We start from the raw sequence: 893,302 nt of genomic DNA on the forward strand, positions 1-893,302 counted from the left end.
CCGACGAACCGAATTTTTGACTGTGCTACGTCTACTGAAAAGTATATCCCGCTTTGACAAATAGATTACGAGAGCCAAAATCTGTACTTACTGAGACTACACCGAACTCCAATCTACGATGCATGGTTAATCGCGAACACCTGCAGTACACAATACGTTTCCGCACTCGCCCGTCACTTTAATCGGCACCCCCGACGAAAATTCGTACTTGGTATACACTTTTGACAAATAAAACACACGATTAATTGCAGAGCATTCGCGCTTTGCAATTCCAAACCAAAATGGCGTACAGAAACTATGTGCAGACCGTGAGATGGCGCACGTAGTATCGAAAGTGTCGAGTGAACATAGATCTATTTTATTTATCTAGTGAAATATCGATATCGATTCACATCACGCGCGCCATCTGCCAACTAGATAGCTGCTATTACACTGTGTCGTCTTGGATATTGAGCGCGAACGTTCTGCGATAGTCTTATTTTCCGTGTTTTATACGCTAAAAGTGCTTAACGAGTACGAATTTTTATCGAGAGTGTCGACTAATGTAACGGACGATTGTCAGAACGTATTATTGCTGCCGTGAACGCTCGCGATTAATGAACGACGGTGCTTCGTCGATCATCTGGTGGTAGGATTGTAGATTCAAACATACATTTTCATTAAAGACTGAGTTTAGTGTAACGGATCATCAACGGATACGCTGTGTGATGATCCTTATATTCACTCAAGAGCACCGAGCGCGATGTATTTTTTAGTAGAAGTAGCATGTCAAAAATTCAGCTTATCGGAATTAAATCAGGTAAAATGTTGTTTTGTACATAGTGATCTCTGAAATAACCGTCATAACAGTCGTTTACCTCGTTCATCCATTGTGTATCAAACCGCTGAAGCTTTGGTAATATTGTTTACATGTTTAAATGTTTTAGAAGACAAAATACGTTTTATTTCACGTTTGCGTTTGTGGACGGCAGAAAATTTGTAATATCCGTGATTAGAATCTGTGGTTTTCGCGTAAGTAAAGTGTGTGTGTGTGTGTGTGTGTGACTAATTTTAAGTGAAAATTTCTGGAATTCGTCGATTTTCTCTCTTGGATGGAGTTGATAAAGAGCAAAGCGAAATCCACAGCGGATGAAGCAAACTGCAATACCTTAGCTGGTGAGTATAATTTGTAGATTATTTAAATATGTATATAACTATAATAAAAATGTTACAATTAATACTTATAAAATATTCATTAAACCATCTAAAGATATTTGTTAAAAGATTTATTGAACATTTATTAAAATTTTGAAATAATTATTCATACAGTTTATTATACATAGTTATGTTTTAATTAAAATGGAAATAATGAAATAATGCATATAATGCATATAAAATGTGTGTGATATAATACATACTAATTAAAATATATATTAAATTCTCCAGGTATAGCTGAAGGCGTACTTGGCTAAGGTACAACGATCGGTGAGTGAATTTATTCATTATATTTGTGTAATTACACAAAACATATTATAAGCTGTTTATAAATCTTGTCCACAATTTGTGCTTTTGCAAATAAAAATAATAGAACTAAATATACTTTTTTTTTATGTTTACAGGAAAGAATATAAAATTTTGTACAAATTATGTATGCACTTTATTATTCTTAAAAGTGTAAAACTGCAAAATTTGTTAAATTTAAATTATACATGCAACAAAGTTTCTTGAATAAATAAATTATAAGAAGTTGAATTTGAAAACTAAGATTTTGAAGAAAAGTTTGAAAATATAATAGCCAATATGTTTCCAATGTATATGAATATATTTTTCACTTAATCTAACTCATAAATTTAATTGATCAAATTCTTTTTGCGAAAGAACTAATTGTTGAAACAGTTTTGGATGCAATTTTTAATACAATGAAAATGAGATGTGTAGTAATATGTACAATTGCTTAGCAATTAATATAATCAACTCACTTTTATATTGCGCGTTTTACCGAATGGTTCTTTTCTTTTTCCGGGCATCGTAAAATTTCAGTGTTTTAAATATAATACACTTTGCAAAAAGAGACTTTCCTACAGTAACTTAAAAGGTATGAATACTGTATCTTTTCTCATTGCAATTCTCATTGCTTTTATAATTAACAGAACAATCTTTAGTTACTATTAAATTGAGACAAAACCAAATTATATATATTTTTTCTTTTAACTAATAGCATATTTAAAACAGTTGTTATATGTATATATACATTTGTTATTTAAAAACTTTTATGTCGATTACAAATTTAAATTGACCATTCAAATTAAAACTTCTATTAAATAATATAGTGATAATTATAGAGTAACGAATACTTATCTTTTATTAATAATTTTTTATTTAAATATGTTTATATAATTGTGATACATCTACAATTTATAATTATAAACGAACGAGCGTAAAATTGCAATTTGTCTGATGTAAGTCCGATTTCATGAGCGCACAAGAAAAGTTTACATCTAGAACCGGAGATGGAGATGCATTCCATTTTATTTGCGTTGAAGCATCTTCGAAAAACTTACTTTCGCTATAAAGCACAAGAGTGTTTGAAAGTACAAGAAGTTTGAGAGCAACTGTTGTCCGGTTTCAAGAAATTCTTGGATACTATTTTATCGTCGTCTACATAAAATAACTTTTTCTTTATTTATTGAATATTAGCAAACAACGCTGAGATTGGCCTTGCCCTTTATATTTCATCACAATATAATATTGCATATCTTTTGCCATAACGTGATTTAACTTCATTTAAATATTACGACATAAAAATCAGATTTTGTGCAAAATGGAAGAATCAGATCCTGCTAAAATAGGAAATAATAATTTATCCACAGGGGGCACAAATCAATTCTCGCAAGAATAGCTGCATTTAGCAGGAAAAATTGAATAGCATCCGCGTAACAATCGAACCTGATTCAGTGGAAATCCAGAGGTATATATCAATCACATGCAATTGCCACTCAACTGCTGTCTCTGCTGAATACGCCCAATGTGACATATCAGTCGTGTTGCCCCATTGATTTAATCTGAAAATGGGTCGAATAATTTGCTCGTTCATGTAAACGTGAAATTTTACGAGCAGATGTGCGACGCACTGCACTATTGTGTACTAGATTTAATAATTGAGTTCACTTAATCAACAAAAAATAGGAACGAATAAAATTCGAAGTTTTCAAAGAGATAAATAGGACTAAATAGACTTTTCTTTACTGTTCTTGACGGATATATACTAGTTCATGTGAGAGAAGAGAAATACTTCAGATGTTAAAGCTAGATACTTCGGCCTGTGTATACTCCAATGTAAATACCTAATATCGTGGCTTGTTCGCTTCCGCTAACGATTCCCCTCTCGTTCCTTCTCGCGAAACCGAAGCACCTCCTCGAACGGCATCCTTCAGTGTCTCGGTATCTATAGGAAAGGGCTCGTTAGTACCGTCCGCCGTAGAAAGTCTTTGTATCGCACGTACGTAACCCACAAGTCGATACTCCGTGTGGTGCAGGAATTTCGGAATTTCGCAAGCCGGCGCAGTCTGCATATTTCATTGTGACTGTGAATGCACAATGCACCGATAAAATATGGACCTGCTGAACATCCACCGCACGAGGGAAGAATGAAAAGCGCTATCTTGCAAAGAGAGAGAGAGAGAGTGAGACAGAAGAAAGAGTAGGAATACGAAATATTCACTTAACCCGTAAAATTACAGGTCGTCTAATTTTATTGGAATTTAATTATTCATCCGTATTGTTCATCCGGTTTAAACTCAATTTGCACATCTCATCCAAATAAAGTAACTCATGTTTTATGAATAGAGCGCATAATCGACGCAAAAGTGTTGTTCCCGATCAATCGTTCTGCATGATCAAATGCATAAATTCCGGCAAGGGCCCGCCTTGTAGAATGCAGCGGCGTGTGCAGACGCTGAAAGATTCGCCAGTACTAATTAAGATTAATGAGTTGTCCGAGAAATCGAGACCAAGTTCTCGTGCGGTAATTAGCAGTCTACTTCACCTTTCTATATAAGACAGCGCGGCCGAGCCATAGCCGAGTGTCGTGGAAGTTTCTCTCCCTCTCATCCTCATCCCCGTCGTATCATCCTAAGGCGAAGCACTTATTACGGAAAGAGTCTTCTTCCCCTCTTCACTTTTCCTCGCTTCTCGACTCGCTTCTTCGCTTTCGTCTTCCTAACTCTGATGCTTTTATTTGCTAGACTTTGTTCGTCGACCAGTTGCGCTATGGTATGCGCTGTCTGCCGAATACATTGTCACTGTTGCACATTTTAGACAGACCGTTAAAAAGAATATCGTACACTTTGTTATTAAAGTCGATAATCTTAATACAGTTATAAATTATTGAATAACAATTTTTTGAAGAACAATAAATTATTTTAAGATTTTAATTTTGTACAAGTATTTAAATATTATTTTTATTACAGCAAAATTTTCCAAATTAGAAATTTATTTAAATATTATATTGTGATTTGTGATATCAAACTAAGGCATAACAAAACATAAAAGTAAAAGCTTTTTTACAGAAATTATTCTTTTGTAGAATTTTAGAATTTTTTATGGAAAGTTTGCATACTTCACCTAAGTATGCCAGGCGCTATATCGTTCATTTTTCCCTCTTTGTCTGCCTATAGCTCTGCCTGCAAATAGTAATTTTTTTTAACTACGGCGGAGGAAAGTATAAATTAGACGATCGATAAAATACGTCGTCCCGGTAGTCGAAAGTTTTAACCGCATGAGTCGCATGTCGCATGCATCCACGCAGGTAATTAGTTTACTATCCGTACTGCGTGTGAAGAGTTTCTAAACATAAATAGTTGAGATTTAATTTAACAACTAATTCGTAGAAACGCGAGACTGGTATAATTCATATTACTGCATAGTGCCAATTGTATGTGAGGCGCATCCGCATATACAACACACGTCACAATGCAACAATTAATCTCTCTCCGAAATGTGGCGTTTTCGCTATGACGGTCAACTGCAACGTTTGATAACAGCATTTAGAAACAATCGGGACAGCATAAGGGTCGTTAATGGAACACGACGTATGAGATCCGTTATCAGATAGGCGTACATTAGCGACAGCGAAACGATTAAACTACCCGTAGTTGACATTAACCGTCTATCACGAATCTTTGCTCATACAGAAAATTGTGTAGTTGCATTATTTTCTGCTGTGTCATCTATAATTATTATTATAGTATTAATTATATAAACAATTGACAACTAAATCAATCTGTTTTAGTTTTCTCTGTTTATGATAACTTGTAAACATGATTTGTTACAGTTACTTAATTAGTTAATTAGTTATTTATTAATTACTTATTAATTAATTAATTAGTTATTTTAACAAATTTATGTTTATAAACAGATTAAAATTTTATTTGTTACTGCGTACTTTATGCAAAATTTTTAAAATATTTTGTAATTGTGTCAGAAATTTGGTTAATTAATATTTATGTAAATAAATAATTGGCTTTGCATGGTTTATCGACTAATCACAAGTCAAGGCTCATTATCGAATACATCAATAAGGACATTAATTAGGCTATTATTGTGGGTATTGGTCAGCAGAACTTATGAAGATGCATCGATTTATCGGTATTTTTCTTTAGGCCCGGATGATATGTGAGCGCATGCAAATAGCGCAGCAATTATCATCTACAGCATATTAATATCTCAAATTACGCGGTTTCATGAGCAATTTCTAAAAATATTCAGCGTTTCTGCTATGTCTGTGATCGTTTATAACAAACACATCGGAAGAATCACGTGCTGTTGAATTCTATATTGTCGTATAATTAACATAATGAAAATTAATTACATCCGAAACAATTTTCAAATGACAATAATATAATTTGAATGAGGTATTTGTTAAACGTAAATTCGTACCGCGAAAGAAAGAATTTTTTCGGATTATACGCATTGTGTATTTATGTATATTAAAAGCGCGTGTTTTGACGGCACTTCGAGTAAAATCGTAAAAAGCAACAAACCACGCAAAACGCCGAACTCTGATAACAATTGCTTCACACGTAGCACCTGTCCAGGACACGTTCAAAAAATAAAATACAACAATCTGAACTGTGCTCGCTAAAATTGGTTTGACGAAAAATATGAACGTGAATAACACATCTTAAAATAATTTTTGATACCTTTTTAAAGAAAAAATTCCAATTCTCTGCAAAATATTATCTTGGTTAAACGTTAGATTGTGTAAATAGAATTGTAAACGATTCAAATTGCGCATTTTTATCACGTGCCGATAATAAAAGCGGTCCATAAAAGCACTTTATGAAACTATTCTGAACATGTAGCTTCCAATCGTTGATTATTTTGTTGCACAATAAGTTTAATAAATGGAAATTGCACTCCCGGATAGAAACGCTAGAATACGAAGTTGAAAGCACTTTGCTTCCTGTAACCTGAGAAAGTAGTTTGATTCAACGTCTAAGTTCTCTCGGTACTACAATGCCGTATATTAATTTTACGGTGGCAATTCTCGATTTTCACTTAGCCCAATTCTCCATCGACTAAGATTACTCATGCCATCAGAAGATCGAACGGATTTCCGACTGGATTCGATGCAACGGAGGCATATCTCTCCGCGAAGCGGAGGAATGAAGAAAGATAAATCGAGAAGAATGGCTTAAGATGCGCGGACAATAATCGGCCGGATCTAATGAGAAATCTTTCGTGAAAGTTAAATTGACTTATTGAAGGAATCGCGACGCGAATATACTGAAATAGCAATGTGCTTTAATAGTAAGAATTTGATTCCACGCGGAGTACTATTATTGACGAATTAATTTAATCTTTGCTCTAATTAGGCGCTAATTTTTTTATATTTTACTATAGATAGCGGGTTTTTAATACTGTATTCTCTTTGGAAAGCATACTTATGGAAAATAATTGCACTGCGGTTCGATTTTATTTCCACAAGTTACATTTCCGAAAATGATTTTTCACATTATTTCCTCGAGCTAAAATTACTCGCGCAATCGAGATTGCGCGCAATTACAACTGCATTTGGCTTCAGGCGAGCGCGGAACGAAATCGCTGATGAAGATGGTAAAATAAAAACGCAATATATGAACGTTTATGTACGATATTATCTTGAATACGTCACTATCACGTCCCTATCAAACCAGATATTGTGCAGAACGCAAAATACTTCATCTTGTGCAGCATATAAAACTAACGTTATTTATGTTAAATAAATTTGCATATTTTAGCTTTGCAATTAACAGAACGCAATTTATTATTTGATTTTCGTTGAAATATCTTTTGAAGCACACTCATGGAAATACACACCAGCATGGTTCTCGGTGTGCGCATCCTCTCCATGACTGATTTTGAGCCTGTGGGGCCGCGTATACATTTCTTGCAACTGCTATAGACCAATGGCTAAAGTTAGTGAGATATAGGCTAGTAATGTCAGACGACGTATTCTCTACAGACTTATTACAGATAAAGATCTTACTTTTTTGAAGTTTAATGTATTTTGAATATTGTGTGACCGTTTATTAAATTTATTTCACTTAAAAAACTTTATTTTGATTAAAAAAAAAAATTTAATTAAATTTATTTGAATTAAAAAAACATAAAATATTAGTGACACGTGACAATGTAATATGCATTGAATTAGTGAGTTGTCCAATCATCTTCGTTATCAATAATACATAGTTTTGTAATGTTGTTTTATATTTATTGAAACAAATTTAAATCAATGAATACGGTTTGTTGTCACATTCATTTTAGTCCAATTTAGCTCCGTTTGATATTTCCATACATTTTTATAAATAAGAAATTTTCTTTCTAAAAAGCATTTTTTTTTTTTTTTTTATTGGACAAATTCTGATATGCAAGTGATCTTATTGGAAAAAATTCAAAGAAAAATATTTAAAGCACAAAGATATTATTACTTTAATCAATATGAATCTGATATTTCATATTATATAAATCAATCCGATGACGATATTGAGCTATTACAATAGCCATGGAAATATATTTCATATTCCTGTTTTATACCTTATTATTCCTATGACACAGCAGAAAATGATCAAACATAAAAACGATTTTGCTACATACAGAACAACAATGACTGAGAAATAATAATTTTCGATCGCATATAAATTGTAAATGAGCTCGAATAGCTTGTCAGCGAATTATAGATTACTTTCTGCTATTTGCATGCGAATCGCATTACCGTTAAACTCGTATTAATTGTGGTAACCGATATAAAGCAGCCTATGCTCCACAGGGTATTACGATTACGTCACATGCAATTTAATTTGAACGACACCGTACTCACTATCAATTTATAATAGAATTAAAGAGATAATTAAATTTTAATTGTAATTGGGATGCGTACCATTCACTCGAGATATTGAAAAATATTAACAGAAAATAAGGAGATAGAAAACTGATCGCAGTAAAATTAATATTATTTTATCCGCGATAGAAAAATTTATGCATCAGAAATTTGGAATTTAAATAAAGAATTAAAAAAGTGAATTTCAGCATATAAATATTTATAATATTTAATAGAACTCAGTACGGAAATTTAGTAAAAGTCAATAATTAATTTTATTTTAAGGAAATTTGATAATTTAAATATTCCTACAAATCGAGTACGCATACATGGTTTGCATACATGATATTTTATATTGGAATTATTGATATCAGTCTCTTACAAATATTTAATGATAAATCAGAAATCTGATATAAATTAACTCGCTTGTTGTATTTCTTTTATTACGTTTAATTTCGGAATTATTGATACCGAATGGTATCGTGATTGTTCTTCTCTTTCGATAAATGTCGTTTTAGTGTCAGCGCGCAATATCGCACCTAGACATATGGGAGAGCATACAATCCGAAGGAATCTGATGGTAACCGGTACGTAAACGAATCACACGAAAGATCATGCTCGAACGTGATCCTAGAAAATGTCGAGCGCGCCGTGATATTGAAGCGTGATTCGCGCGCGCGAGAGTTCCACCGCAAATGTGTTTTTTCACATTTATGCGATATGTACACGTGCGTGTGTGTAGATGTACGCATACGGTGGCATGTTCTCGTATAGGTATAATGTAGTTGGAGAATGGGGCAACCCACGAAGAACGCGATGATGGGCGATAAAGCACAAACCCCTCGGGCATCAGGATTGCTTATCATAGTCGTCATCGATCGCTCGTCTCTGTTCACGACGAGATAAACCCCGAGGTCGCGGTGGATAGAGCATTTCGTTGGATAAAGCATGAAAATGTCGCCACTGCGAATAGACAAAGTGTATCATCGATATTCCGCGACGAATCGATATTTTATCGAGTTACAACAGCTGACGCTTGATTTAGAATATTTAAACTTTAATTGAGCAGGTATTTGGGTTTGTCATTCCAAATAATAAATAAATGTTTTGAATAAAATACTTAGCTTTATTTTTGTATATGCATATATTTTATAAGAATATAAAAAATAAATAACAGGTTTTATTCAGGTTTCGTTCAGAATCGACAATAAAATTAAATAAATTCTATTCTAGGAAACATATTGATTTTATATTAAATCTCTTTTTCGTAAAATAGTACAAAGCGAGGATTCTTCTAAATGAGTTATAATATATACTATGTATTTCTTTGTTCACTCAAACATAGTATGTATACAAATGCCATTATAACGCTTTCCACACTAAAGCGTATTCGAAACAAACTGCATCTCGCCAACTGAAATAACTACATTTTCTTTCCTGCATTTGTTTATGTCTATTTTCGCAGATGGTGGTATACCGTTTTTTATTTGTCTACATTTCTGTACTTTCCGTTAAAATCTTTTATGTATAGAGACAGTATTTTTAACTTTGCGCAAAAATAAGTGCTTTAATGGATCATATGAATGAAAGCGAGACAAATACAGAAACTAAGCAGCGAAGTGTAGTTGGAAACAGAAACATTAGTATTAACATAGAAGCAAAAGTATATCCGACATTGCGATGTTTCATACAGATGTAATATTTCGGTTTAACATACACATATACACATAATGCCTCTTTCTCTCTCACAAAGTTTGTTCTTCGAAACTTTATGAGTAAACATCAAGTGCGCGCTTTCTATAAATAATGTGTAAATTGTTGCATTTTATACAAATAGCTCATTACAGAAGCGATATTATATTTTTATGCTTCGCCTGTCGCTAAGCGGTTTCAAACAAAGTTATCAAGCTTTTGGTGCGTTTCAATTCTATTTTAATCCATTTCGTTTATTTATGTATTTCGTATCGCGGCAACGAATATTTAATTCAGCATCAGCAAGGCAAGATAAAATCATCAATACGTAACGATAGATTATAATTATTCTAGCAGAAATGATAAATATTTCATACATATTTGATACATCGTATATGGAATCAATTTTCAGTAAAATTACCAAATCTTTTCATCAAAATTTACATAAAATAATCACATTGACGAAACATATCCGCTATCGCGGAACATATCCGAAAATGTCTGATAAAAACAGTGAAGGGCCAAATGCGTTAAGTGGCTTTCAGAGTATCGAAACGCTTAGCCAAATCATTCCCATATTTTTCCAATCGTTTCCATTCGTTTTTGTTGCGATTTCGATATTCCAGATGCGATTTTATGCTCGCGCAACGATGGTATAAATGCAAAAAAGTTCGCTCCCTGTTTGTAGAATTTTATTCCATCGAACTGTTTTTAACGAGGGATTTCTTTTGTGACTAACGTAACACGCTTTCTATGCCGAATTGACGCCCTTTAAATTATTGCAAGGCATTTTTACGTCTTACGCTGTGCTCAGCTAAGTTGCAATTAACCTTTCTGCTTCTGAATTATAAAAGCCACCCTACCGGGTCCCCCTGAATAAAAATGCTGAATAATTTTCCGTCCGCTGCAGTGCCTGACTAAGCATAATTTTCATAGCACAACGTATGTACATGCACAGTGAAATGCTGTTGCTCGGTCATTTCTTACGCGAGTTTTCCACCATCTTCGTTGAGATTACCATTCCTACGACAACACGTACGCTTTTTCACAGTTCCAAATTCGCCCTTCACGACCAACGTAGTATAATTTCCGGCGGCATAAGTGCAAGTCAGCGGATTACAAGTTTTAGCACTCAAAAGGCCGAACGTTTACTTTGTATCTATTCTCTAAAAACAGTCATGTGATTATTTCAAAATACATCGCGGACTCAATGAAATGTGTTACGCAGATAAAACAAATTATAATACGTCCCGGGAAAAGTTTACGCATTATATTTCTACAATAATATTTCGGTGAAATGCAATCCGTAATTATTTAAGAGAAACCTTTTATCTTCCGTTGTTTTATCCTTCTACTGGCGATTTTATTCTAAAAAATAAATTTGCTTTTGATCGATTTGATCTCGTTAAACTAATCTTCCGAAGAACTCTTCGAACCTGTGCGTCTATTACCTTTATCTTGAGATTAATTAAAAAGAGATAATAGAATACTAATATTGCATAAGTTTCCTTCGACGATGCACATCAATCTGCTCGTCATATTTTGCATCATAATCAATTAAGCCGATGTGCACATAATCGATAAAGGATTAATAATAATTTTTTAATAGCTTTCTAAGAATATTTCTTCTAATATTAATATTTATTATCTTCTTTCTCGAAAATATTTTCCGAAACATCCATACTTATTTATTTATTCTAGATTTATGTAAACTATTTATAATACCATTAACACCACATTTTCCAGATGTCTATTAAACATTTATTTTGAAAATGAGGATTGCAGAGTGGCATGAATGTACGTATTGATCGAATTTATGACCTACTTGCTTTAACAATTTATCTGAATTTTGGTTCCAGCAATTTTTTTTTTAAATAAACAGTTCATATTCGCTGCAGTTCTTATCGATTTATTCGAGCGGTACGATATTCCGAGGTATGGGACCGCTGTTATTTTCTTCTCTTTTTTTTGCTCTTTTTTTTCTTTGCCAAACATTTACTACATTGGCTGCGCGAAGATTGGCTCTTCATCGGCGGCCTATGTGCTATGTGCTCTATAGAAGATATAGCGAAATTGAAAGTGGTAAAGTGACAAGTTTTCTCGGGCTAGTAACGAGAATGAAATGGCGAGGTCAGGACTTTCTAGTCCGGAAAAATTTTTCCCAACTTTTTTCTTTTCGCATATTCGACAAAGCTTAATTTAGAATTATTATTCAAGCAATAAATATCAAGTAGCAAACTGCATATTTATAAATCTTATCGTGACAAGTAACAGACCTCAATGAAGAATCGTGAATCTTATTTATATTTTTATTACACGCAATCTAACTTCTGCCAAAGTAAAGTAATTATATTTCATTCTGGATAACCAAACAGTCGACATTATAATTACAGCTATAAGTTGTAGATTCGGGGTGAAACGGCGAAATCGGTGCTAAGAGGTAACAGGTACAAAAAGTAAAGTAGGAAAGCCGTAGAAGAATTATTATTAATACTCTCTGTCCGATACACCTGGTCGTTTCCCATCGCCGCAACGCATTTGCGATATAATCGATCGATCCGCGAGCGATTAATTATATCGCCATTAATAATACGCAGCGCGCGCTGCCTCCAACAACTGCGTCGCGATATTGTAGTGGTGCTAAGGTTTATAAAATTAAGACTTTCTTAAAAGATTTTTGTTGTCCAAAAAAATTTTTGAATACATCTAAATATATACTTAAATTGTATGTATTGATTAATGAAAAATCATAGTAAAATCATGCCAGATGCAAGCAATTGTCAATTATATACAGATGATTTTTTAAATAAAAAATATATGCGAAAGTCCATTTGATTAATATTTTTTTAATATTTTGATATCTACAGTTATTCATATTTTATAGCAGATAAAAGAGATAATACAAAAATTTTTAAATATAAAATTTTTTTAAATAAAAATTGTCATGTAATTATATTTATATGAATTACAGCCGAATAATAGATAGTTTCTTTCACATCAATTTATATATAACATTTGATTAATCTTTAGAACCGATTAAAAAATTCGATTACGAACTTTTGCCCGCAAAATTCCTTTTAAGCACCACTGCGGCGCGTCGATATTTCAAATTAATTGAAAGCGCTTCCAGGTTAGCACCTATGAAGCTATCTGGACTATCGTGTCGACACAGCCCGCCAATTTATCCGTCTCTTCAGAAGAGCACGACTTCGTTCGTGCTTAAGTCGAGGGATACGCTGATGAATATCGGGTTCGAATAGTTATTAATCAAACGGGCGACGTCGCGATAACAACCGATATCGATGTAGGTATCGATTCAATCTACCGGCGATAAAGTGTCAATTAGATTGCTACGTCAAATATTTCTCGTCGATGATCAGTACTTTGTCTTACAATCGGCTACATTGCCTGTAGCTTTAATAGCTGCAAATTAATTTATTGGGATAAATTTATCTTGTTTTTTTTTCCCTTTAAATCTTCATAATTTTTATATAGAAAAATAGAATTTTAATTCGACATTTAAGACCAAATTATTGTTTACGTTACAACATTACCGTGAGTTAAAAGTAAATCATTACTATACGCAACTGTTTTAATCGTTTTATCTTTTTACATGGATTATTTGCATTTCTGCGAAAGTAATTAGTTGAATTTGTTTTAGCGATCGCGTATAATAAATTAAGTTTATTCTACGCGTACGCTGAATTTAAATAAAATAAATGCAAAATTAGCGTTCTCCCAAAATTTATGTCCTAATTGTATATGGTAAGACTGTTCCCCATTTAAGCTCCTCGCATTATCAAACTAATATTGCCGCCGGTGCCGACGTCACAGTTATCAACTCTCATAGTTGTATTTACTGAGAGTCCCTATATCAGATGCCTGTAAGGCACGACTGAATTATGTACACGGCAATGCGTTAATATCCTTCACATAGTGCATAGAAAATCCAGCCTACACATATCAAATTTTATGCTAATAAGGGATGCACATTATTAATCTGTTTATAATACGTTAGCGCGCATATTATGCATATTTAGAGAATTATATGTACCACAATGACTTAATTATTGCACAAATTAATTCAGACCGCGCGTTGTGCCGTTGACTTCTCGTTTAAACCTCTATCTATCTCCTGTTAAGATGAAATCTAATATCTCATATATCGTCCCTCGACCGGACCGGGAATATAATATCAATTGCTCCAAATTCGTTCGCTCGAATTTTACGCTTAAATTTTACGTTACGGTAGGTTGCACAATTAATATACTCGTATTAAGTTATCATCGAATTATTACGTACATTGCGGGAATGCGACGCGTGCGTTATTATATTAATTAGCCTAGGACGTATAATGCATCGTGTAGAGGTGTTCCCGATTTTCTATTTACGGTCTATTTCCTGCTCGCTAAAAATTTAATATCATATACATCGGCCGTCTACTAACTCGCGATACAATATCACACTTGGCACTCGTCCAAACCGGACGAATAAAGAGCAATGCATTAAAAGTTGAATTAAATTTATGAATTCGAATATTAATTTCTGACTGATTGTGAGAACATTTCGATGCGGAATTCGTAGGAGGAATGACCTTCGAGACCCTGCAAACCTCATTAAACAGCCATCCCCTTTCTGCGCGCAAACCAATAAATGTTCTGGATTCCTAGTCGTTTTTCGGTCGTTAAACGAGCGGCTGGGATAGATAAATTGGTATGTTTGTAGAAGCACGATGTTTATCTTTCCTAGAAGATAAAAACATATCTTTATTTACGCGCGATGCATAATTCTTCATGCGGAAAAATATCATTTTTAATATATACACCAATATTATGCATTTTTTTTCAGTATAAATAATCAAAGCTATAAACTGTAGAAAAATGAGAAATATGAGCAGGCAACTGTAAACGTAAAAATATATCACGAATAACTATATGACAGCCAATCATTGTATTTTTTTTCCCACGATATTGTTGGGTATGAGAGCTAAGCGAATTTTTCGCGTCACATTCGAGTGGTTGGTTGGTCGCTGACCAGGTACAGCAGATAAATTGGTAGATTCGCGAATCACGGTTCGCGCAGAATGGAGAGATTCTCGTGGGACATTCGCAGGAGGGCTGGCTGGTAGAAACCGACAATACGCGCAGCGGACCGGGTACGAACGAAAAGAAAGGTGGATATACCTCCGTAAATTCCAGCATTTTTACCGTCCACCTATACATGCGTCTCCGTCGCCCGATTCATCCGACACCCTTTCTCCCGCGACCGGGCGTATATGTTCTCCACTTTTGGATTCGACCCGCTTCGATGCCCTCGAAGGCACTGCCGGTAAAATGTATGTACACGTTGTGCCTACAATACGGCGGAGATAAAATTGGAACGAATCCATCGTCGAATCAATATGTCACGAAATATAAAAATGCGAGGGACATTAAATTTTTATTCCATAACATGGTTATATAACACAGAGCGCTGTTTTAAATCATTTCTTTCTTCTTGGCGCTCTCTGTTCCGTCGAAAAATTTTATATTAAATTACGATTCTTTGAAATAATAATTAATATATAAAATATTTTAACATGAAAAATATTTTATAATTGTAGGAGAAACAGTTTTTTTTCTTTTAATTGGAACAGCGAGCTGATTGCTGAGGTTAAAAAACGATATTAAAAATTTGGAGACTTGATATTACGCGTTTAAAAGATTGATTTTACAACTCTTACATTATTTCATACGTTATTATTTGACCGTGTATATTATTTCACTGCTTTAAATGTTTTGAAAATTACGGAAACATTGAAAAAAAGATGACATGCTTTATATTTGCAAAGCATTTTTAATACTTTACAAAAACGTACTCGAAATATTAAAACAAATTGCACGTCGCACAAATTTATGGTAGTGCGCAATAACAAATGTTACGTGTGCGCGTTACACGCACCGCGAAAAGTATTAAATTGAAACTGAAAATTGCATCGCTCGGTATAAAGTCCTTCCTCCATTGATTCACTGCGTGAATCTATTGAATAAAACGATCTGATTTTTTGATGGAACGCAATGAAAGCAATACGGGCGTTTTGGCGCGGTTTTAATTGTTTATATTTCGAATACACACCCTCTAGTATGCAAACAAGCGTGTGCACCATCAGTGGCACCGTTCAAATTTACACGTAATTGTTACTGTTAATTGAACGTTTCGCTCGTTTCTGGTTCATTAAACTTGAAACGAGTTGATTGACATAAAAAGCTTTGATGCGACATAATTGAACACTGAGTATCGATCTTCAATCATTTTGAAATCTTCGTCACACCTCTTATTCTAGTTGGCAAATCGCAGTCGCTAAATCTCAAAAGTTTCCGAACAATTTCTCGGCGTAAGTCAATACGAAGTATGATTCGAGATTCCAGAAACGTATCCTGCTCTTCGCGCGATTTAAACTTACCACCGCTTTTGTGAACTGCATGATAACTTCTTTAATGAGAGAACTAGTACTTCAACACCTCGAACTAAGTTCGCAAGAATATATAAGGTGTTCGGTAATTAGAGGTGACAACAATTGATTATGCGCGCGACGAACTTGGTCTATAATTAATTTACAGCGAGAATTAACAAGCAGAATTAAGCAGTAAATTAAAAAAGTTATTATTGCAGAAATTCTCGTTCTTTCTAAATTATCTCTCGGGGAAACATCTTGTACATTGCAGTTTAACTCACTTGGTCAATTGGTAAGAGTCAATTGCTAAGAGGGAGTTTAAAATTTCCGTAGAATAGATACGCTCTCGAAGTATATACTTCGTATTGACTTGTGATGAGAAATTATCGGGAACTTCTAGAGATGAGAAATTGCATCATATTCGGTACTCGAGACCAAACATTCTTCACGTTATAAGTTTAACTTTTTCAATTTCAGAAATTATTCTTTAAAAGTAGTATTATCTTTTCTTGTTCTTTCACTTTTTGATAGATATTTGGAAATGTGTGCTTTGAAATATTGTAATTCAATCCGGACGAATGCCACGCGTTCAGAGACGATCGACGGCTCTTATCAAAATTCAGCGCGACGAATGCCTGCGAGGATCCCGGAAATTCTTGCGAGAGTTCCGGCACTCGACGCGATTTAAGTTCACCGCGAATCGTGTAACTGACGAAGGAATTAATGATCTTTTTCCCTTTGAAAGCGGGCGAGAATATATCATCGCAATTCGTCGTCGTGGGCGAGCAGGAAAATTCATCTATGAAAAGTTTCCGCGCTCCGTCTCATCGAACGGCCGAAAAAAAGTAGGGTGGGCCAAGAAGAACGACGACGACGACGTATACGTCGGGTTTAATCTCGCGTGCTCGTTCGGGTGCCCGTGACGATAAATTTATCATCCTCGGGTAGAGCGAGACACCGCGCGGGCAACCTGTATAAATGCAAATCACGAGCGCGGAATGTTTTACCGTTTCTATCCTTTCGGCTCCCTGATTCGGAGCGAGTTTAATTGCTGCCTGTAAATGTAGGATTGTCTCTCTTGCCCCCCTTCTCTTCCCCTCTAGAGCAGTCTTTTAATTATTGTAATAAGATTCGCCTTGATCGAACTTCCACTTCGCGCTTCGCTGCATGATGCTATAAATCCATTTCAACGAAGCGCGCACATTCAGAAACTTGTGTAGTTAATGTGGAGTAAGTAATTTAATAATTAATATCTTTGAAATAGCATCAAGGTACTTGCACACAGTTATAGAAAACGTTTTAAATTTATCAGACTTTGTCAGTTTTTTTTTCTTAAATTTTTATCTGAAAACGCACGTGTCGTGGCAGAAGTGCGTATCGCGCCAAGAAAAATTCACGCAAATTTCCCAAGTTATTTATGCAAATGCCATTTCGCGATTCCAGTTGCCAAACTTATCTTCGCTCTAAACTACTTAAGCGTTGATCCTATTACCCCAATAAGCGAAGACTGCCAGTAAGGCGGAATGGCTAAAGTACTTCTGAGGCTAATCAGTTACTGCTTCGATAAAATGGTAATAGGGTAAACCGTAGCGAGGCATAAGTAAATCGTCCAATTATTGACCACTTAAAAAATATCCGGTCTTTACTTTAAAATGAATCATAGATATTTCATTAAAACCGCAAGCGTATTTATGATCTTTTCCGCATACCGTCCACGATGGAAATGAATAACTTTATATTAATGGTTCCTATTTCTGTCACGAAAAATGTCAATTAAAAGGACAGTTTATAAATCACTTAAATTAGACTTCACATTTTATATTGATGACGTACAGTCGTTTCGAAAACTTTATCTCGGAGAAAATAATTCGCCTTTATTCTGCAGGAATAATATATATATAAGCGCGCAAACGTCACATATAAATCCCATAAATACAAGCGGCCAATAACTATGCGGGAAGCAATGCGATTTGCCGTGCTTCTTATCGAGATAAGCCCCGCGACGGCAGCTGGAGATTGATTTTATCCGGCAGCCACTTTCCAGTCCGTGGCTTTCGTCCCCGCTATTCTCACATCGTATTTGCGCCGCGTCGCGTTCGCGCGATACATTGTCATTTGATAAGAAATGGGAAATCTCAACGATTGAATTATGGCGTGGTTCAGTTTCCATTTAGCTCCCGTTGCTAAATAAACATTAAAATGAATTGTACGGTAAACAATGGGGCTATGCGACCTAACAAGTTTGCCTTCGATTGTTGAGCATTCCGAGCATCTCGTCCAAAGCGTCAATACTTAAGCGGTACGGCAACTGGCTCAAAGTGCAGCGCGGTTAGCCGATGTCAACGTCGAAATGCTAACAGTTTCTATTTGCACGGACAACACAACAGATCAGTCCGTCCATCATTTAGATGCACGCTATGCGACGTTTTTACCTGATCCTCGATCTAGATTATTCCGCTTTTAATGGTTCAATCATTAATAGTGGAATTGTTTGGCGATTTATCTTTTCTAAATAAAGCATTATAAATGGATTTGTAGTTGAAAAAACTTTAAATTCTGTTGAATTAAAATCCATCTAAGATTGAGTGAAGATTAAGATTTTATTCGTTTGGATTTCAAAAATTTAATTTATTAAATAACATTTATTTTTTATTACAAACATCAACAATTAATTTTAGACACACATTATTTTATTATTATTAATTACTGAGTTATTATTATTAATTACTTGAGTCGAATAAGTATCTAATTAAAATGCCACTATTTCTTCTGTGCTCCGGTCAACAAAACGATCTATTCTTCAATTATATGATTACTCAAATATAGTAAATAGAATGAATAGAGGGATGGAAATAAAGCGAGGTAGCGCTCTTAGTGCGAGTAAATGAATGCGCGAACACGCTGGATGCCGGAAGGAGCTCGAGTCGATTTTTGTTAGAGCAGCTCGACGATCTTCCTCTTCCAGCGATTTGACTTTCAAATTTCCTCCACCGCGGAAAAATGTACTCTCCACCGCGCCGTTGCCGCTCAAGCATCTTCGAAGGACTAGTACTCTACCGTTCACTACCCGTCATCGCAACCCTCTCTCACGTTAGGCAAGCGGGCATAAAAATGATCGCTACGACGGAAACCACGTCGGATGCACGAGATTGATTTGCAACACTCGGTTCAGAGCGGAAAATCGCTATCATCTCGTGCCTTTCGGGTAACCGCGGGATAGAATCACATTTTTGGATAGGGTCGTACTTCATCTTACTACCGCAACCACAAATCTTATCTGTACAATATAATATGGGCGATAAAGTGTGAATTTTAATCAGATCTATGAACTTAAATTAAAGAATATGAAACCTTAACTGGAAGCTAACAGAATGCGAACTCGAAAAACTTGAAAAAATATAAAATTTAAAATCTGCATCTAATTTAAAAAACGATTTTTTCTCACATTTATTATTAGATTGTAATATAAAATTATTAGTAACATAAAACTTATATTTATGCTGACTTTTTGATGACAAGCGTCAAGCTTTTATGGCAAATGCAGAATTATGGATAGCACGATGAAGAGTCGACGAAATAGATCTCGACCGAGAAAAGGGGAAGAGATGTAGATAACTTGCGAAGAAGTGTATGAAAGTCTTTCTCATTACTTCTGAACAGTATTCATATCTTAAGTGAATGCGTATTGCGAAAGCGGAAGTCGCGTACGGACGGGGATGGCACGAGTAAATATTGATTGAAATGGCTGAAATGGCAACAATATATATGCATGCGGAGTGCATCCGTACATACCGCGGGACGCAAAATTATAATTTGGCCAAAGAGAAAAAGATTTCTGCAATTCAATAAAGCAATCTCATCTTTCTATTATACCATGGAAAAGGCGCAAGAAGGTTGTTTCTCGACTCTTCGCAAGATTAACTGCGGTTACGGAAGGTTTTGCGGTTCAACACCTGCGGTCACGCAATGACGTGTACTTAGGACCGAAATGGCGTAAAATGCACCGAATTGTATGCATCGCCCTCGGTGGAGGAGCGATTCGGCCGGGCGAAACTAATAGACGATAAAGTGCTGCGATCAACAGTTACAAGAGGGAACTCAAATGGAATGCATGCAATCGATCGGCCGGGTTGCAGTTTCGGTCGACGTAAGCCGCACCAGTTCATATTTAGAATTTCAAATACCGGTGAATTTCGTTTCTAAAGGTGCAAATTTACCTCCCTCCTTCGCCCCGGATACAAACGCGACTCTTGAATAGCGACTTGTGAGTAATAAACCACAAAATCAGGATTATCTCATTTCGCCGATTTTAGAAGTTACAAAAGAAAGATACTTGTTCCGTTTTCAATTCATAATATAATGGCTACATAATTACATGATATATCAAATAACAATTAAATTATATATCAATAATAATTAATTATATATTAAATAACAATTAAATTTATAGACTTCTGCCGCGCATTTTCTGTACCTTTTTCACCCATTTATTTTCTTCAATCTTCTCGAACCAATACAAACTATCGAGAAGAAATATTCCAAGTTAAAAATACAGGAGCGAAACGGCTAAACTTCCATCTGCTCTTAGTGGTTTCCGATGTAGGAAGGAGGCGGGTCACTTCGACTTCGCGCGCTTTTACGCGACACTCTTGTCTTTTCCATTGTGAGTGGTAAACTAGACCAACAGCGGGGACTATGCCGCTCCGTCAACGCCACCGAGGAATGCACAAACTCTAACATTACTGGCGATGCGCACATTCGCCGTGTCTATCGTCGCTGACCGAGAAGAATGAGAAACGCGCGATATTCGCCTCTTCATCGTCGTTCCCGCCGCCAAAGTTTTTCCATTATTCGTAAAAGCGTATATCTACGAAATGTAACGCTCACGGCTCACACTGGATGGCCATCGGACTAACCATGTTACGCAATGGACCGATTACGAAAGCGATATTATGGAGAAATGGACGGCCACTGTCTGATGGCGGTGGCTACATGTGGGAAAAGTTTCAATCGGGATTACGAAATATCGCGCGAATTAATGTCGCGCGCTGAACCATCCCGACACGTTGCAGCGATATTTCAATTGCTCGGCTGATATCTACTTCGTCGAACGGGATTTTCCATCGACTCGTTTTGCTCGTTGCACTGTTAATATTACAAAGTTCATTGCACGCGTGAGGTGTGCTGATAATATTAGCTTTTCCTCTTAATTATAATTATACATACAAAGTGTTTCATTTTTTTTATAATTATAAACGATAATTATTTTCGACGAATCTAAAGATGATTTTCTCTTCGTACCGAAGACTTCAAGTACGGAAATGAACTTCTAGTTTATAGAAAACTTCTTCGGAAAAGAAAAAGATCAAACAGGGAAGGAAGAGATGAAATTTTGTTACTTTTGTACACTTGTAAAGTCTAAATTACTATGACTTTTTGCTTACCATTCCATAGAATTCAAAGACTGTTCAGAGACACTTTACGTCTCTATTTTGTAACAACTATCACTCTTGACAACTTGGCATTTCAATTGAGAAGACATAATTCACGCTTACGAATAACAATACAGACAAAGTATATTACGAGGACGTGTAGTGGATAAAAATGATCAGATGTGTGAACAATATACTCTGTATTTTTTCTCTTTTTTTCTCACCGAAGAACGACGGAGTAAACGATTTCCCGACACGTACGCAGCAATATTCGCTGGCTTGGCCCTTTTTTCCCACATTTTGATATGTGTCAGCTCATCCTGCAGACGATGGACCGGACAGAAAAAAAAAGCAACGCTACGGACGATAAAAGGGAGAAGAAGCTGCAGAGAACGGCGATTGGCAACAACGTCGGGCTTCAATAAGTGTCCGCGTTCGCTACAATAGCTGCTACAACAAAACGCAACTATAACATATCACGTTATTAACACCCGACTGCCGTGATTAAATACGGGATTTCACGCCTTTACGCCGCAGCAGAAAATTAAATTCTCCAGTAATTAATTCTCGTTTACCGGGAAGGATATAACGTTCATTCAAATTTTGTCACCACCGTTGAAAGAAAAAAATTATATTATTTCTTTCACCAGTTTATGAATAATTATGATCAAAATACTTTTGCACAATCGTGTTGAATGTCATAATTATTTACATCAATTAGAAAAGAAAATAAATTGTAAATATTTTGTTGTATTCGAATTCCGAATAAGCAAAAGTAACCATATCCTATTAAATTAAGCATCTCCGGTTATATCCAGCTTCATTATCCGAACAAACTCGGATACCAAACTAATATTCGTGCGGTTATATGAATCGACTAAATTACGGGCTAAGGTAGAACATTGATGTGTAATACGAGATCCTCTCTAATCACTTTTAATTTATTTCTAACCAAATATTTATATCATTTATTTGAAGTCTCTTATTTTCTAAATAATTAATACACATATTGCACAAAAAGAAAGAAAAATATTCTTAAAATTATCTCCCAAAAGAAATCGCTTCTATTCTGAGACTTTCTGACTTTCTTAATTTTTCTAATTTTCCATTATCATCTAAATATTGATATCTATCTGGTGTGAATGATGAAGTAGCTAGATAAAGCATCGACACTTCGATCTCACCGAAGTATCATAAACACGGTTCCATCTACATACTCCAACTTCATATATATTGCTTGCCCACTTTGTCCCGTGCGGGAAGTCTCCCAGAAGGCAGGACGATCTAGTCGATCTAGGGCAAAGATCATCGTGGCCGGTAAAAGGGTATGAAAGGGCAGAAGCGGTGGGATTCGAGGTGCTCGGTTTTCCCCCGTAACTGTCGTTGCAGTTGCGACGTAATCGAATCGAAACTATAATAACTTTGTCCCGAGCGCGGTACCTGGCGGTAAACTCGATTTATCTCCGAGAGGAGCCGACGACAGTCAGGGTCGGCCGGTGCGAGTGACGAAGAAGGACCGAGGAGGTGCAGCAGTCTGTGCCGGAACGATCGATAGCCACGGTGGACCGATTCCCCAGTATTTCCCTATCCTTTCAGTTACGGCCTCGCGGAGGCGCGGGAACACGTCATCGTTGTCAGATTTTATGGCTTATAAAATGATGGTCGGCAACAAAAAGCCTTGGTTCCCTGAGAGGAAGGTGGAGAACAGATTTGCTTTTGATTCTTGTCATTTGCCATTTTACGCCTTGCGAAGCGTTTACGTCGTTTCATCCGGCGTCAAATGTGATAGGAAATTGGAAGACATTGATCGATATATTGTTACTTTTCTTTTACACAAGAAATGGTGTAAAAGATCAATCGAAAATTTCAGGAAAGTATGATCGAATATATGTACTCTGAGAAGAATTTGAAAAGATTCATTTTCAGTCATTTTTATCTAAAAGATTCGCGCCAACCTTTTTTGCATTAAAACAACTGCTGTTCTAAATTTAACTATTAATATTTATGATCGAGAAAAAGAGTAAGCGATTTTACATTATGCATTGTAACGGTATATACCTGTTGGGTCGATAAATTTGTTTCTTATTTATATCGCCTCGTTGTTCCTCGAAGAAAATATTTCTTGCAAACAAGATTTAAAACCATTTATTATGATAAACATTTCAATACAACATCCTATGTACTAGCGACACAGGAACGATATATATATTGTATATATATTGATGTGCTGAAAATACATGACCTTGGCCAAGGGTCGTGGAATAGGTAGGAAGTTAAATTATGTATAAAAGATGTATCGATAGCGACCTTCTCTTCGAAAATTTTCAAATCAAATTCCATTCTTAGTGAAAATTTAATGGAAGGAAAGAACGATGAATTAAGTTTGAAGAAGCGAACTCTGTTTTAACAGACGCTTCATCATGTACTCTCTGCTTTAATTAGGAATTTTATTAATTAATATAAAAAATTCAATGTGGAAAATTAAGAAATTGAAAGTGTATGGAGTTTTTACTCTCATACTTTTTAAACATCTCAACTACAAATAAATGACAAAATGTAAGGATTTTACCGTAAACTTGTAGAGAACGAATTTTTCACGATAAGTTAAGGAGAAAGCGGCCGTGTGGGTCAGCCGGGATAATACTTTGACATCGCCGCGTAATATATGTGAATGCTAACCGCCGTATCCGACAAGGGGAGGAGGGGGGTCAGAAGAAGGCAACGAATGGCCGAAGAGATATGATCACCGGATAAAAAGTTCGGCTGGGGACGATGGGTTTCCGTCTCGTTGCCATAAAAAAGCTGCGGTATTCAATAAAAGCGGAATAATTAACGCCGTCGTTGCACGTGTGCTCGGTGATAAATCTTCAAGTTATATTGGCGTCTGGAAACTATGCGGATACCTAACAGAGTTTAACTTTAACGATTAACGCGCCAACGTGACTATTCGCTTTCGACCGAATGAGATCGGAATCGAGTCGTCAAGCTCGAACGGGGATATAATTATTACTTGTAACGAACAGAGAAAGAGCGTAAACGGCTTGCGTAAAATATCAACTCTCCGAGGCGACGGGCGCGGAAATAATAGGATACGCGTTGAAAGAGCCCATGTAAAAACACGGAAAATAATTATATTTTGCAATCGAGATTCGTGAAGCTGTTTATTACGCGATGCAAATTATTTGGTAGGTACAATAGAAAGAAAGGCGTGTCATATTTGTATTTCATTATAATCTTAATTTAATTTTCATCGTATGGTTGAATAAAATATAATTAAAATCTGTTGTTTGTTAAAGTAATCTAATTGCATCAAAATATTGTAACGTTTAATTACAGCGGATATAATTATGTGCATGTGTGCATTTGGTTCTACAAATATTATTCGCTAGGTTTCGTGCGTAGATAGAGTGTACAGGAATTACTCGGTTCACCTACGAGGGGAGCCTAAGCGTAGCTGATGCTGCAGAGAGCGGAAAGTATACAAACTCCAAACTATCGCGTTGCATGTCATTACTCCATCCAGTTAGCTATGTGCAGCGTATGATTAACGGGGTGATAATCCTGTTTAGAAATTCTTTGAGAGTCTGCAGAGTGTAATTACGGATTTTAATGAGCTTTCCGTAAATAAGACTATGATTCTCTTTGAACATTTAAGACGATCTCTGTCATTCTCATTCTTCCCACGTCCATTTTCCATAAGCAAAACTATCTCCCATTATAAAAAAGCTATCTCCCATTCTTTCCTCCGTAACAAATGTATCGAGATGCGAGCGCGCATCATCCTTTATCCCGTCTAATGCTGCTGGGAAATTTGTATTCCCAAAAGCAGCGAGATCGCGAAAGATAATGGCTGAAGCCTATTAGGACGCCGTATCAAGGCCTTATTGAGTACAGCAATCTTATTCAAGACATTAAATATATTCGAACAGATAGATAGGCACAACGTTCCGCGGTAATGGAAATGAAACTTCGTAATGTATAAATTCATATAAATGTATAATTTCTCCGTTATATCCCGGCTAATATACATTGCTGTGAGCGTACGGAAATATTGCGGAATAATTATTACCGCGCCGCGGGTGTCTGACGCACTTGACGTGACTTTTGCAAACGCAGTAAAGTTCGAGTTTGATAATAGGTACACTAGGCTGGTTTCCGTTGCTTGCGCGCGTCGACTCTCCTCCGGCATCGTCAAACTTAACAAGCACTCGTCTATAAGCTCGCACATGCCGCGCGCGTGTACCTGAAAGGTGGTTTGCGTGTACGTGCGTGCATGCGAGCGTTACGGGCAAACAGCGCTGCGCGACTACGACGCTATTAATTAGGTTATGGAAAAACGCGGTTGGTTCCAACAAACGAATATATATATTAAAAATAAGTAATTATATTTCAAATCAACTCTGAAATAAAAATTAGCAAATAAAATTAAATAACAAAATTAGATTATATTTTGCCGTATTATAATGATTAGAGTCGCAATTTTTTATTACTATATATTTTAATTAATAATTAAAAAATAAATATAATTTTAGTAATCGAAAAGTTTAAAAATTTAAATAAATATGTACAAGGATAAACAAAATTATGAATCCAATCAAGTGCGGTGCGCAAATGAGAATTTTTCTGTTAAATGAATAGTAATGTTAATTGTATCCGTAAACGACAATTGAGCATGTAATGTATGCGGAAGCTCGGGACATATGGCATTAATAATTATTATCTGCGCAACAAACTAAATAGTCTATGATATTATTTTGTTAAACAAGTAACACTAGCATTAAAATACCATTATTTGCGGTAGTAATCCCTCGAGTATGATAAGGCTTAATGGCCGATTATCTCACCATTAGCGTACACGCGGCTACAAATTGTATGCACACACAGCATGCGGCACTAATTGCTCCGAATTAAGGTGCGTTCGTGACGGGGAAGGAAGCAGTCTGATGTTCGCCAGAGTAACGAGACGTACGCGATCACCTTCACCGGTCCTTTCTGTCTCCCTCTAGAGTCACAGCGCGTAGTAATCGATATCAGAAAATTAGTTGGCCAAAACACAAAGAAAAAAATTAAATCTGAACCTTAGCAGTAATTTAAGTGAAATAGATAATTATTTTTCTTTTTTCAAGGAATGAAAAATAGTCATCACGAGATAACGGCCTCGTTATTATTTCTCCCGAAAATGACAAAAATTATTTTTTTTTTAAATTAACAATTTCGTAAATTAGTATTTCTAAAGATTTAATAATGGCATTTTATGAACAAAATCTAGTGCAGCGATATGTAGTTGCTGTATAATTAATACAAATTAATTGGCTTTACGTTTTAAGTTAAAGGACGAAACCTGCCCTTCCTTTACGAAATGAGACGTGTACACGATATGACTACGTTCATAGCCGTTTCATAGACGCTCGTACTCTAGTTTTATATACGTCATAAACGTAACATCTCGTCTCGCGGAATCTCCTTGAATAAGGAAAATGGGCGTTCGCAATAAGGAACTACACTTTTAACCAAGAAGATTATTTATCTTAACGATTCCTTCATTACGTACCCAGCATCAGTGCGTCATATAGACGTACATATGTATTTATATGTATGCTCCCCAAAATTAACGGGTGAATGACTAGATATTGAATTGTATGTTCCGTCCCTAAATTCACTTTGGCAAATCGCTGCAAACTGTAGTAAATGGTTCCATCGTAACTTACAAAGGTAAAGAGGAAGTTGTTACGAAATGCAAATGCATGTCCAAGTGCACCGGACATTTGTTTACTTGCAGAGTCCCTCTGATGAGTTTCGTTTCGACCATTTCTATCTGATACATCTGGTTTCAAGAACAAGTGACGTAATAGTGAAAAATTGTTCTCTTCCAGCATATTTATTCAAAACTATTTTGTTTTCTTTATTCGCTACTGTGAATACTTATTCGTATATATTCACAAAACATTACACACTCAATGTATTATCTGTACAAAGAAAAAGTAAAAAACCGCTAGAAAAAAGTTATTAATTTAACTCTGGATGAAATGGTTTCTATCTTCATTTTTTAAAAAGAAACATTTTTTTTTATTTTTACACTAACTTAGTATTTAATGTTTATCAAATGTGCTTTAATTTTATTTTCAAAAGTTAAAATGTCTGCAATTTCCGCTTCCGCTGTTCCATCTCTTCAGTTCAAAAACGACTTCATTACCGCAACCGTCACTGTTGCCCATTTCCTCTAACTTCCTCTTTCATCTTTGAACGTTTGCGCATACATCACACCGGAAAGTTCAAAAATAACATTTGAACAAAACCATAATAGTGTCCTTTAAATTACATTCAGCAGGTGACAAAGAGCTGAAAATTATGTCTTCTCACTTACTGAACAAAAAACACGAGTGAAGCGCGTTGTAGCATTAAATTATATATGCAATAAAAAGAAACATTTAAATTTTACGGTGGTTCAAGATTATAAAAATCCTGAAAATCATAAAATTAAAAAATCTTAACGTACAATTTACTACATTTCTCACAAGTAATAGCTTTTTTTACAACGCCATTAAATTAAATCTCTGAACAAATCAACATACACGAAACGTGCATTATCGTCACTGTACGTCACTTGAAATGCAACGCGCAATGTTGTCACAGTTAATCACGTCTTAGCGCGGTAACAAATAATTCCGGTCCTTCGATTGCTGCCTGCAGGCAGAGTCGGTATATCCAACGGTTCGTATGTATGCTCGTGTGAAACGGAATCCTTGAATAAGCGCGCGAGTGATATTAGGGATAGGGACGACGCTTAAGCGACGGTCGTAAGCGTGTATCTATCTTCGTCCGACCGTTCCTACTTCTACCCCTCGCGGGAATAAATCCACGTCCGTCTAGCTGTGAACTAGCAGAAACAAACGCGTGATAAATGCATTTGGGGGAGAGAACAGGACCCGCGTGAAAAGCGCGCAACATTTTGGATATGTATGAGAGCGTTGGCTGCGCCGGTTGATAGAGCTGCTGAGTAATTTTACTAAACTATGTTAATTAGAAACTAGATGACGCGATGTTATTTCCAACTCTTTCGCTAGCATTGCTATAATAAATTTTCGTTAATGAGACAAACGTGAAAAAAATGTAATAAAATTATTTTAAATTAAATATTTTGAATTTATTTTATGCAAAGACATACACACATACACGCGAGAATACAAACACACACGCACATCTGCCGCGTTAGTAAAAATTAATCACGATATTGATGAAAACCTTAATTACGACAGAACTTGAAGTATTTAATTAAATCATTTACACTGTTCGCCGCGTCCGTATACTCGAGACATCGTCGCCCGTTTTCAACACCGGTAATACGATAAAAGGGTTAAAAAGAAGCGCGCATCTAATTTGCATAGTCTGACTTTATTTTTATTTTTTTTTGCTTTTTTACATTTGCTGCTTCCTACAATCTAGTTCCCGTAATGCGGGTGAAACGAGAGAAAGGAGACGAGAAAAGCTTCGCTTGGGCGTTCAAGACACGTCTTTGTCCTTGTTTTTACGCAAAAATACATTTGTTAAGTGGTACTTATTACTCACGCGAATTGCGAAATCGTAAATATAGAAATCTCTATAAAATTCTCCAAGAAAAACTTCAACGTGATTTACAAATTTACAATAAACAATTCACAAAATTAAATTAAAGCATACTTAAGTACTACCAATTAACTCATATTTATATAAGTGGTTACTAAAATATCCTTAAAAGAAACATAGGTAAATGTTAAAGAAATCTGTAAAATGATTAAAAATATGGAGTAAAGTGTACGGAACAGCGAGAATCGATAGTAATTTCACATGGGAGTTTTAGCAATTACTCGTATAAAATTGTGCATTCCTGCGCAACGGAAAAGTCTCTCGGATAATCTTTCGTCATTGAAATATAGAAATAGCCCAATTCTGATTTTTGCCCGTCTCCCGCCCCGCCGCCAGCTATTACGGCGTTCGTCATCCAAGGATATAGACTTGATCGGACCGTGTCGCACCCTCCGCGCGATTCTCCAACGGATATTGCAAGGATCGTGAGCATGCGGTGCGGGACTGGCTGAAATTCTCCTCCGCGGAAATGCGCGAACGGCCCAGCGTTATGATCGGGTCAGTCATCAGATTCAGGCGAAGGTAAGGGTGTTGCTCATGCTTCCGGATCGCGTTTGCGGCTGCACCGTGTCCGTGTGACGAATTGTGATCTGCGCAACTGCCATGTTACCGGTCAGAAATTGGGCCAGGGTCTCAACGCCGGTGCGGGCTCGACGATCGAATGGATAGCCCATCGGTCGCGCGTCCGGATACTTGCGGTCCCGCAGGCCGCAGTAGCTCGCCGCGTCCTTGCATCCAAGCGATTCATCCTGCTCCACCTATACGCGTCACCGCGTGATGGCAAAGCAATTCCTTTAGCGTGTTGTCTTTTTTCCCCTCTTTTTGGTTTTTTTTTTTTTTTTTTTTTTCTGCTCCGGAAGTGAAGTAGCGCGAACGCCTTCCCGTGTACCGGAACGTCGCCGTTCCGTTAAAAAAAAAAGGAGAAAAGGAAGGGGAAAAAAGAGAGAAAGAGGAAGGGCAGAGGGTTTCCATCACCTGACACACCGTAAGCTCTTAAGCGCCGCGAGAGCCCGATAAGTATAAAAAGTACTCACCGCGTCACCGGTGTAATCGGATATCATGATGAAGAGGTCCATCGGGAATCCTTCCTCCTTCCCCTTAGGTACCAGCATGTGCTGCGGCCAGCCGCACCCGCAGAAGTTGAACTGGTCGAGACTATCGCCGCCGATTGGTCTGTTCTCTTCGAGATTGCGGAACGTTCTCTCGAACGGTATAGTTACTGAGGACTCCGTTGATCTACGTTCGATAGTGTTCTGTCCCGGTTTCACTAAAGATAAGCAAGCGAAATGTATTTCGTGAAATACGGTGCAAATAGTATTAAGGCGCTTAATCGAGTGGACGTACTTTTAAAATAGCAAAATATACTTATAAATTACATATATTGAGAATTCTGTGTGAAACAAAATTAATAACAGAAATCACATTTTTACTTTTTGACCGGTAAAAAAATAATCCTAAAATCTACAATGTTATAATTGTTATTAATAATATAAGAAAAAAAAATTTTATTTAATATGTTAGCACTACGTTGAGTTAGAAATTAGAAATAATAGTAACAAAATTAGTTATAATGTTACTCACACAATACAGTGAACTTGTCCATTTCAATCATGAGCTCCTTCTGGTCTCTAAATACATAAGGCAATCCGCGTTCGTCCTGTCTAGGCGCCATGAATATACGAACGGTTCCTCGGCGTGCCGCGTTATTGCGATTGTTGGCGACGATTCTGTATGTAAACTCAGCGTGATTCAGATGAGTGAATCTGGCGAGAACGGGGCCACGCGGCGTGAAATCCAAGCCACGAGACAGATCGACGTCGCTCTTGGTCCAGAAAGTCGAGATCAGATTCGGCGATTGATTCGGTGTCTGCACTCTTGCGTCCGTGATTTCCACATTGGGGAAGTTTAACTAAAGTCCCGCGAGCGAGCAAAAGAAAGCAATTAAATTGTGTGTAAAGAGTCTTACTGAAGAAAAGCACTGTTTCCTTTCACAGCCTTTCAATCCGAGATTCCACAATGAATTTAGAATCGGCCTTTTCTCGGGTATTTAAACAAAAGCTTAATTAAGAGACGCGTTATACTGTAAATGAAGGTAATTTAGCACGTAAAGATTTAAGAATGTAAAGAGGTAGTAAAACTCTCTGACTCTCAATTAATTTCAACTGGGTTTTAATCCAAAATATTTAAGCCGTATTTCAATTATAAAGCTATTTAGAGTTTAAATTTAAAAGATTACATTAGCAATATCGATTAAATTAAGTTAATAAAATCTTTATTAAAACAATCAAAGTTTTTAAAAAGACAAAAATAGACACGGTGGAATGAAAAAATACCTTGCATATTATTCACATAGAAAATTAAGGCACCATTTAGTGTGTTAGTATTTAATGAAACCGCGTGCAAAAAGATTGATAAATTCCGACGCGTCCGACGATCTCGTCGGATTAAATGGTTTAACCGTTGGCGTTTTTATCGTCGGGTGGCTTCGCGTAATTCGGGGCCGCATGGCACATGTACTTAGCGGCATTATATACTGCTAGGGTGAACCGTTGATATATCGCGGAAGCGAGACAGCTGTGCACACCCACCTGCTGTAGGGTGTACTCGGGAAGTGTATTCTTGTGCTCCAGGAACACATCGTCGACGAAAGCGTGGTATCTGTAGAAGATGGGATCTCTCATAGCGGTGGCCGGTTCACCCATGATGCTGAAAGTTTCCTACAAGGGTGTGAAAAGAAAAAAATGTCTCATTTATCATTTTAATGTAGCGTGATTGTTTACGTCAGTTTTTTTTACGCGTGAAAAATATAAATGTGCTGAGAAGTTGCGTAGTTTTCTCCACCGGAAATATTACAGATGCAGAAAAATAAGAAAAGTAATGATTGTTTTATTGTTGAAACGTCAACAGTTTTTTTAAGAACATCTATTGGGCATTAAGAAACAAAAATTATTAAAATAAAAAATTAGTAAAAATTAATTTTAATAACTCTTAATAATTTTTTATCAGTTATCATAAATTTATATTTTATCTAATATTTTTCAATTATAGTAGCATTATGACGAAGCACATATCGCATTACCAAATAACGATGATCGGGATCGTGGCAGTAAGAAATGGCAACGTGACCAAGATTGTGAAGATCCCCATAGACATTCTGGTTAGGTGATAGGATGCTAGCCTCCATAATGTTACCAAGCACATCTACGCCACCAAACTCGGTCAAAGGCACCCTTTCACCGCGGGGGTTGATATAAGCGCCGGTATGAATGGCCTCGTAAATGCGATCGCGCCATCTCTCCAGGTCCTGAAGGTCAAAGTTCAGTTGATCGACGGGACGGTTGATATCCTTGAGAACGGCGCCGGCGGGACGGGCGGGCCAAGTGCGACTCGCCACCAACGAGTCCAGCTTGGGGAAGTAACCCTCCGGGATCGGCTCGCGCCAATTGTGGAAGCGCTTCACTCGACCCAATCGGTTGCACAGACGTTCGATATTGTATCTGCGAAAAGAGAGATCATGCGGAACGCGAATAATAACACAGGGGCCTCGGAAATTCCCATCGGTCGTGCCTTAGGTAATATCCATGTGTTCAGTTATCCGATATAAATCGATGATATAAAAACTTTTATAATAATGGTGGAGAAAATCGCTCTGGAGAGTAAAAAAGTTTTACCGGTATTCGAAATTACACCTTAGAAGATAATAGTTTTCAATTAAAAAATGTTTTTATTTTTTATAATCAATTTCGAAAATTAGTACTCTGTAATTTGCACATGTTTACTTGTTTTAGCAAGTACAACAAGCATCTAAATATGCATTTATTTCTCGCGCATATCACATAATAACTTTGCACCATTGTTCTACACATAAATGCATTTCGGAATTCGTTAGTAAATGTCGAACATTGTTGGAATGCTATGTAGAATTAGGAATTTCCGCGCGATAATAACGATCGGGATCAGAATTTGATCCGATCGTCCGTAACAGCCACGTGATCTCCAAGAACAGTAGAACAAGGTATCTTGTCGACTTAGCAGCGTTTACTGGCGCGTACCTACCTGGCTTGGATCTGATGATGCATATAGTAGAATAGCTCGCCACGCCGATCCTTGTTAACAATCCTGATGTCGGTCTCAAATGGATAGACCAAATGCCAGTGCCAGTGATGAAGATTGAGCCCGATATCTTCCCGCCAGTAAGCCACGCGATGCTCTTCGTCGAGATCCGATGCTGTGTAATCCCGCGGAATTTCAATAGGCAGCTGCGGATTACGTGGGAAATGAAGCGACAAAGTAATGAAATTTTTCGCATTGCATATTAATGTAAAATAGTTCTCGTCAGCGGCTAAAATGACTGTTTTCCAAATTTGCCGCGTTACAACAATTTACACTATAATTCTCCGGCTTAGAGACTTCAGCGTGAAAGCTGAACATTGTTGGAATACTGGGCAAATTCAATAACACGATCTAAAGTATGGAAATTTCTGAAAATTGCGGTCGTACATCTAAACACGTTTTATCAGCTATATATTACGGTGTAAATTATACGTGAGCTATTCAAATTTTCCGGATGATTTATATTCATCTATAATCTTTCCACCGTCTTGTCTCACGACATTTCTCTCGAATATATGTGCATAAAAAGGATAACATAAGAAAATACTTTTCGCCACGTTTACTGAATTTACGTTCAATCATTTGGTTTATACTCAAAGAATAAGCGAGTTGGTTAATTAAGCCGCATAATCGAGTAACGGGCTTGTTGGTAATTAATACGTCGGCGAGCAAGTACCCTGGAGCCTTCCGGTGCAACGTTGGCTTCCTCCCTTGCTCGGGCAAATACGCCGCTGTCGATATACTTGTCCGGGAAAATTTCCGACAGCGGTGGTATTGGTAGATCCTTGGTATCGGGACGGTGCAGAATCGCCACCGAGAGCGCGTAAACGAACAGCTCAGGATTAACGCGGTCGCGACAGTAAACCGACACCGAAAGGAAGTCATCATAGGTTCGCATACCTGTAATACGGGCAAACACTTAGTTAATCGAGTTTGCAAACGAGACTTCAATATATGTCAATATGTTGTATAATAATCTAATTAATATTAAAAAGTACCGAGAAAATCTTAATCAGAATTATATTCTTATAAAATAAAATTTAATGCCCAAAGGTATATACATTTACATTAATATAGCTTGCAAACAAAAATAATTTGATTCAATTGATTGATTAATTAAAAATAACCGGATAAAACATAATACTATGAATAAAATTGAAACAAACCCAAGAAGATGTCGATGAGTCGCGCGGCTATTTTTCGATGCTTAGGGATAAAAAGAGAGAAGGGTTCTCGACGTCCAAGCTGGAGAGGAATGCTCAAGTCTGGTAGACTGATCTGTTTCACCGGAACTTTCAACTCGGTAGCCCCGGCGAAACGATTGAATACTTCTGGAGCCATTTGTTGTCGATTTTCAGGCTTTACAAAAAAAATTGAAATTTAAGTCCACCAACACAATACACAATACACAAAAGAATCAGGACTACGGAGAAATACTCAGATCTCTTTCTTCATTTAAATAGACTTTTGCATACGTTTGCATATTTTTGCATAGAAATATTGAAATTTAATATTGCACTTTTTTGCGAAATTTCTTTAATTTAAAATAAAGAGAAAGCAATTTAAAAAATTCTTTTATCTTGTAAAAATTTATTGTATTGTAAATTTTAATTTAGAATGACAATTTAAAGCACAACTTGCACGACTTGAAGGATTTCAAGTTAATAGACAAATATATATAGTAATATAAACTGCAGAGTAATTCTTAAAATTACGAGATTCAATATTGATACGTGACAAAAATATCAAGCAAGATTTACTCACCAAATAGTTAGCTGGTACTTGGAAAGCGACTTTGTTTTCTCCCTTGGGCACGTATACCGGCTCCGCGGGTCGATCGAACAGGTAGAGGATATCCGATTTCTTGCTTTCCGACATGTTGACCGTCAACAAGTGCGCGCACTAAATCGACAATTGCTCTAATGGCGATTAGATGACGTATGTACGCTGGAAAGCGGTATGGAAGAAAGTGAGGCTCGCGACGTTGTCGGACAACGTACTGCAAATCTTTCGGATAGTCGATCATCTGAACGCCGGCATTTATAAGAGAATCGTGAAGGAAACAGTGGTCTACTGGATGATAAACGATCATGCCTTCGAGCGACCGCAAGATCCGTACAGGAAGTACAGGATAATCCGCGTGCGAGCAGGAAGTACATGCGACGAAAACACTGCGCGTAAATCAGACCCTGTGCACAGGTTTTCCTGTTTTTAAAGGAATTCGACGGCGATTAAATTTAATCGCGTGAATCCGAAAATATATAGGTCGACGTTATTTTTTTGACAGCTTAATCACATCAAATTTTTTCGACGTTATCAACTTATTGTTGTTTTGCACAAAATATAAAATATTTATTTAAATTGAGAGTTTGATAATATATTACTGGACATCCCGAGTCAATAACACGCAACGTCACGTTTGTAATTGAATCACGACACAAATTATGACACGCTAATTATTTACGTATAAGCATTAAACATTATTATTTATATATGACATAATACAATTAATAATCTGTGATCTACGATTATAATATTTATTGAAATTTGATGTATTTAATTCAATTAAATACATAATAAAAACCTTTAATGTTATTTAAACTCTTAAATGTTTCTATATTTAATAGAAACGACGTATTTTTAAAATTAATATTTATAACGTTAAAAATTAAAAGTTAAAAAAAATTGTTTTTGCAATTTTGCCGTTATGCGAATCGGTGAGGATAAGAGAATCGACCGGAAAGGAAAAAGAGAGGTTTGTCTTGATCTTGAATTTAATTAAATTGTAACCCAGATGTGTGCAAGTGCCCTTTATTGACTGTGCTTTTACATTTTGTTCATCTCACTTCGAGAGCCTCTATCCTCTCAACACGCCGATATGTACTCATGAAGAGAAATGATGATGATATTCCGCGTACTTACAGCCGCAAGTACTAGAAACTAAAACTAATTGTTGTACGGAAATTTTATTATACACGAGATATGTTTGCAACAAGTTCGATACTTCGGGATACCGAAAATTATTTTCAAAATTTGCAGGGTGTCAAAGCTAGCGTCACTATTGAAAGCCGCAAAGATCATAAAATGAAAATTTTGAGAGGACAATTGTTTGTTTCGAAGCTTTAATAATTTTTGAATTATAAATGAGTAACAGTAATTCTGAAACACCTTGTATTTTGCATATAGAAGAACTTTTATAACATCAATGATGAAAAAATGATCAAGAGAAATCGAAGCGGTATTCTGAATATATATATTTTTTTCTCTTATGCAAGATACTGTGATAGTCATGTTATTAATAAAATACAGTTATTTATATGATTATAATAATGATAAAATCCTTTTTATTTTTGCTCGCTACGAATATATATATATATATATTTTATTATATCTATCCGACAACGCATACACAATATATTTGATTGGATGACATTCGAAGAGAAGGAGAGAAGGCGAAGGAAAATAATAAACAAATGCAACATATATACTATCAACACTCGTTCTTCTGACATTATTTCCAGAGCGTCGTGTTGCACAACAATTTATTAAATCTACAACCACAGCGCAAATCATAAACCTAACGTCGCTTCTATCGATTATCTTACGGTTTCCCTCGAAGAGTGTCAAGGGAATAAGAAAATTCACTGTCTCCCGATGAGGGAGACCTGCGACTACCTCACGAGCCTGCGCTAATGATAAAATCGATATGATAATTATCGGGATAATGTAGACAAAATGGATCCGTACGATTACTACATCCAGTTGGAATAGAAGGAAGGGGAGCAGGGAGAAAGAAAATAGAATAGATTTTATTCCGTGTTTTAGAGCTTTTCAATTCTCTCAGAGAACGTAATATAAGAAGAATTTGCATCGAGGATAATTAAACAATGAAAAATAAAAATTAGCGAAAATAAAATAAAAAGAATTAAATATAAATGATAATAAAACCAACTATTTTAAAACGTGGCATTCACTGCAAAGATAATTTCTTTGGTTTTCACCGACCTGGAATCAATTTTTCTTTATTAAATGTTATCTCTTTTTACAAAATGGTTGATATTAAATACTGTGATTTAATTTTCAAATAAATCCCATTAAAGAGAAATTTATTTAAACTTAAATAAAATGTAAAAAAGGTTTTGCTATATATAAAATTTTTAAATTCTACTTGCATTAATTCGAAATACATATTTCGATATTTTTGTTGCGCAAGAATTGATTCTAAATTTCTCAAAGGATTTATCCATGAAGAGATTGTCACGGTTTTACAATACATCCTGTGTAATAATAGACGTAAAGATAGACTGGGGGAGGGGGGGAAGAGAGAGAGAGAGAAAGGGAAGAGATCTTAGTGCGAATGACACTCGCGGGAGCTGCGACACAGCCCCGGAGAACATTCATCGTTCCGCGACGGCGGCATCGCGCCTTCTTCTTTTACTTCGCTTCCGTCGCCTGCCTCTCCGTCGTCTTCTCACGACTTTATCCGCACTGCTGACGGCGGCATTGGTAATCGCACCCCTGCGACTTCGATCTCGGAATAGCTGCGAGGTGTGCGGTGGCATTCGACTCGATTGCGCGCATCGCGGATCGTGACAGTCCACAAGGAGCCGCGAATCGCTGATCCACTTGCCGTGGCAGGTCGAATTCGTTGATCGGCCGCGCCGATTGTCGCCGCCAGTGATGTCGGCCGACAGTTTCCACCTGCCGATCCCCACGTATTTGTCCAGGCTCTCGTTACCGGGACGTTCCACGCAGATCAGCGAACCTGCGACGATTTTAATTACTTACCGCTTTTGCTTTCGCTCGACGGCGTGTAAATATAATAATTGTACGCCATTCTGCTCAACGGTTCGTATATTATAAGGCTGCTTTTACTTCTTCGGATGAATAGAGCGTTCTTAACACAGTTCTTGAATTTTTTTAGTCTCTTTTTAGCAAAAATTTGCACCATTTAATTATTAATAATTCTGACAAATAGTCCATTAGATTTGCAAATAGATATTACACACATAACATTCAACTGTACATGCAGTTATAGGAAAGTGCATCAAACTGTATATCAAGTTTCATATACAATATACTATATGGAGTTGTCGTGAAATCTAGATTTACATGTATTATAAGTGATATTCACGTGGCATTCTAAGTATTAATATTATAAAATTTTAACAAACTTTTAATTTATAATTTTTTAATTATATATTCTGTCGATTTTAATTAAACATTTAATAGCTTCTTTATTAATAATTGATAATTTCTTGAAAAACGTGATGCAATATCAGATAAGTGACAAATATCTCATTATAATTTGTTTTCCGCCTATAATTATAAGAAGCGGAGCGAACTAGATAAAAATACACGAAGTAGGAAAAACAAGGCGATTAATTTAGCAGCGACACAAAGATAGTAAGTAAGTTGTTGTCAAAATAACTTGCTTTCGTCCGCAGATTTCCGTGTTCGTGGCTTATCTACGCAAGATACGTCGCCAGTAGGAAACAACCGTTATCTGCACCACCGCATCCACTCCATCCGGTCGATTCCTTCGCGATAGCAGCCGTCATAGAACATCGTCGCGGCAGCCACGCTCTAATTTACATGACGTTACGTAGCGCAGCCGTGGCGCACGTTAATTGAGACTAGATCGAGTCGCTTCATTTCCACGTTGGCGGCGCGATTCATCATTATACGAATTTAGTATTCAGATTTTGAGGAGTTTAGGTGCATTCCCTGGAAAGCTCTGCCTTATTATGCAATTTTACAGAAAAATACCCGTTTTTTTAATGAAAACACGCGCATGTTCTTTAATAGAGGAAACAATTCTAATTGCAAGAGATTTATTGCTATTTTATGTCATCAAATTAGATGAAATATTCAGCATGGAAACGTTCGTATATGCTGTTCCGCAAAATGTAATTATATCATATGCTCGAGCAAAGGTTTCAAGTTGCATTTCAGTCGGAAGCTTTGAAGGTTATATATTTTTCACAAGGAATTAAGTGCCTTTTTACGGTAATGTACATATTTATCAATTTGCAAATATGAACGTACACTCGCTCGAGTTTCGTGTCTCACGCGATGTAAATGAGAATATCAAAAAGTTGAAATTAATATTGCGAATTTGAAACTCGCGAGGAACGTGGGCTAAGAAATCTTACTTTTATCATGATGTCGGACAGCTCAGGCTTGTAAGAGAGAGCGGACTTACGCGGAGCGATAATTTTTCGCTTGAAGTGTAATCCCAAGTTTTACATCTCACGGATGCGCACCGTTTTTTTGTAAGAAGACAGAAGTCTATTGTCCCTTTGAAGCGTTATGGTCGCAAAAACTTGAACACGCGCGACAAGGACTTAGCTGCGAAAAGAATGACTGGTATGCGGAATATCCGCCATTGTTTTTCCTTCTCCTTGATGCAATATATAGGTACTTTGTTTTTATAAGTTTTATAAGCTCCTCAGTTTTACTTAGCATCTGACATTCATTCTTAACGTGAAGGAGCGGCTCAAAGTTTTTGATTTCTTGCAGCGTTTTAAGGAGAGAAAAAACGAAACGTATGATTTATGTAATATTAAGAATTATGAAGATTTCACGAGTTACAGTTTCTAGCAATGCTTTGTTCTTTAATTAAATTTATATAGATTTTATTCAAGAATTTATAATTTCTGGTTTAATTTAAAAAATGGAAAATTAATATTAAAAATTTCAAATATTTATGACAAATTCTCATCTAATTTTCATTCAAAATAAAATTAATATAAATTCTATTACAAAATCTCAAATCGAGAGAGAAAACGCATGAATTCTAAAATATTCTATATATTTTTTTTTCATATTCTTAATATCTTAATATCAGATTTGCTCTCGATAATAAAAATGGCATTCTTTTAAATGAAACTTCTTTATCCAATTAAGATTAAGATCAGACATCGCAACGCGAGCGCACTTATACAAACCTTCTGAGAGCAAATCCGAAATCCTGCTGCAACCCCGCGAGACGCGCACAATGGTGAAAGCAACGCAGCTGCCGCTGAAACGTGCACAATATCGTTTTTATATTACAGATTGTAAAGCCTCAATCAAAACGGGTTCTCCAACGTGTTTTCTTGTTAGCCATCACAGTGCGCGCATGATATGATAGCCCAAAGGGTTCTATCGGCTGCTCTGTAACTTGCTTTACCCGTTCGACAACATCATAGGGGAATTTCGATACTGCGACACGTTGTTTGCTACGTGTTTTGTAACAGGTTGGAGGATGTGTCAAATTAGATCCTCGGCATATTGGCGATTCCATTTTCGATAAAATAGTTCGAAATGAAAGAAACTTATTTCTTGCGAAGTTGGAAGCAAAAAACCCCTTTTAACGAAATTGAATTCTGATGCTCGATTGCGAAGGTAATGAACTTTGAAAATTAAGGCCGCCAACTAATAAGTTACGCGCGAACGCTCCGCGCCATCAATAATGCACAAAATGCGATTGAAAATTATTAATTATGTCATTCGGATGCACAATATGATGAGTAAAAGAATAAATGCATTATATGTTAAAGTATTAAAAATGTCATATCTCGCAACGAATATTGCAATATTATTTCGTTGTTACGTTTTTAATTGAATGCACAGTCAGAAGAATAAGGAATAATCTCTATTATAATGTAAAACAAATATTTACTTTATCTGCAAGCAAATCCGACACTGTTTCTATTTTTACACTGCACCGCATCAAGAGAACGGGAAAGACATTGTTTTCTATTACGCGAATTGGAAACACGTGCGGCAAATCGCATTTCGCGCGAACCAAGACTAAACGCGGGGGCTTGACCTACCTACCTTTTATCGATGATCCTATCCTTGATCCTTACGTCCGTAGTGTTGCCATCGCCCGGAAAAAGTGCAAGAAGCGTCACACCTGCGGCAAATGAAAGGAAATCGCCTAGGATCGGGGAACAGACGTCAAGAATTTCGCGTCGCGGTAAATACAATCGGGGATAAGTCGTGTGTGGTTCTAAAGTCTCTAGAAGAGAGAAATGCTTGGAAAATGTCGAACAGCACGTTCTATCGGAAATTGTGAGGCGCGAGGAAGAGACTAGAGAAGAAAATAATTTATTTTCTTTCTTTTACTTCGATTTTTTTCTATTGAAATTTAATCTCGAATTTATCTCGTGAAATCTTAGTAACTATTAGAGGAAAAATTCTTAGTTTTTTTTATTTAGTGCAAAAGTAAAATGAAACGTCATAATTTCAACGAATTATTTTATGCGAGTCAAGCGCGTCTGAAGATTAATTCTCACTGTTTTCGAAATGCCGCACTTGAATTGAAAAGCAACTTATCCACCGCCTTATCTCTCGTTCGAGATAAATCGACACTCACTCTTAGCGTGCGGCTGCGAACGAATTCCGGCGTGACATGTCTGGAAACTGCGGCACGTCCTGACCTGGTCCAGGCGGGGACAGTGCTTTCCGCCGTTCTTCTCTGAGATCTCGATCAGCCGGCTGCGCCTTTGAGTGCCACTTCCGCATCCGTTATCGCACGGACTCCATGGACTCCATTCGCTCACTGCACAGTCTACCACTATAAGAAAAGAATGAGACTGGCGTTAAGATCTGACCGTCTGGTCGTTTCTTGCAGAGAAAAGATAAAATGGTCCCGAAGCTGCCACTGGTAGAATGCGATCGACAAATCGATAGTAAGACACTCGGAAAACGTGTCGTTTAAGTTCTCTTCTGATTTCTTTTAATTTTTGTGAATATCTAACTCGAATTTTTTACAACATGCACAAAATGCTATGTGATTGTAATTAATTCTCCCTTTAAATGCAAGAAATTGTAGCTTATATTTAAAGGACATGTGTGTTCCAAAAGGAGTGGAACAGTCAAACGCGTTATTTTGCCGACCTTTTACGCAGCGTACAAAAGGCAGTCCGCAAGAATGGCGATTTACGAACGTCCCTTCGCAACGTTTTGCCGTGCATTGTTCACATCATCGTTATATCGGCAGGAAAACGAAGGGACATTTGAGGTGGGCAAAAATGCGATAAATGTGTCGGCAATCACCGATGCTCTTCGCCATTGAAGAGAACACATGAAATACGGGAGATGAAAATTCATTTAAAGTGTCGTTGTTTCACATTGCACGAAGCACATTGAGAATAAATGTCGTGACATTTAAAAAATGGGACGATCAATGTGTTTATAGTTTGATGTTTAATGGAACATTCCAAATAAAATCGAAACTGTTATTACCGAATTTTTAACGTGAATCTGAAACGAGAACTGAGCAATTAACCAAATAATATTTCGCTTTTTATAACACATAGCAAACTAAATGACGTAATTCAGCTTACGTTTTTAATATGCTCTCCTTTTGTAATAAAACGTTATTGCGCGTAGCTTAAAAAGATAATTAGAGAAAAATATTCAAATTAACATTTTGCTCTTTCATTTCTTCAAAGTAAAGAAAGTAAAAAAATGAAAGCTTTTGAAAGTTGCAATGCGGAATGCATTATAAATGGAGTAAGAATGTGTATTATAATGAAGTACATGATATTGTTACAAACATTAATTTGATGTTAAATATGTTAAAACAGTATTTAAAACTGAATAAAATATTTCGGAGATAATTTTATATTTGCATTTGTGTATCGCAAATTACGTATAATTAGATAGTGAATGGCAATTATGTATTTACCGCTTCTCAATTATGTTATTAACGCAATTACAATATTTATATTTTTCACCTGCGTAAATTGCTGTATTGATATAATTATTAGTATATTTAATTTTAGCATTTTGCATTTTCAATATCTCTCGGTAATAATTTAAAGAGACATATTATACGATCAGTCGCGCGAGAACAGACGGTCGTAAATATGAGAGGAATATTTTATACAGAGTGCTTTAGCAAAGCCGCGCGGTAATATGCGAGCTGCATTTTGCATACCGTCGGTTGAGTGGTACAATAATTTATTTATTGCTTTCTTTTTTATAATTATCCAACGTACTAATTGCGGCCTATCATCGGTCTGGCCCGCCGACCTCGATCTCTGCTGGGACATGGTCACCGATCGATCGCATGCTCGTCAAACTAAATTATTTCGCGTGCCCGTCGGTCGTCGGTTCGCTGAATGCGAATGGCGAGTGACATACGTGTTGTTCGAGGTTCACCCAGCCGAGCATCGGTGTAATAGGGGAGATAATGCACGGTCACTGGCCCACAACAGTCCATGTAAGATGTCACATGTTACCCATGTACAGAGTCGAACTTCCGCAATACGCCACTCGCCCAAGCTGATACCAAATACGCTTTACATACGCGCAGTCTTCCCTTCTTCGAATTATTTCGAAAGATACAAATAATTCTCAAATATCTCGTTCAGAACATGATAAAATACTTGATATGACAGTTTTTTACGTTTCTCTTCAATGATTCAAGCTTTTAAAGAACAATCCGCGGCACAACTTCTTGTTTTAGAAGTAAAAATGTAGAAACTATTATTAGAAATTCACGTTACGTAAATAGAAATACATAAATGTTCCTTTTGTAATTTTTATATTCTATTTACGTCGTTGCAATCTAATTCGTCGATGATGCTACAAAGCATGTACATTCGCGTCTCATCTCAAGCCTACGATGGGGATAAAAATGAGATTATCCTGCTTCTAGACGAACGGCTTTGAGCCATTCGGAAAACGATTTCAACTGCAAGTACTGTACGTTACATCTTCAAGTCGGAAGGAACGACACTTCTTCTGGCAAGCGTGATAATCGCGTTCCGACATAGCTTTAGCTATACAGAATATCGAATTCCTTGCAGCTTCGCGAATGACAGAAATCAGAACATTGAAGATGAACATTCCTGATGGAAAATGCAGTAAGATGCAAGAAAATCGTTTTATTTTCTACAAATGCTCTCTTTCCTTTTTCAATCGCTCCGTGATTGCTCTACTAGAAATAACAAGCACAATAAACGTAGATTTTGTCATTGTTATTATTGTTGTTGTTGTTTAGCGAACGATTTAATCGTATGCCAGTCGATTACCTGGCAATTAAATTGGTAAAACATGGCCGTGTTAAATGAACGAGAATGTGCATTGAGTAACATTAATCCTTTTGCTGCTAACAGGCGCGTCGTTCAACGACCCATAAAATTCCAAACAATTTAAAATAACTGTGCACCAAAGTGGAAATAGCTCGACTATTTGTTATGTAAATATTGATGATGAAACCATAAACAGTACTCATTGTGAGTGACACGACTAATTATAATTATATTATCAATGACGGAAAAATATTTAATAAAATTTCTCTTTTCTCCAAGAAAAGAAATCGGAAAATGAAAACATGTTATTACATTCTTAAAATAAAAACAAATTACTTTTTGGTAATTTAGTTTTTAATTTAGTTTTAATTTAGTTTTTAATATTTAGCGCAATAAATTAGTAAACCGTATATTGTTGCAAAGTTTGAATCGTACAAGCGATCACTCGCATGTGATATTGCAAAAACAAAAATTCGAATAAATCATTAATTTATTGGCAATCCTAAATCTTTCTCGATTTATCTTATATTTATAGAATATGAAAAGATATGGTCTATAAATCGCAATGTACATCTACAAAGATATTCTTCATTTTTATGCTTTGTCGGAGCTGACCTTATGCTTTGTCGGTCAGCGTTATCAGCTTTACTTAGGGTATATAGCAGCGATATTTCTTCCGACTTCTGTGTAGGATGGTTCCCAATGGGCCATTTCTTCTAAATATTTCTTCTAAATACGATTTACACGCACATATCAATATTTACGTGCATTCTTTTTTATTTGCCTGAAGTCATTTTTGATATCCGATTCCATTCAAGTTCGAATAAATTTCTGACAAATATTTTAGTCAATTTTACTAATGATTTCTGCGAGGATTTGGTTTTTTAAAATAAAATTTTAGATTTCGAGGTTTCGAAGCTCGGTATATTACGTTGATAGATTTACGCAATCTGCATAATAAGGAGCATCAAACACACACAATACAATTGTCTGAGGCATTTATCATTTCTAGCGCTTTGGCCATGCGTGTCAGTTTCCATTACATGCAATACATCAATATACCAGGTCGATAGTCAACTAAATTTTCGTTAAATGTTGTTGATATTGCTAAAATGCAATATCAATATCAGCAGTATTTTGAGAGTCATCACGCAATTGCTTTCGCAGAAAATGGAAAATAGATATTTTAAAGACTTCATAGAGAAAAATAAATCTTATTGCGTGTTTTTTATATGAATATTTGAAATATTTATACCAAGTACATAGCAGACGAGAGAACAAAATAACTAATTCTCTATCAACAAAAGTTTTTATTGACGAAATGAATAAAATTATCCATTAACAAAACTCTAGCGCGTCCAATAACGTAGTTGCTAATATTAATTAGAAACTTCAGAGTTGACGGTAAATTACTTGGCGATTCAAAGTGACCGCAATTCGCTCGCGCTAAGATGTTAAAGCAAGTACATACGTAGGTACGTCCTTAAGATGCAATATAATCCTACTAAATCTGAGACATCTAAGCGCGTGCTTAACGCAAATTGCGCCATAAGAGAAACCATGTGCACTCGATTAATTAACATTCTATGCTATTTTCCTGTAAAAACTGTTTATTTCCTCGACGTTTTTAAATTTGATTAATTGATAGATCAAGATCTTTTATTTCACACTTTAATTTTACTGAATTTCATCGTAAAGAGTTATTGATATTTTATAAAAGACAGTCGGCAATAATTTATTATCATGAGATAATATTTTTCTTATCTGTGATCAATCTTATAGACAATTTATCTTCAATTTGTACACCTGTGTACGACACTTATACAATTTATTTTACTTTTTGCAAGAAATGTGTCAGCTTTTATTCCACAAATAAATAAGAAGTCAATAGAGACTCAACGACTAAAAAAAAAGAGTTTAGACCGCGATTAAATCTTCATAAAAAAATTAATTATTTATAAGTATTTTGATTTTCGAAAAAAGTAATTATCTGCAAGATCAAGTAGTACAATTTTTCAAAATAGATCATCTAATTGTTGATTTTTTTTATATCGCCCATTGCTACCCATAAGTTTTGCGTGCAAAATCGCCGAATACGTACCACCGCAAGTCTCCTTGAAGTCGTCGCAGCAGTCGGCGAGCTTGAGACAAGCGTGGTCGCAGTAGCACGGCTTATCGCGCGGGCTTTCGATAATCGCGTTCGGCGACTCTTTCTGTATGACGCAGCCGGAATCCCTGCCTTGACAGCAAAGCTTCGCGGAGCTGCAGCTTCCGGCGGCGGTCCCATCAACGGTCAGGGAAATTAGCGTGGCGATGACGGTCAGCCTGGCCAGCGTCGCGTCCTTCCTCCACATTCTCCTCCGAATTCCGCGATCCTGACGACCTTGCTCCGACCGCCACCAGCCACTACGACCTTGGTTGGTCCCACCAGTCGTGGAAACGCACACACGTGCCGTTAGAACTCCCGCTCGCCACTTTACAGCAACTCTTCACGCCTGCGATCAGTCGTCGACATATCGATCTATGCACTTCGTTTAATATCGTTTTTAGTTTCTGGAGGAGAATGTCTTTTCAATTTTAATGAAGTTCATGTTCGAGACTAGTTCGTATATTGTACCATTAGATTCTCGTTGCCGACGTTCACCAATCACTGACCAAAATCACGTCTCTGCAAGAAGATACTCGAATAATTAACTTTTTTTTACATCACGGACTTTTCAACAAAGTTGCAAAATAACTATTGTCTCTTAATTCATGAAGAATCATCAATATTTTTACATACAAGAATTTATAATTAATCAAAATGCTTTATAATAATTTTATTTTGAACTGTCACATTATATTTACTTTTAAATATCAGGAAAATAAAAATACAGGGAATGCTTACGAGCACCTTACGACACGCATCGGTCGGATATTCGCGACTTCAACTGCCAAGAGAAGCGAGCGGCAGGAAACAAACCCTATTCGCGCTCGACCCTTCGATGGAGGGTGTCGCGATCCAACTGAGCGTTTCAACCCCGCGAGCGCGAGAAGAGCGTAACGAGGCGCGCGCGCTACGTTGCGCCTTCGCCGACTCGTCGTCCTTGCTTTTCGTACTCGGCGCACCTCCCACGGGAACTGCAGCAGCCGGCATCTGTCCGAGCGCATGCCCGAACGAATCTCACGAGACACCACGATTTAGTGCTTGCAGCTTTTAATGGAATTTAAAGCGTAACAATTCGTACCGGATGTAACGGTAACATATATGGAGCATTAGATATCGCCTTAGACTAGTTTTTATTCTTACTCTCAGACATAACGTGGAGGAAGACCACATTATTCGCCGCAATGCACTAAATTACAACATTCTGTCTTAGAACCGTGTCCATCGGTTACAAGTGCTTTGGCAATTTTTTTTTTTTTTTTCGGCGATATACAAGAGAATTAATTTTCCACGCCTGTGCTTGTTAGCATCGTGATATATGTTAAATAAACATTGAAAAGTTTTTATGCATTTATACGAAACTGGAACGACTTTTCTCATCGTAAACCCGTGTGCCTAAGGTCGGATAATGGGAAGCAAGAAACAACAGGGAATGAGGAGATTATGCTCTTGGCAATGGCGCGCAATTATAGAACACGCGGCAAACTTTCGCAATATCTGTACCCAACTTACATTGCTTAATACAGACTGCATTCTAGGCGTGAGTAGCTTTTTAACCTTAGTCCGCTCGCGTATATATTTCTTTCCTCTTTTGCGTATATATATTAGCTATTATAGATACCGTCCAATCTTCATTACAAATGCATCTTGCTACGAAATCTGCTTTGTACGGATTTAACCAACGACTTGTTATTAATAATAAACAGTAATAAGATTCTTCATTGTGTGCTCCTTTGTACACGATGAGAGTAGGATCTCGAGAAATGAATATTCTAGCATTTTCATTCTGTTTTTAATATAAAATCATAATAGAGAGAGAGAGAAAGAGAGAGAGAGAGAGAGAGAGAGAGAGAGAGAGAGAGAGAAAGAGAGAGAGAACCAGTTAATAAATAAAAAATATATAATTTACTATATATAAAATGCAATTGTACGTATTAATTTTTCTGTAGATATAAATTAATTCATATGTATAATTTTTCATCAATTTTAAATTGCAAACTAGTGAACGCAGAACATCTCATAAGCTTTATGAATTTACAATTAAATAAAAATCCAATTTTTTTTCGAATATGAAAGATTAACCTTCTCTTTCGCATAACAACGTTGATCTGTAATAAAGACATGTGCACGCGCGCATAGTTCCCACACTCGCCGCTACGCTGCGCAAGCGTGAATAACCTTACTCGTATTTAACATTTCATCGGCGGCTTATAAGACTGGGCTTGAGAAGGCTGAAAGCATACTTACCTGGCGCAGAGGTTACCGTGATCATGAAGGCGGTTCCTCCAGGGCGAGGCTCTTCCATTGCACTACGGTTGAGCTGACCCTTGCGAATATCCCTAATGTGGATATCTCGGGCGTACAATTTTTGATAGTCGGGACTGCGTTCGCGCTATCCCGGAGAATAGAACTCAAACAGAAAAAACACTGCATAAAATTTGCACCTTCTAACTCTTAATAGAACAAGGAAAAAAAAACTTTTTTCTTCTCTCGAGAAAAGACATTAACGTAACTTGGAATTTAGCTTTGCAAGTTTTGACCTATTTTCGAGATACATATTTAATTGAACAATCAGTCGAGTTGTAACTTGATGATGAATTCTTTTGACTGTGTCTCCTGCTTTTTAGAAAAAACTTATAATATTCCATACTTTTCAAACTTGAAACCGTAGTGACTACGACGTGTAGTCTCTTTTCAGCTTTAACTCACAATATTTTATTAACACATACCGTGCCGCATGAGTCACTGATGACCCCCGCTGAACTTTCCGATCACGCTGTTTGAAATACAATATTTCATACTTCTTATTAATGATACTTTTTGTTTTATAAAGCATTTTTATAATTCTAATTTTATATATAACAAATAATAGATACGAAAAAATGATTTAAAAAAATAAGTAACAGTAATTAAGTAATCAATTAGCGCATTTTTCTTTCTATAATGTAATGCTACTTTCAATAAAATGCTAGGCACATTTAACGAAATTACTGATGAAAAAAAATGGAATAAATATTTCAAATGCTTTTTTTTTTTTATTTGGAGTGTATTGAATCTTTAGATGCAAACTCCATTTTGTAACATCCTGCAACCGAATGAATAATAGTGAACGTGAAAGAGTTTATCAATTTTTCACATTCATTGACAACAATAGTGTATATACGTGATCGGACTTTACTGGAATCACACGCTGAACGGATACGTCGATAACGGTCGAATATTATCGCACTCGCATACAGGGTATTCTTCCGAAATCGATTTCGACTCTGAATAGCGGAAATGCAGTTTATCGTGACAATATGTAAATGTATAACAAGGAGCTCCAAGAGTTTTCGGAGTTTTCAGACGTGGAGTTTTTGCGTTAGCGCTCAACAAGTAACGAAGGGCAAAAAGTTTTTTGCGAAACGAATAAAAGTCCCAGGTGAACGTCGACCGATCCGAATTGAATCCCCGATACTCGGAGCAGCCGAGAACGTTGATTAATCGCACGTGCAAACAACATGTAACGCTGCTCGATATCCGCAGTCCCTTTTCCCGGAGATGGAGCGCGCTCCTGGAAGACGACAATTAATTTCCCCAATTCTGTCGACCGTTCTACGATGTTCGCGCCAGCTGCGCCGACATTAATAAGAGAAGACATACGTATCGTTGTAGATAGTGGAAAGTCGATATACTTTGCGGCTTCCTTTTATTTGTGACCTCAAATGAGAACACTAAAAAGACAATGCGTTTCAACGCAGACGCATAATTATTTTTTTATCTCGTAGAGATCTAAGAAAAAATTTTTTAGATTAAACAATTATTTGAAAATGCTTATGTGCTCTTCTGTTCTCTAATCATGTAGTTATTTCAAGACTATTTTTCTTTAATAGTTTAATGATTTTTTAATAATCTAATTTTTTATTATTCTGTTATTGCATTATACAGAAATTTTATTAATTTATAGAAATTGAATATAATGATATATATATTCAGACAAACTATATCAAATAAATTTTTAATGTAAAATTTATATTCTATTTATCGTTTTAAAATTTTTATTATTGAATATGAAAAGAGAAAGAGTTATAAAATATGATATAATAATTATATATATATAGCATTTAGATTTGATTCATATTTATTATTATTATATTTTATAGCTTTTTATATTTAATAAAACTTAAAATAATAAATGGAATATAAATTTTATTGCTAGTGCACTAATTTTTTAATAGCATGGTTATTAAATTTTGTGAGATATTTTTAAACCAAATTTTGCAAGAGCCATAATTTTATTTAAAAAACGCAATTTTATGCTAGATTGAGTCAGTTTTATGGTTAGTGATAAAAAAATCCATTTAGGTCGTGGGTAAATTGACAGGTCGAGAGTGCGATTGCACTTCAAAAGTCACACGCAAAACTCGATTCATGTAAAGAGAATAGACCATGATAGCGCTAATATAACGAGAAAATCTAATTTGCTCGCTGTCGAAGTTATCGGTTGGCGAAACACAGTTTTTAGATATTAGCATTATTGTGCAAACGGAGAAAACTTTGAAATAGAGTTACCCGCATTTCACAATTATCGACGCAATAATCGGGTTTTTTTTGCTTCTACTTTGTGCTTTTGATGCTGATATTGTACGCTAACTTAATTTTTCAAAATAAATTAGAAATCTGTATATTACATAACATGCTGAAATAATTTCTTCAGCAAGACGCTATTGCTGATAAACTTGAAAATGTAGTATAAACGATAAGACTTATCGCATCTGAATTGCTTAAGATTATTATAGTCAGTAAATATTACAAAATTAGCCGCGCGCTGGAAAATTTTCGTATTTATTTAATAATTGTGGAAATAATTAAAGAAGACTGGTGATGACATTGAGAGGCTGTACATGAATTGTTTCAGATTTTTAACAAAACATATAATTATAATAAACATTATCAGTTAGAATTAAAACAATCACAATATATTATTTGATAAAAACGATAAAAGAAATTAATAGAAAACAAATTTTAATTTTTTACTTTAACTCTGTTGTATTATTTAATTTATTTTTTATATTAGGAAATATGCATATAACAAATATGATTTTTTATAAGAAATTTTGATAAATAATTTCTTCCTAGACACAAATTTCTTCTTAGATCAAGTCATGATTTGCATACCATGATTTGCATACAATGATTTGCATATTATTGTGCTATTTCGGTCAGAGGTTATTGATGACAGCTATTGTTTGAATTATTTGTGAATAATTGATTATAATCAATCCACTAAATTAATCTTACAAGAAAATTCTTTCATGCAGGTCTTTTGCGCGTGCGTGAGTACGTCATCGACTAATGTAACCTCGACAGGCTTGTGCTGTGCAGAATGTTTTTTGGAACCTATATTATTTGTTTCTAATATTACACTAATAATGTACAAAATACATTTAATTTTATATGAACTATTAATTAGTAAAATTGCACACAAACAGAATTTATTAATTTTGTGGAATAAATTTATTGCAGCCAACGATCGTCTGTAGACGATAAACTAAAAAATTCTAATGACCCTGTCTTTTATCGAATAGATATAGAAACTTTTATTTATAGTTTAACATTTTCTATTTGCTTTTTATAACGGGCTTAACAGTATTCTTCATTTTATAACAAATAGATACGTGACTGTGTGAGGTATAGCGTCTGCTAGCGCTGTGTCACTACGCAGACGTGAGATGTGGTCTCTGCTCTTGTCTCACAACATTACTCGATCTGTCATACACGTATTTCGTTGTTAATTTAATTTAGCAACAACGATATTCCAAGTGCCGAGCATTCGTTTTGTTTACACTTCGACGTTTCAAAATGGGCTGTTGCGGATCTTGCTTCAAAGAATCGTCATCGTATGAGGATCTCACTCCCGATCGGGTAAGTATTCTCGCAAAGGTTATAAACACGCACTTTAATATTAATCTTTTGCATCTGTATGATTAAATGTCTTTAAATTGCTATAACATGCTTGGTGAAACAATATTTTCTTACTTTTTTGTATTTTTTGAAAGACAAACTTCTATCACTTGTTGGTTGAGTTCTAGTTTTTAATTGTTTTTCTATTTTTTTAATAGCATAATAAATAAATAACCATGAAATACTATCTGATATTTTATGTAAACTACCCTGGTTATTCTTTTAGGAGACTATGCGTAGAAAACAGGCGGAAGCAGCTGAGAAAAGAATAGCTGAGCAACAACAACACGGTATAAAAAATATAGAGTCGGTTAAAAGACAGCAGCAGCGGGCATTGGAACTTGAAAGACGAGAGCAAGAAGCTGCTACTAGCAATAGAAATCCTTCGTTAAGGGTAAAAATATAAGCAATTGCAATTTTGCTATTACGTTAAATTATTTGTGTGATCAGACATTGAACTAAAACTTTACTAAGTTGAATATCTTTATTTCAGTGGCAAGTAAGCTAAATCAAGAACAGATGCATGTTACTAATTGAGAAGATTGAATCGCACGTTCATTTACAAGATATTGAAGGTTCTATAATATCTGATAGTTCCAACGACACTAATATGGCAAGTGCAATCTTTGTACCATTTAAACAGAATTAAGTTAAGTTGTGATTAAGCTTTGAGTATTTTAATTTAATTAGAATATTTCATCAGCTGAATCCAAACCATTAATGTTAAAGTTTGCTCTTAGCTGATGTATGTTTCATCGTATTTTATACATCTACTTACACGATAAATGTGCTCTAAAATGCTGCTCTAAAATATTGATACTGCTACAAGCGTTACAAGTTTTATGTCAACATATAAAGCTTGATTGCTTTTTGCTTCAATCTATTAAATAAATCTCTATTTTCTTATTCGTGATATTATATATATAAATATGTTTAAGTAAAATATTTACATATCTTTATATATGTGTATTTGCAGTTACACGCAATTATAAATATAAATTGTAAATGAATAGGACAGTAAAACAGAATGATTGAAGAATATCTTTAACAGGATATTCTTACATGCATAATTAACTCTTCTTTTAATGAATATGCATTATTATGATTGCAAAGATTTTAAATTACTTAATATCTATGCCTATACTGGAAAAAAATGTGTATCGAGAAACAAGACTAACGATTTGTCACTTGTAATAACATAACCACTTATATAAAAAAGTTTATATATATATAAAATATAAATTTGATATCTATAATATTCAATATTTGTGATATAAAAGAAGCAATTTCAATTAAACTCTTATAATATATATATTTATCTATAATATATATAATATATATTTAAGATAATACAAAATATACACTTATTATTATTAGTATTATATTATTATTACATTATTTGTTATAATATATATTTTGTTATTGAATAATAATGCGTGTAAATGTACAAATGTAATATATCAGAAATTATAAATATATGAGAAAACGAAATGGCATTTCAATCTATTTTTCAGCGATTTTAACATGTGTGATTTTTGTATTAAATTCTGTAAATATTAGAAAAATCTTAATATACATAAATATTAGGACTTAACATACATATATATAATTCATCTTTTACAACTTCGTTTAAAATTATATACTGAAGTATAATTATTCATTAACACAATCGTACAAAACGCTGAACGTCGTATGGAATGCTTATTGAAGTTTTGATACACATCGTGACACGAAATGGCGTTAAAAATTTTTCTATACAGCTTTTAAAATGATATATATAATTGCAGTTGTTTGTAAAAATAATTTTTTTATTCATTTCTTATACGAAAAATTTTGACAGTTTTCTAATCTTGATTATCCCGAGAAATAAATTTTAAAAAGTCCCACGATTTGTATCAATGCGTGTTAGTTAGACGTACAACAGCAGTATCTGGTTTTCTTTAAATCTCATATTTTTCCTATCCGATGAACCGACCAAGAGCGAAACAGTTTTTTCGCCGATTTACTTTTAAACTCCCTTCCGTGTGCGATTTGTACTTCCAGCGAAGCGCCGTTATTTAGCGCCAACCATGTGTGAACTTCATCACTAGCTGCGGAGACCCCTATACATATTTAAAAAGTAGATCTCATATAATATGTTAACAAACAACAAAAGCATTATGAATTACAGGATATATATAACACACTATAAAATTTTATTATAATAAAAATAAAATTCAGATCTTATTTTACTAGATTTAGATATAAATTATATGTTTACGATCATATTTTAATATATGCATACATTTTATGTTAAGAAAAAAAAATAATTAAAATATTATACCTAGTAGTTCGTGTAGGGTTACACGCCGACTGGCCAACAACTCCTTGCTGGCGCTCCTGATTTCAAATATCAGTAACGCTTGTCTCGGTACACCGTCACCGTCTATATGGAAATCTATACTGAACTGAGGATTAGGCATAGCCGGCAGGAGACGCGATTTGGCAATGGTTTTTCCACCATTAGGTGACATAACCTTTTCCGGACTGGTGCATCTAAAAATCTTTAATTTAATTACCTGTGAACTCATTATGATCAATATTTAAGATACTTACGTTTGAAGCTTTACTCGGCAGTACAATTGAGCGATGTGCGCTACATGAAGACCTTGCGCCTGAAGAACTTTCCCTTCCACTCCAGAGTACTTTTCTCTAGTGCCGTTGACGATTTTTAAATCTACAGCATCAAACATTAATTTTATTTTATTTATTTCAGATTTTAGCATTACATTTTAAAAAACTAATTTTTTTTTTCTAGAAAAAGAGAGACTTACTACTTGCATGAAGTAGAAACTAATATTTTTATTTTATGAAACGGAATAAGAACGGCAAAAATCCGTAATGAAAATATTCACATAATGATGCGATGTTAATTTTCGACGCTACTAACCATTCGGCCTCAATCTTAACCGTGGACTGGGCTGTCTTATCCTGCCTAACATGTCTGGTTGCGATACCGCGTGAGCCAAACCGGATTCCGACAAGAGTTCCGTCGCGTCAGCTTCCCCGCCGCCTCTGGGCTCCAGACTCAAGGTGATGCCCTTGCTGTCGTTCTTGTCTTCTATAGTTACTTCCGAACGAAATCTACGAAGTTTTAAACCCCTCTTCACCTACAATTACATAACGTGCCTTTTAAACTGATGTTTCGATCACGATAAGACTCGACGCGCTTACCTTCTGCTTCATCATGCGGAAGCTGTTGTACTGTGGTAACTTTTTGCCGAAGCTCTGTTCAGGACTCGGAGTCAAGCTGTGATGGGAGGACCGCCTCTCCGCGATTACTTTCGCCGTATCGGACTCATCGACGGAAGTATCCACAGCCGATTCCGCGATAACTTTCGGAATCCAGAAGGTCGATGAACCATTCATATCAGAATCCTTGCTGGTGATGCTAGCTTTATCTGTACCAAATGATAAAAAAATATGTCGATATAGCGTCGGATAAAAACATTAAATATGTAGCAGATACTTCATAACGCGATATTACCTGATTGATTCGATGTAGTCGGCTTTAAGAGAGTGACAGTGCGCGGTGGAGGCGGTGGCGGTATGACTGGATCCAGATGCAGGCGTATTTTAGATTTCTCCATGGAAGGCCTTCGCACGATGCTCGACAAGGAGTCAGGCTCGGTGTTTAGACGAGAAGAATTGTCGCTGATATTGCTGGTTGCATACGTACTTTGCGTCTAGAAAAATCGTGATTTTTAGAATAAAACAGCAGCATATTATTATTTTAATGTAATTTTACTAACAAAATATTATGCATGTTAAAGATATTGTGTGAATGTTACCTCGCATTCTTCCGACAAAACCTTAATTTTCAGCTCCACAGATCCCGTTTTGGTTCCCCTGAGCGGGAACCAATGGGACTGATCGCTGTTCGATAGCTTTCTGATATCGTCGAGAGTCAGTGATACTTTCCCGAGGTAGTCCTTCATGCCGAAAGTATCGTGATCCCATAATACCTGTAAAAATTCATAAAAACTAATTAATTTCTTTATTCTTTCAATCTAGCAATTAAATCTCGACAGAAAAATATGTATGAAATTACAATATCTAAAGCTTCTCCGGTCTTTGGCAAGCCCATGATGGAACTCTCGTCCCAGCAAGGATTCAGCGTCTTCTTCTTTATACTGCTCTTATACTTCGTTTCGTTATTCAATTTCAGTTCGCAGAAAGGATCACTAAAGCCATTTAGGTCCTTTGCGACGAGATCTTTCGCGCGCAACAACGTTACCTCCATCAAACCGCTTCCGGTGGACAATAGACTGGATATGTCAGAGGAAGCGGGATCGATGTCCTTGTGTGTTAATAGCAGTTTCTGAAAATATTTTTAAAACTTGCGTTACATTTGTAATTCTATTATAATTTGTACAAATTTTCTATATTTGTAGAAATCTTTTTCTTTCAGATAAATGTAGGATAACTAACAGCTTGTTGCATCCATGGTAAACTGTTCCGTTTGATTCTCGGCTCGTCGTCCAACGTAGTTGGAACTAAACTGCTTCTGCGACTGCTAACCACTTGTTGTATACTTTTAACAGGATAAAATAGAACGGAGACCGTCATGTTGGAGGCGACGTTCGAGCCACTGAGTGTAAGATCCTTTCTGACCATCCACGTCGTGTCCTTCGATAAAACATATTATTTTTTCATAATATTTCATAGAATGTGTGCGGCGTTATATAAAATTTTAAGAATGCAAAATGTATAAGAATGAGATAAGTCTATATAATTTTTGTGAAATCTATTTTAAATAAATTAAAAATTATAAACTTATCTTGTTCTTATATTAAATCGTTTTATAGAGGATTAAATTACTTGAGATAGAGATAGCATGGCTAGTCCAAGCATATCTGTGTCCACCGATTTTGCAATATTCCACGAATAAATAACGAAGCTCAGCGAAACTTGAGTATAATCCTGCACCAGAAATTGCGCTCTACAGTCCCAGACCGGGGACGTAGTCGAGCGGACGTAATGCGTCGTTTTGACCTGAAAACCCATAGAGAATACATCAATAGTTAATATACATAGGTATAATAATCAACATTCTAAAAATAATCGACGATATTGCAAGTCGTTTTTACCTTTTTCCGATTGTTGAACAGCATGCAATAGGGATTGCACTGTGTAGTATCGCCGTTGAGATTGTCAGCGGAGTGAATATAAACCACTAATACCCCTGAAAGTTACGATATGTTAAACCATGAATAAATTCTCGTTTGTCGTCATCACAAAAACAAATGTATCTAAAGACTCTACGAATTCTCACGAAAAAGCAAACGATGAAGTACAAGACTTGTGTTATAAAAAATTCGGTAAATTTACACAAATAAGATATAAAAATTACATGAATAATAACAGAAATATAATAAATAAATTTTGTAACTTTTATAAAAACATGTAGTTTTACAAAATTTCTTCAGTATATTTCCGTTATTAATCATATAACTTTTACTTCTTATTTGTGTAACTATCTGACCAAGCGTCTCGATATAATAAAACTATGAAGCGTAAATCTAATCAAACAACGCATTCATTGCAAAACAAAGACTAGAGAAACAGTCATGCTCACAACGCGCATTCATCACTCGATACTTCAATCAAGTTTACCTGCTCTGTGCGCTCTGTGACTAGAGTCTCGCGACACTGAAAATATTTTATACGATAATACCGATCGCACGAGAAAGATATACTTTACAGAGACACGTTCATTGTGACTTAATCTCATCTGGTTTTTCTCTTTCATATTTTTAGTTACGTATTTCTTCATGTCTTTTTATATTACCTGCAAGATGCAAATTATCGGCTGTGAATTCTGGCTGCGGTAAATCGGGATCCAAGTGTGGGAGAGCGGTGTATTCTAATCGCGCGTTGATATTCGGGATGTTAGCGCTACTGCGGGATGGCTTTTTCTGTTGTAACACAGTTTCAACGCTGTGAAACCGAGAGGAACAGATTAATAAGAATGTGAAGTCCGATACGAAACTTAATAATCGCACTAATGACATTAAATTGAAGAAATTAGCGGTTGAAGTGCACCGCTGGGCAATTAAGTGCTTAAAAGCGTAGCTTGTAGTTAAACGCCACTTACATTTGCGAGTTCTCCCAATCGTAAACTCCTAATGCCAACTCGAACTGCGCCAAAGTGATGGTACTAACGAGCCGTTTCGCTTTCAACTTAATAGTGATTCTCTCGTTGTCCAATGACCCGACCAAGAATGAAACGTCCTCGGACCACGCGGAGCTCAGATTCGAAGTGATTCGTCTCTGATCGCTTACCGTTACCACGAGCCATCTCACCTCATCGGCGACACTCGCTAACAATAGAGAAAGGCTTGTTAGCAACTTTCCAACAAATTCATAATAATTCACAACAATAACTTACGCGTCAATTATAACAATTGCGTGTTTAATAATAATGTAGCAAATAAGATGCACCATTTAACTGATTATACTAAACAAAATTTTAAATTCGTTAACTATTTCTTTCTAAGTTTTAATTCTAGCGTACAGTAAAATCGATCAAATATCTAACAAATTTTATAAAAGAGCATGTGACAAATTTTTATAACTTATATGTTACTAGAAGAACATAAATCATCTACTTTTTATATAAAATAATTTTTGAAACATTTGCGATTAATTTCGTGATTCTTTATAGCCAGAAAGGAAAAATTTAACACTTTAACGAGCTAAAAATATAACATGACTAATGCGCATATTGATTGGCCGAAAATGACCCTTTATTATCTATCATAAAGTAAACGATATCCATTTAACGAACGCTTACAAGGACAACCGTTCTGGCACAACACGACGGTGAGCACTCCTTGCGGCATGGAATTGGTCACGGAATCCAGTCCAGGACCCGGTCGCTCTCGCGCCCTCAAGTCCATCTCCAGGTGACCCGGATCGACCAGCCAGCTGGCCAGAGCATCCGTGACCACCGCGTGAATCCAGGTCTTGATCAGTGGCATCTCCATCATCTGCACCGCTCGCAGGATCCTCACGCTAAACCAGACGTCCGGCTTCTCCAGGAAACTTACGCTGAGCCCGGTCGCGTGCGGAAATGGCGCCGACGAGTTTAACGTTAGATTGACGATAATCGTGCCCGATAACGACAGCTTCTCCACCGCCAAGTCGATGTCCATCCCCATGCTATCGAGACATTTTCAAAAGATATTCACAAAATTGTCTCCACGTAAAAAATGCTTTCAGAAATTGAGAGAACTAATCAGAATTTTAATATAAAAATACAGAAATTTCTGAGATGGGCAGAAAATTTTAGATGGAATTATCTACATTTAATTTGGATCAAATAAATTACAGTTGCAAAGGTAAAATAATATTTGCGTGAGGTGACGATGATATCCGCAAATCTCGAAATGTCTTCGAACGATTTTTGTTAACATAGTAAACGGCTTTCTTTCTCACCCTTTGCCAAACAACCGAGTGGTGATGAGCATGCGGAATTGCTCGCAGTCCAGCCGCACATCCGCTTCGACGGACAGTACAGTCCGGCCGGAATGGTGTGCATGGGGAAGGTCATCGTCGCTGCAGCAATCGAGTGTTCTCACGCGGGTGATGCATGGTGTCTGTTCGCCGAGAGTGAGTTCGCGTAATTCTAATGGACCTGAAAAAAAAAACAAGGACCTTTCATGAGGAAGCCGCTAAACGAAGTAATGCGGAATCCTTCGAGCGATCGACGATTTATTTTTTCAGCGGACGTCAGAAATCCACCATTTCTCTCGTCGCTCGGATATTACCAAAGAATGTCCTTACCCAGTATACCAGGTTTGGCTTCATTAAGGAGAGGCTCCAGTCGTTCCTTCGCCAAGGAAAATATACTGGCGGCGCTGAACCTCCACCTAAAAAAATAACGTTTAATATACACAAGAGTCATCAACAATCTGCATTCTTTTGCACATTTTATCAATTTAATTAAGTTTTCGTTTCAGTTTATTTGCAAAAAGCTTTTTTAATCTCAGCTAAATTACATAGATTTTAACGGTCGCGTTAAATCTCTGCGAATAGATATCTCGCGGAGCGATGCGATGAGACATGATTCATTAAACATTCAGTTTAATTAAGCGAATGGTTAGATTTAATACGATAAAACGCTGTTTGAGATAAAACGCGTGAAAGATGCGTACTGACATTTTGTTGTCACGAGTGAGCTATTTTCAGAGTTTATCGCAAATGACATCTCAGTTTCGCCATCGATAACAAGTCGATTTGAGTAATACTCGGTGACCCCCACGTGGTTTCGTGAATAGATTAAAAGGTAAAACCACAGATAGACGAATTAATACGTGTCTATCATTTTTTAGGACATATTGATAACATCTTGTTGTCCCCAATTGTCCCCGTTTTTTATCGTGAATTTCATCGTTAAAAAGTTTGCTTGTACAATACGTTAAATACAATTATCATTCGCATTCGCATCGTCAAATTTAATTCTCCAAATTTTCTATCAATTTAGTTATTATTGATAGACTACATTTTGAATCTTATTGTTAGAATTTTGCAGAAAATTATTTTTTATACTTTTATATTATATCGTCCACAGGTGAAGACGCTAAATAGAATTTTATTGTTATCAGTCACGTCTGTGTTGCGCCGCACGTATACGGAAATAGAATCTATCTGCAAGTTATTATCCAGACTTTCTGGATTTTACGGAATTCTATGGAGTGTGCGCTCTATTCTATAGAAACTCTTCCGAAGTCATTGTACGTCTCTGCGTTCGCACATGATCAAATAAACGCCGATGCGATCGCGCCGTCTGTTTCCTTTATGCGCACGTAGCGTATATAGCGTGTCGCTGAATTCACCGTTTTTTCCCACATGTAAATGTTCTCGCCAGTCGGCGAGAAGCCGCAGCCGGCTGTTCAGGAATGCTCGAACAGGTCTATCAACTATCCAAATAAGTAACACTTTTTTTACGCTTACTCCTGTCGCACTAGCAATTTTTAGCCAATGACAAGACGTTAAAAGGATCACGTGTGACGTGCGTCACTTGTATTATCGTATGCTGTGCCAAAAATTGATTTTAAAACTCTTAGAGAGATTCCCCGCTATCATTATTTCCCCAACAAATAGAGAAAGAAATCTTTAATACGTTATGGTTATAAGTAAGGGACTTATCTTTATGATTATTAATTCTTCTCTATATCTGCAAATGCCGCATTAAAATTCAACGAGCTCATACGCGGCGACTTTTGCAAGCCGATGGCGTTTTACAGCTTATTTAATCGCGCCAATTTCAACATCGACGGTTCGTTCCGTACGACATATGTCAGCAGCTACGACGGGCAAGGATTTTATCGGCGGCACGAACGGCAGAAACGTGAAAGGCTACATCTATACACCACGTGTGGCAGGAATGTGGTGTGTTTACAAATGCGTATATAGTACTCGTTCTCGAACGAGGAGTTCATTCACCCATCCGTTGCGAGGACAATCACGGTGTATACTCATCGACATTATAATAGCATTATTACAAGCGAATTGCGGCCACACGAAAGAGCGGCTCGTGAATCCACGGGAAATATAACAATTACGGTCTCATCGCTATACTAAAACTCTCCAGGAATATTTCTCTTTTTATCATTTCTCTCGATTCGATCGACGATAACGTGATACGAGCAATTCTATCTAAATAACCTTCTTTTTAATTTTGTATTAAGAAATATAGAGACGTTAATCAAATTTATTTATTACAATTGATTTCTTCCACTTTTGCAGGCGACTTGTTGTTAAAATGTCAAGAAATTTTTCAACTTCTTATTTGTTTTAATTTAATCACAGAGTGACGTATATTAGCGCATTAGCATATATTTCTTTCTCAAGATCAAATTCTTCGATAATAGTTAAAAACTTACCACTTATTAAGGAGTAAACTGAGCCACTCGGCGGTCTCATCTTTGTACAGGGCTCGTCTTCTGCGTAACCTGGCCAATTCGTGTTGCAATTCCGTTTGAAGGAGCCGGGACACTCTCGCCTTAATGACCGTCGCTGCCAGTGCCAAGACCAGAACCAGCCACGCCAACGACAGTCCCGCCGCTCCTATTATCCAGGTGATCGCGAGTGCCGCTCCGAGATACAGAGCGGTGCGGATTGCCTCTGCATCTCTCTGCAAGGAGATATTTCATTCGGTATATTCATACGCATGCATTTGCATGTATCAAATAAATATGAAGGCGCACACCGACCGTATCCGTTTCATCTTCCTGCCGCGCGCATCGTTTAATCCGCCGATAATCGAGCCGCATAATGCACTCAGAGTGTTGTATTAACATCGATGTTAATGACAAGACTAGATCAATGCTAATTATCCATCATCCATTGTGAGGTAATTAATTCCCGACATATTGTGCGTGAGATAAAAGCGCTGATTGATATAATATTTAATTAGGATACGCTAAAATCGATCCCTCCTTTTACCCACTAGTATTACTATTAATATTTAATTATTCAAAGTTGTTTTAATTGTGCTCGATGCTTAATTAAAATTACATTATTTTTTTAAACTATTTTAACTCTGATATTCTCTTCGTATAGATGCATATTTAACAATACGTTCTTAATTACTTGAATCAAATCAAATTTAAATATACAAAAATAGCAGAGCAAGTGCAAAAAAATGTTAAGATATTTAAGAAATCGTTATAAAGTTTATTGTTATATTTTACAAAAAAAATATGGATAACGTAGGACCAAATAGAATTTTTTTTTTTAGTTTATTCAATTTATATTACTTTCTATATTTATTTATGTTTTGTTAATTAATCCGTGGGAACAATTTATATGCAAAATTTTGAAATATAATCCTTTTACGTTCCATTTTCTCGATATTCATTTCACGTGAAGCAAGCAGACGGCGTACTGGATCCATTATACGCAATCTTGCCGTATTCAATACAACGTAAAGGGACATTAGCGATACAAAACAACTCCGCAATGACAGTCCGCCCATTTATCGCAGCGTATCATTAACAGCAATTACCTCGAGACGTTAAGACCGTGCGTACGTACGTAGGTATCACAATTTCAGAATATTCTCGGAAAATATTTTCGTCCCAGGACCCGTGAAGTGAAAGCGACGTCACGCGACACGTTCAAGACGTCGTATCTTTGTCTGGCTAGGATGTAGGACATGACTCCTGCGTGCTTACACGCGACGTCGCGTGCAACGCCGAAGAAGTTTCTCTGACGTCATCGAAGAGCGTCATTAACCTCGCGGTTGAATAATAAACCGTATGCGTAAAAAAAAAAACGAGTGGTTTTACGAGTTTATATTTTATAGATTTTGTCTAAAGATAAAGAAAGCATAAGTCGAATAAAAACGACTTCTTATAAATGCGAAGATATTTCAAAAGTGGATATTTCAGTTAAGAAGGATTTTATCAAGTTGTTCTTTAAATATGCTTCGATAATTTTTGAATATGAGACATGTCGAATTTTTCCTACATTATATTAAAATTCTTGAATTGAATTTTAAAGGGACACAATTTTTCTCACGGATTTTATTTTACATTTCTCGAAGTAACGCGTGCATCGCTCTTAAAATTAAATGGAGCGACATTAATGCGATGAAGTCTCAACGCTGCCTCTCGATCTCATCTCGAGGACGAAAAGTACATGTTCTCGTTCGCCCTTGCGCAATAGTAATTCAACCTGTTCCGTCAAGAACGTAACGTTTCATTAATTGGAAAGTTGTCCAAGTTAAGAGAGGCGTACCAACGTGTCATAAAATACGGTGGTCCTCGAACGAGTCTCGACGAAGCCGTTCGTCGAAAGTTGTATTTTCTCATTTGTGAAATTACAGCGAGACAAACATCGTTATAGATGAGATTATTTATTAGTCCGTCGTAAATTATGCAGACTTCGTACGCAGAAGCGCCGGTCTTAGTTTTAGAGAGGATTCCATAGCGAGAGTAATTCGGTGAAAAGGAATATAAAATGCAATACGTATGTATCGATTTCTTTTAAATAGAATGCTTTTAAATATCTTATCTAGTAAAAACATACTTTCTATAAATTATTTTATCATTAATTAAATTATAATGAGATAAACGCCGCGATATAGTAAGATCGTATATTCGTATAAGATTGTAATCAAACTTGTCTGAATCTCTATGAAGGAAAAAAAGAGCTTCTTCAAATGCGACCGGCTTCTTACGAATACAGCACGTGTTCGAAATTTATCTCGAAGAATTCCGCTTTTTAAGGGGAGCGCTAATTACTCTCGGTAGCGTAGCTAGAAAAGAGTACGTGATAAAGATCGCTCGAGAAATCCCACGAGTTCCGTGCCGGAAAGTATTACTTCAGTGACTTCCCACGCAGATGATAATTTCAGTTCTGTATCCATAAATTTAAATCTTGAATAATAAGATAATGCTCTTATATACGAGGTGTTTCAGAAGTTTTGATTTTAATTACGCATTGTCGAATTTAGGATCGATACCAAAACACAAAAGTGTTCTCTAAGCTGCGAAATTTTAGATTGCAATAACATTTCATTATTCATTTAATTTTCAATCAATTTTTCTTTCAAAACTAATGTAATTTTTTGAGAGAAAGCTGCATTTTGAATTTATCAAAATATACGTCACTAAAATTAAAATCAATTCCGGTTTATATATTCTGGATGATATTCATCGTGTGACAAGAAGTTATGTGAACAGCTTTAAACATAGTCTAACTATAGCTTCTTCCTCTCAAAATTCAATTTCTTCGACACGAAATATCAAAGAGCAGCAAAGCAGAACTACAAAGTTCACGAATGACTGTAACGCTGAGATACATTTCATATTATTGCAGTTACAATTCCTATTATTTGTTTAATTAATTGAACTATTCTTTTATCAAAAATACGCAATTTTTTGTCTCTTTTCATTGTCTAATTATATTTGTTCAATTACTCAATATTTTCTTGCAATATTTTTATCATTATAAGGTGAAACTTTATTAACAGATGTTGCAATAAAAATAAAACTACAAGTAAAAGAATTAAAATCAAGAAACAGTTTAATTCTCGAGTAAAATGCAACAAGCTGAATAAATGCTTTTACATTTTGTATCACAGCGTCGTTCACGTAGCCGTTCACGTAGCCGTTCATGTAGTCGTTCACGTAGCCATTCGAAGCTTAAATGGGTCGACTTCAAGGCTTAAAACCACAGGAGCGAACGTAAAAAATCGTTGAGTTCTATGACAATACCCATAACGCGGCCAACGACGTCAGCGAACGTTCAGCGATGCGTACGACGTATGCATCGCGAACACGTCGCCGGGACGTTCTTCTCTTCTTCACGGGGCATTGTGCCCGGTCGCTTTTACGGAATTGACGATTCAACTCGCGTGGGTTCCTTTGAAAAAAATGCCCGCCGCGCACGGAGACACCGGCCATTGAAATTACATACGTACCTGCGCTCGAGGGGCATTCCACGCGAGAAATAGTATCTGAGCCTTGTTCCATACGTATTCAAGCCGTAGGCTCGCACGATTCTACGACACGATTGTAACGTTTGTAGTGCGAGAAACACGCGCTCTAATTTTTTTTTTCGCGACGCGCGCGAGCTGCACGGATTTCAACATTTTAAATGATCTCTGCGCTTTGCGCAACGATCGAAAGTTTATCGATCTAATTCAGTCTTTTCGCAATTTTCAGTTCGACAATTCTGTTTAATTGTGCCTCGACGGCACATAATATACACATAGTAAAGTTTCTTCAAGTGCCATTTACATATGCAACGAGTTGATAATAAGTCTCGATTTCAGGTATGCGTGTGCGAGAAGGAGCGAGGAACATTCATCGTGGCCTATTTCCTGGTCGGCGACTCGGCACGAGAGAACGGCGCACGCGGCGCCGGCTGTTGCGCTATCAAGAATTTATTATTCGACTCGACCGAGCACAAAAAGCCGTGTTGCATCAAATGATAAGCGGCCATACCTGTGATTTTTGTGCGATGGCGAGGGCGAACTCTTCGTCGGGCGCGGGATCGTCGGGTGTCATGTTGGCGCCCCCCGCCGCACCGCCGCCAACGGTATTGTTAAGGGGTCTGAACGGACCCCCCGTTGAAGACGGCCAATTACCAACAGGATTCCCGCCTCCGATGGATTCGCGCTTTCCTAAGGCAGAGGAAGATACACGTTAGAGATGCGCACAAGGTAAGGTCAACCGTAGAAAACAGAATTTAAGCTCGTTGCGGGATGCAGTTGAGGTTGCACGTAAAGTGCGAATTAAACGGCCGCGTTCGGCGCGAAGTACGTGGAGAAAACGTGGATCTTAATCTCCAGCGATGTCTGAATTCCTACTAATGATCACTAATTATGTAAAGGATGTTGCTTAATTAAATGGGGAATTTCGAGCACAGGTAAAGTATATTTATCTCATTTGTGAATTTTACTTTAAAACATAATCTATCATTAGTAAGGCTTATCTTAAATTATAGACTGAGTTTACTTGTGCCTAAAACCCCTCATTAAATGTACAACTTATAATTAGACAATTGTACGTATTCAATGCAGAACGAACGTTTGGTTGCAGAGTGTGCTAAATAAACGTTCATAAAAATAATTTATCAAAATTACGAAATTTAAAGGACTATTTTTGATCATATTTAAAGCTTTGTGTTTTTTTTATATTTTGCTATTAACCACAGCGAAGTACAGTTCTATGTTTTTTTTTTGTTACGTCTTTTTTTAGATTACGGTATCTATTTTTTTTTTAGATAATAATAGAGTTAATTGAAGTTTTAATTAATATAGCATTCAAGTATAGCGTGTGTGACCTATGATCTATAATAAACGTGTAACTCTCCGGGTTGCAGTGCATATCAATCAGCGTGCCGGTAAAGGAGCGAGGACAAGTGTCACGTGTAAGAATTATTGTAGCGGAGAAATGCATGCACTCTAATGCATTCACGCGGCGTTTCCCGCGGAAATCTTCCAGCCATTTATTAAAGCTAACTGTCTAACTTAATGGACGTTTTTCCTCGGTCTTATGAATTTTATTCCTATTGGTTTATTCTACAGAGATACTTCACACGTAACGTTACAAATGTATCTTCGCAACGTTAACTACCTCGCCGTACTCTTTATTTAATCATTTCTCAAAGAAAGCTTTAGATTTCTCTTGGCTTTTCTTGGAAGAATTTCTCGTGGCTTTTGATATTTCAAAACAATTGATCATATTTCAGTTATTGTGAAATTGATTGTGATTATTTGTGAAATGTCAAGTTTCTTTTATGGTTATAATACGCATTGGCTGATTCTATGGCGAATCAAGCTTGAAGATACGAAGGATAATTCAGGATGTGACCTTGACATTATGGAGGCGCATGGAATTAACGTTGCAACCTTTCACATCGTCGACGTCGCCGTACAGTTGTGCCAAGAGTAATTACTTCCGCAGATTGAATTTGGCGAATCACGCTTCGTATTTCGAATGCGATATAGCACGCGGAGTATTCGTTAGCGTGTCAGTAAGAGCGTATGATAAGAGAACACGTGGAGTAAAAACTCTACTGACGAAAAAAAGAAACAGGAAAATCGATAATCTAACGCGCGAGTCCCCGCGATTGCCGATAAAATTTGCATTTAGAAACTCGTGCAGAAATTCATCACATACGTTTTTCTTCGGACATTAATCGCGACGTGATGCTCGCGGGAAATCGAAATCAAGTGTTAACTATGCGCGATCTCGAAGGGTTACACGAAAAGCAGCCTCGATGCTCTCGATGATCGCCGTACCGTATAAAACTGGTCACGGAGCATCAACATCGCGTGAGCGTAGCGTTGCTTCACGCTAAAAGCTATATAGACATTTCCGAGGTTATCGATCAAATAAGTTATTAGATCATGCGCTTATATTGCCTCTATATTTTATCGGTGCGTTCCACATTGCTCGCGGAAAAACGCAACAAATTTGAAATCTCGCGACCGTGGATATCGATATTATCATGCCACATGGAAGCTAATATTAGATGACATTTACATCATGTCGTCCGTGAAAGAAGTGACATCGAAAGTTATATCAAGAAAATTAATTTCTTATATTAAGAAGTTCCGGTGTTATTTTTATCAAGTATTATGTGACGTGATTAAATTAATTATAGCACACAAGATATTCCAAAATTGTCGAAGAAGGTATCGTTATAAGTTACTAGTGATAAAAGTAGAGAGTCATGTATATGTAGAACACGATCCCTTCCTGTTTACTATGGGATGAGAGAGCGTGGTTAATAATAAAGCGTGGTTATGTGAATCCGTGCATGTGTGGATCTGTCCTTCTACGCATTTAAAATTATATTCATGCATCAGAGATAAAATTTGAAGTCAATTCTTTCGGTGAAATTTCCCAGGAAAGTCATTTTGCATTCAGCGTGACGTCGATCTCAATTATTCTAGTTTGTGTTTATTGCTTTTTATTTATCTCATAATGCAATTTAATCTCATAAATTTTTCAAATATCTTTCACTTTCCTTGTTCAATGCTGAACTAATTATTAATTAATAAACTAGTAATTGATGCCACGTGCAGCCAGCGAGCGCGCTCATCTGCGATGTTGCGTACCTTTTTTCAAGGAAGCTCCTCGCTTCGTGTGGCGGCCCATGAAGCTGGAAAGTAACTGCATACTTTTTTCAACACTTTCCTCCTTAAACCGGTCGTGGCGATACCGATAAAGCTATCGATCGCGGGTCCCGGAAATATGCACCGCAAAATAATCGCTATCGCTACTATGGGATTCCCTTTTTAGTCGCATTACTATGTCTAAAATATCGCAAACTGTTATAGATATCTGCATTTAATGACTTTCTCGTTGCATGCTGACGAGCAATTCGTTCCATTCCAGTTTATATGCAAATGCCAGAGAGAAAAAACCTTTGCGTTTTGCTATTAATCGCTGCATTAAATTGGCATCTTCTTTGAGTGCAACTCGAGAAATCTGCACGCATCGTTTTACACTCTCGGCAAGAGTGAGCACGCTTTATGAGGAATGACTGCAATATCTTGCCCTATAAACCGACTTTTTTTATTAACTAATGAAATATACGAAGATATTTTCACGAGGCATAAAATGTTAGAAGATTAATAAAATTAATTTTTTTTTCTTTAAATGCAATGTTACATCATTGAAATATCAAGAACAAGTGAAATGTTCGCAAATATTTCTCGGGACAGAAATTTATATTGAACTGTGTATAAACTACAGAAATATTTCGCAAACACGAAATCTGGAAGCACTTAACGCGGTATTGCCAAAACCAGCGGTGGAACGGTTCATACATTGTTTATATTGCACACATGCCGGACTACGTAACTTTCGCTTCTACGAATGGAAATATCGAACACGCTCGATGCACCGGCTTCATAATTCATCGTTGATTCGTTCGTGAATTAATAATATCCAACCGATGAAGCCTAAAGCGACATTAGCCGACCCGTTGTGGACCATAATTGCAAATAAATTGCATCTTTCTCTGCACGTCGATAATTATAAACAGATTAAGCGAGCGCGGTACTCAACTCTTATCTTATTGATCGTGCACCGTAATTAATATCCCGCTGTTAGATTGAGTAGTTTTTGTTGCGCCGTTTAACATCCTCGGGACAATTTGTCGATTCCTTCAAGTCCCGCATATGTACATACATTTCGCGACGATTCGCGACGACCGCGAGTGCTCGGCGTGCGCGGAAGCACTGAGGAAACTTCGGTCTTTCCTCCTGGAAATTGCCGTCGAACCGCGCCAGTTTCCCTCTCGAAGGGATTGCGAAAGTCTCGCGCCTGCGCCACCCTTCTGATCGTCGCCAGAAAGCACCCCTGAAATCACGCCCCCTCCGCGCAATTTACTTGGCGAATGTCGTGAAAGCTGCAGATAAAAGCTTCTACGTTTATCGCGTGCTTGCTAAAGTAATCGTTTCATTGCGATTGCATCTCTTTTGTATCGAGCGCGAATCGATTAATGCTCAAATTGAATGTTATGTTATACGATTTAACATTATATGTATATACAGACATATTACTCCATATAATATATTGCTTACAGTGATAAATTAATTATTAATGTAACTATATATAAAATATAAAAATGTCTAGATTAAACAGAGTTCAAGTTTATGTGGTGTGTCGCACCTTTATTGCAACGATAATAATAAAAGTGACGACAAGAGACTTTGAAACTTTATTTTATATTCACACACATACGTACAAAGTAAACGAAATGATATCTTTGTGTGGAACGATAAAAAATTAAAAGAGCAATTGCTCGATTGATCTGAAGCTCGATCGATAGAATACGCTCCTCGATTAATTGGAGAACGATGCCACTAGCGCATCGCGCCCGATTGCAGTGGTGCATATCTCTCTCATGTGGCTAATAGCAACGGCAAGTAATTTGAGTAATGAGCCAACGATTACAGCGGCATTAAAGATCGCGCAGTTAACATCCGCGTGTAACCGTTACTGTACCGTTAACTTAACATATAAAACCGTCGCTTCGCAGCTGTAAGCGTGCCGCGCACTCTTGATCCACTGGCCGTTAATAAATATCTTTTCGAAGACGCGGTGAAAAAGAATGGCCGATCGGCTTTACGAGCGGCAGATGATCCTCCGTAACGTCTAAATAAATTAATCCGTCGCTGATCGTCGCGTAAATCTTTCTCGGGGAAAGAATAATCGATTATTTTTACGACCGCTGGATTATTTTTAACAGCATCTAAGTGAATTACTATCTTGATTAATGGTCTCTGAACTATAAAGACGCGCGATCGGCGACCGCTGGTGAGTGCAGTGACTCCGAATGCATTGACCAGGAGTGCATCGAGTGAAATCATATGCATCGAAAGGATGCGCGACCACGCGAACTCAACGCAACATGGCCTTCTGTCGCCAAGGAATTATTATTCTGTTAAATCGATACGACTCGGCGCTCACGGTTGATGATTATTTACGACGATTCGCGCGCATCGCTGCACGATAATTCCGTCGCTGTGCAGCGCGATGCGGCGGCGGAGCAAGGATGCACCGTTGCTTAACGGCACCGTGAGTGCCGCCGCGGCTCGAAAATTTCAATCCCCGAGTTCATTTCGTCAACGCGACGCGGATTTTCGGTCGATTGATCTCCCTTTGCGAATATCTCGCAACGCGCGGTAGAAGCGAGAGCTGATGCGAGAGACGAGCCGACGTTGACAAGAACGAAGTCACTGGATGGAACATTGTTGAATTTCGTTTTAATTTCACAGAGAGAAATGCCAGAAATGAGTTCGTTTACATTCAGTTTGCGTCTTCATTTCGAAGGCATTTCTTGCAAAAAGAATTTATCATGCTCTCTTGGCCGGGTTTTACTTCGGCGAGGCAAATGGCAATGAACGTGAAACAGAACGGAGGACGGTAGCTCCTCGTCGTCGTCGTCGTCGTCATCGTCATCGTCTCGCTTCCTTTTCCCTCAGTTTTATTTGCTCCTCGAGACAACATCTGTCTTACGCGCCATGCCTCAGCGTGCGCCGCCACGTTACATTGCCACAAGCCCGTACATAACGCTGCCCGACGAGTCGGACTTTATGGTGCAAGGTGCATCGCCGGAGAAAGAGAAAGAAAGAGGGAGAAAGAAGAAACGTGAAAGAAAGAGAAAGAGATTCAGAGAATCACCCGGAGAAAAACGAACTAGAGAGAGAGACGACCGGGAAATACCGGGTGTCCGAGGACGCCGTGTCTTGCCATTCGACTATCTAGAGATACACAGAGAGATCCTAGAATTCACAGAAACTAAAAACTGGAATGGGGCCATGTAAACATGTGTATTTGGACCAGAAAAATCTGGATATTGCGGTTGAGAGATAAAATGATCCTTGAATACATTGGAGTTGAAAATATATGATTTTCTACCACTACAGTCGTTAAAATTTAAATTTCATGGCTTTGCAGATGCTTTCGACTTTGGATTTCATAAGACTTCAAAAATAACGAAAGAAGAAAATCCAAGGCTGATAGACAAATAAAAAATATAAGATTTTCTGATGTTATTGATTTTGAAAATGTAAATAATAATAACATAAGAAATGTTATTTAAAGTTCAGAATTTTACATGTCAAAAATGAAAGAAACTAAAAGGATTCGCAGATCGTCAGATTTAAGAATCCAAAAACACAAGCTTGAAGAATGACGGAAAAAAGTGCACTTCGATAATTAAAACGACATCACTTCTCGTAACATTTTACATTCTTTATATCGGCGATCTAAAAAAATCTAAGAGATAATACGCGAGAGAGACTCGTAGAAGGTATCGTAATTAATTCTCGTTCTGTCATTAATGGCTTCCCCGTAATTATCGCGCGTAGGCAAATCCTAAATCAACTACCTGCGGATAGAAAGGTCTATCCGAAGGCGGTACATTCCGGAGGTTTAGAAAAGTTGCCGGAAACCTGTTCTCGTTTTGCCGAAAGAGCCGGGAGAGGGTTCCGACAGTTTCCCGCCTCGGTTTACGTATTTACATATTTACATAGACGTATGCGTCTGGTCCGGGCTCGGTATTCTCATATGCTCAACGCTCAAAGCAGCAGGATTATCTGACTCTAAAAATACGTTGCGCAATATACGTAGTTTGTGTAATTATTAATATTTTTTAACATAATATTCGTGTACACACGGAACATGAACTTTTCAGCAATAAACTTGGACGAATTAACATTTGTTGCAGATAGAAATAACGTTACATATGTATTGTGACGATTTTAATCATTTTCACTATGCTTGGAAAAATAATAGTAAATAGTTCTCGCGTTGCATAAAGTCTCAAATTTTAATATAAATATAAAAATCAAAGTCGAAATAATTTACGTAACAGACGTTTGAGAATTATCAGTGCGTTTGAAAAGTATCAAGCTGATTGTATAATCATTGTTTATCTGTTCGTCATAGAGTTAATATATCCGCGTTGCTTTGAAAATCTTCGTGTGGGGAAGTTCAAGATCAGCGTTAAACAGGCGTGTGAGGTATCAGAGCGAGAAGCGAAGCACGATTCACACGGCGTGACGCGGCCGCGACCTCTTAAAACAAAAAGAAAAAAAAAAGAAAAAGATATCGCGAGGAAGACGAGATCTCTAATCCTTTCTGTCTTGCGGTGAAGCGACTCTGCGTTATAACACTTCAAAAATCAGACTGTGCAAAAATCGACGGTGTAACAATCAAAATTTAGATATTTCTGCTGTTGTTTGTAACGCTAATTAGCTCTACGGTGATTAATGGAACCCGTAAATTTTAAAATACATTTTTTATTTCTAGAATATCATTCTTTTAATCAGGAATTTGCACAACAATGGGGATTCTAATGTTTTGCAAAACGTTGGTACTTCAGTTTGGTATCTTTCAAACATTGAAAAGTTATAGAATAATTGTATCTAACTATAGAATATGGCGCGCATTCAAGGCAAATGCTATCCTAACCGTCAGATGAGCACGTGGAGTCTTTAAAATACGAAGATATTTTCCTGTCAGTTTTCGATTTATTTATATGTAGACATTACTGTGTTTATTGTTCAGTGCGCGATGTGCGAAATCTCACATCTCTGAATAATGCTGAATGGAACCTTGTTTTATTCTTCACCACGTTGTTTTGTTGAATTATGAATGATTGTTCGTTATCACTATTGATAAATAATTAATTTTCTTCCAGATTTATCAGATTTCCATCAACTTTCTTTTCTATAATCGAATACAATCTTGTAATTTCATACACTTCATAAACGCAACGCATATATGAAATATTAAACTACAAGAACTCGTTTCACTTGACAAATAAACGCAAAAATTTCAAAAATGAACGTGGATCCAAGAAATTTCAACAATAGATGCGTTCAACGAGGTGGAATGAACAGAGATTCCACCGCAACAGAAAGGGTCTTAGTTCCAGCGCGATAACTCCTTCGCGATGTGCCGACGAACGCGAACGGAAGCGGGTCTCGGACCCTCTCGTAGCACCTGGGTATATGGCGCATACCTGGTCGCAGTGGCGTCGCTTCGCGGCGGCGGTGTTACTCCCGGGGTCGCGTCACGCATCGTCCGGGTCGCCTGCCGCCGCCGCCGCCGCCGCCGGCGGGCGCGCTCTTCTCGCTCGTGGAGGGCACGCGACGCGCTCTCGTGCTGCTGCACTCGCGCGAAGAGATGATGGAGAGAAGAAACGTCTCCGGCGAGGTAGCGGCCGTCCTCGGCCGCGAGCGCGGCAACACTGACCTGCCACCACCGCGAGGGAGAGGAGAGAGGACCGCGACCGGATAACAGAACCTCTCTCCTCCGGGTTCCTCCGGCTATGTCGCTCCCTACTCTTCACGCGCCTCTGCTCTTCCTCTTCGCCGTTTTCACCTCTCTCCTCGCTCCACCGGGAGCCCTCGAAGAGTAAGAGCGACGAGGAGCGGCCCCTACGGCACACGTGTCCGTTCAGAAAGGACGGAAGTCTGTGGAGAGAACTAAAAAAAGAGTTTTTGCTTTTTGTAATTACTCGTCGATCACGTTAATCCTTCCGAGAGGATAATCATTCGTCAACTTCAATCCCTAATTAAACACACGGGTTTCTTTACATTTAATTTTTATGCACGAGGAGAGCTGAAAAGCGGACTTTCCCGTCTTGCAGGAAAATCGGAAATCCGTGGAGAGGATTAGAAAGATCACGTTCTGGCGATTTCGCTGAGGGAAACATGATAGCGACCGAAGGAGGGTACTTATCTTTTACTTTTAATTTATACAAGTTTCGCTCCTCGAATTTTTCTATTTGTGTTCATGAAGAGAAGCGGAAAGTAGATTTCTTCGATTGGCGGAAGAGAGGAGAGAAGTCGAGTAGCATCGACAGAAGGAGGGCACGTTCTTTTTACTTTTAATTGTAGCACGTTCTCTCCTTCATTTTGAGTCTGTAAAGAGCAACGGGAGAGAAGTTCTTTTCGAGTCGCCTTTGATCAATTGCGGGGAAGACAAGGTATCGACAGAAAGGGGCATGATTTTTCTTACTTTTAATTGCACCCTTTGTGTTTCCGCCTCATTTTAAGCCCATAAACAGAAATCGAAGAGAGTAACTTCTTCGCGGGTCGAGATCGCCAATTAGGGAAAGACGAAGCGTTGACGGAGAGAGAGCGCCGCATCCTTTTTTTCAAATTATAATCGAAATCTTCAAGGTTTCTCTTTATTTCCGACCCATAAATAAAATCGAAAGAGAAAAAAGCGTCGATGGAAAAGAAATGTACTTTTAATTCGCAATTACGTTCTGCGATTCTCTTCATTATGTGTACGTTCTGCGATTCTCTTGAAGAAATAAATCGTTCTATGTATCGTTGATTCTAAACGCTTACTAAATTCTTATCGATTAATAAACTTTCAATTCGTTTCTAATGCACTTGTGGTGCTGACGGAAATATATATTTAACGAACGTGATCGACGAGATAACAGATAACCGACAAGGAAGTATCCGATGAGACACCTCGCTTGTCGTCAGTGAAGCCTGAGAAGGGAGGAATGCCTGCGTGCGGATCATTGACTCCTGGTAAAGCCCTAATCCCCTTTTCCTCTTTTTCCACAACGACGTGTTACGATACACGCACAGGGACGCATCTACGTGAAACCCGGAATGAGATTTAGCTTGAGGCAATGGGACTTTATTCAATCCTTTAAATATTATTATATAACTATTGTAAATATCAATAATGTTAAATTATATTAAGTTTAATAATATTTTTGAATATTTGATGCTATAAATTATCTTCAAAAAAAGTAATTCCGTCCTCAATGAATTAAATTTTAAATCTCCAGTTGTGTCAAAACACTTTGTGTAAAATATATGATATATTCTCCAAAATTATTTTATACTCAATGTATATATTTGAGAAAATGTGTGCATATCGTGGACAAATATTCTTCAGTCTTCTAAAACTAGACCAGATTGTTTCTGAACACGCCATAGCACATTTCAGTAATGCAACTATGATGAGATCTTCCTCATGAATTCTTCACTGGAGCGTCCGCGTAATTTCGGGCTAGTTCATTAAAATCTAAAGCGTAATTCGTAATTAGCAGCGACAATACATCGTCAGCTTGACGTGCGCTGATACACTTTTACGTCGCTGACGTTGTTATATAACAAATTTAACAGTATGTACAGTAACATCTGCAATATTGTACGTTTTATCGTATGTGCACGCTACAAGCGTGCACGACAAGTTTTGACCACGAGTTTTCACGCGATTAGTTGACGCGTTAGTGTTCGTGCAAATGGACGAGCGATCGATCAATAATGCTGCGCGTTCTAAGTTCTAAAGACACAGCGAGCGCTACGGCGTCATGTAAACGCTTTGCCGATCGAATATCACTATGTGTTACAGAAGTAACAACCGAGAAGAGAACCGCTTGCAATTTATATGAAAATACTGTTTCTTATTCGAATGCATTTCGCTAGGTGCACTAAGCGCATTCCATTAAGCCGGCAGATAACTGTCTGCATGTATTTCCCGGCGCACCAAGAGCCGGCGGAAAATGCTACGCGGCGGCTCATATTTTTCAATTAACCAACACACAATCGCGTCGATGTTCCCGCTATATTTTTGTGCCTTTAACATTTACGATATTTATACATTGCTCTCACAGATGAGATCAATTCACAAATCTTCTTTTACTGTTCGATATACTCTCGATATTTATATTTAAAATTTCTAAAAAACATTTTTTGATTGTGGTCAAATTAATTAATGAATCCGCTCGTTGCGCAATTTACGCTTTTATATATCTGACCCATTTATTTTGCCACATTTATATTTCTACAAAATTGAGAATAATTATTTTTAGTTAGCCCGACTGCTACACTACTCGCAATCAGCATTCCAAGAATGGATCCGCAGCATCAAAGGGTCTTAAATTGTTAATACACATTCCCTCCGCGAAATTTCTATTTTCACCGGAATCACAATCGCACAAGTGTCGATTGATCTTATCACTCCGCGTCATTTCACATCTCACACAAATGTCAAATTTTATTTCACTTAAGAGAAAAACGTTACGCGATCGCATCTTCACACAATTTTTTTTCTTTTCTGTTTCTTCGCTAGGTAGCAGATTGAAATAACGAGATCGATCTCCCCCGATCGCGTGCGATTCTTACCTGGTGCGTGCTGCAACGCCGGGGGCTCACATCGTCCCGTCTAACGGCTGGAAGCGCCGACGCTCTATATCGGAGATGACGCTTTATCGTGGTGGTTCTCTTCTGGTCGCGCGGGACATAGCGCTACCGTGCACCGGGAACAACGCATTGTTACGTCCGTCAGCTGCTGCTCCGCTCCGAACCGGCACGCTCACCGGGGGGGCAGGAGGGGTTACGAAGCCGGCTCTAGCGTGGAGAAGGGCACGGGGCAAACGACAGGGGCAACCGTCGACGAGAGAGACAAAACCTGGAAAAACGAGAGGCGGAGAGAGAAAGAAAATTAGGGGATAGTTTGTTGGTGACGCACATACAAAACCGGACCCCGCCGTGTCCCTCATTTGAATTCTTACAAATGAACGAGGTAATTAACTGCTAACACGCAAATGCGGTTTATTTTTTGCGCTATTAAAAAAGAAAAATTAAAGAAATAGGCGGAAGTAAAAATAAATAACAAATTAGCTGAGAATAAAAAGAAGAAGGCACATAAAAAAAGAAGATGCTTGTACGAAGGTGGATCATTGTTCTCGTTGTAAATTAGTATTATTTCTCACCTTGCGTAATGAGAAAGGTAATTAATTATTAGAAGAAGTAATTAATTATTACTAGATGTAAATAACCCAGAAGACAAAAGATGGAAAGCAGACAAAGAGAAGAAAATAAATAGAAAAAGAATCGGGGTGAAAGATAGACAAAAGAAGGAAGAGAGACGAAAGAGTGAAGGAAAATACTTGAATAAAGTAGAACCATCGCTCGCTGAATAAGATTACTTTGAATAAAATAATTAATTATCAGATTGTTTGTTTTTTATTAAACATTGAAAAGGTAAAAGAAAGGACATTTAGATAAAAGAAGAAACAAAAATATAAAACAGAGAAAATAGAGGGAAGAAAATGAAAATTATGTTAATTAATAGACTATATATATCACGATTGACTCTTAAATGGATCTATTAATCTTGTGATAATACACGCCGTTCCGCCTGAGACTTTCGTCGATAGAAAGTGTGTGTTTACACATTCATTATGCGTGTACGATCTTTTCTCATGATTTTTGCACGCGCATTTTCCTGTCGCGGATGAAGCGCTTATTGTATCGGTTGCTTAATTACAGTTTAAATTGCACAGTACAAGTGCAAATTCCGCGAAAGCTGCGGAACTATCGCGCGATGTTACACTGCTGGAGTCTGTTGCACAGGATATCTCAATTTTAATTCGTATAAACTGATTAATAATTAGAAATTTTGATGAAATTCAAGTTATTTCTTAGCAAACATATCAAGATAAATTACTATTTATTATAATCTTTTACTCTTCACAATTATATATCTTTCTAATAGCATTTCTATAATTGTTTAGATTTTATAAAATAAAACACAAATGCCTTTCACGCTCTTCAAAATTAGATATCTTTATAATATTTTTTTTTAGATTCTATAAAATATAAAACAAATGCGTAAAAATAAACACAGTGTAAAATTGTGTAGTATCTATTTGCATTTCGATAACTCGTGAAATGTCGGTGCTATGATTTTGAAATTGAAATTCTCGTGTCTGATTTATTTAAGCAATCTGCCGTCGATGGGTGATATATAATAGAAACGGGATATTCTGTGGCAACAACGGTAATCTCTTCATATGTCATTACCCAGAAATGATTTGCTGACTGTGCTCCGTTGAATCAAATCTCCTAGCGAGTTAATTACGAAGACGAGTACGTCGATGATGGTGCAATATGGCTTGAATGAGAAATGTTGAATTATTTTTAGGAAGCAGTTATTTGATCCATGTTTTTTTTCAGACTTAGACGCGAAGAGTTCGTTATTGAAAAAGTTAACAAGTAAAATTTAAGCTCTGCCTTGCAGACGCCGCTATTGAAAACGATTTAATTTAATTCTAAAGATGTGCTATTACTAACACAATCAATAACAACTAGATTACATTCAAGTTAATTATTATATAACAATAACTTGAAATAAAACTGTTTGCTGCTGTTCAAATTATTGAACCACTCAATTTATCGAACCGCTCCAATATAAAAAGAAAAGCACTAGCGCTTTTGTATCTGTAAACCGTATCACTTAGACTTATTTTTAAATTGGCAGTAGATATAGTTTGCTAATATTGTTACCAAAAGAGTCACTTATTAACAGAGTTCACTATGTGATTACTTGTGCGAGAAAAGGTAGCGCTGTGCAACACGCGCAGGCCGCAAGCATTGATCCATTTGTTTATGGAGGTCGTCTGCTAGTTCGACATTTCTTGACGTGTCTTTACACATCATGCTGTGAGAAAAGCGTGCATTTATGTAACTTCTGCGGATAAACGAATCCGCGATGCCGGGGACCGAAGTTAGTATTATATTCTGCACAACGAATATACGCACTATCAGAACAATGAGAGAGAGAGTAATGTAATTTGTTTGACATTTCTAACGTCAAACTCCGTGAGTCTGTAGCCGAGACTGGGCTTCGATTATTTAACATTATTTATTATTTATTAACAATTTATTTTAGAATTACTATATCATTTGTCAACATTAAATTTATGTGTACACTGATATATGTAGTAGATCTTAACATTTGCCTTGTGAAATTTCTCGCATCTCAGTACATTCCTATTTATTGTATCAGTAATCACAAATTTACAGAATTGTGTAACATCAAAATTTTTTTAAATAGAAGATCTGTTCTCATGCAATGAATGATGTTTGCTCAGGACAGTACGACGGAGCTGGGAGAGATAGAGAATGTCAGAGTGGTGGTGCGAGTTCGACCGTTGAACAGCAAGGAGCTGGATGGCCACTGCAAGAACATAATAGAGGTGGATACTCTGAACAGCGAGATCATCATAGAGAATCCAAATGCGGCACAAGGAGAGCCACCCAAACTCTTCTCCTTCGACGCAGTGTTTGACACAGACTCGACTCAGGTGGATATCTACAATGAGACTGCCAGGCCTATAGTGGACAAGGTGTTGCAGGGCTACAATGGAACAATCTTCGCCTATGGACAAACCGGCACCGGCAAGACTTACACCATGTCCGGTGCCAAAACCTCTCCACAAGCCAGAGGAGTCATTCCGAATACGTTTGCACACATTTTCGGGCACATAGCTAAAGCTGACGAAAACCAAAAGTAAGGATTTATTAGAAATAAAATATATTTTGTTATACATAACGATTTTTTTATGAAGCAATATGCTGTCAATTATGTGAAATGAATATTTTGAAGCGACATTAGAATTAACATAACATAATTAAGATATTTATATTATCTGAATGAATAGAATTACACATTGAATATTTAGTAATTGAGTAAATAATTATTGCTGTTATAGATTTCTCGTGCGCGCCACGTACTTGGAAATCTACAATGAGGAAGTTCGGGATCTGCTTGGCAAGGATCAGAATACTCGGCTTGAGGTAAAGGAAAGACCAGACATCGGAGTGTTCGTGAAAGATCTGAGCGGATATGTGGTGAACAATGCCGACGATTTGGATCGCATAATGTCGCTCGGCAATAAAAATCGTGAGTGACAACGAATATTATAAATAATAAATCAATGCACGATATCTGTATATGTAAAAAGTAATCTTCTAAACAAACGCAGGTGTTGTCGGAGCTACTGCCATGAATGTGTCCAGCTCTAGATCCCATGCGATATTTACAATTACAGTCGAATCTAGTCAGATTGGTGAAGATGGAGAGCAACATGTAAAAATGGGAAAGCTTCATTTGGTGGATTTGGCTGTACGTACAATACGACAGAATTATTATTTTTTAAACGCAAGTGAATTTCCTTAACCGTATATCCTTACGCTTGTCTCAACATCTAGGGATCGGAAAGACAAAGTAAGACAAAGGCAACGGGTCAGCGACTCCGTGAAGCAACTAAAATCAACTTGTCATTGTCGACATTGGGAAACGTAATATCCGCGCTGGTTGACGGACAAAGTTCTCACGTGCCTTACAGGAATTCCAAACTGACTAGGCTGCTCCAAGACTCGTTAGGTGGAAATTCGAAAACATTAATGGTAGGCAACATATTTTACACATTACTTATTCCACACGTAATTGATACATTATTGTTAATTTAGTAATTAATGTTATGTAATTATGCAAATCTAGTTTCCAAATAATCAACAAGTTAATATTACAATATATTTGCAGTGTGCAAACATCAGTCCAGCAGATATGAACTATGACGAGACCATAAGCACTTTGCGTTATGCAAATCGTGCGAAAAACATCAGGAATCGCGCGAGGATTAACGAGGACCCGAAGGATGCTCTACTTCGTCAATTCCAAGTCGAGATCGAGCAATTGCGCAAGCAATTGGAGGAGAATGGCGCAGAACTTTCGGAATCTGAGGAAGAGTCCGAAGATTCAGAGGAATCCAAAGAAACGAAGCGAGACAAGAAGGTTCGGCGTAGAAGGAGCCAAATATTGTCGATGGAAGAATTGGAAGACAGAGACGCAGACTCAACAGAAAAAGTTGATAAAGCCGAAAGAGACGATAAGAGTCCCGTGGACAAAGATGTCATCGAACTAAAGAGAACTCAGTAAGTTTTCGTCTAAATAAAATAGTATAACAAATAATAAAATCTACAAAATTATTTAAGTAAACGACGAATGATAATGTAATGTTTAAATGTGTATATTTTTAGTATATTAAATGATTTAATTTCAGGAGCGAGAAGGAAGCGCTACGGGAAAAAATGCAAAATTTGCAGAATAAGATATTAGTAGGTGGTGAAAATCTGTTGGAGAAAGCGGAAGCTCAGGAGCAATTGTTAGCGGCCGCGGCGGTCGAACTCGACCAGCGGAAGAGCAGAGAAGAACAATTGAAGAAGGCTATTAAGGCAAAGGAGGCGGAACGTATCGACATCGAGGAGAAATACTCGTCTCTGCAGGAGGAAGCGGCTGGAAAAACGAAAAAATTAGCGCGGGTGTACACAATGTTGATGTCCGTCAAGGCGGAGTTGTCGGATTTGCAGCAGGAGCACCAAAGAGAAATGGAGGGTCTTCTGGAAGGTGTGCGGGGAATCGGCAGAGAATTGCAGCTGCAGAATCTGATCGTGAATCATTACATTCCTGTTCAGTACCAGGTGTGTGTTGCATTAGCCGTTTATAATATTAAAAATGAAAATATATCCTTTGCATATATTTTTTTTTCTTTGCCAAATGTTAGACAATGATCAAGAGATACGTTCATTGGAACGAGGACATCGGCGAGTGGCAGCTGAAATGTGTGGCATATACGGGAAACAACATGCGCAAAGCGCAGACGATATCGCCGGCAGGAAGTAACAAAGATGTAAGGCTACAATATTTCATACTATTAATTCTATAGAAAAGATTTTTCTTGATATCACGGAAGATATCTTCCTTCCAGCCAAACATTTCACAAAATGTTAATTACATAAAATTTTCTTCCGTTCGCAGACGATGCCACCAGACATGTCGAACATATATCTCTCTTACAACAACGGAATAGACAATACATTCGTGCAACCGAAGAAAGTGCGAAGTCGTTCCGGCGTCCCCAGGCCAACCACAGCACATCGACGTACACCGCATTGAAGACAGAAGGGACTCTGTCGTCGAATTACAGAGGTTTATTTTGTTTCTCATACTTTTGTAGATCTATTTTTTGAGATTTGCGTATCCACGTTCGCTTACGTAATCGTGCAGTGTATCTCAATACTCGTATCGGTGACTCATATAATTGGATACATCCTTTTTAACCTTTTTCTCGCGATACCTTTCTGTCACGATACTCCATATTATTTTTAAGATCTTGAATTTTTTTATATAGATATGACACTTGAGAGACAAGTATAAAAATATACGAATCTAGTTGATTGAAAATATAGTTTGACACTAATCAACATAAAAGTATAATTGATACACACATATTGATTGAGATATTTGTTAATTACGAAATCTAGGCACAGTAGATGAATGTAAAACTATTTATTTAAACACATTCCTTTCGAGTTCATTTTAGAACACGCCACAAAAAAGACAAGTATTTCATCTAAAAATATTCATTTTTTTATTTTATATTTTTTAATTATTAGAAATACATTTTTATGTTAGTGTGAGAGAGAGATCACTGTTAATGTGAAAAACAATACAAATCCGTCAGAAAAAAAATGGAAACAATGCTGTACCTGCAGAAAGAAAAGAATTCGAGAGTTTGAGAAAATTAACGTATCATGGAATCACAATATACTTATATTTATTTGTGGATTCGATTTAAACTTCGAATTTTCTTGTAAGAAAAGTACCTAATATTTAGAAATTCCTATATCTTCGGTGACTTTATTCGCTTACACATAATCTCTTTGGATAAACTTCGCATAAAAAATTATGAAGTGATAAAGAGGTAAACTAAAATTAATACAACGCATATTTATAATTAATGTCGAGTATTAGTGTCAAATAATTTCGATGGCGTTATGAGTTTATTTGATAATGTAGTCATTTTTATGTACTCTAGTGATATTAGATTTGTGACAAGAAATTTTAGACAACACAAATGTCTGCAAGCTATTGTGAAAATGTCTGAAAAGGCGCTCTATTCTTTCAGACATGCTTTAGACTTTTGCGTTGTTTGAGAACATTTTATATCCTCTCGTGAAACTTTTAGAATACCCGACGAAACATGTGCATTTATTATTTACTGTGATACCGAAATTCTTTCGCATACGTTTTTGATTAAGTTTTTATCAACGCTTTGTTTTGCGTTATAAGTAGTCAATCCATGGCAACGCTGAGTATTTATTGTTGTCGCGGCGTGCATGTCCTGTTTTTGTATTTATAATTTAGAAATAAAGAAAAACAAGAAAAGAAAAATTATGAATAAGCAAGTTATCCCTAGGAATTCGGTAATTTACATTTTTATTGCACTAATATTTAAGTCTTTCATTTTTCTGATACTCCGTGATCCACTTTCTGATGAAGTACCGATGATATTTGCGCGTCAGAATAACGCTGAATGGGTCGTTGACGTTACTTTCTCGCAAATCAAGATGATGCGCGGCGTCCGGGATCAGTATAGCAGTCGCCGACGAGGATAAGTTACGCAATACGCCTCCACTTGTCCACGGATCCAGCAATCCGTTGCTGAAAAAAATAAGAAAATAAGACAAAGAAAACAGAATATAAAAATTAAGAATAAGATCGATAAAATGCGATAAACTATTTTTTTTGTATACCTGAAAATAATGTTGGTTACGGTGGAAAGATTTTTACAGCCGTATCGCTGACAAACTAGATAAGGTTGCGGTGAAACGGAATATTTCTTAAAACAGGTATTATTATAATCTTTCAAATCCCATTCTGCCGGCTCGAACATATCGTTGACACCATCGGTGCACATCGGCATCACCATTTCTGTGCAGGCCTGATAATCCCATCCTTTATCGGCGTCCAGGCCTGGCTCCGCATCCTTCGTCGAAATGCATTTCGTTTGACCGGTGTAATTCGTGTAAACACTAACTGCTTGATGGAGCGCTGATAATAGCGGTTTTCCGGTCAACGAAGAATTTGTCAGGTATCGACAAAAAACCTGAGTAAAAATTCCAAATCAGCAGTTTTAAAATACTTAATTTAGACTTTGAATTATTTCCTATAAATATAGCATAAATAAAAAAATTTTTTTCATAAAGAAAAACGGATATAAATTTGTCAGGGAATTTACACTCGAAAGAAAATTTACAATTGTAGAATTCAGAATACTCACGTTAATCGGATTGCCTGGCAACGGCGCTAAGAAATTAGTCTCGTATGGATAATTAACCATAGCCAAGTTTATATAAACATTCTGCAAAAAATCTTTCAGCGTTTTGATGTCCTTCGTAGTATTTAGCGGTTCACATAGTTTCCAATTATCCGACAGCCACTTTTTACCTTCGTCTAAAATAAGAAATCGGGAAAGATAAAGAAAATTTATCATTACATTAGAATTATCAGAAAAGCTATCTTCTTACCTTTTGAAGTCACGTTACTTATTGTGCTCCATGCTTGTCGGATAAGGTGTGCGCACGTTGGATTCGAGGCACGATAATCCGACGTTGCTATCCGAGCAAACACTTCGCATGCCACATTATCAGTAAATTGTAGAAGTGGCGCGGAGGCTGCAATCGCACTACAACGAATTGATAATATTATTTAAAGTTTTGCGCGATAAATTATTGATTAAACGAGTCTGCTGTATTGTGCTACTATATTTACGTTCTTAACAAATTTTATTCTACATATTTTATTTTAGATAATTTTATTACGTAAATTTCTCACATTTTTGAGTGCAGGTTTTATTAACGTTTAATTCTAAAAATAATAACTGAGCTATGATTAATTCATTTCACATTGATGAAACCGATCTTCAGATACTATCATGATTTTTCACATCTGATTTAAATTATTGTCACATCCAGAACTAAATATAGTGCAAAAATAATTATATTTTACACATTTCCTACATGTATTTTTAGCTATATAAATCAGATATCGCTAGCTAGCGATAAAACGTACCCCTGAACGATGTGAGGGTATTTCATACGCATCCAAGCGCTGAGCATACCACCGTACGAGCCGCCGAAAACTATAACTGGGCTGCGATTATATCCCGGCTTCGACTTCAGATGTTCAATAAGATCCACATAGTCGGCCAGAGCTTGTTGAGATGTCAGATATCCAAGATGTTGCGGGTCCGCGAAGGACTTGTTCCCATAAGGTAACGATTCGCCGTAGTAACGGTGCTCAGCAAAAACTACCATTGCACCAAATTTTGGTGCAGTTTCCCACAGAAAACCCTGCCAAATATTTTGAATTGGCAAAGAGTACATTAATCATAATGCAATAATAATCAATTCATACATTAATATAAAATTAAAAATCAAATTAAAAAAGAACTTTTTTAAAAGAGTTCGATTCCTTAAATTTCTCTTTACTTTTTGATGTTCTTTTGTAGTAATTTAAATGCATGATAAACGAGTCTGAAACGTAATCAACATTTCTTTGTTAATTAAATTTGCAGTGGTTCCTTACACAAATCGCGATCGGATATTATTAGTGCATATAAATAAATTGTTCCTCTCTTACGGTATTTTCCGCAAAAACTTCGATGTCGCCTTCATTTCCAGTGTAGAAGAATATAGGAGCATTTTCTGCTTTTCCCCAAGTATCGTTTATGAGGTATCTCAGTTTAAAGGTGTCCTGTACAGCGAAACTAAAGTGATCCACCTTAAAAATTAACAATAATTAATAATTATTAGTCTTATTAATATAAATAACAATTGTTTAATGATTAATAACAGCCGTATCACAATCTACAGTTAATATATAATGATGAAATATACAAAATAACTCACTCGCACATCCAACGTTTTATTCTCGTATTTGTATCTGGCGCTGTTTGGCAGTGCGCTGTGCTTGACCCTCAGTCGCCGGCTCTCGCTGAATGTGTTTCGAAACCTCGAAGACTGAACTGTCGGCTGGCACAGCGTGGCCACGAGCAGCAGCAGTATCTTCAACGGTAGATTCATAGTGCAGCCTCAAGGAACTCCGCGTTCTCGCGGAAAAACGTTCACTTCCTGAGTCGTTACAATACTGATCACTCCGGCACACCAACACTCTGTTCCACTCCTCACCATTTTACATATATATAGGGTGTCGCAGAACAAATGAACAAAACTTTAACTCCGCATTGCTCACGTGCCTGTTTACTTCTATTGCTTCCTTTTACGTAATTTTACGTAATTACGCGATGGAAATCTTTGCATATGTACTTCAGATGCTATTTACAAACATTACTAAAAAAATAATATATTTGATAATGAGATATTTACAGGAAAAGGAAAAATGCAGAGCTTTATCCACTCTTAAAAATTACCAAAACGCTTCTCCAGTGCAGTATTCAGCAAAATTGCGGCCACTGGATACTGCACTGTGTGAGACGAAATGGGAACGCAGCCATAGTTTGATAGCTTGATAGCGAAGGTTATTTTGACGGTTATTTAAAATTAAAAAAATTTATCTAAATATTTAGATTTCCTAATTATTAAATTACTATAATAAGTGCGCGCGCGCAGCGCGCGCTTGTATTGTTCTAGTTAGATTTAAAAAAGCTGAAAGCTTGCTATTTGTAGCTTGTTTGAATCAGTTATCGATATGAACTGAGATCATTTTTAACACACTTATTTATCACAGCATTTTTCAATACAGCAGACGTTCATTAGCCGATTGCGATTTTATTTATTTTATCTTTTATAAGATATCTACTTTAAAAATACATCTGAAAACATGATAGAGATTTTATATATATGTATGTGTGTATCTAATTATTATTGTGTAGAACATATAATAATGATAACATGTTTTTTGACAGCGACATAAATTCTTTATTACAAAAAATAAATTAATTCATTCTACATACAAAAATACATAACTAATTAATTAATATTAATAATACTTCTCTATATCCAGTGGACACACTGGAAAATAATATTCCTATTTAAATCGCACGGTGTATCGATGTCGAACAATCTTACCAAGATCTTCACACTTACAGAGAGATATACAGGTATTTATTTGATTTATATAATACTCCGCGACTCTTATAAGCCGATACGATATACAATTGGCCATATTTTCAGATTGCACACATTTGTATAATAAAATAAGCAAATTATATAATAAAAATTGAGAGAGACGTTTGATGGAATTATGGCGTCTTGTTCAATCGATTAGATATATTTCGTTAAATTTTCTGTAAAAAAGAAGAGAGACGATACCGAATGCCTCTGATACTCTCAAGAAGCTATCGCGTTACTTAAATATACATTTTAAATCATTTAAGATTAAGAATATAACGTAGATCTTTGTTACTCAGTCCTGCTGTCTAACGCGTCAAAAAAATCTTTTAATATAATTTGAGTTTTGTCTAGTTAGAATACTTATATATAAAGCAAATTTCTCTATTGTAGAAGTCACACTTTGTACAATCTTGATAGAGATTATCTGTATTCCTCCTCGCGCGACATGCGTATAAAATGTGAACAGATCTAACACTCAAAAGTAAACCTTTAAAGCAATGTATTAAATGAGAATATTATTTTAATTCGCTATGGGAGGCAAAAGTTAATGTTTACCTTAAAGACTATATATATATTTTGATTTTCTCTTTTTATCGCTTACTCACGTAAGGGAGAAAAAGAGGGAAAAATCCAATAGAGATCCAGTCTTGCGTGTATTATGTCATAATAAATGCTCGGCGGAAACACATGACTAAAGCTTTTCCTTTTGTTCGTGATCTTACATGTATATGATTTCATCTTAAATTACAGACGAGTTACAAAATTACAATATTAGTTAATGTAAATACGGTTTCTTCCTATTTTTACAGCATTGCATTCTCTCGTCGTATCGATTAATACCTAATATGTATAAACGTTACTATCGAGTTGGAGTACTCAGACGATTAATCAGATAATTGTACTTCAGATTTCTCATTTCTATCATATGAATTTTTACTTATATTGGTCCCTAACATAAAACTCCGTTAATGAAGTGTTGTACAATAATGTGCTTTTTAAATTAAAAGAAGAAGGTATCTAGCCTCTGTAACTACACTTTAGCTCTTAACCGGGGGAGAAAGCTATTATTGCATATTACTTAAAGAATACTTACTACGTATTTCAGCATTTATCTTTGTACTTCATAAGTCGCATTTGTTCCTCTTTCTCGGAATACAGAGTTTCAAGCGCCTTGACTTTCGCGGCGTACTGCTCGTTAAAAACTCCACAGTTTTGTTGTACTTCGTCCATGGCCTTTTTGTATCCCTCCTCGATACGTTTGCATTCACTTAACAAATGCTTTTCCTTCGCCTTCGCATAGCTCTACAATACAAACGTACGATATATTTTTCATAAAAAAAGTAATCAGCAGATTTCCGCGTATACTAACCTTATAATTAATCGCGGTTTCTTTCGCCTTTTCATATTTGCGTTTCAACTGATCCATATTGCTCTTTATGTGTTTCTCCTTATCCTTCAACGCCTTGATCTCGCTGCTCAGTTTCTCCCCGTTGGATTTCAACTTCTGTATCTCCACGTCTTTCTCCGTCTCCTTAGCTTGACACTCTTTAAGCTCAGCGACCCATATCGTCATCATCTGAGCCATCCAGTTTCTGTCCTCGTCAATTTCGTTTTCCTTCTTCTTCAAGTCCGCCTCCAGTTTCTCGATCTGCAACCTTCGCGTTTGTAGCTCTTGGTTGCAGATTTCCAGTTTTTTCCCTACGATCTGACTGATCTGACTGACTCTCATTTTCTCCGCCATTATTCCAGCCCGCAGCGTCGTCACCTCTTGATCTCTCTCGTTGCATTTCGTTTGCCACTCTAATATAACAGTTTTGTACTTTTCCTCTAACTCCTTCCTCTTCTCGAGATTCTGCTCTTCGATCCCTTTAAGCTCTTTCGCTACCTTCGGCTCCATCTCTTCCCGCACTTCCTTCGTTATGATCTCCTTCATCTTCTGAAAGTCCGTGCTGTCATTTGTACTGCGAGGAGACAGATTCAATTCCGCGGAAACTTTATTCTGGCTCTTGACATACTGCTCGAACTGCTTGGCTTGATTTCGCAACTTCACCACCAGCTGGTCTCTCTCGTCCTTGATCTTCTCAAAATCTTTCACCAGTCTGTTCAGTTTCTCGTCTTTGTTTCGTAAATCCTGCTCGAGCTGTTGTATCCTCTGTTCCAGCATTATTGATTCATTCGCATGTTCTCCCTTCGAATTGTTTAGCCTGGATAATTGTGTAACTAAATCTTTATAACGCGAGAGTTCTTTCTCCAATTCGCTCTTTGAATTCAACGTAACTTCGCCACTCTTCCGTCTTCCCGATAATCTTCCCTCGAAACCGCTAATCTTCTTCCTCGTGTCGAACAGCTCTGTTTCCAATTCGGAGATCTTCTCCTTACAAGTGTCCCGCTCGCTAAGCAGATTGTCGCACCGACTCTTCAGCGTCTCGTTCTCCGCTTGAAACCGAATCATCTTCAGCTTTACATCGTCCGAGTCATCGAGCTTTGTGATGCGCTTTAAATTCGATAGCTCTGAATCTAATTTGGAAATTTTCGCAAGAAGATCTTTCCTTTCACTGGCGACTTTTTCGTATTTCTTTTTCCACGACTCCTTCGATATATCTTTCTGCGCGATTGTCAATTTGGCATTGTCTAATTCGGTTTGGTAATCGGATAACTTTTCCTGCTCTTGTAACGCGATTTGAAGTTTCTCTTCCAAACGTTTGCAATCTTCTTCCAGCTGTAATAGAAGCATATTACTCGATACATTATACGAAGAAAAAGTCTGAAAATATATAAATAAAATCTAATTAAATTTAAAATGTAACATAGTTTCTATTAAACTTCTGATACAGCTTTATGTTTAAAGATTTAGAATTAATAAAGATTATACCTGACTAATTTTTTCTAGGTGTTTGGAACAATGGTCGGGTAAAAGAAAACTTATTTCTTGATTCGGGTGTGCATTTCTTAGCTCATGCAACGCTTCTTCTTTTGCTAGAAACATAGTATTGATTAAATTAAAACAAAATTCCTTCACAATGTTTTATCATGTTTCCCATAAATAATATTTTGCCTCTTGCTTTGTATCATTCAATACTTACCCTTTTCTATTTCAGAATGTATCTTTCTCATGTGATCCTCCTTTTTTCTTCTTTCATACGTCAAATCTTTCTCTAATTCAATTATTTTGCTTTTGAACTCTTCGCTTTCCTTGGTCAGCTTATTACGCAGTTTAACTTGTGTTTGCAATTCATTCTCCAATTTTTCCATATCCTTTTGATGAGATTCCATCGCGGCATATTTGTTTTTCAGCATTTTAATTTCATTTTTATGTTCGTCTATTAATTGCTCCTTCGTTCCACAGACATTTATGTATAATTCTTTTACATGATCTAATTCTTTTTGCGTTTGCTCTAATTGTACGCTAAAAATAAAAATTCTACTTGTGTACATATAGTATTACGTAGATTTATTAATAATATTTTTCTTAAAATTATTTAAAGTGATTTAAAAAAAAACGCAGATACTTACGATAATTGTACTATTTCCATTTGTGCTTCTTGCTTTACTCTTTCTACAGCTTTAGCATGTATCTCTAAGTACTCCTTATTGTACTCATCGATAGCTTCTTTCTCTTGTTGCTCCATAGTCTCCTGATGCATCTTTTTAAGCTTCTCTTGATTAACAGCTAAAGTTTCCTCTAATTGTTGTTCTATATTACTTTTCTCATCGCGTAACAGTTTGTATTGTTTTCTTACGTCATTCAAATGATTCGACAGTTCCTGTATTTTAGCATCCGCTTTCATGGCTTCGTCAGTTAATACAGAATTCAATTCTTGTTCTAACTCGTTGATTCGCTTAGCGTATCGCGCCGCCTCTTGCTGACACGTTTCAGCTACTGTCCGAGCTTTGCTCAACTCTTTTTCTGTCTGCGATAAAGTATTCTCCAAACGGTTTATTTCTTTTCTCTTCACAGCTTGACCAGCCAAACATCTGAACAGTCACAAAAGTAACATTGCATTATATGATCAAATGATCAAAAAACTTCAATGAAAAATCTGGAAACAAGAGAAATGCATTTAAATAGGTATTACCTGTTCAATTCTATTCTCAATTTGTTCGTGATGTCGTCAACAGGTTTCGATTTCGATTTATTAAGCTCTCCTAATTTCATCTGTCTAATTGAGTCAGATTCTTCCTCCAGAGTTGTAGCTAATAATGAATCGTACTGCGCTATGTCGCTCTTGGCTAGCTGCAGTTTGTTCTAAAAATATAATTACGCAATAAAGATTGTGTTACTTTGAATTTTTCAAAATTTATATAAAATTTTAATTACCTGCAGTTCTTGTTCATTTTTATGCAGCTCCTCCTTTTCCTGAGACAATATTTTCACTTGCGCCTGCAATTGCACTACCTGCTGAGCGGTATTTGTGGTCATGAGATTTCGGCATTGGGCTTGACTCTTTTCCAACGCTTGTGCCAATTGATTCATCGTGTGGCCTTTCTCCACCATGAGACTCTCTTGCGCTCTTCGTGCTTCGACCAATTTATCTTCGAGAGCGACATATGATGTTTCCTGTTAAAAATTAAACAATATAACAACTTAAATTTGTAAGTTATATTAACATTACATGAATGTATAAAACAATATAAAATAATCAAGTTTATTATAAAATCAAAAATTTACTTTTAGACATATGCATATATTAACAATTCTTTTTTTATGTATTTATATCAATAAAATATTAAAAACGTGATTCTGCGAACACAAAAATAACTAATAGAAACTTGCCCAAATATTGTTGCTGGTGTCCATATTGAGCAGCTATGGCAAACATGATTACAAACAGAGTTATTGAAAATTTGATGGGTAACAAGAAATTTTTTAGCGTACCTTGTCATTTAATTTGTCCGTAAGAAGATCTATCTGCGTCTGCATATTATGCATCTCCACTGCATGTTTTTCTTGCGCTTGCTTTAAAAATTTCTCGTGTATCTTATCATTCGTCTGCAATGCCTGTGCTCTTTCCAGTATGGCGATTTTCTGTTGCAGATCCATGACAGAGCCTCTGGCGACGTTTAGTTCTTCCGTTATCTGTAAAAACAATATTGTTGGTAATACGAGTCTTAACATTAATTATAGTGAAATTCAAATATATATTATTTTACATTTTGATTTGTCTTCTCTAGAACCGCATTTTTCTCTTTCAAAGACTCCATTTGCATTTGTAGATCAGCTATCTCAGTTTTAGCGTCAACTAAAAGAATTAAAGACTCAAAATAAATGGATGAAGTAATCATTTTGACTTTATATTGTTAAACATCCATAATACTTCATTAAAATTATTTTAATTATTTGATAAAATTAATATTCTTAAATAATGGTATTTTCTTGAAAGGCTTATATGATTTATTTCTTTAAGTTTTACCAAGTGCATTTTGTGCTTGAGTCCTTGAAATGTTAATTCTGTCAACTTCTGCCTGAAGCAGCATCAATTTTCTGTTCATTTTATCCTTTTCATCTTCTTTCTCCAACTGCAGCTGTTGCAGCTCCTCCGTCAAGCGATTGATCTCTCGCATTCTAACCGAATATAATACTTCCAGTTGCTCTTTACTGTTATATTCCGCCGTTTTGTAACCTGTATCGTCGTCTATTGGCCTGCCATTCGGACTAGTCTTATAGCAATGATTCATGTGCTCCGAGGTAACGTTGTCGCCTCCACCGAACTCGTGAATCTGCTTATTTTGTACATTATTCTCGTACGCATCGGTAAAACCGTTATTAGAGTATTTCTTAGTAATGTGAGTATTGTAATGATTGGATGGCGTTTCATAATTATAGGGATAATTTTCGCCAAATGTGTATTCTTCGGCCGACTTTGGCGGATGCATCTTGCGATGATATCCAGCAGGCGGTTTTGTTAATTCATACGGCGTCTCCAGCACAGTGCTGTTGCTGTCACTGAGTCTATTATTACCGTACGGCGTCCCCGTTTGCCTGTATAGATCAAAGTCGATTTGCATCCCACTGACCTCGGTGTCAGGCTTGCAATTCGTTTTCACATCGTGATCGTAATTGTTCAGATTTTCCACACGATCACAGACATCGAATTCCTTCTGCAGTTGCACTACCTGACCTTTGCCAGGCATAACCGATTCCAAATCATAATTAACCACTGTATCAGTGCAGTCAATGTCTCTGGTATTGTCATCGTGATAGTGACTACTATCAACCGAACTGACATCATCATTGTTTTCCAAATCATTAAATGCATTTGTTAGGAGGTCTTTAAGCTGAAAGTAAAACAAGAAACATATTATTGTATGAATACATTATCAAACTTTATTTACATCTTCATACAGTCTTCTTTTTTACAGCTAAACTGTATACAGAAGATTTTATCTTACTTTAATTCTATGCAGTGCACTTATATCAATTTCTTTACAATAAAATTTTATACAATAAAGCTTTCATTCATTCCTTCCCATCTATAGAGCACAGTAATAAAATTGTTTCATAAGAAAATTCTACAGAGTGGGTTTTACATTCTTCTTTTAGGACAACAGCACATTCAAAAATGCTGTCTACAATAGAATTCTATAAGTATAGTGGACTCTGCATATATTGTTTTCCACTTTCCTCACAGATCATAATTATATATCATAAAACTCTTTTGACTTCAAATGTAGTAGAGTTTACGATTTCCTCTACACATGTCACGGAATGAAATCCGGAGCACATTGCGGAAATCTACGGGAAAACAAATAGCGTTACCTCCTCGTCGCGTCGCTTCTTATCCTCCTGCTCCTCGTCCTCTTCAAGCCTCTGTGTCGCCGTGTTCAGCTGTATGCTGTCCGAGCCCTGAAACAGGCTCAGGCCTGGGCCCGCCTCCATGCCCTGGTGCCGGCCTAGCACTGGCTCACGACGAACAGCACGCGCGATTGACGGACGCGTCTATTGTGCGCAGCATATTTTTGTTTATAACGCCATAACCTAGACGCAACAAGTGGGTCACGGTGTACACACGATATATCTACGCCGCGGCGGCGGCGGCGGGCCGCTATCGCGTCGCGACGACGAGTATGCAGAACGTGCGTCGCGACGCGCACATCCCTCGGAGGGCACGCGAAAATTGATGCACGGCTGCTGCGAATACTGCGGCGCGGACGTACGCGATTATTTACATACGCCAGTGTATATACCGCGTACATACGCGAAAGTTCGTGCGCTTGTAAACAATCTTCGAAAAATCGAGCAACAGTACTGTAGAAAGCCTGTATGCGGAAATGGGCTCCCGCGACCGTCACTCGCCTTCCATTGGTCAGCTACGATGATTATCACCAGCTATCACTAGAATACGGCTCGGCGCCCATTTTAGCACCTATGCTTGGCGCGCTCAGAGCTAAACATAATCGTCCGTTTATACATATGTAATATAATTATGTTGATATGCGAGCGATGAGCTGTGTTTAACTGATGATAGAAATATAATTTACAATTAATATGAGAAAATTTATGATTCATGATTAAATTAAACGAGTTTTGAACATGGCTTTTATATAATTTATTATTCGTGTTGTTTAATTAATTAATTATACCCATCAGATATTGTTAAAAGTTGACTTTAAATAGATTTTTGCGACTATACAAATATGTTTCGGCAAGAGATAGAAATCTTAAAAGAATCTGGCTAATGTCATTAGTTTAATAGAAAATGGCGTGTTTACTGTTGTGTACATACATACGCTGATTTGTACTACTAAGGCACTAGATATGTAGGTATTCTTATCCGCCATTTTGGTTCCTACTAGATGGAGAATTATAGCGTATATAGTATAGCTTAGTATAATATGGCGTACATGTGTAACATGTCAATTATTTGGTAAGAGACTAATAATTATTTTGATATTTTCGTAGAATTGAGGCAATCGAAACTTTAATTATGTCATTTATATTATACTCGTTATTGTGTGCATTGTGAAACCTTGATATTAATTTTTTACAGGTCTATTTTAAAGATTGTCAGAATTGTCAATGGGCAAATTGAAATGTCCAAATGCCTTGCTGCGTTGCAATTAATTGCAGCAACAGGTCCGAACAAGGATATAAACTGTTCAGATTCCCAGAGGGTTCCCGGGGAGCAACGTGGGTGGAAAATGTGCGGCGTGGAGATAAGTGGGCACCAACGGAGACTTCGCGCTTGTGTGAGGTACATTACTGTTAAAATGTTTGTCGCTGTAAAACTAAGATGAAATATGTAACACTCCTCACATTTTTTCTAGAAACATTTTGAAGATTCACAATTTGAAGCCCGTCGAGCAGATGGTTGGAAGAAATTGAAGCCGAATGCCATCCCAACGTTATTCGATATACCAAATCCGCCATCCATCATCAATCCACTTCCGCGGAAATCACTGTGCAAGGTAATTTTATCGAACAAACTGACAGTAATCAGAGAGTAAGGTTTTGCTTTTTCCAGAATTGTAACAATAATATTGCTCCTGTCCCTTCCAAAGCAACAGTAAACGAATTTGTACCGGCAGTTGAACATAATTATTCAATTCGACCTCAGGAAACACGGAATGAAGCAAGTAATTCTCGATCTATCGACGAAACATTGGCTGTTCATTCGAAAACAGCGGAACCTATAATATTTCAACAACCGGTACATTTGCATAATTTCATTCATATGCAATACAGTATTGCGAAGAACGGAATGCATGTATGAAGATATTAATAATTTGTGTTCTAATATCTTAGAATTTGGTTAATGCTGAAAACACAATCCATAATATGATAGGACAAGAGCTCAATCCCGAGCCAGTACAAGTAGATGTATCGATAATCCCAGAAAGCGAGGTAATTCAAGAATTATTCATCGATTATGTTTGTTGTTACATGGTCGTTAAAAAATATAATAAATGACAAGGCCCAATTTGTCATGAATCTTAATAACTCTTGAGGGTACTATTTCAAAAAGCATATCAAAGTTTTGTTTCGAATAAACTTTTTATTACCATTGGAATTGATTATTAAGTTACATTGGTTTTTTAATTCTTTTTTTTCCATCACTCTGCGTAACTCTAAAGATTTCCATGCTTCGAAACATTTTTTTTTTATTTTTATTAATCGGCAGGCAGACGAGCTAGCACGGCTGAGGTGTGAGAATCAAGAGTTGCAGACAGAACGAACAAATTTAAAAAAGTTATTGGCAGAGAACCAGAAATTACGTGACCAAATAAACGCCATGGACAGAACAAGACGATCGTTCTTAAATGACGATCAAATAAAAATGTTAGAATAAGGTCGTGTGTCCAAATGGTTTCATGATAGTATTGTAAGAGGTCTCAAATTTAGATTTGCCCTCTCTGTCCATGGCTACCAATATCTTCGCGGTACTGGTTATCCATTGCCCTCGTATGCCACAATTATGCGACGAATACAAGACTTCAAACTCGATTTCGGGATTTTTGAGGACATTTTACAACTACTTAAATTTAAAGTTGAAACTATGGACCCAACAGATAGATTTTGTGTCTTATCGTACGATGAAATGAAAATTAGCAAACAACAAGATTACAATAAAAATCTTGGTAAATTTCTTGGTCGTGCAACTTTGGGTAAAAATCTTGATGATCTCGGCGAAAAAGTATTTGCAGTTGTTGTTCGAGGAGTGAAAAACCGGTGGAAACAAATTGTTGCGTGTCATGTAACTCATACAACATCGATCGATCCCCAACTTTTAAAAGATTTCATGCTCGACTGCATCACATCTGTAGAATCATGTGGTCTTTATGTTGTAGCACTTTCGTCAGATTTAGACAGTAGGAACAGGGGGTTATGGACGTCTTTGAACATCCAGGCTTCGAGACATGGGACTATAAACAATTTTTTTGTTTTCAATAATCATCCAATATACGCTATGCCAGACGCTTGTCATGCGCTAAAAAATTTGAAAGCTGCTATGTTGAGGCAACTCATTTATTTACCTGAAGCGTATGTCGAGTTAGAGAAACTTCCAACACATATAGTCGATGGGTCTTATATTAAAAAATTGTGGGAATATGAAATATCAAAAGGGTTAGAAAAGCGCCTGCTACATCATCTTCGAGCAGAAGATATTGAGCCTACGACTTTCGAAAAAATGAACGTTGGCGCAGCTATTCGATTTTTCTCCCTTAAAACTTTAAGCGCATTGAAAACTGCAGTTCAAAATGGAATATTACCTCTGGAAGCTCTAACAACTGCTCAGTTTATTCTCACAATACACCAGTGGTTTTCTCTCATGTCCTCCAAAGTTAGGAAAACTTCGATCACTTTGCGAAACTGTGACCGGAAATATATTTTCCTGCACACGATTATTGATTTGTTCCAAAATGCTGTATTCAAACAGGGCTGGAAGCCATTGAATTACGGGTTCGTTATTGCAACTTTGACGTTTTGCGATGTTTCTGAATTCTTGATGAAAAATGGATTCGATTTTACCTTAGGGCACCGATTTACTCAAGATGTAACTGAGAACATTTTTTCGCAAATTCGGCGTAAAGAAGGATCTATGCCTAGTGCACTGAAAACCTTGCAAGCGATTAGACTTATCTCTATATCGCAATATGTATCTGAGGTAAAATGCAATAGTTATATGAGTGAATCTGATGAATTTTTGTTAGACTTTTGTGAAAAGAAAAGGAAGACTGCTCGTGAAAGGTCCTCTGCTTGCATTAATAAATCTGTGGATACTTCAGTCGTAAATATTACGTCCTCACTTGTCGATTTCCAAGTGCAGACTTTCTCTCTCAGCGATTTCAGTCAAATTGTGTCCCAGTACGATGCCACTATTATATTTCATATAGCCGGTAGCACCACAAACGCAAAGCATGTTTGTTCCAACTGTCTTGAATTTCTGTCATCAAAAAATTTGCCCGACATCGAGTTTATCAATAAAGCAAAGTCTTACACTAATGGAATGAATCAAGGTGGCCTGAGAGAACCTTGTTTACAAACATTGTCTTTGATCTTTCATTGCGAACATTTTTTCACAGTATACAAAAATTACATTTTAAGAAATTGTAACTTTGCTTTGATTAAACGTTTGGTGGAAAATATTGATATTGTCTTTCCGACGTGTTGCAATATGAAAGAAAAAATTGTTAAACATTTTTTTACTGTCCGTTCTTTCTGTGTAAAAAACTTTTCAGAAAACAGCAAAAAACGACAAATTATTTTTGGAACTGCATCTGCCAAACAAAGGAAAAATTGAATTAGCTTTTACATGATATTCGGCTGTGACAAAAGTGTCGTCCACGCAAAGTAAACTGATATCGATAACAGCGCAATGTACATCATGTTAATGTGCAATTATTGAGGTGCTTATGTAGTACACATATGTTGTTCCAAAGAAAACAGATAAACTTAGTTTAAGATAATATATATGTATACATATCAACATGTTATGTTTTATATTGTTCAATAAACATAAGAGTATATTGAAAATCATTTTTAATTCATTATTTCTGAGCCATTACAAAATTGATTTTTAGGTATATATAAATTCTGATTGCCTGAAAATTATATAGAAGATTACACATTTTGTTTTGATTTCAGTGATCAGTGAGTTGAAAATTCATGATCTTATATATACAATTTTAAATTTATAATTTCAATCTTACAAACACATTCACATGATTTCATTTTGATAACTTCAATTCGTTTGCATTATTAAAATAATACATTATTTGACATTGTATTTATGCAAATATTCAGCAACTTGTGGGTAAAACGAATACAATTTGAAAATAGCATGCCACCTTTCTAGCTTCTCTTTCATGGCCTGGTTTTCAGTAAATAGAGCTAATGTTTCGTCGATGGATCGAGAATTGCTTGCTTCATCCCGTGTTTCCTGAGGTCGAATTGAATAATTATGTTCAACTGCCGGTACAAATTCGTTTACTGTTGCTTTGGAAGGGACAGGAGCAATATTATTGTTACGATTCTGGAAAAAGCAAAACCTTACTCTCTGATTACTGTCAGTTTGTTCGATAAAATTACCTTGCACAGTGATTTCCGCGGAAGTGGATTGATGATGGACGGCGGATTTGGTACATCGAATAACGTTGGGATGGCATTCGGCTTCAATTTCTTCCAACCATCTGCTCGACGGGCTTCAAATTGTGAATCTTCAAAATGTTTCTGGAAAAAATGTGAGGAGTGTTACATATTTCATCTTAGTTTTACAGCGACAAACATTTTAACAGTAAATGTACCTCACACAAGCGCGAAGTCTCCGTTGGTGCCCACTTATCTCCACGCCGCACATTTTCCACCCACGTTACTCCCCGGGAACCCTCTGGGAATCTGAACAGTTTATATCCTTGTTCGGACCTGTTGCTGCAATTAATTGCAACGCAGCAAGGCATTTTGACATTTCAATTTGCATTGACAATTCTGACAATCTTTAAAATAGACCTGCAAAAAATTAATATCAATGTTTCACAATGCACACAATAACGAGTATAATATAAATGACATAATTAAAGTTTCGATTGCCTCAATTCTACGAAAATATCAAAATAATTATTAGTCTCTTACCAAATAATTGACATGTTACACATGTACGCCATATTATACTAAGCTATACTATATACGCTATAATTTTCCATCTAGTAGGAACCAAAATGGCGGATAAGAATACCTACATATCTAGTGCCTTAGTACTACTTGCTCAATTTTAGCAATTTTTAGCAGCCAGAAAACGCCTAATCGCGTTCTGCGACTTCTCCACGGCCAAAGGACGCCTAATCGCGTTTTTTATTTTTTCAACAAATAAAGAACACTTATATAATCACATCCTCCGATTTTCTTAGATCAGAATACTTATCCTTTCATTTACAATAAAATATAAAACCATTGATATATTCGGGGATTGTGCATTATTTATACATTTGTACCATTTGAGAAAATTGGAAGACACAATAGTTCTATAGATAGCACTAGAGACCCTCTAATAAGAGACTGGCCAACTTGACAGTTGCAACCATGTTTCAGCAAAATTCTGCGAGAGAGACAGGAATATATACACTAGAGACTCTCTAGTATATATATTCCTGTCTCTCTCGCAGAATTTTGCTGAAACATGGTTGCAACTGTCAAGTTGGCCAGTCTCTTATTAGAGGGTCTCTAGATAGCACAAACATTAAGCGCTATCTAGCGGTAATGTATTGTAATATTTAAAAGTTGTAAGATTGATTGCTGCCACTAGATAGCAGAAGTTTCTAGTTCTTAACAATGTAATTGTAACCTATGATTGTAGGAAATAAAATATTCTTAGCTGATAAATTGAATACTATTTTGTTGTATGGATTAATTGTTACTCCCCATGTTTGTTAATATTAATTTGGAGTTGTTAACTACTACTAAATGCTAAATGCTACGAATGGTATTGTGTTTTGACATTCTCTGCCTTAAAATACATATACAATAACAAACTGTGATACTAATCACTATCATTATATTTAGGAAAAAAAGGCTATTTGTTAAAGCTGATGTAACGTCCGGTCAGGAATCTTGTGGACATAGAGTGAATAATTTTTGACATGAAAGCAATAATACAGCGAGTCTCAAAGGCTTCAGTTTCAGGTAAAATTATTTGTAGGTCAAATGTTTTCTATGAAGAATACACTTCAAATATGTTCACAATATTAGATTCTTAAGCTTATAAATTTATACCTTTTATATGATAAAAAGAAAATTATGATATATTGGGAAGAAAATAAATATTGTAAAATTAATGTGACATAAAACAGTACGAATTAATTGTGTATTATTTGACAATAATAAGGCTTAAGTGTAATTTTTCAGTTGATGGAGAAATTGTTAATAGCATTGGGAATGGACTGTGTGTGTTAATTGGTATAAAAAGAGATGATGGAGTGGCTGATGTGGAATACATGTAATAAAATAATATTATCAATGCATATAACTAATAATAAGTACTGTTTTTTCAAATGTTTTTAATTTTTGTGTCGTAGAGTAAGAAAGATATTAAATACCAAAATTTTTGATGGTGACAAGGGTAAAAGATGGGGTGCCAGTGTAGTAGACAAAAAGTATGAAATACTGTGTATTAGTCAGTTTACATTGTATCATGTTTTAAAGGGAAATAAGTTAGATTTTCATAGAGCTATGCCTGCCCAAGAATCAGAACCCTTTTATATGAATTTTCTTGCCGAGCTTCGTAAAAAGTATATTCCAGAATTGATTAAAGGTAATGCATTTGCAATTTAACACAGATGTGTATGTAATCTTGCATTTTCTTTAAATATATAACAATGGATTTTTTTAACTGTTAAAAAATTTTAAAGTTTATATTTTACAAACTTACACAGATGGTAAGTTTGGTGCAATGATGGAGGTTTGCATACAGAACAGTGGACCAGTAACACTGGAAATAGAATCCCCAATTAAGTCCATTTCTAATGATGATATTGGGGATGTAGAGAACAAGAAAGTATCCGATTAAGTCAAGAATTTATGTATTATAACAAATAAATGGGTCAATAAACTCATGTCAAGTATAATACATAATATATAACTGTTTATTTAACCCAATGTAATTCTAAATTAGTTTTCTCCAAATTCTGAGTTTAACATTGACATTAATAGATTGTATGTACATATGTATTTCTATGAAAAACTTTATATATCAGTTGCATATTAACAAAAAATTTCTAAATTTTAAAATAATTTAATCTAAATTTTATTTTTAAATATTTTTTATTTTACCATGTTTATTTATGTTATAAATAATTTTATTTTGTAATGTTATTTTTATTTTATTTGTTATAAATGCTTTGAATTATGAAAAGAATTATAGAAACTAAAATGTTTTATATAAAATTTTTTACAATTTTTGTAATTTTGTTTCAGATGCTGACTGACTACTTAGCATTCAACTGCATTTAACAATCAACAATGGCAACTGTTGAAGAAAAGAAGATAAGTACACAAAGTAAGGATGGCACACCAGAAAAACAAAAGAATCAAAAAGGTACAAACACTCTTCAGTGTATATAAGTTAATAATATAAGTATATTATTAAAAACATTAACATATGTTGCCTTACAAAAAATTTATTTTAGATGAGAAGGTTGTAGAATCTGATGCGGAGAATACGAAAAACATAGCCAAAATAGATAAATCAGAAATAGATAAATCATCCATTTCTAAAAATAATATATCCATTATTCAACAGGTATTATAACTTTTTTTATAAAATAAGTATTGCTATTATATGTTTAGTATTTTCTTATGATCTCGTAATTTTAGTCATGCGAAACTCAAACAGATCCAGAGGACACGGAAACCATGGAACAGCTGAAAAATCAACTAGGTATATTAATGAACCAATTGGCTACCTTATCTGCGGAAAAATCGAAGATGGAAGCAAATTTCCAAATTGACAAGAAGCAACTAAGAAGTGAGCGGGATGAAGTAAGATGAGAAATATTTGTCCTATTATTAAAACTATTCAACTACAACTGCTCAGAGTATTAATGTTTACAGTGTGAAAAAGTAATTAAAGATTTAAAAGACAGATTGAAGAAGGCTCAAAATGTCAATTATTCTGAAATCGAGCAAGTAAAGTGCAAATTAATCATGGAACGACACGAGAGAGAGAAAGAACATGGCGATTTCGTGAAAAAGTTAAAGTACGTTACTGATTTTCACAATTATTTAAAATTCACAAGATATTTATATTATATAATTTGCGAATGTAGAAATATTGTCATATAATATTCTCATAATAATGTTTATAGAGAACTGCAGAAACTATTGTATGACGAACAACGTAGTAAGGAACAATTGGAAGGGCAATTGAAGACACATCTCGCAAATAAAACACAATGCAAAATTCTCGAAGCTGAGTTGGAAATCACCAAGACCAAACTTAAACAGGCCGAAGAAGCAGCGAAGGAAACTCCACCGCTTCTTCTTTCCCTACAATCTGAGATGGCTGTAATGAAAAAGCAACACTTAAATGCGATTCGAGAAGTAAGGAAAACCTATCGAGAATTATTTGACACGTTGGTTAATAAAGAGTCAACTGATAAACAAAGTTAAATAATACATTTTGCGTAGGAGCAAAAAAGAGTCGTCGCCGCAGAACAACAAGCAAGGGGATCGGTGATGATACACGAAGCGAGAGTGGCCGGCTTGGAGGCTAGATTAGCCGAACTCTCCGAGATTGTTGGAGGCTACGACAGACTGAGGCAACAGGACCAATTAGCTATTCAGAAACTGAAGGATCAGTTGGCTGCTCTACAGGACACTGAGTATAATGAAGCTACGATGTCGAATAATCAGCCGGACGAAATTATTTCCAAGATAAAGACTCTATATACTTGCTTGCTGGATTTCGACAATAAAAAGAAGGATTCAGCTTACGTAAAAAGTAAATAACGTTTTCATATATTGATAAAAAATAGGATAAAGATTTGAATAAATAATTTCATTGTACATTTTCGTTTTAGCATTGCTCAATAGTTTGGATTTGGAAGATGAACATCTCGATTACAAGGAGAAGTACGACACGCTTCTACAAGACTTCGAAGATTACAAGCATCAAATGAAGTGCAAATATAACACATCTAACGTGCACATGCTCCGTGGTATTCAACAACAAAGACAAAATCTGACTCTGTCACATGATAAGGATCATGACAAGACTCAATTAAATCTCCTCAAAGTTCACAACAGCAATTTGGAAGAAAGAATACGTATGATTAGCAATGAAATGTTAAGTAAAGAGCGAGCTTTGCAAGAGCAATTAGAACATCAACAGAAGGTATTTTGATCACAAATAATTTCAAGGTAAAAAATTAAAAAGATAATTAATCAAGTTTATGTTCAGTTATTTCAGGAAGAACGATTGAAACTGGAGCACACGTTGCACCAAAAAGACAACGAATATCGTCATAGGATATCCACGTTAGAGCAACAACTATTGCGACAAAGAGAAAGATCCATGGCTCTCGTAGAAGAAAAAGATAAAGAAATATTAACTCTAAAAACATCATTCCGTGCACTATTGCCTAATAAAGAAACCGCGACGGAAAATAAGACACATTTGAACAGATTTGAAAATACAGTTGAGCCGGTTACTGATTTAGTGACAGGATTATTAACGAACGACAGTCCTCCGATATTGCATTATACTCAGGAACTGGCCAGGAAAGAGGTACAAATGTCATCGTCCAGGAAAAAGATTCTCGAATTGGAAGCGACGTTGAGAGAGCAACAGAGAGAAATGCTCCACATAAAAGAACAACAACAGGAAGAAGCTAAAGCGTTGAAGGCACATATCACTAGGTAAACATATCATCAAAATATATCATAAATTTAAAATAGGAATAATAATTAAAAAAAAATAGATTAAATATCATTTGAATAAAATATTTTATATAAAATTTATAAAAAAAATTTATATCACAGGCTGGAAGCGTGCAAATCGAGGGAAGGTGCTAATCTGGAATATCTGAAGAATGTATTTATAAATTACTTAACGACGAATGATGCATCCAGCAAGCGGCATATGTTAAATGCTATTTCAACAGTATTGCGTTTTACACCAGACGAGCTTAGTAAAATTAAACATTAATAACGGATATTTTTACTATCTGTATATTTCTTACATAGAAAAATAAATACACGAGCAAATCAAAGTGATTTAATATTACAATTAAGTTCCTTTCTGCGTCTTCAATTCTTCTATGAGTCGTTTGCGTTCCTCTGCTCTCCTCAAATTAGCTAACACCGAACTTTCAAATTCTGCATCCGACATTCTTCCTTGCTGCGTCTATAACGCAGGGAACATTATACAATGAGATTAATATACATATACAGTAAATTAAGATTCAAACTTCTTAAAAATACAAATAATACGTACAAATATATCAGGTGCGGAAGAAAAACTGACAGACGCGCATGGTTTGCTGGTCAAATTTATACTCGCAGGAAACACGGGTCTTCCAATATTACAACTTGCAGTACTAGCAGTACTGGTTGAAGATTTTTGTGTATCCCATAGAGCGCGAAGTATTAATGGATTCTCGGCTAAACCGATTTCTACTAAAAGCGCTGTTTCCTGAAATTTATTTCCTATTGAAAAATTTTATCATAAAATTATATAGCATTCTTGTTCCATTATCAAACATTTTGTTAACTTACCGCTGCACTTTTATTTCCAAATTCGACCATGGCTCTGCCTTTCTTTGCAGATGACACAACAAGAGCTGCTACATCTCCATACTGCAAAAATAAATAAAATAATAAATATATTTGATATATAATTATATATATATAGCTTTGGAATTAAAGGATTAACAATCTTACTTTTGAAAACATTTTATGCAGATTATCATAGTTGTATCCGCCATTTGTGGAATCATTTTCTTGTGTCTTCCATCTAATTTTAATTCGAAACTCTCCTACTTTATTTTCTGATTTTTTTGATGAACCATGAAGCTGTTCCCAAATTTGTTTTTGTACAAAGGCTACTTCCTCCTCCACTTGTTTGGACCCCTCTTTTTGTAATCTTTCTATCTCAGCCTAAATATATATAATTATGTACATATATCTATATTAAGCATAATAAAGAATATTGTAATAAAGTTAAAGAAATTGATTACATACTTTCAATCGGTCTTCATCAGATTTACTATTATATGTGGGATCTAACGTTCTCTTATAAGCTTCCTCACGTGCTTCTAAATCTTCCTTCAGTTTTCTCCTCTTGGCATCATACACTTTAATGCGTTCCTTGGCCTGTTTTCTGGCAGCGATAACTTTGTCGTATGCAGCCTTGTTTCATGACAATACATTTTAATAAATTAGACTAGCTATAAGACTTTCTGGAAGTCTAAGAAAAGATACGTTTAATAACAAAAATACTAAAGAAGTTTCAAGTATTATTAATATACTTACTCTTGCATTTTCATCTGTTAGTATTTCCAATACTTTTGACAGTTCTTGAAATAATTCAGCTGCTCTTGGATTGTTAGGATTCTTGTCAGGATGACATGTTAAAGCCTTTTTGCGATATGCTTTTTTGATCTGGAAATGCGACATAATATAAAGTATTTTATATTACAAATTATGCATAAACATTTGTAAAACTTTAACAAAAATGCAACAAACATTACCTCTGATACAGAAGCTGTAGGTTCTGCACCGATCAATGCATACAGATCCATTTCCATAATTTTATCCATCGTGTGATTTTATTATTTCCACTCAATTATTTTTAAAATAAATGTTTAATCAACAAGTGATATTATAGGTTATACACGTTCCTACACTGTACACATATATAATGCTAATGAGTGTTTATTTGCGTGATTATTGCATTCAGAAAATACTGTAATTGTGCAATAGTTGAGCAATGTACGCTGAACAATGATATCAAAATGATTAGAAAACAAGTTATTTAATTAGTTCTGGATTTTTTTAACTGACACTTATGATAACTCATGATACATCCGAACCGGAAATATAAGGCATTAATGATGTTACTGTAACTAAAATTGCAGCTTGATTCAAAATTTCGTAGCATTTTTTCTACGATGTTATTATTATTTTATAATTTAGCAAGAATTTTATTAAAATATTTGTTATTAATAACGGCACTGTGCAATGATTTACGAAAAAAGATGAAATATATTCGAAGGTTGTTCAGAAGACACCGCGCTCAATGAATAACAACTACTGTTTTATGAATGTAGCCAATGCCTAGTTAATGTCTTATCAGTTGTCCCTTAGTTATCAAAGCGTATGCATACATCAGTGCGTCATGCATAGTCATGCGTTGAATAACTACAAAAGAATATCGAACACAAAATGATGGCCAAAAATCTATTCCAAAAAATTCCGCGCTTTCAACGCGCTATATTGCAGGTATTATATGTAGCATGAACAAATAATTATTCATTTATTTATTGTGATAAAAAACTTTTCATTAAAGTTATAATTAACGTATATATCTCTAATACATATTCTATGTTGTGCTCGTTTCGCATATTTTAATTGTGTGATTATTTTCTTTTTTGTTCTCGAAAGCAGCATTTCTCAAACTAGAAAGTGAGAATAAAAATTTTTGTGCTACGTCATCTAATTTTGTGTTAATATGTGTGTCTATTGCATATCTACCTACTCTTTATGAGTCAAGTCTGCAGTTTTTGTATATTATGGAAAAAAGATATACAATTATCAAAAAATAAATAATTATTTAGGATATTACAATAAATATCTCCACACCACACACACACACACACACACACATTCGCTCTTCTTTACTCTTATTTTAGGCAAAACAATACAGCACTTTGATAGGTGAACCACAATTCCTAGGAGTCAACAGTAATTTCACCAATAAAATTCAATTTATCAATGACAAAAGTTATGATCCTATTCCAATATACAGGATTATGGAGCCTTTGCAGAAGATTGAAGTACCCAAAGAAGGAAAGGTTCGATCAAACATATACTATGCATTATTTAAATTTATAGACATTTGTATAGAATTATATTTCAAACATGCATTTAATTTTTAAATATGACTTCAACTTTTCATATTTAACTTGACTTATTTATAGAAAAAGAAAAAATTTTGAGGAATAGAATCATATTTAATGCTTAGTAAATAATGATTAAATCCTGTTAAATAAAATAATGCTGAAATAAAATTAAATGTTATGTTTGCATTACAGCTGGACGATACACATCTGTTGAAAATGTACCGTGATATGGTGACCATAAATTTGATGGACAAGATTTTATACGAGTCTCAAAGGCAAGGTCGTATTTCGTTCTACATGACGAACACCGGTGAAGAAGCTGTGCAGATCGGTTCTGCTGTCGCTTTAACCTTAGAAGACATGATTTATGCGCAATATCGCGAAGCTGGTACGAAACCACTGCATCCATCTGTTATTATACACATTTAAAGTATTATATGTTTAAAGTATCATGTGGTTATAACAGGTGTGTTGCTGCACCGAGGATATCCGTTATTGAAGTTCATGAATCAGTGTTATGGCAACTGTGAAGATGATGGTAAAGGTAGACAGATGCCTGTACACTATGGCTGCAAAGAATTGAATTTCGTAACTATATCCTCTCCATTAACAACTCAACTGCCACAAGGTATTCATAGTATGTCATATGTGTTACAATATCCATAGATTAAAGAATTGTGATTAAAATTACAATTAGAGGAAATATGTCATTTTACAAATTAATATATTGTATATTTAAATATATAATTAAAAAATAGTGACGTTGTTTCACTTCCACAGCTGTAGGGGCTGCCTACGCCTTTAAATTGGATAAAAAGAATGCATGTGTGGTTTGTTACTTCGGAGAGGGTGCGGCGAGTGAAGGAGATGCCCATGCAGCATTCAATTTTGCAGCTACTTTATCGTGTCCCATCATTTTCATCTGGTAAATTTTTTTAATGACTTTGATGCTTATTGAAAATGTACGCATAATAACAAGATTGTTTTAACCAGTCGAAATAACGGATACGCCATCTCCACATCAGTTTTTGAGCAGTTTAAAGGGGATGGCATTGCAGCCAAGGGTCCTGCTTACGGAATCAACACAATCAGAGTGGATGGTAACGATGTACTCGCAATGTACTATGCCACAAAAAGTGCTAGAGACTTCTGTATAAAACAACAAAAACCTGTTTTAATAGAAGCCATGACTTACAGGTAAATATTCATTTTTTAAAAATAGTTTTATACAAAATTTGTCTTTGCTATACTTCTAAAAAAAATAACATTTTTTAATATAATTAACAATTTACACATTGTAAAAAAATCTAGACTCGGACATCATAGCACTTCAGATGATTCTACAGCTTATCGATCAACTGACGAGATCACTCAATGGAACAATCATACACCACTTATCAAGTTTCGTGTATATCTAGAATCACTTGGATTATGGTGTCAAAAAAGGGAGCAAGAGTTAATAAATTCTACTAGAAAAGAAATTCTTGGTGTCTTTGGAGAGGCAGAAAAGAAGTCTAAGCCACACTGGAAGGAGTTGTTTACAGATGTATACAAAGAAACTCCTGATCACATCAGGTATGTCAGTTTATAAATATACTGATTAAAATTCTTCCCACTTTCAACAATTGCACCATTTCTATATTGCAGAAAACAAATGAATCTCATGGAAAAGCATCTAGAAGAATTCAAAGAACATTATCCATTAAGTTCCTTCACACATACAAAATGAGGGGAAAGAAATTACCTATTGCACAAATGATATACATAAATTTTGTACTCCTATTTTAATAATAAAATCTTAAACGACTAACACTGTATAAGCATAATTCTTTGAAACTTCTTACTTCTATTGTTTTATATTATCTGCAATTTCTTTATACTTCTCCATTCGATATTCTTTTTTTGCCGCATTCAGCAGTAAATTGTGAAGTAAATTCCGTTCGTGTGGGTTATACTGCTCTACACTTGGATATATATTGCCTGAAAAAATGTTAATTACATAAATGACATGTTCACATAGCTTATTGAAGAATATTTTTGTATATCTCACCTTTGAGTTCTAAAATTGCCCTCTCATAGTGGCCTATAGGGTATACATTTGGTGCTTTGTGAAGTTTTGTAAAGGAGGAAGTATAATTTTGATATCTTGGTACCAGAACTTTAAACAATTTATGTATCAGTTGCTTTTCGATTATCCAGTAGTTAGCCAAGTCCATTGTCTCCTTGTGCGTAGGTCCATTGTGTATTGCTTCAAATATCAACTGCAAAATAATGCTATTATAAGAATTCTACTAGCATGTAAGACAAAAGTGTTATATTACTAAGTACAGATTATGACATCCAAGTAAGAATTATTTAGATCTTTTCACAATTTGTTAAGGAAAGAATCTAGTTTATCTGTCATAATAGAGTATTAAAAATATATAAATAATAACAAGCGGTATACCTGATCGACGTAACCTCTAGCCTCGTCGGCTCGTGGATAATTTAATTCGAGTCGTTCGTATTTAATTAACGCTGTCAGAGTTTTCCGAAGCTTCAGAAGACGTCCCTCTGAACCGTCTGGATTTCGAAGCCGCCGACGGGGTTTAACACTGTATCTTAATTTAGATACCAATTTCTCTACATTTGCTTGATTCATTTTAGTCAGATGTTGCTGTTCACTCTAACCAAAAATCCACTCGTGACAAATAACACCACAATACTCATTATGGAGGATTCATACTGCGTTTAATGTACAGAATTTATCCAATAGAAAAATGTGCTTTTTAGGAACTTTATCTATTATAATATTTCTTCCTAAAAAATAAATTTTCTTATTGGATATCGGATTTCGTATGACTAATGCAGTATGAATCTTGTGTGCGCGGGGATTTCAATTAAATAAAAATCATACAATGTTTTAGATTACTTATATAAGAATTTATTATTACAGATCAATAATTGATCAAAACATTTTTTTAGTAAGTATTTATAAAAATATTAAAAATTACTATTTTAAAATAATGATTAATATTAATATATTCTATATTATAATAATTAAGTACATTATACAGAGCTGTTGTATTTATTACTCATCAATTTTACAGAAAAATGCACAAAAAGTCAAATAACAGAAGAATTAGAGACACTACTTCGCTATGTCTTTATTTATTCTTTTTACAATATAACAGGAAATATATTAAAGATGATAACACACGTGGTGAACGATAATTACCACATCTTCAGCAACAAATTGTGTAGTAATTATTATAAATAATTGCATACCCAATTTCTCTCAATTGTTTATTCACAACAGACGGATGTTGCTTTTTGATGAACGAAAACGTTATCGCAGCTTCTTTACGCACTGATAAAATAATAAAATGCCGCACGACACCACAGCACGTTAATTCTTAGTAAAATTTACCAAGAGGAACGATAATCATATGTAAGTGTAAAGATAAAAGAAAATAGACTAGACCGATGCATGCAGCTATTCTTCATATTGAGCGATTTAAGTTTTAGTTACTTCAAATTTTGCTTTATGCACTTTTACTTTGCAAGAATTATTCCAGTTAGGCGAATAACACATTCGATTTGTGAGCTCCCGTCTAGTAGAAATTGTTAGTTATATTCACAATTTGTGTAAAATTCCATAATTCATAATACACAATTGAACAGGAGACCCAATTAACTTTTTTGTTATTTGGACATTTTTGTGTGTGCTTTGTATACATGTGTGTGTATGTAATGGTGATTTATTACGTAATGGTCTATCGCTGAACAGGTGGTGCCATTGGAAGACCCGAAGAGTTCACACCAGACAAAGCTGTGTTAGGGCCTAAGAGAACTTGCTTTTGTTGTGTACGTTGTAGGTCTTCCATTTGTGCACGTTCCATCTCGAAAATAATTGGTGCGAAGAGAATGGTGGATGAACTAAATATCAGCCATGTAGCTGAACACGAATACGAGTATAAACCTATAAAAAGATATATTTACACAAACATACAATTTATTCTTGTCTTATATTATTTCAAATTCTGTCATATTTTAAGAATTATATGTATTTTCAGATAAAAGCAATGTTACCTTTGGCACATGTGCACAGGCAGGTTCCAACATTGTATCCAAAATTGCGTACTGGTTCAGGAAACATTTCAGTGAGTCCTAATAATCTTTCTGTTAAGCTTTCATCCTAAATGCAAACATTTTATTAATAGAAATCTCCTAAATCTCAATTTATTATTAAGAAAACCATCAAAAATTCCTTATTTATAAGATAATCATACATCTATAAATGTTTGAATTCATCCATGAACTCTAATTATTAGTTGAAAGAACGTATCTCATGTACTTCATAACATAAGCAATAGTTTGTTCATACGTCTGTCTATACTGATAAAACTATAATTTATTCTTTCTTTTAGTTATTATTAAAGGATGCTTGATCCTTGATATTTCAACAAAGTAAAATTACATGTAATAACAAGAACACTCTTTTAAAGCATCCATTTTTCAATACATGCAAAAGATTGTGTTTATATGTACAGGGCAGTGATGTATGATTATCCTATAAGGAAATATTATTTCTCTTTAGTATGAACACTATTGTCCGTACTTCCTCATCATCGTCCTCGTCATCGTGGAGGAGCGATTTCACCTCGGGGGAGCGCCCGTCGCTGCTGCCCATGCCGCTGTCGACCTGATGATCCAATTCCTCAACTGAAGCCATATACACAAAGATATATGTAAACGCGTTTCGTTTGTCGAGTATATTTCAAGAATAACGTGGCCGAAGATCCCGCTAACGGCGACGAGCAAGCACGTTCAGCACGAAGCGCCGTGTACTCTCTTTATCTCCCACGCTACGACGATAGAGCGTGCTCCGGCCAACAGCGCGCCGGTACAACGCGACTCAAGTTTCGGACACGCGCGCGATTCGAAATTGAATGAAAATGAATGGAATGCAAACGAATGAATTCGTACTTTTGCTGCGAAATGAGATCTTCCGTACTGCTGCCCATGCTGCCATTCCCCCTGCGTGCATCGATCTCGATCGTGGCAGATTTTTCTTCACGTTGTAGGACGCGAAGGAGGAAACTATGCGAACTATGTGAAATTCGCGATATGTATCAAAGTTCGCGTAGTTGCGTAACGCTCGCGATAAGCAGGGATGCTCAAATCGTTGCAAATATTTAAAAGATCGCATAAAATACTTATTTATTGACACATTCGAAAATGCAATATATTGTTTGGAATTTTTATTCAGCTTTTATTCGATCTAAAAATAATTCCCGATGTTAAAGATTGAACAATCGTAATCGTAGCAAAAGAACAGTAAGAGAATCAAAATAGTTACTTTTTGATTTTCTCCAGTAATTCAATCAGAAAAAGTGGAGTTTCGAAATGTTGCAATTCGAGAACATCTACGTAGAGCAATGCGAAGTAGTCGCAATAGCGACCATGTGTTTTCCTACGCGGATCAATTGCATAAATCTAAAAACTAGAAAATCTCTATGTCTAAAATGTGGATGTTTCTTTTCTTTCCTTTGATTTACAAATAGAATCACCAGAATGACTCCGGTCGCTTCAAGCACGACAGCATCAATCTCTTTCGCCGGCATAGGATTTGTATTTTCATTTGCATCCACATTCCGAGAATTTGGAATGCCTATTGCGAGGCGTATGGCAAGCATGGCCGCGCCTGCAGCGGAATAAACGTCGTCCCGAGCGCTGCTATTCGCGATCGTCCATACGGCGGGTAATGTTCATCTCGCGGTATCCGATCATCGTTTCGTCGTAATGCGGAATCCGGCGCCGGAACACGCTCAAGCGCGGTGCGACAGTTGAAGCGAGGCGAGGCCGGTTATCGCGCGCCGCATGGCGCGATAAGATCGTGCGACAAGATTGTAGTTTGGTCGGATGGACGCGGCGCGCCGCGTCTACTGCGACACTTAGCGGTACTGGTGTTTTCGTATTTTGGTATTCGTTGTCGTCGCCGTCATCGTGCAACGACCGCTCGACGCGATGGCGAACACCGGAGTGTTACCGTTCGTGCGAGGCGTAGACTTCAGCAGCAACGACTTCGGCGTAAGTATTTGTCCTCGGTGATTTAACAAAGTTAACCTTAGAGTCAGGAGAGGCTTTGAAGTATTCAGTTACATATATTTTTGTATTTTTTGTTTAGAATTTTGTGTATATTTATTTGTGACTTTGTCAATGTATTTATATAATAATAGGTGTTTTTAATGTATAAATAGAATTAATATATATCTCTGCTCCAGTACAAAAACACTTAATAGCTGAATGATAATCCACTTTTAATCTGTCATGTAATGTCTCAGTGTTTAATCATGATGAGATTTAGAATTAGTCATACAAATCAACTTCTTATGATAAAGATTATTTTAATATTTTCAGGATGGCAAATTTCCTGAATCCATGCGTCTTATGACTGGAATACAATGGCTGAAATTAGACAAAACAAATTTGACAGAGATTCCAGAGGAGATGGGCAAATTGTTAAAATTGGTAAATAAAATTTAATATAAAATAATATTTAAAATATCTAATAATATTTATATCATTGTTCATATATTTAGTTCAAAAGAATTATAGTGTTATTTAAATGTGATTTAATTATCTGTCATCAGGAACATCTGTCACTTGTCAAAAACAAGTTGGAACGTTTGTATGGAGAATTGACAGAATTGGGATGCCTTAGAACGTTAAACATAAGGCATAATAATATCAAGTCTAGTGGTATACCGGCAGAATTGTTTCATTTAGAGGAACTGACAACGTTAGATTTAAGTCACAACAATTTGAAGGAGGTACCTGAAGGCCTGGAGAGAGCACGTTCCTTGCTCAATCTTAACTTAAGCCATAATCAGTATGTATAAACAACTAACAGCAAATTGTAATTTGCAATTGATTGTAGATATTAAGAAAAATCTAATATGTTTGTTGTTTTAGTATCGAGACTATACCAAATACATTGTTTATCCATTTGACGGATTTATTGTTCTTGGATCTTAGTCATAACAAGTTAGAAACTGTGCCACCACAAACTCGACGATTGGCCAACTTACAGACTTTAAATCTGAATCATAATCCTTTAGGTCATTTTCAATTAAGGTAGGCAAAAATGTTGATTGCATCGGTATCTTCATCAAAACAAACTTTTCCCAATAAGAATTCTTTATTTTCTATTATTTCAGACAACTGCCATCACTGATGAATTTAACGACGCTACAAATGCGGGATACACAACGAACATTGAACAATATACCCTCTAGTTTAGAAACCCTAACCAATTTACAAGAACTCGATTTGTCGCAGAATAATCTACCCCGAGTGCCTGACGCGCTTTATTCCTTATCGAATCTTCGTCGTTTAAATCTCAGTGACAATCAGATAACGGAATTGTCAACGGCGATCGGTGATTATATTGTTGCAATCATCTTGTGTATATAATTTTTTGAGTAGAATAATAAAGGGACACATTTTCCAGAACTGTGGACGAAATTGGAGATTCTAAATGTGTCACGAAACAAATTAAGTGCAATACCGGCTTCTCTGTGCAAGATTTCTACATTAAGAAGATTATATTTAAATGATAATGAATTAGATTTTGAGGGCATACCTTCTGGAATTGGAAAATTATCGTTGCTGCAGGTATTCTCTGCCGCTAATAATCACTTAGAAATGATACCAGAAGGGCTATGCAGGTGACAATCTTTTTATTATTTTTTCTTCATCGAAAATATACAGATTTTTCTTTAATGTAATATTGTAAAATCAAACGTTTTTTCAGATGTGGCTCGTTAAAACAATTGATATTAACATCAAATCGATTGATTACCGTTCCGGACGCTATTCATCTCCTTACCGATCTAGATCAGTTGGATTTGCGGGACAATCCAAATTTAGTGATGCCACCAAAACCGATGGAAGCACAAAGGGGATCGGGCATCGAATTTTACAATATTGATTTTTCGTTGCAACATCAGTTGCGTCTCGCCGGAGCTAACGTACCAGTTCCAGTTCAAACTGCTAGTACGTATTACACTTATCAGATACGAATCAATCAGTGACATAAAATGAAAAGATCTAAAATATTTTATTTAAACAAATACGTTTTTTATTACAGACAGCAAAGATCCAATCGCGCGTAAAATGAGATTAAGAAGAAGGAGAGATGAAGCTGATCAGCTAAATCAGGCTAAAATACTTAAGGTTTGCCTCATTGTCTCATTAATTATATGGCTATGTTTATGCAGAGAAACATATTAATTATGATTGTTTTCAGGGCATGAAGGACATAGCGAAAGAGAAGAACAAAGATAAGGAATGCGAGGAATCGAAAGCAGAATCCTTAAAGTGAGTGGAGCTTTACGCATGTATTATACTATAGTTTTTTTGCGTGAATTTTTTTTACGCTCATATGACTAATTGATAAACAATTTTGTTAGACCCAAACGATGGGACGAAGCTTTAGAGAAGCCACCGCTAGATTATTCCGAATTTTTCGACGAGGATGCTGGTCAAATACCCGGGCTATCCGTCTGGGAGATAGAAAACTTCCTGCCGAACGAGATCGAGGAAGTGGCGCACGGCAAGTTTTACGAGGGCGATTGTTACATCATCCTAAAAACCGGGATAGATGAAGGTGGATCGTTGACCTGGGCAATCTATTTCTGGATTGGAGAAAAGGCGACAGTACGTGTATTTTTAAACTAGCGCAATAAAAAAAAAAAAAAAAAAAAAAAACAGACTAAGTGCTAGAGAATCATTCCAGATTCGCACACGAATCGTACACAATTAATTTAATTATAATGCTTCAACAGCTGGATAAAAGAGCGTGCGCGGCGATTCACGCTGTAAATTTGAGGAACTACTTAGGCGCACAATGTCGGACAATCAGAGAGGAGCAGAGCGATGAATCGGACGAATTCCTGATGCTATTCGATTCGGGTATCACCTACATCGAGGGCGGTCGTACGTCGTCCGGTTTTTACACGGTGGAAGACACGGTGAGTGTCTAATTCTTTATCGTGATTGAACTTTCGAAGAGTTTAAATTGTGTTAACGTCACGTTTCTTTCTTCTTTTTTTTCAGCCAGCGATCACTCGTTTATACAGAGTACACGCGGCGGGAGCTTCTATACACTTGGAACCGGTTCCAGTCTGCGTCGAATCTCTCGATTCTGGTTACGTATTTGTTCTCGACACGGGGAGTAAGATATTTATGTGGTATGGAAAGAAAGCGAAGAGCACGTTAAAGTCGAAGGCGAGACTGATGGCGGAGAAAATTAATAAGAATGAACGGAAAAATAAGGCCGAAATTATAATGGAAGTCATGAACACCGAATCGGAAGATTTCCTGTCGCATTTAGGCGTGAAGGAGCATGAACAGAAAAATCTACAAATTGTTGTAAGCTCCATTTTTTTTTATGATTTAACAATAAACAAGAATTATTTTACAGTTGTAAGCATAGATTTGAAATTTTACATATTTATTTTGCTTCTAATATATGCAATTATGTTTTTAATCTTATTATTATAATAACAATCGTTTGTTTCTCTTTTCAGGAACATGTGGATCCCAACTTTATGCCTTTCGTACCTAGATTGTATCAAGTCCAACTTGGCATGGGTTATCTGGAACTACCGCAGATCGAGGTTCCTCATGGAAAATTAACGAACACCTTGTTAAACAATCGCAATGTGTATATATTAGATTGTTATTTAGATGTATATGTTTGGTAAGTGTGCTTGATGTTTGTAAAAGAATATGCTTAAGCTACTCTAATGTCTAATATATACACGAACCATGCACATAATTATAGGTTTGGTAAAAAGTCGACAAGATTAGTACGCGCCGCTGCTGTGAAGCTGTCTCAAGAATTATTCAACATGATAGAAAGACCAGACTACGCGATGGTAACGAGATTACAAGAGGGCACCGAATCACAGGTACAAATATATTTATTGGTTTTTAATCTCCTAACTCAATTTATAATTCCTCTTTAACGAAATTTTTGCTTTATGCATTATGTAGATCTTCAAATCTAAATTTACTGGGTGGGACGAAGTTATTGCTGTGGACTTCACAAGAACCGCTGAGTCAGTCGCTAAAACTGGAGCAGATCTCACTAAATGGGCTAAGCAACAGGAAACAAAAGTATGTTTAAATACATTTTATAAGAATTTTCATTTAATAAATTTTTACTTACTAATTTTTTTCTACCACTTTTTCAGGCGGATTTGGCTGCTTTGTTTATGCCGCGGCAGCCATTGATGTCGGCTGCGGAAGCGCATCAACTAATGACAGAGTGGAATGATGATTTGGAGGGAATGGAAGCGTTGGTGTTGGAGGGGAAAAAATTCGTACGCTTACCGGAAGAGGAATTAGGACATTTTTACAGCGCGGATTGTTACGTTTTCTTATGTCGATATTGGATGGTATGTAGATATATCACTATTGATGCAAAGTTGTAAAATTTGTCGATAAACTGTCACGCATTGTTGTTTAAATCAGCCATTGGATATAACGGAGAATGAAGACGGCGAGGAGCAAGATGAAGACGATTATCAGTGTACAGTGTACTTTTGGCAAGGCAGAGATGCAGGAAACATGGGATGGCTGACTTTCACATTTAGGTGAAAATTCTAGATATATTTATCTGCGATTATCTCTGCAAGATGAATGATATTTATAGTATTATCTCTTTCAGCTTGCAAAAGAAATTTAAATCGCTGTTCGGCGAAAATCTGGAGGTTGTGAGGACACATCAGCAACAAGAAAATCTAAAGTTCATGAGTTACTTCAAACGGAAATTCATCATTCATCAAGGCAAACGTAAGCAGCCGAAAACTGCGGGCAATAACAAAGTGGAGTTTTATCATTTGCGAAGTAACGGCAGTGCCTTATGTTCTCGGCTCATTCAAATATCGGCAGATTCGACGTTATTGAATTCTGCTTTCTGGTGAGATGCATATGATACTAAATATACATAACTGTCTCCCGTTTATATTATGCATTTCATCTTTTTCCTTTTTTTTACAGTTACCTCTTAAATGTGCCATTCAATAATTCTGACGAAGGAACTGGTATCGTGTATGCGTGGATTGGATCGAAATCTGATCCCGAAGATGCTCGTTTAATTGGAGAAATAGCAGAGAAAATGTTCAATAATGTGAGTTAAATAATGAAATAACTTTTTCTAAAAACTAGGATATTTTGTTTCCTTTTAAGTAAAACAATTCTTGTGTATCGTTAATGAACGTGAATAATTTAATACAGCCGTGGATAAGCCTGCAAGTGCTAAATGAAGGCGAGGAACCAGATAACTTCTTTTGGGTGGCACTTGGAGGGAAGAAACCATATGACACTGATGCGGAGTTTATGAATTACACAAGACTATTTAGATGTTCCAATGAGAAAGGATACTTTACAATCAGCGAAAAGTGCACTGATTTTTGTCAGGTAAATTCTTAATATAAGAAAATATTCTAATATTAACAATTTTTCAATAATGTGACAAAATTAAATTTTTATAGAACGACAGATGGATAACATTTGTGTTATTTTTTGCAGGATGATTTGGCAGATGATGATATAATGATCCTTGATAATGGAGAACAAGTGTTTCTTTGGTTAGGTACTCGTTGTTCAGAAGTTGAAATCAAATTAGCTTACAAGTCAGCTCAGGTGAGTTTTATAAATTCAGTTCTCGTAGAAATATCGTCGAAAAATATCCCGTTACAAAATAAATTAATTCTGAATGATTAGAGGACGATGCAGAATATTGAATGGATTAATATTTCATTCTTTTTGTAGGTATACATTCAACACTTGCGCGTGAAGCAACCTGAAAACCCTCGTAAATTATTTTTAACTGCCAAAGGTAAGGAATCCAAAAGGTTCACGAAATGCTTTCACGGTTGGAGTTTACACAAAAAGTCGCCACAGTAAAATCGAGTCAGTTTTCACTACGCTTACTGTTCGGAATAGTTTTATATGCAGGCAGAAATAGACACAAGCGCAACATTCTTATATTTACAGGTTTATAATTATCGCGATCTTGTTAATACACTTTGCGTACCGACTAAATAGAAGTCAAATCATCGCAATAATCTGTGTATCTTCGATGCAAGCGATTTAGATCAGAAAACGCGATAATTTTTCATTAAATAACAACGGATCTAACTCGTAAAGTCTACATTTTTGCGTTTGCTTTTTTGCTTTTGACTCATTAAATAATTATTCACTGGCTTTTTTCCTAAGTACATGTTATTACGCATTAATCTGCTTGATGTATATAATTTAATCAAAAAAATGTTTTTTTATTAATACGGGCACTTTTTCAAGTTAGTCTCATTTCTTAATTTATTCGGATACAAGTATAAAAAAATTGTCTCTTTGTACTTGCATTCTGGAATTCAATATTCTCTGTGATGCGATTCTCTTGTATTTTATTTTACACCACAAAAAGAGACTCGTCTGCTTTAATCGTTACAATCCGCGTTCTATGTATTGAACAAGATTTATTTATTTATTTATACACATATGTATTTCCATATTTATGAACTTTCATACTGATTAGACTGTGTATCTACTTTTATTTCTTGCAATTTTGTATTTCAGACAATGTAATTGTAAAAATTTTTAAAAATTATTCAAATTGTGATACAAGTTTTTATCGTTGAATTATAATATCAAAGAAAAGTTTTTTCTTCTTTGAAAAATGTCAATTCTTTTAAGAAGCATAGATTGATTGTCTTTATAGGATAATTCTGAGCAGATTGTTGAAAATCTATCAACAAATTACAAAACTTGTGACTATTAAAGACTGAAAAAGATACATGTAATTATAATCGCATATACGTCTGATTTTATAACACCGCCCGATTGTACAGATGCCATAATGAGAGCGTTTTGTATTACTTACACTGTATTTAACATAAATCAATTTATTTATGGATATAATATATAGATTTATAAATACATAGATTTTGTAAAAGCTCTATCTAATTATCAACAATTATATAAATAAATATTTCTATGATAATTTACATAATCTCAGGTATTTAAGAGCATATCGTAAGTAAGACCTAAATTGTGTAAGTGAAGAGATTCTTCTCTTCCCTTGTTATTTGACGTCGTGCAATTGCTGCTTTAGCATCGCCACGACATCAAGCTTGATTCTGAAAATAAGCCATACAATAATAATAAAATTCCAATATATGTTAGAAGAATACATAACAATTTTTCACATAGCTGTCAGTGATTTTGCATCGATAGATTTCTACAGTTATCATACATCTACCTATATACATCTATCATAAATTAATTAATTACAAGTGAAAGTACCATTAGCGTTAAAAGCACAACTAGTAGCTGAATACTTTCAACAATCACAACTGAATGCAATACTGATTGCTCTACTAGTCGTCATCGTCGTCATCGTCGTCGGAAGGAACGAAAAGATCGTTCTCTTCCAGGAAATTGGCTATATTCTTGCTGATTGTGGCACCGACCAGAAGGCCGAACACGATGCTGCTGACAACGCCCAGGAAGCTGAATGGAGTTCTCTTTGGCTCGGGCAGAATTGCTCCGGATGGTGTGGTTATCGATGACCGAAGAAATGGCTTGGATATCACTTTTGTCGCATTATCTCTGAGGACAATTTTCGCGCCGCGAAATAAAGACGTTGCCCGATGCAACAGCATTCTCTTCCCACCGAGGTTTATTTTCGGTGACAGCTAATCGCGCACTCCTTTTTCGGTTTTCGCGAGCCGGTAAAATTTAGCACATCCCTGACTGAGGTCACTAAACACTATAGTTATACTCGGTGTTAGCTTGAAAAAGCCCTAAAAGTTCTGCAGTAATTTTTTATAGTTTTTCCACGTCCGTCTGTTGGCAATCTAATATCAGTCCATAGGGATTTATTAGTTTTTTAATATTCATATTGGTAATACTGCACCACGTTGGATGGCCGAATTCTCAGCGAGGTGATTCAAAACCTAAAAAATGTTTCTTTTGCAAGACAACAGATGACGAGTGTAAATTAGATTAGAATCATGTTCTATGTGATAGGATTAGGGCTGGGTGATGCGAAGGATGTCACCGTTAAAGGGCTCGAAATTATCAAGAAATGCGACCGTGTGTATTTGGAGTCCTACACCTCTATCTTGACAGTACAACAACAAACTTTGGTTTGTAATATGTTCTATTAAACGACAAATTATAAAAATGAAATAACAGTGAAATGTATATGAAATTTTAACAGTAAAGAATCAATTGCGTATCTTTAATCTAAAATATATCAAATATAATGTTTATCACTTGTCATATTTATGTATACTAGGAAGAGTTCTATGGACGTCCCCTTATCGCAGCTGATCGTGAGCTAGTGGAGAATGATGTAGATGAGATATTGCCAAAGAGAGTAGATGAAGATGTTGCTTTCCTAGTTGTTGGGGATCCCTTTGGTGCTACCACGCATACAGATTTAATTCTGCGTGCTAAGGAAAAAAATATACAGGTGATAAGAGACAGAAATATTCGTTAAAATCTAAAATTAGTTTTAGGAAGTATTATTATTTTATTATTTGCACGTGTAATTAATAAAGATTAAGAATAATATATGAAAAATATATAATATATTAAGAATTATAAAAATCTATCTAAGAACTATCTAAGAATTATCTAAGAACATTATATTTTTCATCAGGTAAAGGTTATACACAATACATCAATCTTGACTGCAGTTGGTTGCTGTGGTTTACAATTGTATTCGTATGGAGAAATTGTTTCAATTCCATATTGGACTGAAACCTGGCAGCCAAATAGTTTTTACGAGAAGATAGCTTCTAACAGACAAAGAGGCCTGCACACACTGTGTCTTTTAGACATCAAAGTTAAGGAACCTACTTTAGAAAGTATTTTAAAGAAGAAAAAAGAATATATGCCTCCGAGATACATGAGTGTCAATGAGGCAGCCAGTCAACTGATACGAATACTCGATAATAAGCTCCAAGATGGTCAAGAAGATTTAGGTTTGTAGCAGTAAACAGTTCTATTAGAGAAATATAATATTTCCAGTCAGTAGCATGAAAATAATAATTAATATTTAGTAAATATAATTAATCTTTGGCTAATGTATATTTATTCTCGAATAATAATAATATTCTGATTTTAATCTTTGGCAGCGTTCACACATCAAAGCTTGGCAGTGGGTTTAGCGCGAGTGGGCTGTGAGGACCAACATATTGTTGCTTGCTCCCTGCAAGATATGACGCAAATCGATTTAGGAGCGCCGCTGCACTGCCTAGTCATACCGGCTAAAAAACTACATCCCCTCGAAGTCGAATTTCTAATGCAATATGCTCTTGACGAAAGTCAATTTAAAGAAATGACAAAATAAATGTTATTTTTTTTAATCCAATGAATAGAATAAATTATTTTTCACTCAACTTAAAGTTATTATAAAATATGTTAATTGTATCATACTTATTAGAGAGATAAGAAGCATATTTGAACTGCAAAGTCTACCAGTTGCAAGTATATTTAGAAAAGACATTACATAATCAATTAAAAGTTGCATTTTATTTTTTTAATAGTATTTTAATTCAAAATATTGATTTTTTATTCTATTTCTAGAAATTTATATTTATCATTTAGATGTACTTTCTCAGAGATATAGTTAATTATAAATCTATTTTTAATATAATTTTTTGTTTCATATTTTTGCAACTTTTATACCGAAATCTAGTTTCTGTCTTAAGAATATTGCATGATAAACCTTACAAAAAGCACTTGTCGTAATTATTGAATGTTCAATATTCTCGTTTATATATCCGGGGGAGTAAAATGGCGATTCACTACATCGTTTCACGGGACCGTCACGAAAGATAGAGAAATACGCTACTGTGTATTGACTGCTTATTTATATACAAACTACATTATTATTCCACTCTCTCCGACTCGGTTCCATATTTTATATATGTACATTCTGCGGCGCAGTCACGTGGCTATACGTCAGAGCCAAGTAATCAATGGACAAACATCGACCACCGCCGGTCGTGACGAGGCTGGTATCGGTGATTCAGTTGTGCCATGGGGGTGCACTCGCTCGGTGGTGACCCTTCTGCCCTTTTGCTTCCTCCAGTAGATCCACCGGTTTCCAGGACTTAAAAGATAGCGACATTCGTGCTTCAATTTATGGTATCAGTTATCATACTTTGACTGGAATCGTATGAACACCCTTATCTTGTATGATAATATTGCACTTCGACACGCACGCATATGTATATGCACATTGTATCTCACATTGTAATTGTTTTTGCAGAAATATATGCTTTAATTAATTATGATAATCTCATTTACATTATATTCACCAATCAATTTACTTGATAATATATCAGCACGACCGCAAATAAAAATGCCTTTTGCTGCACATAATATAACTAAATAAAAAGATTTTAATTTAGAATCAAATAAAAAATGCAATCTTGAATAGAAAAATGTTAACAAACACGTTCAGAAATATTTTATTAAAAATTTGCTGCTAAAAAACTAGAGTATTTTTTTTTTTATATTATATACAAAATGCGGCTTATAATTTAATGAAAAGCACGAATGCGCAAAAATAATTTTAAAAGAGTTCAAAAACGATTGCATTTTCTGTAATCACGCAAGCTGTTAAATAATCTTAATTTTTTTTATTTAAAACATTTAGAGCGCAAATGCAAGTTGCCTGGAAGGATCGCGCTAGAGCTGTCTTCAAATAAAAATGTATTCCTCAATGCATCGATGCTTGATACGTCACAATCAGTCGTAACGGAAGGACTGCCGCAAATAGCTGAATTATGTATAGACAAAGAATATTGAAAGTAGCATTACGTAGTATAGCAACACAATGTTGAGCCCGACTCCGTCGATCGATCGTCCCAGACTACATCCTGGCACAGGATACCTCATCGCCCCGCGAGTGCCACGCGGACTCGCAGCCGTGGTCGAAGGGCTCACGAGGGAGGTTCTACGTCATCGTCCTGAGGACATATACGTCTTTGCGGCCCACCACTTCGAGAAGCTGCTAAAGCTACGAGAGCAGTATCACACCGAAGAATACAGCGGCCGCGAGTACAACCATGAATTTAGTACCCGCGAGTTCAATCTGTGGCCCACCAAAGAAACCAAAGAAATCAGAAAGTCTCCGAATAGCAGCTGGTCCTTGGAGAAGGAGGTCGAGATCATCGAGAACCGCAAGAAGGTATCCAATAATGCGGCTGAGAGCCGGGAGAACGTTTCAACTGATAGAGAAAATCGGAAAGCGTCGAAGCAAACATGTTCGAAAGATCCTTCGACCACGAAGAGAATCTCGAAAAAGTTGAAAGAGAACGAGACGACGTCGGAGGCTCGCGCGACAAGAATCATCTCGCATATGTCCGCTCTTCACGGTCCCGGCAAGAATATTCAGACCAAGGATATCAAGCAGGAACTCAGGAAGAACAAAATAAGCGGTGACAAGGCGAAGGCGACCAATGGGGCGGAGAAAGGTGTTCGCGGCGAAAGACGATCCAAGACGAGGGTTTCCAAGTCGGATAAAAGTGCTGAAGAGGAGGCCGACCGCGCCACTACGTCAACAACGACGACGAGTTCAAGTAGAACCTCCGCTCGGAGACCCTTGAAGAAGGTGCGGCGAATCGAGACTGAATCTGAGACCGAGACGGAGCGTGAAGTCGCGGCTAAGTTGGAAAATAAGTATGATAATTTATAAAATAAGTATGCATTGTAATTAATTAATTTTTTATTGCACAATCAATTTTTAAATTAAATAAGAAATAAAAACTTGAAGATTGCAAATTCTCTTTTTAATTAGCAGATCGAGCGTCAAGAGTAACAGTGCGAGCTGCGAGACGATTGCTCGAACCGGAAGCGGGGAGAGGAGATCGGAAGCACGGCTCTCCGCACATTCCTTCGAGAGGAAAGTATCGTCGAGAGCGCTCAGCATGGACCGCATCCGCGCGTACGTGTTGCGTAAGTTCGCGAGTACGGCGAGTCTCGAGGTTCTCCGATCGCCAACGTACGTGGAACAGGTGCAAGAGGTGATCGATCGCGCGGCGCCGATCATCAAGGAGAAGCTGGAGGAGATCAGGAGGCCGCGGGGAAAGCGCTCGAGATCGGTCGATCTTGCCTGGAACGACGAATCGTTTCGCCAGGACGTTCGAGACGGAAGGAAACGCAGCGTTAACGAGGAAGAAGCAGGCGCGAGAAAGAAAAGCGGAAATGAATCGGAAAGTGACGCGAAGAAAGAAGAGAACGAAAGGTCTGTTGGAAAAGACGAGGTAATTCTGAACGCGGAAGGAGAGAAGAAAAAAGCGAGGAAGAGCAGCGGATCGGGCAAAAGATCGAGAAGGCGCAAAAATAACAGCCACGGCGACTTCGAGGTCGTCGATCAAGTCGACAGCAGCTCGAAGCACAGCGATAAATCAGAACAAGAGTCCGATGCGACACGCGATACCTTGGAAGCGAGATTAACCGCCACGCAGAATATCTTAGAAGACATTTCGAAATCGACGTGCGAATTGGGCGGCGCTCGCAAGATTGATTCCGCCGCGAGCGAACCGGCGGAGTCGGAAGTTTCCGATCATGTGAACATCTCCTTGCCGGTCGTAAGACCGCCGTCCTCCAGAAATTCTAAAAGTGCCACCAAAAACGGTTCCGATAATCTGACGCTACCGCCGATCTCGCCGGAAGCTCCAAAGTCGACGAAAAAGAAAGACGATCTGTCTTTGCCGGTTCTGCCGGCAGCTAACGGCAATCATTCCGCTAGGAAGTCGCAGGAGCAGGACGTTTCCAAGGATGCCGAGGAAGCCTCAACGACGCGCGATATTACGAGTGATATAGAAGACACAGCAATCCTTCCTGAAGACGTAATTGTAGATGCACAGAAGGATTCCAGCAATGATCGCCAGGACTTAATATCAGATGTAAAAATTATTGACGAAGAAAAACGTGGAAAAGATGTGGAGGAATTTCCTCGAAAAGATGAGATTTTCACTGAGAAACGCGGAAGTCTCGAGGAATTTGAAGAATTGGAGCAATTTGAAAAAGAGAAGGCGGAGGAAGTCTTTAAGGACAGCTTGAATGTTACACCAGAAGTACTAGATGTGCCATCGAGACCGGATTCGTTGGAACCTGATGACCAAGGTGAGAAACTTCAAGATGACGATCTTGCGCAAGATAACGCGTTTGACGGCTTGAAAAACAAACTGATCGAGATTGAGATGGCAGAACGGAGTATCGAGCAGGCGTTGGCTGGTCAACAGATCACGACGTATGACGGTGGCAAAGTGACGAGTCAAGCAGAAAAGTCGATGACTGACGGCACGATAAATGAAGCGGGAGAGACAGCTAATGAGGTGGAAGAGGTTGCAAGTGAAATAGAAAAATCGACGGATGAGGGAAAAATATTAATGAATAAAGACAACGAGGGAGAGAAGGACGATGACAAGAAAAGAAAAAAATCAGTAAATGAAATAGAAAAAATAGAGAATATAATAAAAATATCAATAGATAAACCGGATAACTCATCGAATAAAACAGAAAGATCGACAGATGAAATGGAAGAAAAAGTGAAAGATAAAGTGACGGAATCGACGAGTAAAACAGAAAATTTAAGCACAACAGAAAAATCAACAAATAAAATAGAACAAATGAAGAATAAAGTAGAGACATCGATTAATAAAATAGAAAATTTAACAAAAATAGCAGAAGAATCAGTGAGTGAAATAAAAAAATCGACAAACAAAACAAGTGAAAAAGAAATATCAAAGAATGGAATAAAAGAATCAAAGCACCAAGCGGAAATATTAGAATCCAAAGAACTAATCGAAGATGAAAAATCGACGAATAGATCTGAAAAATCGACAAACAAGAAATTGTCAAATGTCGTAGAAGAATTAGCAGTTAAAGTTCAAGATACGCAATCTATAAATTCGAGATCATTGCGCAAAGATAAAATTACTGAAACAGTCGTTTGCGAAACGGACGATGATAACAACACGGCGTCAAAGAGCGAAGCTAAAAATGCGCCAAATGAGCTTTCTAAAGCTTCAACGGCCGGAAACGCAGCGATTGAGGGCGAAATTTCAATGACAAATCTTCGGGGCGAGAGTGGCAAGACAAAAGAGCGAAGGAAACGCGAAACAGGCAAATTACCAGCGACGTCGCCGCTTTCTCTAGACATTCCGTACTCTTACGTTCTCAGCGAGGGCTCTCCGTGCGAGATTCCCGATTCCGTGACGACAGTAATTATCCCGGACAGGCCGTGTTCGTCTCCCGTGATTGCAGACAATAGTCAGCTCGCGTCAACGAAAGAATCGTTTATTCGCTCCAATATTACGGATAAGATTTCCCAGGACGAAGCACGGAAAAAGGATCGGGGTGCAGCATACGGCATGGAAGCTTTCGGCGAGCATATTCATCCGGAAGTCGCTGTTCTACCTGTCGACATCGATTTCGTGCGTGGCAAAAGAGGAGTAAGAGCGAGTCAGGACTTACTGATCGCACATCAGGATTTGGATAGAATCAAGGAGGAAGGTGAAGAAGAGGAAGAGAGAGAGGACAAAGGAAAAGAGACAGAGATCCATCGAGAAAAGGAAGATGACAAACAAACTGTCGTGCAGGATAAGGAAAAACTCGCTGGAACGCTGGAAAATATTGCGGAACACGAGAACGAAGAAACCGAGAAAGTGACTGCAGGATTCAAGGATACTGAGGAGATTCCGTCTTCCGATGTTCCCGAGCAGGAATCTCCTTTTGATACCATGGAATTGATACTTGATATTAATTCAGGGGACGAAGGAAAAGTGGACGTTGCCGTAGAGTGCAAGAGCACGCTGGAGAACTCATCAGAAGAGAGCGGGAGTACGCAGGACACTCGCACGACTACGTCGAGCGACGTGAAGGAGAGCACTGCGAGCAACCGATCGGGAGTCGAGAGTCCGAGTACGGGGGCACCGATAGTACCGGAATTGAATCTGGATTCTCTTCTGGACAACACAGTGTCGTCTTTCAAGATAACGGCGAACGATACGGTGACGAGAGAGGACAACGGCAGCGCTAAAGAGAGCGACACCACGATGTCCTTGATCGAGCCGTTGACTTCGGACGAAATGAATCAGTTGATACTGGCCGATGCCGAAGAAGATCTCGTCGCAGAAGAGCTCACGGAGAGTTTATTACGCGAACTGCAGGCGGAAGAACAAGCTGCGCAATCGCTGGAAGCTGATCAATCGTATCGAGAGGAGCACGCGGAATACGAATGGTTGGAGAAAGATCCGTTGCTCGAAACTAATTTAAAGGCTGACGTGAAATCTCAGGACAGCATTGGTTTAAAAGGCTCGCCGGAAGACGCACAAGTTGCTCAAGTTTCGGAGGAAAAAGAGAAGGAATTAGACAGCGAAGAGGAAATTGCGAAAGAATTGATAAGTTCGCTGGATAAAGATATGCAAATTCGCACTTCAAAAGAGGAATCTAAAGATAATGGAGACGATGTTAAGAGCAATTTAAATGTGAACGATAAATCGAATCAATCTGTACACTCAATAACGATTGATGAACCGGAAAAAAAAGAACATGAAGTTTCTTCGGAAAGAATTGAAACATTAGATAATAAAGAGGGTGTCAAGACTGAAATAGTCAGCGAATTATCAAGTTCCATAGCGGATGATAGAGATAAAGATATTGCAATAACGAACAAAGAAGCCGAAGAATCTAAATTGGAAATAAAAGAACAAATAGAAACTGAAAAAGCTGCGCCTTTAGCTCAATTTGAGCAGGAATTGTTAGAACAAAATAGTAGACCGGAAACAGCTGATAAAAAATTAGTCAAAAATGAGTCTGCGAATGCTATCGATAATCAAGAAAAACTTGAAGACAAACAAGCAAATATTGAAGTTTTAGAAAATGAAAGCAGCAAAAGTGTGAGTAAAATTGAAGAATTAAATATAAAGCATGAAGAAAATAACCAAGAAAAGTTGCAAGATCAGAAAGAAGAATTGAATAATCGAGAAGAACGTGAGCAAAAAAAATCGGAAATTCAAGAAGAATGCGAGCAGAACAAATTAAACATTCAGGAAAAAAATAGTCAAGAAAATTCAGAGTCACAAGAAAAAATTGTAGATGTGCAAGCAGAGCCTTTAGAAACAGCAGAATCGAGAAAAGACTCGATAAACGAATCGACGAAAGACAACGATAAACACGAAGAGACTAAGTTAATTAAACATGATGAATTTGTCACTAACGATCAGGTGGAAAAACAAGTGGAAAATGAGAAAGAAGAAAAAATTGAAAATCTTCCAGCGAAAATAGAGAACGTTCCAATTACAAGCACAAAATCGATACAATCGTCAAAGGATCATTCTCGTGGCTATTGGACTATGGAAACGAAATCATCGACTGTGGAAACAGTGGTCGAAGTCAATGATTCGAACACAAGCACAGATGAGAAAACGGAAGCAGTTGCTGATGCACCAAAAATTATTGAAGGCGAATCGCTTGCTCAGAAGAAAGACGACGTCTACTCGGCAGTTTTAAAAATCCAAGCTTGTGAGTAACGCAGTATTTTAACAAAATTATGTCATGGCTTGATAATTTAATTATGCCGCGTTAGCAATTAAATAACTGAGTCTATCTTATTTTTTATTTTTTATGGTAAATAAATTTTAAAACACTAGAAAACAATAAGAAAGTTAAACTGATTGTTATACGCCATTACAAATGATACCACTGCGTTATTAATTCATTAAATCACGACACAATTTAACAGCTAATAAAAATAACAAAGATTATTTAACAAAGGTACCCGAGGATTTTTAGCGCGTCGCCGCATGCGAAAGGACTTGAACTCAAAACCTGTTTCGAACGAAATTTCTTCAGCGCAGAAAACAGCTACGGCAAGTATAATAATTATAATAACATTAATTAATATCAATTAGTTTTGCTTTCTGAAAAATAATCCAGATCAAAAATCAAAATTGTTGAGAATAGTTTTTTAATTTAAAAAGCTATTAATTCATAATTAGATTATTGTTATAATTGCATATAAAAAGAAATTTGTATTAAAAATAATTACAATTATAAGATAAATAAAATCTATAATAAACTGAAACTGTAATAAATGCATTATCATTTTACATTGTTGAATTAAACTGAATTGCATCGCAAATTTGCATCTGCATTGATTTTCCGCCGTTTTGTGAAACCGAACAGCTGAACGCAATATTCTAATACCACGCCCTCCGGAAGCGCATTACGTAAAAGAGGAAACGACAGGTCACTGCTAAACGTCAGCGCTTTCATGATTGCAACAAGCGGTTTTGCATTTGGCAGTAACAGGCTTGGCAGATGGACTCAAGCTTTGTCCCCTTAAAATAATTGCTTCTCAAATCGAAACTGACGTCGACTGCTTCACGAGCATTATTTCTGTTACATCTGCTTAATTTTGCATACAGACTATTTTGCATTCAGAAATAAACTTCGAAAGTTAATTTTAAATAGTTAAAAAAAATTTTTTTTTTTATATTTCCACTTTCTAATTTTAAAAGACGTCATGATGTAATCAAATTTTACGGATTATTAATTTTTAGGACAATCATTTATTGCCGCAAAATCCTTCAAATGTGCGAGAAGTCAGGACTGGAAGGCAACGTCTTCGGCGAGAGGAAGCTTTGCGGAACACCACTCTCTCGTTGGAGAACGCTTTCGCAACCGGTCGACTTCAGCATACCGGCGAATTTCATGATTCTGTACCGCTGCCATTGTTCGATATGACGAACAGTGAAACAAATTCAACCCCGTCGGACGACTCTTTGAGTAAAGAGGTTGAAGAAGATCCAAAACAATCTGATGTTGCAAAATCTAACACCAACAATAGCGGTTCCACGTAAGTAATTTTCATAAAAAATAGTATGAAATTAGTAGCTTAATAATAAAAAAATTTCTAATAATATAGTAATTACTATTAAGATGCCGGTTAAAGCTGCTGTAACAAATGTCGGAGATTTAAAACTGCATTAAATATAATTCCAACAATTTATATATAAAAATGTATCAATATCAAAAATGTATCAATGTATGTAATTTATATAAAAATGTATCAATAGACAATATATATACTATATATTTTATATTTGCGTAATATAATACTTTTCATTATTTCGCATAGTCACGGCGAACATGAAGGGATTTTTCAGAAGCGCAACGCTTTCACCGATTCTTTTCCGATCGTGATGCATCTGCTGGCAGATGCATCCCGCAATTTCGGAGTCAACCACTCTCGTCCCGACTTTAATGCAAATACTGCAAAAGCGAAGTCTGTGAAATCAGCGCTGGACAGCGTCCTGATGCTGGGTTATCCGAGAGACGATGACAATCGGTATCTGAACTTCATAACCAGCGTCGAGGATCTCGGCTGCAATATGGACTCTCTGCCTTTCGACGACGCGATGAAGAGCTCGAAGAACGTCGACAACGTTCATCTTCCGATGACTTCCGGCGAGGGAAGTCTTAAGGAGCCCCTCGCCCTTCCGGGCACACCGCAGGGCGTCGTGATCGAGGAGGTGACCAGTTTGGAGTCTGAGATTCCATCGGAATCGACGAAACCGTCGACCGCGCCGAGAACCTCGTTAGATACAAATAGCTCGATGCCACTGGAGAAACGCACTCTCGAGGACGAGAAGAACGATTTAGATATGTCGTCAAGGACGGCGGATGCAATCGGAGACCGGAAACACGCGGACGAAGAGCAAAACTCCGACTGCAACCTTGAGAACGCCGGAGGGGGCAATTTACATGAGAATAAAAAATCTAACGAAATCTCTCGCGACAATCACGAACGTACAAATGGCAAGCAGAATGAAAAAACGTGAATAGCTGATAGATTAGAGTGAATCAAAGCAGGAGTGAGAGAGATCTGTGTGATCGATTGATGATTAGTTCCTCTAATTAGAATTGTAACTCGTGCGTGCGTTGTAAGATAATTATCACTATGATTTGATTACATTATTTTCGGCTCTGAGAAACGAAAAATAACACTGTTTGATATTATTCTTAGTACGATAAAACTTTGAGTGCCTTATTTTCGACACGTAGAAACAAATAGATGATATACAAGTAGACTATCTCTCAGGAATAGCTTTAAAATACACACAACACACATCGTCCAGTTTCCAATATATACATACAGGAAACGTAACGAATTCTAGATTTGCAATTTTGCTACACAGTACAAAAAACAAACAATCTCTTCCTGCTTTTACTACTACTACATGATCCGGGGAATCATATCTTTGTATATGCAAAGAAAGCAGCAATAAAAATTACATATGTATGATAAATCAATCTGCTCCGTTTTGAAATATCTGAAAAATAATTTAAATTAATATCTCACTGTGAAGTAATTACAAGATAATCGCAAGTTACAAGTTAAGCACATTTAATGTGATAAGATATTCTCGGTGCTTACGCTGCACAATTAGGATTTATGAATTAATTGCAAATTAATTGAAACATACGAGCTGAGATAAAAATAATCTCATTTTACTCACTAATATCATTTGCACCGCTATCAATATTTTGGGAAGAAGTTGTAAGAATTAAAATGTAATACGGGTACAAGATATAATCATTATAAAGCTTTATCTTCCAAACTAGGTAACTAGGTAACTGCTATAATATTCGTATTAATCAAGAAGCTCTGAATTGGACCGACAATGTTTTGCATTTCGATCACGCGAAATGCAAGCAGCTATACGGACCTTGGTACATATTTTTAGTGACCGGCGCGCGATAGAGAGAGGACGAGTGAAGCGAGAGAAACGGATGGCGATCAGTATCGTGGCTGTTGCGATCGTCCATCCAGTGAGCGGGGATCCAAGGTAAGGGCACGACGTCGCGGTGACGTCACATCGGGCGTCGCGACGACGCCGTCGCCGTCGCGGCAGCCACTCGCCGCGATTCGCACGCAGGCATCATCGCGACCTGTCGCGCGGCATCATCCGCTCTCTCTCTTTGTATAGTGTATATCGGCGAGTAGAGCCGCTTCCGCGTGAACAATATCATCGCTTCGAGAAGCAGTCACGGCTCGTTGATAGTCACGAGCGATCGCTGCCACAGCTTTGTCACGTATATCCCGATATCTCTGAGGTAAGCAAGGTCAGCAAGTGCAGTTGCAAGCTATGCGGTGCGGATAAAAAGCTTTTGTTTCTAAGCATTCCGCGAAACGTGTCGGAAGAAGAACTGATAGCGTAGAACCTTATATTACTCTTATTCATTTTTTCTTTATATTTCGATTTAGACTTTTTATATCGCACTGAAGCATTTTGTAAACTTTTTTTTTAATTAATTAATCATTATTGCATATCTATATCTTCCCTATAATTTTATAAAATTATAGAGATTCCGCAACTTTTGATTTAATTATTAATCAAAATAATGTTCGCGATAATAAGAAAACGATGCGAAAGAGTTCATTCCTCTTCAATTTCAAAAATTATAATTATCATAAATGATTTAATAATAGAAATATTAATAACATTATTTTTTAATCAGAAATATAAAAAAAAAATGTTAATGTATAATGAGACAGTAATTGAGAAAAACGGGCGCTGACGTACGCGAATACGTACGAGATTTATGAACGAGATCGTTATCGATGTCCGGCCGGCCGATCGGACGACGTATATCACTTGAGCGAGTATATTTTCGTGATGATGATCATGATGGGAGCAGAGTTATGCGCGAATATGCGTCCGGGATCAAACGATGGACGCAAACAAATTGGAATGTTCTTGGCCGCACGCGCGCACGGACTTTCGTCGCACTCTCGCGACCATCAATCATCAATCAACGTATATTGGCCTCAGGACGACGAATTTACTATGACGCGCGTGTCGACCGCACTCACGAGACCGAAATTAATGCTGAGCTCGAGCGATATATTACGAACACTTTGCGAGGTCCCCATTACAGCCCTTCCAGCTCAATGCGAACGAATCAAGTTGTTAGCGAAAGAATAAATGTCCAAACGATTCGAGCAAAGTATTACACAAAGCTTCGCGAATGAAATCGCGTAATAATATTAGAAAAAAAGAGAGTGTATTATTAGAAAATAAAAATAAAATGGAAAGAGTGACAGGAAAAATGCTTCGGTAGGTGACGCGTGACTTAGTGGAGTTTCTTTCAGTTTCATAAGTTCTGCTGCATTTTTTCCTTAAATAGATAATAGAAATAAAATAAAAAAATATAAATTATGTTGGAAAAACAAAGATATTCTGTTCAATGTACAACTTAGTAAAAAATTCTAATCACGCTCTTTCCAATTCTCTGAGGCAAAAAGAAATCCATTGTGCTCGCGTTTTACCTTCATTCAAGCACGAAGGCTATGCCAGAGGACGGTCGGTGCTCACTCTCTGCCAAGTTTGTACGAAATTAACCATCCTCGGACGTGCGAAATAAGACGTAAAACGATCGACGTCTCGGAAAGCGAGCTCTCTCGCAGAAATTATCATTGCAAAACGCATGCGCGATAGATCTATCCTTCATTCGAGACGGATAAGCGCGTTCGCCGAGCCACGCGCGCCTCTTTGTCGCGTATCCGTTACGCGTCAGTTTCCCATTCCGCTTCTGGTTAGAAGGACGCGCGATAAGGAGATCAGAAGTGAAGCAAAGTGTTTTGAATCGAACCGGAAGAGCATTTAATATCGTTTTTATTTCCTCGAAATTCCGTCGTGATATCAAGCCTTTGTTGTCTGGAATTGATCCTGAAATATTAGGAAGATCATTGAACTTATTTCGTCCGGGTCGTTATTTATAAATTATCGTAAACTATCTAATTCGTCGAAGACTGCACCGCAGTCTATTTCCATGGTTTATTTTGCAAATAATTCTCTATGCTTGCAATTTTCCGAGTTGGTCCCTAAAATATCCGCAGGAATAAGCGAAGTGGTATCATTTTTGAAAAATCTTCGCAGAGAAAGAGGCTGTTCTTACTTTCCCTCTAACGTCGATATTTATAGATGACTGAAAGTATCCTGCGGCTTGTCCTATTTCCGCCGATGGGATAGCCATAAATAATCGAGAAATCCCGTCCACAAGATCATTTTGTTTCCGCCTTGAAATAAACCTTCAAAAATAATCTAGAAAATCTTCATCTCTCGTGGTTCAACTTCTAGTTAGAAACCGACCACGAAGAAATTGCCAGGAGAATTCTCAAGTCGACCTGTTTTCATTCTCGAGACCGGTCTCTATAAACAAACGGAAAAACTTCAAATTGTTACCACTCTTGGAAACGATCTTTGTAAATAAACCGAAGGTCTATTTTCTTTCCCTCCAAAAACGGATTTTTGTAAGCAATCGCGGAGAGCGCTGAGTTTCTTCGAGATCAATCTTCAAGTTTGTCTGAAGAGCTCGATCGAATATCTTAATCGGGACACGGAGCTTCGCGTCTCAGAACATCATTCATGTCGCAGAATCCGAAGGAGGAAAGCAACGCGATGAAGGCCAACACGGCGGCGACGAAGATCCAGGCAAACTTCCGCGGGTATCGCGTGCGCAAGCAGCTGAAGGAGTCCACGCAGCGTCGTCGTCAGCCGCAGCAACAGGACCAGCAGGATCATCAGCAGCAGAATCATCATCAGCAGGACCAGTCGCAGACAAAGGAGTCTCTTTTGAAAAGACAGAACACTCAAGAGGCGCTTGAGGAGAAATCGGCGACAAAGATTCAGGCGGGCATTCGTGGTTTCTTGGTGCGGAAGAGGCAGCAAGCTGTTCAGGCCGCGGCGACGAGGATTCAGGCTGGCTTCCGTGGTTTCAGGACACGAAAGCTGCTGAAGCAGAACGGCCAGTAGACTGTGTTGGTTGGTCTCTTCCTGGCGTCGCGGGAGAGGCGACGCGGGGCATCGGTGTGTGCAAGAGGTGCTTCCCGTTTATATCTCGTGATTCTGCTGACGTAAATTTAGGGCTGCTGCGGCTGTGATTATGTGTTTGTTACAGAGTTGAGTGGGAGATGTGTTAGCCACTTTGATAATTCAGTATTTTCAATTCTGTTTTTGCTTGGATTTAATTGTTGTTTGTCCATTAAATACATAAATTTTTATTATGTGTGGAAACGCTTAATCTTATCTTTTAATTCATATTAATCTAATTATCAAATGAATATTGTGAGATTAATAATTTCGAACTAATTAATTAGAAATTATATTATTAGATGCGTTTTAACAGATTTTAAATGCACAATGCCTTTCCTTTATTGACTGAATATAAAATATAAGAATACCAAAATAGTTAAAAAGGTTCATCAAATTTAATCAAAAAGATAAATTTTTTACCGTAATTTATTTAAAATTCCGTTTATTAATAGTTCTTGTATTTTAAAACAATTGTGTGAAATAACAGAATATTTATGTATCACATTGAACATTATCTAATATCTTGTATATTCAGGCATTGTGTAATCGAAAATAACAAGAATTTTTCATAGAACAAAAGCATTATTTTCCAGGCTCTGTCTCTGTAACGTAATAGCTCGCAATGATCGCGACGATTGCGTGCTAATATTAATCCGCACTCATTAACTGCAGAAGGAAAATGTAAACAGCTGTAACATGTGTGTCTGCGACATTTTGTCGCTCTGATGAGGCTTTTACAAACGGTTTAAATATAACGTCAAGCTCCCTGAGCCCTTGACCCTTAAATGCTTAGCGTTGAATTCTTTGGCACGTGCGCCGACCTTCTCTATGCACTTATTCTCATACTATGTGTCATTCGTTTTTCAGCATTTTGCGGGTTCGTTCGTGGCTCGGAGAAAATCTGAAGATTTAGACGCGGGAGAGAACAACGAATCAGTCAATTACGTTGATCCACGATGTCTGATACATGTATATTTTCGAGACACTCCGTTAATCGATGATAATTAAAATGTTGTTTTATAACAATCTTTGTACTTTATCATTGTTCTTATTTAATGCAATCTTTTCTATGATAGCTTTCATATGATTGTAACGATAACAAATAATATTACGAAGACAGAAGCAATGATTGAAGGCGATACGATTTTAAAACGTTGGATATATATATATGCGATATAGGAGTTAATTAAATAATTATATAATCTTTTCTAAAATATCCTCTTGTTATTTCATAATTTTTTTATGTAACTGATGCGTCCATTATGATAATTCAAGTAACACAAATTGATGTTGAAGATATTTCCGTATTGTAATTTCGTGTCTATGCGAAATCTTGTTGATAAATGATATTTGTATTATGAACGTAGCATATAATTGTATATAATATATATTTTTTGTTGTTATATACTTGCGTTTAAATTTTATGAATAATAAATCTTTAATCTTTATACCAATTATTTTGGCATGTATTCAATTGATGTCAATTTGGAAAACTGAAGGAAGTCCATTCGAGATGCTGAAATTTATGTTGACAGTCGATATGACTCTTCTTATTTAGCGCATTGTCCATCTTTCAATATATTGTAAACAAGATCATCATATGTATGTTTATTTTCCTAATGAATCCGATGCGTTATCCGATGAGTAAGACAGTTTGCCAATATTTATGGATGGCAGCACATTATGGGAAAGACATATTGCCTTCGAGATGTACAAGATGCTCTAAAACTTTAGAGTAAATTGATATCTTTCAATTTTCCATCAGTTTTTCATTCTCAATTCTTCTTCTAAAAAAATTTCCTATTTAAAAAAACCTATTTAATGAAAAGAAGAGAAGAAATCGAATAAAAATCTGCAGAGAAATTCAGAAACGAGAAAAATTTGATTATAAACATAAAAGTTATTTTCATTTACCATCGTAAACAAATCATTTCATCTCATTTATCATCGTAAAGAAACAATTTCATTTCATTCGTCATTGTAAACGAAAAGGCTATTTTAATTTAAGAGCACCAATAAACAAGTTAATTCGAGTGAGGGAAGGTAAGTCAATATCAATAATGCGCATATGAGTGCAGCCAATTTTATTACACCGACAGCCGCATAAGCGGCTCGAGATAAAAAGATATTGAAAGCGAAACACGGTTGAACAACGAATATGTGAAATCGAAGTAATATTAAATTTGCAAATATTATGAGTACTGTGATCCGTTTCCTATATAATAAATTTTTACTAATATAGCGTCAAAAATTTTTAAGCTATTGATTTAAAAATGAACCACCACTTCAATTGCTGTGCATAATTTTGAATAAGCAATCACTACGCTAATAAGGAAGAAGACGCCGGTAAAATGATAGTACATTGTAGATATATCGAAAAGGATCACAACAATTTGATTGAAACGTTTGTGTCAACGTTTGATAAACAAGAGAGAAATATAGAAAAATGCTTACAAAAACCAAGCATTAGTCTTGAAACCCACTTATCCACACATTAATTTTGTTAGAAATTTATAGAGCCAGTACTGCATTATATTATCAATTTTATTCCATTGTCCGTTACATATAGTGATGTTCGCCAAACATTTACAATCGATCTCTGCACGAAAACTGAGAACTATGTAAAGTACTCATATTTAAAGAGAGTTGACTACAGACGAAACCCATAAATAATCACGTAACACAAACGTTTATGGTTATGTGATAATAAAAGTAATTTTTAAGAAATATTTGTATATTTTCCGTTTTATCAAATAAGATTCCGTTACTAAAAGACAACATATTGATACTATTTCAGTTAACTATATATAACATATATAGATACTATTTTTTAGTTAAACGAGCGCGCTTTATCAAAATATGACACTTTGATAGTTTAAATATATCGACGTTAAAAATAAATATTAAGATAAGTGTAAAGTGCGACAGTAGAATACATAAATAACTGATAAATATGAAAACTCATAAAAGTCAAAACTGAAATTTATGATATTGTTAGTGATTCTTTTACGAGGGCCTTTATATACCTTTTCTCTTTTCTACTCTCGATATTTTCCTCCATCCCGTACGCACTCGGTTTTTCGACGGAAACCTCACGATGGATTCGCGTGGGAATATTGAGGACCCAGTCATCGCCTCGCGTTTTCGCGCGAGGCGCGATTCACAGCCAAGAATCATGAACGATGATTCATCGAGTATCTCACGAGATCTAGCTAGCCGGCGACGCACCCTCTCTGCTCACGCGCCCTCGTCCAGGCGTGTTTCATCGAGGCGTGCGTGTATAAGGGACAAGATAACATAGTAATTAAAAAATCACAGAAAGTGCCAGTAAACATTCGGAGCGCTGTCGTCCCGCGGGGAGATGGGGGGGAGGGGAGAGGCAGGCTCCGACGAGTTATCTATCACAATCGTTAGATACCTAATGAGATTACATCGTAAAATGCAATAAATAATTCGGAAAGTTGCTAATATATATCCACGTTTCTCTTTCTCTCCCTCTTTCTCTCGTTTCACACTCGCTCCTCGCATACGTTGTATCATCCATTCGTCGTCCTTTTTGTCCATCCGGGGGGTGGGTCAGGTTTTCTCTGCTTACTTGGCGACTCTGTCGATGGGAAATCTGTTGAGAATCTCGAGATGACCCCGTGATTCCAGGGTCTGATGGGGCAGACAGGGATTGTCGAAGCATGTGAGAGAGTCTAGACTGCAGCCGGCGCATCGATTGCAACTGCAAATCAGTCCATCGCCGCAAACACCCCAATTCTCGCTCGGCCCACCGCAAATCTGACCGGGACCCTATATTAAACGACGCCGGTAAGACGACGAAAGCACGCAACACTCTCCCGCAATTTGTTTGTCGAATTCTCAGATAAAAATTAATATTAACGAAACGCTTGTCAAGATAAAGACTGTTCATAAAATGTGTATTAATCTTCTAAAATCTAAAATCGTTAAATGTGATCGAATTTCTGTTCTGCGTGTCAACAAATCATGTCGAAATTTTCTTCAACTTTGAGATCGATCTTTAACTCTAAAATCGCTTCAGCATTTTTTAAAACTAGTTTCTTTACAACAGGGTGATATTAGTATTCAATTGTTATAGTATTCAATTGGTACTCACCCGTCGGCATTCGCGAATACCGCAGAGAGTCGATATAGTGGAGCCGAATTCGCACTTATCACATTCATCGCCGCAGCCCATACACATCGGTCTCACTTCATGTTGCTGTCGGATCATGGGATGAGCGTAGCACTTGCCGATTCTGGAACAACACATTAGGCATATATTAATCATTATGATACATAGCATAAGATTTTACTCGTTAGAGTGCTCTGTCAATTTTAATGCTTACAAGAAGATTGAAGCCAGAAGAGCAATCGTATGAATAAGTTGGAAGGTAAACATGGTGATTTGTTGACCTGAAACAGAAATGCGATACTATGCCCTACATTTTTCTCTTTTACCACAAAATAAATTAATCCTATAAAATTAAATACAAGCACAATTTTTATCTAACAGTAAGAAGAAATTATTTATTCTTCAATCGTTACCTTCCTAAATATCAATTTTTTTTTTATGATCTTTCCTTTCACTAAATTTGTATTAAAAGTAGGAAGAGATTATTAAAATGCATGAATATTATGTACGATTTCTGCTATTTATGACAATGTTTCGCGCGGCTGTTATTAAAAGTTGTATAAACTGTCAGATGTGTTTATCAAAGTTGAGTATTTTGCTTTTATTTTTAATGCTTACACAATTTAAGCAGACAGAGCGGAATGTTTTCACTGATTAGCTTAATTAATAATGCCGTTATAATTCGAAACCAAACATTAACGTCATTCCAAGTTTACATAATAAAAAATTAATAATAATAATAAATAAATTTGTCCATAAAAAATAATGTTTTTTAAAGCAATAATTAATAATCTCTTTTCTTTAATTCAATTATCGCAACACTATAAATGCGGATTGTACTTTCCATTTACCGAGTTCAATCACCTCACTTCAATATCTTGACATTACGCAAAGCAGTCCGACACTTCGATCCGGAAATAGCGAGGCAGATACTACTACATGCTGTATAGTTGACTTTTTATCATCAATACGCCATATGTTTTTATGAAAAATTGACGATGTGATATAAAGTAAAGGGCGAGAACAACCTTGAAATGTATTTCAAAATGTAATATAGAAAAAATCACAAAATATAATTATATTTATTTAAAAAAAATATAATTACGTTTAAAACCAAGATTAAAAGATTTTTTTATCCACCAAAAAATTGAATTGTATATTAAGATATGCACTTAAGGCTTAATAAAGCAAATGCGCAGATTTGTCCAAACACAAACACACGAAATTCTCATAGTGCGCACTTCAGTGTCTGATTTAGGCATCTTGAAATGTAACGGATCAAGTGTAGCATGAAGGATCAATCGCGCGACGTTGTTAGTTTTTATCATAAAGTTCAATCTTCTATGATTTTTTGTTATACGTTTTTTTTGCATTCACCCGTTTATGCTACGAAAAACGCTACTAAATCAGTTTACGATAAAGATGATAATAATGAAAATAATAATAATGCTGCAGTCCGATGCAGTGGGCGCGATGCGAGAGCCGCGGAAAGGCTCTCGTGTCGGCTCGTCTCGCGAATTAAACAGACAAAACTGATGTCCCACATCATCAAGAGGGTCCCCACTCTGCATATAGCAAAACGATTCAACCGCAGCCTCTGCGGGGGCAAAGACTACCGGCGCGAACCGATTTATTGATAATACCGAAGCGAAAGAACAGTCAGCATCCAACCGGATGCGGTTCGAACTCTCGCCTCAAGAACGGCAAGTGTATTTTTGCTGCCCTGTATATAGGAATCTCCTAATGCTATTGTCAAGATTGACAAAAACTTAAAATAAGTGTGAACATCGAGAAGAGTCCAAAAGTTCAAGATTAATTAAAAATAATCACAAGATAACAGGCACAGTCACAGGAACTGTGAGACTTCTGTAACCTTACGTCGCAATATTAGAAGTGAGATAATGAATTTTATAGATGATATTTGTTAGCGCGAATGAATAATATGCTAATAATATATAAATATAAGTTTCTTTTTTTATTTCTACGTTTATATTAATTGATCCGCTCTTCTTCAAAACAATGGCAATTACATTTAGCGTGAACTTTGATAATGCAGAATTCATATCGGACAAATGGAATAGAGAAAAACGTAATAATTTATAGATACTAATTGCAGTTTAATTGTTGGTCAGGACTGCCAAATGCGATTAAATGATGTTTTTCTCTCAGTGTCTCTAGCGCTAAACAGAGATGGCTTTCTAAATTCATTGACTGAGTTCATTGACTAGAAACGCATTGTTTTCCGAAATAAAAATAACAAGTGATCTCTTCTGGGCTCTTGTCTGATGGCTATTAATAAACACAAACATTTCGCGCGACTACATGATCCACTTTCCATGAACAAGGCTTCCCTTCTTCCCTCCTACAATTATCCACAAACATCCGTTCATAAATAAGGAAACTACTGGCTGACTCAGCAGTGATACTCCGCGAATCTCGCGACCTCCTTTCCTTTTTTTTCCCTTTTGAGCACGATTGATTTCATATATGTAACAATAAACAATTAATTTTATTTTGTACTGTAATTTTTGTTCACTTCTACTTCTTTCGCATCATTAATCGCCCATTATTTTGTACAACTGTTCCGCTCTTATCTATGTGTGCCGTTATTTTTGGATTTGCTCCAGAATAATAAGCTTGCATTGCAAAGAAACTTTGGTCTCAAAGGATGTAGTAAATATGATGTAACGAGACTGATTCGACCTTTTAAACCCGTTGTTATCTTCTCATTAGATTCTCAAAGATGCGTGATCTTGAACGCGTTATAATTATTTTCCACGAGATCTGTCTGCTTAATTGTTTTTCTTGTGTCAGCGCGTCTAACTGTTCTAATATCATGTATAGGCGACGTGTTAGCGAATGCGCATCGGCGTGTTTTTGCACAAATCGCATTATAATAAGATAATGGAACTGCAGATACGGCTGGCGCCTTGTGTAATATTTTGTCTTGCACAGATCCGTCGCAACTGCACGCGGCCTGGTGTCCGATGATCTTTTGTTCTCCACGCGAAAGAGAGAAAAAAAACGATAGACGATTATCTGTAGAGACGATACATTTTCATTGTGGATCGTTTGCGTCGAACCGCGAGTCTTTCTAAACTTGCTGCAAGAGACGGCGTAAAATTAGCTTCCCAGACGGCGACCGGTCCGCGTCGAATCTCCCGCTCGATGAGAGGAAGCACACGCACCACGAGAATTGGGGTCAATGACACGTCAAACATGCATCTCCGCAGATCAGACCTAGTTTCGGATTTTTTTTTTTAATAGTGTACTTGCGAGCTGATTCTAAATACTATTAATACTGTTAAAGAGATAAACGCTGTAAACACGCGCCTGCAAGAGAAATTTTAAAGTTGCCAGCGTTGAATGACTGTCACGTTATTTATATATAAGTACAATCTTCGTGTTAAATAAATAAGAATCGGATGACCATGTTTATCTAATCGCTTAACGCGGTGAACATAAATATATCTTTAGACAATATTATTGTCGACGTAAATGTTAAGTTTATTTTCGTGGCACAGTTGCATCGAAATAGCCTCACGTGATCGTGAAAATCGTCAATACTCGCGTGGTCACCACGCATTCACTGGTACCAGGAACAAGCAGAATCATTGGTTATAATTGTGCTTCCTGCGTTGGTAGTGAATGACGCCAGACAATGAAATCCGGTGCGAGGAATTCTCATTGAATATTCGCGGAGATTCACTCTTTGAATTTAGCCTATTGCGTGAGTTAAGTTTTCCTACGCAGATAAATTTCATGTCATTATTTTACGTATTTGTCAGACGAAAATTTGCGTTCTTTTCAAATTAAAAGATATTTTTTATAATAGATAAAATATTTTTAAAAAGTACCGAAATACCAGGTAACTTTATACGCCAAGATGAAAATAAATGATATAAGTAAATCGAGTGATAAAGTTTCTCCAAAGAGTAACTTAATACTTATGCATTGATGCATTGCTTTGGTGCAAAATTGTTTCTAGTGGCCGTTTTCAGGAATTGATGATCTTTACGGAAAGAATATCCAGATCGGAAGGTGTTCGTTTACAATTTCAACGCGCCGCTTTTGAAACATTACGTCGACAGTTTATAATTCATAGTAGACCGAAAACGTGAATGGTCTCATAGAGGCGTGTGTTTTCCACTCAACCGGATCATGTGGGTGTTCACACGCATTTTACGTGGGCACGCAGAGAAATTCCGTGGGGGAGTTTTCGCGGATCGGATCGCAAACGCGTTCGATGAAACGGAAAACGCGACATCGCGCCTCTGCCTGCTAAGAATAGCCGAGATTTGCGTTGCTCGACACGGTGCCAAATTCTCCCTCTCTAACTTCTTCATCTCCTTCACCCTTCCGTCGTCTTCCTTCCTCTCTCTTTATCCCTCGCCCTCTTCGTCCATACTATTTCTCTTCTTCGCTCTCACTGTGTTCCCTCGTCTCTTTATCTTTGCGTATCTTCCTCCGCACGATCTCTTGGACCCTATCCCTCCCCTCTTTGTCTATTTCTTGTCTTCTATAGCGATCATCGTGCTTCTTCTCTCTTCTGCCCACCCTTTCATTCCATCTCTTCTCTTTCTTCTTTCTCTCTTCCTCGATCTTATTTTCTGTCATATGCACGTATGCACGCATACACCTCGCCCCATCGCGTTGCTCCACTGGTACAAAGACCGACAGAGGACGGTCAGTATCGTACCAGTTGGCATTCGTGTGCGGTCAAACAAACAGCAGCAGCGAGTTTATTCCATAGTGAGACCTCCAAGAAACGCATCCCTCAAAAGTGAATCGCATAATACTGAAGAGCTAAAGGACTTCAAAAAAGTGCAAAAGAGAATTCCGTTTGTTCTTCACGGTTTTCTTGCGGAGGGTTAAATACGTTCTCTTCGTCAACGAAAGTGAGTAGTCTTGATAGTTAGATCTATAGTTAGACTTTAAAAATGAGTCTTTGCTACTATCGATTTTTATTTAAACAATTCGTTCCTTGATTACAACTGCAAATATTGTCGAAATATCAATATTTACTGTTAACCTCGCATGTAACATTATCCATTAAAAGTTTTAATTGATGTTAATATTGTTGCCATTCCATAAAATCACGTTTATTAAATGCATTAAGTATTAAACAAATGTCGCGTTAAAAAAACATTATAATTACATCATTTTGATTTCAGCAAATTGAATCATTCTCCGTGAAAATATTACAAAACTTTATCTTATTTTAGTCTTGCATAGAAAATTATAAAATTAAAAAAAAGAGATGATTAGAGTCATTCGATAATTATTATCAAAGGAATATTTAATGAAAAATAATCAAGAATAGACATGTGTTTCAGAAAAAGTAGAATATTATCGGAAAAGTGAATCGCGGGACCGATTGCATCGAATTGCATATTTAGAGCTTCTCATTGCATGTTTTGAGCTAAATGTGGCATCTGATTTTGCGTCTTATTTACTTCGCACACAAATCGTCTTCCATGTAGACGTGAAATAATAATCGGATAGACACATTCGACGCAAAATGTGCTTTAACAAACACTGAAATATATGATCCATATTTTCACTCTTATTTAATACATCTTTGAAATATAGAACGAATAAAATGTAAATTCTTTTATTATTCGTTTTTGAATCTTTTGAAAATAAGAATTAATCGTATAAAATTTGTATAAATAAAAAAATTGTATTTATTTTTAGTGTTGCAAAAATTGATTGTAACTTGCGATAAGCTTTTACTCATGCACCGGAAGTGTCGTCACGTGTTGACGATATTAATATGTTCGCGCGTACTTCTGTTTTCAAATTTTCGATGAATTAAACGTTGAGCAAACATGTTTATCGTTAATATCAGAGAAACGCTTCGTTTCGTTTGCATCAAAACATTGTTAACCGTAAAATGTAATTCACGAAATTTCCGCCAAATGTGCCACGTTGTTTCTGCAATTTTCATTGCTCAACGTGTCTCATCGGCGAATCATCTGATGGCATTCCTCTTGACATACAATGTTGCGAATGTTATGCAGATTTTTGCGAAAAAACATTTAATATATAAATAACATTTAAAGAATTAATTCTTCTAAAAATTTATAACAATAACTAATAATCCTAACATAATGCATAAAAATTACAATTTATAATAAGTTAAAAACATATTTACAGAACTATTTATTAATTTAATTTACTAATAAAATTTAACTATATATATATATATAAACATTAAAAATATCTTTGCAGTTATAAAAAGTTTAAGGATTTGACAGAAACTTCGTAATTTAGTCAGACAGATTTTTTTCGAAAGAAAGAAGACAGATTTCTGTGTATCGAGAGATAGATTAAAAAAAAAATAAATTACTTGATTATTGTCGATGCTCGCAGACGCCAAACAATATACGGTTTTTCGGCTTGAGAAGCAAACGCTACACATACCAGACTGTGAATAAACATACAGAAGGAGAGAAACGGAATGATCGTTATAAATTGCAAGTTCAAAACGGAAGCGTCGTTTTTCTCTCAAAAGAGAGGGAGAAAGACACAGTCTTTGTGAAGAATTTTTCGTGATCAGAAATAGTCCGAAGCGTTCAATATAGACAAGCGAAAGACTGCGGGAGACGAAGATACAGAAGACTTAATATTTACGTAGATAACTTGCCAAGAACGTGTCGCGCGATGATGCGAATGATTTTTGGCGGCAAGTTAATTATTTGTGTTCAATGTAGTTCTTCTGACATTTAGATATTATTATTAAGCAATTAGAAATCTACAAGATTTATTAATTTTTGCTATTAATCACTTATATTTGTCGTTGTATTTTCTTTGTCGGTCGTTCCTTAAGAATTCACGTCACATTGAAAATTCTTGGAATGTCCGATATATTTTTGTAGTATATAAAATAGAGGCGATAAAACATCCCTTATGCGTAAGCCTCCCATTTTAAAATGTGACACTGACGACAAAGAGAAAATATTTTGCAGTCATTAAAGTGATATAAGATTTTGCGCTCTTCGTTTTACGAACTTTATCGAGATTCTTTGCAATAAAATATTTTCCTCAATAATTTTTGCAGTCCAATCTTTTATATTTCGTTGTTCTTGCAATTTTGTTGATTTTGCGATATTTAATTAATCCAAACGCATCACAGCTTTTGGATTTAATTTCTTCTAATCTAATATATAATTATCAAATCAAATAAGATAGCTATGTAAGCCCAGAGCAAGGTGTTGGGTGCTCAAAAATTAATTAAACCATTTATAATATCAGACGTTTCGGCACATTTTTATTATGGCCATCCTCGGTGAAAATTAAAATCCCAATAACATTTCCTTTTTTTAGTAATATATAATTCTTAACGATCTTTTTACTGCAATGTTGTAAACTAAATATTTTATCGTTTTTTTGGAATCAAACACGAATTTTACAAATGTATCTTATTTAATTTCAGGGTGATCAGCATGGGCATGATAGCGCGCGTAAGACGTCGCGTTCGCGCGAATTCACTGACAGTTGATAAGGAAAAAACAGCACAAAGTGTCTGCCTTCTAAGTGCGATTCTTCTGCTGCCCTATTGTCCGCGAGGTCCATTGCCACTTTTACCATCGCCTGCGCCGGTTTTGTACTCGGCCCTTGTCTTGCCGGTAGTTCTAAGTGCGAATTATAGGTACCCGGTTCCGACTCTCAAGACCCTCGCCGAAGCAGTCAAAGGTATAAAACATTCCGATCTTTAAATCTTTTAGAACAATGTTGCATTTAGATTTTATATTTTAGCCTTAGTATTATTATTAATATTTGTCAAAAGACTTACACTTTAATTGTTTCAAAACTAAAGACGATTTCTCGACAGTGACTTTATTAATACAACGGTTTATTCTTAAGTTTTGATAATGAAAACTTTAGACTGAATAAAAAGACGAAGGAACTAACAATGCAATAGTAATAGTCCGCGATATCTTTTCTAATTCGTCGTGAACCTGTGCCTTGTAAGAAATTACTGTAGGTCGTCGTGCAATGTCGTTGGTACTCACTTGAGCTATGAAATTTTCTCGTTACTCGCGGATGTCCCGTCTCTAATCAATGGACAGTCCTTTTCGTACGAACGTCAAGACACTTAATGCTCGACTGGAGACCGGCCGCAGTTAGTTTTATAGGTACCAGAGACCCTCCTGTCTTGATATCCCCAACGGGGGGGTAGAATCCTTCGGTTGTCATGTAAAATCCCACGAAGTCGCCACTGTCCTCCTCCTCAGAAACCGTCTCCTTGTCCCGTCCTGCTGCCATGTCGTCGGTCACTCCTCCTGACTGACGTTTATTAATATGCAAATCCTCTCTCGTCGGCTCTCTCTCAAACTCGTTACTAAAAATGAAGTCGATCATTCATCGAAGCCACGTCGATTACGTTATACTCAATTAACGGTGGCTGAAGGAGGTTCTCTCTCTCTCTCTCTTTCTCTCATGTTTGCACTCATCAGCATCAGCTGACAAACTCGCGATTATCAACGTAAAGCACGCCCTGTCAGGTTATTTAGCAACTTGTCATCCTCCGATGAGACCCCCAACGGGGGGGTTGGCCGTTCGTCGATCGAGTCCACCTCCGGAAAATCACTCACGACGATGCGCTCGTATCGTATCGCTCGGTCGTACTTTGTTCTCTTTCTTCTACAAAGTGAACGACGAGCATGACGATGAGAAAGAACGAGTAGGAGGGAAGGAGAAGGAGAAGAATCTCTTCGCGGCGAACGTATATCAATATGTTCTTGTACGTAATAATAACGAGATGTCGCGTATCAGCGCGTTTCTTTTTGCTCGCCTCCGCATGCTCGCAAGCGTCAACGATAATCTTCTCTGATAATTACGAGGACGGCAGCGGCTATAAGCGTTTTTGTCCGACCGACGGAGAGTCGACGGAGAAGGTACAGGATGCAACTTCGAGCATTGCTCTCGCCTCTTCGTCACGTGCTCGATTTGTATCCTTCACATATGATTATTGGGTGAACGGTGAATTTATACTTTGCTTCATGGTTGTCAGCTGGTTGATATAAATAGCCACACATTTTTGTATAAAAGGCAAATAAGGCCAATAAGAAAATTGAAGTTATTAGTCTGCGTTACTTCATCCTGTCGGCGTGCTGGTTTGTACGAGATATCATGTCAGGTCAATTTATAATTTGGAAATTTTATTAGCGTACTTAATACACACACGACATGAAAAATTGCCTTTCAACTCGTGCTCCTTAAGTTAATCGAGTGATATGCATCGGGAAATTTTCTTCAAAGTGTTGTAACTTAAAAGTACAAAATGAGTTAATCGCAGTACAAAATGAGTACAAAATGAGTTAATCGCTTCATAAACATATTCCAAATTTGGCAATTGATGCTTTCAAATTTAATTAATTTTAACGTTCGACAATATAAGAAACTTTCTAAAATATAAGAAACTTGAATAAAAAATCAATCTTTCGTTCGTAAATTTTATTTTTTGACTCAATATTTTATTATACAAAAAATTTAAAAAGTTTTCCAGATCTTTAAATTAGTGTTCTTTAACTTGTAAAATATATCAAAAGCATAAAATAAAATAATATTTTTCATTATACTAATTGTCGCGATGTCACTGTTGAAGGCGTAGCCAAGAAAGCCTGGCATCCCCTGAATCGCTTCCTGAAACGGCTTTATGCGCCGGTAGATCGCGCGGAGAATCTCTTCCTGAAGATGCGCAATCTCTCCGTTATGGCGAATCAAATAGTGTTCTTGATGCTGGCTGACAAGGTGTTGCTGCCGCAGCAGAGGCTGACCTGCCTGTACACGCTCATGTTCTACAACGTAATAGCCTACTGCGTGAGCTACATCAAGGAGCTGATTCAGAAGGAGGACTGGTCGCCGTACGTCACTCTGACCGAGCGATCCAAGATCAAGCATCTCGCGATGTCGGCGACCAAGATCGTGCTTGAGTGGACTAAGGCAGTGACTTTCGTCGTCACGTTGACCTTCATGCTTCTCGTGTTCGGATTGGAGCAGGGTCTCGATCATTACAAGTGAGTAATTTAATTATTTGAAATCCTCTTGACACACGTATAGCAGGTAAAAATGTTACGATCATCTCTTGTCAAAGTTCATTTGTCTATTTGCTTTCCTTTTAATTCTTTATCTTATAAAAATTGATCCTGATTTGCCATAAAAATTCCAATTTTTTTCGGTCTCTTTTATTTTTTAATACTTCGACGTCTTGCAGACCTTCATTGATCTACACAGTAATAACGTGGGTCTATTACTCGGCGACGGAGAAGGTCTTCGTGGAGATGTTTCCAACGATCCTAGGCTTCCTGCAGCTGGAAGCGTTGGAGAACATCGAGAACTTGTACGCGCCGGTGATACTTCGCTGCTTCACGATCGCTATGTCGGCGTTTTTCAGCGTTTTGCTCCTACCGTCGGCCCCCTGGAGGTTCCTGATGGTCGCCACATATCTCAATGTGTATCTTCGATGGAAGGAGCTTATGCAGAATTCAGGCGCGGTGTTGCGCCGAGAGCGCCAAGTGTTGAACCGTTATCGGAAGGCGACCCTCGAGGAGATCGAGAGGTTCGACGACGTGTGCGCGGTGTGCCTGTGCGGCATGACGAAGGCCAGGGTGACGCCGTGCCATCATCTCTTCCACGCGGACTGTCTGCGACAATGTCTGAAGACCAGCGACAATTGTCCCATGTGCAAGCGCGAGCTTAAATTCGATTGAAGGCGACGATAAGAAATCTTTTCTCCGTCGCTTCCAGGCATTCGTGAGAAACGCGTTATTAAAAATGAACAAGAAAGAATAAATGTCTCATACATTCGAAGATGACACTTCTGTCCATAAGATTTAAGACATCCATTATGTATCTGAGTATGATAATATTTACGACGTCGTTTGTGCTTAAGAAATTTACAACGTCTTTTCGTGTCTTAAAAGATTTAAAAGAAAAAAAATGAGAAATCTATTTTAGACACCGTATTGTCCGGGATGAGATTGATAAGAGGGAGAAGCTTGCGAGAATATTCGATAATATATTCGTAATGCTTGGAATGCATGTTCCTTTAGATTAACATTACTGTGATATAGGTCAGCAGCATCGTAGCTTAAGATTATGCCGGAGATACATTTTATTATCACGGTCAACTCGCGATTGAGCTGATATGTAATTCGTAACTTTAACGTAACTGGCAAATGGAAATACGCTTATGTACTTTGTACTATCTTTCATTAGTGTGTAGTGTTCGTGTAGCCGGTCGGAGAAAATTGCATTGTTTATATATATTTGTAAAGTATTCTTTTTCTGTGTTGTGGAATGTATTGTACAACCTCTGTCTCCAACTTCTCTATTTTTACAAATTTAACAAGCTTGTCATTTCTTATTTTACAAAATTATTTTGCGGAATTGTTGATAGAATTAACAGAATTTATAATGGTATAAAGTTTTGTATATTGTAATTTTTTCTTTTGTTTAAAGTCATGGTAAACTTAAAAGACCATGCACGTGGTTATGATGATGCAATTAATAGTATTGATTAAATAGTATTGAAAAATTTCTTTTTGTAGAGTAAGTTTCTAATTTCATACTTCATTTTTCTGTATTTATGCAAAATTCTTTTTTTTTTTTTTTTTTTTTTTTTGAAAAAAAAAACGAAAAATATAATTCGAATGAAAAATATTATAATATATTATCTTCCTGTACTAAAACGTTTATTTGCTATCGTTATCTCTATTCTATTAAGTTTATATATAATATTATATATATAATTATATTAGAATATTATTATATAAATATTATATATATTATGTTATTATATATATATATATATATATTACATATATTCTTACATTAATTATATATATAATATTATTAAATATATAAATTCATCTTTTCATGAAAATCTAAAAATACACGCTTTTTTTTATTTAAATGAAAGTTTTATGATACATACTGAAATTCGTTCTTCACTACAACATTAAACTTTCATTCCTCTCCCTCAAATTTTCGAGTAGTGTCTATATATTCACCATCAGGACTATCGTAATTTTCTATTGCTGGTGTTTTTAATGGACCTTTAGCTGTATGTGGTAAAAGTCCTAAATCCATCTAAAAATATAAATTTATGATTTTAAATCATATTTTATAACAGATTCTTTATGCAACTTTTTTAAATCATCCATTTTTATCTTTTCATCAACCAAAAAATTCAAATTCAAAAAATAAAATATTCTTAGTATAATTTTTTGAATAAATCAAGTAATTACTTGTATAGCTTCTTGATATAGTTCTTCCGATTCCACTCTAAGTTCGTCAAGTGCCTTTTGTTGTGAATAAAATATAGAATCTATTATCTGAATGTTAGTTAAATGTTGTTGAGTTTTGTATTTAGTCCACTCCTTTTGCAAGAAAACTCTAGATTCCACTTCTTTTTCTGATAGTGGTGGAAGCTTTCGCAATCTTTGTCTAAAATCAGTTTTCATACTATGAGTATGTTGTGCTACTGAATATTATAAATATAACAATATAAAAAATAACTAATAAATATAACAATATAAAAATTAACATATTAATTATTTAAAATAATAATATTCCAATATATGTAAAAACTTACTCTTTTTCATCTATTAATTTAAGTGGCACTTCTATTTCGTCAATTGGTTTTAGTTGTTTAGCGATTTTTTCTAACCTACGAATCTGCTTTTCTATCTTCTTCTTTTTTCTTTCTAATCGTGCCCTGACAACCGCGGGATCTATTTTTTTCTTTCTCTTCAATGGTTCTCCTCTGTAAAGTAAATTAACATTATAGTATTAGCAAAGATATAATCGAGTTGGTATTACACTTATTTACAATAAAACTTACAAAAGCGTATTGCTGACTTTGAAGTATAATGGACTGGTACATGCTGATATATTTCGAACGCTGGATACAGCATGTACGGATAATCTGAAAATAATGAGAAATAAATTTAATAAATCTTTATTTCTCTATCCAAGGTACGACACAGACATTATAGATAGGTTATCTTTCGCATGCAATTTAAAAATAGTTGATTGACAATTATTTAAATACTATTATATAAATAATAAAATAAAGGTCATAATTACCGTGAAAATGTAGGTAATAAATTAATAATATTCATCTTCATTAAATAACCGAGGTAACGTTTGAACAACGTTATCAAAAGGTTATGTTTCTTGAAGACAAATCACTAGATGATAAACAGCAGCACTACCATCACAATTTCACTGGATACTAAAATTTCTATGTATCATATGGCACGTGACGTTCAGTTTTCACGTGCAGCGTCACGTTTCGGCGTTGCCTAGCAACCGTTTGACATTACATTGACGCGGATATCATGCACGTTGTCAGTCAAGAATGATTTTAAAAGAAACAGTCTCATAATGACGGACGAAGTGCGACCAGAAGTGATAAAGAAAACGCAAGATTTGCTTGGAAAATATTTTAAAAAACCGCCGTTAACAGAGAAATTGCTTCGAAAACCGCCGTTTCGTTTTCTTCATGATATTATAACAGCTGTAATGTATCTGTCATATATTCAAAGCTTTTTAGTGTAATCATTTTTTTTTAAATTTATTTCCTAACGTATATTAAGTATTTTTAATTTATAGAAATATTTTCAAAATATATAAATTTATATAAGATAAATTCGGTTAGTTTAAGATATCTTGTATGTAATATTGATTTCAGGTCATTAAGGAAACGGGCTTCTTAGAAGGATTATTCACCGAGGAAGAGTTAAATTCAGATAATATAAAAGATAAGGAAACAAAGCTTGCCTTTTTGACAAAACTTATTGATGTTGTCAGTGAGTATTTCATTTTATTGTATCACCATATTAAATATGCATATGACTATATTTTCTTTTTAGAATTAATTTCGGGTGCTAATTTAACGGTCAGGGCAAGTAAAATTATTTCCGGTCAAGAGCCGACGAAGACAAATGAATTGCTGCAAGCTATTGGGAAAGCTCTTGATAAAAAAGTAATAAATTTGACTTTAAATAAAGAGTGTCCATTAAAACAAATTAATAGCATATCTATTATTTGTAATCTAGGTCAGTAGTGCAGAGGCAATTGAACATTATAAGAGTTTGGATAAGAAAGCGAAGACAGGAGCAAAGTCCAAATCCACAACTAAAGAGGAAGCTGTGAAAAAGTCTGTACCAAGACAAGCTTCACAAACAAGGAAGTCATCAGAGAGAGATAAGATCTCTGCAGAGCGAAAGAAAAGATCGTCCAGCACAGGAAAAGTAGCGGGCGATACAAAACGTGCTGATGATAAGGCCAACAAAAAGAAGACAAAAGAAGAGAATGATAAAAAAGAAGAAAATACAAAGAATTTTGAAGCTATAGATATTCCACCGGCCGAGGTAAAAATACAAAATCATATTAAACATTTTCTAAATGCTCTTATAAAATTTTTGGAATAAATTGTGCTAACTTATAAATTGTGTTAAGCATTAGAGTAAACATTTTTTCTTTAAATTATTTTGTAACTCATATTTTATTTATTAAAGAAAGATAAGAAAGAAATTCTTAATTCTAAATTTATATGAACTCTTCATACACTTTTCAAATATGCTTAAATATTTATTCATTCATTCAATACATCTTATTTATCATTTAACAGCCAATTGAGAACAAAGTGCCTGGTTCAGCGCGAAAAAGACCTTCGTCTGTTAAGACAAAGCAAAATATCGCAGCATCAGCGCCTGTTATTGAATCGACAAAAGAGGAACAGGTTCAAAAGAGAACTTCTTCTAGTAGAGTAAGACACTCCGCGCAAGTGAATAGCTTGCGTGAGCAGCCAAACTTGTCTCCCGAAATTACATCTTTTAACAATGAAGAGCAAAATAAGTCAATAACGACCAATTCCAACAAGGAAACCAAGGAAAATGAGATATCAGATGAAGTGCGGCAGCGAAGTGCTGAGAAAAGCGATCAACCAATATCAGAGTTTACAGAATCTCAAGTCGATAATACCGAAACGACGTAATATTCGATTTTATAAATGTCTTGTTGAAAATATCTAAATATGATAATAATGTTTAATTTGCTACTTATTCTAGTGTTTTGCAACAATCGGACGCAAGACCTAAAACCTCTTTAAGACCGCCTAGCGCCAGACCTATCAGTGCAAGACCGGCAGCTCCCAGGATGAGAGCAAAGGCAGAGCTGATTGTCAATGAGGAAATACAGTGAGACAATTCAATTCATTATCAAGAATTATTCCGTTCAAATTAATTGCGAAATATAATTGCAGGACCCCAGTGGGAAACATCAGCGTCATTGTAGAAGACGCCGACTTGAAAGATGACGATGATGCCGAAGATATGGTAGTTATGGAAACCAAAGGAAGCAGCGGTGATTTTTTAGAAAATGGGGATTACAAGATAGATAATCAGCTAATGCAGGAGCATGGGCATCTCGTAGCGCAAATTTTAGAGACTCAAAGGGAATTGGTGAACACCGACAATGTCGATGTGTTGCCGAAGAAAGTAGACATCGTAAGAACAATTGAAATATATTTTTATATCAATGAGTATAAATTTTCACAAAATATAAATCAATATATTTAAATATAGGCATGGGAATCGGGTTCGAAACGCGACAGAGAAACAACGGCTAAGGAAATCGATAAATTACGGGGAACTATACAGTTGCTAACACGTACGACAAATCCTTTGGGGAAACTGTTAGATTATGTACAGGTAGTGATGGTTTACCACACATATATAATTATACACTTTAACCACACATATATAATTATACACTTTCTACGTCTCTTACGGAATTATGTTTGATATCAGGAAGACGTAGAAATGATGCAAAAAGAACTATTAGATTGGAGGAATCAGTATCGCAAATTGAGCGAACAATTAGAAAGAGAACAAAGGTATATACGCATATACTGTTGCAATAATTAAACTTAATACTACTTATCTCAAAAATTAATGTGTAAATATTATGTTTCAGAGAAACGGAAGAAATGATAGAACCTATGAAAGAAATGCTGAAAGAAGTTGAAAATAACATAAAGACCCAATTAGATAAAATATTACAAGTAAAAGCGCAAGTATTTAAAAATAACCAAAAAATTCGGCTGTTACTCAATGGTAATTTATAATCATAATTACTACTGTATATTAAATTGTAAATAATTTTATAGATTATTGAAAACGATAATTATGATAGTTTAAACAAAAATTTATAAAAAAGATCAAATAATTTTATTTATGTGTTATGTAATCATAGTTTTTGACTATATAATATTTGTATTTTTTTGTAAATACGTATACATATCACACAAATATATATAACTTTTGAAAATTAAAAATGTTTAATGTTTTTTTTTAACTTTGATGATTATAAGATGTGAATAGAATCTAAAATTATAATTAATAAATATTTATGCAATTTATATTAAAAATTATATTTATCTCATTATATTATATAATTATATATATCTCATTTCTATCATTTGAAATAATTAATATGCTTATTATAATATTTAAACTTACCGAATTTTCTTTAGTATTAGAATTATAATTATTTGTAGCTCTAGTCCTTTTCACATTTTAATCAACTTCATATTTATTCTGTAATTCCGCGACTTTTTCCTCAGGTATCTTTTCAAACGTTTTACAGTATGAGAACATAAACTTCAAATCTAGATTTAAATTTATAAAATTAATATTTTTTTAAAGTAAATAGTTAAAAAAAGATAATATACATTGCTTTACAAACCTTCCTTTTCCGAATTGTTGAGAAACATAACAAGTGTTCTAAATCTCTTAATATCACTGAGATCTTTTAGATACGAAAATATAGGTTCTTCTCGTTTTATGAACTCTGTCTTAAGTATTGTTAAAATATCACTGAAAATATTACTTTCCATTGAATCTTGAAATATTGTTGATAAGCTGCCTGAATACTTCGGTAAGCAACCTATTTGCTGTAAAAACAATTTTGTTTAATCTTTTGAATATACTTCATATTTAACGTGCAAAAGAAGACTGTTACTTACTTTTATATATTCGTATCGAAGATCAGATGAAGTATATTTTCTCCAATTTATTATAAATTGGCATGCGGTTTTTGGGACGGGAGGTAGTTCTATACTTTTGGTAAAGTTTTTTTCCAGTTTAGGTTTCGTAACAATTTCTTTATGTTTTGTAATAGTATCAGAATGTTTAACTGACAATTCTACAAATTGATGATGTCTACTGCAAGATGCTTCAATTTCTTCTTTAAAAGGTTTAGTTAAATCAGCCTCTTGCACAGGAATTCTCTTAAATGGCTCCTGATTAAAAACAAAATATAGTTATATTGTTATGCATATCCCATGTGTCATGAAAAATATAAGTGTTTACCTTTGAACGTAAATGAGGAGGCTTTGCAATAGGTTCTACAATTGCAACATTATCCTTTTCCGGTAGCCAATCTGGAATGCATGTATCTTGTTTTGATTTTGTTAGATTTATAGTTGTTGCAACTACTTCATTCAAGTCATTCTTCTTATTTTCATTTTTCTTAGTATCAGTTACTTTTTTATTAGATTCTACATTGCCTAACATCTTTTCACCAATTTTTTTTTCTATTGGAATATATTTAACTGCGTCTTCTCCAGATATAATAATTGGCTGAAAAAGAATAAAATGTATAAATATCAATTTAATTTCTTAATAATAAAAAATACTTACTTTTGAATTCTCAAGATGCTTATTAACTTGATTAAGCAAGGCTTTTGCTTCCTTGTTAGAAGGCTCCAATGTTAAAATTTTTTCTATGTCTTGCTTTGCCTCTCTGTATTGTTTTAATGCCATCCTGGCTGTTGCTCGCCTATGATAAGCTTTTACATAATTTTCATCCATCTGTATTGCAGATGAGCAATCTGCTTCTGCTGAATACAAGCTATAACATAATACACCAGTTAAATAATAGAATACATAGAATAATAAATAATAGAAATTAATGCAATCTGATTTATTATATTCTTAAGATATAAAATTTACTTGTCTTGCTTCAAGTAACAGAGTGCACGATTGGCATAAAAGATAGCATCATAAGGAAAAATTTTTATTGCCTCGCTATATGAAGTAATAGCTTTGTCCCATTTTTTTTGTTGCACAAAATCATTGCCTTGTTGCTTATGCTTTACAGCTCTATTATAATCCTTTTCTAATTCCTCCTTAGATAAAGGTTCTTCTACTGAGTCATCAGATTCTTCTTGCTTATCTAATTCTTTGCATACTTTATCCTTAATTATAATGCACAACATTAGTTTATTGCAAATATTTTTTTTAATCTTACATGACAAATTGCATAGTATATAAGTAACTACTTACGGCCTCAAACTTATCCCATGATGTGTAATCATGTGACTTTATTCGCTTTGAATTTTCAGTCTTGTTTCCTTTTGTCACATTTTGTTTCTTAGTCCTGCTTCTGATAGAAGGCAGAGCTTGCTGGAATATACATTTTATATCATTTAACAAGTTAAATAAGTAGTAAAAAATAATAAAGTTGAAGTTAAAGTTTAATTCAGCTTAGATTACATTGATTGAAATTTACAGAAACATATTCGTTATAAAATTTATTTTTGGCACATGTATTAACAAATATATTCATCTTTTTAGTTACGAAAATACCTGTTCATTGCGTTCATTTAGTAGTTCTTTTTCTTTCCGTTTCATTTGCTCTTCCCAAATTTTCAAATCCAGAAACTCACTCTGCAAATCCTCTGAATTATCTTTCACTTGCTTTTGCACTAATATTGACTTATCGAGTTCCATGTTACAAAAAAATTCACTGAATTGTTTGATACTTTCATGTGTCTTGTTTTGTCTCGTTGACTCACATTCATCTGTGTTCGCCGACTTTATGTCAGGTTAGGCCATGTGATGAACTGCGCAATGACAAAAAAATGTAATGTTTAATAAAAGTACTTTATGTTACCTTCAGATAGTAATAGTGTTTTATTTACCCACAGTGCTTGTTCATACTAAAAGTTTATAAGTATATTGTAAGATGTCGTCGCAATACACTTTTTGGCATTGTTTTAATTAAATAATTACATAGTTGCAAAAACAGTTGCATTTCTGCAGGCGTATTAAACATGATTCAATAATGTTCAAAAAAATTCGAGGATAAAATTACAAAAATATCTGTAACACTGAAAAAATATCATTTTATAACACAGTTTTCAGTAAAAATACAAAAGTGGTTAAAAATCTGTAAAGCCATAATCAATTATTTAAATTATAAATAAAATACTTGTTATGTTCAATTGCTAAACTTAATCTATAATAATATTTTAATTCTGATTATACAAAATTTTTGCAGAATACTCAGTCACTAAGATTACTTTTCATTATCATAACAACCTAAAAGAAAAGTCTGAAACATATCATAAAAACAACTAAATTAATTTAATTTTTCAGATATCACTTAAAATTTTTAAAAATGCTTTTTAAAAGTTCTAGAAATTTTTAAACTGTAGTCTTGAACTCCAATATTTCAATTCAAATTATATGAGTTAATAAAACTATTAATTTTTTTGCATCTGTCGCGAAAAAAATTAGATGAACGTAATGCATTTCCCTTCTAAAACGATGATTACCAGAGGGAGATTTCGCACCTTCATGGGCACAACTAGGCGCGGTGGTATGCGCGATTTACGTGTATGAGCTTGACATTCGGCCCTTTTTAGATTTTGGGTAACTGCCATCAAATCGCGATCGTACCCAGCTGCAATGTTTAATATCCCGCCGACTATGCAACTATTCCGCGCGTCTCAATTCACTCGCAACGACCAGTTCACCGCCGACGAGCGCCAAGTACGCACTTGTGATAATGCCTCTTCACGGTTTTTTTCGTATCGTTATCCCTGCTCGTTTTCTTGCGACTACAAAGAATTTTTAACATGAGGTCGTCTTGCAATCTCCGGTCTCGTCAGGTGAAAATTTTTCCGGTGCAACCTAACCTAACCTACTTTGATTCCGGAATCTGAGAAAAGTTTCTGAAGAACTTTGAAACTTTAGAAGAATTTTGAACAATTCGTCCTTCAGAAGCGATAAATCATGAGCTGCGAGAAGAATTTTTAACGATGAATGGAGAAACGAGAAAATATGTACATTCGAGACATTGATAAGTATTTATGCATAATGAAAGGAAAATATTTTGCCTATATTTAATTTCATCAGAACTGTGATAATAAGCGATGAAACATATATATGCTGTGCTATAAAGAAAATAAAATCCAAGAGACTGTTAATAATTTCCATTGCTATTCCAGTTTTGATAAGTGGAGTGAATATTTATTCCTGGTAAATTATTCTATTTCTCGTAGAAGAAGATTGAAGAAAACTGAATCGAGAATCGATCACGGCCGCAAATGAAGATGTTAAATTAACTTTCGTCGTATATACCCAAATTGGCCGCTGCTCCAGACAGCTAGTTTTGTAAATTACATAACCGGAAAGGACGTCAACTCTTGTGCCGATCAATTTCTTTAATTTAACGTGACAACGCGCGAAGGCGAATGCTGTGAGTGTATATTCGTTAGTGTGTGCGATAACAAATTTTTGTGCGAGGAAAGTGATAAGCGTACGAGTTATGATTGATGAAATGTGCTTCATGGTGAGTCAAGGCTGTCATATCATTAATATTTTAATGTCTTTTGTAAATATTAAGAAAAATTGCCTTGCGTAAAAAAAACACTATAATTAGAGACTTCTTAACATAAATTATAGATACTTTAACCAAAATTTGAATGGTACAAGATAAGGTTGAATGCGCGAGCACAAAATATACGCTCACGTGGAAAGGCATTATTAAAACAAAAATAGTTTTTGATCATTCACGCATCGCTTCCGTGAAGTTGTAAATATTTATGAGGATGTTTACTTCGTGCATTTATTATCTGCGTGACATGGTCAATACTTAAGTAGGAATGTCAGATTTTACAATCGCATGTTACGTACAAATGATACTGTTGACTCAAATGTTACGTAGAAATGATACAGTTGACTAACCAAAGTGCACAGAAGTGAAATTTTTTATGAAATGATAATGTAAGTCATTTATATGTGAATAATCTATAAAAAAAAAATAATTTTTTACTTTACTAAATATCATTACTTGCATTGAAAAGTGTTGGTCAATATGTATTTACAATTTGTGTAATTTAATTATTAAATTTAAACGTTTGGAAATAATAAGAAAATTATAATTGAAGAAATTTATAACTGTTAAGATATAACCATGTTTGTTAAAGAAATGCTACGTAGATATGTGCCCAATATTGGCCAATATTCAAAATTCTTTGCTTTAATTTTCTCTAGCTGCATGCTTAAGATTAAATAATTAATTATTTTATTAACAGCTCAATTAAATATAGTTTTGTGAAGCAGTATAATTAAAAGAATAATTTTTTCGTAATTTTTAGGTACATATAAAATTGACAGTAACTATTTAATTCACAATATAACATTAAATATATTTCTATTGTTTCTTAATTAAATTCTTAATTTCTTAATTAAATTTAAAAAATTATTTATTAGAAGTTTTTCACTTCTAATAATATTTGTGACATTTGCATTTTAACCACAGTTGTTTGAGAAATAAATTTTTTAATAGGAAAACTAATTACCTATTCTCGAAAAATTCTTTTCTGAGACAGCATTTTGAAATTACCTGTAACGTGATTGTGTAGCCATAATTTTATCCTTTTAACAAAGCACTATATTAAACACGATAAGTTCGATTTTTAATTAAAAATCGGGTGGATAGCGCAAAGGATATTTTCCCGAGAAAAATTTTTGAATTTCGTATTTCGCCAATAGCGACAGTTTCGGTCGAGGGTATTTTCGGTAAGGTCGCGTGGAAATATAGTGCATCAGACGATCTGTCAGACATGCCGACGACGTTGTTACATATGCGTATTATTAACGGCGTCATCGTGCTCGCAATCCACCGGCACCTGGTTACGGCGCGAATGACTAAGAATGAAGCTATTACATCTTCGAGAGAAGTATCCACTCATAGGACTGGATACATTCAAGACGTAAATGAGACTAATCTCACTCGCATTTGTAGCCAAGAAATCCCACGTGCGCCAATAAACACAATGATTTCGGGAAATGTGAAAAAGAATATGTATATATCTACGTTAATGGTGAAAAATCATGTGTCGTAAAACATCACGTTATCTTTTAGCATGTTCTAATAAGTTTGTGACGTACAAAAAACAAAGAAAAAAAACCTTGATTATCTTAGTATCAAATTATTTTTTTATGATTAATTTACAAGTTTAGCAAAAATTTAGTATTACGATACTCGCAATGGTTTGCGATACATAAATATAAATAATTTGTAGGTAATGTAACTTATATGATTGCTAATCAATGTTTTTAAAGTTATATGAATAATATCAAACAACACAAATATATTATATATAAATATACAAATTACAATAATACAAATTATGAAAATACTATGAGAATTTTAAACTATCAGAATAAATTTCAAAGTACATTTAACATTTTATGTAATTTTATAAATAAATCTAAGAATCTCTAAGGAGAAAATACATACAGATCATCGCATGACGTTTTTATCGCCAAGAAAATCTTAAAAATAATTTTTTCTCATTAAAACTTCAGCTCAAGAAGTGAACAACGGTAGCAAAACTTGTAAGAATAATGATCTCTTAAATATTTTAGATATTTTAGAAGTCAAATAATAACAATAAATAATATAACAACGATAACAAATGTAATAACAAGAAATAAATAACAACGGAAGTGCCAAACACGTGAAAGTAATTGCCTCTATATCACTCTGGTCGCACTTTGAGATGCATCCTCGAGGTGTCGATCGACAAAGTGCATCTCAAAGTGTAACCACAAAGGTCGCGCGCCCGGAAATCTCGTGCAAATTGTATGTTTACCCAGACACTTCGCGGTTACTTCGACGCCCAAAGTTATATTTACCGTTGCCGCCGCATTACTGGCGCGATTCCCGAGAGGAACATTACTACTAGACATTATTTACGGTCAGTCTAAAAAAAAAAAAAAGAAAAATAAAAAAAATAAACGCGGCCACGCCAATATTTGCCGTTTGTGCCGATGACGTTCCGCTTATGACGCAAACGACCGTTTTTGGCGTCATATCAGTGCAATCTGAAACTCTGTCCTAGCTCATAGCTATGACGAAATATGTATGGTATATAAAGCACATGATACGGATTCCAAATTTCAGCCGTAATAAAATTAATATAGCTTCAGCGAGAAACGTTTTGTGTCATAAATAAAAAAAAGTAGACTTAAATAAAGCTACATTGAGACACACACACACACAATGTGATTACTGTATGTTTTTTTAACATATTTAAACCATAATTAAAACTTGATTTTTCTTCATGACTGTGTGAAATTTATATTCGTCATAACGATTCATTTGCTGATTAGATGTTTGAATAATTTAAATACTTTAATATTTAAATAATTTAATTTACTAATATATAATGCAAATTTCGTAATAAAATAAATTTATCTATTGTTTTAGCTTATTTTTATTAAGCAAAGTCTTTTTTATGATAAATGTTGATTCTAGGTCTGAATCATTTCATTTTTAATCGTTATTTCATGAATTATTTCTGGCAAATGATGATGACGCGAGTCATCATAACGATCGCGAGAAAATCTTCGACGATTCGTTGTTTCTCCCGAATTAATTTTTCCCAACAAATCGCTCTACTCGAACGATCCGGTTTGGGGTCACAATTGCTTTTAAGAACGTGTGGTTCGTTTGGACAAGATTGAGATTGAAAGTGATATACGGCGCGCGCCGTCGCAGAAAAGTTACGAAACTGCATTTTACAATGGGACAAATTAATTGTCTACTGGCACAAATAGCGCTAAAACTGTGGTGACGAAATATCTCGTTGCATTGCTAGACACAAAAGCGTTGAAATAGTTACGTCTGCTGGCAAAAATTAAATGTTTATTTGAAAGTTCTATGTAATACTTTAGCATATAAATGATACTGTAATGTAATATTTCACATTTAATAATAATCACACAAAATAATAATATTTAATATGCTCAGAATGTGAAAAAAAAGTAATTGCCTCCAAAACCATAATTTTAAATAATTGTCCATCAATTTTCAAGCCCATTAATCAGCTGTTTGATTATGTCTGAAGATCGAGTTAACATTTGTTTGTAATTGTTGTTACATGATTCGAAAATGATAAATATAAGAACATATAAAAGTGTAGAATACATTGGAATGTTATTTGTGTTAATAGCTTACAGAAAAACGACATTTCACCACAGCTATTTCGAGATGGCTCGTGCTTGGAATAGGACACAAGTTCATTTCTATGCAATAGCCGGTTCACCTTAAATTAGAGATTATATAGCTAAAAAAACATGTATGTATTATTATTAAAACAATTTAAAACAAGATTTCTTTTAAGTATCTTCTTCTATTATTTGGTTCTATATAAAATAGTTTAGAGAACGAATTATTATTAACTGAAAGAATTAATATATTTGTCAATTCAGTGATAAAATAGATAGAGTTTTATATTGTAATAAAAATTCCTTCCGCTTATAACGCCCCTCCTAAATATTTCAAAAGCTGAATATTTTACAGTTTGTAATTGCGATATAATTTTGTTTGACAGGCGAAAACTTCTGGAAGTATGAGTAGTAACGTCCTCGCAAGCACGTTGTTCTCGAGAAGAAACTGGCACGGTGCTCCTAAATGGATAAAAGATGACAGTCTCTTATCAATACGAAGTCGCCAGTTCCACCAGCGGTGGATTCACCAGGCTTCTGTTTATGTGGCGTGGTTCCCTGTACAAGCTGATTTACAGGGAACTGCTGCTCTATCTCATTCTTTTCGGTATCTTATCCGTTCTTTATCGCCACACTTTCACCGATGATCAAAAAAAGTAATTATTTTAATATATCACATTCATTTAATTCACCAGAAATATTAGACACAGAGAATAAATTTATTTTAATGTGAATTATTTTATTCGCATTCTTATATTCATCTTTTGACGCTGACTTAATTGATCTCTTCATCGTCGGCTTTTTGAAAATTATTGTAATCTGTAACACATTACAGAGAATTCGAGCAAGTTGTAATTTACTGCGACAATTTAATCAAACTGATCCCGTTGAGTTTCGTCCTCGGATTTTACGTGTCCTACGTGGCGCAGAGATGGTGGAAGCAATATAAGGCAATACCATGGCCGGACAAGTGAGTTTTGTAATAATTAAATAATACACTCTAATTTCTTGATTAAATGTCCAAATCTTCAACAGCAAAAACAATATATTTCTTTTTTCTTATGAAGCTTGCAGAATAAGCAGCATCGAGCTGCTTTAGCATTAATTGCTGAAAATGCATTGTAATTTCTTTTTCTATAAATTTAATTATAAATTCTCTATTCTCTTTTTCTGCAGAGTGATGCATCTCGTGGCGCTCTATATCACCGGGAGTGACGAGTACAGTCGAATGCTGCGCAGAGCTCTGATGCGATATCTGAATCTTTCCCTGATACTTGTTCTACGTTCCATCAGCTCGGCGGTGAAGAGACGATTTCCAACTCTTGATCACGTCGTTGATTCCGGTAAATCCTTACGGAATGGCTGTTGTTGTTGTGATGGTAATTAAAAATTAACGAGTCTGTTAAAAATTAACAGGCTTCATGACCACATTGGAGCTCGAATTGTACCAGTCGGTGCCGAGTAGCGAATTTAATACCTATTGGATACCTTGCACCTGGTTCATTAATCTTCTCAAGGAGGCACGCAAGTCCCACAGGTTGCCCGACGCGCAAGGCTTGAAGCTAATTATGGAGGTGCGAGTAAACGTGTTAGGAAGAACACTCTACGTGTTCTTCCTATCTTCAATTATTTAACATTTTCAAAAAGTTGATGGATGTTTTCTTTATTGTTGCAATTAAATGAAGAAGAACTGTTTTTCTTTCTATGCCATTATTTTATATAAATGTCAACAAAAATATATGTTCTAAAATGCTGTTAAAATGAAGGCAAAAGAAGAATTGAAATCATTGTAAAGTTGATTATTTTATCGAATCTTTTTTTAACATTGATATCAAAAATAAAAAACAATTATTTAATTATCTTATCACTTGTCTTTACATCTTTTTGAATACAACATTATTTCGGATATATGTATAATTTCTATTTTCTGTGCTAGTTTTTCATGCTTGTTTTATGGAAGAAATACGTAAACGATTACAGTGTGATGGCACATAAATACAATGTAATCAATTGTTCGGTAGCGCGTATGCTCGCACAATTATCGATGGACATAGAATTTACATAGGTTTTACGAGTAACTATTGTTACAGTCACGAGCCATTATAAAGTCGACTGGAAATAGTCGTAAACCGTGTTGCAGTCTATCAAGTGCGATTTAATTTTTTGCGATTAGACAAACGTGTGTCAGGCGCGTGTGCTCGCAGGAATATTGCGATCGGAATTGCTAGGAATAATATTTTTCTTTTCTGTATAAAATATGTATGATAAATTTTTCTAAGAAATTTTAGAAAAAAAAAGTTTTTAAATATTTAAAACAGCGGAATCTTTCTACTTTAACTGCACCAATATCACATACTTCCAATCGATATTAATTATATTTTTTCAAGAAATATGATAATTGCTAAAAAAAATTACCCGATATAATATCCGTTTTATATGCAATAACAAAGATTAGTCTTAATTGTTCTCTATTTTTTTATATCAATCTTAAGAAAAAAACCTGTTGTGCAGGAATTCAATGAATTTCGGACTAAATGCGGCCTGCTATGGAGTTATGACTGGGTGTCGATTCCTTTGGTGTACACTCAAGTGGTGACTCTTGCCACGTACAGCTTCTTCGCGGTCACTCTGATCGGCCGACAATACATCGATGGCGACAATAGGCAAATTTTCCAATTAAAAATAGACAAATATGTGCCCCTTTTCACAATTCTGCAATTCTTCTTCTTTATGGGGCTGTTAAAAGTAGCTGAGCAATTGATAAATCCTTTTGGCGACGACGACGAGGACTTCGAGTTGAACTGGTTGATCGATCGTCACACTAAGGTAGAAATCAACTAAGACTTGCCTCGAAAAATTTTGGAAAATTGTAAAACACCGTGTTTATGTATGTCTATGCGTAAATGACAGGTATCGTATCTTGGAGTAGACACGCTAATGAATCGCTGCCCACCGCTCGTCAAAGATATCTTTTACGACTCCGAAAATATAAGTTTACCGTATACGGAAGCGGCTGCATCGTATAAGAAGAAGACCTATCGTGGCAGTGTGGCAAACATGACGTTAGTATTTTATATATGCAATTTGTAGCAAGAAATAAAGTGTTTCATAGCCGAAACAAATTAAATCAGAAATTTGTAAAATCCGCTTTCAAATGTGAAATTATTTTCAAAGTTTGTGAATTATGAGCTTTGGTGAGAACTTTGTTGAAACATATTTTAAATATAAATAAATTCTTATATTAATTTTTTGTCGACTTTTCAGGGTGCCTGAAGAGAAACAGATGATGTTTTTGCCCGGCATTTTGGAGGAGGAGGAAGAAAGTAATAATATTCCGACGCCTCGCACTTCCACTGCCAGTTTAGCGAACCCGATCGACAGTCCGGCGAACGAAAGACGGTAGGGTAATTACAGAGTGTATGTTTTTCTAAAAGTTCTCGTTTAATTAATCGTTCTTGTTCCAGTTGCAGGATAAACAACCTCGTTTTTTACAACGATAATGCGATATGGGAACTCTATTAAGTTAGACTCGTTTGTTTCAGCCAGATCAGCGGGTCCCATGCAACACCTGCGAAGATGGCTCGCAATTGTTCCGAAACGATTGTACAGCTGGATAACCAAGAGCAACCGATCGAAATGGAGCAGCGGCACGTCATAGTCGAGGCCGTCAAGAAGTTCTCCTCCCTCGCGAAGGGCTCCGCATCCCGTATTGATTTTCGAAAGCCCTTTCTTCCAGGTTTGAAATCATCCAAGCCAGTGCTGCAGCCTTGGCCGAGCGCGACGAATATTTCGCATCCTTTTCTATCAATGGCGATTTCCACGTCGATAGAGGCTGGATCTTCCTTGAAAAGAGATTCGTTCAAGAGCCTATGTCGTCAATCTTCCGCGGAGGAATCCGACGGACGGCCCAGTGTCTCGTCGCAGGATGAGAGATATCAGGACGGCGTCGTGAACTCGGCGTTCGCCGAAGAGAGGCTGCACGACGTTCCGGACATCTGCGATTGCGACGGCACGGAGGAAGAACACGATGCTTTGGAATCCGATCTTTCGCATCAATATCAGTGCAGGCAAGCCTGCCAAGAGCTACCGATCTTGGAGATGATCGATATGTCTGTAATCGGCGGCGAATCAAGTCGTTCGAGAATCAATAGTTGTCCCAAGTACCTGATGGCCAGGAGCGATCGATCGCCTGATAATTCTAGGAAGAGAAAGGGTATCCAATGGCGATCGCGAATATCTGGCGAAAAATTGAAATTCCGTAGAAGAACTACTGACAGTATACCTACGGTGGACACAATTCTAACCCCGACCAGGAGCTCGCCGAATCTAAGCAACTTGGAGGAACAGATGAAGACTGCGCTAAGTGTCAAGACAGATCCCTCTTGCAAGCAAGAGGATGAGATTTCTAAGCTGTGAATTACGTAGTGTATCGGTTGGATTGATATTTTTAGTTATTTCGATGCTGAGAGAAATCTTTTAACTTGTGTGGCAATCTCGAATATGCCGAAATTTTCTTAACGAAATTCTTTCGCTTCTTCAGGAGAAATTTTTCAGTGCGAAAGTTAGATTGCATGTTACGCTCCTCTCATAAACGTTTTTCTTCCATGCGTTATGATAAAATTTAATAAAGTTGTGATCCCCTTTTATATGACTGTAAGACGATCTTAGCTTGTTAAAAATTGATAAAGATGAGTGTTAAAAAGATTGATAAAGATTGTTAAAGATTGAGTACTATAAAGACTATAGAAAATTGCGTTTTTGCTGAAAAATTCTTGGTTACTGCGTACTTACTGTGTTTCTGCACAGAGTTGTCTGAAATAATAATTATATATCGATAATAATATTCTTTAAGATGATCAGTGATACAAAAAATATTGTGCTTATATTTCACTACATAATTACAATTGTGAGCAAGTATTAATACGCATTCAAGAATAGCGTTATTTACACATATTTATGTACATATTGTAAATATTGCAGAATATATTCTAATGTATCATAGAAAAAATAAATATAATTTCAATAATTCAGTTGAAAATTCTTTTGTTCTCTTGTCTTTTCAAGACTTTCCTCACATTTTATATTTCTATTTCTCAATTCCTTCTAATTTAAACTTGGCTATTTTCATTATGCAACCATATTTTTTTAAAATAAATATTTTTTATTATATACTTATCGTAAATTTAATTAATTTATTGATAATTGTAAAACTTATTTGATCAAAAATTTATAACTGCGAATTGCTTATTAATGTGTTACCATATCCTGATAAGAGTTGACACGATGTTGAGAAATATACAACACAGATGGTGTTGTACATTTTTCACGCTGCTTCCTGCTTTCTATAATTCTTCTATGGTTGTTTCCAGCAGTGTAGCCAGATTTGGCCCGGTTTTTTGCGCATGCGCGACGCGGCGAACGCAGTGAAGTGTTTCAGTCTAGTAAATAGGTATACCATATAGTACTCGTTCATTTTAAAAATTATTATTTTCTGAAAAATCAATAAAAAAATTAAATATATTTACATATATTTATATGTATATGTATATGTATATGAAAATATAAATATATGTAAATATACTTTATTTTTTTATTGATTTTTCAGAAAATAATAATTTTTTTAAATAAATGGGTACCATATGGTATACTCTTTTACTAGACTAAAACCATAGACATAGGAATAAGGAGACAGAGCATAAAATCTTACTTTAGGCGAGGGGAGTGAAGCCAGTTCCGCGGTGCGGGGAATAGCAGTCACGTGATATTTTGGTGCCACATTGGCATTGGCTTAGTTTACACCGATTGTTTAGTACGCGTACCAAATACTAAATCTGCTTCTGCGATAGGTATAAATTGTTTAGTGTAAAATCTACACCAATCAAAGAAGCTGATTTAGTACTTGGTCGCGTACTAAACAATCGGTGTAAACTAATAGCGTTTTCGATTATACAGGATTTGAACGACCCAGGGTTGGTTAATGACGTCATTGCAACCTCTCCACCAATGAAAGACTTGCATTTATAGTAAAATAGTGATTGATCAACCCTGGGTCGTTCAAATCCTGTATAATCGAAAACGCTATAAGCCATTAGTTGTAGCATAAATGCGGCACCAAAGTACCATGCACGGTGTAAGAATATAAGGTGATTTGACGGCAACAAATTTTTGTGATTTTCCTGTTATTGTTCCACATTGAACCGCTAGGTGGCTACGTGTTGAGGGACTTTAAATATGAATATATATATATATATATATATATATATATACAAATATAAAAATTTTATTAAAATTTTATTGTCCTGCGGAACTTAATTATAAATATTCATTTTCTTAAAGAAACTTAATTTTCTATAAAGACTGGAATACATTATTAATTATTTTTTCTGCAAATTTAACTAAGAATAATTTGTTATAAAAAAATAAAAAAATATTTTGTCAGTAATATATATTTTTATACACGATGTTAAAAGTTTTATTTTAAAAAATTTGTATTATTTAGGACTATAATTATATATAGATGTGCTTTAGAGATTCATCATCTATCCTTTTCTATCCACATTTATCCACATCTTCTATCCTTTTTTACTTGGGATCTTGTACCAACGTGACATCTTGTGTGACATGGCTTAACATGGCCGGTATTCATAGTCCGTTCTTATATTCAAGATCGTCTTAAGCACGAACTTATATTCGCTCTCTTCGTCAGACACAATCTATGTGTGACGAAGAGAGCGAATATAAGTCCGTGCTTAAGACAATCTTAAATATAAGAACGGATTATGGAAGGCGGTATTCATAGTCCGTTCTTATATTTAAAATCGTCTTAAGCACGGACTTATATTCGCTTTCTTCGTCACACATAGATTGTGTCTGACGAAGAGAGCGAATATAAGTTCGTGCTTAAGACGATCTTGAATATAAGAACGGACTATGAATACCGCCCTATGAATACCGGCCTATGACATCTTGATCACAGATTTTTTGATAAAATACAATGGTCGTGAAATCACCTTATATTCTTACACCGTGGTACCATGTGACCGTAGTCCCCGCTCTCCGAAAGCGGCTTCACCCCCCGCGGCTTACACTCCGTCTCCTTATTCCTATGTCTATGACTAAAACACTTCACTGCGTTCGCCGCGTCGCGCATGCGCGAAAAACCAAGTCAAATCTAACTACACTGGTCGTATATATTTCCATATTTCAATGTTCCACGTTGTAGTGGTTATTTCACGCCATTCCTCGTTAGTGATCGCAGGCAGTATAACCTATCACACTATTTTCACTGAACTTCGTTTTGTTTATATATATATATATATATATATATATATTTATTATTTCTGTTTTATAATGTCGACAAGAAACCCACAGTCTGTAATGTTCACTATAATATAACTAATTTCACCAAAATATAACTACAGCATCGTTACTGCGAAATTTGTAACGGTCATCTATTACGGTGTACATTTTCATTCATAATTATTGCATTAACTGGGTTTTCGCTGAAATTTCTGAGTGACAAAATAGTATAAAATGCATATACTGTGTGCGATCTGTACCGAGGATTTCCGATCGTTAGATGATGTTTCTAATACACCATGTGGTCACACTTTCCATTATGGCTGCTTATTAACATGGCTTGAAAGGTAATTTTCTTAATTGTAAAAAAAATTAATATTCTAAAATTACTTGAAAGTCCATCCATTATTTATACATGTGCAGGATCTAATCTTATTAAACATTGTTTTTATAGGTCAGAGACTTGTCCACAATGCCGCGAAAGCACAACAGAACATACGATACACAGAATATATTTAAATTTTTCTGATGACAGTAATCTTACAGATGTCTCATCTTTAGAGGATAAACTTAATGATATACTTTTCGAAGTAAAGTTGAAGGAGAATGTAATCAATAATCTTACAGAGAATAAAAAGCAATTAGAAAAACAGACGAGTGATTTAAGACAAGCATTAAAAAATGCTGAAATGGAATTAATCACCAAGCAAGCTGCAATTTATACTTTTCAAAGACAGATGGGGTTTTATAAACAGCAATGTGCACACCTAAGTACATATAAGAAAGGTTATAAAGAACTAAGGGAAAAAGTTAAAAATTTACAGAAGTATGCTTTTTTCTAAATTTATTTTGTTATAGATTTGAGAAATATGTATGTAATATTTATGGTCATATTTAATCATGCAGTTATTTATTATTAATTTTATACATCTTATAGTTTGCAAGTTATATTGGAGGGTTCTGAAAGCGAAATGGATGAAATATTATACAGAACAACTGATCGTACAGAGCTTTTAACATATATCAAAGTATTAAAAAGGTAAGTATTTATACACATATGCATTTGATATATATGGAATAATCATGATATAATTAGTACAACTATTTTAATTATTACATTTGCCAGAGAAATAACAACTCATTTTACCAAGAGAAAGCTGCTTCAATTAACGATTAAGTCCTTAAAGCACAAATTAATAGAATCTTACAAGAAGAGTGAAGTTTCAGAAGAAGAACATATTAAACGAAAGTAGGCAATGATTGAAATGTTTAAACTTAAATCATTATTTTTTTTAATCATCCTACATTATATTATTTTGATATTTTTAGGAAATTAGAAGGAAAATTAAATAGCTGTATAACTGAGAAGATATCGCTACAAAATCAATTTGTTGCGAATATGCAACGTGATTGTAATAACGTATCTGTAGAGAATGAAAACTATTTGAGAAGTAACTTTGAAAAATATGAGAAGGCGATAAGACAAGAGAAGAAAATCAATGCAAAATGTTTGAGACTTGAGCATGTTATAAAAAGGATAAGTTCAAATCATCTTCATCATCTTAAAAAGGATGATAGTTACATTATTATTGAACCAGTAAGTTAACTATATTGAATTAAACTAGTGGAATAAAATATTTTGTCTTAAATGTATCATTGTAATGTCTGAAATTAATATTCGTTATTATAGGAAAAGAATGATAAAAAGTCTATGAGACAAGAGGAGGAAATCAATGCCATTAATGAGAACAACTATTTGAGGCTTCAGAATCTTCTAAAATGGATAAATTCAAATCTTATAGAGGATGACAGTTGTATTAATACTGAGCTAGTAAGTAAACTATTGAATTAAACTAGTGGAATAAAAAATTTTGTCTTAAACATATCATTGTAACGTCTGAAATCAATATTTGTTATTATAGGATAAGAGTGATAAAAAGTCGATGAAACAAGAAGAGGAAATCAATGCCATTAAAGAAAATAATTGTTTGATGCTTAAAAGTCTTCTAAAATGGATAAATTCAAATCTTATAGAGGTTAATAGTTGTATTAATACTGAACCAGTAAGTATAAACTATTGAATTAAACTAGTGGAATAAAATATTTTGTCTCAAACATATCATTGTAACGTCTGAAATCAATATTTGTTATTATAGGATAATAATAATAAAAAGTCGATGAGACAAAAGGAGGAAATCAATGCCATTAAAAAAGATAACTATTTGATGCTTCAAAGAATTCTAAAATGGATAAAATTAAATCTTATGAAGTTTGATAGTTCTATTAATATTGAATTAGTGAGTAAATTATTGAACAAAAAGTCGATAAGACAAGAGGAGGAAATCAATGCCATTAAAGAGAATAACTATTTGAGGCTTCAGAATATTCTAAAATATATAACTGTAAGTCTTGGAATCGTTGACAGTTGTATTCATATTGAAGTAAGTAAACTATTGAATTAAACTAGTGGAATGAAATATTTTGTCTTAAACATATCACTGTAACGTCTAAAATCAATATTTGTTGTCATAGGATAACAACGATAAAAAGTGGATAACACAAGAGAAAATCAATGTCAGTAATGAGAACAAGCGTTTGAGGCTTGAGAACATTCTAAAAAGGATAAGTTCAAATAATATTGAACCAGTAAGTAAACTATTGAATTAACCTAGTTGTATAAAATATTTTGTCTTGTATATATCATTTTAACGTCTGAAATCAATATTTGTTGTCACAGGATAATAACGAGAATATTCCACATATAAACATGCAACTTTTTGAGAATTCTTTCTCATTCAGAGATTGCTATGATAGAATATTGAAAAGGACTTGTACCAATTTGAATACATCTCCAATACTTACGAAGAAGTTGAATTTAAATTAACTGAATCAAATAAGTTGCTCTACACTATATTATATGATATTGTTGGCAATTTTTTGATATTTGTTTTAGAAAATGGCGTGATCTTTGAGGCGCCATTTAAGGCTTGGTATGTTTCCTAATTCAAAGCTTGATTATTCTACTAGTTTGAGTTCGTACACCAAGAAAATTAAGATGGAAAATTAAGATGAGGAAATCGATTTAAAATTGTTTACAAACGTTTCTGCCTGACATCAGGCCTTCTTCAGTGTACAATATTACAAAGTAAAATTTGCTTACAATAATTACATAGAATAAAAGATGTGGAAGACGTATTAACAATCCTTTTCAACCAAATTGTTGTTTAGTAATAAAATAGTTAGGATTGTATTAATTTCATGATGATAAAGAACTCGTCCACGCAGAAGGAACGAGGTGGAAGAGTAAAGAACTGGTAGTCTTAGATCACTAAGATCTCAACGTCTAACATATTAAAACTACCAGTTCTTCACTCTTCCACCTCGTTCCTTCTGCGTGAACGAGTTCTTTATCATCATGAAATTAATACAATTCTAACTATTTTATTACTGAACAACAATTTGGTTGAAAAGGATTGTTAATACGTCTTGTACATCTTTTATTCTATGTAATTATTGCGAGCGAATTTTACTTTGTAATATTGTACACCGAAGAAGGCCTGATGTCAAGGTAGAAACGTTTATAAACAATTTTAAACGAATATATAATAATCTTTGCACGAAGAACTTGCATTGTGGCTCTTTACGCTCCTATTGATTTTATTTGATTTTGTCAATCACAGAGTCTTATACAGGGTGTCTGATAATTGCTGAATCACCTCTTGGGTGTAGGTAGAGCGGGTTAAATCGAATAGAAAAGTCTTCCATCGTTTTGCGATTTTCGCAATAATTAATGAGAAATTAATTAAAGAAGATCGGCCAAGTTTAGCTGTGTAAAGCTTAGGCAATTTTTGTATTATCAATAAATTGATTTTTTGTAAGATATGTCAGCTAATCAGCCGGATTTGAGGATGGGCGGACAGGGCGACCGCCCAGAGGCCCCCAAATTGGGGACTCTCACAAACAAAACTTGATTAAAAAGAAAATTTGATTAAAAAATCTATATATTTATATTTGATATATGTTTTGGAAATGTATCAAATATTTCTTAAATATATGCCATTGGTTTCCGGGTGATGACCGCGATATGCATTTTGGATGCCAGAGTTTCACAAACATTGTAGTTTGCATCATTAAATATATCTTAAATATTTGTTGTAATAATATTGAAATATATATTTTCAACTTTTTTAAATTCACGAATTTTTAAATGAGTTTTCAATGATTTTGATCTTTTACGAATTAAGGGTCCCCACTGATTCAGCCGCCCCGGAGCCCCCACTTCTTTAAATCCGGCTCTGCAGCTAATCATATTTTAATTTTTATGATGTAAAATTAATAATTTTTATATGAAATAAACTTTTTTAATAAGTATTTTCTGTGCATAATTTTAAAATGTATTATATATATATTTTTAATTTAGTGTGTGTGCTATTCAACAGACTCATTGAATATATCCAATAATTACATCTATTTGATTTTTTCTGTGGTTTCTATAACTTGATGATTAAATATATATTTTTTAGTTCTGTCTATATTTGCTTGTTACATAACAGTCATTTGATATGTGGGTTTTATCAATTATGTATATACTAAATAGTTAAACAAACAAATAATGAATACAATGAAAAAAAAGTAAATACATCAATAATTCTTTAAATACTTATTGTATTACCATATCCTGGTAAGAGTTGACAGTATATGATGAGAAATATACTGCACAGATGATGCTGCTATCCAAGATCTATAGAGAGAAGGTTACCTCAGTAAAACCGGTTGAGGGCGAGGGACGATGAAGTAAGGGGGGGAGCTAGAAACAGCTTGATGGCGAGAGCGATGAAGGAAGGGGGGAGCTAGAAACAGCTTGATGGCGAGGGGCGATGAAGGATGGGGAGAGCATGATGATCTCATCGACAAACAGTAGCTGTCTGAGATAGCTTCTGTTTGCCGATGAGATCATCATTGCCCCTCTTGCCGCTCGCCCCTCTCTGCATTTGCCCCTCTTGCCGATCGTCCCTCTGTGCATTTGCTCCTTTTGCCGCTCGTTCCTCTTTGCGCATCAGGTAACCTTCTCTCTATAGATCTTGGCTGCTACTTACATTTTTTATGGCGTCTGTGCGTTGACTGCTTTCCGCAACATGACCTACTACACCAGTTTTAAATTTGTGTTGTATATTTTAATTATTTCTGTTGTATAATTGCGACAAGAAACTCACAATCATATGATATTCATCAAAACATAACTAGAACATCGTGATTGCAAAATCTGCAACGGTCATCTATTACGCTGTACGTTTTCATTCATAATTACTGCATTATCTGGGTTTTCGTTGAAATTTCTGATTGATAAAATACTGTAAAATGAATATAATGTGTGTGATATGTAGGGAGAATTTCCGACCGTTCAATGATGTTTTTAATACACCATGTGGTCACACTTTCCATCATGACTGTTTATTGAAATGGCTTGAAAGGTAATTTTCTTAATTATCAAAGAAATTAATATTTTATTCTTGAAAGTTTATGCATTATTTATACACATGCAGAGTTTAATCTTATCAAACATTGTTTTTATAGGTCACAGAATTGTCCACAATGTCGTGAAAGAACAACAAAACATGAGATACACAGAATATATTTTAATTTTCCTAACAATGACAGCCTTGTGGAAGATGCCGCATATTTACAGAATAAACTTGATAACGTAACTTTTCACTCAACGTTAAAGGACAGTGCCATCAATAATCTTGTAGAGAGTAAACAAGAATTAGAAAAACAGACAAGTGATTTAAAACAAGAAGTAAAAAATGTTGAAAGGAAATTAAAGAGCAAGAAAGCTGCAATTCGTGCTCTTCAAAAACAGATCAAATTTTTTAAACAGCAATGTGCAGAGCTAGATGAATGTAGGAAAGATAATGATCAACTAAAGGAAAAAGTTGAGAATTTACAGAAGTATGCTTTTTTCTAAATTTATTTTGTTATAGATTTGAGAAATATGTATGTAATTTTTATGTTCATATTTAATCATGCAGTTATTTATTATTAATTTTTTACATCTTGAAGTTTGCAAGTTATATTGGAGGGTTCTGAAAGCGAAGTGGATGAAATAATAACCAGAACAACTGATTATACGAAGCTTGCAACATATATCAAAGTATTAAAAAGGTAAGTATTTATACACATATGCATTTGATATATATAGAATAATCATGATATAACTAGTACTATTTTAATTACTACATTTGTCAGAGAGAAAACAACTAATTGTATCAAGAGACAGCTGCTTCAATTAATTAATTTGATTAAGTCCGTAAAGCACAAATTAATGGAATCCTACAAGAAAAGTAAAGTTTTAGAAGAAGAACATATGAAACGAAAGTATGCAATGATTGAAATGTTTAAAATTAAATCATTATTTTTTTGAATCATCCTACATTATATCATTTTGATATTTTTAGGGAATTGGAAACACAATTAAATAGTTGTATAACTGAGAAGATATCGCTACAAAATCAACTTCTTGATAAACAAGCAAGTATGCATTGTGTCTGTAATAATGTATGTGTAGAGAATCAAAATTATTTGAGAAATAACTTTGAAAAGTATGAAAAGACTTTTGGCAAAAAGGATATAGTCGAAGCTATGAAGCTTCAGGACAGTCTAAATTCGAAAAAAGATAATAATTGCATTATTATTGAACCAGTAAGTAAACTATTAAAAAGCATTAAACTAGTTGAATAAAATATTTTGTCTTAAACATATCATTGTAATGTCTAAAATCAATATTTGTTGTCATAGGATAACAACGATAAAAAGTGGATAACACAAGAGAAAATCAATGTTAGTAAGGAGAACAAGCGTTTGAGACTTGAAAACATTCTAAAAAGGATAAGTTCAAATAATATTGAACTAGTAAGTAAACTATTGAATTAAACTAGTTGTATAAAATATTTTGTTTTATATATATCATTGTTACGTCTCAAATCAATATTTGTTGTTATAGGGTAGTAATGAAAATACTCCACAAAATATGAAATCGAAGGATTTTTTTTCATTGAGTGATTGTGGTAATGAAGCATTGAAAAGGACTTGTACCAATTTGAAAATATCTCCAATACTTGCGAAAAAGTCGAAATTTAGTCAACCAAATCAAGTAAGTTGTTTTACACTCTATATTATATGATATTGTTGGCACCTACAATTTTTTGATGTTTGTTTTAGAAAACTGTTTCAGAAAATTGCAATGGTATGACTTGATGGCTTTGGGGGACATTCAAGGGCTGATATATTTCCTATTCCAAAGCTTGGTCATTCTACTAGTTCAAGTTTGAGCTCGTACGTACAAAAAATTAAGATGGACAGGAAGATGAGAAAATTTAAACTTACAGGTGATAATCAGAAGCTTGGTGATATACTTCTGCTGGCTTGGCAAAACAGACAATAAAAATTATAATGTGTGTAAAGCTTAGGCAATTTTCGTATTATCAATAAATTGATTATTTGAAAAATATATGTCAGGTAACTTTATTTTAATTTTTATAATATAAAATTTAATAATTTTTATATGAAATTAGTTTTTTTAATAAATATTTTATATACATAATTATTAAAATGTATTATTTTTAATTCAGTGTGTGTGTGCTATTCAATAGGCACATTGAATATATCCAACAATTACATCTATTTGATTTTTTTCTGTAGTTTCTATAATAACTTGATGATTGAATATATATTTTTTAGTTCTGTCTATATTTGCTTATTACATAACAGTCATTTAATATGTGGGTCTTATCAATTATGTATATACAAAATCAGAGCTCGGCGTTAGTTGCACATTTCGGCTCGATTCTTGAGACGACGCTTCCCGCTCTCCCACTACCGCGCGGCCGCTGGTGGCCGAGCCGCCGATAGCCTTGACTCAGGAGCGTCTGTGTAACAAATAGGCTGATGATGAGCGGGCACCTTTCAGAAAATAAAATTTTCTTTGTTATAGAAATAATATTTATTTTCACTAATTATAATTAAATATCTTTATTACATTTATTATAATAATTTACCTAGACAATAATATATAATATTTAAAAAATAAAAATAATTAAAATAAATCAAATTAATAAAAAATTTAATTTTTTAATAAAAATTGTATGGTTTTTTAATTAGAAATCAATAGCTTTTTACATTATCCCTGAGATACTATTGTGAATGCGTTTTTTAAAAAGTGATTTCCTCAATAGGCCTATTTTACTAAAAAATAACAAAGATAATTTAATATCTATATAAATACGGCTTGGTAAAAAATTTTATATAGGGCTTAGATAATATTTTATATTTAAAATAACAAAAGAAAAACAAATAAAAAAATTAAATAAATTTAAAAACATAGAAATAGTTAATTTATAAAACATTTGTTGGATTTTTTTGGTCATTTGCATGATTTTATTAAGGACATCCACAGAAATAGAAGAACTAGTTTGCATCAAAGAGAATAATTATGCATTGCTCACAAAAAACGTCTTTCCGTTTTTATTAATTTTATTTTACAAAAAGAGTATTTGCATAAATATGTACCGAAGGCGTTTATTATCAATATTTGAATTACTTTTATGGTAAATTAAATTTGGTAATATAAATTTTAAAATATGAGGACAAAAAGAAATGTAATTGAATTAAAGTACTAAAATTAATTTACCATAAAAGTAATCAAGGTATTGAGAGATCTTTCCCTCCAGGCGGTTTTTCAAAATTCGTAAATTTTTGAAAAAATTTGGCGTGTTGGGGGTCACGGGGGCCACTATTTTTTGAAAAACCGTCGGAAGGGATTGAAAGATCTCTCGATACTCTGCCAATAAGGTCTTATGGTCCGATCTTCTATCTCGTATAGTTTCCGAGTTCTAAGCCCCGATAACAAAAAAAGAGCTATAACTCCGTAAATATTCGTTGTGCGCTATACGTTTATAGGACCAAAGTTGCTTGTCTCAACGAGACGCATCGACGTAGGTACTCAGTTTCAAACGAAAAATGGTGGCGATCCATAACATGCCAAATGTTTTCAAAAATTTACGAATTTCGAAAAACCGCCTGGATGGATTGAAAGATCTCTCTGTCAATAAGGTTCTATGGTCCGATCTTCTATCTCGTATAGTTTCCGAGTTCTAGGCCCCGATAACCAAATAATCGGCGACGAAAAAGAGCTATAACTCCGTAAATATTCGTTGTCCGCTATATGTTTATAAGACAACTATTTGTACGGGGTAAATTTTCAACCAAAGTGTGTTTCTCTGTAAACAAAGAAACGACAATTAAAGTTTACAATTACCGCTTCTCTATTCACACTACTTAATTTACTCTTAACTTTAATTATCCGTAAATTGCACGTGTGCTTTATTCCGTAATGACTATCTGTCTCTCTCCAACTGTGTGTCCGTGTCTATTTACAATCATCCTCGTGATCGTACATGTCGCTCTATCCAACGGTAATCAATCAGAAGACGCGCGGAGCATGAGAAGCGCGGCCAATTTGCATTAAAGAAAGTATACTTTCTTTACATGTTTATAGAACCAAAGTTGCTTTTCTCAACGAAACGCATCGACGTAGGTATTTGGTTTCAAACTTTTTCAAAAATTTACAAATTTAGAAAAACCGCCTGAAAGAATTGAAAGATCTCTCGATACCCTGCCAATAAGGTCCTATGGTCCGATCTTCTATCTCGTATAGTTTTCGAGTTCTAAGCCCCGATAACCAAATAATCGGCGACGAAAAAGAGCTATAACTCCGTAAATATTCGTTGTCCGCTATATGTTTATAGGACCAAAGTTGCTTTTCTCAACGAAACGCATCGATGTATGTACTCGATTTCAAACAAAAAATAGTGGCGACCCATAATTTCCAACAACCCAAATTTTTTCAAAAATTTACGAATTTCGAAAAACCACCTGGAGGGATTGAAAGATCTCTCGATACCCTGATTACTTTTATGATAAATTAATTTTAGTACTTTAATTCAATTACATTTCTTTTTGCTCTCATATTTTAAAATTTATATTACCAAATTTAATTTACCATAAAAGTAATTCGAATAATGATAATAAACGCCTTCGGTACATTTATGCAAATACTCTTTTTGTAAAATAAAATTAATAAAAACGGAAAGACGTTCTTTTGTGAGCAATGTATAATTATTCTTTTTGGTGCAAACTAGTTCTTCTATTTCTGTGGATGTTCTTAATAAAATCATGCAAATGACCAAAAAAATCCAACAAATGTTTTATAAATTAACTATTTCTATGTTTTTAAATTTATTTAATTTTTTTATTTGTTTTTCTTTTGTTATTTTAAATATAAAATATTATCTAAGCCCTATATAAAATTTTTTACCAAGCCGTATTTATATAGATATTAAATTATCTTTGTTATTTTTTAGTAAAATAGGCCTATTGAGGAAATCACTTTTTAAAAAACGCATTCACAATAGTATCTCAGGGATAATGTAAAAAGCTATTGATTTCTAATTAAAAAACCATACAATTTTTATTAAAAAATTAAATTTTTTATTAATTTGATTTATTTTAATTATTTTTATTTTTTAAATATTATATATTATTGTCTAGGTAAATTATTATAATAAATGTAATAAAGATATTTAATTATAATTAGTGAAAATAAATATTATTTCTATAACAAAGAAAATTTTATTTTCTGAAAGGTGCCCGCTCATCATCAGCCTATTTGTTACACAGACGCTCCTGAGTCAAGGCTATCGGCGGCTCGGCCGCCAGCGGCCGCGCGGTAGTGGGAGAGCGGGAAGCGTCGTCTCAAGAATCGAGTCGAAATGTGCAACTATATATATATATAACGCCTAGCTCTATACTAAATAATTAAACTAACAAATAATGAATACAATAAAAAAAAAAAAATATATCAATAATTTTTTAAATACTTATTGTATTACCATATCCTGATAAGAGTTGACAGTACATGATGATGAGAAATATACTGCACAGATGATGCTGCTATCTACATTTTTTATGGCGTCTGTACGTTGACTGCTTTCCGCAACATAACCTGCTACACCAGTTTTAAATTTGTGTTGTTGTATATTTTAATTATTTCTGTTTTATAATTGCGACAAGAAACTCACAATCATATGATATTCACCAAAACATAACTAGAACATCGTGATTGCGAAATCTGCAACGGTAGTCTATTACGCTGTACATTTTCATTCATAATTACTGCATTATCTGGGTTTTCGCTGAAATTTCTGATTGATAAAATACTGTAAAATGAATATAGTGTGTGTGATATGTAGTGATTTACTGGTACCGTCCGATGATATTTTTAATACACCATGTGGTCACATTTTCCACTTTACATGCTTATTACAATGGCTTGAAAGGTAATTTTCTTAATTATTAAAGAAATTAATATTCTATTTTTGAAAGTTCATGCATTATTTATACACATGCAGAGTTTAATCTTATCAAACATTGTTTTTATAGGTCACAGACTTGTCCACAATGTCGTGAAAGAACAACAAAACATAAGATACATAGAATATATTTTAATTTTCCCAACAATGACAGTTTTGTGGAAGATGCCACATCTTTACAGAATAAACTTGATAACGTAACTTTTCAATTAAAGTTGAAGGACAATGTAATCAATAATCTTACAGAGAATAAACAAGAATTAGAAAAACAGACAAGTGGTTTAAGACAAGAAGTAAAAAATGTTGAAAGGGAATTAAAGAGCAAGGATGCTGCAATTCGTGCTCTTCAAACACAGATCAAATTTTTTAAACAGCAATGTGCAGAGCTAGATGAATGTAGGAAAGATTATGAACAACTAAAGGAAAAAGTTGAGAATTTACAGAAGTATGCTTTTTTCTAAATATATTTTGTTATAGATTTGAGAAATATGTATGTAATTTTTATGTTCATATTTAATCATGCAGTTATTTATTATTAATTTTATACATCTTATAGTTTGCAAGTTATATTGGAGGGATCTGAAAGCGAAGTGGATGAAATAATAGCCAGAACACCTGATCATACCAAGCTTGTAACATATATTGGAGTATTAAAAAGGTATATATTCATATACATTACATGTATTTGATATACATGGAATAATCATGATATAATTAGTACAATTATTTTAATTACTACATTTACCAGAGAGACAACAGTTAATTTTAACAAGAGGAGGAAGCTTGAATTAAGGATTAGGTCCTTAGAGCAAAAATTAATGGAATCTAATAGGAAGTGCAAAGTTTTAGAAGAAGAACATATGAAACAAAAGTATGCAATGATTGAGATGTTTAAAACTAAATCATTGTTTATTAAATTATTCTATATTATATCATTTTGATATTTTTAGGGAATTGGAAACACAATTAAATATCTGCATAACTGAGAAGATATCGCTACAAAATCAACTTCTTGATAAACAAGCAAATATGCATTGTGTTTGTAATAATATATGTGTAGAGAATCAAAATTATTTGAGAAGTAACTTTGAAAAGTATGGAAAGACTTTTGGCAAAGAGGATATAGTTAAAGCTATAAAGCTTCAGGACAGTCTAAATTCGAAAAAAGATAATAATTGCATTATTATTGAACCAGTAAGTAAACTATTAAAAAGCATTAAACTAGTTAAAATAAAATATTTTGTCTTAAACATATTATTGTGTGTGTGTGTAACGTCTGAAATCAATATTTGTTGTTATAGGATAATAATGATAAAAAATCAAGACAAGAGGACGAGAGTAACGAGTGTTTGAGGCTAGGGGATAGTCTAAAAAGAATAAGTTCAGATCTTAAAAAAGATGATAATTGTATTATTATGAAACCCGTAAGTGAATTATTGATTTAAACTAGTTGAATAAAATATTTTGTCTTAAACATATATCATTGTCACGTCTGAAATTAATATTTGTTGTTATAGGGTAGTAATGAAAATACTCCACAAAATATGAAATCAAAGGGTTTTTTTTCATTGAGTGATTGTGGTAATGGAGCATTGAAAAGGACTTATACCAATTTAAAAATACCTCCAATACTTGCGAAAAAGTCGAAATTTAGTCAACCAAATCAAGTAAGTTGTTTTACACTCTACATTATATGATATTGTTGGTGCCTACAATTTTGATGTTTGTTTTAGAAAACTGTTTTAGAAAATTGCAATGGTATGACTTTTGATGGCTTTGGGGGACATTCAAGGGCTGATATATTTCCTATTCCAAAGCTTGGTCATTCTACTAGTTCGAGTTTGAGCTCGTACGCACAGAAAATTAAGATGGACAGGAAGATGAGAAAATCGAAACTTGATACAGGTGATAATCAGAAGCTTAGTGATATACTTCTGCCGGCTTGTCAAAACAGACAATAAAAATTATAATGTGTATAAAGCTTAAGCAATTTTTATATTATGAATAAATTGATTATTTGAAAAATATATGTCGGGTAACTGTATTTTAATTTTTATGATGTAAAATTTAATAATTTTTATATGAAATTTACTTTTTTAATAAATATTTTATATACATTGGTAATAAAATGTATTATTTTTAATTCAGTGTGTGTGCTATTCAATAGCCACTTTGAATATATCCAACAATTACATCATTTTGATTTTTTCTATTGTTTCCATTATAACTTAATGATTGAATATATATTCTTTGATCTATCTTTGCTTATTACATAACAATCATTTAATATGACAGGCTTATCAATTATGTATACATGTATGCTGACAGATGGTGCACGTAGTGTTGAAAGTTTTGATCTGCTTTATCTTAGATCGATATCATTGCTACGCGTGCCATCTTCCGGCCCATTATGATAATTATTAGTATGCAATTTTGGCTTAAAATGCAATGTGTTAACGGTCCGTAAGTAATTGCGTATTTTCCGTGTTTTCTACGTTAAAAGTGTATAACGAGTACGAATTTTTGTCAAGAATGTCGATCAAAGTGACGGGCGATTGTCGGAATGTATTGTTGTTGCCACGGGTGTTCGTGATTTATGAGTGACGATGCTATGTCGATCGTTTGGCGGGAGGATTGTAGATTTAAACAGGTTACGTTTCCAGAAAGTACAAATTTTGGTGCCATGGTCACGCGTAAATGATCCTTATATTTGGTCAAGAGCAACGACCGTTATATTTATTTTGCGATTTGTCACGAATGCAGTATGCTAGCGAGCGAGTACAGAAATTCTGATGTAGATATGATTTGATACGCCGTGTTACTTTTCATTAGACGTAGTTTGCCGAAAATTTAACTTGTCGAAGTTGAATCGGGTAAAACCATAGACATAGGAATAAGGAGACAGAGCATAAAATCTTACTTTAAGCGAGGGGAGTGAAGCCAGTTCCGCGGTGCGGGGAATAGCAGTCACGTGATATTTTGGTGCCACATTGGCATTAGTTGTAGCATAAATGTGGCACCAAATAACCATGTGACCGTAGTCCCCGCTCCCCAAAAGCGGCTTCACCCCCCGCGGCTTACACTCCGTCTCCTTATTCCTATGTCTATGGGTAAAACACGATTGATCATTGTGTGCAGGTCTAAATTTGACAATGGCTGTGTGATTGTCGTTTGTCGCTCGTTATCGAGCGTTGCTCACTCCGAGTACGTATAATGGCTACAACACCATGAATGTATTGCAACAAGAAGTGTTTAATTTATATCATGTCACGGTAAGACAAATTTGTGACTTTCGTGTATAGTACGGATTGACTTTTGTTTGGTAGTCTGTATAATTAACAATAAGTACAGTTTCTCCAAATTCATCAATTATCCAATGGAGCTGATTCGAAGGAGAAGCTGAAGCAGGAGCAGATCCAAGAGCAGCTGATCCAAGTAGAATCTGCAGCAAGTGAAATAAATCGCAATATCCAATCTAGTGAGTACAATTATTTATTCATTATTTAAACATGTATACAATTGTATACGTACACAATATGAAATTTATATTTATTTAATTTGTATAACAAATCTATTAAATATTTATTAAACTTTTTAAATATATATTTACTTTGCAAGTTAATAAAACATGATAAATGTTATAATATGAGAAATAATCAAGTTTGGAATTTTGATTTTATTGCACATAATTGTTTTAATCAAACTAGAAATAAATATATGCAATAATTAAAATTGTATCAAATGCATACAATAATTTATATTAACTATGAGACATATATTTATGTTTTTAGGTACAGGGTTAGCAATGTAATTAGCTAGGATACAATAATTGGTAAGTGAATTCATTCATTATACTTGCATAACAACATAACACACTGATATCATTTACTACTTTCTTATTTGCCAATATTTACTACATGTACAATTACTAAAGATTACTTTTTGGTAATTTTTTATAAAAATTATAAGCCATATAATATTTAATTACTTAAATAATACTTAGTTGTTGCTCAATTTATAATTTATTGTTTAAATTGTGACAGAGAATTTAAATTACTTTTCTTTTGATGAAGTCAGCATAAATTATAAATTATTTTATTTGCTTTTATAAATTGTTTATTATTGGCAAAATAGAAATATATATTATTAGATTTAATATATTGTATTAGAGTTGTTTTGGTCAATTTTTATGACTTGGTGCATGTTGATTTTATTGTAAAGAGTGCAAATGTTTGCTAGAATCATTTTTATCCCTTTAACTTTCGCATTCGACGCTAACAGGTATCAGCGCTTTTCAGGTAAGATTGTATCCTATTTCTCAGAGTACCCGCAGTATTACGTCAAGTACAAGGTACTACCCGTCTTGCCTTTCACATACGGCGAAAGACCGTCGCTATATTTTCTCAAGCTTTCACTCTCAGAGCGATTTACAGTCGCTCGAGTTGCATCGCTTACAAGCGCTAACTGTTGCATGTTGAATCAAGTTACGTCAGAATGGGGTTAAAAAGCTTCTTTGAAAAAAGGGATAGAAATAGTTAGTGATGAGTAAAGTTAATAAAGTTAATAAAATATGATAAAAGTTAAAATATAAAGAATGATCAAGTTTGGAATTTTGATCAAACATGATAATATATTTTAATCATGGCTAATTTAACAGTAATGCAGCAGCATATTCATGTAATAATATATGTGTATGATGTAAACATTAATGAAATTTAATTTAATCCTAAAACTATGATAACAATTTTTAAAATAAAGTGCAGATGTAAAGTTAAAAAGTTAATTAAATTTAATAAATATGTGCAGAAATTTTTATTTTGGATTCTTTATGTAATTAAGAATTTTTATTATAGAAAGATATTGAAAAATATTGCCTAGAAAAATCAGAATCGAATATTTTATTAACTTTATTAAATTTTGAATTGGAATGTATGTGCAAATTCTGGCATTCTAGAGAGGATATGTACGAATTCTTGTAGAACAATGCTACCCGTTCCATCAATGTCCATTTCACGTAGTATCTGAAAGGGAAAACATATTTATTGAATAATCTATTGATCTATTGATCTATCGATAATCGTAAATTATTACATTATAATCGATGTCTGTTGCAATCCTGCAAAAAATAGGTTAGTTAAAAGGAATTTATAAGAATTCTATTACTGAAACTGAAAAAGATATAAAATTGTATTACAAAATTTATATTACATTTATGAATATTATTGCAAATTGAAAAGGTCTAATTCTAATATTTAAGGATAAAAATAATTTTGTTTTCTTCACTCAAAGAAAAAGAATAATAATTCAACGATTTTAAAAAAGCAGTTCCCAGTCTCGAAGACTGCAAGTACAATTTCACGGAATTAATTTCTCCTCATAGAAGACAGTTCCTTTCAATTCGCCTATTTTCTGCTGCGGAACCAACAACGACCGGAAATTTGCTGCAACAGAAAGCGGCCTCGGCTTTTGGCAAAAGGATTAATCGCTTCCCGATTTCATCCTTTGTAGCCGCGTCGAGGACGCACTGTAGGAATGTATACGGACCGTTCGCGCTATGTCCTCCGCGTGTTTCCGATCGATTCGAAACTGTCCGTTCTCGTCAGAGCCTGTCAATCTCTGTACTGTCTCGATCAGATCATCGAGACAGACTTGATTATTGCCGTCCAAATCTAAAAACAAAGGCAATCAACGCAACTACTGTTTATGAACAGCTAAAATAAGTATGCATATGAATGTGTGATGCTGATCAACAAATTTGGTATGCCATGAAAGATAGAATCAAGATGAAATTGGCAAATGGAAACAAACAATATATTGCAATTTGTGTAATGGAAAACACAATATTTTTTGGCACTTTTGGAATAAACACGGAATATTTTAAAATTACATTATTTCCGAAATTTTCGGAACGAAAAACCAAACATTACAATTCCATCAATATACAATTAGTGTTACATCATATGATTTATTTCTTCTTAAATTGCACGTGTCACGCTATGCTATATCAAAATAGGCGACGTTTATTGCAACGTTGAAAAGATAAATTTAAATTTTAAATAACAGAAACTATTTGGAACATATCTCTTGGACTCGATTAAAAATCGCGCAACTCTCTCTGTTGACACTTAGTTCTACATAACATTCCAATTTATCTGAATCGCAATCGTATCGGCAGATTGCTGTGAGTCTATTTTCACAGCAATTGACACGGCCCCGGTTAACGAAATCAACTGCCAGCCAGATTGCCATTGTGCGAGTGTTTGATTTGCTTCAATAAATTATGTCAAGTCAAATTAATTCAAAAATTAAGAAGCACGACAAATTTTTTAAATACTTCTCATCAATAATAATATTTCAGCATTATATTTTACATTATATTTTTCTATATTATGTTTTCGCGTGTTGATCGTAATTCATTGTCAGTGTAAAAATATGAGTCTTCGAATACTGCAGTCTAACTACAGTAAAACTGTCTTTGAATTTGCATAATTTGACTTGCGTTTTGGTGGAGGTGTTTACTGCATTTTGACAAAATATGTATATTTCCAAAAACTGTGTGACAGTAGGACATTATTTTTCAGCAAGCAACAGAAGAGTTTTGTAGTAGTATTTTTGGTAACTGAGGTATTGTTCGCGGGTATATGTGCAATGAGTGTGTAGGATGGCGGACGGTAAATATTTACTAGGACAAAAGTTAGAGTCCCGCGTGCACAAAAGCCTGTGGATGTAGATCCAATTGCGTCTACGAGCTTACCGAAAATTTCAAAAGCCCATGCAGCGCGAACGCCCTGAGGACAATTCACGGAGAACGCCGAGCAGAGATCGAGGATGTCCTCGAAGCTCAAATGTCCGTCTCGCTTTGACGAAAACACCCGGTATATAGAGTCGCGAAATGGATTGCACTGAAAATATCACGCGCTTTATATTTTGCGATCCCTTACCTTTTTTTTAAAAAGAAACGAATTGCGTAAATAAATAGAAACGATGAAATCATCCTTCTTTGTCATCGTCCATTTAAAAACCTTTGATTTTCTTTCTCTCTTTTCTGTGAGAGAAATATAGTAAAGAAACATTTTGCAATATTTAGAATATTCCAGAATTATTCACTTGAATTTTTTACAAGTCGATTTTAAATCAGTCTACAATTAAAATAATTTAAATTAAATTTCAATTAATAATGTTGATTAAGACTGACAACTTTGAAATAGCATGTACAATGTCTAAAGAAGACAATTTGTTTCATTCATTGTATCGCTCTTAATCATCGTTTCTTGTAAAGAAATTTTTAGCTTGTAGGAAAAAATGCTAGCAGCTTACCATCACTGCTTAAGAAGGATTTATTGCTGCGCGATGTGAACAATATTTAGAGCTAATGGAAATTCATTGTTATGTACTGTGATAATTCAGTACCGACACGATCTTTTATTAGAACTTTAAACGTTTTTCAAAATAATTTTAATACATTTGTTATTTGTACGGTGTTACTTAAATATTTAAAAAAATACTGAAATATATTTTATGTCAAAGTATTAAATAATATCAAATTTAAAACTTACACGAATTTGCGGAAGAATTGTGTCAATTTGCTGTAGAGAAAAACGATAATGAAGATCTTTTTGAAGAATGCTTGGTTCCAAATTGTTGAGCAATCTATAAATCCTGCAGATTGTAAATTAAATTAGAATAAACTTTATTATTGGCACATAAATCACAATATAGATATATATTTTTTATGAAAGATAGGTAATACAAAAATTACTAAAAAGTTCTGAAAACGGTTGTAGCTTTTTGAAAAAAAAAAAAACATTTGACGTAAAAGTTAATGAAATTCTCGATATTTGATATATGTAATTTTCGATGTATTTTTTCAATTGCTTGCTGACGTATTTTTCATTGATTTATTCGAGATTAAATTCTTGCACTCACTGACGAATTTCACTCTTGTTCAAATACGTCAGCTCGACGTATTCGTCGAGAGCCTCTTCCGAAATAGCGTTGGAATCCGAATTTCCCATGGTTACACTTTTGACTTATTTCATCTACATGCGATACAGCACCGCTGACCTAAGTGACAGTTATCGCATTAGCGATAACGCACGTTATCTTTTCAATATGCGACTATAAAAAAAGTCGATATCGGTATTATCAATTTTACACGGGTTTACTTAACTGTTTAACAACGATAGCGTTTATCTACATTGTAACATAAACTTAACAAATGTTATCACAATCACAAAATATCGATAGAACTTTACAACAGATTGATAAACGTTATTTATTCTGGAACTAAATTTAAAATAACAATTTAGTTATATTTTATATTTCTTAGATTTAATCTTAGCTAAATACGTTTTCGTTAGAAAATATTCGCGTAGGTGGATCTTTCAATCAAATTTTGCCACAACAAGATTATTTTCAAATTCGTCAGGGAATATTTTCCAGCGACGATGAGACAACCTCTATAAGAAAACACGCTCGCCATTTGTTGAACGTAGCCGCGCGTTGCACGTTAAGTGTATTAATCATTCCCGCTCGTTGGCCACTGAAATAATAATCCGCGGACGATCAATTTCGCGACGGCGTTTTAATTAGTTGTTTAACCAGCCGCCTGCATGGCTCCGAGTTTATTACCTCGTCTTGAGACAAATGCATATTCACGACGCGCGTAAATAAGGACGCAGACGGAGATTTATATCTATATATTCAAGGTACGCGTCCGTGCTCATCCGAGGAAGAGACCGCTTAGAATTAAGCGGCACGATGCCGCGCGCAAACGCTTAAACCGATTACACGTGGAACGCGCGGAATTTCGCGTGCGAGCTTTAATTAGATCGTCAGCGCGGCGGGTGAGCGCGATCGTTGATTGGAAAACGCACGGGGATCGCGCGATTTGCGCGCTCGTCGAGCGAGCGAAGCATTCGCGGTGGAGTGTGTATAAATGCGGCGCGAAGCCGATTTTCTCCGCGAGCCGTGAAATCGCGCCCACTATTAGAGCTCGATTAACATCGCGGATGATATCGAAGATGCGTGACTTAACTGAATTGCATATTATAGATGTCTAACTCCTGACGCAACTATCTTGAATAATCCAAGAATTATGTGCCTGTAGAATACTCACATACACTTATATAAATCCTATATATATATATCTTACATAAATCAAAATATTGAGATTGTGAGATTTTCAATCTCAGCTATTTATGCAATAATGGAAATAAATATTACTGGATAAGCATTATCGATAATAAGGAATATTCCGAAGTTACTTGTGCTCGTTTGCAATAGTTCTGCATAGAAAATTTTTAAGTATTGAGGAATGTCGGCCGCATTATCATACTAACACCATCGTAAAACAGCATTATTAATTGTCAAACACCAAATCAAATGACGATTAACTGTGGCCACATGCGTGACAATGTCATTCGCGGCATGATTTTCGGCGTACAGTGATACACTGATTGCACAGTATCGCGCCAAGTGCGGACCGAATATCGGGAGGACAATCGTTTCTCTTGCGCTATAAAACAATTAGCCGGCTCATCTGCTACGCGAATCATCGCGTTAATATGATCCACACGGAGTCAACGATTTCTCCCTCGCATCAAGCACAATACGTAATCCAGTGTATCGGTCACACGGATTTCGCCGCGAAAGTTGGTCGCTCGATCAGTGCATTCACGCCAGGACGCCGACGTCGGAATCACGTGCGTATCGCGTCGCCCATACGTAATCGGGCATTGCGTCGCGTCATATCACATTCACCCTCTAAGTATACTCGCTCTATCATTCATCTTGTCATTTTTATTAGACATCCCCTGCTATACGCTTGACAAGCAGGTTTTCCGCCGCGATAGTCTCAGAAACAGAAAAGTGTAGAGTGAAGAAAATGCATTTGCAGAAAAACTTCTCATATTTGCAATGTCTCCATTTGACTTTTTGATACTTGTATTTTACTTTTTGTAAAAAATTATTATTTTTTATTATAAGTATAGCAAGATAGAGAAAGAAATGTGAGAAAAAAATTAACAATTATGTAAAATTCAACAGCACGCACATTTTTAATTGGATTTTTAATTTTTATCTAAATGTTTCCATTTGCAAAATTAAAGAAAATATTGCGAAACAAGCATTTTAATCCACACAAGTGCGAAAAATACTAATGCAACAGATTTTCGACTAAATTTACTTAATTTTCCGCAGAATCGATCGTTAAGTAGAAAATATACATGTGCATTACGACAACCTAATACATATATTAAAATAGCCATCGAATACGTACAACAACCTAATACATACATTAAAACAACAAATCCCTGTCTATTCGGGTAACATCCGCTTCCACGACCTCGTGTGTTCCAATCAACCGCGTGCGTCCGGAGCAACATTATCAATCTAAACGTGAAACGCGCGTAAATAAAGTCCGACCGCGGTCGAAAATGTCAGCGGGACAGCCGGCGGAAGTGCATCGTGTTGCAAAACTTTGTTTTACAAACTCGAGTCCGTTTTGTGTCGACGGGCCTCTCGCGCGAGAGCGTCGGAGGCTGGGGGAACAACGGCGAAGAGGCGCGCCGGCAGTGGCATTATTGCGCAATTAACGAGGGGCAAAACGCGCTGTAACGAGGGGGTGAGCCCCGCGAAAACCGGCCAATAATTATTACACGACTTCGCGAAGCGGTTATTGTCCCAATTCGACTGACATGGGGACGGGCAGTATGAGAGAGAGAGAGAGAGAGAGTGAGAGAGAGAGAGAGAGAAGAGGGATTGGACGGTGGGTCGGGGGAAGGGGAGGGCAGTCGCTTTGCGGATAATAGCTGCGCTCGAGAGGTCATGTGAGCCTGACGTTCCAGCATGTCAACAGCAACTATGCATCATCGGATGTCTGCCGCACGTAAACGCCTGTCTCCTCTCGCCCCCCGCGCGCCGTTTGCCCCCTCTGTGGGCCGTTTCTGCTCCAACTCGGTGGCCCTTCCGGTGACCGCCGATCTGCCCCCTCCCACTATCGTGATCCGTGATCAGATATACGGGCTCATTCATTATAATAAGCAGCGACGGTCAAATGAACCCTTGTTAACCGTGAAATATCGATTCCTCCCCCGTCCAGGTGCAAGGATTCCGATGAACCGTGCGATCGGCGCTGTTCATCATCGTACTGATGATGTCTAATTCACGAGAGACCTCGATTTTTCTCTGGTCTTGCGAAATGAGGCGTCAGTAATCCGCAGGATCATTTAACGTCTCCGTTTTTTTTTTACGCCGCGGCAATTTTACGTCCACTCCACTAGACCGTGTAAATCCCGGGCGCAGTCTATGCGTCACGCGGAAATAGACACCCGGGTCGGGTGGCGAGCCGTAGATTGCCTCCCGGGTTGCTCTTGACACTACATCGTCGTCGTAATAACAATTCATTTTCGGCAGCGGCATGATTTCCCCGGGAACGTGACCGCACTGCACACGTTGCTCAAGGGCGAGTGGTAATGGTGGCGTTAGAACGGACAGGGCGGTGGGGACGTGGGACTAACGTGCGGTTACTCGTGTGCCGTGCTACGAAATTACTTTAAATTATGGAAAATGGCCGTGGGAGAGAGAAAGAGGGAGATTGGGAAGTGTGGCACGTTTGCTGGTCGGCAGCACCCTCGGCGAAAGGAGGAATAGGGGAAAAAAAAGTTAATGCTCTTTCCTTCTTATACTCGCTTTTCCATTTTGCCTTTTTCCCTCTTTTCCGCGAGGTTCTTCGTCTGTTCCATCGTATACGTTCTTTACCATTTCTTCTTTCTTGCCTGAGATTTCTCACTCTTGCGCTTTCTTGTTCTTTTCATTTTCATCATCCTTACATCTTTGACCTCGCTGTCTTTTTCTTCCTCTTTTCACTTCGGAGCTTTGTTTCTTGTTTTTCTGCTTCTGCGAGCTTTATCTCTTACCTACGTTTGTACTTTTATTTTACTCTTCTTTTCATTCTTGTTTATTGCCTCACTCTGTATTTTTATACTCGTTTTACCTTCTCTTTTGTTTTAATTCTTGCTTATTACCACTGGAATAATTATGCTAGAGTATTTATCATAATACAGCTTTAATGAAAAATATTACAGCAAAGTGATCATATCTTTATATATGCAATTTATGAAATTTAATATTAAAAATTGTCTGTCTATTCTTCATTTATAATAACTAGATTAACAGTCGTTGTAACTTTATTTATAACGACTAGTTTAACAATTTATTAAACATACTTAATTTTTTTAATAAAAAGCACTACTTGTGTTTGATTTATTTTCGTAATTTTATGTATTTTCATAATCTGAGTGTAGCTTCATAATTCCTTCTTTTCTGCATCACTTTAATTTTTGTAGCACGCTTTAATTTGTCTGGAAACTACTTGCTAAATTGAATGAATTTCTCTCAACCTCTCTCTCTCTCTCCCTCTCTTCCCTCTTGGTTCCGACTCGCGTAGTTACCTCTCTATATATGGTATACGTGTGTGCACCCCCGCGCGAAGTGCAACCCCCGAACCGGCTGCATATCTCCACGCCAGGAATTGGAGTGGATGGCGAACGTGGGTACAATAGTTCGCATTGTATTGGATCCAGCCGAGTGATAGGCCCCTCTCACTCTCCTATTCCTCCTCCTCCTTCTGCTCTTCTCTCTCCCCTTCCTTCTCTTTCTCTCTCTCTCTCTCTCTCTCTCTCTCTCTCTCTCTCTGTCTCTCTGTCTCTCTGCCTGCCTCACACCTCATCTTTCTCAACCCCTACGTATTCGCCCTCCTATCGTATCTCATTTTCTGAAGGCCCGGCGCGAGCGCGTATTGTGTCGTGTGCTATGCCCAAATCTCTCTATCTATCGCCATTGCGGCCAACTGCGTCGCCTCTGCCGTTTTGTGCCCTTTCAGTCGTGCTTCGGTTTAAGTGCAGCATGCATCGCGGACCAATGCTCGAATGCATTTCTTAAGGGAGACCGACTCCTATCACGTTCTTTCATCGCCCTTGACAATCGATGGTTGTTACAAATATCGTAGAATTTTCTCTCGTAAAATGTCAAACTCGATTTTTGTCGTAGGAGAAAAGAGAGAAAGATTATATAAAACAATTTGTATTTTTTTAATTAATTGTTTATAAACTTGAACAATTTTTTTTATTATAGATTCGAAGAATTATCTGTTATTACGAAAATTCTTTTCATAAAGTTGAGATCTGTCTTGAATTTATTCTTATCTCAATGTTGATAATAATATTCAGTAGCGCAATGATATATAACTCGAGACGCGTTTGAAAGTATGAGATGGCTAAATACCGATGATGCACCTGCCAGGAATATTCATTTGTACTGATTAACGTCGCGAACAACATGTCAAGCGTGTGCGGCGCGAATCCGGGCCATTGTGAATATCTGAATATCCGCGAGGCACGCGAATTCCCATATCTGATTGCGCGCGGATAGACTCGGATCTCATTTCCTGAGTACATCCAAGTATTTCATATATGTGCATGGGTGCACCCGAGGGCGAATGCTTCTCCCGTGTAAATGCGTTGCTATTTAATATTTTGTTATATTGCGATAAGTAAAATTAGCTTCATAATGACACGATTTCTGTCTAAATTCGATAGTTTTATAGATAATAAACGATAAACAAAGTGATAATTGCTGCAGTAAGAGAGATGACTATTAAATCTATAAATCTATAAATAAAGTAATATTTATACAAGATGTAAATTTGTAGAAAAATTATGATTATTATTTTGAGAAGTATTTCCAATAAACAAATTAATCAAATACTTTATTTTCCAAAATTTGCAAATGCAATATAGTAGAACCGCGCTGTTTAAATGAAATAATAATTCATCTAAGAGTAATCGCCAGCGGCGCTTTCAAAAATTTTTCTTGTAATCGATAATTTGTTGCTGTTCTCGACTACTGGTGAAGCACTTCTCGTCTAAATATACGGATTTCACTAATCGGACTCGCGCGCATATATTACAGTGATCTCAATAACGGCACGCGCGTAGATAATTTGCTGCATTAGTATCGTACACTGTGTACAGGTCGATTTCATATAATTAGGCACATGATCGGACGCGGCAAACTGGTGATTATGGATTATTCGTTCGGCGCGCAATGACACGCAAACATGAGTATCCCAAATTATGGAGTGTGGAGAGACAAGCTAAATTATAACATTTTACAATGCATTTTTTATTTTACTATAGAGATAATTATGCATGAAAAAAATTGCAATTTGTAGGCTATATATATGGTGATTACAATTACTTTTCGTTTTTTATTATGTAAAATTATTTTTATGTTTTTAATTATAATTATTCTTAAATTATTAACTATTCAGCAGTAACGTACGTATAGAATAAAAAAAATGTTTATTTAATCTTCGAATTGTCCTAGAATTGTTTCTGAATCTATCGATTGGATCGAAATAGAGAGAGACCGCTGCCGACTCCACGATATAGCGGCGAATGAAATTTCGCAAAGAGAGAAAGTTCCCGAAAAATAGAATTACCGCGAAACCGTGTTCTCGTCGGGAAGAGGATAGGGAATTAAACGGCCTTCGAACGCGGCCCAAATAATTGATGCACGTCAATTAGATTTGTCAGGCCAATCGTCGTAATTAAATCAACAGGAACGCGAGGCATGAACATGTACACATAACTGTCGACGGTTACATATGTGCATGCATGCACACACCTGCCTTTGCGCATGGCTACCTATATATCCGGACCATATTCGAGAGAGTCCGCGGTGTGAAATTTAAATTTCTCCAATACCGGACACCGATAATCCCGTTGATTCGTCGAAATCGCCGGCAATTCATGCCGCACTTTTCCGGTAACAGTTAACTATTCAGTTAAATGACGCAGCCATTACGATCAATTATCGTTCACTGCTCGCATTTAGAATAGGTAACGAGCGAGTATCGGATAATCTTTTTTCGTAATCAACTTGTTTCTGTTAAGAAAGTTCCGTGAAGAATTTTGCGTACAGAGTTGCACGGGGAACTAAATTTTCACAAAATATACATTAATCTAATGTATTTCTACTATCCGAAAAGTTATGAGAAGGCTGAAATAACGTTTTCAATCAAATAATAAAAAATTAAGATTGGCGATTTAGTGCCGAAAAGTTTTAAGACGATATTGTGATCAGCTTCTATATCATTTATTTAGACAATCTATGATGTTATAAATATTTTCCAAATTATAGAACAGAGATTAAATATGAAACACACGAGATTGATGAGGAATTTGAAAGTATTGTGACAAAGAAAGAAGTTAGATATTGATGAAGTAGGAGAGCGTGCGTTTCTCGCCGCTCGTTGATGTGTGTAACGCAACAGGTTTCTTCGCTTATTTTCGTAGCACCGCAGGTCGACGCAAGAGTGATATCGCGTAATAACTCGAAACACCCACGTTGTGTGCTGTCCCAATATATTTGAGGGAGAAACTGGGCCACTGTTCGCTCGCATGTAATCGGTCACACGTTAGTTGGCAACAGTTTATTTACAAATTGCTCGGCCAAATTGTTGACAACAAGTTAGAGTAAATTTGTGTAGCTATGACAAGAAAATTCGTGCCACTTACTTTTCTTCGTAATAAAACGTTTGCTAACGTTTGCTAACGTAGTAAAAAATGGCATTTATTAAGCAATTGCCAATCGGCAATATTTTCGCGTATATTTTAATTCGATTGCTTGAATTGCATTAAAGGAGTTTTTTTTATGTGGACACAGTCTATTGGTATATTAATTTATATTATTATAGTTTAGAGATCATAGTTCGAAGTTCGCGACGTAGAATCTTGCCAGTGGGATTCTTGGGTATGGCGTTCACAAAGTGTATTCCACCTCGCAGCCATTTTTGCGGCGACAGTTTCTCTGCAAGATAAATTGAATTGTTGGATTAAAATGTATAGGTCGCCCGTCTTGCGTCTGCTATTAAAATGCAATGTCAAGACGCGGCGCGCGAAATATTTTCACGCTCTCGCTGTGCGATATGTTTAAATTATAGAGACGATGAGGATAACTAACAATTTTGTTACTGACGCAACACGGCATTTAATGTTGTTCCAGCGTCGCTAATAACTAATAATACCGTTAATAATGCAACGCGATGTTTAATGTTGCCACTATTTCATGCGCTCGCTGTTGGAACCATCGTGTTAAACCCGCATTTAGATGTACAATGCGCATTTAGATTTAAATACAATAATGTATTACTAATTTTTAACGCATTATTGCGTTAAATAAAATTTACTAAATTCATTATTTACAATTAAACAGAAGCTTAAATAATAATATACATTGCTTTTGAAAAAAAGTTTCCGCTGTGTAAAAAATTTAAATTTGCAGCGCTTATTTAACCACGATTAACGAATATCTTGATGAGCCTATCAGATAATTCGAAAGAGATCACTTACGTTTGACAAATTCGTGGAGATCTTCGGCGGTGATCGTAGCTCCGGGTTGCCTTGTTACGAAAGCTGCAGGAATCTCCCCGCTGCGTTCGTCAGGTTTGCCGGTGACCGCGGCGTCCTTCACCGCGGGATGCGACAGTAATACCGTTTCTATCTCCGATGGCGAGACTTGGTAGCCTTTGTACTTGATCAGTTCCTTCAGACGATCGACCACGTGTAGCCAGCCCTTGTCGTCGTAGTAGCCGACGTCTCCAGTGTGCAGCCATCCGTCCTGGTCGATGGTCTGCCTGGTAGCTTCAGGATTGTCCCAGTAATACATCATCACTTGCTCCCCCTTAAAGCATATCTCGCCGACTTTACCCGCTTCCAGCGTCTCCTGCGTGTTGACGTCGACTACTTTACTGAGAAAACCGGGTAGAGGCAGTCCTGAGCTTGGATTCTCGTACAATGTCGCACTGTTTTCGTCTTCTTCGCGTGCGCTTATGTTGCTCACTACTGATAGCTCTGTCATGCCGTAGCCATTGCGAATAAACTTTATGCCGATGCGAGCTTTTACTTCAACTACGACCTATGTAGAGCAGAAAGAGAGGTTGTCTCAAAGTTGCATTGGCTTTAAAACTGGTTGCTAATTAATTTAATTCGAATTAGTTTAATTAATTAATCAGAGTTAATGTTGATGATTTGTAGAATAGTAATCTGAAAATGCCATTTAAGGTGTCTTTCATTTAATTACTAAACGATATTATTACGAATGTAGAATAAATTTTATTCAACTTAAGCATTAGCGATTGTATTTTTTTGAAGGCTTTTTTTTTCATTCTCAGCAGTTCTTTAATCTTGACGCGACTGTTTCTCAAATATGCGAGAGATAAAGGCAACGACGGCACTCAAGTGACGCTTAAGTACAGAGGCGTGCTCAGTTTTCGAAACTTTAAATGGTCCCTTTATCCCCGTCCAACCGATAAGAGATCAGTTTCGCATTTTCCGAAAGACGCGATTGCGAACTCGCGAGTGCGGCCTTTTATTTCGTCTTCCTTTCCCTCTTAGTGACTCCGCTAACCGGTTAAACAAAAACGAACGCGGTAAAGTTACTCCTGGGTCCGTGTCTAGTGAAAACGCGACGACTCTCTGAGATTTCCTCCCGCGGTTCTTCGCTCGGTCCTCTCACCGTCGCCGCGACATCGAGGACTCACTTCGGCACTTAGCCTCCCTCTCCCCCGATGGCTTTTCTTGCCGCGATAACTTGGCCGAGGAATCGGCAGGCAGAGAGACGACAAACTTCACAACGACAGAGGAAAACTTACGTCCTTCGAAAGCGGCGCCGCTCCGCAGACGATTTCTCTCACGCTCCGCAAGTCGTATTTCTCTACCAGCGGATGCTTTGCCAGGAACGTCAAAATTGGCGGCACAATCGGTAGATGAGTGATCTTATGCTGCTGGATTAAGGTTAGGAAGAGCTTCGGCTCGAAGGCAGGCATAGTAACGATCAGGCAGTTCGTGTAGATGCATATCAACAATGTGCTGAATGCGTAACCGTGATAAAACGGCAGCAGTATCATATATCTGTCACGTGGCTTTATATCCATGTACTCGGGCTGTCTGTAATTTTAAATTAAACTCGTTATTTTTGTATTACAAAGAAATCTTAATTTAATCAAGTAATAGAACGGCACTTTTTTCGAAGAATGCTGCATTGCGATTAAGTATTTTTATCATAAAAATGCCTTATATTAGCGCATTAAAGTCTATAGATCTATATATATATTAATAGATGTTTGTATAACTCACATTATTTTAGTAACGATTGCCATTAGATTTTTATGAGACAACGTTACTCCTTTCGGCAACCCTGTAGTTCCACTTGAACAAAGAATAGCCACTGGATGTTGACTACTGTCACCAATATCCGTTGCTTTGTATTTTAAGAAGTCTGTAGCTTGTTCGTTATTTAAGATATCTGTTAACGTGCGAACATTTGCCGTGTACGGCTGATCGTCCAGTTCTATTAATTCCACCTTCCACGATAAAGTCGATACGACTTTGGCCAAGAGATTTTCCGTGCGCCGAGATACAAAAATAATCTGCGGCTTTGAAACTTTTAATATATGCTGGAATTCATCTAAATAATAAATATTATGCAATGAGTGTTTAAATTCGGATTAGAATGAATATTTAAATTTGATAAATATTCTATAGATAGTAATTCATATATAATATATTTAAAATGAGAGTGAAAGTTATATAATATTTCATTATTGAATGTAATGCACATCTCTCTCTCTTTTCTCGGATCTCTCAGATTATTAATTATTTTATTTTTATATTTTACGCATGTATAAAATTTGTGATTGATTTTATTATTAGCAAAATGATTGTAAGAATACCACGATAATAATGCACATGTTGAATAATAATATGTTTACTTACATTCTGTGTACATAGGGTTGTACGGCGCAAGTACAGTACCGAGATATAAGCTCGCGCAAGCCGGTATTAACCAATCCACTCGATTTTCAGTTGCAATGGAAATTCTATCACCAATTTTTATCCCGCGTTTTTGCAAAAATTTTGCGAGTTTTATGCTCTTCTCGAGTAATTCTTTGCTTGTCATTTGTTTGCCATTGGACCCGTCTATCTGTAAGAATATAATAGCATTTTCATCATATCGTAACGTTGACGTAATTGTAAGATAAAAAGTTTTTTCCGTAATAAAATTTAGTTTTATACGTTGTGAGAGTCACGCACTCGCCTTTTAAACATATATTAATATGTGAATATCAAGATTATATTTAAAGTTTATATAAAAAATTTAATAATATCTGAATATGCATTTTACATTTAAATTGAAGAAACTGCAATGTAGTTTTCAATTAAATATAACCGAATGATGGAGAAACTATATTACTTTTATAGTTATAAAGTGTATGATAGCTCTTTTATCATAAATTATTATTTAAAATAATACAATATTATTTAAGTTTTCTTTTCTATCATTTAAAAAGCTTGAAAGTAAATTAATATAAAAATACAATGTGGACAGATGAGCTCATAACTAGTCGTTACGAGCGATGCGACAGCGAAAATTCAGAGATAGAATTCACGAAATTTCGCTTTTCGCCTAACGATTAATGCTGATGGAAAAATCTTTTGTTGCTTGACACGTTCTATCATTTCATAGTAAAATTTTGCAGGCGATCGACTCGTAATTGGTAATATCACAGGCACGTATATTGCGATAATGCTACATACTAGCAAGACATGATCGCCGTTCTCGCTCAGCTTGTTTAGCACAGCTTGTCCCATAGATATGGTTGGTGTTGGTCGTTCCAGTCGACGCTCATATATTTTTCCCATTTTTATAACAATGAAACTTGAGTTACAGTCAGAGAAATAATATTTTTATCTGAAACAGAATGTGAGCGTATTTTTTAATTATATTAATTATTACAAATTTAAATTTATTTGGACCTTTTACTAGAAGATAAGAATATTATAGTTTTGTAGTACCACATAAAAATGCTAAAAATACTTTATAAGTTCTAAGTTTTATTTTTTTATTGCAATACATGGAAATCTTTTTTTAGAAATTTCTAAAAAACAAGACAGAAATATATTGCATATATTGCAGATTTATAATTTTTACATTATCGTACAATAACAATATAAAAACGGTAATATAAAAATAATAAATTTAAAAAAATTTTAATTGATTATTTACTTAAAATTATTGTTAAGTAAAAAATGAATTGTAAATTAATAAAAGAATTTGTTTTTAAAATTAAGATCATGAATTATGAGACATCCTACAAGATCTAAAATTTGTTAAAGAGTAAAATTTTCTTAAAAAATAATTTAATTATACACATTTATTTCTCAATTTTATTCTCTCTCTCTCTCTCTCTCTCTCTCTTTCGCAGTTTTTATATATTTATATATATCGTCCGATATTATCGACCGTGTGCTAAATCATAGCATCTTAATCAACAATACCACCATAAGTCGCCGCGAGATCGCAGCGTAGTCGTGCGGATATATTTTGTGGTGTAAAACGTATTTGATTTCGCGGCTCCTGTTTTATTGTAAAAAATTCGCAAATTTACGACAATAGGTATCTCATGTTACATTGTTTGCATGTTCCTTTATCTATTATATCGTTTTATCGTAAAATTGTACTTTTCGCACATGCCGATGCGATAATATTAGCTCGGATTACTGTCTTCTAGAAGAATTCTGTCTTGTAACGTCATAATAACGAATCATTTTTTATCTGCTTCCAGAATCCAGATATCGTAGAAAAATGGAAAGCTTCGCAAAGATGAGAGGATTGAAAGACAAGGAAGGAGATAATCAGGAAGGTGATTGTGATGAAGAAAACTGCGGTGAGTTATAAACATGATATGTTTTGTTCGATATTATACTCATTGCTGTTTATTGCATGGCGTTATGGCTATGGCGCTGTGGTGCGACTTTGCTTGGCGCGAGGCGAGCTATTGTAGCATGCGTTATTTTGAATTTTTTGATCTTATTATGGACGTATTATGGAAGTATTATGGACAAAGTTATTGAAATTTGCAATAACCAAAATATAACAACAATAGTAATAAAAACAAGAAGTTTAACTAAAAGAATTGCAATAATCACAATAATACAATTAAATAGGTTATCTGAAAAAATGTATATATAGGAAAACATTAATTTCTATAAACTTTTTTTAAATATCAATAGTTCTTAAGCAAGTATTTTTTGAAATTACATTTTTTTATAATTTTATACACGTACTTTTCCATATACTTTTTAAAAGATAAAAAGTTTAAAAATATCAAATTTATTCTTAACAAAATATTATATATTTTTTTAGAATTAATTCATTAATTTATAATTTTTCAAAATTATACTTAAAGAAAATATATTATTAAAACAAGATACAATATATTTTTCGTAAAAAATTGAAACAAACTTGATATGTATATATACATTCAAGCAGAGTAGATATAAATGTGTGACTGAAAAACTGACATTCCAAAAAAATTGACAATTATTTTATTTTTATTAGAATGTATAGCACACAGTGTTTCTCTGGCATTCTCAGCTGAATGTTCTTATTGTTAGACATACAGGGTGATGTCAGGCAGAGAGAGAGATGAGAATGCATTCTCTTGAAGCTTAGATGAAGGAAGGGGATAGAGACGCGTGCCACAAGTTCCATGCTGTGGCCATAATCGTGAGGAAAAAGTGTTAGGGAAATTCTGTTAAATATCATCGTTTAAGTTCCTCCGCTTGACTGTCTCCTGCTTAAAATATTTGAAAATATCTTTTTATTTTTATCATATCTGTGGCGTTGTTATATAAATATATGACATGCACAAATATGTGGCGATAGCAAATTTGAATGGAATTTGGAATATTATTATACTTATTATGAATGTTTTTATTATTCCAATTCTTCGGTTGTTGCTTAAAGCGTACATGATGGTTCGATTGAATTAAATTGAATATCGTTTGCGCGCATGAGTTTTATATAATTTGCAAATTTTGCAAGAGAAAAATTGGTAAACCATGAAATTAAACTTTTAATTAGTTATAATATTAAAAGTTTAATTATAAACTGATTGTTACACTATAATATGAGCAATACGTAGAGCAAGAATAAATTAAATTCATAATATAAAAGATTTATTTTGCATGCGAATTCTCAAATAAAGTGTACAAATTATGTACTTATATCATACTTGTTCTACTGAACGGTTCATATATGTGTAAAATGTTCTAAAGGCACTTTAAGTTTTATAGTTAGGTAGCACTTTTTAATCTTAAAAACTTTTGAAGAGCTAAGAAATTCAAGTTCTTCAGCAAAATCTGTACTTTAAAATATATTTAAAAAAATATGAAGTTTAGTACCTAATTTTTATCAAAAGTTTATTTTGATAAAAAAATATGCGATTTTTTATCGTATACTTATTAAAAAATATATATATAATAAATAAACAAACGAAGCAATGGCACGCGCATCGCGGTATGGTTAGATCGCAAGCAAACCGACTTCCGGCGTTCCCCGCGACGTATGCACTCCATCCGCGGGAATGTATGCGACGGTGTGCATCCGGTATCTAGCTGCTCGTCTTCGGGTATTTGCGTGGCGAGTTTGAGGAGAGGATGGGGATGATAGCGGACCGAAGCGCGTTCTCGGGAATCGCTGAAGTGCTGGGGAATCGCTCTTCGGGGTTGGTCTTGTCGTCGACGACATGGACAAGGTTCCGGGGGCGGTTAGGGAAGCTTGGGACGCTATAAGCAGAAGGGATGGTCGAGGGCGCGTGCCACTCTGATTGTAGTAGCCATACTGGGACACTGGAGCTACATACCGACAATTCTTGGTCTCATACGACATGCCTAGACACCCCGGGAATACTTACGACCTCGAAGTTGAAGGCGGCTTACGCGATACCTTCCGAAAATCTCTGCACGGATTACTTTCGTCCTTTCCTCTGTTTCTATGCTTTGAAATTACGTGGGAAAAAAATTTGTGGTGCACTTTATTTAGTTTTATTTATATGTTTTTTGTTGTATCGCTTGGGGGAGCTCGTTTTACTGTAATTTTTTTTATCTTTATATAAGTTGGTTTTAATGTGCCGCGTGTCACACTTTGATTTTACTCTCTTTAAATTTGAACTTTTTACAAATGAGACATAAAATTAACTTTAAATAGAGTATTTATTAATAAATTAAAAGAAAAACAGAAAGTGTTTTTTTTTTAATTTGTAAATTCTTGTTATCATTCAATCACCAAGATATTTAATGTTATATATATGATAATAAAAAGTCGCAACAAATATTTTTCTTACAACTTTGCCTGAAAAAAACTTCAAATTCTTGAAAGATTCTTAAAATAAGATCGGGGATTTAAAAATATTATTTTAATTTATATTCTTGGGAATCAATTCCGTTTTATTATGTTTTCAATCACATCATAGCATAATCCATTTTAAAACCACATTTAAAGTTACGCTGTCGGATATGTTTCGGAAATTTCATGTAGAAAATCGATTGAAAAATTGGGAAGTCGTGTGTTCCGGTAAATTTCTATCGAAAACGTGTGAATGCTCGTTGACGTAAATCCCTCTCGAAGATGACATACCGGTAAGAACAACCATTCTGATCCTCTCGCGAATATCCCCGTGAAATTTTATCGGTATTTCGGCGATTAATCGCAATGAGCGCAAACGGAGCAAAAGAGAGAGAGAGAGAGAGAGAGAGAGAGAGAGAGAGAGGAGGGGGATCGTCTGAGCGACTGCCGATATTATTTCGGAATTCCGAGACACACCCGACTTCCGCCAGAAGCGGCGCTCCGTCGTTCTCCGGAATCGAGCGATTTCGCAGGCTGCTTGCCGCGTAAGGCCGCGACTTAACGGAATTAACGACAGGCTACGCGCTTGGAGGACGCTTTGAGGGCGGCCGCGAGCGAGCGGCGGGAGGGCGGGGGAGGGGCGGCCCGGGGGTGGATTTTGATAACATGTGACTTTATCTGGAATTCCCCGGCGCGCAGGTAGTCTGTTTACTTAAGATAATGGCGAGGCGGAGTGCTTGGGCGTGGATGGAAGCCTGGCGGAGTGGAGGCAAAGGGATATTTCACCAGGCAATGTTGAGTCTCCGCGAGCGAGAGAGCGAACGAACGAGCGGGCGGGTGGGTAAGAGTAGAGAGGAACGGGGAAGGAAGGATGAAAGGGGATGAAGTTGAAGGTTGGCGCGGGGAGGATGGACGGAGCGGCACACGCTCGAGGTGGCGAAGAGGCGCAAGGGTGCTAGAGCGGAGGACAGGAGGGGCAGGGGACGGGAGGGTTGAATGGCGGGCGAGATTCTCTCTCGGCGAGGCTACAAGAACTTCATTTTCCGAGCCATTACGCCCCGTACCACTGCGACCGTCCTAGAAACCCCCTTTACCCCCTTAAATTAATTTATATCGAAATTTTAAATGACACTCATCGGCCCGAGCAATAAATAACGTCGCCGCGACCGCCTGCGGGATTGTGACCCCCCCCCCCGTCCCTCTCCTCCCACCATTTGCCTTCTCTTCGTCGCTTTTTCAACAAACCGTCCGTAGATCCTTCTGTCTACGAAATTCGCCAGCAAAATAGCGTGAAGATGTATCGTGAAAAATTCTGGTCGCGATGCGCTTGTAACGTGTTGTCGACCATCCGCGAATATAATTTACATGACTAAAGTGGACTTAGGTCGCATCAAGTCAAAGTACTATACCGGTTTTTATTTTTTTCTAATTAATAAATTATTTATAATTATTTATAATTTTTTTAAAAGATAATATTTTTTAGCAAAAAGTCAAGATGTAATGTAATACGTGTTTAAAAAATCGTGAAATATCGTTTATTAAATCAAGAGTAGGATCTAACCTACATTTCAAAAATTATTTTCTGTTTAGTTTTATTATCATATAACTGATATTTCTTATCACAGTTTGTTAGAAGAGTTAGATATTGTAAACGTATATGTATCATTAATATAAAATTTATATTTATAATATAAAACATATATTGCAATAATATATAATTTATGTATTTATCGAATTCCGCGAATTTTATAAAATAGATAATTTTTTAAATAATATTTATTTAAATTTAAAATAATGCTTGGAAAATGATATTCTTCAAAGCGTTAATTACAGGTAGAAGTTACAGCTAGCTTTATTTATCACAAATTAAAGGCAGCGCATTTTATGATTTTACGCGAGTTGTTTGATCGTCGATGAAATGCGAAACGCTTTCCGCATCGAAATCGCTCGAGTGCGAAATATCGTCGTAACCGCGAGTGAAGTACAGGTAAAGTGCTCGCTCGGGCGTGTGGAAAATCGGCGATAACTCGGCAGTACTTTGCGCTGACACAGTGACGTATTATAATGGGCCCCTCTTATAATAATCGCCGTAACCGTGACGTTTTGCAGAATTGGTTCTTTCGCACCGGTTCCGCGTGCATAGTTACGCTCGCTTTAGCAGCTTGGTTTCCAACTCGTCTGGTTTCGTCAACGCGGAAATTCGTCGTTGTGAAAACCGCAACTAGAATCATTATTTCTAATGCGAGGATCATGCACGACGATTTTTTGTTAGAAAACTATTCAAACTGTTTTGAATGAGAAATGTTAAGTTTAAAAAAGGAATAGTAATGTGAGCTTTTATCTATCATTTTGTAGCATTTTGTAGCATTTTGTAGAATATTATTTAGAAGAAGAAACGGCGGTTGCATCGGAAATAGTTCTTTTTTATATGTGACTTTTAATTCACTAATAATAATGGCAGTAGAACGCTATATAATAAAATATCAAAGAGTGCGGCCGAGTTCCGCCTCTTTCCATTGAAATTTTCGTACTTTGAATGTTCTAATAAGTGATACATAGAATTGAAGCTTAGGAATATAAAAATCTGAAGTCTCAGTATTATCCTTTTAACCGTTTGGAAGAAAAACGGTTCAAAAGATTGCAATCTTAATAGATGGCCAATGGCTATGGCCAGGATTTTAAAAATAGCTATTTCTAAATCTAAAATATTTTATTTTAATTATAAACGTTAAATAAAAGCAAAAATTGTAGAAAAATCCCGAGAAAAATGGTATAATTGGTCAGATGTAAATATATAATTAGTTATGAAAAGATCTAATAACATATGTAATTTTATATGATCATATAAAATATTACATGTTATCAAATCTTTTCATAACTAATTATATATATATTTACATCTGGTCTATTATATCATTTTTTTCGGGATAATACAAGTTGTTGTTTGAATAAACTTGAACTTGAGTCGAGTGCGATAAGTCGAGTAGATAACGTACAAAAATCATGCTCTAGTTAGTCATCTATTTAAATTACAACCAAACAATTTTGGATCCAAACAATTGAGAGGATAATACCAAGATTTTAGATTTTATTCTATTTATCCTATGCTTCAATTCTACGTATCATTTATTGAAATATTTAAGGTTAAGAAATGGAGGCGAAATGTCTATGGACGCTTGACCGCACTTTTTTTAATCGATATTATTAAATAATAATAGTAAATAATATTAGTATAGCTTTTGGTATTTTACACAACTACACTACACATGTGATCGTTGATTTTGCAACGCCATTTACATTCATGAGCTAAGAGCTACTGTACTAGATTTTGCATAATATCGTTAAACTTTTGTTACCAAGCCATTTTTTTTTCGGTGGATATTAATAATAATCTCGCGGTGAAAAATATCATCTCGCCGGCAATGTAATATCATCGATTTGCATTGTCACGTTCCAACTCGATCGATTTCGCGCAGAGATTCGCAAATGTTTGAAGAGGTCCACGCGATTTTCTGTCAGCGACGTTAACAATCCGCTTTACTTTGGCACGATTGCGTTTACCTGCCCGATGTTTGCGCATAATTATCTTTCACCAACGGTGAAGAGCGATGGGATCGCTTTGGATGCTCGGATGATTGAGAAAACGCTAATGATGCAAAATATTGACGGCGCTTGATGTCCAAGATGTATAGAATACAGTGTTTAATTTAGTTGTTGTAGACATTGTAGTTATGGATACAAAAAAATAATTTAGACAACTACTTCAAAAAATGTTAATTAGTTTTTGGCTTTATAATGTATGTTTACGTCTTCGACTTCTGCATTGATTTCTAATGCAGTCGACTAATGAGACAATTATGATTTAAATTTTATTAAACAATTAAGACATTAATAAGAAATTGAGAAAAATATTAACATTTATTATGAAATCGAGAACTAATTAATATTTTATAGGTAATGTCTAGATATCTTTTTTGTGTAGTAATGTACGATGTACAATCGGCAGTTAAAATCGGCAGTGTATTTTGTACATCTTAGATATCATCTCGGCTTTATTTTTATACAACGGCTTATAATTAATTTGTAGATAGAAGATTAATAATAATTAGTTTTGCGGAATTGAAAGTCAATGAGTATGTTTCATATATGTATAATAATTATAATAATTCAGAACAAAACTATCTCTCATTAATATTATTTTCAAGAATATATTTTAATTAACGTGAAACGTGTAGTTCATAACACATCAAAATTGCAGGGAACTTTATTACGCATTTTGTTATATCTAATTCTACAAACTCTCAAAAAATTTTATTATAAAAAAAATCGAGCGCGAGTCAGCAGTGAATAGCAGTCATGTTCATAAAGTTTGATTATGGTGCATTTTCGATCTGTCTTTTTTTCATTACTCATAGAACGCGAACGCAACGGGATATTCGAAAATTACGACTGAAAGCGAGGAGTGTTTTTCGAGCACGAAATCATTGCACTTATGCGAAGTGCATTCTGGCGAAATGGGAGATTCTTGTCGGATGAAATTTTGTAATCGCATTATGCGAGAGCTCGTCATTCTCGCTCCGAGGCGTACGTCGACAATGTGACGTTTTCAAAGTCGATAATTACATCGCGCTTTTATTCCGATGAATAATGTTCGTCGCGAAATAATCAGAAAAAATTTTAACGCATTCGACTTACTAAAGTCCGACGGATATTTCCATTCACTTTATGAAACACACTTGAGCTGTTAAAGATATTAATATTTATAATTCATATCTTTCGATAACAAATTCTTATGAATTAATTAATCAAGTCGTTTTTATTGTGCGCAAAAAACTTATTTATCATTATGAACATCAATGAAGTATGAAAAGAAATTATTTATCAACATTCTATTGATTTTTGCAAGTTTGGCGGAAATGGATTTATTTCTTGCGAATAAAATTAATTTTATAGTTTGAATTTAGAATAATAATAAAAAGGAAAAACTAGCGAAAAAGACAATTTTTTAATTAATATACGATTCGTAGAATCGACAAAATTTGGGTACATGTTTTAGTAGAAACTTCTTGCATATATAATAAAAAAAGTTACATTATTATTATCTTAAAAATATTAGAGAGAAAATGCATTATCATTATAACATCGATATTTAGGATACACATAATATGCTTTATAGCAAAAACCACATATTTTAGATTTAGCACCATTGCAAAATTATTTTGCGTGGAAATAATTACTATCATAGAAAATAGTAATTATTCTCTTACCAGTCGTTGAGTGTTTGTAATATTCGTCACGAACGGATATGAACGGATCTTCTGAGAGACACTAGCTGAGATAATTTATTCGTGTCGATTTTATCACGTATTATGTAGTTTTTTATTATGAATTTTCATACATACACGATATAATGAGTCTAATTAATAACTAAATTGTCGCTAAGATGCTAATAATACAACATTGAAATCTCGTACCGTTTATTCGTATCAACTCACAACGTTGTCAGACTAACAGTGTCTTTGCATTACACGAAGCACTTCGAGACTGAATGTATCGTGCGTTCGAAAAAAGTATCTCCTACTGCTCGTCGAGGTCAATTGCACTTTATATAATGCGTCCGGTCGCGCGCGTATAAGCCTCTACCCCCCACTCCAATCAGAAGTTGTTCCATCACACTCTGACAATCAATATAAATTACTTTTTTTGAGCTAGTAATTTGCTTCGTTATCGTGCACAGTAATATAACTTGCATTCTGCGATACTCGAATCAAATGTACATTTCTCTGGGGACTTGATAACAGCAGGAACGTAGATAATACAAAGACATAGGATTGATAAAGTGTTTCTGTCTAGAAAGTCATGTTTATTAGTAGCGTGCTTCTTGTAGTTACAAATATTCTAGAACAAAATTTAATTTATAAGCAGGCTATGTTCAACTGAAGTTTTTAACTGTGCTATAAATTTTTATAATGTATTTAAACATCTAAAATTTAAAGTAGCAATATATTTTTTGCATAATTAAACACTATGTTTCCGCAACAATGTAATATTCACAAAGTTTCTCTTAAGACGCTGGAATATAAAAATCTTTCGATTTTAGTATTATATGAAATAGAACTTATTTGTGCTGCAAACATGTACATACATCTTAGCACATTAATGATCAGTCAAGGTCAATCAATTCTAATATAGAGATAAAATATCAATGATGCTATTTTATATTTAACATACCGCATTTATCGTAATATGTAATACAAGTGATCATAATTACAATAGCTACAAATTATTTATTAAAAACTTACTATGACATTATAGTGTAAATTTTTAAAAAATAATTTATGTTTATCAATATGACATATGACATGTTTATATTGACATTTGTTCATGATATATGACATAGCATAAAATTCGATATTGAATCGAATATCGAATTGATCGATTAAAATGCAGCTAGTTATATGTCAGACATACCGGACCACGCATGGTTCACCTCTCAATATTCGTGCATTATAACTGTAGATATTCGAAAAACGGCAACGCCGTCTCAGAGCGGGAAAATGTAATTAACAGTACATAGTTTGACGTATCCGTTTTTTGAATCTACAGTTTATCTACAGTTATAATGCACGAATATTAAGAGGTGAAGCACGCATGTCCGATATGCCTGACATGTCGACGAGACGCGTGTAACTTCATGTGAGAAGGCATTCCTGTCCCCGTGTACATTCTTTATCGTAGATTTTATCACGTGAAAATCACGTAAAAATCACGTGAAAATCACGTGAAAAGGTGTGTATAGTAATAAATGATATTGAATAGTTACATTCTATAAATATATTAAATATAAAAATATAGAATGAATGCAATAAATTAAAGAAAAGATATTAGTCAGGAAAAAACATCTATGGATGGCCAACTGGTGGCTAAATGTTGGTTGTTTCATTAATTTTTTTTTACAAATTTATATCTTGTGCTAGATTTCGATGGCAATTTATGTTAAAATTGCATTCGCGCTTTGCGACCTTCTTAATTAATTTTTTTACATTTCACATGCAGCATATTTCTAGTTACTCGAAAATGAATATTAAATGCATTGAAAATGAATATCAAACGACTCTCCGTTACCAATTAAAAAATAATGAATAAATAATTTAATAAAATGAAGCAATTATAAATGTTAATTATATAAGAATACATATAATCAAAGATTAATTTATTATTAGTAAAAATTTCATAACAAATATTTATAAATAATTTTTATGATACAAAACTTTTATAATAGGGAATATAATGTGAAATAATCTGTTATAATATAAACTTAAACTTAAAATGCTGGATTTTTTAATGCAAATAATATAATTATATTGATCGAAAAATTTGCAACATTAAAATATATAGGTATACTTAGAAAATGACTATTACATTATTATTGATGATTTATAAATGTATGAATAATATTATATATGAATTTTTTTATGGAGATATTTTTATCTTTGGTCGCTATCAACGGAGGGTCGACAAGAACGAAAGAAATATAGCTTTTTCTTACCTGAAAGTATAACGGAGAGTTTTCTCAAAGAACGTTTTCACAAACACTTTTCGAACTCGATACTGATGTGCGATAACAACAGCCGACGGCAGCGAATGCAAATTTCTAAATGTAAATTCAAAGCTATTAATGTTTGTAAATAAACAGTATATAGCGAATGATGTTCCGTCGAATTAAAACAGAAGAATCGCGCCGGCCGATTTTATTGTCTGAAACCTCAACTTCCTAAGCGTCGGGTTAACAACTAACCCTATAGTATAACTGGGAGTCGAGAGAACGCACTCGAACGGCGCTGTAAAGCTAAAAGCATTGTTCCGCCATGCTGGCTGCTCTTTAGGAAAGATACACTCAGCTGCGAGAAAAGGGGCGAGGGTCTCGAAACCGGTACACGTCTCAGCAATGAATTGCGTTTTTCTCAGTGAATTCTTTACCTATGTAGGTATGAATTACGCGTGGATAACGAGCACTTTCACTATTTTGCGATTGGATTTTCGTCGTAAGAGAATTTTTCACTTTGCATCGCGTGAGAATTTTTAAATGCGCTTATTAAACAGTAAGAATATTCATTATTTGATTATCTTAATTATCATGATTCTCTTTCATGATTATCATGATTTCTGTTTGTAGCAAACAAATAATTTAAGCAATGATTTGTTTGATAAATATTTATATCTATATCTAAATTTTTGAAATATTGGAAAGTAAAGCCATTGTCATAAAATAATGATAAAATAATCACGTTGAGTACAAGTTTTTATAACATTAAATTATTACATTAATTTATTATTATTATAATTATAATAAAAATTGAAATATGAATAAAATATAAGTAAAAATAAGAAGTAATGTATTATGAACAAAATTATTTTTGAACAAAAATTCGGACCATAAAAAATTAACGAATATATTTTAAATCCATAATGATATATCAAAATTTTTTTGCTTTTTCATAGACCGATCAATATAGAGTAAAACGTCATATATGATCTTTACTTTCGTATATTTTTAAAAGAGCATAGACAGTATTTTGGAAGTTTTAATTTAAAATTGTAACAAACACACACACACACACACATGCACAATGATGCCATTGTGTACGCGGAAGTGCACGGAACAAGCTACAAACAGAACATGCTGCGACTTTACCTCGGTTTTGGGTCGACTCGATTGGCTTCGCGGTAGCGTATCGGTCTCATAACGGGTCGTCGGCGTCGATGACAAAGTTTTCGGGCGTTAGCATTCGTTACCCGGCTGGCAGCGGTGGCGGTGGATGCCTCGGCTCGTGTGTAAACTCGGTGCCTGGAGGGCTTGCTTTGTTACAGGCCGCAGACCTCTGATACCGTGGCATACTTCATCGCCGAGTATTTCGAATACTCTTGGCATGAAGTAGTTACACGCCGGGCCCGGGGAAGACCACATTCTCCGGTTCCGGGCTTAACTCCGCGGTCTTAAACCCTGCTGCTGAACGCTTCGGCGGACTCGCTCAGGCATCCTTCTCGAAATGGCCGAGTCCGTGCACGATCCTCGCTGCTCCTGTCGCGTTAAATTCTTCGCGCGCAACAAAAAAGCCGGAGCAGCCGGCAGAAATAAAAGGTGTGCACGCGCACGACATCCCTCTCGGATTCCTCGACATTCCTTGGCGTGGACTTCCGGCGAACGTCGAATTATTTAGGCCGAAAGCTGCAGGCTCGCTCGCGTGACGTCACAAGTTAGTTTTGACCTATATTTTATGTATGACACTTGACGATGCCAAATGAGCATAAAGTGACCTGTCGGTCTTCGTTTATTATTTATTTGTTACACATTTTTTATTCATTCATTTTTTATTATTTTTCTTCTTTGTAGGCGTGTTAAAAAATGTAGTACATTACAAAACTAATATAATATTATAAATTTCTTTATTTAGGGAAGACTTTTGTAATAATTTTTCAACTTTATTAGGGCTTAGTTCTTATGAAGTAAAAGCTGTTCAATTATTATAGCAATTGCAGAGCGCTTACGAGTTTATCCGCACGGAGATGTAAATTATGTGAATGCAAGATGATTGTGATTCATATGAAGATCGCGCAACAGAGTGTAAGGGGAAATAGAGTCGAGGTTACAAACTTCCGCTTCCTGCTTATCTCTCTCAGGCTTGCCCAGATAAACCTTATAACTATTTTATCTCAGTTGTTTACATAAACATATCTGTTGTCGACACAACATGACGATAAATTCGGACACCTATCGCATTATTTTCAATGTTTTATCTATTCTAATTTCTTTGATGATAAATAATTCTCCATGCGTCGAAGTTTTTAATTTATAAGTGATTAAAAATTCAGGAAACAATTTTTTGTAAGTTCATTTTCAAGCGTACAGATAGCTAACAAAATCTTATCCTTCATTTAACTTCAAGCAGACTTAAGTTTAACTGAATTTTAATTTGAAAATTTAATTTGAGAAAATATAAAGACATTTAAAGTTAAAAATTATGAAAACTAAAGACGGACGTTTGATAAAATTTTTGTTAGGATAACGTTGATTCCACACTGGTGAAAAGAATCGTGGAGAAAAAAAAGTGTGAAAAATCTTATCGTCCTTTCGCTTTTTCAAACATTAATGTCGGAAGTCTATAATATATATGGAAATTTAACCGCGAGTAAGTTATCTGTTGTCAGTGAATCAGGCATTAATCGATTTTTCGTGTTTCGATGTTGAAGGACTGTCAGGTTTTCCAACTCTTACGGAATTTATCGAAACGGACACGATCGCGAAGGGCAAGGCGATATATCACTGCCGCGTCTCCTCGTTCCAGAGCGCGCAGTTACTCTCACCTCGCATCTTTCTGCATTCGACAACTGTCAATCGGCGCGTCGCGACGTGGATTTGTAGTACTTTGACGGATTTTTCGCGCGGACGGGTCCGTCAGCCCGTAACGCGACACTTCGCTGATTGCAAACAGGATCGCGGCCATCGTCAGACAAAAGGCGAATCCGCGTGCCGATGATTACGCTTTCGTGGCTGTTATCTATGCGAGTTACGTTGATACATGTTTTACAGACATGATATAATCTTCGGAAACTTTTGTTGAGAAAAATTTGACTCTAAATCTGTCAAAAGATGTTGCTTCTAAAATCATTTTTGATAGCTTCGCGACAGTTCGCAGGAAAGTTTGAATAATATCTTCTCACACGTATAGGATTAACACATCTCTTCTGTTTTTCACAAGCTTTCTCTTGTATTATTCATGAATTTTTATATTTGAAAACGTAAGCAAAAGGAAAGAGTGTGCAGCACACTGTAGCATCTTGCATATATTAGAACAAATAACTTCTTTTCATATAAAATATCTCATTTGTTTTCGACAAGCTTTTTCTTGAATTATTCATGTAATATTTGTAAACTCAAGAAATATAGAAATATCGTCGACAATTTATGTCAAAATCGATTTTTTGCTTTGTGCTCTGTCGAGGCTCTATCTCCTCGCTGCCACAAGCACTTACATGGTTTTGATCTTTCTTCAAAATTTTCTTGGGCTAGTGGTCGAAAAATGAGTCGTCCTTATTCTGTCACTTTATCCCTGGACGTTGCGTTAAACTTGCCAAAGTTCGATAAGCTGCCGATGAGACAACGTTCTTCATGGTCGAGCGGACTGCCACCACGAATTAAGCTAGAGCGTGGCCAAAGTTCGCTTGCTCGGCTGACTCGATCGCGTACAAACTTGCCCCCACGTTCTCTGTAATGCCAAACACTCTGTGAGTTAAGGAAACCGCCGGATACCCCTGCATTCTGGATACAGATATGGATCCGTTTAATTCCCATAATATACAGTTGAACCGGAAAATTATATAATAACAACAATAATTAGTGTCATAGATATAACATTTTGACAATTTATTATGTTTTTTTAATCCTTTCATTATAAAATTATTCCTAAAGTAATATCGATCATATGCAACTTTTATTTTTAAGTGTCGCTATGTTTTTAGTTCTCGATTTATTGTGGATCTGTTAATCCTCGAAAGAAACGTGATCACAGAATTGCATTGTTAATTTTAAATTGTACGCACTGATACTGAGTTAATAATCTGTGTCGCGGTGAAACCAGTTTCATTTACGGCAACGTGCGTTCGATCAGGAGGTGATGTAAGATTTCCGGCGTGATTTACCCAACGGAATGCCGGCGGGGTGATGTATGCGAAGGGCTCGGAGGATAGGCGCGCGGTATTACCGTGCGATCCGCTTGCGTAAATATCGCGCCGGGATAGGTATACCCACGTTACGGAGGCGTTGTGACCGTGTTTGTTTGCATACGCTCGCACACATGCATACATATATGAACAAACGCGTGCATACACTGGTGCCCGTACATACGCGGCGCGTATGCATATATTTCGAACGAGGCTGTAATTCTTTCGGTCGCGGCGGCACGAACGAGGGGGTCGCGTAGTTGTACTGTAAATCTCGAAGTTCGTTGCCGACGCTAATTCGAAGTTTGGCGCAGTTGCTGCTGAGCTCTACGGCCGTCGCACGCACACACATACAATCGCATACGTATATACGTATTCGCATACAACTGACGCAAACACGTCCTGTAGCCGTTCGCATAAACCCTCCGGCACACACTCGAGCGCAAGCGGGGTGCATAGCTGCTGCAGTCCGCGCGATCGTCATTGCGGGAGCGGTTGAGCTGGTCGCGAAGGGTTTGTAGGCGGCGAGAGGGGCGGGAATCGGGGGATTGGTGCGGAAAGTCGTGTCTTTGAACGGAGTTCGGGCGAAATCGGTATATACGCGTTTCCCTTCGGCTGCGAATAATTGCCGTGGATGATGGTATCGAGGGTAGAGTAGCGCCGTTGTTATAAAGAGAAGGTATGGGGTCCGGCTGCTGCAAACATCGTACCGAAATTCCCGGATTTTGCGAACGATGTCGGCAAAGCCGCAAGCCGGCTCTTTACGGCTCGACCGAGCGCTCTAATCTGACCAAGAACTCATCATCTATTGTTGTTGTTATATTTAGATGATTTTACGAACAGTTTGTGCAATATCGCAAACTACGCCACTCTTGTATAACTCGATTCCGCGATAAAATGATAAAATTTTATAACCGAAATGTCAAATAACGGTGACATTGCACAACGTTTTAGGATAACGACGCGAAAAATAATGATAAAAGAGAATAAAAATATTGATTATACACTTTTCGTGTGCAACTTTCGTTATCTGTTTGCTTAATTTGTTTATTTCTCGATTTCACGATGAAGTGGTAAAATTTTAACGAAATTATAACGAAAGAGCCAGATTATGCTAATAAATTGAATATTTTTTTGGAATAATTTTTAGGAATAATCATTGGAAATGTGCCAGTAATGCTATCCGTGATAAAATAATGTAAACTCAAGTGGCTGATGATTACTGCCTATTTGTTATGAGAATACAAATTGCCGCGTCACATAATCATGTAATAAATGAAATGCAAATTTCGCTTAAGATTAGATAACAAAGAATCAAGGTTGATAACAGTCGCTGCACTATTATGTGATAGTGAAATAATTAACATTATACAAATAATGTAATTTCATAATTAAATTAGTATGATACAAATTTTTACGACATTTAATGAAACAGTGATAAATAATAAAATCAACATTGATAATTCGCTTTATAATACAAATGATGTAATGAGCAACGCAAGAAGTAGATTAGATTAATAAAATTGACGTTAATAATTCCAAACTGGAAACAGACTGCGGTAATCTGCGAATATTGAGTTCTTAATTGTCGCGGTTCACAATTTCGCACGTTTGTTTGCGGTGGAATATGAATGAAACGCGGGAAACGAGAGAATCAAAACGTCGAGAACGAGTAAAGGTGAAGGAGCGAGGTCGCGGGACAGCGGGTCGGCAGAACGGATTACGTGGATGGAACAATGCCGCAAATGCCGGAGGAAAAACGACGAAAAAGCACTGGGACGATGAAATGGCAGCGCGCACTTCGCGAATTTACTCGCGGCTTCTACTTTCCGCTTTGTTTTATCGGTGCAGACGAGCGATAATGGACGTAGCGCGAGTCTATTATTTTACTCTCTCTGACGACACGTGTCCGCAGTTGTAATTTTTATCGCGATGATCTATTCGTAATATTTACAATCTTTATAATAATGCTTTGTGATAGCTAAATTGTTGAAGCAATAGAGATGACATTGAAGACTGATAAGATATATAAAATATATAAGCTTTTTAATCTAATTGATGATATTGCATAAGTTAGTTTGTTCTTCTAATAAAATTGCAAGACTAAATTAGATAACGCTTTTTGTGATTTTTTATTTTCTATATAGAATAACGAAATGCATATATATATATATATATATATATATATTTTAACAGAGTATACCAATTTTATAATATCCAAATTTTATATTTATTTATTATTAGAAACAAAAAATACATTAGTAATAGAACTTTAATAAATTAGGAATTAAATATTGTAATGTTTAAAAATAACAGTTGCATTTGATCAAAGTTTTGTTCTACAATTTTTTGTTTCGATTAAAATATCGTAGGAGAAATAAATAGAATGAAAGGAAACAGAAGTACTTGCCAATTTAATGGATAAAAAATTAAGTAATTCACAAAATATAGTCGCATTTTTTAAATATTTTAAATTGCTTGTTTAACGGTGACGATAAATTAGGATAAAAGTAAATTTATTTATTAATTTACTTATGATTTTAATTCTATTATCTTTTTGATATTTCTGATATTTTTGATATTTTCGTTGATAATAATTATTTATCGTATAAGTATTCTTCTTTCTACAATCCTCTGCTTAAATCGCGCGTTAAGAACTGTTATTCATTTTGACGTACTCGCCACGATTTCGATCTGTCCGATTGATTAAATGGATCTTTATCAACCGTCGAAATCGACCTTGGACCGCCGGCAACTATACATTCTGCGTGTCCAAGCCAGTTGGGGTGCATGCAGAGGTTAGGAGGATAGAGAAAGGGGGGCAAAAGGCACCGCTAGAGAAAGGGAGAGAATTTTCTTGCGAGACACTGTGTAGATGGCCCGGGCGAGGTCGGAGGACGGAAAGGAGGGATAATTGAATACAACTTGATCGAGCCGCGCGTTTCCACCCCATTAAATCGGGCTTAAGCTCGTAAGGGTGGGAGGCTCGTTGCCGGGTTGGGAGAGAACGGAGGCGGCGGGAGAGAGAGAGAGCGAGAGAGAGAGAAAGAGAGAGAGAGAGCAGGGTTGCCACGAGGATGTGAGAAGAACGGAGATCTCGAAGGAAGGTGGACGAGGGAGCGAGAGGGCGAGTGTGCCAGCACTCTCTTCGGCCGCCGCCGCCGCCGCTGCCGACGGGAAGGCGAGAGAATGTTTACTGCTGCCCCAGCTGGGGGCCAATCAGTATAGCCGTTCTACGTTCACCGCCCTTCCATCTGTTCGCTTCTACAGAGGGGGCACGATATAGCAGTCCGTACAATGGAAACGTCGACTGCAATAGCTAGGCCCGACGTCGTTATACAGTCGGATTATTCCTTGCGCTGTCGTCTTCTCTCCTACTACTCCCCCTCCTGCCGTTATAGCGATAATCAAATTAACTCACTTCGAATATTAAAGACGCCATCCTTCGCGACTTGTCACCCCCGCATTGAGTCGTTTGCCAGCAATTCGTCGCAGCCGTGCGTTCGCTCTCTTCCTTCCTTTCTCCTCCTTGCTTTTTCTTTTATCTTTCTCCTCTTTGTTGTTTCTCTCTCTTCCTTCTTCCGTCTCTTCCTCTCTCTCTCTCTCTCTCTGGCTCTTTTTCTTTCTCCGTTTCAAATTCTTTTTCTCTCATCTTTCTCTCTGCTTGACTCCAGTCGGTTACTCGGTTATATTCCATTCTTTGGAAGTACGGACGCCTGCGAAGTGATTGGTTGCTACTCTCTTACTGTTCCCACCGCTGTCTTTTACGCGCGGCTTGTCAACGCTGCATAAATCGCTCGCGGAGTCTCGCCGGTCGCTTGCGAGGTCCATCGATTACCGTCCCTCTATCGCGACGCCTGATTACCGCCGGATCTCCGTTCGGTCACGACGCCTTTGTCCGACGTTATTACGGCGCGCGTTCGTTGCATTAAGAATTAACCGCTCGTAAGGCGGAAATCGGGGAAAGTTTTTAAAAAAGTAATTGACGTAAGATTAAAATATTGAAAGAATGTGGAACATTATATTTCTCGTCAGTAAAGCAATCTTTGATTTTATTTATATTCTTTTAGTGGTAAAATATTAATTTCATTACCGCCAATTATATCAAAAATCGTAGTTTACTTTAAATTAATAATAAATAAATTAATACCATTTGACAATGTTTTACATAAAAATATTATGTTATATTTTGAATATAACATAATCAGATATATTTTTTCATCTTTGACTGTGTTCCGCAAATAGATCATTTTTCCAATTGATAGACTAGTAATCAACTATTGTTACTTTTTAATAATACATAAAATATGGTTTTTACATGAAGTAGGCAACATGCAAAAAGCTCTTTTTATTTTCGGAGTTTGAGCATACTGTTCTACAAATTATTTTATACTTATAATCTGATTCTCTGAATTATCGGTTTTTGATAGTAAATATTTTAAGAAGAGAGTTGAACGATTTTGTGGAGATTTAGATATATGTAAAAAGGCAACTTTAGTGCGAATTGCATTTAGTTTCAAGATATACGTCACGTTGTGAAAATGTCCATTTTACTCGACGAATTTTATGTATATGTCGATTAAAGCCGGTCGTGTTATTTTCTGATACGCGATTGCAACTGTCACCGGTTGAGATCAGTCGCTGGATTTCGGATCGACGAACGTCACTGCGACACTCGTATCTGTGTCGTGCAGCCTATTTTGTTGCAAGAGATTACACTCTCTGTGTTGGAGACAACCTGATAGGTACGAATCATAATGTCACGCGTTTTTCGTTTTACATGGATATGTCAAATCGGAAATAAAGTTTTAAAAACGCTTATACTTTTTACATTACTTAGGTTTAATAATAGATTTTATTTAATAAAGAATCTTAATTTAAAAGAATTTTTGGCGAATGTTCAACATTAAAAATATTCGTATTCAAAGAATATTTCTTAGAATTTTATTATTAAATTATTATCAAGAAAATTAATTTTTTTTACCAATATTACAAGATAATAATAGAATTATATCCAGTAATGTAACGAAAATAATATATATTATTATACCCTATATAATAACAAAAACATGTTACGCTTTTAACATAAAATAGAATAGATGAGGTCATGCACAACAAAAGAAAGAGAAAAAAAGGAGACTTTTATGCAAAAGTGCCTTTAGTCTATTTGGTAATCATCGAAATACGTTAGCAATACGGTCGCGATTGCGAAAATGTATTTAAGTATGCATTACGAGTCACACGGACAATCCCGCTGGATTACGTTCAATACTCTACGGTAGAAATGTGCGCCGCGACGTCCATTACGCCGTTATATTTCACGGCGAACACTTACACGCTACAAGTCTGGTCGGCCGATATCGATGACGACGTGCATCGAAGTTAAAACCATGTGCTTTAATTATGCAGAGCCCGCTTAATGCAGGTAAAATTGTCAGAGATGGTTTTAAATGTACTACATGCGCCGCGAGATTTGCGAGATATACGATATAATTAGCGGATTGCGCGAGATGGACTACATTTTCTCGTAAACCGTGAAGAATGGCTTTATACCGTCATTCATCGATATATCTTTTCATACAGTGCCAAGAATTTAATGAAGATTTTGAAATTATTCCGTGTAGTAACCACACACACCGCCGATACTTTAATAAAAAGTAATAAAAAAAGTAAGAAAATTCTTCAGAAATTAAAAAAATTGATTAAATTGATAATCAAGTTTGCAATAAATTTACAGTCTTTAATCGGTTTCGAAATATTTTATTTGCTAATCGTCGCGAATATTTTTATCAAATAATTTTTTTCGGAAATTGGTTTTTTTTTTATCGAAAAAAGATGTTACATACATACTGATTGCAACTTTGGTGTGAAATCGATCGATATAACGAATTGCTGAACGGCACGGTGGGTTACACATGCGGCTGACAAGTTCACCAAATCGGCGAGCACGTAACATTCGGTACATTTATAATTAACGTAGCGATTAGATGTCGCATTTGCGCGTTACAGTTCGGCAATCTCGATACGATCGTTATTACGGCATTATCGCTGCTCGTTCGATTTGCAATTCGAACGTTTTTCCGGGAACTACAGCGCGCGCTGTAAGAGAATCTGAGATTTTATGAGGATTTTGTTTTCTGAGAGATAGCGATCCGTATTCACCAATCAAGTCTTTTCAATCTTCGCAATCGCCTCAACCGATCCCCTCGGCTCTTCTTCTTTTCTCCCCTGATTCTGATACTCGTTGGGAACTGAACGTTCCTTCATTTACCTTCGAGCGTAACTCGTCAAAGAGCATTTGTTCCGGAGCGTCGGCTCCTCTAATGATTCTTAATATCGCACCCTCGTTTAAGGCGGATTACACGGCTCTGCTGCTTCGCTTTATCTGAGGAATATCGGATTATTGGTATAATGATGGATCGCGAAATATGCCGGCTTAGAAGCAGTTGCTGTGTTAAACTAGTTTCCAATTTCCTTGTTGAAAGAAGTGCGACGTCTTGAAAACAGAAAAATAGTTTCAAATATACTCCTATTTCTGTCTATTGTTTAACTTTCACTCAATTGATAAATAGAATAATTCATGGATTTAAGGTGTTATTGAGCCGTGAAAAGATTGTCCTTGACTGTCTTTCCACCCTAAAAATAATTCTTTTACAGTCTTTTTATTTCGAATAAAAGGGGATCTTCGAGAAAGTCTCCAAATTGTATCGCGATCGTAACAATTTCCGAAAACTCCCGGGTTTGTAGGTTTCTGAAGAGCTCGTAACGGAGGTGGAGAAGATTAGGCAACGGCACATTCGGGAGGGAGAGCAGCGGTCGATGAATTCGGCAGTCGGGATCGCTAATAAAAGCAGTGGTCGACCGTTAACTCGTCCACGAAAATCACGGGTTTCGCTGTCGATAGTTGTCGGTCTTGAAGAGCCAGAAAGAAAGAGAGAAAGAGAGAGAGAGAGAGAGAGAGAGAGGGCACTCGAGAGCGCCGATCCGCGTACATATACAGCCTCCTCGGAGGGATCGGATTAGTGCAGGGAGTCTAAGGGCTTTGGCGGGATCGGTCGGACTCGTGTTTAAGCGAGTGCTGGAGCGGCAGTAGGGGAGAGGGTTGCGTTGCCGAGCTAGGTCGACTCTTTGGCTGAGATTAGCTTAGTTACAGATAACTAAGTCGAGATTCGCGGAGGTTGGGCTATATCGGATAGAAGAACGGGGGAAATGGACGCGCCGGGGAGAGTGGAAGAGACAGAAAGAGAGAAGGACGAGGGACGGGAAGGGAAATCCCGGAAAGCCGGGAAAGGAAACGAGGAGGCTGCCTCGTCGCGCGCGCCAACACACTCGCGTACTCGGTAAGAAGTTTGATTATCTTTCCGGTCGCTGCAGAAGGCAAAGTGGCGGCAGCCGGATGCTACTATCCCGGGGGCGAATGGAAGGATATTGTGATCTCTCGCAGACGCAGTTCTCTCGCTAAGCAACCTCCCGCGATATTACATGCGACTGCGGAGCGCCGGTATCGCGCCGTCAACGTCGCGTCGTCGACATCGTCGCGAGAACGGGATGAAGCGGGAGGACGGGGAGGAATGTGGACCAACCGGGCGTTTGAACCGGGAGATTCCTGTGCCCGCGCTCGTAGTTAATTGCCTCGCCAATGTAGGATTAGTAGGATGCAGAGACTTACCAGTCCTGCCTGCGGCCGCTTAACCCTCGACTGGCGACGTGAAACTCGTGTTGCGTGCGCCGCCGTCGTTTTTCTCACTTTTTCTTCGCTATTCGATGCGACCTGTACGCTATCTCTTAAGAGATTAACTGGGAATCATTTGTATCTGCTTGTATTTCTTACCGACATAAACTCTTAAATCTATCTTTTTTTTTATTTTACTTGTGCAAATTGAACAGTATTTTTCTTCCGATTTTTCTTCTAATATTTACGGTTGTTCGATCGATTATTTTTTGATATTACTTAAATCACCTTTTCATGAATTTCTTGATTTTATTTATTAATTTAGTTTTTCCTTTATTCTGTTTTTGCTCTCTTTTTGCTTTTCTTAAATTAGATAAAGTCTGTTCTCTTTCTTTTCTTCGTCCTCCGTGCTGACCTTTTCTTCAACGTGACAGTTGAATCTCTTTCCCTTCATCTCCTCTTTGCCCCACGTTCGTAGAGTACGTTGATCCTGTCGAGATGGCAGCGTCATTCCGGCGACCTCCTGAGATCAAGCATCCCGGATTCCGGCAGGACCGTCGATGCTGATAAATGGGATCGTTGGACGCCCAAAGTCGTCCTTGACTGCTAAACCACCTGGAAGCGGTGGCTTTGGCCTCTCCGCCGAAGTGCGGTCCTCAATGACGACATTGCGCGACCGCGTATCTATATTATGTCACGTATCCGTATCTGTAGACTCTTCACTCGGAATTCTTCGTTTCTCGATAAAGCGACGTGTGTACTCCGTTGCGCTTGACATTGAGATTCGCGCAAGTGATTTATGAAGTTTTATACGTGGCTTCTATGAGCGCGCGATGCATTCTCTCTTTTCGCATGTTTGCGAAGTCATCATCACCGATATGCATTAATCTTTCCTGAGATTATAAATAATCGACATTCGCGTGATGCTTGAACAAGCTACTGCCATAATACAACGTTGGTTGAGAGTGCAAAGTATATTCGAATAAATCAACTTATGAAAATAATCAACGAACCAAAGTTATACGTTTAACACATTGTGGCTTCAACAATACGAATAAAATTGCCAGGATCGTTTCCTTCGCGTCACTTTTGCGAAAGACTGATAGAGTATCGGGCTGCCCATAAACGATCGTCCGTCTTAGGGAGCCGCGTTGCGGTAACATCGGGGTTCAAAGCGGACGATCCGTCTCGAGAGTGTCGAGCTGTTTCCTCGCAGCAACGGGTGCCTACGTATATATACTTTGGGATGCGTTCCAATTTCTCTCGAGTGCCCTCACGTTGCGCGAGCGTGCGCTGCGCTACTCAACGTCCGGAGACTCTCGGCGGCTGATTGGCTCTGGAGAGATGCACTCGAGGATCGGCGTCGAAGCCTCCCCGACGCCGCGGTCCGTCGATCGACCAAAGAACAATTAATCGCCACAATCGGATCGGATCGCGTGTACGACTCGACTGTTCAATCGGGAATTTCATTCGTTCGCGCCATACTCGCCACGAGAGAAAAATTTTTAATACGTCTGATTCGTATATTTAGCATTATTTGGCGAACAATTTGAAGAAACACACTTTTTCACTTTGATAAACGGCACTAACTGACCAAGTAGAATTTTATAAAACAATTTGTTGCGAATATCGAATTTGCTTTTATAATATGCTTTGTAAGACGAGAGAGATAATTATAATAAAAAAAATTAGCTTTTTGCGCGTGATAAATTTCATCAATTTAAAAAGAAAATACGACATAGAAAAGGATGTGTGACATTGAATTATGTAGGCGACATATTTTTGCATTAACGATTTTCAGCAAGAAATGCGAATGTCAGCATCGAGAATATTCATTAGTATTATCTTAAATATCTTAAGTACATATCGCGCGAGCTTATTATTTGCATCCTGACGTATAATTCAATGAGAGATGACAAAAAGACTGCACGTGGCAACGGACGTTCGGAAGATCGACGATGTATCGTCCTGGGCAGTTGAGTAAATTAGTGCACGATTGCGATACGGATTGCGCTTCTGCAACCCAGGCGAATTCGGCGCGGCGATTAATAATCCTACGATCTGATTTGCGCGATTAATTATTTAGTCTCCCGGTGGGCAAAAACGTTTTCACATTCAAAGATATTCTAGCGTTGCAGCTGCATAATTGTTGCACGCATCGTGATTGTAGAGTTAAATTCTTTTGTTATTATTAGCTAAGAAAAAATCAGCTGATTGTGAGAAAGAATTCTACATTAAAACGTTCTCACTTAATGCGAGAATTGGAAGTCACAGACTATATAAGTAGCAAAATTTATTTGTATTTCCGCATTGCATTTTTCCTCACTCTTTTATATGAGCAATTTAGTTATTACTTTATTATGATGTCGGAAAATATTATTGCGGGAAGAATTAATTAAAGCAGATTGAGCGTTTATCGATAATTGAGCAGCAACGGATTTAATGATCTCGATATCCGTTTATGTGAAATAACTAAGCGTTAAATGACTTAATTATGCTATAAACATGATTGCTGTGCTTTTTACATTCTCGGATGTAAATTTTTGAATTATTTCGTTCTTTGAATATAATTTTTGCTAGAATTATATAATAACACTTTAATATATTATCTCTCTACAATATAAATATTTTATATTATATGTTAAAAATATATTGTTGCGAAATTACCGAATGAAAATTTGTATAAGGAGAAAAGCATTAATTACGCTTAATTACATCGATTCGAGGCGCGTCTAATTAGCGAACGAGCTTCGGTCGACCAGAGAGAATCATAAAAAGGTCGGATTGGCTATTCTCGACAATCTCGACGCGAGAGGGGGTTAGGAGGGTCGTGTTGTGTTGTGTTCCGTGCGCGGAGTCGCATGCGGGTGGGTGGTCGACTAGGCTCTGCGCTGACGTTGAAAGATGGTGGTGCTCCTTCTCTCTGTCCGCTGCTTCCAGCATGATATAGCACCATCCGAACGCGCTGATAGATCCAATTTACGGGCCACCTTTAGCGCACTGCCGCTGAGCCGTGCACGAAACTCACACTTCATCGGCACACGAGGAAGACAATTTTTAACTTCGCGAGGCTTCCGCTCGAGTGATGCCGTGGCGAATCGAGTTCTCTCGCTGAAGACCTTCAGGAATGCGAAACGGTGGTGAAAGTGAAAAACGAAGGGTCAACAACCGTGTTGAATCTCACTTCGGCAGTGTAATCGGTTTTTTTTCACTAAAATTTTCGGAAATACGTTAATAACGCCAAAACTACATAATCTTTTATTATTTTAATTAGAAGATTACAGAGAAATGTTTGTTATCAATTTTTAATCATTTTTCATAATCATAATTTATTAATTAGAGTTATATCTTTGGAAGTCGTTTATGATGTTAAATATTCTTTCATATAATTACATCACTAAGAAATTCTCAAAGTTACATATCAATGTATTTTCTTTTTTCTGATTACATTGTTTTCGATAAATTATCTTGCATAAACTGCGACACGTTTCGACGATCGTAAAAATTGAAAGTGAAGTCAGAGATTACGCGAGGTGGTATTTTCGAAGATGACAGTCTTGAGTTTTCTTTTTGGAGAGCCTCTCAAACGTGACTTTCTTGAATCACTTTGTCGATTCAACGAAACTGTAACTCAAGGGTTGTGCGTAAGAACTTGAGAGAAATAAGCAAACTTGGAGATATACTTGTCACTTTAGAACGAAAAAGATTTCATCCTCAACAGGATTCCGCATTTTAGTTCTTGGATATATTTTCTTGCTGGAAGTTGTTACGCGAAGTTTACGTGCACTTAGAGTACATCAGATTTAGAAAATCGAATTTTGACATTACTTTAAACTTATTCTTTTAAATATCTACAAATAATATTGATCAAAAAAACATTTTTATCACTAATTATATGTTATTATTAATTTACTCGATTTTATTATTTTATATGTTACAAGTACTACTATTATTATTTAGTCAGCTTTATCATTTAAGAGGAGAAATGTTAGGAGCTTTAGCAGTTGGAATAGTTCGGGATAAGTCTCTCGAGGCAAGTTAGATCTATAACTATTATGCATTCTTCGTAAGAAATCTTAAACTTTTGAACTTTAACAGCGCCTCTTCCATTAAGTCTTCCGAACGTAAGAAATTCCCGAGTGAAGTAAGTAAATGCCGCGATATTTGTGGATTTCATACATTCCGAGACAAATACATTTATCCTGACAAGTCAGCACTTTCGTTCGGACTTATTTGTTAGATCCAATTAGCGCCTGGAAAGAGCGTGAAATCGCACCCTAGGCACCGTTTCAAAAGGTTATTATTTCACGCTTTCGTTCATCTCTTCCATTCACTTCTGGATCGGATATCTCTGTTAGGCCGGTGCTCTGAGAGGACGATAAATCACTTTCTATTGGAAGATATTAAAGAAAAAAGGCTGTAATAGGACTGTGATAAACGTGAAGTGAACGATTATTTTAACGACGCAAATTTTACACATCGATATTACGCGATTGACATCTTTATTGGATTTTCTCAAGCAAGTTAGTTTCTTTGATTTAACCAACATTATTTGAGGGATAAAAGTCCCTCGCTTTATCAGAATATCGTATCAACCGTAATCTCTTCCCAGATCTTTTATGATATCGTTCGTTCCGGTCGTCATCCTCTTCGCGTGCGATTTTAGTGGTCATCCGACCCGAGTTCGACTTTTTATACTTCATTCGCTGTACACAAGAAACGCGCGACACATCTGTCGCTCGTCGAAATTGTCAAGTCCACGTCAGGAACGAAGAAGGTCACTGAAGAAATCGGTATAGAGAAAAATCACAGAATTCAAGCCCTTTTTTTAATTTAACGTCTGCGAAGCAATATCTCCAAGAATTAATAAAATAAAAAGTGAAAGAGTTTTCAGTTTGTGCCATTATTTATATTATTTGTGTTGCTACAAGAACAGAAAAGTATTAATTAATATAAATTAAACATAAAAACTGCATATAAAAAAGGTTTACATATATACTTGTTAAAATATCTTTCGCCAATTGTTATTGTCTACAGAGAAGCGATAAAACTTTCACTCGCGATAAAACGTTTCAGAAAGTTTATGTCGGGAATGAGAGCAGTCACTAAAAATGTCGAGAAAAATCGCGGAATCAGTCTCTTATCGCGAATAAGTTTAATCGATTACCTCGTCAAGGTGGTCGCGGCTGCAGATCGTGTGAGGCCAGCTGTGTGACCGCCACGATTAATGGTGAACTTAATTATTGAATCCCCGTTTGCGATGCCGAGGCGCGGCGGCGCGGTGGAGCGTACCGTTCCGATTAAATATATACGCCCACATACCGGGTGTTTTGATCATATTTTGTCGATATTCTGTTATTGTTTATCGGATCACGATCTTTGCGAACTTCCGACAAATTTGTGGCTAACTATACGCTTGAAGGCGCGATCAAAGATTATCAAAGATCAAAGTTTCCAAATGGATCAGCGAGTTATCTATAAATTTTAGCCTTAGGGATGTTCCTCGACCTCGCGTTATGAAATCTACATCTCGTAACCGATCGCTTTTATGGTTCGGAGACTGAATCGCTGACCAATCGATACGCTATCTTATCGAAACTCGAATACTCTAGTTACCAAGTTGAATTGGACGCCGATGCGCTCAATCACTCATTGATCAAATATCATCTGTCAGACGTAACGCGACTTTTCAATCTTCTGACGGAAAGTGCTTGAAAAAATTCTTTGAAAACTCTTTAAAAATCAATAGTTGTCGAGAAAAAAATTTATTAATTCAAACACAAGGGTATTAAAATGTTCCATGATCTAAAACTCTGTATACAAGTATTTCGTAATTGACTTGTGATAACTTTTTGCACAATTCACGATTTTGCGTTAATTTGCCGTAACGCTAATACGCTTTCGGATGTTTTCGAACCACCCAATGCACGCACTTACACCAGATGCGCATTAGCGTTGTGCATAAATACCAGGAGTGGAATGCATATTATATACGTACACAGTTGAGGGGGGGGGGGGGAGGAGTTCTGTGTACAAACGGGGGGACAAACGCGCGCGGGATGTACTTGACGTATTGCTCGAGTGATCGGATATCGATTAGGCCGGACCCCACGGTCAGTCCACAACACTCTCCGCGAGTCGTAACTTGCACTCGAATGCTATTCCACTAATTACCAAGGCGACAGGACCCACTGCGGTTGGCACTTCTGACGGCGCGGATCCTGACGGTTTCGCGCATATGACCGGGCAGCTTGAAGATTATCGGACACGAGTGCGTGTGTTATGGTTAATGGCCTAGGCTAGCTTAATCGCCACGCGTCCTCTCATTAGGTCTCTATAATGAGATTAACATATTACGTAATATCACACATTTAAGCGAATAAGAACAATAAATTGAAAGAAACAAAATTATTAAATACCTAGGTAATTATAAAATAAAAAAAAATTAAAACTGTGGTAAAAGTTGTTTTTTGAGGAGAGAAAATTGATAGTATTTTACGTATTAATTTCTAGCATAGAAAATGTGTTATAATTTGCTTGATTAAATTAATTGTCGAGTTTAATTAGATAGTGAAATTGTCTATTTCAACATGTTAATAGGTATTATTGATTATTATTATTATTATTATTATTATTACAAAATTACATAGAAATGAATATATTTCTCGATAAATATTTGAAGCATAACAATTTTTAGTATTTTTAACTTAAAATAAAGCGATTTTTTAATTAAAAACTCACTCACGTTAGATAAAATAGTAAAAGTTTTTATTTTTTATAACTGTCCAATTTTATTTTGAGTTTACAAGCATTATTTTGTTTACCTTGCTTGTAGCGCATGTATTACTTACGATGAAAATCGAAAAACAAGATAAAGCGACACATTATAAATTCCATTTTGTTAGGTAAAAATAGATCAGAATGTCTGGTAAGGGTAAAAAATGCATGTCGGTTTACCGATTTACTATAGTCGGCGCATCACTAGTACATACAGCTGCAACATTGTTTTCATTAACGACGCAGAGATGCTCGCAGAGAAGCAGGACCAGTTCGCTAATTAAGGCGTAGTGTTTAAATTCTAGGTCCTCCGGGGCAACTTCTTAACTATGCAAACTATTCACCGCATGATTAAGACGTCTCTCGATAATCCGACCAGGGTTCGGCAACTCCTCGAAGTTTATTCGCTGCGGAATAACGCGTATACGCAGGCAGCTACAGAATAGAATAGACAGGAATCAATCTAGGCGATCTGGGAATCTAGGGATTTAACAGTTCGCAGATTTCCAAATGCAAATATCTCAGAATTCTAGAACTTCGAAATAGTAAAATCTTGGAAATCAAAGATTTACAAACTTAATCTTAAAACTTTATAATATCAAGAAGAAAATATATCAGAGTTCGTGGACTTGCCAGTCTTCTCCAAGAAGATGATTAAGCTAATCTATACACGTTGCTTTTACACAGGCGAAACAAGAAGTTGATATTATAACGTCAATAATATGGCAACGTTGATAGCGTTAGAGCAGATGTTTATCAAATATATTGTCTCAGCAAGTCTGGTATTAATCAGAAACAATTGTGTCGTCAGTATCGACGCCTTTCGCAATGCATTAATATGCATTGCAAAAGATGTCGATACTGACGACACAATTGTTTCCGTCGAATATCTAATTATGGAAATGTGCACAAACGCACGCGTATTCAAGAGCTAACATTCGTCAAAACATGCTTGCTTGCATATCTGAACGAGAATATGCATTTGCAAATATAACTTTTTTGACGAAAAAAATATAATAAAGAAAAGAATACGTAAGAAATCTTAATTTTTAGTATTAAACTAAATTCTTAAATTATTTTTTTATCATTTCTTTATTAAAACATTTTTTTTCGGTGAAGTATTTTGACAAAGATATCATAATCCTACTATTGTCGTACATAACAGATTTACGCTATATAACGAAAAATAATCTCCATAGCGGGAAAGTTGGATGAGATTCATCGTTGAGTTATAAGAGGCATTACATCGAAACATCGCTAAATGGGATCACGTGGCTCGTGATTACTTCCGAACACGTTCGGATTACTCGGACCCTTACGGTAAGATTTCCGAAGGCACTCTCCCGTGCCGGCAGGGTGCTTAAGATTGTGATCCCTATAGGCAGAAGGTAGCCCCTTGCTGAGGGTCGCAAGTCGTGCGGGAGATTAGAGGAGGTTGCGTTAGCTTTCCTTGGCACGTGGAGGCGCCCTTAGTCGCGAAATCGATGCTTATCGGATGTCTGCTACGCCGCCGTAATTGAATAGAGCTTCTGTGTTCCGGATAGTAGACCGTAACCGAGCAAATAGTTTGCTTGACGATTGTACCACGTGGGAATATTGGCCGTGGCTTTATCTTGTAACGCACTGTATCAAACGGTACAAATTTAGTGTAGCATCAAGTCATATTTAAAAAAAAGGACTATCACTAAAAGATTGCATCACGAAAAAACAATATTGAAATATTATTAAAATGAATGGTAATATTAAATCTATCAGCAAGAACATGTCAATGTCTTTTGTAGTATTGCGAATTAAGTAATAGTTATATTGTTTCTATTATTTTTTTTATGTTTGAGAAGAAAGGTAACAAAGAGGAAACACGTTACAGAGATACATTATTTTCGTGAAATCTGATTTATTTTTATTGTATCCTTGTCAGTAAAATAAGTTTTATCGTATAATTATCGTCAAGTTGTGTATTATTTTTTATTATCTTTTCTGCATGAAACGAAATCGAGAGTGGTCAGTGCTTGTTCGCAATCTCCGTCAAGTTCGGTGAAACACTCAGAAAGCCCGATGGCGAGGTTGTCTCTTTTTTAGGCAACATTTGCTCAGGCGATATAGAAAGCTAAACACACGAAAGATAGAGGCGTTATGCGCGAGAAAACCGAAGAAGATGCGTCTCGTTCTACACGACCGGAACGGGAGCGGCTGTGTTTGCCGAGTTAAGTGACACTAATTGAAAGTTCAATGCCGGCATATTGATTGCAAGCGCGCGGGGTGACACACAATATCGCGCAAACATGCGCCGGTAATTCAATCTCTGCCCACCGTCGAGTCTAATTCATCCGTCGGTCGGCTATCGAGTGTACACCGCCGTGCGCTCGCACCGCGCAGCGTTCACGCCGCGCCGGCCGCAATTGTCCGTCGAAAGCGAACTGATTTTGCGTGCCATTCCATCGCGCCGAGCTGCCAAACGGTCTGAACGAGAACTTCCGTCTGCGAAAGACGGTTACTATAGCGCGAGTATTTCGGCGATAAAATAAAATTTTTCCCCATCAATTTTATGACTGCAGTCTAGCAATTTTTCTTATTCACAACAAAAACGTATTGTACTCCACTTGAAAAAAATCATGGCGCATTCCGTGGACCGCGCGTTTTGTATTCGGAAAGCTACTTAAAACGAAGTCGATCGGAACTCTCGTCGGGCGGTCGGGAATAAACTCGAGAAAATCGTGTAGCTATATTCGCGGGTGCATAGAACGGTGCTTGTCGTGCGGGAGGCGATGTATTCTGGGGAAATGCAATCCACGTCGGTGCGCGCTACGGAGCGAGGGCACCGGAAGTATTCTCCTCGGCTGTTCCGCGAGTTTTCCTACGGCAAGTTTATCGCGCCGCCCAGAGAATGTGGATTTGCGTCGGCTGCCATCTCGTATGGTTACCATGTGCTTGTTACCGCTTAGCACTGTCGGCTTACAGATACTTTTTTTCCCTTGAATAAAATATATATAGTAGTTAGCGGCATTGGTAGTTTGGAATACAAAGATAATAAGTATTTCGATATAATAATGTTGTCTATAAAAAAGCGCTATAGTTTTTATTGGCTTGTATCTCTACAAAATTTTCAAAGATATATAAAAATATATATGACACATATATTTCATCAAAATATATATTGTGAAAAGTTTAAAATCTGTTGAATGTTCATCTAGCTAGCTTAAATGTTAACTACGTCCGATTGTTTTAATGATTTTTTAGAGGAGAAGCAAAGAAATCTACTCTTGTTTTTTTTTTTTACTGAACACTGTGCAAATCAGCAGTCTCGTTCAGAAGTACACCAAAAACCATATATTACTTTTTGTTGCGATAGCGTTATTGCAACAATCGCGAGAGGAGCCACAAAGCGAATCGCTATCGGTCTTACGTTCCATCGAGTGGGCCGAAATTAAAACCACCGAGCGTAATCAAATTCCTGCGATGTACAAACGCTATATGTATGCGTACACTCGACGTCTGATGCGGATTCTGCGATTTTTTCGCGCTGTTTTAAATCGCGAGCGAAATCTCCTCAATTCCTGCGCAGGGAATGTGAGGAATACGGAGGTGCAGGGAAAAACGCAGATGTGGATACAGACGGACAAAGATAGACATACGATGGCAATGGTAGGGCGAGGCGAAGCAAAGCGAGGTGGGTACGGAGTAGAAAGGAAGGCCAATATAAGCAGTTAGCTCGCAGCTGTTTGCGCAAACGCTTCGTCCTTTGACAACGGGGCTACAAATAGCGCCCGCGGATCGCGGAGATATATTTCCCTGCGTACCTCTCTCTTTCTTTTCCTCTTCCCTTTCTCTGTTGCTCATATATCTATCTATCTATCTATCCATCCCTTCGCTTCTTCTCTTCCTCTTCATGAGGTACATATACGATCTGTTGGTATCGGAATCAGCGCGGTGTCAGTGGTCCTTTTTAATTTCCTGAGTAGAAACAGATAAAGGACTCTGCAATCCTCCATTATCTATCTCGCAGTCTCGTCTCTTTATTTCTTCTTTGATGCGTGTCTTGTCTATGCGATTTTTCTACTTGCGCTTACTTTTACTCTTTCCCCCTTTTTACATTTTAAAAAATTTTTGTTTTTGCCATTTTTTTGTGTATGAAGTGATCAAACATGCTGATAGATACTCGCGCAATTTATTAAACGATGTAACATAGGTAATTGCCAGCTTCAAAAAGGTAGCTTTTGTTTTTTTACAAAGGAAACAATATGAATTAAGTTAATAATATACGTTATTAATTAACATTGATAAAACTTCTTAAGCGTCTTCTTTCAATTATCAAATGTTTAATTAGATTTAAAACTTTCAGTATTTAACTCATAAGTTTTAAGGATAAAGTCAATTCTTATTTCTAAGTTATTTTTTCCGTCATTTAAATGCACTAAACATTTAAAGAATTTGAATTCTTTGTTTGAATGAAGAGCAAAAGTAAAATAATTTTAATATATTTTGTAGTTTTTTATATATTATCACCAATATATAATACACAAAATTTACATCTCTCTTGTTTGCATATTTAATCTATTGATTATCATAACTTTCAATTATCATTTTAATTATTGGATCATTATTTTTTCAGTTTTTATAATTAAAAGAAAAATATAAGTATTAAAACATGTACTTTTTCCGTCGAGACTTCGCGATAGAAGCCTCGGCGGAAATTTGGTACCGGACGGGTTCGAAATTTCGAGCATCGATCCGCGAGATGAAGAGCGCATTGGCAGCCAGTGGGAGGTTAGCGGCAGGATGGGTTCGCAGCTTTCAATAAAGCTTTTGGAAGGTCTTCTCGCGTGCAATGAGGAATACAGAAATTTCCCCGGAGGTAGCATTTCCCGGGCAATGGCGAGTCTGCGTGCAATGTGTTCGATCGATGAATTTCGAAGCATATTCGGATAAAACGCAAAATTCGCACTTGCACGTTAGAGAGAAGAGCAGGCGAAGTCAATGTCTTAGTCGGAAACACTAGGTCACGGCAAAGGGAGTTTCGAAAGGAACGCGAGAGACATACGGCGATTGATACCCATAAAGTTGCGAAGGGAGATCAAACGAGGGCAACTTCGATACTGCCGATCAATCTCGAGTCGTTTCTTTCATGGTGCAAACGAGAACTAGATATTTCTTTCCCCTTCGAAGATCTCTGTTTTGACCTTCCTTCAGATCACGAAGTCGAGATAACTCTTATCTTGTTTTTAAGGGAGTCTGAAGTAGAGTAAAAATTAGAAAATGTCAAAAGAACCAGATGAAAGGAAACTATATAAAAAAATTTACAGTTGATCAAATATAAATGATTAATCTCAATATTAACTTAATCATTACAATAATAATGTAATCAACATTTTGCAAGATATTTACTACTAATTCTGATATCTTCTAATAATCTATCGTATCTGTATCAAAATATTTTAATTATTTTAAATTACTTTATGTTATAAAAGTATGTAGAGAGAATGTTAACGAATCACATAATTCCTCATTCAGGTACATTTTATTATGCCGAGCAAAAGTCAAATTCGAGAAAATTACTAGTAACATCTGCGAGCTAATATGCTATCCTCTGGCCAAAGCCTCTCCGCTTGTTCTCGCCGATTATCTTTTCCAATCGACGCGGTAATGAGACCGATTTTCGCGGTTATGACCGTGCGATCGTCGAAAATAGGAGACGTGGGGCCGATCGCCATTACGTCCAGATGTAGGCAAGTAAGGTGGAGGACATAAAACTATCTGAAGTCCATTTCTCGGGAACTTAGTTAACCACCTCTCTTGGAAGTTTCAACGGCCTCGCGCGCGCCCACGGAAGTAATCTTCCGGCCGTTTCTACTATTCCGCCCAATAAAGTTCGCACCCCAGTTTTGAATTTAGTTGGATAGTTTCGTCGGACGCGGATCAAAAAGCGTGCAAGCACGCTTTGGCTCGCGGGACTCGGACGAAACAATACAGTCTCGCACGGAGAGAAATACGAGAGGAACTCCCGAGAGAAATCTTTCTCCCTTACATCGACGGCTAAATGCGCGAAAGTTGGCAAAAACTCGCTCGATACCGTTGATTTTCTCCGGGATTATCTTTTCAAGGTGCTGCATGTATTCTTCGAGCGAATCACCGTCGCATTTCTTAGTTACGAATTTTTGATTTGAGGGTGTCTTAATTTTGGTAGCATTACTTAACCATGGCGTTGAGTTACAAAACAAATAAATTCACGAAATTACAGTAAATGCAGTTTGCCACTTGCAGTTTCTGCATGGAAGCTTCTTTAGAATTTGTCCGATTATTATTATCGCAGTTTCGTGAGTGCAAAAGCGAGAATTCTATCGTTCAAAAGTCCACACATGTGTTTGGCTTGGCGAAGGATAAGGTACTTCCTTGCAAATGTCACAGAATGCATACACACGAAAATGTGTTTCTTTTACGTTACAGTCATAGGTCCCGCGATGCTACTCCTCGTGTCCGTATGCTTGTTCACCGTAAAAAAGACGGTGTATGCATCTCGTTTTCCTCGACACTAACCTTTTGCGAGCCACCCGGAGATCTTTTTCCTCTCGCAGAGCGGCAGCATAGGTTGAACATTTTGAGCTTTATTTTTTGAGCAGCACAATTATTTTAGCCTTTCATCTCAGACTTGGCGAATTTTATGAAAATTGGTAATACAAATATTTATTCAATATCTTAATTTGCCTGGCATTTAATTAATATTTTATGTTAATTTACACACTTTAAACTTTTATTACAATATTTTCGGATGAATTACTTTTATATCAGATATTGGATTTGCTCAGCGATAAACTTTTATATTTACATTTTATTTCATATTATAGTAGAGTACCATTTTTTGAAACTTACATGCTTGAGCTATTCTTACATAGCTCCCCCTCATATAGCGTTTATGGAATGACGTTTCCTTTTTTATGGCTCTGCGCATTACGGGAATATAATATCCGTTGGTTATAAATTATGTTAAATCAAAATATTCTTCACGCCACAGAATAGCGAGTGTTGAATCCCATTTACATTACGTTCTCATATTCCCCATTAATCATAGTACGGCCAACCATGATGGATCGTTTTCTCCGTAAGCATGTACTCATGCACTCTTGTACGGTACTATACCGTACTGCCATACGTGAGCAAATATAGTAACACCGTGTAGAAAATTCTATGTGCGTACAATGAATTCCATTTCCACTATTTAACATCTAAACAAAGGGAAAACAATAATTTTTAGAATATTACATTATTCTTAACATTGTCCGAGATCTTAATCTTTTCTTTCAAATTTTCTACTTTCTATTTTTCTTCAACAGTTTGCAATTTTTCAATATTGGACATAAAAAAAGTTTCACATAATCACGTTAAGTAATATCTCCTCTATGTGAGCTTTTGTACGAACAAAAAATGAAATCAATGAGAATTAATCGCCAATTTGACGTTTAAAACCTCTGCGATCTAAAATGTTCGTTTCATTCGCGCTGGAAGTACGATAATCCGCTCGTGATTCATCGCTATGGATTCGGCGGTTTAAGCAAAATGCAGTATGATCACAAACCCACACAAAGAAATGAGATATACAGAGTGTGCTAAAAATAGCGCATTTAACTTTATTGTTAGCCTAAACTTTAAATTGATATATTAGCAAACCATATAAAATTAAGTGAAAAATATAGTTATTTAATTGTTATTTACATTTATTTCTAAAAATTATTAATATAAGATAAAATATATTAGATAAAATTCTTTAATTTTCTTCTGCTTTTAATTTAAAGATTATGTGTTATTGATGTAGCAGGAATTTTTTCTCATTTGTCACTGGATATACGTAATTTCGAAAAAAATGCATGATTTCTGAGACACTCGGTATATAACTGGGGCTTTTTTTCGAACTTACGTGCATGCGTGCGTGTGCAACACGTACGATCGCTGGGAAAAAAGCTGGAGCGGTTCGCGTCTTGCCTCGTGCAAGGCGAATATCGCGACGGAGCTTTTATCGTATAAAGTGCAGAGAGAACTGAATTAACGTGCTCTAGACAGCCGCCGCGCCGTAGAAAGTTCGGTGAAGAGAGTGAACCCCGGAGTAATCTCGTGTAAGGAAAATCTCCACGGCGAGATGAAAAATGCATGACGCTCTTCTGCGTAAACGACGCAACGATAGGCATTAATTCTCGAGCACGGTCCTCCTGTTTTACAAACGCGACTCGAATACTTAGTGTGTGACGTCCATTTTGAGCAACGCGCACGAAAATTCGTCTTTTACGCTCGGAGTCCTGCGTAGATTCATATTATCGTGAATGAAGAGCGAAATGCGAAAGATTAATCTGAATTTAAAATAAAAGTGTCTATAAAAGCGATTGATATATATATATATATATAAGAAAACGATAGATTTTTTTGGGGCAATAAAATAGATATTCCTTAACACACTATATATTTATAATTTGATTATATAATTTTTAAAAACAATTGATTTAATTTATCAGACTTCCAATGACATAAAATATTAATGAACACAAAATTATTTAGTTTAATAAAATCCTTTGACTGTTTAATTTAGGACACCGTGAAAATCTTACAATTTTGAATTAATGTGCCAATAAAATATATTCTGGCTTTCGATTCCATTAATAAAGCCGGACTGTACTTCCCGGTGCGATCTCCATTTCGCTGTTCGTGAGGTGGTGACGTACTTAATCTAAAAATGTCGCAAAATCTAACAAGCTCTCGCCCGCGCTTTTTGCCGCAAAGTATTCCCGCTTGCTACAACCTTCTTTTAATCCTTGCGCCACTGAAATAGTCTTTTTCTCTTTTTAATTAAACTTCCAGCAAAAACATGTTTCTTGAGATGATAGCTATTTACGTTTTAATCAGACTTTTGCTTGCAGGAATCTTCCATGTACTTTCCATGCATTAGTACTCTAAATTAACTGATAGTATGAAAAATATGTAATGTATGTTTTTCAGATATCCGTCTTTAAATTTATCGTGTCAATTATTAATATTCTGTCCTTTTTTATCTGTTTAGTTCAGATTATGTTTGCAACAAATATCTTTGTAGCTAAAAATTTTTAATATCTTCATAACCATGTCTCAGATTAAAGTTCTGATAAGATAAAGTTTACACGAAAAAAGAAACAACTAAGTACTAAGTTTTTGCCATCAATTTGTACTCTATCTGAGGTGGAATTATATGAACCTCAAAAGTGGCGCATCAAAAGTTTCATATAAATTTTGTAACGAAAAGAAATATTTGAAGAATATGTTTTCATATATTTTTGATGTTGATCGTTTTTGATACTGACTGAGAATTTATTCATGCAGCAGCGAAGAAATCGAATGCTTACCGTGATTCCTGCTCGAGGTGAGACGTTAAAACAGTCGTGCGACACGTCGACGCCCTTTTCTCTATCCCGTAGGGCATCGCGCCATCCGCGCGTAATCCCGCAGGGCGGAATACCGGGGTTGAATGTAAACAGAACAACTATGCAAACACAGTCGCTCCTGCCGGACATGACGCTTTGCGGTGAAAGAAGCGGCTTCTCTCTTTGGGCATATTACCTCGGCCGGCAAATATCGTCCGCGTTTTCGCACACATTTTGCTCTATCTCTTTCTTCTACTCCTTCCCTCTTTTTTGTTTCTGCCGAGCGTCCGCGTACTCGCGCCGTCCGACCAACCCGCGGAAGTTGAATCCTGTGACAAGAGTTCCTGTGTCGAGCGTCAGACCGCAACTTGCCCCGCAGGACTTGTAGACGATGTTCTGATGGTAATATTAAACTTCCCCCGGTCTCTCGATACCCCTGGGCGGCCTGGTTTACAGACTCCTGTGCACTATTGTGCGGCTTCGATAAGCACGCGTTTTACAAAGGAATCTACTCTTTACTCGATAAATAGCATTGGTGTATGCAAGATTGATAGCAAGTATGTAGCGGTTTCGACGAAAGCGAGACCATTTTCGAAAAACTTAATACGGCATTAATCAAATTTGTTAACAACAACACAAATTTATCGATATTTGCCGATACAACGTCGATACTACTCAAAGTTATCAATACACGAAAAAAGATTCCGAAAATATACTCACAAATAGAAAAGTTAATAATTATGAAGATTAATATGTATATTTTTATTTATACTTTTAAATTTATTTTGTTAAAAGTATCAGTGTGAGTTTCAGTTTTATGACATTCTTGGCATTTCCATTGCTTAATATTAGATTCGCTGAAATCGTTTTAGGCTGATAGAGGCTTACTTCAAACACAAAAACACTTTCGCCGTACATATTCTTGAATTCAAATTCATGTGCGATGAATATGCAGAACTCAATGTAATTGCAAATGCGCAGAATACGTACCGCCAAGCTCGGTTACTCCGTTTCATATTTCGAGGAGATCCCGGATGCCGAAGCATCCCTCTTTGATTTCAACCGTTTTCATCTTGTTGCTAGGATACTGCTCACAGTTTACAGAAGGTTGTAAAGATTTTCGAACAGGTATTACGCGTTAATTGGCCACTTTTGCCACGGGCCCGCATTTCATACCACAATATTATCTCAATGTTTCCCCCTGAAACATTTTTCTCAGTTAGCCATTAAGAAGAAGCACTTCAACAAAATGTTCAAATTGAATAAAAATGAAATTAATAAGTTAAATGTAAATATAATGTATAATTTTTATATTATATATAAATATAACTTTTTTTAATAGAACAAATACAAGAAAATAAAAAATTATTCTTAAAAAAGAATAAAATAATAAATCAAAATTATCAATATTCAATGTACGCGAATTAAAAAAGACGACAAATTTCATACCGAATTATAATACTTGTTATAATATTTTATAATCAAATCAGAACATTGTCAGACATGACATGTTTATTAATTAACTTGAAATACAATTATTAACAAAGTGTTAAATTATAAACAACGGTTCGGTTTGCCATAATTTATTAAAGTTATTTCGTACTTTTAGATGATCGTATCTTTTTCCTCCGAAAATAGTCGCAGTCGCAGATATTCTTTAGTTCGATCTCGATGGTATCCGTTTCTCATCGCGGAAAGCCGCTCGTTTCCTTTGTCTCCGCGTCGTCATTGTCGTCCAATAGCGCCCGTCTTTACCCCAATCGCGACAAAGGGGTTCGAGTATCGGCACTCTGATGGAGCGGCGCGCTAAGAAATCTGATTGTAGAGCTACGACGAGAGGGCTACCCAACACGCCTCCATTTTTCCCGCGGCGTCGTCGTCGGCCGTGCACCGCAAACCCCATTCGTCGCCTTTTATTATTTCCTCGCGTCGCTCTCATCACCACCGTCGCTTGCTCTTACCTCTCAAAGAAATATCACGACTATTTCAATTCCCGCTGATATTGCCGACCGATAGACGAGGTAGCGCCCGGGGTGATCCTTTATTTTATACCAAGCTATGTATCCTACGGCTACGTCGCCTACATTGATTCCCGGACGTGTCTCGAAATCTCCTGTAACTCGCACACGTTTTGCTGTATAGGAATCGATAGTGCAGTTAGTGTTCGTAAAAATGATCACTTATATCTCAGAAAAAAATATCTCACGGATAATATATAAATAATATAATAAACATTACTCGAGCCGCGTATATGTTACTTAATTTTTATTCAAATTTGATATATGTTCGGTTTGAACTTTAATTCTTGATTTGAGGCATCTGATATTTAATGCAAAAACTGTATGAAATACGAAAAAAATGCAATATTTAATTAAAATCTAGATGAGAAAAAATTGTTTCAGATTTTATTCGGAGGATATTACTCTGTGTATAATAATGATCGATATGAAATACTAAAAGTAAGAAAAGATATAATAGAATTATATATTTTTAGTTTGACCACAATTAGTGTTCGGAAATAATTGGTAGATATGTTTGTATATGGAACTATCATTTATCAACTAGTTACCAGCAACTGGCTGCACCTATTTATACGCACACGTATATGAAGATGACTATAATAATCTCTGTTACTGTTCTACTGTCGCGCGTTTGCGATATATTATTCTGCACGACCGTTTCACCGAACTCGAATTTGCGAACTATTTCTGCGATCTAACGTCCGCGTTTCCAGCAACTTGCATAATTCGACCAATACTATTTGCAACATTTGCATAGGCCAGTTATGAAACGAACCGCATCGCGCGCGTGTCGAAACAAGGATTGTTTCAATAATTTAACTTTACCTGGATGTTTTTAGGGCAATAGAGATTTATACGATAACTTTTGAAAAATTTCCATCTTGCTACACTCGCTAGATTGATTTTTTATTTTATTATCAATGTAGCTTCATTCAGATGAAAAATAGCGAAAAAAATATTGCACTAAAAGTAATTTTTGCAAGATCGCTCTTTTTCACATCCTTCTTACACCTGAGTGTATAAAAATTTTCGAAGTAAAATCGTTTCACACACGGGAAGAGTGTGTCAGGGAGGCTTTCGGTCTTCGTAGGGGGGCACACGCTTACCTTATATAACATGGGAAATTGGCAGGAGGTATTTCCTAATATCGAACCCGCGTCCCTTGGAAAAGAATGTCGGTGTGACATCACAGAAAAAGGGAGAAAGAATAGAAAGAGAGAGAGAGAGAGAGAGAGAGAAGTGCTTTTACTCCCGAAAATCTCGCTGAAACAAAAGACTGTGGGATATCGAAAGGGAAGCTCTTTTATTTTCTCTCCGTACTTTTTTGATTAGGAAACTGTCGTATTGCCGGCGTTTATGAGATGCGCATTTTTTACGAGATGAAGATCGCAACTTTAATCGTTTTTGCACGGTTACTAAAATCAAACGCGACAAAATGCGAATTAAAACAAAGAACGACGCGTGTCTATTTCGAGCGAGAACGATTTTGTTTAATTATGTTGTCAAACTATTTTTCTAAATAAATAATATGAAAAGATTTAAAGAATAAAAATATTCCACTGAATTAAGAGAACTTAATGTACAGTGAAGGAGCGTCAAATTGCTGCAAATTGGTGTAACTCGAAGAGTCAACTTTACAAGGCACTTTCCTACGTTTGGCTTGTAATTGTCTTAATTTATTTCATTTTCTAATTTAACTTTAATGAACGTGTTAGAATTATAACATCTGAAGTAGCATACACGTTAATAAAAATTTGTTTAAACTGCGAGAACACAATTTTTTCAAAAATATTTTTCAATGGTGAATAAAACTGTAAAAGAGTTGTCCATTAAAGCGGAATGGCATCTTTCGGTAAAATAGCCAAAGTATGTTATGCGATATTTGTTAAACCATTGCGAGACGTTTGCTTGTATGTGATAAATCTTTTATACGTATATTTCTCTGGGGGAAATTCAAACAGTTCGCCTTTCGACACGCATCTCTAGCTGAAGCAATACAGTATCCATCGAAATAGCGGGATGCAATAATAAAATATTAATATAAAGATACCGGAGTGTTTGGTGGAAGCAGTGAATCTCGGGCGAGATTAAAAAGAGAGAAAAACCGTGAAGCGAGACATCCGTGAAGCGGCAACGGATGACAGAAATTCCCCTCCTTCGAATATGTGTCTGCTGACTATTTAATAAACTTCGAGATGGATTGCGTAAGCATGATAAAGGACGTGCACACATATGGTACTTAAATTGATATAAAAATTGTTTTTGTGACTGAAATCAGTGACCCAATAAGAAAATGCCAAATAGGCAGATTTTAGGAAGTCTTGATACGCATATTTCTGCCAATAAGTTATTTTTTTGTGTTGAACATTTTTCAAAGGATTAACATGATTAGTTGAAAACAGTTTTCATTTAAACATCGCAAGCGCGTGTATATTCATTCGATACGAATTAAATATCACTTTGCAATGCGTTCTACTTTACGTTGTCTTATTGCGCGGCGTTTTCGCAATAATCGATTTAATTAAATTCGCAGTCTACAATAGTTATCGTCGGAAGTTCGCCGATCGATCCCGTTTACCTGCGAAACTTTAAACGCACACGCGTTATGGCGCAAATATAATTCTGCGCAACGAGCTGCTCTATCCGCGATAGACGCGGTGCATTAGGCACACCCCGTACATGCGCCCCCGATAATGCATACGGAGATAAACGTAACGGAGAATTTAAGACAAATATTTGTTTGCCGCGTAACACGGAAACTTGTCGCACTGAAACTCAATGCCGACGGCGACAATCGGTGCCGAGGTAAAATTAACGTTTCAACAAGAGATGGAAAATTATATTCCCTGAAAGAGAAATTAATTAATAATTAGATAGTATTATCTCTGCGCACAGGAAAGACTTCTCGTTTTATAGTATACAGGAAAGAGTTATATTAAATTAAGAATAAATGATATTACTTTGCTGGCGAGAAGTTAAAAAAGCTATCCTTAACATTCTTCATCTTTTAATTCCCTTGTCAAATTCACACAAAATATAGTTATGACAGATTAAATCGCAGAAATTCTGAGCTAAAATATTACTAATTATTTTTATACGGCACGCTATGGTGAACGCTTGAGAGAAATAAATAAACGGGAAAGCGAAGATTTAAGAACATTTGTTTATCCTATAACGTTTTACCATGTCACAGCGATACCCAACGTTGGGCCAGATTGGCGCAACGGGGGTCGAGGGGAGGCAGGGTATGAGTTGCAAACTTTTAACGAGCTTTCTTCCTTCCTCCTCCCGGTCCTCTTAAAGTTCCGCGAGAACGGCGCAACTCCCGCGCTGCCCGCGTTTCTGTTTCACCGTGTTTCCCGTCGACGAATGCCGAACTTCCTCCTATCGTCCCGCGCGATGACACAGGTCTGCATTTATCCGCGACCGTCCATCCATCACGGAGCGCGAAGCTTCTCGGCGAAGAGGCGCGTGATTTATCTGCTCGGTGAATGCGCCGGTCAAAATCGCTCGAATGAGAAAAGCCGGTACGCCCGCGACGGACGTTCGCGTTCCGTTTCGTTGTCCAGGATTAAGCGCGGTTATGGCACTCTTTTCTCTTTCACCACTGACACTTTTAATGCGGTAACTGTTAAACCAAGTAAATTTATTGATTGAAACAGACATGTCGGAGTAAAATAAACGAGAGTAATATATGATATTTGTGAAATAAGAAAGTGTTTCGAAGATTTATACGCGTGTTTTAATACATGAATAATTGAATAATGCTTAACGCAAGATTTTATCTTATCTGTATTAATTATTATTATTATTATATTTCGATCAAAATAGAACATATTTTTCTATTTTGATACGAATTATAGTCGTGCCATAAATTTTTCTTTTCTTATCATTGGGAGGAGGTACATTATAGCTTAGAAAGCACTTTCGTATTTATTGTGATATGTTATGGAGCCCATGCAGCGTATACCATATTATAGTGGATGGCGAGTGTAACGAAAAATAATATACGTTTTCGTTCTCCTTCTCTTTCCTTCTTTCTCCTTTTCTCTCGAAGCACGCTTCCGGCGCGTGGCCGAGATTCCCCCGCGATATCGCGAGGAGCGGCAATTATTTCGTTGGAAGAATTTTCCTGAAACGTTTCCGGAATTTTCGCGTAAAGTTAATGGAATTCGAAGGGGAAAGTTACAAACACGGCGGCCTCGAACACCTGCCGTAGTAAGATATTTCGTATGCGTGCGCGCATGTACAGTTGTTAGTGGTTGCCTCTTCCCGAAATAATAATTTCACGAAACTTAGTGTTTCTTCTGCCACGTGCGACTGAATAATGTTATCAAATGCACCAAGCTGTATGCTGCGTAAAATTCAAGTCGTAAAGGCCGCGAAATGGAGGCTATCTTGTATTTCTCTATTTTTCTCAAGTATGTGTATGTGGCAGAAAAAGTATACTTGGAAAAACAATTATTATATTATTTTATTAAGTAATTATATATTATTTGTCTCGTTCTCTATAATTTATTTATTTTATGAGAGAAAAAAGTCCACAAGTTAAAAAAAATTGAAAACAATCGTGATATTTGCATAATAATTATCATATAAAGTGTTTCAAATTTTACAGAAGTTTATAATGTAGATCTGTTTTTAAAATTTTGAAAGAATAAAGTTACACGAAACACAATCGAGAGTAAGAGGCTAAAAATAAAGATAAAAACAGTTGATAGTACAGATTCTTGTGATCATGCTTTTCTCTTTTCAATTCGCCGTGATTCGCTACGATTCACGAATCTGGAATTTGGTTGAATTCCCATGCTAGCAACACGTGATATTCTCCGGAGTTCTCCCGCATACCGTCGCGTCAAAAACTCGCATGCGTGCGATGCATAAGGACGAGCGACGGGACGCGCTGCGATTTCTCGGCAAGTGCAAGATGCGCGGGCCGATCGGCCGATCATGCGCGAGCTTTTCGAACTTCCGACCGGCCGCAGATCGGTGGCCCGTGTGAGAGAGCAGTCAGTGCAGTCAGCGCAGTCAATGCAGCCGGTGATTTCCGCGGATCTTCTCTCCGAGCTGAAGGCGTCGATTCCGTTAGCGAGAAAGTGCCGCCGCGAGAGGTGCGTTTCGAAAAGGCACTTTGCCGCTCCAGGAGTGGCTAGACACATCGGTGGTGGGGATATTATAGTGAGAGAGGAGCTGAGAGGGTGAGAAGGAGTGAGACAGCGGGGGATGAGATAAGCAGACAGAGCGAGAGAAAGAGGGAGATAGAGAGAGACAGAGAGAGGGGGTCAGGTAGATAGAGAGGGTTGCGGGAGGGGACGGTCCGGAGGGATGGAGACCGTGAGAGCGTGAGAGGGTAGCGATTGTGCTACAGTCGCACCGCGACACCCCCACGAGCGAAACCGCGCGCGGCAGCCCGCACTCTCGTGTACAGAGCCGTGTACGTGTATTACGAAAAAAAGTCCGTGAACAGTGCTATGCTTTTCAGGCCGCGATCGGGAAGGTGTCCTTCGTCTTCATCTTCGTCTTCCTCGCCGTTGCCGGTATCGTCGTTTTTCTTCAAGTGGGAGCATCAACTTGCAAAAGCCGCTCGGAGCATTGTGGCGCAGCGTTTTTAATAGGGTGAGTCTTTTGCTTGCATATTTGTTTAATTTCACAAATAATAATGAAAATTTCGAGAAGAGTGACGTTTTTAATGTCAATGTTTTGATGCCGAAATGGTGATAATTTGTATGTGACAAATTATTGAAAAAAAAAAACATTAAATTGTTTAACAAAATATAAATGAGTAATAAAAATCTTCAAGTTAAATTTTAAGATTTTTTTATCATGGTTACTGAGATGTTGGCAGCTTTAAAAAGCTATGATAAGACAATCAAATATTTGTTAAAAATAGACGAACGTGAAAAATAAATATTTTATCAAATATTTTTTAAGAAAAGTGGATTCATGAATCCGAAAGCTAGCTCACGTCTTCTGAAATATTTTATTCAGTCTTCGGTCAAATATACATTTCATATCAAAGTTCAGATGTCATAAAATTTTTCGGAAAGATTAAATAGTCAGGAAAATTATTAAAAATATACCGATGTGCGATCTTGGTTTTTTATAACGCGTTTATAAGTTTTTTATTATAATATAATTCTTTTTTTTATATATAATAAATTCTAGAAAATTATCTAGAAAATTGAATTAAGCATGAATGGAAGCTGTGCCTTGCTGAAAATAGATTACTTTATTCCGTGTACGAATGCCAATCTTGCGCGTATGACATTTCGCCGCTCTTTTATAATGATGAGAAAATGAGAGAAAACGCGCAAACATCTGGTCGTGAAAGAGATAGGAGTACATTACATTATACAGTGCATTTGTCATGAAAATAGATTTTATCTTTCATTAACTTTTATTTTCCCCGTGATTTATTTGATTCGAACGAATTTATTTAATATATCCAATGTTCTGATATTTTTAAATATTATTGTTATCTATCGATATATAGGAACTCTAAAGATAAATTCCAATCAACGGAATTAAATTTTTTTCAAAGCGCTAGTTCAATATACATGGGTATATTGGATTTATACAAAATTTAATTTAATTCATTGGAGTCTGAATTCAAGGGTAGGAATAAAACTTTGAAATAACAGACTATATATATTTCTTATTCTTTCTTCTTTTAACATCAGAGATTGCAGCGATCTTGATTTTTTAAACAACAATCGAGCGTGGAAGACTAAAACTTCTAAATGTATTAGTTTTTGTCAATAATTTGCTTATTAAATTTTTTAAATGAAAAATAATTTAGAAGATTAACTGGATGGAATTATTCACGATACAATATAGATAATGGATTTCGCATTTTTTCTCGGAAGGAAATTAATTTCACGGCGGCTTTACCGTCCGGAATTACAAGTGATATAGCGTTTGTTATTCTTAAGTCAAGCACTATATCGATGTAGGAATGTGTTCCCATTTTTCGCCGACGGTCGATTGAAAGATTATCTTTCGAAACACCGTTCGTTGAAACACACGTCAAGGTCAGTGCAAAGGGAAGGACGCGATCCTTTGCGCGATTCAACGGCGACCTGTTGATGATCTTTCTCTGGCTCGGTGCGTTTCAAGAAACACCCTCGGGGATTATGTGCACGTTTAACCCTTTCTCTTCAAGTATTATGTATAAGATATGCTACGGGGCTACATTTTATTTCGACTACAGTCACTGAAGGCTTATATGAAAGAATTGCGGTTTTCAATACCGGTATATAGAGTAATATTTTTGTTAGAATACAAACAGCTTTTAATTAGAAAGTAAATTTAGATTACCGAATTGTAGAAGAATAATGAAACCAATTCTTTGATTAATTTCCAATAAACAGTGAAAAGAAAAGCAAATTTCTTTGAGTTTAAATTATAAAAATATCTAATGTTTAAACTTTAAAAGTTTAAAGTCAAAATGAGAGAAATTCCATGACATTTTGCATTTAATTATTGCAATGATGAGGTTTTTATAGTCTAATAATTATAAATGAATAGATAAAATAATTTTTTAGTTTAAATAACTTAATATATATATATATATATATATATATATATATATATATATATATATAGCTAATTTAATAAATTATAGTTATATTTAATATTAAAGAACCAGATATTGGCATATATATCTATTATTATTTATGATATTTCTCTTTTATTTCCTTGTCCATTCAGACATATCTTTTGTCTTGGTGTAATGTAATCTCTTTGAATACTATCTGGATGGATTTGATAGAAACCTGTTGAAGATACGGCATCTTGGCCGATATACCTTGAAATCACCTGTCCGATTGCAGTATTGATCATAATGTTTGTTGAAGTTGCAAGAGCTTCTTTGACAGAATCGTACTGAACTGTTGTGAAAGTTTCATTAACTCCGACCAACGCTATTGCAAAAATAATATTCGCGCAGCGAGAAGTAATAATTCGCTCGATCGCGTCTCACTTTTATTATTTATTGCAAAAAACCTGTTCGGAAGTTTTTCATTTTAGATATAGATATTAAGGTACTTTGATTTGCTAACTCTCACGCTCCAACGATATTTATCGATGCGCGCTTGTAAATATTGATAATAGATGTCGACGTAATAAAATCCGTTCGATTTAAAAATACATGCCGTAAAACTATCTGCCGATCTTTGTTGCTTTCGCTCTTATACTCTTTTATTTTTGACGTACTTAAAGCAAGCATAGACAGGATAATCATTATAACATTGCATGGATGCAAGTGCATCGATGAACAGGTTTCCTTCGATCGTTTTTCCGATTTTTCCTATATAAGAGTATATAACGCTTTACAACGCTCGTTCCGAGCATCTGTGTACCAACGTCTCTCGTGAACTCGCCTTTGGAGTGCTGCCAATGACTTTTGGCTGACTCGTAGAACCTGTTGATGACTCTGCAATTCGCGCATTTTGCACGTTTAACCGGATTTATCTTTTATCGATTACACTCAGTAGTTTTTCAATATCATAGTTTTTCAATATTATTGTAAAGTGAATGTGTAAATTCTCTTAAGTTTGATATTTTTAATTTCTTATATTGAGTAGAAGCACTGTGAGACATAATTGCAAAATTACATACATTTTAACTCGTAAATTACGAAAACGATTATAGCATAAATTAAAGGAAATTGAAAATGCAAACATTTTTATCAATGCAATGCGATGCAACTTTTTTATCGATTCATCAGTGCTTTGATTGCACGAGGGAGGCACATTTACATTTCATCCAATTCGTAGTCGTTCTTTTTTCTTTAATTTCTTTATTTCCCCGAGAGATTTCAACCGTGCTCGTGTTTCTTATTCAGCACATGTCCGCAGTATTTTCAGATCTAATAGGACGGGGGAGCTCGCGAGACGTCCCTGGTTCTATCTTCTCGCCGTTTGCCGCTTTTCCAATTTTTCGTGCGCGCGATCCGCGCAGCGTGCCAATTTCGCGCGGCCGTAACTTCTCCGTACCGTTTGACCGTTGCGGAACATCGGTTTCTCGATTTTAACGCGTCGCTGTCCGATCGTTACAAATAGTAACGTGGCGACGCAATCCCTGTCGGGAAAATATTTTTCGAGCGAGTGCGGAAATGCACTGTTCGCGAAATCTCCACGGGCCAATTACCGCAGTTGCGTTCAATTTCTCAGGAGACAGCGTAATTACGGATGAATTAGATACCATTTTCAGGCACAGGTGTAAACGTTCGAGGTATTATTTCCTGTCATAATAATATAGCGTTTTATTACTCGATGATTTTGTACTTATCTGTCGCGATAAAGTTGAAGCGATATAGAGAAACACATGAACTTTATTTAACTATTATTTATAAATAAAAGGATAAACATGTAGAATTATATAGAAAATGACAGAAAGGTAAACAGGTGGATACGATTTTTCTAAAATTTATAGAATACAATTAAAACTTTAGCTTTAAAAGTTAAAATATTTATTGTAAAGGCGCTTTATATATATGAAATAAAATTATGATTGCTCTTGTTTCGTTTCGTGCGTGCTACGGATAATCTTCTGCATAGTACACGCAGGTTTTTGGGCGTGTTTAATGAAATTCGGTCTACTGCAGCATCCTAATGAGATACCCACGTACGGCGCACTTAATCCGCATGAGAGAAACATTTACATTCTAAAGTGCAAATTCATTGTTCCACGCGCGCGGTTAGTACATTCGCGACCGTTTCGCAGTCCGCCGTGAGACGGATTCCCTTAAATTTCAACTATTCTTCTTGAGACTCGCCACTACCGCCGCTGGTGTCCAACAATAATCAAGCCAACGTCCTCGTATTTTTTTTCTCTCTTTTTTTTTACGCGACGCCGACTGCTAGTTTCCGACTGAGGCGCAAAGTCGGCGACGAGCTTCTTAATTATTTCTCTTACGTTTCGCGCGCGTCTCGGAGATCCACCGAGCGAGAGACGTTTTTCCTACCGTCCTTTTCATCTGTCTCTTCGCAGCCTGCACCTATTCTGAATTTAATCCCACGCGTTACGTCCTTACCGCGTGACCGCTCGAGATAAATGCAAACCGTGGTGTAGGTTGCATTTATCTCGAGTCGTGCTGCTCTCAATTTTCTTATATCACTTTTTCAGTACAACTATTTTCCGTGAAATACTAAAAGAAGCTCGTTAACCAAATCTATCAAGTTTATCATTAGTGTTTTCGTATTGCAAAATAGATTCTCAACATTTAATTATCGTTATTTCTGCGTTATAACGATGTAATTTTGTAGCGTGATATTGCCTTGTTTTTTGTAATAACTTTTAACAGTAAAACACACTCACACACACACACACACACACACATCGAAGTTAAATTAATTATGAGATACCGTACAACGTTTAAAAATATTATTACCACGGATTGAGCTTGAGCAGGGTAACTCCACTTTACCAATTAACCCAGAATTCAATTCTATCAGTCTTTCGCGACATGAGAATGTCGTTACGTTACTCGCTTCGTAAACGGGAGAGCGTTCCCCACGCAAGTCCCCCGGGTCAGGAAGTGGTCTAGGTGGCGGTAAACGAAGCGCTGATATCCTTCTCCCTCCTTTTTCCCTGCCACCTATTTCTCGTCGCTGTTCACGGGATGCGTTCTTCCGGCATAGCTGATGGGCCCCGTCCGTCCGTGACGACCATTAACCATCCCGACGCAATTTTCGTCGGAGCGATGGAAAAACTTCTCGCTCGTCCGACTATGTATGTGCACGTTGTACGCGCATACACTGTCGCGCGTATATATGTGTTACACACCCGGTAGCCGTTCTCTCCGCGCTAATGCTCTCTGTATTTTCCGTATTTTCCACGGCCGACTTGGCCGATGGCCCGCGATCCTCGGGGGCTCGTGTCCGAGCGACGCAGCAGCTGAGCCCTCCTCGTAATCGAGATGCAAGCTGGTCCGCGTTGATCCGACGAATTGATTCCTTTTCAATCGCGACGGGCCAATGTAATTGAAATTTCACAGCGTATTGTGGTTCAATACTTTCGACAGTGTTTAAATATCTAGGCGAAAAAAAAAAGAAATAAATAAATGGAATTTTTCGATAATACGTATAAAAGCGATGTAAAAAGGACTAATATTTTTATCATCGTTTTTTTCTTTCTTTTATAAATAACGGTTTTTAGAATCGCCAAAAAATGTGTTTTATATTTTTCATCATGTTTCAATAAATTTTTATATATTTTCGTTACGTTTCTAGTACGACTTTAAGTACAATGTCTTATCTGTTTCGGCAAGTTTAGGATTAACTACTCATGTAGTTAATGTAGGTAGCGACGACTGAGTTAATTAAAAGTTCCGCGCAATCGGTCCGTAAGGACGCGACACAGATCAGCGGTTCTCGCGACGAAAGGAAGGGCGAGATCTCTCGGCGGAAGGAAGGAAAGGGTTTCGGCGGGTAGCACGTATCCCTCCGCCGTCCTTTCGAGGTGGGTGGCTACCGCCGTTGGATGATTGCCAATGAATGCTTAAACGGAAAGAACCTGTTGATAATGGCATGATATAATGCTTGGTTCGGCTCGTTCGTATCTCCGACTTTTCCTCCTTTTACCATTCCTCCACTTACTTCCGACACGATATTCCGTGATTTTTATCCGCTTCCGTACGAGTGTACGATTTAATGTTGTCGGCATATTGCGCGATTTACGATTATGTTGGAAAAAGTATCGTATCGTCAACGATGTTATATACTTTTCTTTCATGGCATCGTTAACGGTGAATCCTACGCGATCAGTAATTGCCAACCATTGGATGAAGTATTGCATATTTCAAATATAAAGAAAGAATATAATTATTAGCGCATCATGTATCAGATACTTTGATTTTCAATACACAAATAAGCATAAAAAGATAAAAGATATTTTACATTGTAGTATGTTAAGTCTTTACAGGTCTCTCGATACGTGATCACAAAGAATTAATATTTGAATTTTAAATATCAGTTCGTTTTAATCGAATGATTAATCGCTAAGAATGATTCAAATGGCAAAGAATCTTGTTCTAATTAACATGCAATACGGAATAACTTGATATGCTTGAATTTTATAGCTTCTCGAAATGGGACGATCGAGGCGAGCATACGTTTCCGCAACGTATCCGCAACGTCGGCCATTAAACGGCCATTTGCCGTGCAAATAATAACCGACGCTTCCGACGCTTCGTCTCTTTTTTCCGCGGCCGTCGAATTTCAGATTGCGCTTTAATATCGGCCCTCCGCTTAATCCGCGATGACGCTTTTTCTGGGATTTCCGAACGCTTTATTACAAAAAAGGTCTCGCCCCGTCCGATGGACGGCAGATGTCACGAGCGCTGCTTTTTTCATCCCCGTGTCCTCTCGTGTGTCGTAACGTATTCGTCCGAGCCGCAGTTTCGCTCGGCGAACGGATTTCTGGCGAGGACGGCGAAAATAAGGCACGAGTTTGCGGCGCGCTGATGGAACGAGAAGGAAAAACGGAATTCCGGACTATCGAGTGCATCGAGCACATGCACGCCGATGTGAACAGAAAGTCGAAAAAACCTACGGGATATTGCGACAGATAGAGGAGAATCTACATAGGTTGTTCTCGCTTTACGCCATTCCCTTTTCGTGTGCTACGGTTATTGTACAAGGGTGATTTCTTAGGCACGTAAAGTCAGAAATATTGTTTGCCGATGTATTATTTTATTTACTAACAAATCGCGTTAAATTTTACAAAATAGAAAATTAAAATGACGATTCGATGAATAAAAAAATAATCGGTGTTCATTGATCGGCGTTCGCAGCACTCGCAGCGAACTGTTAACTCGCAAATTAATCGAGGATATTTTCGGAAGTTCGGGTATTTTCAAATTCGTCTATTAATTTGGTATCGAGTAGTTCCTTAGACGTTTCGAGTGATGGTAAATTGAATGCCAGGCGCGCGGTCCATTCTTGCGAAAATTTCGAATTAAAGTCGACGACGTCGGCGCCATACGCTTCGCCTCTTAGTCAATGCGCTTAATGGATAAACTTTGAAATAAACACTCGCCGATACAGCTGCCTATAGACGTATTATACCGGCGTATTATGCTGTCGAGTTTTCGTCCTTTCGAACTCGAAGTTGCTATATTCTCGGTTGCGCGAGCGAGATCGCCGCGATTATTGTCGCCCGCATTGAAATAATCGGCCGTAATTTTCGTATCGGTTATTAAAGATCGTTATTATATCACGCAATATTTTAACAATAACGTGAGCGGAAATATGATGCCATTTGCGCGACATGATTGATTTGGCAAAAATAATTTTGAGCGATCGCGGCTGTAATTAATTAATGCAGTGTTACAGTTTTCATGGATAATGCTATTAAAAGATATTTTTGATTTGACAGTACTCATGTTTAAATCCCAGAAAATTGATGTTACTATTACCAGACGGTTTAAAATTGAAATGTAGATGGACGGTCCTTTAATAACAATGAAACTCACATTATCGCGCAGATGAGATTAAAAATATAAATACGCGAATGATTTCGGCGTGTTTTGTAAAACGAAAACATCACTAAAAGTTTTACTACTTGTTTTGCGTGTCTTCTGTCGTTTTCTACAAATTGTCGTGCGACAACAAGTCGTTAAACTTTGCGTTTATCAGCGACAGTTTGGAAACTGCTGTTTTACGTTATTTTGACGGTATCTATTAATTTGCTAAAAATAAAAAAAAAAACAAGTAAAAAACGAATGTATTTAATGCAAATAGAGTTTATTATTTTTGCAAAATTGCGACAAATTATTTGATTTTCTATTATTTAATCATACTTTGTTACATACAATAATTGCGAACATGCGAAAGAAGAACCATCTTGTTTATTTGCAACAACACAAATAATCAGATTTCCGCATTTTTGTTTTAATATTGTTTCAACTTACCGCGCTGCTAATCGTATTAAAAACATCGCGCAAGCTACATAATCTTTATTGATCGCTAAAACTAGGTTTACGTTCTTCAGTCGATCGTAAGCGTCGTGCTTGAAATTCATTTCTCCGATGATGCCGCAAGTCGCCCGACATATTGTAGCAGGTTCTCGAGCGTTAGGTTTTGCTCTTCTTCGGCGATCTTCCGAGGTTACGACACACCGAATCGCTGAACTTTACATCCGCCTGACACTTCTTGCTCCGATTTCATTCTATTCCGCCAACCCAAGTGTTTCCCATCTCTCTCTCTCTTTCTCTCCCTTTCTCTCTCACTCCCTCCTCTATTCCCAGTGTCTCTGATACCCGAAGGATACCACACGCGGGCGTGCCGAGCATTTCAATAAAAGACACCCTCCCGCACCAGACGGCGTGGTTGGTGGCCACGGAGGTGGCGAATGGGCGTAAAGCGATATTCACCCTCACCCTCATTGACTCCCTTTCGTGTGACTGTCCGACAGTGTATGTTCCTCGCGGGCATTATTTCCGTTTTAACGGCGCAGCGACGTGCGGTCGCGAAAAAAAAGAGAGATAAAGCGACTGGAAACTACGAGTGTTGCGGTAATTTACGGGTCGGGCAACGGATGCGGAAATTCATAAACGGTCGCAAATGTGAATGACGGTGTAATCAACTGCGGCATTCTTCTTTGGGATTAGCTGTTTCCCTTTTTTCATTTATTTTTTTAAATGCTGTATGGTTTTACACACCGACCGTAGTTTCATCCGATATCGCGCGGTGGTCTGAAAAATGCATGGTGGTTTTGTTATAAATATGTGATTTTTTGAAAAATATGAATATTCAAATCCCTATATTGCTCCAACAATATAAAATTCTGTAAACATAAACCTTTAAAAATATAAAATGTCAACAATATAAATGATAGTACTTGAAAAATAGCGTATTTACATGAAAACAAAATGCTCGTATCTACTTATACTGTATAAACATCAAAGTTAAAATGTTAAAGTATATTGCATTATTTCAACAATATTATTAAAAAGTACTTACAAGAATTAGAATCAATGTATATATATATGGCTTTATAAATATATATATGGCTTTAAAAAATAAAATATTGCAAACTCTTCTCTCTCGTTTTTTTCATTATTAAATAGTAAAAATTTCTGGTTTTCAGAAATATATCAATAACTTGACTACAGCGAAATTTTAATAAAAGAAATTTGATCTGAGTAATAATGGGAGGGAGGGAGAATGAGAGGAAAAGGAAGATCTCTGTTTAAAGATTTCTATCTCAATATTAAATTTCTGCAATATTGTAATTTACGCGATAGTGATCGGTGGGAAATGAAGTAATACTTTTCTTGGGCACAGGGCATGCTGTTCCCGTTCAACATTCTTTATATTTCATTGCGAGTTTCATTTTATTTGTATAGAACAATTTTATTTATAGCGAATTTTATCATGTATAGAATAATCGAGTTTTGTGATAAGTGAAAATAACGTGAAATCGTAGCTATTCATAATATGTCTTATAATAAGTATGAAATAAATTGCTATCCATAATATGTCTCATAATATGTAAGACAATTTCATCGTTCTCCCTCGGAAACGAGTATTTCATCGCTTTCAAGTAAAGAATAATTAGCGCTGTTCCGCCTCTCCTTACCGAGCAACTTGTCAAACAGCTTATTGGAGTCCTTTTTCGCTAGGAGCACCTTTGGGCGCTCGTTGGGAAGGATAGTCGGCGTAGATTTATTATACCGCCGAGAGAGAGTTTCTACCGGCGCGCGAATTCCCCTCGCTGCCTTTTAAGGTGCTAACAATAGTCGCCCACACTGCCTTTTCGCCCACGCTCTCTTTTTTTTTTCATGCGCCGCTCGATTTCCATTTTCGCGAAAAATTAACCGTTCGCTCGTGAACGCAGTATCGGGGAAATTGGGTCCGAAAGAAGGCCCGGCGCAAAAAGGACGGAAGCACGGCAGGATATCGCTGACGAATGACGGAATTAAATCAATCAGTTTTTCGATTGAATTCGATAGTTCGAAACGCACGGGAATGCGAAACGCATCCGCGTCGCAACGATGTGGAAACGATGGTGAGCGTGCCGTTTTGTCCGATTATTTCGACATTATTTCGATTGTAATGGACTGGAAAGAAGAAAAGGAATAAACTCGCGCGAGAGAACGAGGAAGAGAGAGGGAGAAACGAGGATATCCGGGTTTCTCTCAGATTCGCGATAATCGAGTTGGATGTACTAGCAACGCAGTGTGGCGATTGCTGGTACATTAAAATCCTCGGAACGGCATATCGCTGAGTGGCGAGCTCGCGGATGCATTTGCAATCGCGGATACGTTACAATTGCGAATATTTCATCGCGATACGATTCTATTAGAGTAGAGCGAGCGTTAAAGATTGTTCTTCTAAAATGCCTCTTTGTCGCAAGAAAGCTTTCACGATCAAATTACCGTGAGATAATACCGATACAATGGTAATGTCAATCACATCTTTATAAAACAGCAATTGCACAGCCGAAGTGCATCTTGCATTACAATAAGCGATAGTGTTATTGTTATTTCATGAAAATGATTTCTGTTATATTGATAATATTCTGTTTTATGATATTGTCTGATACATCTTTCTCTGTAAAGTTACAACGTTGTAAAGTTCTGAAATGTGATACGGGAAGATAGAAAGGACAAATGCTGCACTTTCTATATTTTAACGTCATCGATTTTAAAACGTTATTTGGTGCAATTTGGCACTGCACAATTGCTATATTTAACTTTGATTGCAATTTATGTCATTAGGTACGTTTAAACAAATTTGTTTAAAAATAAAATCAACTTAAGTTGATCTAATTTTTCAAAAAAAAAAAAGAAAAGAAAAAGATTTAAAAAAAAATTCTTTTATCCAATTACTCTTCCAAATATCAGAACCGAACAGATCCCCGGTTATCATTCGTCGTTCTAAAATTCTATTTCCTTCGACGAAAAAATTCCGAACGTCTCGCAGAGAAAGAGAGAGAATCGGACGTAATAGGAAACAGGGATTCCCCGCGCGTCTCGCAGATGGAAACTCGCCATTTTCGAATAAGTAGATGGAATTCGCCCGGGACGGGAGTGCGCGAGAAAAACGAAAAAAATGTCGGAATTTAGGAAGAACCGATCCGGGAAAATTTTCGGTCTAGATTCGAGAGAGTAAACGCGGCCGAAAGCGCCGACGAGTGGAAATCTTGGTGTGCGCTCTTTCTCTCTTTCTCTTTCTCTTTCGGCATTATAAATCTCTCGCCGAAAGTGCGCGGTCGAGAATGCGATGAATAGCCAGATGCTCTTTTCGGGCCATTTCTCGATTTTTCGCCTATCCCACTCACTCTCTCACCCTCGAATTTCTCTCGTTTTTCTTTCTCTCAGGCTTTTTTCGCGCGCGCTCTTGCATTTCGCAGCTCGTCGTTGATTCAGCCGCGGTTTCTCGCTGCCAAGTCAGGCGACAAATCCCCCTCGTCGAACCGAATCGCTTTTTCGCAATCTGTTCTCTAATTAAGACCGTTAAGATGTCGGAACTTGCTTGCGGAACTCCCTTTACGGGTTTACCTTCGTTCTTCGTGTTTTCGAACCGGAGCTGTTGCCTCGGAGATGCGCTTTCGTGGACGACGACAAACATCGTCTAATCATTTCTTGTCGCTATTAAGAGCCATTAATAAGTACTCCTTTATTCTCCGAAGATGCGATATATTGAAAATATTTTTACTGCCTTTGAGCCAGATCTTGCGATCTAGGTTACTCCTTTCAAGCAAAGTGTACACTTGAAAGTCGTGTCATCAAGAGTCATTCGCGATGAATAAAATTCTTGAATATATGCGTGCAGCATTAAGTAAGCAGGTTACTTTTTAGCTTAATTTAACTAATTACAAATATTACTTGCTCTCGGTGGAAAATTAATAATTGGTAAAATACATAAAATATTACATTACGAACTTGTTTAATATTTAATAAATTATAAAGTTTTAGAGAGAATATATTGTTATTATCATATTGTAGTTGTGTCTAACTATTCTATGTAAAGCAAATATACTAGTAAACATACATTTTATTTTCTCCACAGTTCTCTCTCTATCGCTGTAACATAAAAAAAGCAAGCAAGATAATTAAATGTAGGGCATTTTAACAGATTTATTTTATTATATGTTCAAATGAAATTCTTTTACAAATTCCATTATATGTTTAAATGAAATTCTTTTACTTTGAATTAAGCTTCCGAGAGAGATACAGTATTAACAACTTCTTTAATTTCTTTTTAACAATGTGAATATTCGCGTGCACCAAACCACGAAATATATACATATAACGCATGAGAAGACTAAAAAAGAGCACTATAATATAACATCATAAGCCTCTTACCTTGTTTTTTCGCGCTCGTTTCATTGTCCAATCGTTGTTGCATTCGAGGGTCACTTCACGGACGGTCACGTGTGCACCGAGACGCGCAGTCGTCGCCAGATACAAAACGCAAATTACGAAATAATAATTCAACAATACGGAACAATAGCGGGTGAGTAGAGAGGCGCACGCGGCGCGTATCGCCGTAGAAAAACGCGGCGGACTCTCTCTCTCTTTTTTCCTCTCTCGCTTTTCCACTCTCTTTGTCTCACTCTAACGCTGAAGCGTTATAAATTGCTCCATATGCACTGCATTAGAGTATAACGCGGCGGCTCAACCGCGCACCGGACGTACCGCGTATTTATTGCGATAGGTTTTCGGGGGCAAAACGCTGCCCGCCGAATTTATCGTCGCGCGCACAAAAACCACTTCCGCCTACTCCCACCCCCCTTCCTCCCTCCGTCATCACCCGTGCCCCCGTTTTTTTCAACCCATCCTGTTTTTTTTCACACACGGCAAACGTACACCCGCGCACGTGGATTTTCTCTCTTTCTCTTTCGCACTTTCTCTTTAAACTGCATGCCAGCTCTCGCTGATTTTCCTGATGCACGAAAAGCCTTAAACCTTATCTATTTTTTAAACACAAACGCGCTATTTCTGTCAGAACAATTACATAAAAGTTGGTATATGTGATATAGAAATATTTTTATTTTCTTACAGTTAAACAAATTTTATAAAAACTTCTGACGTTATCGTGGAAACCAGTTACTAAAAAGAAAGGTGATTAGTGTTTCGCTTACATATTCCAAATTTTGAAAATGCAGCTTTCAGCTTGATGATTTTTAAAAAACATTTAAAAAAAATAGTATTTATATCCTGTTATCTTGTTTCTTAATTACTGCATGTTATTCCTTTTTTTAGGATTATTTCCAAAAAATACGCAGAAATAAATATCGCTTTATTCGTGTGGACGTTGTTGTCGTCGTTATTGTTAATTCCGTTGTTCTCACGATGGGCTCGTTAGCAAATATTCCGTTGAATGTTCCATTCGTTTTTCACGAACAATTATAACAACAATCGTTCATGCCGCGAATTTTGAGAGATGCGTGCGCTATCGAACGTACCACCCGCGCGAAATGCGACGTCAATTATGATTCTTTCATAGCACTTGACTCGGCTTTGAAATAATCGGATTGTTTTATTGTTAAATATTTAATACCATTAAACTCTCTTAATTAAACGTTATGTTATAAGCTTATTAAATGACGTACAAAATCGTCAGATTCCATTAAATAAATAAATTAATAACATTAAAAAAATTAAATAAGATGATAGAAAATTGATGTAAATGATATTACTTGACGCACTTTAAAGTAATGTTGCTGTAACATAAATGTAAATTTTTTACTATCTAAATTGAACTAAATTGGTAGTTTTATGTTGATAATTTGATATTTCTTTGAAAGTATTAAAACAAAATTAAGATATTTTCAACGCATCGATTATATTCTTTTGGAAAATTTGTACAGTATATGCATATGTATTCTAGTTGCATTTAAGCTACAGTAAGCAATGCGGTGGATGCACAAATACGGTTGCACTAAAGAGATATCTGAAGGTGAATATTACAGTTACCTACATCCATGCAGCAATTACTTTGAATGGAAATGTGAAATTTATGGAATCGGAACGGATGGTGCTTCGTTGGCTGATCAAGTAGTCAGCTATGGCTGCTGGGTCTGAATCGCTCTTATACACAGCACCGCTCTTTTACCAAATGCGCAAATAAATTTTAGAAATCCATCGCGATTGTTCAATTTTGCCTCAAATATTAAACGATACACCGTGCTTCAATATACCGGTAGACAACAACTTCATTAAGATTGTTATAATTAATAACGTCGTGATAAAATCAATATTATTTGTGATTTAATATAATATATTCGATGTTTGCAAGAAATAATTTAATAATTAGAACATTTTTTATACCTCTTGACGCGTTAAATGCAGCGCATAAGCTATATCGTTTTTTTTATACAGTAGCGTGGAAAATGATTGGGCGGGCGATAATATGGCAATTAAAAATATATACTTTTTCTTCGAATTTTAATCTCGTTATCCCACTGCGCTTTTTTCGTGATGATTATGTCTGACGAGCACGGCTGGACATGCCTTACGAGGGCGCATTCTTTTTCCATGGAAAGATGGAACGAGTTTTCTCCTCGGTGCTTTTAACGGGTAAAATGCTTTCAGGATGCTCGATTTTATATATCTTTCTCCGCCGCTTTTCCCCGGACACAAACCGAGCCCGTTGAAGCAGAGACTCGCGAGACTACTTCCATTCTCCGAAGAAACGCCTTGTTTCGATACGAACGAAAACGCCATTATATTACGGAATTATTTCTGTAGAAAAATTCTGCCATATTTTCCTTTGCTTATATGACGAATGAATAATTTGTTATAAATTCGAAGTGTAAACAGCAAACCGTTTGTTGTTGAAAGAAATATTTGTTTTTTTTTTTTTTTTTTTTTTTCTGTGAAAAAGCGATGGAGAGATTACTTCGCGGATATAGTACATGCAAAAAAATGTATCTGCTCGTACTTACAAAAATTCACATTTGCTACATACTACGCAAATATTGACTCTTGAAATTTGAATGCTAATACACTAAGTCCAACAGTTTCATCGAACTTCCTTGAGCGGACTAACTCTAAAAGCCTCGTTCTCAAATCACGTTAGCGTGCTGCACGGAGAACTTTGTCCACATTCTCTCTTCAGTCTGAAGTTAATTAGCTCGATCAATCTCTCAACGCTAGGCCGAGTCATTTACACGCACCGCGAGATGAGGCTCTAAATGTGCCTCTCTGCCTACGGGCTCTCTTTTTGTCGGCCTGATTTCGTCGGCGGCGCGGGGAATCGATACCACGATGATATTCGAGAGACCGTACTAGAAATTCGAATTCCCGGTCGACGATGGTACCGATTATCGACGGCGACGAGCGACCGCGCTGCGTTCTGGCGGCTTCCCCCTCCTCTCCGTTGTATGTGTATGTCGAGTGATTAATGTGCGTGCCGATAGGCGCGAGCGAGCGAGCGGGCTCGCGGCCGACGCACGAGGCCGACCGATAATTTATTAAGATCCGAAAGGCGAAACAGCCCGGTACCATCTGCCGGGTCGTGGTGTCCCCATTCGCTGCAGTATGTGTCCGATCATACATGGAGTTTATTCCCTGAAACGGATAAGAACAGTCGAAACGGTTAGAAGTGAAGATCATTTTTTATGTGCGATTTGTAAAATCTTTAATTATTTCTAAAACTGATTTTTTCGTCATCAATAACTCAAGTATATTTTTTTCGGAACTTATAATTACATTAAATTTTACTCATAAATCTTCTGTATGATTATTTCATTTTTTATTTGCACTTAGTATCACGTTCTTCTCACGGTTGCAAAACTTGGCACTTAAATAATGCTTTTAAGGGAGCTCTCTCGAGCTCTACTCTTTCGAAATACTCCAGTAGCGAGTTCTAATTCAGCGATAGTGAGTGCGACGTTACATTAAAGATACGGCAAGAATCATCGGAGCGCAAGCCCCGATTTGTCATTCGTGTCGCGTTCGAGTGGCGTTCGAGACACTTCCCGACTTAATCGCCGGGTCGACCGTTCGAGTACACTCGACGGCAGGAGCGGACGTCTCCCCCGGTGCTCTACGACTGGAAACAATGGATTTCGTTTCGAGCACTGTTCTTTTTTCCGGAAAGGGTAAGCGGAGAGGAGGGGAAATATAGGATGCATTTTCTCCCCGCATCTGCCGGTCGGCGAGCAGGACATTCTTACTTACGAGCGGAACGAAATCAAACCGCGCTGCGAAATATAAAAGGGAGGGCGAAAAATAGCCGTATGTAGAGATTTCTTGGTGCGAGGATATTCGAGCTTGAGAGAAAAGTGTGTAAGAATTTCTGTTGAAAATTTAGTTGCATTTGACAATTAAAGTTTTATTAAATAATGAAATCTTTCAGAATTATATTAAACAAAGCATTGTAACGTATAAATGCGTTGTAATATCTGCATAATATTCTTTCCATACAACAGTATTGCCGTAAGCAAGGCAGAACGGAGAAACAACTCGTGATGCAAGTTTCTTAGATCGTACTTATAGAATAACATTTTTCTTCGGATTTTATTGATGGTCGATTCGTCTGCTGGCCTGGCACGATTTAACATCGCAGAAAAATTTCCTCGCCGCGGTTGATGACGCGGATAATTCGGCAAGAGATTTCGCCGTTTGAAGTTGAAGGTTCTTTCTCGGATCGAATGCCGTACGGAACCCGCCGGCTCGCGTATTTTCTTTCTATGTTCGTTCGTTTACGAGCCAGACACTCCCATTGCGCACAACGAAACGATCTTACTCCGAGAGCATGTTCCTTCCAGTCGGAAGCGAACAAGCCGGTAATACGACACAACGCGAGTCTGTAAATTTTTTCCTTTTTTTAACTCGAAAAACGTCGCTTTACCTTGATCCGTCGCAACAGTAGACTGTTCCTTCGAGATAATCGAATTCTGAGCCAGCGTCTGTACAGTGGAAAATAATGATATTATGTTGAATGCTATCTTAAGATTAGAATACAATTTTTGTCTCAGATTATGTTTGGTTAATGGCATTTACGCGAATTTGAAAAATGTAAAAGTACAATTTTTCTATTGAATTAACTATATAAATTTATGGTTGCGACGCTAGTGCGAGATGTGTAATATAATCATATTTTTATCGATACGCCGTTATACGTTTTAATAATCGTTAAAGCTTGCGTTTAAAATTGCTCACACGATGAAGTATTAAACTATAAACCATATATTTATATCCATTTATTCCCACGTAGTTGAATAATTTATTTGGCAGACCACTCGCGCGCGTAATTACTGCTTATTTGATAAATAAAGGGTAAATATTACATAGTCGATGTATAAAAGATTGCTTGATTACGAAACATTATTTAACGAGTTAGTATTTTGTTTTGCCGTTATCGTGTTATTAACATAATGGAATACTTACGGAGATTAATGTAATTTGAAGTAATAATTACGCTGATCATAAGTAGATCGCTATCAACGCGTATATACGGAGTTACAGTCGGACCATCGATAACTTGTCAAAATGTCATATTGCGAAACACCTGTCGCAAGCCTGTCAAAGCAAAATTGAAGCTAGCGCTTCCAACCACCATCACAGCATCAATATTATTAATATAATTCGAGCCGCATGATTTTTATCGATCATCACATTTTTGCCGTGTAACATGTGGGATACTTTAAACTATCATAATTTTAACCACAGATTCTTTAAGAAATTTATAATTAATTTTTACTTATAAATTTTTTATTTAAATTTTTATTTTAAATTAATTATAAATTGTGAGGAAATTTTCTTCAACCGGAAAAGTCCAATTATAAGTGTCCTCCTTATCGTTGCCGACGGCAACGAAGAACGTGGTAACGAAGGTTTCCCCGAAGGTTATACGATCTATTCAGCAGCTGGCCGAATCTCTGCCAGCCTCAGCCGGGCAAGCTGATCCCCTCCATCAGAAGTTTCCAGTATGTTTATAATCCACTAATCGCCCGCTTTTCCTGGCACAATTTAAAACTTTTCCCCGATGCCGTTATCCGTTTTCCAACCTTCTTCAACTATCGCCCTCAGTATCTCTCCTCAGGTCCCGCTCCTTAAAGCCTAACTTCATTTTGCGGCTCATGGATCGCCGAATTTCACGGACTTGGTTCTCTCGGTTTCGAAAGCACCTCGTTTGCACACAGGTCATCATTAAGCGATTTGCATTCTCCCCTTATAATTGATGAAGTTATTTTAACGTCTTGACACGCTCGTGGGACAAAATGGAATAGCTATTTTTGCGGCGTGCACGCTGGGTGAAAATATCTCGCCAGATTATAACGCGGAATTCACGATAATCGCGACGTTAAATTGGAAATCGTTGCGTATTGCAGTATTGTAAAGTATACTTTTTTGTTATCTGATATTTGTGAAATTGAGACTATAATTTGCGATTTTATTCTAATTCTTTGGTTGTGAAATTCAACACGGTCCATTTTTAAAGCCACTGCCTTTATTTTCTCTTTTTCCTTTCAAATATCGATAAGAACTTAATTCTGGTTTTCTGAATGGTTAATAGTCCATTAACCACTGCTGTAAATAATGTAACTAGCACTTATGCAATCGCTAAATAGTTCCTGCAAAGTGCAATTTCTCGTACATGTTTGCTAGAAGCTGGCTTAGAAGGGAAGGATTATCTTGCGATTATCATCTCATCTCGTCGAGAGCCGAAGCCGCGTTGGTATCGAGATGACCGTGCGATATTAGATCAGCTATCGGGTCAATGTAAACGTGAAGGCAAGGGATGTTTGAGAGGATGTTTATCCGCCCGAAATTGCAGTTTATGAGCCTACAATAACGAGCCGACGAGAGAAGTCGATCTAGAAAACCTCTAGATCGACTTCTCTCGCAAATGCGAAACGCGAAACTATACGGAAGCAAATATAATCGCGTCTTTCTCGCGAAAAAATGAGATATCTTATTTCCGGCATGGGACTTGAACATTGCTAGCGACTTTATCTGCGGCTTGCTGATATGTTATTCGCACGCGAGTTAGCGTAATCGGCGGCGTCTGGCGCAGACCGTCATAAAGTATTCCCAGCTTTTGGGCAAATTTAAATGGCAATCTTGAACTTTGGCCATTCTTCGGAGTAACTTTAAATCTTATTCTGCAAACGCCACTTTATGAGTAGAAACGATCAATGCGCTTTTTTAAACGTTAATAAACTCCTGTGAAGAACATAAATGTTACATGAAATCTCGCAATAAAACCCGAACATATATTTGTTTAATGTTGCGAAGATTAACGCCTTTGGGAGAAAGTGTGCGTGAATTTAACTTTGCTATTAGTCGAAAAGAATTTTGCGGTGAGCCATTACTGATTTTAATAAATATAGAAAAAATTTGTTTGATCTACAAAAATATGAAAAGAACGGTTCCGTGGTATCGAAGCTTTCTTCATGCTTTATTTAGGGTGCTAAATGACGCGCAGCCAAAATCAACGATATTATGGGCGCGAAAATGAAAGCACGCTGAGGGGAGGACGCGGTGCGCGCACGAACCCCAGTCGGTGGGGTTAAGGAAGGTGGGGTGATTGTGTTTCCTCGCCTTTCGCGATATACTAATTCGATAAAAGGCGCGCTCGAGGCTCCGGCGAAAATCAGTTTAGTCGCGTAGGCGCAAGTTGAAAATTGTGTTGCTCGCGAGGGTGCAAATGAGAAGCTTGAAGGAGACGGCTAGCAAAAAAGAGAGTCAGTTCAAAAAAACAAAATGCGGAGTAAAATAAGATTTCTTGTATACAGTAATCTTTGGGACTTGGCAAAACTAATTTATTTCTTAGATATAAAGAGAAATGTTATAAAGACGTTAAATAATTTTTATGAGTTTTATAATTTGAAATCTTTTTCAACGTATCAATTTTTTCGTTATCTTGAAGCTGATCGACAAACAAAAACAGTGTGAAAAATAGATTCTGTTGCAATAATGTAATAAAAATATTGTAACAAGAAGATTATATAATTCAGAGCGATGGTATAATAATAAACAGTTTGTGTTGAATAGTATTTTAAATAGATTAAAATAATTAAAATTAATCGCTGCAAAGAAAAATTAATTTATTTAAAAAAAATTATCAAATGTACAATGTAGATTGAATAATATTTACTTCAAATGTAATAAATATTATCAACTACTATAAGTAAAGTACAATATTCTCTTGAAAGGAAATTAAATTAAAAAGGGCGCTAAGCGTGTTGAAATAATTGCACGAAAATTCTTTACAAGATGAACAACGAAGAATAAAGATAAAGAACAATGACGAGGGCAAATTTCAGGCGAACCCTTCGAACATTCTTAGAATAGGGTAGCATGTGGTTGCTGTTTCAAACGGAGCTCTGCAGAATGAATCATTTCATTTCACGGCGGGACGAACACGTCGGTCACAGCGAGGAGGATTCTTTCAGAGCTTGGTACACGAATCGCGTATCCTGCGTTCCGTTCGAGAGGCAGGCGGCGAACGATCCCGCCCGTTTCCCGCGTCAGACGTGAAATTGTTCCGCGATTCTCGGCCGCCGGAAAAATCGTCGATGCGTAGAACACGACCGTGAAGCGAATCCCGTATACGCGCCGCTTTTCCGTCGTCGAGATAACTCGCCGTTTGGATCTGCGCCCTTCCTGAGCGTTATCCGTGAATGAATAACGATCGGATCGTGGTGCACTTTGAGCGACGCGCGATTGTTTCGTACGAGTAACCTACAATCAACAAGAATTGAGCGCCAACGATGCTTTCTTTGTTGGAAATAGTATCATACTACCGCGAATGATGTTTATTGTCACGTGTAAATGGGCTTTAAATAATCAGGAGAATACCATTACGCTCGCGGTGTCTCCGTTTAGCGTTGAACACACCGGGCTATAATGCTAACCATTTATTTGCGTCAAATATGTACAACACACTGCGCCCGTGAAATTTATACGAAGTAATCGCGCCGACGTCGAGAGCACGGCAATGTAGATTTAAATATTTAACATGGTATAAATATTTAAATCGTAAAAAAACTGTTAAATTACTAGACGAACAGCTAAAACAAGAAAATTTTTTAATGATAATAATACCGAAACAAGCATTATAAGCAAAATTATTACCACCGTCTGTTATGTATCTTTTATCACTGCATCCAGAGAATTGAGTCGACACGTGTCAGCCATTGGATTTTAATTACGACACGACGGTAGAACAATTTGTGGCAATTCAGTGGTTCTGACGACAAGGAAACCGCGTAAAAAACGATCGGGCGAATTTCGTCGACGCTCGACGTCTGTCGGTGGGTATAATTGAATTTCGGGCTAATTTGTTCGATCGCGAACACGACCTTTTGCATGCGCCCGCGTTTATTATTACGTTTGTTTCGCGTATCACGCACACGCGGGCGGCTTTGATTCAATCCGGCTGTTTCTAGTCCATCATTCTCCGACGCAATTCGTTTCGCTCCCGCTCGTGTCGATCATTTCGTCCACGCGGCCTTCCATTGTTCAGCAGTTTTCATTGAAAAAAAATATATATGTATATGTCTACCGAGGCGTTAAAATGAAAATAAGGCACGCGCAATTATTCTCCATATTCGACGAAAGAAAACCTGAAAAATTATGGTATTATTTATTCGTAAATGCACACATTAATTGTTGAAAGATATTTACTTTGATTCTTCTGTGAGTGTGCGAGTGAGAAAGAGGAAGGGTGAGAAAGAGGAAAAGCTCGCGTGAATTTCGCACATAGATTTGCAAACTGCCTCTCAAATTAAAGTTTGTCGAAATTCTCTCGGCCAGTCTCCATCTCCGATCTTTCCGGCCGATTCGGCAGCGCTTTAAAGCGTCGGTTCAGGGCGGATTAATTTTAGCCGGAAGTAACGAATTGAGAAGAGTAAAGAGAGAAAACGAGAAAGAGCAAGAGAGAGAAAGAAAGAGGAGAGTCGACGGTGCACTCGCGGCTCCGCTTTCGCGAAACGGCATTCGATGCTTTATTGGTTAACTTTATTCATTGAAATGTTACTTCCTGGCCCGCGGCCGGAACGGAACGCTGCGGAGCAATCAATGCGCCCTACCGTTGCATAGTTTGCGGATTTCGATTTCTCATACCAATGCATCCTCTTTCTCTGTTTCCCATTTTAAAACGCCACAACGAAACTGTTTCTGATCTGTTTAAAAAAATTAGAACGGCACGCTGCGGCGTGATCTTATGAGCCATTCCGAAAGCGGGTCCTTTGTGTGCTCCGCGACCTGTGCAAATTGAATTTTTGCAGACGCGATACGCCGTTCTGCGCGCAGAATCTAGCCAACGTAGGGATGCAAAAACGATTAACAGCGGCGCTTACAGCGCGGCAACAAATCTCGAATACATCTGGACCGCTTTTATTAACAACTAGCGTTTTTGATCGCGCTCTCGTAAACAGAACGCGTACAAACAGTGAGCTTACGACGATATTACAGATTTTTTTCAAAGCGTGCTCTTCTAATGTTACGGCGCTTTTGCATGGCGCAGCGATATATGTATATATTTTTTTAAGTTTAATTTTTACAAAGGTAATTATTTTATTTTTTTGTTTACGTGACTATTGTTACAGTATTGCGCGCATTGCAGTATAGAGATAATCCTAAAATGCCGGAGATGAATCCGAGTCGCGGAGAGTCAAGTGGCTTTTATCACGCGCTTTGAGTTATTGCGCTCCACAAACCCGAAGGAATACTTTCTTGATAACCATAACGCGATCCCCGCTGTGCCGTTCCTCGTATATCACGAACACCCCATCGTGTCCGCTGCACTTCGCGCGACGGAGCGTGCGTTTTCCTCCATCCTCGAGGCGATGATCAGGAAGCGAGCTACGTGCTCGACATCTTCAACGCTTCCCAGAGATTCCGGAGGATTTCACGCGCCTCGGATGGAAGTTTCAACCCTTTTCGCCCCCCTGCCCCGGCCCTTCTCACCTCGTACAGAGTCAATTCCTGTGGCGCGTGGAATTTATTTTGGCAAGCTTCTTTGCGCGCGTACTCGCGCAACGTGAGGCGATCAAAGACGAACGGCTGATACGTTTCAATGGCGTGATCGCACTTTGCGCACAATGTTTATTTCCGGTTGAACAAATTGAACAAAGTATAAATCAATTTTCTAATAGAAAATGTAGAATTTTTTTTGAAATAATAATGATGCAGATAGAATGTTTAAACCCGAATTTTATAGAACAATTTGTCTTAATTACCGTTTGCTTAATTAATTTGTCCTTTTTAGTTTTCGGATGGAACATCCTGTATTGCTATTTGCACTTTCCGGTGTATCTCTGTGGCCGGCAGATTACTAGAAATTAATCTACAATTTGTGGGATTGGCTGTCCCATTTATCTGCGTGTGGAATTTTCATTCTGCGCATCCGGCTGTATGTGTCCGTCGGGTATAACGAGTGTGCTCTATTCTCCCCCGTAAATTATAATACGCCACCGTCACTGATTGACTTCGGCTTTATGATTAATGTCCGCGTATTTGCAGTTAATTCAACGTGCACTATAGTCATATGCATTGTTGAGCGAAAATTCGAACGGCAATAAAGCCTGATTTACACGCGCTAGTAGCAGAGTCAAAATTTGGATTAAAAACCGCATATCTATTCATCTGTCTGCACACTCCGGTCATTTTAAGCATAAAGAAATAAATCGCGCGTTTACTACTCGTTTTACCGAATCGAAACAGTTTAATTCGATTTCTTGGTCTAATATTTACAGATTTACTTTATTAGTATTTTAACCGGAGTAAAATTTTTTGTGCTTAATCAATTTATCTTCTAATTTGATGTAAATGTAAACGTTATAATCTATCTATTTTTTTTTTTTAATAAAAATTATACTTGGCAATGTCTCTCTATGCGCAATGCTATTTGCATGTCAATTTCTTTCACTTGTTGCTACTTATTTTTTGAAACAAATATTGGTGCACTTTGAAATATTGGAAATTATTTCTAGCATGTGTAAATTGCGCTTGAGCTCCACCAATCCTGGCAGTGCAATATATCCGAAATATGGCGGTGAATGCAAACCAATACACTTCAGCGGCGTAAGTTATTGCTACGATAACCGATCAGCGTTGAGGCGATGAAAATTCGTTGGCTATTTTTGCCCAACCAAGTCATTCAATGAATTTTATGTCAAAACGTAATTACTCGTATTAATAGCAGTCGTTTCTATTTTCATTTTGTGTTCCACATAATTCTGCGATTTGCATTTTGCATTAGGATGCGCCGCATTGGATTAATTTAGAATTAAGTGACATTCAGTGAATAAATAATTTAAAGAAAAGTGAGAATATTTGCAGTGAGGACATTATAGGATTTCTTTTTTTATCGCTTGCGAGAAATAAGAAATGTAGGGTAAATGTATTATTTTCATGAATTTTAGAAATGTTTACAAAGCAGTTATAGATAGGAAATATATATATTTTTGCATTCATAACGATATTCCTTCATTGACGTCGTTCAAGCGTGCTAATTAGGGGATTTCTCTTTTGAGAATTGACGTAGAAAGAAGTATGAGAAAAATGCTGATCGCATTGCACGGCGCACGCGGAACGAATCGATTGGATTTATCTCGTTATTCGAGACTCGCATCGGGCATTACCTCTAGGAATCGAGCCGCGGGGATAAAATAATGAGACTATTGATCCAATCGTGTCGAATTTTACTACTACGTATCGGGAAAGTGATAGAGAATCGCTGTTTCCCGACTTCCCGATTTCATCTGCAAATATTGTTTTATTACAGGAATAGTTCTTCGCTTTGTTACGTTTCGATATGGTATTTCCATTTCAATTTGTATTCGCACGAGAAACAAGCATTAATTCTAATTTCCATATATGTGGTGCGTGGAGATACGTGCGCGGAAATACTATAATGCTATCAAGAAAAGGATATTTATCAGATACATTTGATTCATGACTGTTAAAAAAAAAATATTCAAGATATTTAATAGATAGAATTTTATACAAATATCGGCAGAGGAATTATAAAATTTGTAAGTAGCGTTATATACGGAATAGCCGAATTTTATAAATAATTCAGGCTAATGATTTTAAATTCAGGCAGGAGTTGTGTTACGAATGCACAAATGAATCGACGGAGCGATACACTTAGATTAAATTTCCACTCGAGGAAATCACTCGCGCTCCCTCCCTTTGCTATGCCTACGATTTCGCGTCACGTAGCGCCGTCGCATTAATCCCGCGAATCGAGCATTGCCTACATGGCAGAGTCCGCATTACCCAGGCAACCCTATCGCGTCACGCGCACCCTTATACCCGCAGCATTACTTACAACGGTATCGATGCCTACTACACCCGCCTGCCCCGCTGACGTCTCTGTGCCGCCGGGCGGAAAGGGAGGGAAATGGTCGGCAGATGGATCCAGCGGATTCGCTCGAGCTGATCACAGCCGAATCGGAGATGAAGAGCAGAGAGGAGGAGAGAAATCGTCGTGTTGTGTAGCGTTACGGTGGATTTCGGTTGCGCGCGGGAGGTAGGAAGTTGCGGACCGGAGGACAGAGAGAGCGAGAGAGTGAATGCGCAGACAGCCTCCAGGGGGGTAGCAGCGGGGTCCGCGGGGTAACAGGTCGGATGTCCGGCAGTCCGTCACCAGCTATCCCCCGGTATCTCCGGCGTGGCCCGCCGCGACCGGCCCGCGGCCATATCGCTCGGCTACATAACAAGTCCTGAATATGCATATATTCGATGCTATAGAACACTAGGGCCAGGCTTGCACCTAAGAGCTTGCGCGCCCGCAATTTCTCGTATTTATTGCGTCAGGCCCTACGATGATGATACATTAATTTTGATAGTTGCTCCGGAAAGCTTTTCGCGGCGAGTGAGTGCGGTTCTGGCGCGCAGGAGCGCCGATTAATATTCACGGTGTTTGAAAATTAATCGAAAATCAATTGCAAAAACGGAGGATGCCGATAAATTCTTATTATCGTTATTTACGCGTAAGAAATCCAAGGGTATCACATTATACACGTAATGCAATCGTCAATGGATGGATGAAAATTATATAATTTTTTTTTTTTTTTTTAGATATATCGCGAGTTTTAAAATTTTTTCTGTTATTCATACGAGATGTACACAACACAGAGACCATTTGTAATCCCTTGGGTGATGTATCCTGAGGCAGCTGTTTCCTTGCTTGCCTCTCTGAAATCGTCCATGAATACCTTCACCCTCGACCCCGACACGCCCGCGCACATGTAAACGCGTTTAACGCGCGCGCAACATCCAAATGGAAATTCTTCAAGCTGTAATCCTCGACGGTTTCGAAGTTAAAACAAATCTGCGAAAGTTAAAGAGAAATTCAAGTTACTTTTTTTTCGTGAAAAAAGAATGGATCATTTATCGTACATTTCATCTACATATCTACTCTTTCCACTTTTTTTGAATTAAAAATTTGTCTCACAAATCGGAATGAAATGAATTTTATCTTAATTATGGTCATGATTATGTCACGTAAATTATTTTTGCGTTTGACAATTAAGGTGATTGAAATCCCAGCCATCAAAAAGAGGATTGTCCCGTGCAGCCACATAGATTTATATGCATATCCCCCTCGCGCATACATACACATACTGTTAGATATCAACCCCTGTACAAACACGTGGTCACGCGCGTGCAAACTCGCCCCTTCGTCCCTTTTCCCCTTTCCTCACTCTCTCTCTCTCTCTCTGTCACGCCTCTGTCTCTCTCCATCCATTTGGCCATCGTCGAAGCACCATTGACGCCAGTTCACTGCCTGCCAGCGCACGGATTTATGGCAATGTATATGCCGGTCGCTCGTATATTCGTGGATTTTGACGTATCGCGTACATTAGGGAAATTCTAATTACCTGGCTCACTCTCCCCCGCCCCGCTCGCGTCCCCTTACACACGCACACTATCTCCGAGAACGCGCAGAGCTTCCTACGGTAAAGGAAATACGGTGGCCTGGTGCCGACCAATGGGGCTGTCCTTCGCGCTCTATTGACGTTCCGTCTCTCTGCCTTCCGACCTATCTATCTTCCGTCGACCCTGCCTTCCGGTATCTCCTTTCGCAGCGCGCGCTGTCTAGCGCTCTAGTGCAATCGGCTCTAGCGCCAGGGTTACCGTGCCGGCTCTGTGCCGGCTCTGTGCCGGCTCTTTGATGAAACGAACAGATCAACCCTCTCTCATTCTCTGTATTCTCCCGTGCGTGTTCTTCGCCTTGCTTTCGCAGACAGCATCTCGTCCTGTCTTAGCTCGCTTTCAATGCACCGTAAAATCGGGATTAGATTGCTATATAGCAACGGCAACTCCGTTTCGAAATACAGAAATATTTTAGCATCGACCAGTCGAGAAAATTAATCGGAATCTAGCGAGTTATAATCGATACATGTTAAGCTAGAAATGTTAAATCTGCAAATATATTAATTTTATCTGAAATTCGGTAACGTAAGATATTTGATCTTATCATTTGTAATTATCTATCTTGAAATAGTGATTAACTTAAGTGTACAATTATAGAGTGACTTTCATCATTTTCTTACCACTTTTAATCACTTGTCGTAATTACTGCGATCGACCCCTATTTAGAACGCGCTCGACACTCGCAGACGATTGTCAATTCAAAGACTATCGCACTAGCAGCTAAATGTGATATTTCGTACAGTTCATGGCGCCTCATAATACCGTCGGCGGTGTTTGAGTTTCGTTAATCCAGTGACTATCAAAATAGCGGTGTGATTGACCCGCGTAATGCGGCTAATTTTGCGTGTCGAGTTCGGCCGTCCGACAGTCGAATGAAAATTCGAATGCCGCCGCACCAATAGGATTTAATGGGGCCGCGGCCGATCTCGTTGGCGGATGGCATCAAAATGCGGGCGGAAGTGAATAGCTACGATCTAATGTATCCCGCGCAATCGTTTGTGCCGATCGAATGCCGACGATACAATCAGTTCCCGTCGGAATGCCGGTAATACGTATAGACATCGCCTGCCTATTCTAATAGCGCGCTAATCAAATTCCTTTTCGCCGACATAAACTCGAGACAGTCTGCAAAAACGAATGAAAAATAGTGATCTTATTAATGTATTTATATCGAAATTTTTTAAAATTATTATAAAATATGGTTATAACATATTTTAAAAATGAAAATTCCACATGAAACTTTTTCACACAAAGAAGAATAAAAATCTGATAAAGTTTCTTTGTAACATAATTATTTTTACATATTTTATATGCATATATTAAAGAAGAACTCTGATAGTCGGAAGTGTCAGTATTGCAATCGATTCTCTTCTCTTATCAGTGAAAAAAAGATATACTGCAGTTATATTTCAATTAAATACTTTTCGCTCGTTGCGCGAACGCATTATCCTGAGTGTAACGCAGTAAGCTTGCCTTTGAGCGAATTGCATACATTCGTAGAGCTGCCAAAATCGACGAGAGTGTATGGAGAGTGTGAGTTCCCGAATCTCTCTGTTGCGCTGCGGAACGAATGGGTGGTCGATCGTTTCGCCACGCGAGCATATTTTATCACGTAAAATCGTCGCTGCGGTTTCTCTAAAAGTGCTATTAGCGAGCCGCAAAGTGCCATCCTAACGGGCCCTAGTAAGTTTGTCGAACGACTATAATTTACGGCACATTTGTCCGCCTCGGAACCATGACGCGTTGCGACAGAAGTGCATGATTTTGGAGAAGGAACAGACTCGTTCTAAAGGAAGTGCTTTACATTCGAGTTAGCGTGTGTCTATTTAACAATAATAACAATAATTTAATAATAAGCTTCTAGAAAATATGGTAACATTTAAATATCTTTTTACTAAAATCTTGTAATTTTTTACATCACTTTTTAAGACTATATTATTTCCTTTTGCTTTTAGCGAAATGTAATGAAAATTAAATATATTAATCTAATAATAAGTATACACAAGTCCATAATATTGTAATGTTACATTAATAATGGAGATCTTTTCGGTCGCTTCCTTGGCTCCATTCGCCACTTCGTGCCATGCAAATGTGATATCACGGCTCTGTTAGCGGCTTTGAATACGAGCCCGTCGTTGTACGCGATGATGATTACGTGTAATACAACGAGTATCAAATTGGGAGAACGTCACGCTGTGCTTCGAAACGCGAAGGCAATTGTTCGCAATTGCACCGACGGTACCTTAATTTTGCGTTAAATGCACTGATTGCGTTAACAAGTACTTGGTGAAAGTATTGATTGAAGTCGATGTTATAAATATATTTGTTATTATATTTTTTTTTGCGCAATAATTACTCTTGAAGATGTGCATTGACAGGTGATTATTTTTTGATTAATTTTTTTGCAATAGTATTTCTGAATTTTATATACTAAAATCTCGTATAAATACTTCTCGCATTATGTTCTTTCAATCGTTTACATGAATTTTTTCAGTTTCGGTTTATAACTCACGATCGCTATTAATTCTGTGTGTGTCCGGACGAAACGCTGGAAAGTTTCTTCCACATCTTACAATTAGTCCTTTTATTTCGGTTCGTTCTGTGTACTTTCACCACGGATTCCCCGCGTATGCATTTTATCGCGCGGAATCGCGCCGGCCGCAGTTTCCGCAGGAGTGCCATTAGTGGGCCGCGGAGGATCGTCGGTGTTCGCCTGCGGGGCTTTGCCATTGCGATTCTGAAAACTTGAACGATAGCAATAACAGTTTGCTGAAGCTACTGAACTCGCCGAATGGTCCCTTGTGGATGCGAGCAAATCGGCCAGCGAGATTGGCGAAATAAATCGCCGGCGAGTTTATTTTCACTGTTTCAAACAACCGTGGTCCCTTAAGTAATCGACCCGCTGGAAATTAAACGATAGGTGTCTTCGAAATAACCTGTTGAATGAATAAAACGGGCAGACACAAAAATATCTTTAATCTCATGAACGAAATTAATTCACTGAATTCTGCGTTACAATGTTGCGTTGTAGTGTAATTTGAAATATGATATACAAAATCTTTTATCATACAAGAACTAAGAAGGCACACTTAAAAGTTATCGAAAACAGCACTTTTGTCACAGTATTTGAAGTGGTTAATAATATACATAGTTTGCAGCAGCATGTTAAGCAGCTTTCAGTTACCATATTACGGAGTACAGTTTATAATCCGTGGAAGCACTATGGCGCATCTCGTCGATCAAAATGGTAAATCAACGAATCACGACGAGATCTTACTCTCATGATGATAACGCATTCAGGCATATGCGTATCTCGCTAATATCTCGCTTCGCTGGCACATTCTGCATTACGCATGATGTATCATACTAAACTGAATAACTCATTACGAATAATGAGGAGTGAAAATTATTTTTAAATCGAAGCGGCAAGAAAATTTTAAGAATGAGCTTTATGAATTATTAATAAGATATATAAATTATAAGAACAATTACTGTTTATTGGTGTGAAAATTTGGAGACAATTGATTTTAATAATATCAGTAACTAATAAATCTTATCGAATCTATTCTCGATAATAGATCTACATGCACTCTAGATAAGAGAAGCAATTTTCTATGAAATAAATTGCTGAACATTTTATATTGCTGCACAATAATAGCGCATTAATGTACGTGAAAATACCTCGTGCGAGAAAGAACTCGTGCTCTTTGCTTTATCACTTTCCAAATGTCACTATTCGTCCCGTCATATGAACTCATTTATACATCGGAGTCTTTTTTTTGCACGAAACTGTGCTTTAAAATGCACTGCTCGCGCGTGATCGATTTATTCAGCCATCAATTAATATGGGATTGTTCAAGAAAAATCGGACACGTAACGTATCGTTGATATTGAGAATCAGTCGCCTCGTTCGTGAGTTTAGCTCCAACGAGAAGATTATTAACTCGGTTCTTCGCGAAATGGTCACGTATCGACGTGGAAAAACCTTAAATAAACGCGTCGCGTCTTATACTTAGTGCCTTAATAAGATAAATTAATCAACGGATCTTGTAAATGCTCTCTGCGCTGATAATCGTTCATCAAATAAATGGTAATTCAAGAATACGAGAATTAAACATTTAAACATCCGTCTCAGTATAGCAAGTATAAATAACGAAATATCTTTAATAGTAATTAAAGCATTAAATTGTACTGATATATGTCTGGAACATTTCCGCGAAGCGTTCGTCTTCTTCTTCTAAACAAGATCTGTCTGCTCCTTGTTACAATTTCTCTTTTCTCATTTACTCTCGGAGCGTATTCTGCTCAACAGGGCGTGAGCACGTTAATCAGTGGTACGTTATTCGTCCCCGCTTGGGCATCGTCGTTACAACGGAGCGGAGTCGAAAACCGCACGGAGTCGCAACGAACTATCGATCGCGGCATTGGCAAGACGATCACGTAGCCAGCGAATTTATTCGTCTACAACGAAGCGCGCGCGAATTCAGTGGTCATAACATTATCATATCGTTATTTTCTAATATCTCTGATAAAAGTAGAATATATTATTATGAAACATATTATTATTTCTGGTTACAAGTGAATGCTTACTTAAACTTTATTTAAAAATTCACGAAACTGATGAATTACGAAAAATCGAGAATATCATATCTCGCTTGCTTATACTCTTATTGTATAAACAACATAAGTAACTATTTATTATAGTAATATTTTCTTTTCTTACTTTCAGTCTTTCACAAATTGTAATCTATCTCGTAATTTTATAAGTTTTACGTAATTTTATATTATTTTTATTCCTTTCGGAAGTACCGCACCATATGATCGTATAAAATCAATATTATCTCCAGCTATTACTTTCTTATTTTATTACACGTTTATATTCTCTGCAATCACAAGAGGAGAATGGAAAAGACAGTTTTCTTTCACCGTCTCTTCTGTTGTCGTTCTTGAGTCTCGTGAAGAGTTAATCGCCCGAGTAAAGATTCGTACGCCAAGTGCCGTCGTTTAACGCGAATGATCTTGCGAAAACGACGAGATGGTTCTCACGATTATATACGTCGTAGACAGACTGTGCGGAGATATTTCCGGCGTATTACTGTCTGCTGGTTTCCCCGCGGTGGAACCGCTCGGGTGATACCGATGACGCTGAATGTCCCGCGTCTATAAAGTGCGTTCGACATTCACTTCGAATTCCGCGGATACGCCGCGGGCAGTTAAGCATCGCTTTCAATTTTGTAACGCGACAGTAACGCGGGGATAAAAGATTGTACTACATATTGCGAGGGACGCGATTTGATATTTTTCAGCTAATCTCCACGATTGATGTATGACAGTGATTTCATTCGCAAGCCAATATTATTCTCGTTTTTTGCTCATCTTGCGTTCTCATCGGCAAGTGAATAAAATTCAAAGATGAATCAGAAAAGTTAAATATTACAAATTACAATAATTAATTAATGACAGCTGACATTTTTTGGTCAGAATTAGATATTGAAATATGATTTTCCGAAATTAAAATATTATACACTCGACATTCATTGACTCTTTGATCGATTTTATAAGTCAATTATTGCATTTTGATATCTCCATACTGATCTCTTTAATCGAATGGACTTAAGACATTGGTGCAACGGAATTGTAATTTATTAAAGTTCACGGATTAATGCGACGACCAAGTTGCAAGCGAGAATATCGAGAATAACTTTGCTTGTAATCGGATTAATTAAACGCGCGATGGTGGTTCATCGAAATGCGAAGTAGTCAGCGGACATAAACGAAAGCCGATCTGGTTTCTCTCGTTGCTTCGCAGCGAAATTTGCTCGCAAGGTACTGTGCCGTGCATAAAAGCCCTTACTTTCCCAGCGATCAATTATACAAAGCGCTTAGCGAATTAAGCTTGGCGAATTTTTGGCGAATAAGATGCACAAGAAATGGTTACATTAATTAACATTAATCGCACGGTTGAACGCGAAACGGAAAATTATCTCGTTAATATCTTACCTTGTTAATATTCCTCTTTGCGTGGTCTCTCTTGATTTAATCGTACATTCTCTTCTTCTCGTAGAACTGATATTAACACAAGTGAAGAAACCGCTAAACAGGTTTAATTAAGCCGGCATTCATTTAGTTCTTGACGCAACATAATGAAGAAAGTAAAACATAGTTAAGAATATAATGAAAAAAGAATTCATTGTCTTTTTCAGACAAGAAAAACATTATTTTTTTATTCTTATGTTTATTTCAAGAATTCAGCATTATAATATTATGATTTTCAATATCGATGACATATGTTTGAAATTAATGACTGAAATATTTTTACTGATCAGATTTAAATTTAGATTCTCCTTGGATTGTTATTGCTGTCGATATTATTAATTATTGAAGCTTCGCACAGTTTTATATTTAACTTAAGGAAATGTGCTATATGTATATAATTATCGGTTTTAGTTATACAAATTCTCCATATAATTTTTCAAATTTAGAAATACGTACATTGCAATTCAATTGTTTATTATAATTTGATTTTTGTTTTAAAATTGAAAATTGTTAATAATTTGTACACTACTTCTGTTATTTTAAAATAGCTTTCCAATCTAATATCGATTCAAGTAAGAACGATGGGTACAATTTTAACATTCTCCGTGTATTAATATTTTGAATGTTAAATGCACGGAAAATAAACTTTAATCTCAAATTTTTAGAACAAATTTTAGAAATTTTAGAAGTTTTGGAAGAACTGAGGAACAAGTTTTAAAGGATATTAAGGAATTTGAGAAATTCTTTGATTTAAATAATTGAGCATTTATTAATAATTCAGGTAATAGTCGGAAGAGGGAACGACCTCGTGTTTTGAAAAATTTAAGTTTTTATGTTAATCTACGGAATACTTGAAAGTAACTGCAACTCTAGTAACTTTTATCGAAATTATAATTATTTTTCCAAATATTTTGCAAAATAAAAAAAATTCTAAGCGCGCCCTTTTCAACGCAGCTTCAATTAGTCATTGCATTCACCTCTATTTTTTTCATTATTCAATTATTCGATGGTTTTAAATTCTGTAAAAATATGTATTTGTAACAGTATCAATGTTGAAAGAGATTAATCCAAAGCTTTTGAAAGCTATCATCGAAATGATGACAGTTATCGAGATTCGTCGAAAACAAAAATATCGATATTTAGATTAAATGTATACTCCATTCAATCGATGTCATGTGATATTAAATTTTCATTGGAAAACGATTTTGGCGCCAATCAAGGCTAAACGTTTAACTAACAATCGGTAAGCGCATTTTATTTTTCTTAGATCGCGAAAACGAATACTCATACTTTTCATTTTTATTTTTTATCCTTTATTTTCCCATCTTGGTTACGTGGATTTAGAGATATATCCAAGATTCAACAATTCCAAATGAGATGAACATTTCAGACGGAAAGGTGGAAAGGAGGAGAGAGAGAGATAGAAAGAGAGAGAAAGAGATCGGCGGTGCGCCTAAGCTTTCTCATTGCCGAGAGGAGTTAGCTTTTCTCAGATCCCTTCAGTGATACTTGCTTGAAGGACCAGTTGCTCAGTAGATTGGTTCCTTGGTTTAAGAGGTGTATCAGGACAATGGAGAAAGAGAGAAATAGAGGAAAGGAGAACCGATATGTCGTTCCTTTTATCCCTGTAAGCCAAATGTAAATGAACTATCTAAAGAATGACTTTCAGCGAGCGTTATATCTCAACAATCTGCTTAGTGTTATTTTGTCTCTCTACTCAACTGTTAAGAAATTCGCCATTGATATACCAATAGTTCAGTAATTTAATTGAGACAAGTAAGAATTATTTTGGACGAGTGTTGCCAACAAACACACTATTTTGAAGATTTCACAATGTGTGAAATTAGTGAATTTTCACCGGCAGTAAATATTCCCAGCATTTATTCACTCCAGTTTTCTTAGATCGTGATACGACGCGAAAATGAGATGAGATAGGCATAATATCGTCGCATGTGAAAAAAATAAGATTTTCACGATGCGGCGTTAGCATAAAAAATAGGGGATGCAGGTGGATCAAAGCGTCACGTAATAATCTTGCGAATAACGGCGTGAAAGATCACAGTCTTTTAAATAAAGTTTCCAATAGTTTGTAAAACAGAATGCCAGTTATGATATTTTATTTTATGGTATCTTATCGATGTCTTAACAATCGTTGACACGCTACTTTTATTATTTACGAGTTCCATGTTGTTTGTTGGTCCGTTATTTTCGTTAGCGATGTTCGTTTCAGAGATGCGAAAAGAAGGAGAGAATCGGCGTGAGCGCGGGCAACGTTTAATACGAAAATTTTTCTCTCGGAAATTTAGCCGGATTATGGGAATTATACATCCTCGAGGTAGAGCGCGACTTAATCCGTATGAAACACGATGGCAGACCGGGATTAAACGTCCCAAGTATTCTGGCGCCGCTGTCACACGCGCCGGCATGAAATTCTGAGATTTTTTCCGGAAAACGCGCGTCTCTCTTCCGAATTACTTTTCCCTTGGTTCTAAAAATTGTTGCTCTCTTGGCTCTAAAAATTGTACGCAGTTCCTCGAGCATGCGTGTGTCACTTGATTTAACTTTGCTTTCTTTCTGTTTATTTCATGTTGCTGTATGTGTTATGTGCAAATATACATATACATAAATTATTTAAGAGAAACAATAACTTGAGATTAAAGTCAATAAAACGTACGTCGAATAAAATTGGCGTGTTAGAATGTTATTGAAATAACTTTCTATTATAAAAATACGAGAACTAAAATAGAATGTCTGAATATTTTCCTTTAACAATTAAATTAAAATAAAATTCACAATTATCGAAAACAATCGCAGATAAATACGATTAAAGTTTGAACGCTTATGAATGTCGTGTTTGATAAACTTGCACATTTGGAGAATATATCGTTCGCCGTAAAAATGGTGCACCAGGCGTGCGCCTGTTTTTCACGGATATTCCGACTTGCAGTTTATAGTGGTCACGTAGTTCAAAGTATTCGAGCAATGTTTGCGGCAGCGTTCTACGTTCTCGAATGTATTTTCACGGATGGTAAAAGTGGCGGGAGTAAATATACAGCGGGGCTTTTTATTACCACCTTGAGAAAGCAATGCACGTTGGTATATCTGTGTTCTGTTAGCGGTGTTGTTTTATGAAATATTGTAACCGAATGCCGGTAATGAATTCCATTTCTCAGAGTTTTATACGCGATACTTAAAACTTAAAACAAAATATCGTCTTTTGAAGAAGTGAATTTCATGCATTGCGAAGAAATAGAAAAGTTATACTTTCTTTGCCGTTCACGGACAAAAGGCTGAAATATTAATTCAATGAATACACATATATGTAAAAAACGAGAAAAAAGTGAATATTAGAAGAAAAAATATTTGAATTTAATTGTAATTGTGTATGTGTGTTATCATGATTATATATTTATTTAAATAATAAACAAGTAATTGTGTTCATTAGCTACGATATAGCAATTTATGCCATTTCTCCGCTGTTAGATTAATTCTGTCTTATTATTAAATTGCTTTGCATTAGCGTTCGCACGTTGTACGTTCCAAATCGACGCGTCATGAGGGTAGCTCACGCAGCGTGCGAGAGGGTGTTCCATGCTCGTTGTTTTTTCAGCACGTCTGTCAGTTCGAAACGTGCGAATATTCTCTCTCTCTCTCTCTTTCTCTCTCTCTCTATCTGTTTGATTATTCGCATATTTTATACTGATTAAAAGCACATAATGAGTACGAATTTTTGCCGGGAGTATCAATTAAAAAGATGGGCGATTACCGGCAGAATGTATTATCGCTGATCGTTTCTGAGTGGCGTTTTGTTGATCATCTAGTGAAACTTTGCATTGAAATATATTATAAAATCTCAAATATGTTCAAAAGAATCAAAGCACGGTGTATTTTTTGTTGCATTTTTTGTTGCAAGTTTAGCTCGTTGAAATTCGAGGAAATAGATTGTTGCTTGTGCGCGTGTTCGTACGACCTTTGTTATCTTTGTCACTCTTATTAGATAGCTTATTTTGATCGCTCGTCTTGTTCGTTCAAAGTACAGTATTGAGCGAACCGCGGAACGGGTAGGATCACAATAATCGTGTCGAATGATTATTGTGTATGTGTTTACGACGCAAAATACGTTTTACTTCGTGTTTACGTTTCGTATATCGTGGCGTGTCAATCTGATTGTTCGTGTTTCTGCTCGTAATTTTTACATTTTTTTCGAAAGTGAAAATACGGGTTCTTGCATTTTATGAACGTAATTAACAATAAGTGCAGGTTTTCGGTATTTATCACTTCTGCAATAGAGCCGATGCAAAATAATCTTCGTAAAGCGGAATCCGCACCGGGAAACAAACTGCAATATTCTAGCGGGTGAGCGCAATTATTTATTTGCTATTTAAATATATACGTAATTATAATATTACGCATGTAATAGCAATTTGATTTATTAAACATTTATTAAAAGATATTTTAAAATGTTTATTAAAATATTTATTAAATGTTTGTAAAAAATATTAAAATATCTATCTATTCACGCAATTTATTGCGTATAATTATGTACACTTCATCAACATGAAAATAATTATATTCCACATAATAATTGTATATAAATTGTATATAAATGTATAACAATTTATAATAATTAAAATTAATGTTTCAGGTGCAGCTGAAGGCGTACTTAGCTAGGGTACAACGACCGGTAAGTACATAAAATATTGATATAATTTATTCGTCTTTTATCCGCCGATAATTAATCCGTTCACGAACGATGATGAGTGATAGTTACGATAAAGATACGTTTTTTGATATCGGTGCATTTTTTGTTTATTTGCAAGCTAAGTGTTTTAAAATATCTCCTTGTCTCCCAAAGTAAAAGTTTAATGAAACAGAACGATATCTTTTTATTTTAATTTACACGTAATTTAAATGTCTGTCATGCGGATAAATATCGCGTAGCACATCACATTTTTCTTTACGGTTGAAAGGGAATTTGCCACAAGTCTGTAAAAAGATTGCCGAAGATTTTATCGGCGCGCTCGCTCATTCGAGGAAGAAAACGTTCATCTTTCTTTTCCTCAGAATTCTCGCGATTTCTGCTCGATCGTTCGCAGGCACTAACTTATCAGAAGTAGCCAATCTAGCGAATAACTGGCTTTCGAATCAAGTATTGCTACCGACACGGTCTCGGCAAACCTTGTTCCTGTCGACAAGAAACGAAATCCATTACACGTAACGTCGATAGACTTGAAGTGATGTATAACTACTTCATTTGCAATGCGATCCTCACCGAATTTTTCAACATTTTGGCTTTATTTTAATTTCAACATTCTGACTTTATCTTTTCTTTATGTAATAAAAGTCGTATAGAAATTATAGCATAGCATAATTTTTTAATTATTTGTAACATCATTTTTTAAAACGTTCATAACAGTACATAAATTTATAATTACTATATATTAAAAAAACTAATAACTATGTACATAGTGAATATTATTTTTTCAATTTTACAAAAACAATTAAGATTTAACTAATTGGGCGAAATAAACTTTTGTTTCGTACTTGCTAAATTTGCTGTTTGATGTTATGAAATCGTACCATTAAGACGGCTTTAACTAGTCATTTTGGCGAAACCAGTTCTATTCAAGCATGTAACGTATTCGTAGATGCGAGTGCTTCACCAAAACGGATTGTACGGCGAAACGGGTCGCCTAAGCTCGGCGATTGCGAGGAAGGGTCAGCTTCTACCCGAAGCTTTTCCACGAAGATACTTGGTTGAAAGACCAGTTACTCGGTAGATTGGCCGCTCGTGCTAAGTAAGTGCACTACGATGATGGTGGGAAGAACGAGAGAGAAAGATAAAGCATTTTCTTTTCAAAAATACGGAAGAGAGAAGTGCCCGACGAGTTTTCTAAGAAATACTGAGAGAACGCTCCGGTTCTCTACATGGAAAACGAACGGAGAAATACTCGTCGGTTCAATCGTTCGTGAAAACGAGGAAAATTAGCGGCGAAATGAATATTTTATGAATCACCGTTGCATATATTAACTCATTATTATATACACACTGCCCAAAAATTTTTTACTCTTTAATTTTTATGATAAATTTTTGGATATCAAGTTAATTTTTCTTACAATCAGTTGAAACGTATAATATCGATTAAAAATAAAGTGTACTTATAAAAAATGGAACACGACGCAAGCGATTTAGTAAAAAAAAAAAAAAAAATACGAGTATCACAACTTATATTCTACTCAGCATGAATTATGTGAAAAGTTTCGCGTTTTGCACTGAAATAATTCGGCGGACGCGCCAAATTTTTTCGACTTTTCTTCTGGCTCAATTCGTTCAGCGACATTCGTGACGCGGCAAGAGTTCTCCGTTTTTACGGCGTTCTCGAGTGCCCACTCCGGTTTAATTGAGTTCGTTATATTCATTTCCGGAGGAACGCTTGATGCACTCTGCTCGCGTACCTCGCGTGTGTTCGCGACTGCTCTTTCGTCGTCGGTGTTGCTACGTTTGAATGTAACATCCTCGGTTACTCGGAGATTTATAGTGGGACCGAGCAGGATAAAATTCGCGGTAATACCACATGTGATGGACGAAAAAGTTCCACAGGAATAATCGACTCGGTCTGGACTTAATAACATTCCGTATGATGACAGAATTTTACTTTTATATTCTGAGATATGTGTTTATATTCTGATATTTAAAAGAATTTTAGAAATATAATAGATTTTTTCATATTACATCTTAGTCATCTTAATGGTATTTATCGTCTTTATTTCAATTCTTTCTAAGCTTTTTCGAGTCGTTTCGAGATTCTTCGAGTCTTTTTCAATGCGCAACACATTTGCGCAAGTATATATTAGTAATATCTATGAAATCGCAAAATGAGCTTTCCTTCAAGAAACCATGCATCAGTGCTTGAGAACTTGGAATTGCCATGTTCAGTAGGTTTTCGGGTTGCGGGTGTCTAATATGCTTGCCCCCCCGGGTTCGTTCTGTCTCCGTCGTCTTCGTGCATGATATATGCGCGGATGAGCGGCAACCCGTGCGCCGCCAACCGACGTAACTATTAGAGGTCGGAGTTCAAAAGCACGCGCGTGGGCGCTGCTCCCCGGACTAGTTGTAGGTTGCCGATAGTACGTTGCGCATTGTTAGTAGTAAATGCTCGCCGTCTCTATGAGACCAGACAGCGAGAGCCAATCATTCCGGCATTATTGCCGCGCGATGGGAAGCGGGGAAGGGGAGAAAGAGAAGGCGGAGGGGTGATAGGTACGCGAATCCATTTAATAGAGAATCTATATACATTACGGATTTACCAAACAATAATTCGGTAAGCTTTGCTCGCTGGTCCTGAATCATCCTGCGCCACCTCGCAATCTGCCGAAGTCGCACTTCGCATCGCTGCCTGTTGCCAATTCCGGGGCGAATCGACGCGAACGCGAGCCGATTCAGGATTTTCATATTCCTCCCCCCGCTGTTATAGATCGGATTTGTGCGACTTCACCGGCGAGTGCATTAAAGGATACCTGCAGCCTCGCGTGGCCGTAAAATTTCGGATACCGTTTAGCGTTTTACTCGTTTTCCGGTGCTTTGTGTAAAAGTCGAGTTCCGCTTACTGACGTGAGAAACACTGGAATATATTTTACGAGATAACGCAATAGGATTGCGTTTCCATTTTATTGCGGAGGTTTAATTAAGCGGAATGTAATTATTTTTAATCCTTTTTGCATCTTTGGCATACCACGTATATTTCCACCCTGTACTTCTATTACATATTTCAATTTAAAACAAAATTTAACAAAGTTGTGATAAAACACGTTGGCTCTTAATTCGAAGCTCAAAGTTTTAAAGCTTTCATATAGTGAATAAAAGTCTTAATCTGCACGAGTAATGTTAATCCTGAAATTTACATCATTGCATTCACTCGACAAATATTCCACCATAAAAAAAGAAATGAGAGTAAAGTGTTTTCACCGTTTGTTGCGCAAACAAGGTCGAGGTATAAAGTACAGTGTTAACGAAGTCGGAGGAAAGAGCGCTTCTACTTTATTATAAGAAGGATTGATGATATTTAGAATAAAGAGATTAATATTAATCTTACTAGATCGTACTAAAACCTTCCGCAAGAGGAGATTGTGTGTTACACATTTTTCTTAATAAACTTTATTAATTATCTGTAAAGTTTTAAAGTGTGACACGGCTTTTCAAAATATTAAGTATCTTAGCAGAAAGTTAAATGGCGTGTTTAAAACGCAGTTTGCCGATCCTCAATCGGGCCGCCGATTGTTCTAAATTTATATCTTGCAACGCAAATTCAATAATCTTAATTAAGGTTGTATCTGTTTTGTACCGAAAAACTTGCGAAAATCTTATTTCAACAATTCAGTCAAAAGAAGTTCTAAACGCCGCAGAACGACTTCGAATTCGCGTCATTCCATTTTTCATATAACAGCATGTCGATAACCGCGACGAATTTATTATTGGGATATTCGATGTCGGCGGATGTGACGTCACGCCGAACATCTGAGAAAGAGATTATTCAACGTTTCGTTCGCAACATCGGAAATGCACGTCTCTTTTCGGTTCCTCACAATTTTTTATAAAATTTTCACGATTTTTTGTACAGATTTTTATAGCAATGTTAACTTAAATAATATTCGTTGAATGATTGTATTTTTAAAGTATTTTATTGCGATTTGATACTTTATAACTTTATCATAGATTATCTTCTTCACTATCTTCACTTTAAATTTATAAAATGTTTTAAAATGAACAAATTGTAAAAAATATTTTATTTTTTATTTTTAGAAAACGAAATGTGAAGTTATCATTATAAATTCGAGCGTAGCTACCTTGTTTCCTTTTTTAAGGTTAACAATTTCAACAGCTGACTTTCATTTGCAGCGCGAAATTGTGAAAATAATTTTAGCGAGTATGTACTCGAGACCATAAATAAATGAAGTTGAAAATTGGCAGCGTATGATCGACAAATCCAAATGTTAGTTTCATATTTGTTTTACAGATTGTTCGCGTTTTTGGTTTTTTGCGTTTGTTCTCAAATCGGCAATTCGATTGATGACTTGAGCCACTGTGCGGATGCAGCGTTTACAGTTTATTCGTCATAAAAGCGCGACGTGAATGTGCGCCGTTCTCACGCCAGTCATATAAAATACCAATTCCGCCGTAAAATCGTACGTTTATCGTTTTATCGTCGCGCGGGGACGTGACGATGGTTTCGAATTTCACCGACGATCAGCAGTTCGCAGATTCTCTGACCCTTTGGAAATCTTTCGTAAAATTTAAAAGTATTGGAAGTTTTCCATTCTGAAAATATGAAAATTGTGTAATTTAATACTGTTACTTTAATTACGTTATTAAATTATTTCTTCGTGTACGACTTTAATAGCCACTATGAATAAAAAACAACTCTGAGAAGTTCAATAATCATTAATTATTTCTTTAGTTTAATGCATTATCTTTAATTAATATTTTATATTAAGCATTCTTGCTAAGAATATAAGGTCATTGTAACATTACGCCTCAATTAGCGAGACTACGAATACTTGAATCAACCAACGTTCTCGACGATATTACGCGTGGATGAAAATGTCTGACAGCGACGACAAATGTTGCGACGCGGTTTGCTCGTGGTACCGATTTCATGAAGTTGTAACTCGAACGTGCGAGCCAACAGCGGTTGCCGAAGTGCGAGTAACGCGATAGAGGGAGGGAAAGAGCGGATCGTTATCTCCGGCGCGTAGAGACACACGGCTGAGACGCCTCTCACGGAAGTTTATAACGCGATACTCTGGCATAACGCGACCATAACGGACCGCCGGTGGCTTCCGGGTGATTTCGTCGTTTTCCTCGCAGACATGGCACCGGCCTGGTCCGGTCGGTGCCTGCGAGGGATGTTTATGGCGATGGTATATGCTCACCGGTATGTGCGATGCACCAAACTCCTGTACGATCTCCGGTTTCTCTCTCTCTCTCACTCTCTCTCTCTCTCTTTGGCTCTCTTCTCTCTCTCTCTCTCTCTCTCTCTCGCCTTTTCTCGCCCCGTTTCCACCCCCGTTTAGTATCACCGTCAGAGACGCGCGGAGAGACACAATTTCCACGAACATGCACGTAAAATCCTGGCCGTCGTCGTCGTATGCCGCGCTCGACGACCCGTTACTTCGTATTTCGTACATTTGATTCGCCGTCGAGACCGTGTGCGCTCGACCGCACCGGACAGAACGTTCAAAACGGCGCGACATTTGCGTTTTTCAGTAGCGACAATGAGATATTGTAAATTTGACAATTATATGCTTCTGATACTATCAGACCGTTTAAGCTTTCTGATTATTCAAATATTTTGAAACACGGTGGAAATTGATAATTATGTTATGATTAATTGGATGGCTTTTTAATGAAATGGACCGAACGCCAGTTTTTAATTTATTTTCTTTTAATATTTATTTAATTTATTACGTGAGATAAATAAGTAATTATTCGATTCTCATTATTTGAGATATAAAAGTAAATGAAATTTTCACCATTAGAAGTTATTGAATTATAAATTATTTTTATATTGTAAAAATTACCATATATATATATATTTTTTTATATGCAAGCTTATCAAAGAACGGTTTTATTATTTTTTTTTTTTTTTACAAAAGTCGACTAATTATATCGTAAATAATTTATGACTACATGTGACACTCGTGTGACGGAAATATTCAGATTCTTCGAAAATTCGGAGATGAAATTTTAATATTTTTATCGTGGATAATTAATGATTGACTCGAGTAAGATTCGATAATGAAACTCGAATGCAGGTAATATTTGCATCAGCTAATTTTCTTAATATGTCAAATCTAATTTATGTTTAATTTGTAGTAATAAAATATTTACATTCTTGGAATTCGATAAGAGTATAATTACGCCAAACGTAATTTTCGAAATATCCTTGTTCGTAAATTATTAATATAGATGGCAAATGTAATATAGACGAGAATAAATAAATTCGGTAGAAAGTATAACTTTTAATTACTGTTATCTTGATTTTGAAAATCGTGTGTTATCAATATATAGCCAATGGCTAAAATGGCTAAAATAAACTTGTATATCGTCGGGAATATTGATGCGATATTTGAGTGGATCGCGCGCGTTAAAAAACAAGTAGCGCAAACGGGTATTTTTCCGACGTAGTGTCTGCACACGGTAATTTCGCACATTCCCTTGGGGGCATGCTGTCTCGGTGTTTATGGTCAGACCACGAAGTCCTCTACACCCCGGATAGGGCTTCGGCTTTGTGCCCTTTTCCATCCTACAACAGGAATCCCGACCGCAGAACCGGCAGCGCAAATATATAAAGTTCAAGACTTCGAAATGTGGAAACGGGTCAGTGCGGTTGGTTGCTGTAGTTTCATAAATTTGATCTTGATCGCCGTCCACGGGAAAGCTCTCAGATACATTCGCGGTAATACTGCCTGTTTATCGTGCATGTTGCAAAACTGTTGGAATGTTTGTCGCAGCGGCGACCTTGTTAAAAAGAAAACTTGTTGATGTTCGAAAATGTAGCGATCATACAAAATATTCTAAATTTATTAGCTTAATATTTTGAAAGCGTTTAAATTTTTACTCTGTGGATTTACAAATTTGTGGTTCCATACGGATCTGTAAATCTTTCAATTTTAATGCATTTAAAACTTGTAAAATTTGAATACAATTAGTATTACATAAAAAAAAAAACAAATATATGTTGTGTTGCTTATTAAAATATAGCAATTATCTTTTTCCGCGAGAAAAAGTCACGTGAAATACTTGATATAATTATTGGATAGTCTTAATTACAAGCTGCAAGACATGGAAATAAATGTGACTTGCCGGTTAAATTTAATTTCGATTACTGGTTACGAAACAGCAGTCAAGTGCATTTGCTATAACGCAGTTTATCGTGCATACCTATTTATCGTACGCATTGTAGTGCGGAGTAACGTTGCGCTTTTATCCGGTATAATACACACGCGTTATCGTGCGTTTCGCGGGTAACGCCATTCGAAATCTGGCGAATGCACACTCGCGCGTAGCCGCGCATAGTCCCACAGCCGTATCACACGACGCATTTGTATTACGAAATTACTCGTCGTGGAAAACCCATGCACAAATGTTTGTGGTATTGGGCACGTAGAAATGTTAATCGCGCGAATCGGTCGAAGAGGAACGGCAAGGTCTCGCATGAGCGTTTCGATATTCGATGATATGCCCCTGCACGAATAATATCAAAAGACAAACGCTAAATGATACATCAGCTCTTACTTTCAAATAGCACAATGAAAATAATTGCACTGTACATTATAAGTAATTAAATTGTGGTTAAAGTTTTTTATATCATATTTTTAGTCTTTTTATCTTTAAATCTTGGTTTATGGTAGCGCAATACATTTTTGCAGATCAAATATGGCAAAACAAGCATTTTTATATTGGTCAGTATAAATTCGATCCTTCACGAAACAATGTCGGGTATTTTTTTACTGAAAATATTTCCAGAATTATGAAATATATTTCCAGATACAATTTTCGGAAAATAATAAAATACAATTTCTACGAGATATCTGACATGTTTATCCACCTTTTGCCACTGAACAATTTATTCGCGTATATAATTTCCATAATCGCGTAATTCGAGAGCCGAACTTTAGATTTATGACACTGCGTGGTTATATTAATTTTTCATACACACACATGTTTCATTGAAATTTCTAAAATTTTAACACGTCAAAAGATAGCATGTGTGCTATAAATTGCAAAGTATAGCAACAAATTTTTATCAAATGTATAGAGAGAGAGAGATAATAAATCTAATTATTTTATTTATTTCATTTATATTATATAAAGTAACGTGAAAGAGAAGACAGATTTAATAACAGTACTCACAAAGTTGGAAACATTTTGGAAACTGAAAGAAATATGAAAACTTTTTCAATATCTCCAAGCGCAAGCGCTTTTATTCGAGAAACAGCAACATATCGCACTCTCACGTTTCAATCGCAGGTGAATCTCACCTCCGGAAAAATCGCGCCGAAGCTGATATCAGTCGAAACGATTCGTTTCGCGACAGACGAAATATTGTATCACGCGAAGCGTTCATATTTTCTCGCTCCACTTTTGCATGGAGTTGCGCGCGCGCACGGCTTTTCTCTGAAGAGAAGAAAGACGCCGTGTCGCTTTTTATGCAGATCTTCGCCGGCGCACTCTCTCGTTTCCGCTTTGGGATGGAGCGTAAAACGCGCGTGAGCCCGTGAATTCGCGCGGAACGTTGCGGAAAACGCGAGCAGCCGTGTTTTATCTCGCGACTGCAAACTTCATCTTCGCCTTGGGTGGGTTGGGCGGGGGAGGGGGAGGGGGAGGGGAGGCGAGAAGGGTCGGAGGATGCGCGAGTAAACGGCCGAGACTATCGAGGATTCCTGGAGGCGTTCGGGGTTGCAGCAGCAGCAGCAACCCTCCTCGGATATACACCGGATATTCTCCCGGACAATGGTCGTTCAGGAAACCATTGATCGAGCCCGCTGCTCGCATAGTTTGCGAATAATCGGCGCGCTCGGCGCCGATAATTATTTCGGCGCGTCGCCGCTGCCGTCGCCAAGTCGACGAAAAGTTCGTCGAAGTTTCCGGGGGGGGGGGGGGGGGGGGGCTAATAAAAAGGCGAGAAATCGATGTGGCGAAAGCAGCACGCTGAATCGGCAAGCGATCGAAGTTGCTCTCCGCGGAAGTTGCTTTTGCCATTGTACAATTAAGAAGATTAGTAAGAAAGAACGGTTCTAACCGACTGTGAGACGATTGAAGCAACATATCAGTCTAACGATCTTAACGAACGAGCGATTCATTCTCGTTAAGAATTACACACGATATGAAATATCTGATTTTTGAAATAAGAAGAGAATTGATTATTTTGTTTGTAGAAATTATCTAAGCATCGTAAACATAAAAATTATTCTTTCTAAATATTACTATCAATGTAATTTCAAAACTCTAGACTTTTTGTTTCAAAATTCTTAAAATTTCTCATTCGTCACCGACCGCGTGCAATTACTTTTATCATAAATTTTTTCATTAGAGACGGTAAACTTGAGTCCAAAGTTGAAATTGTTATTCTCTACTGTCGGATCGAACAATCACGCGTAGCTTAAAGCCGCACCGAATTTCCGCTTGTACTGTTCTGCAAGAGCCGGTCATTGCGCTCGACATTAGCCGAATTGGTTAACGTTACCGTACGGCCGCACGGTGGTCGGTGTACAGAATTGCGTGTCGATGGCGGCGGTTCAACGCGGTGACTCCATCCAGTCGCCCGCGTTCGTGTATCCAGCGGCACGAAAATTTCGACACGGTATACTCGAACGCGAGCGCGAATGCAAACGCGCGAGACGATCGCGAAATGAGTGAAGGCCAATTTTCAGTGCGGTAGCATTGTGTTGCGACTGGCGACAAATAACCGAACAAATATTATTTTGCTTTTAAGGAACAATTGATTTGTTAGCGATATTAATAGAATTGAACAAAATCGATTGTTGCTACACATATATGCAAAATTGCAACATTATGATTATTTCTAAATTGAATTTAATAGTATTACCTTTTTAATGCATATATAATGCTAATTACGTTTGAATATCTTTTATTTAATCAACAGAAAGATTTATCACCGGAGGGAAAAAATTATTTAAAAAATTATGACACTCTTTAGACGAAAATTCGCGTTTTGCAATTCAAAAGCCGCCCGGTGAAGACATCGATTAATAATTAAACCAAATGCCACTTCCAGCCAAACATGTCCGCATAATGATTATTTGAATACGTTATGTATGTGTATATATGTATCTTCGCGCGTGCGAGAGCAAATCGAGCGCGTTACAGTTACAGTCCTATCGTAATTGCATAAATTGCTTCCCGCGCGAGCGCAAATACGGCTATTACGAGCATAAGGCTACGTCTACGGCCATCTGATTACGGTGAATTCATTTGGGCACCCTTTTTTCGGGGCGCATGCACAGTTTCCGGGATTCCAGCCGCGGGGCGATAAATGGCCCATTCCCCGCGTTAACTGTCCCACTCTCGGCTCCGCCGTTTTGTTTGCCGGTGAATAAATAGCGCGGTATATATCATTTCGCCGGGGCAAGATCCGCGACGGTCAGGAAGTAATGGAGTTTAAAATATGACGTATTTTTCTGTTACACGCGCTCACCTACCTTCCTGAGGAAGACAAGTAGCTCTTCAACAGTAGACCGCCGTTTCATGAGCGTTCATGGAGTACATTTGTACGGTGGATGTAACAATTTATTATACTTATGCAGACACATATAAAAGTATTAAGATACATAACGTTTAAAGCGCAGCAATTCTTTTAACTTTTTACAAAGACACTTCGCTTAAATAATAAATACGACTTTAGAAATTCCATCCACAATTTTGTAAAGTAATGGGAAAAATTCGTAATATAGTTTTATTGTATGTTGAAAGTGTAGAAAAACACAATGACAATTTGCACGGTTACGTACGGTTCTCGATATGTCGTTGATCCTGCGGGGTTCGATTATCCGCAGGTATTTGGCCGCATACACTTCAAGCTGGCGTGTGGAAATGATCCTGAGACAACCTACGCCTCTTTAGCACCCGATAGCAACCATAAAGATACCTCTTGTAGATACTAGCGGAGAACCGCGTATCGAGCTTCTCGGTCGCCTACGTTCTCGTATGTTAGAGGCGAAAATTTACAGAACCATAAAAATATACAGCCTAGTAGCAGTGCGCTTTAACACCAAATGGGAAACTATGGCAGACTTTGTGCAGCGGACAAATCGCGGTCTTTTGAAATAATAGTTTCGATTTTTCGCGCGATCGATCGCGGCCGGGAAAAGCCTTTGAAGTTATCTTAAAATCCTTAATTCCTCGATGAAAAAGCGCTAATGCGATGAGCTAATCCTTATTCTAATTACGAGCTGCGTAATTCGTGGCAGTGCCTCGATATCGAAAATTAACGATTGACCAGGCTGGTGTCAGCTGCAGGAAATGAGGAAAATTGTTATAACTGCGCGTGAGGCAATTTACAGATGCCGTTTGGTATTTAATCAACTACGCATGCCGTACAAACTGCAATTCGTTTTAGTTAGTCGAATTTAGCATGCGCTCTGGAGGAGTTTATTCCGTCGGGATGCTCCACTGGCGTAAATGTTTCCTAAATGCGGTTATGTATAAACTGGCGTCATTCAATAAATATTTACCTAAAGTTATGGGAAAATATTTCGTACGCGTTTGCTGAAATGCGTGTATCGATCTGCTTGTAGGAATGCACGACGGATTTATCTCATATTAGAGTGTAATAGTTTTTTTTTTTTATTTCAAATAACAACGCAGTTGCTTTCATCACTGTGTTGATATCGCAGTCAGATAAATTCTCATAATTTATGTAATATCTTTTTTATTATTCTATTAATTTAACATTAACAAATTATATATTTATATCGAGCTATAAAAATATTAATTTTTGCAAGATATGGATCTGAACGTAAATTTCGAACATTTATTTAAATTCGAGGTTTCCAGAGTTACTTTTTAAGGAGATCTCGAGGTATATATTGCTCGTGCAGCAATTGGTAGATCGACGACAAAATGGTCGTCGCTGTTTGCCATGCAATTGCACGCATGTCGCGTCTCAGCTGCGAATGTTTGCGATCGAAGTGCGGATAAACAGCGGGTGGAGACACACGACTCGAGAGAGCGAGAGCGAGACACAGAGGGAAGTAAAACCGTACGAAAGATATCGCGAGCGACGCGCTATCGCGACCGTAATTCTCGACGGCGAGCGAGGAACGATCTGTGGTGTTTCGCACTTTCAGCTGTGAGTCATAAAATCCCGTGCCACCCGGTGTATATATTGCAGCTGTGAACTTCGTATATACCGTATGAACGCAGCTTCTGGAATTCTAAACGCATTTGTAAATCGGTGTCGTAAAGCACATCCGCGGATTGCGTGGCCGCAAACGTCGGTCGTTACTTCGAGATGCAATAAAGATGCTGATTTTTTATTGCGGGATAGGATAGCACTACTGCGTAGCGGGATAACGCTATAGAATAATAAATATTTTATATTAATATCAATTAATGTTGGCAAAGAAATGATTAGCATCAAATGTTAACCGCGAAAATGTTTCCGGTCGAAATAATTCCGTTTTTCGTCTTATCATGAACATGGAAATAAATTTCAAAACAATTAAAATAAATGTTAACATTCACGTTTAGATGGGAACTTCAAGATTACTTTTATATTTTCAATAATTGCGAAAATCTACTTAGAAAAAGTTCTTATATATCGTTTTTTTTATTGTAATTATATTTATAATATTATCTTGTAATATGTTTTATAAGTAAATTTTGATTTCGAGTTTGATTGAAAAATGATATATAATAGCTGTGTTTGATTAAAATTAAACGGATTTTAATTTTTTATCTTATCAGGCAACTCATAGATTTTCTTCTATACTTATATCTAATTTCTCGCTGCTGTATGATACGACAGGCGGATATCACCAGAGCGGATGAAGGAAGGCTCTCGCTCTTTCGATATACGCGACGTTTCACCGGGATCGTCCGAGCGGGAGGAAGTCCTCTATCTCTGATCGAGAGCTGTATGGTCCGAGCGCGACAAAATCTCGCCCCTCGTAAACCCGCTCCTTCCCGTATATCGTGTTTCCGAGCGTCGAATCGAGTCGCCGTTTTCTCTCGTTTTTCGAGCATCGGCCCGTGCCATCCGTCCTCGTAACGTCAGCGTTCGTTTCCCGTTCTCTCAGCAAAATAGAGGGTATGAGGTCGATCTATGGGCAGCGGGAGAGAGGATAGACGCAACCGATCGTATCCTCGGGCTTCCTCGAGGAAGCGGATTGTCTTCTTCTGCCGGAATTTCGACTATTTCGTCTGATTCGAAGGCTTAGCGGGTGTTTGTCCGCCGCCAGCGTGAAACAGTGGCGTCACAGCGACTATTACTTCTCGTTTTTTCTCAAACTCGTTCTTTGGATCTGAACTGCGAACGTTTCTTACGAAAGTGTCTTCTGTTCGCTATTTTACGTCCTTTTTCTCGAGTCGGTAAACGTTTTCTCGGAAAGTAAAAATAAATTAAATCTGAAAAGAAAACAATCTTGAATCGACGATTATGTAATCAAATTTTAAGATGCAGGATTTTTCTTGATCTGTAATTTTCCAGAAGAGATATTTTACTAGCCGAAGGATTACACTAGCTAAGGATTATAGCGATATGTAAGACAAGGATTGCGAAGGTTTAAAGATATTCAAGCGGAGCGCAGTGCATCCGCGTGCACCGCTTTTATTCGCTGTTGTTGCGGTAAGCATGTTGCGCGTTATCTTTTCCGCCGAGTTTACACATAAATTGGAGCCGGCGTCTCGATAAACTTCTTCCAGCGAGGATTCGCTCGCTTCGATGCAACCTACATGTTGCGCCCGCGGAACAGATTCGTTATAATCGAAGCCGGAGCAACGCTAAAGGGAGATAAAGAGAGATATTTATCGTGCTTTGGAATTAAGTTTTCTTGCAAACAAACGGCGATACAAAGATATAGAAATGCTGAGTGTTCCAGAATTGTTACACTTTTCCATTATGGAAGTAATTTTCTGCACAAAGTGAAAAGAATGATAATTGTTTGAATGTGATGAAGCTAACTTTTTGTTATTATAAGGGAATTCAATTGCCTCGCGGATTTGGACGATAAAAGTTCTTTTACCATATTAAATGATCGTAATAAAGACGAACGGTGAGCAGAAACACGAGATGTAAGAAAACTGATTAACTTCCGCAGTACTTTTTGCAGCGTAATAGCGACTCTTTGAATGACGCCACTTAGCGGCAACGCCTCCGGACGGGGACACGTCTCGAACTTGATGTTTCACGTCGCGGTGATCCAGTTTAAGCTTTGTCCCGTTTCTGCCGGGTTGCGCGTCAATCGCCCTCGTAAATCCGGCACTAACACGCGTCGGAGTCGCTCAGCGAAACATCTTCCTTTATGCGCGGCAATAACGGTGGTCGCGATCGATATTGCACCACCAGCAATAGCAGCAGCAACAACAGCCGAAGGAATCTCCGCTCTTGAGCGAAAATACGTCGTCGCTTTAGGCTTTGCAGCCAAAGTTAATGCAGATAACGTCGATCCGCTTCTGCTGCTTCGCCAGTTACGTTATCAAACGTAAACTATCAAACGTAAGCTTGATTTGCGACATATTGCAATCTCACGTCGAGATTACCGTTGTAATTATAAATTTCATCCTTGACAATATATCGGATACGGTTAGGGGAGATCTACGCGTTCTTGAGAGGAAAGCGGAATCACTATTTATCTCGCATCTTGCTAATTTTGCGAATTTAGAGAATTTATAATAAACCAATTTTGTTTGCAGTTAAACAATTTAAGCAGTACAAACGCGAATTTATATTAAAGAATACATAGCTGGAAAGCATAAAAATATGAATTTGTATATACTCAAAATTAAAATTAAATTAAAATTTGAAAATTGACTAAATAGAAACAAAATTAAATTTGTATGTATTCACATTTTTTTTGTTTCGAAAAATATTGAGTTTCTTTTATCTTTACATGAAAATGGCTCGCGAAATTTCTATCGGATGTCAATTATGGTGGCTGCGACGATCCAGCTTGACTGTTCATATTTCTTCTTTTCAACCTTCCGCTTCCAAAGTTGATAAATGTCCGTTAAATTGCATAAACTGATAACTATTAAACCGTCGGGCGTTGTAATCGCGCGCGCGAGAGTGCACTTTGTGCGCCGGAACTCAGTTATTTATCATTTCGAAGGCTCGAGGAGGAAGGAGTTTCGCGCCGAACGAGCTCGTAAAGCCGACGCCGTGTTTGCTGACGATATTCCGATGAAAGTTTCCGCGAGCGCGCGACAGAAACTCGACTCGAACTCCTCCCGAACTCGTTCGGCGGCGGCCCCGGCGAGCGAATCGGAGAATAGCAGCGTAGGCCGGAAGCCGATGTCTTTAAACCAAACTTCACAGAATGACGCACACACACACGTATCCCTCCCGTCGCGAAACTATACCGTCATCTACGGAGGTTGGCGAAGGTCAAACTAAAAGTTCTTATCGCGGATATAAATGGGCAAATATTAATCTTTCGAGCAAACGCGAATATTAATTTCACATATATTTATTTTCCGCGTAAGTATTAATACTCTCGCGGTGGCTGTTTACGCTTTCACCAGCGGCCAACAGTCTGAAGTGTATTTTTGATGTAAGAAGAATGTTATTCTGATAGATAAATTACGTTAACTGCGAACGAGAAACCGCTATAGTTATAGAAATATATTATAGACGCTATTCCTTTTTATCACGTTAGACGCAGAATCATAAAATCACGGGGATATAGGTTAATGATGAGGTGGTTTGTGCGAGAATGAATTTTTATTATTATCTCGTTCGTTAGGAATTTACTGTTAATTTACCTGCTCTTTTACGTTATGAGCTGCTCTTACGTACCGGAGATAAAGTACAGCTTGAAAACAACTACAACGGATATTAACCTTACGAGCATTTAATTCGCCGGGATTTAAATTAACAACCATCTACTATTTTCAACTACGTTTTTTTATACATGATTATGAACACAATTAAATTTGAGTAATTAATCTAAAGAATTAATTTTGCGCTAAATTTAATCCAAATTTCCGCATTAATTATCTTTTTTTTTAATTTTACAATTATTGCATAATAGAAAAATATAAAGCATTTGAATTATTATTGTGGATTATGGCGTAAAGAAGTTTTATTTGAAAAATTAATAGTGATCATTTGTGATTTTTCACTTTATTTCACATTGCTTGAGCCAGCAAATTTCGCAGAAAAATTGTTTTATCATCGATCGTCATGTCGACGTGAATTGTGTAATGCTGCCTCAAAACTCAATCATTGTCACTGGCGTAACTACTTAGCAGGGGAATAGTTAAATTGCCGGCTCGAAAAGGCTGAATCAGTCGTTGTCGAGAAAGCAATAGGACGGAAGTTGCTGGTCGTGAATCAGTAGTCGACGCGAAAAGCACGATGCGTGCACACGTCGGTTTTCATCCTGACAAATCACAGTAAGCGAGCAAAGATACGCGAGCGAACGAACGAGCGAGAGGTGCGATGCTTTCTTCGGCTTCTGCAAGCTCCCGTCGTAATTTAAAGGGGGATCAAAAGTACTCTCAGTCTCTTCGCCGGCAAACACTCTGTCGACTCCGAATTGGTTCTTGCGCTCTTAGCGGGTAGCGAGTGCATAATCGAAGCCGAGTAGCGAAGACAACGTTCCACGTTGTCGCGAAACATAATACTGTTCATAGAGACGTACGGAGCACGGAGAGAATAACGGTGGGATTCAATGCTCAGCTTTGTGCGTGAAAGAGATTGATGTTCGTCAAACTTTCGCGACGGTCTGGAAGACTCGTCGCGCGTTCGCAGACACGACTTCCTCGTTAACCATTTTCCGTTCGCGTGGATTCAGAAAGATGGGCTTAGAAACACGTTTTCCATCATCTTGTGTTTATTTGACGTGTGAACGGTGCGCGCAAATAGCGGAAATGTTCGTGAGACTTATTCATGGAGCAGTTACGAGCTGTGCAAAATTCGTTAACTTTGCGAAAACGGGATGTAACGTGGTACGCGAGTGTATCGATCGATTTTGAGAGATTTTCAGTTTCAAAATATTATTAATTCGTATATTGCAATCGGCAGTTAAAGCGTACGAGAATGTCTAAAAATAAAATTACGCGATAATCGAGCGGATTAAACGTCCGGACGTGAAGGATTATGTGGATTCTCATTGTAATCTTTTCGCAAAGTTTGCGAGTGTCTCCTGAAGAAATGACGCACGCAAATCTATGAGCAAGCAACGTCTTCAACTTTCCGACATTACCGTTGATATCGTTTTTCATTTTAATTTAAGTGACGCAAAAAATACGCCTTGCAGCTCGGTAATTTGCACGACGGAGACGAAAAGAATGCGCGATGGAACAGTTGTTACGGAGGGTCGCATTACGAAAGGAGAAGACTGTCGAGGAGATATCGAGCCTGCTCTCGGCCGGGGGAGAGGCAGAGAGAAAGAGAGGGAGGGATAGAGAGAGAAATAGAGGAGGGTTGGGAAAATGCTGATCCGCATTCCCGAAACGCCCGGTATTCCGGCGGTATTGCGCGAAATTGCTGCACTCTGTCCGCGTCATTCCCCGGCTGCAGCAACACGGTTATTCTCTTTCCTCTCCTGCTGCTGCCGCTGCTGGAGCTTGCCGACCATCCGACACGCGCGTGCGAGGACGCGCGTGCAAGCGATATATATCGCGGACACGGGGCGAGCGAGCGCTTCGCGGATGGTCACGCTTACGCTCGCGCACACATTTTCCTTCCCTGCCACCCCTCCCCTCGCTGCCGCATGTGCCCCATACGCTGCTGTCGACTTTTCGAGGTGGAAAGGTCGACTGACCGTGGCTTGAGATATATCGGTCACCCTGTACGACGTGGGCGTATTCCTGGGAAGAAAACGCCGTAATGATTTCTAGGAAATAGAAATGTTGAAGAATTTAATAAAAGCGATGAAAGCTGCACTGAACGTTGGTAATGGTATTTATAATTAATAAGTAGCAGAGATGACAAACGTGTAACGAGATGATTAATTTCTTTGTGTATCTTTTACACTCGATTTTTGTAAGTTTGATTGATTTGATTTCTATGTGATTTATTACTGCACATTTAACAATGTCTTTTTTTTTTTTTTTTGTGAAAATTATCAACCAATTACTTTACCTGACATTTTGCCTTAATTGCAAGCGTACAAATTTGAAAATTATAACTTGATAAATCACAAGGCTGACACTTTACACAGATTAGAGATAATTTTGTTTTTGCTTTTCATCGAGAATGTCAAAATAAAATAGACGAGAGATACAAGCTTGAAATACAATCTGTCCTCTATTTAAAATCCAGACAAAAAACTATATTTCTCTCTATGGAAATTTTTTCTTTTAATAAAAGTTAGATTTTCCTATTAAAAAGATAGGACATGTCTTTTGAAAAATATCGACGAAATAACGTATACGCTATTTTTATTTAAAAGCCTCGCATATAATGCGTCGGTTGTTTACGGGTTTAAAACGCTGTTGCGATAAAAGCTCAGACAGTCTCGGGCCAGATATGGAAAGATATTCTCAAGTGCACAGCGGTAATGCGAGCGCGAACGCGAAGTGGAAAGGAGAAATGCGAAGATTAAATATGAGGCAACCGCGCGGGCCGCGCGAGTCCCTGCACACATATAGCGGAACGCCACTTTGCTTTCCGCGCTTTTGCGTCCTTTTATTCCGCAAAGGGCTTTACATCTCCTCCGCGTGAAGTGCAAATTCTTCCGACACGGAGATCGCGCTGCTACGTTAATCTCGCGCTGACCCTAAACAGCAAGAAATTTCACACGATGTTAAGGAAAATGTTAAATCTTGTTCAAATAAGGATAAACGGAAGAACGAGTTTAACAGGGATTACCATTTAATGTTTAATTAAAAATTCCAATATTAAAAGAGAATTATTTTAATTTTCTTTTACTGTTTAAAAATATTATAAATAATATTTCCAATAAGAAACGTTTTATATAGACATTAAGCCGAAGTCTATATACGTTCAATTTATAAAGGATCAAGCATAATGCAGTCGCACCGACAAAACAGCGCGAAGTTAACTTCTCTGCTTTATCTTTTAATTGCCTAGCGAGACAGGCAAGTCGCTGTAACGATCAGGTTAATCGCATTAAAAGCGAAAGTAACGTACAGAAGTTTAAACTCGTTTTTCAGTGCAATCTGCAATTCATAACGGTCGCAAAGCTTCCCTTTGTTATGGAAATAGGATCGTTTTACAAGCTAAAGCCAATGCACCGACAACGAAACTTCCCCGACAGTCACAAAGCGAATATCCGAAGAGAGAGAAGCCGTATTATATGTCGCAAGTATGTGAGCGGAGGAATGATTTTTCCAGCGATAAACAATTTTTAACTGCCGTAAAAAAATTTTCGCAGAAGCTGCTTTGCAGTTAACGCCAGAGTGTTTTATTTTCTTCTCTCGAATTTATATTTTATATTATCTTATATGCTGTACTACGAATATCATTGTAATAATTAGGTTTGGTTTTTAATTTTTATGAAATTATTAAATATCGCAAAAAAAAGAGATAAAAGAGAATGAAATGAGACTGTTTTAATATATACAAAGCTTAACCATATTCCTAGCTGCATTTGAATGTGATTATTTGAAGAATAATCAAATTTTATTAAAATTTGATTTTTAAAATTAACTTTTAGATGAATAATATTATTTTACGCAACATTTTTTTTTAAAATAGCTTGAACATTTTTTAGATTGAAATATTACGAAATATATTTCAAAAATAGAATTTTTTTACTGCTCAAGACATCGTATTTTCAGTATAATACATATATAAAGAAAACAGTGACATTTAAATTTGATGATAAATGATGAAGGTACGAGAGGCTGTGGTTAGAACCTATTTTTGTATGTTTTCAATTATTCATATGTCGCTTCTTAGCGACGCGAAAATATTGATGAAACGCGGTGTCGTCGAATAAAATATAAATATTATTTTCAGCCACCTCTTCAACCTCGCGTCCTGATTGAATTCGAACATCTCGCAGTCGGGCTGAAGTATGGCAGGCAAAAATTACTTGAAGATTTTATTCCTGACATGATGTTGAATTAGAAATGTCATACGAACACGGGACTGATTCGTTTTAAAACTATGAATTTGATATAAATGTTTTTAGTATGCATCAAGCTCTCTGAATATCGCACTATATAATATCTGAATGCGGTAATATAAAAGGCATCATGTATTGAAGTAAATGCTTCGGTAGATTTTTTCTTCGTTCTTTTCTGGTTTTTATTGATGTGTTTATTTTCAAATGCATAAATTCTTATAAACGTTATCAAAAGGACAGCTTGGAATGTCTAATGAAACAAATATGCAAAAGGAGAAGAGTAAAAAAAAAAATAGAAAAAGGGAATCTATAATATTTGCTCGCGAAATATACGCGTATATAGTAACGCGAAATAGTACGCAGAAACATTCCGAAAAACTGATATTCCAAAATCATCGTAAGCAAACAGATATCCACATATCAAAGGCGTATGAAATATGATACACTACATCGCACGGATCGGATTGTGCGTGCACAGTGAAAGCGACCGTTTCTAACGGCCGTTGCAGAATCAAACTAGATAAAATGTTAATAATAATCCAGTAACTTTTTGAAGCGTGCTTTTGTATATTTTTTCGCTACATATAAGTAAACTAGAACGGAGTGAACTACATCTCAAGCAGCCGTATTTTGCAGCGGATTACAGTCAGACCCTGTGTTGACCTACTTGGTTTAAGGCATTTTTGACTCGGAGCCATTTCGGGAATAAGATTTTCAAATTATAGCATAAAATTGCGCCGGACGTCCTATATAACCGAGAGTTTCGTCTCTCTCACTCTTCCTTGGCTGATAGGATCAGTCGAAATTCCGGATCGAAGTAACGGAAATTTGATTCCTCCAGCCGGTAATATCGCGAGCGTCTGTTTATCCGACATTCGCACACACGTACGCGATAGCGACGCACGCGATAGAGGCACACGCGTAAATGCACTCCGAACTCGTGGAATTCAACGAACTATTAAAAGTTTGCTACGAATAGCGTTACTCATCGATACGCGCAATTACTATTTTTCTCTTTCCCGTTTTCTCGATTGCGCGCACGAATTTTGAAGCGCTTGTTCTAGAGGAGCCCATCATAGCTCGCCCGTGCCGTTCGCTTGTTTTATACACCGATTGTTCTTGCTTAATAATCAGCCGATAGCTTGCGTTTACAGCTTACTGATTAAACGATTCAGCCAACGATGAAATTTCGCATCGATTATAGTTACTCACCTGTGGCAACAGTTTATTTTCAACCAACTGATTAAAAGCGGAAAAAATTACTCGTCATCTGTTGAGAGGTAATTTCATTACAAATTAACTTTATTCCTGATTGAATTACTTATCTTCTGCTCCAACGCTGTATGTTTATTCACAAGTTTTATATTGTATAAAATAATTTTAAAATATCGACAAAAGTTTGTAGCAATTTAATACCGCGATATATTAAATAGGGGCTACATATGAATTTTATTTTGCGGAAAATTAGTAATAAAATTTTAAAATGGGTTTTTTTTTTAAGATTTATCAAGTTTTCCTGAAGTTTGACAAATCTTTCATTATGCTTTATCCTGCCCGGTTGAAGTTTAATCGTGGATCGCATTCTGCATCGTCCAATAACCGACGCCACCAACTAATCATGCGCCGCCTCATTCTGTCTGTCGAAATAACCGACAGAAGGATTCCTATTTGCGCATAACACACCGCGCGCCGCTCGGTCAAGCGGTGGGTCGAACTTGCGGATATCGGTTCTCGTCTTCTCCGTGACAGTGGTATTACAGGTGCCAGTTTATTCGGCTCAAATAAACGCATATTAACCCACGCACCATCTCTGTACGTGTGCACTGCTGCTACGTTGCATACACTGATTATTATTGGGCCGCGTCCAGCCTTCCATTGGAAGGCTCTTGCTATCTCGATTCTGCTGTCATGCGACGGACGTTGCCGACTGTCACTCTGAAGTATGACAACGGCCTGACAGTGATGGCTTAGATCTCTGAACTCAATGATCGAATTAAAGTTTGGTCCGCAACTACCCGCAACTTCCTTTCGACCTCTTGACTCATTATTAGAATTGATTCATTATTAGGAAAGCAGTGACTTGAATTTCTTTATCCGTCGTGTAGATTTTTCGTAAAAGAAATCTTGAGAAAAAAAAACTATATTTCAAATATTTGGATTATTAATTTCGTATTCGTTACATTGTTATTAGTTGTTTTACGAGTTTAAAGGGCGCGTTTATCATTTTCATTAAAACAATAACAGATTTCCTGTTGCGCAAATGCATAATTAGACATAAAGTCCCCTCCTCGTAAAGTGCTGAAGGGGCGAAGTTCGCGGCAGTAATGCAAAATCGCCGAAAGTTGCTGACGAGTAACTGGAAGCACGTTCGAGCGTTTCCACGGAACGCCGATGAACTGTTCCTAGCAGTTTATGTGTTTTTGTTATTCGCTCGTTGGATTAAAGAGTGGCGCTCGCGTCCTAGAAAACTTTACGCCGACGATGATCCGAGTTCGCCTTGACTTTCCCGCGAGAGGAGTCTTAGATACCTTTTTCCTTGGAAAAAGTCTCGAAAAGCTTAAACCCGGACTCTCTTCCGCGGAAGTTCGTTTCATACGTCTAATTTTAGGTTATAAAACCGAGGCTTTCAATACTTGCCGAGCTCAAGCCGGCGACTCCAATCGCGAATACAAAGCGATTCGATAATCGGTAATGGAATCAAATTTGCTACTAATAGCTGGTAAATTGAATAATTCTTAAGGGAAATATCGCGTTGGGATGATACGCTTATTACCTTTGGGATTAAATGTCTATTGTGAAGCACGTTCTAATGAACGTTCTTTTTACGTTCTTTTTACGAGATAAATGTAATTTTGCTAGATATGATATTGATCTCACCGATCAATTTTTTCTGAACGATCTATTCTTCTGTGAAGTCTGCGAATCAACACGTAGATGTAAAAAAAAAGGAAATTGAATCTATTTGTTTTATTCATGCTGCAACGCGAGATCAGTATCGAATAACCGACGTCGGCATCACTTGCGAGATACTCGCAAGGAAACGGAGCGTGAAATATTCACGACTCTTTTTAACGCGGTCCATCGCGAGGAATCACGTCGGTAAAATTGCTCGTCGTTGCTCCACTTCCGTCGGAGTTACGTCGTGCTTCGATTAAGATCGTTACGTGCTCCTTCGGTAGCGGTCGGCTCTGGGAGGGTAGGGATTTTTATACGACGTAGAGGCAAGTGTCGGATAATATACGGGAATATGAATGTCGTGCCATGAGCATTTTTCTGGCGTAACGTTATATGCACCGCGGTGAACGACGGTATCCGCCGTTCGCCGTGTACGCTCACGTAGGGATTGTATTTCTTCCCCGGGGTGCTGCGCGCAGCCTCTACCCACGGTGGTTTGAGGTCGGGAAACTACAGACGCCACTTCTCAGGAAGCGGACACTTCCGGCCGACCCGCCGCGAAATCGACCGAGAACATCGTGGATTATAATACGACGCGCACTGTCATAAATAACGGGGTTCATAAATAATAACTTTCCTACAATTTCAAGCACGTCGTATTTTTCGACTATGCAACAGCCGCGTATTCGGCAACCTATTCGCTTTTCGATTGTCACATGATCGGAATTAATTAGATGAATTGTTGAAATTTCTTTTACTTTTTAACTTGAATTGTTCAAGCTTAAAAGTGAGAAAAGATACAATTAATTCTTTAGTCTGCAGAGTTAATTTTTTCTTTTGAACTGATCTTCGAAAAGAGTTTGCTTTTTATTTTGATGAATTTTGATACGAAAGATGTAGAAATCAAGTTATACAAATTTCTGTTCATCAAATTTTTAGATTATTGTGTAAAAAAATATTTATTATCATAGTTTCGCATTCGTTATATCAAGATAGTGCAGCGAGTACAAGTAGTCTTCTGCACATTTTTCGTTCGCAATGAGAATTTCTCAGACAGACGAAGAGGAGGAATCCTCGAATGCAGTTACGGTGTGTCTGGTTTACATATTCGAGGACACTCGCTGCGAGATATCGCGGCGGACCTGTCGCGGGAAATCAAATTTATCGCGCTTTGTTTGTTCCCTTTTCGCGGGCTGTACGACTGCGGCGGCTGCTTTTAAGACGCCGCTTGCGGTATTGCTGCACTTTTCCGGCACACTCGGGCGCTACCGTGAATCAGATTTGTTTAGCAATACGTAGTTGAAGGAGGAAATTTCCTGTCGCTTTTACTATGGAATTCCGTCAAGCTGCGCTCGCGGAATACGTTCGGTCGATAGAAACCGAAGACAGTGCCACAAAACGATGTTACGTGGCGATTCTACGGTGCGATAATTTATATGAATGTCGAAGGAACGTCCAAGTATAACAGCGAAATAAAACATAGAATAAAATTGAATTGGAATTAGATGGAATAAAAGAGAATAGAATTCTCTGCAGCTCTTCGACGTACATGTACTAGTTGTCGATCGCGCGTCTGTTTCTTTCTTTTTTTCTTTCGTCCGTTTTCGGAAACGAAACGTATCGTGCTTTTTTCACATGAATGCATTGGGGGGTGTTGTTGGATTTAATTACACAGCTCGTGCGCGTATTTCGAGGTGTTTACGTCAGAAACGACATTCGCACGAAAAAAGTGTTTAGAAGTTTTTGCAGTAGAGATTGTGCCTGTGTTTTTTACAAAACACTTTTTCTGAAGTCTAAATAAAAACGTATACTGGTGTTTCGGTATTGGAACGTTAGTATGTGTTTTTAAAGTTAAAGTTAATTAAAATTAAAATTGCAAATAATTCAATTCTTATAACAATTAAAAAAATTTAATATTTACAACCGTAATAAAAAATATTATTTTTAAATTAATTTTGAACAATTTAGCCGAATCAAAAGGTAAAGCTGAATTTGAATTTTAGATTCAGTTAATAAATGTTAATATTAAATTATTATTGACATATTTAAAATTGAAAATTACTTAGCGAGTAAAAGATACATTAAAAAAATTTTTTAAGATGAAATCAATTTTAAATCAGCTAAAGATGCGATAGTTTAAAGAACACAATATCTATGCCATTCTATAGAGTTCGATGATAAATTGAGCGCGATGTCACGCATTATTAATTACTGTATTATCGTTGCAATAACGCACTGGGTGTCCCATAAAATCGAGGTGGTCTTTAGCGAAGCTTGGAAATGGCCGTTTTAGCACGATGCATTCTGCATTCATCTCGAACAGGCCAATTACCGAGCGCATCAGCATTCCGTTTATTCTTCAGGAATAAATATTAGCGTAAATGAGCGTTGTAAATACGAGCATCAAGTTTTTGTACTTAGTCCGATAATTGATTAATGACTACTTAATTGGTTTCATAAAGCTTATTTGCGAGCGGCGAATTAGAAAATTGAAGATATCAATATTCAATAGTAGACATACAAAACGATTGCGATCTTTGCGATCTTGCGATTTTTATATCTGTCATTCATCCCTTTAAGTAAGAAAGAAACTATCTTTTTTTTCACTATAGCGGGTAGGAATGTGAAATTGAATTAACGTGTTTTGACGACGGAGCGAATACCGGTGTGTCATGCAAGTTAGATGCAACATTACGAATATCCGACGCGTAATTTGCGCATTAACGATTGGTATGCAACAAGCGACGTCGCGATAGTGCAACGCGAATAATTAATTGTCGCCGAACTGGACGCTTTGCAGTTACGGCGGCTAATTTAACTAATACAAAATTTCGAACATTACTGAATCTAATTCCGGTGTAACTGACGGTGAGTTACAAAGTATATACGCTACATTTAATTAACAAGTTTCGCTATGCGACTCAAGTTTACGAATTAAAATAAAAAATTTTAATTCTGATTACATAATTGTTTCATTAAACACGTTGGAAAACAATTGTAATGTAATATTAATTTGCTTAAAGTTATTTTATAATAAAAATAATACATTTATTTAAAAAGTAATTATTTACAAAAATATTTACTTTTTCTTTTATTTTACATTATATATTTATTTAATGAAATAATTAATTATAATGCTTTAGTTGTTTCTTAACAGCTATATGATTATAAACGCAAAAGCAAAGTTAAAATAATAAAAAATATGCGACTTACATATTAAAACTAACATTTAATTTTTCTTGCAAAATTTTATTATTAGGACTGGTAATAAAACACCCAAAACGGCGACACCGTGAGATATCTTCGCGTAGATCCATAAAATATTTCACGACGGTTCGTGACAATGTCCTCTCTATCTCAAGGATCATATCGTGAAGGCTCCTTAATTTGCCTGCGAGAACGAACACATTCGCGACCGTGTTATCGTCACGCGTCTCGAAACAGCGTACTTTTACACTCCAGGTCTTGCAACGGATAGTCGAGGAAATGAAACCGTCTCTCGTCCACCGTGAAAATGATAAAAAACGGGGTCGGAGTTAGCTGTGGAGTCTTCTTCTTTCTCGTCTTCGACCACGACCGACCGTATCTTCTGGGTTTCGCGACTACGTACGCTGAATCTACCCGTGTGTGCCCGCTTTTGCCTGAATGTACGCCTGCGCCTGTGTGCGCATGAATGGGCTTTTTTGTTTTCCTGGAGGATTATCTGATATCAAAGAGGACGTGCACCTCGGGGACGTAGCCTACATACGATGCGCCGGTCGTCGAACAAATAATAATAAACTCCGGAAGAGGCTTTGCCGGAGGATACACGGACATCGTCCGGCCGTCGACGGCATCGGTTCTTCCGTTTTCTCGTGCCGCTCTCTCGCTCTCCCCTTCTTTCTCGTTCTCTTTCCATTTATTCGCCACATTCCGCCTACGACTGATCCCGTCCCGTGATAGGATGGACTCGCGCACGACACTGTGTGATACCTCTGATATCTCGTTGCGCAGATTAATTGAAGAGTCGTGCTAACGATGTAATTATTGCAAATCGGATTTCAATTCTATTAAAGTCACCTTGTGTCAATGTTTTCAGAGTATATGTAATTTTATATCACTTCAAAAACTTGAGGATTTTAAAAATTCTCAAAGCTTGGTTTTTTCCAATTTTACAATGTTAAAAATATCAGTGTATTAGAAATTTTATTATTATTTTATAAGCATTAGACTCTTGTATATTATGGCACAAATTTTTTTCAAATTTGAAATATGTTACATCGTTCTTACGAATCGCGGATTAACTTTTTTTTAAATTTTACGGTATAAATTATGGACACAAATGCGACTAGACACCGGTCGTAAATTGTCTCGATCCCAAAATCCGATCATATTTCAATGATCATCGTTCAGACCGATTTGCCTTGCGCGTAATGTAAAGCTCAGGTCCGCTTATCGGATCAGTGGGCGCGTCGATTGTCGAGCTTTCCAAGCTCGCGCTTCGGGCGCTCGTCTTCCGGGATCCGCGTATCCACGGCAGGGTAAACTACGCCATTTCGCGGACCCTGTAACCGCAGCTAGCCGAGGGAATTGGCCCAAAAGTCTGTATCTCGTCGAAAGTTCGACAGCTAGTTCGAGGAAGTCAATCCGCTGCTCTAACGAGGCCATCGTAGTCATCGAACCGCTCATGGCTTTCTCTTCAGTCTGCAGTCCAGATTAGAGAAAGGGCTGCGGTGAGAGAGTCCGAATCGCTCGTGGATAGAGCTGCACATAGATGTGCTTGTATAAGTCTTACTTCTCATGTGCCACATTGGTACACACATTGTAATAGGTTTATAACATCATTATTTGGCAAATTAAAAAATATTATTATTCTCTAAAAAATATTATTACTTCTAATAAAATAATAAAGACTTTGCAAAGTATTATTTTAGAAGCGCGTGAGAGTGAGAATAATACATATTCTTGAACGGAAAATATGAATTCAATTAGGATTCGCGATAATGTAAAATAACTCAAGAAATTTTCGCCTTTCTCAGATTAGAGCGGACACCGCGATGATGGAGTTTGAGCTTTCAGTAGCTAAAATTACAAGCCTCTCTCCGCACATATACATATATGCTCGAGTAATCTGTCATCCACGCAGATCCTCATTTTCATCCTATCATCCTACCGCACGAGTTGTTCTATCTTTCGCATGGATCATCATATTATAGTCCTTCGAATATAATGTTTGGTAGTGCAGGTCAGCTGAATTGAGGATCAGTGTGAAAATCGTAGTGGCAAGAGAAAATAGGTGGTAGAAGATTCCGTATAGTTCTTGCGTAATGGCGATTTAATTAGGATCTATGTAAAGACGCGAGCTTTTAGGGAGGTATTTTTTGCTTTTACGTGAGCTTTTCTCTTGCAGCCTAGATTAGAGGAAGAGCCGCGGTCAGAGAATCTCAGCCCTCTCAGCGAATGGAGAGAATCTCAAATATAAAATCACACAGCTCTTACTTCTCGTTTACTTTGTCATCCAGTCACACACGCTTTATTCTACGATTGGAAATTGATTACAAGTATATATAAGTTTTAATATTCCATTTTTAGGTTTTCAAATATATGGGAATTATACAGTAACCTAAATTTTTCTAATGTAATAATATTTTAATGCTACTTTTGAATCCTTCAAATTTGCAGTTCGAATTATTTGAGCTTCTCATCCATAAAACTTTAAATAAATTAAGCATTGAAAACAGTAGTGTGTGAACAGTAGTGTTTTTCTATTTCCACATTGATGCGATTTTGTTTTTCAATCTTTCGTACGTGAATGTTTCGTACGCGCGCGTCTCCGTAAAAAATAATGCCGTAGAATCTCGCGGAGTGTCTATACAATTTCGAACGGCGGCGCGTGTACGGCATAACGTTAATGGCTTTGGAGTGTCGCGGTTCCGAGACACGTTGCAACATACGCACCCACACACACACACACACATATACACACACATTCTGTAACGCAAGCACCAGTGAGACATCGTTATGGCACTCGGCTACAGACGTGTGCAATCCTCGAGGGTAAGAGCGTATTCAGCAGAGTGCGGGCGAAATCGAAGCGAGATCCTCCAAAAGGACCGAAATAGTCGTCGAGGTACAAACGATGTAATTACATTCGAGAAGACCTGAAATTTGCCTGCTTCTAATGAACGATTGCAAGAAGCTTCTTTTCCGGAATTATTAGATATGTAAATATTTCTGTTTCTGTTTCTGTTTCTCGGAAAGAGCTGTTGTTTTCGTATGTACAGTAGCTTTATAGCATTATTTGGTATTAATTGAAGCAAAATGCATGAATATCTAATATATTCATTATCAATTAAAATAAGGTATGTGAATTTTATGGAATAATCAAACAGTTTTAATTAAAACTTATCGGTTTATATAAATTAATACCGCGCGTATTACCGATGTCTGCCACGCGCATTTATTCTGGATGAACGAAATTTGGATCCGTATCCGTTGCGAACAAAACAGAAAGAAAAAAAACACAAACGATTCAAATATTTTTATTTCGGCCTGACTGCGTAGATTTTCATGCAGTATTATGTTTCAACAGCGTTCCCTTGCGTTCGCTTCTGAAAAGGAAGGAGTCGGAACGCATCGCGGCACAGCCCGATGGAGCGGATTTCGATAGCATATTTTTTGTAATGCCGCCTGGTAGCAAATGGCAACGCATCTGTCATCAACAACACACAGGGTAGTATCATTCGGTTTCCGTACGCTCCTCTACAATAGATACATTTGTTTCCGCTTTCTATCGGAAACTAAATATAACAGATACAGATTCCGTTCTTTCTCTAGAACGCAGATAAAAGCGTTGATGTAATTCCGCAGCAAAATCAGGCTATTGAATTAAAGAACGTTGTAAAGTAGAAAAAATCGTTTTATTTTTAGAGAAGAGAATATCGATGTGAGAGATCCAATTTCATAGATTTTAGAATAAAATTGTAAAAAGCGGTTGAAAAAACAAATTTTTAATTAAAAATTTTTTTATGTGAAATTAAAATATAATACATAAATCACCATCACTTTTGCCATTATTTTAAAGCTTTGCTTTATTTGTTTCAGTCGCCATTTGTGTTACTAAAAATTCATTGTCATCAATGTTTTATAGAGCTATAAAAGAAATTATATATTTTTGAACAATTCTTTTTTATTGACGACGTTTCTTAAGATAAGAAATTAATTTAAAAAAAATTTATTCCACATTGTCTAATTACTTTCACTTCTTCTTTTTACTTAATCTAGACGTCTCATTTTCGATTTAAAAAGGTAACTCCATTGTCTGTTTGACAATAAAGCATTTTGTAAGCATCCTTATTAAACTATAAGAAGCAGCATTTCTGGCACGCGCGATGAGATAACAGGTAATTTCGTTGAAGGAACAATCAATGCAATGGCAGAATACCGGCCGAGATCCTCATGCCGTTATTAAACCGCGCGATGTGATAAAATGCCGTCTTGTCGTGGCGGAAGTTCTCCCGTCAAGTCACACCATGAGCTCGCTAGGATATTTCGATGGGAATGCGACTTCCTGTCACAGCTCCTGCTTGTCATCAGTGAATTTTTCGCGCGAGGGCTCTTGGCGAATCAGCCGTCGCGCATCTTCGCGACAGGATGTTCGTTAGTAGGATTTCTTTCCTCGACCATCTGGCTACTCGATTCTAGGATATTCTTCTCGGCGCGTCTTTTTTTTTTTTTGCGGTTTTTCTCATCGAGCACAATTCATCGGTCTCGTTTGAGAAGGAAATTGACTACTATTCAATGTAAATTAAGATTAAAAATTTGTCACGTTAGGAGATTATTAAAGAAATATTGCAAAAATGTTTAACGAAAAGTATTTAATTGTTTCTAAACTGCGAAGAAATTTTGCAAGATATGCTACTTAAAATGCTTCAAGATCATTAATAAGAGAGATTATACGAATCTTAACGTAAGACATTTAACTGCGAAGAGTCGAATACGCCGCCGGTGTGAGCAAAGTTTTACCACCAATATATCTTTTCAAGACAGCGGGTACAGTGTCACGGTAGTCTCACATGATTCTCCTATCGCAGCTGACTATTCGAATGTCTCGGATATTGTCTCATTATCGGGCTTGATTAATGGTCTCTTACGCCGCGCGCACGTCCCCGTGGCGATTATAAGACGGTTTTAAGGAGACGGTTTTAACTTTCGGAGAGTTCGAATACGGACGAAGATTTAATCTGTCGAACTGAGCTTGTCAAAGGACTACTGGCAGGGCCAGAAAATGAGATTGGATCGATAAACTCAGAGGAGGAATGATAACACGAACTGCCGTCTCTCGTTAAGCGATCCTCGCCGGCGATAATGAAGTAGACACGGTCGACGACGAGCGAAGAGTTCATAAAGAAGGACCTATCCATCGGCAACGCCCTTTAATAATGATACCTTAATTAATCACTTTAATTTTCCTAATTATTAGTAACGACGGCGAACGACGCGACTGTCATTTAAATTTTAACGCATTCGGACTGATATTCCATTGATTACGCGATTGAGAAATCACAATAAAAAGTATAGAAACAATGGTCATTATCGCATTTTATAATTATTTCAAAAGTATCATAATAACTTTCTAAGGATTTATTTTTACGAGATTTTTCTGCGTGAAATCTGTGAAAATAGCTCACAAATTTGATAATAATATGCGATTAATATTTCAGCAAGCACTTGCTATTGATTGAACTCAGACAATTATTCTATTCCACAGTCCTGCGGAATCAGGACTCTATGCGAGATTTCTCTTTTGCAGCAAGCGAGCGCATTAATGCAGATTAGATGCGTGAGCTCTTCCGAAATTCCACTGCGCTCTCTACGCGATTCGAATGAAAAATCATGAATGAAAAATCCATCCGAGAGACACTCGCAATCTTTCCGTCATCAGGATCTTTCTTCGACGCGTACGAATCCAAGATCCGGTTTCAAATTCTGTCGAACGTTGTCTCTGGAGCTGCGATCGGTCGAAGGATTTATTTGAGAGGATTGGCGCTTTCTGCCGCCTCATCAGCAAACCCCGCGCCCGGAATCGCACGATCCCCTCTTGTCCAAAGATTTTCCCATCTCCGGTGCATATGCAGCCGCCGCCGTGGCAAAGTTACGATGTCGTTCTTATTTGCAAGAGCGCGGCGCAGCCCGCGGACTCCGAATGCAAATGCGGTCGCGGCTCATCCTAGGCTCGGCGCGGCGTGTCGCATCCCGGAAGTTAGATAAGCGAAAGACGACGTCGATGCGCCAGGACACCAGCTGGGACACTCCCGGACTAGACGCGATGCACTTTGCCGCCAGCCGGCCGGCTCCCACCAGCCGGCTGGCTGACCGACTTGGACGTGACGGGAAATTAGGACGGCAAAACGAGTCGTGAAGTCGGCGACAGTGCGATTAAGGTTGTTTAATCGCACGCTATTAAGATCAACTAGAAAGTGTAAAACGCTCACTTTTACGTGATTGCTGTAGAACATCAAGGTAGTTGACTAAAAAAAAGATTATTGTAAACCAAAAATTTTTGAAATTACGTATGACAAAAATGTAGAAACTTTTATCCTAGAAATTCCACCTTGAACATTCCACCTTTGAAATTCCGTTCTGGAAATTTTGCCCTGGAATTTCCAACCTGGCTATTCCGTTCTTGGAAACACAAATTAACGAATTAACTGGATTTACACATGAGAAATATCAACATCTAATTTTGAAGATAAAATATCAATAGGAAGAAATAAGAAAAGGAATCTGAAGGATTTAATATTCTTCTATTTTCGTCCATTTAGTGTGCGAAATCCTATTAGTATAACGGCATTTCTTTGCAATTAAGAGAACGAAAGCTTTACTTTAATGATGTTAGATCGAAAATCAATAACGAAACTCCTATAATAACATCAAGTCGAAAGTTCAACGAGATTAATTTAATACAATATTCGCATGAAATCATTATAAACAGTCTATATGTTCTAATTAAACATTGGAGTAGAAATGTTTTTATGTTAACATTAACAAACGGTGGAAAATTTTTAATATTATTCAGATTTAGGCGTTTAAAAATTGTGGAAGAAAAATTACATTATCCAAGTGACTTGAGGTATTCAATTTAATTAAAACTCCTTATACAAAAAAGAGAAAAAGTTAAATGCGATGTCCGAAAGAAATGTGTAATTGTAAAGCAGCGGCGCTTTCTAGAATCTTTGCGGTGCAGTCTTTTAATCCATAGAGAACTAGAGTTTTTTTTAGGTAGCGCGTCACGATAGACATCCGTGATTAGTGGAATCGCAAGCGGCACAGATAGGACACGCTGACATGTTTTCAGTAAATTTTTTGGAAGGACTGCGTGTACAATATTTACATATGTATACGCGATGGGTGTATATGTCGAGCCAGAAAAGCGGGACGAGACGCAAATCTTCAAGGCACGGCTCTAAAAAGAACCCGCGGCGATGCTTAACGAGCTTCCTGCCGTGTCGGGATGTCGATTCTATGGCGGTATTCAGACGCGAATCTTGGCGTGGAGCGCAGAGCCGGGGACCGACATTGACAATCGGCAGCTGCCATAGCCATTGTCTCACCACGCGTTTCCGTCGCGTTTTTTGGAACACTCCAATAAAAGTCCGCTCGCTTTTTCTCTCGCCGAGTTCCATCCCCGATTCGCCTCGGGGTGCGCGGGAATAGCTTGCGATTATTAGATCGGGATCAGAATCTTTTAAAAGGCTGAATAGCAGCAATTAGTAAACGTAACAGAAATTTGCATTTGAGAGATATACAATCTTGCAAATGAATAAAGTTGTACGATTAATATTGTTTTACAATTATATTTCTCTAATGTTTAATTTTTATTACCAGTTTTCTATAATAATTTTCCTCGTATTAATTGTTCTAGTATAAATATTTTTGTAACGCAACTAGTTTATTGTAACAATAACATATATGCCTTTTTTTCTTATCATTACGCGATGCTGCATTTAAATATTGCGGTTTTAACTGCGCAACACTTTACGTTGTGCGAACTTAGCTCCGGTAATATATAGGGATGCAAAAAGCACCTCTCTAAAGCCATTAAGGCCGGCTATTCTTCGCGCAAATAATGGTGAGCGTTTCGATTTGCGTTATTATGAAGTTGTATCCTTGAGGATACGAGTTATCGGCGGAGTACCTTTATTGCGATTGCCAGCCTGGTTCCACCGCGCCGAGGGGGAATCAATAACCGGATACAATGTCTGAGAAATAATAAAAACGTATAACGCATTCTGGACGGATACTCCGAGTCAGCCGTGCCCGCGGCCATTGCAGTATTAATTCCCATGCACCTCGCGTTTTCCACTATCGTACACTCTCTCGCAACCCACACGCGCGTACGCACGATTATCCTTCGTGTTCTACATTCTCAGTACGAAGCAATTTTACGCCTATAATACGAGTATCAAAACATACCAGGTATTACATGTACATTCTTCCGTGAACAAATGCAATAATATTAATAGCGCCAGTACATCAGTGAATAATCAGTCATTGTTGAACTCATGTTCGCGTGTTACGCATGTATGATAAGGTATTTGGATTTATAGGTCTCTCGAAACAGCAATAAAATACAGGAATAATAATGTAACGTATTGCGCCGGTAATATCAACTAGGAATAGAATTTAATACGCGCTGAATACAGAGGGTCAAATTTCGAGCAGTTTGAATTTGCTTAGCGTTTAGATAGCGTATTCTCAATGCACATTGTACCATAAAATTAACGCCGGACCTACCGTAACACAAGAAACGCACGCATGCGAGTAATAGCTTTAAAGAGTTCGCGGTCTCTCTCTCTCTCTCTTTGCGGACCCAGGAATCTCCCCCTTTTTTCCCTTGGAACACGCCGCTTTATCGCGGCGATCTAAAATTACCGGAAATTATGCAGAGTACGAGCCGTCTGTACAACGACGCCACATTGTTTGTGCGTAAAGACCGCGTGAGTGGAAATATTATTTTTAATCGCTGTACATGACGCACGCGTCAAACAATACCAGGGAAATAGAGGTACCTCGCATCAACGCAACGATCGCAACGAATGATATGTTTTATCCGAATAAAATGTAAACACGAATTACGGCGCGATTGATTGATTTAATGGTGCTCTTTAATAGTAATTAATCGGTAATTTATCGCTTTCCCCGCTTTCTAGTTAATTTGCGTAAATTATTCCATGCGACAGTATATTGTAAATACGCAACACGCAACATGTAAACTGTAGACCTAAAGAAATATTTAATGTTATTCGATATTCGCGCTTTGTAATCGGTAATGATCGATTCGTGAAACGAAGATAATTTCCGCATGCAAAATGTTAAAGCGCATCTATCGCGTAGTATTTACCGCGGTGGAAAGAGATAGCGTGTAATTTCGGTTCAAAGACCAAATGAAATATTTGTTAACCAAAATATTTCAGCGATTTATAAAATATATTGGTTTTGGAAGACACCGATGGATCAAAGGCATGTTTTCAGTATTCATCGCAATCCACATTGTTACATTTTCAAAATTGTTCACATTATTTAGCGAAAATATACGTATAGATTCTTATCGGTTACATTCACTTTCATTTCGAATGAATGCGAAATAGGCAAAATATTCTGGTATTTGCAGTTATAAAATACTTTGTTATTGCAAGAGTAAGCAATAACGGAGATGTAGCTAACAGTGCGAGCTTGATATCATTTTATATCGCATAATCAGGACATGGCGCGCGCGAATACCGTATCATCGGCATTCGACGTGGACACATGAATACGCGCTTGATTACCCATTTGCATTTTTGATTGTATGACTGTAAATCAATTTAAAGCGGTGCTTCCGTTCTCTCGCGTCGACAGCGCTTTCATCATAATTTAGCATGTCCCATCGCACGCATTTCGTTACGATTATCCGAATACGTTATCCCCCGTTAAATATCAATATTTAAGGCGTACGAGCATGTTCGCGCACTGGTGTTAACATCTCAAAAATGTTTTGGTGCATTATTTATTGGCTGTAAAACAGTAAAAAAGATTAATTATTATGATTATGACAAGTTTAATTATAGTGCGCGATGTTGCAATTCAAATATAATGAGTATTTTAATAAGTAAACATATTTTCTGTTAAATATACATATATTCTATGCATATAAATTGCATATTAAATATTGTGTGAATATATTTTCTATTACGTATATAAATAATGAATTTTTGAATGCATTCTTGTATGGAGTCCATAAATTTTATAGAATTTGTAATGATGTGCGATAGCAGATTTTCATAGATATTATCTTGTCAATTATTTTCTTGTAACTTTTCGATTGTAGTATATAAATTGTTATATGTTAGTTATAAATTGTCTGGTAGAATAATATAATAACATTGCGGGAAGAAAAGCAATCTCGATGCACTATTAGCTGCTTTTATTTGCAGCACAATGCATTCTTACGTATCATAGAAGTTTAGTCTTTCGTGTCTGAGACATTTCAGAATATTACATTAGCGACGGTTAAAAGAAAATCTCGTATGAAATAACATAAGGAAAATAAACGAAGAAAATGCCGTAATATGTGTCAAACTGTCTTGTTATTGGAACAGAAAAATAGTTTAAGTAGTGCTTCACGATACTTAATTACGTGGAATATTAAATATAAAATTTTGAAAGAGTATATTTTTTTCGAAAAGCGTAATATTTTCTCGACATTAGAAAAATGGGAAAATATGACGCAAAATTTATGAATTATTGCTCGTATTCAATGCGCCTACGCAAGCGCGTTCTTAAATCATTGAAAACTACTTTTGCTCAGAATTTATTTGAACCGTAAATGGACTAGATCGGGACGAAAAGAGATAAAAATTAGCCGCTGGACGATATCAGTTCTCTATCGGCCCCTCCCTACAGTAGATTTTGCTGCTTAGCAGATGGAAAAGCGAACAAAGAGAGAATGGACTCGCGCATACAGCGGCGTGATGGTGAAAGTGTGGACTATCGGACTATGGAATTGGATGAAGAGACGAATCGAAGAGAGGAAACCGAGGAAATAAAAGAGAGTAACGGTCGAGAAAAGCGCAAATGTCAGGAAACGAAAAAGCGCTCGATCGAGAAATGAAAAATTGAAGATGCGCCGACGGGGAAGAAAATGGCAGCGAGAATTCGAACAGGCGAGCATGACATATCAAAGAAGCCCGGAGAGAGCTATGTCGAAACTGAAATGCGGAACACATAAAGTGCTGGGAAAAATGTTAAAGGTTACAGAGAAGAGAGACAAAAAGTGAGCAAATGAATAACAGAGGTGGAAACTTGTTTAACGTTACACGCGACTGACTGACTTTCAGACACTGAATGCAATTTTTATATCGAATAAAACTGCACTAGCCGACCATATTTAGCGCTAAATGCAAAATGCGAATGCAGAATAAAGGATAAGTAACGCGACGAGTAGAAATACGATGAAAAAACAGCAAGCAAAATTCACGGATAAAAGCGGGGCGGAATGTAACATGGCGAAAGAATGGAAATCCACTCGCTTGACTGCGTATCTTTAGCAAAAAAGGGGTAAAAACACGGAGTAATAAAGCGAACGGCCAGCGGGACAAAGCCGTTTATCTCAAACTCGTGCGAAAATTAATCGTACAAAATTAAAAATCGTAAAAATTATTAGAAATGTTTTTTAGTTACGCTTAAACTATAGACATAAAGGAAGCAGAAGGAAAGCAAAAGGAGAGAGCATTGTACTAGCAGCGAAAGAATTGGTATAAAAACAAGGCAGGAGACAACAAGGAAGGATAAGAAAAGGCGCAAGTGGAAGAAACGAGCCAATAGAAAGAAGAAAAGGGAAGATCGAGCGAAACGGTCGTTTTTATCTCGTAAGGAGTACGCAGAATGCCACTTGTCGTACATCTTAATATGACACTAAACATAAAATCATATCAAAAGTCGTATGAGGAAAACTGGTCGGAGATAATTGAATGGTTTTACGGGGCCGCACTATGGCGCACGACTACCCCGAGATGGGGATCGTTTCCGACGGAAATTTCTACGGTTACTGTAACATGCGCCGTGGTAACGGCAGAAATTTATTTGCAACGCGACACTTAATTATAACGAGTAATGCGAACTTAACAGAAGAGAGGGGCATTGACATTAATGATAATATACATTTTAATACACTATCTTGAAAGTGGAATAACTGATGTTACTTCGCATCTCAGAAATGGAATGTGACCATTACTTTGTTGAAAGATTAGAATAGATATATATATATATATATATATATAGAGAGAGAGAGAGAGAGAGAGAGAGAGAGAGAGAGAGAGAGAGAGAGTATTTCAAAGATCATCAATTTTTAATTTCTAAATAGTTTATTTTTGTATTATTCTTAATTTTCACAATTTCAATTTTTCTCTATCTTTGCACGATTAAAAGTTTAATTTAATGCATCTAATCTATAAGTATAACTGACTTGAAATTAATTTGTAAAAAAATTTTTTGAATATAATTTAACTTACATTTTTAGCGACTAAGTACGGTTACATTAACATTGTATACATCGTAAGTAGAGTCGATTACATATTCTCTTTCTATATGCAGCCTATATTGCAACTAAGATCACGAAAAGGGAATAGGTAACGATATTTAACGGTGTCAATCCGACTAACCTAAGTAGTTCATGACTAATTATATCCCGTTAATAATCTCTTAGTTTCGAAAGTGCGATGTATCAATATTATATTAATCAACAGATTTACCGCGCGTTGAATGCTAAATATATAATTAACTCTTAATCTTCCCGCTTTATTTACATCAAATTTGCAATGAAATTCTATATTTAAAGTGTATCTTGCATTGATTGGAATATTGGACCAAGTGCCGATGAATACGTCATTATCGCGATGCAAAATACTGTATTTGCGTATATCCGCTAATACGATCGACTCAAGCCGCTCGAAATCAATTATATCCGATTAGAAACTTTTCAGCTTTGTATAACCTCTCGCGAGAGCTATCGATAGCAACAACGCGAGCGAAAGGGGAGGGGGGGGGGGAGGTTTAATTAACACGGAGATCAGGTCGGGCAGTCGAATTGGAAATTACTGGCGCGGAGTCGCGGGTAAGGTTAATCCCCGGAAAGCCCCGGCTCACCCCGCGAGCGAGAAACAGGGTGAAGTAGAAAGGGAGAGATAAAATGAGGCGACTCTCCACGGTACGAGACACTTCGAGTTTATAGGTACAGCTTCGAATGCCGAGGCGACGGTCACCTAATTCGTACCTAAGCACCAAAGGTTGCTGCGGCGGCTTTAAATATGTAACGGATGCCACTGGCGCATTGTGTACTCTTTCGCAAATACGAATGCACTGTGTACGTGATGATACTTCCGAGGAACTCTTCGGGCGCGTACGACGGCGTGAATGTTCGCGAGTCGAAGATTTATGACCCCAATGGTCTACGTGCAACAACATCAAACTGATTGATATAAACCGACATTTCATTTTATTTTTATCTGTTAGCTAGAGTGGCGTTTAAAGCGGAAAAACACATTCGCGAGATTTTCAAGCAGGGATTTAAATAAACACAGCCAATAGTAAAACGCGGAAATTGTTAAGCGAAGTATTATAGTGTTAGTGTTCTTAGATTGACACAAGAAATATTTTAAATATTTTATTAATAATATTTTGTTTTAGCGTGCATAGTATAATATTTTATAAAGAATATTTTATTAACTTTTTCATTGGACACGAGGAATATTATTTATTAATATTTTGTACAACGTGAGATAGAGCAACATTCGTTTTTCGAAGCGATTATTCTTACGATCGACAGTCGCGCTCGACGAGAGTAAAATTTTTGGCTAGACCGCAAAGCTTTACCGTGGTTTGAAATGCAAAGCTTTCAATGGTGAGATCCGGTGTGACATTCTGCGCACACGCATGTCGCACGCGCGTCGCGCGTTCGAAAATATTGGGCGTGCGGTAAAAGTGCAGCTCGACCTAAATACCAGGAAGAACCGAAATTTCCGGATTAAATTTTTCGCTAGCGGATTGAGGTTTCGCGTTTGCGAGGGACGCGTTCGCAATTATTAAAGAACGGCGTACTTAGTTTTTGCCGCTGCGCGTATTACCGACGAGAGAGATTTTAGGTCGCGTGAAAGAATAACGTTCCGAGTTCTCTGAAAATGCACATTTCCTCATTATATTCCACTTTACCACTTGATTTAGAATATCATAAAGTATTTTAATATAAGAGAAATCTGATATTTCAAGGTTTGGATAGGAACAGGAAGTTGTGGATAAAGTCGTTATATGTAAAATTCTGCATATGTAGGAAAATTGTAAAATTGTAAAACAAATAAAATCTAAAATGCCGATTTTACTTTAATTATGTATTTTAACAGTTGAAAATAATAGAATAAATGCAATTTAAAATGTCGATTTTAGTACAATTATTTGCAAAATTGAAAGTAATAGAGTGAAATCTAAAATGTCGATTTTAGTATAATTACTTACAAAAATTGAAGTTGGTTTTTAATAGCATAAACTATGTTTTACATTGTTACAAATTTGTACTATTACTAAAACTACGTTTTACATTGTTATAAATTTGTAACTATTACTAATTGAGATTAGTTTTGATAGCGTATAGCGATTAATAGTGATTAAATTGTCGATTAAATTATATATGAATGATTAAAAGTGAATTAAATTATCGAATATCATCGATAAAATTTATCGAATATCATCGATAACGATAATCTCATAGAAATACTAAAAATCAAATTATTTCTTTCGCAGGTCAGCATGAGCAGGAAAGAGTTTTAGCGACAAGCGCGACGCGAAGCTAAGAACGCATGCCTAAATTAGCCTGGGAAGCGGATAATTTGCTGGTAAGCGGCTAACGGGTCACTTCCAGGGGATAATAGGTAAGTTCAGAGCATAAGCGCTTCGAGTATCTGCATTACGGAAGAGAGAACTCAGAAGCAGGATTTAAATATCATTTGAAACGTTAGGAGAATATATATATAACCATTGTGTTCTAACGAGAAGTCTCTTCCACGTCAGTTGCTTGAAATTTCTCACAATACGCACTTGTTCGACTAATTAGTTATCGATCGTCAAATCGTGTTCTCGCTCGTGAATGAGAGGCTGCTCCGCCAACTCGAAAAACGAGACGTTTATCAAGTCCGCGCGCGCTGCGGAATGCAATTTCAAGAGTTTAATAAAGCAGGCGAGAGCGCACTCGGGACACACACTAGCAATTTGTGAGTTCGCATAATCGATGTATCGCCGCTGGTCATATTGGAGAGATCTTGCTAGCGTGTGCGTTATCGCAAAGCACGCTCGCTTGCTCGGTGCAGGCGTATTAATGGTATATTCATGCATTATGGAGTAATCTAATGTAGTCTAGAACTACTATTACAATGTCTATCTGTTCTAAATTGAGATATGTCGCAAAATTATGCGTAGAACGGTACAAATTGGGATCTTTAACATCTGTGTACAAGTGACAGTTGCGCGGAATAAATGTCACGATGATACATATATGCAAATGACACATACGCGCGCAACTCGGCATATTAAATAAATTGAGTAATTGCGCGAGAAAGCACACTTTTCGGGATATCGATAATAATTCCATTCGTTTCAATCACTTCAATATTTTGTGAATTTTATAACGGCACACACGTTTACACGAACGCTGTACAAACACCTCACCGCAATTCGACAGACACGTCAGGGTAAATTTTGCCTGTAGCAGTTATACATTCGCAGCAAGCTATACGTACACACATACACATCTCTCGCGCGAGAAGGGATGAAAGCGATGCTCGCAGAGTTGGCGATAAAGAGTGCCGAAGGGTTGGAAAAGGGAGCGCGAGGGCCAACTTCGCAGACAGTTTAAACCCCACGCCGGTCGGAAATCCGCCCATTCCACTCGGCGCGCGAATCCGAGTGGTATACTACTTGACCGTTCAAGTGGGGTCTGAATAGTGAATATCTTCGATATTCGCGGGGAAAGTTCGGCCGCGTGCTTCAACGAGCTCACGTGTTACGATGGCAGACGAACGCCGTGGTACGAAGAGGTCTGTAATAGGGATGGATATATTATGAACTATAATTGTGAAGCACAAAGAGTAAATGAACCGTATTATGAATATTCGCGATGAATTAATTTGTGGAATAGAGAGTTATAACCTTTTAGTCTTAAAAATATATATGTATATATATATAAAGAAAATTATTTATTAATTATATACGTAAATGAAAGCTTACAATTTTCATGAAGCGAACGTGTATAAATGTTGAAATTTTTTTTGAAATTGCAAATATTTTTATCAAAATTAGAGAAAAAGAGATATTCCACGAAAATCAAATAATTATTCATGAATAATGCATAACATTTTATCGTCAGAGAGGTAATATTAATAATTACTCGAGAGATGAGATTTCACTACAGATTTGTTATTAATATTTATGCATTTTTTATTGTTGCAAATAATGCTGTAAGTGTACTTTTGTGCTAGATTTCTAGATGTAATAAGGCATTTTTTTTAAATATCTATGACTCGATTATTATAAAGTTAAATTGGTTAGACGTACTCGCGGTCATAATTGAGTGGATAATGTGAAGACCGAACTACGCCGCACATATTTAATATGCGCGCAAAATTAATGGTTACCCCGGTCGAATGAAATTTTGCTCGAGTACCGACGAGATCGAGATTTCCAATAATACTACGAGAGTACGCCGGCCAAATAGAAATTTTAGTGGCTTTCGATTCAGTGAGTCCGTGCTCTTCGATCTCTCCGCCGTGGAAAATGCGATTTATCAATTTCCATTGATGTACAGAGTGCTTCGGGACTATAATCTACGGATTCTTCAACAAAGCCAGAGTTGAGTTTTCCTTAATGAAAATCTGATTGAGCAGAGAAACCATTTCTTTTTTATAACTTCAGAATCTTAATGCAGAATGTTTGCATCATGTTTTATACACGGACAAAAGATATACCTTATATTTTTTTGTATTTATGACGTTCTGTTTGTTTTCACTTCTGGATATTTCAATAATTCCTAGGACGCTCTAATGCAAAAATCATTGTCGCGCGCAATCGCGCGTTTGTGATTTTGAAATTCGCAAAAATTATGATGTCCACCACGGGTTTATCGCGGATGGACGACAGCGCGTTGATCGACGAATTGCCAGCAAATTGAATTCGGTCAATACGTTTTTGGCCGATATTATTGCGGCGGTCCAATCGACTGCTTTTATTGTCTGCACTAACTGCAGCGGATTTTCGACTGACGAAGGGAGCAAAGGGAATAAAACGAAATAATTACCGGTATCACGCATATTTACAACGCGCAAGGGCCGATGCGTTTTAACCGAAATGCGATTTCGCACCGCGCATTTTCATCAATTTCGCGCGTATTCGAGCTGCTCGACGGTGTGTAATGTGATGCATGATTGGATATCTATTTATCATATAGAAAAATATATTATTCCCTTTAAAAAACCTTGAAAAAACAATCACGGAGTTAAATAATCATAAAATCTTTATTTTCTATAATGATATATTGTCAATTTTCTAATTTACAAATAAATAAAAGATTTTATATGAAAAATTACTATGTACGGCAATAGTCGAACCATGCAGAAATTATAACAATTCCATATATAACAATTTTTACTATGTTTTTCACATAATGGCCATAGTATTTAAACTTATAACTTCTCTTATGATTCGTGACCACTTGCCGAATCATAGTAATTTTTTATATAAAATTTTCTCCATGAAATGAGATGCAAAAGGATTATGCAAAACCATAAAGTCAGAGTAATTAATCGAATATTAGAATAATAGAGTTAATATATTAAAAATTATCGTATTAAAAATAAAGACAATATTAATTAATAATCGTACAATGACATTGAACACCGTTAGATTACTTTAAATTTCTTGCAGCAGTGATCGTTTTAATATTCACCAACGTTTTAATATTAGCCGTATATTTCCAACCGTGATCGCGGGATTACTGTCAAAATTAAATTCCGGCGGCAATACAATATCAATAGCATTCTGACTTTTCAATTGGCAACCGCAGTATTATTACCGGAATGAAATTTCGGTGATAATGTGATATCGGTAATATTCTCACACTTTTCCGTCATGCGCGACCGCAGGATTATTATTCAAAATTAAATTTTGCCGGCCGCTGCGCAGTCGTCGCGATACGTGCGGCCGTCGATCGTAATCGTAGATTTCGTTAATATTACTGATCCGATTGATCGCGCAAACGGACATGGCTGCAATGTACGCGCTTTGGTTCGGTTCCATAAATCCTATCTCCCAACGGGGGACTTATCGATTCATCGGCTAAGTAAAGAGAGCGTAAACGCGGCGGAGCGCGTAATACGCGAGCTCCGGTAATCTGTCTATTCTTACATTATTTCCTCATTATTGAAATTACGTTACGCAAATTGAAAGCATCGAAACAGTTTTGTTCGAAATGTTCTTTAATTCATGCTTTGGCTCTTTTATATATTTAACAGATTTCGTTTATTCATGATACATTCTTTAAAATACTAAGTGCACTATCTTAAGAATAAAAACGCGAAAATAATTCTTAATATCTAATTTCAATTTTTAATTTAATACATCAATGTTAAATATAAGAATTACTAAATTGCACCGATAACATCGTTTACGTTAATTTGGCAATGTGAAATAAGCGAAATGCAGTTTTATTCGAGTTTCCGTGTGCCCGTAGGGAAATTTAATACAATTGGTTAAAATCAATTTTGCAAAATATAATAATAATAATAATAATGAACAATTTTGAATTTAATAATGCGTACCGTTTTCATACTGTATGTTAAACGAGTCACACACATTACGACGGAGTTTCCATAAGTTGCATCGATATCGAACGAGAAACTCCACCGTCCTAATTGAAGTACCATCAACATGTGCGGCAACTAACGAGCCACGTGGTCGCGCTCTCCGGTCGTTCCTATCATGTGGTCCTTTTCGAACGCGACGATAACGACAAATACAAAACCTAACAACGCGCTATCGATAGCGCCGCCGTCTCTCCGACATTGTGCTCGGACACCGCAACCTTTTGACTTCGATGGACCCACACTCTCAAGCATGACCCAAGATAACCCTTTCATCTGAATACGTCTGAATACGGTCCACAGACTTTTGTGTGAAGCCAGTCGGCTGACATTGTCAAATGAACAAAGGAACTATCGCGTATGCAAAATCAGAAATTCACCTAAATATGCAAAATTTAATACTTTCTTTTCAACTAAACTGTTGATTAAAAAATAGGAAGCAAGTCACTTTGTTATGGTTTGAAGCTAACAAGTTTTATAGCATTTGCCTCGCTGCGTAATAATTTTACATTTATGAAAATACATTATAGAATCACTCTTTCCTGATCGAATTATAATTAAACTTATAACGCGGAATAATTGTCGATAATAACTTGTTGTCGATATTCGTGTGGGATTTTTATTTTTTATATTTCACACTGGATCAACTGTAAAGTGGTTAGATTACGACCCGGTTTCGAATTTTCATCTGATTAATATCGTTGCGATAACTGCAGTAATGCAGTGATTATATCGCGACCGTAATTTCGATATTTGCACGGAGCATCCGCGACTTCCAAAAGCGTGCATGTACACGTGTGTGCGTGGCAAATATTATTCCAATAATTACATATCGAAACGATGCTTAATATCGCGTCAGAATTCGCGGCGGTAATAGCTGAAAACATAACAAAATTTGCACATATTTATGAGATTTTATATTGACGCAAAAGAGATACATCAAAATTCTATTATTTAGAGAGGGATTATTTCAATTTAACAAGTATTATTTATAATGATTGTAATAATAATTAATCGAAAATACATTTAATCGAGAATAATTCGAGCTTTGAGTGGCAAAACGCGAGACTCGTGTCGCGTGAAATTCGCAGCCTCGAGAATTCAGCCTCGTGTTCATGGTCAATCATCGAAACTCATCATCGGCGATCGTTATCGCGCCGTGAGTCGGCTCATCATTGACCGTTAAGTTACGATGGGAAAGTCCATTCGGTCAGAGTCGATTTTCATTATCGGCCGCGGGATCAGAGGGCGGTGCTTTGACGGACGCGCCTCAATGGGCTGACCGAGGATCGGGGACGATTCCGGGCGTCGTCGTATTTATGGGGACGCGCAGCGTGTGTAATAGCTCCGAGGGATATAGGGTAGAACGTAACTCAGCATCAGGAGAGCCGACCGGGCGCCACCACCCCGCGGCCCCCATATTCCCGTAATCCGGGGCAACACGCTCGTCCCCGCGCACACCATCACCACCGCCACCCATCGTCCTATAGATATCCCGAGCGGGACCTACAACCGCGAGCGTTTCACTTGCCAGTTACTTTGAGGTCGGGATACCACCCTCTGATGCGGTTCCCCCTCGTGCCCCGGCGTATCCTTTCCCGGGCTTCCCCTGTCCACTCGGATGCGATAGCATCTTAATCGTGCTAATTCGCGCCCACCCATCACCGGCCGACACCGGGTATACCGTGTTACCGGCCACGCTGGGATTTTGAGGCTTTAGCCTCCTGGCAGGACCCAAATTTAATATTAAAGCCTCCGGACGTCGGTCGGTGCACTCGCCGCAATCGATCGTAAAACTGTCTCTTAGCGTTTTATTTTTGTAGCAGTATTTTTAACGTTCTATTTGGGAAACCCTATATATGGGGTTTCATTATTGCGTTTGGAAATTGAACGACGAAAGAGTATTTTTTCCGTTTGATTCTGAAGAGATCTTTCGATGTTCTCTTTGAATAACGTACATATTTTTAGCGCTGTTCCAAAGACACTTTATCATCTCTTGAAAACTTTATTTTTGTCTGAAGGGAAAGAAAACCAAGAAGTATACTTTTGATACATAAATTGAAACGGTTTGTCTAGAACAAACAACAATCGAATTATTCATTTGGGGTTATTCATTTCAAAAACTGCAAATACTTATGAACATGTTTCGGATGTACTTTGGAATTGTGACTGAAATACATACGTTAATTATAAAATTTATCGTTTAAAAAGCAGGAATAATTCACTGGAATTGTTAGACTTTGGCAGGATCGAAGTTCGGCTTATATTCGACAAGATAAATCCATGAAATAAACAATCGACGACAAAACAGCACTATTTCCGGTATTATTACAAATCCTGCAGAAGCACTAGAATCGAAATCGGCTACAAAGTGACAAAGCAGAATAAACTGCGGAGCTTAACGTATAATGGTCTCTCGCATTTTAATCGAAAAGCTGTGTAAAGAATTTTGATACATTGGTTGACAAATTCGACATGTAATGCGCACAGTTATAATATGCAGCTGTTTGTATTTGTACAAGATTAAAACTGAGGTTTAATGTTTGAAAAGATCACGTAAGTTGTAAGGAAGTCTCGCGGGAAACGTTTGCGCGAAGTGTAATAAGAAAAAGTTGACCTTTGCATTAAACTTATTCAAGATAAGATGAAAAAAAAGAAGTAAAGCTCAGATCATATATTTGTAAGTCGTAAAAAAAGTTTATTTTATGAATATTGTGTGTAATATGCAAAAATATACCAAAACATGGAAACAAAATAAATTATGTTTCAAAATTTTGATTGTTAAAAAGATTTGTGCTTTATTAATCATACAAAATTATTTTTTTTTTGTAAAGAGTAAGGTAATTTTTAATAATATAATTGTTTCGTTACAAAAATTTTTTACTTGAAATAATTAAATGTATTTTTTATTTTGTTTCTATACGGCGGAGCAGTGTACACGATGAGGTTTTTTTTTTTCGAAAAATTCACATCTTGTTTGCCACATCCGTTTTCCGTTACTACGCGTAATGTAAACGGAAAAGTTTTCCATGATTCTACATTACCTTCTCATTGAAGAAAAGTTAGAAATCGGCATAAGAATGGAAACTTTGCTCTCTACAAAGTTCAAAGTCGGCATTGAATATCGGCTTCCGAGACTCCTTCTCATCGTCTGCGGAATCGAAGAGAGCGTACTATATTTAAAGTGAATTACAACTGCTTCGCGTTTAAGGACTTCACGAAATTTTCTTAATCAACACACACTTTTTATAGACTAAGAAAATGACTCGGTAAAAAAGTTTGAAGAAACTCTTTTGATGGAATATTGTGAGTTTTGTGTATTGATTTTAAGAAGATATTCTCAAAATAGTTATTTGTGCAAATAATATATCTTTTATAGATAAAAGCGTTATACATGAAGTGAAACTGAAATACACATTCAAAACATGGAAATAATAGGATGAAATCCAACACAGATTGTTTATACATAATATAACTTTGTTTCTATCTCTAATGCATATACATTTCACCGTTGGCACTGGTTATTTAATATTTTATAGACTTTTCTAAAAATTGAGATAAATTTTATTTTAAACATTCTACATTTTTTTTATACAACTACAGTCGCCAGATTTAATCACCTATTAACCGTCCGAGAATATTTAATGAGATCCTGCAGTAGGAGTGTCTAATAGTACCATTTGAAAATATCTCGATCCGCTTCGGGGCGGGTCGACGGGAATATGAACTTCGGTAATTATCGTCGACGTAATGTCTTTACCGAAGTGCCGAACCTAAAAGCATCGTGAAGCATCCGTCCGGAAAGTATGAAGTAAGGGAGGCTGTAACTAAATCGCCTTACGGCTCTCTACGAATGATGTTCAGGCGTAACGTAAGTACCGACGACAGCTCGGTAAATCCGATACGGCGAACATTATCCTCCGGGAGTCGTCTTACTTCGCGTTAACCTCGATCCACGAAAGGATCACACGAGTGCTTCGTGAAACACGTTAGTAATACAGAGCGTGCTCTCTCTATCTCTCGGAGAAAACGTAAACGTTTACAATTTGACTCCAGGCGAGAAAAATCTATTGCGAAAAATTCGACGCCATGATCTTCTCCCGAGTTCTGTCCTAGTGAACCAGTTCCGTCCTAGCAAACGGCAATTCTGACTCAATTTGTAAAATTTGACGCATAGCGTTCGTACTTTTTTTTATATTATGTGAAATACATTTTATTTTACACTTTATACGTAACTCATAGATATTAAATAATATATTAAACGATGTTTCACTTTTACCGCATGAAATTTTAATGACAAGTCTTTTGATGAATATGCAGTCAATTTCTCTTTAGCGAAAATTCGATAGAAGCTCATCACTTATCCGAACTTTCTAAATTTTAATTTTAAATGTCTTGAGGCAACTAAATCTTAAATGAAATCTCCCTCGTAGCAAAATTTACTTAAATATGCTTGAGAAAAACAAAATTATTTATTTAGATTTCTAAAACGTTTAACTTCCGATAGTATTAAATGCCTCCATAAGATATCTCTTGAAGCTCAGATTTGAATCTGATTAAAATATATTATGTTGATGGAACACATGTTTTACGCAGAATTAATATAATATAAACAATATTTTGATGTGTGACATTTATCGTATATTGCACGAACGACACTGCCACATTTTCGAAATTTCTTCATTTTCCGTGTGTCATTTAATAAATCCACTGTGCTGTATATGAAATGTGCGGAAAAATATTTACTGACGTTTGCACGTGCTATACAACTCGCATCGAATCTGCACAACGTCTTAGAAATTCATTGCTAGAATATGGAGTTGTCGATGGAACATCGAATATGCAGACGCGATGAAATTATTATAAAAGTTAGTCGAGAGAGGCCGGGAAGAGAATTTCTGCCACTTCAGCGCGACTGTCGCTGAAACTTCCCGTGAAATAGATGTTTGGATAACTTTAAGGAGGAGGCCGACTCGGCGCCACGAAATAACGTGTGCGAAGTTTCTCCCCGTCTGCTTGAAAAGCGCACGTCGTTTAATCGTGTCTTTTTATCTTGCCATTTAATGTGGACGATATTTCCGTATTCGATGAACATACCATTACTTTCATATTGCTCGTTTAGAATTTCACGTCAAAGCGCAATTATGTTAACGTGATCGCGCATTAATTTCGATATCCTGATTTCAGTTTGTGTGTTGCACAGTTTTTAATATTTATTATTTTGAATAGAAAAACTGTGAAAATAAATTATATATTTGTTCACTAAAATTGTAAGTGGACAAATGGAGCTGAAATAAACTTTTGTTACAACGAATTTGATCAAACTTTTAAATTGGACTTTTCTATACCGCAATCTCATTATGTCGATTAATTGCTTCAGATCCGATTTGGAATCAAACGAATTTGGTTCCACCTAGATTTGCCACGGGAAAGTTCTCTTGCATAAAGAAAAGCTCATCGATAATCTTCACTCTTTAAAATTCCTCCAAAGGAGCGAGCGCTCGCATCAACGCCACGTTAAAGGAAATTTTCCGCGGATAACATCGTAAGGAATTCTTTATCGGTCGAAGTTTGACGCAAGAATTTATGACTTTGCCGCAAGCTGTAAGAAAAAAACGCCTAGCGATCGGTTGTCGGTCTTCTTCGACGCGACGATGTCGTCAACACTTCGTCGAGACAAATAGCACTCATTGTTTCTAAAATATTTTAATTCCTTTTATGTTATGTAATATTTTACATCGTGTTTGATGTAGGAATAGATTTCTTTTAATTAACTGACGGCTTCTCGTCTTGACCAAAATCGAATCAACTTATCTATCGTGGCAAAAAATTTCTGGAGGAACCAGCTGGATGTGATTATCGGGAATTCACAAAGCTAACGAGTGCAGATGCGAAAATAGAGGCACAGATGGGGCGGCGGACGACACGGGAACCACCTTCGTTCCGATAAATCATCCCCGGGAAAAACTTGCGGGGTCACTCTAGCTCTAGCGGGAAAACGTGGTCCACTTGCTATGCGAGCAACGCGCAGCGCGCGCGCACCGTGATATTCCTTGCATAATTATTACCGCGCCGGCTCACAGGGAGGGACTTCTTATCTGTTCCTGACTGGAATACAGGATGGCGAGCGGGTGTCACGTTCGGAGGATTTTTGCGTCACGTGCCGGCCTCTCTGTGCACCCCGCGCCCGGGGGAGACGGATCTCCTCTCTCTCTCTCTCTCTCTCTCTCCTCTCCGAGAGGAGGAGAGGAATCAATTCGCGGGGGCAGCCGAGCGGTATGATACGCCGAGACGAGGCCACGGCGTGCGTATGGCAGGGCGAGAGAAGGGTTGGGATATTTCTCCCTCTATTTCGATAGACACCCTATTTTGCCGGGTACGTATTCGTTTCGCGAGTCAGAAGATCATGTGTGGAGTTGATGATGAAATTTTGAAACCTATCCACGATTCGAAATATGATTTCGAAGATCTAGAGATTCATGCTGGATGCATGCAGGAATTCGAGATTGCGTCAGATGACTTCAAAGATTTACATGCGAGACGTCCCAAATTTTTCGCTTTTAATTCTAATAATGGGACATTCAAAGCGCCAATTTGTTTCGTAAGTAACTGACGCGGAACTGATTTGATGAAAATGCAGATTGAGAATTCAATAAAATCGCGGAGACATGTGAAAAATTTGATGAGGATTTAGGTCAGACGCAATGCGCTAGAAGAATCATAACACAATTATTCCACGTACGCTAATTCAGTACGCAGTAAAATGAAATGAAAAATGGCGTAATTGTATCTCGAACGAAATGAAAATTTTTTACATTTGTCTTATTATATTTATAGATCTTTTTTTAACTGTACTCTTTTATATTTTGTCATTTTTCTTTTCTCTTTATTTTACCTTTAGAAGACTTATTTTAACTTCAGCATAGCTGTAAAAGAAAGAAATTTTTAATTTCCATTTATCTCTACATTTTTGCTTTCTATTACGCTGTCTATCATAACTGTACGAAATAAGTTTTTCAACGATAAATTTAATTTTCATCTTTTAAAGATCTTGAGGCGGAATCGCAGAATGGGAGCAGAATCCGACAGTATACGGCTTCTGCGTATCGCCGAATTTCCATAATGAGCTTTTTAAAAATCGCGTATTCACCCACTTCCTTGTCTTCGAATATGGTATCGCTTTCTACTTCAGGAAGGCGAGGATACCCCCCCCCCTCCACCTCCTCGAGAGAGAACGAGCTCTCTCATTGAGGTGGATAAGCGGCTTCGAAAATCCGAGAATTACGATTTCCCGAATTCGTTCGCGACACTCGAAACGTTCCCCTGCCGGAAACGCAAAGATAAACGCTTCCGCCACGATCTTCCGGCCAAACTTCCCGAGACCGTTCCAAATGTGACACGAAATAATGATAAATTTATAGATAAAATGTTTAGATGTTTTCAGAGCGTTAATCTTCTTTAGATATCGAATAAATATGTTCATTTTTGACTCAATTTCTACTATTAATTTAGATATTTTTAATTAAAATTTTTGGCGCATATATTATTAGTTATATTAGAACTTTTTATAAATTGCTATCACAGATCTTTTAATACATAAATTAGAAATCTGTAATTCTAATATAAAGTATGGACCACGGAATTGGGCCAAGCTCTAGTACTTATCCAGTGCTCAACCCAGTTCCGTGAACCACCCTGTATATAAATACTTAAAAATTGCTATATACTAACAATCACTTTATTAAATTTTCTCAGAGAATTTACATATCTCTCGCTACTTTTTGCTAATACATTAGTTTATATAAAAAATTACAGTTCCAATATTTTTCGACAAAATTTTGATATATTCTGTATCCTAAAACTACTGCAAAAAGATCTTATTGTGAGATCATAACTTGTATCCAAGATATTTTATTAATGATTCTACGAAAGTCGCGCCTTTGGAAGGATTAAAGATTGCAGAAAGCCACGACAAGGATGATGCTATCTAAGAGTGACACGCAGTCGCTGTTGTTGCTGCCAGTCGCAGCGGCTTCCTCCGAGACGGGAATATCGAGTTTACCTCCCGTGTCACGGCACGTGGCCTTCCGCCGAGACGAACATCGCGAAGTTTGCCCGTCATTTTATGCGGTACACAAGAGCCCACGGAAAATAATTAACGGCGCTAGCTGGAGAATCGCGTGCGCCGCGTGCTCGGAGTAAGAATATCCGCCGCGCTTCCTGTACGGAGGTGGTTTGGAACGGTTCGGGACACGCTTCAAGAACATTAGCGGGAGAGGAACATTTACAGTCTGACGTTAGCGGTTTATCGGCGCGGAATTTATCTGGCGACTTTTGCAATTTTGTATTCTGAGAAGGCACGCTATCTCTTCAAAGATTTAAACGTCCGAAATGTAAAGTATTGCATATCAAAAAGTATTTAAGTAGTAAGTTGTAAAAACATTGAGAAAGCGAGAAAGATGTTTTTATTCCAAACGAACAGTTTCCTCTGATATTTAAAATATTCTAACTTTGTTGAGACAATTTTCAAAAAGTTGAAAAGATTCGATGCAGTTCTGAAATGCGATTCATGGCAATCCTATCTGTCCCCATAAAATTGCGTTTCGGAACGTTGACAATGCACGATATCGAGATACAGTCGATGATCGAACTGTGAAAAATTCGGCGGAAAAATTAACGCGCCGCCGTCTTTTTTAAAGCGCGACGTTTCGGACATGCGGGTCATAAATTTTGGCGGATCGACGCGTTGCATTTTCGCGCCTTGTTTATTTTTTTTCGACGCTGCTGAAATTTACAACTCGCAGTAAAACTTGCGCGATAATGTGTGAGTGCGATGCACTTTTATTTCGCATTGGCTCTTTTATGCTTAAAGCACTCATTTGAGAATAAGATTTTTATGAGACGCATATTTTTTTCGCAGTACGAACGTCCTTTGCGTATTAAGCATAGTTCAATATACAATTTGTCTCTGATTGTCGTTTTGTTTCTGAAAGCATGTTCTCAAAATTTGATGATACAATTAAGTGAAATCGCAAAAAATAATTGACAAATTTTTGCATCGGATGTTACGTTCATTTATTTTCAAGTGTTTTAAGGCACGGGTCATTTATTTCGAAAATTGATTTTTACGTCATTTCTGGAATAAGCGATCCATATACTGATGAAGATATGCAGAGACGTTCACTTATGTTCGATGAATAAAATGATGTTCGCGAGAGTGCATTTGTGCGCATAATGCCGCGATTAAAGTAGGTGTCGTCCGGAAAAGGGCTGAATGGTATCCTAACGTAAATAGTGCATCCTCCCTCGTTTGCCTTCAGCTTTCATCCGCCCCCTATTTTAATTTCTGTTTACGTACACACGATGCAAATATTGGCGTTTAAAGTAGCTTTAAAAGGGTCGCACGGATCGTACGTTGCGGTGCGTAAAATCTTCTCTAGTTGCTCACAATGAGGGATTAACGATGTAGTAATTTTGTTATAGCTTTCAAGACTTTGTCACGATATTTGCAACGCAAAAGAGGCGGCTAATACTTTATCATAAAGCTGTATATCAAAACATATTGTCATTCAAGTTTTGTAAGTTAATTTTTTTCTAACTTTAATTAATTAATAAGTGATCAATTGCTAATACAGACAAAAGAAATCTGAATAAATTTTTTTTCTGTTGTTTTTCGGCAACTTGTAATGCTAAAAATAATTTCATAAAGCGACAAAAAATTTGTTCACGACAATTAATGCGAAGGACGGTATACCACAGCCAAATGGCTTGGTTCTTGTGGTTTTGCTATGATATAAAATTGTTCAGAGATAGTTTCTGCGATCGTGAACGGTTTTTCTTCATGAAATCCGTTTAGAATCTATGATTCGTGCGCTGTTTTGCGGACGCTAACGGTGGTCTATATACGGACGGTCGGGCTTTGATTTACAGAACGATGTGTCTCAGAGTGGCCGCAAGCTTTTTAGAAATGGGGCGAAAATGCTCTGCGCGTGCGAGGAAAGTAGCGAGGCAACGCGTTCTGTATGCACGATGTGGTGCCGGAACACGGTTCCTCTATCAGGACGCCGTCGTCGTCGTCGCCGCCATCGTTCTGGCGAGCTGCTGGCCGTTCGCTCGTCGGAATGGACCTTTGCCGACCGAGGGATATTTCATATAACGCGACGTACGGCCTTTTAAGGCCACTTTAATCGCCGATATTCGCGGTGCGCGCCGGCGTGCGGCGAACGAGAATTAAAATAGGGCGGAAAGGATAGGGTGGAAGAAGGAGAGAGAGGAAAACGAGGGAGAGGGACGAAAGCGAGAGAGAGAGAGAAACAATGTCGCTCTCGTTGCGAGCATAAATTTGCTTCGATCCACCCTGCGAGCTTCGGTACGTAGTAATTGCAGCGAGAAATTAACCCTCCGTTATATGTCGGGTGCTCGACGTTACGGCGTCGTTACGGAATACTAAATAACTAGAAACTTTTTTTTTTTTTGTTCATAAATGTTGAAGTGACGAATGTTACATTCGATTCCCGCGAATTTCTTTTAATTAAAATCATTACAAAAACCCATCTTTTATTTGGAATTTCCAAACAGTTTGAGCATCATATTTATTGATTCTCTTAAGAGATTCTGTGCTCTTTATAAAAAGTTTCGGCGAATATCTTTGATATAAAGTCACACGATAAAACGATCTAAAGACATATGTACAGTGGAAAATAAAAGAAGGGAACGATCGGAAGCGGAATCGCGGGAGACGGCAGAAGGGAATCTTGGCGGTGAGCAGGCGGTTGATTAGATTTTCTGGGGATGGGGAAAGCGTGCGAGGCAGGCAGAGGTGCAGAGGTTGGGCAAATGCAGCGCGTGTTCATGTCGAGGACATACGAGGAATCGTATTATCGACTACCCCGACTTGCCACCCCTCCTCGCTTCCTCCTCTGGCCGGAGGCGCGAGGGATGAGGCAAACCAAGGAATTATGGAGGAATTGCATACGTGCGCTGCGTCCCCAATGTTGTATTATATAAACCGCGAATACAGTCGGACTTACCCTTCCAGTTTGTATAATAGTGGAACGTGGGGAGGGACGCAAGGAGGGGCGAGCGAACGGATGGTAGCGCGCGAGTAGACGCACGTTCGCCCATCTATCGTGGAATGCTCAAAGGAATCGCAGCGTTCACTCCCAGTGTACAGCCGAGGCTGCCGGGGAGGAGTAAACACTTGCTACTCTGTTGCCAAAGTGTTTCCGAGTGGCTGGAGACGAAAATGTGTCTCTTTACGCGAAGAAACTCGCTGGAGGCGCGCACTACGTCCGATTTCAATCGCGAGACGATCGATCGATTGGATGCATTCCTCGAATTTTTTGCGACGGTGAATTATGCAGCGCAAATATCAGTACTGTCATGGTAACAACGATGCCTTCATGAAAGAAATATACGAATCGTATGATTCATCAATATGAATCAAGATAAAAGATCTCGAGTTCTGTCATGATAAAACTATACATCAATTTGCAACATGGACCGTGATAAAAATTTATTAGGTCCTGCTAAGAGCTTCAATTTGAACATGTAATATGTCATGTGACGCATTTCGCGATATTACTTTACATCATTGTTGAGTCTTTTTATTTTATTATTTGTAAATTGAGATAAGAAACATTCGAGAAAAGATTAGCCATTTTAAAGAATATTAGCCGCTTTTGGATCGTATGATTCCGTTTTAGTAAGATATAATTTATGTGACTTTGATTGAAATCGCTGAACTGGAAAGGTTAATGGCTCAGGAGAGTTTCGCACGTAGTGAGAGGTATAATTTTATAGCGTTGTAAATCGAACATTGAAACAGAGAAGCAATTTTAGACGAAGTTTCTTGGAATGAATGTCAACCGATACAATTCAACAAAAAATCACAATAAAAAAAACATATTGATCCAAAAATTTTTTATTTTTAACGTTTAAAGTGCGGTTAAGGTTTTAACGGGGTCAATTCGTTTCGGAAATATTCTACACAAATGTCGGTAGTACAACTTACATTGTGCGAAAGTATTTTTTTTCGGTGAAGCGAACATTTTGGCTGCGGAAATTCCGAGCGTGGAGAGTACCGAAGGTACGCTGAAAAGATCGTTTTGTGCCGTATACGACACACGTATAGCGTGCAATAAGAGTTTAACCGGTGTAGGTAATGCGGAAACCAGTATTGGCGTGCCTGCGATCGAAAGAAACCGCACCACGCGGGAAATCGCGTGCAGCTTATTTCTCCGCAAAGGAGCGCCGTAACAAGCGGAATCGACGGGCCGTGCGCGATCGAGCCGCGGTTAAACGAATCGCAAAGCTAAGCCTGAAGGAGAAACATTTCTGATTAGATTTCTGGGAGGAAGTAGGCACGTGTCCTTGTCACTTGAGCAGCGTACGCGTCTCACAATCCGTTCTCATAAGTACTATTCAAGTGCTGAAATAACAAGGAATATTGTAAAGAAATTCTTATGCAGGAAATTAAAAAATTCTTGAGATCACGTTAGAATAGATTTTTCTATAACAAAATTGTTGCGAGGCCGCAGTTTCTGAAAAATAAATTGCTATATTTCAATTAAAATCTTTTTGAATTTATTAACACTATTGTTATTAATTATCAACACTAAATTGAATATTTCTAGCTTTGCAATATTTTAGTATTATTTATAAAATAGACATAGGTATCATCAGTTGACATTATTTGAATTTTTTTTAACTTGATGATTTTTCTGCATTTAACAGAACAATAAGACAACGTGTGATTTTTAGAACCACATACAAACCGAGGTCGCAACTCACAGTATGCGGGGATTGAAATGGAATCGGGGTTAGGTACATGTACGAGAGAGTAACCAGTCGTCGTATCGCTTGGTTGAATATCTGCGATCCACCTGTCACGAGCAGGTACAAACATCGAACAGTAGGAGGAGACAGTCGTGGGAAACACACCTACACGGTGTACGCGCGTTTTGTTGGGTCAAAATATCGTTCTTTCCTCGATTCTATAAAATTTATCAAACTACCGGCGGCTGAGAGTAACCGATACACGCTGTGTCTCATGGTCGTTCGCAGCTCGCGCAGATTGCTCTCGGGTGAAACGAGAGAGGCATGCTATGCGACATAGTAATCTCTGATAAGGCAATAATCGATTGATTAAGTGAATTAGATATAACGTTCTTGAGCTCTGTATTGTGGCTACTGTTCGTTTTTATGACTTCTGGTGCAATTAAAACGTGGTGTAGTTTAATTATTTGATGATTATGATTATTTATAAAATAATATAATTATTATTACAAATTTATATGATTGAATATTACAATAAAATACAATTTAAATTATTAAATTTCTTAAATTTAGTCACAAAGAATATTTAAAATAATAGATTATTAGATTATATTTATATTATTTAATTAACAAAATTTTCAATATTATAAAAAAATTAATGAAAATTCAGAGACTTCTACAGTTTAAATTAAATGAACAAAATATGTACCTAATATGGCAATGAATTTTTACTGAAGAGAAAGAGCAACTACCATGGAGAGCTTGAATAAAAAGCACTGAAATGAGGTAACGAGTATTGAAATATTTAAGAAGTATTGCGCTTGTTGTTGCGCCTCTCTCGCGGAAAAATCAGCCGGTTAATAATTGTCAGTTGGACGTTTCATTTCGTGCGATATTTCGTTACAAGTGGCGGGACGAGGTTTTCATTTTGTGAATACAGGCGGACGTACTATTTCTCGTAAAAGCTCGCGAGATGCAAAAGACATTCGGGGGATGCGTTTTAGTTGTGTATACGGAAATAGAAGAGAGGCGCAGTGTCGAGACGAGAGTAAATAAAGCGGCCCCGTAACGTGCGCATTGAATGGAAAGATTTATTCGGCCGGCCGGGCGACTGTCACCCTGAGCTATGCAGTTCAACGGGGTTCACGCTGACTTGTTTACATTCTACCATTTTTGCGCTAATAAAAATTTTACGAAATTAATGAAAATGTTTCGCGTTCATCGACGGCCATAATGCGCAATTACGCGGATCACTCCAAAGAGATATGTTGAACGTTGCAAGATAAATGTTAAAAAAAATAGCTTGTAATGCGTACATTTTATTTACCGTTAATTTTTCACACCTTAAATTTTTGCGCAAAAGGAGAAACTTTACACATCTCTCCTACTCCATATATAGCATTCATATTCTGATTGTTAAGCATTTCCGCCTCTCGACTTGAGATTCTCCTTACCTCCAGACTTTTTCGTTCTTGCGTTCTTCAATTCTGGACGCAATTTTCCATCCGATAGATCGCCGCTTATTTTCTTAGATTGCCCCGTTGGACTACACCAGTTCGCGTCTCCGTGCTCGTCGACCGCGACGACGAACGAATTACACCGCGCTCTAAGAAATTCCAGAAATTCCCGCACCAGGGATAGCATTACATTAGTTTACATTCGTGGCATGTAAAGAGCGCAATTACATTTGTAAACGCGTTGTAATCCGCGCGAATGTAAATGTAAAATGTTACTCAAGGATTTTGACAATAAATATAATCGCGACAAAAGAAATAATGCTGCGGATCAGTCGATGTCTGATCAACCGAAAGGAAAAGAATAAAAAACCGCTGATTTGCCTAAACGACGAGCTTATTGAAATTTCTTGTAAAAGTCCGTTTTCACGCGACATTAACTCTCGGCGCACTTACACACTTTCTACATACCGTACCGAACTTTGCGCAAGTATCGTATCAATTAATTATGTGGGCAAGCTGTATAAGAATTCGCTCGCAATACTATTATTATAATTAGCTTCTATACAATTAGTTTTTAATTTTATGATTGACGTCTTGCGTTAATTGACTGTCACAATAACGGCATGATAATAAGAATACTGTGTGAAAAAAAACGGAGGTTAAATTTTTAGGACGTTTTTGCGTTTTTCACCTTGCAATTGTTTTACATATACATTATAGCTAACTGGACGGAATCGATTCATTTTGTTGCCTGAAAAATTTTTTAACAAAAAACTTTTCGTCTTCGTTGGCTGCGTTCCAGTTTCCCTCGTGCCGTCGCATGTCCATTATTTTCATACGATTATTTCGTACACGCCCGAAACTGGCGGCCGCGCGTTATTTCCCAACGGTGGACACCGGGCGCCGAGCTGACAGTGAGGGATTTCGGCGCATAGAAACGCGTGCGAAATCAAATTCGGTGGTTTTACCTTCCAAATTGGAGCCGTTTAATCGACGCCAAAGTGTCCGCGACAGAGCCCCTCCATTGTTATTTCAAATTGAATATATGCCGTTTTATGTCGCGGCGCACCTCGGTCTGTCGACGGAAACGTGCATCAGCCATATCGAGTTGCATTTTGAGCGGTTCGCGTGGATTTGACTTCTTGCCTCGGCGCGAAGATTAATGGATAGTCATTAAACGCGCTTTTTTTGCGAACCTGAATTTTTGCCGCAATAGTGCAGTGTGAAGAGGAACAAAATTATTTTAGTGCGATTGTATATTCCGAAATTGTTTGTCGTCAATTCAGCGGACCAGTTTATAATATTGCACAAATGGTGAAAACCGCATTCACGAAAATAATGGATTGCTTCAAATTGTAGAAAACATCGTCAATTGAATTAAATGTCTAAATTGAGAATACAAAACACGTTTGTTCAGTAAGAAACTCACTTGATGAATGAATCTAAACGGACTTCTCCGTTCGCTCGCGTTCCTTCCACACCATCTTATTGAATTAGCTTCCATTCTGCCGAGTTGCTATCATCTCCGACTCTCCCTCGGGCGAGATATATACATGTAGCTCGAGAGAAATTAACCAGGGCTTTCGCGAAAGAGTTTCGATTTCGCTTCATAATGCACTTCGGGCCATACGATAGAAATTCCACTGGCCCTCCTTCCGTCGAGATTCTCCGCGTACTTCAAATTTTCCACAAACGAGTTGCTAAGCGCGGCTTAGCCGGCCTTCTATGCGAGCGGCGGACTCGCATTACGAAGTTGGCTCCGCTTTTGCCGCCGCGAAATGGTCCTCCTCGATCGCGTTACCTCTGTGCACCTCTTCTATATCCCGCTCCCGTCATATTCATTAATGGCGGCCAAATGACGCGGAATTGCGGCTAAAAGTGTGCGTACTTTGCCACGTAACAGCATTCGCCATCCCCGTCGGCATGGTACTTGAAGAGTGCGCGGTACCTTTATGCCGCACGTATGTGCACGCCTGTGTAGGAGCCGCTGAACGCGAGGGAGCTTTTAAAAATATAATTGGCACGTCATGTGGGAGGCGAAAACACGAGTCTCGTTGCGACGCGAGAGTGCACGACTATTTTAATAATTACACTGTTTTTATTACCTCGCTAATGGCAGCGAAATCACGCCATATATTAATCCGCGCAGATATTGAAAAACCAAATCGTCCGAATAAAATTGATTCGATAATAACGGTTAACGTGAAATACGCTGTGGCAGTAAAATGTGTGGAGACATTGTTTGGTTGAATTATTTTCTACAAATATTTAAAAATATTTTATTGACTCTCTGAAAAAGAGAGAAATAATGTATATCAGTCCATGATACATTTAATCGCTTATTCGCAACGAGATTAAAGTTGAAAGTACGAAATAATTTTCAAACGAGAACGATATTGCGAAGGAGATTCGAATGAACCCTATGAATTCTTTCACGGTGACATTAAGACTGCTAAAAATTCAAAGCGTATGCAACGTTCTATATTTACGAGGCTAGTTCAGACACTCGGTTTCGCAGATACGAGCGTGAGTAACAGACTAAGAATTTGCTGTGGACTGAACGCCGAGAGCGCAGGTGCTCGTGTGCACGCCTAACAATCGAATTAATGTTTAAAGATTTATCACGCATACCCGGAGAGAGAGGCGCGGAAAGCAATTAGGACGGCGTGTGCCGGTCGCCAATTTGTACGGTTTACGTCGTTACGAACGAATAAATCCCGGTGCCCGGGCTGTCGTTACTGCGAAGATTAGATTAACTGTCTCTTCATTTCGAGCAGAGACAGTTATTACCGCCGCAGGGCGTCTCGCGTCGAGAGTAATCGTCCGATCGTGCGCGTTTCTTGTCTATAAACGTTCCGCAGGGTGAGAGACTTCCGCCCACCTCGCCATCCGCGAGTGCACATCAAGGCTTACGGGCTTTATAGCTTACGATTAAAAGCGATGTCGTTTTGGAAACACGTCTATGCACCGTATCTCAAATAGACACGGACCGACATTAGATGCGAATGCGGCTCTATTAAGCGTTCTCTCTGTATATTGTCGATAGATGCTTACTTTGATATTGAATACTCCGAATGGTCCGACTTTCCAGATGTCATTTGAGTAACTGCGAAGATTATTAAATGGCTACATAATATTGCAATTAATTGACGTAATAGTGAAAATTAACATGTTATTTTAATACTCTTCTAAAAATTGTACTGCAAAATTACCTCGAAACTCGAGCATCGATGTATTATCCGTGACTTCGGATAACAAAAGATCGTCTAAGTACCCAGATGTGGTACACATACGAAGATATACGATAAGACACGGGTTCATATTGGCAGCGCTATACTGTGTACCCTTTGCGCACGGCGTTCGTGTCTCCATTAAACGCCGTTCCTCAATCCTTTATTTGCAGTAGACCATCAACTCGCGATTGTGCCGAAGGAATTAGATTCCAGACATGGCCGCGATCGATTGCGGAAATATAAATTGTCCTAGAACCACGTTACTTTGTTTTAACTGCAAATATCTTTAGATGAACTCGAATCTTCTCTTAGTGAGGATTTTTCGCAACTCTTTCATTTCCAGCGTTAAATACCTCGGCAACAGAATCTCAAGTTAAAATCCGATTAAAATCAAATCACTTGAAATTAAGTTAAGCGCAAGACTTTATTGTATATTTCCATTTCTGCAGCCGATTTTACAAATTAAAACTTTTTCATTTCTCGTCAAAATTAATTTAATTTCGCAGTGAAATTATTCACGTGGCGATGTATTAAGGCAATCACCTTCTTTTTCACTTTGATCTATGATGTGTATTATCAGCGATTCCGAATCGCATGATAACAGATTAATGATCCGTCATAACAATGGGAGATAATGATGATGGATTTGTTCAGTAATCGATAGAAAGCACATCACTTCTAGGTCAGTCTTACAAATGGCAAACGGTAGGTAAAATGAACGTAGTATGAACGTATCTCCTTCCGCCAGCAATGTTTCATCTTAAAAATTAAAAAGCTGCAATTCTATCCGCTGCGCAAGATTCGCTCTAGCGATTTCCTCGCACGCAAATCGAACCGGGCGTGATTAACCAATGGAACATATCTATCCGGAATGAAAATTGAGAGAGAGAGAGAGAGATTGCTTCTCCCTCGTTTTCTCTCTCTTGCTCTTTCGATGTACTCGTCAGCACGAAACGTGGCGTCGCGTCGGCCGTACGCGCGCGACTTCTTATCGCCGGCGCGTTCAATGCATAAAGCATAAAGTTCGTATCTCATGCATACATTCATAGAGCCGTCGGTACGGCGGCGATGGCGGGAGCGAGACGAAAGTCATAACTTATGGTGCGTCCCACACCTCTCGTTCCTCCTCTGCCTGCGCACGTGTCTCGCCCGGTAACCACCGCCGCTCCATTCTCGAGAGTATCGAAACACTCGCGAAATCACCGGAGGATGACTGAGGCACGTATGACGGCTGGCACTCCCTTTTGCGGAGGTTCACGGTGCGCTCAAAATTCCATTTTCCCACGGAAAAATCCATTTTTCCACCGGCCTTCTCTCTCTCTTTCTCTCTCCCGCTCCCACCCTCATCGTTCTCGACCGATTCATTGAAAAATAGTCCACTTACCGCGGCCTCTTTTTGCAATAAATCAATCGCGCCTTTCCGACTGTGCCCTATAACCATTCTCTTCCGCCGTTCGCCTCCTTCCATCTTCCATTTTTCTTCGATGCAGTTTCTCGGGACTCGTCTCGACGCACCGGCCGCGCGTTGAATTGTCTTCCGAAATGACTGCTGACAAATAGCGAATCGATCCGAAACCACCGCCGCCGCCGCCGCCGCCGCCGCCGCCGCCGCCGCCGCCGCCGCCGCCATCGCATCGGCCGTTACACCATAAAGCTACCGCAACGAAGCGCCGTTTTGATGCTTTATGGGCATCGCCGGCCGTCGGCAGGATGACGTTTGTCGGAATGGATGTGCACGGCGGCTTGGATCGGTCGCAGGAGAACAATGTTCGTTTAGGGGATGAACCGAAATGGTGGGCGCGTAACGCTTACTCGTTCGCATCGCGTTTTCATGCAAACTGAACGCGGACAGCGGATTTCACTCGTGTACGGGATGCACAATAGAATTTTAGCGTGCTACTAAAAGTTGGGTCTTTCCTTGTCAATCTTGAAATGCCATGACTATGTTTCGGTATACAAAATCTTTTTTTCCGAATTAATTGAAAAATTCCAAAAAGTTTTATATAATTTTTAAACTTGAGAAAGTTGACAGCTCTGCAGAAAAATGTTCACCGATGCAAAACGATCTATCTATTGTATCATAAATTATGTTGTTCTATAAATCTATCTATTTATTTCATAAAAATGCTTTTCCTCTTCTTTTTTTCGAATATACAAATATTTTTATTTTTATTATTGTTATTTAGAACATGACTTGGATTTTTATGTTCACAATTCTAATATATAATATCTTTGATATTGATTTATAAAAAGATTTTGATGAATTATTCCAATCGATATCAAGCGACAAAAATACAAACGCTTGTTCCGGCTTTTAATTAATATAGTCATTATTTGGATGAAAGATATGTTTGGCCATTGATACTGTTTTTACTTGCATGGCTCTGATTGCACATTGTAGGACTTGCGGTTCGCAGACGATAGTAGATCGCAGATTGATTTGCGTTGAGAGCAGGTGCGGCCTGCACGGGATCGATGGCCGCGCGTCGACACTTTCTTTCATCGCGTGACATGCGAGGGAATAAAAATTCCTCATCCGCGGTTTTATCGACATCATGGAATGAGTCGGCGGATGTTTCATCGATGAGGAAAAAGCATGCTGCGACATGGCGTTGAAAGAATAGTGCGTTGTCTAGTGCGAGTGTGCAAGAAAGCAGAGGGTGCGAAAGTGAAAAGATTCATTAAATTTTTATTCTTTTATTAAAATTAATATTCAGAAACTTTAGATTAAATGGTTTAATTGATTGTAAGCAATGCATTTGTATGAAATATTTAGTTTTATTTGATGTCTTTATTGTTTTAATTCTTTAATTTCTGTTTAACGCAATTTTTGAATACGCAAATTATTAAAAGAAATCTTTGTCGAAAAATTTAGAACACAATATCAAGGTTCTTCAACATGACGTTCACTTTAAGACAGTGTTTGAAAAGTTTAAATAAGCAATAATCTGATAGCTCAACATGAAAAATACAGCTTCGTCACTTCGAATGCAAGGAGGATTAAAGTGTATCTTTGCAAACAACTCGTGATTTTCTGAAAACCGTGACTTTCCGTTTGCATCTTTAGAGAATCTTATTGCTAATAAAATAGATACATTCCTCTCTTCTTCTCGCAGCATTTCTATCTCTGTTACCCGAACTTACCGCGTTCAGCTAACTTATATTATTTACTTCGCATACTCTCGTACATTTCATCACGTTTCTTTATATATCGCATTTCTGTTTTTATTTCAGAGACTCTCTCCTTTAATAATAAACTTTTCTCTTTCTCTCTTTTCGAGTCGGAGCTGCGCGAGAAACCGCGCCGTAGACACTCGCGTGCTCTCCGCTAATGCTTAATCGGCCTTTACGCTTCATTGTTCATGCGCACCTGTTCATTAGAATCGAATCGCGCGCGGATTTCAGCGGTGTCGAAATAACAAGAGGCGTCTCTCTCTCTCTCTCTCTCTCTCTCTCTCTCGGCGTGACTCCTTTAATTGGTGATAGGATAACGGGGTGGTCATTAATTACAGTTGGCGAGCCCCCGGCGTTGCGGTTAGTTTGCTTCGAAGCTACTTTCGATCTCTCTTCCCCTCTGCTTCCGCTGTGTGCCACCCTCGCTCGGATGCTCCCTTTTTTACTCCCGTCAACCCTTTTACTTCTGCGACGTCGAGGGTATCGAGAGAGTTAAGACGGACGATAATTAAAATTGACGCGTTCTCCTTATTCTTTCTCGCTCTCTTCTGATGGGAAAAAAGTGAGATGGAAAGCAGAAAGAAAGAACGCGGTGCGGATTATAGTGGAAAATAAATTTCTCCCGCGGTGAAAACTGCGAATCGCTGAGTCAGTTTCTCACGATCGGCAAACTAGCATACTCACCACCGTACAATCATGACCACTTTGTGCGCAAAGTCGATTGAGTGAAATTGGTTCTTTCCGTTGCAGTAAGATGCAGTTGAAAGGAATTCCGCGGTAATGATTGTTGCGCTTGATAAATGTAATAATTATTTGCGTTTACGAACACATAAATATAAATTTGCGGGCAATTATACTTACATTTATTTAACTTATTTATATAAATATGAGAAATATTTGATGCGTAGCTGAATATTGGATTGTTATTGTTAATTTTACTATTATGTTTATATTATTTATTGAAAAATATTTGTCTGTTCACAGATCACCGACTGGTGTCCCAAAGACTGATCAGAAAACTGGTCGACTCTCATGGCAGCGCGGAAACTCGCAGCCCTCTTCGCCGCGGTCCTGCAACTTTGCTTATGTAAGTGAATTTCCCTTTCTCTTCATGTTTGTGCGTTAGAATCCTCATAATCCAGGATTAGATTGTTTGAGATGGTGAGACCATCTTGGCGTGATCAAACATCGAATGTAGAACCTTACTCAAAGCTTCCTAATTTTCTAAAATAAATAATAATCTTTTTCCACGCCGTTTTTAACATACCGTTTTTACTTTTTACCGTATCTCTAATTTATCGAATAAGAGCATATTTGTACTATTCAGATTCCAAAAAGTTAGATCAAATATCTGGGAAAGCAAGGGAAGCTATTTCGGCGCCTCATTTCAGGCGAAAAATTTCTGATCGCTTTTCTGGCGTTTATCCTTCCCGCCTCTGTCCGCGCGATGTCATCCGGGCGTCACGGTATTTCCGGGTGCGGAAGATCCTCGACGGTCCTCATAATTCGATGAAAGAGCCGAGAAAGGCGAAAGAAGCGAAATGGACCGCCATGACGCTGAGAAAGCCGCGTCACACCGTCGTGATCATCGGAGAAGGACGAGATGAAGGGCCGGGAAAAAGGGTGAATTGAAGGAGTGCTCGTTCGCGATCGCGGGCGTTGCCTTCAACCGCATGACTTTCATGAGGAAACCGTGGAAATTCTCCCGATGTCGTACAACAACTTTCCTCTGCGATATTGTTTGTTCTGACGACAGTAAGTGTACTGAACCGTTACGCGCTTGAAAAGGAAATAACGCTCGAATATTTGCGGTATACGATGTAAATATGGAGTGGAGGTAATGATCAGTATTGGTTAGACATAAAAATGTCGTACATGCTATTTTATATAATGTTTTCTTGAAACAGTTGTCGACGTTTCTGTTATTTACAAATTTCATAAATGAAAATGAAATATGTCGAAAAGAGATACGGAATATTATGATTTCTCCCTATAATTGAAAAATATTTTCCGAAATTCTGTTGATGAATTTTATCTTTAAACAAACACGTTATATGAAACACGTAATGAGTATAAATTTGTCATCTATATTTTTCTCTCTCTCTTTCTCGCTCTCGCTCTCGCTTTCTCGAATTAAAAAAAAACTAAGTAAAAACTATAATGCTGGATTGAATTTTTTGCTCGCTTCGAGATGCAGTCTCCGTCCTCAAACTAAAGTCTCGCATGTTATGATAAATCCTGTGTAATTCATCTTGAGGCCCTTTTATGTGTCAGGCCCTAGGCCCCGGCGAGTAATCCGCCACTCCGTCCGTGAGCTTTGCCCGACTCGGCGAAGTTCCGTTGTAAGCCGGGGCCGTAAGACGCAACGGATGCCGCGTCGCTCGCTCGGCGAGAGAGCGCCGGCGGTTCTCGCTCGCTCTGAATCTCCTGCCCCGTTATATCCGCGCTGCGGTGCCGTGGCGCCGCAACGACCCTACGAGGACGATACATCGTCGGGGGTAGCCCCGGCGCGAGGGAGTTTGTAGAATCCACTTAAATCCACCGTGATTTACTCGGGCACGCCGCGTCCATCCCCTCGTCCCTCCCTCCCTCTCTTACGGCGGGATGCAGCCCGCAGCCGCAATAAGTAACGAGGCCTCGGGCTTTTCGGGCCGATGGAAAGCGTTAAGAAAGATTCGTCAGCTGACGGTTAGCTCTTAAGCATATGGCATGTCACACTTACTTACTTGTTGTTTTCCTTTATTTTTCCGCGGAACAGAATTAAATTATTTTGTATTATTTATACTAAATTCCTTTTTTCATCGATACTCTTTGTTTCTTAAATTATAACATTTCTTTTTATTGTTGTATAAGACGTTGTTGCAAATTCTTAAAACGAAATAATCGCAGATAGAGATTGCCGGATTTCTTTGAGAGAGCTTTTCTAAGTTGATTATGTAATACTGTATATACGGGCAAGGACTCCGTGAGTATTAAAGCGCCGACTCTTTTGTTCGTCGAGAATTAAAAAGGAGGAGCCGCTTGAAGGGATTAGACGAGGGCGTAATTAATTTCGGCGGTACTTCTTATTTTTAACCGGCGGTCTTATTATTGCTCCGCCGCTTTCTTTATTTCACTTCCGATACTTTGTTCCGTCCTCCGAGGGCTGAGGGCAAAATCGTACGAAATAGTATTACGTTATTTCTTTGAATCGGGGGAATTTACGGGATTTTTGCGGAGTGCATTTCAGCTCTGTCTATAAGCTTCGAGTTGCAGCGAGCGATTTTTTTTTATTTTTTCCATTTTTTTTTTTTTTTGACATAACGCGAGAAAATAACGCGGGCAACATTTTTCTGCGCGAATATCGACGGCGCGTTTGCGCGCGGCATGATGTCATTACGTTTGCAATTTTTCCCGATTTACTTTGTTACCTATATTTTTTGCTTACGGAAACTCTAATTAACGGGACATCGTACTGAAAGCGCGAATGTGCTGCAAAAATGCAATAAACGCGACAGCGTTGCGCAATGGTGAACGCGATTACACGTTAACGTAATAATTACAAATGCGTGCGTTAATGCACTTGCCTAATGGCGCGATCTGCGTAATTGTGGTGTTTCAATCTTTTTCCGCATGCATATCTAAAAATATTACTTTACGCTTCACTCTTACCACTAATTTCACAATACGGTTTTGATGTATGCAATCCGTTTTAATGAAAAAGTACCAAAAGTTTCTACATTTATATTAAATACATTAAAATTCAAGTTGGAACGAGAAGCTTAATGTTATTTCACGATTTGGTAATAAGAAATTAATTAGATTCTTCGATGTTTTCAACCATTTCTAAATTAGCAGTATTGGTTGTTGTTCTTTTGATGCATAGTTGTCACATTATTTTATAATATTTTTCCTAGGTTTTCGATATATGTCAGGAACGGTATTTGCAATTTAATTGAAAAGTTCCGGTTTATTTTGTCATAAATTCACCAAACAAAGAAATCAGATAAATCCAATTTTTCATCTGTCAAACATTACATAAATATATCACCAATACCTTGTCATTTAAATCGTAGAATTTTCACATGTAGTAATACATCGAATGTTTATGTTTTCTCTATTCACTCGCATAAAGATAAATATTTATATTTATAGGACGGATACTTTTTTCAATAAAAAATACGATTAAGACTTCTCATTCGCGAAATCGCAGCTGTTCGTATCCTCGTCAACGATCGACTCCCGCCGCGCATTTTCCGGCAAGATTTACGAGCTCCTTGAGTTTGCAAAAATCCTTTATATCGGCTTTCGGCTTCGGCAGAATTCTTCTCGGGTCGCGCGAGGACGAGGGAACGCTTCGATTCGCTCCATCTTCATCGGCGGTCGGCGACGCTGATGACACGCGGGAGAGAGTGCCAGCTTCCATTTTCAATATCGCGCCGACAGTCGACTTCAGATCTTCGTCCTGGCGTGGCGGATCCTGCGAGTCTCGGGCGTCCGTCACCGCCCGCGACGTTATCGGCGATTCGCCGGTTGCCGCATCGATTTCTATGCGGATGTACCTATTGAAATGCAATAAGCTAGATCAAAATCAAATATCTACCTAGTCACGGAACGTAAACTAGAAAAAATATATTGTCTCGTCGCTCAATTTATTCTTATATAATTAGATCAATCTTTCATAACGAATAAATTAAATGAAAAATTGAGAATAAGTTAAAATATATTAAACTTTTAGTTAAATTTTGCATCATATAAAAAATGATTGAAATTATATAATATATTTCTAATTTATTTATACCTTATATTTATGAAAATTACGTCAAAATAATTATAAAAATTGTAAACAAGAATTGCAGATTATATATATATATATATCTCCAGCATCTATTTATTCAAAAAACATTTTAATGTCTAATTCTTTAATAAATTTGCAATTATTTTTTTTTCTTTATGAAAAATTTAATAAAAATTTAATGGAAGATTAGATAGATTCGTTTGTACGAATTTTGACAGATTTATTGATGATACATTCTCATATATTGGAGTTCTATATGTTGTCTGTAATTGAATATTGCGAGACACGTAATTCTCATAAAACAACAGCAGCGCGATAAGTTACGCGCATAAACGAGCGTTTTCATTACGGAAGTTTAATCCATTCGTTACCGAGCTTGCGATTTTCAAGCATTCAAAGAAGCATAATTTATGAGAGATAAAGGTATGCATTTTCATATTCACATATTTGCTGTTAAATGCGATTAATTTTCATTTTGATGTTAAATATTTATTTTTATCAAAAATAACACATTTCGATTATAAAACTGTGTGCTACGGGAAATATCAAATAGAGTAAAACCAACAAGAATTTTTCAGTATTTAAGTTTCGCTGAGATATGAAATGTATTTCCTACGGTGTCGCGACGACGTCGAACGCCATCGTCGAAGTTCGCAAGACGCATGTAATCCATGTAATCCGTCAAGCACGGACGTAACTGGTGCCGTACGATATGGGCAAAGTTTGTCTTGGATCGCTCGACATCGGCTAGTACCGGAATAATTGAAAATGTCATGACAATTGCACTGAACACCGTTGTAACTTTGTCGACTAATGCAAACAGGTATATTCAAATTCTATCGGAGAATTAATAATTTGCCGGTGTATCGATTAGCGGCATTGCGCGATACCGACATATCGTGTTGTCAAACTTAACAAGGGCAATATTGTATCGTCTACATTATTAATACCATCGTCAAACTTAAGAGACATTTGCGATTCAATTTTTAATCAGTCTTGTTTACTTCACTGTTTCATGCTTTATTTTATTTTTATTGCGAATATTTAACATTAAATAGATAATCTGAAAAAGATAGGATTTAAATTTTAAAAGTTTAAAAATTTAAATTATTAAAAATTTTAATGATAAATACTCTCGATACTTGATAACATTTTGAAAATTTTGTTAACCGAAAACTCGTTATTTTTAATTTTTTACAATTTGTCAATCATGTTTCTTGATTAAAGAAATATATTTTTTGAAGTCATATTTCTTTTTCAAAGAAAGAATATTTATTCAATGTTTATATATATATTATTAAAATGATATATTATTAAAATAAAGCTTGGAGTTGAAGGAAATTCTGGAATGCTTCTTTACGGAAGATGCATCGGCGTTTATGTCACGGGGCTGCATTATCCGCATTCACACGCTTGCCGGAAGATTTTAATGGATGAAACTGTTCGAAACGCGCCGAGTATGTTACAGGTATTTCGCCCTCTCGCCAACTCTACACGTATATTTTTCTCCGTAATTATCCGCACATCCACGGGAGCGACACGCAGTGATTAAATTAAACGCGCGTGAGCATCACACCAGTGCGAAAATCGTTGATACGATTTTACAAAAAAAAAATAAATAGAAAAATCTAGAATAAATAGAAAAAAAATTCTAAAATCAACGCGAGATGAATTTTGCGTGTCGCGATTTGTTTTTTCTTTTTTTAAAATAAATGTAGATGTATACATATATATATATATATATATATATTTGAAGAATGAGACATTAGAAAAACGTGAACAATAACGGCGAAGTAGTATATACGTATATATATCCAACAAACATAAAATTGATTCTAAATAACGCGTCACATGTTTTAGAAATTCGCCCGAAGTGTCGATAGTTAGGACGCACGTCTCGGAACATAAAAAACAAAATGAGGAAGTTAGTCACTCGAAAGGAGACTTTATATCGTTTTTACGATTTTAAGCGAAACGCAGCCGTCGAACGACACATCGGCACGGACGGCAGTATAGTAAGTATAGGCGGTGGAAAAGTTTTCCGCCTTCTGCTGCTGGCACGACGCGACGACGAAACTTGCGTCTTCGCGACGCCCGAAGGCGGTACACGGGGAATTCATTTGGCATTCAGAACGGAAGAAATGACGGAGATAGCCGCTGAAGATTGCGGATGCGTGGCCAAATAAACGAGTGTCCGAATACATTTAAGCAAATGCGTTTCTCCGCCGTAATGCGAGAAGTTTACCTTTCTCTGTCACTTCGACGACGTTGCTCGAATTGTCGCCGAGTCTCTTTTGCAAAGAGAAGAATGACGAAGTTAACCGAGTGTCTACTTTGAAATCTTTTCAGCGGGATATTGCGAAACTGCGCGGAAAATTGCCCGTAATGCCACGTAACGGATATTGCGTGCAAATTATTATATACCGCACGTGTATGAGAGAGGCGGAATGGAAAATGTGAAATTTGTGTGAAATTAACGCCGGAGGGATATGAAGAAGCTAATGGATATCTCTAATGGCGAAGCGTAGAGTGAAATAAAATTTATTGAGCTCGGCAAAAAAATTCGGCAATCGTTGATTGACTCAATAGACGCGGATATGCGGATGCGGAATAAAATTGCAACGAATATTATGAGGAAGTGAAACACAGACGAATTTTTGTAAAATAAATTAAATGTAGCTAACATATTTTATATTCCGTTTATTGAATTTACAGTAAATTAAAAAAAAATTGCATTTATAATTTAACGAAAGGTGAAAGAAGCAAATATTAATTATCGGCAAATTGCAACAAGTAACAATTTTTATTAAAAATTTTTTTGAGGAAGAAGTTTAAAATAGTTAAAAATTTATCGATAGATTTGTGATGAAAAATAAAATCGCTGATTCCGATTCAATCAGCACAGTATCGCTGCCTGCAAAGTTGTAAAGACAGTACCGAATTAAAAGATTTTCAAACACGGTTGTCGCGTTTAATATTCGTAAATGCAACGCAACCGGCGTCGCGAGCATTTTCACGATGATGTATTGGAAAAATAACGGCGATTCGACGAGAAAGTGGATGTAAACGGAGGAAAGGAATGGAAGTACAAAGGCGCGTTGGAGGGAAAGCCAACCGGGAGAGTCGCAGCCGCGCCTGCGACAGATTATGCTAACGAGACAATCCCCACGGTACACCGGAGGCGTGCACAACCCGACTGACGGTTTCCTTTATTTTTCTCGTTCGTTCGACGGAGATTCCGCGTCGCTGTCTGCTCTTCCAGTTCGAAAAAGAGGCAACGGACGTATTCTGTCGCAAGGAGGATTGTCGAACGTCCTCGGCGACGGAAAGCTACGGAGAAAAGTGCTGGTGCGGGCGAAACCTGTCTCGGAAGTGAAAATGGACGAAACATCGTGGGAATACTTGCAAGAAATTCGAAACCAACCCGACGAGCCGATAATGACCGATTAGGTTGGGAGTAGATTTTTTTTTTTATATGTAACGAGCAGTGGAGCAATCGCTGGAAATATTCTAGTTACGAAGATTATTTGAATATCGTCGCACTTTGCCAGCGTACTATTTCTCGCACACAACGACAATTGCGGCGCGCCTCGAACTCCAATCGGGCATTCGATCGGCGCCCTCGTTCACCACAACCGAGAGAAGCACCCTCCTGGGGGATGGGCAGCCGTTTTATTTTTTTTTTCCACCACCGCATCCACTCGGCGGCGTATTTTCGTCGAGCGTTCGGTAATCGCGACTCGCCCTTAATCGTGCAATTACGCACGCTCCCTTTTCCACGCGGTGGCGCGAGCGGCGTATAGTGACGCGCAGCGTGAGGGTAACTTGCAGCATTACCGGGAGCAGTTCGCGTCTCTCTAACTTCTATCTACCGGCGGATTCCCCGTTTAAGCCAAAATCAATAGGCGCGTGCTCCGATCTGATAAGTATCCCGAAGAGAGGGTTCCACCTCTCTCTTTCATGCAACGGAGAATCCTCTTGCTTCGGCACACATACACTCGCGTCGTGTACGGTTAAATATATTCGTGCGAACGCATACAAGTATGTGTAAAGCCCTACCGTCGCTCTCTTGTCACTCACGAAGTTGATTTGTTCAACTGATTTGAAACTGACTTTTATTATTGAGTCTTTGCATTTTTAACCGATTCTTTTTTTGCTAGGCGAACTTTTTATTTTTATCGTTGCTTCTGGTTTGGAAAAAAATCTACGTGCCGGTCCGGATATAAAACTCGAAATATTCAGGTACATGTGTGCGGAGAATGCGACTCGAGGGTGGTTTATAACCCCCATTTTAAATTACTTCGTACTGCGTGATAGTATTTTCAGGTTTACACACGGTCACGTGCGATCCCGTTCCATTTAAACAAGGGCTTTGCTGTGTTTTGCTCAACTCTTTCCTCCTGCAAGCATTCCCGGTTGTGCTTTTACATTGCCACCATTGCGTCGCACGGCCGTAAATTCTTCGTTACCGGAACTTTTTAACGAAACTCTTTCGAGTAATCCCTTTGGCGTTCTGTGTTTGCCGAAAAGATTCCGTCGTCGTCGTCGCCGGCGCGACACGTGACGTAACTTCCCTCGCGCACTTTGTCTTATGCAATCCCCTCCGGTAAAACACGCGCCGTGCAAGAATCCGTGGAATTTTTCGAGTTAGCTCCACGAGCTGCCGCGATCTGAAAATCCGGAACATTTGAACAAAAACAAAAAGGCTGGACGTTTAATCCTCACGGAAATACGGAGTAATTCCGCTGTCTTCCGCCTCCGCCTCGAACAGTCGCCCTCCCCGTCGCTGTTCTCGATTGTCCTTTCGGTCCGACTATTTGACCCGTTCTCTTTTTAATTAAAACAGAACTTTTGTTCAATTACATTATACACGAAGTATCCTGGATTCACCGCGAGTCACTCTTTAACCGTAGGTACTCGAATCGAATTAAGAAGAATGGGAATTGTTTCAACACTGAACCATCAATAATATGAGTATGTACACAGTGAAACTTTATTCTTTAATTAAATCAAGTAGATTCGATTTTGTGACAATTTTAATTGCCGCGACGTCGAACATCGAAAACGGAGAAATTTTAATCAGTCTCTAATCCAAATTTTTCAAAAGAATAATTTTATTCGAATCAGAAGTAAAATTTTAATTATTGAAAATTAACTTTGCACAGCAAAGAACTATTCTTCGTCAATACTTGGCTGTTACGCGTGCCTAGCCGCGCGCAAGTTGCGTATCGTAATAATTTCGCTGTCACGGCGCAAATGTTTCTTTGATGACATTGGCTCATTGTCGCAACCCGCGCTAATTGTCGCTTTTGCCCGGAGCGGGCCTGCCTATTAGCATACGCATCCGAGCGTGTCGGGTTTCTTGCTGCTCCTAGCCGCCCTCGTTCGCCCGAATGTCACGTGAAACGAGAGAGCGCTACCAAGAGCGCTTCTCTCTCATCCCTGATAATTCATTTCCTTAGCAAACCGCGAATGTGGTTTCGTTAACTATCCAAAGTCGCGCCTTTAATTAAGCAGCAAAGCTAGTTTGGCATTTTCGTAAAATAATCTTTTTCGCGCAACGCCATAGTCACGTTCTTTGCATTGTGAAATTTTAATATTGGATGGATCTGGGTATTTCCAAGTCGACGATTTCCGGGCGTATTCCCCCCCCCCCTTCCCCGCAAGCGACCTTTAGATACGTATGTAACATTGCGATAGGAAAACTCTCATACCGCGCGGCTCTCGAGAACTGATGATCATTTCGGTCCGGGAACATCCCGCTATCGCGCGCGAACGAGAAACCGTCGGCCGGGGAGCGCATTTTAGATTCGCGATTTCAACGCGATATAGGATTTCTCTCGGGTCATGGAGACCCGGAGAAAGGCCAGCGAAATCCAAACTCTTTGAATCGGCGGACGGCTCCGCGGCTGCCATTGTGTGGGTGGCTTACCGCCGTTTCCCCGGGATAAAGTGGGTATCACTGGATACTGCTCATCTCGAGTCTATCGTCGGAGCAGTCTAACGGCTCTCGGGGATCCCACCTCCTGTCCTTTAAATTAGACGGCGGACGACGCCCGGTGACTTTTATAATCGCCTTTAATACCGCTCGCAAAAGGTCGCCTTCAGATTCTGCATAGCTGTTTGAAAAATTAGCGCCTGTCGCGAGTGCCTTACTGCGCGGCAAAAATGTCTGACGGTTTTATTGGCTTTCACTTCTGCACACGAAAAAATATCGACGCAGGAAACAAATTAACAAACTCTGTTTATTTTTACTTAGCGCAAGTTGATGATTGCGTATAAAGACACAAATAATTGAATAAGTTACACGATTTGATAATTTAGATGTTGATTATTTGTATTTTGTTATGTAAAATTAAACAGAAAGATCAAGATGAACTTTTAATGTATTTATAGAGAGTTGAGTATCTACTAGTATAATATCGAATCTCGTAACTATATATTTTCATTCGAAGGCACCCCGCGGCATGATTCTACTTCATGTTAGCGTAAAGAGAACGATGTAAAACGAGAAGAAAAAACGAAGTTGGTTCCGGCGTAGCGCAGCCGCGAGCATCACGACGATCTTAATTTCCTGAGCGGATGGTGCGTGATAATTTCGATGAAAAATTCCATCCTGCGCACGGCGTAATTAACGAGGAGATGGCAGACCGCGCGCGAGCGAGCGCGTTCGCAGCGCTGGTCCTATCCGCTCGCGAAAGGACCTAATTAATTAGATATCCCTGCGACAAATTGCTAGAATTACACCTCACTGATTACAATTATACCCAGAATGAAATTCCGACGCAATAAAAGCGCGGCACACTATTCTCGCATTATATCCTTTCTCTCTGCCTTGCATTCACGCGTGCGCTCGTCCGACCAAATGCACGCACACTTTTTCTACTCGCAAGATTTTATGAAAAATTAAATGCAGAATTAGAATTCTTTCATTAGGAAGAAAGAGCAAAAGAAATAGGAAGAATAGGACCAAATGAAAATAGAATAGATAAATGTAGCTTCATGAGGATGCTCTGGTCCTTTTAGAGTCTACTTTTTTATGAAAATTTCTATTGCTGCATATTTTGCTATTAAAATATCAGAACATTATCATTAAAGAAGGAGAAGAGTAATTTAATTAACAGGTTGTAAAAAAAAGTGAAGAAAAACGATAATAGCCTGCAAACAGAGTGACACATAACTGAAAAGCGATAATATGGCAATTCTAAGGCGATAGAAAGCTCGTATTAAAGTATACTTTACTCGACGCGCGACGCAACTGTTATATTTTTCCACCGGTTTATTAATTTTAATGAGTTCACGATGTTTCCTCCATCGAGACTTTCGCAGTTTTTCCCATTGGAGCAAAAATTAAATTTAAGTAGTTAATAAAAGGCCGGGAAGGGTCGGGCGGGAAAGAGAGCGTAACGATATCGTGGAGCGTCGAGGGAAAAGATTGAAGAGACGAGGATCGGGCGGTGAGGGTGGATCGGGCGGTGAGGGTGGATCGGACGGCGAGGGTAGTCGTAAAACCGACCCATGAAAATCGGGACCCCGGCGTCCCCGGATTACGACTGCGAGATTCAAGAATTTTTCCATTTATCGCCCTTCTTGCATGAACGCATACAAGAATTCGATACGAGAATATGGGCGGCTCTCAGCTCTTCCAGGCCGGCGAAAAAGGCGCGAGAGGGGTAAGGCGGAGGGTAGCCGCGCGGGGGATGTTACCAGCTCTCGACCTCCGCCTTGAATATCTAATCGACGGCGTGCTGCTCGCTCATGCATGCGCTTCGACGGCGGCGAAATCGGGGCGGTACATTCCGCGAGACACTACTCGTCAGAGATGCCGAACGCATTCGCTCCTCCTTTCTTCTCTCTCTTTTTTTTTTTTTTTTCCTCTGAACATTCGCGGCGCATCGCATTTTTCGAAGCGCGATGCGCGCGATGCGATCGTCGTAATATCCGGGGGAATTGAAAAGGGCAGAGCGCGGGATGTTACGCAAAATGCATTGTTTTGTTTATTGTGTCGTTTATTGTGTTCAAACGATTGAAACCCGCAAATTGATGACAAGCACGGTAAACCTTTTTACAAATATTTTTTTATTGTTTTATTGTTACAGTTTCTAACACTTTCCGCTTTTTATTTTATCGTACTTGTCTTTCTATTAATTTTTTTATACTTTAGGCGAAGGTTCTGCTTTTATCATATGATGTATGAAAAATAATTTTTTCGTATCTATGATTCTTATCTTATTTCGACACTTTGTGTCACGGCGAAATAATTAAACGTGTTTGTATCACTTTAATGTTTCAGGCCAAAACAAAAGCCCGGAAGTTTTGCCCGAGTTCTTAGCTCCTTTGGAAAATCACACGGTGATCCAAGGTCGCGACGTCTTCTTCACCTGCGTCGTTAATCATTTATCGACGTACAAGGTATACAATTTCCTCTTTCAAGCAATTCTTGTTTATGTATTGTTATAAAACGTGTTAAAAAAGTTTCGCTCGGCACGTTGAACATTAAGAAGATTGCCCGTTATAAAACTTACATTGAGTATCAAGAGATGCGACAACGTCTCTCTCCGAGACTTTCGCAAGTATATAATAAATATATAATAAATGACACAGTTTCCGAAAACTGCCACCGTGTATTTTTGCAGAAGCAAGATGTAAAAATCATAACTGTTAACGCGACACAATCTAAATTTATATTTCCTTGAAATGCACGCTCAGCTTTACGTAATTGATATTTCCTTCCTTCAGTCTGACTATATTTATCTGCGATCACTGCAAATATTGATGCAAATTTTGAACTTTTTACTAAACTAATTTTAGGTCTCATCAAATTTACACTGCTTTATTAAAGTTAAATAATTCTATTTTTGGCAGGCTTTTTAATTATTTATCGTGAAAATTTCATCAATGTGTCTAATTTAAATATTAATTTAATTTTATATTAGTAATATAAAATAAAATATTTAATGTACTAAATATATGTTCTTTCTGATCAGACTTTCAAACTGCAATTTATGTTCTTATTAGCGAAGTATTTGATTAGCAAACTTTCTGTTTATCTTTGTCTTGAGAAATAACATCGATTCTCTCCTCCGGTGTTCCAGGTAGCCTGGATAAAGTCGGATTCCCGAGCAATTTTGGCGATACATACGCACATGGTAGCGCACAATAATCGATTATCCGTCACGCACAACGGACACAACACGTGGAAACTACACGTGTCGAATGTCCAGAAGAACGATTCCGGTACTTACATGTGTCAAGTCAATACCGACCCAATGCGCAGTCAGGTAAGCAGCAATGAACTTGATGATCAATTCACAAATTTTGAAATATTGCGAAACCTCGATCTTTCGTCAAATGGCGCACTACGTAGTACATCAAATGTTGTATATCTTTTTATATAAAAATTTTATATTTTGTAATGACGCGACTTTTTTTGTATCTTTATATTTATATATATTTCTTCTTTTTTTCCATTTTTTTTAATGATATGGGTACCCGCATTTTTTGAAATACCACAAACGCAGCTTCAAACAGTATTATCTGGTACACTGAAACGCGTTGCGACGCGCATCCGCAATAACAACGTATCTCTGTTAAATTAATTTCCATTTACCTTCCACCCGACGCTTTATTTTTCGTCGGCGTTTCCGCGTTGGAATCGCGCGCACGGCGGCCGTTATACAAACGGCTCTATCGATTTCCATCGACAGAGCTCCGTGTTGCGCGACGTAATTCGATTAAAAAGATCGAGGTTTCGCGCAATTTCGTCGGATCTGTCCGCGGACGCGGCGGAATTTTTAAAATTCCATACACAAACCCGGCCATAACTTTTTAACGCGCGCTTTTTCTTTAGCCCGACCATTATTTCGCGGTGTAATATCGGCTGTAATATCGGCCTACTGTTGTAGCTGCAGAGCTGACGTATAAAAAGCGGGGAGTATTTTATTTTATTTGAAGTAGAAAATCGCATCGTTAAAATTAAACTGCACTTTATTCTTACAGGCTCTTAAATTTTATTTTACCATCGAGTTTTAGAAAATAATTTTAACAAATTGTTTTTGTTAAATAAACTTAGCTATCGTATCACTACATTCTGAAAACTAAAGTTTTAAGTTTCCATCCACTGTTACTCACCTTGTAAGTTTTATCAACATACCGCTCAGCTTTGAGACCAGTTCAATGATAAACATACAATATTTGCGCAAAAGGGAGAGGGTAGATTCGCCGCTGGTGAAGTCGTAAGGAAACAAAGTCCTCGCGACGCGACGTCATGCCGTGCAACTTTAATTATGCAGATTTTCGGCAAGGCGAGCCGCGCGTTCGGGAAAGCGCGCAGAAAATTATTGCCGGCGGCGGTGCGGCAGGTGCGCACGTCGTACTGCTTCGGCCGACTGTTTTCCCGACGAGGATCTCGGCTTCGTGCGGACCCCGGCCGCACGAAATATCCTGTCGCGCCTTAAATCCCGAGCCGAGTATTGCACCGTCTCGCAGCCGACCAACACGAAATTATTTATCGTCTGTACTTATATCGCGGTTTTATCCGCTCGAATAATGCGCATTCTCTTTAACTGTCTGGCCGGTTACTACATTCTTTTGCAAAGTAACAGCGATGCAAGAAGATACAGTAAGAGGATGTAATAAAAAAATTATTATTGATTAAAATATTATAATTAATTTAAACTACAATTTACAAGTGTTTCAATATCGTTAACAAAATTTTTGGGAAAGTGAAATTAATTAGTAAAAAGTAATTGTGGGAAAATTAATTAATTAGATACTTTACACTCTTGGCAACAATATATATTAAATCTACACATTCCACGAAATAAATCACTAAATTCTTTGCATAATATTTAGTTTGTTTTAAGAGAAAATTTTGATCTCACAGATATCTCTCTCCCTCTTATTTTTCTGACCGTCTTCTATCTTTTCTATCTTCTTTTCTTTTCTCGCGCATGTGTTATCACACCCACATCTGTCGTTCGTTTCGCTTGCACCACGACCAGCATTCCGGGTCCTTTATCTCGCGGGAGGGCCGTATATTGCATCGGAAGGTTTCCCGCTCTGCCGGTCGCATTGAATTCCACGGGACATGTGCACCGCACCACGACCAGTAAATTCCATCTGCACACACGTTAACCTGTGACACACCGGCGAACGTCATCCTTGCTTCACGTGTGGAGCTCTACTTACGTGCCCCAAGGCCATAAACGACGGCCTTTTTACGCCATGAAACACTTTAACACGGTTTATGTCGACTGACGTTTCGTGCCAACGCGATCCAATATTTTCGACCTGACAATGACGAAGTTAATGCTGAACGTAAAGATGTCAGCTGCAATATAAACATTATTCGGTCCTGCGGCCATCGGCTTATTTCGTTACTCCTTAAGAATAATAATTCTTGATATTTATTCTTATGAATTATTTCAACTCTGTTTGGATTTTGTAAGATTAAATTACTTTGCTTTTATAAGAATCTTAGGTCAAGTTTTGCATAAGCTTTAAAGTTGCTTTTGTGTAAAGTTTTCTATAAAGTCGTTGTATAGATTTTATTATTTATGTATTTAAAGCTCAAACCCTGCAAAAATATTGTAGATTTGTAATATTCAACATTTTTCTGATTTATTAATTTTTATATTAATATAACTTTGTACATAATTAAATTTAATAAAAATATACTTTTATTCTCTTTTGTATCTTTGCAATAAAAAAGTTTTTTTTGTAATTACTGTAGTATATTTAACAAGCATATTTTTGTTTTTACACTGTTATTTTATGACTGAAAATATAATCTAAAATGATTTAAAATAATACATTTTTATTTTAATTAAACACAGCTGAAGTTTAGCTTTTATCAATTATCAGGAAATTGTATTTTTTTTTATCTGCGCCTACATTTATTCATAATAAAATATTCAAATTTTACGTTTCGCGCAGTTTCATACTATATTATTATTATCATTAACATTGTTAACTGCAGAATTTAAATATTTTACTACAATATTAAAATATCGCGTCAAATATAATACGAATTTATTCTGATAAATGTACAGTAAAACATAAGCAAACATGACTATTAAATAAAACAAATAATGAAGGCTCGAATGATAAAGAAATTTGGAGCAAATTCAAGCTGGTGTTTATCTCGTTTTATCTTATATTTTCTTGTGCATGTTGGTTTCATTGAATTGAATAGGATACGTGCACCGTTCCAGTGTTCAGTAAATTCTATACTCCCACACATTATACCCGTGCAAGGATACCCTCATCGTGTACGTGCTCAGGACCGTAAAACAATGTACTTTTTCTATAGTGAGTAGTTCAAGCCTTGTCTTTGTCAGACCACCTTAACGCAGTTGTTCTACGGGCTGTTTACTTTTCTAAAAAAAAAATTTTTTTTTAATTTTTTTATGTTTGTTCTTAGTAATCGAAATCGAATTAATTAGTTTGTATTCTTTTGCTATCAACAATTTTAATAATGAAACGATTCAGATATTGTTACAAAAGAAACGCAATAATCGAAAATTTTTCGTAATATTTTATCATATCAAATTGTAGCTTGATAATAATTAGAGTAATTCTAAAAAGTATAGAAAAATGAAGGATTGATCTTATTTTATTTAAATTAGAGAATAAATTATATAGTATCTTGTTAGAAATTTAAGACAACATTTGCTTTAAGCTAAGTATCAATTTTTTACAGCGCTTATTGAATCTGTTTTTTCTTTTGCGAAAGTTAAATCCGTGATAAAATCTGAACCTCGAAAGTACGAAGTTTCACGAGAATCTTATGTTTCCTTGTTCCAGATGGGATACATGGAAGTAGTGATACCGCCCGACATAATGGATGACGAGTCCGCAGATGGTATGGTCACCCACGAGGGAGGCAATATAAGGCTGCGATGCGTCGCTACCGGTTCGCCGAAGCCTACTGTCACTTGGAAACGAGAAGACGGCCGCAATATCATTCTCAGAGAAGATGGACAGAAACAATGTAAGTATATTTTTAAACCTCGTAGCAATTTCTTACCTCTAATTCTAAGTAACACAATCTGATCGCTGGAACTAGATTCCGAGATTCGGTGACGATTTTTCTTTCTTAATTGGAAAAGTATTAGCAATAAATAATTTAATTAAGAAAAAGAATTATACATTTTTTTTTTCTTTTTTATCGTACAAACATTTTAATAATATTAATAATGTAGAATATCAATAGATCTCTCTGCCTATATAATTGAGCTATATTTGAAGCATTCGATGCTTAATTTCATTAGCGTAAATGATAATTGATGTCCATCGCTACGGGAGGTATTCAACGGACATACATTAGTGAATACATTACTGGATTTGGACATAATCGAACTCAAAATGTAACGTGCAAACCGCTGTGCAAACCATGCTCTGATGAACTTACATTCACTTACCGTTGATATTTTAGAATATGCTTTGAATCGCATTACTCACAGAGCTTAGCATTCTCGTAAAATCGAGTTATCCGGGATTCCTTTGAAACCACATGTTTCGTGAATGCATTTGGCAAGATGACTATACGTTTGGTCGGAATAATAACAAAGTCAAACAGTGCAAATTATGCCCCTTTGGAGCAGGTGGGCGTGCAATATAAACTGAATGTATTTATAAACAGCGCAAATCCAAAGAGCGCAATTCATTGTAAATTTCACAGTAAGTTTAGATTTAATTTTTCCTTTGTTCCAAAATATTTTGCGAATTCTGAGACATTTTGTAAACATTTTTGTAATATGTCGCGTTGTATAAAAATATAATTAAGCTTAGCTTAATTATATTTTTATATCGTTAGATTTATGTTGTATTATGCTATCAAAAATAGCGGTGAGTTAAATTAATTCTCAGAAATTCTTTTGTGCTTCTTTTCTATTTCAAGTATCGTATAGCCAATTATGTCTTTTAATCATTTCGTCAGTAATTTCATATTCTCGATTTCAACGATACTAATTGGTTTCAACGGAATATTGATGATACACGCGTGTGCAACCGAAATACAAAAACAGGGTGTTGTAGGCTTGTGTTCGAATTTTCATTTACGATTTAATCAAACGGAATTTGATATAACATTTATTAGTCGTAACAACGACTTTAATTAATTATGTGTTGGATAATACACACAAAGCACGAATAAACTCCGATTACGCGTTAATTAAGTTCTTCATTGTACTAATCAACGCATAGGATTATTATTACACCAACGTATTTAGCTTCCATCAGAACCACACTAGAGTAGTTGTTTGTTGAATTTTTGCTGTTTGGTCGAGTATTTGTTCTATACAAAAATAAATAAAAATTATTATATTTATACATATTTGTTTATTCGAAAAATTAAAGAAGATGGAAAGAATATAAACAAGTATAACTTAATGTAAACATGCTTTTATCGGAGATTTTAAACATTAGGTTGTCCGAGATTTAATTAGAAAATCATAAACTTTATCCTTAAGCCTACATATACTCGTAAAATATATAAAATTCTGCAAAAATGGCACTCTTCAACTTATTTGTCATTTTTATATAAAGTTATCAAAGTTCGAAGTTAGCGTAGGGTTTAGGATTTAGGGGGTTAAGTTCAGGATTCGCACGTTCAAAGTGTTGACAGTAGTTCTATATCAGTTTGATATAATATGGGATATACGTTGAAATTCTAACTGCGGAACGGACATGTTGCAGAAACAGGGTCATAGGTAACGCGCGTGCAGCAGGCCGACACGGTTTCTAGTTCCTTGCTGCCGGTCATCTTAGCGTTATTATTGAATTATATCCTTGATTTCTGTGATTTATTGCCATCGTCCAATGTAGGATATCATATTTAACACGTCAGACGTTACAGAGATTGTATAACAGTAACCTAACCTAACATAAATATTGTTACTCTAATAATTTGCCTGCTAATTTTAATGTCATTTAATGTCAATACAATACATATAATTCTATTGTAAGAAATAACATTATTTGAGATGAAAAATGGTCAAATTAATATTATTGGACATTTAACATTTATTGGATTATCTTTTTTTTTATTTAGAAGACTAGAACAATACAGGCGCGCGCTACGCGCGCGCACTTATTATAGTAATTCAATAATTATGAAATCTAAATATTTTAATAAATTTTTTTTATTTTAAATAACCGTCAAAATAACCTTCGCTCTCAAACTATCAAACTGTCAGAATAATCGAGATAACTAATCAGCATTGCGGAAAAGCGTCAACAATACTTTCGATACATTCGAGTATCGATCTTTCATGCCTTTTTTAAGCGTGGAATAGTTATTATTATACATATATGTGTTCAATAACTGTTTGTCTATTTTATGAAATATCTAGTTATATCATTTTTCGATATTGCGTAAGCATTTATTTTCTAATTTTTATATTTGTAGAAATATTTCGAACGTTCGGACAGATGTTTGATATTTTTTTATAATTATCACCTATTAATTGCTTATTTTTTTAAAAGCATTTTTTAAATTAATATAATTTATTATCTTTTGTTTAATATTTTACAATAATATTACATAAAAATGTACATTGAACTGTACATAAATATTGAAATGTGCACAGTATAAAATCTGCTAATATTTGATTTTATTATTAATAAAAATGAGCAAAGGAAGCTTTTTGTCAATTGTAACAATTATAGAGTAATGCAGTCACTTAAAATGAGCATCATTGATAACATCTATCCTTTTCACGCCGTTAGGCAGGATTTTGTTTGAGGGGGGAATTCATGGATACGCATAAAGCTCTTGAGAAGGAGGCTTGACTCGCTTCAACGACTATTCCGTCGATTCTCTAATTAAGACGGTCGTGCCGACGCGGCTGGAAAAGTGTCGGGGCGATAAAGTGTCGGAGCGCATCAGCGCGGAATAATCGATCGTCTCCCGCGCTTGCCGGGCCCGCCGGTAATTAATTACAAACGCGAATGGTAATTTACGCCCTGCGGCAAATATATAAGCCTGTTGCCCTCACAATGCTCACGGCGAGGGAGGGGGGGGGGAAGAGTGTACGTCTAAAACCATAAATTACGACGCACTGCTTCAAGCTAAATCGCAAAATAAATAAATCGATAAATATATATCGTAACTATGCACCACCCTTGCCCCCCCCCCCCCCCCCGTTGTTATCGTCGAAATGTCGGGACGCGTATCCACGTAGTTCTCGCCGCCGCGGGGCGATACGTCACGGAAACTTTACGTTGATGGAAATATCTCGCGAAGATTTATTTGGCGCGTGCTGGATTAAGAGAAATTCCAGAAGAATTGTTCTAGTCCATAAACTTGAAGTAAACTCGTCCTCGCGATTAATCCCTCCCCGAAGGATTAAACTTTACAAAGGTTAACGACCCTCGCGCGATGTCGGGGACGGCCCCGCTTGTCGCCCTTCGCGAGTTAAAGTGCACTTATTGACCGCTCTTACAAGCAATCCGCCCACGTCACCCCCGGTAATCCCGGATCCGCTACGCGGAGTACATTCCGTGTACAAGTAGCGATCCTGCCGGAAGGATCTCCGAATCCCCGACGACCTGTCCTCTTAGCGTCATTCTCGCCGGAGAGATCAGCTGGGGGAGCTTTCGTGTGAAAAAAAAAGGAGGAAGAAAAAAAAAGTGGACGGAAAACTGGCGAGGCGGGTGAAGAGGAAGGGGACGTGAAAGAAGAAATTCTCCGATCGTAATCGTCGCTTCGTGCCGTTTCCGCCCTCTGACTACTACAATCCTCCCCTTCGACTTCCCGTCCGCCCGCCCGTGTCAGTCCGATCTCCGAAGCGTCGTAAAAATAGACACCTGGAGGACACCCGAGGTGACACTCGTTAAACGCGGAAAGGACTTCGAGATCGGCAGGATGGCGATCCGCCGGCGCGATCGAGAAGAACGACGAGTAACGAAAGATAGCGAACGAATAGCGCGCGAGCGAAGGATCGTAAAGTCACCTATTTTCCTCTTCCCGCTTGCCCCTCCACGCATATCACGAGAGATGAAATGCATAGGAGAAGAACGATTGCCACCCGTTGGCAATCGAGATCTTCTCGCCTCGCGGATCTGTCATTCGTAACGACGTGACTTCTCCACGGCGATTAAACGGCGAGCACACGTTTCGATTGCAAAATTGAATATGCTGTGTAAAGTTTTACGCATTCCCGGTAACGATGCTCAAAATTCGGTTTTCAAAATAACGAATAACTTCGGATGAGTGCATTTCGCGGAAATAAACAGTAGTTCTTCGAAAGAGGCATTTTTTGTATTGGTTTTATTTATTTAAATGGAGAACGGAAAGGACTCTTGAATCTGCTAAACACGAAAATAGATACTTCAGTCGCTGATTTAGTTTTACAGCACTCGATAAAAAATAATCTTATGACTCTTGTCATTTTTATAGATTGGCACTGCAGTTTTATACAAAAAAATAAAAAAGCGAAGGCTTTATTTGGCAAATTGGGTTGAATTATTGGATAATTATGTATAATCTATATCAACGCAAGAATATGTGTGTTGCGACACACATGTGAGATACATAATGATATTTGATATGATATTTATAATTTAAATTTTTATTCCAGAACGCGCGCATTCAATAATCTAGATAGAATGTGTTTGCTTTTTTCATTTTTTGTTCTTTCGTTTTTTTTATTCAATCCCAAATGTCGGAACTCTCCGTCATAAAAGTATGTCGCCATAAATAATGCTTGAAACGTGAAATAATTTCTGCGGTGACTCAATATTAGTTTTCATCCTTTTCCCTGTGGTTCTTAACAGGACTGATGATTCCAGCAGTGTGCCATAAAAATTTCAACGTAATATCTCAAACGATTCTCCCACTAGAGCTTTTATGTTAAAAATGTATTTTTCTGTGAAAACCACGCTAGATGGTGGGTGACTAAGCGCATCAAATGTACATTTAATGCGAATTTCAATAAATTTTATCAAGATTTATGCACTTCTATTAAATCTACTGAAATTATTGATGTGATATCTTTATAGATTACAGCCTCATAAAAAATGATTAAAAATTAAAAATATACTATAAAATAATAAATACGCAATAAGAACGAATCAAAATTTAAACATGAAAGTAAAAAAAATATATAGACGCAAATTCTGAAGTTATTTTGTCAAAATGCTATTTTGCATAGAAAAAAGTATACTGGATGAGGTACTTAATTTAGATATTTATCTTTCTGATTGCAGCTCTGAAAACCTTCGTCGGCGAGACACTGGAATTGACGGGGGTGATGCGGCAAGAGATGGGCACGTATCTCTGCATAGCCAGCAACAACGTGCCGCCGACGGTTAGCAAGCGTTACTCCGTCAATGTTCACTGTAGGTATCGTACCGCTCTGCGGCCGTTAATTAGCCGTCGCTCCGTCATCGTTCCACTGCATACATTAGCAGGGCAGAGCGTTGGAATATCCTTGCTATTCTGTGCTTTTGAAATTGCAGAATAGTGATTGCAAGCGTCGTTATTGACGAATTCCGAAGAGAAAGCTTTATTAAATTTCAAGCAAAACATGCGAAATATTACATCTGTGAAGTAAACTTTGCGGACAAATAATTATAGTTAATTATACTTATTAGAAAATTTTTAGTTTTAATTTTGAAAGTCACCGCGCTGAAGGATCCTTTAGATTCGTCCCTGTGCGTTACTGCATAATTACTCGCCTGTAGCCATCCTTCGCAAGTTCACGTGACAATGTGACAGACTGGATGGATAAAGATGAGCGCGTTAATTAATTATTTAATTAAACAGAGTATATAACGATTACAGTGCTTTTGAGATAATATATGCTTAAATCTATTTTATATTGCCCTAATTATATGTTTCCCCGATGTTTAAACAAAGTTTCCACGAACTGCAAACTGCTAAATAAAATGTTTCAACGTAGTTTGTTGAATAGGAATTTATGTATAGACTACTTTTAAATGCACTCTGTATATTTGGACATGATATAATTTTATTTCTTCACAGATAAATTTTTATTTTATTGTGTGAATAATCTGTGTAATAATAATTAACACTGTTATGAATTTTAAAGACACTATCATTTTTATGTCGGTTATATTAAACGCTCTGTTAACTTAATATAATGTACAGTAATTATTATAGGGTGAGAACCATGTCGATTATTAATGCTTCTTCAATATCGGCGGTAAAACTATCATCCGGCTACTATAGAGTGCTGCGGTTAAGGATACTCCGACAGGCTTTAAATAGGAAATGAGGTTGAGATGAACTTCGAAACATTTTTCGATATCTACATTACTGCAGAAAATTTTCATTCAAAAACTTTCCGCAAAAAACCGCAGCCGTGCCCAGCATTGTTAATTTTGAACGACACCAACAAAAATTGCTATATATAGCATGCTAATACTACATAGTATTTTCATGAATATTTTAGTTGCTCTGATTATCATTACTGTAATTCGAGAAACAATTTTATTTTTAATCTTTTTATGCTGTTATATTATCGCCAACTTTTATATGCTCCGCGCAAATATCAAATAGTGGCGCGACGATAAAAATATTTATTTCAGTGTTAAACAATTTAAATTTTCATTACCGAAAAACAGCGTGTTGCGCTGGGCTCGTTGCGAAAAATATGTCAATCACATTCTCGTGGCAGAGACAATGGAACTACCGGGAATACGTGCATACATTTGCAACGTTGCGCCGCACGTATCGGGAGGCTAAAAAATCACCGTGCAATTTGGCTAACGGCATTCGCAAATGAAAACTTTATCAAGCCCGAAGTCAGCTTGCGCAGGGCGTTTTTCTCGCGCGCAAAACTTCCGGCCGCGCGCTGCTGCTGTAAAATTAACCGACGGGCTTGACGATTTATCCACGTCGTCGCGGGGCGTGTAAATATTTGAGTGCAAAGGGTTTCGCATTAATTTGCTGCTTACGAAATGTAATATTAACCCACCAGCGGTAGCGTTCGAGCGCAAAATGTGGCGCAATTGGTTAATTCTTGAATGAGCAGTACATGAGTCTTCTTTAGGAGACTTCAAATGCATTTTTACTCGACTTTGTAGTACATTTACTCTATATAACTTTATTCCGTCCGTACATAAAAAAAAATCTCTTTTATAATATTACATATTTGTTTTTCTTAATAGCCAAAGAGATAAATTAACAGTAAAATAAGAAAAATTTTATATTAAAAGATACGAAAATTAATTTAAAAAATTTAAGAACGTGGAAAATAAACGATATGTATGTTATATTCATTTATTCTTTATTTTCAGCTTTATATGTTTTTTTACTGTAATATCATCCAAAAGTTAAAACCGATGACTTGTTATTCTAAATTGCTCGATACTATATTTGGCATTGTAAACTGCTGAATCGTTAATTGCGATAATTTAATGTTTGATTGTTGCAGTTCAACCTCTTATTAAGGTGACGAGTCAATTGGTGGCTGCGCCGATTAATAGAGACGTCGTCCTACAATGTTACGTCGAAGCGTCACCGCACGCCATGAATACATGGTACAGAGAGTCAGGTGAAAAATAACAGATTATTCCATATCTTTACAGTTTTTTTATACAAGATATTCTTTGGCACCAATCTAATTTTGAAGACGTATATTTTTTATTGATTTTAAATAATTTAACAGAAACTTCAAAGTAAAAGAATACCTATTTTTAGATTTGTATCGATTTATCCACGTCGCAACTGGCTGCAAAAAGCGCTTTTAACGATTAAAATCCATTAAAGAATTTGTCGTTGAAATTCAATCCGACACTAATCAAACGCCCTTTAATTTGTATTGCACCATGTTACATCAACAGATTTGCACTCTTGATTAACCATAGAATTGTTGCAATCAATTTCTATAGCGTTAACTCCAACATGCCATAATAATATTGATTGCAAGTCAGAGTTGCGTGAGATTAAAAATCTGTATTCTTTTATGCGATTGTACTATAGTTTTATCAAGTCGCGAAAAGTTTTTTCGCAATACGCTTCCGCGTTAATCAAATATGTAAATTTATGAATTACTCTTAAACGCGTAGTTGCTCTACACGTAGAGTTTCACTGCTGCTCTGAAAAAAAAAACTAAATCTCTTGTGAAATGCAGTGCATTCAAAAATTTCTGATTAACGATAATAGTCTTTCGCGAATGATGATTTCAAAGCTTAATTTTATTCCGCGCAATAAACAATATAAACATAAATATTAAAAATGCATATGAAAATAATTGATACAATTGTGTAAATGCATGTGAAAGTAATTAATACAATTGAATATCATTTTGTACTGTTCTGATTGTAAAGCCGTAAAAAGATTATTTGTGAATTACATATTTGTATTGCAATTGTTACAAATGTGGGTATAATTATGTTTCGATTTGTTTATTTTATTTTACGAATATATTTATAATTATTTACTGAGAAATGGTATTAAAAATTTACATCGCCAAATGTTTATCTGCATTAATGTTAAATTAAAAATTTCGCACTTTTAAGTGTCAATAAATCAGCCGTGTACACCATCGTGTAGAAAATCGTGTCAGTTAAATTTTCGAGTTAAATAAAGTGTCTGTTATCAGACACGTTTTAAATGGACAGTTTTTTATTAAATCGTAATCAATCTATATCACACGATTGTAATTATCGCCTTCGATCGCTTTTATTGCATAAAACGAACTCTGCAACAAACATGTCTGTTACAAGTGAAAGAGGCACGCAATTAAAAATAGTGCAATATTTCCATTCGCTTTCTATTTAGGCGAGAAACTGCTGCCCAGTGACAAATACGCGATGTCGGAGTATGCACTGAATGATTACTCCCGGCAAATGAATCTCACTGTCAATTCCCTGGAAAAACGAGACTTCGGCGGATACGTGTGCTCGTCCGTCAACGCGCTCGGCAAGGCCGAAGGTGTAGTGAGATTGCAAGGTACTGAGAATTCCGATATTATGGCAAACTGTATTTCTTCAGCTCCTTCTCTTCAAATATTCCGTTTTTAATTCAAGCAATACACTCTGTGATGAATCCGACAATAAGATTTTATCTTTTGCAATGTATTACAGTACAGAAATTAAAGTTAAAATACAAGATTTCGATGCATCGCAGTAAAAAAAATGTCAAGTTTAAAATGCCAGGCCTATCAAATTTTATAGTATAAGATTTCAGTGTTTAACCCTTAATCCCGACGGTTCTTTTCGGCACCTTTAATCCCGACTCATGAGTCGCTTTGCGTCTTTGCGTTATTTGGATCAGTAAAAACGCTTTAAAAAATCTGAAAAAATTCATGGAGCTTCTTTCAACCTTCAATTTGAAGTCCCAATTATAATATTTCGATAAAAATTATTTTTTTATATAGTTTGTTATTAAGAAATGGAGGTACCTTACAGCACTTTGAAATTTCGCTTGGGTCGAAAACGACCCATAAGTCGGGATTAAGGGTTAATAATGAATAAAATGTACACACTTCAACATTCTAGCCCATTTCTAAAATTTTAGATCTAGCAAATATTTATGATATAAGATTTTAAGGCATAAAAATTAATTGATGAAGTTTATTTATCAAACTTCGGACAAGTTCTGGATATTAGCACTGCTTTAAAGTAATTATTTTGTCGTTATCATTCAGTGAATATTTTGCTTTTTTGTACTTAGAACTGCACTTATTCGCAAAGACAACTCCGACGACGCTCACGAAGAACACACGAAAGAAACCTCCGACATCGAAGAACAGGAAAAAGAACAGTAACAACAACGGCAAGCGATATGGGATTGATGATGCCGATTCTGGCAGCGATGACGATCTTGGTACGACGCAGATCATGGCTGGTAGTACCCTCCAGGAGGGCCACAGAACGGACATACCATTTGTCGTGCCTTCCATACCGCCGCCCTGGGTCGTCTTGAACACTGCGAACTTTAGGCACCCTTCGGTGTCTGCGATTCTGCTTCTGCTTCTTTTGCCGACTACCCTGTAAGATGACAAAGAGCTTTATGAAAAAACGGTGGCTACGAGAGAAACGAGCATTATGAAGATCCACGAGGCATAGTCCGGAATCTCAAAGATTGATAGATTTAAAAAACTTCGATCTTGCACGATACAGGTACAAAAATTTATTTTACACGAATCAACATTCAAGATAAAAAACTGTAATTATTATTTAAAAGCGTTTTTCTTTCTTCTACAAACATTTTTATCGGTCAAGACTTGTCCATGATTTTTGAGTTACAAATAAAGTAGAACTCTTTATATACTATTATACATTTATATCAGATATTATATTATCTGTGTCTATAAATATATTTATATTAGATTGTCTAATTTTTAAACGGTTTGATGACAATATCTTTTTTCCTGGATCAAAGTCAGTTTTAAGGCATTTAATGCTATATTGCTGCGCATTGTAAGAAACGATTATCTCTACCGTTAATCTCGGACAAAATTTGCCTTCAAAGCTTGTCAGAATATATTTAAAAGGAGTAATCGTTATAAAGGAATCCTGAATATTACAGACTCTTCTATTTTAATCATTATTTGATGTACTTTACGTTTTTTTGCGATGTCAAAATGCTTTCTCGGATTACGAGCTCCGTTCTAAGTATTGATCGTGAAATCCAATACCTTTGAAGAGTAGAAAACCAATCTCTTTAAGATAGAATAGCCTGATTCCTATGGAATCTGACATCGACTGACCGATAATTACCTTCATTACCTCCTATTATTTGCATAAATTTCTTGCTTATTTTTATTTTTTAATGACAATTTTGAAGTAAACACTAAATGTATCGTTGTATCATCTCGGTAATCTAATATCTTTGTAAAACTTACAAAAACTTTTATCATGGATTGCTAAACATTAAAATTGTTTCTGATATCGCAAAAATGCAAAATTAAAATATATAAAAAAATAATAAATAAAAATAGAATATATAAAGCATTATTTTTAATAAAAGCAGGCAATTTCAATCATCAATCAATATTGTATTTGATTTTTTGTTTATAGCCCAGAAAATTAACATTTTATGATATCTTCATTCACCATTTGCGTGTTTGAAGCTATTATAAATTCAGGATAGAGATTAATGAATGAACTTAGAAAAGCAAACAATAGGGTCAGTTAGGGACCCCTTGTGGATCTTCATTATTCGCCTAAAAGTAACGCAAAGGGACGCGCCATGCGTACGCGACAATCCTATCTAGGCAGGTCAGTCCCTCTGGCGATGATTGTAAATATGAATGAAGGATGAGTAAATTCGCGGACAGGATGTATAAAAGAGAAAACGGCACTGTTCCCAAGACAGTTAGTTAGACATGCACGGTTTAAATGACAACGCTCCTAAAGTCAGTTTACAAGTAAATTAACTTACTTTTCAATTATACAATATTTGTGTGTATATCATATTAAATAAATACATAAAAATATAATTTTTTTTAAATTTGACATACTTAAAGAATCTTGTTATATTACATTTTAAATTTTATTTTACATTGTTCTTACATTTTAAGCACTCATAAATTGGTATAGTTGAATCTTATCTTTTTCTCTAAGAATGTTTTTGCAGCACTGTTTGAAGATTCGAGGCTCGTGATGGGAACAGAGTCGAGAGAATGAGGCGGAGTGTGCAAATTCACTCAGAAAAAAAAGGAAATAGGTCTTCCCCTTATTCGATATAACAAGGACGTACTTTTAGATGCGATCAGATGCAATCACTGCGGCGCGACCAAAAAGACGATGGCGAAATCTTCGACGTAGTCTCTGTAAATATACGCGACACAGTGTCAATGCGATATTTGATCGATACGCGAGTGAAAGAAATGCCTTCTTTCTCTCTCGTTTAAATCGGCGATTAATCGGACTGTAGATAAAATACAGGTCAAACAAGTTCGTGCATCGCGTACTTCGATCGACATGGCGAACACAGATAAAAAAATGATGTAACATCAAAGTACAAGATGAGTTCTCTGTGCCGACATCCATATGTTATAGAATTTTATATAGATAATCGTGATTATTAAATTTCACTGTTCAACAGACACTGTAAAAAGCTAAATTACACGAGAGAGAGAAGTAAACAAATCAATAGACGGATAAAGAAATAATGTATCTTGTTTAATCGTTCATTACGTTATTATTTATTTACATCGTTTATTCCAAACATTATTTACGATGATCAAATTAATTGCTTTCATTACTCAATTATTTTATATTGTTATTAATTATTTTATGAGAGTACTCCATTGAAATCATTAAAACACGAGGCTCACGCAATGCACGAACTTTCTGATTTGACGTTAAGAGTTCTTGCAAATCAATGTTCGTATTTTTACCGCTTAGAATTGAAATATATGGATTGTAATTGTTCAATATTCCAGGATATGAGTTGTTCCTTTTACTCTGTCGCTAAAAAAAAATATAACAGATACGAGCGCTTACTATTGAATTGATCGTAAATTTCCAAATATCTTCTGAACATTAATAATGCAACCATGAGCATTAAAAGAACCTGAGCGTCAATACTTGATTTCCAAATATCAAACAAGCTTTGTTTTACATTTTTTTAATTAACATTTTTATATTTATAGACGAAAATTCTGTTTATAGACATGTAATAGACGGCAAAACTCTTTCCATGAGCTTTTCCAATTGAGCGGTCCGAAATGCGATAACGCATTAATTTACCTATGTGCCTATTTTTTAATTATGGGCACCGCCAAAACTTCTCTGCCAAAATTTCCTTGCCAAAACTTCCTTGCCAAAATTTTCCTGCCAAAAATTTCCTGCAAAAAACTCATAAATACAAGATATGGAGGATCGATAAAGTACAAAGTTTTGTCAAATAAGAAGATGGGACTCATTCAAGGCACTCATTCGCTCAGGCTCTTGATCTCCGTTTCGCTAGTGACCGTTTTGCAGCCCCGTTTCGTCTTCCACGATACCTTTTTTTTTATCTCTCTGTCAGTATCTGTCGCGATCAGGACACCGGCAGGCTAAATGTGCGCTCGACTATCGCAAATTGGCGCGGCTTAATGCGGTCGGTGCACTTTTACAATTAGATGAGCCGACATATACTGCAGTCCGTACGCAAAGCGGAGGGCACGACAATAAATACGGTATAGTGAAGTCCTGTCAGATCGAAGATTCATTCGGCTTAAAAGCTCGCTAGAAAACGCCAGCAATTTAATTCCTTTCCCATTATTTCTTTTAGATAATAATCCCGCCGCGAAATTTTTCACAAAACCCGCTGTATATTTAATTGTGCTTAATGAAGCGGTTTTACTATTGTCACTTAATTGATATTTATGCAATTTATGATAGCTTAAATAAATGAATACAATAGAAATGTCAACATATATTGTATTGCTAGATGTACAAAATATATCTTTTTGTCGTTCTTTTATGTTATTTGATATTTTAAGGAATCAAACTTATACTGTAAATAATATATTATGACATTTAAATACATACTTAGTGATAATGGTGGCACTTTGCAAAAATCCGGCGAGTTTTTAAGCACATCGCAGATTGCTTGGCACACTCCATAATACATTTCATAATGTACAGAGTATATAAAAAATCGTGCATTTTGCTTCACAGTTATAAAATACTTTGCAAGGAAAAATTTAATTTAAGTGAATTATATTTAAAATTGTTTAATTAGACAGAATATATATTTTGTTATTTCCAGTTTTAAATTTTTATTTAAAAAATCTGATTTTTGTGTAGAAAATAGATTAAAATACGCGAGAATTTTTTAATTCGCTTTTTAATATATCGAGAGAAAATGTAATTGTTTTTTTATATATTCTGTATATGCAATATATACATAATGTATATTTCATTTACATAATATACCAAGTCCCATTAGACAAAATCCATTGGATCCATTGGATCGTGAGATACGCTATCAGAATGCAACACAAAATCGGCGTTAAATATAAAAAGATACATATACATGGCAACGAGACATATGAATCATATAGGACCACGTTTAATGTATGTACATACGCTCGTATTACACGTTAACGGATACATATGTAAATGTAAATAACACGAAAGCTGTGTGTGGACGTTCGGATTTTCGAAGTAAGCGATTAGGATTCGTTCGGTTCGATGTATCCTCGAACGAAGCTAGATTTTGTAATAATGTGAAATAGAAGACGGATTTGCGGTGTAACATAATGAATATGGAAAATAAGTCGTGCCTATACGCACGAATACGTATCTACGTACAGTTATATATACATATATTACATATAAGTAAGTGTGAATCTTGCTCGTTCGTTAGAATTCAGACAACGAAAGTCCGAGCGGATGCTTTTGTCGAAATGTTGTTCGAAGAACATCAACAACTTTTGTTTCATCGCAGGGAAGAGATCGGCAACCATTGAGTTTTGTCACTTGTATAAATTTCCAGAAAATCAAATGCCTCCAAATTTTCAGGTATATAAAATCCTAGATTTTTATTTTATATTAATAAAATGTCTTCCATTTAAAAAAAATATTATTTTTACGTTTTTAAATCTTACGGATATAAAATATGTGAAACAATATATATATGAATCTATTTTGTAATTTTTATATACATTCTTTTATATTTCTAATGTATATAATAAAATTTTATATTTACTTTCCCATTTTTTAACTTTTATAAATTTTCTCGATATTTATCATGATTTATTCACTTAAAATTTTATATTATAAATTGTTTTCTGGAATAATTTTCTTGTTATAGATTTTTTTATTAAATTCGTACATATTTTTTATGAAAATTAAAAATTTAATATAGTCAGTAAGTGACAAAAGGTTGCTAATCCCTGTACCATATATCACGGCAATCTGATTGTTAATCTGTCATGAGTGCAGGGGCGAATGAGGGAGTCGCGAAGGCCTAAGGCTACAAATGTGCAAAATCTGAAATAAAAACACCAAGTATCTCTATATTAATCTATTAAAAATATCTTTACAAAAAAAATGTTTGGCACTTGCGGATATTTTCACTTCAATTCTACTTTGGATCCGACATTAGTAGATTGAATTTAATATTTTAATTCCCTTTGCGATTTAAGTATTAAAATTTTATTCGGTAAAATGCAATTTAATTCATTCATATGACGATATCAAATTTTAGAAGTTAAAACTTGACTGTTTCACAAACTTTTGTTTAGACATCTCTTAGCGAAATTGATCACAGTTATATCTTTAACATAAAGGGAGTCCAAAAATTTTTGAGACAGCCGAAGGCCGATCTGTTTAGCTTATGTAATCCACCTGATTTTCAGCGAACGAAATACGACATGATTGTTTGCGATTGTTAATGATATATCAGTCAGACGAAAATCTGTGAACATGTTAAAAATTAACTTAAGAAAGCTTATTTTCGGGAAATTGACAGCCTCAAGGTGGATGTCAATGGTTACTTCAATGTCCCAACAATTTAATAATCCAACTCTCCGATTGTGGTCGCACAATATGGAATTACAGTAACAATTCCGACAGCTTTGAACACGCCCGAAGTTTGAATTACAAGTTTGAGAGTGCTCGAACTTCGGTCTGAGTTGTGTAATTGAATATGTCACACAGAAGTAATGGGATACCTAAGAGAAATTGCACAATTGTTTATAACAAAAATAAAATTTATATATTACAGCTTAATATGACGACAGTGTCATAAAAAATCATATAGTATCACAAAATATAAAAGCCACACGTATGAATCTATCGAATGTGAAAAATGTTGTTTTAAATTAAATTTGAGAGTATTTTAATTGCATATTAAATAATTGTGTTTAAATAAATTTCCTAAACTTTGCATTGCATATAGAGATAATTTTTAAGGCCTGTATTCATAGTCCAATCTTCTAAATAACTCAATGCTTAAGCCTTTTGATGTATTTGAGCATTGACTCATTTATAAAATTGGACTATGAATCCGTACCTTAGAGAGATTTTTCGGTTCGTCTCTCGCTTGATTTTTCCTCTTTTATATTGGATTTTATTTTAAATGTACATTGCTGTAACTTATTATTGGATATTGATCTCTAAGTTATTACAATTTTGGCTGTCACTATGAAAATCGAAATATCAAGTAATTTTTTACGAAGAATCTTTTTTGAAACCTAAGACAGAAGAAGCTACAGTCAAGCACCCTTAACATGCTTCCAATATAATAAAGAAAAGTTTAATGCGATCAGTTCCGAGCAGTGAAGTTACGCACAGCAATAATAGTAAATAACTTGTGTCTGCATCGTTAGCCGACGAGCACGATGCCCTTTATCTTTTGTAAATTAAAACTGTGAATACCTTGCCTTCGACGGAATAAAAAAAAAACAATGAGAGTAATAACTAGTATACCAGTTCGAAAACAAAATATATCGCGACTACCCATAGAACGAGTTACGATAGGGAATGAGCATGATTGTACGATACTATTAACTTCAGACAATAAAATGTTATTATCGATGTTACCCTATTATCTGTATTTGACATGTTTCTGCGCCTTCTACAGCATGAGCTTAACATCAACTGTTGAATTAATTCCATTAATGCACGAGATTTTTCGAATAATAAGGTAAATGACAATTAAGCGAGTGTCATGTACAGAAGTTTATTGTGTACATTTAAATTTTTTTCTTTTTCAGATAAAAAAATTACATTGCATTTTCATTTTGCCTCGCTCACATTAGCCACACGTCCACGCTTAGTGGCTTTCGTTCGTTTCAAGCTCTCGTTCTTCTCTTTCTCAAGAATCTCCTTTAATTTCTCAACATGACTCTGATAGTTGACTGCACCTGCTGTGGCATCCAGCTGCATTCGCTCGATGTCTGGTACAGTCTTATGCGCGCCACTTAACATTTGCTTGAATATCCCGACCTGATTCGTCGTGAGCACAGACACTGCGGTGCCGGGTTTTCCTGCCCGCCCGGTTCTACCAGCTCTATGTATATACCCTTCGATGTGCTTCGGGACGTCGTAAGAAACCACCAATTGTACATCCGGAATGTCTATGCCTCTAGCTAGTGCATCAGAGCTTATTAATCTGAAAAGGATTAAGATTAATTAAACTGTTAAAAATAGACTATTTTCTTTTTTTACTTTTTTAGAATACAGTTTCTGATAGAATTAAAATTAAGAGACTTATATTTTTGGAGAACAAAAGATTTCCTTATAATATTGGAATCATTTTACTTTGACAAGTGCAAAACTTACACGTGCGTCTCTCCGCTTGCAAATTTGCCAAGAACACTTTCGCGCTGCTTCGATGCAAGCTGGGCGGATAATTCTCCGACTGCGACATTCCGTTCCGACAAGATTGACTGCATCAAAAGCGCCAGTCTATGTGCGGTATTTCCGGAATTCGTGAAAACGAGAGTCTTGGAAACGGTATCGTGTCTCGTCAACAGCTGATACAGGGCAATTGGTTTGTATTCTGCGGCGCATTCCACTGCAAGTTCTATTAGTTCTCCTGGACTCGTGTAACGCCCGACAAAGTCGCCCGCGATCTCATCCAGATTCACGTCGGTGTCTTTGTCAGTCACTACGACGCTCGTGAATAATATTGGCTGGAAAAGACCCAACCGACTCAACTTCTCAGGATCTTGCGACAAAGTCGCACTAAATAATAATTTCTGAGCTGGTACGATCTTGCTGTTTAAAAATCAATAAAAAAAGATTAATGTAACTTGCATATATAAAGTAAAAATCTGCATGATAACAATCTCCAAAACAAATTATAAAAATTAATTATACATTAATAAACATTCAGATAAAAAATACCAACTTTGAACGCATATTTTCAAGTGTCAAAATAGGAGCTCGAGAATGAGGCTCAGGTAAATACTGTAGCCATTCCGTTGCACGATCAGCCTCGTCAATAACGAGAAACCTCAGAGAATCCAAGGAAAATCCAGGTGTCTTTAATATGTGATCTACTAAGCGCCCAGGAGTGGCGATTACAATATCCACTGTGGACAAGTACTTTCCTCCTGCGGCTACAAAAATAATTTTGCAAAATTTTTATATATTTGCGGTTTAAATTATTAGCAATAAAAAATTAAGTATATACTTTTCTTAATTATACTACTCTGCTCTTGTTCGAACAAGAATGCACCCGAGAGTAAACCGACTTTTAAATTTGTGTGAGATGTATAGGTGACCATTACTTTGTGAACCTGTGCAGCCAGTTCTTGCACTGGTAGAACAACAAGGCAGCGAATTTTCGATACCAATCGCGTTTGCAATTCCTGCACAATTGGCAACACATAGGCCAGGGTTTTGCCTATAATAAAATTATTTGTTATGAAATAATAGCAAAAAGATGTATCACGATCAATCATTATTATCAATTTTTGTTGCAGACACTTACCACTGCCTGTGGGAGCAGATACACAAGTATCTCTCACCCACCATCCCAATTTTCTATCCATGTTGCACTTGTGCAACCATTTTATTACACTAGATTGGACTGGAAATAATTTAGCAAAGCCATTAGCTTTTAAGATTTCTATCAGTTTAGCGTCCAAAATTGAATCAAACTCATCCAAACTCGGTCCGCTGCTCAAATCAACAGATACGATTTCAGGATGCACCAACCAATCTGGTAATACTCTTTTGACCTCATGTTTCCTTTTTTGAGGTTTTGCGCCTAATATTGTAAAATTGTTTTGCTGAGATATTCTCTCCTGTGTAATATTTTCATTGTCATCATTCTTCTTTTTATTTGTTAAATCTTCTAATTCTTCAGTTTCTTCTACTGTTGTAGAATGATCTTGGGTTTCAATATATTTTCTCTTCTTTTTCTTTTTTGTCGATACTTTACCCATTTCTGTAGTCTGTTCATTGATTTCTTCATTGGTTTCATCTTTGTCTTTAATGTGTGAATCACTAATTTCCTTTGCATCCTGTAGATGTTTCTTTTTCTTTTTCTTAGGCTCTTTTAAATTGTTTTTACCCACCTCTAATGTAGATTTATTTTTTTCTGCAGCCCTTTGTTTTTTACACTCTTCAATCCTTTTCAGCAATTCAGAAAGATGATTTGTTTCATTTTCAACCTCCTCCTTGCTATCACCTTCAAATCTGTATAAAATATACATACGTTATATTAAATAAAAATAATAAAACATTTTTCCACCTATTGATATCATTCAGATACTATTGTATAAGAAGCATTGCATTACCTGTTCATAACAAACAAACTCATCTTTCTTTCAAATATAGTTTACATATAACAATGTAATAATATCAATAAAAAAATATCAGCATAATTATATAAAAAATTAGCCAGAGCATCTAAATTGTACACAAACCATATTAACAATTTTAATGATGGTAATTAATGAAAACTATTACTGTATTTAATATCCTTGAAATAAAAGTACTTTAGCTTAGTATTAATTGTATGCAAAGAATATTATGCAAAGAAATAATCACAAATAAATAGATATTTCAAGCCGGTATTAAAATGCACGTGAACGCACGTGCAATTGCTAGGTTAAACGCCACATTGAATTCTGGTCTGAACAGCTGATAAAGAGTGTATGCCATCTAGTGGCAATAGTTAATCTTACTGAAGCTGTCAAAGCGTTCGTCAAAATATATTCTCCTGATAACTCCCAAGATTTTTCGAGGGTATTGCCGGTAGAGAACCCTGAAGTAACAGTTGAAGAGTGAGGTGAGTCGTGGTTGAGTGCGATTGTGCGGTTGACGAGTACGTGTCGGCTGCAGTTTCGCGATAAGTAGTGCGAATTCTCGGGGATACGCACGTGTGTGCATCGCGAGGGATCTCGCCGCGTTCGCGTACAGTTCGTTGCGCACGATTAAAGTAAACCGAGAAAGCGGTGAGTTCTCTTGGCATCGTTTGGTTAGGAAATGCCGGATAATGCGACACCGGTGTTTACGAGTCGTAGATCTCCGTGGAGATATGAAGCTCGAGTTTGTTGCGCATTGCATTTTCCTATATAGTTCCACCCATGATATAAAGAGTCTTTACACTGTGTAATTGCTTTAGAATATATGTCATATATGGAATACACTCAAAGATCTTCGTATTTCGCGTTTATGTATTGTTATGTCTGTGTATATGCACTGTGCACACATATCATAATAATTGATAACTATTTGATTTTCATTATTTTTACTTTATTGCCCAATCAATGATATTTACATTTCCACTGAATGCTTTCAGATTGAAACATGGTAGTGCTTAGCAGTTTCCTGCCACCACAGGAAGGGATACGTCATGAAGAACCAAACACCACAGTTTATATCAACGACAGAGAAGTTGGAAAAGGAACATTCTACATTACAGAAAGGTGATAAATCCTTCTTATTGCATTTTTAATACACACGCATAATCTATATATTTTAGTTATATATTTTAATTTTATTGATAGTGTGCTTTCATGGGTGAACAACGACACACAACAAGGGTTTTCACTTGAATATCCTCATATTTCACTGCACGCCATTTCACGAGATGAACAAGTGCATCCAAGACAATGTTTATACGTTATGGTTGATGCCAAAGTAGATCTCCCAGGTATATCATTTCTCTACACTAAAATTTTTATATTACAATAAATCATAAATTATGATAAAATCAAAGAATATTCATTAATAGATAAAATAATGCACTGTTTTGTAATTTTTTGCCATATTTAATATTTTCCTCATTTTTGTTAAATTTTGTAACTTGAAGGTTTATGTGGTGTTTAATCAGAAATATATGTATTTATATATTTTATTTGTACAGATATGCCATTATCGTTATCATCTGAAAATGCCTCAGAAAACGAAGACGACGATACAGATACTCCAATTACGGAAATGCAATTTGCACCGGATAATACAAATAATTTAGAATCAATGTTTCAAGCAATGAACGCGTGCCAAGCACTCCATCCTGATCCACAGGATAGCTTCTCAGATGGTGAATAATTAAACAAAATAAAAAGTTTATTATTTGTGTCTCAATAATTAAAAATTTTTTATTATTAAAGAGGACATCTATGAGGATGCCGAGGAGGACTACGAGGGCGAATATGATGAGGAAGTAGGCGCTGGCGACGCTCCTTGTATCATGCCAACAGGTAATTTGTATTTAGATTTCATTTTTTGAAGATTAGATTGCATACTTAAATTATATTTAATATTATATATAATTGTATGTAATTGAAGCAGAAAATTTGTGTTGAATAAATATTTAAAAAATATGTAGGCTACAATGTTGATATGTTAAACAATAAGTTTCCGAAAATTTTTTTGATATTAGAGCAAATGGGGACCACTCATCCAGGAGCAGAGACGGAAGAAGCCATGGACGTCGAGGCAGGTCAATTCGAAGATGCGGAGGAAGATCCATAAGAAGCGACTAGGCATATATGTGCATTTAGTGTTAATTTAAACGTTTATCAATTTCATATATGTATTTCGGTAGATATACGTGACGTCGTTATTGCAAACTTACTACGGAGCTGTATCAAACGTTAAAGCACCTAAACGTTTATTTATATTCATTTTGTACATGGCGATAATTTCTTAGATAAAAATAAATAATTGTACATCAATGCTGAATTTTTTATTTGTTTTCTTCCAATAGAAAGTTTAATACAACTTGCACACTTTGTTTATATAACATTCGCCATCTGTAAGGAGAAAAAGAGAATAATTTCTTTTTCAAGTAAGATGTGGAATTGTGTCAAAAATATTGCGAAGAAGTATATAAATCGTATGTTAGGTTCTATCACAACATAGCTTTCGTTGAAAGACGTAAAATAATTGTTGATCTTTGTAAAAATTTCTAATAACAATATTCATGTCACACAAAAATTATCATTTAATAATGATAATTTTATCATTATTCTCTAATAATGATAATATATAGATAAGATTATGATATATCAACGTACACTTTGTTGTATTAAAAGTGCATTTTGCGTGGTACAGTAAACCATACAGTTAACGCGTAATCGAAAATCGGCAGTGCGTTGTAACAATCTGTATTAATCGAATTTGTTTTCCATATTCAAATGTTTCAGACCCAGGAGGAAAATTTTGTATATTCGCAATATCGTAGTTAACAAGGGCTTACTGTACCAGTCTTGCGGTCTGGATTGTTCATTTTAAATGCACTAGCACTCGTCATTTGTACATATATAATACACTCGTACTATCGAAATTCTGATGCATTCATCATGATAATTAGTTCTTGAAGAAATTCTGTGATGTATTATAGTAAAAAGCGATAATTAATTATAGTTAAACGTTAAGAAGTCCAGTTTCACTTCACCAGATATGCATGCATCATCAATTTCTCAATCAAGTACGACCATTCAACTTGAAAAGTTATTAATCAAATTTATCGAATTTTCTTCGGTCCAAAAATGAGATCAGCATCTGGTGCTCCTTTCGGATGATTATACTTTTGCCGCCGTTCTCTGTTCAGATTTACCGTGACTGGTCTCGTGCTCTGATTTATAGTTTCTTGATAATCTTCTTCCTCCTGTCTCTCGGTAATATTTAAGGTCAGTCTCTTAACGCGTTCTTTTTCCTCTTTTTGCTCTTGCTCGCGATTTCTAAGATTCATGGCTAGTTCAGAAGACACGGGCACCGCCAGGTTCTTGTATTGCTGTTTATTACCCTTTCTCAACATTAATACAAAGTCCACTGTACTGTTGTCGCTCGGTCTCTCCTGCAATTGCTCGTATGTTTTTTTGGTGCTCTTCACGTGCAGCGGTACAGAGATGTCCACTTGTTGTGGCTTCACGGAATCCCGCATACGATCCTGTATGTTGTCAGACACCATTTTGTCCAATGCTGATAAAAAGTCGTCATCTTCTGGACAGCTTACGCGTCGCGGTCCAGCTGGCAAAGCCGCGTTCAGCTCCTCTGTCACGTCCATGATCACGCCTTCGTTACCACCTTCCGCCGATAGGCTCTGAGACCGATCGCCTTGAGTGTTCTCTTGCGTGCCCATGGCGTCGTCCCGTTCCGCATCGGCCGTCCATTCCTCCTCCGATTGCGCCTCTGAACAATCCTCGGACTCTTCGAAATGCAACTCGGCTATGCCCTTCGCGTCTCCGCTACCGTTCCCGGTCACCGCCGCTTCCTCGTCGGCCTCCAAAATAACGCTCATATCATTTTCGCCTTCTGCAGCAGTATCGTTAACGGAAGGATCGTTTAAGGTCGGATAAAGAGTGTTCCGCAATTCTTCTACGGCGCACTGCGCCTCCTTGTAGCTCTGGAACAATTGCATTTTTGGTCGTAGCATCGTTAACGTGTCGCGATACATATAATCTATTCCGACTGGGAATGGACTCTCGGTTGTCCATACCGGATCCGTATACTTGAACCAGAAATAATTCTGAAAGAATACAAGAAAGTAATCGAGCTTCTTCTTGCTGGAGCCGCCGCTGAAGTACTGGCCACAAGTTTCCAATAGCGTGCACACTAGTCGAATACGGAAAAGATGATCAGACGGATCGAGTATACTCGGAGATGAGTGGTCCACGCTGACGCCAAAGGTAATCAGAAGATACAAGGTGCGAAAGATGTCGCCGCTCTCCACCATTCGATAGTTGTACAGTTCACCCAAGTATTTCACCATGGCGATACGTCGTTGGTTGTACTTGGGCAGATTAATCTCCATGCACAATCTTATGTCCTCGAGCACACCGTCGACCACTTGGGGACCAATGGTCTCGTAATGAGCCACTAGGCCGGCCAGCAAGCTACCTACGCAGCGAATGTTAGGATACTTAACGTTATAAGCGGCAGTGAGGCATTTTATGGCGTAGGATGACAAGCTTTCGTCCTCCCAATCAAGTTTACGCATCCATTTGAGCACTTTGTCTGTATTTGTTTTCGAAAGATCCTGATACAGTAATTTCCTTATAAATTCGTGCACAGGCGGTCTGTCCTTCTTTGCGACGCCGCCGGTCGATTCGGGCGGATTCACGAAATAGTAAGCGTTCTCGATGATTGTGACATAGCGTGAATCGAGTGCCGTGACCGCTTTTTTACGCATCATCTGCTCCAAATAGACCTTGGTTCTCTGATGAGAATCCGGCGAACAGAATAGATATCGGCCGCAAATTTCCAGCAAATTACAAGCCATTTCAATGTGATGGTGCGTAAAATCATGCAGTAATACCTTCAAGCAATAGAGCGCTTCTATCTTGGAGTAGAGCTTGAATTTGACAAGTTCGCCAATGTAGCGAACTACCTTGATCTTCGACTCAATGTTAATCTGATCCTTCTTCCGCACGTGATATTTAAAATCCTGCTTCAACATTTGACACAGGTCATTGCCGATTTCAGGCATTACTTGATAGAGGATAGCTGCCAAACGAGAATAAAAAGGTAGCAAATCCTGCCGGATTCTGGAAACGCCGAAAAGTGCCTTCACCAGCTTCTTTTTGTTGTGTTTCGTATTGAGATTTATCAGAAAATTTACTGCGGCATTATCAATCATCTCGCGATTCACGCAGTTTGGCAAGTGCGTCAAGAAGGCGTCTAGCAATATTTTGTTGCTGGTGTTAGACACCTGCGGCTCCTCCACTTCCGGTTCCGATGGTTCTTCTGTCTTTTCAGGATCTTCCAATTCGTCTAAGACTATTTCCTCGTCGAGAGCGTCTTCCGTTATCGGTGCATCCGTCTTTGGTGTTTCCTTCGGAGTTTCCTTCAAGTATGAGCCTGGAAGAAAGACAGTTAGATCTGGTAGTAGCTCATAGAAGCGTCTCGTCTCTTCGTCTCCCCACATATCCTCCAACAGAGCACTGTCCTCTCCTTCGTTAATCATTTTCAACGTTTCTTCCGTCTCTGTCTTTACTTCGGTATCCACGGGAAGTTCAGGCATTGGCTCATCCAATGTGTCAGAGAAGCTTTGCACACTAGTTAGCAAATGCTTGTAAGATGATTGGAGTGCTTCCAATTTTTCCTTTCTCTCTGAACTCAATTCGCCTCTAGTCTGCAATATCTTGCGATTCTGCTTCTCAAAGGCTTGTAATTCTTTATGCTCCTTCAGCAAGTGCTTGCATAGAGAGTTATAGTATTCTCGCAGCAGTAATTTGACATTTTGTTGCTTGTCCGGTGACAATAGTTTACTTTTAGGAATTGAAATATTTAGTTTCTCAGATAATTCACGTACTTTTTTAGGCACAAGACCTGCATAATCCTCGCCACAATGCCGACAAAAACTCAGTATTATGCTAGCATTATTGTGCTCCTCTTTGTCCATATTAATCAATACAGTTAATATTGATCCCAATAATGGCAAACCTTGTTTGTGTGTAAATATTCCAGCATTAACAAGTTCCGCATAGAATCGAAGATCCACTCTTAATTTGCTAGGATTAGCAATCTTGTCACCAATCTTTAATGACAATGTTCTTTGCCAGTTTTCGAAGAAATGAGTGGAAAATTCGGCATATGTTTGATGAAGGAAACTACATACTCTAATGGCAGGCGCAATATCGGTCATCTTTATTTTGGCATCTACCAGAGCTGTAGCAACTTCGCTTACATATTTTGTCAGGTTTAAATTTGCCATATCCTTTAGAACAGTGTCGAGTTGAGTTACGCCAAAGGTTCTCAATTTCTTCACAAACGTAGTGTTTCTCTTGAGGCTCGAATCCAGCTTACTGAATGATGCATCTGGAGGTCTTGTAGGATTTAAATTAGCTGCACGAATCTCCTCCTTTGTTGCCAATCTTTGTTCTGTTTCCCGCACATACTCTGTCAAGTATTGCCTATCTTCTTCAGAGACGGCATTCGGGTCTTCAGCAACTGCTTCTTTCTCGCTTGTTGCTGGTTCATTTGTAATCTCTGACATTGTGAAAGATTCTGCAATTGAAAGAAGCCGGTGTCTTTTTTGTTTTGCTTTTTAAGTATCCCAAATTAATAGTAAATCTAATTAAATTCATGAAATAATTTACATATTGCGGCATTATAGCGGTCACATGCTACATTCACGATAGTCCTATGTCATAAATAAGTAAAAGTGTACGTGAGATTTTTACTTCTATAATTGAATAAAACTACAATAAAAAAAATAAAATTGTAGTATTGATAAAATAAAATACCTAATTGGAGTAATCAATTAATATATTATGCTTGTTCCAATGTTGTTTACTACTGTGTCCTTCAATTCGATAAGGTTATATTATGGCAGACGACAATTCATTCCTGCTGCTCCTGCTCCATTGGCTTTGACTCCATTGAATTCATAGCCACCATAGACTATCGAACATTCTATAGAAAATAACGTTGATTTTTAATGCTATTTGTAAAAAACATTGTCAAGTTATTGACCAATAAAATTATAAATATTCTAGTAAAGTTACTTATTTTTATAATTTTCACTATATTGCGTGTGCACAATCGACCTAAAGGTCATTAGTTTTTTTTAGTCGTAACCGTAAGGCTTAAGCAAATCGACCAATCACAGTGAGCAGCAATGCGTGTCACTAACTTTTTTATGTGTAATGGTCTTAATTAATTTATAACTATTAATAAGTTGGCATTCTGATAAAGATATACCACAAGATGTCGCTAAGAAATCCAAAACTAATTGCATCGAAAAAGCCGCCATTTAGGTTTGAACGCGAGGTACAATATCGTAAGTGCATTTTGGAGTACATTTTCTTCATGTGATAATAAGATGTTGACAGAATAATATTTCAACGATATTCCTGCATGTTTTTGCTTGTACAAGAGAGAGTATTCCTTGACTAGGTAAGTGTTTACTATAGGTCTGTTCTTTTTAGCTGAACTGGCTGCACTAGTTCAGCTAAAAAGAACAGACCTTGTATCTTTAACTTTAACCTACTTCATACAAATAAAGTTATTTATATTCAAAGATCTAACTATATGTAAACTATTTTCAGCAGCCATGTATCTTTAAAATGAAATAATCATGATCAACATCTTTTGGACGCAATCGGTTCTCATCATTCTATCTGTCACTTGGTATCATTTTATTGAATTTTTTATTTATTGTTTATATTGAGGTCATAGCAGTTTTAATTACACTAAATGAATTTGATACAATTATTGAAAGTTAGAGTTAATCATGATTGACAATTAATATAAACGAATTATTCAAATGTATATTACATTTTATATGAAAAATTATGATTTTTTTTTAATTTGTCAACGAATGAGAATGGAATGCATTGATACAAATGCATACATATACAATACAAATCCTGATATACATGATATCTTCTCTTTTAAATTATTTTCTTTTTTCATTGCTTTAATTGAATAATATTTTATGATTTGTAAAATCCCAACAAATACAGAACATTGCAGCAGCATTGCCGCATTGTTACTGCAATATTCTCGCCTAGATAACACAAAACATCCTGGAGACATCCTAAATATCTTCCTGAGACAATTTTCAGGATATCAGGATATCCCTAAGATGTCCCCAGGATGTTTTGTGCTATGTGGGGTGTTTACTGGGATAATGTGTATTAAATATTTATTTTATGATTAATATATTTCTTATATTGCAATTTGCTAATTATTCTCGAGGTTACTGAAATCATTTATTAGTTACAAAATTTTCTATGAAATTTATTTCAGACTTTTGAATATTTTGACAATAATTTGGGGTTATATTTATGTGTTGATAAATTAGTGTTCGGCACATCCGATATAAAATAATGTTACAATTAACACTGCAAGATGTCGTTAGGCACTGCAAAATTTCCGCGTAAATGTCGCCATTTTGATTTGTATTCTATCGCGAGCATAGTGCCTAGATGCATTTCAAAGCGCGTCGTTTTTTTTACATTTTTCTTAATTAATCGCGATCATGGTAATTAACGTGTCATGCGGAATGAGAAGCTCTTAGCGATGGTCTTGTATGTTTTTTTTTTGTGAAAGAAAGGAGGAATACTGTATCAAGAGTATTCGTTGATTAGGTGAATGTTCGAAGTATCTTTAACCGTTGTATACGAATAAAATTTATATTTAAAATATTAACTGTATGTAAATAACTTTCAGCAATTACGCAGCAATTATTCAGAAAGAAAATTTACAATAGCATCTTGCAACTTGGACACAACTCATGGATGCAGCTCGGTTCGTACTGCTATTTATATCTCGGTAATATTTTACTGAATTTTTCATTAATTATTAATATCGAGGTTATAGTAGTTTTAATTACTAGATGAATTGTTTTATATATTTATTGACAAAAGCTAGATTATAATTGATAAATACTATAAATAATATACGCGAATGTATATTATATTTGATATATTAAAATTTCTGTTTTTTTTTTTATAATTTTTCATGAAATGAGAAGGAATACATTAATACAAATGCATATGCATGTAATATAAACCTGATATACACGATATCTTTTTTTTTAAATTATTTTTTTTTTTCATTATTTTTATGAAATAATATTTTATGATTTGTCGGATTAGCATCATGTATATTAAATACTTATTTCACATGATTAATATATATTTTTTGTATTACAATTGCTAATTATCTCTGGGGTTACTGAAATATTTTATTAGTTACAAAAGTTTATATGAGACTTCTCTGAATATTTTGACAATAATTTAGGGTAACATTTGTACGTGTCGATAAATTGGTATTCGACATATCCGATATAAAATAACGTTACAATTATCACTGCAAGATGTCGTTAGGCACTGTAAAATTTCCGCGTAAAAGCCGCCATTTTGATTTGTATTCTATCGCGAGCATAGTGCCTGGATGCATTTCAAAGCGCGTCGTTTTTTTTACATTTTTCTTAATTAATCGCGATCACAGTAATTGACGTGTCATGCGGAATGAGAAACTCTTAGCGATCGTCTTGTACGTTTCCTTTTTGTGAAAGAAAGGAGGAATACTGTGTCAAGAGTATTCGTTGATTAGGTGAATATTCGATGTATCTTTAACTCACGTATACGAATAAAATTTATATTTAAAATATTAACTGTATGTAAATAACTTTCAGCAATTACGCAGCAATCCAGCAATTATTCAGAAGGAAAAATTACAATAGCATTTTGCAACTTGGACATAACTCATGGATGCAACTTGGTTCGCACCGCCATTTGTATTTCGGTAATATTTTACTGAATTTTTTATTAATTAATATTGAGGTTATAGCAGTTTTAATTGCTAGATGAATTGTTTTATACAATCACTGACGAAAGCTAGATTATAATTGGTAAATGCTGTAAATAATATACATGAATGTATATTATATTTGATATATTAAAATTTCTGTTTTTTTTTTTTATAATTTTTCATGAAATGAGAAAGAATACATTAATACAAATGCAGTATACAATATACATTAATAGAAATACGTATGCAGTATAAACGCCTGATATACACGATATTTTCTCTTTTAAATTATTTTCTTTTTTCATCGTTTTTATCAAATAACATTTTATGATTTGTCGGATTAGCATTATGCATATTAAATACTTATTTTACATGATTAATACATACTTTTTGTATTACAATTTGCTAATTATCTCCGGGGTTACTGAAATTTTTTATTGGTTACAAAATTTTATTTGAAGTTTATTTGACACTTCTCTGAATATTTTGACAATAATTTAGGGTTACATTTGTACATGTCGATAAATTGGTATTCGACACATCCGATATAAAATAACGTTACAATTATCACTACAAGATGTCGTTTGGTACTGCAAAATTGGCGCGCAAAAGCCGCCATTTGCATTTTACCGCAAGCACGGTGCAAATATGTATTTCCAATTGCGTCGTTTTTTTATATCTTTCTTAATTAATCACAATCGCAATAATTAACGTTCTATGCGGAATGAGAAGATCTTTCAGCAATATTCTTGTACGTTTCCGCTTTTCGTAACAGAGGAGAAATATTATATCAATAACTGTATTCTTTGACTGGATAAATGTTTGCTGTATTCTTAATTCATTTTATACATATAAAATTATTTATATTCACACACACAAAAAGCTAACTACATGTGAATTATTTTTAGGAACTACGCATCTTCAAGAAGAACAACGATAATTAACATCTTCTGGATGTAATTCGGTTCACAACTTGGTGAGTAATATTTTACTGAATTTTTTGCTTATATTGAGGTTATAGCAGTTTTAATAGCTTCAAGTTAATTTGTTTTATATAATTATTGACAAAAGTCGATTAATCTATAGTCGATTATAATTGGCAAATGCTATAAATGCTTATTTATAGCAAATGCTATAAATAAGATATGATAAATGTTCAATATATCTTTAATCTATTTATACGCATAAAATTATTTATACTTAAAAAACTTACTATATGTACATCATTTTCAGTAGTTACGTGTCTTCCGGAGGAAAAATTACAATGGGACATCTTGCAACTCGGATTCAACTCGATACAACTTACGTATGCAGTTTGGTTTTGCACCTGCCGCCCTGCAGCTCGGTGAGTAATATTCTATTGGATTTTTTTAATTGCTTATGAAATTGTAGCAGTTTTAATTACTGCGAATTAATTTGTTTTATGCAATTATTAATACAAAAATTGAGATCGATTATGGCAATTGCCATAAATGAGATACGCATATATATATATATATATATATATATATATATTATATTTCATGTAAAACTTCGTATACCTTTTTCTGTGAGTTTTCGGGAGAAGGAGGTGTGATATATGAATACGAACACGTATGTGCTTTAAGCGTTTGATATACATGGTGTCTCTGAACGAACGCATTTTTTGTAACATGTGCCTTTTATAAAAATAATTAAAATTCTTTAAAAACCGGCGTATAACGAATATATTCAAATATTATATAAATAAAAAATATGTTTAACGGTATATATATATATATTTTTTTTTTAAATAAACACATTGTACAGAAATTTGAAAGTGTTAAAAAATTTAAACTTTTGTGGACTATTAAATATTTTAGAATTTAAATATTTGATTTAAATATTTGAAATTTGGGCTTTAAATTTGAAATAGACTAGAGACTATATAAAATTTGTATATTCACACAGTTTAATTTATATATTCAAAGATTTTAAAATTTAATAATGCGATGTTTCTAGAATTTAAAGATATAAGAATTTTTAGAATGCTGATAAAATTTTAAAATATAAGAGAGATGGTGTAAAATATAATAAAGAATAAAATGACAAGTAAAGAATAAAAATACAGAAAAACGTAATAATTCAGTAACTTCGAAAATACAAAAATATATATTTGCAAAAGCATGAATATATAATAAATTTATAAATAAAAATGCGATGAATTGGAGACACCCAGTACAATGACGCTTCTACAAAGAATCCATAAAAGGTTAGGCTGGCGCGTTTTTCGTGCGGTGCCGAAGTAGAGACACTTTAAACTGCGACACACTTGTGTGTTTCTGCGAGCATAATAACGCACCGCTATTAACCGCAAGCTTGTATTAAGCACTCGAAAAAAAGCTTTCATGCACTTAACGACAAATAATGCGACGAGTGCTGCCGGCATTCTCGAATGCTGTGACTTTTCACTGAAAAGTTACCACTGATAGTAGATATGCATTTATGTGGTGTTGCGATTAAAATACTCGTGTCTTGTTTAACTTAATTCTTACTATAAACTAAGTTTCTTACGAAATTTATGCAAATTATAAAGAAATGTATACAGTTTTTCATATAAAAAAAGTAAGAGTATAAAAGAATATAAATTAAACTTTACTTTGGAAAATTAGACTTTTCTAAGTAGTTTTCTAAAGTAAGTTTTCCACTTTTGTATATTTTAAATATTAGATGTTGGTAAATACTGCCAACGTTCTCAATTTTAAAGAAATTAAACAGATATAATATTTATTAAGAAGAAAAAAAGTTGTAATACTATTACTGCTTTAAAATATCAACTTATCAACAAACACTGCATATATTTTAACAAACTTAGATTAAAAATATTATATCCGGCTCGCGCAAAACGTATTCGAAAACTTTTTAAAAGTTTGATAAGCCATTAATATTCATATTACAATTTATTCTCCATTTCCATCATTGCAAATTTTCAACGTCGTTGTTTACCGAGAAGGCAAACTCGATAATATGACGCTCACGCGCGCGGATCGAGCGTACCTGATAGCGCACGCGAGAAACGAAGAATTAAATAAAATTTATCCCTCCTGCCCGTCTCTGACGGCTCGGAGATCGGCGCGCGAGGTATGATGCCGCGCGGGAAATGTCGCGTGAAATGCGATTTCAGGCCGCGACGGCGGGTTCTCATTCGATGATTCTCGTTATCCTCGTTACAAGCCCGGGAGAGGTGGCGGAGGGAAAGGAGTGGCTGAGCAAATTGCGCGCGAGACCGTGAGAATAAATTGTCTCCAGTAGTATCCGACGATTCTCTTCTTCGCGCGCGACGGGGACAACGGATGCAGGGATAGATGGAAATTGACGACCTGTTTCGCGTCCGCAGACGGGCGTCGAATCTTCCTTTTTTCTTCCTCCGTCGCCAACGTTGTCTTAACGCGCCTTCTCGCGAATATTTAGTTACGCGCGGCGAACCTCGCTTGTTACCATTTCATCTCGCATTGCCGGGTACGTGCGACGATTCCCAGAATCCGTCTCTGTCTCTTCGTTTCCGCACCGATCGTCGAATCCCTCGAGAACATTGCCTCATCGTCGTGTATCCACTTGCCGCCTTCGTCCGCGCGGCATCGTAATTAATTTAAGGGACATTAATCGTTCCTTCTTGCGCGCCGCAGTTGGCGCGGGTGTTAAATGCTCGCCGTGACTTGCGGTTGCGCGTTATTGCGAGGTACTTTTGTCAGTACGGCATAGAGCGTTTATGTTATATATCTCGCTATAGAAATATCTTACGCAAATAAGTGTCTGAAAATAAAATTATCTTCTGTACGTAATCAATTATAAAACACTTATATTTGATTAATTTGACAACTTTATATACATTATCATAGGCATAAAGAGAACTTAATTTTTATTTTTTGTAAGAATGCATTTTATCTGTTTTACTCACTTCAAGAGAGTGGAGAGAGTCATAGAGAGTCTGGAAATCCAGAATCCTGGAATTCTGTAAGAGAAATAAAAAAAAGCTGACATTGATACTTTTCGGACATAAATTTAGTCGGTCGGTTCTTGTCTCGGTGATTATAGACGGCCGAGTTTTTGATGGACTATAATTGTCAGGTCGACTATAGTCGTCGTTACTCATGGCGAACGAGTTAAAAGGCGGCGTCGTGAATAGTCGGCGTTGATTATTCGACGACGAACGCAAAGTTTTCGAGTAGACCAGTCTGTTCTCGCAACTTCTCGCTCGCACTTCTGGAACTTCAAGGGATCGCTCGGCACTCTCTTCCTTGTTCTTAAAAGACTTCCTCCCTAGCTAATGGTCTACCACTCGGTCTACTTCCGCAACTAGGATGTATATTGTAGTTTTTTTCTTTACAGTAGAATGGAATTTGCGTGCAAACTCGAATGCAACCAAGCTTCGCAAAATATAAAAATCTAAAAAATTAATATTTCGAACGCAGGAAAAAATGCAGAATAAGTAAGGATGCTCTAATTAATATTATTATAAATGCAAAATAAGATCTCAGCAAATTTTATTCTTATTCAAGACTTTTTTACTTTTTTTATTTATACAACCAAGTTTCGCAAACTAATTTATTTGATTATATCCTTATTTGAATTATATACACCGCTGCTTAAAAATTTAAAGTTTATTTTTAGATAAAAAGTTGATAAAATTATTTTATTAAAAATATCGAGTATTTATTTACGAATTATTTAAATAAAATTAAAAATTAAAATAATAGCAAAATTATTTATACGAGTGAATAGAATATAAATTGTTTTTATTATTAATTTTATTTGAACAATGTCAATACTTTTATATCGATATTTTTGTAACATAATTGTATTTGTAGAAAAAGGATTCATTTATTTAGCAGGTAAAGTATTCAGAATTTTTAAGCAGTAATACATATATACCTCATTATTTCGAGCCGGTAATGTATCTGTATCTGATGTTTGTCTTTCTGCGATAAATCTTCTCACGAGATTGCGTGACACACTTCTTTTCGTAGCCAAAGCAAATCTCGTGAGCAATGCAAGAAAAATAGGTTGCGTGCGTATAGAAGCGCGACGCGTGCGAAACGGGCCACGCTGGTGGCGAAGTCGGTGCATGCCTCTTTTCTCTTTGAAGAGAAACGGATCGCGGAACGGTAGGCGGTAGCGACCGCGTAAGCGCGAAGATGAAGAAGCAATTATTCTAATGGAGGCTTTGGGAGGATTGTAGCCGAGACAAGTGAGGTAATCCATGAATAATACCTGCACCCCTTCTCGGATGCATTCCTCCTCGCCGGGGCCTCACCTTCATCCGTCGCCCTCTCATCGCCCCGACGACGCCGGCCTGTTGTCCTCCTCCCACCTGCTGATATTATGCTAAACTCCGGTAATCCTTAAATGCCACCTCAGTCTCTGCCACCGCGGATAGAGTCTGAATGTCTCGCATAACCCCGCTGAACAACCCGCCTGCTCCGCTCTTCTTGCCTCCCCTTCGCTTCTTCGCATCGTTCCCGGGCTCACGGACTCACCTGTACGGAATTGTCCTTGTTCGGTCCCTCGATGATAATTCGAAGTACACACGGAGATTCTCAGGGAGCTAAACGGATTCGCGGAAATAATGATAGAAGGATGATCTCTTTGGAATATAGATGGCTTGTTTAGTAATGGACGAATATAAAAATTATCGACTTGAACGAGTTGAATATGCGAAATTTTTTGGAGTTCTCAGGACGCTGTCGTTTGTGATAACATATCATCGTATTGTAAAATATACTTGATATCCTGTGGCGAAAAATTTAAGTCCGATCGCCCGATGTTTTGTACGCGAAACGATTGTCAACCGGTTGCGGAATTTTTGTGAGAGTCTCGAGAAAGGACACAAAAACATGAGTAAGAAAAGGGTGGGGAGTGGGTCGTTCCGCGTTCAAGAGGGTGTATTCTTAATGGTTCAGTCCTCGTTTTTCTGGTTTGCTCTCGCTTCTCCGTCCTTCGACTCTCTTTTTCTTTCACCATCGGCTCACAATTCACAGAGAGAACACGCACACTACTTCGTACTGCCATTCTTTCAAAAACCACGACCGGTAACTGCGGCGCACTTTTCGCGTCTAGGATAAAATCGCGAGTAATCACGGGAAGTGAGGATCGTATCCGCAGGAGAGGATTTGAAGGCCAAGTGACGAGAGAGGGAAGAGAGAAGGAAGGGTTGGCGAGGTGGGAAGAGGTTACTACGCGGGTTGCATCGTATCAGGGCTTGTGCAACGCTGCACCAAGCGACTGATGATGCACTTAGGAATATTAGTAAAGCCTATAGAACGACGGTGTGTCCTCGCGAGGCATATGATGTTAGCTCTTCGGGAAGTCCATTCATATTTAGCAGAGTTCAACGCTATTTGTCCGCATTGCCAAAACTGATTTTATATTACTTTCACATGTTCAAGCTATACCAATATGTTTCTTCTTTGCTATTGAAATATTTTCGAAGATTAATAAAAGATTAACATATTACATTTAAAATGAATAAATTGTTTAGCTTTTTTTTTCGAATTAATAATGTTATGGTATAGAATTTGTAATTATTTTAAGTAAACAATATCTTGTTTGTGTATGCTTTTGCATTTTACATATAACTTTATACATATTTTTACGGAAAAGATTGATAATGCTTGACTATCTTAAAACGTCTGTGGAATTTTGATTTTGGAAGTAATTTTATGGCATCACGTAATCGGCGAGAAATAATGATGTCACTTTAACATATGTTATCATGTAAACAATTGCACTAACGACAATCGTATGCCGACAATTACACGAATAATTGTACTGTGAAGCGGTAATCGTGTATTATTACATAACACAAATAGTTGGAATAATTGTGTGACGCACGGAATTAATTCAACATTCATCAATTGCGGATAAAACGACAATTTAATAGGGAAGTTAGACTGCAGCGGACATTTACATCTTACTCGATATAGCTGGCCGCTAGACAGAAGTAGTCAAGTTCGCGGTTAATTCCGTAGCGAGTGCTAATCATATTTGAAATCTGACCGGGGCTATAAAGTTTCGACGCCTCGACCCTCATCGGCCATTATTTTGCACGCGAGATTCCGAGTCTCATTAGAATAATTGCAATGTTGATGAATAACGTAAATCTGGGATCGGCGAATCCCGATGAAGCTTTGTCATCATTATGATGATATGTAGTGATGGGAATTATATTTACGAATAATTCGCAATATTCGCTCACGGAATAATATTCATCATCGTACATTTGATAAGTATATTTATGCGGAGAATAGCGCTTAATACACACACAATATGATTGCAATATTTTATATTGCCTAAATTAATTGTTTAAGTGATATATTGTTAACAGTAATTTCGAGCGAGTGGTTTCTTCTCATTTAATATTGCAGAATACATAAGTAATTCAGGCGGATAGATTCGATCTAAAGAGACGAACAAAATTTATATTTTATCCATATATATATATTGGATGCTTGAAATGATGAAGTTCTGATCAAATTTCACATCCAACCAAAGCGATCAAATTCTTGATTTTCAGCCAGGTACTCTCTTTTGAAAGTTACGACTGAGTATCTCTTCGTCCGAACTGTTTCGTTAGCGAGACCTCCTGAGGGAATTTGAAAGTTTCCCTCCTCAAGGATTGAACCGGCCTTGCCGGGACCATCGAGGATGTTTCACCGCAAAAGTCGGAACGTGCGCGCCAAGTTTCCGATCTTTTTTTTTTTCCTCTCCTCGCGAGCCCTTGTTCGCGCTCCGGTATACTGGAGCGCGCATTTATTTTGCAACGCGAATAGACGGTCGAGAATTTGTGAAATGAAGGAAGCAGTGGGACCTCGGCCGAGTCCACTACCTGTTGCTGCTGTGTGGACAATAAGTAGCGGAAGTTACTGGTCGGATTTAATCCGCCGGCTGCCGCCGATTTTCATGCCGGATCGTTCTCATTTTTTCCTTTCATAGTGTTTCGCGTTTTCTGAATATTATGATATTATAATTCGTGCAATGGATGTATCGACGAAAATAATCTATCTGTTATGCGAAAGAATTAAAATCTAGCAGCACATTAAAAATACGTATAATGATACATAATTTATTTTACAAATACAAGTTAAATCGACGATTTGTGTTAGTCTATTATGGTTGCAATTTTGCAAATAATTTTTATCTGTTTAATCGTTGCGAGTACCGATAATTAGATTCATGTCAGAAAATTCGATTTCCTTCAGCAAATAGCGCGATACGTGTAGTTTGATAGCACGGAATTTTCGACACGATAAATTCAATTTGAACGCCTTTCAAAATTCATTACAACGAGATTTGGTAGTAAAACGTACGGACGATAATCTGCTCGTAAATTGACAACAAAGTGCAACAAAATCAAGAAAAGTCACGAACATTTATAATTCTCCAAATTAGCTACCGGAAAAGTACCCGTAGAAAGTTTCACCAAATACACTTTTGCATTTAAGACGATACGGCGCGCATCGAATAGCAATATACGAGCCGGAGTTCCGGTCGGTCGACCACTTCGCCTTCGATCTTGAGTAACGAGTTGCTCGATTGGAGTTCGTACTTCTTTCTCGTTTCCGTCAAGATAGTCTTAAAGTTCTCTCCGCGGCGGAAAGTAGCGGTCAACGGGGACTCGTACCTTCGGCATACACTCGACGATACCAATAAGCGGCTATTATTTGTGTTAATCTTTGGCGCGGACGTTCCAAAACTTTCAACTTAAGACTCGTAGAGAAAAACGGAATTCCTCGCTTTTAGCGAGTCTCTAGGGAAAAGGTCACAGCTGAAACTTTTCTCTTGTAATAATACGTTTTCGTAAAAATTTTATATCGCCCTCTCTTTCTCTCTCTTTCTTTCTCTCTGCGTACTCCTTCTTTAACCTCCGTTGGTTTATCAAATGCGTTCTGTGTCGTTTTCTACAAATCTCAGTTTGTAGACTATTTAAGAAATTGAGGTTAATTATATTTTGTTCTTATTCGAAATATTATGCAAAATATTATAGAAGCATTTTATGAAAAAGTGCTTTTTATAAATAGGGTGTATAATTATTTCAATTTTGATAGGCTAATTTGTTTAAAAATTAATGTTACTTAAGGATTATTAATTGTTTGTGACTTTCTTTGAGCAATAGAGTTTATTTCTAAAGAAACAGTTGCTTCTTGATTACATAAGCACGGACGGGTGTATTTCGTGCGATCGCGCGCGATTAATATTCTTCGCGAGACTCCGTCCGGCGAAAACTTGCATCCACGATGCTCTTCTCGGGATTCCGCGAGCGTACGCCGTGAGATTAATATTGACGGGTTCGAGGGCGGTACCGATACGCGCGGTGGAACAAATTTAATTTTCGTGTCTCGAAGATAAGCAGTAGTGAGAAGACGCGAACGAGTAAGCCAGCCAGCCAGCCAGCCAGCCAGCCTTGCCGGACCATCGGAAGCTTTCTTCTTCGCATTGGTTACGGGTCGATGCGTATCTTCGGGGGAATATAATTAAAACTTTACTGCGGTATCCGCAACAATGCCCGGGATATAAATCAACGAGCCCGAACGAGTAAATTAGCGGAAAGAAGCGTGCTCTGGTCGTTCGTACAATCGAAAATATCGGCGAATCGATATCGGTTTGAGCGCAATGATAATCTCTATGAGCGCGAATAAATGTTATGTCTCAATTCTGCAGGTATGTAAGTTGATTGTACATTCGAAATTATTTAGTACATAGAAATTATTTGCACAGATGTTAATTGAAGTCAACTGTCTTTTGATGGGATGCACTTTCATATGTATAATAGTAATAAATTATGAAATAACAACTTTCTGCGAATATGAAATAGTTGGTAAAGTTGCGCTCTCATAACGACACAGCAATCCGCATTTCAGCATGACAGAAGTTGTTTATAATGAGTCGCGTAAAGAAGCACGCAGTCAGCGAGCCGGGCGCGCGCGACGTATGTACGTACATACGTTTCCGTATAGAGCGGCCAATAAAGTATATAACCGCGTGATATCAGAGAGATTGCTCGAACATAGCCGCGAAACAGAGAGAGAGTCGAGTGCAAATTGGACGCCGGAAATGCGCGCATCGTTTGTCATGCAAATACCTTCCGCAGCGCTCGCGGAAAAGCGGAATGGTGATTCGAGGGAAAAAAGAGAGAGATACGGGTCGCGGGCTTTTCTAATTTATCCGAAATGCTGGCGCCGCTCTAGCTCCGGCTGGTTGACTGGTTGGCTCCAGGCAAGGGCAAGAGTAAGAGCAATATCCATTAGCGAGCTGTATATGCGCCGCGTGCGCGACTATCTTGGAGCGCGACCGGGAGAGCAGAGAGGGAAAGAGGGACGAAGCACCGTATACATCTGTTTGTCTATGTGATAGGAAGCGGATAAAGGTCGGCGAAGGAGGACAAGGCGGGTTTGAAGGGGAAACAGTGCGCGAAGGTGGAGATTGTTTATCGCGTTTCAAGCGATAAGAGCCCGAAGGCGTCGATAAACCGTAGACCCACGCAAAACCTGTTCGGATAATAAAAAAAAAATACAAAAAAATCTCACGCGGTGACAGTGACGAGGTCAATTTATTTTTAGATGTACAGATTTTTTCCAGAAAGAAATTCACAGTGAATTAAAGTGAAGTCTCAGACTTTCGGCAAATTAAAAGGCAAGATAATTCGGCAATTTTTAGTAGACGTTTCTCTGGTAATAATTTAATTTAAATTTGAAACGTTAAAAGTATTCTAAAATTAAATAGTTGATATTAATATAATTTTGCGTTACTCGTCGGGCAGAATTTCTATGAAATTTCAATTATTGTAGACAAAATAATACATGCATATGAGTTACATGTATAATTTTATATATAGAATGCCAGACGTACGCAGGTAGTAATAATACAAGTTTGGGCTATATCTTACAACAGCACTTGAGGGTATAACACAGTTTGTCTCTAATAGCGTTCTACCTCTACTATTTACCAAAGTTCCAGAATGTAATATTGCATCTGCTATATTGCCATACAGAGGCAATATATCATACGTTCATGCCTAATGTTCTAATGTGTCAATATAGAATTAAATGATTGTCCGCGAGTAGAAAGTGTGCATTTCGCATATTATATCATGGATTAATCTTTCTTGCGATTTAAAAGGAAACGCGAATTACAATTTTTCTTGGAAGGCAAATAGTTGTAAATAAAAATACAATGTAGGTGAAAAATAATTGCTATCAATTTTATGTCGCAATGCTACGATAGGCATCGTCGAGGATCCAGCGAAGTACGTTGATTAACGAGTATCGTTCCGTCGTTATCCTCTCGGCGCCAACCTTATAAGCGTTAAAGGGCTGAAGAATCTATGGATCGGCGCCCTCCTTGTTAAATGGACGCCTATACAAACTGAATCAACGTCAGCGCTTCTCGCGATCATTTATCATGCTGTTTCTCAAGAACACTCGCTTACTCTCCTCCGGTCCATTTCCTTCCCAGGAATTGCCTAGTACCTGCGTCATGCAGGTTACGACTTGACGCGATATCAGATATTAGCAAGAAATATTAGCGATAAGTGACAAATTAGAAATATTCGAACATGACAAATTTTATATTTGAATCTGGAGTGAAATTTTTCGAAAAAATTTTTTGGCTAAGCTAATAGTTCATGCCTGTCTAACTGTTAGTTTTCCTTTTATCTTGCAATTTGTTGTACTTTTTTCTCAGCTTGCAGTTTTGATTTTACATGCGTGTTAGTAATTAAAATGTTGAATTTGGGTTTGCCACGTATAACCCTTATCTCAGGCTTGAATGTGCAAGTTTGGATTTGGTCTACAGAGCATTGCTTGCACAGCAAGTATTGCTCGGCTGAAGTGTAGTTTCCTCTTTCGCGCTTGGTCTATTCTTCGCGAGTCCATCGTCGCTGCTCTTGTGGCTCTACAGACTTTTTTACGTTATCGATAAAACCGCGAGTCTTTTCTTGTTTAGTCCTTTCCATTTTCGCAAGTTATGGAACAGCGATCGGCGGAAGTTGAATAGATAGAAAGATTCGAATCTTTTCTCACTTTCTCAATAGATTCTGCGCTCTTTTAAGTCTTTTTGTCACAATCCTATTTTTATATATATTATATTAAGCAACTGGATTTGTGACTAAAAATAGACAAATATTTAACTCATGAATAATCTGTGAGTTGTGTTTATGATTTTTAAAACTAGCCGAATATGGACAAAAATAATAATTCTTAGCTAGATAATGACAAGTAGAAGAAACAGTGATATAAGGAGACATTTATAAGTAGAAGGAATTAAATTCTAACCGGCTAACTATGATTAAACAGGTAGCAATCTTGTAAACGATATTTTTTTCACTCTTCCATTCGTGCCGATTTCAAAACTTTTCCCACTTTTCCCAGTAAAATTATATTCCAGAAGCATATACGTCATAATTCACGTCGACAAAGGCGTAAAAGCGTCCTTAGATCTCCGGAGCCCGTTTTCTGATACGGCCAATGGGCTTTCCCGCGCTGTCTGCACTTCGATGGCTTTCGGGACTTTTTAGCCGCACCGCCCGAGAACTCTCCGTGCTTTTCTCATGTCGATTCAGCCTTCCTCCACTCCCGGCCCTCGGTGGAAAGGGTTGTGAAAACTCGTGGTCAGAATCAGGGGTTGGGATCTCCGAGAGAGAGAGAGAGAGAGAGAGAGGGGGGGGGGAGTGCGAGAGGGAGAGAGTGGCGGCGGGAATGCGAATGAATAGCGGAGGTAGGGCGCGACATGAAAGGGGCGGCGGAGCTGAAGCCCCGGGTCCAGGACACGGAGACAGTAACGCTACTAATATGCAAATCTTATCATCGGATTTATTCGTCAGCCCCCGGGCATCTCGCGACGAGTCGCAACTAAAACGGCTCCCACTTCTCCCTCCTCCCCTCCCAACCCTTCACGACCCCCGTGTGCCGAGCCGTCGTTCTTCCGCACGTCGTACATCCTTAATCCAAGTTAATGGTATGAATTAAGTGGATTATATTTCCTTTACCTGTGGAGCGTCGCGAGAACGCTCGGTGTAATTCGATTTTCGAGCGAGGAGTTAAAGGTGTTTTGGCAGAGACTTGTCGTGCCGGCATCGCCGATACAGAGTGCCATTTTCAAAATTTACTTCATGCACAGTTCTCCTTCGTTTAACGTGGAACGGATTTTGAAATTTTTATTTCGCGCAGCAGCGTATACACTGCTGCCTGAATTTTCGCATACCGCTGCGCCCGTTGATTATATTACAGTTCCGAAGTCAGTTTAATTGCAAACTCTTCGGCGGAATCTTGGTGAAAGGGGAAACGTACGGTTGTATTATGTATGATCGTTCGATAGTTTGAAACTGGTTGACAGTTTACGTCGAAGTGCGTCCTTAACGGACCTCAGCCTCTGGCCGAAGGTGCATTACCCTGTTCAAGGACATTATTGATACTTCATTATCCGATATTGGAAATTAATAGCAAGCGGGGAAGAGCAAGTGTTCAACGCCTTCCCTTTAAGTGCTCGTACGTTAATAGCAACGATATAACGAGGTGCCAATTAAAGCCGAGCTGCTGTTACGCCCGGAACGTTCGATGACTCGTTAATTGTCAGAAACTATTACACTGAATTATTGCACATTTAAATGTAAACAGCTCGCTTGTTATAATATTTTCTCACTCTCGTATTTTATTACATACTTAATTTCGTGGAAACAAAAATCGCAACGATTTGATCAATGAATTAAGTTACTCGTACAATTATTTTAACATATTTCTGTAAGGACGATTAGCAAAGAAATAATTTCCGTGAAAAAATAAAGCATCAATAACGTTCTTAAATTGCGAGGTAGTAAAGCAGATTGGTGCATGTCGCGTTCGCGTTATCTCTCGCGTGGGTTGTAAAATAAACTTTTGATCCACTCGACGTGTAGCGGCAGTAACGGCAATAATATATCTGAAAGCGTCGGGCGTCGAGCCGGAAGTAGAAGTGATTTCATCTCGATATCTCTGGAAGGTGGAGACATTGATAGCTGCGGCGGGAAAGAAAGAGAGAGGAAAGGAAAAAAAAAGCGAAAAACGGGATAAGATTGAATCGCTCCGCGGGGACGAGAGGGCGCGGGCGGGGTGTGCGAAAACGAGCGGGAAGGTGCGAGAGTACCGAGGAGGAATGAAAGATCGGGTAAGTGCTTCTGGCCTCTCGCCCTTCTCCTCTGGAGGGCACCTCGCGGCGGATGAATTGCACTTCATGCCGATGAGTAGCCGTTACATTCCGCTTTCGGAGCTGCGAATAGGCTCCGATGCGAATGAACTCGGTCTTAAAGATTGGCGGAGTTTGCTGAGACCGGCGCGCGCGAACTAACGAATTAAGACGTAACACGCATAAAGTGGTACGAAGAGTTTGTGCAAATAAGCACGACGATAAGTACAAATAAGTATGAGTAGTGTGAGAAGTCATATTGCACCGCGTTATTGCGAATTGAGAGAATCGATATGAATCGATTTATTAAGAGAGTTTGTCGATAACGATATCTATACAGAATGCTACTTTATTATTTGTTTTTCTATAAGAAGGTATTTAACTTTTCCGGTTAAATAAATATATTTTTTTAACGCAGTTGTACTATTAATTATTTCTATAATAATTATTTGTTACTGTTAATTATCTATGCTACTAACTATTAACGCACACGTAATTACTTATTACATCAGTAATTAGATATCATTGCAAAATTAAATGTCAATTAAATGTGATATAGATATCACATCGGTGTGCATTATACTTGCGAACTAGTTCTTCATTAACGTGCCGTAGTGTCGAGTTTTATTGAAGTTTCGTGATGAATTTTGTCAGCCTTTTCTAAACTCTTGTTAATGAATGCGAAATTGGCGCTGTATTAATTGTTAAACGGTTCGTTAGAATTAATTAGAAATAATCGCGGTCTATTTCCGCGTGACAAAATTTATCGCGCTGAAAAAGCATGCATGCATCTCAGGTGGTCGCAGTACTACGTTTCAGGCTTCAGGAGATGCCCTGAGATCGTTTACCTGGTGGTGGGCACTTAAGCTTCGATGGACTTTGCTTGGCAGGTCACCGTGCACTCTCGCTCGGATAAAACCGCAGCTGGGTTCGCACGGAATTACGATTATTTATGACCCTGTGACCTAAACCGGAAGTCCTCGGTCCATAGCAAAATTGCTTGAAGTCAATCTTCCCGTAAGCTCGCGCGATTTATAGCCCTAACGCTTATAGCCGCAGAAAAATCTCTATGCAATTCGCAAAAAAAGATTGTGCTGCTGGAAAATTTTAAAGCAAATGCAGTTAGAAACTGCATATATTACTGTAGTTTTAAATTATTAATATAATTGTATATTTAAATTTCCAAATTTGATTGTTGAATTCGTATTGAAGGAATTTAGTTTTATATTTCGAACGCAGCTAGTCGTTCTTTTATTCAGAAATCTTTTATATACTATTCATTTGGAATATATGTTCGTGCACGTAAGGAGTATAAACGGTGAAACTAGTTCGTGGGCGTCCAAAGACGCGGCCAGCGCCTTCGGAAAATGCTGTTCTTCAACATCACTTTTCTGGCCGCGGTTTTATTCCATCGCTTCACGGCACGTGATATGCGCTTCTCGCTTACCGCAAGGTTGCCCGAGTCGGCGGCCCGTCTCCCTCGGAATATATAGTTAACTCGGAAAAGTAACATTTTTCAAAGTTGATGCAACTTGTACGGACGTGAGCGGTCGCGGCGGTTACTTCTATCAATTGCGCACGTACATGATATACGTGTCAGCAGATGTGTGCGACACTCGACGTTCTTACCGATTTCATGCGAACCGTGGACTGCCGTTTCACATTCAGACATTAGACCCGGAGTGGAAAAATTTTTATTTAGAGAAATATTTTTTGCGAATAATTATTCGGTCGAATTTTGAAACTATTTTTGTTTCATTAAAACATCGTTTCGGGGGGGCTGCAGACTATTATATTTTAACACATTTTGATTAAACTGCAGATAAATTTTATTACACGAAAGTCTAGTCACAAGCAAAGTCACACGAGGGGAAAAGTTTTTAATTATCGTATAACCATGCGAGTTTACGATTCATGCCGAGGCAGTTCTTAAGAGCAACAGTAGCGTCGCGTGGACATCGATACATAAAGCTGGCAAATCTGGTTCAGGCGCGTAAAAACCCAGACGCTCTACGGCCGCGGCGAAAGTAGTTCGCTAACATCAATTTTCCACTTTATGGAGTTTCGTTACTTACCGCGCGCGGTCGGCTACGCGCGTGCTTTACCTGTTGCCAGCCTTTAAGTGAATTGCAGCTACTGCCAGGCGCTGTAGAGACTGCCACGCAATCGAATTCCGCATCGACGTGCGTGGACCGAACAATTACTCCGGGATTCTACCAATGCGCGGGCGGTGCATTATCGAGTTACAGGCCGATAGCTGCGCATAGGCGTAAATTAGTAACTTTCAGCGGGGAAACTTGTGCTGCAGTATCATAGACACCCACACGAATAATCCGCGTCATTGAAATGGGCGTACGTACGGCGAATTAATAATCAAATGAAGTAACTTCTCCCGTGTGAGTTCCATTGCTCGTATTCGGTTGATTTACACGCCGAGAATTATGCGCAAAATTTGTAAAATTGATTTCCGCCAGCGGATTGCGCCCGGAAAATGATTACGCCTACATTATTCTATTTGACGATAATTCATAATGCGAATGTGAGCGCACACGGACCGCTTTTATCGACGACAAAGTACACACGTACGATTCGCGCGTAAAGGAAAGAACATGTATTCATCTAACGTACGCACGTATACATAGGTGCACGTGCGCGCGCGCGCGCGCGTGTGTGTGTGTTCGTCGCACGCACACAATCGAGTGAGCGGCGCGAATGCAGGGCCACTCCGGAATTAGACCATGTAAGGAATGGTTGATGGGCGCGTCTCGGTGGTCGGCGAACTAGCCGGTTTTATGGGACGATGGTTTTACGAGCGCATCTGGCCCATCCACCACCCTCTAACATTTCCCGGTTCGTGCAAGGCCGGGCATGGAAAAGGTACACGAATAGCCTCCGGTATCCTCTCGCCCGTCGTATCCCCTGGAACCGTACACCAACTGAGTTCACAGACGACGAGCCCCAGGGATCGCACTCCGAAGCTCGGGGCTTTTCTTCGGGGGCGAGCACTCACCGCGCGTTTCTGATCAGTCTAGGAGAGCTTCCGGTGGCGGCGGTGGGTCGTCCGTCGGTGGTTTTACACCGTCGTGAAGCTCTTCAGAAAGAGACTCCCACTCGTGCGGCTTGTTTGCGCCGCGCTCGCCGAAGGCTTTGCTTACGCATCATCGAGGTAGCACGGCACGTTGATTGCCACGACGAGTAGCTACCTAAAGTTCGATGGTTACACTGACGGTTAGCATAAACGGAGAAGCATAAACACCGAAGATGGGAAGAAATGGTTGCGCAAATATAGTTCTGTCCTAAAGAGACTCGCGACGTTCGTTACTTTATTCGGTGAACTCGTCGACAAACTAAAGAGAAAAATTTCTTCTTTTGCTTCTCGCAGTTTTCGCGATAGGCAATGTTTATAATTAAACAGATCGTAATTAAAAACATTGAGGTATTGACTCTTGTAATATGAAGTTTTACAAAATATTTCATTGAAGGAGACTTTTCAAGAATAATCTATCTTTACATGACAAGATAAAGTTTTAATAGATTTTCTCGCGCAAATTTTATTGGGCTGTGTACAATTTATTATTATTAACATTCCAAACTATTCCAAACTATTTCCATATTTTTATGCTCTTAGATATTAAAGGCATCAAGTGTTACAACTGTAAAACTTTTAGGAGAATTACTTGTGCAAAAGTTCTTTTTTCAATATTTTTTTGCTTATTGGTTAAAATAGAAGTCGGTTAAACAGGTAGAAAATCGCATGGATTGCAATACCACTGCTGAAGTAATAATAAAATAATAAAAATTGCTAAAGCTTACGTTTCTCGATTCTAAAGACACGTCTTCAGTAGAGAAGGTTTTCGACTATGCCAATGGACAAAGACTATAACGTTGGATATCCGGTCACCCCATCGCGGTCTCCGTCGACATGAAGACGCGACCCTTACACGCGACGGTAACCGCCTGAGACGAGTGCAACGGGAGTTCCAGTCCTGACATAAAAGGGATCGGGAAGAAGAAGTTTCCCTTCGGAGTATTTATGGCGGATTCGGGCGTAGAGCACGATCCGAGATGACAGAACGTTACGTTACGCCCTTTTGAGAACAGTCGGATCGACGAGGCCGTAAGCAACTTCTGCACGAGAGATCAGACGTCGAGAACGAGCTACGTGGGCTGGAGGATATACGCGCACGTGTGTATGTTCATCCGTGTGTCTACGTGTGTTGGTATCGATTGACAAGGCAAGGCAGTTGGAGAAACCGAGAGGACATAAAGGAGATTGGACGAGGGGCGCGCGACACGCACGTAAACCGTATCTGTCCTATTGATACCAATATCCGACTACTTCTTCGTTATGCAGCCTTCGGTATCGGTAATCCCGCGGTGGTTCTTTGCGCGCGTGCATCCTTTTGGCTGGAGAATCGCGTGTACCCGGGAATTGCTGTTCCGCTGAAACTCTCGTCTGATGGAATTCTGATAGCGCCGAACGACCGGCGTTACTCGCTATTGGCGTTTATTTCTTTCGCAGTGCATGTCTGAAGATTGCGCGCGCGAGACATAGGAAAGGAATTGCGATTGCTGTTACGGAAATTCAATGTACGTAGGTAACTTAAGAAAGCTGCAATGAGCGTCTCGCGAGACAAAGTTTACGATTTGCCTTTTCTGAATTACGAATTTTTTACAAAATATCCATCTCACACCGCGGAGTATTAAGAAGTGGGCGCGATTTTATTAAAAAGAGCGAAGCAATAGAAACTTTAGTCCGCAAAGAATTGTTAACAAACTATTTTTTGCTTTATGAGAATTTAATCGTGGTCCCCGGAAGTACAAATTCTGTTTGAAACGTAATCCATGCATTCTTTATTCCAGCTGTAGCCTGGTGCAACCCCGTTAAAACTTAAAATTACTCGTCCGCTACATAGTTAGAACCTTTACAAGATTGTCTGCATAATTCATGAATAATGTTGCCCCGATAAGTCCAAGGAATTACAACTTTCGCTAATTCCGATATTATGCGAGAAATTTTCATTCCTTTGATGAGATCCGTGTATCTTATTTTTTCTTCGAACCATTCCATTTAACCATTGCTTAATAATATTTCAATACCACAACAATTTACACGATTTGACAAGCTCGAGCTAAATTCTTTTCTAAAAAAAAGTTTTAGCCTAAATTGTTAATGTGCACAATCAAGCCACATTGGAAATCGATCAGCGTGACAATATGGAATTACGATGACATCGATATCGAGCTCTGCACGTTACAACGCTGTGCACGCTAATGAAAGCTAATCAATGGTCCAATGGTTCACGAATTGCCACCAAAGACGTGTCGATGTATCTTTGACGCTTTTGTAATCAGCAGATCGAAGCTTGCGCGCGCGAACCAATCGCGCTTTATGTCGTTGAAAAGACGAAATCAGCTACATCGTGTGTTCGAAACATACTGTTAGGTTCATAGAAATCGACCCGTTAATTGTCCGTCTCTCAAAATACTTGCTTTGACTTGAACGATCTGTCGAAATTCGATACGCCGCGCCGATCGCTATCCGTTTGCATAAATCATTGCGTTTGAATCGATTCGTCGCGCTTGTATATTCTTGGCGACACCGGAAGATATACGTCAGAGCGCGAAATCTTCTTTATTTAACGCTCACGAGTACCCGATTTATTGCGTCTTGCTTCAGGTAGCGTCTGTGCTTAATTATTCAATGAGATACAAGTTATTAAAAGACACTCTGCTTCCATAGCATTTTAATTACTTCTATTTAAAAACTAAAAATGGCTAATGAATGAAACTTACTCTCTTATATAAGATTTTTGCAAGCGCAGCTGCAATCAAATTTGTTGATATTAGATTAACCAATTTTATTTTTCAATAAGACGGATAATGAAAGGTGCACCTATACATGAATATTAGTACAGTCTCCGTAACTTAATTTAACAAAAATATTCCTAAACGAATATTAATATCGATCTAAATCCTGAAAACTAAATTTGCACAAGATTTGAATTTAAAAACTGTGATTTAGAATTTAGAAATCTTAATTACGTTATTCAAAGTAACACGTTTAATTTTTTACTTACTCAGAATCGGGTATCTTAAAAGCTAAATTTGATCAATTCCATGTTTCATCAATTTTAATATCAGAAAATATAATTAGTATAAATGTTTATCAAATTTTTCCATTTTTTATTTCATAAAGTCGACGAGTTTAACTTCTGAGAGGTTCAATTAACGTGCAAAATTCCTTCACACTGTAAAAGACAAGAATTTTCATCAAAATCATAGTTGATATATCTTTCATATGATCGCGGCGGCGCGGTTTGTTACGAGGCCGTCGTTCGCGGAACGTCGATCGCGGAATGACACATCGATTCCGACCGCAAAAAGACCTGCCGGACGGCTATCGGTCACCTTTTTCCCCCGCGTTTCCCTCGCGATCAGACCAGGTGTTTTCCGTCACGTTCGGCAGCGCGCACAATCGCGCGGAATTCGCGCGCACGGTGACGGCGTCGGCGACCGTAGCGGTCGACGTTCTCGCTGGCCGTTGGCCGCATGACGGATATGATATTGCCGGAAATAGGTACGCGATTTCCCGTGCGATCCGTGCGCGCGTAATGCCGAATACAAATGGGATATGGATATACCCGTAGCACTGGTACGCGGCGGCCGAGTGGTGAATTATACACAGACGCGGGGTTTAGCTGTGCTGTGGGAAAGCGTCGAGGACTGGCCGTCGCGATGCCAGTGGCGTAGGCAGATTCCGCATTGGCATTGGTTGTTTGTCATTCATGCGACTAAGCTTTGTCTATAACTATATGAATGGGACTGAGAGGATTAACTGTCCTTGACACGAGGATCCTGCAAAGGAAAATCTTCATTAGCATAATGGAAATGTTATGCCAATCTGAAGTGTCTTCTGTGAAGTGGTAAATATATAGACGCGCGCTGTATTGTATAATGTTAATATTAATAAATGTTTACGTTACAGTTAATTATTGTAAAATAGCAAAAGAGGATTTAATATTAATTATCGGTCTCAATACAAGCGTTACACTGTGTAATTTTGATAGATGCAATTTTCAACGCGATAAATATGGATTCATCAATTTTACATTTTACTTGTTAGTTTAAAAAAGATTCACGTTTTTTTTGTCGCCGCTGTTACGTGAATTGGAAACGAAGTAAATTTCGGTCTGATCGATGGTTGAGCTACGCTACTGGCAGCGCTATAGATATTGCGTGCATAACGTATACGAATAATCGGAAATATGTACTCCGTAAATCGTTGCACTTTTGGTTCTGTAAGAAGCATGATTTACACTCTTCGATGTTGTCAAAGAAAGGCCGTGCAGAATCGTATGAGAGAATCGAGCAACGTTTATACGCTATGACATTTCTGGGCAAGAAATTATTCTCTCTCGATAAATTTATCGCACAAATAAGTGCTAGAAGTAATTATTTTTGTTATTAAAAGATACATAACTAGTCATATGTTTTAAACGTGATGTTTAACATGAAATTGAAATAAACCATCTATGATATTAAACATCGACAGTAATTGTAAAAGACTGCATTCAAGATATGGATTAAATAATAACTGCATATCAAACGAGAATTTAATTTTATGTTAATTTGTGTTGAAATGAAAATTTATGCGCGACGCAATTGTCATCGTTATGGCTTTGTGAAGGATTAAGTAATCAACGCTGGCAAAGCGAGAGTGATCATCGATTACGTGGCCGATAAAAATTGCTTTCAGTTTATTCGATATAAATGCACGATTTGTATATCCGTTGCCGTATCGCTATTTCGATTCGGCATTGAAAAATTTGTCGAACGACGTTTCAGAGGTATTGCAATAAAACGGAAATTCTCCTCGCTCCATTATATATCATAGATTTATGGACAAATATTTTTATAATTGAGGCCCGCCAAAATGTATATCTATATTGATACGGTACATAAATTCGATAACGCGTACAATTTAAATTTCAAATGCAATACCAAATTCGACAAAGTTACCGGCGGTACTTTGCGAAATATATCTCCGTTTAAACAAATGGATTTATTTCACGTTCTTTAACTTTTAATATATAATATAATAATGATAAAACAAATGACTTTTATACCGTAATTTCCACGCAGATACGTCAAATACTTCAGATATTCTTAGTAGCAGCTACAGTTCGCATGGTAAAGTTTGTTTCGCGGTCTCGATAATTTGCTTTTAACTTAAAGTAAGATTGACACCAGCCTTCTGATCTATATAAAAGCCCTTCAATTAAAATTGACGTCAGAAAGAGAAGAATCATAATTGCCATTTCGAAATTCGTCGATCAAAGTGGCGTACGCCGGCGTGATTGATCAAACGATTGCGTGTCAAATAAGCGACGCTTAACATCTGCGTCTTTCGATGATCGATTTGTTTCGCAAAGCCGCTAACCGGTCCATTACTGTTCCTCTAACCGGCGTACCGATCATATCCGCGTGTGTACAAAGGGGACATTTTGCTGAAACGGAGAACATGTCAAAGACATGTCGCGCGCTGTCACTCTCACTCCGTGTGCGACCGTGTAAACGTCTGACTTGGCTATATACGTACGTACATACACGACAATCGTTGCGTGTCCCACTCTCTGTATCCACCTGTAGTTTCCCGTCGTAGGATACGCGATTGGTCTACAAAGGCCTTTACAAGAGGGAGACGGACGGGTCCCAAGACTGTCGAAATCGCGCGCTATGTCATGGTTAATAGCCCTCTGTGGTCTCAATGTCAAATGGCTTGATGTAAAGGGCGGTCGTATAACGCCCATCGTCCTGTTGATTTAATGAATGCGAGACGCATTGCGCTAATTTCAAGCGGTAACAGGTGATGATTTAAGCTCATAAACGAAATTTAGCTCGCTATTTAAATTCTGTCTGCGCAATGGAAAAGAATCCTGACGTTAGCATATGCAATTATCTACGTCGTGAAACATTACTAAATGGAAGATAGTAACGATAATATTTTTTGTCCGTGTAGCATTTCATTTATCATTAAAAATGGACATTAACATTCCGCTTTGACTAAGAGAAGATGCCGGATAGTACGATTGTAATGAATAGGATTCAAGACCGAGTAAATTTATCTAAAAGCCCGACACGATGAATAATTATGTGCTTCAAAATGTCCCATTTTCCAGCATTATGCAAAACCAATATTCCGCGGCTACAAGTCTGATTATATTGAATTTGCAATTAAGCGAAAACAACAAACTACTTGATGTAACAAATTATTCAGAAATTGTTCACAATTTTTTAATCAATACAAATTTAAGTGACTGTAAAATGAAACTTTGCAAATAGCAGGAAAATTGTTAATAAGAAAATCAAAGATGATTCCTTTTTTTAAGCGTCGACGATAACGCGTGAGAAAGGCGCGGCGAACTAATAAGATTGTATATAATTGATCGAATCCGGCTGGAAGAAAGAACTTTTATTATCCTCGAACGCGCGCGTCGCCGTGACTCCGTCCTCCGTGATTTCGTTCCTTGCTCGACTTTCTTGCGAATCTTCATTACGCACGCACTGAACTATGAACAGCTTCTGAAAGTTAAAGCCACTTATCGACGACGACGGCGGCATATCTCCGGCGGGTTTAATCTACCCTGGAATCTGAGTTCGCCCTGGAAAACTGTTCGCGGAACAGAGAGAAAGAGACCCGGCTACTGCCGGCGGCCGATTACCATCCGGGAATGTTTATTAAATCCTACGATTCTTTCCGTCAGTTCCTTTCATTCTTCCGGTTAAAACTTCGACTCGGTTGTCGATCGAATCGACGCGCACTCCTCGCGCTCTCCCTTATTGACTCCGCGCATATATATCATCGATCTCTTTCATTAGCTTCCGCAATTCGCCCCGACACCATCGCGAGCAAACTCGAGTTATCAAAGTTACGTTTTTGTTGAAAACACCGTGGAATCTACATCATTCTGCACTTTGCAGAAATACCCTTGTTCGTTGGAAATCTTCCCGTGAAACCCGTTTATATTTAGTTGCGTTAGTAAGATAATTGTCTCATGCTATTTTCGTCGCTATTAAGTTATTTTACTATTGTATTTTCGTGTTTATCAACAATTTCGCTAAAATGAGAAGATAATTTTACAAATACGCAATCGTTATAAAAATCTTATTTTGTATAATAGGTACAAAGTATGTCGTTGACATCTACAATTGTAGAAAATACATTTCCAATATTTTCGAATGAGAGAGAATGAAACTCTCGCTATTAATTTCTGCTTCTTTGCGCGCACACGTGGTGCTTTCGAGGCAGTTTTACCGTTTATTCTGATGGTCCCGGTGCGGCCATTCATTGGCGTCCGCGCTCACGCTAAACCAGCACTCACTTCGGCCGACTGCACAATCTATGAAAGCGAGCGGCGGAATTTCATTAGCATCGAACGCCACCGGTCGAACTGTCCAAGTCGGCTGCTTGTCCAAGTCTTCGGCTATCTCTCTCGTACTTCTTCGCTGCGGCGCGCCTGCCTATTCGTTCGGAAATAATTCACATTTGCTTGAAATACAGCCACGCGTTTATTGCGGCGAACGTATAAATGTTCAAAATTATTATTTAAAGAAATATGCGCGTTAATTCCTAAAAAGTTACGATCTTTAACAATATTTAGAAAGTACATAAGACTCTAAATCTGTACAATACTTAAAACTAATTTTTTTTTAATTGAAATTATTTTTATATTTTTTTCAACAAATGACATGTTTTGCAAATGATTATATATGTTGTTTATAAAAGAATCAACGCATTTCAAACTGCGTATGCTATATTAATGAGGAGTTAAAGAAATGATAATAATATCAAAGTACAAAAGTCATTTATTTAAATTAAATCTATGTCTTAAATGTTACAGACTGATATTTTGTTAAGTCAAATTGTTTTATCGAGATGCGTTGATTTCTTTGATAAACAATGTATATGTCTAAAATATCTAAAGCTAGACCATCTGTTATGTGCCTGTAGCGATTCGACTACGAGCAACGCACAGGTGGAACAGTAGTAATGCGACATCGAATTATTCGCAGGATATCGCTCTCCCTCTCTATGCATCCTGCATGTAATCCCCTGTAATCGTGTATATAGTTAATGGGACGTTTGAGATATAGGCATCGCCCGCAACAGATCGTTCTTGAACATCTCACAGTTAAATTTATAAGTTATACACGTTTTAATTTTAATAGATTTTTGCGGTTGAACGAGATTTCGGATTAATTACCGCAATGCTATGGAAAATCACGTTTATAATCTCTTCACAAAGAGATGAGGTTAAAATCTTTAGAAAAATAGCTTTTTATTTGACGAGAAAAACTCGCGTTATTAATTGCTGATATGACCGAACAGGTTTGGCGAGGTTGTGATAACTCGATTAACAAGTCTGAAAAGTATTTTTATATACCAGTCGATTGTAATTGTCATTTACACGTCTATAAAAGTGAGAAATTTAATTGTTACCTTTTTTTGTAACACTTACAAATATACTTAAATCAGATATCTTTCAAATATCTTCGAAAAACGATAACAAGAACATCGTTTAAATAATGTTATTCGTTAATAATAATTCTGCATATTTTTCAATAATTTATCGATGATTGGAGAAATGAGCGAGAGATTGAGCGACTCAAATGGTTTAATGAGTAAACAGGTTAACCGTTTACGTTATACGCAACGATAATGTGCCATACTCGCTGATTAATGCCAATAAGCTTAGTGCAAATGATTTGTTAATTGTTTGCGGAATATAATCAAATCCTATATATCGTATGATGTACGATTCTCTGTTAACGAGATTCTCTGTGCCATGAGGTTTGCCTGAAGGTTTGTGCAAAGAAGCATACTCGATAAGAATTTTTTATTAATAATTGTTTTATTAATAATAATTCAGTTATAACAGTTTTTATTTAGCGAATTACGCGTCTCATACAATTGCGAACTCGGTAAGAATATATATTATATGAGAAAATCTTATAGAGAAAATTGTTCGTGGGTAAATTGCTGTTTTGTTTTGTTTGTTTTTCCTCTTCCTTTTCTCATTGCTCGGTTCCCGCGTTATTGACATTGAAATTTCGACCAATAATAAAGTTTGAAGTATTGTAACTAAGCTGAAATGCGTGACGCGTGATGTTTTGCTTTTGTGACTGAGAAATTCCAATCCCCGCGGGTGGGGGAAATTCCGTAGTAGAATAGTAATAAGTAGGAAAAGTAAATAGAGTAAAAGTAAAAAGAATAAACTTCGGAGTCAGTATGTGTGGTCGGACGGTCGCGGAACGCGGTAGTTTTAAAGGTAAACTATATTTAATATTTCTTTGCAGAAATTATATTTTGTATCTCCTTTCTTTCACAATTACACAGTATTTACATGCGGTAGCGTTTTATTAATTGTAAGGCGAATATGCCACACGTTATGTACGAACTTTCTTGCGCTTGTTGCATAACTTCATAACCAATCAATCTATTATTGGATTAATTTGGAAAGGAAAGAAATATTTATTTGTTATTATGAATGATAAAAGTAACCTATACTTTTGCTTTGACCGCTGTTGCAATGTAAATGGTATTTTTGTTTTACAGATAAGCTTTTACGCTATTTCGCTGCTGGTAACTAGTCGTATTCATTCCACCGTGATTCGTATAATTTTGTTTCGTTAGGAATTCCGTTCAAAGTGCTGCGCGATTTTTCCGTATTCGCGTACGTACGCGAGCAATGCGTGCGTAATCGTATCGCGAACGCGTGTGAGTGCCACGAAGGACGATCGAAGGAGGAGACTCAGAGGGCATCAGGTGACGTCGAAGCAACATTGTGGTAAGTAATTTATAGCAAAAAAAATATGGATTTCTTTAGCGATGATAGAGAGGCGAGCTTAATATGCTAAATGCGGCGCTGTCTTTTGTAAATTATTAAAATTATTTATTACGATAAAAAATCTCTATTTAAAAAATATAAAAATCTAAAATATGAATTTAAATATAATGCAATGTATAAATAAAATAGTTTCAAATAGATTTCCGCAATATGCAATATTTTTAATTGATGTACGCTATTTTGATTAACAGTTGACTTTTTGAAAACAGCTAATTCAAGCTGGCGAAAATTGTTGTTTTAATATTACAAAAGATAGATATTAAATACGTATAATAATTGATATTTGAAGTTTATTCTGAAGTTTTATCTCCTTTTTAAACCATAAATATTTAAACATTTTCAACGCGGATAAGCGGACATTTCGCTAATACGTAACGCGCCAGGAGGTTTACGATGCACGAAGGAGTCTGCATCCGCAGCGAGATATAATGGTCGGGACGAAACTCGATCGCGCTTGGTTAGATTTTCTGGACAGTTGGCGAATCTATTGCATTAAGCTCTTTACAGTTGGTCAGCGGATAGCGGGAAGATCTAATTTGCCGTACCAAGCGAAGAGAGAGAGTGGCACGCACATACACAAAAACACGTATACACAAACACACAAACAGGATATTGAAAGAGCTAGAAAAGAGACACGGCGAGTTGAGAAGAGAAATACTGAGGGAGAGAGAACCTTAACAGTCAGGGCCGCTTTAAGATCTTCAGCCTTAGATACTCTTTTTAAAAAGGTTTTACTTCATATCTTACGTTAAATATATTAATATTTTCTTATATATATATATATATATATATATATATATATATACAATTCATTAATTTAGATTTTTCTTAAAAATAAATAACTTGTTTTGCAGTAATTTAAAAATATATTTTTAACATTTGGAATCGAGATTAATTAATTATTATATAACATCACGTTAATTAAACTTTGATTTTTTTTCTCGCAATTGTTTCTCGCATTGTTCCTTTTTTGGGAATAATTTTTCGTAGACGTAAAACGCGTCGCAAGTCGGTACGTAAATATCTACTGTGCAATGGATAAAACGGCCCTGTCGAGAGGGGGTTGTTCGTGGTGGCAGGGGTGGACGTTACCGGTCCGGTGTCCTACCCGGCGCCCATTCCCAAAGTCCATTACGGATTCCGTGGAATTATGCCGATTAGCCCGGGATCCCGGAATTTACACCGGACTAACGCTCAATACTAGTCGCCGTGGCGAAATCTCATCTCGTGGAAATAATTAAAACCCGCGCACACCCACCCGTCGCGCGAGCTTGTCTTTGTCCCCCCGCATCATCCCTCTCCCACCGCTCGCTCGTTCTCTTCCTGCTACCTGTCGCGCACCAGTCTCGACGCCAACGTCGCCGTCGTTGTCCTCGGCAAACACCGTTTTGCCATGAATGAGAGAGAGGAGGATTACAAGCAACGAGAGGCTCACTGCGGATATCGCGAATGCTCGAATGTTAATCGTAAGTCGCGTGAGTCTGAATCGACGACGAAAAATCGAGAACGCGGCGGAAAAAAGGGATTTCCGACAAAATTCTATGATGCACAATGCCGTCTTCTGATTATCCCTCTGTGAATGCACGCACTGTTTTAAAATCATTAAAAGACACGAGCTCGTTAGGAACTTGGCGTTTCTTCGCGCTCGACGGATTTGTTTGAATTATGATCATTAGTGATGCATATGAGATCTGCGCTGAAAATTGTGCCAGGACGATTTAAGCTTTGTAATAATGATGAATTGAATAAATGATTACTGCTATTTAATTGAAGTTATTTTGATTGTCGATGCTCTTATTTTATATAGAATGCCAATAAACGATATCGCTAAGTTTTATTTCTGAAGCAAAGGTTAAGAAAGGTGTAGGATCGCGTCCAATTAAAGCGGCGAATTTACGGAACAATTAAAAGACGTAATAAAAACAAACATAATGCCGACAAAAAACGTACTCGCGGCTAGGATTTTTTGCGAATAGAATACCGACTCGTTAATTAAAAGACAACCGGCGATGCGAGACTCGCTTATCGGTTTGCGAGTTTTAATACGCTCGCACGCACGAGCGGGCGAGCTTTTAATCGCCGACTTGTCGTAGCGATCTTCGATTCCATTTGGGGATAAAACCGATTGCAAAGTAATCGGATAAACGATCGCGGGCGTGCGGCGGCGGTTGGCCAACGTGTCGCACGATCGGATATTGATCAAATATTTAATATCGTTCAGGGATCTCTCACTCCTGTTCTCTTCTCTCTCTCTCTTTCTCTCTCTCTTTCTATCTATCTATCTATCTATCTATCTATCTCTCTCTATGCGCGCGAGTAACGCATTCTGAGCACAATGAACAGCGCTCATTAGCAGCAGGCTTGTTATTCAAAGTTCGACGTGTTCGATCTCTGAAGTTTGCGTGATGTAATGGCGCCATCGAGGAAAATCCGCGGACTCGTGAAATATTTTCTCCCTGCTCCACTTTGGAAACAGACGAACTTCCGGCTCAGATTTTTTATGTCGTTTTACAAGTCTCACTTGCAGAGAAGCATTCCTGAAGTTCGCGAGTCGTCGTCTCGACTAACGGTTGAAAACGATCTCCCCTTCTCTTCTCGATATTGCGCTTTCGTTAATGAAATATTAACGTTTTGTCAGAATATTAATATAAATATTCACGAATATAATTCGTTGCTGCGTATTAAAAAATTGTAGGTTAAAATAAGATGTGATTTTGTAGAAACAAACGAGCTAATTGATGCAAGATATAATGAAATCTTCTTTATAAAAGCTAAATATCACTTTACAATATATGATTCTGAGATAAGGCAAAGTGCGAAATTTAATATACATGTTAGATATAATAATGGTAATATCGAGCTTTCTAACTGCAGCAGTTAAAGCTAGCCAAAGCACTTTATGATTTTGATTTCACGCTTGCAAGACGCGCTGTGATACGCGCGTATTACACTTCTGTCAGTGATGCATCTTTAGCAATACGTTTACGATGAGTGTGCCACTCCGTCGCCAGGACAGGCGACATTTAATCAATTTTATCATCGAGCGGCCGATTTCAGGCAGGATGCCGCATCAAAGGCCCGTGCAAATCCGATCAAACAGCGGTCCGCTCGTCCGCATTATATTAATTGGGCTCCGTGCATAACACACAGCAATAACATTAGCGCAATAATATAATAACGCTATCGGCACTCGGCCACTGGGCTGACCACCGTCCAGCGACCGCCGACATTATTTCACGACGTGAGGCAGCGCAAACATATTTGCATAATATGTATTCCGCGCTATGTATGCCTCCACCTCCTCCGCGCCAACCTAAAATTTGAAACGCGGCCGTAATCAGCGGGCTGCCGCCTTTCGTATCGACGATCGCTGCAACGCATGGAACGCGTTTGCCATGGCAAACCGATTGATTAAAAATTATTTTGAGAATGCGGAATTTCTGTCATATCGTAAGTTTTTACGAAATTCTTAGCGTTATCGCAAATCTATTTTAGTGTTATATTTACTCGATTAATCGCAACTTTTTAAATTAAAATTTGAATTAAACGTCGACAATTCAAAGCACAATCGGGTGTAAAAACGATGAGGCGCGACACATTATTACCCTTTACTCTACGAGGTCTTAAGGTACGTCACGACGCCGGTCTGGTTACCGTGCTTCACGCTTTATGAGTTTACACGCGCGGTAAGATTCGCGATAGGGCGCGAAGCTTGCTTCGCTCCTCTTTACCTTACCCGGGCTCGTCTTCAGGTACGTGCACCGTGCCCATAATACCTGCAACAACCTTGCACCGATAAATACCGACCTCTATGCTTAGTATACGGAACAGATCATGGACCGTAAGTACCGTAAGTACGGTAATAAATATTAAGAATGAAATATGATTTTACACTTGTGAGATAACAACGATTCTTCGTTCCAAGTCTTATTTTATTTATTATAAAAACATTATCCGCAGTTAGCTTTTTTTTACATTATATTATTTAATTAAACTTCGCATAGCACACTTAAAATTGTTGTCTAAATGGCCACAAATTGTAGGCCGTTCAAATAATTTCGGTTAATGTTATGAAACGCGCACGCTCGACTACGTTGAAATTTTTATCCGAGTACAATTGAGTATGTCATCGTACACTGCACATCCTCTTACGGCGAGCCGTTAGATAAAATATAAAAAGTTTCATCAACGTTACCGCGCCAGACACGAGAGAAAGGGGAAACACGAAATATGAAGCCAGGATTATTCCGCTTTAAGCATCGACGTCGTGTGCAATTATATACACGCGCGGTTATGCCAGCTTGGCTGGGTGTCGTGCATATCCGATGCTTGAGTTTATAACGATGAATGACATAAACTCGTTTTATGAAGAAAATAGTGATCGCAAATATCGAAAAAACGGAAAAATTTGCAATTTAATTGTTTAGCACTACAGCTTGATTTTTAGTTTTATATTATTCTTATTTAATAAAAGTTATATACAGTTTTATACAGTTTTGTGTTCCTAAGAGAGTTTAGAATATTCAAATAATATTATGCTCTCTAGGCTACTAATTAGCTATATATATATATTAGCTAATTAGCTATAATTTATATATCTATAGGTTTCTGTAGGATCCTATTGTAAAATGTTGGATCCTGTACAAAATTTTATTTGTTCACTTACAGACATGGTATCGTAGAAGACAAAATATTTATATTTTTTATAACCAATATGCCAATGAATATAGCTTCGGTTTTATATTAGCAAAACTTATATGTAATATTTTAATTTCTTTGCGATCTTTAGTATTGATTTAAAAATTCTGTTCTAATGTAAATGTATTTCTGTTTTACAGATAAATTTTGGTGTCGTGCTGCGAATCGTCATAATTTCGTAATATAATAAAGTGCGCGTCGGGAATTCGGGAGTGTCGTTATGCCGGGAGTGCCGTGATAGTTTCGCGCGAGTACGAAACGCCGTAATCTAGCGAATCATATGAACGAACGCATTTCCGCCGAATGATAAATATTGAGACACGATCGAACACGATCTCTCTTTGAGGGATTTTTTTCTTTTCAACTTTGGGCTCGGCTCGGGGGAGAAAAGGTTCGATTTTTATCATGAAATTCCGACTACAAAAAGGCATCTTCACTGTCAGACGTGCTAACATATGTCATGCCGGAAAGCATGGGGTTGCTTAATTGCAACTATGAAACATATGATCGACGGCCTACAAGTTAACCCAGCGACTTGGTCGACAGTTCCGTCGGTTTGGCACCGAAATGCTGATGAAATGCCCGGTATCTAGTCGGTTGATTCCATGACTAATCGCACCTTATCTTCTTCGAGCTTACGTTTTGCCCTCTGTTTTGAGAAAATCGTGCCTCAATTGGTAAATACGGTCGTCTGAAACGCGGACGGGATTCGCGCGTAACGTCGCAGTTTGGACAATTCGGTTCGATTCGCCTGCGACGCCGGGAATGTCGTTTAAAGTATCGCGCGATTTTCGTATTCGGGTACGCACGCGAGCAAGGCGTGCGCCGCGAACGCGTGTGAGTGAGTGTGAGTGCCTCGAAAAATCGCTAAAAAGAGGAGGAGGGGGCCTAGGAGGCATCGGGCAACAGCAGAGCAACGATACGGTAAGTAATTTATTGCACAAAATGCGAACTTTTTTTTAGCGATCGTATAGAAGCGAACTTAATATAGCGAAGCCGTCTTTTGTAAGCTAAGCTTTTTTAACATCATTAAGAAAATACAGGGGGGGCTTTTTATATGTAGGTTTCAAAATAATGTAATATAATGTATAATATACAAGGAGTCGCAGATTAATTCGTAAACGTATCAACCATTAATAATAAATTTCTAAGATTTTTTGGGATATAATATATATGTACATAATCAATATATACGACGAGTCTGAGCGCGTGAATTTTTGACGATTTAATTGCTCAATTTTTAATATTTTAAACATTTCTTATTTAAAAATTACTGCAGCCTCGATATTTTGGCATAAAGATTTTCAAATAATCTTAAAAGCTGTTATATTAATAGGCGATATGATTGGTTTGGCACACTCTGTGTGTAAAATTTAATGAATACATACATTGAGAAGTCTGGATTATTTTTTGATATTTTATATTTTACACATTTTTATACATTTATAATATTTTTAGTTTAAATATTTCTGGTATGGCAATTAAATTTGTGAACAAATAAAAGAACGATTCCAGTTCTAATTCTAAAATGAATTCTTGTTTTGCCGCATAGAGAAATGTAGCAAAATATAGTTTAAACAGAAATAGATGACATATCGACGAAAATTAAAATTCCAATCCGATAAATGGATAAACTTGATGCTCTTTGCTTCTCTGTGGATACTCGGATCTATATTTTTGTTCGAAACGTAAGGAAGCTATTTTTGTCGTTAGAAAGATTATACTATCAGAACAGAATGGTATAACAATTTCATATCTAATGTGATTTTTGTACTACGGTTTCGGTATTATTAATCACGCACAAAGAAACTTTACGTTCTAAAATTGTTGTTCATAAAGCGATCGTGTACCTTTAAAGGGTCGGTCTTGCTCTCCGAGCTTGTACGTCAGCTTGAATTCCGGAAAATTACTTCGTGTCCGGGTCATCTTTGATGCGATCGTCTCTATGGATATCCATTTACAATGATATCGATAGACAGGGCCTCTGCTCGGCCCTGGAACACATAGGACATTGAATTATATCTGGCGATCATATTGGAAGTTCTCCTCACAACATGTTTACTTGACGAGGAATTTATTGATTTGGATATCTTTATTTTTATATCGTTCATACATTTTAAGAAATATCATATTTTCAATGTTTATTTTAAAAAAGATATTTTCCTTATCTTCTACTTTTATCGGGGGGAATTATTGCTCTTATGCGTTTTAACAGAATTTATCTTCAGCTAAATTAAATTATTGATTTACATAAGAAAAGAAATTAAAGATCAAATATTTAAATATTTGTTTTGTATAATTATGTTTCTACTCATTAGCATCAAGCTCGAAAATGATTGGCAAGACTTTACGTTGACGTTCGCAGGAATATTATTGAAATAATACCGGTTTACACGCATAATTGGTGGCGTCAAAGTTTTCCTTTATTCCGTCGATGCGCATACAAGTGAATAGAAGAGATAAGAGTTGATTACATCCTTAGGGCAAACTTCTTCAATATACCGACAAAGTATTTCAAGACCGTCTGATACATCCGCGATGATGATAATATATCTTGCGAGAAATCATTTGCAAAATTATGATTAAATACTTTTAATAGAAAGATTATTAAAACATCACAAACGTTATTAAAAATTTACTTTAACTACAAATATTAAAATGGAAAATACATTTGTGTAAATATTTATATGAATAATTTTTTATAGCGAAAACAATAAAATAAATGGCCATTCAATTTATTAATTACAAACAGAAGGAATAAGTTCAATGCCTACATTAATTAATGTTGAAATAATAATTAAAGTCTTCTTTTATTTATAATCAATGATTTCCGATCTCACTTATTTGTTTATAAATACGTAACTAAAGAAAAAACAAGAAATTTACATAATTTCTAAAATCAGTATTCAATATAAATATGCACTTACGTTTTATGACAATTCTTATTTCCCTGAAAATATAAAATTGTTATCATATAAAATACGATTAAAAAATCTAAACATAAGAATCCTTAGACTATTAGAAAAAATTATGTCATTACATTCAATATTTATACTATATATATTTTTGAAGATACTACACTCAAAAAAATATTTCGCTGATGTAGTTAGATTTCTAGATATCGCAACAAGAATGTATCGCTATTTTTCGTATCTGTGAAAACATTGTTTGTCACATATAGAATTTATAGCAGTAATGTTCTAGCAATAGCTTCTGAAAAATTTAGGTACCATTGCTAAATGTTATTCATTGCATGATCTAACACGTGATTGATCTTATATAGATAAGCGCTTTAGAGAAACTTTCTTTTTAAAGTTCACAAACAATACAGATATATATTCTGTTTCTGTCATCTAAACTGATTAAGTAATTACATATGCAATATCACAACAGTTGCTAATCATTTATCTGTTTTAGTTAATTTTTTACACCTAGAAAATTTTAGCTATTATTGCAAGATCATTTTTTTGAGTGTAAGAGACTTTTCAAAATTAAACTTTAACCGCAATCATAAAACTCTGTTCCAGTAGTCCGAAACGATACACGCGTGGCATCGCTTTGGTATCGGAATCCGTGTATCCGTTCGAATCCTTGTTTGTCCGTCGCGAAGTTTATCGGTTTCTCAGCAATTTCTCAAAGTTACCGCCGTGTTCCGGGCGCGGCAGCGTGTGCAGCATCATCTCTGCCCTCCGTTGGCTTCCTCCACTCCGCCGCCCTTCGATCCCGTCGCAACCCCCGTCCGTTCCGCGACCCTGTGCGGAATTCCTTTGGAAACTTTCCGATATTCATATCTGCCCGCTACTACATCAAAAATTCCAAGCTCGCCCCGCTCTCGCCCGCGAGAGTTCTCTCTCAGTTATAAAGGATTTGCAGCCACTTACAATATCAGACCGCCCGTCATCCTTTCCCCGCTACTTCGTCCTCTCTCGGCATCCACCCTCTCTAATCTGCTTCCCCTTCCCCCTCCGGTTCTACTCTCTACCTTTTACCCTCTCTTCCGTTCCTTTTAATACCTCTCCCGCTGCCCGTTCACCGTCATCGATGTTCGAAAGGCCCTCCTTTCGTCCTTTCTTCGGCATTCGCCTCGCGATTCGTACTCGCCATCCCCGCCACGAGACTCGTTCTTCCAGGCGTTTTCTCGCCGATCTGGATTAACGAGGCAACTCTTTTTCTGCCGACTACTCGAAGGAGCCCGAACTACGGCCCATCCGGTCCGTTCGTGACTCGCCTCAGAACGAGACCGGCATGTACGTAAAACGGTAGATCCTGCGGCTCACTCTCGCCGTCTGTCTGGACATGTACGTTCGATTCGTCGGTGAATCGAATAAAGGGAGGTCTTGGAAGGTGGAGAATAGTTTAGGTTGTAGGATCGGACTCACTTTTGATTATGTATGTCGGCCGATAGCTCACGTAGATCGAGTAAGGTCATATCAGGTTGTTCTTGAACATTTCTTTTCTTCAACCACGCACATTTTGACGAGTCGAAGTAGAGAAGATGCGTTATTTCAGTGACATTCCAAAAATGTCAGTAAGGGATCGGCAGTGAATAAATATTTTCTAACAAAATAGTAATCGGACATTTTCTTGACAGGAATTTGCAGGATGGCTTAATTTGACGAGCTATTTAATATTGAAGCTTAAAGGATTTTACGGACTTAAGCTTCGAAAGCGTAGACAGGTATATAACGGAACTTTGTTGTTCAATTAATTTGAAGTGGACCTCGCTTAAACGATAACTTAGCTCGAGACCTGATTATCGAGATATTTGAAATTGCAAACTAAAAGGTCCCGACAAATTGGAGGCCGCCGTGTAAATTTCCGCGCAAAGTCCGTGTATTTCGCACACGCGCACGTATCCCGCTGTGTAATGAATGCCGCGTAGATTTACCGTCCCCGCGCAGCGTGTCCTTAATTAATGACCGACCGCGCCGAGCTCGTCGTTTCGTAGCGGATTAATTCGCCTCGAAGTGTCTACTAATTATCAATGGGTTCGCGTTGCGCGCTCGTCACGGCATCGAAATTCCAGCTGGAGGTGTCGCGTCGCAAATCCGCGTGCTAAGCGCGCGTATGTACACGCGAACGATCAGGCGTGTTCGCAGAGGCGCGAAACAGGATAGACAGGAAGGAGGAGTGAAGCGCGATCCGCGAACTCGTTGAGCATGAACGGCCGATCGTTCGCGGCACGGAAACCCGTTGCGGTGTAAACGTCACGTTCCAGGAGGCGTCTACAATAGCTCATTAAATTGAATAATCATTGAGGACCCGCAGGTACGCTGCACCTGCAATTTACTTGGTCATTGCGCGCTAAGCCCGAAAGCTCGCTCGAAAGCTCGCTCGGACGTAACGAGCGAACGATCTGTTGCCCGTCTCGCATTACGCTTACGCCCTTCATTTTGAACTACATTAACCTTTAGCCTAGAGTCAAAAATAAAATATCTGCGTCTTCCATCAAGTATTTGTATCTTTAATTTATAGTTATTAATTTTTAAAATTAATTTGTGATTTTATTGATTGATTTGCAGTAGGTACAAATTTTTAATATAATATAAGGATAATATATTGATCTATATTTTTGATACAATAAAAAATTGAAAATTATATTTTATTATTTTAGCTGAAGTATTTTAATATTGTAATATGAGAAAAAGAAAAAGGGAGATGTCTGTATATACATGTTTGTATAAAAATTAAGTAATTAGTTTAATCAAGTCAAAGAGAATTTATGCAGATAAAATATTACTCGTTATGATTATTATAGTCTATATTGAACGTAAAAGAACGCATTAAAATGTTGATGAAATAGCTACGTGTGATTTTATATATGAGTGTTAGATATAGTATAATTTTATATTAGTTAAATTAAAAGTAAATAGGATTGCAGGATAATAAACAAGAAATATATATGACGAAGATTATAATCGATCATCACGTTTTAAACAGAGTGACATTGGAGAAAGGTGTTTAAAGTAAATTACTATTACTTTGCAACAAATAAACAGAATGAAATCAAATGTTATTTTGTAGAGAAAACTCGTCAATTTTATTCCATATAGTATAAAAGAAATATATAATAATTAATTAATTAAACTAAATATGATAAAAATGCTAAGAAAAATTTATCTAGGCGTTCAGTGATAAATATTTTCAAAATGTTGCCCATTGGAAAATATTGATAAGCTGAAACAGAATATTTGAAATATATTCAGGGTATTTTCTCAGTCATGTTAAAAATGTGCCGATTTTGATGTAGATAACAAATTTCGAAAATATTTATTACTGAGCGCCTAGAAAGATTTGTAGCATTTTTTATAATGTTTATTTTAATTATTTAATTATTTAATTATTATATACTTTTTTTATATTATACATAATAAAAGTGATGGATTTCCTCTACAAAATAATGTTTAATTCATTTTGTTCTGTCCATTCGTTAAAAAGTTATAGCAATTTACCTTAGACACCTTTCCAATGGTTACCCTGTATATTGTGTATTGTTTATCACGTAAGAGTTTTCTTTTGTTTGTACGGAGAAGGCATGAAATTTTGCGATACGCTAGTGCGTAATCGCTTGTATTAAAATATGCAACACGGAGTCACGTTCCAATTAATTCTCATAATAGACATTAATTAGTACCCGCAATTACGAGAGTCATATTCGAAATTGTAATCCCGATCGAAATTGAATACGCAGGACGTGCGCGAGTATGCGCATGCAAGTGATATTAGCATCTCTGTGTTATAAATTGTTTGTACAATTAAAAGTTCGACTACACGGACGTATACTACAATTGAAAGGCAGTCATCCTCGTAATCAATAACGTGTATCAATAATCGTATGCAACATTGTAATTTAATTACTATATTATGAATAAGAAAACGAGAATTTTTTTTGTCTTGCTTTAATGATATTATATATAAACACAAAATATATTAGACATTTAAGATGAGCTTGCAAATACATTTGCAATTTTATGTAAATTAATACTTTTTTCAAAGATAAATTCTTTGCTAAATTATTCCATGTCAAATGTTTATTTACTTAAATGACAGTTTGAATCCAAATTTATATTTGTGACGATTAGTTTTCTTGCTCTTATTATTGCAGATTGCATTTTTTATTATGACTCGAGCGACTGCTCTTAGTTGTCTACCTACCTTGATTATACATGAGAAATTTATGTGCTATCTATAACTAATAAGGACATCATAATACTATCACTTAGATTATGAGCTTTGATAGACATAAAATGTAATCATGTTTCACGTTATTTTTTGTAAAAATCGTTAATATTACCTTTCTCTTAGAAGAGAGTTTTATCTTGCACGAAGGCTTATCTGTTATTTATCTTCCCCTGACGATAATTCAACGGCAATGTCGCGAATGCATTGAAACGCTATTTTGGCAATTCTAGCAGCTCATTAAATCGAATAATTATCAACCATAATCACATTGTGTGGCATATACACTTTATATGGGTACCGCATCAATGTATGCCTATATGCGTCCGTGCGCTGCGGAATTTTGATCGACTGGTAAATGGATCCCTTGACGATTGCGGATTATTTATTCCCTACACGATTAACGTCATGTAATCAACGATAACGTAATGAACGTATTGCCTAGTGCTTGTAATGACATAGTAATGCCGTAGCTTGCCTCTCGCGCGGGAGATATCGATTACTTCTATCAATCTTCCGGATAATAGCTTTACGCGAGATATTAATTCTTTCGATGAGATGTCGATCCGCCGCAAAATTAGTCTAATAAATTATGAATTATTATTGCAAAATTAATAAAACGCCATTTTGAGATATTTGAAATTTTAGAAAATGGTCGAATTACAATGAAGAGTCTCTTTACCGCTTATTTTACATCGGTGTAATAATAAATTCATGGATTTTTTTTCTTTCTGGCAATTCAGAGATGGAATGTAAAATGAAGATGGCAATTACGACATACATTAATCGTCTCTTTATTCGACTATATATAATATATATATACCTCCATTGGGGCGACAATATGTCGATAAGTCGTGGCTTGGCTTGGTACAAGTTGCGTTTCATACTTGGTATTATGGGGGCACAGTAATTAATTACATCGACGCACAGGTATGCATATTAACCGTATGTATATCATGTATATATATATAACATATGCACGCGCGTGTGAGATTATTGTACAGTGTGCAATGCGCCGCCGTTGCTAAACGGTTTTTCGGTTTGAGGTGGACGAGAGTCGGGAGGGAGATGATGAGGGAGATGGTCGAAGATGATAATATTCACAATAGGGATATGATTAGGGGGATAGGTCGCCATTCTGTATATCTATGTATACATAGTGCAAAATATATTAAGGTCAGGCCACTCGAGGACAGTGTTGCGTCGTCCCTCTTAAAGGCTAGCCGTCCTTTTCGAATCGCCGATCAGTTCTCTCGTCCTGAAAGAGTCGGCGCGATCGAGCTCCGAAAGGTCGATCGATACGTACGATTTCGCTATCGCCTCAACTTCAATCGCACTAAAAGCACTTTTTACATTGTTTTAGACACGACGAAGTAAGTACTGTCTCGGAGTGATATGTGCGTAGGGACACTTAAAAGTGCCGATACTTTTAAGCGTTCACGCGACGTTCGTCGACGAATTGGAGCGATAAAAGGTCCACGAGAACGGTCAAAGCGCACGGAGATTCGCCGATATGTAAGTAAAAGATTACGAAACTATGCTCGAATTGTTAAATGATATGTTAATTCGCGACGCAACATGCGGGCGTCGTTCTTTTCGTCTCAACCCTTTAACTGTGTGAATACTTTCAAATGTATCTCGAATGGAATTGTTTTTCTCGCATTTTATTAGACATTTTATCGATTTTTTTTATCATTATTTTACGTATGAAGGTGCACAGACTAAAGCTCGCCTAATTTTGTCTGATAATGAATTTAATTTATTACGATAAAGTGTTAAATAAATTAATATTATTTTTGTTAAATTTTCGATTTTCAAACTTCTCAAAATATAAGATTATATATGCAGTTGAAGGGTTAAAATTCTGCTTATACAGCACTAATTTTACTGTTCTCCGTTCGTGCATTGTTCGAACCGCTTAATGCTTAAGTTAGCATTATAAATCGTTACGAACCAAAATGGACGCGTTTTGGAGTTGTTTTTTTTCCTCAATTGTCAATATATTATACAATATAGCGCTATTAATATGATATTTATAATTTTTCAACTATCTCAAATTTTTTCGTCATGAGAAGGACGAAAATGGGGTGGAGGATAGTCGATTCAATCTTCAAAAAGCGATGGCAACTATAACAATGAGCAAAACGATAGTCAACAATGATCGAGCAACAGAACTCGTTGATAATGTTGAGCCATAGAGTCTCGCATTATCCGCCGTAACGCGCGAAAGGCCGATTTAATTGCGATTTGATTTTTTATTTTCTTTCTTACTTCCAACTTACGCTTTAGATATATTTATATATATTCATATATATATTTATATATATTATATAACCCTTGTAAACACACCTACGATCAACAATTTGATAAACCCTATTTCGTAATTTACACAATCTACACATAGACGTTTTCCCGCTTTCCATTAATAATAATTAGACATCGCGATGTTTCTCTCTCACGTTATCCACGCACATCACGCACACGCACGCACCCACGCAACAGGCATGTACATTCACTTACAGTTATTATAACGAGGCCCAATTGCGAATAAATAACGAAACAATCGTGCGAGCCTTTATGACAACCGACACTTTAGCCCATTTTCACGTGACATTAAATATGAAATTGTTGCGATCACGATAGTATGCTAATAATACCCGATGTCACGACATCGCGACATTCCTTAACTCGCGCCAGCAATCGATACTATGATACTCCTACAAAAATTAGTTTCAGATTTTGACGCTTAGATAGCGTAGAACTCTATAAGTTTCGACTCGTGGCAAGGGGAGTTTAATAAAAAGTTATGTAGATAAATTATGCAAATAAGCTAGAAATATACAGAAAGTGGATTAATTAAATTAAAAATTGATGATATTTATATAGGTGCAAAATTAGACATAATATTTTATACGGATGACCTGACCTAGCTGTCATACTATTCATTACGATATTAATATGGATATTAATATTTTGTTTCAATATTATATTTTTTATTTATTGCATAGGATATATTAATTATTGGGAGATTTCAATAAGAAAAAGAAAGCTAGCTAGAAAAAAAATAAGGCTATTAATTTTTATCACAGTGACACTGTCAGATTCAATTTCGCGTAATTAGGTTTAGCATGACGATCGATGATACAACGATAAATACGTGATGCCACGTAAAGGAGGAACCTAAAGTCAGTTATCATTCATTATTATACGATATTATCTCTGCAAAAACGCTTATGTTTGCTGACAGTCTCCGCGCGTCATTCTTTTCATATAAGTATAAAATATTTAACCTCCATACGTGCGTTAACCGTTCATTCACAACGCGACTGTCGGATGATGTAATTGACAACGTCGTCGTAACGAGCGGTAGCAAAAGTGTTGCCATTATAAAGCGCCGCATCCTTTGTCTACCGGGAATATTCATTGTCCCATTAAATGGACGACTTTTATGTAAAAGGACCTGAGTGCCTTTATGTCAAAACTGAGAAATAAGATTCTAAAGTTCTCTCTAGAGAATGTAATAGCATTTTATGCCATAAGAGTAATTTACAGTGAAGTTATAGGAGTCTTAATCTACTTAACAAACCATGCTATGCGTGTGTGAAGACTCAAGATTTAACTATTAATGAGTTAATGAATATTAACTAAAACTTTTATGTATATACATTTATATACAGAAAGATGGATAGAGCCTTTTTTTGTTCACTTTGTCATTTTTATATAAACATTTTCGCAAGGTGTCTCAGAATTTCGCAAAGATGTGTCCAACTTAGAAGTGTTAAAATTGTCATTTGGTGCCATTTATAGAAAAGCCGCCTAAATGGAATAATAATACGGATTTAAGATCGGATTTGGAAGCTTGAAAAAAGTGGCATGGACCCTCAGAATTGATAATGAATTGTCTTAAATAAAGCGATGAATTTTTTATATCAAGGAAGGAACAACAAGGGCAAATATTTGGCACGTTTTTTTTTTTTTTTTTTTTTTTTTTAGTCAGGACGTAATTATCCGTCTCTTTCGTTTCTGCTTGCGCGTTTCTCATTGTGGCCGGGCCAAAGTTATGTATCAAAAATCATTTGCCGAGCGATCGCGTTTTCGGTGGACCACGAGTTTACCCGAAATTTTGCGTGGACATGTAAATTATAAATGTTACTCGCAAATTAATACGTATATAATATTAATATTAATATTAATGCAAAATGTTTGAAAAAATTTTATTCAAAAGTAAAAAGAGAAATATAGTGACCGCAATATTTTCTAATAAAATTTTATGCGTCAGTTCTATGAAATTTTTTTTATACGAATATTTGCAATTTTTTTACATTAATACTTGCAATATTTTTAGATGAGATCAATTTTAACAATATTTGTTTTTAATATCGGTGCAAAGGGATGGCAATTTTATTTATTACTGTTTCGCGCTACCAGTTTTCCACGTGCGAAGGATTCTTGTGATTAATGGAATATATGTATACTGTTTGAAATTTGAAATCTGTCGAACAGAAAATTCAGTAATTAATTATTTACAAAACACCATTTTATATAGAAAAATTTATTTATTATTTTTTGCACGAAGCACATATCGGAATTTTTTTTTGTCATGAATATCTTATTGTGATATAAGAATGGAAAGAACGATCGGGCCTTCTCTTTCTTGATAGGATATTCTGAACTGATACGCATTCAAATGGGACGCGTTATATTCTTAGGATAGGATGTAGCAAGAGTAAAACGAGACATTCATGCTACGTATCGAAGAAATTAGAAATATGACATATCTGTCTGAGTAATGTCGGAATTTCAGGAAAAGAGACGTTTCTGTCGCACGGATCGATTGACAGATATTTAATAACGAAATTGTCGATAAAAATATTTCGGTATGATTGCTTGCGCAGTGAATATGTTAATGAGAAAATTTTCAATTATCGTTCTGTCGTATGCATTAGTAATTTTTTTCTCGAAAAAGCGAATCTCGAATGGAAATAATATAAATATTATATAACATATAAAAGTAGAAGCAATATTTTTTTTTAATAATCTGTGAATATTTCGTCAACTAATTTTGTGTATTGAAAATTTATGAAGAGTTTTTCACTTTTTTTTGCCGAATATCCGTTTAGATATTCCAGGGTTGTAATTTGAAATTGAATTTCCCATGATACGCGGAGACATACGCGTTGCGAAATCGCATGCGTCACGCACGCGAGCGGAAGGCCCGACACTTCGCTTCTCGATCGTGTAAAATCGGCTTTGGATTAGATATCGATGCTGCAGCCGTACGTTTCACTTGATCGCGGCTAATGCGAATTCGCTCGACGGGAATTCACGCGTTAATTAAACACGCGCGATTTCTCGTGCGGCAGTCGCTCTCGGGAGCGTTTCCTCTGGCGTCGATAGTGACTCGACGTGAGCGACGTTCGCGTAATTGATTCCGCGTGTAACCGCCTCGCCTACGATCTGACATTTCGGGTGGGAACTAAAAAAGAACGGCGATTTAATAATTACGTCATTGGTTGGTGGCGAGAGACGCGGCTGCTAACGAGATATCTCGTTAAGCTGCAGACGAACAATCACGGTAGCCCGTAGCCCGCGATGACGACGCGAGTAAAATTTCACGATCTTCGATCTGCCGTTAACGTTTCGTCGATATTCGTTCGTTAATTTACACAGGTGTAAAGCGGAAGAGCAGCCAACATTGGTTCGATGCCGCACGAAATATGGACAGCTTTTATATGAAAGAAATTGTTTTTGGATTAAAATTGAAAGATAAGATTCCAAAGCGCGCTTTAGAGAAAGGAATATGATAGTATTTTATATCGTAAAATAATTTGTATGTGATATTATAGTAAATAATATAACAAATCAACGATTTGAATTAATCAATTACATTATCATTATATTTATTAATAAATTAATAATATTTCTGAATAGATACCTTTATATTTTTAAGGAAAAGAGCGAATTTATTTTCTGTGCTGTCTAGATTGTTGCAAAAGATGAAATGTAGCACACATAAATATTTCCAAGACATGAAGAGATACCTAAACATCTTTGATCAAAAATATTTTCTGCAAATGTAAAAGTTGCTAACTTGTTTTGGAAGTGTCGCTATTTTTACACGACACGCGTTATATGACTTCATTTAATATGACGCTTGTTATTTCAATGCTTTTTTTGGCTTGCAGATTTTTGTTATTTTTGGGTGGACGTTATTATTAGCATTTGTTCTCGAGTTTTTAAATGGAATTTTATGAAACGCATTTTTCGTCATCAAGATGCAAACCAGAAATTGTTTAATGATTGCATAAAGTTGACGTTGATAGACTCTGAATTTTGCATGTATAATTTTAATTCACTATTTTACATCGTAAATGTAATAAATAATAAAAACATTTTATTTGGAGAAAAAGAAGTAAAGACGGTAGAAAGATTGTTATGTTTGATTAAAATAAAATTTTTGCCTTTTTTTTTTTAATTCTACAGAAAATTAAATCTATTGCATTTAATTCAACTACATAATAATTTTTATAGGTTACCACTGATTTATACAAGTATATAAAGTATATCAAGTAAAATATATTTAATTTTTATCTAAATATATTTTTATAATAATAATTTTTGTTCGCGATTTCGTTCATCAATTTGGTGAATTTTGTTCAATATTTTAAACGTATCAGTATCCTTCGGCAACGTGGCGCGTAGTAGCTTCGGTATAAAATATTGTAGCTATTGTTTCGTCAGTATCGACGATATATATCGATACTGAAGTTAGATCAGCGGCAATCAACGTTGTGGATCGCCGAGAACGCGACTCGACGGGACTATTCCGTCGCTATCTCGCGCAATTTCCTTAGGTTAGAGAATCGAGCTCGTGGTGAACGTAGTTTGAGTTTAAGGGTAGGTAGGCTACGTCTATCTTACGTCAAAACGAGCAAGTGGTGCAGCGCGATCAGGACGATACCGATCGTCGCGGGCGGCACGTTCTCCCTCGAGGTGGTCGACGCCGAATTGTCGTCCGCGTCGAAGGCCGGTTCCAGGGTCGATTCCGTTTCCCTCAGGGAGCCCCGAGGCACATGGTTTAACCTGCTGTTGATCGAGTCGCTCTCGTCGTCGTCCGATCGCTGATCATTGGGCTTCTTGGAGTGCTTAGGCAGCTCCATATCTGTAACACGATAAGAGTGGAAAATAGTGTTAGTATTTTTTTGAAAAGCGTTTATTTTTAAAAAGTTAATCATTGGTATTGGAACATAATATTAAACTTTATTTTCTATTTTCACGTTTTTGAAACTCTGAATAAGTCGCTGTGTTTTAAGGAAGTTACATAAATGTGAAATTTAAACGGGAGGTTTTTTTTTACAACAAGTTGTTGAATCAATGTAGAAAAGGTCACAGTCGATACTCGTGTTACATCGTGCCGTAAGAGCGCTAAGCTTGCAGTTCCTTTGCTGTCGAATTCAAGGCACGATCATCGGAACATTATTTCAACCGTGGTCAGCCAGTGAGTCGGTGATACGTGTGAGCAGATATCATTTTTTTTCCGCATGTGCAGAACCTCGATGGAAGGTATCGCGCGGTGCTTTTACGCCTGACGTCACTCGATACACGCGAGGCGAATAAAAGCGAAGTGAGAATACTTTTTTGAGATTTGTAGATGTAGTTTGTACATGCGTGCAATGGAAGGCAAATCGATTTCTTTTCTCTTGCCAAAAAAAAAATTTTTTTTAAGATAAAATTTACTTAGTATTTACGACACGTACTTTTCGTGAATAGATACAACCTTGTCTTTGACAACCATCTCCCGCGTATTTTTCAACGATATTAAATATCCGCGGCACGTTCCATTGAAATTCAACGAGCGAATGATGAGCAAGTCGATACGTGATAGCGAGTAACGTGATGTTGCGGGGGGCAACGATATGAGGCGCCGTTATCTCTCGCATGTTAGGATCAATCGGTACGGCTCGTCCGTTACGAAGTAACAAACGCTAATTTCCCGTTTAGTTTGATGCATCACAGTTCAAATACACGTGCTCTCCTCTCGCAAAGTGATTACATTCACTCTATTTGCAGTGTGTGTGAAGCTGGCGTATCATTTCGCGGAAACTCACAAATAATTAAGAGTTCTGACTTTATTTTCAATAGTTCTAGAGTTCCTGATAGTTTAAACAAATAGTTCTGGCCATTAAACCAACGAAAATGCCTCAGGACAAACTGAGACGCCAACTTCACGCAGCGTCTCACTTTGTCCTACGACATTTTCCTTATCAATAATTGTTGGAAATTAAAAGATTTATAGTTCTACAAGAGTTCTAAGAAGAGTTCTGCCTTCTAAAAGCAAAAAAATATCAATAAAGATAAAATAAAAACAAGCAAATCCTTATATCTATAGATATACAGATGAGACGCCGGCCTATTTTCAAGAGTTCTGTTTATTTCAACTTAGCTCTCGTATAGTTCTGGGCATGCACAATGCCTTTCCAAAGAGTTCTGATGGTTACAACAATTAGAACTTTTTATTAAAAATTATTTTGCCCGAAAAACGTATTTTTTTAGGTATAAAGGTGAGACGCTGGTTGATTTTCAAGAGTTCTGTTTATTTCAACTTAGCTCTCGTATAGTTCTGGGCATGCACAATGTCTTTCCAATGAGTTCTGATAGTTACAACAATTAGAACTTTTTATTAAAAATTATTTTGCCCGAAAAATGTATTTTTTTAGGTATAAAGGTGAGACGCTGGTCGATTTTCAAGAGTTCTGTTTATTTCAACTTAGCTCTCGTATAGTTCTGGGCATGCACAATGTCTTTCCAAAGAGTTCTGATAGTTACAACAATTAGAACTTTTTATTAAAAATTATTTTGCCCGAAAAATGTATTTTTTTAGGTATAAAGGTGAGACGCTGGTCGATTTTCAAGAGTTCTGTTTATTTCAACTTAGCTCTCGTATAGTTCTGGGCATGCACAATGTCTTTCCAAAAAGTTCTGATGGTTACAACAATTAGACCTTTTTTTAAAAAATTATTTTGCCTGAAAAACGTATTTTTTCAAGTATAAAGGTGAGACGCTGGTCGTATGTCGATAATTCTATCGATTTCAAGTGACATTTTGTGTCAGTTTGTAATCACTTTTTATTTCTACGAAGAGTTCTATGCGTAAAAGTTATTAGAATGTTGATTAAACAAATTAGATCTCTCGAGACACTGGACGTATATATATTGAGCTATCGAGGTGAGACTGATCATTATTCTACGTCATGGATTTTAAAATTTTTATTTTATTGTGTGAAAGTGTATTGTTTTAAATGTACTTATCTTGTTCTTAGCATAATCCAGAATCACGGCGTGGACATTTAAAACAATATACTTACACAGTAAAATAAAAATTTTTTAATTCATGACGTTGTAGAAAAACAATCAACGTTTCACCTCGATAGCTCGGTATTTATACGTCCAGCGCTTCAAAAGATCTAATTTATTTAATTAACATTCTAATAACGCATAGAATTCTTCATAGAAATGAAAAGTGATTACAGTCTGACGCAAAATGTCATTTAAAATCGATAGAACTATGGAAATACGACCAGCGTCTCACCTTTATACCCGAAAAAATACGTTTTTTGGGCAAAATAATTTTTTAAAAAAAGTTCTAATTGTTGTAACCATCAGAACTCCTTGGAAAGGCATTGTGTATGTCCAGAATTATACGAAAACTGATTTGGAATAAACAGAACTCTTGAAAATAGGCCGGCGTCTCATCTGTATATCTATAGATATAAGGATTCGCTTGTTCTTATTTTATCTTTATTGATATTTTATTGCTTTTAAAAGGCAGAACTCTTCTTAGAACTCTTGTAGAACTATAAATCTTTTAATTTCCAACAATTATTGACAAGGAAAATGTCGTAGGACAAAGTGAGACGCTGCGTGAAGTTGGCGTCTCAGTTTGTCCTGAGGCATTTTCGTTGGTTTAATGGCCAGAACTATTTGTTTAAACTATCAGGAACTCTAGAACTATTGAAAATAAAGTCAGAACTCTTAATTATTTGTGAGTTTCCGCGAAATGATATGCCAGCTTCACACGTACCTATTTGCATCATGCATTATTGAGAGAGCTTCATAATTATTGTGCTTCTATTAATTTCTTCTAGATACATATAATATATCTCTTTCAGTTAAATTTAATTCATTAAAAAATATATACATTTTAAAGTTAACTGAAAATACTTTGATATGTTTAATTACGATAGAATTATGGCGATTTAATTAAATGCTACCCGTTCTGAAACAGAATTAGGTATATTAGCGCAATCGGACTCGCATAACGTTAGAGTGTAACGTTTCTAACTCCTATGCTAATCGTACAGTTTTGAAACTACTAAATACTAAAATCACAGGGCTAATTGACAAGATTGTGTTTCAATGATATTGAGTTGGGTACCTCTCTCTAGCTAGCCATTGCTACTTATTCATTAGAGAACACTCGAATCCCGCAGCGCGAGACGCAATTTTCATCCTAATTTTCCTTTCGCTTGGTGAACTGCACTCAGTGGTATCGCTAATGAATTTAATCCAGATATGACTGTAAATTATCCATGCAAAAACGTTATCTTTGATTCGCATAAAAAATTCACATTTATTACTCGCGAATTTGAATCCTTGGAAATCCCTTTATTTGCGACATGAAACATTTCCGTAATTATTTCCCTCTGAGAATTTTTATTCAGCAAAAATTGGTCAAATAATTTCCTCAAAAAGTAACATTTTTCGCGGCAAGTCTGCGACGCCCCGCGTACAGCTGCTACGAACGAAGAGACAGGTTGCGGTAGACCGGTGGTTAGAAGAACTATAAGAAGAAGTAGAAGTGTGGAGAGAGGAGAGGGTGCGCGCGTGCGGCAGCCCGTCGAAATAGCAGTTTAGCACTGATAACACTTGGCAGACTTTTATCGATCATGTCTGGCAACAGATGGCTCACCCAATTCCGGACGGCGCGTTTTGTCTGGCCGGCTGATAAACGATAACTAATACGAGACACGGTAGTACGCGAGGCCGGGATGACGGAGAGCAAGAAGAGAGATAACGGCGGGATGGCGGCCACGTTAGATATTGTTTCACGGTCTTTTAACTAGCGACGTGACGCCCCGACGATCTTCGCTATTGTTCCGCAGCGCTTTTTTGGCGACGCGCTCGCTACTCATGCTGCCTGATTCACAAGAAATCATTATCGGAAACACAAATAATACTTGGATCATTTTCAACATTTTTCTAAATTACTAGCAATAATATTTCCTTGAGAATTTGAAGTCTTTTTTCTGACAAGTCAAAATTGCGACAGAATGCGATTAAGAATTACAAATTTTTAATATTTCAAAATTCGTGTTATTTATATAATTTTATTATAAAATAAACGTAGCGTTAATTAATTAAACGATTTATTTGAAATCTACGAAACGCTGTATCTACGCGAAGAAAGTTTAAAATATCAGAAATTCTTTTGTACAACCTCGCGATGGGAATCAAACCCGTAGACTTATAATTTAAAGCGATGCAATCTTCACCCCGGGGTTACGCCACGGATATCGAGTCACCATTTATCAAAGTAAATCCATAATCTCGACTGCGCGCAATCTGTGACAAGAACATCCCCGGAAGAGCGGTGGAAAAGAGGACACGAAAACCCGGCACTGCGCGGTCAGAGATGGGCGAGGGCTGGATGGAAAGCTCGGATATTGTTTCGCGGACTTTCAGTTCTCAACATGACGCGCCAACATGCCGCCACTGTCCTTCCGCATTCCGTGCAGCCTTTCGGTCCTCGCCCTCGCCTTGCCGCGCTCTTAAACCTACCGCGAACCACCTCGATGTATAGAGAGTACCGCGCTCTTTTCACCCTGCTCATCGCGCTCCGTTTACACCGGCGGTTTAACGGTTTAACGGTTAATCCGTCGAGCTTATCTGATCGCGTGACTTCAACGAGAAGTTCGAGCAGACCGGGATAGTATCGCGCACCCTCGCCCGCTCTTTACACGACAGTGCGATAAAATTGCCGTCATTAGGGTTGCGCGCGCGCTTACGAGCGGAGATAGTTAACTCGCAAATATCGGCCGCGACTTTGTCCCACTTGTTACGTCATTTTATTCATGCTACGGTTGGAGGATAAAGATAGATAAGCCTCGAAGGCGAGAGTTTTCTTACTGAAAAATTGCATAAGCAATTTTGCATAGATTATCATCGTTTCGTCGCGATACTAATAATGCAGTTCAGTTTTATGTTTCCTCCTTTCAGTATCCCTCCCCTACGCTTTCCGTGATGTACGTTGATGTATTTAGCGCGCGTGCAGGGTTCCAAATGCGGATTGCATTGCCGTGTGTGAATATGTAATTTTACTCGCGCCTCTCATCGATAATTCGTTAGGAATTCCGCTCTGATCACGCGGCGCGCGGAATTTTCGTTACGGCAATGCGCCGGATGCATGCAAAGCTCACGACATATAACTCGATAACTGGATCTTTTATTGATAAGATAACTTTGAGACAGGATGTTTTTAGACAGGATATTGCATGAAAGATGTGTTCTGCGAGCATAACGATATTTGTTCATTCTGCTATTTCTTGACTAAGAGTATATATCATCATGTATGTCGCATTATTCTCGGAGAACAGTAAACTGTAAAAATTACATGGTACGCGGCGCAGTTCGCAGCTTTCGTGAATTTTTTATTGAATAAGATTATATGCATTAACAGTAAAATATGTATGCAAATAATATATGAATTATTAGTATTACGTATCTCGCGTCCCTTGTGAATAATCCAAATTATTATCAAAAGAGAGATAATTCTCTCTCTGTGAATAAGTATTGCTATACCGCTTTTTACTAAAATATTTTATTATAATTATTCAAAATTTATAATTAGTACTGTTTCGTTATTTATTTAAAAGAGGGAAATCGATTCAACAATGAATCATATACGGTTAAGTTCATCGTATTAATTGTCGTCGATCTATAATTATGAAACATATATTAATATTGACAATCAAATCAAACAGACGTATGTCGTTAAATAATGTTGCAGAAACGTCACTTCATTTAACATTGCAACAAAATTGAACTGTCACTATTCTGAAAAAACAAAATTGCCGTTTTACAAGAACTCATCTAACGAATGGTTTTAGAGATCGAAATACATCGTTTAATTTAGGTCAAATAATTTTGGATATGCATTCTCGTTTTTTCTTTCAAAAACGTATTTCCCTTCAGTTTCCTGCAATTTAATGATTGCATTTTCTGTAATTCAGCCGCAATCACAGATTAAAAATTGGGGAAATCTAATGCATATGAATTGAATTGATTACGCTTGATTGCTATGTTTTCCGTGTGAAGCGCGGCGCAATTCGCAGCTTTGTTGAATTTTTTTCTCGTGCTACAAAGCGGAAAATTATGTGATGGAATCTGGTAAATAAACCGTGAAAAAATAAGGACGCGCTCGGGGAAAGCAAGCGGGAAGTTATGGTCGCATTTACGGCTGATGACACACCGGCGAGAGGACCGCACCGAGAGCTGCGTCGTCCGCGAAAAATGTGTCTTTTTTCATTCGTTTTTTGGCAGTAAAGGAGGCTGCATACGCGTCGTAAACGGATCGTAACGTTCAATCAGTGTGAGAAATTATGAGACACCACTTATGATGACTTATTGCACTCACAGCATCATTCGCCGTTGTAATATATCGCATGAGATTTTACCGCGTTGTCTAGGCTTTAGATATTTTAATTATATGTGTATATTTTTATTTATTATTAGATATCTGTAATACAGATACAGCATAAATTGAAAATCTTAAGAAGGTTAACAACAATCTTGGCAAAATTTTGATACATTTAGAAAAAAATTGCAATTTTATTTGCTTCTAACAAGATGCACATTTTTAATGATTATTAGTTCATAATTATTGTGCTTTTTAACTCATGATATATTTGATTTGTGTTGCAAATCTATAGAGAGTACATAAAGTTACTAAAGAACGGCGGTTTGAACGCGAGGAGAGCGTTGAAAACCGACAGCTCTCAGGCAGAAAGCGGGAGGATCGTATTCATGTTTTAACCGATATCGTAAAGACATTTTAAAGATTACTGACTAAAGGAAGGGGAGGGGGGGTTGGTGGGGTATTTCATAGACGTACATCGATGGTCGGTAGCGGTATTTCGCGGACACACAATGGAAGCGAATTCCATAAATATTATACAGAGAGTACAATATTATCTGCGTCGTGAAATAACTTACGGTTACGACGGAGACGTGGCTAAGAAACTGCGGAAATTCCTATCTGTCTTCCGTTCCGGTCTCTCCGATATCTTAAATAGTAAAACTCGAGGGAAAACTTAATTTCGCAAATACCGATATCCTTGTAGTGACGGTCGTGCGGTTTCTTCGAGATAAATTCCTGAGATTACCAAAACGAGGAGTTAACATTAAAAAAGATTGCACAAGCGTACGTAAAATATCTCGACCCAGATTCACTTTACATTGCTTTTCTTTCATTCTTTGGTACATTATTTGTACAGTGAAGAAAGAAATAATAAAAGAAACATTTCACTTTATAAGTCACAAAATACCTCATATTTTTATAAACGATTGATTTATGCTATTATTGTTCTCGATCGATCAATGCCTTTTTGTGGCGAACGCAAACAATGCAAAAATAAACAGACGTCTAATTTTATATGTAAACCTAACACCATTTTCGCGGCGACATGTTACGGGACGACGAGAAAAATATCGTTGTATTGCGTAATGCACAAGGCAATTGTTGCCGTCAATTGCTTCTGCAAGATTGCGACGTATTAAATCGCGCGTGTAATGGAAACTGCGTTGCAGTGATACACCATACTTTCTCCGCTGAGACAGCGACGCAGCTGCAACCGCGCTAAAATACATGTCTGTGATATTCTGGGCTGTTTCACAGCTATCGGAGAAAAGCACTTTCACTTTTCTAAGTCATATGTAAAAATAGACGTTTAAAAATAGATTTATATTGCAGATGAAAAATTCAATTTATATTTGACATAATATAACATTATTAAATTTAATTAAAAATTTACTCTTCTTAATTTTGTTTTACCTTTATTTTGGAATTAATGTTTTTATAAATGCTCAAATTTTATTAGATTTTGGATATTTTATTCAAAAATATATCCTTTCTTTTTGCTGATGTTTAAGTTATTTTTATTTTATTAGAAATTATTATTTTATTAGAAATTTTTTATTTTTAAAAAATACATAACGAACGCATTAATCTTCGATGAGAGTTAAATTGTCATATCGTTTTGTATCTGGCAAAGTTCCTCGAGACTGTCCAGAAGCCTTATCTCACATATAGAAACTTTACGATCTGTTTGCGCCCTTGTGAACGCGTTAACTGCGAAAACTCACCGTAAAGCCGAATGTTTCCTTCAGCATCGCCGATAGAGTTCTTCGAGATGCACTTGTAACCACCCAGATCGAGCTTCTGTAGATTCATGATTACCAATCGCATTTGCACGCTGTACACCGATGTCTTCACCTCGGACATCGTGTGCTTGCTGTTGCTAATTATCATTTCATCTGTAAAAATTCGTTTGGGAGATTAAGTCGTGATTAGAAATGAGATATTTATGTAGAAAGCAAAGTTAAAACTTTATACTCAAAATATTTTTCTCAATGAGAGACAATTTCCGCTGTAAGTGAACGAGAAATATTGTCCGATTATATAGTATTAAATTGTGATCGGAAATCAGACATATAGAAAGCAGAGAGATAAGTATGTTTCATGCTCTAAATATTTTCATTAATCAAGATCATCTCCGATACAGGCGATGAGAATTTTCCAACTACATAGAATCTTAATGTTCACTTGAAATCTAAATCGACTGATAAGATCTACGTTCCGAGTAAATTGAACGACAAGAACTACACTGATTGCACTGTTCTATTACCCGTCTCCCGAGTCCAGTAATTAATTGCCTTAGGTGACGCTTCCACGAGACAGATCAGCGTGACGTTAGTTCCGATCGGAGCCCCGACCAGCTGGTTCGGTACCTGGACCATTGGGTGAACTGTAATCCATAACAACTCGATCAGTCGCGACACACCCGATCAGGCTGACAGCAACAACGTCGGCAATAGAATCCATTCGCGCACGCGGTTTCCCCGAGAACTAATTTCTCTAATTGAACGTCATCGCTTGTTACGCCACAAAGGATATTTTTCCGACTCGTTTCAATGCGGAGACTTTGGAATAGGGAAACAACGGTGTATTGCACCACTTGCACAATTCAATCGCCTTACTTCGCTTGGTACACTGTGGTCCCTTTGTGCGAGTGCGTCATTAGCGAGCTGCGTGAGCACCTCACGCTAATGAAACACGCTGACAGATTGTCATTTGGCAAGCGAATAGAACTGGGGGGCACGCTTTGCCTCTTTCTCTCTCTGTTTCTCTCTTCCTCCCTCCCTCCCCCCTCTCTCTCTCTCTCTCTCTCTCTCTTTCCGTCTCCTGGCAACGTCGCGCTGCCTTTCGTTTCGAGTATCGTAAGCAGCTTTTCATGAGCTGCTTACGTTTTAACAGGCGACCGCGCCGAGCACTTCTTCTTTCGACCGAAGCTTGGCCAACGTTGTGTCGTCACAAGGCGCTTACAGTGCGTTTTACAGCGGCTACTTAACCCCACCGACGCGAAATTTTGCTCCCGAGGAAAATCTGTAGCCCATTGAACTCTGCCGTGTCTTTTCTGCACAAGAGAAAATTTCTGCATAGTTTGATCGGAATAATCTAATAAAGTTGACCTAATTGCTCATTATAGTGGAATCAAACGAGATAAAAAAAAAATATTTTTTTAACGATGCTCGAGTAATGAATAGTTTAGAAATTTTATCAGCTTTGCGTGATAGTTTTAGATATATAAATTGCTACGATGTAATTTATGTAAAAAAATTGATTAAACGTGCATTTTATAAAGAAAGTCCGCCTTTCGCCAAATTAGCACAATTTGAGGCAATTAGTCTCAAAAGGAAAGGATAAAGGGTATTACCTCAATTTTCTTTTACATAATGATTCGAATAATATAAAAATCGTATTCATTTGCATACAGATATAGATGTAGATGGACTATTTGTATTCACGGTGTGGTCTAAAATTTGTCATCACAATCTCTAACGATCCTGTATCGCCGCCGTTAAAAGATAACGTTTTCTAAGATAGCGCTTTCGTAATACCAGTAATAAAGATTACGTCGGCGATATCAACGGGTGAAATGCTGGGTGACGATATTACGTACGTGGTAACAGAAAATTAAGATGATGGCGCGAGATAAACTGGCCGTTTCCTCGGCGAGTCTTCGGTCGACTCTTTATCTCGCGCGCCGCTTGGGAAATATATGCGCTCGCGTCGCACTTGTGCACACACCGAAGATCCCAGCAGCGCCGGGACGAGACACTTTTATATGAGAAAAGGGAATACACAAAGTGTTCAGCGGTGGGGTAACCATAAGTCAGATATATCGACAATCCGGAATAAAAATCTGGTAATTTTGATTGTGTTGCGAATTTCGCTAGAGAGAGGAAGGAAAGTTGTTTCCGCGTATTGATCGAGAAACATGCTCTCGTCAGATGGCAATCGCGAATGTGACCGTGATATTAATAATCGCGAGGCGGGGGAATAATTGACAATTATAACGCGCGTCGGTTGTATAACGTAAAACGTGGATGAGCGAGAAAGTGCCAGGCGAATTATCACAAATGCAACAACAAACGGGACACTTCGCCACGCGTTAATTCGACTCACGTGGACTCACGGTAATTCCGGGGCAACAATTATGCGCCGAATTGAATCACGTTTTCGCCCCTAAGCGTACAATCGCGCGAGAATTGATTTATGAATCCCTTTCGGCTGCGACCGGGGAGAGAGAAAGAGAAAAAGGGAGGTAGATTTAATTGCTTCGATTTGCCCGGACGTGTCCCGCAAATCTGTCGCGTGATTTTCCGGCGGATTTACGTGTGAACTTTCGATTCGTCCAAAAACTCTCGTGGCACTGATTTTGCGCGCGCGACATATAGTGATGAATATTCGCGGTGGGAATTCTTCGTGTAACGTTTAGCCCGTATAGGCGACGATAGGCAACGCGTTTGTTTGGATAACAAACAACGAGATCGGCCGACATTACTCTTAATTGTGAACGAGCCCGTGGTCCAAATTTGCCGAAACGCAAATACGCCGCGACATTTCGGCGCCGAGCATTTCGCCACCAAGCAATTGCGCGGCATGCAAATCGTCGTTGTGCATTTTGCACGTGGCCAGTTTATCGATAAACAGACCGCTCATCCAGCGGCCATAAAAATATATGGAGTTGTTTAAATTTGTCCATGAACATGCATCGATAGAATACAATTTCCTTTGAGTGTTCTACTCGTAATTTGAAATTGCTATATAGAATTTTCTAAAATTAGCGTTATTATTTATTTTTATTGATTCTTTCTTCAATGAAATATTAAGTTCTGATTTTAGTATCGAAAATTATATTTCTGTTAAAATAAAATTTGTTTACTTGAAATGTATCTTTAGTCCGTCTATTCATTTTGTGAAAAACATTTGTTGATATGATAAATTTATAAATCAGCGGACTGTTTGCAGAATGTTCTTAGCGAAGAATATTTTTTCAAAATATGGGGCATCTTTATCGTGTTTACGTTTACAGTAACGTGTGCAAGTTCACGATGCGCTATCGCCGATAAATATAGCGACGCCAAAATAAGCTTCCCGAACATCAATCAAATAAGCTCCCGGATGCGATATCCGTGCCGCAGAATGCATAGCCGATCGATTTGAAGCGAAAGACTGAAATAGAGAATTAACCACGCAGCACACAATCGCGCTTGCAAATAAGTATGGTACAAGCCAATTTCTTTCGGCGCCTTTGCTAATTTAGCGAAAGCAAGCCTCAAAGCGCATAATGCGGTCTGTGGCGCGAAATTACATTCGTCGCGTTCATACTCCGATCTAATGCGGTGTAACAATTTAATGCGGTGTAATAATTTAATGCACTATGCAGTACACGCGATTCTCGATATCACATCAAATGCCCTCTAGATAGATAATTTGCATATCGATTTGTATTAATGAGGGATGACGCTTTGAAAAATTGTGACAAATGTTTGGTGATGTTAAACTTGTAAAGGAAAATTTGTGTATTTATCAGGAGAGATAAGATAAAAATTAGATATTTAATAATAAAAGGATTGTTCTACAATATTTTAACAAATAGGAAAAATTACAAGAATTTATTTTTAGCATACAAAAAAACCACCGCTACTTACTTAAGCAAATAGTTAATTACAGAACGGTAGATAAGTAATCGCAGTAAGTAAAACAAAATTACTACAAATTTTATTTATCGCGATTCTTGCAAACAACGTCGCGTTTGTTAGAACGGAAGTGCACGTGTAATTCCTGAGATAGTAATCGCGAATAATATTAGGTTTACTTGAAAGAAGCCAACGGTGGCATAAAGTCAACTTACAAACGTTAGAATGGCCTGTTATTGTATTTCCGGGTCGACCAAGCCGCAGCTCTCAGTCTCTATGCGGCTTCGCGGCGAAATCTACAGCCCAAGTGAGTCAAGATTTCCCCTCCTTTAAGCGCAAAGGACCCAGGCGCCCGGTATTCCTGAAGTGATAAGATAACGTCCGATCCTTTTCTATGACGCTCGCGACACATACTACTACGGCGTAATGGTTCTTTGTTAAGAACCGTTGTTAAGACTCCGCGTCGAGACATTTCGTGGCGTTTTGGTATTTTCCGCATTGTCGTGGTGGTGCGGCTTGTCGCGTCGCTTCTCGCCGGTTCTTCTCGTCTTTTCGTGTACAACCGTATTTATCTAACGCGTAATTACGCGTCCGAGTTCCGTGGAAAAGTTGCAAACAGGGGAGGAAGTCGCGAGAGATGTAACGGAGAAGTTAAAACGTTGGGACTAAGTTAAAACCGAAACGGACGGCGGGGTGTTTAAAGTTTCCGAGTAAAGTTCAGCTTGTCACATCTTGCGATGATTAGATCAGGGCTTGGTCTCCCTTTTCCGAGTCCTTAACTAGGAGGGAACTTTCATACTGTCGTCGTGATGCCAATGACGAGCGGACGTGAGTCGCGAGTACAATTTTACTCGTAGCAATCCGGAAGCGTTAACCACTTAATACGATTATTATCAATGCTAATATATTCCGACATTAAAGGCGACTGTAATGATAAGATTTATATTTTACGAGTAAAAGTAATTTATATATAATTCTGTAAAATGTCAAAGACATTTAAATTGCTTTATGGTTTTGCAATAAGTAGCACAAAATTTTATTAAATGTACTCTGCTTTCGGACAGATAAAATGGCAATATAAAAAAAATATCAATCTTATAAGTAGCGTGTATATCGATGACAATTCAAGTAGCAATTGCGTAATCGCATACGCACGGTATTAATCGACGATTCCGAATGTTTTTCCGGATATTTTTTAAAGAAACTTGGACAGTCGTGTCACGTGACTGTTTGAAGCAATCGGCCATCTACCACGAACAGTTTTGTATACCCGAATGAATCGAAATCCACGCGTCTCGTTATCCATAATGCCCGGTTCACACCACGAATTTCGCGGCAATAGCTCGCGGACGCGGGCGCTATAGCGTACTACTTCAATGAAACTCGATTATCCCACGCGATCTTATCGGCCCGAAGGCAGGTGTGAAATTGTGCAGTCGCGAATAAGAGAGAAAGAGAGAGAGAGAGAGAGAGAGAGAGAGAGAGGGAGAGAGAGAGGGAGAGAGCGTACGTACGTACACAGATACGTCCAATTTCCGGCGAGGAATTACCTCTCCTCACCGGGATCTAAGACACGGTCGGGTCGGTCGTAACCGCGGCTTAACTCGCTATCGTCGCACCACACTTCTTCCCCAATAAAGCTACGACTACCTTCCTGTGCTCGTTTTACTCTTAGTATTACACTCTTTTAACTTACTTTCGGATTTGAAGGAACAATAAATATACAGTTCCTCAACGTATGCGAATTCATTTGGAAATCGAACTTCTCGCATTCTCCTATTTTTGGATCCTTCCTATTCGATTATTGACTGCTACAATTGTGTTACGTTAAAGCAATTACGTCAGTGCAATTGCATCAATTGTTCTAACTTAATATCTAATTGTATAAGTATCTCTTACTGTCGTATAATTCATTCGTTTTATTGCGGTAAAATATTCCTTTGTTGCATATGTTAGACTTTGGATATTTCTTTTTTTGTAAGAGCTGCGTATTTAGTTATTTTTATTTTTTTCTTTGAAATATTTAAAGTTGCTTCTTTGCTCTTTAAAAAAATTGTAGTCCTTATAACATGCGATATACATAATCAAACTGATCCTATAACGGAGACTGTGCGAGGAGTTAAATTTACAATATTCTCAGCAACACAGCGACGGGCTCGTGTGTTTAGCTTCATCTATTTTTACTTTCGTGCAATCTAAGCAGGACCTTATTGTTGCGTACCGCTAAACTTCTCGGAAGGGAGTATGGATAACCGTGGGTGTGTTGTAACGTCGCGTCCCGAGTGTAATTTTATTATCTCGCCTTACCGACGCTCTATCATCCTGCGAAGTCTTTCCTTTACCTTGTCGCCATCACGCGTTATTTAAGCAGTATTTTACTTTTTTTCCCGCCTCTTCGTACCCTCTAGCCGCGGTTCTTGTCATCTCTTGGTCTCAGCTTCCTTTTACGGAGAGGAGAGAGTCCCTCGGTCTTTTCTGCCTTCGCTACGGTGAAATTATGCAAGAGAAGGCGACGATGGCTATCTTCTCGTACAACCGACGCTTTTCTTCGCCGTTGCCGCGACGCCTTGTATTCCCTTCGAGACGCCTCTCGCTTTTCGTCGAGAAGTGTGTCTCGCGCGGATAAGGCTACTACGGGTAGTTCGCGGAGTTTACACCTCGTGGATTGCTTGAGAAAACGTCTTTGGAGCTCGAGAAATCGTGGGGCGGTACGTTAAAAAAGAAACGAATCTCGATGTATTCTCTCGCGTATACGCTCGTTCTATTTTCAACTTACGAGCGTTTTTCACTGATTGCTCACGCTGATTAATTAATAGTGTCAACAAGAGCTTTCAGTGATGATGCAAATTTGCAAGTTTTAGAATTTCAATTATTATCGCGGATAAAAGAAATAGAAAGTCTGAAGAGAGACGAGTTTTTGTCCTCGCAATTTTATATTATTTATTTTGTTAAATATTTGCTCATTATTAACATAAAATGTAATATATTAATAAAATAAATTAAAATATAATAAAAGAAATAATGTATCTTATTTTATTAATTTTTATATCGAATAGGAGTAGCATTGACAAATATGAACTTGTTAAAATGTTTTATAAAAATGTCATATAACATCATATGATGGTTTTTGCTTATATTTAAAGTATTCGTATGTACTTTTATTAGTTAATAAAACATTCTGTAAGAGATGACTTAATTGCAAAACGATGAACGTAAATATTGTTGTTAATTGAAAGTCAGTTAATTGAAAGAGAGCTCGTTTTATTGACGGTACTTTCGTCAAACATACATATGACTTGTTGAATAAATGTAGATTCATAAATATTAATCCGTAAATCTCACACACGAGAATTTTGTAGTTTATTTTGTAATTTGCTACAAAGCGTTCGCGACTTTACAAATTCTGATATATTCTTTTTGCCGAGTTTTCACGAGAAATTGCGCGTCGCTTTTTCCTCTTATTTCCCTTTTAAAAGTGTCGTAGTGTTTGAAAGTTTTAACAAGTCTTATTTGTAAATCGTTGTTACTCATCTTTTATTGAGACATTTTAATTGTATTACGTTACATTATTAAGCGAGTATGCAATTTTGATACTTTAACGAACAAAATTGACTTTAAATTGATAACTTTGAAAAGACTTATCAGGTTCATTTAATGCTTGTAGAAAGAATATTTTCGTAATATATAGATAAAATAATATATTATATGATATAAAATTATTAATAAAAAGAATTGGTTACAATTGCGAAAAAATTCTTTTGTGGCGTACAGCGGACGCATTAGATTATACGGATACGGTAGATGTACTTACAGTGCACGTGCAGCATCATTCGTTTGCTGACTGACGGAGGCACTCCGTTGCTGGCGATGCACAGGTAGGCACCCATCTCGCCCCTCGTTACTTTCGACAAAGTCAGCGTTTCGCCCTCTGCAGTGAGTGCTGCAATATGCAAGGAACGCTCTCAGAAGTTAGCTCGTTATATGTAATTAAAGTGTATAACATTAATATTCGATCGGCTTAACAGCTTAGACTTATACAGATGCATAATCGTCCATTGCGGATTTGTTGTTATTAAATAAATCTATTTCCGATTTGTTTTAGGTATTATAGTTGCATATTTCGTTACTTAAAGAGTATTTACATATAATGTGCAATTAATTTTGAAAATAGGAATGTACTTATATAAAGTAGTACATATACATATTTTAACACATTATTTACTGCAGTTTATTGAAACAGCATATCTGTTTCTCTCAGACATCATAACGTTTAGCGGAAAGTTTGAAAACCATTGATTTAAATAAAGCGCTGACGATGTCAGCGATGACCGCCAATTAAATTCTGACCCTAGTCGAACGCGAACTATTCCGGCGGGAGCAATTTTAATTGCGTCAACAATTCCGCGTTCGGTAAGAAAACCGTTCGATATTGCAGCGCGTTGCTTGTATCGCTCCCAAGGGAGAAGAGAGACCGGCTGGCGCGAAATAAAGCTTAGAATCCTTACATTTTATCTTGCCGCCGGAATGGCCGGTCCGCGAAATGATTTCGGCGCCGTCTTCTCGTTTCCACACGATGTCGGGCTTGGGAAAACCGCGCGCTTTGCACACCAGCTTCGCGGAACCTCCCTCGGGAACCATCATGTCGTTCGAGGTCTCCTCCGCGATGAAGTCTGGCGGTATTACTACCTCCAAAAACGCGCTCTGCAAATGCGAGGACGATAAATTATGATACATCCGTGTGAGTGCGTGTATGTGTACGGCGGGGAGAGAATGTGGAGTGTTACGAAATATACAACGAAACCAGCGACCGAATTAAAGCGGAAAAGTCGGAGTCCGGAGGTCGCAATTATAAATTAATGAACTCGAAGTAATTTTCGCGTTACAGGAATTCTCCATTTGCTCGATAAAATTGGATGATAATTATAAATTATTAATATGTATATTTTTGTAATTGCGAAAAGACTCGCGAAATTTTTTCTCGCGCAAAACAAATTATCTTCGCAATTGCTAATTTGTTGTGCTTACCTGACTCTTCATGGGATCCGTGTTGACCTGGCACATATAAATCCCGCGATCCTCTCGGCGTGCTCCGCGAATATTCAATGTCCACGTGTTGTAGTCGCTGTGGGTCACCGATAGACGGGCATTGTTCGTGATAACGTGCTCATGAATCGCCAGGATCGCCTTCGTGTCCGCTTTGATCCACGCCACCTGGCCTCACAAACCCATTTCTTAGAAAGAGCGGAATTTTTTCGCGCGATTTGGAACCGTCTCCTCGCCTTCGCGTGACCTGCCTAATCTCATTGCTAAGCTTAACTAGCCATCTTTCTTTGTCGTCGCAAACTTAATCGGTATTTACCTCATCAGTGTTTTGCGAAAGTGCTTTATTGAGCCAGTTGTTTCTCTACCCTTTTTGTTGTTTTATACTTTAATCAAATCTTTCAGTATCAAATTTAACAGATACGATTTTTAGTATTATTTTTTTTTTAGTAAATTAATGTAATTAAAGCAAAACTGTGTTTCTAAATGTGGAATATGTGAGCACGAACGGCATTTGATATGCTTTAATACGCTACAAATGGATATTGAAAGAGTTGATTACTAGACAAAGTTTGAGAATTATCCTGCACGCTAATGTAGAGGAAGGAAGGATCGAACTTTCTGCTAACCTAAATTACTTTCCTATCGCTTTTCCCGGCGTACCTCGATTACTCTTGAAATATTCGGAAGTACAATCTTAAGCTTCCTATCGCAATACAGTCACAGCTGCGAAACTCGATTACGATAACGCCTGCGAGACTTTGCGCGGAAAGAGAGATATAAACATGAAACGCTTTCTATTCGCGAACAAATGAAATATTCGTATACATCGTCTCGAAGGTAGGCATCAAAAGCTAGTATATATTTCATGAAAGAATCCTCTGTTTATGGCAAAGTCTGCTTCGGCTCTTCCGCCGCATCCCTCGACAGGGAAACTGTACCGTTGCGCGCCGCGACGGTCTGCCGCTGTGTGTAAATATGAAGAATTCCGCGGGCAAGAACACGATAACCCATAGAACGTAACTTTTCAGAAAAATAAAGAAAGGTAGTCGCGGTGAGATAACGGTTTAGTACCAAAGTTCAGGCGCTCCACTCTCGCAGGATGTAACATTATGTTTACATCAAACTCTCGAGCGAGCTTCATATTAGATATAAAAATAGTACGACGATGGAAATAAACGTCAACCAAAGAAACATATCTCGCTCGTACGCTCCTCATATTGGTATAATTTATCACAAGTTCTTTACGCTCTCATGAATGTTCTGCAAGTTATATTACTTCTCGAGTAACTATCGTGACTATTCCGAATGTGGGTTACCGCGTTTTCGCTCGCGATCCTTCGTATCATCAACGCTAAATTGAACTCCCACTGGTTATTGCAATTCGCTCGAGAGCACTGATATACGCCATTAATTAAACCCATTTTTTCCGCGGATTAAAATCAATGAGAGCAAAACGGAAGTCTGGGAGGCAGAGAAAAGAGAGAGAAAACGCAATTGTGACCGGTTAACGCGTATTAGTTGTGATTCTTCTTTATGTCTCGGTCGAGGCTATCCTGAAAGAGGAAACTGCAGTATGGAGTATCGCGAATATTCATCCTTCTCTCCTTCGTGCTCCGTTCTATTCGCCTGCCGCTGCACAGATATTATTGGCATGAAATTGAACCCGTACCATGTCGAATATCTGACCTCTGAAAGGCTATCTATCAACCGACAAAGCAGTTCCGCGGTTCTTATCGATAACCCGCGAGCGAAGTGTATAGAGGACGAACGCGGCGGGTGAAGGGAGGTTGCGGGAGGTGGTCGGGATGCGAGAGGGCGAGAGTGTTTGGTAGTGACGGCCTTGTGAGTGCCTCCACTTATAATATATTATGCCGGAGTATAAGCGTGACCCCATTCTCCCTTTCGGTATGTCTCGCCACTCCCCCTTCTCCCTTCTCCCGGGTGTGGCAAACCATCGCTTTGAAAAAGGCGGAATGGAAAAGTCGCCGCGGTTGACAAGATGCTTGCAACTTTCAAACATTTATGTCGTATTGCCATCAATTGCATTGTCGGTGATTAATTATTATGGAGTGGGAAACGGAGGAAGAAACTTCCAAAAATATGCATGAAGCAATTTATAGTTTAAGATGGTTCCTTGAAGTTAGAAAGAAATAGTTTAAAATGCTTGCTCGAAGAAAGAAAGACAAAAGTTAGTAGTTTTGGAAGAAAGTAGGAAACATGAGAAAAATGGGAAATTTATGATATTTATAAAATCGATAAAATTCACGTTATTCGATGATTAGCTGAATAAAATCGCGCTTCGGGAGTGCAAAATTGAAGAGAGAAATATTTACTCTACTCTAAGTAAAATCGATCAGGAAACGATTCCCTCATGTGGAGTCCGCTTCACAAATTTCCGTGACAGACTCCTCGCGAATACGCGATATCAAAATCGCTCTCGGAAGCGAGAGAACGTATCCATAGCAACGCGAGCAGGATAACGTCGCGCGAGCACCGGTGACGACAACTCGAAGCCGCGCACAATACGTCGCTCCTTTTAACTCGCGCATCCCGAAAGTCGAAACTCAAAAGCTGAGCGACCTCCGCGATCCTACCGCTGCGACCTCAAAAAGCGAAATCCTGTACCACCGAGACGAGAACCGTCATTTCCCCTCTTCGTCTCTTCCCTTTCCGGAACACGGAGCGTCGCGTGCATGTCCTCCCGATCAGCGAGTGGATGGCGAATTTGCAGCACAATGAAGGAGGCGGAGGATTTAGAGGGAGCTTGGGAAACGGGGAGAGAGGCGAGCGAGGAGACTTAAAGAGCGCCACGCCGTGCCCTCGTATGGAAACGAGCCTCTATCTTAACGCAAAGAACGCCTTCTTTGCCCTAATGCAGTTTTCTCTCCGGGTACTTTCGACTTATCGTCCCCTTCTCCCCCTTCTCCCTCTTCTTCACGGTCTTTTAAGGAGTTGGGGAGGAGAATCCGCGGAGGAAGCTGCGGAACAGACGGATAGATAGACGTAAAGAGATTCGTGGATGAGAGAGCGAGGGCGAGGGGGGGGGGGGTAACCTCCCTAGTCCGATATAATATCGCGTTACGTACACCTATTCCACCCTCCCCTTCCCTTTGCTGCCGCCTTTGGCTTCGCGTTCCCTCCATTCTCGGTCCTCTTTCATATGCAAAACCATCGTCGGCGCTCCATTGTGGCGCATTGTGGGATCGGGAGCCTCGGTCCAGTCTACCACACCTCGTTTATTTCCCGCCATCTCCTCCGCGCCTCTTCAGAACACCCCTCTCGACCTCCTCGGTTCACCCTTTCCTCATCCTTCCTCATCCTCGCGTTTTATTCCGCGCTTCCCAACGCCGTCGCCCACTTACATAGTGCGACTCGCTCCTAAGTTTTTATTTTCTCGATTTTCGTCCGCTAAGGTACGGCTGTTCCTCGTTTTTTTAGCGGCGTGTGGAATAAATGGATAAACTCGCTAATTAAAAGTTCCGCGGCCTTCTCCGTCTCTCTCTTTCTCTCTCTCTCCCTCACGCCCCTTCACGACGCGCTGTTGGACAACTCCGTCGGTGCGACCCTCCTTTGCCTCGCTTATTCCCCTTCATCGTCACGGCTTTACGGTCGGAATTCCAAGTGCTAGTGTACTAGTTTGTAGTCTTTGTGTTCGGTCTCTCCTTCTTTTTGCTCTCCTTTCTTCCCCGTTCTCGCCCTGTGACGACTTTAACCCTTTCAAGACGATCTTTTTCATCATTACATTTGTCGAGAGCCGTATCTTTCATTTTTGATAAAAAGAATTAAGAGAGATTTTCTCTGTCTAATTTGAGATAATTTTGCAATAAAGGATTCTGTTTTTCTCTCTTTTCTCTCTTCTCGGTGTACTCGTGGTGCCTGTTAAAAATGTGGCATTTCCAGTATTTTTCTAAAGTGAGACGTAACGCTCACCTAAAAGTTAAATCTTTTGAAAATAATTTATGGTATCTTGAAAGAGTTAATTCAGAAGTATAAACGTGACGAGCGCTGCGACCGTAGTAACGCTTATTCATTCAATTTATTTTATCATTACACAATATTCAGTAATCAAAATAAAGAAAAAGATAAAAGAGCATATTTTTGAAATCAAATCAAATATTTATAAAGAGAGGATAAAATTGTTCATAAATCCGTAGCCAAATAAAGCGACAGTAATTTTAAAACATATATTCCGTAATACGTGTTTACAAATCCATATGACGTGCAATTGTTTATCATGCATTGTTTATATTTTATTTGGAAGGTACACATGTCGTGTGAAATTCGAGCGCAGCGCCCGAGAACGCGATAACGGTAGGTTAAATGTTAGAATTTATATCAAAGCGCGACGCAACGTTTGGCGTCGCGGCACGGCACGGCACGGCACGGCACGGCACGCTCGACGGTACAGCGAAACGCACTCATCCGAGTAGCCGCGTGCGCGGAATTCGAACGATTAACCGATCCGCGTGACACGCACGTTTCGGACAGGATTACTCGTTCTAGCGTAAGCTCCCCCGGGATGTACCGGGTGATACGAACAAAACGGCGCGTGCTCATTTCTTTTGTCGTGTAAGAGCGCAAGTTTTAAGATTAGTCGCTTCGCAAGTGACGCAATCGATGCAAATGAGATGTAATTGCATTTAACGTTTACACTTTTTTATCATATTTCGATAGAAATAAATATATATATATATATACTTATTAATCTCATATCAAAGGACACATATCCTACTTATATGCCTTTTATAGCGTTACAGTTAGAACGAATTATAGAAAATAAACGTTCAATAGCGTATATGTATGATATTTACACATAATCTGAGTACAATTGAAATTTTTACGAAGAGAGGAAGATTTCTAATAGCATCGCTAAAATTGATCTCAGCTACCAAAACCTCAATCTGAACGCGAATCTATCGCCTTTAAAGTCTAAATCTCTAACATTACGTTATCTCTCTTATCTGTCTAGATCAATGCTTATTGTTAAAAACATGCTCATGCAACCTCGTGTACTCTCCGTTATCATATATTCATGCATCATTGGCATGCCTCTCGCATATAGACAGGAATTCAGTGACACGCTAAGAACAATACGTATCTCGCCCTTCGGACTCGGCAATTACTCAGGGCGCATAACACGTCCGAACATCTGTGCATCTCAATCCTTCTCCAATGCAGCTTGCACCATATTTCATCTCTCACGAACATTCAAATTTCAAGTGCGTTTATGCATTGTAAACAGACACATGTGCAAATAGAAATTGTGCATTCGTGGACAAGCCGATGTGGACCTGAATGTTTTCGTATCGGGGGCGGGCGGGGGGGGGGCAGGGTAGGGCAGAGCGCGGAACGTTTTTCGTGACGTTTCGATTTCGGAAAATTCGTGCAATGACAAACGACCGTCACTTGAAAAGAAGTCGTTATCGAGAGAATCATGATACATTTCGAAATAGCAAGATATTCAGAATGGGAATTATTATGTCCGTAATACTTTTGTTGGGATAATTTTTTTTCGTGTTTCTTCGATATTCACAAATTAGCGCTTTTGATGCAGATTTCACATAATAAATACTGTCTGTAATATTTTATTATTAATAACATAATCTTGATAAATATGCAGAACACTTTTACATAACGTGGTAATAAGTCAAATTAATGAACTTTAACAAAAATTAATATATTTAGCGTTTGAAATATTTTTTACAATAATTATGTTTTATGTTATAAATAAAAATGAGAGATTAAAAGTAATCTCGTGAGAATAGGTATAAGATTATACTTGTGTTTGTTTTGCACGAATGTGCTTAAAGCTATGGAAATAATTATGCCCGCGCTTGTAATTATTGCTTTCATAATCTGTCATTGGTTTTCATGCCCATCATTCCTGTTTTGAAATATCCTTTGAAACTCCTCAGTTCTAGATTTTCAAGTATACTGTCATCCACCGAGGCAACAGAGTCCATTTATTTCTATGCGAAGATTGTGGATTAAAATAAAAAATGCTTATAAGATAAATCATATTTTCAAAAAATTGCATTGAAATTATAATATGATAAAATTGTGCAGATATATTTATGTATTGATCAATTATCATTAGAAATAACAATGGATGCTGTTGCCTGATACAATCGTTGAACTACAATCCTTGGTTTTCCAGCGGGTGCGATTAAGCATCAAAGCTTAAATCTAACAAGCGAAAAAGCCGGATACTAGGCCTGAACATCCTCGCAGTAGGCTCGAACTCGCATTGGCCGATTCGCGAGATCCGCTTTGAGCACAGGGCATTCAAGTTGTAAGCAGTGTCTCGGTACTCGTTGCGGGCTTAATGTCGATTTGAACGTTGTCTTCCTGCCAGTTCCCATTCGAGCCAATGAGGAGTGAAATTCAATTTGGCGGAGAAACTTGGTAGCCATTTTTAGAAGTTGCTTGAGCTTTTTTGTATCGCGGAACAATTATTCGAGAAAGTACACGATTCTAGATTAATTCTGCTACACGCGCGATCTTAAAATGCGAATAAAGCTATCAGCTTGATAATTAAAATAATATTTCTAATATAGAAATTACTACTAATTACTTTGTATGATCGTATGGTTGCGTTTAATGATTGAAATCGACCTACGATTAATCAGTTGATATAGCATCGGTACGGCACGTGAATGAATTCGTTGTTAATCGATCGCGATGACAAATTGTGCACAAATCTGTTTTGCAAATTTTACCATGGTTCACGATGTACGGCAAAAACAACACGGGCAAATGTGCTTTTTGCGATAACTATACGATCAACCCACAAAATTTCACGAAACGCCATATTTTTTTATGTCTTTTTTTTACTTCACGAAAGATTGAAATGATTGATATGCTGCCACGCTGAAAAATATTAAAATTGCTTTACATAATCCTCAGAGACACAAATGCTTGGATATTAATATTATCAAGAACTTGGCGGTTATTGAAAAAGTCTTATAATTTTATTAGAGACAATATAATATTTTGTCTTGACAATCTTTTCTTAACATTTGCAGATAATGTTTTTTAATATCTCATTTTTAACCTAAACTATTCTTTGAAATCCTCTTGTTTATATTGCGTATACTAATTCGTAAAATTGAAGTTACGAGTCTGCGCTCGAACAAAAGTTTCTTTTACAGAACTTGTTCATATGTTTAATAATTTAAAAAGGAAAATAAAATAAAGGGGAAAAAATGAAACCGATAATCCTTATTAGAAGAGAGCGTAAACTCCCGGGCGGAGAATTGTCCGACCGTGCTATAAGAAAGAAGTTGAAACGCGGGCGAGCGCATTGCCGGAAGTAATCGCATCTTCCAACAAGTTATAAACTCTGACAGTGCCAAGTTTAATTAAAACCTACGAGGGTCGCGCGCACGGCGCCCGGCGCCGAAATTTCTTTCCTCGGCGAAAATTCTCCGCGATCTGGAAGGAAGGGAACAACCTCGGCTATCGGGAAGTTATCGGTTCAACAAGTGGAGCCGTAAAGCGCTTAATACGCCACATCGGCGATATGTACTCGCGCGAAATCAATTTCGCTACATATAACGGCGCCGTACCGGCCTTGATCAATCTTCCTTCTATTGTCGGGAATCGCTATTACCGGAAAGTGTAAAGCAGAACTTACGCAATTACACGCGACTCTCAGTTCTCTACGGGGTGTACCGAAAGAAATATGTCAATCGTATCTTTCAAAGAATTAGTTCTGCTAATTGTCAATTAAATAAAATCATAAGAAACCGTTGAATTAACATAAAAAATTTATGTAAGATATGAAACATATCAATACAAAAGATGTGCATATTTACAGCAGAATTACTATTTGATACGCGCGTGAGAAAGGAAATTTTTTTATCACTAACTTTGAAATAAAGTTACGTCACGATAATCTTTTTTAAATATTTTGCTGATACTTGATCACATTATTATTTGTATTAATTCCAACAAAATTTTGCGAAAATAAAATTGAGATCTTCCATTGCTATCGAGAGAGTTATTTCAATATATCCGCGTTGGAATATTTCGCGAATTTGTTCATTTCAAGTACAAGTATTGAATATTTTAATACGCACTTTAATATGCATAAATGAGCGTCAACACAGAATATTTAATTATCATCAGCTGCTCACGGCGAGAAACTGAAGGAATTAACATGTCCATAGTATCGGACAGTAGTCTTCTAGAACGCGCACGGAACTCCATGGAAATAGAGACCGGCAATGTGCTGGAAAGCTATTGTCGGAAAAAAACAATAGCTGGGATGGATCGGCTTTTTTGTCTATTCAACCTCTCGTGATTCGAATTCTTTTCAGAGAAAGGACGAGGACCAATCGGTCGATTGGAATAAATTCCATCCACGCTACGCGACGCGTTAATATTGATAACATCGATCCCGATAAATGTCCGATCTGTTTTGCGTTTCAAATTGCTATCACATATTAGGATGAACTATATGACACTAACTTATTCGTATACGAAATACAAAACGCGAACGCGCGTATCACGATAATTACGTTTCGTAGATGCGGCGAAATCAGGATACATAATCCCGACGATGCGATGCGAACGAAACGGGAGGAAAAGCCGTCGTTACAGCGCGTTTTAAGTTTAATGACTAGACATAGATAGCTACCGATTATAATGATAGATAACGATACGCTGCATTTTTTCGACGCGCGAAGGCATCATTAACCACTTCGCGAGTAACTTTACACGAAAGTCTCTTTCTCTCTATCTCTCTTTCTCTTTGGCGCGTGTTGCTCGGTATTTCTCGGCGAAGTGAACGAAGCGAACGAGGTAAGAGAACGTGAAGAGACTATGAAACTTCGGCTGCCGCGTCGTAGTCGGGTACTCTATAGCAGCTGATAGATGAAAATGGATGTCATATACAGAGATGGTTAGTGATGGTGGCTGCTCTGCGGCTGTGGTAGTATATATATATATAGATATATATATATAGATATATTTCTTTTTTCATAGCTGGCGGTAGTGCAGTTAAATGCAGTGCTGTGAAGTGCAGGCACGCGCGCATATAGGTGGTGCAGTAGTAGTAGTAGTGACAGTAGTAGTAGAGTTAGTAGTAGTAGGTAGTAGATAAGGTAGTAGTCCATTACAGGCGGACACAGGTTAATGGTAAAATAGTTACCCGGGCCTTGGCGCTGCCAGAGTGATCTCCGCTCGCGGAGGAGGAAGGACTCACCCGGTATCCACCGAGGTTGCTCACTACGCAGGTGAAGGTAGCGTCTCGACCCTGAGGGATCGTTACGTTCTCCAGCGGATAAGCGAAGTCTGGCTCTAGCCCCGTCACTGAAACAAACAACACGCAATTGCGCGTCAATCGGATGCGTTCTCTCCTCTGCTCGTCGTTCGTCGACAGTTTCGTAATACGGAGTAAATAATTCGTGGTAGAGACATTAATTTTGAACGAAGAAAGGGAGCGAAATAATTAGTTTCTCGATTGAGAGCTAAGTAGCCATTAAATATGTAATTAAATCAGAGACTGTCGGCGAGAGAGAAATTAGAGAAATTGCACAGTTGTAATCATCAATATCACTTAAGTGTGATGGCAAAATCCCGTCGTCAATTTTCGACGGAGCACCGTCGGAAAGTCGCAGTAGTTTCGCAAAAATATCCCGCGGCTTTTGCCACGCACCGGACACGCGAGATATTTTATGTCGTGTTATATATTCATGGAAAAAAACGAGCCTTTGTGGAAAGTTTTGGCGTTATGGAGCGTTCGTATAGCTATCTCGTAGCAGAAACTATCGTGCACCAAGCACGAATGCCTAAGTATCGCGGGGATTTTTTGCTATTTTCAGGTCATTTAAAAATAACAAACGAATCGGCGATAGAACTTTTGAGACAATTTTTATATATTTCCGGGCTATTTGTATATTTTCAAAAAATTGCGTATTATTTTGATCTGCATTTAATTGCCTGCTAGTGTAACAATATATGACACTTGTAATAATGTAATAACAATAATTTGTTTAAGTCGCAAGATTTAAGATTGAGGCCGCATCCTTCTATGCACGATCTCGTCAAATCACTGTTCATATATTCAGCGGCGACATTAAATTAATTTGTGGAATGGAAATAGTTCGTTAATGGGACCCCACTGTGCGGTGCATGTATTTCGGCGGTCGTAACGATCCGAATCGATAACATTTAGTCGGTTTACGATGTAAAAGTAATCAACGCAGAATTAACACCTGTCGCATGTGAAATAGTTTCCTGGCGAACTTTATCTCGGGACCTATATTTCGTTCAGTGAACGATACGGCGAAATTGTCGGAAATGTTGTTTGTTTCGTATAAAATATTACATTATTTTTGTTTCTAAATATTTGCCCATTTAAAAGTCCTATATTTTTTCGAAAGATTTACGTTGGATAATTCAGTACAAAACATGAAAGTGCTTTTTTTTTTACATTATTTACAGTAAAAGAGTATCTCGCGTTTTGTTTTGTGTCATTTTATTATTTCACATTGAATCAGTTATACACAATCACAATATTTGATTCAATATACGACTTTTATATTTCTTTCTAGAAAAAAGATTGTTTAACATAAACATGTATAAAAAAAGCATATAAAGACAATAAAAAGATATTGTCATTCTTTTCTTTTTTACAATTTTAATGTACATAGAAACTGTACACATTTTATTCGATCTCATAAAAAAGAATATAACGATCATATTACATGTAGTAAGATCCGTAGAATATCCGGATGGCAACAATACGAAAGCAATACAGGAAATTGGTAAGCTACGTGATGGAAATTCTATCGACTATATTTTTTCTCGCCGCGGTCGGAGGACAATCGCTGCTATAGCAGGATTTAATATTGGAAATTGGATCTCTGTTACTTTTAGCACTTACCTTTGAACGAATTTGCACATTTTTGCCGTAATATTCCGTGTGCAATTCAATAACTACAGTTCTAGCAAATGGGACCTTTTTTGTGAATCGATACTGCAATATTAATATCAAGAGATGCGATCTGTATCTTTATTTAATAAGTAATTTTTTCTAAATAAAATTACTTACATTATTTATATCAATTCTATTAATAATCTATTCAATATTTTATAATGTTTTTTGGAAAAGAAATTTGTCGATATTATAATAATGAAAATGTTGTTGCGTGCACATATATATAAAACGCGATCTAATATTTTTATGTGTCTACTTGTATACTTTGGTAGACAATTTGTTCTTTTTGTATGGAGCTCCTCTTTGTTCGGTTTGCAAAAGAAAACCGGAATATTACACACTGTAATGTATCATATGGCTATTATGTAATTGCAATTGCGACGCGGAAGATGCGCTCTGGGATAAAGAGAGATTCAATATGACGCTCGTCTACTGAACGATACAAAGAAACTAACTTATGAGGAAAGTTCGCTCATCTCTCCCGCGCGCGAGAAGAACCTCCGTGTATTGAATTTAAATTCACGGCTGGCAGTAGCTAGTATCGTCTAATGTAGCTTGGTTATGTGAATTTTATGAGGCCAAATGGAAGGTGGGAAAAACGCACCTTATGAAACTTGCTGATCGATTTATCTGACATTCTTCTGGTGACAGACGCGACTAAAAATGGTTCGACGATCTTTGCACTTTGCAAATCCCTTAATATGTTTGCAGAGTGCTGCATCTTATATAATAAAATTATCTAATAAAATTATCCTAATTATACTTTTATCAGGAGATTATTTTTTTTTGTATACAGAATAGCGAGAAAATTATAATTAATAGCGATTATTCAAACGATTATTGTCAGCATATATCGCATGTTATTTTAAGAAAATTGGCTGAAAACATTTTTTCGATATTGCCTTAGTACGTAATTACAAATTTTGAATTAATGTTTAAAACATGATTAATCCATTTCACGTTGAATGTGAAAGGATGGTTCGTTATTGGAATGCCGAGAGATGTTTATTTTCACGAGTATTGAAAACAGTGAAAGCTGCGTGTGGACAAAATGAGACACTTTATACCGCATGTTACATTTACAGCTCCATTTTTGTGACGTTAATATAATTGGTTACGCAGATACGCGCGCTGTAATTCGTTCCAGTGGCAACCACGTAGGGTGCTATGCTTTAAGGAAAATGGCTTTTTCTCTCGGATGAATTTTACGTTCGCGGTATGACGAAGATGTAGGACACATCGCGATGTGCCGCGTGAAGTCGGAAACTTTGTTGGCTGAATTTTATGAGGATATTTGAAAACTGACGTATATACATAAACACTGAGTAACTCGGCACGTCTAAAACACATATCGCGAAATTTCTGTTCATGTTAAACGCGTCAGTCGAATAAATTGAAACAAACGGAATTATCGCGTCACTGTGACGGTAGGAATATTGTAACGTCATTCCTCAATATATATATATATATATATATATAATTTTAATTGGAGGTATTTGTTATGTGGAAATATTCCATTTTTATATTTTTGTTTACAGCAATGTTTGTCATATTTAACAGTAAATTATACGTGACAACATTTCTATTTCGTGAATTACATTAATATTCCAGATTTTACATTCACACAGACGATTACATACGCGCAATAGGAAATTAAACAATCTTTCAATTAATCTCTCAATTGCGTTCGGCTAATGTGTATACGTCATTACGCATTTCATAAGTTTTACGTTTAAACTGTAACAATTTCCGAATTTTTGGAACTGAAATTAATTTGAGCAGTTGGAACATACTTTGAACTCGAAAGTCCGAATCGACATTCGATCTCGAGACTCGAAGAGTCTCTAAACTGCTTGACCATCAGAAATTTCCGAACACTAATTTCAAGCAACATTAATCTAGCGTTCGAAATAAAATCTAGCGATTCCGTTGCAAATTGTAGCACTTATGGGCATAAAGCAATTAAATTAGTGAGAGGGATGTTGCGCCGAAATGCTTGCACTTTATGCGGAGGAACGGCCTCGCATAAATTGTCCTCGCCTACAAAGGACAGTGCAAAGTAATGCCACTTAATCCCTCTACCTCGCTTTACAATAAAACCATCGCGCTATCCTACGAAGCGCAATGTAAAGTCCGGGCGTGTAATGTTCGTTTATCTTCCATCACACGTAAAACGACGACTCGTGCAACCAAATGCAAATTTTTGTTTACGCTCTGTCAGCGCTTTTATTGCGCAATTAGGGCGTTTCTATCAAGTTTTTTTTTTGCACGTCAAACTGAAAGCTGAACGAAAAAATCTATAAATACACGGCGGAGCGACATATGTTACACGTGATTCCGTATAACATGTCTGAATTTTCTGTAAGAATAGTAAGATACTTTTTTTCACTTAAGATTATGGTCCGCTATTGAGGAACTCTCGTCACATCCATCTCGCGATGCATCGCCGGCTTGTATCGATGGTGAGAATGCATCGCACGGAGTTACGGGCTTCCAACTATTCGCGCTGTACTCCCGCGAAAGATGCGAAGCATGGAAAATGCGAGACCGGAAAAATGCAAAGAGTGCGAAGTGCTCGCGCAGCGTATTCCCACTCAATTAAGAAGTTTGCCGACAGAAATTTTTCCCGTAAACTCGCGAAGAGAGCACGCGTTCTCATTTTGCACGCGTTTGCGAGCTTATCCGTTGCGAGTGTCGACGACGACATATCGAAGCGTCGCGATAAAAGTGCTGCTATCGGCGCTTACGGCTGAAGGGTTACATAGGGTTGAATTCGACGGAGGAAAAGGAGGGAGGCGTACGAAAAGTTCAGAGTTCGTATCTAGCTGATCCAAGTTTGTGCATATAAGCTATTTTATTCGACGATCCGTTTCTCGTTACGCGTTACATACCGGTGATAAGGATATTGTGATCGTTCCGGATTCACGCAACTATAAATACGATCCTGACGTACAGGAGCCTTCTGCATGCCACTTTCGCACGCCCGACGAAAATAGATGACGTTTGCGTACGGGGCGCACACATGTGCTAAAATTGCACGACGTAACAGATATGAGAATGCGCAGGATGTATCAGAAATTTTACATTTTCTCTCACAGTTGCGGATTTTCTACGAGCAGATCTTGCCTTTTTCCAAAATTCAATTTAAAACATAATTCAAGGTGCTTCAATTCAGTACTGTCAGTTAAATAATTAATGAGCACAGGTCATAATGACGAACATTAATAATTGTGAATCAAACTTTCGCCGAAGACAAAATTATTCATTAAGAAATCTGTAATTAAAGGGAGGCACGTGACTTTAGACACTTTCTATATAGAATCTCGGTCGTGGCCGTGATAATCCATTGAGTTAAGTCAAGGCGCGTACAATGCAAGTAAAAGTTTCGCGTCCTATAACGAATATATCTCGCAAGATGTGGCACGAACGATAGAAGACACGCTGCGATCCAGAAGTTTAATAGCATGATGTTAATAGTAAATCGATCGTATAAGGTGCGTTCCAGATAATTTAAATTTAAACCAAGTCCCTGATTACAGAATTTTTCAGAAGAAAAAACCAAGGCCAATTTGAAAATTTAACGAGAAAACTGAATCACGTATGTTTGGTTGTACGCGGTTAGTGAATTCAGGTGTAAACGCACGGAGAGAATAGTGCAATCCAAATTTAAATTGGTCTGTAATACAGGATTGGTTTGCTTATTAGTAGAGATTTTTAATTAAATTGTTTAATTGAGTTGAATGTTGTAATAATAGAAAAATGGAAGCACGTGTATTCTCTGATTCACGCATTTACGTCGCTCCGAAGGGAAGCTTCTTATATATGTAGAGAAAAATTAGAAACCGAGTCGGGAGCGGGTCTCATCTACTCTAACGCACTGGTTGTGCGGCATTCAATGCATGTACGTCGGGAATTTTCAACTACAGCTGCTAAACTAGCCATAAATTTGATTTTGCGGTTCAACATGAATATACCAAAACACGCTTTCATATGTTAGAAAATTTTTGCAAAATGAAAATTACCATAAAATCTTGTTATATATTTCACAGTGCGACAGTGAGAGTATAACAATTTTTAATGAAAATTTATTATAAATTAAAATGGTAACAGCATTGCTTTATTATTTATATTGATGTTAAAATATGACACGCTTTTTTACTAATGTACGATAAATTAGATGTTTTTTTTAATACATGAATTGGTTCGCTTATTGTATTCTCGTTGCCGTCACTACTCACGCATCACGAGACGGCGAGAATTACTATTACCGTTTTCTTACGATCAGGTTAGGAAGGCAGTTTCTTAAGGAACGGCGTTTTACGATGGGAAAAAGAATTGTATGGCGAATTGACTGAGTTTATAGCCCCCGTAACAGCGTCGAATATCGCGACACGTAGCGTCGCGTCGTAACACGAAATGAATTATGTTTGACATGCTCGATTAAAAGGCCTCGCTGTACTCTAATAACTTTTTTATGCGTGCCGCTTTGCGCATGTTGATTCTTAGGCATAAAATAAAATTAATTATTTAGCCTGTATCATTTTACTAAAGAGAGAAAGAGAGAGAGAGAGAGAGAGAGAGAGAGAGAGTGTAGTCCGTCGTTTTCACAAATTAAAAATTAAAGGAGGAAATCTGTCGTTAAAATGTGGCTTACTCATTTTGTATGCAAACTACATGCGCGCTCTTCCGACTTTTATCTCTCGCCGAGATTTTGCCTTCCCGTCGCTCACCGCATTCGCGGCAAATTTCCCAAAGGAAGCTCTCTCCGCACCGAATTTGGAAGCCGAATTTCGAGTCAGTACCTCGGTAAGCTTTTCTTTCATCCGAGACACTGCAACTTCTTTTTCGCGCAAGCCTTGCGTATACACGTCCGCCCAGCGGGCTGCGAGCAAGAAAGAGTTGCGTATCGAATTTGAATTTGCAACGTAAGGGGCGAGGGGCGAGGGCACGAGAGAGGCAGAGGGGGTAAATATCTAAAATATCGCGGCGTGATGTGGCGACGGGCGCGAGCGAGTCGAAGAGGGGCCGCAGTCACCGCCGCGCTGCCGCCGCCGCCACATTGCCCGCTGAATTTTACGAGGGTATTTACATGAGCGCAATATTTTATGGGGCACTTAATGCCAGGTCACGTTCTGTCCCTCACTGCCGGGGCGGTCGCCTATGAATCAAAGTGCGCTTTAAAGATTTCTTTCTCATCCCGCGACGCGGCGGATAAGGAACTCGCTTCAGCTCGTACCTCGTACGGAATATCTTACGCGGCATCTACCTATCTTATCTCGGAGGGCTTTCTCGTGCTCTTTGTCTCTCCTCCTCTCTCCTTCCTTTTTCCTTCCTCTCTTCTCGCTTCTCGCTGCCGAGCAATCTTCACTCGTGCCGGCAGAATACTCCTGTATCGGCAAGCGGATGGGATCGCGAAGCATAAACGAGACGGAATTTTTTACGCGACTCTTATGCCGATATCATCAACCATTCGAAAACACTCGCCTCTAAAGTGATAGCACGCAGGATGCAGCTTCGGGAACGATCGCAGCGCATTTTTTCGCGCTGATGATCTCGGCACTCAAATTTTTATACCATCTAAAATTTTAAAGCAGAATTCTCTTTTCTATTGGAAAGAAGGAGACTTGGTCGGAGTAAGGACTAATGCGATTTTTTTTCAATGTTTGCGTGTGTCCATCACGGCCGCTTGCGAAAACGCAAGCGTCCACGTCTCCCCTCCTCACGTCTGCTTTAATTCGCCGCGGAGACCCGAAGGCGAATGCAATTACTCCGGTAATCAATTTAGATAACTCGCAGCGAAGCCGGCACGTAATTGTTAACGCGATTATCCGTGGCGCGACTGGAAAGTCGTGGAATAATGGACGAACGGAGGATGCCTGGGCGTCGTAAAGGTCTCTTTTCGGGGTTAGTGTCGTCTCCCTCGCGAATGCGCACTCGATTACCCTTCGAGACGCGTGTTCGCCATTCCGAGCTGGCATTGTGCCAATTCAGAACCGATTTCGCGTAACTTCACCATTGACAAGATTTCTGTTCTACCTGAAGACGCGTACTCGTCGCGGCTCGCAGCAATCTAATCCTGAATTAATTTGTAGTACTCTCTAGCTTCGCAAGAAACAGTATAATAAAATACTAGCCACAATAGAACTAAATAAGAAATAAAATATTATAAATCAACGTATAACAAGATTTAAGGCCACTGCTCGGTGTTTGTATATATTAATAACAAAGGTTTCAGCCAACAGTTGTGACCTCTTTTAGTGCTTGTTCTCATGTTGATTTGTAAAATCTATATATAGGTCTGAATTAAATTATATTGTGATAAAATTTTATTGCTTGTATTTATGAATATTTATTTATAAGAATACTTCAATTTTTAAATCTCATGACTTATAAAGACCATTATTCCATTGTTTCAAGAGACAAATTTATTCCAAATTCAGTCCCGCGGCAAGTCGAGAAGAGGAAGACAAATTTAAGCACCTCTCGGTAAGTTACAACTGTTCAACGTTGCTGTTGCTGCCGAGAATGCGCCCCCGCGTTTATTGCCTGCGTTGTTTTCGCCTGCAGACTTCTTGCTATCGGGGGTTTTAAGCGCGGTGTATTTTCGCAATTAAGAGCCGAGTGGCGCGGGCGGGGCAGAGCGGAGGCGCAGTCGGTTTTGCCGCGTTCTCTTTAGTCTCTTTTGGTCGAATTTAACGCCGGCTCTGGATCAAAATGTCTCGTCCAAGCGTCGGTGTTTAGCGGGAAATCGTGCAACATTGCGAGTCGGTTTTTAATTCGTAATCCGTGAAACATTTTAATAGCAGGACACGTTTTGCCAATTAACCGCACTAGAAATTAACATGATTGTCAGTTATTTCGCCGCCTACTTCCATTTTTTAATTCGAATCTAATTAACGGGCATTATTCTGATTCCAAATCATTCTCGCTGCACAGTCAATATTTACTATAAATATATAAAAATCGAAGTATTACAGATTCTCATAATAAAATCTAAGTGTGTAGCTTGAATTATCGACTTTGCAAATTACATTTCTGCAATTATCTCTCAGTTAATTTGATATCTGTCTTAATTTAACAATTATTATCGATAATATATTATCGCGATATTTAATATTCAACCCGAATTGTGAGAAATAATTGCAGTATAAATTTTGACGCTAATAACGACTATTAATCGATAAATATATCTGGCGAACCTGTGATTGATCGCTCGCAACTGCGCGAGGTATGCTTTCGTCCGTCGAAAGGAAATAAGTCGGAGCAAATGGGCCGTTAGCCGAGTTGCATTCAGCATCGTGGCCTTAGCCGAGAATTAACCCTCCGCTTTTATTGCTATGTACTCTCGTTTAGCTTCTTGCGATCGGGCCTTGCAGCCCGAGGTGTGTGTTCGCATTTAACCTTTTCGTGTCGGCGCTGAATAAAGCTTTTTGCTTTCTCGGACGATTTCTCGTGCGCTCGCGCTGCACATTCGTTTCCATTCTACGGGATGTTGCGTGACTTACTGATGGAACATGGCTTCTGTGAGGTCTCTTTAAAGCAAAAATATCTTACAAATATATTTCTGTTTCTTTTCTTTAATTTTTGCAGAGATAAAAATATATAATTCAAGATAGCAAGATTCTATCATAAGATACAACTAGTGCTAATACACACGAGAAATTATTTAGAAAATTACTCTTTTACATGCGTTTTTAAAATTGAAGAAGTTCTTATTTTAATAATTTCTATTTCTAACGAACAATTGTAAGAAATCGTGAAACAATGTCGGTTGATTAAAAAGTCAGGGACGTTTAAACATAACAATTTCGAGTCAGCGCCATACGAATGTCCGCGTTTGTAATTTAACACTACTCCGCTAAGGAGAGTGAACTCGAGGAGAGTTCGTTTTCTTAAACTAAAACGAAGAAGATAGAGTAACTAGGTCGCGAGCTCCATTCTGCGATCGTGCCCGACCTGTTTCTCGGAATGCGCCATTGCGTTATTGCTTCGTTTCTCTTGACGACCGCGGTCGTTAAATTAAAGCCTTCTCGCATTATCGCGAGATGGGTGTATGTTGACAAGTGTACAGCTTCTTCTGTAAATACTCGTGGAAATTACACGGCAAGAGTAACGGGATCACGGCGGGATCTACCCTTATTCTTTAATGGAGTTTTAATCAAAGCAGAAGTTTTCCGCCGCTGAAAACGCGAGGGCTTTGCTAGTTTAACGCGATGAAATATTACTGCTGTATTTATAAGTCTGTAAACACAAGTAATTCCCGATTTATAAACTAGAATCATTACACAGGTCGTTAAATTTTTCAGTGGTTTACAAATTGTAAATCGTCTTTGTGTAACATCCGCAGCATTTCATCAACATTCTTGACATATCATTCCGACAAAAAGTTAAAACTTTCAACTCATTACGCTTCCACAATCGTCTCCGAATGAATGCGTTTCTTGTGGGAATTAATTTATGACTCTCGGAGAGCAATCGCTTTTATTTCATAGTAGCTGGAAGAGCAAGAAAATCCAATAGTACAATATTTGTTGAAATTGTTAATTTAGCGGGCGATAGAACGGGGCAGGGTTTGATTAATTTCCGAGTGTCATTTGCAGTAGCAGTCTTTTTCAATATTTTGATTCTACGGTGATATTTGATACAGGTAAATAAATGTAAAATAGGACAGATGCAATTTGTGGGTCGTTAAAATAGTCCACGATCAAAAAAGGAATTAGATTTCAAAACGGATTAGCGCGAAACTCATTTTAAAATAATACAGTTTGGTCAAGCGCTTATCTATTACCGTGACGTGACACGATTTTTCGATTTTTTTTCTGGTTTACAACTTAAAACGCGGAAATATAAAAGATACGAATGCGAGTATTTTTATATCGATATGTTTTTTCAGAATTATTTCCCTCGCACGCGCACGGCGGCGTCATCGATGCGTGCGAATTAAATATGCGTGGACGATATCGAGACTCGCGGATTAGCCAGCACGGACAAAAACGGAAAATACATTTTTTAAACATAATCCCGCCGAAGGCTTCCGTGGGCCGGTCGCTTCGTCGTGCGCGCGGGAATAATAATGGACGTCGCGATACGGCGAATTTCGGAAATCCATCGATGGAATGGGATTAAAATTTAATCCGGTCGCGCGAATCCCGTGTCGTCCAATTATACAAGCTTACGTACGCGAAATGCTTTTTAACGTGGTGATGTGTAATGCGCTGTCCCAAAGCAAAAGCGAAACACGGAAGGAATATCTGGGATGGGAGGCGGATGGAAACAGAAAGAGAGAGAGAGAGAGAGAAAGAAAGCGTGGAAGAGATAGAAAAACGGAGGTTGGAAGCCTTGAAACACAGCCTCGCTGGATTGCGCGCTTTTACAGCGCGGAAAACACGTTGGAACGGTTGCGTTGCTGTACATTGCGAACAGATTGGTTGGTCGGATCTGTCACGCGGTATCGCGACTCTGACAAGAAAGACGAAACAACCAATCAACTGTTCCTGGACCCTTTGTCCGCTCGAGCGGTGCGACGCGGCGCGACGCAAGCCAACGTGGAATCGTCCGAATTGAAAATATCTCGTCACCGCGTTTGCCGCCGCCGCCGCCGCCGCCGCCGCCGCCGCCGCCGCCGCCACCACCGCCGCTTCTAAATCCGTCTGTCCGCGATCGTCGCTAAAAGCGCGGATAAAACTTTTCAACCTGGATAGCGTGCGCGTGACGCGAATGAAAAATCTGATAAAGAGAGGACGAGAATCGCGCACGAGGAGCAGGGAGCGCGGAACGGCGTGCGAGCGTGTGTTAACCGTTAACCGGTTACATGCGAAAGAGGGTAAAACCGTTATATTGTTACATGTGGGTCGTCATGATCGTCGCTTTTTGTCGCTTGTCATACAAAGTCCTTTATTCCGTGGAATATCTCCGATCAAGCACGCTTTTAACTTTCTGCGCGGACTTTCTGCGGGCTTCATGATTGACATTTTCTTCGTTTGTCGTATGCAGAGGTACGGTTTCAGTGTCACGCGGTATTATTTATTAATATTGTTTAAGTTATGATTTATTCATTGAATCGACTAGTGTATCAAATTATTTACCTACTAGCTTTAATTTCTGATTAATTCGCATTAATTCTCACAATGCATGAAATGGAATAGAGTTTTGAAACTCTACATTATACCAAAATTTTTACCATACATCAATTATCGTCACACTAAAAACAAATTTATGTTAATCTTTCAGAGTTTATGATTTATTCATAATTAGTGCTTTTAGAGTATAAAATTGATGATCAGCGTGGCAGAGTCTCGATTATCTTAAGCACAGCAATAATCATCGTCAAAAGCGAAATCAGGAGAAATAGAAGTAGAAACATTCGCGAGCGTCGACTGACCACCGTATAAACGTGAAGTATGTCGAGCGAGGATGAAAGGAAGATGGGGCGGTTCGTTCGAAGAAGGGGTTGCCGGAGGGTCAAGAGGGGGTCCCCGGGTGTAAGGAGTCGTGAGCGAGTAACGTGTTATTCGACGTCTCCCACGGGGATCCCGGACCATCGCCACCAACACTATCGCTCTGATGGGCTCCGATCCTTCTTCAAACGTTTCTCCACTTCTCTCTACCGTCGCGCTGCTCACGCTACTTCGCGCTACCACTCTCCCGTGAGTGCCACTACCGCCACGATCTCGTAGAAGCAGACTTTACCGTTACGAATCGAAAAAAGTCATGAATCAAGGATCATACGTTGTTATTTACATTGATAGCCGAGAGCTTAATGATGTAGCTGTGAGAAAATTTTATTTTATTTTACAATTAGAAACCTTTAAAATAATAGAGATAACAAAATAGAAAAGCAATGAATTTCAATAAAGATCCGAGTTGAGATTAAATTTTTAAATTTTGATATCATTAATCTTTTAAGATGTAAGATTGGAATGTTCGTTATAATTTATGGCAGAAAAGTGAATTTTTGTTTTGGAAATAAATGGAAATATCTGATAATGTTTGTTTCTATATTTCAATGTTTGGTCGATGAAACATTCTTTTACAAACTATTATTATCGGCAATTCAATCGTAAATGAAGTCATCAAATGTACAACAAATCCATGCAGAAAGGCTTAAGCGGCGATCACGGATGAACGATTAATATTAATTCGCGAGATGATTGTGTTTGTTTGTTTATTCGAATTTGAACAAGTTGGTGAATTTACACAGATTCACACGATTCATTACACCGACAAGTCATATCTCATTTAAATCAAGAGGACGGATCAATATAATCGCGTCTCGATGCAGAAACATTGCTGCCGAACCGAATTAAATTAATCAAAAACGTTGACATGTGTATATATGTTTCCCGTATCAATTTGTCTACATCAAAGCACTCGTTATGAATCAAAATCACGCGGCAGTTTTTAATCGGAAGTACATTGTATTATTTTTTGTTTTTTATAAATGTCGATCATTGTTAAAAAATTTTTAGCAAACAATTTATTTTAATATTAAAGTTGTTTAAAAGTTTTACACATACACGCCATTTTTATATAATTTCTTACTGGCAAATAGATGCAGAAAACTTTATGCTGTATATATTAAAACTGGATACACCAACTCGCAATAGCGTACGGCTGATACGTGGTATTAACGATTCGACGGCTGCTATGTTTTCTCAACAAATGCATGTGAGAGTGTTTTCCCACGGTGGTGAGAGTAGCGAATATCAATATTCGCGAAACGAGGTGTCCAAGCTTCCGGCCGGCTTCGCTTTTCTTCGTATCTCGAAACGATTAAAAATATTTTCCATAACCATTCGCGCAAGCTAATATTTATACAATTTATTTTATATCTTCGTAGATCAGCGAATTGATTATTCTTCATTGTTCATTTTGCTTTGTATCGGACTGTTCTTTTTCTTTCTCAATTTCGAGCGAGTTCGCATCGACGTAAAAGCGACCGCTCGAGGAATATTTGCTAAAATAAGCACTGCAAGCCTGTATCAATATGCGGAAGTTAATTGCCGTCGCACCGATAGCATTGACCGGTGATATTTCGTTACAGGTTTAATGTGCCACGGTGTTTTATCGCGGCTGTTTTATGCACCGTTCCGGTGGTTTGCGCCGAGAAAATTATGTTTATTGGGTTTCGATGGGTATAATGGTATTTGCCTGAGAGAGCTAATAGACGAGTAATGAAAAAAGATCGGCACCGTGCTGGAACGAATATCAACTAATGAATATCAGTTATTGACGATTCAACATAATTTCATTACAAATTTAAATAGTTATGGGGGATCTGATATATATTAACGATTTGGAATCCCGTTAGCAATAACCACAACTCATGTGAAATTTGCATTGTTTATCTCTCTATGCTCTTTAATATTTGAAGATAAATTATGATTAATTTCCATATATTTAACTTTCTCCAACAGCGTTTAAGATTCAAATTTTGCTTTTAAACGGATAAATAATGAAGTCTGAGCGAGGACCTGTGATTTATCAACTAGAGAATTCTCGACTTAATCAATCCGACGTTCTTCGAGCAATTCTCTTCTGTTTTTCTTCGAGCAATGTGAAGCAATGCACTAAGGTGTTCTCGGGGGACGAGGGAATTCCTTGCGCAGCTAAAATTAGCGGTTGAGCGCGACGGATGGTCATTGAAATTACGTGAACGTCCATTTCCTTTTCGAGGACGTCTGGCCGGACGGACGTGGCCCGCCGAGGAATCAGTCTCGACAGCGGAAATTCAACGGAAAGCAAACTCCCTCGCTTTCCGTAGAAACGGGGATAGTATTCCTGTGTCTCGTGTCGCGATTTTCGATTGTTCTGCATGTATTGAAAGAGATTTCGCACTGTTAAATATATTTTATATTAAAATCAAATTCAATTGGAAATTCATTTATCACATTTTATACATACTTGACATATATTTTGTGCTAAACAATTGAATACATTAGCTTTGTCGAATTAGCTGACAAATTATTTATTTTGTTTTAGTATTTTCAATGATAAATACGCGATACAAGCAAGACATACGTTTATTATTAATTTCGGAAAAGAGAGAATTTATGTACGCGGCAGAATTCGCGTGAAAATCTTCTCCGTACGTCTTACATTCATTCTACGCCGGATACCCGCCGCGTCTGGCGCTCGAGCTAGCTACACGTGTTTCTTCCCTAACACGTCGGCACGCGAGATGAAATTATACGATGTACCACCAAACCCGGTACACGTTGAGAGATATAACACCGCAAACATAAGTTATGTATAGCCAGTTAAGAGGAGCAGAACGCCGGCTGTTTTCGCGGCGATTCCCATAACTGCATCACTTTTTTGAAATTTTTTTCTTTTTGCTAGTTTCTCCAGCTTTAAATAAGCGCCTTGATTTCTAAATCTCCAGCTTTGCGAAACTTTACAAAATTCTCACCTACGAATATTACGGTAATTTAAAATTGCAAGGGTGCGTTTTTATTATACTTTTATTTGGATATTAAATATTAGAATTAGTATATGTACATGCAACATATATGATTTAATTGTACAAAAGTACATTACGCGAGATTACATTTTTGTTATCTTTTACGAGCTGCACACTAAAATGCATATCAAATCATATTACATAAATTGATTTCAATATCTAATATTGAAAATTGATACGATTGACAGAAAATAGATTAGCTATAATATTCCAGCATTCGTCTAAGTTCATTATAAATCTGGAAATAACTATTGTTTACTTCCTGTATAAATCTGAATATCTATAATTTCAATTGTAATTGGCAATACTTGTATTAAGAATAGAATTTAAATATTTTCTTTTAATGCTTTTTTTAAATTTTTAAGTCATAATAAAATATAAGAAAATAAAATTTTTACTATATAACTTTACAATTTTAATAGGATAGTAAAATGGATCAAAAAATAAAGGTTTTATGTGCAGCTACGTTCTGTTTCTATATTATATGTGATTAAAAAGATAAAAACATAGAATTTATATGACTATAGTTAAAAATAGACCAACGATAGTAATATTAATAAGAGAAAGGCAGAGCAGGAGAAACGAATATTTCACGTTAACATCTCTGTTTTATTTTATCTACTCTTATATTGTAAAATCTAAAAAATTAAATGTTACTTTATCGTAGAATTTTCAAATAATCCGAAAGTAAGTAACGCATCGCAGCGATGTTTTCCCGTTTCGACAGGTTCGCCGAACTGGTTTCACCGGACGTACGTTCGATTAACAGGCTAAGCTTGCGTCGGGCAGGCAATCATGGATATGCTCGCGCGGATCCCACGGGAATGTCTACGTAGAGCAGCCGAGTCGTAGCGGATCGGGATTAGATGGCAGTCGGGAAAGCGATCGCGCAAAGCTGTACCCCCGGTTCGCTCATGTATTTAAAACTGCACACACACACACACACACACACACACACATATACATATATGTGACGCACATACGGTGGATGACCAGACGGAAGAAAGGTCTGACACTTGATTGGGTGTGAGCAAACAGAGGCTCTCGAATCCCACCGTCTTTGCCCCGACTGTGTCCAGACGTGTCGTCCCTACGTGTCGCAGTATCTGGCCGAACCCCGTAGCTCGCGTCCCTCTGCCCTTCCGTCGCCCCTTTTCTTCCTTCCCTCTCTTCTCTTCCGTCTTATGTCTTTCGGTTCCGTTACCATCGGGATTCCTCCCGCCATTCGAAATTTTTCCTGCACACTTCCGTGAGTAGCGGCGATCCTGCTCGTTTCCTCTCTTGCCAATTTCTCTTTTTCCACGCCCTACATTGCTACGTGTCTCTCGCAATCCCCCGATTTTTCCTCTTTGTTATCGAACTTATCGCTCGGCCGTTCTTGTTTTTATTTTACGCTCCCGCTTTATATTCTCTCGCGACGCTCGATTTTCTCTCGTTCGCTCGTTTTCGAGTTTGGTTGTGTACTTTCCTTTGCCTTATCCCGGTCCTTCTCGATCTCCTTTCGTTTATTTTTTCCGATCTTTCGACATCCTCAGTCGCATCTTTCACGACTCTACTCTCTTTCCTCTCGCTACTCCTTTCTTTCTCTCCTTCTCTTTCCATCCTTTCCTCTCTCAATCCTTTCTTTTTATTTTTGTCTCATTTGCCTCTTTCCGCATCTTTCGAATCCGCTTTTCCGCGCGCACTCTTTACGTCTCTCGCTCTTTTTCACGCATCATTCCCGCTCTCCTCGGGCTCTTCCTCCATTTCGTTTTATCCTTTTTTTTCCCCGGCCACCACCTTCTCTAATTCCTCTCGCTGCTTCGCCGTCCTCGATTTACTTTGATCGCTCATAAAGAAAAATAACCGTAAAGACGTAATCGGCGCAGGCGAAGCATTAAAGAGATTTCTCTGCGTGTAGCTTTTAGAAGAAAAAGGAGGAGAGGGAAAGGATTTTAGAAGGGACGGAAGATGGCGATGAGGACTGTAATACTCGATCGTGCGTGCAGACTGCAACGTGCAAATTTTATCGGACCCATTTCCAATGTGGAATTTACCAGAAGTACAAACACGCTTAAAACACGTAATTCATAATATTTTTATTCAATTAATGCTGTTTTGCGATTGAAGCAATAGTGTCTATAAATATCGTAAAGCATATTTAAATTTTATTTATTACATTAAGAGACCGTATTTCTAGATGGAGTAAATATTTTCTTATTTTATTTTATCAATATTATTTGATGTGTATATTTATAAAAGAATCGTAATTGAATATCAATTATACCATTTCTGAAACCTTTAGTAATAACAATCTTAAAGAATATTAATAATGAATCTAGGAAGAAAGTATATTCGATGAAAACGAGCTCTAATTATCTTTAACTAATTTTAATCTAAATTTTACCTTATGTGAAACTGATGGAAAGCTACAGCTAATATTTATAGGAACGACCTGGATTTATGTACAAATTTGTAACATCATTATATTTCTCGATAACATATATTCTTTCGGTGTCACAGTTATTACCATATATCTTCCCGTCTGCCAGCTTGCTGTTCTTCTTTCCTCCTTCTTTCGCCTGTAATCCTTTCGCCTGTCCTCCTATCGCGACTCTTTTGTATTATTTTCTCTGTCGTTGTTTTTTATACCCATCGTGATCTTTTCGCTGCGTCGAAGATGCTGATGAGGTCTCGACTCTCGTTCCGACTTTCGATACCTTTTCCCTTGTCAGCTTCGATACACAGCGGAATCAACTGCTTCTTACCGCCGTAATACGTTTGCAAACGAATCGAGAAGCAGTCCACTGTATCTGCTCGAGGAGCTTGCAAAACATTTCTTACCGCGAGCTTTTTTCCCAAGAGCACGTTATAAACGCAGTGTACAATTTAGAGTTTAAATAATCCGTGAAATTTCAGCACGAAATATCAATTGCGCCTCTTATCGTCTCCGCTTTTGCTTATTACAGCTTATTTATTTCTATTTAATAATCTTTTACTAAATTAAATGTTATATATAGTTATTTGGTCTATATTTTTTTTGTTCCAAGCCGCGCGCGCGCGAGATTCGTCTCGGAATAATAAATTCTGATCCTCTCTCATTCTCCCACTCGATCTCTTCGGTGTCACTCAGCCGGAGGCGTCGACGAGCTCTCAAAATTCGAGATGACGTCCCCCGCCTCTCGATATATCGAGTTAGGGTGGGAGTAAAGTCGGGTGCGCGCTTCTTACCGGGCAGCGATATATTCTCAGGCGAAGCGTGGCATGTGACATGAAATTTCTGCCTTCCGGGGCTGCGTGTCGCTATCACATACGCGTGTCTGTCTTTGAGTCTCCTCTTTCTCACTCTCGATGGTGGATCGATGCATTCTTGCCGTTCGGCGACGGAAGCGGGCCATCTCGATGTACCAAGGTCCCTCTTTTGAATCGATTCGAGCCGCACGCTCGCGTTGTCAGACCCGCTCTGAATGCAAAGGTGCGAATTTTGCGCAATGGTCTCATGACTACGTAATACAGAGAAAAAGACGAGGCTATCCGACGAGATGAGTGCCGACCTTCAAAGCGCTTTAAAGGCGGATACCGACGTAATTCTATCGCAATTAGCCTACCAGATAAAATTTCCCCGCGTCGCTTGCATGCATTCGCTTTTTCCATCCTTTTGAGGATAATGATTCAACGAGGCATAAGTCTTGATTCTCAGACAAAAGCTCGTTCATCAACGATCTCACTAAAAAGTTAAGCTTAGCAAGAAACAAGCTATACCGCGCTGCTTTGAAAGTATCTCATTAATTATATATTATTCTTTAAATCATTCTCATTAAATTTGTGCCAGCGGTTGTTTGCATTTTTGAAGGAAATGACGAAATCAGCGTCCCTAGTTTTCTTCTAATAAATAAAGAAAAATAAGCGTTAAATATATGGTGATAAATTAAAAACGGTGTTAAATTATCCCTCCATCGATCGGCCAAGGAAAACTTTCGCGATCCAATTTTTTCGCGCGATCGTACCGATATCGGTGCGGGACAAGTTGGCAAGGATACATCCCCCGCGGGAAACGTCGCATTGATCCGCGACGGGAATCGTCCAATATATGAACTTGAATTACGAGAAACCGGAAGCCGCTGCGGGATATCTCTTAAATCCCACCGTCCCTTACACGATTGCAGCGTGTTGCGCGAAGCGGTTTCTCCCGCGGGACAAAACGCCACTACTTTCTCGCTAATTTGACGCGAAACATCGAGTCGTCGTATCGAGGAACCGGCGGCCCGGTTCTTTTTCTCTCTTCCTCCCTCTTTGCGAGCAGATGCGCGAGTCGGAGACCGTTGTGGGGATTCCCGGCGAAATGTCTCTCACGAAGACAGCTTGAGAGGTTTAGAAAGACGAAAAGAGGATAGAGCGTGCGAGAAGCGATCAGGGGTTAAACGATCGTCCCTCGTTCCTGGGTTTTAGGGATAGCCGATAAGTCCGTTCCGTCGCTGAAAATATCCGTTTGATGGGCAAAACACGATTGTCCTTCCTTCGAGAGTATCACGCAGCAGAGAAAAGTAATAACAGCGGTTTAATTTTCACGAGATTAAATTTTGTCTCCTATAGTGAGAGTGTGTAATCCTTTAATTTTAATTTCATTTAAGTATTGAATGTCATATTTATGAAAATATTTATAGAATAATATAGAAATAAGATGCATTGCAACAAAATTTATACCGAAAATAAATTAATACGCATTAAAATAGAGTTTCTCTTATATTTATGAGATGCGAAAAGAGCCTTATTTCTTGCGTTATCTCATCGAAGATGTCTCGAGAAATTCAAAGTATAGAATGCAAGATAAATGTAAGGGGAGCGACACGGTGTGGGAGGATAAGTACATATCTTTTGCATTACGTAACAAGCGGATAAATCATAAATCCATTATTCATCGATCTGGGAATTCAAATCAGTCCCACGGAGTAGCGGATGACGAATATGTTACTAGAAATTGTTCACATCGATATTCCACAGGAAATGTATCGATGCGAGCGGAGATGCATTTACTTTTAAAAACCTGCCATGCGTATATTTTTTTAATTTTAAAAAGTTGCAAGAGGATCGGTTGAAATCTCTTTTTTTGTAGATTGTAATTATTTACCCATTTGACAAACAATTATTAACGAATCTAAAATATGAAAAATTTAGTAATTGGAAGTGAGAGTTCTGCATGTACTAAGACTTATCTTTTATATAACTTAAAATAAACTATACTTTGAACAAAAATTAGAAGCAAACAAAAATTGATTCTGAATTAACTGAAAAATCCATCAATGAAATGAAATAAAAGTACAAATAATTTAAAAACATCCTATTAATTTTAAAATTAGTTTATTAGCAAATAGAAATTTCCTTTTAAATAAAATAAATCAATGACAAATAAAGTAATCCGTTTTTTTAATTTAATGTTTAATGAACATTTAAAATTGTATATTTATGATAACCGATATCCGTTTTGGACGTACTGGACAATTAATATAATAGATGAAAAGTTTAAGTATTCAACAACTGTCTGATTTGCAGCTAGACGCTGTCAAATGTACAATTTATGTGATACTTACGTGATACAGAAATAAATCTTCATCTTTTTCTGCGGTGCACAGATTATTTTATCGGATTTTATTCTTAAGAAAGATTAAGATAATAAGCACTAAATTCTGAACTATATAATTTAAAAAACATTAAATTTTTTAAAATTGACCGCTTATATTTTCGACAGTTATAATAATTTATAGTTTCTTAATTAAGCTTAAATAAATCTAAAACAGATTCTTAATAATTTTGAATGTACAGTATAATATGTTGATTTCTCACCTGAATGGTCTACAATAATTTTAGCATCTAAAATCTTTAGTTTTATAAATTATTATATTAAATGCCAGTTTTTCACCAAAGAAAAAATATAAAGAACTTGTAGTTATTGCAAATACATAAATTTGCACGACATTATCCGAATATCATTGATGTTATTGAAACTGATGTTATACACAAAAGTTAATACTTGTCACTGTTGAAAAAGAAACAGGCTATGTGCCTACGTTTTGCAAAATGAGCTGAAAGGTAGAAGCGTCGCGAAGAACGCGGTCGTTCCAGAAAACGAGACAGTGGCAGAATTCAGTTAAGGCGAAATGCGACGCTTCATTTTTCATGGTACGAACGATGACGTGACCAAGTGAGCGCTATTGCAAAGGTTAAAGCAAACCGCATGCGTGCACGGCTCTCGCGAGGGAACGGAAGCCTGGAATGTGCCGGAATGAGTATTGTCTTTGCGAGAACTGCGTTCTCTTGCTGGCACGGAGAAATACCTGTGCAGTAATAACAATGGCACATGCAATGTATTTTTTGAAGTGTTCTTTCCCTGCTATGAAAGTACGGAAAGTGGATACGAAAGTAAGCAAATTTTTCATGGAAGAAAATGCAAATTTTTAGCTGAAATTGTGTTTTTGTTATTAGAGGCCTAAACATCATAGAAATAATTAATATTGAAAACAGACAAGATTGTGCAAAAATGCTATATAAAAGTAGACGTTATGTTATGTATTAATGTCATGAATTTAACAATCAAGATAATGTTAAATAATTTTTTGAATATTATTCTAACATTATAACTTTGATTTATTTTTCACAAATAATTTTGTGGGCTCAAAATCTCTTTATTTTTCTATATTAATCCGATTAATTTAAGATCGAACGAAGATTAGAAAAGCATACGTGAAGTCTATTAGCAGGAAACTAGAAGCGCCGAAGATATGATACGCTCCCTCCCCCCTTCCCGACTATTTGAGGGAAACCCTCGAGAGTTGCTCGAATAAAGAGCCGGCCGCACGGCTAGGCTCTTCGCGAGCGAGCAGACCGAAGCGTGGCTTCGTTTCGGTGGATAAACCTGGAGATAAGAGTGTCCCAACCGGATACAGCGTGCACCCCAACCTCGTCTCGTTGGGCGAGACCCTTGGGAGATTCTCGCACCCCCACATGACGAGACGGAGAAGGAAGGAAGGAAGGAAGGAAGGGCGGGAGGGAGGGAGGGAGGAACGGAGAAAGGAAGGTAGGAAAGAGACCTGGTATAAAGTAACGCGAAACAGCGGCGCATTATTCACGGCATGAATTATTGATGAGCGCGGCGTAAAATATGAACGGCGGCGAGCCGTTATCAACGCCGGCGCAGAAACTCGTCCGCTCTTTTGATAGCGCGGGTCGCGTCGAATGCGCGCGCTCGCACGCGCGAGCCTCGCGCCCGGACAAATGGCCCGACACAGACGACACCGCGCATATTGCGTTACATACGTTACATCCCTCTGCCACAGAACCGTCCTTCAGTCGTTCCAGGCGAGCTCGCCTGTGTTTCGAGACCATCGTCGTCGGCCGTATTTCTCTTTTTCTCTTTGTCGCCGTCCTCGAAAAACGACACTGTATCTATATCGGGTTGAATTCAGAAAAAGTAAAATTACATACGTCGAGATATATTTCGACTATTACTGCATAAATCGCTATATTATTTTTGATGGAGCTTTCAAAGATATTTTACGACGTCGAGAAATAGTTCTCGACGTTATGTTTGACGCTTACCGATTTATTTCAATGTGTATATGCGTGTGGATTTTACTGTATAATAGCTGAATCGGACTTGGGCGTTATCAAGTGAGCAAACACAGTCGAGCTATTTTTTTGCAAAATTTGTGCAGGTTTGCAGTTTTATTTCCGATCGCTAAAAACACGTCTACGAACGGAAGCGGTTAAAATTTCACTGTTTGCGGTGGGCTGTTTTCCTTGTTATGGGACTGGACTCCCGTTTTGAGAATTCTGCATGACGGTTCCACAACGCGATCTCATTGATTCTGTTCGGCTTTTACCGAGCGCGGACTCATATTGATTCGAAACGAGATGCCGTGGGATCGCGTGCCTGTCGCGGGAAATATCTTTTTTTTTGTTTCGGCTTTAGCGCATTTCCGCGGGGTATTTTTTCATGTAACGCAATATTTGTGTATCCGGCGTTTTACGCTGCTTTGCTTCGGTTGGCTTCGGCGATCCTGATCGTGCCGAGAAAAATAAAGTCGATTCGTCGTGCTGGCGATGACGAGTTTATTTTCGAAAATAAAAGTCACCGCATACATGTATAATAGTTTATTTTAATTACAAAGTATCATTTGCATGTAATATTTGTCGTTGCAATGTTCTAGAAATTGTCTCTTGTAATTCTAAATATTTAACATTGCATTGCATTGCATTTTTATTCCGGCTTTGGCAAATTCTCGTGTAACGGTAAACATTATCAGCTTCTTAAAGTCGGTTGATGAACATGTTCTCTTTTGTTGGTGCTATTTTCACATAATGGGTAGCTGAAGTTCTCCGCTACGTTGAAAGTTTCTCGAACGTCTTAAGTTTTGGCACGCTAGCGGGTCTATACTTGCGCATATAAACTTTTATGATGAGCGAATGAAGATTCATAATTGCTTTACATTAGAGACTCTTGAATGACCATTGAAATCTCAATGTTCGCACAAAACAATATGAATGTAGGTTAAATCAATAACTGACAAATAATAAAACTGTACTTCACAGCTAAAATTATTCACAGAATTCTGCCGGTGTTTTGGTCTTTAAATAATTCTCTCAAAGAGAGTACCATAATTATGCAGCAGGGCTTTTTCCAACCGCAGCGCAGCAAGTAAATAAAAAGGTCGGTGATCGGTCAATTTTAATAAGAGCGATATTAAAGAGCTCGGACGCGGAGAGCGAGCGTTGCAAGGAAGTGCTTCGTTCGTAACGCGATAAAATTCTCATCAAAGGCGTGATGGTCTTTCGTTATTATTTTCCTGCTCGGCGAGGCTGCGTTTCACTTTCTCGGAAGGGGGCACTCATTTTCCTTCCGATGAGAGATCCCTTATCCGCCTAAATACAGCGTGGCAGAATCGTTTAAGCCTCCGCACGGACCATCGTTTGCGTTCTTGTTTAAGCCGAGATAAAAGGAAACGAATAACGCGGCTCGTAGAACTGCATTTAACGGCGCGTGTAAGAGAATCTGCTTCGTGTTATTTTAGATTTTACAGAGGAAACTCGGTTAGTACGGAAAATAACAGTCATTCCTTTACACTATTTAAGTGCCAATATTTTCTTTCGCGAAATCTAGCGGATAATAATTGCTAAAACGTTGACAAGCTATTTAAATTTCGAATATAAATAATTTTACGATAGTATATTAAAATTCTGTATTGAACTTATGTCAAAACTATAATTAAGCTCATTGCACACATGCAGAAATGGAACATTATTAATATCTTGAAAATAATCACTGCTTTTCGAGCACGACTTTTATTTGTAAAATCTAAAAAAAGACTTTTATAAAACTCAATAAAAGTGCGCGTTTTTTAAAACACTGTAAGGTTGGTATTATTCCAGACAAATCAGAATGATTGATCCGCCGGAGGCTGAAACGATCAACAGAATACACTTCCGAGCGTCGGGATTTGCCTAATCGCGCGGCGTCGATTCTCGGGGGTACGATATAATTTCATAATCAGAAAACGATCGAGGTGGAAACGGTTTCTCCGATCGCACGTGAACGCAATGCCAAGTATATTCTCCAGGCTCCGAGATTATGTGTTAAGTAGATATATGAGCCGCGCGCAGGATACCGCAGGGGTCGTCGGTCGATGCATGCGGGAATATTGCAAAACAGGCAAAAAGAATCAGCGAATCTGACGCTCGCACCCTCCCCTCTCCATCTGACGCCTGTCTCACCACCACCCTTCCCTCCCCCCAAACTCCCAAGGGTTGCATTATGACGGGATGCATAATGCAAGATGGGTACGTCGACGAGCTGTCTGTGCGTCATACATAGCAATGGCAGACGGACGCGATTCTGAAAAGGATTTTCCGAACAGGATATCCTCGCCACGGACCGCGTATATTTTCCATGACCGAGGTCGAGCGAACAGGTTGCCGCTTTTGTCGTCGATTTTCCGTGCGCCGAGCGATATCAGCCGGCTCCCCGGATCGATGTGGACGAATGGAACGTTTCGCGGAGCTTGAATCGTAGATCGTGGAAACTGGCTGGAAAATCAGAGCGCAAGATGTATATTCTAGGACGAAAGAGATATATAAAGATGGGTGGTATTGCGAGTAGCAGATATTTCCCAGAAAAAGTTTTTTCATTATAAAAACGCAAGAACTTTTACGTAATTCTACCTTTCTATATTTTCACACTAAATTCGTTCGATTTTGTTTGATTAATCTTTACTTTAATTAATTTATATTACTTTAATCAATTTGTATTCTCGAACACAGTTCACGACCCGCGTAAACATTGACAAGTCAATTAATATTTTATCGAAACAAATGTGACGAATTCAAAATATAGAAGCTATATATTCAACAACATAACACGTGCGAAAGCTTCTAAAATTTCAGGCATCGTAAAAGGAAAGCGGAAACGGAACGCACGACGGTGCGCGTGAAGCATAAACTCTCATCAACGCGGCTCTTTCACCACGCTCATCTAACTATCCCGAAAACTAAGCCAATAACCGCGTTTTTCGTAATTCTCAGATTTCGCCCAACTAATGCGAGCAACTCGTCGAGAGGAATGCACCAGCCGCGTTTCCGCGGAGAGGTGCAATCTCGTAGTCCGTCTCTCCGCAGTTTGTGCATGGATGTTTATGTGGGCGAACGCGAATGTACCACCAATCCACTCAAGCATACATACGCGTATACACACACATATATATATATATATATATACATACACATATATATATATATATATATATATATATACACACACATACACACATACATACACATGTAATACCGCTTCGTTGTTTACACGCATTCCGTTCTCCATTGATCCTCTTTGCGCGGGGTTCGGTCCTGGTTCCCGTCGCTTCCGGGATTGTTTATAAGACTTCCGGCGGCTGCCACGCTTTTCAAAGCTCCTCAGGACTTCTGTCCACCCTCCCTTTCTCTCATCCTTCGCTATCTCTTCTTGCTTAGGCCCCGTTTTCTCTCTCTCTCTCTCTCCTTTCTATCGTCGTTTCTCTTTCTCTCTTGGCTCTAGAACTTGCTTCTTTCTCTCTCGCTCTTTCGCTCTTTCTTCGTCCGCCATCTCTTTCTTGTCGATCCTCTTTCTCGGCAACCCGATGCCAGACAACAAGGGAGATTGTATGTATTACCTCGCCTGTCTGTCGCACGCCCGGCTCCGCCGTTTCCCGATCTACTTTCGAATCTCGCCACGAGCGACGCGACGCGACCCGGTAGCGCGCCCTCGCAATGCAATACGATCAAATCGAAGCTCCCCCGACCTCCTGTCACGGTCTCGCGATCCTGGTATGCACGTGTGTACGGCGCGTTCGTAGTGCTCCAACACGCCTGCACCACGGAGAGAAATTCGTTGCAAGACCCGACACACCGCGATCTTTTTCCACAATTTGATTAGAATGAGTAAATACGGAGAAAAGTCAATGAATGTTACATGGATTTACGTGAGTGTACATTCGTAACATAATCGTTAATCCTAATTATGTTTGTTACATTTTATAGTACACGTTGAATCGAAAAAAGCTGTCCAAATGAACCATTTAAATTCTATATTATTATACTTTAATCTTTTTTGTTATAAAAATTTAATATATTAAGTAAAATAAATTGTGCAAATCGCGTAACAAGTGTTCAGATTTTTAAACTAACTTATAAAAAATCATGAACAATTATTTTTAATTGCAATAATAAATTACAGCAGTAGAAATATTTCCTCGAATTTTAATCGTGCGGACTTGTCGTGCAAAAATGTCTGAAAAGACCGGAATTTTGTAGCGGGCCTAAACGCTCGATTTTAACTTATTGCCGCATTCAGGACACGGGCGAGGAGCTTGTGGCGCTTGGCGTTGACAGAAGTTAATGGAATACCGCTGCCAGGCACGGGGGTAAACTTCTGCGAGGTCAACCGTTCGTGTGAACTTGTGCAACATCCTCGTAGTGTATGCACTACGTTGTCACAGTAGAGGTAAACTTGTAGCGGATAGCGGGATATAGTCAAATACGGGGCGCAATCAAACACTCCTTCGAGTTATGTGATAAAGCTAGTTATGTATGTCGTGCTCTTTACCTAAAAGATTTACTAATTTTCGAGTCAAATTTCTTTCTTCAATAAAACTATTACAGAACATTCAATTACGAATACTTTAAAAATCAATTTGTAAATTAGTAGGTCTGTTCAATCAAAATCAATGAATTTTAAGTGAAGTTTGTTTATTTGTAATTTAGTTAGCAAGTTAAATGTATTTTACACTTGACACAGCGGACGGAAAAAGAGATAGGTATCGAATATTCCAAAAAAATTTTACCAACAAAATTTTTACTAAATTAATAGTTATTAGCGGTTATACTCTTTGCGCTCGATCAAAATTCGTAAAAAAATTGATACAACCCCGCGAATTCTGCCGGACACGACACGAGAACGATTCGCTAGGAATATAAACGTCATTCCGGGGATGAGGGGGTCGCGTGCCAGGGCTTCGTCTTTCTCCTCGGGCCGCGAGACCCAGGGCGTCGATAAGCCGACGATAAGGTGCTACCTCATATCTCGACACGCATACATCTTGCCCGCTCGTGCTTTGCTTTCCGCAAAATCTTGACTCGCCACGATCCGTCCTACTGCAACCATAGAGTTGACCCATATCACACATTTTTTTAAGTAGAATTAAATTTAAAATTTACTTGAAAGAATAGGATACAGCAGACAAGATGACAAACCTTGTGATTTTTTTTTCTATGACGAATCTGTATTTATCAGTCAAATATGACAGGTTAATTTTTTAAATCTTGTTTTTTCCACTCTGGTTATAAGTATTTTTTTAATGCGCATTGCAATCTACATATTAGCATGTAAATTCCGAAAATAAATACAGTTATTTTTAAAAATAGATTATTTTTACATATAAAAACTGTGGCAGATATATAATTAGTGCAATATGAGTGGAATTGAATAATTTATTCGCTTCGCAATTAAAAGCTGTTTAATAATGCGAAGTGGCTTTGAAGTAGCATAACGGTTTTCAGGTAGACGCCTCTTCCTAGAGCCTCACACAAGCAGAGTAATTAAAGGAAGTGGTACTTTTCCGTTCTTTGAAATACACAACCGTAGTTTTTCAAAGGCCGCCGTCGTTTGGAAAGGATTAAATGCGTTAAACCTTACCTTCTTTTGCCACTGTATTTCTTCTTTAACGGCAATAAAACTAGAAAATCCAATCGTTCTAAAAGCACGTACAGAAAATTTGAGGATCGGCAAATAAATACAGCGCAATTATAATATAATGTCGAGAATGTGTCCGATCTTTAACACTTTATTACTACTTAAAAAGATGTAGCTAGATATTTCTCTTAAAATATCAACATTTACAATTTATTATACCAAATGCACTATTTCAACAATAATTTGGTATAAAAAATGTATTTAAACTTGAAAAGAAATGTTGATAGAAAACAAAAACAAAAGTTTATTTCAAGAATTAAATCTAAAACTATCGGTCAAACAAATTGTTCGAATTACTTGAATCAAAATTTGCGAATGTTAGATGGTCAATTTATTTGACCAAGAAATGCAAGCGTTTGGAAGGAAAATACCGGAAGGAGTATAATATTTCTTGCGATCGACAACGAATGTAGCCGCAAAGTGAGAGAAGTTGAACTTTGAGAATGAGGAAACGAGAGAAGGACGCGCGCGGGAGAAATCAGTTTAACGAACTAACACCTAACGAACATATCCTTTTCTCGTACGCGCGCGCTCTCTCTCTCTTTTTCTATTCCTTTCTTTTCCGTCGTTTTTTTTCTTCGAGATCGAAGGCGATGTGCGCGGCAACCGTTCTATATCGGGGCGAGACTCAATTGGGTTCTGGACCGCGGTTATCCGTTTATCGCTATATAACCACCAGAGGGTCGGCGAGGCAGATACATCTCCGCGAAAGGAGGTGAGCGATTAATCACGTTTTACTCGGCTCCGAGTCGGACCGACCAATTTGGCCGGAAAGGTCGTTGTTTGCCCGATAAGGGACGCCCGGAAGGGGAAGGGGGGGGGGTTGGAAAAGCGAAACCGACGGTGCCCCGTAGAACAATCGACGAATCTCGTCTGTAATCCACAGTATAGACAAACAATCTTATCCGGTCACTGACGGATAAAACCTCCGTCACGATCTTCCCTCTCTCGTCTTCACTTTCTCGGCTGGAAGTCGTCCTCCCGATTCACCGAGTCAAATCTGCACTGGAGTTTACTCCGCCGAACCAGTGTTGGCCCCGTACACGTTGGTAGGTGCATTTTTCATGATGCATCTAGAAACGCTCGACTTGTAGCGTCTTACCGCAGCGTATAAGATACCCTTGGCTTCTTTATAGCGTAAACGTGAGATAATATTTCTTGCGGTCGACAACGATAACGTCTTACAACATTGCGCGGCCAATTTGATAGTAATTTTTGACAATGCCTTTCAGTTTTTCAATGTCCATTCAGAGACGAAAAGACGGTAGTCGCGCGTGAAGCAAGCTTGAAAAATATATGAATCCAGTTATCTGCCGAGAATGCGAATTTATTTATATAAAGACTGTTGAAATAAAATTTTCTTTAAAAAAACGATTAAATTACGATTAAATTTTTAAAGTTTGAAGTAAAGAATAATGATATTGAGAAATGATTAAGTTAAACGAAATTCTAGTTTATTTCTGATTGACCGAAATCTTATACACATCGCTCACGTAGTTAAAGAAATGAAATCGAACGACTCGCCAAGATTCTCTATCTATCTCTTTTCCTTTCTCTCCTCGTACATTCCTCTTCCTGTCTCTCTTTATCTATATCTGTGTGAAGAGACCGGAGAGGCCCGCAAGCGGTAAATTAATTCGAACGACAAGCACAGTCGGCGCTTCCACTCGCGCCGAATAAACATCAGGGCCAGAAGTTGACCAGACCGGAGCTACCCATGCCGCAGCACTGGAGGACGCGGCATATCTGGGATCTACGTGCCCATTTCCCGTGGCCCGTATAACGTATTTGGCACCGATCCTCCGTTGCATCTGCATCGGACGTCGGCGGCGTTGCACAGGACGGATTATAGGACGTATATCCCGTCGATCGCAAATTGCGCGACTCTATCTCTGAATCGACGTTATCTCCACCAATCTTTTCGATTTTTTTCATTTGAACACTGCTGCATAATGCTTGATATCGTTAATGCTTAACAATCATTATACCGATAATGATAACCACGATTAACGAGAGAAACGCGTCGTGTAAATTTGCCCAAGTAATCCAGCGTGGCTCGGAAGGGATTGCAAAACACCTAATGTATGCTTATATTCTCGCTTGAACTACTTACTCTAATTTTTTACAATTTTACCTATACATTTCTTTGTATTGCTTTCTTGTTTGTAAATTTAATGAGCATGTTTATTTGGATATTATTCTTATATCACGAAGCTATATTTTTAATAGTTAAATTATTAACCTATTACTAATCTACCTTATAACTCGAGACTCAGTTGCGCTAGGGTTAAGTGACGTGGCCAGATTGCAACGGTAGATTACCGGAGGCTAACTACGTTCGCGGACTGTAATCTAAACAAGCTATCATTAATTTTAGTACGTGTAGTGGATGCTCCCAGTGCCAATAAACATCAGAGACAGCGACCAGGCCCGCGGCGTTCCTGACGCACTTTGGGTGCCGGCAACATTCGAGATATACCGCGCGCGCGTTTGTATAATATATATTTAGTATCACGGTATCCGCACCAGATGTTGCCATCGCGCGATCCCGACTTTGCAACGAGCGTTCGTTATATCGTGACTGACTCATGTTAATTTAGAATAAACTTGGACTTGAATATTTTATGTCGCGCTTTCCTAAAATGATTTACAGGTCGCTTTTAGCTATTTCACGCGATACATGAAAGATCAATTAGTTATGGTTTCGGTATAGTTTACAGTGAAATTTTGGAATTTACTTGATAATTTAATTGATGTCATCAAATGTCAATGTGTTACAGAATTATTTTTATCTGAAAATATTTTATTGAAAATATGATTATTTTTGTAGAAGAGCACATTCTATGAATTTTTCATTCTATGAATTATTTTATCATTGTAGTATAATAATGATAAAAAAAGCTTAATTTAACATTCAAACACATGACGTATATTTGTTTGAAGAATAATTGGGATCTGTGCAATTGTTTGAGATTAGCGCATGTGAATTATATCACTTAACTTCTCAACGACTCAATAGTCGATGGTTGGGTAATCGATGGTTATGTATAGTACACAGTATCTATTGGTGGAATTATGTCAAGATCGAGTACGGATGCGGTTAAATCGAATTTATAGCACCGAGCCGATTGTTGCAGCAGTTAATCGGTACATCAATCACGGAAAAAGGAAAGAGCAATTACGTGGCGGCGCACAAGCTATTAAGCTTTTATCACGATCTTTTAAGAGTTGGTAGTATCCAGGATACCTATACAGGAGCAAACAATTAAGTAGAGATTACTTAACTACAATATAGCCGTATAAATTTCCAATTAAAAAAATTAACTTTTATCAATTATTAATAATTTAAAAAATTAAACATCTAAATTAATTTAATGAAATTTAATAGCTTACATAATTACAAATATAAAACTTTTTTGTATATTTGTATTAAAATATGTGTGCTATTAAATTGCATTAAATTAATTCAAATATATAACTTTTAATTATCAATAATATGTATAATAATAATTCATAAAAATTAATTTTTTTATCTTAAATTTTGCTTTTTAATGCATAGAGAATAATTATAATCAATAAAGGAAGAAAGGCACGTATGAAATAATACAAAAACAGAGGATTTCGTGGCTAACGCTAGTTGTTAATTGCTTATATTACAATATTCCTTTTATTAAATGTTAACAATCTTTTTATATTGTTTGGCTCACTTGATTGTTTCCATATTTTATAGCATGACTTCAAATAGAAATTATATTCTACAACTATATTTTAATTACTGAGGATGATCAAATATTGATCGAAACGTTTAATTAAGTTAACCAACATGAAGATTGTTAACATATATATTTAATAAGAAGAATTGTAATATTGTAATATAAGCAATTAGCAACTAGCGTTAGGCACGAAATACTCTGTTTTTGTATTATTATTATTTATAATAATTTTCATAATTCTTTTATTTAAAAGTTCTGTAAATTCGAAAAAGAGACAAACCACCAATGAAATTTGATAAATGTTTGACAATTCAGATGTCACGTACTAAGATAGAATAACCCGATGCAATAAATTGTAGCAATGCGGGGTGAAATATTTGTAAAAACGCGATCGCTTTCTCTCTATTTACTGCTATCGGATAAACATTCGGGCAAGAATCTGACAGGTCGACGGTGGATGGCGTCGCGCTTCCGGAACGAAGTGGCATACTCGAGCTACACTTTATTTATTTTCCGGATCGCGTATAGCACACCCTTGGCACCGTGCCCCCCGTTGCATCTGCGTTATTGCTCGTTGTCGGGCACAACAGATTTCCGTATTGGACACCTTTCACAATGTATCGATTCTCGCGTCAATCGCAATAAGCGTGGCCGATGTAATGGACCAGGAATGATATATGTGACAGTAGCTTGCTACTCAAATCGAGCACGCATCTCGGCTTACTCAGTTGTATCGAATGCTCGGTAATAAATGCGCTTCGCAAACTGAACGATATATTTCTCGACAAAAAGCATTTTTACTTGTTTTGCTATGATAAATAATGTACAATATGGATTAACGTCCCGGCAATTCTCTTTTTCAAACATTTAAGACACTGTTTGAAAATTTTATTCGGCATTTTATCTCAAAACTTGAAATCTAGAATTTTCCGTATAATGCACATAAAATACCTTCCGCACATTGAACATCATTCACATCCGCGTTGCGAGCTTTATATGCATAATACGTAGCTCAAAATACGGCGTGTCTCGTGCATTTCTCGGAAATTCTAGATTTCACTCGCGTCAGTTTTCTCGAAAATTTTTCCGTACCACTCCGAGAGAGAGAAAGAGAGAGAAAAGTTTTCCTCGGGGGAAAGTTGAAGTCACTCACCGATTGGCACGTTGACAGCGAAGAGAACGACAAGGGCGCGATGGCAGAGCATTGTGCGCTGCGGTGAGAAAGAGAGGAGCCGAGGGAATCGTCCGTCGTCGATGGCGGCCAGGCTGCTCCCTTTATCTACTTAACCCCGTCATCTTCTGCACGGACCTCCGTTTCCGGTGTTCTGACGCATAGCATGCCTAAAACAATCGCGATGGTTCGATCATTTACTCGATCGGGCAGCATCATCGGGCCGTCGTTGCTGCTCGCCGGAAAACGGCCGCCGCTTTATCGTCCGTTTCCAGCGAGCGAACTTTCGGGCTCGTCGGCGTGTTGCAGCTTTGCACCCCGAGATCGACTAGCAGCGTCGCGTTCGCGTTCTCCGGTCGAGCGTATCGTTTCGCTTGGTGACGTTCATCGATCGTATCACGAGCAACTTTGCCAAGAGCGAAGCGCCGTTAATTTCACTACCCTCTGAATAAGAAACTACTTTGACATTTTCGACGCTTCGTTTACGGTCACTGCGCAATTATTGTTGCAATTGTTTTCTTTTTCAGAAATAATTGAGAAAATTTATACTATTTAATTATAATATAATAAAATATATCTTTTAGAAATAGTACGTTGCTGCGCGCATGCAAAAGTGACTGAAAAGAAAATTATTATTTAATCTTTAATTTATGATTTATTTTAGGCAATTTGCAAATCGACATATAATTACCTTGAATTTTTCCATTACGTTTGAAAGTCTTAAATAATATATTCTAATTTATCGAATAATATATTCTAATTATCGATACGAATAATATATTCTAATTATCATGTTTTAATAGAATGTTTAGGCTAATGAGAAAAAACATTATTTTCTCATCAATATTTTCTTATCAATTATTTTTTATCTTCAAGGAAGCACTAATGAAGAAAGTGTAAATCTCTTCGCAAGTGTAACTCTCTTCGAAAATGCAATAATAGGTACACATTTAAATGAAGTTTAGATAATATCCCACGGCATTTTGCGAAACTATATTATTACAGTACTATATATGAATTTACATTTACAAAGTAATAAACGTCGCAATAAATTTAATTACATCGCTGTTACAATTTTGACGAGCGCGCTGTCAGTTAAAATAAGTTATTTCCGCGGATTTATAAATTATCACGAGCGCCAGCAGAATTTACGGGAACGAAAGCGGGTGGAATGCAAATAGCACGTTTGTCACGTTTATGTAAGTACGTGTCACGTATATATTCGGCGATAAATTGCTCCTAGATGCATTTCCGCTTTAGAAGATTTCTGTCGCCGTGGGTGAAATTAATCACGCGTGTCCGCCGTCCATTATTTTATGACTCACGCGCGCCGCGGACGATATACTGACGTTACAACTTGTAAAGTGGCTGATTTTATAAATCCCGCGATACGTGCCGTAAGTTCCGCGTAATACGCATACGATACGACCCGCGATTCACAATTCACTTCCGTTTATTATGCGCACGGGCGTTACGCGACGATAAACCGCCAGTAATGCTATTCAGTTTCGCCCGAAATTCCAGTCTTCAATCGCCATGAAATAATTAGAGCAGTGCTCAGACTATTGTTGTCGATTGTCTCATAATCATACATTAATAATTTGGTAATTAAAATCGCAATTAAATTCAAATGCCATAAGCAACGTCTCGATGCACTCAATTTATGCACATATATGAAAATTTAATGACCGGAATATAACTTTCCGGTTTGACAACTTATAATGGCATTTCATGTTATATTATACACGAGATACATCAAACACGACTATATAAAAGTGTAATTATTATATCTTCTAATTTTAATAGCGTCTTTATTCTTCTCACCGAGAAATATTGATAATTATGCTGCTCCGCGTGCGAATACCTCGTCATATCTCTCTTCACGTTTCTCAACTACTTCTGTCGATCATCGCCCGTTTAACGCGGCGCATTAATCGAACTAAAACATCCGAGTGCCGCTCCATCGTCGTTCGTTTGTTTCCGTTTCATCAGCGCGTGAAGAATAATACGTTAATAATGAACGAGCGTGCAACTCGATTATCGATGCTTGCAAGTTTAAAGCAAACACAATCCGGAGAGAGGCGCGGCTTTATTGACGATATGTCGACGAGACGAGACAAGACGAGGCGAGACGAGAGACGACGAGATGAAATGCGAAACACGAAGTTCGCAATGTCACAGTTCGTTATCGACAAGGTGAAGCTAATCCATACCAGCGTCGACAATAGCAACCGCAACGCGAACGAGTCACTTGGCTCTCTTGCACGTAAGCCAACGCGCAAAAAGTGGCCAATGGGGTTAACGTTAATTTGCATTCGCATATCTAACATACACGCGTTATCTCTCAACGGTCCTGGCCTGCAACCTGCTTCGCCTCGTTCGCTACCAGAAGAACAGAATAATAATCCGTTGCCGCTTTCGCGGTGCTTTCGATGAAGAAGCGATATCGGTTTGATTTTATGAGCTCTCGTTCAGCGATAATGAGCCTGGGGTAAATTTCTCTAAAAGAAACAAAGTGAGAACTGAAAAAGCTATACGTCTATAATGAGATATTCCGTAGCAAGTGTAATTCCATTAATTTCGCTGATTTCATTCTCTTGCAATTATAAATGTAAGATATTTAAAAAAAAAGAAACAAATGAGAGGGTTATATCGTGCCGATAAACGGCGCGTACGCAAGGATGTTACGTGCATAGATTGCAGGATAAGTAACGAGCAGTTTGTGATAAAGCTGGCGTGCAAGATAATGCGGCCGAGATAATTATTTTTCAGCTACGACTGTTGGTAAATCTTATTTCCTTTTCGTGATTAATTGGCGGGCCTCGGCGGGAGTGTGATAATGGATGCGAGATAGATACCGGCCCGGGAGAGGATGAAAAACAGTTCCTTGAATAAATGTCGGACGCACCATCTTGATGCGCGTGAATGACGAGCGTACTGATATATGCAGATCGCGCTCCCGCGAGAAACTCTAATTATAAATTTTACTAGGTGTTACGTAATTTCCTTATCTGTGTAACATTTTAAGAAATGAAATTCATAACTATTTGATAATTTTATTTCAGCGCTGGTTTCTGAGACAATTTTCTACAAATCTCACAGCTTTGGTGAAAAAAGTTTTTATTTCTCCAGTAAATTCTTACTTTAATCTTTAATTTAAGAAAGATTTTCTAAATAGTACGTTTTTTTTAAATAATGTGTTTCTTGGTTTTTAAAAAATTAAAAATATTAAAAATATTAAAAATTAAAAATATTTTGTTTCAATTATTCTGTTTACAAAAGATTATTGTTAAACAAATTACGAAACAAATGATTAAATTTCAGAGTATCGACCACGAATTTGATATAAAAACAAAGCAATTTTTTTAGCTCACACATAAATTCGTGAAAATTTTAATATTTCCCAGCATTATTTTTAAATCCTTACTTTTATTCCCCGCACATTAATATCATCGTTACGCATATCCTGCTCGTTATTTCTTTAGCATCGCAAACTTGCGACAGAATACATTAATCGAACCGCAGTCGGCAAGGGCAATAGGAAATTCAGAGAAAATATGAACGAGGAAACGATTAAATTCGAAATTTCTCTTGGACGGCCCCCGAGCGCTCTGGTGCTTCGCAAAGTTCGTCTTCGTTCGCGAGAGAAGCGTCGATAAAGGCTAGGCTACATACGTGGGTACGGAATATGTAAGACACGCGCGAACTGCCCTGGTGTGTAGTACGGTGTGTAGGTCGGCACTCCACGAATTCGTGAATATTCAGCGGCTCCGTCGACCTTCCCCCGAGCCGGTTTACAACCCTTGGCCTCACTTTTACGAGTTCGTCAAGATGAAACGACTTTGCTCCGAATCGCCGAGTCGTTCTCTTTGCATCGCCGTCGGTTGATACGCTCAAAACGGTTCCTTTCGACTGCGTAAAGTGTCTGGCACCGCGACGATAATCGTTCGTTGATAAGCGCTTTATAATAATTTCGTAATAAACGATAAAGAATTGCCTCAAAGATGAATAGACTGTGAACACCGTTTCTTACTGTTATTTCAATTCGACGAAAGCTATCTATATTATTAATACAATATTTCGCATAACTTTGTTTTTCTTTAGCAGCTACGGTTGAAAGCAGATATTCTAATGTGGGTTAGCGGACGAAATGCTTTGTAAACTATACATAGCACCGTCACGAATGTGTATCGATCTGCATTCAAGGATAGATACGATCTATTGTGCCCACGTGAGCTCGCGCATAAACCTTCCGTGTCTACTTCGATTAGTATCGATGTCATTCGTTCGTTGTATTGCCGGGCCTTTATACGTTTTATCTATTTCACTGACATTTGTATTCACTCCGAATATTATCCAAATATTAATTACGACGAAAAAAATTATTAAAAGTATACTATTTTATTTAAAATTCTTTTCCTGTATTTGTATCAGTGATAGTTGAACTTACCGGGATTATTATATTCATCTTAATTTCTGTTTATCGGCCTTTTCACAAGATTGACAGGGACGTTTATATTAAACAGAAAGTTGGCCACAGCCCAAAATGATACCGCGCTCTGAGCATCCACCGCGTCCCTGGTCGATGTTATTTCGTGGTTATAAGTTAGACAGCGCATCCCCGGGGTTATCAAATATTCGCTGAAGATACTTGCAACTACCGAACTTGTATCGCGCCGTCCGCATCAAATATTTCCCTGTATCCCATTTGTGTTATTTCTCACGTCCGTCGCGGTGATACGGCCATCGTACAAATTTAACATAACTTCGTTCTAACAGAACCTGTAATATCTAGTAAGTCGCACCTTGACCTCGGCTATATTTATGCAAGGCGACATCGCGGCTTGCTCTTTGTAATACTATTTATAGTAGACTTGGTTCTCAAAATTTCCGCCGAATGCGATTTGCGCATCTATTTTAACGGTTGACATAAATTGATATCGATTTAGCTAATGCTCTCTAAGTTGCGATTCGAACGGATCCCAATTTTAAGTGGCCTTAAACTCACGATATATGTATTCGCCGTAAAAACAATCTTTTCCTAATATCTGTTCTTAAAGTCTAAAATAAACTTGATAGATGACTTCTTTCAAAAGCTGGGAGCAATTTCGCCCCGAAAGGCTTAATCACGGAATTAATGAACACCGGCAACTTGCTCGCTACCCCGTGTCGCCTTATCGCAGATCATTATCGTTAGGTATAAAACGTCCCGCAGTGTCGAGACGACGAGCGGAGTCGATAATTCTAAAAAATGACAGGGGATCTCGTGCTCTTAGCGACTGCCATCTATCCTCATTAGTATCAAAAATATCAGTCCACTCGCGCGCCGTCTTCTTTTATCCTCGCCGCAAGTCCGCCGGCGTTTATTTCGTCCTCTATACTAGATTACTTGTCAATCGGCTCGATTAACGGGTTCCTTCAGAAAGATTTTTTTCTCCTAGCGAAGTCTGCGATAGACAAAATGGATTATAGGCCTTCCCTCCTTGCTCTTCCTGTTGGGAGGATACGCGGGAGGATGATAATATTTCGCCCGCTTCATCGTAAAGAACATAAAGAAGAAGCGCAAATCGAAGCCTAAGAAGTGTCGGGAGGGGAAGGGGATGGAGGAAGAAGTCCGAAGGGATCTCGACCGAGGAGACCTGTCGATAACGTGACGTGACGAGTGACAGACTTTTTTTCCTGAGCTACTCCATTAACATCTCATTATGAACACTTCGGCGACCCCGCCCCGCCCGGGACGAAATATTTTAAGTCGAGTTCGAACTTCCATTAAAATATCTACCGAGCTCGGCGAGCCTTCGCGCCGATCGTGCGGAGGGGCCGGAAGCGTTTACCACGACGCGCCGCTCGAAAAGTGTTATAGAACCCATGTTCGGTGAAGACAGCTTTTTACCTCGCACCCCTTCGCTCGCTCTCTTTTTTCTCGTGGCGGAATCGTGTGTCGGAGATCCAAAGAGGAAAATCGGATAAACCGCGTGAACGTGACTTCTTCTTCCCGAGTTTATCGCATCCGGAAAATCCAAAACGAATCGACTCTTTATAAAATTCGCAAAAGTGCGGAACGTAAGAACCACGGTGCTTCAGTGGTTACTAACGCGCAATGTGGCACTCACGAATTAATTATCTTTCAATTTGATTCACGCTGTTCATTATCACAAGAGGATATATCTAGATTGATTCCGCATTTTGCTGTACATTATATTGTTAAAGTTTGTTTGTATGTGTGCATAATATTGTTATTTTAATATGCGATTATCGATTATATAGTTCATTGTATTATATTGCAGCACCTGTGCTAACACAAATCGCGGTTGATACCGCGACGCGATATGTCGCATCTGGTTATCGATACCGAATACTAATCATACGTCGGACACGTGCGCGGGTCTGCGGATCGGAATTCCTTTTCGCTATTATCATAACTAGCACGGCAGTCGAAAGGTCGTGGCTCCTAGCCAAACTGCGGGTACTATTAAATTAGGAGACGCCACAAAGCATGTCCCTTGAATGCTAATGGAGTTAGCTAACTCGGTCCCTCGAATGTTACTTAATCGCTTCCTACAATTTCTACCTCGTTCACGCATATTTACGGTAAGCGAGATGTACGATCGCGTTGCGCCGAATGTAAAATAGGAATCTTCATCAAATAGCAAAACGCTATAAAAAAACGCTTATGATGTTTAACTATTTGCGAAAGCACAATTTTATTTTAATTGCATTTTAAATTTTCTAATTAAAATTTAAATTAAAACTCAAAAATAATAAATAAAATTTGAAGTAAAATTAGAAAAGCGAAAATGTGCTAAATGTACATTGCCAGCGTGTGCGTGATATAATGCGATTTTATTTTTAAATACAGATTTATATATATATTTTTTAACAAAATTGAAGTTTATTTAAAACTAAACTTTTTGATATTACATTTTGCAGACAAAGAGAAGAATGCACTTCCGGCAGAACGTCCATATGGAAGAATGCTGCATCTATCTCGATGAAATCTTCTCAACGATCCGGTGAGTTTTAATTTTTTTCCATATGAACGGATTGGTTATGCGTGAGATAAAGATAGATGCCTTTTTAGGCTGCGTCATAGCGATACGCGTATGTGCGCATAATTCTCCGCTTCTTAATTTTACCGCCAACATAGTTTCTAAACTGAAGTATAATCTTGCTGCGAATGATTGATAATTCTTTGCAATCGAAAAGATTATGATTAACCTGGAACGTTTTGGAGGCGTCATATAATCGCTAACATAATTCGCTCTTTGTGCAAAAGTGCTCTAATATATCGCACTTCGCGACGCAGCTCTGCGCGAGGGAGGAAGTACAATAACGTACACTCCGCGGAAAAGTCCGCAAATGAATTCAGCGGAATTTCGCCGTCGGAAATTTTATGGCCGAAATTAGCATATTTATTTTGCGCAGAACCGGTTGGAGAATCGCGGGGCATTGCGAACTCTAGGCGAGGGTCTCCTGTAATATTTTTTAATTGCCTTTACGAGGATTGCATTTCGTGTTTTGTTTCGTCCTTTGTTAACCATCCTGAGAATGACGGTGGCTTTCGCTACAGAAAAATGTAATCACGGCCACACCATATACGATTTTACTATAATTCTATAAAAATGTAAAATAGAGATTTACTTACGAATAATATGTATTTATGTACAAGATTCTCTTGTTTGTTTCAAAAACTTTTGAACGCGAAGCAAAACACATCAATTATAAAATATCGAATTTTACCTTTCTCATTTTTACGTGACATTTCAAATTTGCAGATTTCGCGACATATAAAACGGAATATATTACTTGGAATGTAAACGATGTAATATCGTACAAAGCGGGAATAATAATGTTGGTTTGTTAATAATTCAAGCAGGGAAAAATAAAAGATCCTCTTGAAGCACTTGGTATACGGTTTCGGACGCGTATCAGTGCTGTCTTACGCACGAACGAGTCATCGTGCACCGGTCGCTCGTTGTGCGAGACGGCGAGGAGCTGTTTCCGGGAGAAAGAAAACGGTATCTTGAATGCCGGACTATCAATAATAAAACTGAGTTTACTGCTACGGAGAAATGGCGCCACCCCTCCCCCTGCACCGTCGAATATTGAGAAAGTAGCGGGAAACACCTGCGCAAATTGAATGCGTTTAGACCCCCCCCCCCTCCCTCCCCTCCGCCTAGGCCAAGTAATATAACTCAGCTCTTACACTGTACGTCGCCGTGCGAACCTGCAGCGCAGCGCTGCAACCGGATGCACTGTAACCTGTGTGCGTCCGTCGCTTTCCCCTGTCTCTCGTTTTTCCTCGTTTATGCCTGGAAACCGCGGGGATATTAAAATATTACGTCTTTACCTGCGATCCTTATAAATTTTACGTCTCTTTTAGCTAGGTATGAATTTTTAATCTTCTCTCTTTCTTCGCTAAGGCAGTACGTAGCTCCGAACATTCACTGTTTTAGGATTAATATATTGAAGACTTTGCATCGACTATAACGTCCAAATATATATAATTCTGAATATTGTATGAATTATTATAGTATGAATTATTGAAGAATAGCAGTAGCTCCGATGGTTAATTATTTATTATGCGATGATCTTCTTTGGCAGAAGAATTTAGGAAAACAAAAAAATCTAATCGTTTTTTGTTGAAGGTCAATTTTTTCTTTTCCGCTCGTCGACGACGATTCTCGTGGACGTTTCCTCGCGCGAGGGCTGGTCGACGACCTGCGCAAAGGAGATTTCTCGGATCCATTCGTGCCGGTCGAAGAAGGAGGCATGCTCGCGCGCGCGCGACTCCACTCGATCTTCGTGCCTGACGTGCAAATACCGGGGTTAATGCGACGCGCTCCATTAAAGTCGAGTCCCTACACCCCGGAACATTGCTAATTACACGTGGTGCGCATAGTCCACGCCCGGCAGTTAGCCTGCTCTCCCCTCCACGTTTTCTCTCCCCTCGTCGCCCTTCTCTCTTCGCCCACGCGCGAGTCTTGTCCTTATTACGAAACTGTACACGCGACACAACGCGTCCCCTGTGTTGCAGGTCGGATTCTAATATTAATAAATTTGCAGCTCGCTAATGCGTGCCGCCACATTCGCCGCGCGACGACGACGACGCCGCGTGGCTTCATTAAGCGACATGGCCCCGCGGTCTTAATCCTCCCGAGACGGCCTTCTTTCACGGGGAAATATTTAAAGAAAGCAGTGGCGCGTATTAAATATCGCTCAAAAGATTTAGCTACTGTAAGTTTTGAATATTAAAGCAATAAATTTCAGAGAAAATTCAGAAAATCGATACTTCGGCAACGATGCAAGAACCGCTTTTAAGAACTCCCTTCAGGCGTATTTCTCAACCACATCCCTTTACTCAAGGCTTGCCCTTTCGTTCCTTTATCAGCGGCACTGACCACAAGCATCTTACGAGCGATTTTCCTGTGTTGGACCGAGCGAACCAAAGGATCACTTTCCGTCCAGGAACGGTCTCGAAGCCCGTCTACTAGACCCAAGATTCCGCGAGGTGGGCGGATAATTGCAAATTCCATTTAGACGACATGTAAATGCCGCGTATCGGCCGTGAGAGCGTATTAACAATCGGGCTGATTGCACGGGCGCGCTGCATGTAAGTGGATCGCCGTTAAGAAACTCGGCAATATCCTGCGAAAAAGTCGGAATTAAATTGGCTACTTTAAAACTAGATACGAACACTATATAATCGCTTTTCTTAAAATTTTGCGAGATAATAGATATTGTTTTTCTAGAAACTATAATACGTAATATTAATATCATTTTTTGCAATGCAACAATTAAATTAATTTCCAAATTTGCTCTAACAATATTCATAAGAAGATAATCATTTGTTAGAATATTACTTTTTCATATTTTTCCAACAATTTTTGTATTACAAACCTCTGCAACGATTGACAAATTATTTGATTGGCAAATCGCGCTTCGAATCTCAAGAAAGATTTTATTTTACGATAAGCATACAATTATGCAAAAATCTAACTTTTTTTGATAACGCGGCAAATTCTTGCACCGTGACGAAAGCGTAAACGAACCGTCCGCAGGTCTGCCCATTATTTTTGCATATCCAAATCCATCAGCGTCGTGGCGGAAACTTGGCAGACGCACTGAAAGCAAGACGAATCGAGTCTAACGATCGAACGAAAGTCCTCGTCAACGATCGCGACCTTTCGACGTCCTCCTTTCGTGCGGTGTGCGCGCAAACTTAGTTTACCCCGAATGGTTATTTATCCCCCTCCCTCGCCCCTCTACGCCTTTCCCGTCCCACTACCAGTGTAAGGAAGACGAAGGGAACAACCGGGCATACAAGGAGAACGGTCTTAGGGTTTTGCGGGAGCGAAAGGCAAGCGGGACGGCGAGGAGAGAGAAAGAGCTTTGTTCCCGTGACGTCATGATGGAACGTGTCCCGTAACTTTTGCTCAGGAAATTGGAGAAGTATTGTGATGCAGGACGTAGCCTGTCGGGGCCGGGAAAACCGAGAGGAACCTTCAAACTCCTCTTCGAGCCGGCTCTTCGTATCCCGGCGGAAAATCGTACCGAGATATCCCGCAGAACGGACGGGCATACGTCGCGGTCGGTGCTTTGTAGTCGTGAATACACAGCCTTCTTGCATGCCCTTTCTTCCTTAATATAATGGTATAAGCGAAGTATGTATAACCGAGCTCTCTCGACCCTGAAGCATTATTTTCTACTTCAACTTATGTCGAGTTTGACGAAATATATTGTCCGTTCCTTCCGAAAGATTAAATCGGGAGACAACATTGAAATTCGTATTTTTAATTAAAATCAATTTGAAAAATCAGTACAAATTCACAAAAGTAAAAGTTTAATTGAATTGAATGTATTTCGGGGAATTTTAACACATGTGTTTAACGGATTTAACACATTTCATATCGACGAAATAATTTAATACCCGCACGACGTGCTTCGGTGATATCCGTGCATTAACCATCACGTTATCGAATTATTCTAATGAACAACGTTTATAATTTATCAGAAAATTGATCGAATTAGGTGACAGCCGGCGCTGGCAACCGTACTTCGCAGCCGATTATCGTACCGCGCGCGTGTCATCATCGTATTCCGACGGCGCGCCGCATTTGCACCGATTGGCAATCCATTGAAAGTCAAACTAACCCGTCCACGACATTTGGATTCTAAGGAGAAGGCGTTGCACTTGGTAATTCGAAACTTCTGACTCTCTCCTGCGATCTCCACTCCATCTCACGTTCCCCCTTCCTTTCTGCATCTCTTTTCCTTGGACGACGAGGTTCATCTAAGTTAAGCCCTGCTGATTTGCATTCTTCAGCCAAGGACATTCGAAGTTCGATAAGGCAATAAGTGTGAAAAAGTGATTTCGGAGCTCGTCGCTTAAGGATCCGGGAACTTATCTGATAGGAAGTACATCCACGAAACATGAGCGAAATAAATCGTATTCCGTCGCGCCGTGAGTCTAGTCGGGATAAATCGGGATAATTAAACGCGGTAACACAAGATAATGAAGATCCGTAATTGATTAGATGAAAATTTTACATATCTATATCATTTATAAATGTTACAAATTTTGTTATGCGAAATAGTAATCTTTTAGAATATTGACAAGCCTTATTAACCATTTAATATGAATACTGCTGTTTATTTATTCATTCAATTAATTTATTCATTTATTTATTCGTTTATTCGTTCATTCATTCATTTATACATTCGTTTATTCAATTTATAATTTTCTACAATTTATAAAATTTTAGTTTGTAGTTCTTAAACGATAAGTATAATAAAATTCAAAATTTAGATTTAATATTTATTATAATTAACTATAATTAACCAACTGAACATAAGAGGCAACGAAACTTTTCCATTTCTCCAGTAACAATTCAGGAAAAAAATTTAAGAAAATTAAAGTAGCTTTTTGTAATGAAACAGCAGCAAATTCGTACATTACCTCGGACTGCAGCGTGCGCGAGAGTCAGAATTACAAGAGACGATATTAAGGGATAGTGAAGTAACTAGGTGAGCGTGCATCCGAGATACTCAACGTTCAACTCGCCCTTCCGTTCACTTATATATACCTTTCCTTCCTTAAAGTATGAGTGCTGTACAAGCTTTATTACGAATAAAAAGTTTATAGAGTTTATCTTAAAAAGAATATGTAAGCAGTAGTATTTCGAGAAAAAAAAAAAAAAAAAAAAAAAGATTTAAGAGAGATTGAAACTGTAAAAACTTTTTTAACACGTCATCACAGAAGTATAATCTGAAAGAAAAAAAATCACTCATATATACGTCATTGCTGTGTTTAACCAAGAATAATAATCACATTTCCGTCTTACTTTACTGTTGGAAGAACGTGCGACATCGGCATCTTATCTTTTACTGTGTCATAAATGGGCGTGATCTTTCATCCTCAAAGAGGGAGACCAACTGTCTCTACCGCGACAGTTCACACTGAGATCGTCCAGTTCGCCCATCCGCGAGACGAAACGAGGTGTCGCGCGAGCACTCGATTTCCGCCCCGCGAAAACCGTTTAGTGCGCTGACCCACTCTACTGGTAAATCGGAAAACTGTCACGTTCGAAAATTGACATTTTTCTAGCTAGCGAAATAGTGTCGAGCAGTCGCCCGAAGGGGACTACACGCTCGTAGTAGGACAGTTGTATTTGGGGGTGTTACAGACAGGAGAAGATGGAATTTCGACACTGTCTCGAGACAATGTACACTTCCCTTACTATCCTTTACTGCGTGCAGCCTCCGCGTTACCATCCCGGTGCTTTCGACACCGCATGCGGCGGTGAACGCGATACGTGTACTGCGTAACGACGATTGCTTGAGGGGAAGGGATGCTTAAAGGCAGCCATGGGAAGCACGTTTGCGAGGTTTACCGTAGACTTCGCGAGAGCTCATCCCTCGGGAACAACTGGTTGACGATGTCGATGGATGCGCGTTAGCGACGCATTAACTGTACATTACAAATTCTCCTACGTCTATGTGACAATTGAATGCATTCCGCACGGCGTATATATGCAGATTGTGAGATACTTCGACGCGAGCGAGGGGGGGAGAGATCAGCGTATCGCGCTCCGTCGGAGAAGAGTGAAAGTATAAAGGGGTAAATAATAAAATCCTCAACGTAAATTTGCGCAGTATAAGACAGAGACGGAAAATTACGTCCAGAACAAATTTGAGTTGCGGAAGAAATGTAGGCATGAGTGCAGTGAACAAGAAAACACGAATAAAATGCATATCGATATATCATGGTGAAAACTAACAAACGATAATAAATTGCTGGAAACTGTAAAATGAAAAACATCGGTTTGCTTTCAGGCCGCAGCAATAAAACATTTCAGATAATCCGCGTGCGAGAGAGTAAAATATATAGAAAAATATTGGAGATAAATAGAATACAAGAACATTGCAATTCCATCATATTGCGTGGAGAGGCGGAGAGAGGGAAAAAGAAAGAGAGAAAGGGAGAGTGGGAAAGAGTGTTCTACAACATTACCGCTGATATAATTTCTAGACTTATCAACTAGCAGATTACTTTTCCGGATGTTAAATGCTAATCTTTATTCATCACTGCGAAAAGTTACTCTTGTTGGCAACTAAATTTGAGATTTACCGCCCGTGAAAAAAGTTTCCACATTGTTTTGTTTCAATTTTACAATACAGCTTTTTTCCGTAGACCGCTAGCCGCTTAAGGAAACTTCCGTCGTCTTTGTCGTCGCCCTCCTCCGTTCTCCTCTCTCTCTCTCTCTCTCTCTCTCTCTCTCTCTCTCTCTCTCTTTCCTTTCGTCTTTTTCTCTTCCCCCCTCGGTTAGGACGTCGTCTCTGCATCTGACGTCCTCAGTACCGAGAGTTTTTGCGGTGCGAGGTAAGGAGAGGAATAAGAGATTTTGGGAGGATAAAATCTGAGGTAGAGCCAAAAGTTTCGGGGTCGCTTCTCTCGTCACTCGCGGACTTCGATTTGTTCAAGATTTCGTCGGACTTACTTCTTTCAGATCTTCAACGATATGAACGTGTCCGACACGAACTTTGAGAGATCGACAATCTTCCTGACTCATGTATATGTGTGATTATTTATCAGTTACCTTAGATAATAGGATTTATATGTTATTTGGAGCCACAAACACATATCTTGAAATTTGCGAATAATGTCGATTGTATAATCCTAAAATTATACTTTTATTAAAATTTTATTAAAATTATTTTTGTATGCAACCATTCAAAAAGTATTATAACGAACAAGATAAGTTGAAGAATAAAATATAGATCACGCGATGTAATTATGTGGACGGTTTTATCATCCTGAATAAAACAAAATGAAAATTCTATCTTTGAAGAAAATCCATTAAGATATTAGGTAAATATTAAATTTTACTTGACATTTCCATCAGTATTAAATGCGTTTTTTTTATATTTACTTGAACTTTAAATTCAGAAGAATTTGATTTATAGATTTCATCTTCAGAATTCAGAAACACTGAGCGCGTCTAACGATAAATAATAATACAAAATCCTCACGTAGGTTTTAATATTTTGCAAGCTACTGTAGCTACTCGTAACTCTATGACTTAGCGTGTCGCGCTAACTACTTGTTGCGGTCCGTGTTGTTGCGACGCGGTTAACTAATTCTTGCTGATATTTTTCGCGACAACGCGACGACGAAGTCTTGGCCGAGAAACTTTACGAATAGGATGAGCCCCGCGACAATTGCGGACTCGAAGGAACGAAAGACAAGGGAAACTTTGTAAAAGTTTCTAGCTCACTCTTCGTCGCCGATATATACTTCTTCAACTTGATGGAATTCGATTTCAGCGGGATGACTGACTCTCGCTGCGAAATGTTTCCGAAATCACATTACTATTGATGGTTAAGCCACAAAAATCTGATTATGCCAGTCTGACAGGCTTTAAAAATTTGGTCGAAATTTATAATGTTACGGTGATTCCAGAAGCACTTACTGAGATAGCTTTTAGATATTTTATTTTATTTGTAATTGATCGATATTTAAACATTGCCAATTTATAGTTTTATTTTTCATTTATATTTAATTTTTTACCTCGCAAAATTTATTTGATTTAAAATTGTTTCATATTTTATTTCTACTAATATTGAAAAAGTTATTATTGTCAACGGTCATACCACGTTTTAATGTACCAGTTCTCGTCCGATCACTGAAGTGAAGAAACGTTGGGCACAGTCAGTACCAGGATGGGAGACCGCCTGGGAACACTATGTGCTGTTGACATTCTTTTTTTGCTGATTTAAATAATTGTACGGTGTTGCAGGACATTAGTTGCTCTGTATTTTTAAATTCTTGAATTTTAATAAAATTATTTAACTACGTTCTATCTTACATTTTTAGATATTTAAGATAATATGTCAGAAACCGAGAACGATCGATCTTCTTATAAAGATAAATGCATTTTACAAGTTCTATTTTTATGATCGTGAGCCAAGGCGCGATTGAGAATGGGTCAAAGATGTTCGACGATGAAACGAGACCGCGTGACACGCTCAAAATGCATTCACTTTCCTTTCACGAGGTCGAACGGAACAAGCACTATTCGAAACGCCAATACTAGGTGCGCAACTAAGTTTCCGGGTTTCACACATGAATGGCGCTAACGATACATGTAGTCGATATACATGTCTAAAGTTGTGTTTTTTTATTAACTTGGACATCTGTCAACAATAACCAGTCATAATACCAACACATATTGCAACGCAAAAATATTTTTTCTAACAATAAAGATGTCGAGTTTTGTGCCAAATAAACAGCATTTGCGGGAAGCTTTGCTTTTCTGCTTCAACTTGAAAGAAAATGCAGCTGAAGCACGCCGTTTGCTTGAGAAAGCCTACGGCGAACATGCACAATCGAAAACTACTTGTGAAGATTGGTTTAAACGCTTTAGAAATGGCGATTTCGACACTGAGGACAAGGAGCGCTCCGGAAGACCAAAAACATTTGAGGACGCCGATCTGCAAGCGTTATTGGATGAAAATGATACGCAAACACAAGACAACAACAACTGATAAATTTGAACCATGCATTGCTCGAAAAACGGCCAGAATGGGACACGAGACACGAACGAGTGATATTGCAGCACGACAACGTTCCGTGCCATCGCACTTCCATCGTCCAGGACACCATCAAAACGCTGAAATGGGATCTGCTACCGCACCCGCTGTATTCACCAGACCTGGCCCCTTCCAATTATCACTTGTTCCGGTCGATGGCACATGGCTTAGCTGGGCTACACTTGGCCAATTTCGAAGAAGTGCAAAACTGATTGGATAAATGGTTTCGATGCAAAGACGCGTCGTTTTATCGTCGCGGTATTCATGTATTGCCAGAGAGATGGCAAAAATGTGTAGCTAGCGAGGGACGATACTTTGAATAAACCGTTTTTTGTATTTCTCTTGAAATTTTCCATTTTGCATTGATAAAAAAAAACCCGGAAACTTAATTGCGCACCTAGTACATCAAAGACGGTAGTGATATTGGAAACAAGAGCAAAGTACTTTTCTCGCCTGTTCCGTCTATACGGGGTGTATAATATATCTTGTCAATATAAAATCTTGCGAGAAGATTTATTTTCAATTTATTATCACTTTTATGAAAATTTAGTTTAGGGATCGATAAGTAATAATTGTACGAGATTAATCTCAAGTATAATAATTCTTATTAATTTTTACCGCCAATAAATAATAAAAATAACAATAACAGCAGCAGTAAAAAAAATCGATAACTGCAATAATTTATAATATATTTATTATAATTCTTATTTCTTTTTAGAGAGTTTTTAAGCATAACATTTTTATTTGCAAACTTGTGCTTTGATGTACCGATTAAAAATTATATGGGAATACAAGACACCCTATATATTACGCGTATCCCGTCGGGACGGTTCTACGAGTTTTCACCGACTTCTGGTGCCCATCCCTCGTCCTTTGCTCGTTCCATCCCTGATGTAGCTTTTTTTCTTTTTTCTTTGCACAACGAGCCAACCCTCTTCGGCTACTTCCGCTGGTGTAACTGCTTGAAGTTAAAACGGCCAACTCCCTCGCAAGATCTGTCTGCATCTTGGCAGCGACAACAATGAGAACAGGAAGGATTCTGTTTTGGTACAATGTATTTCTTTTGTTCAAAGCTTTGAAACACAGAATTACGTGACCTCTCAATTATGTGAATAAATAAAGGAATAAATTACGAAGAATGTAAATTTATTATATAAACAGAAAAAAATTGAGCCATTATTTTAGTGTTTCTATAAAAATTAATTTATAAAATAAATGCTTATTCTTTGATAAAATCTAAAACTAGAAAACTCTTATTTTAGAAGAAAAATTCGAAGCTATACATAAAAAATTGAAACTGTTGAAAATTTAGAATTATTTAAAAGCATTCTAATTTGGCCATTTCCTATATTTAGATTTATGGCGCACTTTTAAAGACAAATGTAAAATTTTAATTATGTGAAACACTAGAATGTTTTATCGTCGAGAGAGATACTTAAGGCAATTCAAATATATCTTCTATTCAAATGTATCTCTTTATCTCTCATATATTCGCAACTTTAGCTCAAGAATAAAAAAATCTATTACTTTAAATATATATCAAAAAATAAAATTACACACAAAAGAGCCTCATCTCGGAAGCAATGAGCTAAATTTCCATTAGTCTCTCTTTCACATCTCAGGTATTTTTAAAACTGCTTCCCAATCCCCCCCTCCCCTCTCTCTCTCTCTGTAAATCGGCGTATTTCAGTAACAGCGAAATTGTTTAGCGGAGCGTTTTAATCGAGAATCACCGAAGAAAGTTTTGGTGCCATAAAAATTTATCCCGAAGACGGTCGGCGCGGCAAGAGGATAGGGTTTGGATGGGAAGGGTAATTGGCTGATGTAATTCTTACATAAGTTTGACTATCGCCCCGCGCAAATTCCTGTTCGCGTGCCGTGGAATGAAAATTATAATCCGCGAGCTTGGCTGCGTCGGATTTACATTCTCCCTTAACCGCGGCAGTAAGAAGATTCTTGCTTAAAATTCCGAGCGCGCTTACCGGGCATCGTTTGTCCGTAGTTTGTGAACGATATTATTTTCAACAAATATTAACATCCCCCAGAACGGTATACGGTCTTCGAATATAGCGCAGTCGGTGGAAAAGAGCCGCGCTTCTTCTTCTCGCTCGATCGCGTAATCTTCGAATCATATTCGTGATGCCGCGATATTCGGTTCTGGAAAATTGAACGGCAATCGACTACCGGATATTTAACCCTTTATTGCGTCATGTTGCCGCGAGGCAACAAATCAAATAACTAACAAATCAAGTTTTATCGTCGGAAAGGCAAATATAAAACGTGTAATAAACAAAACGTAATAGAAGAGAAGTAAATAAATACAGATTTGTCAGCAGTAAAAATCATATACCATATATATATATGTAACAGTTTTATTTGTAATCTAAAGACAAATATTATACTGTGTATCGAAAAATTTAATCCTGTAAAAAATTTTCAATTATTATATTTTTCAAAAAGTCTGTATTCATGTGAAATACACCAGATTAAATTGTAATATCTTACAAATTCAATTTATAATCACAAATACAATTATTAATTATAAATGTAATTATGGCTTACTAACATTCTTTAACTTGAAATAACAACCAGTGACTTCGGTCTTTACCGAGGATTATTCCGTACACGTTCCCTTTCGTGGCGGGATAGCCGAGACGGTGGATACGTAGTGAAATCGAAGACGCCGCTAACGAGATCTGCGCGTAGTCGATGAAGAAAGCAAGCGAGAGATCGGATCGGGTTGGAAGGGTCGAGGGAAGTCGCTAAATGAGAGTAAGCGCGAGGAAGAGTCGCGGGACGAACGAGCGCGAGAATGGGGTGGTTTAAAGGCGGACCACGTAGCTCCGAGCGGGTAGGTCTCGTGCGAGTGCACGGAGGGTGGTGGAACAAGGGTTAGAGAGGCGGGGGGGAGTTGCAACGGTCAGCAGAATCAGAATGCTTAGAACCCCATATAACGGCCACTCCAGCAAGTTGAAATCATCCGTACGTACAGCACCGTTCAATAATGGTGGTCGAAAGGGCGCGGTATGCGCTGTAAAATGGAACTTAACGGTGGCGTTACGATAGCAGTAACGTAAATTGCAGATAAATGTAGCAACGCCGTCCAGATTGAAATGCTTTTTGTGATTTCCGTGTCATTTTTATCTTATTTTATCAAAGGAAAAGAGCACATCATTCTCTTATATTGTCTGTCACCGTGTATTTATAACTATCGTTACTGAAAGTAACGAAATTTTTTATTTTAATTGATATTTTTTAACGTGATTACATTAAAAATATTAGGGTATAAATTCGTAGAATAAGAACAATAACATAATTGCTAAATGCACTACATAAAAATTATAATGCAGTAAAATTATGATAAGTTAACTAGTGCAACTCATCGTGTTTAATATATTTAAATTCAACATGAATGGCTCTTGATATAAAAATTATGCGAACAAATCTTTTTGAACGGTACTGTATTTCGCGGAGTATGCTGGTGAACGATTACACCGTTACATACACGCACGTAACGTTCCAGTGAAGTTTGCGGAACTGTCTGTAGGAGTTTGCACGGACTTCTCTTCCGCGGGTAGTTGCACTTCAAGATCTGAACGTCGTCGTTGTCAGTTCGCATTGGGCGACCATTTCGACGCCCGATCGAATACGCTGGCTGAAGTCATATCGATAATTAGACCGTGTCGCGCGTAAAGAACCACTCCTTACTGCAATCGCCGCTCCTCTATCTGCCCTTCCCTCTTTTCTTTATTTCTTTAAGAGCTTATCTCGGCACAGAGGTGATAAATACCAACTAACACTACTAATAAATATCTAATGTAATTAGAATTAGAATTACATGAGGTATTTCAACAATTTTTGTATAACATCAGATAACCAAAAAAAGTTTGTACGGTTTTTTATATTAAAATTAATATAATTAAGTAATTTTATATAGTTTAGTTAAATTTAATACAAAAACCGCGAAAACTTTTTTAGTTATCTGATGTTTATACCTGTATTTTTATTGATTTCAAGAAAAACATTTATGCAATATTTTTAAGATTTTTAATGAAACTTTTTAATGAAAAATACTCGAAATTAGTCGTTGATTCTCTTTTTGAGAAAGTTTCCAACTCGCAAAAGTCACAATAATTCCGCGCATCACGATGAATCTGGACGCGCCGACAAGAAAACGAATTAAAGGCCATTCTTCTCTCCTTTATGCACATCTCTAACAGCGTGTAAGTCGATTTGCGGTTACCGCAAGAAAATTCCGCCGCCTCCTCTTTCGCCGGTTTATTTTACCGAAATAGAATAACCTCTACAGAGAAAGAGAGAGAGAGGCAGCGAACAGGAGAGAAAGGAGCACAGTATGCTCGGTATGCCGCCGTTGCAAGAAACACTCGCAAGTATTAAACTGCATAGCTGCCGGCTGCATGTTCGTAAGTGGTCGCATTACAGAGACAGCGGGCACCGACGAATGTTACGAACCTAAGTCGGATAGTTTTGGCGGCGCCAACTTCTATGGATTCTGCCGCCAAAACCCGCGAAGGTCGAAGTCGGAATTGCATTCCACCTTCACTTTTCGCAGAAAAATCGACTGCAACAAGATTCTGAACTTGCTTGCGGCGAAATCAAATTTCAATTACTGTGTCTTTTTCTTTCCGTTCTAGATTTTCTCGAATTCGAATATTTATACCACAAACTTCTGATTAAAAAACTTATTAATTCTGAATTCATTAACGAATCTCTTGTTGAAATTAGGGTCCAAGTATACAAGATTCTCGCCTATCTCATTTACATGATAGAATCACGGTATCCACTTAGCGAGTATTTGCGTTATTCAACGTCGCTTTTATGAGAGTGGCAAATCGAAATATCCGGTTTCTCGAGCGGCAAGTGAGCGGTTCCGGAAATCCGCCGCAAATTTCATCGGCGTTTACGTCCACCACGGTCATTCCGTTTCCGGGAGGAAACTTCGCGAATCCGGATAATCCTATTAGCGAGGACACCGAGTACTTGCCCAGGTTAAACGAGCGGGGCGAACGGGACGGGTCGTTTCTGCGACCGCTGATGGAAACCTACGAGCATTCGTATAACCTGTGCGGGCGAGCACGGCCTGACCCTCTTGAACGCGGCTAGCATCTCTTAGAAGCCGCAGTGCTTTCCCGCAGCGAGGACTTGCGGAATTGCGAGTTGCAAATCGAAAGACTGGTTAACAATACTACCTCGTCATTGCGTGTTTCTCTCTTTCTCTCATCGGAAAAATTACCCCTGTAAAGATATGATAATTTTTCTCAGTAATAATAGAAATAGTAGAAGGGTTAAATTGTGCATTATAAAAATTATCAATTCTAAATTCAAATGCAATTATTTATGCATTATAAAATTAAACGTAATTTATATTTGGCGCATTATGTTCTTTTTTTCTGATTTATAAAACGCGGTGATCGTCCGTTTTGTCAAACGGCCGCGTAGTATCGAGGATTCCAGTATCACCGCTGGAATCCGCTACCAGTGATCTCTCCGAATATGCATCCTGCCTTTATCTCTTCGACCATACCGTATATTCCGTCGCGGTCCACACTTCCGTGCACTCGGCCATACTCGCTATCGTAGGCCGCATCACGCTCCGCAGTTTTAGCACGCGTGTCCAACGCGGGATGCGGTATACACTACGCAAACATTACACACGCGTACGCGCCCGCGGTAAACACACACCCCGTAAAACCGGGTCAGACACGGGGTAGGGGGTGACGGGGAGAATACGCAATTTTCACGCTTTAACGTTTCTCGGCGCAATTGCTTTTCGGGAATGACGAGTGCCGGACGCGACCCAACGATCGACAGGGAGGAATATCACGTAAAAAAGAAGGAGGGCGGAGAGGGGGTGAATGTTGGAACGCGGTCGTAACGTAGCTGATGGAAACGAGTTAAAATCCGCGAATAACGGGTAGCCTTTTGCGATTTGCTACGCTCGTTCGTTATGGTGATCGTTCGCCGGCTTAAATCTCGCAGCTTAATTGGATCGCATTCTGCGGAAGAAATCAAATAACTATATTTTTGTTCAATTGCGAATAAACGATATAAATGTGTCTGACAACATGCATAAATATAAAAATTGAGAAAGAAAAGTATAAAAAAAAGTTAATCTTAACCAGTAGATTAAATTTTATCGATGAATTTTGTGCGACTTTATAACACAATATATCGTACGAACTATATAAATTCGCTGGTGTAATCGAGTAAACTACCGACTATCAAAATAGAATACAAAAACGTGAAATTTCTGTATCGAAACAGTCAAGTATAGGTTGATCGTCAAAGCAAAATTAATTATTTCAATGAAATAATTAATATTGCGCAATATCTCTTTGAATGAATATTTCTATATGTATATTATGATTCATATTCAAATAATTGTACAATTCTGCTCGATGCAGCTGCAAGCCAGAACATACCGCAATTTTGTTGTTAATACCCCAGCCAGGCTTAGCGTTTTGCAGGCGCGATTCTCGTGGAAACGGCGCGCGGGAGATCTTAAATCCTTCGGCGACACATTCGAGGGCGGCGAGTGGCAAAAATGCAACGCGACACTGCACACCGGTATGATAGCACAGGGAAGCGGGTAGAAAAACATGCGGTAGAAAAAACGAAGAAGAATCGCGTGCGTCAAAAGCGCATAAGTCGCGACTGAACGTTCGCACAAAGTCCGCATGCCGCACATCCGGGGATATGAGATTCTAAACCGCGGCAGGCACGGGCGGCACGGCGCGCGCGGTGGTCCCCTACTTTTTCAAATTAATGTCCGTCCAGTTAAACGCGGAAGAATGTAATATACGGCGCTCTCTCGCCGAGGCCGGATGCACACTCTGCTCCCTACTCTGTGCCGCCGCTGTAACGCGCGCGCGTGTGTGTTTTATCTCCGTGATCCGTGTGGCTGTGCCACCGCACACCGAGCGGTAGCGGCCAGTGCGTTGAGTGCAATAATTGTACCGGCAAGCCACTTTGATGTTGATGCATTAACCCTCCATGTGCCTCCGCCACTCGCCGCAGTTCCCCGTCCCGCAACCGACGTCCCCCAATCTCGTCCCTGTTCACTCTCTCACCCTTTCTCCTTCTCTTGCTCTCTTTTTCCGTCTGTCCGTCCGGTCTGTCCGTCCACGGCAGCGCAATGACGCGTTTATGCGTGCGTGCGTACCGGAAATCTACGAGGCAACCACGAGTGCGGTGTGCACGGCCGCATGGGCGCCGCGACACGCTGCAAGTTTCGCGTTCATCTCTTTTTGAATTTAAAAAAAAAAAAAAACGGGAAAGATCCGTCAAAGGAGCAGTTTATGAACTAAATTTATTGCAAAATATATATAAATTATTCTTTTTTGGATCCTCGGTAAGAGATAAATTTTTAAAAAATTTCTCTCTTTTTACTTCTTCAAGAATATTACTTAATCTTTTTTTCCTTTAATTTTATTTTGCTTTGTTAATTATTATATACAGTTTTACAATATAAAAATGTAATTATTGAAAAGGTTTTTTTTCTTTCAATTTTAATGGATGATTTTTTCAAAAAAGTTCTGGCGGCGCCCATGATGCGGTGCTCTAAAAAAGATTCTGGCGGCGTTCATGCACGACCGCGTACGCAGATGGACGCAATAAAATGTCCCTCTATTTTTTTTGTACTGTAATATTGCCGTTGTTTCTATTTTCGTCGCTTACTATCGGACTCATTGCTGAATTCGAGTTCGCGAAGTAATCATTGTTGGAAGCAATTTACAATTTTGGTGATATTGAGCGAAACAATTGCACTAAAGTCTTTAAACTGCGTGATATGCTTTTTATCTTCTAGAAAAACTTTTTTTCAACTTTTTAACTGTGTAGCAAGTGATAGATAATATCTGATCACAATTATTTGTTGCAAATTTTTGTAAAATTATTAGAAAAGATACTTGAATTTTATTAATAATTTGTACAAAAACGGAAACACGCTTTTTCGAGCTTTTATATTTCGTTTGACAAACGATTATACTCTTGTAATATGGAAGAGGATTTTAAAGCGGTCTCGTAGTAGAGAGGTAAAGAGGACTTGTCGTCGCGGTGCGCTTCATATTTTATTAATCAGTCGCGTTTGTTGCCCGGCGATGATGCAGCAGGGCGCATTTCGTGCGAGCTCTTACAATGCAGGGTTAATATTAGGAAGACGTAATCCCGCTCCGCGCGCACACAAGGGAGGAGAGAGGGAGAGAGAGAGAGCCGAGCGTTTGATCGCTTCCGTGGATCTCGCGACGTTATGAACTACTAATGTGTTTACACGGGGGATTGCACGCGTGCTCAATTTCGCGAGCGCGCCGCTGATTTATCGCATAAGAACGCACGCGTCGCCGGGTAACCCCGTAGCCCAGTTGCTGCAGTGCTCACTTAGTATGCGCGTGTGTGCATTAAGGATTACATCGAGTATCGTCTCCCTTTCCGTTCCCTTCCGCTTCCATTATGCAGCGCATTAAGTGCACGACGCGATCGCGACTCGCGATACTATTTCCAAATTATTCGCACAGCTCCGTGTAAGAAAAGAGGATCACAATCTCCCCCAAGCCGATCTCGCGAAATTCACTTTGTTCTCAAATTATGGACACACAAAAGCTGATCCTTCTTTCTTTCTTTTTTTTTGTTAAGGCGTCTTTTTCAACTTTTAATGAAGTTTGCTACTGTTGCAGTTCCGGGCATTTACAATTTTGCGAAAGTTTCTGAGCGTCAGCGTTTTATTTTCGAGAACACGACAAAGCGCAGCTTTTAACATCCCAAAATGTTTGCTTTTCTGAAGACTCGCATTTATTATCATAAATTGAAACTGTTTCATTTTGAAGGAATATTTTAACTCTTAATAATATTATTTTAAAATTAGACTTGATAATTTGAAAAAATAAGTTGTCAATTTAAGCAACTTTTATGTGTTCTCTTTACGTGCTTTACATTCACGATTTAATTTTTGATTACACAGAAACAGAAATTTTCATTGTTGCATTTATTAGATAAGAATGAAAAATATTCAATTTTATGTACGTAAAGGTCACTGTAATAAAAGTGAAAAGGCTTTCTTGCCTCTTTTTGTATTTCACTTGTTTATCAGAACCTTGTTAAATATTATTTGAATATATCTTGAAAAAATATAAAAAATTTCTCATGCGAGAACTCCTTTTATTTATCGTAAGAAAGCAAATTCGCACTACAATTTATGCATAAGTTAAACGACGCGTAGACCGCGTACGTGAGAGCATCTGCAGTTACCACTGTGAGCAATCGATCAATCAATCAATCAATCGATCGGTTGCTCTAAACAGCGGTTCCGCTCTGACAGCGAGCTCCGACCGTTATTAAATGCGGAACCGTTCAGTTTGATACATGCTCAGGGTGAACAGGAAGGCCAGTCCTAACGACCGGGCCGACCTGACCCGCTGGAATTCTCTGCATACTTCTGACTGTGTTACCGATACGGGATAAACTTCCAAAGACCTCCTATCTCTCAGCGTTCCCAAAATTGATACCGCAAGTTTCCTTTTGACGAAATATAATTTTGAATTTTTATGATTTCGAAATCTAATTTATGTTACGGTAATTTTTTCATATGTTTGTTACTTTTTGGCCCAAAGATGTTTGACGATTATAAATTAATTGAAAGTTATTGCAGTTATATCGCAATGTACATATATATAAAACTGTGACATGTGAACTGTTGCTGTCATTGATTTTTTCTTGAATTTTTAAGAATTTTTTGTAAAATTGTCGAGAAGATTTATCGAGAAGATTATTTTATTTTTTATTCCAATCCATTATATTTATAGCTAGGTGAAAAACATACGACAAAAATTTATATAACCTATCTAAATGTATAACTACATCGTCTGACATTGACATGTAGATGTCTGTTCGTATCGCTTCTCGTAGATATTTCAGAATCATCGAATCTAATGGATTTGACATTAATATTCCACGAACGAGAAACAATACGCGCGGCTAAAATGGATAGCTAGATTCTGTTTCTCGGAGAGGAAATCCGACGAGGAAGAAATTTATCGCGCGTCAGACTTCGGTTTGTATCGGCTCGAATAAAAGTCGGACGGCGATCGTGAGGACGTTTAAAAATGATTTAATGCGGGGTGGCTCGCTATTCGCGAGGCGGTGGGATGCGGGGGTAGTTCCGCTGGAGGCAACTTGTTGCACGCCGGTGACACACGATGCCCTTATATCTAGCTGCGTGTCTGAAGACTTATCGCTGTGTTTGTCGCATCTAATCCGTTTTCGGCGATTTTCCTTCCTTCCTTGCAATGATTTATCATCCGTTCATCCTGCGCTACTTACAATTTGGTAAACCCGATAATTCTCAGGAAACTTCTAAACGACTATAATTCAAATAATGCCTTCGATGAGCACAAAAGGTAGTTTGTACCCACAATTGATCAAATTTTGTTGTCTGACATTAATATTGAATTCAATTTATATGCCGTTATCTCATTCTATAACTTTTGTTAATATTATATGATAAAGCAAGGTAAAAAATATTGGCAATTTTTCGCGTCAGATTTTATGCATATATATTCAATCTACTGTTTAAGCAAATTTAATGTCACTTGCATAATTCGATTTTTTTTTGTTCTGAACAAATAAAAGAAGCTGGTTTTTCTTCTAAAGCAAAGATTTTTAAAGCAGTAATTATATAAATTATATTAGCGCAAATATTATTGATATAAATATTGTCAGTCAGCAAAATCTCCGATGTTCTGTCAACTCATCAATACGATTATATAATAAGCAATATTTTTAATGTATATAATATTGCCAAGGAAAATAGTGCGAGAGTACCTCGTACCATTTTCTTTGAATGTTTTGATTCAACCGCGTGTCTTTTTCTCTAACGTAGAATTTGTCGCGTAAACAGGGTAGACGGTAGATTCCCGCTAAGCCACGAATGTTTCCTTAGGAGGACTTAAGGATTTGGGAGATTTTTGAGTGCGGTTTCAGGCCGGAGCGAAGGTTGTTTTTCTTCAGGATTTCACCGTTACGTCTCGTGACCCCGTGGTCTCGGGATAAAGCCGGGAAGCCCGTAGACCGCTTTAAAATCGTAACGCGAAGAATCACCTCACACTCTTGAATTTGTTTTGCTTTTATAAATGGAAGCGCTTTACTTAAATACGAGCTAGCATCGCATTAACGTCATTCACACTCAAATTCTTTAGTAAAAGGGACGTTACAATCGAATTATCATGTCCCGCACTTCGTGCGAGATAGGTAGTCCGCTACTAAATTGATCTGATAGAATTAGGATCGCCCAACTATTTCGATGAAATTGCTCGCAGTTAGGACTTTGTCTGATGTTCACAAACATTGACGTTGGACGTGACAGAAGGTCCTTCTCCGTTGATTACAGGAGCGCTCACGTGACTTCGAGAACGATGTTGATCTTGAGTCGCTCTTTGACGAAATGCAGCCAACGGAAGCAAAAATACACTACGTGCTGATTCGCGTATGTTCGTCTCAGATAATTACACACAATTTCTATTCGCGTAATTCTAATTTCTTGCGTAATTTTAATTACACTCGAAATTATCTTTTGCAGATATCACGATCTTGATATAAATAGTTGTAATCGGAGTGTTAAAACTATAAATATAAATTAATCAAATTACGGCTAAATTTTTAATCCGATTTCCAGAATGAAATTAATATCTGAAGAAAACTGATAACATTAAATTTTGTCTTTTTATTATATTCTTTTCAAAGCTCTGTACATAAAACTTTTTTTTTAGTTCTTTATCCAATATTTCTAAACGAACCGATTAAAAAATTCCAGTATTTTGTGAAAATTTGCTCATCGTCTACTTGCGCGATATGTCTGACGTTAACGAGCCCGATCAAAAACTCCACGGGCGTGTGAACAGCCGAGTGCCCCTCTTCTTCCTCTTTCCCGAGCGACCACCGTTCGCGGATCGAACAAGAGCGCGAGATTGGATCGGAGAAATGAGGGAAACGGGTCGTTTACGTCTAACTAACGTGAAATTTCCAGAGCACTCCCGGCGAGCCTCTCTCGACGAATCGACGTTCGATGTTCTTTGATCGTGCGCCATTAACCGGCCGGTTCGTTCAATGCTTCATGAGTGGAATCGCGCCGGTAACTAATGCGGCCTAAAAAGAACCCGAATGCGGATCGAAACGGTATAAATGCAGTTCCATCGTGACAAGTAAATTACCAGAATTTAGCGGTATCCTTCGCGATTGTGTGAAAGGTTTTTGAAAAAGGCGAGAATTCATCAGAATGATTCTCTGCATCTAAAGCGCGATTTTGCAATTAATCCTTTCTTTCCTCCTGTTCTTTGCGATTTAATGAAATCTAAAAGAATTGCAAAAATTTAATATTTATAGCGAAGATCTTGAGCATTAAATTTGATTTTATCAATATAAGTTAAGAAAGGATCGATTCATTGATTGATTTCTGCTGGAAATAGAAAAGGCAAAGAATTAAAGCTTATAGTTTGCGAAACTAGCCAACTAAATCTTTTGCGGTTTGCAGTTTAGTAGAATGAATGTGAAAATTAGCCGATATGGAACACTGTAGGAAACCACGTGGACTTTATGCTCACCTGAATATTCATAGTATCCCAAAGGATTAAACTACTTATTATGGGGAATTACGCGATAGGAGCAAATTGTAGCGCTTCTCCGCCGAATGCATTCAAATGTTTGATTGTTAATTTCCGCGAAGTAGATAAATTGGATGATAGGAGAATTACACGATGAGAGAGACGCGAAAATTTCATAGATGCACACGAATGTTTTCTATATTTACCGACCAAAATTTGCACATACATTCGCGGGTTTGAAGCTTTTAAAATGATTGCCCTATTTCCCACTTCACATGTATTTCGTTCGTGAAACATGCCGCCAATTACTTCAACGAGAGCACTAGGTTCAAGCTTATACCGATAATTCAAAAGCACGAATTTCAAGCTGCGCATCACAAAAATCAATTGCAGGGACAGCAAAGTACTTATAACAATTTCATAGTAGTGAAAGTTAATTTACTTACATTTTTGCAATGTTTTTGAAAATTTTTAAATTAGCTGAAATTGAAAGACTTAATACTCTTTTATTTACGAGAGTGATTGATTTTTTTTTTTTTTTTTTTTTTTTTGCGATAACCATTTCAATATTTTTTTTCAACTCAGATATAAAATGGTGAGAAATCTAAATATATTATACTACTAGTATATCTGTCTTTAACATAAAGAGTCCGGATTCATTCCGGGGCTGCAAGATGTCACCGTCGTTTTCTGCATCCCATTGCCGAGAATTGCCGGGACGATAGGCGACAACGTCAAAATACGCGGCCAAGATAGCAACGTCGCCGAGTCGCACGCGGACCTAAATCCTAGCTAATAGTTTCGTCCTGACGGCGGAACCCGCGTAATTTAGCTTCACGGCTTCGCCCCGCGATTGTCCTCACCCCGTCGGCAGCCCCACGTTCACGCTTTTGCGCGCCCGTCTTCCCAGCAGAATTCCCACCCTCGGCATCCGCTGCCCGGGCCCCCTCCTTACGTCCCTATCGTTCCCGGTAACTCGTATCCCTGTCTTACGAGAGGCAAAGTAGCGCGCAAGACTCCCGGCGGCAATGTTCACTATATTAACACCTCCATCCAACCTTAATGAATCCCTCAGTCTTGCCGAGATCGAGGACGGGGAGAAAATCGCCCAAGCCCATCCTATGTACGTATATACTCTCGCACCTCACCGCACCCTCTTTCCGAGTCGTAAATATCTCTCCCAGCTTCTCTTCCTTACTTCGGCATAAAGTCCGTCTTCATCCTTGATTACGACGTCGCGGTAATGGCTGCCTAAATTAGTCTTTCGCCACGGTACATGACGCCGAAAATCGCAGCTTTAATACGAGAAAAACACGCCTTCTACGCCTTCTTACAACAAATTAATAATTGTACATAAAACATATATTAAAAGAAAAAAATTTTGATAAAAATAAAAAAGCTTTTTTTGTTTAGGATAAATACAAATATGTCTTGTTATAAAAATTATTACAAATCAAACATAAATACTCTTTTTTTAATTCCACTGTCGTAATACGGAATTTATCTAAATAAATTATCAATCAGTCGTTCTAAACTATTTGTCTTTAAACATACAATTTGCGCCTTTTTAGTAGCGTATTTACATAACAAATGCTCTCAGTTTTCGTCTTATAATTGCGCTTCTCTCACATTGCGATTCTCGGGGATAAAGATTCGCGTACAAAAGGTTTTCAAGATTAACGCATGTCCTTGTAAGAGCGGGATTCCCGTGTGCATTGCCGAGAAGGAAAGCTCGGCACTTGGGCGTAATGTATGTCGCACGTCGACTCGCGACCTTTCGGCGGGAGGCGAGCTGTGGAGGGTTAAACATACGGGCAGACAGGTTGACGGAGGTGGGATAGCGAGAGAAGGCGAGGGAAAGAAGGGGAGACGGTTGATACGTACGAAATCCTGCATAGTAGTGCAGAGAGAGAAGCCCATCTCATACGCGTTCAGGGGACAAATTATTTCCCCATTTTATGGCCCGCTAAAATATAAATCAAGTTCTAAATTAAATTCCTCACCCCGCACGCCTACGTGGCGAACTATAACGAGCATTTTATAACGTGCGCGTGTGTGCGTGCATCAGGTTGACGGCGGAGGGGCAGAGAGGTGGAAGCGCGCTGTTCGCGAAAGGGCGTGGAACGGCGGGACGAAGAAGGGGAACAGACAGAGGGGAAGTATATATATCCCGTTGGGATGTACGTGCATCTTCATGTGCGAGGCTGTCGAGCAATGCGCCATCGATGCGGCCTTTTTCACCTCCTCCCTCGAGCGTCTCCGTCGCTTTTTGCGAATTCCGTCTGAGAATGTGAGACGAGACGCCGCCGACGTTGCCGCCGCCGTCGCTGCCGCGCCCCACCGAGGGTTCGATTTGGAAAAATTACAGCGCGAGATAGAACGGGCTCGGAGGCTCTACTTCGCCTCTGATCGAATCTCCATCGTGTCGAAGACACGTGTGAATCCACGTGTTTGCGTCGCGCGTTCCTGGCTTTCAGCCGGGACGAAGATTGACGCGCTCCGGCTTCACGATAGAACGCGAATGATAACGCTACAACTACCGGAACAGCGTTTTAAAATTTCTAACTCTTGTTCAAAAAATTATTTATAATTAAAGGTCTTCGTTTTTTATTTATGCATTTAAACGCGAAATTGGAGAAAATTTTATAATTTTATAATTTTATAATTAGCTTTAATTACTTTTTGTTCTTATAATTTAAAAATTATTCATCCATTTAAATTAAATATTATTTCATATCATACGTCATATGTATCCATTTTTAATTTGATTAATATTTGCAGTTCAAAGTAAATGAACATTTTTCGTGAAATAGCTATGAATAGCCGTACGATTGCAATTACACGATAATGGATACAAGTTTTCTGACGTGTAAATTTATTTTGTCACAGACGAAGAAGTCCAAGTGCCTACAGGCAGAATGTATAATATAATATTAAACATAATCTGCACGGTTGGAGAGAACGACGTGATAAGATCCCCCTTAAATTCGCATTATATTGCTGCGCGGCGCGCAAAATCTGGCGATAATATAACCGCTTATGCATAGTTTCTCGGCTCGGGCCGAAGTTCATCCAACTTTAACTTAATCTTAACTAACGTCGCTTGGGCGACGGAGAGCACCGACTGCCGCCGTTGGGACCGATCAGACGAGGAGGATTCCGGAATTCGGGCTGCAACGGGGAAGACAAGGACGTGAAAAAACGGGACTTTCGCGGTAGTTGAGATCCAATACCCGCATAGTTTCGGACTAACTTTAATTCACCGTATATTCTTATTCCACGTTGCGGATCTCGCGTAGCGCCTGAAAACCGATTGGTTCGGAAGATCCCGTGTTTCGGTTTTATTACTATCCGCGCTATTATTATTGCCTCTGATTGAAATCCAAGTTTTTATTTTTCAAACACCGAATGTTATTCTAATGCATTTTTTAATTATATATAAGCATATATAGTGCTCTACAAAAAATATATATAAATAAATGATGTCAAAAATATACATAGTTTAAATTTCACGCAAAGTATTTTCTTATTTCGCAATATAGTTGTACATTTTCAGAAATATTTCCGATATACGATGAAAAGTTGGGAAAATCGCGGGCGAGATATCTGGTATCGAATGTTTGGGAAGTGCTGCAAGAAAAATATGCGAATCAGGTACGCGATGTTATCCATTAAATTTCTAGCCCCAAAGGGTTATTCACTGATGCATACCAAACAGCAAAAACAATATCGATGAATCACTAACAACAACGTTAAGCATGCAATGCAATTCCAATCGATGTAAAAGTGAAACAAAAAAATCTGGAACAACATAACTCGGACATGTCAAAAGGTCGCTTTTCTGATTTTTTGTAAGTTGGAATTAATTTGAAATTCACGGCAGAGAGAGAAATCTAGAATCGGACGCCAACGGATGTATCTTTATTTCCAATCTTGATTTTGCCAAACTTTCATCCATCTGAATCAACGATTCCGCTGTGTAACTATTGCTCGCTACAATTTATAATGTTGCAAATTCGACGCCAGCCAGCGCACAATTTATCCTTACGCTTGCCTAAGACAACGAATTAACTGACGTCTCCGTAAGGAACTGGCCGTGGCGCGATTAGAAGACAAAACCAGTGTAATAGCTCGCCACGGTGCCGCGAGACAACGAGAAATGAATAGAACGGTGCGACGGAGAAAAGGGTAGCGTTTATGCGCGAGGATGGCGGGTACCGAAGAAGGATGAAGAAAGAAAAGGGAAGAGGTGGACAAGAAAGACGGAGCGGAGAAACCGGAAGAGGGAGAGACGACTCGAGAAATTCTCTGAAGCTGGCAAAGTGCCGTCGCAGTGAATTCAGGGGCAGTCTTTAACTGTGTAGCGAAAGCGACGTCGCCCTCTCTCGGGAGCTAACCCTCGCACCCCTCCTCGTTTCCGCCGTTCTCGGGGGTGCGCGACCTCTCCCAGATAATTAAACGAAATTCATTTACATAGCTCGAGTAATACGGAGCCGCGCGGCGGTACGAGGACGCCGTGAAAAGAGGAGAAAGAGAGGTCCGACGAGGAGACGAGGAGAACAGTTTTATCCCCGAAGAGTGGGACTGGGGCGAGGGGAGGGGATTGCACGAAAGCGGAATGAAAGAGGGAGGTAAGAACGAGTTAAAAAGAGGATGGAGATAAAGCGACCAGCGGGAGGGAAGGGTAAGCTGAAGCGTCGGGCGTATAGCGGGACGTCGTCCTACACTATCCTTACCCTTTCTTCCTCTTTTGTCTCTCCTCACTTTCTCCTCTGTCCTCGAGAGAACTCCTCTACCAGTACTCATCCACTTCTGATTTTCGCGGGAGACGTTCATGTCGCGAAAACTGCCACTGTATATCAAACGGTCTTGTTACCATCAACCGCTTCAACCGACGACACCCTGTATTCATTCCTGGAAGGAATCGCGCGAAAACCGCTGTGAAAATTTTATTCAAGTGGAAGAGAGAGAGAGAGAAAGGGGAGGAGGGGAGGCTCCATGGGAAAACGAGCGGTGAAAATTAACGCACAGCCTGCTCGATCCAGGTAACGCCGATGAGATCCGGATTTTCGAGTCCCGCGCGGCGATATCGCGCGATAACTTTCGATACTCAGTTTAATTAGTTAAGTCTCGCGATCGGCCGACAATTAATCGAGTTTCAGTTACCTTCGTTCGTAGTCGGCGTATTAATTAATGAGGCACTTATTGAATTTTCACAATTTTTTTCGCGCGCTATTTTAATCGCGATAATGTGCTATTTATGAAAAAGAGAGCATCGTGTGGAATGCCTTGAATTTGAATTGTTTATCGTATCGGTTCTGTTTATAAAAAATCAGCAGGATTTCTCGCAGGCTTAAATACAGACTGGGTATTTTTTATCGGTTTTTTGTGGAACGTTGTTTGTTTTGGGAAAATAGGGAAAACTATTTGAAGCTATCAAAACATAACAGCTGTTATTCGGCGAAAATTCATCGGTCAATAACTGGTTGCATACGTTCGTTTACAAAGTTTATTATTTTAAGATACATTCGTTTGCACTAGTCATCGAATATCGCTGAAGTCGTTTGTGTTTGTACTATCACTCTCTTGCGATACCTCGAATTTCACTTCTGTTGTGTGTTAAACAACGCGGCGTAAAAAAGAACAAAGCGTTCGGGAAACGACATGAAAGCGTTACTCCTCAATTTCACTGGTATGAAAGATCGCTCGCAGAGCTGAGGCAGGATTAATCTAGAAATGGATGAGATTCGTGTTGGAAAAATGAGAAAGAATAATTTTTTTGTTTGTTCCAATTAATTACTTTGTTTAATCAAAGTTCAAAAATGCGACGGAAGAGAAGAATCTTTTATATATTTCCTTTAAACCAAAAATCAAAATACTTGTAATAGTTATTACGAATATCAAAAGATACAATGTAAGGCTTTTAACTGGTAAGCCGATTTAAAATAATAAAATAGCTTTCTTATTTTTCGATTGTGCGAGATAATTGTATTTTTAAATAATTTATGTACCTATAGTTTATGGCTTAAACATTATTTAACGAGGTGGTGCAGCAGTTTAGTTAAACTCATCGACACGGAAGACGAATAACATGCATTTTGTAAAGAGCAAAGACTACGATCATTATTGAAAATAATTGCTTAGAATGGCATAGCACCAAAGTGCAGGAACATTGTTCACCGTGACATGTTCGACGGTGCAAGTGACAGAAATTGCGAAATGAATCTCGGCGTGCTTAATGAGTACTACTGATAAAGAAACCGAGCGGATTATGTGGCGTATAAATTGAAGGAAAAGATTGAAAGAGGATGAAAATAAGTAGAAGGCGCGTAGCGTGTTGTGTATCCATGTAATTGTGTGCTATCTCTCTAGAGTCTGGTAAACTTTGATCCCCTTGCTCGGCCAATACTGTTCTCCCTGTGCGCCATCCATTCTCGGTTGTCTCGTCTAACGCCTAACACATCAGTATCGTCTGTTCTTTGATCGGTACAGCTATGTGTCCTCGAGAAATTCGAACCGCAGCGATTTTGTGATTTAACGGAACCAAAAATCCGAAAAGTAGAGAAACGGAAAATACAAAAATGTTATTCTAGATTTAAATCAAAGAATTTAAGGAACCAGACATTTTTTGATTAAGCTCTGACAAATTTTTAAATTCTGTAAATCGAAAAATTTATTTAAAAAATTTATATTTTAAAAAATAAGGACATTTCAGCATATAAATTTTTTGATTGGTAAAACCTTCAATTTTATAAATTTTAACTTTAATCGGTTTATATACAAACAAAAGATTTAGTAGTTTAGGAATAAAAAATACAGTAATCTAATTAATACAAAGCTTAATTTCATTAATTTAAATATGATTATATTTAATTAAAACTGTTACAAAGTTAATATTGATGATGAATAAGAAATGTATAAAAGTAGAGATAATTTAAAATATTCAGACTTTTTGATATTTTATTTTAATTCAATTGTCTAACGTATATACATTGTATGTGTAACTGATTAAATAGTTATAAAATATTATTTTACCGTGAAAATGACAAATTGACAAATTAGCTATGATTATTTAAATTTTGTAAGTTATGTGACACATATATACATATATATATATATATATCACGCGTTTTTGCTAACTAATTGAGAGACAAATGTTCGATTAAATTTACATTTCTTGAAGAGAATGTTGGCTAAGAGTTTTAATTACCATAATTGGAAACATAGAAATTTTTTAACAAGCAAAAAAGATAGCGCCGAATTTATTATTGCAAGAGACGTCTCGGTGGTTTTCGACGATGAATAACATATCGTTCGCTAAGCACATCCCAGACACTCCGCAGAAAAGCCGTGTCCAATTATTTCTCTCTTTCTTTCTCTCGAATCCCGACGTTTTGGTCGGTACGCCGCAAGGCTCGATTTCGCTGGAAAAAGAATGAAAAAGAAATATCCCTTTCCATCTATAAAAATCCAGCCGAATTGCCGGCGTGCCCGGCGCGAATATATACGCGTCGTCTTGTCGCTACAAATGAAATTCATGAAACCGACATACGGGCCGGGCCCCAGCCGGCCACTCTGCCGGTCTCGCAATGCAAACATTCCGGCGTGCCAATAAAAGGGTGAACAGTGGAAAAGAGCGGCGCGCGGGGACGGACGCGACCCTCGGGCGTAAAGAGGAAAAATTCGAACACCTCAGAGTGGAGCGGCATCAGCGGAAAAGAGAAAAAGAGAATGGATGAGAGAGAAGAGAGAGAGAGAGAGAGAGAGAGAGAGAGAGAGAGAAAGAAAGAGAGAGGCTTTATGAGCGGCGGGCATCTGCATGGCCTCTCCCTATTGTTATCTCGGACAATAAAAGCCGACCGAATCCCGATTGCGCGTCGTCGTTGTTGTTATTGTTGCCACGCGCGCGTTTAATTTTCATACCTTGAGATCGCGCCGTCGACGTAGTCTCAAGATAATTGAATGTACCACCGTTTGACGACAATGCGATCTTATGTCACGTCTGCGGCATAAGCGGAAGTTACGTTCACTTAGAAGTTGTTCCTCTCTCGCTTGACAGAGAAAGAGAATTTAGTAATAACTGGAGCTGTTGTGCTGGGGCGTTAGGATGTCCTTGTCTCAACCAACTTGGCGAGAAGAGATGCGGGACAAGAAGGATGCTACGATAAAGCTTAATGTGGTGAACTTGAAACGGCGCTTTGACTCGAAGGCAGTCCGTTTCCTGTTGACATGGGCAAATGTTGAAACGTGTGGTATATCGGCAATCCACTGACTCGATCAAGTTTCTAGTTTATCGTTGTTTGCGCATGCCTTTGGTTACTTGGGCGATTTAACTAGAGAGGCGATATAGTGAATCGAAGTTGCACGCGGCGCACAAAATTCGTCGTTTACTTTTGAGTTCTGAGAGCAATTTATTGTTTCATTGCAATAGAATATCACGTAAACCTTTCATATTTCATATAATATTTTGCGAGATTTTATACATAAATTAATATTAATCAAGATTTAAAAAAGTATAATTATTCACATATTTATAAGTATAAGTTATAAAATGAAATAATATACCTGCACGTATTTTTATCGCCGAGGAAGCTTTGTTCGATTGAAATCTTGTATAAGCGCGCAAACGTTTTGGAATCCTAAATCCAATACCATCTGCCAGTTACGGTATCTATTGCAATACTGCTCAAATTTGCGTCCGTTGCCAAAGAAGCGACCAGTGATAACTGATGTGCGCGCGTCCTGCTCGGATTGTTGTGGACAGTGAGTGATGGGTTTCGATCCTATCCACTCCTGCGCGTTTGCACGAAAAGCTGAAGTGGTCAAATGAAACACCCTTGTCCCTTTGGCTACATCGCAGCGTTCCACGATCACGTACGCCATGTTGCGTTGGATATTTTAACACAGTAGATCTCTTGCATTTTTTGCAAAGCTATTTGGAAACCATTCGCCGCAAATACATATATGCTTCATGAATAATGCACGGTTTCTAGGTAGATAAATTGTAAAAATAAAATGGAAAATCGATAGAAAATTAACATGATCAAAAGTTTACTCTCTTTTGCAGGATTGATTTAATTATTAGTTACAACGTAATGATGTTTTCGTAAAATTTTTATAAAAATTGGATAAAGAAAATTAAATTAATTATTTTATCAATTAAGAATGAAATCAATCTTGCAAAAGAGAATAAAATCTTGATCGTGTTAGTTTTCTATCGATCTCCCGTCTGAATGATAATAAATATATAACATGAAAAATGTAGCTATCTCATTTTATACTATTAGAATATTTGCACGCCGTTGATAGTACAAGAGGTTCTCCCAAAATGATATATCGTTGCTCCGCGCGATACAGACCGGTCCGATATCTCTTCCGCAGACATCGATTGCTGTGAACAAATAGCAGGAGCAACGAACAAATTAGCATCGACCGCCGAAGAAATGTCGAATCGATCGGCGGGCAACCGATACTCGCGCGCGCGATCTGGCAGTTTGAGTTGTAGTGGACAGTGAGTGATTGGTAGCGATTCTCTTCCGATCTGCCGGCAGCCGCGTGGAAAATGGGAAATGCGGACGAAAGCGCCCGCTCGTTCGTCCCGCGGGCTGCATCCAACATTGCGAGCTACTGCTGTGGCGGCGTTTCGACAGACGTCCCGGCAACGTGTGCAACCCAAAGGGAGGAGCGGCCGCGGCGGGAAAAACGTCTCGGAGGACGAAGGCGAAGTCCCGAGGAATTAGGGAAGAGAAACGGAACGTATGTACGATGGGTAAGGGTGCAGCCATTTGCCGGGACGGAAGAAACTCGGCAGCAACCGGGAGAAAAGGTGAAGCGGTAACGCTGGGATACGGACGGACCACCTCGACGAAAAAGAAACAAAGGAAAGGAAAGGCGCGCAGGGCGCGGACGTGATGAGTTTAAGGAAAGTTACGAGGAAAGGGCAGACTCGCGCGGGAAGGCAATAAGGGAATACCGCCGAAAGAAACAACAACGAAGAGGCGGCCGAGAAAGTAATAGGAAGATAGAAATACCGAGTGCGGGGAGAGCTTTAGCCGGCATATTTCGCGCGGTTACGAGATTTCATAAAGCGAATTGGCTTTCACGAATTGTTTCATCCCAGAGATGAATATTAGTGAACACCGCGAGTCGGTCGTCGATTCCTGCGGTTGAAATTTATTATGCGGCATGTTGATGATTGCGCGATAGTATCCCGAGTTAGATTTCACTGACATTACTTTCGGAAAGCAGTTCTCAACTGCTCTACATTGTTATTAACACAAATATCTAAATATTCAAAAACTATATATTTTTTTAATTTAATTATTCCCGTGAAAAGATGGTATAACTGGTCAGATATAAATATATATAATTAGTTATGAAAAGATCTAATAACATATGTAATTTTATATGATCATAAAATATTACATGTTATCAGATCTTTTCATAACTAATTATATATTTACATATAACCACATTATACCATTTTTTTCTCGGGTTGTATATTTTGCAGAATGGAAATATTCAGTAATGTCATGCTGGTTTTTACAGATTTGATGCAATTTGAATATTTATGTAATTTTTTTCTCTCTTTTGTTAAAAGATTAAATGGTGTTTGCATCTTTATTCAAGAAAGAATGAATTCTTACAAATATGTCAATGGATTAGAAATTTGTTCATACAATATGATAATAAAATTTTCTTTTCCAATTAATTAATTTGTTTTAATAAATAATAAGTGGATAAAAAGAAATTATTTTCTTATCTTTTTATAAACTTGCTTTTTTTGAAAAACCAGTGAGTTAAATTTGTCTATATGTGTATACGTTTTGCGCATTTATACATAGTACTCTCCATTCAATCACTCCACTTTTCCAAAGCGAACCGACAAATTGGCAAACAAGTTGCTTGAGTCGTAACGGACAGTGAGTGATTGTTAACGATACGGTTTGGACCACCCTTTGTTTACGCTATTCGCGGAAACGGTCGTCTGAGTCCAATGAAACACCCTTACTCATTTATCGTGCGTGCCTGGGGATTTTACGAGGGTTAAAACATCCTCACCCTTGCAAATCGGTTCGGTTCTCGTTAGCGTATTGACAAAATTGCCGTGTTCTACGCGTCATCGTGATTGACATTTTATTGGAGACATTAATCAGTGACATTTTATAGTTGTATGACAAAATTACGCTAGTTTTCCTTCCTCCGGAGATGCGCCTAAAACTTCTGCAAACGGAATAAATTTTGAAATTTCACAGCTGCGTTAGTTAATGCAGATTTATTTAAAAGGAAGCACAAAGATTAGATTTGCGCAAATCAAGTTATGTATAAATGAATCTTGCTCTTAAATATTAACGAAAATAAATCGCTTTTGTGTAATCCGGTTTTACGTGACGTAATAAACATGCCATCTGATTACCAGTTGCTTTTAATAATCTCTAAAGCGGGCATAAATTATACATTCACATAAAAAGAAAGAAAGACGTAACAACTGCTTTATCAGCGTACATAGTGAAACTTCCGGTGTAAAGCGACTTTCTTTTCCTTCGCCCCCGCGGAAGGATTAAGCTAGTGGCTAGACTCGTGAGAAAGTGCATCTCGTCACGGAACTTTTAAGTAAGCGTGGAAAATACGCGAAACTATCGTGCTACATTTCCTTCGTTTCTCCGACTTACCACTTTCGTTGCAATTCATTAGTAGAATTTACAGCCACGGATTAACTTTCGATCGATGCGCTCGCCCTACTTTCCGTCAACTTTTGTTAATTATAGATAACTAAGGACTAATTATTAATTACTATCCATAATGCAATATTAATTTAATTTATATGCAAATAAGGAAAAATTCTTGATTAAACGCCATTTGATATCTCAATGAAATGTTTTTGTTACTATTGGCGCGAGCCACGTTTAGACTGTAACTGCACGATAAACTATGTATTTTGCAAAAATTTCATTCCGTTTCACGACGATTGTTAGTGAGCGGACAAACAGCGGCCAGCGGTGATATGCGAAAGTTGCGAATGAAAAAGTTGCGGTCTGTTCAAACTTTTTCCGGGCTCTCGGTATTTCGGTAAAACGTAATCTATGTATTCGCGCGGGAAGTGCAAACAGTTGATTCTTCGCGATTCGCAGTTTAATCGGACGCGAACGGCACACTTTTCAACCGAGTTTGTGTACGGTTGATCACGATTTTTTTTTTCCACCGAGTATGAACGCACAATACCACGCGGCGTGGAAAGAGGCTGCAACATGGCTACGGTGTTGCGCGGCATAAAGAAAAGAATGCGTTGCAAGCGACCGCGTATTTCAAAGTGAATGTCCGCCGCTGCAAATGCCGCAATGTCAAATACTTTTTATTTCAGCGGAACGGCTAGTTGCCTCACTAAACCGTTCCTTTGTTAGAATTACAAATTTATGCACCCGGCAATGTGTTCAATCTTCTTTATGTGACCCCGATTGCACTTTTGTAGGAATGCACGTGTATTAAATATTAGTTTACTTTTTATATCTTGTATAATGATACGTGTGAATTAAAACCGATGGATTTTGCAGATTATTACAATAATAGAATGTGCCGAGAAGTTTAAATTTGGTGAAAAATATAACTGGATAATTATAATATATGTTGCATTGTTATCTATCTTAAGCTTAAAAAGTTATTGCGCAATTTATTTATACTTTCAAAATTACTCAATCTCAATAGTTATTCGACTACAGTGGCTTACGGAGGTAGCAATTGAGGACACTCTTAGACATGTCCATATTGCGTGTTTATATATCGATTCGCGTTCCGACGAGATTCATAAAATTATATGGCGAGACATAAAGGGAGTTTCGTGGTGGACAAATAGACACTCACGGCGGAAATCAAACTTTCATCGCGGAAATGTCGGGAATTTCGGAAGTGATATCAGGGGAATTCGCAGAATCGTTAGAGGATCGAGTGAGCCACTCGAGCGTGAGTCCTGGCTGGGATATTAGACGATTGTTACTAGAAGAGCGAGCAATAAAAGCCATATGAGGGAACCTAATTTGGGTCAGCGAAGGAGAATATCCGAAAATAAAGGACTTCAATCGATATTCTCGTGCGCAAATTGTCAGCCAGTTTCATCGTGATACAGCTTGATTTTAAATGGCTGCAAGATTATTCTCATCATTCATAAATATTAGATAACAGTCTAAATAGAATGGCAAACGCTGCAGTGCGAGTTCTCTTCAACTTTTATTTACTATTTATTATTCAGGAAAGTTAAAAGTTTTTAAATTGATTTTTAATGTATTATGAAATCCATATATATATATATATATATATGCTTCAAAATCTCTTATATAACTTATACACTTCATTTTGTTATAGTGAGAAGACATATCATAAATTAATTTTGTACACTGGTTTTATTCAGAATATCTCGTAAAGAAAATTGTTTCGGACAGATTATTCAATTTTTTATCATTTTTGCAATCATTTTTAAACATTGTTCTAGATTTTTATTTTTTGAAATTTACATCGCAAAATGCACCGCTCACATTGCTATTATCTTCACTGTGTACAGTACGACCGAGATATGATTCCGCTGTAATAATATCTGCTATGATTTAGCGGTAATGCTTGAGGCCAACCGACATGCCACCGTAAAGTGTACAGACTGTTACAGGGATCCCTTTGATCCATGAATGTAAGGATAGCAAAAGATGTGCATTGCCGACTGTTCCTCTTCGTATACTGTTTATTTAAGATAACAAGATTGAAACAAGACGTGAAACATTTTTCCGACATTGCAAATTTTTTATTTGACATCCGTATTTTTCAAAAGCAGTACTCGATTTTTCTTGTTTCAAAAGATTTATACAAAATTAATTCTCGTGATATTTTGTAACATAATACTGTCGGACAAACAGAATAAGTAGAAAGCTGCATCTTTTGTATTTAAATATTTACTGCACGTAAAAATACTCTAGTAATCCTAAAAATATCAGATAATTCTCATTTATTCTCCATTTTTATATCTTTCGTAAATATTAATCAAAATTTGATCAAAATTTCAAGAATCTCCACAAAAAAATACACACTTGAAACATTCTCGCGTTTCCCGTCGAAAAAAGCACCGCACGCGTCCGTTCAGTTTCGCGGCCAGTTCGTTCCCGATTGATTCGTTCGATTAACGTTTCGAATATCGCGCAGTAACCGCGGATGACCATTCGGCGGGGCTCAGTGACTCGATGCTGCTTCGCCCCCCGTTTGCCGCCTGCGAACCGCATCTCCTCGTATACCTCACACACATCGGGCACGCCTGGTCGAGGGTGCGCCGTAACGCGGTGACATGTGGACGGCCCGAAAAAATTACGTAAATTAGTGTCAATTGCGGCCGGCTGGTGGGGAAAGGGGGAGGGGGGAGGGGGAGAGGGCTGGTGGACGGCAAAGGGCGGACCGTGGGAGGGCGGGGAGCGCGAGGGAGAACACGATGAGAGGAAACGCGTGGAAAGCTCCGGGGAATGACACGGCGGGTCCGCGTGAGGGGTGATGAGAGCGGGGAACGGGGAACGTGGGGACGCCGCCGAGCACGATGAAAGGGGTGCACAGGGTGGGCCGTTGGGACTGTATGTGATTGATGAGGCAGTGATAGCGACGGGTCTGCACTCGACACCTCGCTACTGCCACGAAACAATGCATATTCATCGGCCGTATAAATAATGCCTGTTTAATACATAAATATACATTAACGCGCGGGCGCGATACGGCGAGGTGAGGGAGCGCGGCAGAGTAAGCTGCGACTCGCTGCGCTGGATAGATGACCGCATACTGCAGCGGCAAACGAAGGTAATTCCCGACGACTGACTCCTCTCGTCGAGACAATGCATTTTTATTTGTTTATCGTCACCATTGTTTTACACCAGATATTATTTTTGGTTTATCTCCGATATATTTCTTTTATGACATTTACTATATAATTTTTTTGCATACAAAGTCTTCCATATTTAAAAAAAATTTTTTTTTCTTTATTTATTTTCTCTCTTTTGGAGTATTTCCATTACTTCGCATTTATTTTATCAGACAACATAACGTTGCATATCTTTTGATGATGTAAAAGAGTGAATATGTTAGTGTGGGGAAAAAAAAGGGAAAATTAGAAGGAAGAAGATAAAAGTTTGACTGTGTATATAACAATTGGCGTAACATTCTACTATTTAAATTAGTAGAATTGTTACACGATATGGATTATAATATTATTAATGATTATTAAACTGTAATTGCCATTTTAACACAAAAGCATACATCCTTTAATTAATTTATGATACTAATGGATGACGAATAAAATATGAATCAAATTTCAACATGTAATATGTTAAAAGATTTTTTTGCGTTGTATTGAAATTTATTAAACCATCCGAACACAGAATACTACACATCTATTACCTATATTGTATTAATGGAGCACTAAATTACAGGAGAACGTTTTAACAGTATTTTTCTACTTTTTAATTTTTAAATAAATAACACTTTTAAATAAATACGAATAAATGCGAACAATATATACAAGTTATAGTGTCGACCCGAACTGTTATTTTTAACGAACGATATATCCATTTGCATTTCTCGAATGTATATATATATATATTTTCGCAAAAATATTTAATGTCTATGCGCACAATGAACATTTTCATGTAAATGCGGGCGATACAATGCAATAAAGTGTCATGCGTAATATCGAAATGCGATATATCCTATGTGCAAATCGAATTGGACAACTGTTGGCAAAATAAAAACGATTTCCCCTCGTGCGCGAGAGAATCGCGCGCGGCGCGATCGCCGCGATACGTCGACCGTAAAACCGGGCGTGCAATTTTCCAAAAATTTTGTTACGATGCGCGCGCGCGGGCGTGCGAATTCATACAATATTTATTCGAAGCAATTTTCCGCGCCAAGTCGACGGCGACGCGACGCAACGACGTTTTTGTTCCACGGCGACGAGAAGCGTCTCATAGTAAATTTAAATCTGTCGAATCGCGAATTTAAATCCGGTCGCGTGTGATCGGGCGGATTTTCAATTTTTTTCCCCGTTGCCATTTATCACGGTGGATTAAGCGCCCATTTATCATCATGCCGGGTCTGATGAACGACTTCGCGATTGTGTATGTACACAATATTATGCGGCGTATCATCGGCGGTATGGTAATGACCTTCTTATGAGATTTGCTGTGTCGTATTTTAGATAAATTTCCGACGATAATAGCTTGATATGTCTTGCGTTAATCGCAAATGTGCTCGTTTATTGCTGCTTAGTAAACGTTTCGATTAGTACACAACAAGGAATAAAGTATGTAATCAATCAACTTCATTCTCTATAGATATCATTTTTATGAATATTACATTGAATGTTATATATTACGCACGAATTTTATTTTAATATTTTAATTTTTTGTACGTAGATTTCTAAAGCTTTAGTTTTTATAAAAAGTGAATAATATTCAGATTATAGGGAAGATCCTTATCACTTATCATACTGATTCACACGTCACATTTACAATATCTCGAATCTGTCATCAACCGTTGTGCCACGCCAATCTATGTGTAAACACACAATTCATAACGCCATCGCGATACGCGATATTTTCTGATATTCCTATAGTTTGCATATGCAGTTGGTGTTATACATACACATGCGATATCAGTTGTGCACATCATATTGTTTCTATTGAATTTTCATTGAGAGTAATTTGATAGCGGCATTGAGATTTTAGCAATCAAAAATAATAATTATTGCAGCAACTAAGCGTTATAATGCTGAAAGTCCAAAATGTAATGATAATTTCCAACATAATTTTGTGCTTTCAATAGAAATGTAAATTATTATAATTTGTCATAAAATATCTGCTGTAAAACTTGTATAATGAGACTACAAAGGATTTCATCCTGCGTTAAGCATACTTCCTCCATTCGGCGAGCTAACCAGTTGCTTAGATCAGGGCCGGAGAATATTTTCGCCGTAATGTCCAGAGTTAATTTGGGAAGCCGTCACGGGGAAAAGCTCCTCGGCTTCATCGTCGGGAGCGGCTGCCGCGAAATTAGGTATCGGAGAGAAAGAAAAGATGAAGCCGAGACGACAAAGGGAAGTCAAGACAGATACAAGTTCTTGTTACGAATTCACGTAGCTTGCCTCAATTAAATTTCGAGGGCGTTGGAATAACAATTGCCCATGACACCAACAAGATCCGTATCTGTGACCCCTTCGCGTTTCTCGATGTTAGATTTCCTTGAGTTTCCAATTGAACCACTGACTCGACGGAGGGAACAAATCTGATCTTCGTTTTTTAACAAGGCTGCGAACTTTATAAGTAAATGCGATATAATGAAATTTTAAACATATTTTTGGTATAATGGAATATTGATTGCTCACAAAACTTGCAAAATTATTATATGAAATAAGAAAGATTGCTAAAAGTTTCTCTTAAAATTAATCGCGTGAATTAATTCTTTTTTCACATTTCAAGTCTTTTTGTATTGTAATTTGTTCGAGCTTTATGTCATTGCAAATGAAATACCGATATCCCAAAATTGTCCGTAATGAATTCACTTTCAAAGCATACAAACGTAACGGCCGTAATTAACGCAATACGCGATTTTTAAAGCTCGTCGACGCCACAGGAAACAAAGATCGAACGTTTGCGCCCCGACGCAATATACGATAACGTCAACGCACCATCGCAACTTTCGAGCTCGGCCACACGAGTAAATTACATCCGAATGACAACAATACCCCCGTTGATATCATGCTGGGGTATCGCCCGAATCCGATCGCGTCGCGGTACAGCGAACGCGCGCGCGATTCAATTTCGCGGGATCGTGCGATACGCGTCGCGCAAATAAATCGGTGTCCCGGCTTCGAAAAAGGCGCCGCTATCTTAAGCAAACGTTCACACGTGAAAGTCCATTCGATAACGGATATAAAAGTGTGACAAAGTATAGGATTAAATTTTATAGAATTTATATATTTCTTTTTTGATGCAATTTCCGAACCATTCTTGGTCAAATTTATTTACAACAATTTCTGACCGCTATTTTTTTAGATAAATAGAAACAAGTGGTTTTATAAAATATATATTTATACGTGCCATTCCGCATATTTTTATAGTTTTAAACGCTTTGATATCTCGCATAAACTGGGACATATAAATTTTTTAGAAAATTGAGTAAAAAGCACATTTTTTTTAAATTGAGATAAAAGCACGATTATGTCGCTAAAATCTGTAAAATTTTGAAGTATTTTTTTAAATAATTTATTGTTATTCCACTACACATGACTATGCATATGAAGTCTTTAATTACATAATCGTGAATTTAATAAAAAAACTCTGAAGAAGAGGCGGCCACTTTCGATGAATCATTAATATCTTTGTGAAAGAACGATGAGTTTGGTAAATAACTCGTAAATAAAATTGCAAGCTGCTTTTTGCTACAGCTCAATATCTTACGCCTACCCAATCAGCGATATTGCAGCCGTCTGCTGGGAGCCAATATATTCGATGAGATAGACGGACGCGCGTGCGACTTTCAAAAACAGCGGATTCCAATATACATATATCAACCCTCGGGTCTCTCTCTCTTTCTCTCTTTCTCTCTCTTTCTTACTCATCTGTGAATTTCAATACGGACAAGTGTGCTAGATGCCTCCAAAAACCTATCTTGCAGTTACAGTTATATTGGCGGCAACGACGACGGTAGGCTGACATCTGACACAGATAGCGCGGAATCCCGCAAAGATTCAAGGGATAGAATAATCAACCGTATGCGATATTATATCATGATGGATTAACCATACGGCGTCAGAGGCCGGAAAAAGAATTGAAAGAAATCTGAAGAGACAAGTTGCGGGAAGTTGCGAGAATGAGCAACATTTGGCATCAATAGGCAAACTGATATCTTTTTCATTTACTGGCTCTTTAACAGTTACATAGACATGCATCAGAGCTACGTAAGCGCGATGTCTTTTTCTGCACGCCAACAACGCATTGTGTTCTACTTTATAAAAGGTTACCCGAAGTTATTTCAGTTTCTCAAACTTTGAAATAAAATGATTCACAACGAGAGACTAATTCAGACTTTAACAGATGGGTATATAATACGTTGAACAACAAATTTGTCTTATTTTTTTATACTTATTATTTATTCATATTTTGAATTCAATTATACCGATATAAATAAATTATATCGGAAACAGAAGAATGAAATTATGGGTTGTTTTAACTAATTATTTATTAATGAATAATAATCTTCAATGGTCCTCTAATGAAGAGTAAAGTTTCGAATTTACTTGCATGTATAAAAGCTGAATTTACATAATATTTATTTTTAATTTAATCAGTTAATAATATTATTTAATTTTATATCAGTTATTATTTTTACAATATTTTAATTAAAGCAAAGTGTTCTAGATTAATGCAATAATCCGTTGATGAAACATTAATATCGCTAATTCTATAACTAGAACACAATACGTGCTCATATATAAGACACTCCCATCGTGACAAGTACAAAAGAAAAGTGCTGAAGACACGAACGACATTTCGAAAATTGAGACCAAAGTTCGTAATCCACAACTTTTGAATAATCGGACATTGTCACGGACATCACTACGTCGAGATAGCTTAAACATTTGAGAATCTAAAATTATCAAAATTATATAAAAAATTTTAATTAAATGGTTTATAAAATTAATTTAAATTACCTTAAAATTATGCAGTATATTTTTTTATAATACATTGAAATATATATATATATAAATCACGAAACAGATTTAAATATAATTAAATATCAAAATTAAATTATTGTACGTTCTTTTTTTCTACAAAGTGGTACTGTATTAGTCCAAAAAAATATTAAGCTTTAATATCATTGTGGCTGGAAGTGAGTTAAACTTTCATTCAGTTGAAAATGTGGCAGCGAACACGGCTTGCAAAGAAGACTCGGGGTTTGAAATTTGCGACGTTCACTCGAGTTGTGCTGCGCGCGTGCATCGACCGCACTCTCACCATAATCAATCCGTCCAAGACGGGAGAAAGAGAGAGAGAGAGAGAGAGAGAGAGAGAGAGAGAGAGAGAGAGAGAGAGAGAGAGAGAGAGAGAGAGAGAGAGAGCGAGAGCGCGCGTGTTAACGATCCACTGATCAATTAGGCTTCGCGTGCGACGCGTGCGATGCCCGCACTGAAGGCCGTAGAGAAGAGGAGTGCATCTCCACCCTCCGTTCGCGTGGCAGCGGCGTGTAACACGTGTAACACGTCGGACAGGGACGAAGAAGAAGCGTGCTCGGGGCGCTGGCGTGCAGAATTACGAGAAGATCGCGTGCTAAACGATTTTGCTCTTCGCCCTCTCCGCGCCATCCTTCAACCCCTCGCTCCCACTCCCCTCTCGCGCTTCTTTTGGCGCGGCGATGGAACGACGCATAAGGCGCCACAGATCGCAGGTATTGCATTATGCACCGGACTTCCTATTTTCAGCGAGGTTGAATCGAGTATTTTCGGTAGTTACCCTACAAACCTTGTGAAAAGCTACGTGTTTAGCGAGAATTCTACCACTATTTTTATTTGACAAATGCAACTTTAAAGAATTGTAAAATTGTTACATGTAGAATATCAGATTTGTAAAGAAAAATTGAATTTTTTTTATGAGATACATTTATATCTTATTGTAAGCATCTGGCATTTAAACGATTTGAATAATTTATACGAAGTCTTTCTTATGACATAAATTTCATTGAATAATGAAACGCGTTAGTTTACTTATTATTTAACAAAAATCTCAGAACTTGAAGTATGTATTCATTCTCACTATAAATATTAAAAGGCTCCGAAAATGATGTTTAAAGAAGCAGAAGCGCTACGGAATATTAAAAAAATAAAATGAAACGACATTGTGATTAAACACCGAGTTCACGAGATTTATAACGCAGCGTACAAAAATTATACTCCGGTGAGATACGATCCACCTGGACGCCGACCTCGTTGTAACGTAATCGTCGCAAATTTACAGCAGGTGAACGATATCCTCTTTGTTGCTGAAGAGCGAGCTGCTGCGGTTGTCAAGCTAATAAATTCCGGGTATCCATGTACGCGCGACGCACACGATGGAAACAACAATATGAACCGAGAAGAGAGCATAAATCACTTTAACACCCTTCGCCTTCAATGGCTGATGCGTTCAATTTTTACATGCAACACGATGCGACATGGCGCGCGCGATATACCGATAATTGCGGTTTTTGTCACAACGCCTCGACAACGCCCGGCACGAAATAATCGAAATTTTTCAGCAGCTCGTTACCGTGGGCTAAACAATGCTGCGTTTATTAAACTGTTCGCGCGATATAAAACACCGGCGTCGTCCATTGTGCAGGAAGGGGGGAGAGTTGAAACGTTAATTGCGCCGGAAAGTTGACCGTGTCATCGCTAGGAATGCATTCTTCATCGGTTTATTTTTTATTATTTGGAGTTTAAGTACTTAACGGCGAAGTTTATTATTATTATCGCTCGAATACTATAAACTGAACACAGATTGCAATAATGATTATTATCCCTTTTATTAATCCATCAAATATTTTTGAAGTTTTTTCTTTCGAAAATTTAACTCTAGTTATTTATTTGTAATTTATTTTGCATGTATAATGCCGAGGTATTTGAACTCGTAATTCAGATCAGTAGAAAAAAAAGATACAAAAAAGCAGATTTCAATGCCAAGATTAAAAAGTCGCGATTTGTATTGTCGAATGCTCTTGGCTTGAGGAGACAAAAAACTGTTTCGGAATGATTCGGCTTTTCGACGGAGGCCGATTGGCGTTTCGGAAAATCGTATAAATTGCGATGAGGGGAAAAATGCCGAATCGATTGTCAAGATTCTTAATGGACGGGAAAGAAGCAAATAAGAGGAAGGCGAGCGAGACGCTCGTCGATAGTTCACCGATAGTCCACTCTCGCGATCCCCCTTTCACTCCCTCGCCCCGCATCACTCCGCCTCCTCTCGTTGCGCTGCATTCTGGTGGCGCACGAGCGTATAATGCACGGAAGTCCTCGGAAGCCCAAAAAGGAAATAAACAAGTCCCTAACTGAAATCGGGAATGTGAAGTGGATGGTAGTTTAAAACGATTCGCTCTCGGCTGCTCCTTTCCCTCTCTCCCTCCCCACACGTTCTTTCTTTTTCCCGGCCGATAGTCGCATTCCGCTTCCTCTCCGGTTAAAGCGGCGTCCTTAAATGTAAGCGCACATATATCACTCACGGATACCCGCACACGTGCGCGCACGTATATCGATACCTTCCTATTCGGTACTTACACGGGACTCACACGAGTAGAAAGTTAAGATACTCGAAGGCGAGGCGAACCCAAGTAATACCGGGGCTCACAAATCTGTCATTTCAGGCGAACGAGGGTGTACAGAGTGCGTCATAAATAGACGAACCCGGAAGTCCCCACAGACATCTATGTGGGTAAGTCAAATATCGTTCACCGCCGCTATATTTGTACGATACACTCAGCATTTTTACATTTGCGCCATTTCGTTATTCTCACTCGAATGAGAAGCTGAGAAAAAACAGCGCGATTAAATTTACATTTTATGTGAATAAATCAATTGTATCCCGTTAATGAAACAGCAACGTCGAGCTTGTAAGCCAGAACGCAAATTAAAATTGCTGTCATGCACGCATTGGTAAAAATAAATATTGCGATAAATGCTAATAAATTCGTAGAAATGAAGCAACATGAAAATTGATTGAAACAAATCTGTAAAATGAACGAAGCGATTGAATGAGAAATCCGATATTTTGTATTTGAATACGTTTCACGAATTCTAATATAGCCTGTGAAGTGTTCAATTTCAACGGTTACTGATTGAAATTATCGCCTTCAATTTGATGATTTATAAAATCTAAAATCTAGGTTTTTTATTTAGAAAAATATTTATGCTTTAAAATATTTCGTTAAAATTATATAGATATTCGAGGAAAGTAATTGATAATAGAAAAACCAGTTTATGAAAAGATTACAGAAAATGAATTCTTAATGTTGACTCTGTATATATTTTGAAATTTAAAATGTTTGACATTTTGCAAATGTATTTTTGTGTGTAAGAATTCACAAATTTATTTTGTTAATTATTTCATATTTTACAACTTAAAATTGTCAAGCGCATAACATTTCACGAAGCAATCGAGACGCTAAATACATCTCAGAGATTTCTACATCGATATCAAAGTATCGCTGTTTCCAATCGTTTCGATCTTCGCACCGTCTCTCGATTATATCGCACGCTCTCACCATTGGAAGAAACGAACAGATAGAAGAGAAAATAGCTGGCGCGGTTAATTAAGCGGACTCTAGCAGAGACTAGTAGACCTTCCCTCCGACTGAAAACCTATTAGCTCAGCTACGAGCGATCGATCCACGTCCCGGTTAAACTAATCTATATTTACGGTTCAAAGATTGAACCTGCAACACAATACAACCCAAACGGAGTACACCGACCCTAAACCCGAAATAACAACTACATTTTTATCTATCGAGTATTTTGAACGAGAGAAAAATCATTTATCCAGAAAAATATCATATAAGTCGTAAACTAAATTTTCACGACTTTAAATATGAAAAATTAAACCATAAAGATTGATTGATTTCAATTTACAAAATAGCGATGTCGAAGAGATAGTTGTCTCGTGAAATCAATTTTAAGAGTATATAAAGACACATTTATATCGAAAATAAAATACAATATTAATTTTATATTCTCTAATTCTCCAGTAAATCAAAATAATAGGTAGATAACTCGATCATTTTATGAAAAATTCTATAAATAAAATGTAATTGAATACAGGTATGAAATTAAGAATAGCGCGGTGTGTGTATAAATTAATACGCTTATAAATTATGTACGCGCGTAAATACCTATCACGCCTATTAATCGCTTGACAAGCGCAGTTCCCCTTTAGTCCCGTGTAACACACTCTCTCGTGTAATATCATTTCCGCATAAATCTTATAAAGCGCGCGGCTGACGCGAGCGACGGCGGCGTGACTGGCTGGCGAGTCGCGCTTAAACCGCGAAGATGAGAGGAGCGAGATAAGAGGAAAAAAGCTTGCAGGAAAATGGATGCGTCATGTACTGTAACTTACTTTGCCACGCGAGTTAATCTAACTACGAAGTTTCCCATATAAGGGCGCGCGCGCGCGCGCGTGCGCGTGTGCTCACGCGCGGGCACTTTCTCTTAAGTAGTTTAAGTTAATCAATGCTAATTTCGTTCCGCTTTAGCGCGGTAGGAGAGATTTACACAATCAGACGTATCTCGAACTCTTTAACCGCGTTTCTCCGCGGCCCGCCGTTATGTCGGGCTTGACGCTGATTAGTGTCCCTCATAATCTGAATTAAGTGGCGAAAACCGCACGAGTTATTGTTCGCATCGCGTGGAGTGAAGTTTTAAATTTTCAGGTGATAATTTTGCACGTTGTTGCGGGACGATGATAAACTTCGCAGAAAAATGTCATTTTTGGGATAATTTTTGGTAATATCTGAGACGGTTTAGGAATTGTTGACTCAATTAAATACGTCTTTTAGAAATATATTTTGAAACAAAATTATGATTTTTTTCAGACGTGATAGACGATTAACATTATTCTAGAGCATATTTTTCCATAGTTAACAAGAGATAATGTAGTAGCTAAATTAATTAGAAAGAATAAGAACTTTTTGCAAAATTTCCGTTGAGAGACGTATGCAAATTGCATATCAAAAACTGAGAGATTGTAACAAAAGCAAGAAATTATATCCGTCCAGGTGCTGTATTGCTAACTCGTTCAGAAGAAGGCGAGCGGGAAAAACAAGCGTGTTATCGTTAAAAATTCAATGGCGCTTTACTGATATCTCGGTCGATGTCGGGCAGCGGAATCAATCAAAAAGAAGCCGTACTTCTCCGCGCGAAAAACAACGAGTTAATATTTAAATGATATATGGCTTGGCAAGCCAATAATTATTGGAAAATGTGAATCTCGTGGTAGGATGTCTATACTTAAATGGTCACTTTTCTCTTCTTATTTTATGTATTGTTTCGTGTGAAAATATGAGAACAAAATCCGCCTGAAAAATATATTGCATTTCTTTAAAAATTATTGAACTATTACGCAAAATATATTTATAAAATATTTTATTATCTATTTGATATGTGTCTATCTTTTTATTATTGTGCAAATTTATTATATGAAGGATAATTACAGTTTAGTTAGATGATATAATATAGCATTTAAAGCAGATTGCTTTAATATGTTGGCAGAAAGATTTTCTTATTATTATGCATCGACAATTTTTAATTGCCAACTATCAATTTCGAACAAATTATTTTAATTTATAGTTGCTTTTATTTTTATTAGAAATTTTAAACGATGTTTTTCTTGCTAGAATTTTTTGATAGACGTATGTAAATTGCATATCAAAAACTGAGATTGTAACAAAAGCAAAAAATTATATCCGTCCAGGTGCTATATCGCTAACTCGTTTAGAAGAAGGCAAGCGGGAAAAACATGCGTTGACATTTTTCTTATCGCTCTTAAAATATTAAATATCTGAAAATATATCGTAAAATATAACACGAACTAAATATTTAGCAAAAGTCAGATTATTGACGCAGAGAGCTAGAGTTAAAAGACGTGCACAATTAACGTCATATCATAGAATTTATTGCTTTCTGATGATCTTATCTGGGATTTCTATGAGAGCGTGTCGCGGAAGAGCAGAAAGGAAAACAGGAATAAACGATATCACATACACCGTCGCTATTTCCGTCGCTTTCAAGAGAAGAAACGCGAAGCAGCGCAGACAAGTATATTCGCGAAACAGTCACATTTTACGATCTCTCGCTGCGGGCCACGAATATCGCGGGCATAAAGGCGTTGCTAGAAGAAAAAGAAGGCAGGCTCGCGGTAGTTTCCGTTTTAAAAAACGCGGCGGATAATTGTTCACGGATCTCTTTGAGATATGCTTTGCTGTGCTGTGTCGCAAACTTTGTAAAGAATTAATTCCGTGGTTAGATGCTGCACAATTCTAGATGGATGTATCAGATATATGTCCGCCTACAAGAATTGTGTATGAGAAAATTAGATCGCAGGAAATTTACGCCGCTGTGACATCTCTTATTTATTTATTCACTTACAGAAAACTTTTTTCACACAAATTTATTGTACAAATGTATGACTCAATATGTTCCTCCTTGACATAGTATGTTCCAGAATCGTTATTTATTTATGGATTATTTTGCAGATTAATTATACTTTATTTTGTAGTTAAACATAACTTCATTCTATTTTATCGAATCGACAGAGGACAAATTAAAATTGATAAAATTTTTATCTTAGATAAAACTTTTCTTGACTTAGAATTTTGATGTAGATATTTTTAACAATGCATATAATGTTTGAAATAAAAAAAATGTCACATCTATGCGTATAATTGTTAAATAAAAATTATACCAATTTTGTGAGTGATGAGAAAAGCAGTAATAATAATTGAAAAATTGTCTGTCGATAAAATGCAATATTTAAGATAAAGAAACTAATGACATTGTCACACATCTTGTCGAGGAAAATGATCCATAAACCATTCAGAATTTTCCTGATTAACGAGCAACAAAGACATTCTGCGTAAATGTAAACGAGATCTATGATTATAAACGGTGACGGACTTACCTTATCAATATGTAGTCTATCCCCGATAATCCGTACACCTAAAATCTCCCGTGGCAGCTAAACATCACGAACCGCCCTTAACGGCCGTAGGAAACACGTTCACCACCTTTCAGCACCATTCACGATGACCTCAGTGTACACCACCCCGCGGAAATCACGTGTCCCACCGTAGAGCGGTCGCGCAAACGCCAAACTGCAAACTTCTCGGGATACACTTTAGAATCTCGCGACCGATCTCGAAAACTCGACTGTCTTTTCGTCCTCTTTTATCATAGTCATGTGATCATCTATCTCTATCTCCGCGTAAGACTCCGAGTTTAGGAACTGCCTGAGTTTAGGAAGGGTTTTCTTTATCGAAGAATTTGTATCGAAAATCTCGATCTGAATCCCTCTGGTGGTCAGGGAAAATCGATCAAAGCGCTTTCTACTGAACGCGGCTTCCTGACAGCGGTCACGTGGCGAAGGTCTCGTTCGAGTACCGAGCGGAGCCGGCGGGACGCGTTGCACCGTCTCGGTGATCCGTCGGGGACTGCGTTCACCACGACTCCCCACCAGGCGCCTCGGGGGTTGGACGCCCCCGCGTTGGTTCGGCACCCCGACGCGCGACGTCGCTCCGCCTCCACGTGGAACACCGAATCCCCACCTAGTAAACGTGTCAGGGGCTTGATCCCCGGTGGACGCCGACGGCATCGTCTTAAGTCGTCCACGATGCCAAAGAGAGCTGGCCGTCATCATCGACGAGCTGGTGAACAAGCTGGACCTGGGGATGCTAACGATACCATGGAAGTATGATCTGATACTCTTTAGTATATTTAACGTTTAGATACTTTCGAATATGCGATGTATTAATTAACGCAACTTAGAACTCTTTAAAATTGATGTATATTAATGAATGTGCCGTTAATGGAAATTGCTCTCCTCATTAATCAAAATGTATTATAAGGTTTCTTTTATTATACCAACAGAAATATTTCAAAGCCATTTCTATAAACGTTAATCAAGAATAACTTTAATGGGTTTTTTGTCCCACGTTCTAGAAATATGAGTAGAAAAAGGCAGGAAAGATCAGACTTGTTTAATAAGTTGATTTTTTACAGCAGAAGTTTAATTAAATATTTTATTTTATTTCGTTTTATAACTCTTCAATATTTAAAGCATAAAATAATTTAATATAACGCAACGCAAATTTTTGTGTGTGATTGCGAAAAACCTATTACGAGTTAAACATTAAATTGGAAATAATTGATTGATAAATATAAAATTTATAATGGATAATCTTTGATAAAATGGGTAAACTGATAATGCTATTTATTAAAAAACTGCAATAATCTCAAGAGAATGATATTATTTGCAAATTGTGCGTCATTTGCACTAATGCGTGTATGCGGCGATTATACTGTCCGAGGCAAAGAATTTCACCGCGCCTTCATGTTTATTCAGCATTTTTAATGGCGCCTCTCTCTTGTTATTCTCCACTCGCACCTTCCTTTTGTCTCCTCGGTGCTATTGCAGTGTCTCGCATAAATTTAATAATTAAAGACGCAGGACATCGGAAAAGCATTTAATATTGAAATAAAGTACCGCCACTCTTCGCGCGATCAAATTGTATTCGCATAACAAGATAATGCAATACGAAATTGAATTTATGCGATATTCATAGTATGAACGATTTTATTGCGGACGCAGCGGACGAATAAAAATTTCACACCCGACGAATATTTACAGCCGCACCCAATTAATTTCCACATGATACGCGACGCGTGAAACCTCTGTGTTCGCAAATGAATATACTTTCGCGGGACACGAAAATCTTTTATGCACGCGCATATTTCCATAAAAATAAATTGTTGCGCTCTTCAATGTTTTACGAGTATTTTTGCGTGCCGGTGAAATTCGTTTGCAGCGATAAAAAAGACTCCTCGAAAATGTTTAAACGCGGAACACACTTTCACTCGCCGCTCTTATATTGATTCTAAAATGTTATATACGTTTTTCCCGTGAATAAACTAATTTTATAAAATTGTTTTTATCTTTCAAAACACTTATTTTATATGAAAAGATAACGCGATAAAGAGCGAAGCAACATATATTCAAGTGATAGCTTTGAATAAATTTTTATCAACTCATAAAATTTTTTGTGTCGCTAAATACGTTTTCACGGTTCCAAAGGGAATGTCTTAAAATTAATGAAAGAGGTTGGAATGACTTCAGTTTAGTTTTCCCTTTGGAGTTTGGCGATGTAAATATTTGCATTCAACTTTATACTCTAGCCTGATCGTAACTTGTAAATATATATTATGATTATTGCGCCGAATTATTTTATAGATATACTTTTTTATTTAAAAAAAATATAAAATAATGCAATGAAATAAAAGTCACACGTGTGGCAAAAGACTACAGCAGATCAATAGCTACACTGTTTCCAGTGGACTATTCTGTATATTTAGTTATTGTTATTTGTCCTAAACGCGCAAGATAGATGTCATTAGCAGCATCAGCAATAACTATCCAAGGGTGGCGTGCAATTCTGCAAATTGATACATATATACTGCGTACAAAGCAACCATAAGTGTACAAAAAGAGATCGCAGATGCGTATACGCTTTTCGCGTATATACATACTATCGGGCATCATTAACGAAAATTCCCGGCCTGTCGCCTCGCCTCTAATTTACGCTGAAACGCGATCGTAATCGACTTTGTCGATTGAGCAAATTCCAATGTGCATCCCTTGATATCAGGAAATTTCATATTTCCTCCATTTAATCGCGTAATTCACTTTACATCACGCGGCATTAATTCGCCGATCCAGTCTGCGGCGAAAGTCGACGTACATTTGCCCCAGATTTTGAAACTAAAAAAATGTGACTTTTTATAAATGATAAGATTATAATTAATTTGTGAAGAAAAATGTTGTATAAAAATGTAAAAATAACGCACACTTTAGAATATATTTTTAAAATAAATATGTAGATTGTATTATACTTTCCAAATTATTATTTATTATATGTCAAAATTTTCATAATCATATTTAAGAAAATTAAAATAGGATAATAATACAATATCGTTCAAGAATCTTCTTGAGTAAAGAAATTTCCATTACGATATAACAATCTTTTGTTTATATTTTAATAATTTGGCTAGACATACACAAGCGCGCCATTTATTCTTTTAATTACAAAATAGCAGTGATAATCGCTCGATAGCACGAAATAACACGCAACGCGTATCGAGATAATCAATCGGCGTCGCAGAAACGATGAATGCGAGTTTACATGCCTTTTAAAGATGGGATTAAATATTTAGAAAAATATTTAATATTTAACTAATAAGTGTGAAATATTTGATATTTACTGTCATAAAAAATACTTTGATATCGCTGAGGTTGAAATATGAGGCGGGAGCTTTGTTCTCGCCTTCAAACAACCGAAGAAACCGCGCACGTCACGCTACAGCAATATTTTGACAGCGAAACGTGAAACAACAAAGGGTTGAATCACACATCGTCGCGAAATTAATAAGAGATGTTCCAACTGTACTGAGACCGCGAAATATTTTCGCGCCACGTTTCGTGAAGATCCGGAATATGAGTGTTTTCCGACGAAACTCTTGACGCGCGCGTCCTTCTCCTTTCGGGTCCGAGAAAAAAGGAAGCGACAGCGCGCTCACGCTGCTGTCCCTCTCACTCGACCATCCCCGGGTCGAAGGTGACGACATCGGTGTGTCGAGTGTTTTTATTCCATTACCCCAGCAGCGCGGCGCTATCCTCTTAACCACTTACTTAACCCACGATCTTCGGCCTTGTCTACTCCTCGTTCGGGTTTGATGGCCTTCGAAAACTCAAATATTATCCGTCGTTCGATCCCCGCCCCTGTTGAGCACGGGGACATTCCGGTGAGTCTTAGGATCTCGAGGATCTTCGCGATCCGCTGTTCCTCTCTCCAAAACTTTTCTCTCGCAAACGTCTTAAACCTAATTCCCGTCGACGCTGACGGCGTCAATAATGTTTCTATCGGCCACCGTGATTCTCATTCGATTACTTGTCGCGAGTGTCGATACACCGTCCTTATTACACGTCACACCGTCAAATCGTGCCAACTTCTTTTAAGCCCCCTTTTATCGCGGCGTTCGCAATCGCGAAGCGTCTTACCATCTTGGGAGTCTCAGATAGTAGAGGCACGATTGAAAAAATTGACTTAAGGAAAGTTTTATCGTTTAAAGTTTGTAACGCTTAACACATCTCGACACCGGAATTTTTTCCGCAGATGAAACTAAAGTTTCAGCAAATCGGTTCTTGTACGCTAATTTTTTGATCAGACTAAAATCTATTTATATATAAATTTCACTTTAACAAAATCAAAGATAGAAATTTTTATTTTTATAAGTAATTTATATAAGCCTAGAAATTGTTCAAATATAATCCGTTTATTTAATTTTATTTTATTTCGATAGAATTAAATGTGAAGAGAATTAATTATAAAGATGTTTCAAGCTGGATATTGTAACTTTTATGAGAAAAGATGACGTTCGAATAGGTCAAAGAAACGTTAAATGAAAGAAAATGCAGAAATGAAAGGAAACTTCTGTCATATTTCGTACATTAACAAGTTAGAAACGAACGAAGCTAAAATGATAATTAATGGTTTTCTGTCAATAAGAATAAAATATTCATTCGACTGTGAGTTTATCGAGACTCGATAAAACTCCATGAACGACATGGCTAATAACTGAATAGATAATTATATACACGTACAGATAATTGTATAGGTATCGCGCTGGTTATATTTCGCAACTTAATTCTATATCTTTGCATTCAAGGAAACCGTTCTCCGTTTTTTTCCTTTCCTGAAAAATAATCCATTTTTATTCGTGGCGAAAGTTTTCTCAAACGAAATGCGTACTTTTCCTTCTTTCTTTTGATCGCAATTTGCAATTTTCATCCCCGTACATTCTGCGTCACCAACGTAATGTTGCAACCAACGCCGAAAACTTTGCGACCGCGTATCGCCGAAGTTTTTATCGCGGCAGAGCGCGCTGCGCATCTGCTCGAATCTACGTCCGCAACATGTAAGCCCGAAAATCTACTATTCTACTTGGTTAACGAAAGTGATAACGTTTGCAATGAGATGCAAATAGCCGCAAGATGCGCTTGAAGTGCAAATACCAACCAGGCGAGTTCTTTCGCCGCGTCCTGCACGAGCATAATGTGTTCTTTTTACTCCCTTAAAACGGATCATTCGTATTTCTCTCTGTCAGCCGGTTGTATTTCGGCGCGCATCGTTTCGAAAGGACAGACACAAGTAGTCGAATTTTAAAAGTTTAATACGGCGAAACGTTGCCTCGAACAGAATAATTAAGAGCGTCCTGTTTCAGCGCGTGGCACGGCCGTTTTTCCGCTTTCGCGAACTTTTGCCGTTGCAAATCTCGTTGCATTAAAAGTATTAAGCAAGCTCTTTTAGTAGATTTTAAACTTTCAATGAATAACTTTAATCTTCTCAACTTTGCTAATACTGACAGTGTAACTATCGTGATTTTCGAAAAGACGCACCAAAATTTTCTCATAGTTCAGTCATTTTGACGTCATTACTAAAATCTTTTTGTACATAAATATTTCTGGATTTTATTAGGAATGTCTTCAAAATACACGGAATTCAAATTTAGTTAAATTTAGTGCTTCTCGCTTAAAAGCCGTCCCTTATCCATCGGATATCAATCTGCATTTCTGCCACGTTGGCTGCACTCCGATGCAACCTCCGTATATGAATAAATTTTCGTCACACATCAAACCGTGTTCCGTTTTATTAATATTTACAAGCGAATCTTGTTAGCGTTTCCCATTTGACGAAAACCATCGAATCGACAAAAGTTAAATCGTTGCTTTCGCTTAACGCGTTCGACGTATCCGATTCGCAATAAATGCCTCGGCCTGCTAAGTTGCAAATGCGCGCATAGCAAGTGAGCTAGTTATAGACGTTAGTTAACTGTGATGTACCATTCGCGTTTCTGATGGTTACAATTATGAGCAAGCTCGTCGCCACTTTAAGCAACGGCGACGAAGTTACGGGATCGCAACTGTTCGCTCCGCTCCAAAATTATTGGAATAACAGTTTAAGCATCATACATCGAGTCGAGTGCGTTCACGTTCGCGTACAGTCTCGTTCACTAATTTCATATGTGACTAATTTGATAATGCGATTAACTCGCATTTACTCAACTCGTTATCTTTTTTATTCCAACTGATGTTCATCAGAATGATTCGTTGGAGTGTGCTTTTAAAGAAAAAATATAGAACAGTGCCTGTACGAATACAGCTCTTATTGCACAGTTTTTGCTGAGTTTAAAATTAATTTATCAGCTGTTTGCACTATTTAATTTCTTGTATGAATAATTATGCCGAGAATAATAAGCAGTATTTAAGCAATTAATAATAAATTTGCTTTGGACAATGATCGCATCTAATAAATTTTTAACATATTTATGATTCGCATATTTTGTTTTATAAAATTATCATCTTGAATGTTAGTTAATGTATCCAAGAGTTTGATGAAAGAGGTTTTTTTAATCTTTCGACTGAAACATACTAATCAATCAATCGGCAGACTCTTAAACGTGAAAATACGAAACAAGGTTTGTCGTACGCGACGATTTTCCACGTTCGGATCGCAGCAATTTTGCCCCGAACGACGCCGGGCGTCGCGCTACTTCGACGCAAACGAACCTTTCAAAATCACTTTCCGATATTCCACCGCTCTTCTTCCGCGACGGAACGCATGCGTAACGATGCCGATCGTCGTCGGGATACACGAGGGGGAGACGAGCCCGCGGCCGTAAATAAAAGAACGATCGGCCGAGATATAGAAGACAGTCAGCCAGCCAGCGATGGCACACTGATATTCGCCCGCGAAATATCGAATGCTTCGAGCGTGTAGAGAGAAATCGTACTGAGATCCAGGGAAAATATTCCACAGGACTTCTCTCCGAGAAGAATAATTTTAATGTTCCAAGATCTGAAACTGCAATCGAAATCTAATACAAAAGATTTGAAATTTTTATTTAGTTTGATTCGGAAATCAAATATCTCATGCTTGAAAAAATATTACGCGTTTGTAAAACGCGAAGAGACACGTTTGTCAAGATTCTCACGGTGATAATAATCCCAAAGTATATATTGAAACATCTTCGAGGCGCGTATCCCTGCTCGATTCATCGGAAAATTTCGAGTGGATATCGATTTGAGTACCATCGCTAAAATTTCGAGCGGATATCGATTGGGTGGCCCTGCCGTAGCCCTCCAACCGTAGTGCGCAGTATACTTTTGATGCATACGCCCGCGGTCGTGTTTATGTTAATGTAATTTTGTGTGGCGGCGACGGTGCTGAAATAACGACTAAGCCCCGGCAGATAAATCGTTTCTGCATACGCATGTGATATGCATGTTTCCCGCCGTTGCGTAACAGAGCAGCGGAACAATTTCGCCCGCACGGCAATTGAATCGCGCCGCTCAGTTTCGAGACGATCCAGAAGATGTGCAGAAAAACCATGCACGATGTTTTGTGTATCGCATTTTCTCCCAATTGCTATTATAATAGAGATTAAACTTTAAAATAAATATTAATTTCCTTGAGTATTAAAAAAATTTTGGAAGGTAATAATTATTAAGAAAAATTAATGGCAAAATATGATTAAAGACATAATGATAATTGCTTGATGCATAAACTAAGAAAAAATAGTTTCAACAAATGATCAAAAATTTTAATTTAATTTTTTATCAGTTGTTTGATTTTTAAGCTTGCCGATAATTTATCAATAATTTGCAAAGTAGCAATAATCTTACCAATATCACACAATCGGGAAAGTTTGTTGAATCGCCACATTTGTGGTATAATCGATATTGTTTAAGCGGACGATATAAATACATCCGCAAAGGAGGAGGAATCAACAATTGGGCTCGCGGCGCGCACGAGTATTCCTCCGGCATTAGTATCATTAGTCTGTATTGCGGTTGCCGGCTTGTTAAGCTTAGCCAGCGAAAAGCAATCGATGAACGGTTCGCCCGAGCGGCCGTTTGCTTACTGCTGCTTACACGCAGGAAGATGCAAAGTGGAATACTTTGACGATCGGAGCATTCGCGAAACAAATATCAGCGGAAAAGATGCGTGCTTGCGGAATAAAAAAAAATGGTAAATACTTAGTATATCGATTTGCGATGGAATGCAGCTGACCGAAAAATTTGCGTTATTCGGTGATCTAATTATCGAACAACCAATAATAATAGCTACCGCAGCGTGGAAGTTACGCAATTTAATATAAAACAATAGAAGGAACGCGATACCGGAAAATGCGCTTTCTCAGGAACCGATGAAAAACAACGATTTTAGAGATGGCTAAAACAGCGGCTAAGCCCGCGGACAAAACATACGCGGGTTTTGTCCTCCGTGGCGTAAACCAATTTTACCGTAAGCACACACGTCCCAGAATTGAATCGCGCCGGTTTCTAAAGCTCGTGGGACGGAATATGTTTTGTTGCTGATTTCCTTGCTTACCACTTTGCGCAGTCCGAAACAGGGCTCGTGCGGATTTTACGTCATAGGAAAAAAGACAAGCGCGTATAATAGGATTGCTTTAAAATCGTAGAAGTGGTAGTGCAAAAAAAATCTGAAAATCTGCAGTGCGCCGAGAATCCGAAAATTCCGGCATTAACACTCACGCTCACTTTAAGTGAAGCATTTAAGGGGAGTGTAACAAAATATATTTGTTTAACGCTATCGAAAAGAAGTCTCTCGACTTGTTTTTGAGCGCGGCTACATATATCTCGCAGCCTCAGGCAAAACACAGTTCATCCATAACAATTCGTAATAACGTTCGGATAAACCACCGAGAATATCCGCAGAGCGCCGGCAGAACCGCGGCGTTAAAGGCAACCTGCTGGTGTTTTTTTTCCTGTTGCGCGGTTTGAAAACAGGGTCGTGCTGATTGGCAGTGGTCACCCGGTTTTCCCAGGTCACCCTGGAAAGTTGAACCGGCTAATGGAAATTTGTTCGTTCCGGCGAACACACGTCGCGTCGCATGACATATCGTCTCCTCGTTCCTTCTCTCTCCCTCTCTCGCACCGGTTCATCCCGTTCGCCTTCCTCGAAGTCCCCGGAAGTGCGCCTTGCGCGTTTTCACCCCTTTGGACCTCCGAGCGACCTTTTCGGACCTCTCCGGCGCGTTTTCCTTTCATCAACGCGTACATCTGCGTTTCATATCGCGGAAATTCGGTCATTCATCTGCTTGAAGCGCGCCAAAAAGAATCGCAGCAAGGAAAGCAAAACGCAAGTTATTATTTAGCACTAACAAGATTAAGAATGGAGAAAAATCTACTTTATTCTAAATGGATTCTATCTTCGTAAATTTTTTATTTAATTGCCTAATTACTTTTGTATTTAATATTTAAGTTCAGAAGACTAATATTGGTAAATTGGAAATCAAATTTTAGCGAGGAAAAATTAACTTAATAAAAAATAAACTTATTAAAAGGAATTCGTAATCGAGAGAAAACAGGCAACGTTTGATACATTCTGTACAGCAGTTAATCTACAAAATCCTTTTAGCGCTTTTTCCAACTCCAAGAAACCGTAATATATCCCGTTTAAGTTACCGTGCTCGCAGTAACGTTTCTGCATTTCAATAAGGCCGCCGAATTATCCTTAGCTTCACACCGCGTGACATTTTATTTTCTCCCTCTCTCTCTCTCTCTCTCTCTCTTTCTCTCATCTATTTATCGTACTCTTCCCTCTTTCGCCCGTCTCATTCTTGCGTCGATTCACGAGCCATTCTTTTTTTCATCAGCTCGCGTACGCTTAAGTCTCACATCAACAGCATTCAACCTCATGTATATATGCATTTCGATTACGGAAGATATTCGCCGGGAGAACGCGAGAAAGGGCAGGAAAGCGGGCTGGAAGAAATATAGTATACCTGTCAGTAAAAGGACCTCATCAGAAAGTCCTCGTTAGACATGTGCCTACGGCAATTTGCTTGCTGGATGATTAGGTGAAGAGGAAATACCATTCATTGTTTCCTCCCTGCCATCTTTTTCCGATTAATGGAGATGGACAGTGAGTGGCTTGAGCAGATTATCGCTGTTCGATCGTACGCTGCGTAAAAAAATAATAAAACCAAGCGAGATTGATAGATCACGTCGGGCAAACCGACAAGTTAAACAAATTCGCAACCATTAAACGAATTTTGAAGAATTGTTATTAACTTTTACTTTACTCAATTGTCATCTATTTCTGACTGCAGAATGTAAATGCAATCACGAGAATAAAAAAATTACGCTACAATCCGGAGAGTTTGAGAACAGTTAAAAAATTAAAAAAATTTTTATACTTTATAGTTTCAAAATGAAGCAAATAATGGAATAAAAATCATTATAAATCTCGATAAATATTAATTTATATATATTTTGAACATTGTTAAACGATTATTTGGTCACTTTCAGCCGATTTTCAGTCACAAACGATTCTTAACGATGCTTGAAAATCACGAAGCTATTATGAACATTTCACTTTATCTCTATTAAAATCTCCAACTTCGTTTGACGAGAATTGTTTATTGTGCGGTATCTGATCGCGTTGTGAAGTGCTCAAATTTAACGAAGGATTCAGTGGTGCGTTCGATGTCGCTTCGAAGCGCAACACCATCTCGTTGACAGATTTGATACGCACTCGATACCCGGTGAAATATCGTCAAACGAGCGTATATACCTGGCGTCTACATCATCGACAGTCAATTTGGGATGACAGAGAGCAGACCGTTAAACGGGCCATCGTGCAAATGCACTTCGGCAGATCGTTCGCGCTGCGAGGTGTGCAACTCCACTTTTATTTACGCTTCTTCAAGAAAATTCGGAAATCAAGTGAAAAATATCAAGCATTATTATTTCAAATGCTGTGAGATAATTTATTGTTAATATAAAACAAAAATTTTTTTAGTACGTACGTCATCGAATATTTATACATAAAATATCTAATTATAACAAAATCACTTTAAATATTAATTCTTTCAAAAATATTTATTACGAACGAATGCCGTATACGTAGTTATATCTTATTTCTTTCTCTCTCACAAAATTCCATTTAATGACAATATATGATACGCTAAAAGATTCGAAAATGTTAAAGGTACTTTACTAGCGTTCTGCTAAAAAATTCTGACATGCCGAAAAACTGATTATCCGGACGCAAACAACGCATAGAAAAGCATGGCGATTAAACTTTATCGAGTCTTGCATGAGCAATTTTCGGGTCGGCGTATACAGGTGCGTCCACGATAAAGGGGTGTCGAGCGGCGACGATGAATGTCATGCATACGTTACGCCTGTCCCCCGGAGCATATTGCGACCGAAACGTTCCATTAATTGCGTTCGAGTGCGCTTCCAATCTCGCTTGCGAGGATTATTAAACGAAATTATCTTACATCGGCCGTCGACACCTTGGCGATTCTATTTATGTCGCCTCTTACAGACGCGGACTGTAAGTGCAATCAGGCAAGATAAGGAGAGACGGATAACAAATTTATAAATGAGATGAAAAAAGAGATATTTTTTAACATGAATCTTATTATGTCACTTTATCTCGCAGACATATTATTGAAATGCTATTTCAGCAGATATCGACTTTATGTGCTCAATGTTTCTCGAGATCTTTTTTCAGAGCTTTTTCAGCACATGTCAGGATCAATAAAATAAAACTAAATATTTTTGTATATTAGACGCATGGTATCATCACATATTAAAATTATTAAAAACAGAAAATGCAAACCATCTGAAAAAATAATAGCAAAAACTATATGTAATTAAAAAAGACGTGCAATTAAAACAGAAAAACAAATCAAACAGAATTTTTCTGTAATAATTATCTCTTTATATTAATGTATTATTTTTCAAGCAAATACTTACATTGAGTAAAATGCGAAGAAGTAGATATACATATAGGTATATTCAATATATATCGAATAAATATTGTGCAATTATTTTTGTGATCGTACTAATGAGCGAAAAATAATTTAACAAAATACGCTTTTATGTCTATTCTCGTAAAATTCTGTTCACTTTCGGGAGTCACGTATATGTGCGAAGCGGCCGTGTAACCGGCCCCGTTAAAGACACAATTATCGTCGCAACGACCTTTTTTCGCCCTCATTCCACCTGGCACGACTGAACCCAATCTCCATTGCAATGCTGCACCCCGACACGCATTCCCGTGAAACACGTCAAAACAATATAAAGCATGCGCATCGCATTTTCCGCTTGTGATAGCTGCGAACAACGATATTTCCAGGCCGCCGAGTGTGTTTGTCTCATACTGATGACACGCATCGGCGACAGAGCAGACTAATATCTCAGCGCGTATGTCCGTCAGTTTTGTAAAACAGAAAATCATAAAATTCCAGACATAATCGAAGAGATTGATCTAGATATGAATAATAAAATGAATTAAAATATCTTTGACGCCTCGCGTAATTTGCATAAAGTTTGCCGAGCAATCGAGAGATTTTTTTTTACGAAGCAGCGCTTATCATAGAAATGTAAACGGTGAAATGCACGATATAAACGCGTTGAAACAATATAAAGCACGCATGTCGCGTTTCCGCTATTGTCGGCGCCGCGACACCGGTATTTCGGCGAGGATGCGACGATCGTGGTGCGGGTCGATGCCCGGGTGTGTGCGTCCCGCGCTCGTGCATGTACGTGTGAACCAATATTGGCTGCCGAGTGAGGGATGCGGCGCACGCTGCGCGTTCAAACTCTCGACGACTTGGCCGAGAGTCTGCGGGAGAAGAGCAACGGAGACGCGGCGGCAGCCGTCTCATCTCGCAGAGCGCTCCGCGGCGATCTACTTGTGCTGTTTCCAACGTCTCACGTTGTCCGATAATAGGCTCCGTTCCGACTTTCAGAGAAATGTCTCTCACCGTCTTTCGCTCGCATCGCTAACCGATGTTAACGTAACGAAATCGAGATTAATTCCGTCAGAGCTGCAACGATTTGTCTCAATTAAAATAAAATTGCATTTAAACTAATATTATTTTTCTAGTTATCAAAATTATGATTAAATGTTGCGGAAAAGTGAGAAATATCTTTACATAATTCCTGTATGGTTAATTTTATACGTACACAAAATTGGTTTTCAATAATTACAGTAATACCTTATAAATATCTTATAATATCTTATAAATAATATCTTGTAAATCTGTAATATCTTATAAATAACTATATACAAATTAATTGTTTTACATTAATCTTGTTAAACATTATCGCAGCATGATGTTAGCGATATTTGTAAAATATAGCTGAGCATAATCCATAGCGCTCATAAACAGAGTCATTTGCATATTTCTCTTGAGAATGTAAAAGATATCGACAGGCGGTTTTTTTTAAATGCTAACGGAGTAGTATGGTCTGTCTACATGCTCGGGCGCAAGGGAATGTCTGAAAAATGTGCAACGTGAAGAAGCTAATTAGAGTTTCCTTGTGAAAGACGGCGGCTTAATAAAAGTGCAAACTTTAGTCACGACGTCGGACGTCGGTCGTTATAATAAATGTTAGGCGCGCGGCGATTCGCCCGAGAAATGTCAGCATGGTAAGCCATTGTCTCACCCCGAACAAAGCACGGCGACCTTTCGCCTTAGACAGCCTCAGACGGCTTCTGTGACTTTTATCGTTATTACGAAACGCTGCAGAAAACCTAACTTTGACATCATGAAAATAAGGCACAGCCGTTTGCGCGAGTCATTGGAGCGTCTTAAAAAATATGTTTCTGTGTTTGTCCTCACGAATGTATGCCGAAGAAGATAGAAAGGTCATTCTTTCAGGCATGCAATTTTTCTTAATGTTCTTTCTAATATTTCTTCCATTCCTTGTCTCTTTTATATGATATCTTATTCATTTTAATTCGCGGTTTAATCAATGTAGCACAGATTTTTGTGATTTCACTCCGTTATGCAATTCTCACGAATATTAACTTACAGCAGGTTTTGCGACGTCCATTTCCAATTTAAATTGCAATTTTGCACGATCGTATGTCCGCGGTTTTTTTGTTAAAAATCGATGTTGATACGAGAACGGCGCGCAACTCAGGCACTGCATCGTAGAAGTTTCACAGCGCGATGAAGATTCCCCCACAGGGGTCCTTCTAGCCGCCTTGGGTATAGTATCATTTATCTGACTGCCAGCTCCGCAAATTTATAGCGCGTAGCGCTACAAACAAGCATGTTATCTCGATACAAGCGCTTACAACGTATCATTAATCCTTTACGGAAAAGTTATCGTCAACGCGAAGCGGATCTGATCGAGCTCCTGCCTCGCCTCAATATCTCTGACGCTCAGTTTTATTACGAAATATATTCGCGCGTTGAAATTTATCGGAACCAAACTTCGCTGCGGTACAATTGAGTTAATAATGTTAACGAACAACAATATCCGAAACTGCCAAGAGAGAAATGTGTTAGTGAATATTTCACATTATCGCCACAGAATGTTAAACTTATATCGCACGACTGCTAAAACTTTGATCCGAGCTACTAAATAAATAATTAATGTGCCGCTTGACAAATGCTCTTCGCGCACGGTGGCATAAACAACTGCGACTCGGGATCATTCCACATTCAACGCGACGTTCCGTGGAGCTCGCGCGCGGATGAAACAACGTACGAGAAAAATCGGGCGCACGCTCGCCTACATATATTCAGCGCGAGAGCGTCTCTTAACGTCTAACTGCGCGTTCAATTTCGTCGTTTGCACATCCTTCAAAAAGTTGAGCCCATAAAAAGCGCAGGTCGGAAGGTGGGGAATAGCGCCGAAGACATTCCAGAAAGATCCTCGATCCCCTAAGGACGTTTCGCTCACATCGAACGTCCTCTCCCTTTCTCGCTCTCTCTCTTTTCCGTTTCGTCATTCGCGCTCCGAAAGAGGAGACGTTAGATCCTTTGCCATGCACGTTCTAACACTCTAGTATCCCTCCCCTTCCCTTGCACGATAGTCGTCGATTCCGACTTTGATATAACACCTACGCCTTTGTACGTAACTCGGGGATCAGCTTCTTCGTGCGAGCGAGGTGATTTAGGCGCTATCTTGGGAGAAAGTCCGTCGGCCGGGGTGGAGGTGGAAGCGAAGGGATCGGCGCGATTCGCGAATATCAAATTGAAAAGTCGAATTTCAGGAGAGGGAGGGGGGGAGGGGAGAGGGCGAGAAACGACCGGCAACGACGACAAAGTCGGCGGAGGGCGCGGCAGGACGACGACGACGACGACGACGAAGAAGGGTCGAACTTCGGCAATCTCAGTAACTTAAGCCGGAGGCCTCCGCAGTTTCTTGAAACTCGCCGAGGGTAGTAACAAGCGGGGCGCCTCTCCGGTTGGGTGAACTACCGAGGGTGATTGCTTCCGGGTTCGCGGATAAGTCGGACTCCGGCTATTTGCCTACGAGTCCCTTTATTCCCTTGGGAACACCGGCGATCATTACCCGGTGGACCACTTTGTCTCGGACACCGTTACATTTCTCTCGGAGGATTGTTGAAACAAGCTTTGAGCGCGCGAAAGTGGACGAGATCACATTATAGCCATTTCGAGCAACTTTTATGAATCATTTGTTCTGAATTAAATTAGGGACAATTTAATTAAAGCAAATTGTCGCGCGCGCGCGCGCGCGTGTAATAAAATTATTGGTATAATAATCTCTTGATGAAAGATTATTGGAGAAATACATATCATAATGTACGTGCGCAGAGTATAAAGAATAAAATTGGGACGGAGTTTCGAACTGAGACGACGGCATAGCCACGAAAAATTCGATCCCCCGGTCGGAACGGCCTGAAACCGAGTCCGCAAAGATACGATCGGTGCCGGCGTGCCAGCGCGCGGCGGCGGCGCGTGGAACGATATTAAAATCGATGCCGGCAACAGATGTGCGAGGATAGCTTTACGGCGTCGGAGCCAATAACGAAAATCATTAAATTAACTTTAACCACCGGCCGCGCCGAGTATTAACGGCGTGCTAATTTTATTATGTAGCGTTTACATAAAAGTCGCGTGGGTAACCGATCACGCTTCGTTGTCCGGATCGCTCCTGTCTCGGACAAATCATTCGGTCTTTTTCATTTTATTTTCCCGTTTTATATCCATTGTTTATTATTCTAATTTTAAACTTCCAGTCTATCTAAAGCATAATTTATTCGCTCACTTGGTTTTATTTTGCGATAAACTCGATCGATTCTTTGTAATTCTCTATTTTAAAAATTACGCCAACAGAATTTCTCAATTTATATTTGACAGACGTAATGAAATTTCAATTCTGCAGACAATGATAATGCGCAGTTTTATATCATTCTCTGACTGAACATTTTTTGCTAATTCATATTCCTTCATTCTTATTTATGTCTTCAGAGAAAGCTTTGGCGAAAATTACATTTGAGAAGACAGCTTTAAATTGTGATGAAAAATCGGAATTATTAAATTACTATATTATATTCACGTATCAATCTATAGTTTGATTACGGAGAGTAGAGATTGGGGGAACCATCAGCCGCCGTCGGTTTCGCAGTTAAATAAAATTGTGATTTAATTAACGGCGAACATTGAACTTGCTTCGACGGACAGGGCTTGTCGCGGGACTAATAATAAAATGCATCTTCTCCGCAGCGCGAGCCGCGCCGTCGCGCGAATTCTTCCTTATCCTCCCCTATCGGCGTCCCGGTATGTTGCAAGTTGGATTAAAACTTCGGAAGTTTCTAGGATGGCGCGACGTGACGCCACCGGGAATCAGTACATACACTCGACACGGGAAGGAGCGAGAGGAGAGGACGATGGCTCTCACGGTGCCGCGCCTTGAGAGCCACGGCAGAGAGCTCAGTTAAGCGTGAAATGAGCATTTCCGAAATAATTAAAAATGATGCGGTAAGCGCTCTGCGCGCTTCAGCGTTATCGCGCGCGGGATTCATGAAAAATCACTTACGAAGAATTACCGTAACGATCTTCGTTTTCCTCCTCGCGCGTGCACCGTTTTCTAATGATGACAAATTTTGTTGAATTTAGAAACTGCGCTTTATCTTCAGTGAGTTTGCTTACCGTTACTTACTTAATATCTTCAAAAGGCTCTTTAGAAGTTACCTTCATTACTATAAACGAGAGCTATAACTCTAAGCGGGGCTTGTAACGGTTGTTATTTCGCTGGAATTTTCAATCAGATCAGTTTTGTTGCCGCCCAGGAGACCATCGCGCGCTGAACTAACAAACTGATGTTTGTTAGTCGCTGTCGATATCGAAATCTAATTAATAAAGTAGGTCAATGTTTTATAATCTGACGCGCTTATCCGGTCACAAGATTTGCACAATTTCGCTGATGGAAGGGAAATGTGAAATGGAATAGATTCTTAAGTAATATCGATAAAATTATGAATAAAATTACGTATTAATGAGAAAATTACACTAAAGAATTGATATTTCTTTGAATGTCGGCGGATTCTGCATACTTTTTCACACAGTCTATAATTATTAATTGCGAGAAAACACGGTTCCCGCTACAAGCTGCACGAATATTTTATTTCTCCACGTATAGCTATTATCGATGACGCTAAATATTCCGCGATTCCCAAGGAATACAGGGACACGGCGGCCGGGAGCTTTATCGGGCATGTCCCGGATCTAGATTCAGATGATACAACGTAGCAGAATCAACGCGCAGGAATAGGGATTCCGGCGCGAGACCCCTGCAAGACCGAACACAGGGCACTAGCGGCGGGATGGCAGGGACGCGGAAAACACGGAAGCGTAAACACTGACTTAAATCACCGTGCACGCCTCGAGGGAGGATCGACGCGCGGTGTGTGTGTCGAAGGATACCCGGTCTCTCCTCTCCCTCCCCCCCGCCCGTCCCGGCGAACGTGGCGGAATGATGAGGTGTCGTGCCCGGATAGAGAGAGAGGGCTTTCCGAACCGCTATCCCATCTGATTCCGTAATCCATTCCGGATACCTACGGCGTCCTCCTTACTTCCTACGGCATCCTGCAGCAGCTCCGGCCACCCACGCCACCTCGTTCTTCCTCTCGTCGCCTTCTTCGTCCTCCCATTGGCATCCCGTCGCGAGGAGACGAGAGAGCGACGAGCGGGGCGACGACAGCGCGGGACATCAGTCTCTTGTGTCTTCTCCACGTCCGGGCCCTGCAGATTCCCCGAAGAAATTCCTCGGCTCGATTCGCCCGCGCGCTCACGCGTCCAATACAAATACTGTCCCCGTTCGACGCGCGCCCATTCTCCTTTCCTCCGGGGAGCGTCGCGCGTCGGTAACGTGGAATCTGCGAAATTCAAATATTCCATCGAGAGAAAAGGAGAGAGAAAGAGGGAGGGAGAGAGGGAGAAAGAGGAAGAGAGCAAGTGAAAGGTCGTGGAAGGGAGAAAGAGTCATTTATTCCGCGCTTTTGGATGAATCTGCCTCAAGCATCTAAAATAGGTAGTTGCAAACGGTTACAATACTACAAGGGAGATTCAGCAATGCGTAAATTCAAAAGATTTCAAACGCGGCGGGAATGTAAAGTAGTTTGTTCCGAACACACAGAACTATCCTTTTTTTTTTTTTTTTTTTCTTTTCCGGTTGTGAATTAGGTTTAGAACATAAAATAACTGTAATCCCTCGAGTAACGTTTTATGCCGCAATCCGACTACGAGGTCAAAAGATGCATATCGCGGATATTAAAAGGCGGATTATTCCGGAATGTGCAGGAGACAGTAATAAAAGAGCATCTAAAGAATTTTCCGTTCTATAGGATGGAATTATGAAGCCATCCGAAGGCGTTCTAACGTCGTGTATGGCAGTTTGTGCTCGATATATAATTTCCTCATGCTACTTTCTCGTACAAATATGCAGAGCGCATACTTCGAAGAAGTATACGCATAAAATAACCGAGAATACACAAGGAGTGTGTAAGATGCATCCTTGATGGAGGGAATTTCTGTCAAATAAAAATTAATTTTGCATTAATAAAAGCAAGAACTGTGGAATGTATCGTCTCATATATTTGGATTTGAGAGAGCGACGGGAAGGAGAGTATTTGTGATGTATATCAGCGACGCTAATGTCTCTTCCGCGGAATCGTATCGGCGACGCATGAAAATAGAGGAGATCGAGACGAATGTGTTTCGTGGCGCGCACCGTTTATCGATCATTGTCGTCTCCCGCCTGGTTGAATTTGCGAAGCGCATTTCGCGCCGCGAGCTACTTTAATGTCCGCAGCCGGGCTCGCTTCGCGCACTGGCTATTAAGGTAATGTTATTTAAACGCGATAAATTGGTCTGCACGCAATTATAAAGAATAATACCGACTGCGGGAAGTAATATACGATACGAAAGGAATGCCGAGCATTTTATAATCCTGCCTCACTAAATTTATCCGCTTAGCTTCCCCGATATTGCTCTGACCGATAGGAGAACAAGTATAGTATAAATATAATAGCCGTATAAAGTGAAGAGATAAAAGAGATAAGAAAAGCTATTATAATAATTATTCGATATATGTATTTCTCTTTAAACTTTGCGATTTGCGTAAGTCAAGCATGAGTCGTGTATAAAATTCTCTGTGATTTCCAGCTTTTCGCGATTGAAATAAAAGTAAAATGAAATAAAAACGCATCAATCGCGATATAACGGTTAAAAAAAAAATATTAATTGATTCGAACTATAGACACCGGTGCGATAAAACGAAAATTCCACGCTCTCGATGATGCCGGGGCGTTCCCTCGTCGCGAAATAAATCGCTGCAATTTGCAGGACGTCAGTATGGTGACGCAAAATTGCTTTTCTCACCTCCCTGCTCGACGGCGCGGTAAAAGTTAAGTATCTCATCGGCTTAGTCACCCGGATATATACGCTCGCGCGTCGTCCGTGCATCTTGCGGAACTTTCACGAAGATCAAAGCGCGCGGTAGACGAGGAGAGGTGGCGAACGCCGGCGCTGCATCGCGCGCGGAGGTTACTTCGAGCGAACTTCCGGATGTGGAGATACCCCGTCCTTTCCCGCTCGGCTGGCTGGCAAACTTTCGGGAATCGCGCGAAGCGCGGGGAGACTTCCCGGTCGACTTCGGTCGCGTGTTTTAATGATACACCACCATCACCGAAAGAATTTCAATGATAGTTTAAAGGTTCGTTTCCGAAATACTTTGCTTACGATACAGCTAAAGTTGATTTCTGAAAATAACTTTTTCTCTTAGCAATAAATTATACCGCGCGTTTACGATATATTTCTGCTTAAGTAAAAAGCATGAAACTTTTACGCTTTTTGAAAGCATTTTTAACTCAATTTTTCAACGAGTGTTTCGAACGTTTACGTTTTTATTCTTTAACAATAAGAATTTTTTTTTTTTATTCTGTAAAAGATTAGAGATGACAATGGATGTCATTTAGCGTATTGTACAATTATTATTTTAAGAAAACTCTAACCAATTGTTTATCAATTTGCTTTCATAAAAGTTTTATAAGTTCACAGATTTCGGATCCGACACTTTACGATCTTTGTCTTTTGCACTTCGAAACCATTGAACATTTCGCAGTCAAAGATAAAAGATTACAAAACAAAGGGTTAAAAAAAATAAAATAAAAAAAACACTTCAAAGAGCATAACGCACGATGGAATTGTCCAACTTCCCAGCGTAAACAAAAATATCGCGACAAACGTTGGCCCGCAACGCTTCGGGACACGAGACGCATTCCAGATAGCCATGCACGCGAAAAGCGCAAACGTGCGAAACACTCTGCAAAGAACAATAGCAGGGCGAAAGGGGAGTAGCGGGGGGGACAGCAAAAAACCGGGGTAACATTTGCCGAGTACCGAAGCGCGTTTATTCGACGTGGTCGAAGATTACAACCGTGCGGCCGCTGCATGCAGCTGCGACTGCATCGTGGATGTCGCGTGGCTAACGGCGCATCGCGATACAAAGTGGTTCGCTGGAACAGTAATTTGTGTGACCGAAATGCGTGCCGGTACGCTGGACGGACAGAGAGAAATATGCCGCGAAGAGGGAAGAAAGTTCAGGAAAGTAACAACCGAACGTTGCGAAGGAGAGAACCGAGGGTGTGACTGAGAAAAATTAGCTGTAAAAAAACTGCGAGCAGGGGGGCTTGAAACAAGAAAGTAAAAGGAATGAGAAGGAAGAAAGAGAAGGTTTGCGAATAGCCGATGGAAGAATTTTGCAGAAATGAAAAAGGAGCGGGAAAATACACGGTGGTTCATGCATAATCATGCGACGATTTTCAAAACAGTTTCAGAAACGTTGTTATCTAAATCATAGATTCATGCACTCGAGTTACAATACCGGAATAAAATTCTACCTGAAATTTTTATATCTGAAATATTGCCTGAGTAATATTTTACCAATAATAATACGCGCTTCAAAAATCTGCAGGCAACTTTTACAAAATCAAGATTACAAGCTTTTTTATTCCTCGTATAATAAAATACGCAAGAGAGACTTTGTAAGCTTTAGACCCTCTTGCCATAAACGTAAAAATATCACTTTTTCCGCAATCGACATTTATCGCGAAGCCTAGTCTCGTAAAAGTTACTGCGATCAGCTCGCGGAAGCCACCCTATATAACAGGAAAGCCAAAGGCATCAAAGCAGCGGAGAAAAAAGACGAGGATGACTGCATCAGTGAGAAAGAGGGACGGAAGATTGAAAAGCGTTAGTGGGCGAAACGAGCGCGGGAGAGGAAAGGGTACGGCCAGGGGGGTTTGTGTCTGTGCGGGAGGGGGGGAGGAGGAGGAGGAGGGGTTAGCGGCACCCCGGCTCGCATTCCAAGCAGACTCGGTGAACCGGGTTCATTATTTTCTCGTTATAAGTTTCTACAACTCCGGCTTGTTGTCGTAATGCTGTTAACGCGGACGCGCCGCGAATTGTTAAAGAGGCGAACGATCGGCGCATATACCCTGGCGGCTTCCTTGAACCGCGCGTCACGCGCCACCCCCTTCGTCACCGCCGCCGATCCCCGTTACACCCCCGACGACGAGCCGTCGTCGTACGCTTCTTTTCGTCGGCTTCGTTTATTAACTCCGGTATGCGTACCTCTCCGAGGTCCTTTGGCATCCTTTGGAGTTGTTATCTAAAAGGATAAGTATTCTCAATGTTTGCGTGTGATCTGCATTCCAGCTCGAGGATCCCGCTCGAGGTATCGCTACTGTGAATCTTTATTATGTCTATTATAGCGACATTTCTCTTTACATGCGGAACAAAAATTCTGCAGAATATTTTGTTACAACAACAAAGGGAAGCCTGAAATTTTATTTTATTTTTTTTTTATATTTATCAAATTACACTACACACGTGTAATATCAAAGTTCACTTTATTTCTCAATATTTATTTAAAATTATTCTTTTAAATTATTTTTACCTATCAACCTTTGCAATAACGCATATAATGTTTTCTACATTCGATATGTTTCGGTTCAAGTGAAATTTGATGTGTAAAAGTTAAATATGCGCGATATAACGCGCCGTTCAATTAATTTCCACGCGAACGGGTTGATATTGGAAACGTATCGGCTCTCGTATTTTGCCCGCTTCTGTTACTTGCGCCCGTCTTTGTTATAAAATGCGAAATGAGACAAGGGGAAACGAATCGCCGTTGAACAGGCGATTTTCAAAGCGCTGATTGTGCGACCGCTAACTTTGTATTCTGCGCTTTCTCTGTTTTATCGAAGCAAAAAATGACGATTGTGGGTAATATCGCGCTTCTCGTGCAAAAGAATATTTATTTTAAAAATCATCTTCGGAACTTACGCTCCGGCCATTCTCATACGGTTACCTTTTATCAATACTAGATTATTTTCACTTATTTCGTAACGATTTCATACATCTCATTTATATTTCTCACCAATGAGAATATAAATATTGCCTAAAGAAGTGAAAGTCGGCGCGCAAAATGCGGTAATTATTGTCGTATTAAATATTCCACTTGCGTAAGAGTGAAATTGCGGTAATGAATTACTGCGGTAATAATTACATATTGTTATGCTAATATGCATATTGCTGTAATTAATTCGCATATATTATGCAAATAAAAATCTGAAAAGATACTTGGCAGAGAGAGAGAATTCAATATTATTTATCTGCGTCAATATACAATACAATAGAATATAATTACGTATTCATATTGTTTGCCACATATGAAAAATTATGAAGATTCGGCATAAAAGATAATTGTTTATTACAAAAAAAGTACATTTTAACAATTCTATCCATTTATGGAATCTAAATGAAATGCATTTAGCATTATTATTACAACATTTCCGGCTTTTATCGGCATAAATTATTTAGTGCACAAATAATCGAGCGCTTGCGCTTGTCACCGTCAATGAAATTTCCAGAAACATTTTAGCGCAAATGCGCCGCAATTAAACTGCCGTTGTTCAAGTAAGCGTAGAGGTAAAAGCCTTTCTAAATACTTTCCACGGAATGTACCGCCGTTTAGACGCAACTTTAAAAGCATTCTATAAGCTCGACTATACGTCGAAGAAAAGGGCAATCGTCCGTATTATCCCGCCGGATAATTTCCGTTTGCTATTCCTGTTGCGCTTACCTTGACTGTCGAACGCCCATGCCATTTACTACGCATTTCCTCCTTCGCAGGTTTATTAATAATCATTATCTCGAAAAAAGATGTGATTGATGTCACGGGAGAGCGCGGCTAAAAGGCGCTTTAAATACTAATTTGCTTAAAATGGAACATCCGCCACCTGCAGCTAAGTTGACGTCCTTCAACTTTCCTTGCGCAAGATTTGTCACACAAACATTTAAAAATACACGCAGTTCTTTTTGTATTCTTTGGAGTTAGGCGAGCTGTGAAAAACATTCCAATCGAGTAATTTGCACATAATCGTGAAATATTGGCATGAGTCATGAAAAGAAGTTTGAGAACGGATTGTTTTTTTAATGATAAAAATTTTACTATTATACTTTCCGCGGAAATATGAAAGATGAAAGATAGGTAACAAGATTCTTATTAAGATTTCGACATCAATCAAATGAAGCACCGCACTATACGCGCTCTGATGAAAACCGCGGGAACCAAAGTTCTCACGAATCGATAAACGAACTTCATCCGGCTCGTATTTCCAGAATTAACGGTGCGCCTTACTTTTAAAGCGCTTCATTAGCCGCCCTGACAATGCTCGCTTCTCTATTTCTCTTTGATTTCACTTAATTAATTTAACGTAAAACGTAACTTAATCTTTAAGAAAATGTATAAAATAACAGAATGCTCATTAATTGAAACGCATTGTTTATTATAGAAATTATGCAATTATACATTATTTTAGCGAAAATTATTGAAAAAACGTATCACTCGAGCAACATAAACTTGAACAAAGTAAAAAAAAAATACGAATGACAAAAGAATTGTGCAAGAGATACTCTTAAAACATGCTTTTGCGCAAAATTTCGCGTAGAGCACTTTGCATAAGGTATTAAGAAAGATTCTAAAATAGCGTAGCATTCTTGAGCGACATGTATACACAACCTACTTCCCTTAAGTAGCCGCGCGCGTCACCTCTTTCCCTCCTGCGCAATCTTGATTCACCCATCCGTTAGTCTTTTCAAGTTTTTCTGCCTCCCTCCTTACGTTTATTAATAAACGACCGGGCGCACCTCTCTTCGTGCTATCCTTCTCTTGGGAGAGCCGAGCGCGACTCGTCGAGAGAGGGCGATACTCACCTCATCGTTTCTTTACGGCACCCTGCGGGATTATCGAGGAGTCATCCGGGCTTGATACACCGTACCTTTCTTCTTCTTATCGGACGCGGAAGGACGTTATACGATCCAGGGGACGAACGGTATCCTTCTATGCTCGGCTTCTACTTTTCTCCGGCAAATTATACTGCCGCATAAAGTTGCCACACTTTCGACTCGATCTACGATATTTCCGAGAATCGTGTGCGTGGCTTTCAATTTAGAACAAAAGATCGTGTTTTGGATATATGAAAAATTATGAGTCTTGTTAAGTACAATTTACCGGTAAATCCGTTCTGTTTTACTCTAATTTATTTGATCCACTTTATATAAGTTTTAGTGTTTTTTGTGTGATTTTAACCCTCCTTTATTATTATATTCTATCAAATTGAAAAGAGGCCGAAATTTTTGGTTCTCATAACTTTTTTCTGTTGTTTTTTTTCCTGAAAAATCATACATTTACTTACATTACTGTAAAATTATATACAATCAATTTTTTAAATATAAATGCGATTCATTTTAAATTACAATTTATTCAAATGAAAACTATGTTTGTCATTTCAAACGATATTCAAACGGTTAAATTAATCATTCTTAAATGTTGATAGTATCATCTAAATGTGACGATTCAAAGTGAATTATAATAATTGACTTTTAAGCTCCACACGATCAGCCATCAGACTCATACATTACACATTACTTTGTTTAACACAATGATGCAGATCTTATGGGATTATAAAGTCGGTGAGTCGCTCGTAAAGTCGAATGTAGATAATACCGATGATAAAAACATGGTGATGTGCGTCCATCACAATTAAAGGACATCCACCGCTATTAAGCCGTATGGCTGTATTCAAACGTATTAATACGCGCTAGATATAGCACTCGATTCTGTAATCGTGTGGAGAAAGATACGCTCGCGGAAGCGATAATATCAGTTTTTTGCTGGATTCGCGATTAATCCGCGATCACTTCGGAATTAAAAGGAAATTTTCACGTTTCATTGTTAATAATCATCCCATAAATAAAAATGAATGAACGGCTTTATATTAAACGTATTTTATTGCATAATAGATGCTGGAACGACGTACCACCGGGGCTGAGAGACGAACGTTTTCGCCATAATTAATACATTTGCAGCGAAATCGATTTGATAATCCGTGGTCCCTGGGCGATCGCGCGTATCCGCGAGAGAACGTAACCAGTCGTCAGACGTCAAAAGCAAAGCGCAATTATCAACAGAGAGCCTTTCCCCCCCGGCGGCATCCGCCGCGATATTGCGGCGAGCTGGATATACCTCTTCTACTGGGTGTGTCTGACCAACCGTGCTTCTTTTCACTTGCCAGTACAAGCGCAATCTTTTTCACACGATTACGGTCTCTGCGATTGTTATCTGATTTTAAATATGTAAAATCGGTAACAAAGGGAATATAAACGGGCAAATAAAATTGCAATATTTTTGACGCTTGTGAAATAATATGTAATATAACTTTTAAATTTTTATTATTCGAATGAGAGTAAAAAGGTGTAATAAATAATTTGTGTAAATATTATAATAATACAAGGGATAATTTATATGGTATATAATGTATGTGTACAATGTGTCGGCTTCTTTATTTAAATTATATTCGTCGCTTAGAAGCTATTGAAGCCACAATGTTTTTCTTAGAAATTCATGCAATATGTAACTTCAACTGGGTTGGCTAAAGACACCCTGTACGCAGATATGCTTCCTGTAATATGGCGCATATAATATACACGGTGTACACGCGGGCCACATCCGTATACGTACACGACCGGCGATGCACAACGGTGTCTACGGTTTAAACTTGTCAGCGGCAGATATTGCCGCACCGCAACGGAGAGAGCCGGTCGCCATTCATCCGATAAATAAACTTCGTGCTCGCTTTACATCGTTGAACGTTCTGCATTAGCCTACGTACTTACGTCTCCTCATTTCGTCCGTCTAGACCGCCGCCAAAGAATTTCGTCCGGAATTGCCGTAGATAGAACAAGGTGAATGGTTGACTGGCAGTTACAAATTGAACTACTCTCCGAAACGCATGTCTAATGCCTGTTTGACCCCAAATAGTGAAGTGGCTATTTTATTATTTATTTATTTAAATATCTACGATGCACAAATTAGCAATCAGTCAAATTTTGTACTTGTAGTTAGAAAACAATATATAATTAGAAAACAAATTATAATTCTGTATCAATTTGGGATATATTTGCGATGTAGGATGCATATAACGTCCTTAGGAAATTGAAATTGTACAGAAAGAACAATACAAAGATTCGACATTCAATTTGAATATTTTAGATTCGAAATGAATTTAAGTTTCTTATATTAATTTGCAACTTTGTGTTTGTTTTTTAAAATTAATTTAGCCACGCTCGTTCTAACTGATAATTTTAGTAAACATATAGTAAACATATAATAGCGCGCGAAAGGATAAGATTATCAGAGAATTTCTTCGATTCACAACGCAGCAAGTAGTTAATGTCAGCGTTAAGTTGGCGCCGCGCGATGCTCTACCACATGCATAACTGTAAGATACAGAAACACGTCCAAACTTCGATGAAAAGCCGAAATATCCCAGCAGAGCAAGCGAAGACCGAGAGAAGGCTTCGCAGCAGGGTCAAAGGCGTAGCAATGCGCGCAACGTAGAAGGGAGTCCCGCGGGCGCCGCGCCGCTGTCCCGCGGGAAGAATAAGCGCGTTAACTTTCGATGTGGAGCAATTTAAGTTTGTAACAAGCGTGGCGTGCGACCGCGGGATCGCGAGGTAGAAAGACCGGCGAGGGAGACCGGGATAAGGGATAAGAGACAGAGAAGGACACGCGAAATGGGAACGCGGGAGAGGGGCGGAGGAGGCCGGAGAGGAGAACGAGATTGACCGTACCGCGTGGCGCAACTTGCCTCATGAATTAATTCCGCGACGGAATCGCTTGTATACTACATTAACTTTTAATTTGCTAAACGCCTCTTTGCCCCCCGTCGTCCCTGCGCGGTATTTATACATCGATTCCCTCCCGTCCTCCCCCTTCCTTCCCCCGCTACCTCTTTCCTTAACTCGCGTTACATTAATGGACCGCCGCGGGAACGCGGTTGTCCCTGACGGCGGGCTTATTGCCTCTTTCGTCTTTGCCCGCGAGTGCTCCACTTCCACTTCTTACACCGTACTTTATCGTTTTTTTTCCGGGCTCGAGACCACCCTCGGGCATACTTTTGGATCGTCCGTTCTGGGCTTTCTCGGAAATTTAACAAGATCCAGAAGCGAACCTGGCATTTAGATACCTTGTCTCTCGAGGAAAAGAAAGCTTTTGATAAGATTGATATGATTGAGACGGCTAAATGTAATCTCCATGAATTCGACGCAAAGTGTTCGTACTTCGGTCCGCTTTTTCGCGATAACGCAGTTACGTGCATTATGAAAAGCTGTCGTCTCATTGAAATATCCAAGCTGGAAGTTTTAATACGTTCTGTACAAGGCATCCAACTTGGAAGTCTCAGTCTTTTACGCTTGTAATCTTCATTCCTGAACAAATTTTATTTACAATTTTGCAAACAAGACTTCTCTTTGAATTATAAGTATCTGCCGTTTTTCGTCCTTTACTGCATCCGGTAATCTCAACGTCTCGCGAGTTTACCGTCGGAATAACATAAACAAAGTGCGAACGTGGTTTATTTGCCGAGCTAATAAGTCTCGAAAGGGAATCGGCGCCCTTGAAGCCGTTGCGCAAATATCGCAGCGAGAGAGGCGCGATGTTCTTAAGGCGCATAAAAAATTTCTAGCCCCGGCACACTCGCCGCTTCGCATTCCGGGGAGAATAGTCGATATCGCGAGGGAAGAGAAGGGTCGGCGATACCCGGAGGTAACGCGAGGAAGAGACTCGTCTCCGTAATAAAATCACTTGTTGGATTTCCGGCAATCCTACAGTCGAGCTTCTGATTTATGTTTTTGAACCGCCTCGCGCGCTTCGAAACGATATAAGACGAGCGGGAAGAGCGGGAAATATATCGCCGCCCTTTTTCAGAGCTATACGCGCTACGTCACTAAAACTTCTATCTACTTTTATAACTTTCAGATGCACGCACAATATTTTTATATAAATAATAAATTAAAATTTTGCGAAACGCGCATTTGTTATCTCTATTTTTTTTACAATACTTTTGTACAATAAAATTTATTTTAATAACGGAAAGTAGAGGGAAAATTTTTTCAACTCACTCCACACATTACTGCTTATATAATCTGTTCTTTTCAAGTTACATAAATAGATTGCGTCTCTTGCTAATGTAAATATTTGTAGATAATTAAAGCATATAAAAAATATATATATTTTGTAATGACGGAATGGATTTTCTATTTCAAAAATACGAGCTTTGAAAGTGTTAAGCAACTCGTAGTGCACGAAATTTCATTTCGAACTCTGCGCGGTGAATAGTGAAACGCGCCGGCCAAATCCGACGAAAGCGCATTATTTTTTCCCCTGATCTCACGTACGTCCAGCTATATTTCCGCCATAATTACGCGCATCCACGACCCGTTCCGTTCGTTCGCACACTTCGCGCGTGCACTTCCGCCGTCGGCAATCTCCGCCGTCCTCGCGCGCGCGCGCTTACAAGTATAATTAACCCGAGCCAGCCCGTAACTCATCCTCCATAATCCGTTTTTTTAAATAACACGTAATATCTTTGCTGAGCCTCCCTTTCGGTATTATCGAACCCGTGCTACGGTTTATCCCACGCCTTTGCAAGACGAGGGTTGCGTGACGGGGTTAGCGAAGAGAAGAAAAATCGAGGGGGCAGGGATTAAAACAATTACCGGCCGCAGAATGAGAAAAAGCGAAAGTTATAAAACGCCGACCGCCCCTGCAGACTTTCCATCTCTTTTCTCCCTTCATCCAGTTCGACTATTCGCAGTATGTATGTGAAGTTGCTTTACCTACCTCGTACGAATTGCTGCCTCCGTCGACGCGGGGATGAGTTTTCAGCGGGGGTGTCCGCCCAACCCCCGCCGGGGGTCGCTTAGCGCGCAATATAACCAACCGCAATAGCATAACTATGATATATACGCACAATTTGGAGTAATTCCGTTAAAACAGAATAATGTCGGCCCGAGAAGGTTGGCGCCGCTGATGTTAGCTGGGAAGGAAGGTAGAGCTTCGTTTGCTCGACGCTCACACTCTCACGATACAGCGCAAACGTTACAACTAATGCCACGGCTACATAGATCAATGAACCTCTAAATCAAAAAAATGTATGATAATTCTGAAAAATTTAACATAAAATTTCGCGCACTGCATAACTTTTAAAATTTTTATTTAACAAAATTACATTTAACGTGTTGAATAGTATATTAATTTTTGATAACAAATTACATTTTGATAACTTTATTAAAATTGAGATGAAATATAAATTGTATGATTTTATCGTATAGATCAGATTATATTTATAAGAGCAGACTTTGTTATAAAAATTAAATAAGTATTTTGAGTATTTATTGATAATATTTGAACAGAATAATGTTTATAATTAACGGAAATTAATACAAAAAATTAAATTCTCGGGATAAAAGATTGTTACTACGACCGATGCAAACTCTACGGCTCGTGCAGCTTGCACAATACTTCACGAACTGTCATTTCTGAAGTGTACGGTAAACACACGGAGGAATAGAGGCAGTTGAAGCGCAGCTCTTGTTACCAGAGAACATATGAGAAGCATTTAACGCCTGCATCCGAATATGCAGCGGCCACGAATTAACCCTCGGATGCGCAAATTCAATTTTCACCTATCTGTGAATTACGTCTTGATATAGTAACATTTTCCAAACCAAAACTAAGTATATTATTTGTAAGGAGGCCCCCGAAGTTGCTGAATAAAATACCAACAATTAAGTTGTCGGTTTGTATCGAAAATTATATTATTAAGTTCTTACATTTCACGACTCTTCAATTCTTATCCTCGGCGAGACGTCAAAATGAATAGCTCAAGGCAAAGTTTCAACGCAATTACACTCCTTCAACCCTCGTCCGCCGCAACGGGCTGATTAGTGGCTGCGTTTATACTCATTACGCGCTGAGACATTACTCAAACGTCCATCTTTATAATCTCTTTCGTTTGCAAGGAAAGAGTTTCCGCCCCGTCGACACTTTAATCTCTCACGCAACTCTTTCGCTCGCCCTAAATGCATTTGTATCGCCGACATTCGCCACTAGCAATGTTCCGAACGGCTGCAAACAAATTAATAGCGCCGAATCGACACGTCGCGCATGTTGCCGTTGATTGATGAGGGGTTCAACCGCGTTAAATAACAAATAGCCGGCGTTCGTTTGCCGACGCGACGCATTCGGCGCTAGTCGCGAGCCGCGGGTTTCGAGTATGGATTCGTACTGCACTTCGTACGGCTAATGAGTTTGGAATCTGGGCTATTCGGCCGCGATTATCGATCACGTGTCAAACTGTCATTTGTAGATCGGCGCAGAATTGGTGGATGTCGATATGAGCTTTCGGGACTCTTAAAACAATTTTACAAAATTGTTACTTAAAAGTATTAGTGCAAAAATTTTTCATGCATTACAAAAATAATAACATTAATAGGTTAAACGAAAAAATTTGTTAATAGTTATTAAACGAAAAAATTTTGTTAATAGTTTAAACTAAAAATTTTGATTTAAATGTCAGCTTTTCTTCAAAAATTTTCAGCCTCTTAAAATCAATTTTCTATTGAGAAATAAAGTACAAAGCAAGTGTAAGAGTATCTTTTATATTTTTTAAAAATAAATAAAGCACTATCGAGATAAATGTTTTTTCTGACTTTTATGGTTGGTATTTGCGGCTTTTTGAGATCAAATCTTCGACTTTGCCGCTGAGGAAAACGGATCAAGGAGAACGGATTTCCTGTTCGCCGCGGTCGTCCCATAGCGCGGCATGCGCGTTTTGCTTCGAAAACACCCTGTTCCGTGCTCTCCACCATAAACCCACTACCGCGGCGGCGATGCCTGTAGCCGAGCGCCGTAATAATACGTAATATCTTTACTGTTTTAGGCAGCCGCTCGCGTTATTCGGATGCCGCGCGTGCCTCGGAAGTTTAATTTCGAATCGTATTATATCCGGTGCGCGCGCTACAGGCATGAGCTACGGAACAAGAGAGAACCAAAGCGAAAGAGAGAGGGAGTGAGAAAGATGGCGAGGGGGATGATGGAAGGCAGGGGGGAGGGCGGAAGGGAGAGAAAGAGAGAGGATGAGGGAAGAGAAGTGGAGATCTAAGGGGGTATAAAAGAGAAGGAGGCCCTAGGATAGAGAAGCAAAGGCAGCAAGGATGCCGAGGAGAAGAGGAAGAAGCGAGGAGGTCGGAGGATTTGCAGTCGGGCAGGCAGTCAGGCGAACAGCCAGCCAGTCGGCCAACCCCCTCGGCGGAACGCCGAGGGGCGAACGGTGTGCAGGAAGACGGATAGATCCCAGGATCGAAGGAGGTAGAAGGAAAACAGAGAGGAGAAAGAGGGAAAGAGAGGGAGAAAGGAAGAAGAGCCAGGCAGACTGTGTGGACCACGTCTGTGGAAACCGTTCATCGCGTGGGCTGGAGGGGGATGAGAGATCGAAGGGGCGAAGGAGAGGGGGCTGGCACGGTCGAAGAGGATGGTGAACGCCGCGATGAGGCCGCAACTCCGGCGGTACCACCGGCGGTGCACACCGAGGGAAGAGGGGGTAGCACGAGCGTGAAGGGATGCACCGCGAAAGATAGGTGGGGAGAAAGACACGGGGAAGAAGATGGTTGCGGGGGGGGGGGGAGAAGGAGAGTCGGAAGTCGCTCGAGAAACTTGGAGAATCGCCGAGGTGTTCTCGGTTTTCACTTAGAAGGGGGGGGGGAGGGGGCTGAATTTGGCCGCAGCATGCACAAGTGGGGACGGGGACGGGGATTGCTGATGGCTGGTTGAGAACTGCCGGATTCCCGAGCGGTATCGTCGTGAAACAACAACAATCTGACGATCCTGCGATCGAACGGGACGAGACCTTGCGAGTGACTCCGCGAGTTATCATGAAGATGCGAGAAAGATGCGTCTTAATCGATGCAATTTTTCTGTGGACTGTAAAGTATTTTTTTTTTTAACTTTCTTTTTTTTATTATATACGGGACAGATATTATATTTGGGTCAACAAAATGGGATGTTGATCACAACTTTCGATCGGCAGCGGATCGAAATGAAGAGTATAAAAGCATCTCTCTTTGAAGCGAATAGAATCGTTCATAATGTAAGTCTCCTTCTGATACATTATTGATTCCATCTTATCAAGAAGGGAGAAAAGGGAATTTCTTATTCTTGCTTTAGAATGTAGAAGGGAACATGATATAAATTGATGCGGCGTAACAATAAGAACAATCGAAAACTCGGATACCAGAATAATACCGAAGTTCGCGGCGCGCACAATGGAAACTTAGACGAAGAAGCCTGCACGTCGAATCCCGCGACAACATTCTATTAATTACCATACGTTGATGCTCGGACGTCTCGCGCACGTCTAGAAAACAATACGAGATACGCGACGTTTGTGGTAGGCGCTGCTAATGATGGCGCAAGAAACGCCGGCGGGTTTAATGCATGCACTCCCGCAGGAATGTTTAACGTAAGAACGACAAGCAGCGCGATTAATGACAATAGTTGAGAAGAGGATGCCGTTGTTGGAGAAGTTTCCTGTACTTGTAACCGCTGAAAACGATATTCCGCTGTTGCATGCTTTGACTACGCACGCTGAGATGATATCTCTGACGTTATTAACAGTTTGTCTTTGATAAGAATAAATTTCTGATTCTTGATAGGAAGAGCTTATTGCAGGTTTCTTTTTTTGAATATTTTATTATAATGTTAGTTCAAAGTATAAAAGTGCACTAATTACGGACATCTTTTTTCTTTTAAAAATAATTGTATTATTTTATATTAACAACATACGTATTTGCAAAAATAAAAATCCACAGAATTATTATATCGTCTATATGGAATTACATGAAATAATATTTTACATAGTTTTTTTTATTGTTGATGAAAATATATGAAACAGCAAGGCATACAAGCCGACCAAAAAATTTATTTTGCCGTTAATTTACGGGCGGCTCTATAATTGTTATCTCTGATAATTGATACTATTCGCGCGGGCGTAAGCTATTTTTGCTTCATCAAAATTTCGGATAATCAATAAAAAACAAAAACCATGATTTTGTTATATATTATTTCAGAATAATCTAAAACAAAATTTATAAGATTTGTGTTTTATTTATGAGAAGATGTCACGCACAATAAAAATTCCTGTAAATGTATATCAATAAATAATTATTATAGAGATCTTTATAAATATATATTAAAATTAAATAAAATTTATTAGTGAAGCTTAGGTGAAAGAACTTCCTGTGCAATCACGGAAAGTCTGAGAAAGTTCCGCAAAATTACAACAAAGAAACAAGGCAGAGGCTGACGGCTAACAGCAACGACTCGCGTCTCCAATAGGAATGATAAATAGGGGTTCGAGATTCGTGTTTTATCGCAAGGCAGGCTAATGCAAATGAAAGGATGCATCGTGAATAACAGAGTCGGAATACGTGAAACAAGAAAGTAAGCCGCAGGAGCGGGCCTTCTTGATTCACTTTACGCCGCGCACAATGAACTTAATACGAGCCTCGGGAAAAAGATTCTTTGCCTAATGATATTTCGGTACATTTGAAGAGAAAAGTATTTCTATTTCATTAAACAGCGTAAAATTTATTTAAAAATTTTTACTTTTACTTAAATTACCACTTAGAATTTTCACGAGAAAACTAATCTTCATTATTGAAAGATAATTGCAGCGAATATTTTTCTTTTATTCATCTCGCAGGAGAATTTCTGTACATCGTACTGTAACATTTACGCGCGAGTTACGTCTTAATTAACGCTCAGTTTCCAAAGTGTACGATTCCGGTAGACGACGTTAGCGCGGCCAATCAGCTTTCAAAGGAACTCAGTAACGAAATCGTAACCGACTCCTTCTCGCAACTCATCCGATCCCTTGAATTCCAGCGATAAAAGTAAAATACCGCCGGTGAAATGGCGGGGTGGCGGCGGCGGCACGCTAATAGACAATTTGGAAAATATTCTCGAGGATGACACGCGACAAGACGACATTTGAATAATCCCACGAGAAGGAACGGAGAACGACAAAGGCCGGGAAAACGGGGGAGGCAGAGGGAGATTGAGGGCGAGACGGGGTAGAACGGGCAGGGGAGAAACGCAATATGCCTCGACTGAAAATTGGGCGGCCGGGTTCACATCCCTGGATATGTCTAGCAGATAGTTTGTCCTTGACTGCTTAATTAATTTTACTCTCGCGCTCAGAAACGGACGGGGAATCGTGCTCCACGTACGTCTTGTTTGAAGATCCGGCCCATAAATTTGTAGCCCGAGTGCTTCGTGTCGCTGACAACGTAAATTCCGGCCCTCGTGCAAAATTGTGAAATTTGACTTTCGCCGAGACTTCGTGACGTATATTCGTTTGTGCGAGACGCGACTTTGCGCAGTCGTTTTTTTTTCCGTTGGAATTAAAACACTCGGGGTTTGAATGTGTCATATTGTTGATATGACTGAATGAATGAGTTAATACATCGAATTGATTTCACAGAAAATAACAAACGTGAATTAATTTCGAACAGACGGGTATTTTTGTTTTATTCCCTTGATCTGAATAGTATTAAAAATAAGTTACGGTTGTTAAAAAATAAGTGACGGTTTGTAATTACAATCTTCGAAGTTAATATCAAAGTAATATCTGTCATATAGAAATCATATTATGGAAAGGATTGAAACGATTTAAGGTTTTAACTATTTTAACGAGCATGTCTTAATTTTCGGTGTCTAATAGACGTCCATTTTAAACGTTTCTTAAACGTTACTGTTTAATTAGACACTTTATATTGAGAAACTTTATATATGAAAAGAAACAGACAAAAATAATAGAAGGAAGAAGAAATAGTTTTGACGTTCGCATAAAAATTGTACTAAAATTAATACGAATAGGAAAAATGTTTTATCAATATTTATGAAATTATTAAGATAGTGTTTCATTCTTGTGGTGATTTATTTTGTAACGTCTGAACGATGTTAATTAATACCTTAAAAATGGACAACGCGTAATTTGATATTGTCTGGGAATAGCTGCCAATCCGAGATTCAATTAATAGACTTATCAGTTAACTAATTATAAATTTTAAAATTCATATACAATTCATATAGAATTTTAAAATTATTTCTATCTTAGAAATGTGTTTATTTTTTAATAACAGATGGAAGAGTGATAATAAATTGTAACGTGGAGTAAAAATCTCAGATATAATATTGAATCTTTTATGACCATAAGTAGTAAAGCCAAAGATATAATCAGACAATTATAGGTAAATAGTTAAAATTGTACTTTATCTACTTCTCATATTTATTGCATATAAATATGACATAAATTTGTGAATATTACATCCTTGTATTCTTATATTATTATAATATTTGTATAAGAAATACAAGAAAATTACGTTATTTAAAAGTACAATAATTATAATCTTTTTATTTTTGCTACTTGCAAACTCAAGCATTATTGATTAATTAAAATTAAAAAATAATATATTAGTTAAAATAAGCTATAGAGAAAATAAAGAATTGAAATTAATCGAGCACGTTAAATCAGTAGCTATTTTAACTAATATATTATTGTATAATAAAAGAGAGCCAATTTATATAATTGTTTTTGAATTAATTAAAAAGGCCATATTTTTTAATACATATTGATTTTCGGATGAGTAAGTGTGAAACAGTACTGTGTACACTCATTTGCGGGCAGTAGTAATCTTGATTATCATGAATAATGCGCGACGATTACACAAAACCGCCAACGAAATTGGCTCGTAAATTAGACGCGATTGTCAGTTAATCACTGACATAATCACGTCGTAGCGCCATACACAACAACGTTCTTCGCGCGCGCATTACTCACGTGTTTACTGGCGCATTGCATTCCACCGATACCATCCGTCGTTACTTCACTATCCACTTGACAAAAGTCCCGCGGAGGATATACGTAGGATCCCTTAAAGCTCCCCCCCCCCCGTCTTCCCCCGTTGAACGGCCCGTATTGCAAGCGCGGAGGTAGATGGGTGGAAATTATTTACACGCTTCCCCGTTGCACAATGGCTCACCCAATACCAGGTCAGAGTGCATTAACGGTTCGTTCGTTTAAAGCGACCGAACCGAACCAATATCGCGGAGAGCGCAACGCTTGCATGCTCGGCTCCTATAGAGACCCGACGCTGTAAATCTTCCGATTTGCGCGCAAGAAAATTAAGAAGCTATTAATCCGATGGAAACCTGGCGCGCACCATCCGATCGATATGTAAGGTATGTCGGTGTAACAGAAATCCGCGCTCGTCCTCTCAATTACAAATCCTCCGGCGAGGGATATTTGTGACTTCCTTGTAGCATGAATCGTGGAAGTGTTATCGCCGCAATTATTCGACTCCAAGAACTGCCGATGGATTTTGTCCTGCAGCGGGCGATATTAAAATACTTGCGCTTTAAAAGTTAAGTGGAAACAATTTCCAAAAATGAAATTCTGAATGAGATTTGCAAGATTTATCTTTTTAATCCTTTGCGAAATAACGCTCCACCGGCGTGTGAACATAACAATTTAACAGAGAAACTTTTTTCAAACCAATTTTTTTTTTATAGCTCGGCAGAGTATAGTTATATGAGTCATATCAATATACGCAGTTGTTACCAAATAGTAACGAACAAAACACGGGTGAATATAAATAAACCGATAAAAGCGTTTTGCGTAAAAGGCAATAATGTGCGCTGCAATTATTTTTAAACGACAAAAAAAAAATTGTGCATTAAAATCGTGCCCGGGAACGATAAATTACCGAAATTTCCACAGTCGGCCGTTCCGGGGGAAGTTTCCAGCGAGAGAAACGATGTTCCGGCATCAATCGCTAAGCAGCAATAAATACGCTCCTTCCAATTTCCGTAAGGAATTCGCTTCCCGACTTTCGCGATGCCGGGGCTCACGACAGTACCGCCGCGCGGATTCATGGATTTCGGATATAGCGGGGAGCGCGAATGGCCGTTAGCGCGAACTATAAGAAGTCGGAGCGAGAGTACGAAGCCGGTGAGCGCAGGAAGGCTCAAAGCGCCGGAACTCCCGGGTAAGTGTAGTTTCCGGTACCATTACCGGGACGTAACCCGCTCCGTTACCCCCGTCTCTCTCTTTCTCCCCACGTTTCTTCTTTTTCTTCGCTTTCTTATACTTCTCGCGAATTCGTAACTGGTGCGTCAGTTATTCGCGCAAATCTTGGTTGTCAGGTCTTGCGCCAACATCAACTCCCTAGCTTTGTTGCAGAATTTTCGCATACGATATTTTAAATAACGCAATGCAAAAACATTCGAAATGTTAAACTATCCATTCTTTATGCTAACAATTTTACCATTCCGTTCCTATAAATATTATTAAGTTTTTCTCGAATAGTCCAATATTAATTCGTTCAAAATATCGCCATACTGTGTCTTATCAAAGTGTATCTCATTATACAATCATTGTATAATATTGTATAACGGCTAACGAAAAGCAGAAGAGAAAAAGGAGCATGATTTGTGGACGAATAGACTGGCCAGGGAGGAACAAATTGGCCCGAACGAAATTAGATCAACTCCGTGCTTTTATTAGAGACCCGAAATAAAAATGAGGTACGTGCGGGGAAAAGGAAGTCGCAAGATGCGTACACGTCAGTCTTGGATCACGAGAGGCGCGGCAACAAACAGTTGCCGAACTATTTCGGACCGTGCCGGACTACGGATTTTGTTTCCGCAACCCTCGCTCGCGTTTGGCCGAGCCGCATTTCATTTATCTAATCAACGACCTGAGAGGCTGTTCCCTATCTCTATTCGGAGGAGAGATGGAAGGAGGAAGAGGAAGAGAAAGAAAAGGAGAGAGAAAGTACGTATTGTACAGCCCAGCTGCTACAATTTCGTTTCGCTTACATTCGCATTCAGGGCGTGTTCGATCGACATCGGCAACTGCACCACGGCCGCCAACACGCTGCCGGAAACGAGATGATCTTATTACTTGAATATTCTTCGCGATACACCCAGCGAATTTTCTACCCTTTTTATCGTTAGCGCGCTGCCGACAAAGGGAGATCGAAGTGAAGACAGGCTCGAACGCCTCTTCGAGCGGAGTTCGAGAGGAAAAGCTTACCGTGGAATTCGAGAAGAATGTGGCTCGCCTTTTCTTCTTAACTTTTACTCTTATGCTCGCGAGAAGTGTAAATTAATCGGCAAACGCAAGCTGATTAATAACAGTCGGATTATCGCGTTTCGTTAGCTGCAAATTTCTATGCATATTTTTGTAACATTTGTTATCGCGAGAAATTTCATCGACACTTTATTCGTTTTTATTGCAGCTATTTGATATGATTTTTAGAATTTTTTCGAAACTCTGTCTTCAAGAATCTTCTTAAGACTGCTAGAATTATATATAAAGTAATCTCTGACAATCTTATTTATGTAAGCTGCAATTAAATAATTTTAAACACTCTGCACATCGTCAGATCCGCGTTCACGCTAGCGCGGGATTCGAAATGCAGTATCGAGCATTACGGAATAAGACTTGCTAATGCTGGGCTGAAAGCTCGCGACGGATTTGAGGGAAACGGAGCCAAAAGGGAGACACGGTAGCACAGATGTCTACCGCATACGTCCCGCGGCGCAGAATGCTGCGACCGCCGAGACGCAAAACACAGCTCGGTCCGCACTCTTGCTCAAAAGAGCGACCGGTCCTAAGTGGTTATGAGCCAAGCAGTTCCCATGCCGGCTTTTGATTTTCCTATGACGAAAGACGGAGACTGAGTAGTGAGCTTCAAAGTCTTGCATCGGAACCTATTAAGAGTAATGCATTTCGCTGTTCCTTTTAAACCGAATTGCCGGGGAAATGCATGCGCATGTGCAATCGTCTTCAACATTTTTAGATTCAAAAGGTTGTGAATATTTAATTTGGATTGGTTTATTTCTCAGTTTCTTTCAATTTTAATTTCTCCCAATAATTGATTCCTAAATTAATTATTAAATTATAAATTTTTTTCTAAATTTGGTCTTTACTTTTTTTTAATCTGTAATATGATATTTTGTACAGATCTTTTCGTAAAACCGAATACAAAAATTGGAATAAAATAAAATGGAATATTTTATAAAAATCGTCAAAGAGTGCAAAATTATTTTCATAAAATATAGCCGGAAAAATACGCGAAATAAGCACATAAAAACGAGGCGCGCGTTTACAGGCCAGCAAAATGTATTCCCTTTAAAGCTCCTGGAATAATTGATATCCGTAAATCGCGCGAAGCTCTTTTCGAGGATATAACTAATGTCCAGGCTGAGCGTTATAACACGAACGACTGGGCACGAACTCAATTTGGAAACGTCCGTGCCCGAGCTTAATTGCTTAGGCGATCACTGAATAACACATGCGTTCTGTCGTTTGGGCAACACAATCATGAGGATTAGAGGAATTCGATACAACTCATAGTGATAACGTAGAAATTTCCGGCATTCGTCTCTAAAACTCGTCGATATAATAACATTCTGGAAAATTAACGTTTTGTTTACGCTGTGGCATCTGCGAGCGTAGCAAATGTCCACGGTATAAGCGTATCGCGAAGTATTAAACGTGATCTGTATATGAAGCTTTGCGAAACAATGTGTCTAGCGTGCCCGGTATATCAAAGGCTCTACGACCACAAGGAATGCAAGCGTGTGTAAATTTCAGGATCTGTAAATTTAAGCGTAAGTGAAGTTCGAAACTCCTATGAATCAAAGAAGCTGCAGTTTTAAGTGCTGCGTATTCATTTCTGTGCTGCGTATCCATTTCTGTGCTGCGTATCCATTTCTGTGAATCAAGCAGTTGTAAATTTGGGAATACGAAACTTGGCGGGTCTACATATGTAAGGATCTTGAATACGAAAATTATGTATATCCACAAATCTATGAATCCATCGATCTATGAATTTCAGAATCTGCGTTCATTCAAGCGTTTGAATTCGTAAATTTAGAGATTCGAGTGTTTAAGAATCCAGGATTTTCAAAAGAAAATTTATTTCGAGCCCTTAACGTTTCGAAGTTAATGGAGAGTCGTCTACAAGTTGAGCTATCGATTGGGCATGTAAAAATATCGTGATCGCTTGCTTTCTTTCTAATATATATATTTGTATAATTTTTATTTGTAGAAATTAGGACAAAATAAATTAAATGTATTCCATTTATTTATTCTTCTCTATCGTTAATTATTCTTTCGTTCTTATTTCTTCTGTCCTAATTGTTACAAACGAGGATGAATAAATCTTAAAATCTAAATGTCTGACTTTCAGATTGAAAAGTCTAAAAATTCAGAGCATTGCCCTGAATCGAATTCATCTCAACAAGATAGATATTTCAACTGAACTTGCTGAAGCATTTGTATGAGAATCGGTATAAAGTCCTAACGAGTATAACGTGTTCGCGTTGCACGCAGTTTTCGACGATTCGTACATTATTCTCGCAGCGTCCGCGAGAAACCGATATCCCTAAGCGCGATCATGTTCCACTTTAGTACCGTCGCGTCTCCGGGGGAATTTTCCGCGTTAAGTCTTAACGTTCGCCCGCAAACGAGTCGAGCGTCGGCGCGGCACGTCCGCGTGCCATTTACTCTTGTCGCGGCAATAACTCGCCGCCACTGAAATACTTGCGGGAATTTAAAAAAACACGGTACACGCCGGAGTACACGAGCGCCCGTTAACTTCCGCAGAAATTATTAAACGGCGTCTGCGTTACAAACGGAGAGAATTGTGCGCCGAACGTGCTTTCGGCCGGCGGCGTAACGATCGTGAACGCGTTAAGCTCGTTCGCGCGATCGTTTCGTGCTCTCTTGTCTCGTGTTTCTCTTTCCTTCTATTTGTCCACCCCCTCCCCCCCCCCTTCCTCGATTCGAATGACCATCCTTGCTGAAGGATATTGCGTCCTTTTGCAAGAGCGTACTCGCTCATTCGACTCCTCCTGTTTCTACTCTTTCTGTCGGGCTCCTCGATACGCTCCGGCGTAAAATGTCCACGTTCTTCTCTCGTGACATGCAAAAAATGATAGGAATGTGAAAGCAATTTTATTATAAATATTCCTACTAATAGTTTCGAAAAGAATCTGTCATTAAAATATCTTCTCTTTTCGACGGCCGTGGCGGCACACACTGTCGCGTGTGTGCATTATATGTAAAATAATTTTACGGTACTGAAATAAGCCAAACGTAATTCGGAGAGACTAATCTATAAGTATAATTATCTATCAAATTAATATTCCAGTGCTTGTAAATTAAAAATTAACTAATTATATGAATGTACACAATTTCCGGAATAAAATGATACTCGTGTTACCTCGCTTGCCAATAACGAATATCTGTGAATCACTATTAAAATGACATTGCGGTATATCAAGCTGCCCTTTCGTCATCGTGTTACATTTGTCGATTTATCTGTATACATATCTATCCAGGAAACTCGCCCACTATTTACGCTGATCCGTTCCCCAATGCTGGTCGCACCGACCCATTCTCGAACGCCATGAGTGATCCCCTCCCGCGTCGCTTTATCCGCCCTCTCTTTTTGTTTCTATCCAGAGCTTTCTTTCTCCTTCTCTCTCCTGCTTTCTTCCTGTCTCGCTGCTCACCGACAATTCTCTGCTTCGACAAACGTTCGCGTCAGAGAGGCCCAAAGCCGCTATCGCTTCTGCGTCGAGAACTTCGCCAAAGGCGCAAAAATGGGGGTGCTTGCCGCTAATGCGGCGAGTCTCGAAGGGATGAAAAAAGCAAGCGTGCCTGCGAACGATAACGTCGCCTCGTTCTGCGAGCCTCCTCGCTCGATTGTGACGCGGAGGTGGACCACATTTGTGACAGTCAATTCGGAGGAATCGTAGCTTTTTCCTATCCCAAAGTATCGATGATACAAGATCGCTGACCACGTCGTCGGCGTAACCTTATTAGCTCTTTATAGCGTATATAATATTTTACGAGGAACATTTCTCACTTTCCGATCTTCGGGATTTTTTATATAAATATATCTCCTTCTCAAGCTCTGAATTATAAATGTATTTTGTTTTGGTTACTTGGCCACTTAAATATCTGTCCATTTATGAAATCAACAATGTTATTGTACACATTGATTTAATATCAAGAATTCAAGTGCAACAATTTTACATTATATTATATGACATTACAATTAGCAGTAATATTTCCGGCATTTCTGTGGCGATATAAGAAATTTCGCATAACATGCGCATACTTCAGATTTTAATTAAAAAGCCGGAGGAACCTTTCCTGTTTTACAGAATCGTATAATCTGTATAACATACACGCGAGACGCAACGATAACTCCGGTATGAGTATGCGGTACTCGCGCGAAACGTCAAATCTCGGTGGAATGTTCGCTTAAAGCAGAAACGCGTAACACGGCGTATATACTCATTAGCTCTTTTAATGGCATCCCGTCGTATTTCACAGAGCGCCGCGTACCGCGTATACCGAAAGTTCCAAGTCGCTTTCGCAGAAGTTACAAGTCATGTGGGAAAAAAACTCCACAACGCTAAAATGTTCTGCCGTGTTTTCCGCCGCGCGGCACGCCATAAAGCATACCGTTATACTGTCCGGAACTTTTAATTCGCCATCGCCGAATAGAATCGTGGCGCATAACGATCTGTAGATTTACCGCGCGAATGCATTTGGCCGAACTCGTTTTCCGCAGTTTAATACGCGAAATCGAAAGTTTGTTTCCACAATTTATTAATTTTATATAATAAACGTGTGTAGCGTATAAAATTATCTCAGAATTTCTAAAATGCAGTACAAAAAGTTAATTAAAGCGCCTGTACGTTTTGTTTTTATCATCCTTGGGATTATACCTCATTTCTGCTATTTTATAAATATGGCATTTATGATTAAAGAACATCATCATATAATTACCCGGTCAGTCATCAATAATATTTTTTCTTCTAAAATGGACGAAACCATAGCACCGCTAACACCGTGAACCATAATTACCGCTAATGGTTGAATTGATAAATTATCCATCATTGCGCGCGTCCTGCTCGTGAACGTCAATAATTAAAGCAACATGATTGCAATAATTAGAAATTATTATGATATATGAGAATCTTTAAATTTATGGACACGTAATGTTTCTGTTAAACATTCGACAAGAAATATAAATAATTTAATAGACAAGGCAGTCTGCTGCGCGTGCGTGTACGCGCAAGAGTGTATTGCCATAACGAACGGCTTCTTCATCTGCGAACAACCGCTGTTTCCGACCGCCACCGCGGATGTACACTAACGTGAAATAATAGCAACAATTAACGTCCGCATAAACGCTACGTGCCTGATGATCGACCGACGTCGCATAATGACACCCTCGGCTCACAACGGTAATATCAGGCGCGCTCGGCTCGGGGCGTGGTGACAAATGATCCACCAGGAGCGGCTCATTTACCACCCGTCTCTTGCAGGGAGCGACGTTATTTTTATTTACGCGACTATACGGTCGCGACGAGGAGTTCTATCCTCCTTAGCTTCGTCGCGCTCGCTCGCTCGCGCGCGCGCGCGCGCGCCGTGTGTTGTACACGAAGAGTTGTACGCGAGCTTTTCCATTCTTTAAATCCTTCGGGAGTCGCGGCGAATGCCGTGACGCTCCCCGGAGACTCTTCAGTGCCAGCTACGCGGGATAGCTTTAATACCGGCCGCGAAAAGAGAGTCCTCCCTTTTACCCGACGACTTACGTGTCCCTCCCCGCCCGGCGACCGTCGCTTCTTTCAACCCTTCTTTCTTGCGCCACCGTGCTCACGAGTCCCATCGGCACTCGTTAAAGCGCCCGGGCACAATGGGATCGCGAGTAGATAAGGTGGATCGACGACTCCCGCTCGTCCCAAAGAAGATGGTCATGTAACGAGGCATGTTTGTTAATGCGCCGCTTGAGATCATCCTCCGCTGTAATCTAATTTCTTGTTTAACTTCGTTAAGCCACGACTACTGCAGTTAAACTTGATAACACGGCGATGCTGTGAAGTCTGCTCGACTCGAACGAGCCTTCATGCTTTTTGTTAATACACAGATTAGAAAGGAACTTTAGCTCTATTTTTATTGCTTGCCCTTAAAATAGAGAGAGAGAAAAAAAAAGATAGTCATGCTTAATAGCTTAACAGAGATTCCGAAGTTTTGATGCATACGGCCGTATCAACTGACTTAAATGCAAATCCGTGTGGCTTTAAAATGGAAACGAGAGAAGTCCATCGCGCGCCAGGTGGTCCGGAGTTTTTTCTGCAATTTCCAAGAATAACGGATTATATCGTTTCACTTTTGCTGCGCTGAAATGAGGTTGATGGTCTTTTACTTATTCAGATCTACGATACGATACTAAGGCCGCCGCGAGAGTATTTATTTCGCTATTATTCCGAAGCGGAAATTAACGCTATTTTTCTCAATACCTTTTCATAAATAATCGCGCTCGAAATTAATACAATGTGCAATAATCCTAATGTTGAAGCGCGATAATCCGTATGTTTCTGTACCATAAAAGATAACAATTGTTTACGTCGGGGGCGTGAATAGTACTCGAAACCCGTGCATCAAGGGATTAAATCCCTCTTGATATATCTTCCCTCGAAGTGGCAATTTTCGAGAGAGAGTGCCGCCGGCAACGATCGCGAGAGCGGAACAGCGCGAAAGCCAATGCGGGGGCTTCATTTCGGAGAGGTACCTACGGCACAAAAATAGCCGAGCGGTGCACCGCTGACCCTCATTCTCGTCGGCGATCGGAATCAAAGCTACAAAAGCTGCAGTGATATATTCGCTGGTCGACCGCAAAGCCGATTCCGGCAAATCATACGTATACCGCATATACACGACCGCGCCACGTGTGCGCCAACTGCGTTCGTGTTGTATGCGCGCGGTTCGCGTTCCAAAGCCGCACACATCCACACACGCGAATATATCTATATGTATATATATAAACACACGCAAGGGGAAGTCCTATCAGAGAACGATGACATCGTCCATGGCATTACCTTAGTTCCAATTTGCATCACTGCTTTCAGTCGACGATTATCGATACGTTGTTCGCTTATGTCAACCGATTGTTTGCTCATCTACTACAGAGACAAACAGAAAGAGAGAAAGAGGGGGTGGGAGGAGGGGGGGGGAGGGGGAAGAGGAAGAGAGAGAGAGATTCACATCCCACGTTTGATAGTCGGGGTCGTGATTGGGAATTTGTTATGTATCATGCGATCCCCGATGCGAGCGCGCGCAGCAAGATTATTGTCTCTCTCATCTCGCGCGATATATTATAGTATATACCTATAACGGGACATAAACTACGTTCAGTCTCGTGGAAATTTAATTTTGCGAGAATTTCCTAATCGCATGCAACACACGTTATGTCGCTTAATATCGATCGCGTCGGCAACAGACTAAAATAAGATTGAAATTTTCACGTGAAGAGACAGTAAGGTGTAAACGCTATATTTTCGTGCAACTATCTTTTGGTTGATAAAATCTTTCTTTTTCGTGTCATATGTGTTGAGAATTTTTATTTCTTTAAAATAGAACAAACTTTTTTTAATTTTTTAAAATTATTTTAAATAACAATTTAAAGTTTCAATAGAGAAAACAAGTATTAGATTAGCACAATAGTGTCTGTAAGTGAGCATTAAGTAAATGCAATTGGTTTTTACAAAACATATGGTTGTGTAAAATAATTCTCCGCAAAATGATTATATTATCGCAGTAAAGCAATTAATATATTATTATTAGGTTAACAAGATTATAAAGATGTATAACGCGATAGGATGCTGCAGCTTATTCACATAGAGATAATATATTATGGCATTATACGTGCATTATATTCAGATTTTCTTTTTTTTTCAATTTTACTAGTGTTATAGTATTCATTTCTTTCAATTTATATCTTTTTAAACAATGGTTTAAGATAAAAAATAGTATTCATTTTGCAAAATATGTAAAACTATTGCATTTTTTATGATTCTTATTGCTTACATGTTTTTTACTAACAAAATTATTTTACAAATATTTTTACCAAAGTTACTAATGAGATTAGAATTATTTAAAATATCATAATCGAACAAGCTTTGCGACAAACTCTGGATGACATCTACCATGTTCCAATTCAAGTATGGCGCAGTAGATCAGCAGTCGAGCAGCAAACTCCCTTGGTAAGAGAAAAAGAGCTAAAATAAATACTAAATGTATAAAAGTATTCAAGTAGTTTTTGCAGTATAAAATTATAGATGACATCATTTATTCATATAACATCATTTTTTATTACTTTCTAATTTCATCTCACAAGATAAAGTCTTACCCATGTTTCTTCATATAAGTAAGTTACTATCAGTCGAAAATATTTTGATAGTAGGTAAATTTGTATAAATAATATTGTTATACGCGCGCGCGCGCGCGCAAATACCTGTTCTACGAGATTCTGTCGTCGATAAACGGGATGCTCCAATTTCCATGTGCTGGAAAAAGCACGTACATTTTTACACGCTATAATTTTCAACATATTATAAAGTAAGCATTTTGGACTATGAAAATAAAAAAGAGTATTAAATATAATGTTTTCATACTTGCATAAAGTTTGATATTTAAGTGCTCAGAATTAAAAAAAATTAAGCATATATCATAATATAAATTATATTCTGATATATTTTATGTTTCTACTTAATATATTATAATATATACAAATTAATAAATAGATGAGTTATAATTAAAAAGAAATATTCACGAAATAAAATATTCAAAATATTGATCCAGTTCAAATGGCTCGTCAGATAAACTTCAGTGGTGCAAATGCGCGCTTTAATGAATCATCGATATACAAATTTATGCCGAATGTATGTTATCAAATTTATGAATAACTATCGAAATAATTTATAATTCTCATCTCTCGTTACTTCGATTTCTATTTTATTAAATAAATTTCTCGAAATGTTCACTTCACATTGCAATACTTGAGCAAATAGATCGCTTCGTATTGTTACATTTAGTAATAATTACATTATTACTAAATTGAATAAAAGAATTAATCGGTGATTGGAGCTGTCGGTGTATTGATTTAAAGATTTCACATAGCAATGTTGAATAAAACTATTGACAATGTAGCTATACTTATATTTATGCATAAGCTACTGTGATCTTCGTAATTTACTCGTTATGCATCAACTAAAGGCTAATTAACCCGAAGTTCCAAACTGAAGTCAGCGAACTCCAGAGAGATCGGTCGATTTGATACTTTGACATACAGTTAATTAATCATGCGCTAATTAACTTCGAAGTGATTAACTGCCTGAGATTTTTTTTTCACGCAGATTTTACCGTAGAGAATTGAGTTTATCGTACACGTTATACTCTTCCTTTTATAAATCACTTTCTGTATACCCGCTCGTGAAGATGAACGTGAAGAGTCATGCATGAATATATTAAAAACGTTCCTATTGTAGATGCGATTGTCAGTGATGATAAAAATTTTGTTCACGAAAATAAAACCTCGACGATGATAGAGCCTCGGTGAATTTTTTTCGTACAGCTAAACATAAATTTCTGACTCGACGGTATCATAATTCTACAACGTTAAACTAACCGGCGTAATCCCAAAGGAAGGAAGGATGGCATCACATTTTTAGCAAAATCCCAGTGATAAAAGTATTCTACAAAATTAATTAAACAGTTATTTTACTCTCAATTGTAGATGAAATATGATTGGACAAATTAACAAAGTATTAATTTAAAATGCACAAATTATAATCAAAAACATTTGAGATCTCTGTGACTATTAAATTTATGTTTATGTCATATAGCTTTTATGCTTCTGAAAAACGATCAACACGGATGAAATATTTGCTACGGTGACCGGTTAAAGCATAAAAAGCGCATAAATTACACTAACGATTTGAGCGCGCGTGAATGTAAAGTATTTAAGGGCTTAATGAAAGCACCAAGCGAGGAATTAAACTTTCCACATTGTCATTCGGCGAATGCAATTTCCGTTTTCGGAAGTTGCATCGACGTGCATGAGAGCGATGTAAATGGCCCTGGACGCGCGGATCGATACGCGCAAATATTGGTAAATTACATGCCGCTTAAACAGCCTGATTTGTTGTCCCATAATTTAAGGTCATTACCGGACACATAATTATGAAGCACGATGGACTTAGAGCGATTAAATTAAGGTTAATGTAATTAAGCTCGTTTACCATCGCACCGACCTAATCTCTTGATCACCGAACTTTCAAAGACAAATTAGATTATTTCTAATGAGCAGTTCTGGATAAAATCGATAAAATTGTCTTTTGTGCGAGACGAATTTTTGCATACAAATTATTTTTTAGAATTTTTTTATTTATATTTATTTTGCATATTTAAAAATGTACATTACAATAATTAGAAATATCAGAACACTTAATAAAAATTGAAAATATAGAACACCAGTAAAGTTCCAGAATTAATAATTCAAAAATTTGAACTACTCTGGTCTGTGAAAAAATATTGTCTGGAACTTCTCGCGACTCTAACTATTTCGGACACGATGAAATACTTTGATGCAACGCTTGAAACGTACAAGATACAAGATTTATCAAACAGCAAACTTGAGCAATTAAATCTCTCACTCTCAAGTACGCCATAAGAAATTATTTTGCGTTTGAACGACCATAAAGAGCAGATTCCAATTAGCATGCTCGCAGTTTCCAAGCAACGTTTGCTGTGGCAGCGATTGTACATTTTTATTTCTGAATCTAACAGCAAAAACGTCATGGACTTTTATTTTTGTAGCTTTAGTGATGAAAAAAAACTGTAATATGGACAAATCAATATCGCGCGAAATGATATTGATTAATTTTGTACTAATAATCGTAGAATAATTCAGAGAGAAGCAACTTGTCATTTATTATTTATGTTTGTAATTTCGCATTTAATAATTTATTTGCGAAGAGAATAGATTGACACGAAAATATTTTGCATATCAAATGAATGTTTGCGAAAACATTTTGAAGAAACTCCCACGGAAGACTGAACTTGAATTATTTACCAGATCTTCCTTCGCAGCGCGAAACTTCTTCGCGACGCGCTGCAATATTCACCGATGCGACTGCTTCGTTCGACGACCAATAAAAGCTTTACGTGCCGTTATCGCTTTAACGTGAACAATATTTGAGAGCCCTGAGTGACATTTTATCAATATACCCGTTGTATTAAATCCCCGCCGATCGATAAGAACACTTACTTGCCAGTACTTTTTCCGCGACTCGCATTCGCATTCCATTGAGTCGCATTTAATCGTTACGTCGCGTGCAATTAGCTATGCCACTCTTATTACCTTTTTTTAATGGACGACACATGTGCAGATGTCATTTAGATACAACGCCAACTACTTCAGTATAAATGACGCTTATTGATTGCATCATAAACAAACTTTCTCGCGAATTTGATAAAATATTTGCGAAAAAAAATGTTTACACAGGTTTTTGGCGATTTCTGTAAAGCTCAAGCGTGTAAACGTAACATAAAATCCAATACGAATGTATGTTGGCAACACAGTTAGCTATCTACATCGCTCTAGCTGCTTTTTAATACGCGGGCGCATGTTATTCGTGTGTACGGATTTTGTATTGCACATGAGTCGACGCGTGAGACCTTTAGTCGCGTCAGATTACGGCTGGCAAAACAGAATATCCAATAATAAAAACACATATAACGTATGTTGGTTAAATAATTCGGTTTAACGAGCAACCTGAACTCTTTAATTATATCAAATGTTTTATGTCTTTTTATGCACAGAAATTTATTTAATGCGAAACGCGTGCGTACAAAAAGAAATCGCTTATTATAAGAGTGTAGAAATCTTTTCTCTGCGGATTATTTAACCAATTTACAAAGAATTTTATAAACGCAAAGCAGATTCCACCGCACCGGATTCTTTTGCAACCGTTTTATATTTAATTTTAAATCCATTCCGTAATTAATTCTCAAAGTAATCAAAGTACTTGATATTTTGCTTAAAACATCTTGAGATTAAATAAATATTATTATTTTCTTTCATTGATCTTTACGCAAAAGCTATTATTACCTCGGCGTTTATGTTAAAACAAAATCGACTGCATATTGATCAAAGAATCTGTACATAAAAGGATGCGCGGGATTTTTAAGCCAAGGCATACATGTATATGCATATGTTTGCCGCGGTCAAAGAGACAGAAAAAAATAGCGGGAATTTACCAGTCAAACCTAATAACGAGGAATTCCGAGCAATAATAAAAGTTAGAACATGGTAACGCGAGAGAGCAAGAGAATAATATAAATAAAATGTGCGATATATATAGAGCGTCTATCTCGCGCTCGGAATCGTAGATACCGTTCGCTTCGATAAAACGGCGCTCTTTGACCCGTCCGTTAAAAAACGATACGTCGTCGTTGGTGAGAGAAGCGCGAGAGACTCTTGGCCGGGAAAACTCTCGCATTTACGTCTCGCCGTCGCTCAAAGAAAGCCTTCACTACGGACTCCGCGTTCCCCCGTGAATAACGTTCGTTATTCGTCCTGGAAGTGAGTTTATTACATTGTGAGCGGGTACGACGGGTTTTTACCGCTAGCTACCAGCAGGATATAAAACGTCGTTGGCATACAAAGTGCAAAAACGTAACCAGGTGGGGAATCCTTTCTCGCGTACTTTTGACATACGCTCTTTTCCTTCGGTTTTCTTACCTTCATTTGTCTAACACCTCCGTGCAGCGCTGATTGAAGTTATTATTCTAAAGAAATAGAGACAATAACTCTCTTTGCCGTATTCCTTGACAAATCGATTTCTGTTTGTTGAAAATTAATCGGTTATTGGCATTAGCAAAAACTATTGCAGTCTTTGTCATTTATTTTTTAATTATAAAACGTCAATTTCAATTCTCGATAAAATATAGTTTCATTCAGACTTAATTAAGCTTCTTATTTGCTTGATTCTATGTGAAAGCCTGATTCTATATAATCTTTTACGTTTCAAATGATATTATATTTTAATGAGTATTTATACTTAATTATGTTATTGCTAAAAATAAATTACGGAAACAATTTTAATAATAAAAAACACGTTTTAATATCAGTTTCTTCTGTTTTAAAATATTCTATATGTACACAATTTTACTCACTCTCTATGCACACAATTTTGCTGTTAATTAACACGCTGCAATCTCGTGATTGAAAAAAAATAAAGTGCTCAGTAAAGCAAAAAATTTTTTTATAATACTACTCATTATACCAGATCGATTCTCGATACTGAATTTTACGAAGAAAATAAATGAACAAATATCTTGGAAAGTGCAATAAAACTTCTTTACAATCGTTACATGGATGAAGTGCATAAATCAAGAATGAGTTATCAGTTTTGTTGCAGCGGGTCATGTCAAGTTTTATCACATTTTGCAAAACATTTGATAAGCTCCGTTCTATCGACATCTCATGTTCTACATTCTACTCTCTGATATGTTTAACATAAACTTGAGCTTAATAAGTTGTTTTCATTATTTCCAATTAACATTGAACTTATTGTCTTAAAGTTCCTTTCTGCGACACAAAGCGAAACATTACAATTCCGGTGAGCATATCGTTATCTAAAATTTTAGATTTTTTAAATTTCGATAAGAGAAATAATGCGTTATTTAAGAAACAAATATTTTTTTTAAATAACAATATAAATTTTTACATAGCAAGATCGGTTTTTCAATGATGTCTAAAATAGCGGAATCTGTTTGTGATGCGACAGACAATACATTTACTAAATGATACACCATAATAATATTTGGTTTCACGTTACAAATTGCGTTGGACGCTGCGTTATACGCGCAGGATACATAGTGTGTATTATATTACATATACAGAATTCGCGCTCACGACGAGAGCGCAATCGCGTGACTAGGCGCAGACAGGGGCGAGGAAGCATTATTGAGCACATGCCCATAAATGTTTCTGAGCGGGCTCGTATTTTACTTCATTCCGAGTGATAAGAGCCTTCCACCGCGTGATCCGAACAACTCATTTCTGACAACCCATTCATCGTTTTCCGTGGCACGTAACTTACAATCCACGATTGCGTACTACTTTCAGATACAGCTGGCGAATAGATAAAGCGCGAGAGGGTGTGCGCATTTCACCGTGATTTTACATAGGCACCACCGAGTATCAGCCGTCTATTTAATTGTAAGTTTGCGAGCTGCCTCTCTTTTTATTATACATATAGATATTACATAAGGAGTTTTGCATTTACGAGTTCTTTTATTGCTCTGCACAGTCGTAAAAAAAATGTAAGGTAAATTGACATGATCGTATCATGATTATTCGATGTCATCTAATACTCAGATGTTTATACGCATAGATGTTTATAGCGCCACAGGGATATAAGGTATCCTAGAACTATCGTTCTCCCTTCTCGATTACAGAAAGGAGGGAGAGAAAGAGAAAAAGAGAAAGGCTTTAAAATAAACTTAGAAGAATAATAATTCTTTTGACGAGCTGTGTTTTGAAACATTGGGATATTAATAAATTGTGAATTGTATGTACAGTTATAAATTAAAGAATAGGAAAAGTACAGAACTATAAATTGAAAGATATTCCACGCTATAAGTTTGTCGGCGCACTAAACTGGAATTTTTCTTAACAATATATCGAGCATCTTTACTTATTTAAGGTGGCACTTTCCGCACTTTCAAGAAGACACAGAAATGAGATTTTATTTCCTTCACCGTTTCCTGAGCGTGCTTTTGCTGCTCGCCGCTTTGACGTGCGCCGCACAAGGCAGCAACCTCCGAGCGAGACGTTCTGTCTTGGATAATATCGGAAACACATTGAACAACATCGGGCAGACAATCAAGGATGCCGTGAAGAACAGAATCGATTCCATTTTCCAACCATCCACCACTACCGAGGAACCCGAAACATCCACGCCGATCTTAGAATCAGATTTGAACGTAACGTTGGAGCATCGAACAATCATAAATCCGCCTCTTAGATGCCCACCTAATCACGTATTAGTCAATAAACGATGTCGACTGGACACTCGCCGACGATGAAACGTTGCCCGAAAAGTTTGAAGGAGCGCGCGAAAAATTTTTCGCGTTTTCCTCAATCAAAACTTAATATTAATAATATCTCTTTAAAGTAATATTTTGCAAAGTTGGGAATTAAGTAGAGATAACAAAAATGGGGCTTGCATTACAAACGTGGTATTCCGATTAACATGCTAATCGTAATTCGATAACGTTGCCTAGGAAACATTTATCTATTCCAGATGAAGCTTCCGCTATGAGATGATCGTTCAGAGAAATTTAATTATGCAAAGTTAGCGCTAATCAATGTGGCTTGACAATCGTTGTTCGTGTACCATTAAGGCTTTTAGCGTATTCATGAAACAGATGTACAATTACTTCGTACTATATCGCTTTGCCGTGACACATCAAAATCGAATAATGGCATAATTGTACATTTTATAACATTAATATTCATTAATACACAAATATATTAATCATTAAATGATTATCCGTTGTTCTTTGTACAGCATTTTGTTAAACTTGCGGTACACGTAACTACTTCACAGCTCACTCCGGTGTATCGCGATACGTCAATGTCAGGCCGGAATAATAACATAATTGTACACTGCATAAACGCGGCAATATAATATCGACTGACATTGAAATAAATTAATAATTAATTTTTTTAATTATTATAAATGAAAAGAGAGAGATGATCTACGAATGTATTACAACATTCGCAGGATTTAATTTGCTCCGAGCATGTCTGAAGCCATCTCGTAATTAAAAATCTCACTCAGATTGTTTATGTGCTCTCCCGCTTGCGTCTGTGTAAATAGCGTATAAATCGAGCGAAATCTCGCCGCTGCTGTTTAGTGTTTTCTTTTATACGATCCTCGGACGATATCTCGCGCTCGAGTCTCGCACTAAGTACCCCGTTCGATTTCTAAATTACACCTGTCACGAATACAAAACGAGTTACGGGGTACGCGATAGATCGAGCGGCGTACTAATGACGCGGCGATACATATCGAATTCTTTTTTAATGCCTGTATCGCGTGTAAGCTGTAAAAACGCGATCGAGGAGGCAGATAAGCGTATACATTTGTAGAATTAATATATCGTTTACTTGGCCGCTGCGCGCGAAGCGCCGGCTCGCTATTATTCCCCTTATCCATCGCATATTTCCTCAATTATCAATTACCGATTATTACGTTCGTAACACGGCTCTCCGCGCGCACGACAAGCTGCGTGGTGGATTTTTTTTATACACATATATTAAACAATTTGCATGCCGTTTCGCATGTTCACGTACTCGTGATCATGAATAAATATCGACCGATGCAATCTTCTTACGGTTCAGCGTCAATCGAAATGGATAACGTATTTTCCGTAATAAAATATAAATACCTCTCTTTCAAAATAAATTTTTTTTGACTGCAATAAAATATAGTTGCGTGTCCGAATTGAATTATCTACATTTTTGCGAAATGCCAAATATTTGTTTTAATTCACGGGTCGTCGATCTTTTCGAAACCAATCCGACATGCGTAATCCATGATAAAACCATCACCGGCAAGTGCGGCGTATTGTTTCCCCAACATTCTCGATCGCTTTTTTCCCGCGAGAATATCATTTTACCACATTTATTTCACCTCTTCTTCGCCGTAAAACGTGCTTTTGTGAAGGACTCTTCCGGTATGACTGATTCAATTCGTACTCTATTCCGACGCTTCTTATAACAAAGCGCGCTCTCGTACTCCGGCGCGATTCGATTCCGCTGCCGAGCGAAATACCGATGTTGAGGACTCCCGTATAGAGACAAGCTGTCGCTGAATAGAACGAGACCTGAATTTGCGTGATCACTAATTGTGACTGCAATGCCTCTTTGTGACCGGCGCGCGCCCCTACACCCCTACTTGCTCACGTATCCGTAGAGAGCCGGCCAGATTTCCTGCTCATTGTCAGAAGTAGACGGCCCTCTCGGCACTTGTTGCTCGCACATCGACATTTGTCTGGCGCACTATTATACCGCGCTGCATTTCGCTTCCGACGCTCCCGCACGCTCTTTGTCAAGCTAGGCTCGCCTCCGCGCGCGAGCATCGAGTCCATAAATGTGCACTCGCGTGTTTTGTCTTTTCAAACGGAGTCCGTAACTACTGGAAGAGAAAATCATAAAGGGTACGTGTCGCGCTGCGATAAACTTATATGCGGCGTATCAAATCGAGCGATCCTTTCAGTTGTTATTCAAGTGTCATCGAAGCTCAATAGAATAAAACCAAGAAATCGTTTTCTTTTATTAAACAATTCAAAATAATGTGATTTAAAATACATTTTAAACTGCAATCCATGTGGAGCAATGTATGTGGATAGATAATTTGATAATATTAAATTACGCATATGAAATATTAAATTACGCGTGGTATTATAGTGGAAATTGTTAGGTGTTCTCGCGGTTTTATCTATAATCAGTCGAGAAAAACCGTATCTATTCTACGTCCCAAGAACGTGACCGAGATCTGCCGTTATAATTCGCCATCGTGACATTACGACGTGCATTATTCTCGTTGGTATGGTAATTCTTTCTTTCCCTCGACATCGCTTTACGAGCATCGTCTTTATTGGATTTTTGCGGCCGACAACGTTTCTGTATTCGATTCCTGAAAAGAATGTTTCATCGCGCTGCACAGTCGCGAAGAAGTAACTTCGAGCGACTGTTTCTATTCTTTTATTGTAGCTACTATTTGTTATTGGCGCATGTTCGGGCGGATTACGGTTGAGAATTCTTGTTGAGATGTTCTTTGTGATAATGTAAAATTCCGGAAAGGAAATATAATGTTTAATAACAATATAAAAATAAGATAAAATTCAATCTGTGCTTTCTTGACGACTTTAAAATTGAAAAAGTATAAACGTATAGAAAATGTATTTTTTTTTATATATATATATAAAAGAACGTCGAATCTTTATTGATAAATTATATCGTAGAATTTTATAAAACTTGCATTCAATTTTAATGACGCATTCTTCAGGCAATAGAATTGATTAGAAAATATTAATTTGTTGCAATTTTTGATGTTACTTAATAAATATCCAAAATCTTATATTAAATTCTGGAAAGGGTTGTTTATATCTGGTATGTAATTGTTCTGGAATTCTCTGTGAATACTTGGGAGTAATGCTGTCTACAGGCAGACATCAAGGTGTTTCAGATCTTACCCGGATGCCTGAGTAATTTTCCAGACATTACCCGTGACTTCGATTAACTGCTGACTATCTAGATATCCAAGTGTAAAACAAAAACGATCAATATTATTCCGCGACTAGATATAGAAAAGGAGAAATTTTTATCTCTATAAATGATTTATTCTTTTATTTCCGAGTTGACAAATTAGATATCATTGTTTGTTTTTGTCCGTTTTAAGTTTAGTTAGTTTATAAATGTGTAAATGTCGTTTATAAGAACTATAAAATAAAAAAACTGAAAATATCAGAAACATTACAATCTGCAAACTGATCTTTTTATAAAACTTTATTAAACTGAAAAATAAATACGTTTTATAACATTCGACAAAAATGTCAATTTATTAAAGTTTAAAAAACTTCTGATATTGATCTACATAATTCCGTATGTAACGACACAAAATATGAGAAATATTTTTACGTTGAAATATATTTTTATTCGTCTTTTTTTCTGTTTTGTTCACTTGTGATAATCACATTCGTAGTTCACGTTGAATGATTACTAATAAGTACAATATCGGAAACTGATAGTAACTAGATTGTTACAGTCAAAGCTAATAATAACGCACGAATTACTATTCATAAACCGCATCGCTTGTCCCAATTACGGCAATTACGTTCAAACGATCGTTTAAAGAGTTGCAGGCTCTTTGAGATATTTTCCTCTTTTGCGAGAAAGCAGGATGCATGAATTGCCTAATTTAACTTCCGAAATTTGCAACGTAAGCACCAATTTAAACCCACATTTTCGAGTTGAGTAATCATACAGTAATATTTTAGAAGAACGGTGGTTTAAAATATATGATACGAAAATGTTGTTGTGAACGTTAATAACGCTTCTAAAACTGCCCAAACTTTTGACAGAACATAATGTCACATGACACACCTAGTTGCTCCTATACATTTTCCCAAAGATGAACCATTATCTCGCGTAAGTAGAATACTCCGGTGTTAGTCAGACAACGCCGGAGCAGTGGCGATGATAAATACACGAGAATCTTAATGAACAAGCGAGCTTCCGTATTTTGCGAGGCAAAACGCTTATTTCTGACATTCCTTTAGTCAACTAAAACATTTCTTCATTTGCATAATTTACAAGGGACACGCTCGGATATGTAAAATTCTTCTTACGGACAGCCATATATTCGCGCGCATTAAAATATTTTAATAACATTCGCTGTTCCAATATTTGTTTCCGCTTTGTAATAGCTCGATAAATTCTCCTCCCTTCCCATCTTTCCTGCACAGCTCCCCTTTTTATACCGCCTCTCGTCGTTAGACTATCGAACATCGACCAAAAACACCGCCCTGAATTTGTCCAGTGGCCATAAGCTTCCGGACGCCGGCGGCGTCTCCCTTGGCGTGTTCCCGAAAGGGGCAAACTAGTTTGCTCACGCCAGGGCGACACGATCCCTGTCAGCCAAACACTCCCGCCCCCGTTGTCTGGGGAAAGCGCTTTTTACATTTTTGCATATCCATGAGGGCCGTCCGGCTCGCGCGCGCGGCGAGCTAAGTCCGCAATATCGATAACCCATAATCGTCGATGGCTCACCGCCACCGTTGTGAAACGTGCCTGCACACGCTCGAGCATAAGTCTCGCGGTGAATCCAATATCCGCGAGCGTGCAATCAGATACAGCTGCGAGAGTACATGCAGACATTTCGGACGCGTTGCAACGGCCAGTCACACGAAAGCTCTCTCTTTCATTCTTTTTCTCTCTCCCTCTCCCTCTTTCTCTCTCTCCCTTTCTATCCTTCTTTCTCTCTCGCGTATACGATGATGTGGCCAAAGAGGACGACGGCGACGACGGCAACGACGACGACGACGACGACGACGACGACCTGCTGGAAAGCGGCGTTTGCGGGGCAATGCCGCTTTGAAAATCGATAAGCGCCTCCGCGTAGAGTCGACCAGTCAGGGGCTTTTCGGTGTATCCGCGCGCCGGAGATCCTGGCGGGGGGCGCCCGGTGACCTCGAAACGCCAACGCCAGAGGATCCCCGAGCGTAATTTCGCCCCGATGTGTCTATCGATATACCCCCGGAGCCGGAAGTCGCCGCCGTAAAGTTCCGCGAATCGATGTCGATGACAGGATTAGCGCGAGGCGATGCCGCCTACATTCCCGCCCGGAAAAGGAGCGAACTTCTTTGGTCGAGAAAAAACGCGAAGAAAGTCGCGGAAATGGTACCGAGATTCTACGAGATTTCTCGCGCGACGATATTCCCGGCGCGTGGGATTAAATATAAGAATTTCACCCCCGGCAAACGTGTACGCGCGGCATTTAGAAAATGAAAGTCATCTTTTGCGGATTGCAAATTCAGTTACAGGAATGCATATAATTTTATCGTTAACCGGTGTATCAACGCACTGATTACATACCAAATGCATGTTAATTATTAGTAATGTCTGTTCGTCTAGCGCAATGTGATAATATTACATCAACATGAAATTGATCACTCTATATGTATATTATTAGAATAATTAATCGCGTGTACACGCATACAAAAGCATTTCTTATTCACCCTATGTGTTTTTATATATATATACATATAATCTATTGTAACGTAGTAACGTAGAAAAGCACGGTAATGACCTGTATATTCTTCTATTAATAAATCAACGTCGATAAATCTCATTTCCTCAGTGCGATAATTATGTCGAATATCCGCTCGGAGTTGTACATTCGCGTCTGTGGTCGTTTAAGAAATACCGAGACGCGACGGGATCAGTTCGCCGATATCCCCGATGGATTCTATAAATTCCTGGCATACTTCTCCGGAAAGCGGGAGCAACCCAGGGATCGACCGACCGAACGCCCGATATAATAGCGCGCTCTGGTTACGCGCGGCAAGTCCCGAGAAGAAAAGAAACGCGAGTCTGATGGCGAGAGAGCAGGGTTAGAGACGCGAAAGGGTGAGAGGGCGCGGAGGGAGGGGGAGAGAAGAGAGGGATGTATGCTCCAAGATTTTCCGACCCTCGATCCCTCCTTCCCTTTGTGCGATCGAGCGCCCGTCGCTTGCATACAAAGAGAAGGGAAATTGCGGAGAGCTGCTTCGAGGTCGCGTTCTACGACATCGCGCCCTTATCCGGCTTACGATTCCGGATGCTTTTCGCAGGAAGCGGTCTCGCCCTGTCGAAGGAGTGAAACCCGCCCCTTTTCAGGCAAATAGGTCAATTCGAGCCGTAATTCTCGAGCCGGCTCGCGCGGGATTCCGTGAAGATGGGGAGAGAGAGAGAGAGAGAGAGAGAGAGAGAGAAGCGGCGAGAGCGTCTCTCGAGATATCTCTTCCTCTCACGGGTCTTCCGCCTGAGCATTTCTCTTATTTCTGGCTCGCGTAAACGGTCCGAGTGCGCAGACGTCTCGGCGAGGACGATGATGATTACGAATGAGCGAGTGAGCGAGCGAGCGGGCGAACGAAGTGAGCGTCCCATCGTGTCCGGACGCGTCGATGCGGCGACCGAACGGAGCGCGAACGTAGCGAGCGAGCAAAACGGGACGCGCAGGAGGAACGAATACGAAATAGATCGCGTGCGTGAGAGAGGGCGAGACGAAGAGAAGAGAAGGAAGAAGGGAGAAAGAGGAGGAGAAAAGGAGAGACGAACAGAGGACGGACGGAGTGAACGAAGCGCGCACGCGGAGGGCAGAGAGAAAGGACACACCTGGCGCGTGCGCCGCGGCATCGTCGTCGGAGAGAGAACGCCGGAGGTGGCCGACGCGAGGGAAAGAGAAAGAGACCGCGGGCGGCGAAGGGGTAGGGGGCGAGGACGCGCGAGGAGGAACGTATACAGTCGCCTCGTAGGGCAGTCGTTCCTCCTTCGTCGTTCCTTCGCCGCCCGTGCGCTTTTAACGAAATTATTCCCGTGATCGGGGAGAAAAAAGAAGCGGCGAAGCGGGAGAGGAAGAGGAAGAAAACGAGGAAGCGCGGCGGGAGAAAACAGGAGGAACAGGGAGTATCCGCAGGAAGCTCTTCGGGCGCCCAGAACGCCGAACCCTGCCGCGACGCGCACGGCGGCATCGTCCTCCGGCGGCATCGTCCTCGCAGAGGAGCCCGACTTGCGTGGCGCGCGTCGTCGTCGTCGTGGCCGCGGTCGACGGCACGACCGGTGGAAGAAGTGCTGCGTCGGCGGGGAAGAAGGAGGAGGAGGAAGAAAGGAGAGACGTCGTGCTGTTCGTCGTCCACGGTCAGTATCCTCTAGTGGCGAGGGAAGAGGCGCGAGGAAGAATCGGGAGGATCGAATTTCGCCGGCTCGCGCGCCGCGCGAGATCGACTCGTCGGCTCGACGCGAACGGGAGCGTCGGGACGACGTCGACGACGACGACGACGACGACGACGACGACGGGCGAGAACGGTGCGACGAGAAATATTCGCTCCGCGATCGTCGCTTATTGATTTCCGCGGGAGAGACGCCGCGCGCGTTCCCCGTTTCGCCGTTTCTCGTCACGCGAATTTTCGGCCGCACCGTTCGCTCGTCGCCGCGTCGCGGCGTTTCGCGTCGCGGCCCCCGCGATCGATTCCGCGCGCGCTCCTGCCCCCGTCGCACCTGCGTGTACCTACTCTCTCTTTCTCTCTCAATCCTTCTTTCTCACTCTCTTTTCCCCTCTCGATCATCCACGATCCGTAGCTCGCTTCCGTGTCGAATGTGTTGAAAATCTAGCGGGCAGGATCGGATTAGTTACCCTTGGGAGGACAAAACGTCAGAATGTGTCTTCGTCTAGGAGGAGATGTGAGAAGCGGGACAACTCAGGTATGAAATAGTAAGCAATTAAAAAAATTACGAAGATAGAAGTAGAAGTAAAGTGTGAGAGAGCATCGAGATGTGAGAGTAGCACGGGGCTGCAAGGGTGCAATGTATGAAACGAAAGGCGATCGAATTGCGAAAGAGAGTCGCGATGTGCGAGGGGAAAGCGATAATCGAGATAAGAGGGGATTGAGAGAGGATGAAGAGACGACGGTGGTGAGAAGCAATCGAGGTGAAAGAGATGGCGACAGGCTGAAAAAGCGGACTGTGGGGGATCGCGCGTGTCTGAACGAAACACGCACGTCGGTCATTAGAATCGCGTTGTCTGGGATTCGGAACGCGCGGGCGGAATGTTTGTTGCTCGGGATAAGCCCGCCGGCGGTGGGTACATCGTTCGATTAATCGATTAGCGGCGATAACAATTTGAGTTTCGCCACTCTCTCGGCTTGGAAACGCGAAGCAACAAGAGGCAACGGGAGAATGCTCGCGTTCTAATAATACGGCAAGCTGATCTAGATTCCTCTATGTATTTCTCTCTATTATTTTGCACGGTATCGACGAATCCTTCGAGTTATCGAAGCGATCCTATTTTTAAACTATATTAAAATCACATTAAGTAAGAATTGTCAAAACTTAATGCGCTGTAAACTGCTCAATTATTTCGAGGGATGAAGAAACGGTTGGAAAGAATTTTTGTGCACGAATACAACCATTAAGTTAGATGAAATTGAATAATATCTTAATCTAAGAGAAATAATTTCTTCATATTTTCTAGCTGATTGGATGTCTTGTAGAATGCAAGGTTTGCACGAAATCATTTATATAGCATCAAGTGTTATTTGTCTGATTTATCTTTTACTGTCACTACTGAAAATGGAATATGACATTTTATACAACTGTATATTTAGAATTGTAAACTTTTTATCAATAATATCAACAAACACAGACGGTACAATTGATACGGTACAATTGATAAACATTTTTTTTTGTTGCCAAATAATAAATTATTTTAATATGTGTAAGAAGAATGGATTTGGAAAACGTTAAATTTTTCTCTATTGATTTTTCAAGCGACTTTTATTTAAAAAAGTTTGATTCATTACTAATTAAAAATGGTATCAGACAATAATACCGAGACAATGCAAATTGGAGAGACTTAGTTTTATCGATGCAAAGGAGACCTTAATCAAATTAGTTTAATTGTCTTCTTGTATTTATACCGCTATTATTTATTTAATTTAATCATTAGTAGGTCAATTTATTACCAATTTTGGTTTCAGATAATTTAATTGGTGCGACCTGAATATTTAAACGACAAACTTTTATTTTTCTCATCGCACTCGCACACCTCTCGTATACCTTTCTACTTCTGGCGAGAAGCGTGAGAATTCGACACAGAACTTTCGGCGTTTCGGGAGAAAGTCCGTTTGTATCAGTCGATAGGCGACTAAAGCAGGATGAAGTGGCTACGTGCGAAGCACGATCGATGGCCACGAAGGCTCGAGATATTTCAGCGGCGAGTTCCGGCGCGCGATAAAAGTATCTATTCCGAAGACACATCGGCGAACTCATGGCGCGAGGAGGGGAGAGAGAGAGGGGGAGGGGGAAAGAGAGAGCCGCGATGACGACGAAGAGTGGTCCAGCCTTTGAAATTCACAAGCACACGGAGAGCACGTACGCTCTCTGTCTCTCTCCTTCTCTCTCCGCCAAGACTCCACGCTTCTCTTTCTCGCGTGGACGGACGTGTGGAGATCCGATCGATCGATCGAAGCGCGAGCCGTGCACTCGAGTTCTCCCTGACCTAAGAATACACCGCGGCCCGTGAGTGCCGCGGAGGAAAACCCGGGGGTGGCGGAGTGGACTCCAGAATGGACCAGAGTGGGGATCGAGTGAGGAGAGAACCCCGCCCCCGTTTAAGCGACGCCGGACAACGATGACTGCGGATTTTGTCTCCTCTTTCTTGCTCGCACCCGGCCGAAGTTACGCTCGGTGCTTTCTTGTTGCTCGCGGCCGACGGGAAAAATACCGCCGCGGGCGAGAAAGAGCGATTCCCGACAATTTTTCTTCGGCAGCTACGCGAGAACTTTCTCACGAAAGAGAGCCGGCCGCGAGAGTTATCGCGCCGCGCGAGAAGTGCCCGGTTGCGATAACCCTCTCGTGCGGAACGAGCGTCGGATGCAAATTCGACGTCGATGTTCGGCGTCGGCGGAGCCGTCGCGTCGCGTGACGCCGGACGATTAGATTAGAGAACCCGACGACGGCGGTTCGCGAATTTTTTTTTTTTTTTTCTCTTTCTTTTTTCTCTCTCCTCTTCGTTTTTTTTTTTTTTCGGAGGGCGGCGCGGTTGACGGATCAATTACGTTATCGCGAATCGCCAAGTTTCCCTCGCTCGGAATCCGCCGGGCTCGTCGGAGGTGGTCTCCCATCGGGGTGGTTTGGATCGCTGAAGTTGCCTGAGAGGGCGAAAGTCGCGACCTACGCGGGCCTCCTCCACGGGGCACGTGAGAGAGGGTCGCGCGACACGCGAGCACACTCGAGCCCAGCCCGAGAATCAACTGGTTCTCCTTCTTTCTGTGCCGCAGAAACGAGCCGAATGATGTTCAATTGACAAAGACCGCTCAGCGCTAGGAATGGCCCCCTTCAATTCCGTCTTCCTGGGTGTCTGGGGAGTGTTCGTTGCCATTTTGATACAGGGTATGTTTAACACTATGGTACTCCAGCGTTTCCAGTCTTTCTTGCTACTCGAGAAGGGACTTTTTTCATTCCCATATCAATTGAAGGTGTCCTTTTGCTCTTTATTTTCCCTCGTAGTGTGACCTCAGTGGAAAATCTTGATATCCCGTTCGATTCTGCACCTATAAACATTACTTTGAACATCTAACATTTTTCCTGCCTCGTAAACTTTATTTATATAAAACGAAACATTTTCTCTACGTACAAGACTCTACGTACAGAAATTTTGACATTGCTATTTAATTAATAAATTATAGTCTAAATACAAAATTCTACTCTTTTTGTATTCGTTACTAAATTTTTGTAGAAAATATATTTCAGCATGTAAAGTTTCTCGCTGCAGAAATATCCGTCATCTTTCAATTATGCAGCACAGTATTATTAAAAGTGATTAGAAAGTTCAACATATTATCTAATGTGATTCAACTTGCACAATGAGTCTTTGTCCCTCTCCGGCGAGTAACAGATTTATCTAGTTCTCATAAAGTTATACACTGAATCGGAATTCTCGTGTAGATTATATTACTCGTTGACAATCAAACATTTGCAGAATCGACACCCGTTAGCTGGGAGGAATGGTGGACTTACGATGGTATTTCCGGTAAGACGTTCGAATCTATTGATTTTTTTTTTTTTTTTTATCAACTTATATCGAAAATATATTTTCTTATCGCTGTTCGCGATATGTCTCTCGTAAAAAGAAACCAATCGCATTCAAAGGTCCTGCCTTCTGGGGTCTCATCAATCCGGAATGGTGGCTCTGTAACAAAGGTCGCAGACAATCACCGGTCAATCTCGAGCCCACTCGACTGCTTTTCGACCCGAATTTACAGCCACTTCATCTGGATAAGCACAGAATCAACGGTGTATTGGCGAACACCGGACACAGTGTGGTGTTCGCCGTGGAGAATGACACCCGCCATCCGGTCAATATTTCCGGCGGTCCGCTCAGCTATCGCTACCAGTTTCACGAAATTCATCTGCACTTCGGCATGGACGATCGCATCGGCAGCGAGCACACTGTCGATGGACACGCCTTTCCTGCTGAGGTACAATTGAGATAATAATGAAAATTTTTCACAAACAAATTTCTTCGCTTATCGCACGTTTTTATTTTAATCTTCAGACTTTTTGATATTCAAGCCTTAATTATATTCTCCTTGAAATAAGGTTTCGTTGAGAAGAATAATATTTAATTTTATAAGTGGTGTAAAAATCTTGTTTATATCCGACGAAGAAAAGAATTCTTGTCTTTAGTGGCTTCAGACATGTGCTCAAAGCCTTTTGTTCCCCGCAGCTCCAGATCTTCGGCTTCAACTCGCAGCTTTACAACAACTTCTCGGATGCCCTGCACAGAGCGCAGGGGATCGTGGCAGTGTCGCTTCTTTTGCAGGTACATGTCTAATCTCTCCCGTCGACGCGCTTATCGCGCGACGAATAAAGATCGGAGTGAGCGATACGTCATAGATCCGTTTGGTCCTTTTCTAGGTCGGCGATCTCTCGAACCCAGAGCTGAGAACGTTTACGCAGCAGCTGGATAAAATCAAATACGGAGGTAAGGAATTCAATTACGTAACGAACTACATCTATTCCGGGATACAATGGTTAGAAATCGTGAGGAAACCGCGATCGATTCAGCGAAAACGGCGATCTCATTTTAGCTGACAAATTTTAGCCGCGCGAGTTTAAAATTTCGCAAAGTATTTTAATATCAGTCAAGATTAGCATAATGATCGAGCGGATTAACGCGGGATTGCATCACTTTCATAACAGCGACAGATGAATGTTCTCCACCATACTATTTTTCTCTCACAACGCGCGGTATTATAATTTCGTGCAATTAATAATTAACGAGGTGCATTAAAAATTTCTTCTCGAATAAAAAGCATCGAAGGACATTCGTTTCTTTTGGTTTTGTTTCTTCAAACAAATTTACGTCTCGGGATAAAAATTACGTTCGAATGAAAAAGCCGAAAGATTGATGCACCTTCGAAAGTTTGATGGCGGCATGCATTATAAGTTTCTAAAAACTTGGCATGGTATTGTCGCCAACTTTTTACTAAGAAGATAAATCGATAATTACCATCATTCTTTAAGGGAACACGAGTGTTCCCTGACGTATGCAAATATGATCGAGCGGTATGCTGATAACTTCAGCGATACCTAACAATGTACGTATCAACGGTGTACCGTGGCGTCTGTAGTAATCGGGGCAACACACGCGTGTATGCATACGTGCACGTAAACGAAGTTGACGTTATCGACCGTATGAATTGCACAGGGCAGGCCATGGAAATTAAACGTTTCGGAGTGCGCGAACTTCTGCCGGACACGAAGCATTACATGACATACGACGGCTCTACCACGATGCCGGCGTGTCACGAGACTACCACATGGATCATCCTCAACAAGCCCATATACATCACCAAGCAGCAGGTAAGTATTGCCACCGCTTTTAAAATGCATGCACACGCCCCCCCCCCCCTTTCCCGCTCTCGACATTCGCGCGCGAGACGCGAAATACAGCGACCCCACTCAATTATGCAATTCCGATCATTAAAAGGGAGAGTCTCTTCGAAATACCGAGAAGAACACTCTTCGGCCATGCTTCACGAGTAACTTCGCGTAATTAAAGTGTTCCGAAATAAGAAACCAATAAAGTATTCATCACTTCGTACTTTGAAGCATGTTGTTATTTAGAAAATCTGTACTTTTCCTGAATTTTATAGCAACCATTAATTATCATTGGTATTTAAAACGTATTTTATATTTATTTACTGCTTATCTATTCTTATCGACATAAAATTTAGAAAGGTATAGAGAATAAAGAAAGGATAGCTAAGATAAAAAAAAATTCTATAATAAAATAGTATAAACCTTTAAAATCTAAATTTTTTTGAACTTACGATAATCTTTTTCTCTATCGTACAAAAATACGCATGTAAACGTATTATAAATATGTTGGCGGATTAAGAAAAGGTTTTGCGTGGGCAGCTGCGTGATCTCTCGAATTAATAAAGTAGACAGTTTTATTAATAGACCAAATTCCATTAAGAAATTCTATAATAGCCGTTGCGTACATAGTAAATGTGTTTTTAATGTGTAAGTTAAGCAACATCGTGCAATAACATTTGTGATAATCGATCGTGTATTTAAATTACCTAGCTGTCACATCAGAATTGCAAATGTTGTTATTACTGATATCGATCATATTCGGCCATGTGATAAAATCACTCGTACATTATGTAATAATAGGGATGGTGAATCTGATTGGGAATGAATTTTATTTCAACTTTTAAGCAAAATATTTATGTGACAATGAAGCTAATCCACGATTATAAATAATTTTTTTAATGTACGTTTAATTATATTTTAATCTACTTTTATTGAAGTTATATAAATTATCCAGTGAAATGTCTAATTATTTTATTCTTATTACATCTCGAAGCTTTTCCTATGAAATAACGACACACCGAAAATATATATATATTAAATTTTCTTTCCGCTACTTATTACATTAAATACGTCTCATAATTCTTATTTTCGTAATTATTGCAGCTGCACGCCCTGAGATTATTAATGCAAGGGGACGAAAAGCAGCCAAACGCGCCGCTTGCAAATAACTTTAGACCACCGCAACCGCTTCATCATCGTCCCGTTCGGACGAACATTGATTTTAATGTTCAGGTACGCCATAATAGCGTAGAATGCATCCCCCTCTGTTGCAAAAATAATTGTGCTAATCTTCATACCACGTGTTTAGGGTCCGAAGAATTGTCCGACGATGAACAGGGACATATATTACAAAGGTATTATGCAAAATTTTCGGATACACAATGGCGGCCAGCTACTTAAGAACCGTTTATAATATCTACAATAGAAAGTAATTTTATTTCGTAAATTGGATTGTTTGAATGTTAAACTTATATCTGAAATATGTCGCGTATCTGTATGTTCGAATATTAAACTTATACCTGAGATTTACGAAATATCTGTAAGATAATTTTAAATCAACTTTTTTCTTACATTATGAATAATGAATGAATATTTGTCACATTTTATAATCTCGCACCAAAAATCGCGGACAACTATTTAAATCTTAAAAACATTTTATCACTCACGCTATTTTAGCACTTATAAAATTATCTGCAAAATTAACATATTTATATTAAGTGCTTTCCTTTAATTTAAAAGTCTGCCGCTAGCTGACAGAATATTGATTATTACAAACAATGATCTAAAACAACTTAAATAGTTGTCTGCTATTATTTTAATGTAGTAAAATATTAAAAACTTTTATTACTAATTAATTAACGACAAAATTATGCTTATCTCCGATGATATGTACGAGTATATGAACAATAAATTTATATATATAACATATGATAAATCAATTTTATAAAACGAAAAATCTTTTTATTTCTAAAATCACAAAATAGTCTTAAATGGCTGACCGCCACGTTCCAATTATCGCAAAAATAATATTAGTCATAAAATCATAGAAAACGTACGTACAAAGTCTCATTTACTTTGAAATTATGAAAATCATTAGTGAATCATCATTTTAATCTTCTTGCCTAGGAGCTATCGGAGCTTGTAGAAAATTATAGATCTCTCTAACTGTATTAAACTCTTCCGTTATCTATCTTTTCATGTTCCAGCCAATAGCTGGAAATAATACCCAGTACTGCCATGAGGTCGACGTTTGCAGTAACTACGCTTTTCCCCGGAACGAGCTGGAACTTCTTTCGCTGTAAGGAAAAAATTGACATATCAATTACGGGCGGGTGACGCCGGGTCACAAAAAAAAAAAAAAATTAATTGCGACAGGTAGAACGCGCAGAGAAAGCGACCGACGACGCCCACGTCGGCGTCGAGGTCAAAATTAAGAAAAAAAAATGCTTCGTTGTACTTATTAGACGTGAATTGCCAAGTATGTTTCCAGTTAAACCAGAAGAAAAAAAAACCAGATATACCTATAGATCACAAGTTAGACGAGATAAGCTAATCGTAAGATCTATTATTATACATATATCGGTAAACTATCGAAAAAAAGCTATGACTATCGTGGCCTGCGCGAGGGGTTGAGAGATGCAATTATATGTATAAAAATTCATGCGCGACGGAGCGCGCTATCGAGCGAAAGTTTATACTATATTCTTGTAATAAAAGCTTGAAAATGCAGAACACGAGACGCTTTCCGGCAACTTTGCTCGATTCTTGCCTCCACCTGTTAATTAGTTTTCATCCCACGAAGAAATTGACTGCTTTCCTACTCTTATCGCGGAATCCGCTGTCCTAACAATAGCCACCCCGCCGATATCCCGGCATTGTCTTGTAATAAAGCTTGGATACACGGAGTAAGCCGCACTTTGGCGAGTCTCGTCGAATTCCTTTATCAAGTTCACCAATTAGGATCCGTTCTCCCATCCTACTGTCATCGATTCCCCTCTCCTCCCTCGTGGATTTTGTTACTTAAACAACAGTCGGCGCTCCGGTGTTGTTACGGCGTAAGCCGCCAACAAAGTAGCGATGCCGCTGATAGGTCAGACCGCGATATTGAAGTTCGCAGACCCGGACTGGTAGGTATGAGAAGTGTGTGTCTGGAGTCGATAACGTAGAATTCACCGAGCGAAACCCGGTTAATCCCAGCCTCGACGATCAAAGCTCGACGTAGTCTTTTAACGTCTCGGCCGTTCGGAGAGAGAAAATCGATTTTCCTTCGACGATGTAGCTGCGCGCCTGCACCGGTCAGCCCATCATCAGCTTCCAGTGAATGCCGTTCCGCCGCGCCTCCATCGTCCCTTCTGTGTCCTTGCCGTGACCGCTGATGCACGCTGAATAATCCTCTCACCGAAATCCTTGCCTCGCGAGAGAGAGAGAGAGAGAGAGGGAGAGAGAGAGCGCACAAAGCACACCGCGAAGAAAGGATTCGCCGAAGATTGCTGAAGGAGCAGGAGGGGCGGACAGGGGGAAGATATTACTATCATTGAACCGCTGCCCAGAATTCGACGGTGCTGCCTGTAGACGACTACGCGACCAGGAAACCAGAAACGAAGCGCGGCGGGGGTGCGCTGAGCGCGCGAGAGGAAGCGAGAGAGCGGGCGAGGGCGAAAGAGGGAGACGCGAAGTGGGAGGAAGGTTCGCGGAAGAGAAAAGGGCAAGCGCGAGGAAGAGAGGGACGAAGGGCGGAAGGCGCGGAGGAGAGGGCGCCGCGCGCGTGAGAGAGGGACGAATACGCGGATACAGATCCGTCGTGTCGGTGGCCGCTGCGGCAAATCTGCGGCTCTCCGCGGCCGATCGTCGTAGACGCTGTGATAGTGAACGCCGGATACGACATTAGGCGCACCCGGCCTGGATTTGGGTGCTAGCGCGCCGTTCGCGATCGCGTGTCCCTCCCGAGCGGTCCCCGAGCTGGCTGAGCGAGGGATGAGGTGCTCCGGTAATGGAGCGATCTCCGCGCGACCGCCGCGTCGCGTCTCGTACGGTCCAGCAGCGGTCGATCCCGACCGTAACGATTCGCGCGGATGCCCGTCGTCACCGTGATTCCGCCGGCACGGAAAATTGATTGATAGGCGAGGAGAGAAGAGCGCTGGAGGAGGACGTTGATGTCAGTCGACGACCTCGTGGATCGAGTGGGGGGTGTTCTCTCGTGAGAGAGCGGACGCATATCGAGTATCGGCGGTGGGTACGCGTGAGGAAGACACTGACGAGTGCGCGTAACGACGTCGAGAGACGCGTCGCAGGAAGAGAGGAAGGTAGCGCGGAAGCGTTCCTCCTCCGCGACAGTTTCGACGCTTTGAGGACACACTCGTATACGCGAAGGTCATTCGTTTCGATCGATTTCTCTCGCGTGCGAAATCGTGCGGCCGTCGGTGAAGTGTCTGTAAAAAAATCTCTAGGTCGGGGAAAAGGAAAAAGAGACAACCGCGTGGGAAGAAACTACCGCGCGCGACACGTAACGTTCGATAGAATTTCGGGAGAGTCGAGACACAGTGTACGCTCGTCTTTAAGGTCGGAGGGAGGCTGTAAGCGGTCCCGTGATTGGTTAAGCGCGTCCGCGGGAATCTTTTTTACCCTGTTACGTGCGCTAATTCGAGTTGACGACGCGACGCGAGATACGAGATAAACTGATGTTGGGGCCAGCAGTCGATGGCTGCCGTGCCGATGCCTGTATTCGTTAGGTCGGAAGATCGACCGATATCGGGGGGCGAAAGGGGCCGAGATAGAGTGCCGAGGAGTGACTCCGTTTGAACGACCAAGTTCGACGTTTTGCGATCGACGCCGCTAATTCGCGCGACGGCGCGCTGTGTTCAGCGATTACGGAGACTAGCTCGGAACTGAAACTGCCGCTATTACTCGCCGCCAATTCGACGGCTAAACTTTCGCCCAACTTAATTACGGCGCTGCAGCCGTGTCGTGTTCGCGTCTGCGAGAGCCAGGCGAAAGGCGACACCAAGCTACTCTCCTCGCCGCAACTCGACGCTCGTGTTCCATGAGAGCGCTAATCGCGGTCCCACGAACGCCGCCACTGTGTTCACCGTCGAGCTCGCGATTAATTTATGATAAGTGCAGTAAGCCGCCTGGTGTGGATTACGCGGACCGTGGCCCGGGGAGGGGGGGGAGAAGAGGGGTCCGGTGTGGCATCGTTAGCGGACTCAGCGATTAATATGGCGAGACAGGCATATTCCGTCGTTGATTAATATGCCGACCGCGAGGAGCGTCAAGGCGGAATTTAAAATTCATATCGCTCGCATAATCGATAGCTTGTCACACGCGCTCCCTTTCTGATTTCGATTCCGCCGCCGCTGCCGAGGCTACTTATGCGAGCTGCATATCAAACACCACTGTGCAATCTCTAGGATCGAACGGAGGATTCGTCCTGATATTTCATACGCGGGTGAGTATTCCGCCAATGTCGGCGCGATAACGCTGAGAGCGTAATGTATGTAAGATTCGTAATTTTTTTGCAGATTATGTCGCCCTGAGATTTACAAAGGAGAGTAGAGCCTAGCTAGCTTATAAGATTCGCGCGCTAATGGCGTTCGCTTCGTCAGAATGAAATCGGAGAAACCGCTGGCTGTGCTGCGGGCGCAACGACGTCCGGAGGACGGGACTGCGAAATGAAAACTCCCGAGGGAGACAATGGAAGCATCCGCGCGAGCATGACGGTCTCATTCAGTGTCACGGACGGCACGCTCAGGCGGCCACAAACGAGACGCTCGGGTAAGAAACAACTCGTCCAGAATTTCGTTTCCTGTCGCTTCGCTCGCGACGCCGCGCGCGACGTACGCACCACGTTGTTCGCTTTAAAACTTACTTTCTAATTTTACGGTTACATATTTTGTTGCGACATTTATATTTCCGCGTGTAAAATTCGTCTATCGCAGATTCGCTGGAAGTAAAAAGATCAAAATGATAAACGATCGTTTTGCATTAGCCTCTTCCGGCTCGCGAAATGACTCCGCTCTAATCTGCCGCGAGCTATCTGTTATTCCAGCAATGTAATATTTCTCCCTTTATGCGCGACACCCTTTGTACGCCGACGTCCTATTCTTCCGCTTATATTAAATTCCTATTTTCCGGTAGTGATAGCAGTTCGCACTCGCTTTATTCTTCCGTTCGGACTCGCCCCGAAACGGACGGGCGACGATAAATCCATCGCGACGCGAATCGTCTCGCTGAGACGCCGCGGCGAGACCACAAAGTATCGAGTACACAAACAATCGATTACGAGGCGAGATGTTGACGCGAGGCCTTTGTTGTCGTGCTCCGCAGCCCGCCACTGAAACGGAGAAGAGGTATCGTCGTCGTCGTCGTCGTCGTCGTCATCGTCGTCGTCGCTCTGTTGCGGTGGAGCCAGCTTCCCGCTCTCGCCTCGAGGCGAAGAGAGGATCCGGACGGAGGATCGGACATCGGGTAGACACACCGATAAAAGGACGGTGTTATGTTAGTGACAAGGCCTCACCCTCTAGGAGGGCGCATACTACTCGCCCTCTTCCTCCTCACCGGCTGTTTCGCCTTGCTGTCACGGGCGGCCGCCTTCCCGGACTGGACCGACTGCCCGGCGGTGTGTCGATGCAAGTGGACCTCCGGCAAGAAGTCCGCTCTGTGCCCGGACGCCGGCCTGACATCGCTGCCGGCGTCCCTCGATCCGGACATGCAGGTTCTCGATTTGTCCGGCAACAAGATACCCGAGCTGCAAGCCGAGATATTCAAGCGGGCCGGCCTGGTGAATTTGCAGCGGGTCTTTCTACGTAACGCCGGCATTTACAGCATCCACGCGGACTCTTTCAAGGACATGAGGATACTCATTGAGATCGATCTGTCGGACAATCATGTGACGAGCCTGGAACCGGACACATTTCTCGGCAACGAACGCCTGCGCATCCTGATACTCAGCGGCAATCCGCTCGGCACTCTGCGCAACACGCAGTTTCCGGCTCTGCAGCATCTGCGGAATTTGGAGCTGCAACGGTGTTCGTTGACCGAGATACATGGCCAGGCCTTCTCCCGGCTGACCGGCTTGGAGTTTCTCAAGCTGGACGGCAATCATCTGGAGTATCTGGAGGCTTCGGTAATATCCAATCTCTCACGGCTGAAAACCTTGACGCTGGAAGGCAATCAGTGGAGATGCGACTGTCGACTGCGAGGTTTCCGCACCTGGCTGATCCCCGAGGCGCCCAGCAAGCTGTATTCTGTGCCACAAATCTGCTCGGGTCCGCAAAGATTGGAGGGTCGCAGATGGGAGGACGTGAAACCCGTCGAATTCGCCTGCGAGCCGGAAGTATTCGTTTTGGCGAGCAGCATACAGGAGGAGACGAACGGTAATCTCAGCCTGGCGTGTCTGGCAACCGGCGATCCCGAGCCGGAAGTCTGGTGGCAATTGAACGGCGGACCGGTCAACGTCACCAAATCGACCGATCAGAGTTACACGGGGACCCTCGTCGTCTACACGACGTCCGAGATCGGCAGCGTCACTTCCGATAAATCCGCGTCGTCCAAAATCGTTCCGGATCGCTGGAGCAATATGACGGTCTACAACGCCAGCGACAGCGACGCCGGCGAGTACGTTTGTTTCGCGCGGAACATCGCCGGCGTCGCCCGGGACGCGGTGAACGTGGCGATTCCGCGAGTCTACACGGCTCCGACTCTCTCGCAGAGCGACAACTGGCTGCTCTGGGTGAGTCTGGCGGGAGGCGGCGCCGCTGCCGCGTGCGCCTCCATCTCGGCGGTGATGCTGGCGCTCTGTCTGTGCGGCGGCAGCCGGCGGCACAGCAAGCGCGAGAAGATCAAGCTGCAGGGCAGCAGCAGCTTCGGCGATCAGGAGAAGAAGCTGCTGGATCTGTCCGTGACAACGACGACGCCCGGCAACAGCAACGACCGCGGTAGCGGCCACGGCAGCCTCGGCGAGGCGTGCAGCACCGGCGATCTGGAGCTGGCCGAGCGCGGCTCCATCTGCGACCCGATGGCCGCGGCCGCGGTCACCGTCGAGCGGCTGCGGCCCGCCGAGAGCGCGGTGAACGCCATCCGCACGGTGCCGTGCGCCTCCACGCCCGCCGGCGTGTTCCCGCCGCCGCCGCCGGAATTCACCACCGGCGTGCTGCCGGCTGGCATCTTCGGCAACATCTTCATCTCCGTGTCGCTGCCGCAGGACGCGTCGTCGGAGCGCTGCTATCCGGATCTCCTCGACATCCCCGTCCACGCGGTAAGCGGCGCCGCGACCGGCGTCGTCACGACCGGCAGCAAGGCGATTCTGCCGGCGACGTCGACCGTCAACGTCTCCAGCTTCGCCACCCTGCCGCGCCGTGCGCTACGCACCTCCGAGATCGCCATCGGCTCGCCTTACGACAATATGGGGCCGCGCATCACCGCCAACGGCAGTTCCGCGTTCTCGCTGACGGACATGGATCTGCGACTGTCGCCGCCGCCGCCGCCGCGAATCATCCAGCCGCCGCACGAGTTCGTTTCCCTCTAAAGCTGCGGCTTTCTCCGTGTCATCGATCCATATTGTCGCGCGCACTAATTTCGTTAATCAATAATTTACCGTTAATAGCGCTTCTCCGTTATACATATATATTGCATAGTGGTCCGTTATTACCCGATATTATTGGATGACGACAATTAACGCGCGATAATATTGACCGTGACAGGAATCGCTTGTGGACTGACTTCGCGAGTACGCCGCGATTCGAACGAGTGATCCGTATACGCTCCTCGGTGGAGTTTACCAAAACGCATCGAGTTATCTTTCGTATCACGAGTCGTAAATTTTGGCAATGACACGGGTCACGCTGGTATCGAAGAACTTTCGTCCCAGTATTATGCGCTCTCACCGAGCAATCAAGAACTTTGTTGTAGCATCAGAATATTGATCGCGCAACTCTCTGGACTGCCGCTTATCGAATCAAAATTTTTAACTGATATTTGTTTACGAAGATATATCGTATAATCTACACGGCAATTAAAAAAAAAAAAAAAAAAAATGTCATTAATCAAACCGCCTCGATTATTGTCGCCTGCTTGCGCAGCAGATACGATGTGATAATCTCTACCGATTTGTCACGAGAACTACGCAAAACTCAGCTGATAACTTAAGGAACAATCAACGATTAAATCCAGACAATTTGAATCGAGTCTGAAAATCATCACAAAGGCGTCGAATATTTTTTAAGCATCTTTTGAACTTTTGTATTGTGTTTAGGAAAGTACTATGAGTGTAGCAACTATCTAGACGATTTTTTTCGAACGTTTTATCGAAAAATTATTATTAAGAGAAGGAGCATGTAAAAAAAAAAAAAAAAAAAATCTGCAGGGAGTGATTAGCATGTGTCGACGTATATTTTTGGCGGATAGACAGAATCGTACGAACCGTCGATGGACAGAGCCGGACATCTCGTGGGGCGACAACGCGCGTGTAGTCGTGATTAAACAATTCCCTCGGGTGCAGTCGAAATCAACATCATTCTTCCCTTTGTCACGTAGCGGCGAATCCGGCGAATTAGCATGCGGGGAAAAGGGGAAGCGATTGCAATAGAGGAAATCGATATCTTCCGCCGCGTCGGCCGATGTATCACCGAGATTAGTATACGGAGCATTTGATCGAGTGCTAGAATGTGTATCGGCGGCCACTGAATACTGTCCGACCTATCGAATATCTGTCTGTCTATGCTTGTCTACCTGCCTTGCCCGCTTGTCCGGCCGGACTACCCGCGGCCACTTGCGCCCACAGTGACTATGTGATTTTGGACGAGTGTGCTTGAGATATCTTAGAGTCTAAGTCTCTTCTAGTCCGCTAAAATGATTCGAAACGAAGAGCGAATTCGGCGCGACACGTTTGTACATAGTTCACGGCTATTTCTTCAAACGATGGACCTTCGACCGGCGTGGGCAAACGCCGAGCGCCTCCCATTATCTTCCTCCCATTCATTCTCCAAAGTGTATCACTAGTTTGTTACGTACTCTCTACGTGTGTACATATTTGTTATTACATTATACATTCGTGTATATACACGCGCGATCTGGACGCTGCGGATTACGCGCACGCCGACGCGTTATACATGGATATATTCATTATGAACACTTTGTCAATTAATAAAATCATTGAATTTTACATACATCGAGTCACTGGTTGTGTACTGTCTTTATTCATCGTTGTGCACATCGTGCGAAAATGATGCGTGGCACCGTATTATATTTGCAAAATTCGATTTTAACATTTATTGGCGTATCAATCGCGTTTTAGAGATTAAAAAAAAAAAAGACATAACACGGAGGCATTGAAACATTGAAATCATCGTGGTATTGTTTTTCTGTACCCAATTTATATGCTAAAAAAGTAACCAACCAATAAATAATACCAAATTTTAATTAATAGTTTTTTTATACAATCTATTTGTATCTATAGATTGGAACGAGTACTCACAAAATCATAAAAATTAGATACCAACGCATCAATTAAATTGTATACATATATTTAAAAAAATTCAGTTAACTCAGCATAAACAAAATTTATATTTCCATTCTGTACGAAAATGAACAACGAATTGAGTCGGTTTTATTCTGAATAAAAATCCAGGTAGAGCCACTCTAGAATCGGGATTATTTTCATCAAAAAGCCGATATTCGTGATGAAACGGGGCGGGGATTGCGTGTAAAAATTATAAACAGCAGTATTCAAGTGCAGACTATGTATTGTGTTGCATAACTAGCGTACAAAGTGCAAGGATAAGGTGGATCGCCAAATGCAAATGAGGAAACGATCAAAAGTATCACACATTATGTTCCTGGTGACAATTTTGACAGTAAGTTTATTCTCTCCTGTCGAGTCAACATCCGTCGAATTTTGCGAAGACCGAAATGGACGAGTTACAGGAAATTCGTGGCATCGTGCTCATTTTCACGGCCTAATCTTGGAGTGTACCCTCCTTGACCTTGAGTATTTCGAGAACCTGGAAGAAGATCAATCACACTGCAGATGGATCGCACGTGGAGCATCTTAAATTATTCGCATTTAAGGATTAATGTAGTCATGACGCTCGCACGACTCGTTTCTTTATAGGAAAAATGAATATGACGTTGTGTATGACAGTCGATATCTATTGAACATCCGCGACGAGTATTCTGAGAGAATATTTAATTTAGCGAAAATAATATGATCGATCCTTCGGTAACATTCGAAGACGTCGATATTCATTATAGAGAATATATTCATCTTTTTTTTTTGTTTTTATACGGTGCAATATTACATTATTGATATAAAATTAAAATATTCTCAACATTCGATTTTTAATAAAATTTATATAATAAAGAGTTGGTCACTTTTATTAATTTTAAAAATTTTCCTTAATAAATTACACAGTTAATTTAACATAGTATTCGTAATGGAAAAAGATTCTTTTTATCCATACCTCGTAAACCAGAGTAGTATGATCGAAGATCGTCGATTTTTTGTGCGACAGGAAGATCCTTGTATCCGTGTACATGATAGGGCATCAACCAGGAGCCATCTTTTTGCATTTTGTCAGCATATTTAAATGGTTTGTTCGCATACTCTGCACAAAGCAGCAGTTAACAAATGAATACCCATTTACTTGACAAAAATGTATGATATCCATATACATTTTATTGCATGCACTCATTTGTTTAAATGTGACAAACGTGATTCTGAGGGGATAACAGAACATCGTTTAAATTGACTCATTAAAAACTGCAAACGCACGCCATGAAATGCTGCATTGTTTCATATAAATTTATACATTTGCATTCGTATTTTTCCGTGGATTTTATTCAATTCCGTAAAACTTTAATTAGTAACAACGTCAGATATTGATCCGGCGATGTATTTGATGTGGTGTATTAAACGTTTGCAATAAAATAATATCCACGTAACAACGTATATATGTATTAAAATATTTTATAACTACTCGCGAATATCGCATCATGTAGCTTTCTTTTTAAAAAATTTAAAAAATTTACTGTTAGTTGTCATTATTTGTGAAATTTTTCTTTATGTGTAACTTTTTAAATTAAAACTGCAAAAAATAACTTGTCAAATAAATTTTTAGTGTACTTTAAAATATTGAAAGACTATTTGTTTTATGAAGTTGTTTGCACCTTCGTAATCGCGGTCTAAAAAATTGTCAGGATCCACATAGTAGTATTCGAAATCGGCATCAGATGACAAATCGTGAAATCGATATCCATTGTCCAAGCTCGACGGATCAGATCGTCCTGCGCGAGGTACAGTTATCACTCCAAAAGCACGTCTTGATCTAGAGAAACTTGCTAATTCCGAATTTCTGCCGAGTCTGGGATATGCCACCATTCCAGCGGATCGCCTATCATTAGCTTTTATCTTTTGACCGTCTGGAACAACGTAATGGCCAATTAGAATACCCCATATTTGAAAATATTTCTGATTTCTCTTAAAAATTAAATTATCGCATTCCTTTTCGAATTCCATATATAGTCACTGATATGCTTGTCTGATGCATACATTTATTACAAGTTCTGATTGGATAAGTTCAGAATCTACTCGGAAATATAATTCCCCGACTTCATGCGTCATCACAATAGAGAAAAGTAGGATGAAGTAATAGAAGAGAAATAACAGAGTATAAAGTTTTAGACTAATTGTTTGTCACATAGCAAATGTTTAATATAAATAATATAAAGTGTTTAATCTTTAGTGTAGATATAAGATATAAATAATGCAGATAAATATAAATTTCTCAGCACTAATGCTAAGAAATTGTTCTATGTTTACCTTTTATAAAATATTTTATTTTTATATTTTATAAAAGGCAATTTTACAACAAAAATATGAAAAGATGAAAGTTATCGGTTTTTTTAAAAGCAGGGAACATTAGGCAAATTCATAATAAATTATAAAAAACCTGAAAAATGAAAATAAATAATGCAAATGGCTTTTATACAATAAATATTTATAAAGTAAAATATAGTGTGCAGCTATACATATACATGCTTTGTGAAACATTAAAATATTATAATAATAATAATTTATTGTTTCATCAAAAAATGTAGAATTGAATGTGAAATATATTAAAAATTTGAGAAATACTAAAAGCGTGAATAATTTAAATATATATATAAAACAAGTAAATATTTAAATTTTGTTAAAGTTTATTTGAATAAAAAAGATTGTAATCATTTAATTATATTTTCCAATTTTTTTTCTAAAAATACAACAATTCTTTTATGTTAATTTGAAGAAATCTCACGTATGGGCAATATAGAAGCATTATAAGAAATTAAACAACAGCTTTTACAAGAAATTTGAATAACATTTGAAATCGGTAAATTGTTTTCGGTTGCAGGAATGTTTGTATATTTCATCTGAAATATTAAAAAAATTAAATTTAGGCGTACGATAGAAAGACATGTGATATAAGCAGTGTCACACAAAAGTTATGCAAATATGCGACACCCATGCGAGTTCCTTGCCTCTGGCGGATTCGTAGTTCTGGCCAGCAGAGCATCTGGCAACTGAAAAATAAATGGAACATCGTCGACGTTTCTCCATCAGAGGTCGGACGTCATAATCCCTAATGATTTAATTTACACAGCACCTAACGATTTCCTGTGGGAATCTAATATAATTTTTTTCACCGTGTCGCTGTGACTATTTTTGCACATTAATTCCCCATCCTACTTCATATTTACTTCGCGTCGGGCATTGCCGCATCCAGCAGTTCAGTTGCAAAGTTGCAATTTGCTCGCAGTGAAAATGAATTAACTAACACATTGTTTGCGAGGCGATAAAAAAGGCAATCTTTAATATTAGATTGCATGCTTCCTACTATCACTGATTTCATTTATAATTTCTAGTAATGTCTTTATGATAATTTGATAGTGAATCAACGTTTTAAAAATTCTACGTATATTTGAAATCAAAGCTCAAATAAAAATATTCTAATAATAATCCAGATTTAACATTTATATAAGTTAATATAAATCCAGGTTTAATATTTAGATTAAATTAAAAAAAGAATAAAAGTTAATAGTCAATTTATAAACCGATTTTAATTTGAAAAGTTTTCAAAAGTTTCATTTTTATTTATGCATATCTTACAGAAATAATTAACCAACATTTTTACATCAAATGCGGTACCAAAATGCATATTATTTTTAAATCAAGTTTGGAAAAACGGTGTGAGAGGTGCAGGCACTCATGAGTCTTGATTAAAATTTGCGAATTAAGACCAACTGGCTTAATTAAAACGGAAATATTTTAAATTAATTGTAAGTTTGCGATGTGGACTTACGATTGAATGAGATAGAAGATACCAGAAGGATCACGAGGATGAAAAATCGGTTGTCCTGCATTTCGTACAATGCCAGTAATCGAAATTCTAAATAGCGATGCTGTGAAGCTTAGAATCACACCGACACTGAATGCCTCCTGTTACTCGACGTCCGATTTTATACCTTGCGCCTCCACACGGGGTTGCGCCACTCCACCCGATCATAGCCTCCCCGCAGTTCAACCTTCTTGTCGCAGGGTCTCCAGCTCATTTCTCGCCCCTCCTCCTTGCGAGACCAATGTATTTTCCGCAATTTGTATAACATACCTTTAGTTTTGTTCAAAGTTAATATTGTCGTTAATGTCGATTTAAATAATTTAAAAATCTTCAAGATAAAAAAATAATAAATACACTATAAATTAATTATTAAAAAATAAAAATAAAAAATTAAATAATATAAAAAATAAAAAATAAATTATTAATTATTAAAAAACTATATATTAATTATTAGAGAAATAAAACTTTATATTCTTTTATAATATAAATATTTGTATCTTATTCTAATTCCACTTATTAATAATTAGATATTCTGTCAATTTTAAAATGGAGATAATCTTCTTTTTTAGAATAGTTATTAATAACTTTTCACAAATTTTGTAGAAAAATTAACGCACAGATGCGTATATTACAGTATTTATCTTATTACGTGACAATCATCTCAATTGGTTTTACAGTCAATATATCATTAAAATTCCATCATAGAGACATTTTCCTGCGAAAGAACAGGCATCTTTACACACAACAAAGTTAATAAAGTTTCTTTCTCCCCTTTTCTCGATACTCTCGACAGGTTTTAATCTTTCAAAAATTTCCCCTCCGTGTATACACCTCATCCATATACGTGGCAATCTGCATTTAGTAGGAGACATAGTATGAAAACATGTACACATTAATCTTCATAATGTAATTGATTGTCATATAATACGACCCTTACCCGATATAACTTGTTTATTTAATGCGCGTGGCAAGTCCTATTTATCACGAAAAGGATACAGATCCCTGGAATCATTTTTGCACGCGACATCAATTACCGGGGTATTACAGTAATTCGGTGCCTACGTAGGTATAAAAGGAAGCCGCATTACGATGATGCTGGTTAATATATAGATTTATATACGCGTGATGTGATTATCGCGCGACAGATTATGACGCATTACTGCGTCATAATTGTGCGTGACATTTTCCCGGCACATTTTCCCGGATGCTAAGTGCGAGTCTTAATCTCCCTAACGTGAACGTGCCCCAGACACTTTTTTGCGCCGTTCCTGTAACATCCAGTTGTCCGACACGATGAGCATCTTCCACGCGTCGAACTTCCAGAATTACGAATGGAAGGAATTGTAACAAATATATGGCAAATTTATCTTTCTCAATTTTAAAGAGAGAGATTGGGAATCTTTAACTTTCTAATATAAATCTGTTACAAATAGATACTGAAAAATTCACCCAGACAGCAAGAAACACAATCACAGATTCGTATGTGCGGTCTCACGCGCTGCTGTTGGTTCCCGACAGGTCTTTCTCTATAATAAATAAATCCTATTCGAGGAAATAAATAAAAGAACGATGGACACGGCTGAAATTGTGGATGGTGAACCGGGTAAGTAAAAATTAAGTGAACCGGTGACTTATTGACTCTTCCGACGAGACAGTGTACACACAATCTTTTGCGTCGTGATTAATTTATCGGATACTGCCACGGACAGTGTACGGCTTGTGAACATTTCATTTGTATGCGTACACTGGCTAATTTAAATATAAAGGAGCCTCGATGAAGACCGTATTTAACATTTACCGCCAGTTTGCTATTTAATTAATTGTATACGTGTATTGCAGCTATGGATACAAAGTATAGACGCAAATACGAAGCACATGTTTACACGCAAATTTATTTCGAGCAGAGAAAATGTTTGACATTTAGCTTTTCAAACATTTCTGTCGGTGCATATAGGATAAGATATCGCCAGCTACGGTAATTTTTTATATCAATAAAAATCATATAATTAAGCGTCGAAAAGACGACAAGAAAGCAAGCTTGCTCTATCGCGCCTGTAGATTTTTAATTTTTAGCATTGCGAGGAAGAAACTTTTTTTCGGATTGGATAGCGAAATATTATTTTCATTTGAACGTTAATTGCTTCAATATATATATAGAAAGGGTTTTATTTATAATATTATATTTTACATGATGAGTTATCAATAGTTTCACATGAATGAATGTACGGCTAATTAAAACAAATTAAATTCATTTATAAAATATATTTTTTTATTGAAATATATATTTATAAAATTTATTTCGCACCGACAAGCAGTGATGGCTCTTGAAGTTTCTTCTGAAAATTGAGACTGTACCGTTTCCGATAACCATTCCAGAATCATTTAGCTCCAATAATTGATTTGCGAGATCATTGATTAATTACAAAAATAAAACTAATAATAATAAAAACAAAAATAAAAAGCAGTTGTCAAATCCAAAAGACGCATAAATATATACCCTCTGCGGTTATATATTTTTTCGATGACGTATGTACATTGAAAGTAATAAATTTCAATCCTGAATAAAGTACAAAACCTTGTCCGTCGTTATTGAATTTATAAATATATGTGATTAACATTTAAATATACAAAAAAAATATTAAAACAGAAAAATATATATTTTTCCACTTATTTATTTCATAGAAAATGAGTAAAACTTAGAAATGAAAAATATCTTTGGATAAAAAGAATGTTTTTATAATTTTATTCTTATAATCTTGTATAAGAAATTCATAATTTTTTTTACAAAAATTACATTTTTATATCTACTATATCTATTATATTTTCCGTTATTATACTCATATCTTAAAAAAAAACGATTGATTTATGTCGATTTTTAAAAAATTAATGAAGAACGTTAAAGATCTAATCGCGATTTTACATTCCTAATGAGAGAGAGAAATGACTAATGAAATATAAATTTACATTTTATGAAATGTTGCTTGTTAGTTAACTTTTTATTTATTTATATTTATTCAAGATATGCCTAACACTGTATTCATACATAGTAGTATTGACTTTTTTCAACCTCGTAATCTCTTCTTTCATATTATTCAACTTTTTCCAAATTTTCTCTGATTCTTGAGAATTGGTGCTATCTTCTATATAGGATTCGAAATCCAGGATCTCCGCTGAGTTTCGTCCTCTGGAAATAATCCCGATGACGTTCTCTTTGACGTTCTCTTCAACGTTGTTCGTTACATTTTCTAGATTACCTATCTCTAAGCCAGATTTGAAAATAGAGGTATACAAATTTTCATATCCTCTTGCGAAGAATGCCGCGGTAACTGGTCCTTTGTGTTCCATCGTCCTGAGCACCTGTCGGCTGACAATGTCCCAGACATGAACCGCTGCATCGGTAGATCCGGACACCAGGGTGCGACAATCCACGGATACCGATAAAGCGGTCACATTTGACTTGTGAGCTCTGAGCACATTCTTCTGCTCCTCATCGCTTACTTTTATATGCTGCTCGATTCCGCGCGGTGGTTCGTGCAGATTGTGATAAAATATATCACCAGTCGTGCAGCCCACGAAGAGCTGGCTCTCACAGACATTCACAGCGACTGCTGTAAGCGGTACGTCGCAAACCAGCGTGACCAGAAGAGCTCCGCTGCCGAGCTCGTAGATGTTTGCTGTGCGATCCAGCGAGACTGTGTATAATCTCGCGCGAGCATCGCCATGACCAAAGCACAGATCTCTGATAGGCAGACTGTGGTTCGAGAAAGAATGCAGGGGAGAACAAGACTTGTTATTTAGCACGCTGTAAAGTGACCATACGAACAGCAGTCCGTCCTCACCGGCGCTTGCGAATAACGAACCGTCCTTCGTGGTGCTCAAACAAGTAACGGTTTGATAGTGCCTATTCAGAGTGTTAAGCAATTTACCGTTGCAAATCTGCCAGACGAACAGTTTCTCACCCACTGCAGTGATTATATAAGAACCATTTGGTGTGCAAGTAAGAGCGTTGACTTTGCCTGGTGTGGTCAGTCGAACGTTGGCCAAGGGTGATGGGTTATTCAACGGCCAAACGTGCAGACGATGTTTTGTGACATTGGCGCCTAACACATAGCTGTCGCCGACAAGTTGAAGAGTGCGGGGACCGAGCGCTGACGTATTTCTGAAAGTGGACAGCACAGAACCATTTCGAGGATCCCACACTGCAGCAACCCAGCTTTCCCCGGTGGAGTCACTCGTTAGAATTACTTCTTTTGCATCGGTTATTCGCGACATTTTTAAAATCTTGAAACATAAAAAATCGGTTCATTGTATGACAGGTTATACAATGTTACATATACAATAGATTATATATTAAATATCATACCACTATAGAGTGCTACGTCAGTTCCGAGGTTATAATTTTCTTATCAATGTGCAGTTTTCAATTTCGCTTTTCCTTCCTTAACAAATATTGATTTCTATTAGAAGCAATACAAATCTTACATTTTTGTTCACACTAGTAAACACGTGGGAAACATAAATAGGTTAGGTTAGGTTAGGTGTATTCTTCGAATATGTGTACAGTAGAATGTTTACCTGCATACTGTCACGCCATCAATCGCAAGCGTTTGGTAATTACAGTTTTTATGCTTCATGATTTTTTCTGTGGGGGAAAAAAAAAGAAAATATAATTATTATTGCACAAGACTGATAAACACTACTAACAAAGAGCGTAAATATGAGATAAAACTGCTGATATCGATAATACTGGAATCTATAAAAATAGATAGGCCTAGCAATTTAGAATTTACATTTTTTTTTACTACAATGTATTGAAATTTTATATTTTAAACAAAAAAATTGTGCAAAATATTGAAATATACATTTTAACATTCTAGATTATTTCTTTGAATAATAATAATGGATAATAAAATGGATAATAATGGATAATAATAAAATACATATATTCAATTGAAATGCGTATACAAACACGCAAATACGAAGAATTTCCTCTTTTGTTTGAACTGCGTTTCGTATTCCCTACCAGTACTGAAATGCTGTAGCAGAGAGAAGACTGAGAGTGGACATGCCCGCATTTTACGTGTTTCTCTGTGGGCTAGCGCCTCTATGTGCACAAAACGTGCACATTGAACTACGTAGCCAATGTCCACGAATTCGTAAATTTTACAAGTATGCATTACCGACACTTGTAGATATAGCACATATCGGAACCAAAAAGTCGTGGACGTAGCACGGAAGAGACCTAAAAGATCGTGGACATTACCTACGGAATTCGTGGACATTGGCTACGTAGTTCAATGTGCACGTTTTGTGTACATAGAGGCGCTAGCCCACAGAAACACGTAAAATGCGGGCATGTCCACTCTCAGTCTTCTCTCTGGTGTATGTAACGCGAACTATAGATTTCAGTGTTGACAGTGAATATTGGAATGCAGCCTTGGTAGTTTGAACATCTGAATTCGGAGTTTCGTATTTACTCCGTACGAGGTCTCTAAAAGTTCCGGACCTAGCCCGTCTTTCCGTCGACCCTAACAAGATTCTGATGAATAGATGTGAATAAAGTGACGTAACAATAACAGCGCTTTGACGTGAAATTTGGTCGTGTTATTATTTACAAATAACATTCGACAACTAGTGGGGTCACGGTTTACAGTTTGAAAGTTATGTTGCACTGTGATTTCACACAAATTATTTTCACTTAGCATCAGAATCATCAAGCACCAAATCATCTTTCCTTAAAGTGTCCTTGCTCATGGGATTTATCGACGATGAATTGCACGAAGTATCTCAGCTCTGTCACAATGTCGTTGAAGGAAGTCGCCTCATTTCTTGCGTACGGAGCATGGTCCGCGTCGAAATAACGTAAGGAAATTTTGTGTTGTATTTTCATTGCACTTTACTTCAAAATTGCTTTCCATCATTGTTTTTATTTGGTTTGTTCATCTTGCAGAAAAACATCGTTCAAACATCTTGTTGTGTGTATCCAGTTTAGAGAAGATTATCCTGCTTCGCCATTATTTATCGAGTTGAAGAGTAAAACTTTGTCTACAAAGTTACTTGATGGATTAACAGAGGTCTGTGAAAAAGAGTGCAAGGGTTTTTTAAACAAAGCACAGGTATCTACATTTAAATTTCTAACTGATTATTATATTTAAGATTTGTATTCTAAGACAACAAATCCTTACCTTTGCAGATTTTGCCAATTTTGAAACTTATTAGAAATTTTATTGAAGAGAATCCTCTGATCTGCTGCTATGAAGAAATAACAACATTGAAGAAACTTCTGGGAGACAAGGATGAATTAAAATTGAAACAGAAGAACTCTTCTATTAATTTAACGTTGCACCAGGGCTTGTATTATTTCAAGACCAAGCTTGAAGTGCCAGATAATTATCCTATCAGTTGTATGAAGTATGTTTTTTTCTGTAAAATTAACGTAAGAAATTAGAATCTAATTTTATTAATTTACATTGTTTATTGCAGTTTAAGTGATGTTGATACAAACTTTCCATCATTGTTTAAACGCTATCTAGTTGGACAAGGAAAAGAATTAGCAAGACAATGTGTCGAGCCACCATTAAGAAAGCAAGCACAACAAAAGCCATTTACACCATCACTGTCATTAAACACAGTTGCTTCCTTTCTAATAAAGTAATTTTTATCCTTACACAAGTATACACTTAGCTGCTATATTGTTTTTAATTTTATGATGTTTTGATTTTTGCAGATCCATAAAAGCTTTTCCACAAGAACCTTGCCAATATTGCAAAATGATATGTCTGCCAGCAAATCCAGAAGAGGTTGTAAACGACGAAAATGCGGATTTCCACGCCGAAAGGCTTTACTGTGGTCATCTTTTCCATTTAAAATGTTTCGTGACATACATGAAGACTCCCCCGTTCCATGGTAAACAAAGATTTTTATTTAAATATTAAATTACACTACATAGAAAGATTTAGAAGAAGAACTTTATTTATCCTTTTTGTTTAAGGGGGTAAGAAATGTCCAAGTTGCGGTCAACGCGTCTACCATGACAAATGGGGATTAACTGATAAACTTGCAGAAACTCGTTGGGCTCATCAACAGGCACGAGCGAGAGAATTAGCGGAGGTTGAAGATTTCTTCAACTAAAATCCCATATCAAGCAAGCTTTTGCAGTAAGTTTCTTATGATAAAACTTACTGAAAGTACGACGACGGTGGAAAGTTTGCTGTATAAAATATGGCAACTGACATTTTGAGTGAAAGTAAAATGCAAAACAAGAATGAAAGGAAAGGATTCTACTTTTAGAATGAAAATATTTTCCGTGAAGAATGTATCATACGTATGTTAAGGAAGAAGGCAAACAATAAAATTGTCAAGAAAAATATCTTTTTAAGATATACTTAGGAAAATACTTTTGTATCTATTTTCAAACATAAAAATGTCAGTTATCAATTTTATTTTTAAATTGAGAACCCAATGAATCGAGAAATCGATTATAGCAAAGACTAGAAATGGGCATTGATTAGTAGATTTAAATAGTTGATAAAAAGAATTTTATAACTGCTTAAGATTACATTACTTCTCTCTATATCTTTAAATTATTTTATTTAAAAGTAGTATTTACGTATGTAATCTTGATTTGATTACTCCTTCCTATTTTGTATAACAGCGATAACTCAGGATAATTTGTCAGTTATAATATTTTATAGCATTGTATTTCCATAGTTCTTAGAGAGTCGATATTTTGAAAATATTTTCTTATCAGATTTGATATACATTTCTTAAAAAAACTATTAGCTTTAAGTGATGCAATCAAAGATACGAAATAATTTAATAAAAATATGCGACTGGAGAATGGCTTGAAAAAGAGACGACTATAAAAGTGTTATTATAATGAATAACATATAACTTATTTAAAAGTACATGACTAAATCACAATTAAGATAAAAGAAAAGTTTATTTCTTAGATAAATAACGATCAAAAATAAATTGTGCATTTTTTAAATAACTCTACCTCGCTATATTGTTGCAATATAAAAAAAATTCTTTTCAACTTTATATATTTTAATTATTAATGAACAAAAGGTTCATCGATGATATACACAATAATGCACAAATGTCACAAGAAATCTAGGGCCAAGTGTAATAATAAGCAGAAGTAGATAAATTTGAAAAAGAGACTATCAATCTTTAAAGCATTTTTTAAAGGCGTCTGCTTTTTACATAAATATGTATATATTTTTATGCATATAAGTTTTCTAAGGTGAATAGTCATCCCATGGCGATATCAATATCCTATCACGTACGTTGACGCAAAAGTAAGAGCTAACACTGAATGATTTATATAATTATGGTAACAACCTGCAAAAATGTTCTCGGAATATGATGGTCGGTATGGGTGCAGTCTCGTATGCACGAATAGTAGTGACCGTATTCGTGACGTATTGATCCTCGGTACCGGCTATAGTGATGCTCTCTCCGTCTCCCTTTCTCTCTTTCCCTGGGGCTGCTGGCCTCTTGTGCGGGCACATTTTCGTTTGTTCTGCCACGTTTACTTTGCCGCCCTTCACCCGATGGCTGGTGTTCCTTACGCGTGTGTCCATCATGGACGTAACACCTCTAGTCGCATATGGTGTTAGGCCGAGTGAGAAAGAGAAAAGGAGATATATGTGCGGTATGCGATGACCGATGAGCCATTATATGACACTGTTTCTCTGCGATTTTAATCAGCCACGATTGTTTAACGACTGAAAATAAAAAAATACGTATTAGTTTTGTACACGTGTCTTAATGCAAAATAATTTAAGGGTTGAAAAGCGACTCCTTGGGATTAACTCGATTTATTTAATCAAATATTGACGAAATCACAATAAGATTTATGAAAGAAAGAATTCAAATAAAAAGCTTAAAAATATTTACGATATTCTGTCGTAGAAAAAACATCCATTTTTTTAAGAATTAAAAGATTTGCCAAGTGCCATGTCAAGAGATATAATTCATCAGTATTTTGCCATGTTGAATCCTGAATTATTTCCTTGAACATACAAACAAACAAACAATGAAATCCTCCATCTCGTGACTCTCTATTAATAATAATAACACTGTTCATGAAGTTCAGCTCTCGCTAAACGAAATCATTACTCTGAATTTTTGCACGAAGGGCTTTATGAATAGCAATTATTTTTTTTATTATTCAGAAAAGAAGCGGTAAATAGTAGTCGATTATTTCCCTCGATATTTGCAAGGCGTATAATAAATGGAACTCGCGTAAATGTATCAGTTCCGAGGGGCGATCGACTCAATTTTTCTCTCGCCGCATGTTCGCATTTAGTTCTGGGAGACAGCCGGGCAGACTAATTCCTAGTTATCGATTCCACGCATACGTGCAAGCGTACGTTCGTGTCGCACTCATGTAGGGCGGACTCTCACGGACTGTTCCTTACACCTGACCGAAAACGCATTACGAGAAATCTGGTTTATTTTTCGTGGTGGTCTCGTGATGCCACCGGCACGGCATTCGTTTGGCAAACCGATGGCAAGAGCGAGGTACATCGGCGTTGTCTGCGCTGGGTGAATTCCGGGTCGATTTCTGGGTCGATGGACAGAGATGCAAATTTGCACGTATCTCACGTGCAATTTCATTATTGCAGCGGTATTATTAATCCACAATTGCGCTCGCATTAAGGTCGATTCCGGCCGTGTACGTGTTTGACTGTTCGTCGACCACGGGTTTTGCGAGCAATCGCGAGGGGTTTCTTCGGTGTATACACCTGGAGTCGTTCACACCGATTTATCTCGCGCTAAAAATAGCCCGGCGTTTCTTTTCCACGCAGCCAACGATATATTAATATAACGTATAATACACTAATATCAACATTCTGAAGATTTACAATAATTTACAATAAATTTACGTCAAACGTCTTTTCACCGTTATTACGAATATGTTGAGATCGTGAAGAGAGAATATTTGGCCGAACAAATGCGGAATATCTCTTATTTCGGTTACAATGAAATTTGCAGCGTTATTTTTTTTTAGAAAATATTAATGGCTTAATAACAATACGATCGATTTGAATGAATATTTGAAACGAAAGCAATATCTACGAGTGTGAGAAGACTAATCGAACAGCTTTACCGCTTGTATAACCAAAATCGAGGATGAGCGGGCGACATAGAAATTTCACGGATCGTCCTTGCGCGACGAGGATAATGTGCCTCCCGGTTCCTGGTATGCGAAGCAAGTCGGCGTGTTATAACACACGATACGACTATAATTGCACGTGGGGCAGCTTCGTCGTAACGCTTCGTGGATCGATAGTCGGGAAATGGCCGGAAGCCAAGTCCGACGACGACGTCGTTTCGAGTTTTGCCGTTGTCACGATGCGCGGGGGGGCTAAACTCCTTCGGTCGCGGGTGTCCCACTTCTGTATCAGTAACCCCAGACGCATAGTCTCCTCCCCCCTTCCACCCCGCGGCCGTCCCTTGTCCTGTGGTCCCGATCTGTTTTCCAGGTTGTCGAAACGCGGACCAGTTCGGCACCGATGTCGGAAGGCACACACATCTCGCTACTGCAACGGAAATTAAATCGTTCACGTGTGTTCCGTAACATGCGTTCTCGTACCTTTCTTTCAGATTTTTGTTTCATCAGAGATGTTGCGCCCGTCGGCATCCGAGCGAATCACTTTGATTGATTCTTGAAAAATAAATAAATTGATTTTTCCGACAGTGCACTTTGAAGGGGAACTTGTTAATTGATATATCGGAATCGTCGAGACGTACGAATTGTTGATTTCTAAACAGAAAAATCGTTATTTTTACAAAATTAATGTTTATTGTAACACGCACGACGTGTATACGTTTACCGTAAAAGCTGAAAATTTATGCAATTTTATTATCACTTCTGACAATGCGGGTACATATAAGCCGCGACAGAACATGACTTTTTCCCGATTAAAGCGTATGTGCTGTCGGATGACTTTGCGAACAATAATTATCAGCCCAAGTAGTTTATATCGCAAATTAAAAGCTTGTGTCGGCTTATCACAAATACATGCGGACATCTTGAGCGTAAAAAATGGCAGAGAAGACAAGGTCGTGCACTACAACGTTTCTTGCATCACCAATCGAGAAGTCAATGGCCGTAAAAGAGATGAGGAAAAAAATGACGCGCGTGCCACTCCAAAGGTATTCCACAGAGAACATCCCTTATTTTTGGAAGATCGGGCGACATGAGGATTCACGCATTCCTTTCAGCGCGAACAACGGTCTTCATCGTGTCCGAAGGACGTGTCATCTCAGAATAGCGGCAGCGGGTTCCGTAAATGATGCGTGAAGGCAGCTGTCCTTCTTCGAACTCTGCGTCCTCAAGCATGACAATCTATTTTTATTCACTTTTGCGACGAATTCAGAAGGACATGGAATATTAAAATTAAAATCGAAAGAAAGGGACGGAAAACGATAAAATAAAAACATCGATAACTCGTATAATTCGCTGCAATCCAACTCAAAACATTTGCCGCTCATTCCACAGCCCCCCTGCGAAACGTCCGAATTCGCCGGTTGGAAAACGGAAAGCGCCTCCGCTTCTTCACGAAAACGGGAATTCTTATCTGAGTTCCTCATGCGCGAAGTGCATGATCATCATCAATCATGAATAGCGGAGCCGTGCGCAAGAGGGAAACGAAGGGGCATAAAAGAGGGAGAAGGAAGGCCCGCGTATAGGTCGCGGGGTCCCGCAACAACAAGTTGCAGCCACCTGGCGAGGGTGATGCCGGCCACCCAGTGGCCCCTCCAGGTGCTGTCTCTGCGAAACCCCCTGCTTCGCACTGCGTGTGCCTGCTGGCCGATGATGACGCCGACGCCGCCGCAATGTGGAGCGGGAACTAAACAGCGTGAAGACAGTACGTACGTGCGATGAGCCGTTGTCTCAAAGAGCAAGATGTGCCACATCGCATTTGTACGGGGACAAACGCGCGAATACGACGATACATCCTGAAATCGATACGCACATCTGCCGCAGAGAGCGAGAGAGAGAGTCTATTGACTCAGGGGACAGGGCCAGCACGGTCCCATGTGAATTCTGGAAACCAGAAATTAGCCGGAAAATCCATTCGGCCACGATTTCGACCGCAATCGTCAATATTTATTGTGTGCGATATACTCACATGTTTTCCTTCAATCTTGAACGTTAGACAAATTTCGACATCTCATCATTTTTAACTCAAAGTATTTTAATTAATCTAAAATTGAAATTGGAAAATTTTAGCATTACATCGTGTGGCGTTTCGATGAAAATATAAACAGTATGTAATATTAGTGAACTTGTTTTTTAATTTGTACATGAACATTTAAAGAAGCTATTATTTAGTTTATAATTGAGTGAATTGTTTTTCATATGAGAAGTCTAATGTTTAAGAAAAATATTGCATATATGCTTGCTGGCAATGTTTCACAAAGTCTTTCAATTTTCAGTTAAAAAGAACAGCCTTGTCAGTTTGGAAAGCACTTAGCAAGCATCGATTTTTGTACGCGTAACAAGAGCCTTGCCAAAAATGTGCGAAACAATAAAAGAAAATTGTCGGTAATTGTAGGTCGATTCGACGGACCGCAAAGCACATTGATATGTCGAATAAGATGTGATTATCAGATGCAGATAATAATTTTATCATCGAATTATTCGTGTCACGAAGTAATATGCACATAAAAATATCGTGCAGCGGATCTTTAAGTAAAAATAGCATGATGTAAAATTGTTCTTTTATTAATTTCAGCGTATCGCGTGGTTTGTTGAAAATATATTGCAGATTTTTAGATATCGAATTACCTGCAAAAATGACATAAACAGAGACGTTCTACATTCATCGTAGCGGCACGTGGACTCGCGTCACCGTTGAAATGCAGCTGTATTGCATTTTCCACTCGGCGCTCTGTTGCCTCGCGCGCTTACACGGGGTTGCTATAGTTTCAGAAAATCCTATCGGTGCACCTATATGCATATTCACGCGATGTGATAAAAATGAAAAGAAGAACTTTCCCGCAAACTCTGAACTCGATATTGGCGCGGCATATATTACTCCTTATTACCCGCATATGCGCGCATTATTTATTTAGAAAAAAAGAAAAAAAACTGCACACTGCTATCGTTAAATGTATCCGTGAGCAAACATGTACAAACTAGTTGATCCAAAAATCTAGATTAAATAATGAATAATTTTAGAAAAAGTAATACATCAATTTTTAAGCAGCTTTTCAATTTGGCAAGCAATTTGTATAATATCGAAGATTGTACATTTCTTTTGAGCAATATGCTCGGCATGTAGAACGAGGCAATGCATATTTCAAGAAACTAAAAGCAACCGATAAATCAAAGGGAATTTCTTCCGCAGGACCTCGCCTCTTCCGCACGTTTTTCCAGTACTTTAACGTATTTGTGTATGTGTGTGTCTCGTCCGAGTTCGACTACTGTAATATTTCTATAACACTTTATAACATGGCCAAATTTGCACGTAGCGCATAAACGTAGATTTATATTTGCAATATATATAATACTTTTACAGCGATTGATCCTCACGGTTCTTATGCATGGAATGTTGCGCTTTTAATTCTGAACTGAAGATTTATATTTTCTAAAAGAGATCGATATATAAAAGTTTAACATATTTAAGATAAACAGACAAATATTGTATGTAAAAAAATTGTGTCTTATATCGCAAATTACGATTGTGAATTACATGTAAATTAGACACATTCTTCTCAAACTGTTCTATGCATTTCTGCATTCCTAAATTTGTTGAGGATGCAATGTATAAAATTTCTTCTGGACATATATAACCAGAAAAATATTGTAAATCATTGTTAAACTTCAAAGAAGGAAACGGCGAGGAAGGAAGAAGCGCATGAACTTTGAGATTTCTCAGCCGAGCTTTCGCAAAATTGCAAAGTCGAAGAGCGCCGGGAGGCGCAAAATAGGACACCCGGTATATCCGCACCGGGGGTAAGGCGTGCGGCACAGGTCGCAGGGTGCCGTGTTTCAGACGCCGCGTTGCGGCCATCGATTTCGCGCCCAGGCCGATGGCATCGACGGGGCGCTCCTCCGCGGGACCATCGCGACGTCGTCGTCGCGAGCGTCGCGGCGGCGCTGCTACCACCTCCACCGTCGCCGCCGTCGCTTGGAGAGCGAGAGAGCGAGGAGAACCATTCTACCTTAGCCGGCCGCTCGCTCGCAGCTCCGCCGACTAACGGCGTCGTCGCCGTTCCGCTCAACGCACGCCGACGCCGACGCCGCCTGCGCGCGAGGCCGCGCCGACACGGGCGGACGGGCAGACACACACTTACGGCAGTCGAGGGCAGTCGTGAGGCTGCCTGTCGTGCGTGGTGCTGCTTAGTAGCTGGCCGTGTGCTAGAGAGCTTTGCCACTGCTGCTCGTGCTGCTGGCCCGCTGGCAGCCGGCGCGAAGGCGCGTTACCCCCTAAGTCAGTGGAGCGAGAGAGCCGCGGCAGTGCGTGAGCGAGAGTTCACGGTGACGGATCGGTCTGCTCTTCTGCGACAGCAGAAACGGAGCACGCCGTGAAGGGAGAAAGAGAGAGAGAGAGAGAGAGAGAGTGGAGACCTTCTTGCATGGAGACTCTAGCTGAAGGGGTTGAATTATCTATCGTGCAACCGTCGTGAAAGGGTTGCAAACGCAACTCCAGCGAGACACTAACTGAATTGTAGAATGCGAGAAAAGGAGTGAAGTCCTTTGAAAAAAAACAAAAAAAAAAACGATTAATCCGTTAAAGTACTGAGTGTCTGTCCGCCAACTTGCGCTGATACTACTATCGCGTACGTAGAGCGGAGTGCGGTATTGCTCGATGCGCTGGTGCACCACCAGCTGCAGCTGCCACCGCCGCTACTACCGCCTCTACGGTGCTACCACTACCGCCGGTGCTGCCTAACGTCGCTGTTGCCGCCGCCGCCGCCGCCGCCGCCGCCGCCACCACCGCCGCCGCCGCCGCTGTCGCCGCCGCCGCCGCCGCCGCCGCCGCCGCCACCGCCGCCGCTGCTGCCGCTAGCAAAGCCTTGCAGAGGTGTCCACCTCGTGGTAGCCGACACTTCCTACCGGACGGTGGTAGTGTCCAGGCGCGCCGGACGACGCACGAGCTGCAGTCAGTCAGTCGTTCGTTTTTCGGACAGAAAGGGTGGAGGAAGAACGTGTCGATGGCGCTTGGTGGTCGTTCCCCGTCGTGCAAGCAGGGGCCATCGTCAAGTTCCGGGTAGAGAGAAAGCGAGGGGACAAAGACGCTCGGAAGCGAAAGGGTGCGGAAAGGGACAGAGGCACGGTCGAACCCTTCTTTCCTTCCGCGCTCGACGCGTGTCATCGTTAATACACAGCGCGCGCTTTCGTTTAGAGGGCTTCTTCCCTCCGTCGCGGCGGATATAATACGCGGATTCCTCGAGGCCTTCACCCTCGGTGGCGCGTCACGCGTCACGGTGCTTACGCGAGACTCCGGAGCGTGTGTCACGTGAAAGGAGCAACGCGCGTCAGGGTCGTCGTCCTGATAGCACAAATCCGGAGGGAAGAAAAGAAAAACGGAGCGGCGGAAACGGACTATCTTGCCGCATCCAAGTCGTTCGCACTTACGCGGAAATCATTCCTCGGCGCAGTGACGGTGATTAGCCGCGAACACGATCGGGAGACCGGAGAGACCGGAGAGCAGCGGCGCTGAGGAAAGCCGAAGGGAGTCAGTGGTTGATCGTTCGTTCGGTTGGTTGGTGCTGCGTGCGCCCGCAGTGACTAGTGGTGGCTCGGCTCGGGCGGTCCAGGTCGCGGTAATGCCTCGCAGCAGCGATCGTGTCGCCAGGTCGCACGGTGTCGCAGGCAGGGTGAGAGACTGGGCCGCCGCAGGTAGTACTGGCGCGGGTGTAGCCGCGGGCACCGCGGACAGGATACGTTGACGAGCGCAGCCGACCCCGGTGGCACGTTGCTGGCCGCCGTCGTCGTCGCTGCACCCGCAGGCCATGTATCGAGACGAGCCGGCGATCGACCGTGCCGGCGGCGGCGGCAACCGCAGTGCCGGCGAACCGCGCCGGGCGAGATCGCCGCGTCGACGTCGCGCATCGGCGGCCGCCGACCTGCCCGAGGACGCCGACGGCGAGGAGGAGCCCTACGGGGAAGTGGAAGAGGCCTACGTCGTCCTCGACGTGCAACCCCGACGACCGTCCGACGACTCCGCGACGAGGGTGTGCTGCAACGACGACTCCTGCTGCTGTCGCGCCGCCCAGAAGAGGCCGGGCAGGAGACGGCGCGGCTCGGGAAATGCGCTCAGGATACTCTTCGTCGCCGCCGCCGCTGCCTTTTTCGCGCTTGCCGTCTCACCAGGTATGAAACGATACTGTCGACTCACGATACTACACTAGCCTCTGTGCAAGACCAAGATTAACATTAAGAGAGAGAGAGAGAGAGAGAGTGGAATAGCTTAAGATGCTTTGATTTGACAGGAGAAAGTTTTATACTACTCGCGCGAGAAGGATAAGACTTGGCAATTTTACAGCCTTATTAGATACACGTCTTCCGCGAGAGAAAATTTGTTATTAATGTAGATTTCGAGAAAAAGTGAAAACCGATGGAGAACCAAAGTATTAATTTTCCCAAATCGTTACAAAATGATTACAGTAGAACATCATTGTAATTTTACAAATTCACAAATTGACGAATCTTATTTTTCTTCATGATGTCATAATGAAACAATTCACTCAATGTTATATTTAATTCCTAACAAATTCTGGACGAACATTTCTCTCAATTTTTGTTTCTATATTATTGCGCCACTGAATAGATTTTCTTTTCCCTATTGACAATTCAAAGAAAAAGTTATCTCTGGTTTCGGTCGAATGTATGATTTAATTTAAGTACGTTCAATTGAATAAATTTGCATTTTATTACTTCTTTCTTATTTTCCGCGCACCAAGATACATTTCTATGTTAAAAAATGGACAATGAGAGATTTTCAACATCTCTTCTTGCAGTTCGAAGAAGACGTTTACCCCTGGTTTCAGTCGAATATTTGACTAATTCAAAGACAATTGTGTACATTCGCTTTTTCCTTCTTCATTGTTTTCTATTTTGTTTTCCATTTCTGCGCGCACCAGGATTCATTTGTATGTTAAAAAATTGAAAGATTATCGGCGTCTCGTTTTGCAATAGCACTCAGCTGTGCATTTTAGAAAGAAGATTTGTAAGAAAATAATAAACTTAAGTACTTTTGTTCTTTATCAGTACAAAGAGTCTCCGACATTAACGAACCTGTACTTTTATTATTCCCGATAGGACCATTATTCACGCATTAGCCGGTTGGGTGTGTCGCCCGCTCGATTTTTCAGAGGTACCCCAACAATGTGGGAGTAATCTTTAAAGCCGATTTCTACCAACGTTCGGCTTGCGAAACCAAATTGAATTGAATCAGGACTTTGTTTGTATATCTCGCGCGATCGAACGGCGGTGGATTAATCTACGATCGATTCGCCCCGAACGATCGAAAAATAATCCGGGAATACGGGGGGGTACATGCGCGGCTTGATTTCCATGAAAATCTACGACGATACGATCACCCCGAGAGGCCATATATCAGCTACACTTCGCGCTGGATTCAACAAAAGAGCCCAAGAGAACCTCGGTCGGCTCGCCCGAAATGCGAAGGATAAACAGGGCGGCCTTTTATCGAAGAAACAAGACAAATATCCGCGGCACGCCGCGCTGTACGTCTGCAACGTGTCCACGCGCGGTATGCAGATACGTGTATTATTAAAGCACCGATGGGTATTCCCGAGGTTCATCCGTTTCCTCCACCGAGAGACCCCTTCACGCGTCCATATATCGGAATAGGCCGCGCCGTGCTTGAGATATCGACGCGATCACTAATCGAGGGAGCGAGATATTCACTTGAAATAATTTCTGTCATTTCACGAACGTAGGAATTGTGATAAAAGGGATAGAAATTAATAAAAATATTTTTTTTACGGTCAAATATACCTTCGCGAATATCCAGATTCCGGAGCCGTATTATTTCTAGTCCATTCTTGATCCTGAGGCGAGCAGATAAGCGACTATCGCGTGACGCATTGCGTCAAAATTCAATTGTGCTAGTGAAACTGTGACGTAAAGGGTACCTCAATTTCCGTTCGGCGACGAGACGAAGAGTTGAATAATCTACACGATCAAAGCGTTAAAAAAGGTCTACTGCTTTTAAATATGATTAAATTTCGGCGACGTAGTTTCTACACTAAAGTAATTATACCGATAAAGCGCATTGTAATTTCTGTTTAATGGATGGAAACTACACGTCAACTTTATTTTTCATCGCTTATTTTCTTAATAATACAGCGATAATAATCATTCTGCAGAATCGCATAGAAAATTATGAAAATATTGGAATATTGGAATATAAGGAAAGATCAGTTGAAAATATTTTGCACACAATCGGGAAAGAATATTGAAATCAAACGTAAACCTATTATAATATTTATGTTGTATAAGCATATAAAACTCAAACGATATTTATGAATTATATAAATCTCAATAGATACTTAATATTACTTAGAAAGCGCGTCGAAATGAACTGTTATGAAGAAAGGGACTGTTTCTTTTGCACTTTCCGCAAAGATTGATATTAATCGTCATTGCATTCGATTGTTAAATCGTCATGTCGCAGCTATGAAATATATTGAGGCGGTAGCCGCCTCACACACAATACGTGCCATATTTATTGGCTATAAATTATAGTTAGCCTGTAATTTGCCACCCGTGAGCGTAATGATGCAACGTCATATAAATCATGAGACATACGCTCAGTCTCGGCGAAGTCGCGCTCTGCCGAAGTCATTTGCACTTTATAATAATTCATAATTGGCAATTCAGGAACTATAGTACGGATTAATGCCGGACAATATCGTACACATAGCAAACACGCTTAATAAGTCATTCTCACTTGATTATTGCAGTGAATGATCCATTACACATTCTTTATTTAAATACTTAATAAGATTTCCCAAATAAAATAAGCAGTGAGTAAAATCTATTTTAATTGGGCTCATAATCGATGCCTCTCACTTTCCATCTTGTTTACCAAAGGTTGACAGAAGACGAAACAAAAAGTCGAGGTAATCGATCCGATTAAAGCCCGATAAACAATTTATTTTTCCGCTTGAAAGCCGCCGGGGTGATTCTTTACAGTTGAGGAGCGCGCCGCGTTCATACAATCTCGCTAATTAGATGAGAGTTTTCGCGCAGATCACTCGTGTGAGACCGAGCGTGCGTCCCTCTCCCCCGCGGTTCGATCGTTAATTATGCCCGCTGCATCCATCGCCCCTATCGCGTCGCGCGCTCTTCTATTTATCCCGACGACGCATAAATATCCTCGCGAGACGGCAATCAAAGGGGACTGCGGAGCAATCTCGCAAGGGCGACGCACATTACTCCTACCTGATGCGCCATTAAAACGTCGTCGGTGCACTTAAAACGTGAGTAAGAACTCTCCTCGTCTCTGTAACACCGGCGTGTCTTTCTCGTCCCTTCTGCTTCTCCCTTTCTCTCTCTCTCTCTCCCTCTCTCTCCTTCTCTTTCTGTCTCTCGAGTCTGTCCCCCTTACGAATCCGCGGTCCGCTCGCTCGCTCGCTCGCTCGCTCGCTCGCCTGATCCGCTCCGAAACGTGGCGTGTGGCCCGTAGACATCGTTGAGCCGCACCCACGCACGCTATTTATCTCGTCGTCTGCCGAAGCCGAGTGCCAAGAGAGTATTTTTTCGCATGTCGCCTCTCGGCTCTCTTTCTGTCCCTCGTTCCGGTTAACGCGGTCTGGGACCCCGGACCCCCTGGTCGCTCTCCTACGCCTGGCGCTCTATCGCTCTTGCTCCTTTTCACTCTCAGCGCGCGTCGCCTCGTTCCGTTACGAGGAAGCACAAGTGACGGGCCACGCGACGGAATCGTATCGAAGAACAGGACCGATGGTGCCACTTCTTAAATTTAGATGCTTTCTAAGAGCTATCGAGCTCCATCGACTGGCTGCTTGGTTGGCTAAGTAGAGATTGTACAATTGTGTGAGCGAGAAAAGAAGAGATAGATCGGACGTTGCAATAAAAACTAAAGTTCGATTAAACAAAAATTAAATATGCGTTTCCTTTTTTTTTCGAATTTTGGCAAATAAATAAACATTTTTGATTCGTTTAATTAAAGAGATTAAAGGCAGCCGAGTTGAAGAACCGGGAAAGTAATTTGCACCATCGTTGTCATTTTATCCCAAAAATATTATGTGATCGCGAATCGCGTAAATTAGTGTCGTTGCTACGAAAGAAACCGTCGTTTCTTCATATATTTTTTCGCAAACTTATTTACGAGGGAAATCTAAAATAACACGAGCCGCATGTAGCGAAGAAATGCCACGATTACGCAATTAATGATTTCGCGAAGTCATTTGTCTTTTCTAAGTGCCTCTTCCTTCTGAAACGAGCAAACGTTGCAACGCTAAGGTGATCGTACAATAATCGCGACCGCCGAGAAAAGTTCCGGTTCGTAAAACTGCATCTCTCGCGATTTTACATTCTGGAAAAAGACGCCAACATACAAAAATGCGGGTATTAACATTTTAACGAAGTGATCGACCTCTCAATCTCTCATCTTTCTCACGCATTGAGATGCAAAAAATTAATGAGAATTATATTAATAGTTTTCATTTAATTATTAATAATTAATAAGTAGCGCGATGTTGACAATAATAATTCAATGGTTTTTTTTTTATTTTTAAAAACTTTGTAAAGACAATAAAGCTTCTACAAAACAATATCGTGTCATAGATGATTCAATTTATTTTAATATTACATTTAAGTAAAATCAATATTTAATTGCAGTTTTAATATAATAAGAATCATCATAATTCTATCATTTCTGCACATCTGACAGAAAACAATCAAAGTTGATTAACAGCGCGTTGAGCATCAATAACTGCCACAATCATAATTGTTCGCAGCTCGACATTTCTGTTAAAAATTCGAAGTATGTGATGACAATACGCAACGTCATCTATTTATATCATGGTCGAAAAATCTCTTCCCGCGTCAAAACATCGTTTTCAACATTATCCTATTCCCGGGAGAAAGCAATTAGTGCTCGCGTTTAGCGCGTTGTAATAATAACCACTTTCCCCGGGATCCATCCGTGGAGGAGAATCCCCGAATTTTTAAGAGAAGATGAACACTCGACGCCTATAATTCTCCGAATGACGAGGGTGAGTCAGCGAGACGCCATCGCCATCCCCTTTGTTCTTGTCTCCCGAGACCGCGGGTTACTTTCCCGATTTTACCTCCTCGTAAATTAGTTACGTACACGCGACATGAAGTATCAATGGTAATCTATACTGCGATGAGATGCGCGATCAGATTTCATCGTCTCGCTTTCGAGTGCCTCGAATCTAATTGAACGCGGCTCTCGTACGGATGGCTCTCGATTTTCAAGGAGAGCCTTCGATTACAAAGCAAAACGAGGTTAACGCGCTGGCAGTTGCCTTGCATCCATCACACACCAATGTATTCCGAAGTCGCACCCTCCTTTGCGCTCAAAGAGGGAAAATGCACGTGAATGCTGTTGGATGCGATTAACTCGAGAAGTGTAGATGTGTATTATCACAAGCCCGTGGGAGATGTTGATTCGTTCTGCGTGCGATGTAATAACAGTTTACACGTGAAAACATCACAAGGCGACAATACGCATAGATGTGGAACTCTTCCGCTTTTATTTTTGAGAATTATTTAAAAAATTATGTATATTGAGTGGGAAAAAAATCGGATAGCGTCGAAGATATTTCTAGGGAAAGTTTAAATTTGAGCGTCGTGTGAAATCTGGAATAGCTAAAAATAATAATAATTCTAAAACATACCGCGAAATGTTTTATTTAATATGTAAAAATGAGTATTTTTTGCGATAACTATCGTCTAACTAACTTTTCGCTTCCGCGAAAAGAACTTTTATTAAGTATGAGAAACTTTATAGAAACAACACATGTATAAGGAGGTATTGTATTATCGACTCTACGTAAAGCCCGCATTTCTGAGACACGCAAGAATATTGCGACAGCCAATATCCCGTCAGACTAATAATGATCGTAATTATTGAATCGTTTACCGATATTGCGGTAAGAACTCTCTTTGTGCGAACTTAGGCGCCAGACGTGACAAACGACGGCTACATTATTGCAGCCCTACGCCCGTTAACAATACAATCACTGTGTTCCCCTCGAGCTTATAAATTTATCTGCGACTTGGCTTCATAGATATCAGATCGTTCGCGCTGAGATGAGTGTCTCAGAGCGAAATAATTGTGTATCGTAATTGAAACATTATCTTTTATCGGAACTTTGAATTGGTGCGGGAAAAATGTGCACGATTTTTCTCAAATTACTTAATGCTACTGAATTCTATCGTTCCAAAAATTGATTCGCAGAAACAGCTACAAGCAAGACAAAGGCTCAGCCAGAGCGAAATCGACGTTAGAAACCGCCTCTCGGCGGCCAAAAAAAAAGTTCCTCCCCGCGCCTTTATCAAATCGGCATCAGAATTACATTAACTATTCCTTGGAATTGCATGTGGCATGCATGCCGATCGGCCGAGTGGGCGTTTTTCCCGTTAAACGACACGGCTCTTCGTGGAAGAGGAAATTGTTTCTTGTCGGGCTGTGCGCGCCCGCGTGATGAAATTACGCGCCCGCAAAGCCCGCTCGCAAAAGACGGCACTGTCTCGCGAGGGTTTTTCGGGGTGGCATGACGTGGTGCGTTGCTGCCTACACCCTCTCATTCGTTCCCTTTAGGTGTACCCTTCACGCACACGTCCGTGCGTTCACGGACAGCGAAACGAAACGCGCAATCGTTCGCCACGGCGCTCTTCCCACGGCATTTTTCGAGGCTCTTCCTGACCCTTAAGTCGGAACGCCGCCCCTATATTCGCCATTGTTCTTGGACGATTTCTGTGCCGCGGGCGAGATCAGCTGTATCATCAATGTGTATCTCCCGTTTGGAGATACGCGAAGAAGCAGCACGCGTATATATCCCCCTTCGAACGAAACGCGATACATGTATCGTGAACCAATATCTATATAAATATGTAGATGTATGTATATAATAAGCGCATATCAAATGCATTTGTATCTTGTATTTTTGTAAATATTATACTTATTATATATAGTTTATCGTTTCACATAGTTAAATCGACAAAAATCAAATTTAAAAGGACAGCACTCTGTAATTTTTCTCCTTTTTAATTTTTCATTGTTCCGATAAGACTCTGGAAACTTTCAGTGATATTATTTAACGTATCATCTCTGACAACTGAAGTATAATATTTAAAGTTCGATACACTCGATAGAATCGCAACCTCGGCATCGTTCCGCGCGATTCTACATTTAGCGGCCTTGATTCGCCTTGGCTTTGATTCACTCGTACGATTTAATTCGAAGAAATGAGTAGTTTAAAATAGTCCGCCCGGTATATTTGGACACCCTGCCATGTGTACGAAGTGAGCCGCAACGTAGACGGAACTGTCGATTTTATTCGACTTGAAATGGAATACTTTTTCAGCAACTTTGTTTTATCGTAAAAAAATTTTATTTTACCTTTCTGTTTTAATTAAACTTATTTCACCCATAATATGGATATCAAATATGAAATTGAAGAGTTTTATGAGACGTGAAATACCTGATATCGCCACTGATATAACTATCGTATTTTTTTTTACGTATTCTGCAGAGAGAAAAAGAGACGTGTGTGTTAATCAATGTAATAATTATGACAGGAGTGGAATGTGCAATCGTCACGTTTCTCTTTCTCACATTATGTAACGTAATCAGAGAAAATCGTACGATGCCCGTTTCGGCAGGCCACGCGTTGTTCCACCTCTCGGATGTTCCAGCTCTAATTACTGTCGGCATAGCATAAAAATTCTAGTGGCCGCATCCTTAGTGATTCGTCAGCTCGCATTGCAATGCCGAGCTGCTTCGCGGTTAATGAAATTTCCAGTTGAAATATGAGTTAGGATTTCGGCCAGTTAAAGAAACGTGGAATAATTTATCGATTTCATGCAGGCTTCAAGCTTTATTTAATAATAATATTCCTTTGCCATTTTCGAAATAATTTATAAAAAATTATTTTGCTCGACAGAAAAATCCGCAAAAACTGTTTATCGAAATTTAACTCGACAGCTCAAAAGAGTAAAGAAACTTTCATAAAACTTTTTCATCTTTTAATAGTGTTTACCAGTTCGCTAGCGCGAGTCGTTGCGGTTTGAAAGCACTGCACGTCTCGCAAAAAGAGCATCGCTATACCTATCGTCGGAAGAGTATGCACTCTATCGAAAAGAGATCCGTTTCCTTTATTCGCATTCAGCGCAGCTCCTCCTTTTAAAGTGTTTAAAGAAATGCAGGTCAACCCTTCCCTCTTATTCAAATAGTCTGACCTAAATTCAAGATGTAATACACAACGCGTCTTAAAAATATGAAACTATGTTTGACGAGTTGATTTAAAAATACTACAAACGTGAAACAAAAATTATTAATTTTATGACAGCATTCAATAAAAAAGTTAAAAATAATTTTGTATGAATTGATTAAAATACATTCAGGTTTAATTGTTTCACAAATTTACATTGATCCATTTTGTTAAAAATAAGTAGATACTTTTCGTTAATTTAAAAATGATTGCGAATCAGAACGCGTACAGAATATATATTAAGTATTATAATTAAAGAATCAAACTATAAAGCATAACACAAGGACAATGATGCACAAATAGATGACGGAGAAACGAGACGAAGACAATAGATATTTAATACATATCTATATAAGAAGCGATGTTGTGCAATGTCGAAAAAAAAAAAAATGGAAATTGTATGATAGTGTTCGTGCAGTCGGTATATGACAGCTGCTGTCACGGGTAGTGCTCCGGCCATGTGCTCGATGTACGCTGAGCATTTTCTTGCTCGACGCATCGCGACAATACAGTGTATTATAATCAGATGAAAATTACGATAAAATATTTGAGCAAAGCTTGTTATCAGCACACGGTTTTTATATGTACAATTTTATATATTAAAACTTTTATTAAATTTTCGGTGAAATAAAATGAGCTTCAAATTCATCTAACATGATATTATCGATACAATAATGATAATAATAAGATACTTTGCATGTGAGGTAAATTTTATATATACAAAAAGCCTTCTGAGAAATATTATAGAGTGATCTTTTCGCGGAAACAATCATGTTCCATTTAATTCTGACAGGCAAACACCTGTCAGAAACGCGTTTTGGCAATGTACCATATAAATTGATATATCGAGTACGCGGCTGCACAACAGTGCTTTGTTTATCGATCTAAAAATGAACTTAGTCAATATATAACAATGAAAGATTTATGATGATCGTCAAACTGAACGATCATTACGTTCTGTCTCTTTCGATATTTAAATATAATAAGTAATTTCTTTAACGCAAAAGTAAATTCTCTAAATTCTACAAGCATATTAAAGTGCCTCGATACAGCCTCGTATGAATAAACAATCTGTTTCGCCAAATTTGTCAAAGCTTTGTTAAAATTACAATGATTAACGGCGGGTTCTCACGACAGCCGTGATATAAGCACAGTCGGAAGTCCCATCTCGATCGCGCTGTAAGTAGGTTGGCGATTCGTCAGGAGCTTCGGGTCGATTCCAACGGCACGACTCGGCCAGATAGGATCTCAATTCCGTAATTGCAACAGAGGCCTCCTCGCCCACGCGAATGCACCGACAGCGCTCGCACTCCTCGCTACCTGGAGAGCCGTGTCGGGAACATGGAACGGCTCGCAGTTAGCGATGGTGTAGCAATCTCGGCTACGTTGTAAACAGCGTATCGATATTCTCCGATCGATGCCGAGTTTAGCGCGTTGTTGGTTTTATTAGGTGCCATAACAGCTGCATTGATTGTTAACTTATCGCGCGGTGTCCTTGGTATCTGAATCTCCTTTGGTTAAGTCGAATCTCCTTAGAAAATTGAAATATTTTTTGCATGTTTATGAAGAATATTTTAATTGTTTTTTTTTTTTTTTTTTTAGGCCGCAGAGGAATTGATTCTTTCATCGTAAGATTAATAAGATTGCGACGAATGCCACGTATATCTAATATGAGCAATCTTGGTGCGGTTGTAAATAGCGTATCAATACTCTCCGATCGATGCCAGCTTTAGCGCGTTGTTTTATTAGGTTCTGTAACGGCTCTATCGATTGTTAAATTATCGTGTGGTGTCCTTGAATACTCGAGAGAGCCTTTAGACGTCTGAATCTTCAGCTCCGTGGCTATTGGGATCTTTAAACACTTGAAAATTAGAATTTTAAGTCTTCTCGTCAATCGTAGAAGAAGTTGTTTTTTGAAAATCAATAGAATTATATCTCTTATAATTATGATAATTGAAATATCTCAATAACAAATGCTTCCGAATGCTTTCATCAAGTCATAATTTGCACACGATAATTCTATATTATACCATATTTACCATTTTACGCGCGATTGTTTTTAATGAGAAATTTTGTTCACATTTCTTACGCTAAACATGATATAGATTTATTTTTACGTCATCGAAAACAAATCGGTTACGCTTGCCGTGATCTCTCCTTTTTTTCTCTCTTCCCCGATATAGAAATATATATAGGTTTGGGCCTGTTACTATAGTCGCGTCTCCAGTTGCAGGGGTGGTCGCGGTTCTAGATGGCTATGCCACTGTGGCCTTGCTGTAGTTGCTCGTGTCAGTAATGGTGGGGTTGCTGGTGGTAATGCGTATATAACGGTGGTGGAGCGAGGAGAGAAAGAGAGAGAGAAAGACTGGTCGCTCGGGAGGGTTGCATAATGCAGCGAGCGTCGAGCTGCCAGGGCGTTGACTTTGTGCAGCATTACGTTTCTTTACCCTTTGGCTTTCTCCCTCTCTCCACCCTCGACGCCGTTATCAGCTACGTTGCTCTTGTTTGTGTAGTTTTAATGCACGTGATAATTTGCGCGCATGATCGGGATGCGCTCGCAATTGTTTCCGCTAGACAACGAAATTTCCGATCTGAATTTTCATTAATCTTCATAAAAATAGATGACAAATAAAAAAAGAAGGAACTAAGAATCTTACAGAATATCGATCAAAGTACTGGTTTCAGAAAATGCTGCTTTTAATTATACACCGAATAAAACACAGCGTTTAAATTAATAATTACACAAGAAAAAGTTATTAATTGTAAAATAATTGATAATAAACTACGAGACTATTTTTTACTTATATTACCAACTATCGAAAGCAGAATGGTATGCATTACGCGAACATGCTGACACAATTTTCTCCAGCAGCAGCAGCAGCAGCAGCAGTTATCATTTATCATTATCGATTTTCCGCGCACACTTTTCGTTCGGCGAACGAGTCGGTTACGTAACGGGTGGAATGTCCTAGGACTCGGCTACATGCAAATACACAAACACAGTTGCATACAGCCTTCCCTTTTTATTCACCCACATTATCATTTTTATCGCCCTCATTTACCGCTTAACAGAGACAAACGATCGCAAATTACTCGAAGTCATGAAGCGCGGGTTTAAAAACAGGCGAAGCTAGAGTTGGCCTCGATAAAACCGTCGCGGGGGGGGGGGGGAAGATTAATAATTAGCTTATCAAAGATTGAATTGACAAAACAATTATCAAAATTTCAAGCTACAATCTCGATATTAAAAATTGCTTTCATCTAAAACTTTCAATCTAAAACGCTGAATTTCCGGTACGTGCAAAAAATTAATGAATAAATGAATTATTGACTTTTTGATTAGGTACTTTTTGTTCGTTGCAAAGAAAGATATAGAATTGCAATTCCGTGCGCCAAGAAATAAGTACGATTTCTCGAGCGAGGAATATCTGTATGGAGTGTATTGCTTCCAGGAATTCATCAAGACGGAATCTTCTGCAATATTGCTCCCGGGAATCCGCCGCGATTAATCGCTTTCGGAGGAAACTTTCGCGCGTGGTATTTCGCACAGATACCGCGCCGAGTAATCGCGCGCCGAAATTCGCGTCCCCGCACGAGTCATAAATCCTCTGCTCGCGACACCCTTTTGCAACCATCCTCTTCTCTCGCCCCCGGATTTAATCGAACCAAGCTTGAAATCGCCGGAGGGAACAAAGGGCCGCGCGAAGCGATTACCGATAATCCTAATTGCTCAATCGCGCCAATTAATTTGCATTACCCTTTCGTTCCCCTCCCCCTCCTCCTGCACTCCCCCTCTCTTTCGTTGACGCCCCGGAACGTGCGCTTATCGGCGCTTCGCCGTTTATTAATTTCATCGCTCGCGCAACGTCGCTGACGACTTCTCGACCGAGCCGGATTCCTCCGCCAACGCGTCCCGATCCACGCTCTCTCGCGCTATCTTTTCGGATGTTCACACGGTCCGATACTATACGTGACATCATCCGTGCGGAATTCAGACGGGTGAGACGCGCGGTTTTGATTGATCGCCCACCGACGACGTTCGATTCTGCCCGACAAAGACCGGCCCGAGCCGGACCGCGCCACATTGCCGTCATTTAAGAGCGCTTGCCGGCCGGCAACCTCCACCACGCGGAATTCCTTTGAAATCAATAAGTAATATGACATCCAAGGAGGACACCGGGCTCGATTGTCTCCTTGAACGTTTATCCTGCTCAATTCGACCCCGCGCGCTTTCGCTCTGATTGCTCCTAATGGTCCCACCGGTTCGGCCACTTGTGATCGGTATTGTGTTGCTTTGGGGGAATTCTTGAAATTGCAGATTAACCACTGAGAACACTTTCGATTATACATACATTACTCAGCGGGATCGCTTTCCCCGCGATCGCTTTAGCGAAAAGAAAGAAGCTTGCGTTAGGGGAGCGCAAAAGTGTATCGCGATGGACGAACATTTTCCAGCGAGATAAAACGGTATATATTTTTCACGTGGGCATGATTTACGGCGGAAGTCGCATGTTCGGCAATGCAGAAGCAATTACCGATTGACGATTCCCACCGTAGATCGTCGTTATTATTCACCGCGCAGACACGTGACTCCAATATCTATTGCGAGGAGATCCCCAATGAAGGAGAGATTCTCAATGGAACGAGCGCGGAGCGTATCGACCTCTCATCTTTAGTCAACGCTAAAGGCCCGCGTCTTATCCGAACCGCGTTTCTCATTCCGCTTCTCTCTCTCTCTCTCTCTCTCTCTCCTTTCTCTCGATCGACGCGGCCCGCGCGCTCGCATGCACGTGCTAAAGTCGCGCTATTTGCTCGACGTTCGAATACGAGGAGGATATGCACACGAGGGAGAAAGCTACGTACATACGCGAACTCGTGTGACCTCCTGCCCCCGGTCTGACACCCCCCCATCGACCGACCACCCTTCGGCATCCCCTCGAAGTATCCGCCCCGCGGCGCTCCTCTCCCCCCCCCCTTTCACCTCCCTAGCACCCACCACCCCAGGGCTTTTCCTGAGAGGTTCATCGATCGCCCCCAATCACCCGCACCTGCCATCTTGCCTCTCCGTCCCCTTGAAAACACCCGAAAGCTCGCCCGAATATCTTCTCTTTTGGGTCCCTTCGGTCTTTCTTCCACACGCTCGTTCCTCTCGCTTCCCCTCGCTTTATTCGCGGCTCATCGGCTCGCTTGGTGCGCGCGCGCGATAAAGCCCCACGCGCGCCGGGCCCCCTTTGAACCAGCCGGCCCGCCATCGAAATTAACTTCTACGATCGGGATGACACCCGACGTCACCCTCGCCTCACTCTCTTCTCCTTCTCCTTTGATCTCCGCCGCAGCGCGCTTTCCCTCTGCGCGCGTTTCCGCCTCTTTACACACGATCATGCTGAAAGGGGACACCGATTGCTCTCTGATGTCTTCATCTCTCGCTTTCTTTCCGGCATGGGGCTTTTATCGCCGCGAAAGGAATTTTCGCAGCCCCCTCCGTTTCGGCTTTGGTACGACATGATCGTCGAGCTCTTGTTAAAATTAGTTTTCGTTTTCAGACGTTTGGGAAATAATACACTTTTTATTTTAAGTATAATAATTTTATATTATTATTTTAATAATAATCTTCACTCGCGGTTTTGTTCTTCAAAAATAAAAGGCTTTTCGGTAATTTTTATCGGTTGCTTGCCTCTTTTTAAATATCTTAAATTTCCTTCGCTTTTGTGATTGATTGCGGAATATCGCCGATCCTGCTCCTTTTTGGCAATCCCTCACGAAATTCGCGTTTTCCCTCCTCTAACAAGGAATCTTTCCAACTTTCCGTCGAAATTGCATTTAGACACGCACGCCTTATTATCGCTCCCTTTCCCTCAGTCCCTCAGTTACTTTGTTACCGAAGTTTCTTTATCGATTTTCTTCAATCTCGTTGAACTCCGTCCGATGATAATCCCGTCAAGCCGAAATTAGATCCACTCTCACCGGCGCATTTCTTTCTGCGGGCGGTCGATTCCGCGCTTTCGCTCGTCAGTTACTTTCCTGCTACCCTCGGATCTCTCGAGGATATTAATTTCCGCTCAGCCGCTTGGAAATCATCCAGGACGATGATGAAAGAAAGGGAATTGGGTTGGAATGGAGCATCGGCATACGAGTCCGAATGCTCTAGAGGATCTACGTGGCGCAACGTGAATTTTCAGAGGTCTCATTACGGCCCTGACCTTTCCGAATGCACCTGGGCCTCCGTGTATGTGTGCGCATGCTATGAATATGTAACGGAGAGAGTATCGGAAGAGGGCCGACTGCGATACGGCTTTGGCTTTGGCTACCGAATCCGCAGAGTGCGATGGTAACTGCTTAATTGAATGTTGCAGTAATTAATATTAGAGATGGTAACGTGAGATATATCCGCTCCGGAAAGCGATAATTATGCGCGGCGCAAAAAGAGTCCGTAGTGTAAAGGTGAAACTGACTCTTCTTCTCAAGCTTCGCACCGCAGCGCGCTAATTCAATTTTAGTCCTGAGCGAATTTTAGATAGTCGCTTGTTTGAACTGGAGATATACTGAAACACACAAAGTCTCCAGATCAATATAAAATGCCGCATGAATGGGAGCTGCTAAAGATAGCTCAATTAGCTTTTTGGTCTCTAAGTTTTTGGCATTTTATTTTCCCGCCGCATTATCGATATTACGATTATGCAATCAACTCGTATCTTACGTAATAATGTGACTTACACAATCGAAATCTTACTTGCGAAATTGCTTCGATAATAAATCCGGCAGAGAGAAAGAGAGAGAGAGAGAGAGAGAGAGACAGCTCTTCCATCTGTGACCTTAATTTCAATTAAATCTATTTCACAAATTTATTTTTTCCTCAAGGTGAACGATTTCGCCTCGCCTGACACTATTGCCGTATTGAATTTTCGTTTCCGTCTAATTTTCATCTCGGCACTCCTGACATTTAGCTCGAGTCTTAATTATGCGGAATATGAGAGCGGCACGGCGCGGGAAGTAATCCATTCGTGATCCGGTCGCGACGTCCGACGTCACACACACACTATACATGGCCCGTGTCCGTTACGGTGCGCCGGATACGGCGCACGCAATTTTGTAGGTCGGCATGACGGCACGACGGCAGGGAAGGTCAGGATTGGTTCAAGTCCAAACCTTCGACGTGGTCGTCGTGCTCTCGTCGCCGTCGGGCGACATGCTCGCGCGCCGCAGCGTCGACAGCAGTCGATCTATAATTAGCGGAATATCCGCGCAGCGACGCGGCATGACGGCGCGAGAGGGGAACGAGGGTACCGAGGTATCGCGTCTTCATCGAATCAAGTTCTACAGGGAATCGCAATGTGGTGATGTGAATTGTGCAGATTGCTGGGGTAGGTTTCGGCTTATCATTTTAATCTAATGTATCATACATGGAATACGTGAAATACGATGCGATTACGTGCCTAACGCAGTGAATCATTCGTCTGCGAAAAGTTGATTAGATCACTTTTGACGTTTAGTGAAAATTATTAGCAATTTTTTTCAGGTTTTGAGAATTTTCTTTCCTCAATTTTTCTTCTAATTTTTAGAGATGTTATAAGTGAAGAAAGAGAGAGAATTCTTATTTAAAAGAATTTTTTGTTGAGCATATTATAATTTATAAATGAAAAAAAGAACACATGCAAATAATTTATGAATTATGAATAATATGCTAATTTGACAAGCTTTAAAAACTATTAAGCGCTGATAACAATATTATAATTGCAATATCTAATCTATCTTGCGTCAATTTCAACCTTGCAGTTTTACTTCTTATTCTGAAAATATACTTATCTTCGCTCTTTTCCAACTCCACGTAGTACACATTACACGTGCCATACACTATGTGGTTGTTTCCAGGCCTAGATCAGATGAAGCAGAGTAGATTTTCTAAATATTTATCCGCATCGGCTTGGGAAGTTTTACTGTTATTGATACACGCTGCCTCGTGCCACTTCCGCTTCTTTCCGTCCTCCTTTTTTACGTATTCTTCTGTAATAAAAACATCGCAAGTGGCTGGATCTCTAAAAAAATAAAGAAAAAGCGTTCTCCGTATCACTATGTCATTTAATAAATACATTGTCAAGCAATGTTAAATCAATTTCACTATATATCATACATCACTATATATCTCTTTCATTATTTTAAAAGGTCCACTGAAAAAACTGTCTGGTTGATTTTGGACAATACATACAGATTCTAGTTGAATCCACCAAAATCTGGTTGTATTAGTAGGAAATCTGGTAGATTCAACCAGAATCTGTCTCTATATTGTTTAAAATCAACCAGAATTTTTTTTCAGTGTATACATTATCATAAGTTTAGGCATATAAAATCTTTAACAAAAAAAAAAATATATATATATATATATATATATATATAAATGTATGTCTGTAAAACCGCAGAGTTTGGTAGCGATTCGTCGCAGTCGAAAGTTCGCCGATTCGACTCTTCCTCAAGCACCCTTATTCGCCCCTGAGGCGGTCAATCGATCGCGCGTTGTATCCCGCTCAAGGAATCAGGTCGTTTCGTGCATGTAGCGCATGAGACATTGAAGGAAGAATTCTGTATTTAGAGGAAAATAAAATTCTTCGATCTGCAATTACTTCCAAGATTGTATTATTTTGCAATTATATATGTGTATAACTATATTCAAAGAATCTTTTATACACAAACTGAAAAGGGTTGGAATCAAAGAGCTGCTACTCTGCAGAAACAGATAGCGAGGAAAGAAGGAAGAATAGGACGGAGGACCGAAAATAGGCCGAGATGTTTTGTCTTTCCCTTGTCCGTCCCGCTCGATTTCTCCATCTCTCTCGAATATTTCTGCTCCGTGCTACGGTCTACGCGATAAGCGCCGCTCTGATCTTCCAGCTAAGAGAACTGAGATAAATCGCTGGCACTAATAGTACTACCTTAATGATGAAAAGGAAGGAATAAGGTTCAAGGCGCCAAGCGCCATTCGAGAAGGCGCCGCGTTTCAAATACTTGCGAGTTTCAAGAATATGATGTAATAATTACAAGAATATTGTACTATTATTATATATTACTTCAGCTATATTTTAAATAGATTTTAGTCAGAACGCAATACAATTCGAATAAGAACGAAAACGCCGATAAAAATTTCACATTATAAATTTTCTTATCATATCGTCAATGCGATATAAACAATGCGATCGCGGAATATAAAGAGTCGATCGACATCGCGAACATGTTCTCTACTGAAACACGCGGCAATATACGAAGCTACGCGTACAACGCTTTTAAATATAAAATACGAAATTGTCGCACGCTCGCCGGAAATTTCGGTCGTAACTCAGAAACATCGTAACATTCTGTTACGGCGATGCCCGTGAATAATAACGCTGCCGATCGCAAAATCGAAATCGCCGGGTGACCATCTAGCACAGAATATTTAAAGGATTGAATCTACGCCCACGGAAATGAGAATATTATGCGGAACTGACGAACGTATGGCGCACCGGTGCCGGCATTATTCTATTTTCTCGATAACTTTAGACCGCAGATTTTGCCAATTTGCCCGCAATCAAAGCGCACTTGATTTATCATGCGAGTACGCGCGCACTTGGAGAATGCAATTCATTGCTTTACTCTGTAAAATTCTCTTTTTCACCAGCACACTAATGTACGAGGTGAATCCTTTATTCTGGGCGTAGTGACAGCGAAAGAACATGAGGAATGAATTCTTCAATGCTGTTCAACAGTGTTTTCGCGCAATATTACATAAAATTGCGAACAAATGGAAAATATTGCATCATACTTGGCGCGGTAAACAACAGTCAAACACCTGCACGTCATTGACCATTAACTTGCCAGAAATAATTTTCATTTTCAAAACGAATCTTGTCTCTCGCAATTCCTCCTCATCGCAAGCGAAAATTCGATTTATTTCCATTAATAAAAATCAGAAAATTTAACCAAAATTTAACAGAAATTTCTGAAAAAATTTCTTAAAAAATTCAATACCGTTTGAATTATTTAATGTCTCGGTGAAATATAATGAAGATCGATGGTTCATTATTCTTAGAAATTCTTATTCTGGGAAGACTTTTTTAATGTCCTTCGTATTCAATTCTTCAATATTTGTCATCCGATGCACGATAATATTATCAATATCGATCCCACGCGAAGGCACATTAAGACTTAACGCCGGACGATGCGGTTTGGCTGGATAGTTCGCGCGATAGTGCATGCATGTGCCGTCGCGTATAGTGGTCCATCAATTTCGCGGATCCAGACGTTTACGAGGCGATCGTAAAGCGGACTCGTAATAGGCGCGCACAAATGTGCAGGCCTCTGTCGCCGGGTGACCGGTCGGTCGGGAAATTCGATCGAGCGGAAAGGATTTTACGTAAGCCGAAGTCCTTCGATCGACGACGTTACCGCTTATGCTCCTGCCGCAGACATCCAGCGAGTCCCCAGCAGCTGTTGATCAATTTTAAATGCCACCCATCCGCGCGCGCGAGCCACTTCTATCGATTTCGCGTATATTTTTCATGACCTCTTTTAGCGATTTATGTCTGATTTTACTGCGAGTCTCTACGTAACGACGCTTTCGAAAATATTATCGTATAATTATCATGGTCGTAATGTATAATTTGTTATGTTCCCGAAGAGGATATTCTGACAATTCAATAAATATTCAGCATTATTGTTAAAGACATTTCTTTACGAAAAAAAATTTATCTTCACTTATAACACGTTTTATTTTCAAATCCTTAACTTTTTATACGCGCGTAAATCGTCTTAGAAGATTTATGGGCCAGGCTTTTATTTTTTGTTTGCATTTGTCGCACGTGCCTTTACACACAACGAAAATTTGGAGTAAACCCCTTTGATTCTTTTTTAATCTCCCGATTAAGAAGCCACGGCTCCACTTCTCTCGTTATAAAAAAACATATATTCGTTTAAACGTGCGATCATAGACACCTTGATTATTTTCCGGTGACTTTACGAGCGAGACGGGGTGCCAGACGCCGACCAGACAAACCGCGGATCGTTTACCGTGAATAAATCCGCACAGACGCACCCACGCTAGATCTACGACGCTGTGTTGGACAGCAGAAGAGAAAATGAAGAAAGAGAGTCGCGTAGATAAATCGAGTCTAAAAAGGAACTATATTTGTCGGTGTAAGTTGCCGATCGTTTATAAATTCGTTGTTGCGAGTGCCGCGTAATAATTATTAAAATTTAGCGTTTCGCATTACTAATTACTATAATCTTTAATTGATAATTGAAATAAAACGTTGAATTATCAACTAATAATTACTTACTCAACTAATAATAATAATTACTTATTCGATAAAAATGTTATGTCATTCAACAATAATTAAAATTACATCCAAGAGTAACAGAACTTTATAATTACGAATTTATTAATGTTAATCTAATTATTACAAAGACCAATAATGTTGAAAAGAGATTCATAACGCTTTTGTTCTCAGAAAGGTACAGTTACAAATTCGCAACAGCTAATATTACCAACTAATTATCGTACTGTTGACAACGTAGAACGAAAATAAACGTACTAGGCACGGCAAGTCTCATAAGGCCAAGAGCAACTCTTCCGCCGACAAAGGCCGAAAGAGAACGTCCGCTACAAAGCAACGAGAATTTCTGTGCACCTTGCGCGACTACAGAGACCTGATTCAAGCTCGCGAAAGCAAAAGTACAAAGAGGCGTCGCGCGAAATGACGAAAGCTACTTTAAGAATGAGAGACAGAGAAAGAGAGCTCTACATGAGGCAACAGCCGTCGTCGACGTCGCCTGACGTCTCGTCTGACGTCGCCGATTTTTCTCTCTTCCCAGAGCTCTCTTGTGAAGCGGCGCCAGAGGAACGAGCAATTTTTCTTCCACCAACCAATAAACATATCCGCGACGATTCTTCTTCCAGGTTTACTTCTTCCCGCGTTTCCTCGCCTTCTTCTCGGCCCATTTCCTCCCCTACTGCGATAGTCGCCGTCTGCGATATGAGTAATCCTGTCGAGACGATGCGGAACGATTGGCGACAGGTGTCCTCTCTTCCGAATATATGAATGCGCCTGTCACGAGACGACGAAAACGCACGTCTCGATGTTCGTGCAAAACGGACGCAAAACAGTTGAGGAAAAGAGAAGAATGAATTGTGCAAACGCGTAAAGTAAATTTAACTTTTGTGAACTGTTTATCGTTAAACTTCACCTCAAAATAAATGACACGTGTTTGATTTTTTCTCCTTGCAATACGTGCGTTAAACTTCACATACATTTCATAAAGATAAAAATTAAGATGCTAATGCAAATATTACATTTGCATTTATATATGTAAGTCACCGTAGAAGCAGCACATCTCGGAAAAGATTTCCAAGAACGGAACAGAACGGAAACCGCACAAGACGCATCGCCTAATTATTCAATTGGGAAGTGGGAAGGGCAATCATGTCGCGGTAATTCTCTCCTTATTGCATTAATAAAAAGAAGATTCGTGAAGCTGAAGGTGATTGGTGGTAAGCACAGCCGGTGGCTCTCTGGGGGATCAATGATTTCGCTTCGCTAGCGGGAGCCACGGCCTCGAACGGCCTTGTCTGCTCTCATCAGAGACGATCTTCGTCATCTCCGGCAAGCGAAATTTTCACGGTCGCTCATCTAATGGATTGCGGCGGATAACAATCCCGGATAACGCTACGAATTAAATTACGCAGCCTTCTTACCGCTCATCATAATTTTCCACAACTCGACCCTTGCTTTTTTCAAGATCGCTGTTTTTTTGCCCTTCTCCTTTTTCTTCTTTCCGAGTCGTTCTGTATGAACTAATTATTTATCTACGCAGTACGCGAAACAGGTGACTTTGCCCCGAAGGTCGGTGTACTGTTTTGTGAACGACGTAACGACGTTGAATAGCATGATGATGTTATTGCCTTTGAGACACTCGATGGGAGGCGAGTAAATCAAAGGTCTTAAATAGGCGCCATGTGGATATCTCTATTAGATTATTAGGACAACATCTGTTTCAAATGGAAATTTACCACAAAAGAAAACCACAAGAAAATTGGGAAAAGAAGCGGGATTACATTCCAAATAAGAAATAGCACAAAATGTAATGTGCAAAAAATTACAGTCTCGACAGTCGAAAAAGCTAAGTGGAAGGAGATTATAGAAATTGACATTAAATGCGAAAGTCGTTTTTAGCGCAGAAGCTAATTATCATTGATTGATTTATTTCTGATTATACGGCGGCTTGGAACTTTGTCGATGAAAAAAGAGCACATTTACATATACCGGGCGATGAGCGCCCCGACAACGCGGGGGAAGAGTCGGCTGCACGAAATTACGGCCCGGTGGAGCCGAATGCAATTACTCGGGAATGAGGAAACGGAAAATAATGAATTCAAGCCCTGTTTCTCTCTCGTTCTCGCTTGGTCGCGAAAAACAATGGCGACCGGAGGACCGGGGGAGGAAGAACGGCTCGATCGCGAAAAGCTAGGATTATTCCGCGCCGTAGGACAACCTCGCAACTATGACCTACTTAAGTTCCTTGCGTCAAATTAAGAAAGTTTCAGTTTCTTTGTGCTCATGATGATCCAAATTAAATTAAGTCCGCTGTGAAAATTGGCAGAGCAGTCAGGCGGCGACTTGCACAACTTATTTTTCCATCGCGTCATGTTTTGGTCATATACAAAATTTTCTTTTCACCAATATTGCAAAAAAAAAAGCAAAAAATTATTCTCGTTTTATACTGAATTAATCTAGTAATATATTCCACATAGAAATTTGATCGAATTTTCCTTCCAGAACGTATTTACATACGCTTCGATACATGCTATTAATACGCGCATTCCACGAGTGCACCTCCCGCGATGGCAGGTGTTAGGCAGGTAGATCGTACGGATACGCTGACACCTGGCCTACCCCCATATGACGTTCTACATGGTGTACCATGTAAGAGCGAACTACGGCAATTCGAGAACGTTCGAAACGCTATTACGACGAGAAATCGTATTAATAATTTCAGTTGGTCGCATCGCGTAATTCACGTGTTTTCATCAATTAGTGCATTCGTAATGACAAAGTGTTAATGAAAAAGATGACTTGCCTGAGTGAGTTTCAACAAAAGTCGTAAAGCTCTAAGAGCTTTTCAATTAACAGATCGATTATTTTATACGTAGAGTTTGTGGGAAATTGAGGCAACGCATGACGTCTCTATCAAGTAAACGCAAATTTAAATTGGTCTCATATGTTGCGTGCCATAAAGACTTCGAAGTGATATGTAGGGATGTTGAGTTAGCGTTCTGAATACTTGAGCATCTTTTTGTTTCATTAAGTGTTTTTTTTTTTTTTTTTTTTTTTTTCAAACTGTTGGATTGCAAATAGAGTAACATAATGATGGAAACAGCTTTTTCTCGAGGATGTCAAGGCTATCCTTATTATCCTAAGTAGAACACTACTTTTTACATACAACGAAAATAATAAGGAGATAACGAATTTAACGATCCCTATCAAGTGGCATTTCACATTTATTACATTTCCTGCTCATCATTAAGCGTAGTTAGTAAAAGCCTGATAGGTACGAATTTTGAATACTGAAAATACGTAATAATAGGGAAATAATTTAATTTAGTAAATTATTTTGCGTCCAAATAAGAAACGATACATAAATAAAAATAACGTGGAAAAAAAATATAATGGCATTTTATATAAGGGTATTCAGATTAATAATAAAAATATAATAATAGATCTTTATCAAGTTAATGGCATAAATATAGTTCTTTTATAAATTACAAAAAGCTTATGAAAAAATTAGTAGTTCGATTATTTAATCAATCGTCATTTAATTCTTCGCAAATTATTTTCAACTTAAAAAACGGACCGATAAAACATAATGAGAAAAGTTGACGATAAGATTCTTATTTAATCAAGAAATCTTTCAATATAGATGTTCTTTTACATAACATGATTTAGCATACTACGAGAACGGCGAGTAGTATTGTGCGTGTGATATGAATAATGTAATCGCTTTATGAATTTTGTCATTATCAAACTTATTATTATCAGCTGATATCGAATTTCTTAGAAGCTGTTCAGATTCTCTAAAAGTCGGAAGTTAATTTATAACCAGTGGTACCATTTCTTCGTCGCTTTACGATCTTTCGTGGTCAAAGCAATAACACGACGAGGAAGTAAGAAAGAACTGTAAGAGGTCGAGAAAGAACTATCTAGGTCGTATATTTTTGTAAAAGATAGGCAAACTTAATCTAGATTTACGCATATATATATTGACGGAGTTGTAAAATTATAGCTTATCACCTTAAGTTTTTTACTTTATTTTTAATCAATAGTTTAGTTATTTATAATTTCTTTGGATAAAATTAATTTTTTGTCATCAAAAATTTTATTAATTCTTCGCAAACTATTTTCAACTTAAGAAACGGACCGATAAAACATAATGAGAAAAATTGACGATAAGATATTATCTTATTTCTCATAAATTTTTAACATATAAAGAATATGTAAATTTCTGTTATATATTTTAATAATTAAATTGTAAATGTAGATGACAAAAATAATTATAATTGCAAAACATTTTTATGCGTGTATTTACAAGTTTCTTTGTGTTTTCAAGTTGTTTGTTCAAGTTGTCAGCATTTAGAAATTAGATAGAGATCGTAATTCATTATTCTGGAAATGTGTACGAATGTGGTCCAGAATAACGATCATATGATCATATGATCATATGATTCCAGTTCCGGTTATTGTTCAGTTTCATTTTGTAGTACATGGTAGAAACAAATAATAGAAATTTCTGCTCAAAATTACCAAGCTGATCACGAAACTCTTCATCTAACTCCTTCCGACTCTTTATTTGGCCAAAATCTCGAAAAGTGTACCACAATGTCGTGCTAACTCTCTCTCTGAAGAGAAAATCTCACGGATTACGAGGAATCAGGAGGTGATAATTTCGAGAGAGACGAGAAATGGAGACGGACTGATACTGCGGGTAGGTTACGTCCGGGATTTCGCTGAGTTTTACTGGCGCAATGCGGGGTGGCCAGACAACATGGCGCGCCCTTCTTCCACGCACACACATATTACACACGACATGACTCGTCGAGGGCCACATGGGAATTAACGTACCGGCGCCTCCTGGTTTACTTCTTTTTTTAATTCTTCTTGGCACGCGCGTGTCTTCTTCCGTTTTTTTTCCCCCGACGAGCGGCACGCTCCTGTCATGGTGACCCTTTGGGACAGGTGGAAAGTGCTTCGCAGGGAGCATATTGCCGCGTAATTAAGGATTCGCTTTCAAGATAATAGAAAACGTTACGAAAATAGAATTACGAAAGCATTTATTATTAGCTGAAATCATTTTCCATTTGTTATATATTATTATTGATAATATAATATAAGCTTTCTATAACTTTTTACAATAATAACTGCATTTTTCATTTATTCATTTATTACGTGAAAAAAATTAATAGAAAAAAAGAGCTATAAAAACTAAAGCGCGCATGTCGAGACGCGAGAAATTGATTGCAAATTGCAATGCAGATTAATGATACAGATACAGAACTTATTACAGATATAGAATTTCTTACATCAATATCTGCCACATATCGATTGTTTGTTAAACATACTGTTGAAAAAAATATTAATATTAATCCAGAAAATTAAAAGCCATATTCAGCGACGTACTCGACTGTACATATCGAGAGTTTAGCGCCCGAATACCTTCCAATCGAGACAGCTAATACCCTTTAATATCACCCTCTGAAGAACCATCGCTCGTTCACAATCAGTGCCGATTATTCCAGAAACGCGGAGCCTCGACACAGCTTAGGCAGCTCTTAAGATTCACAAAAGGTTCGAACGAGCGAGACTCGGAAAGCCGGTGTCCCGAGGGATGTGAAAAGCGTGGGAGGTGAAAGGCGACCAAGGGTGAAGACAATTTTCGCGCGATTCATTCTCGCCCCCGGCGAATCCGCAATTTTGGGAAGGGAGAGAAGGTGGCTCATCCCCTCCTGGACTCCCTCCTAAACGGAGCCACCATGCCTGCCTCCAGGAGCCGCCGTGAAATCCCGACGGGATCGCGACGCCCCCTCACACATCCTGACTACTCGATAATGAGCAATTCGCTCACCATTTCCCAGTCTTTTGTACGCTCCCCCACGCGGTCGCGTGCTGCCGGCTCAGCCCACATGCGTCCGCCAGACGGGACTTCTGCAGGACGCCGTATGTTCGTTAGGTTGTTTTTCGTACCGGTCTTCTGTTTGATCGCATTAGAGTCGCAAACCTGAACGGCGTCCACCGACGCGAGTATGAATCAGAAAGATAGAATAATAAACTGAGATTTTACGCTATGCCACCTGCAGAAACGAGCTTACATTCTAAATAGGACAAACCTCTAATATTTAATCGCTAATATAATAAATACATAATACTAATATTTTTGTATTTTTCATTGTATCGAAATATTTCGTTAGACTGTCAAGGTAAGGATTTTTTGGAAGAATATCGCCAATACTTATGTTTAAAGGATAACAAATTGGCAAACGTTTTAACGATAACTTCACTTTCGTATATCACTCAATATATCTCAATTTATTAATGAAAGTATCGTCGCGCCGAAAATGTTAGATTTCACCCTTTGGACCTTCGAACTCTACATTTCTGGTTGACCAGTAGAGGCATATTACATATGTATTCGTCCAATTTTAGAACAGAGGAATATTGTTTACGGAGTAATTTACTTTCGCTAAAAACACACGAGCCGGTATATACGTTCATAAGGGAGGCATCAATTATTTCTAACCCGATCTCGTGGATTATTTATTGGGGATTTCCAACGTTCTCGAAAGGCTCGTCGATTGTCCTCGATCGACTGTGAAAATGATGACTGGCAGATATGTCGGTCGATGAATGTGCTTCAAAATTCAAATTAGGTGCAGGCATACCTGTATAGACATGCCCGCCTTTTAATTAGATAGTAAATGGTAATTAGCGAGCAGAATAACGTTTGCTGTTTCGATTCAGCTTATAATGCTCGTAACGATAATGAATTTGGATTTAATTTAGCAGAAATAATAAAACGCACAACTTATATAATTATAGAATTAAAAACTTGATAACTTCTTAACAAACAATTGCCCTAAATACTGGTCTACTTGATAAGTTAATATTTCTCTTTGATAAATTATCTGATTGTAAAAATAAATTAGAAAAAATTTCATTACATAAAATGTTCCTAACAATATTTTATTCGTCTAAAAGCATCGTACGCTTTTAAAAGTCAAAATGCAATTTTCCCAGCGACTTCAGTGCTAGTTGCTTGTTAGATTTAAGGATTGCACTCCAGGCGAAGTCACCCTTATTTCGTTTCTAACTAAATATGACGAGGGTGGAGTGTAGCGGCGCAACGGAAGTGATTCGTATGAATTTACGAAAGTGCAGCTCTTCGCGCGTATTTCACTTCCCTCTAAGTCGGTCGTACACCACGGTGGCAACCACCGGCTTCTTTATCGATCAGTTCTTCGCACCCCTTTTGCCGGAAGCTGCATCCGAAAGGAGAATGACTGTCGATACGCGGCTCTGTGCTTTGTTGCGCGGGGTCGCGATTTAATGCACTCTGATTTCCTTAGTGCGCTTCCTGGCAACGCAGGCGCGCCGGCAAAATGGACAGCTGAGTCACGAAGGATATTGCAAAAGAATAGTCGGGAATTGTCCGAAGTTTCCTTTCCGAAGTTTCTATTTTAATGTAAATAAATTGTTCAAGATTTGGCAGCGTCGAAAATAATGATTTTAATAATTTATAAGAAAAGATTTTTACATATTTGCAATACTTTTATCTTATTTTTATACTTGTTTTTTATCGAAGTTGTTAATTTTGTATATATATTATTTATAACAAATCAATAAATATGGCGTTTCAAAGTTTCTTAAACAATATTATGAAGAACTTAAACCTATTGTTAATATAATTAATACTCAATATGGATGTAGATAAAACGAACAGCGCTTATAATTGGCAATACATAATTCATAACGGAGACAATTATTTCGCGAAAGATTGCAGAATTTACGAACGGAAGAAGGAAGAGAATACTTAAATGTTTAATGTCTACTTTTCGCGGTTTCGTGTAAATTTCTCGTATAAACTTACGTATTTTTAGATTCATGCATTAATCAATCCTTTCTTCTCGTGGGCTACATTACTAGAATTTTATCTAAAAATATCCATTTCCACGAGAAAGGCTCGTGCTTTGGTGCTTTCGTGCGAGGACGTTGATAACATCAGGCTCGTACTAGAAACATTCGACTTGGAAAATGCCGATACTATTTATGTATCCTAAGTTTGTAGTTAAAAAATGAAAAATAAGTATTAGCTTCGATGATTGATCCAATCTTTTCAGAATTTATATCTTTGCCTCCTTCATTGGAAAGAATGAGTTACATCCTGTTCTCATTTCGCACGTATCAATTCTTTACCTTCACTTACGAACACATCCGTGCGACTTATCTTAACATATAGTGTAAAAAATATTACAACGGTGTGATCGTATATATCAAAAGATTTACGCATCTTTAACACTGAATTGCAGCAACAAAGATGGTAGCGTGCGTTTATTGTTGACAAGACGTATAAATATCTCGCAGCAAATGTATCTGTAAATCCAACGACCGCGACCGACATCGTATTCGTCGCGGAAGTTATTAATTTCTCAGCACATACTGCAGCGAATTTAGACGTTAATATCGCCGTTATAAATCAATGTTTCAATGTCGTATCGAATGACGAATCTTTAGCACGTAATAAATAAGTTTGTTCGTCGCTCAAGAATGCTGAACAGTGCAAATTTACAGAGTACTATAAGAGCAAAATACACATTTAGCTTAGGGCATTTAATGTTGTACTTTATGCTTCTCGCGCGAATTAAACGAAAAGTGAGCAGTCTTAAATCTCGGATAATTGCACAGTTTATGTCTACCAGCTGCAATTTATCGCGACGCGTAGCGTTTCGAAAATTAACCATAAACATCACAAGAGAATTGAGATCACTTTTCCAGATGAATGATTCTAATTGCATCACGTACTTCTTGAATTAAATATAAGCGTGCATTTTAATAACAAGTTAACGAAAACGGTATTTCTTTAATAGTACCTTTTGCTCCAATATGCGATATAAATAAATATTCCGTGAAAACTTTAGGATTAAAATTAATTATGTAAATTAAACTCTGCGGTATAAAAAAAATACAAAACTCCATTGAAAGTCAAATGTAAGATTAAATTAGAAAATAGAAACTGTACGTATTTACTGTACATAATGTATATATTTTGATGACTTAATAGCGTCAAGCAATCAAGTGAACAGAATTTTGATTACAGAGTGGAAACATTACCATAAATCCCAATGAAAAATAATTTTCATCCATCTCTCCAACTATCTCACGACTCACTTATATCCTTCCTTTATTTCTCTATTGTTCTTTCCGTTTTCTCGTTACTTTTCCGACTGGCGCCTGTTCCAGTCGGGCAATTTCGTTCCACTCTGGCGTCGTTCTAGAGGCACGTACATGATTACATAAAAGTTATTACATTTCTGTTTTTATAATCCCTATATTATCTTAGTAGAGACTTGCGAATTCCAAGAGACCGGGGATGAATAATTGCCCGTATCACGGTGCTTTTCTTAGGTTACATCCTGCAGCATTTGTGCTTCTTTCGTATATCTATTTTCAATATAAAATATTTGATTATGAAAACAATTAACGTAATCTTAAAAGTTTTGATAGTATATTAAATTATAAAAATTATAAATTAAAAACATTGATATTTTTCAGATTGTATATATTAAAAAACGTGACGCGATACTGATTAAACATAGGTGCATTTCATTAATTGATTCATAGCGTGTATTGTACAATATATGAAGGATAAGTTTCGCAATAAATACTGATCGACTTCAGGAGGTCGACTTTACAGTGCAGTTTATTCAGCAAAGGTGTGTATAGTGCGCGATGAGCGTGGTGGTTCATACGTGAGCGGCGCCAAGGCGTCGAGACGCTGCGCGACCGATCGGTTGGTGTCTCGTGAGCTCGCTATAATCCTTCCTTCCGTCGTGTACTTAAGACGCAATTAATCCTTAAATACGGGAATGATATTTATCAAGCGCCGCTCCAAGTTGCATAAGAAGCCACAGCGATTTTATTAATTTAAGTTAAGCTGTTCTTATCCTCTTTGGAAACTTGATAATGTTTGAATTAATTTCACTTTTCCAAATAAATGTTTCTAAAAAAGGAAAAAATGAGAGTCACATGAAAAATAAAAATTTTTATCGGTATTAAAATAAACATTTGTTCTTCATGTAAGTGCTTGCTCGCTTAACTCATCTTTTTAATGGTACGAATCGATAGACGCTTTAATTCAGTTTGTCATGCAACTATATTGTTGCCCTGATAACGGTTGTAATAAAAAAATCGTAATCATAAAATATTAAATGAGAGTTGTATATTTCATTAGTTCTAATGCAGTTACATCAAGACTCGTCCACTGTGAGGCGATACTTGTCAAACATGTCCTCGGCAATACGCTGTGCAAGATGGTGCAATGACAATGGTTTTAATGCACGTGCCATTTCCGCACGCTTTGCGACGCACTCGATGTAAAACAGAACGCTAGTTTCATTGTTAATGACACGCGCTTGAATTTACGATATCGTTACCACGTCCGCGGCAGGAGCCAAAGTCAGCCACAGCGGCGGCAACCAACAGCCAATTACCACGTCGTATGCACCTGACGCGCCGAGTTATGGATCGTTGCGATTCGTCAAACCGACGACGACTCCATCCGGCCTGATCGCGACGGTCCACGATATATGAACTTGCTTTCACCGGTGAAACGGCTATTAATCCTAGAGACGACGGCGAAAGTTCGGCAGCAGCTAACAGCCCGGGGCGCTATCTTTCCCCTTCGTTGACTGCGAATGCCTAATCGTTAAAGGGGAGATGCGCGAGAAATCTTCATTTAACGTGGGACGGGCACTACACGAAATAGCATCCCAATGCTTCTTTTTAATCAAAATTTAGCCCCGAAATAGCTCACAATTAATTCCGAATTTCGAATCCCGATCAACGTGTCGACCTAAAAGCTTGCAACGTATCAGATCAGACATTCACGCGCGTTTTTCTTTTTCGTAGCTTGACACAATGTAGCTGCGCGACGATGTTCCGTAGATATTTACATCGCGGGGACGTACGAGCGTTTCTCACGAATTTCGTGGAGAATCATCATTTTGGAAACACGTCACGGGGTCTCGTCTCGGTGTCTCGCCTCGTAAAGCAGCGTCGTGGTTACGGCTGCCTCTTACGAGTCTTGTCGCAAAAATAGTAGTCGACTCGTAAAGCTTCGCGAATTTTGTTGCCCATAAAACGCGATCCATCCTTGTTTCCTCTTTCTTATCCGCCTGCTGTTTCCTTTTTTTTCGCGAAACCTGACATCTTAACCCTTCATTAGCTATACAATTCGCCCACGCTTTACTGAAATAGACTGCGGCTTTTAATATTCACGCTTGACTGACAACATTATTTCAAGAAAATGAAGCAGAAAATGCGTTTCTTGCGGCCCGCGTTGTTCCTTTTAAAACGAGGATGTACATACTTTCAGAAATAATAGCACTTTGCAGTCAGCGTCGCGGAATTCGTTTATCATTTTTGTTGAATATATTTCCAACTTTCACAAATCAAATCATTTGAAAATTATTACTTAATTTTGCATTATTAATAAATTTTCTATAAATTCGCAACTCTTTTTTAATCTTTTCTTTTCCAATTTTGTAAACTTTATAATATTCTGTAAGATTTGCAAAAATTTTACACATAAAACGCGTAATTAAATCTGTTTGCTAATTTCTCATGTTTACTTTTATTTTTATTTTTATCGCATAATTTTATAATTGGACTAAAAATAAAGTGATCATCGGAAGCGAATAATAACGAACGCGGCACGGGGTTACTTTCCTCTTTCGCTGGAATCGAGAAGCGATATAAGCGAATTATACAGCTGGTGCCTCGGCCACCCCTTTAATTAAGCGAGGATTAAAGGGGTGGCCTCAATGATACGTAATCTCTACTGAATTTCGATTCTTTCAGCTTATCCAGTCAATTCAGAAAATGCATTGTGACTGAAACGTGGCTATTAAAGCGTGATTACTTGATGTATTGACAAATATTTAGATATATTCCCAATAGATTATTGTGATGTAATATTTATCACATGTTAAATATTTGTTCACTATTGCTTTAACGTCTAACGTAATTAAATGTACGTTAGAAAAGTTTGAAGAAACGATTGCAGTAATTGCGCTGGCACAGCGATTCTCGAATGTGTGAAACCATTTGCGAATGCGTTTGTCAACAATGAGAAGTATCTGCGAATGTACCAATAAATATCTCAGGCTCGATGAGCAGCTTGATCAATAACCGACATACATAGGATGATTTTGCGGTGGAACGTAAATTGATCGATAGCACCGCGTATCACGATTGGCGCTTAAATATTTTACACGTGAAGAACCGAAGCGAGGGCGAAAATAACGCGAGACTCGTAATTATGATTTTACGTCTCACCTGTGAACATCAATGAATCATTCTGTGACACGAATTTAATTGCTGATCGAATAATTCAATAAAGCTTCAATACTGAAATATTAAGATTTTCCTTTCGACCTTGTATTTTTACCATAAACAGAGTTAAAATAACATTCTTGTACTAATATTGTACATTTTCAATATTTTCATAAAAAGATTGGAACATTATTCATATTTATAACATTCTACACTAAATAAAATTATGAATTTTCTATTAAATTTAAACGTAATGTTAAATTGAATGAACATTTACTCTTTCGTGGAATATAGAGTGATATCAGAGCTTAAAAAGTATTTATATCTTATCAATGCTGGCTGAAAGATAAATCTTCGACACGCCATAAAGAAGAAATTCTTCGTTGTGGAGACGCCAATCGAGCGAGACAAGCGAGAAAGAGAGAATTGTGGCGACACCTCTAATTAAGAATAGAACGGGGCGAATTTAGCTATCCTTACGCGTCGCAGTCGCGACACCTGACTGACTGAGAGGTCTCCATGCGAGAGCGAGGAAAATAACCTAATCTCGTTTAGGCAAACTGGTAACCAAATATTGACGCATCTTGTTAAGACCGTTATTCGCTATGCAAACATAAGGTCGCATAGCTTCCTATTAAAGTTTTATCGAATCACACACGCTTATCTCTCTGAGAACATGATTATTGCTAATATAATAGATTCTTTTAGAGATAAATCTATTATAAATAGTAGTGATAATAATAGCTTGATGCCTTTTCTGAAACATCAGATACAGATAGATAGATCAGATCAGATACATCGAGGTGTATATATTTAAATTTCGTGAAAAAAAAAAACGCTTCAAAATTTCTTCAAGTTTCCGAAAGCAGAAAAGTAAATTTAATGAATAAAACGTATTATTTTTTATTCACGAATTTTTTATGAAGTAATTTGTTGCAATATCACATGCAGTTTTAATTATATCAATTTTCATTTAATATGCATGGATCGCGATAACGCACATGGCGATTCGTTGCTTCAGTGCGTGTTGGGAGATACTTGATACGGCAATAAAATTTACGAGGTATATTGGCTTATTTATAGTATTCTGTTATTCGATCGTTATGACCGAAGTTATAATGGCCGTATTAATAAAGCGGTCGCGTGCCGTAATTGAGGATTAAATTTCCCTCGTCGTGAGGCCGCGACACCCGCTAACACTTTGCGTTTATTCCACTCTATGTATAATCCGCGATATAAATTTCAATATGCATTCGTACAATCCGAGCTGTACAAGCCCGACTGTATATCCAGCATCCGCATTGCGTCACGTCAATCAGCTATTTTGCTTTCTAATAAATGCCGATTTTGTCCTAATCGTGGAATTAAGATCGGAACACCATCTAAATGATATCTTTAATTGCTCGCAAAACATTAGATATTAGAAATTGATGAGAAATTCGCCTCTAGCATGCTTAGCTGTAAACATAAATAATACAAATCCTATAAAGTTAAATTCTTATGCCGCTCAGCGTGATAGACGTATGTCATGTTTATGTATCTATATGTACTTGATATCGCTAGATATATGTACTTATTGGATAGACGTGACAGATTCCTCAGCTGTTGAAATATTGAGCATCAGACAAGCATAGATGAGCTATGCCAAGTTATACCTGCATGCATAATGGCGCGTGCTTTCTTCTAGGAATGCATCGCAAAGTACGTCCTACGAATTCTCTTGCGTTTGCATTTCATCCATAATTAAATATTGTGTTTTTATAATCAAAACCAACAATATTTTTTTATTTGCATCGTAGAAAACTATTTTTTTTTTTTTAATTTTGTGATACGTTTCTGCCGCAATATATTTTTCTTTCTCGTATGAAACCGAATATCGGACAATAATTGCACGGTAAATCGAGACAATTGTTTCTATTTCTATCAGTGCGGAGAAATCGAGCGAGTAGCCGGCGTAAAAGCAATCGTGATTGAGAAAGAAATTAGATAGATTGGGTGATTCGATATATGCTTTATGACGCTCTCTGCAAAGGCGATTATTGCGGGCTGCTTTCATTAAAGGCTGCCTTGTCGTCGCCGCAGCCATAACCGCGGGCGTTCCGCATCAATACGATGCCCGAATACAATCAGATTTAATGCAAAATTGAATTTCACGGCAAACAATCGCAACCGCACGACTAACTGATAATTGCATACAACACGTGTTGCAGAAATATGTGGAAAGGAAATCAGATGCATAACTATCGCGATAAATCTCTCTAGTATGTAAAGAAAAACAAATAAATTCTTAAAGCATTCAAAATTTCAGTAAAAAAATATAATTTAATTTAAGAAGCTAAAATTGCAAAAACTTTTTCTATAAGATTTAATGGCGTTCGGTTTTTCCCTACTTTCGCTTTTTCCGGGACTTCGTTGGTGCGAAAAAAAAAAAATATATCGAGGAAAAAGGAGGTTACTCTAGCGTGAGGCGAGTCGTCGACCAACTAGAGCCGCGACCTTGACCGTTTGATGATCGAACGAGCACGCGCGAGGTGGTGTGGTCGCTCATGCCGCACCGACGAAATTCGACGATCCATCGCCGGGAAAATCGAACGGCGGACGTTTGCATGGTGCAACGGATTCGTGTGTGAGACCAGACGTCGTTCTTTCGCGCTGACGCCGCGAAATACCGTCGTCCGGTCAAGCGATTTCTGGCCTGCGATCGAAAAATCTCCGATGCCGAGTTAGTCAATCGTGAACTCCCTCGATGGCAGCAAAAGCCAGATTTCGCCGGCAATCGATGTCGGTTCGCCGCCATAAGCGACACACGGTATACATCATCGATGCTGCGAGGTGGCCGGTGGACAGAATGGGGTCGTGAAAATAGCGAACGAGTTAGATCAACAGATTTACTTCTCCGGCTACTGCTGTGTCTTACGTAAACGCGGAGAACACGAACATTAAGCTATATGATATTTACTCTGAATTAAGTATGATATATAATGGGAAGCTAAGGAGCGAACGGACAATCGTGCTGCTATTATAAAACAAATATGTCGTCTCTCGTGGCGAAAAGAACAGTGTCACCTTGGTGCCTTCTCATTTTTGTGACGACAGTGATGGGACAGTTAGAAATCGGAAACTTAGACACGAAAGAGAAAAGAATATTCAAGTGTGAGTACTTGATTATATTAAAAAAAAAAATTACAATAAAATTTATTTGATTTATTAATATATCTATGAATTTTAAATTTTGTTGTGAAAAATTTTTTGCATAAAACAATTGCTTATAGAATACCTTCGAGTAGTCAATCATAAAATATCGCGTATTTTATTTATTGCCATCTTTATACACATTTATCGGTTAATCAATTTAAGCGCAGCAGAATTTCGTTGGTAATCTGATCTTTACGATTTCGCGTAAGCACGATTTCCATGTAGTTAGTTCATTTTTATTGCATACCATTGATATTTCCTCGGAAACCCAGAGATCCTATCGCGGGGTTAAAAGATATTTCAATGATAAAAAAAAAAAAAAGTTCACCAAGCCTCATAATACACGTGAAGCACGGAAGAACGAGCGTATAATATTCGACAATGCGCGTTCGTGCGTATCTAACGAAATTCATCATTGTACACGTGGTGTGTCTTGCCGGTTCCGGACTTCCGGGGGCTGCGACCCCCTCAAAGAGCCGGCCGCGGGACTCGTGCCGAGGGAACCGGTGGTCGCGGAGGAACGGAAGGTGTCGATCGATGAGTCGTACGCCGTACGAGGACGGGTTGGTTTCCGCGCGGCTTGACCGTCGCGTGTTATCGATTCGCGCGAGCACACAGTCTCTGGCATTCGGTACCGCCTCGCTTCATCGTCGGTCGTGAATGAAAGACACGGCATGCGACAATCAGTCGGTGCGATTTAACGATTCGTAGTCGAACGGCGCGATTCATGATGAAGATAAAGCTGTGCTCGACACGAGAGCGAGAATCGAATTTTAATGATTATCGGCAGGGTGTCATCATAGAGCGACTCAAATCATTTATCATACATTTCTAATTTGCTTTCCGAAAAATCTGCTTTTCGAGAAATCTTGGAAAATTTTTATCTCTTATTTGAAAATTATGTGAAATTTATTTTCAAAACAATAATTTAATTTCTTTAATTATCATTTTATTGTATTGTGTAACTTAATACATGTAAAATAAAAATTTAATACGCTAATATGTTTACAGTAGCACTCCCGACAAGAATGTATTACGTCCAAGGTCGTTACGACCATCAAAGTGCATCGGTTACCCGACTGATGCACTTATCGATGAAATCGTAGCGGTGATTGTGAATGCCAGAAAATGTGGCGGTGACGGTCGTGCCAGGGGAGACACCACGTGTCACGAGTGTGCTCTCTTTCTCTCTCTCTCTCTCTCTCTTGTTCTTTCTCTCATGAATTTGACGATAATACCGCGTACGGTTCGATATCAGGCGTCGCGACGCCCGGCAGTCTGCCACTGTTCCGTTCCATCCCGTTTCGTCCCGCGTCACGCTGTCTTAGAGCACTTACGAGAGTTTTCAGCCACCCAACGACGTGAAATTTCTTGTGTGTTTGCGCACATGCAGCGAATTGCATAGGCGTCGTTGTTCAAAGACTAGTTTCGGTTCGTTGAACGAATTATGGAGAGCAGTTTTTGCTATGAAAAAACGCGAAATAATGTATTACGAAAGTGATTCAAAATATTATTACGGTAACATGATAAAAGCGTTAAATTTGCGAAACTACTATTTAGAGATAAATGAAGTAATTTATGCATGAATATCCCTCTAAATAAATATTCATACAAACAGAATTTATGATACAATTTAATTTCCAGTTCTATTCTACTACTACTGTGATTGTGTGTTAATTAGTTACAAGTTCAAAACGCAGCAAACATGACGCCTATGAATGCAATTCGTATGTTAGACATGCGTTGGCAAACAGGCGGACAGGTTTAGACGACGAAACTAAGTCGCCAACGGACATTAATTTGCCAGGCAATTTAGTCCGATGAGTGCTGCCAAAGCCCTGCGATATGAGGTAACGGGTATCTCTTTCACGTTGCAAAAACGGAAGCATGAAAGCAGGAAGGAAATTCTTAAGGCTTCCCTTTACGTATTCATTGCGTAATTAGAGGAAAATGACACGCCTTTGAAGCACTCACACGTAAACTCCACTCGAAATTAAATAGCGCCGAAGCTTCGTGGCGTAATCGCCAATAATTGCGATAATCAATTGCTTAATAAAATAAAACGATACATTAAATTAATAATAAATTAATAATTTAATGTATCGTTTTGCAACAATAAAATATTTATATGAATATTTTAGTCGCGTTATCACAAATAAAAATTAAGCGTTTTAATTTAGCATCAAAATACGTTTTTAGACATAATCATTGTTAGCATTAGCTTTTTTCTGAAAAGTTTACTGTATTCACAGTCAAAGAGCAATGACGTATACGTTTACCCAAGATACATCAACAGATGCATCAGATTATTCGCGTAGAAACAGGATCTATTGTTTTTGATGTGAAGTAATCTTAGCTTGATGTATAATATGTTTATTTAACAATGTATATGAATGTGCAGTGCTCAGAAGACGAATATGTGCATAAATAAACTTTGAGGACATGAAATGATCGACATGAACCTTCCCACAGATGTTTTCTTAGCGCGGGCTAAAAATATCATTCTAGATTTCGGCGACTGCATTTAAGCGAATCGCACTCTTGGCGACGCACGCCTCTCTGTTGGCAAACGATGCTACCAACATCGTTTACGTGCTGATTTATTCATTTTCTACCCGCGTTTTACTCTTTCATCTTCCGATATTATCACGGCGAATCGATTGAAATCCCTCGCTGCCAACGTTGTTTTATTAATTCATTTCTATTATTCAGGAGAAACAGGAATCTTTAATTTTTAATTCATTAGAAAGACTTGTAATCTCATCACGTTCAATATTGGCGAGATCAAATATTCACATCTTCATTACGATTAGCACGCAATAAAAATAATACGTTTAAAAATTTATTTTTAATTTCATTCAATTTTTGTATTTTTTGAAAAATGTAGATTTTTCAAAGCAACGCATTTATATCTCGCGACACCAATTCAAAAATATTTTATTGTTTTTTATTAATATAAAAATACTTTATTATAAATATATCAGACTTGATGAGAGTATTAATACTATCCGTTCTAGCCATTATCGTTCTTCTTCAACGATCGCTAATCAAAACTGTCAGAAGGGAAGACCAGGTCTTCGTTGCGAGCGTATGTCTCACGTAACCGAATGTCAAGGGTTGTCACTCTTCGCGAAAGTAGCCATCTCGGCCGAGGGGCTTGTTCGAGAGTGGACAGACGGGCAAGCTTTTTTCCACGGAACTTCAATCATTATCAACGTGAAGTCGACGCGACAGAGGCGGAATGGATTTCACGTGCACACAGAAAGAGGGTGGAGATGCGATAGATAAAACAGGCTGTTTACGGGGAGGGAGGGCGGATGGTTTCGCGGAAGGGGTTGAAAGCTTCATGGAACGGGGAAAAGCGCGGAAACGCCGATAACGAGCGTCGACTGTGAAGAGTCGATCAATACCGCCGTTTCCGAAAGTCTATACTGCTTATGATCGTTTTCTTCTTCTTTTTCCCTTTTCGGTTCTTTTCATTTGACTTGATGAAAGATTTTAGTTTCTTCAAAGAGCCATTCATGGTTACTCTGCTGAAAGATTCTTCCTTGTCAACCAGTGTAATCGGAGATAAAATCGAATTGCCGAAAGAAAAAAAATGGAGCGCGATAATCGACGAAACAAATTCAAGAACCTTTTTATCACGCAGAGAGAGAGAGAGAGAGAGAGAGAGGGGGGGGCTTTACGCATCGAACTAGAAGAGCGTGGAATTGTTTGATCGACACAGCGTGAACGCAGAGGTTTTAAAAGTGAAATGGAATTGTCATCTTTAAAATAATTGATTGTCGTGTTATTGAAACAACGATAATATGCATAAGTGAGAAAATAACGAAATGAATAGTTCAGATTTTATTTTTTGTAATTTTTATACACCTGAATATTTTAATCACTTTTATCAATGCAATATCCTAATTTTATCTATAATAATTCATTGTGTTATTAATATCTTTTTAATTAAACATAGAAAATTATTTTTTAAGTAGAGCTACTTAAGTAAACATTCTAAAATTGATTGTTTCAGTGTCTGGAACGACGAATAAGAAAGAGGAAGAGACGGTATCTTCGGTCACAGAAGGGACTACCATGGTTCTGGGGACGAGAACCAGGACAGCGAACGATCCTGGAGGAGGAATAGACCTGTTGGCAGCTCTGCAGCTGCACAATACTACTCGGGAAGGCATTACGCAGGTGCCGGGTCTAATTAGGCTGAAGCCAGCCTATTATCTTCAGGGTGAGTCAACCATCCGGCATTTTCGGTCGTTCGCCTTTCGCCCAACATATTTTCGCCCGAGACCTTTAACTATCGTGCAGATAATGATAAAAAGATATCTCGATGTTGCAAGACCGAAAAATCCAATCGAGTCATTAACGCTTATTGATATTTTGTAAAAGCTAATCAAAAGAAATTTATTTATTTTCCTCCTGTAGATTGTGATTCAGTTTTTCACGCCAACAAATTGATATCTCAACAGGAAGTTGCCTTGGGAAACAAAACTATTTTTAGTTTAAATAAATCAATTGGTTTTTAAGTTTTAAGTAATATATTCACGTAACAGGAAATGGATTAAAGCACCTTCGCGCCCGTCGTCGTTTTACGAGCAGGAAATAAACCCTTTTACATGATTCACATCTCTTTAGATATATACTACGCGATAAATCGTACGACTCGTACACGAAGCTGCTACTTCTGTAATGCTCTCTTAACCCGAATACTCCTTTAATTTGCATACCGCCAGGTCATTCTTTATACTAGCAATTCTCTTCTCGCTCTTCGTATAACACACGCTGCAATTATTACGTTCCGCAAAGACGATGATTACGTATCCTGAATTATGACCCACGAAACTAAGCTCCGCGTCACGTAATCCATCCTCCGAGAGTTAAATTCAGACGGTGTGAAGGATGGTGAGATAAACTTCTAAACGTAAATTATGTTGAAATTAAAATTCTTATCAAAGAAATTTGTAATTATATCATTTTCGTACGATAATATTATATTACGTACAATATTTTAAAAAATTATACGCACTCTACGATAATTTAGACAAATAATAATATTAAAGACATAATTACATTTTTTAGATACACTTTACATGCCCAATAAAAATATTTAAATAAATACGTAATTACGTCCGATTAAAACTTACTGCCACGCAGCATTGAAACGGATTGCATAAAGCAATCACACAATTTACAATTCAATGTATAATTTTATAGCAATCCCTCGAGAAACAAGCAGACTAAAATATATTGCGGTGGCCTTTGACGGATGCATGCGCTTCTCATTATATTATACGATGCTGGTTATGCAACGTATGATTAATCGATATTGCGAAAGGTCAGTTTGATAGCACCGCCTACGCGTCGTCTCCGCTCGCAGACGCCGAAAGGGTATTCCCCCGCGACGAGTATCGATTGTTCTCTTGAATTTCAGGAAGTTGCTTGCTTCACCGCTTTCGGCGACTAAACGTCTAATTTTCGTTCTAAAGTAAAGAATTGTACGAATAATGCAAAGCGCGAATAACAATCGTCGCTAAATTTTACACTTTATACGCGGCGCACGGAATACGCTTCCTAAAATTGACATCGTGAAAGATATCGTGATATCGTTAAACAATGTTTTGTGTTAAACGGACGGCCCTTCGTATCGACAAGCGCGGCGTCTATTCAACCCCGTATAACATGGTGTATCCAATTATACCCTCCCCCTCCCGCCCCCTCGACGGTGAGTAGCGTACAAGCCACGTGGGTGTGTGGGTGGCAGTGCAACGGCCGCGGAAAGCGGATCTGGAAGGAGGAGAAGTTGAAGTTGGGCCACCGGGAGTGAGGGTGGGGTTTCCCCGAAAGAAATTTCAATTATACCGACGCCCTTCCACGGGCTGCACCCTCGAGAACGCCTTCGTGGAAGCCCGAAGGCGAAAGCTCGGAAACGCAGGGGGACTCAAACTCCTTTTTGCTCGTCTTATCGTCTGCGAGTCCTTGACGCTCCTGCTCTCCTGCCACTTCCGTCCTTTTGCCTCGCGCACGTTTCTCTCTCGCGTCGGCAGATGTAATCGTAATATAGTTTCTTTTCTGTACCGACGGCAAATATTTGCCTCAATTCCGTCTGGTTCTCACCAGCTGACTTGGAAGAATGAATGACAAATGTTTGCAATCGTAGCTCGAGTACTTTAAACCCTTCAGCTAATGAACGCGTTGAGATTGATGTCCCGATAGGATGCTGAGATTAAAAGCGAAAGTCTTTGGATCAGTTTGAAACTTGTAAGATACACTTGTATCGATATAAGACAACCGTGCTTCAAACAATATTGATTTAATCGTGAAAATCAATTAAGGTGTGCAGCTCGATTATTTAAAGTCGATCATTTTGTCGTGTAAAAACAAATCGATAGCAATAAAGAAATGTTTATTCCCGCTAGTTTGTTCCCTATCTGTCATCATCGTTTCTCTTGCTTAAGCCGCTCATCCCATTTCGGTCATTCTGGATGGACATAGGGAAGAGAAACTTCTTTGGGATTAGATTTATCTGGTATGAACCGTTGGTTCTTAACAAGACTGCTGCAGAACAAAGGACGAGAATGATATACAGCGACACGTGTCAGAGTTTTCTCTGAACGTGGAAAATAGGATCTAGGACCCTCTTTGTGCTTGGATAAGGGGTGGCGCACAATCTGACGATTTCGGCGGTTCTATTGAAGTCCCGAAAGTTTGGTGCAATTGCTCACATTTTATTTATCATCAAACACGCCGAAATTTTTCTTGCCATTAATTATTCTTTGCAATATCACGAACAAAGCGACTTTTAATATCCACAAATAAATACTTTTTTTATGTTTATTTAATTCTCATAGTTGTTCGGCGTGGATGTTGATTGAATCGTTCTATAAATATTTCACGATGCTATAACAAATTAATTAGATCGATACACGCGAGTTTTGCCTTTAGACCGTATCTGTTATCGATTACTTGTAACTTTTATGACGTGCTTTAACTCTTGAAGAAACGATATCATTATGACGATGGTAACCATATAAAAATCTTATTACATGATTAATATTAAAAATTGAAACTTTATTATTAATTGCAATCTAATGCAAAGGGCAGAATCATAATTATATTACGAGCTTAATTTCCAAATAGCTTTTGAGAAAATATTACAATCGTATAATTTGAATATCAACAAAAGGAAGAACAGCAGAATCAATTTCTTTCGCTCTTCGAAATCTGTCAAAATTTCATCGAAATGTGAAAGAAAAATTGTTAAATATACTTGCGAATATCCCAAGCATTCTAAAAACCGAATATCCTTAACTCTACTTTAATCACCCCACAGGAAACGATCATTTTTCCGCTATTCGAAACTGCAGCTAGTCCTCGTGTAGCGAAAACAAAATTTCACGGTCAAATTATGGTTTCTGCCCGCGTCAGCTCGAGCGAAAGGGTTGGTTGGCTGGTGCGTGCCAATTCGCGCGAAACGATTTCTTTCAAGACGAGCGAGCAGCGCTCGGTTAGGGGTGTTTCTTCGCTGTAGTCGGCCGACCATTCTTTCTCGACTCACCCACAGGCCGATGGTATTACATTATAATTAAGCGTGCGCGTACGTAATTGCTCGACGATGTCGCCGCCGATCGACGGACCCCTTCGTCGTAGGTGGCGAGACTCGCGCGCGAAAGGTGCCGACGGTTTATTATCGGACGGGTGTCCGATTACTCTGTGCGCACCGGCGGCGCATCTGAAATTCGAGGCGCACTTTGTGCCGCGAGAAGCCAGCCAGCGGCAGAACACTGCGTTTTACACGCAGCAGCTATGTAATAAGGTGTCCCCTCTTTGAACAATTGTTTTTTCGTAAAAAAAAAAAATAAAAAAAACGAGCACTGCTATGTATAAAATTGACAAATTGCTGAACTCTTATTTTTTAAATATAAATATCTTGTTCAGCAATTTGTGAAATACGATAATATAAATATGAATTTTTTCATACAAAACAACCGCGAGATTTAGGGTTTAACTGTTTAACAAGTTTGATGTTTTTGTGTAATATAAATAGTTTAATGTGATATAAATATTTTTCTGTGGGAAAAAATGGAGACAGAAAAATTATTGCCCCTTTGATTGCACAGCTGCAGGATTTCTCGTTTGTGCGTGACACATTACACGGGTCGCTTAATGACGATGATATTGAAGCCGCGATAGAGACGGACAGCGGGATTGTCGATTGCAACGGATTAGTTGCGGTGTAATTTGCCAAATGGCCGTATTAATCTGTCTAATGGATAGCTACTCGGACAAGCAGCAAGCATTCGGACCCGACGTGTTAATTGAATATGCACAAAGTATAGCTATGATCGATTTGCACATCGTGAGCTTCGGTAATAGCAGAGAGGGGAGAGCGGTTTATACATGCAACGGAATACGATATACAGATAATGTCTATTAAGACATTCACTTGAAACTTTATATACACGCAAATCATTGTGAACTATTTGGAAATTTAGGTATTATTATTTATTTTAGCGGATTGAATTTAAAAAAATGGTAACTAATTAAATTCATGAAAATTTAATTTTATATAAAATATTTATTTTGCTATGAAATTTATATATGAAATGATAACAAGAGCAACGGAATTTAAGAAATGACAATTTTTTGATTGATTTAAGTTTACTGAGAGCTTGTAATTCTACCTGTTTTTGACAAATGTGTTTTTCCAAAGAGAAAGCCGGATATGAAAGCTACGACAATTGAAGTTTCGCGTCGATACGGTTACGTAACGGGTGCGCAGAGAATCTGCGACCAAATACCCTCCAAAAATTCGGGGTGGCCTACATTGCCGAGCTCTAATCTCCTTCGCCGAGTCGATAGTCGAGTTCTCGCATTACTGCAGTCAGCAGACGATTCGTCTGTTCCGCTTAACGCATGACGCTTTACGTAATGTTGAAAATATTGTTACTTCAAGGCAACTTCGTGGGTGGAATCTATTTGGCGATTGTTTGTTTGCTTCCCGGCGTTATATAGGAAACATGGCGCGACAAGGCAGCAAGTTATAGTTTTCGTAATAATTCTTTCGTTCCCGTGAGAAACATGTGTATTAAATAAATTAACTAATGGCACAGTTATGATATTCATATTTTTAAGAAAACTAGTCTATAATGAATTAAGTATTTATATTACTGTTAAATAATAGTAGATGAAAATTGTTTGATTATTTTTGATTACTTCATAAGGCACGTGAAATATTAGTGACTGAAAACAGTGCTTTAAGAAATTTGTTTCCAGGAAGATACATACTTAGAGTGGTATTATATTGTTAATTTTTAACAGCGACCGTTCACTATGCTACATGAATAACGTACACATTTTTTCAATAAATTCTGATGTATGATATATGCAAGTTCAATTTAAGTACCACTTTCCGAGAACCCACACTGTACTTGCTCAATTCATCATTATTCATCATCATTATTATTAAATTCCAATATTACTCTTTTCTTATGCGACTGACTAATAGTCGCTCGTCGTGCTCTAAATTCAAGCCGGATGCTTTCCGGAAGGTTTAACCTTACCTGATAGAAGCCGGGTTAAAAATTCAAATCAGCCTCGCATCGATTTTCCGAAGGATAGCAAGCGACTTTCCTTATGTATCTATGAACTGTTAGAATATCTTCAATATTTTCAACTTCTAACATATCAATAGCTAATAATATAAAATATTGTTTACGCATCTTTTATTCCTACTTATGTTATATTTTTCTTTGTCGTTTTTATGCACTTAATTTAAGATAAATTTTTTAAGTATTAGAAAAGTTAGATATACTGGATACAGATTGTGGCACAGATCCTTCGGGTAAAGTGCTGAGTAAGATATGATAGCTAAGAATTCCAGAACGCGGTTTGCCGCACCGCATTCCATCTTGCCGCACCGATCACGGTGTTTTACTACTTTCAGGCGAGGAGAGGGAGCTCCGACTGAACGAGGCGAGCTTCGAACGTGCGGCCGCGCTACTCCGGCGGGTTCCGGAATTCACTATAGCCGCCGCGCTGCGCCAGGAGGAGGCCAATTCCGGGACGATCGTCGCCTTTTCGCACGGGAACAATAGGTACGAAAATGTTGAAAATTTCCTTCCCACCCTTCTGTCCTTCGCGCGCCGCTCGGGAATTTCGAGCTCGGCGGCCAGAGCTGTGACCTATTTCGAATGCTGAGAAATGATTTAAACCTAACCCGGAAAGAGAAAACATTCTATTCTCACTTAAGGGAATATAATATTTCGTAGATTATATCATAAAATATGTTCGCAAGATATGAGATGGCCGAATATTTCTTTACGAATCATTCGAATTCGCGATTGAAACTAAAATACAGCTTTCATAAATTGCTGCAGATGATTCTGCATTATTCTGTTTTATGACATTGTCCGGAGAACTTAATGTGTGCGGCACAATAATCCCACTGTTAAATCATACTTTATTATTTAAATAACGTCGGCGTTTCTCTACGCAACTAGGACAACGAATTATTATTATCCATTCAAGAATATTATTGCAACGAGCTATTAAGCAACAATTCTACACATGTTATTATATATTTTCTTCGTTGCAAATTGTTTCTCAATTTTTTTCAGTTCTACAACTTCGGTATATATCGACTACAAAAGAAATTAGTGTGTCAATTGTCGAGCGAGTGTGAAGCAGCACTCAGCTCAACATTGCATCCTCCGAAAGTGCAGCCTAGTCGTTTTGACCCGGCTGGCACAAATTGGATAGACTCGCTCTCGCGCGCATCACATTGTGGCGGTTAACATGCCACAATTACGATTAATTTTAATAAAAATCCAATAAGCTTCTCAAGGCCAATAAGCTCCCAGAAATTCAATTATATATCGCCTATAAATACATCCCGTTAGCAATAACGACGTAATTCAATTGTTTTGCGATAAATATGAGGCTTTAATACCTCTACCCGCTACATAATAAAAACTTTAATTGATGGAAGAATTTCAAAATACTCTTGTGACATTAATAATGGAAAAAATAATAAAAACTAGAAATCTTTATAATAAGTATAGAAAATACTAATAAAATAGTTATAAAAACTAATAACATTTGCGTTAAAAAGTATCTCGCGTATTAAACATGCCACGTACAATATAAAATTTATATAATAATTTCAGATTAAATTCTGAATGATCAGTAATAAATGATATGAACAACGTGCATCAGGTACTTGGAGCTGCAGAGCAGCGGTCGCAAGGACGAGCTTCGACTTCATTACGTATCACGCCGCGACGGAACCGTACACGTCGAGGCGTTTCCTTTTCGACTAGCCGACGGCGCCTGGCACAGGGTCGCCCTGAGCATAAGCGGCTCGCAGGTCGAGCTGCTGGTCGATTGTCACCCCTTGTACAGGCGATTACTAAGGCCTGGTCCACCCGACACCAATTTCACTCTACCGCAACTGCAGCTCTGGGTCGGACAGCGGAACGTCAGGCACTTTCTCTTCAAGGTGAAACCGCACGGTTCTCTATATAGCGTGCACACTCTCCATTTTATTCATTCCTGTTTCAATATGCCCGCTAATCATCGATTAGTTATAATTATAAAATTGTATAATTTGTAAAATTATGATTGGTTTTTTTATGTAACAGAAATATAATAGAAAATTGTACATCTTAATGAAAAAATAGAATATCATCTTCTTACATATATATTTGGAAGTTTGACACGCTTGACTGAGCAGTTCGTATGATTTTCGCACCACAGGGTGCTTTGCAGGACGTCAAGCTAATAGCAGGACCTCACGGTTATCTTTCCCAGTGTCCTCAGCTCGATTCGTCCTGCCCCACATGCGGCCAATTTTCAATATTACAGAATACCGTGGAACAACTAATGCACAATCTTAATGAATTGACTCGTAGGGTGAGTAATTTATACGCCATTTTATACGCTGAGCAAATTCGATCGAAAAATTAGAATATTACAATCTTCTTTTGCATAATTATGTATATGTTTCAAAATTCTTAGAATGGCATCCGCTCTTTATGTATAAAAGCACCGTAATATTTATTTAATAGAAAACAAAAGAAATTTGTTTTCGCTCATAAACATCCTTCCTTTCAGCTAGCCGCTGCAGAGGGCAGGATAAGCAAAGTGGAGGAATGCGAGTGCCAAAAGTCCTGTAGGGTGAACGGTACCGTCCACGACGACGGCGCGACTTGGGAGAAAGGTTGCCAGCAATGTTCCTGCGTTCACGGCGAGATCGAGTGCAGAAAGACGCCCTGCGCTACGGTCACCTGCAAGTATCCCACCACTCCCGAGGGACAGTGTTGCCCGATTTGTCTCAGTGAGTAAAATATTGCATCTCCGTCTTTCTCATCTCTTTATTTCAATCCTCATTCGCAATTTTTTCTCGATCCCATAACTTTTAATAAAAATTGTACTTACGTTGAAGTGTTTATATGGTTGAAATATATAGTAACATTCTCAAGATTCTCTCTTTGTTATCTTTGCTCGGAATCATCGGCGATAAATCATTCATATCTCACATTTTTCTCGGCTTTGGAATATCGCGTAGTTCTATGCTGAAAGAATAATTCTATCGAGCGTTTTAATACAACATCGCCTTTCTGCGAATCCATCCTTTCGCTTTCACGCACGCGACTGGCTGTTTAGTAGCGTGTTTTCTGTTCCGTTGACCGCTTCCGTCTCGTGGCTCACACATTATTTATTTCGTCGTTCACGTTCGCCTCTTTAGGACAATGTTACTTGCGCGGCGTAATTTACGATCACGGCGAGAAGGTATCGCCGAAACAGTGCGTCGAATGCAGCTGCTCCGACGGTAGCTTCACCTGCCAGAGATTCGACACCAATACAAAATGCCCACCACTGCCGTGTCCACCCAGCGAGCAAATCAGCGTGGCAGAGGAGTGCTGCAAATTTTGCCCAGGTAGGTTCTCGCTCGGAAAAACGGTGCAAAAGTAATTTTTAATATTTTCAAATTCACATTTGCGAAACTAAATAATAAATAAATGTGATATTTCATACCAGGGCAAAAAATTTTACGCGATTAACTAACTCTATTCCTATTCAAGCCACAACGTTTTATTTTAAATTACATACATTATGAAATTTTTTTATCGTTAATGAAGTACAGTGAATAGAGGTTTTCAATGCGGCATGTTATAATAACGAGCCTGAAAGAATGACAAGCATGAAAAAGTAACAGAGCTTTGCGACCGGGGCAGCAAAACGGAGCGTAGTTCGCATAGCTCGCGCATCATTAACTTTAATTAACCCTCTCATGCATGGAATTTCTTTGCCGGCAATTTTCAAGCCTCCTTCATTTCTGCTAACCTTGAGTCAATGCATATGCATTCACACGAACCCACGATTATATCGAAAGGGACAAATAAATAGTTATAAAGATTACGTAAGATAAAAACCAGGGACAACGACATGATAATTAAGTTACATAATTATCATGGCGAGCACTAACGTGCTTCGTTAAATTATTAAAAATATATAGACTGTGGTATTTATTTTATTAGTTCTACGTGAGTAGAATGAAATAATTTTATTAATCCATAAAGTCGCTACTCTCCATTACTAATAAATTATGGTTTCCATTACGCATGGGAGGGTTTTACCGATGTCAAATCGAGGGACAGCATTCTCGCTGAACTCGCTAGGTTACTAATTAAATCTTCTAACCATCTTCTGTATTTGCTTGGCTAACCCAATTTAACCAGGGGTGGACTACTGCGCGAAGGGCCACAAGTGTCACGCTAACGCGTCCTGTCTGAACCTCCAGACGACCTACGCCTGCCATTGCGAGAACGGTTTCCAAGGGGATGGTCTTAACTGTCACGGTACCTAACGCTTACCTAACTTACTCATGCAATTGAAATCCCGTCTACATCGGATTCATCCTCGATAAGCATGCAAATTCAAAGTTTAACTCTTATCAGTAAAACTTCCACATAATCTATGTTTTCTATTTTGTTTCAGTTAAAAACAAGTATTTAAATAAAAATTGAAAACATTAAAAAACAAATATTTAAGAATATTATTCGTTGACGTTAATAAATTTTATTTTATTAATTGTATATATATACAAATATCACTATTATCCTAAGTATGTTAATAGATGAAGAAAAATTGATAATAAATTATTATCTTTATCGCTTATATTTGATAGTAAATTTCTTTTTTTCCGATAAATTAATCGCAAAAAAATTTGTACTTATTTTATTGATTGCACGATCAGTGACGCTTTTTTTTTCGTCTCGTCATTTAGATGTCGACGAGTGCAAGCAGCAAGGTGGATCGGACGGTCATCATTGCAACGCGAACACGAGGTGCGTCAACGTGATCGGCTCTTATACGTGCGAGTGTCTTCCGGGTTACCATAGAGTCGACAAGTTCAACTGTGCCGAGCTGGACGAATGCGCGACTGGTCATCACCAGTGCGACAAGCATGCCACATGCGTGAACACTGCCGGCAGCTACTACTGCATCTGCAAGGACGGCTATACCGGCGATGGTTACACATGCAAACGTACAGTATCGCTTTTTACATCTCGATAATGCAATTAATTTTTAATTTCCCAATCGATATTCAGCGCAGTAAATTAATACATTTTTTATTGATTATTATTTTCCTCATCGACATTTTTCTAATTGAATATTACTTCAATCAACTTTAGATTAATAAAAACAGATAAATAAAAGAACAAATGGAAAAAAACAATAATTATTATTTGTATAATATTGATAAATAGAAATGTTTGTGCTTTTACAAACATATTTTTCTTTTCGAGCAATTTGTGAAATAATTATTGAACAAACACATACTTCTCACACCCTGGTATACTCTATTAAAGAATCTAATAAAGTTGGAAATAGAAAATGATTCGCGTAAGCGTCTTCATCGGAATGTTTGTTTCTCGGGTGACGTGTATACAAACGATCGTAACAATTGCGACACTTTTATCGCATCGATGAAAGCGATAAAAGAAGATTTATTGAAGTGAAAAACATTTATTTTTCTCTAATATACTGTTCGGGAAGATGGCGAGAAGTGGAAAAGCAGAAAAATATTTCCATCGCTCTTCATCACTTTGACTCTTTTGTTTTCAACGAATAAATTAATTATACACTGCGAAGTGTCTATAAATCATCAATAAACTAAATACGCGTCGAGTATTCAAGGGTTAACTTTTAACTTAGCTTCAATTTTCAAAACGGAATAGGAATAGAACATTTCTATGCCTCAAAATGAAGGATTCGAGATGTGAAATAAAGTCGAGGCTTTCTCGCGCAGCTGTGTGCAATCAGACTTGCCAGAATGGCGGCGAGTGCGTGGCGCCCGGAAGGTGTTCCTGTCGACGCGGTTACATCGGCAATAGCTGCGAGCTCGACCTAGACGAGTGCGCCAGCGACCTGCACCGGTGTCACCAGTCGTCGACGTGTTTCAACATGCCCGGCTGGTATTATTGCCGGTGCAAGCCCGGCTACAGGAGCGCCCTGCATGACAGCACTCAGGGCACGCAGTGCCTCGACATCGACGAGTGCAACGACCTGACGATCGAAAGGCGGCACACGTGTCACCCTACCGCGAAATGCGTCAACACCGAGGGCGGCTACGAGTGCGTGTGCCCGCCGGCGAAGGACCTAGAAGAGTCCGGGGAAGAATGCAGACTCAGTGAGTTCATCCGTCTCGTCTAAATGAGATACTCTTCAAAGTTGAAATTTTTCAAAATTTAGAAATTCTAAATTAAAAAATTCCAAAACTAACTGTACAAACTATTGCTACGTTATTTTTGTATTTACAGGCTGCTGGTTCGAGGGCCGCGAAGTCAACAATGGCGAAACTTTGGCGCCAGCCGGTAATCCTTGCAGGAGATGTACCTGCCAAGACGGCGTGATCACTTGCAAGGACCCCGTGTGCGACTGCAGCGCGCCGGGAAGCCAAAGGGACAAGTGTTGTCCGCAGTGCGACCCTGCGGCGTCCTGCAGACATCAGGAGCTTCATCATCTAGTTTTCAGAAGTGGAGATCGTTGGATATACCAGTGTCAGACTTGCGAGTGCCTGGTAAAAAATCTGTCTCTCAGCTGTGTAGCTATATACACTCTCAAACTCGATAGAATTGTAATAGAATAAACGAACTAGAAGAAGTTGGACACATTGCAAAAGCTTGGATTATTAAAAAAACAACAATATCACAACTCTATCGGGAAAATATAATTCGCCGACAAAGAGATCAAACTAATTAATCTTCTACGAATCGGAGACTTTAAAACGCGCCACTCTCGTCCTTCAAGTTCGCACAATCTGTTGCAGTACGGCGAAATAGACTGCTGGCAGATGGAGTGTCCACCGGTGACCTGCTCGAATCCCGTGACCGAAGAGGGCGATTGTTGCCCGCGCTGCGAGGACGATCCCTGCGCTCGAGAGGTGCCGGCGAACGGCACCTCGTTCACGGTTCCTAGTCGTCCCCGGCCGTGCAGCTACGCCGGCATCGTCCACGACAGCGGCAGCTCCTGGCAGGACCCCTACGACAAGTGCACCACGTGCGAGTGCAAGGTAAGGAGGAGGATCGGCCCTGTCATCCGTCACATCGCAGGACCCGCAATCGCCGGTCCTTGACCCGTGCGAGATCCGAAGGATACAGAATAGGATAAGGGGGGGTTCGTCGGAAAAGGACGGCGCCATGGGTACAGAAGAAGTAAGGATGATCAGCACAAAAATTAGCCAAATTATCATTCACAAATTAATACACGTCTGCAATTTTCTATTTAACTTTTGTAATACGGAAAATGTATTACAAAAAGCATAGAATAACGTTACATCTTTTTGCGTGCTTCTTAAAATTGTGATTTCGCAGAAAAATTATGCACTATTCAATAATAATGCGACGAAACTCAAACGACAAATCCGAATCGAAGATCATCTCAACAAGATCTGTATCGCCATTGCGCTCACTTTTCTCGCGAATTCAAGAGCTCAAGGTCAGTAAATGAAACGAAATATTGCCTCAATTTAGCCGTGAATGTCATGTGCCTATTCAATTGCGCTCGCTGTACTATGCCGACGTACGACCAGTTGCTGTGTGAGGCGTTCATCGTGAACATGTATAAAATATATGTACATGGCGGAACGTTGACACGAACGTGTCAATCAATTATATCGATCCATTCGTTTGACATTAGACTTAGACAAGGATAATTAACATTCATTTCATTATCATCATCATCATCATTTTTGTACATAATAAATTTGCGTATTAATGTACTTAAATAAAATGATTAGTAATAATTGTGTACTAGTTTCTCATACTAGTTTTTCTTAAAGCAAATAAAACTTTTGTAGAAATATTTAAATCATGAGAGGCCGATTTTATTTTAATTGATGTTAAATCGTGAAATATTCGCTCCCACATTTTACGGTAGTCTCCGTTTTCTTCTTGATATATCCGGTTGAATTAACTGCCATATATGCATAAAATCGCACACACAAGCATTCGTATCATTTTATTTTCTCGATTCTCTTATTCTCTGTTTATCTTTCTGTTTTATTTGTCGTCAGTAGACAATCCTCGAATAGTACAAGGTACTGACTGTTTTTCTTTTCGTGCAGTATGCCGTTTGTTCCTGCGGTGTGTATTAACGCGAATCGTTTCTGCAAAGCTAAATGCTGAAATTTTTAATTAATACAATGCTGAGAGAAGAATAATCGCGTTTAATACGAAAGATATATGTCAGAATTTAATTTCACATTTGTCTACAATTAAAGTAATCAAATTCAAGTAAAATATCTCGATGCTAAGTACATATAAAGTGAGACGCTGTCAAGTAGCTTGTTAGTACTTAATTAAAATCGATCAATGTGATTAATATTATCTGTATTATAATAATTATTACCGAGCATCTTCTCCCAGCATGCACTATTGCGTCGCGCTAGCCTTGTCATTATGCGATTATCAGCTGTATTTATCACTGTAAATTATGTATTTAAAACATATTTCATTCATTGATATTAGTAAAACACATCCAGGGGCGTCCCAAGCTAGCCTAAACTAGATGTTTATTTTTCGTTGCCTGCCTTGCACGTGGTAGAGTTCGTCGTATCTTAAATTATGAAATGAGTGTCTCCTCCTAGAGCCCTAAATCCGTTTTTTTGTAATTTTAACACACGATCTGTCGTTGTTTGAAATCTATTCTATTTTGTAGTTTAGATTATAAAGATTAGTAAAGAATCCATATAATCCTTTTATAAATTCCAAATTTTGAAGACTTTATATAACGCTTTTTTTATATAAAAAAATTTAGTTGTCATTATTTAAATAAAGTTGTAATGTGGAGAAGATAATTTTTTTGTACCAAACAAATGCCGCAATTAGTTGAGGCAATTCGTTGTCGTCGAATATAATACATAATATTTAGAAGATTATAAAGAATTAAGAAATAAGATCTATATCGTATGATTTATATAAAAAAACAATTTTTGATAGTTTCCTTTTGTGCGGAAGTATTACTCTTCACGCCTAAAAATTATAAGCATAGAATGCGATCGAACACTGCCACGGACATGAAAACATTCGGTACACATAACCGAGTCTCGAAAAAAACTCTGAATCTCGAGAAAGCTCGTTGTTTCGCTTTTTCATCGAGTGCTTTTTTCTCGTCATTGTTATTCTATTGTCACCCTAAGTATAAATTGTATTTCACAAATATTTCTAGTTAATTTAATCTTCAAGTTCATAATAGCTAGATTAGTTTGTGACAAATGATTATATCAATAGTTTAATCAACAATTTAGAACTTAGATTGTCTGCAAAACTTAGAAAGTTTACACACTTATTTATATATAGATATACACTGATCCCAAAAAAATATTTTTGTATCTTCTATAAAACACTGAACTTTTACATTTCGTAATTAGGGTGACGATAAAAACTGTACAGGATGTTCCATATTTCCGCATTATTTTTGAAATCCTAAAAGTTCAAAACAGATCTTTCCTCAATGTAAATTAAAAATAAAAATTGACGTTTATTAAATTATTAATCTCGATTAGTTTTCAACGTTAAATTTTTATTTTTAACTAAACTCTGTATAAATTAATTAAAGAAATTTTAATTTTATTATTTACAAAGCCAAATTTATCGAATTTTTTTATTTTTCATACCTACTTCCCGGAATATTGACAACCGTATTGAAATCTGTATTGAAATCTTAGTTACACCTTCTCAAACTGCGAAAAGTGATACGGTAAAATCGAAACATCCAGTACAAATAAATAGTAAATCGAGATCAAGCTGAGATCTCAGGATCGCGCGTGCTTCGGGTCGGCCCTGCATGGATCATTTTATTAGTGTTTACCATCCGACGATGATTAATTGAATATGGATCATAGCGACCGAGCGTGCACCACGACCTCGACCCTGCCTATCTGATCCGCGATTGCCTGATATCAATTCTTTCAAATTAAGAGCGAAAGCATAATTTCATCAGTGACTAATATCGACAATAATTAGCCGAAGACCACTGGAGTGGAATTTGGCTGATTCTACTGAAATAATCGGTTCGATCTTTTGAGCTGTGACGATCGCGGACGAGCGTCGGCGTGGCATAGAGAGGTCCTGGTCACGTGGGAGAAAAAATAGCAAGGGGGGGAATGTTAGGGGGACTTGCGCCGGGGAAACATTGTCTGCCTGTGACCATGCTGTTGTAAATTAACCCCGCCACTTTTGCCCGTGATGACTAACCTCATGTAGCCTAACAATGGGTATCCTTGCAGGTGCCGTACTGCGCCCAATTGGTGAGCAATAGCGCGTGTTGTGTGCATCGGTAATCACGTCACTTCTACCTCACCTATAATCTCTACTACCTGCCTCTTCTCTTCTGTCTTTATTGCTGATTAATGTACTACGATTAACGGAATGCTCGAGAGTGCTTTCTTAGCCCACTTCTCTACCCTCCCCTCTCCCGCTTGTTTAGACGATTCTGGCCTGGTTTTTTTTTTGTTTTCAGCTATATGACTTTAATCTTTTCTCTCTTTGTCTGTCGTTCACCTCTTCGGAGCCTACATATTTCGCACCATCGCTCGATAGTTTCTTTTTATTACTGGCCCGTTTATTCTCTCTGTTACGTCCTATTTACAATAGTAGAACTCATTCAACTATGTTAATCGCCGCACGCTGATCACCAAAAGGCTTTATCACTTCTCGACAATGAGTATATAAATATACCGCGAGCACGGAGCATGTGTATCACGTCACATTTAAAGAAAAACGTTCTCGACGTGACGTCGACGATCTTTTGATCTGAGATGAAAAAAGTTTCAAGCCCGCTAAAATTTCGCAATGTTCACTAAGCAAAAGTTACTGATTATGCAACATTGGAACAGCTACTATTGCTCATAACGCATTTTGTACCTCTGATATTATCAATAGTTGACAAACTTAGATAACTTTTTATTTTTAATGTCGATAATGGGTTAATGATACGCCTGCATTTGTTGCTTTCTTATGTAAAATAAATAAATATTAAAAATATTTAAAAAATCCGTGTGTCACGGGGACTAATTTGCATTCACATTCAGAGGCGTCGACGAATCGAATGAGAATAGCATTATGATCTTGTCTCGTCCGTGTGACTGCACGTTTACGAAGTCTGCATGCGTCAGCGCACCTTTACACCCCTCACTTTTCCTTTCACGTTCCGCGCACCACTCCTTTTATTTTTCACTTGACGCAAATTCTGAGACGCACGATCGTTCATGCAAAAAGATAAAAGAGAAGACGATCTAATCGGTCGGTGGGTCTTTCTCGTGTCGATCGAGGAGCATGGCGCACGAGGTGGCAGACATACATACATACATACACACATGCATACACATACGTGCACACAACACACATACTGGACTGCGTCTTGGATTCGCGACTGTATCTGTTTGTGTCACTCTTCTTTTTTTTTCTCTTCTTTTTTTTTTTTTTTTTTTTTTTTTAATCGAATCGTTGTCTCGCACCAGAGCCTCCACTGCACCCTCCTCTGATCTGCATTCGAGATTCGGTAGAAGCACCAAGAGGTCTCTTTCTTTCTATGTATCGATTTATCAAGCGCCGATTCTGGTAAGATCAAAATGATTCGCACAACAGTGCAGAATGCGAAAGATAAGATGCTAAGAACAACATAGATGGAAATGGCGCAGAAAGAAATTAACTTTAGAATCGATTGGTTTTCAAATTAAATCTGTTGCCCAGAAAGATATCCTGCCAGGATCGTAGCAGAAAGTAGTAGAAATTTAGAAATTTGTCGCCAGGTATCAAAGACATATTATGGAAATTCATTGTTTTGCCCCCTTTCGAATGTCAGCATGAGTATCCTTACAGTTACTGTAATTGTGATCGTAACCACTTACAAGTCGTCTTCTTGACCGAGAGAAAAGGTCGCCGTCAGTGCGGGTGTGAAGAACGTCGCAAGGGAACGTTTCAAGGGAAGTAAAACGGGGGTTGGATTCTTGCACGTTGGTTTATTATCTCGCCACGGCGGAACTGATGCGGTATTGTTCAACGAAACAATGAATTACATACTATGTGGACAAGTACCTGCCTCTACGCTACAGGTCGGAAAGTCTTGGCATGCCGGACAATTGATCATGAGAACGATCGTTAATCCATTTGTTATCAACCGTGATTCTTTTTCATATCTTTACAGAAAAATATCAGAAAACAGACAATATTACACTATTGTTGCATTTTTACTTAAACAATTCTTCTTTAGGATGTTGTGACAAATTTCTTAAAAAAATACGCTGTTAAATATAAAACAAATTATGTTACCGAAAACATGATGCCACTATAACGCTCTAATAAGTCGGTTGCTTAATACAAATTTGTAAGAATTTGCTTAATCAATTATATTGCAGTGAAATTTACGATTGAAAAAATTGTTTGACAAATAAAATGAAAAAGAAACGGGATTAACAAATGAATCAAATCAGAATTACATTCATTGCTATTTCACTATCGCAAAGGACAAACTCTGAATTGCGATGAAAAAATATCACATTCTTTTATTGAAAACACTATCGATCATCGTCGGAACAATTTCGCACTCATTCAGTTCTCCATATATTTTTGCCATTTTCATCTCGAACGTGTCGTATAGCCGGATGTTACCATGCTATCGCGCTCTCTCATACATCATACGCCAGCCAAGACTTTCCAAACCGGAGTCCAACGACTATAAACCAACAAGCACTCAAATTCCCTCCGCCGTGGTTAACCGAAGTCTTCCACGAACCTCTCCGTAGGACGGGCAGCTTTGCTGCAGCTACGATTACGGCTGCGCTGGCGATCTGGGCGACGACAAGCAGCAACGTCCTCCAGTCGCTGTTCCTGAGCCTCTCGTACGCCATCCACCGGACCTTGCGGTCCAATCGCTGGTCAACGGTGCACAGGAAGCAGCTCTACCAACGGTCACCGGCACACCCGGCACTACGCGCACCATCACCACCGCCGTCACCACCTTCGTTGCGAGCACCATTTCCCCCGTCTCGTCGCCCACGCACTACTCGTCATCCTCCAGCATCAGCGACGACAGCGGCTCCTATGATCTCAGGCAAGGTCACGCAGCAGACTCGTACACCTCGTCCGTGTCGCGAGCTCAGCAGAGAAACGCCTACCATGCCATCAGGTCGCAACAACAGCAGCAGCAGCAACAAGCGTCGTCAACCACGAGACACCAACAGTTCGTCGGAAGCTCGACAACGTCGTCGACGGCGTCGGAGCAATCCGCGGCGCCGTCGGCGACGACGACGAGGACGCCGTCCGTGACGTCTAGCAACGGCGGCTCGACGTCGTCGCGACACAGCCAATCGACGAGCACCGTCGGTCGCCGTGATGGTGCCGCCATCGCCTCGTCCTCTTTCTCGTCGTCGTCGTCGTCGTCGTCATCGCCCACTCTCGCGATGGTCCTGGCCACCTCAACGGTCGAGGAGCCCGGACGATCGTCCGCGAGCGTCACCGCGCAAATCCACCAGCTGGTCGGTCGCCGTCACAAGGACAGCAGGAGGTCCATTATCCTCGACAGCGCCACTTGAGGGCCCTGGATCTAAAGGGAGATAGAAAAGGACGAAACCAACACACTCTTGGCAAGGCATTCCAGCGGGGAAACCCCGTCCTCCCGTAGTCGCCCGACGCGTGTCGTCCGTCTATTACATCGTCGCAGGAGGAAAGAAAATCGAGAGATCGACAGTTCGCAGAGAGAGGATGAACGGGATCATCGACAGGACAATCGGCGCTCGCGGAGAGTCGACGTCGCCGCCGCGCCGTCGCGAGGGAGATTCGTTTCCGGAATCCGCGTCCGATCATCTTCGCGCAACATCGCAACCCCGTCAACGGAGTTAGATCGACGATTACGTCACCGATTTTGATCCGCTAAGCTCTAAGGTTCTAAGCCTAAGATCGAGCTGTCGTTTGCGATCGCGGGCGAGATTGCGTAGTCGCTGTTACGATCTAAGCCCAGAACAGTCGCGGGCCGAGCTTACGGCTAGCAATGAGCGCGTGCGCGTCCGGAACGTTCGCTTTTCCGCTTGAATCGCTCGCTCGAGTTGCGGTGATCTTTGCCTTGATCACCATTCGCAAGGTGAGCGTCGAGACGCGGCGCTAGTGGCCCTTCGAGAGACAATCGGTGCGAGAATAACTTCTCTAGTATCAACATCAAGGATTTACCCGCGACATTTTTTAGTACTGAACACCACATGCAACTCTACCGTAATAACAAATATAGAGATTAATCTATACCAAAGTTAATTCTCTATCTGTAAATTTTTCGCTGAAAGCGATGCATTATTCGACAATCTATCGACAGTCGGGCTTGATAAACGTCGAACGTTTTGTAAAGCGGGTTTTTTAGGCTGGTGGATTCCAACTTGGAAATCGAAATGCAGAAATTTGAACAGATACGTTATACAGATTCGTATTGTTAACTCTCTGATATGGACGATAACAATCTCTCCGTCATTCTCTTATCATGTATCATTTAGGTATCGTAAATCAGATACGTCTTGAAAGACTTGTTCGCTCTATATCTCAGAATGCGTTGCATATACAACTAAAATAACACATGGTTGTTACATTATGAATAAATTAGAATTAATAAGGTAATGAATATTTAGAATGAGTATAATGTATCAGAGAGTTGAAGGTTCTTTTTTTTCTTGCGAATTTCATAAAGCATGAACGTCATTATGTAATATGCATTTAAAAAACGAATAATTTTATGAATAACTTATTGTTATTTGCAATTGAAAAGTTTCCTGGGAAATATTATTCCGCAGACAAAATAATTGCAATACCGCTTACTTAAAGCAACTATGAAGAAAAGAATTTCAGAAATTTACTTATCTATTACCGTACTCATAAAGGTTATCATGGATTTTGCAATTCACATTTTCACGGTTAACTTGTATTACATGTTAAAAAGATATCGCATTATAAATAATGCAATATTTAAAGTCTATGTAAATAATACAATATATTTTCACATAATTATCCAAATTGTAACGAAGCGTACAGCAGAATAAATACTGTGCAAGATTATGGTCCATCGAGAAGTCGTTACACAGCAACAAATAGATTACTGCAGAAATGATTGCTCCATGTAGCCGTAAAATTTCTGCAAATTCGAAGAGATCTCAAATCCACGAATTAATGGATTGGTCTTCAGCACTGATTGTCGATCGAAGCCGTCGCGCGCCCTCCGTGGATCGAGCATGATCGAGCGAACCGAGGGCGCAGTATCGCTTTCGCAAAAAAAAAAAAGAAAATAAAAAAACTTCTTTCGCGTATTTGATTGAACAAGTAGCGCACAATATTTGGGCCTTATAAAGTACATTGTTGATGTTCCGCTAAACCATATTAAACACTTGTATGTATGTACGTAACAAACGGCGAAGCAGGGACGATATGTATGTTTGTCGTAAGGAATTGATTTCCCAATAAGGGGAGCAGACACAGAGTGATGTATATATACATACATGTATTATACATATATGTGTATATATATATATATATATATGTGTATATATATGTATATATATATATATACATAATATAAAGAAGTAAAACGTATGTATTATATTCTACCGTGTACTATATATGAGTGATTCCCGCGAATACATCGATATCTCTAATCGTATCACATCCTCGACTGTCAATCGTCAACGCCGATGACAATGCGAGAGTGACTTTATTACGCTAGAAATATCCACTATGAAGGATCATATCTCGCGACAATATAGGTGATATGAGGCCCCGGAGAGCATATACAATCATTGTAGCGCGCGTATCTGACGATTAAAAAAAATAGTTAACGCTTGTGAGAGCATGTTTAAGGGCAATAGGATAGATGCGATCTTAAATCCGGAGGGAGAATTCGATCTTATGTCCTTTAAGGATCTAAGGATTCGGCTCGATTCGATTTTCCGCGTTATTCTTAGTCATTCTGTAGGAGATGGACTATGCTCGATTCACGGCGCTCGAACGAGGTGTGTCAGACAAGATGCACCACCGAGGGACGCAGTGGCTTTATAACTCGCAGTGTGACAGTAAAAGAGAGATGTATCGTTTTTAATTTATTTAAATCAATGCATGGCAATAATTATATAGCCATCTACACAGTACAATTGAACTATTAAATACAACTAGGGTTCCGTTTTTATTTCATCGTGCAACAACAACGTATAATCATTGTCTAAATGCAAATTAATGATAATTAAGAGAACGTGTTCTATAAATATATTGCACACTGTAGTTAAAAAGCCACCGTACTAAGGAAGACTATAGATCCTTCCTATTCTTTCTTATACACGGTAAAAATCAAACATGTCCGTCGCTCCGACGCTTCCGAACGGCGAAAGGCTAATTGTAAGTAAAACTTTTTCCCACATGCATTTTGTGAGCTGTGAAGTGCGCGGAGCCGACCAGGTTTCGATCTTTTATCTATGCTGAATGATTAACCCTCTCGGTGCTAAGTTCCAGAAAGACTGTCGTTCTTCAGCATTTCGCCCGTTCGCAAAGTGTGCATTTGCAACAGAGTTAGTTCTCACTTAGTTAAACGTAAAGCAGATAATTTTCGTAACGGGAACGCGCGACCGTGAGTTGAATTCACGAGGTAGCACGTTCGAGATGTATAACGAATATTCTCCGAAAGATTTAATTTGTTATTGCTATTTATTTAATATAATGTGTTAATAATCTATCATTAGACTATCAATTCTCTAAATGCGTTCTCTTCTTTGTCTTAGCAGCTCGTCATTATTGATATATCATTGATCGCCGCATCATTCGCACATCTCAGATCAATCAAAATTCGTCAAAGCCCTACACGAACATCCGCAATTCGCATCAACTCGCGTAAACGCGACGTTTCGTCATCGATATTATTTAATGAACATTTAACGTCATCACGATTCGAGCGTAGCACCGAAATAATTAACCAGATCAGAAGTTAAACGTTTACACCTCGCCTATATGAGCAATAGCCTAAGCGATGTTAATTATAATCGTGAGATAATCGAAGACGCGAGGACATTTAGCCTACCTAACTTTAGGGAGTACGTTTTAGCCGTAACCGCGATGAAAAAAAGGCCTAGCTAATCGTAATCATTGAACTCCGAGCGATGCACGGGAAAATTGCAAATTTTTTCACCGTGTCAATTATTAGAGTTTCCTCTTATGTAATTATCAGTCGAACATCGAACGGCAAGTGTTTGTCGTTCGATTTTTTATCTCGCTCAACCCGACACGACCATTACGACTACATTCCTCCTTGACTAACAATAAGTAGGCACTAATGAACGAAACATATGTATATGTGAATATGCATCCGAGGTGTTCTGCTACTTATGTCATTTATGTTTTTACTTCTTTCACTAATTTAGTACCTGTATGTTTTTAATCTTAAATAGCTGGATAATTAAATTTTTTATTAAAATTTTTATTAAATTAATATTTAATATAAAATATATATTTACCAATACTATTGTAATTTAAAATTGATTGATCTGACATTTTAACAATAAAAATAAATGTTAGTCGCGAAAATTCGTTGAAGGAATAATATAATAGAGAAGCGGAGCACCCCTGCATACATTCATATGATTATGTATAAATACATACAAAAAACACGCAAAGGATACATACTATCATACATATACATGACATATATACGTGAAAACATGATGGAAAAAGGAGCGATAGAGAGAATGGGGCTAGTTAGTAATCGTAAGTAAGACGTAATGAATCTCCAGGCTACTATTTCCGTTCATGAAAGAAAAAAAGAAGGAATCTCGAAAGAATATCCGAGAACTCAGCAGTAATTGTTCATTCAATGTGCAATAATTTAATAGTGACACCGCTTAATTTGTAATCGACAAATTGAGTTGGAGTGACGTTACCGCGTCTTGTCGTAGCCGAGTAATTGTGTGAGGAACGAATAAAAAAGGAAAAGACGGAAAAATACGTCGACATTATTTCTTCAGCTCGAATTTCAGTTTTGCACAACACGATAAAATAATAAAATAACTTTTATATATCTAAGAATCTTCACGGAATCTTTTTAAACAAAGTAGCAAAATGCTGTATACTATTCAAATTTTGGACAGCTATATGGTCTACAATACAAAATGATATTTACAGTATGTTTAAAACGTATGAAAAATAAAATTGATTGCCAATTTTGAATATTACTTATTATCATTTTTTTCATAAAGCGCAGAATACGGAATGTCGCATAATTATCAATTTAACAATTTTAATGAATTTTAAATAATGTAATAATTTCAGCTTTGCTTTTCAAAAAATTGATGGAAACAAAGATCAAATAGATATTTAATATACTAAACAATTGATTATTTACAGATTACATGTAGAATGATTGCAGATAATTAAAAATAAATACAAGAAATAAAGTTATCAATTTAAAAAAGTAAGTGCTATATTTTATAATTATTTTTACTTACGTTACAATTATTTGCAACAATTTTTTTAACAAGAAAAAATTATTTGCATCTCTTAAAAAAGAAGAATGTGCGATAACGATACAATCGGATGAAACGGAGAAAAATTCGAGCCGAGAGAATATATGAGTGACAAGCAGTGATGGCAAGCGACAAACGAAAGACATACATACAAACGCAGAACAGCATAAATAACATGGATACGTTACAAACTAAACAAAAATGACTCATTATATCCCAAACTCAAATTCTTTCGGAATTGGAATAGTCGATGGAAGACTGATGGATTTGTCAAAGCAGGATAATTTTATTCATTTCAAACACTTTTTTGTGATATTTTACACTGAACTTTCTTAGTCAGATGATTCGAAATGCGTTAAAGTGAATAGATAGTTCTGACAAGACGAAAAATGGAGAGAAGATCCCGATTAATTCTTCTTAAATTTTTTTATTCTTATTATATTACGCGATACGCGAGAAAATAATTGCACGTGTGTCATCGACAAAACTACTGGACCGTTCGGAGTGGTCCACTATGAAATCTCACGAACTTCCGTATCCTAATGGCAAATCTTACAATGGGATATAACGGGTTATATTCTGCCTTAAGCACTTCGTACATGAGCAACATAGCGTGACGACGCGGACGCGCCGATCTATTGAAAAAGAAAGATTAGATTAGATGAGAAGAATAATAATTATTATAATAATTATAATAATATAATAATATTAATAATAATATTATTAATAATAATAATAACTATAACAATAAAAATAACGCTGTTACTTTGATTGTATATAGTATCCTGTACTGTTATAGCATGATATTAGGAACGGCGAACATATGCTATAATGAATGAATTAATTAATTGAACACATACACGCATGCAGATGCAAGAGTGCGCGCACGCGCAAAAAGATAATCGATAATGATTAATCGTACGGTCTTGACTATTTACGAATGAAATAAGCAAAATAAAAACTAAATTGTGTACGGTAATTATGTACGGGACAGCGATGGGAAAAAGGGGGGACAATCGAAGAGGCACAAAATCATTGCCGGGCGTTATGCTACTACGTCCGGCAACGTTCAAGAATGTTTCTCTAATTGGTCATTCGTTCCGACTGCATTTTCTTCGAAAATCGTCTAAAAGTCTCTCTGCGTTTCGATTGATTTTCCCTAATCGTTCATTTCGGCGCGATCTTTTTTAGGTTTGAATAGCGCGAGCGACGCTTAGTATCACGAAGGGCACAGGTAAATAAGAACTGAATACCATGCATTTTTTAATTTTCCTTGTCAATCTTCTCACGAATTATATTAATCATAAAAATTAGCCAAAAAATTTTGTTTTAATTATTATTAGATAGTCCAATCAATTTCATAAGATTTCGTGAGTTGTAATTAATTTTAAATATAAAATTTTGCGGAACATTATTGCTACTAGTAGTTAAATATTTGTATAATTTGATACTATCGTAACTATTGTTGTGTCGTAACTTTATGATTCATTTGACTGAGCAACGTTTCACGTTTTTCTAATATCATTAACATCTAATTAAAAATTAATGATGTAATTTATTAAACATATCAAATGCGTCATTCTGTAACAAGAATTTAATATCTTAAAAAATTTCTTTCGACTTTTATATTACGAATTTATTTTCGTATATATCTTAACGTCATCGTCGAAGTAAGTTATAATTGCATTAAAAAGGGGATTTAATTCTTTTTACCCTATGCCCTTAAAATAGTATTCAATTACAGTATAAGTAGACATATAAAATGTATTATCGATATACGTGTAAGTCGACGAATGATTCTCAAAATGACTAGGCGTTTATCGGTGAATGAAGATTGATTAATGAGATGAGATCGATTCATCTCGACTAGTGCTGCATATACTTTACGAACTTAATAAATAATCAGCACCAAAATCGATTTTGTCAAAGAAGAAGAATGTATACTAGATACAATATAGCTTTATTCGAACGAACCAACAGATCGACAAAAGTCTCGCCGCCACAACAAAAAATGTACATTAACGCAAAAAGTTTTTGTATGATCTCGAGATCTTACTTGTTCCTTGTATGGAATATTCATTAATCAAAGGCGGATGTTATAAAAATTAATTACAAAATCAACAGTTGCAAACGGCGATAATTATTTTGACTTATCTACTGGCACGAATGTGACTTCTTATCAAGAAAATAGAGAAAAACAATTCGCATATACCAAAGAACAATTAATTTATCGATATGAAACATTCAAAAGTCAAATAACATCAATCAAATGTTCAAGTCAATTAGTTCTAACGAATAATAATTTTCATCATAAAATTGTACCAAATGTTAACCTTATAATGAAAGACACACCTGAGAATATGTCGGCCTCTTCGGATTAAGAATTTATAAATTCGTTTAGTAAGCGATATTTTTAGACGAATAAATCAGTCAGGTAGGTAGATCAATAGATAGACCGACACCTCAAATCAGGGCGGCGAATTACAAAGCCAAATTCGCGTAGTGAATCTCTTATGTATATAACGTTCATTACTCCATTATTCTATATCTCGAAGCTTAACCCCTTGAACGGACTCGATATACTCTTCACAAACTTCAGCACTTAACGCACTTAAAGAAGTCAACAACATTACTCTCCAGAAATTTCTCAAACTACACGAATATCTTCTACAGCAAAAATATAATGCAACGTTTTGACTAGCCTAATTAATAAAATTCAAACGAAAAAAATGTCTTACCAATCAGTCCATTTTTGGGGTTAGACGGAAGTATCACAAAGATAGATTTCCTCAAGAAGATTAATAATCAGCTTTGTGTGTGAATAAATAAAATGCGTTTCGAGGGAAAGAACCGATCCGATCATATTTCACCTTGCGGTGATAAACTTCGGTCATTAATGTCCAATGGAAGCTTTATGCGTGCCTCATACGAGCATTAATATCAGTGCAAATAATGTTACTATGATTAAAATAAGCTCTACACAATCGATGATAGTCTTGGTGGTCAAGACTGATAATCGCAAGCGATTGGAATTTCATAGCTCTACTTAATATTAAAAAGCACTGTTACTATCAATAGTTTCACTATTAATAGTATGCTTAATCAGGATCCTACCAAGCATAACTACTACAACGACTACTGATAAGAGCTTGTTGTGAAATGCGAGATCGACAACCGGGAATTACTATTCCTCGTTCACTTTTCTCACCTTAATTCTGTCTAACTTTCAGAAAACCGACGGAAGTTACTCTCATTAACAAAGCGGGAGATCACTGTGTGTCTCCTATTATACAACCTATTATACAGCGAGATTACTTAATAGTGGTTATTGTCACTGCCGGGTCTAATGTCGCCGCTTGTCGTGTTAAATTATGTTAGAACATCGATCAGGGTACAAGACGATCATTACATCTCTTCGAGGAAAATCAAGAAGCAGATCGTTTGAACAAAAAAAAATAATATTACCGTGTTCTACGGCATTTAAATTTTGTCAATCACATTAAAAGGACAAAAATATAATTAACTTTGAACATAAAATTATTGTCATCAATTATTAATTAGTTTAAACCGATTTATTTAATTTTTACGTCAAGTTATTGTCACCAATATAATTTATTACATAACATCAGAAAATTGCTTATTTAGTGTTCAATATGAAATTTGTTTACAATAGCTATAACATTCATTTCAAGATCAGTAAATTCTGTTGCATTAGAGGTTGCTCAAAATATGTTGTACATTGACAGATTAAGATATATGAGGAATTTTCTTCGAGGAGACAAAATGCAAAATGAAATTTAGCAGTGCTATTAATGTTACTAGTGTATTACTCTATTCTGTATATCAAACACGTGTCGTTGCCATTTTCATACGATCATCGGTCGCGACGATCATCTATGGTCGTGGTTGTCATAGATAATTGTATAAATAAAAGCGAAACGAGGAAATATCCAAGAAAAACTGTGTTTGCGCTATCCTTGCATAGATGTGTCCCATCTTGGTGATGTGATGTAGACAGACTCTTTTCACAGATACTACCATCGGTAAATTTAACATTACATTTCGCTGGAAAGCAGTATAAAAATTTCTTGAAAAATAAAAATAAACCAGATAATGTGAAACTAAAGTATCATCATCCATTCTACTCTACTAAAGAAGACTTAGAATTAAAAATTATTTAATTATACAAAATTTTATTTATATATTATTAAATTTGAAAAATAATACAACTATGATAACATTTCACGATTTATGACAAAAAATTTTTTACGTTTACGAACAGTATAAACTTGTCAGCTTAATCTCGTCAACAATTACATCATATCACCAGCAAGGTTTTAACAGTTAAGATCTCAAACCTCCTCCCTTGTCCCATCTCTGCTTATGTCACACGTGAATCTCTTCACGCGAACGAAATGTTCTTCATCAACTTGGAATGACCACAATGTAATTGTTTTTGTAAAAAAACAACCTTAAATTGCGGATTTAATGCTGAGAAAATTAAAGAAAGAAAATACAAATTTTTGATTTACAAAATTTCGGAATCCTATATAAAAAAAGACCGTGTCGTGATCGTCGCCGATCAATGGAAAACAAATTATTCATTTAAATGCAATATTAAGAAAATATAATGCAGTATTAAAATAATATAATAGTATAAAATAAACGCAGTATTAAAAGAATGTAAAAATTGTTATTTTCCGATTTTTAAATTGAAAGATTATTCTTCAATTAGTCTTCTTTTATCTATTGTCACCGTTTTATCGACTGTTCTACTCTGTTGCATTATAATAAAATGCAAACGTTAAATACATTACTTTTGGCAGCATAATGTAGATAAATTTGTCACAGTTGATTTTGTTATTAAAGGTACATCTACATGCGTTTACGACAATGTGACATAATAAATTACTATGTTGTCACTACTGAAGATATGTAAACGAAAGTTTGCTCTCTTTTATATATATGAGGTATTTTCTTAAGCGGCTTCAGAGAATACGACTTAATCCGTTGATCTCGGCGACGTTCTCTACGCTTCCACGCTTGTTGTGCGACGGATGTTTTTATGTACGTGTAAAATGTTAACCCGATAGACTACAAATTGCTGTGCGACGAGTGGCATCGTGTAGGAATATAAGAAGGTTCATCTTGTCTAGTCAGGTTTATAGATAAATAATTTTATCACTTAGTCATTTCTCTTATAGCTGTGAATACTTAAGACATCTTTCTTTCTTTTGTCGAAAGTGCGGACAAAGCTAAGATAATGATAATTTCCGTACGTCGGAAGACGATGAGGACGATGATTAAACATACGATGCGATTGTCTATATTAATTAATTTCATTGATTGCTATTATTATTATTAGTATTATTATGATGAGTATTATTATTAACTGTCATTATCATTATTTTATTATTATTATTATTATTATTATTATTATTATTATTATTATTATTATTATTAATATTATTGCTGATTACCGATTATTACAATTACAATTATTATTGTCGATTATCAGTTATTACCGCTATGGCTATATAATATCTTTGTAAATGAGAATCAAGACACTGAAGCTAGGGAAACAAACTTAATAAATTGAAATTCTATTAACCAAACAATGCTCAATGTCATTTATATCGACTTATCTAATACCTAAAAACAAAGAATCAAAAAATAAAACATTATTAAAAAATAGAGAAATAGAAGAAAAACAGATAAACTGCATGCTAATGAACCAATTTTATATGACTGAAATTAATATATACTTACACTTTTAATTTTGCCATTAACACTTAATTACTGGTATTAACTTCCATATTTATATATAAAATCAATCATTATGTATCTGTGCATAAATTATATTTAATTATTATAAAACACTATTTATTTAAAAATAATTAATATTGACATTTTACTGCAATTTTTCAGCTTATTCAGTAAGATTAATTTAAAAATTTATTTAAGAATGTGTTCAGTTAGTTACACTTCAGTTTGTTTTTGCATTTTTGCTTCTATTGCATCTTTATAGTTTGATTTTATCTTATCTTATCATGTGTCACTCATCTCATCCATTTTTAAAAACGGAAAGTTACACCCAATAAAAACGGAATATTGCGTAATACATCACCCAGTAAAAAACAGAATATTACATAATACACCATATATCTAAAATTTCTTGACAAAGTTACTCTCTCAAAATGACAAAGAACTTTAAATTAGAATGTATTTAATTAACATCTTTTCTATATTTGTATAAAATCCAAAAGAAATATAAAATTAAATTGATTTGATGAAACTTAACCCATATTGAATAAAATCAGTAGAATAATAATGCTTTTTATAATCTAAATTTTATAGCAAATTTAAATGCAATCTCTTATACAATCTCGTATACAACAACGTACCTACACCTCTTTTTATAATTCTAAACACTTTCAATTTTATAAATTTAAATTCTTAAATGTCTTTTTTCTACCATGTTTTTAAATTTTTTAATAAATAAAATTCATATATTCTTAAAATTCCATCAATATATATTAATATTTTATAATATAAATATTTTTATCTCTAACACTGTTACTCTTTTATTATAAAGATATGGATACGATGCCAATACATTATCAGCAAATATTTATGTATTTACATCTTTCTAATGCTGGAATGTATGAACTCAGTACTCAACCTTACAGGTTATAAATTCATAAATACATTGACACATTGTTGTTACATTTACAACAATGCATAGTTTACAATTTAATACACATATCAGACTGTAGTATTTCGGACAATCTCAGCTACAAGTTTTGTGTGTACAAATGAGAATTTCTTAACCCATATCCCCTTATAAAAGCATTAGTTTTAACCAAGACTGTCACACTTGAACCACTTTAAAGTTAACAATACGTTCTATATAACCATAATTGTTAAAATTTCATTAAACTATTGTTAAAATCGTTATTGATTTTATTTCTTGCTATCAATATCTTTGAAAAACTGCGCCAAGCGTTCTACGCAACCACATACAAGCGTTCTCGGTTATGTGCATGCCCCCTCCACTACGGTGTTTCCGGCGCTGACCAGTTCGAGTTGCATTACTGGTTCTAACAATTCTCTAACTTCGACCCAAGATCTATAGAGAGAAGGTTACCTCATGCGCAAAGAGGGACGAGCGGCAAGAGGGGCAAATGCAGAGAGGGACGAGCGGCAAGAGGGGCAATGATGATCTCATCGGCAAACAGAAGCTATCTCAGACAGCTACTGTTTGTCGATGAGATCATCATGCTCTCCCCTTCCTTCATCGCCCTTCGCCGTCAAGCTGTTTCTAGCTCCCCCCTTACTTCATCGTCCCTCGCCCACAACCGGTTTTCCTGAGGTAACCTTCTCTCTATAGATCTTGACTTCGAAGTCTTCGACCCTAATAGCGTTTTCGAGTAAACGGGGTTTAAACGACCCAAGATTGGTTAATGACGTCATTGCAACCTCTCCACCAATGAAAGACTTGCATTTATAGTAAAATAGTGATTGATCAACCCTAGATCGTTCAAACCCCGTTTACTCGAAAACGCTATAAGGCTGTATCCCCATGGAGAAAGAAATAGCGGAACGGAACAGTAACGGAACAGTAGAGGAAAAGAGATATGATAAATATATCTCTTTTCAACTACTGTTCCGTTATTGTTCCGTTCCGTTATTTCTTTCTCCATGGGGATACAGCCTAAGTTCTAGTATAGTATTGTGTTCAGTGGGATGAATATCGGAAACTATCCATATTATCACGTGGTGACGATCATTAGAAAAACAAATATGTCTTTTTTCTACAATCTCCCGAATGAGGTACTAATAATAATTTTCAATTTCTGTGATGTGTATACTTTATCAGAGATTAGTATAGTATGCAAAAAATTTTATGAAATATCATATATGATATTAAATAAAGAAACTAAACATTTGCTTGTTACAAATCAGAAGTCGGAAAAATTTCGTGAACGGTAAGTTAAATAAAGCTCACAATTAATGTTTATTTGTATTTCAATTTATTCTACAATTTTCTTTTTAACGCGTTTCCTGCTAAACCAATTTTTTTGTTTACGAAAAATAATCAAGTATCTCAACACGTGGAGCTCGTATAATCCACGTGGTCAGGATATGTGATCTTTAGAAAATGTAAAAGTTTTCACTTTTCACGTTTACGCTCCAAGGGAAAAATTACCCGACCGATGCAGAACAGAAATTTATCAAAAATCGATTTGGTAGGTGTTAAAACATGTTAAAAAGAAAATTCTAAAATATATATTAGGTCCTTGAATAAGTTCTCGCTGTTTCTTAAAAGATGGCGTAGCGGCACTCTGTGCATGGAATTTCGTACGGAAACGCATCAGCTAAGTAGTACTATATGTAACCTCAAATTCTAGTAGATACAGTTTACCACAGTGTCAACCACGTGTTTAATTACCTATTGCGAAAATGTCTACTTTTGTGCCAAATAAAGTGTTTTTGCGGGGAATTTTATTGCACTGCTTTATTCAAAAGAAATCTGCAGCTGAAGCACACAGAATTCTTGTTGAAACATATGGTGACAATGCTCTGTCGAATACGACATGCAGAGACTGGTTTAGGCGCTTTAAAAATAATGACTTTGACCTTGAAGATAAAGAACGTTCTGGAGCACCGACAAAGTTTGAAGACGAAGAAACCTAATGAAACTATCACGGGAGCTCGCTATCGACTTCAGATGATGCGTTTGAGTCGAGCTCTAAAAGAAAAGCGGCCACTATACGGGCAGAGACACGACAAAGTCATTTTGTTACATGACAATGCTCGGCCACATGTGGCAAAACCAGTCAAAACTTACCTGGAAACGCTTCAATGGGAAGTTCTACCTCACCCGCCGTATTCACCGGACATAGCCCCCTCGGATTACCACTTGTTTCGGTCGATGGCGCATGGTTTGAGCGAGCAGCGCTTCCATTCTTTCGAAGAAACCGAAAAATGGGTCGATTCATGGATTGCGTCAAAAGATGAATCGTTTTTTCGACGGGGGATTCAATTACTGCCAGAAAGATGGGAGAAAGTGGTCTCTAATGATGGACAATACTTTGAGTAAAGTTATTGTAAGCCTTATATTTTAAATTAATGTTTTTTTTTAACAAAAAAAACAGCGAGAACTTATTCAAGGTCCTAATATTATTTACTGAACTCTATAACATACTGGAGTGAGTTTTGAAAAGTGGAGATGGACCACTGTTGAAAGAGAGAGTTTAACATTGCCGAGAGTATCTGTCTCACCCCCACCAATACATGGTGTAAATGTGGAAGGAGTACAGACATCCCCCGACTATTATTGCTCTCCTTGACCCGAAAACTACACATTCACTCTTATGGGAAGACTTTTTCCAGTATGTTATAGAGCTCAATAATATAATATAATTCTCTATGTATATATGTATATACAGGGTGATTCAAAACAATCTGATATTCTTACAATGCCATATACTTGGTCGAATTCTAAGACAATTTTTCGTTTTGCAAAATGTTTTCCAAAGATTGGTTATCGAGCTGTAATTGAAAATAGTTAGCCACTTACAAGCCCAATACAACGAGCAAGCAGAAACAGCGCAACGCGTCATGAGACTAATATTTAATCACACCATAAGCACTACTTCGGCTTTGTATTTTTAGTTTATTTCTTAATTATGTAAAACTCGCGTTATCAAATATCTCACTTTCAAACGTTGCGTTATAGCCCTCCTAGACGGTGAATAATAATGGTACAATATTGTATAGACAATGCACTAATAATATAAACTTCAAACGTTCAATAATATTGTGCAATATCGAACATTGTACAATAATATTGACTGTTTAGGAGAGTTATTAGTCTGACGACGCGTTGCGCCATCTCTGACTGTCCGTTGTATCGGACTCGTAAGTAGCCAACTATTTTCAATTATAACTCAAAAATTAAACTTCAGACGAAATTTTACGAAAGAAAAAATCGTCTTAGAATTCGCTCAAGAATACGGCATTGCAAGAACATCAGATTGTTTTGAGTCACCCTGTATATAAAATATTATTCTATATATTCTATAATTATATATACAGGGTGTCCGGAACGAAAACTATCAATAATAAAGGCTCGTTATTTCATAATACATTTATTAAAATGCTGTTTGTGGTAACTCAACAAGTGGAACTCAACAAGTTTTTAGGAATATCAGTAAATCTCAATCGCAGATGTGTTAGAAAACACCTCGCGAGAATATGAATACCGCCTAGACGTCTGCCGTGCAACAAGAAGCGCGCACATAGAGATTGATTGACTGATTTGAAATTTACTGATATCCCTAAACACTTGTTGAATTCCTCTGTGTATTTTACCACAAACTAATATATATAAATATTATTAATATATAATTAAAAATATTAATAAAAAAGTGTTCTGCGATAACAAAATCTTTTTTTTTCAAATAAAGTACAATATCTTTTTATTAGAGTTTTTCATACATCTTAACATTAAATCATAGCATTTTGTCATGTTTTTAGTTGTTCAAGTTGTTGACGTTGCAAAACTTGATTTAATTTTTTAACAATAACTTTTTAAAATGCATTTAATATATTTGCAGAATATTTTCAGAATAAAATATTTACAATTTTATATAACATTATCTTAAGAAACATACATCTTATTTTCTTTTACAGATGTAAACCACAATTATCTTGTATTTCTCAATTTATTATGAATTACAACTGGAAACAAAAAATATGTAAAATAAGTCAAATAAAGTCAGATAAATTCAATCCAAAGTCGTTTCTAGACAATAGAAAAAGTCTACAAATGACTAAAAATATAGTTTTGCTTTGTAATAAGCATAGTCTTTTTGCTTATAAACGCGCAAATGACGGTACCATTAAAAAGGGTAAAAAGGCTAAGATATTTAGCGATTCTCCATTTGGAGGGTTTGTTTATTGCAATAATGAAATTATAAGTGGCCACGAGTGAGTATTTATATTTATAACATTGTCTTATATTTATTTCTTTTTTTTATTTCCGAAAAAAATTCTTACAGAGATGGTAGTATCAGGCACTGGATAATTGAATCACCTACTGAAAAAAATGATATTAAACACTTAAGAACACATCACAATGTACACGATGACATTAGACACATAGATGCAACATTGCGACATATTATATCAGGTTCTTCAAATTCAATAAAGGTAAGATTTTAAAAATTTGCAATAATATTATGTTAATATAGCAAGTAAAAAGTCTGGCTTTGTTCAGATACAAAAATATACATATGTAAATTATGAAGAGTATTTAAAGGAAAAAAAGCAAATAGTTTACAATAATGAATGCGAGGTGCAATCAATGTTATTTGATCCAACTGGAACAAAATTTGCTGTTAGTATTTATACAAAAAATCCTGAACACTTATCGTCGCTTCTAATTTATGATATAGGCGACAGGTAAGTTATGTTTTAATTAATTAATCGTTTTCAACAAGTGTTCGATTAAACATTGACTATGGCCGATATTCATAGTCATTTCTTATATTTAAGATCGTCTTAAATCATCGTCATCGTCGTCTTAAGATACTAATATGGTTTTTTAATTGGTTCATAAAATTTTAAGACAATACTTAAGACAATCTTAAATATAAAAACAGACTATGAATACCTATGTTAATATGGACACTATATACATATACATACAGACCTACATGATCATATACATCATTACATGATCCGATTTAGTAACTATAGTTCATAATTATAACTTATGCTCGGTTCCACCAACGTAGATTAATTTTAATTTTGGTTCAACTTATTCTTCATCTTTTTCTAATTCTTAGAACTAGAAAAAGATAGAGTAAAGAGTTTGGTCTCATGTCTTTAGTCTTTTAAGTTTTTATATGTAGTCGTATATTTGAAATAATATGCAACAAACACTAATCTAAAAAATTTTAGTGATTCCGTAATAGATAAAACAGAAGATTGTTCAAATTATCGTTATAAACCTGGTGCTATCCAACTACTATGGGAGGATCCTCACACTATTCTCATGTGTTATGATTCTTATATTAAAAAAATGGATATAAGGTAATAAATCATATTGTTAATATTAATTGGCCATTCAATTAGTTAAATTCACTACTGTGATTTCAGAACACCCCAATTTGTACGTACATGGAATTGTTCATCCAAAAATAAAATATTGACATGTTTTACAACAGATAATCTATACACTATTATGACGGGGACGACCAATAATAAAGTTCTTCTATGGGATCAGAGACAAAATGCTTACATTCAAGTTTGTATCACTTTTAAATTTTATGTATCTTGTACTTTAATAGTGACCTATTATTAACTATTTTAAAAATTTTCAGACGTATACAACGCATACACAGCGCAGTATAATTTCCATAGAATTTGATAGCTCCCATCTGTATACTGCTACAGACAAGTATTTATGTCAATATGAATTTCAGGAAAGGTTTGGTTTTTGCGACAGAAAATATATTTTAAGCAATTTTTTTAAATAAAAAATGTTGATTAACAATTTTTCTTTTAATATATTTTGAATGTATAAAGAAAAGTTTTATACTTTGTGTGATAAAGTGAAAAAATAAATAGCAAATCTTTGTATGTGGCATGGTTGCTTTAAGCACGTTTCATATATTTGCATTTTTCATCATTTCTCAACGTATCGTATGAAAAAAAATCTTGATGATCCCGAGAATGAAAAGCGTAAAAAAATACGGTTTTAATGGAACAAAATTAGTAAGATTAATGCTTTAATGATATATTCCGTGAAGTCAAGCAAAGTACCAGTCCGGTCTAGCTCATTCAAATTTCGTGATTACGGAATCTACAACAGATGGCAACTTGTGAGACGGATAAATACGAAATCCTGTCTACCTATTTTAACAAAATTTTTAAACGATAAAATTCTCACTATATAAAAACCAACAAAGATAAAATAACAAAGTATTGTCGTGAGATTTATTTCACTATATTCTCATTTAAATTTACAAATAGAAAGTTTTATACATAATTAATTACGTAATTAATAGAAAATAATGAATAATATTTACTATGCGTTATAAGAATATTTAAAATTCATATATTTTTAAAATTCTATTAATATATATTAATACTTTATAATATTTATATTTTTATCCTTAACACTGTTACTATTTTATTATAAAAATATGAATATGATGCCAATACATTATCAGCAAATATTTATGTATTTACATTTTTCTAATGCTAGAATGTATGAACTGAGTGCTTAACCTTACAGGTTATAAATTCATAAATAAATCGACACAATGTTGTCACATTTACGACAATGCATAGTGTACAATTTAATACACATATCAGACTGTAGTATTTCGGACAATCTCAGCTACAAGTTTTGTGTGTACAAATGAGAATTTCTTAACCCATATCGCCTTATAAAAGCATTAGTTTTAACCAAGACTGTCACACTTGAACCACTTTAAAGTTAACAATACGTTCTATATAACCATAATTGTTAAAATTTCATTAAACTATTGTTAAAATCGTTATTGATTTCATTTCTTGCTGTCAATATGTTTGAAAAACTGCGCCAAGTGTTCTACGCAACCACATACACGCGTTCTCGGTTATGTGCATGCCCCCTCCACTACGGTGTTTCCGGCGCTGACCAGTTCGAGTTGCATTACTGGTTCTAACAATTCTCTAACTTCGACCCCAAGTTCTAGTATAGTATTGTGTTCAGTGGGATGAACATCGGTGACTATCCATATTTTCACGTGGTGACGATCATTAGAAAAACAAATATGTCTTTTTTCAACAATCTCCCAAATGAGCTATTAATAATGATTTTTAATTTGTGTGATGTGTCTACTTTATCAAAGATTAGTATGGTATGCAAAAAATTTCATGGAATATCGAATATGATATTACATAATAAAACTAAACATTTGCTTGTTACAAATCAGAAGTCAAAAAAATTTCTTGAACGGTAAGTTAAATAAAGCTTACAATTAGTATTTATTTGTATTTCAATTTATTCTACAATTTTCTTTTTAACGCGTTTCCTGCTAAACCGATTTTTTTGTTTACGAAAAATAATCAAGTATCTCAACACGTGGAGCTCGTATAATCCACGTGGTCAGGATATGTGATCGTTAGGAAACGTGAAAGTTTTCACTTTTCACGTTTACGCTACAAAGGAAAAATTACCTGATCGATGCAGAACAGAAATTTATCAAAAATCGGTTTGGTAGGTGTTAAAACATGTTAAAAAGAAAATTCTAGAATATATATAATACATTGAACTCTTTAACATACTGGAGTAAGTCTTGAAAAAGTGGGGATGGACCACTGTGGAAAGAGAGTTTAATATTGCCGAGGGTATCTGTCTCATCCCCACCAATACATGGTGTGAACGTGGAAGGAGAACAGACACCCACCGGCTGTTATTGCTCTCCATGGCCCGAAAACTACACATTGGCTCTTATGGGAAGGCTCTCTTGAGTATGTTACAGAGCTCAATGATATAGTATAATTCTCTATGGTATATATGTATATACAGGGTGATTCAAAACAATCTGATATTCTTACAATACTATATACTTGGTCGAATTCTCAGACAATTTTTCCTTTTGCAAAATGTTTTCCAAAGATTGGTATTTGAGCTGTAATTGAAAATAGTTTAGCCACTTACGAGCCCGATACGGGCAAGCAGAAACAGCGCAACGCGTTATGAGACTAATATTTAATCACACCATAAGCACTACTTCGGCTTTATATTTTTAGTTTATTTGTCAGTTACGTAAAACTCGCGTTTTCGAATATCTCACTTTCAAGCGTTACGTTATAGCCCCCCTAGACGGTGAATAATAATTGTACAATATTGTATAGACAATGCACTAATAATATAAACTTCAAACGTTCAATATTATTGTGCAATATCAAACATTGTACAATAATATTGACTGTTTAGGAGAGTTATTAGTCTCACAACGCGTTGCGCCATCTCTGACTGTCCGTTGTATCGGACTCGTAAGTAGCCAACTATTTTCAATTATAACTCAAAAATTAAACTTCGGACGAAATTTTACGAAAGAAAAAATCGTCTTAGAATTCGCTCAAGAATAGAGCATTGCAAAGATATCAGAGTGTTTTGAATCGCCCTGTATATAGAATATTATTCTATATATTCTATAATTATATATACATGGTGTCCGGGACGAAAACTATCAATAATAAAGGCTCGTTATTTCATAACACATTTATTAAAATGCTGTTTGTGGTAACTCAACAAGTGAAACTCAACAAATTTTTAAGGATATCAGTAAATCTCAATCGCAGATGTGTTAGAAAACACCTCGCGAGAAATTAAATACCGCCTGGACGTCTGCCGTGCAACAAGAGACGCGCATATAAAGATTGATTGACTGATTTGAAATTTACTGATATCCCTAAACATTTGTTGAATTCCTCTGTGTATTTTACCACAAACAAATATATATAAATATTATTAATATATAATTAAAAATATTAATAAAAAAATGTTTTGTGATAACAAAATCTTTTTTTTTTCAAATAAAGTACATTATCTTTTTATTAGTTTTTCATACATCTTAACATTAATTCATAGCATTTTGTCATGTTTTTAGTTGTTCAAGTTGTTGAAGTTGCAAAACTTGATTTAATTTTTTAACAATGTCTTTTTAAAATGCATTTAATATTTGCAGAATGTTTTCAGAATAAAATATTTACAATTTTATATAACATTATCTTAAGAAACATACAACTTATTTTCTTTTATAGATGTAAACCACAATTATCTTATATTCCTCAATTTATTATGAATTACAACTGGAGACAAAGAATATATAAAGACAGACAAATAGAAAAATTCAATCCAAAGTCGTTTCTAGACAATAGAAAACGTCTACAAATGACTAAAAATATGGTTTTGCTTTGTAATAAGCATAGTCTTTTTGCTTATAACCGCGCAAATGACGGTACCATTAAAATGGGTAAAAAGGCTAAGATATTTAGCGATTCTCCATTTAGAGATTTTTTTTATTCCAATAATGAAATTATAAGTGGCCACGAGTGAGTATTTATATTTATGACATTGTCTTATATTTATTTCTTTTTTTTTATTTCCGAAAAAAATTCTTACAGAGATGGTAGTATCAGGCACTGGATAATTGAATCACTTACTGAAAAAAATGATATTAAACACTTAAGAACACATTACAATGTACACGATAACATTAGACACATAGATGCAACATTGCGACATATTATATCAGGTTCTTCAAATTCAATAAAGGTAAGATTTAAAAAATTTGCAATAATATTATGTTAATATAGCAAGTAAAAAGTCTGGTTTTGTTCAGATACAAAAATATACATATAAAAATTCGTATGGAAAGTACTTAGAGTATTTAGAAAAAAAAAGGCAAATATCTTACAATAATGAACGCGAGGTGCAATCAATGTTATTTGATCCAACTGGAACAAAATTTGCTGTTAGTACTTATACAAAAAATCCTGAACACTTATCGTCGCTTCTAATTTATGATATAGATGACAGGTAAGTTATGTTTTAAATAATTAATCGTTTTCAACAAGTGTTCGATTAAACATTGACTATGGCCGATATTCATAGTCATTTCTTATATATAAGATCGTCTTAAATCATCGTCATCGTCGTCTTAAGATACTAATATGGTTTTTTAATTGGTTCATAAAATTTTAAGACAATACTTAAGACAATCTTAAATATAAAAACAGACTATGAATACCTATGTTAATATAGACACTATATACATATACATACAGACCTATATGATCATATACATCATTACATGATCCGATTTAGTAACTATAGTTCATAATTATAACTTATGCTCGGTTCCACCAACGTAGATTAATTTTAATTTTGGTTTAACTTATTCTTCATCTTTTTCTAATTCTTAGAACTAGAAAAAGATAAAGAGTAAGGAGTTTGGTCTCATGTCTTTAGTCTTTTAGGTTTTTATATGTAGTCGTATATTTGAAATAATATGCAACAAACACTAATCTAAAAAAATTTTAGAGATTCCGTAATAGATAAAACAGAAGATTGTTCAAATTATCGTTATAAACCTGGTGCTTTCCAACTACTATGGGAGGATCCTCATACTATTCTCATATGTTATGATTCTTATATTAAAAAAATGGATATAAGGTAATAAATCATATTGTTAATATTAATTGGCCATTCAATTAGTTAAATTCACTACTGTGATTTCAGAACATCCGAATTTGTACGTACATGGAATTGTTCATCCGAAAATAACGAAATATTAACATGTTTTACAACAGATAAAATATTAACATGTTTTACAACAGATAATCTATACACTATTATGACAGGGACGACCAATAATCAAGTTCTTCTATGGGATCAGAGACAAAATGCTTACATTCAAGTTTGTATCACTTTTAAATTTTATGTATCTTGTACTTTAATAGTGACCTATTATTAACTATTTTAAAAATTTTTAGGCGTATACAACGTGTACACGGCGCAGTATAATTTCCATAGAATTTGATAGCTCCCATCTGTATACTGTTACAGACAAGTATTTATGTCAATATGACTTTCAGGAAAGGTTTGGTTTTCGCGACAGAAAATATATTTTAAGCAATTTTTTTAAATAAAAAGTGTTGATTAACAATTTTTCTTTTAATATATTTTGAATGTATAAAGAAAAGTTTTATACTTTGTGTGATAAAGTGAAAAAATAAATAGCAAATCTTTGTATGTGGCATGGTTGCTTTAAGCACGTTTCATATATTTGCATTTTTCATCATTTCTCAACGTATCGTATGAAAAAAAATCTTGATGATCCCGAGAATGAAAAGCGTAAAAAAATACGGTTTTAATGGAACAAAATTAGTAAGATTAATGCTTTAATGATATATTCCGTGAAGTCAAGCAAAGTACCAGTCCGGTCTAGCTCATTCAAATTTCGTGATTACGGAATCTACAACAGATGGCAACTTGTGAGACGGATAAATACGAAATCCTGTCTACCTATTTTAACAAAATTTTTAAACGATAAAATTCTCACTATATAAAAACCAACAAAGATAAAATAACAAAGTATTGTCGTGAGATTTATTTCACTATATTCTCATTTAAATTTACAAATAGAAAGTTTTATACATAATTAATTACGTAATTAATAGAAAATAATGAATAATATTTACTATGCGTTATAAGAATATTTAAAATTCATATATTTTTAAAATTCTATTAATATATATTAATACTTTATAATATTTATATTTTTATCCTTAACACTGTTACTATTTTATTATAAAAATATGAATATGATGCCAATACATTATCAGCAAATATTTATGTATTTACATTTTTCTAATGCTAGAATGTATGAACTGAGTGCTTAACCTTACAGGTTATAAATTCATAAATAAATCGACACAATGTTGTCACATTTACGACAATGCATAGTGTACAATTTAATACACATATCAGACTGTAGTATTTCGGACAATCTCAGCTACAAGTTTTGTGTGTACAAATGAGAATTTCTTAACCCATATCGCCTTATAAAAGCATTAGTTTTAACCAAGACTGTCACACTTGAACCACTTTAAAGTTAACAATACGTTCTATATAACCATAATTGTTAAAATTTCATTAAACTATTGTTAAAATCGTTATTGATTTCATTTCTTGCTGTCAATATGTTTGAAAAACTGCGCCAAGTGTTCTACGCAACCACATACACGCGTTCTCGGTTATGTGCATGCCCCCTCCACTACGGTGTTTCCGGCGCTGACTAGTTCGAGTTGCATTACTGGTTCTAACAATTCTCTAACTTCGACCCCAAGTTCTAGTATAGTATTGTGTTCAGTGGGATGAACATCGGTGACTATCCATATTTTCACGTGGTGACGATCATTAGAAAAACAAATATGTCTTTTTTCAACAATCTCCCAAATGAGCTATTAATAATGATTTTCAATTTGTGTGATGTGTATACTTTATCAAAGATTAGTGTGGTATGCAGAAAATTTTATGAAATATCATATATGATATTAAATAAAAAAACTCAACATTTGCTTGTTACAAATCAGGTGTCGGAAAAATTTCGTGAACGGTAAGTTAAATAAAGATTACAATTAATATTTATTTAAATTTCAATTTATTCTACAATTTTCTTTTTAACGCGTTTCCTGCTAAACCGATTTTTTTGTTTACGAAAAATAATCAAGTATCTCAACACGTGGAGCTCGTATAATCCACGTGGTCAGGATATGTGATCGTTAGGAAACGTGAAAGTTTTCACTTTTCACGTTTACGCTACAAAGGAAAAATTACCTGATCGATGCAGAACAGAAATTTATCAAAAATCGATTTGGTAGGTGTTAAAACATGTTAAAAAGAAAATTCTAGAATATATATAATACATTGAACTCTCTAACATACTGGAGTAAGTCTTGAAAAAGTGGGGATGGACCACTGTGGAAAGAGAGTTTAATATTGCCGAGGGTATCTGTCTCATCCCCACCAATACATGGTGTGAACGTGGAAGGAGAACAGACACCCCCCGGCTGTTATTGCTCTCTATGGCCCGAAAACTACACATTGGCTCTTATGGGAAGGCTCTCTTGAGTATGTTACAGAGCTCAATGATAAAGTATAATTCTCTATGGTATATATGTATATACAGGGTGATTCAAAACAATCTGATATTCTTACAATGCTATATACTTGGTCGAATTCTCAGACAATTTTTCCTTTTGCAAAATGTTTTCCAAAGATTGGTATTTGAGCTGTAATTGAAAATAGTTTAGCCACTTACGAGCCCGATACGGGCAAGCAGAAACAGCGCAACGCGTTATGAGACTAATATTTAATCACACCATAAGCACTACTTCGGCTTTATATTTTTAGTTTATTTGTCAGTTACGTAAAACTCGCGTTATCGAATATCTCACTTTCAAGCGTTACGTTATAGCCCCCCTAGACGGTGAATAATAATTGTACAATATTGTATAGACAATGCATTAATAATATAAACTTCAAACGTTCAATATTATTGTGCAATATCAAACATTGTACAATAATATTGACTGTTTAGGAGAGTTATTAGTCTCACAACGCGTTGCGCCATCTCTGACTGTCCGTTGTATCGGACTCGTAAGTAGCCAACTATTTTCAATTATAACTCAAAAATTAAACTTCGGACGAAATTTTACGAAAGAAAAAATCGTCTTAGAATTCGCTCAAGAATAGAGCATTGCAAAGATATCAGAGTGTTTTGAATCGCCCTGTATATAGAATATTATTCTATATATTCTATAATTATATATTCATGGTGTCCGGGACGAAAACTATCAATAATAAAGGCTCGTTATTTCATAACACATTTATTAAAATGCTGTTTGTGGTAACTCAACAAGTGGAACTCAACAAATTTTTAAGGATATCGGTAAATCTCAATCGCAGATGTGTTAGAAAACACCTCGCGAGAAATTAAATACCGCCTGGACGTCTGCCGTGCAACAAGAGGCGCGCATATAAAGATTGATTGACTGATTTGAAATTTACTGATATCCCTAAACATTTGTTGAATTTCTCTGTGTATTTTACCACAAACTAATATATATAAATATTATTAATATATAATTAAAAATATTAATAAAAAAATGTTTTGTGATAACAAAATTTTTTTTTTTCAAATAAAGTACAATATCTTTTTATTAGTTTTTCATACATCTTAACATTAATTCATAGCATTTTGTCATGTTTTTAGTTGTTCAAGTTGTTAAAGTTGCAAAACTTGATTTAATTTTTTAACAATGTCTTTTTAAAATGCATTTAATATTTGCAGAATATTTTCAGAATAAAATATTTACAATTTTATATAACATTATCTTAAGAAACATACAACTTATTTTCTTTTATAGATGTAAACCACAATTTTCTTATATTTTTCAATTTATTATGAATTACAACTGGAGACAAAGAATATATAGAGAGAGACAAATAGAAAAATTCAATCCAAAGTCGTTTCTAGACAATAGAAAACGTCTACAAATGACTAAAAATACGGTTTTGCTTTGTAATAAGCATAGTCTTTTTGCTTATAAACGCGCAAATAACGGTACCATTAAAAAGGGTAAAAAGGCTAAGATATTTAGCGATTCTCCATTTGGAGGATTTGTTTATTGCAATAATGAAATTATAAGTGGCCACGAGTGAGTATTTATATTTATGACATTGTCTTATATTTATTTCTTTTTTTTTATTTCCGAAAAAAATTCTTACAGAGATGGTAGTATCAGGCACTGGATAATTGAATCACCTACTGAAAAAAATGATGTTAAACACTTAAGAACACATTACAATGTACACGATGACATTAGACACATAGATGCAACATTGCGACATATTATATCAGGTTCTTCAAATTCAATAAAGGTAAGATTTAAAAAATTTGCAATAATATTATATGTTAATATAGCAAGTAAAAAGTCTGGCTTTGTTCAGATACAAAAATATACATATGTAAATTATGAAGAGTATTTAAAGGAAAAAAAGCAAATAGTTTACAATAATGAATGCGAGGTGCAATCAATGTTATTTGATCCAACTGGAACAAAATTTGCTGTTAGTATTTATACAAAAAATCCTGAACACTTATCGTCGCTTCTAATTTATGATATAGGTGACAGGTAAGTTATGTTTTAATTAATTAATCGTTTTCAACAAGTGTTCGATTAAACATTGACTATGGCCGATATTCATAGTCATTTCTTATATTTAAGATCGTCTTAAATCATCGTCATCGTCGTCTTAAGATACTAATATGGTTTTTTAATTGGTTCGTAAAATTTTAAGACAATACTTAAGACAATCTTAAATATAAAAACAGACTATGAATACCTATGTTAATATGGACACTATATACATATACATACAGACCTACATGATCATATACATCATTACATGATCCGATTTAGTAACTATAGTTCATAATTATAACTTATGCTCGGTTCCACCAACGTAGATTAATTTTAATTTTGGTTCAACTTATTCTTCATCTTTTTCTAATTCTTAGAACTAGAAAAAGATAGAGTAAAGAGTTTGGTCTCATGTCTTTAGTCTTTTAAGTTTTTATATGTAGTCGTATATTTGAAATAATATGCAACAAACACTAATCTAAAAAAATTTTAGAGATTCCGTAATAGATAAAACAGAAGATTGTTCAAATTATTGTTATAAACCTGGTGCTTTCCAACTACTATGGGAGGATCCTCACACTATTCTCATGTGTTATGATTCTTATATTAAAAAAATGGATATAAGGTAATAAATCATATTGTTAATATTAATTGGCCATTCAATTAGTTAAATTCACTACTGTGATTTCAGAACATCCGAATTTGTACGTACATGGAATTCTTCATCCGAAAATAACAAAAAATTCACATTTTTTACAACAGATAAAATATTAACATGTTTTACAACAGATAATCTATACACTATTATGACAGGGACGACCAATAGTCAAGTTCTTCTATGGGATCAGAGACAAAATGCTTACATTGAAGTTTGTATCACTTTTAAATTTTATGTATCTTGTACTTTAATAGTGACCTATTATTAACTATTTTAAAAATTTTTAGGAGTATAGAACGTGTACACATCACAGTGTAATTTCCATAGAATTTGATAGCTCCCATCTGTATACTGTTACAGAAAAGTATTTATGTGAATATGACTTTCAGGAAAGGTTTGATTTTCGCGAAAGAAAATATATTTTGAGCAATTTTTTTAAATAAAAAGTGTTGATTAACAATTTTTCTTTTATTATGTTTTGAATGTATAAAGAAAAATTTTATACTTTGTGTGATAAAGTGAAAAAATAAATAGTAAATTTTTGTATGTGGCATGGATGCTTCAAGCACGTTTCATATATTTGCATTTTTCATCATTCTTCAACGTATCGTATGAAAAAAAATCTTGATGATCCCGAGAGTGAAAAGCGTAAAAAATACGGTTTTAATGGAAGAAAATTGGCAAGATTAACGCTTTAATGATATATTCCGTGAAGTCAAGCAAAGTACCAGTCCGTTCTAGCTGATTCAAATTTCGTGATTACGGAATCTACAACAGATGGCAACTTGTGGGACGGATAAATACGAAATTCTGTCTTCCTATTTTAACAAAATTTTTAAACAATAAAAATTTCAATATATAAACTAAGAAAGATAAAATAACAAAGTATTATCGTGAGATTTATTTCACTATGTTCTCATTTAGATTTACAGAAAGAAAATTCTTATACATAATTAATTACGTGATTAATAGAAAATAATGAATAATATTTACTGCGCGTTATGAGAATGTTTAAAATTCATATATTTTTAAAATTCTATCAATATATATTAATATTTTATAATATATATATATTTATCTTTAACACTGTTACTATTTCATTATGAAGATATGGATATGATGCCAGCACATTATCAGCAAATATTTATGCATTTACATCTTTCTAATGCTGGAATATATGATCTCAGTACTCAACCTTACAGGATATAAATTCATAAATACATTAACACATTGTTGTTACATTTACAACAATGCATAGTTTACAATTTAATACACATATCAGACTGTAGTATTTCGAACAATCATAGCAACAAGTTTTGTGTGTACAAAAGAGAATTTCTTAACCCATATCCTCTTATAAAAGCATTAGTTTTAACAAGGACTGTTACGCTCGAACCACTTTAAAGTTAACAATACGTTCTATGTAGCCATAATTGTCTAAATTTAATTAAACTATTGTAAAAATCGTATTAATTTTATTTTTTGCTGTCAATATCTTTGAAAATCTGCGCCAAGCGTTCTACGCAACCACATGCACGCGTTCTCGGTTATGTGCATGCTCCCTCCACTATGCCCTATCTACACCGAAGGATAATCCTGCTTGTGGCTCATCCGAGCGAGTAATGTAGACAACCGAAAATCATACTGAAGTTGGTTTTCAATCATACCAACCCAAAAAAACAAATCACTCATCAGAATATTTGCATATAAAAAGCAAAAATATTTCTATAAAAAATAATCTTCTGTCGAACAGAATAACAATTCGGGATACCTTAGATCGGATGAAAGTTTGTTTTATAGGCTAGATACTGAAATTATTACCGGTTTTAAAGTCAACGGTACCAATATAACAACACTAAAATTGTACTTAGTGTAGACGAGCGAAAGTGGTCGGATGAGCCACAAGTAGGATTATCCTTCGGTGTAGATAGAGCATTACGGTGTTTTCGGCGCTGACCAATTCGAGTTGCATTACTGGTTCTAATAATTCTCTAACTTCGACCCTAAATTCTAGTATAGTATTGTGTTCAGTGGGATAAACATCGGTGATACTGTCCATATTTTTACGTGGTCACGTTCTTTAAAAAAACAAATATGTCATTTTTGTATCTCCCGAATGAGCTACTGAATAAAATTTTCAATTTATGTGACGTGTATACTTTATCAGAGATTAGTGTGGTATGCAGAAAATTTTATGAAATATCATATATGATATTAAATAAAAAAACTCAACATTTGCTTGTTACAAATCAGGTGTCAGAAAAATTTCGTGAACGGTAAGTTAAATAAAGATTACAATTAATGTTTATTTAAATTTCAATTTATTCTACAATTTTCTTTTTAACGCGTTTTCTGCTAAACCGATTTTTTTGTTTACGAAAAATAATCAAAGTTCTCGACACGTAGCTTGTACAATTCACGTGGTCAAGATATGTGATCTCTAAGAAACGTGAAAGTTTTCACTTTTCACGTTTACGCTCCAAAAGAAAAATTACCCGATTGATGCAGAACAGAAATTTATCAAAAATCGGTTTGGTAGGTGTTAAAACATGTAATTTGGTAAGTGTTAAAACTCTATAACTGTACTGGAGTAAGTTTTGAAAAAGTGGGGATGGACACTGTAGAAAGAGAGAGTTTAATATTGCCGAGAGTATCTGTCTCATCCCCACCAATACATGGTGTAAATGTGGAAGAAGTACAGACATCCCCCGGCTATTATTGCCCTCCTTGATCCGAAAACTACACATTCACTCTTATGGGAAGGCTCTCTCCAGTATGTTATAGAGCTCAACGATATAATATAATTCTCTATGTATATATGTATATACAGGGTGATTCAAAACAACCTGATATTCTTACAATGCCATATACTTGGTCGAATTCTAAGACAATTTTTCGTTTTGCAAAATGTTTTCCAAAGATTGGTTATCGAGCTGTAATTGAAAATAGTTAGCCACTTACGAGCCCGATACAACGAGCAAACAGAAACAGCGCAACGCGTCATGAGACTAATATTTAATCACACCATAAGCACTACTTCGGCTTTGTATTTTTAGTTTATTTCTCAATTATGTAAAACTCGCGTTATCGAATATCTCACTTTCAAACGTTGCGTTATAGCCCTCCTAGACGGTCAATAATAATTGTACAATATTGTATAGACAATGCACTAATAATATAAACTTCAAACGTTCAATAATATTGTGCAATATCAAACATTGTACAATAATATTGACTGTTTAGGAGAGTTATTAGTCTCTGTTTAGGAGGGTTGTATAGTCTATTAACGCGTTGCGCCATCTCTACCTGTCCGATGTATCGGACTCGTAGTCGAAGTGGCTAACTATTTTCAATTATAACTCGAAAACTAAACTTCGGACGAAATTTTGCGAAAAAAAAAGTCTTAGAATTCGCTCAAGAATACGGCATTGCAAGAACATCAGATTGTTTTGAGTCACACTGTATATAAAATATTATTCTATATATTCTATAATTATTTTATATATCTTATTTTCTTTTATAGGTGTAAACCACAATTATTTTGTATTTCTCAATTTATTACGCATTACTGCTGGATAAATAAAATATGTACAATAAGTGGAATAGATAAATTCAATCCCAAAAACTCATTTGTAGACACTGGAAAACGCCTACAAATGACTAAAAATGCAGTTTTGCTTTGTAATAAGCATAGTCTTCTTGCTTATAACCGCGCAAATGACGGTACCATTAAAATGGGTAAAATGACTAGAGTATATAGCAGTTCTCCATTTGGAGATTTTGCTTATTGCAATGATGAAATTATAAGTGGCCACAAGTGAGTATTTATATTTATGACATTGTCTTATATTTATTTCTTTTTTTTATTTTTGACAAAAATTTTTACAGAGATGGTAGTATCAGGCACTGGAAAATTGAATCACTAGGTGAAAAAAATTATATTAAACAATTAATAACACATTACAATGTACACGATGACATTAGACACATAGATGCAACATCGCAACATATTATATCAGGTTCTTCAAATTCAATAAAGGTGAGATTTAAAAAATTTGCAATTATATTATGTTAATATAGCAAGTAAAAAGTCTGGTTTTGTTCAGATACAAAAATATACACATGAAAATTCGTATGAAGAGTATTCATTTTTGGAGGAAAAAAACCAAATATTTTACAATAATGAATGCGAGGTGCAATCAATGTTATTTGATCCAACTGGAACAAAATTTGCTGTTAGTATTTATACAAAAAATCCTGAATACTTATCGTCGCTTCTAATTTATGATATAGATGACAGGTAAGTTATGTTTTAATTAATTAATCGTTTTCTACAAGTGTTCGATTAAACATTGATTATGGCCAATATTCATAGTCATTTCTTATATTTAAGATCGTCTTAAATCATCGTTATCGTCGTCTTAAAATACTAATATGGTTTTTGAATTGTTTCATAGAATTTTAAGACAATACTTAAGACAATCTTAAATATAAAAACGGACTATGAATACCTATGTTAATATAGACACTATATACATATACATACATCCCTATATGATCATATACATCATTACATGATCCGATTTAGTGACTATAGTTCATAATTATAACTTATGCTCGGTTCCACCAACGTAGATTATATTTAATTTTGGTTCAACTTATTCTTCATTTTTTTCTAATTCTTAGAACTAGAAAAAGATAAAGAGTAAGTTGAACCAAGATAAAAATTAATCAACATTGGTGAAAATGGGCATTAGTGAACTATATAACATTATGGCTGCGTTCCGAAATTCATTGCCAGTATTAAAAATCTACAATATACGTAATGAAAATTATAGATTTCCAACATTGGTAGTGAATTTCGGAACGCAGCCTCTGGTGTGCCAAAAAGAGCCGTGGTGGTCATTGTGGAAAAAGGAGAGATACATTATAATGTTTACGATTTAATGGATTTTGATCGACTCAAGTTTGATTAATTACTATTTTACTTTGAATTCAAGTCTTTTATTGATGCAGACGGTGGTGCAATGACGTCATTAATCAACCTTGGGTCGATCAAATTTTGTTCATTCGAAAACGCTATTAGATGGAGAAATGTGTCTCATGTCTGTTTTGGTTTTAATATCCTCCATCATATTGGTAATAAATGTGAAAAAAAGACAGATATCTCCGTCTACTGTTGCAATCTTTTGGCTACAAATTACACATTAGTTCTTATAGGAAAGACTCATTTCAGTATGTTATGCAGCTCAAAGAAGCAAAAGACAGGAGTTTGGTCTCATGTCTTTAGTCTTTTAGATTTTTATATGTACTCGTATATTTGAAACAATATGCAACAAACACTAATCTAAAGGAATTTTAGTCATTCCGTAATAGATAAAACAGAAGATTGTTCAAATTATTGTTATAAACCTGGTGCTTTCCAACTACTATGGGAGGATCCTCACACTATTCTCATGTGTTATGATTCTTATATTAAAAAAATGGATATAAGGTAATAAATCATATTGTTAATATTAATTGGCCATTCAATTAGTTAAATTCACTACTGTAATTTCAGAACATCCGAATTTGTACGTACATGGAATTATTCATCCGAAAATAACATATTAACATGTTTTACAACAGATAATCTATACACTATTATGACGGGGACGATTAATGATAAAGTTCTTCTATGGGATCAGAGACAAAATACTTACATTCAAGTTTGTATCACTTTCAAATTTTATGTATCTTGTATATGTATCTTGTGTATGTATCTTTAATAGTGACCTATTATTAACTATTTTAAAAATTTTTAGAAGTATAAGAATAGGCATGAAAAAACCAATATATATTCTATACAATTTGATAGCGCTCATCTGTATGTTGCTACAATCAGTAATTTATTTCAATATGACTTTAAGGGAAAAGTTGATTTTCGCGAAAGAAAATATATTTTAGCAAGTTTTCTTTAAATAAAAAGTGTTGATTAACAATTTTTCTTTTATTATGTTTTGAATGTATAAAAAAAATTTTATACTTTGTGTGATGAAATTAAAAAATAAATAGTAAATCTTTGTATGTGGCATGGTTGCTTTAAGCACGTTTCATATATTTGCATTTTTCATCATTCTTCAACGTATCGTATGAAAAAAAATCTTGATGATCCCGAGAATGAAAAGTGTAAAAAAATACGGTTTTAATGGAACAAAATTGGTAAGATTAATGCTTTAATGATATATTCCGTGAAGTCAAGCAAAGTACCAGTCCGTTCTAGCTCATTCAAATTTCGTGACTACGGAATCTACAACAGATGGCAACTTGTGGGACGGATAAATACAAAATCCTGTCTTCCTATTTTAACAAAATGTTTAAATGATAAAATTCGGAATATATAAACCAAGAAAGATAAAATAACAAAGTATTATTGAGATTTATTTCACTATATTCTCATTTAGATATACAAAAAGAAAATTTTTATACATAATTAATTATGTAATTATACATAATTAATTACGTTATTAATAGAAAATAATGAATAATATTTATTGCGCGTTATTAGAATGTTTACAATGTACAATAAAATGGCAAAAAATTCGAATAAATATAAGAATATATGATATATATTAGAATGAATATAACGTATCAGAGCGTTGAGGTTATTTTTCTTGCAAATTTCATAAAGCATGAACGTCGTTATGTAATATACATTTTAAAAATGAATAATTTTATGAATAACTTATTGTTATTTGCAATTGAAAAGTTTCCTGGAAAATATCATTCCGCAAACAAAATAATTGTAATACCGCTTACTTAAAACAACTTTCACGAAAAGAATTTAAAAACGTTACTTATGAATCTATTATCGTGCTCATAAAAGTTATCATGGATTTTGCAATTCACATTTTCATGGTTAACTTGTATTACGTATTGAAGCTATCATTGCATAAATAATGCAGTGTTTAAAGTCGCTATGTACAACATATTTTCACATAATTACCCAAATTGTAACAAAGTGTACAACACAATAAACACTGTGCATTATGATCCATCGAGAAGTCATTATACAACAAATAGATTACTGCAGAAATAATGGCTGCATGTAGCCATAAAATTTCTGCAAATTCAAAGAAATTTCAAATCCACGAATGATATGAGGCCACGGAGAGCATATACAATCATCGTAGCACATGTATCTGACGATTAAAAAAAAATGTTAACGTAAGAGTATGTTTATGAGCAATAGGATAGATGCGACCTTAAATCCAGAGGAAGAATTCGATCTTATGTCTTTTAAGGATCTAAGAATTTGACTCGATTCGATTTTATTCTCAGTCATTCTGTAAGAGATAAACTATGCTCGATTCACGATTCTCGATTTTATATAGGAATATAAAATTAAATTAATTTGATGAAAATTAATCCATATTGAATAAAAGCAGTAGAATAATAATGCTTTATGATAATCTAAATCTTATTGTATTAATGCAATCTCTTTACGTATACCTACAACTCTTTTTATAATTCTAAACACTTCCAATTTTATAAATTTAAATTCTTAAATGTCTTTTTTCTACCATATTTTTAAATTTTTTAATAAATAAAATTCATATATTCTTAAAATTTTGTCAATATATATTAATATTTTTTAATATTTATATTTTTATTTCTAACACTGTTACTCTTTTATTATGAGAATATAAATATGATGCCAATACATTATCATCAAATATTTATGTATTTACATCTTTCTAAAGCTATTAGAATTTTTATTTATATAACTTCACCTCATAAAACTCTTTACGCGTTCACATTATCTGCAGATTATCTATTCTTGGTACATGGTAAACTTATAGTTAACGCCGAAAACACAAAATATACAGAATGATTTAAAACAACTTGACTGTTCTAAAAATGATATATCTTCGAGCGATTTCTGAGATGATTTTTGTCGCAAAATTTTGTCCGATGCTTTTAAATTATAATTGCAAAAAGTTCGCGCTACTCACACAGGAACAGTACAACGCATCGTAAGACGAACGTAACACTTAATAGTCTCATGATGCGTTGCGTGTCTTTGCCTGTCCAGATTGGTATGTGAGTAAGGAATTATTATCAATTATAATTTAAAAACTAAGCTTCAGACAAAATTTTGCAAAATGAAAAAATTGTCTTAGTAATTGCTCAAAAATATGACATTTAAAGAAATCAGGTTGTTTTGAATCACTCTGTATATACGTAGGTTGCGAATATAAATAAAAAAATCGCCTTTTTTGCAAATATTTGCGGTCATATTTGGTCATCAGTAATGGCATCGACAATTGAATACTTAATCAGCCTTATCCATGCAACACTTATTTGCAATTATGAATCAATTGGATAGTGCGCAGACTCATACACACACTTGCGCACTTGCACACTTACACACATACAGTAGACCAGTAAAGTAGGTCTTAAAAGCAGTCGTCGGAAGTTCGACTGTTTCAAAAAGTTTCACACAGCTGAAGGAATAGAGTCTCTCAGTTAAAGCTTTGGAAATAAATCGCGAATCAAACAAACTCGCAGAATAACAATTATCTAACATGTCGAAGATTAAGGATCTTACCAAGTTCTCGGCTACACAACTACAGGAGTTTTTAATGTCTTTCGACATAGTGATGTCCGATATCGACGGTGACGATAACAAAATACTATAATCTATTTTTATAACATGTATTTAATGTTTACCACATGTCTCATGTGAACAAAATAATCAAAATACCTTAGAATTCATTAATGAAACATTGATTTCGGAGATCATGTAAGACTAGTTGTTAAATATTAAGAATTTTGGTATAAAATGTAATTATATAAACTGATGCATTTCTAATAAGATTTTCAAAATTCTAATAAAAATATTTTATAAATATTACGTGCTTTTAATATTTTTTAATAAATAGCACAAATATAAAAATATACAGCAAGCGATGAAACTGTTACATATATGTGTGGTGTGCATGTGTATTCTTCAGGAGTCGTGAGACAAATCAATAAAGATCCTATCGAGGGTGCTATGGAGTCTTTAGCAGCAATGCAAAAAATGGGAAAACAAGTGTATCTAGTAACGAATAATAGCACAAATGCAATGGACGATATTTTTGAGAATGCTCGACGTGCTTCTTTAAATCTGAGTTCGGTAAGTTCTAGTATTATAATTAATTGCTTTATATCGTGATCATTTTTCTACTTTTTTACTTTTTTATTAAATAATATACAATAAACCGATCCAATTTATACAATATCTAAAAAAATTTACAAAATATCAACAAATAATAGAGACAATTGCGCTTACAGGACCGCATAATTAACACTATCAAAGTGATCGTCTGGTACTTGAAAAAAATCGATTTTCGTGACGAAGTTTTCGCCATTGTTTCAGAGTTGTCTCGTAATATATTAAAAGAAGCAGGGATACGATTAGTAGAGGAAGTAAGTAAAAAAATTAAATAATCTTTAGACTTTTCTAAAATCTTAAATAAAAAGCAAAAGAAAAGAAGAAAAAGATTAAGTTAAGTATTAATTTTGCAGCCAAAAGCATATGAAACTAATGCAAAAGCAAGCGTTAAAGAAGTTTTGGATAGACCATCTGTTAAAGCTGTAATTGTTGATTTCGATCTACATATCAATTGGTCAAAGCTAGCTTTGGCCATATCGTGCCTTAAACGTAAAGATGTGTTGTATATAGCTGGTGTAACGGACGAATGGTTTAATGTACAAACATCACCACATAAAATTAACATTTTAGGTAAACGTATATAAACATAATTAAATAAAAAACTGCTTTCTGTTAATAATATGTAAATATTTCTACTACTATTTATATATTTATATTAATATTTACGGATATGCTTTACTATATAAAGTGCTCCTAAACATGTACAAAAAAATTCGGGAAGTAATTCCTTGAATAGAGTTTCATTTTTTGCATTTTTTTCTAAGAGATCACCTTAAATTTTTAGTTATTATACCATCCCGATTGAAAATATTGAAGATTTAAGGAATCACATAATTGCATCATGCAAAACAATCTGTAATACACCTTCTATATTTGAACGTTGTCAATCAATAAGAAAAATAGATTCATGTATCATGCCTAGAGGTGGTTATTTCCAACAAGTCCTATAATATTATTTAATTCCGTATTTGTTAAAATATATTTTTTTAAATCTTATTTTTAACCTTGAACATTTCTCGAAAACTATACCGTTTAGGATATTGGTGAATATGAACTTTTCTTCCAGAAATTACCCAAGAAATCACTTCTCGTATTTTTTTGCACATGTTTAAGAGCACCCAGTATAAAAAAACTATTATTTTTTTATATATGTATAAAAATAATTAGTATCCCGAGAAAAAATGGTATAATTGGTCAGATATAAATATATATAATTAGTTATGAAAAGATCTTATAACATATGTAATTTTATATGATCATATAAAATATTACATGTCATCAGATCTTTTCATAACTAATTATATATATTTATATCTGACCATATTATACCATTTTTTCTTGGAATGTGTAATAACGTAATATTATTTACATATAAATTTCTTTTATTCTATGACTTGTTTATTTGACGTAAGAAAAAGTTGAAAAACTGTTTTTCTAATTTATAAAAAGAATATAATCATATTTTCTCATTATCAGGTGGTGGACCATTAATAAATGTTATTAGTGCACAAAGCGGAAGGAAGCCAATTTTATATGGGAAACCTAGTGAAATTTTAAGAGATTACATTGTAGATACGTGCAACGTGACCGACCCACGCAGATGTTTGTTTATTGGTGACACGTTAGTAAAAATTATAATAAAATATTCTTCATTACATGCATATTTCTTATCTAAAATTTATGCTGAAAAATATACATGCAGTGCATTCAAACGATTATGTTTTATTTATACGAGTGTCTTATTCTGTCTATTGTGAAAAATAATTTTATTGATTCAAAAACATAAACGCAGGGCTGATCAAGATATGAAGTTTGCCTCAATGTGCGGATTTATGAAGCTTTTCATCGGCTCGGGATGCAACACTCTGGAAGAGACGCAAAAGGAAGAGGATACCTGCCCTGATTATTATCTTCCCACTTTGGGCCAATTATTTTCTGCCTATACAAGTCCACAGTGTTAATACACAGTCGATGATAAGAATAGTTAATCATTTATTCCTTAGTAGGAGAATAAACAATTACTGATAACATTAATTCCTCAAATTAACGTTTGATTATTTATAAGAAAGCATATATATTTTCTTATAATCCTACGTACGAAATGATACATATATATATATATGTGTGTGTGTGTGTGTATTTGAATAATATTGCGATGTTCAGCAATGTGATAAATTTTATACAACATTGTACATATATTTTAACCATTTTCACTTAAATGATAAATTAAGAAATACAGAAATAATTGAGAAATTTTTTTAACAAATTTAAGCATTTAAATGAGTTTTATATAGGCATGATTCTTACTATGACGATTGTGTTGTATCATTTATTAAAAATAAAACGTGAATGTAATAATCAAACATTGTTAATTATTCGTATTACTTAAAACATCTGCTTAATATCTTTAAGCATTGTAATGTATTAAATATTGTTATCATAATTTTGTGGTGTTACGTTACAGTTTATTAATACATAATATTAGAAAATTTGCTTACTTGCATAACTTGCAATTTCAAATTTCTTTTTAACAACTGTGAAATTAGTTTTAAGATTGAAGAATTTTGTTGCGTCAAGCTCTTCAATTGTTTTCGAAGAGATAAAATATAAAATAAAGAATAACAATGCTATTAATATTGCTAATATATTATTCTATTCTATGTGTGTATATTGAAAACATGTCATTGCCATTTTCATGCAATCATTGATCGGAACGATCTATGATTGTTGATGGTTGGCATAGACAATTGCAATAAAAATGTAATTGTGCTACTTGTAAATAAAAATAAAAAAAAATAATATTCAATAAAAAACTGCGGTTATGTCATATTTGCAAAGATGTGTTTTATCTTGACGATATGACGTTGAAATAAATGCAAAGAATAGGCTTTTTTCATAGATAAATATAATATTACACTTCACGAAACATAGAGAAATTTATTTTAAAAATTTTTAAATGTGATTGTAAATAAATTAGATAAAATAAATAATAGAAACAGATAAATTATACTATTATATTAAACTATCACCATTAACTATTGCTCTTTAATTTAAAATTAAATTCTTTAATTATAAACAATTTGAATATAACAAAAATTTTATTTTATTAGATTCAAACAATAATGCAATTTTTACAGTTACAATTTACTATTATAACGCAAAGATTTCTGTGATTATGAGTATCATAGAGTCGGCTGCCGTGACCTTGTCGACAATCACATTATATCGCCAGCAAGGCTTTAAAGTCTCAATTTAAAGTCTCAAGTCTCTTAGTCTGTTCCGTATCTTCTTATATCGCACATATCTCTTCGACTGAAAAACATATTTTTGACTAAAAGTAGCTTTATCATAATTTCTCTTGCAGAGCAATCTTAAATTGCGAGTTTAATGCTGTAAAATAATTAAAAAAAAAAAATACAAATTTTTTATTTGCAATATTTTAGCATCTTAAAAAAAATGTCGTGATCGTCACCAATTAATGAAAAAATAATCATTGATTTAAATTTAGTATTAAAAAAATAAAAATCGTTATTCTCGTTTTCAGTTGAAAAACAGTTTTTCAATTAATCTTCTTATCATTCTCACTTCTTATCATTGTCACTGTTTGATCATCCGTTTTATTATGTTGCGTTATAAAAAAATACATTGCAAACATTAAGATTTACACCGTTGTGCAAGATATCATTGCATGATAAATCTTTCATGTCATTTGCTCACAATGTCTATCCGTTCCTGGGACATGCGCAACTAGTATCTCGACTAGCTCACGTCGAGATGATATTCGGAATGTATTTACATCGTCGCATACGGGTCGTGAGTGTGAAAAACACGAAATCATTTTTCTTACAAATGTTCTCGCGGGCGCATGTAGTCAAAAGTGATGTTATCGAAAAGTGAATACTCAATCGGTCTTATTTATGCTGCTTGTAGTTTGATGCATTAATTAGATAACACATATATAGCCGGCCACACAACGGTTCTTAAAAGTAGCTTCGGAAATTGACTGTCGCCAGAAATCTTGCATCGCATAATAGAATAAGTTGAAACCTCACCAGTTGAAACCTTCGAGAAAAAATCGCGCCAGAGAATCAAACGTGCTCGCATCTATCATGTCGAAGACTAAAGACCTCACCAAATTTTCGGCTGTACAACTGCAGGAGTTTTTAACATCTTTCGATATAATAATGTCCGATATCGATGGTAAGTGATAATCAACACAGTGACGCATTTTTCTCTATGTTTAATATAAATCATGTCTCATGTAAATTGCAAAAATATCGTAAAATTTATTTATTAAACATTTTTGGAGATAATATAGTGCAAAATAAATTGTAAAACATTAAGAATTTTAGTAAAATACGACTTTACACTAGTATGTATTTTGAGTGACATTTCCGAAATTCTAAATTAAAGAATTAAAAATCAAAAGATTTTATAATACATTCTAATATTTTCATATATAGCACAAATCGTAAAAATATGCATTATCAAATTGTTTTATATATATATATAAATACTTCAAAAGAAAATGCTCTAAGAAATGTGTAATTAGCTATGTATGTCTTTCAGGAGTTCTGAGAGACTCCATTAAACCTATCGAAGGCGCTTTCGAGGCTTTAGCGGCGTTGCAAAATTTGGGGAAGCAAGTGTATTTAGTGACAAATAACAGCACGAATATGATGGAAAATTTTTGTAAAACTGCTCAATGTGCCTCTTTGAATGTGACTCCGGTAAGAAAGAGAGAGAGAGAGAGAGAGAGATTCTTTTCTATTAATATACAACATAAAACGCGATAATATAACCTATATATATAAACTATGTATTAAAAATACCAACAAATAATACAGACAATTGTGCTTACAGGACCACGTAATTAACAGTACCAGAGTGATCGTCTGGTATTTGAAAAAAATCGATTTTCGTGACGAAGCTTTCGCCATCGTTTCAGAGTTGTCTCGTAATATACTAGAAAAAGCAGGGATACGACTAGTAGAGGAAGTAAGTAAAAAAGTAGAATAATTTTCAAACTTTTCTAAAATCTCAAATAAAAAACAATTGAGAGAAAGAGAGAGATTAAATCAAATATTCATTTTGCAGCCAAAAACTTCTCTCACAGATATAGCTGCAAATATAAAAGAAGTCTTAGATAGACCATCTGTTAAAGCTGTAATTGTTGACTTTGATGTTAATTTCAATTGGTCAAAGTTAGCTTTGGCCATATCGTGCCTTAAACGTAAAGATGTGTTATATATAACTGGAGCAATGGAGGAATGGTTTAATATACAAACAATACAGCAAATTAAAATTTTAGGTAAATGTGTATTAATATTATTATATTATTAGTCAAATTTAAAAAAATACTTCTGATTAATAATAGAAAAGTACTTATATTGATCTATAATTGTAGATATTAATAGAAACGAGTATGCCTCAATGTTAAAAAAAAATTTCTTTTATCTACAAAAAAAAAAAATTACTTGACATAATTACTTAATTACTTGACATTATGTGAAAACATGTCTTATTCATTTGGTATGGAAAAGAGTTGTAAGAAAAGTTATATGAAACACTTGCAAAATTAACAACAGTGATATCATATTTTGTTATCTTCAGGTCCTGGACCTTTGATAAATCTTATCAGTACACAAAGTCAAAGAAATCCAATTTTATGTGGTAAGCCCAGCCAAGCATTAAAAGATTTCATTTTGGACACGTGCAAAGTGAGCAATCCACAAAGATGTTTGTTCATCGGTGACACGTAAGTAAACATTATAATAAAATATTTTTCTTTCAGAAATACACAAGTTTTTATTTAAAATACATGCTAAATATACATATTTGTGTTACATTCTTACAATTGTTTCATTCTAAGATCATATTATTCGTCCAAATTTTTCGTCCAATATTTCGTCCAAAATGTTCTCACAGGGCTGATCAAGATATGAAATTTGCATCAATGTGTGGATTTATAAAGCTTTTCGTTGGAACTGGGAGTGACACTCTAGAAAAGACGCAAGAAGAGGAAGATACTTGTCCTGATTACTATCTTCCCGCTTTAAGTCAATTATTTTCTGCCTATGACAAATAGTGTCAATGCACGGTGATAAGAATAATTAATTGTTTATTCTTTCTTTGGAAGATAAAAAAGATCAGTCTTTTTTTGACAATATCAATTGCTCAAATTGGCACCAGCTTGTTAATATAAATTGTAAAAGATTATTACATAAATGTAATAATGTAATGCGTGTATGTGAGCGTTAAATTATATCTTTAAACGAACTTCGAATAAATAATATTGCGCTACCTAACAATTATCTGAGCAATTTTATATATTATAAATATACTTCTTTTGATTATTTTGACTTTAAACCGAGCAAATTTTTTTAATTAGTATAAGCTTTTTCTCTCTCAAACTTTTATATTCATACATGAGTATAATTTTTATAGTAATAAAAAAATATATATTGTAATATATATATTTACGTATAATATATACCTTGTAATAATTGTACTAAAACCTTTATTAGGAATAAAGCATAAACATAATACTGTAATGTTGATATTTATTCACATTTATTAACATGTTAAATATACTGTCGATATTTGTGCGTGGAGCTGAATTGTTGCGTGTCATAATCAGGCAAGATACATATCACACGCACAAAGAGAAAATAAATATTGTAATACTATATGCAACAATTCCAACGACGCAAGAACAAAGTGCAAAAGTAAAGCAGACAAAATTGATCATTAATTATACATCGATATGTTTAATTTCATATAATAAACCGATTATATTATATAAAATTAAATGAGAGATTATATAAAAATCGAAAAATATTATGTAACACTTTACATTGCAATTCAACAAAATAAAAATTTTTTAAATATGAACCACGTATATTAAAATTTATAGCTACTTGTTCAAATGCAACTTCCTTCAAAGCTTACAATTGAATTGCCACCTTGTCTTTCTTAACTATATCTGCAAAAGAACATATATATCTCCTTTTAATTATAATTTTTTAATTAACACAAAACAAGAATGCGATATTTCCTACCGAGCTCCCGGCTTTCGAGTCCTACACAAGCGAGAAGCGCGCACATGTGCTGCGCAAAGCGTTCTGCGCGCACATGTGCTGCGCAAAGCGTTCTGCGCAGCACATGTGCGCGCTTCTCGCTTGTGTGGGGCTCGGAAGCCGGGAGCCTGGTAGGAAACATCACTGACACAAAAGTATTTTAAAATATGATACCAACAGACCAATATTCTTTGAAAAAATGCCAAATTCTATCTTAAAAAATTTAAAAGTTAAATACCCAAATCAAACTTTCCTTCTTTAAAATATACCAATAATTAATAAACGAATTTAACAAACAAAGACATTAGCTTAAAAGTATAACTGCCACACATTCTCTCTCCTTTCATATACAATATAGAAAACAAGCTATTGAAGAAATAAAAATATAAATATTTTATACGAAACATAATAATGTCAGGACAAACGGTGAGCGCAAACTGTATCAGTTCACGATTGCGTCGCGAATCCAGAACAGTGTATAATCATCATCAGACAAGACAAGATTTATAGGGTCCACGAACAAAATAATTATCATATAGGTACGAAATACCATACGCAAAAATTCCAACAACGCAAGACGAAGTGCAGAAGTAAAGCGGATAAAATTGATTGTTAATTGCACAAATGCGACAAAATGGTATATATTGACTAAAGTATTTACAATATAAAAATAAAAAAATAAATAACATACAAATAAGATTTCAAAATAACAAAATAAAATTTTAAAATGTCAATTAAATATACAAATCTATGTGATTTCAGGAAAATGAGATTGTAAAAATGATAGGTAGTGCCGCAATTACGATGTTCTTCATGACAGCATGCAACGCTATATAATAATTGACGAAAAATTATTGAAGAAATCAGATCATCAATTTCTATCAGGTTTTACAAGCGTGAATACATTTGTTACACAAACTACGCTTTTACTTCTAAGGGAACAGACAATCGTATCTCCGACGAAAACGTAAAAAATCCTCAAAAACATAAGAAAAATCAATGATGTCGCAAATTGATGATGATGTTGAACACAATCTATCTAATCTGAAATGGAAGAAAATTGGCAAGGCAGTTGCTTTAATGATATATCCACTGAAATCAAGTACAGAACCAGAACGTTATAGTTCATTTGACTTTCGTGATTATGGAATGTATACAACAGATGGCGGATCACATTTTTGGGACGGGTAAATACGAAATCCTGTCTTACTATTTTAACAAAATTCAAAATCTAAAATAAAATAAATAATATTTATTGCGCGTTATTAGAATGTTTATAGTGTACAACAAAACAAAAGACAAATTCGAAGATAGTCGAAAATATTTTCTGTTGAAATCAATAGAAGTGGAAGAAACAAACATTAACAAAGCAATTTTGAGCAACGCGCATGTGGATATCGGTGCAATAAATTTCGATATGAACCCATATCGCAATCCTTCTTATAGTTTCACAAAAGAAACATGGAATGGGACTTTAGAGACACATTACGATTTACATAATGAAGTTAATCAATTGCTAAAAGAGTAAGTATTATCTATTTACGTTTACAATTTCTGTATATAAATACTAACAAATTAAAGTGTAGATTAATATATGCTGACGATATTAATGAGACTAAGCAGGATATAATTTTGGCACAAATGATTCCAAGTAATTGGGACTCTACAAAAAGAATAAAAGACAATTGGTCCCTCTTTGTTCAAGGATACGAAAATATTGAAAATGATCAAACGGTAATTAATATATTCAATTAAAAATAATTATTGAACAAATCAGATTATCAATTTCTATCAGGTTTTACAAGCGTGAATAAATTGTTACACAAATCGCTGAAAACAAAGACTAAAGTAAAAAGAAAAAAATAAATTTTCTAAACATAAAAGTTAGGATAGTTCGCGTTAATTAATTTTCATAAGAAATTATTCAAATTTATACTATTTATACTTAAAGGTTTCATAAATATAATTTCACAATTTCAATACAATATGTATTTATCAGTTATTAAAATATTTAACTTCAAACACAAAAACTTTTACACGAAGTCTTATAGCAAAAGTCAATGTTACAATTAATTTTATGCTGCAATAAAAAAAAAATTATTTTTACATTTTTGATAAAAAATTAGTTAATAATAAATTTATGATTCATAATAAAGCTTTTAGAAAAATCATAATAAGACTTTTAGAAAAAAAAATTACAATAGTTCACTTGTTAATTATTGGGAAATTAAACTTTGAAATTTGAAGATTTTTATTACACCAATTGGTGATAAAACACTGACATAATAATATGCCAACACTATGTATTATTATACATTATGTATTATTATGGCGTATTAAATTAATATAAATGCACACTTTTGCAATCCGTTTTCCGTTATGTCTCACTTTCGTCGACATATTTTATACTTAATAACATAAAAAAATTACAATTACAAATAGAATGTATGATCACAATACTTCACCTTACAGATTACAAATTCATAAATACATCAATACATTTTTGTTACATCTATGACAATGCATAGTGTATAATTTAATACATATATCAAAATGTAGCATTTCGGACAATCATAGCTAAAAGTTTCGTGTGTAAATAAGAATTTCTTAATCTCTATCCCTCCTCGCAAAAGCACTACTTTTGGCTAATATTGTCACGCTCGAATCACCTTAAAGTTAACAATATGTGTTATGCTGTAATTGTTAAAATTTCATTAAACTTTTGTTAAAATTATTATTTATTTTATTTCTTGCTGTCAATATCTTTGAAAAACAAGGCAGATTTATTAACATTTTGTCCAATTTATCCCCACATCCATAACACAAATATGACATATAAACTAAAATAAATACGAGCAATATAAATAAGTCTTTGATATAAATGTTGCTCTTTTAGCATTAAAAAGTATAATTGATATTAAGGTTGTAAGTATATTTGCAGCAACATATTGTTTAAATATATATTAAAATAAAAAAAAACTAAATAATTCGCAACTTTTTTAGGGAAGACTTATAACTTTACCACGTTTTGTATTGATGACATCAAGAACATTTCTAAAGCTATATGGCACAAAAACGAGTGCGTCGCCAAATATTATCGTTAATACTGACGAATCAATCGATCCTTTTGAAGAAAAAAACTGGGACTGGATAAAAATCGGCGAAAATGTAATTCTTAAAAATATCAAACCGGTTTCGAGGTATTTGTATGCACTTATATAATTAACTGTATCTTTGTTAACAAAATCATTTTACTTGTGTTTATTATCAAATCTGTAACTAAAGAGTTCAAAATATAAGCTTTAAGTACTTGCGATAACTATAAAAAATTTAACCAATAATGTAAAAAAGATACTAAATTAAAAAATTTCTGACTTTATATTTTGACGAATTAATTTTCAATCTAAACATATTTTTATAAAACTGTACAAAACTGTACTGTACTATTTAACAATAGAATTTGAAACTCTGTATTTTAAAATGCAAAACATTCAATTTATTTAACTTTTTTTTGCTATATTATTTTTTAAATAATTCTCTACTTATTGAGTCTCTTCATTACATATTACTTTGTCTCTAAATCATTTAAACATCTGTTTTATTCTCTCGATTCAACAGTCTAGTCGAAGAAATATATCAACATTTCGGAATTTATTGCGGTTTATGGACTGGGGGAAACGTAAAAGAGGACGATGATGTATTTATTTCTGATACATCTGATACAGTTTCCACTAAAGCAAAGAAAAAAGACATTTAAACCTCGCATTTAAAAAGTACTGTTTCATTGTCATAATAGTTAGATGTTGAAATAATTTCACATTATTCACATTCATAGAAATAAGTATAATAAATCATTTAGTGCTTTCACTGTCCATCGCCAATACACAAAAATTGAACATTTTATTGATATTGATATACTTTTATTTTATATGTCACTTATAAGGTCACTTATAAGGAATATTTTTTTAAATTCTCCACTATTTCTTCTTCATCTCTTTTCAATGACGCATTACTTTATGTATTATTTGCGACAAAATGCAAAATGGAAACCATATATAATTTTCTGCGATGAATACTATTTAAAATATATATATTATACTATATTAATATATTATGTATATATTATATTAATATTTATAAACAGTATTAGTTATATATAATATTAATATAATATATTACATGTTATATATAATACAATATATATTTGTAATATTAATGTTAATATGTATATATTAATATACATACACATTAACAACAAAAAATTGTTTTTAAATATATTTTATCATTTATATTGTGTCAATATGAAGTAGAAATATCTCAAAACAATCTCAAATACTCTAAAATACTTATTTACTTCATTTTTTGTAATCATTGGCGATTAACATATAACATATAAGCATTAATATATGTATAACACACTCTACTTTTTAAATATTATAAAATCATAGATAAAATATAAACGACGATTGTTCAACGATCAAAATTTATGAAGAGTGCACTCGATCTCTTTCATATCGCAACAAAAAATTTTAACGATCCATCAACCAAGAGTGCTCTATCGAAAAATTTTGAATATGCAACAAAAATTATTTTCAAATCTGAACATTGTATAGCAGTAGCTCAGTACTATAATTTCCAAACGTATATTTCTTTATTTATGTATATTTTTGTTTTCTTAATTAAGTATTCAATATGTATATGTATATAAAAAAAGGAAATAAATTTCATCAAATAAATTGTACACCTTGTAAATGATATGATTGTAAATTATGAACGATAATTTGTTACCGTGTTTATCACTAGAGTGGTCACGTATCGTGAATGTAATCGTATCTCTCAATGTCCGTTAGAAACATTCACAGTCATAACGGTGAGAGGCCTCATCAGATAAGAAGTCCAAAGAGTGGGGATGTAAAATGCGACAACATGATTGCTCAATCTGTCTCTGCACTTCAATGTGTATTAGTATATATATATATAAATACTTTAGGAGAAAATGCTCTATGAAATGTGTAATTAGCTATGTATGTCTTTCAAGTGTTCTGAAAGAGTTCACTAAACCTATCAAAGGCGCTTTCGAGGCTTTAGCGGCGTTGCAAAATTTGGGGAAGCAAGTGTGTTTAGTGACAAATAACAGCACGAATATGATGGAAAATTTTTGTAAAACTGCTCAATGTGCCTCTTTGAATGTGACTCCGGTAAAAGAAAGAGAGAGAGAAAGAGAGAGATTTTTTCCTTTTAATATACAACATAAAACGCTATAATATAATCTATATATATAAACTATGTATTAAAAATATCAACAAATAATAGAGACAATTGTGCTTACAGAACCACGTAATTAACAGTACCAGAGTGATCGTCTAGTATTTGAAAAAAATCGATTTTTGTGACAAAGCTTTCGCCATTGTTTCAGAGTTGTCTCGTAACATACTAGAAAAAGCAAGGATACAACTAGTAGAGGAAGTAAGTAAAAAAGTAGAATAATTTTCAAACTTTTCTAAAATCTTAAATAAAAAAAATTAAATTAAAGAAATTATCTAATTATCTAAATTATCTAAATTAAAGAAATTATCTTTAATAAAAGGCAATTGAAAGAAAGAGAGGGATTAAATCAAATATTCATTTTGCAGCCAAAAACTTCTCTCACAGATATAGCTGCAAATATAAAGGAAGTTTTAGATAGACCATCTGTTAAAGCTGTAATTGTTGACTTTGATGTTAATTTCAATTGGTCAAAGTTAGTTTTGGCCATATCGTGCCTCAAACGTAAAGATGTGTCATATATAACTGGAGCAATGGACGAATGGTTTATGTACAAACATTACAGCAAATTAAAATTTTAAATAAATATGTATTAATATTATAATTAAATTTAAAAAAATACTTCTGATTAATAATAGAAAAGTATTAATATTGGTCTATAATGTGAAAACTTGTCTTATTCATTTGGTATGGGAAAAAGTTGGAAGAAAAGTTAAATGAAATACTTTCAAAATTAACAACAGTGATATCATATTTTGTTATCTTCTGTTTTGTTAGATTCTGCACATTTGATAAATTTTATCAATACACAAAGTCAAAGAAATCCAATTTTATGTGGTAAACTCAGCCAAGCATTAAAAGATTTCATTTTCGACACGTGCAAAGTGACCAATCCACAAAGATGTTTGTTCATCGGTGACACGTTAATAAAAATTATAATAAAATATTTTTCTTTCAGAAATACACAAGTTTTCATTTAAAATACATGCTAAAAATACATATTTGTGTTACATTCATACGATCGTTTCATTCTAAGATCATATTATTCGTCCAAAATGTTCTCACAGAGCTGTTCAAGATGTGAAATTTGCATCAATGTGTGAATTTATAAAGCTTTTCGTTGGAACTGAAAGTGAAACTCTAGAAAAGACGCAAGAAGAGGAGGATACTTGTCCTGATTACTATCTTCCCGCTTTAAGTCAATTATTTTCTGCCTATGACAAATAGTGTTAATGCACAGTGATAAGAATAATTAATTGTTTATTCTTTCTTTGTAACATAAAAAAAATCAATCTTTTCTTGACAATATCAATTGCTCAAATTGGCACCAGCTTGTTAATATAAATTGTAAAAGATTATTACATAAATGTAATAATGTAATGCGTGTGTGTGAGCGTTAAATTCTATCTCTAAACGAACCTCAAATAAATAATATTGCGCTACCTAACAATTATCTGAACAATTTTATATATTACTATAAATATACTTCTTTTGATTATTTTGACTTTAAACCGAGCAAATTATTTTACTTAGTATAAGCTTTTTGTCTCTCATTTTTATATTAATATATGAGTATAATTTTTATAGTAATATAAAAATATATATATTGTAATATATAAATTTACGTATAATATATACCTTGTAATAATTGTACTAAAACCTTTATTAGGAATAAAGCATAAACATAGTACTGCAATGTTGTTATTTATTCACATTGATTAACATGTTAAATATACTGTCGATATTTGTGCGTGGAACTGAATTGTTGCGTGTCATAATCAGGCAAGATACATATCACACGCACAAAGAGAAAGTAAATATCGTAATACTACATGCAACAATTCCAACTCTCGGAAGCCGGGAGCCCGATAGGAAATATCGCATCACTAACACAAAAGTATTTTGAAATACGATACCAACAGATGTGTATGAACTTAGCCCCACACTTTAATAAAATTAAAATAATCGAAATTGTACTGCATTGTACTAGATTTATACCAAATTGTACCGTAGTTAATTTTTTGAAATCACGCGCGGATTCCCAAAAAATCCAAATTTTTGAATTTTTTGAGTAGCCCCACACTTTTCGAAAAATGATTTTTTCTCGACTGTACTACGTTGTACTAGTTGTACCGAACATTGTACCGTTTGAAGAAAATTCCTAACAAATTTAAATTTTGAGAAAAACGAGAAAATCGAAAAATTTTGGACATTACGTAATTACGGCAAATCGGCTATTTTTTAAGATATCGAAACGCGGCCAACGGGGTTCGAAAGAGAATCGTTTGTACCGGTTTGTACCGCTTTGAATTTCGTTTGCAACTCAACCGGACCGGAAGTACTTTTTAAAAATTGCAAAATTCGGTACTTCCGGTCCGGTTGAGGTGCAAACGAAATTCAAAGCGGTACAAACCGGTACAAACGATTCTTTTTCGAACCCCGTTGACCGCGTTTCGATATCTTAAAAAATAGCCGATTTGCCGTAATTACGTAATGTCCAAAATTTTTCAATTTTCTTGTTTTTCTCAAAATCCAAATTTGTTAGAAATTCTTTTGAAACGGTACAATGTTCGGTACAACTAGTACAATGTAGTACAGTCGAAAAAAAATCATTTTTCGAAAAGTGTGGGGCTACTCAAAAAATTCAAAAATTTGGATTTTTTGAAAATCCGCGCGTGATTTCAAAAAATTAACTACGGTACAATTTGGTACAAAACTAGTACAATGCAGTGCAATTTCGATTATTTTAATTTTATTAAAGTGTGGGGCTAACTTCATACACATTACCAACAGACCAATATTCTTTGAAAAGATGCCAAATTCTATCTTAAAAAATTTTAAAATTAAATACCCAAATCAAACTTACCTTCTTTAAAATATACCAATAATTAATAAACGAATTTAAAACGCAAAGATATTAGCTTAAAAGTATAACTGCCACACATTCTCCCCCCTTTCATATACAATATAGAGGACAAGCTATTAAAGAAATAAAAATATAAATATTTTATACGAAACATAATAATGTTAGGACAAACGGTGAGCGCAAACTGTATCAGTTTACGATTGCTTCGCGAATCCAGAATAGTGTATAATCATCATCAGACAAGACAAGATTCATAAGCTCCACGAACAAAATAATTATCATATAGGTACAAAATACCATACGCAAAAATTCCAACAACGCAAGACGAAGAGCAAAAGTAAAGCGGATAAAATGATTGTTAATTGCACAAATGCAACAAAATGGTATGTATTCACTAAAGTATTTACAATATAAAAATAAAAAAATAAATAACATACAAATAAGATTTCAAAATAACGAAATAAAATTTTAAAATGTCAATTAAATATACAAATCTATGTGATTTCAGGAAAATGAGATTGTAAAAATGATAGGTAGTGTCGCAATTATGATGTTTTTCATGATAGCATGCAACGCTATATAATAATTGACGAAAAATTATTGAAGAAATCAGATCATCAATTTCTATCAGGTTTTACAAGCGTGAATACATTTGTTACACAAACTACGCCTCTACTTCTAAAAGAACAGACAATCGTATCTCCGACGAAAACGTAAAAAATCCTCAAAAACATAAGAAAAAGCGGCAATCAATGATGTCGCAAATTGATGATGATGTTGAACCCAATCTATCTAATCTGAAATGGAAGAAAATTGGCAAGGCAGTTGCTTTAATGATATATCCACTGAAATCAAGTACAGAACCAGGACGTTATAGTTCATTTGACTTTCGTGATTATGGAATGTGTACAACAGATGGCGGATCACATTTTTGGGACGGGTAAGTACGAAATCCTGTCTTACTATTTTGACAAAATTCAAAATGATAAAACTTTCAAAATCTAAAATAAAATAAATAATATTTATTGCGCGTTATTAGAATGTTTATAGTGTACAACAAAACAAAAGACAAATTCGAAGATATTCGAAGATATCCTGCGTTGAAATCAGCGGAAGTGGTACAAACAAACATTACCAAAGCAATGTTCAGCAGCGCCCATGCGGATTCCGGTGCATTACCTTTGGATATAAACCCATATCGCAATCCTTCTTATAGTTTCACAAAAGAAACATGGAATGGGACTTTAGAGACATATTACGATTCAAATAATGAAGTTAATCAATTGCTATACGAGTAAGTATTATCTATTTACGTTTACAATTTCTGTATGTGAATACTAACAAATTAAAGTGTAGATTAATCTATGCTGAAGATATTAATGAGACTAAGCAGGATATAACTTTGGCACAAATAATTCCAAGTAATTGGGACTCTACAGAAAGAATAAAAGACAATTGGTCCCTCTTTGTTCAAGGATACGAAAATATAGAAAATGATCAAACGGTAATTAATATATTCAATTAAAAATAATTATTGAACAAATCAAATTATCAATTTCTATCAGGTTTTACAAGCGTGAATAAATTTGTTACACAAATCGCTGAAAACAAAAACTAAAGTAAATAGAAGAAAATAAATTTTCTAAACATAAGAGTTAGGATAGCGTTAATTAAGTTTCTTAAGAAATTATTCAAATTTATACTATTCATACTTAGAGGTTTCATAAATATAATTTCACATTTTCAATACGATATGTTTTTATCAGTTACCAAGATATTTAACTTCAAGTACAAAAACTTTTACACAAAGTCTTATAGTAAAAGTCAATGTTACATTTAATTTTATGCTGCAATAAAAAAAAATATTTTGACAGTTTTGATAAAAAATTAGTTAATAATAAATGAATGATTCATAAGAAAGCTTTTAGAAAATTCATAATAAGACTTTTAGAAAAAAAGTTACAATAGTTCACTTGTTAATTATTGAGAAATTAAACTTTGAAATTTAAAGATTTTTATTACACTTGGTGATGAAACACTGACATAACAATATGCCAACACTATGTATTATTATACGCTATGTATTATTATAACGTATTAAATGTAAATGCACACTTTTGTAATCCGTTTTCCGTTATGTCTCACTTTCGTCGACATATTTTATACTTAATGATATAAAAAAATCACAATTACGAATAGAATGTATCATCACAATATTTTAACTTACCGATTACAAATTCAAAAATAAATCAATACATTTTGTTACATTTATGGCAATGCATAGTGTATAATTTAATACATATATCAAAATGTAGCATTTCGGACAATCATAGATAAAAGTTTCATGTGTAAATGAGAATTTCTTAATCTCTATCCCCCCTCGCAAAAGCAATACTTTTGGCTAATATTGTCACGCTCAAATCACCTTAAAGTTAACAATACATGTTATGCTGTAATTGTTAAAATTTATTGCAACTTTTGTTAAAATCATTATTTAATTTATTTCTTGCTGACAATATCTTTGAAAAACAAAGCAGATTTATTAAAATTTTTCCAATTTACCCTCACATATATAACACAAATATGACATATGAACTAGTATAAATACGTGCAATATAAATAAGTCTTCGATATAAATGTTGCTTTTTTAGCATTAAAAAATATAATTGATATAAAGATTATAAGCATATTTGAAGCAATATATTGTTTTAATATATATTAAAATAAAAAAAGCTAAATAATTCGCAACTTTTTTAGGGAAAACTTATAACTTTACCACGTTTTGTATTGATGACATCAAGAACATTTCTAAAGCTACATGGTACAAAAACGTATGCGTCACCAAATATTATCGTTTATACTGACGAATCGATCGATCCTTTTGAAGAAAAAAACTGGGATTGGATAAAAATCGGCGAAAATGTAATTCTTAAAAATATCAAACCGATTTCGAGGTATTTGTATACACTTATATAATTAACTGTATTTTTGTTAATATAATTATTTTACTTGTGTTTATTATCAAATCTGTAACTAAAGAGTTCAAAATATAAGCTTTAAGTACTTGCAATAATTATAAAAAAATTAACCAATAATGTAAAAAAGATACTAAATTAAAAAATTTCTGACTTTATATTTTGACGAATTAATTTTTAATCTAGACATATTTTCATAAAACTGTACAAAACACTATTTAACAATGGAATTTAACACTCTGTATTTTAAAATGCAAAACATTCAATTTATTTAACTTTTTTTTGCTATATTATTCTTTAAATAATTCTCTACTTATTGAATCTCTTCATTACATATTATTTTGTCTCTAAATCATTTGAACATCTGTTTTATTTTCTCGAGTAGTATTTTCAGTAGTCCAATCGAAAAACAATTTCAACATTTCGGAATTTATTGCGGTTTATGGACTGGGGGAAACGTAAAAGAGGACGATGATGTATTTATTTCTGATACATCTGATACAGTTTCCACTGAAGCAAAGAAAAAAGACATTTAAACCTCACATTTAAAAAGTACTGTTTCATTGTCATAATAGTTAGATGTTGAAATAATTTCACATTATTCACATTCATAGAAATAAGTATAATAAATCATTTAGTGCTTTCACTGTCCATCGCCAATACACAAAAATTGAACATTTTATTGATATTGATATACTTTTATTTTATATGTCACTTATAAGGTCACTTATAAGGAATAATTTTTTAAATTCTCCACTATTTCTTCTTCATCTCTTTTCAATGACGAATTACTTTATGTATCATTTGCGACAGAATGCAAGATGGAAACCATATATAATTTTCGGCGATGAATACTATTTAAAATATATATATTATATTATATTAATATATTATGTATATATATTATGTTAATATTTATAAACAGTATTAGTTATACCTATAATATTAGTATAATATATTACATGTTATATATAATACAGTATATATTTGCAATATATATTTAATATATATATATGTGTGTGTGTGTGTATTTGTAATATTAATGTTAATATGTATATATTAATATATATATACACATTAACAACAAAAAATTGTTTTTAAATTCATTTTATCATTTATATTCTGTCAATATGAAGTCAAAATATTTCAAAACACTCTCAAATACTCTAAAGTACTTATTTACTTCATTTTTTGTAATTATAGGCTATATAACACATAAGCGTTAATGTATGTATTATACTCTACTTTTTAAATATTATAAAATCATAGATAAAATATAAACGACGATTTAACGATCAAAATTTATGAAGAGTGCACTCGATCTTTTTCATATCGCAACAAAAAATTTTAACGATCCATCAACCAAGATGGAGTGCTCTATCGAAAAATTTTAAATATGCAACAAAATTTGTTTTTAAATCGGAACATTGTTTAGCAGTAGCTCAGTACTATAATTTCCAAACGTATATTTCTTTATTTATGTATATTTTTTTTCCTTAATTAAATATTCAATATGTGTATGTATATATATAAAGAAAGGAAATAAATTTCATCAAATAAATTATACACCTTGTAAATGATATGATTCTGAATTATGAGCGATAATTTGTTACCGTGTTTATCACTAGAGCGGTCACGTATCGTGAATGTAATCGTATCTTTCAATGTCCGTTAGAAACATTCACAGTCATGACGGTCAGAGGCCTCATCAGATAAGAAGTCCAAAGAGTGGGGATGTAAAATGCGACAACATGATTGCTCAATCTGTCTCTGCACTTCAATGTGTATTAGTAGAGTCTGGGCGTTAAGCGTTGAGAGCGCGTGGTCGTGCGCTTACTTGAGCTCAGATCTTTGTGTTAGTGTATATCGTTTGTCCTTTGTTGGACAGCGTTGCATCAATTGTGTCACTGTTGATTCGGTTTATTCATTTTTATTTTACAAAATTTGTATATTTCCCTCACCAAGCGGCCCTTTGTTAGTCAACGTTACATCATTTTCTTTGTCACCGTTGAATCGGTTTATTCACTTTTGTTATATTCCACAAAATTTCCCTCTTCAAGAAATTATATTACCGTATAATCAGGGCTTTGTTCCTTCCGAAGTCAAAGAAGAAGAAACGTGTCCCGTAGCTGTGTTAAAGAGGCTGTGCGTCCGTTAAAATGGGTACCGTGATATCATGGTTACGACTATCCATTATAATATTTGGATTGTTTATATCAACTAGCCGTTGCCATAAACGCGATAGTGAGTAAACTTAAATAAATTAAGTTGTTAATTGTAAAAATATATACATATAAAATTATTTAAGATTACATAAGTATAATAATTATGGTCAATTATTTTTCATCCATCGATCATTAATAATACATTTATCAAACGTAGTGTAATTAAAGCCGTGAAGCATTATACAAATCAAAATACGAAGATAAGTTTAAAGCCATTGCTAGGTTTGTGTGTGTGTGCGCACTGTTTTTATTATATTATATGTATTAATAACAAACATTTTGATCATTGCATTAATTATGTGCCATAAATTGCAGTAATTATATATATTATATGATAATAAATGAACAACTGACAGAATAGAAACGTTAAAAATTAAATTTTAGAAATAACAAGATTGTTGGACACTAAAGAGGATTATGTTGTGGCCGAAACTTTTCTTATTAATACATATAAATAAAGACAGATTGTACAAACACCTAGCAGTAGTTTTAACACTTACTTTCTTATTTTGTTTTATATAATTCATCTATCTCATGGTGGTTGAAAACATGAACAGTGTTTCAGAATACTTTAGGCCATATAAAACCACGAGCGTCATCGGAAGTTCAGGCGAAAGCAGCTGAAAATGTTGCAGAAAGACTGCTGGGCAAAGAGAGATCTAAATTGTTTATTATGAAAGTAGATGTTAATTTGGGTCCTGATGGCAAGGATACTTTCAAGGTGCAGCTCGTGTAAAGCAATTACACACGTTAATGTAAATCTATTTACAGCGAAATAATTCGACATTGCCGATGAATTTCTTTTTTGACAGATAACAAAAAATTCTCTAGGCAAGATCGAAATTTGCGGCACTTCCGGTGTCGCGGTCACATGGGGTTTGCATTATTATTTGAAAACCTATTGTAATGGTCACATATCGTGGGACGGTACACAAATTGATCTACCTAACACATTGCCAAACGTTCGAGTTAAAATCACATCTAACGACAGGTGACACAGCACGTGACACTTTATTATTTATCGTAATTTGTGCATCATATTAATTTTTGAAAATATATATTTAGAGTATTCTGTAATTTTTCAGGTTCAGATATTACCAGAATGTGTGTACTGCGGGTTACAGTTCAGCCTGGTGGCAGTGGGATCAGTGGGAAAAAAATATCGACTGGATGGCTCTTAATGGAATCAATCTTGCTCTCGCTTTTACCGCTCAAGAGGCGATCTGGCAAAAATTATATCGAGAATTTAATCTCACCGAAAATGAGATTAACGAGCATTTGGGCGGACCTGCCTTCCTACCCTGGTTGAGTAACCGTTTATTTTAAATTTACTATATTACTTTCACGGAAGATAGAATATGTTTCTCATGACATTTAGGATGAGAATGGGTAATATTCGTGGTTTTGGTGGGCCGCTATCGTCAAATTGGCATAATCGCACCATACGTTTACAACATCAGATTCTTCGAAGAATGAGAGATCTTGGAATTGTTCCGGTATTACCAGCATTCGCCGGCCATGTACCACGAGCTTTTGCCAGACTTTTTCCAAACGTTAACATGACGAAGATCGATCCTTGGAACAAATTCAATGATAAATATTGTTGGTATGATCAATCTAGTGTTATACTATTGCATTAATTTCGAACTATTTTTCTTTTTCTTGCAATAAGTATTTTAAGTAAAGTATTTTTCTCATAATACTCATAAAATATAATAACTAATAGAAATATTAAAAATAAACGTAAAACTGTTTTTGTACATCATCGTATGTATCATCTTGTGTATTGAAGAATAATACACAAAATTGTGTTTAATTATTATTATAATAATATTAACAAATTTTCCACTCATCCAGCATGATTTTTACTTTCAGCCCTTATTTATTAGAACCAACACATTCACTATTTAAAATCATTGGACAGAAATTCCTACAAATGGTATACAATATATTTTACATAATATAATTTTCAAAAGCATCAAGAAAGAGATACGAACATAAATATTTTATTGTTGCAGTACATTGACGAATTCGGCACCGATCATATTTACAATTGTGATACTTTTAATGAAAATGAACCCAGTAAAAGTAATCTTACTTATTTGAGAAACGTTGGCCGATCAATTTTTTCGGCTATGAACGCTACCGATACTAAAGCGATCTGGTGAGTGAATGAATTAAAGAACGGATAATTTAATTTATAGTATATTTTAGCGCATATAGCTGGCTTTCTTTCAAATGCAATATGGATACTACACAAGTATATATAATAGTCATATTCCTACATAAATCTGTGATTTTTCAAGGTTGGTGCAAGCTTGGTTATTCGTGCACGATTCCACATTTTGGACGGAACCCAGAGTTAGGTCCTTTTTAACCTCAGTGCCTACGGTGAGTTCAAAATATTAATAAACTTTAATGGCATCTCATTGATAAATGAATACGCCTATGGTAAAAAATTTATTTTGAAAATTTGACATTTATTTATTTCAATTGAAGATAATCGTTTTATGCCGATACAATCATCATGAATTTTTAATTATTTACTAAAATCAATCGCAGGGGCGAATGCTGGTATTGGATTTACAATCGGAACAATTCCCACAATACAGCCGATTCCAATCATATTATGGTCAGCCATTTATTTGGTGTATGCTTCACAATTTCGGCGGTACTTTGGGAATGTTCGGATCTGCACAGATCATTAATCAGGTATGTCAGAAACTTGTTTTTACTTTATTTTCGTTAACAAATAATTTTCTCTTTGTTATATATTAGCATTCTACATTTCAACATTTTATATTATACTAAGATATAAAAGAATTGTTTCGAAACTTTAATAAGCAGTTTTCAAATTTGCATACTGACTTTAAGTCATCTTGTATAATGATCTTGTATGATCGTCGTAATCTCAAATATATTTAGCCGTTTTTCCATTTTCCACACATAATCCACTAATATCTCAAATTTTTGTTTAATGTTCTTTCCTAAATCCGTCAGCAAAAAAGAATATTGAGGAATGTCAAGACAATGAATTAGGCCGAATGTAAATTGCCGGATAACTAATTCGTTCTTTGCCTAGCGCACATTCGAGGGTAGGAATATGAATGGCAGCACGATGGTGGGAACCGGCCTAACACCCGAAGGCATCAATCAGAACTACGTAATATACGAATTAATGAATGAGATGGCGTATCGTCACGAACCCGTGGATCTCGACGCTTGGTGAGAATGTGCGCTACACAATTCTACGCTAGGTACAATGATAGATTTTTATCGAAGTACCATTTTGTGTTAAGATTTTCGCATCTTGATACTTTTTAATAAAATTGAATGTAATTCAAATAGAGAATTGCATAAAGAGTTCGTATAAGAGTTCAATAAAGCTCATTTAGTTGATTAAATTGATGTGACGAAAGATAATTAATTGGCAGGTTCGAAAATTACGCTACTCGAAGGTACGGCGCGTGGAACAAATACACGACGGCTACTTGGCGATACCTCGGTAGAACAGTTTATAACTTTATCGGTCCGGAAAGGATCAGAGGGCATTACGTCATTACCAGACGGCCAAGTTTAAATATTTCACCATGGGTAGGTACATATATTAATAATTATATATCCTGTAAACGATACGAATGCGAAGACTTAATTTTCAATATAATGAGATGTAACTAAATGGAAAATGAAAATAGATAAAAGTAAAACTAAAATGTCGAAACAAAAATTATATTGTTTAATTTAATTAATTAAATCTCGTAATTAAAAATAATGATGTGGAATAATTTGCTTTTTTTTTTAATACAGATTTATTATGATCGGGAAAATTTCTATTTTATGTGGAATGTGTTTTTAAAAGCAAGATACGGCAGAGGAAATAATACTCTCTACCGACATGATGTGGTCGATATAACGAGACAGGGTCTCCAATTAATGGCTGACGGTATCTATACGAGAGTATTAAGTAGCTATAAAAAAAAGAACATCACTACTTTTCGGTAAGTATATTGATAAGATCCATGTATCTCATAACTATATTACACACGACAGTTTTTTTTTTTCTTAACTGTTAATAAAACATAAGGCTTATTTTATATTGGCTTTATATTGGCTTGTTTTTTATCAAGAAAGATAAAGTTACTGACACAGAGAAGATAACAAAATATATCTTTCAAAGCGTATAACAGATAAGCATAGTTTAGAAAAGTTTTTCTAAAACGTGCCATATCCACTTTTAAATTATATAAAGTCTTAAAATACAACTGTCGTGATTTATAAGATTTATAAGAGTTATATCATAGAAATCTATTCACAGAAGTTTTTGTATAATGCTCTAAAATATTTAAAAAGATGTTTATTTAAATATAAAACATTCTTTTTATATTTCAAAAATTTTTTCCAGTAAATAACAACTATTTTGAAATAATCTTCCTCAATTGTTATACAATTGCGATTCGCGTTTCATATTTAACAATTCGCAATTTTATTCTTGTTAACACGCGTCGTAGATCACACGCAAGCGATATGTTGGAACTGTTTGACGATCTCGAATCTATTTTGGCGTCGGGAAATAATTTTCTACTGGGTACCTGGTTAGCCCAGGCGAAAGATATGGCCGTCGACGAAGAAGAGAAACGTTCTTACGAATATAATGCGAGAAATCAGATTACTCTGTGGGGCCCAAATGGCGAGATCAGAGACTACGCGAATAAACAGTGGTCGGGAGTGGTCGCAGATTACTTCAAGTCTAGATGGGCGCTCTTCCTGACGGCCCTCGAAAAATCGTTGGTCCAAGGAACTAAGCTCAACATCAGCGAGATTAACGACAGGATATTTCACGAGGTCGAGCAGCCTTTCACCTTTTCTACGAAGCTTTATCCGACGGAGTTAAAAGGTACTTATGCTTTTGGCGTTTTTTTCGCAAGTTCTATATGAATCACTCTTACTTGACCAACGGAAGCTTTTTTTCACTTTGTTCTAAACGTATCTATATCACTCGCCTCGCACTGTCTAAACTTTTTTAAAGATGATAATCAAAATAAAAATGTCATCGAATTTTATTCGTTAAAATGATTAAAGTACAGATTATACTTAAAATATATCATACAAAAAAAAATATTTAATAAAATTGCAAATATTTTAAAAATTGTTTTTGTAATATAATGCTTTCTCGAGTAGTCTGATAAGTTTTACTTCATCTTTTCCCAGGTGACACTATCGACATAGCGATGAAAATAATTTCCAAGTGGTACGCAGAAGAATCATCGTCAAACGCAAAGATACATTGAAAGAAAATTGAAAATATAATTCGTGTTTTTATCTATTTAAACAGATAACAGATATACTTACATTTTGTATGACGAAAAAAATTATTTGTATCAATAAAATAATTCTTAATAAGACATATCAGATATACATTTTAGGAACATTAAAAGTCCTGAGAGATATCAGTTTTTTGTCATTTGTAAGGATACAATAATCTTTTCTTAATAAAAAAATAAGTTATATTGCAAGAGTATTTGTGTATCTTCATTCTACAAATTACAAGAGCATCGCAATTTCTCTAAAAAAATCAGGGCGTATAACGTAAAGGTAATAAGCGTCTGATATCCTTGCTGAGCGCACTGGCAGGATCGTCGAGATCTCGCAGCGCCTGTAACGCTTTCTTCTTTGCGTCGTCTCTGGTGAGCTCATTTTGCACTACCACCTTGTCTAACAGCCGCTTCAGCTGCGGTCCCACGCCTCCCTCGGCAGACGATTGCAAAGTCGTCAGGACGTCATCTGAATAGCCGGCGAAACGTGCGAATCCCTGCTTCCGCGCATCCTTGCTCAGAGCGTCATAAAGATTCGCCAGCTGTTGAATAGCCGGTCTAGGCGGCACTTTGGCACGCCTTAAGTAGCTGTTCAAACTCGGCCGCGGTACTTGAGCTACTTTCTCACCCAGCAGAGTGAACCTGCGACGGTAAAGGCAAAGGAAACGCAACTCATTAAGAGCGCTCTTTATTAACATTTTCTAAGACCAGGTCGGTATTTATTCTCCCTCTCGGTGTTTCCTCGGGTCTGTTTAAATCCGCAGCAATTAAACTGAATTGTACTTTACTATGTTAATTATTATAAATTGTGCAATAATTGTTCTTATTATCTTGAGAGTTTTGAAATCGATAAATGAGATATCAAATTTTTAAAAATCAATATGTTATCAACATATGTATAGAATGATTTTTTTTTTCAATAAAGTGCATACGGGACTCGATTATTAAAATTTCTCCAAAAGCAGATAGAAAACAATTCTTCCTGTAACAATGACATAATTTTTAAATTCGTCACCTTGTTTCTTCCTCTTCGTCTTCAATACTCTCCATCTTCTCAATCGAGATTCCGCTCTTCGAATTGTCAGTAGAATCTGATTCCTCGCTGAACGGCGAGGTGGTCGTCTTCACGATTCCGTAAATTTCGCCTATGATGCTATCGACGGACGGTTCCCTCTTCTTTTGACTATCCAAAGCTTCCGTAACGGAAATCTGTGTCGATTGCTGTTGCGATGCATCAGATTTCTCTTCCTCACTTTTCTCTGGGAATTCTTGATTCGATTCTTGGATCTCATGCACATGCTCCGGTGATTCGTGATTCGTTTCTGGTGTTGCCGTAGACTCATAATTTGCTTCAGTCGTCTCCTCGTTCACTTCAGGCAACTCTTCGTGATTGCCGTCGAATACGACCGAGACGCTCGCGGTCGAAGTTGCGTGTTGAACGGCTTTCGTAAGACCGTCGTAAGTCTTGGATGATCCTTGGCTCGATATTTCGCTCGTTGGAGTCGAAGTTGATAAGAGTTCGGGAGTCTGTGTTCTGTTATGCACGTTCACGGTTGCAGCGGTTGTCGTCGTGGAGATCCCTTCGGGCGTCGTCGATTGAGATTGCTGATGCTTCATCGACTCCGTCGACGGCGATGTCAACGTCGATGTCGACGGCGATGGTTTACTTACTGACTGTTCTTGCAATATTTCATCCTCTTGAAGCTGCCTCAATTGCTCGACCGTGTGAAAAATTACCTGAATCAAAAGTAAATTATGAAAGGGAAGTTGCTTTTCCAATATTTCATATTTTCAAACCTTGAATGTATATGTCATATGATATATGTATGTAATATTCTGTCAAAACAAACATGAAAATAAATATGCAAGACAAGTACATATGTATAATATTTTTATAACGATAATAAATGTTTTATTGCACTATTACTACACTGTACTAAAATGTTTAACATATGTACTGTTAAAAAATTAATATAGTAAAGTTAATAAAAATATCTACAAAAATTTCTTCAAGTTTTTAATGTTTCAGAATAAACTACATGAAATAATAAGGTCGAACGAAATAATAAGGTACGTGAAACGAGTGTGACAATGAATTAATGAAGAAGCATGAAAATGCAAAATATTTCCGGACCATTACATGAAGAGCATTACGATTACGCACGCAAGTTTAATGTTCAGAGTCTCTCATTAATTTAAGTGACTCACCTGCATGGCGGCGGGGAGATACGAATTCGAATACACTGGTGCTGAAAAGGCTGGCGGCTTCCTAACGATTCCGGCGATGACCTGAAGCAGTGAGGAATTTTAATTAACATTTCCGTTAAAGTACGCGAATATACGTAGCTCTCCGAGCCGTTAAGCCGCGATTATGGCCGTAGCGCGTATTTATGTGGAAGTATTTCACAATAAAAGCAGATCGAGTGAGAATATTATTAATACAACGTTAAATGGCAAAATTAAACGAGAACAATTGAAAACGTAAAATTATGCAAATTTAAAGTTAAATATTGAATCAGAGAAAGCAGAAATAGAGATATATTTTTATATAACATTTTGATTTTTGCGTTCAAATAATTTAATAAATGACCCGATTACAATGACAAGTTTCTCGATTTGTTGAGATTATAAAAGCAATAATCTTTTTGCAACTTTAGATATAGCAGTAATTCTAAATAATGTAACAGCTCGCTGATCCAATTATTACTGATACATTTCCACATTGATTAATAACACAATAACAATAGGTATCACTTACCTGTCGAAGAATCAAAATTACCATTAAACTGCATAATATCTTCATGACGAAATTTTTTCACTTTTTCAACTATGCACTTTGTAAAAATTCACAAATCTGCTATGTTTTCTAGCACAAGCCTATATCAATTATTTCGCGAGATATTCTGAAAAGAAATAAAAATTTAAATCTATCAAAATTGATTTGATATATCGATAATCGATCTGATAGTGTGATATGTATATCACGCTATCGAAAAATATCAAGTTTAAGGTAAGAAATCGATTTTGGCAAATAATTCCAAAACCACTTTAGAACAATCTAATAACTCTAAGCTAATTTCAAATATTTTGTTATCTTTTGAGAAAAATATTTGAAAGCTTTAGACAATCATCGAGGAATCGGATGTTTTCACGGACAATCTCGAGGTTCGCGGGCGACTGTCGGGACAAAACTGGTCTCGAAAAGACTCCTAACGGTCTCAAGTCGTCCTCGACATCGCATACCTCCACACTCTTGCATATTCGCATATGTAAACGAGCGGATCCCAGTGCAGGATTGTTAATTGCGTGACGAGCTGGCTAGGCGCTCACGCGATTGCGAGTCAGCGCTCGTTGATACCGGTGGTAAGTCACACCATGATGCTTAAACTAAGTTGTCATTGATATACCGTACACGTCCGGAAATGAGAAGGCAGCATGCATTCCACGATGGTCTTTCACGATCTGATTAAGATGACTCGAATAAAAGGAATAAAGATTATTCGCATTTCTTTCGATATACGAATTATTATAAATAAAAATAAGAGGAATATTTAACAGTTTTTGAATTATTCAGAGAATTTTATAAAATAAAAGTCAACTCAATTTTATAGATAAAAATAAATACAAATTTTAATTAAATGTATTCGCATAACGTTGAACATAATATCTATTATTATAATCAACTAAATTGATTAAAAAAATTTTGAAGTTTAAAAACAGCTACAATTTATGCGAAAAAATGATGTTAGCAAGATAATGAAAGTAGCAAATGCAATTTTCAACAAATTTCACGTAATTTCACGTAATATGAGAATATGTATTCATGTTCTCTGCGCGCTACTTATTGCTATCGTTGATATGTAACCAATTATTCTCTTGGCTGTATTCGCTTCCATTTTCTGCTTTAATCCACTTTAAAGTTTAATTCAATTAGTTCAGTGGCAACGACACTTTTTTATCACGTCCTGTCATTTAAACTTTTTCCTTATATGAAGATTAATTTTTCATTGAATCAGCCAGTAAAAACTGACTTAAACGCTAGGAGAGCAAAGCAAAAGTCCTTCAGACAACGCCACATCAAACTTTCCAGATAATTTGTAGCAGTCGCCTCTTGTGTCTCTCTTATCATTTCTTGATAATCCCTCAAAACTTTTTCTTCCAAGTTTCTAAAATCTTTCACATATTGTCTTAAGCAATCATTAAACTAGTTTGTTTTCGAGAACATGTCGCGGCTACGACGAATCGACAAAGTCCCGACCTTCACAATAATTTCATGAAAACGATCCAATAAGAATAAAATTTCTCGGTCGAAAACAGCTCTTTCAAGGAGAGTCGGTCGCGGCAGTTTGTTCCAGGACAATCGGAAAAAATCTGACCGGTTTTTCGAGCAACGTTCGTTTCACGACTTCGAAATTATCACTGTTTCACGGAATTCGCTCGCGGCTATCGCGCAATTCACTTTTATTCGAAATAAAAGTTTAAGAATCGGATTTTCGCATTCGATTCCGCGAGGTAAAAATGATTCTCATGAAAAATCAAAAGTTCTGACATGCATGATAAAATTGGTGAATAAAATCTCTTGCAGTCTGCGCCCTAAGACTTTATACCTCGGTAAAATATGCTAACAAAGGAAACAATTATAATTAGAAAACCTGTTTAATTTACGCAGTAGTTATATTGTGAAGCAAAATTAATTTCTGCTCAATTCGTGCGCTTCGTAAACAAGACACAAAAAGAAAAACTTGACATCATTCGCCACTCTTTATTACATCAGATTCTATTTGTTTTTAGAATAATATGTTTGCGCAAATTGTAAAATAAAATAAGACAAGACTATCCATATTATTCATTCCACTGCTGCTGCATAATTAATCAACCAGTATATCATCTTTTCTACTTTTGAAGTTGAGTGTACACTAAGAGAATAAAGAATGAAAAATGTATAGGTGCATTAGATGTGTACAGATGACCAACAAAAGAATATTACTATGTAAAGTCTAGATAGAATAGCGGCAAACGAAAGACGTGAGTTATATTTTTCTCGCTTATACATATATGTATGTATCTAGCTACCTACAAATGAATAGCAAGTGCATATTTCGTTATTAAAATTCAAAAGATGTTTACGCGATGGCAAATAAAATATTTATTCCGGTCCAATTGGCTCATGAAATGACACCAAAGAAAGTTCCAAATAAATTTATTTTTGCGTTCGTTATTTATTCTCTCGGTGTACACTCACTCATACGAATATTCATTGTAAAATTCATAAAAGCAGCATTCATATTCGTCCGCTTTATTTATGAAATAAAAAAAAAAAACAGGAAAAAATTCGAAAATACGTAACGCAGATAGAATTTTCCTATTACATATTACATCAAGAGAGAGGGCTTTTGTTATTGAACTAATAATTTATAACGAAACAAATTGCACCATGCTGTAACGGTGATATTTCTCCGTACGATTTGTTTCAGCAAGTATTTGGCGATTGCAGCTATATCTGCCGTTATAACGTGTACATGTGGGCGCCCTTATGCGATTACGTTTTGCTTATTACGTACGAGACGGCATATATAGACGATGTTAAACACGATGTGTTTTACTTTAGTCCTAGCCGGTACACTTCACGTCGCCAGGATCAAGTTAAATAGAAAGCTGTCAGAATTCCTTTACCACAATACTTCGTCTAACGATGGCAAAAGCGGTCAGATTTATGTGGGTGCTACTTACAGCGGTGAGATATTAACCCTTGTGTAATTTACATCTAAACTTCGCAATATACAAACAGATCTCTGTTTATCGTTATCGGCAATTTTGACATTATAAGCATGTTATTTTGTTACAATAAAAATATATAATATTTGCGTAAATTATATTTGTCTCTTCTAACTTATTAATATAATTATTCCTGTTTAAAAATAATGTTTGCCAGAAAAAGCACGGAAATGTATAATCTTGAAATATTATTCAAAATATTTGTGAGTCCGAGAATATATATATTTTTATATATTTTGTTATAATTTATTTCCGGTTTTCTGCCAAATTTAAGATTTTCTGGATCTTAACATATTTAGAATTAACGCAATATTGTCAAGCACATGTAGATGTTATATTAAGTATAAATTAGCTAATTCTCTCTTCAGATATATTAACGATAAATAAATAAAAATTTCAGAAGGCTGTATTAACGCAAGCAAAACCGCTGAACCTGTCAATCGATGAATCGATCAATGAGATTGATCATGGTAACCCGATTCTACGAAAGAATCAACTTGAATCAAAGGAACAACAACGGAACTCTGACTTGCCGACCAACGAGGTGATAATAAAGGCCACCACACAAACTGATACAACAAACTCAGCAGCTGGTACCGCCATCGACACAACTATACAACCCGTAAGCGTTCTCTCCCTGACTAAAATTTATAATTAAAGTCAGAATCTAAATTAAAACCCTATCAACAACAGTAGTCTCGTAGTGATCACGCTAATTAATTCTGATTTTAATATGTGATATTATTGACTGCTTCATTTCAATAATTCGATATCTCTATTTATCAATTCCCTTTGCAGAAATTATTCGTTAATTCGGTTCGTCAACTAATTAACTAAAATCAATTTGCTGCTTAGCAATTAATGCGTTCAGTAATTGAGATTATATAATTATATTATTAATACATAATCATTGAAATACGATAAGTTGTAACAAAATATCGGCAAATTTCATTATATCATTTTCGTCAATGTATTGATCGTCCTAGTTGCGACTCGCAGTTATATTCTCCATCGAGTTCCCACAATATTCCAATCACCCATGATATTGAATGATTTAATTTCTAAAGAGAGATTTTCATTAATTTAAAAAATTCTAATATTAGAAAGCAAAATTTTTCAATTTTCTCGGTTAGTTCGAAGATACCCCAACGACAAAACCGGGCCCACTATCTTGGTTCCTGACGCCGCTGACGCAGAAAATCCAATTCTCGTCGCAATCGTTCCTGCAGAACCGCCTAATGCTATTAAAGGAGGCGCTAAACAATCTGGGAATAAACTTGCCGAACGCGACGGCGAAGCAATTGGGACCCGGCAGTCTGGTGCACTTCCTGGGGCCGACCGATTCTGATTTCTACACGAATAGACTGGAACCGGCCGGTTTTCTTAACGGCAACGGCTGGTTCGCCAACAAGGGCGGCATTCTCGGCGGGCCTGGAGCTATCGTCTCCACCGGCAGCCTGCTCACGGATTATCCGACTCCTTACAGGAGGAAGTAGGATAAATATCGTTTATTCAAATACGTGTAAATAATAAAAGAGCAGGAACTGCACTCGCATATTGTGAGTTATAATTTGCACGTGGCACAATTTCGACTGAGAAACTGTCTTGAGAATTTCAGACTTGTTAAGCAAGTCAAGAAATATCGCGGTTTTTTTCCTTTCAACTGCGAGACCAGAAAAACAACGGTAAAAAAATAGTCTCGCTAATCTCAAGAAATCGATAGCTCTTTTTATTTCGATGAATTAAGTTTGAGAAATACCAATCGATAATATTAGATAAGTTATTACACACCTAATAATCGTATTATGCAATTGTATTATTTATATTATTTATATTCACATTATATATATTTATCATGTACACTCATGTTTATGTAATAAAACAAAATTAAACAAATATGCAAAATATCGCGAGATTAAAATCGATTTCCTCCTTTCTTCGCATATTATGCGTCGCAGTGTGTGAATGCATTTTTTAGTGCAACTTTTCCGATAATGCAACTCGACAGGTAGCGCTTTAAATCTAATAAGCTATGCGTCTTTGGAATTACCCGAGACGTACTACGGCGCGGTAAGGAGAGAGAAAAAAAGAAAAAAAAAGATAAAAATAAATTATTGGCCGTATATATTGCGGAAAATGCGCAATTCGCGGAGGAGGACGTGTTATTGGAAATACATAAGATATCCCGCACTCTCACAAATTCAAAGAACGGCCACGATCGTTCTTTGTTGGGTTTCACGAAGCGAGGCTCAGTCGCGAGGAATTTCATTTCTACCAAATTGAGATTCGAATCTCGAGCACCCCGTCGCCGTAGTCGATGGCCCTTGACGATCGGTGTACTTTTCGTGCCCTAACGTAGTTCTGTAACTCGAACTGCTGAAATATCGCCTGTTACACGAGCGATCGCGTGCCCATATCTCCGAAGGCGAGGTTTATTAAAACCGATGACTGATTTGTGCGGTAATCTCGGGTATCACGGGTATCGCGCGAGAAAATGATGCACGTATGAGATGTTTGGTAATTGGTAACGTGACCGATAAAGAATTGATTCCTTGCTGCAAACTGAACCGACTCGCAAGAATAACTTATATTACATAATAATGCTATTTTTTAATTTTTTGTTATATTTACGAACTGTATCTCTTTATAATTCAAATTCATTCTTAATTCTTTCAAAAATTAACAAATTCTTAAAGACCTCAGGCATCTCATATATGTCATCTTTCACGATATAATATTAATCGTAAGTAAAAATTCGAAAATTGCAAGAGAGAAACATTTTATTCCGATCGAATTGAAATTTTTAATGTCTCTAATCCGGTCAATGCTTACGTATATTTGTCGTTCGCGCGACTAAGATTAAATCTGTGTACTGTCGATACGAAGGAGAAGCACTTGATAAATTGGCAATAATGCACTGCGCCCCTACTTGTGTACAAGCTACACCTGTATAAGCAAACGTGATCGATGAGAGTGTGGCGACGCAATTTGCAACAGCGTATGTCGTTTATAGATTAATTCCGCGTATCAACAATTTGCTGTGTCACGCTTTTATTGACTCGTTAATACGTGACTATAAATTACGATATGCAGTCTAAGGCTCGCGTACAAATATCGAAGAATAATATTTCGTGCGGCATAACATGTTTACAACAAATTGGTTAACTTGGTGCTCTTAAAAGTAAATTATTCTGAAACAGCGCATAGTGCGATAATATTAATAATATCAACGTAAATTAGTCGCATTCTGCCTTGGTATTTACGTCGTATTTGCGATGCCATTCAAAATTTATTTATGTCGCTCGTAATTACATCGTAATTGGGGCAACGTTGGATATAGAGATGCTTAGTAAGTAATTTACAATACACATAATTCAAGGATCTTCGCAAGAACTGTATCTAAAGCAGTGATTACATATATGTAGATTATTCTGTACGCGCAGTCCTTGCACAAAGATTATTACTCATTTAAAACGAGTTTTTTATCGCACAGTAATTTGCGTTGTAACGTCAATAAGGCTGTCGGAAGTTTTCGATCGTCATCAATAATAACAAACGGCCTTACAGCGATTGAAAATAATGCGCATTCGTATAAACACTTTTTGTATTTTTAATCTACAATATGGAATACCAACTGCAGACATCAATAACAAATAAGTTAACAAAATTACGGCTTTCTTTCTATATCTATAACTGTATCTTATTACAATTCAGATCAAGCGAGAGATTAGCTTTATTGGATTGGCCGTTTCCATTATTGGAAACTGCAGAGTTTCCCAACAGTTACAAAAGTAATGTCTACACTGCTGGCGAATCGAGCCGTCATTATTAAGTACGACTATTACAATGGCCGCTACTATCACAATTGCAAACACAGGCCGGGAAACGCGCAGCTGCACCGACCGGTATCGCGCGCGAACAAAACTTTCCCAGACCGAGTGCGACGAGAAACACGACAAATCGTTAGCGCGGCTCGCGGAACTTTTTAATTAGCGATGACAGAGAGAATGTCGCGGTGGAAAATCTGCGCGGCGCGATTGAGCCGGACTGCCCTACTATTCCCGCGCTACCGCAAGCTTTTAAGTGAACCCGAAATGGCGATCGATAGATCGTATCCAGGAAGGTGGAATGCGCGACGTGGGCTATAAACGGGCCACGGTCGGTCTACGGCCGGTCAATCATGTCGAAGTTACGACATTGGGATTAAATCGGAAGGACGACCATTAAAGGAACGTCAAGGGCGACTTTTTTTCGGCACAACTGATAATAGCCACGAATGATTTAGGAAAAGGTGTGTGTTAAGCAAAGCTTTTCAATTCATAAGTGGGTGGATTAGCGACTGTCCGCTCACGAAAGCGACGGTGACGTGAGCGCGATCGCTTGGAATTAGGTGGGTCAACGAACGCCCGCGAATCGATGCTTCTGACGTAATACGCCGCTATTCCGCAACCTTGAACGTAAACTTGAAGACGTGGCCCAATAGTTCGTGGACGTAGAAAATTTTTTGCGCAGCAAGTAAGCAACAGCATGAAAAATTAATGTGAAAAATCAGCACTTTACTTTCAGCATTTTGACCTAACTTTATAGACTTTTAGCTTTATATTTTTTTGTAATTCCAAAAATAAATTTCAAATTTTTCACGCAGTTGAAATAAGTTTGTTGGTGAGAACAGTTATAAAATTGATAACATATATAAATTATTAAAATAACTAAATTGTTACATTATAAAATTATTGAAACTGTTAAAGACAAAAATTAATTGTCCGTAAATAAATTTTTAAGTAGAACGTTTTATTGATCAATGAAAGTATTTAGAAATTTTCACGATAAAGATGGGACTCTTCAAATGCGGGCACATTATGAGGGTCTCAACCTTGAACAAAGTTCGAAAGTCCTCTCATCTCTTCGTAGGTAGTGAGGATCAGTTTGTAAGTACTTGAAGTACTTAAATTGGACACGGTCATTAGTTACATAAAAGAGTTGATTTAAGTAATTGAAGGGTTTGATGCTCGAAACTTTCCGCGATAAAAGCTAGTTAAGAAGCGCTTTTTTTAGTTCATTTCTGAAGCAACTGTTTTAAAAAAGCTATAAAAAAAATTCAGTTAATAAACCAAAAATTACTTCTGTCAAAAATAGGCTCGATTATAAATACAAAACCACGAAATAACCATGCAAATAATTTCATCTTAACCAACTGCAGCCTGAAGTTACATTCTATAATTATAAATTTAAGACAAAAGCATTGTACCGCGAAATAACTGTGCTTTAGCAAAAAACTTCTCAATTTGTTCCGGATGACGGGATTAGTTGCCAATAATACATTAATAACCTTAAGCTAAAGTGCCCGTTTTAAACAATTATTTTTGTCATAACGAGGCAGACCTTTAATTGATCTTTGGGTGATACGGTCAACTGTCAATTACATGGTCAACGACTAGACTTGCGATCACCCTCGACGTTCACGCACCCCCGAGCACCCACGTCGACTCCGGCGCGAGTGGGTGTCACGAGGGTTCGTTGGGAAGGGGAGGACAGGCGAGGATACTGGTGGGGATGGAATAAAATCTCCGGAGTCCACGGGGAGGCAGTCCAGGCCAGTCAGTCGACCGAGCGACGCGGGTGGCGACGGTTGATCGTCGTCGACTTCCATCTCCATCGGCTCCGCTCTCGAGCTCATAGAAAGCGTTACAAAGGGACAAAGGAAAGGGAAAAAGGAGAGGGAGACTGGTGATCATGCGTACGTAGGGAACCCTCGGGTCGGGTACGATGCCGCGAAAACACTCGTCCCAAACAATCCCACGACAGCGAGCAGCGCGTATCTCGATTAACTCGCACTTTTATCGGCGCGTCGCGCTTTCGATCGTGAGAAAAAAGGGAAATCGACCGATTCCGTCGAGCATTCTCAACACATCGGTGTTCTCGGCGAAGCGCATCCTCTCTCCGAAAGGAATCTCACGGCGCAATTAGACGAGAGAGAGAGAGAGAGAGAGGAAAGGAAAAAAGAAAAAAGTTCCTGTAGGAAACTATTACTCTCGCCTGTCATAGCGAGTAAGTAAAAGAGCCTGCTTGCATGTGTCGCGCCGCTTCCTCGATCATGCTTTCGCATGGACTAAGAAGGGGGGGAGGGGGGAATATCCACGTGTGCATGACGCGTAGATCGCGAGAGTCGCGTTTGTTTACGGATCTGTTGCACCAACAGCGCCGCGGTCTTTATTCAAGTGACTCTGATTGACCAATTCCGGTTAGCTGTCCCTTTCTACGCTTTTAATATTAACAACGCGAAGTTGAGTTAAATTGCACGAGTAGAGTCAGAGTTTTGTGTTAATGTAAAAAAAAAATTGCAACGCGAATCTCAAAGGAACTCGTATATTTTCAATTGTATTTCAATGAATCTTCACGTGCTAATGTCAGATTGCAGTGTAAACACTTGTTCTAATATAGTTAACTTCGTTTCTCTTTGTCAATTATATGTCATTTGAACTCTCGTGCAGTACCGATGTAAACAGAAGTTCCAAATAAGATTCTTTCTCTCACAACACGTGCTCGAAATAAGAGTTTTCCTCTTCCTTCCTGGAAAGTACGTAGCGTGAGAGACAGCTTCCAGAATAAATATTTATGTGAAACTTCTATGTTTTCCTTCTCTTTTCCGATTTCATTTATTAAACGCGTATCAAAATTATCGCCACCTATTTCGGATACAATTAGTGCGTCAAATCGACATTAATATGTACGAGAAACATCGTATTATCACATTGTTATCGACATTGGTGCAACCGTGCAGTTCTAAACGCGGACCTCGCGTCATCCACTTGATTGTAGCTAATAATTCTTCCTGTGCAAATACGTGCCGGTAACGCACATTCCTCAACTTGCATGTCACGCTTTCTAATCTTATTGTTCTAAGCACGTTCGTCTTATCACAATCGAATTACTGCCACGGCAACAGAGATATCAAACATAAATATGTTCGAACCAGGACAAGTGTATAGAACTTCTTACGCCGTAGACTTAGAGTCATGATCTACTTCACAGTTCCGCGAAGAGACACTCTGCTCTTCACTTTGAATTCTACATTTGGCCCCCTTTCTACATTGACAAGGCATAATCATAAGGGTAAAGTACAAAAGATAAAACGGAAAGCTAAGTGATTTCGTAGAATGATTCCGCGTAAAGTGCTCTTTACTCTCGGCAATTGCAGCAAAATGTTACATTAAAGACTTTTTTGTAGAAAGAAAAATTGTTGACACGCAGCAACATATATGTAACGTATTCATTACTAAGTACAAAATATACGTAAATTGAATCGTTAAAGAGTTCAAATCATAAAGCAAACGTTACTGTTTTCATATTGAATATCTAAAAGGAACGTGTAATTGCTATTTTTTATTAAATATATTTCGATAAATTAAAAAAAAAAATTACACATATACTATAGATAAAAATGTAACACGCAACATCAGTAAGTCGTGCAGTCGTTGTCATATAATAGCATCTCTGTATTATACGTATAGTAGACAGCACGTTACGCAGATGCCAGGCTATTATCGACAACGATAGCGACTGTTACGGACGACTTACTGTTGTTGTTGCATATTACATTTTTACCTGTCGAGTAATTTCTTTTTTAGATTAATTAAAATAAATTTAATAAAAATAAGTTCGATTGTACATTCTTTTTCAGATATACTGCATTTTACATCATATACTATTTTATTATCACAGAATTTATATAGAAATTGTTACCTCGCTGTGTTTTTATTGTTTTGCGCAGTTACGAATTTACCTTGGTAATGAGCGACACACGGTTAACTGATTAAAGCTCACGTGGCTTTTAGCTGATAACGTCATTAGAAAATGTACATTACCGTTCTTTCTCACGAACACAATTTTTGTCAAGAGGAATTGCGTTCTCGTGCACTTGCGCCAAAATGTGTTAAATTGCGCGAAAATTTGGTTACATTTTCTTCTATTCGCACAATTAATAGATTCCTACTCTTTTGCTTTAACCTTTCGGCTGACACACTGACACATATGATAAAACTGAATTAAAATTTCATAGATACGTAGGCTATATATGTCCCACGAATGACCTTTATTAAATATACAGTCGCGATTTTGTAAGTTTTAACATCAAGCAACTTGACAATTAAGCTTTAAGTTAAACTTTGTTTGAAATTCAACTAAAAACTACAAAAACAAAGATTACCAAAATAGAGCTTTCTTATTAATCAATAAATTACAAAAATGAAAGGAAAAAGAAAGCTATTAAGCCCGAGCTGGATTTGATCAATTAAACGATCAAATTAAGCAAACAATATACAGTATGTATGTAAAATTACGTATGTAAAATCACAAAAATTTTTTAGTTTCTAATATTCAAGAAAGGTTTCTGTCATTAAAAATTATTAATGCTCATAATGAATTATTGAGAAAATCGCTATTTTGATTAATTTAATGTTTATTATTTAGTAGCAAGAGCATATATATCCCATATATTACAATTTTTTCCATGAAAAATATTAAAACTTCGCGTACAAATGCAATTGTTAAAAAATGCAAATTTATACATTGAAAATAACTTTTATTACATGCAAAAAAACATGGAAATAATTTGCTAACAGAATAAATATATAAAATGAGTTGAATAAGAGTGAATATCATTTTGTGCGACGTTTCTTGAATATAACATTTGCATTCGTGACATATTGTCCGCATGTTGCGAGAATATGTGAAACAAGAATGTATGAATGTATCTTTGAGCGTATCGTACAAATATCGTTAAAGTAAAAATACGATAAATGATATTCTTCATTATTTTTGCTAAATATTTTTGCTAAAAAAAATTGCCTCTATATCAAAGAATAATGAAAAACTACGTTTGCGGAACGTATATTTTTTTATTAAAACAATTTTAATTACCACAAAATTATGATAAACTTTTAATTTTGCAACAAACTATCCTGCGCGTATTATCTATTAATTAACATGAAAGAAGCACGACCACATTAAATTCATAAGCGCGCAAACAGTAACAATTTTTTAAAAGCTAAATATAAATTTAAAAGGTAGTTGGAACACGGACTATCTAGCGTCGTGTCTTCACTGATTATTTATTAAAATATCTGCGTATACACGTTTAGCGACATTTATCTCGTTAGAAAACTTAAATCCAATGTCTGATTAAGAAGAAAATTCCCGAGGAAAACAGACGTTCGAAATATTCGAGATAAAAAAGGGAAACCAAATTACGTTAAATTGCAAATAAAATTTATCTTAACAGACGCAAAATGGTATGTAAATTTCCTAGATATTCTAGATATTCTATTATGGAAAATAGCACCATTAGCGATATCATTATATATTTTCTTAGCGTTATCTTCAATTCATTGTATGAATCGCGTTATACCATCAATTTTTATTCGCAAATTATTAATGCTTTTTTGTGTAAGTCATTAATACACATTATTACTGCTATATGAAAAAAATTCCCATACAAATATAATAAGTAGCAATATAAGATGACAAAATTGATAATTTTAACACTGAAAATTTTTCCTCGCGGTTTGTAATTGTGAAAGTGATGTAAACGGCGTAAAAAAAAGAATTCCTCCATTGCTCTCAATTCAACAAACTCTATCTCAAACAAAACACTTGACTGCCCACATCCGATTAGCTATTGTCCCTAATTATTTGATCTTCCGGGATGTATATATTTTAACTTCGTTGACCAAGCAAGATTGGCCTTGAACTGAGACGATGTTGGTGCTTCCTTCTTTTTTGCGTCTTTTTTCCCACGAGGGTTTTTGACTTCCTACAATGCGAATTATTAAACGTATAATTGTTTCGCTACTAAACGGACTTCTCTCTGTTCGATATCTATCGCAGCAACAACCTTACGTGACGTAATTCATTAATAATTAAAGTGTAACGTTCGATCGCTAAACGAGGTGTGCGTCATTGACGTTTATTCCATTAATTAATAATAAAAGGATAGAACTATTAGCGAAACAATAACCTTGTCAAAATAATTTCTTAAACTTGTGGAAGGTTTATAACCTTTTCATTCTCAAATTAAAGTAGGCCACATATGTTTGCTCTCACCATCCTTCCCGAATTTGCCATAATAAATTCATCGTAGTCGTTTCGCCGCCGTAATCACTTCGCTTAACCGCGCAATTAGGCTCACGTCGCCGCCTCTCAGGCATCCATTCTTCTCAACCATATATCCAAAGATACAATCGCTCGACGAACATTGTAGGCGCGTTACGCAACGTTATTATGCAGTGTCGACAAATTGCGAACTGGAGAAGTGGCGTAATCCCGCACGGTTTCGGATTGTGCGGATCTTCAGGCATAGGTGCGCCCAATTACTCCTGAATCAGTCAATTACACCTCGTCAACTTTGCCAGCACGATACCGCTCGCGTGGGCGTCGCATCTCTTTACTCTTCGGTCTCTCGTGTTCGTTATTTCGTTATTATCCGAGACGACGAGGATTATATATATTACAGATGCCTGCATAATTCCTTCCCGCTGACGTGACAAGCCCGGGCAAGTTCGAGGCTGAGTTTCGCAACGCACAATCAGAAGTCGGAGATGATTATATATTCGTGATAAACGTCTAACTTCTCAATAACCACTTTCGGTAACTAACGTCTTAACTTGATAATCTATGAAAATTGTCCAACAAAAATATCACTGAGGAAATAATGTCATAATGTAAAATTGCAAAAAACTATTTTTCAATAATTTATAAAATTATTAATTTATAATTTAATTTGTTAAATATAAATTTACAATCAAGAGTTCTAACAATTTATTAAATAAATTTGCAATAAAAATTCCGTTTTGATTTAAGAGCGTTTTGAATATAACCTTAAAATTTCATAAAATAACATGGCCTTGCCATTATAATATTTTTATCCTCAATACCCTTTATTACTCAGGCTTACATTAATGACACCAGCTGCGCATAATGTGCGTCACACTGCTGCGAAAGAAGTTTTAAGTTCAACAACCGACGTCGTCACGGGAAAAGTGGATTTCCGAATCTTTAAGAATGTGCATGTGCTTTTCAACTAAATAAGATGCTCGGGAAAATCGATAGGCGCGGTTTCGTCAAGGACAGTTTCGCGTACTTTCGTGCCATCTTCCTTGGCGAGCGTTTCATCACGCTGAGTCGAGGTCGACCCTTCGCACAGAATAGCACGTGCAACTTCGTAATGAGTTGCAATAAGAATTAACCGTGCATAGAGCTGCAGACGATTGGATCTCATTACAACTCATTACTGTACACGAGACGAACAACCGGTATCATCAAGATACGTATTATTATTCAATTCGTCTCAATGCATATTCCATGCATTCTTATTGATTAATCCTCAAATATAACTTGGAGCAAAATTCTCTTGTTGATATAACTCGTTTTAGTTCCAACTGCACATAAATTTGAATCACAAACAAAAGCGTAAAGCGAAGCAACAGCAAAGATGGCGCAACCGCAAAGTTCAGAGAAACGGAATTTCGACGATTACGAGTCCTAAGAGTCCTAAGAGTTTTAGCGACTACTTAATAGAGGGTGGGCGGAAGAGATCGTGTATATACGAGCCGACTGGTTGTGGCGGTTACGTAGAGTCGTCCTAAATCGATAGAGCCAGACGCGAGAGCACAGCCGGCTGGGACAGCACAGCCGTGCGTTGTATGTGTGTAAACTTAGACTCTGGTTTCCACGTGTCCACTCCTTTATCCACGTGTCCACATCGGGCTTCATGTGAACCTTCTTTTCTGTGCACTGCCTTTTGTTTTACTCTCATTCACGCTCATTCTTTTACCTTATTATTTTGTCAAAGCTAATTTATTCATTTTACTGTTTTATCTCTGTTGACAATTAGATATTTATAAGCGTATTTATAAGCAATTTCAGACGAAACTTTCTTATCAGAAGCAAATAATCATAATTGTATTGTGTTGCTAAAAATTTGCTTGATAAATAATCGTTAATTAATAAATCAATTAAAATGCTATAAATTTTTTTTAACTATATGTCTAATCCAATTTACTATAAAATTGAATAACAAATAATTGATACATATTTATGAAGTCTATAAGTGAAATATATACATAAATATCTCTTCGAAAAATATCTAATCAGCATCAAAATATCGATGTAATATAATTAAACACAGCGATTGCAGCTTTACTTGGAATTCTGGACGATGAAAATTATTCGAGGATGCAAATACATATTTACAGAAACTACGTCGTTTATATCAAAGCCGAGCGCGTAATGACTCTATATGAGACACAAACGCGCATATATATATATATAATATATGTAACCTTACAACTCGGTCAAATACATCCGCTCCGGAAATGGGTGTACAGCTATCTCTTTAAACTCGGCTCTTTCTCTAATTTAAACACACGATAGCGTGCGCGCGATCGAACTACAACGCCGCATGCCGCCGTGACGTAAGCGAGTTCCTCATTTAAATACGTATTACTAACTTTGGCCATCTCTCTATACCTGTTTCCATCACCAGATATCATTGTTCCATACATTGCTCTGATACAATATGGCGACCGTGACAAACTATGTGGATATACGCGGATATTACCCGTTCCGATACGTAACGTGAGCGCGCAACGGTTGATAAAGTTTCCTATGCGCGTTCCAGTAAATCCTGCATAATCTAATACGCGAATTTGTTCGACAGCCGCAATACATGCGTGACGGATGGATCCACAATTCCGACAGGTTTGGATATTTCAGCATAATTTATTGAAATGGGGAAGTGTCCGTACACGCGTACACATAAGCCTATCCAATTTCCTTGATAATGAAAACCTACAAGGTTCAATATTCAGATATATATTGAAAAAAAGACATCTGGAAAGTATGAAATATGTTGATTATATATTTGTTTACTTTTATCTTTGAAAAGATTTCTTTCTAATTTATAATTCCACATTTCCTTTAATTTTCCTTTAAAAGTGCTAAGACTGAAATACTTGAATCGATTTTTTTTTTCAAATTGCTACTATTGCTACTCTTCGATTTATGTCTATTTTTGCCCGCGATGCAGAGTTAGAACTATGTTGCAAGATGTTCAATCTTACTTAAATTAATTATCCCATTTCCCGTCATCTATGCATAGTTATAATTAATTACAGTTCTGCGAAAGATAAAATGTCAGACTGATTAAATAAATACTCTTTTCGCGAAGTAATCACAGATAACATCACAGTGTAATTCGCGACTAAAACACTAAATGTGGAAACTGTTTTGCTGTGTCACGCCAAATGCTGCATCAGCTATTTACGAAGTCGTAGTTTACCGTCGGTACATCAAAGCAACGTCGAGAATAGGCGAAAACGGTGAACGAGTTTGGTCTTTGAACACGATGCCCGAGGAAATCATTGCACAAGCAATGATAAAATTAGAAATTCCTCTATTTGCCTATATTTCGATGGAACAAAAAAACTTCCAATATTGTCTTACGTTCTTGCAAAGGTTTCTTAATTTTTTAAAAACATCTGTTGCAAATTTGCTATTATTTCCTGGCAATCTTACCCATTTAATGTTCATTACTTTTCATAGCAAATTTCTAAGTTTGAAAAATATTTGCTCAGTATTTATGGCTTCAGCTTTGCAGTAACATCGCAAAAAATTATTAGATGAACATTTTTTAATCAATTTTTAATTAAAAAAAGCTCTACAGTAACTACACATGACTACGACAATGTTTGTAGTTTAACTTTTCTATAATAGTGTTCCCTAGTGTTCCCTCGCAAAGTTGTCTTTATATTGTATGTTTCTTGTAGCAGTAATAAGCGAAACGAGAATACTCTTTCGTCTCTGCGAGTTAGAGCAACTGCCATCCTTCGAGTACGGTTCAGAGAACAAGGTAGTACTGTTTGCCTGTCCAATATTTTCCAGGGAAAAATAACTTGTCTAATGGGAATGCGAAGAAAAGAATTCTTATTAAATTTAAACGGAAAATTTAGATCAACTGTATCATTTTCATCTCGTGCTCCACAAAAAGTACTATTACAGTATAAACGTCACAATGCAAATAGAAGAACAGAGATATTGCTGAAATATAAATTAGTAGTACACATATTATGTTTATTTAATCTACATTAAATGCTAATTAAAAGTCAATATTATTTCTTGGTTGAAGGTAGAAGAGTAAATATCATAAATATCATAGGCATTAAACGTCCTCGAAACGTTATTTAATATAATATTAAAGTAGCCAACTTTTCTTTGAAGTCAAAATGAAGAAATTAACAACTGCGTGAAAATGTAGACTTAGAAAAGTTAACATGACTGTGGCTTAAGGGTAAATGTACGAATTATGCTCATTAAGTCCGTCATTACGTCAGGTATTTCGCTCTGCTTCAAGCCACAGAATCATGCGGCTTGTGGTGGTTGAACGCTGCACAACTATACTCTAATACACTAGGTAAACGTAACAAGCGCAAAATTAAACGCCCACATAGTTGTAGTCCAGCCCTAAATACGCAGTTAGCCCTTCATAGTTTCATTATTCAACATTTAGCTAATTTATATCTTGCTACGTCTTTTGCAAAATAACTAAGTTATGTCTATGACACATTTTATCAATGTATTATATTATATGTACAATTGCGGTGGTCGCGGTACATTAATTATTATAAACACGTTTATCTGATTACAATTGTAACATTAATTGATAATCATGTACGCTGCTATTGTTCATCTTATGTAAAAATTTAATTAACGTTTAAACAAAATCTATTGAGATCGCGGTTCGATGCAGATGGAATGTAATTAACCTCTTTGCTAATAACGCATTACATTATTTACGATATTGTATTGAATGAGTGATATATCCGATACGTTATTATTCAATTAATAACTTGCAATAATTGCGATTTTTGCACATGTGCTGTTGGCGTCAGTAAATATTAATTCAGAGATAATAATCAAGCGAGGCAGGAGTATCGCAATCTCGCGTTACGAACATGGTATGATATAGGATTGCGCATCCAGCTAAACCGGAGCAGGAGCGCTCTGGAATTGCCGGAATACAATTGCGTCGTGTTGTGCTTCTCACTGTATTCGAGAGGATCGTGTAACGCGTAGAGATACCGACCCTCAGGTGCCCCGATACGTTACGCAATACATGTGGACGAAATAGTCGATTTGACCTGACAATCGTGCTGCTGGCAGCATACACATACAACAGCTGTGCCGCAAATCTTATCTCAATTAAAATATCGGAACGCGGGATAAAGATCAGAAAATTAATCTGTCAATCCGAATGGAAGAGTGAAAATGATTAAATCGTAATTTTTTGCCTTTTCTATACAGATCTCGTTTAATAAAGAATCAATGTGCAATTAACGTTTAATTAAAGAAAATGAGAAATAATTACGAATAACGTCGTAATTTTCGCGAAGCGGCAAACGCAGCCTCGCCTTTTTCATTGAAAATTCACGGAGCTTGCAGAACGCGGCAACATCCGTTCTATTGCCGCATTATGCCGGCGTGGAAAAAGCAGAAAAATAGCTGACTTCTCGTATTAAGAGAACTTCCCTGCCCTACGTACGACCGATATATCAGACGCAAACACGCAACAACGTTTTTATTTTGCTGGCACGTGGACCATTTCCTTTTGAAAACACTTGGGATGATATTATCCGCCATAATCAACTCTTTATCCTTCGCGAAAGGTCATGCAGACATGTAGCTCTCCAGCTCTTCTGAAGCTGGTGACATTTCGCTGAAATATGTATACGGAAACTCTCCGAATTACCGCATTGAATCCGCTATCCTCTTTATCAAATCCTATCAATTCGCAGCAAATTAGTGCTTGAATTTGAAAATTGGAATTGTTGGAAATTGTGGAAATGTTCTGAGGATATAACGCGATGACGTTCACAATCGTATATACATGCACAGTGCATAACAGTTTGCTATGAATTACATTATGTAAATATAATTACAAACCGTTCAATTAGCATACTTTGTTTTGCATATGCATTTTATGATATATTTAACAACGCTTAAATAATCTGTTTTGTTTTCCGCGTTTCAAATCCCGTTAATTCCCGTTAAAAATCAACATTTATCGCAACTTTAACACGCATCTAATTTGTTTTTTTCAGAAACGAGCCGTTTCCTTCCAAAGACTACCGCGCACACATCCTAAAGTTTCAGAACGTACTCGGCACAAAGAGTTAAAAAAGCTAATTTCGCCGAGCGATGATTTTCTTCGCTCTCGGAGAGTCGAGAATTTGAAGCAAGAATCGATCGACGGCGGAATCTCTGAGAAGGATCGTTCGATTTATTAGTTTGAGAAAGAGACATTAATTATGATCCGTGTCGAGATCGCGCGTGTGTTCGTGATATATCCACGAGTGTTTGCGGGTCGGCCAGTAAGATAATTAAGTCATCAGATCGAGATTAAGTGCAAAGAAATCTTTTCGCCTGACGAGGCGAAAAAGAATAAAACTTGAGCAACCAGTGTCAACTAATCCTGTTAATGAGCATTTGACGAGCGACGCATGAGGGAACAACGTGCAGAAGAGAGAACTATCGAGATGAAGCTAGGAGATAACATGACCATGGAAGGTAAGTGAGCTCTGGCTTGATGATAAAAGAATAATTACAAGATTAGTAACATCTGATACTGATCGCTTCATCGGCGTGTCTAACGAAGTGTCGTACACTGTCAAAATAGCATGCGTTAGCTTGGCATTTTTCTTCGTGTGATACGATGACTAGTTATCTCTACCTCACTGCGTGTAATGTCAGATTAAGGGAACAGATTAAGAACTTTTCTGCTAACTATAATTTTCACGAAGGCAACAGAGCTTCTATAATTTTCGACGAATACTATAATTAATCAGAAAAAAAAAACAAGATTGACTCGATTTCTCGTATGTAAATGAACATTCTAAAAATAAACCTCGTTCTCGAATAACTCGCGTCGCGTGTTATAAACTCTCATACTTAAACATCGTTAAAGATCAATGTTGAGTCAACCTTGAAAGTGGCTAAGGAATATGTCTTCAAAAAAGAAAAAAAAGAAGAGAAAGGAGTGAAGAATAAAAGTATAGACTTGTTAACCTGTCACTCTCCTATCTGAGGCTCGTATTCCTTTTTGTGATTTGCCAAGACGGCGTGATGTTCGTCGAAGCGTGCTTTAACTCTTCGACGGAGCATCAACCGTACTTTCCCAAACCTTGATCCAAAGCCAAAGTAGACAAGATTTGTTAGACACGTCGATGCAGAGGACAGCTAGTGATAAACACAAAAACCCGTAGTGATGGCATCAACATTAATTTGCTATAATGCATGATATTAAAAATGGGTGATGGAAATTCGCACGCAGCATACGCATTTTATATCCGCAAACTTATGGCTTACGCTTTCCACGAGTTTCAACTTCATTATCGTGCTATAGCGTACATTAAAAGGTCGTTAGTTATGTAGCATCGGATAATTTTGCGGTACTTTTTACGCTGCCACGATTTTTCCAATAAACCTTTCTATACCATTTTTCCAATAACCTTTCTAGCACACGTAAATATTAAATGCGTCGCATTGAACTTCGAGGTGCGAATTAGATTTAAATTTAAAAAAAATACTAATTTCAAGCTATCTCGAGTAAAATCAGAAAAATTAAATTGAAGATGTAGAGCATTTTAATAATTATTGCATAAAACGACTTGCGTTCAATCTTGAATGCCATGAGAACAACATTAATTTCGACCGATACTGAAACTTCGTCGCCACGATCAGGAATCTCTCTACTATTAATTACGAAAGTTTACTTTTTTTGTTGGAACGGCTATAAAATGGCTGTGGGCGGCTGACGGTGAGTTTACGTCAGTAATTTCATGTTCAGTAAATTTCTCCTTCATATCGCAGCTTGCATTTTCTATGAATTCATCAGCTTTGTTACATTGTACGCATTAAAGAAATTACAATTGCACAAATCTTTATTTTTTTCAACAGTCTGTATTTATGAAATATATCGTATTTTGCGAATGACAATATTGGTATAACTGATAAAAATATTGAAATCCTTGTGTCGAGATATTTCAATATATTTTGAGTAAAAGTTGAAAGATGGAATGTTGTCTCGTCATTCGTGTATCAGATATTTTTAAACTTCAAATAAATTTTACAAGTTACCAAAAATAAATAAAAAATGCCATTTAACTACTGACTTGAAAATTACATGTAGGCGTTCTCTGGAGAACATAATTACTGTGCTCTGTATAGCTGCGTATTTTCCGCTGTATTCGAGATATTGCAAAAATGTCAGACAAGAATAACTATGTTCTTCCAGGAATTTGAATAACTCGGTTAGGTCAAGACTAACCGCATCACTTTACAGTAATTTTAATTCCACTGGCCCGTTGCTCTCGTCCGTCGGGAGTCGCGAAATTTCGTTACTACGTGGCCGGGCGATAATTAATTGCTAGCCGGTAGGACTCAAGTAATTTCGTTTCATCGATGCGACACGAAAGCAATGTCTATTCGTTAGCGAAGTTTGCTGCAACGCCGATAAATCAAAGACAATATAATAGTCGAATTATTACGAATTAGACAACATTAAATTTAATTACTTGAATGGCGCGATGCACAGAGAACAAACGAGAAATAATATTCTCGCGATATTTCATGACGTCATATTATAGCATTGTATAACATTGTATCATATCTTGCATTTGTGATATTAGTTTATATAATTATAATATATATAATAACTATTATACAATTTACCAATTATAATATCACAAATAAAAAGCAAAAAAGTTTCAAAGGTTTGCAAGATTTTTAAAATACACGTATTATACTCCTATGATTTTATTTTCTTTAATTCTTTATTCAAAACATTACACAACGCTCTTAAAATGTCATGAATTGATGGGCGTTTTATTCGGTTAACAACTTTCATATTCAAAATACTTGTTTCCGATAGTTGCTGCCACGTGTTGAGAGACTTCATTATTGTGTATATTGATTGATAATTAGATGGTAATTAATTGCTAACATGAAGATGAAGGTTTGACGGCTCTCATTTTATATCGATATATCGATACAAGATAATGAAAGTATTACTTCCAGATTATTGGCCACTGAGATAATTAATTTTCCTACAAAATCGGATGAATGTAAATATCTATGCATTTTATTTTTATTCGCCCAAAAAAAAAAAAAAAAAACAACGAAACGTCATAATGCATCGTATCACCGTTGTGGAAATTTCTTTTTGCAGATGACATTTTACATAAATTAAAATTTAGGTTTTTTAAACCAAATTTGTTTTACATAATATAATACTTTTGATGGTTAAAAATACTGTGTAAAAAGAAGATAAATGTATTTTCACAATTTAAAAAAAAAAAAAAAAAAAAACAAGATATATTGCAGAATTTATAAATTTTTATAAGTATGTAGTATTATAAAAAGACAAAAGGCTCGATCGTAAAATTTTTAATGCTATTAGTGCACGGTTATCTAAATATTCAGCTCAAAAAGAAGGCTTTTGTTTCTAACTATCTGCTTTCATTCAAGCCGTACGGTAAGCGAATCCTTTCATTTTCCCTTGCTTTTAGTAATCTCTAACGTTCTCTTTGCAGCCATTGTCACACTGCCTTTATCTTCAGCTTTTCTTACACTCTAATAATTAATTAGATAAATAATGTATTAAAATAAATTAATTATAAATGAGTAAAACAACGAAGTATATATACTTTAAAGTATAGGAATCTACTGCATTTTTTAATCCCGCAGAATCTAGCAGTACTTGATTTTGTAATTTTAATATTTTTTATATTATTCTCAAAGTCAATGTTCTACTGACACAGCTTTCCTTTATAAATGTTATTAATAATAATAAAGTTAGTTAAATAGCTATGAAATTTCAATAATAACAATGCGAACCGAGAGAAATTTAACGAATAATAATTTTAAAACATAAGAGCAAAATCTACATGTTTGTTGTATAATAAAAAAAAGCAGCTTACCTCGCGCAAAAAGATCTGCAAAATGGTTGAAAATTTTAACGAACGAGGAGAAAGAAGGAAGTAGTTAAGTGAGGAAGTCTGGATTAGAATGCAAAAACGGGAGGAGATGACGACGTGAATTTTGCATTCAAGTATCCGGCATTTAATTTGTAGATGCACGAGGAGTTAATTGTTATTGTCAAGTGACCGACGACCACCGACCGCGCGTTCGTATTATCTCGGCCATATCCTTCTTTCTGGTTATAATCAATTGCCGTTAACTGCTTGGCGCGCCAGTAAAACTGTTCCGGTAACACCCGATATTGATCGAGAGAGTCGAGGGAACGAAGCGTCGTCGTCGCCACCATAATCGCCGAGTCTCAGCAAGAATTGTGCTTTCTCCGCTCGATCTAGATAGTGAGAGTCAATTTCAACTATTATCATCATAAATAAAGACAAGACCTTTTTATCAGCAATAAACTAATAATGGTTAGAATGCGCGGGGAGAGTGCGAGCAATTATTTTTACAATTAATTTTGATTTTCAAATAATGAAACAAGTAGCATAAGTATATTCAAAGTTTAAGATGCTGCTTAATCCGCAAGATAAGCGTATTATAGATACAAAATGTAAATTTAAAATCCCCCCCAAAAAAAAAACAAAAAACCAGAGAAAGCGCAATAAAATAGACAATTGACATTAAGTGAACGAATCTCATGGCGTGAGGATTTCAACTGTGCAAAATGACAACGTATGTAGCACGAAAATAAAAAGAAGGCGGCCACGATAGACGGGACGAGTTTAATCGACTTAGATCCGCCTTTTCATTCGGCGCTTGGCGTGAAATCGAGCCGTGAGAGGATCGATAAGGGTCGGGCGGAGAGAGAGCAATCTAGACGGATGAAAGCGAGCGGACTGCGGCAAGTGATGCATTGGAACGATGATGAAATAAAGGCAAAGCGGGCACTAAAGCGAAAGGATCGACAAATTGGCGTACTATTTGCGTCTTGTTTATGTGTTTACCTATTACGTCCGAGAAATAATTCGCCGGTCAGTATTGCGGTGAAGTTAATTAACCGCGAAAATGTCAATCCACTTAGTCTTGCGGGTTTTGTTTTTCCTATGACTCGAATTATAAATATCACTACAGACAGATGTATTAAAATGTACGCTTTCAATAATAATTATCAATAACATCAACGAACAATTTCTCAATTTTGCAATGCAAAAAATATTATTTTCTTTTACAAAAAAATTAATTTTTATCGAAAAGATATAGAAAAAGATAATAATAAAATTCTCCCACAAATAAAAGATAATGAAATTTATCTGGGAGAAAAGTTCTTCATTATGCAATATTAACATTGTAAATGGTATCAAGTGAGAATTCAAAGCGACTCTCCAAAGAAAATGTATACTTGACGACTCTTCTTACACATATATCAATCACATCGTTGCGATTTTATTTGTAAAAAAAAAATTTTTTTAATTACAACGCGAAAGAATGACACTCAGAAAACAGTGATGCAAGCTGCAATGGCGAAAAAAACGACAAAGGTTGGACGAAAGTGCAATGTGTTTGGCGTTTACGTTAGACGTTTCACGGGATTGCATTTTATGCGCCGCAATTGCATCGTCCTCAGAGATCTTCCTAAGTGTAATGAGACCTTGAGACTTCGTCTCAAGAAAAAGTAGGAGAGCGCGAGCGAGAGTATCGGACGGCGAACTGCCAGTTTTTAACTAGAAATGCAAATGCGGACGATCAGCGCGTGGCATGCGGTTCTCTCGATCGCGTGCACTCATTGATAAAATTTATGACGAAAGTACGTATGTTTTCCTTATCAATCGCCACTTTTTGTATTGAGATTCTGATGATAAAAATATTCTTATAAAAATTCCAATCAAATAGCCGCGCAAAATTACTTTCTTTTGTAAGAAGCTATAATTATGTAATAAAAATCTAAACAAGTATATTTGTTAGCTAATTGTAAAACTTAAAAAAGTATACTTGTATTGCAATAGTTGCCAAGTTGAGAAATTGATCTTAAATATCGCAGAGTCATACCTAGTTTCTAATTACATAGATCTACTGTATCAAAAGGGTATGAGCAGTTTCAAATAGTTTCTTGATTCAAAATTGTTCTTTGGTAAATTGCCCGGAAATTGAAAAATCGATTGCTTTTCTTCTACAGCACAGTTTGTGTACATATTGACAATTTGTAATTCTGAAATCACACAGAATTCCTTCTCGAAATCATCTTTTTAAAAATCATAAAACATTAGCAAAAGCCATTCTTTTTTTATGTTTTGAGAGTATTTCAAATCTGTCCGACTTCGAGAGCACTTAATGAAATTCCTGAGTGATGCGGAAGAAAAAAGAGCAAACTAGAATGCTCTTCGGTCTCGGCTACCGCGTACTTGCGGTAAGATTAAATCTTCCTGTGTATATTCCTATAAGGTCCGCCTAACTTTTATAAGTCAACTCAGAGATAAAACTATTAAAGTGTATATTCTAGATGCTGTCAGACGAAGTATTACACAGTGAATGTTTTATTAGTGCAGCGGAGTTTCGAACTCTCTCACTTCAAATCCAGCGACTTTCGAGAAAGATGTTGCAAATTCCGTACAAAGAAACGGAACTTAGCTTCTTTCGAGAGTAATGGAATTGACACGAGTATTACATCACAATCTCAAAAATGTAAATTATATTTAATTTACATGAAGTTAACGCAAAAATACACAGTTTATAATCTATTTTATCAAAAGGATTTTAGCATTCTCCATATAACAAAAAAATGTTTCTGAATGTGCTGAAAAAATCGACGATAAAAAAATGAAATTAATTAAAATCGATTGTTTATTTATTCATGAATATTTGATGCGATAGAAATAATTAGCTGTATCATTTTACATTTCTGTAACATCTGTGTGTAGCGATAATGCGTCAAACTAGTAGTGCATTCAATGTCGTCTATTTTAACTCGCTGCACGTTCGAGTAAAATCGTTCTACACAGAGAAGATGGCAATATCAAATCATCATCGACGTCATTGTATGTGTTTGTCATTGGATTTGAAGAGAGGGGGAGGGAGAGAATGAAAGGGAGGGAGAAACGGAGAGAGAAGCACAGCTTCGTTTGCAATCGACAGCGAGACCATTAATCAGCGCAAACTTGATTAAGAGTCGTGATACGCCGACCTCCGCCCTCCTATTCTCTCCTTTTCTCTCTTTCGCGAATCTCTTGACCAAGGAATTTTAGGATTTAATTTAATCTGATTTACTTTCGCTACATCGTACTCCACTTCACGGCAATGTAATTGAAATCTTATTTAGAATATTCACAGATTATTAATAATATTTAATTAGAACTGTAAAATGCGCGCACATGACACGAGCTTTAGATAACGTGAGCTGTGGAAAATAACTACTTGCCACAAACGCTATCAAAATGACGCTACGCGAGGAGCATAATAAATACTTCGTCAAAACAGCAACAAGAAAAAATATAGATACTGATTTAAAAGGTCGAATAAAAATCTATTTTTTATTCTCGCAAGAATCCGTCGCAGTGTGAGACTAAAGCACTAGTACTTCGTGACAATAACGTTATTTCCGCATTTTATGAAAAGAGAAATCTCTGAAAGAGCTTTTCATTTTGTTTACGATTTTTTTTCTACACTTTGTACGCCACAGTTTGTTCCTATTTGTAAAATATAATTAGCAAAGCATAATTATTATTTCTACAATTAAAGCGCTTTAATCAATATCCGCGCGAATTTAAATAGCTATTGTTCTGTCATTTCTGAATGAATTATTTATTATTTTCTAAGGATAAATTATTTATTATCTTTACGCTCTCGATAAATAAATTATCGTTATTCATATTCACGCCCTACGGCATGCTTGACATATTCAGGACAAGCTTGAATACAAAATAAACTTATAGCTGCATAGTGCAAGCATAAGATGTCCTTCAAGGTGTCACCTTAAATCGCCTTTCCCTAAATTAATCCTAAAACATGTCAGGTTTATTTATTTACTTCGGCGATCTCGAGAGGAAATTTTATAGTGGCGTATGTAGCGTAAAACGAGCATAAAACTTACAGTTTCCTCCAGTTATAAATTTCAAATTTACTTCCTCAGTTTTATCAAGTTTAAACATAATCGCGCATTCTTGCTTTATGCCATCACTACGTGTTATAAATTATTTCTACAAAATAATAAAAAGGATATTCACAGTAAATTTGACGTCAACATCCTCTCATTAATCATTGAGTATTGCAAATATATGCGTATATTTATTCTCTCTAATTTTGATTAAATATTTATTTAATATATATTCTTTCCCTCTCTCTCTCTCTCTCTCTCTCTCTCTCTCTCTCTCTCTCTCCCTCTCTCTCTCTCTCTCTCTCTCTCTCTCATGTGAATCAATTTAACGATGCAATTTTTGAAGATAAATTCTTGTGCAAACACTTGTGCAATTGGAAATAAATGCAGGATGTTTTTCGATACAAATTAAAAAAACACGTTACGTTAAAAAATAATGAATTATGTAAATAAGAAAGTAATTCCAATATTTTAATAAAATGGCATCTACGTATTTAAACGAGAAACGGCGACACCACAAGATTAAATCGGTGGGTTGCATACTCAATTACGTCTACATAATCGATATTACGTCACGACTCTATAAAAGAGGACTTTATAATTAGCAAATATCGTTCGTGTATCAGGATGAACCTTTAATATCCGCTACACCACGGTATTCTTAGGACATCGATTAAACTCACTTTGCTTTTTCTCCGATTCTTTCACACCTACTTATCTGTTCGAGAAAAACTTTACCAACGACAACATTTTTTATTTCGTGAGCCATTTAAAAAAATTTGTGACCTACAAACTTTCTATTTATATTTTATAAATAACACAAATAATATTTAAATAACAGCAATATATCTGTTATTGACAATAGTAATAAATTTACTACTAATATTCACCAAAAAATAAATTCAGAGAAAAATACGAAAGCCTTCAAAAAAATTTCGCCTGAAAAAAATTTGTTACAATAAATTTCATCAATCCCACACATATGCAAACAGAAAAAAATAATGTTTCCTTTTATACTGCTAATCAATTTGATCCTTTTTACAACTATCACTTATTCTCTTAACTCACTTAGCCGATACATTTGCTGATAGATCAAGCAAATAAATCCCCATCATGTTATGTGCATTTCATGGATGTGCATTACTCATCCCGCGGCATTACAATCTCGCAAAAGCACACACTCAATAATCGAGCCAACGATCTCCGTATCATTGAGATGAAACCGTAAACCGGACATATGACATGATAAGCTCAGCAATCGACGATAAACTCAATTTCACCGGCATTATCCGTTCTATATTATAGATTGTCAAGACGTAAGCTTTATATAACTGGCATGTTAAGAATGACGTATATTTAAGCCGTAAAAAATAAATTTTTCGAGAAAAATAAACGGGAAACTTAAGCTTTTTTATTTGACAAAGAGAATCATCCTTTAAAGGCTTGGTAAAAGTGTAGCTCTACTTAAAAGCAATCTTATGCAGTCTTATAGAAATTGAGTTACACTTCTACTCTACTTTATTCTCGTTCAAATTATCGAAAACTATCACGATACGTATGGAAATGAGGAAGCGACGTATAAAATGAAACGCAATTGTGCTCGATGCCCGGAAGATGAGTTAGATTAAAGAGGGGAGACGCGGGAAGTTATCCGGCGTACGAGCTCACGGAATTGATTCGCATAATTTCATTGTTGCGGATGGAGAAAAGGCGCGCATTCGCGCGAGGAAACCGGCCGGAAGACCGAAGCTTTCCTCATCCATGCAAATTCCTCGCGAATTGTCTCGATAACGAATGTTCTATTTCTCGCGCAGGATTCACTATTTTGGACAGACAGATTCTGCAATTTATTGTATAACAAAAAAAATTGTTTAAATAAAAAATGTCAAATTACAGTTTGTTTGAAGCTGTAGAGCGATTTATTTCGGCAATGCAATTTGTTTTAAAAAAGATGCAATATTTGGAACATTTTCACGGCATTTTCACTAAAAGGAATTTACTTTAATTGCTAATTAACTTTTACGAATCTCACGTAAATTCAATTATCTCTTTGTTATTTATGAATAACATTAAACGTATAATGTTTGATAAGTCCATTCCTTAAAATTATTGTTTGATATTTCGCGCATGTTTACCCTGCTATTACATTGCTTTCACCCAAATATTTTTTTCAATTTTCCAGCTTGCAACGTATGGGGTGACGTCGCGGCGCGAAAATATCGACCACCGCGAATCGGCGAAATTCCAAGGTAAGTAACTTCATTTCTTAATTGGATACATTTAAGTCATAAAGACTGAACAAGTTTTGAAAGAAGTTTCCAATTTAGCAAGTAATTAATAACATCAAGTAACATTTTGCACTTAAAACTTAAAATTAGTTTTTTTCCACCTATTTTCTACCTTTTTCAGAATGCTCCTCAATATAATTTTGAAGAAATCTATAATTTATAATTTCCAAAATAATTTTAAAACTTTTAATTACCATTACTTAATCTTTCTAGAAATAATTAAAAAAAATTATGTTTAACTACTTTGAAAATTTAATCAGTATAAAGGAATTGCAATAAAATGACTTAATTGTATCATTTAGTCGTCATCGTGACAGCATAAAAACTCACTTGCGTCATGTCTATTTTTATAATTTAGAGCGGCCATAATATCACTATTTATATGCACGATACTGTATGCAACGTTTGCCGTTAATCAAGTCGCTTCTCAACAGCTAACAAAAAAAGCTGCCTTCACAGCAATGTAATACGCAGCATGACAATACATTCGCTTCGGCAAATGCGCGATATAAATGCAGATGTATTTAAGCAAGCATACGTTTATAGACACAAGCATATGATGGATGAAGCACATCATAGTGACAGAAGGAGATGAACTATGCAGTTTCCGCTTTTGTGGAACCATGAACGACGCGCGTCTCCGAATGGTTCTCCAGAAGCAGATGCATGTCGGACAATGGTTTCAATTAATGCTTCATCGATCAATGTTTCAAGGGGCTATTAATCCGTACCTGGCCCAGATTCGGACTCGGTGAATGCATCGAATTTACATTCGGTTCTACAAGATCTTGTTTAAAATATATTTCCAATTAAATTATCGAATACACTGAGTTTGCAAAAGTTTTATAAATCTTGCGACAAGTTTACATATTCTTTCGTTGTATATCAAAGAAATGCTTCAGCAATACTCCTAATATTCTAAATTTTTGCAAGTGAAACAAACGCGCGAAATGTGTTTACTTCCGACGAATAAGCCGCACATTGATTAACCCCGACCTTCGACACCATCGTCCTACACTTAGTTGAAGGGGCGAAAAAGAAAGTTCAAGGAAGGCGCCCTAAACTACCATAATGCATCCCGGCATGCGAATAGATATTTTTAACCGCACAGTCGAAGCAGATCGATATGTACAAAGGCGGCAGAGGTTTGTGTCTAAATAATTGCACCTTTGCCCTCGCAAAAATAGAAACTGCGCCGAATCTTTTGACGTTGTATTCGTGAAGGATTCATTATTTTGTCTCTTTTCGTTAAAAGAGTTTTATATCAATCGATATTTCGCAATTGAGAGAATCCAGACAAACAAATCATGTGGAAATTCGCGAAACCGCGAATATCTGTAATCATGTGGAAAGTCGCAAAAGCAATAAAGTTGAGTAAATAAAAGTTCAAATACAAAACGGTTAACGATCCTGTCAGGAAATGTTCGTTTCCAGAGAGTTAATGATACTGACAAACATCGCAGTATTTACGGGTACAGAAAAAGGGAAAAAATAAACGCGAGGAAATTGCTAGAGCGAGCGAGATATTTTAAACTCCAGTCGAGCGTCGATCGATGGCCAGACCATTACTGCTTAAATTATTGAATCTTGCGAGACTATCCGATACGAGAGAGACGGGCGGCCGCGCTTCTCGAATGCCGCCATACGAGAGCGACGAATGCAATGAGCGCGATGATGGCGATTGGTCAACTCTTTCCCGAAAGTCCGTCTCTTTTTTTTCCATCCCCTTTTTTTCTATTGCTTGCCGTCCTCTCGAGATGTCCGGAATCGCGCGACGCAAAGCGTCAACAATGCATTGCGCAATGCATCCGCGCGTATTTCTGCGACGACAAAGCTTCGATCGCGCGCGCGGTCTTCCAAACGACATTCGCATTGTCCGAGATAGAACGATGGCGAGAATAGCGTGGTTACGAATCTCGGACAAACTGTGTTAGCGAGATTTCGTAATATTTGTATTGCCGTAATATTTGTTAACCGAATTGCTGGTGTATCGCATTCTCCATCGCGCATTGTTAAATTGAAGCGTTTGGTTTTATCGGGCGTAAATATTTTTCAATCATTTTTTTATACATTGTTGATTCATAAAATGATGAATCAAGAAATGAGTGACTTTACATCCACATCGCTAATACAAAATTTTGTAAAAGCCTGCTGCATTCTTCGAGACGTTACAAGGTGTAGAGAGGTTAAAACTTAAGCGATTAATATTCCTGACAGAATACTCAGATTCCAATTCTAGAAATTGGAACGCGAATAGCTTCAATTGCGAGAAACAAATATCGTAAATAATAACGAAATATTTCTCCCCAGATATTGGCCGCAATATCTCCAGCAGCTCCAGGAATTCCGCGCGACATTATTGACACTCCATTTTCCCGCGAGAAACATATAACCGGATATCGTAGGACGTATTCAAGATTACGCTCTTATCTCGACAACAATTTCGTGAAGCTACAAAAAACTTCTAAGGTTTCTCGAATGGATAAAAAAGTATAGCGTCTTTCAACAAGAAGACATAAATATAAAATTTAATAATGCGAAAAGCTTACAGAATCGCAAAAAATCCTTCATAAAGTTGCGCAATAAATAAGTTTTTTCATGATATTCTATATCCATATTTAAAGTAGCAAATATATGTTTTGCATGCGAGCGACATTTGATATCGTACGTGACATTCTACCGCCGTGAGCATTCTCTCTTTAAAAAAAAATCTTTTAAAAATATAATTCCATTTTAAAAGAGAATCATCTCGTAATCAATCTCGACAAGCTCGACGAATGGCAGGCAAAAGGGTTAAAAAAAGATTGCGAAAGAGAGTGGAAAAATGACGGAAGACGTGCGGGAAGAGAACGAAAAATGCAGGGTGTAAACCGTGCGCGCAAAAAGTCGTCAGTCCCGCGCTCCGTTGAGCTTGCATTGGTTCGCAAAGCTTTCGGTTCGCTGGAGCGCATCAAAGCGAGCTTTTCACCTACGGACGGGTTGCCCTGCGTCTGATATGTACCATCGCAACATGTGGGCATCGTCGAGTTTACGTCCGCTATTTCTCGAACGAGTCGAAATGACACCAAAAATAGCAATACCCACTGTTATTTGCACTATCCGGAAATCCGAGTTGTCTTCCCGAATTTTCACATTCCCGTTAGATCGTAATTTCGCCCATATACAGGATGTAATAAAGTTCTTCGATAAATACGAAATACATCATAAAAGATTCGAATCTTTCTTAACGACAATTTGTCACGCGGTGCATAAAACGCAAGATAAAATATATTTTGTAGAGCAACTATAAGTTATAAATTGAAAAATGGCTAGAGATTTATCGAATAATAACTATAATGGATTTAAAAAAATAAAAAAAAGGTACAGAGTATGTATATCGATACTTTTTTAGTCATTTTGTAGGTGGAATTCTTTTCGCAAAGCGTGTCGTATTCAAAAAGCCCTCAAATTTTGCAATACCCGACAAAAGGACATAAAGAAATAAAAGAATTGTTCGATGAAACGAACGCCATAAAAGCGAGTCGATGATATGTAGGTATATATATTGCTGTATAGCAATTGTATCAATAACCACAGATCTTTCATCGTACTAATAAATCGCACATTTAAATCATACTTTGACAATTCACACTTTTGCAAAAAATATTAAACAATTAAATTTGTTAATAAAATTACATAAAAAATATATTCATTTATATTGACATTAAGCATCGTATTTTCCAAATTTATATTTTCCAAATTTTTCTTTCCACATATACATGTTTATATAATTTATATTTTAAAATTTTGAAAGTTTATACTTTAATCAATTGCGTAATTTCTGCAAAAGTTGAAATTCTTCACTATTAAAATAGAAAAAAAAATAACGTCGTATTTAATTACTTGATTTTAAAAACACAGACAAAGTGATTGTCAAAGTGCGATGATTAACAATTACATAATAAATGTTGATAAATAAAAAAATCAGATGATATCAAATATAATGAAGGGATTCACTCACCGGTCGTTGCATTACATCTTTAGTTGTCTACGCTTGTAGCTGCATCTGGAAAAATCAATATATATATATACATTAGTCATTAAAAATAATCGTGCATTTTATATATGTTAATTACAAAATATTAATATTTTTGTTTGGATTAAAACATAACAATATGCAGTAAATTGTGCAATTGCGTATTAACAAATTTTAATAAATATTTAATAAATATCTTCAAACACTTCTAAATATTCAATAAATACAAATTGTAATTGTGTGTGTTGTGTGTGTATGTCGCATGATATCTTTTGTTTTCCATTCATAGTCTGACGTTGTCACGTAGTTAAATAAATATAACAGGTCCATAGTATAAGAAAAGAAATAAGAGAAAAAGGAAAAATTAAAAGAAAAAAATAGGGAAATACGAATGTAATGCCTTTTCACGTTTGTTTCTCCTCATCTGTTGCCTTATTCAAGTTTCCATCTTTGTCCGAGCAGCACACGCTTTCGTTACAGAAGCCGCTGCTTGTTGAAATACCAAGAGATTAAATTCTAAAATACCAGACTTGTGCATCTCGCTTTTCTCTCTCTCTCTTTCTCGTTCTGTGTTTACTTGTCTACTCTATTTACCTGATACATTGCGTGAATTTTACCAGCAAAGTTGGAGCCAGCATTGGGAATTCAAGACTCCATTATCATACTGCAATTCTATTATTTCTAAACTCATAATTTATGCACATTAAAAATAAATAAATAAATATTAAACAAATAAATCAATAAATGGTCAAAAGAAATTTCAGTTTTTCGCAAAGTTATATAAATAATTTTTTTAATCTATTTCATAAAATTGAAAGGTTAAAAGTAGCATGAGGCTCTTATTAGTTTATTACTCAGATACTGTCTCATTTTAATTCCACAAACGCACATGCATTATGATGCATTTCTATCTTTTGTAGAAAATGATATCACTTTTACGCCGTAATGGATAGTGCAGTTTAGAGAATATCGCCGGAACGTGAAAATTTGATTTCGTAGAACAAGTGGATCGAGTGGATTATTTCATTTCAGCCTTTAGAAATTAATGATTAAGGACGATCGCTTTTCTGGAAAACATTGTTTTGGAGATTCACGTTTTTTGCAACTCACACTATTTATGATTAATTGCAAGCAGTCATTTAAAAAATAATAATTAAATTAGTAATTATATCCATTTTTTTTATTTCTTATAGCAAAAGCAAAAGTTATTATATGATAAATCTTGCAGAGTTCAAGAATATTTTATATTATCTCTTGACTGCATTAAAGTGAAAAATATATATAAATTTGTCATGTATATTTTAAAGCGATAATGTTTAGTTTTTTTTCAACGTAAATTTTAACATTAAATTAGTTTTCTCTGACATATTTTGTTTTATAAAACAAGAATTGTAATTTTTATAAATAATTTATTTTAATAAAATTATTATGTGACTTGTAATTAGATTAATTTCATTTCATAATAAGATTAAATTATATTCCAGTTCTCATGCTACACATAGCGCGCGAATCTCTGTGGAACTGCTATCACGAAAATTGCACGTATCCTCAAATTATCTTAGTTTGAATATTTCAAACTTTACCCCGGTATTGTGCAATACGCTGGTAAACTCTTAATGCGCGAAGTAAGTTACTCCGAAAAGCTATGTCGAAGAAGGTATTCGACGTTGCTTTTAGGTATACAAATAGTTAAATTTCTTTCTCGAGTAGTGCTTCGCAAAGTTCGCTTAATCAAACTTTAAAAACGTATTGTCTGACTGAAATTGGAAATTGGTTCAAAGAATCGATTGAAAGTTGTGTTGGACCATTGGCCACATTCTTCGAAAGTTTTCGGGGTTTGCAGCGTTCCAAGAAGTATCCTGATAATAAAGTTCCACATTAGGAGTTCATGAAAATAAAATCCTTAAAATTGTAAGGATTCCAAAAGAAAATTCGTAAATGTAAAATAATTCCAAACAATTCAAAGTTGCCACAAAGTTGCGATAAACTTGCCTATTCGCAAATTATTAATCGCAGACGCAAAAGGAAGTTTGCGGCGATGACGTTAACAATTATCGCACGTAGGAAGTACAATGCGGCGTAGTTACTTAGAAACATCTGGCGTGTTTTGTCAGACGCGTATGTAAATGGACATGATTATACATTATTATCTCAACAATCATTTATGTGCCATCGCGACAGCTTCATTTTTACTGTGAACGTTGACGGCTTACATTATCTCACACATTAATGATTCATGAATCAACAATGCATAATGATAAATGGGTTAATATTCAAAATTTTCCTTTCTTTTCATTTTTAAATCGTAATCATTTATCAGTAATTATGTTTTCTCTTTTAACATTTATAAGCCGGATATTAAAAATTATTTTTGTATTAATACTAAAACTTATTAATGTAACGTTTATGGTTTTAATTAATTTTGTTTTTCAATTTTACGTTATATTGAGATAACAAATACAAATTTAATTGTTTTATAAAATTAAAACCTGCGGCATTTCTAAATTACCCACGAGAAAATCGACCACTGTCTACATGATTAACTGAATAATCAATATGTTTGGCAAGTAGCCTTAAATATTGAGAATTTAAATTGTACAAGTTCCGCAGTAGCTGGCAACAAGACAGCGTGTCTCGGAATAATTTACGTCACTACGACATAATGGATGCAACAAAGCGTTCCTCACGCGAATTACGGTGGCACACTGCCAATAAGGTCGAAGTTATAAATTATCACTTTTTCCCGGCAAAAACTACATAGTCGATTCGTGCCGAAGCGCTTCGATATTCCTCGCGCGTCCTAAAGCATTTCTTTCGCAATTCTCACCGTGGTATCGCCATTGAGAACATTCGAAGTAATTACAACCGAGTCATCGGAGAAAATTATGGGGAAAAATACATTTGCTCTCCGGAAACTTTCCAAGTGCCACTTCCCGTAAGACTTTCAGAAAATTGTCTCGAGAAGTGGTCGGAAAAATATAACTCTTGACAATTTTTAAAACAATCCCTGAGTATTTATCTCCATGCGGGAGTGTTCGCCAAATGTAAGAGTGCACAGAAATGACATCCGCAGCATCGAATAAAAGAACTGCGTTCTCCAAACACGAGGCTCAAGAGCTCAACAGCACACCTACACGCAGTCGTATGTCTCGATACAAAACACACATCGTTGCAGAGATGACGCAGGCCAGACTGGTCGAAAGATCCGACGGATACCCCACTTTCTACGATCCAGAAGATCATTGTGGATCAAATGCGAGATCAGGCACGTGCAAACCGGGCGTGCGTCACAAAAGGGCACCAAACACGAAAGCCGAATAATAAATATTGCAAAGAGAACACGAGTCCGCTTAAAAATGAACTCAATCGTTCACCATATTTAATCGGAAATGTCCACATACATTTTTTCAAGATCATCCATGCACGTAAAGAATAAATTCTTTAAAAATAAATATATTTAATATTAAGCCATTAATTATGATGTCCGAAAAAAAATAACAGTGTGTCAAAAAGTCACTTAACACAACAGTTATTTTATTAAAACTATTTTCTCAAACTATTTTCATTAAGCTACGTGAAATGTTGCGAAACTTATCACTGACAAATTTTAAATATTTATTGTGAGTACCAAAATGGAAATACTGTTTTGCATATAATCATTCTGCCATAGTTTAAACGTACCGAAACAGACAGTAGAACTCCATTGCAGATGCTGCATTTCCATGCGCTCTCTTTCTCTCTGTCTCTCCTATCCGTCATTATTACGCAACTCGAGATTGCAGCGGAGCGGGCGGGTACGTTATATGACTCGAGTATCGGCCCGAAAGGTGGTGGCTACGACGGTGGAGAAGGTGGTGGGAACAGCACGCGGTCGGTCCAAACTCCGCGAGAGCTGCATGTAGTCGACGGTCGGAACGGAAAGCAGCACGGACGAGCGGGCGAGTCCGTCTCCGGGATCCAAAGCGGGAGTGTGCGCACCGGAAGCGGAGCGCGGGAATCGTCGAGTACGAAGTGTTCGTTTGATTTTTAATTTCCTTTGCTATTTTTTTTTTTTTTCTTTCTTTAAATCTGACTCGCGAGCATAAGTGACCTATTCATTAATCTTTTGCTAGCTCTGATTAGATATCGCGTGCGCTTATTAAGTGTGTTGATACTATCAACTATCAAAAGTAGGTACTTGAAACGTTCATCATAAATGCCGGAGAAGAAAAGACGGTTTTAGATGAGAGATTGATGAGTGCGTACGAATCGTTGATAGATTGCGGCGATAAGTCAACGCGAATTGGAAACGCATTTATTGAAAGCATCAACGTCTCATAGGTAAGAGTTTTTTACGTATGAAACAAAAAACTCGCGAAAAAAACATTTCCATAATGAATGAAATTGAAATAATGATTCTTGATAATCTGACTCTTTGGATGCTCCATCACGCAAATACAAAAACCGGTTTCCACAAAAGAATGTAACAGGTTTTCATGGCTCAAACATAAAAATGCAAATCTTAGGCATACCGGATACGAGACTTTCTTCGAGAAAACAGTTACACAAACTCTACTAAAAAATTTAAAAAGTAACTAAAGAAGACAATAAATATCTATAATTACAGTAGATTATTCGGAAATTCTTGAAACAATTTGATTAATATTGTTTACATCTTAAGAATTTTTAAACAAATGTTCATGTATCCTAACGTATGCATTGCAAACTAATACAAATAATTAGAATAATAAATAATTATTTCAATATTGACTATTGTAGATACAACTCTATTGTATGCAGATACTTTGAAACTTATTTTGAAGGATGCGAATCTGATCTTTTCTTCATTTCTTACTTTTTATACGAATAAAAAATAAAAAACCAAGTTTTACGTCATTACAACCACTCGTCAAAAGTCATGAATAACATAAATAGGGATTAAGTAACATAAAATATTCATAAAGCCGTTTAAGAAATTTCTTTATCATGTAAATTATCGAATGCTAAATCAAATAATCTCGACGCATATAATTCGCGCTTCAGAAGTTTAACGTCCGTAAATCGCGCGCAGTTACGGACGAATGCATTATTGTATAGCTAGGTAGGTAACAATTTGGTTGTGACCAACTTCGCCGTGGCACAACCGGTAATGTCGACCAATTAATGGAACGTTATTAATTCGATCTGGACTTTAAAGGCGTCACCAATCGTGCGCGCTCATGTGCGACGCGATAAAATACGTCGAGTCGATGACGAACAGTCTCACCGATTAATGAGATTAATTCACGAGCATTGCGGCAAATTGCGGAGAGAATGCGTCATTTTAATACACGTGGACACGGCGCCAACATATGGCAGCGTATTTTATGTATGGACCAATACTATAAGTTCTATGAGAAATAAACTCAACGAATATCTATGATGACTTACATAAAATAAGTATATTAGAATTAATGTGAAAAAAACTTTATTATAATATATTTCTCTTTGGTAAACTTCGATATATCAAAATTGATATTAACTATCAATATTTTCAAATTTACACACACTATATGTCTTTTATTAATTATAATATTATTATTTAAAGAAAAAATTTTTAATTTACTGTTTCTCTATTTACATTAGAGTTAGAAATCTTCCTAATACATTTTAAAATTCTACTTAAAAAAATAAAATATACTTTTTTAAAAGGAGAAAAGAATCCTTAAGTAAAAGAAAGCATTATAAATTATCATATATGTTTTATTAATTTAAATTTTGTTCACACGTCTTAAATCATGATGCAAGAAGCGCTGCTGTACGATAGATTAATCTGATTAAATTGAAACTAAACGATATTTAATCGAGTCGCTACATTGTCCATTAGATCCGATCAATGCGCACAAATTATCTTGTACGATAAACACTATTCAATGCAAATTGAACAGATAATAATTGTACCATGTGTATATGCAAATGTTCCTACAACAGAAAAGAGCGGCAGACAAGAAAATGAAGATTATAATTACTATTTGAGATATAAAATTCACAATTAGCTAAAATTTTCCCTTGCTACGGCAAAAATTTATGACTACCTGTAAACCATAAATGCACGTAATTAACTTTAGCATAGAAATTTCCACATAAAACATCTCTTGCATTATTTCGAAAATCGCTTTGGCCGTATTTGCCTAGAGATTGACCAAACAAACCAGCAGATAGACGTAACTTCAACTTTATTTAGTCAAGAGTATGGAAATTTTATTAGATCACTCGAAGGAACGCTAATAGCGCGATGATTCTGCAAGATCGAGCGCGTGTCTCGAGGTGCGATCGATTGAAAAGAAGCAGCGAGAAATGTTGAACCAATTGTATCGACGGGATATGATTAATTTAGAACGACTTCGCCAGGAGCTGGCAAGACCGGCGACATACAAATCGCGGGATCGTTTATAGTCTGCCCCGTGTATCGGTATCGATCCAATTGCAATATTGGTTTGCACCAACGACGGTCGTGAACGAGTGGGTCGACCGCGGTACTGCATCATTAATTCAGTCTGCCGTCTAGGTAAAAGGACGAACGACGTCATGGAGAAATGATGCACGCGATCGCGATTCGAAATGTCATACTCCGAGGATATATGCATCTATGCGCGCAATACAGCCCCCGTTTAACGGAATCATATGTAATTCCGAAGTGATGCGATTGTGATCGATGTGCCAACCGCGGTATCTGTGTTCGGTTATTCCGACAAGAGAAGCTTACGTGGGCGTGGCTGAATAAAGTATTAATACAGATTTTCGCAGAATTTATAGATCAAATAAGCAATTTATAGATGAAGTGAGTTAGAAAAGAAAGCTGATACAAAAATTTACGAAAAAAAATTATCAAATCCGTAATGATTCGAAGAATCAAAAACATTTTTATATATAATGCTTATAAATATGATACGAGAACACGCGCTTCTTCTTTGCTTTGGATTTATAGCAGCAAATGGGATGTCAAAGGGATATTAATATTCACAAGCAGGTATTAATGAGCCCCCGATCATCCCTATGATCTAGTACAATGCCCCGTGAAAGATGCATAGCCACACATTTGGACGTCTATAAGCTTAATCACATTAATCAAGGTGGATCTCGTGCGCTGACCGATAGTACAAAGACGCGGATAGACGCTATTTCCCGGCTTTCCTTTCTGATTTCTTCCGCAGCCGTGATTTCCTTTGTACGTATTGTCCCCGTCTTTCATTCCCGGTTAATTCCACATTCGTCTTACAGCATCTTACGGACGAACAATGAGACGAATATACGTCTCATTCAAAATGGACGACGCTTTTACTGTGATATTATCTTGCCCCGGCCGACATTACAGTAAATGAAAAGAGCCATTCTCTTTTAAAACGTTTATTCGTAAGAAAACAATTCTCGCTGGCTGTTTAGAGCAAGACAGAATTAACGCGTTGAAAGATATGAATTTTTCTCTCATCCCTCGACATTATTAACTAATTAAAATAAAGAACATAAGAAATTCTGTGTGTAGAAATATTACGACGCGTTTTATTCTGGAAATATTCTCACGAAGGATTAATTAATTAGAATTTTATTTTTGGAGCAATTTTTTAAAATATTATTAAACAGCAGAATTTCTCATATAATATTCGCGTTCAGAAATTAGATAATTAACTTGAATGCACCTTTTTCTCTTCGCACGAAAGCAAATAACCCAATCGCATTCCGCGATTCTTATCGCGAAAAATAATGCGTCTCTCTAATTGCGAGTGATATCGATCGTTGATGCACACCGCTGTAACAATGCATGAAAACGATACAGGAGCTATAGAGGGTCACGTGCACAGCCGCTTCGTTAATAACGCCATTAGTCGAGACACTGTCACGTTAGTAACTGACTAATAGCCAGCAGGAGACACTTCGATCCCCTTTCCTTGCTCCTCACCTGACTCGCCTGTCTATATTATATCAAAATTAACGTTTCTATCGTGAGATTTAAGCTTTTTTTTCAACGATAATCTCGTTCTTTTGTCATAATTGACTGTCGCGGTATTGAAGCACAATTCCGTGAACTATCGCGAAAAATAATCGCCTTCAAAATATTAGACTATATATAATCTAAGAAACCCAATATTGCATAAACCCAATTTAATTCTCTTTTAGAAACATCACACGCTCCATTAGTGATTTCCCGGAATATTTAACTAAGCGTTTAAAAACGCTTTCATTAAAAATTTATTCCTCGATATCTCGGCAAAAATTCTTAATTGAAAAACGACGATCATATTCGACCCGACCAAACTACGAACGAGAAATGAAGACACTTTTAATGTTATTATTTTTATATGCATATTCAATTCACAAGTGCGACTCATGTTTTATTGATATAAAAAAAGTTCTTCATATTTTATCCATTTTTATGCATTTATATTTATAAAACAGAAATACAGTAATGATTTTTATGTGTGCCAATACGTACGCCCGCCTCCTCTTTTAGCGACAGTTATGTAAAGAAGAACATGCCAGTACGCACTTGGAAGATTGACTCGAATAATAATACAATTAAAGGAAAGCTTACATGTGTAATCCAGTGTGAAACCCGATGTAAGCTAATCGCAAGAGATATTTGCGCGACCAAACATATCATTTAATACAAGATTCAAGCCAAAATAATTTTGTTTCAACACAACAAATTATTAATAAGTCAATTATCTCGTATTGCATATCAATGTTTACCAGCGAAGGCGCTGCGAAAACTAATGAATTAAAAACAGCGAAAAAATATCTTGAATCAACTGATAAAGCATTACATACTAATAGCATTTATAAAGATACATGCGGTATTGGCGTTATCGCTATAAGATGTAACGCAATGTCAACTCATTTCACACATTTTAAATCTAAAAACAAGAAATAACGATAAAATAAAAATATAATATTTTAATAACATGGATTAGTTATTTTTGTAGAATATATATTTTCCTTAATGCTTAATAGAGATTAGGGAAAATCCTGGTGAGATTTCACATTGAATAAAATGCTGATTTCCAGGCTTTTCCGAGAAAAATAGTTTTATATTTTCTATTTATACTTTCGCTTCTCGAAAAGACGACGATTCTATTGGATATAAAAGTTTCCGCTAGCAAAGGTTAAGTAACGTTTCAATTTTCACGAAAAGTTTTCACTCCCATGCCATCGATCGCCCATAACGAAACCTTTCGGCCCTCTATGCCCAGGAAAGTGTATCATTTCTTAGCTTAGCTTCTTTCGAAATTAACAAAATACTTTCCTGAGGCTTTTTGAGTAATCCGATACTCCTTCCGTCGAAATTCGAAAGGTCGCACTTAACATTTTATGCGCTTTCAGTAAAGCTTTCTAAAGAATTGCAAATCCGGAGAATAATTCAGTTGAAAAGATGAGGGGTTCACTCATCGATTAAGGTTTCCGCATTGCGTTATTGCTTTGGAGTTTACGTGCCAAACGAAAACCGTAAGATAACTTGAAGACGTGCCAATTTTAACAGATAAGAAAAATGCAATTAATACATCATATATTTATGAGCTTAAAATATAACACACCAATATGTCATGTGATTAAGACTAACTGAGAAAAGAAACTTAAGTCGTTAATAAAAAATTCGATATTTTTTACAAAATCTTTAAAAATATTATTTTTTAAACATACTATATTTAAAAGATTAATTCAATTTGAGATTTTAACGAAACACTAAAATACTTTATTGCTCAAAACTATAAATAAAAATAAAGAAAGATTTTGCAGTTTTTCAAGTTTGATTGCATAACGAGGATTGCATCCGATTTCATATAGACGTTCAGATAATTGTTCCGATAGGTTTTGATACACGTTTTCTCATATGAATTATTCGTTTGCGTCGGTTGAAAAACATTTCAGTAGAACAAATTCGTTCAATCAACAACGACATCAGTAACCATTATTCGCGCCGACGCAAAAACGAAAACTTATGGACGGCTTATATCACTATTTTTCGTCTTGATTTTCGCTTAGGTTTCATATATATTTTATAATACATCGTATTTCACAAGAATAAAGTGTCCCTGTGGCTAGAAATTTTGGACCCTTATACATAATTTATTGCAGCAATTAAATCTCGTATTAAAATTCTGAGAAAGTCAGCACAATTTTAAATAAGTAGTAAACTTATTTAATTATTTTCCAAACGTTGCATATATGAAAAGCTTTTCATTTCTATCTTACTCGAAAATTATTGATAGATCGGTGCTTATACGAAGAAGAAATTCACTCTTAAATGACACGAGAATGCACATCTAAAATTAAACTCGGAGTTTCTAAGATACATTCACTATATTGGATGAAATTAATGGATTTATGAACTACGTTTGGCTAGAAGGCACCACCTTAGAGAAAAGATTTCTCACAGCACCGCGAAACAAAATGTCAGCAGCGTGAATAAGAAATAACGCGCAATACTATGCATTCGGAAATGCTTTGAAGTAGACTGTATTATTTACTATACTGACTGCACACATAGTATGCGCGTCGTAAAGCGACGATGTATGGTTCCCCGAGGTTCTCGCTTTATGTTAGAAGCAAATAATACGGCATATTTGCCAGAAACCCGGAAGCTGTGGTTTTCTGCCGTCAGGACAGATTCGCATATCGACTCTGAGCGACATATCGCTGAAGCACTTTCAATTATTTAAAGTTAAAATTATACGGACGGCATTAATTAATGGACTACGCTTGATTTAATGTCAAAGGTACGACCGCTATCAGACAACAGGCTTTTTAGCTTCAATGAATGTTTTATATCATATTATGACATTATGTGGAAATTTATGCAGCAGTTATATATTACCATTATATACCATTTTATATATACCATTTTCATTCTCGCCAATATATTTTGACGTTAAAATCATAGAAATATGACGCGCAATTGTCGCCTCACATACGCATTTTTGTCGCTTTTACTTTATTAAACTACGTTGAAATTTTTCAATACAAAAAAAGTCCATCGAATAAATAAATGCGCATAACTGGCACCAATAAATAAGTTACGCTTGGAGGAGCGTAAACGCCGTGCGTTTGGCATGTTCATTATTAGATGCCTTCACGGGTAAACGCGTCTGCGTAACGCGCAAACACTCGCGATGTAATTACGATTTAATTAATGTACGGTGCCGCCACCCACCCTCATCCTGATTACGCCGGGCTCGCAAGCGATTTGTCCTTCGAATAAAGGAAGGAAAAATAGAAATGTGTGTCCCGCGCGCGCGACGCACTTGTTCCTGGAATAATAATTAATTATCCAAAGCCTCCTCGGCATGCCATTCGCGGCTGATTAATGCCTCGCGGGCATGAATCTTAATTAAGACGCCGGATCAACCGCGAGAGACTTTAGCAACCTGTCTTCGACTGACATGAGAACTTCTGCTTTTGTTGTACAATTTATCCGATTGCTTCGAAAAAAATTATCAAAGACGTAATTAAGCTGCTGCATTATTGAACTCCTTCGGCATGCAAAACATCGCATGATATGCAACGATAAATTCTGATACATTTAGAACAGAAATTAAATTCTCTTATTATATTAAACTGGTACTTTGATATTGAAATATTTTAATTCCTTTTATTAAACATATTTCTTCATTATATTTCTCATTATTTTTCTACGTATAATTCTTGAATAAGTAATTAAAAAGTTAATCAGTAGTAGATATGTATATTTAACATTTAATTCTATGAACAAAATTATATTGTGGTACATAAGACATGCAGCTGATGCATAATAAAAAAAGATGTACTTCTCTCTCGGTTGCTGGGATATTAAAATACCAAGTATTAATTAGGAATGCCAAAGTTTGAGCATGCGATATTAAAGCGTGACGCAAAGTAATTACGAAACCCTATATTATATTAACTACATTCCTACGATGAGCATTTATTACGTTTCAGTAGTCGATCAGAAAATCTTCCAAGCATTGCAATTCGTGACTGCCGTATTTTATGCACAAAACAAAGATAATTCTTCCTCACGCAAAGCAATTATCATCTCATAAAACTGTGACGTAATGCAGAAATCACTTTATTTACGTTGTAAGTAGTAGATATGTCAATCTATGCGAAGATTTAATGTATGCTAATAAAAGTTCTTTTATATTAAAATATTATGCAATTTAACATTGCACAATATATGTGTATGTTCATCAATATTTTCTTTTTGAAGAAAATTGATGTTTTTACAAGTGCACAATGTGATAAATGCGCTTATCAGACTTCCAATACTGTTAAGTGCTAATCGAGGAACATGAGAGTCAAATAATCTCGTCCATTTTTTGATAAAATTATTATAAGTTACGATGTTCTTATCGAGTTGCTTACGGATTCAATTTCTGTAATATTAGCTATAATCAGAAGCGGACACAATGACGAAATGAAGTATTTGACTGCGGGCGATATATGGAAATGCGTCTGACATACTATCGTAAATTATGACTCGCAAGTAACGAGGCAATTCCGACGTGGTGGCACACTTTTATCATTTCTGCGTTACGCAATTTACCGAGGAAACGCGAGATTCTCACGTTTTCTTGCGCTTTCTCCGCGTAATCGCAAAAAAAGTCAGTTGATCATTCCATTATAAACAATCTGTTCGTTTTTCTCTCTTGCATCATCTCCTCGAGCATTTCTCAGTGATATAAAAAGGTGGAAAATATTAACTTTCTTTTTTATGCTTTTACTTTAAGGACAAGTTTAATTTCCATCAGTAGTACGCTTTTTAATCACAATAAATAAGCTTTTTCATCGCAGCAAAAGAAAAATTAATAAGATCTTAAAGTAAAAAAAAATAATATTTTAACGCTGAGAAGTGTTTTTTAAAAACATTACAAGATAAATCTCATGTGAAATAATTAATACAATGCAAAATTACTAAACTGTTAATTTAAAAAATGTATAAATTATGCAGATAATTTATTATCATCGTGTTTATGAATTTTTCACATTTTTTTTGTAAAAAGTCAACAACGCGGAGGAGCCGTTCTCAAAGTCATCGCATTTCTCCCAATTCGCGTCGGTGCTATGCGAGCATGTATCGCGATTTACGTACATACATACGCGTATCCCTCATTTGTCGATCGGATGCGGATACAATGGCGAGACAAAATGCAGATAAATGTGCATTCCGCGGTTCTACGTGCTTCGCATACACAAACAACGTGAACACGTGGCGCCCGGTTTTTATAGCGATCGCGATCACAGGATCGAGACCCGCGCGATCACATTCATTCGTTGGCATTCACGGATCGTTCCCGGCCTCGTCGAGTGTTAAATGTTTTTCTGTAAAATGCTGTACGTTCCAGTGATGTTTAAATGATTCCCTGCTGATCGTAACAGGTGGCAACCGGCTCTGCCGACATGGTCACGTTAGTCAATCGAAGAAACGCGGGCAAAAACGATTCTCCGCGTTCGATGTGTTCAATTATAAATGGAAACGTTTCTAAACGTGAAGGTGTGAAAGCCGCTTTTTTTCCAACTTTACTAAAGCTGCAACGTGTATTTTCGCGGAAAATATATGGTGCGAGTAAAATTTAAAAAAATTCGGGTTATAAAGAGCTTATATGTCTGGTTTCATTCTAATAAACGACTTTTTCAACGTCGTAGAGTTTCTGACAATCGCGAGACTTCGTCTTACATACGCGGTTTACAGCGTTTGAACTTGAGCATCAAACAGGTACGTTCGTGGCAGCTTGCAATTTTCTCGATGCACATTCCTTGGATGACACGCATCTCCTCGCGCGTAAACATCTGTCAGGTTTTATTGCAATATCATGCAATTTCTTACATGATAGCGCATGCATTTTTATAATTGCTAAAATTACCGCTAACAACAATTACTGCATACTCCTTAGAGTATCGAGGAAAGATTAATAATACGTAAATACTATTAAGATAAAAATTTACAAATTTAAATTTAGGTAAATTTATCATGCCGATTTGTTGCCAATATAAAGATGCAAATGCAAGTATCACAGAATTACGAAAATAAGATGTTTTGCGTCAACAAAAAATACTATAGGTCTGGAAAACTATCACATCTAATTGAAACATCATTACTATTAACGATCAATTTATCTGTTGATGTCAAATTTGCATCAATAATTAAAACCACCATTCGTTATGATGAGATAATTGATATTCAAACATCAAAGTTATAATTAATTAAGGGAGCGTTTAAAATTACAGCGTGCAATTCTGTGAATTGTGTGCGCGGATAATGCAGAAATAGTTTGATGTGGGTTTACGCGAAACCTTATTCGATGTATTTGTAAGCGATAATGCGCGCAACTATTCCCGATACGCTCGTGTTGGCAAATCATAGAAGAACACTACACCGCAGTAGAGTTCAATCTCGCAGGGAAACGCCTAATTGCGGTGAATTTGGAACAACTGTTTCCCTAATTAGATCCTCAAGCCAATTTTAGACTTTAGAATCATCCTTACAACTTTGAGACTATATTAGCTCTCCGCTATATTAACTTTGAAATAAAAAAAAGGAAGCATAAATCTGTGAAAATAAAAGTAATAATAAATATAATAATTAGTAAATAATTGTAAATATTTACACAAATATCTATTTTAATACAAAACTAAATCTAATAAGTTTTTTGTTATTTTACTTCATTTAAATTACTTTAAAGTTTAAAAATTTTTATCGCGTGTTTATATCTCACGCAGAGATGCAATGTCTAATTTAATTATTTCTTTATTCTTTATTGTTGCACAATTTGTTTAATATATGATTGTAAAATTGACAGAATCGGGAATGTTATTTTGCAATTCTTATTAGGAAGTCGCTAGTTTGCACCTCGTTTGTGCCATTGATCGAACCCTAGCATAGAGGGGTCGTTTTGGCTTTAATGGAACTTTGCCCGAACGGCGACGAATGCGGATCTTGCGCATCTCGCTATTGCATTCATTGGCCTACTTTGGACCGTACAATTGATCCGCATACCGACTTCGTGTCGAATTGCACTTCAATCCCTACGTGCATCGGGCGACTGCAAGCGGCGCCTCGCGTGCCACGAAGTATAACGTTACGCCTTTCATTATTCTATCATCTACTAAAAATGAAAAATGGAATACCGCATATTATCGATGCTTTAGTCGACTTTTACGCTCTAGAAAAATGCTTACAATGTGAACGTAGCAGTATTATAGAGCATGCTCCTCTTTGAAGCAAAGTGAAGTTCTGACAGGTTGTATCGTCACGCAAACAAAAGGTTTAATCCTTGCGAAATGATAGTCACGCAATTCTTGTTCAGGAAATGATTAATGGTTAATATTATACCAAATGTATCTACTCGTTGATTTATTGGTTAGTACTGATTTATAATAATAAATAGAATGTATATCGATCGATATAATACCACTATATGAATTATGCTTTGCGTGCAAAGTTCCAAGAGTTATAAATTTTACTTTTGTAGTCAAGACACTTCTCAGACATGAATCTTTACAAAGATATAATTTGTTGTTTAATTTGTCTTCAATTTGCAAAATAATTCCATGATTTAAAAGCAGATTTAATGATCAGCGTGGACTCCATTAAAGTTAAAATGTTTTATTAAATCAATTGAAATGTTTTATTTAAACGCGCCCCAACTTTGCACCGACTTCAATGGAACTGACTTATAATGGAAAAAATATTCCCGGTCAGGAAGGTATATGAATTTTTATGAATAAGGAAAGAGCCAATCGCCGTTGTGTCGAAAAAAGTGATCTCATCCTACACGTGTCAACCATCTTATTTCTTCCTCTCTGCGCTGTGCTTTATCTTGAGGGCCACGGATTCAATTTAAATTTCATATTTTTACGTTTGAACCACGTTTGGCCACGAGTCATCGAATCTCAATTGCAGATTGCTCGTCCCTATACGCGAACAAGCACGTGTTTACACAATTCCGCACAACTCGCAATTTAATGAGGATGACGCCTCCGCAGAATCGATTTGATGTTAGGCGATTACCTTAGCTATAAATATACCACGTTCGTGCAGCTATTGACTTTAGGAGTGGTTTTACGCGACAGTATACGGAATTGACAAATCTACCGCATTTACTATACATCAAATCGATTATTAGCACGATTTCAACTGCAATACTTGTGCTGCGATGCTTACTCCACCCATGATTTTACGCGATAACGTATAAAGAGTATCAACAACGGTCTCGCATTTCTCTTTGTGGTAATTATAATGATTACTACTTCAATATTTGTACAGATATCAAGAGAATTGTTTTACATGAAAGCATATATGATATTAGTCAGCATTGTCAAATATTATAAATTGAGAAAAAAATCGTTAAAATTTGATTCGATATTGAAATATATAACAATATACTATGTGAGCCATTTTTATTACAAGCATTTTTCAATTCTATTTTATCAGTAGAAAAAATATTATAATTCCATGTAGTTTGATATTTAATATTCTGTTCCTATTATGTGTGACGACAAAAACTTCAGGAAGGAAGGAAACTATTGTACAAATAATTCTTTTCAATGTACAGTTTTACATTTATAATATTTTTCATCGGTGCTATCACTATAGAAAATAATATTCAAAATACTGTTTGCCGCGCGCGACAAAAGCAAAGATACGAATCTGGAAACGTCACTTTGCAAATCTTTCCGCAGGCGAGGTCGTTTAAAGAGCACCGGAGTCGTTATTTATTCCTGTCTCTGGGGTTTGACTTATCGGCATTTCGACATGCTTCGTTATCATCACGACGCAAGCCGATAAACGAACCGTTCGTGCATCGGGTCACACGAGACTTCATCCACGTCGTCAAAGCTCTATTTATATGTCGTTCCTGGCGGTTTTGAAGAGATTTAATCGCGCGCGTGTCGGCGGGCGCTTTCTCCCGTTCCGTGATTATTTTATGGCGTCAGATATCGCACCGATTATCTCGATAAACGATAATCCGGTACGGCGCGTTGGCTGTCTGACATTTCGTCGTTCAGTCATAGCGATCGCTTGCACTTTTACACGATGACGCAGTAGCGAGACCGATAGTGCTTTAATTAAAAAATGTTATATATTTTACACATAAAAATGGTATATGAGATACGACCTCATGTTTGAAGTATCTAATATTATTCATCATCACGAAAGCATTGTGCGCATTGTTAGTAACAAAAGTTGCCAGTACAGAAAAATCATGACAAAAGCTGGCAAACAGCTGCGACATTTCTCTTTGAGCAGCTTCATCATAAAATACTCTTGTTTAAGAAAAAACAACCGAGAACAACGTTTGTCATGACACAAAGAAATAAAGAAACTTTCGTACAAATATCCAGTGTTTGGTCTCATAACTCACAATTTCATTTCGATTTTATATTTTATCAGAGCCTATAACGTAATAATTTTTGTAAGAAAGAATAGTTTCTTTAATTTTTGTGCGTTTCTGCGATCAAAAATCTTCAAGTGTCTATACAGCGCATAATTACGAAGATTTGTTTTCGCCTTTCTTTCAGACGCTCCGCGGTCGATCACCCCTCTCCTTCCGATTCACCGACAAAGAAAACAAATATTTCACTTTCCGATACCGAGCAATTATTGACGGATACGCCTGGTCCGTCTAAAGTGTCGAGCCCGGAGGAGTACATCCAGGAAGTACGCAAGGACAGCGCGCTGTACCTCGAGGAGGGGGAAGGGACGCCGAACATTCTGAAGCCGGCCGACACGGATGTGCCTCGAAGACAGAGCAGCGGTTACGGGGGCAGTTTCGACGATAATAATAGAAGAAGTTCAACGACGAGCGGCGACAACGCGCAACAGCAGGATCTGTCACCCTTGCTGAAAGAGAGGTGCAGATCGAGATCGAGAGCCTCGATCAAGAATCTCGTCGGTAGAGTGGAAGAGAGCATTGACGAGAAGGTGCCGGTCACAGGTACATCGGGGGAGAGAATGCCGACGACGGAAATACACAGGAAGGTGTCAGGCTCCGGCCTCGACATGCCTAACATCAAGGAGGTGAAGGAGGTCCTCAGGGAAGAAACCTTGGTTCAGCAAGATACCGTCGTCGAGATGGTGGGAGGCGTCGGTGAGTAAATTGCGTCTCTATATCAGTGCGATCTGAGACTCGGTGGTCTTTAATATCACCGTAGTTAGATTTTCAAATTGGATCGGGCGACCCTTGAAAACGGAGGGACAGAGTAATTGAAGAGTCCTCCGGAAAAATATTGTAAGCGAAAAACTTATTAGATATAACACTTTAACGCGGAAAATCGCTGATGTAAATTACTATCACATTTCAATAATATTTTTTCTAAAAACTTTCTTAACTCGGAGGAAAAACCATGAAATTTACGTCTATTAAGCTGACACGGCCACTTTAGCACAATCGAATATTTTTTATATTTTATTACTTAATTGAAAATAAACAGTAACGACAGAAAATCGATTTTCTCTGAAATAAGTTTTACCGGATTTTCACTCTTGCTAATATTTATTCAGCCAAAATGAAACTGACGCGCGCAAAGGATCATCTATGCTCAGTGGATGCGGAGGGTTGCAAGGATGTGCAAGAAAGTATGAAGAAAAATAAAATGTTGCAAGACAGGGAGAATACTCTTCTAGCCGAGGAGCCGCAGGAGGGTACGAGGCGAGTGAGAAGCAACGAAAGCGCCGAAAATATGCCGAGACTGATCGAAGTGGCTAAAGTCCAAAAGACAGCGAATATCGAGAAAGTCGACACCGGATTGAAAGACTCGAATTGTAAGAAGGCGCAGAATACGAGTGTGGCAGCTACCATCGCCGTGGATAGTAGTCGAATAGCAGACACAAGGAAATCGTCCTTGCCCAGCGAAGCGGGACCGAGCCAACGACTGGTCGGGAACGTCGCCAGTAATGTCACCGACAGACCTATTTATCCTCGCTATCCGTATTCTCCGTACGGCAGCCCTCAAGGATCGCCCAGGAACCGCAACAGAACGCTTAACAGGGAGCGTTCCGTTGGAGCTAGCATATGCGGTTTTATCGATAGTCAGCAGGACAGCCAACATCTGAATCAATACAAAGTGTTGGATGAAATCGGAAAGGTAAGAGCGAATTTCGCTAAAATCCGCTTAAAAAATTCAATTCAAAAATGATTAGGTTTTATATTTGTCCCCTGCAAAATTGTCAAAGTTCCTACAATTACATTGGAAAAAATTCAATTTCGAATCTGAACGAATCTACACGTGAAAAATTGGAATATTTATTTATATATCGTATATAAACTTATTTACTGAATGATAAACTGAGCTATTTTTCAATTATCAATGCAAATGTACAAATCCCACAACGGTTAGATACATTTCACAAATAGCGATTAGAGATCTCTGTGTATAGAGAATCTTTTTAGTCTGCTCCAGGCGAAAAATATTGCAGATATCTCGTATTGAGCCAATTTCGCGGTGAATAGTTTAGGTATATTACGGAAGTCCAAAGCCTTTCCAATTATGTCCGCGACATTTCAACAATCAAGCTGTATTCGTTGATAAGAGGATCAACATATCCCTCTCGTTGAAGGGCGAAACCATTTCGTGGCGCTCACGTATCAAACAGGGGAATGATATGATTATCGATATCGAACACGAATGCTTCCTCGATAACCAATAACTCGCACCGCGAGTCATCACATTTCCAGCAATTTCCACTCCCGTCCGTCCTTCATACCTGTTAAGAAGTAATTAACAGCCGCGTAATTACGGATTATTGTCGATAATCACGTTATATCGCGCTGGGAAACGCAATATTGCCCACAGGAACGGAAATTCAAGGGACGCAGAAAATTTTAAAATCGTCGCCGCTTTCGCCCGCGCGCGCTTATCTCCACTCATTCATTATAATTGCCAGTGTATTTACGGAATAAATAGATCGAAAATTTTTTCGCCCACTCTATCACATTAGTCCGCTGATTTTGTTTGGCTCTACGGCTCTTATCTAATCAATTCAGTTCTTCTCTTCACGGTCTATGTATATATTTATCTTCTATCTCGATTTCTTTTCCGCTAATTTTTCAATTGATTAAACGGGAATTCGAACGATGGTTTAAATAAAAACGCTTAACCGTTCTCGCGCAAAAATTACAGATAACAAAAAAATTCTGAATAAATTTTACAATCATCATACCACAGTGAGAAACAGAAAGGTTAAAAGTCGTGTTTTAGAAGAACGCCAAGTTCCGTTTTTCAATGAACGAACATTCCCCTCGAATGAAAGGGCACACAGAAACGCGTTGGAAAATGAAAATACGAGATTTGCTTCGATGCCTACGCACTCAGCGTAGCGTGATTGGATTCAAAACAGATGCAAGAAAGAGACCGAGACAGCTGCCGCAATAACTTTGCACTTTGCTACAGCCTTGTGAAAAGTGCGGAGGTGCGAGCTACGAGAAGTTTACAACGCGCGTTCTTGAGGTTTACGCTGGGAATTCCAGAGATTGTTTGTCCGGAGAGACAGAGAAAGAGAGAGAGAGAGAGAGAGAGAGAGAGAGAGAGAGAGAGTATTTTTTACGAATAAAGTTGTCATTCCGCGCATCCTCGTGAAATTATCTTTGACGGACAGTGAGCAGAAAAAGAAAGAGAAAGGAGAGGGAGAGGGGAGGGGAGGAAGAGAGACAGAGAGAGAGAGAGAGAGAGAGAGAGAAAGAGAGAGAGAGACTTGTAAAGTTCACGATTCAATCTCTCTATCCTTATCGCGCCGCTTAAAACTACATTCGAACTCGAGATTGAATTCCTCGTCGAAGTAAGAGCTGTCAGTCGGAATGGAGTTTAATGCCGATTTGACGTTTAATCGGCTCAACTCCGCGACACTGACACACGCTCGGGACCGCAAGATTGCTGCCATCGCATATTTATAAACGGCGTATTAACATATCGATCAGTCTCCTTGGCTGAGTTGATACGACAACTTCCCTCCTCCTGTATAATTACAAGAGATTTTTCAAGAATTTTAAGCAAAGAAACTGATTGCTACATATCATCAAGAGCTATTTCTACGCAATGATCTAATTCGTCTCACGGATGACTCAATTAATGCTAATGAGACAACCGACACCGATTACAATTGAAAAGCGATTTGATACCTGATTTAACTATTAAAAGTGCTCATAAAAATAAAAGCATCGATTCGTCGTAACTTGTATATTTTTTCATTCTGTAGATAAAACTAATCTGCAATTCATAATAAAAAATGCAGCAAAATCGACCTCGAAAAAACTATATTCAGTGCGAATGTACGATTAAATTACGTGCTAAAGATATTTGTCTAAATCTCGCTGTCATCGCTTATATTAATCACAAGATAAACATACACGACCGGATATGCGCGCTCTCTCTCTATCTCGCCCTCTCTCTTTCTTTCAAGGATGATTATGCTGTGAAATATAAAATTATGCTCCTAGTTCCGATAGCATCGCCAGTGACCTTCGACTTGGTCGCTGCAGCGATATAAAGTGGATCGTGATAACGGCGCAGTTGAACCGCAAAAAGGGTTGCAGGTAAAAAGATGCGAAGAAAATTACGAGATTGTCGATAGAGCATGATTCCTGTATGCAAATTGCGTTCATTTCACGAGAAACTACCTGATAATGTTTTTTCCGTATTAGTGTCAAAACTATTCCACATAAATTTTCATCTATATCAACGAGAAATTTCCCACAAAAAAAGAACATCCGCCAACTCAAAAACATAATTTTAACTTCAACTTTAACTTGTTTTCGAGATACTTTACTTCTTTGCATATAATTTGCATTCTAGGATTAATTATGCTAAATTGTGACTAATCAAAGAGAAATATTTGTGCAACCTGTTGATAATCGAAATTAACAAAATAAATTAAAAGATCAGAAGACTTATGTAACATGAGAAAAATTCTGAAACACGATTCATACGGAATTTGATAAGTCTTTTAATTTTCAATTAAAATGATATGTTTGAGCGAATTTCAGTGAATATTTTATTCATATCAAAATGATTAAGTAAATCATATATAATATATAATAATTATAGTAACGTAAACAGAGTTTGCAAAATATTTCCAAAGAATATTTAGATTATCTCAATATAGATTTATTGTAAAATGCGGTAATAAAAAATAAAAATAAAAAATATCAACTATTAAAATAAAATTTAACGTAGTTAACGTGATCTCAATTAATTTCTTTAATATTTTAATTAAAATAAATTATTGGAGTAGAATTTTTGCAAATTTACACCATTTATCGTGTAATTAAAATTATTGAAAAAGAATAAAGCTTAATCTTTTCAGAAACATCGATTGATATATTTATTAAGAATTTCATTAAATTTCAAATTATTAAGAATTTCAATAAATTTCATAAAATTAAAAATTAAATTAAACAACAGTAATCAAAAATTCCACGCTAAAAAAATTTTTGAAAAATTCAGGTGTCACATGAGAGCACAAACGTGTCATTTATCCGCTTTCGCGCTTTTATTTATGCATCACTTCGCTTGCGTTTTCAGGGCTCTTTCGGTGTCGTGAAAAAGGTTCACAACGAGGAGGACAGTACGTACTATGCCATGAAGATACTGAGCAAAAGGAAATTGATGAAAAAAGCGGGGATATTTGGAAGGATGGCGCCACGTAGAACGAGCGCCGATCCCTTGGCAAATGTTTACAGAGAAATCGCCATTCTGAAAAAACTCGATCATCCCAATGTTGTAAAGCTAGTAGAAGTGCTCGACCATCCTGACAAGGATAATCTCTACCTAGTTTTCGAACTAGTGCACAGAGGCGAGATCCTCGTTATACCCACTAACAACCCGTTGCAAGAAGAAACAGCCAGACGTTATTTCCGCGACGTCGTCATGGGAGTTGAATATTGTAAGTCATTAAACATTCTATACGCACATACAGGAATTAGTTTACAGATAAACTTTCATCTTGGAAAATTGTTACTTAGAAGGCTCTAGATGAAAGTTTCAATAAAAGTTTTAAAATGTAATGTACACACACTTATTTTAAAATGGATTGCTCTATTGTAAAATACGTTATCACTAATTAAGTGACAGTTATTGAGATTTAGAATTTATTCTTTTTGATTAATTTTTTGTTTTTCAATAAATATTTAAAGAGAATTCAAGTTTTAAACTCTTTAATCGGATCACATGTTGCACTATGTAACCATATTTGATGTACACAATATCATCACGTTTATTACTTGCGCATTAAATAATAGTATGCAAATCCCCTCGACAGACGGATTTGCGTAATGTATTTGGTGCCTATTCTGGATCACAGCGACGCTTATCGCGGATCAATGACGGAAGAGGCGTCACCATACATTACGTAATCTCTGTAACCGTGTCAGTATATTTTATATTACACAATACCGTTGCGTATGTGTGTTGTATATGTTCAGAGACTATTCAATAAAGCATAAAAAACTGCTTAGATAATAATTGACTTAAAATTGCTATATACTAATCTAATTTTGCGGAAAAAGAGATAAATATTATATTAGCAAGTACTCGTTAATTCTCTAATAATGGCGAAATATCTTTCATAATTGCAATTATTTTCTGTAGAGTAGAAAGTTCATATTCTCTAAAATTAAATTCTAATAAAAACTGTCACGTATGATCGTTTAAAAATGTCTATATAACATTTACTGTTATTACTGTTTCCGCAGTGCATTATCAGAAAATAGTACATCGCGACATAAAGCCAAGCAATTTGCTGGTGGACAGGGACGATAGAATTAAAATCGCTGATCTGGGCGTCAGCACGGAATTAAGAGAACCCGGAGAATTATTGACGGGGCAAGCTGGCACGCCGGCATTCGCGGCGCCCGAAACAACAATTGCTAATGCAGAATATGCAGGACCGGTAAGTATATTTATAGTGTTCTATTCATATGATAATGAAATAGACTCACGTATATCGTTCACGTGCACCCCAGACAATCTATAGCGCCGTAAAAACAAGTTTATATATATATAGACTATTAAATCTGTAAATTATTACTCGCATAATACGTTCAGATACGATAATTGGAAAGTTATCGCGCGACTGTTATCACGATAGATTAAAACACGGTAATTTAAAAATTATCATCGTAGAATTTTATTTGAAAAATCCGTATTTTTCGATGCAACTTGTTTTAATTCTTTTTTTTATTATATTAATATTTTGATCGTATTGATCTCTCTATTTCCTTTATTATCTCTTTTACCGAAATCAAATATCTCCGAGCGTTCACATGCATACCGCGCTTATTCGAAATACCCAAACTCTCGCAATATGCATTCGCAATATACCGATGGTGCATCGGATTCGCAGTGGAACAGGACCAAACAATAACAAGTAATATGCACGTACAGCGCGTAACCAGCAACCGATTTCACTCCGTGAGATTAAAAATCGATAAATTGACCAACTATTTCACGTCACTTCCACCTATAAGCAATGACCCCTCGAACCGCAGAGCCGACACGTGCAGATTGACCTACATGCATTGCAAGAGAACCTCTCGACCAAGGACCTCTTTCGCGTACATATATATATATGTAATATATATATTCGGGATTATAGTAAAAAAGATTTTTCGATCGTCTGCTCTCAAGTTAACTGATTAGGTGCTCTTAAATTGAAGTCGTTAAACGCGTGTACCATACGCGTCGCCCATTTCAAATAGGCTTCCATATGAAATGAGTGCGCGAAAGCGGTACGATGTGATGGACCGACAAAGAACCGCGCAAAGTGGCTGATGCAGCGACGAGGCAATTTGCATGTCGCAGCTGCGTTGAGTTCGTTAGGTTGCATGTGCACAGGCTTTCAGTTCGAGCAAAAACTAGCGTTGTGGTCTAATCTGAATTTTAGGAGGTTTGAAGATACAGAAAGTTGAAATATTGAAGAGACAAAATAACGTGAAATATATTTAATGTCATTTTAACGAAAATATACAGGATATTTTCAAAAAAAAAAAAAACCGTTTCGTATTTCAAATTATAAATTTTTTGTCAAATTTTGAATAGATTTCTTTTGAATAAAAATTTCACCGCACGTCAATCGATTTCGATATTCGATTTTCAATATCCGAGGAAAATTTTGCAATATTGAAATTTTATGTAGAATAAAAAATACACATATAATCACACGCATAGTGTACATATATCCGGGAAATGCGGAGATAGTAATTGGCAAACTTGAGCGACTATATATTTTATTTGGTTTTTCTCTTTTTTTTTCAATCAACGCTTCGCGATAGGATGTAATTTACGCAAACGAACATTGGTTGCAGCAAAAAATAATCGAAGTATAACAATTGAATTTTATATGTGCAAATTATAATTTACAGATATATCGCTTGATGATTTTGTGAAAGATAAAATATTAAGACATTAAAAATTTCTCATTGTCTAATAATTCGAAACAAGAAATAATTGAAAAATATTATAATACATTATCTTTATTTACTGTTTTCCGATACTAATCCCACGAGACCGATTTAACCCTAGCTTACGAGATTAGAATGCTTAAATCTTTCTTTTACATGTGATGTATTATGCAGCAACTTGAGTCAATCGTTATTTTTTGCCATGTCTCTTTTATGCGCATCTCCAATTATCACAAAAGGTCACAGTTCAGTTATTCCTTACGCAGACTTTGCCTAGACTATACCAACTCTCAGTTTGTAACTTTAATATAATCATCATCAAGATTTTCTTATCCGTTTTCACCCTGCTGTTATTTAGTATCTACGTTTTTTTTCGTACTTCTAATTTTTAATTATATATTTTATTTCTTCCCCGTTAATTATAGCGATCTGAAGTTTCTCAGCGAGCGTACATATAATATTTGTTGAAAATAGCGCGTGTATAAAATAAATCAAAGTGCATGATCGTAGGTGGGAAAACCCGTCGGGGCTTTACCGCAGGAAAAGCGATACGAATCTCGTCTAGTTAGTTAGTAGCAGGCGTAAAGTTAATACTGACCGGCTGCTTTAATAACGTTGTTATTTGAGAGAGACGGAAAGATGTATAATTTAGCATCCCGGCAACTATATAATTCCGCCCCCATATATCTCCAAGATTACTTCGCCGCGACCACTGCTATCGCGTGACCTTATCGACACACCACGGCCGATCGCTTGAATTTCCGCCACGTCGTCGTCGAGGAAAAGCGATATCTATAATAAGCGGCTCACGACCCGCGAATCTACACGCTCGATTACGCTTAATCCAACCGACGCAATGTGCCGTGGTGAAATAAATGACCACCAGCAACCTGACGGCGTGCTTGCGTAGAAACGCCAACACAGGAAATCACGAGCTTGCAACAATATCGACTAAGTTGTTCGTGATCCCTGAATGAGAGCAAAAAATCACTTGAAATCCCAAAGATCAGAAATATAATAAAAATATTTGAAAAAAAAGAAAAACGGAAAGCACAATAAAATCGAAGCATGTTACGAAGTGTGAAACTAAGCGAGCACGTTTTTCTAGGCATTCAAACTCTGACAAAAATATTTTTCCTTTCACATTATTTGAACATTGATAACATATTTTTCTGTTTGTCAGAAATGTCAGTCAACATTTATATTGCATGACACATTCAGTTGAATTTAGACATTTACAGCTTCGTGAAATGTTAACTCCATCGAGTTTCGCAGTGTTTCGTATTTTAATGATAATATCTTATTTATTTAATTACTTGCACAAATTTATTAATGTTCAAAAAAAGAGATTTTTGCAAATAATTGCAAATGTCAATTATTTCCAAACATTTAATAACAATTAATAAAAGTTGTTTTGACAAAACATTAAAAATATTTAATAAAATAATATTTAAATTGAATAACATTTTAAATAGCATTTAAATTATTACTTTTAATTTGTTTTACATTTCAAAATAAATTATACAAACCATGTTTAATTTAATATCCAGTAAGACTTCAAATTAATAAATTCGTTCCTTGTAATACCTTTTAAATAGCTTAAACTTTTATTTCTTATTCGCATAATATTATTTTAGTTCGTCAATAATAATTTTTCGCACTGTACCGTCAGCTTCTTTTCGCATTTAAACGAAAATTTTATTTTACCTTCATAAAAATTATTCTTAAATCTCATTTATTAGTAATCTATTTTCACGATAAAAATATATCATCTCTCTTTTTCGCACCATGAATATTCTAGTCTTTCTATTTTACATGTTTTAATGGAACATATTTAATATCCATTAATTTATTGTAATTTAAACAGAATTTTTAATCATCTCTGAAATTTGTTTTAAAATCTGTAATTTTTAGAAGTTTTTTTAATTTTTTTATATCTATTCTTAAATATGTACACAGAAAAAAATAGATTTTTAAAGAGAAATCAATATTTGATGTAAAAAAAATATATCAGCAAAAATTAAATGTACACATAATATATGAGAAACAAATAACGATAAAAAATTCGACAATAAAAACTAAAGGTTTAAAATGTAAATAGATAAGAAAATCTTATTTTGTTAATCTCAAGTATATATTACGTTAAGTTTTAATTAAATATAAATTAAATAAAGTCTGTAATTTTTCGCAATTTTTAGGAGTTTTATCTCAATATAAAGATATACTTTATTTATTCACTTTCGTGATAACATTATCTTAGTCGCAAAAGCGTGCAGTAAAGAATTACATAAACACATGCAATGCTCAACTTATGTTCGTTTACCCGCGTACACATATTTCCACATTACTGAAATTCTCACAAAAGTATAACTAATTTGGCGGTTAGCAAGTTTGTTCAATTAAGGAATATAAACGTGCGATGCACTACGAATTCCGAGACTTCCCGGAATAGTTTCGCATATACGCTTTGTTCCATACCTTCGTATTCCTTCGAAGACCGTCATAGAAAAACATTCGGGTCGTACGGAATAGTAAGAGAACAAACACGTAAGACAAATAAAAAAAATAGTATAAAACTCAATCTTTAAAGATCAGATAGACATTATTTATGCGTCATCTACGCTGTGTTTAACCGACTGAGAATATTTTTTAAATGTCATAGTGTAGAAATTCACGGACGCGTTTATCTTTATGAGACTGGATCCCCATAAGCTTTTTATACACAAGAAAACATTTCCTTTATAAATTAATAAATATAGAAGATTGACATTTACAGATTTTTTTACGGATGACACAACGCGCACGAAGAAAGATTTTTGTAAAATAAAATAGATAGTAATTTTGTATTACGGAAAATAAGTTGGAAGATAGGGAATTGGCAATCAATTGCTTCAATTAAAGACACTCTGTTTTAATAAATTAAACAATAAATAATTGTTTATGCTCAACTCTCTGTTTAAGAACTCGCTATTTACGCGGCGTCTTTGTAACATTTATAACGGCGTTTCTCGTTGTTCAATTAATCGCTCCTTTAATTATGCACGACATCGTCTCGAAACTCGCGATTATCACCATTGAAATGTTTCGTGCAACGTGACTTCCACAGACGAAACATCTTTGTAACTACGCTACGCTGTGGTGCTAATTCTGCTGCAGCGCATTGAGGTGCACTTTAGCTAACAATTATCAAGTGTCATTTCCGTACCAAAACGGAAGGAAAACAATTTTCTTCTCATTTTACATTAGACAAATTCTATAACACGACAGAAAAATTAAAAAAGTAATTATTAAATACTCACCGTTACGTGGATGTAGGCGAACAGCAATCAGCAGCGAACAGCAGTCTCGATTCATCTCTTTCCGTCGATAATTCCTCGAAGCACTTCAATATACACCAATAATACACTAGCACTCACACTCGCGTATTAATTAAAACATTAACGATCGCCCGCAAACTTACTCGGCACTCCCGACGCTCGATCGCAAATAAAACAAAACTTGCGTATTCGTATTAATACATTCTTCCGACGGAACACAACTGACGTCATGGGTATCGACAAACGCGTCCGATTACAATCGAGCGAATTGATGCGATCGCCCGTAGACATAATCGGCACTCCCGATTTCTCACGCGCGACACATTCTCGACCGATGAGAAAATTCCAAAAAGCGGCACGCCGTAGACAATTACAAGCACTGTTTGTTCCGTGAATATTGTAGGCGAATGACATAACTTGTCATCTGGATTAATCCATTGCGGTGGTCCTTCCATGCTTTTTCATGCTTCCCTCGATGCTTTGCAATGCTAGATAACTAAATCGCAATATTCGTAAAAAGAAAAAAAAAAAAAAAAACAAATGCGGCGAAACACGCAACATGCAACGCGTATGATGAAAATAGAACTTTTCGAACGTCAGTTCGATGAAACGCAAAATGAACAAACGCCGAATTTGAATATCGAAGAAAACGCTTTGATCACGATAGCGCGCATCAATTTATATACTGTGACACTCGCTTGTTGTTAAATTCGATACTACTAACCTTCACACGTGGAATTCGCCTGAAATGAGTAACAAAGCACCGAAAACACGAAGCCATCGCAATTCGGTTACGTACTAAAATAAACTAACCATAAGAAACGATTATAAATTCGACAATGCCTAGTAACCTCGCCTAACTTCGCGCATCAACACGGAAAAATGATTCAGCAATATAAAATATTCGGATATTACAAAACAATCACATGTTTTGTGATTTATCTGTTACGATGATTTTTCGATGTTACTAAAAACATTTCAATGCATTAGCGGTGCACTCAACTATTTTTATATATTAACACATTAAAATTGTAAATGTTTCAATATTTCCGGAATTTGATCGCATTTAAAAATAAAAAAAAAACGCCAATATTTGTAAAAGAATTTTTTGTTGAGATGCGATTGATATCAGTTATCATGGGCACGTACATACGCGTTCGTGCGTTTGCAATCAAGTGTATCAATTTATTGATACGATAGATATATAGTATTCGCGGTTTGTCATACACGATGCATTCTCGACCGACGTAAAAATTCCGAAAAGTAACACGCCACAGGCGGTCGGGCCACACGCAAACACTAACCGTTGCGCGCGTATCATAGGCGAGCGAAATAATACCTGTGATTAATCCATCAGTGATCCCTCGATGCTCCTCTCGCTTTCCCATATTTTTCGATATTGTTCTAAATGTTGAAAAACAGTTGCGATGCTCGCCGAGGGTCGCTAGCTCAAACAAGCGAATAAACACGTATAAAAACCGTAACCTTTGAAATGTCGATTCGGCACAACTAGAATAGAGTATAAATACCGAACGAGCAAATACCGAGAATCATGATCGCGCGAGCCCATTGTACGTGGAATTTGTCTAGAATGAGTAAACAGACGCGGAATAATCGTAATTCGACTGCTTACTAACGCCGCGCGGTACCAACTGGAAGACAACAAATCCCGATAATGTATCCGTGCCTGACTTCGCGTGGTACCTCGACAAATATCATGAATAAACGAAATAATCTGTCTTAATTAATTTATCACGAACAATCCCTCGAGTTCTTTTCGGTTCTTCCCAACGTTTTTCGACGGTGTTCTGAATGTTGTAACACTCGCGATGTTCGCTGCAGATCGCTCGCTGGAAAATTACGCGTATAAAGAAAATGTAATCTTTCGAGCGCTGATTCTCTCTCACTCTCTCTTTCTCAATGCAACGCAAAACAGACTACGAATACCGAGAAATGTTTTAATCATGATCGCGCAAGCTCGTTGAAACACCGAAACAATTGCCCGTGTTGCTAAATACAGTACTTACTAGTAACACTCATTCCCACGTGAAATTCATCAAGAGCGAGAAAACTGACGCAGACCGATCGTAGTTCGACTGTTCACTGAAGTCGTGCGGCATCAACTGAAAGCAATGATAAATTTGAACATATAACCACAGCTAACTTCTCGCGGCTACTCGAGAAATAAGCGAGCGAAATAACTTTTGATTAATTTATCACGGCAATCCCTCGACGGTCCTCTCGATGCTTTTCGATGTTTCTCCGAGTGGTGTTGCTCCGAATAGTAAATAATCTCACGATGTTCATCGAAATACTCGAGAGACGTATACCAAGAAAGCGGATTGTTCGATCGTCAGTTCGACGAAGCGCGAAGTGGCGGACGACGATTACAAATACCGGGAGATGCTTTAATCATGATCGCGCGGATCAATTTACTCACCAAGATTATCATCCGTCGTTAGATTCGACTGTCTCGACACATATGTATGCGTACACGAAAGGCGCTCAGGATGCATAAATATGCGAAAAGACGGAGCATCACAAATCGACTACGTAGTAACAATGCGCCGCAGCGCGGGAAATAAAGTAGATGACGATTACGAATTCCGCCAATCACATTACATAGGAATTCTCATGTTTGCGACACTAATGATATATTCAGCGAATATTCTTGCCTGCAAATGGATTTAGATCCATTTTCTTATGCACATGCTTACGCAGTTTATCTGAATAGACCCTAACGCTTAGGGCGTATTATTGAATGAATGCAAAAGTTTTGATGCGTTTCTAATAGATGTCGTAACTAAGTTTTTATGTCAACGCTGACATATACAATATACATTGTCAATAAACAGGACATAAAAACATCTAGCCACTGAATCAATCAAAAAGGAAGAAAGAACCCAATAAACACTAATCAAAATAATAAATAGTAACATTACATCAATGTTATACTTTTACATTTTCAACATTATTGCAATATAAGGTGTCTTGTATATAACAATTATATTGTTGAGTAAAAAATTATAAGATTGATGTTATGTTACTGTTAATTAGTATTTACAGGGAATAACTATTCCAGTGTTTTAATTTTGTGTCAATTTAATATGGGAAAGTGGCATAATTATAAAATTAATGAGAATACTAATTAATAAGGTATTTATAAAAATATTAATATTGTAAAATAACTATATTGCTAACTTGTAGAACAACTTGTAGCATAAATTTGAGGCATTCATATCTTTTACTTACCATTCTTTAAATTAGAAGATCTTAAGATCTTATTTTTATTATCGCTAAAAAATCGAATTTTCTTAAATAATGTTAATATTCAGAAATTCTTATTTCCATATCTATTATAAGCATTAAAATATATGATATTTGTATCATAAATATCACAATGCTATACAATTTCTAAACTTTCAATAAATAATGTTGTCCTTGTTTTACAGCTATTTGTAGAACGATCAACAAATATTATTTCTAAAAGCAAGACAGAAGGACGATTTTTCATGTATATCTCCTATTAAGAGCTATGTTTTTATAAAATCTTGTTTTCCGTTCCGAAGTAAAACACATCGCGCTGTTATTTCAAAAATCAGCACAAAGCAACAACGAGGAAATATTGCAATGGCAAATAACCCTGTGCTTTTATACAACGTGACCTTTTAGTATAATCAAGAGAATCCGATTGACCCACGTAATATATATTTCGGATTTACGATCGTATTGTATAAACGATTACTATATAATGACACCTGATAGATGCACTCACATTCATGTATATACGTTCGCATTTTTCTCTTGATAAACTTCTTATCACAACCTATCAATTTTCATTTAATTATAGTTAGAATCATTTGTTTAATCATGATGAGAATTCGATTTTGTAACACAATAAGATCAGAATTTGAAAATAAATAACGGCAGACTTTTGAACTTTTAAATAATAAATGTCAACTTTCTCTAATAATTTTTCACTCTTAAAAAAGGCATGAAAAATTAATACTCGAATGTATCGAAAGTATTGTTGACGCTTTTCCGCGACGCTGATTGGTTATCGCGATTATTCTGACAGTTTGATACTTTGAAAGCGAAAGTTATTTTGACGGTTATTTAAAATTAAAAAAAATTTTATTAAAATATTTAGATTTCATAATTATTAAGTCACTATAATAAGTGCGCGCGCGTAGCGCGCGCCGGTATTGTTCTAGTTCAAATAAAAATGACAAATTATTTAAATCCCGCCTTACAAGATTTATCTATTCATCAATGTAATGACTGAAGATTGACCGCGATACAAAAATGTCTGATTTTAGCCCTGCGATGTGTGGTCGATGGGAGTAACGCTGTACGCGCTGGTGACCGGAGATCTTCCTTGGCGCGCTTCTGATAGTAAAGCTATTCAGGAAGTTGTTCGTAACGAACCGCTCACGTTTCCCTCGAATCTCGCATCTCCGGACTTGCGCGGTCTGATTGCGCGGATGCTGGAAAAGTCGCCGCAAAATAGGATCGTTATTCCGGAGATGAAGCGGCACCCGTGGCTGACCAATCATGCAACCGAACCACTGCCGACCGAGACCGATAATTGCCGCGTAGCGGTCACTGTCACCGATGAGGAAGTCACGAAACTAGGCACTCTGGTCCTCATCAAGACGATGCTGAAGCAGCATAGTTTTCAGGTGAGTGAAAAACTTCACCTAATCCTTGTATTAACTACCTAAACTTGAAGTTAAAGCCGACATAAAGAGAATAATCCTGAAATTGCATTAGAATGCAAATTATCCTTTCAACTTACATTTATTCCAAACGCGGAACATGAAATTGTTCGAAAAAAATCGTTACGTCTCGTTCCATTTTTTTTTTTATAATTACAATGATACGAATTTAATATGTAATTTTATATGTAGATAAATATTTCACGCATTCAGCGAATTAATTTTTGGCAACTGATTTTTAATTAAACACTTATTACTAGTTTGAATGAACCTCGTGAAGCTCAGATTCTTTCATTCAAATTCACAGCACTATCGATCTCACGATTCTTCAGAACACCGTTTTCCCTCAATCGTGTGCATTGACAATCGTGCGGGAGATCGACCGTTTGAAGTGAATTTGCATTTTTATCGCCAATGCGAATGGTCGACTTGCAAACTTTAGAAAGAGTCGGCACTTCCAAAGGTCCCTCCGGGATTAGTGGGTTGTGAGACTGGAAAATAACAGTATGAATTATTTCTGCTCTCCAGAATCCATTCCTGCCTAAGCGGTTCGGGCGGACGGCGGGCAACGATGCGGAAATCGCCAGTGCGGAATCGTCGGCGGCAGGATCGGAAGGAGGCTCTTCCGCGCTGCGGCATGACGCGATGAGAGACGCGAAAGCAGAACGTTTCCACCAGACCGGGAGAAGCAATTCCGCGCCGGATTCCTACAATTGGCACAGGTAAACTATCCGGCTAGGGGAAGAAACTCCTGGATATTTCCTCATTTCAATAAAATTCTCTCATCCGTTTGTGTACAATAAAACTCTAATGGAATCTCGTTCACTGAAACAAATTCGCCGAGGCAGACTCTGATAGTGAGAATATTCGACAGGCAATTTATTTTTCGAACGCAACCTTGCACATTCGTTTAAAAGAGTTTTCGTTATAAATGCGTAAATATTATATATTCGAGATATTTCAAATAATTTTGTAAAAAGTATCAACACTTGACTTTGTAGATCTTTTTCACTCTTTTTATAATTTTTTATTCAAGAAATTATGCGTTTATCGGATCAGTGACTAATTTGCTTCATAAATGCATTTGATGCGTTTACCTACTTTTTAAACAATTCTTTCATTAATTTGGGTGCAGACAAGTTTCGGTGGACAATCCTTTGCCACCGGTGACGGAAGCATCCAGTCAGGAATCAGAAGTCGAGAGGAGGTAGTGCCATTAACGAGATGTAGCACGAAATAAGAAAATATCTCAATCGAAAAATTCCGGGTCCTCATCAAACAGAAGAATAGATCAGAGGTAATTATCGATTGTAATCCAGCGAGCGACCGCTACGTTAAAAGGCGAAATCGTCGAATAAACCAACGAAAAATTAATCTTCCAAAGAACGTCGTTATCGATTCCACTCTCGTTGTTTATATTGTTAAAACCACAGGGCATTGCCCTCAGTTTTACAGTTAAGAACTCCGTGAATTATTTATGTTGTGATCCGTGAAAATTTTTAACCGGCGAGGCTGACGAAAAAACGGATTCAGAATTTGCTGGAAATTTTTCTGCTAGATCTCGAGATTTTTATATGAATAATAATACAATATTCGAACGTTTTGTATTACGGTGTCGCTAATTGTACAATTTGAATGTTGTTTGATAATAGGAATATAATAAGAATGATGTTATAGAATTAATCATCATACGTAAATAGCACATCGTGTAATTCTTAAAAACGCGAAAGATAAAATTATTATAATACTTATTTTGCTATGCCGACATTATTTAATTAAATAGTGAAGTCAGGAGAAATCCTGACGCAATAGCATTTGATACAAATGATTTATCATATATTATCACTTTATATATATTCTGCTTTGTATAGTCTTTCTATCCGTCAATATTTATAAAAGTAATTTACATGATCGTGAAAAATTGATAAAATGTCATACATGTTATTACGTTATTTTCTTTTAGATTGACGAAACGATTGAATGTATACGATTTTGTTCGATAACATGTACACATAGTGAGAAAATCAATCATGTGATATAAATTGCAATTTAATTAGAAAGTTAACGGGTAGAGTTCGTCTCGTAGTAGGTTTCGATAAAGTTTATCGTTAAAGTCAAATGTGTAAAGTCATGGAAGGTAGTAACTCGATAATGCACTTATACGGTGATCCGAAATTAAGACATGCCTCGCCGGCTCTTTCATTCCATTAATGTCGTAAGGAAAGCGTTTGTAAATAATTTCAAGATTTTAGCGTCGAATATGCCATGCCAATCCAGCCTTGAAGAGAATTACTGTAAAAAATTGTAAAAAATTTTTATGTATTTTATACGTTATCAAACTAACGCAAAAATATCACGCCGAAAGCACGGTAGCGATATATGATTTACAATGTTTTTTTTCTATCATTTTTTTATAAAGCTTGTTTTTGTTTTCTATGCTGTCGCTTGATTTCGATAAATATTAAAATTCAAGGCGAACATCCATTTTACGAGCTCCCGTAGCTTATCAAACTTCCATACTAGTTTCAGTAAAATAACATGAAAGGACAGAATATTACATGCTTCCAATCAATATAAATTTTCCAGTGTAAGAAGATATGTTGTAAACATTATGATAACATGTAAATTGCATATATTGGCTTTTCATAAGGACACAATATTGATCAGAAATTTACATAATAATGAAGAAGTGACGTAAGAGAAAATATTTAATTATAATTTGAATAAGATAGAAGCTGTATGGACGTTTAAAATCAATCTGTTGAAAGATAAATTACAACATTCATGATCCTTATATTTTTCTGACTAGAGCTAATTGAATAATTCTGTCAAGCTGGATTAGCAGATTGAAGCATAGTGATAGCAGGTCGTTCCAAGGGGATGTAAATAAGATTTCTTACACACGAACAATTTTTTCGCACAGTCAACTTATTGGATACTGTTTCTGTTACGACTTTAATAAATTTATCCCTGAAGAAGTTATCACAGTTAAAATATCAGTTTAAGATAACTAAAAAGATACTTTTTTTTTTAACAATAAAAAATATGTTTTAAATATATAAAACAATATTTTAAATATTACTTGAAAATATTATTAACTTAAATTTATTTGTTTAAATAATTATTATATTTATATCTGATTTATTCGCGCAGGATATACTTGCATGATTCACACAATACGATAATGATTTTCCTCGGATTTATTTTCAAAATCATAGCTTATATCAGCGTGTTTCATATTGGCGAAGCTATTGCGCCGCCAAGAAAATGAAACATATCTTTGAAATCGTTGTTAAAATAATTTTTTGCGTATATATTTTTCTGTGTACCACAATGCATCATATCAAGTTGACAATTTTTCCATTATAAAGCAATGAGAAAACGGTTCGTGGGCCCGAAATCTTGCTGATATACGTGTCAGATTTTTGCAATTCACTCGTCTCGATTTACATGTTGCGTAGGTTGCATAAGTGTATATAGGTATAAAGGTGTATTGTACTGAAATTATTCATATTTTGTATGTACGATATTCATATTAAAAAAAAAAGTAGGCTCGTAAACGAAAACCCGCGATACAACGACACTATTTAGGTTCATGCCGTTAAATACGGACGAACTCATTTTTAATTGTTGATATCTGAATATTATAATTATGTAATTTATATTGTACAAGTAAAAATTGTATAGGTATACATTACATAATTATATTATAATAATATCATTTTTAATAACTTAAAAAATATCATTTTTAATATTTTATATTATAATATTTACATAAATTTATATTTCAAATTTTACTATTTTTTGTTGTCTATTCGGACTAAACTACGTTTTTAATTTTGATAATTATGCTCTGACAAATTAAGTTTACAAAGTTTTCACGAGGAAAAATCTGTAACAAAAGATTCATTTTTGTTGAAATTGTCTTTTGTTTTCAAAAAAGACTCTTGGCATTGTTAAAATATAACTAACTAGAAGTTATTTGATTGAATTGAATTTGTTTTGTTTGACATGTATAATTTATATGTAATTCTTTGCGATTAAAACAAACGGCGTCAGACGCATGACCAAGAACAGGCAACCAAAGAGAGACTCGTGATTTCGATGGACCTTATTGAGACACGGGGGACCATAAAACAAACGTATGAATTTAAGAGATAGCTTTCAGAGCTCACGTAGCGGTTCGAGACGTATCGTGTCCCGAGCCTCGCGCACATTTCAATCTATTTCGTGCATACAATTGCCATGTGGAGACTGCGACGGTAGTTGATAAGAATATAATTACTCTCGTACACTATCAAGCACTAGCGCTTTCATTCGGCCGCGACGATTCCAAAGCGCGAGTCTATGCGAACCAATATCCTTCGTATTACTGCATAGGCCAGGAATAACGAGCCTTATGAGAGTAGCGAATTAATCGCCATGAAAAACAATATACATACACTTCCTAATTGTACGTTTACATTTACTAGATATATTTGGCGGCTCATAAATTAAGATCTGCATTGCATCGTCGCGCCCTAAATACGCCTGCCTAATTCGAAACCTGGGCAGGTTTGCGTTTAGAGTTGAAGAAACGATGCGAATACGGATCTGGGAATCCTTCCAGGAATACGGATAAAGTGTCTACTGATAATAAATGCCTTGAAATGCCTATCATGCGTAATATTACGTGCAATATTAATTACTCTGACGATAGATGTAGAAATTCTTAAAAATACCATTTAATAAAAAAACACATTTTATTAATTCGATTTGCATGACAAAGGAATTAATAAATCGAGCATATATGCAGTGAGCTTTTATCCCATCGACATTTTTATTCTAATTCGTAATTTTTAACTTTTGAATTGTTTCATTACAATTGAGCCCCTATATTGAAAAATAAATTGTAATAGAATTCAACTTGACGTGTGTATATTAACTTGGGTAATCTATTCACAGAGACTAATTAACAAATACACATTTCGATGCAGTCAGTAGACATTTTCCGAATTGTTACGGGTATACAATTATCGTTATTTAAATGGTTATAGATACATACACACATATACACCCGTAAATGCGTTTCACACATTGCGATTTACTCTTTATCACAGATTGCACAAGATATTTTGTATCCTGTACTAGACACGCACTTTCTCAGTAAAAAATTAGATTATAGCGTATATGCACTCTCTCTCTCTCTCTATACCAAGTAAATACACCTAACATAGATTATATCGAGCGATTTAGACGTATTCTCTTTCTGATGAATCTCTGCACTCGATCGCGACCAAGAGTCCTTGTGACGCTCAACCGAGGCATTAATAGTCGATTAGGGAATTTCATTTTACTCGACAATCAATATATGTATATATTGTTTCGATATTTCTACTCTTGCTCTGTAAACACGAAAATCCTTTCGTTGTCAATTTTCGAAAGTTCTCGACTCTAGAAATATCAATAGGAACTTTTAACGATTAAGAAACTACAATTTTCACCTTCTTAACATTCTCTTAAACGTTAGATACTTTGATTCGCTATAGTGTTAAATCCGAAACCTTTTACTTACTAAATGGCAAGTTATAGCTTATACAATTTTCACTGTTCCGAGTGATCGCGCAGTGCAACTGAAAAATCGTGCAATCTGCATTGAGACATCAATCTTTTCCCTATTAAATACTTGTGAGTTCTAATCGAATTATACATATATATAAAATTGTTTATATATATATATAAAATTGTTAACCAACAATATTTCAACAGATTGCACGATGCCGCGATCCTCGCGCACAAAATTCCTCAACTAACGGACAAGATACGCGGAGTGAAGAGCAATTCTACATATTTAAATATAAAACGATTGCATTTTGTTAAAAAAAATTGTGCTATTCTACTATATTTGCTATTTACAACTTTCCACAGAACTCGCTTCTAGTTATTTGCGGTCGATTTCGGAAAGAAAACAAAACTTCTTATGCACATTTGTAGTAGCTAAGTATCGTAATTGCTCGTCTGTGTAATCAATCCTTTTTATCTTTCCATTAACGTCATTTACTTCGCAAAACTCGGCTCAACCATTAAATCTTTCATGATTTATCTCCGAGTGCTACTTTTCTCCCTCGCACATCAGCCTTTCAACGCAAACTCCCATAAAAATTTTAACGGCCACTTTAGCCCGCCCCTTTCTCTCTGCTACTATTCCATCGCTAATTAAAATGTCATCTTCGATAATCTCCCTTTCTCTCCACATTATCGGATACGTAATGATCGGAACGGGCGTATAAACAAATACATTCTTTACTCATGCCTCGTACGATTGATTCATACATTCATTTACATAATTAATGCTCGCCGAACCACAACAAAAGATTTTATTGTCCACAAGACAGTGAGTAAATTAATTTCGTGGAAGTTTAGGGGAGATTTCGTGGAAGGACGCAACTATTCTTTCTTTCTTTTACACTACAATATTTTCACATCTGAGTGTTCGAGTATAAAGATAAAGCACAAGATTAGATTCTTGATTTCAAAAAAATAAAGGACTAGACCGCGCGTGAACTTGTACAAAGAAATTTAAAATATTTGAATATAATTGTATCATGACCGCCAATGATCTAGGTAAGCGTAAAAACTTGCCCGTTGGGATTCTTATTGTAAATTTACACTATATGAATATATTTTACTCTTGTGTACATTCTGTTATCCGCAAATATACCGTTTTGTTAAATAAATTTCGCATTCTGATTATGTCAGAAGCAAGAAAAACCACCCTTGCGAGTTTTCTTTACTTCCCAAACACATGTCGCATATTTATTACATATACCTATATATAATAAAATAACCACTAACTTGTCCAACAGAAAAAGCTGTCGGATCGTTGCATTAGCGTTTGATGAAAATGGATTAACGCGGAATCCATCCATCAACTTTCGTGTTATATAAATTTCAACGATCGAAGTGATGACGTGCTTTTGGTAATACCTTGACCTGCCATAAAAATCAGGGACCCAATATCGTACATATTCGGATGACCAGAGTCGACTGGCCGCGAAGCAACCATGCGTGCTCCGACTATCAATTTCGTTAGGCAACTGTGTTCGCGGACGATTCGCAGAGGCGCAGGTAAAAGACAATGGGCATAGGCCACGAAAACCAATCAATCGTGGTGCACGCTTACGCTCTTGCGTCGTATGAAAGTATAAAGGAGTTTTGAAATCAAAGGGAGCCTTCAGTCGATCATTTGAATCGTCCAAAGAAGCCATAAATCGTCATATCGGAAAATACGGTTCGAAGAATGAAGCTCTTGGGATATTGTATTCTTTGCGTGAGTATCAGAACTGATTAATATTTCAATTTATTATAAATTCGCACAAATCATGAAATTATTCCTATTGCAAATTTTTATTTGCATTTTTTCACTAAAATTATATTTATACTATCTTAATGTCAGCATAAACAGAATAATTTCTTTAATATATTTAAATTCTGATACTTTACACATCAATCATCACTTTCACAATGTTACAAAAATTACGGTTCCACTCAACATGTCTGTCAAATATTGCATTAATCATTTTTCAGAAATCTTCTTAATTGCTTTTTTTTAATGGAAATTTTAAACTTTTGCTGCAAACAGTTATATCTGACATATAATTTATCTTCGCTAAAAATTATGCTGAGACACTTGATAGTTTTCGTAGATGAGATATTTTATCAAGTAAATTAAACTTCCTGATGCCAAAAAACGACACACTCAAAGAAGTTTTAAACACAATTATTTCCTGAATACTAGTGACAGATGTTTCGTTGCTCATTCTTAATCAGACCGTAAAAATTGCCGATTGCAACTTCAGTTGCTGACGCGACTTGTAATTTTCGTGAAAATGAAACTACCGTACGACGCTGTTTTCAGATTCAGTGAGTGGCAAAAGTATGTTGCGACATGATTGCACATGTTGTAACATCTATTCGCGACACATTACAACATTACAATCTGATAAAATTTATTTTGTCGAAAAAATTCACCCAACTGTATAAAACACAACATTTTTAATCTTTATTGTGATAATTTTCATAATATAAAAATACTCTTTATAATATAAAAATATTCTATGATAAATAAAGTTTAGCGAAAAAATATGCAGAAAAATATAATTTTTTAGTATAATATTAAAACAAAATTTATCAAGACGTGTATATAAATTCTCGTAACTTTTTTCGATATCTCACAGCTCTTTCTCACAAGAGTGCAAGCGAAGCCGCAAATATCTAAATTATTCCCCGTGGAAGGATTAACGACATATCATGAACAATTAAGCAACTTCACAAAACCATTTGAAAAATTTCTGGAGAAAGTACGCACCACGTACGATTTCGTTTTCCGTCAATCCGACAATACCAGCTACGTCGAAAAAATCCTGGCAAAGAACGTGTCGAATCCCGATTCGCAAGCTTTGAAAATAATTCAGGCCGACTCGATAAACAACTATACGAATCTCAGATATCCTAATAACAGCTGGTTGGATCAAATAAAATCGCTGTCTCTGCTGAAAGAATACACAAGCAAGAATTCGAACAGTATCAAAAAGAACACGCCTATCCTCGAAATAAAACCGACAATTAAAGCGGACGGAAATAACGTGCACCTCACTAAAGAAAAGAGCTCTAACAATACAAAAATGCTGCCCGACGACGATTGGTTCAACGACATTCAGCCTCTGGGACAACTGGAGCTGCAAGACGAAGAGTTAGACAAAAAAAATGAGGTGGAAATCGTGACACCAGGAACAACTGTTCAACTTCCGAAGACGGTGGGTCGCCAATTTCTCGAGTGGCTTGGATCCTTTTTCGGTCTTACATACAGCATTTACACGAAATTATCGAGCGCTGTTAGTGGCAAAGAGAAGGTGACGCAATGATGATGAAACACAACTAAAAAAAATATCAAGTATACGCTTCGTACTTAGAAATTCAGAATTATTTTACTTTTAGAAATAATATGTTAATTATACGTTGATCTATTTATAAATTTAGATTATAAATTTAGATGAGTCTAGATACATAATATGGATATCCAAATATAAATTTCGTTTATCCAATATTAAAAGAGATCGTACTTTTTTACAATTTAAATATAAAATGAAAATGTTACGTTTAACGTTAAATGTACGCCGAGAATATGGGCGAATATATACATATCTCGAATGAGAATTCAATTTCAGTTTAGTATATTTAGTATTAAATGTGCAGAGAGGAAAGGAACAAAAGAGAGAAAGAGAAAGAGGGACAGTGGAGAACAGAGAGAATAATACTATACAGATATCAAAGTAATTTTATACCTTTGTACTACTGTCATCCCCAGCACGTATGTACACTTCGCTAAAAATAAATAAAAAATAAAATTTATATCACACACAATGGTGCTTTTAACACTGTGCAAATTTCCAACTTATACAACGATGGTCGATACGTTATACGTTATTATATCATGCGGTTGGAGTTCCGAGTGCAAAGAGTTACTTTTGAACGTGATGTAAGTTCAACTAAACGTACGAACGGTAATTTCGTTGTACAATGTTACATATAAGGCTATATAAACCACTATATTTTTTACGGTTGCACGCAGATTGTATACTCGATGCACTCGTAAGAAGTTGAAAAAAAAGAAAAAAAAGACAGCCTGTGTAATCTTTCATTACATGTTTTATTCAAAAATATTTCGATTTGAAAAATACATGTTTTATTTTTTAGCTATTTTTCTTCAGTTATTACTATAAAAAAACAACTTTGTTTTTCTGAGTAAATGTACGACGGAGCCTTGTAAATGTACACCCATTATTTAAAACATTCCATATTCATTTTTTCCTTCCTTCTTATTTCTAATTAATCTTAATTTAAAAAAAAATGAAAATCATCTATCGAGAGGGGGAAATGTACAACTCATCGCTTATTCTTCATATTTAAACTATTAAATAATCAGTTCAAAAAGACAACTCTCGGATGATGAAAGAGGACTCTAGCAAATGACCTAAAATACCATTTCGTACACGCGGGTGTGAAGTCTTTGGTTGTATTATTACGTAAGACAAAATTCCGTGTGTCAATATCGTCCCCTAGTTCTTATATCTAACGCATTCATGCACGGATATAAAAATTCGTGCATATATGCGACATACATTATATAAGGTAATATTAAAGGAATCTAATATCGATCCTCACAAATACATCATGTGTGGAAATCTTTTAACGATCTCCCGCTTTCCTATTTAATACTAAATACATCATAAAAGAAAAATATAATAAAATTAAAAAAAATTACAAACTAAAATTAGAACATTGAGCAGGCGAGTATCCTAAAAATAATCCCAAGTACAAACAAATACTTGAAATATTTAATCCGTTTAAATCTTTCTTTAATAATGATTAATTATTAATAACTTTCGTTCAATGTTGATAACCGACATTAAATAAATTTAACGAAAGAGATCGACCATTATATTTATATAGATGTAAAATTTTATCAAACACTTGTTATATTTTTAAGTACCGACCTGCAACTATATTTATTTGCAACCATAAAAATCAGCCTTTAAAAATAAAAATGAGATAACAACGTGAAAAAAATAGCGAACGACGTATTTAGAAAAAATGAAAGATGATAGGTGCAAGTATGAGATGGTTTGTGATCGACGGATCAAAGTAAGTCGTTCGAGAAAACATATGCTTAACGTATGTAAATCGACACAATGTTTTCTCACATATAAAAATATCAATCTTGAATTATTATAAGATTGTAAGATCTTGTGATAATCGTTAGTGGCAGATTCCTGAGATTACTTGAAAATCCTAAATATCGAGGCTGCAAATTTTTTCAAATAAGAAGCGCTTAAAGTCGATTGTCTCAAGCTCGCGCCTTCAGTCGCGGTACATCGCACAATAGTGAAATTGATAGTGCCACTAATAGTACTTTGACTCCCGTAACAAATTTCATACTTCTACTTATAATTAGTATACTAATTTATTTAAAAATGCTACATTCGCGAGCGCCATGCTCTTATCATCTTTCCACATATTTGACGTTGACAAATGATGATCTTGTCAATTGTATTTTTACATTTTCTAGTTAAGATTAAAAAGAAACGCAACACAAAATAATAGAAAATGTGATATAGTGTGAGACAAACTATCGAACTTTTAGACCATAGAATAATTATAGTACTAATTATAGAGACACAATATTCTAATAGCAAACTGGATCTTGGAACTTTGTGTTTTAGCAAAACAGCTATTAATTGTTACAAGCTTAATTATTTATGCAATTTTGGTGTAAATATGCTGTATTTATGCCTCAGAAACAGTTGGATATATTGTAAGCTCTGCGATGGTCAAAATTAAATGTAATGATAATGGACTAGCATCGTTAAAAAATAACTGTCTCTTAACTTACAAGTCAAATCAACAAACATTCAGTTGATTAACTTCTCTTCACATATTAATTCTTTCCATCGATTCTGTATTCATAATTTAAAATAATTATTTCATGTAGAACGCAATAAAAACCTTTTTCTTAGAGAATCTTGGAATATAACTTATATTCCAACAATCTTGTGAAATATAATTTATATCTTTAGTATTTAAAAGCTACGATGATAATGTACCATTTAATGTTAACAATTATTCGCTTTTTTAAAAAGAAATATGATTTATCGTAATTATCACAAATTCTATGAAAGAGATCTATCATCGTACTTTAATGCAAAATTTTATCAAATAAATATTTTTGTTATGCTTTTAGATAGTAATGACAGTATCGTCTTGAAACTATAAAAATCAGCCTTTAACATGTAAAATTGTGACGGAAAGAACGACGAATCATTTGTTTAAGAAAGATGATAGATTCAGGTAACTACAATTTCTCTCATACTTAGCACATAATTAACTATTTCGGATTTTGTCGTGTTAAACGTGCAAGTTTAACATCAAACGACATATGATCTTTACCGTTGTACGCATTTTGAAATTTATGTCCTTGTATGCCTTTCGTATTAAAATTGCCTGTAATTTAGAAGGCTAGAATAATCATAGCCAGTTCTGTTGCCAAAAATTGCAATTATCTATTTGCGGTGACTCCGCCGCGCATGAACTATCTTTATTATACGACTAAAACTGTGGTATATATTTTGTATTTTGAGTTAAGATGTCGTTTATATTAACAGACTGTGCTTGTTGAAGTATATCTGCATCTTTCATTACTTGCTCATTCATGGAGGTAAAAGTGTGAAAGATATTGGAATTATTCTGAAGATTTTGAAGATGTTGTAAAAAAGTAGTTCCTGGTTTGAAGCTCTCCAAACTTTTATCTTTTAGAATACAGTTTATCTCCTGATTGGAAATTGCCACAGGATCAACATTCTTACCGAATATTAGGGCATCTTTTGGATCGAGATAATAAGATCCTTCCTCCTTCTGTTTATTCTTCCGGTTGCTTGAATGAGTTTGCTCGTGTTTGCGCAGGTGGTCCTTGCGTGAGAACGCTTTCTGACATATATTACACAAAAAATCTTTATTGCCAGAATGAATGACACAGTGCCTTGTAAGATGCTCGTTTCTCTTAAACGCCCTTAGGCATATATGGCATTTGTAGGGACGTTCATCTGAATGACCGCGCATATGTTGATCGAGATGTTCCTTTCTCTTCAACATGGCACCACATTCTTTGCATTGGTACTTTCGTTCCTGCAATAATTTAAAATTTTTAATATATATACATATGTATGTATGTATATTATAATAATTTATAACTATCAAAAACTAGACAGAGTAGTGCAATAAGAGTAATGCAGCACATACCAATAAGTGACCTTGTATGTGTTGCTCGATATCATCTTTGTTTGGAAACTCTAAACTACATTCTGGACAATAGTAATGTGTAACTCCATTACAGTCAATGCTGACTTTGACTTCACCAAGTTTTGCTCGAAACTTCGATTTCTTCTCGGCTTTTGGAAAATCAGTTTGTACTTGCTGTTCGATTTTGAGGACGGTTTGCAAATTGCTCTCATTTTCTTGCTCAGTCTCTATATGTACGTTCAGATCGCTCAAATTAGTCGTAATCCGATCCGAGTTTATGAAATCGTTGGCACTTTGCAGTTGCTTTTTGAATATATATGGTATATTTAAAATATTATGTTTTTGTGCTAGTTCATTTGTCTCTGCTTGTGTGGCATCCTTTTTCGTTTGCTCTATATGCTCTAAATGCTTGACCAATTGTTGCAGATTTGAAGTTTGTAATTGCTGCAAAAGCTCAGTCATTTGAGTTGAAGATGTTGTGGCTGTTGTTGGCTGAATTTGAAATTTCTATAATAGAAATAAATAAATATATATTTACTATATCATGCATTATATAATATACTTAATACTAAAAATCTAATAAATATAATACATACTTTATAAGCGGTTTTCCGTTTATGAAGCAATTCCAACTTTTCCCTCATTTCTTTTTCGTTACCAAAACTATTATTAAGAAATACAAGTTCTGCTCGTGATAAAAGTAATAAATTATCACTTGATGGAGCAGAATCTGACTCTACACCAAATACTGTATTATTTTTAACAAAACTCGGAATGATTAGGTTGCTGGTCCTCTCAAATTCCTTTAAAAAATGTTCACAAAAATTTGGTGTACTTTTTTTTACCTGAAGAGAAAATAATGATCAAAATTATCAGGTGCATAATAAAATAAACGATATCAGCGAGAAAAAGAAGAAAAGCAAAGAATATAACACAAGAATAATAAAAGCTTGACTTTAATTACCTCTGATTCTATTTTTGCATTCAAAGCAGCGTTCGTGGAAATGAAATTGGGCACTGATTGCAATTCCTTAGATTCAGCCCAAATGTTAGATGACATCCTGCTGCTACGAATCGGATTTTTGAGATATTCTGAAAATTGCGGTAGCGAGCGACCGGGTATATCATCAATGGTAGTTTGATTCTCAGAAATATCCATAATGGTGCGTAGAACTTGAAGAAATCGGATTACAATCACAAATTTCTAACCTTCTAACCTGTGATGGTACTGCCGTACAGCAATCAAGTAATACACACAGATCAGAAGCACTCTACCAACTTAATTCTTGCGAAAAAGAAAACTTCTCTAGAATTGACGTCTTGAAGCGTGAGCTACTGAAATACTACAAAGCTATCATATATAAGGATGTATAAGCGAATTTTTGGTACTGTAGATAACATAAAATATGTATATATAAATTTTAGCAGTTTGAGCGAATTTGTATATTATAATTTTGATGTGATAATTATAATTTTTAGACAATAATTTATTTCTTAAATCAAATGTCCCTAATACATAGAAAATATTATTTTCAAGAGTTGGACAGCCTGAAGCGTCCTTTTTGTTTACAGTGTACATTTGTCGGATTTCAACTGCTCCATGTCCATAGCAAATAACACATTAAAAGTTTTAAACTACATATAAAATATATTATTGATGAAATCACGAAGAAAAAAGAACAAATAAAGACATTATAATTATTTTATTATTGGTAAGCTTATTTTATAAATAATAGTTACACTTTTTAATAGATATTAAATAAAATAAGATTAAATAGAAATATCGCACTAAATAATAATGTCTATAATAAACTTTTTGAAAGAAGACATAGAAAAATATTTATTAAAATATTTAATAAAAATATTTTATTTAAGGGTTAAGAGTAATATAATTGAAACAAATAAATATTTTGCAATGTAAATAATTTTTGACAATATATTCCAAGCTTTGGAAACGTATGGCAGAAACGCTTAATGACAGCATAAAAAAGTTGCGCAAAAAAAGCCGAACATTATTGGCACATGTTGATGAAAATTCCAAAAGAGTCAATGCTGAGGTAAAAAAGTTGCGTTCACAAACATTGTAAGTATCTTTGTCTATAAATAAACAATTTATTATATTATTCATTAAGTATTTGAATATTTTTTACAGATCTTTAATAAATTACCATAATCATAAAAGTCAAGATTGTTATTTAAGAAAAAACAGTGATATATGGAAATTACGTAACGATTCCAGTGAAATCAGTGCTGTTTTATGTCCAGACTTTTGTGATCCACAACGTGCAACCACATCAGCACCAAATATGATATCTTCTGCAAAGTTAACATTAACATCTAGAAAACCCAAAGAGGAATGCTCAAGAATTATATCTAGAAAGCCAGTAAAAGATTGTTACTGTTATTCCAAAGTGAACGAAATGCATCTAAGATCATCAAGAACTTTGCATAAGCCCACATTACCTTGCTGTAATTGCAGAAGTCTGTTTGAGTTCAAACCTATCAAAGAAACTGATGATAAAACAACATTAACTTCGCCGATTAGTTGTGAAACATTTAGAAGAGTTCAGAAAATTGACTATACTCCTAGATCTCAATTTCTTCGCAATGTGCAGAATAAAGTTTGCGAATTACGGACTGGAGGTCAAGGAGACTGCGTGCAAACGTGTCCAGGATTGTCTAATTATTGCAGATTTATAACAAATGCGAGGCTGCAAGATATTTCTAATGAGAAATTAACATTGCCAAACGAGCGTAAACATGTTGATGAGAAACAAAAATCTCCAAATTCCCCAACAGTGCCAGCAAATTCATTAGCAAGTGAACAACATGATTCCGACCGCGACAATGTCACCTGTGTTTTTAATAGAAGGGCTCAGGCATCTGCACAAAAATTGTCAAAATCAACATTACGAAAGACTATCAGATCTAGGAAATATCAGCAAATATTAGAGTCGAGCCAAAGATCAAAATCGCCTATACAAAATAAAAAAGCAATGCAATTGCTCAAGCAAGATTATCCTTGTCGCTGCATGAATGAACTGGAGAAAGAAACTAAACGTGTTGGAAAACATAAATTATCAGAATATTACGATCGAAGAGATCGATGCTCGAAGCATGATGATGGTTCCGCAGTTGACGATACCGTAAACCAGGAGGTTGAAGACTTAAGAAAGTTCCGAGAACAGAATTACTTTGAGACGCATGGCTCGAACTACACGTTGGCATCGTCCAGATCGTCAGGATCGTTGCAACAGTATTTCCTCAACGAGCGACTGTTTCCAGAACCGATAGGCAGGATTCATAGACAGGATTTAGTGGTAACAATGCCGCCATGCGCGACAACACAAAAAAAGCGCATCCATTGCTTTCCCAGATATGTGATACGTCAAGAAAAAAAAGTCTGCAATACGAGTTATAGACGTAAACGATGTCAAAGCTGTCCTCTCACTGGTCATGCTATCGATCTTGGAATTTTGAAGACTCGGCCGTTACTAAATAGTTTGGCGCTCAAGTATCAGAAACAAATTCCTTAAGGTAGAGAATTTTAATATTAATTGTGTCGTAATTTTTTTGCATAATTTTTTATAGTATATGTAAATATAATTTATACAAAAGTATATTCGCTGATTTTATATCAGTACTTTATTTATAATAAAATGATAACATAATATAACTACATTCCTACTTGTGTTCTCTATTCTTTAAATATTGATTTGAAAAATTTTATCTTGAAATCTTTAATTTATATATGTTAAACATAAAAAGTTTAGAATATATAATCGAAATTTTATTTTGCTTCGCTAATATATATATTTCTAGTTTATTCTAATTAATTTAACTTATTTTAATTTATTTTAATAACCGCAAATTATTAACATTGTGCAAAAATATTTGTACATACATTGATTATCTGTTTCAAATCATTAAATCCATAAAAAATTTAGAAACGAACATGAATATGATAAAATGCAAAAATGCAAATATAAATATTTAACACATATTCAAAAGTTTTAAGTAATGCAGGCATGAATAATTTAATTTTCATTGATATACAATACAAAAGTCCATTTTTTTAATTTATCGATAGCTTATAAATTTGATAATGATATAGCTATAATAAATAACAAAATCACGTATATAGCAATCGAAATCGATATATATATATATATATATATATATATATATATATAGTTACATTTCTGATATTATAGATTTCTGTAAGAGGTTTTTTAACATAAATTTTCTGTATTCCTAAAATGCAATTGGCTGCTCTTAAACTTTTGAACGGTAGTGTATTTAAATGTTTATTTAAAAATTATTTTAAATTTTATTTTTAATATGTCTACTGTTTTTTACATCTCTAAAAAATTAGGTAAAACTCCTAGATTGGACCGTCATAAAAAATTTGGTTTTGCCACGTAAAAAACAATTCACAATCTGACTCTCGTAAAACAAATTTTAGGAGATAAATTTACGGTTTATATCGAGTCGCAAAGATACATGGAATACGAGATTAAATCAATAAATAAATTATTAAAAAAAAAGTAATATTTGCATAATTCTAATATAAGCAAGATCATATAATAAATAGTAATCTTATATACATTCGAATGCGAGTTATTTGAGTGATCAAATCACTACAATCAATTATTTTAATGTACATATGACATATCGGTAACTAATTTTTTCATTTTTCCTCTTTCTATTAATATCTCATTACACATGCACTAATACAGTATGGCCGCTAATTTGACTACTGACTGACCAGTGATTGGTGGGGAAAGCAGTATTTAAATATACGACCTTATACGCCAGACGCACAGTTTGGATTTAACCAGACATTTTTGTCAATCAAATCTGCTTGACGTTTATCACTATAAGTCATAAGTGGAAGATAAAATTTGAAGACAATGAAGACAATAGCTATTTTCTATTTTGCAGTAATTGCAACCACAATAGCGGTAGAATTGCGTAAGTAACTACAAATATTTTCTCATTATGTTAATGTAGTTGATTAAGTTATGATTTTAAACTTGTATTGCAATATGTGGTAAAACTATTATAAATACACATTCAAGTTAATGCATTAAGAAATTCTGAAAATTTTTGGACTTCGAAAATATCAACTTTGCAACTTGTTTTTTTTTTTTTTAAACTATTATTAATCTAAATTTTCTTTGCTTTTCTATGTCTTTTTATTTTTAAATTTTGTTGTTTAAGAAAAATAATGTTTTACACACTACTCAAAATAATTAGGACATTGTTTTTCGTCAAAAAAATAAGGCAAATTTCAAGTGATCGTAACTTTGCAATAAATAATTTTATTGAATATTGAAAAAAGCATTTAAAAACTAAATTTCTACTTCTGAATGCTTTTTGCTGATTAGAATTATCATTTTTTTATTAATTAACAAAAAAAGAAGAATTCGACAAAATGGAATATTTTTGTCTTCTTGCAAAACTTTTTTTGTTAATTGCATTGATAACAAAAATGATAATTTTAATCAGCAAAGAGAATTCGAAAGTAGAGATTCAGAGTTTTTTAATGGTTTTTTCCGATACTCAATACAATTATTTAAAAAGAAATAACTATAAAGAAAATAACCCTTGGGAAAATTTACTTTAGACTGGCCTAAGGTTTATTAAAGTTTTGTTTAGTAACTTTAAAAATTTGAAAAGTTCTTTTAAGTAACTATAAAAATTTTTAAGTTTTGTTTAAGTTATTTCAGAGTTTTAAAAATATCCTTGAATTTTTGCTTCTTTAGTTATTGAAGACATAAAGTTCATAAAAAGTATCTAAAAGTTTGTGTGAAGTAACTTAATGATGGTGTTTAGTAACTTAAAGTTGGCGTAAAAGTAAGTAAAAGTTTGTGTAAAGTAATTTCAAGGCCTCAAAGTTTTTTAAGTTTTGGTCCTTGAAATCATCTAATTGTAAGACTTAAAGTTATAAATATTACAATGCTCAGCGAATTGAATGCGGAACACAAATGATTCACATTGCACATTTATTAGCATAAACAGATGTGTAATACAAAAGTAAATAAGGAAAAAGAATTTGCAATTAACCTGCTGGTTAAATGCAAATTCTTTTTCCTTGTTTATTACTTTTGTATTACTGCAGGTTAAATGCAAATTTTTTTTTTTTTTTGTTTATTACTTTTGTATTACTGCAGGTTAAATGCAAATTCTTTTTTTTTTTTTGTTTATTACTTTTGTATTACTGCAGGTTAAATGCAAATTCTTTTTCCTTGTTTATTACTTCTGCATTACACATTTGTATTCATTAATATTAATATTAGGAAAATTTACTATATAAAACTTAAAAAAAATAATTTAAGAACACTTTTTTATTTATTAAAGAAATTTTTAAAAGTTTTTGAAGAGTAAATCCTATTTTAAAGTGTTCAAATTTACTCTTCAAAACTTTTAAAAAGTTGTATAGTAAATCAAAAAGTTTTCTTAAGTTATTTTTTTTTAATTTTAAAGAGTAAATTTTCTTAAGGGAAGATTATAAGATTAAGTATAAGAAAAATAATTTTAAAATTGAGTGGATGCAGATCTTGGATTTACAACGATCAATTATGTAATAATTTTTGCTAATAATTTGTTATTTTTTTCTTTTTTTATCTTATAGCAAGCAATTTTAAAACTTGCAAACGATCGGATCCAAATATGTCACAGTGCCTCACGAATGTTGTCAAAGAAGCAATCATCTTTCTGGCTGATGGTAAATACACATTATTTTAAATCATATTTAATACTAGAAATTTAAAAAAGTTAATATTTAAATCGCTACAAGTTTGTATATTTCAGTTTTTATTAAGTATAGTGTTATCAATAGAGTATATCTAAAAGTTTATTGACAATTGTAGTCACATTACATTATAAATTATACAAACTAACATTTGTAAGATATATTTTTGTGAAACATTTAAAAAGATAATATATAAATCATAGATGTAATGTAAAATGTAGGTGTAACAATTATACTTATGATTATTCACGTTAAAAAATAATACAAAAATTGTGCGTGACGCTATAAGCGAATAAGCATAAGATACAATTTATTTAAATAATTTCTGATGAATTTGTTTCTTATAAAATTTCCTGAATATCATTTTAATGTAAATCATGCATATTAAATTTGTATATTAAATTTGTATATTAAATATCTGTTCGCGTTTAGGTCTGGAGAGCTTGAAAATTGAACCTCTTGAACAAATGAAGTTTGAGTTTAAAATAAATGGAACCCATGGCCCAGTACAAATGACACAAGAATATCAAAATGGCAAGTTATATGGATTAACAAAAAGATTTGAATTACATGATTTTCAGTAAGTATTTTATATTTTCCATAACTATTCCAAAGTAAAATAACTATTCTGTAACTATTCCAAAATAAAATCAACATACACTTTAATAGTTCTAATATGTTTTAAACAAATATTTTGTTTAAAAATAAGGAAAATATCCACAACAAACGAGTCTTAAGTTCAAATCAAAATATCGAATCGAAGCGACTAATGTCACAGAAACTAAATGATTACAAATAAATAATTACAAACACAGCTAATTTATTTAGAAACTCCTAATTACTAATATCGATTATTGTAAAAACATTATTTTTAATTTGGTTTTAAAGAATGATATTAAAGAATATATTACTAGTATTGATAATGTTACAAATACGTATCGAATTATATATATATGATTATATTGATTATATGATCATAATTATAATATAATTTATTTTTGTTTTTAGAATTGATTGGGATAATTCAGTTATGAAGTTTTACGTTTTCCACGAGGAAATAAGTTTCTTAGGCGATTATAAAGTTCAAGGCAAAATTCTGGTAGTGCCAGTCTATGGAAACGGAAAGTTTAAAATGTCTGTATGTAAGTATGATAATGTATTTTTATAAATTGTATATTATTATTTGTCTTATAATTAACGATTTAATGACAACTATTTGATATGCAAAGTAATTGATTTTGCTATTTTCAGATAATGTAACGACACATCACGAAATATATTTCAAAACGTTTGAAAAGAACAGAGAGTCTTACATAAGAGTGAACAAATATTTTATAAAGACTTTTTACAAACGTGTAACACTACATTACGATAATCTCTTTGATGGAAATGAAGCTTTAGGTATACCTAATAATAAATTTTATAGTTTGGAAATATAAAGTGAAACAAAATATCTTAGAGTTACAAAAATTAGTTTTATAAAAAAAATTATTAAAAAATGTATAGCATATTTAAGCTCTTATTTATAAATTATTATTGCTTATTATTTAAATTCTAAAAAATATTTGAAATTATACTTGAAAAGCATGCAAGTTTACAGCTTTATATTGAACAAAAGTGAAATTTTTCAAAAAAGAAAATTATATAAATATTAATTTTATAAAATCCTATAAATTATATAAGTATTAATTCTTCTATATCTTACTAATTATAGGTAATAATATAAACAAATTCGTCAATGACAACAGCATGTATCTCTTCGGGGAATTTGTACCGTTTCTTGAGGAAGCTTTTGCTAGGGCCTTCTTTAAAATCAGTAATCAAATTTTCACTCACGTGCCAATGAACAAGATTTTTCCACTTACATAGATCAATGGTAACATAGATTTACATACATCATTTTTATACTATTTTTTTTTTAAATAAGATAATTTGTAATATGTTTAGAAAGATTATACTGACAAAATAAAAAAGTGTATGTTTGATATATGTGTATAATAATATTGATGAATGAGAAATATGTGATTATATGTAATTACAAATATTATATGTATTTACTATGAATAAAGTGTTACACAGGAATCACGTAATACAATCATTAATTCTTATGTATCTAATTTCCTTTGATAAAATTTATTCTTAATTAAGATGTTTAACATAATAACAAATTTTTTTTAGTATTGTTAGATTTATATGAACTCTAAACATAATTGAATATAATTTCATGTAGTCAAATATTTCAACAATTTTATTTATTTTTAAAGAGAAAGAAATATATTTAAATAATTTAAGTTTTAATAAAAATTTATCACATTAATTCAAAAAAAGTATTCTATTTTTAACAATATAATGTAATTCTATTTTTATTGTTTTAATTGCAAAAAATTGACTTTAATTGTTAAAATATAAATCAATTGATACAAGTGCGCATGCGTATATTACAAAATTGTTAAAAATCACTGTATTCAAGCAGTAGTGTTTATTCGCGCGAAATTGTTGGGTCAACTGATGAACATCCTCTGTTATTTGGTAATTTATTATTTAAAAATATCTTGTATTGTTATATTTTATGAGATTCCAAGAAAAAATCCTTGTCGCTACGAAATTAGCATACATAAAATATTTGAATCACTGAATTGAGTTGAGCAACACAATTCAACAAATTTTAACCTCAAAAATATTATTGCAGTACTGCTGCTATACTATCGATGAACGATCTTGTAACGGAAAAATTTTTACATGCGATATTTTGCAATTCAATTAACGATGCAAAAAAAACAAACGAAAAATACGCGATTATCATAATTTTATCATAATTAGAACAATACAGGCGCGCGTTACGCGCGCGCACTTATTATAGTAATTTAATAATTATGAAATCTAAATATATTAATACAATTTTTTTTATTTTAAATAACCGTCAAAATAACCTTTGCTCTCAAAGTGTCAAACTGTCAGAATAATCGCGATAACCAGCATCGCGGAAAAGCGTCAACAATACTTTCGATACATTTGAGTATCGATCTTTCATGCCTTTTTTAAGAGTGGATTCCGTGAAATTCTAAGTATGCTGTTCATGAACCCAGACAATACGTATGCTTAAAGACATTTGAAAGACGTCTAAAAGACAAAATTTTGTGTATTTTGCATGTCTTTCAAATGTCTTTAAGACATGCATGTTGTCTGGAAAGTATGGCATAAAAATAAAAAATTTTTTTTTTTTACTCTTTTAATCAGTCTTTTATAAGTTTTCATATTTTCCATGTGCATAATTATGATATAATTTATTTCAGAAGACGCACATACATGGCACACATAATATGCGGACAACGAATCGAAAGGAATGGAAGATATATTTGCATCTCTAATATATGCACAAAGATACTTTGCTACACAAAACAACGCATGTATGCTGCTTCTTCAGTGAAGATCTTCGAGAGAGGTAAGTGGTTTCCATAGTGTATTTACTATATTCTATTATATAGAAGGAATTGATATTATATGAAAGGTAAAAGATTCTCTCACTATATTTTCAACTAAATCACTGCGTTAAGTATTGAGTATAAAAGTCGATTTCTTTTTCATCGACATAATGCTCACTATTTTTTTATTGAGATTCCGATAATTAAAAAACTTTTACTTTGTTTATCCTTTCACACACACACACACACACACAATCGACTGATTTTTATGAATTTTATTTTTATTGTATAACATTGTTTTATGTACAGATTCTCGACAATCAAAATAATTTATTAATTGAATCAAATGATTAAATTTCTTAATGATGTTGCTACATCCATAAGTCATTTTATTGATAATTATTTTATCGATAGAGAGATTACTATATGATTAAAATAGTATACTATATTATTTTTTAACATAAGTATATGTCGAGAGAAGTTGTATTTCTTTTTTATTGACTTTATAAAAATTTTTTATGATGTAAAATTAATAGATTTTGATATTTTATGAATATCAATTTTTTATAACTATAAGTGCTAAAAGTGTTTTAGGAATGACTAGTATTTCCGTTCTTTCTTCTATTTAAAAATGCTGCAATATCGATTGAGTAACTGCCATGCGTTCTGAATAAAGTTTTATAAATGAACTAAGGAGTGAGCTACCAATCAAATTAATTGAGTGACTGATTTTTCAACAAATTTATGTATTTTTTACAATTAATCTTATACTTTGTATTTATTTTATTTGCAAAAAATTTAAATTTCTCAAGTTTTTACATATATATTTTAAAAAATCGGAAATTTTTTAAGTATCTTTTGCAATATTATTTAATATAAAAATCAGTGCCATAGCAGATTAAACATAATAAAAAATTGCCGATGCCTAATCTTAGTTACATTAGAAAAGCTTTCAACAAATCATTATAATTGAGGTATGCTGAATAATACGATATCATAATTTTCTCAATGATTGTCCCAATGAATCCAATGCTTTCTTGTCTTCTCTCCTCGTGCTTGCACCAGGTGAGTTTGTTCACGCTTTTATAGCTGCAAATTGAGCAATTCACATGCCGAATCGGTAATGAGCCCATCCGTGTCCGATTTTTCCATTTGGTTGATTTTATCGGCGACAACGGGTCTTTCTTTGGTAACGCCCGCTTTTTCCTTACGTCTTTCTCTCGCGTCTTACGGTTTTTTTCTTGCACCACGGGTGGCGCATCAACCGAGAGAGATGTCAAAAATTACTTCTGAGACATCAAAATGTAATATATAAAAAATACCGGCATGATTACTTATATTCGTGAAAAAAATTATATTCCAATTATATAAATAATTCTAGGAAAATTAAAAATCTGTATTATTTAGTAATTTTTCGAAAACTGCGGTGTAAATTTTAATTTTTATTTATCATTCATTATATTCAAGCTTCAGTCAAATTATTTTTTATCTACACTGTGAATATTTGCTGAATTATTACACAATGAAACTTTTGAATGGAAAACCTCCATTCTCTTTTCTCTGAATCTATCGATGTCAGATAAGCTCACGATATATTATTTATGCACGCATTATAAATGTAGCGACACGAAGAGAGAGCCGCTAATAGCTACCGCCTCGTCGTTATCGTAGCGATCGTACTTAGCACTGGAAATGATGACGATTTCGCAATGAGCCGCGGAAGGCCGGCGACAAACAATTGTCTGCCGCCCTAGGCCGCTAAAACGCAGGTGTTTTCCGAGATATATCGCATCGGTGCGCAAGGCTGAGGCTATTTCTCTATTGTTGCGCGCGATTTGCAAGGACATTTTAGTCCAATTCAGACTAAATCGCGCCAAATTAATTAATTACAAAGATAGAATGAAGTTCGCGACACAGTTAGATTAAGCGTCGCAGAATCGAAAATGGTATCATCCGAGGTTGAGATTTTGCTTGAAATTGTTGTGAATTTATTAGCGCATTTTTCAATATTTTAACTTACATACAAACGAAAGGAAGATTAATAGTTTATCAACCACGAGTCTTGTCGAATCGAGTCGTAGACAACGGTGATATTAATTAATTACAACTTATTGATGAAAGTTAATCATGCGAGACTATTTTAACTTTGAAAGTTTTCTTCTACTTTTCTGTGTTAAATTCTAAATGTTTATATTATTGAAAGATAATTAAAAAAAAAACTGAAAAGATTCTAGATAATACTGTCGACAAACTGTTGTTCAACTCGGCCAAATTTCATGCGGTTTTTCCAGTTTTTACGCAGCGCATGTTTTGATGTTTGCATGCGCGCCTTTTAATACGCACGCGCACTCTTGTAATATGCGTGATCGGAATGAAGACGTCGTTGTCAACAGAGCGACGTAACATTGCGCATTTCCGAGCAGGTTTGCCGTTTTAATTGATCGCGATCGGTCGTGCAGGCCAGTGAACTCGTCCGGAGACACTTACGTTTCGGTATAGCACGCGCGTCAACATGCTTCGAATACGATTATGGCAACATCGCCTTCAAGTTTTGCATTTTCATGTTAAAGATTGCTATCGTGCTTGTTAAGGCTGCAGATCAGGCATTGCAGCTATATAAAATTATGACATCAGAAACGTCGCACCTAATGTTCTTCTTGCAACAAATAATTTGTGTTAGCGTTTGTGAATTTCCAAGAAAATTCTAAAATTATTTGCAACTTTTCTTTCGAATCAAAAATTAATTCTTTTCCCATTGATATTTTAGTGCCAGCAATTTCAAATTAACGTGTTTTAAAATTATTAATAATAAGATTTAATTATAATATCCTTCCACATCAGAAACTTATAAGATGCTCAAATTATATGACTATTTATTGATAAATAGTTTACAAATACAATTAACGGAATTATCTACTAAAGGTGTTTAATATCAATAGAGTATTAATATTAATAGAGACATTAACAATGCGCGACAAGATGTTAATTCATTTAACTATGGCATGTTACATCGCTTTTATGAAATTATCAATATGCAACATCGAAACGCACTACTACAATACACGTTAATTATTTCTATATAAATCAGCATAATAATACATAATGATTACGGAATAATAATGAGTGGGGTTTTGGCCAATTATTTATTACGAAATTTCCGAACCTAGAACGAATGCGTACATTGTGTGCGCGTGTCCGCGGCTAAGGATTAATTAGGAAGATACTTTTCATGTCGCTAGCAAAGTGCGAAGTATTAGGAGCCTACCGTTGAAAGATTTCCGGTATATACCCTGAACACCGTATATAGTGCTTCGGTTTACCCTAAGCTCCCTCCTTGGAGCGGCTTATAGTCCACCGGTGCGCGACGTGACGACGATCGGAGCCGGCGTTCCGATATCGCGTACAGTTTCGCGGCATCAAGGCCGCCTCCTTACCCGAGATCTTGTCTCGCCTCGATGACTCACGCCTAGCTGGCCGCTGCTCGCTGCCTCGCCGCTTCCTTCCACCTTCGAGATTGTCCGAGAGACCGACCGCGGCCGCCGCCGTCGCCGCTTCTTGCGCTTAGCTTAGCATACCTTGTAGAAAACGTCTGTGGTCCGCCGCTGTTGCGCGCGGCCGCTTTTTTGCCCGGGGAAATGGAGATCGCGATGGGACGAGGAAGCATTTGCCCAGCATCGCCGCGCGCGGAGGTCTGTTTCTTGCGGTACGTCTAACCCTTTGGGTCCGAAGTAATAGTAGTTCCACCCGGAAGAGCCGTCCTTTTGAAATTCTACCTCGAGAGTCGCAGGTTTCAGATGGTTTCAGGGCGATACCGCTCGACTTCAAAGTGAGAAGTCGGTTAGACATTATGATGAAGCCACGATGACGATCGATGGCATTTAACCTTTGACACCAAACACACTGCCGCATTGTGTTAACAGTTTGCAGGATTATTGTGCATTATTTGTGCTGCAGATTGTTGGAGAATAAATCAGTTTCTCCGCCAGTAATAAAATCGCGATATAATGCAATCGTGAAGATCTTCAGACCTCAAGAAAGGAAATAAAAATCCTTGACTTGTCGTTCGCGGCGTTTTTCAAACACGTGGGGAAAACTGATGATAAGAGTCTACACATCGTCCATTATTAGAAGGATCAGTTATTAGTTGAAAATAAAAATTCTAAAAACGAATACTATTGGAACAGCGAACTTTTAGTTTTCATTTCTGCACATTGTCGAGCACAGTGTGCCAACATGTCCGTGTAACCACTTAGACGTAACCCTGTGTGTACAATAGAAAAGCAGACTCATACCCACGATTCATGCAACGATGGTGGTAGAGAACGAAACAGAGGAGGACCGACGGACGAGTCCTCCTCGTGTGCACGTTCATTCGTCATAATGCACGCGCCGCGGTAGGTATAATAGGTACACCCGGAGCTATATAGCGATGCTTAAAGGCATCGCCAATTATCGCTGTGCATCCTCCCGACGAGAAGTCTGCCCGTGAAGACGCGCATACGATCCTCCCTCCCCTCTTTCCCCTCTTTTACGTTCTCCTTTTTATTTTTCCGCCGCGAACGTACAGCACAACGTCCGTCCGCGTCATGATGACGACCGTGTGTATCCATTAATCCGCCTCGGCACAGCTGCGTTGTACGCTCCGGAAAAGGCAGGATGATTGTCTCTCAGCTGTAAAAATTCTGTCTTAAATGGAAAAGGGGTATTTTATATTATTGCATTTATCTCTCATTCGGACGCTTGTGAAACGATCAGATTTGCAGATTTAAAAATGTAGATTTTGTTAGCAAAGTTTTAAGTCTCTATGAGCCAGTTTATCATAGAAGTATTTAACAATTCCGAAACTGGAATTATATTATTTAGAAACCAAACGATGTACGCGGCGATTAGAAACGGAAAGATTAAAATTACACGAGCGTAATTGAAGGATGCGCCTTTGGACCTCCCGCGAGCGGTGTCTCGAAGGAGGGAAACTGGCGCAGGTGCTCGCCTTTCCGAGAGGCCGGTACGAGATTAGAGCGTATCATCTTCCCTCGGCGAGTTAATTGGCCGCTCGTACACGCGCGCGAGAAGCGATACCTGCACGCCAATGGCACGGTGACACGCACGTGGCAGGCGCTGCACACCGCTTCCGGCTACTCGGCGGATGACACGGATTATCGTAATAATCGAGCGCATCGATTCGTTGCGATGCCCGAGCGCGATTACGTACCGGACTTGACGTAACTCTCAGGAAAATGTAACGCTATCCGGGCTCGTAAAAGCGCGTCGCGATGTTTTTACGCCGGTCTTCTTCTCGTAATGAAGAGATCCTAATAGCTTCCGGTAGAAAAGTTCGAAAGTCATGAGATTACACAAGGTGGTCCGCAAAGGCTGTACAGCGAGTATAAATACTATATATTCCGTAGCAAACGTTAATGCTTTTATCATAAAAATTTAATTAGAAGACATTATTTCTTGCATAATTAATTTTAATACCGAGTAACTAAGTCTTAAATTTCTAATAATATACAAATTACTTTTTACCTTCCAACGATGTTCGAGCTCTTTTCACCTGAAACTTTGGAGAAAAAATTGTGAAAAATTTACTAGTGCAATATTCTATAAAAAATATTCAATAAAAAACGAACTTTATTACGTAATGTCTCAGGTATATAAGAATATTTGTGCGCACTGTTTTTCTAAACTTGAACAGTTTTGAACTATTTTTTACTGCAAAAGTGTAGAATTAGCGTTTTGTTTATGGTGTAAAAATGTCTCGCCGACCGTGCTCGCTCTTGATGGGAAACCGACGCAATGAAGGGCGAGCGCATGGTGCGCACGGTCATTTCTATAGTAATCACTTGCAGCGAGCATTCCACAGCTGCAGTTTTGCACTCTTAATCTCGAATACCGCTTTGTCCACTGCGACCAGCCGACGTAAAGCGATTACGCGGCGGTGGTATTATGCTGTTCCGGTCCAAATTGCAGAGTTTAGCGAAGAGATAATAACAGAGAGCGGATAATCACGGCGTTACGCGCGAATGAGTGATACCCAAAGACGAGCACCACGATGAAAATCAGAGTGCTGATAATCAATAATGATCAGCGCTGCATGATGACTGGTATCGACGAATGAGCAGCGATGCTGAACTTTGTCAATGTATCTCTTAGCTCTGAGGCGCTAGTTAGAGGTACTTTATGTGTTGTTCAATTGAGAAAGAATTCGAAGAAATTATACACAAAGCGATACGAATGAGATAAATGATATATAATTCAAATTTAAATAATACATGATAATTACAATCGTCCTTTGCCAGCTTCTACAGCTTCACAATTCATAAATCATTTTGATCGGTTTTTTATTGGAATAAGAAAATCTCAAGTGCGAATAAATTTACGACTTCCTTTAAAGAACGCGGTGCCAATCGCTCGAATTAAAGACTCCGCGAGTCTATATAGGTGGCCATTTAATGGCCAACGACTGTACGTTTATTCCGTGAATTTAGTATACTTGTTTGTAACTCTGTATTATGAGAGAGCCGCGGCAGAGAGTTGTAGTCCTTTTTTCGCATTTCGACCGGATATTTCGGAAGTGACCTTGCTGCGGCGAGTCTTGTTGCGACCGGTCGACCCGCGAGCCGGTACGCCTTAAACCATATACGGCGAGTCACGGTGGCGCTAATAGGAAGTGTATCCTTGCTGGGTTGATCCGTTCTCGGCCTCCGCCGGGTAATTCCGAATAAAAAGTTTCTGCCTTCTAAGGGAGTCCTAAGGACCACACGATCGGCCGCATCCACGGGTTCACGGCGTTCTCCATACGTCGCATTAAACGTCGCCGGTCCAAAAGAGTCGCCGCGAACCTTAAAATTAGTCATGCGCTCGACAGCGAAGGACAATGTCGATGACTCGCGCGAATGTTCGGCCGATTGGACAACAACTTGGCTCCTTTTTGAGTTACCTATTTTTCTTTCTGCCTTTCCCGCTCGACCGAGAGACTCGCATTGAACGGGCCGCATTATTCGCATCGCGGATAGCTTTGAAATAATTCAATGATATTTTAAGCTCCTTTAGTCTCGGATGATTCTCAAGTTATAATGCTGCAAAATGAAAAAAAAGAGCAACGAAAGTCGAAGGTTCTGGATTGTGCAGATTGTCTTAATAATAATTACGATCGCCGAATACAGGCATCGAAAGGAAAGAAAGACCCTATTTATACCATAAGTGCGCGATCTTGAGACTACGATGATAAACAAAAGTTTTTATTCTTTTTATGTGAATTATCCCAACGCGTATCCAATGTCCTTCTTTTATTTCTCTTTTTTTCCTCGACACATCTTTCACTTCGCGACATTTTAACGTGCGCAATCTCAATTTCCCTTTCGCAAGCACCAGCAGGAAGCGCACCGCGTCGTGCATCGCGCGTCATTAATTTCCCGCGTAACATTCAGAGGCGGCGCGAACCCGCACCGTAACGCCGTCGTCGCGCCTTCCTCTCGTGCGATCTCGCAAAAATCGGACACCCTATCGCCGAGTCGTGCGCGAAGTCGACGATCGTAACCGGAAATGCATGACGCGCGTTTACGGCGCATAAGTATTTCTCTCTATTCGCTACAAACCTGGCGAATGTTATGCCAGGCGCAACACATGGCTTGCCAGAATCCGTCGGGAAAAAAGTCAAGTACGTTCTTACACACGCATGTATGTCGCACGTATGCGACATCGCCGTTACGGTAAATCCGGCTCTATTACTATTGAATGTTGCACCCACAGATCTGGTATATCGCGGCTATTTATATGGCGACCTTTTTCCACCTGCCCTACTTGGGAGTATCCCAAGGTGTGCGCTGGATATTGCATTCGCTCGAAAATTGTCTTCCGCATTACCCTTTCTTGTAAGATTGCAGATTATCACGCGATTGTTATTAAGTTCTCTATATTATTCTCCCACGCTTTTTATTACTTTTATCATTATCGTCTTGTTTCTCATTGGTAATAATAATATATTATCTGATAGCCGTACAGGCGGCTCTTTTTATCATCAGCAGAAATTAAAAAAATATTTTTTCTCACAACTAAACAGTTTTGGACATTAGATTAAAATTTGTTTGAAAATTAATTTTTCAAGATTAAATATTAAATATTCAGCTTAAATTATTCTGAAATATTTAACTCTCAATTTTGTTAAAAAATTTGAATTATTAAATCACAGAATGTTAAATTGACTGAATAATTTTACGTTATTATCGCGGAATAATTTTTCTACTTTATTTTGTTGAGCATTTCGGTATGCTGAAACCGCGTTGTTCCGGGTCAAAAATAATTGACTTCAGTCGTACGAACTTTCGACCTGCGGGGTATGCGGGGCAACTAAAAACAGAAAGCAGGGCAAAGCGCTTGGCATTCCGTGAAAGCTTACGGAGCTTCCGCTATCTTAGCTTTTCTATACAAGTGCTATTTCACTCGCCTTATTTGAAAAAAGAGAATGCACCGTCTTAGGAGTAAAAATAATTTAAAATAATAATCGCATCAACAGCAGCATAAAATTAAATTACAAAATAAGGAAAAAATCATTCCATGAAAAAAAATTATATATAGCAATACATATTTCTTTCTTGAATTATATTATTTTATTGCAAAAGAGTATTTTGTTTCCATTACTGACATTAAGATATGACCATTATTATCGATTTCTGGTGAGTTACATACGTGTCGAGCCTTATATGTTCCTCCGCAAGGTTGCTGGACCCTTTTAAAAAGTGGCACGTCGATACCCGTTCGAACAAAGTTAAGACGCCCGCTTTATCCTTATCCCTTGGATAATACAATTTTTTCGCGACCCGACTTCATTCATCTTCATTCTAAAAGCGGCGCGCGTCTATCTCTACGTGAGTCACATCTCGCTCTTTAGAGAACATAGATGCTTTCTCGTGCCTACGTAGATCGACCGACTCTAAAAGCGTCCGCCGAAATACGAGTCACACTCGCGTGTCGTGCGTTTGCGACAAAATAACGCACGCTTCAAACATATTTTTCGACTATATTCCAATTGACATTTACGAGTCGATATGTTTCAATGATTAAAAATACTCGCAAATATATTAATACAATATGAACTATTACACGACAAAAGCAGTATCTTCTGATGTGTTAGCGATGTTTTTTTTTCGATTTACTGCTACAGTGAAAAATTATTTTATAAAAGATATCTTCTTCAAAGAAATATAAAAGAAGTTGCTCCCAAATATTTTTTAGACGATATTAATTGTGAAAATTATATTTCGTAAAATTAATGCCTTTTATTTTTCTTAATATATGCATTGAATTAAAGTCAATGGGTAAGGTTGGAATAATTTATTATCACTCATTTATCTTTGGCATAATTTCAAAGAAGCGTAGCTTCTATAAATTATATCAAAGATTATTTGTCGCCTTGTATGGAGCGCGTGTGTTGTGTTCGACTATGACATAACGATGTCAAATCTGCATAGAAATTACTTTTGAATTATACTCGCCGGACGTTTAAAGCGAAACTTGATCGGATGATACAAGAGCCACGCGGTAGGCGTTCGTGTGACGGATCGGCTGGATCGCAAAAAATGTCTTGAAAAGTTCGTCACTTCACGGGACTTGACGTTAACATCGAACCTGTACTGTTTGCAAACAATTCTTTCCGTTGTACCGCGAAGATGTTTGTTCATTGTCCGCGTCGTTCTCATGTCCCGGCGATTACCACTCGTTCTAAAATTATTCACGCAGCTCTCGGCGATGGAAACGCTGCCTGTACGTGTATCAATCATGATCGACCGCGCGAATTCGACCGTACTTTGCACGCTTTATACGGCGCGACACGAGGACTCGTCCCGAAATGGCAACTTCAAGGCTCCGCACTTCCGCGTGTCGCTCTTTTTTTCCTCTCTCTCTCTCTCTTTCTCGTTGTTTCTCTGCCGCTCGCCGATCCGCTTATTCTTCCGCATCTGCGATTTCTGAGCTTTTTGCATGGTGTCGTCACGTCACTAATGACTCCAGCCTTTATTTCATGGCTCGAGTTTATTGGTGTCAACAAACTGATTTAAGAGCCGAGGTTATATTCGAAATATTTTAATGAGTTTGCAAGATTGCCGCTTTCAAATCTCATCTCGTGATAAATTTCTATATTATACAGATTTGCATATAAAAGGATAGGTAAAATTATTTATAAGGCAATTTTAATATATTTACGACACAAGGGAAAAATGCTTCTTGGTCAATCTATGGTGTTTGAAGCACGGTTTGCTTACAGGTTATAAACAAATAAATCTTCTTTTATTGTGTTTACTGCTTTAGAGAAACCGCACAGTATTTCTCGTCAATTCGATACAAAGAACGATGTATATGTCGGAACAAATACGCCGGGACGACACTAAATCGACGGCGACGTCGTAAGAATCGCCCACGAGCCAGATTTCCGAACAATACGACCACGGTGCGGAACGGAAATGCCGTCGCACCGGCGCATGGTGTTCCGCGTCTATAGAGAGATAGCCGCGTCTATATTTATATATCCGGAATATCCGGGGGATAAATATCGCGTCATAAAATCGAGGCGCGCCGCGCCGTGCCGCATTCATCGTCAATCAAACCGTGCACCGCGGCTTCGGCATAATTAAATGCATTGCCATATACGGCTATCGGGCTATAATCGTTAATAAGCAATCGACGAACTCCACGGTAGGAAGTCGCCTTTTCGCGACTTTGTGAGTGCGCCTTGAACAAGCAGCGCATTCGGATAAAAGTCATTACTATTAATTAATGTATTGATCATTTTGTATCGTGTACGCGGTGTACCATATATACCTGGTGTCTTCTCAGTTTTCGCATTTTCTCCATAGATTTTATATCCGTTTCCAAGAATAACAAATGGATATCGATGAGATGGACGCGTTTTATTTAAAAATACTAAATTTTTCAGTAGACGTCTTCAAATTTATCTTTTGAGTCGTTTGGGTTTATCTTCTAATATATTAATATATCACTATTTGAAATGTCCTGTATACGTGTATTCGCTCTGTGAATACAATTTAAATGTATAGTGCGTAATGATTATAATATAAAGAACGGCGATTCACGATGAAACCATGCGAAGTTTATTGACTCATTAACTTATATTTCTTAAGAATATATTTCACAATTCCCATACAATTAGCGCTATTGAATCGCTGTTCAATGAAAATCATTCCACTTGCATCATGATAAATGATCGCGTTTCTAACGTCCGTTTCTCGGATCAGCGTAGACCGATACGCAATAATGATCGATCAAAATTCGGTAATAAATGATCTCTCCCTTTATAATAGTTAAGTGCTTCATCTAGCCATTAATTAAATGTTACACAATCGTTTCACGATGAGTGGACGTTTTTCCGCTCCTTAAAATCCCTCGCGGGTGATTGATCGAAAATAATCTTTATTACTAGGACAGCATCGGATAGCAGATCTAGTTTCTGAAAATATATCGCTCGACGAATCAATTACCGAAGTTTAATCCCACGCGTTCACTCGATCGACGATCCACCGGCCGCGCCGGTCTCTTGGCCACGCGAGCCACACGGAAAAGCGATCCAGGCGATCAGCGTGAACTGAATCACGATACTGTCGTTTCTCTAAAAAATTCTAATCCTCGCGTGGGTTTCGCGGCCCGGTTGTTCCTGTTATTACCGATCTCCAACGTGTGCAAACGTTGTTTCCCATTGTTCCGTCCATCAAGCCTAATTGCACGCATGCGACGTCAGACGATACTTCGCGTCGAAGCTCGTTCCCTCGCCGGTTCACTCGCTACCGGCGGCGATCTCGCGTAATCGCATGAACATTTATCGCGCACGTAACATTAATCATTTCCAAGCACCTGGCGAGAGTAAATCGCCGCGCAAATTTCGCGACCAACGAGCGTGCCGGATTATTTAACCCTTTCGCTTTCAGTATTTCCAATCGTGGATATGCTCTTTCTTCTATTTGTAACATGCAATTTAATGTTGTGAAAATGTGTTTGAAATCTTGTCATAAATATGTTTGTAGTATTACACGTGATAATATTAATATTTACACTATTTGATTTATTTATTATTTATAAAATTTTAAAAATATGAAAAAATGATCTTTTAATCACTTTGTTTGCTAAAATAACAGCAGTTTCAGATCTTAAATCTTTAAGATTGACATCTCCAAGATGTCTAATTAACATTTTTTCTAATCATTATTTAAATTTACATTAAAATAGTTCATGTAAAATTTAAACACTCTCGCTAGGTGAAAACTAATGAAAGGGTCAATTTGCTTACGCGACTTCTCCACGGCGCGTCGATTATAGTCGACGTGTGGCGACGTTTCGCTCTCCACTCGCTCGCTCGCCCAGCGATTTATGTTTATTTAATTTTACGTAATGACGAGGAGAGCGCGGAGAGCGCGGTAAACGCCTAACCGCGTGTCAGCGCCAAAGAAGTCGTGTTGCGCCGAGAGGTGTTTAGTAATGCCTGAGACCAGTTTCTTCCGCCGTGTTTTTCCCCCTTTAACGAGCCTCATGCCTAAGTGAGCAGGAAACACCATTCGCGGACGGTAAACTCGCGGACGTCGGGCTCGTTTCGCGTCCAACTGAGCTTAATTGCATCGGTGAATTTCAGTAGCAAGTTGGCGCAATTTAGATTATTAGCGGCGCGCGCGTAAAACGGCAATTTTGTTCATGTCAGTTAATAACATTTTGCGATGATTAATTATTCTGCGGTAATGGCGCGTGCTAGAGTGACTCGCGAGAACAGTTTAGAGCAAGGACGGCCGGCGTCGTCCTGCGATTTCCAAGCGGAAGAGAATGTTTGGATTGCTCATCACGAATCGACGTTCGGATAGATTCTTGTAGAAAGGATTTACCTCGCGCCTCTCTTTCCGTTCGAAATGTCAAGTCCTTGCACTGCTTCACACGTAGTTTACATCGCGGAAGACACGTGAATTAATGTTAACGAGAAAATACTTTCTCCGCGCGAGCCAATTTTGTGTACGCCGACGATTCATCCATCTTTGAATTAAGAAAGAAGCCGCGGAGCGTGCGGCTTCCTTTGCATTACGCGGCGAGGAGCTCTTTAGCAGCTCGTTGCCGGAGTGTCTGAAGACACTCCCCTCCTCCCCCCCTCTGCCCCTTCGAAGTGGTAACGCCGCTACCACTTCAGACAGACACCGGCTGCGCCATTAACTTCTCATTAGCCGGTCGCGACGACGAGTGTCTTTGTCTTCCGCGAATCATTCGACGACGAGACGCGAGGGCATTGTGTATACCAGTGATTTTTCACTGGTTCACTGGGGTCAAGAACTTAATTATAAAGTTGTAAAACTCTTACTGTGCGCGGACAATTAAGAAACCACCAGTAAATTCGTGGGAGCAAATAGTTCTACGAAAATATGACGCAATAATCAATATATTTGCGCTCGAACGCGGCCTCGCAAATGTTTTCGTGATACAACTCAAAGATCCTCGCGTAATTAAAATCGACAAAAAATGCAAATATAAAAGAAATGGAGAGGCAAGACGATAAGTCACGCGCAGCTTAAGAGCGGTAAAGTCCTTGCTCGAGTCGTATCTTCGCCAACGAGATGAGAGCGGCATTTTATATTTAAGTACACCGCGCCACCGTCAGAATTGATGCACGCGCCGCGCGAGACGGCGATTTTTCTCATTAACTTTATCGCCGGCTTGATTTACACGAAGGGAGCCCGCGTCGATGCCTCTCTTCGGTTATTAAAGTAACATTACTCCGTCGTTACATCTGTCCGTGCGTTTCAATCTTCGCACGCATATACATATTATTATATCGTAATCAATTTTAACGACTCCGCCGTCCTGCACCACGCGCGCCGTAAATCCTGTCTCGCGCTCGCGACGACGCGAACGCGGGATCCCCGACGAGGGATCGTTATACGTCCTGATGGGGGCGCGCGATCTCGAAACGATAACCATCCATCTCGCGCTGAAACAAGGACGCTCCTCCCGCGTCCTTATTCGCGTGGCGAAAAAATGCGACGCGTCCAATAAAATTCGAATTCGCCGGTATTATTTCTTGCTGACTTATACTCGCATGCATAATTCATGGTAGAACGAGAGTACGGGCGCGGAGAAAAGGGTTTAGAGAGCGTCCGTGTATATACCTTATCTGCGTGTGCCGGTGGGCGTACGCGTATCCTCCTGTAAGCCTTCGCGGTGCAAGGACCCCCAAGGTTACCTGCCGCTGCTATTTCGACCGCATATGGCATACACGTAACCTACTCTCTAAGCCCCATCCTTCAGGGCCTGTCATCGGCGGCCCTGAGAACGACACTCAAATTGGTCCCGACGAATTCTAAGCCCTCCTTTCGCTTCTCCTTCTCGCGAATTCTTCACCTTGCCAATTCCACTTGTGACAGGCGAATAATCTCAATATTCACGACAGCAAGTGCAGGCCCAAAATTATGCATATAATATAACGCGGCATCAAATTTTATAATATAAAACTTATGATTCTTCTATTTACAATTGATATTTTTTTAGGGCTATTTCTATATTTAAATCTAGTTTGGTAAAAAATTACCTAGTAAAGTGAGAGTAATAGCACGACGCAATTGTAATAAAGACTGAACCGCACAAAAAGCGCGCACTTTTCGTAATGCACCATGATGTCTGTCGGACTGTCCTCGATAATGTTCGCGTAGATCTTATCCTCACTTTACTTCCCTTTCACTGCCTCTTACTTCACCTCGCGTCACACGTAGCTCGCTCGGGAATGATGAACGCGTATCGCGACGACGTGCCGCAAAGCAGGTAGTGTTTTTCGTGCGAGTAATTAAGTCACAGTCGCCGCTGCGCCGACAACAACTACAACAGACATATTTTTTCCTCGTACGATGACTAATGATTTGTCGCGCTTCTTGCACGATGATAATTCATCCCGCCAATCTGCGTGGGACAATTGTGTCCCGTTTTTTTTGCATCAGTTCTAAAACATCTCCATTGTTGTAACATAATCGATCGCGACCGGTTTATAAATTAATTGCAGCGCTAAAATGAAATTGGTTATTAAATTATTGTTATCGTTCGATGACGATCACACACGGCGCGAAACGGCCTCGTCGGTCTATTTCGCTTTCTGCCCTTGCACCTCGTCGAGAGACCGATTATTGCTTATTAACGACCGGTCGACGATCGAATGCTATTGGAAGCGCGCCGTGATTGCATTTAATTGACGTATAATGGATCCGGAGAAGCCATCATCGCGGATGAGATACACCCAGCAGTCGCAGAAAAATCATTTTATCGATCGTTCTGTCATGTGGCCGCACCCAATGCTCGTGCAATACTGCTACGTGTGCACAAAACATTCTTGAAACAGCAAAAAGTATATATATATATATATAAAAAAGTAACGAAAAAATTAATAGTCCGCCGAAGAGATGCAGAAATTTTTGCTCAAAGTAAAAAGAACCTACACAAGTTTTTCTATTTAAACTTTTTGTATCTTTTGCACGTGAAATTTGTTAAATTATTAATTAACTTTGTCAGAATATCTTTCTTAAGTCTCTTCATAATTTTCTCATACAATTAGTACGCCCGCATTTTTCCTTCGAAGAATCTTTCCGATATCGGGAACCGATATCGGCTCCCTGGCAGATCGCCATTTTCCCAGAAAGTTTCGCAAACGGGTCTCGCAATTTTTCACGAGGTCCGGCGAGAAGCGGCGAGCGCAAAGATACAAATCGCACACGGCCGGTCGTCGCGTCCCGTTCCCGCGGCGATTTGCATATTCCACGCTTTTCGATATCTGTCCGCGCCAGCGTACCACATCTGGCGTTTCGAGGTAAGTATTACACTCTCGCGGCCGGCTCGGCAGTGCCATTTCCCACCGATATCTGCCCATCGCGGTAGACACTCGCGATTCCGCGTACAATGACGATTTTCACCAACGAATATGCACCAACGCTGTTTTCCACCCGCAAATTTTCTTTTTTTTTTTTTTTTGCACGCAAGAATCACCTTGACGAATAATTTCTCGTTCTAAATTCACCGTGCTAACGATAAATTTTCACGCGAGACTTCCCACACAATCCCCGATTTCGCTAATGACAATTTCGCACGCGAGATTTTCCTCGCGCCAACGCGATGATTTTCTATGCAAGTTTTTCCACGCGGACTGTCGATGAAATTGGCAATTCGATATAATAATCTCGCACGCGAGACTTTTCGGAGAACGGTCGCGCTAATGGCAACGCAGCACGCTGCATTTTTCACGCGAAATTTTCCGAGCGACGTATTTTTCGCGTTCTCACTCGCGAAAGGTCGCGAAAAGAGCGCGCGTCGCCTATTTGAGCACCGAGAGCGGAGCGGAGTCAACGACCGGCTGTTAATCGACTTTACATGATAATAGGCCAAAGAGAATCGTGCCACGGTTGCCTCCTCTAGAAAGTTCGATTCGTGTGCAGGAAAGTCGATTACTTCGAGAGACAAGAGGCCGCTGCTCGAAGACCTACGACGCTCCGATAGAGTCCCTTTTAAGCCGGACTCGCCGCAACGAGCTCCGGATCGAAGGAACGCGAGCACGTCTTCAACCTTCTAATCCTCTCAGTATCGAGCCTTTATTTATTAACCCCGCTGTTTTGTTCGTGTTTATTCTGACCCATTTTAAGCTTCAAACTGCGATTATTTTATAGATATATATTTGTAAATTTTATCAATTTTGCATATTGGAATATTTTAGGAAATATATTTTACTAAATTTCTGGACAAAGGGCGGATATGCAAAAGATAAATTAATATACAAAAATTACAAATATGTTTTGGCTACAATATATTTGTAATTTTGTGTATTAATTTATAATATTTTTGGCACTCTAACATTCGCGCTTCTGGTTCTTTTATCTTTTTTGCTGTTGTTTATTTTTGGAGAACCATGCGTTGTTATTAAATTTTTGGAAAATATTGGATAGTTTTGAATAGTTGGATAGTTTTGAAATTTTATCTATAATTAATCATAAACAAAATTCTTAGAAAATTGAGTTAAGAAACTTTCTGACTCATTGTATTAGATCACTCCTATGCAATTGCGCCAATTTCATCGGCAAGAAATTATTTGTGCAAGCGCAAGCTGCGAGAAACTTTTTCACTTATTTTCTCGCTTCTGACGTCATAAACTAAGACTCTCAATTCCGTCGAGACGAGGTGGCTCGTAAACATCGTGTAAGGAATAAATTCGTAAATTAAGGGTCAGGTACTAAGTGGAGATCCTCACTTGAGTGCGAAGCACGTGTTTGCGCAATTTCGCAACACTGCCATTGTACCACGGGAAACGTGATTTTTATTTGTTGCCTTACAGTTTTTCGTAGCAATTAACAGTCACACGTTGACAACGCGCTTTTCGCATTGATTAACATTAGAAGATTGCTCGGTGGCAATGACTCCTTGAATATCGCTGTAACGGACTGTATTTCGAAGCAGGGAAACAATTAATATACAGCATATTATACAATTGATAATAATAATGAAGGAAACTTAAAAGTTAATTTATTTATAATTATTAAATACATAAAAATAATCGATAGTAAATAATATCTAATAATGTTAACTCGTAGTATTATCAACATTGTATCATAATATCAATGTTAATGATATAACACTAGTATCGCTTGGCTTAAGATTATTACGACGGAAAGTTTTGCATGCGCGGCATTTCGAGTCGCAAGAAAGCGTGCAAGGAAACTTCAGTGTTTGTGAGCGACCGATCGCCGGTCTTACTGGTATTCAGTCGTTACTGGACCGTGGTGAGCACCAAGCATCAGGTGGGCGTAGGTAGTACCTACGCACTTCTCTGGAGAACCCGGAGGCACCTGCGTGCCGCCCACGAGGCAGCCGAGGTACTTCGGGCAAAAGCGTCCCGAACAACCGTTGCCCATTCGATTCGATTAGCCGGCGTGCGATGAAGATCTTAATGTTATTCACCGCGTAATCTGAAATCTCGGCTTCTCCGCGGAGATAGATAAATGGGAAAACGCACGCGCGCGCAGATAATGAAGCTTCCGTATACACACTGCTGCAGACGGCTCGTAGAAGATGACAGGCCTCCTGTCATTTTCTGTTTGTCCTTTGCGAGCGACATGATCCTTGCACGCTGCGCTATTAATTAAGATGCTATCGCCATGAATCATTTTGAAATCTTATTACAATGATGAACAAACTTATTAGCACGCTTTTCTTTAAAAAATTACTTTTATTTCTTTTTATTATTAATGAAGAGAGGATCTTTAATCTCAAAAATGTAAAAGTCTATATTGATTTTAAAATATTATTTTGAAAACAATCTTTATGCTGCTTTATGTAATTTTCTAATAATTGAAATTTAGTGCAAATAATTTGCATGAATTTTGTAATCAATATTGAATCGGAATATTAGCTTAGATTTTTTTTAAATTTTATTATGTAAATTTCCGAAACAAGAGAAACAAATTCTGCAGGTTTGATTAGTGAGAAAAAGAATATTCACCGTATTGATAAATTCGATATATGGTAAATATTCATTTTCGTGATGACTTACGGGAATGGCATTGAAGTTATTACTGAGGCTTTCGCGATTTTCGACGGATTGCCGCCGGCTTCGATCTTTTAAGTTCTTCTCGTGACTATTATTACGGAGAACGCCTTTCCTATCAAATTTGATGAATGCGCGATCGGCTGTTAACTGCAGATTTCACTTCTTAATGAAGTTCCACACGAACGCAAAATAAACATCATTGAGAGACTTATGAACTTTTCTAATTTCGCACTTTCCATTTTCTATCGCTCATTTCGCGACGGGATACTGCTTTACAAAACTAATAATAACGATTCGTCTGCATCTCAACTCATCATTGTGAAAAGACTTGCAAAATTTTATTCGCTAATCAATATTTTCATGTAATTATATATATATTTTTCCAACTAAAAAAAATAATTGTCTTTCTAGTCTAAAACCAAGATTCAGCGTTTTTGTAACTTTTCTAAATCATAAATCAATTCTCGACAACTTTTGAATTGTAAATTACAATTGGATATTCTAAAGCGCTTCATTAATCGTTTCATCATTCGCTTCATTCATCGCCGTTACGTAAGAGTCTAAAAAGCCTGAAATAAATAAACAAAAGACCCACTTGTCCGCGGGCT

The 893,302-nt window shown here is 37.2% G+C and overlaps 54 protein-coding genes, 5 long non-coding RNA genes and 3 other non-coding genes across 128 annotated transcripts; 38 read left to right on the forward strand and 24 right to left on the reverse strand.

Moving 5' to 3' along the window:
* The first annotated feature begins 425 nt into the window (after positions 1–425).
* Positions 426–66,759, forward strand: LOC105668872 (uncharacterized). Its single transcript, XR_001100185.2, has 3 exons — positions 426–1,155; positions 1,426–1,464; positions 66,582–66,759. It is a non-coding gene; the product is annotated as an uncharacterized lncRNA (long non-coding RNA).
* PPO2 (Prophenoloxidase 2) lies at positions 29,269–35,655 on the reverse strand. The gene is made up of 9 exons (XM_067349494.1): positions 35,396–35,655; positions 34,798–34,990; positions 34,308–34,531; positions 33,575–33,777; positions 32,598–33,015; positions 32,107–32,235; positions 31,100–31,427; positions 30,553–30,785; positions 29,269–30,276 (listed from the first exon to the last, which is right to left on the reverse strand). Exons 1-9 carry the CDS (start codon positions 35,507–35,509, stop codon positions 30,031–30,033), a joined length of 2,088 nt encoding a protein of 695 aa, XP_067205595.1. The 5' UTR covers positions 35,510–35,655; the 3' UTR covers positions 29,269–30,030.
* Positions 36,427–47,715, reverse strand: vex (somatomedin B and thrombospondin type 1 domain containing protein vexed). Of its 2 annotated transcripts, none has more exons than XM_012361511.2 (6): positions 47,558–47,715; positions 46,766–47,332; positions 41,997–42,197; positions 41,456–41,534; positions 40,582–40,655; positions 36,427–38,396 (listed from the first exon to the last, which is right to left on the reverse strand). In XM_012361511.2, the coding sequence occupies exons 2-6, from the start codon at positions 47,016–47,018 to the stop codon at positions 38,029–38,031; spliced, it is 975 nt and encodes a 324-aa protein (XP_012216934.1). In that variant the 5' UTR covers positions 47,019–47,332; positions 47,558–47,715; the 3' UTR covers positions 36,427–38,028. The 2 variants fall into 2 exon arrangements, with proteins under 2 accessions (XP_012216934.1, XP_012216933.1); XM_012361510.2 differs by having other exon boundaries at positions 47,552–47,715.
* LOC136998297 (U1 spliceosomal RNA) lies at positions 49,050–49,211 on the forward strand. Its single transcript, XR_010888891.1, has one exon. It is a non-coding gene; the product is annotated as a U1 spliceosomal RNA (small nuclear RNA).
* Svip (small VCP interacting protein) lies at positions 52,045–54,679 on the forward strand. Its single transcript, XM_012361512.2, has 3 exons — positions 52,045–52,714; positions 52,980–53,147; positions 53,247–54,679. The coding sequence occupies exons 1-3, from the start codon at positions 52,652–52,654 to the stop codon at positions 53,259–53,261; spliced, it is 246 nt and encodes an 81-aa protein (XP_012216935.1). The 5' UTR covers positions 52,045–52,651; the 3' UTR covers positions 53,262–54,679.
* On the reverse strand, positions 54,701–70,562 carry LOC105668866 (uncharacterized). 3 transcript variants are annotated; one of them, XM_067349492.1, is made up of 21 exons: positions 70,333–70,562; positions 69,378–69,421; positions 66,754–66,932; positions 62,683–62,933; positions 60,581–60,666; positions 60,233–60,431; positions 59,589–59,956; positions 58,890–59,115; positions 58,584–58,732; positions 58,409–58,444; positions 57,883–57,977; positions 57,614–57,787; positions 57,224–57,421; positions 56,844–57,113; positions 56,584–56,757; positions 56,280–56,478; positions 55,967–56,193; positions 55,683–55,902; positions 55,349–55,469; positions 55,077–55,288; positions 54,701–54,855 (listed from the first exon to the last, which is right to left on the reverse strand). In XM_067349492.1, exons 2-21 carry the CDS (start codon positions 69,415–69,417, stop codon positions 54,701–54,703), a joined length of 3,579 nt encoding a protein of 1,192 aa, XP_067205593.1. In that variant the 5' UTR covers positions 69,418–69,421; positions 70,333–70,562. The 3 variants fall into 3 exon arrangements, with proteins under 3 accessions (XP_067205593.1, XP_067205592.1, XP_012216927.1); XM_067349491.1 differs by lacking the exon at positions 70,333–70,562 and having other exon boundaries at positions 69,378–69,438; XM_012361504.2 differs by lacking the exons at positions 58,409–58,444; positions 70,333–70,562 and having other exon boundaries at positions 69,378–69,438.
* Positions 70,563–78,178: 7,616 nt separating this feature from the next.
* Positions 78,179–84,837, forward strand: Klp64D (kinesin-like protein 64D). 2 transcript variants are annotated; one of them, XM_012361507.2, is made up of 9 exons: positions 78,179–78,339; positions 80,693–81,111; positions 81,314–81,504; positions 81,587–81,726; positions 81,813–82,010; positions 82,147–82,538; positions 82,667–83,084; positions 83,168–83,293; positions 83,422–84,837. In XM_012361507.2, the coding sequence occupies exons 1-9, from the start codon at positions 78,331–78,333 to the stop codon at positions 83,557–83,559; spliced, it is 2,031 nt and encodes a 676-aa protein (XP_012216930.1). In that variant the 5' UTR covers positions 78,179–78,330; the 3' UTR covers positions 83,560–84,837. The 2 variants fall into 2 exon arrangements, with proteins under 2 accessions (XP_012216930.1, XP_067205596.1); XM_067349495.1 differs by lacking the exon at positions 78,179–78,339 and adding an exon at positions 80,166–80,325.
* On the reverse strand, positions 84,204–87,653 carry LOC105668868 (lysosomal Pro-X carboxypeptidase). The gene is made up of 7 exons (XM_012361509.2): positions 87,357–87,653; positions 87,088–87,228; positions 86,518–86,798; positions 85,974–86,131; positions 85,727–85,899; positions 85,200–85,552; positions 84,204–85,107 (listed from the first exon to the last, which is right to left on the reverse strand). The coding sequence occupies exons 1-7, from the start codon at positions 87,528–87,530 to the stop codon at positions 84,891–84,893; spliced, it is 1,497 nt and encodes a 498-aa protein (XP_012216932.1). The 5' UTR covers positions 87,531–87,653; the 3' UTR covers positions 84,204–84,890.
* A 708-nt stretch (positions 87,654–88,361) lies between these two features.
* LOC105668882 (putative leucine-rich repeat-containing protein DDB_G0290503) lies at positions 88,362–96,032 on the reverse strand. 2 transcript variants are annotated; one of them, XM_012361534.2, is made up of 12 exons: positions 95,338–96,032; positions 93,992–94,856; positions 93,732–93,820; positions 93,457–93,657; positions 93,355–93,387; positions 92,899–93,138; positions 92,657–92,826; positions 92,094–92,555; positions 91,664–91,986; positions 91,453–91,556; positions 89,950–91,299; positions 88,362–89,882 (listed from the first exon to the last, which is right to left on the reverse strand). In XM_012361534.2, exons 1-12 carry the CDS (start codon positions 95,455–95,457, stop codon positions 89,682–89,684), a joined length of 4,158 nt encoding a protein of 1,385 aa, XP_012216957.1. In that variant the 5' UTR covers positions 95,458–96,032; the 3' UTR covers positions 88,362–89,681. The 2 variants fall into 2 exon arrangements, with proteins under 2 accessions (XP_012216957.1, XP_012216958.1); XM_012361535.2 differs by lacking the exon at positions 93,355–93,387 and having other exon boundaries at positions 95,338–96,030.
* Positions 96,033–96,324: 292 nt separating this feature from the next.
* On the forward strand, positions 96,325–100,053 carry LOC105668884 (THAP domain-containing protein 5-like). Of its 2 annotated transcripts, XM_067349499.1 has the most exons (6): positions 96,325–96,445; positions 96,569–96,772; positions 96,846–96,986; positions 97,043–97,228; positions 97,324–97,422; positions 97,700–100,053. In XM_067349499.1, exons 2-6 carry the CDS (start codon positions 96,620–96,622, stop codon positions 97,865–97,867), a joined length of 747 nt encoding a protein of 248 aa, XP_067205600.1. In that variant the 5' UTR covers positions 96,325–96,445; positions 96,569–96,619; the 3' UTR covers positions 97,868–100,053. The 2 variants fall into 2 exon arrangements, with proteins under 2 accessions (XP_067205600.1, XP_067205601.1); XM_067349500.1 differs by lacking the exon at positions 97,043–97,228.
* LOC105668883 (uncharacterized) lies at positions 100,043–101,270 on the reverse strand. The gene is made up of 4 exons (XR_010888502.1): positions 101,149–101,270; positions 100,824–101,025; positions 100,609–100,749; positions 100,043–100,552 (listed from the first exon to the last, which is right to left on the reverse strand). It is a non-coding gene; the product is annotated as an uncharacterized protein (transcript).
* A 551-nt stretch (positions 101,271–101,821) lies between these two features.
* On the forward strand, positions 101,822–106,280 carry LOC105668891 (D-aminoacyl-tRNA deacylase 1). 3 transcript variants are annotated; one of them, XM_012361548.2, is made up of 11 exons: positions 101,823–101,995; positions 102,076–102,195; positions 103,486–103,606; positions 103,698–103,810; positions 103,885–104,049; positions 104,122–104,267; positions 104,376–104,610; positions 104,698–105,010; positions 105,090–105,403; positions 105,470–105,927; positions 106,051–106,280. In XM_012361548.2, exons 3-11 carry the CDS (start codon positions 103,531–103,533, stop codon positions 106,214–106,216), a joined length of 1,986 nt encoding a protein of 661 aa, XP_012216971.1. In that variant the 5' UTR covers positions 101,823–101,995; positions 102,076–102,195; positions 103,486–103,530; the 3' UTR covers positions 106,217–106,280. The 3 variants fall into 3 exon arrangements, with proteins under 3 accessions (XP_012216974.1, XP_012216971.1, XP_012216972.1); XM_012361549.2 differs by lacking the exons at positions 101,823–101,995; positions 102,076–102,195 and adding an exon at positions 102,436–102,508; XM_012361551.2 differs by lacking the exons at positions 103,486–103,606; positions 103,698–103,810; positions 103,885–104,049; ... (4 more) ...; positions 105,470–105,927; positions 106,051–106,280 and adding exons at positions 102,418–102,508; positions 102,588–102,823; positions 102,945–103,136 and having other exon boundaries at positions 101,822–101,995.
* Positions 106,224–107,899, reverse strand: LOC105668894 (dnaJ homolog subfamily C member 17). The gene is made up of 7 exons (XM_012361554.2): positions 107,760–107,899; positions 107,542–107,670; positions 107,251–107,418; positions 106,951–107,166; positions 106,786–106,866; positions 106,505–106,702; positions 106,224–106,414 (listed from the first exon to the last, which is right to left on the reverse strand). Exons 1-7 carry the CDS (start codon positions 107,826–107,828, stop codon positions 106,298–106,300), a joined length of 978 nt encoding a protein of 325 aa, XP_012216977.1. The 5' UTR covers positions 107,829–107,899; the 3' UTR covers positions 106,224–106,297.
* Positions 107,760–111,834, reverse strand: mRpL17 (mitochondrial ribosomal protein L17). 2 transcript variants are annotated; one of them, XM_012361557.2, is made up of 4 exons: positions 111,577–111,834; positions 111,181–111,391; positions 110,975–111,110; positions 107,760–110,805 (listed from the first exon to the last, which is right to left on the reverse strand). In XM_012361557.2, exons 1-3 carry the CDS (start codon positions 111,769–111,771, stop codon positions 110,977–110,979), a joined length of 540 nt encoding a protein of 179 aa, XP_012216980.1. In that variant the 5' UTR covers positions 111,772–111,834; the 3' UTR covers positions 107,760–110,805; positions 110,975–110,976. The 2 variants fall into 2 exon arrangements, with proteins under 2 accessions (XP_012216980.1, XP_012216979.1); XM_012361556.2 differs by lacking the exon at positions 107,760–110,805 and having other exon boundaries at positions 110,892–111,110.
* BckdhA (Branched chain keto acid dehydrogenase E1 subunit alpha) lies at positions 108,370–110,940 on the forward strand. The gene is made up of 8 exons (XM_012361553.2): positions 108,370–108,510; positions 108,921–109,082; positions 109,323–109,518; positions 109,597–109,758; positions 109,911–110,055; positions 110,124–110,327; positions 110,442–110,705; positions 110,778–110,940. The coding sequence occupies exons 1-8, from the start codon at positions 108,454–108,456 to the stop codon at positions 110,857–110,859; spliced, it is 1,272 nt and encodes a 423-aa protein (XP_012216976.2). The 5' UTR covers positions 108,370–108,453; the 3' UTR covers positions 110,860–110,940.
* A 344-nt stretch (positions 111,835–112,178) lies between the features above and the next one.
* mge (translocase of outer mitochondrial membrane 22 homolog mge) lies at positions 112,179–114,012 on the reverse strand. Its single transcript, XM_012361540.2, has 3 exons — positions 113,731–114,012; positions 113,202–113,307; positions 112,179–113,091 (listed from the first exon to the last, which is right to left on the reverse strand). The coding sequence occupies exons 1-3, from the start codon at positions 113,842–113,844 to the stop codon at positions 112,886–112,888; spliced, it is 426 nt and encodes a 141-aa protein (XP_012216963.1). The 5' UTR covers positions 113,845–114,012; the 3' UTR covers positions 112,179–112,885.
* A 651-nt stretch (positions 114,013–114,663) lies between these two features.
* fliI (FLII actin remodeling protein) lies at positions 114,664–122,123 on the forward strand. Its single transcript, XM_012361538.2, has 22 exons — positions 114,664–115,202; positions 115,533–115,643; positions 115,766–116,004; positions 116,088–116,249; positions 116,333–116,553; positions 116,626–116,842; positions 116,929–117,170; positions 117,265–117,350; positions 117,424–117,494; positions 117,587–117,833; positions 117,962–118,147; positions 118,233–118,547; positions 118,706–118,878; positions 118,963–119,089; positions 119,175–119,297; positions 119,375–119,578; positions 119,655–119,776; positions 119,851–120,102; positions 120,183–120,312; positions 120,420–120,602; positions 120,714–120,827; positions 120,957–122,123. The coding sequence occupies exons 1-22, from the start codon at positions 115,140–115,142 to the stop codon at positions 121,089–121,091; spliced, it is 3,723 nt and encodes a 1,240-aa protein (XP_012216961.1). The 5' UTR covers positions 114,664–115,139; the 3' UTR covers positions 121,092–122,123.
* LOC105668889 (Essential MCU regulator) lies at positions 122,074–122,971 on the reverse strand. Its single transcript, XM_012361541.2, has 2 exons — positions 122,490–122,971; positions 122,074–122,323 (listed from the first exon to the last, which is right to left on the reverse strand). The coding sequence occupies exon 1, from the start codon at positions 122,846–122,848 to the stop codon at positions 122,564–122,566; it is 285 nt and encodes a 94-aa protein (XP_012216964.1). The 5' UTR covers positions 122,849–122,971; the 3' UTR covers positions 122,074–122,323; positions 122,490–122,563.
* Positions 122,972–123,066: 95 nt separating this feature from the next.
* Positions 123,067–124,594, forward strand: Dph5 (diphthine methyl ester synthase). Its single transcript, XM_012361539.2, has 4 exons — positions 123,067–123,334; positions 123,487–123,663; positions 123,853–124,177; positions 124,331–124,594. Exons 1-4 carry the CDS (start codon positions 123,200–123,202, stop codon positions 124,543–124,545), a joined length of 852 nt encoding a protein of 283 aa, XP_012216962.1. The 5' UTR covers positions 123,067–123,199; the 3' UTR covers positions 124,546–124,594.
* Positions 124,595–124,727: 133 nt separating this feature from the next.
* LOC105668896 (putative leucine-rich repeat-containing protein DDB_G0290503) lies at positions 124,728–134,528 on the forward strand. 3 transcript variants are annotated; one of them, XM_012361558.2, is made up of 6 exons: positions 124,728–125,345; positions 125,860–126,884; positions 127,003–131,735; positions 131,988–132,082; positions 132,776–133,071; positions 133,354–134,528. In XM_012361558.2, the coding sequence occupies exons 2-6, from the start codon at positions 126,040–126,042 to the stop codon at positions 134,054–134,056; spliced, it is 6,672 nt and encodes a 2,223-aa protein (XP_012216981.2). In that variant the 5' UTR covers positions 124,728–125,345; positions 125,860–126,039; the 3' UTR covers positions 134,057–134,528. The 3 variants fall into 3 exon arrangements, with proteins under 3 accessions (XP_012216981.2, XP_067205590.1, XP_067205591.1); XM_067349489.1 differs by having other exon boundaries at positions 127,006–131,735; XM_067349490.1 differs by lacking the exon at positions 133,354–134,528 and adding an exon at positions 133,155–133,315.
* Positions 134,529–136,769: 2,241 nt separating this feature from the next.
* On the forward strand, positions 136,770–139,690 carry LOC105668897 (IQ domain-containing protein N). Of its 2 annotated transcripts, none has more exons than XM_012361560.2 (2): positions 136,770–138,088; positions 138,962–139,690. In XM_012361560.2, the coding sequence occupies exon 1, from the start codon at positions 137,648–137,650 to the stop codon at positions 138,032–138,034; it is 387 nt and encodes a 128-aa protein (XP_012216983.1). In that variant the 5' UTR covers positions 136,770–137,647; the 3' UTR covers positions 138,035–138,088; positions 138,962–139,690. The 2 variants fall into 2 exon arrangements, with proteins under 2 accessions (XP_012216983.1, XP_012216982.1); XM_012361559.2 differs by having other exon boundaries at positions 136,785–138,101.
* A 473-nt stretch (positions 139,691–140,163) lies between these two features.
* On the reverse strand, positions 140,164–154,316 carry LOC105668878 (neuroparsin-A-like). 4 transcript variants are annotated; one of them, XM_012361524.2, is made up of 4 exons: positions 154,177–154,316; positions 142,447–142,513; positions 142,215–142,356; positions 140,164–141,889 (listed from the first exon to the last, which is right to left on the reverse strand). In XM_012361524.2, the coding sequence occupies exons 2-4, from the start codon at positions 142,497–142,499 to the stop codon at positions 141,686–141,688; spliced, it is 399 nt and encodes a 132-aa protein (XP_012216947.1). In that variant the 5' UTR covers positions 142,500–142,513; positions 154,177–154,316; the 3' UTR covers positions 140,164–141,685. The 4 variants fall into 4 exon arrangements, with proteins under 4 accessions (XP_012216947.1, XP_012216948.1, XP_012216950.1 ...); XM_012361525.2 differs by lacking the exon at positions 154,177–154,316 and adding an exon at positions 150,251–151,048; XM_012361527.2 differs by lacking the exon at positions 154,177–154,316 and adding an exon at positions 148,585–148,894.
* Positions 146,670–153,779, forward strand: LOC105668876 (uncharacterized). Its single transcript, XM_012361522.2, has 4 exons — positions 146,670–147,130; positions 149,671–149,930; positions 151,846–152,257; positions 152,455–153,779. Exons 2-4 carry the CDS (start codon positions 149,681–149,683, stop codon positions 152,948–152,950), a joined length of 1,158 nt encoding a protein of 385 aa, XP_012216945.1. The 5' UTR covers positions 146,670–147,130; positions 149,671–149,680; the 3' UTR covers positions 152,951–153,779.
* mRpL40 (mitochondrial ribosomal protein L40) lies at positions 153,837–155,472 on the reverse strand. The gene is made up of 5 exons (XM_012361523.2): positions 155,331–155,472; positions 155,086–155,169; positions 154,837–155,007; positions 154,490–154,688; positions 153,837–154,331 (listed from the first exon to the last, which is right to left on the reverse strand). The coding sequence occupies exons 1-5, from the start codon at positions 155,369–155,371 to the stop codon at positions 154,209–154,211; spliced, it is 618 nt and encodes a 205-aa protein (XP_012216946.1). The 5' UTR covers positions 155,372–155,472; the 3' UTR covers positions 153,837–154,208.
* Positions 155,473–155,630: 158 nt separating this feature from the next.
* Positions 155,631–158,376, forward strand: LOC105668874 (intraflagellar transport 54). 2 transcript variants are annotated; one of them, XM_012361520.2, is made up of 10 exons: positions 155,631–155,765; positions 155,938–156,055; positions 156,119–156,231; positions 156,305–156,619; positions 156,880–157,241; positions 157,319–157,447; positions 157,513–157,756; positions 157,835–157,960; positions 158,060–158,145; positions 158,226–158,376. In XM_012361520.2, the coding sequence occupies exons 1-10, from the start codon at positions 155,631–155,633 to the stop codon at positions 158,374–158,376; spliced, it is 1,779 nt and encodes a 592-aa protein (XP_012216943.2). The 2 variants fall into 2 exon arrangements, with proteins under 2 accessions (XP_012216943.2, XP_012216942.2); XM_012361519.2 differs by having other exon boundaries at positions 155,938–156,231.
* Positions 157,758–161,177, reverse strand: spag (spaghetti). Of its 3 annotated transcripts, none has more exons than XR_010888499.1 (9): positions 160,901–161,177; positions 160,598–160,717; positions 160,265–160,509; positions 159,953–160,163; positions 159,623–159,892; positions 159,277–159,552; positions 158,997–159,204; positions 158,771–158,919; positions 157,758–158,262 (listed from the first exon to the last, which is right to left on the reverse strand). XR_010888499.1 is itself a non-coding variant. In XM_067349497.1 (8 exons), the coding sequence occupies exons 1-8, from the start codon at positions 161,042–161,044 to the stop codon at positions 158,828–158,830; spliced, it is 1,566 nt and encodes a 521-aa protein (XP_067205598.1). In that variant the 5' UTR covers positions 161,045–161,177; the 3' UTR covers positions 158,667–158,827. The 3 variants fall into 3 exon arrangements, 1 of the variants encoding a protein (XP_067205598.1); XR_010888498.1 differs by having other exon boundaries at positions 157,758–158,635; XM_067349497.1 differs by lacking the exon at positions 157,758–158,262 and having other exon boundaries at positions 158,667–158,919.
* An 869-nt stretch (positions 161,178–162,046) lies between these two features.
* On the forward strand, positions 162,047–171,584 carry LOC105668873 (bestrophin-4-like). 4 transcript variants are annotated; one of them, XM_012361514.2, is made up of 10 exons: positions 162,048–162,890; positions 166,564–166,689; positions 166,945–167,214; positions 167,394–167,528; positions 167,735–167,901; positions 167,975–168,132; positions 169,070–169,384; positions 169,469–169,620; positions 169,823–169,957; positions 170,101–171,584. In XM_012361514.2, exons 3-10 carry the CDS (start codon positions 167,036–167,038, stop codon positions 170,972–170,974), a joined length of 2,115 nt encoding a protein of 704 aa, XP_012216937.1. In that variant the 5' UTR covers positions 162,048–162,890; positions 166,564–166,689; positions 166,945–167,035; the 3' UTR covers positions 170,975–171,584. The 4 variants fall into 4 exon arrangements, with proteins under 4 accessions (XP_067205594.1, XP_012216937.1, XP_012216938.1 ...); XM_012361515.2 differs by having other exon boundaries at positions 162,048–162,797; XM_012361517.2 differs by lacking the exon at positions 162,048–162,890 and adding an exon at positions 162,957–163,324.
* Positions 171,585–173,732: 2,148 nt separating this feature from the next.
* Positions 173,733–178,228, forward strand: LOC105668898 (E3 ubiquitin-protein ligase TRAIP-like). 3 transcript variants are annotated; one of them, XM_067350304.1, is made up of 10 exons: positions 173,733–174,204; positions 174,393–174,683; positions 174,795–174,896; positions 174,984–175,106; positions 175,187–175,454; positions 175,548–175,688; positions 175,780–175,920; positions 176,014–176,298; positions 176,390–176,503; positions 176,595–178,228. In XM_067350304.1, the coding sequence occupies exons 1-10, from the start codon at positions 174,092–174,094 to the stop codon at positions 176,739–176,741; spliced, it is 1,725 nt and encodes a 574-aa protein (XP_067206405.1). In that variant the 5' UTR covers positions 173,733–174,091; the 3' UTR covers positions 176,742–178,228. The 3 variants fall into 3 exon arrangements, with proteins under 3 accessions (XP_067206405.1, XP_067206404.1, XP_067206406.1); XM_067350303.1 differs by having other exon boundaries at positions 173,736–174,204; positions 174,312–174,683; XM_067350305.1 differs by having other exon boundaries at positions 173,737–174,204; positions 174,404–174,683.
* Positions 178,229–178,710: 482 nt separating this feature from the next.
* Positions 178,711–181,364, forward strand: LOC136998112 (E3 ubiquitin-protein ligase TRAIP-like). Of its 2 annotated transcripts, none has more exons than XM_067350317.1 (9): positions 178,711–178,917; positions 179,242–179,328; positions 179,432–179,806; positions 179,918–180,019; positions 180,104–180,232; positions 180,313–180,385; positions 180,653–180,766; positions 180,858–181,007; positions 181,076–181,364. In XM_067350317.1, the coding sequence occupies exons 1-9, from the start codon at positions 178,805–178,807 to the stop codon at positions 181,109–181,111; spliced, it is 1,179 nt and encodes a 392-aa protein (XP_067206418.1). In that variant the 5' UTR covers positions 178,711–178,804; the 3' UTR covers positions 181,112–181,364. The 2 variants fall into 2 exon arrangements, with proteins under 2 accessions (XP_067206418.1, XP_067206417.1); XM_067350316.1 differs by having other exon boundaries at positions 178,713–178,917; positions 180,313–180,556.
* A 3,461-nt stretch (positions 181,365–184,825) lies between these two features.
* On the forward strand, positions 184,826–187,310 carry LOC105668855 (E3 ubiquitin-protein ligase TRAIP-like). The gene is made up of 8 exons (XM_012361473.2): positions 184,826–185,250; positions 185,354–185,728; positions 185,840–185,941; positions 186,032–186,154; positions 186,234–186,477; positions 186,585–186,707; positions 186,801–186,950; positions 187,017–187,310. The coding sequence occupies exons 1-8, from the start codon at positions 185,138–185,140 to the stop codon at positions 187,242–187,244; spliced, it is 1,458 nt and encodes a 485-aa protein (XP_012216896.1). The 5' UTR covers positions 184,826–185,137; the 3' UTR covers positions 187,245–187,310.
* A 411-nt stretch (positions 187,311–187,721) lies between these two features.
* LOC105668862 (lachesin-like) lies at positions 187,722–389,468 on the forward strand. Of its 11 annotated transcripts, none has more exons than XR_001100181.2 (16): positions 187,722–187,933; positions 188,422–188,761; positions 189,075–189,115; positions 205,973–206,074; positions 251,584–251,717; positions 289,640–289,678; positions 330,481–330,608; positions 356,212–356,314; positions 368,298–368,416; positions 369,100–369,285; positions 372,812–372,998; positions 378,218–378,349; positions 380,410–380,529; positions 381,759–381,929; positions 382,653–384,339; positions 384,548–389,468. XR_001100181.2 is itself a non-coding variant. In XM_012361493.2 (15 exons), the coding sequence occupies exons 8-15, from the start codon at positions 356,260–356,262 to the stop codon at positions 382,973–382,975; spliced, it is 1,293 nt and encodes a 430-aa protein (XP_012216916.1). In that variant the 5' UTR covers positions 187,722–187,933; positions 188,422–188,761; positions 189,075–189,115; positions 205,973–206,074; positions 251,584–251,717; positions 289,640–289,678; positions 330,481–330,608; positions 356,212–356,259; the 3' UTR covers positions 382,976–389,468. The 11 variants fall into 11 exon arrangements, 7 of the variants coding, with proteins under 7 accessions (XP_012216916.1, XP_012216919.1, XP_067206427.1 ...); XR_001100182.2 differs by having other exon boundaries at positions 384,561–389,468; XR_001100183.2 differs by having other exon boundaries at positions 382,653–383,101; positions 384,002–389,468.
* On the reverse strand, positions 190,176–200,269 carry LOC105668864 (calcium and integrin-binding protein 1-like). The gene is made up of 5 exons (XM_012361503.2): positions 193,210–200,269; positions 192,840–192,942; positions 192,038–192,185; positions 190,828–190,952; positions 190,176–190,304 (listed from the first exon to the last, which is right to left on the reverse strand). Exons 1-5 carry the CDS (start codon positions 193,296–193,298, stop codon positions 190,194–190,196), a joined length of 576 nt encoding a protein of 191 aa, XP_012216926.1. The 5' UTR covers positions 193,299–200,269; the 3' UTR covers positions 190,176–190,193.
* Positions 200,765–214,145, reverse strand: LOC105668861 (luciferin 4-monooxygenase-like). Of its 2 annotated transcripts, none has more exons than XM_012361492.2 (7): positions 214,011–214,145; positions 204,945–205,098; positions 204,123–204,330; positions 203,484–203,814; positions 203,000–203,294; positions 201,699–202,263; positions 200,765–201,156 (listed from the first exon to the last, which is right to left on the reverse strand). In XM_012361492.2, the coding sequence occupies exons 2-7, from the start codon at positions 205,047–205,049 to the stop codon at positions 201,038–201,040; spliced, it is 1,623 nt and encodes a 540-aa protein (XP_012216915.1). In that variant the 5' UTR covers positions 205,050–205,098; positions 214,011–214,145; the 3' UTR covers positions 200,765–201,037. The 2 variants fall into 2 exon arrangements, with proteins under 2 accessions (XP_012216915.1, XP_012216914.1); XM_012361491.2 differs by having other exon boundaries at positions 213,804–214,129.
* Positions 389,469–389,587: 119 nt separating the features above from the next.
* Dbp73D (putative ATP-dependent RNA helicase Dbp73D) lies at positions 389,588–392,523 on the reverse strand. Its single transcript, XM_067350289.1, has 6 exons — positions 392,173–392,523; positions 391,362–392,071; positions 391,062–391,274; positions 390,777–390,987; positions 390,206–390,643; positions 389,588–390,035 (listed from the first exon to the last, which is right to left on the reverse strand). Exons 1-6 carry the CDS (start codon positions 392,193–392,195, stop codon positions 389,660–389,662), a joined length of 1,971 nt encoding a protein of 656 aa, XP_067206390.1. The 5' UTR covers positions 392,196–392,523; the 3' UTR covers positions 389,588–389,659.
* A 5-nt stretch (positions 392,524–392,528) lies between these two features.
* On the forward strand, positions 392,529–394,560 carry icln (chloride nucleotide-sensitive channel icln). Of its 2 annotated transcripts, none has more exons than XM_012361502.2 (6): positions 392,529–392,666; positions 393,180–393,306; positions 393,388–393,533; positions 393,747–393,923; positions 393,994–394,083; positions 394,266–394,560. In XM_012361502.2, exons 2-6 carry the CDS (start codon positions 393,188–393,190, stop codon positions 394,355–394,357), a joined length of 624 nt encoding a protein of 207 aa, XP_012216925.1. In that variant the 5' UTR covers positions 392,529–392,666; positions 393,180–393,187; the 3' UTR covers positions 394,358–394,560. The 2 variants fall into 2 exon arrangements, with proteins under 2 accessions (XP_012216925.1, XP_012216924.1); XM_012361501.2 differs by lacking the exon at positions 392,529–392,666 and adding an exon at positions 392,679–392,832.
* Upf2 (UPF2 regulator of nonsense mediated mRNA decay) lies at positions 394,550–399,408 on the reverse strand. Its single transcript, XM_012361490.2, has 2 exons — positions 399,076–399,408; positions 394,550–398,836 (listed from the first exon to the last, which is right to left on the reverse strand). The coding sequence occupies exon 2, from the start codon at positions 398,823–398,825 to the stop codon at positions 395,352–395,354; it is 3,474 nt and encodes a 1,157-aa protein (XP_012216913.1). The 5' UTR covers positions 398,826–398,836; positions 399,076–399,408; the 3' UTR covers positions 394,550–395,351.
* Positions 399,409–400,887: 1,479 nt separating this feature from the next.
* LOC136998114 (uncharacterized) lies at positions 400,888–559,597 on the forward strand. Its single transcript, XR_010888717.1, has 8 exons — positions 400,888–401,893; positions 401,976–402,085; positions 403,000–403,067; positions 403,325–403,436; positions 428,883–429,114; positions 434,013–434,796; positions 514,887–514,969; positions 559,064–559,597. It is a non-coding gene; the product is annotated as an uncharacterized lncRNA (long non-coding RNA).
* Positions 441,830–563,883, reverse strand: LOC105668880 (lachesin-like). 3 transcript variants are annotated; one of them, XM_067350335.1, is made up of 9 exons: positions 563,371–563,883; positions 507,939–508,126; positions 474,622–474,728; positions 465,396–465,581; positions 464,876–465,071; positions 464,182–464,310; positions 457,013–457,132; positions 456,471–456,641; positions 441,830–448,213 (listed from the first exon to the last, which is right to left on the reverse strand). In XM_067350335.1, exons 2-9 carry the CDS (start codon positions 507,988–507,990, stop codon positions 447,969–447,971), a joined length of 1,206 nt encoding a protein of 401 aa, XP_067206436.1. In that variant the 5' UTR covers positions 507,991–508,126; positions 563,371–563,883; the 3' UTR covers positions 441,830–447,968. The 3 variants fall into 3 exon arrangements, with proteins under 3 accessions (XP_067206436.1, XP_012216951.1, XP_067206435.1); XM_012361528.2 differs by having other exon boundaries at positions 474,568–474,728; XM_067350334.1 differs by lacking the exon at positions 563,371–563,883 and adding an exon at positions 530,492–530,865 and having other exon boundaries at positions 474,568–474,728.
* On the forward strand, positions 523,096–523,215 carry LOC136998289 (5S ribosomal RNA). The gene has a single exon (XR_010888883.1). It is a non-coding gene; the product is annotated as a 5S ribosomal RNA (ribosomal RNA).
* Positions 563,884–624,298: 60,415 nt separating the features above from the next.
* Positions 624,299–633,181, forward strand: CARPB (Carbonic anhydrase-related protein B). 4 transcript variants are annotated; one of them, XM_012361532.2, is made up of 10 exons: positions 624,301–624,701; positions 627,842–627,953; positions 628,543–628,593; positions 628,713–629,041; positions 629,290–629,385; positions 629,481–629,547; positions 630,274–630,428; positions 631,551–631,679; positions 631,756–631,801; positions 632,654–633,181. In XM_012361532.2, the coding sequence occupies exons 2-10, from the start codon at positions 627,890–627,892 to the stop codon at positions 632,668–632,670; spliced, it is 954 nt and encodes a 317-aa protein (XP_012216955.1). In that variant the 5' UTR covers positions 624,301–624,701; positions 627,842–627,889; the 3' UTR covers positions 632,671–633,181. The 4 variants fall into 4 exon arrangements, with proteins under 4 accessions (XP_067206438.1, XP_012216955.1, XP_012216956.2 ...); XM_067350337.1 differs by lacking the exon at positions 632,654–633,181 and having other exon boundaries at positions 624,299–624,701; positions 631,756–632,386; XM_012361533.2 differs by lacking the exons at positions 624,301–624,701; positions 632,654–633,181 and adding an exon at positions 624,724–625,265 and having other exon boundaries at positions 631,756–632,386.
* A 136-nt stretch (positions 633,182–633,317) lies between these two features.
* On the forward strand, positions 633,318–640,609 carry LOC105668899 (leucine-rich repeat-containing protein 24). Its single transcript, XM_012361565.2, has 3 exons — positions 633,318–635,892; positions 635,966–636,218; positions 636,771–640,609. Exon 3 carries the CDS (start codon positions 636,940–636,942, stop codon positions 638,968–638,970), a length of 2,031 nt encoding a protein of 676 aa, XP_012216988.2. The 5' UTR covers positions 633,318–635,892; positions 635,966–636,218; positions 636,771–636,939; the 3' UTR covers positions 638,971–640,609.
* A 558-nt stretch (positions 640,610–641,167) lies between these two features.
* On the reverse strand, positions 641,168–644,944 carry LOC105668857 (CAPA peptides-like). 2 transcript variants are annotated; one of them, XM_012361476.2, is made up of 5 exons: positions 644,780–644,944; positions 643,959–644,000; positions 642,609–642,860; positions 641,903–642,046; positions 641,168–641,443 (listed from the first exon to the last, which is right to left on the reverse strand). In XM_012361476.2, exons 1-5 carry the CDS (start codon positions 644,838–644,840, stop codon positions 641,361–641,363), a joined length of 582 nt encoding a protein of 193 aa, XP_012216899.2. In that variant the 5' UTR covers positions 644,841–644,944; the 3' UTR covers positions 641,168–641,360. The 2 variants fall into 2 exon arrangements, with proteins under 2 accessions (XP_012216899.2, XP_067206447.1); XM_067350346.1 differs by lacking the exon at positions 643,959–644,000 and having other exon boundaries at positions 644,780–644,940.
* A 2,118-nt stretch (positions 644,945–647,062) lies between these two features.
* Positions 647,063–649,882, reverse strand: LOC105668853 (WD repeat-containing protein 18). Of its 4 annotated transcripts, none has more exons than XM_067350329.1 (4): positions 649,785–649,882; positions 649,391–649,457; positions 649,179–649,254; positions 647,063–649,096 (listed from the first exon to the last, which is right to left on the reverse strand). In XM_067350329.1, the coding sequence occupies exon 4, from the start codon at positions 649,085–649,087 to the stop codon at positions 647,816–647,818; it is 1,272 nt and encodes a 423-aa protein (XP_067206430.1). In that variant the 5' UTR covers positions 649,088–649,096; positions 649,179–649,254; positions 649,391–649,457; positions 649,785–649,882; the 3' UTR covers positions 647,063–647,815. The 4 variants fall into 4 exon arrangements, with proteins under 4 accessions (XP_067206430.1, XP_067206432.1, XP_067206434.1 ...); XM_067350331.1 differs by having other exon boundaries at positions 649,179–649,272; XM_067350333.1 differs by lacking the exon at positions 649,785–649,882 and adding an exon at positions 649,756–649,772.
* A 310-nt stretch (positions 649,883–650,192) lies between these two features.
* Positions 650,193–653,714, forward strand: LOC105668852 (uncharacterized). Its single transcript, XM_012361471.2, has 6 exons — positions 650,193–650,677; positions 650,766–650,931; positions 651,009–651,226; positions 651,299–651,466; positions 651,543–651,721; positions 651,807–653,714. The coding sequence occupies exons 1-6, from the start codon at positions 650,568–650,570 to the stop codon at positions 651,944–651,946; spliced, it is 981 nt and encodes a 326-aa protein (XP_012216894.1). The 5' UTR covers positions 650,193–650,567; the 3' UTR covers positions 651,947–653,714.
* On the reverse strand, positions 653,162–656,517 carry LOC105668902 (uncharacterized). The gene is made up of 2 exons (XR_010888721.1): positions 654,936–656,517; positions 653,162–653,834 (listed from the first exon to the last, which is right to left on the reverse strand). It is a non-coding gene; the product is annotated as an uncharacterized lncRNA (long non-coding RNA).
* A 2,518-nt stretch (positions 656,518–659,035) lies between these two features.
* Positions 659,036–728,676, forward strand: LOC105668890 (protein kinase C-binding protein NELL1-like). Of its 5 annotated transcripts, none has more exons than XM_012361542.2 (14): positions 659,036–661,157; positions 700,136–700,345; positions 706,061–706,211; positions 707,332–707,614; positions 707,872–708,027; positions 708,229–708,451; positions 708,863–709,054; positions 709,857–709,976; positions 710,405–710,665; positions 711,431–711,811; positions 711,942–712,201; positions 712,451–712,693; positions 715,910–715,930; positions 718,427–728,676. In XM_012361542.2, the coding sequence occupies exons 1-14, from the start codon at positions 660,797–660,799 to the stop codon at positions 719,213–719,215; spliced, it is 3,651 nt and encodes a 1,216-aa protein (XP_012216965.2). In that variant the 5' UTR covers positions 659,036–660,796; the 3' UTR covers positions 719,216–728,676. The 5 variants fall into 5 exon arrangements, with proteins under 5 accessions (XP_012216965.2, XP_012216969.2, XP_012216966.2 ...); XM_012361546.2 differs by having other exon boundaries at positions 715,910–715,959; positions 718,427–719,097; XM_012361543.2 differs by lacking the exon at positions 715,910–715,930.
* Positions 676,095–846,960, reverse strand: LOC105670496 (uncharacterized). Its single transcript, XR_010888720.1, has 3 exons — positions 846,393–846,960; positions 817,694–817,738; positions 676,095–677,331 (listed from the first exon to the last, which is right to left on the reverse strand). It is a non-coding gene; the product is annotated as an uncharacterized lncRNA (long non-coding RNA).
* Positions 731,768–736,807, forward strand: LOC105670474 (uncharacterized). Of its 5 annotated transcripts, XM_067350324.1 has the most exons (8): positions 731,775–731,989; positions 732,122–732,144; positions 734,855–735,151; positions 735,223–735,373; positions 735,441–735,625; positions 736,127–736,258; positions 736,325–736,472; positions 736,549–736,807. In XM_067350324.1, the coding sequence occupies exons 1-8, from the start codon at positions 731,903–731,905 to the stop codon at positions 736,702–736,704; spliced, it is 1,179 nt and encodes a 392-aa protein (XP_067206425.1). In that variant the 5' UTR covers positions 731,775–731,902; the 3' UTR covers positions 736,705–736,807. The 5 variants fall into 5 exon arrangements, 3 of the variants coding, with proteins under 3 accessions (XP_067206425.1, XP_067206424.1, XP_067206426.1); XR_010888712.1 differs by having other exon boundaries at positions 731,768–732,144; positions 736,393–736,472; XM_067350323.1 differs by having other exon boundaries at positions 731,778–732,144.
* LOC105668095 (uncharacterized) lies at positions 737,861–748,316 on the forward strand. 5 transcript variants are annotated; one of them, XM_067350321.1, is made up of 13 exons: positions 737,865–738,173; positions 739,988–740,278; positions 740,351–740,501; positions 740,569–740,765; positions 741,270–741,401; positions 741,468–741,645; positions 741,722–743,346; positions 745,160–745,450; positions 745,523–745,673; positions 745,743–745,927; positions 746,430–746,561; positions 746,628–746,805; positions 746,882–748,310. In XM_067350321.1, exons 7-13 carry the CDS (start codon positions 743,105–743,107, stop codon positions 747,035–747,037), a joined length of 1,335 nt encoding a protein of 444 aa, XP_067206422.1. In that variant the 5' UTR covers positions 737,865–738,173; positions 739,988–740,278; positions 740,351–740,501; positions 740,569–740,765; positions 741,270–741,401; positions 741,468–741,645; positions 741,722–743,104; the 3' UTR covers positions 747,038–748,310. The 5 variants fall into 5 exon arrangements, with proteins under 5 accessions (XP_067206423.1, XP_067206422.1, XP_067206419.1 ...); XM_067350318.1 differs by having other exon boundaries at positions 737,876–738,173; positions 746,882–748,303; XM_067350322.1 differs by lacking the exon at positions 745,160–745,450 and having other exon boundaries at positions 737,861–738,173; positions 746,882–748,316.
* Positions 748,482–752,569, forward strand: LOC105670475 (uncharacterized). Its single transcript, XM_012364009.2, has 7 exons — positions 748,482–748,870; positions 750,118–750,411; positions 750,483–750,633; positions 750,701–750,894; positions 751,957–752,088; positions 752,155–752,302; positions 752,399–752,569. The coding sequence occupies exons 1-7, from the start codon at positions 748,689–748,691 to the stop codon at positions 752,552–752,554; spliced, it is 1,257 nt and encodes a 418-aa protein (XP_012219432.2). The 5' UTR covers positions 748,482–748,688; the 3' UTR covers positions 752,555–752,569.
* On the forward strand, positions 755,054–757,836 carry LOC105670498 (chronophin-like). The gene is made up of 6 exons (XM_012364042.2): positions 755,054–755,252; positions 755,591–755,754; positions 755,913–756,047; positions 756,147–756,363; positions 757,270–757,414; positions 757,586–757,836. Exons 1-6 carry the CDS (start codon positions 755,162–755,164, stop codon positions 757,752–757,754), a joined length of 921 nt encoding a protein of 306 aa, XP_012219465.1. The 5' UTR covers positions 755,054–755,161; the 3' UTR covers positions 757,755–757,836.
* On the forward strand, positions 759,308–768,648 carry LOC105670499 (uncharacterized). Of its 7 annotated transcripts, XM_067350342.1 has the most exons (13): positions 759,308–759,993; positions 760,363–760,523; positions 760,657–760,791; positions 760,891–761,104; positions 761,407–761,551; positions 761,722–763,509; positions 763,635–764,059; positions 764,142–764,396; positions 764,459–764,606; positions 765,769–765,797; positions 765,876–766,072; positions 766,491–768,338; positions 768,506–768,648. In XM_067350342.1, the coding sequence occupies exons 1-6, from the start codon at positions 759,903–759,905 to the stop codon at positions 761,879–761,881; spliced, it is 906 nt and encodes a 301-aa protein (XP_067206443.1). In that variant the 5' UTR covers positions 759,308–759,902; the 3' UTR covers positions 761,882–763,509; positions 763,635–764,059; positions 764,142–764,396; positions 764,459–764,606; positions 765,769–765,797; positions 765,876–766,072; positions 766,491–768,338; positions 768,506–768,648. The 7 variants fall into 7 exon arrangements, with proteins under 7 accessions (XP_067206443.1, XP_067206442.1, XP_012219466.2 ...); XM_067350341.1 differs by lacking the exon at positions 765,769–765,797 and having other exon boundaries at positions 764,454–764,606; XM_012364043.2 differs by lacking the exon at positions 765,769–765,797.
* On the forward strand, positions 771,229–775,002 carry LOC105670490 (uncharacterized). Its single transcript, XM_012364034.2, has 6 exons — positions 771,229–771,386; positions 771,512–771,943; positions 772,043–772,297; positions 772,360–772,507; positions 773,761–773,957; positions 774,364–775,002. The coding sequence occupies exons 2-6, from the start codon at positions 771,756–771,758 to the stop codon at positions 774,512–774,514; spliced, it is 939 nt and encodes a 312-aa protein (XP_012219457.1). The 5' UTR covers positions 771,229–771,386; positions 771,512–771,755; the 3' UTR covers positions 774,515–775,002.
* Naglu (N-acetyl-alpha-glucosaminidase) lies at positions 775,800–783,233 on the forward strand. Its single transcript, XM_012364036.2, has 14 exons — positions 775,800–776,222; positions 776,761–776,924; positions 777,016–777,194; positions 777,289–777,507; positions 777,582–777,809; positions 778,079–778,142; positions 778,222–778,367; positions 778,510–778,594; positions 778,766–778,915; positions 779,286–779,428; positions 779,638–779,797; positions 780,011–780,201; positions 780,712–781,097; positions 781,412–783,233. Exons 1-14 carry the CDS (start codon positions 776,138–776,140, stop codon positions 781,489–781,491), a joined length of 2,280 nt encoding a protein of 759 aa, XP_012219459.2. The 5' UTR covers positions 775,800–776,137; the 3' UTR covers positions 781,492–783,233.
* On the reverse strand, positions 781,243–784,709 carry LOC105670493 (Ecdysone-inducible gene E3). The gene is made up of 5 exons (XM_012364037.2): positions 784,672–784,709; positions 784,274–784,418; positions 783,724–783,804; positions 782,531–783,252; positions 781,243–782,157 (listed from the first exon to the last, which is right to left on the reverse strand). The coding sequence occupies exons 2-5, from the start codon at positions 784,316–784,318 to the stop codon at positions 781,776–781,778; spliced, it is 1,230 nt and encodes a 409-aa protein (XP_012219460.1). The 5' UTR covers positions 784,319–784,418; positions 784,672–784,709; the 3' UTR covers positions 781,243–781,775.
* LOC105670495 (uncharacterized) lies at positions 784,387–791,966 on the forward strand. The gene is made up of 4 exons (XM_012364039.2): positions 784,387–784,878; positions 786,990–787,249; positions 787,691–787,912; positions 788,424–791,966. The coding sequence occupies exons 2-4, from the start codon at positions 787,208–787,210 to the stop codon at positions 788,784–788,786; spliced, it is 627 nt and encodes a 208-aa protein (XP_012219462.1). The 5' UTR covers positions 784,387–784,878; positions 786,990–787,207; the 3' UTR covers positions 788,787–791,966.
* LOC105670491 (calcium/calmodulin-dependent protein kinase kinase 1) lies at positions 792,846–857,881 on the forward strand. Its single transcript, XM_012364035.2, has 10 exons — positions 792,846–793,338; positions 803,445–803,910; positions 813,588–813,654; positions 835,220–835,788; positions 836,202–836,785; positions 840,218–840,578; positions 841,387–841,583; positions 850,730–851,092; positions 851,657–851,850; positions 852,264–857,881. Exons 2-10 carry the CDS (start codon positions 803,844–803,846, stop codon positions 852,337–852,339), a joined length of 2,478 nt encoding a protein of 825 aa, XP_012219458.2. The 5' UTR covers positions 792,846–793,338; positions 803,445–803,843; the 3' UTR covers positions 852,340–857,881.
* LOC136998117 (uncharacterized) lies at positions 822,036–823,362 on the forward strand. Its single transcript, XR_010888722.1, has 2 exons — positions 822,036–822,278; positions 822,467–823,362. It is a non-coding gene; the product is annotated as an uncharacterized lncRNA (long non-coding RNA).
* A 149-nt stretch (positions 857,882–858,030) lies between the features above and the next one.
* On the forward strand, positions 858,031–860,421 carry LOC105670494 (uncharacterized). The gene is made up of 2 exons (XM_012364038.2): positions 858,031–858,437; positions 859,345–860,421. The coding sequence occupies exons 1-2, from the start codon at positions 858,408–858,410 to the stop codon at positions 860,029–860,031; spliced, it is 717 nt and encodes a 238-aa protein (XP_012219461.1). The 5' UTR covers positions 858,031–858,407; the 3' UTR covers positions 860,032–860,421.
* A 5-nt stretch (positions 860,422–860,426) lies between these two features.
* LOC105670497 (uncharacterized) lies at positions 860,427–865,246 on the reverse strand. Its single transcript, XM_012364041.2, has 4 exons — positions 864,927–865,246; positions 864,559–864,807; positions 863,963–864,469; positions 860,427–863,848 (listed from the first exon to the last, which is right to left on the reverse strand). The coding sequence occupies exons 1-4, from the start codon at positions 865,119–865,121 to the stop codon at positions 863,273–863,275; spliced, it is 1,527 nt and encodes a 508-aa protein (XP_012219464.1). The 5' UTR covers positions 865,122–865,246; the 3' UTR covers positions 860,427–863,272.
* A 249-nt stretch (positions 865,247–865,495) lies between these two features.
* On the forward strand, positions 865,496–868,839 carry LOC105670501 (uncharacterized). 4 transcript variants are annotated; one of them, XM_067350313.1, is made up of 4 exons: positions 865,496–865,674; positions 865,838–866,045; positions 866,115–867,499; positions 868,338–868,685. In XM_067350313.1, exons 2-3 carry the CDS (start codon positions 865,921–865,923, stop codon positions 867,496–867,498), a joined length of 1,509 nt encoding a protein of 502 aa, XP_067206414.1. In that variant the 5' UTR covers positions 865,496–865,674; positions 865,838–865,920; the 3' UTR covers position 867,499; positions 868,338–868,685. The 4 variants fall into 4 exon arrangements, with proteins under 4 accessions (XP_067206414.1, XP_067206412.1, XP_012219467.1 ...); XM_067350311.1 differs by lacking the exon at positions 868,338–868,685 and adding an exon at positions 868,702–868,839 and having other exon boundaries at positions 865,497–865,674; XM_012364044.2 differs by lacking the exon at positions 868,338–868,685 and adding an exon at positions 868,702–868,839 and having other exon boundaries at positions 865,497–865,674; positions 865,909–866,045.
* Positions 868,794–872,808, forward strand: LOC105670502 (protein takeout-like). Its single transcript, XM_012364045.2, has 6 exons — positions 868,794–868,936; positions 870,600–870,692; positions 871,152–871,299; positions 871,728–871,861; positions 871,971–872,120; positions 872,434–872,808. Exons 1-6 carry the CDS (start codon positions 868,876–868,878, stop codon positions 872,586–872,588), a joined length of 741 nt encoding a protein of 246 aa, XP_012219468.1. The 5' UTR covers positions 868,794–868,875; the 3' UTR covers positions 872,589–872,808.
* Positions 872,809–893,302: the final 20,494 nt, after the last annotated feature.

The sequence above is a fragment of the Linepithema humile genome, chromosome 2, assembly GCF_040581485.1.
Source record: "Linepithema humile isolate Giens D197 chromosome 2, Lhum_UNIL_v1.0, whole genome shotgun sequence".
NCBI classification, from domain to species: domain Eukaryota; kingdom Metazoa; phylum Arthropoda; class Insecta; order Hymenoptera; family Formicidae; genus Linepithema; species Linepithema humile.

Bases quoted from the DNA above. Each gene is read 5' to 3' on its own strand.
- LOC105668861 (XM_012361492.2), bottom strand. From the start codon at position 205,049: ATGGGAAAAATATATGAGCGTCGACTGGAACGACCAACACCAACCATA. The intron at 204,331-204,944 runs GTATGTAGCATT...ATATTCTTACAG, and splicing joins ACGGCGATCATGTCTTGCTA to ATAGACGGGTCCAATGGCAA. The intron at 202,264-202,999 runs GTAAGTTTTCCT...TGCTCTACATAG, and splicing joins CGGCGCCGCTTTCGAAGGAC to GTCGTAGTTGAAGTAAAAGC.
- LOC105670474 (XM_067350323.1), top strand. From the start codon at position 731,903: ATGAATATCGGAAACTATCCATATTATCACGTGGTGACGATCATTAGA. The intron at 736,259-736,324 runs GTAATAAATCAT...CTGTGATTTCAG, and splicing joins ATTAAAAAAATGGATATAAG to AACACCCCAATTTGTACGTA. The intron at 736,473-736,548 runs GTTTGTATCACT...AAAAATTTTCAG, and splicing joins GACAAAATGCTTACATTCAA to ACGTATACAACGCATACACA.
- LOC105668873 (XM_067349493.1), top strand. From the start codon at position 167,036: ATGACAGTCTCTTATCAATACGAAGTCGCCAGTTCCACCAGCGGTGGA. The intron at 168,133-169,069 runs GTGCGAGTAAAC...CCTGTTGTGCAG, and splicing joins GCTTGAAGCTAATTATGGAG to GAATTCAATGAATTTCGGAC. The intron at 169,958-170,100 runs GTAGGGTAATTA...CGTTTGTTTCAG, and splicing joins AGTCCGGCGAACGAAAGACG to CCAGATCAGCGGGTCCCATG.
- LOC105668894 (XM_012361554.2), bottom strand. From the start codon at position 107,828: ATGGATAAAATTATGGAAATGGATCTGTATGCATTGATCGGTGCAGAA. The intron at 107,671-107,759 runs GTAATGTTTGTT...TCGCATTTCCAG, and splicing joins CTACAGCTTCTGTATCAGAG to ATCAAAAAAGCATATCGCAA. The intron at 106,867-106,950 runs GTAAGATTGTTA...TTATTTTTGCAG, and splicing joins TGCATAAAATGTTTTCAAAA to TATGGAGATGTAGCAGCTCT.
- LOC105670501 (XM_067350313.1), top strand. From the start codon at position 865,921: ATGGCAGAAACGCTTAATGACAGCATAAAAAAGTTGCGCAAAAAAAGC. The intron at 866,046-866,114 runs GTAAGTATCTTT...TATTTTTTACAG, and splicing joins AAGTTGCGTTCACAAACATT to ATCTTTAATAAATTACCATA.
- LOC105668889 (XM_012361541.2), bottom strand. From the start codon at position 122,848: ATGCTGTTGCATCGGGCAACGTCTTTATTTCGCGGCGCGAAAATTGTC.
- LOC105670502 (XM_012364045.2), top strand. From the start codon at position 868,876: ATGAAGACAATAGCTATTTTCTATTTTGCAGTAATTGCAACCACAATA. The intron at 870,693-871,151 runs GTAAATACACAT...GTTCGCGTTTAG, and splicing joins AATCATCTTTCTGGCTGATG to GTCTGGAGAGCTTGAAAATT. The intron at 872,121-872,433 runs GTATACCTAATA...TACTAATTATAG, and splicing joins TGATGGAAATGAAGCTTTAG to GTAATAATATAAACAAATTC.
- LOC105670494 (XM_012364038.2), top strand. From the start codon at position 858,408: ATGAAGCTCTTGGGATATTGTATTCTTTGC. The intron at 858,438-859,344 runs GTGAGTATCAGA...GATATCTCACAG, and splicing joins TGGGATATTGTATTCTTTGC to CTCTTTCTCACAAGAGTGCA.
- LOC105668862 (XM_012361493.2), top strand. From the start codon at position 356,260: ATGGCAGCGCGGAAACTCGCAGCCCTCTTCGCCGCGGTCCTGCAACTT. The intron at 368,417-369,099 runs GTATACAATTTC...CCGGTGTTCCAG, and splicing joins ATCATTTATCGACGTACAAG to GTAGCCTGGATAAAGTCGGA. The intron at 378,350-380,409 runs GTAGGTATCGTA...TGATTGTTGCAG, and splicing joins TTACTCCGTCAATGTTCACT to TTCAACCTCTTATTAAGGTG.
- LOC105668884 (XM_067349499.1), top strand. From the start codon at position 96,620: ATGCCTTGCTGCGTTGCAATTAATTGCAGCAACAGGTCCGAACAAGGA. The intron at 96,987-97,042 runs GTAATTTTATCG...TGCTTTTTCCAG, and splicing joins CGCGGAAATCACTGTGCAAG to AATTGTAACAATAATATTGC. The intron at 97,229-97,323 runs GTACATTTGCAT...CTAATATCTTAG, and splicing joins CTATAATATTTCAACAACCG to AATTTGGTTAATGCTGAAAA.
- LOC105668868 (XM_012361509.2), bottom strand. From the start codon at position 87,530: ATGAATCTACCGTTGAAGATACTGCTGCTGCTCGTGGCCACGCTGTGC. The intron at 86,799-87,087 runs GTAAGAGAGGAA...AATATTTGGCAG, and splicing joins AAGTTTTTGCGGAAAATACC to GGTTTTCTGTGGGAAACTGC. The intron at 85,108-85,199 runs GTATACAAAAAA...TATTTTTTTCAG, and splicing joins GTAACCAACATTATTTTCAG to CAACGGATTGCTGGATCCGT.
- fliI (XM_012361538.2), top strand. From the start codon at position 115,140: ATGGCGAACACCGGAGTGTTACCGTTCGTGCGAGGCGTAGACTTCAGC. The intron at 116,005-116,087 runs GTATGTATAAAC...TTGTTGTTTTAG, and splicing joins CTTAACTTAAGCCATAATCA to TATCGAGACTATACCAAATA. The intron at 120,313-120,419 runs GTGAGTTAAATA...AATTTAATACAG, and splicing joins CAGAGAAAATGTTCAATAAT to CCGTGGATAAGCCTGCAAGT.
- LOC105668890 (XM_012361542.2), top strand. From the start codon at position 660,797: ATGTATCGAGACGAGCCGGCGATCGACCGTGCCGGCGGCGGCGGCAAC. The intron at 710,666-711,430 runs GTACAGTATCGC...TTTCTCGCGCAG, and splicing joins CGATGGTTACACATGCAAAC to CTGTGTGCAATCAGACTTGC. The intron at 712,202-712,450 runs GTAAAAAATCTG...AATCTGTTGCAG, and splicing joins GTCAGACTTGCGAGTGCCTG to TACGGCGAAATAGACTGCTG.
- LOC105668897 (XM_012361560.2), top strand. From the start codon at position 137,648: ATGTCGCAGAATCCGAAGGAGGAAAGCAACGCGATGAAGGCCAACACG.
- LOC105668874 (XM_012361519.2), top strand. From the start codon at position 155,631: ATGACGGACGAAGTGCGACCAGAAGTGATAAAGAAAACGCAAGATTTG. The intron at 155,766-155,937 runs GTAATGTATCTG...TATTGATTTCAG, and splicing joins TTCATGATATTATAACAGCT to GTCATTAAGGAAACGGGCTT. The intron at 157,757-157,834 runs GTAAGAACAATT...ATTTAAATATAG, and splicing joins TGCCGAAGAAAGTAGACATC to GCATGGGAATCGGGTTCGAA.
- CARPB (XM_067350337.1), top strand. From the start codon at position 627,890: ATGGCCCCCTTCAATTCCGTCTTCCTGGGTGTCTGGGGAGTGTTCGTT. The intron at 628,594-628,712 runs GTAAGACGTTCG...TCGCATTCAAAG, and splicing joins GACTTACGATGGTATTTCCG to GTCCTGCCTTCTGGGGTCTC. The intron at 631,680-631,755 runs GTACGCCATAAT...CCACGTGTTTAG, and splicing joins ACATTGATTTTAATGTTCAG to GGTCCGAAGAATTGTCCGAC.
- PPO2 (XM_067349494.1), bottom strand. From the start codon at position 35,509: ATGTCGGAAAGCAAGAAATCGGATATCCTCTACCTGTTCGATCGACCC. The intron at 30,786-31,099 runs GTGAGTAACATT...GCTTATCTTTAG, and splicing joins GGACAAGTTCACTGTATTGT to TGAAACCGGGACAGAACACT. The intron at 30,277-30,552 runs GTGAGTACTTTT...TGACGCGTATAG, and splicing joins CCGATTACACCGGTGACGCG to GTGGAGCAGGATGAATCGCT.
- LOC105668853 (XM_067350329.1), bottom strand. From the start codon at position 649,087: ATGTCGCGAATAACCGATGCAAAAGAAGTAATTCTAACGAGTGACTCC.
- LOC105670495 (XM_012364039.2), top strand. From the start codon at position 787,208: ATGGCAAAAGCGGTCAGATTTATGTGGGTGCTACTTACAGCG. The intron at 787,250-787,690 runs GTGAGATATTAA...TAAAAATTTCAG, and splicing joins TGTGGGTGCTACTTACAGCG to AAGGCTGTATTAACGCAAGC. The intron at 787,913-788,423 runs GTAAGCGTTCTC...TTTCTCGGTTAG, and splicing joins TCGACACAACTATACAACCC to TTCGAAGATACCCCAACGAC.
- Dbp73D (XM_067350289.1), bottom strand. From the start codon at position 392,195: ATGAGTTTGTTTGTTATGAACAG. The intron at 391,275-391,361 runs GTAAGTGTCTGC...ATTTTATTATAG, and splicing joins ATCTGCTCCCACAGGCAGTG to GCAAAACCCTGGCCTATGTG. The intron at 390,988-391,061 runs GTATATACTTAA...TTATTTTTGTAG, and splicing joins GAGTAGTATAATTAAGAAAA to CCGCAGGAGGAAAGTACTTG.
- LOC105668882 (XM_012361534.2), bottom strand. From the start codon at position 95,457: ATGGAGGCGGGCCCAGGCCTGAGCCTGTTTCAGGGCTCGGACAGCATA. The intron at 93,139-93,354 runs GCAAGTTTCTAT...AATTTTTAACAG, and splicing joins ACACCAGCAACAATATTTGG to GAAACATCATATGTCGCTCT. The intron at 92,827-92,898 runs GTAATTAAAATT...TTATATTTTTAG, and splicing joins AAAATGAACAAGAACTGCAG to AACAAACTGCAGCTAGCCAA.
- Naglu (XM_012364036.2), top strand. From the start codon at position 776,138: ATGGGTACCGTGATATCATGGTTACGACTATCCATTATAATATTTGGA. The intron at 778,143-778,221 runs GTATACAATATA...TTATTGTTGCAG, and splicing joins GACAGAAATTCCTACAAATG to TACATTGACGAATTCGGCAC. The intron at 780,202-780,711 runs GTAAGTATATTG...CACGCGTCGTAG, and splicing joins AAGAACATCACTACTTTTCG to ATCACACGCAAGCGATATGT.
- LOC105668896 (XM_012361558.2), top strand. From the start codon at position 126,040: ATGTTGAGCCCGACTCCGTCGATCGATCGTCCCAGACTACATCCTGGC. The intron at 126,885-127,002 runs GTATGATAATTT...CTTTTTAATTAG, and splicing joins GCGGCTAAGTTGGAAAATAA to CAGATCGAGCGTCAAGAGTA. The intron at 132,083-132,775 runs GCAAGTATAATA...ATTAATTTTTAG, and splicing joins CAGCGCAGAAAACAGCTACG to GACAATCATTTATTGCCGCA.
- LOC105668857 (XM_012361476.2), bottom strand. From the start codon at position 644,840: ATGCAGGACAACCGATTTTTCATCCTCGTGATCCTTCTGGTATCTTCT. The intron at 644,001-644,779 runs GTAAGTCCACAT...TTTATTTTTCAG, and splicing joins ATCTTCTATCTCATTCAATC to TTGCCAGATGCTCTGCTGGC. The intron at 642,047-642,608 runs GTGCAAACAACT...TGCTTTGTGCAG, and splicing joins TTTAGACCGCGATTACGAAG to AGTATGCGAACAAACCATTT.
- spag (XM_067349497.1), bottom strand. From the start codon at position 161,044: ATGGAACTCGATAAGTCAATATTAGTGCAAAAGCAAGTGAAAGATAAT. The intron at 160,718-160,900 runs GTATTTTCGTAA...TGTATATTCCAG, and splicing joins TAAATGAACGCAATGAACAG to CAAGCTCTGCCTTCTATCAG. The intron at 160,510-160,597 runs GTAAGTAGTTAC...ATTATAATTAAG, and splicing joins CATGGGATAAGTTTGAGGCC to GATAAAGTATGCAAAGAATT.
- LOC105670491 (XM_012364035.2), top strand. From the start codon at position 803,844: ATGAGGGAACAACGTGCAGAAGAGAGAACTATCGAGATGAAGCTAGGA. The intron at 835,789-836,201 runs GTGAGTAAATTG...ATATTTATTCAG, and splicing joins CGAGATGGTGGGAGGCGTCG to CCAAAATGAAACTGACGCGC. The intron at 851,093-851,656 runs GTGAGTGAAAAA...TCTGCTCTCCAG, and splicing joins TGAAGCAGCATAGTTTTCAG to AATCCATTCCTGCCTAAGCG.
- Svip (XM_012361512.2), top strand. From the start codon at position 52,652: ATGGGCTGTTGCGGATCTTGCTTCAAAGAATCGTCATCGTATGAGGAT. The intron at 52,715-52,979 runs GTAAGTATTCTC...TTATTCTTTTAG, and splicing joins AGGATCTCACTCCCGATCGG to GAGACTATGCGTAGAAAACA.
- icln (XM_012361502.2), top strand. From the start codon at position 393,188: ATGGTAGTGCTTAGCAGTTTCCTGCCACCACAGGAAGGGATACGTCAT. The intron at 393,307-393,387 runs GTGATAAATCCT...TTTTATTGATAG, and splicing joins ACATTCTACATTACAGAAAG to TGTGCTTTCATGGGTGAACA. The intron at 394,084-394,265 runs GTAATTTGTATT...TTTTGATATTAG, and splicing joins TCCTTGTATCATGCCAACAG to AGCAAATGGGGACCACTCAT.
- Dph5 (XM_012361539.2), top strand. From the start codon at position 123,200: ATGTTCTATGTGATAGGATTAGGGCTGGGTGATGCGAAGGATGTCACC. The intron at 123,664-123,852 runs GTGATAAGAGAC...ATTTTTCATCAG, and splicing joins CTAAGGAAAAAAATATACAG to GTAAAGGTTATACACAATAC. The intron at 124,178-124,330 runs GTTTGTAGCAGT...AATCTTTGGCAG, and splicing joins AGATGGTCAAGAAGATTTAG to CGTTCACACATCAAAGCTTG.
- LOC105670493 (XM_012364037.2), bottom strand. From the start codon at position 784,318: ATGAAGATATTATGCAGTTTAATGGTAATTTTGATTCTTCGACAG. The intron at 783,253-783,723 runs GTGAGTCACTTA...CTTTTGATTCAG, and splicing joins ATCTCCCCGCCGCCATGCAG to GTAATTTTTCACACGGTCGA. The intron at 782,158-782,530 runs GTGACGAATTTA...TTACCGTCGCAG, and splicing joins GACGAAGAGGAAGAAACAAG to GTTCACTCTGCTGGGTGAGA.
- LOC136998112 (XM_067350316.1), top strand. From the start codon at position 178,805: ATGAGATCATCATTGCCCCTCTTGCCGCTCGCCCCTCTCTGCATTTGC. The intron at 178,918-179,241 runs GTAACCTTCTCT...TGTGATATGTAG, and splicing joins CGTTCCTCTTTGCGCATCAG to GGAGAATTTCCGACCGTTCA. The intron at 181,008-181,075 runs GTAAGTTGTTTT...TGTTTGTTTTAG, and splicing joins AATTTAGTCAACCAAATCAA to AAAACTGTTTCAGAAAATTG.
- LOC105670490 (XM_012364034.2), top strand. From the start codon at position 771,756: ATGATGTCGCAAATTGATGATGATGTTGAACCCAATCTATCTAATCTG. The intron at 771,944-772,042 runs GTAAGTACGAAA...GCGCGTTATTAG, and splicing joins GGATCACATTTTTGGGACGG to AATGTTTATAGTGTACAACA. The intron at 772,508-773,760 runs GTAATTAATATA...CAACTTTTTTAG, and splicing joins ATATAGAAAATGATCAAACG to GGAAAACTTATAACTTTACC.
- LOC105668880 (XM_012361528.2), bottom strand. From the start codon at position 507,990: ATGCTCTGCCATCGCGCCCTTGTCGTTCTCTTCGCTGTCAACGTGCCA. The intron at 464,311-464,875 runs GTAAGGATTCTA...TGCATATTGCAG, and splicing joins TTCCGGCGGCAAGATAAAAT to CACTCACTGCAGAGGGCGAA. The intron at 448,214-456,470 runs GTGAGTTTTCGC...ATCGTGTTACAG, and splicing joins AGGAAACATTCGGCTTTACG to ATATGGAGCTGCCTAAGCAC.
- LOC105670497 (XM_012364041.2), bottom strand. From the start codon at position 865,121: ATGGATATTTCTGAGAATCAAACTACCATTGATGATATACCCGGTCGC. The intron at 864,808-864,926 runs GTAATTAAAGTC...TTTTCTCTTCAG, and splicing joins ATGCAAAAATAGAATCAGAG to GTAAAAAAAAGTACACCAAA. The intron at 863,849-863,962 runs GTATGTGCTGCA...AAATTATTGCAG, and splicing joins ACATACAAGGTCACTTATTG to GAACGAAAGTACCAATGCAA.
- Upf2 (XM_012361490.2), bottom strand. From the start codon at position 398,825: ATGTCAGAGATTACAAATGAACCAGCAACAAGCGAGAAAGAAGCAGTT.
- LOC105668866 (XM_067349491.1), bottom strand. From the start codon at position 69,438: ATGCAGTTACTTTCCAGCTTCATGGGCCGCCACACGAAGCGAGGAGCT. The intron at 58,733-58,889 runs GTAAGTGGCGTT...TCGGTTTCACAG, and splicing joins GATTGGGAGAACTCGCAAAT to CGTTGAAACTGTGTTACAAC. The intron at 55,470-55,682 runs GTTAGTAGCGTC...TTGATGCTGTAG, and splicing joins GTTAAGATTGAGGCCGAATG to ATTTAAAAATCGTCAACGGC.
- LOC105668898 (XM_067350303.1), top strand. From the start codon at position 174,092: ATGCATATACTGTGTGCGATCTGTACCGAGGATTTCCGATCGTTAGAT. The intron at 175,107-175,186 runs GTAGGCAATGAT...TGATATTTTTAG, and splicing joins GAAGAACATATTAAACGAAA to GAAATTAGAAGGAAAATTAA. The intron at 176,299-176,389 runs GTAAGTAAACTA...TTGTTGTCATAG, and splicing joins ACAGTTGTATTCATATTGAA to GATAACAACGATAAAAAGTG.
- LOC105668891 (XM_012361548.2), top strand. From the start codon at position 103,531: ATGGCAACTGTTGAAGAAAAGAAGATAAGTACACAAAGTAAGGATGGC. The intron at 103,607-103,697 runs GTACAAACACTC...AATTTATTTTAG, and splicing joins AAAACAAAAGAATCAAAAAG to ATGAGAAGGTTGTAGAATCT. The intron at 105,404-105,469 runs GTATTTTGATCA...GTTTATGTTCAG, and splicing joins AATTAGAACATCAACAGAAG to TTATTTCAGGAAGAACGATT.
- vex (XM_012361511.2), bottom strand. From the start codon at position 47,018: ATGTGGAGGAAGGACGCGACGCTGGCCAGGCTGACCGTCATCGCCACG. The intron at 42,198-46,765 runs GTACGTATTCGG...CTTTTCTTATAG, and splicing joins CTTCAAGGAGACTTGCGGTG to TGGTAGACTGTGCAGTGAGC. The intron at 40,656-41,455 runs GTAGGTAGGTCA...TGCACGTTTCAG, and splicing joins GATAGGATCATCGATAAAAG to CGGCAGCTGCGTTGCTTTCA.
- LOC105670475 (XM_012364009.2), top strand. From the start codon at position 748,689: ATGTCATTTTTGTATCTCCCGAATGAGCTACTGAATAAAATTTTCAAT. The intron at 748,871-750,117 runs GTAAGTTAAATA...TTTCTTTTATAG, and splicing joins TCAGAAAAATTTCGTGAACG to GTGTAAACCACAATTATTTT. The intron at 750,895-751,956 runs GTAAGTTATGTT...AAGGAATTTTAG, and splicing joins ATTTATGATATAGATGACAG to TCATTCCGTAATAGATAAAA.
- mRpL17 (XM_012361557.2), bottom strand. From the start codon at position 111,771: ATGAATCAAGCAAATGTAGAGAAATTGGTATCTAAATTAAGATACAGT. The intron at 111,392-111,576 runs GTATACCGCTTG...ATTATTTTGCAG, and splicing joins CTAGAGGTTACGTCGATCAG to TTGATATTTGAAGCAATACA. The intron at 111,111-111,180 runs GTGAGATATACA...ACATTTTTTCAG, and splicing joins GGCAATTTTAGAACTCAAAG to GCAATATATATCCAAGTGTA.
- LOC105668095 (XM_067350320.1), top strand. From the start codon at position 737,932: ATGAACATCGGTGACTATCCATATTTTCACGTGGTGACGATCATTAGA. The intron at 740,502-740,568 runs GTAAGATTTAAA...GGTTTTGTTCAG, and splicing joins GTTCTTCAAATTCAATAAAG to ATACAAAAATATACATATAA. The intron at 741,402-741,467 runs GTAATAAATCAT...CTGTGATTTCAG, and splicing joins ATTAAAAAAATGGATATAAG to AACATCCGAATTTGTACGTA.
- BckdhA (XM_012361553.2), top strand. From the start codon at position 108,454: ATGATGGCCAAAAATCTATTCCAAAAAATTCCGCGCTTTCAACGCGCT. The intron at 108,511-108,920 runs GTATTATATGTA...CTCTTATTTTAG, and splicing joins TTCAACGCGCTATATTGCAG to GCAAAACAATACAGCACTTT. The intron at 109,083-109,322 runs GTTCGATCAAAC...TTTGCATTACAG, and splicing joins AAGTACCCAAAGAAGGAAAG to CTGGACGATACACATCTGTT.
- LOC105668878 (XM_012361524.2), bottom strand. From the start codon at position 142,499: ATGTTTACCTTCCAACTTATTCATACGATTGCTCTTCTGGCTTCAATC. The intron at 142,357-142,446 runs GTAAGCATTAAA...GTGTTGTTCCAG, and splicing joins CTTCTGGCTTCAATCTTCTT to AATCGGCAAGTGCTACGCTC. The intron at 141,890-142,214 runs GTGAGTACCAAT...CGTTTAATATAG, and splicing joins GTATTCGCGAATGCCGACGG to GGTCCCGGTCAGATTTGCGG.
- LOC105668852 (XM_012361471.2), top strand. From the start codon at position 650,568: ATGGGATTTATCGACGATGAATTGCACGAAGTATCTCAGCTCTGTCAC. The intron at 650,932-651,008 runs GTATCTACATTT...TTACCTTTGCAG, and splicing joins GTTTTTTAAACAAAGCACAG to ATTTTGCCAATTTTGAAACT. The intron at 651,467-651,542 runs GTAATTTTTATC...TGATTTTTGCAG, and splicing joins GTTGCTTCCTTTCTAATAAA to ATCCATAAAAGCTTTTCCAC.
- LOC105670499 (XM_012364032.2), top strand. From the start codon at position 763,872: ATGATGTCGCAAATTGATGATGATGTTGAACACAATCTATCTAATCTG. The intron at 764,060-764,141 runs GTAAATACGAAA...GCGCGTTATTAG, and splicing joins GGATCACATTTTTGGGACGG to AATGTTTATAGTGTACAACA. The intron at 764,607-765,875 runs GTAATTAATATA...CAACTTTTTTAG, and splicing joins ATATTGAAAATGATCAAACG to GGAAGACTTATAACTTTACC.
- mge (XM_012361540.2), bottom strand. From the start codon at position 113,844: ATGGCTTCAGTTGAGGAATTGGATCATCAGGTCGACAGCGGCATGGGC. The intron at 113,308-113,730 runs GTACGGACAATA...GTTTGCATTTAG, and splicing joins ACGAGGACGATGATGAGGAA to GATGAAAGCTTAACAGAAAG. The intron at 113,092-113,201 runs GTAACATTGCTT...ATCTTTTTATAG, and splicing joins CCTGTGCACATGTGCCAAAG to GTTTATACTCGTATTCGTGT.
- LOC105668876 (XM_012361522.2), top strand. From the start codon at position 149,681: ATGGGCATGATAGCGCGCGTAAGACGTCGCGTTCGCGCGAATTCACTG. The intron at 149,931-151,845 runs GTATAAAACATT...TCACTGTTGAAG, and splicing joins CCTCGCCGAAGCAGTCAAAG to GCGTAGCCAAGAAAGCCTGG. The intron at 152,258-152,454 runs GTGAGTAATTTA...GACGTCTTGCAG, and splicing joins CAGGGTCTCGATCATTACAA to ACCTTCATTGATCTACACAG.
- mRpL40 (XM_012361523.2), bottom strand. From the start codon at position 155,371: ATGAAGATGAATATTATTAATTTATTACCTACATTTTCACG. The intron at 155,170-155,330 runs GTAATTATGACC...CATTATTTTCAG, and splicing joins TTATTACCTACATTTTCACG to ATTATCCGTACATGCTGTAT. The intron at 154,689-154,836 runs GTAAGTTTTTAC...AACTGATTTTAG, and splicing joins AAATTAATAGATGAAAAAGA to ACAAAGATTGCGAAAGCTTC.
- LOC105670498 (XM_012364042.2), top strand. From the start codon at position 755,162: ATGTCGAAGATTAAGGATCTTACCAAGTTCTCGGCTACACAACTACAG. The intron at 755,755-755,912 runs GTAAGTTCTAGT...TTGCGCTTACAG, and splicing joins CTTCTTTAAATCTGAGTTCG to GACCGCATAATTAACACTAT. The intron at 756,364-757,269 runs GTAAACGTATAT...TCTCATTATCAG, and splicing joins ACATAAAATTAACATTTTAG to GTGGTGGACCATTAATAAAT.
- LOC105668855 (XM_012361473.2), top strand. From the start codon at position 185,138: ATGAATATAGTGTGTGTGATATGTAGTGATTTACTGGTACCGTCCGAT. The intron at 185,729-185,839 runs GTATGCTTTTTT...TACATCTTATAG, and splicing joins AAAGTTGAGAATTTACAGAA to TTTGCAAGTTATATTGGAGG. The intron at 186,478-186,584 runs GTAAGTAAACTA...TTGTTGTTATAG, and splicing joins ATTGCATTATTATTGAACCA to GATAATAATGATAAAAAATC.
- Klp64D (XM_067349495.1), top strand. The intron at 82,011-82,146 runs GTAGGCAACATA...ATATATTTGCAG, and splicing joins GAAATTCGAAAACATTAATG to TGTGCAAACATCAGTCCAGC. The intron at 82,539-82,666 runs GTAAGTTTTCGT...ATTTAATTTCAG, and splicing joins ATCGAACTAAAGAGAACTCA to GAGCGAGAAGGAAGCGCTAC.
- LOC105668899 (XM_012361565.2), top strand. From the start codon at position 636,940: ATGTTAGTGACAAGGCCTCACCCTCTAGGAGGGCGCATACTACTCGCC.
- LOC105668864 (XM_012361503.2), bottom strand. From the start codon at position 193,298: ATGGGAAATTCGGATTCCAACGCTATTTCGGAAGAGGCTCTCGACGAA. The intron at 192,943-193,209 runs GTGAGTGCAAGA...TACAATCTGCAG, and splicing joins AACAAGAGTGAAATTCGTCA to GATTTATAGATTGCTCAACA. The intron at 192,186-192,839 runs GTAAGTTTTAAA...TGATATTTTCAG, and splicing joins CAATTCTTCCGCAAATTCGT to TGCAATCCATTTCGCGACTC.